The sequence below is a fragment of the Spodoptera frugiperda genome, chromosome 2 (assembly GCF_023101765.2).
Source record: "Spodoptera frugiperda isolate SF20-4 chromosome 2, AGI-APGP_CSIRO_Sfru_2.0, whole genome shotgun sequence".
Taxonomy (NCBI): Eukaryota; Metazoa; Arthropoda; class Insecta; order Lepidoptera; family Noctuidae; genus Spodoptera; species Spodoptera frugiperda.
Genome location: NC_064213.1, coordinates 9394344 through 10518558, shown reverse-complemented (window position 1 = coordinate 10518558; position 1124215 = coordinate 9394344). Strand labels below are relative to the sequence as shown.

Here is a 1124215-nt window from a genome sequence, read left to right as displayed (position 1 = left end):
GAGACGTTTCATTAAATCTTCCCGTTCCTTTTCCAGATCATTTAAATCTCGCTTATTTGTTTCTAATTCATTTGGAATAGGTTCTATTTCACTTTTTGTTGTTTCTGTAGACATCATTTGGTCGATGGGTACTCGCAAGTACGCGGGAGATCGTCTCGTGTATCCTCAGAGCGATTATAAATCAAAAATAAATTTATTTATTTTATGATTGTATCTATGTGAATTAGACACTGTGGGAACTACCAACTACCTAAATAACTTTATCTTAGTATTGAGTCTGCTAGACTAAACTACCCACACGTAAATAATAATACATATTTACTTTGAATCAACCTGTGTACCCATAAAATTAAAAGCTGAACTCAGTTGCAATCTTGCAGTAGCAATTACAATAAATAGATCAAAATAGTAGGTACAATTACATAATAATTATAGTGATTTGAAAATTACTGTCTTGTTAAAATTATCTCGAAACACGAAATGTCATTTATTTGTTGATTGTATCCGAACGTTTTTCTGGTTGACACTTTGACAGAAGCTTTTATATGATAGAGATGTGTTGGAGATGAGAGTGTATATATCGATAAAAATAACATTATCAAACAATAAAAGCGAATTTCGTCCAAATCAAGTTCAAGTCTTTAAAAAACTGCTGGATATTTATTATAACGAGTACTTATAATTGTCAAACCGTTTTAGTAGTTCAGCATTACATGATTAAATTTTTCTTCTTTTAATGAGAGCGGAGGTACCAAAATGTGATTCTCGTTTGTATGTTTTCTCCCAAGCAAAAAGTATTCTACATTATACATAATTAATTAGTATCAGCTTAGCAGTAAACTGAATAGTTGACTCACTCATTTAGTAGGTAGGCAAGCAAAAAGTTCTTTAAGATACATTTGTTGTAAGTATTTTATTATGAACATTTATTTATTTAAAATCGTTTAATATTTTGTTAAATACGAAATAACATAATATTTCAATATATAAAAATAGGAGCCGATCAGTTGCGGGAGTATGGTACATTATAATTTAACACTTACACACAGGATATTGACACAGTGACTCTATACCACAGACTATACTATCTTTTTTATCGATATCGATTAAATTTTAAATGTGGGGTAAATGCACATCACTTCAAATGTTAAACGGTTTTATTGGAAACTATTTTTGTACTGCGCTCTAGCGTAACGAGTTATTTAGCTAATGAAAAACAAACATTTGACCGTTAACGCTCGCGCGTGGTGTTATTCATTTACAATTAATAATTAACAAAACCTATATTTCTTTAGTATCGTTTACATATAACTAAAGACACAATGGATTTGGATAGATCGGGAATGAGTGCGGATGGTAAATCAGTTTATAATTATAACACCGCGTTGGTGCGAGTTTAAAGGTAATATCTGTGAGAAATATTTACTAATTATAGTTCGTTTTCCAGAGTATTACGTGACGGCGCTACAAATATTTCATTATTGTGGCGCTGAAAGCACGAGCACGCTTCGTGTTGACAGTTTGATGGACAAATTCGCACCTTTCGTAAAAACTAACAAGTAAGTTATATTGTTATTGTTTGCAGCGTGCACTGATTTTGTTTATGCGATGAAAGGTCAACTGTTTGCGTCCGAAAATAGCTGTGCCTGAGCTTGCCTCACTTCCTACAATACTCCATGTGTTGGATCATAAATGTTACAGTGTACTTTAGTGTTGTTAGTGATACAAATTTTCAATACTCTTAATATCTCTCCGAACCTTAATCCCTACTATTCTAACACAGCTCGCTACATACAACTACAAATAAATTTCAAGTCATATGAGAATCCTATAAACCCATTTCAACTGTAGGCTATGTACGTTTATTTTATTCAATCTAATATCTATATTGATGAATGTGTTTAAATGCTTGCTGCTCTTCAGCTATGATAAAAGATCCCTTGTATACAGCTTACAAAACTAAACCTTACTAGTCTTCCGGGTTTACCGGGCTCTGGCTCAAAGATCAGGATTAAGAATGGTGTGGCTGTTAGTCCGTAAGAGTCTGACACTCTCGCCCAAGAAAGAAGAAAGAAGTGAAAAAAGACATTCAATGATTTTCCCCCCTTAAATAAAACTGCTTAGATATGAATACTTAAAGTTTTATTCATTTGCAGGGCTGAATTTAGCTTTTTGAAATCTTTAATGGATCCTGATGATGAGAATCCAGAAATTGATGTATCAATGTTGGCCAAAACCCTACACAAGTACACAGAGAACCAGAAGTCTAAGGCTGACATGGATGAAAGGTAAGAAAGAACTAATTTTATTCATATCCTTGTCTCTACACCTACTTATAACCAGTTCAGTTCTGATTTCCATGTCTACTAATATTATGCACCAGCACCAGCACCAGTTGAGACACAGTAACTTAATTATGCTCACATAACTGTTTGACAAGGATCTCTACTAATTTCAAGCTGTGCTAGAGACTCTATCGATATCCCTACTCACAAGTTTTTATAGAACTTAATAATACTTAGTGCAGTCTGCACAACAAAGCTTCTGTTCTGGCTGGAAGCCATTCAACTAGCCCATCCACAATGCAATAAATAAATCCAATTTTATTGCATTACATATAATGTACATAGAAATGATAAATACCTATAATTGTACTAGCATACATACTTTACCTCCTTTTATTGATATCTTTTCCTACAATAGTGGTATAAAATAGAACAATATGTGGAGTGTTTGATAACAATATTACTGTAACAATATAATCGTAGCATGTGCGAAGTGTTGCAATGTTTGTTTTGCTAAAATTATCAAATAGGTCACATCTGTAAGTCTGCTACAGATATCAAAGATAAGATGCTTGATATTTCGGCTATGTAAACAGATTATGTTTGTATGATTCATTTGCACCAGTGGTCTTTTTTATGACATGAATAATAATATCATGCTATATTTTTGGAGGTTTATGCATTAGAGCAGGGTATCCCATCTTTGTTCTGGTCAAGGACCACTTTTATAATTCTTGTTAAGTTAAGGACCACTATTACTATTACTTTTTTCATGTAAACCCACACTCAGATATTCTAACTCATTCATGAAAATGTTGATGTTAGAACCATTTATTAGTTTTAGTTTTTAATAGTGATGTTTTATTACAGTTTCAACCTAAAGAGCGGCGCTCCACAAGATTCTGATTCAGGCATATCTACAGATGGTAAGCATACTAGTCTTAAATACTTTATATATTACAGCATTTTAGTCTTAAATACTTTACATTCCTGAGGTTAATTACAACATACTAATTACTTGTGCAACTACATACTAATGATAATGAACTGCTAGTAATCTACAAATCGGTGCTGGGGTCTTCCTTGCGGGTTACTGGGGCTCCTATCACTTTACATTGTTAAGAAAACATTATCACAGTATATTATAAAATCGAACCATCCTCAAGAAGTCAACAGCGTTTTGAATTGATGAAAATAATAAACCCTAGCTAATGTACTTTTTCAAACATTAAAAAAGATGACGCAACCGCGGCATGTCTGACAGAACGGTTCTTTCTTAATTCGTTGTTAATAAAACCCTATTTAAGGACATGGTGTCTGACAACGATGACTGATGATAGCGGAAGATTAACAGTATTTTTTTATCAGCAGTTAAAGGCTTAAATTAAACAAGTAGGGCAGAATTAATTCTAAAATAATTATTATGTTTTCCGGCTTACGTAAACGTTGTCGTCAACCCACGTTGACAAGGGACTCGACTTAGTTTCAAGCCATGCTAAAGGCTCATATTCATTGTCGTGTGTCGTGGAATGCTGCTAATGAATATGGCATCTAGCATGGCTTGAAACTTGTCGTGTTCCTCTTTAAATAATTGCGTGAGTAAGCCAAAAAACACAATTAATTAATTAATTAATTTTTTATTTAGTATGTCTCACGAAACTTATAACAATAACATAAACAAAAATCATTCTCTTATCGCGATTATCGCATTCAAACAGATCAAACGTATTAACTCAGGAACTTGTAACAAGATTGCTATATTAATTTTAGTGTTTAGAATACCAATTTATATTGTAAAAAATCGTCCTAATAAAATATTCCTGACAGGTCCCTTTAACACTTGTCTCTGTCTAGTCTTTGTAAAGGTGTTAAACACATATTATCACGTTCGCTCACGATTTGGTCGTTACTATTCGATTTGTAACTAGGAAATGTGTACTGACAATTACACGACTTTATTTCGTAGTGTTAAGATATATTTTTGTAGATCACAAGTTTATGATGGGGAAAGGCTTTCGAATTCTATTTGGCGTTTGTTTCGTTAGTTTGTTCTGTGTATTGTGGCAGTGTTAAGCCAAAGAGTTTATATATTGTCCAACTTGATAATTATTTTTAAAAACAATAATTTATTAAGGCGACGTATAACGTGTAATGTTTATTTATTTTTGCGTAGCTTTTTATATCATATGTCGTCTATATTTTCTATGTTATTTAAATTGCAGGTAAGATTCATCAGAATTGTTTACTTACTAGTGACGTCGAGAACAATACGATTAATTTAATTACTCATATTTATTCTACATACTTGGTTTATTATATTGTTAAGTTTCAAGGAAGTTTTATGAGTAAATGTTATGTTTATTTAGTTTTGTTATGATGGATTTGTAAGCGACATGATATCTTTTTACCGTTATAATTTTAGTGCTAGCTGATAGATAAGGGCAGTAATTTTATTGTAACTTTCGTGACATACAAAATTAATTATTGTTATCGGCTTACATAGACGTAATTATATGACGAGGAACTCGACTAGTTACAAGCTATGCTAGATGCTCATATTCGTGAGCAGCATTCTGCGTGAAACACGACGCGACGATTGTCGCGTGCTACAGCTGGACTTCACTAGAAACTAGTCGAGTTCCTCGTCAAATAATTACGTGAGTAAGCCGATAACATAATAATTAAGATAGTACAGTGTTTTATATCTATGTCTATCTTCTCCTGAGCTTATCCCCTATTCTCTTGTCCAGGATCTCAACTGCTGGAGGATCTGCAGTGTGAGCTCCGTGAGAAGGCACACCTGGCCCACCAGCTGCGGTCACAGCTGGACTTCACGGACAGACAGCACGAGGAGGCTCTCGCAGCACTCACTGCTGAACGGGATGCGCTGAGGACTCATCTTAATATGTAAGTTCAGTTTTACTACACACTTATAAAAATATAATATAAAGATGTTTATGATAGTTGGACCATTTTACATGTGCAAACTGTTACTCATAAGTCATTTTTATCAGATCTCAGTGATATTTATGCGAGTTGTATGTACGCTATTGTCACATTCCTTTGACGTGATAGTTTGCACACTTCACACATTTGTAATGACCCAACTAACTATTTTTTTCTTTTTAATATTTATTATTATTTAGCTTGAACAGTCATTTAACTTTTCCTGTCAGTCTGTCTGCAGATAGAAATTCCAACAGGAATATGCATTACCTTTAATTTTAAAAATGCTTTATCCTGTATGTGACTAAATAAATAATTAAGAATAGAAGTAAAACCCTGTATGTATTATCAACAGGTTGCGCGAAGAGAACGCGTCGCTGTCTCAGGCTCGCCGTGACTACGAGGAAGCGAGCGAGCGGCTATGTAGCAGCGAGCGGTCGCTGGACGAGACGCGTCGGGAACTGGACACCATCAAGCGACGCTCCAAGGTCATGCTCGAACAACTCAACACGCTCGAGAGTGAGGTTAGATATACCACTTAATACTTCTTATATTATAGTCTTTCAAACCATCAGAGTATGGATACAGATATGAGTATAGACCCTTTCATAGAAGAAAATAAGATGGGAAGACTTGAACTTGACTGGGCGTTTCTTCATCTTATTCACATTTATCTCACAAATAAAGTAACCATAGTCAATTAATTCATGTAAATGAAGGAAAACTACAATACCACAAATTCTCACAAGGAAGAGATAGCCTCGGGTCGAATGAGGTATCTCGATATCTTACCTTTCAGGGATATCCTTGAGCTCGTCTGACACCTATCCCATAGAAATATTAACAAAATGTCAGAACAGAGCCGCCCTTTGACGATCCATTATATTTTCTACCTTTCTAAATGCAAGATTTATACATATCTGGTCTGACACTTATTTTTATAATAAAATTTCCAGAAACTAACCCTACAAGAGTTACTAACGAAGTCGAAGGCGGAGTGCCACCGTATAAACGAGATGTACGCGGCGCGGCAGTCGGCGCTGCTGGAGCAGAACGAGACGCTGCGCTCGGAGCACGCCGACCTGGCCGCCCGCCTGCAGGACCAGGACGAGTTCGTGCAGCAGATGATTAAGGAGAAGGTCACTTTTGGAATATTATGATATAAGCAAACGGATCACCTGGGGCCTTAGTCTGCTATTACAATTGTGGCAGAATGGTCGATCATTGATCAGTGCAAGAGGGACGCAACTATGTAGGTTGTATAGCTCCGTTCCTCTTGCACTGCTCAATGATCGACCATTCTGACACAATTGTATTAGCAGACTAAGGCCCCTGATGTTAAGCACTCGCTGCTGTCCATGGACACTTGAAACATTAGAGGCGTTACAAGTACGTTGCCGGCCTTTTCAGGGATTGAGAAAAACAAGGGGGTAATTGGGCCTCCAGTAATCTCACTCACACAAGGAAATACAACGCAAGCGTAGTTTCTCGTCGGTTTTCTTCGTGTTGAAGCATGATTACTTTACAGTTTATCTTGAAGAACATAATTACTCTCCTTTACTAAACTTATTCTTTATCTGAAAATATACCTTATCTTTCCAGGTTCTACTAGAAATGGAGCTAAAAGATGTTCTGAACAAGTCGAATCAGACCCAACTACGTCTGGACCGCAGCATCGACATCAGTTACACCGAGGAGCAAATGTTAACCGCACTTGACAGTCTTAATGCTGACACCAGGTTCTCATCAGGTTAGTCACTTTTACTTCAAAATATATTATATGTATATCACCATTCAAAAGTAGGTAGGCTTTTGCCCTGCAGTGGGACGATCATAGATGAAACCTAAATCTAAATGTAATCAGCACCAATCCAGCTAAATACATGTTATGTTCTCTCTGACATTAGGTTTGACCAGAATTAATTATGTTTGTAGTATCATACATTCATAAAAGTACTTTATCCTATGTCTACTTTATTGTAGCTTCTCTTGTACAAACAATTTTGTTGCATAACCATTTTAAGATATTGCACAACCATTGTGCAAAGCAGAAAAACTGTACATGTATGCTTTTGCGTAACTTTATAGTCAAGGTATAAACATTTCCTTTATAGTCTGCTTCTTTGTCCATTGTCTCTGTCTAACATAATCATTATGCTTTCACTCTAACTCCTAGAAAACCGTATCCTTGACGAAGAATCATTCATTAACGCGTTAAAAGAAGACCAAGGACGATGCACGAACATATCGTTATTTGACGAAATACGTTACAGCTTCTGTAACATGTCCAAACTTAACAATACAGGCTGCAACAGCATTGCGTACGACAAAAACTTCGATTTTAACATAACTGTTGGAACCCAGACAGACGAAACTAAACCTTATGACTATGCAGACAAAGTTGAATTAACTGGAATGAGTACGCAGACTGAAGAACTAGTTTTGAATAATAATAATAATGTACAATTACAATGTCTTGAGTGTGAGAAAATGAGTCGTTATGCGGAGAAGTTAGAAATGGATATAAATAGGTCGCATCGCGCTATGTCAGAGATGCAAGGAGAAATAGAGAACTATGAAGGTAACTTGGATATGCTTGAGCAGTTTGTGAAGGAGGGCAATGAGCGGAATAATGTGTTGCAAGCTATTATAAAGAGCTTGGAGATGAAGATCAGTTTGTTGGAGGTGGCTTGTGCTAAGCAAGGAGATCGCTTGGCCAGTCTAACGCCTGATTGTTACGTCTGTACGCAAACCCAGTCGGGTACGCTTTGTCATTGCTATTTGTGTCACAGATTATATATTATACTGGATGGTTTTAAAAATACTGGTAATATTTTGGTGAAAGTTCTCATGATTATAGACTTTTCATACGAAATCAATTCATGAGTGCTTTCACTTTAGAAAAGTATTTTTAAAATTATCTTGTATTGACATTTTTTATGTATTGGTCGATCATTGCATTCGTTTCCATATTCATTATCATTATATTGTTCTGTAATCTGTGATAGCTAAATGTTTTGTGGCGTCCTCTGGTGGCGGTTTGTGTGTGTTTTGTGTGTAAGAGAAAAGAGGTTGTAGTTAGTTGTTATTAAAATAAATTATGGATAGTCTCATTTAAAACGTAGTGATATACCTAGGTCAAATGTAGTTATTTTTAAAGGTATATGTAGAACTATTTTAGTTGTTATTATAAAATATTTGTTTGTTACATTCCATTCTTGATTCAGTCTATACTAAATAAATGTTATCTGTAGAGAGTGAATAATAGGCATTACATGTAGTAGATAGATTAGTTTATATTTAATAGTTAATTAGTTAGAAATATAATACTTTAATTATACCAAATAATATTATAATTTAATAATATTTTCAGACACGGAGTCGGTGGCGACACAAGTAGAGGTGCCTTGTATCGAATGTGAGAAGCGCAAAGCCGTCGTCCCACACCGCAGCCTTAGGAAATTATTTTGGTGCGTAAAAGTTTCTATAAATTATACTAATTAGTATGTGTTATGTTGCGTCGTTATCAATTTTATTTCCAAAACAAAAATATTTTTCCCTCTAAATATTGACCAAAGTCCTCATTCTGATTTCCAACTTCAACTGAAAATCTCATCGTATTCTCTGTGGTCTTATAGTTAGTACTATAAATAAACTGGCAACAAAAAAAAAACTTTAATAATAATGTGACACATGTAGATCATCAAACATCGTGAAAAGTTTTGCAATCGTTTTTAAATAGCAATCTACATGAAAGCCAGAAAATTACCTTCAGCTTTCCTTATAACTAAAACCTGAATCCTTAGTACTTACTTAATACCCTCTCCCCAGTCCTCCACCTGACAAAATCCTCATATTCCACAGTGTATAATTGCAGGGATCCCCTCAAGTGCCTGTTCCAAGTGTTCGCCGTGGTGTGCTTCCTGTGCGCCATATCGGTGCTGTACGGGGTGTCTCGGCGGAGCCCCACGGCCTGTCCCCGCGAGCCGCTGCCCTGGAGGTGGATGGACGCGCAGGACATCATGGACCTACTCCTCAGGATAGAATACGTCGCCGATGTACCTATGTGAGCCTACTCAACTGATCTGATACCTGTATTTTTAATTATATTTAACTAGTTGTGTTTTTTAACACTCTGTATGATGTGTGGGGATTAATGGTACCTTTTTTTTTTATTAACGAGGACATCAATACACGTGTAGATGTGTTGGGATTAATGGTACGGTTCTTTTTTATTTAACGCGGACGTACGATTCACGTTGATACCAATATGCTTTTATAATATTATAGCCAAGTCACTTGATATAAGATTGATAACGCATGTTCCGAATGATGACACTCCAAAAACGGACACGTAGTAATGATTACGACAGTTGAATTGCTAAATATACTCCTTAAATGTTCCTCGTTTTGCTTACTAGCAAAGTGTAGCATCCTGTCAGTATAATTCTTCTCCGTGAGAGAAGAGCTCTTTGCTCAGTAATAGGCACTTTAATACTGCTGATAATGGTGGTGCAATATATTTCCTCTAGTTTTGTCACTGTAAATGAAACATAGTCGAAAGTCAAGCAAATAAAAAAAGAGAATTAGCGTTAATCCCCGTACATCTACTTAGTATAGGAATTTGGTAGCTATTTCAAATATTATTGGATAGAAAAGTTTTATATTTTATTACCTTTACGTAGGATAAATTGACAGAATAGAAAATTAATTAAATATTTTGAGAGTTATAATCAAATTGTATATCTAAAACGAACCTGCGTGTGTCGTATTCTAAAAAACAAAATATGTAAATTATATCCTACGACTTTAATATAAAATCAATTAAATTGTTTTAGAATAGTGAAAACATGTGTATACGCAAAAAGCATCGAAAATTAGAGTAATAATAATAACCATATAGTCAAATACTCAAACGTCACTTAATTTTAAGACCTTCTGAAATAGTCTAGTTCTGTCACTACAAATTGTTTATAAAAGACAGAGATAGAACGATATTTAAGTACAACTTAAAATTGAGTAGCGTTTCAGTATTCGGGCGATAGATAGTCAAAGAAATTAATAGAATCTTCTATTTTGTAAACAGCCAGTGAATTCAAACTTAATGAATAGTTTTTAAATACTTTTATGAATGTCTAATTATTATTAAAAACTCGATGGAAGGCTGATACGGAATTTAATGAAAATTAAAAACTCATTAGTTTAAAATATTGCATTTAAAATTTAAAAAGAAAATGTAGTGTAAGTATTTTTAGTACATTATTTTACTTAACTAACTTGTTTGCCAAATATTAACGTAATTGTAATCTGCATTTATTATTTAGATTATAAATAATTTAGTACTTTGTAACTCTTGTTGACATGTGACTGTAATTTGTGTCTTATTACAATACACTTAAGGTTTGAGAGCCTTAAGTTAGGTATCGAGTGATAATGACTACTTAATTAATTGTTTTTAGAACAGTATTTTGGCTAAAATACGAGTTTTCTAATTGATTTTCTTTTTAATATTCTGTTTACCTGAATATATACTTTACTACGAACTTGGTTCATACTTTACAGACATACATATACAGTAGAAATGTATAACGGTTTCCTGAGAAGTATACAGTCTGTATATGAATTTATGAAACAAATTTCATAATATACTGAGGGCTCAGTACGAGTTTGTTTCGCGTTTATCGAGATCGACGGTTCAATCTCTTTAAACATAAAACAAATCCGTAAGGCCCATTGACATTCACGTGCTTTGAAAATGTTCAAAAGAGTATTTCACGTTAGATCGCATTCACGCATTCGTGTTCTCAAGTCGCAAACTATACTAATCACACAAAAAAATATTTTGATTCATACGTTTTTAATTGCGTTAAGCCGGGTCCAGACGAGTGTAACGTGTAATGTAATCCACCGTGTAATGTAACACGAATTCTACGTGTGGACGGCAGTACGAGCATTACATGTAACGCTCGCGCGGCGCTCGGGGTTGATCCATCGGCTGTCGGTTTTTCGCGCGAACACAAAGACGCAACTGAGTGGAAACAGCTTTTGAAATATTTTCGCGTTCACAATTCGCTTTGAGTTCGTGTGCCGTCCACACTGTTGATGCTAAATTACACGTAATCTTACATTACACGTTACACTCGTCTGGACCCGGCTTTAAAAAAATCGCTCGTAATCGCAATTCGCGAGGCGAATAGCTTAACGAGCGTACTGTTTGTACGTATGCGTGTACGGTTGTTCGCCATACAATTCTCACGAATGTGCAAAATGTGGTATTAGGAAGACTTTCTAAAATACAATTGTAATTGTTAGCAAATTACTTAATTTTCTGTTAAGTCGTAGTTACATTGTATAATGTGTATTTAAAATACCTATCTTGTCCTATCGCCTATCGTTGACATGTTCACAATATGTTCTTTTAACTTTAGACTCAGCAGAGTTCTCGCCTATTCACCATTTAAATATATTTCTTTATAAATTCGTTTTTAATGCATGTTACAAAACAATTCTGTGATATCGCAGTGCCAGTTAGATGTAGATTTTTAGCATTTACACATAAAACCTAAGACTATTCGGTATAATCTAATTTTGGTATAAGTTTTAAAAGTAATGACATATTGAAATTAACAAAAATTATTTACCAAAAATTATTTTTTTAAATTTGCGTTTGCATTGTTTTTAAATGTACAACTGCAGTGTAATTTTAGTGTTAGATTTTAGTTTTGTGGGCCTTTTATTGATAAATGTGAAGATTGTACTATCATCTTAATAGTTAATTTAATAAATGATACATGTTCACAAAATATCTTACCGCTGTACTCAGAGTCAGAGATTTAATGGTTAGCAGTCCTTAGCAGTAGTTTTAAAATAAGGAACAAACTAAGGAAAAGTTTAAGTAAACATTAAATGTCTCTGAGTGTGGCAGTAAGTATTTCAAGTTAAGTATAGCAAAAAATTATTTAAAAAATAGGATTATTCAGAAAAGAATATCCAAGAGATCCAATTTATCGATAAAAGGTCTCATCCCTATTTAACCTTAGCTTACCAATTATAGTATTTTAATAGAATATTAAAGTATTCTCTAAATTTTGCATTATTTTTAACTAACTACGCATTTACGATGCATTTATTTTTAGTAGATCTGTTTTTACTATAGCATTCCAACTTTTCTTCATTTCGAGTGTGTATGTCAAGGGGAAAGGTTGGAAATTGTGCATTTATTGTTTAGTTAAGTTTGTGAAGTGCGTTAACGTACTAAAATATTATATGTATGTTTAGAATGTATGATTTTTTATTTATCGATAATTGGATACTTATTCATAAGTTGTGATCGTAGTTTTCCCATCACTTAATGTTTCTTATTACCTTGCGAGTGAAAGAGATTTGTCGATGTCGATAAAGTTAAGATTATCGACACATGCTCATCTCTAGTTTGATGGTGTATGACAACAACTTGTGTTTTCTATATTATTTTTGTTTTATTGTATCAATTTTAGTCATTTATCGTTCTGTATAGCAATAAACGAGATCTTCCTTTATGTCCTCTTTTATTTACATAACAATACCTACCTATACCTATAATGAAGCAAGTAAAGAGGCGAGTGATTGGCACACAAACAATAAAAATATCTATAGTGCACTGTGACACAATCAAAATAAAAAAGCACATTAAATATAGACAATTAGCAACATTTTTGTATTATGGGACCGTTAGATGGAAAATATATGGAGGAGCGTGTAAAATTACACGCATTATAATAAAGGGAGATCCAGTAATGACATCAGGCTACAGAAAAATTAAATAACGGTAAGAACTTTCAAGTAATATCACATGATATATACAAGATTTTCCTTTATTTTGGAAACTATCAGACATTACAAGACCTCTACGTCATTATTTCTTCTGAAATTGCGAGAGGACGAGAACCGAACTCGTACCGGCTAAAACCATCCGGCAAGTTTTGTGCGTGCGTAAACGTAAAGTTATAATAAATTCACATTTTATTTATTACTAATATTGTTTTAATGATTTATTATTAGTTATTAACACAAAACAACCAGTTATAATCAATACCTCGAACCAACAACACTAGTTCAACATAGTTACTGTGGGAATTAACCTACCTACTTCTGAACCCCTACCTTCATTCACCCTACAAGAACATAACGTAATCTAAATACCTACATTAAGTATGACTCCCACAATCTGGCCAGTATCCGTTTACAAAGGAACCGGTAATCTTGCCTTTTGTGCCGGCAACAAAAGGCCCGCTGTCAAGGTGCGACTACATAAAAGATGTATTGGCCCTTAACTGAGAAATGCGTTCGCGAAAACTTCCCACAAGATCGCATTTTTTGCAAAAGGGTCAGTCCAGTGGCGAGGTACGAGGTATAATGTTTGTCTGTCTTTCCCCAAGTTTTTGTGTTGGTCTCAAGATCTGTATCTGTATAATTAATTTTGTTACATCGGTGTGAACGACACTCGAGATTTTCGAAGATTTATGTTTGTTTTCTTTACGACCATTCTGCCTTGTGAGTTCCGATAGAAGTTTGCGAAGGCGTGATGCCGTTTTGTTTTTAAAGTGAAGCTTTTAATGATGATTAGATGGGGACTTGCGAAAAAGTTGTTGCGTAAGAAATATGAAAACTCTATTTAGTAATTTTCTGAAGATTCCATTCTACCCAAAGTTTCGTATCAAGAATGGAGTGGTTTATAATTTTTTTTATTTTTTAACCTTTGGTTTTTTGTCGCCACATTGACAGGAATTTATCACGAGATTTGCTCATATAGACATTAAGTTTTTTTAGTTTCGTAATTAGTATGGTTACCGAATATCAATAACCGTTAAATTTAAATGACCCCTATACGATAACAAATACCTTTATTTAACTCTTTAAACACGTAATAGTTAACTATATCGCACACAAGGGGCTGACAAAGATAGTGGTGGGACGCACAAAGCAAAATCGACACAATTGCTTAGGGTATAAAGTTTATAATAAAAAGGCAGGTGTTTTTAGCAGCTCCGTTGCCCACACCTGTCGTGGTCCGTGGGAATATGTTTATGAGGAAGGACTGTGTGATGGAATTGAAACTGCAATATATTTGTCACTAGTATTGTATGTAAAGTACTCCCTTCTTGATGTACTGGTTGTTTCCCTGCATGCAAATAATGAAGTTGGTACCTACTTGTATGTACTTGGTAGGAATAAAATGATTTTGCGCCATCCAAACCCTTTTTGCTTGTTATTGGCGAAATTGTGTAATACTATTTGAATTAACTTTGCAATTTTTATCGAACTAATTTTTAAGGAATCTCCTAAACAACATAAAGTTGCTAAGTATCGATGATGACTACTTTAGGAATAGATGGATAATAGTAAAAAACGTGAATAAGGCTTCGAGAAAGAACTAATATAGTGTAAAAAGAGCTAGTTCCAGTAATTCATTCTCTTTGTATTAGGTATGAACTGCAAGACCACAGAAAGCCTATACTACACGACCCCGTACCCCGACCTACTTTTTACCATAATCCATTCCAAAGATCTAAAGAATCCCACTAACTAAACCACAATATAATTCATCAAACAATTCTCTCACGGACGTAAGGTGAGCCAAACATTGACCCATCAATCTCCTCACAATAAACGTTTTTTGTCATACATCTCCCGCGACCCGGAAACAACCCCGGATACTGACGATTTTTTCTTCAAAAACACTCAATAAAAACAAGTTGATAGTCAAAAGAGTTTTTGTAAACACCTGTTGCCCTGGGAATATCTTCTTGTGGGACAGACGAACTTACACACAGATTTAGCCGGAAATATTGTGGCGATATTAATGGTAGTGTATTTGGTTTTTTTTTGTTTTGAGGTGAAAGTAAGAGATTCGGTTTTGTTCTTTCTTATTTATGTTTGTTTGCGTGGCGTATTAGAATACAACAGATAGCACAAATTGTACTAAACTCCTATAAAAAGATAGTAAGAAAAATAGTTGACTGCCTCGTTGGTCGAGTGGTCGCAAATGCGACTGCCGGACAAGGGGTCTCAGATTCGATTCTCGGGTTGGGCAAAGCACAACTGCGCAGTTTTCGGTTTTTCGAAAATTTCTCAATAGTAGCACGGAGTCTGGAATTGTGCCCAGTGTATGGCAATAATCTCATTATGTAATTTGGTTGCGTGTAACATCAAATTTCGAATAAGTACTAATTATCTAAAATATTTACCTTTAAAATTAAAAAAAAGGTGCGTTAAAAGTTCCTTTTCACACCGTAACAAAATCATCCCCCTATTTATCTTGCAAACAGATAAATTATCGATAAGTCAGCGAGGCAAGCTGACCGGTGAGTCGTGAGAAAAGAGTATTTCTTTAGTAAACTATCGAGGGTGCTCCGTGGAAGATTTGTGATGAATACAACACGCCCCTGTTTATGTCCGGCGGAAGGAAATCAGCCTTTTACCTTTTTGAGAGGCACAATCTTTGGATAAAAGGATATTAGTCACATGGATTTATTGCGAATTTGATGGTGGATTTGGTGCCGGAAAGTGGGAAGGAACAGATGGCATGTAAGGAGGCTTATAAGAACAGTGGAATGACACAGGCTGATACAATTATGGATAAGTACAATTTAAAGTACCTAATACCTATTATAAGTAGTTCGTTAGTTAAATAATATTTTATTAAATATTCATAAGAAACACGTATATAGACCCTCTGACCGTAGGCGTAGAGTAGAGGTAATGATTTTGTTGTGGGCTGTTTTCAGTTCTATGCCACCAGTTCTATGAGGTTTGAAACCTCAACAGAAAATACTGTTCCGTGACATAGAACTGAAAACAGCCCACAACAAAATCATTACCTCTACTCTACCTACATCATTTTTTTGACTATCACCCACACACTCTAGTCAACAAAATAACTACAAAACATAAATCCACAAAAAACGATTAAATCTGATCTTAAACCATCAGCTCGTCGCGTCACAAGAGTCGAATCGTGAGAAAATAAATCGACGTGAGGTAAAAAATATAGGGTGCTTGATCCCGAACAATAAAAGACGAATCTTTACAACATGTGAGAGGGTCGAACCCTCTTCAGAGACGGCGGAAGGAAGGAACCGACTCCGTTATATTGTAAACGGAATGTAAAAATTAATTGTGGATAATTATTGAGAAGGCGAGATTTTATTATGTGAACTTATGGGAATTTTAAAGAATATTTTGTTGCCAATTTTATTTTCGGCTCACAGAAAAGTGTTGCAGTGTTGGGAGTTTTGACACTTTATTCCTAATGATGACAATAAACCCATGGCCTCCACTAAAAATGGGCTCTTCTATAATTTTTGTCATTAGACTACCATTTAGATGCTTACTTGTTTTGATCATATTAGAAGTAAATGCAAACAATTACAAATATGTATGCTGCGACTCACGCGTCAAGGAAGCTATCAAAATAAAACCTTAGAAAAATTGGTCCACATTCTTAATTCGCATTCGCAAATATCGTTAGTAGATCATTTGCGATTGTTTAAAAACTGTCATACGTTACATGACTACTACCTACTAGTCTTCAACAAAATCCAAATACCAAATAGACAAAATATCGTGAGAAACTAACGACACACTTCGACAAAAAAACCTTAATAGACAGGTTCATATTTATATGATTAAAGCCAAGGTGTTATTTGTAAGGAACCCGCCTTCAAGGACCGGGAAGGAAGGAAGCGACCCGTTACGATTTACTTACAATAAACTCCTAATTTATTGGTTCACACACACAACTACCAAATTGTAATATTATGGAAAGGATATGACAGTTTTTGTTTAATACCATTTTGGGAGGATGTGCTACTTGAAGTTGGGGATAATGGGATGAGCAGTTCAGTCAACTTTGTCGATACATTTTTGTGTAATGGGTAAACTAAACTGTGGGATTTGTTGTCATAGGATTGTTGTGTACGAGCTCCAAATAAGCATCCCATCAAAATAGAATGCAATGAAAACATGGTGAGATGTGATGCAATATCTTGCGTGATGCAATCATTTAGGATAAGGGTAGTTGTAGGGGTATTTAACGTGTAAAAGTGCTCCTTTGTAGCCTATTTGCAAAATAAATTCATTTCATAGGGATTTTATTATTGTAGTTGAAGAATATTAGCCATAAAAATGGACTTTGCTTCATTCCAATTCATGTTATGGGCCAAGAAAAGCAGCAGCAGCTCTAACTTAAGTTAAGCAAATTGAAAGAAACGAGATTCTGTTCACTCGACTAGAATACTGGAGATGAAAGATATTTATGTAATTTCCATAACATTCCCAAAGAATTTTCACCTAAACGGTTTACCATCTGGACCATTGTGCCCCAATTCGTATCTAGTTCCCAGTTCATCACGTTAATAAAATTAATATAGGGCCGGCAGGATAAAGTTCGTTCTCACCGCCACCCCCAAGCCTCGGCCGTCAGCGACATATGACATTCTCATTATACACCATTCATTAGACTCATCACGCGATTGCGTGGAATAACGTCACACTTGGCCACTCACATCACCACCACCTTGTATTTACCCTTCGTTTTATTCACCTCACTGAAAATGCGCCTTTATAGCAAGGGCACTAAAGTCCTAGTGCACGCTTTACGAACCGCATCATTAACTTTGTTCAACAATCCTCACAAAGTTACCGGTGCGGGTTTACTAACCCTATTACCGAGTGCTAAGGTTCAGTTTTGAACAGTTTCTTCCAGGTCTAACTGTAGGAGTAAGTTTGCAAATATGAACGGCTACCGTGGGAGAAATGTCTGGTAGCCTAATTAAATATTTATCAGGTACCTACATTCTGGATGGTAAAGGTCGCATAGACACCTGGATGAACCAATGATTGTTTACGGAAACAAAACCACGAGTATACGTACCGGTATCACCAGATACTTAAATACTGTACCTATCAAATGGCGTCTTTTTCGAGAATTAATCTATCTGGCCTCTGATTGACAATTCGAAAAATTACTGCTAGATAGTTAAAACAAAACAAAACGGTACTATTGACTTCTGAGATGATGCACATTTTAGTACCTGCATAGGTATGCATAGGTATACCTTATTCCCACCACAGGGCAATAACCTCTTAGATGGGACTCCCTATTTTAGAATACAATTAAAAACATCTTGCTTTTAGTGAGCATTTCCGAAAAATCTAATAAATATTTTGTCCAAACCAGGAAACATGTAACTGTGTAGTTTACTAGATACATACTTAGGTTAGGTAGGTGCTTGTACATAACACATAGTACATACCTATTCTATGATACACGTGCGTCTCTCTCGCGTTATAAGTGAGTAGGTAACTACTTAGATAAAGCAGTATGTCGTCATAGTGTGTTGTAGAGACGGCTTGACTAAGAGGGTAGATTAGATATGGGTCAAGGATTCTCTAAGGGACTTCCTAGTACCTAGTAGAAGTTTCGGTACCTATTTACTATTGAAAAGGGCCCCACTGAGTTGTTGAGAAGTAGAATTTTACAAGGTTAACTAAAATTGTGTAGTGTATTGTATAATGTCTACGTGTGATACGTTTATGTATTAGTTGAATGTAAAAAAAAAACTGTACTTGTACTTTAATCTTGTACTTTATTTGATCCGGAGCTGCGGACTACCTAGCGGGTTTGCCGGAGCTCTGGGTCGAAAACAGGATTAGTAACGGGGAGGTTTTTAGCCAGTTAGAGTCTGAATCCCTTTCGCCTTGCCCAAAGCGGGAAAAGTTATCAGATGATTTTCCCCCTCAAAAAATTATCCTTAGTTTATTACAGGAAAGTGATTCGCAAAAATAATCCGTCTCTAGCAGAAAACGCGAAACAATAACAAAACAGGTAAACTCCCTCTAATTTCACCAAAAAATGCCGTAACTTGCAAAAAGTTGAAGTGTATTGTAAACAAATGAGTCGAACATTTCGTCACAACGAACCCTTTGCACCTATCACACATTCCCACACTCCGTGGGAAATACACTCACCCCCAACCATAAAGTACCACAATTACCTGCGAACACACGACGGTAAAAAAACTTGAAACTTCATACTCCACCTTCCCTTTACGCTACGTTACACCTATGAAGTAGCGAGTAAAATGAGCAGTTTATAGTGAAAATAATTATGTGACTTTATGGAAAGGTGTGCGTTCATAAAGTATGGGGTTCTGTTGCGAGGGTCGGGGACGGAATGATTGCGGTTCTTGATGTGCATGCGTACGGTCGCATTCCCATAGAATACAGGATAAGGGAGCGCAGGTGTAGCTTCACTCGATAAGGTTATTGTTTTTTAATATTTTATTGCAGACTTACTTGCGAAAGTAGTTGATTGTAGATTTTGTTGTTAGTTTAAAAAAATTAAATTAGATATTTTATGTTTTCTGAAAGCTGAATTAACTAAATGTAATATTCGTTTACTACACTCTGTGAGGAATTGCAGACATAAATTACTTATCTACAATTTTTATTCACTTAGAAAAAATTAAATACAATCATCTACTTTTTACATCAAAAACTAATAATCTTAATCACCACATACAAAAACTAAAACAATTAATACATATAACGCCACTACAAAAACAAAACCACCCGGAATCGAACACAAAACAACTGACACACTAACCACTGCACCCATACGCTCCATTCACAACGTTCCCCATAAGAAAGGGATAGCACGAAAACAAAACATTCCGACACAGTTCCCAGCGCTTTTACCCATAGGAGAGAAAGAGACAGGTATATTTTTTGCTTTCAACACCTAAATGGGATAGCAGGATACCGGGTAATTGAAAAATTTTGCTTTTACGGTTGCGTATGAGTTCCTTCATAAGGTGTTGATCCGTCGAGGAGTGCGGTCGTGTCGCGCTCCTGTGCTTGTGAAGTGTCGTGAATATTTGTGATAAAATGCCGTGCAGTGAAGATGATGACTCCCAAACCGGGTTCTCTGAACCCACCCAAGGAATGTCCAAAGCTGAATTGCGAAAGGTGATTACTATGAGTAGTTGTCTTAGTAAAATTTTTGGATTTCATTTGTGAAAAGCGGAAAATAGTGTGTTTGTTTTTAAAGTGTTTCATCATAATCACAAGTGTTCTAAATTCTAAAAAAGAAGTAATAAATAGTGATCTGTGCAAAACCAAAATTAAAATATTTTGTCCGTAAATAGAACAACAATTATATTAATTTAAGAACTAAAAAGGAATAAATTAAAAAGTTCATGTGACTAAAAGTTCCCTTTATAATTTCCAGACTAACAAACCGATTATGGAGAAGAAGCGGCGCGCGCGCATCAACAACTGCCTGAACGAGCTGAAAGATTTGCTCATAGACGGATCCGATAAAGATGTAAGTACTTAAAAATTAATTGTTCAAGTCCATTACTTAGAAATAGAAATATATTTTTACTTGCATTTTTACCCAGAGCATCTAGTTATTCCAATTTCAATGATAATAAAAGATTTTTTTAAAAGATCTTGTTACTGTTTTTGCTGTATCAAACCTTCCTATAAGGTACATTAGTTACATGCACAGACATGTTTAATATGATTGTTTCCACCTATGTAAATTAAAAAGCCATCATATACAAGGTACTTATACCTAAAAAGAATTCCAATTAGAATGAAACTTATAAATATTTCCCTTTACAGCCGTCGCGCCACTCGAAGCTAGAGAAGGCAGATATCCTGGAGCTAACTGTGAAGCATCTGCAGAAGCTGCAGCGCCAGCAGCTCGCGGCAGCCATCGCAGCAGACCCCGCCGTGCTGCACCGGTTCAAGTCAGGCTTCAGCGACTGTGCCGTGGAAGTGAGGAGATACCTCTCACGGCTAGCCAGCGTACCCACAGGCCTCAGACATCGGCTCGGAAACCATCTCACCTCCTGCATCGGAGGCATGGAAACCCTTCAGCCTCGAGACTACGCACCACTCGTGCCAGACCCTCTAAGATTGGACGACGAAAGACCCAGTGCATTCCACTTTGTCAGGTCTACCAGACCTACCAGCCCTCCTCTCAGTCCCCTATCGTGTGACTCCGCCTGCGACTCCTCCACTGAACTCGAAACACCGCCGCGACCTGTGCAAACATTCCCGTTCCCCACACCGCCCAGCCGCTCCGCCTCCGACCAGGACTCCAGCCCAGAAACACAGAAGCCAACAGTATCCTCCACCACGATATCTCCAGAAAGCAGGCATGATGCGTTACGTAACAAGAAATATATGGAGCCGTTATCAATTGTCATAGACGTAGAAAATTATAAAATTGGTATCGACGCATCTCCAAAGCGGGCTGTGGACTACTCCATCAGACACAAGTTAAAACGGCCTGTAGTGGACTTGACAGGACCTGCTCCAAAAATACTGAAAATAGATGACAAAGTCGTTCCAGATATCTATAGAACTCCAGAGAAATCTGCTTTTACGCGGGTCCCAGAGAGGGTGCCACCGTTTCCTCACAAAAAGCTGACGCTACCGGAGAGCATTCCGTGCGCCAGTGAGAGGCCGGTGGAGGTCCGGCCAGTACCTCCTCGAACTGTGATAAGCCACACTGCGGCGTCACTCGCGCAGTCCTCACACGTAGAACCAGTGCAACTGTGTGTTCCTAAGGAAGCCAAACCGGAGGCAGACACTAGTTCTAGGTCACCGAAACAAGGTGCGTCTACTAGCACAGAAATGTGGAGACCCTGGTGATCACAGCTTTATGGAACATTACAAAATTAAATATTTATAATAATGAGATCTTATTATCAGAGACGAATAAGGAAATTATCGATCGCAGCGCCAGCATCCGATGTTTACTTATACAAAATATGAAAATAGCATTTTATCAAAGAAACTGCTTTCAAAAATTGATCTTGAAAACTGTTGAGAGGATTTTTTAGAATTTTAAATGTATATTTTTGGATTTATTGTTAAAATTATTTAGATTTAGGTAAAGAGGGACCTAGGAGTACCTATGTCCCTCTCAGTGCCTCTATAGCTTTAAGTACGTACCTGTTGGTATTACATTTTACGTGATATTATTAAATATATTTTTAATATTTTGTTTGCAATTTTCAATAAGCATTTCAGTTGTTTCATTTTAACCTGTTTTCTGATATTAAACTGGGATTTAAATTAATGCTGGAAAAAGATGTATAAAATACAAGTTACATATATTAACCCGTTGTATGTAGGTGGGTGTCGGCTCGCGATTGTGTCTCATAGACGAGAGGTTAAAACAGATGATTTAATATTATTGAGAAACATGCATAACCTCACACCTGTCTCCCATGGAGGTAGGCAGAGACAAAGTATTTTTGAGTAAATATCCTTATTTTGAATTCTACGGTATTGGTTAGATTTGATCTTTAAAGGCTATACGTAACAATTAGAAACAAACATTGAAAATATTAGTACAATTTATTGGCAAGCACGTCGTGGGAATGTTATTACAATAAGTACAATAAATTAGATAACTCAATAAATTAAACACACACTGAGATGACACCCATTTCAAGTAGAATCACAATATTAACAATTAATTCTTTTACCATAAGTTTAAGATAAAAATAATAGGGTGGGTAATTTTATGAGTATTTTCAATCCAGAAGGCTTACTACGAGTTTGTTTGACATTTAAAGAGATTGAAACGAGAGCACGTTCGGCGGTCTGATTGGTTGGTTCATTCGAGCCGGCCAATCAGAGCACGGTACTCTCGTTCTCTGTGGTCCCGTTTCGATTTCGTTAAACGTAAAGCAAATTCGTACTAAGGATACAGTATTTAGGTAATAAATAGGCACATGTCTTTCTAGAATTAGTAAAAATAACATAATTTTGGACGGATACATTACAATATAAATTAAGCAATTTAAATACTAATATATTGGATTTAATATATAATCCGGGAAGCAGATACGTACACAATTTATAAAAGTAATTTTAAGTTCACAATTTTCGATTCGTAAAAGGCAAAAATGGTTATCATTATGCATTATTTCACTCGAATTAAAACTAAGGGAAGTGTAAAGATAAAATATGTACGTTGCAAAAGTGTAGAAAATGTTATATAAAAGTCCTTGCACCGACCTTATTGGTCCGTGTTTTAGAACGATACTCAAGCGATCTTTTTTTCAAGTACAATTGAAAATCCTCTCTCGTACTATTTATCATTGGCAGTTAATTTGTAGATATACAAACCTTAATTTTAAACCACATTACACACTGAAATGTACCATAAATATTAGTTCTTTAGAAAAAATCACAAACGCATACACCAGTCGAGTACACAATATCATCAAGGTACGTCTGACAGGCTAACCTAAGAATAAATACCTAAACGAAGACTTTGGTTCTGAGAAGACTATAAGTACGTCAATAGTAAAAATGTTACAATAAGGAAGCAAAACAAGGAACATTTAAGGAGTAATATCAATTTAACTGTGTTTTTATAATGACTATCGTGAGACAAACTACATTAACTTCAAAGTTTACTCACGTAAATTAATGGAGAAAAGCTCTACTAACTAGTAGAGCATTATCGATCGATCCATGCATGATCCATGAACGATCGACATTGGAGAAAAGCTCTACTAGTTAGTAGAGCTCACAGAGGGACTAGTTAGAGAGTCACAGAGGGACTCTTCATCATGAGCAGCGGGCGCAGACGTGGCGACGTCGGGCGTGATTTTTAGATAATTTAGTAAGTCTCAAGATAGTTATTATAAAAACAAAAAACTTGTATAATTTGGAAAAATTAACCTAATTGGAAGCTAGACACGAGTATAAGTTTATACAAATTTAAAAAAAACGCCACCGATTTCCATTCCAAACTATACATTCAGAACCTTTAAAATATATTAGGAAGGCACACAAGAAGCTATCATTTCTACTAAACACATTTTGTATCGTCACCTCACTTGGCTAAATAAAAAGATGGCGTCCATTCATTTCTTCTGCAAGAAGTCTTTCCTCTGTTGCTGCAGCTTCTGTTCTAGCAGCGTGATCTTCTCCTGGTATTTCCCAGCTTCACGCGTCAGAGCTTGTATTGCAGAGTCCTTGCGTGCTACTGCCACCTTCACCCTGTATAAAGGATTGAAGATATTTATTTATTTTACACTTTATGTACATTGGTTATACAATGGTGGACTTAATGCCAATTTGGCATTCTCTAACAGTCAACCTTAGGGTGATGCAGAGAGACACAACAGTAGGTGTAACTTGCAAGCTTGTGGAGAAATATTATAACACAAATCAATTTATAAATAATTACTGTGGTACTAATATTATGTACCGTGTAGGGTAGGCGACTGGCAGATATTTATTAGAGGTACACATTCACAATCGACATTGCAAAGCGCATCTAACACTTTTATGCATAGGTAGATATAGATGCTACAATTATAAATCTGAAGAGTTTGTTTGTTTGTTTGAATGCAATTATATTCAAAACTACTAGTTCGAAATCAAAATCATTTTTATGTTGGATAGTCGTGTTTATCGAGGAAGGCAAAGACTATAAGACATCACGGTACTATCAGTAGGAGCCGTGTAGTGGGTAAAACCGCGAGTAGTAGGATAAGCCTAAGGATCATAATCATTATCATTGTATCAGCAACAAGACATCCATTGCTGAACTTAGGACTGCTAATGACTTCCAATAATGATTAATCGAACCGAAACGTAGTCTCTCGGAGTCGGTACATCAGCATAATCATTAACAGCTCCTGGCAGATTACAGCTAGACTAAAGCTTTGTCTCTAGATAAAAAGTATTTGCCATAATCTCCACATTTAGCAGACGAGTTGACGATCGCAATTTCGGTAAGAAATCGAATCTAATCGAATAGTTACTGACTTGGCATAGAGCTGGTGCATTTGTTCCTCGTGCGTCTTCTTCATCTCCTCGATCTCCCGCTGCAGGGCTTCCAGCTTGCCCTGCCAGGACTCCGCGCATTGGGCGCGCACCTCATCCGCACGAGTCTCCAACTGGGTGTTCTTCTACAAAGGTAATACACAAATTAAGTAATATTAGGTAAACAGAAAGTATTTATGAATAGGGTATCTATTGTAAACCAGTATGATTGAAATTGTTATTTTTTTAAATAAAAATAAAATTTCATTTAGCACGTTAGCACCTAGCACGTTAGCACCTAGCACGTTAGCACTTAGCACGTTAGCACCGAGCACGTTAGCACCTAGCACGTTAGCACCTAGCACGGTAGCACCTAGCACGTTAGCACCGAGCACGTTAGCACCTAGCACGTTAGCACCTAGCACGTTAGCACCTAGCACGTTAGCACCTAGCACGTTAGCACCTAGCACGTTAGCACCTAGCACGTTAGCACCTAGCACGTTAGCACCTAGCACGTTAGCACCTAGCACGTTAGCACCTAGCACGTTAGCACCTAACACGTTAGCACCTAACACGTTAGCACCTAACACGTTAGCATCTAGCACGTTAGCACCTAACACGTTAGCACCTGCTAAATTGATCTAAACGAAATTAGGCATACTCGAGATAGAATTATGTTTATATGACATCAAATATACTGAGTAACAAACATACACCAATGCCATAGGTACTTACTTCAGTCAACACCCTGTTCCGAGTCTCCAGTTGCGAGATAGTCACTTCTAGTTCAGCACCTAGAATGAATAACAAAAAATATCAGTTAATGTCATTCATTATAACCACACCACTGAATACCATCAAAAGATGTGTTAATGTGAAGATACAGTAGATTTAAGCATGATATCAGACTTAAAGAACAGTAGGTAGAGCTCGTTCGGCGCTCTGATTGGTTGGTTTATTCGAGTCGGCCAATCACAGCGCACCACGTGCTCTCGTTTCGATTACTTTTAACGTAAGGCAAACTCGTACTAAGGGTACGCTTACTAAGGCCGGCTCACATAAACCAACCAATCAGAGAGCCGAACGAGCTCTCGTACTAATGGTACAGAGCCAGAGTAGAAAACGGAATTAAGTAGAGAATATTAAGGTTCCTGAATAATAGCTAACAAAGTGAGTAGTACTGACACTTGTCCTCAGTCTGCCGTATCCTGGCCTGCGCGTCCTGGTAGCGGCGCAGCGTGGCCTGCTCCGTCTCCGCCAGCTCCTTCAGCTCCGCCTCGTATTGCTCCTTGTTCCTCCTGAAACAGGCATCAATCAATATGTGTGCAATTATTTAATTATTAATTATTTCAAAATCAAAACTGTCAATTTGCTCCATATCATAATATAGCCACCCGATTAGCAAATAGCATTAGGGGTGAAGGCTGACCAATAGATACGTAGATAGATAACCAATCACATTCAGATTCAGATTCCCCAACAACCCTTAAATTCCTAACCCCGGCAACGCGCTTGTAATACCTCTGGTGTGTCGGGCGTCCATAGGCGACGGCGATTGCTTACCAACAGATGATCCATAAGATGATACCAATACAAAAAAAAAATTTGTTTAACTTTTAGTGCTGATCTGGCGACAAAAATTAAAGGCTAGGTAATCCTCAGCGTCGGTCATCGTTGTCCAACATGGCGTTCAATATGTTAAAGTGTATATTGGTCTACTTGAAACAAACGATTTGACTTACAAGGCCCTCCAATCTTCTATCCACTATCGTTCCTTACCTGAGTGCATCCTGTAGTTCCCTCCTGCCGGCCTGTGCCTCAGCCTCCATATTGTCGATGGCCCTCTCTATCTCCCTGTCCCTCTCGTGTTTGTGTTGCGCGGCTATCTCTGCCGTCTTCCGCTTTATCTGCAACTGCTGCTCCACTTCCAACTGCTTCTTGTGTTCCTCTAGTTGCTGCTTCATTTCTACTTCTTTCTGTTTTATTTGTTCCTGAATACAACATTATAAATAATTATTAAGACACACACTTATTGTTCATTAATCAAACACGATGAAGTTGGTTGCCTTTGTGGCCCAACAGCAAAAATAAGTACTCATATAGAAACATCGAGAGATAGACCTATGTATAAACATTGTATATCTAAATATGATACAAAGACATAAATACCAAACCGTGTAATCATAAAGACTCTTAAATAATATTATAGTGTTATCTATTTTAAGACTTACCTCCATTTTCTCTCTTTCTTTTATAATTTCTAGTTCCATTTGCATGCGTTTCTCTTTCATTTCTTTCTCTTGTTCCTCTCGCCATTTCTCTGAAATAATAAATACAGAGAGTCCATTTAACATGTAGGCTTAGATAAAATTTTAATTCAGCATACAATTAAGTTGGGATGACAGTAGTAAATATCGGATACAGAACGGGCCCAGTGTACTACCCTGTGGTACACCTGATTTAATCTTGATGAGATCTCATGCTTTGTCTTTATATTCTGCCTGATAGGTAGCTCTTTTAATAAAATTTATGTTTAGAAGATGACAAAAGGGGCATGGAACCTTATTTTTGTAATTTATAGATCAAATCAGCATGTTATACATCAAACGCATATATCAAACGCTTGACTGATGTCTTAACATAACAGCGAAGATGATTATTTTGTACCTAATTCCTCTCTTTGTGCCTTCTCCCTGGCTGCGAGTTCGGCGGCTACTCTTTCGTTCTCGGCCCTCATTTCCGACACCAAGCGAGTACGCTGCTCCTGGTAGGTTAGCTCAATTTCTAAAATCTGCTTCTCTAGTCTGAAAACAATTAAATACAAAGGGTGTTTTTACGTAAACATTGTTTTTATTATTGTTTCCTGGCAATTATTCCTATTATAGTAAAGTATTTCTATCCATAAAGACAATTTTGTTAGAATTACTTTTTTATGAAATTAGATTTGTCAGCTATACAAATGTTTCTGAACACTTTTTTCCTGAATACAAGATAATATGATACTGATATTGTCTAAACAGACTAGTAATACCCAAGACAACAGCTTAGAAATAGTAAATATTTTACCTGGAACTAGCCAAATGTCTCTCCTTAACCAAAGCTGCCTCTTTCTCCTCCTCGAGCTCTCTCCGGAGGTCCTCCAAGTCCTGTGCATGTTTGGCCTGCATCCGTCCAGTCTGCTCCGCATGAGACATCTTCAGGTCCGATACCTCCTTCTGCTGGCGTTCTGCCATCTCCCTCAGCTCGCCTTCCAGCCCTTTTACTGTCAACTCCTGGATTTGTCGAAAAAATAATAAAAAAGGTATAGTACAGCTATAGATAAGTTACATAATTTATCTTTGTCTGATTTTCACAGTGAAATGTTTATGAACACATTTATTTACATTATGGTTGATATCTGTGTTTTACTAGAGTTATTTAGGAAGCCAGCATTTGTCGTGAAATCTAATTATTAAGCCTTTTGAAACTACTATCATAGTTTTCATAAACATGTACGTGTTATTATTAATTTAGGTATCCTACCTTGATCTTTTCTGCTTTCTGCCTCACCCAGCGTTGTCTTGCCACCTGTATGATACAATTAGAATGAGTGCAAGCAGATGTTAGTATGAGTGCAATCATGAACCATTATGAAATATTAACGTATGTGTCTATTAAAGCAGTTATTTACAGAACTTTTTACAAAAACATGCTATGTTCAAGTAGCAACGCCAGAACATGCAATATAGGCCTGAAATAAAAGTACCATTAAATCCTATTCCATTTATGGTTCCATTTCCACTTGTATATTACATTTCTATTTCATAAAGACTGACTTTTAAAGAGCTGTGCTAACAAGTTGCTCTAACATGCTGCACTAACCAGTTACAGGCCGGTAAATGAGCCCTCGAATCACCTGATGGTAAGCAATCGTCGCCACTTATGGACACGCTGAACACCAGAGGCGCGTTACAAGCGCGTTGTCGGCCTTTTGGGGGTTAGGAATATAAGGATTAACACAAGCGTTGCTTCACGCCGGTTTCCTATGAGGCCACTCCGGTCGAGCCGTCCATTCGTGCCGAAGCGTGGCTCTCCCACACTTAATGCGCTAACCTAATACGCTAAACTAATTTAGTTGCGCTAACCTGTTGCGCAGCCTGCATCTTGTCGTGTTGGTTGCGCAGTTCCAGTTTGTAGCGCTCCTCTAGTGCTTGAGCAGACCTCTTCCAGCGCTCCTCCAGCGCCCGGCGCTCGTCCACCAGCTGTTCTATGCGATGGTTCAGCGTCTTCTTGTCATTGATCAACTTTTAACAGAAAATTGTGATTAGTGAAATTATTTTAATGTCTAAGAGAGTACGATGGGAATTTCATTTTCCTTGCACTAAAAGAACCATTGCTTCATTATTTATAATGTTAGACAAATTGAACAGAATTTTAGTCTCAAATTATCTGGGGCCAGCGTAAAGTCCTAACTAGATTTAGCCGATTGATGATGTGACTGCAACAGTTTTCTATTCACAATTTCCATCGATTTGTCGTACCTGATCAATAAAGTTCTGATGTCTCTTGATGGTGTTCTCACACTCTTGCTTCACCTTACTGATGTTACGGTTGGACTGCTTCTCCAAGTTGCTCACTTTGTTTATCATCTGGAAATCACGAAAATTTTACAATTTTGTTTCGGGTTTGCGTGTTTGTGTGGATGGGTTTGCGTGCATGTGTATGTGAAATTGTATGTTTGTAAACGCACCCACGACACAGGAGAAAATCCTAGTCTGGGGTATCGATTACTAAAAAGAAAGAAAGAAAACCATTTTGAAGGTTTATATTAACTCGAAAAAATATTACTAAAAACGATATAGTTTTTGTTGCTTATGGTTATACCTGTTCTTTATGGTTGGCGAGGCTCTCCTGCAGTAGTGCGATGCAGCACGAGCGTTCCTCCAGCTGCAGTGAGGCTGTCACCAATCTCTGCGCTAGTTCTGTCTGAGGTAGCTTCAGTAGAGTCTCCAGTCTGATCAACATTCAAGACAGGTTTAAATCAGATCAAATACTACCTTCTCATTTAAGTTTATTGAACATTAAACACTTACTTTGGTGTACTTTGAGGAGTCGTATTAGTAACTACGGATAAAGCATCATTGGCACTCTGCTCTACTTTCTCCAGGAACTCAAATATTTCCCTGAAAATATAATCATTGATTAGATACACAGTCTCATGTTTCTAGTTCTGATTAGTGAACCCCTACTCACATAAAGTTATCCTTCGGCGAGAAATCTTCTTCTTTCTTGCTTTCTGTTTCAGTTAGAATAGTATTCGTAACTTCTACCACGGGGTTCTCGCCGTAACTCTCAATTTCCTTCAGCATCGAGTAAATATCTAACACCGTGGACTGGTTGTTCAGTTCTTTCGACGATTTTGGAGGCTTATCATCAGGAGGAGGCGGAGGAGGTGCAGGTCTCTCTGTTTCAATATTTCCCTCAAGCTTTACAGGTTCTGGTTGCTTTGGGTCGGCTTCTATTGGAATTTCTTCAACTTCAATGATCCTCGGTGAAGGCGCGGAGAGAGACATCCACGAATCGATATCTTTGTCATGCTGCACGCTTTCGATCCTAGCGCTCATTGGAGTCCGAATAGTAAACATGTTCTTTTGAGTTTGGTTCCTTATGTTCACCGGGATTTGATTCTTGCCAACACCCTTAGGACTTTTGTTATTCCATTCTTGTTTGAATCCCATTGAACTTTCGCCTGACGCACCGTTGTTTATTTTCCTATCAGGTTTTTTCAAGTTCTTCGTTCCATTCCCATAATCACTTTCTTTGACTTTCAAATAGTTTTGTATCAGTTCCTTTGTTGAAATTTTGGACACGTCTCGTCTAGCATCAGTTGAATTTTTCATTTTTACCGGTGGCTGGGTTACCAAAGTGCTTTCTTGCGAATTTTCACTATTGTCCATCTTATCATCGAAGTTGGATGCATCTTCGAACATCTTGTCTATGTTAAGCGGAGTGGGAGATATGGCGTCAGTCTGTATGTCTTTGAGGGTGAGGTCGTGGAGGTTGTTTATAGCTTCCAGTTCTTTTTTATAGTCTTCTATGACCTTTGAAGTGTACGCTTTCGTAGTACTGTTAATAAGATAAGGTGGGTAATCTAAATTATTTTCAGTATTATCGGATTTGAGCTCGTCTGTTCCTTCACTACTACCAGGTATGTGTACCTCGGTCTTGTTCGGAGAGTTTTGTGGAGCCAGCGCGATGTGGCCCTCCTTCTTTAGGAAGAAGTCTTTGTACAGCAAGCGACTGTGGTTCAATGGCTCAGCCCATTGACTATTTCTATCAGGTAGATAACTTTTGTGGTACACTTTATCATTGCTATTCGTTGAGACACTATCCAAGCTCTTGGGCTGCTCTTCCACTTTATCATGCGAGTTAGACTTCTTGAGCATCGACGTATTTGGCAGAGAATAGTTCTGTGTGTAAAACCTATCATCATTTGGTCCACTGTCAGGATACCCAGAGTCTTTAGACGAAGAATCAGTATGAACTACGGTACTAGATAATTTAGTTTTATATTCGTCAGTAGGGTTCGCACGAAATTCATCGAAAAAGCTGGTATAAGTCCTCGATTCGCAAATGTAGCTCTGGGTGATTTTATGATAATCATCGCCTTTGAAATCGTAAGAGTTTTTATTAGTCAAGTTATCACCATGGTCTCCTTTAGCAATTTTGTCTTCAAGAGAAATTTCTGGAGACAAACTGGACATGTGCTGTGAAGGAACACTGTCTAGGTCTTGCGTGGACTCTTCTTCTACCAAGGACAGTTGTTGTTTGGAGATGGTGAGACGGCGATTGTACGTATCAATTGCCTTCTCAACCTCCGACTGTATACTGGTTTCGCCGTACGATCCATGTCCGAACTCAGAGCTTTTCTTCCCTTCTTCAAGTGGTATGAAATATGACTCGTAAGCTCGAGTCTTGAACGAGGGCGACAAAGGCCTGCCGTGATAAATATTCTTAAGTCTAGTTGGGGAATGGGTTCTCTCCACAATCTTCACTTCCAGTCCATATTCCTGAGGGTTCACATCTTCGTTTATTGAGTTCTCCATAGACTTCCTGTTCTTTTTAGCTATGTTCCTATACTTAACAAAGTTTTTAGAATTCACGTTTTTCTTCGTCCCTAGTTGAGCTTTAGCTTTGATTTTAGTTCCTAAACTAATGAAGGTGTCTTCAGAACCATAGTCTGAAGCATTACTACATATTTCTTTGTTCCTACTAGAATGAGGTTCAATGGATTTTGTGTCTCTTAGTAGATCAGTAGTAGGTGCTACTATTTTTATAGTAGTGGTTGGAGAATCTGAAAATCAATTGAATTTATGAATTTTGTTTACATTCTTATAACAATTTATTTGTTTCTAGAAATATATTTACTGTTATATGACTGCAGTAGCTCAGCACTGAATGCTTTTAAAAAGTTTCTGGTTGTTGGGGCCCGGTCTTTGGTATCAGCTGAGAATGGTCTCTTGTACCTTTCTGGATGATCCTGAAACAGAATAATTTAAACTACAATAATCTTGAAGAGCTTTTCTTTATTTTGTATTTACCATAAGTATCCAACCATAACTTGTCCCATTATGTATTAAGACATGTTGTTTGAGTGAATGTTCTTATTCATAAATGAATAATCTTACTGAGGTAAGCCTATGTTCAGCAGTGGATGTGTTGTGGCTAAACTGATGTAACAAAATGATGATGACACAGAGAAGTAAAGAATTTAATTTAAATTTACCAATAGTAACTAACCTCCACCTTGTCTGCAATAAAATTAATTCTAACTGAGCTTGAAATTTAAATAATAATTCCAATAAGCTAACTTATTGGATATCTTTTCCAGATGTTTTTTAATCATGCATGACATTGAACACGCAACATTTAAAAGGGGTGTCGTGAAGTAATCACCATGACTACAACGATTGTTTAATCATAAATATACGAATGTGCATTTAATGTAATTTAATTATGTATTACGTTATTTTATAAAGAAAGAAATATGATACCTAATGTAAGTAATAAATAGAAGATATCTAGTTTAATAAAACATTATAAGTAAATACCTACCGGCGTAATACAAACAGTGCTTTGTAAAGCGGATCGTGGTCGATTCCGAATATTTCTTTTGTCGTCTTTCTTCTTACTTCTATAAGACAAATTCACAGGCGAGCCCATTAACCGCAAATTATTATTTTCTTTCGACATTGCACACACATTCCAACAACAAATCTAACGTACGTTATTGACAATTTCACAAAACCGTTTTGTTTATTTGTTGTCAAGGCTTTCGTTGCTAGGCAACCAGCGCGTTCCAGGTACATTTTCTCAGAAAATGTTGGTTTTTTAGCATTACTCAAGTGAGCAACTATTAGTTTACAAATGAATAAATAAATTATATTTTTATAATAAATCTATTATAAAATTATTAAATCTATTTTAATTTTGAAATCCACAAATAATACTAGTAAAATCTATGATAAATATTTTAGTTTAATGCTACCGGATGTACAATTCAAAGTAAGAATGTTGCCAGTTCTGTAATAAAAACTACCGTGTAGTAAAATAGCAAATAAATGTGAGTAACTTATTAAATATTTATATGCTTTTTATTAAATAAAAACATTATTATGGTCTATTTTTATATATTACAGGAACTATAAAAAGACTAAACATAAAGTTTCATTAAACTATCGCAAGCCACTAAACGCGTAATGTATTGACGTCATCGATAAAAATACTGTCGGTTCATATAACACTCGCATGGAAAATGTATCTTTGAGTTCGGGCGGTCAAGTCGATTTTAGTTGAGTAGAACCTTGAAAGGCATTGCAATCGCACCGCACTTCGTGAACGCGTTCCGTGAAAAATACTTGTGCAAGTTTTTCAAAATAAATCGTGATACGCAGTTTTAGCTTCAGTGTTTTAAATTGTGAGAAATAAATTAAATCAGACAAAATGTTCAGTGGAATCGCAGGTATGTAAAAAACCTATATATGAACTTGTTAATAATTTAAATTTCCAACGAATTAACAGCCAATGAAATATTTATTTTTATTCGGACTGTAAAAAGCCTTTTTGGAATTTACTAAATTTTTTAATGTAAAAAATGCAACTGTAGATTAGTCGCTATTTTTAACCGACTTCATTTATTCAAAATTAGCACTTTATATTTTATTTTCCACTTGTAGATTTTAGATATGCATATGCATGTACCTGTTATATGTTATTTTATTTTAATTAAGTAACGAGTAACAAGTATTAAGTAACTGTTACAGGTATAGGTAAGTACCTAATATTATGAAAATATTTTTAACATCTTGCCGTAGTGTCCTTGAATTAAGTAGGTATCTAGACATAATTAAACATTTAAATTGTAAAACATACCCATCGTATGCTAGTTGAGCATGAACATTAAATTAAATTATACCTACATAACATACGTATTACAATCAATTACTTCATGTAAATAATTATGCACATGGTTTCAGAATTTAATCACAATAACTATTAATGTACTATTAGACAACACATTTATTGAATGAAGGAAAACATTTATATTTTAATACCATACCAACTTAAAATAAATAATGTGTATCTAACATAGTTATGTTTTTTATTTACATTTCATGACGTTTTAAATGATGATTTTCCCATTACAAACAGACTCCATATAAATAGGTAATGTTGTTATAGTCCACTGATCAACTCACCGTAAAGTTGGGGGCTTAGGGGTCCACATATTTAGTACTTTATGTCCATTACATAATTATTCTTGAAAGGTAAACAAAAGAAGAAAATGGAAAATGGGAAGGGGAAGGGTCAGGAAAAACATTTTGGAGAAATTGTGGGGCGTTGCATCCAAAAGAAAATCTTTTGTCGCATCTTTTAAACATAAAATTATCGGTAATTTCAAATTTTCTGCAAGGAAAGATATATATCTCTGCAGATATATATCCGCAACGAAAGACCGCAATCCGCAGTAGTTAGATTCCGGATAACATTAAGTTATGTTGCCACTTGAATAACTTGAGGAAAAATCAAGAGAATACGCCTCAGTTACGGATAGGTACAGATCGGATCGGTAGTGATAAAACTATCGATCTAGAATTCTATTCATAAACTAGTTTATCTTATATTTATTCCCGATATTATTCAGTGAATAAAATGTATTTTTTACACTGTTAAATTTTTCTTAAACGCTGGCAAACTTACCTATGACCAGCCATTTAGATAACAATTTCTACATAACACACAGGCTTTTCTGATGAATTGCGTTATAAGGTGATACTCCTTTGTTTTCTTCTATTCGACCTTAACGCTTCACTGGGTTCGAGTCCTTTCTTTGTTTCAAATATTAAGGCGTAATAATAGTGCGATACCTCACATTTGGGACAAGAGACATGAACAACTCTTTTGTGCCATCTTCTGGCACACAGCACATAGGAAGTGTTACACCTTTTTACTGACACTTTGGATATTCTTTCTTTTTCTGGGCCTCGTCTTCATCTTGATCAGGGTTGAGATTATTGATCACATCCAGGTTCTACTAATTATCAGTATTGGAACTTATCCTTTATCTTACTTATCCTTTATCAATGGAACTAAAACTTCCAAAATGGAATTACCATCCAATCTTGGCGTCCTGCCTGCCTCTTCATCATCTTGATCGTGTATACACAGATGATTTACTTTCTATATTCGTCTCAACGAGAACACAGCTTCATGAATCATACCATACCTACTTAAACGTGAAGAGTCAGGATTAATGCTTCCTTAATGGATTCCTATTGAGTCATTATGTGGCAATGGCGACTGGTAGACTGATGTCATTGTTAGCTTCAAGCAATTCTAATTGTAGCGCACTAATACATTATCTTGCACGTTATTCCCCGTAGACTGGGGTTACTAGTAGGTACCTCCTATTATCGATAATTTTATTATATTTCTAATTACGAGCGTAAAATAAGCTTGACAATAAAGTAAATCTAAAAACACTGCATCACTCGGTGGCCGCACAGTTAGAAAGCTTATTAATAAAAGAAACTGGGTGCGTTTAGTGCACTTATGGCGGCAATATGGCGCCATTAGAGATACAAGACTACAAGACTCCAAATGGAAAAGTTAGTAGGTCAATACAGTCCCCCGCATCGCAAGGTTACTGCACTGAAAATATGTCGCACGTCGCGCCCGACACCGTCTAGCGAATAGTGGAAAGATTTAACACGTTAGATAATTATTATATTAATTTTCTATATTTGTGTGTGTCCAGACATAACTAGTCATTTACAAATTACCGAAAAAAAAAACATAGGATTCATTTATAAAAGAACTCACACTGAACTATTTGTTAAAGAATTAGTCACAAAGCAAAATATGAAGGTGCCATCATCGGATGTACAATTTACGCATTTTAGATAGAGCTGTTTACAACCCAGCTCATACTAAAGAGGAAATCTGAATTTGCGGAGTTCCTCATCGAAATTAGTTTCGCACGAGGAAGAACTATATCTTAAAATACCTTCGATCAACAATACCAACTAGATAACGGGTCACGTACAAAATCAAAGCCAAATGGTGTCCGCGTGAATTTATACCTATATAGCTGCATTTGTTTTTAACGTACTAAGAGAAAAGTTTTAAAACAGTTTTAAGTCTAACCTAATTTCAACCATCGCACCTAGTAATAAAGTCACAAATTTTCAAAATATTATCTTACACTTACTATCTTTCGTAACAAAAGCAATAAACCTATTCAGTCACTTAGAAATGAAAAGACATAAGTCAAATAACATTAAGTGTAAAACCAACTTTAAGGAGCAACAAATAAAGTACGATTTCCGGTCACGGCCTTGTGAGCTACAGCGTTTTGTTTCGTGTCAGTTTGCTTTGTCGAATATTACTACAGGAGGTATGGAGTCGCGTTCAACACTAAAAGAATTTATAATATGAACGTAAAAGTTTAGTTAAAATTATGTATGTTGTTATGTTAGGCACTGCTGTTTTAACCAATCGACGGCGGTTAGTATTTCCGGATATATCCGATTTATCAAAGTGATCTGAACATATGACCGAATTCTTAGCTGGCTTATAAAAGTTATCTTCTCTTTCTCTGGCGACAATCGAGACCCATTCTGCACACGTAAACGGATTGCTAGGAAAACTAAAAAAAATAGAAATAAGTAACTATCTAATGAGAGTTCAAAAAACAGACACAAAAGTAGCATTAACCTATTTAAAGGTTCTAGTAACAAATTATTTTAAATTATTACCTACAACATAAATCTACTCCATGCGTCTACTGTTCTGTTACACAAACGTTTGGCCACATATTGGCCGATCTTGGCCAAACGTTTGTAGCGGTGATTTAAAATCGGTAATTTTGTTCATAATTAAATATTATTTGTTAGTTTAAAAATTATAATATAACTTAATTTATATGTTCTTACCGAAAGTAAGACACCCCGGCCGATGAATTGCTTTTGCGGGCATTATTTTTGCAACTCTTGAATACACATTGCGGCATTGTGAAACGTGTTTACATTGGCCGTGTTACAAGTGAACTAAACAAAATAAGAGCTCACGTCTCAAGTGAGCTGTTATTTATCGAGACGTATTTTTTGCGCCGACCCGATATCTAGTTGGTATTGTTGATCGAAGTAAAATACCAATAACGATCGTTCGTAGACCTTTAAAATATCTATTTTTAGACTGTAACAGAACTAACAGGCATTAGGTACCTACTGATACAGATAACACGGAAAGTGATTAACAGCTGTTGTCTGTCATAGCTGGGATGCGTGACACGGCCGTGTTCACGATAACACGTTACTAGTGCGAGGATCATGACCCGGGGACCCTCTGCATGGTCACGCTCCGGTTGCACGGGTGCCGGGATGAATCACTAGTTATTCTCGTAAATCAGTTATTGTTGACGTGAAAACGTTTTGTTCTCAGTGGCCTTGGTGAGGGCGCGATCCCAGTTGACTACTAACTGTCTGGCCCTTTGTGTTAAAAATTATAAAATCTAGGTTGCTTTTTGTTTTTAGTAACCTTGTCAGAGATGCCAGCTGCCGTAGGTGTATCAAGGTCCAACATGATGTAAAGTAAATTGTTGTGGTTAAAATAATAGGAAGATATACGTAATTTAAATGATGAATATTCAATCAGTTCAATAGATAATATTAGAGTAGCGTGTGTGTGAGACGCAAATCAAATACTTAATTAACTTGAAAATCAAACATTATGTTGGTTAGACGCAAAAGCCAAAGTTATGTGAAGTAATATGGTAACTGCTAACTACGCAGCGAGCACGCGTCGCCCGTTCCTTACACAAAGTTGTTAATGGCGATGGCGATGGCGATTTAATTTATCGCCACAAGTCACGTACTCATTTGGTATTCGCGCCAAAACTATAAATCCAGTAATGTTAAGCTAGTGCTGCACTCTTAATAACGAGAAAAATATTACCTAATATTACGTGACCTATCACACCTCTATTGTTAATGTGGTATCTCATTCATTCATTCATCCATTCGTTCCGATTTCCGCGTGCAATTATTGTGTTGTAAAGTATTTATTTACATGATTATCATGTCCTTGTTAAAAATTTTGTTGTTTTAAATTGTAAAATCAATGTAACACGCTGCCAAAACATGTTATCAGAGTGTTCATAATAAAATAACTAAATCGATGAGCTAACTTTAGCAAAGTGTTGGTCAAAAGCAAAATTGGATACCTGTAGTATTGATCCAGAAAAGTATGGTATTGCAGAGCATGCTAGCAGACACGGTGGCGACGTGCCAGTTTTTTAAAAACTGCATCTGCAATGCGGCTCTCTTTAATACTAAGAAATCTTTTCAAAATAAACAGTTTCTTCAACGAATGAGTGGGTGACTGCAGCACAATACCTTGCCGAAAATAATGGGCGAAGGAAGGCTGTGGCATGAATATTTTTTTAGGGAACATATTATTATTACGTATATTTTATGTATTTAGATTATTTTAGATGAACCGGGATTACTACGGGAATGGGAAAACGACTCTTTAATTCAACAAAGACCTAGATAAAAGTCACATTGAAAAAATCTATAATCAACTTTGCCCGTATCCCAGTTGTGTGAGACATACCTAATTCCCTATAGTACTATAGTTACAATGAAGCAATAATGAGAGAAGCCAGCTAATATGATTGGATTGAACAAAGTCTAGTTAACAAGAAGCGGATTGACCGAGGGCATGTGCACCGAGGGAATCCTACGTGAAACTGATAAAGTATCAATACACCGCTAATAATGTGAATATGAGTTCATCTAGACTTTGGATTCTGGTTTACGTATTAGCTTGACTATGTACTTTGTAGACTAGACCGAGTACTTAGTCTACCTAGCCCAAAGAAAATCTACAAAATGTGTCTCCCAAATGATGATACTACTTTTAGCGTATTTGAAGATAGCAGTCGTAACGTCACGCCTTTTACCCTCGAAGGGGTGGGCAGGGCATATAGCAGTCGCTTTTATTAAAATGAAAATATTCATGTTTAGATTAGATTCTGTGGTGAATCGAACACTATTCTGAAATAGCCACGAATAAAATACCTACCTCGGTCTACTTTTAAAAGAGTAGTACGAGTATTGTATTACGTACATATGCTCTCTACATTCGGTGTAAGAGTACACTCTGAAATATGTTTTCAGGGTCAGTTGGAATCGAAGCAGTTATTAAATAAATTATGATTCATTCGCGCGAACTGCGGAATGGGTCGGTAGGAATGTGCTTTGTTTACGTGCCAGATACTATGGCTGTTTGATATCGGAGTTAATTTCATTTGTTAGTAAATTGCTGTTTTTCGATTCGATGGAATTATATTCTGAATTTGGTCGATTCCTGTTCAGTAAACAGCTTATACTTTCCAAGAATTCGGTGATGTTAAAAGTCAAGGTTAATAGTCCTAGTTGATGCCAATAAAAATACTGTGGTTCTTAAAAGAAATTGGGAATTTAGAAATAAGGAATGTAATTGCGTCTGCTAATAATTATGTTCGGTTTTCCTTTACCTATTTATAGACGTGATTTGATTAGCAAGTGGGGCCAAACTATTTGGGAAACAAGGCAAATATGAGTATGATTTCATTCAAATAGTTCAATAAAACGGTAAACGTGAATTGCAAATTGGAAGCTGTAAATAGTGATTAGTAGTGTAGTGTACTATTGTGTGTTGACCATTCTATTCAGGTTCGCTTCGAACAGTTATACGGAAGAATTTCCTAGCTACTTATACCTTGTCCTATCCAACCTTAGATCTCGTGTAATATTCTAGAACCGCTCTGACCAACTAACCAGTCTGAACTAACGAGGGTTTAGACAAACATCGGATATTTTAACCGTAGAATAGTTTCCTATCAGAATATAATGGGACCATCTAAGAGAATTATCTTAAACTCCTTACAATGTGCCTAATTTGTTAATTGACAATACTATGAATGTGTGAATCTTAATTGTTGTAAGAATTTCAATGTCACGTGTCTACAATATGTCCGAGTTTCAAAGTACAAAGTGATGATATCAGAGCACAATTACGACGTAGGAAATATTACTCATTGATGAAGAAACTTCTACTAATTCTTGTACTACAGTCCGTTTATTGTTGATACATTAGTGAATCGTTAGAGAATTGGTATTATAGTGATTTGAGGGGGTATACTATACTATACTTCGGCATCCCAATCCCCGATTCCCTAACATTCCTAACCCCCAAAAGGCCGGCAACGCACTTGTAACGCCTCTGGTGTTTCAAGCGTCCATGGGCGACAGCTTACTATCAGGTGATTCGTCTGGTCGTTTACCGGCTTATTCCATAAAAAAGTCAAAGTTCAAAGAACGCAGCCAACGTAGGCAGCGGTATAAATTACGTCTATCTGAATGAATTATTTCTCCGTGAGTAGGTGTCGCACAACACAGTGCCACTCTCGCGCAGCTCAATTGTAGTAATCGGTCGCTTCTGACTCTTTCCCAGTGATGAGCTGGGTCGCCATTGGTCGACTCAATCTGAATCACAACTGGATAAAATTACGCTCGAACTCAGCAGCCTACGAGTAATTTGCCCAATTTAGAGGAGGCGGAATTAAAGTGACATAAGTTGCTAAATAAATTAGTTGCTGTTGTTACGTCTTGAGTGAGACGAATGATGTTTTGATTCAAGTTTTGGACACACCAAAATTAGTTAAGAACTGGTTTTAGACCTTGAGACTTGACTACTTGATTGTCATTGTTCGTGAAACCTCTGCCTTGAGTTTATTATCACTATATATTTTGAACCAAATTGAATAAATTAGTTCTAGCTTTTTGGAAATTTTAATGCCCTCAATGTACACGTGGTGATAATATTTAATTTTAGCTTTTTAAGCCCGAAGCTATTGACTGATTAGATATGTAAAGCTTATCAAATAGACCCGGTTATATAACCGATACGACATAAAATTTATTAGATGCGATTAACATGTCTGGTTGTCAAATCCGAGATTCGTGGTCAAGGAGAGACTACATTAACTAAAAATAACTCGCATTTTAGCTCAAGATAGGTATTTGTGACGGACGTTATCATTGGAAACGCCAAAATTTAAAACAATAGATTCATCTGATATGAATGCAACAGTTTTGTAGTCATTTGAAATTCCTAAATTGGATTTTGTTTAGATATCTGAATTTCTAATGCGTAAAACCTCACACAAAGCTTTTCTTCCAGAAGGAACGACGCAATTCGTATCTCCCCCATCTTATTTATTTAAGGCGAAGTGCGGGAGCTAGGTACATTTTCACGATATCCGTGACCTCGCATTCAGCTGTAAGGGAATAGCGTCCTTTTATCCTCCCCCCGAGGGTTCCTTCTTGTTTGATTTTCAATATTACCTTGAAGTAACAAAAGGTTTGCAAATCTCACAAATTACGCATTTTTGCGTGTGTTCTGTGTGGAGTGTTTGTGCAAGTATCACAATCCGAAGCTGTGTAAAATTAGAGCTGCGTTAAACAATTCTCACTGGTTTGTTTATTGGTCTAAATGAAAGAAACGTTTAGGAAGCTGTGTTAAAGATATCAACATTACATCATTTTTAAGCTGATATTCCTGTTTTAGTTGTACTCATGTTGTACTAAACGTACTGATAGACCCGCCCACGGCAACCGCGGACGGCGATACCGAACGTGTATTTAATCACCATCTAAGCAGTAGCTAAATTAATCAATTCGAAAATCCAAATAGAATAATCGAGAAACGTGTTCTTTGTTCGAGATATTTTGATTTTTTGCTTAATAAAGATCAAGGTGGTACATGCGGTAACAGACAGTGCCGTGGTGGGTCAAGACCGTTCAAAATCACGTAACTAATCATATTTAGTTGTGATAATAGGTTCCGTTTACGTATCACATTCCTGCATAAATATTGAGAGCCCGTTGGTATTCCGTCGCGTCTCGTCGCTGAACTAGATAACGATACACCGCCCTTATCAAGTAATAGGTCACAGTTCAAATATCGTTGAATATGCATCAGCTCCCCGGTAAACAATGTCAACAAATATTCATTCGTTGTTACGAGCAACGAAAACAAATCTCGCCGGTTGCACGATGACATCATCAAGGTCAGCCAGTACCGGGGCCCGCCATTATATTAATATCCGAGGCTCCTCGTGCCTCTCTTCCTAACATATAGCAACATAAACACGAGTGAAGAGGACAGATATATAACAAGATGGTTCTTACGCAAGCTGCGCAGGAATTCTTTCTTGGCGTTTGCAGTAATTAAGCCTTTGGGCATCAACAGGAATGGCCGGTACGAAATAACATGTACAAAAACTAAATTATAAAGGATATTAAAAAATAAAGTGAACACTACCCTTGGAAAATTAGATCAATTTTGCAAAATTTTACATGTAACATAATCAGATATGTAGTTTGACGTGCCGACATAACATAGGGCGTTAAACAAAAGTTTCCGTCATCAATGTGACCGTTCTAAAACAATGTGATGTCATAATTTCCATTACAAATCCTTCTAATAATACATTATATGCACCGACTTATCTGAATGTAAATAAAAACACGTTTTTCTACTTCGATTGCTCGTTAGAGCCACCTAGAATTGTCTATCCGTACCAGACAATGGCCATTAATCGCTAACTTCATGAATCATTAAAATGCTATTATATCTAAGTATTAATAGAAATAATATTTAATCTTATTCCTATTCCTATCCCGTCACGTAATAAAGCACATAAAAATAGTGATGTGACATATTGAATGAACTACATAAATGTATCATTCGTTCTTTTGGCCCAAATAAACGATCTGAATTCAAAATCTTTGGATTAGTATCGATTTTTAATATTTTCTCTATTCGATTTTGGATTAAAATCGGTTATTAGCGACGGTTATTCGATATCATAATCTGATACTATTAATCACATAGTTACTTCTCAGGTGTAAAATTATCCTTTGTTTCAAGTGACCTTGCGGTCGATCTGTGGCCGATACTACACAATACTTACAACAGAATGATCAAGTTATAATTATTTAGTACGAGTACAATGACCGGTCGTTTATTAATTAACACACATTTAGGTTATGTATTTAGGTACCTTTTTTAATCGGTTATCGCATTGTAGCGTTATGAAATAAATGTGATAATAGGATAATAGGTTTATTCTTACAAATCAGAATAAACCTATACAACCTGTGATCAAGTCGAACCTTCAGTTTGTCAATTTTGGTCCGTAGGTAGACTTTGACTGCCAACAAATATCTGTTGAAGGCAAATCCTCCGCTAGCGCCGGTCACTTTTGCCACCCAAGGCGCTTAATGTGCTAAAAATCAGCACCTGATGTTTTTATTTTCTGTATCCCGAATGACACAAGCGAACAGATGTCTAAACTAGATTAAGCTGGAATCTAGATTTCTTTTAAAGGAAGTTTATAGTACTGGGTGGACGTTTAAATATAATTTCAAGTTATAATTTCCGAGAATTCTCAATCTCATAATGACATCACAGGCTGTAGATGGATGTGATGTCACGTTGCTTGAGACCGGATATTTATCTCAATTGGTTACAAGCTTGTATCAGCTAAAGAATCTGTAATTCATGCCTACACAGTCTGCGATAATGACAGCTAAATTAGATAGGACTCGCTCCAGAGATTTATGGCTAATACAATCTAAGAGGCTTGTAATGGCGCATGGCGCCTTAATTGTTATAAAATTGCCATTTCCTACTACTACCTATAAAGTTTTATGTTTTGGAGTGATTCTATACTATTTATAAAACGCGTAGCAATTTTTAATTTCTAATGATAACATCTGAATATCGTCATAAAAGTATAAACCATGTGACATTCAGCATTTTATACGTGGAAACTGTTAACGTGGGCGCGCTGTGTCCTAGGTCACCAATGGTGCCGCAGTGCTCATAAAACCAGTCTGGCGCAGATCGATCGATACCTGGATCTAGAATTTCAGGGCTTGCGAGGCCGAGACCTAGACTAGCAGGCGGCTAATAATATTTATTGTTTTGTTCTAGGAAATTGAAACAGTTGCTAGTGAAGTTTTTCTGCGAAACTACACGTGTAGCATTATTTATTCCGTCCATATGACATATTCCCGAGCAATGGTCCGTAGAATCAATTACTGGTGTGGGCCATTCGATCGCAGCAATATGTTATCGATCGCAGCGTCATCCTCGCGCTGTTATTGCTCCATATCGAATAGAACTTTTATGTTACTCTCAGACACATATAACTTCCAGTTTGATTATGTTATGTAACTACGGAATAATATATGCGCATAAAATATTATGTGTCTATAAAATTGTTTTGTTTCTTCTTGGTTCTACATATGCTGAACGTCTATACATAAAGTACTCGATCAGTGATAGTAGCGTTAGTGTAACAGTAGGTATTTCAGTCAGTGTGTTAAGAATTTCACACGACCTCTTATCTCATAGGATATTTTTAATCTCTGTAAACGTAAGAAACGGCCGCGAACGACCGTTTCGCGTCATCGCGGTATAATAAATATCATTTTTTCGGCTTTTCTTTTCAGCGCCTAAGTGTTCGTACTCGTAATATTGAATACGGAAAAAATTAAGAGCACATTATTCAGTAGCACTTGCAAAAAATACAATGTTGAATCTTCAATTCTGTCCGGTACATTGCTATATTATTATCACTTGAGAGCTATTTGGCCCATCAATCAGTACGAGTTACGAAAGAGCCGGGAAGGCGAGCGTGCGATGATCCCGAGTTGACCGACTCGCCACGCACTTCTCTATTTTCGTTCGGTCAATCGGTCGAGACATCGACTCACAGTATCTATTGACTTCGATTTATCAGTAGGACGTGAGACAAGAAATGTCCTCATAATATATCACCAGATACCTATCTATATGCAGCTATACTAGTTAACAAATGCAAATTCCAATTCTAAAGGAATATGAAAAGTGAAAACCTTGAATTATTGAGTATTCTTTAGATACCTATTCATTAATTTCCACCTGTCTACACTTACCTTTACTCTAGTTACAGATATCAACTTCATACTTAATCTATTAATCTGTATTAGTTTTATCTTAGAAATTAGAATCCGTAAACATAATCATCATTCTTGTATTCACCTTGAGATTATTTTGTATCATACTGAACTTCGTACCGTAGAAATTTTAAGCATTCGTAGATAAAATTACGTTATTGTACAACCTAAGTATCGTAGATGCACGTATTCAAATAATGTTCAGTCACCACACTATCACTGTGTCCGTCAAATATCAAATAACAGGTATTTTTTAGTAACCCAATATATTATTATCACAGTTCACGTCACCATTAAAGCTAGACGTAGCAGTAAAAAGCATGGATTTAGTTAATTTTTATTATAAAATTAATCATTCGAATAATTTTGTAAAAATATGAATAATTTTTAAATGTATTTCCACGCTTTCCGATAGACAAGAACCTTGGTGAGTTCTTTTATTTTGTATTAATTACTTTTCACACTTATTGCGTACCTTTGAACATTGTAAAAAGATGTCAACTACATATTTGCAACAGTTATTACTATCTGTTATAATATACTCGTTACAATATTTGATAGGTTGTAAAAACCTGAAGAATGAACATGTTAATTTTGTTATGTCATAAGATTATGATAGATGTTCTAAAATCTTCCAATGTTTACAAAAGAAGCTAAATGCTGACAGGAAATAATGTTCACAGCGAACCCACGTACCCCATGAACATGTCGGTTGCCGTGGGTGTTGCCAGGGTAAATAATTTGTACCTTTGCGAAGTGAGAATTATTATTTCTGAATTGACTGGTTATGTTAACCGGTGTTCGCGAAACGTGTTCAGTTATACGTATGTGGCTGGTGACTCCATAGCAAAGGCTGGATAAGCTCACCTTGACCGGACTAGTTCTGCTATGAAAATCAATAAAAAGGCGTCACTCCGTATCGAGCAAACCATGTGAAATATTGTTCTTTTGTTAATGTGAAGTCGATAAAATTAGTCTAATATCACACATGAAAGTTTTGAATAGGTATTGTTTTATTCTTTAGGTACTAACTGCCTATATTAATAAGATTCTCTTAAGAAAGACCCAGATCTTGTATCGTCCAGATCACAATTGAACATAGGTAACTATTTGTGATAAACAAGGAAACATATTTTACGTAGGTAGTACCTAACTATTACTATACTGAAACAAGTAATGTACCTATCTAATGCAAATTATTCTCACTATGTTTATGTATGAGGGCGTCCCTTAACCTATCATTAAAGTTTATAGCCCATGAAAATCTATTACAATATACTATCACAAAGCTATGTTATGATAGTTGATAAACACAAAATTTACGAGTAACCTATAACTCATGTTTCTCGAAACAACTGTAGGAAGGAACAATTTATTATAAATCGTATAAACGAAATATTTAAACGTAAATAGTTAGCATTTGTATAAATAATAATAGATAAAAAAACTGTTTAAAATAATAAACAATTTATTTATTTTTTAAGAACCGCCATTAAAAATAGTGATGTGCCAATACTAATCGACTAAAATTCCAGGGGCGTTCCGAAGCATCGGCGAGAAGACTGCTTCCCTTTTCGACCGCAAGAAAAAAGATGCAGAGCAAGCTGCCGTGGAGAAGGCACAGGAGGTCGCTCATGTCGTAGAAGACCAGGTCAAGAAGGCCGGTGAGATCATCGGAGGGGCTCAGCAGACCGCCACCAATGCTGCAGGCACAGGTACCTATTTTAACATAAATTATTTTGGTATCGGAAAACGAAGTGTGATTCGGATACCTAGATCTTGGTCTTTATGCAATAGGAGTAGTTAATTCAGACGTTTTGACGTGTCATAATTCAAACGCTTTATAAAACTGGAAATATCAATCTCTGACAAATCATGACATCAATAAAGTTTGACTACTTAGTCAAACACTAGTAAACAGGTTGATTCATTAGAAGTCTGAGGTTTATTCTACTAAAATGCGAAAGTTTCTTCACCTGCTGTGTAGGTACTTATCCGCTCTGAATTTGATTGAAGAGCTGTTTCCTTTCATTACGTTTCAAAATTGCAACCAGTCATGAGACAGTGAAAATATACATTTTTAAAATGATTTTTGTTCTTTTTTAGTTCCATACTTAGATTGTAGAGTTTCTATTAATAAACTCGAGCTAGCCTCTAGCCTACTTGCATTATAATTCATAACATTTCCGTCCGTTGAACCTTTGTATCTTGTCCATATTAATGGCTCCTTTCCGTAAGCATATCCTGTAATCAATTATGTTCTATATATACCTATTATACTACTGACTTACGACAGTATTACGTGGTATTACTTCTATTGGATGCAATTTTATCGTGCTCAGGTATATTTTATTACTATGAACGTCAAGTTTTAGGAAAGATTAAAAAAAATAAAAAATAAATAAGAATGAGGGATTATTTTATTTGTTCTGCTCACTTACTTTCTATAAACTTTATTTATATCATTAATTAACGTAATACAAAGTGATTGGAGCATATTCCTAACCTTACAATACTAAGGAATGTACTTTACTAGTGAGTCTAGCTCATCTGGTCGAATGTTGAATAGAGAATCTATCGAATCAAATTTTATAACGATTCTAGTCGATTTTTCTGCATCTGGAAGTTCACTAAAATAGTACCTAGTTAATAGTAGTTCTTTGTCGGACAGAAAACAAAAGAATGAGTCAGTTTTTATAGTGTTCATGTTGCAAGTACCTTATGATGATTAAAGCTAGACGACACATATTATCATCGTTATAAAAATCTACTTAGCCGACACCACATACAACCCAGAGTCTTCTAAATATTTTATTACATTCAAATGTGTTACACTATTAGTCTGGTTAGATGAGATATTAAGTATTATAAAGTGGAAGGAATATAAATTAATCTATTGCATAAGGTTTTGTTTGAATAAACCCAATTAATAATTTTATATGCTTGATATTGCATCATTACTCAGTATTCTATTTTTATTAAACTATTTAGTCATTAGTCTAAATGAGGCAAAATAATATTTAAATATGCATAGCTTTTATCTCTCTGTCTATGGAAATAAATTAACATTTATTTAGTGTATAGCGATAGAGTTATTAGTGCAACAGTATCACAACTATTAGATAAAAGATTTTTTTAAAATAATGCTCTACTCAGGTATACAAAATAAGAGAGAAAAGCTCTAAGTCCTAGTTTCCTCATGAGCAGCGTCCTCGAACGCTTTTCTCAGTTACAAACGTTATTTTCAATTAATTTAGTTCGACTCACGATAGTTATTACACATAGATAAAAGGTAGCTATATCTATCGTTTATCAACGCATACGTTTCCAACTTAGCCGCCTACTGGTTAAATTACTTATCACTCAGGTCCCATCTCTGTTATTTATTTATATGCTTGTATTTATGTTGTGATAAGAGAAAACGTAGGTCTATTAATAAGATAAGATGACCTAAGCCACATAGGTAGAGAGAATGTGATAGCAGAAGCAAATACCGGACCAGTACCCTTAGCACGAGTTTGCTTTAAGTTGAAGTAAAACAAAACATGAGCGCATTCGGCGTTCTGATTGGTCGGCGCGAATGAATCAACCAATCAAAGCGCCTAACGCGCTCTCGTTTAGATCCCATGTAAAACAAACTCGTACTAAGCCCTCTGTTATTATTTATGGGATAGTATTCTATACATATACAGACTATTATGTATTGAGTTCATTCTTGGTTATACTGCTACTGTACCTGCTAAAACATTCAAGTTTTTAAATTCTAACAAAATCCTATTGATTTTCTCTAGCCAACGACGCTAAGCACTCCGCCATCGATGCCCTGGACAAGGAGTTGTCGAAGGTCTCCCTGGCCGCTGGTGAGGCCCAGGACGCCGCCAGCAAGGCTCTCGCTGATGGCAAGAAGGTCGTTGACACAACCAAAGGTAGGTGCATCAGGTTTACATTTAATTCGATTTTAATATTTAGTCGATTTCCTGTGTAGTTAGTCGATTTTTTTATTTTAATAGTATTTTAGAGAGCAGTACTTTTTGTTGCGTATTTTTTTTTTATTTAGACTTATCGTAAAGCTTGTACTTTTCGTTTTTAGTTTTAGTAACGCTAAATTCTTCTTTTTTTTTTGCTACTTTATTTCTATAGACACATTGGCTGCAACAGCAGAGAACACGAAAAAGGCCGCAGAATCAGCATACAACACAACTAAAGGTAAGTTAAGAATGTTTAATGAGGATGAATGGATTACTTCTCAACTTCACTCTGTCTGCATGCACTAACTTTGCACTGTAGAACGTATGAGATGAAGACTGTAAAATGCGGCTAGACAAGCCGTTGACATCGGCGAAAGGTAAACAAACCTTCTTTTCATCATGCCTTCTTCGGAAACGGTGGGCGGGAAATAATTTTGGCAACGTTTTATTTTATCTGTGAACTCTTTGTTCTTTTTTTTTGGCTGGTTATTCGGAATTATAATATTAATAATTTAGTAAATTTTATTTTGTAGTTTATTTTCTATTGTTTTGAGGGAGAAATGTTTTATAATTTTTTTTGTGTTATTATTTTATGTTTGTTGTTTTTTTACAATTATTTTTTTAGATACCGTTTCAAGCACTGTTCAGAATACGGTAGATATTACACAGAGAGTTGCCCAATCGGCTATTGATACCGGGAAAACATATGCCACAACCGCTAGAGGTGGGTTTAACATGCGAACGAAGATAACCTATATTTACTTACGTACAATATTTACATTTATTTTTGTATTTTTAGATTCAGTGAATAGCACTGTAGAGAACACAAAACACGCTGCACAAACAGCTGTAGATACGGCAAAGACTTATGTAGATAGCGCCAAAGGTATTTTTCTTTTTGTTTTATTTTGTGTGTGCGTATTTTTCGTTTGTGACTAAACCCGTGTATTTTTGCTAATAACGCTTTAGATACAGCCCAAAGTACGTTCCAAATGGCATACGATGCATCTGTTGGTGCATACAGTTCGGCTTATGGCATGGGCTTGTCTTATTTTGAGAGCGCCAAAGGTATTTATTTGCTAGTTTATTTTATTTAATTTATGTTTTTTTTTGTTTATTTGTTAAATAACAATGATTTTTTTGTTATACTGTTTTACACATTCGATTATTTTACTTATTTTATTATTATTTTTACGCCTTAGATACAGTAGCAAGCACAGTAGATAGCACAAAGAAAACTGCACAAAGTACAATTGAGACTGGGAAAACCTACGTCGATTCAGCTAAAGGTAAATAAATACTTACTCGTACGAAGTTTATATTTTACACTTTATTTTTAATATTTTAATACGTTCGGCACAAAAGTCGGAATACAAAGAATACAGTGTTATAATATTTGCGTTTAGAGCTACCTACCGGTTGAAAAATACTTCAAATAGTGTTATTGTGGTTGAAAGGTAACATTTAAAAATATAATTTATGCAAGTACAATAGTTCCATATTACAAATGTCCAGAAAGAGTAGTGCCACGTGTATTTTTATATGTACGTACATCCATATAATACTATAATTTTGTACAGGCCATGTATTTTATTTTAAAATCTCCGCTACATTAATTTATCCACGTGTTTACTCTATTCGCTTTTAGTGTTATATGACATGTCATAAATGCATTGTTAGACGGAAATACATTACCGTGGCGTACTATGGCGGACCACCAATCGGCTGCAAGCGCTTGGCAACCCACACAAAAAGACACGAAATACAAATGTGTCTCTTCTCCAGAGACGGATTAAACCTAGAGAGCGTCCTAAGCAAGCACTTCATAGGCAACCCAATATTTTTTCTCTACCTTCACTCTATGGGCACCTGCGGTACACACTGCCGCATCTCTTTACTCAAGGCGACTCAGGCACTTGTCTAGTTTTTCCTAGGGATAATACGGCTTTGTTCTTTTCTAACTATAGTAAATGTATGAAACCGATATGTTTCTGATGCACAACACGCCACGATAATGTGTCTCTGACTTTACGTTGTAGATAGTGTAGCGAACACAGTGCACACAACTGTAGATGCTACCAAGAATGCTGCTGCAGCTGCCGTTGAGAAGGGCACTACTATGATTGGCACGGCCAAAGGTAGTTTTTATTGCTGAGATTGTTTAATGATCTGCAAACTTTGGAACTATTATTACAACACAACGTCACGTTTTTTATCCCCGAAGGGTTAGGCAGAAGCGCCCGGCACGTAATGCCGCTATACAAAGCACACCCACTTTTCACAATATGTGTTATAAGTTCCATGTAATAGGGGGTGAACCTATTGCCATATACTGGGCTCAATTTCAGGCTCCGTGCTACTACTGAGTAATTTTCGAAAAATCGAAAAAGCCCTGTAAAGCTATGCCCGATCCGGGAATCGAAATACCTAGTTTTTATTCCAAAGTTTGCTGAATCCCACGTTCAAATGGTGAACAGCACTATAAAGCCGCATTTTATTTTATTTATTGTAGAAACTGTAGCCAGCACAATTAGTACCACTGTAGACACAACCAAAAATGTAGCCGCTGCTGCCGTAGACAAGGGTACCACGCTCATTGGCACAGCTAAAGGTAGAATCAGAATTGTATTATTTTTTAAAATCATTCCCATTAAGTTCCTCACCAAAATATTGATGCCTTAACATAATTCAACCAACTCTGGTTAGATTACTCAACTTGAAAACTTCTATTCATTTAAAATTCAAGAAGCATTTACGATTAATTCATTACGGAGCTTAGTACAAACAAAATGGCTAAATCCGTCACTGTTTCCAAACAACGTATTACCTGTTTCATAATAATATCCATCATATCAGTTTCCTAATGTATCAAATATAGCTGCGATATGGAATTTTTGTTAATTTTCCTTGTTTACGTTAGATACGGTCGCCAGCACTGTAGACACATCTAAAAGCGTTGCAGCTGCTGCAGTAGACAAGGGCACTTCATTATTTGGCACAGCTAAAGGTAGATAGCACAATTTTGAGATTTATTATTTTTTGTGTTGGGACTCCATTTTTATTTTATATTATTTTGCTATGTAGATACCGTAGCAAGCACAGCACAGAGCACAGTAGACTCTACCAAGAACGTTGCAGCATCAGCTGTAGACCAAAGCACAACATTCATTGGTGCAGCCAAAGGTAGTTCAGTTCTGTAGTTAAATATTTTAAATAATTTATATTTTACTTTGGCTAATTTTATTTATTTATATGTAGATACGGTAGCAAGCACGGTAAACGCGACAGTAGACACAACTAAAAATGTAGCCGCAGCTGCTGTGGAGAAAGGCACTGCTGCGTTTGGCACTGCTAAAGGTAGATACACAATATTTTGTCACACATCATTATTTCACTTTAGATTGTAGCTAATATTTATCCATTCTCGTAGACACGGTAGCCAGCACAGTACAAGCCACAGTTGATACAACCAAAAACGTGGCAGCTGCTGCTGTTGAGAAGGGCACTACTGCTATTGGCACTGCTAAAGGTAGTTCATAGTTTTATAAACATACCTACATATTTCATAGTTCACTTTGTATTGTTCCTAATATCTGTTTTTCCACTCATGTAGACACAGTAGCAAACACGGTTCATGCTACAGTAGACACCACTAAAAATGTTGCTGCGTCCGCTTTTGAGAAAGGAACTACCGCGATTGGCAGCGCTAAAGGTACTTAGCACTTGATTTTTGTTCATTTTATATTCGTTTTTTATTGTAGCTAATACATTTTTTGGTTTTGCATTCGTTTAGACACAGTAGCAAACACAGTTCATGCGACAGTAGACACGACTAAAAATGTTGCCGCTGCCGTGGTTGAGAAAGGCACAACCGCCATTGGCACCGCTAAAGGTAGTTACAATTTTAGAACGCATTTACATACATTTATTGTTTGCTTTATGATGTAGCTAATATGTGATGTTGTCCATTTATGTAGACACGGTAGCAAGCACAGTTCACGCGACAGTAGACACGACTAAAAACGTAGCTGCAGCCGTTGTTGAGAAAGGCACAACCGCTATTGGCACCGCTAAAGGTATACAATCAGTAGACATTTGTGTGCCATCATTTTCTTTATGTTCGCTTTGTTTTGTGGCTAATATGTACATTTGTTTGTTGTCCATCCGTGTAGACACAGTAGCAAACACAATTCATGCGACAGTAGACACGACTAAAAATGTTGCCGCAGCCGTTGTTGAGAAGGGCACAACCGCGATTGGCACCGCTAAAGGTAGTTTTATATTAGCCATTGATTCTTTAAATTCATTTTGTACTAATTTAAGCTTACTTACAACACTTTGATACATAGTTAATTCGTTACACAATTCTACATAAGTAGCTACAATAGAAAAATATTTGTTTTATTAATTTGCACCACATTTGTGCTAATTTTTAACATTTCGTTTATTTAGAAACTGTAGCAAATACTGTACATTCTACGATAGACACGACTAAAGATGTCGCCGCTGCAGCTGTTGAGAAAGGTTCTTCCATTATTGGTAGTGCAAAAGGTACAGTGAAATAAATTCAATGCAATTACTTAAAAAAAAATCGGCTTACTCACTAACGTAGCTTAACTGTTTGAAGAGGAACTCGACTAGTTTCAAGTCATTCTAGAGACATTTAGTACGTCTCACCTTATAGAGGTCAATGCTTTTTATTTTTTGTTTTGTTGAGTTCATATTTGTTTTATTTTATTTTTTGTTTGTATTATTTTTAGACACAGTAGCAAACACAGTAACTAGTACGGTAGACACGACAAAGAATGTAGCTGCGTCAGCAGTTGAGAAGGGTTCATCTTTAATAGGAAGTGCCAAAGGTATCAAAACTAAATAAAAGTATTTTCAAGAAACAATTATGCGTATATTCTTATTATTCATGGGAGAAAATATTTTTATAGATACTGTAGCACATACTATTGATACAACGAAACAGGCGGCAGCTTCTGCGGTAGACACAGGAGTTTCATACGCTGCTAGTGCTAAAGGTAGTTAGAAATTCAAAGAAATTTTATTATTTTTGTTCATTTTTCTTTCATTTTACATTATTTTTTGTTTTTTTTTTCCGTAGACACGCTAGCAAACACTGTTCATAGCACTGTAGATACAACGAAAAGTTTGGCTTCATCGGCTGTAGATAAGGGAGCGTCTTTTGTTGGGGGTGCTAAAGGTATTTGTAACTTACAAAGAAATAATTAAACAATTTTTATCTTCTTTTATATTAAAAAATATATTTGTTTTGTAGACACAGTAGCACATACGTTTGACTCTACAAAACAAGCGGCCGCTTCTGCGGTAGACACGGGTGTGTCGTACGCCGCTAGTGCTAAAGGTAGCCAGTCACGCAATACCTACAACCTTCTACATATCAATTATATTTTTTATTTCATTTCATTATTTTACACTTTTTTTTTCTTTTGTAGACACACTTGCTAATACGGTACATAGCACAGTAGATGCTACCAAAAATGTTGCGTCATCAGCAGTAGATAAAAGCGCGGCTTTTGTAGGCAGTGCTAAAGGTATACTCAATTAGTTTTTTTTTGTATTTTTTTCCTTTTATTTTCTTTCAATTTTTTTATTTGTTTTATTATTTTCACTTCGTAGATTCGTTGGCAAGCACAGTAGACTCGGCTAAGAATGTAGCAGCTGGTGCCGTAGACACAAGCGTATCGTTTTTAGGAAATGCTAAAGGTATTGGAAAATTTGGTATATTGTGTATTTTTTAAGCTGGCAAGACATGACTCAATTACTCGACGAATCGTATTTGTCACGTAGTCACGTATGGTCGCTTTTTAAATTGTTAGAATTTCATTGGCTAAGCTAAAATGTGAGCAATGGGGTTGTGTAGCGTGGATTTTGAATTATCTGGCTTTATTTTCTTATTATTATTTTACACAATGCTTATTATATTGCCTTGTAGATACAGTATCAAGCACTGTACTCGGCACTGTTGACACGACAAAGAATGCAGCAGCTTCAGTATTTGATAAAGGAGTTAATATGGTTGGAGGTGCCAAAGGTATACACGACATGATCATTTAAAAAATAAAAAGAAAAAAAAACACAATAAAGAAAATTCTCCCTCATTTTGTTTTTAATCATTTTATTCCATTTTTTTTTTGTTTGGTAGTTGCATGATTTAGTTTGTATGCTTTTTTCTTTACCTTTTTTAATTTATCTTTTACTTTTCTGCTAACTTTCTTTAGAGACTGTAGCGCACTCGCTCTTTAACGTAACTGAGACGGGGGCGGACAAAACTGAGAGTGGCTTAGAATCGGTCGAAGGTAACTAATCTTTTAATAACTTAATTTTCCTTTTACTTTTCGCTTATCTTTTACTAATGGTGTGTGGTAATCTGTAGTCAATTCTTTTTATGTGTGTTTTCTTTCAGATTATGTAATTCTGTTATGTGTGAATTATTAATTGTAACAATTTTTCTTTCTTGTCCTAAAAGTGTGTTTAATTTTTTCATGCGTCACAGAAATTAATAAAATGACATTCACATTTTGACTCATTATTCAAAGGACTAGATATACATAGCGTACTGACATACATTCATGATTTAATTTTGATCTCGTAAGGCCGCGTTTCCATTGACGCGGAGCGGGGCGGAGAGGAGCGGTGAAGAGCGGTGAAAAGTGGTCAGTGTTTCCACTGACGCGGAGCTGGGCGGAGAGGAGCGGTGAAAAATGGTCAGCGGAGTGGAGTGAGGCGGAGCGGAGCATACTTTTGGAATCATATTGAGAGATTGACCATGTCTTAATACAATAGACCCTTTATCGATCAAATATCGCAATCGATATTTTTATTTAGAGTTCATTGTTTTTTTTTTTATATGATACTAGCGGACCCGACAGACGTTGTCCTGTCTACACGTCTTTAATTTGAAAATTTAAAACTTTTTTTAATAAGCTAAAACTTTCTGGACCTTTTTGATGAAAATTGTTATTCAAATGTTATGACAATATCTAACTAACGTCATTAATATTTGACACTGCGATGGTAGCGCCGTCTGTCGGGATCCAATGTAAAACATTCCAAAATCAACAACTACTGATAAATTAAAAATTAATCAAAAAATCATTGTCCAGCTGACAAAATTGTGAATCTAAACCATTCTCAGATCCCCTTGAACACACACAAAAAATTTCATCCAAATCGGTCCACTCGTTTAAGAGAAGTTCAGTGACATACACACTTACAGAAGAATTATATATATAAAGATATTAAACGAAATAAGATTTATATAGTTAATTTTGTCGTTAATAAACGATATTCGACATGAAAATAAAACTAAAAAAAAGTATTTTCTCAATTGAAAGTTATGATTGACTATTTGAGTAACGACTGTTTAAGAAAATTTAAAACATCAATATAACATTGATAATAAATATATTTTTTTTGATTAGTAATTTGTTTCGTAGTAGTCGATTTTAAGAAAATCGATTAATTATACACCCTCACACACGCTACTTGGACATCCCTTTTTGACCGCGCTACTCCGCACCACCCCGCTGTCCACCGCACAGCACCGCCCCGCTGTCCTCCGCACCGCATCGTCTCGCTACATATTTGTATGAATATCAACTCAGCTCTGCTCTGCCCCGCTCGTGCTGTTTCCATTGAAGCGGTGCGGAGATTTCGAGCATAGTGATTGGTCAATTCGTGCACCGCTAAGCTCTTCTCCGCCCCGCTCCGCGTCAATGGAAACGCGGCCTAACACTCATGCAAGGAGAGTGAAATGCTGATTTGTGAATTTTGTAACATAGATTTGACAAGTTACTGGATTTTCCTAACAAATTGGAATTCCTAAAAAATCTTTTATGTATTTACTCAGGTAAATAAAATTGTTTGTAGGTTTAATCCAAAACAACTTCCAAGGACCTAAAGATGTTTCTGAAAAAGCGTTCGGAGTTTGTCAAAAACGCGTTGAAGATACAACCGGTACATAGTGTGTTGTGTGACTAGTAACAAAAAATAATAATTAATTTGGTAATAATTTGTGTGTTAGAGTGATTTATTAACTTGTTTTTAATATAAAATCCACATCGGTAAATGTTCGACGCATGAGACTGCAGCTGTTGGTATCATGATTCATTATCTACACTATTTTGAAATTGAACAGCTTCAGTTTATTATCATTATTAATTTCTTTACTAAGTAATTTTTAATGTGGGTAGTTGGTTGGAGTTGCCAGCCTAATTAAGAAAACCTACCTCATAGCCAGATCGGACCTATTTTAACCTAGTGCCGAAATGATGCAAAACCTTACTTACCTGATATAAATTCGTAATTTTATCGATGTGGAGAGTAACATAACAGTGCTTTAACATAAATGAAAATAATAGTTTAACGAATCTCATTAAAAAATACAATGACTAGTCACATACAGCATATTTAATTGCATATACTTACACCTACATAGTTATGTTTTTAAATGACATCATCTAAATAGGTATTATAATATTGCAAGGACTGTGAATGTCATGTACCTATTTATTTACAAATTACGATGCGATATTGAGGAAAGAACAATCGTCGTTCAAGTTCAAGTTCATTTTATTGCATAGGTTACCGAAACAAAAAGTCGTCTAAAAATTAGCATAAAATAAAATATCAAGCAATATTCCTTTATTAAATAAAAATATTTGTTTCTCAGATACGATCAACACCACCGTGGACGCGACCAAGAAGGCAGCTGAGGAGGCTAAGGCTCAGGCCGCGAAGGCCGCTGAGGACGCCAAGGAGAAGGCCAGGCTTGCTGCCAAGGCCGCCGAAGAAGAGGCCAAGAGAGTTGCTAGTAAGTCCCACTTTAGATATTATTAGGGTTAGACTTGTTAGGTAAAAACGGTTGAAAGGAAAGGGTATAATATACTATGTACTTATGTATAAAGTTTCTTGCTTAATATGATTTGATAGAAATTTTCCACTGTAACATATTTCTGTACATAATTTTGAAACAATATTTCTTGTTTTATTCATCGGAAGTTAAAACTGCTGATAAATATTTACATTACCAACGAATTGGATGTATACAAAATTATTAAATCAGTACTAAAAGTCGAGATTGATTTACTTATATTTTTTCCGTTCAAAAGTTTAGTTTTTTGACGTTCAAAAGTGCCTTCCTGGTCTATTTGAAATAAATGATTTTGATTTTGACTTTGACTTTCCTTTCTATTGTATCTGTGTTAACTTTTAATGCACGGTAGAGTACAGCCAAGTCACTGTTCAAATATCCATAATTTCAGACGCAGCCGTAGAGGAATCTAAGAAGGCTGCTGAGAAGGCGGCTGCAGATGCCAGCAACGCCATCAACAGCACAGTGGACAACACCCTCAAGAGGGTGGAGAACGCTGCTGACGAGGGCATCAAGAACGCCAGCACCGTCGTCGACTCCAAGATCAAGGACGCTGACAAATACCTCAACGAGAAGAGGGATAATGTATGTTGTATTTAGTAATCACACATTACGGAATGGAAAATATGTATCTACGTATCACATTGTATTGAACACTATGAAAAAAATAACTGTTACTATTAGGAACTTTAATAAAAACTAAACGTACAAATCTAAATATAAGACAACATTGGTACAATATTTTCTAAATTGTCTATAGTATAGCCCCTATACTTATTAAACTCTTTGGTACAACCCCCTTCAGGCATGACGACGATCTTGCAAACAGCTTGTTTAAAAGATATTCATAATTTAACAATTTTTAACTTTTCCAGCTCCTGACAAACCTGTCGTCCGCTGTCAACGAAGCATCAACAGGCGCCTCCGGTCTCCTGAGCAAGGGCCTGACCGCCTTCCCCAAGTAGATTTCCGTCACGCCTGTACCATCATCGCTACCTTCAAGTGGGGAGTGGAAATATAACAGGACTCAATTATTACATACGAGTAACTTTAAGGCCTAAACTTTATCTATAATAGATACTGGAAAAACAATGCAAATAATGTTCTGTAATTATGAAAATAATTATCTTTCAACTTATGTAATAGGCCTAATATGATAAAAGAACTACTTTTTTCTACGATACACGAAATTTTATAGTTCGATTTCAATTTTTAATATATCTTTTATCAATTCTTAAAGTATCTTCTGACTTCTGAGTCTTGTTATCTTTCCTATCTACACATTTCGAATAGTCCATCACATTTTGTTTATACACATGCACATTGTTCGTAAGTTTTGTTTTAATTAATAGTACAATATTGTATAGTTTTTTAGTTAGTAAGTCTTACTAACATACATAAATGTTACGTGACATTGTTAAGAACAAAATAAAATATTGTATTAATATTACCTAACGATACTTTTACGACTATGCATTACTTATATTCATTGCAAATTTCTTATTAAAATTATGTACGAATTTGCATTAAATATTTTATATTTAAGTCACAAAATTGCAATCTCATGTGTACTCGTCTATATTATTTCTTAAGTTAATTTTAAGTTATTGTAAGCTCATTTTATATTTTGCATTTGAAATGCATTTCGCATACATTTGTCTCGAATTTCTATGCTTGGCTTAATACCGTCCATAATAGCCTTTTACAAATTAAAATAAGAAGTAAATTCATTGTTCCTACAATAGTACCTACCTTACCTACATACAGGCACTCTTGCGTACATTTATAAATAGTGATAATGCTTACGAAGTCTAAATATATTGATATAATATCTGTTATTTACACTACTGCTTAGCAGTCTATTTTATGATACGAATATACGGATGTTAAAATATAGTAGATATTTATTATACAAAACAGTCATATTTTTGAAATGACGCTTGAAATTGTTGCTTATATGTGTTTATCTGTTAAAATCAATTTTAATCAAATTATTATTGTTCATAGAGATACATGTTCTTATTTTCTATACCTGTTAAAATCATACTATGTGTTGTTCAATAAATACATGCGATCCATAATTCGAGTTTATTATTTTAAATACGTTACCTTATAGTATTGAATATTTTTTAATATAGATGACGAATTAATTATCCATTATTTTAACGCAACAAATAACTTAATTAGTATTTCACATTTTACCACACTAAAAATAAAAAGTCCATGGTTGAAAAATGGATCAAAACATCAGTGTTATTCTATATTTTTAAATTTCGCGCTTATTTAGTCGGAAGTTAAGATAGGCGCAAAATGTTGCCATACCATCAACACTATTTTCTACCACTAATCAGACGCAAACTGCAGAAACAAAACGTAATTTGACATTTATGTAACGTCAACTTGACAGATAGTAAAATAAATAAACATGGCGGGGCTAGTACGAGCAGGATTTTCTTTTGCTAGAAATGCAATTTTCTCAACATCAGTACGTTCCATAGCAACGACAAATCCATTAAATTTGAAAGAGAGTAAGTACTAATACAGATTTTGGATAATTTATGTGCTTATTGTGACATAACCTCAACATAATATAATTTGGTTAATTCTTATTGTTTTTCAGTTCGTGAACGTACGGAAGGTTCTTCAATAGTCATAGAAGCTGTTAATGTACCGTCTCCTCGTACTGAGCTCTTAGTTCGGGCAGAGAACCTTCCAAATCATGAGCCAGCGGTGAGCCCATCAGAAAAGCCTCCTTGCTACATGTGTGCTTTAGGATTAGACGTTAAGCACACAGATGTTCTGATTCTGAGTCAGTTTGTGAGGTCTGATGGCTGCATGTTGCCTCGGAGAATCACTGGCTTGTGCCGAAGACAACAGAAGAAAATGGGCAAGTTAGTGACTATGGCACAGAAAGCCGGTATGTAAAACTTACTCATCAAACTGTATATGATTCTTATAAGCTTAAGACATTTTATTTTTATTAATTGAAACTTACAATATAGAATTTACTAAATAGTAATTTATTTTCTACTATACCATCCTCTTTGCATGTTTTCTGTAAGAATTTAATTTTGAAATATTGTAAATTCTTCTAAAATAAAGGTACAATATAACATCTATATAGCCAGTAGCAATTTTAACTCAAAACTATTGAATAAGTCTCTAATTAACTGTATTTCTTATTGTAATTTTAATATTTATTGTTACAGGTCTTATGATTAACTTGACTCCCGGGAATTGCAAAAAGGATCCAAAGAAGCGAAGGGAGCATAAAAAGTTCAACACCTACTTTGATGAGAGAACCATATTTATGAAAAAGATCCCCAAACCAGTGGACAGATTCAAGCGTTAATTATACATTTATTTGTAAATCATTGTAAAATACTAATTAAAATATGTAGATGTTATATTGTTTTTTATTTATCTATTCACCTGGAACATCTAACCCGTCCTAGATCGACCCAGCAGAATGTAAATAAAATTAAAATGTTTCTTCTTATTAGAACAAATACTTTGACTTAAAATCGAAAATATTTCAACAACTGGAGGGCCTAGCTAAGTAACAACGAAATTTACAACCTCTGCCTGTAAAGACATTTTTTCTAATTGAAGAGACGATGACAATGAGCTTGGGCAGGAATGGACTCATGCTATCCTTTGTCATTTGTAAAACTCAGACAGTATTTTGACGATACGGCGACGCCTTAGGTTTATCGCTCAAGCAGGTGAACATCCCCTATACATATACTCAATGAGGTGAACATACAATAAAAAAAAACTGGAGTAGGCCTATATTAGCTGAGGAGGTTTTACGGCTGCTATGATGATACCTGTTACAATTAATTTTTTGTAGGGAGTGTGTGTATAGGGGTGGGATCGCAGTTCGTTATTTGGCTAGGACTAGACCTCTGGATTTTGAGATATTGCAAGATTTTTCAATGGTCTAGGATAAGATTCTCGAAAATTGTTAGAATTTGGAAATTAGGACACACTGATAAATTACTTGTCTACTCCTATTGTATAATTGTTTTACAGAGGAATCCTTATATTTCATGACAGAGTTCTCTACATTTCTGATAGAACCGCTATGTATGGCTATTCTATGGCTAGGTATGTGAGGGGTTAAAGAAAAAAATAAATAGAGAGCATTTTCAGTAATAGTTTAATTTCAGTTTTCGTTGTTTATAGTGATGTTTAATGATATTTTACAGTTAAATAATTCAACAGTAAGCTGCTTCTTCAATAAATGCATTCATTAATAATGGTACGGCATTAAGTTACTGAAAAATTGTACTTCTAGTACAGTTACAAAAAATATTGTACAATATATACCAGGAAAATAATATACAGCTTAGTTAACATAATTGTTTAAAACATATATTAGTTTAAAGGGCATGAGATTCCTTGTGTAATATTCACACTCGAAATACTGCTTGTCCTACCTGCTTACAAGGATTATGCATCTCTAATTCATTAACTACACATCGTAACTGTCAAACTACAAAACAGATAAAAAATCTTACTTTAAATTGCAACACAAAAGCATTTTCTATGCAAAATAATTAGATAAAAATTTTATTAACCTAATTAAATTTCTTAACAATTTGTTTTTATTTTTCTATAAAATAAATATCGCCTAAAAGTTGTTTTTTATTAAAATCTCTTAATGTTTACATAATACAAACGCAGTCTAACACAGATATTCGTATCCCATACAACCGTGCCAGCGATTTTTGGTACAAACAAGTCAGTTCTAACATGATGATGATCACAGCCTCTCGTATAGGTACAGGTAGCCGAGATCTTTGGGCGGATTTTCTGATAGTGCCACCTGAAAATAAGAAAATAATTTAATGCTAATTATTCTTTTCGTTACTTTAATTTGAAATATTGAAGCTTTATAAAAATTAATAGAGATTAGCTTGTATCATGTGGTGAATTTCTGTAACTATAAACAATAAAAAGTAGTATGTACCTTGTTATCATTGAAGATGACCCATCGTCCCTCGTGCAGCACGTGGCACACGTAGTGGCCCACCATGGAGGAGGTGCCCATGTGAGATATGAACGCCACCAATCTGTACTCTGCAATAAAAACAATAAGTAAATTACTATCACAATGCTATATGCATATCGCTTCTGAATGAGTAGACCAAATCCGATAACATCGTGTGATACATACGAATGGGGTGAAGTTGAGGTAAATTGATAATTTATTAATTAAAAATGTCTTACTCTCGGGTCCGTCCCTGCAGCCGAGGGTGCGGTCTGAATCAGGATTTGCGGGCGCGTCCTGCTCTGCGGCGTCGAGTTCATCGACCCGGCTGAAGATCCAGTCGAGTGCTCGCGCGACGTCTCCCTGCGTGGCGCCGAGCGCGCGCGCTGCCTGGGCGCGAGTGAAGCCCATGCCCATTATCTGCTCCACGCTCGCCTCGTCCACACCTGCCGCACCACTGTCCGCTGCGCCTGCGATACAACAACAAATATTATTATACTTTTACGAATAAATAACTACACCTTTGATGCTCAGCTTAAGCTTAAATGTCTACACATAGAAGTATGTTTAGTACCTGCAGCGCCGGGCGGCACGAACTTGTTGGCGAAGTCCCAGTCGGTCATGTGTTCCATGAGCCAGTTGGAAGCTGCCTCCATGCCACAGTTGTTCGTGTAGTACAACGCCTTCTTGCACGCCTCAAGCGGGAAGCCCATGTCTAACTGGAATTACAGACAAAACGATAAGATATTAATTAACATCGCAATAGGTGTGAACTTTTAGTAGTGCCTTGTGTAATAAGCGTATTGAATATGACTAAATTTTTAATATTCTACAGTTCTACAAAACAAATATTGATTAGTGTTATTGGTAAAGTACTTACAAGTTGAGCAAGCAGTGCCTCATCGAAGACGGGCGCGGGAGTCTCGGGCGCGGCGTCAGGCAACAGGACTTCGTCAGGCTGCAGACCGCGACCGCGCAGGCAGCTTAGATCCACCTACATACATAACATATTACAAGGTGAAACAGTGATAAATGTATTGAATCAAGAAGCTACTTAGTTGCTTGTCTTACGGCGCATTCAATAAACTACGGATCGTTAAATTTGCTTACGAGCCGTAGAATTTTGACACATTTTGTATGGAGCTTATGTCAAAATTCTACGGCTCGTAAGCAAATTTAACGATCCGTAGTTTATTGGAATGCGCCGTTAAAGTATAGATTATTATGGAGAATGGAGAAGTGCGAACCTCCCAAGGCATGTCGACGGCGACGTCTAGTTTAGCGGGCGTCCAGTCCTCCTTGATGGTGAACTTCTTCAGCTGGATCAACAGGAAGTCTGGGAATGTCGCGAGACGGGTGATTCTGGAAACAATTTAAAAATATACTTTATACAAACAGTTGGTATTTGGATTGGTAATTTTTCGCGTATTTGACGTTACTAATTAGTTGTAGTGATGATAAAATCGAAGTCGTCCTACCTTTACCTTATGAAATCGAGTACAAACATGATTATAGGAACGCAAATAGAGATGAAAGAGATTTATCTGTTGACTTTCGAGTTACTTAGCCTTTCAGAAACACAAATACAAACCAGTACCGTGTGTTACACTACATCCGGCGAAGTGAATAGGAAAGAAAGGATAAGACATTTATAGTTACTATTTAAATACTAGGGTATGATACTAACTTGTGAGCAGTAACCTTCTTGTTAACAGCACTGCTGAAGAATTGTTCGACGGTCTCCTCCTTCATGAAGCTGTCCAGACACGCTTGGAATGGGATGTGTGGCCGCACTATCTCTGATGGGTCCCTGAAAAATTAATTATTTACATTACTAATTGGAAATAATTATACAGTATGGCCTCGGTCGCTCTAAGGCGAAACGCGGTGGTTTTTAACCGCGTAATTTTGTGAAACAATAAAACGACAACAAGCGTCCGCATTTGCGGTTTTGTTCGTAAAATGTAACGCGGTTAAAACCGTCTCACTTAAGGATGCGCTCTAAGATTCTGATATTGAAAAATGTATGAACTAGTTATCTTGTTACTTATTTCATAGTTTATACGTAGTGAGTACTAACAGTCGCTGTCCGGAGGCGTCGGCCCGTGCGCGGCGCGCCTCGTAGTCGTGCAGCTGCGGCGCGTTGGTGGCGGCCCGCAGCGGCACGGGCAGCGGCAGGTGGTGCTCGGCGCGCCGCGTGTAGCGCACGCCGCCCGACGCCGCGCACCGCACGCGCTCCTCCACCGCGAACCGCAGGCACTCCGCCGGGTTCGCCTTGTGCCGGCTGTGGCGCTGCGCAGACGGACATGTTTAACGTACCGCCAGACAGAAAACAGAATCTTACTAATAAAATTATGACCATAGCTAGGCTAAACAAGTCTAACGCCCGAATACTGAATTGCTACTCAATTTTAAGTTGTACTTAAATATCGTGCTATCTCTGTCATTTTATAAAGAATTGATAGGGACAGAACTACATAGTTTTGAGTAGCGTTTAAGTATTCGGACATAAGGCTAGAGATAAAAATACCGATCCTTAAATTGGACAATATATTGTTACTTATTTGGTTTTCTATTTACCTGTAAGAGCGACAGTAGATGCAGGTAGAACTCGTGCGCATCCTGTTGCCTCTTGCTCATGAACTCGGGATGGTCCTTGCCGACCAGGTTGCGGTACATGTGCGGGGACACGCCCGCCTGGAACCCGCCCTCCGTGCTCGGGAACGAGTAGCGACCCGATACTAGGCCTACGCCTAACTTGGCACTGTTAAATATTCAATAATGGTCAATAAGATTATCACATCAAACTGTTAAATCTATACTTAATATTATAAAGCTGAAGAGTTTGTTTGTTTGATTGTTTGTTTGTTTGAACGTGCTAATCTCCGGAACTACTGGTCCGAATTGAATAATTCTTTTTGTGTTGGATAGTGCATTTATCGAGGAAGGCTATAGGCTATAAAACATCACGCTATGATCAATAGGAGCCGAGCAGAGCGAGTGAAACCGCGCGGAAGTAGCTAGTATTTAATCATTGTAATAATATTATCACACCAAAACCTATAAGTGCCCACTACTGAGAAAACACATCTTCTAATACGAAAAAATATGAGCATTAGAATAGTCTAATTTATTAAATTATTTACAAGAACTAAAGTAATACTTACGTCTGAACATTGAAGTCATTGACCGGATCCTCTGGGAAGGTGGAGAAGATCTCGGGCGCTCCGTCCACGAACCGACGCACGAAGTCAGGCATTCGGAACAATACCTAGATAGATAGATCTTATTAGTGAACTTGTTAGTTTTTTAAAAGTACAGAGAGGGTTTTAGGTAACTATACTGGACTAATTATGTTGTTTTGATATAATCAAAAGATAGAAATACGTATTCAAGTCTGAGTTCAATTAGGTAACTAATTTTATTTAAGAAAACATGAATATTACATAGAGAAACACTAATATCAGTGTAAAGGCGGGACGGGTTGCTAGTAATAGGTAACTAATATACCTGTACAACACTGTTGATGTAGCAAGTGTTCCCGAGGTTGTTGAGGCCAGTGAGTGCGGGCCCACACAGGGGTCTGAGTTCGCTGCCGGACTCCTGCAGCGTGTTCCACTCTCCGCTGCGCTGGTTCAGCTCCAACTCCAGCTCGATCATTGATTTGTCCGTCTGGAAATTGATAAACCATTCTCAGTACACTTGTTTTAATTTACGATTAAATAATGTTGAGCCTACCTTTAATTTAAGAGCATACACTAACTGTTGTTTCCCATATTTTTAAGATTGTCTGTACGTATCTTAGTTGGTAAGCCTTAATAAATAAATAAATTATAAAATTACATATTAGGTTTCATTGACTTTCTCTTTGTTAGAATGGTCGGAAAATATAGTTAGAATCCAATTTACAGGTCCCAAACAAATTATATTAGATTTTCTGTTTTTTAAATTCTTTGTAGTCTCGAATTTTACTTTATTTTTTTTTTAAATAACATTGCCCCACATTAGGATTTCCTCCTGTGTCGTGGGTGCGTTTACAAACATACAATTTCACATGCACATGACACCCAGACCCGGAACAACAATTTGTGGATCACACAAAGAATAGCTCCGTGCGGGAATCGAACCCGCTACATGTTGCACTGCAGCCAGTTGCCCAGCCACCGCGCCAACCGTGCAGTCAGTATTTCGTGATAATTTCTTTTAAAATAGCAACTTATAAAAAAATGTATTTGTTGTATGTTAAATAATATTAAATAAGTTAGGTACCTTTTGCAGCTGCTGCACATTGATACCAAAATGTTTGAGATGGTCGGCTAGGAAGGGATCCTCGACCATGTCATCCTCGGCGTAGGAGAACACATCTCCCTTGCCGTCAGCGGTGATGGTGCCCAGCTTCACAGCCAGAGGGAAACCAGTCTGGCGATAGTGTTCCACCTGCAGATAAACACACGGTAGATTAATATTTATAATGCTGTAGCTGCTTCACTAGTTTAGAAGTTATTGTTGGATGTAAGTAATGTAGAGCCACTCTTTGGTACGAGTGGGCCGGTTCAATCAGAGTGATACCGCGACCTCACAAAGTTTGCGTCGTATTGTACCTTGTGAGTGAGGTTACCGAAAGCACAATCTCCCCTAACCCCAAATTCCTAACTCCCAAAAGGCACTCGTATAACGTCTTTGGTGAGGGTATCCGTAGCCGGCGCAAATTGCGTACCATCAGATGATCCGTCTACTCGTTTGACTACCTATGCTCATCATGATTAAAAGGTGCCCTTGTATGTTAGTTTTCTACCTTGGATAAACTTATGGTCTTTTAGAAGTAAGTCTTTTTTTAATAGACTAGGACTTACAGCATGATCATTTCCCCCGGAGCCGTCGAAGAACCGCCGGCCGCAGAGCACGGAGCCGTCCGTCAGGTTGAGCCAGAGGTTGGTGGTCAGGTCGCACTTGTCGCACTTCCAGCCTGACGGCGGGATCTTCACGCCGTTGTCTAACTGCTTCAAGTTCACCGCATGTCTGGAAGATGTATATTTATTAGACATTAGCTTTTGTCAGGGGCTTCGCTCGCATTCCAGGATAATAAGTAGGTTATGTTTTATTCTAGACCATAAACTACCCTTCTACCAAATTTCATTCCGACCCCTTCATTCATTTTAACGTAATTGAGTAACAAACATACACAAACTTTCGCATATAAAATATTAAGTAAGATATAACTTCCTAAGTTAGGAAGTTAACATTTTGATGGTACCACATGGTTATCAGTTATCATCGCGTGTTATCATAATCCTGTCCCCGTCGGAACCACTTTGATTTTCGCGATAAACTTGCTATATAGCCCAATATTATTGAAAACCTTCCGTTAGATAGATAAATAGATACAAACTTTATTGTACACCAAGTAAGTAGTTTAGATAGGTAATGTAACTGACAAAACTTACTTTTATATCGTGAAAAACTAGTATAACTCTAGATTCAAGTCACTATATAGGGTGACTGGTAATTAGTGAACGATATTTAAACACGTGATTGTACTCATGATTACAAACAACTGTCCCAAAAAACATTTTTTGTATACTCATTAGTTTTATTTTTATCGCAATAACAAAACATCGCGCGCGCTTTCTTTCGGATGATCAGCTAGAAAGACTAGTAAGTATTATGGAAACGTACGCGCGTGTTTTTTTGTTGTTTAAATATCCTTCACTAATTACCAGCCACCCTATATAGATAGATATAGTATATGATAATAAAATGTCAGCTCACACAGAGACTTCGCGTTTCTCTCCATCCCAGGTGCCTTGCAGGGCGGCCAGCTCTGCGATCTTGAACGGGGACTCAGCTTCTATCACTGTTTGGACGGCTTTGTTCACCTGCACAGTATCGAAAGCTTATAGGTATACTGATCGTACAAATTCGACAACTTCTGTCGGTTCCTTTATAGTTTTCACGAGAATTGTTCGAATAGGTTGAGTGTGCCAGTGGTAGTAGGTAGGTGAATAGTGCCAGTTTGTTTTGAAGTTGAAAAATTTGGGTGCCTATTGCGAGTTCGTTTGTGTTTCATGATTTGTTGGTTAATTTGAAGCCGCCTTAACAACCTTAACAATGGTTAGACTTAAATAAAATTGTGAAATATCAAATTATTGAGTCCTTTCATAACACAAAAAATTTGTAATTATCACTGTTATCAATTTCAATTTTCTTCCAGTGAACAGTTTGACAATGCCCAGCCAACCTTCAGGATTAAAGTGGCCCCACAAGAACAGAAGAAGAACCAACAATTTATCGAATAAATCGACATTTACATTTACTTAAATTACTTACAATTTCAGGCAGGGTAGGGTTAGGCCACGGGAAGGTGTGGAACCCAGGCAGCACCACAACGCTGTAGTGGTCAGTGTATGTGAACTTCGGTTTGCCACATGCGGGATCGAACCCGCCCTCCACGCCGATAGCTAACCGCGTGATCTTCTTCTCGGGACCATCGCCGGTCTGCTCTGGCTCTGGGACCTGAGAGTTGAAGGAGATAAATAGAATCTACATAATTATGTATATATCTATAAATCAATTGCTATTCGTCAGTCTCACTAAAACTGGAGAACAGTTGGACTGATCTGGAAAATGTTGGTCTTGAATTATTTGTGGAAGGCTAGAGAAGGTTTAAAAGGTGAGGAAAATTATGTTTGAGGCGGTACGAATTTTGCCGGGTCAGATAAAAAAATGGTTTTTACGAGTTGAATGAACTTGAATGCTACACAATTCTTATTGGACAAAGTACGTTTAGTGATAAAAAGTCTAAATGACGATGGCTAAAGTAAGGCAAAAAAACCTGTTAAAGAATATAGACTAAATAAAACTCACGGGTTGCTTTTCCCTCTTGATATGCAGGAAGACATTGTTGCCTGTCTTCTGGAAGTACTGTTCGACGTAATTGCGACCGAAGCCGAGGTAGCTCACTAGCGAGACATACAGGCCCGTATCGGATTCCTGAAACAAAACAATCAATAAATAACAGATTACAACAATACGTAAAGTATTTAAATCGTGTCAATCAACTTTGTGGCGACCAGTGACCTTAAACAAAACCGCAAACAATAACATCTACATATAATTGAGTTGGATAACATTTTAGTAACATTGAAAGTTCATCAGTTTTTTTTTAACATATTACAATTAGAAACTACAATGTCACATAACGTGAAATAAAAAACTTTCCTTTATGCAGACAACGCGACATTAAAAAAGCGCCCTCATAACAATTTACATGCGCCTGATAACAGCTATCTCTCCCCTGCAAAAATATGGGGGCTGATGGCTCATTGTGGTCACAACATTAGCACAGTAACCATCCAAATATGTTAAACTCCACTGACTTGTATTTAGGAAGTTTCCTAATCCTGTGTGGTTTTGTACTAAGTTTGTTCAACCTTAGAAGAATATTAAAAGAAAACAATGTTTCCTTCCCTGCTGTCCTCCTATCAGAAAACATACTCCTCACATGCATTGGCGTCGCATTCATCAGCCGAGCAGTATACAACCTGAACCCCCTAAATGTGGAAATGATAGACATGGAAGAACGGACAGCGGCCATGATGAAAAATGAAGAAATCAACTGCAGTTTCTCATCAATACTTATGAGTTACGGACCCCTGATTGTGTCTTTGGTAAACAGTTTTTTAAGTCTGGTTATAGATAATTATATGCACTACAAAATGATTGCTGATGTGAAGAGGTCTGAAGATGAGAGTGCTGTGAGAGAAATAGAGGATAATTTTAGAGTACAGACTAGATCTACTATAGAAAGCCTACTTGCATTCTGGAAGAAGTATTTCAGCTTTATTACAGTAGCTATACAGTGGTTATTACCATTTTTAATAACAATTTCTATGTATTCAATGGATGTTAAAGAGACAAATATTCCTATGAGTGACTTGCGAAGTTTGAGTGAATCCTGCATGACACTAGTAGGTGTCAATAAGAACAACTGTTCTGTGACTTCTCTTACTATTGACATAAATGATACCTTACAATTGCGGAAACACACACCAAATTATATAACGATGTATGAAAATGAAAACTATCCTAATAATACACAGGAAAAATTCAATTCTGTAATCAATAATGTGTACAAAGTCATTGCTAATTTTCAAAATGAAACTCGTTATGCAGACATCAATGTGACAAGTCCGTTTTACAGGACACCAAAATCAAGTAAACAAGAGGAATGTATGAAAATATGTTATTTAGAGAATAAGAATTTGATTTTGTTCATGTTTGCTGTTGTAATTATGTGTTATTTTGTACCAATTACTATTTCTACAGTGATATTGACTAAAATACATTTGATGGAGCTGAAAAGACAGAATGTGAAGACGTATGTGACTAGAGAGTTGTTATACAATGTGTTATTTTGGAGTCCTGTAATGTTGGATACATTTTTGTCTCTGACTTTGTGTTCATACACCATGAATGGTATGCGGACTTCCATTTTCAATGTAATTGCTAATGTGTATCAGGCCGTAAAGAATTTTATGAATACAAAATATTTTAAAGATAATACTGTAAGCCCAATTTGAAATGTTTTTTTTATGTGTATCATTCGTTATTTGAATTTATAAATAAAGACTTGTAAGAATCTCATTTAGTTATTATTTCTTCCTATTGGAATGCTATAGGATTCTAATAAGTACAAAAATAACAGTTTTTAAAACTAAATCATATAGTATACCATTACTATTGACTTTCTTGCTTTCTAAGGATATTCTTTTTCAATATTAGTCATAGTATTAGAAGAATAATGATCCACAACCCATAACAACAGTCCAAAAAATAATATCTATGTACTTATATGACTTAGATTTTTTTTAATAAGAAATATGTGCATGACCATAGAAGAATAAGGGATTAACAGAACTTGTGACCGGTATTTTTAGTGGTGTACTTGGAAATCAGACTGAATATATTTCTTTTTTTTTATTTGCCTGCCACCAATATTCATCAAAATCCAATTTGTGAAAGAAAAAACTTGATCCCATTGGGATCATAAAATATGAGACCGGATTGAAGTATATGTTACCAATAATGTAGAAAAGCAAATCAGGAGAGGGTTTATTCAGAAATAAATGTTATTTAAAGGTTATAACAAAAATTGCAACTCACCGGATTGTCAAAAGAATACACACACTCATCTTTGTAGATCAGTTGTTGCGACGTGGGTATTCTAATTTTGGATAGATGTGGTGTTAAAAGATCCAACGACGCCATGTCGTAGTATTATAATCGTGAAATAAATTTTATAAAATGTATTTTTCGATCAAAATCAGCGTCTCACCGAAAATACCCGAATACTCGATTTACAGGGATGTGACAAAACATACTAATACTAATCAGTAGCACAGATACAAAAACATGTTCGAAAATCGACTAAACAAGTATATGCATGCATGACTGGCACAGGACTCAACACACTGGCTACTGAGTACTGCATCATGTCCTTGTCACAGTGATCCACAAATTGGAATTACGGTAGAAGGTCTTTGGGATCGTTTAATTTAATAAAGATCTAAATAGGTACCTTAAGTAGGTACCTATTTAGATCTTTAAATGTATCTATTTTGTATTGCTTTTTTAAGTAGTCATAATTTAACAAAGCTTAATTATCTGGGCATGAGGAAATAATTTCATAGCTCACTACGCTACGTCTTCTACATGAGTACTATATACTCACTACATATCAGATATACATACTACTATATATACATGCTCACTACATAATATATTACAATATATACACATAAGAAATTAACATTACTTTTAAGTTTGTATTAAGTCCTAGGTTAAGGAAATGTAATCTAGGATAAGTTTGCCCTCAAATTTGCAACGCCTGAAAAAGGCAGTTAAGATGTACTTAACATTTAAACTAAGACCTGTAATACCTACCTTAACGTGCAAATAAATATTTTGAGTTTGAGTTTGAGTTTGACTATGACACGATCACGTTCATACGTCAACGTCACACGCACGCAACCATACGTTTCGTTATGTCAAGCAATTTGTATTGTAATAAAATATACCAATAAACATGTTTAACAAAAGAACGTAAAATCAAACGAATATTTAGTCGATTTTGTACACACTCGACTTTTGACAGAGTAGTGAGAACGGTACCGGTATCGATAAGATTGACATTTGAATTTGACAGATTGACATTAAAAAAATATTTAACTTGGAGTTATCTTGAATCTCGTAAACAATTAAACAATTTTAAACGTAAACTTGATAGACATAAAGTTCATAATTGGTATGATCAAATCACTATTTTATCAACAACAAAATAATTTTATAATAAAAAAATCTGCTAGTAAAACATCCGAGCACAGTCAGTAACTCAGTTCAAAGTTCACAAAAAGTTAACTTGTTAGAATAAATATAAAATGCCTTTAAAATTATACTGCGATCTTATGTCCCAGCCCTCGAGGGCTCTTTACATTCTATTAAAATCTATCAAATGTGATTTTGAGCCGAAATTCGTCAATTTACGACAAGGTGAGTTATCAAATGTTTCAGTGATAACAATAAAAATAACTTAGGCCTACTTATACTTGATTAAAAGCATAACTTTAAAGATATGTTTGGACGGATGGATTATCTACTCTACTAATTATAATATAATAATATAGACACATACAAAAACAGTGTGAAACTTTTAAATAAATATAATGTTTTATTAATTTCCAGCTGAACATTACTCCGAGGAGTACTCTGCAATAAACAGGTTCCAGAAGGTGCCAGTGATAGACCATAATGGATTTATTCTAACAGAGAGGTATGTTTATTTATAGTTCTCTCTGCCTAATTCTTTGGGCTTCTTTGACTGCCTCATTGGCCGAGTGGTTGCAAGTGTGACTGCCGGGCAAGAGGTCTCGGGTTCGATTCCCGGGTCAGGCGAAGTACTGCAGGGCATTTTTTGGTTTTTTGAAAAATCTTCAATTCTCGGTAGTAGCACAGAGTGTGGAAATGTGTGTGGTACATAACAATAGGCTCACCTATTACATGGGATTTAATCATAAATTGACAAAAATGGGTGTACATTGTACAGTAGTATTATGTGCCATAATGTGCACCTCTGCCTATCTCTTCAAGGATAAAGGCCATGACAATATCTAAAAAAATCTTTGGGAATGAATGGTGTGAAGTTATGGTGTTACCATCATTTCTGTTTTCAGTGTTGCCATCCTCAAGTACCTATCCAGAGAGAATGTGATACCAGAGAGTTTGTACCCTAAAGAGTCGAAGGCTCAGGCCAGGGTTGAGGAGTTCTTGGAGTGGCAGCATGCAGGGCTTCGGTTACATTGTGCTATGTACTTCAGGGTTAAAGTAAGTTACTCAATACCATCACCATTTTTAAACAATTTGAGTTAGCTTGACCTGGTTTAAATTAGTAATTGGAATTTAATCCCCTTCCTGACGTCTGATCGATCTCATATTAGATACACATTCTTGAAAAAAAATTTTTCGTTACTCGTTATGCCTCTCTACATGTATTTAATTAGGTGGTAAACTTATAATAATATTGTACTTGGACTCGGGTGAATATGAAAGGTATACCACCTTATATGCTTCTGTACTTTTGCTATTACTCATTAATTAAAGAGTATCTTCATTTCACTGGAGTGCAGCAGGCAAATAAAAACATATATAATTGCTATAGAAGCATTAGACACAATACATAATCTATTATAAGCACATTGTTTTGCAAAAACAACATTATTTCTTCCAAAACATTAGCTTAATTATTCACTCATGTGTAAACAATCTCTATCTCAATTCCAGTACTTGAATCCAGTTATGTTTGGCAAACCCGCTGATCCTGTATCTCTAGCTGGGTATGAGAGTCGCATGGAGGCAGCTCTGACGGAGTTCAATGAGAAGTGGCTGGGCAGGGGGACAGACTTCATTAATGGAAATTCTCCAACTGTGGTGGATTTGTTGGCAGCTTGTGAATTGGAACAACCTAGTAAGTATTTTAACCGACGTGAAACAACGCTTGCGTTGTGTTTCGTTGTGTGAGTGAGTCAATTCCCCCTTCCCAATCTTCCCCATCCCCATTCCCGAACAATAACCCTTAAATTCCTAACTCCCAAAAAGCCGGTAACGCACTTGTAAAGCCTCTGGTGTTTCAAGTGTCCATGGGCGGCGGCGATTGCTTACCATCAGGTAATACGTCTGATCGATTACCGGCATGTTTCATAAAAAAAAAAAAATAACAACATATGTTCTACATAACTGACATAATAAAATAAATACTTATTGAACAGTGGAGTAGTGTGCCTTGACGGGACACATATAATAATTTGTTTGCTACTGTTTTTTCTTTTTTTTTTGAGCAAGGAAAATCATCTATTGACTTTTCCCGCACTGTCTCTCAAGCCTCAAAGATGTTATAACAGCGAGCCCCTGTTTGGAGGCCCCTATGATGACATTAATTTTTCTAAAGTAGCTGTCAAGTTTTGAATGCATCCTTTACTCGGAAAAAATAAATTGATTATTTAGACTTTTGTAATTTCAGTAATGATATAAAAAATTGCATTTTATTTTCTCCTGCGCCTTTAGTGTGTGGGTGCGTTTACATACGCCATTTGACATTCACATACACACATTTAGATAGTAACACATTTTTTTAGGTGATAAAACTTTTTGGTATGAAACTAATATTTATTTTTTTCTTTTTCAGGGATGAGCGGCTATGATCCTAGTGAGAACTTCAAGAATATACAGGTGTGGTGGAAAAAAGTGCGGGAACATTTCAACCCGTACTATGACGAGGGGCATGTTATAGTCAATAAGATTATTAAGAAAAACGCACAGGTAGCTTCTAAGATTTAATATAAAAAGCTCAATTACATAATTATGTAAGAAATTAATTGATAATATTGATAATCGTATTTCTTTTTTCTATAAGACTTATTTATTTATTTACAATTCACATATACAACATTACAGCCTACGCCATTACGTTATACAGCCAAAAGAAGAAATAAAAAAATGAGAAATTATGTTGCAGGGCTAAAACGAATTGTATATAATGTTATAAAATGAATATAATGATATGAATATAATGTTATAAATAATTATGTATATTGAAAGTGTATGTGACATTTTAATATTTTTAATATAATAAACTGTTGTCTGTTGTAGTAAAAGGAACTTAAAAAGTACATAGAACAAAGTGCATTTTAAATATTTTTATACTAATGGTACTTGGTACATACTATGTTGGGTGGGTGTATGTAATATATTTTAAGAAGATGTTATATTTTTATTATATTTTATTATTTGTGCAATAAAATAAGGTTTTACAATATTTTGTATACATTATACAGTTGTTTTATTTATGTATTACTTAAAAGTTTACAATTACATTAAATATAATGTAGGGTAGGTCTGTCTGTACTATATACTTTACTTTTAGACATGAAGTCACGGGTTCAATGCCCGGTCATTTACCTCGACTATCGTCCATCGTTTGTGTAGCTGATAGTTTTTAATAAAAACTAAATGTCTGAAATATATATAGGCAATGGTGAACACTTGGTAGTAGGTATCAAATGTTCTATAGATTTATCAGGTATCTATAAATACATTACCTAATAAACAGTGTAGGTGGTAGGTACTTTATATTATCATAATAATTGTTATGTTATCACAAAAATATTGAAATACAAGTACTTAAGTTTCCATGTTGCTAAATACTCCATCTACCGTAGTTGGTTAAATACCTACACCTTTATGTACCTACTCAGTAGGTACTACAACTAGCCGATAGATGTCACTGTGCCGTGACGTCATTTTCTGAATCGCGGTGTTAAGATTCTCCGTGAATGAATGACCCTCCCCGGTTTAGCGTGCTACGGTATCGCTTCTCGGCCTTTTGGCTAAGATCAAAGTGTAGTATCTGTTCTTTTCAGCTTAATATCTGAAAGTTCCCTCACTGAGGGACCAGTATATTAAACTGATTTTTGTAAACTGACGGGATGTTCGGGGCTCGCTCCACTCCCGTCACGGGTCGGCCCGGCATTGCAGTGCCGCCGGGATTCGGCCCACAGAATTACTTAAAAATATCAATTAGAACTAAAGCGTGAATCGTTCTATTGTCTAGTTACATTTCTGACTTTCTGAGCATCGTATCCCGTATCATATACACTCACTCAACATAAAACACGTAATGTTATATTAAGTGACACTTAATATAACACACACACTTAATAAGTGTGCTCAATCTATTGATCCCGGTGATGTTAACAGGCGTAATTATTATGTAAGGACTAAACTAGGTATCTGTACTGTCTTCTAGTTTCAATCAACACATAATTATATAAGTGATCACTAGAAAGAGAAGTCTGGAATTCGAAGGTGTTAATATATTATGTCACCAAAAAATAACAAGATCCGTAAGTATAATAATATGTTATTCTTGGCGTCTTATATACAATATGAACTAATTATAGGTTTAGAATATCTTTATTTCTCATAAGAATCACATACATAATTCGCTTACTGAGAAACAGTGTTTTACATAAAAGCAATTTAGCGCACAGTAGTACGGATGTTACTGTGTCAATAGGCTTATAACACACATGGGACTTGTAACACAAATAGTGAAAAGTGGGCATTGTATAGCGGCATTACGTGCCGTAAAGTGCATCTCTGCCTACCCTTTCGGGGATAAAAGGCGTGACGTTGCATAGTACGGATGTAATCAACAATAACAAAAAAGTGCAAATATAAGGTAAATACGATTATACAAATATTATCACAAATTAACACAAAGAACATAATCGATTAACAAAATCGGGTAGACCAAACAAACCAAAACATAAAGTAAATGCAGGTAAATGAATAAATTAATCGATCACTTGACAGAATGCAGAGACAGGGCGTAGATGGCGTAGTTTGTAATGAGTGTTTTTTTTTTGTAAATTTATGTATTTACTCCTCAATTTAAACTATTTTAGGATTTCCTTTTACGTTGTTGGAAGTAAACACTACTTTTTAAATATAAGTACTTTTAAGTATTCATCATTTGTAGTTATTAATAGTGTAAACTTTAAGTAACTTTTTGAACTGCGCATAACTTATTTCTTTTTTCATCACTGATGGTAATGTATTATTTTGTATATTAATATCTTCGAATTCCAGACTTCTCTTTCCAAGGTTAGTTCTAGTTTAAGTTTAGTTAGTTTTAATTATACTGGCTTCTGCTAGCGGCTGCGGCTGCCCGCGGTCCCATGGAATAAAGTGTCCTATGTGTTATTCCATGCCATAATATACTCCTGTTCCAATATTCAGCCCGATCCCTTTAGCCATTTTTAACCGACTTCAAAAAAAGGAGGAGGTTCTCAATTCGACCGTATTTTTTTTTTTTTTTTTTATGTATGTTAATCGATATCTCCGTCAGTTATAGACCGATTTGAGAAATTCTTTTTGTGTTTGAAAGAGTACGATGTCCGTGTGGTGGATAAATGTGGAAGATAATCCAGGGAACTCCTCAAAAATGAACAGAATATGCTCTGCGTTTGAGTTTAAGTGATGTATATTAGCTTATCTTTCTGAGTAACCATACAATTCAGGACAGATAGTAGCATATCTGGTATAGAATGATGGGTAGCTTGATGTGCTGTCTGATTTACATGTGTATGTAGGTACCAAATCTGTTTGTGTTTGACAAATGCATATCTCTGGCAGTTATAGTCCGATTTGAGAAATTCTTTTTGTATTTGAAAGAGTACGATGGCAGTGTGGTTCCATATAATTGTTTTTAAAGTCTGACCATAAATGTGGAAGATAATCCAGGGAACTCCTTAAAAATGAGCAGAATGAGCTCCGCGTTTACGTTGAAGTGATGCATACTAGCTTATCTTTCTCAGTAGCCATAAAATTCAGGTCATATCTGGTATAGAATGATGGGTAGCTTGATGTGCTGTCTGAGTTACATGACTGTATACCTATGTGGGTATCTAATCTGTTTGTGTGTTTGACAACTTACTATGTATGTAGCTTATGAACAGGTTACTGTTAGCTGTCGGCTCGGCAGATCATAAATAAGGGTATCAGGTTAATATACATTTGAAAATAATGTAATTATGCGTCAATATGGATAGATATTAATATTATTCATTTACACGGCACTGTCTCATATGAGCAGCGCGTTTAATAGGTCGACCCATACTCAAATAAGTTATTCACTAAAAATCAAGAAATAAAAAACAATTTTAACAAAAAAAAACCGACTTCAAAAAATAAATATTCCAAAACAAATTAATATGCACTAAAAGTAAAAGAAATAATTGCGTATTTTTCAACAACTTAATAGATCAACTAACTTTACTAACTCATCACACACATTATAATGTAAGTAGGTACAATTATTGTTATTTTTGGAGTCGGTGTCAGCCTAGGAAACGCCAACAACTAGCACGGCACGGGCACGGCACTGGCGGAGTGGTGGTTGAGTACCTTCTTACAACTGGTGTAAAACTGAAATGTTTTGTTGTGATAATAGGTAAATAACAAACCTATCTTAGTTGGCTGACACCGACTCCAGAAATAACAATAATTGTACCTACTTACATTATAATGTGTGTGATGAGTTAGTAAAGTTAGTTGATCTATTAAGTTGTTGAAAAATACGCAATTATTTCTTTTACTTTTTAGTGCATATTAATTTGTTTTGGAATATTTATTGTTAAAATTGTTTTGATGTGTAAAGTAGAAACACACACAAACGCCCAAACATTCGTATTTATATAATGTATTACTAATAAGATTAGTAAGATGGTGATCACTCGTAAAATTATGTGTTAAATGAAACTACAAGATAGTTTAGATACCTAGTCACTTTTTTTTTACACTACGCGGTCAGTAGACTGAACACGCAATTTCATAAGTGTTAGTAGTGTTTGATGATCGGCTATCGATGATCAGTCTAACTCGAAACTTAAGTCAAACATTATAAGCAATAGCTAATAATGATGACAATTTAAATTTTCAAGTAACTCTGTGGGCCGAATCCCGGCGGCACTGCAATGCCGGGCCGACCCGTGACGGGAGTGGAGCGAGCCCCGAACATCCCGTCAGTTTACAAAAATCAGTTTAATATACTGGTCCCTCAGTGAGGGAACTTTCAGATATTAAGCTGAAAAGAACAGATACTACACTTTGATCTTAGCCAAAAGGCCGAGAAGCGATACCGTAGCATGCGAAACCGAGGAGGGTCGTTCATTCGCGGAGAATCTTAACACCGCGATTCAGAAAATGACGTCACGGCACAGTGACATCTATCGGATCGTTTTAGTACCTACCGAGTAGGTACATTAGGGTGTAGGTATTTAAGCAACTACAATAGATGGAGTATTTAACAAAATGGAAACTTAAGTACTCGTATTTCAATATTTTTGTGGTAACTTGATATTTCAACACTATGATTCTTTGTTTATTGGGGTTAGTAATGGTCGAAAGGCTATTGATTTAAAAAAAAATATCCCTTTCCTTTACAACTATGATACTGAAAATTACTTTAAGTAAAATCTTTGTGTACCTAGTGTTTATAGCTTACTGCTGATCTTATTCTCATAAAACCACCATAATCAACAACACTTTCGTTTAAAAAAATCGTAATGAAATTGGTTCATTCATTTAGGGGTTACGGTGCTACGGACAAAACGAGTGTTTTGCTGATTTTTACTTAACCTTGACTAGGATATAACACCTTACCGTACGGTTTGAATTCCGCCTTATGTACAAACCTACCTTTATTTATAATTTTGTGTACATTAAGGTGTAAATATATAAATAAATAGCTGATAAAAAGGTAAGTTTACATTACAAACAACATAATATTTCCACGATGTATAGTTCTTCCTTACGATTCTAGATGGCGCTACTGTCTAGTGTCCACAGTCCTCATTCCTGGGAAATACTAACCGCTGTGCACTCAGAGACATATAATGGTTACTTAACCCAGTCCTTAGCAATTGTTTTCGGAGCAAAATTGTTACTAAGAAATAGTTTAAGTAGGTAATTATTAAATGGTCTCTGATTACGCAGTAAAGTTTCTTTGGTAAGCGAATGATGTCCAAACGGCGCGGCGACTCATTAAATATATTTACAAAAAAACAAAAAATGTTGTAAATATCCATGACGACGTTGATTAATTTATCATTAGCGTGGTCGCTTAGCGTAGTAGCTGTCTACGGCGTAGCTGCTCTCTACGGCGTAGCTACAGCCTACAGCGCGGCGTAGACATTTCTTTTTTATGATATAAGTCGGTAAACGAGCAAACGGATCACCAGATGGTAAGCAATCGTCACCGCTGTATGTTGCCTGCCTTTTGGGGGTTTAGTTGTTGTGGAATCGGGGATTCATATTTATCAGAATTAAGTTTGAAACGTACGAGTAAAGTGAGTTTTTGATCGATTTATGAAGCATTAATAAATTAATTTCTTAACACCTTTTTTATAATTAAGTTTTACTAGCATTGTATATATGTAAGTGATGTAATGAATTTCATATTTTAGAATGTAGATCAACTTTTCTATGGCTTTATTTTGACAGTTTACTTGATGCGTAAGTCGCAGCAGACATTTATAATTATTGTTTGCATCAACTTCTAGTCAGGTCAAAGTAAACATCAAAACAGTAGTCAATAAATAAATACTGAGCTTAAAAGCTTGTCGCAAATTGGATACAGTGCCTAATTATAGTATATCTATTTTTCAACAACTTGACAGTTATGGTATTTTGAGATTGATATTTTGGAAATGATTATGAATTGACGGGTATCGAATTGCACTGAAGCATACCTCTCACATGAATGACTCAAAACGAAAGGGGTATAATTATTCATGACGATAAAATGCAAGACCAGGCTAAAAATCATGGTACTACGTCTGAATGGCCCAAATCGAATGGCCCATGGGCCATTCGAACGTAAACAGAAATCAGCTACGTTCGAATGGCCCACTAAAGGAAAAAAAGGAAAACAAAGGAACTACATAATGTACATTCGGGTGCAATGTATATTTGGGTACGGTCGGTGTATTTAAAAAGTTACATAAGTTTAGTTACTTGAAACGACGTCTGACGTGACGCATATATTAGTCATAGGATGACGTTTGTTTTGTTTTTTCAGAGTGTAAATGAAATCAGATTTAAAAAGTTACAAAATCGGTAAAATTATTGAAAAGGTTGAAAGAAAATAAAAGTTTTTTTCAACATCGACAGGCACTAAATTAAGTATAAAAAAATATACATAAATATAATCAATATACTTATTAAAAATATTAATAATATTTTTTTATGTTTTTTATTTAAATATAATGCTTGCGAATATACTTTTTAATTATTTTTCATTTATTTTAATTACTCCTTTGTTTTCCTTTTTTTTTTCCTTTAGTGGGCCATGGGCCATTCGATTTGGGCCATACAGACATAGTACCCAAAAATCAGTACAGTGTACTTACTTAGTGTGTCTATTCTCAAAACTAAATGACCATCAGTGAGTCGAAACAGTCCAGTTATCAATCTCCTTTATATGTATACGCAAGAGGATCTGCCAACTGTAATGATCATTCAAACAACAAACCACGCTAGATTTATTAACGCGGTTATTCTTTAGTAGTTAAATGCGGCATTCTGTTTGCATTTTAAAAGAAATTATCACATTTGTGTCTTTAAGAGTTTCTTGTAGATCATCATCATAAGGCCGTGAGACTCCATCTAATAACCTCCTCTACAAAAAGGCATTTGCCATTATGTATGCCATTTGCCATTAAGCCTCCTGTCTGCCTGTCTAAGCTTAAAAGAATCAAGTTAACCAAAGCATGCTGCTGTTTGGTATCTGTTAAAATAAATAGTCCCTTATGCCTTGTTCGCACTACGCTAGTATTTAAGTCAAATAGCGAGTATTTAGAAGCTCTCTCTCGCTTCGATTTTGGGACAGAAGCGATAGAGAGCTACTATGTACTTCGCTACTGGGGTATAATACTAGTAGTAGTCCGAAGAAGTGAATAGAGAGAAGAAGAAATACTAGTGTAGCATTAGGGTTATTATCCACGTTGCATCGTTAGACGAATGCATGCATCTTTCACAAACATATGCATAATACATAACATTAGGGTTTAACGTCCCCCTCGTCGCCTCTTCGTGGACAGAATTCATTGTTTTTAAGCAAGATGCAAGCATTTGTCATTTGTAGGCCGCCTATTGTTTGTGAAGGATGCGTGCGTTTGTAACTAATCTACTACATAAAACTAGCAAAAACAATCAAAATTCTGATGCAACACATAAAAAGGGGGCAATAGACAAAAAATCTGTAATTTTTATAAAAGTAATTCAAAAGCCAATAAGTTAAGAACGATTAATTCTGGGGTTCCATAGTCAAATCTGTCAGAAATTATGAAAACTATCATTCCTTAAAGGATTTAGGTCGACTTAACCTGTAACACTGTATAATATGTTTAAATATTTGTCTTGTAGGCAATTTACTGAATAATTATTACAATTTAATCTTCGTTTTCAGATCTCTCTTGTCTAATGTTGGGAAGGTATGTGTTTTTTTCGTGTTATAAAAAAGTAGTAAAAAACGAAAGAATAAAACCTTTTACAGAATTACATTGCAGTCGCTTGCCGTCGCATGTTTTCCGTCGGCTTTGTAATGTGCATGGAAGTATATTGTTTTACGAGAGAAAATCGTATATTTTATCTACATGTTATGGTTTTTGTATATTGTTATTAGTCACTGTGACATTTGTGTAGATTTATTTATATTTTTGTTAACATAAACATTAATTTTGTTTTTATTTTGATACAAAGTATTTTTTTGTGATGTGTTTTATTGTCTACAGTACAGTTTCTAATAAACAAATTCACAAGTAAGTAAGTGTCAATATTTTAATTAAAATATCATACCAACTCGATGATACCATTATATTGTATGGTCATCTAATCTTCATATAATCACCAAGTTTCATGATTATAAAACAATTAGAAGTGTGTATAATTGCAATTTTTAGATTTCATTACATGGTTCGTTACAATAGTAATAAAATTTGTGTTCAACTGCACTGATTTTGAGAATATCGTAAGGAAATTAAAACGGCCTACGAAGTACGGCTACGACGTAGACGATCCCTACGCCGTAGACCTTACGTAGCGCAATTACATTGAGTCATTCTTTAAAAGAAGTATAATTTTATAAGTAAATACATAATTATAAACATCTTTATGGTTTGCGCCTTCCAAAAAGAGTTTGTATACCTAATTATAAGTTTTCAATAAGCCACCTTGTGGTGCAAACGAAAATGGTACAACAATTATTTTTTTATGAACAACTTACATTATTACAATAACTAAATCTCTTTTTAAAGTTAATTATATGAGTCTTCATAATATTTGCAACATATAATAATGTGATTTACTAGCAAGGCTTTTGGGTCCAGTATTTGGCAGAGGCGGTACTAAACTGGACTGGAGAAGGCTGTATTCACGCCTTCGTAGAGTACTTGTTTCGAAGAAAGAACTTATAACTGTTTCAACATATTGGTAAACGAAATATGAGTTCAAAGGTAATGAGTTCTTACTTTGTACTGCCCACTCAAGGTTTGCATATAATTTCGCTTGCTATTAAACTAACATTGTCTTTTCTTCAGACCATATTAATGATACTTATTAGTTAGGTCGTGAAAAGAGATAATTAAATTGTATGACTATGTGCAAAAACTACGGCGATGTCATTAGAGCTTTAAATAAACAAGTTTTTCATTAGTACAATAGCGTTTTAATTTCGGTTAAAAATCCAAGTTACTATGTAAGTATTTCGTAGTTATATGTATTAGAGATATTTAACGATTACTTGAACTATTATTTAGTATCGTTTTTGTTCCGAAAACAAAGTGTAAGTGTGGGAGAGCCATGCTGGCACGAATGGGCCGGTTCGACTGGAGTGATACCATGGCCTCATAGAAAACCGACGTGAAACAATGCTTGCGTTGTGTTTTGTGGTGTAAATGAGACTACCGGAGGCCTAATCACCCCTCTTTCCAATCTTCCCAATCCCCGATTCCCCAACAATCCATAAATTCCTAACCCCCAAAAGGCCGACACAGCACTTGTAACGCTTCTGGTGTTTCGAGTGTCCGTGGGCGGCGGCGATTGCTTACCATCAGGTGATCCGTCTGCTCGTTTACCGGCTTATACCATAAAAAAACAAATGCTAAGGACTGATGACTCTGAGTACAGTGGTAAAACTATTATTTGGTATAGAAGCCATATTATTATTATGAGGAACAGAATTTCATTTATTACTGAAAAACAGTGTTGATTTTAACAAGCAAATATGCACAAATGGAATCTGATATTGAATTTAAGCTTTTATGAAAGCTCTCTGTAAAAGCTTTTCCGTGAATTTTAATATCCGGTCGCTATAACTACGCTGTTTGTTCGTGTAAAAGCATAGTTTACTTATGTACCTATGTATTCTATATGTATTTTGCAGTAAAATCTCATCTAGTATTTATATACTTGGTGTATAGATATACATGTATGCATTCTATACAAAATGGTCACAACTACATTTACATGGAATATAGTTTATGGAATTCGAAACTTTATGTGTATGTGCTTTAGGTATATAATGTAAAGAGTGTTGTGAAAAAAAGTGTAATGTAGACAAAGGGTTGGTGGATGTGCAGCGCGCGCACCGCTCGCGGATTGGCCGCTGGATTTCAGGGGCTGTACCTTCGGAGCGGTGACGTGGTCCTTTCCTGGCACAACACTGCCTCCTGCAGCCTCAGTCTGCATCGGACCGCGACTCGGGAACCTCGTCGACTACTAGCCCTCGGGAAGGCTCCGTCTTATCAAAACTTTCTATTTCCATAAAAAAATCTCTCTCTACATTATCAGTTACTTCTCAAAAAATTAACGCGTTCGCGTATTACTCAGTATTTTTTTGTAATCGGTGAATAAGTGAGTTAATAATGGAGTCTGAGCGGCGATTCGATCTCTACGAGCAACATGCGCTGGACCAGCTGAACAAGCGTATTCTGATTGACATAAAAAGTCACAACTGGCTGACAGCGAAGATATTGAATAATGATTATAAACCCAAGGAACAAGAACTTGGCCGCCTCGTCCCCATACATCAAGCTCCGTTGCCAGTAAATCACAGCACGAAAATCATGAAAATTGCTTTCCTGAGGATGTAAGTATATTTTATTTATTTATTTAAACAACGCCACGTTGTCTGGTTGCCGGTTCGACTCCGGTACCAGTATTTCTATCGGGTTTTAAGTTTTAAAGTTGACAAGGGTGATATATTATTTTTTTAATCATTTTCTGTTTTAGTTTATTTTTAATATTTTTTTATAACTTTTTTTTAAATAATAGTTTTTGTTATAAAAAATCACAGAGAATAAATGATAAATATAAGAAGTCTGTGAATTTATGTGAAAATTAGGCAACCACTCATATTTTTTTCTAAATTTTAAATTATTTTCAAATATTATATTAGTATAATATTCATTTTAAAATCCATGCCAAAATTTGGAAGAAGATTTTATTCTATTGTTATTCACATTTTTATAAAATGATTAAATTATAATATATTCCTTTATTACTAAACCCTTCAAATAAATTTATTTATTCAACGGGTATTCGAATGAAGAACTTCTCGCTTGTGATTGCGACAACAAGACCCACGGGCTTTATTACACTACCACGCCTTTTATTACTCCGAGGGGTAGGCACTCAAACGTTCACACCCACTTTTCACCAGTAATGTTACCAGTCCCATGTGTCCCACGTTATGTTAATGGGACACGCCTGTACCCTTAGTATAAGATCGCTTTACGTTTAAAGTAATCAAAATGATAGCGCGTTCGGTGCTCTGATTGGTTGGTTTATTCGAGCCGGCCAATCAAAGCGCCGAGCGAACTCTCGTTTCGATTACTTTAAACGTAAAATAAACACGGACTGAGGGTACTGTTTTCCCAATTTGTTCCTTGTTCGTCTATAACATCCTGGCCATAATAATTTTCATAATTTTTAATTCGAACTAAATGTTGGGTGTAAGCGGACTCCGTATTATTAATAAGAACATAATTTTTATTACATGAGACCTTCCTGTCCCTGTAACGAAAATATGGACAAAATAAATAACAAATCTTAGTATAAAATATCTTTGTTGCAGGGACACCAATTACTAGGAGAATAGATAGTTAATTACACATTTTCTTTTCGTTAGAAAACTTCGTATAAAAAAAAGGATCTTGGTACGAACGCCGGTTGCTATGCTGACTGTCTGGTACATGAAGAAAACCATCCAAATCCTGGAACCAACTGGATCTACTCCTACATGGAGCAGACCCTACCGTCTGAAGTAAGTATTGTATTTTTGAGTAGAAATTACGTTGTTGTTTCCCAAAGAACAATAGTAAACGTATTTTCGACTCCTCATAACCATTTACAAAAAAATAATATATCATCTTATGTGTTTTTGATAAGATTAAATGACACTTATATTCTTTTGCAGAAAACTACGTACTTTTAAACAAACATATTGCTACACAACCTGGGTACCAAGGGACACGTCAGCATCAACAACATCGCACACATACTGCCTAGCTACAACGACGCCAGAATGATCACATTCTGCAGGAGTTGCAGCTATTCCGGCGATCCTACCAATAATACTTTTTTATTCATAATTGTATAACATTAGGACGCATTATTCTAAACTTTAGGACAATAACGGTAGCTAAGGTAAGTTTTAAACATCATGTGTGCAACTGAAGTCAACACCTAAGGCTTACCGTCCACGTTGCGTCATATGACGATTGCATGCATTCGTCAAAACCAATAGGCGGAATCAACGTTGCCCCGTCGTGGACAGTTTTCATTGTTTCATAGCAAGGTGCAAGCATTTGTCTCTTGTTCGCCTATTGTTTATGAAGGATGCATGCATTCGTCAAATGACGCAGCGTGGACTACTGTCCACGCTGCCCGCACGCAGCCTGACAAGATTTTGGGCCTGTTTCTTAATCCCGCTATGTACCAGATCGAATAAAGAACATAATTGGTATAAACTATATCTCTCACATAATAAAAAAAGTGAAACAGGCACTTTAACTACAAATCTACCGCGAATTCAGATGCAGTGCACAAGAGCCCTTCAAGAAACAGGTCCAAACTACAGTCGTCCAGGTATACAGGTAAGAGAATTTAGATTCACTTTATTAATGAACAGAAGAAAATTACATCATAGTGCATCATTTAAAAAAAGAGCACTTATATAAGATATGACTTTATTATAAAGCCAACAAAAGTAGAACAACTGCTTTATCTTGAGTATACATATAAGGTGTATTAAAATTAACTACCACTTTAATGGGAGGTAGTTTTGTGTTTGAAGACTACAATAGTGAAGAAATTTCGTACCCCGGACCAGTTAATTCACGGACCAGTTAATGGTGCACGAATACTCCGTATGAGTTATGAAAGGGCATAACCCTTAAGATTGTATGAAAAAAAACCTACTCATTATCAGTAATTTATATTACACAACCTCCTATTAAATACGTGAGAGATACTTTTAAAGCTCCTTATATATTATCTTTACTTTTTTACCGGTATACTAAATGACTCGGTTGTATATAAAGCGTCCTGCGTGGTGTCGGCGAAGAATAGCACCACCCCTTCCTTCCCGAGGGTGTCGTAAGAGGCGACTAAGGGATCATCGTGCAGTAACCATCTACGCTGCGAATCACATACCAAAACCCATCCCCATTACTTTTCCAATCGACGGTTAAAAGGAAATAGGGTATAAGCGAAATGAAATGTTCAGGATAGCCGTTTAAACTCGTCGGTCGTCGAAAGAATACTAGGACAATGTTTTTTTTTTGGTAGGGTGTAAAGGCCAAAAATGTCATCGTAGAGCCATGAGAGTAAGCGGATTCGAAAGAGCTGAAAATTTTACGTGGATAGAATAAACTCATTTTTTTTACCAAAATGTCGCTTATACCCTATTTCCTTTTAACCGTCGAAGTGTTTAAATAAGTTGTAGCTTTTGTCCACTCTTTGTCCCTGTTTTGTCTCTTTTTACAACTGACTTACGTATTTCGCGATCATTCAGTAAACGATTCACCTCATTTTGGTATTAAGTCATTAAATGTTCGTATAATTTGATAAATTTCGCCTGAACATTTGTTTGCTATATTTTTATGAGGATAGTGGGTTCTGGAGTGTCTTGAGGGTTGTAGTAATATATACAATGTGATAGGGTTGAGACTTCTAACCCGTTAAGGCTGATTACTACATCTAATTTTATCGACAAAAAAAATAATATGGGGGGTTGAACCCCTAATTGAAAATATTGAAAAATAGTGATTTTTTCGGTAAAAATAATTCACAAATGATTTTTTTTCTCACCAAAACATTATCAAACATATGAAAAAAGTTATGAATTAGTTAGCCAAGGTTATTAGCTACCGTTTGACGTTTTTTTTTGTTTCTACGACGCATACAACCTTTGATATCAAAAAAAGTAAAAAAAATATTAAAATAGCCATAACTTTTAGGGGGAGGGGATTCGACCCCTTCGACTCCCGACTTTTGTCGATAAAATTAGATGTAGTACTCAGCCTTAACGGGTTAGAAGTCTCGCCCCTATCACATTGTATAGTATATATTCTCATTAAAAACAAACTAATAAAAATATATAGTATATAGTTAACAACGTTTATAAAAAAAAGAAAGAAAAAAAGAAAAAAAAGTATCTACACATTGGAATACGAAATTTTCTGATAAATATTCTTCGTTTGTAGACATAAAATTATATATATCACATGTCTACGCATATAAATAAGGTATATAACGCATATAAAATTTGCAACATTAAATTAAAGTTGGTTTATATAATACAGTCAAAATCACCGGTGAATATAACCCAAAATGCTACAACATTTAAGACACCACCCATTTTCCTTACCCCGGGCCAAAGCTTTAAAGTTTTAGTAGTGTTTTGATACGTGATTGTGTCTAGGTAAATTTGTAATATAGTTAGTTATTGTATTATATAGCATTTAGGCAATTTAATTATAAATGCACATATACCTATTACTTACCTAAAACGCCATAAACTTTGTAGTTGTAAATAAAAAAAGGGTGTTGGACGAAAATAGTAAATACAATAATAGCAAATAACAAACATACAATTTTCCAGAAAATGACCATTTTAAAACAATAGCACATATTTATTTCGAAATTTCAAAACGTTTTGGCTAAAATCAATTATTGTCCCAGGACTATAAACAGCTCATATTAGACTAAATATATAAAATTATACAAACATAAACAATTAAAATGTCCGCAAGGCAGCTAGTGGCGAGCTGTTGGGCAGTGGCGACCCCACGGACCTGACTCCCGGGAATAGTTTGTTCTTCATCTCCAGCTAGTCTTTAGGACTAGTCGGAGTGAATACTGACGAGGAACAGACTTCCCACCTCATTCTTGCCTTAAATGGCTGGTTTGAGTGGAGATTCGCAAGAGTGGCAGAGGGAGACTCGGGGGAGGAAGTGTTCTAGTAGCTGGTAGGGGGATTGCCCTGATAGCCTTGGAATATCTTTCTCCTCAAGCAGCTCGAAGTAGGTTTCCCATTCAACGACCTCTAGACCTATCATGTAGCGTATACATGCTAGCGGCTGTTGATTGGGAGCCTATTTCGTGTATGCCAGTCACCCCTTGCCTGCGTTAGGCAGGCAGGGGCCATAGTACTTCCATTAGTTCTGGTCATTACATTTTCTATAAAAACATAAATAACACAATAGTCTTGCATCGACCGAAGATTGTCCATAGGTGCACTTTTATAGTGTACTTGTGTGATGATTGGCGGTCGCTGCCCCATTTCATTATATTTCGATTGAAACGATACAGGAATTTAACGTCGAAAAATTATTAATTAAGTCCAATACCCCATAGATTAGGTAGATAGACATGTACAGATATCAGAATTGTAGCTCTTATCTTACCTTAGTTATTATTTAAATATTACGTTTAAGAGAGACTTGTTAAAAGCTGAAATGTGATGCTAACAGCAAAGTAGGCACAAAAGGAGTGTTAACAAGCGAAATTATTCAAAATTTTTGGTAAATTTTAACTAACATTAGACACGATAGAACAAATCAACAATAGATACATCAAAATTGCTAACTTTTAGTCAAGAAACTATGATATTATGAAGAAATTTAGCCTTGAAATATCTGTCTGTTACGTTCTTGAAAACTTTTGAACGTATTTTAATATTTTCTGTACTGAAGAGGATTCTTTAGATGGGTATTGGTAACAACTTAACTTTACAAGTAGACGCGGTAGTTTTACCATCGGTGGTTGGTCACTATAAGCCTATAACTAACACATAGAACGCGAAATCTTTGCGTCAAATTATAACATCGTCGATGATAGGACGTTGCTTCTGCTTTGGTTCATAAAAAAGGTTTCATTTCTTTCACAATGTCATAGGAGCTTTGAATAAGGGTTAATTTCTATTTATTTAAATACAACGGTATAAATGTTATTGGTATTGGAATTAGGAGCTTTCGGATATAACACGAATAAAATCTTTATAGTAGTACAAAGACCGGCCTAAAATACATTTTCTAGTCAATAGTAATTCTCAACTTTAATGTACCAAATATTAGGTTCTATTTTCGATTGAAATTCAAAAATTTTGGGGTACCTTACGTAGCTTCGAAAGTTTTGAATAATTTCGCAAAACTCCTTTACGTGCATAAGTGTTTGTGGAGTGATCGTTAATTATTCTAGGTTATTAGCTAGGAGTTCATTTATCACTTACATTAATACTAACTGAATATCCATATCATTAAAATCCGGCTTCTTAGTCCCACGGTGGGCGCCAATTGCGTCTGTTGACTTTAGGACAAAATTTAAGACCTTTATAAGACCTTAATAGTGAGAACCTAATCTACTGCTAAATAATGAAACTAGAGCCGCACGTCAAGCTATTTCTTATTACAAAAGATTTGGAATTTTATTACAAAAAAATACAGGTGAAATTTGATTAAAGGGATTAGATTAGCTTGATTTACCAAGGACATGGTATCTTAGTCCCAAAAAAGGCATAGGCAGTGATACAAAACCAACAGTAACGGTCAAAATATTACTTTGTTTACTAATTTATTAACAACTGTACCTACCATGAGCTTGAAGCAATAGTATTTGTCGATAGTCGCTAGCGATGACGTAAATTTTTTATATGTCAAATTTTACAACGCTTCTACCGGTCACCTGTAGAACTAAATGCTTTAAATTCATGGTAAGAGGTACTGACACTAAAACAATTGAATTCACTTTTAGAACTGTCCAATAACGTTATCCAATTATACCGAATTATTTGAAAAACATAAAAAAACTGACATTAGACTAGATACATATCATAATCATAATATTTAATTTCTTTAAAACTCAAGGGAAAACGTGTTCAAAATATCTCAATGATTAGTAGTTGTACATAAATTTTTAATCTTAAAGTAGGATAGGTATAGGATAGTATTACTTAAACACAAGGGAGGTATAAAATGGAAACTAGTATGTCTTTATGAGCCATAAGTTGTTTGTAATTTAGATAACATTTGTACATAATACCACTTATAATAGTATTCTTACGATTTTAAAAAAAAAAACAAAACAAAAATCCCAAAAAAAGTATAAAAAATGCAAGAAAATCATTGAACAAAAAGAAAAAAGCAGCAAAAACCTAAAAACCACATCTAAATAGGTTTGGCAACCTCAACTGCCCATGACAGTCCACTAAATCACATTATGGACCTCCTCTCAATAAGAATAACTTGCAACAAAACTAAAAAAAAAAAATTAAAAATCCAAAAATTCTAAAAAAAAAAATACAAAATGCAAAAAATCTTAAAAAAAAATACAAAAATAATAAAAAAAAAACAAAAAAAGATTAAATCACTAAGACAAACCTAAGTATGTGTCGGTGCAGGGTCACAGAAACGGATTGTAAAGGGTATAAGTCTGTGTCCGTATAATGCCTTGTTTGCACTATGCTAGTATATTAGTCAAGTAGCGAGTATTTAGTAGCATCTTTTTGAGGGGGGAAATCATCCATCAGCCTTCTCCCGCCTTCGGTGAGGCCAGAGAGTGTCAGACTCTCACTAACTAAAAATCATCCGTTCTAACTCCAGCTTTGAGCCAGAACCCCAATAACACGTATGATAGTCAGCAGCTCCGGGGTGAGAATCCATTCTGTTGCAAAATCGAATCGAAAAAAGCAAAATTTTTAAAATACTAGCATCTGCCAGTGGCTTCGCCCGCATTTTCGTAAAAAATAGTAAAGTCCTATCAGCCAAATCAGCTAATACCCCGTCAGTTTTCAAAATTTCATCAAAATCCGTTCAGTAGTTTCAGTGTGATTGACGAACAAACATCCAGAGGACCAGAAAAACAATTTTTTTACTACCATACCGTATATACTCGTCTAAAATACTGGCGTAATGCGAACGGGGCATATAGTGCGAGGGTTACTGTATATAGCGCTGTATATAATAGACGCTTATGTAGGTAGATCATTAACAAATTAAAGTAGGTTAGGCTTCACTATACAATTAACATAAACACTAGTCGAATAGAAGAGAATACCAAAGTCAGTATACGGAATTGACATGACGAGAAGAGTTGAATTTTGAGTGTGGGAGAGCCATGCTTCGGCACGGATGGGCCGGCTCGACCGGAGTGATACCACGGCCTCACAGAAAACCGACGTGAAACAACGCTTGCGTTGTGTTTCGTTGTGTGAGTGAGGTTACCGGAGGCCCAATTACCCCCTTCCAAATCCCCAATTCCTCTATCCGATCCCGATTTCGATTTGACTAACCTAACACCCAAAAGGCCGGCAACGCACTTGTAATGCCTTTGGTATTTCGAGTGTCCATGTGCGGCGGCGATTGCTTACCATCAGGTGATCCAGTTGCACGTTTACTGGTTTATACCATAATAGCGACATGTCAAAGTTTATTATCCTGTATATCGACTTTCCTTTTCTTTAATCGACTAGCGTTTGTCTGTAGTGGTAGTTAGTTAGATAGATAGATAGGCACCGATTAAATCGGTTAATCAATTATTCAAATTTGGATAAGCTCATTGAAAAATATTCTGTTTTTGGATTCAATCTGCAGTCAAAATTTAAATAGACTAATACAACAATAATTTTGGTTTTATTAAACTTTATCGATCTCGGCTAAATAACATGTAGATTAAAGTCAAAGTCAAAAAGCATTTTTTTTAACTGAATCATACGCAGGTAGATACTTTTGAAATGATGTTTTCTTTTAAACCCGCAGATTGAAACCATCGTCAGCTTTCGAATTAAAATTGAATATACCATCCACAATCATCAAATCATCACAAAGCAACAAGACCACAATAATGTCTTCAAGAATTAGCTTAAACCAAGTTTTTAACGACAATATAATATGTAAATCTTAAGTCAAACTTAAGTGTAAATAGTTTAGAATGAAGTATGACGTCACAGGTACCAAGAAGTAGCGTCTGATTGCCGCTCTTAAGAATAATGTATCATTAATGTTAGCGGATATGTGTGGAATTACAGGGGATACATATTCCTGATCAAATTGGTTTCAAAGGCAATCTGGTACTGAAAAGCTACATATATAAAGGTCCAAACAGCAGACCACAGACGTATGCGACTTTCTATGGTTTTGTCAACAACATACAAAACTGTAGAAAGTATAAACGCTAGCACATCAAGCTGTCCCAAAATGCCAAATTCTTTTAAATACATTTTCTACTTTACTACGTAAGTTGTAAAGTTGAAAATGTATTGGACAGAACTGATAGATTGGGATAGTTCGATGTGCTAGCGTTTGCACCTCTTTGTAGAAAGTATAAACGCTAGCACATCAAGCTGTCCCAAAATGCCAAATTCTTTCAAATATATTTTCTACTTTACTACGTAAGTTGTAAAGTTGAAAATGTATTGGACAGAACTGATAGATTGGGATAGTTCGATGTGCTAGCGTTTGCACCTCTTTGTAGAAAGTATAAACGCTAGCACATCAAGCTGTCCCAAAATGCCAAATTCTTTTAAATACATTTTCAACTCTACTACTTAAGTTGTAAAGTTGAAAATGTATTGGATAGAACTGATAGTTTGGGATAGTTCGATGTGCTAGCGTTTGCACCTCTTTGTAGAAAATATAAACGCTAGCACATCAAGCTGTCCCAAACTACCAAATTCTTTCAAATATATTTTCAACTCTACTACATAAGTTGTAAAGTTGAAAATGTGTCGGACAGAACTGATAGATTGGGGTAGTTCGATGTGCTAGCGTTTGCGCCTCTTTGCGTTAGTAGTTGCCATTTGCATTTGAAATCAAATCATGAATTGTATCGAAATGTGATTGCCATTGACTGATTGCCGCTCTTAAGAATAATGTATCATTAATGTTAGCGGATATGTGTGGAATTACAGGGGATACATATTCCTGATCAAATTGGTTTCAAAGGCAATCTGGTACTGAAAAGCTACATATATAAAGGTCCAAACAGCAGACCACAGACGTATGCGACTTTCTATGGTTTTGTCAACAACATACAAAACTGTTTCAGCACATCAAGCTGTCCCAAAATGCCAAATAAATACTTTTCTAACTACGTAAGTGTAAAGTTGAAAATGTGTTGGACAGAATTGATAGATTGGGATAGTTCGATGTGCTAGCGTTTGCACCTCTTTGTAGAAAGTATAAACGCTAGCACATCAAGCTGTCCCAAAATGCCAAATTCTTTCAAATGCATTTTCAACTCTACTACATAAGTTGTAAAGTTGAAAATGTGTTGGACAGAACTGATAGATTGGGATAGTTCGATGTGCTAGCGTTTGCACCTCTTTGTAGAAAGTATAAACGCTAGCACATCAAGCTGTCCCAAAATGTCAAATTCCCAAACTTTCTTTCAAATACATTTTCAACTCTACTACATAAGTTGTAAAGTTGAAAATGTGTCGGACAGAACTGATAGATTGGGGTAGTTCGATGTGCTAGCGTTTGCGCCTCTTTGCGTTAGTAGTTGCCATTTGCATTTGAAATCAAATCATGAATTGTATCGAAATGTGATTTTGTGCGGATCCCTTAATATTAATGAGTGATTATTTTTGAGTGTCTCCTTAGAACGCGGCAGGGGACTTGGTAGTTGTAGTCTTGTAGATAGGTTGTAGATAGTAATTGTAGGTAGATAAATTCACATGAACCAAATAATGTACTATTTTTATTCCGTTCGATTGTTTGGGAAAGTTATAATGTGGTGAACTATTCATAATTATAATCATTTATTTATTTGTTAACATAGGTATAGAATTACAGATTATAATATGTTTGGTAACAGAGCGCTTTGACATCCCAAAAAAATCAGAATCATACAAAAATATTCAAGTAGGTAACAATTATTATTGCATAAACAAAAAACATCATCAAAATAAATTAAACAATATTAAAAATACAAAAGGATGTAATCTGACTCATATACCACCCCGTGTGTATTCGTCCGGTATTCCATTAGTCTTCTATTAAACACAGCGACACCTAACACCTGGCGCTTGTGTATTACATACCTTTAACATCTATGGTTTAACCCGTGGTACCGGCGAACGTAGATCTACGTGAGACACAATTTGTTTTCGATTGGGTCTCCTATACCGGCAGACAAGAGGGTTGAATTAGCCCTACCTGAACATTTTTCTTTTCTAAAATCCTAGCCAAAATTATATGTACCTACTGAAAAGTATCGTCATCACATCCTATGAAATTAGGGTGTTACCACACCAATTGAGCGGTCGTCGATCGATTGCATCGATCGATGGTAGAATGGATTGGTCGACGTCGATCGATAGTTTCTACTACACTAATCGATCGATAGCTGATGTCATCTGTCGATGGTGGAATGGATTGGTCGATGTTGATCGATTGGTTAGTCGACCGGTATCCGTCGATCAATTAAAGCCACCACACCAATCGATTAATGTCGACCGTTGTCGATCGATGGCATCGATGGACTATCGATCGATTGGTATGGTAACACCCTTAGTCACCACATTCTGAACTATAATAAAAATTAGTACATTACAAAGTGTTCTGTCAAAAACCTGTTGTAGCATGCAGCTTATTGACGTAGTATAGGATGGATGTATAGTCCCACGGTCTAAACATTGGTAGGTAATAGTTTCGTAAATCAGGGAAGAGGAACTCCGTAGCTGTAAATATGTAGTGTGTTAAGTAGAGGGGGGAAGTGACACTGTAACTTACTGTGACTGAGCAATCAGTTTAATGTTTAAAAGGTGCTATCTTTGAAAGTAATTTTCTATTTATTTGTAATAGATAGGTAGTAGTTGTTTTTGGCATTTTCCATTAAAATTAAAAGCTTCTGTAATAAAGTATTATTAAAGTTATAATGATGACAGTGTCACCGCCACTCTATATAAGATTAAGAGGAAACTATTTCTTTAATTTTGTCTTTTATAATGGTTCCTAGTCATGAGCATTGATATTATAAAATGTAATGTGTGTGTTTGTTTTTGGGTGTGAGTTTGTGTGTGTGTGTGTGTGTGTTTGTATGTATGTGAGTGTGCGTGTTTGTGTGTGTGTGTGTGTGTGTGTGTGTGTGTGTGTATGTATGTATGATTCCTCTCGAGCATTGAATTTATATTATGTAATTTGTGTGTGTATTGGTGTGCTGAGTGTGTGTGTGTGTATGTGTAGTGTAGTACAGTGTAGTGTAGTGTGTGTTGTGAGTATGTGGGTGACTATGTGGTTGTGTGTTTGTGTGACTACTATGGCTGTGTGTTTCTCTCTCTCTGTGTGTGTGTATGTGTCTGTGTAGTGTGTGTTTGTGTGGTATGTGTGTGTTTGTGTGTTTAGTGTGTGTGTGTGTGCGTGTGAGTGTGTGTTTGTATGGACCGGTGCCCATGTGTATCTTTTATATAGTCCTCACGAGCATTGAATTTATAATATGTCATTTCTGTGTGTATTGGTGTGAGTGAGTGCGTGCGTGCATGTGTGTGTATGTGTGTGGTGCCTATGTTGTTTGTGTCTGCGTGGTGCGTGTGTTGGTGTGTATTGTGTTTATGTGTGTCTATGTAAATATGTGCGTCTGTGTATGTGTGTCAATATCTCTGTGTGTGTGTGTCTGTGTGGTTGCGTGTTTGTGTGCCTGTGTGTATATATGGAAGTATGTATGTATATGAGCGGTAAATTTAGCATTCGTACGTGCTTTTACGCGTGAGCGTGTGTTGTTCGTGTGTGCTCATGTCTCTGTATGTGTGTGTGTTTGTGTGAGTGTCTGTGTGTGTGTGTGTATATTTTTTTGTGCATGTGTATGTTTTGTGCGAATGTGTGAGTGCGTCTGAGTTGAGTTATTAGGTAAACAATTTTTCACTTTTATAAATCTAGATACTTTCCTTTCCGATGCTGTTGTGGGCTAGAACAATCCTTGACAAGATAAAGAAATGTTACATCTTAATTCTTTAGCTAGATATTTAGGGTCCAAGGCCAAACTTTAGAAAATACCTTGTACATAAGCGCGAGAGGTCGTGCCGCTATATTTCGATAGGTCAATTTGTGAAGCCGGGAGCAGATGTAATATAAGTCACCCCTTGTAAATAATACCAAGCATCGTTTCTACTGCAGTATTAAACTCTTTTTATGAGTCTATACAATTGTTTGTGGTCAAAAGTCAGTTTGATCTTAAGGCTTTCAACATAGGACTATTACAAAGTCGGCCCACTATCATCCCTACAGAGTGGACTTGCCTTGGGTGCGAACGAAACGGTTCAAATCCACGTCACTAATCTGTGCAGCCAGGGTATGAAACAATCTGCCGGCTTCTGTTTTTCTTGAGAAATACAACTCGGGTCTTTTCAAGGTCAGAGTGAATAGGTACTTTCTAAGTCTGTGTGCTCCATCTTCGGCCACATCTTCGCTTTGCCGCCCTGGCAGTAAGCGGGTAGGAGGCCAAACGCGGACTTAACAACGCTAAAAAAAGGACGCGTTTGCGTCAGCGACACAGTTACAAGTCGACGCACGAGCAACTCCGCACAAACATAATCGAATCCGAATTAAATACTTGCAGTAGAAACTGAGCTTTAGTTTTTCAATTGCTTGGCATAGGTTAGTAGCTCATCGCTCATCGCTCATAATCACATTTTCATTTAAATTACTTAGATAGAATTAGATAGGTTGGGGGAATGTTTTTTCGCTTACGATTAGCACTTTAAATCTTATTGTAATCCTACCAGTAGTTATTTTATAATAGGTTTAATTAACTTAATCGAGTTTTAGTGTTTCATCTATTAAGTTGGGGTTGACAATAAGTGAGTCAGGTTTAATAGTATTTTAATTAGTCTTAGGCCGATACGCTTTTAAGTGTCTAACACAATTGATTCAATTTTCCATCCGATTTTACTCCTCTGAAACTTTATTAGATTATTAGTTGACATACATTTATTACTATCAAATGTTATATCATCTCTTGGTTCGTGATTGTTGATGCTGTGATTAATATTAAATGTTGATCTCTAGATAGGTAGATAGGAAAACGAATTACCTGTATTATAACTAGATTTAGATTCATAAGCGCTGACGCTACATCGCTGTATATAGGTACCAACTTATATTAGTAATCATCCCGAAGTATCATCCTTTCGCTTACGTTATCATTCATCTAGTCACTTACAAGGCGTTCAGAGGGTCTAGAGCGAGTTTGTGTCAGATTAACGCGATCGACACGTTTATAAAGTTCGGCGCTCTGATTGGTTTGTTCCAATTAACCAACCAATCAGAGGGCTAAACGCAGTAACGTTTCGATCGCGCCAACGTAAAAAATAACTCGCGCTAGGCTCTCTGCGTGAGCGGTTTTGACATGAACGCGAAGTAGCGGGGCACAAAAATAAAAACAGTTGAAACCTATTGAAGACGCGAGCGTGACCAAACATGTGGTATGGCGCTAATATATAGCGAATTCGATCAGTTGGCTCGAGATTTTTGCATGGACGAGACGCAATGCCATTAGGTTTGTGTGTATGTAAGACAGCCGCCGTGTTGAACTGCATCGCACTGATTTCGTGCCGCGCTACTTTGCGTTCAAGTCTGGATCGCTCACGCAGGAGGTAGCGTTAGACGTTTCATAGTTAAGATAACTTCTTCCACTTCCATTATGCTCTATCGCGGTAGCTAGGTTATCTAATGTCCTCGTTGACACTAAACGCTTACTAGGTTTAAGTAAGAATACCCTGTACATACGCACGAGGGGTCGTGAAATGTTTTAAAAAAACGGAGCTAGATATTCAAGTAGATACTCTAATAAAAATACCCCATGTAAGACATTTGTACTATATAGAAAATGGGAGAAAGTCTTGTATTTAGATAGGTTTAAAGAATTAGGTTATTATTGTTTATAAGTTTTTAAACTGACATGGTCACTAACACTATTATTAGAACTTATGACGGGATATTTACCATGTTTATTCACTTTGATAAGTTACTCCGTGACCATGGCGCTTGCAACAGTGCCGAAATATCGGAAACTCATCAAAGTGAATAAACATGGTAAATATCCCGTCATAAGTTCTAATAATAGTATTATTGTATAGGTTAGGTACGTTATACGCTATGGCGCTGACAGCAGACAGCAGATAGCCTCTTAACATTAAATACGACCAAAATATCAGTGTTCTAATTAATTGCTGTCAGCTTTTGTCCTAAAGTCACAGACGTAATTACAAAGGTGATAGTTTATCTTCTACATAAATTTTAGGCCACATTCAAAAGTCAAAGTCAAATAATTTATTTTAATTAAACAATAAATAGGTACGGTACCTAGGTACTTTTGAAATGTCAATAAATAAAGAAATAAATAATAGTATGTCCGTCAATGAAACGTCAATATGTCCGCCATTAAAGATAGGTGCTCGTTCCAAAATTTGTCCCAAGTTGTTAATATTAATGTAGGTGATAAAGTAGTTTAGGTCTTGTTTTGTTTTGTTTTTAACAGCATTAAACATTTATGTATCTTGATCTAATATATAGATTCTATAAAAAAATTAAAAAACACAAAAAAAAATGTATTGTAATAGGTGCTTCTATTTGGTAGTGACGATGTATATAGTTGTAGCAATCTAGCGTAGAGATAAGTAGTATTATATATGTATGTGTAGCAAGTAAGATAAAAATACAAAAAAAGTAAAAAAAATACAAAAATTATATTTAAAAAAAATGCAAAAAATAGGTGTCGTCAAACTCTGCTTAGTAGTTGTAGGTTACAGTAATCTAATGTCTGTAAATAATAATTATGTATAAGTTATATGAGAAAATACAAAAAAAGTAAAAAGAAATGTAAAATGTAAAAAAAAAGGTTTTGTTAACTCGTCAACTTTTACCTGGTACTAATGTAGGCTAAAGTAAACTAAGGTCAGTATACTATCTGTAGATGTAATTATATAACTTTATGTTGAACATAAGATAAAATACATAAAAAAAAATAAAAAATAAGTGTCGCTAAATTCTACTTGGTAGTTGTAGGCTATGGGAATCTAATTTAAATTTAAACGATCTCTGTACATAATTATTATATAAAATTGATGATACACATAAGTTATATTAGAATATAAAAAAAAATACAAAAATACAAAAAGAGTAAAAAAAAAATAAGAAAATGTAAAAAATAGGTGTCGTCAAATTTTGCTTGGTAGTTCTAGGCTATAGCAATTTAATTCAAATGAAAACAACATCTGTATATAATAGTTATATTAATTTATGATAGTCATAAATTCTATTAATACACAAAAATACAAAAAAAGTAAAAAATCAAGAAAATGTAAAAAATTGGTGTTGTCAAAGTTTACTTGATAGTTGTAGGTAAACTAATTTAAATTAAAATAATATTTGTATATATTAATTACATATATACATTTAAGATAGATATAAGTTGTATTAGAATACAAAAAAAACATAAAATACAAAAAAAGTAAAAAAAAGAAAATGTAAAAAATTGTTGTCGTAAAAATTTACTTGGTAATTATAGGCTATAGAAATCTCATTTAAGTTTAAACAATAGCTCTAAATAGTAATTGTATAAAGTAGTGTTAGACAGAAGTTGTTTTATCTATGTATCTTAGTAAGTAAGCAAAAAATACAAAAAAAGCAAAAAATCTCGAAAAAATATAAAAAAAATGATAGTGATAGATAGTGGTAGTGATGTAGTAGTGATAGATATAGGACTCTAATTTTAATATAGATAATGTCTGTTCATATAAATATGTATATAAAATTATGTAAGACATAAGTTGTATTATATGCGTCTTAGCAAGTAAGGAAAAAAAATGAGAAAATGAAAAAAATATCGTTTCAAGTCTTAAGACATTAGAATTAAGTAATTACTTACTCAGAGCCATTTAATAGTTACTTAACCCAGTCCTAAGCGATTGTTTTCAGAACAAAATCGTTATTGAGGAATAGTTTAAGTAATCATTAAATGCCTCTGAGTGCGGCAGTTAGTGCTACTAGATTAGATAATAGCCTTAGGCAGTAAATTGTTAATATATCTGATATAATCACGTAACTCTAAGTTGATATATTTTTATCTTCTTGTGTGTTCTCCTCAACTGATGACAAAAAATCCAAAAAAATATTAAAATATCTTACGAAAATGTAAAAAAAGATGCGTCTCTAGCTACATATTGTCCTAATGTTAACATGTATTATAATGCAATTCCTAATGTTATACTTATTAGCTGTATAATTATATTATCAAATTGTCTGATATAAATTTTGATCATCTATGTGTCTTAGTTAGAAAGTAGTGAAAAAAATAATAATAAAAAACCCAAAAAAACTAAAAAATTCAAAAAAATCACAAAAAAATTTAGCTTTAGAAATAGTTGTTTCATTTTATTTGTTCCATTCCCATGCCTTTAATGATAGTGCGTAATAAGATTTCATACTCTTCCTATTCCTTGTGTTAAGACTATAACTCTGGTTCTAATGTCTCTATAGATCATGGACCTGACACAGAGGATCATAGTTATAGTTTTCTAGTTTTTAGCTAGACGGTTTAAAATAGACTTGGTTTGAAGTACTTGAATCTTCGGCATCTACAATTTCCTACTGAACAATGGAAAATGGGAGCAACTAGTTAGATCTGCTGAGTTTGCTATTTAGAGGACCTTAGCAGATGTCCTATCTTACTAGGTACTCGACTAGAGCAGCTGAAGCACCAGGTGGAGTACGATTACTCGTATAATGACAGCACATGACCTAGTGTAGACTGATATCTGAGCCCTGCGCAAAAGCTTTGCCATTGCGAACTCTTCAAACTCTTTACATAAAAAAGCGACTTGGTATTTTTTTTGCTCTTTTCACACGATACGAGCAGACAAATATTGGTATGCAACCAGCCGCTGTGAGATGCTCACAAGCAGCGTACTAGATGAATTGATTGAGAGATTCGGGAATCCGAAAGAGAACCATAGTTATCTACCTAACCCGAATGATAAACTAGCTTTTTAATGAAATAAGCTGACGGATCACCTGATGGTAAGTAATCACCGCCGCCTATGGACACATGAAACACCAGAGGCGTTACAAGTGCGTTGCCGACCTTTTAGGTTTAGGAATGTAAGGGTTTTGGGAAATCGAAGATTAGGATGATTGCGAAGGGGGGTATTTGGGCCTGCTGCAAGCTGCAGTGACAATGGAATGATTGTATTTGTCGCTGAAGCGATTATGATGATGATCTTTAGAGTAGAAGAGTGTCTGTTAGGCTGACGAGATGCCATAATTTAGGATGCCCTGCAGCTGGCTAGCGGTTGGATGCGAAGTTCTATTGGAGAGGTCTGTATCCAGTGTGAGGACAGAAACAAGGTGATGATAATTAATGTAGAAGTGTGGTTGTAGTAGTCAGGCTGCGGACGACCTTGCGGGACTCCAGCTCAAAGCATGAGTCGAAACGTGTTTAGTCAGTAAGAGATTGACACTCCGTTCTTCGCACCAACTTACTCTATTACATTGCACCCCACCCAATAGTTGCCTGTTGGTAAAGTTGAAGAGCATTAATTACCACGCTTGTTAGGTTGGCTAAATTAGCGGGTGTATACCAAAAATACTATCCAACTAGCCGGATAGTTTTTGTATGGTATAAGCCGGTAAACGATCAGACGGATCACCTGATGGTAAGCAATCGCCGCTGCCCTAAGCAATGGACTCTCGAAACACCAGTGCCTTTTGGGGATTTGGAATTGAAGAGTTATTGGGGGATCGGGGATTGGTAAGATTGAGAACAATCAGGGGAAATTGGGTCTCCGGTAACCTCATTTACGCAACGAAACACAACGCAAGCATTGTTTCATGTCGGTTTTCTGTGAGGCCGTGGTATCACTCCGGTTGAGCCGACCCATTCGGTTCGCAGCATGGCTCCTACACTTAAAGTATCATGAATTCTATGTCCAAAATGTAGAGAAGAGTGCTAAAAATTGGGCTATTTGTAGTCACTTGTAACTCCTCTGGTGCTACGGGTACCTATGGCGGCGTTGATTGCTTACCATCTAGTGATCCAACTACTTGTTTGCCGCCCTATGTCACAAAAACGTCATAAAAATTCTTTAGTTTAGAGTTTCAATGCAAAGCAGCAGCCAATATCAGTAGTGACCGACTGAAGAGGTTCTTAAATTCCCTAAAGGAGACCTAAGATTTAATGAAAATGACTGCTTGCTCGTTTTCTAGTGTTCTCAAAGCATTTTCTGAATCCCCGTGAAACTAAGCACAGGTGCTATATTAACTGATGTTTAATGAAATTCAGTCTTCGATAAGATCTGTTTACATTACATTCATTTATTTAAATTGCAAAATAAAAATAAACGAGGTCTCACCTATCGTGTTGTCTTTTAAAGTTAATTAAAACTTATTTTTTTTTAATTTTATTATTAGAAAACGAATTGTATACTTCTACATATTAAAATAACTGATCTTTATTAATAGAGTGTTTAGTGATCATTGATTTCCATAATAATATGTACATACGTGCTTTATCATTAACCTTAATTGAAACTAAGAGACTCTCCGCTCACGTCGTCGCTCACTTAACTTAAGCCGTACGTTTACGCCGTGAGCGACTACCCAAGTAATGTCTTTCAAACTTCATAAACACAAAACAGTATTTGAAAAAAATCTCAAAAAAATCCAAGTTATTACGTCACGAAGCCTTTTTTGCGCTAGACTTAAACACAAGCAAGCTTTAAGGATGAGAGTTCTTGACATTCCTGTGAACGACACGGCGACGCGGCGATGAGAATAAAGCCCTTCTATTAAAAGGATTTCGCTCCTGACTTATAACATTTACTCTCATCAGTCAGTAAACTAAATACCTTATAATAATTAAAACTACATTCAAAATGCAACAAACATCAAAATATTTGGTGTAAACGGACATAACTTTGTGACTAGTCTGCAAACTCGTAAAATGAATCGTAATCGATACGGTCCGTCGTCCGTCAGGTAAGTTGGAAATTAATTTAGTAAAATGAGAGCGCATTCGAGGTCCCGGGAATCTGGGATGCGTTGAGCGTTGAGCTGAGCTGTTGCCATGGTTACATGGGGGGTTGCAGCGCGGCCCGGCCGCTGTTCGTCGAACGTCGTGTTTTCCAACTAAATGCACCGTGCTCCAGCTTAGCTAGTACTTCACAAGGTTTTATTATTTGTGTAGAACGGTATTAGACGTACGACGTACGGTCCAGATATTCATTTTGATTATTGATTTCATTCTTAGCTGAGTTTGTTCTAGATTTGTTCCAGCGTGATTAGCGCTCTGAGTTGTTAATGTTGTTTTTGCTCGTTAGTGTTTGCAAATTGCACTTTCAATTCAATTTGCAGTTTATAAAATGTCTTACTTTTGTCATTATCTGCGTTTTAGACGGTATTATTAGGTACTGGTACGTAATGCTTCCACGTACATAAAAACCTCAATTAACGATGAAACGAACATTAAGTAGGTACATGGGGCTTGTATATTAACCTGAAAATGCCATTTGAAATTGAACCGTAGTATATAATTACTAAAAGCGAGTGATTTTCAATAAACCGGATCGAATTGCGGTCGCTGGCTTCTGCGGTCAGAGCGCCGAGCCAACTGCACTCTCTGACTCGATGATACACACACTAATGCGTATTTTGGTTACACACTAACTGACAAATTAACATGTTAGTTGATTACAAAAGTTAGGGTAGAGAGGAGGAATTTCTCTGCAAATGCCATAATACAGAATGTGGATGAACTCAATTTGGATATATATTTTATTAAAGGTGATTTAATATATAACTATGTCATAGTACTTATTTTGACAAGTTTAATAGATAGTTACAAAAAAACAATTGTCACTTCCTTTATCCCCGGAGATGTGCTATCACTGAGTAATTTTTGACAAAACGAAAACTGAAAATTACATTTACAGTTATACATATTACAATTATAGTTACAGTCAGAGAGTTATATTTAGTAAACAAATCAATTTATAAACAAGTACTGGATACAATTCCAGACTCCGTACTGAGAAATTTTCTAAAAACCGAAACCTACGACTCGAACCAGAGACCCCTTGCCCAGCAGTTGCGACCACTCGACCAACAAGGCAGATCAACTAAAATATAATAATAAACAAAACTCACAAATACATACAACATTACACATAAACACCGTGCGACCGGGCATCTGCTCAGTATACTATCTCAAAGAAAATATTAACTTAAAAAGTGAATAAAAATAAAATAATAAGTTTGTCTGTCTGTACACAAGCTTTAGCGCAACAGGCGTGGATCAGATTCTACGTAGTTAGCAGGAGGTATTCCCCCTCTAAGTCCCCCCATTCTCGGAGCTCACCTATTGTAAAAACTTTTAGTGCCAAGCTCAAATATTACGAATATTTCCTTCAACATTTTTCTCTGTTATTCGAAAATAATATTTGAACGAGATAGTGCATAGCATATTTTATTTTGCTTTAGTATTTTATTATTTGTTTTTAGAATTTTGTTGAGCGGTATTTCATAAAATCTAGCTTAGTTAGGAACTGTTATGAAATTGAATTTATAGTCAGTGTAGATACAATTTTTGAAAAAACTTGACACTGTTATATTTAGCAACAATCTCTAACAAGTATTACATGGAACTTATAAGGAGTTTTAAAAGTATCTACCACAGTTTGAATGGTTTTGTATGAAAATAAATACTCATATTGAATAATATGTATTTACTATTGTAATCTTCAAACACAACAATACCCCCTTCATTAAAGCCGTGGCAGATACTTTTAGTACACCTTATACAACAATTATAAAAATGGTAGAAAATATACCTAAGATATATATAAACATGTAGGTTTATCTGCCCGCAGGACAAAAGGCATGATGTGATGACATGATAAAAAACTAAACGGAAGGGAGAGAATTTGTAATCCAGTAGCTTCCGAATAATTAATTAGGACTATGTATGTATGTATGTATGTAGGTACGTATAGTATGGATAGGGTGGTACAGGGGTTAGTGGGCATCGAATTATTACCCGAGGCTATTTTTCATCTGCAGTTTTTCCAAATAATGTTGATGGATAAAAACAATATATGCTATAAAAATGAAGTAACATTATATATGGCCAGCAGTGGACGAGAATAGGCTGATGATGATGATGATGCTGATGACGATGAATATTATATCAATAAAATGTATGATGAATACTTACATCGTTCATGTGGGAGAACTAACATTTTGATTATTAAATAAATATAATAATGAATATATTTCGTATTCATAGTTGTTAGACAGTATAGGTACATTTACAATGCGGGTCCGTTATTAATCAGGCACAAAGCTCGACGTGATCTATGCACAAATAGTTCGTGCCGATACCAAAGAAAGATGGCTTCCCTCTCATAATAGACACTACATTTTCTTGTTTACAATAAATAAACAGCAAAAAGGTTGCAAAGTGCACTTGATGTACTTTACTTAGATAGAAAAATAACGAATTTACTTAACTTAAGTATACTCTTGGTTATTTTAAAAAGGAATCTGATTGTTATGTTATATTTTCGTAACAGGAACAAACATTACAAACTAAAAGCTCCCTTTGTTTTAACAGAGAAGTAATTAATTTAATCAGCATGCACTTTGTTTCATAAAGGACTAGCGTACAATGTACTTTTTTTATTTCATTTTCCGTACATATGCAGGTACGCTGGTACGTATTGTACGCACATTCGTGTTTTTTTTTCGATGTTGTGGTCTGTCGTATGGTATCGTTTTTTTGCCTTGATTCGGTACTGGGATGAAAAGATACAGCATGTTCGGAAAGCGTGAAACCCTATTAATATTGTGGTTCAATCAAGTATTAGTCAAGGTATAATAGTGAGTAGTTAAGTTTCGTGATTTTGTTAACCTTTTCGCTTTTAAATGTGATGTCTTGTATACTTAATAATTGACCAAAATAGTGTGAGAAGACCTCTAATTAACAAACACAAACAACGTGTCTCTTCAATTTAGTCTCTATAAAATCTGTTGATAACAACTGAAAATGTGAAACATAAATTCTTTACAGTCAGCGATCCAAATGTAATCTGCTGAACAATTGTTTTGGAGCACTCTTTACGTAACTTTTGTTTGTAACGTATAGGGTGTCCGACAGTTCGTCTGATTTTAACAAGGGGATTTTGTCGATGCGCCGTGCACCGTGTAAAATAATACATCATGGGGTTTTAAAACTACAGGAGTGTGGGGTTTTCATGCACGTGAGGTGGGCGTCACTCACATGCTCCGTCAGAAGCTGTGAGGTTATTAAATTGTTCACTCTTTGTTCCGGAGTTCATAAGCGGCAGCCATTATGCTCCTGTTAATTTTAACACAAGTTGTATAGACAGGCATCGGTGAGTTTTTGGAATATTTTTCTTTTGAGTGAAAAGTGGTTTTAGTGCTTATTTATATTGATGTTGCATATTGTTGCTTGTTTTAAGGTATGATTTAATAAGACAATTAATTCTTTCTTGGGCCTTGAAAGGTTGTGTTTATTGATCAAATGCAATGTTTTGCGTTTGACTTTCGGCTAAATGAAAGATTTTCAGATTTCTATCTATGTTGGATTTTTTTACTAAGGTTGTCTACAAAGATGTGAATTGACTTCACGAATGGTGGTGGGTGGGGAACTGGCTGCCGTGTAACGTGTAGCGGTTTCGGTTCCCGCGCGGAGAAACTATTTATGTAATCAACAAACTGTTGTTTCGGGTTTGGGCATCATGTGTATGTGAACTTGAATGTTTGTAAACGCACTCACGACACGGGAGAAAATTATAGCGTAGGGCAATGTTTAAAAAAAAAACATTTTGTTTAACCACACAAAACTTTCATACTTCAACGTTCTTTCGACTTTATTTTCCAACTGTACTATACAGTGGAAATATCACAGCCAGTCAGTCTCGCAGCATCAGTCTCGTTTCGATATCAAAGGTATTCAAAATGTATCCAACAGTTGCGGAGCTTGAATACCGGTAACGTAGTACCATGTAATATTGTACTCTGTGGCTGGGAGCTATGTCGACATGATACCTTATGAAATCCATTCTAATATTATAGACGGAGAAATGTGTGTGTGTGTCTGTGTATTTGACCGCCTTTGACGGCAAAATGGAGCTATGGATATACGTGATTTTTTTAGAAGAGATTGTTGAGGGGTTGGAGAGTGACAATAACTACTTTTTTACCTCGTACTACACCATACGGGAGGGGGGGGGGACAGGTTTGTAGTAGAAAGCTAAAAAATTGTATTAGCACTATTTTTGTGAGTAATGAAAAAATCATGCATCATGTTTTACTATATTTTTATAATAATCATCGTGAGAAATACTAAATAAATTAAAAATCACGTAAGTTCTACTAGTTTCGAGTCACAGGGAAACTCAGACGCAGACGCGGCAACGTCACGCAGTCTACGCGCCAGAGTTGATTTTAGTTAATCATATTTTACTATTGAATATCACGCTACGACTTATACAAGCCGATCAGTGGGTGAAACCGCGTGGCAGTAGCTAGCAACCGATATACACATGTACCTTACAGATGCAGAATATAAAATTGAAACTACACTTTTATGGATTTTTATTACATTTTTCATCGTATCGCACACTTTGCAGATTTCAATATCATGTCAAACGAACTACAAAGAACTTTCTAGAAAGTTTGTAATATCACCGAACGGTTTGTATCTTATTTTATTAGTATGAAGTACCAGCTAAACTACATTTCTGGGTATTTTGGTGAACTTTAAAGGTGCTTCAGAATCAATAACGATTACTTCTTGTTTTTTTGTTTTTTATGAAAGTAAATGAGAAAACAAATCACCTTATGGTAAGCAATCAACACCATCGATGGACATTAGCAACACCTGAGGAGTTAAACTCTATAGGATATAACTAATGAAAACTGACCGTTAGTTCAAAATAGCAACTAAAACTAACTTCGCTTTATGTGCATAAGGTAGGGTATGGAAATTGGAAAAGCTAGATTGATTGACTGACAGACAGATTTTTGTAATTGAAGTACTGCAGATACAAGTTTCCTCCGGTTTGTAATCTCAGTAGTCGTGTTTGTACCAACAAGGTAGTCGATTTCATAGTCGTTTTTTTCATTGGGAGTGATATTGAAGCTACGGCGTAGCACACGTAGCACACGTAGGCTTGCTACGGTGTAGTAAACTCGTAGCTTCGTAGCAAAGTACAATTCGTGAGATTGAAGCTTATTGTAAATTGTTATATTCTTAAGATGTAATAGTTTATTTAATTATAGATTGTCAAGTGAGATATAAAATGTATTATATTACCCTTAAAAATACGAAGGATCTCTACGTGATTCGATCCCTTTAATATAATGTTAGAAGATTATCTCTGTAGGTAAATATTTTTTGCCAATAAAGTCTTAGCAACATATGCTATATGATATCTTTCGCTAATTACTTGTTTATACGAACAATTACTGTTAAAATCACAAAAAAACTATTTTGTTGGTACTCACATGATATTCGAGCTTATGTCTACCGTATTAAGTTACGATATCATTCAAAAACGAATATGGTATACGTAGAAACACTAATTGTAGCCTAAGGATGTTTTTATTCTCGTCACAAATATCAATTACCAATATGGTACATTTTCTTGTTTCTGGGCAGACTTTATAGGTACTGCTACCCGTGACTTCGATCACATACTAAACGAGAATAAATATGTAGTCATCTATTATCATATTCTACAGCCTGTAGGTGGCTTCTGCGACCAAAAGTCACTTCTTACACGGAGAAGGTTTGAGCATTAATCACCTCGCTTGCTCAATGCAGGTTGGTGATTTCAATCTTATTATTAGAAATGATAAGTACTGGTTTTCTCACTATGTTTGCCTTCACCGTTTATAGGACGAGTCTAAACAATCTTACAAAGTACATTTAACTTGGAAAACGTCACATTAGTACTTTACCCTTAGTTACTGACCGAAATTACCCCAATGACTTACAGATAGGCCGATTTGAAGAGACCTGCATCCAGAAACTCTTAACAACTTTTATTATAGTTTAGCTCGTATTAAACTTAACCTTACACATTTTATTTTACATCACCCACACCTTTTAAAAACATCTTTTACATTAAAAAGATGTCCTAAGCATTAGATTTAAACTCACAACCATTAAAAATTTCAAAATAATACTAAAAAATTCCAAGAATCTTTGCAGATTTACGAAGTACTAGTTCTAGAGCGGGATTATATTTCTTTCAACTAAAATTAAATAAAATAAAAACATTTTCTCATTCTCAGATTCTAAAGAAGCCCTGCAGTAAAAGATCTCGTATCATAAAGAGATTTATGCAAACAAAATTCCTAGAACGAGGTATTTATTTGTTGGGAGCATCATATTTCTAAGTTTTCAGCATTTCAATATAGTTCTCCCACTTCTCAAGTACTACGTTTGCAGGGAAAACTTTTAATTTGGTTCTCAGTACTTGTACTGCTCCTTTAGTGAGGATATCAGATTATTTTAGTTTTCGCTGTTCGATCATCGTTTTGTATTCCTTTTTTAGACGGTGCAATGTGAGTCTGGAGTTTGTATTCGAATGCTAATGATGTGTTTGTGTTTTGTTGTAAATATGTGTACGGTGTATGCGTAATACATTGTACGGACCGGCTCGAAGGGGATAATACCACGGCCTTTGCCTCACGTCGTGTATCATGAGAGTATGTAAGGTTATCGAAGGCCCAATATTACACCTCCATATTCCCAATCGTGAAATCCTCAAAAAGCTGGAAACGCATTTGTAACGGTTCTAGTTGCGGGTGTTTTGAATGGCGCCGATTGCTTACCATCAGGTAATCCGTGTGCTCATTTACCGTCAAATGCCGTAAAAACATGCTTAAAGGTTACTTGATAGGTGTTTTTACTTTTACTTTTTTTGATAATGAGAATTTTTATTTAGTAATAGTACTAGTCAATTCTAGTACTAAAATAAATGTCAAGGACTTCCGTGTTGCCATAAAATATGAGTAAATACTAATTCCCAATCCCAGTTAATAATATTAAATTATATCAAACCACGAATTGCACGATAATTAATCGGATTACAAATTACGTAGCAATATCGTAGCACACTCGTAGCACTCGTAGCGAGCCCGTAGCATACCTGCGCTACTACGAGAATGTTCATTGATTAGTCATGTGATATAAATACCAAGTGTTTTATATCTCTATATCTATTTGGAATGTTCACAAACCGACTGGCAGCTGTTTTGCCTGCGGATGTGTAAACAAAAATCTGAATCGTATAGGTTATGATTTACACTTCATAGGAAATGAAACCACAACATTTATTTGTGTTCAATCAACCCGTATTTGCAACTATGCAATTAAAACAAGCGATATTTTTCGCGGAATATTTTTTTGATTGGATATTGATAGAATATGAACGACTCATACATTGAAACTGTACAAATGATTCGTTAACACACGTACACATGCAGGGAACGTCGGACGCATGCAAATACCCTTTGAGCGATACAAAGTGAAAATAAAGTTTTATTTCACGTTCCGAAGTGTAAATATGAACTGGTTTACACAGACCGTTTGCCGTTGCAACCCAGCGGTGCCTCAGTTTGCTTTAATATTACGAATATCAGGGAATCATACCACATCCTCCTTTGACGATAATGTCAACAAATGTCTGTGTTGACCATACTTTCCAGTTTCAAACCGTATGTGTTTATTTACTATGAAATTGAACGAAATAACTAACGAAGAGGTAATGAAACCAGCCAGCTACCGTACTATTTTAATAAATAAACAAAAGATTTCGGAAATGACCGTAATAATTAACCATTTCACTCAAACACCCTCGCTTCGCCGTTCTAGCAGAAAGAGGTGGCAAAACGGTGATTAGCCTAAACAACAATAAAGTTTTCAATTCCATTTTAGTTAATCACCTATTCGAGGAAACTCATCATTAGTGTTTTAGTAAAACACAGCGTCAATCGTTGCAAGTTACTCACTGTTAACTGACCCTCGACAAATATGCTGCCACATGGGGGCGGGGATTAATAATCCCTCGCCGGAGGCTATTTGTGTAATACACTCGAAAACTCTTCATATTGCAAAATGAATTCAAAGCTTGCAAGGTCGCGTGCAAAAAGTTTCAATGTTTTTATTTTTGGAAGTGTAAACCTGTCCTGTGTTTACATTCTTTTGAAGTTCGCAGTTGACAAGTACTGTACGAGTATTCTATATGACAATTTTTTTCCAACAATATGATCACAGTAATTAGTTTTTTCGAAGTGGAGCTTAAAGTTTAGCTAAAATGTAATTATGACTGTTCTAGAATGTTATTTCGGAATAGATATTTTAAGAAACGAAGGACGAATAAAATATTCCCTCTGATCGACGAGCCACTTGCACGGCTTCTGTCAAATTACCAAGAACGATCAAAGAGGAGATCGTAAGCCCACGCATATGAATATGAAAATGGAACCAATATAAATATTTTGGTTTCCTAATTGGCCGTGCAATTATCCTGTCTGCTACTGTCAGATTATTCCAATTAGAGATTCCTCGTAATATCGGCCGATCAAGGGCTAGACGTGTGCGCGCCGGCGGAAAAATTATTTGATACCTGGCGAATAAGTGAAATATCCGACACGCCGAGGAAACCCTTGCTCGACTGTTCACATACAATTTTAAGTCCTAACCCTGTTTTGTAAGGTTGATAATATTTTGTTAGGCGGTGCGTCGGCTGCTGCATTTTGTTTTTAGGAAAAACAATCACGGGCTTTGTAAACAGCGGAGGGACGGAACTCCACCAGAATTCAATTGACATTTCTACAATCCTAATTAAGCATTGATACTACGTTCCGAGTTGGTTTCATTGGTTGTCGGTGAAAGTATGCAGTATCGATTACGGGCGCGATAAAGGGTATTATTTTGTGTTCAATGTGTTTATGTTTCGCTTGTACTTGTTTTCTTTTTATTAAGAGTTGTTTCATTTTTCCAACGAATGGAAAACTGACTGTGGTGCTTGTGTAAGACATATTGTAAGGATGGAAAATCACCAGGTACAGGTTTTTTTAAACATAATTCACAAATCATGACCAGAACTAATCTTTTAATAATGATTTTATATTAAAATTTATTTACCCGCGAACGTGAACTTTGATCGACTGCAAATGCACGCATGACTACAAAACAAACAAGAAAGTGACACGCTTTAAACAAACATTGACAGTAAAACTATCAGTTGAATGCGTTCGGCGGCTGGGCGTAGTGTGGCGAAAACATAATTAGCCGCCAAAACAATCATTACACCCTCGTGTTTAATCAAATCCGATTGAGGGTCACGTGAAAGGATCCGAATGCCAATATGTCTGGTTTGTCAACAAAAGACATCAAAGAGCCGGTCGTCCGCGGACAGGCCGCCGTGTGTTTGAATGGCGGCCGCGGCTTGGTCGCCGTCGGACCCGGCCGCGGAGGTAGCTGCATCGATTGCATCGCACGCACACTACTACACATTCCACAGTCCCGGCCGCCACCGACATCGACATTACAATTAGGGCCACATTTCTATACGTTTCACTGCATGTGTGAGATTTGAGTGTAACGTTTCATTTAATTATTTCGTGGTCAGCCTTTCAACGGTGTACGAGCTTTAGTCATTTTATATTATTATGTTCTCTGTGGAGTTTAATGAAGGGGTGTTATATACTAGGTACTTTTGTGTTTCGATTTGCTTGCATGTAAATGATTATGTGCTGATTTATTGTTTTAGATTTGGAGGTGTTTGGTAAAATAAGAAGTGAAGTATTCACATATGGTAAGACGTTGTAAGGCGTGGGCAAAGAATTCAAATTGGCTTTGTGACACGTCAGTGATGCGTGTCGTAGGTACCCATAGCTAATATTTGTATGGGCCGTTGTTAATGTTTTCTAGGCATTTGATTGAACTATATTTTTTTTTATTTCGCCCACTAGATTATTGAAAACCGTAATACGATTTAAATTGAACAGAAAATAATTATTTTCACTTTAATATTAGTATGATGCAGTCTGAACACCATCCAGTAATCAATGTTGGCAGATTAATTTAAAACCCATGGAACATTTAAAATATTCAATGCAAAATATAAAACCGAAACAGAATAAATAAATCCGTACGAACGCAATATTGGAAACTTTCATAACTTAATTAATTCTCGGAACTGAACGTTACGGACAAAGAGAAATAGCATTTAATAAATAAACGAAATACGAGAAAGCTTTTAAATAGAGATAATACATCGAATATTAAATCCTATTGAAATACAAAGCTGCAGTTCGGAGAAATGGCGGCGCATCGGCCAATGGGAGGCTTGCAGGCCCCGTTCACCTAGATCCCGGGCGAGCTGGGAACAGGGCAGCTCACCTCAGTACATACACACACAAACAGTTGTCAGTAAATACGTATTGCAATTTGGCGATATTAGTGATGGGACAAAGGACTCGATGCTGCGCCATATTCATCGGTATCCCTTTGACGAGTGCGCTGCGACGTACAGACGGAATATGTTGTTAATTAAATATTGCGAACGTCCTTTGATGTGTTTTGGACAAATGTTGTGCTCGTTGCCATTGTACACGTATCTCTGGATCGCGTTTAGTCTGCGGTTTTCATAGATATTGGTAAGGGGAGCGGTGATAGGGATTAAATAGTGTGTTTAGGTACTATTTAGGTTTGGTCATTTTCATAATTGGTGTAAATAGTTCTGTTGTAATGGTATGATTTTGAATAGGATGATAAGTATTGTAATTTGATAGAATTCAACAAAATATATACTTATGTACATCATGGTTGTTTCGTAGTTTAAAATAATATTAACTTATTTTTTTATGTATATGAATGTTGAATTTATTATCAAGTAAATAAAATTACATTTTTTACTTTCAGGAAAACACAATCAGTAATGAGCTAACGGTGCGCTGACCGGTATAATAAACTTAACAAAATTCGTAGAAAGTTTTGTAACAAAATGTTAAAAGATCACAATTAACGCAGCGGAAACAAGTTGCAAGTTAAGTTTACAGCTTGGTCGCATTTCTATCAAAGATTCAGTTGGAGTAAAGTCATCGGTCGTCGTCTACAAATAAACTAGTCTAGCTGTCGGTGGAAATGTATTTGTAATGGCAACTAATCAATATTTGCCTATTCAAACACAACGAGATCTCGATGTTGTACATTCAATTACTGCAATGGACCAACCATCGAACTGTAATCCACATAATGAGTGTTGACACGTACCGCACCGGTCACTGGTCACACACACTCGCACCCTGCGTGCGTGTGATATGTCCGCTGGTATCAGTGGGATTTTAGATTTAGAGACTAACTTAATTAGCCTCCTGCTCACCTCTAGGTGCGGCTAAAGGCTTATTCCCATAACACGGAACCTGCATTTATAGCTGGACGCGGGTCCAGCGGACCCGATAATTGCGTTACGTCAAATTTAGCCCGAGGGTAAATGGTGACGGCATGCGAGGGAATATGCGTTTACGTGGAATTTTTAACGGAGTAAAATTTAGCGACCGACGCCGCGTCGCCACCTATTACCAGTAGAGCGACCGTTTTTAAGCGTATTTTCCCAGCTTCCACGGACTTTTTTAAAATGTAGTTTCGATGTTTTTAATTACGTATCGCCGGTGGCGGGATAGCGGGATCAGGAAACTGATACGAGCAATAAAAACGAAGAGATTTTTTTAGATAAAGTTTCTGCAGAGCGAGCGACTGCCGAGTTACTTAGACCGAAATGAAGTATCAGCGAGTATTTGAACTTCTCAAACAAAGCAGTTGCGCTGCACTTCGTAAATTAAGCAAGCTGGTAAAAGCTGGTTTGATGTTACCTGTCTATCTGTAAGTTAAAGTTTTAGATGCTGCGATAGCTTTGTGCTCTGTTAAGTTGTTGTGTAGAGATCACGTCAGTCTCACCGTACGTTGTATGTTTTAATATCAGAGGTCTTAATGGATGTTTTCATAATTGAAAATTCTTAGTTATTGCGTGGATACGGGAATAGCGGCTGGTGTTTGTAGGCCTCAGCTAAAAATGTACTTATTACCTAAATGGATGGAATTTAAGTATACTTGTAATATTTGCTGCGCAGGAAAATATAAGTAAGTACTTAAAATAACCCTCCTTTACAAATAAATACGTTTGTTTTGTTTTTTAAAGGGATAATATTGAGCAAACAAAAGGCAGACCTAAGGCATTTAGCTTTTTCAACGTTGAATGCTAAAATCGTTTATAATAAAAAGTAAAATACTTGAAGAGAGATCGAGAGGACAAATTCCCTCTGGCTGAGTTGTTCTGCTTTAATTAAAGAATAAAGAGGACTTAGACACAAAGAGAGTGACATTGTCAATTGTCTGCAATATAAACATGAAGTAAGTATTTTATTTAAAACTAGCTGTTGCCCGCTACTTCGTCCGCTTAGAATAATGACTTCTGAACGAATTTGTTTTTGTTCTAAACAAAAATATCTTTTTCTAATATAAAAGTAGCATACGTTACTCGTTAGTACATTATTGTACCTGCTAATAAAAGTCCCGTCAAAATTGGTCAAATCATTTTCGAGATTGCCCTGAACAAACAAACAGACAGACAAAAATTTAAAACAATGTTAATTTGGTATTGTCTTATGTCATATGAATACAGCAAAAAGCGGTTCTTTCAATGGTTAGACACACCAATTTTAGATAAGCTTGTCAAAGTGCAATAAGTATGTGACAGTTGCCACACTAGTACAACTAAAAGTACCGAAGCTACTTTGAGTCCAAAGTGCATTTGCTGATGGTAGGGGACGGAAATGAAAAATAAAATACTCGGTCGGCGACGTAAAATGTTTTAAATCTTGAAACGTTTTCCTAGAAACAGGTTCGCTCACTTCATCCTTTATCTAATAGATACCAGATTATATTTCCCGTCAGTCGTATCTCAGTACATGTTCCACTACCCTTAGTATGAGTTTTTTTACGTTGAACGAAAACGACACGAGAGCGCGTTCGGCGCTCTGATTGGCCGGCAAGAATGAAGTAACCAATCGGAACGCCGAACGTGGTCTTGTGTCGATCTCGTTAAATGTTAAACAAACTTGTGTTAAGCCCTCAAGCATCAGGTCGGAGGCTGTAGACAACACTTATTTCCGAAGTAATATCTTTTGAGGACATCAACTTAATCGCTTCGTACCACTCTGTTGATAGCAAAGTGAATTGAAAAGTGCTTTATAGGATACATCGTGATTTATTTTAGTTCACAGTTTTGTAAAATTGATGTTTTCTTGTCATATTCTTGTTATTTTGTTTATCTACGTTTTGAGTAGTAAATTATTATTGGATTAGCCTTTCAATTACTGAATTCAGTGCCAGCTTAGGCGAATTTATTTAAGATCGGTTGACAGTACCAAAACTATAAAAAGTTTCAATAAAAAATATAGCAATTTCATTATTGAATAAGTCATAATATTACATTCAAAGATTAAAAAATACACTTCATTGTCTCATTACATCACCTTATGTGTACATGGTTTTGTATATATTTTTAATCTGTTTAAAAAACTGGTAAACTGCTATTAGACACTTAAACAATGACGCTGAACGCTCCCGTGTAATGTGTAGCGGGTTGGATTCCCGAACGGAGCAACTCTTTGTGTGATCCACAAATTGTTGTTGTTTCCGGTTTGGGTGTCATGTGTATGTGAACTTGTATATTTGTAAATGCACCTACTGATAATGGAGGAAATGCTAGTGTGAGGCAACGTTTAAAAAAAAAAGAAAAAGATGTCAAAATGTTAGACAAATTAAATTTTAACGGCAATATTATCATGAAAATACGTGTACCTACTTACAATATTTCCATATGAAGTTTTCGTAAGCAATAGATGTTGCAATATATTCAAAACATATTAAAACTTACGAGTTTGTTCGCATCTCGCTACCTTTACAAAGTTCGTGACAACTAACTACTACAAGGAAACTACTGGTACATCACATACAGGGTGCACTTGCATCGTAGACTTTCGTTAAACCAATCAAGCTTACTAATACCATCATATACGGTGTTCTAAAATTATCTACCACGGCTTTAATAAGGGAGCCAGAAGTGTTGTTCTAGAAGATTTATAGTAAATATAAATTATACATTCGTTTTTTTAAAACAATTCAGTTTCTTTTTTTAAACATCTACGAATGTGCACATGTAGGTTGAGTCGTTTTGTTTGTTCGCGAGTATGTATTAATTTGTTATGAAAGAGCTGTTTCTTCCACTGTCTCTGTCGCTTCGTGAATGAAAACAATTGATAGCTATTGCTTTCATCGCATCGTGCGTATTTGTGAACCATTTTATGCAGAGTAGAGTCAACGTTTATTTAACTTCTTTATGTTCTCAAATTCCAATAACTGATCCGGGATACGAAAGTTCTTCACAATTCTAATCTTTAAACACAATACTACTTCTCATTAAAGCCGTGGCAGATACGCAGTGAAACTTGTCTATTAAAATTTTAACTTTATTCACATGTGATAAGATTAAATATCGATTGTAGGATCTGTGTAGCTTGACATGCTAGTGTATGTCACTAATTAAATTAATTAGTACTAAGATAAAGTTATGCGTATAGAACTCTGGTTGCTTTGAACAGATTTGTCTGAGAATTTATGTTTAGTTGCTAAATAGTTTGTTTCATATTCTGAATGTTGATATGGTTCGTGAGTTTAGAGAGCTTAGCTTTCAGTGAAGTTGTATAGATACTTTCTGTAAGCATAAAGTTACTCGGACGAGTATTCGTACTGTATTTATTTGCAACGTATTACTTTACATGGTTAGTAGAGTGTGATTAGCAAAGTTCTAGTGATATTACTTTAAGTATAAAGTTAGGAACTTTATACTACTGATAAACTTTAAACTAATTTCAAAATTGAATATGTAATGGTATTTTTGTTGCTTTTACCAATTTACAGATGTGCTAATTTTATTGTTTCCTTCTACGTTTAAACCAAATAATAGCATTTTACAATTGTAGGTACGACAGATCACAGCTAAGATGATTATCTAAGTGTGGGAGATCCATGCTTCGGCACGAATGGGCCGGCTCGACCGGAGTGATACCACGGCCTCACAGAAAACCGAAGTGAAACAACGCTTGCGTTGTGTTTCTTTATGTGAGTGAGGTTACCGGAGGCCCAATTATCCCTCTCCCCAATCTCCGATTCCACAACAAACCTTAAATCTCTAACCTCAAAGGCCGGTAATGCACTTGTAACGCCATTTGTGTTTCAGGTGTCCGTTGGCGACGGCGATTGCTTACTATCAGGTGATCCGTAGGCAAGTTTACCGGCTTATACCATACAAAAAAATTACAATCAATTGAATACTTTCTAATCAAGACTGACATGACAAATAGCTATTACATTAATACTATTGAAACCTAAATAGGACTATTCACAAACAGCTAAGTCTAAATTAATCTAAGCCACACAATAATCTGTTGTCGGCTTTTGGTTACAGCGGCCCCTCCTAATTTAGCGGGAGATAAGCAGTGCAGTACAGTCAGTATTAATTACTGCGATTCGTATTACCGGCTATGGTTGGTGCATGGCATTTATAGGCTTGTCTTTGTGTCACATGATTATTGGAACAGATATAGAATTTCGCAGCGCTTTGATCATGGATGAGTTATGGACGTATCTTTGTAGTGTAGGTATTCAAGTTGTCAATAGGGTAGATGACGATACAGGATTTTCATTTTAAATGTCAGTTAGGGAGATTATTTTAAAACACTAGACACGTGTTTTTATAATAACTATAGTGAGACATACTAAACTAACTAAAAATCACGGTTTACTCACGTAAATATATTGAGCTCTACTAGTTTCGAGTCACAGAGGGACTCTTCATCTTGAGCAGCATGCGCAGACGCGGCGACGCGACGTCGCAACCTACGTGCGCGACGTACAGAGACAAATATTTTCGACGGTATATTGATTTGAAATATCAACGTACCTCAGCGCACATACTATAAACGCGAGCATTTTCACCTTGATATCTCCAGTGTTTCATTTGTGTACGCTATGATGCCGATTTACTATAAGGTGAGGCATAAGCTTTATTTGAATGCATGGTTGGCGCAGTGGTTGGGTGACGGGCTGCAGGGCAACATGTTAAGGGTCGATTCACGCGCCGGCCAAAAAATGATAATGGCATTTTCTGACTTAAATCACCATTATTAACCCGGTCAAGTCAGGAAGTTCAGCGGTGTTTCTCCCCCGTGCCTCGGAAAGCACGTAAAGCCGTATGTCCTGCGCCTGACCTCTCTCCGGTCTTATCAGTCTGCCGTCCTATCGGGTTTAGAGAGTGAAGGAACAAAGAGTGCACCTGTGTGCACACACTAATGCACTATAATATCTCCTAAGTAGCGGGCTAGTCTTGTTAGTCTAGTTAGACTAGCCCACTACGCAGACAGACCGTCTAGTTAGCTAGACGGTCTGTCTAACGAACGGATTTTGATGCGGTTTCTTTTAAATAGATAGAGTGATTCAAGAGGAAGGTTTTTATGTATAATACATGCATAATATCGTTGAACCGATTCGAAGCTGGGGCGGGTCGCTAGTAAATTATAGATAACAATAATTGCTACAATAATAATTTCTATAATATAAAATCTATTTATTATTTATCCCATAAATTTAAGTTCACCGAGGTGGCCAAAGTTTCTGATGCGGTGCCTGAAGGTCTTGCTTTTCTTGAGCCTGCCCAAGTACTGCAGGGTTTTGATGAGTGGCACGAACTGGATGACGATGGCCCGCTCACCCATACAGAAAATGACCGCGGACGCCACGTATCCTGAAGGTAAATTTATTTTAACCTTAATATTTTCATCCAACTTTGCTCGCGTTTAAACGTATTTATTTATTTAACTAACAACAATCAGCAAGCAGCAACGTCACGCCTTTTATCCCTGATGAGGTGGACAGAGGTGCACATTACGACACGTGATGCCGCTATACAATGTTCACTTTTCACTATTTGTGTTATAAGTCCCATGTAATTACAGCCTATTGCCATATACAGGGCACAATTCCAGACTCCGTGCTACTATTGAGAAATTTTCGAAAAACCGAAAATACCATTACAGATTAAATTTAATGCGAACGTGTAGCAGTCGTACCCGAGGCCCTTTGTTCGGCAGTCGCACTTGCGACCACTCGACCAACGAGGCAGGCATTAATAGGTACAATGTAGAAATACAATAAAGTCTTCAGTAGTGGCTCAATAACAATATGACAGTTAAAAGACTGTTAATAATACTATGCTCAACTAACTAAATATGTATTTGTGTGCGTGTCTACTGCCGAATAAATGCTTTTTCTTTCTTTCTTCTTTCAGATAATTATTATTTGACTTTGTATCAGTAGGGATACTACACATTTACTTTCTTATTTAGGTTTCCATACATACGGAATACATATTTAAAATTATATTTACCATACATAAAATTAATGCAATAAAATTCAAAATACATTATATAATTAATATTAAAATAGTAGCTGCAAGTAGATATTTTATTGCTATCTAACTTCGCCCAGAATTCTTCTAATATTTTCGACACTATAATAGGTATTCTTTGCTATAATGGCCATTCAATAATCCATTTCAATATTTTTGTCCCCAGTCTAAAGGAGATCTTAATTGGTCCTCTATCGAAGGCTGAAGTCGACCATTACCTGCGCTTCGCTTTTTATTAAAAAATCAACATCAATTTTATATTAGGTACGCCTGTTAGGTCTCTGTACCGAGCGCACAACAAAGGGAGCCAACTAATTTGAGAAAAAATATTAGAAAAATAGGTAATGCATACAAAAGGTAAGGTTTTTTAAAGCAAATATGTCAATTATCTTTTCTGAAAGGTCTTTTATTAACTGTAAAGAGCAATAAAGCATAATAAATGTCATATTCTTTGATGTAATATGTATTCATTGGTGCTATTTTTGCAGTTATACGAGAGGGGTAAGTAGGGGAATAATAAAATTGATAAACCAATAAGTAGGGTATGAATAGGGATGACAGAAACGAGCAGACGGGTCACCTGATGGTAAGCGATCAGCGCCGGTACGTTGCCGACTTTTAAACGGATATATAAGAAGACGTATTATCTTAAAAACAAATAATTAAATGTACAGAATCCAAATTAATTATTTATTAACACAATAATCTGAGTCCAACTTAAAACACAAACAAGCACCATTCACCCAAGTAGCAATACTTTTACGTTTTTACCCTTTACATGGTCGGTTGTGTAATCAAATATGCACTAATATGCGCGCTTCCATTTGGCTGGCCAGTCAATCCTGTATAATCTAAAGCTAAAAGCCACCCCCAGCCTCTGTTAATCCGCTCCACGCCTGGTTGATGGGGCTACACCAAAATTGAATCTGACATGCTTTTTTGGTATTCTTTTTAACGCACTCTTATGTACGGTAGTGGTACTGATTTTATTGAGTGGTTTTTTTTCCATTTTCAAAATATTGTTACGACCATTTATTAACATATACTTATATACATACATAATCTACACCTGTCTGCCATGGGAGTAGGCAGAGACTATTTTTTTAAGGGAGGAAAATCATCCCATTTCTTCGCTCGCCAGGGCAAGGTGAGAGGGATTGTCAAACTCTTACTGACTAAAAACCACCCCGTTCCTACTCCGAGCTTGTCAGTTTATCGAGTCGGAGCCCTGGTAAACCCGCTATGTAGTCTAGATATACTTATCAGTTTTTAACCCTCAAATAACACAAACATTGGTTTAAAACTTCACAATATCAATTGCATTGCAAAATCCAAGCATATTTTCCAGGTATTTGGGTAATTAAAGCTGTTACAATTAAAACTTAATGGAAAAATGTAATTACACTGATTCCGAACGTATCGTGGCGAGGGGCGTCGGAACTGAGTGCGTACAAAGTGCAGAGATGATTTATAAATATATCCTCATTGACGTATCAACTTGAATTGAATTAATTCAGTCAGACCGGATCATTCTGATCTGATCTGTAAACTAAAATTATTGATGTTAAAGAAAATAATGTTGGGTTGGTCTAAAACATTAATATTTTTCTTTTAAAACCGCATTTTGCCCAGTTTTGTTGGTATTTAAGTACCATATGTGTATATGTCGCGGCGCGAATTAAGTTTTGATTATGAATTAGAATTAATGCACGGTTCCGTGCCGTCGGCCGTCGCATCATGTCCGTGACACATCATCTCAGCAACCGTGTCAACACAACGGGCTCAATTACGCCCCCTTCAGCGACCTAACCGAACTATTGACTCAAGGATATTATGTCATTGTCATATTACTTATAACTACAGCTCAGGAACAATAGCCATCCTCCACATTATATTTTATGTTATAATTATTTTTTGCATGAAAATTGATTGGAAAAATACAAGAACGAATTTCCACGTGTAGGTGCTTAATTTTTAAAACTCTTACTTCTTAAGCAGGTACTTGAAATCCTTATAATGTTTACGAAAACAATACAAAAACATAATCTATTAATATTTTTTAATTCCTCTCGATTGCTTTCGGGAAAAATGTTCAAGGAGCGTGCGATGTTATCTTTCACAACAATTTAATATTTTACGATGTTATTATTAAGGGTATTTATTTACTTGGAAACTCGCTGCTGCAACCTACGCAACTGGGATACGGTTAGACTAAGAATGGAGTACCTACCAATATTTGATTATTATTATGTCTTGCTTTCTCAAATTAATGTTGTACAAATTAATGTGTAGACTAGACCATATTGTTTAGACCATTAGAAGCTTTTTAACGGCATTGGGCGCTGTTGTTTAAAAGAGACAAAGTCATTCCATAAATTAACATACAAAGGTTATTTAGACACTAACTGACGTACTAAATTGATTTTTCATTTTCATACCTCGTCATCATCCCTATTAACACTAAACTAACGATGACTTTATTTTGTTCACAGTTTGAATCTTCTCTCTCTCTTTCCAAGGGTAGTATCCACGGTATTGGCACTCCATACCTTCTATAATCTTTGGTTGAAAATTAGAAAATACTCGAACAGACTCGAACCTATTATACGTGGAGTGAGTAGGTTCGCAGACATGATTCTGTGAAGCAGCAACTAATCCTTCTGAAGGGTATTTTGTGATGTTATGATATATGTAGGATTGTAGGTATATGAATATAAAATCTCTTCGATATATACCTTGGAGTATATGGCTGTAGAGCATTTAATGATTATGATTTTCAAGGAATTCTTAATTTTTTTTAACACGAGCTAGCATTTAGCACTTATCACCAATCATATAAGATAGATAAGCAATCGCCGCCGCCCATGGACACTTGAAACACCAGAGGCGTTACAAGTGCGTTGCTGGCCTTTTGGGGATTAGAAATTAAAGGGTTGTTGGGAAGTCGGGGATTGGGAAGATTGAGAATTGGCCCTCCGGTAACCTCACTCACACATCGAATGGCTCTTCCAAACATGTACATACATAACCTTACACCTATCTCCCTTAGACATAGGCAGAGACAATGGAACGCCAATTGTATACCTCTTTCGCTTCATCAACAGTCATCAGTCTTTTCATGCATGCTCGTCGGTTAAAGGTACTTTTAATTTGGCCCTTCCTTAATATATCGCCAATTTGGTCGCTTTATGCATGTCCGTCTATGGCGCCCTCTACCGACGGCCCCATTCATATCCGCCTTGTATATTTGTTTTGTAAATTTAAGGAAATCCTGTGGTTCAGTATTTCGTGCCAAATATTGGTAATATAATTTGATGTTTGTTCCCAGTGTTTATTCTATTTTTCTATTAGTGAAACTATCGTACTATTTCTAAATTCTTGGTAACTATTTAATAAATTCTGAGAAAACGTTACTATACTATACTCTTTTATGAATATCATATCACTGAACCAAATTGATGTAGAACTATTGTTGAAAATATAAAGCACTTTACAATATCTAGGAGCTTAAATCTAGCGCACTATTCTCAGAAATTACGTTCCATGTTTAAGCTTCTTATCTACTAAACAGTTTATTAAATTACTAGCTTCTGCTGGCGGCTCCGCTCGCCGTCCCGTGGAATTAAAATGTCTTGTATGTTATTCCAGACCACAATCTACCCCTGTTCCAAATTTCATCGCGATCCCTTCAGCCATTTTGACGTGATTGAGTAAAAAACATACACACAAACTCAAAAATACAAACTTTCGCATTTATTTATAAGATGATAAATCAGATTTTCCTTTCTGCACAAATTGGACTCTAACCCCGTGCGATAAGGAGGAGACGGACAAATGGCTGCAAGTCTACTAATCTTCGTCCACCATTATTTTACGTTTTTTCTTTACATAAATGGATTATATACTTGTATAGTACGGCTGAACTGACTCTGTTTGATTTCATAATTTTTTCCATAACAATATTTCTTAAGAAAAGGATTATCCAAATCCGACAGCTAGTTACGGAGATTAATTAGCTCCTTCAAAGGAAAATAATACCGTATTAATAGGATCAACTCAACAACGGGTACAAGAAAAATAAAATCTGTTGTTGAGGATTATAATAAAAGTTGGTAAACAAACTGTCGATAGGGTATAAGACCTTTTTAATTAACTGGGAACCCTAGTCTAATGGAGTCTGGCTTTCTGCGGAGACAGGGCTTTTTGCCTCCACTCATTGATCTCTGCCTTGTGGCTACCATCATCCCCTATAAGGGAGGAAATAAGCTTTAGTTTATTACTGTGATAGATTTTTTCACCACCTTATTACAAGGGACTTACAAAATAAATTGTGAAAAGTGTGTGTACACAATGGCATTACGTGCCATCAGGTGCACCTCTGTCTACCTCTTCGGGGATTAAAGGCGTGACAACATGTATGTATGTATTTAGGTTTTTTCAGTATCTATATTTATTCATACAGAGAAGTTTTGGTGACATTCTAGTTAAACTTTTAAAATCATTAAGTTAAACCTATACAAATGATACGAAGTATAGCAATTGATGTGATTTGATCGAACGGTTGGGCTGGGTAACTGACTGCCGTGTAACATGTCGCGGGTTCGATTACGGCACGGAACAACAATTTGTGTGATCCACCAATCGTTGTTCCGGGTCTGGGTGACATATTGTGTCTTGACTTGTATGTTTTTTCTTGTGAGCTTGTATGTTTTTTAACGCACCCACGATAAAGGAGAAAATCATAGTGTGCGGCAACGTTTAAAAAAAAAAGAGAAAAAGAAAGATGTTATTTTCCTTTAATATTTTGACACAAATCGATATCACAATCGGATTAAATTGAAACAAATACTTAATTCTTTTTCTGATCTACACGTGTAAGCAATTAAGTACCTACCTATCTTATTCTAAAAAATATTACAAAACAACATCGTATTATTCGAAAGAAAATCTGTTCTTAATGCTTAAAAAGGTCTTACGTTAAGTGGCTTAAGAGAATAAGAAAAATATCGCTAATTGGACATCGATGAGGTTAAAAATAATAAAAAAGTATCGCCCCTTTATAACGTTGCCAAGGTGAAAACGTAGCTTTGCCATAAAGGAGAAGTTTCAAATGAATTTCGTAGTCAATTTAAAACGTTGACTCAAAAAAAAGTATTGAAAATGTAAAAGTTAAACTGTCCATGTGTTTCCTCTACTCGCAGACAAATACAAATTACAAAACAATTCTATTTACAGCTACTGTAAAGTCTACACGACTGCACCGCTTTGTGTGAGGTAAATCCGTTGAAAAATGCTTCGAAGCCCCAGGCAACATGAGTATTCGACAGTTCCATCCAAAGTTGAAAACCTCTGTTCGTGATATGTTTTTTTCTTTTGTTCGTGCAAATGTCAAGCTACGCAATGAGTTAATTAACTAGATTCTGATTAAATACTCTAACGGGTTGACATAAAGTCGATTTTTTGTTGGTTGACAATAAAAGACTTAAAACCTTTTGTCAATAAAAATCAACAGACTATAATGGAATAGAATCCATCTTTATGTAGTCACAATTATGTTTTTTTAGCGTCTCGGTTTCGATACCTCGGTTACGCGACTCGTTTAGTATTTAATATTTAATTGACTTTGTTTATTTGTCTATGAAATTGAGGAAATTGCCTTCTCGTCTGGGTGTTGTCTAGCAGCAGCGAGTACGAAGGCCTAGTATAGGTTAGTTGTACGTTGAACGAGATTGAAATGTTACCGCATCAAGCCCTCTGATTGGTTTATTTATTGGAGTAGGCCTACCAGAGAGCTAGATGCGGTAAAGATCTCATTAAACATAAAACAAACTCTTATTAAGCCCTCAGGTAGTACAATAAAGAGTTGAAGCGAAGGTTTTTTTATTGATTTATTTACTTGATAATTCACTGTAGTAATAGTTTAATGTTATGAGAATAAAACTAGGCTTGTCAAAACATTGTTGTAACAAGAAAAAATGAAGTTTTGTTTAGGTGTTAAATTCTTGACTAACTCTGATGAGGATTATTTTTTGGCGCTATTAGTTTTATTTCGTTTTAATTTTTTATCATGTATTTTTAAGTTGTAACTATTTTAGTCGTAGTTATTATTATTATTTAGTTAATATGGTTTAATATAACATATTTACCTAAGTAGTTATAATAATAAAGACTACCGATATTAATTTTCAATCTTCATATTATAACGTTAGAGAAACAAAGCCTGAACATAGTTCCGTAATCCATCAACGTTCAGTGTTAATAGGTGACATATATCTGCATGCATCATATAGTAGCATTGTATGTCGGCATCAGTCAGAGTCAGTTACCATTCGCATCGTCAGGACATGAGGGCTGAATTACGACCGATATTAATAACTGATCTTCAGCCAAAACCCCTGGATGATGACGGTGTATGAAAATGATAAAATCTATTTACACCATTAGAACTCAAAACGGGATATTTACCATGTTTTTTTAGTTTTTTCGTGTTTCCGAAATTTCGGAACTGTTGCAAGCGCCATGATCACGGATGAATTTGAACATTAAAATTATGTAATTAATATAAATGTCTTCATTTTGTATTCGTTCATAATAATTATACGAAATATAGAAAATAAACATTGATTTTGCCGTTGCTTATATCTTGTCGTTGCTTACGACATCTTAATAAAAAAAAACTCTGTTTTGTGGGCTAAACTCTACAACATGACCGAATGATGTACTACAGTATTATACATTTTAAAAAGCTATGAGTCCTATTTATAGGCTGTGAGCCAGTAAGCTCATTGTATATAATCGTATATTCAAATATTCAAGTATTCAAGTATTTATTGCATCTATAATGTACACAGGTGTTAGAAAATACAGTATTAAGTCACAATTATGGACCCTGTCGAGCACAGCAAAATATAAAATTCGTAGGAGAGAGGAAGGGCTTTTAGTATTAATTTAATGTCATATTAAAATTAATTAAATAAGTATTTGGTAATTTAAGTATATAAGAATATATATAAAGTTATTTTTAATTATATTTTTATTAATTATAATTATATTTGTTCGCTTCCAGTCATATTTATTTATATATTTTATATATTACTAGTAAGTATATTGTAGTCCAGGCGGCGGCCAACTTAATGGCGAGAGCGGTTGCGACAGTTGTTGACAGGATCCGGCAATTGGGACTGCTTTGATGGCCGCGGAAACGCGCCACCTCCGGGTGGGTCCCAAATAACGGCGGGAGGAGTTTCCATCGGCGTCGAGACGACGATGAAGTATCTAGGACTCGTCCTCGACAGTCGATGGAACTTCGTGGAACACTTCCGACGTTTGGCTCCTAAGTTGGAGCGGACGGGGGCTGCGCTTAAGCGGCTCCTGCCAAACCTCGGGGGGCCAAATGCCTCCTGCCGGAGGTTGTACGCGGGGATCGTGCGGTCCATGGCCCTCTACGGCGCCCCTGTGTGGGCGCCGAACCTGATGCGGCGGCCAGCTCGGGCGCTGCTCACGTCTCAGAGGGTCATGGCCATCCGGGTGATTCGTGGATATCGCACGATCTCCGGGGAGGCGGCGAACCTCCTTGCCGGATTACCGCCGTGGGATTTGGAGGCGAAGGTGCTCGCACGCGTCTTCAGTTTGCGCGCCGACGCGTGTCGCCGGGGCGAAACTCCACTGCCGCGCCAGATCAGTGCGTGGCGGGACGAGCTCCGGCGCGATCTCATGGCGGAATGGCAGCAACGACTGTCGCAACCGAGGGCTGGGCTCGCTGTCATCGCAGCGGTAAGTCCCCTCTTTGAGGAGTGGCTAGAGAGGCGCCACGGCGTCCTCACCTACCGCCTAACGCAGGTGCTTACCGGACATGGGAGTTTCGGTAGGTTCCTGTTCCTTATTGGGCGGGAGGAAACGCCCGGGTGTCATCACTGCGAGGACCGCCCGGAGGACACAGTAGAACATACAGTGGCGGTGTGCCCTGCGTGGGCTGAGCACCGCCAAGTCCTCAGGGATGTGGTCGGCGACGGCGACCTCTCGCGCCCGGCACTGGTTCAGGCCATGGTGCGGAGCGAGAGGGACTGGGATGCCGTCTCCTCCTTCTGCCAAGCAGTCATGCTAGCTAAGGAGGAGGCGGGGCGCGTGAGAGAACAAACCTCCTCACGCCCCAGCCGTCGCGAAAGACACTCCGGGCGTAGGGGATCCGGAGACGATCTCCGGCCACCGTAAGTACGGGCCTGCGGACGGCGAGCAAGGGTAGCTCACCGCCCGACCAGAACCAGACCCGTGCGTGCGGCGCGTCGCGTTCCGCGCGTGCCTCAAAGAGCCATCAGACCACCACAGATGGGGCCCAATAGGGCTGATGCCTGACCCGGAGCTGCGGACTACCTAGCGGGTTTACCGGGGCTCCGGCTCGAAAAGCAGGAGAAGGAACGGGGTGGTTTTTAGTCAGTAAGAGTCTGACACTCCCTCTCGCCTCACCCAAGGCGAGAAAAGTCATTGGATGATTTTCCCCCCTCAAAAAAAAAAAAAAAGTATATTGTAGTATTGTATATTATCTAGTAAGATAAAATTAGGAAAGCATATATGTACCTGAACTGGCATTGCCCCGCTCCGGGTCTTCGTAGTACCACTTGCATTGAGCTGCGTCCATGAAGCAGTGGTTCTGGAACATGATGGCAGGCTCCCTGGCCTTCTGCGTGATTGATCCACACACCGGCATGTAAGTCTCCGGACATTTCTAAACACATAATTTTATTGCGTAATTGATCCACACACCGGCATGTAAGTCTCCGGACATTTCTAAACACATAATTTTATTGCGTAATTGATCCACACACCGGCATGTAAGTCTCCGGACATTTCTAAACACACAATTTTATTAGAACTTATGACGGGATATTTATTGTTATATTATTTATGACTTATGAATTATAATTTTAATCGTATTTAATTTGGTATTGTTAATTTCATTTTATGTTTTTATTTTTCTGTTATGTCTGTCTATATTTGTAATTGATCCAAATTGAATTTATCTGTAATTTTGATGTAATGAATTTATAATGTAGAAATGATTGTCATGTATGTTTTGTATATTTTCTTATATGTATGTTTTGTATATTTTCTTATATGGGTTACTTCACCTGAAATAAATGATTTTTTAATAATCATCAAGATCATTCATCAGTAACCTGTAATAAAATAGAGTAGATGACTAATTTCTATTTTAATGTCCGTCTTGTAGATTATTTTAAAACATTATACACGTATTTTTTATTTTCTTACGGAAACAAATACTTTCGAAGATATATTGATTTGAAATATCGCGTGATGTATCTGCTCTCACTATTAAACTTTGATTAGTTTTATCTAAGTATTGTTATCTTGTATGACAAAATAAAAAAAATACGTGGCTAATATATTTTTTACTTACCTAACTAACGGACTAAATAGATTTTTAATTTTCATTTTCCGTCATCATCCCTATTGTTTCACTGCTGAGAAAAGGCTACAACGACCAAAACCAAGGTATAATGAAATACAAATTGCTCAATATTATATAGACAACATCCGCCCCTAGTGATGGCAGTGTCGGGAAAATTAATTTCAATTCGATCATCAACATCATTGTCAGTCGGGCGGCGGCCGCGCCGTGGCCAGATATTAATTATAACGCAACTGGACTCATCGCGGTCCGCGGTTCCCGCTCACAAAGGAACGGTGATTAAACTCCACATAGCTCGCCGTATTGACAAGTTTCAAGTACAATACCTGTCTGTACAAATGGCAATCAGTAGCTTTGAGTGGATTTGTATTCGCTTTTTGATGTACGTTTATGTGGTTGTTATTTGTGCCCTGTTTTACTATTTATGGGAAGGGGAATTAAGTATTTGTTTACTGAGGTTTTGTAGTAATACTATATCGCTATTATCATATTATTCATAGAACCAATAAAACAAATTCAACGAAACATTTATAAAGTGCATTTAGAGCTTACACCCAAAATACCAGTGTCGGCTGGTAGCGCACTTGTAACGACAAGTGCGTTGCCGGCCTTTTGGAGGTTAGAAATTTAAGAGTTATCGGGGATGGGGAAGATTGGGGAGGGAGCAATTTTGCCTCCAGTAACGTCACTTACACAACGCAAGCTATGTTCTAAACGCCTTTTGAATATGGAACTCGAAATGACACACGCATACATTGACATCACGTCGTCAGTTACCAGATTGGATTAATACGGTACATTTTTAAAGCAAAAACAAATTAAGCTATCGACATGATCGTTGTTTTAAAATTGCTTTGTGAACCCTGCACTGATTAGAATGTTACAAAGTCTGTGGACGTCTTAGTATAGAACTAGAGTATTGTGTTAATGCATATTTTGTTTGTAATGAGTAGTCTTTTTAGGAGTAAGGTTTAGAAATATAAGGATTGTCGGAGAATCGGAGATGGGGAGATTAGGAAGGGGGTAATTGTTCCTCCGGTACTCTCATTCAAACAGTACGCAAACAGAACGCACGGTTTTCTGTGAGGCGGTTATATCTCCTATCTCTAGTAATTGGCATTATGGGGATCGCGGTTAGTTTTCCCAAAAATGTAAGACAAGGCTGCCCGTTGCCCGAAAGAATTTGGTCAAAGATGCGGTAGTGGCCCGGAGGCTTAAGTGATGGAAAACATCGTGAGGAAACCTGGACTTATAATTTCTAATTATAAGTTTGAAATCGCCAACCCGCATGGTGATTAAGCTCAAAACGTTCTCCATGTGAGAACAGGCTTTGTTCAGCAGTGGCCACTAAGTTATTTGATAATGATGCCTGTGTTTCGATTGCTGGTCACACCTTTAAATAAATCAGGGTCTATCACGTATACACCACTCAAGTCTACTTACCGTTGGACATCTATGATAACAGCTCCTCAATGTGGGCATGTACCACCACCCTTCTTCGACTTTGTCTGGTTTATAGTACTTAGACCTGAACACCACGGCTGCACCGGCGTTTTTTATCATCTTCTTCCTTGCACTCTCGTCGAATTTTAGATTCACCCTCCTTAGTGGTATACCAGATTTATGAGTAGACGCAAAGAAATCTGCAACACTTTTATTAATGTCCATACCTTGTGACATAGGTTTATGTACTACTATGATATTATCAAGAATATTGCTATTATTCTTTAGGTAATCATCAATATCTGTTATATTCGCAGAATCTTTATCTTCATTATTTGTTCCTTCATTTGCTACTGCGTTCGGATTGTTTGAACAAATAAAGTAATCAGTAATAGTAAAATTTCCTCCGACATCACAATTGTACTTTATGAGTTCACATTTGCTCTCGAATGTTCTGACTCTGAATCCTTTACCATCGGGTCGGATGCCACATACCGGCTCTCTGGGAAATACTGAACAATCAGGGCACTCCTTCACAGAATCGATTTGGTAAATACTGTTCTCATTTTCTGTCGAGTTACAGTATTTCATACTTATTAAGCCGAATGCTGAAATAATAATTAAAGTCTATAAAATAATTATGAAATGAAAATTATAATATATTAGTACGGGAGCGTTGTTGCCGACTCTAGGTACGATGAATTAAATTACATTTTCTGGTGGCTATCATAAGCATCATCATCATACAACCTTGATAACCGGTGCCGAATAAATTATTTTTCTTACTTTCTTTTTGATATTGTAGAAATATAAATAGGAATTCATGTACCGTTTCTATTGTCTCCAGCATATACTATATTGTGACGTGTAATACAGCAGGGATACGTGAAACATTACAATGAAACGCCAAACAACAACTGACCAAACCAGTCAGGGATTGTATAAATGTGTGATGTGAATCAGTTCAACACTTTCGGTGTTCAAAGGGTGCATACTAAAACGGACAATGTGCCGCTCCTGATGTTGAGTTCGGTGTAATCTGACAAAAATGGCGGAAATCCCTTGGTAACACTGGCACTGTTTATCACATCAACACGGTTACCCGGGGTTTTCACACCAACTGAGCCAATTTGGAGGGTATATAATGGGCAACAGGTTGTGTCCCGATTGTCTCCCGTTGCTATGGTAACGTAGTAGAGAAACTTTTGTGGAACCAAGTTTGTCCAAGTGTGCGAGTATGGCGCCGCGCAACGTTAGCATTGGACGAAACTTTGCACATACCGGCTGCTGTAGCCAGACGTTGATTTAATTATTTATTCATCAATAAGTTATTATGTATTTGTAATTGTTTTATCAATACAATTTATATTATGTTTTTTTATGGTATAAACCGGTAAACGAGCAATCGCCGAGGCGTTACAAATGAGTTGCGGGCCTTTTTGGGGTGTTAGGATTTTAAGGGTTGTTGGGGAATCGGGAATTGGGAAGATTGGGAAGGGAGGAAATGGGCTTGTATTCATTCTGCTAATTTAGACACCGGAGTGATACCACGGCCTCACAGAAAACCGATGTGAAACAACGCTTGCGTTGTGTTTTGTTGTGTTGTGTGAGTTAGGTTACCGGAGGCCCAATTCCCTCTTTCCCAATCTTCCCAATCCCCGATTCTCCAAACAAAAAGCCGCCTTAAATTCCTAACCCCCAAAAGGCCGGCAACGCACTTGTAACGCCTCTGGTTTTTAAGTGTCCATGGGTGGCGGCGATTGCTTACCATAAAAAAAAAAACAATTAGAGTGCGGGAACCTGCGAATATAAAACAGATAGATAGTAACATTGAGCCACTTATGGATTCACACGAATAGTGAATAAATAGGGACCAAACAGCCAAGACAAAAAATAATTTTCATATTAAGTGTACTTTTCCACCAAAGATGTGCTATGTAGCTATGCTATGATGATGTAATAGCTAAACTGTGAAACCATGTGACCGTTTCCACTGATGCTAAGCTATGTAGCTGTGCCGATGAAGATGCGCCGCCGCAAAGTAGCTATGCGAAGAAGATGCGCACCTCGAGTATCTGATGTATCGATAGTAGGGAAACCATTTGTAGCACACATCCACAGCACGCATCCGGAGCACGCATCTTTCCATATAAAAAAATAGCTTAGCTGAGTTCGTTAACACCAGGGCCATGCTATGTGTGCCAATGAATATGATTGGTGGAAGCCAAACGCATCCACAGCAACGTAGCACAGCACATATCTGGTGGAAAAGCACCCTCAACATAGGGACTAAAATTGTCTACAGCAACTGTGAACAAATTCAATAAAGTCACTAGTAGAAACAGTTTGAACATTTTTCTATTTCCTGTAGGCTGTCTTACGAGTAGATTTGCGTCGACGGAGACTTTCTTTCTACCTTGTATATTGAATCTAAAGGAGTGAAAATGCCTTTTCTGGGCATTTTATTTACCTACAACTAGGTTTCCAAAGTAATAATTTCGTTAGTATTTATTACATAAGTAGGTTTACGTTTGTGCGTGCGGCGCGTAGCGTTCCGCGTGCGCCTCAAAGAGCCAGACCACCACAGATGGGGCCCAGTAGGGCTGATGCCTGATTCGGAGCTGCGGACTACCTAGCGGGTTTACCGGAACCTTCGAGCCGGATGCTCGAAGGGCAGAAGTAGGAACGGGGTGGTTTTTAGTCAGTAAGAGTCTGACACTCCCTCCCGCCTCACCTAAAGCGGGAGAAGTTATTGATAATTTTACCCAGTCATAAAAAAGGGTGTACGTTTATTAGAACTACATGTTTTTAACTTGACGCTATCGCGTATGATCCATTGGATCTTGATCTGTCTTAAATCTAAAACCTTTTATACGCTGTATTAAAAGTGTGCCTATAGGTAGTATTGATTTTATTCCAATTCCAATAATAACAACGTCTAGCCTGCATGAACACTCCAAGTTCAATTTTAAAATCCCAACGAATTCGAAACCCGGACGGTTGCATCAAGTGGTGCTCGTGTACTCGATGAGACCCGTCATAAGGGCGCTGTTCAGTCATTTGGAAAACTACAAACAGACAACCCTGATTTGATTAGCGTGTCATGCTTTCCTACCAAAATTCATAGGTTATTTCGAGGGATAACTTTTAGTTAGAAAACAAAACATGTGTGTAACAAAGTAACAAAGTACTTTAAGGATTGTGGATACATATTATGTACTTGTAAGTAAAGCATTTTTGTTAGGAATTTAGCAGTAGGTACGATGGGATGCCACAAGCTTGCTTTTGTTTTTTTTCCTAATCCAATTTATATCCGAGGATATTCCATAATTATCATTTGGATTTAGATATCGTTTAAATTAGGAACTGATATTTTTTTTATTATTTTCAGGGAGTTTACCACTCCAGCATAGCGCTTCTTTGCAGACGAAACTTAACACAGTCCTTAACAATTGTTTTTCCATACAAAATCGTTACTAACAAATAGTTTAAGTAATCATTAAATGACTCTGAGTACGGCAGTAACATAGATATATTCTTTGTTACTCGATTAATTATTTAAAATCTTCATTATTTCGAAATTGCAGACAACCTTCTTCTTTGCTACTTCATTATCACTACATAATATAAAACAAAGTCGCTTCCTCTATCCTTATGTCTCTTTGTATGCTTAAATATTAAAAGCTACGCAACGGATTTTAATGCGGTTTTTTTAATAGATAGATTATATTTATTTGTACTATTCATGCATAACATATCACTATTGCACCCATGCGAAACTAGGACGGGTCGCTAATTTCGAAATAAAATAAAACAAAAACAAACACGCTTGTAAACATAACCAGTTAGCACCAGTTTCCGTCCAGATGACCGATTCCAATTAGTCTAACAAACTGCGCAGGAGATACAACAACGCACTGTTACCTACGTGCCCTAATGGAGGTGTCAGCCTGTCAGACGCAGCCGATCTCATCGTTACCTCACTATCAGAGAGCAAGCCATATGACATGCTATAACTGTAAAGTGGTCAACCGACTAGACGGGCCTTTTAAGACTCTGGTCTCTTGTACCTAAGTTTTTAAATTGAGAAGCTTAGAAAATTCTATGTTTTGTCTCCGACGCGTGTGTTAAATCTTCAAATGCTGTTATAAAAAAAAATCTATAATATCTCTAATTACTGCTACTTAGCTGTTATAGATTATAATCATACCATTCATCATAATAAATGCGTCCAAAAATAGTTTTAATCAACCGCACGATATCTACGCAAATATTGACACACAAAGTCTAAAACATCTTTACATTAGCCATTCGTACAAAATGTAGATGCAGGCCAATTTTACTGATGTGACAAGCTTCATTTTCCAATAAGGTAATGCGTTTTCCGTGTCATTTAAAATTCAGCCTTATAACGTCTCTGTAAAGTCAATCCTTCAACAAGATTAGAGTGCAATGTCGCTTTTAGTGGAAATCGCCTATTCGAGATAAAATTCAATAATGGCATCTACATAGAGTGAATTAGAGTGCCTTCCCTCTATTTCGTATTAGGTTCTACTACTACATACCTACGTACTACCTAACATCCTATTCCATTTGCTAAATAAGTATTTCTTTTGTAAACAGGAAAAGAGGTAGTCATATTATGCACGTTTCATTACGCGCAGAACTAGAATCTATTTTACATACACTTACAGTGCAACTAATGAAAATTGCGATACTTATAGAAATTCCATCATTATGCGCAATCAAACTTCTATTCAGTTGCCACGATCACTGAACTTACACAAGCACAAACAACCAATATTTATTGTATAAAAATGAAACAAATATTTATGGGACCTAAGATGAGCTAATCCGCGTCGAACAAAAAAGAATCACACAAATCGGTCTATAAACCTCGACGATGTCGATACATACATAGAAAAAAAAACATACTGGCTGAATTGAGAACCTCCTCATTTTTGGGAAGTTATTTAAAAAACAAAATAATCATTTTGAAAATACCAACGAATTGAACTGTCGCTGACAACAGATAAAATAATTTTATGTGACGAGAATAAACACAAGAAAATCCTTTTGGGGCTGCCATTGTATGAAGTAGTTTTGAAGTTATAATAAAGTAACATTAATTAAAAACCAGGAAATGGGAACCGGACTCTGATGATGCAAAAATACAATTCCTAAATAAACATATACAACACTCATATGTTTAAACGTAAAAATAATGAATATAAACTTTCTTAAAAAAATACAAAAAACAAGAGTGCGTCCAATAATATAAAATATTTTTAAGTATAAAAGTAACAGGTGAGAATATATAGTCAAAACGTCTTACAACAAACGTCCACAAGCCAAGCTTATTTTCTACTGTGAACAATGACAAAGCAAAGTACGACATAGACTTCAAAGATATTATATTCAGACGCGAGGAGTAAGCCGTAGATATAATAACATATGTGTACAAACATATTGTTATCGAGGAGATGTGTATAGTTACTTTGTTCTACAGATTAGTAGATAGGTAAAGTATATTATTTTAAGGGAAAATCCTACTAATATTATAAATACGAAAGTTTGTGAGGATGTATAAAAACACTACTGAATGGATTCGAAGGTACAGAAATAGATTATAGTCCGGAATAACACGAAATAATTTTTATTACAAGCCAAGTCGCTATACTATACTATATGTATAGCTGTATAGTATACTTATACATATAGACCACTGATCAACTGGAAAACACAACAACAAGTTACAACAAAATAATTTCACGCGACTTGAGAAAACCCTAAACGAACGAGACAGTCAATAAAGACCCTTCATGAACACAAAACGTCACCTCGGTCTATAAATAAATAGGTACAGGTAACTCATAAACGAAACGTTCCCCTACCTCGATTCATCGCAGACAAATATGTTTGGCGGCATACCAGTCAAGTTAGGGTTAATATTATCAAAGCGGATTAAGTACAAAACATTCAAAGGGACAGACTGTCTGCCTTCCGTCTTCACAAACATTCGAGACGTGTACCAAACTTTTAGATTCATACGGAATGGGAAAATAATTAGCTGCTTTACGTTAATTGATGTACCTGCATTGCTACCGGCTGACTTAGAGATTGTTTTTGTGGTTCACAATTATGAGTAGGTAGGTGCTTGCTTAGTTTTGGTTTTCCTGTACATTTATTGGTTACTGCTTTCGTTGCATACTGCTTACTACTTTCATTTGAACTCACATAATATATTACAAGAGATTTTATCAATAACTTTATAGTGATTCTGCAGTCTTGATTAAGAGTTACATACGCTTCACAAGAAAGCAAACGACATTGTTAAATAAAAGTAACATTGATCTCTTTTCACAAAACCATGAAACAAAGTCTCTGTATCAAAATAAAACTTTTTGTTCGGTCCACGTACAGACGTTGCATTCAATTTGTCCGAAAATTTTAAACAAACCGAGTAAACCCTTTTGTATACTCGTACGAGTGTGTTGTTCCCGGCGTATTTTGTATCGCATTGTTTTATAAGCCCAATTCGTCAATACTACACCTCGCAGGTATTAATTTTGTATGGGGCTTGCATCGAGGGGGCGCTGTAGATATGTAGTATTGTGTCTGGGTGCCTGGGCAACGGGGAGATGGGTGGGCTTACATCTCCCTCTGTCTGCCTGCTGGCTGCACTTCCATTAGGGTGTCATATGGAACAAAGATGGTTATACAATAATATTATTTAGTTAATTGGTACCAAGTTACGGATTGCATCGGACGTTTCATTAACGGATTATCGAATCATTGGACGGTTCGAAATGGCCAGTTAATGGATATTCTAATTTGATTTTCACTGTGAAACGTGGAAATGGTGGTTGATGGATAGGTTCAGCTTTGTTGTTTGTTTTGGTTTACGTCTGTAAGCGGCTGTTGAGTTGGAGGATTTTGATACTGAACCGAGGCTTGTGCGGTATTTGTGTTTTACTCTGAGAAACTGCTATTTAGTTAAGACTATCTCTTATTTTGGGACTTAGGAGTTGTGGCTGGGTGTGGTATTAGTGGTGAGTATAACAGGTACATACGCACATATGTAATGAAAACATTAAAGGTAATCAGTTAAAAGTTGATTCAAAATCTTTATGCGAAATAATTTGTAGTTTATTTTTACCTTTCTTGTGCATGCAATTGTTTGTTTGTTTTCTTAATCACGCCAAAACGGCTGAAGTGATAAGAATGACATTTGAAACAGAGATAGAATATGGTCTGGAATAACACATAGGGTAACCTACAGTAACGCAAGTGAAACCGCGAGCATAACCTATAGGTTATAAAAAACAGCACAAAATTTATGGAAATCTTTTCATGGAAAACGTTTCAACGTTGTCATGTAGTTGATCGAAGGTTGCAAGCACACGAGCAGGTAACTAGAGCTATCAGCCGTCAATTTTGCATATGACAGGAGACAGGCAACCGCTTTCGATACGGCCACCTGGTTGCTGCAGAGCCAACGTTTAATTTAGACCCTTTTTTACTTTCCAAATTGATGGACGTGTAGCGTATAAACACAGGTTTAATTTCCCCCCTTTGAAATAAAAAATAAATGAGTATATTGAACCTGTTCAATATATTCATTTATTTTTTACGCCTGTCTCTGGTCAGGCATTACTTTGCAGAAATCCATGTTTTTTTAAAAGGGGAAAATCATCCAATGACTTCTCCTGCCCTGGGCGAGGTGAGAGAGTGTCAGACTCTTACTGACTAAAAACCACCCCGTTCCTAATCCTGCTTGTCGAGCCGGAACCCCAGTAAACTCGCTAGGTAGCCTCTCCGGATCAGGCATCAGTCCTACTGGGCCCTGTTTGTGGGGAAATCTATGCTACTCTAACAATATTTACAGTGAATTTTTAGTTCTACAAGCGTAATGAAAACTAGAAATGTATTGTATTGTTCGTATAAAAAGTTAAACTTTTCTAGTGTTGCTGTTGTACACATGAACTTTTACTATCAAATAAGTGGTTGGTCTTCTCCTGAAGAGTTTGTTTGTTTGAACGCGCTATATCTTCGGAATTACTGGTCCGATTTGAATAATTATTTTTGTATAGTATAGTACATTTATTGAAGAAGGTTACAAGCTATAAATCATTAGTCTATGACCAATAGGACTACAGCAGAGGATTGATAATTATATAAATACGAAAGTATCTCACGGTTCTACTTTTAACTCTTCTTTACACTTAAACCACTGTACCGATTTGAATAATTATTTTTGTGTTAGATAGTGCATTTATCAAGGAAGGTTATAAACTATAAAACATCATGCTATGATAACAAGGAGTCGAGCAGAGCCGGTGAAACCGCGCGGAAGTAGTTTCATATAAAAATACAATAAATGATAATATCCCCTAAGGACCATGTTCAGGTCGTTACATCAGATAGATACTATATCACTAATGCGATTGAATCCTGATTGCAATGACATTGTTCCGGTGCAGTTGGGGCGGCGGGGCGACCGCATTGTGTGCCTGTAAGCCTATTGTGCCTGACTTCCAGGCCCCGATAGATCTTTGAATAATTGAGTGGCTCCACACACGAAGAGTGCTTGTTGATGAAAATTAAATTCTCTAGACAATGGTGTCTGTTAACGGAAACCTTTATGATAAAAAATTGGCAGATTTCTTCTAGTTGTTCAAACTTGTTTTTTTTTTTTGTTACATGGGCCGACATTTGGCCGCTATCTTGCCTAATGATAAGTGATGATGCGGCCTACGTGTTCTAAAATTAAAACGTTAGAGCCCTATTTAAATTAAATAAGTAGAACATCTACATACTTTTACAAAATTGAAAATAAAAAAAAGACTTTTAGAAGTACTGATTTTTTCCTACTTATTGTGACCAATATTCGTACCTACCTAGTAATCGAAACCACGATAAATTTGTTAATTATAATTCTTCTTTACCAACAAAAATAAGTAAAAGAAATAACACACTGATATTTATTACCTTTAAACTCATGGAAATCAGCTAAATTCTTAATATGAATGTAAGCTGGATCACAAATCGAGGTGATTTGATTTGGAAAATGCGATTTTCCTCTTCAGTGACTTACGGATTAACCTTCTCGCCTATGGAAACAGAATTAATATGTAGTAAGTTAACTACGACACCTTTTTAAAAAATAGAAATAGGAATCTAAACGTTGGTATAATGTTTTTTATGTTAACCGTCACGTCGGTCACTTGTTTCCGAGGCTTAACGGATTGTCTTCAACGGTTTTCTTTCGGCAAAGCATTAACTACGCTTTAATTACCTTTCTACGTAGTGTAATAGTTATTTGTCTTGATGGTAAGCGATCAGCGCCGCCCATGGACACCCGTAACACTAGAGGAGTCACAGGTGTGTTGCCGGCCTTTTAAAAAGCAATTCCCTCTTTTGTTGAACGTTTAATTTGAAAAGATATATTTATTGTGTCGTTTTTAGTTTTTAAATAAACCATCTTAGTTAACTTATTAACATTTAATTTTTTGTCACAATGCGATTAAAATCTGTTAATTTAATTATTTTTTGTACAAATACAGTAGCTTCTACTATAATATAACAGTACAAAACCTATTTATTTTCAAACGAATTTGTTTTCAAACAAAGAAATAGGTATGTTGATTTAAAACAATATTTTTTTCATAAAAACAAATCTTATTTTGTAATAAACTATTTAAAAAACGCACTAAAGTTATCTAAAAATCATAACAATTACACACAACATTACATTTTAAAATGTGGGGATTAAATATCAATCACAAAGTGCCCCGGGACGCGTTTAAAACAAGTTGTGCATCGGACGTCGTGTCGACGCGTAGGGCAAAACACAACGACGCCCGTCGGCAATTTGCGGCAACAGTTCTACGCTAACTTTATAGATAGACATCAGTTATAACTCGCCCATACATTTATTTATTTTAATTTTATTTATACTTCATAAAAAAAAAAAACAGTGAATGTTTGCCTTAAGGCATTCTCTAACAGTAATGGTAGTGCAAAAATGAAGCGGATTGATTTTAAGCCAAAACACAGGTACAAAAGAAAAATATAAGAAACAATATATACAATACATATACATATATAATACAATTATATACATAGGTACTTACATACACATAATACAATATATATCTACTGCTAAACGATTACATAAACTGCATAAATAATAAAATACACATAATAAAAATAAGTTTCCTCAATTGTTTTGCGAATGCAATATTAAATATATGCTCGCGGACTTTAAATTTATTACTTATTTTTTGCCACTCTGAAAAGGGGGTAGCGCATTCCACAGAAGAACAGCTTGAATGAAAAAGAAGAGTGAAGGAAGTCAGTGCGATGAGAGACACACTGGAGGTGTCGATTTTGAGACGAACGAAGAAATTTAGTGTGGTTAGCGCGAATATTAAAATAAGAAGCAAGTTAATTAGGCGAAGAAGGAGAGTCATGGTAAGAGAATAAACTGGTTAATGCCCTCTGCTGCCTGCGCAAGCGTATGGGCAGCCACTTTAGTTGCAGTCTATGTGCAAAACATGATCATATTTACGTAAGTTGAAAACGAATCGAATGCAGTTATTTAGAAGTCGGTCCAGTTTGTTTAGCAGATCTGCATTCAGGTCGTAGTAACAGACATCAGCGTTCAATAAAATCAAGCTCTGCACCAGCTGTGCAGGAGGATAAGGAAATTCCTCAAACGATACAGCGCCCTCAATCCCAGTAACTTTATTTATGTAATCGATACTAATATTATATGGAAATACACTCGTATTTTTGTATCATGTATGTGTAGGTAATTGTAATGGGACATAAAAAAACTAATGGATTGGTTTTAAAAATTCTTTTACTATTAGAAAAATGTATCTTTATTAAACAATATGGGCTATGTAACAATTAAAATAGTACTTTATTTACTATAACAATGTAAACGTATGTTTATGTACTTATGCATTAAAGTATAAAAATAAATAAATACTACCTAAGTCTAATCACGCAGACTGAATGCATGAACTGTATGTAGACTAAGTACTAGTTAACTAAATAAACATTTCTTTTACAACTTTTGTATTAAAAATGCAATATATCTACATGTTCCTATTTTTATCTATTACTTATTTTCAGGATTGAAAAGGGGATGTTACAATGGTTTTGACATGTAGAAAGGATGGATGAAAGCAGATTTACGAAAGAAGTATAAAGAGCGGATATGAATGGGATCGTCGGTAGAGGGCACCCTAGACGGACTTACATCAACTAGATTGGCGACATATTAAAGATAGGCCTAGTTAAAAGTACCCTTAACCGACGAGCATGCATGAAAATACTTATGACCGTTGCGTGTACTCGTAGCAATTGTTGCATTGAATGGGGGAAGGTGTGTAATTGTGTACCTATGTATTTTCCCAGAACATAAAACATGTGCTTTGAAAACCACGCAATTGGGATGATGATCGTTGAAAGTATTTGTTTCCGTAAGAAAATACTTGTCTAATATTTTAAAATAATCTACCAGACGGACATTAAAATAGAAATTAGTCATCTACCCTATTGATGTTGATATTATATTATTTAATAAACTTTGCCAGACACAGAGGTTAAACCCAACACCCCTAGCTCGCTTGTCTAAAACCACTCGAGCAAAGAGGCAGAAAATATCGCTACATTCTATTCAAAATACGGACCCTCCCGGCCCTCACAGGTGAAAGTTAGATCTAAATAACTGACTGTTCACCCTCACCGGGAGTTGAACTCGGGACTAAACTTCAACACCCCTTGCTTCCCGTGAGGAGTTTATCAAAAACTTCCTCTTGCACTCTTAGGGAACCTCTCAAGTACATTGACGGGCTTTTGCAGTATTTTCACGAAGATAACTCAACTATTTTCGCTGTTAAACAGTTTGAAGTCTGTTTGCTTATGAAGTTTCGTTGTCTAGATAATTACTGAGTTATAATTTAGCAGGAAATAATCTTTGTTGAGCAACTAATTATCTATACATGCTATAAGTAGGCAGCATTAAGTTGCATGAAGTCTTCAAATCAAAAATCCCGCAGTGTCTGAAGACCAGGATGTACAACCAGTGTGTGTTGCCAGTGATGACGTACGGTACCGAGACATGGTCTCTAACTGCTGGCCTTTTAGAAAAGCTCAGAGTCGCCCAGCGCGCGATGGAGAGAGCTATGCTCGGAGTATCTTTGCGCGACAAAATCCGAAATAAAATTCGCCAAAGAACAAGAGTTACAGACATAGCTACTCAAAATATGCAAAAAAAATGGCAATGGGCAGGCCACGTCGCTCGGAGGACTGATTAACCGCTGGGCCAGGAAGGTGACTGAGTTTGCTGTTTGTCGTTTGACTGGAAGACGCAGCGTGGGCAGACCTCCCACTAGGTTCGTCCGACGACATCGTCAGAGTGGCGGGGAGCCAGTGGATGCAGGTGGCGGCTTGTCGTTCTACGTGGAGGACCAAGGGGGAGGCTTATGTTCAGCAGTGGACGTCTTCGGCTGTGATGATGATGATGATGATGAATAAGTAGGTGTTTATAAACTCTACACTTATACCAAAAGATTCCGTAACTGTTGTGAGGTATAGTTCTTCCGATTCGTAGTAAAAAATAAAAGAAAAGAATTGTAAACAAATGTCTCTGAAAAGATGAATTTAAAATTCTAAATTTTGTTACAATACATACAAAGTTAAAATATAATGTGAAAACACTAATTCATGATTTATATCCTTCGTACAGTTTGCTTAACGTTAAACGAAAACGTAAACGAGAGCGCGTTCGACGCTCTAATTGGTCTGGTGTGAAAAACAAATCAATCAGAGCACCGAACGCACTATAGATTTCGACCGCGTTAAACGTAAAACAAACTCGTAGTAAGCCCTCCTGTTATTTGAATGAAATGTACCCATCTACCCACTAACCTACATTTATCCCTAACCTACCGCAAGATTACCTTGGTTACCCCTCGATCCAATTCGACGCGAAGGGTGAATCAAACAGTCCTGAATATTTGATTTATCTTCGTAATGTCTACACGAGGTGCGTGAGCGATCTTTGACAGGTTGAAAATAAATAGAAGTAAGTAAGTAGATTAGCTTTTATTATACAGACACTGATTTTTCTACACTTTGTCTATTTTGTTATTTTCTGAAAGGTTTACGCAGCACAGATTTTTGTGCAATTAATTAAGTAGGGTGAATACTTTTTAATCGAAACTATTAAATGATTTTAATGAAATGTTAGTTCTTAGATGTTTAAGACATATAAAAAGAAATGAAAATACTTCGACACTGGTTAATTGAAAATTGAAGAGACTCCGCGCTCGAAAATTATTGTGTGAGAAGGCCCAAAAACATAATAATTAATATCGTAATAACTTTCGAATTATAGAGAGGTATCGAAGGTTTGAATTAGAAAGGCGACTGTACAAGTATTTAAAGCAGTTTAAGCGAGCGATATAAGTATCAAATTAAAAATTACGGACTGAGTAAAGCTCTATTAGTTTCAAATTACTTAACTATGGAACGAACTAACAAAATCACGGTTTTCTCACGTATATTAATGGAGAAAAGCACTACTAGTTTCGAGTCACAGAGGGACTCTTTACCATGAGTAGGCTGCTTCCACATCTCATTTTTGCGACGTAGCCACGTCTGCGTACGCTGTTTATATACGTGAGTAAACAGTGATTTTGTAGTTAATTTAGTATGTCTTACAATAAATATAATAAAAATCACTACAGAACTCTAAATCATTCTTTAAACGAGCCACTGGCAAGTTGTATCTCTCTTTGTGTTTTAAATCTTATTTCAATGGAACGGAACTATTGCTAATGATATGCTGGTCGGGGGTATGGCCTCCTAGTGTGGCTAGAAACTAGTTGAGTCACAGAATAAAACAAGATAAAGTATACGTAAATACCTACGTCATAAAACATACGTTTCATGATGATCAATGCTCTCCTGCTATCCTCGTTCGCAGCGAGATGGAAGGATGCACGTCGTCAAAGTTTAAGATTTTGTGGGAAGATGAATGGCTGATGAATACGTTTTGAGTAATTAAAATTATTGTACTTTTTTATCAAATAGGTAATTAATAATGTGAAGTATTTCATATTACTTTAACTGTGTAGTGTATTGGCTTAAGCTCTAAAATTATGCATGTTTTTCTACTAATAAATAAATGAGCGTAACAATGTAAAAATTCTGGCTATATGTAACAAAGAAAATACATCGAGTTCATTTTAAGTTCAGACTGACATAAATGCGTTTATTTTTAGAAAGAGATCGATCTACAGGTTTTGGTTTGACAATAATTATTATTATTGGCATCAGTTATTAATTCCCTATGTTTCCATACACACCTACACGTTTGTATTTTTCCACGATTCCACATAATCGTTTCTTCTATGAATTTGGCGTGGAAAAGTTTCTTAAAATGGCTTTGTCTGGGGCATGGAGGAAAGTGACTTTTAGACGATGACACCTACTGCAAAAATCATTAGATTTGCATGACTAGATAAATAATAGGTAATATTATTGCACACCAATTAAATGAATATAAAAATATCACTACATAGTATAAAACAAAGTCACTTTCTCTGTCTCTATGTCCATTTGTATGGTTATCTTTAAAACTACGCAACGGATTTTGATGCGGTTTATTTAATACGTAGAGTGATTCAAGAGGAAGGTTTATATGTATAATAATACATACATAATATATCACTATTGCACACATGCGAAGCTGGAGCAGGTCGCTAGTAGGTAACTACTAAACCTATGAATGCAAAACAAAAATATGACAAAGTAGGCTTTGAGTTTGAATCCATAGATTATCGTGACTTAAATGAGAATTTGGATAAAGCGTAGGTTTTACCACGGAAACCAACAAAATACGATAGGTACCTACTTATAAGTTTTTAAACTGACATGGTCACTAACACTAACATCGGGTTAAATATCGGAAACTCATAGATATTAAAAAACATGGTTAATATCCCGTTTTAAGTTCTACTGTTAATGAAATACGGTTTTATAAAATTGTTATCATTACCTACACACACACACACGTACATATTCCTGTGAAGTGGTTGTAGTGAATGACTGTGAAGGAGTTGAGAGTGCGTGAGGGGAGTCGCGTTTTATAAAAGGTATACTGTACAGGATTCAAGGACAATTTAATGTCACTGTCAAGGACAAACTACTTATCTTTTTGTACCTTTTTAGTAGGTAAGTTTTCCTCCTGTTTGTGGTGTGGTTTTTTTTTGAGCGGGGAAATTTAACCAATGGCTTTTTCCGCTTTGGGTGAGGCGAGAGAGAGTGTCAGACTCTTACTGACTAAAACCATCCCGTTCCTACGCCTGATTTTCGAGCCGGAGCCCCGGTAACCCGCTAGGTAGTCCGAGTTGGGTTTTGAGAAGGATATAAAGAGCAAGTTTCATGTTCTTTCCAAGTAGGTACAAGATTGATAAAATTTATAATGAATCATATTTAATCTAATTATATATTGATTTTGTATAATTATGACCGTTTTCTGTCGTTTCGTTCGCAAATAAATCAGAGACGGCAGCGCCATCTATTATCGAGGAGGAAAACTATAAACCAGACCAGTAATAGCTTGGGTTTAATACCTATTTTTCCGAGGAAACAGGATAATATTCTGCACAAAAATGTGTTAATTTCATTTTCTAGTTCTTTGAGTATCTTTCTTGTCATAAATCACTTGCATCAGTTGCTCTGTTTTGATGTAAAAAGAAAAAAAAATCAACGCAGTAGGTAGGTACGTATTCACAGGTTCTATACTGTATACCTATCTTTTACATTATGTGCTAATTGTTATGTATAATTATGTATAATATGTATGTGGAATAAGAAAAGATAGAGACCAATGGCAATCATTTGACTAACCGTAACCTAACACTATATGACTGTCGATGTTCTAAAACTCTGATGTCTTCAGTCAGGAAACATAACAATTAACAATATATCCTTAGGTAGATTACCGAGATAAGACACAGGTCGCCTCGCTTCTAACGGGGCTATCTGAAAGTTATTGCGAAAGGCTTACGTGAAGGTGGCGTGGAAAAAACGACTAGTTTTTTCCCATATAAATTTCGATGTGGTTTTCGACCATTGTTTGGCATCGTACATCCAATTTTAAACATGATATCGTTTCGTCTCATCATTTTATTACGGTAAAATAATGAACCACTAACATTTATAAGCAATCAAAGTCTTCGTTTTCTAAGTTATTTAGCGCAACTTTCGGTGCAAATAAACAACAAAGCAATCGTAAAATATCCAAAACAATAACGGTCCCGACAAAATTCGATTAATAAACTTTATTTGTAGTTAATTCAAACAGTAGTTTTTTTTTATAAAGCTCAATCTTTAAAAGAGCTAATCGTATTTTTATGAAAGAGAAGAAAAACGGAGAAAAATATCTTTATACTACCTACTATTTAATGAGTATGTAATAAGTAGATCTCATTTCCACACTTGTTGTGTGCAATATCAGATGTAGTTGCAGTTCAAGAAGCCGACTAGACGGCTATTAAGCAGCCGACGGCCTGTGGCTACACATGTTTTAAAACACTGACGTACCTATAAAGGTTTATATACTATAGATTGCTTACTTAAGTAAAATTTACAAGTAGGTACTACTTACTTTTGCTGTTATCAACTTGGCACCCAAACTTAATCAGTTTACATTCATTATCAAACAATCTGAGTCTTATTGCATCTTCTTCATACCTAATGCCGCACACTTTAGCGTCCTCCGTCTCATCACATTCCAAATTCTTACACAATTCCTTCTTCTCATCATTGGGAAGTTTTCCATGGACTATGTATAAAGAAATTACTAAGCAATGTAGTGTTTTCATAGCTGTAAGTAACCCTTTAGGTGCATCCGAAGGTTTCTTTAAGTCTTTGACTGCCAATAGAAAACTGTTGAAGGCAAATCCTCCGCTAACGTCGGTCACCGGTGACCATCACGGCGTTGACTGTGTTAAAAAATCTAGGAACCACCGGTTTTAATTTTTGTGAACTCAACCAGCGACAACGGGCCATGACCAGACCACCAGAGATGTGTAACTTGCACGTAATGACACGAGTCTTTGAATGGTTGACTGACAGTTAGCCACTAGTCACCAGCTAGTCACCATCGGAGGTAAAATATTGTGCGTTTCGATGCGAGACGGCTCGTTTAGTTATTATTATACGTTTTTATTGTTTATTGCTGTTGGTTATTTGATTTACGTTTGTGTTTTATTTTATGACTGGCTTCGGTAACTTAAGATGTAGTACACAGTAGTAATAGCGCAGCTCCGGTTCGGCCAGATCTCTCTCCAGTAGGGCTGTTGCCCGATCGAGCCCGAGCTGTGAACATAGTAACAGGTTACCGGGGTTCCGGCTCAAAGCAGGAGAAGGAACGGGGTAGTTTTTAGTCAGTAAGAGTTTAGACAGTCCCTCCCGCCTCACCCAAGGGGAGGAGTCATTGGATGATTTTCAGCGGCTATACGGCATGTCGTGTTTTGCTTTAGAAAAGCTAACAGCTCGCAGTCCGCTCGCTGACAGCCCGTCGTTGGCCTTTTGTATTTAAAGTTATGAATATATTATTATACGACTATAGACTATACTATATTGAATGTTCTTTAAATGACAAGTTAACGTCCTGGGTCCTGGAGCGGTATCGTTACTGTGTACAGTGTCGGATAAAGCCGACGCGGGGCCCGTAACAAATGTGAACATGTGGCCCTTATGTCACATTACCTATTGAAATATTAACGTTTACAAAAAAGCTTTTCGAAAAGTTCTTGAACGATGTAATTTTCATGATACTTTGTAGATTTGTATTGTATCTACCTATATCGATTATTTGTATGATAATTTTTTTGTTCGGTAGGGAATATTTTCTAATTAGTAACGTGGTGAGCATCACATGATGAAATCCCAGGAAAATAAAAAATCGAGGGAAACTCTCAAATTCTAAACAATAAAAATAGTTATTTTTTCTTATTAAATTTACATGTATACCTCCTTTATGGCTTTTTAAGTCGGTTTTTCTTGGTTTGGGCACAGGCGCGGGGCCCGTTGCATTTACTGCCTCCTGCTACATGGCTAATCCGGAACTGACTGTGTGCCATAACCTTTATGCAAATTATTTATAATAGCCTATGTTGCTCAGTAAAGATGCAACTTGCATACCCAAAATATTAGGTAATTGAGTTCCGAAAATCCGATACCTAATTATGGCTATGTGGTTGGGTATGAAAAGCTATTTAACTGAGATATGATATCTTTTTAATTAATTAAAACATTATCTTATTTGTTAATTTGTGGTTTATTCATTAATTTACAACTTACCTTTTAAATCTTCCTTTCGGTCAGCCAGAGACATCTTGTGTTTATTGACGCAGTCCAAAAAAGTCAGATTATTAGTTATAACCAATAGATGTCACTACCATCGTACAAATCACATTATAATTTTATTGGAATTTCCAGCGTATGTAAATAAATTATAATAAAATTGAACCTGAAATTGTGAAATATTATATAAATAAAATATGTACTTTTGAATCTATGGTGGAAGTCATAGCTTCGTTAGTATTCTGTGGCTTCGTGCACAGAATGACAGGACAAGTCTTCTGTCATAATTGTCAAATGTCAAATTAGACAAGTGTCAAAAATATAATTACACTTTTTGTAAGCACAAAACAGCCGGATTTGGGTTTATTGCACAATATTATTTTATAAGTCATTCTACGTTGCGACCACGTTGGGGGTCGACATGTAAACAAGGAACAGTATTCAACTCGTAATATTAGTGACAAAAAATAACCTAGAATGGCGTCTAAATCAGAAAACGTTCGTGCTAGGATTGTAAAGGCTTACGAATTAGATGAAATTGAGAAGTTAATCAAGGATGCGAAAGTCGCTCATGTTATGCTTACTGAGGCACCTCCACTGGGTAAGTCATTTTATAACATAAATACTTTTTAATTGCATGCTAATAAGTGCATAACAAAACTATATTTATGTCAAGGTTCTACCAGTGATATGATTCTAATGGTTAGGTCATTTCATAACATATCATGTGGGGTTGCAACCTGTGACAATATGTTTCACAATTTACTGAAAATACCTAATATTTAATTATTTATTTAATTCTTCATGCACCAAAACATGTATTTAAAATAGACTCAATCCTGTGAAAATCCAAAAAATATGAAAATAATAATATCAAAACAATATTATATTAATTTAACTCTTTGTGGTCAAAACAAATTCATATTCTTGTAATAATTTCACAAGTACATGTCATGTTATTCAATTTTCTTGGTAAATTAATTGGGATTCCCATAAGATTATTGTGGTTGTTTTCCTGTAAAGCTGTGACCCATGGCTTTATAGTCAAAAGTAAACAATACAGCCTAGTTATATCACTCTCCACACTCATAAAATTATAAAATCACTCTGTTGCAACTTGAGAGAAAGAAAAAATTTTTTTTGCTCCATTCCAACCTTACAAGCATACTTACTACTTTATATACACATGACACTCAGACCCGAAACAACAATTTGTGGATCAAACAAAGCGTTGCTCTTTACAAAAATCTAATCTGCTTCATGTTGCACAGCAGCCAGTTGCCCAGCCACCAAACCAATTGTGCAGTCAAAATTCACTTTATAATAATAATCCTTCATGGCATTGTCGGCTACAGCATCATTTTCTTGACTACTGGGTTCAAATTCACTTTTGTTTATAAATATTTTGCCATAGAGTGGATCTGACACACTTTGTAATAGGTATAAAAAATAGAACTGATGATAGAGGTTTTGTTTTCACTGAAATTAGCTTTCATAACTGCGTAAGAAATTGCAATGTTCTTTCAATAGCAATATTTGATTTATTTCACTGCCATGTCATGCACTTCAAACAAACTGCTTTTATCTCCTTATTATCAGATTCATATTATACCTACAATATTATCAGATCAATGTGTAGTCATTTATTTTATGTTAATGAGTAGATTATCCACAGATAAATATTAATATATTATTTGCCATTCCAAAAATTGCATAGTGTTAAAAATCATATTTTGGCAAATAATTTTTTTATTAGGTAAAATAAAACAATTATATTTAAGTTCTGAAATAAATAATAATACATTATGTTATTATAAGTTTTGTGAGACATACTAAAGTTATTTTATGTTAATGTCGTCAGCCACGGAATGCTGCTCATAAATGTGAGCCTCTAGCATTTCTTGAAACTAGTTGAGTTCTTCGTCAAACAGTTATGTGAGAAAGCTGATAACATAAGAATTAATAATACATGACTTGTAATTATGTAATGTTATATTTCAGTGGATGAAGCAAGTGTATTGACTCGCCTCAGTGCTCTCACTCTCCGAAGTTCAGACGGTATTAGTTGTTCCTGTTGTGGTGTTGGTCCGTTCACCACAAGAGCGCAGCAGACTGCGCATTACAAACACCACTGGCATACGCACAATCTAAAGAGGAAGCTGTTTGGCCGGAAACCTATTAGTCTTGGAGAATATACTGCTCGTCAAGGCAAGTGGAAACTTAGTTTTTTGTATACTTAATATGATAGCGATTCGCCATCATCTTACCGTAAGCGATGATGTGGTTGACAATGGAGTAAGCCTGTCTATGAGCAACCTGTTTACTTGGTACTTCTCTACAGACTCTGGAAGATCCAGTTCCATTACTTCCATTGTGCACTTTAATAACCAATCTTAGTTCAAAATTACTTGTTTGATCCATTTTTTTCATAGAAACTTCATACTTACTAGTAAATGACAAGGGTTGGTATCAATACTTTTGGTATCAGATTGAGATTGGGACCGGATGGGGGATCCAAAAGAGTTAATCTAGACTGTTAGTGGATCCGTTAAAAGGTTACTTAATTCATTTTAAAACCTACAAGATTGTATATCTGTTGGGATTAAATTCAAACTGTTTTAGACTAAAAGTGAATAGAAATGTACCTATTTCAATTTTGATAAGAATTTAAAATGTTGCATTTAAATAGTTTTATGTAAAATTCTCTTTTAGTTATTTAATTCTCTTGTTACAAATGAATTTAAACAGCTGGTTAATACTTGTAGCTACTATCGAAATTCCATGAACTAGGTACTAACATAAAACAGTGAAGGTAAATAATTTATTAAATTGTGCCTTTGTTGAATTACAGATGAAAGCTCAAATGTATCAGCTAGTGACTCCGAAGCTGATGACAACCCTGATGCCGCAGCTACCGAGCTGTTTGCGTTAGCCACTCGGCACTGCAAGGCGTTCTACTCTAATCCCAAGGGACAGGTGTTTTGTATCTACCGCTGTTTGCTGCACCATAGGAAGGTAATATCCATGAAGTAAGACATTCAAATAAACTGCAGGTAGTTTGAGGGATATATAAAAATAAAATAAACATCGAACAGTTACAGCACACTATTATTTTGATAGGAATAGTTTAATACACTTATCTACGAAAATTTAAAAATAGGTACCCTTGCAGATAAGTTAGTAATTGAATGTTCACTTCAATACACGTCGATTGGGTGCAGCCCATACAGTACAGATCAAAAGCGTGTGTGCGTAACATTTAATTTTGTCTTATTTATTTTACAGGAAGAGATGTCCCACGACGGCGAGGGTCATTTCTGGGCTCGTCGTCTGAAAGAACTCCTGAGTCCAGGCTTCGGACGCTGGGCAGTACTGATGGTGTCTGGTGGCCACTTCGCCGGCTGCATCTTTACCGGAGGCAGTGACGCGATCCACAAGACTCTTCACTCGTACACCACGCGACGGGGTCAGGGCATGGCTCAGTCAACCAGGGATCAAACGGGGAACGCTCCAAAGTCTGCAGGTGCAAGTCTGAGGAGGTACAACCAAGAGCAATTCCTTGCGGTAAGTGAAATTGTATCATTTTAATGTTTATTTCGAAATAGCGTAAAGTTTTTTGCAAACTCTTTATTAGACATTTGACAACAATCGGCTGTTCCAAGTATGAATTAAAGTCATTCCGTTTATGGTAAGTCTATTAAACATTCAAGAGTTAATAATTAAATTGGAATGTAAATATTTTGTTCAGAATAACCACGGTAAAACTAAAGGAAGCTTTTATTGGGATGGGTTTTCCACAAGGTTGCATTTTAGGTCCAGTGTGGTTTGTGGCTTACAAATTACTGAAATTATTTCACTAACTTGAGTGTTTTTATAACATTGTTTGTGTATATTTTAACAGACTAATCAGATTCCACAGGATTTTATGTTATTGGTATAGATAGGGGGTGTTTTAATATGTATACAGTGTGGTAAGCAGTTTTTATTTAAGAGGCAAATATGTGTACCCATTTATAATACTTGGTATGCTAATATTTTACTCATTGTAAGAAAAAGTATAACTATGATATTTGGAGGCTAAAATGCGTAAGCTTATCGCTATTACCTACTATTTTATAACTTTACCACATATTTGGCATGGAGTGGAAATGTAATGACAAATAATGTGATTGGCTCTAACAGGTACAGTACCCTTAGTACAAGTTCGCTTTACGCTTAAAGTAATCGAAACGAGAGTGCGTTCGGCGTTCTGATTGGTTGGTTAATTTGAGCCAGCGCGCACTCGTTTCGATTACTTTAATCGTAAAGTAAACTCATACTAAGGGTACAGTTTACGTAACAATGTGGCTTGCTTGTGGGTATTGTTAACTAATCCGAAAATACAAATTTATATTGTTGGTTGGGTAACTGTTCAGTTATTGAGCTATAAATTATGTAGCTAGTGGTAAGTCGATAATCCGAAAAAGCTTCGTAACGGTACACAGAATAATATCATCATTCATTCGTATTTCCAACCGCTCATACATTCACTGGAGCAGGCCAACAGACTGCCTCGCACGGCTGGTCCGCTCCTGAGACGCTTCAAGTACAACAAAGAGGAGTTCTTGATGGTAAGTGTTACCATAGCAACGAGCGTAAACGAATGCAGTTAAAAGAAAATGGCGGATGCGTTACTTTATGCTCGCCGAATGCTACCGTCCTGTCCTCATGGATCTCGGAAGTGCACCGTGCATACACATCGTCTGACCAATTGGCTGATCGGGAAGAACATTGTGTTTCAAATAAACTTCGTGACAAAATTTATTATAAAGAAAATTTCCAGAGACCAAATGCACGGTGTATACAGTGTTGCCATAGTGAAATCTATTTTTCTTCTCTATATCATTGGCAAATTATATTTATCAAAATTTTAATGTTATTAGTGCTTTGAAATATATATGGTATAATATTTAGAATTATAAGAAGAGTTAGATTTAACTTCTTTATTTTCTATCACTTGGTCGTATACAACGTATACCTACCAGAACCAGAATGGTATTGCCATATTGTAAGAAATAAATCTACTGAAAAATGTATTACAACAAATTAACCTCCGGTAACCTCACTCACGCATACGCTAGCGTTGTTTCACGTCGGTTTTCTGTGAAACCGTAGTATTACTCCGGTCAAGCCGGCCCATTCGTGCCGAAGCATGACTCTCTCACACTGTTTTATTTTATTAAATACCGTATAGTACTTTAAAAATACTTTCAATATGGTAATATCATTTCTCTTAAAGTATACAGTAAGATATGAAAATTAATGCTTCATGAATGTGAGATAATATTTATCAATATTAGTCATTGTTATATGTATGTTGCCTTGTCGTACTATCGCAGGTCTTAATCTGTCGAAATTACCTACTTCTATGTTCTTCTATGTGATAATAGCAACCACAGCTTATACGAGTCTATTATTTTAGATTGGGCGCCTTCTGTTTTAGGCAAAATTATTGATACATAGTTTTAATTTATATGTGAATATTTAAAACTTAATATAGGAAATAAAAATTGGCATCGCTGCGTCAGTACCTACGATATTGGAAGAAAAACAATTGATTTTGGCTCCCAATCCAAAAATATTTATGTGTACAGCTTACTAATTGTTTAGATATACATCTAATATGTATTTATATATATGCTGCATGAAATAACTATATGTATAAAATTATGTATTTGCACGTTAACATATTGCACGTATGTGTGGTGCACGGTCGTTGCACGTGTGTATAATAATAATAAAAAATAACAAATTAAACGCTGTATCTTTAATGATGGTGTTTTATTTCAGTAGTTACAAATATTTGATGTTCGTATAAGATATTGTTAAATGTTGCATTTGAATGAAAGGACACAATTAATATGGTGTGTTGGTGAAGGATAATAGCAAAAATAAATAAAATAAAGGTTTACTTTTCTGGGCGGTCGTTCAAGTATTACCTAACGCATTATGTTGAAGATTTTTGTTCTCCCCCCTACCCCCTTGTAACGCAATATAAGGTTTTCTGTTCTCCCCCTCCCCACTAAATTTCGTTACGTAATATTTGAACGCGCCCTAGTTCTAAAAATTGTATGTTTTTGGAGAAAAGTAAATCATATCCTACAAATTATTTTGCCTCACGCCATCATTAAGTGTGTCCATACACACAAGAGCTGTTGTTATTATCTCAATTTTTCTTTTAGCACGTCCAAAACATTCTGGTTAGCTGGAATGATGACCTTAAAGGCTGTTCCCTGGTGTTCTACCGGGCTGTGGGGACGATTAACCAGGCTGCCCTCTTCGGAAAACCATCACCTTTGAGGAAAGAGGATCCAAGGGTCAGGCAACTGCCCTTCCCTACTCGGAGACCCTCTTTCAAAGAGGTCAAAAGGGTCTTCCAGACTTTGGCTAGTATTGAAGTTTATGGTGAGTCAGATTTCCAGATAAAGCCTATTACAAATACTCGAGTCGTGTTGAAATAAAATGAAATCAATGGGTTTGTTGTTTCTGTCCCAGAATTTAAATGTCTACATAACACAACACACAACCACTAACCACTTTTTAACATTTTGTCTGCCGGTTTATGAGACATTATAGAAAACACCGTGTCTCGCGTAGATCTGCGTTCAATGGGTTACAATTAGACTAATATTAATTTGCTAGCTTTGCAAATACGAAATTAATGACTATAATCAAATTAACCTTGTAATTCACAGAATCGCTGCAAGATTTCCAAAAAGGGCTGCTGGCTCTCACTGGCGGTAAAATTCCATCGAAAACCAACTCGGACACTAGCGTCAAAAAGGCACAAAAACAACAGGCCAAAACCTTTGACAGAGCTAAATCTAGGTAAAGTATAATTAATTGATTTCCAAAATCTTTTTTCAGTGGTTGGTAGGTACTATGCCCACAACTAGAAAAATACTCTTGACTGCCGGTATATTGTTATAAGACTCTATATTCTTAAGTAGCTTTTTGTAATTATGACTGTCGAATATTAGGTCTCTAGGTACAAATACCTGAGGCAGAAATGCAGAAGATGTTATTGAGAATAGAAAGAAGTAAAACAATATTAAAGAATGCTAGAATATGTCTATGCGTCTCAAAGAGTCCTCAAACCACCACAGGTGGGGCCCAGTAAGACTGATGCCCGAAACGGAGCTGCGGATTACTAGCTGGTTACTAGGGCACCAGCGTGAAGAGCGGGAGTAGCAACAGGGTGGTTTTTAGTTAGTAAGTCTGATACATCCTCTCGCCTTACCCTAGACGGGAGAAGAGATTGGAATCCCCCCACAAAAAAAGCATAGCGGAGTGCTTTAAAGGCCTAGCAGATTTAGCAGTTAACTGAAACAGACTGAAAACATTTGAAAAGTCAGAATGAACATCCATCCATCACCCTAACAACTTATTCTTTATTACAGAGAACGCGCTCCCCGCGAGCTGCCCACCCAAGTGACCTCAAGCGAGGACGAGGGTCCTTGCTACATTGACTCGGAGACTCCGGCCGGTTGGATCAAAACCCTATCAGAACAGAGCAGTAACGGCATCATCACCAATTCTCGGAAGGATCTCCTCAACGACCTCAACGACTGTGTGATCACCAGCTGTGTAGACTCGGAGAGTGAGAAAGAGGTCGTGGAGAAAAAAGAAGAGCCAAGAAGAAAGAAGAAAGGTAACAAGAAACCAGAAGAAAAGACTTTACCTGTGAAGAAGGGACCTCCCAAGATTCCTGCTAATGTTAAGAATGTAAGTTGTGGTTTTAACATAACGTAGTTGATTGATCAGACTCATTTTCTCATTTTAAGTGATTATTTTTACGGCTTTTTCTACTTCTTGTTTAGATATGAAACCTAACTTTATTCTGCAAATTCTATGCCATTGTTGTAAATGGTTACTCACAAATTCTGATTTCACAATTAATATACTTCAGAAATCAATTCTTTTTCACTTTTTTTTTCTTAAACCGTATTTAATTTTCCTATGCACAAAATTTTACAGATGTGGAGATCAATTTTGGACAAAGACAGCACCAGTCTCGATACAATTATTGAAGCGTTCGAGGGTGACATTCAAGCGGCTTGCAACACTCAGGATCCTATTGATGGCAACACTGCCTTGCACAAAGCGGCCATTGCTGCTAAACCAGAGATGGTCACGTAAGTACAGTTTTAGTTTAAATTGGGAGTTGTTAAGCGTAACAATTGATATGTGTGGCAGGATAGAATAAAATAATAATGAATATGTTAGAAATATTTTAGTCTGGAAGTGTGCCAGTCCAGACTGTAATGAGAAGGCATGAAAATCATGTGATATTTATGCAGCACTATCGTTAAATGTTAAATCCTTTTTTATATGCAACATCACGCCTTTTATCCCCGAAGGCAGAGGCAGAGGCAGAGGTGCATATTGCGGCACATAATGCCGCTATCCAATGTACAACCACTATTCACCATTTGTGTTATAAGTCTCATGTCATAGGGGGTGAACCTGTTGAGATATACTGGGCACTATTCCAGACGCCTTGCTACTACTGAGAAATTTTCGAATAACCGAAAAAAGCCCAGTAATAATTTGTAACCGACATTTTAATCTTAAAACAACTTGAAGTTGAGTTAACAAGTTACTCACATTATAATTCCGTGTTCCAGTCAGATCCTCACGGCGGGCGGGGACCCGTGCATCAAGAACCACGAGCTGCAGACTCCGTACGCGGCCACGCCACACGCAGACACCAGGATCGCGTTCCGAATGTTCCAAGCACAACATCCTGATAAATACAACTATTCGAAGGTAACTAATCCTTCATCATTAATATTTTTTTTAAAACCTGGTTCCTAGTATGGATTTCTTCTGTGTCGATTGTGTAATGCTCAAAACCTCTGCGTAAGAAGAGGCTTTTGCTCAGCAGTGTCACTTTATAGGCTGTTGATGTGATGAGAGGGGAAAATCCTCCAATGACTTCTACCGCCTTGGGCAAAGCGAGAGGGAGTGTCAGACTCTTACTGACTAAAAAACCACTCCGTTCCTACAACTGCTTTTGGAGCCGGAGCCCCGGTAAACCCGCTAGGTAGCTCCAGATCAGGCATCAGCCCTACTGGGCCCCATCTGTGGTGGTCCGATGGCTCTTGGTTTAATCAGTGTTTAATACCTGCACATAGTAAATCTCATAAATCACTAAAATAAAATTAAAACATTTATTTTCCAGTCCCAAATCCCTGGTCCAGTTACGCCAGAGCAGTTAGAACAAGAGAAAGAGAGGAAAGCACAACAGAAGAAGGCGAAACGTCAGCGTGAGAAAGAGAGGCAGGCTGACAAGATGAAGGGGAACGCGTTCCTATTGCTTAGTGATGACCAGAAGGTATGTCACGGGATTCATTCAAATTGATCGTCCATTGCCAGCTAAAATAAGTTAGGTCGTATATTTGATCTAGTTTTTTTACATCTTAACTTAGCTGGCATAGTTTGCGGTAGTCGCACATACATATGAATAAAAGATTCAACTATGAGATCTAAACTATACAAACTTATGAAAAGATTTAGCAAAGTTAAGTTATCTTCATCAGCCACAGGGAGTCCACTGGACCTGGGTTTCCCCCAATGAATTCAAGATTAGAATGTATGGCGTATGAATATATGGCGCGGAGGCGCAGCTTTGAGCAGAGTGATACCTAGGCTTCAGAAAATCAATTGGAAACAATAAGCATTGTGTTTCGCCGTATGAATTCTAAAATGCTACTTTCACCCTACTTGCCAAGAGTGGAGTTTGTAGCAAACCCCACTTGTGTAGAGGAGTCCCATAGACATAGCAGTGACCTTTCGCTGATGATAATAAAGTTGTTAAACGTTATCTTTTATCCTCAGAGAAAAGTACCAGTACAAGAACAAAGGTGCTTCCTATGCGGCAGTCAGCTGCCCAAGGTGCCGTTTGAGTACGACGGGTGCAAGTTCTGCCAGATTCCCTGCCTCCACAGCCATCGGAAGATCAGGCCCCTAAACAAGAGTGTTGAATAAATCATATCTTTATTTATACACGGTACAAGTATATTGACTAGACGACAAATAATTTCGGGTATATTTTTAGTTATTCTCGGTTAGTGAAACTGATATTGTTTACGGTTTACATGAAGTTGGATTAAGTGGCTCTGTCTTCTGGTGAGATAAAGCCAAAATCTTAAGTTAGTAAATTATTTATTTTCTAATGAGACCAACATTTGTATTTGTTAAAAATATTGACATTATTCTGTGTAAATTAATTTAAAGTGACGGGTTACTCACGTGAAATATCAGAGATAAGCTCTACTACTAGTTTCAAGTTATAACGGGACTCTTATTTATGAGTTGCGTGCGTAGACGCATTATTCTTCCTGGCCGTGATATAATTCTTCCATTTTCTTCAATCAATGCTAATACCATCCTGTAGCTTACTCCTATCAAAAAATCATGATTGCAGTGCCATAAAGCGCAGTGCTGCCATCTGCGAACAAAATAAATGTTTTCCATGTAGTTTTAGTATTATTCGCTCGCGTCGTCATGGTATTCTATCATCTAAGTCAGCTCCATACCCTGTCTGTATACCAATCATAAAAATCCGTTCAGTAGATTCAACGTGATTGACGGACAAACATCCAAACAAACTTTCACATTTATAATATTATGAGTGTGAAGTGCGTGATTAGCAGATTTGCCTTCAACACTTATCTACCGATGGTAGATTTAAAAAAGACCATGTCGTTCTGTTGTATTACGATTTGACAAGTTTAACTTGCTTTTAGGTACAAGTACCTAATAAATAAATATGTAATACATACCCTGTAATATTGTCGTCTAGTGATTATACAAATAGTCAATATTGTATTTCGGATTATATTTATTGTACATCTTTTTCTTATAAGTGGACAAAATATAATTTTGGTTTTACAATTAAATATTTTGGTTTCTTTTTATTTATTTTTTTAAGTAATTTTGTTTTAACCGAATTTGAGCTTTAAGGTTTTATCATAAAGTTTAATGTTAAAGTATTCAATTTTTGCGTCCATTACTATTCTTGTATTTTGCAATAGAACTCAAATTCGGTTCGAAAATTAAAATTGCTTTTAATTTCTATTCAAAATCTATCGATGATTATATAGATGTCGGTGTAGGCGAAAAATTAATATTATAAAGCCTTACGAATCGGTGTTTTAGAAATTTATATTCTTAAAAAAATTAAAATATACAAAATTAAAATTAGTGATCAAAAAACTCGTTGGTTTTACTGATATAAATGAAATACTAAATGTATTTCGAAGTACAGCGTTAGGTATTAAGAGGCTGTGTTATTAAAATAATTTGTATTATGTAATACCTGTGTATTAAGCGAAATTTGCTCTTATTGACTACTATGGGTATTTTGCAAGTATCTTGTGTTATTGTATGATGGTAACAGAATACGAATTTACGTTACTAAAATAATACCATGAATTATGTCATTGTAAAACAGGTTCTTAAATTCTTAGGTGCGTCATCTTTATCCATATCATTCATCTATCGACGTCTTACCCTATACACGTCGATGCACAGGTACATCATTCAATAAACGGACTGAAATGCCATATCTAGGGATCTAGTGATATTATACCAAAAGCATTTTAAATAATATGTTTAAATTAAATGAGCTGTATGCTATATTTATATTTAATTAGCAAACCCGGCGAACTCCGTTTCGCCACCAATGATTTTGCCTTGAATTTTCTTTACTATAAACCTCACGGAGTCCGAGACCTTTCCAACGGCTGCAAAACCGTGGAAATCGGTTCGTGAGTTCTGAAGTTATAGCTTCAGGAAGGAAAACCACGCACAATTAACGTTTACGCAGATAGTAGTAAGTCAGAAAGTAGAAATGTTTTTAAATATTTGGTTATGCTTCTTTTAGATGAAAACTGTAGTCATTTTCTAGATGTGCCTCGATGTTCGTAAAGTTATCGTCTATAGTGTTTACCTTTGGGTATCTATAGGTAGGTGGGTAATTTATTTTAAGGGATGTTGGAAAAAGTGATAATTGAGACATCATGGATGATGAAAAATAGTTGTAATTAAAAATACAAATTGAATGAGGACCTTAAAACACACTGACCTCCGTACTCAGAGTCATTTAATGATTACTTAACCCAGTCCTTAGTGTTTACTATACATAATCTTTACTAAGGAATAGTTTAAGTTATCATTAAATGTCTCTAAGTGCGGCAATTAGACAGACCTTTTTATTGAGGTAGGGGTGTGCTATTTTAACCGCCTTAGAATAAGATGGAGGTTCTCAGTTTTTGGATAGGAATAACATAGGAAGAGAATTTACTAGGAATGGAAAGGTGCGTTGATAGTGCTTAATTAAAGATGCGTGATGATTGTTACCTATATGGACTAAAACTTAAATTGTTATGTCTTGCTCAGTGAGTTTGGAACATAATTTGACTTTTTACAAAAGTTAATATAAAAATGTTAGGTATAAAGTTATTTTTTTTAAATCAAGTTCAATTTTTCTTTTAAATCTTCTGGTTTCTAAAACTAGGATACAGTTATGTACAATGGTGGACATATACGCCTGACCACTAAGTTAGTGTTTGCTTGCACTAGATCAGATCTGCTCTCTAGCCCCGCCCCGTGACATTGAATTGGCGAATGAAGCGGGATGCTGCTGCCGGCGCAGGTAGCTGAACAACACCAAACACACCACTGACTAAGGGATTACACGTGTTGTGTCACTAAGCTGCGACGTTATCGGTTTTCTATTTAATGAGAAATTTATGGGGTATGGCTTAATGTTTTGTTGGGTTCAAGCAATAGGATTTTAGAACGATCAGGCGGATCTGTCCTCCACTGTACCTTGTAATATTTACAGGTATGTGAAAACAACAAATATTTTCTTATGTTTTAACACGAGTGTTGTATATTTTTATGTATATTGGAGAAAATCATTACACATTTGTATTTATGAATATTTTTATTATCTTCATGGAAGTAAAATTATTAAAATGATGATGATTTCCGACTATTTATTATGTAGATATATGTTGGATAGATGTATACCTAATAGTACCTACCTAGTATATTAAAATGTGTGTGTCATTTTACTATATTTCAATAAATGATTTCGTAAGAATTTTCGTTGTTTATTTCGATAAAATAAACACCTTCAATCATTAATAAGAACTAAATAATTATAGCTAAACTCTTCTGTGGTAAACCTCATTAATTATTGTCATTAATACCAACTTAAATATACACGGAGATACAGTAAGTACCTGACACTAAATATGGCACATTGACTGCACGGTTGGCGCAGTAGTTGGGCAAACGGCTATCAAGTAACGTGTAGCGGGATCCACTGCCGCAGGAAGTAACTTTCTGTATGATCCACAAATTGTTGTTTCGGGTCTGGGTGTCATGTGTATGTGACCTTGTATGTTTATAAATACACCTACGATACAGGAGAAAATCCTAAAGGGGGGCAACGATTTTCTTTAAAAAAAATGTAATTGACTTTTGGAAAGAAACAATATTGAGTAATAATACGCTCTTTTATTTGTACTAAACTTTCTTTTTAATCTTTTTATATTCGAGAAGACTGCGCGTTTAGTTTTAGCGGTTATCATCATGACCACTACCTACTTACTTATATGGAGCGACTTGCCCGACTATCTCCTTTCAAAGGTACAATATTTATTGCCGGGTACTATACCATACGTTGTTGTTTGTAGATATCCAATTGGAAATGGAAGACTAACAACAGATTTGTTACGAGCAATTTGCATTTGGCTGATTGCTATAGCGATTACAAAGCGAATCAATGCATGCCTACTTACCTACATACAAAGGTGTAGCGATCCTAGTTTTCATAGGGCGGCAGAGCGAGATACCTATTACCTAGGTACGCTGTGTTTGTAAAGTCTTTGACTGATAATAGAAAACTGTTGAAGGCAAATCCTCCGCTAACGTCGGTCACCGGTGACCACCACAGCGTTCAATGTGTTAAACGGAGAGATCTGTGATTACTCCGTAATCGGTAATATTTAACAACTTATATTTTAACCTCCGAAGGAAGGGAGAGTGACATTTAAAAAAAGCGTGTTAAAAATCACCCATTTAATTACAAGTTCCAAGTAATACGAGGTGAGCCTATGCTGGACAAAATCTCATACTCCATGTTAAGATAATCTTATAATGATGATTATAAGTGTGGGAGGCCCAAGCTTCGGTACGAGTGGGCCGACTCGTCCGGAGTGATACCACGGTCTCACAGAAAATCAACGTGAAACAACGCTTGTATTGTGTGAATGTGGTTACCGGAGGCCTAATTACCTCTCTTCCCAATCTTCCCGATCCCCCGATTTCCCAACTTAAATTCCCTTCATTTCCCAATCCCCAAAAGGCCGGCAACGCACTTGTAACAGCGTTTCGGGTGTCCATGGGCAGCTGTGGCGATTGCTTACCATCAGGTGATCCGTCTACTCATTTACCGACTTAGGAGTAGGTACTATGAAAAATTCAAAGCCAAAAATACTTAGGTCCTAGTTCTTTGCCCAACTCGGCAATCGAAACTCCTTGCTCGTCAAAGTCGATTTATGATGTTATACCTACTTGCTAACAATCATGAGGCCAGTAAACGATTTACGGATACTTTCAGGCTCTGCACTTGGTTAGATAATCGTTAAACCCATCGACTCGGAACTAATCTTCCATTGACTGGGCCTTTGTGTCTGTAATAGTAATATCTATCTGATGTTCTGTCAATATTACGTTATATGCAACGTAGCTTTATTTTTAGGAAGTTCCTTTTATTCTTGAACTGTGAAAAAGTTTTATAATCTAGGTAGGTACCTACTTACGTAGGTACCCATTACCCTTACCCGCAGCTGCGGAAGACCTTGCGGATTACCAGGGTCTGGTTTGAAGTAGGAGTAGAAACGGGATGGTTTTTAGTCCATAAGTCTGACACTCCCAAGACATTAGACGACTTTCCAGTCTGAAAAAAAAACCTGTTGACTAAAATCCACTCCGTTCCTGCTGACTACTCTTGCTCTTCGAGCCGGAGTCCCGGTAACCCGTCAGATCTTCCGCGGCTCCGTAGAATTCGAAGGGTTTTTTTTTTTTTGAGGGGGGAAAATCACTCAACGGCTGCCGCCTTGGGCGAGCCGGGAGGGAGGGTCAGTTTCTTACTGACTAAAAACGACCCCGTTCCTACCTACTTCTGCTTTTCGAGCCGGATCATAAATGATACGTAAATGTTATCTAACTATTCACCTCACATTCTTGTATTTATTCACCGTTTGAATAAAATTTTGCCCGTTTTACGGTACCTATTTCCATTAAAAATAAAACCTTTTTACTCATTGAAAAATAACTGGCCCTATCGTATCAAAAAATCTAGGAATGCCATTTGTGTTTTCTTTTTTATTTTTATTTTTTTTATGGCTATAGGGTTTCTTTTTCGTCCAAATCAGCCAGGCTTTAATTCAATTTTATGTACACTATAAAAATAAGAAAATAAATAAATGAAAAAAAAAATTTAGTTTACAGAGAATTATGCATTATTTTCATTTAATAATCAATATAAATAATAGGTACTTACCTACTTACTTGAGAAAAAAACTGGCCATGTTTTGATAAAAAATATTATAATTGCCATTTGTGTTTTCTTTTTAATTCTTTTTTTATAATTATGAGTTTAATGGCATTAGATTGAATTTTGGACAAAATCAACCAGCTTGGACATTATTAATTGTCTATGGACGAAAGGTTATATGCAACCTTTTTGTGTACCTCTATTACGTTGGAAAATTTGACGATTTTATAGATTTTATGTGCTCTTTACGAATATCAATTTTGCCACCTCGTAGATATGTGCTCATAGAAATATTAAAATTGTATCTATGTAGCCGTCATACGGCTATGACGTCACTTTGGGTGGCCAAGACGAATTCGCATTGTTCATCAGAAATAGCAAAAGGTAGAACATTACTAATGTTAATTTGTATCACAATCATATGTGCATTTTTTAAAGTTTAAAGCACCAGCTGCTGCATTATTAATTACCTAATTAATAAAGCTTAATAGCAAAAATAAATAACAATAAACTCGCCTCAGCAATCAATTAAGTACGTTTAAAATAGTTCGTAGCCTTTTAGTACGTTTTCTGTTACTTTATTTAATTTTAATCCCGCTCAACTAATCCCGACGCGCAACCTCCAAGTCTCGAACCTTCTTTCTAGATTTTTCAAGAAAAAGTTTGTCACTTTACAACTCTTTAGTCCAAGTTTTTTTAGAATGACTTGACTAATGGCTTCCCGCCATTTTGTAGCAGAAAAAGAACTCGGATTGAAAAATGTTTAATCTATCTAATTTTATTCTATTTTCTTAATGTATCTTGAATTGCCTGATGAAATGCAGAAATCTTAAAGAGTCAAGCAAGAGAGGAAAGTAAGTACGTACTAAAATTATTTCAGTGTTCTGGGGGCCTACTCCGGTTCTCGAATCCGAAGTTTCGTTTAATCTTCGGCCGTAGGTTTTATTGATTTACTAAAAGAATTACTTAAAATAACGTTTTATTTTTAATTTCATATCAAAACCTATTTATTTATCTCATTTAATTCGTTAATTTTTGTACACGAAAGTTCGCAATAAATATGCAATTTGCAATTTGCGAAGTTTCGAATGAAATTTCGTTTTTCGTTGAATTAGAGTAGGCCCCCTGATTTAGTAATTGGAAAAAAAATATATAAAGTTTCGTCTAAATCTTAAGTAAACGTTCACAAACCCGCATCGCTCGAATCGAACGGATCGCACGCAACGGATTTTAGTTTGTCTTAAATAAAAACTCATACAACAACGTCCACTGATCCGCACCGTACGGACCGCTCATCGGCAATGTCTACATGCGATGTGTACCGATGACATCATACCTAAAATCCGAATGAAAGTGGTATCGGCAATCCGATTGCTGATGCTGATAATCCGATCGCTGTCGATACAGTGGATGCAGTCTGAAAAATAAATCCATTTGATGCAATCCATACGTTGCGTGCTATGCGTAAGATGCGGGTCTGTAAGCTTGACTGGCAATGATAATTCCATGCTATCGGAATTAATACGCAGGTTACTATTACCGCCATAACCAAAATATTATGTCTGTAATGACCGAATACCTACTTAAACGCTACCCAATTTTAAGACGCTCTCAAATGTATTACTGTCACTATTAATTCTTTATAAAATGACAGAGGTAGCACGATATTTAAGTACAACTTAAAATTTAGTAGCGTTTGAGTAATCGGGCGTAAGAGTAGGTAAGTAAGTATATAAGTAAGTATATATAAGTTTTCCTATACTAATGTTATCGCTTACATTCTTAGAATTTTCAAATAAATAGGTAGAGTTTTACATACGTTCACAAATTGGTACCTATTGCCTAAGTACTCAGGTAGTTTTTTAATAGGTACCTATGTATAGGTATGAGGTCCACATTTGGCCACTATGTCGCGTAATGTAACGCGTGTAATGAACTCCGTAAACCATAAGAGTAACTGCCGCACTGAGAGACATACAGTGATTACTTAAACTATTCCTGAGTAACGATTTTGTATCGAAAACAATTGCTAAGGACTAAGTTAAGTAACCATGCAATGACTCTGAGTACGGCGGTAAGTCTATAATTGAATGGATATCTACCTAGTTTGTGGTAAAAAGAGCTTCCTATACTAGTAATTTAGCCACATCAAAACATGGCACAGCGCACCGAGGTAAGTACTAAATCCCTTAAAATATTTTTTTTATCTCAAACAGTTCCATATTTGAAATTTGCTAGTTAGCTGCTGACAGCTCTATTTCTCCATAAATTAGTTCCAAATTGCGAAACAAAGAAACCAATTTATTTGCATGTGCTGTTAACTTTTTTACTCTATTGGGAAGAAACCTTTAAAGATGTCGATATAAAAAAAAATAAACAACAAACTGCGTATAATAGTTACACAGATGGCCGGACCAAACTAAACATGTGTTGTTACAAAAAGTTTGACTTACCGGAAGAAAGTGTCGTTGGCTGAGTTAAAATAGCCTAGCCGCTGGGCTCCGGTCAAGTTATATTCAAAAATAATTAAATAGGTAATGGTAAACAAGTCAACCGGCTGATTTGGACGCCTGTAGGCGAGTGGGGTCTGTTCAAACGGACGTCTGTATTAAAAAAACGTTTCTTCATGCCAGCTAGGCTTTTCTGTAATAGAGATGATGACGGGGTATGAAAATTCAAATTCTATTTAGTCCGTCAGTTAGGTAATGAAAAAATATTAGACACGTATTTTGCTATTTTGTAGCTATATTCAGGTAAAATGAATCGCAGTTTAGGAGTGGAAGCAAATACGTCGTTTCTACGTATAAAACGTACCTAGAAGTGACGTCACGCGATATTTGAAATCGATATATCTTCGGAAGTACTTGTTTCCGTAAGAAAATAAAAAATACGCGTTAAATAATCTAAAAGACGGGCATTCAAATAAAAATTAGTCATCTACCCTATTGTCAATTCCAAACAATTGAAGTGAGCTTTGTCGCAGTCCGCTATGTCATTGGTTGTTAAAATAATCTCGACCAATGACAGATGAGAATGCGATCGAGCCTAGCTAATCATCAAGTTCCCCAAAGGCAAAATGTCTAGTTATTAATCTATTTTTTTTTTAATTTTACTGTAAAACAATACTTACATAACTTTTAAACAATTAAATATTTTTCGAACTCTAGAAAGAGACAAATAGACAGGTACATTTCTTTATTTATTATCTGTCTCTATCTAGTGTCTTGGCTGTGGTCTTGGGTAAAATACGTAAATAAAATAATTCATCACGGTAGCTTTTAATCCGTGGTTTTAATACCAGAATACCGCGTTAAAGTGTGTCTAGATTAGACAAGGAGCTTAAGTACTAGAGATAATTAAATTATGTTCACGCTTTGTCCTCGTTTCTTTTCTTATTTAATTAATTATACATTCTGTTTGTTACCGTTTCATGGAAAGGGAAATAAATATGGAAGGTGGCAGCCTTGAATCAATTAAAAAGGACAATAATATTGTTGACATTACGTTAATTGCATCGGGGATTACAATGTCATGGCGGAATTCCAATCAACTCGTGTTACAACAAAGTCGAAGTCTAATCTAAAATTCTTTGTAAGGACTTTTGTACTCTACTCTATAATATTTTTAAATTGACTCGCTTACTATAATTTGTATAAACGAATTTCTCGTAGAAAAAATCTAGTATTCCTAGTCCTGGTACTGGAAAATAAATCATAATTACCATAACTGGCGACTTGCATCGCGTAACTCCTGAAACAAATATTCGTGTGGGGCTAGAGACAAATGGTAGCCACTCGGCGCACCTGAACCATACCAAACACGACGTAAGTACATAATACGTACTTACAAACTGATATTTGAACTGTGCCATGCACACAATATTGCACAAACTGCGGCGCATATCGTGCATGTGTCACCGTCGCCGTATCAACCGCGCCAACCGCAGGTGCCACAATAAATAAAAAATGAACGAATTTATTTTATTATAGCCACTAAAATAACGTCAACACAGCAATCATAACCTCAGTAAAAATGTAAACAATGACTAATAAAAACTGCATAACATATTATATTGTATCTTCATTCATTCGTAATAGTGTCCGTCGCATTCCATTTTACTGTGTAATTCTGCCTTTATCTGTTCATTTTTTTCGACGCTGCTTTGTTTTCCAATCGCCTTCCGTAAATACAATACCTTCAATAGGGTGACAGCGTTTCTATGCGCGTACGCTCTACAAAACTACAACCATTATCATTAGTAGGTTCTATGAAAAGAGACTTTAGAAAACGGTCTTTATGTTCAAGGAGATAAGAGCTACGAATCTGCAAAGGTTAAGTTGGTTCTAAGTTACGTTTCGGTGCGGTGCACATGGAGTCGGCAGTCGCGCGCCCACCGACTGTGGTTCCGGTGGGGTCGATCACCACCGCGTAGTGTATGCGTGCCTTTACACACTACATTCCGAACTTTACTCGCGTGCACAGTGAACGCTTCGCGCCAAATTTCGTATAAGTACGATATTTGAATTTTGACGTTTGTTTTTTTTTTGGACGGAACATTACTTAATAATTTTTTTAAGGACATATTAAGGACGATTTTTGAAAAGTTCTGTGTTTTTTTTGTGAAGTGACTAATTGTTTGAAAGACGTATTAATTATGTGAAAACATTTTGGCTGTTATCAAGTAAAGGAATTCGTAAACACTTGTGTTGTTAATAAGTTTTGTATTTGTGAAATGGTTTGTGAACAATAAAATATAAATATCAAGATGAAGATGCGGTGGAACATTTTAGTACATTTGTTTATTTTATTTGTTTTCGCAACTTGTGTCGGTAAGTGGGAAACTTTGTATTTTATGCATGTTTAATTAAATAAGTAGATTAAATGAGTTTGCTTGATTAGGTATTGTGTGGAGAGATTTTTGTTGCGAAATATTTAAATGAATAATTTAATTTTCGTTGTGATATTTAATTTTATCAGATTTAATTTATGTTATCAGTTTCAATTTAAATATGATAGACTTATTTGATTTGTCGATACCATTACTTGAGAAAATTACTTATTGTTGTCCAAGAACTTTATCTATTTACGACTTAAATTATATTTTGTTTAAGCTATTACCTACCTCTATCAGTTTTAAATGAATTAATTTCCTTAGAAAATTGATTATTCACGGTAGGCTAGTAGGTAATTAAATTTGACATCACGTGAAATGTTGATAAAAAAACATTCATGATTTAGTTTTGTGATTCTTATGCAAAGTGCAGTAACAACTATAACAATTTAAATATTTCCAGAGCATTAATGTACCAGAAACAATCATAGCTCACGGTGCCTGACCATGCAGGCCGAATATTTTACTATTCATTGTCTCTGGCTAATTTAAAACGATTAAAATCTACGGTACACACGGTATGGCGTGGCATGAAAGGGAAGCATGATAGAATTATGGTGATGTATGAATAATGGCTGCAATTTTGTGCATTGCAACACGTGGAGATGCTCGTCTTATTTTGTAATATTTGATTTAGATTGTATTTTAATTTGGTGAACGTTAGTTCTAGCTGTTGGTTGTAATGTGTTGCGTAGTTTGTGCCAATCATACCCCGTAGGTAATTGTATTGTAAGTTGATAGTATTTGCATTTTATACGGGATGCTATATTTACTGTAGCTCATGTTACTCTTAATTGATTGTTTTGCGGATTGATTAGTAGTGAGTAGTGTCCTTACCTGTTTGTAGTATCCTTAATTTGTATGCCTTAATTTTGCAAACAATTTTTTAAATTAAATGATATTATTTCATACGTAAAATTACGAACCTGATCATGTCTTCGTGATTCGTCATTTCTCTTACAAAATTAGGTTCATACCTCCGCAAAATGATATTTGCATATGTAAATGTATTGTACAGTCACTTTTGCGGAAAAGAGTAACAATTAACCCATCACAAGCAAACTTCCGCGTTAATTACAGTGCGCATACCATCTTCCATTTCATCAACGAACCATAAATATTAAATGCAATACATACATATACAAAGAGTCCCTACTATACATATCTAATACGTGTGAAATTGGCTACTTCCTTTAGTACGGTAATGTAACATATCTTTCTCGTAACGCGGCCCATATGTCCCTGAAATAAATTCGCTCGGAGCTCGAAAAAGAAGTGATACGACGGCCTTAGGAAAGGCTATAAGTTTCCATCAAGTATAGACATTAAACCTCTACTTAGTCTATGAACTTTCAATAAATCGCCACGGTTCCTTGTTCACATATATTTTTGAAATCGGCTCGTTATTCTTTCTTGTGTAGCGTGTGTAGGTGGGGCTCGGGTCGAGTGTGATCATTTTACCCAATGCCCGCAGATATTTAATACAAGTCTCTATGGAACGAATCAGCGATAATGCTGAATTGATTTTGCGGCGGCGTGATATTTCTATTGATAGTTTATTCTACGTTCTTGTTGTGTTTCTTGGTTCTTTTTCTGACCTTTGACGATCTACTACGAAGTATCTAACAGTAGAAGGAAATAAGCTGCATTTTACACGTTTTTGGGGACCATTTAAGTTAAGTCAATCCGATATTCCGATGACAATTTAGATAACAGCTTGACTTATCCTTTCTGAACTCGATTAGGGTATGCCATTTTACTTTGACAAGTGGGTGCTACTTTTATCTGCACTCCAAACCCAATATCACGTGGCTCGACCCAAAAATGACCTTCTGACCGAGTTTCGTGGACCCTTTGTATGACTTTCCGGCTTCCAGCCGCCACTGATGACTGTCATAAACGTTCCGGTACTGTTTCTAAGACAGTGGCTTGAACTGCGCATGCAACCGTGATCACCCATCCGTGTTTGGACCTTAGTAATAGTTACGAGTGACGCACTTGGCTTGAAGTGCAATACAGGCTATAAAAAGGGGACTCAGTTGGTTACTAGGTTGACAAATTTGCAGTTTTAAGTCTGCAACGCGATTAAACATCTCTGCAAACAATTAAGATTAAAAAAGAGTGCAACTGTAGCATTGACTTGCAGCTATAATTACCTAATTCTCATAAAATAAAAAGCCAAAGTTTTTTGTATCATAATTAGGTGTGCACCTCTTGACTCTCCCTTGCAACTTCGGAAAATGAATGACGTGATATTTATAAGGGCTTTTTTTGAGGAGGGAAAATCATACAATGACTTATCCCGCCTTCGGCGCGGCGTCACACTCTTACTGACTAAAAACCATCCCGTTCGTACTCCTCCCCGGTAACCCGCTAGGTTGTCCGCAGCTCCGGATTAGGCATTGGCCCTACTGGACCCCATCTGTATTTATCACCTATGACCTACTTTCGTAATTAGACATCTCGTCATCAAAAACACTGTAGAATTAGTTAATTTTTGCCCTAACTAAACGATTAACCATAAAGAACACAAACTCTTTAACCTTGAGAACAATTCCTTATGTTTGGTAATTACTAAGACTACATATAAACATGGGTATATCTCACACATTCAAGTTAATACATCCGCGGAGGTAAGGCGCTTGTAAACCAACAGATAGTGCCCTAATGGGCTGGTAGACACGGCATTGTGTAATTAACGTATCAACGTCCAACCTCCTTAGTTAAAGCGTTGCTATATTTTAACCGCGCCGCTAAATACGTCGCGATTTAAGTAATCACTTAGCCAAGTAAGTTTATAGTTCATCATGTTAAGCTTTAAGGTCTAAGTTATTTTTTTAAATTGTATATTTATTTTAGTAGTGTAGCACCTAGTAGGTAGTTATGTATCTGTAGTTAACTTATTTTAAATTTAATTTAGTGTTCAGCATCATAATTATTGATTTGTTGAAATGGTTAGTAATCCAATATTGGATGAGTTTTATACACATGACATGTATCACTGATTTTAGAAGATTATTAAATCATAATTAAATTATCTTGTACCGGTTAACCAAGCTAATATTTTCTCTGAGACATAGATACAACAATGTTTTTCTTGATGACTTAAACGGAAACTTAGCGATAAGTATATTCATGTAATACTTGCAAAATGACGTGTAAAAGTGTCAATGACTTAACTTAGGTACCGATTTGAAATGTAATATAATTTTTTCATCTGACTGCACCCTCAACGTCTTCAAATCAGCAAAAGCCTATTTATCTTTACATTAGGAAGTCTACCGAACTGGTCATTATGCATGCGACTGACCTGACCCGCCCCATTGGCCAATCCTTTTAGAGCTCCTCAGCCTTTTTGCCTACATCTATTATCCCTGTATTAGAGAACAATAAGACATGGGTTACAAACAGATGTCACTAGAAATTTATTAGAAAAAGAACATTTATTGCCTCACTGACCTTCAATGTGATTTCGTTATTGGTTTGATCCATCAATTTGATCGGTAACCAGGTAAAGGTAAACCTGGCTAGGCATTGAGATACTGTTTGACATAGGCACATGTCGTGGTTCATTTTATGAAAGCTTGTTCTTGTTCAAACTCCAGATTTGAATACATCGCTTCCGTAAACTTCTCAGAGAGAGTATTTGTCGTAACCTACTAAGACCATTACGCTTTCATACTTTTAAGTTAATTTGTTTGAATTGCTCTTTCTTTTCGAAGTTTTCAAGAAAATAATCGTGAACGAGATATAGATCTCATCCTGTTGAAAGTTTAACAGCGATAATTTTCAGTGTCCCGGTCCGCGGGTCGTTCCGACAAATAATATATTGCCGACAGTTAGAATGTAGTGGATGTTCAAACCATATCTATTACAATCTATCTATTCAAGGTAATAAAAATTGACTTGTTGAATAATTACGGTGTAAGCATTCTTATAGGAATGGAAGAAAATGTATAAATAGTAGCGTATTAGTCTCTAGAGGGCACTTATGGCTTTCCTAAGGAGGAAATGGAAGATAGGAGATTAATCTATAGCTTGATCCGGGCATAATGTGGTGCATCTTTTTGGTGGCTACTAGAACCAGTTTAGTATCAGAACGCAGACTCAATGAAATTTCTGGAATGATTGCTTTCTGCAGACTGCGCTCCACATCCCATTGGGGGTGATAAGATACTCTTGCTATGGTTGGCAGACTTTTCTTCTTAAAAAATAATTTACAAATGTCCTCTCTTTACCGAGTGATATTTTCATATGAAGTTACAAGCTCAGATGTCGTACAGTATCATATATCCACGTTGTATGGTATTAATGTAACAGAAATAACAAGATTCATAAAAAATAATGGACGAGTACTGAGAAGAGAATTAGTATACTGCTTCGTGCCTTTATATCTTCTGCCTATATTTTAGCGTTAGGTAGAGAAATATTTTTGCAAATTAGGAAATTCTCACGAGCAAAGCGAGCACCTTAACTGGTTCAAAGTTTGTAGTCATAACATGTAAGCATAATGTTAATCACAGAGTGTTTTCCCACGGAGAGGTAAGTCGACATGTGCGCTAGTTTACTGTAACCTAATTACTACAATATCTTTTTATTGTTGTTGTCAATAAGATATTTCTTATTGACATTTCTTGACTAATTAAATTTGGGTCGTGTACAAACTATTCTTTTCTTAATGTATATTTCCAGTAATGTCTGGTTTGGATTTAGTGTTAAGTTTACCTCAAAAAGTATACGAAACTGCTGCCTCATTCTTGTGTTGAAAACTTTTGTGTAAGATTAATCAATCAAACGTAGCCAGCACCCAGCTTGTATTTACTCCAAGCGTTAAAACCTAAGGTTCCCTAAATCCTTTGTAAATGTTGGAATAGTAAAAAAGTTTGAAGTACAAATGACATATTTCGCCAATCTCCATTGTCCCGGTGCCGAGAACAAGTTCTTGCTTCTAATAAAACTTTTTATTAGACTTTGCTGAAGTCCCTAACTTCCTTGCTTACTTTTCAGTAAGCTGTGGTACTTCACATTAAGAAAGGTATTTTACAAAGCGTCAGAAATATCTGTATTAGCGAAGTAATCTTCACGGGCGTTATTTATATTTGAATATTTAGTTCCTTTTCAGTTCCAGAAGTTACAGATTGTATGTGAGAAAAGAAGGTTGACAAAAATTTTAAGTTGACATTTTCACGACGGAAAAGTCTCATAATAGGGTGGTGTATTTAAGAGTTGGGTCAATAATAATGGTTTTTGTGATATTAGGAGCTGCGCTGATCTGAAGTAACGAAATGCATAACTGTCAAATCAAACGAGTTTTCAACTGCAAAACGAAACTACATAACTCGATTAATCCTTTAAAAAATTACGAGCACTCGAAAGGAATCAGAGCCTCAAAGTAGCACAACACTTTAATAGAGAGATACTACGCAAACCTTGCAGACAAACAAAAACGATTACGAAATAATTGCTTGAAATCAACAAAAGAAGCAAAACAAAGCGATTCAAAGCGAGGTGCACATCGATTAAGTGCCGAATACGGGCGATCAGATTCCAGATAGTTTCTGTATCTCGGTAATCGGATCAATATAGTCAGAAGCTATGCAGTATAAAAAAGAAAGTTTATTAGTTTGTTTGCCGGCCTCTTCGGCACCCATACGATAGTTTTAAATCGATTTCAAAGCTTATTACTCGATGCTACTCGGGTAGCTCAGTAGCCGTGGGTGCCATTAAATAGGGTTTCCATGTGTGACGTTTAATTAAAAAGTCTTTTAGTCGATTACATTTTAAATCGACTAAATTTTCAAATAACATTGGTAGGTCCACTGTAATTTTCATTAAGGAAAGATAATTATGAACCAAGTAGTAGTAGTGTAGTGTGACAGTTTTTTTTTATATTGGAAATTAATTATAGGAATAGCTTTATACTGATTGCTATAATTGTGCTTCGATACGTGTCTATTAACTCCTGTCTATTTGACCTAGTTTTTTTGTTATTTTGACCGTTGACACGTGTTTACTTAACTACGTACTTTGTGGTAATTGTCATAATAAGCGTTTTTAAAGTTAACCTTATCACCTAGAGTACCTTATAAAAAATAAAGAAGTCATCAAATATTTCATCTGTATTCATTGAATCAATTATTCCAAATTGACTACCAAACTTACAAATGTATGAACTGTTTTATATTTATTCGACAAACAGACTGGCAGACAGACGAATGACATTTCTGTATTCGTAAAATTTATGCATGAAATATGTTAAAATTTCAAATTATTTCTCTTTAAAAGTCCATCTTGGAAAACGTGAAAGTTTCTAGTCATGTTTTAAGGTTTTTATACGGAAACTTATCATGAAAACGCAATCTTATGATATAAGTCTCGACGGTTGCCAAGTCAGAACTGGCAATAATTAGTTCTGGGATTTGAGTTAACTGCAGTGTAACTAATTTCTCTAGACACGGCTTATATTGCACGAAATTCTTATTACCGTCCATAAAGTATTTAAATTAAAGAAATATGTTATAGTTGTGGAAATTTTCCTTCAAGTAAGTAATACTGAAGTTTGCTTATTATATTTTGAAGTTAGTTTTTCTTATTGTATAATATTATTTCTTATGGCTGTTTTCACCGACACGAGTCAGACCAACGTGAATCACTGCAGGGTGCCATCTGTAAACCAGTAGTACCTACAGTGTTAGGCGCGTGCGCTCAACATAATGCTGAGTTTGAGGTTCTTTTGACATGGGCAAGCGCAATTTCAAATTATATCTTCTATCTTGTTTTTGTTAATACTGAATTTGTGTTTATTTTTGTATTTTCACTGTTTTGTTATATTTCGCTCGCTGTTTCTTTCTTTTGTTTTTATTATGTTTTATTAAACGACATTTTGGTTTTCATCGACCTATAAGTGATACCTATGTCTTTATGCCTTTACTATTTAGTTAAATGTTTTAACTACTTTCAAGCCAATAAAAAAGTATTGTTGGATCTAATTGTCTCTAATTGGATATATGGGATTAAAATTATCGCCGTGACGTGAAATAGGAAACGTATCAATCAACAAACATACATACATTATATAGTTAAGCGTCTTACCGCCGTACTCAGAGTTATTTAATGGTTACTTAACTTGGTTCTTAGCAATTGTTTTCGGAACAAAATCATTATTAAGGAATAATTTACGAATTATTAATAAAGTTAGTTAGTTAGAGACATCTAACTGTGGCAGTAAGAATATAAAATTTATCGGCAATAAACAGCTGAAATAACTGATCTTAGAAAACTGTGGCATGTAATTTCCCTCCCACCCTGGTAAGGTATTAAGTATTCCCAAAATTTCAACGGGACCTGAAAAAAAAATCTTTGTATAAAAAAAGAGGAGCCGCCTTAAATTTTCTTTACCCTCTCTATTTTTTATTAAGTAATATCCCTAAAACCTTTTCCTAAGTCTGAAAATACTATGCTGAATACTGCATCAAATCCATTCAGGCAAACGCGAGATAGTCGCGCACTAACGTACATAAACACATACAGGACAAACAGAGAACCTCCTTTCTTTGAAGTCGGTTAATAATAAAACTTTTATACACGTAAGTACCTAGCTACGATGCGTCAGATAAAAGTAAGGTTGCTTCTTTATGTTATGAAATATATCATATGTTATACGATTTAATGTTCAAAATTAACTGACAAGTTAATTGCTGGGTTTGAGCGGTGCCGGTAAAGTGCGATATGTCCTCTATTATTTAACATTACATCACCGTTTTCTTCGGTAACAAAGAATTCGATATGCTGGTAACCTGTCATTTTTAATATTTTATAAGTTACAGGTGTTTATTTGTTTGTATCATAGATTTACATAAACTGTTCCTTCCAAGCGTGACATAGCGGAAGAAATATTCATAAAAGTGGAAAATAAAAGAAGAAAAACGAAATCCACGTTGTAATCGTAATTTGAAATGTGGCAATTTTTAAACTTTTTTCCTTAACACTAAATATTTCGTAAGATGGTCAGTTTTTTAATGCAATTTACCTGAGTTACTTTTTTCTGATAGATCTGTGGTGAGAGTAATTTACGTTGATTTTTTAGGTAGGTATTGTCGGTAAATTCGTTTAGTAGTTTATTTCCGAAACTGTTGGGCCTACCTACATAGTTGAAACTTTGTAGATTGATGTATTCTGGTAACTGCTATTCGAATTTTAAATAAAAATAAAAACTCCATACATGGAACTGATGAAAAAAATTTTTTTTCAGCTAACATATCCGTGATTGGTTTCTATGGATAGGTCTTTAAAAAAGACATTAAGGTTCCTAAAATCATTTTTCGTCAAAATCAACCGTTTGAAAGTTAGACGCTTCCAAAGTGGAAAAATGAGTGTCCCCCCCCTCTAACTTTTAAAATAAGAGAGTGAGAAAACCAAAAAAATATATATGCTGTAGATTTCAATAAAAACTAACAACGAAAATTGGTTTGAACGAGATATCATTATTAGTTTTTAAGAAATTAAACATTTTCAAAAGCCGCAAATATAACTTTGTCGTTCATACAAACACTATGTAAAACCAAGTTATTTTATAACTTTTATAATATGTCATCTACTTGCTGTTACGGAACCCTTCATGGGCGAGTCCGACTCGCACTTGGCCGGTTTTTTAGATAGGTATTGTCGGTAAATTCGTTTAGTTGCTCGCTAGAAATTGAGATGTATACTTCATCTGCTTTGCTATTGAGTCCGATTTTTTTTGGTGAAACGTGATATTTAACGCTACATAGGTACTTATAATGATAATTTAAGCCCCAAATGTAGTAAGGCCTACGTAAGTAAACATATCTCTATTTTTCTCCATGCGAGAAGAGGCTTTGGTCAGCAGTGGAAACTTATAGGCTGTTGATAATGATGACGAAGTAAGGGTAGTTCTTCGAAATTTGATTCTTCGACTGATTCATATGGCCAAAATTTAAGTCCACTTTAAGATCTGTAACACGTGTTCATATGAAAATAGTTATACCAAATAATGTATATTCGAATGAGGGACTCGTTTTAAAAAAATAGTTTTCGAGATATCGACGTTTGAATATTTTCTGCCCAGATGAATCAGAAATTGTTACAGATGAATCTGTTGAACAATTGAAAATTGTATGTAAATGAGCTCTGTATTTATTTTAATTGTTAGCATACCATTTTCGAGTACTTTCGCACAGAGAAGTCACGAGCATTCATCATCACGCTTGCTCAGGGCGGATTAGCAATTTCAGACTCATATTAATTACATTCTTAAAAAAAAAGTTTTTAAATTGTAGCTATAACATTTATAGCTAAGTTAATTTAAAAATAAGACTAGTAAAAAAATGGACAACGCAACAAGAGCATTATTTTATAATTCATATGCGGTTTTGACCATACGAATCAGGCACAGATGAATCAGGATTTTGCTTACAATCATGCATAACTCATCGTATATACAGACTTCATTCTTATCATTTTTCTACACGAATGTATAACCAAAACGCTTCACACGAAACATAGATTGAAGTTTTAAAACTGTAAAGTACATTTTATAAAATAGGCATTGTAATCAGGATGCCAGGTAAACCAAACACAGATGAATCAGATATTTACCTTAGTAACACCTGGATCTAAGCCAACCAGCCGCACGTCCGCCTCCTAGCTTGTCCGTTGCACGCCTGGTTTCCCTCCGCACAGGAAGCCAGACTCTCATTATTAATACCCTACCAAGTATGGTCATTCGTAGCTTACGCCATATTAATCAGTATTATACGCCGGACACCTCTTATTTATTTATTTATAATCATACTAACATAGTTATAACGACTGCATATTTTTTTTGAAGAGGACGCCTCATCTCCTTTCCTTGTAATTATAATTTATATTGAAGTATCAAAGGGAAAATGCGAAATCGACTACTTTGTTCCGGAAAATGGCAAACGGACACACCATATGAATCAGAAGAACAAGCTTTAAAAAAATATTTTGTACCTAGACTGCAATTATTTAAAAAATATTATTTGTCCTAGTAACTGATATAGCTAAACTATCGAACATTTTAATGGATGGATCGAGAATGATGTGCGTTGTTGTATAGTAAGTAACTTAGTGGGATCGGTAGAGGCGTACAAAGTGGAAGATGTTAAGATATGTGGTTGTAATATTGATGAAAGGTGCAATATGTGATTAACCGTAAGTACAATAAACCACAAAAATAAAATTAATGCTTTATTGGTGTCATTATAGGCTTTTAATCATATAACACAGCGGGACGTCTTATAGAAATTTATTTGACTATTAATAATTTAAGTTGGGAGTATTAAGAATATTAAGATAACTTCTCTCACCTAGACATTACCGGTTCATTAGAAGGCGGATGAGAAATGATTGGTGATCATTATCAACACAAATAAATAAAATTAATCGCATTAGAGGTTTGTTTAGAGATTTCTATCGAAGATTTTAATGGATGGATCGAGAATGATGTGCGCTGTTGTATAGTAAGTAACTTAGTGGGATCGGCAGAGGCGTATTGGAAGATTATGTCTTGTAATATTGATGAAAGGTGCAATATGTATTTGTAATTTATTGGTTAAAGTGTAATGTGTTTTTCTATAGATATTGTACCGTTACCGCTGGCAATACCGTATCCTTGAATATCCTTATAAGTCTGGTCGGTGTGCACGTATTTTTCTTATTTTTTCTACCGAAAACTTGAAATATAACCACCGCTGAACCTTAGACCTTAGTTTAGTAAAACTTTTAGTAAAGCGTCCCTCGAGACGAATGACCCCCAAGAATTTGGGACTTATGCTTTTTATAACATTGCGCGTTAGTCTAATTCCGCAAAACCCAGTAACTCAATTGGCCATTGTTAAACTGTTAACTACAACAAACGGTACTGTATCAATCAATTTAATGATCACACTATAGCTTTTGTGTCCATTGTCGGCAATAGATTTAGTTAATTAATGTTGTTTAATATTTATATTAATTAATTATGGACTGAATGTTGTTTGTCCACACAGAGGGTTTAAGCCTCTCGTTCAATGGAATAAAACAATAAACGTCAGCGACATATATCTCTGATTACCGCCATCGAGCCGTAATTATAAATTGATGTTTCGCTGAAATATATTACATGCATGTATTTCCAATTTTGTCGAGAAAAAACAAAAATTCACCTTGCGATTATGGAAATGAAACTTTAATTTTAACTATCTACAGCTGTATTAATTAATTTTGCGTTTAAAATTTTAATTAAAATTAAAATAAGTAGATGGACAAGTGAGACGGCTCTGTAATTTAACATTTTTAATTTAAACTTAATTTTGAGACTGGCGAAAAAGATTTCGATTTCAGTAATTGCATTTGCATTTGCGTTTGTTGGATTTTCCTTGAAACGCGCAGTTTTGTGTTAAAGGAGATATGATTACGTGTATTTTTTGTAAGTCGACCCGTTCCATACCTAGGTTAGGTATTATTTCGCGAACTCTTCGTAGTTTTTTCAACAAATTTTTCTTTTGTAAATATGAGCTGCTATGGTTTTGGTTTGCGATTTACAATTTTATGAATATTCAAGTTTTTATTATGATAGCTACGAAGTTTAGTTTGTGTAATCTGATATATCTACATAGTTTTTACTGGAATGCATCGCGGTTTTCAGTTTAAATTCGTTTGTTTATTATGAATACTTTTTAAAATGTATATATTTACGTGACCAGCTAGCTGCCAACTGAAAACTACTCCTCAATCTACGCATCCCAGGTAAATGATGGCAATCAGCATTTGGCAGCTTGGATGCTCACGATTTCTCACTAAGATTGATACTTCGCCAGGTGGATTTGGCAGAGGCAAAAATATATTACGAATGAGTTACATATAGACCATATAATATAAAAGATTTTAGTGTCTAATTTTTGTGTAGAGTTGACAGGTAAAAAAGGACGCCTAATACCCAATGGGGTCATTGTCCAAATTGTGAAAGTGCTATTCTCGTATTAAACTGACTTTAAAAAAGAAGGAGGTTCTTATTTCTCGTAAGGTAAGGAAAATCATTATGGTACATGCACATTGCAACCTGCTCTGTAGTTTGATAACAATAACAAGCGTATCTTGCTGCATTACACACTGCAACTATTTTCGCAGAAAGCAGTGCAGTTGTGTTTCTGACTAAAGACAATGGTGCACAAATCTGACAGTTTAATTAATACATAGAGAAGAGACTAAACTTAATAACTGAAACCAAGAAGCAAGCAAGCCTTTCTAAACATAATTGTCTAAGTAACGAATAAACATAAATAAATATTAGGTATGCCTGTTAATATCAAAATGTGGTCAATTGTGGTCTATTCAATTTCCATTAAATATCCCTTATTTATTGGTAAATGTGAGTATATGAGAAAGGGTCCAGTTCAGACTTCGCGCTAGTTTAATTAATTTCAAATGTACCATTTTTCTGGCCAATAAATAGGTCGTATCTTAGAAGATCCCTTAACAAAAACACTTCTTATTTTATAAAAAGAATCTCAACAAAACGTGTATTCATCAAGTAATTTCATTGAAAGCATTAAAGGTTTTCTAGAAATAAAACGTTAAACAAAAATACAAAGTTTTCTACAGGTAGTAGCTAAGTATTCGATCCGCGATCGTGATTGATGAGTACTGAGAAAGAGGTGTAACACTGAACCGATCTCCCCGAGTCCTTGACTTCGATTTTTTACACTTATCACTACAAAGGCTTGACCTTTTCATGTTCCTAAAGATTTCTATTCGATTCTGCAGATCGAAAAGAAATTGCTTTATATATTCTATCAATACGTAATAAGTACGCAAAACATTTTTCTTCAAGGAATCTGTTATTGAAACACCTTATAAAGGTGTTGCCAATATATATATATTGTATGTATATGGGTTGCCAGTCGCGAAAATAAGTTGATGTTTAATGTACCTACAAGGAAATATGGAATATGCTAATGATTGTTTATTACGTTTGCTTTCTGGCTCTTATGAATATTTCAAATATTCCGGAAACATTCCTTTCATTAATTGGTACTTGCTGAACATCAGAATCTGTATTAACGTACCGCCTTACAAATTTTCTTTGTACTTACTACGTACTGGATAAGTGAAACATAATATTACGATTGTTTAAAAACAATAATTATATGAAAACAATAATCGTAAACATAATACAACTGTTTCTCACACTTCTCGATGGAGTATTATGAGAAAGACAAGAGGCATTACAAAATTTTTGCTGAAGGAATATACAGAACCTATGGCCACAAAGATAGTATGATTCTGAAATTGGGGCTAATACTGTTATTGGGATTTTAGACGATAGGCAAATACATTAAGTTATATATTCGTGACACGAAATTACTTTCAAAAGCATGTTTCTTCTTCAGACAAGAACACATATCTTCTTTCAAAGTTCTATCATGTTTCTTTGCCCCTTCTTCCACAATAGATTATTTCCTGTTCATAATATTAATCCATGCCAGAAAGGGTAAACATGACCATTATTTTGTCTTAAAACACTGTGTTTGTCCTTGTTAATAAAATATGTATAAGGGGAAAGTGGGGTACAATGTGTCCAAAATCACCCCGTCATGTACAGAGCTTAAATCAGAAAATATTGTGGGCCGACGCAAGATTGGGGTTGAGTTTAGGAACCTTTATTGAATGATGAAGCTTAATATATTTGGAACAGTGTTTTTAGATGTATTAGAAGAATAATAATAATAGAAGGGAAATATTTTATTTGTCGGATATTTTCCTAGGCTCTCGTACTATCATGTTTTTCGATGGCACAACGGAATTTAAGTAATTGATCATTTTTTGTTATCGTATCGGGAGACGTTCGGGTACGCAAGGTTTTGTTATTTCACTGACTAAAATGTTTCATAAAACGTTTTTTTCGAGTCAATATAGTTCATGATAATAACTTGTTACTTATTTTTATAAAAGTATTGATTGAAAAACATAACCTTTGAAACCTTATTACGAGTTTGGTTAGTTTATTCGAGCCGGCAAATCAGAGTGTCGATCTCGCTTTCGTTTCGATTACTTTAAACGTAAAGCAAACTCGTACTAAGGGTAAAGGTCATGTGGTATAATATAAAACTAAGTTAAACATAATAATTACTTACATAATAAGAAATAATAACAATAGTATCTTACAAATCTAAGCAGATTTCTTTTTACCATATTTTTATTACATTGCAACATGAGTAAAGAATACGCAGTAGTTTATAAAATCGATACAACAATACATTCTCAAAAGTATCGAATAAACATAATTACACAGGGTTGCAAGGAATCCCACGGATACAATTAGCACATTCCTTGCACGGCTTACAGTGCAGGAGCGCGCGCGCAAGCAAATCATGCCACAATGATATTTGTACTCCTTGTTATTATTAACCCGATACCCATGTGATAATGACGTTCTACTGTTTTGTAACACAAGCAGTTCAACTGACGACGTAGAAAGTATGAGTAAACTGATTTTTTAGCTGCACGTCTTTTATTGCGCAGGAGTTTTCAATAGTTATATAGGTTTTATACTGATGAATTGAATTAGAGCACATTTTTAAGTGTATGTAAACATTTTTCCAGCACGTATTTGTGATTTTTATCCAAAAACCAATACTTATATAGTTTTTACATTAAATTTGGTAACTAAGAAAGCTCAATAAATAAAAAATATTGAACTAAAGCTACACAAGTTTTTGTACACTCAACTAAGTCTTAAAATTATTGTAGCCACTACAATAATTTCTAGCTAAAATAATGATCCATAATCATAGTATTTCTAGATCGACTAACAATAACCGTCACTTAGTAGCGAAATAAGGATTAAGTAAAACCTTTTTATTACCCCTTTTCACGATCATATTTGATCGTTTATTACCTAAGAATATGAGGAGGGATTACTTTGTGTTTAATATTTGCTATGAAGGATATATGCTTTTAGTACAGTACTAATTAATTACTTACTTATGTATGTGTGTGTGTGTGTGTAAACCACTAATCCTTTAGCTAGGCGTACTAGCTTTAGGAATATGATCCTTATGACTGATCAAAGCTGATCATGTAGGTTTATAATATATCTTAACTATGTATAGGCGTGGCTTTCATTCTTGCCAGGGATTTAAGATTTTAACACTCTAATCTTTTTTTGGCTACATATCTCAGTTTCAAGTATCCAAGTTGTAATAGTATATGGTATAGTAATGAATAAGGGAGTGACAAGAGGTCTTGGGTTCAGTTTCTGAGTCAAATGCAGGACCTATTATTATGGGTTTCAATTTTCGAAATTCTATTCTATACTATATCATGAACTTGAGAATACAAAAAACTAGCAATTCTTCAAGATACTACTTGGAAAAGGATGTGGTAGAAAAAACATGATAAAATCATGTTAAGTCAATAGAGAAAATAACATCTAAATAAAAAATAAATCAACTTGGCAATCTAATTTTGGTTGAGCTAAAAATATTCTCTTTACCATCCAAGAAAATATATCCTTTCAAATCTCTGAGGCGCTGTATTCTAGTCTATTGGTCCTATTTGGTCCTTTGACCCGCGAAAGGTAAACTACCAAGTCCCTATTCAGTATTTATGATAGAGTTCACTTCTGTAGGCACAGAGAGCAGGCAATTGAAAGTGTACACAAAGGTAAGTCCCATTTTGAGTTTCGGAATGCAAGGGGTTATGTTTGTGTTGGTCCTAAGTGTTTGTTACTGCTGTTTGTCATAGCACCCACACAAAAAGAGTGTGAACCGAGGTCGATGTGTGAACCGTTTACACGTTACCACCAGAATTTTAGATGGGTAACACCTTTTTTTTATTATTGTTCACACTTTTTTATGGATGTTTTGGTAGTGTTATTTTGTTTTGGTCTTTTTGAAATTGTAATTGAATTGATTGGAAATTAAAAACAGCGTTACAGTTAGGGGTTTAAAAAACGAAACTAAGTATTTTCAGTGTAATAGTTACGTCGTAAACTATTTAGTTTAACCGTAACTTTACGTGTATGAAACTGAATAGTTTTTACTGTTTAGTGTATAAGTCCCTAACAAAAATTCTACATAACAACTTGTTTATAAATAGAAACTTCTATAACAAACATTTTAATCCATGAGTTACAATTTTTACTAAGATTGAGATAAGTTTTGGTAAGTAAAAACTACTTAGGTAAGCGCTGACCGCATAAAGTAGGATGCACTTAGGTGCCATTAGCGGGTAGATAGACCTAGTACCTAAGTATAGGGAACTTTTAACTCAGCATCAAATATTTGAACGTAAATTGTGAAGCTTATTGGGAATACAAGAGCAAAATATTAAACGCCATGAATTAACACCGCGGGACACAAAGGACTCCTTTTTTTCAATATTTCATTTAAATTATGCATTCCACTTCCATTTTGTTGAAATGCTGATTAAGTTAATAGGCTGTATAAATCTTTTATGTTATTTGCAGATGAAATGGTGCGTAACCAGTAGATATGGATTTTATTTTTTCTTCTGTGCAGCCTTTAGAAATCATAGGTTTTAACGTTTTTTATTTTATGACTAGCTAGGTCCGCGTGCGATTTCACTCGCTCTCCTCGATTCCTATTGATTGAAGCGTGATGTTTTATTACCTAGTCCTCCACAAAAAATGCACTATCTGAGATAAAAAGAATTATTCAAATCAGACCCGCACTTCTAGAGATTAGCATGTTCAAACAAACAAACTCTTTAGCTTTAGATAAAAGTATAAATATAGGTAAATCAAGTCCAAGATTGTAATGTAAACTAAATGATGGAACTTCATAAACGCAAGGAAGAGAGAGTCATTGAACAGTAAAAATGCTCGATAATGAGGCAGTTTTCAACAGAACTGTACAACTAAAGTTAACGCCCTACTTACTTATAGGGTCAACTTGATAATAACTTTTCACTTTTAAAGATAATCTTACCAATATTATAAATGCGAAAGTTTGTGTTTATCTTTCTTGATCAAACACGTCAAAACGGCTGAAGGGATCAGGATAAAATATGGACCAGAATTGGTGGAGGTGGTAACTATGGTCTGAAATAACATAGGCTACATAGAATCGGAAATGTGGGTGAAGCCGCTGGCAGAAGCGAGTATAGTTATTATTAGTTTAATATAATACGGGTTCAATAATTTATAATACGAAGTTTGCAATAAAAATATGAATACTTGAATAAGATAGAATCGATTATATTATCAAAGTTAGTGCTACACTTAATACTTATTATGTAACATAGCCTTGTACACAACTTTGGTTGACTTTGTAGCAAACTAAATAGTTTTACGTCACTATCTAAATTCTAAAGGGTCTTCTATTATTAAGATATTCAATATCTCAACCCCGGCATGGTATCAGAAATTCTCTATCTTGGAGTAACAAAGATTCAATATATTTATGTGGTAGTGGCGAGCCATCAGTCGGCAACCGTGCGTGAAGATAGCCACCGAGTACATAAGGCCCTATTCATGAATAACTTGTCTAGATCTAGGAGATGAACCCTGAAAATAGATTCGACAAATATTTTGGTCTATCTTGTACAGTTTTGTGTGACCAATGTAACTTTTTCTGAGTTATATTTACTTTCTAAGATTGTTTAGACAACGCTGACAAACGGTGAAGGAAAACTTTGTGAGGAAACCTGGGCCTATAATTTTGATGTGATATGTTCAAACCTTCTCCATGTGAGATGGGGTCTTTGGTCAGCAGTGGACACTTATAGGCTGTTGATATGATGTGACGCGTGTTTAGTTTTGAAAAATGGCTAAACGAAAACATTGATTGGGAATAAAGTTTTTTGAAGTACATATTTTGAATGACAAACGCTTATTTGTCCTGTTCTACCCATCTAAAAGCCAAAGATAACAGGATATCGATATCTCCTTGCGTCTAATTAATTTCAATAAAAAGTATAATCTAATTTTAATACACATAACATTACACAACAACAACAACACACAAAAAAACGAAACACCAAGAACAATAAAAAAACCCTGATCAAAGTTAGACTTTGTTTCAAAATCGAGCGGGAAACGAGTAAATCTCGTAGGATAGATATATCACGCCGCTCGGAACACCGATCGGTGAATATCATAAAACAGAGTTCCGGGCCACATCCATCTGCAATGTTAGTTTGTATCACAATACCCCGAGTTGAATTTCACTGCAGTTTGGAAAACCTACTCGTAACTAGGAAATCACTTCGGTCACATGTTTTTATTTGGGATTTTGAACACCATTTGATGTGGAGTCGAGTGAAATAGTGTTTAATTAAAATGGTTTTTTTAGTGAGAATTTATAGTCTGTGTTGTAGATACTCGTAGAGATGTTTTATTTTTTGAGGAGGAAAAAATAATATTCGATTGACTTCACCCGTCGAATGTGAGACGAAAAGGCTTATTTAAGATTTATTTTATTAGTTGATATTGATCAACATTGAGTAATCATTAAATTCAGAAAAAACAATTATTATCTTAACATAACTATAATGTTAACCAAGAAAGTTAAAATGACTGGTTGGTGGACGCGGTTGGTGCGGTGGCTTGTCAACTGGCTGTCGTGCAACGTGTAGCGGGTTCGATTCCCGCACGGAGCAACTCTGTGTAATTAACAAATTTTTGTTTCGGTTATGGGTGTCATGTGCATGTGAACTTGTGTCATGTTACTTGTGCCATGTGCATGTGTGAAGCACCTACCACAAAACCTAATGTAAGTGTGACTAACGACCAACTTATTTCTCTTGTCCACAATATTGAGTCACCCACAACTGAGTTACACACCAACATCCCTAATCAATGCGATCGCAACCCAACTTGAAGCGAGCAATCAATACCAACCTTAGAGAATAAAAAATCGCAATATTTTTCTATTTTTACACATGACTAGGTGACCGTGCACGTTTCAATTCTCATGAGGTTTTAGAAAACTGTTGAGCACCGACGTATTTTGTAGTAGGAAGCATATTTCACTCTCTCTATCTCTCTCCTCAGGGACAGACGCCTCGATAGACGAACCTACTCACTTACCTACGTTCTACATATACTCAGGTAGCCCTTATCTATTATATAGTTCACACAAAACGTTTATCTATCAGGAAATGCGTTATTAATATCAAATATTGATGTTTGTGTCTGTTCATCTCATGTTTGGTGAACAAATATGGTTGACGAAATTGATAGTTAAAATTGATTTCCGTTTATTGGGAAAGTACTAGTAGTGATACTGTTTGGTTTTAGTAGGTGTTGTGATAAGTTGTGACGGTTTTATAATAGCAATTAGATCAAGTTCACCTTTTGGAGATTGTTTTGGAATCGTATTTAAACTTTAAATCAGATCTGGGACATTTTGGGGCCTCAGAGGTTTTGGCGAACAAACCTCGTCATGAAAATTAAATATGACAATGTCACGCCTGTCTGTTTTTCCTTGGAAAGGGTTGGAGCTCTTGGTAGAGTAATTGTCTACTAAACCAACTTGTAATGTATTATGTAACTAGTCACAATAATTCGGCGGTAAGATTTAACTATTCAAAATAAGCGAACTGTAAGTAAGTACATAAAAGTTAATAAAGTTGTTTAGAGATATTTTGAACCAAACACGAGTTTTTCCAACTATACTATATGTAGCACGTAGGTAAAATAAAAAAAAAGTTATTAACACACACATACAAATAAAAATGATATGTCATTTAAAATAAAAATTAGGTCACATAAATCAATATCAGTAAGTAGGTTGAAACAAAATAAATGATAATTACATTCTGAAGTTATAAAATTAGGCATTGTCTCTGACAATCAACAAATTGTTTGGTTACAAGAAAACTGAATTATTCATTCATTCACTCGAGTTTCCCAACTGTGCGAGCACTAACCGTCGGTTTACCAATTATGTAAGTTTGAATGTCCCTTTATTGCGTCCACATTGTTCAACAGATATTAAGATATTTGCGAACGGATTTATCTCCAAAGACATCCCAAAACGTACAATGAATGAACGAAAACATTCACGGAGAAATAAAGCGGAAAATGTAATCATAAATCTAATTTTAGATTCTAATTTTAGAATAATGAATATGGAAGAGATTCAAGAATTCAAAGTATTTGTCAGTCAAACGTCAAAAATGATAATTCAGCGCTAAATAGCTATCATAAACTTTGTCTCCTCCAAAATTTACAGCTACAAATTATAACTTATTGTTTTGTAATAAAGTCTGAAGTCCATTGAACAATTTATATAAATCAGGGTAACTAGATGTGCTAGTACAGACACTAGAGTAATTGACACAGCTATTGAACCAAATAAAACACGTTAATAATGTTTGAACATTTCTATTCGACCTACGTCAAAGGCCCAATGCGAAAAAGTATCTATTTTTTATCAATACCGGGTTCATCTAGCTACCTTTTGCACCATTTTATTTTATGCAGAGTGTGCCTACATTTTGGCGGGTCTCTGGCCGGCAAAATATCGGGAAGGACAGTTATCGCACCCTTTTTATGTATGGTTTGAATTTTGATTAAAAATTGACTCGCATACCCTGTTTGTCTTGTGATGATAAAAGCAAATTTTGTATTCGAGGGCCTTGTTTTGATCTTCCTGGGGGAAGGGAAAATGTCATTTTAATTTTGAAGTGAATTCTGATAAATTGTTGCTCAAGTGTAAGCTAAATTGTACTCTGAATATATTAGATTCAACTTTTTGTCAATTATTAGGTTTTCGGCTTACTCGCGTAATTATCCGACGAGGAACTCGACTAATTTCAAGCCATGTAGTAGCACGACAGTTCCTGCTTCGTGTGTCGCGGTATGCTGTTAATGATGAGCATCTAGCATCCTACGTGAGTAAGCCGAAAAACATAATAATTAATTAGTAGTAGTAATTATGTCTCACGAAAGTTATAATACTTTTTGTTAGTTCAGTTATCAGTGTCATTTAAAATCACTATATTTTAACAAGGCGTGGAGAAGTACATCAGCCCACAACCTATTGATTAAAAGTTTCCTAGTGATTAAATTCAGCCTTCATTTGGTACAAAACATGGCGTGATCAGAGTCTACTAGGTGTTGAGACGCGCTCGTTCAGTATCTACCGTCTACCGTATAATAGAGAAAAGGAAGCGGTTGCTTATTTACGATTTCCTTTCATCGAGATTAGTGTAGTTGTGTTTTTCAATATAAATCTACTGTAAATTATTGTTTCTCTTCATCGCGTTGATGGTTGAGTGATTGCTAATTCGACCGCGAGCTACGATTGCTACGAAGCGGGTGAAATGTTGCAAACAAGATTTTTGAAGTCGATACCTGTAGTAGTTTTAAAATTATGGCTTATGTGACAAAGAAAATAAAATACCAATTACAATGGGAATCATACGTGACAGGCTAGTAGTGTACCTTAACACCCTTTCTGTAACAAAGTACGTGATGTTATGTTACGTTCAAGTTACCTGTACCCTTAGTATGAGTTTGCTTTACGTTTATAGTAATCGAAACAAGAGCGCGTTCGGCGCTCTGATTGATTGGTTTATTCGAGTCTTGTAAGTTGATGTTTAAAATATAATATGTTACAAATGTCCTTTTACCGACCACCATTAACCCATCTCTTACCAAACTAAAAGTTAGTTAGCGTGACGTAGCACGTAAACTAACCACTTACTTGAACTGTTAGGTGACACTTATAAATTGGTGAAAACCAGAATGCCGACTTATCTTACCTTAGGGGTTTCATACAATTTAGGAGAATTTGGTGAGAATGGGAATAAGTGTAATTATTCTGTTTTGTTGTTAGCAATTTCCTACACGAAGCTTACTGAAATCCACGGCAATGATAATGGCTATGGTGCGCTAAGAAGCAGAGCTCCGCAAAGTCGTTCGATACGTTGCGGTCGCTTGCGGAAACCGACAACTTCATAAAACTTTAAGTTGTTAGCTGCGGCCGTGTTCTAGCACAAAAACTGGGAATAAGCTGAACTACGAGTTGTCGAGTATGTTTTCTACTTTATACTATTTACTGTGAAGCTGTAGAATTGTTTGACGGTAATCTCTGGAACTAGTGGTCGTATTCGGGTAATCTTTTTGTGTTTTATAGAATAACGAATGGCTACATACATATATCTACCTTATACGCATAGAAACAAAGTCTTATGTCCTTCGAATCGGAAAAAAGACGTATGTATGGAATTTACACTACTAATACCAGGATTACATGAGAAGCGAGCATAACAAATGCATTTAAACCTTCTTTAAGCATAACAACAACGATGTTATTTTGTTTTATGTAAACAAACCAGTAAATTTACCAATGATTTATGATTATAACGACAGTATTTAAGGGGGTATGTTCATGTCATTCACAAATTGGTGTCTGCGGGTAAAGTAGTGATGTTTGTGAGTTATCATGGCGCCTGTACCCTCATACCCTCACCCCAACCTCGTAAGAGGCTTGACAGGCCGGTACCAAGTGGTACCGATACCATTCCACGCTTTATTTGTATTTTCATTTTTCAATTTGTCTGACATTATCATGTATAGTATATCGGTTTATCTTTAGTTGGAATTCGACGTTCATTACTAAATTTTATGTGGATCTCTGTGATTTTAGTCCAAGTGTTTGCCCAACGATTGTTTAGCACGAGATTCTAGATTCCATTCACGAATTCAAGAGGAATTTATGAAGTTTATTTATTCTTGTTTGTTTTCTGGAATCTTGATTTTAACCTAGTGTATAAGAAAGTAGAATAATGTTAGTATTGGAAGTCGATTGTAGCAATAAAAAACGTTTTTTATTTTGCGCGTGCAAAGTTTTCCTTTCGTTTACACTACTTCTATATAACGTGTCGTATGGAAAGTCTTTCAAGTCTATCACAGTTTAGTGACGTTGGTATAAAAAAATAAATAGTTTATTTCCTCGTTAAGTTGAAAAACAATGTCAGGCGTAACGCTACGCTTGTGGTTATCCACACTCTACAGAGTCTACAGCTTAAAATATATTTTCTTTGTGGCAAAAAGAAAAGGAAGTAGCACTCGCCGTTTGCCGACTTTATTACTATATAGAAAGTATCTTATACCTTCGAAGATTTTGATGTATCGTGTCGCTCGGGAGTATACCATGAGGTAGGTATAAGTTGGGTGCTTATTTTTGTACGTGGGTTGATCTGTTGTACATTCAGCTTCGTAACTTGGCTTAGGGCCAACTTAAAACGGTCGGTTTTAACCAAAAGCCAAACGTTTAGGCATTTAGCTAAAAACAATCTATTCTGAACACCTGTGCCGCGCCGGGGTTAAGCCTTTGTATGAATACATACATACGCGTCACCTTCTAATATTTTGGGAGTGGACCAATTCAATATATTGTTTGCATATATGAGTAGGTACCTACAATAAAATGTTTTGCCAAGAACAGTTTTCGGGACGAAATATTCTTTGAACTTTTAGATTGGGGTTTGTATTGAATCTTAAATAGATTCGTGAAATACGTAATGTAGAATTTGTTTTTTGTAGAATAAATCTTAGTAGGTACACGTATGTATACCGAGGTTCACCGGGGTGATATTTTTTGCAATATGTAGCTCAGCGGTTGTCAATTACTTACTAATTCTCATTATTACCGAGTTTCTACTCACTCTTAACGTACAAATCGAAAATGGCAACCCTGCACACACTCCGCAGTGCAAGGGAGTTATTAATGTCCCCCAGACCACATACACACCACGACACAAGAAGTTTTAATTTTAAAAGCGGCCACTTCGTACGCTTGTAACTTAGCCACGACTGCTCAATCAGTTTCCTCTGAAATAACTATGTTTGTAAATATTGACTCAAGCGACCAAAATAGAAAATGAATTGTGTTAGTTGGTTCGCACAAAGTTATAAGTAGGGACTTAGACATGGCTCCTTAATGGCACTGTTTGGCGTGGGGCCAGCAATCTGTCATCATTCGGCGTTGCCTGCTACCATAAACGTATGTAATGCACTATAAATACCCCCAATACGTCTCAAAAGGCGTTGTAAGGCGTTCTTTAGCCAAAAATCTGTTCAGGTCAACGTTTTATTGAAATTACTACATTCGAGAGACATAAATGCCTATTGCCCTAGAAAATTATCTTACAGTGAGTAGATACTATAGAAGAAATAATGTGTTTTCATGACTAACTACTGGACAGATTCTTGGCCACTTTTTTGGACAAGTAGTACCTTTGGTTTCTTGATAAAGAATATCTACTCTAAAATGAAAGACAACGTAATTACGATTTTCATTATCTGTACACCAGATGGTGCCACAGTGACTTTAGATCACGTTATTCCAATTACTGCAAACCATGCTAGACTCTATGGACACGCGAAGATACCAGGACTATTTAAAGTTAGCCGTGTCATTTCTATTGCTCATAAGAAAATACACAATAATAGCCTCAAACGAAGGCATTGTTTAAGCTTATTTCATTGTAATAATCTGTTCCTTTGTGCTCTCAGTACATTACGATCCTATACCTACATCTACCTCAAAAGGCCTATCTATAGAGGCAGTAAAGAAATTGTACTACATATCCATATTTACCAAAGATATTGGAAATGCTAAACGAAAAAGCCGTCCCTTATCTCTCATATCCGAAGCAATTCTGTACTTATTACATACGGGCTTATATGTCGTGTAAAAAATCCTTAATCTTTGCTGGAACAAATAATAGCATATCGATATTAAAAACTAATATTGACTTCGATATTAAAGAACCTTTCCCTTTTTTCGTCCCAAACACTATTTTAAAGAGAAAATACGATAAAGACCTTTATCGTAAACTTTGATGGATTGGAAGGCAAATAGGTTTACTGTTCAGAGAACTTGAAAGCAGTTTTGATAAGGAGGGGTGCTTCGCCCTTCCCATTGAACCTTTGCGTCCGGCCGCTCGTCCGTCTCACGGCTTATGATTTCAATAGGGGTCTCAGTCCGCTGGCTTTGAACAAACCCCAGATAGATAGATAGGATGAATTAAATGTTCCAAACTCGGTGATTTCACTACTCCGTGCTGTTATTAATGTTTGTTGCCTTTGAAGTGTTTGCACCGCATTTTGATTTCGGAGATGGAATAGATAATATTGGCACGAGGGTATTTAACACTGTGTTTATTAAAAAGACATTTAGCCCTTTCAATTTAGATTGAGATATTTGATAACAATCCTTGTTCGAAATGCGCAATTTATCGTGAAATTGTAATTTATCTACCGGAATCTTAATACAAAGTTGAACCCTTTCGCGTTTACAATCGCTTTCTATGCAGAGGCTATCTGTCAACGCTTTGTTCTTATCTTGAAGGCTTAGCCGATTTATTTATTCAGTGTTAATAGAATCTAAAAATTCAATGAGATTTTTTCTGTGAATTCTTTAACATCGACCTTAGTCGGACAAAAAGTGCTAGTGACATTACAAGTCATTGCCATGAAAATAAATATAAAACGAATTAAGATGTAAAAAGTGGTATCCCACAGGCGTCACGGGGCTATAAAGCAAATATTTGTTTACAACGAGATTGAGTGTACGTGGAGCAGTCTCGGTTGGCTGCGCATGCGACGACACGGGGAGTGCGCGCAGGAAACCGAGCTAATTTATATAGACTTAGAGTTCATTTTAATTGTTACGTTTCCGGATTTATTTCCTTTGTAGACGCATAATATAATTCATAACTAATTTATGGTCGTAGTCTTTTAGTATCGACAACTGAACCCGACCCTTTCCACCCATTCACTGGTAACCGCTTTGTTTTACTGCCCCATTTGTATGCCAATAATTGAATTTGCTTCTATACAAGTGTACGTATCAGTTGTATAACTTGCATGCGACTGGAATTTGGCGAACATCAGTTAATTCGATTGCCTTCCACCAAATTGGAGTAGTGTTAAATTGAGCCGACCTGAGAAAGTAGTCGTTTAGCACGCCCGCCTCAGCGATATTATGAGTGCTTCTGTTAATTAGCACTACGGTTTCTACTGCTATGAAGTGTCTGCTATTCTGTTCTTTGTAGACATTAAAAATGTATCAGGCTCGCGTTAATATTCCTTTTATCTCTCATCTTAGATTTATTATTCTAATCACGGCCTTAAATATTCACAGTACAAACTCTTGAAATTAAACATAATGACTTCAAAACATTGCCAAAGTTATTTTACGTTTAATCAACTCAACAAATTATTTATCAACGTTAAACATCCATAATTCATTTCGTCGCGCTAAACTGCGTAAACTTATAAATCATCATAAATTCCAATTTCCAAGTTCGGGCCAACCGAGATGTATCATTAAGTTGGTCCGACACAAATCCATTTCAATAATTCATATCAATCCCTATCATTCCGTCCCCATCCCTATACTTTCTCGTGGGTCCCTATAATTACCTGTTTATATTCGCTTTGCTTGGTCCAGGGATGGTTCATTGCTTTAGGCAAACGGAGCAATTATCACATCGCCGCCGGACAGTTCCCACGGGATGGTAAAATTTGTAACTTACATACAAACGTGTCGAACCTCGCGGCTCTCGCTTTTTGTAACATTAGGCTCGCAGTAGGATATTGTACTGCGGTCACTCTTGTTACGAAGCCTTAGAGCACATCCTTGCCAGTCGGATCTCCGCTCTCCACTTACATTGCTGCCTTCCTACCACTTACACTAATGTTGTTGCTCGCCTGACGAGAGATGGGTTGAGTACTTAAGAAAGTGGGCGTTCGGGTCTCAGGTTACAATGACGCAGTACAGGTTTTGTTTGCTCGAGACGCGCGCGATCGCGTGAGAACCTTCGGAACTGCATGGGCGTGACATCGGACTCTTTTTGTTGTTCTTTTTTACTTATTTTCTTTTGTAAGGCTAATACTGAGCTGTGAGTATCGGTAATAGCTATGCAGTCAACTTTCCGACGTGACTGTGACAATGCAATTCGTAAGATTGTCTATACAGAACATTTTTTTTTTATTTTGTATTTCATAACACAGTTTGAAATTACGTTCTTCATATATCACAAGTATTGTTTTCCATGAATAATTGTCGTGTGGAATTTCTTAGGAGTTCGTGTACATGCGAATAGTTAGAGCTACGTTTGTATTTGTGTTTCGTCACACGTTGATTTCGCGCCAATTCGTTTCGCTTTTTTAATTCTCTTCTTTTTTTACTGGCCTATCGACAACATTTGAACGAAAAAGTTGCCAAGTGAAGCCTGTTTGGGGCAGGATTCTATAATTGATTGTCGGCATGGCTATTAAAAAGACATTAGACATGACCGTTTGTTTGCTTTAGTGTATATGTATAGAGTGGCGTACTCCGTACTGCAGTAGTACAATGTGAACGGTCTGTTTTCAATTTCCGATGTTATCGGCCGTTATAGTTAGGTGAGCACTTTCGCCGGTGTTTGCGGCAGCTACTGAATATGTATTGATTGTTTATTTGGAAACATGATCTGCGCTGTATAAACTTTGTGGCGCGATATAACATTAGCCGTCAGTGCTGAGTGCTGAGCTATGTTTGTAAACTAGCAGATAGCTGCAGCCTGCACAACTCTAAGCATTTAGCATGCCAGCACTTACGTATACTTATATAGAGCCGTTTGTGTGTTAGAATGTTTTAATAAGGCTTAGGACGAGAAGGCGAAATAAAGTTATTATGCATACCAAAAGGAACTCGCGTTATTAGCATGGTTCATTATATGTGAACATTCGATCCAATTATAAAAAGGTAAATTGTTTCGTGTGGAATGTTCAAACAAAATAACAGCTTTTTATATTTTAGTCGTTATGAATGTAAATAAAACAAGGACAATTAGTTTAGCTGAATCCGGATCGCTTTACTGAGTGGGATCGCCTAAACCCGTATAGAGTGGAACAAAATAATTTCATCTACGTATTGCTCCGTAATGAAATTTACATATTTCATTTTATATAACTATCCAATAAACTCTCCGGTCTGGTATATTGTTTCCGAGCGTGCTCTGTTGAATAAAACATAATATTTTTATTGCATGTTTGCGTCCAACGGTGCATATATTTTACATAGATCTCGAACTGGTATAGCCGAATTGGTTGCATCTACATTTTTATTGGTTTTTTCTAAACGAAAACAAAAAAAGCTGTAATAATAAAAAGATAAATATTGACAGCGAACCTATTACTTGAAGTTATTAGATAGTCAGGTGGAACTTCTGTTAGGAGAACGGTTCCTTATTTTTATGACAAAACTGCAGGTAATGCTAGATTGTTTGTTTAGTACTGTATTGTATGTTCAACCACGATAAAACGAAAATGTGCATGTTTAATATAAACTGTATAAATATTAATAAGTAGTTTTTACGCTTCATTAAAACTTGTGAAGTAAAATAGTCCAGCGGGCGGCGCCATTAAAGTAGGCTAATTAACTTCTTTAAAGTTCGCACGAATGCAGTCGCGAACAGCAGAGACTTAAGATAGCCGGTTAAATATATTCTCAGTGGAAAACATAATTATGTAATCAAAACCAAAGAAAAACTATTAACGGTCCGAAAAAAGTAATCATTCAATACAGTCGGTACACTTCCCACGGGGGCTATTATCAAGATACTCGATCACAAATTTATTGGTGCGCGCCTTTAAATGTGGGGCCGCGAGATTTGTTTGTCGAACTGTTCCGTTGCGTAGCCATAAGCGCCACTAATGACCGCAAACTTAACTTTGTAAGTGGTATAAAGCGATATAATAGAATAAGCACTCAGCCTCTGGGCAGTTGTCTATGGTTCGCCTTTTGTTAGGACAGGTGATTGATGGACCCCTCATTGTCTATGTCGCGTTTAGTTTGAAAAATGGCGAGGGTTTGCGTTTATGTGATTGCTCGTTCGAATTTCGTTTAGGTTTTTTTCCCGCGCTCATTAATTAGTGGTTTTGTTATTGATGGGATTTTAATATTGATGAAATTGGTAATGTTGAAAATGTACCTTCGACATCAAATATTTAGTCGTTCCAAATACGAAGTACTTTCATCGATAGCTTTAATCCTATTTAAAGTGCTATAGTTGTTTTGACGACCTAGAAACTATTTTCCAATAACATCAAATGTATAAAAATAATTACATTTCATCAAGTCCATTAGATCTGAAAAATATTATGATACCAGTCAAATAAGTTCTATTACTTGCCCACCCTCCAAAAACCTACTACACAATAAAATGATGGCGAGTAAATATAAACATCATTAATGGGCCATCTCCCCCACTAGCGCCATCTACATACACAATATAAGGAGAATTTGATTAAATAATAGGAAGCAACGAATCGTAAATAAAATTCATACTTTTATTCATGATTTATAAAGGACGTGTATTAGCAAAGGATTTTAAAACTTTCCATAGAATACAGAGATTGGTATGTCATACAAGCTTAAACATAATATATTAATCCAATGAACAGTCTGTTAAGTTATTTGTATGGTTGCATAATATATTAGTTGTATACCTACTGTATTTTTGCAAAACGCGTGTGTTGCTCATGCATTGTCGACTCTGATAATCCTTAGAATTTTTAACAGTATTATTAATTTATCCGTACTCAGAGACTGTTAATGATTACTTATACTATTCCGTAATAGTAAGTATAGTAACGATTTTGTATCGAAAACAAATGCTGAGGATTGGGTAAAGCCACCATTAAATGACTCTGAGTACTGTGGCTAATTATTATACAGGTTGAAGACTAAAGAAAACACTTAGATTTGCATCTAAATCTTTTTGAATCGGAGCTGTACCGCATTCGTTTTTGTTTGATACCAAGGGTTGGTTGATACCAGCGGTATTCTGCAATTTTATTCTCACCCCGTCCTTTAATAACTTTACTTTAGCGAATAAAAGCCTTAGGTAATGTCATGTGCTTACCTACATACTATTGTATGTCTGTAATGCATGCAAACAGACGGACCGGGCCATTAAGTAATCGCTTTTCGCTCAATTGAGCCCGTAGCGTAACTGGCGCAAAACGCCACGCTCTCTCTATTTGCGTTTATGGTTCAAAATAAGTAAATATGCGCTAATCTGTCCCGTCAATTTAATAGCGAGAAAGTGACGTGGTTAGTTAACGTGACAGTAAGATTACTTTCTTTTTATGTGCACGAATGTTCCTTTAGTGTGTTGTTAACGATATAGGAGTTTGGAACGTGATCCGTGAGCAAAAGTCAGATTTTTACTTTAATTTCTTAATATATAAAGCTTAATATAAAGAAAAATTGTTTAAATGCGCTAATCTCCAGTACTACTGTTTAGAATTGAATAATTGTTCTTGTGTTGGATGTAAAACATCACACTACGGTTAATAGAAGCCGAGCAGCGGGCGAGACCACGTGGGAGTAATATCATATTTTTTTACTTAAAACCCGAAGCAGAGTTCTGTATGCCTAATTGTCTAAATGAAGCAAGCTCAGCAGTTATTTTTCATTACTTACAGGGGCTGAATTAAGCCATTTTAAGGCACCCCCTCATAAAAATTCTCAAAACCTTTTTACCTCCTCCACATTATTGAAGCTTATCTCGAAAATGACATAATGGATTTTGGCACGATATCCAGCTTTTAGACCGATTTTCCAAGAAATATAGTTTTATATATATTGTACAAAACTAATTTTTTATCCATATAAAGAAATGTAAAACTAAAGGGTGTCTCTGTCTACACCTTTATGTTTTAACAAATTTGAAGTATAATAATGAGGAGGTAGGCAAAGGAGAGGGAATAGAGCCCAAAAAAGTAAAGTAGGTACCTATAGTTCATTTTCTTAACACCTTAAGCAGATAATACCTTATTTTACCTCTTACTAAAAACCTTCTAGCCTTCGAAAATACCTTTTCATTTTCCATCTCAATATTTTATAGTGTTCCCGAGATATCGATGTAAGAAATTGTTGCATATTCCGAGACGGAGTGGGGCGAGACGCGTTATGTTATGTTTAGAGTAAGTGGAAGGAAGTTCTTATCTTCTTTACTTAGAATACTTGAATAACTTATCTAAGTAAACTTAGAATAATATTCATAATTATTTTATCTATTTTGTTAGTTCTGGTTTTGTATAAACTTTGTTTGTGCTAACTCCCAAGTAAATAGCGTAAAAATAATAAAAAACTGTTTTAGCTGTGGAAGATTCGGTTTTCTTCATTGAAATTCAATTCATGTATTGTATGTTTTATAAAACGTTTTACAAAACGTTCTTAAGCTAATACTACTGATATTCATCGGTAACATTATTGGATACTTCCATTAGAAATGGGTTTAGGTTATGTTGAGTATTATGGACACAGTTTATTTTCAAACACCGGGGTATACCTAATACCAAATTATAATTTTATAACGCTGCCATTGGGAATGTTATATTATAAGCTAATAAATTATAACGACTGCCTAAAACCTACTTAGACGGTTTGGTATATCTTAGAATACGTTACTTAGGCTTCTAAGATCTGTATGTAAGTGTAATAAATTAAATAAGAAATAAAGTGGATGTACTAATACATCCTAGCCTCCTTTAGGAAACAGACGTGACGTTAACTTCAACATAACTAATATTTATGACGTTTTTTTTCTAACATAACACTAGAATATTCAACCTTATTTCTTGTGGCAGAAGATGTAATTTAAAGTTGCTCTCTTGAAGTGTAGTCGACTTAACCAGACTAGATGAAGATTCCTGGAAAAGATAACTGAAAGATACGGTAAGTACGTAATATATGCTCACCACGTAACGCGCATGAGATTTACACATCGAGGTAAATATACATATGTGACTAAAAATGTATATACTATTTGGAATCCTCTTATGACTTAATTTAGACCACATATTTGTTTCATCTTGGCTGACGATATTCGAAAAATGATCGAAATATGCCCAGTAGGTAAGGCAAAAAGTACATTATTCTCTATGAGCTAATTTGAACACTCTTTTACAAATACAGCATTATAACAGCAGCGCCGCATGTCCGTAACATTTCTAGACAACCTACAAAATTACACCCCTTCTGTGGTCAAAGTACATGGAGCTGTTCACACAGAATTTAATACTTGAATTATTTAATTATTTATTTTGTTTGAAGATTTTTTTAAATTTTCAGTTCTAGTTGATTTATTTATTTTTTCTGTAGACTTGTAGTTTCATTTAGGTCACGTGAGTGATCTCCATACTGTATATGACTAAAAAATTACCTATATTTTATCTAAATAATTATTTAGCACCAATCTCGATAACGTCTAGGTTCATTTTGAGACATGTGTCAAAATCTAGATGAAGTCTGAAGAAGGTACCAGATTAAGGACGATGATTGATTAGTTTAGGAATTGATTTGAATCCTAGACTCAATCCAGATTACTGCTGCGGACTGCCTAGCGGGTTGCCGGGCAGATTTGGACAGCAGTGGCCACTTGTAGGCTCTTGATGTGACGTGTACAGAAACAACTTAGGACCTGAGCATATATCTTTAATTAGGTTTCCGTTGACGGTTAATTTAATTTCCATATAAATGTGTTAACTATGTGGCATACATTTTTTTATATTGGATACTCTATAAACCTTTGCGTATTTCTAGGGATAACTAACTTTAATACGTTACGGTATGATATGATATATAAAATAAATAATACACTTTATAGCTTCATAACAATGTCATTCAAAAAGGTCAGGTGGAAACTAACCCATAATCAGTACGTGCAGGTACTATTGACTCAATATAGAACAAAAATACAGGAAAATGGTATCATAGGAGAAAGGGCAAACACGTGGCTTATTATAGTATTTCTAAATCCCCATGAAAGTTTCGATTTAAGCACATTTGTATTATGATAGGTTTTATACCGAACAGCCGAAAATTTTTGCGATTTTTCCTTATATTTGGCTTCTTTACTTACTTAGTTACTTAGGGTATGATTCTTCTATATTAAAGCACGTTTTGTTACAAAATTGTTTTAGTCTTAATTTTAATACTCGATAGAACCTCTGCTTACCCCTTCGGGATAAAATAATAAAAGGCGTGACAATACGTCGAATTAAATTGCAAGACAGTTTCTCAAACTAGGCATACATATGATTGTTTCTCCTAATTATTTCAGCAAAACATTTATGTAGAACTATGTATGATAATATATAATTCTTAAATGCTTGCTACATCTTAACAATTATGTGCTTTACCGCTGGACACATGTAATCACGCCATGAGTTGCACTATCTACCTATAAGCCCCTTAACAGGAGGGAGGCTAGTTACCAAGACATCTATGGTCCATAACCGACAAAACTAACCACATAAATGTATGGGATGGGTGTTCGTAAAGTAAGTAATAGGTTCCTTGTTCTATGTATGTTTGTGTTTAACCCAACCATACCTGTTGTATTAAGATAGGGTTGAATTTATGAATTGATTTGCATGTTTAGTTTACTGCGTAATGTTGTTGTTGTTTGTAAATAATAATATCATTGTTGTGTTAAGTTTTAAGGGCCAAAATCGCGTATCTAGTCTGCCTAATAGGAGGAGGAGTAGGAATGGGGAGGTTTTTACTTAGTAAGAGTCTGATACTCCTTCTTGCCTCGCTCAAGGGGAGAGAAGTCATTGAATTATTAAATTTGTCCCTCTTAAAAATGTGTGCCTACTTAGTTAGTAATTTTTATCTCATAAAGAATCTATTATTGAATTTAAAATTAAATTTGGAATTTTTCAATAAGTTTTAAATAAGAATAAGATTTTGTCCAGTATTTAATCTTGTTATAAAGTCTTGACTACGGTTTTTAGCTAGAACCAAAATTATTACAGCAATTTCAATTTCGAAAACTTCTGGCATTGTACCAAGTATCTGTCTATAAATAAAACGTAACTAGCAAAAGGTTTACAAGTTACTCTGCCTACCCCTTTGGGAAATAACATGTGTGATGTTATGCATAAATATCGCGTTTTTTCATGTGTCCGTTGGTCTGTTTATTAAAATTATCATTTTTATTGCGCGCTGTTGATCACGACTCGCCGGCGGTTACAGTTACTCAAGGCCGCGGGTCAAAATCCGAAACAACAGCTGGTAAACCATTTATATGGTTAAATAGAAATAATAAAATATAACTATTAATGTAATTTTCTTTGAAAATGGTTACAATAATTACTTATATGGCCAAGATCCAAGAAAAATAGTACCTACAATACTTTTTTGACTCTTTACGTCTGTCAATACATTACCCTCGTTCCATATTGAAATAATAACCATTATTCTTCTATGCCTAATAATTCTGATTGATTTTTCTTGTAGATACGTAATTACATACTTCCATCTTGTATAATACTTAGGTAGCCTGATTGGGATTACTCTATGTCTAGGCTCCAGCTGACAATGTTACTGTCATCCATGTCTTCCCTAATCTCCTCACCAGAACCTGCTTAACATCTCAGCAGTACAGGTTCTATAGGATCTAGGAGAAATTAGGTCAAGTCGAGCCACAATTATGTGTGTAGTGTAATTCTGGATGTTAGTATCTACGTGTGTTAGTTAGTAAAGGAAAACCTAACCGTAAATGTACATAATTTATTTCTAATAATTATATTTACTTACATTTTAACTTTCGTAGTATATACTGTAGCAGCGCGACAGTCGTCTAGTCGCGTCGCGTAGCGTGGCTTGAAACTAGTCGAGGTTCTCGTCAAATGATTACGCGAGTAAGCCGTAAAATATAATAATTAATAATTATATAAACGGAAAATTACATAGGTGTAGGTAAAATACATGAAATATATATATTTTTTTAATAATTGTAAGTATAATTGGCATGCATAACTATACTGGCAATTTAAAATATCAGACAGACAGACATGTAAAGAGTCAAGAAATAGGTTAACTAGAAGGATTTTATGTAGAAAATGCAGTCAAATCTCGACCACTGGGCGATCTCTTTAGTAAAATTAATTTTGCCTGCCTCTTTGTGGAGCGACAGGGGTGATGATATGATATCAAACCCGCATACTGCAATGCTGTTGAAATTAAATACTAGCTTTTACTTTGGATTCAGACTGAAATAATTTTAAGACCATTTAAAGTAGATTTGAGTTTGAAGATTCGCAATAACTGTTAACTCTTGATAGCTTTATGAATCGCTGGTTTTTAAATTTGGTAATGAAGTCATGCATTATTTTTACTACTTTAGATATTAGTTTAGTCGACTATTAAAATTATGATGACTATATTTTTAATTTTTATTAACGTGTATACTGCCTATGCCAGTGCACGAGAGAACAGCAACTTAGGAATGCAATCATGATAATTATTTAAAAGGTACGCAGAGCACCTAGCTTCACTGATGGACCGACCGACTAACTGACTGACTGACTAACGGACTATTATATTTTTTAACATTTACAAAAGTATCTACCTACCTACCTACCTTTTATGGTGCAGTTGAAACAAATGCATTGACTGTCTCATTTTCCACCATCATGTCATACTACCGACGCTTCCATGATACCGTTTAAACCCTGATTTCAATGAACCAATGAGTTATGTCGTGCATTTCCCGAGTCCGCCCAGTATCACCAGGCCATCGGTCATATTTATTTATGATCCAACGTTTTCCTTTGCAATCATACGTGTATTGTTCGTTTATTACGCCGCCATGCCTATAATTACCCTAAACATATACAGAGATGTATATTATAGTTTTTATTTGAAATTTAAAACATAATTAGGACCTACATTGGCTGTGGACAATCGCAAGGGTAGCGCTCCAACTTGAAGCACAAGTTGGAACAGGGTGGTATTTAGTCAGTATGAGTCTGATGACACTCTCTCTCAAGAGGTTGGAGACCTTTAATCATTTCTTCCCCTCTAAAAATTATATCTGTACATGTCATTAAAAGGCTGGATTTGTGCCCAGTATTTGGCAATAGACTCGAGGCTCACCTCACATACATGGGACTTATAACACAAATGGTGAAAAGTGGGTGTACATTATAATATATATAGCTATATATAGCGGCATTACGTACCGTAATGTGCACCTCTGCCTACCACTTTGGGGATAAAAGGTGTGACGTATTAAAAAAAGGAATTTATTAAAATCTTTTTGCCCATATCAGAAATTAAAGACAGTGTTCTGTATCCTCGTTTCATCCTAGTCTAAAGAATACAAAGTCGTATATAGAACAAGGTGTCCTATCTAATCAGTAGGGACCCATTCGCGGACCTCTATTTGAAAAGCCGATACGACAGACATTTCAGTTCCCAAAACATTGGCCCGATAACGTTTTATTTGCAAAATATTTGGTCCACTTCCTTTTGTGTCTGTTATTCTGTCCTAGTATCACCGCATGTGTCGTTTTAATATTCCACCCCGCCATAAAACACTGTTTTCCAGAAAATACTGAGTTATCAGACAAATATAGCAAGCTAAATATTATTTTTCATACGAAATTACACTATGTTATTGACCTCAATAGTGAGCTAGGAAAATAAACGCTTACAGATTTACTAACAACGTTCACATATGTACAAATAGGTTTTTGTGTGATGTAACATTATTTTCTAAGTTGTAATAAAGAATTCCGAACTACTATTATCTTATGTAATCTTGGTAATTGTAGGATAACAACAAGATAAATAAACAACCAACTTCACATATACATATACATAGACAAATCACCCACAAAAATAGACCTTCGCACTAAAAAAACAAAGACGCATTTTATAACAAATTCGAGTCATCCAAACACGAATGGTTCCCTAGTATCCAGTCTCCCGTTTTCCCCTGTAACGGACAGTGATAAGTTAGGTCGAATTTAATGTTAATGCTTAATGAAAATTACATTACAACCCACGACTTTTCCGTGAATTCCCTTTGTTTATTAATGTCTGCCATTACAGTGATACAACAACAGTTAAATAATTACACACGATGATATGAATCACAAACGTAATGAATGAGAAACCATAACATTTGTGGTAAACATTCATTCGAAGTGTATATAGCTGTTACGGCGTCTGTTTGTTACATTTTTTACTAACAAACGTGTAAACTTGAATGAGTGAAAGTGATTTTTCAAAACTTAGAAGAAGAAGCAAAAATAAATGAAGAAAGAAAACAAAAGCATAATGATATGACCTGTGGCTATTTTCTGTAACTACCATAGCTTGCTTATGGGCAGCCGTGCTCTATTGTAGGCCGCATTATCACTTACCATCAGGCAAACGTCGACCCATCAAACGTAAAAAAACCACCCCTGAGGGAGCATTTAAACTAACCCCTTACCTGCACTGTTAGGTATCACTTATAAGTTGGTGAACACGCCGGTTTCCAAATCTTGTACTTATGCATGTAATAAAAACAAGTAAATGTTTGAAATTACCTACTAATTTTATTATAAAACATCGTTACCTAACACTTGGATTTCCTACAACGTTGTGTGTGTGTGAGTGTAAGCGGTGCACTTCAGTTTAAGCACCTTTTTCTTAGAAGGCATTACATTGTATACACTGGGTAATCAATCTTGTTTCCAATCAAACTTTGCATATTTTTCACACTATGTAGCTTTTTTAATGTAATAAGCCGGTAAACGAACAGACCGATCACCTGATGGTAAGCAATCGCCACCGCTCATGGACACCCGAAACTCCAGAGGTGTTACAAGTGCGTTATCGGTTTTTGGAGAGTTAGGAAATTACGGATTGTTAGGTAATCGGGGTTTAGATTTAGATTGGGAAAGGGAAGTAATTGGGCCCCCAGTAACCTCACTCACACAACGCAAGCGTCGTGTCACGTCGGTTTTCTGTGTGGCCGTGGTTTTACTCCGGTCAAGCCGGCCCATTCGTGCCTAAGCATGGTTCTCTCTCACTTTTTACAGCTACAGAATTTTTTTTTTGCATAAATCCATCTAAGATTTCAATTAAACTTGTCATACGAACACATCATAGCTAATAGTACCTAACACATACATTAACAAAATATTAGTTTATATCCCAAAATAACACGAGTAAAGTCATATGCAAAATACAAGTCATACAAAAACATTCGAATACATTTAACAACGAAACTACGTGTAGATGATTACAGTTAACAAACTATTAGTCACGTGTAAAACAATTGACGTAATTTCAACATTTATGTCGAATGGTAATGAATGACAGAAAGTATTGAAGCACCATGTATCATTGTGCACAGATTAAAAATTGGTTCGTATTGATGTTTAAATTGGTTTATTGCGGTGAGGCGGTTGTTTGTGGTAGGTACCTAGTTCTTTTTTTGAAAATTAATTTGAGTTTTAGAAAAAAAAATATTATTGTTAAAGTGAATGTTTGTGCGGATGTTTATTAATTTTTCAGGCAAATAGTTAAAAAATCGGTCATCAAGTCCGAAACCTGGTTTTCATAGAAATTAAAACACGAGACTGCATTGATTAAAATTTCCACAGAAAACTCGGTATCTCTGGTGTTTAACTAATATTTGGTCTTACTCAAACCCAGAATTTGAAACCTCATTGCAGCCAATCACACGAATAGGTCATTCAACGATTGGTAATAAAAAATAACACACCTTACCTGTCTACTTACATATGTGGCTCCGGCTCGAAGCAGGAGTAGGAACGGGGTAGTTATAATTTAGAAAGAATGTCAAATGAGAAAGAATGTCAAAGAGGGAGAAGACATTTGACGATTTTACTCTTCAAAAAAAAAAAACATAGACTGACCTACTGATATAATCAAGAATCGACTGTAAGTTCATAAACTCATAATTTAATTAGCAACTTACTGTAAGCTGTCATTAATTATTAAAATCTGCGTACGACAAGACGGAGACTTCTATGAAGCCACCATCTTGGATTAATATGCCGGTGCCGGTGAGAGTACACACAGTGCCATATCATAATCCCAACTTGCAGCCAACTTGGCGCCCCTCTGATGTGGATAAGTCTGTAGACTGATGGCGATAGACTCGGCTGAATAATAAACACTTCATCGCTGAATATAGACAGTTTGTACTTCTTTAAGATAATTCTTACACTAAACTATTTCTTCTTAGATGGCCTCGTTGGTCGAGTGGTTGTATGTGCGACTGTTGGGTAAGGGGGTCTCGGGTTCGATTCCTGGGTCGGGCAAAGTATTATTAGGATTTTTTTTTGGTTTTTCGAAACTTTCTCAGTAGTAGCACCTAGTCTGAAAGTATATTATTATGGCAATAGGCTCACTCCCTATTACATAGGACTTATGCATAAATAGTGAAAAGCGACTGTACATTATACATTATGTACCGTAATATGTGCCTCTGCCTACCTTCGGGGATAAAGGTGTGATAATAAACATTCTTCTTAGAAGCGATCAATATTTACTTCGAAACTTCTGTAAGTAGTCCCTTAATTTGTTAGACGTATTAAGGCTACTGGCAAAGAGCGACGTACCACAAGTACACCAGTGTAATTCTATAACGAACTTAATGTTAATATTTACGAGTTTGACCTAAAAATTAAGTAAACAATGAAGTATAATTTGTGAGTATACTCACGTCAACTTAAAATACTTAACAATTAAGATTATCCTGGCTTAGCGGTCAGCAACCCACCGCCCGACCGTTCTAATAGATATCGGTTTTTATCACCTTCCATTGTCCAAAGTTAGACAAATATAGCACTTAAAGCGCAGGTCTTAAAGTGCAGATGCTTAGTAATGGCCGGCTTTCAGGAACTAAATGGCCGTTCACATCCAGTGCTATTGACGTAAGGTTTTAAAGGAGATTAGCAAACTATGCAGGAAATACTACGGTGGGTTTTGTACACAAAGAATTTGTGGGTTCTTACTTTTGTAGTGCGGTAGGTCACACCACTATAAGGTTATAGAAATTATGTATTAAATGATAATTACTACCACAGATGGGGCCCAGTAGGGCTGAAGCCTGATTCGGAGCTGCGGACTACCTAGCGGGTTTACCGGGGCTCCGGCTCGAAAAGCAGGAGTAGTAACGGGGTGGTTTTTACTCAATAAGAGTCTGACACTCCCTCTCGCGTCGCCCAAGGCGTTAAAAGTTATTGGATGATTTTTCCTATTTAAAAAAAGATAATTTTTATTCTTAAAGTTTCGCTTGTACTCTTCAGAAATATTTTCCGACCTAAAAGGTGCATTTTATAAGAACCACTCTAACAAGTAATAGTTTTTATAACAAGAAAAAAATAAATATTGAGCAAACTGTTCTTTGTGGTCTTATAATGAAGTTAATTTATATCGGGACACTATTAAACTAAAGTAGATAAAGAACTGTTTCAAAAGATTGTAGAGACGAATAATATCTTGGATTTGAAGTATTTCTTTGATCGTTCTCTGATGACTGAGAATCATGATCATCCTGGTATCACCCTGGATCAGATGAAATTTTGGCGCAGGTCTTTAGCAATTTGTATAGTGGCGTAGACTGTAGAACCGCGATGCTGACTTGTCCTTGAGCTAGTGAGTTGGGGGATCGCTCTCTTCCCCTTCTCCCCTGAACTCAATTTGAAGTATAACAATATAGTTATGTAGTTTCTCATTAGAATGGCAAGGGTTCCGAATGCGTTACTAACAAAATCATAGTGCATCGTGCTACCGGCTGCCAAGTATGGTAATTAGCCCATTGTTTCTCCGTAACGCTGCGCGGAACGTGCCCTGGTGATAAATAATTCTGTACACACATTCGTCACGCCTGCAACGCCACGGGATGGGCAGGGAGATACGTTTTGCGGTAATTTACTCTGAATTAAGTAAGCTTTTCATTCAATTTCATACGTGCCAATTCGTGAATATCTTTATGTGAGCATTTTTTGGGGGTATATCATCCAATGACTTCTCCCGCCTTGGGTGAGGCGAGAGGGAGTGTCAGATTCTTACTGACTAAAAACCACCTCGTTCGTACTCCTGCTTTTCAGACCGGAGCCTGGGTAATCTGTTAGGCAGTCCGCCGCTACGAATCTTTATGTGAGGTTGGGCATCAACTCGTAGTATACGACCTTAGAATGTGAATAGACAGTTTTCAAACGTTATCCATAAAAGAGATGGGTAGTGATTTCGTATCCAGTGAAATAGTTACCAAACCATTATGGTTCTTATTGATTTGCTTGCAATACACCTGCCTATCACAATCTTAACTTCTCATCGACAATGAAAATCCCAAAAAGCTATGGAATATTCAATCTAATTCACGCCTGCCCCTTGCAATAGAACCAATTATTCGTATTTATTTTGATTGAATGCGATTTTCCCAATGTTTGGCGTCGACACTAATAAAACTTTTTGGGGCAATCATGGGAAAAGTTGAATTTGATTGGTCCCATTCAGTGTTATATTGGGACCTTCTCGCACCGTTCAATGGTGTTATGGGAAAATAAAGTTAGTGAGTTATTTTATAAAGGTTCCTATGTTATTTTCACCAAATGTTTTTATATCTATTGGCCTTCTTTCCTTTTGTTCTTGATGTAATTCGTAAAATGTGAAAAGATGGATGGATTGTGAAGAATGATATGACAGATAGAAAATGTATTACGTTCAGAGTATTTTGAAGATCGATAGACAATATTCTTATTGACTAAGTTAAGTTAAGAAGCATCAAATAGAAAAACGATAATGCTGATAGTAAAATATTAAAGAAAATAAATCCTTCAAGAAAAGAGTGTATTCCTTCTTAAAAGGCCGGTGATGCTCCTGTGACTTCTCTGGTGTTGTTCGTGTCCATGGGCTGCGCTGATTGCTTACAATCAGGTGCACCGTCCATATTCTATAAAAAATCTAGTTACATAGGTACACAAATCTAGTCCACTAGCAGAAAGTGACCACAATCGAACGACCCAACTAAAATCACTCCATCCACTAATAGACTTTCGCACGTCAGAACACCGTTGGTACAAAAAAAGCGCTGCAACAACCCGCTGGAGTGCTGACACGGCTACACAATCAATATGAACAATCAATCCGGCTAGCCTTTAACAAGTGCGCTTGATTCAGCCCACAACCTCGCTAGATACAGCTGTATATTAGAATTTTAGTAGCTTCAGAACACAATCTCTTCTAATATTTAATTCAACACAAGTACAACTGTGGAGAATCGGAAATCCCACTATGTACACAGCTTTGCTTTCCAACTTTTCTAGTTCTCGAGTAACATAATAAATTGTATGGGTTATGTTTTAACGAGAGGTTTTCTTGGGGTTTATACTTATACTTCTTTGTCAAGCGAATATAGAACTAGATTTTAGATAGGTAAAGTGTTAAATGAAATAGGTAAATTATTACTTAGTCGACCCTATATTAGTGTTATTTATCTACTCTAGAACCAATGGATGTTTATATAGCACGGAGTCTAGAATTGAGCCCAGTTTATTGCGATAGGCTCTCCCCCTATTACATTGGACTTATAACACAAATGTGTATTTCTGCTTACCTTTTCTGCGATAACAGAAAAAAGCGTGATATTGTTTATAATTTATAAGTGTCCCATCCTTACTACGTATACCTATAACAATTTTGAATTCAATGTTAATTAATGTTGTTAGGTTTTAAGATTTGGCTCACACAGTCAACATACTACCTACATACCAATAGGTACACAGCAAAAATATTTGCACCGGAACATTTTTTCTTGTTTAATTTACCTTTATAAATACGCGTAATAAACTCAGAGAGTATTTAGGTAGGCAATTAGCCGGCGTATTTCCAATTATTTTGAGGATCGTCTTTGGTTGGACCAGATGGGACCGAATATAAATATTTTCCGGGCAATACTAACCGACATCGGAAACTAAATTACTGCCGACATCAAATACTGGGTGATAGCTTCGATGGTGCTAGGTCGGGACCAGGGGTAGCGTCGACAAGGATGAATAATTAATCTAATTTAGGTAGCTGTTTAGTTTGCAAATAATAAAGTATGCGAAAAGGGAAAGATTGTAACTACCGAGTTGGAGGTCTGAGGTTAGATTTCTAAATTGTGCTAGAAATGTTCTCCACTGCCTCTTTACATTTTTTTCCTGTGTCATGGGTGCGTTTACAAACATACAAGTTCACATACACGTGACACCCAGACCCAAAATAACAATTTGTGGATCACACAAAGAGTTGCTCCGTCTGGTAATCGAACTCGTTACACGTTGCACGGCAGCCACTTGCCCAGCTACCGCACCAACCGTGCAGTCGTAGTCAAATAGGAAAAGCTGTCCTGTAATAAAGCTACGATAAAAAAGACACACTGTTCATCTCAAATATATTACACCATTATCGTAAAAGCAGTCAAATAACGAACCATGAAAATATTCTCTATTTACAAGAAGAAACTACATAAGTAAATAACGTACGGGAAATACTCGAGCTCGGAGGCTCGGAGAATGCTCGAATGTGCTCGAGAATCACGTGTGTGAGTGTGTGAGTGTGTGACTGTTCTCGTTATCAGGCCATCTTCACGCCTTTCAGCTCACTCGTAATGAGCAACCGTTAAACTCATGCAATACTCGATTCGAAAGGAAATATTCTAGATTATTCTTACTTACGATATCGACTATGAATAACAATGTGCCTATAGCGGCCATAGCCACGATTTCGGTTACGTATAAAATTCTTTATTTTTATTAAATCGAGGTTCGAAATGTTTTAGTTTCATGGCAGGTGATTTTACTTTGATATCGGTTTCGCGTTTATTTTTCGACCCGGTATTATACTGGTATTGAACTATACGGCCCTTTGAAATCACCAGTCTGGGGTTTAGAAAAAGAAAATATAATATAAACGTTAATAGAAATATAATAGAATTGGTATTCAGATGACGATTAGAGAACAATTGGAACCTTATATGAATAGGAATAAATATGCAGGTTGAATTGAAAAACCAAATCACCAATTTCCATTGTGAAGACGGCCACGGAAAACAGAATTCTGCGGATAACATTTTGCAACGGAAGACGTTTAAAGCGCTTATCTCGAGGAGTCTTCGAAACGCTTGAAAACCATCGTTTTAAGCCGTTTCCAAACACGAAGTAACTTCTATACACCTTTTATACCAGTTTTTAAAAGTTTTACAACAAAATAAGCGTTCGGTACTAAAAATGAACACCAACAAAAAGTACTTAGTGAACTCCATTCAAGACACAATACGGTTTGATACGCCCGTCCCGCGGTTAGCGCTTTGTGTGAAATATTTGTAATCTTCATAAACTGCTGTAATGGTGCCGTGGGGTCCTGACGACTCCAGCCTACCCTTTTATGCGGCAAATACGCTTTCAACTTACGATATGGGACGTTCATTAGACACTTGGAAATAAAGGGCGGTTAAATTGAATAAGTACGTGTGTTTCGGGAGCGTTTTGTGACACAATTTTGTTTTATTACCTTTATGTGTAATGGTTGTATGTAGTAGATAAGGATAGTAGCTTGTATTCTTCCCAGTTTTGGATTAGATTTCTTACACCTTCACCTTTATCATCAGTTTTAACTATAACAGTTACAAATTCGTTTTCCTTTAAAGCCAGTATGTTTTGTAATAACTATCGTAAGACATACTAAATTAACTTAAAAATTACGGTTTACACACGTACATTATTGGAGAAAAACTACTTTGTAGTACAGTAGGCTGCGCGACAACGCCGCGTCTGTGCACGCTGGTCATGATGAAAAGCCCCTCTGTGGCTTAAAACTAGTAGAGCTTTTCTCAATTAATGTACGCGAGTAAACAGTGACTTTTATGTTAATTATTAAATATATTTAAAGTATTATAAGTAGTAGCCAAAGTAAATTCCAGAATCGTTATCGAAAACTCATTAGACATTAAGTATTAACGGTATAACATTCATTCGTTCTAAGCATTCATAAGTTAAAAAAAAATGTCACACCACGTTACCTATATTTCCTTTGATAAATAATCTGCCACCGGGCTAATTAATGCCACACTATGAATGTGTGTCGAAAGGACTTCAGTATTCTGAACCCTCTCGCTTCCTATATCGACTATTGGTCCTTATTCCTTACTTTTTCCAATGGAAATGTTCGTCAAAGGAGAGTGGAGAGCAAAGAGTCGAGAGTCTCTGTGTATCGTTAGGTTTAACGTGAATACAAACTTGATAGCGATGCTCGCTTTAATATAGGTTGGTAGATGGTAGCTGTTATGTCAGTCGATTTTATGGTCACTTCATTGCTTTTTTGCAAATGATTTTGTTTCACCCATAAAATATATTATGTCCAAACTACTTTAAACTTTCTTTTATACATGATAAAGATGAGATTTAATAGATATGCATGGTGCTTAAGTATATTCTTACTTGGTTACAATTAAAAGATCGAATCCAGTTGCTATGTAAATAAAAAATATTTATTTCATATTGATATCTGTACGCCTTTCAAGTACTTCTTATTATCTCTAATTACCTGATTCAGTTCCTTTATAATACAAAGTTAACTAATTTTAAATACCAGACTAAAATTAAAAACTGTTCCCACCAATCTTAGCCTAAATCACACAATCGAATCTAACTAAGACTCAATGCCGCCCTAACAAGGAAAACTCCAACAGAAAGAAAAATGGTACCTGTTTTATATCTTGTCAGTCAGATCGAATTATTTCGTTCTTCCTTCGATATACCGTATCAGGGACTAAGGTACTTCATGTTAGACTAGGTACCTATAGATATAAGTTTTTAAACTGACATGGTCATTAACACTATCATTAGAACTTGAGACGGGATATTTACCATGTTTGTTTATGTCTATGAGTTTCCGATATTTCGGCACTGTTGCAAGTGCCATGATCATGGCAGGTAGACATAGCAGACAGGCAGACGACAGGTAGATACCTACAGGTCTAGTTAGACATGTAGTACTTAAGTAGAACACTAAGTGAGATTCAGCACTAAGTAACGATTAGCACCTGATTCGACCTGTTCAGCACAATTGTAAGCACTAGATCACAATTGACGCATAATTAGTGACAGGTTGACATCATTAGTGATGCTTATCGTAGTCAGTGTTTACTGACCTCTATTGCTGACATACAGCATAACATGAGGCAGAGGGATGGGGTTTTATAGGAAGACAATGTATAAGTATATTAAATAGAGGTAATAAAATAATATTTGACACATATTTTTTATTTTCTCATATAAGATAGCAATACTTGGATAAAACGAATCAAAGTTTGAAGTTGGATTGCAAGTAAAGACGTCATTTCTACGTAGAAAACGTACCTAGAATTGACCTCACGAGATATATCTTCGAAAGTATTTGTTTCTGTAAGAAAATAAGAAATACGTATCTAATATTTTAAAATGATTTACAAGACAGACATTAAAATAAAAATTTGTCATCTACTCTATTGAGACGTAAGTATATGAGGCTGTTACGGTTCATGAATGAATATGAAGCTTATCCTCCTCTTTTCATCGTCTTTCACCTTTAACATATTTATAAAAAATATTATGAAAATAAAAATTCCAATAATACCTTTGAATATCCACATAATCACTACTAATGGCCACTCACCTCCGTACTATTAAAAATACCGTTCGAATTTAAAATGAGAACGCATAAAATAAAGGACGTTCGAAAAGTCTAATTCAATTTTCGAAAAATGGAACGAAAATTCAACGTTCCCGAATTGAAATTCAAAATCGGGAAACTAGGCTCAAAAACTAAAAATACCCACGGTTGAAAATCTCGGGTTTTAAGCCCGAAAATCGTTCTATTTTCGGTATGGAGCAGGAATATACTATTTTATAGGTTTTTTCAACGCACGGTGGATCATTTCCTTTTATGAATTCGTAATGTTCCGCGTTGGAAATGTAAAAATAGTAGTGCGTGGGTGGCAATGGTGGCAACAATGCTTCGTTCCAAGCTATCAGTCATTTACGTGTCAATTGAACTTTAGTTAATGTCAAACATTTAATCATGAAGGATCAGTTTGTTTTCACTTTGCCCTAGTTTATTGACAACGCTAAATATTCCTTAGAAATTATGTTACGGTCACAAATATGTGAATATTCAAGAATCTTAACTTTATTGTCTTAAGTCTTTCCTTTAACAATTTTTTTCATGTTTATAGCCTGTTTAAGGATGCTTTCCTACCAGAGATGTGCTATGCTACGTTGCTGTTGATGCGTTTGGCTTCTATCAATCATATTCTTTGATATATCATAGCACTGATGGAAATGGACTCAGCTAAGCTGTTTTTTATACAGAAAGATGCGTGTTATGGATGGCTTTCCTACTATCGATACATCGTATACTCAAGCTGCGCATCTTACTTGCAACATAGTTTCAAAGCTTAGCTATTACAATTTCGTTGCATAGCTACATAGCACATCTCTGGTGGAAAAGCGTTAAAGTACAGACACGTTAAAAGGTCTAAAAATACATCGAATTCGTTCATCTGCCAAAGGACGCTTTGTTCGTAGGGAGCAGAGGCAACATGTAATCTATTAATTAAATGGGAGTTCAAGGCGCATTTCATTCATGAGTCCAGTAATTCAGTAGCTATAGCAACATTATTTGAATTACTCGTACAAAGTCTAAATAATAACAAGGCTAATTAATTAACTAAACGACAACAAAGATCATGGAACGTTTATTTATATTGAAACTCTTTTGTTCCGGCATTTTTTATTTTTGTATTAATTAAAATGTCCAGGTAAAGGACACAGAGGGAAACGGTACATTTTTAATAAACATTTTTTTGAACTGTCCTCTTGGTGGTTGGTGCAAAGAAGTGACTTACGACCAAAATACGATTTGGGTTTTCTATTTGTTTTTAAAAAACGTTGCCTCACACTAGGATTTTCTTCTGTGTCGTGGGTGCGTTTACAAACATACAAGTTTACATGCACATGGTACCCAGACTCAAAACAATAATGTGTGGATCACACAAAGAGTTACTTTGTGCGTAAATCGAACGCGCTACACGTTGCACGGCAGCCAGTAGCCTCGCAACTGCGACAATAGTGCAGTCGTTTTCGGGATTCTAGGAATAAAAGAGCCTGGAATTGTATCGGGTTTATGGCAATAGACTTGATCCGTTTTACACGAGACTCATACCACACATAGCCAATAGTTTGTCACATGTAAAGTAGTTGTTAGCACCAAGTCTGATCATTTCTGTTTACTGCGATATTACGACAATATGTAATTATGACTTAATATGCAACTTTATTTACTTAACCAGAAAGTTTAAAATTAAGTTAAGTTGGCGTATATTTAAAAAAATGTTTCCAAAAAATCTTTCATTTAGTATTTAGTAGACGTGTGTTGGATGTCCATGTCCTTCATTCGGTGAGTGGACTGACGTTTGATTGAGCATCCCACAGGCTCGTTACATAGGCCCGATGTCGGTCGGAAATGTCCCGAATCTGCCCGAATGTAGGTCGGTTTCTGCAAACTGGTTGAAGCGTACCTCAGGGATTTTGTTATTGCATTTTCTTAGGACGTTGATTCCTAATTATTGAGCTCTTGTCACAATGCCATAATGTTAGTAGGTGGATGGTGTTTCGTTAATGACATAAAATGGTAACAGATAAAAAGTAGGCATTACATACAATATACATAGATACATAACCTCACGCCTGTCTCCCAATGGAACGCCAATCGCTACAAATCTTACATACTTTTCATCAAAAGTCATCAAGCTTTTCATGTATGCTTGTCGGTTAAGGGCACTTTTAATTACAAGTATGCTTTAGTTTCCTCTTCAAATACCTATATTATAATTACGAGCTACGCAAACGATTTTATCGAGAGTATTATTCTAAAGCCACAAAAATATGCTGGGAGACTAATCTCTGTAAACCCACTAGAAATTCTCACAGGCGGCTTAGACTACAGAGAGAGAAAAACTGACAAATAAACAAAAGGAAATACAAACACAAATCCAGATCGGAATGGATTTGAAGTGAACGATTTTTATTTCATAACACTAGAGTGGGACCTCTGTCAGTCAATCAGTCATTCTGACCGGACTTTTGTAGTTTGTTCTATTTATTAGTATTTCTAGTTGGTTCTAGTCAAGGGATTTCAGTTATAGGATCAATAATTCTCGATTGGGTAAAGTGAGAAAACTATAACGATAAAGCTACAATTTCTTTTTTGTTTTGTTTTCATAATTTTATTCGTTTTTGTTTTCGTGTTATTCATACAACATCAGTTTGAAGCATTAAATTACAACTACTATTACACAAAATAAAACTACCACTATTAGGTACATTACAACTACTATTACATTGTATAGCAGCATTACGTGCCGTAATGTGCACCTCTGCCTACCCCTTCGAGGATAAAAGGCGTGACGTTGTGTGTGTGTGTATTACACAAAATACACCTTTATATTCTTAATTTTTTAATATAAAATTCTTTTTTTACCGTCACCCGTTTACGGCGTTTGGAAGCGTTCCGTTTATACCCTGTATAGCATAACTGTTCCGTTTATACCCTGTATAGCATAACTGGCGAAGATGGTGTACTTACAACATTATATATCTAACTCTTTCTGTTCTATTACAGATGCGGTACAGAGGTTCATTGAGATGCCGACGTATACGGAGGTGAATCCTGGCGAAGATGCTCTCCTCAAATGCAGGATATCCGACAAGAAAGGCGTTTGTTCATGGCAAAAGGATAATAAGGTAAGTTAATAGGATAATAAGGTAACTTACTAAGTTGACGAAAATATCCCAAAGTACCTAGTTAGATTTTTGGCAAGTTCAAATGATGACATTATTGTAATAATTTGTACATTGAAGACAGATTTGGCTTCCAAGAAAAAAAAAATATACAACCTCCGTACAAAATCTGTCTGACTAAGGTTGTCTGAAAGACGTGTGCTACGTTCAGTCAGGTTTTGAAGTAACAAACTTGTAGGTTTCAACATTTACCTGTTTCCTACAAGTTTGTTATTTATCTAATACATTGTTGTGCATTATTACATCAACGGTAGCTAGCATAAAATGTAGCGACAAACTCCTTACAATATAGCGCTGCGCTGGAGGCAGAACATTCACTGAAACACACTCAACTATTTTCCGGGTCTTTCATACAAGCTCTTCGCGTTTTAAAATCAGTATGTTACAATAAAATATAAACTATATTATTTGGAGAATTAAATTCAAAATGGCGTGATGTAGTGGCTCGTTCACTCGCGACGTCAATGCACGAATAATTACCCACCGCTTACTTTTACAAAATTAATACTTAACTGAAATAATTACAAGCCGACGTTAATTACGTACATAGTCATGTTCGGGGAGTTTGTGTGTACTTATGTAAGCAAATATATGTTATTTCGGAGGCGATGTAATTCTGATAATGTTTGGAACAAGGTTAGTTAGTAAGTTCCTTCTTAGAATAGTAGGTTTAAGCACGATTGCTGTGTTCCTTACAGGTTAGATTAATTCAAAACAATAATAAATACACGTGTTATATGTATTATATTTCTGCAGAATCGTCTGTTTAAATAAACTAACAACACAAGTGCCATAAACATGGTGTTATTTAATATACAACACAATACATAATCCAATAAATAAGCCTCTATGCACAAACATACTAAACATGCCAGTTCTCTCAACATAAACCTCGGCGCTAAAATATTTATTTCGCCTGACAAGTAAAATGTGATCCATAATGTTTGCAACACCTGTTATGCCGTGGAATATTGAAATGGATGGATCCCTATTGGATACATTTAAGCTACAGATTACGCGACTATGCTATACAACCTCTTTTATAACTCGAGTCCACGGAATGTTGGCAACCCTTCATCCGAATGTTGGGCCAAGAGATGTGACCAACATAAATCAATCTCTGCCCATTGTTTAGCGACTAACTTATTTCCATAAAGAAAAAAGCGGGTGAATGTGAGTCTGAGTCACTAACTAACAAAGGGTTCCGAACCATCAGAAAATAATCAAAATGTCTACCATAGAAACTCCGTTTGGTATATTTTTGTGTAGTTCAAGCTTTGTGAATGTCAAGTGTTAGGTTCAAATGTTAGTGTCACCTGCTTCTGTCAGACGTATAGACGGTTAGACAGGACGGCTTGAGTGTCGAAGTCTTGTCAGCGCTTTTTGGATCCCTAAAAAAGTAAAAGAGCACATGTATGTATGGACTCTTTGTCAATTTGTAGCTGAAGGAAAGTTTGAGAGTCAAGCATGATCGATGTGTTATGGAGTTTGTGAGCAAATGTTCCCAAACTACCATTATTTATGTACAATCGTGTTTTTAGGCTGTTGGCACGCCTACCCATTTTGTTTGTGGTTGTCCCTTTTCCATGTAGAAAACATTGAAAAGCAAATTTTCGTTGGTTTGGAGATTTTACTGCTGTAAACGCGAAAGTTTATAGGATCAAGGGGTGTGTTTGTTTGTTTGTTTGCTGGTGTTTTACACAAAAACAGCTAAACGGATTTAGATGAAATTTGGCTAAATCAAATTGATTATGATGGGGTATCATATTATGTGATAGCACCATCACCGTAATGTGCATCTCTGCCTACCCCTTCGGGGATAAAAAGGCGTGGCGTTGTTGTGATGTATTATATTATGGGACTAAAATACTACAGATTAAATCTATAAAGTACCATGAATATCAAACACAAGCTTTAACACTGAATAACAACCTAAAAGAACACCAAAGAATAGAAAAGCTAAAAAGAAATCTCCGACCCACAAAATAGAATCCCAAATCGATAACCCTAAAATGGAATGTAACGAAGTTAGAGAATAAAACAGCGATTACAGGCTTCACACGTACGGAGTTATGTTTTAAACCGAGTACATAATGTGATCTAGTTAGCGCCGTCTTCCTTCCAGCACGTACGTTATCAGTGGAAGTTTTACCACGCCCGATCTCAGTAACTTCTACATATCGAAGGAGGTCAGTATCCGAGACTTAAATTGCTAAGTTTGCCTCTTGACTAAGCTTGGCACGTTGCTCCTTGAATCTAGCTTTCAAGTGTGATACGTCCTACGTCTTGTAAAATCTGAGCCCCTCTTTGGCTAATAAGGGCGTTTGTAAGTCGGATAGAAGAGTATTGTGGCCTTTTATTGCAGGGTTTTATTTGACTGGCAATGTATGTAATGTATTGTATGTGTGTGAGATGGAATCTTGCAACTTTTTGGAGCAGATATCTTGAACCTATTGAGCTAAAGTGTTGTATACAAGTTTAGTTTGCATGCTGACTATAAAAGTTAAGCTACAAACAGTTTGTAATTGCTAATTCTCATGTAGACTAATAAATAAAATTGGAGTGGCTGTTTGTAATATTGAAGTAACCACTTTCTACTACATGAATATTATGAATATACACACGATACATAGGTACACCAAAATATTTTTTTATGTATCTGTTTCTTCTAGCTAATCTCTGAAATGGCTGAACCGATTTTAACGGAAATTTCATAGACAGGTAGCTGATGAACTAAAAAGTAACTTAGGCTACTTTCATTAGTCACAAAATTCGTCATCCACGTGAGTGAAGCCGCAGGCATCGGCTAGTTTCGAGAATGCAATCAGAATTGTGGAATAGACTGGCACTGGTTGCATAGGATTTACAACCAAACTGTCAAAAAGTGGGTGCCATATTTTCATTAGTGTATCCATTTTTGTCTACCACTTTAGGGAGTAGAAGACGTTGTGTTCTATTCTGTTATGGTATATGTTAGTATCCTACTTTAGAATAAGGGTGCTTTTCCACTAGATACGTGTGGCTGTGCTACGAAGATGTAATAGTTAGTTATTAGCTTTGAAACTATATGACTGTTTCCACTGATACTAAGCTATGTAGCTGTGCGAGGAAGATGCGCAACTCCAGTATGGGATGTATCGATAGTAGGGAAGGCATCCATAGGACGCATCTTACCATGTAAAAACATAGTTAGGTTGAGTTCGTGCCAACCTATGTGTACCAATGAATATGATTGGTGGAAGTTAAACGCATCAACAGCAACGTAGCATAGCACATCTCTGGTTGGAAAAGCACCGCAATGCATTTGTAAAGTGAGATATAGTTCACTGTCTCCCAGACTAAAGATTCATAGTTCCTTGCATTTCGGTTTATGATGTGTTTATGGACCCGGGAGTTAATATTTTGCTAGTACTCTCCGGAGACGTAATGGAATTTACACCCGTGTTTAACTATTGTTGTACTCGTGTTTGCTAGTATGGGTGTTAAATTAACTGTTTGGTTATATGACAAGTGTTTTGTATGATAATGCTGTAATGTCACCTGTGTTTTTAATATTAAATTTTAGTTCGATTTTTATGGTTTTTATGTTTCATACCTCTTTCAAAATTCAGCAGGAGAAGAAACGGGATGGTTTTTATTCGGTAAGAGTCTAACACCTCGCCTCGTCCAAGGCGAGAGAAGTCATCAAATGATTTTTTTATAAAAACGACTTCAAAATTTTAAATATTCCTGATAGACTGGTTAAAAACACTTCAAACTTTGAGCTAGACTTTTCTACCATACGGCAATTCTTTACCACAAATATTCTTCAACTTAGTCATTCAACCATTTTATAAGAAGAATATAAAAAAAAAACACATTAATCAATTGTCATTCAGAATAGAGCTACGAGGTGAACATTGAACATTAACATACCTACTAAGTACCAACACATATGTACATAGCAAAGCGTTTTGCTAAAGCACTTTGTCACTTATTTTCCGAGAACCAACTATTCATAGCGTTTAAAATTTGTTGACATGGCTACACATCCAGTTATTAAAACCAATTTATCTTGGTCTCGCATCGTATGATATTTCCACACATTCGAAGATCAGTTTATACTGGTTTTGTATAACTTGATGTAGCGCGCTGACCTCATTAGTATTGTGGTATGAAAAGGCCTTTTGTCTGTCACTGTTGTGGTTTATACCATATTACCTGATTGACTCATCGCCAGTTCATAGATATGTGGCCCTTTCAATTACCTGCATTGGATTTTCGACTATGTCACCGATGTGATAAAGTTGTAAATCAATTTTCAGATTACTATAATTGAACAGGTAGATTTATGTATGTACTGGACAGTACAGAGGTTCTGTTGTATGATCAGTTAGTTAAAACAATAATATCTAAGTCAAGTTTAATGCGGTTTATTACTACGAGTATTGATAGAAGACAAGACTCGCTCATTATGAAACAAATTATGATTTATACTTACTTTGTTTGTTTGAACGCGAATCTCCTAAACTACTGCTTCGAATTTGATAATCCTTTATTTATCTGATAGTCCATTTATTAAGGAAGGCTATAGGCTATCAAAAATCACGCTATGATCACTAGGAGCTGAGCAGCGAAAGTGTAACATTAATAAAATGATCACAGTACATTTCAAATACAAATTGTAACGATAGTATTAGGTTAATAAGTGCTTTAACAGCCAAACATGGAGCTATACGCAACCAGTATATCATGGTCTCACTTTGTATGACCTTTTCACACATTCAAAGGCCAGTTTATATCAGTTTCGTAGAGCTTGATATGTACTAGGCACTATATGTTCTATTTTACAAAGTCCTCAGTGTATAAACTAAAGTATTCGCGGAAACTATTGAAGTCCGCTCTCTTGGCTCCGTATTCTATATCGTATGAATGTTAGACAGTTTATCGAACATCACTTGTTAGTTTATTAAGCTAATTTTAGTATTTCTAGTAGTATCGTTTTTAACTGGGTTTGACAGGGTATTACTTATTAGGTATTTTAAATGTTAAAATTGTCAACAATGACTACCTGGCTTTTGAACTAACCTCTAGGTTTCGTTTTTTTTTTTTTTGTGGGATAGGAGGCAAACGAGCAGACATATCATATACCTGATGGTAAGCGAGCATTGCCGCCCATGGACACTCGCAACACCAGAGGATAAATAGGTGCTCGGCCGATCTTTTAAAAGGAATACGCTCTTTTCTTGATTATTATTACAAATGGAAGCGAATTAGTTAAGCGACTGAAGAGTGACTTACCTATTGTTTCTATTGATTTTAAAAATAGTCAGTTGTAATTATTTAAGTAATGAAGATATTATTTACTTATTTCGTATAGACGTACAATTAAAGGTCATGAAACTTTATTTTACATTTTAACCAGTAAACTATTTGCATTATTTACCTTAAAAACATTTTGTCCTAAAACAAAAACGCACCTACTACCTAAGTATACAAAATAACAAAACTACTTCCAAAGAAAGACAAAAACGCTTCCGAAGTTGTAAAAACTACACGTAAAAAAATACAATTTTACTCGTTTACATTTTATGTGCTGTTTTTACGGCATAGTCTGCGCCTTAAACGAGAGGTAACGTATTCCTGTCTCGAAGCAAACTAGCTGTTCTGTGGACAGACAGCAGCAGTTCAAGGTACTCTTGAACTGTCAGGTTTAATGAATTCTGTACTTTAGAACTAAGTTTTAAAGTCATTTATTGAATGAATCGATGATTGGGTTTCTAAAATGTTAGGTAGGTATTCACAGATTAGACTCACTTCATTATTATGGTGAAATTTTCGTTAGGTACATTGGCATCAGCTCTATCAATCCTAAAATTTAAACCTCTGACGTTATGAAGGTATATAACCTTTTCCATCTCTGAATACATAGCTGTAATACGAACAGTACCATTGTAATACGAAATTGAAACGAGAGCGTTTTCGGCACTCTGATTGGCCACAGCGAATGAACCAACCAATCAGAACGCCGAATCTGTCGTTTTGATCTCGTTAAACGTAAAGGAAACTTGTACTAAGGGTACAGACTTAAGTATCAGATATTATTTAATAGATTTTCCACTTTGTTTACAAAGGAAGAAAGTTGAAAATGTTTTTCAAGGGTAGCTCGTATGTGTACTATGTAGTTTTAAGTTAGCCTAACAATAGAAGACGTTTTAACTGAAAGATGACGTGGCATACTGACGTCATTATAATTGTGTGTTAGTAGCTAAAGTAACTCGTATACAAACTGTTAATCATGCTAATTTGCCTTTTGTTGTTACATGAAGTTCATGTTGGTCAAAATGTTAATTGTTTTTCTCCACCCCTTTCATTATTTACTTTGTTACATTTAAAACAAAACGAATCTGTGATGCTTTTTAATTTAGAAGACATTATTGGTCATGTTCTTTTTTTAAAACTTTGTCCCGCACTAGGATTTTCTCCTGTATCGTGGGTGCGTCTACAAACATAGGATATAGTTGCATGAGAAACATGACACTCAGACTCAAAACAACAAATTCCGTGTGTGAATCGAACTCACTACACGTTGCATGTCGGCCAGTTGCCGCAGTTGGTGCAGTCCATTCATGTGGATCAAATGTCCACAAGGAAGTACACTTATCTTAAATGGATCCATAACGTTACAACGACTTAGCAAATTTCAACCAAAGAACGCGGATTCGTCTGATATGATCGCAAAGACCGCCCTACCCTTAGTATAAGTGCTTTACGTTTAAAATAATCAAAACGGGAGCGCATTTGGCGCTGTGATTAGTTGGTTCATTCAAGCCGGCCAATCAGAGCGACGAACGCGCTCTCGTTTCGATGCCATCAAACGTAAAACAAACTCGTACTAAGGGTACAGAACAGCGATGCCATATGATTGTGAACGCTACAAAGCTAGGTCCTCGTATTATCTTGAACCACTCGACCGCATGCGACCGTGGCGGGCGGTACCGTACATTGGGTTAATGGCCTAAGCAACGTCACTTTACTGCATACAAAATTATGCAGCCACCATATAGTTTTATCATACAAAACAATAGGAGTAAGTCACTGGATATTGTGAATACTAAGTCGGCACTTAAGGTATCTTGTTATTAGTAACTGCTAGATGTGAAACAGAGCGGATCGAGTGCCATTTTCTTACCTAGCATTAGTGTGTATGATATACATACAATAGTGTTATTACCGTGAATTTGTGTATCATTTCTAATCGGTGTCAAGAGTGATAGTAATGGAAATGCAACTAGCATATCGAGAAAATACTTAAGCCCTATTTATGCTTAATAAATTCAAGATAGGTACCTAAGTTATTACCTATCTTGAATTTATTGGGTCAGACTATCTATTATGCGAAAATCTTAGTACCTACTTTTTTTGAGGGGAAAATATCATCTAATGACTTCTCTCGCCTTGGGCAAGGTGAGAGAGGGTGTCAGAGTCTTACTGGTGGTTTTTAACCACCCCGTTCCTACTCCTGCTTTTCGAGCCAGAGCCCCAGGTACCTACTACGTAGTCCCCAGCGCCCTAGTAGGTCTTAGGGCTACTTAATAGCACGAGTAAATTAGTTAATACTTTTACCTGACGAACAATGTCTATGGATACAGTATTCAGGAACGTAGTCTTTACAAATAAGACCAATCTTACAGTAACACGCAAAGTAATTAGACTAAAACACCGCAATAGACTGCACTTACAAACCCAGTCCCAGAAATCGCAAGTTTACTTTAAACAGCCTTAATGCGGCGAGCAATCCTCGTTGAACTATAAACAAACCTCGCCAGGAATACAGATAAAACTAAACGTTAACATTAACCAGTGTTTATCAGGCGGGTTAACGTAAACTGCGCCGTTTGGTATGAGCAATCGTTCCCGTACGAGATCAGAATCTAAACGAACGTTAGTCACGATTGTTTTTAAACTTTAACTATGGTTAAACGGATTATGAGGCCTCATCCTGCCTTGGTATGGGGTTTTACATAACTTAACATAATGTGGTACTATGCATTTTTTATTTGAAAGGGTTTGTGGAGGTAACTTTAAAGTTTAGGATAAGTTATGGTTCTAAATTAATTTAACTTTTATTTAATTCTGCTAACATACTTATAATTAAATTAAAGTTTGTAAAAAGATTGAAAACACATTATTCTAGACTAGATAACTTTCAAAGTTTTTTTTTATTTTATTTTGCATTTATAATCATAGAAGTTTACATGCTCATGACACGTAGACCTGAAACAACAATTTGTGGATCACTCAGAATTGCTCCGTGCGGGAATCCGCTACACGTTGCACGACAGCCAGTTGCTCAGCCACCGCGCCAACCGTGCAGTTGTAAGTAGGGAAATTGAATTAATCAGACGTTGATATTAAACACAATTACTTGTGTTGGGCAGTTATCCTTCCAACCGCTGTACAATAGTTCACTGAGGCAGTTTAAGGGTAATTTATTTATGGGCTATTATTAGTCATTCATGATGTGTGATAATTATGTAAATATTGGGCGCCAGTCAGCCATGACACAATGCACAATGAACAGTTTTATGTGGTCATAGTGGACACTTAATGCAACTAAATTACTTTAAAATCATTTAAGTTAATGTTTACTCAGATAATGTAAAACATACATTTAAATATTGTAATTAATTTATTAGTGTTATTGCGGATTTTACTGATCTCATAATTAACCTTATTCTCTATACTAGCTGAAGCCCGCGGCTTCGCTCGAGTAGACTAAGGACTTTGTGACTAAGGAATAATTCCAAAATTAAATTATTGCAACGTCGTCAATCTATAATATGACATTACTTTTTTTTTGTCTCAATTTCCTATACGAAAGTACCCTGAAGTTAGTCCTTATAGCCGATGTAGGTAACATCGGCTACCTGCCAATGAAAGTCCCTTAAAAATCGGTCCAGCTATTTCAGAGATTAGCCATTAGGTTTTTCCATCGGATTACAATGTGGGTGTCTTCAAGTCTAGAGTGAATAGGCTCTTAGAAACTAGTGCGCCTCACCATCAACGATTACATCACTACTTACCATCAGGTGGGATTGTAGTCAAGCATTAGTTTTTGTCGAATAAAAAAAAAGAAAAAAAAGCCGGTACCAACAGACAGACACAATAATACAAAAATATTATTTTGTTTATAGATATACCTACAATTATATTATTATGCATGTATTAAAAGCGAACACTCCAATTTTGTTTATATCATGTCATAATGTTCCATTATTAACAATATTGGTTAATTTGGATTCATGTTCAGTTCACTTTGTGACTGCAATAAATTCGCTATGAAACACAAAGATTTACCATGTTAACAACAAACATGTGAATTCCATAACGCACTAATTGAATTAACAAGATCCCTAATTGCATTCTCTACTCACAGATTATTCTCCATTCTCCAAGTCCCATTTCCTAAAAAGAAGGCCAACTCGAAAATTGGGCATTGTGCTCAAACCTGAACTGTTTAAGGCAATGATCTCTCCATCAGTAATTATGGTTACGACCTCCTTATTTGATACTCGTTTGTTAAACCTCTTGTCTATGCCCAGGTTTTTAAAAACATGGCCGTTCCATGAATATCATTACCATTTAGATTTAAAAATGGAGTTTATCTTAATTGTTCGATGTTTATCTCTTAAGGCACTATTAGTATTATGTATTTTATGAACACATTTTGTTGTTACTAAAGAAAATTGAATTTGGTGGGAGTTATGGGTAATTGGGAAAACCTCTCAGTGTTTGAATTAAGTCTCAAGGTTATGAAAATTTGGTAAGTGGGCGGAAATATTATAAGTTATTTACAGAAAAAAAAAACATATTTACTTAAATGATAATTATAGCAGCTACGTGTACCTAAATATGGTAGGGAGGCCTATTTACCCGGCAGTGGGATGATCACGGCTAAAAATAAATAAATAAAGGAAAAAGCAGCTACGTCCGTTGTGAGCCTGTAAAATATCGAAGTACGTATTATATCCATGAAAATATTGTCCGAAAATTTCTCTGTAGAATAAGCACTTACATCTCATCTGGTGTGTCAAGTGAGTGTTCATGGGAAACAGGCGTGCTTTATACTCATTGAACAAAAAGAGAATATTTAAATTCCCAATGTTTATACAAAAATACGGTGTGGGTTTTATTGAATCGATTACTTACACCACAATTAATTCGTATAAAATTCAGTCATTCAATTGAATAAGTCTTCTAATTTTATTGGTCAACAAAAATATTGTGGTAGTCGACAGCTCAGCACAAGACTATGGGTCTCCTCTCTCGCGCCTGGGTGTAGTGTACTGACAATATAATTATTTTTTTTAAAGGGAACCGCCTTAGGCGTTTGCTTTTTTAAGGCGGATAATGCACCTAAAACCTTCTCCCAAGCCTGAAAAATAATATGCTGAAAACTTCATCAAAATCGGTGCAGCCAAACGCGAGATAATCGCGCACAAACATACATAAATACACACATACAGGTGAAACTAACAACCTCCTTCTTATTGAAGTCGGAAAAAAAACCACCCCTGCTTTGAGCCGGAGCCCCGGTAACCTCACACGGTTGTTCACAGCTCCTTAGTCGACAATCGATACCCACGAGAAGACTAGGGATGGTGACAAATCCCTGCTCTTCCATCAGCATAAGGTTTCACAGTCACTACTAATACAACTACACCATAAGATAAAAAGTTGAGGATATCCATAACTATTTAAAATAAAAATTACGATAAAACAATTTTCAGTAGGAAAATAGTGAATTTCGGTTTTACGTTCCACATATTTGTTCACTGGCTTTTGTGCAGTATACACAATGGGAGTGGAGTGTACGGCACGACGTACCATACTAGCATTTTCTTTGAACCCCACTTGCTTTGTACAACCAGTATTCTATATCGAAATTCTGTCTATTTGCACAACAACTTTATCAGAAATATATTATCGAGATATTATCTAAATTCTTTTTCAAGTTTTTTTTTTATTCATATAATTTGAGTTAACGGACAATTTTAAGTGAATAGGATGATGATTTAAAACTTATTTAAGCATCAAAATGCTTTTTCCTAGTTACTATATTGTAACAACTGACATAATAAGTAGGAGAAGATATAAGTAAGAGAAAAGCAGTAAGACTTAACGTTTATATCTTCGAACCTAGGTAGGTGAAGTTAAACGCATGCATGGTGTGAACGTTACACCTGCGTATGAGCATTGATATGCCGTAGGCTTTCCTTCTGTGTTTTTGAACTGCTCTTTGAAAAGCAAAGACTATTAATATATTGTTATAACTTTAAAAGTAAAAAAAATGTCGTCAATATAATACATAGAAATATTTTTAAAGGATTCTAGTGCTTATAACTATGGACCTTTGTCATATATTTCTATCAGTACAGAGACAAAGACTCGATGTATAGTCATTAGCAGGCCCCTCACGAGTCGGCACTCCGTGATTCATGCTCCCTGGGAACGCCAGCAAAGTTGGCAGAGAGCCTACTGGCCCCAGGCTAGGCAAACTTACTTTGGAGTATGTAATCAGTATAGAGCGCCTGTGTGATGGTAGTATCTGGTCTAAACCACACCTGGAATCACTTTAAAATATACATACATACATACATAACCTCACGCCTGTCTCCCATGGGGGTAGGCAGAGACAATGGAACGCCAATTGCCACGGTTCTTACACACTTCTTTCGCTTCATCAACAGTCATCAGTCTTTTCATGCATGCTCGTCGGTTAAAGGTACTTTTAATTTGGCCCTTTTTTAATATATCGCCAATCTGGTCGCTATATGTCCGTCTGGGGCGCCCTCTACCGACGGTCCCACTCATATTTGCCTTGTATACTTCTTTCGTAAATCTGTTTAAAACTTTAAAATATACTTATAGGCAATATATTGCAATTTTTTTTTTTTAATATAAAAAAAATGTGATTATTTCCCAAAAAATCTTGTACACTGATTCTTTAAGTAAGAGATGGACCTCAACCGTCTATAATTACAGAGTGTCCTACATTATTGATAGCAGAAATGTAGGTGTAAAATAACAAGGTGCCTTGGAAAGTTCAATTTCAGTATCGCTTGAACGTGTTTTACTCCCTCGAGTGCGTTCTTCGATGAAGTGAACTAGTTTCGAAGATATAACAATACGCCAAATAACACATCCTGTACGTATATCCAGGTAGTATACAATATACTTCCTACTAAGCAAAGAACTTCTCATTTTAGCCGGTTTTGAAACTGACTGCATAAAATTCTAGTATTTTTGAATTTGACAATGTTTACCAGTCCCTTCCACTTTTTTATGGGAATGAGCAGACGTGTCACCTGATGGTAAGCGATCAGCGCCGCTCATGGATACCCGCAACACCAGAGGAGTCACAGGTGCGTTGCCGGCCTTTTGAGAAGGAATACGCTCTTTTCTTGTAGGTTTGAAGGTCGTATCGGTTCAAAAATACCGCCTACGATAGCTCATTCCACAGTTTTGCTGTTCCTATCAATCAATAGGATTAGTTGATATAAAATCCATACATCGTTAAATTAATACTCAAAGTACAAAATCGAATGCAGGAATTATAGATACATGTCACAGTGTAATTCCAATTCAATGGGAAATTACCAAGATAAACGTACTTGCTACGGATTTGAACGTATCAATCGTGTTTTTCAAAGAAATCGTTTGATGGATTTTTAATCAGGTGCCCCTTTGAGGAATGTCAGTTGAACCGTTTTATTTTAAATTAAAGGCTCATCGAAGGGGCTTAACTCTATTTGTCGAGCTATTCTTAGCATTTCTAGATACAGGATTTAATGTGAGGTTGTTAACCTAAAGGATACTTTAATAGTTAGTTTTGTATGTTCGAAAGTCTTTCTATGTCTTATTTTTGGGATATTGAGCCTGTTTTGAGGTTCTAACCACATTAGAAATTCTTAATTAACTGAGCGGGTATTTATTAAATAATTAGGAAGGAAGGAAGTATTGTCTTACCGCATTAACTCAGAGATATTTAATGATTGCTTAAACTGTTCCTTAGTAACGATTGTCTTACCGCAGCATTAAGAGACATTTAATGATTACTTAACGATTAAAATACTCTGAGTAGGTACATCGGTTAGACATTACATTAACAGCCAATAATGTAACATTGTTGTAAACAACATTTCTCAAATCAAAATGTCTTTTTAAGATTAAATTATTATAAAACGTTCAAAGAATTTCTTTAGCAAAACACAGCAATTACCGGTGCGGGAAGGAAACGCGTTTTATTAATAGATCACGCACTTTTCCGTACATTCGCGACCCGCCTACAGTAAAATCTCATCATATTATTATATATTATACGAAACTTATAAAATTATAGGTCCTGTGAGCCTATTTAATGCTGTACCTTAATGTAGTTTCCATGTCGTGACTTTCTTTTGTCATAATATATACGAAATTATGGCAGATTATACATTTTTCGTGTGGCTTAGCTTCCGATTTGTAACTCTATATTTGCAACAATAAGGTTAATTTTAGGTTTGATGGGATTTTCGCACCTGCATAGGGTTATTGGCTTGCGGGAATGCTTTGTCGTCGTTCCAAAAATAGCGGGATTGGTTATGTGACGTCATTATGGCATATAGCACGGCGGACGCAGCGAGTACATGTACGTAGTAGTCACGCCTCGTGGTCACGCCGTACAGAGCATTGTTCCAAGCCTCTGTGGGCTGGTACAAGAGGTAAACCAACGCGGAATTCGTCTTTAATTATGTTTTTTTTTTGTTCTAAATGTCGATAATGATTTCATTCATATTACATCATCAAATGTTGTTCATGAAGTTTACCGTTTCATTTAGCAATTATGTGTCGTTAGTTTATTTAACCATCTGTACCCTTAGTATGAATTTGCTTTACGTTTAACGTTATCTGGTAGGGACTTAGTTATGGACAATCATTTAATTCATTATTAGTAGCATACAGCATAAGTATCAATATCATTATGTGTAAATAACTGGCGCCATAATAATGCACCACCGAAACACTAAATAGGTACAGAAAAATCTACAAAGCATCAATTGTAACAGTTACAGTTTAGTTCAGTAAACAAAGTGATGACAGTAAAAATGAATGTTTCATTTCTTCCCCGCTATAACACCGAATACGGCAAAAAACAAAGAAAGAAAAAAGCTATAATAACAAACAAAAATATATTGACAATTACAACGAAACCATGAAATGTTTTGCCGATAGTTTTTACGAGTACGGTACGATATTTGGGAACAAAAACGTTGACCCCCAGTCTCACAGCTACTGAGGTTAATGCATTAAGCGATTCTATATTTATTTTTGCAAAACTTTTCTTATTACTTAGTGCAACGTCACGACATCCAGTTGTTATGAGTTTGTTGCTAATTTTGAGTCTTAATGACTTGACTTTTGGCTTTTATTACTTTACTATGTTTGTTAAAAATATCTGCACGCTCTGTTTCGTAACTGCATTTGTTATGATTTAATTTCTTACATAGTTATTATTTATCATCAGTTGTCAATATTAACTATCTAATAATTCTTTTGATTGTCCAATTAAGAAAGTACATGTGTATTTTTTTCGTATTAAATGTGTGGTAAAACACAATATTAAATTGATTCAGTTATACGGCTTACGTAACTGCTCAAAGATGTTACTCGATTTGTTTCAACCCACGGTAGGGGCTCATTAGATGTTTCAATATAACTCATGGTTTTCTGCTAGCATTTTAAACTGTTTTTGTGTAACTAATACTCCTTAATTGCTGTTAATCTTTTTTTTACTTAATTATTTAACACTAAACCTTAATGCACCTAATTAGGGCACATAATGACCGCATCAGTTTGTGTATTAAGGCAAACCAAAAAGCGTTTCACCAGCATGCGGCTGACATTTCGGGCCTCACACGTCCGTGCCGCACTGACGCCGCTAAAACACCACTTTTTTAGTTTTTCCCCACTTTTTACCTTTTGACACGGCTCGCATTTTTATAGTGATTACATTCTGTATGACATTTTAGTTTTTTTTTGCATTTATTTCTGTTTATTTTTATAGCCGCGAGTGTTTTTTACTGCGTCAATGGTCGAGTATTAGCAACAACTACCGATCCGGAGTTTTGATTATGAATTGCAAACCCGGAGCTGCGGACTACCTAACAGGATTACCGGGGCTCCGGCACGAAAAGCAGGAGAAGGAACCGGGGTGGTTTTTAGTCAGTAAGAGTATGGCGAGAGAAGTCATTTGATGATTTTCACCCACAAAAAAGCACATAAAACATTAGACGACGAGTGGGACTTAAATTAAACACGTGCACCTCTGCCTATCCCTTTGGGGAGAAAGAGGTGATATTAATGTTAAAACAAAAGTTCCGTTTCATATTGTTTGTTTTGTCGTGTTAAACTTTTGTTTCTGGACGGATTAGAGCCCGTATTTCGGTGCTATAGTTATTATAACTTTATTAGTTTTTCGGTAGAAAGGTCTGCCGGTGGCGGATTATGGAATCTGTTATGAGTTCTCGACTTGTAAGCTGTAAATTGGTTTGGGATGGGAATGATAAATATGGCCGGCTTTATGTATCACTCCGCTTTAAAATAGATATAAATAATAGTTATCAATATTTAAATAGAGATTTTGCGATTGCCGATATGAATATTATATAACGTTGCATTATACATAAATCTGATGTACAAAGTCAAACCGGTGTAAAAATAATACCATGATGTAAAATTAATTATATTATTACTTCATATATTAATTCAACAAACAATATAGTAATGTTACGAAACAGTAGCGGCTCATTACTGCCCTACTGAACAAACAAAAAAAACTAAAGGCTGCTAACGCAGTACGCTCACTGCTACTGCGCCACGCTGTATAAAAAAGGGCAGTCATTCATTCATAGATTCATAACAGAAACATCATAAAGTCCATTACAATACAGTAAAACATAAAAACTAAGCTAATTATAAATAACACGACTTACAAATTACTCACAGAACAAACCAATAACAGCGCTTTACAAAGAATTCGTATTGTCCAGACGAACAAAAGGGTGGAATACAAAAGTCTTTATGGACAAACACATGGCGGTGTAGCCAGACACGGACTCTCCCATAGTTTTGCCAATATGTCGTGACAAAAGCCCTTTCCTTTATCTTAATCTTTTAGGGTCCCATCCGTCATACCAATTAGAGGGCCCATAGGGACAATGGCCCATTATTGCGCAGTCACCACGATCCTATATCATTGGGCCATTAGTCATCCAAATCTGATAAGACGTCCATTGCTGAGTTGACTCATCTGTCCTTTTGCATGTTCTTTATAGAGCAGTAGTGTATCGATAAATGATGTATCGATATGCAAGTCATCGATATAGATCGGTTTTGCTTGATTGAAGCTAAGAGGTGGGTTTGTCAATGCTAATTTAGACTCTGGATTTGATGCGGGGTCTTTTTTGTTTTTTTATGATTTGAGCCATGACTGGCCATTTATGATTAATGGTTACTGGTCAGTTTAGATAGAATGATATGAATTCTGAGTAGTATAGAGGGTGAGTTTTTTACTTATTCTTTATAAATAATTTTGACTATTATTCTACGTACAAATAAGTTGTTTTCTTTTCGTAGAAATTGACGTACGTGAGGTTCGATGGTCCTTATTTTTGCAGTGTAGTAGAAAAAAAAAACATATATGTTTGTTTACATGGTACAAAGTAAATTGGGCATACATAGCGAAATATTTTTCGTCAACAACTAGGGAACACGTTTTACGTGGAACGTTTCAAATATTTAACCATTACACAGTCGCAGGTGCGTGTGATACATACACGTCATTACACGAACGCACACGAAGGTAAGAACATCCTATATGTAACTGGCAACCCTGTACACTCCGCCATTTTTTTCATAGACTAGACACTTATTTTGGAGTTATTGAGGTCTTTTTTTCGATATGGTAGAACAGAATGCGGGTTTCAAATCACTGCTAATTTAAGACTTAGGTACAAAAAAACAGTTGGTTAGTAGCTTAAATTCGGATAAGGTAGGCCTTCCTTGTCCATAAAAATGGTTACTTATCTAAATACAATACGTACAAGAAGTACACACAAGAACCTAGCTCAGAGTACATAAGAAAACTAATTACTAAAAATCCACTAAGTATACTTATTTACAAGAGTAAGTACAAAAATAAAACAAAACAACATTAAACAAGCTCCTCCCCACTAAAACCTGTGCAAACGTTTACAAAATTTAATGCGCGAGCGAGAGTAGCTAGTTAGTAATATTAATTTGAGATAAGAAATATTAGATTTCTATTAAAGGCGATTACAGTGAATAAAACACATGATACACATACCTACCTATTTTTTACCTCCTGCAACAGAAAAAAAGAACACAGGGCAATATGAAACATAAAGAGGAAATTTATTGTGTACAGAGAAAAGATTATAGAAAATTAATCATGGGACCACTAATACCTTGATATCAGACTGATCAAATGAATGCGAAGGGTCCGAAGCATCCCTTTAAATATACAAGCGAATGAATGGACAAGTTCTTGTTAGAGGGTTATTCAATGAATACCTTTTCAAAGCCCTGCTAAATACAAAGAGGTACATGGCATGTTATTTTGAAGTGAAAACTCCCCATATCTTTATTTTCACAGCATAATCCATCATTTCATTAGTGATGTTAGTTTTGCGTATGTGTGCGTTTTTGTTTGGATTTAATCAAATCGGGCTTGACTGATTACTATTCATAAGTATTGAATGTGAAGTTCTGCGTTCATTTTCGTGTTATGTAAGTTGGGGGTTCGGAAATGTGCTTAAAGTACGGTACTTAATTCTAGTTCTAGTTTGAAATTAAATTACAAAATGACTATTTTACAGGTAAAGGAATATCTTTCGCCAGACCGATTATAATTAAGTACCGTATAACTTATGGTAATAGACTCGTTATTGCCAATCATCTGTCATAATCACAAAGCCAAATTATTTGTTTTCGTCGATATTAAGACAGATTCAAATACTCCGTGATTGTCTATAGCGCAACTTTCGACGTCAAAGTAAAAAAAAAATGTTTATTTGTGAAAACTTGCAAACATGCCTGTCTGTGTTTGGAGACTCCGCTCCTTTGTACTTACAACTGCCCGCAAACAAATCAGACGTCTTTAGTTAGAGTCACACATAAATTCATTAGTCAATAATAATCTCGACGGGGCGACTTATAACAGATTTCATATATAATATTTACTTACACAGTTCACTTGTCACGTAGCGCTAACAGCGGCGGTTAGTTGCCAAGTTTTCCCATTTAACTTGTTGTCGCAACTTATTGATATATTTACCAAGTTTCGAATTAGTTTAGCACTTTTAACACCAACGCCGAATACGCCTAGCTGCTCAACGTCTTAGGATTATTGCAGGCATTTTTATATTAGATTCGTGTGGTGGTTTTAAAATAAGTCGAGGTTAAAAACTTTTATTTGATAGAAGATTAAGGGATGATGATGGAGTACCGTTTTTTTATTTTTTATTTTGATGGGCGAAATCATTGCCTTGGGCGAGGTGAGAGGGAGTGTCAGACTCTTACTGACTAAAAACCACCCCGTTGCTACACCTGCTTTTCGAGCCGGAACTCCGTTAAACCCGCTGGGTAGTCCGCCGCTCCGGATATTACTTACTTAACATATTAGACACGTATTTTTATTTTCTTACATAAACAATATATTATTGTCAATGATTATTGATGGAAAAAGTAATGATGGAAAACTTGTCATCTGTTTAGATTTACGATATTTTTTATTTAATTTAATGTACTTATTGGTGGATAAGTAGGTAATTATGAAATATCCCACTATAAATAACATCTTCTAAGTATTGTTGTACTTCGATAGTTGTCAGTCATAGTTGTACAACTAACCTAAGTGGTTAGTTGTTTGAAAAAATCCATAGTATTTCAACTTACGAATCATTTTTTCAAGTTTCATATTACATAGTCTACAACTCACAAAACTTTAGCATGGAGTTCAGAACTTAATAAGACTTCAACTGGTTCTACGATTTCAAAATCCCAGTATCAACTGGAGCAGTACTGCATATTACATTACTATATTTTTTTCAAGATATTCTTGTATTGCTGCTAAAATATACACATAATAGAAGATAAAGCCCTAGACGGACATATAGCGACCAGATAGGCGATATATTAAAGAAGGACCAAATTAAAAGTACCCTTAATAGACGAGCATGCATGAAAATACTGATGACTGTTGATGAACCGAAAGAAGTATGTAGGATTTGTAACAATTGGCGTTCCAATGTCTTTACCTGCCTCCATGGGAGACAGGCGTTAGGCTATGTATGTATGTAGAAGATAAACTTTATTAATCATTCTATGCGTCAACTCTGCTAACCCAGATTACTTAGCTTCTATTCTAGCCAAGATATAGATCTTTCCAAAAAATCTAGAACGAATCTTCCCATTATTGGACTTTGGATAGAAAGTTGGAAGTTGCCAATGAGAATTTGGAACTTGGCTGTTTGTTATTCGAAAATCGTAAGTCAAAAGGAGGACAGGACATAGCGTTTATTAGTCACCTCGGAAACTTTGCGTGTTTACCCGACTGCGAAGGAAAGTAAAGTAATCTTTTTTATGGATATCGATAGAAAGAGAGAAATTGAGAAACTACAGGAAAACTTTCGTTTCAAATCAAATTCGGCGAGAAATTGTATGTGAAATGTTAGCTTGCTAGTAACAGGAACACACAATTTTTAAATTGTAATATGATATTTGATCTGATATAGTCAGTTGTGGGTTTGAATTCAAGATTACACAAAGTATTAATGAATTTTAATATTACAATTCTCCCTATCTATAGTTTTGTCCAAAAATATCATTACATCTGCTGACAAGTGCATACATAAAGATACAACTCTGCTTATACCTTTGTGGCAGAAAGATTTTATTAGTAGGTGCTTATTTCATTTTATGGTTCCCATCATTCTGCACTTTGTATTCAAACAAATTAACACTCGAAACTTGACAGACCAAGCTACATAAATACCAACTGATACTTAATTAAGTAAATGCAATCGCATTGGAAACCCCTATTGCAAGGATTTGAAGTTGCGCTTCATATAATTTCCTAGTAGCTTTAGCCAAAGCAGCTTAATATAGAGATACTCGAAGTAAAGATATATCTAATAGACTGAGTACGATCTTGTATTTGAAACGGATTCCCACGAACAGTTCTATGATTAAATTAAATTATTCTAGTGGGGAATATCAGAAAGAATATTCTGAAACTCTGGACTCTGGAAGGCTATGAAGCCAACGTAATTGGAATCATTTTGCGTAAAGGAATTTTTATATTATGTTTACTGTTTTTTTGCCTTATTGTAAATATCAAGGAGGTTGTTAGTATTTTTTTTTTGAAGGTGGAAAAACAATCCAATGGCTTCTCTCGCCTTAGGTGAGGTGAGAGGGAGTGTCAGACTCTTACTGACTATAAACCACTTCGATCCTACCCCTTCTTTTCAAGCCGGAGCCCCGGTAACTGCTAGGCAGTCTGTTCTGTGTATCAGTCTAGGTTTCCTATAGAAAAAGCCTACTAGTTTTAGTAGGCTTTTTCTCAATTAAATAAACATTATGCTTGTCAAAATTACCTAAAATGCTTAAAGTGTAGAGTTTTGTATGATTCGCAGTCGTTCCTATGGTTAGCCATAGTTAAAAACTCACATAACTTTTTATTCACATAAGTTTGACAAGACTTAACAACTTTCATATCACATAGCACACAAAGATTTAGCAAGGCTCAGCCTAGATATTACGTTTCAGTCAAAAAATATTGTGTGCACGGTACTCAGCGTTTCACTTTACCGAATCGGCTTAAAGCCCTGTCCATACCGTAGTAAAAGACTAGCGCAAAGATAAATAGAGTTCTGTATGTTCCTGGAGTTTTAACTGCAAACGGTATTAAACTAGTTTCTAGCGAACATATGGAGTTATACAAAACCAGTATATCATGGTCTCGCTTTGTAAGACCTTTCTACACATTCGACGGTCAGTTTAAATTGGTTTTTCATAGCTTGATGTGTACCAGAGAAAAGGCATCTCGATCAATGAACTGGTTGCGCTTAGAATTTCAGGGTTTCCTGAATAATGTTTGTTTGATAAAAGTTCTGACTAAACAATCGTTTTACCGGTAAAGTGGATTTAGTTTAGATTATGCGCTTTAGTAACGGAATTAAATTGTAATAGTTTGGATTACTGCGTATTGGAGTAGGTAGGTATATCTACTTATTACTTAGTAATCTGTTTGATTTAACATCACACTTCACACTTATTACACTATCACACTAATATTGTAACTAATGTTGAGAGTTTGTTTTTTGGATGTTTGTTCGTCAAACACACTGAAACTACTGAACGGATTTTGATGAAATTTGGCATACAGACAGAATATGAGCTGATTTGGGTGATGGGATACTTTTTATCTCACGGAAACGCGAGCGTAGCCGCAGGCAGAAGCTAGTGTTAAATAAAGCTTGAAATATCTTATAGGAAATCTTTATAACTTCAATAACAACAACTCAGACCCTAGACATTTTAGTCCCTTACAGACTCCCGCATCCATAATACAAAATACAAAAATACTTCAGTAGAAATAATTTCTGAATCCATTTCCACTTTTCCTACCCACCGAAGCAGCTACCATTAGACCCAGTCAGCATTTAATGGTGAATATCCTTCGAAAGGTCAGCCAGTCATATGGAAAACACGGTGCTCTACGACCTCAAAAGGGATTGAATCCATATCGTTGCATTTTTAAGTCTCTCTTTAAGTTAGTTTTGGATATTTTCTGTTCATAAATATTATTTTTAAACTATATTACATGCTTACAACGTAGGAAAGGTGTCTTATACTTATTGAGTACCTATTTATCAATATTGAAAATAATATTATAAGTATACTTATTTATCAGAGTTCGTGATTAACTAAGTAATGCTTAAACCTTTTTTTAATAATGACCAGTTATAGGCTGTTAATGATGGTCATGGTGAGAGTTTGTTGGAGCTCAATATATGCTAAGGCTGTATTAATAATACATTTCTATTCGTCGTTATTTTCTGTGAAACTAAAATTACACATCTGTATACCAGCCCTAGAAATATATAACGTGGCTTTGTTAAACCTGTCAAAAGTATTCACGTCTAGAGCCGAAACCCTGCAGCACATTTTTTCAACCATTTATCACTCTATTATAAACGTGGTGGGCAGAATTCCCCGAGGCATTGCACGGTTCAGAGAGCCGGTATTTTAGAAATGACAACAAAATTAACCTTTCCGTGTTATTAGATGCATGCAACTGCTTAGCCCCCTGTTATAATAGCGTGACGTATGCGCACATGTACGATACAAGTGTGAAAATAATTATAATAGACTTTCGGCGAAATATTACATTATTTTGTTCTAAGAACTACGATTTTATAACTTTAATATTACACTCTTAATTGCATATTAAGTGTAGGTTGGTGAAAAGTCATGAAAATGAGTTTTAGTACCGCGACATTTTATGAAAACTTAATACTAAGTTTGTAACCGAAAAATAATAAGTGACTGCATTTATTTTATAATGCAGTATGTCACAGCGAAGGATTGGGGTTGGAAGTAAAATCCGACGAAGTTTAATTAGCTTGCTAGTAAAAACTAGCTGCTAAATAGTGTTCCTAGGATCATAATCTTGACTCGGTTTTGCTTGTGGTGACAGTGTACGTACGTGGAATGAGTTTTGAGGATTTATAAATTAAATTCAGTGGGTTACGACGTACCTTCAATGCAAGGATACCTATCTTTTAAACTATAAAATCTTTTAAACTTTGAAAGAGATGTATCCCTGCATGTTTATAATTTAAACTATCCTTTCTATCTTTGTATTACTTTTAAAATTTTAAGTAATAGAATAAAAAGCCACCTTCCCGTTATAGAAACATTTTAGCACGCAGTCTTTTTTTTAACAGAACCTACGTTTAATAATACTAAAATAAGTCATTTAAAGTTATTCTGACGTCATTAAAACGATTAGACTTAGTTTATATTTATCAGTAATGACTAATGAGTTAGATAAAGCAAGTTTCCCGTTTCTCCGTTAAGAGATAAGCAACAGTGAATCATCCATTGCTGGAACTACCTGTGTAACTGCCGTACTCAGAGACATTAAATAATGACTTAAACTATTCCTTAGTACCGATTTTGTGTCGAAAACAATTGCTACCATTCAATGACTCTGAGTACGGCGGTAAATATTGTTATACACTAAAGTTTAGGTTATCAGAGAGCATTGCTGCCAAATCTGTACCAAATTTGTAGTTCTTTAGTCAGTTTTATGATACCCACGGAAAGCGTAGGGGTGGTGATAAAAGTGTTGTAATTATGACTATCTAATATATCCATACAGAAGTAGAATTACGTATTTACACAATAACGAAAACGGTGGAAAGTGTTATTTTCCTTGTGTTATTATTCCATGTTTATATTATTATATGCTTTTTAAAATCGTCCCGCCTTTTATCCCCAAAGGGGTTGGCAGAGGTGCATATTACGCCACGTAATGCCACTGTACAATGTACACTCACTTATCATCATTTCTTTTAAAGTCCCATGTCATAGGGGTGAGCGTATTGCCATATATACTGGACACACCGAAGTTTCGAAACACCGAAAAAAGCCCAATATTTTTTTTGCTCGACACGGGAATCGAACCCTAAACCACTCGACCAACGAGACAGTTTTAGGCTGGACTTAGATTGGGAAGGAGATCAACAACCCGTAATCAGCAATTGGGGTCAAACAAGGAAACAGAAAAAAGGCTCAATCAATCACCATTAGCCAACAAAGGGTTACCTTAGTTCAATATTCTTTTGCTAAGGACCTCTTTATCACAGTAATTTTTCGATTAGTTCCTTTTTCTAGAGGTCACTAGTACAACTATCGAGTAGGAGGTCTCAATTTTTCCAGGTTGGCAAATTATTACCGATATAACCGATATTTGACCGATATTTTAATTATAACTTTTTAGACGCACCTCTGCACTGCAGGTATCAAGTTTAGAAATCGAACGCTCTGTCTATTCATGTCGATGCAAGCATGCCCGAAATGAGCATGCTAATTTTGAGCAACATTCCGACACACATATAGTTATGTTAACTACTAAATAGCAAGTGCGTAATTGAAGCATGCTTGAAATTAACATGTGTAATAGTGCCTTAAAACATACAAACATATGTACGTATACCTCTGTTTACCACTTCGGATAGAAAAAACATGATGATTCTGTTTCATTTCATATAACTACTGGCAAAATTCAGGTAGCTACGTATACCTCATGTTATATGCACCTCTCTCTAGTATTCCTATTCCCATACAAAGTATGAAGATGTTATCTTTCGAGCTGACTTATCGAATACCAAAGCTACCTCACACAACACAGACTCAGTTAGTTAATCAACGCGTATGCTAGTAGGTACTCGTATGCTTTGTGGGGTAGTGCAATCATCTGTGTGCCTATTGCCTACAGACAACATAATTCATATTGCCAAACTCTCATTCCGTATTGGCATAGTCCATAGTACCCTAACGTTGCCGCATCGCCTCCGGGATTCCAATGTATCCTTGACCAACAAGGAATTAAGTACATTAAAGTACATACTTTAAAAATTAATGACAATTTTTTGCAACGTCATGCCTTTTATCCCCAAAGGGTTAGGCAAAAGTGCACATTACGGCTCGTTATGCCGTATACAATGTACACCCACATTTCACCATTTGTGTTACAAGTCCCATATAATGGGGGAGAGGCTATTGTCAAATACTGAGTACAATTCCAGACTCTGTGCTACCTCTGACAAATTATCGAAAAACTGAAAAAGCCTCGTAATACTTTACCCGTCTCGGAAATCGAACTGTGAGCACTTGTCTGGCAGTCGCATTTGTGACCACTCGACCAACGAGGCAGCAGAAAAATTAAATACACTATCATTATATTTGTACAAAAAGTCACCATACTTTTACGTGCGAAGTTCGTATGGATAAAGAGCGCTTTCGAAGCAGACTAGTTGGTAAGGACCCTAATTGAGAGTTATCTAAGCAAACTGCTTATACTATCACCAGCATTGATCGTGTAGTGTCAAAGGTGGGGATTAGTAGACGATATAGCATCGCTTGACATGGCTTTGAGGAATTATAGATTTGGATTGCATGCAACATATTGTTATGTGCACTAAAGCTTCTATCGGTTGTAAATGAACCGATTTGCATCATGAACTTAAAACTTTGTTTTGTCGAATGATAGAAAGCTTTAATAAGTGTTTAAATAATGTATAGTCAATTCTACATCTGTCATAGTCTATATGGCCAATACTTAATAAAGCATCCTCACTGAATAGAAACCTGTAGGTATAAATTGGCCATAACTATGTAGAACACAAAATCTAAGACACGTAAAAGAAAACACAAGAAAAGCATTCAAATATCCCGGAAATTTTACAGTTTTGAACATGAACTCAAATGTATCACTGAACTGACCACTACTATATATAGGTCAGTAGGTACAATAACAAACGTAAGATAACACTTTTGCCCTTCATACGGGTAACCTTTAATAAATCAAATCTCGCAGTTGGATTAACAAGATTATCTGGTCAGAAGTTGATCCATGATTCAGACTCAGTGCTGTATTTAATTAAGAAGTTATTTTGTTCACTTGGGATCCCTAAGTTCAGTAACTGAAACTCGAAATAATAAGAAAATAAAATGTTCTCTGTAATTCTATTAAAGGGCATTTGTTTGTGATACTTACTTGTCTAATGTTTTGTAGTAATTTCGACTTTGTGTCTTTATAATTAAGTTTCATTTACATAGATTTTTGTTTGTAGAGCCTCTCGCTTGTTGTATCTGATTTTGATATTTCAATTAACGTTTTGATGTGTACCTAAGACTTTAATACGTAAAAAGCAAGAATTATTATCTTATTTTGATCAGATTTTAGGCAAAATCTTCAGCTATCTCTATACCACACTTCATCAATATGGGCTTCGCGATTTAGGCGTAACAGTTTGTCAAACTTACTTTCATATAATCTGCAAATTGATTAATAACCTAGATATCTACTGTAATCAAATTGTGTGTTGAGATGAAAATTATACTCTAAAGCCTATATAATATTGACCCACAACTACTACACTACTACACGATTAAAGGATAATATAACATAATTCCTATACTAGATTTAGAATCGATATTGACATACTTTTGATTAAGCACCCACACTACACCCATTGTTTACGTTTTGGTATGTCACCATCAAAATGAATTAGTGTTTAATATTCAATACATAAACATATTGCTATGTATAATGTAACCTTGTCCTCAAACAGTAGTAAGTGTGAATAATAATAGTTATTTGAATTGTTTCAATACCATACGACATAACATTTGTTACAATACACTAGCTATAGTAACCAGTTTATCATGGTATCGCTTTGTATGACATTTCCACGCATTTAACGGTCAGTTTATACTGGTTATTTTATAGGTCGATGTGTTCAATAATATCCTAATTTATGGATGTTACAAATATGTAGATGGTTGATCGAGTTCGGTTGCAAGTGTGACTGCCTTTCGTCGTCCTCGTGTTTCAGGTTTGATTTCAGGGAAGGGCAAAATATTATTGCGCTTTTTTCAGTTTTCCAAAAGTTTCTTAGAAATGTTTTTGGTCTAAAACCTCCAATCATAGTCATTATTCTAATTTTTTTAGGATAGTACCAAAATGTCGTTAGCATAAATCAAAATCCTGGGTCTGTTGTTTACCACAGAATTCTTAGAATCGAACGACCTTATAATAATTTAATTAAACTTTCCCGTTCGCGTGTCAACACGGCCAGAAAAGATCAAGTAACGTATAATTAATAAGTAGAATTAGTCTGAAAACAAGGCATTCCTAGTATATACTTTTGATAATAATATTGAAATATTCACTAAACCACAATCATATAGGAAACTAGCTGTGTGTGACTTCGTCAATCAAAATACAAGTAGCTTAAGTTAGTCCTTAATACATCAGCCACCTGCTAATAAAAGTTCCAAGTTCCGTCAAAATCGGTCCAGCCATTTCAGATAGATACATTTACGATAGGCTCAATCCAACTGGTGATACTTTAACATAGCTTAGTATCAGTAGAAGCGGTCACATAGTTTCACAGCTTGGCTATTAGCTATTACACCTTCGTAGCATAGCTAAGTACAATGTACATAGCAGATCTCTGTTAGAAAAGCACCATAATAGACCTTAAAATTGTAAAATTAATTACTAAAAATTTCGAGTACACGCCCCACCACAAAATATAAAGTAAGTTGAGCATTCCATCGTCATTACGCGCACTTAAAGTTGAAAGCTTTCAATAAGGCTCTCGTGAACCCTTCATTGAAGGTGGCTTTTATAGTGACTTCTTATGATTCCAACATTAGTAGCCGTGAGAATACACGTTTCTTAATTTAGGGATTAAGAAGGTCTTTTTGTCCAATAGGATATAGTAGACTGCATGGCTGGGCAACTGGTTGCCGTGTAACGTGTAGCAGGTGCAATTCCCACACGGAGCAACTCTTTGTGTGATCCACAAATTGTTGATTCGTGTCTGGGTGTCATGTGCACGTGAAATTTTTGTAAGCACGCGTAATTGTATGCTTGTAAACGCACCCATGTTATAAAAGAAAATCCAAGTGTTCAGAAAGTCCTAGGTTTATAAAACTCTTTATTTTTTGCTGCTATCTCTGCTCTTTCCGCGAGTATCTTGTGAACCGTCTCAAGGAGTGAACAGGCATCAACAGATCACACAGACACATCTAATAAATCAGAAACTAATTTTTAATTACGATTTCCAACTCGTTGTCAATGGAGATGATGGTAGACTCTCCGCCGAGGACTCTCTATGCCGAGGAAGATAGTCCAGCAGTGTACTATCATAGGCTGTTGATCGTCCATCCATAAGTTCCAAACAGTAGTAATGGGAAATAGTTCCCTAATTTCAAAATTACGAAATTGGGTAAAATTGTTTGTAAAGATAATCTTATTTTGATAATCTCAAAGTGAGTTAGTGTTCACCATAAAACTTTATTTTAAACTTTATTCGTTTACTACACCTGTTTACTTGTTTTAATTGGTCCAAACAAACATGAAATCTAGTTAACTTTCGTGTTTAAAAATCATCTATAAGTTGTTTCATTATAAAGCAGGTACATTGTTATCATAAACTATATTAAATTAATAATTAATGTCAACGGATTAGGCCAATTAGGCTTTCGTGCCAAAGCCGTAATGGGTGCCATAAAACCCAGGATATTTTTGTGCAATTTGCAACCACAACGTCCAAGAATCAATCATAATATATGCAATACACCGCATAAACAAATAAAAAATCCACCGACTTATTCGCAAACAATAACGGTTTACAATCCGAATTCAAAATAATCCGTTACATTTAAAAATGGCGACGCCAAATTATAATTGAGTCATCAACCTTCGAACGCCCGAGCTATTTCAAGGATTGCAATACGGGTACAAAAGTGTCAGGTTGCCTGTAGGTAGAATAGAAGCGTTAGAGCGACGATAGTGACCCGATTCTCTGAACCGCGTCACATTCCGTGCAGCGAATTTTAAGTAGTCGGCTTTGGTTTCTTTTATACCCATGAGCTTATGATAGGGTTATAAAATGTTATTGTTTCGTCACGACCACGACAGCCCCGTGTCAAAGGTAGATCCTGTATTAAAGTTATACCGTAGTGTTTGTTTTTCCTACATTTATTTATACGTCGATTTTATTACTCTCTCCCAGATCAAGGATTTAGAATTTTAGTGTCTTTTGATCTACGTCTCTGTTTATGTGATTTTTTTTCGTACTTAGCTAGAGTTGTGCGTGTTGTTTGTTGAATGGTCGTGTTTGCTCAAACTCAAGGTTGGTTTCGATCCCTTACTCGAGCAAAAAAGGGTTTACCAACTCTCAGTAATTACACTGAGTCTAGAATTTTATTGTGTTTATTACAACAAGACTCAAAATATACTGCCTCGGAAAATACGTAGCGGGCGTATAAAGTTTGTCATGTGTATTTAAAAAAAGAGAGAGACTGAGTGTTGCGAATATAGGTAAAAAATAACGTTTGCACAGTTACATTGTGATTCTATAACTCCGCTACCTAACGAGTACTCGGAAGCCGAAGAGTTAGTAAATATTTTTACCAAAACCGAACCTTTCGATGCCAATTCATTTCTTCCTTTTTATCGAATATCTTTCGAACGTGTGAAATAAAGATCTTAGCAATACATAAGACTAAAGTTGTGGCTTCGTTATTAGAGCAAATTATATCGCTGTATTAACTCAACCAGTAATCAGCAATATCGACCAAATTAAACTGAACCAAATAATCTAAATCATAACAAAAAACCTAACAAAATCCCTGTACAGTATGAGTTTATTTTTTTATTAAAATTCATTAAGTCTATTACGTTGCGAAAATCACGTTGTTTCTCAGCGAATGAAATCTCTTCGGATCCACAAATTATAGGGCAGACCACACATGTTTCTACTTAATTGCAGAGCCAATGTCTCACATACGGCGTCACGATAATTCGGTGTTCGTGACTGTACATTTTAATATTCCCGACTCAGACGCGTTGCTATGCGTTGATACATCGATACTTGTGACAGAGCTCTAAGGGCCTTTCATACTACCGGATCAGTGTCGCTGCGATCTCGCAGGTAACGTTTTTTGTTTCATTTTTGACAGTAGTACTATAGGACTCTGATGACAAAAGCGCGATTTTATATGATTAAAAAAATATCAATAGATTGATAAAATGTGATTCTAAGACGGTATTGTAGAGCTTTTTTTCGGAAGCTGTTGACAGTTGTTATGAAAGAAATCTAAGGCGTATTGGCATTCTGAATGGCACGCACTTCACGTTTTTTCTCGGTACGACCGTTTATAAGCACATCGCTTACGGTCGGCTAGCACATTGTTAAACACTCCAAACATAACGATTACGCTAGATATAACATACAAAGTCGAATAACAAAGCCAACTTTTTGGTTAATCCTTTAATTGTTCGAACACAATAAATCCTTAAACGCCGAAATGGGTCGCACAAAAAACATACGTCGACAGTACATTATTCATGGCGAATCGTCGCACACACGCGTAATTGTGTGATCGACCTTTATTTCAAGCTCTTGCTTTCATTTCGCCCCCAACTGCTTATGAATAAAAGCATCTCTGTTCGTCGGTTCTCGAGTACATTAGCGATGTTAATATACGATAATCGTGTTCATAATTGATGCTTTAGTATTGAATGTCTCGTTGTGTGAGAGACCACTTCAAAGTTTGCTGTGAATCCAACAGGAGGCGAGTACCTACGCTACGTATCAAAGGATTCAGTGTAAGCCACGTGAAATAATCTCTTATGCGGGCGGTTTGCAAATTCAACCCCTATTTGATCTCGGGCTTTTTTGAGCCTCGAATTTTATTTGATTTTATATTTTAATCACTTGTTCTTTATGTGTGTGAATGGGTTTAACAGTTTGTAATGAAATGTTATATAAATAATTCTATATGATTTTAATTTTAATTTCAGGTTTCAGGTCATTTCAGGTTTTAATTTTATTAAAACCTGTATGTATTTTTCTGGTATAACTGTGGTTTAACCAACAATATCAATTGAAATAAACATCCAACCTCAATAAAAATGTTTCAGTTACGTCAATTGCAAATAGTATCGGACTTGCGATTGACGTAACGGCACTTTGTGACAAAATGAATTTATTTTACTCTGTGTTTGTTAATCAAGAGGCATATTGTTGGTATTCACAATTTTTCGTCTACTTCAATTCCCAGAACAGAATTATAATGTATATTTTTTATTTAATTTATTAATTGACACATCAATAACGTATTAAGTGGCCACAGCTGACAAAAGACCTCTTCTCATCCGGAGAAGGTTTGAGCATTAATCAACACCCTTGTTCAATGCGGATTAGCGATTTCAAACTTATAATTAGAAATGAAAAAACCCAGGTTTCCTCACGATGTTTTCCTTCATCGTTTTTCAGTGGTGTCTAAATAATCTAATCTAATCTAATTTATTGATTACAAAAGATTATAAGTATGAATTATTGTAAGTATGTTCTTTATACCAACGTCTTCTGCGGTAGAGAGCTAATCATTAAGCCACAAGCATAGCCTTCAATCCGCCGACGTGAAAAAGAAGGTCAATTGAAATATTAAAGCTAATAGAATTCCATAAACTAAGGACGTAGTTTTATTACTAAATTGAGGTAAAAATATTCCTTTTTATTTTCCCTTGGATAATAATAAATATCGTAAACAATAAGCATCAATAAACTTATGGTAATAGGTACTAGAATCGCCTGACTTGCTTTCTATAATAGCAAAAGTTTTAAGTAAAACATCTGGTTTAATAAAGAAAATCGTTTTAGTACTTAGATTGTTATTTATAGAAAATATTACTCGGGTCGTTTTTGCCCAACTGCGGCAGTCGGAGGGTTAAATATATTCGTGCATAATATCGTTGTTACACATATTAACACATATTATCACACATTATTACGGAAATGGTACAGTGTAGATGTCAAGTAAAGCATAAACAATTGATGTAAATTACTTCTAAGTGAGGATTTAAAATTATAATTTCGTTACTCCTTTTATGATGCAAGTGTCCATGGGCGGCACTGACCACTTGCTATTACGTGAACCTAATAAAAACTAAATCACAACATAATTTAATTTCTTCAGTACACTAACTATCCAGCATAAATGCATTCCGAAGTTGCTATTACTTAGCGGGTTACCAGTGATGTGGCTAGAAAAGCAGGAGTAGGAAGGAGGTGGTTTTAGTCAATTAGAGTTTGACACTCCCTCTCGCCTCGGATGATTAGAATGATGACATTGAATGATACACTCCTTTATAAACATAAACACATTACATCATTTGCAACACATATACATGAAAATAACTTGTAAAACCTAATTTCGGATAATAGCTGGAGCACCTAACCTTAACACAGTTATATCAAGCGAAACGTGATGGCACACGCACTGTCATCGGACCAATACCCATATATTTTACAGGCGAACCTCAACAAACATTACTATGGATTATGACAAACAAACCGACCAAACCTATGACCCAAATCTGCCAATAACTCAACACAAACTATCTTGAAGGTAGATAAAGGCTGTCCTTGGCTATCATGGCAGTTCAATGGGCCTTAGCGTATTGGCAGGATGAGGCCGATCCCATCATTGTTCGCAAGTACGTGGGTGAATATACCACAACGCTATGGAATGCTCGCGTTGAAAAATGAAGGCAAAACACGATACCAAGATTGATTGTGGTGATACCAAATCGGTACGTTTTAATGATTTTTCTTTTTTTGTGAAAATGTGGCTTGAGTTTTTTTTTTATTACGATCTGTATCGTACGCTGAATCTATTCGTAACTAGCTGGGCAATAGATTTTTTTATTGCTGATAGTATGAAAGCGAGTTTATGGCTTTATTCGCGCTGATAGACCGGTTTGTTGAATGTGATTGCTTAATAGATTATGGGTCTGATTCGAGCTCAATAAAATCACGGCTTTCAAATTTCCCGTATTTTTCTGTGGGTTAAAAAAATTATTTCATTTTACGGAACGCTTACAGACTAACAATCTAAAATGTATATTAAAATATAATAATAACAGATGTTTAATATAAAATTTACTAATTACAAGCCTCCACCTAAAGTTGTAAAAATAACTAAAGATTAAAACTACAAATCGATTTGAAACAATTAAGAAAAAAAATACTTAAGTGTCATTATCACCAAAGTATGATTGTAACCACTCCCTCTCGCCTCACCCAAGACGAGAGAAGAGAAATAAAAAAAAAAGAAGTTCATAAAAGAAGCAGAATGTAGCCGCATGATGTATTTTGTAAATCAAAAGTTCTATTTTGTAGCATATTCACAAAATAACCAATCAGTGAAGACCAACTAAGTAGTCACGGGAATAGAACATAAACCAAAATATCTCTTATATGTATAAATATCCCTTTATTTCACGCACATAATGTGAAAAACTGCAACCGCAAAAAATAACATGAAACATCAATCATAAATGAGCAAAACGTGTTGACCCGTCTAAAGTCAATGTATACGTACATGGATTAATGATATCGCACACAATTAATTACATAATATGACAAAGAATAATTAGTTGACAGTTATAAATTAACAATATTCATTAGGCACATACGCCTGAAAAATGTTCCTGTAAACACAGATCAGCGATTTCATGAACATTTCTCATCTTATTTACTTCGCTAGGAAAATTTTTAATTCGCATTTCCATGAACACCTTTTATACCTGCCTTATTTAACAGAAAATTATTTTAATGGCAAGTATTCAAAAATTATTATTGAATAGTTCTTTCTTCAAATAACCTCTTGAAAAACACATTTGATCCGTTGTGGTCCTCTCACTTAAGTAGGGAATATTGTGTATGGTATATATTCAGGCAGATGTTAGATAGATATGTAGATATCATACTATGTTTAGGACAAACGGATTTGATGTTACATATCAATATGAGTTTACAAATGCAGATTATAGCTGCTCATATCCTAAACCCTTATTCCAGCCGAATGAAAATCAAAGCGTCCAAAATACATCTAAGGCAGCAATCCCAATGTTTACCAACCTTATATAAGCCGATTTTGAGTATCTTCTGAATATCAGGGAACATTCCACTAGATCAAGAGCGTCCATTAGCCCGTCACTAGAGCTAACGTTACACCCAGCGCCCTATTTATGACTACAACGCCATCTATCCCGAAACTGGAAACGATTGTTTAATGGCGCACTACCCCTGGGATCCATTCCAGTGATCGGGGCAAAAATAACGTTCATCTACATGATTGCATTGGTTATTTGTTTAACGTGAAAAATTGTGTTTTCGTTTACGTAATGTGTAACACATACAAACATATGTGTCTTTACATAATGCATAATATGTATTCTATACCTTTTGAACCGCTTACCAGTTGTTTCTATGCGAAGTGCGGTTACTATAATTGCTTGAAGTAAGTTTTATTTTTATATGCAGATATCTCTGCAAGAATAGTTAAGAATTTCCTGAAAACCAGTACTAGAAGAAGACTTTCTTAAAATAACAACCCCGAGAACAATGCCGCTATTCCGAGTTATTTATTTTAATTATTAGCTTCGTTACTGTGTATCTACGAGAATAAGTTATAGTTCTGAGATGTATCGGTTCAAGATTTATTTCACGACTTTGCTGGTAAACGAGCAGACGGATCACCCGATGGTGAGCAATTGCCACCGCCCATCGACACCCGAAACACCAGACGCGTTACAAATACGTTGCATGACTCTTCCACACTTAATTAATTTATTTATTACACAAATCTGCTCAAAAAATGGTAAACAGTCCAAACGGTCTAAAATAAAAAAAAAACAAACATCAACAAAACAAAAAACATCCGCTGAATAATATTAGTCGTTCAGTTTTATTTGATCATTTCCTTGCTAGAGTGGTATACTACAATATAATTGCACTGTAATTAATAGGTAACTGTATTTGTATGGAAGTAAGGACTCATTCATCATTATAATTTTCTTTTACGGATTTCCTATGCCAAAAAAATATGTCAAAGCGTGATAAACTTGAATATTTTCGTTTCTACGTTTAAAACTCTTCGAAGCAATGGATAGATGAGTTACTATAATAAAACACATACATACTTTGCAATTGTGTTAGCTACATGACTGCACGATTGTCGTGGTGGTTTAGCAACAGCGTGCCGTATAACGTGTAACGCACGGAGCAACTCTTTGTGTGATCCACAAATTGTTGTTTCGGGTCTGGATGTCATGTCATGTGCATGTGAACTTGTAGGTTTGTAAACGCACCCATGACACAGGAGAAAATCAAAAATTGGGGCAACGATATTGACACCGTTTTTACATATGATTTACGTAACTAGAGACTACAATCTAAAACAAAATATGCAAATCGAAAAAAAAATGGACATATTTTGATCCTTTTCTCAACCGCCAAAATCAACACCCCATATTATTATCACCCTACAAAGAGGACAATACATGTATTATACAACATTATCACCAGTAAAGGGTCCCGTTGACCAGTAGAAGTGTTTATAGCCATATTTATGAATAAAGGGGTTGTTTTATAAAGACATTGAGTTCTAATAACGGCGTCGGAGTCGTATTACAGCTTATTACGTGTTATGGAGCCTCGCAAACAGATGCGCAATGTGTTACGAGTATATTTTAATTGCGATTATTATTATAATTATAGTGGTAAATGATGTTCTTTATTCGGGTTACCGGGGTTTGTTGTATTATTATAATTAGGTGCTTCGTTGGTCGAGTGGTTGTAACTGCGACTGCCGAATAAGGGGTCCTGGATCGGGCAAAGTATTACTAGCCTTTTTTCGGAATATTGAAAATTTCTCAGTACTAGCATGAAGTCTGGAATTGTGTCCAGTACATGGCAATAGGCTCAATCCTATTACATGGCACTTATTACACAAATGATGAAAAGTGAGTGTACATTGTACATTAATATTAGAGAAAAGTTGTAAAAATGTATAGGTCTCAAATACATGTAACATGGATATGGATAAACCTATATTTTTTTAAGGGGTAGGCAAATGTGTCATTACTTTATTCAGCTTTTGTCTTTATATTATTAAGGGTTGCCCAAGGTCTGGATAGCCGCTATGTCCCAAATAAATTAGAATTATGAACGAATTATATATAAGTTTATCGTGTACTTATATGAAGGTGGTGAAACAGGCGCTAACCCTAGTGGTTAACTATTAAAAACTGAGTAAACTGTTAAAAGTGGGTGTTAGACCTACGTGTTATGCCTTTGGGCGAACAATAAAATACAACGTTCGTTATCTTTAATTCAATACTGTACCCACAATATTCAATTACTCTCCCATAAAAGAGGCTTAATTAAACTCAGGTGTTTTATAAAATTATATCCAACTTAATCACTTTTATTGTTATTCTGCCCACACATCGGTATTCACAATTAGTCATCGCGATGAATCGTGAATCGACTAGAGGCATGCCGAGTATCGAATATTGAATCGAGTTGTTTAGTCGATTATGTGGTTCTATGTATCGCAATCGCCTAACGATATGATTGATGATTTATACACACAGCCATTATGTACCGTGTGTTTATTAATAATGCGATGAAAGCGGTAATTTTGGCTTCTATATTTTAGGGGCCCGTTTTAGAAAGTTTTATTTTTGTTGATATAGTTGCTGACAAGACATTTTTCATATGGAAATAGTTAGAGTGGTCTATAAAAAAACATATTATCTAATAATAATTAATCTATAGTCAGGTTTAGGATTATGGATGTTTGTAGTCTTCGATCAAAATAACATAGAAAGTATATTGTATTCAAGGTTCGTATTCTTTATAAAATTTCCAAAATTAAATTCCCTAAGCAATGTAGTCTATCCGCCGCACTCAGAGTCATTTAATGGTTATTAAACCCAGTCTTTAGCATTTGTTTTCGTAAAATCGTTACTAAAGAATAGTTTAAGTAATCATTCAACGACTCTGAGTGCGGTAGTATGACATCTATATGCCCAATTCATATGGAATTTTCATTTCAAGTATCACCTAGTACAGTATGTTTTTGGTGTTCCAAAAATAGAGTTGTCGTCACTTTAGTTACCCAAAATGTATGTCATTGTGTAATCCGTAAATCCCAAATGGACGAACCTGTCGGACAACTGTCATTGATAGATATGATTCGGTAGTTTCCTCAGTCAAAAATAAGTTATTTTGACTTTTCAATACAATAAATAATTCAAAAATAAGCACACTTTCATTCATAGATTGTATGATTCATTTACAATTCAAATTTTCTAGCAAATTTTCCAGAGATAAGTCTGCTATTTTACGTAAAAATCTGATGACGTTATAACGCACTATTACATACAAAATATCGTTTTTAACGTTTTGTATTTGACTAGTAGGAAACTAGCCTAATATGCTTCTATTGGGTTCATAAGTAGAAAATACACATAATTATGTATGTTGATATCTGTTAAAGTACTAGAAAAAACATTAAGTACTGGATTGGTATAAGTACTAGCCAGATTTATCCGAGTATCTCACTACGTGCGGACAAAATCAATAAGCATGCAATCTCATTAAACGGATTTCACAGCCTTCGTAATAAAATATTGCTAAATGAGAAAGAAATTGAAAAATGAAAATGAAACGTAATATTACGAAGTAATTTGTAACATTGCTTCACGCTTCTCATTGCTTCAATGGATAGATTGAGATGAAATGTAATAACTACTTTACGTTAGCTAGGTATTTTAAGAGACCTGTATGATGATTGATAAGGTACCATAGGTATAACGCCTAGGTAGAGCACCTAACTTCACTGACGGACAGACTGACAGACTATTATTTATTTGCTGACATTTCAAAAGTACTTATTTATGGTTTAATTGGAATAAATGGTTTGACTTTAACAGGTTCAGTTCAGCCCAGTCCAGTAGATGAACCAGAATCAATAAATCTCAGTAACGATTACTTTATATACTCACAGTACCTCAAAACTGATACGAATTTTACAGAGCATCTATTTTAGACTCTAATATGGCAACCAATAAAGGCTTTATTTGATCGTTCACAGTCGAAATAGTTTCAGGGTTTGCTTTATAAATAGTCTCTTGCATTTGTGGTTTTGCATGAATTTTATACCACTTGTATGCGTATGGGAGTATTTATAATTATTATAAAGTTTAAAAAAATCCAATTCGTTAGTTTTTTTTGTTGTTGTTATAGATGATAACATCTATTAATATTTTATCTAAAATCAGTTTCAGTGTTGTCAATATAAAATATGTATATAGCTGCTGTTTCTATCGTTACACAATTTAAAATAAAATTGCACAATAAGTCATCCTATTTCAGATAAAATTCCGATATCGGTAATTTCGATAGTATCATTCTTTATGCATATAAAGCATGATACTAACATGATATAAAAACATGATATAGCATAAAAGAATTTTACTATTTTACCTGCACATACAATTTGATATTTTGTGCATTGATAGCTGCAAGATCATATTTTGTTAAATCAAGTATTAGTCTTTTTTTTTTTTGAGGTGGAAAATCATCCAATAACTTATCGAGAGGGAGTGTCAGACTCTTACTGACTAAAAACCACCCCGTTCCTACTTCTGCTTTTCGAGCCGGAACGGAGCTCCGGTAACCCGCTATGTACTACACAAGTCCGGATTAAACTAAATCAGTTTATTTATCTGAACCAATCTCATAAATTACTGAAAGGATTTTCAAGAATATATGTAGATAAAGGAAATATTGCCGTAAAAAATGACCAAAGAACGAATACATAGGAATACCAGAGATTAGAAAGGAGCGATCTTTAAAAAAACAAACATGGAACTTTAAAATGCTATCCCTAAATCGCCTGCCAAGTGAGGTTATTATAGCAAAGCAAACCTCTCACATGTACGAGCAAGTACTGGAAGCCTGTAGTAGCAATGTGAGTAATAACTGTTGATTGGTTGATGGATGAAGTGAAACAACAATTACCTAAATAATTACATAAACAAAAAATGTTAACATATATGTCTATTACTGCAATAGCTACAGAACCTTTATATATTACATCTTTCACATACATTCGACCTTTGACTTAATAACACAGGCAGTGCAAAAGTTTTATATTCAACACATCAAGCTAATCATCCAGTATAAACTGACCTCTGAATATGCGGAAAGATTATAGAAAGTGAGATCATGGTAAACTGGTTTTGTGTACCTTGATGGGATGTAAAGCTATTGAGCAATGAGTGATGGGCCGTATGGAGTTGTAAATGTCTTGGTCGTCCATCTTCACCTGTCCATGTAATTGTTGTATGTTGTAACATTTTATATGTACGTGACTCTCGTGATTACATACAACATACAAGATATACAATATATGAACATACATAGGTTATGTGATTGAAGAATTAAATTGGTATGCTGTGTACCGTGTTTTATTGGATTTTTTGTAATTGTTTTAGCAATAGCTAAAAAAAAGGAATAGCTTTTGACAGATAGTATTTTTTTAAATGTCTCATGCCTGGTTTATTTTTCATACTCGTTTGTAAATGTGAACGTTTACGGCTTGGTAGCTCCTCTGGTGTTGCGGGTGTCCATGGGCGGCGGTGAACGCTTACCATCAGCTGACAACGGGACGGGTCACAATAAAAAGATACTTTTCTCTGTTACATATTTACACAATAACTAGTGGAAAGCGTTATTTTCCTTATGTTATTATTCCATGTTTATATATCAGGGTATAAGTACCTAAGTTAGTTACAAAACTGTGAAGTAGTCTTCACAATGATACACCTCTGCCTACCCCTTTTTCTCTTCACATGACAATGTGTACTCACTTAACACTTTTAATATCAGTTTTAATTTCACACGATAAGTGTAAAGGAAAATATGACTTACGAACTTCGAGTTAAATACCATTTTTATTTAACACTCTCGTTGATTACCGTGGGTAAACTCTCGTATGCAGAATGCAGATTAAAATAAAGATAAAAATAACAAATTGTAATTATTCTTGTTGACACGTGTAAACGTTTTAATTAATTACGTAACATTACTTTAATTTTATGGGACCCCTAAGTTAAGATAGGTTAAGATCATTAACCTACAGAAAAAGTGATACCTGAAGGTTTAGGTAAGGCGTTAATTTAGGAGCGTCTTTACACTTACAATTCGCATTTAAGGGATGGTTTAGGAGTGGTTGATGACCGGCCATTGGTCTCCGAAGGGGTGGAAAGGTTTTTTTGAGGGGGGGGGGGGAATCGTCCAATGATTTCTCCCACCTTAGGCTGACACTCCCACACACCACAAAACCACCCCGTTCCTATTTCTGCTTTTCAAACCGAATTGCCGGTAAACTCGCTAGATATTTCGTAGCTCTGGATCAGGTATCAGCCCTACTGGGCTCCATCTGTAGGTACAGTCCACAGCTGGACTATATCCATTCCATAGGAGTCCAACTCGAGATTCGTTTACCAAAGGTAGTCAGGATTACTATCAACACCACCATTCTTAATCAAAGATCATATCAAAAGCCTCGCTCGGCAGTAATACATAATTAAAAATATTCACATAGCCTTGTACATTATATATAGTGGTATATTAGAATGTATATTTTACATAGCTACAATAAATGTTGTGTTTATATGTTCCGTTCTCTTCGTATCTCCATTTATGTTCCCACGATAAGACAACAATGTAGTATTTTGTAGTACTACCAATTATAACAGATTAATCATTGAAAATTGTTAGATTTGGGTAACGTGATATTTATGGCTAGCTTTTGTTAATAGGTACTATTTATGGGGGATAGATAGAAGTGGACTTATTGAAAGTAAACTTTTTGTGAGCGTTTAGAAAACTGGGGTCTAAGTTTGTTTGTTTGGATGTTATTTTATTCTACGGGAATACGGGCGAACCCGCTGGCAGAAGCCAGTTGTACATATTTTCTAGAACTAGCAGCTCTATTAAGAAATGCCTAATAGTCCCTTTTGAAAAACAATCAAAAGACGTTCAGCTTGTCGGAGAAATACTTGATTGTGTAGGATTTTTACTTTAATAAAACCTCCCCGGTGATCAAAATTAGGCACATTTAAGGGGCACTCTGAGTAGACTAGCTCCGAAGCTACCGCTGTCAAAAGTGTGTTAGGACACATCCCTAGGGAATTCTATCTATGTCTGGGCAAGAGCCTCAACTAATCTTAGGATTATAAACACTAGAAATACTAGAATTTTAAGTGTGGGAGAGCCATGCTTCGGCACTGTTGGACCGCCTGGAGTGACACCACGGCCTACCAGCAAACCGACGTGAAACAACGCTTGCGTTGTGTGAGTGAGGTTACCGGAGACCTAACGTCCAAAAGGCCGGTAACGCATTTGTAACAACCCTGGTGTTTCGGGTGTTCATGGGCGGCATTAATTGCTTAACATCAGGAGATCTGACAGCTCATAAAAAAAAGCATACATTTTTTGATCAATTTTGCTTTCTCATTCCGATTCTAATGTCTTTTAACTCAATACTTACCAACGGTATTTCGTACCATTTATTCTCTGACATGGACGGAACTTTACGAAGGTTCAAGTGACTGGTAACATACCCGACTGGCAAACAACAATACAATGATCACCCGCTCTGTTTCCCTATCAACATTCACGCCTAGCTAATTACTTAATTGATAGTACAAAAACAATGGACGTAATGGGCGAAACAGCCCGTGAATCGGTGGATAGGTTGTGAGTTTGATGTTTACTTGTGGATTATATTTTGTTTTAATAAGTAATACTTATAGGAAGAAATTCTTTATTCTATAAGGAAAGGTATAGCAATTTTTTTTAAAAGATGAAATCTAAACAACAAATTATGTTTTGCAATTAATGTCAAAGAGGCACTTTGTATCTTTTTGACTGACTTCATGAAAATAGGAGGTTTTCAGTTTGACCTGTATGTATGTATGTATTTTTGTGGTTTGCAGCACAGTATTTTACAGACTTAGGTTAGGAAGGTTTAAGGGACAGATCTAAAAAATGGAGGCGGCAAGGAAAATTGAAGGCAATTCCCTTTTTTTAAAAAACGTTATTTAACATCTGTCTTCCCAATCTTAACCTCGTGTTAATAGATTCAACTATAAAAGTAGAAACACCAAAATCTTTAATATCGATCACTTAATTTACCATAATCTAGTAGCAAAACCTTAAGCTAGAAAAAAGAAAACGTACACCTATCCCTTTCTTTTCTTTCTAAACAAAAGAAGACACAATAACCTCCTTATACCTATCTCAAGTAGGGCAAATGAATAATTATTGACTTTCATTGTTGTTGAGAGCTAAGGTAAACAGGCTGCGAGATGAGTGAGAAATGGGAAGCTGCTTAGAATAGGGGACGTAAAGACAATAACCTAGCTAGGGGGATGATTACGAAGCTGTATAAGCGTGTGTAGAGGGATTAAAGGGAAATCCAGTTCTGACATCTTCTCTATGTATGTGCTTCATGGTAAGTCACTACATAGAATAAAACAAACATCACTACATAGTATAAAACAAAATAGCTTTTTCTGTCCCTATTTCCCTTTGTATTCTTAAATCTTTAAAACTACGCAACGGATTTAGATGCGTTTTTTTAAGAGATAGAGTGATTTAAGAGGAAGGTTAATGTGTATTATACATTCATTTTATGTCACCATTGCACCCATGCAAAGCTGACGCGGGTCGCTAGTGCCATATAAAAAACGATATTTGATATCCAAACATTGAATACTATTTTTCAACCCACCGTATATAAAAACAGCAATGAAACTCACTATATTGTTTTATCATTGAACAGTAGGTTAAACACATAACAACAATCATCCGAACTTTTATTTACATAGCAAACAATTACCTCTGCGATAATTGCTAAATAATTTAGCATTGTGTAAGCATTTTGGTACTGCAATCAAAACAAATTGTTATTTCTAGTTGTGTTTAATTCTACCGCCACGAACATTGTTTGTTTGCTTGGCCCGTCCCATAGGTGTAATCTAATGTTTGTACAAATACAGTAACTGCTCTAGGCCTGAGAATCTAACGCGCTGTTGTTTCTCTAGGAGTGGGGGTAAATATGTACCTAATATTTGCTTACACGTGTCGTTATTAATATTAAATGTTGCTGCCTAATATTGTAATATTACTTACTGCTTCATCGTCTGAAGAATACATCTTGCTCCACGGTTAGGTAAAAATATATCTAGGTGCGTAGTTCCTGAAGTTTTTACACGAAAGTTCAGTGTGATGGATGGGTACTAATAGGTGTTTGACATTGTTACGATAATTTCATTTCGGTGTTAATACACACTTAGTAAAGTAACTGCTCTTAATTTTATAAATATTATAATAGGTGAGAACTTATAAGAGAGTGAGAGAGAGAAATAGATGTCTTATAGGTTGTTCATAGAACAGTTATCAGCACTGAATGTCATTCAAGGGGAACCATCTAAGGCTCAATTACATGCTAAACGGTTAAAACCCTTTTAAGAACTATCTTAAATGAAATTTAAACACGAAGACCTACTACTGTATTTTGTGAAATACTACCTTACCAAGTGAATTATTTCAAATGCAGGTAACTAAATAGGTACATAAAACACACGGGTCGTTCCTAGTTCACAGGAAACGTTTAGAAAACAGCTAAAAGAATAGTTTAACAAGAATGCTTTGAACTAGTGAAATAGGAAATGGAGTTAAATAAGTTTGTGTATGTGAACGGTTTTTCTCCTACATTATTATTGTTATGTACTTGGACTGACTGCACTGGTGACGCAGTAACTGGATGATCGCGGTCAAAGCAACATGTGCCAGGTTCGAATTCCGCATCGAATAAAAAAAAAAGAATAAATCTATACTAATATAATAAAGCTAAAGAGTTTGTTTGTTTCAACGCGCTAATCATCGGAACTACTGGTCCCAATTGAATAATTCTTTGTGTAGGATAATGCATTTATCGAGGAAGGTTATAGGCTATAAAACATTACGCTATAACCAATAGGAGCCGAGCACAGCGGGTGAAACCGCGCGGAAGTAGCTAGTGATGAATATAATTGGAGGGCAAAAACACTTTTTGTAAGACCCTTTCTTTTTCCTTTTTTTTTTCAAATCATTGTCATCCATTCAAGGTAAGCGACCAGTCACTGTTTATATTTTCATTGCAATCCTTGACCTGAACGCGGTTTTGCTAATCGTGTTTATAAGGCGCTCGTCACGTTTTGTTATTTCTAACTTGTTTGACGAACAAGGATAATCTTTAGTTAAATAAAATAATGTCAATATAAATGAGTCTTTCTTTTTTATTCGGTAAAATTATAATACAATGACGTCATGTTGCTTGACGACTTTTAACAAACTGGGTTAGTTTTAGTTTTTTATACTTACATAAACATTTTAAACAGCACCAAAATTGCAATAAAGAAACTGATGTACTTATTTGAGAACTATTTTAGAATTTTTCTAGCCTCTCAAGCCCGTAATATTCACGTCGTTTCCTAAGATTTTCAAACGTTTCAACTAGAAGTATTTCCACGTTTCATGCTAGGAACGGAACGTTTCCTTGACGCCAGTGGTGGGTTGGACACGTACAAATTGCAGGTAGAGGTGTTCCTTATAAAAAGGGACTCCGTTAAAAAATTGGAAGCACTGACGATTGATCGTTGCGAATAGCATCCGATATTACTTACTGACGCATTCCGTTAAAGCGTTCTGAAAGACACCTGCTGCCTAGGTACCTATATTTGCGTCTTTATAAAGAAGATGGATTAGGTTCTATAAAGGTAAACGTTTCGTCTTTTTCGTCTCTATATTATATTTTTATATTTGGTTATCTATCGCGAATAGTCTACTTTAGTACTTTGTTCTTAAACTAATTGGAAAACTTACATTACAAGTAAAGTAAAAATATACCTATATATTTTTTTATGATATAAGCCGGTAAACGATCATCAGATGGTGAGCAATAGCCGCCGTCCATGAACACCCATCAGCAACGTTACTAATGTGTTGCCGGCCTTTTGGGGGTTAGGAATTTAAAGGTTGTTGGGGAATCGGGAATTCGGTAAACTGGAAGGGTCGGAATTGGACCTCTTCTGTCTTAACACAGTTCTATCGTGTTGCAGCAACGCACTTGAACTAAAATCGCTTTTAAACGTTTCAGAGTTCTAATATCTATAATTATTAGTAAGTCAATCAAGTTGAATCTCTACTATTACTTCTCAAGCTATCAAAAAGCCAGCATCCGAAAATGCATTTCAAAATTAAAAGCTCATTGCTTTACTCGGGAATCACGGCCATAATCCCACGCTCCTTCCACTTGAAAGTAGCCATTACGAGTAATCACCGAGTCTAAGAAACAGGGCATAATAATAATAATTTCACCAACAAAGTTGTCACTGTGTGCCTTAAATGACAGTCAGTAATTATCGTTTAACTTCGGGCCATAATTTGGATGTTAAAATACAAGCACACATCTTCTAGTTTGTTTAGCTGGATTCATATGTTGGTTTGACCTATAAAAGATAGCATAGTTATGGGCTACATATTTTATCATTTGGCTTATGTAGTAATACCTACTACTCTTGAGTTACAACCTAATCCCTAGACATCAACAAGCGTCTTAAACCCTTCAGTAACTTGGCTATACCTACAAATTATTATTTAATGTTGGAACAAAACGTTTATTTGATAATCCCACAGAGAAAAAGGCCATGCCACGCTGGTTCTGATACTAACACAAGCGCTATTTCTACAGTATTTCTAGTATTTCTATAGATTTCTATAGTCTTCTTTTTTCTGTGCATAATCCTATGGGACGTTTAACACAATATTTCCCATTTTATGGAATAACTGAAAATTTTTAATACAGTCGTGCTAAGACCTCAGACGCTTAGACTAACGACTTCTCATCAAGCATGATGGTAGACGTTCCAAGCATTCCCTACTCCTCTAAAGTAGGAATACCTATCACCTAATTACTTACGTCATTAGTTTCTGTGCAGCTGCATAATTACCTCGCAGATCTTGCCCTAAGGACTACTGTAACTCATTTCCGACACTTGATTTGCTACTAACGACCAGATAAGCCGTTGATGTACCCTGTCTCCGTTCTCTCCCCTAATTTAGAGGCCAGTTGCCAGTCTCTTGGGCAGTTGTAATTATAATCTGTAATTAAACTATCATCTCCGAGTTGTATTGTTTTCCGGGACTGACATACTTTACAGGATGCAGTGCCATTGTAACGTAATTTAGACTTAAGAAGTAAGTAATGTTACTCGCCGTACACAAACGATTTTATTGACCATTAGTTTGGATCTCTGGGAGCAGAATGGCATGGCAGCTTTAGGCCGTATGACTTTAGACCATTAACAACATACGTTCAATGTTAAAGGTAATTTTGTGACTCCGTGTTCAGAATCAAGATTTCTGTATGTGCAAATTCTGAAATAGTTTTCGCAGATGGTAATAATGTTTCCGTTCATGGGATATGATATGTCGGAAAGTAAAAGTACCAGATGTTCATAAGACGTCCACGGGTCATAAACCGCTGTAATCGCGAGGCGCGGTCCACACTGGCGGATATTGCGTCTCGTATTGTTCTCCGCGGTTATTAATCAGACAACTGTCGCTGTTTTGTTTGTGTTCCCTACAAACGTCACGCTTGGCTTCGGAGAAGGTGAAACTTGCGTTTAGTGTGTTCACACAAAAGAGGAACTTTTTACGAAGATTTATTTCGTTTGTTGTTACATTTTCTTTTATTTTATGGGAAAGAAAGAAGTGTCAAAGTGAAATGAATGGGAAACATGATGGAAATTGTAGAGTAAAAAAAATATTACTTGGAAACGCAATTGGGGAAGTAATTTCAAGTGATGATTTGGTTCGTACTTATTTTTTGCGTAAATATTTGAATATTTATTTCGTTGGTCAAGTGGTTTGTATTGCGATGAGCATGGAAACAGCTCAGATACTCGGCTATACTTTAAAGCCGACATAATAAATATTTTTAACAACTAGCGTAGTTATTTATTGACGCTACTAATAGTGTGTGTGAATTCAAATCAAATCTTCTTTAAAACCTTTTCCCATAGGAAAATATCAGCCTATTTAGCCTATTTATGCTAATGGGTGGTTAGTTAGTAGTTATATTTGGCGATGTTTTTAGCTATCAGCTATTATACTGACATCAATGTGAACCTGCCCACATTATGCAAATAAATGAATTGGATAGTAACTGAATAATTCAGCAACAGTCTCTCACCCAAATATATTTTTAACATTATAATAAAGCATTAATTGATTAAATTAAAAGTACCTTTAACCAACTAGTATGCATGAAGAGACTGATGATTCTTGATGAAGCGAAAGAGGTGTGTAAGAATCGTAGCAATTGGCGTTCCATTTGCTCTGCCCACTCCCATGGGAGACAGGCGTGATGTTATGTATGTATGTATATAAAATAAAGCATTTGTTAAATACATATGTCTGCTTTTTGACTACCTTCTCATATGTTTTCTCTGCATTTGCAAAGGATATAGTACAACTGTTTTTCCCAAGCATGTTTTTAATTAAGCTTTCACTTTGAGCTCATTAGTTCACCTCTCTGTTCTTCATTAGTGTTTATGAAAAACTGACAATGCTTTTTAAGAAACATTCGTTATTTATTAAAATGCTTTCTAATAAAAATGGCCGGTATGTATTAATTAGTCACGGAGACCGTTTGGAAAGCAATTAATGTATAATTTAAATGAAAAACACAATTCAAATAAGTAGCCAGTTGCTTGTTAATTGTATTCGGAGAATGAGGTTCCTACCTACGTTTTGCTCCAAATTAAAAATGTATACTGACAGTAGCTTGGTTGGTTGTTCGTGTTTTTTAATTGTCATGTCTTTTCTAGACAAGTGTCGTTAATGTTTTGAAGTGATAAACAGCAGTACTTAGAGAACCTTTTTTGATGAGGGAAAATCATAAAATGACTTCTCACGCCTTGGCTGAGGCAAGAGGGTGTGTGAGACTCTTATTGACTAAAAACCATCCCGTTCCTTCTGTTGCTTTGAGCCAGAGCCCCGGTAACCTTTTACGTTGTCCGTAGCTTCGGATCGGTATCTAGAAAGCCTAGTGTTCAGCTATTTCATTTAAAATAATATCTGATTCGAAATAAAATAGAGAAAAAAACATTTTTTATTATACCATAACAACACCCAATTAAGTTAAATTACAAATCTGACTAAGTGTAAGGTATACATGAAATACATAAATTATGTTAAAGTAAATATAAATACCTAAATTGAATCACCTAATTGGAGTGTTCATAAAGATTTCTTACCAAATTATTTATTTAGTAAGCTCCTATTTGGTATAACTATATATGTATATTGTAATTAAGAACATTTATTTATTCCATTTAATAACTCAATCATGTTTAGATATTCAATCAAGATTTTTCTATCACATAATAAAGATTAAAGATAATGCCTTTGACGTACATATAACGACCAGATTGGCAATATATTAAAGAAAGGGCAAATTCAAAGTATACTCTTAACCAACAAGCATGCATGGAAAAACTGATGACTGTTGATGAAGTGAAAGAGGTAAGATTCATATCAATTTTATTGGCGTTCCATTGTCTCTGCCTACCCCCATGGGAGACAGGCGTCAGGTTTTGTATGTAAGCAAAAAAGAAACAAACACCGCATCTCAAACTGATTGGTAGTACCTACAAATATTCCATCCAAACACGTTTTATCTTTCAAGAGAGAACTTAAGTAACAGTTAGGATGTACCTCCATCAGCAAAATATTTAGTTACTGCGTACTTCCTCTACTTAATTTGCTGTCTATTTCAAAGGGCACAGAAAAAAATCTACCTCATACTATGTATCGCAGACTACATTCAAAATAACCAACATATCTTGAACCCTTTGAAGTTAGGCGTTTCATTGACAGAGCGGGATAGACATGTGCAAGAAGTGCTATGTAAGAAGAAAGAACGATAGGCCCGCACCTCACTTCAGACGGGTCAAGATAAAACGTACATTGGTCGTATGAAAACGGGACTGCATGTCGTCCGCACTTTGTATTTCAAAAAGTCTAAATAGTTTAAATTACACTTTCTGTCGAGTTCTACTTGAAATGCTAAACCGCATGTTTCTTTTACTTAACTTTAATTACATTCTGTTAATGTAATTAAAGGTTTATTTAGATAAATATATTATAATGAACTAGCTTCTGGCGTGGTCCACGTTTTCTTGGGATAAAAAGTATCCAATCACCCAAGTCAGTTCATTCCCTGTCTGTATACAAAATTTCATCACAAGCTCTTCAGTAGTTTCAGCGTTATTGACGGACAAACATTGGATGTTAAAAAACAAACTTTCACATTTATAATATTATACTTTACTGTAATTACTGTAACAGTGTGTTATTTTCCTCTACCACTCCCCTCAGGAAACCAAGGTGTAATAATAAACAATTATATAGTTATTAATACCCCGAATTGGCGAGTAATTAAAATAAGCTCCCATATGCGTTCGTAATTATGAAATCATCGGTCAATTATGCATTTATTAATACACTATGAGGACTCCACTTATATGCGAATGAGTATAACACCAATAGGCAGGATTAGTATTCATTAATTAATTATTATCTACAAACAAAATAGGTTCCGTTCATTAATTTGTTAGAGTAACCACAGAGCACTAAATTATTCCAACTAAGCAGACTACTGGGTAAATATTCCAAATAACACGATATACACCAGTCCATTAATTAAAAAGATACCTGATTCACACAAACAGATAGGATTTAAATTTATTACAAACGAATCTGGTGGGCGATCCTAATAAATCTAAAGTTGGCTAAATTAAATCTAACTTTTGCAATTGAAATAGATATTTTAATTAAGTAAAAACGTTTCCTTCCTAATCCCGGGCGTTTCAGCGGCTTTTATATTCGGGCTTGCATTGTTTCAGTACGTTAAAAAACAAGATTTCTACACTTTGCATAAGCGGGTACGGTTCAGTGGTTGCTCCTTTTATCTTTGCCAACCGTTCGTGAAAAACATAAGGTCGGGCGATTTGCTAAATTGCGAGCGAGCGCAGACGGAGAGGAGAGAAGCCTGTACTATTGTGATCTGTACTGCAGCCACGCAATCCCACGTAACGAGCCGTGTTTACGTGTCTCGATACACGCCAGATGAATGATTACACACTCGGCAAACACTCTCTCTTATAATTCAATTGAATGGAGGATACCATTGAATTACAGTGTATATACATTTTAGCAACTACTTACGTTATGATTTGTTTCATATATGTATGTATAAGAAGCAGTGTTATGTAGAGTCCATTATTTTTGTCTATTATATTATGTGTTCGTAACTTTAGTCAGGACGTAGATAGCATCTATTACTTATTACGTACTTTACATGCGAAAGTATACTTACAATAGGGAAAGAAATACTTTTGAAGATACATATCTCAATTTGAAATATCGCTTGACGTCACTTCTAGGTACGTTTTATACGTAGCAATGACGCATTTGCTCCCACTTTTAAACATTGATTCGTTTTATCTAAGTATTGTTATCTTATACGACAAAATAAAAAATACGTGTCTAATATTTTTACACTACCTAACTCGTACCCCGTCTCGTACATCATCCCTATTTTGACAATCCTAAGAACTTAATGACCTAAACAGAAACTAGGTTTGTTAATAATCACTAATTCACAAACGAACCGCGACAACGCTGTGTGAAGAGCGGTTTGTCCGTAGTCAGTCCGGCTTTAACGTAGTCAGCCTTACAAACCTCACCTCGTAACTAAGCTTATCAAAAACCTTATTTATTCCCAACTGACAGTGAATTTCTGTCGAGCTCAGCTCAGAAATTATATGAAAAATATTTCATTCGTGCCAGTCTCGGCTGAGTATAAAATTCGAACATCCGAAATTATAACAATCATCGTACGGCTCCGGTCGACTCGTAATTGGAATTCTTTGGCCCAATATTTGCACATAATAACTCGACACTGATATCTCTGGAATCATTGGGGACGGAGAAACAAGTAATAAAGACATAAGGAAAAGAAAATTCTTAAGATAAAAGATAATCGGTATATAATGTACAATTTTCTTTAGCTTTGTGAGTTGCCAGTAATAGTGGGAGCTTCTATGGCTGCTTTGTACATTATTATTTGTAGAGGATTTCCTTTTTTTCTGCCCTACTCCCATTCCAAGTTGTTTGAGGTTGGTATTATAAGTTCAAGTCAAATTAGGAATGCAGTTTAACTACTTTTTTGTACACGACATACTCAAATACATAATAATATTCTTCTTCTTCTTAAGCTTCAGTCTATTGACTGAAGTTTAAATCTAATGTGCAAGTCAAAATGATATCGATTTATTAAAATAAATTCAATCAAGTCACTCGATTATATTATCGAACCAGACGATCTGCATTGCATCGCTTTAAGTGAAATTTACGGTTACTGTAAATTTACATGATTTGGCTAGGGGATAGGGAGTTGTTCAATTTTTTACTTAAAACTGTATAAGTAATTGTTTTAAGAGTTGAAACTAGAACAAAATGGCTTTAATTTCTTTGAAACCTACAAAACAGAAATGTAATTACGGTTCGACTCGGCCATTTAGTTCAGACGTGGAGTTCTCTAATAATTTTGAGTCCGCATAGATATATTTTCCAATAACGTTGGGGTTCGTTAAAAAGGGGTTCTCAGACGAAGGAAACGCCAGTTTTCAATGGACATTACTTGTGGTTGGAGTCAAATAAACGACCTCGGTATTTACGATTCCCGAACTATTCATTTTGGTCTTGACATAGGTATCTCTGAATGTAGATAGGCACTGAATTGTTAGCCCCTGTTCTTTGAGTTACTTGACCCGTGAAGGGTCGGTTTTGGATTGTCCACTCAGCTCGAAATTAATTCATACAATAGTTTATTCACGCTATAATTTACTTGGGAGCTACAGATTGTTTCGGTTTAGATATTAAGTTGTAAGTTAATTTATTTCGATGTGTGTGTTTTGGATTAATGGTGCTGTTTTGTTGTTAATTAGAAAACTTTGGCTTTGATTATTTCATTGAGCATATTTCTGAATGAAAGGATGAAAGATCTATATGCAACGTCACGCCTTTTATCCCCGAAGGGGTAGGCAAATGTTCACATCCAGACTCTATGCTACTGCTGAGAAATTTTCGAAAATCCGAAAATCGTCTAGTAGTACTTTGCTTGATCTGGGAATCGAACCCGAAACCCCTTGTCCGGCAGTCGCGCTTGCGACCACGCGACCAACGAGGCAGTTAGGATTAAAGAATCATATTTCAACAAAATATACAATGAATACAAAAAGTATTTCAAATCATAAGTGCATCTGAACTCCGCATATCTGCATTCCTATGAGTACCTACGCTTATAGAAAAATAACAAGTTTCCGTATTTAGAATAAAACAGCATCCATTTTATTCAAGTTCTTTTCGAAACAAGAGAACACGAGTAAAATGAACTACATTTCAATTTCGCTTAGTAACAACACGACAGCAGTAAAAGGTAACAAAATAATAATGAATTCACCTTTTCTATGGCAACGAAATGCGGAAAAACTGTCATAAATATATACTTATAGGGAAAAATTAAGGAATAAATAATTGATTATAGGCGTAATGTAGGAAAATGGCAATAGTCTATTATCATTAAATATCTATGAGTGTGAGTGCTAGTTTCATTTTCGTTTCTTGGACCGAGATATCGCATTTGAAGCTCCTATGCTAATTTGTGAGTTAGCACGAAGTCTAAAATTGTGTTCGACTGAGTTCCATGAACCCATAACTAACATAATGAAATCTGGTGAAAAGTAGGTGTTACGTTATATGTATGTAATTATATGTTCTGTCCTCTTAGGAATTAAAATGTGTAATGTTAAAAATAACATTGATAATATTTAATCGAATCATTATTAATTCATAATATTAATAATAACATTGATAATATTTAATCGAATCATTATTAATTCATAATATTAATAATATTTAATCGAATACTAGTTTCTGCCAGCGGCTTTGCCCGCGGTCACATGGGATAAAAAGTGTCCTACACCCAAGTCAGCTCATACCCTGTCTGTATACGAAATTTCATCAAAAAACCGATCACTAGTTTTAACATGATTAATGGACAAACATACAAACAAAGTTTCACGTTAGTGTAATACTGTGATTCTCTTTTCATAAATTTAACAAGTATGGTATGTACAATATTAATTGCAAAGTAAAACCTTAATTACGTACTCACACAACGACCAAAACTGAATCAATTATTGGTATTAATTAATACTTGATATTTTAATTTTAAATGATATTTCACTACATATCTGAATGATAACTGCCACAGACATTCCAATTACAAGTATGACTGACGGGAGAAAGATATCTTTAAAAGATACGTTTCATATTAATTTATTATCGACTGTACTTATTATTGAAACGGTATTTTTAATTACGAAGTTCTTTACATGTTATTATAATAGGGTATTATCATGTTAACTGCAATTTATACATATGAATACACTAGCTATTTCCACGCGGTGTCACCCGTTATGAAAGGTCCCTATTGGTTGTATAGTGAAGTTTAATAGCCTATATTAACCTATAATCATTTTTCAAATACGTTTAAAAATATTTGAAAAATGAGGTTACCGGAAGCCCGATTCCCCTTTTCCCAATCTTCCCAATCCCCGATTCCCCAACAACCCTTAAATTCCTAACCCCTAAAATGCCAGCAACGCACTTATAACCAGTGCTTCAAGTGTCCATGGGCAGCGGCGATTGCTTACCATCAGGCGATACGTCAGCCCGTTTACCGGCGTGTTCAATAAAAAAAAATGTGTTTGGGCAATCGATTAATACGAGCCTCCATACGCGTTATAAATCACAGGGGAAAGATAAAATAATAAATACATGCTTACTATAATAGATTTCATATTACTACGGCTTGGTACACATTGTTAATCAGTGCACCAAGGCTACACATCGAGTTATACAAGACCAGTTTATTATAGTCTCGCTTTATATGATCTTTCTTCATATATAGCGGTCAGTTTATACTGGTTTGTGTAGCTAGATGTGTGTAGTAGCAGTCGCCAATAAAACGCAATATAGGCCTATGTAATATTGTACAATTATTTGGAACTATGCCCAAATACTTTCTTTTTTCAATCGGAATTTTGGAACTGACGCCATTGGCGATGGTTTTAGTATTTTGAGTATCGTTATTACTGCTTTTATTGGCAAAGGAAGGTGTCTTTAAAAGATTATTGATAAATCTAATTAAAGTACAACACTTACTTATTCGTATTATATAAAATTGAACAGTTTGTTTGATTTTTTAATCTCCGCTAATCTTCGATACGACTGGTCCGATTTTAAAAAATCTTTTTGTGTTGGGTAATCCATTGATCGAGGAAGGACCCGAGTAGGGTGGGTGGAACCGCGCCGGAGTCGCTAGTATGCTATTTGTCTGATTCACACGATGATGATCTAATATGATGACTATGAAATAAGACCTCAGTAGATGGGTATTATCTTTCAACCACTTATTTATAGAAACTAGTGAAAGGTGTATGTATTTACATTGTATGTTTTTAAACGGCTTAATTTTGCTTGACCTGTTTGTTTGTTTGGGTCAAATTTTGTAATTGGCACTTAACCCCTTTTCTGACGTCCGATCGATCTGATATTTGGTACACACTCTTGATCTTGATGATCATATGATATAATATAAGCCCATAAAACCCTTTAACATAAAACATAATTTTATGTATTAAGTACTTGTTAATTGTAAGTATAATTTATTACATTTTGTTTGAAATACAAACAGTTTTGTAATACATAACACTATAATAAGTACCTACTTACTATTATAAACTGATGTTATTTTGATATAACACACGACTATAAAACTCATTACTACTTCATTCAAGCAAGAAGTATTTATTAATCCCATAATAATCCCTACACAAAGCGGTCCCTGTGCATTCGATTCCCCTTACTTCCTGGTTTTTATACTTTGAATTAGATATGTTCATTCATTGCCCGGCTCTCGACAGACCGTGTTTGTAAATCAATACTTAGAATATAATATCATGCCTTGTATTCTTCGGAGGTACATGGTTTAAGTAACACAGATTTTGGTAGTCATGCTATGTCTACGATATGTCAAGTATGTTATGTAAGAGCCATGCTTTGATACGAATGGTCCGGTACGACTGGAGCCTGGGGTGATACCACGGACATAGAAATTCGGCGTGAACCAACATCTTCGATTTGTTTCGCCGTATGAGTTTACGGGAGACCCAATCCTCGAAACACTCCCTCTCGTCTTGGCGAGGTGAGAGGGAGTGTCAGACTCTTACTGACTAAAATCCTCTCCGTTACTACTCTTGCTTTTCAAGCCAGAACCCCGGTAAACCCGCTAGGTAGGCCGCATGTCCGAATGACAGAGAAAGACAAAAGATTAATCTAAAAAAAAAAGCTAAAAACCAATACATATACATGTTGTTGTAATATTAGACATTATTATACCAAATTTAGATATTACTCGTATACTTATATATAATTGGATACATGAATATAATAACAGGTCTAAACATAAAAATAACATTATTATATACATATTCTAATTCACTACTATTTAAGACGATACTCATTAAACTTCAACTACAAAATTGGTATTGTTGTATTAAATTGATTGGCTCTTAAATTCTGATCAGCAATTTAGTTATTGGGAAGTTGTTCGGTTATTTTTTCTCACGATTAGCAATTGCAATGTCGAGCTGGGGAGATCTCGTCCATTTTTAGCAAGATTAATCTTGTTCAAAATATGGACGTGGTTTCGCAAGATTAATGAGATAGTTTTACTAGAAGATTGAAGATTATTGTTTTCCAAAGTTTATAAACCTAAATATTATAATTATTTACACACAAAACATACAATTGACATACAAAACTGCCAATCTCGTGAAATCTCGAATTTCAATTTTATAATCTCGTGAGATCTCGTTTGAGCCCCAATGTCACTAGATTTGCATTTCCTACTTCCTCCCCAATATCATGAATATTAGAATCGTACAAAGTATTTTGGCAAATTCTCTGATTATGAAGAGTAGGCCCATCCCAAACAGTGTGAATGTCACAGAGTGATGGTGACGTAATCAATTACACAGGTACGATGGGACTATGTAATAATTTGATATAAACCAATCAACATAATCTCTTTGAACAATTATGAAAGTTGGATCTAAAAATAATTGGATTTCGACATTTCTAACTTGTTTTTACTCGTACTTTCATCAATTATATAGTTTTCACGATGTTTTTGGTCGATGTGGATTTTATACCTTCGTTTTGTGGAAGTTTTTACGGTCGACTAGGGGATCAGAAAAGTTAAATTTAGCCTTAGGTATGTCGACTATCCAAGAATATTTCCCAAACATGGAATAAACGTCTCTTTAATTTGAGAACATTGTCACATTTTATACTAAGTTTCATTGTACAGTTTGTCAATGAATCGACTTAAAGTATTTTTAGTTTTACTATCTATCATTAGATCAGTAGATCCATTTACTAATGGGAGTAATAGTGTGTTTTACAAAGAAATTCGTTCTTATTTTACATTAAAACCTCCATCGGCATAGCGCACTTCGATTCAATCGAAATTTCGGTTTCAAACGAAAATATTCGTACGACAATTGGGACCTAACTGAACTAAAAAGGAACTTGGGAAAACAATCGCCGGCTCCCATCGGTGTGCTCTTCCAAACTGTTCCCAAATAGACTCACTGCTTTCTACTGTTATAAACGGTGAAGTTTGTGCGCCTTTCATCCTGCAAATCTTTAATAGTTTTTGGTTATTAATGTTTTACTTATAATGGATGTTAATTTTTGAAATTACATATTGATTCGTGCTTATTATAGCTTGGTGCATCTGCCTCGTAAGAGGTTTCGTTTCCTGGGATGGGCAGAGACATGATATAGTGATTAAGTATTTACTTATTTTCAAAATTCCTCGGTTCTTCGAATGCGGATTTGGTGTATGAGACTCGTATAAGTTACCTAACTTTATGATTAGAAGTGCAGTAGTTGTCAAAGGATAGGTTTCCAAAGCTTCGGGAAATAAATAGCCTACCTTTCTTACTTCTTCTTTATATCTAGATCTTCTGGTGATGCTTATAAAAGTGTTTATGTTGTTACAGCCAGTGGGAATATACCGAGGGAAGTACGAGTGGGCCAACGAGAACAGCCCGGTGGGGGGCGACTGCTCGCTGTGGGTGCGAGCCGCCACGCTGCAGCTCGATGATGGACAGTGGCAGTGCCAAGTCACGGCCAGCAACTATGATGTGCAGGTACGAATATGAAGAATGATTATTTATAATAATAATATAATACTGGACCATGCTCCCGCTCCTGGTCGGCTCCTATTGTTATATTTTGAAATGTAATTTTTTTTTTGGAAGCAATATTTAAAAATATAATTTTAGAGATTTTAAATAAATATAGGTACCTATGGAAAAAAATATAATCCCATGGATATTAAGAATCGTGATATCGTGTATTCTTCTTCCATGAAGATTATAGTTAGGTAACCTTGGAAAGTGATTACTATCACACTAATCATATCACATACTAATATTATAAATGTAAAAGTGTGTTTGTTTGGATATTTCAATCACGTTGAAACTACTCAATGGATTTTGATGAAGTTTGGTGTACAGACAGGGTATGAGCTGACTTGGGTGATAGGATACTTTTTACCTCACGGGAACGCCGTTGAAGCAGCTGGCAGACGCTAGTAATAATATATTAGAAACGTATACGTACCTAAAAATTCGTTATAATCTTTTAAAAGCAGCCCGTTTACTAGGTCTTGTAAATAATGTAAAAGTAGCACAGCCGTGTAGAATAGAACTTGAACTGTATAATTTCCGTGTACCTAGGTAATAATTGTAGGAAATAATTATGTAACTCGACCTTTCCTTTTAGGTACCTTAAAAACATTTTCCTACGCCAGTTTTCTGGAACAAACATGTTAGGTAGCTAGGATAGATAGCCTAGCTCAATTGAACTTTGAAAACTTTAAAGAAATTAGACCCGTCGTAGAAGTCGTACGAGGCAGTAATTCTTCTTTTACTTGAAATATCTTTTTAAATTGCAGAGGTTAGCATTCATGGTACCACCAATATATTTTTATTGCTCTCAAGAAAATCAGTAAATCTTGATGTCATTGAAAATTCCAATGAAATTAATACATTTAGTTATAATGAAAATACATTATATATGATACGTAGGTACCTAACTGGCTGTCTTTGTTAAATTTCTATTTCTACTATACAATACCATATTCATTTTCAATGCAGCGGCCGTAGGGAAATTATTTAATGTACCATGTACCTTGTCTTATTTGGCTAGCTACAATAAATGATCCTATACATCATTCCCAGGATGCCCTCTCAAGTCCACCAGCAGCTTTAGCAGTCCGTGTACCACCACAGTCTCCTCGGATCCTGTTCAACGGCTCCCACGTGATGCCAGGCCAGAACATCACGGTGCCAGCTGGAAACAGGGCCACCGTCGTCTGCGAAGCCAGATATGGCAACCCTCCTGCTTACATCGAGTGGTATTTGGGTGAGTTACACTATGTTGTACTTTATTACCTTGTCATAGAGCTCTTAATTAACTGAACATAAGATTTGAGATATTATTACATATTGATTACATGTTTTAACCATGAGATACGACTCAAAAACAAACATTGCTCATTGGCATTTCGCAAAAATACCGAATCAAATCTTTTTCCTAGAAGACCTCTTTGTAATCCTTCCCTACAAATACTTATGCCTTTTTAAGCAAACAAAAAGGTGAACGGACGAAACAACCAGCAATCTAATACTTAATTAAACCGATACGTTCATATAAAATTCTAAATGGCATGTCATGTGTTTGAACTAAAGCCACGACCTACAAAGCGCCATGCATTTTAGAAGAGGCTTCACTGTCAGTGATCGACGTCGGTACACTGCAATGGTCTTGGCTATCGTTGGCTGTAATTACATAATGGCGTATCAACGTACACTGTTACACATACCTACATGGCGTCACGAATTTTAATTCCCGAAGGAGTAGACAGAGATGCACAAATATAATGTAACACATACTTTTCAGTTTTAGTTATGTTATGAGTTACATCTATACTAATATTATAAAGCTGAAGAGTTTGTTTGAACGCGCTAATCTCCGGAACTATTGGTCTGATTTGAATAATTCTTTTTGTGTTGGGTAGTGCATTTATCAGGCTATAGACTATAAAACATCACGCTATGACCAATAGAAGCCACGCAAAGCGGGTGAAATCGCGCGGAAATAGCTAGTGTAATATATGTATTTGCTTAGTTAATATAGTTACTACTACGGAGAAATTTTAGAATGACCGCAAAATCCATCGTGCTCAATTCTAGACTCAATTTTGAATCTAAACTGAGAAATATTCGAAAAATTACAATAATACTTTGCCCTATCTGGGTTTTAACTCCGAGATTCCTTACTCGGCTGACCACTCGACCAACAAGGCAGTGGTTGTAAACCTGTAATTACATAATGACGCATCTATTTATCCGTAATGAGGTTCTATCATGTAATGGTCTAAGATTGAAGTTGTAAAATTGATTGACTCTATAAATGTAGGGTAGGGTAATAGAATAATATATTGGTTCAATGATTGTGGCTTTTTTAGATAGTTGATTGTTTGAATGCCTTGTTGGTATAGAGTAGAAAGTAACTGATCGGACACTTGATGTTTTGTGGTATTACAATATCACACTATTACATTTAATATTATAAATGTGAAAGTTTTGTTTGTTTGGATGTTTGTCCGTCAATTATGCTGAAACTACTGAACGGATTTTTATGAAATTTGGTATATAGATAGGGTATGATCTATCTTGGGATTTAGCATACTTTTTATCCTACGAGAACGTTGGCGAAGCTGCTGGTAGAAGCTTGTATGAAATAAGTACAATAATAGTTTTCAAATATTTTAACGGCGATGAGTTAATGACGTGCCAATAGCTATTGGTCATTGGATTTTTTATTACAAAATTCTGACTCTGCATAATATGTTTGCTAAGTTATCAAAAGTTCGACTAGAAGTCAAACAAACAATCAATCACGATTCTAAATCCGATTAGACAGCTGTCAATAACGTACATTTCTAAACATACGAAAATCAATCAATTAGACACTTTTGACATTTGAAAAAATTAATTACATTTTGACGTTCCAAAAAATATCAAAATGTTTGTCATTTCATTACATTTATTAATTACACTCTGACTTTTCTTGACTTACGTAATTCAGTATAATATAGGTTACCATACGTCTAATTTGCTGTCATAAAATAGAATAATGTAAAATCATTATTATTACATTAAAGGTTTCAATAGTACTGTTAATTGATAATTTGTACTTAGGATAGCGTGCGAAGCAATCATTCATCTTTTTGTCGACACTTTGTCAATACTACAAATATTGTTTTTTATTTGATGTAGGTACTGTAACGTAACGAATGATTTATGTTGAATATGAAAAGCTTTTTACTATTTATTACCAAAGTACAAATTGCAACGATAACTAGTATACACCAACACATCGACAGAACTATCGCTACACAATATCCCTGTGTGGGTATTCCGTAGTAATGTGCATAAAAACGTTTGTTCATTACGCACACATTGGTATATACTATAAATTATTGTGTCGGTATATGTAAGAATTTCGTAAAAGATTTTATGAATAAAAACAAGGGTAGAGATAAAAATAATACTTAACAAACATTTAATAAATCGAACAACGAACGATCGAGCTACACAAATTATACCCATACAAATATATCTAAAGGAATCTTCTCGTCGTATATAATTATGTTATTGAATCCATTACAATATTTCGAAACACATATTAGTTGCACGTTTGGCGTAATGGTTAACGCTTTGAGTCTTCAGGCAAAGTGTCGCAGGATCGAACCCAGCAATAACGAGTTCTTTTTGTAGTGTTTATCAAATATTTTTAAACCACATCTAATTCTAAATTTCTAATCATTCGATACTTGAGTATAAAATTTGTAATGTTTGTGGCGACCACGGAACTCTCGGGTCATTTTATTTAGCCCGTTTATAAAGTAACTACCGTCAATTCTTTAAATATTTTCCAAATCACCCAACTTACAAAATAAAATTATATTCTTAGTTGTCAATTTATGAGCATTTCATTTTCATAGTTTATTGCTACATAATTCGTGTGTAAAGCTCAACATGTCTCAACACTTCACAAATTTGAAAAAGGCAGAAGTAATTATTTTGCACGAACAAAAGATAGATCTTTTGTTTTAGATAGATCTTTTCTTTAGTGAAATAGAAAGGCGCTTAACGATATCGGTGAGTAAATAAGATAATTATTATGTTGATATTCTGGGTAATTGATTGAATTAATTATTTTCACTTATTTATTTAAAGTAAAATAATGTTATTATTTTATGTTTTATAAATATAATAAAATAATAACATAAAAAAATTAATGAATATTAATATTTGAATAATGAATACTTTTTTATTATTATTGATGAATTTATTATTAAGAATAAATAATTATTTAATTATTGTTTAATGAATTTAAAACTTAATCTATTTTAATTTATATTAATAGGATACTAATAATAATATTTTCTTAAATATCCTTATAATGGATAATTTTTTATTAATCCTGTTATAACTTAAAGGATTTTAGTAGCATTTTATTACTGTGTAAACCTAAATATATGTTGATTATAAAATATTGTATAATTATTGTGTTTACAAATAAAGCTACTTGTAGTTATATTTTATTCCTATTGATAAATAACTTTATAGAGTTTCGTGGTATTTTAAATAATATATTTTTGTTTAATAGTGTAAGTCCGTGCAGTTATGGGTGCGCAGATATGCGGAGACTGGTGATATTGAAAATTGCCAAGCTGGGCCGAAGCCGAAGGCAAATTCGTCAGCCCGGCACTACGACATCATAGCCAGGCATAAGGTTGATCCCTTTTTCAACGCGCACTACAGCAACGGCACTCGATGTCTTCACGCAAACAATAAGGAGGCACCTGCATTCCGGTTTAAGGTGCAGGAAGCCACCCAAAAAGATATTACCGCCCACAATGCACCAGGAACAGCGATAAAATTTTGCCAGAAGTTTTATAAATTTTGATAGGGCTAATAATGTGGTTATATTTACCGATGTAAAGAATTAATTTCATGCTAGCAGCATAAAGTTGAAATTTATTTGTATTGAATTTTTTTTTTGGGTTAACGCTGACTTATATCGATTTCTGAATCAGTTACTGAGCCATCAGCCAAAATATATATAGTCCAAATTAACTACAATGTTTATATTTTTAAAATAATATTATAATGCAGTCTAGAAAATACGGTGAAGTGATGTTATTGTTATGCGGTTAGAAATTGTCACAATTTCTTTCTATTCAACATGTTGATTCACTTCACTTCTCATTTTAATAACTTATGTAACTGCTGTTCAAGTAATTTGAAACATTATATTTACGCTCATCCTTAACCAACTTAGAATATGATTCGAAATGTTATAATGTTAAAAACTTATTTGTATTAATCGTCACATTTTTTGCTAACATATTGCCCACTCAATATTGAATCTTATTGCAACCGCCTTAAAACACAAAATGGAGAATTCTAATAAAAAAAATTGTTAATTTCAAGAAATAACAATATTTACTGTGAAGCGGAAATTTGGAAAAAAATGTTTTAATTAAATTTTTATAATAATTTTATTTTTTAATACTTTTTTAATTTTAAATTTTAATATTAAAAAATATATATATAATGTTTCTTATTGTTTAATAATAAGTAATATACAATATTAAAATTTAATTTATTATTATTTAATTAATAATAAAAATTATTATTTAATAATATTTTTTTGTAATAATCATTAATTAATAAAAAATTGTTTATGAAAACAATTAATAACATTTTTTATTTGATTTATATCCAATATTTATACTTTATTTCTATAAAAATAAATTATATGTAATAAAATAGATTTCGTTTTATTTACCGACTTAAATGCTTCTTTTATAGTCTGATTTTATTATACAGAAAACAAAAAAGAAACTTAACAAAGACAAACAACGAAATAAAATACATCTAAAAAATATGTTTTGCTGGTTTCGAACCCACATCGGCGTAGAAGCACTCGTCTAGAACCACTCGTCTACGAGCACTACGTCTAGTTCAGTGAAAATGTTGAACCATATCATCAATTGTAAATATTTTTAACCTTACCCATCTATTAAATTATAAAAATACATATACCGACACAAAATTTATAATATATACCAATGTGTGCGTAATGGTCAAACGTTTTTATGCACATTACTACGGAATACCCAGTAATAGTTGTGCCGATGTGTTGGTGTATACTAGTTATCGTTGCAATTTGTACATCAAAAGGAAATTATATTATTGTTTGATAAGGCCTACTTTGCGCTTAAGATTATTTTTTTCAATTGACGAATGAAAAGATATTTGATTTAAGTACTCATGCATAATTTATTCAATATTTATTTATAGTCATGGAAAATTTACACTTAACACCTCACCTATCACGAATAAAGTAAAAGAAAACTTCTTCAACAAGTCTTATTTTATTAATTGATTAGATCTACCTGCTTCTCCCCTAAATAACTGACCTGATTTCCTAAAAAAACGATATCATATTAATTACTAATATAATTATTCTCAAATTTCCAGAAAAAGAACGTCTCACAGCATGGTCTCAGACCAATGCGTCTGAGGTGGAAAGGCCGCGGGTGTGGGCAGCTCGGTCAGTGCTAGAGCTGGGAGCCACCAGGTCTGCCCACGGGCGCCAGCTGGCCTGCAGAGCTCATCATCCATCATACCCGTCTCCATACTACAGGGACTCTTATACTATGCTGGATGTTACTTGTGAGTATTTTGATTTAACTGAACCTTTTAAGCTGGGATCTCCAACCCGTCTGCCAAGTGTGGTGATTATGGGGAATCCTTATATGTAGAGGAGGGCCACAGTCCAACCAGTGGACTGTCACGGTGAAATGTTTTCTTAGAGATTCCAATAACCTACCGATCGTATATTTCAATTCCAGAGGTAGAATTTTTACACATATGGAGCCTATGTCAAAATTCTAGCTGGTAGGCAAATCTACCGATCGGTAGGTTATTGAAGCGCCGTTAGACGAAATATATGGTGTTATTTAGTCATATAATTCCCGAGTTAAACTAACGGTTTTGTATTATTCATATAAAAAAAAATATATTTATGACACAAAAACCCTGTTTGCTTTCCTCTCACTTTCTTTCCCACTATTCAACACTCTCTTCGGCCATAAACGCATTATTTTCGCCCATAATGGCTCGCTAATATTTTTCCGGCATCATATCTAAACAGCCACTTGTTCCATTTATGTTTAGAGGATCGGCACACAGAGAATAGAACTGAATCAATAAGCAATTAGTGGCCAGCATCGTTTTAGTCAGAAAACCATTTGCACTCATAAATAGATCCTTTATCGGAATGTTGGCACCTACTTGCTTTAATAGATGTTCCGTGCCTTTGTATCAGTACTGGGTCTTTGTACTTGTGTAATGAGGGTGGACTGTTTGAATATTTTAATGATGTAATCACGAAAACTGTTATAATAGAATTGAAATAGAATTTGGGTCACAACCGTGATCTAGGATAAGGTTTAAAAACGACTTATAATAGAATCTATTTTGAGCTCTTTTGGAACTTAAGTTATGTATTGCTTTTTGAGGGGTAAAAAATCATCCAATGACTTCTCTCGCCTTGGGTGTGGTGAGAAAAAATGTCAGACTATTCATGACTAAAATTCCTGTTCCTACTCCTAAGCCGGAGCTCCGGTAATCCAGTTGAGAGTTAAATACTACTTAAATATATTACTGAAGATAATGTTATGGACTCTGGTTTTTCAATCATTGGTGTACCCAGTTCGAAATTATACGATACCCTAAGAACACTGATAAAAAAGGAAATGTATCGTAATTCGTATCGGCTGCTCGATCACGTGCAAATAGTATTTCGGAGAACCAATCGCGAGAGGTATCGTGAGGTCTGACTTCGATGAAGTTTTGATCGGGTTAGCATAGATTACCCGTAATATACCATCTGAGTCCATCTGTATCGGTCCCAAGTTTTAACTTAGCTATGAATACAGATCTGTAGTGAAGTTTCACGTTTCTAGAGTATATTTCTGTAGAGGACAAGAGGAAATTATGTTACTTCTTTCGTTAATGTTTTAAGAGATATATGCAAAAGGTATTTTAAAATTTCATCGTAATCAATTCATAGAGTTTCCTGGACACTATCTAGCGGGTTACCGGAGTAGTAGGAACGGGGTGTTTTTTAGTCAGTAAGAATCTGACACTCCCTCCCGCCTCATCCTAAGCGAGGAAATTAGTTTTCTTCGCAAAAAAAAACAAAATCATAGCTTCTTGAAAAAGATCTCTTGTATTTTATAAAGCAAGTCTTACTAAATAATTACGAAACATATTTTTTATATTAGCACTGCTTAAACAAAAACTGCATCTAAAAATAAAAAGCAATCATGAATAAATCTAGTTAATGTGAAGAGACTTTTCTCATTAAGTATTTAAATCTAGTGCTATACTGGATTCCCTCTATCTTGCTAGTTTGGAAGTAAACTTAACTTACATCTCGTAAATATCAGTTGAGAGTGACTTGGTCCTAGCTACTGAAGACACGGCTTTATTTATGTCGGTGTTTGCATGTGGCTGGAAGACCGACGAGCAGATAAATTGCAATATGCATTAGCTGTGAGCTGCCTCGAAAAGAATATGGAAGCAGTCTGTTAGATTGACATGGTGAAATGGGATAAAGGAAGGTTTAGTTAAAATAGAGTATTGTTACAAAGTTGTATTGATCTTAATTTTTTTATTCTTGTAACATCACGCCTTTTATACCCAAAGGGGTAGCAGGTGACTGATTTAGCATGATTTCATTTTGTAAACCAAAATATCTCTTTTTCCAGTTGTGCCAGTAGTTTCCATAGTTGGAGGCGACGCTAGTACTCTAGCGAACCTGGAGGAAGGTTCCAGTGCCCTGACTCTGGAGTGTCGAGCTGATGGTAACCCAAGTCCTTACGTGTGGTGGACCAAGAACGGACAAGTCATTGCTACGAATGGAGCTAAATTGATACTGGCACCTGTGTCCAGAAATCATTCTGGTAAGTAATATGTACCACAATAAAATTATGTTAGTTAAAAATAATGGAGCAATCGCCTCGTTGGTCGAGTGGTCGCAAGTGCAACTGCCAGAGACAAGAGATCTCGGGTTCGATTCCCGGGTCAGGCAAAGTACTACAGGGTTTTTTTCGGTTTTTCGAAAATTTTTCAGTAGTAGCACTTAGTTTGGGATTGTACCCTGTACATGCCAATAGGCTCACCCCCTATTACATGGGACTTATAACCCAAATAGTGAAAGGTGGGTTGGCATTGTATAGCGGCATTTCGAACCCTAATGTGCTCCTTTGCCTACCCCTTCGGGGATAAAAGGTGTGACGTTGCATCATTGCTTGGTAAAAAAAGATTTAACATTGTGTTGTAGTATTCTATCTTCGAGTCAAATTTTTTCAACCCTTATTTCCAACCATGTTGAAAATAGGTATGTAAATTGAAATGTCCTTTTGCACTTTTCAGGCATTTACGGCTGTCAAGCAAGGAACTCGCTGGGAACTTCGGATTCAGTCAAGATTGAAATTGACATCAAATGTAAGTCCTTTACATAATACGTTTTCAAAATGTCCTTTCTTATCCGAAGACAAAATACTTCCACCAGTCAAAAACATTAATTACATACATAAATTCACGCCTGTTACCTATGGGAGTAAGCAGAGACAATGGAACGCCAATTGCTACGAATCTTACATACCTCTTTCGTTTGATCAACAGTCACCAGTCTTTTCATGCATGCTCGTCGGTTAGGATTACTTTAAAAACTTTATATATGTATAATTTTCCTAATATGTTTTTTACAGATCCTCCTCGAGTGTCGTGGGTAGGACCTGACACAGTAGTGGAAGCGAACCTGTTCTCTCAAGTTACGTTGGAGTGCAAAGCTGAGGGCAACCCTCCTCCATCCTACACCTGGTATCATAGGTAAGATACTTAGTTTATTTAATGTCCAAATATAAACCATGAAAGATTTCTGTTTACTGGAAACAATGACACCTTTTAATCACCTTTGGTCCACAAACCACTGGACTATAGCAGTAGCACGGAATCTGGAAATGTCCCTGGTATATGGTAATAGGCTCACCACCTATTATTACATGACACTTACAACATAAAATGTGAAAAGTGGGTGTACAGTGGCATTACATGCCATAATGTGCACCTCTGCCTACCCCTTCGGGGATAAACGGCGTGATGATACAAAAAAAATCAGCGGACTACGTCTATAAAAAAACAAAAACAGGAATGAATGAATCCTCACTTCCAATCATTACTCATTTCAGCCCAGCATCATCAGCTCGCATAAACTCCCTGCAAGATGGCGCCTACCCGATCTCCATAACACCACAACTGCAACTGCACAACGTGTCCTACGACCAGCACGGACGGTACACCTGCGTGGCCACCAACCAGATAGGACTTGAAGACAGGTAATATACGTCTGATCATCCTAATAACATCTGAAGTGGTTTTGAAGATAAGAGAAATACTTACAGAAACAAAATACTTGTTATGAACATTTAAAAGTCTTGAGGAACTCTCGTTATCATTAAATAGTTTCTAATAAATTTGGTAACAGTGTAGAAAACTGACAAATGGGGCCCTGTAGGGCTGATGCCTGATCTGGAGCTGCAGACTACCTAACGGGCTTACCGGGGCTCTGGCTGGAAATGCAGGAGTAGGAACGGGGTGGTTTGTAGTCAGTAAGAGTCTGACATTCGCCTGATAATTCGTGATGACGCCTCGCCCAAGGCGGGAAAAGTTATTGGATGATGTAGGAAACTGATAGAATAGATAAACAGTCTGCTGGTGTCCTGAGATAAGATAAAGCTGTTTTGAACTAAATTTCAGTACCTTCGAAACAAAAAGATTTTGAATAACCGTTCACACATTCATACGTTATTTCCAGGAGTCACCAATCCGAAGCGGTGACCTTGAACGTGCTGGGCCCGCCAGTGGGCGCAGACACGGGCGCCGCGCACGCGTGGAGCGGGCACGAGGCGCGCGTGGCCGCCACCGTGTGCGCCGACCCGCCGCCGCGCCGGGCCGCCTGGCTCTGGGGCAGTCTTCGGCTTGATGTACCATCACAGATCGGTATGTAGCTCTATAGATTTGTCTAATTGTCATAAATATAATTGCTGAATTTGTGTCCTTCTGCCTTTAAGATGGACACAAGCAATTATATTACTTGTATATGGTAGACCTTTATTTTAGTCAGTCCTCTCAGAAATAGTTAACATTACATCTAGACCAAAATGGTGATGTTTAAGAATGAACAGAATCTGATTAAGGTTGATGTTTCAAAAATATCTGCACTTAGACTGTACGATTGTCGCGGTGGCTGCGCAACCGGCAGCCATACAAAGTGTAGTGGGTTCGATTCCCGTACGGAGCAACTCTTATTTTTTTTCCGTTAAATGGGCCGCCGTTTGGCCGCTATCTCGCCTGATGGTTAGTGATGATGTGGCCTACGATGGAGCATGTGTGATCCACAAATCGTTGTTTCGGGTCTGGATGTCATGTGTATGTCAACTTGTATGTTTGTAAACGCACCCACGATACAGGAGAAAATCTTAGAGTCTTAAAAAATAATAAAAAAACTAAGTGTTACCAATAGCCTCTTAACCTAAATCTTCTGTACTGAGCAGGTCGCTACCGCACCATCGAGCCCGCGACAGACGGGGGCTGCTACCGGTACACGTTGCTGATCTCCAACACTGGGGTAGCGGACGCTCGAGTCTACGTCCTACACGTGGAGAATGAGAGAGGTTTCTCCTCTCATGCTGTCTCTCTCACTGTGCATGGTAAGTTTGGAAATTAAAGTTCTTTATAGTCAAGTTTCGGTTTCTATGTCATTGCAATAGTGATTGTCTGATAGAGATTTGTGATTTCGTGCGTGTTCAGTCTTGTCACTGTTTAGAAATTCAATTTGTGTATCTTTGCGGTTTCATACTTTTATATTTTTACCATTTCACGGACTTGAAATTTAGATATTTTTACTTTACGATACAAATAGATACTTGTGTGTTAGTTACATCAGAAATCATGATCATATTAATCTAAATATATTGTTTCATTACTTTTAAAGATATCATGTTACTCAATCAAACGCATGACAGCATGAGTATACTAGTGGCTGTTACTCCCATGATTCCCATTTAATCCTATAAGAGTTATCCGAATGTTTCTGTAACTGTTATCCAGAACCTTCCCTAGATTGCGGACTCTATAAGAAGATACGAGTCTGCTTAGTTACCATCAAAGTTAGAATACTTACAAATAACTTATCCTACATAACATTTGTTCACTGTCTTGCTTACCTGATACCAACTCATTCTCACTCATTCTTAGATAGAAAAGCCAAAATTTTCTCAGGAAACTTTTGACTTTTCCATTCCCTGTGTTTGCCTGTAAACTGCATGTTTATAACCCTCCAATAATTTTGTTCACGCAGATAATTTTTCGCTAACAGAGACTGCACACGTGGCCCCGCTGATCGCGGCCGCGCTTGTCATTGCAGCTCTGTTGGTCATTGTGCTGTGTCTCATCATCCGGTGCCGGAGACGGAGAGGTATGTGTACATGGACCTTTATTACTTGTATTGTTTTCATAGTGACTAATTTTTTTATTTTTTTTTTTTCGTTTGATTTTGTCGTAGTTGTTGACTGTATTGTAATAAGTTGTTTCATTCTTTTTTGCAGAAAGCGTCGAATATAAGACTGAAGATTTAGATAGGTGAGTACTTTCTTCGACATTTCATGTGAGGCTCTAAGAGATTAAAAATCTGATGATAGTAAAAGTTTGAAAGACTAAAATTCTCGTGTTATAAAAGTAAGTTACTCAAGAAATACATAACATTAAATTCACAGCGAAAAAGCAGCTCTACCAGCAGACGCGGTGTACACGCCGCGCGAGGCGCCGCGGCCGGCGATGGTGGGCGGCGCGGGCTCGGTGGCCGGCATCGCTGGTGGCGCGGCGGCGGGCGCGCGCTACTCGCCGGGCGCGCTGCAGGTGCGGCGCGCCGCCGTGGTGCTGCAGCCCCCCACCACCGTGTGACCCCCGCGCACAGGTGTGACGCACTGCTACTAACACTACTCCACGACCGTGTCCACTGGATGAAGACTACCATTGATTAAAGTCGTAGGTCTAGATTCGTGATTAGCTTATCTCCAGGAATTTAAAATGCAGAAGAATTTCTAATGATGAAAACGTAATTAATCTTGCCAAAATACTTAAAAATCTCTAGAGATTTTTTCTATGTGCTAAAATATTTTACTATTCATGAATAGGAAGATTTTTGTCAAAAGTCGAACCCAGTGGACACCTCGCTACAGTATTTATTTATTATATTTTTATAGGGAACACGTAAAATAAACAATACAGCAATTATTTATCCTTGATAAAAGTTTCTCCTTTTTTCAAGTCGATTAAGTAGAACTCATACTCAACAAATTATATTATTGGTTATGGACCGTGTGTGAGGTGAAGTGTATGAGTGAAGAAAAGTCCCTGTTCACATCAAGTAGTTACTTTATACCTTAAGGTATACGTTAATAAGGCTGTCTATTACTTGTACAAGAGCTACAGGTTAAATCTGAATCTTATTCTCTCTCTCTCTCTCTCATTCATTTTCCCTACGACTATGGGGCACTAGTCTATTAATGCCTATATCTTGTCTAAATTCACTTGATGTGATTCAATTACTCTAGAAAAAGCCTAGTAAAATAAGTTAACTCATCTAGTCTGGACACTGTAATATCCAGATCTATCCCATCATCAATCATCACCAACCATCCCGTGACAACATGATACTACTTGATGTGAATATACCTTAACACAGCACAATAAAGTTTGATATTGCTTGTCATGCACCGTTCAATCAAAGTAAAGTTAACCCTGTTATTTCATACATTATACTCCATAAACATTACAATACAGACAGAAGTACACAAAAACATTACTGAAAAGACTTACTCAGTAACATAATACTGATGAATAAACAATAACTATCTTATTCACAGAATGTTTAAACTAAAATAGGCCTTATATATTTGTATTTACTGTTCATAGCAGTAAAATACTATACCTATTATACCAAAAGTGCCAATCCACAAACTTTACAAATCTTACTACAGAACATAACTAATCAATCCACGCACAAGGTGTAGGTTTTTTAATAAGAAGTTTTGAAACTGTCCTCTTCACTGTAACACCAATAAACCCGTTGTCTGCATGGTTCATAGTAGAACGACATCCAATACAAACGGCATATCCTATTATCCACATCATAATATATGGGGCTCGTGCGTGTGGTGAATGTGGTGACAGTAATTATTACCTTATTATAGGTACCTATAGATGATTATCAGTTATATGCCTACCTATCTGATCTAGAACTTTTTGATAAGGAATCAAGTCAATATTTCCAAAACAAGATTTATTGTATATCATTTACTGCATTTTTACGTCATCTGCTCAATTTATTAACAATGTTTACTTAATTTTACAGGCAGCTTTATCGTCGCTGGAGAGAGAAGCCAAAGAGAATGTATATGCGGTATTAGACCCGCACATTCAGTACGAAATAACGATTAATAAGCACGGAGAGCCGCCTAAATATTTGTCCTTATCGAAGCCGCTAACCCACCAAAGAACTCACGCCTTCGACCCCCATAGCATCACCAATGAAATTAATAATAATGACTATGATAAATTCTCTACATTCAAACCAGGACCGCCAAAAGCAAGAAGATCCAACAAAAGTAACGATAGGAACACCAAAAACTATGTCTGCAAAACTAATAACGATATAGAATACTCCAAAGACCCTTACTTTGGTAAAGTTAGAAGTACAGATACAATAAATCAAAATACACAAAAATACAACGAACACAAAGATACCAAAAACTATTCTCGCATGTACGAGAGGAATAACTCTGGAAGGAAGGACAATGACAGAAAGAAACAGGATGGCTTCGAAAAAGATTTTCAGAATAATAGAAGATCTTCGAATCGCAGCTGGAAAGGCACAAAAGAGAAGGAGCGGTCTTTTGAAGATTATACAGAAGGGAATGGGAAACCAGATACTGAAGAAGAGTTTCGGCCTCGACCAGGGAAGGTCAGGGAAATAGCTTCGAGGTTCAACAAGTGCAGCACTGGGAACGTAACTTTGAATATGAAGAAGGAGAGACCCAGGCCATTGCAAAGTTACGGTCACCAGCCGTACCTGGACCACGTGTTCCCTGACGCCGTAGAGATATAGTGTGTTGAGTGGACATGACAAGTTAGATCTCCGTTTAGTTATTGTGTACTTAATAAGGACTAGATTTCTCACTATACTTATTTATTAAATGTAGTTTTGCCATATTCTTCTAGACGTTTCATGACTGTGTTGTCGAGGAGATTTTTGAATACTACTTCAGCATGTAGTTGTATATAGGTCGCTGTTAGATAGATGCACTTGATAGGTATATGCACGCGAGGTGCGCCAGCAAATAGGATGCGGATCGTAGATATGCCTGCATTCTTTATATCCATTAATCTATTCATTAAACTATTAAAATGAATTTAAAGATTATCCTAAAGATGTTGAGACAAAACTTTACAATTTGTATTAAATATTTTTTTGTATTCAAAATGACTTTTATAATTATTATACTTACGATGTTGCATTTACCTACTTGTAAATAGTCTGATATTGTAACTTTAAGTTCGTATTTCTTACTTTCTCCTTTGGAATTAAGATTATAGTTTGTTATAGATCAGTTTCTTGTGTGTATAGTCTTTATAACTTATGTTTCGTATTGTTGAATTTTAACAGTATTAAAAGTATAATTTACATATTTCGTTTTATTTGGTGTATCAGTAAAATATTTATGTATGCAAATTATTGATCTAAATCATCTTACTCCTAGTGTAAGCACACAAATGAAGAGATTGTCACATTATGTGCGTGATTAACAAAACTTGTCCCAGTACAGTACGAATATGTAAATGTTCTTTTTACTCTGCTTGTGACGCCACGATAAAATACGATAAAGATTAATATTGAATTTCATGCACCATTAGATTGCGATATAGATAAAAAATGCCATGTCAAACCCATATCCTGAATTAATTACAACTGATAAAATTACACGAAAAACTGTTAGCTGTTGATAATATTAATTCCCTGTTACGCAAGTTTCGGAAAATATTTTCCTTGATAAATATTATTTATGGGAGTAACTAAAGTGCAGCGGTATTTTTTCATATTTTTATGATACTTTATTGGGTATTGTAATCGAGAGCTTTCATTTATATTAAAAGTAGAAGTTTTGTCGGCCTAAGTATTTTTAGGGGAACTGACAAAAGCGATTGCTCTATCTAACAAACCTGAAGAAATCTTTAATGCTACGATCTCCAACCGGTCCAGGTGTAGAGGTATATACCTATGCCAAACCATAGACGATGATGTAGATAAGCCTATAGTCTAGCAGTATACAGATACTATCACAGGCTTTAGATGTTGAACCCCATGTTACTACAAAGAAGAGGTAATTTACACTTACAGTTAGCACTGCTATTTACTATGCAGGTAAGAAAATAAAGATTGGTTCAGTAGGTACAGAGACAGTAACCATTTGATAGCCTATTAAAACGACCAATGATATAGAAGATGTGAGTTGGGTATAAAATATAATTTAGTTTAATAAATACTTATTTTCTTAATTATTATGTTATCGGCTTACTCACGCAATTGTTTGACGAGGAACTCGACTAGTTTCAAGCCATGCTAGAGGCTCATATAAATTTTTCTTATTTTCTTAGCTGCATGACATCTTCACGCCTTTTACATCAGAAGGGATAGGGAAATGTGTACATTACGGCACGTAATGCCACTGTACAATGTACACCCACCTACATATGATAGTAAATTGCTGCGCCGACTGTACATTAATACTGAAGGTAATTAGGTTTTATGAATTGCACTAATTAAGTTGCAAACAAACCCAACTGCATGTGTTGTGATCAACACACAACTTTATCGTATTAATTACGAAATTATCGAGAATTTATTGCCATTTTTACACATGTCCATCGTTTCAGATAAAAGTTTGCTATCATTTCAAACTGGCATCAGTTTACATTACCAACGTCACGTTGTGAAAATAATGTGTTGTATTTATATTCCTAATTACCGATGTCGATATTCGGTGTCGATACAGTAGACTCTCATTTATTTAAGAACTTCAAATTGTAACTCCTTTAGTTTTACGGGTGTCCATGTGCGGCGCTGATTGCTTACCATCAGTTGACTCGTCTGCTCGTTTGCTCGTTTGCTGGCCTATTTCATTCCGAACAAAGGTCCTTTAGTCCTCAACGTTAAACGACAACTCCCCACCTGCATCCACTTGCTCCCCGTCACTCTAGCGATATCGTCGTTCCACCTAGTGGGAGCTGTACTCGCGCTACGCCTTTGCGGTCGTCTCTTGATTACCTGACTGGCCCAGCGGCCATCAGTCTTTAGAGCGACGTTATCTGCCCATTGCCATTTCAGCCTGCATACTTTGTGAGCTGTCTGTAATTCTAGTTTTTTGGCGAATTTCCATATTTCGTATGTTGACGCGGAAAAAAGCTCCGAGCATGGCTCTCTTTATCGTCTATCTCATGAAAAAGTTTCCAAAAAAGTGATATAATTGATGTTACTTTAAATAATATACGTATAATTACCGTAGGTAATCAATGAACTAGCTTTACCATTTGTTGGCTAAACCAAGCCAAGTCTATGTTTACTTTATTATTTTGTATGTTTATGCATGTGATACATGTTCCCTTCTGGTGGCGGCCGTTAATTACCAAGGACAGGTCTTAACAATACAGCTTCTTGGAATATTCGAGGTCAGACAGTAATTCTGTGTGTCATAATCCTAAATTAAACCACAGCTGTTTTGTTAGAATTTGATTTTTTATTAAATTAAACAAATAAGGTTCAACGAGGCCACTCGATTAATTTCAAGCGATTGTAGGGGCCCGTAATCGCAGGCAGTATATGCCATATGGCACAATGGACAGACGCACAGTTGAATGTTGATCTATTGTAATTTACATACTATCAGTTTTATCTGCCTTCCGTATTAATTGTTATTCTTTACCATGCAGTTTATGTTTACTTGAAACACAATTTTATATTGACTTACTTTGTTGACGGTGATTTATTCAATAGTAGGTACTAGTTAACTGTTATGTGTGACGAATAGGGATAATATTTTATCGTTCCCAGAGTTTTGATAATTTCTCTATTAATAGCACTTTTTCTTTAATGGGAAAATCATCCAATGACTTTTTCCGCCTTGGGCGAGGCGAGATGTAGTGTCAGAGTCTTACTGAGAAAAACCACCCCGTTCCTACTCCTGCTCTTCGAGCCGGAACCCCGGTAAACCCGCTGGGTAGTCCGCAGCTCCGGATCAGGCATCAGCCCTACTGGGCCCCATCTGTCATGTGGTGGTCTGATGGTTCTTTAGACGCTAGGCGCACTGCACGCACGGGTCCCTTAATGGCACTAAGATAGGATTTTCGCATTAACATATGTTTGTTCTCCTTGCACCCATTAAGAAACGAGCACTCATTTGAGATATGTATTGTTTATTAGTCACTCACTCACCAGTAACGAAAGAAGTTTAATAAACAGGTATCTGTATACATATACATAGATACATAGACATGGGATCTGCACAATTAATGACGGCAGCAGGCAGTTAACTGGAACAGTTAGGGGATATATCAATTATATCTATTAACCAAACTATTAGCTATCAAACCAAGGCCACTCCCTTCCTGTTACAAGCCAAATAAAACTACTAATAAACGTCCCGATAAACAACTATTATAATATTTTATGTGTGTGATTGTTTTGTGAATAGTTGGGCCATGTGGTATTAGGGTTTTTCGTTACGGATTGCTTCTTTTGCCGTGCCTTTAATTTATTGATAGTACTACTCAGTAGGTCTGATAAGAGTAGGTCATAATTGACCGGGTAAGAAGACTAAATTCTCAAAAGTAGAATAGCAAGAGTCTGATAATTATTCCCGCCTTTCCCAAAGCTTCAAGCGCGTACGCACATGCTACTTATGAATAAGAGTCCCGAGTGCGGATGTATTTATAGGTATGGTGCACCTCTGCGAATACATTTTAGAGAAACGGATTTATTTCATACCTAATAGTTAAAACTTATAACTGGAATCTAAGAAATACTAACGTAAGAAATACTAGTACAGTTAACGGCACTTAATGTAATGATGGAAAAGTTTGATTATGCAAAATTATTCTTGTCAGTAAGGTAAGCCTTCATTATAGTCACCATTTATGACGTTAAGGTTCAGACACATCAGGTGCAGTTCATAATTTTTTTCTCTTAAGAACTGAAGGGGCATCATTTTTCTTTGTTTCTTACTTTTGCAGGTCTTCTGTTTTTATCGGAAAAATAATTAGAGACGATATTTTTAAAAGATTTTGGATTTTTACCAGTTTTAAAACAGATTGTCTAAAGAACTAGTTGTAGAAAATGGTTGTAGACGAGCAAAATATGCTCAAAGATTTGTCTCTACTTGGTTACTATAGTTTAGAGGAAACTAATGCATCCGCACACAAGGTGTAAATAATTAACAAACAGTTTCTGTCTACCCGGTAACAGTATACCCAGCCGCCAATAAACCAGTCAATGTCTGCATGGATCACTGTAAACGACATTTAATTACTTTAAGTGCACTACACATCACTATAGGCATGAGGTTTTGTGTACGTGCTCACAACTCTAGCACAAATTTTACTATTTACAGTACAGGACCATCAATTTGTTTTAGTTAGATTTTCAACTTTAAATTATTTGTAATAGAGTTCGGAATGTGTTGAAGATAGTTGACTGTTTTGTGTAGCTTGATCTGCTGTCGTCTATGTTTGTACCAGGAATTTTGTCTGTTGAGTTATTTTTTGAAGAATGACTTAATTGTATGTCTCTGTTGGATGTAAAAATAAATTGTTGTGGTTAATATGACTGCTTTAGTATGCTTCTTACAGTTCTGATTCAGTAAGTACGTTATTGGTAAAACAATTTATTTAGGTATGAGAGACGTTGTCCAGCTTCGCAGTTCTTTAAAATTCAGATAGTACAAGACCGAAAACGTGCTGGTGCGACGTCCTGCGTGAGCGATTTAGACGCAAAGGCGATGCGGTAAATACAGCAAACTGTCAAAATGTATACAAATGTATATTTACGTGGCCCACGCGACTAACCGCACGTATGATGCGGTGAGACACGGTGCGACGCGGCGCGAACCGTTTCTAGATCGCTCAACAGCAATCGCGTAGGGGTTTAAAAATTTGGTTAAAGGTCCTCAGACTACTATTTTCAGAGAACTAAAACGTTGTTTTACAGATTTTATTTCACATCTTCCAATAAAAACACGTAACAACAAATCGATATATCAATATAAGCTTAAGATTAGTCGATCATATAAAGTTGGTGTTAAAATTCTTAGCACTAACACTATTCTGAGCGATCTCCATGCCACTCAACATTATAGTATTATTACATCACTAGTCGTTTTCTTTTTCTTATTTTTACAAGCAAACTTCGTCCTTGGGGAGACGAAATAACGGGGAAATTATACTGTAGGCATACATAATATTATTCCGTACAAATAACAAGTAATAAGTAATGTGGAGCCGCCTAAGTAGGTGTCTGTTTTTATTGAAGTTCGCCAAATAAGTAAGGAAAAATATCCAAAATTACTGTTCGTATCCTACTTATACCTAAATGCAAAAGTTTGTCTGTCTGTTTGTTTGTTACTTCTTAATGTCAAAACAGCTGCAGAGATCGAGATGAAATTTGGAACTGGGGTAGATTATAGTCTGGAATAACGGATAGGCCACTTTTTATCCCACAGCAAAGCGGACAAAGCCGCTAAGAGAAGCTAGTATAACAAATATGCAAAAAAATGTCTGTCTGTCTGTTTGTTACTCCTTCACGTCAAAACGGCTGAAGAGATCGAGATGAAATTTGGAATGGTGGAAAATTATGGTCTGGAATAATACATAGAACACAGTTATCGCACGGGAACGTGGACAAAGCCGCAGGCAGAAGCTAGTATTATTATAATTCTAACTTTCTTTGGAATTTAGAATTATAGGTCAGTTTCTTGTGTGTATAGTCTTTATTACTAAGTAATTGTTGAAGTTTAATATAAATTAAATTATAATGTAAGTACATTCTTTTATTTACTCTATCAGTAGGTAGGTACATTGTGTAGTTATCGTACCACTGTTTACGACTTGTCAAAGTTCATCTTTGATAGGAATTTTGTTTAATTACCTAAAAATACACCAATTGGAATGACGTAGGTATATCAGAGATAAATTTACTCAAAATGAATTAGGTATATTCATAAAATTATGGGTTGTTTTATGTTATTTATGTTTATGTATCCTAGGAAGTAATTAAGCGAAATTTCTCGAAATTTCCTATAAATAAACCCAAAGCTATCATCAGGATCGTGTTCCATTACATCGATGAGCTCACCAAAACATCGGTTATCATGGTAATTACCACATGACACAGTATCAATTTCCATACCAGATTAATACCCTGGTCTCACCTCCCAGCGTGTGTACGTTGTAGTTCGGCTCTGTAGTCAATACATTTGATAAAGCGACCAGTCCATACTCCGCAGTCGGGGGACACAAACCTACTTGCAAAAAAAAAACGTGTAAATACCAAACAGATGTTCGCGAGATTAGCAGTACTTCTCATTTACCAATCCTACGTTATGTGTGATCTCAATATAAGTCGGCGATATATAAAAATACCAATTAAAACGGATAATCAGTGTATTAGTACTTGCGTGACCAAATGTTGTCCTAAAGACACGGTGTTTGTAAAAGTGAGGGATGAAAAGGGTGTTTCGAAAAGTTGGTGTATGACCCACGAAGATGGGATATTTGAAAGAAAGCAGTTTATACATGATGGATCTGTGTTAAAAGATTTTGTTTATTTGCCGGATAAGTTTGATATATTGTTTGGGAAGCCGTGTGCGAAGATGTATACAGCGAATCATCCTTTTTATTTACAAGAGGTTAGTGGGTTCATTTAATTGTCGTTTTTAATGTGCTGTCATTAAGGTTCTTTCTTTGTTTTTTTCTGATTTCTTCTTGATCTAAGTTGCCAAGATTCTTCCTTCCTTCTTGTTTTGATTTAAGGTTTCTTTTATTTACTCAAACAGTCTTCAGTGACATAGATTTAAGATTGATTTTTGAGTACATTTATTTATTTCAAGTCGCTTTTGTTTAGTTTGTAAATAAGACAGTTATTAGGGCAATAGTAACTCGGTATTTTTGGGTTTTTAATCGTCTGTAGAACTTACGTATAATCTAGTAGAGAGATAAGAAGTATTATTGACCCAGTTTTAAGTTATCGAAATACTTTCTCTTTCTTTATCTTTTACTTTTGAATTTTAACGTAAAATCTGAATGAATGTGCATGAGGACAATGACATCAAAATTATCAAAGTTTAATTTTATTCCAAGTACTTAAATTGTATATTAGTTTTGATCCAAATTACCCTGAATATTTAATACTGTTTTGGCTATAGGTTGCCTGCTTGCCTACATTGTGATAAAGCTAGATAATATTTCAGATATTTCAGTACCGTTACATTATTTGTTTAATATTTTGATCTCACCTCTTAATGCACGGGAGATAAGCAGTGTTAGTTGCAGTTGATTATTTTACCTGTTTGAAACACTTCCTATATTCGTTTATATTTAAGTGAAATTTTGTGTTGAAATAAATTAAAAGATTTCAGTGAAATCGAATGAAAAATTTATTAGAAATATATAATTATTCAAGGCTTTAAATACCGTATCGGTTTGTCTCTCAACTCTCTTAATCGGGTAAACAGAGAGGTAGAAACAACGAATACGTATTGTCAGTTTAAAAAAACATCACATCATTAAAAATAGTCCATGGAATTTCACTTTAAGTTAAAAATGCTGCACCTAAGTACTCAGAACTTTTACTTCACAATTTAGCGTTTAAAAATTCACTAGAAGTAGTTACTACAATGGCTTTAGACGTACTACTGAAAATGTGTAAGGCCACTGAAATACATGGAAAGCGTAGGACTTGACTGAGTAATGTAATTAGGTTAAATATGTTAATGATTGCTCGTAAATTGCAACTGTCTGCTAAACTATCAGTGGATTACGTGTCACTATAAAACAGGACTTTAGGGGCCTGTTTCACTGTTTCAGTGCTGATTAGGTTTCTAGGAGCTTAACTGAGAGATATTTTAACTTTGACACTTCATATGGAAGATATTTACAAATTCACCTTTTCAACATTACATCTCACGCAATTACGTTATACAGCCAAACTTGTTTAATGAAAGAATATTAAAAAGTAAGCTAAACTACGTAATCAACTTAGAGGGCGCTTAGTCTTCAAGCTATATAAATGCAATTTCTTCCAATGAAATATCAATAATTATTCAATGTCAAAAATATACAACCCCAATCGTAGCTGTTAAAATAGTATTCAGAGTACGGAGTATAAAGTCAAACTCAATAGTATTTAATTTATTCAATATATACGCAATACGTATGCAATGGGCGCTAGTGTTGCAACTCAAGAGTACGAAATTTCTCAATATCAGTGTCGATCGATCGGAATTGGAGTCAAGAGTAAGCCACTTGATGGGTGATCTGTCTGTTCTTATGACGCCTAATCTCATGAAAAGAAAAACGCAATGAACTCGATCAATAAGGTCGTTATGAGCCATATTACTAATGCAATAAAATCTTTATTACTGTTTCGTTTGTTCCTACCCGAGGTTTATGATGATGATCAATAATAAGAAGGTATGGTACCACACCAAGAAGATTCACAAGTTATGAGAAAAGAATAAAATATCATCATAAGTATATATAGGTATAGGTAGGTACAGGATCTAAAGTTCTCCGGGGAAGTACGTAATACCCGTATTCATGATTTGACGTCTATCTAATGTTTATTCAGTCTATGTTAATAAACACCAAACATTTCGTAGTAGTGCAAATATTTTGAACATATGGGTAGTTTAAAATGCCATATAGTGAATATTTAATTACCCCAGATTTTCAGAGATGATAATTTGAACAACCTAGGAATTGGACACGAAGCTCCCAAGCACCGACGGTCGAACCCGAGACCCCTAGCGCGGCAGTCGCACTTGCAACCACTCGGCCAACGAGGCAGTAATCCTTCGGGGATAAAACACGTGACATATAAGTCTCTCTTTATATATCTCTGTAGCAACAAACCCGTAAGATTACCTACTTCAATCTCCCCTACTGCTAATGAGTTATCTCATTAGTTACCCAACCAACAAAAGTTAGTTTTATAGAAGGCCATAGAACGTTTTGTAAAAACTAAACGGTGGTCAAATAAAAGGCCAAAGAAGGTGCATCTACAAAGAAAGTGGCGCAATTATATCTCCATTCAGTGTTAAAGTAGAACTATAAGGGTATCAGGCATGACAATTTTGGCCCGTTGCAGTTGATGTTACAGTAACGCAATCTCTATTTGGTGATATATAAGCCACCGCAGCACTACTAAAGTGTTTTTGGGTACTGTAAAAGAGTTCATGATTCCATTACATCACTAAAATTCATCATTCATTCATTTTACATTCGTTCACGTCGCTGCAGTGTCTCAGTGTTTTAGAAGAGAAATAAAAAAATAAGAAAAGTGACGGGGTATCGTGGTGACTAAGATATTATTTTGTACTTAATCGAATTATTCGTCTCTTACGAGGAAAATGTTGTGCGACTGTAATTTTACTGATAAACTATGTATGGATTTACGACATATTTGAATGCCCCCTTCGAATTAATGAGCTTTTACTAAAATAATTTCTTATTTTAAGTTATAAACATAGTTCCAGCTTCCTTAACTCTACTATAGTACTCATTATGATAGATTACATCCACCATTACATGAAATTAGGGTTCCTTTTGAGCTTGTTTGTTATTTTTGTTTTATTTTTTGTCCTTATTCCATAAATATGATGAATACTTTTGTTAATGAATAAATGTTATGGTTTATAAATCTGTGTAGGTACTACGTATGACGTCAGAGAAGCAAGGCTCGGATACCGGTTAAATTTTCAAACCGTTATTATGTACTTGTACGCAAAACCTTTACATTGGGTTTCGTTCGCGAAACCGGTTTTTTTAAACCGGTATTTGGAACAGTATTTTCATAAAGGTTTTTTCGAATTAACCGGTTTAGAGCAATAAAAACCGGTTAATACGACGCACATCAAAGAAACGCCGCGCGCTGTTCAGCTTATTTCAATAATAATATTTTAACGCGTATACCGACATGCCCCTCGTCGAATAAACCGGTTAATTTAGGTTAAAATAAAGTTCTTTAATGTTCACGTTCTTAAGAAAAGTTCGGAGGAAAACCGATATAAACCGGTATTAACCGGTATTTTTTAAACCGGTTCCGAGCCTTGCAGAGAAGTATAACTACATACATACATATCGTCACACCTTTAATCCCCGAAGGGGTAGGTAGAGGTGCACATTATGGCACGTAATGCCACTGTGTACACCCACATTTCATAATTATTTATATTGTAAGTCCCATGTAATAGGTGGTGAGCCTATTGCCATATACCGGGCACATTTCCAGACTCCGTGCTACTACTAAGAAATTTTCGAAAAACCGAAAAAGGCTCGGGAATCGAACCAGAGACCCCTTGCCCCTTGCAACCACTCGACCAACGAGGGAGACTTTTTATTGCTTCGTGTGAAATATTATAATTAATAGCCCAATGCTTCAAACCATCTCGTAGTTGCTGGTTTTTTCTTCAGTTGAATCAATCAAACAATCTGAAAAACTGTCACACCTGGAATCGCTGTCCACAAATGAATTATTCTCCATTTCATCACTGACGTGAACCGTATTTTGTACGGAGCCATTTTCTATAAATGGGTCTTCAAAAAGAATTATTCAAATGTCAATATTGTTGTAGAAGAGCGATAGAAGTGCTTTTACAAAACGGAATTATCATTTAAAAGCATAGCTAGCCTAACTTTATACACAATAATAATGTTTTAAAACACATAAGATCTCCGTTATAGTACTGTTGTGTAATAGAGGAACTATAATAGTTATAAAAAAACAATCTGCTTCTAAAAAGTGTATTTGTGATATAAGTTTATCACTACAGCTATAATGGGCATTAACAACCTTTTATAAGACAATTAAGCTATATAAATATAATTTGAAACTCAGCTGTATCACCAAATCACTCCAATGTAGACTTTTTGTGCCCACTATATTACTGTGTACTGTAACGATGATCTTAAAACCCTCAATATCGTAATATCGTCCTATTCCTGAGTTGTCATCTCTACTTTAACAAACGACACATAGGAGTTCGTTTCGAACCTTTATTGCGCAAATTAGGCGCATTAGGGTGACAGTTAAAACTGTTATGAAGTTCAATCGTTGTATACTAGTCACAATGGAGGTTGCTATAACGCCTGACTATAACAGCTATATAAAGTCGTGAAGTAAACCTTTACATCAACTATTAATAGGTCGTTTTTGCTATATAAACTTATAGAGCCAAACTGTGTTGTCAAACGCTTTTACACAACAATCAGTCACCACCAAAACCTTTATACATCATTTACCCAGCTTTTTTGAGATATAAGGTTTGGTTATAGGGCTAAATTGTTAGTTGGGTACCTAATCAATCATATAGCTGTAATATTTAAATTAATTATTCCAGGCACGTAAAAGTTGTACTCAGTACTTATTTACCTAACGTACGTTAAGGTATGTAGTACAGTCACCGCTATCTGTACCTATATACTCTCTGTATACTTTACACATCCTATTTGAAAAGCATCGTAATTTTCCGCGTCATAAAAATACCTACTTATATTAAAATGGCTATCCATTCCACATAGCAGCATAAAATGAGAAATGGTATGAAACGATCTCTGTTCAGGCAAAGAGTTAATGTAGTCTCTCACGTATCGTCACGCCTTTTATCCCCGAAGAGGTAGGTAGAGGTGCACATTAAGGCACATAATGCCGCTGTACGCCCACTTTCACTATTTGTGTGGGTGGATGAGCTTATTGCTATTGGTATTGGTATACACAATACCAAACTCTGCTCTGTACATAATATCAAACGCCATATGCTACTACTGAGAAATTTTCGAAAAAATCGACAACTTTGCCCAGCCCGGGAATTGAACCAGGGACCTGTTGCCCGGCAGTCGCGTTTGCAACCACTCGACTAACGAGGCAATCTCAACTCGATCAACGAGTAAGTTTAGTATATTTTGCAATTCCCAGTACTTAATAGCGGATAGATATGTCTCATTAAAAATGCCATCAAAAACCCGGATGTTTAATCCCTCTGTTTTGTCTAAGACAATCCCTACAACCTCTGAAGTCTCTCAACGAATACCATTTTTTTGAGGTGTTAAAATCATCCAATGCTTTCTCCATGAGAGGCTAGAAGGAGCGTCAGATTCTTACTGACTAAAAACCACCCCGTTCCTACCCCTGCTTTTCGAGCCGGAGTCCCGGTAAACCTGCTAGGTAGTTCGCACCTCCAGGTTGTCCGCAGCTCCGGAGTAGTCCACAGCTCCGGAGTAGTTCACAACTCCGGGTAGACTGCAGCTCCGGAACCTATACCATACCATACCATAGCAAGGACAAACAAAACTACTAGTCCCCATAATCTCTCCGTATCTCGTTCTACATGAAAAGGCTTGTTGTCATGGCGCCCATAAATTACGAAGTGCTAACGTTATCACTCAAATTGAGGTACACCTTGTTTAAGTGGCAAACATACTCCGTTGTCGACCAAATTAGGACGACCTTCGAGACAATGCCAAGACCTGATGCCTTAACGACACACCCTAGGTTAGTGCTTTCCGATTTATTACTGGCGGATAATGAAATCGGTCCATGGGGGACCTAGTGAAAGGTAATCTTCCATTAATACTGAAAAAGAAACTAATTTGTGGTATTGGTTACTTACAAATTCTTGCAAATCTGTGCCCAATGATATTTATTTCTGTAAGTAGGTTGTCCAATAACACTTTTACACGTCAATCTGTCAAATAGCTAGATTAGGCCTGTATTTCCTATCGGACTACTCTGTAAATAAATGCCGTTATAAATACAGAGGTCATAGTCTCTTTAAGTCCAGGCAATGAAATAGAGGATAATGTGAGAGAAGTGTGTTGTTCCGTGCTGGAAATCGAACCTGTGAAGTTTTTACCCAGTGCAATAACCGTTTAGTCATATAAACAAAACTGGACAGTTAAGTCCTAATCAGCCCAGATAGACGACCCAAATTACATTTGTTCAGGATCCAGGATATCAATCTATCAAGGTTATTTGGATTCTCGACTTTATCACAATACAGTAAGAAGATATTACAATAAATCAGTTGATTAACTTGATGTGCTGAAATAAAAAGGGTCGAAACAGCGTTAACCTTGTGGTTACAATCTGTCACTCCATGTAAAATATTGACACTCAGTTGGGAATTGGCTAATTTATTACCAACCCTAACTTGATTGGTATAAGGGCCATTTTAACCAGGAAAAATTAAGAATAAACGATTTTTTTTATATATTATAGACGTATACTAGTAATGAGTTTAGTCTTCGACTATTATATTTATTGGGACATTCAAAGTACATTTTAGTATTTGGAGTTTTCAAAAAAGTATGCCTGTTTTTTAAACTTGCTTTCTGTCATAAGGCGTGGAACTAATAACCATTAAAAAAGAGAGAGATTAAATGAAAAAAAGTTAATGAATGAACTTTTCATAAACTTAGTCATGATTTATCGAACTTAAGTAAAAGTAGTTATACCTATTTTTTTTCTATTATTATACTTATTTCAAATAGCATTAATAGCATTTATCTAAGGGTTTAAACCATCATCTGAATGTTGAATCAGCTGTTACCATTATTTGCGCGATGTAACATGATCGTAGCGCCATCTCTTGTTATACTCGAGCAGCTACAAGTTCTGTTTTCAGACACTGTAGCGCTGCGGTAGACAATGAATGATTCTGCTATCAAATCTGTAAAATAAAACATACTCGTTAGTCGAGATATTGTTGAAGCCGTATTATATTATTGTTATTAGCCGATATTTATTTACCGTGTTATGCAAAAATAAACTAAAATTGAAGTGAAATTGAGTCGGGAATGTTACCTGTAGGTTTTAGATTTGTTACTTAACCTACATTGATACGAAAAGGTAGATGATATCCAAATAATTATTGTATTTTGACTTACTCATCTAGTTATTTGACAAGGAACTTGACTAGTTTCAGGCCATGCTAGAGTCTCATATTTATGAATAGCATTCCACGACACACGACGCGGCGATTGTCGCGTTGCTACTGAATAGTTAATAATTAATAAAAAAAAAAAAAAATAGTACATCTCACCAAAAGTCAAAATATCAACATAGATGTCACCTATCTGTAGTTGTAATAGTAAACCTTTGCTCACCTTTTTGGAGAATAAAAGGCGTAATGATATGTTTTTACAAACAAACGCACAAACTATGCTTTAGGGTACACAACGTACATAAAGTATCTATTACAGATAGTTATCTGATTACCTATGGGTAATTAATTAAAAAAACCTGAACCTACAGGCCTACTGATGAAGACAAATAGTTAGGTACTACATAATTTACTTACCAGAGTGACCACGCTTATCAGAGGAACATGTACATTAGCTTAATTTACCCTCCTTTGTTACAATGTTAGGTTTCTAATTTGCAAAATTTTGCCAAGGTTGGTGGCCTAGTTGTTGATCGACTTAATTTAAAGACAAGTAATCGATAATAGACTAACACGCGTATTATCTCGTAAAATCAACTCTCAGGTAATTCTTAGGTAGGTAGAGATAAAGGAATACAAGCATCGCTCTTTTGTATAATATAATTTAAATAATAATATTTTATGCGCGCTTCTCTGTTCAAAACAAATGTTTATTTATACTATAAAATATAATGTTTTTAAAGAGAGCTGATAACCGTACAGTAAGCTGCGAGACGCTGCCGCGTCTGCGCAAGCTGCTCATGATGAAGAGTCCCTCTGTGTCTCGAAACTAGTAGAGCTTTTCTCCATTAATATACGAAAGCAAAAACAGTTATTTTTAGTTGACCAAAAATGGGTTAAAGATCACCCGAAAAAGATGGTCCTCCTTAAGTGTTCAGTACGCTATCCACATATTTTGACATCATCAGTTTGCTTTTTTTGCAGTCATTATAATAAGAATCGAGGTATTTGCTAGGGTGTCCCAGCCAAGTAGGGCGAAAAAAAAATTTTCGATTTTAAGTACGCATACCCTCTATATTTTTTCTATTTGACCATAATAACTCATATAAAAAATATCATTGGTATCCGATAACGGGAACCCGTGCCGACTTGATGTCAAAGTTTCAAGAAAAATTTTGTATGGAGATTGTAAGGAAAATCACTTTAAGTTAGCTTTAATGTTATAAATTAATATTTTTTATTATTGTAAATATTTATTTATTATTAAAATAATATTATATATAAAATTTCCTCTGTAATGACATTCTTCTACAGTCAGGATATTTCAGTCTGTGTTCCTGTGCGCAATGTAGTAATAACTGTTTTTGTTCCTCTTCAAGTGTCATTTTTTTCGTGGAAATCTTGCAATAATTTCACTGCTCCCTCATTGGCTGTATCATTAACGGCTTCAGTATTAACATTTGTGCCTTTACTTGTAGAAAAATAGCATTCTTTGACCATGAATAGGACCTAGTGTAGGAAACTGTCATCAATTTTAAAATGATCGAACAAGGCCTTGCTTTGGAGGAGTTACATATGGAATAATCATCAATGTTGAGTCTAAGTGCCTCAATAGTGACCGTCTGAAGGACACGTTGGAACATATTGGTGTACAGGTGGCGATATGCCCTGTAATGGCTGCGCACCGCCGTGTCCTCAGGGATGTGCTCAGCGATGGCGACCTCACGCGTCCGACATTGGTTCAATCCATGGTGCGGAGCGAGGGAGACTGAGATGCGATCTCCTCCTTCTGCGAAACAGTCATGCTAGCTAAGGAAGAAGCGAGACGCGTAAGGAAACGAACTTTCTCAAGATCCAGCCATCACGAGAGGCACTCCGGGCGTCAGGGATCGCGCAACGATCTCTGGCCACCGTAAGTGCGGGCCTGCGGACGGCGAGCAAAAGCTTGCTCGTCGCCCGACCAGAACCAGACCCGTGCGGTACAAAGAGCCATTAAACCACCATAGATGGGCCCAGTAGGGCTGATACCTGATCCGGAGCTGCGACCTACCTAGCGAGTTTACCGAGGGTCCGGTTTTTGTCCACTCCAGCTAATTGACCAGGCCTGCCAGACTCTTTCTGTCACTGCAAGAAGATCCTATCTTCATCTATCTTTATTGAGCACCGAATCTGATATGCAATGTCGAATAAATTGTCAAAATTAGAAATAAACTTGACGACGCCGTTTAAATAAGTCTTGCGTTTTGTTCGCATTTTTTTTGTAGATCTCTCCAAACTTGGTATAAGGTTATTAGCTTCTTAACACAGTTCGGTAATGCTTTAGTTGATATACGGGCTTTTTCCCAATAAATAATGCACTCACGAATAGTTAGGATTGCACTTTCATTGATTATATTGTCTTCGCGAATGTTGTAAAACAAAACTGTCAATTCTTGGCCATTGGAGGGCAATAATTTCGAACCGGTAATTTGATGTTTTACATAAACTATGAAGAATATGTACTTTTTAGAACTGGGTAATACCTTTGACATCTTAACTAAACGTAAACAATATGATCACTAATAAATAAACAAGTAATAACTAGCACTGCGATACGATAACTCCGACGCGTCAAAATATGCAAGTACTGACATCTAGCAAGGCAAGTCGGCACGGGTTACTGTGCTTCTAGGTAAATGAAACTTTATTTACGTGTATGTTGACACTATTCGAAAATAATTAGAGGGTATGCGTTCAAAAATAACGACTTTTATTTTTTTGGGACACCCTAGTATTTGCATAGTAATGGCGTTCGATTCCAAGACGTTATGAATATCAAGTACCTGTCTGATGTACTCTGAGTCATTGCTCCTAGTGTTTGTTATTTAAGTTCTAGACAATGTATTGTACTCTGCAGATAAGAAATCTTGCCGTTTCATACATGTCCGGATATGAACACTTTGGATAATTGTTTTGTTAAATAATTAAGTACACAGGGGGAGTTAACGGCGTATCTGACGTATCAATTATATGGAGCCCTCGTGCGTAAGCAAAAAATATAACTTTACGATTTGTTTTCAGAAAGTCATTTCAAAAATTACAGGATTCCAAACAATATTTTTTTCTGCGTAAAGCATGACTTTAAGCAATGGCAGCATCTTAGGAAAATTAACGTCATCATAAAGTAAATTTAAGCCCTAAGCATGTTGCTCGCTGTTATAGCATCGGTAAGACAAGCTACGCCACTGTACTCGTAAGAACGTCATCAGCAACTCGTAACTATCTACTACTGGAAGAAATAAAACTAATTATTTGTCAAACAACAAAAGTGGAATTTATTATTTGACTTTAAGAGATGTGTTGCCTCTAGTCTCTAAGATGTTAGCTACTACTTAACATCTTGTATGTTGGTATATGAGACACAATAGAAAACTCATTGTGTCATCTGTGTTCCCAGCATACTACGGGTTGAGGCAATGTTTATATTATAAATAGTTGCAACAAAGGTAAGCTGATTTTTGTAATTCCAATACTATGATATCTGGGTTAATTATAATGTTCACGCTTAGTAGACGGGTTGGAGATGGAATCGTAAATGGGTCAAATATCTGAGAAATCGGCGTAAATAAGGTAAATATGCGTTTAGGTCATCTACGTGGTATATTTTTCCTTTTAACTAGAGTGCGTGTTACTTAAAAATATTGGTATGCATTTGAGAAATTGTCCCGTCCATTACTGTATTTAACGTGAGTCGAAATAAATGTAAATGTTGTTTTAAAGTGCCATTGAACAGAGAAAAGAAAAGAACTACAATTAAACTGTGAAAATTTTTATCAATAACTTTTCTAGCAAAAAAGTAAATAGAATTGCACACGAAAGTTAAATGAACTCACCAGAGTACGTATCCAGTACAATCTGTCAGTTCAAACATTAGGCTCTGGGTAAATAACAGGCTAACAAGCATCAATATTTCTTAAAATTCAAAATGATAGGTAAGGAAATTGTTCTGATTTCCACTTAGCAAGTTCTTTTGAAATGTCTGATTTATGTGTGCATAAAAAAATGCTTTAAAAATTATAAAAGAAATTAAACTGTGTCATCAAAGAGAGTGTCTCATTCACTCACTCACTCACTCACAGAAAGAACTCCTTGAACCGTGATGTAAAATACGACCACTGCCAGATTATACTACGTTAAATTTAAAATCAATGAATCGTAAAAGTTTTATTTATAATCCTCTTACAAATGAGGGTGGAATTCAAACAAAATAAAGTTCAAATTAGCTTGACATCTTTTTTACGATGCAAAGGAGAAAGAACACACACGCCATGTGATTTTACTAAGCACAAATAATTTTGTGGCAAATGGAGTGACAAAACCGGGCATAAGCGTACCGTTCTTTGACAAACCTGAATTTCGTGATCTCTTACGTGTTTGAAGCGTAGAAATTATGACAAAGTTACTGAAAGTGTGGGAGAGCCATGCTTCGGCACGAATGGGCCGGCTCGACCGCAGTGATACCACGGCCTCACAGAAGACTGACTTGAAACAACGCTTGCATTGTGTTTCGTTGTGTGAGTGAGGTTACCGGAGACCCAATTACCTCCCTTTCCAATCGCCTCAATCCGCGATTCCCTAACTACCCTTAAATTCCTAACTGGCAACGCACTTGTAATGTCTCTGGTGTTTCGGGTGTCTATGGGCGGTGGCGATTGCTTAGCATCAGGTAAACTGTCTGCTGATGATGTTATGATGATATAAATTAGATGTTTGTACTGATTGGAACTTCTGTCCATTATTCTACGCAGTGTTTCGCCATCAGTCACTGGGTTTGTCAGTGTATGCCTACAAATTAATTATGCAAAGCGCTCTTAGCGGACAAAAGCTGGACAAACAATTCTTCTAATGGTTCAACTCTAAATTAAAAGTGTTTAATCGCTCTATTCTGTATTTTTTTACTATTGTTTACTTTTGCGGAGTCCAAATATGTTTGTTTTATTTGAAAAGTTCAAACTACTATGTCGGCATGATGATGGAGTAACAGATGAGTAAGGGAACTGATGTCCACTCACGACGTTGCTCTGAAGAAATAATGAAGATTAGGTACAGAGAGTCTGCGGACTGCCTAACGGGTTACCGGGGCTCTGACTCGAAAAGCAGGAGTAGGAACGGGGTGATTTTTAGTCAGTAAGCATCTGACACCCTTAAAAAAGGTACAGGGAGTCGCTGGATGCAAGTTGCTTCCATCTGACTTAAGCTCGGTTTCCACCGCGAGCAGAACACCATTAATGACTTCGTTAAACTTGCAAGCGCAAACTGCATACTTGGATTTCCATCTACAAATAGTCGGACGGAATGAGCTCAGCGTGTAGGAAGAGCACAAATGAGCTCGCTCCAAATATTAAATTAGTGACGAATTACAATTCAATGAGCGTCCGAATCAATGAACGTCCGATTTATGTTTTAAGTTTTGTTTCTTCCTTTACTAATACAAATGTGTACACCTGTACAGGTGTATAGGACGTAATGACTTTGGCATTCGATAAGTTGACCTTTGGGTGATGCAGAGATGACGAGAGGTTGTACTGTTTGGAATTGGTAATTGTCCTCCAGTAATCTCAATCACACAACGAAACAATGCAAGCGTTGTTTCACGCCGGCTTCCTGAGAGGCCGTGGTATCACTCCGGTCAAGCCGGCCCATTCGTGCTTAAGCAATAAGCATGGGTTCTCGGTTCTACACTTAGTCTGTTTGTAATATCGAGTAGAAACAGACGTTTGTAATAACTGCTTTTTACATCTAAATACACACTGAAGTAAGTAGATACCTATAATATAATAAAGGACAATATAAAGTAAAACTGTTTGTTAGGAACAATAGGCAACTCAACAATATTAGTAGTTGTACAACACTACAATGCTTTAAAACAATTTCCGTATATTTCCTAATACTAGAGATTCAAACCTAAGTTCTACGTGCTTTGTTGTGGTAGGTTTTATTTCAAAATGAACTCATAAATCACAGTGACTGCGCTGTATCCGAGTAATTTGCTGAGATATTTAGATTAGTCATAGTCATAGACATGTATGTATAATTAAATATTTATAAACTAGGAATACAGTAATGCATCATTGATCTTTTATCTAGGAATCGTGTTGTAACTTTGCATATATACCTACTTTAACCTACGCATTATATAAAACGTATATTTTGTATTAGTTGTTAGGTGTTTAGTAAATCGTGCTTATATCTATGTATAACTAGCGGATCCTGCGAACTTTGTTTCATAACTTCTGCAAACAATTCGAACCCAATAAAAAATTCGCGAAATCGGTTCAGTTGTTCTCAAGACTCTCTTATAGGTACATATATATGTATAAAAATCAATTACTGTTCGCTACTCTCGCTAAAACTCAAGAACGGCTGCACCGATTCGGCCTTAAATTGTTGGTGGAAGTCCAGGAAAGATTTAAAGATGACAAAAATTATTTAAGGCGGTAATAATATCCTGCCTTGTTGATCAAGAGGTATTAAATGGGACTGCCAAGCTTGTGATGGCGGTTCCCGCGTTATGTAAAATACCACTAGTGTTTATTTCAGTTCTTCGAAAATTTATGATAATTTGTCCAGGGTATATGATGATAAAAGGCTTAATAAAGGTATTACATGGGACTCATTAAACAAATGATGATAAATGGGTGTTTTATATTATATATGTATATTTCCGTCAACCCCTTCAAAGATTAAAAGGAATAACGTTATGTTAATTTATGTAAGGTTGAGTTCCAAACATGAATCGATATAAACAAAAATAAACGGGTGAAACCACGCGAGAGGGTTAGTTAACATAATAATATTCCCTACTATATAATATATCCGAATACATATAATTATGTGAGTGGAAATTTATCAGCGGTCTCACAGGGGCTGTCACATTATAATTCGGTCAATTTACATTAGGTACATCGATGGGGCATAAATTAGTAAAGGTTGGGCCCAAGGATGTGTATATAATGGACATACAATGTTTTTTTTTTATGATATAAGCCAGTAAATGAACAGACGGATCACCTGCCGCTGCCCATGGACACCCGTCACACCAGAGGCATTGCAAGTGCATTGCCGGCCTTTTGGGTTAACATAATTTGTTGAAAGTCAATGTCAATATCGGACATTGACTTTTATATTCACTCATTAGACAAATGTTTAAATAAATATCATCTGTCTAATATAGAGGGGTGAGGGAAGAGATGCAAAAATGAGCAAGGGTACCTCACCGCCCGACTAGAACCAAATCACCACAGATGGGGCCCAGTAGGGCTGATGCCGACCCGGAGTAGCGGACGGCCTAGCGGGTTACCGAAGCTCCAGCTCGAAAATCAGGAGTAGGAATGGGGTGTTTTTTAGTCAGTAAGAGTCTCACACTCTCTCTCACTTCGCCTAAGTAGGAGAAGCCACTGGTTGATTACCCCCCACAAAACGAAAAAAGATGCAAAAAACGGACTTTTGACAGTTAACCCTGCAATTATAAAGGTCAAAATATAAATAAAACTAAAGTACACTATTTTGCATAAATACAGCATAAGTAGCTTATAAAATATTACATGTTTGTCCACAAAAATATCCTCAAATACTGTACTTAGTCTTTCAGAACAATAACAATATATTGTACTCACGTTTATTTTCGGGTTTTCCTTAAAAAACAATGTGTATATGTACCGACTATGTTATTTACCTAATACGTTGTTTTGAGCAGTGGCACTTAATTGCTTTGGTATACATTAATATTATTAGCACCTATGCTATTCAATTATGAGGCTTGTGAGCATGCTTTTATTACGTCGAATCAGAATTAAGCATGAATCTTTTTTATTTTAACCACGTGGCCGAAGTTGTGAGCTAATGCGTATATCCTATATCCACTACTTAATAAGAATAATGATACTTGTTACCAACTCATATCAACCAAACCAATTATATTGAAAAAATAAACGAAACGTTACCATTTCCGCGTTTAAACGAACGCGCAATATAAGTTCATGGACTTTTGTAGTACGTGCACATCAAGCTCCTCTATCTGTTAATATTTGCAAATATTTACAACCTTATCCTTGAGCTATAAAGTTGAAAATAAATAAGACATTTGACAGGCTTTTTTTTTTTTGAGGGGGGAAAATCATCCAATGACTTCTCCCGCCCTGGGCGAGGCGAGAGGGAGTGTCAGACTTTTACTGACTAAAAACCACCCCGTTCCTTCTCCTGCTTTTAAGCCGGAGCCCCGGTAAACCCGCTAGGTAGTCCGCAGCTCCGGATCAGGCATCAGCCCTACTGGGCCCCATCTGTGGTGGTCTGATGGCTCTTTGAGGCGCGCGCGGAACGCGACGCGCCGCATGGGTCTGGTTCTGTTCGGGCGGTGAGCTACCCTTGCTCGCCGTCCGCAGGCCCGCACTTACGGTGGCCGGAGATCGTCCCGCGATCCCCGACGCCCAGAGTGTCTCTCGCGACGGCTGGGGCGTGAGGAGGTTCGTTCCTTCACGCGCCCCGCCTCCTCCTTAGCTAGCATGACTGCTTCGCAGAAGGAGGAGACGGCATCCCAGTCCCTCTCGCTCCGCACCATGGCTTGAACCAGTGCCGGGCGCGAGAGGTCGCCGTCGCCGAACATTTGACAGACTGTGGTAGCTTTATAGGTAGATACTGGCTGGTATTTATACATTGATACTCAGCCATGGTTAGCCGTTAGCCGTTTAATATAATTATATAAATAGTTAGTTTTTTTTAATACAAGAGGTTATAAATAGTTATGGAGGAACATCTCGCCAATAGACTATGAGTTTGCTAGTCCGTCCATTCAGCCAGTTCATCGGAATGGGAAATAGTATACATACCTACCATGTGTAGGTACATGTGCCATTCACCATTCCACACAAAAACCTAACTTCAGGAAAATTTTAGTTTATCCTCAAATATCAAATAGTAAATAGGTACCTACGTGAATAATTAGAATAATTTTGTATTTCGCTTACATAATCTAGCTTTGACTACTTCTATACATATTTTTATTGAGAAATCCTGTTGTCGATTTATATGCAAATCGTACTACAATCGATTCTCGATAATTCAAACCTTCGATAATTCGAACCTCTCGGTAATTCGAAGTTATCGTAAGGATTGTAGAAAATGTCTTTCGAGTTCCTCTGTAACTCGAAAGGCGGGACTCGAAACTAGTAGAGCTTTTCTCATGAGCAGCGTGGGCCAGATGCAAGATGAAGAGTCCCTCTGTGATTCGAAACTAATAGAGCTTTTCTCCATTAATCAACGTGAGTGTAGTATGTCTCACGATAGTTATTATAAAAATATTGGGTAATTAATTCGTAATACTTTAGTAGTCCTTCAAATTAACAAAAGTCGTCTGTGTTTTTCTTTAAATTATGCTCTCATGTTATTGCAGTCATTAGTAAACATTCATTCCGTTTAAAGAACATTGACATAATGTTCGTTGCATGCATAAATAGAGGTAATAACTAGATTAATTAAATTGTACGGTTAAAACAAATGTAGTCTAAGCCCCGCTTCAATGGTTCATGTCCACAAATCATTAAAAAAGTGGCATTAAAAGTATTAATGAATTATACAGGGTAGGGCTAGCAACCCAGAACTACATTCATTTATTAAAACAATAATCTAAACTTTGACCCAGAACTTGAAATAAACAATATTCCAGTAGCATTGTGAACGCCACGCTACATTATGCCAATAAGCCAATTTGTATCAGGTGTAGAAAACAATTAATGTTCCCGCTAATGAAGTCGTGCCTTAACTTCATATAAATAAATAAAAGTTGCTTGTTGCCGGTCAGTGCAACTCGTACAACATTATGAGCCGGTCGTCGGTATCAAGCGCAGATTACAAATACTTTAGATCGCGAACGTAAACTTGGCATCGAAATCTATTTTTTCTTCAATAAAAATGTTCCTACTAATTCTGTTTTTCGTTGCCTCTTGTGCAAGTGAGCAGCCGTGTCCAGACAGCCTAAGTGTCGATATTAGTGACGCGGAAAGTTTGAAAGACGGTACAATAGTTAAAAATGGTGTTATTTTCCCGCCAAATGCTGTGTACACCAAAAATGTTGGTAATACAACGCGAATGTTCGGGTGTAGGTGTGTAACCAAAGATTGTTTTACAAAATGTTGTCCATTGGGACAAGTGATATACCAAAGAAACTGTACGGAGATGAGCGATAAAGACTTGTTAAAAAATAATGGTATCGATACGTTTTATATGACAGATTTTCGAAAGCATGTTGATGTGAAGGAGAAGTTCAATTTGGTTTATGGAAGACTTTGTAAAGGAATGTTTTTAGAAGACAGCCCGTGGTATGTGCAGGAGGTATGTAACATATATAAAATAAACAGGTATCTAATACGCAAACAGTTATAGTTTTAACAATACAGACTTCGCTATCGTATGTTTCATTATCCAATATGCTGGTATAATAACAATTCTTAACTAGAATAGATATTAAAACTTCGTCTATTTTCGGACTGCGAATTCCACTGGCCTCGTTAATCAAGATATTCGGAGCATTTTTTAAACACACGCACCACATAACTATTTATGTAATTTTGGTCAGGAAGAGATGAAACTCAAAGAAACTGTTAATCTATTGTTGCTGTATCCATTTATCGTTTTTTCGTAGTTTTATGACCATTAAGTATGTCATTACAAAGATTAACCCAATTGGAAATCAATCGTAGTTATGGCAACAAACAACTTTGGACTTAATTTTGTTGGTAAAAAGAACTGATTGCCAAAACCTCTTGACCTTTCTACAATACTAGGTATTTCAATGAGTTTTAACCACAATCAGAATATTGGGTATATTTAAGATGAAACGTCTCTCATTTGTCCTCTAGTTTCTAATAGAAATGATGCGGCTATTGGAAAGAACCGTTCGGTGTCAAACTTTTTAACTGACTAATGTAACTGTCTCACGTTTTGCTATAGGAAACAACCTTAGCTGTTCTTTTAGAACTATTAGACGTGGAGAAATGCATGATCATCTCCAGATTAATCGATTTGTATACATTGTATATTCTACACATAAGTCGTAAACTAAAAACATTGGAATTACAGCAGACACGTATCTTTCAACAAAAGATAATTATGACCAAAAAATTTAAAAAAAAATCGTGACTGATAAATTTGTCATCGTTCGAACATCTTACATAGGTACCTTGTAGACTTCATCAATATGACCAGTTCGGTAGTAAATACACTATTAAAATCAATACATTAAAGTTACCTACGTGTAATATATCTGTGATCTGGGTTGACCAGTTCACACTAAAACCTAACAGAGGTCATCGTTGTGAACCATCAGGCTTCATAACTTTAGGCTAGATGCTAATTTGCACAATGTGATTTAAGCTTCTGAAAACTGCTATTTTAATGATAATTTGCTCGATTTTCAGCTCTATTCAACCATTGTATTCAACCACTGGATTTTATATACATACATAACCTCACGCCTGTCTCCCATAGGGGTAGGTAGAGACAATGGAACGCCAATTGCTACGAATCTTACATAGGTACCTTTTTCGCTTCATCAAATGATGTTTGTAGTAAATCACTTTAAAATCCTAATTAATTTTCGTGTAACATATCTGTGACTGGGTTACCAGTTCACACCCTAAAACCTAACAAGGTCATCGTTATAAACCATCTAGGCTTCATAACTTTAAACTAACTAATTTGCAAATGTGATTTAATTATCATAACTACTATTTTAATGTAATTTGTCCATTTGTCAAGTCTGTAAAGTATAAATATTTAATTAGATTTTACTCGCGGCTATGTTCAAATGTAATTTTATGTACTAGCTTTTGTCAGCGGCCTCGACTACTTTCCCGTAGGATAAAAAGTATTCTATCACCTAAGTCAGCTCATACCCTGACTGTATACCAAATTTCATCAAAATCCGTTCAGTAGTTTTAGCGTGTTTGACGGACAAACATCCAAATAAATAAACATTGACAGTTTTGGTGCCACAATAAAAAATGCGTAAGGGGTCCAGTACTAACATATTATAACATATCATAGTATATATAGAATAAACTTTCGAATTTGGACCAAAATTGTACTAAGCATGCGTGATGTCCTTTGATGATGACGTCTGCAAATTTAAAAAACAAGCAATTAAGGAAGAGCGATGACACGATGGCTTTTGTAGCAATAGCAAAGGTTGAGGTCACACGATCCTATGGGTATCGTAAATCATGATCCTTGATCATATCATTTGTCAACTCGAACAACGTTTCCTCATTATTTTAATGAATTTGCATTGTATGAACTCCGTTTATTTTTAAGAGTGACTAAGGAAGATTTCGATACAATTTCCATAATTATAATAGAATTGATCTCTAGGTAGGAACCTTTGAATTCTCAACTACTTATACATATAACTTCACTCTATTTAATCCTTGAAAGCAACTGCTAAGTAAGAGGTCACAGGTTTTATTTCCGGGTCAGACAAAGTATTATTCAGTTTTTTCAAAACTCTCAATATAATAGGTACGCACAGGACCTAAAATGTAACCTTGAGTGTGGTGGTAATGGCTGATAGGGTTTACCTTGATACATGAAAATTGATACCCATTTGCCTTTACCTCTGCCTACCCATTAAGGGAATAAAAAAGCGTAACTTAAAGTTATGTATGGCCTTGCATGATTATTATATTTAAGCCAAGGATAATTGAAACAATTAAATTAGACATGACAATGTCAATAACAGGATGGTAACAGGATGTTGTGGGATGTCGTGGGATGACTATTTTGCAAGCGTACTATACGTACGTACCTACTAATTGTATGTTCATGAATTAATTTATAATATGGTATTATGGAACGTTGGTTTTTCCCCTTTTTTTGAGGTAATAGTAAAATAATCAAATGATTTCTCCCGCTTTGGGAGTGGCGAGAGGGACTGTCACACTCTTACTGTCTAAAAATCTCCCCGTTCCTACTCCCGCTTTGAGCTGGAGCCCCGGTAACCCGCTAGGTCGTCCACAGCTCCAGACTATTCCTCTGAAGTAGGTCTTCTTCATCATTAACAGCTGTATTATACCTCATCGTGAAGGTTTGTCGTTAGTTTACGCTTGACAGGCCAGTTCTGGAGCTGCGGAATACCTAGGGGGTTCCGGCTCAAAAAATAGGAGTAGGAACGTGATGGTTTTTAGTCAATAAGAGTCTGACACACCTTCCCGCCTCGCCTAAGGTGAGAGAAGTCATTGGATGATTTTACTCCCTTAAAAAAAGACAGACGAGTTGGATATGGTTATTTTAAATATTTAAAATGTCCAGGTTTCCATAAAAAGTGTCGCTTAACCGAATCTCATGAGTCACCCACATAAAGAGTAGAGGGGATAACAAATAAAGCCTTCCCCGCAGTCATCACACAAGTTAGATAAATTCTGCTTAATTAGAACACAATTTTGTAGAACAAGGTGTTATACAAAAACCAATGACTCACAATCAAACGTCACTCCAAATCTATACGCTGCAGTCCTCATTGTATATGAGTTTTTTTTTTGTATATCTATACTAATCTATACTAATATTATAAAGCTGAAGAGTTTGTTTGATTGTTTGTTTGTTTGTTTGTTTGTTTGTTTGAACGCGCTAATCTCCAGAACTTCTGGTCCGATTTGAAAAAAATCTTTTTGTGTTGAATAGTGCATTTATCGAGGAAGGCTATAGGCTATAAAACATCACGCTATGACCAATAGGAGCCAAGCAGAGCGGGTGAAACCGCGCAGAAGTCGCTAGTGAATTATATTAGAATGAACGACAAACTCGTCTGGTCATCAAACGAGTCCAAAAATAGTGCAAAACATATAAAGATTGTGTCTTCGCGATTTTATTCTGTCAATGATATGTAACCGAAGGTCAGAGCACTGATAATTTGTATACAGTATTTTATATGGTTTAAATTAAATATATTTTTATCTCTATACAATTATTATTCTAAGTTCGCTGAGCGTGAGCACCGCCGTGTCCTCAGGGATGTGGTCGGCGACGGCGCCCTCTCATGGTGCGGAGCGAGGGGGACTGGGATGCCGTCTCCTCCTTCTGCGAAGCAGTCATGCTAGCTAAGGAGGAGGCGGGGCGCGTGAGAGAACGAACCTCCTCACGCCCCAGCCGTCGCGAGACACTCCGGGCGTCGGGGATCGCGCGACGATCTCCGGCCACCGTAAGTGCGGGTCTGCGGACGGTGAGCAAGGGTAGCTCGCCGCCCGACCAGAACCAGACCCGTGCGTGCGGCGCGTCGCGTTCTGCGCGCGCCTCAAAGAGCCATCAGACCACCACAGATGGGGCCCAGTAGGGCTGATGCCTAATCCGGAGCTGCGGACTACCTAGCGGGTTTACCGGGGCTCCGGCTCGACGGGCAGGAGTAGGAACGGGGTGGTTTTTAGTCAGTAAGAGTCTGACACTCCCTCTCGCCTCGCCCAAGGCGGGAGAAGTCATTGGATGATTTTCCACCCTCACAAAAAAAAAAAAAAGAAAACGCTGTGCGTGTGTAAATAGAGATAGTGGGACGTCGAATTCGACCGTTTGCGAAATGTAGATATTTCATAAAAATAATTATTTACTTATTGCACTTATCTAGCATATAAATATTCCATTAGTTTTATGTAAAATAAACTGTCGGAAAATTCTTATCTAGATATGCTATTCTATTTGTCGACAATATTCATAGCTCCATATTATTGTTACATTAAAATAATAAAGCGTTTAATTTTCAGGAAGCATGAGTTATATGTATAACTTCATAAAAAACTGAAGATTATGTAATGTTTATATGTTTTATGGGTGTAACTTAAATATTTAGCCCAATACCCTGTTATATGACGTCACCAACAATTTTGACGTCATTTTTATTACGAGAATTCTAGCTTACTAAGTATTATGACTCAATTTCCCACGGGTTATATACTTCCTAATGACCTTGGAATATTTTGGTGACTTTATCTATCTACAAAAACTATGACCTGATTGGTGAATACGACAAAAAATAAACAGATTTTGTGCAATCACAAGCAGTTGAGTAGATACATAACTAGTTAAATTTTTTATTGTACACCATTTACACAGAGGATAATTAACTAAAAAATTACAGTTTACTCACGTTCATTAATAGAGAAAAGCTCTACTAGTTTCTACTGTACGACATCGCAGCGTTTGCGCACGCTGCTCATGATGAAGAGTCACTCTGTGACTCGAAACTAGTAGAGCATTTCTCCATTAATGTACGTGAGTAAACCATATTGTTTTAGTTAATTTGGCATGTCTGTCGATAGTTATTTTAAAAACGTAAGACAATATATAGGATAATACATTTTAACTTATACAATAGGACTTAAAAACCCATAATATTCTTAAGTAGGTCACGTTGAAGGGGATATTACTTGAAACAGAACTAAAAATAAAACAAATAGTCCTTTATTTTGAGTTAAGCTCGAGACGCATTCAGGACAATCTCCAAGGCGAACCAATTACCAGACGCGGCCAGACGAGCGTCATTCTTTTATTTTTCAAGGTGTTAAAAGTTCATCGCAGTTCATTGCTCCATTTCTTCTCGACTTTTAAACTATACATCGAAGTAAGCCAGAAATGTATAGCACTTCTTACGTAATACACACTACATCCTGGTGTGATTTTTTTTATTGTCTGGATGGTTTTTTTTTAATGTTGGAGTCCGTTCACTCAATGCAAACTGGTTTTTTAATAATAAAAGCGTAAACTGATAGTGTTTTATGTAATAATACAAATTTTGGTGACCCACTGCTGGTTTTAAGAGGTGTTTTTTGGTCAAGGAAGTTGCGTAATTAATAGAGGTTAATAACCAGATAGGATTCCGTTAAGTTATTTATTAAAGACTGTGGTTTTGTGTAAAAATTAATGTTTTTACGTAAGAATCTTAATTATTTTAAAGATTGAAATAACTTGCTCTTGGTTAGATAAATAGAATCATGAATATGTAAATGATAAATGATATTTATTTTTGCAAATAGGTTACAATGTAACTCTTTTACACGTCAATCTCTTAAATAACTAGATGAGGCCGGCATTTCCTATCGGACTACTCTGAGAAGAAATGCCGAAACAAACTCAGAGGCCATGCTCTCTTTTAAAATCCAGACAAAATCAATTAAAGATGTCGGAGATGTGCCCCAAGCGTGGCTTGAACCTACTCGACTTTCGACGTCAAACACTTATATGAGTAAATAGCACGTTAAAACAGAAAAATCTTCTTACAGTCTCTTCTAAAGTATTGTAAACATAGCGATACAAATTCATATTCAGTTTATTCAAAAGCCAACAAAATAAACAGAATGTTTTATCTTTAATTTGTTTTCGCAAGTTTGGCATCGCTATCTATCATAAAGTAAGCCCCTGTCATAGGATCAGACGGATGCAGAACATTTTTATTCAATAAAATCTGTGAATAGATGAGAAAACATTTTAAAATTATTTATAGGAAAATATGTCTAGACTCGCGGTATTAGTTCGATGATGATTCGATGTTTTATATCCTTAGTACAAGTTTGCTTTACATTTAAAGTAATCGAAACGAACGCGCTTCGCTTCAAGCTTCCTGGTGCGAACTGCTAGGGAGTGGAACTCCTTGCCGGAGTCTATGTTTCCTGATGGGTATAACCTGGGTGTCTTCAAAGCCCGAGCGAATAGGTTGCTTATGAGCAGACGTGCTCCATCGTAGGCCGCATCATCACTTACCATCAGGCGAGATAGCGGCCAAACGTCGGCCCATTTAACATAAAAAAAAAAACGAAAGCGCGTTCGTTGCTCTGATTGGCCGGCTCGAATAAACCAACCAATCAGAACGCCGAACACGCTCTCGTTTCTTTTACTTTAAATGTAAAACAAACTCATACTAAGGATACTGAGATTAAAATACCCAGTCAATCAAAGGTTATCATCAAAATGTTTGATCGCATCGCATCATTCATAAATGCATTCTCACTATTCAAGCAGCCGAGCTGTTGGATAAAAAATGATATTTTGCAGATGTTACACGCAACGATAATAAGATCGATTTTTGTTGCAAGTTTCATCTTTATTTTTGTAGCTGTTTTTGAGACTGAGATTAGGGACTTACATACACAATATTTATCCTACATTGGTAGTCCCCAAAGAGCGGTCACATACTTGTAACTGCTCTGGTGTTGTAGGTATCCAGGGATGGTGCTGATTGCTTACCATCAGGTGATCCGTCTGCACAACAACCCAACCTTTAAAATAGATAACTGCAAACCACATGCAACATTTTTTAAACGTTTCCCCACACTAGAATTTTGTCCCATTCACATGCACATCACACCCAGACCGAGAACAACAATTTTTAGATCACACAAAGAGTTGGGCCGTGTGGGAATCGAAATAGCGACACGTTACTCATCATCCGGTATCACTGATCATAGAGTCAATTAACCTTATTACAATTTTATTTAGCAGAATAATTGTTTTTATATAACACCCAAGAGATTTCGTAAGTATCGGCTGTATGTTAGTCTTTAGAGACAAATAAAATAACTAATTTACTGTGTATTTGCACGGGTATATAAAAAGGCATTTCATCAAGGTCTTAAGCAAAATAAAAATAATTTGGAACTAGTGATGTCACAAACTCATGAACGTGATCGGCATGTAACAGAGGCAAGGATATTGTGGTTGTATTTTGAAGTATCTGATGGACTATTATAGCGTGTCAGCATGAGTGTAAACTGATAGGTAGAATGAATTCGAATATGTGGTGGCGATCGTTCAAAAATTACATAAGAAGAGGTGTGTGGCAGGATCTGACTGGCCCGGAGCTGCAGACTACCTAGTGGGTTATCGGGGCTCCATCTCAAAGAGCAGGAGTAAGAATGGGGTAGTTTTTAGTCAGTAAGAGTTTGACACTCCTTCTCGGCTCATTCAAGGCAAGACAAGGCATTAATTAGGTAATTTTCCCCTCTTAAAAAAAGGATCTGACCCAGAAGAATGGAAAAAGACACTTAAAAAGGTACAGAGAAAAGATGTTGTTACCAAAATACCCTCATAAAATGCAGTTTTGATACAAGTATTTTCTTAAAAACATATTACACCAAAAATGTTCGTTTTATAGTTCTAACATACACTTTATTACACACACTAAAACTATTAAATGGATACTTTATGGACTATATACTTTTTATGATTTTTCTATTCTTATTATCTATTTTTAATTAAGTATTATATTGGCTTTATGCCATTGCAATAAAGTTTAATCTGGAACAAATTGTTTTTCTTTAAATATTTGTATAATTTGTGTTATTGAGTATACATTAAGGATAAATTATATTATTTGTGTAATTTAAGCTTGTACAGTATGGCAATTGTGATTATAAGTATATATAATCACAATTGCCTTTATAGTATTTATCATGGTAGTACGGGAAGTCTGTTTTTGGTATGATGAGGTCATTAAACCTCATCAAGGCTATTTATCTCAGCAGCTGGAGCAGCTAGAATGGCACTGAAGAGGTCCATACTGGTTGGACCTCTCATCTTTTCGTTTAATAAGGAATTAGCTTGTGTCACCCATTGGACTTCTATCCAGCAATACACCCAGTTTTGTCATTCTTTCGATGTGAGTCCCTTAATACCATTTATCAAAGATTTCAACTCGGGTCTATTCAAGGTCAGACTAAATAGGTACTTTCTAAGTCTGTGTGCTCCATCCTCGGCCACATCTTCGCTTCGTCGTCCTGGCAGTAAGCGGTTTGGTGGCCAAACGCAGACTTATCAACGTTAAAAAAGTCCCAGTGTCCGTACTACTACACTACTGAGAATTTTGGAAGCGAAAACCCAACATAGTGGTTGGGACAGAAACCACATTCATGATAATGCGAGTCTATGAACTAAAAATAGCAAATTAATAATACCTGTAACGGAAAATCATGTTATTCAATCACGTCAATAATAAATTGCATTTGCAATGCAAAACTGGTGATGTCATAGTAATTAATTCTTATATTCTTACAAAAGTTAGGAAGGCTCAATGTAATTTTGTATGCATGATGATAACACCTTTCCTTTGTTCTATTTTTGCATCGTCATCTTCGTAGTTGTTCCAGACTAGTCTACTTTCTTCGTCCATATCTCATATTAGCATTATCATTCTCTTCTGTTCTCCCCCTATCAGTTATAACGTTACCACAAATTTCGCCTTTTCGGTCGCTTATTTCATCATATTTCAATTCAGCAGTCATTCATTAACTAAACTTTCTAAGATATGTTCTGTTCCTAGATTACGTGTTGAGGCAATAAGACATTTTTACTTAGTCTTCTGCTACTATTTTGCACTTCAATCACATACCTAGAACTCAATATAATAGTCGAATACATCAAAAACAATTGGATTACTATAAAAATATAAATGCTGCTGCTAAATCCTACGTGGATCTGGTAAATCCAGTGACGATTTAAACGGTATACAATTCGCAGAATAATACTGACGTGTCATTTTGTCTTACTATAAATAATAGTGCCAAGGTTTCGGCCTACTGCTCTCTGACAAATCTGAATCTTTTTAACGGCGATCTCTTCCACCAGGGATTTTCTGTGAATCTATGCTACAAAGATGTAATAGATAAGCTACTGTGTTACAGTTTCCTCCGACACTAAGATACGTAGGTAGCTGTGCGAGTAAGAGTGCTATAAAGATGCGCCGGTACAAAGTAGTTGGGCGAGGAAGATACGCAGCTCAATTAAGCGATGTATCAATAGTAGGGAAACCATCCACAGCACAACTCCATAGCACGCATCCATGGCATGCATCAACAGCACGCACCTTCCATATAAAACATAGCTTAGCTGAGTCCAGTTCCACCAGTGCTAAGCTATTTGCACCAATGAATATGATTGGTGGTAGCTTATCGCATCCATAGCAATGTAACATAGCATATCTTGTGGAAAAGCACACTAACACTGGGACTGTTACACAATTTATAAAAACAAAATCTTTAAATGTGTGCATATTATGTATTAAAAAAGACAGACGTATTGATGCTGTTATTAATGAAAGTAAAAATATGAAACTGGTCGAATTGGCACAATTCTCAATAAACGATGCTTTCGGATCAAGGCCATGAGATTCCATTTAAAATTCCCTGACACTCATTCTTCGAGTGTGGTCGACAGAAATACATTTGTTCTTTTATTTATTTAAACCTTTATTATTAGGCTACTAGGGTTTGATATAGACTGGCTTAAATATTTTTATATACAGGTGATGTTAGTAAAGTAAAGTTAGTTAGACCTGTCAGTAACACCTCACTATTGCACTAAGACATTGTGTGGAAACGTGGAACTTGTCCGCGGAAGCGATAAAACTCCATGGCCGAACGTCCTCTTCTGAAACAAAGAGCAAAAACATTTTACGGGTAGATACAAAAATTTTAATCTCTCTATAAACTTGGTCTCCATGTTGCCACATTCCACAATATCCTCTACCATAATGGTGGATCTCTCTATTCGCACACGCTTCTCCTCCCCGAAGGAAGGAAACTATCTTATCTTCAAAATCTTATCGGTATCTTCAAAATTAATTCAAATTGTCAGTGAATAGGTTACTTATAGGAAACCGCCAGTAAATAGGTTGCTCATTGATAGGTGTACTACATACTACATTGCTAACCACCAGTAGAGATAATGACCAAACATTGACCTATAAAAAATATATACTATCATTATTTATTCGACACAGCAGGTAAAGTTCTATACCTACTATGATATACATTTCTAGGTATCGCTTCAGGAAATAGGTACAACAAAATAGTTCGTAAGGAAAATTCTTTTCCTACTCATTCACAAACATTCCCGGTTTGTGCAAGGTCATTGTACGATCAGCTCAACAATGATGTATCAAAATAAGACGTGAATCCAGTTCATAGCAGTAAAGTAAGCTATTATTACTGTGTAGAGCTGAGAATTTACTCAAATACTGAGTATTGGGCCTACCTATTATTGTTCTAGGGTTTTGTAAAGTCCGGGCTGGACAAGGCAAATTGCTAGGTTTTCATTAAGAAATTACATAACAGTAACTTAAAGTGGTTTAAGACGCCCGCTTCTTATGCATGAGAGTGCGGGTTTGAAATCTACCAACGGCAAGTAAATACTAATGTGACTTTTTCCGTGTTATATGTACTTTCTAAGATTATTTAGACACTACTGACAAACGGTGAAAGAAAATATTGTGAGGAAACCTGTTCTTATAATTTCGAATTATAAGTTTGAAATCGCCAATCCGCATTGAGCAAGCGTGGTAATTAATGCTCAAACCGTCTCCGTGTGAGAAGAGGCCTTTTGTTAGCAGTGGCCACAGTGATGATGATGAACAATCCAATAGAAAAGATCAAAAGGTTAAAATATGACTCAATGCTACTTTAAAGCATATAAAATATAGCGTTTTGCAATAAACAAAGTAATATGACTACAGACTAATATTTCAATATAAAAATTACTGAGATTGTTTTTAATGTTACTAAAAAAGATTTAATGGTCAGAGTAAATTGAATCTTTTTATTCGTTAAAAGAGGTGTGAACGTTTTTATTCGGTAAAAGAAGTGTGAACGTTTTGTAATATGGGTTACGATATTTTATTTGAAGTTACATTAGTGGTTACAACTTTAAGAGTAAAATATGATCTGAATGCGAAGAGAGAAATATTGCTATAGATTTTTTTAATTCACTAGCTTCTGTCAGTGGGTTCCTCCGAGTTCCCTCAAAAATATCCAAATATCCGAGATTAAAAATATCCTATAACTCATACCCTATCTGAATACCAAATTTCATAAAAATCCGTTCAATAGTTTCAGCGTGATCGATAGAGAAATATCCAAAGAAACAAATTTTGACATTTATGACATTATAGTGTGTGATTTTTAGCTACTCTAACTAAAGGTGGCTTAAATGATGACTCATAGGATTAACGTTTAAAGTTCAATTAGTAAAAGTTCAATGATCCTAATGGCATTAGATCTGACATATAGATTGCACAATTTAGTAATGTGATGCGCGAGTCATTAATAATAATGCTTAAAGATGTTTATGTTCAAATTATTTCAGCGTCCCCCATAAAAGTAGAAACAGCGCCATCTACCGAGTGGATTACGAACTTTAGAGCACGAAGGATGACCAGAGGGCTTTACTATAGAGGCCGTTTCACAATACTTATAAGCAAGTAAAACGTTCGTTTTATTTTCAGGAGGATAGGTGGCAGCACTGTCAGTTTTCGTTAGTAATGGGGCAAGATTTGAAAGCTTATTAATTGAAAAATTTCAAATCTTTCATTGCTTAAATTATTATATTCAACTAGATGTAAGATGGTAATAGAAATTTAATGTATGGGTTTAATAATTATTAAGTACATTATTTTATTCGACTAGTATTTGTTTACGTAGAAGATTATTAAAGGATCGTAGATGTATATTCAATTCAACCTCTATAGATTCAACTTTCCACTACAGGACATTAACAAATATTTTATTGGACAAACATACCTCACGTTGCATTAACACTATAGCTATTTAATTATAAAACGACCCTCTCATTAAATGAGATTATAACAATAATGTAATGATTAAGATCAAAGAAGTACGATTAAAAGACGTTACCCCAAGTACCAAAAAATACCACCGATGGGGCCTAGTAGGACTGATGCCTGATTCGGAACTGTGGACTACCTAGCGTATTTACCGGGGTTCCGGCATGAAAATCAGAAGTAGGAATGGGAAGGTTTTTAGTCAGTAAAAGTCTGACACACCCTCTCGCCTCGCCCAAGGCGGGAGATGTCATTGGATGATTTTACCCCTTTAAAAAGAAGTACCAAGAAATAAAAGCTTCCCAATCATATATATTTTTATTTTGACTGAAAAAACATAATTTTACACGATGACACAACTTTCACATTCTGTTAGGATACAGAGTGAGTCTAGGTAACCTATTTTTAACACGGTAGCTACAGCTAGGATCAGAAATCAATCATACAGAGTGCCGGGTTCGACAGGGCATGGAGCATGCGCAATTTACTGCAATATCGGTTTCCATATAGGACTTATTTAGTGTGTCTATCGAAACCTATTTTTCATACTATGTAGTCCTGTAGTACTAGTAGTATGAGGAAATTAACTCGTCCCACGGACCACGGACCCATTCTAGAAAGCCAGCCGTATGTGCCCTCACTAAGTCTTCATAATATTTAGAATGGGTCCCGACTGCTTAAATTTTTCTTGTATTCTTGTTTTAGGGTTTTTTCATTTTCATACTCCAATGTCCAAAACGTGCGTATTCGTGTGATCGCTCTAGCACTTTTCAGATATACTTGAATATTTAATGGTAGTTATGTATCTCGTTGAAAATAACAGAAACATCCATTTGAATACCATTATTTTCAAAAACATACATAATTACCATTAAATATCTATATCTGAAAAGCGCCAGAGTGATCACGCGAATACGTCAGCTTTAGAGATTGGCCCTATAAAGACTATTTGAAAAAAAAAAATTATTTAAATTTCAAGGTATGAGCTAAAACACGTAGAGTCAGTTCGTTGAAAGATTTTCATAAATTACTTCTAAAATAAAGTCAGTCTTAGCATTTTAATAAACACCTAGATAAGTAGTTATGTATGTGACACTGAAAACTGTAAAAGCAACGTCATATAAATTTCACTGAAATTCCTGAGTCATTCTGAAAGTTTCTAGTTTATAACTATCGTTTCTGTAGAACAGCTGTGTCCTACGCAAATTTTATTTCAGTTAGAACATAAATAACACTATAAACGTGCCTACGTTAGGGAGTTTGGGAAATAAGTATAAAAACATCACGCGTTATTCCCTGAAAGAGGTCAGTAGACGTATTTACCTACATGCGGTGTGTAAATGTGTCTTCTTCGCAATTAATTTCATTGGTCTCTGTAAAACTGTATCCCCACCCAAAACCATTCTGTTGACTGCCTCGTTGGTCAAGTGTTCGCAATTGCGACTGCCGGGCAAGGGGTCTCGAGTTCAATTCCCACGTCGGGTGAAGTATTACTGGGATATTTTCATGGGACTTATAACTCATTCTATTACATGGGACTTATAATACAAATGGTGAAAAGTGGGTGTACATTGTACAGTGCACTAACGTGTCGTAATGTGCATCTCTGCTTACCCTTCGAGGATAAAAGGCGTGACGTTTTGCCATTCTGTAAAAACCTACCCAAGCCGCAATAGAGCTGTTTGTTTACTCTAAGAACTAATGTAATCAAGACCAAGTCGTGGCAAGTCAAATGTTCCTTACTGCGATGTCTTCTTCTAACTTTGGAAGTAAAGGATCTAGAGATTTTAAAATTTGGATTTTAAGTATGTGAATAATTACATACTTCAATGATTTATCAATGAATAATCACATACATAAAATACAAAATTTCAAGTCTTGTTGAAATTTGAACGATCTGTTCTATCCCGATGTATAAAAATGCGGCGAAATAGGACTATTAAAGGATGGTACGGCATTGTTTGCTTCGCGCTCGGCTTGGCAGGGGATCTCCCGTGTCCCCAGATCTATGGTTCAATAGGCATCACATCTATTCTGCTGAAATTAGTACAAACTCATATTACTACACAATATTTGGTTTAATAAAAAAGGCTTCGCGATGAGGCTTTTCAAAAAGGCTATTCTCTTATCACTCACCGTGAACAATATCAATTCTCTGTATGGGTTCAATTAATCCGCGACACACTCACCAGTATTTCACTCAACCATGGCGTCAACCATACAGTTAATTATTTTCACCATGCTATACCCAATGGGGTAAGCAGAGAACAATAAAAGTAATACGCCTGTTTTAATGCGTCATGTCACCGGGGAATGCTAATTACAGTACATCAAACACAATTTAAAAGGTGGTATGAAAGTCAAACATATTATTACTCGGACTCGTGGACAAAGCTGTCGAGCTTTATTGGACTTTTTTATTTTTATATAAGTTTACGAAAATGTGGACGTAAAATATTAGGTACAATTTATCTCCCGTTTAGAATCCTACAAAAGTTTATAAACTTCCTAGTAAATTTATAAACTTACGGATCTAGTTATTTTCCGGTGACATATACCCATAATAACAAACAAAAATCACATGCGTATCACACACAGACTCTAAATAACAACTAGTAGATTATACAAACAATTTTGTTCCTTGCGCGAAATATGTTTACAACTGCTATTTAATATTTAAAGAAAAAGGCGGAGACAACAGAACGCCAATTGCTACGATTCTTACACACATAGCTTACACACCTCTTTCGCTTCATCAACAGTCATCGGTCTTCTCTTGCATGCAGATCGGTTAAAGGTACTTTTAATTTGGTTCAATGACGTCGCAAAATGTCCAAGGTATTTCCTAAGAAGTGCTGGCTAATAAACCCGTATCTAATCCAGCATACTTTAGTGTCAGCAGAAATGAAAAACATGCTTCACTTCCTACGAATAAAGTTAAAAATAGCTTGTTTCCTCTGGCGAATTATTTCATCTGAATCGACCTTAACCTAAATTAAATTATTATTATGTGCGTATGGTAAACACGCATCTTTTCCTTGTGATTACTATGTCTCGGCCGTTCACAATATTAATAGAAACAATATTAGGGACGAGTTTTGCAAATACCCACTTTACAATAACCTAGACTACTCACGATTATTTTTATAAGTACCTTAAATTACAGCTATTGCTTTACTGTTCTTTCTGTTTACCCGACTGCGCCAGAAGGAGGGTTATGTTTTTCGAGATTACGTAAAAAACGTTGCCCCACACAAGGATTTACTCCTGTGTCGTGGGTGCGTTTACAAACATACACGTTCAGATACATATGACACGCAGACCCGAAATCACAATTTTTTGAATCACACAAAGAGTTGCTCCGTGCGGTATTCGGACACGCTACACGTTATGCGGCAACCGGTTAATTTGCTAAATATCTGAAAGTAAACTAGTATCAAATGAGCGTTTTTACACAACATTCTTAGAATTTACAATACCTATACTCTTGGAAAACAGAATTTCTTGACTAATTTGTTAAAGTACCTATCTAATGTTTTTATTCATGAGTACGGTTAGGGTCAATGAACCTTGACTGTAGTTCAATACAACTACGCCAGAATTGTTAGTCAATTATACATAAGTACACCTACAACTCTAAAGGCACCACAAGTGCATTGATGTATCGTATAGGAAAACGTAAAATTGCGCCAAACAGCGTTTGTTTTTTTTTTGCGGGAGGAATAACATCCATTGTCTTTTCGCAACTAGGGTGAGGTGAAAGAGAGTGTCAGACTCTTACTGACTAAAAACCACCCCGTTCCTACTCCTGCTTCGATTCGGAGCCCCAGTCATCCGCTAGGTAGTCCACAGCTCCGGGTCGGGCCATTTGTGAAACAGTGTGCCTACATTGGTGCTTTTCTACGTCACATTCTTAAAATAGCTATAACTAATACACGCTAAAGTTTAATTTTTACTAGTCATGTTACTTTTTAATTTAAATTTAAGCCGAATGTTCGTGAGTCTATCGCCTGACTGAGGACACAATTCTTTATGTCACCATCATGTGTCAGTCCTTACAAAGCTTTGAAAGTAATGAACAATTTTATTACGTGTCTCTAGCAATTATCCCACATTTTACGATGTTTTAAATAACTTCTAATTTCAATTAATTAATTTAATTTAATGTGCTTTAGAGTAGGGTAACCGCCAATTTTAAGCGTTTTGTAAAACATTTTTTGCTACTGAAATTATTTATATTATTGCTCACAATATTATTGTAGAACATACATAATGTAATTTATGTTGATAAATATAATATATGTACCTTTTTCGTATCTTTTTATGGGAGTGGGAGTAATCATATTTATTTTCGGCCAACGAACTCTACGTAATAGAACACTATAGAGAAATTAGTAGCGCCTACAGAATTTTCATTGCAACGAGTTACATTTGAGTGACTTGCTACAACTTTTGAATAAGTATTTTTATTTAAACTTTTTTTAAGAAAAGTGACGTCTCCTCCGATAAATATAACGTACCTAATGTGTTGCTTCAATATTTTCTGTCAAATTATTAAATAATAGTTAGAAAGTTATCAATAAATTGTTAGTTCTTGAGCGATACCGGTTAAAATGAGCTATTACTTTACCAAATATTAAGACAATAGGGTAGATGACTTATTATTATTTGAATGTCCGTCTTGTCTTGTAGATTATTTTAAAATATTAGACACGTATTTTTTATTTTCTTACGGAAACAAATACTTTCGAGGTTATATAGAATTGAAATATTGCGTGACGTCACTTTAGGTACAATTTTACGTAGAAATGACGTATTCGCTCCCACTCCTAAACTTTGATTCGTTTTATAAGTGCATTATTATCTTATAGGACAAAATAAATAATAAAAATAATCTTATAAAAAAATACACGTCTAATATTTTTTCATTGCCTAACTGATGTACTAAATAGACTTATAATTTTCATACCCCGTCATCTATTTCTGCCCTATTCCAAAAAAACTCAATAGAATACTCTCAGGTGTTACAAGGAAAACATCTTAATTTTTTCCCGCTATACTTAATTCTCTCAATGACCATTCAACGTACAAAAAATGAGGAAGTGTATTGTACACACAGCTACACATGACAAGAAGCTATGCATAACCAGTATAAACTGACCTTTGATTGTGTGAAAAGATCGTACAAAGCAAGACCAAGATAAACTGGTTGTGTATAGCTGTATGTGAAGTCGTGTACATTGTACTGTGAATGTGTGAACCAGTCGATACGTCGGCCAACGAGGCAGACATTAATAATTATATGAACTTTATACCTATGAGTGGAGGATTTTTATAGAACAATTAATAATTGCCTGTGTACGGTTTTCCCGGACAATCAAAGTTGAAATCATTGTTGTATGAATGGTGAATAATTGCGGCCGTTGTCATGGTAACCGCAAAGGGTATTTTTATTGGCCTTCAGTTTTTCTATTGTTTCTGTAGATGACACTGTTTCGTCTAATAATCACAAACAAAACTATGAAGGAGCTTCTAATTTTGATTACCGTATTCGTAAGAGTTAATTTCATTTACTGCACAGAATTTTACGCAATATTTTCAAAGTCCAATCATTTATTCCAATTAACTTATACATGAAATTTCAACAAATAAAGAAGTAAATAATAGTCCGTCAGTGTGTCCGTCAGTGAAGCTAGGTGCTCGTTCTAAAGTGTAGCTTCGAAAGAAGAAGAACAAACAGGAATCTCAATTCTCTCTCCGTTTACAATTTTTCTGATACATTTTTCCAATCAATAATCAATAATTTTACATATATGTACATATGTGAGAACAATGCAGGGACGCAACACAAATGAACTAATTAAGTTAATATACTGAGGGAATAATATACACTTTGATCTAAAAACGAAATCCTATATAGATACAACGAAAAAAGTAAACTATTGCGTACGTTTTAAAATAGATTGTTTTTAATAACCAGTATTTTTATGACAGGCTCCTATTGCTAGATATTTCTAAGTATGTAATACTACCTCCAGGTACTGGAGTGTGGTTGGACGACCTAGCCTGGTTTTTTACCGCAAACAGGTTGAATGGAACTCCGCGGCTTAATATAAACAGGATGTCCCTGATTACAAAGTCATATTGGCTATTGGCGATATACATATAAATAGGGGCTTTAGCTAGCTTGAGTTTGTTTTCTGGAATAACTTGTATAGGTAATCTGTTTAAATAGGGAGTAGTAGAAAGATTAGGAAAAATAAAAATCCAATCATATAGATTATTAAACATATTAAAAACGTATCTTTTTTATTACGTCATATAAGATAACAAAAGGTAATTTGGTGCTAGGATAAAACGAATCAAAATTATTTAGACAAACTTAGACAAAGCGGAGTGAGAGGTCGTTGCGTCACGAAACGTCACGTTATAAAATGTAGTAAATCGATACATCACATGACATTTCAAATCAATGTATCGTCGAAAGTATATAATTTTGTTAGAAAAAAATTAAAGTAATCCACCAGACGGACATAAATAAAATTAGCATATTACCATATTGCTTATGTACATTACAAAACAATGTTCAAGCGAATTATTGGCGTCATTTGCCCTCCTCGACATTTTTAAGGAATATCTTAGAATTACAGCAACCAGACTCAACCGGTTCTTAAGACGTTAAGATAAACAATCAATTCATAATAAATGCAAATCTGAAGAAAAATATATGTTCGCTTGTGCACGTCTCTTATTACATATTAATATAGAAAAACAAGTGTTAACAATTGATAGATATATGATTTCCTATAGCTTACATACGTACAAGTTTTATAAGTCCTGATACTTTTAGCAACGTCTATTATTTAGACCCTTATAATATTTATTTATTAAAGAATTTTACAAACATGGACTTAACACTGTATCCCGGTATATTACAAACTAGCTACTTCCTCGCAGTTTCACCAGCTATGCTGGACTCCTTTGGTCATAGCGTGATATTTTATAGCCTTCCTCGATAAATGCACTATTCAACACAAAAATAATTATTCAAATCGGATCAGTAGTTCCGGAGATTGGCGCGTTCAAACAAACAAACAAACTCTTCAGCTTTATAATACACACATACATAATACATATTAGTATAGATTAAGTATAGATAATTTAATTTGATTCCCAAAAGTTATCATGACCTGGATTTGAGACTAGTTAGGCACATCACAAATCTTTTAATATTTTTAATCTTAAACACTTAAGTTATCGTGACCTACATTCTTAATATTTACTAACTACGAAATGAGTCATGGGAAATTTTAGTTTTTTAATATTTTTTTAAGTGAATTTATGTAAACACAGGTCACAGGACTTCTGACATGCCAATGATAACTGCGCTGTCAGCCGGCACGTAAGCCAATGTAGATTGTTATTACATTACCTAAGATAACGAATTCAATCTTTGGAGAAACAGTAAACAAAAACTAAATGTCAATATTTATATTATGTAGAGATTTTTATGCACCTATTTCTTGTACGGTAATTAGGCGTTATCTTTCCTATATCTTGGGACTGTCCTGGCAATTAAGTACTGTTCATCTAAAGATGGCCAGGAAAAGGTCGCGGTATGATTTATGATGACTCGTTGCATTTTCCGTTATTTTTTTAAACGTAATCCACACTTCTTCTCCTGTGTCGTGGGTTACAAACATACAAATTCAAATACACATGGCCCCTGCGCAAGGATGACACGCAAAATCGTGAAGCGTTTTTTCGTTTTTTTTAACCAGTTCTGGTTTAATGGTGCAAAATATGTTAAACTTTGTATATTTATGTAACAGATTAATAAATAAATAATAAATAACATAAAAAGTTGTCCTGTGCGAGAATCGAATCCTCTAATCGTTGCACAAGCACAGATGAAATATTTATTGTATGTATGCAAGAAACTATAGATTTGTATTTGCATATCTTACGAAATTGTTTCGGAATGCAATCAAACCTGCAACTTATAAACAGACGTCAGTTACCCAATAAATGCGTCAACTAATACTGGGTAGGTACAGTCATATAACAAAATAAATAACGCTCAACTTACGTTAAAAAGAAGGCACCTGGCCTTAAAATTAAATTGAATCATAATATTCAAATTGTTTAGTCATAGAAATTTTATGAAATGGCTAAGAGACATTGGTGTTTACTCAGTTTACTATAAAATTATGATGCATCAGTATATTCGGTACTGTTGTACAAAACAGGAAAATCGTGTCAATTATATTGTGGTAATAGACTGCCTCGTTCGTCGAGTCGCAAGTGCGACTGCCGGACAAGGGGTCTCGGGTTCGATTCCCGGGTCCGGCAAAATATTACTGGGCTTTTTTCGGTTTTCGAAAATATCTCAGTAGTAGCACGGAGTCTGGAATTCTGTCCAGTATATGGCAATAGGCTCACCCCCTATTACATGGGACTTATAATACAAATGGTGAAAAGTGGGTGTACATTGTATAGCGGCATTACGTATCGTAATAAGCACCTCGGACTACCCCTTCGGGGATAAAAGGCGTGGCGTTGCTTTTTTATATTGAGTTAATCTATCCACATACGTATTAGGGACGAGACGATAACGTTACTAGTTAGACCCACATCTCCTATGAGCCTCGCTGTGCAAATTGTACGGCAGGACGTGGTCACTATGCTACAGCATTCCCTGAGACCGCTGGATGGGTACCGAAAGTCCTGCAGTAGATACAAGCGGGATTTCGGGACAATGCAGTCTCACAAAGGACCGAAACTAATTACATGCTCTTAGGACATAGCCGCCTTACACCGCATCGCATTGAATTCGCGTGTCACCGCACCGCTCACGTTCACTTCTAGTTCGCTCACGCAGGACGTCGCGTAATCCGGAGCCACAGACTACCTAGCGGGTTTACCGGGGCTCCGGTTTATTTATTTATTTATTTATTTATTAATAAAGGTTTACCAACAGCTTCTGTATAAAAATATTAAGTACAGTAAATACATATTTGTTGTGGACTTATACAGTCGCCAATTATAGGTTAACCAGCATTTAATATTAAGTGATAACTTAAAAGTAAGAGAAATATGAATGACTTTTTGAAATATACTACTTTAAATTACAGTAACAAAATTAAGAAACAATTAAACTTAATACAATGAACAATAAAGAAAAATGAGATATAACTACATGAGATCAATTATCCAACATTAACATTACAAATACACAAACACAAGTTTAAGTAAAATTACAAATACAGTAAAATTTATTGTGAACTAAGTTGTGAGCTGCGACCTCCGGGATTCAAGGACTTGGGCTTTAAAAACCTTCATGGAGTCATAATATACGTCTACATCTGGGGCGGATTTTGTCAAGGAGTTAATCTCACTAACGAGCCTATTGAGAGGTGAATTTACACCTAAGTTCGTATTAGATACTCGACTATGGAACAGATGTGTTATGGAATATCTGGGCAACTTATGGGGCACCCTTAGACCTATTTGTTCAATTAATTTGCCACAGTCCAATTTGTTACTCCGGTTCGAAAATCAGGAGTAGGAACGGGGTGGTTTTTAGACAGTAAGAGTCTGACACTCTCTCTTGCCTCGCCCAAGGCGAGAGAAGTCAGTGGATGATTTTCCCCCTCCAAAAAAAGGACGTCATGTAACGACCGCACCTAGGATTACTTACCTACGTCATAGTAAATAATATGAAATACCTAATGTTTTAACCTTTTGTCGAATATTAAAAATAAAAAGCTTTAAAACAAATTAATGACGCAAATGTCGCTATAAGTTCGAGTCTCATTTGCGTCATTTGTATTTGCTTTTAATATTATATATTGTAATATAGGTATCATCTAAATTCGTGGGTCCGTGGGTCGTATTATCCTTAGGTATATATTATTATTATTAAAAGTTTTATGTTCTATACTACAATACATACATGGTTAGTTACTTTTAACATACTTATACTATACCTACTTGCATTACGCTGTGCAAACATTGCTTCAAGAAATATTGTAAGTTAAGTATAGTAAGTTATTTCACATCATATCACATCTACAGCGAATAAGTGGACACAGCTGACCAAAGACATCTTCTTACATGGAGACGGTTTGAGCAATAATCACGCAGAAATATTAATAACCCTCCTTCTGGCGCAGTCGGGTAAAAACAGAAAGAAAGGAACACTTTTTTATTATATTTATCTATGATTATCACGTTTGCTCAATGCGGGTTTGCAATTTCAAACTTATAATTTTATTATAAGTTTGAAATTACAAGTTTTAATTTTGATATTTATTTAAAATTCTCTAAATTTACATTTTTAAATACTACACATACAAAATAAAATAATATTTAAAAATATAAAAATAGGAGCCGACCAATAGCGGGAGCATGGTCCAAGCTACCGGTGGTTAGGGCTCCAGAAATAGAAACCTCACAATACGTGCCGTTTCGAGGAGTACTGTCTTCTGTAAGTTATTTATTTCTAGTGAAAATCGAGCCTTTAATACTAAAAATCTCTCAGAAATTACTGGAATATGTAAGACTATCATATAGTGTATCATGTAAGACTTCATATCATAGATAAGTAAGTTAGTTCCATACAATAACCTTGGTTGGAAATTTAAATTCAAAACGCGTTATTAATGAGTTGCAGGACAGCATGTATTACCAGTTACGCGGTAATTGAGCGTGTTTCCCATATGATGGCACATAAATATACCTTATCTATACTCTATACGTAGTGATTAGCCACTTGGATTCTTATCCAAGTTTAAATATGAACCAAATTTCTTAGGAAAGGTGAACTGTTTTTACATTTCATCAACATCAGCATCTTGCAGCTAATTTTGACTGTAAAATTGTGCTAAAACGTTCTGCTTCTTTTCATCGTTAAGAAAAACTAAGCAGGCATTAGTATATGTAGTTGCAATAATTTTCTTTACTAAGTAGCTACACATTGGGCAAGTCGCCAATTAGAACAAGTTCGAATGGTATAAGCCGCAACACTAGAAGCGTTACAAGCGCTTTACCAGCTTTTAGGGATTATGAATTTGAGGGTTGTAGGATAATTGGGGATTGAAGATTATTACTTGCAATTCGCTACCAATGAAGAAAAAAGAGAAACAGGTTTACTTTAAATCCAACTACAGGTAGGTGTAAAATAGCCAAACAAAAATGGCGATGAGGAAATTTTGTGAAGTTTATTAACCTTTAACAAACGTAAGGTGAATCTGGTACGAATCTGTTATATACCTGACGACCACAGAAAGATACTAGTCGTATGTAAACTTGCGCACGCGAATCTCGTACAACAATGGGATGTGTAAAGATGCAGACGATAATAGTGCTTATTGTGTTCACAATAATAACTCAAACTGTATCACAATGTGACGAAGAATATAGTGTAGAACTAAAAGACCGCATGTATAAAGGTGTTAAATATGAACCAAATGAAATAATAGTGGATAATGTGACTAATGAGGAAAGGGGATGTGTGTGTTTGAAAGAAGTTTGTGCAAAAAAGTGTTGTCCTTTGGGCCAAGCGTATCACAGAGAGCAGAAGATATGTGTTGATATCGCTCAACCGTTCAATCCTCCAGTCTATAGAGAGTATCGGCTGTTACCAGGATATAATGCTACTAAGGAGTTACACTTTTTCTATGGGAAAATGAACTGTTCGGATGAACTGGAAGAATTTAGGGTGCCAGTAAATTATCCGAATTATTTTTATTTCAGAACGGTGAGAATTGACTTTTATATGATTTATTAGCTGCCCCTTTGCAGGACTCGTCCAGATACCAATGTCATATGTAATATGTATATGTGCATATATTTTTTTATTTTTGCAAAACTGAATAGTAATTTTTTATTGCACCCCCTGCTATTATTTTTTTCAATATTTTCAATGTACAGAATTGACCCTTCTACAGATTTATGATATGTATAGATTTGGTAAAATTGTATTACACTAGAGGTGGTCCCAAGATACACCCCTGTGGAACACCAGATTCTTCTTCTTAGCCCTATCACTCTTGACAGAGTGATCGGTGATATTGATGATACATTATTTTCCAATGAAACTAAGTAACCAAGAATTGTATTGTAAACCTGATTGAAAAAGAGTAACCTATCGAGTTTCTTGCTCGTTCTTCTCCATAACAAGCTATGGAACTTTGGAATGAGAAAATAACTTCACAACACTAGAATTGGAACTGTTTATTCAACCAAACCAGTTTATCCGTGATCATGGCGCTCGCAACAGTGCCGAAATATCGGAAACTCATTAAAATTGAAAAACATGATAAATATCCCGTTTTAAGATCCAAATCTAGTGTTAGTGACCAAGTCAGTTTAAAAACTTATATAGCTTCACAACATTTTTTCGTTTAACGTTCAAAAATGCATTTCTGGTCTAATTAAATAAATTATTTTAACTTGGTTGGCAATAGGCTCACCACCACCCACATGGGACTTACAACATAAATTGTGAAAAGTGGGTGTACACAGTGGCATTACGTGTCATAATGTGCACCTCTTCTGCCTACCCCTTCGGGGATTAAAGGCGTGACGATATGTATGTATGTATGTGATTTTGACTTTATAAGGGCTTACAAGTATGTCATGTAAAAATTATCTGTTACTAATAACTCTGGGAAAATACATCTAATAAAAACCGGCTAATAACGGTCTCTCATATATGTACCAACCGTTTTCGACTGCAATCTCCAATTAATATAAACTGCCAATTTTGGAGATTCTCGCAAATCTCTCTTAAATTATAGAGAAATCTTAAAGTTCGAGCAGAAAGTTCAAATCTGAAAGTGGACTGTCGTAGACTCTTGATGCAAAACTAATCTGCCAACAAATGTAGATAGATACTGTGTGAGTAATGTTTTTTAATACACACTAGGTTTTTCTTATGTATCGTAGGTGCGTTTCCAAACATACAAATTAACATACATGACACCCAGACCCGAAATAACAATTTGTGGATCACACAAAGAGTTGCTCCGTGCGGGTATCGAAACACGATGCACGGCAACCGGTTCTCCAGCTATCATCGCCAAACGTGCGATCAAAATAAATTATTTTTACATATACAAAAGGTCACTTATATTATTATTTGTAGCACATATTATTTACTACGAATTCGGTCATTGATAGTAAGACATTGATAATACATAGATACATATAGACGTCGCCACGTCACGAAGTAACGATGACAAATTGCCGTAAACAACGAACCTACATAACATGATGTCGATGGAGCCGGTAAAGATTATACGTCATATATGTGTATTTCATATTAGTTTTTGCCAGCGGTTCTTCCCGGGTCTATAATATAAAATTTTAATCCATGTATTATTCCAGATTATAATAATTTATCTTTGTACCAAACATCCAGTAGTATTTTTGGGAAATAATAACCAACTAACATACTTACATAAATATGCACACTTTCGCATTTAGGTCTACCTATTAGTATCGATTACCTATTAGATAAAATTCTAAAAAAAAAAACAGTTTCACATACTACTTATAAATAATATATGAATATAGGATCCCGATAGGTAGCTGGAGCATGGTCCAAGCGAGCGGTAGTTAGGGCTTCAGAAACAGAAACCTCCTCACAATACGTGCCGTTTCGATTACTTATTTTCAAATATTTTAATTAGTCACAATGACTCCAGTGGACTGTGTCATCTGTGGCTATAATTTGTGATCCGTGACAATCAAGGCTGTTGCCAAATAAAACAAAAAAAGTAACGGAAGCTAATCAAATTAATCTTCTTAAGAAGCTATAGATATTTCTCGACAATAATAAGGAAAACTTTAACAAAATATGCTTTTAAATAACTTTTATATTGACTGCGGTTTCGTCTGTAATCAATTTCAATTTTAATTATGTTAGGTATTGAAAACAATATTTTTAACAACAGAAAATTGTGTGTGTGTATGTGTAATCCTAAAATTAACGGCTTACTCATGTGAAATTACTGAGGAAAGCTCTACTAGTTTCGAGTCACAGAGGCACTCTTCCTCATGATCAGCGTGCGCAGACGAGGCGACATCGCGCATTCTACGGCCTACCTACTAGCCAATAGATAATTTATATGCAAAAGTAAATTATGAAGATGTCCTGACATTTTTGGGTCTGGGTAGGTATTATTAGGTTTTCGAATATACGATTTCCAGTAGCAGGGAGTCTGGCTTTTATCTGGTGGATTGCAAGAGATTTATAGTACCACTGGGGAAACGTGCGTATTGTCTGGTTTTGATATTGTTGTTACCTCCCACAAAGTTGTTTTTTTTTTTTTATGGAAATAAGGCGGCGTCATGGTGATCCGTCCATGGTAAGCAACCGACGACGCCCATGACCATGGGACTTTACGTTATGAGTGCATTGCCGCCCTTCTGGAGGTTAGGATTTTAAAGATTCTTGGGGATTGGGGAGATTGGGGAGGAGTAATTGGGCCTCCGGTGACGAAATACAACTCGAACGTTGTTTCACGTCGGTTTTGTGTAAGGCCGGCCGTGGTATCACTCCGGTCGTGCTGGCCTGGCTCTCCCAGTCTAACATAAATTAGTATCTCTCCTTTTAAAAAGCAAACAGCGATATATTGTTCAAATGTTGTCTATCCAATGGTGAAACCTTTTTAATGGTGAATTGATCTTGTAGTTTACAAAGCTATTTTTAGTATTATCTGTAATGTTAAATGTAGTAATAGTAGTAGGTAGTTAAGATATTTTTTATCTAAAAATGAATGACGCTATCTGTGTGCGACGAAGTCAATTAACTAAAAAAAGATCAAAGATCATCAACGAAATATAATAATATGATTCGAGAAAAATATTAATTGAAAAATAAATAAACTTTACGAAAAACCCGTTGATTGGTAATCGTATGAGTATATTTTTCAAAGAGATATGGATTTCATTCATATTGTTATTTAGATTTACGACTATATCCAATGGGGGATGGGTAGAAATCATCGATTCTAACATTACAACTATTTAGTTTCTTGTTAGTATCTACGTGTTATGTTACCTACATGGTTTCAATTAACCATCACAATGTCTGTGCAATCTTCCTTGGAAAGTAGAAACTATCGTTTGCTTTTTCTTCTCCTCTAATAATATCGTCTGATTTATTTCGTTGCGGGATCCAAGACAGTCATTCATTTCCCTGTGACACGGTGTTTTCAGTGTTCCAGTGTTTTCATGGTTGTATCTACTGTAGGTCCTGGCTTACAGGAGTTGCAGCGGCTTGGGAGGTTGTGACGGGCTTGTCCGAAAAAACATCACAATCTCAAATCCCTAAAAAGCTGGTAATACACCTGTAACTCTTTTAGTCTTGCGAGTGTCCGTGGGCGGCGCAAATTGTTTACCATTAGATAATCCGTCGGCACGTTTGCCGCTTACAATAACTAGCATATGGAAATATATCGAAAAACAAACCAGATTTACAAAAAAAGAAATGATAACGTAATCATCTAATACGCATTAGACTAGAATATACATGATTGTGAAGAAAGCTAGATAGATGTACCTAATAAGCATCTTACCCACGGCACTGTGTAGTGCGAGTAGTATCCACGTAAGATGTGCGAGATTTTATACCTGTGTGCGTATGTGACTATGTAAATTGTGTCTAATATGTTCTGATTACTTTACCGGCTAGAGAAAAACAAGTTCCCCTTCACCCCTTCCACTAAAGAAAGGATGGAATATTAATGGTTGACAATGTACGTACATTCTGGTGAAGTCATGGTCTCCCCAGTCCTTGCCTGTCAGGTGTCACATAAATTCTATTCCCTTGCCACTAAAGCTACCTAATTAGTGTTCAATTTGGGCTTCAGTTAGTGTTTGGAGGTACCATAAGACAGACGTGTCTTATCTTTACATTTAAAAAACCAGTTTTTGTTTAAAAAAGTAAATTGATAAAGTTTTCTTTTTGCGTCGTAATCGATAAACTCGTCTTAGATTTGTCTGGTGTTTCTCGTTATCGTGTGTTTGTGAGCGTCATCTGTGTGTGTTTTTCTTTTTATATTTTTGTGATATTTTCTTCTATCTAACATCTTTGCTGGAGGATAAACCTCTACTTACGCCAGTTACCGGTGTCGTCACGGCGCTTAATATATACAGAGTATAAATGACTGCATAATCTTCCAATAGAAATTGCAGCATCAGGAACAAGGAAAAATAAGATACGATTTTCCGTTGTATCTTTGTATTATTTACTTTAATTCTTGTGAGAAATAAAGCAATATACTTACTTCAGTGTTTACCAGGCCTCAATTTCGAAGAGAAAACAATAAATATTGACTGGCCAAAATATCAATCAATATAATGACTGAACATTGAGACGCTATTGAAATATTGATGCGTCTGAAGAAGGACTTATGGCGATATGTTCATTATTACTAAACCCACAAAGGCTGGAAATCAAAGGTATTGGCTTTTGTAGGCTGTACCTGTTTTGGAAATGAGATCGTAATAAACTTAGACTTATAGAAACAAGTTTGTTTTAATAAATTCAAAAAAGTCTGATTTCTAAACTCTATTAATATAAGAATATTTTCAACAGTCATTATCGCTTCACAACAAATAACAGTAGGTTTTTTTAGTACCAAATATTTATTTGTTTTCCTCTTAATTTACATCTAAATAAACTCTTTTATAATATAGTAATTATATAATTCTCTCAGTATTTCTCTGTTCTATGTGTGTTCTACATATTTTAATCAGCATCTGGTTTTCGTCGAACCATCTAACAAACTTCTAGAGAATATTTTTGAAGAAATAGTGACAAAAAGAAATAAAATAAAAACGACCCAAGAATGTGGGCGCTATTGACATTGTTCGCCGTTATCGGAAGAATTGTGACACAGTCGGCGCCATGTGATTTGGTTAGTAGTGTAGAATTAAAGAATAGAACATATAATGGCGTGCGTTACAAAGAAGGAGAGTTTTTCTATGACAATGTGACGAACACAGAAAGGGGTTGTATTTGCATGAAAGAGATCTGTGTACGCAAATGCTGTGACCGTGGCTTCGTTTACAACGACACCGAAAATGTTTACGAATGTCAACCAGAGTCACAACCCAATGAGTTTAATCGCCATCTAGAAGTATACCAAGGGTCTAGTTACCTCGCATCACGAGGAGCATTCGAACCTACGAAACACTTTCGTTTTATATACGGCAAAATGGATTGTGACCGTATACCAAATAGTGTGATAGTCGGTCTAAAGGCAAGGAACCTCCCCCGATTGTTTACGGTAAGTTTTCCTATTTTGTATACATCTGTACATTTTGTAAATATATAGATAGTGTGAACATTTTGATCTGTATAAACTAGCTTTTGACTGACCATTTTGCTGAAGATGTCGCGAATTAACATTAAAATCTTTCCGAGTCACCTTGTCTAATAGCGCCAAATTGCATATCAATTAGTAATCGGTCGTTTCTGAGTTTGTAGCGAACAAACTAATGTGACAGAGGACTTTTTTTTTGATATCTAAAGATGTAAGAATTTTTATAAGTTATCTATATCTATACATATAATAAAATCGTAGAAAAGTGCTGTCTGTACATTGAAAATAAAAATAAAAAAAATAGCAGGGGTTATTGTAATGTCGATGTCGAACCCAAAAATGTAATTAACTTTTTTTTTGTCTGTTTGTCTGTTTGTCTGTTTGTCTGTTTGTCTGTTCGTCTGTGCGCGCTAATCTCAGAAACGGCTGATCCGAGTTGGATGCGGTTTTCACGAATATATTGTGGGATGCTTAAATTTACATTTAGTGTTTGTTTCATGTCAATCGGTTTATAAATAAAAAAGTTATGTCAAATTAAAGAATCACGTCGAACATTCTATGCTTATACCATTAATCTCCGCAACTATTTGACGGATTTGGTTGAAATTTGGTACAGATATAGTTTAGAACCTTAGAAAGGACATAGATATATTTTTATTTCAAAAATAAAAAAATAAAAATAAGAAATAAATTATTTATAAATAATTCTATGTCGATCGTTACACGACTTCGGTTCATGTTATTGTTTTAATTCATCGAAAAAAGTAAATAAATAGTAAAAAGGTATGAAAAAAATAATATCAATATAATAAAACATTTAGTACAAAGAAAATGCTCTAACGGAGTATAGATAATTCTATGTCGATCGTTACACGATTTCGGTTCATGTTATTGTTTTAATTCATCGAAAAAAGTAAATAAATAGTAAAAAGGTATGAAAAAAATAATATCAATATAATTAAACTTTTAGTACAAAGAAAATGCCCGAACGGAGTATAAATAAATAATCCAAGTCGTCTTTATCCTCGATAGATGGCGTTGGGATCGAAATAGATCGCGCTATGGTTTCGTTACATTCATTTGGTTAGGTATCGGCCGAGCGCTTCGGTACTATCGTAGAAAAAGTGTATTATCAGTCGTATGATTATTTGTCTGTAGTGGTCCTGCTGTTTCGTATATTCTAAATTGGTTTCGTTGTATTTGTCAATTAATAAGTTTATTTGTTGGGTTTTCCTGGTTTTTTGGTTAAACTATTTAACGTAGGTTTAGTTTGATATCGATTATTAGTAGTTACTGTAGTTAGTTTTTTTAATAAAATTGTAAGTCTAATTTATAAATTAATTAGATTAGATTTAAGTCGTTTCTTTTAAATTATTTAGTTTAAGCTTGGTTATTATAGCATAGAGGATAGGTTGTAATATAGTTTCTTTTTTAATTGTTATAAATTCGTAATTCGTAGCTTTCTTTAGTTTTAAGTTAGTTTAAGTCCGTTTTTAAACTATTTTTTCAATGCCCTAAGTGAGTATACATCTATTAAATTCAAACGCAGAGCTCATTATGTTGATTTTTGAAGAGTTCCCTGGAATATCTTCCACATCTCATTTTTGAAGAGATCCCGCGAGATCGGGAACTATGTGGTTAAAACCAAAAATTTGCCGGAAGTCACTATTCCACGCGAACGAAGTCGCGAGCAAAAGCTAGTGTGTAATAAATTTATTCACTTTACCTCTATTGTACTTACATTTCAACTCTTCTGTTATTTATTTTTGACAAAACCAGACACAAACACCTCGTTCAAGGTACGCGTCTACAGACCCGCATCGCACGCACTACACGCAACGGATTTTAGTTTGTCTTGTATAGAAACTCATACAAATGTGTCCACTGATCCGCATCGTACGGAACGCATCATCAGCAATGTCTACATGCGATGCGTACTGCTGCGTATAATGTGGACGTGTACCTTTATACGTATAATTAAATTATACGAAACTAAACTACCAATATAAAATATGCCACATGGGATATTAACGCCTCAAAAATTAAGTACTTCGGTAATAAAGTTTTTACCATTACATAGATACGTAAAATACTAGATGTGACAATAAAATGCAAATAATTTCTTCTTTATTTGATGGACTCCTGCGATACTCCTGCGGCTGCCGGGAGAGAAGAGAGATAGAGAAATTCCTAGATCAAGCTATTGGTTATCTTTTTAAATGGTTTTTACGGGTACTGACGAAGAACTTTTGAATGTATGTTGTTTATAAGTTTCGTAGTGTCCAAAAGATAAAAACTTAAATAAGTGAATGGTTCATTACTTTAGCAGAAATACATCTTCATTTTTCTTTTAGCTTTTTCGAAAATTTAAAGTAATTTTCACGGATTGGATGTGGCTGTTATTGTATACACATAGTTTCACCCCCTATTATGTACTTATAACATAACTGGTGAAAAGTATGTATAACATAAAATATACGCATTTTATCATTTTGGGAATTAATAAAAGGCAATAATGGTTATTGTTTTATGAATTGTTTACCAAGTCCACATACCTATTTGTGATACTCATACGAACGAAATTGGACAGTTCTGAAATGTTTACACTCTTTGGCGAAATTAATGGCTCGCTATTAACTTAATTTAATACTTTTAACGTTGCTTTCGGCTAGTCAGTCGCGTTTCGTTCACTAATACTGTTGTATCCAGTATGTTGTAACTTCTATGTCGTTGTGTTATTTTTAAATGTTCTATTCTAATTTTAAACTCAAACGTGCGCTAATATAATCCGAGACGGTATTTTTATTTGATTTGATACTTTATTTAAATGAGACAACATTGATTTTTTAAGGAACTGTATTTTAGTGTGAACTGTATTTAAAAAATCTAACACCACTTGATATACCTAAATTATATACAACATTGACATCAAGTGTACCGAGTCAGTATGCATTACTGACTCGTTGTATATCATTTAGATATTTCACACGGTTACTCGATTGCTTTGTTTGTTTACATTTACTACACTTTTAAACACCTCAAGGATATTTTATTTTAAACTTTTTGTGTAGTAGTAGATAACGCTAATCATTAAAAAAAACAACTGACGATAATCAGTAGGTATGGTACTATTATAAAACAGTATTTTTTGACAGTGACTTCCTTAAACAGTTTGTTAATAAAATGCCGATCCTAAAGCAACATAAATATCAGCTACGATTATTTTCTATATTTATGTGTATCTAGTTAATTCATCATTACTATCATCTGCCTTGTCCACTGCTGAAGAAAGACCTCTTTTAATAATGGGGATTCGTCACCATCCCGTCGTTACTAAAAATACCTACCTACCTACTAATACCTACTAGTTTAGTAAGTACCTTAACCCACCTTTAATTCTGATTATTCAGGGAATTACCCACGCGGTGGTATTTAGAACTAGACGGGTATTGGTTCTGTATAAGTTCAAAGTACAGTGAGTCATTATTTAGCTATGTATATGGGAATATAACACAATGTGTCAAGGATAAAGGATAAAATTACATGGTTGTTTTATTAGGAAATAAAACATTAAACATTTCCAGACTAATTCATCTCTGTGTATAATAGGAATGATGACGGGGTATGGAAATAAAAAATAATTTTAGTCCATCAGTTAAGTAATGGAAAAATATATAACACCTATTTTTTTATTATGATAAAACGAATTAAAGTTTAGAAGTGGGATCAAATACGTATTTTTTTCGTATAAAATTAACCGACGTTAATGTGACGTCATGCGTTATTTTAAAACGATATATCGTAGACAGTATATTTTGTTTCCGTAAGAAAATAAAAAAATACGTACCGTATCTAATAGTTTAAAACAATATACAAGACGGACATCAAAGTAAAAATTAGTCATCTAGGGTAGATTTCATCTAAGTGCGTTCAGCAATTTTGGCGTATGTTCATTGTTTTAAAATAAATACTGATATATTGATTTCCACTTTGACATTTATTAATTAAATTGACATAAATTACATTAATTTATTTATAGAGAAAGTGTTACAATCCTTTATATGCATTATTTATTAAATAATCCTATTCATTTACTTTATAATTTTCATTTTATTCCAAAACAGTTATACATTAGTATGTCGATATTCGTCCGATCGAACGTCGATGCATCAGGTCTGCACTATTATATTATGTCTGTCTGAATGTATGTACAGTACAGACCTGTTTACTTCCACTAAACCGGTTTACATACGGGAAAGGTCAATGTCCAATGATGAAACAAACTTATTAAAAGTCATATTAAAAATTGTACACAGAATGCCAAAAAATTACACAATGGTCACAGTACATATTTAGTGCTGATTCGATAATTATTTGAGCAAGTGTGGTGATTAATGCATACCTTCTCCGTATGAGAAGAGGCCTTTGCTAAGTAGTGGACGATAATGATTAAGAAAATAAACCGTAATGGGATAGACAACCAATACTAACAAAATTAGCAAACTGTGGATGGGTCACATTTATCGGAGAACCGATGATCATTTGAATAAACTTGTTCTATACGGACTACATTCATAAAGTGGTTAGAGGCAAAAAGCTGAAGATCGAGTACAGTGATGTGCTATTCGATAGGCCTATGTCCAGCAGTAGATGGAAACGGGCCAATGATGATAGGTTACTTCCTATAGCCATAATTGGCAAAGTATGAAAACATTACGACGTTAGAAATTAATTCAATCCTTATCATAAATCCTTATTCATAAAATGCCATACCTACCTATATGGTGAAGTAGGTACACATTAAACACATACAAACAATTTTTAAAACGTAAAAGATGAGAAGAGAATAAACTTTTATGACGTCTCAGGCCTACTTCTTATTTTAGGATACTCAATATGAGTCACTTCTAATGTAAACAACGAAAACAACATCGAAACCGGTTCAGCCGTTTCGACATAAATTATAAATAACAAACAGATGTAACACAGATACCTCTTTGCTCACAAGCAGGTATAAAGTAATCACTACTGACAAGTAAATAAACAGTAATAAATATATTATTACAACATATTTGAAAAGTTGATCAAAATAGTATATACGAACCTATAGGTAGTATTTTGTGGTATAGGTACATTCATACACAATTATACATTTGCAATTTAAACCTAAGTGGTACTATCTAAGCGGCTAAGCGACAATAAATATTTTTTGATTAGGAAAATATAAATTTTAAGTTAATATCTGTTCTAAATAAGTTTTCTATTTAGGCATATTGAATGTTAATCGAAAGAGATACGGCTCAAAATAAAAAAAGTTAAAGTTACGGTTAAAATAACTAACACAATCAATTTACAATAGGTACATACAATAGTAAAAAATATTCTTAGCATTTATTTGCGAAATATGTAATTAGCTATACACCGTACATAGTTAAATTATTTTGGTAGATTACTCATCTTGCAACTAGGAAAAACAATAGAAAAATATTGTTTCTCATAAATTAATACGTACACGCTAACAGTGTGTACAGCCAGTAGGCAATCTAACGTAATTGTTATTTACCGCGCGACGACGGGAAACCCTCGCCAAGTAAACTTGAAATCCGAATTGACAGTCACTACTAGACCTGCGCACGCGACGATCGTACCGAAGTAAGCGCAGGCGCCGAGCCGTAGCAACATGCAAACGATAATAGTGTTTATTGTGTTCACAATAATAACTCAAACTGTATCACAATGTGACGAAGAATATAGTGTAGAACTAAAAGACCGAATGTATAAAGGTGTTAAATATGAACCAAATGAAATAATAGTGGATAACGTTACTAATGTGGAAAGGGGATGTGTGTGTTTGAAAGAAGTTTGTGCAAAAAAGTGCTGTCCTTTGGGCCAAGCGTATCACAGGGATCAGAAGATATGTGTTGATATCGCTGAACCGTTCAATCCTCCAGTCTATAGAGAGTATCGGCTGTTACCAGGATACAATGCTACGAAGGAGTTACACTTTTTCTATGGGAAAATGAATTGTTCGGATGAACTGGAAGAAGTTAGGGTCCCAGTAGCGCCCGCTTCTTATAACTTTCATTTAAGAACGGTGAGAATAATACCTTTGTTATTTAACTCTAACTTATAACGCTCTGGTACTTTTTATTTGATTTTGCCAGTGAAACGGCAATGTATGTGACGGACTTTCGTACCAATAAGACATATTGCTAACTTTGGAAATAACATTCGTGAAAGTTTTTAATAGATTTTTTGCCATAGACGTGTGGCGTTAACTTTCTTTCCTAATTAATATAGCTGTCTGTATACATATAGACTCGTCTTGGCGTGGGCGCTGCCGTGCCCCCGGATACATAATAGTACATATAAATAAATATCAAGGAATGCTTTCAAAACTATGATAAGTAGTTGTTGAAAGGCTAAATGTTTGTTAAAAATAAGTTTTTATCGACATATAAAATGTTGAAAATTATTAACATAATAAGTATTTAGTATTCATTTTAACGAATTAAATGTGTATAGGCATAGGCATTTATAACAGGTTTCACAATACGTAGATAAATCTGTCCTTGTTAATCCTAACTGTAAGTAAATGATCTTATCCAGAGGTTTTCAAATAGGGGCCTGAAAATGCTAAATGGTTCCAATAAAGAATGGTACAGCAGTGTTTTGACTCGACTTGGCGTCGGCACTCCCGTGCCCCCAGAAATAGGGACCAACTTGAGTACATTTTCTGATATTTATTCATCAGTTAAACATAATATGTTTACTTATACCTATAGTAAATGTAGTCTTGAAAGGCTAATATTAAGGTACAATGAAAAAACCTGGTCGTAATGATTACTGATGACCTGTTTTTTAACTTGGCCCTTAATTTTGCAAAGTTTTTAAATAAACGAGTGGCTTGACCTTCGAGGACCTCGCAATTTTTTAAGAACTTCTTGTTGGACAAGTTTGTTGGCAGAAAAACGAAGTTATTTATTAACTTCATATTAAGTATAAACATTAATTTTAGGATAATAAAATGCGGCATTTAATTCTTATATTTGCCAAATAATATAGGGAATTACTTAGTCAGTATCAGTACAAACATTCATTTTGATAAATCGGCATACTCCTTTTTAAAACGTCAGCAACATATGTAGGTACCTACTTGCAACTCCTCTGGTGTTCATGGGCAAATAATAAGTGGAGCTGAATGCTTCCAAATCATTAAGTGACTCATCAACTCGTTTACTCCGAATCCCATAAAAAGATCAGGTTCTACTCTATCCAATTATCCAGAAATCCTTTCTTAGTGAGACTTCAAGATATGTTGTTTGTTTTATTTTTTTTTAACAAACCTTCTGCTGTTACTTTTGTCTAAATGCTTAAGTGACAGATAAAGCTCCACCTAGCTTAATACTACTCAGACTATTTTAATTTATTAGCTCCTTAAGTTCAGGAGAGCACTACCTAAGATTAACATGCACTTGTGATTCCTCGGTAAACGAGATTTAACATACACATGACACCCAGACCCGAAACAACAATATTTTGTGGATCACGCAAAGAGTTGCTTCATGCGGGAATCAACCTCGCTACCCGCTGCACGGCAGCCGGTTGTCCAGCCACCACGTCAACCGTGCAGTCTTTTGCACTACAGTTTGTCCCTTATCTTTAAAAATTCAACAAAAACCGAATTTAATTCCATTCTAACATAATTGTATCGACCCACATGAGGTCTAAATACATTTAACGATCATAACGATACTCTAATGACAGTTGATAATAATTTAATTAGTTTAATACTTAAGATATTGAGGCTACAATAAAATGTCGACGAATTTCCTTGAGTATACTACGTAGGATTATGTTTTGTATATAAAAAATCTATATTTTGTATATAAATATTCAAATGATGGACCGGTTAAAACATACGTATATATCTACGTCAACCAATTTTAAAACCTGCGCTTACGGTGTTTGGGGATACTAAATTTTAATAAATTATTATTAGTAACAAAAGATCGGCCAATCGGTGTGGCTGTGCGAAATCTCATTTGTCAAAATGAAGACGATTTGGCCCACGGTGGCGATAATATTTGCAATCTATATATTAATACGTGATGCAAAAACTTTGGACCGATTTTTACGAAAATTGCGCGAACGTAGGAGCATAAAATTTGGTACACTTATAGTTTATGTGAAGGAGAAGTGCATTACGCTAATATTTTTCAAAAATAATGCTTATAAAGTACATTAAATCAATAAATAAAACATTACACACACATGCATAGTATCTGATCGTATTTGACAAAACGTCAAAATCGATAGACATTGCGATGATATTCTCACGTCTCATATGAATAGAGTTTTATAAAAGAGTTTGTTTGAGTTTGAGTTAAATAAAAATAATACTTGAACGTATGTAAATTAAATCGTATATGGTTGAATTTCGACCACAAGGCGACCACTAGTTATTATTAAAGTACATTGTACAAAGCAGCCTTGTAATTATTTTACTAGTGCCAAGTTAATTAATGGTTCGTATTTTGGACACACATTCGATGAAAGCGAGAAGTTTATAACTGAAAATGGTGAAGAGAGAGGCTGTGTGTGTATCAACGGTCGTCGTTGTGTTAGAAAATGCTGTCCTTTAGGCATGGTCCACAAAATATCAATAAATCAGTGTGTTAAAGCACCTAGTCGAAACAATACGGACTTATTGCCGTTATTTGAAGATGATATTAGACCAAATGATTTCTTATTATTTGGAAAAATGGACTGTTATAAGAAAAATAATGAAACAAGATTGCTCGTTCATCCAGCTATTCAACGTTTCAATTTGCATGAGGTGAGATCTAACTCGGTTGAAAAATAGAACATTTAATTTTGTTTATAATAAATAGAGATTTTTCTAAAAATATCGAATGGTTTTAAAAATATATGTTACTTAACTTTCTTATTTTAATCACAATCACGTCAAAATCAAAATTTTACGAAAAATGTATTAAGATCACTTAATCTGAAATCTCTTAATCTTAATCTCTTAATCTGAAATAGATTTTGGTAACTTATTAATCTCAAACCATAGGACATTAATTTTTGGTAGCTTTAGTAACTTAATTGGACAAAAAGGATAAAAAATGATAGCCTCATTGTGAGCTACATATCTTTTGTTTAATGTTAAAGCTAGTTATACATACACGTTCACATACACATGTCACACAGACCCGACTCAACAATTTGTGGATCACACAAAGAGTTGCTCCTTGCGGAAATCAGCAGCCGTATTGCAAAATTCTATCATAAAAAGTGAAGCCAACATTCTAAACTTGTTATTTGATTAAGAATTTAAGTGTTAAGGTCACTATGCCGGTTTGAAAAGTCAACCAGTTTTGAACATACAATGTTCTGTACGAACAGTTCAATCGTGAGTCCGTCAAAAAGAGGTTTTGCTTCCGTCATACATTCATATACTATCCTGATTTATGTACATTCTAATATACGATAGAAAACACAATAAGTCGTGCTTTATAATGTCATAACTACTTGAACCATTTGAAATAATTTTAAGCATTGTGTATAGAGTTACCCCCTATTTATAATGGGGCTCATAATATAACTTATGTACAGTGAAAAGTGGGGTGTTGCATTGTACATATATGTAAACGAGGTATAACTTTAACCGCCATACTCAGAGATATTAAATGATTACTTAAACCATTCCTTAGTTACGAATTTGTTATGAAAATAATTGCTAAGGACTAGGTTGAGTAACCATAAAATGATTCTGAGTGCGGCCTTAATAGATTTATTTTAAGCACCATAAGTGTTAATGTTATTATGTTCAGACAATAAATCAGTTTACAAGATCATTTAACAGATTTTGAAACTTGTGGTGTTGTAACAAGGTTTAAAATTAATTATAAAAAGGATATCGTCTATTTTGATCCAAAAATGGAACTTATGGGTTATTCTTGAACCTAGAAGTTGTTCGTGTAATTAATTTTTATATATGATCACAAATATATCGACGGTTGAAAGGCTAATTGATCTAAGCGATTTTTTGTGATATTGCGTTATATACGTATAGCATGCGACATATAACTCAATATAAATAATATCACGTACCTACTCCAAATGGCGTTTCAACGGTCGATACGAAAATCAGATGATGTCTTTAAATGATTCTTGCCTCTTATAGTACGTAATATGTATAAAAAGATATAATAACAGTATGGATATATAAGATTGTACCAAGTAAATCAACAACAATAGTCACACGACCGGAAACCTAACGATTTTCTAAATTTTAAGAATATTTAGACGATAAAATTTAAACCTTATTACAAAACGATAGAGTTGAATCAAATCAAATATTTTATGCAACATCACAAACATCGTCTGTCTAGCATCGAATGGACAAAAAACCCCATTGTTTGTTGAAGTCTGCCAATCAAGTCTGGAATGAGCTTTATAATAGTCACACAGTCTTGTGTGTACCACGTCATTTTAGCAGGTTCTTAAAAACCCGTCTCAATACCTAATTTAAAAAGATATTAAAAAGTTATAGACGATCGTCGTTGTTGTTTTAATTTCCATCGACAAATATAAGAACTAGATAACAAGTCACGTACATAATCGAAACTATGTATTGTGTGTTATGTATAAACACATTTCGCATAATAATCAAGTTGGTTTGCCGACAAACGGGGGAAACCAGTTTTGAATAATTTTTCATACCAATCTAATTACAACCATCGCACCTCGTACTAATGTTGCAAATTAAATGTCAAATGCTTATTATCATTCTTATTGTGAACGTATTTAAAAGAAAATAAAAAACTAATAATTGATCTAAGTACCTATATTTTTAACTAACACAGTTATATTAACAGGACTATGACTATACGGTTCAACAACGCCATCTGTGATCATTATAAAAACTGCACTAGCGATGTAACTGTAAACTAACGCGCATCGGTTACCATTAATTAATTAATTTGAAATTGACGTATTTACAAAAACAAGAAACTCAATCAAGAATACGTTGGAAAATCCAGCAGGTAATCAAACTTGAGATTGTCACTCGATACTCGATAGTCTTGCTTGCAAGTTGACCAGACTACACGACATAATTATTTAAATTGATTTTACGACTACGACCTACGACTACATAACAGTAAAATCCTTAGATAATTATGTTATAGTGTCAACAATGACGTTGATTAAAGTTGTCGTGAAAAGACCAAACTAAAAGTGGTATCTCTGCCCAATGCTATGAATTCTTGGCTTTTGTCCAACTGGGTTAGAGAGTGGATATTTTACATTAATATTTTAGAGGTCTACTGGTTGGCAGAGGTATAATAATAATCGTAAACAACCTGTGATAGTACATGTGATAGTACCGACAATGCTGGGCAGATGGGCCTTTCTAGATGGCCTCTCTAGTTTCCCATTATTTCTAAGCTTGGCAGGCGAGTAAGGTACATGTATCAAAACTTCATATCTATATACTACTAGTCAACCTGGCAAACTTCGTACGACCTCAAACATTTTAATCTCACCTTTTAAACCTTCCCTGGACTTTCACAAATAATTCAAGACCAAAATTTGCCAAATAGATCCAGCCGTTCTCGAGTTTTAGCGAGACTTACGAACAGCAATTAATATATATATATATATTTATATATATATTAATTGCTTATATATATATTTATATAATATATATATATATATAATATATATATATATATATATATATATAATATGTATATATATATAATTGCTGTTCGTTAGTCTCGCTAAAACTCGAGAACGACTGGGCTTATTTGGCAAGTTTATTTTTGGCAAGGTCTTGAATTATTTGCCTTTTACAAGGGAAAGTTTAAAAGGTGAGAAAATAATGTTTGAGGCGGTACGAAGTTACAATACTGACACTTATTTTATTTTACAAGGTTTTTTTATTCCTTACAATTTCAATTTTTTTTTAATGCCTCATATTGAGGGTCTATATTTGGAACTTTATCTATTTATCTTATCAAAATTATTCGATGAACGAAATGATCTGTTTGAAATTGTACAACCTTTAATACGTTTAGGCTGACCCGGATTTCAAGCCGGATTTAAAAACACATTGACCGACTGGCTAATTAATGGGTTTTTAGTCTAACCAAACAACTGTCTACATAGGTACTCATTACTCATCTGCCTTGTCGTAGTGACCCGGAGGTTTAAGACGCCCGCTTCTCATTTAGGGTTCGATAGAAATTAGTGCTTTTAATATTATATAAATACAGAAAATAGTGTATTTATTACCCACTGAAAATTGTAAGCAATCTAATCTCGTAAGTACTTTACGCTGTTTATATTGATTTTACTGAGTTAACCGCTGGCGATCGCTTAATCAGTACCGAATACATTGACGCTGGCAAAAGTTTAATCGAACCCATACATCGACTATTAAAATCTTCTATTGATATTCGATATAACATTTATAATAAAATGTATTTACCGGCTATACAGCGATCAAGCGACAGAGGCTGTCACAATCAGTCTATTCGTTCGTTCGAAAAGTGCGTCCAATCTATTCATTTTAGTTTTTATGAGCTCGAAGGAAACTGAAGATCACCAGCAAAAAACCCGTAATTTGTGAACCATGGAGGTTTCCAAACTAGTCATCAATTTTACTGAATCATAATTAATGCTTACCTCGCCGCCTAGATGGTAGGATTGACTCTTGTATTGTTCTATTTTTATTTATTGGGTTAGCATTAACTAGTGATACGAAATAAACAGTCCACAGGTAGACAAAGGAACGTGTTAATATACCTAACAGATGTAAATGCTAGGACCGTTGATAACATTCTTACTTACCTCCTCCGTTGACTTAACATGTGCAATCAATATGGCTGTTACAATTTTAATTGTAAGTTTACTTTAATAATATTGAGTGACAACATTATCGCAGTATAAGTTGATTTTAAATAAATAAACAACACAAAAATAAATATGTCGTCAATATGAAATAACGATATTTGGCCTTGGTTTTAAATGTACTGGCATTGTCCATGTTACCATATCATTATGTACCGACTCATAATGGAAGAGACTCCATGATATTGCTGATTTTCGCGAACCTAACCATGTGGATCCGGCTAGTAAAATAGTTGTATAAAAATGTGTTGAGTCATCGCGTTTACCTCTACAATCGGTACCAGTGGATAGGTACATATCGTATCCTTGAAATCATTAAACCGTAGTTACGCAAAAAAGCTGCGTCTCGCTCCCACGACCGCGTGTAATCGCTTTGTATTTATCCGCTATATAATGATAACAACAAACCGCTTTTTTCTTGAAAATCTTAATCAGATTCTGTACACCTCGTAAAGCGTAAAGATTCTTTAGTAACAAATAAGATGTTATTTAATACTAGCTGATTGCTCGCGTGGATTACGGACTTTGTAACTAATAAAAGTGGCGTAAGTTACTTCTTAATACATCATTTACCTACAGACTGAATGTAAAATTGTAAAATAATGTTATTTTGGTGTATGTATCGTATGTATATTCATATGCATGTAGTTAAGCGGTTATTTCAATATTACTTAGAACCTTAAAGCGTGAAATTATGTAGATACATAATTATGTAATGTAAATATGTAGTAATGTAAGTTTGCTTCTGTGTCATGAATGCGTTAACCAACATATATTATAAACAAATTCAAGCCACATCGATGTCCGACCGACCTCATTTAGATTTTTTTATAATAATTTTGACGTGTAAAGGTAAGCATCAACAGGTCCGCATCGTACGCATCACACGCAACGAATTTAAGTTTGTCTTGTATGAAAACTCGTATAACTGCGTCCACTAATCCGCATCGTACGGACCGCATCATTAGCAATGCCTACATGCGATGCGTACTAGTGAAATCATACGTACGATGCGGGCCTGTGGACGCTTTCCTTAAAACTGCTCTTTTGTATCCTATTCACAAAATAAATTCATTGTTACATTCAGACCCAGAACATGCATGATATTACAATAAGTTTAATATACTATACTAACCTGTATTTATGCTATTTCCAGGATGGTAAGCTGTATGTGAAAATCGAGACTTCTGTCAAGGTGTTGATTTATGAAGCAGACAAGTACTGCATCGACACGTTCGTCTCGGACACCGAGGGACCACACCTCAATGCGCTCATCTGCTTCGTAGCGACGCCCGAACGCAACAATTATACTATGAGCAGTAGTTGTAAGTACTAATAGCATTTCATTATCTCGTCTGACTTTTCAACATATATACCTTTATTCTATACACTATATTATTCTTTAAATTAAGTACCTGAAATGTATATTTTACTAAGAAAAAATTTTCTTTGCGATTCAAGAAATTTTATAGTTTGATTTCAATTTAAATAACTATACTACGCAAAACGCTAACTTTACAGCAAAACTAAGAAATTTACATTACATAGCAAAGTCTGTAATAAAAGCATATCTTGATCATAGTGTGATCCACAAATTATTATTTCGGGTCTGAGTGTCATTTGTGTGTGAACTTGTATGTTTGTAAACAAACACCAAGATACAAGAGGAAATCCTAGTGTGGGGCAAACCTTTAAAAAAACACAGTGAAATATGGTACAACGTAAGAGACAAGAGAAGTCATTGGATGATTTTACCCCATTAAAAAAAAAGCATTGTAACCGACTTTAAAAATAATAGTCCGTTTTTTAAACGTGGTTTATGGAATTTTTTTTTTTATTTCGTCTCCGCAGGTATGCTGATATCCTGTTTCTTCATTCTCCTGACGGTAGCAGTATACGCATGGCTGCCAGAACTGAGGAACCTTCATGGCATGGTGCTGATGGCATACTTACTCTGTTTCTTCGTCGGTTTCCTGTTCCTAGCCACCATGCAGATCCTCATCCTAAAGCTACAGATAACTGAAGAAATCTGTATTGTATTAAGTAAGTACTTATTGAATTCTCTTTTCACTTCTTTTTACTCTGCCCTAGGTATAATAGTCTTTTTCTAGATAAATAATTATTGAGTCGCGTTAATACATATTTGTAAAGGCGTAAGCTTAATGTTTATTTGAGAACTATAAAGAAACATAAACTTCAGTTTAATGTGTTAGCGTTACGGCTTAAACTTCACAAATATTGTGCTTTGTATTATTTAATTAGGTAAACTATTTATTGAAGCTTCTGCTCAAACAGGAAATCTCTTTGAATTAATTAATTAAATATCCATAAAAAGTTATAATCCTGTTTGTTGGTTAGAAAAGTTCACAGAAACTACATGTGAGCCTATGTTTTCATAAGTACATTTTATTTAGGCCGTTTACATTCCAAAGCGTATTTAGTGCGCAGCTTTAGGCTGAATAAAATGCATGTAGTTACTTGTAACTTATAAAAACGCGCGTTTAACGCTTGCCATGTGAACATAGCCTAGTAATTAAGAAGTGTTTTCATACGTGACAAATTTTTCAATGAATAGAGTATGACAAAAGTAAGTTTAACCACAATTGTTATGACAAATTAATTTGTCATCAAGTCAGTACAATAACTTTCCTTTCGGCCGACTCAACAGTTTCCAAGAAGTATAATAAAATGATTCTCTAAGGAGTTTTTCAGTACTGTCGAATAATTTATTGTAATGCTACTTCCACACTGCTATTATAAATGCTTACAAATACATTTCAAAGACCATTCTTCAAATTAAATGATTGTGGACACTGTTTATAAATATTTTTACCAATAGTGTGGGCACAACATTGTCTATATTAACTGGCATATTTTGATACATTTCAAATGGAAGATGTACACAAAACATCCAAACCACAAATTGAAATTTAACCATAAATTGTAAAACAGCTCTTAATTATGTGAACCGTTTTTACCACGTGACAATATTGTCATGTGAGGGACATAAGGAAAATAAAAAGGAATATCACGTCGTCTCTAATTTGGGCCAAGGTTCAAATTATCAAACATTCAAACAATACCAACGTCAGCTAATTTTAACGAGTCGTAATACTAACATCTCATAACATTTTTTAATTCAGTTCTGACATTGAGTTTGGCGATCAAGTCATAGGCAGAATTCTCTCTTTTTCATTCCCGAAGATGAACGTGGAACTTCACATGTATTGTTATAAATAAAATTTAAATACATCAGTGATTGCCATTTTACGCCCAATTCCAAACTCTAGGTGTTAAGAAATTTGGAAAAACCTAATAAACATATTTATCTGACAAAAATGACGTATTTACTTAAGAATTTTGCCACGGAGGATAAATAGCATTGTGGTATTAATTATTCTATGTTACGATTTAATCACTATTGAATAAAAAATGTGGTATACCCAAGCCAGTGAGTAAATTACTTCTTAAAACAACAAAATTAATCAAACATACATACGAGTATATTAAGATTTTCCTCGTAATGTCAAATAAGGAAAATATTGATTGAGTTTACACCTACGCGGGCCTACGACAAGCTAATTTATTTACATAGAATCTACGTATATGAATGCGTTGCCGCAGTTATTGTTGAAGTAATATTATACAGATGTTATACAATACAAGAGATTTACGCCTAACGTGCAAAATAGAAATAAAACTGTTTTTGTTCTCACACTTTAAGGACCTACAACTATCTACAAAAATATGTATTTGAAAAAATCTTTACTTATGTAAGGCATAATTTTAAGAAAATGTCTAACTCTCCTCATTCTACAAAGACCCATGTACACAACAATAAAAATATTCTTAGTCAAAAATGATGTAGGTAACAATGAATTATTTGTTCTAGCTTTCATCGTGTACTTCTCCCTTCTGGCAGCGTTCTTCTGGTTAAACGTGATGTGCTACGACATCTGGTGGACGTTCAGGTAAATTATTTCATAATTACTCATTTTTGTTTTACTTAATCGAAACTCTCATTAACGGGGTTAAATCCTGGGCCCCGATCTATAACTGTAGACAAAGCAGATAATGTGTTTCATTAAATTATTGTACAATTAAAGATGTGTTGTTACGTAACGTTAAAATACTTCTACTAGATCTTACAATATTCGATTTTAGTGAAGTTAATTAAGCGACAAGATTTCAGTATTAATACATTTTATTTATTTCTCTTCAGTGGCAAACGAGCTCATGGCCGTAGTGGTACACAAAACAAGAGGTTTTTGTGTTATGCCATCTACGCGTTTGGAGTGCCCACGATCCTGACCATCAATTTGGCAGCTCTCGAATTCTCCAACATTCCTTTGCATCCTCTATTGCCTAAACTTAGGTTACAAGGCTGTTTCTTATACGGTAAGTGTATAACTAGGGACTTCGTAGTTTTAAACTTAATATAAATATGGCAAAATAAACATGTTAATAAAGATGAAATTATATCAAATAAAAGAAAAGCATTGTGTGAGAGATATGAGGGTGAAAGGTAAAGCGAAAGACCATGTGATGCATTGTCAGAACAATGCAGAATATAAGAATAATAGAAGTAGAGTAGATAAAGAGAGAATTTCTGATCCAAGTGTCTAAAATTATAATTACTAGAACGTCAAACAGATGTTTTATTTGCCAAAAAGAATAGGTTTGCATTATTTGTAGTTTAAAATAAACAATTATTTGAAAAGATTATTGCACGAGTGATTTAGATAAAATAACAACAACACACTAAGGCAATCTTACTAAATTTCAGGAAACAGCAAATTACTGTATTTGTATGGACCAATTGTGATCCTCTGTGTGGCAAACCTGATATTCTTCACGCTGACTGCCTTCAAAATAGCAAAAATTAAAAGAGAAACCAAAATGCTACGAGACAAGGAGAGCTCCACACATGACCAAGACAGAAAGGACACCCAAAGGTGAGTTCTACTATAAAAACCAATGTTCTTACCGTTATTAACCTACTAATGTCTTTTGTTAAACTAAACGAGTCGATGTATCCCAGCATTTTCAACAAGCAAATTATTCTCGCCACACAGCTACATAGCCATCTCTAGCGGAAAAGCACTAAAGTAATTGAAATTGCTTTCATTTAACTTCTAATGACAGAATATCAATGAATAGCAAAATTTTATTACAGTAAAAATCTCAAATATCTGACGCCAGAGGCTATTATTAATACACTGTTATTTTAATAGTCCAAAAATAAACTACAGTATAGCTAGTTCAGTATTTTTAAAATGATGAACAGAAACTCTGGGTTAATCTAAAATAGCTTTTACGAGCGAAAGAATAATAAATCTCATGGAAGATCAAACCATTCTTCCATACATTAATTGCATAAACAATCTGTAATGGCTATCTATCATTAATTGACTCATTTCTGTTTAAAACTAACTTATTTTTACCATTTTCTTTTAATTTTATGTTTGTAAATAATATTATATTAAGTTTACTAAAAACAATTTTATTGGGGCCAAAAGTTTGAAATTAAAATGTTCCAGGTTCACTCTCTACGTCAAGTTGTTCACTGTCATGGGCATCAACTGGATCTTGGAGGTGGTCAGCTCCTTCTACCCCGAGGCTGACTGGTACTGGCAGTTCTCTGACGCTTACAACGTGCTCGTCGGTCTAATCATCTTCATTATCTTCGTCTGTAAGAAGAAGACTTGGCGAATGATCAAGAAGAGGTTCGTCTCGCTTTATAATTGTCTCAGAAGAGGCATTAAGGGTGGTGGATTGAATTGACTTCAATAGCTTCTAACTTAGTTTCATTTTCATTTTTATTCTTGTTCTTCCATCTTTCGTGTTATACACAACAATACAAGTAATAAACTGTGCGTATACCAACAGCGCCCGTAAAGTACGACTTGGTTCAACAATGATTTAAGACAATTGTGGAGTGCCGACGATGTGGTATTCATTTGATAGATGACCAATGTTTGTATTTTATTTAGTAACACGGCTTCAAATTCTTAAAAATGTACTTTAAAGTTATTTAAATACTATGAAAAGTATTTATTAATGAAATCCAGAAAACTGGACAATATGATATTGATGCATTTAGTAATTTAATTTAATTAGTGTAACCAAAGACTTCATGATTGCATTTAAACAAGTACTGAAATATATATATTTTTTCAAACTATATTCCAAACTGTTCAAAATTTCTAAAAATTTGACTCATTCTGTATCCAGGATCAAAAATTATCAACGTTCCAAAACTACCAACGTTCCAAATAACACACAGAGAGACAGTAGAGAGATAAATGCCAACAACAGACAACTAGCCCAATGGAGATCTCAACCAGAGAGAACATCTAGTTTGGAAACCGTTAGAACAACGGATGGAGAAAGAAGTTTAAGAAGCAACAAATCTGTTAATGTAAATCCTCAATAGTCAAGTCAACGAAGTAGAAACTCCTGCACTGACAGCACCAAACAATTATACAAAAGATAATAAGCAAAAGCAGAAGTTATGATAAATTAAATTGACAATACTATAATTAATAGAAACAGCAACAGAGGCTGGAGTCCAAGGCTCAACGCTACACAGGAACAAGACTGGAAACAATATTAACAAAGACGTTAAACAAATTAATCTTAAGGCAGAAATGGAATGTTTGGAATATAGTACGAGTGAAAAGGTACAAAAAAAGTATTCTACAAACTATAGATTAGAATCTAGTGAATGGTAGATTTTTTATACTAACTTTTGCAGTGTGTTGGCAACTAATTGTGATGGCTTGTGTTAGTAGTGTGTGGGCTGGAATTAGACTAAGATTTTTGTAAAACATAAGCTGTGTGTGTATTAATTTAGTTAATGAAATATAAGGGTGAATTTCAACAAATGCCATTTTTTTATCATATCGGTGCTTTTTTTGTTTATGTACATATTTTGCTTATTTTTTAGGTTTTATGTAATCTTTAGGATAGTATATATTCCCAAATTTAACATCATCAACATATCATGTAAAACTTAGAAGAAAAATCAGTTTGAATTCTGGTTTCCACCGATATGATAAACCGTCACCGATTTTTTTTATGTACACCGATATGAAAAGGTTATCCACCGATATGATAAATTTATCCACCGAAATGATAAACTTATCCACCGAAATGATAACATATCCAGCGATATGATAATCTATCTATCTTTGAAATATAGTTAGTACTAGCTGGTGCCCGCGAACTCCGTTTCGCCAAGAGATGTTAATGCGCCAACAGAAGATAAAAAACTATTATAATAGAGTCATTTCCGTATGTTTTTAAAGTGAAGGTGTTGCATGCCAGTTAAATAACCACTTCTCATATATGTTGATCAGGACACTTTGTACTTCCACCATACCGAACGTCGAAATACATCGCAATAAGCCTAAAGAATTTCTTTATACACCACATTTGATGTTCTACCTGTAGGAGCCAATACAAACAAATTATCGGAGCTAGTGACACGCGAGAAAGCCACATAAAGCTGTCCGTGTGAAAAACAGCTCGTCCTAAGATCGACACCAGCGGCTCGAAGTGTCTGACCTTGTGACTTGTTAATGGTCATCGCAAAACATGGAGTAACGGGAAACTGCACGCGCTTAAATTGAAATGGGAAATGATTTGGGATTAGCGGTATGCGTGGTATAAATACTACTTCACCAGATCCACAACCCGTGAGAATTTCGGCTTCTATGATATTACTTCGAAGTGCAATTACTTTTAGCCGAGTTCCATTGCACAGCTTAGGGGGTGTTAAATTACGAAGCAACATTATGGGAATGCCTACTTTTAAAGTAATATTATGTGCGGGGAGTCCAGGTGCAGCGAGAGAGTTTAAAAATTCAACCGGGTAATTTGTAACATCCATTTGATCTACCACTGTATTTATAGACCGTTATACAACTTGGTCTCCTTCAATTCGCTCTAGAATAATTTGGTTGATGGCAGCGGCTTGGTCATTTTTGGGCGTAAGTATTGCTCGCTCACAAAGCCATGAATTGTCTTGACCTATTAATTGGGAAACATCACCATAAACCAAATCAATGAGTTCCTCCACCGAAGCAACAATTTTACATAGGTTGTCGGGTAGAGTTACTGAATTACTTGATTCGGGAAATGAGCCTTCGCCGATTTTTAATAAAACTCCAGAAAATTCCTGCGCACTGGGGTTTCCACCTAAGTGAGCCCTCATGTTCTGCGTCAAGCTCAATTTTTCTATCCGAAGCCAAAGCACGGAGCGTTTTAGACATGCCCCGACCTCATCAGCTCTAGTTCCTCTGGTAATCACGGGTAGAGTCTGACGAAAATCGCCACAAAATAAAACTGTAACCCCTCCCATAACGTGATCATTTCGCCGGATATCTTGTAGAGTGCGATTAACGGCTTCCACGGCCTTTTTGTTCGCCATCGTACACTCGTCCCAAACGATTAGGCTGCACTCTGCAAGAATCTTTGCCTTTTCGCTATTTCGGGATATGGCACAAACTGGTGTTTCATTTATATCTAGGTCCAAAGGTATCTTAAACATGGAATGGGCGGTCTTACCTCCTGGAAGTAAAGTGGCTGCAATACCCGAAGAGGCGACTGCTAGTGCTATTTTTTCTTGTCTTCGCACTTCAGCAAGTAGCAGTCTAGTTAAAAACGTTTTTCCTGTACCACCAGGGGCGTCAAGAAAAAATATTCCACCATCCTGTTGACTGACACTTCTCAAAATTCGTTCATACACAGACTTTTGTTCATTTGTGAGGGTGCCAATATTATTGTTCACGATTTCGGCCATCGCGGCACGCTCGCGATATACTCCTGGAAACCCTTCCACCGGCTGTCCCCGTCGGCGTCTATTAATGTTAAATGGGAGTTTTAGCCAGTATTGAACTGTTACCGCCTTCACCGCGTGGAGGTACTCCCAGCTTATGTTATTATTGTTATTTACATAATCACGGGACCACAGGGTCCCGGACCTTTGGAAGGCGTACGAGGGGCCGAAGCCAACTCGCAGAGGCCCGTTGAACAATTTTAATCTAAATGTAATGGGACATCAGCCGGCGATTATCCCTGTATGCACTATGGAAGTACACCAAAGGACAATCCCCGGTTGATGCAGGACTATTGTGAGATATGGTAAAAGGAAATGTTAGGGATATGGGTGTGGGTGGCTGTGGAATAGTTAACCGGTTAACTATGGGGACTATGGCCCCTGCCCCTGACCAATATTGAAAAATACGGATAAACAGGCAGGGGGTGACTCGCAAACTCAATAGTGGGCCCCTGAAACGGCCGCTAGCATGTAGCGACAAGGGAAGCAACATCCGTTGAGCTGCTTGAGGAAGGGAGGGCATCCCACGGCTATCAGAGCAATCCCGGAAGTACGGTCAAGACCCCTACCAGCATCTTACTGGGATACGTCCTTCCCCCAAGTGGAGCTGAAGGCAACTCCACTCTTGCGAATCTCCACTCAAACCAGCCGATTAAGGCAAGAGTGAGGTAGGAGAGGCCACTCCGGATAGTCACGAGTACTAACCGGAGTTAAAAAGTAGGGCCTCTCCCGGGAGTCAGGTCCGTGGGGTCGCCACTGCCCAACAGCTCGCCACTATTATTATGATTCTTTAAACAGGTAAATGTCACAAAACGAAGGGCAATTCACGTAAAAAGCGTTAATTTTCATCGATTTAGCTTCAAAATTAACGGAGTTTCATGGAAACTTACCCCCCCTTTTTCAGCCCCTATTAGGCATATTTTCCAAAAATCCTCATTGCATCATTCTTAATTTGTAACCAAATAGCCGAATATTAATTTTAATCGAATTAGCTTCAAAACTGACGGAGTTTCATACAAACTTACTCCTCCCCTTTTTACCCCTTAAAGGGCGAATTTCCAAAAAAAGGATAGTCTATATGTTAGCGAGGACTAATAGCTATATAACAAAAAAAGTTTCATCAAAATCCGTCCAGTAGTTTTTGCGTGAAAAGCGAACAACAAACAGACAGACAGACAGACAGACAAAAATTTTTTAAATCATGTTTTTCGCTTCTATTGGTTGAATAAAGATCCCCCATCTTATTTTTTCTTAAATATCTGTAATGTACAGACATGGAGTTGTTATAATTTTATTATATGTATAGATTAACGTTTTGTAAAAAGTCATAAAACAAAAGTTGTTGTTTATGGTGTCACTAATATAGTCCTGAGAGGTTGTTAGTGTTTTACCAATAACCCAATACTAATAAATCATTATTAGTATTATATAGTAAGTTTTTATAATAACCGCAGCCACATCAACATCGCTCCGGCGCTGGCGCCGCGACCGCACCGCACGAAATTACACAGGATCTACCGATATGATAAAAAGACACCGAGATGATAAAACAATCCACCGTTATGATAAAGCAATCCACCGACATGATAAAACAATCCACCGATATGATAAAGCATACACCGATGTGAAAGAAACTGTACGTCCATAACACCGATATGATAACCTAGGACACCGATTGAATTTTCTTATCATTTCGGTGTAAATTATCATATCGGTGGTAAAAAATGCCACCGATTACACCGATATGAGAACACCGACGTGAGAAAAAACACACGTTTTAGAAGATTAAAGAAAATGTATTATATTTAGGATAAATTGAGTAACAGCCAATGTAGTTAATTCACTTGCTGATGCTGTTAGAACCAAACAATAATAATAAAACTACTCATTACACAGAAAAAATGGAACCACCGATAACATAAAATAATTGTCCGGGAGCAACTGAAATGGCATACTTACGTTATTGGCGGGAAAATGCAGCGACTTGACACGCGTCCGTCTTCACTGCGCGCTAGCGCACACTAACGAGGGAAATAATATTGGGGTGGGGACGCTGTCGGACCCGCCGATGTAAAGTTAGGTTTAAATTACTTTTGGCCACCGATATGAGAGCATTTTTCGAGACAAGTATGTTTGTGCCTCTCAGTAATTATAAACGTCGGTTATGTATTAAAATATGCTCTATGTTAATAATAAAACTAATAGTCTATTAAATAAAATTAGTTACATACTTAACTTACTTATTTTTACAAGTGTATAAGCATTTTTGTCAGTAAAAAAAGTAGAGGGACAGCCACCGATATGAGAAAAATTGAGGTTTATGTATTTTTTTCTACCCTTATATATAGTCCTAGGCAAATTATATTTTTGCCACAACCCAATAACTGCCTATTGAATACAAAAAAAAATAATCCAGAACAATATTTCTTTTTTCAAATACGAATTTCACTAAAGACAAAAAAAAAGTCATTTGGGAAATTCACCCATAATTTGTATGAGAAAACAAATATAATCTTTCTATTTTATGCACCGAAGGATGTCCTATCTGCACATTTCGTTAACAATTTTGGTTTGGTTTGCACGGTTGAAATGAGAGTCTAATCGTTACGGGTTTAGGTAGATTTTACATTAGAGGTGATCGAGAAACCGAGGCGGGTGGAGGAAGATGACTAGAAACTATGAAACTATACAAAGTACGTAGTTTGTTGTTGACAATAAAATAAAAAAACATAGACATGTTTCGCTTTGTTTTGAGGATTTTCTGTGATGCAGGCTTTATTGCTTCTTTTTATTTTATTATATTTTTGCATTTTATTTGTGGTCTTGAGTACATAAATTATGATTTAAAAATTATTACGATCACTTACTTTTCTTCTGAACATTTTTTGTTTGGTATGATTTTTACATTATGTGATTTTCCATGATAACACATATTATGTTTTGACTGATTATTGTTCATCACATTATTATTATCATTATTTTATGACTTCATTATGTTATAATTTTTAAATACATATAAACGAGTGCGACCAACTGCTAGTTAAACTCAAATATTTATTTAAGAAATGACATGATTTCTTTTCTCGTCAACCAGACAATATTATTATTAACTTACGAACTGGCAAAACGAGTCAATGAATGAGCAGTTGTTAAATAAGTATATTTTGTATCATTGCTAGTAGGTACTCCAGACCATTACTAAATACATGCATTATAACAAAAATTATGACTTTTTTGCGTTATTTTGCCTTTAATGTTGGCGCTTTTTTGTTGTGTATAACAATTCTTCAATATAATTACGTGTGCGATTATTATTTTTACTTATGACGTAATAAAACTAGCAAACTAGTTTTCGATTACAAAATACCATATTTGGAGAAGTGTATGTCCAACAGGGGGCGTAAACTGGCTAATAATGATGGTGATGATGTTAATATTATTATTATTGTTATATAATCGCCATATTCAACTCATTTATGTGAACATCCATTTTTAATACACAAAAAATGGAGCCATACTTCCATACAACTATATGTTATTTTTAAATATGTCATTACTTATTCTTACAAAACAGATTAAAGTCCTAGATTTTAGTGTATACTTACTAAATAAAAAAGCTACATACCTGCCTAAAAGCGATTATAACGCGAATGGCCTTAAATAACAACTTTGCATTTTATAAACAATTTAAATGTTTCTAACCACTGTTGCTATTAAAGCCTTGGATACACTAACTGCCGTACTTAGAGACATTCAATGATTAGTACTAATCCTTAGTAACGATTTTGTTCCGAAAACAATTGCTAAGGACTGGGTTAAGTAATCATTAAATGACTCTGAGGACGGTGGTATGGGATAAATGTCCGGCGACATGTTGGCATGACAACGTGCTATATTCATGTCGATACGCGATATACACAGCTTAAGGCATTGTTCACAACGCATCATTTGATGACTATGTGCAACCTACAAATGACAAATATTTGAATTGTGCTTAAAACAATGAAAACTGTCCACGAAGCGGTAACGTTACGTCAGTCACTCCCTGATTGTCGTCATTTGTAGTTTACATGCATTCGTCAAATGACGCGTCCTCGACAATAGGCCTAAGTGGCACGATGTCGCGTCGCACATATACAGGAATCATTCTACATCTCATGACATGTCATGATATCACTGATATATGTCTTAAAACATTTTCCCTCTAGTGTATTCCTGACTTTAGCATGATCTGCAGTTTTACCCAAGTTGACTATCTAACATCGTTATTGTTAGAGAAACGAAACCAATGTGAATTTTGATCAGCACCCTTAGTAGTTTGTTTTGTGTTTAAAGTAATGGAAATCATATTCGACACTCTGATAAGTTGGTTTTTTCAAGCCGACCAATCAGAGCGCCGAACGCGCTCTCGTGTCGATTACTTTAAACGTAAAGCAAGCTCGTACGAAAAGTACAGTTTTCCTATAGTAGTAACGATAACAGATAGTTAATTTGGGTAGATAGGCTTTAGTTAAAGTATATTGTGACTAACTTGATCTTTTGTACACAGATACAGACAATTGCGGGGCGATACTTCAAAGTCTGGGACGCAGACCACGGTATCCTCTACTCGGACACATTCCACATCACGCGATGATATGCAGATGCACTCTATTAAGAAGTAAATAAGTTTCAAAATCCAAGAGTCATTTGAAAGTTAAAAGCGCATGTGAAACAGAAACGCTATCGTCATAATGAAAAAAGACGTAATTGTACTTCAGAATTCACTATCGTATAATAAATAAGGTCTACCCCATATTTGAAGGTCGCTTAGAGGTTTATCTTCCAAAATATATTCAACAAACTTTACCGGTTGATAAAAATTACAAAATGTCATATAACATTATGGGACCACCGATAAAAATATTTTCAAACAAAAAAAAACGCTTTAAAAAAAATCGAAGTTTTAAAATATTAGTTGCGTCTTTATTCTTTATGGCGGCAGTACCTATGTGCAATTGTGCATAGTGACAAGAAATTTTATATGTACAATTGTCCACTATGCTTCTGATATTGCAATTTTTGTCAATATGTAAACACTACCTATAAACATAATCATAGTTAAGTTAAATGAGAGCTGTAATCAAACCTACTATAATTTTAGTCAACTCATTCTAATATATGGGAGATAGGAGATATCTCACTTACAATGTGTCGGTGAAAGTGAGATTCTCCTACTGAGACTATTACTTACTTACCTCTGGGATATGGGCAATAATATGACGGTAGCAAAACAATAGATTGTTCGTATGATGATTGTACGAATAAAATTACTGTATATTTCGTAAATTGCACTGTTACTTTAATTAAGCTACTACACTGAGAAGAAATGCCGAAACGAACTTAGAGGTCTCAGTCGCTTTCAAAGTGCAAACATGGTTAACGAAGTACTTCTAAGATAATTCACTATTACTATGTCAAACTCAATATCAATTTTGCAACACAAACGCCCGAATACTGAAAGGCTACTCTATTTTAAGTTGTACTTAAATATCGTGCTAACTTTGTCATATTATAAAGAATTGATAGGGACAGAACTAGTTTTGAGAGCGACTTAAAATTGAGTAACGTTTGAGTATTCGGAGATGATTCTAATAATTGCAATCACTGAAGGCTAATCAACTAACAACATTCCCAGTAAGGAGTGGCTCGGTCGGAGTCCAAGTTCAGAGTATCTCCCAGTGGAGCAACATTGAATCGACAACCGCAATCTCCTCCCTTCGACGAACGTGACGTCACACGGAACCGTCAAAGCGCGACACCTTCCCGTTCTCTAATCACTTGAGTCACAATGACCCTTCTTACATTATTATAGGTACACAAATAAAATAATATCTAGGATTAAATGAAAAATCCAGATCCTAAGTATGATCATTAAAACTTAATACGGGATATTTACAATGTTTTCTATATCGGAAACTCATAATAACTAATAAACATGGTAAATATCCCGTTTTAAGTTCTAATGATATTACTAGTGACCATGTCAGTTTAAAAAAACCCTAAGTATTGTTAAAAAAACACAAAAGGAAACTGTTTGTCCTCGCACCCTGTATGTGAAATGCTTGGCTCTCTGTTTCACGAACGCCTAAAGATCGGTTAAAACAATGAGTGTAATCTTGTCTATAAAATACTTTTTATGTAAAAGTACCGTAGCTCTCTCAAGAGTTAAGAAAATTAACAAAATGTGCCTAAAACTTGCCTTGACATAATGTTTTTTCTTGTTTTTGCGTTTGTTCAATTAAATTTTGTCACGAAAATTTTGTTTTTGTTAAAAAAGTAAAGTAAACCTTGGCAAGATAAAGAGAACTGAACGTTCTGTTCAAACATAGTTTTTGACGTTAATTATTTTTATCATAAATTAATATAACATTGTTATTGAAATTGCTAAATCGGAACTTTTTCAACGTTTTCAATTATACTGATATTTGACATTCAAATGCTATGTTTAATTAATGTATAAATATCAAGCACATTATGTACTGCATGTGTTTTACACCTCAATGTATTTAAATGAAGAGCTTAATAAAAAAAACTTATATGATAGCTTTATTATAACTTTCGTGAGACATATTAAATTAATGAATATAATCGGTTTACTCACGTAACTGTTTGACGAGGAACCCGACTAGTTTCAAACCATTCCGTAACAATCGCAGCACGACAATCGCCGCGTCGTATCCTCATCAAACAGCTACGTGAGTAAACCGATAAAATAATAATTAATTCATATGATAGCATTTATTAGTTATAAAATTTCGTAATAATAATGCCATAATTGTTATTATTATTTTTAGTCAAATAAATTTAATGTAAGTTTATGAAAAATATTTATGCTGTGGTCGTTGCAGACTCCCACCTTTTTGAACTAGTACTTATCTAAAAATCTGTTTACGGTAATAATACAGACAACATTTAGTTTCTTTTTTGCAATAAATTTGTTGCTGCAACGCAGTGGGCGGCAACATTTTTGTTACACTTATTTTAGTGCCTGTTTATATTTAGATATGTACCCCTCTAAACTTACGCGACAGATAGTTTATGCAAATTACGTTTTTAATTCAAATTTATCTTATACACAACAGCATGCCACACATAGTGTAACGGGCCCTTAGTGTGTTTAGAAGCACCTATATTATCAGTAACTATTTTTTTTCCATTCAATGATTTTCGAAAATATTTTCCTATATGTAAATCACTGTACTATACATATTTACTATACTATATATAAGTATACTTGTTTTAATATTTTTTCTTGTAATTTGAGAAATCTATGAAATGTTTTGACATAACAAACTCTTGTTTTGTTATATGTGTAGTATACAATAGGAATTTTATAATATACATAAACATTTCTACTGTCATGATGTTTTCATTTAAAAAAAGTGTAACAAATAATGTGTTACAATAAAAATAATTTAACCACTCGTTGGTTATGTATATGATCTCAAACAGATGGCTGCTAAGCTGCTAAATAAAGCACCTACGTTGTAATTTGAAACTTATGAACAATACAAGCTTAAAACGATTTTCAATTCTATTATCTTATTATTAGAATGATATTTTGAATGAAACAGCATTTGATATAAGTTTCAAATTAATCACCGTACAGGTGCAATTTGAAGAACAGAGACACTATTTAATGATTTTATTACAAAGTATTAAAACATAATGTAATCAAAGACATTTTTTTAAACAGATATATTTCGAGTACTGTTATTTCTATTTTAGAGGTAGCTATAAAGCTAATAGGATTATATTATCTAAGAAAAGTCAAAACATATTTAAACACAATTTTTGTCTTGTTTCGTATTAAGATGCAATATAATTATTAGTGCGTACATACATAATGTAGGTAGGTTTATCACAAAAGCAAATATAGAAGAACAAATATTACTGACTAATAAATGTATTTTGTGAAAACATTTTTTATTTTCCATCCCGTCCCAATAGAATAGCGCCAATTATATTTAGCCATCATGGAAACTTTATAAAACACATATTGCTATAATAACTTTACTATCGTGAGATAAAATCACGGTTTACTCACGTATATTAATGGAGAAAAGTAGGCTGCGCGACGTCGCCGTGTCTGCGCACGCTGCTAATGATGAAGAGTCCCTCTATGACTCGAAACTAGTAGAGCTTTTCTCCGTTAACATACGTGAGTAAATCGTGATTTTTAGTTAATTTAGAATATTCATTAATAACAAAGCCTAGTTCATTTTGGTCTCTCCAGCCTTGTTACAAAATAAATTTGTAACAATATGAATGGCGCAAAGTCGTGATTTAACAGGTGCATCTCTACCCGCCACTAAGTTTATGTTTCAGACAAGATTTCAGTATTAGATTTAGATTTCAGCCATGATCGTCCCACTGCAGGGCAAAGGCCTCCCTACCTTCCTTCCACTCCTCTCTGTTTAAAGCTTTTATTTCAGTATTAATATATTTTATTTGTACCTCTTAATTTTTAGTTAAAACCTCTTCATTGTTAAACCACAGTGTGAGCCGTTTTACCATTTCATTTGAAAAATTCGTCAGTTCGCGGGTAAGAAACTCGCGCGAGCTCTCCAGTTGGTCCCTGTGGTATTTTACCTAATTTTGTTGTTGTATACTCTCTCGATCATGAAACTGACTTACTAGTGCACGTTTAGCAACAAAAACACTTACATACAATGTAATATGTGTACTTTTAAGTACCGTCGTGAGGCCCGTGCGTGTCCATGCGTTGTGGTGAGCCGGAGGTTCAAAACACACACACACACACACACACACACAAGCTTCTCATGCACATGCAAGAGGGTGTGCGTTCTACTACCAACGGCAAGTACCAATGTAATTTTTTCCAAGTTATATGTAGGTACTTTCTAAGATTATTAGACTCCACTGACAAACGGTGAAGGAAAACACCGTGAGGAACCTGGGTTCATAATTTATAAGTTTTAAATCGCCTACCCGCATAGAGCAAGCATGGTGATTAATGTTCAAACCTTCTCCGTGCGAGAAGAGGCCTTTGGTCAGCAGTGGCCACTTCTAGGCTGTGGATGTGTGATGTACTTTTTTAAACGGTGTCGTTCAGTTTAAATGTGAAATTGAAATAAAACCTTGCAATTTTTAAATAGATTTAAAATCCTACGTACCTGTGTTTAAAAAAGGAGAAAAGAGGAATCTACCTATACTCTCGAGTGTATTTAAAGTCGAAAGTTTTACTGTTTTTTACTATTCACTGTAGTTTCCGCTAATTATTATACTTTTTCTAATATTAAACATTCAATATCTTACCCACGGGAACGCGAACGAAGCCGCTGACAGAAGCTAGTGAAATAAAACGTACAGCTTATACTTATAGACCCTTCCATATATATTCGAAAACGATGTTATACCAAAAGTGTTTTTTGCACAAATGTAATAATATAAAGTAGTCAGACCACATCAAGCTGAGTCTATTTATACATTCAATGAAATCTTGAGATGAATTTTGTCTAAGCTGCTTTAAGAGTAGTAATCAAAAGAATATCACTCGCGACTGTTGTGTAAAACATGTAAATACGAAAATACGCAATGTGGATTCGTGTAGTGATTGTGGCTATAATTATTATTCGTGTGCATGCAGCGAGTAATTCTGAGGGGTTTGTTCGCCCGCATCAAAGAAAATGTAATTTTAGTGACGAGTGTACAGATGAAAAATACCACAAATATAATATATTAAACACGTCGAAAAACAACGCTGGATCAAAGAACAATAAAGCTGACATACAAGTATATCATTCTGGACTAATAAACAATGAAGTTGACCCACCAATAAATAATTCTGAACCAATTAACAATGAAGCTTACTCACCAATAAATACTTCTGCATCAAAGAACCATAAAACTAATTCTCCAGTAAATAACTCTGGACCAATGAACAATGAAGCCCACTCACCAGTAAATAATTCTGGTTCAAAGAACAATGAAGCTCACTCACCAGTAAATAATTTTGGATCAAAGAACAATGAAGCTCACTCACCAATAAATAAATCTGGATCAAAGAAAAATAGAACTCACAAACCAGTAAATAATTCTGGATCAAAGAACAATGAAGCTCACTCACCAATAAATAATTCTGGATCAAAGAAAAATAGAACTCACAAACCAGTAAATAATTCTGGATCAAAGAACAATGATGCTCACTCACCAATAAATAATTCTGGATCAAAGAAAAATAGAACTCACAAACCAGTAAATAATTCTGTATCAAAGAACAATGAAGCTCACTCACCAGTAAATAATTCTGAACCAATTAACAATGAAGCTCACTCACCAATAAATACTTCTGCATCAAAGAACCATAAAACTAATTCACCAGTAAATAATTCTGGACCAATGAACAATGAAGCCCACTCACCAGTACATAATTCTGGATCAAAGAACAATGAAGCTCACTCACCAGTAAATAATTTTGGATCAAAGAACAATGAAGCTCACTCACCAGTAAATAATTCTGGATCAAAGAACAATGAAGCTCACTCACCAGTAAATAATTTTGGATCAAAGAACAATGAAGCTCACTCACCAGTAAATAATTCTGGTTTAATGAACAATGAAGCTCACTCACCAGTAAATAATTCTGGATCAAAGAACAACGAAGCTCACTCACCAGTAAATAATTTGGGATCAAAGAACAATGAAGCTCACTCACCAGTAAATAATTCTGGATCAAAGAACTATAAAGCTGATTCACCAGTAAATAATTCTGGACCAATGAACAATGAAGCTCACTCACCAGTAAATAATTTTGGATCAAAGAACAATGAAGCTCACTCACCAGTAAATAATTCTGGATCAAAGAACTATAAAGCTGATTCACCAGTAAATAATTCTGGACCAATGAACAATGAAGCTCACTCACCAGTAAATAATTCTGGACCAATGAACAATGAAGCTCACTCACCAGTAAATAATTCTGGATCAATGGACTATAAAGCTGATTCACCAATAAAAAAACAAGATGATCCACCAAAAAAAAGAAAAACAAATTCGACGGAGAAGGGAATTAAAAAAAAAAGTCGAAGAAAAAACGATCCAATATATTTCAGTAAGTTCAAATTGTTTTAAAGAGCAAGGGCTATTTGTGTTGCGTATGACATGCTTATACCTCATCATTTCCTAAGTTTCATTATTGTGCGTAATAACTTATTGTTGGTGACACTACTTATATAAATATCGAATATTTTATTATTAAATAAATGTTTTCTACTAGATAAAACCATACGCTTGTGTCCCAGTGGCACCGTATGTCCAAGAAAATGCTGTAATTTCGGAGAAAATTTTGACCTTGCGAAACAAAAATGTAGTCGAGCAGAACACAGTCAATTTAATAGCCTTGTTCCACATATATGGAAGATGAAGACTAACCTGGAATACGACAAACCAAATCCAAATGTTCAATACTTAATCGGACACAAGTTAACATGTTTAAGAGAATTAAAAGAGGAACGGACACTTGTGACTAACATTACCACAGAATATCGGCTCACATCTGTAAGTACTGTTGCTCTTTTGGAAGTTTTTAAATGTAGGTTGATTTATAGTTACGTGCGGAGGCGCATCGCCGGGGCGAAACCCCACTGCCGCGTCAGATTAGTGCGTGGCGGGATGAGCTCCGGCGCGATCTCATGGCGGAATGGAAGCAGCGACTGTCGCAACCGAGGGCTGGGCTCGCTGATATTGCAGCGGTAAGTCCCCTCTTTGAGGAGTGGCTAGAGAGGCGTCACGGCGTCCTCACCTACCGCCTGACGCAGGTGCTTACCGGACACGGAAGTTTCGGTAGGTACCTGTTTCGGATTCGGCGGGAGGAAACGCCCGGGTGTCGTCATTGCGAGGACCACCCAGAGGACACGGTGGAGCATACAGTAGCGGTGTGCCCTGCATGGGCTGAGCACCGCCGTGACCTTAGGGATGTGATCGGCGACGGTGACCTCTCGCGTCCGGCCCTGGTTCAGGCCATGGTGCGGAGCGAGGGGGAATGGGACGCCGTCTCCTCCTTCTGCGAAGCAGTCATGCTAGCTAAGGAGGAGGCGGAGCGCTCGAGGGAACGATCCTCCTGACGCTCCAGCCGCCGCAGAAGACACTCCGGGCGTCGGGGATCGCGTGACGATCTCCGGCCACCGTAAGTGCGGGTCTGCGGACGACGAGCAACGGTAGCTCGCCGCCCGATCAGAACCAGACCCGTGCGTACGGCGCGTCGCGTTCCGCGCGCGCCTCAAAGAGCCAGACCACCACAGATGGGGCCCAGTAGGGCTGATGCCCGATCCGGAGCTGCGGACAACGTAAAAGGTTACCGGGGCTCCGGCTCAAAGCAGGAGAAGGAACGGGGTGGTTTTTAGTCAGTAAGAGTCTGACACTCCCTCTCGCCTCACCCAAGGCGGGAGAAGTCATTGGATGATTTTCCCCCTAAAAAAAAAAAAGGTTGATTTATAGTTACCTATTAAACAATATTGTACATTAACATTAAACAATATTAAATAAAGAAACCGGATTTATTCGATGAATGCCACGGTGTCGTGACATTTGCCTGTTATGCTAGTCAGTCAGTCATCTGTATACGTATAACAACAAACTTTTTTATTAATAAATAACGTATTTGAATTTTGCACAAATAAATAATCTAAACCGAAGGTTCTCATAAGTTCTAATAAGTCGTGGTCCAAAAAAATGATCCACTTAAGTAAGTTACATTTTCAGGATGGTAAATTGGAAGTAGAAACCCCTTTGATAATTGGCCCACAGCTGATATATGATACAGACAAATACTGCATTGACACATTTACTTATAATCAAAATAATATCAGCATCAACGCTTTCATTTGTCATGTCAATGAGGAAATAGAAACATACGACTTAATACTGACCGGTTCTTGTAAGTTGGAATACATTGTACTATTATTTTATTTGATCTACTGAAACTTGTAAAATGTTGATATAAATTACTTCCAGGTTACTTGATTACTAGTTTCTTCGTTATCCTGAGAGTATCCGTAATCGCGTGGCTACCAGAACTTCGAACACTTCACGGTTTGACCATTGTAGCCTACCTCGGAAATTTCGTTGTGAGTTATACATTACTGGGAATTGAGAAATTATTAATGTTGGTACGATATATCAAACGAGATGTATGCGTTGTTTTTAGTAAGTAATGAATATTATAGTATTACTTAACTAGTTCATTTATAACTTTAACCACACTTAATTAGCAAAACTGGCAACTTTTGTATAGGTAGTTATATGCATAAATTATATTATTTCAGATTTCATTATCTACTTTGGCATTATGTCTGCATTCTTTTGGCGTAACGTTTTGTGCTTCGACATGTGGAAGGCGTTCAGGTATTTATTTATTTTAAAAAATATACATAACATCTGTTTGAAATTACCTGTGATTAATGTCATAATATACGATTTCAGTGGCAAGCGCATTATTCCAAGAAATAATCCAGACTTGCTTCCACGTTTACGCGCGTACTTTGCGTACGCGTACGGTGTCCCGGCAGGGCTTACTATTATACTTATTGCAATGGAGTACTCCGATATTTCTGATCCCTATTCCCTGAAACCGAACCTTCGATTAAAAGGATGCGCCAGCCTCAGTGGTATGTATTTAATTCACCATCCAACTCTTTTTTAGCCCTTTTTTCATCCAATGACTTCTCTCGTGTTGGATGAAGCTAGAATGTTAGACTCATACTGACTCCAACCACTCCATTCTCTGGAGCCCCGGTAAACACGTTAAAGTAACCCGCAACTCCGGGTCGGGCATCAGCCCTACTGGGCCCCATGCCACTGTGCTAGTTTAATAGCTCTTTCAAGCGCTGTTTAAAATTTAGGTGGGTTAAGGGAAAACGGGTATTATTATTATTATTTTTGTATTTTACGGGCTCTTCTACTATACATTATATTAGACTCATAACACCATGCGCATCTCGATGATATATATTTACCATTGTTTACAGGCAATGGTGCGCTGCTCTACCATTTTATACCATTAATAACATTATTCATCGCCAACATAGTGATGTTTACTTCAACTGCACTGAAGATTGCGGCGACGACAAAACAGACCAAAATTTTATACGAGTCGCAGAATAATGCTATCAATACTATAAACACAGAAAGACGAAGGTAAACGGTCGGACTCGATCAAAGGAGATCTATTTTATTATATAAAAACGGCCAAGTGCGAGTCGGACTCGCCCATGAAGGGTTCCGTAGCAGCAAGTAGATGACATAATATAAAAGTTGTAAAATAACTTGGTTTTACATAGTATTTGTGTCGTTCACAAAGTTATATTTGCGGTTTTTGAAAATGTTTTATTTCTTAAAAACTAATAATGATATCTCGTTCAAACCAATTTTCGTTGTTAGTTTCTATTGAAATCTACAGCATATATTTTTTTCAGTTTTCTCACTCTCTTATTTTAAAAGTTAGAGGGGGACACTCATTTTTCCACTTTGGAAGCGTCTAACTTTCAAACGATTGATTTTGACAAAAAGTGGTTTTAGGAACCTTAATGCCTTTTTTAAAGACCTATCCATAGACACCCATCACGTATATGTTAGACGAAAGAATTTTTTCCGCAAAGTGTTCTACTATAGTGCTCAGGTTGTGTAGTAGTGCAGCAGCCTATTGTAACTGAGCCAACCAACACGTATGAATATTCACTATAAACATGTATTTTTTGGTTTTAGGTTTTTACTTTACGTGAAGCTTTGGGCAGCCATGTTGATCTTAGAAGTCAACTGGATAGTAAGGGCAGTGGTACGTTTTTTCCCAGGACTTGAAATAATCATCCTCATCGTTGACGTGTATAACACATTCGTCCTTCTAGGAATAATAATCCATTACTTCTGTCAAAAAAGAAATTGGGAAAAATTTAAAAAGAGGTAAGTCTGAACCAATCAACCGGCGCAAACTCACACAAATATTATCATCTAATAAAACAGTTTGAAATATTCGCCTCTTCTAAATCACTTCTATGTACAAAATTTCGAACGCGCGTGCTTTTACATGATCAGCTGTTAGCAGTGAGGCGCCCGCGCCCGCGTTATCGGCAGACTAGTAGGTATTTTGAAACATTACGCGCGCGTACGAATGAAATTTTGTTTTTTTTTTTTTTTTTTTTTTTTACATTTAATGGGTCGACGTTTGACCGCTATCTCACCTGATGGTAAGTGATGATGCGGCCTACGGTGGAGCACGTCAGAGTCGTGTTATTTTATTATTGTGATAAGAATAAAACTAATGAGTATACAAAAAAGTTTATTTGGCAAAGTTGTTTGTAATCATGAGTACAGCAGTCACGTGTTTAAATATCGGTCACTAATTACCAGTCACCTTATATAGAATTCTACATTTTCAGATACCAATTAATGAGAGGTATTTCAGTATCAGAACAGAATTCTACAGGGCAGTTATCAAATCGCACGACGTCAACCTCTAGCGTATCCGGAATGAGTTCGCAAATATCTGTCTGGACAACAGTTACATCTGCCTCAACGACAGCTGCATCAGACTATGAACTGAACCCATTAAGCCTCGTCCGCACTAGGAATATTGGTCAAGACATCGGGCGATGTCCCACGACGTTGGGCGACATCGGACGACATTGCCACAGCATTGTTGAAACTGTTCTTTGTCGCGCAGTCAACAATGTCGCGGCGATGTCGTCCGACGTCGCCCAACGTTGTCCGACATCGCCCGATGTCTCTGGGGACACATGTTGCTCGACAAATGTTCATAGTGGAAACGAAATAACGAATAGCAACCGCTACTTAGATAACATAACAAAATAGCTACCTACTACTTACGTTTTATAAGAATATTAACTGTAGGAACGAATAAAATAAATAACGATTTAATAATTTTGTTATATTTAATAAATAATATTGTTACTAGAATTAATTTGTTCTTTATTTTCAACCGAAATGTAGCATTTCAGAGATATTTCTATGAAAGGCACTGTGACTGTTTCTAGACGATCCTAGGCTAAAATTTTTGCCCTTTCAAGGGAAATAGGCAAGGAACTGAGCCCCACCATTCGCTCGTCCGTTTACTGGTAATTCTATAACCGTTTCCGACATTTCACGGCATAATAAATTAATTTCCATAAAACATAACTTATTTTATTAACTTGTTTACCATGTTATTTATATATTTTATAAAAAATAAACAAACAGGATATAATGGGATTTCATGAAGGGTGGATGTATTAAATAAAGTAATAGTGCAATGTACAGAAACAAACAATACAATCTGGTCCTTCTTAATTTTTCCTTAAAATGTTAATGTCAAGGTCAAAACGACATACAAACATAATATTTTATACTAGCTTCCGCCCGCGACTCCGTCCGCGCGGATGTCGGTCTTAGCATGGACGTTTTATTTTTCAATTTTGAGTAACTCTGACAATTATATCTTATAAATATCTATTGGACCCAAATACGGCTAGGCCCGTAATAATTAAGGAGATCTCTCTATTGAGCTACTGCTGTTGAGCTCGCGTTCTGTAGTATAAAACTGAAAATTATGTTTTTTTTCTACGTATTTTTCCAAGATAAAAAGTATTCTATTTTATGCCCAGGATAATATGGTATAATTATACCAAGTTTCATCGAAATCGAACCGTTAGTTTTCATGTGATGCCTGAACAAACAGACAAAAAATAATTTAATCACATATTTGTGTTTGGTATCGATTCAGTAACACCCCCTGCTATTTATTTTATCAATATTTTCAATGTACAGAATTGAACCTTCTGCAAATTTATTATATGTATAGAAGATATCGATACAATAACAACATATAGTTTACATAAAAGTTTAATATTTTTTTAGCAAATCAGCTACAAAATAATTTAATTTGTGATAAAAAAAAAAACGTCGTTGTTATTTCTTAGTTCGTTTAGTCTGTGTGTTTTTGTAGTTTATATCCAAATGTAAACTGGTTTTATAATTTAAGAATAAGGATGCATATTTCCTTTTATTATCGAAATAGATATGAACTCATACAATATAACACCCACTTTACCAGTTATGCTATGAATCTTATGTAAAAACGGCAAGTTAGAAGAATAACCCAGGAATCGCACCTGAGAATTTCTAATCGGCCGTCGTGCTTGCGACAACTAGACATCCGAGGCGGTCAATTGCAATCAGAATGTAACCGTATTAACATAAAATAATAGTGCTTTATGTTTTACATAACCTTAAAAAGTAATTTTTATTTGTGTGTTATTATCTCCATGTTTCCATGATTAATATTTAAATTAATGTGTTCATCGTAAACTATTGTGTACTTCCCGCACGGAGTAACTGTTTATGTGATTCACAAATTGTTGTTGCTTGGTGTCTTGTGAAATGTATGAACTTTTTATGTTTATAAACACAACACGGGAAAAATCCATTAGGCTAAAGTTTATAAAAAAGTCAATGATTTTATTTTATAGAGTTATAGACTGCAGTAGTAACATACACTATATTTTAAAATTGACTGCTTTTTGCTCGTTCCAAAGTGTAGATTCCTCTGGAGAAGACCTCCATGGTATTTTTCGATTAAACTCACAATCCAATAATTCTTGGTTACATTGTTAATATGGTTCAATTAATTCGTACTCTACAATAATAAAGCACAGTCCAGCTTGGCTCTGCCACGATGTGGTTTCGAATTGTGGTGTGCTGTGCTTACGGCGCGCCGACTGGGGGCTGCAAACGCGCAATGCCACGACGTTTCACTTGTGCCTGGCGGGCTTGCTGTCAGACGCGCAAAAGATGTATATCATCTATTATATAAAAATGAGTCGGATTTTCCTTCCTGATGCTATAAGTCCAGAACGCACGAACCGGTTTCCACGGTTTTGCATTCGTTGGGAAGGTCTCGGGCTCCGTGAGGTTCTTGCAAAGTTGGAGGAATAACTACTTTATGTCCCCGCATTAATATACCGCTTTCGTAAGATATAGTCCGGTCAAGTTAGCATCAAAAATAGGGGTAAGGTTACATTAATTCATTATACATTAAAAATAGGGGTAAGGTTACATAATGGCAGAATATCGTCATAATGGCAGAAACGCTGCAGGACCTACAAGGGATGCTGAACGACCTGGCTGACTCCTCTGCACGCATCGGCCTACGGATGAACTTGGACAAAACCAAGGTCATGTTCAATGAACATGTTCTACCGGAACCGATTGCGATTCACGGAGCCGTCCTCGAAGTTGTTCAGAAATATGTCTACCTCGGGCAAACGTTGCAGTTAGGTAGAAACAACTTTGAGGATGAGGTGAATAGGAGAATTCAGTTGGGTTGGCTCATCGTCAATCCCACAGTGCCTAAAGACTAAAGTCTTTAACCAGTGCGTCCTACCCGTAATGGCATACGGTGCCGAAACGTGGACACTTACGGCTAGACTGGTCCACAAACTCAAAGTCGCTCAGCGGGCTATGGAAAGGGCTATGCTTGGTGTCTCTCTCCGGAATCGCATTCGAAACGAAGTGATTCGGCAGAGAACCAAGGTGATCGACATAGCCCACCGGATCAACAAGCTGAAGTGGCAGTGGGCCGGCCATATTAGCCGCAGGACCGACAACCGTTGGGGTAAGCGAGTCCTGGAGTGGAGACCGCGTCTCGGTAAACGTAGTGTAGGACGCCCCCAGGCGAGGTGGAGTGACGATCTGCGCAGGATGGCTGGCAGGAGCTGGATGCGGGTCGCTAGTGATAGAGCAAAGTGGCGAACAATTGGGGAGGCCTATGTCCAGCAGTGGACTGCTATAGGCTGATGACGCTTACATTAATTCGCACCTTCCTAAAAATTGGCATGGTTGTTGGGAAACCTATTATACACAATTTGTCAATTATCCACATCAATCCGGAGTGTGGAAAAAAAATTATTCAAGGTCAAATGTTGCAAAAATCGTTTTTTTGAGTTTTTCAACTAAACGGTAAGTTTTATAATAAAAATAGGTGAGACAAAAATGATTCATCATGCAATTATCTATAAAACTTGTTCCTACACATTTTTTCTTAAGAATCACCATTTCGAAGACACAGCGATGCAGTCTATTTCTTTTATCCATGCAGCGATGCGTCTAAGCTTCTATGTGTCTAAATAACCTTGATTCATTTTACCTAAGAAGCTATTGTTATCTTATATGTCGAAATAAAAAAATATGTGTCCAATATTTATTGTTAATAACTACATAGTTAGATGACTAACTGACGGAATAATTGGATTTTTATTTTTTATAATCTGTCTCTGTCTTTACCCCCTTCAGATTATACTTACCTACAGGTTTCCTATTTCATCTGCTGCCATCAACTTATTTAAGGTGTTGACGCATCTTGCACAAGCAGAAGTCAGTTACCCAATAAATGCGACACGAATTCAGGATCATGAACTTCAGCAGGTTAGGCAGGCTTACAAAAAAAAAAAAATAGTCAACGTACCATTAATAAACTAATCAATACGTTAACACATAAGTGTTTACTATTTAAAAGTCGCTAAGTAGTTCATTCGCTACTAATGAAGGAAAAAGAGAAACAGGTTTACTTTGACTCCAACTACAGGTACGTGTAAAATGACCAAACAAAAATGGCGATGAGGAAATTTTGTGAAGTTTATTAACCTTCAACAAACGTAAGGTGAATCTGGTACGAATCTGTTATATACCTGACGACCACAGAAAGATACTAGTCGTATGTAAACTTGCGCACGCGAACCTCGTACACAAATAGGATGTGTAAAGATGCTGACGATAATAGTGCTTATTGTGTTCACAATAAGAACTCAAACTGTATCACGTTGTGACGAAGAATATAGTGTAGAACTAAAAGACCGCATGTATAAAGGTGTTAAATATGAACCAAATGAAATAATAGTGGATAATGTGACTAATGTGGAAAGGGGATGTGTGTGTTTGAAGGAGGCATGTGCAAAAAAGTGCTGTCCTCTGGGCCAAGCGTATCACAGGGAGCAGAAGATATGTATCGACTTCTCTGAACCGTTTAATCCTCCTGTTTATAGAGATTTTCGGCTGTTACCAGGATACAATGCTACGAAGGAGTTATACTTTTTCTATGGGAAAATGAATTGTTCGGAGGAACTGGCAGAATTTAGGGTGCCAGTAAATTATCCAAATTATTTTCATTTGAGAACGGTGAGAATTGACTTTTATATGATTTATTAGCTGCCCCTTTGCAGGACTCGTCCAGCTACCTATGTCATATGTAATATGTATATTATGTGCATGTCGTTCTTTGTTTAAACGAAACTGAATAGTAATTTGTTAACTGTTACCACTTACTTACACCCACACAAAATGTCCAAGTGAAGTGATTTTACTACCTGATCCTACTTTATTTATTACTAGCTGTGCCCGCGACTTCGTCCGCGTGGAATAGTTATTTTAGGCATTATATTTATTTTTGCAAACAACTTTCTCAGCTTCATAAATTATATCTGTTACCCACGGTTAATTTGTGCATTGAAAATTCGTGATAGCACTGGATTATGATTATAAGGAACAATCCACACTCATTTCTATACTATATGTGTTTCCACTGTTTTCCGGAAACCTGCGCCTATAGGTTGGGTAACCGCCACCCCGGTTTGTGTTTCAGAAATAAAATTCCTAGGGTACTTTTTAGATGGGCTCGCTGCATACGCGTTATAGCAGTGGTAAGTCCCCTCTTTGAAGAGTGGCTTGAGAGGCGTCACGGCGTCCTCACCTACCGCCTGACGCAGGTACTTACCGAACACGGAAGTTTTTCGGTTGGTACCTGTTTCGAATTCGGCGGGAGGAAACACCCGGGCGTTTCGTCTGGGTGTCGTCATTGCGAGGACCGCCCGGAAGATATGGTGGAGCATACAGTGGCGGTGTGCATTGCATGTGCTGAGCATCGCCATGTCCTTAGGGATGTGAATGGCGACCTCTCACGTCCGGCTCTAGTTCAGGCCAAGGAGCGAGGGGGAAAGGGACGCCGTCTCCCCTTCTGCGAAGCAGTCATCCTAGCTAAGGAGGAGGCGGAGCGCGTGAGGGAACGATCCTCTTCACGCCCCAGCCGCGGCAGAAGACATTCCGGGCGTCGAGGATCGCGTGACGATCCCCGGCCACCGTAAGCGCGGGTCTGCGGACGGCGAGTAAGAGTAGCTCGTCGCCCGATCAAAACCAGACCCGTGCGTACCGTGCGTCGCGTTCTGTGGTCAATAATTAAAAAATGATTTACTTCGTTAGTAAGACTATAATTTTTTTGAGTATAGTTACACCAGGCTCCGCGTCGTTCGCAAACAATGCCTCTCCTCCTGGCAGCGTCGTGTTTCGCACATCATGCGGCGCGGGTGAATTTTATATCGGAGTTATTTTAAAATTGTAATATCTTCTAAGATGTTTATTGAAGTTTAGTGATGTCAAAGACAATTTTGTTCACAATTAAATACTCTTAATGAACAACACATTTATTTCGATAAAGATTAATATTTTTTCGTTAATACAACTCTTAACAAATAATGCATTAATTTCGACCCAGTTTGATTACCATAAAAACGATTCTAGTAAGTTAATCCTAAAAGATAGATATATACTGTCGCGGACTTTTTTTTAGATCATTTTAAGAGGAATAATTCTTTCATACATATAATTTTCGTATCTTGAACCATTTTCGCAGCGCACGCAACGGAAGCCCTCAAGAATTAATAATTTCCCCCGTTTTGTCCACATTTTCCTTTATTTCTTCGCTCCTTATAGTTATAGCGTGATGTTTTATAGCCTATAACCTTCCTCGATAAATGGACTATCCAACACAAAAAGAATTATTCAAATCGGACCAGTAGTTCCGGAGATTAGCGCGTTCAAACAAACAAACAAACAATCAAACAAACTCTTCAGCTTTATAATATTAGTATAGATTTAGTAAAATTGTGTTCAGATGAATAATATTACTTAACTAGAGATATTGGATCTACTAAGTATATTAATTATTTGGTAAAATTGTATTACACTAGAGGTGGTCCCAAGATACACCCCTGTGGAACACCAGATTCTTCTTCTCAGCCCTATCACTCTTGACAGTGTGATCGGCGATATTGATGATACATTCTTATCACACAATTAAACCAACGAAACTAAGTAACCAAGAATTGTATTGTAAACCTGATTGAAAAAGAGTAACCTATCGAGTTTCTTGCTCGTTCTTCTCCATAGCAAGCTATGGAACTTTGGAATGAGAAAATAGCTTTACAAATTTTTTTCGTTTAACGTTAAAAAATGCCTTGCTGAAGTTATTGAAATAAATGATTTTGACTTTATGACAAGTATGTCGGCTAATAACGCTCTCTCATATACCAACCGTTTTCAACTGCAATCTCCAATTAATATAAACTGCCAATTTTGGAGATTCTCGCAAATCTCTCTTGAATTATAGAGAAATCTTAAAGTTCAAGCAGAAAGTTCAAATCTGAAAGTATTGTCGTAGACTCTTGATGCAAAACTAATCTGCCAACAAATGTAGATAGATACTGTGTGAGTAATTTATTTGAAACCACCCTAGGATTTTTTCTGTGTTATAGGTGCGTTTCCAAACATACAAATTGACATACATGACACCCAGACCCGAAATAACAATTTGGGGATCACACAAAGAGTTGCTCCGTGCGGGTATCGAAACACGTTGCACAGCAACCGGTTCTCCAGCTACCTCGCCAAACGTGCAATCAAAATAAATTATTTTTACATATACAGAAGGTCACTTATATTAATATTACTAGCACATATTATTTACTACGAATTCGGTCATTGATAGTAAGACATTGAAAATACATAGATACATATATAGACATCGTCACGTCACGAAGTAACGATGACAAATTGCCGTAAACGGGCGTTTCCTCCCGCCCAATCAGAAACAGGAACCTACCGAAACTTCCATGTCCGGTAAGCACCTGCGTCAGGTGGTAGGTGAGGACGCCGTGGCGTCTCTCAAGCCACTCCTCAAAGAGGGGACTTACCGCTGCAATGACAGCGAGCCCAGCCCTCGGCTGCCATTCCGCCATGAGTTCGCGCCGGAGCTCGTCCCGCCAAGCACTAAACAACTACTAATAAATTAAAAATTAATTAAAAAACATTGTCCAGCGGACAAAATTGTGAATCTAAACCATTCTCAGATCCCTTTGAACACACACAAAAATTTCATCAAAATCGGTCCAGTCGTTAAAGAGAAGTTCAGTGACATATACACTTACAGAAGAATTATATACCTATATAAAGATTTTAATCAGTCACAATGACTCCAGTGGACTGCGTCTTGGTTATTAAATGTACTGGCATTGTCCATGTTACCATATCATTATGTACCGACTCATAATGGAAGAGACTCCATGATATTGCTGATTTTCGCGAACCTAACCAGGTGGATCCGGCTAGTAAAATAGTTGTATAAAAATGTGTTGAGTCATCGCGTTTACCTCTACATCTACCTCTACATCATCTGCTTCTGCTGCTTCTGCTTCTGTGTCATGAATGCGTTAACCAACATATATTATAAACAAATACAAGTCACATCGATGTCCGACCAACCTCATTTAGATTTTTTATAATAATTTTGACGTGTAAAGTTAAGCATCCATAGGTCCGCATCGTATGCATCGCACGCAACAAATTTAAGTTTGTTTTGTATGGAAACTCATATAACTGCGTCTATTGATCCGCGTCGTACGGACCGCATCATCAGCAATGCCTACATGCGGGCCTATGGACGCTTTCCTTAAAACTGCTCTTTTGTACCCTAATTACTAAAATAAATTCATTGTTTCATCCAGACCCAGAACATGCATGATATGACGATATTTTTATATACTTATATAACCTGTATTTATGCTATTTCCAGGATGGTAAGCTGTATGTGAAAACCGAGCCTTCTGCCAAGGTGTTGATTTATGAAGCAGACAAGTACTGCATCGACACGTTCGTCTCGGACACCGAGGGACCACACCTCAATGCGCTCATCTGCTTCGTAGTGAAGCCCGAACCCTACAGTTATACCATGAGCAGTAGTTGTAAGTATCTATTACCTCTCAGTCTCGTCTTACTCTTCTAAATATATACCTTTACACTACATTATTCTTTGAATTACCCAAAATCTATATTTCTGCACTTAGAAAATCATTTATTTAAAAAATACTAGTGGTCGCCTAGTGGTCGAAATTCGACCATATACGATTTAATTTACAATACCACTTAACATATGTTCAAGGATAATTTTTATTTAACTCAAACTCAAACAAACTCTTTTATAAAACTCTATTCATATGAGACGTCAGAATATCATCGCAATGTCTATTGATTTTGACGTTTTGTCAAATACGATTGATCAGATACTATGCATGTGTGTGTAATGTTTTATTTATTGATTTAATGTACTTTATAAGCATTATTTTTGAAAAATATTAGCGTTCTCCACTTCTCCTACACATAAACTATAAGTGTACCAAATTTTATGCTCCTACGTCCGCGCAATTTTCGTAAAAAGCGGTCCAAAGTTTTTGCATCACGTATTAATATATAGATAATTTGCTTTAATTTAAATACTACCTTTTTACAGTAAAACTAAGAGATTTACATTACATAGCAAAGTCTACAGTCACCGGCGACCGCTCGCGCATCTTTTTGATAGTGAGATCCACAAATTATTATTTCGGGTCTTTTTTTTCAGGGGGGAAAATCATCCATTGAGTTCTCTCACCAGGGCAAAGCGAGAGGGAGTGTCAGACTCTTACTGACTAAAAACCACCCCGTTCCTTCTCCTGCTTGTCAAGCCGGAGCCCCGGTAAACCCGCTAGGTAGTCCGCAGCTCCGGATTAAGCATCAGCCCTATTGGGCCCCATCTGTGGTGGTCTGATGGCTCTTTGAGGCGCGCGCGGAACGCAACGCGCCGCACGCACGAGTCTGGTTCTGGTCGGGTGGCGAGCTACCCTTGCTCGCCGTCCGCAGACCCGCACCTACGGTAGCCGGAGATCGTCACGCGATCCTCGACGCCCGGAGTGTCCTTCGCGTCGGCTGGGGCGTGAGGAGGTTCGTTCCCTCACGCGTCCCGCCTCCTCTTTAGCTAGCATGACTGCTTCGCAAAAGGAGGCGACGGCATCCCAATGCCCCTCGCTCCGCACCATGGCCTGAACCAAAACCGGACGCGAGAGGTCGCCGTCGCCGATCATTTCCCTGAGGGCACGGCGGTGTTCGGCCCACGCAGGGCAGACCGCAACCGTGTGTTCCACCGTGTCCTCTGGGCGGTCTTCGCAGTGATGACACCCGGGCGTTGCCTCCCGCCCAATCAAAAACAGGAACCTACCGAAACTACCGTGTCCGGTAAGCACCTGCGTCAGGCGGTAGGTGAGGACGCCATGGCGCCTCTCTAGCCACTCCTCAAAGAGGGGACTTACCGCTGCAATGACAGCGAGCCCAGCCCTCAGTTGCGACAGTCGTTGCTGCCATTCCGCCATGAGATCGCGCCGGAGCTCGTCCCGCCACGCACTAATCTGGCGCGGCAGCGGAGTTTCGGCCCGGCGTCGCGCGTCGGCGCGCAAACTAAAGACGCGCGCGAGCACTTTCGCCTCCAAATCCCACGGCGGTAATCCGGCAAGGAGGTTCGCCGCCTCCCCGGAGATCGTGCGATATCCACGGATCACCCGGATGGCCATGACCCTCTGGGACGTGAGCAGCGTCCGAGTTGGCCGCCGCATCAAGTTCGGCGCACACACAGGGGCGCCGTAGAGGGCCATGGACCGCACGACGATAAAACCTCCGGCAGGAGGCATTTGGCCCTCCGAGGTTGGGCAGGAGCCGCTTAAGCGCAGCCCCCGTCCGTTCCAACTTAGGAGCCAAACGTCGGAAGTGTTCCACGAAGTTCCATCGACTGTTGAGGACGAGTCCCAGGTACTTCATCGTCGTCTCGACGCCGATGGTAACCCCTCCTGATTATTTCGGGTCTAGGTCTCATTTGTATCCTAATCCGGAGCTGCGGACAACCTAGCGGGTTTACCGGGGCTCCGGCTCGACGGGCAGGAGTAGGAACGGGGTGGTTTTTAGTCAGTAAGAGTCTGACACTCCCTCTCGCCTCGCCCAAGGCGGGAGAAGTAATTGGATGATTTTCCACCCTAAAAAAAAAAAAAAAAAAAAGGTCTCATTTGTATGTGAACTTGTATGTTTGTAAACAAACACCAAGATACAAGAGGAAATCCTAGTGTGGGGCAACGCTTTAAAAAAAGCACAGTAAAATATGGTACAACGTAAAAGACGTAAGAAGTCATTGGATGATTTTACCCCATTAAAAAAAGCATTTTAACCGTCTGTAAAAATAAAAGTCCATTTTTTAAACGTCGTTTATGGAAATAATATATTTTTACTTCGTCTCCGCAGTTATGCTGATATCCTGTTTCTTCATTCTCCTGACGGTAGCAGTTTACGCATGGCTGCCAGAACTGAGGAACCTTCATGGCATGGTGCTGATGGCATACTTACTCTGTTTCTTCGTCGGTTTCCTGTTCCTAGCCACCATGCAGATCCTCATCCTAAAGCGACAGATAACTGAAGAAATCTGCATTGTATTAAGTAAGTACTTATTGAATTATCTTTTCACTTCTTTTTACTCTGCCCTAGGTATAATAGTCATTTTCTAGATAAATAATTATTGAGTCGCGTTAATACATATTTGTAAAGGCGTAAGCTTAATGTTTATTTGAGAACTATAATGAAACATAAACTTCAGTTCTTATATTCCCTAATGGGCAGGTGTGCATATCTAATAAAATTTACAATATAGCATATTATTTTTTTCACCAGTTTTTGAGAAAAAGTTAAAAACCATAGTATACTTGCCCATCCGGGAGACAACTCGACTAACGAGGCAGTCTTGCGAGATAAATATTGTTGAAAACCAAATAAAATAATGTGTAAGCGTTACGGCAATTTTTTTTATGTTAAATGGGCCGACGTTTGGCCGCTATCTCGCCTTATGGTAAGTGATGATGCGGCCTACGATGGAGCACGTCTGCCCATAAGCAACCTATTCACTCGGGCTTTGAAGACACCCAGGTTATACTCATCAGGAAACACAGACTCCGGCAAGGAGTTCCACTCCCTAGCAGCTCGCATAAGGAAGCTTGAAGCGAAGCGCTTCGTGCGAGTGGGTGGGATATCCACCATGAAACGGTGACGCCTCGCCGATTGTCTTGTGGTTCGATGATCGATGATGGAAAGGACTAGGAGGAATCAAGTTGTGCAGTTCCTCCGCACACTCTCCGAAATGTATCCGATAAAAAAAGGAAAGGCTTGCGACCTTGCGCAAGTGTTCAAGGCTTTGAAGCCGGGCCTCCACAAGCGCATCATCATTGATGAGCTTCTTGACACGCCTTTCAATGTGTTCGAGCGCATCCAGCTGGCATTTAGCCGAGCCGTCCCAAAGGTGAGAGCAGTACTCCATACATGACCGAACCTGCGCTTGGTACAGGCTCAGCAGTTGTTTCGGTGTGAAGTACCGTCTCACCTTCGAGAGGATACCCAACTTCCTACCAGCCAGATGCGCCTTCAACTCTATATAAGAGCCGAAGTTTAGCGTTGGCGATTGAGTTACGCCCAGAAGCTCTAGATGATCCGATATTGGAACGGATACATTTCGGAAAGTAGGAGCCAGCCGAAATTGACTCCGTTTGGCAGAGAATAGACACGCCTGGGTTTTGGTAGCGTTGAACTTGACCAAGTTGGCGTCACCCCAATCGGAGACCGCCTTCAAGGACGAGTTCAACCTATCGACCATGGATTCTCTTAGAGACTGGATCTGTGTTCCGCTAGTCCGCGCATCGGACACATACCTTTCAACAACTGTGCTGTCATCTGCATACCCAAAGATACGGGGCTTAAGCAGGTCGTTGATGTGTAGCAAAAAGAGCGTTGCTGAAAGTACTGACCCCTGAGGGACTCCGGCGTTGATACCAAATTGGTCAGACGAGCAGCCATCGATGACTACTCGAATTGACCGATCCCTCAGGAAGTCTGCAATCCATCTGCACAGATCAGCGGGAAGTCCATATGCAGGAAGCTTGCCGATAAGGCTGTCGTGCCAAACCCTGTCAAAGGCCTTAGATATATCGAGCGAGACCGCTAATGCCTCCCCTTGCTTCTCGATGGCCTCGCTCCAAATGTGAGTGGCATACGCAAGAAGGTCCCCAGTAGATCGGTTGCGGCGAAACCCATACTGCCGATCGCTGAGGAGGTCGTTACGTTCAAGGTATGCCAGGAGCCTGTTGTTGCTCACGTTCCATACTCTTGTATGGAATATGTTGTTGCATACTCTTGCAGAGTATGGACGTGACCGAGATAGGTCGGTAATTATTAGGGTCGGCACGACTACCTTTTTTGGTTAGAGGCTGTACGTTGGCCAGCTTCCATGCAACTGGCACTTGACCAGTCTCCAAGGAAAGGCGAAACAGACGTGTCAGGATTGGATACAACTCAGGCGCACAGGTTTTTAAAACCACGGCTGGGATTCTGTCGGGTCCACTGGCCTTGTTCACGTCAATATTACGCAACGTCTTATATACCTCTTTCTTTCGGATGCGAATTTTCGACATTTTCGTTTTTTTTTTTTACATTTAATGGGTCGACGTTTGGCCGCTATCTCACCTGATGGTAAGTGATGATGCGGCGTACGGTGGAGCACGTCTGCCCATAAGCAACCTATTCACTCGGGCCTTGAAGACACCCAAGTTATACTCATCAGGAAACACAGACTCCGGCAAGGAGTTCCACTCCCTAGCAGTTCGCACAAGGAAGCTTGAAGCGAAGCGCTTCGTGCGAGTGGGTGGGATATCTACCATGAAGCGGTGACGGCTCGCCGATTGTCTTGTGGTTCGATGATGAAAAGGACCAGGGAGAATCAAGTTGTGCAATTCCCCCGCACACTCTCCGAAATGTATCCGGTAAAAAACGGAAAGGCTTGCGACCTTGCGCCTGTGTTCAAGGCTTTGAAGCCGGGCCTCCACAAGCGCATTATCATTGATGAGCTTCTTGGCACGCCTTTCAATGTGTTCGTCTCGCAAACGTTATGTAGAGAAGGAGGCATAGCGCTACCAGTATCAAGACGTGAAGACTCCGCAAATAGAGAAGCAAACAAGTTCGCTTTCTCTACTGCGGTGTGAGCCAGCGTCCCGTCAGACCCCAGGAGAGGCGGCAGTGAGGGGCGGCAGAAGTTCGATTCAACCGCCTTGGCCAGGGACCTAAACGCTTTACTGCCCGCTGGGTAGGAAGCCAGTTTGTTCCCAATTCGGCCAATGTGGTTGAACCGAGCCATCCGCAATGCCTTTTTGCATGACTTGGCAGCCAGGTTGAAGGCTCGCTTCTTCTGAGGAGTGTCGCCAGCCCTACGGCGCCTGGCATCCGCCTATGTCAAGTATGCCGCATGCTTTCGCGCTTCAGCACGTCCGCAGTCGGCATCAAACCATGGACGAGTGCCACCAAAATATGCTGCGTCCGAGAATGGGATTTAGTATTCCATGCCCTGACGCAGCACCCCCGCTATGGCATCCGCACAAGCTGACGGGTCACTGGATGAGAAGCAAACAGGCCGCCAAGGATAGGATGCAAAGAAAGATCGCATCCCATCCTAATCTGCTGACTTGTACCGCCACATCCGCTGAGATCCTCTGGGACTAGGATCCTGCGGGGAGTGTGTGGATACAGATTTCACCAGACAGTGGTCAGAGCTACCCAGGGGTGATGAAACTGTCACTGAGTAGCTGTCTGGATCAGTTGTCAGCAGAAGGTCTAAGCAGTTGACAGTTAGAGTATCGACATCAGGCACCCTTGTGGCCTCGTGGACCAGCTGGGTCAGGTCAAGCGTCAGCGCAAGCTTACGCATCTCCTTCCCAGCATGGTCAGTACACTGGTATGGGAACAGCCACTCCTGGTGATGGGCGTTAAAGTCCCCCAGTAACACCAACTGGGCCGAAGGGTACCTCTGCCGAGCTGCATCCGCCGCCTCCACTAGGTATTGCACTAATCTGGTCGTCTCCAAATCTCCGCTGTGCGACCGATAGACACAGGCATAGAGAATTTTCGCCATGCCTGTGTCCACCAGTATCCACAATGTAGAGAAATACTTCAAAGTTTCGGAGACGCCGGTAACAGACGCCGTCCTGGACGTACAGGCATACGCCTGCACGGACAACAAAATTGTGCTCCAGGGTAAAACCTGGGTAGTTTAGGTAAGAAACGTCGGACGGACATCTGATCTGGGCCTCCGAAAGAAACAAGAGCGTGGGGTTCTCGGTCTCTAGATGGAGATGGACCGCATTGAGATTTGAGTGCAAGCCTCGGATGTTAGAGAGGTGCACTTTGAGGGAGAGGGAGTGCAGCCGCTGTTTAACCCTTTTCTTTGCTCTTGTTTTCATGGTAGGAGTGTGAGGTTGTTGAGAGGATGGCAGTGAAATGTTCCTCCACACAGGCGACCCCAGACGCGCACTGCAGTTAGCTACATCATTGGGGGCCTCCCAATGAAGCCCGGAGACTGCGGGGACGCCCGAGCCCCTCCCATGAATATCCATCGGGCCCTCTCGGCCGGTCGCCGACCGGCACGATGGCGTATCCCATTTTTTCGCTAGATGGCGGGGCAGCCTTACACGTGTGGCTTGCACGCTAATTGGGCCTCCAACTATCTGCGGTCGGCCAGCGGTGCACCGTGCCTCGGATCCCGTTACCCTCCGCGACTTACCACCCGATGAAGCCACACCAGCGCGCGCCAGATTGGTCTACCCATAGTGGAACAAACATTTCGACCCCTCCTCTCATACGGCGTCACCGACCATCGTGGCGAAACACAGCTAGGCCGCTTGGCGACACGGTTTTGCTCGGTGGGTGGTCATAATGCCGTCGGCCGAAGCCTACCACCTGAGTGTCACCTGGTTAGCATCACCCAGAGGCCACGTGTAGGGGTTCATTTTTATGGGTGCTCTCCTACGGACGAGGGTGACTCAGCCTCCATAACAAATATTATGAAGTGTATTAATTAATTAGGTATTAAACTACTAAGAGCAGTTTGAAAAATTGCTCACACAAGTTTAGACTACCTCAAGAAATTACCCATGTACACAATAATAAAAATATTCTTAGTCAAAAATGATGTAGCTAACAATGAATTATTTGTTCTAGCTTTCATCGTGTACTTCTCCCTTCTGGCAGCATTCTTCTGGTTAAACGTGATGTGCTACGACATCTGGTGGACGTTCAGGTAAATTATTTCATAATTACTCGTTATTTTATTTACTTACAAAAGCAAAGCAGTATGTAGCAAGTAATAATATTACAACAATACAACTTTAATCTTTAAGTTGTGTTTAAAGTTGTGTTGTTACGAGTATGTTACGTTAAAACAAATTATCTTTCTCTTGCGAATTGGTCTCTTCAAGCTTGTTACAAAATAAATTTGATAACAATATTAATGGCGAAAAGTGGTTAAATTTTGTAATTTTAAACGACCAGACGGATCATCTGATGGTAAGCAATCGTCGACACCCATGGACACCCAAAACATTAAAGGCGTTTTTTTTTTTGAGGGGGGAAAATCATCCAATGACTTCTCCCGCCTTGAGTGAGGCGGGAGGGAGTGTCAGACTCATACTGACTAAAAACCACCCCGTTCCTTCTCCTGCTTTGAGCCGGAGCCCCGGTAACCTTTTACGTTGTCCGTAACTCCGAATCGGGCATCAGCCCTGCTGGGCCCCATCTGTGGTGGTCGGGCTCTTTGAGGCGCGCGCGGAACGCGACGCGCCGTACGCATGGGTCTGGTTCTGGTCGGGCGGCAAGCTACCCTTGCTCGCCGTCCGCAGACCCGCATTTACGGTGGCCGGAGTGTCTTCTGCGGCGGCTGGGGCGTGAGGAGGATCGTTCCCTCACGCGCTCCGCCTCCTCCTTAGCTAGCATGACTGCTTCGCAAAAGGAGGAGACGGCGTCCCATCCCCCCTCTGCACTTTGCACCTTGGCCTGAACCAGAGTCGGACGCGAGAGGTCACCGTCGCCGATCACATCCCTAAGGACACGGCGGTGCTCAGCCCATGCAGGGCACACTGCTACTGTATGCTCTACCGTGTCCTCCGGGTGGTCCTCGCAATGCCGATACCCGGGCGTTTTCTCCCGCCGAATCCGAAACAGGTACCTACCGAAACTTCCATGTCCGGTAAGCACCTGCGTCAGGCGGTAGGTGAGGGCGCCGTGACGCCTCTCTAGCCACTCCTCAAAGAGGGGACTTACCGCTGCTATAACAGCGAGCCCAGCCCTCGGTTGCGACAGTCGTTGCTTCCATTCCGCCATGAGATCCCGCCGGAGCTCATCCCGCCACGCACTAATCTGATGCGGCAGTGGAGTTTCGCCCCGGCGATGCGCCTCCACACGTAAGCTTTATACTTGCGCCAGCACTTTCGCCTCCAGATCCCACGGCGGTAATCCCGCAAGGATAGACACCTCCCCGGAGATCGTGCGGTACCCACGGATCATCCGAATGGCCATGACCCTCTGGGATGAAACCAGCGCGCAAGCTGGTCGTCGCCTTAGATTTGGCGCCCACACCGGGGCCCCATAGAGGGCCATGGACCGCACGACCCCCGCGTACAACCTCCGGCAGGAGGCGTTTGGTCCCCCGAGGTTGGGTAGGAGCCGCTTAAGAGCAACCCCTGTTCGTTCCAACTTGGGGGCCAAACGTCGGAAATGTTCCTCAAATTTCCACCGACTGTCGAGGACGAGTCCCAGGTACTTCATCGTCACCTCGACGCCGATGGAAACCCCTCCTGCCATTATCTGGAGCCCACCCGGAGGTGGCGCATTCCCGCGGCCATAAAAACACATGGCCTCGGACTTATGGAGCGCCACCTCGAGTCCCAGCTGCCGGATCCTTTCAACGACTATCGCAACCGCTCTCATCACCAGGTCGGCTGCCGTCTGGTGCCACATCCCGTGTGCTAGCACCAGCGTATCGTCAGCGTAGCAAACCACGCTGACTCCGTTCGGGAGGTCAGTGCGCAGCACCCATTAAAGGCGTTACAAGTGTGTTGCCGGCCTTTTGGGGATTAGGAATTTAAAGGTTATTGGGGAATCAGGGATTGGGAAGGGGGATGATTGGCCCCTGGTAACCTCACTCATACAACGAAACACAACGCAAGCGTTGTTTCACATCGGTTTTCTGTGAGGCCGTGGTATCACTCCTATAGAACCGGGCATCTCTACCTACCACCTAGGTTAATTAAGCGACAAGATTTCAGTATTAATATATTTTATTTGTTCCTCTTCAGTGGCAAACGAGCTCAAGGCCGTAGTGGTACACAAAACAAAAGGATTTTGTGTTATGCCATCTACGCGTTTGGAGTGCCCACGATCCTGACCATCAATTTGGCAGCTCTCGAATTCTCCAACATTCCTTTGCATCCTCTATTGCCTAAACTTAGGATACAAGGCTGCTTCTTATACGGTATAGTGTATAACTAGAAACTACACATTTTTAAACTAACATAAATATGGCAAAATAAACATGGTAATAAAGAGAAAATTATATCAAATAAAAGAAAAGCATTGTGGGAGAGATATGAGGGTAAAAGGTAAAGCGAAAGACCATGTGATATCTTCTCACAATGTAGAATATAAGAGTAATAGAAGAAGAGCAAATAAAGAGAGAATTTCTGATCCAAGTGTCTAAAATTATAATTACTAGAACACAAAACAGATGTTTTATTTGCCAAAAAGAATAGGTTTGCATTATTTGTAGTTTATAATGAACCATTATTTGAGTTATTAAACAACAATAACACACTAAGCCAACCTTAATAAATTTCAGGAAACAGCAAATTCCTGTATTTGTATGGACCAATTGTGATCCTCTGTGAGGCAAACCTGATATTCTTCACACTGACTGCCCTCAAAATAGCAAAAATTAAAAGAGAAACCAAAATGCTACGAGACAAGGAGAGCTCCACACATGACCAAGACAGGAAGGACACCCAAAGGTGAGTTCTACTATAAAAATCAATGTTCTTACAGTATGTAGTAAAACAAAATGCCATAGTGCCCATTTATTAACCTACTAATATTATACACAACAATACAAGTAATAACAGAATGTCAATTAAAAGCAATCTCAAATTTATTAATACACTGCTATTTTAATAGTCCAAAAATAAACTTCAGTATAGCCAGTTAAGTATTTTTAAAATTATGAACAGAAACTCTGGGTTAATCTAAAATAGCTTTTACGAGCGAAATAATAATAAATCTCATGGAAGATCAAACCATTCTTCCATACATTAATTGCATAAACAATCTGTAATGGCTATCTATCATTAATTGGCTCATTTCTGTTTAAAACTAACTTATTTTTACCATTTTCTTTTAATTTTATGTTTGTAAATAATATTATATTAAGTTTACTAAAAACAATTTTATTGGGGCCAAAAGTTTGAAATTAAAATGTTCCAGGTTCACTCTCTACGTCAAGTTGTTTACTGTCATGGGCATCAACTGGATCTTGGAAGTGGGCAGCTCCTTCTATCCCGAAGCTGACTGGTGCTGGCAGTTCTCTGACGTTTACAACGTGCTCGTCGGTCTAATCATCTTCATTATCTTCGTCTGTAAGAAGAAGACTTGGCAAATGATCAAGAAGAGGTTCGTCTCGCTTTATAATTGTCTCAGAAGAGGCATTAAGGGTGGTGGATTGAATTGACTTCAATAGCTTCTAACTTAGTATCATTTTCATTTTTATTCTTGTTCTTCCATCTTTCGTGTTATACACAACAATACAAGTAATAAACTGTGCGTATACCAACAGCGCCCGTAAAGTACGACTTGGTTCAACAATGATTTAAGACAATTGTGGAGTGCCGACGATGTGGTATTTATTTGATAGATGACCAATGTTTGCATTTTATTTAGTAACACGGCTTCAAATTCTTAAAAATGTACTTTAAAGTTATTTAAATATTATGTTACACCAAAACTATGAAAAGTATTCATTAATGAGCTCCAGCAAACTGGACAATAATATGATATTGATGCATTTAGTAATTTATTGTAATTAGTGTAACCAAAGGGTAGTTCTTCAGAGACAAAATTTTCGATGTCTATGGGAATATTTTTGAAACCAACTAACAAAACGGCATGTAATATTTTTTTAGTATAGTTTAGCTATATCAGTTACTAGGACAAATAATATTTTTTAAATAATTGCAGTCTAGGTACAAAATATATTTTTTTAAAGCTTGTTCTTCTGATTCATATGGCGTGTCCGTTTGCCATTTTCCGGAACAAAGTAGTCGATTTCGCATTTTCCCTTTGATACTTTAATATAAATTATAATTACATCGAAAGGAGATGAGTTGTCCTCTTCAAAAAAAAATATGCATTCGTTATAACTATGTTAGTATGATTATAAATAAATAAATAAGAAGTGTCCGGCGTATAATACTGATTAATATGGTGTAAGCTGCGAATGACCATACTTGGTCGGGTATTAATAATGAGAGTCTGGCTCTCTGTGCGGAGGGAAACCAGGCGTGCAACGGACAAGCTAGGAGGCGGACTTTCGGCTGGTTGGCTTAGATCCAGGTGTTACTAAGGTAAATATCTGATTCATCTGTGTTTGGTTTACATGGCATCCTGATTACAATGCCTATTTTATAAAATTTACTTTACAGTTTTAAAACTTCAATCTATGTTTCGTGTGAAGCTTTTTGGTTATACATTCGTGTAGAAAAATGACAAGAATGAAGTCTGTATATACGATGAGTTATGCACGATTGTAAGCAAAATCCTGATTCATCTGTGCCTGATTCGTATGGTCAAAACCGCATATAAATCATAAAATAAATGATTGATTCTTCTGTACATTTTTTTACTAGTCTTATTTTTAAATTAACTTAGCTATAAAGGTTATAGCTATAATTCAAAAACTTTTTTTTTGAGGAATATCTATACATATAATAAAATCGTAGAAAAGTGCTGTCTGTACATCTATACATATAATAAAATCGTAGAAAAGTGCTGTCTGTACATTGAAAATAAAAATAAAAAAAATAGCAGGGGTTATTGTTATGTCGATGTCGAACCCAAAAATGTAATTAACTTTTTTTTTGTCTGTTTGTCTGTTTGTCTGTTTGTCTGTTCGTCTGTGCGCGCTAATCTCAGAAACGGCTGATCCGAGTTGGATGCGGTTTTCACGAATATATTGTGGGATGCTTAAATTTACATTTAGTGTTTGTTTCATGTCAATCGGTTCATAAATAAAAAAGTTATGTCAAATTAAAGAATCACGTCGAACATTCTATGCTTATACCATTAATCTCCGCAACTATTTGACGGATTTGGTTGAAATTTGGTACAGATATAGTTTAGAACCTTAGAAAGGACATAGATATATTTTTATTTCAAAAATCAAAAAATAAGAAATAAATTATTTATAAATAATTCTATGTCGATCGTTACACGACTTCGGTTCATGTTATTGTTTTAATTTATCGAAAAAAAGTAAATAAATAGTAAAAAGGTATGAAAAAAATAATATCAATATAATAAAACATTTAGTACAAAGAAAATGCTCTAACGGAGTATAGATAATTCTATGTCGATCGTTACACGACTTCGGTTCATGTTATTGTTTTAATTCATCGAAAAAAAGTAAATAAATAGTAAAAAGGTATGAAATAAATAATAAATAATATCAATATAATTAAACTTTTAGTACAAAGAAAATGCCCGAACGGAGTATAAATAAATAATCCAAGTTGTCTTTATCCTCGATAGATCGAAATAGATCGCGCTATGGTTTCGTTACATTCATTTGGTTGGGTATCGGCCGAGCGCTTCGGTACTATCGTAGAAAAAGTGTATTATCAGTCGTATGATTATTTGTCTGTAGTGGTCCTGCTGTTTCGTATATTCTAAATTGGTTTCGTTGTATTTGTCAATTAATAAGTTTATTTGTTGGGTTTTCCTGGTTTTTTGGTTAAACTATTTAACGTAGGTTTAGTTTGATATCGATTATTAGTAGTTACTGTAGTTAGTTTTTTTAATAAAATTGTAAGTCTAATTTTTATTTAATTATATTAGATTTAAGTCGTTTCTTTTAAATTATTTAGTTTAAGCTTGGTTATTATAGCATAGAGGATAGATTGTAATAAAGTTTCTTTTTTAATTGTTATAAATTCGTAATTCGTAGCTTTCTTTAGTTTTAAGTTAGTTTAAGTCCGTTTTTAAACTATTTTTTCAATGCCCTAAGTGAGTATACATCTATTAAATTCAAACGCAGAGCTCATTATGTTGATTTTTGAAGAGTTCCCTGGAATATCTTCCACATCTAATTTTTGAAGAGATCCCGCGAGATCGGGAACTATGTGGTTAAAACCAAAAATTTGCCGGAAGTCACTATTCCACGCGAACGAAGTCGCGGGCAAAAGCTAGTAATTAATATGAGTCTGAAATTGTTAATTCGCCCTGAGCAAGCGTGATGATAATTGACGAGCATTTCTCTGTGCGAAAGTACTCGAAAATGGTATGCTAAAAAGAAATTAAAAGAACGTGAAATTGAAAAAGAAAGTGTATGTCCAACAGGGGGCGTAAACTGGCTAATAATGATGGTGATGATCTTTATATTATTATTGTTATATAATAGCCATATACAACTTATTTATGTGAGCATCCATTTTTAATACACAAAAAATGGAGCCATACTTCCATACAACTATATGTTAATTTTAAATATGATGTTACTTATTCTTACAAAACAGATCGAAGTCCTAGATTTTAGTGTATACTTACTAAATAAAAAAACTACATACCCGCCTAAAAGCGATTATAACGCGAATGGCCTTAAATAACAACTTTGCATTTTATAAACAATTTAAATGTTTCTAACCACTGTTGCTATTAAAGCCTTGGATACACTAACTGCCGTACTTAGAGACATTCAATGATTAGTACTAATCCTTAGTAACGATTTTGTTCCGAAAACAATTGCTAAGGACTGGGTTAAGTAATCACTAAATGACTCTGAGGACGGTGGTATGGGATAAGGCCGCGTTTCCATTGACGCGGAGCGGGGCGGAGAGGAGCTTAGCGGTGCACGAATTGACCAATCACTATGCTCGAAATCTCCGCACCGCTTCAATGGAAACAGCATGAGCGGGGCGGAGCAGAGCTGAGTGGATATTCATACAAATATACAGCGAGACGATGCGGTGCGGAGGACAGCGGGGCGGTGCTGTGCGGAGGACAGCGGGGCGGTGCGGAGTAGCGCGGTGCGGAGCGGACTGTGCTTAAGGCCGCGTTTCGATTGAAGCGGAGCGGGGCGGAGAAGAGCTTAGCGGTGCACGAATTGACCAATCACTATGCTCGAAATCTCCGCTCCGCTTCAATGGAATCAGCATGAGCGGGGCACAGCAGAGCTGAGCGGATATTCATAAAAATATATAGCGAGACGATGCGGTGCGGAGGACAGCGGGGCGGTGCTTAGCGGAGGACTGCGGGGCGGTGCGGAGCAGCGCGGTGCGGTACTGTACTGTATTTAAGACAAGGATAGTGACACTAACACGACGCCAATGCTAACGTGTGACAGAGACATATAATCGAGTACCGAGTATTGTCGAATAAGCACGAAGATTCACGAAGTAACCAAAAAGGGATGTCCAAGTAGCGTGTGTGAGGGTGTTGTTCATCGATTTTCTTAAAATCGATTACTACGAAACAAATTACTTATCAAACAAAAATATATTTATTTTCAATGTTATATTGATGTTTTAAATTTTCTTAAACAGTCGTTACTCAAATAGTCGTTAATGATAATTGATATTCAAGTAAATCATAACTTTCAATTGAGAAAATACTTTCTTTTAGTTTTATTTTCATGTCGAAATATCATTTATAAAATTAACTATATTTGTAAATCTTATTTAGTTTAATATATCATATAAAAAAAACAATAAACTCTAAATGAAAATATCGATTGCGACATTTGATCGATAAAGGGTCTATTGTATTTAGACATGGTCAATCTCTCAATATGATTCCAAAAGTATGCTCCGCTCCGCCTCACTCCACTCCGCTGACCATTTTTCACCGCTCTTCTCCGCCCCTCTCCGCCCAGCTCCGCGTCAGTGGAAACACTGACAACTTTTCACCGCTCTTCTCCGCTCTTCTCCGCCCCGCTCCGCGTCAATGGAAACGCGGCCTAAATGTCCGGCGACATGTTGGCATGACAACGTGCTATATTCTTGTCGATACGCGATATACACAGCTTAAGGCATTGTTCACAACGCATCATTTGATGACTATGTGCAACCTACAAATGACAAATATTTGAATTGTGCTTAAAACAATGAAAACTGTCCACGAAGCGGTAACGTTACGTCAGTCACTCCCTGATTGTCGTTATTTGTAGTTTACATGCATTCGTCAAATGACGCGTCCTCGACAATAGGCCTAAGTGGCACGATGTCGCGTCGCACATATACAGAAATCATTCTACATCTCATGACATGTCATGATATCACTGATATATGTCTTAAAACATTTTCCCTCTAGTGTATTCCTGACTTTAGCATGATCCGCAGTTTTACCCAAGTTGACTATCTAACATCGTTATAGTTAGAGAAATGAAACCAATGTGAATTTTGATCAGTACCCTTAGTACGAGTTTGCTTTATGTTTAAAGTAATGGAAACGAAATCATTTTCGGAACTCTGATTAGTTGTTTTTTCGAACCGACCAATCAGAGCGCCGAACGCGCCTCGTGTCGATTACTTTAAACCTAAAGCATACTCATACTAAGGGTACAGTTCCGTAAATGATTAACTATACTTTTCCTATAGTAGTAACGATAACAGATAGTTAATTTGGGTAGATAGGCTTTAGTTAAAGTATATTGTGACTAACTTGATCTTTTGTACACAGATACAGACAATTGCGGGGCGATACTTCAAAGTCTGGGACGCAGACCACGGTATCCTCTACTCGGACACATTCCACATCACGCGATGATATCGACACCAGCAATTTATACTACGCTAACTCGAAATTTGGAAAAAACTTTTTTTATGCCAAGTTGCTTAAAATGTGGGTTTACATACGTCATAAAAAAATTGACAAGAAATATGCAAAAATAAGAAAGTTACAAATCTTATAAAACGCTAAGTAAAGGTACTTTTTGAAATCACTCGATTTATATTACGCCAACTATTATTAGCGGAGTGTGCGCGGGGATCACTTTGGTCAAAATCTGTGCAACACTGCGCTAACTCATAGTTAGCGTAGTTTAGTGCGTTCGTGTGTATACTTGTTCGTTTGTACAATGAACGACTTAGCGACTTTTACATAGTAAATACTTATGTGTTAACGTATTAATTAGTTTATTAATGGTACGTTGACTATTATTTTTGTAAGTAAGTACATGTTCTTTATAAAAATATTGAAATATGCATCAGATGATTGGTCATGCACCACGACCTCCCGTACTACACTAAGCTAACATAAGTTAGACGTGTATAAGATGTAACATTTTTTTGATGAATTACGTTTATATACGGCTAACTTGCGCTAAATCAAAAAATAGAAATAAGTAAGGAAATAAAAATATGAGATATTACAATGAATAAATTAAATATTAAGCATACCAAATTTCAAAAAAATATCTTAATTAATGTAAAAGTTATCACGTTTTTCCCTTTAAACGCCTCTACTGTAAAGTACGCTTTTTGAGTTAGCGTAGTATAAATTGCTGGTGTCGATATGCAGATGCACTCTATTAAGAAGTAAATAAGTTTCAAAATCCAAGAGTAATTTCAAAGTTAAAAGCGCATGTGAAACAGAAACGCTATCGTCATAATGAAAAAAGACGTAATTGTACTTTAGAATTCACTATCGTATAATAAATAAGGTCTACCCCATATTTGAAGGTCGCTTAGAGGTTTATCTTCCAAAATATATTCAACAAACTTTACCGGATGATAAAAATTACAAAATGTCATATAACATTATGGGACAACCGATAAAAATATTTTCAAACAAAAAAAAAATAAAACGCTTTAAAAAAAATCGAAGTTTTAAAATATTAGTTGCGTCTTTATTCTTTATGGCGGCAGTACCTATGTGCAATTGTGCATAGTGACAAGAAATTTTAAAATTTTATATGTTCAATTGTCCACTATGCTTCTGATATTGCAATTTTTGTCAATATGTAAACACTACCTATAAACATAATCATAGTTAAGTTAAATGAGAGCTGTAATCAAACCTACTATAATTTTAGTCAACTCATTCTAATATATGGGAGATAGGAGATATCTCACTTACAATGTGTCGGTGAAAGTGAGATTCTCCTACTGAGACTATTACTTACTTACCTCTGGGATATGGGCAATAATATGACGGTAGCAAAACAATAGATTGTTCGTATGATGATTGTACGAATAAAATTACTGTATATTTCGTAAATTGCACTGTTACTTTAATTAAGCTACTACACTGAGAAGAAATGCCGAAACGAACTTAGAGGTCTCAGTCGCTTTCAAAGTGCAAACATGGTTAACGAAGTACTTCTAAGATAATTCACTATTACTATGTCAAACTCAATATCAATTTTGCAACACAAACGCCCGAATACTGAAAGGCTACTCTATTTTAAGTTGTACTTAAATATCGTGCTAACTTTGTCATATTATAAAGAATTGATAGGGACAGAACTAGTTTTGAGAGCGACTTAAAATTGAGTAACGTTTGAGTATTCGGAGATGATTCTAATAATTGCAATCACTGAAGGCTAATCAACTAACAACATTCCCAGTAAGGAGTGGCTCGGTCGGAGTCCAAGTTCAGAGTATCTCCCAGTGGAGCAACATTGAATCGACAACCGCAATCTCCTCCCTTCGACGAACGTGACGTCACACGGAACCGTCAAAGCGCGACACCTTCCCGTTCTCTAATCACTTGAGTCACAATGACCCTTCTTACATTATTATAGGTACACAAATAAAATAATATCTAGGATTAAATGAAAAATCCAGATCCTAAGTATGATCATTAAAACTTAATACGGGATATTTACAATGTTTTCTATATCGGAAACTCATAATAACTAATAAACATGGTAAATATCCCGTTTTAAGTTCTAATGATATTACTAGTGACCATGTCAGTTTAAAAAAACCCTAAGTATTGTTAAAAAAACACAAAAGGAAACTGTTTGTCCTCGCACCCTGTATGTGAAATGCTTGGCTCTCTGTTTCACGAACGCCTAAAGATCGGTTAAAACAATGAGTGTAATCTTGTCTATAAAATACTTTTTATGTAAAAGTACCGTAGCTCTCTCAAGAGTTAAGAAAATTAACAAAATGTGCCTAAAACTTGCCTTGACATAATGTTTTTTCTTGTTTTTGCGTTTGTTCAATTAAATTTTGTCACGAAAATTTTGTTTTTGTTAAAAAAGTAAAGTAAACCTTGGCAAGATAAAGAGAACTGAACGTTCTGTTCAAACATAGTTTTTGACGTTAATTATTTTTATCATAAATTAATATAACATTGTTATTGAAATTGCTAAATCGGAACTTTTTCAACGTTTTCAATTATACTGATATTTGACATTCAAATGCTATGTTTAATTAATGTATAAATATCAAGCACATTATGTACTGCATGTGTTTTACACCTCAATGTATTTAAATGAAGAGCTTAATAAAAAAAATTATATGATAGCTTTATTATAACTTTCGTGAGACATACTAAATTAATTAATAATATAATCAGCTTACTCACGTAACTGTTTGACGAGGAACCCGACTAGTTTCAAACCATTCCGTAACAATCGCAGCACGACAATCGCCGCGTCGTATCCTCATCAAACAGCTACGTGAGTAAACCGATAAAATAATAATTAATTCATATGATAGCATTTATTAGTTATAAAATTTCGTAATAATAATGCCATAATTGTTATTATTATTTTTAGTCAAATAAATTTAATGTAAGTTTATGAAAAATATTTATGCTGTGGTCGTTGCAGACTCCCACCTTTTTGAACTAGTACTTATCTAAAAATCTGTTTACGGTAATAATACAGACAACATTTAGTTTCTTTTTGCAATAAATTTTTGTTAAACTTATTTTAGTGCCTGTTTATATAGATATGTACCCCTCTAAACTTACGCGACAGATAGTTTATGCAAATTACGTTTTAATTCAAATTTATCTTATACACAGCAGCATGCCACACATCGTGTAACGGGCCTTTAGTGGGTTTAGAAACACCTATATCAGTAAACATTTCTTTTTTTCCATTCAATAATTTTCGAAAATATTTTCCTATATATAAATCACTGTTCTATACATACTATATATAAGTATACTTGTTTTAATATTTTTTCTTGTAATTTGAGAAATCTATGAAATGTTTTGACATAACAAACTCTTGTTTTGTTATATGTGTAGTATACAATAGGAATTTTATAATATACATAAACATTTCTACTGTCATGATGTTTTCATTTAAAAAAAGTGTAACAAATAATGTGTTACAATAAAAATAATTTAACCACTCGTTGGTTATGTATATGATCTCAAACAGATGGCTGCTAAGCTGCTAAATAAAGCACCTACGTTGTAATTTGAAACTTATGAACAATACAAGCTTAAAACGATTTTCAATTCTATTATCTTATTATTAGAATGATATTTTGAATGAAACAGCATTTGATATAAGTTTCAAATTAATCACCGTACAGGTGCAATTTGAAGAACAGAGACACTATTTAATGATTTTATTACAAAGTATTAAAACATAATGTAATCAAAGACATTTTTTTAAACAGATATATTTCGAGTACTGTTATTTCTATTTTAGAGGTAGCTATAAAGCTAATAGGATTATATTATCTAAGAAAAGTCAAAACATATTTAAACACAATTTTTGTCTTGTTTCGTATTAAGATGCAATATAATTATTTAGTGCGTACATACATAATGTAGGTAGGTTTATCACAAAAGCAAATATAGAAGAACAAATATTACTGACTAATAAATGTATTTTGTGAAAACATTTTTTATTTTCCATCCCGTCCCAATAGAATAGCGCCAATTATATTTAGCCATCATGGAAACTTTATAAAACACATATTGCTATAATAACTTTACTATCGTGAGCTAAAATCACGGTTTACTCACGTATATTAATGGAGAAAAGTAGGCTGCGCGACGTCGCCGTGTCTGCGCACGCTGCTAATGATGAAGAGTCCCTCTATGACTCGAAACTAGTAGAGCTTTTCTCCGTTAACATACGTGAGTAAATCGTGATTTTTAGTTAATTTAGAATATTCATTAATAACAAAGCCTAGTTCATTTCGGTCTCTCCAGCCTTGTTACAAAATAAATTTGTAACAATATGAATGGCGCAAAGTCGTGATTTAACAGGTGCATCTCTACCCGCCACTAAGTTTATGTTTCAGACAAGATTTCAGTATTAGATTTAGATTTCAGCCATGATCGTCCCACTGCAGGGCAAAGGCCTCCCTACCTTCCTTCCACTCCTCTCTGTTTAAAGCTTTTATTTCAGTATTAATATATTTTATTTGTACCTCTTAATTTTTAGTTACAACCTCTTCATTGTTAAACCACAGTGTGAGCCGTTTTACCATTTTATCTATATATTAATACGTGATGCAAAAACTTTTTATTCCTTTTTACGAAAATTGCGCGGACGTAGGAGCATAAAATTTGGTACACTTATAGTTTATGTGTAGGAGAAGTACAGAACGCTAATATTTTTCAATAATAATGCTTATAAAGTACATTAAATCAATAAATAAAACATTACACACACATGCATAGTATCTGATCGTATTTGACAAAATCAAAATTGACAGACATTGCGATGATATTCTCACGTCTCTATGAAAAGAGGTTTTTCTTTGAAGGAGGTTTGGTTATTCATGATGCGTTATAAAAGAGTTTGTTTGAGTTTGAGTTAAATAAAAATTATCCTTGAACGTATGTTAAGTGGTATTGTAAATTAAATCGTATATGGTCGAATTTCGGCCACTAGGCGACCACTAGTTTGAATAATTCGTCAGTTCGTGGGTAAGAAATTCGCGCGAGCTCTCGAGTTGGTCCCTGTGCTCAGTGCACATTTAGCAACAAAAACACTCGCATACAATGTAATAGGTATGTTTACCTTTTAAGTACCGTCGTGAGGCCCGTGCGTTGTGGTGAGCCGGAGGTTCAAAACACACACACACACACACACAAGCTTCTCATGCACATGCAAGAGGGTGTGCGTTCTACTACCAACGGCAAGTACCAATGTAATTTTTTCCAAGTTATATGTAGGTACTTTCTAAGATTATTAGACTCCACTGACAAACGGTGAAGGAAAACACCGTGAGGAAACCTGGGTTCATAATTTATAAGTTTTAAATCGCCTACCCGCATAGAGCAAGCATGGTGATTAATGTTCAAACCTTCTCCGTGCGAGAAGAGGCCTTTGGTCAGCAGTGGCCACTTCTAGGCTGTGGATGTGTGATGTACTTTTTTAAACGGTGTCGTTCAGTTTAAATGTGAAATTGAAATAAAACCTTGCAATTTTTAAATAGATTTAAAATCCTACGTACCTGTGTTTAAAAAAGGAGAAAAGAGGAATCTACCTATACTCTCGAGTGTATTTAAAGTCGAAAGTTTTACTGTTTTTTACTATTCACTGTAGTTTCCGCTAATTATTATACTTTTTCTAATATTAAACATTCAATATCTTACCCACGGGAACGCGAACGAAGCCGCTGACAGAAGCTAGTGAAATAAAACGTACAGCTTATACTTATAGACCCTTCCATATATATTCGAAAACGATGTTATACCAAAAGTGTTTTTTGCACAAATGTAATAATATAAAGTAGTCAGACCACATCAAGCTGAGTCTATTTATACATTCAATGAAATCTTGAGATGAATTTTGTCTAAGCTGCTTTAAGAGTAGTAATCAAAAGAATATCACTCGCGACTGTTGTGTAAAACATGTAAATACGAAAATACGCAATGTGGATTCGTGTAGTGATTGTGGCTATAATTATTATTCGTGTGCATGCAGCGAGTAATTCTGAGGGGTTTGTTCGCCCGCATCAAAGAAAATGTAATTTTAGTGACGAGTGTACAGATGAAAAATACCACAAATATAATATATTAAACACGTCGAAAAACAACGCTGGATCAAAGAACAATAAAGCTGACATACAAGTATATCATTCTGGACTAATAAACAATGAAGTTGACCCACCAATAAATAATTCTGAATCAATTAACAATGAAGCACCAATAAATACTTCTGCATCAAAGAACCATAAAACTAATTCACCAGTAAATAACTCTGGACCAATGAACAATGAAACCCACTCACCAGTAAATAATTCTGGTTCAAAGAACAATGAAGCTCACTCACCAGTAAATAATTTTGGATCAAAGAACAATGAAGCTCACTCACCAGTAAATAATTTTGGATCAAAGAACAATGAAGCTCAGTCACCAGTAAATAATTTTGGATCAAAGAACAATGAAGCTCACTCACCAGTAAATAATTTTGGATCAAAGAACAATGAAGCTCAGTCACCAGTAAATAATTCTGGATCAAAGAACAATGAAACTCACTCACCAGTAAATAATTCTGGATCAATGAACAATGAAGCTTACTCACCAGTAAACAATTTTGGATCAAAGAACAATGAATCTCACTCACCAATAAATAAATCTGGATCAAAGAAAAATAGAACTCACAAACCAGTAAATAATTCTGGATCAAAGAACAATGAAGCTCATTCACCAATAAATAATTCTGGATCAAAGAAAAATAGAACTCACAAACCAGTAAATAATTCTGGATCAAAGAACAATGAAGCTCACTCACCAGTAAATAATTCTGAACCAATTAACAATGAAGCTCACTCACCAATAAATACTTCTGCATCAAAGAACCATAAAACTAATTCACCAGTAAATAACTCTGGACCAATGAACAATGAAGCTCACTCACCAGTAAATAATTTTGGATCAAAGAACAATGAAGCTCACTCACCAATAAATAAATCTGGATCAAAGAACAATGAAGCTCACTCACCAATAAATAACGCTGGATCAAAGAACAATAAAGCTGACATACAAGTATATTATTCTGAACTAATGAACAATGAAGTTGAATTACAAGTAAATAATTCTGAACCAATTAACAATGAAGGTAACTCACCAATAAATACTTCTGCATCAAAGAACCATAAAACTAATTCACCAGTAAATAACGCTGGATCAAAGAACAATAAAGCTGACATACAAGTATATTATTCTGAACTAATGAACAATGAAGTTGAATTACAAGTAAATAATTCTGAACCAATTAACAATGAAGCTAACTCACCAATAAATACTTCTGCATCAAAGAACCATAAAACTAATTCACCAGTAAATAACTCTGGACCAATGAACAATGAAGCCCACTCACCAGTAAATAATTTGGGATCAAAGAACAACGAAGCTCACTCACCAGTAAATAATTTGGGATCAATGAACAATGAAGCTCACTCACCAGTAAATAATTCTGGATCAATGGACTATAAAGCTGATTCACCAATAAAAAGACAAGATGATCCATCAAATGGATTAAAAAGAAAAACAAATTCGACGGAGATGGGAATTAAAAAAAAAAGTCGAAGAAAAAAGGATCCAATATATTTCAGTAAGTTCAAATTGTTTTAAAGAGCAAGGGCTATTTGTGTTGCGTATGACATGCTTATACCTCATCATTTCCTAAGTTTCATTATTGTGCGTAATAACTTATTGTTGGTGACACTACTTATATAAATATCGAATATTTTATTATTAAATAAATGTTTTCTACTAGATAAAACCATACGCTTGTGTCCCAGTGGCACCGTATGTCCAAGAAAATGCTGTAATTTCGGAGAAAATTTTGACCTTGCGAAACAAACATGTAGTCGAGCAGAACACAGTCAATTTAATAGCCTTGTTCCACATATATGGAAGATGAAGACTAACCTGGAATACGACAAACCAAATCCAAATGTTCAATACTTAATCGGACACAAGTTAACATGTTTAAGAGAATTAAAAGAGGAACGGACACTTGTGACTAACATTACCACAGAATATCGGCTCACATCTGTAAGTACTGTTGCTCTTTTGGAAGTTTTTAAATGTAGGTTGATTTATAGTTACGTGCGGAGGCGCATCGCCGGGGCGAAACCCCACTGCCGCGTCAGATTAGTGCGTGGCGGGATGAGCTCCGGCGCGATCTCATGGCGGAATGGAAGCAGCGACTGTCGCAACCGAGGGCTGGGCTCACTGTTATTGCAGCGGTAAGTCCCCTCTTTTAGGGGTGGCTAGAGAGGCGTCACGGCGTCCTCATCTACCGCCTGACGCAGGTGCTTACCGGACACGGAAGTTTCGGTAGGTACCTGTTTCGTATTCGGCGGGAGGAAACGCCCGGGTGTCGTCATTGCAAGGACCACCCAGAGGACACGGTGGAGCATACAGTAGCGGTGTGCCCTGCATGGGCTGAGCACCGCCGTGACCTTAGGGATGTGATCGGCGACGGTGACCTCTCGCGTCCGGCCCTGGTTCAGGCCATGGTGCGGAGCGAGGGGGAATGGGACGCCGTCTCCTCCTTCTGCGAAGCAGTCATGCTAGCTAAGGAGGAGGCGGAGCGCTCGAGGGAACGATCCTCCTGACGCTCCAGCCGCCGCAGAAGACACTCCGGGCGTCGGGGATCGCGTGACGATCTCCGGCCACCGTAAGTGCGGGTCTGCGGACGACGAGCAAGGTTAGCTCGCCGCCCGATCAAAACCAGACCCGTGCGTACGGCGCGTCGCGTTCCGCGCGCGCCTCAAAGAGCCAGACCACCACAGATGGGGCCCAGTAGGGCTGATGCCCGATCCGGAGCTGCGGACAACGTAAAAGGTTACCGGGGCTCCGGCTCAAAGCAGGAGAAGGAACGGGGTGGTTTTTAGTCAGTAAGAGTCTGACACTCCCTCTCGCCTCACCCAAGGCGGGAGAAGTCATTGGATGATTTCCCCCTAAAAAAAAAAAAAAGGTTGATTTATAGTTACCTATTAAACAATATTGAATAAAGAAACCGGATTTATTCGATGAATGCCACGGTGTCGTGACATTTGCCTGTTATGCTAGTCAGTCAGTCATCTGTATACGTATAACAACAAACTTTTTTATTAATAAATAACGTATTTGAATTTTGCACAAATAAATAATCTAAACCGAAGGTTCTCATAAGTTCTAATAAGTCGTGGTCCAAAAAAATGATCCACTTAAGTAAGTTACATTTTCAGGATGGTAAATTGGAAGTAGAAACCCCTTTGATAATTGGCCCACAGCTGATATATGATACAGACAAATACTGCATTGACACATTTACTTACAATCAAAATAATATCAGCATCAACGCTTTCATTTGTCATGTCAATGAGGAAATAGAAACATACGACTTAATACTGACCGGTTCTTGTAAGTTGGAATACATTGTACCATTATTTTATTTGATCTACTGAAACTTGTAAAATGTTGATATAAATTACTTCCAGGTTACTTGATTACTAGTTTCTTCGTTATCCTGAGAGTATCCGTAATCGCGTGGCTACCAGAACTTCGAACACTTCACGGTTTGACCATTGTAGCCTACCTCGGAAATTTCGTTGTGAGTTATACATTACTGGGAATTGAGAAATTATTAATGTTGGTACGATATATCAAACGAGACACATGCGTCGTTTTTAGTAAGTAATGAATATTATAGTATTACTTAACTAGTTCATTTATAACTTTAACCACACTTAATTAGCAAAACTGGCAACTTTTGTATAGGTAGTTATATGCATAATTTATATTATTTCAGATTTCATTATCTACTTTGGCATTATGTCTGCATTCTTTTGGCGTAACGTTTTGTGCTTCGACATGTGGAAGGCGTTCAGGTATTTATTTATTTTAAAAAATATACATAACATCTGTTTGAAATTACCTGTGATTAATGTCATAATATACGATTTCAGTGGCAAGCGCATTATTCCAAGAAATAATCCAATCTTGCTTCCACGTTTACGCGCGTACTTTGCGTACGCGTACGGTGTCCCGGCAGGGCTTACTATTATACTTATTGCAATGGAGTACTCCGATATTTCTGATCCCTATTCCCTGAAACCGAACCTTCGATTAAAAGGATGCGCCAGCCTCAGTGGTATGTATTTAATTCACCATCCAACTCTTTTTTAGCCCTTTTTTCATCCAATGACTTCTCTCGTGTTGGATGAAGCTAGAATGTTAGACTCATACTGACTCCAACCACCCCATTCTCTGGAGCCCCGGTAAACACGTTAAAGTAACCCGCAACTCCGGGTCGGGCATCAGCCCTACTGGGCCCCATCTGTCCTAGTTTAATAGCTCTTTCAAGCGCTGTTTAAAATTTAGGTGGGTTAAGGGAAAACGGGTATTATTATTATGTATGTTCTTTACATAATCACGGGACCACAGGGTCCCGGACCTTTGGAAGGCGTACGAGGGGCCGAAGCCAACTCGCAGAGGCCCGTTGAACAATTTTAATCTAAATGTAATGGGACATCAGCCGCCGATTATCCCTGTATGCACTATGGAAGTACACCAAAGGACAATCCCCGGTTGATGCAGGACTATTGTGAGATATGGTAAAAGGAAATGATAGGGATATGGGTGTGGGTGGCTGTGGAATAGTTAACCGGTTAACTATGGGGACTATGGCCCCTGCCCCTGACCAATATTGAAAAATACGGATAAACAGGCAGGGGGTGACTCGCAAACTCAATAGTGGGCCCCGGAAACGGCCGCTAGCATGTAGCGACAAGGGAAGCAACATCCGTTGAGCTGCTTGAGGAAGGGGGGGCATCCCACGGCTATCAGAGCAATCCCGGAAGTACGGTCAAGACCCCTACCAGCATCTTACTGGGATACGTCCTTCCCCCAAGTGGAGCTGAAGGCAACTCCACTCTTGCGAATCTCCACTCAAACCAGCCGATTAAGGCAAGAGTGAGGTAAGAGAGGCCACTCCGGATAGTCACGAGTACCAACCGGAGTTAAAAAGTAGGGCCTCTCCCGGGAGTCAGGTCCGTGGGGTCGCCACTGCCCAACAGCTCGCCACAAGCTGCCTTGCGGACTTATTATTATTATTTTTGTATTTTACGGGCTCTTCTACTATACATTATATTAGAGTCATAACACCATGCGCATCTCGATGATATATATTTACCATTGTTTACAGGCAATGGTGCGCTGCTCTACCATTTTATACCATTAATAACATTATTCATCGCCAACATAGTGATGTTTACTTTAACTGCACTGAAGATTGCGGCGACGACAAAACAGACCAAAATTTTATACGAGTCGCAGAATAATGCTATCAATACTATAAACACAGAAAGACGAAGGTAAACGGTCGGACTCGATCAAAGGAGATCTATTTTATTATATAAAACCGGCCAAGTGCGAGTCGGACTCGCCCATGAAGGGTTCCGTAGCAGCAAGTAGATGACATAATATAAAAGTTGTAAAATAACTTGGTTTTACATAGTATTTGTGTCGTTCACAAAGTTATATTTGCGGTTTTTGAAAATGTTTTATTTCTTAAAAACTAATAATGATATCTCGTTCAAACCAATTTTCGTTGTTAGTTTCTATTGAAATCTACAGCATATATTTTTTTCAGTTTTCTCACTCTCTTATTTTAAAAGTTAGAGGGGGGGACACTCATTTTTCCACTTTGGAAGCGTCTAACTTTCAAAGATTGATTTTGACAAAAAGTGGTTTTAGGAACCTTAATGCCTTTTTTAAAGACCTATCCATAGACACCCATCACGTATATGTTAGACGAAAAAATTTTTTCCGCAAAGTGTTCTACTATAGTGCTCAGGTTGTGTAGTAGTGCAGCAGCCCACTGTAACTGAGCCAACCAACACTTATGAATATTCACTATAAACATGTATTTTTTGGTTTTAGGTTTTTACTTTACGTGAAGCTTTGGGCAGCCATGTTGATCTTAGAAGTCAACTGGATAGTAAGGGCAGTGGTACGTTTTTTCCCAGGACTTGAAATAATCATCCTCATCGTTGACGTGTATAACACATTCGTCCTTCTAGGAATAATAATCCATTACTTCTGTCAAAAAAGAAATTGGGAAAAATTTAAAAAGAGGTAAGTCTGAACCAATCAACCGGCGCAAACTCACACAAATATTATCATCTAATAAAACAGTTTGAAATATTCGCCTCTTCTAAATCACTTCTATGTACAAAATTTCGAACGCGCGTGCTTTTACATGATCAACTGTTAGCAGTGAGGCGCCCGCGCCCGCGGCAGACTAGTAGGTATTTTGAAACATTACGCGCGCGTACGAATGAAATTTTGTTATTTTATTATTGTGATAAGAATAAAACTAATGAGTATACAAAAAAGTTTATTTGGCAAAGTTGTTTGTAATCATGAGTACAGCAGTCACGTGTTTAAATATCGGTCACTAATTACCAGTCACCTTATATAGAATTCTACATTTTCAGATACCAACAAATGAGAGGTATTTCAGTATCAGAACAGAATTCTACAGGGCAGTTATCAAATCGCACGACGTCAACCTCTAGCGTATCCGGAATGAGTTCGCAAATATCTGTCTGGACAACAGTTACATCTGCCTCCACGACAGCTGCATCAGACTATGAACTGAACCCATTAAGCCTCGTCCGTACTAGGAATATTGGTCAAGACATCGGGCGATGTCCCACGACGTTAGGCGACATCGGACGACATTGCCACAGCATTGTTGAAACTGTTCTTTGTCGCGCAGTCAACAATGTCGCGGCGATGTCGTCCGACGTCGCCCAACGTCGTCCGACGTCGCCCAACGTCGTCCGACATCTCCCGATTTCTCTGGGGACACATGTTGCTCGACAAATGTTCATAGTGGAAACGAAATAACGAATAGCAACCGCTACTTCGAAAACATAACAAAATAGCTACCTACTACTTAAGTTTTATAAGAATATTAACTGTAGGAACGAATAAAATAAAGAACGATTTAATAATTTTGTTATATTTAATAAATAATATTGTTACTAGAATTAATTTGTTCTTTATTTTCAACCGAAATGTAGCATTTCAGAGATATTTCTATGAAAGGCACTGTGACTGTTTCTAGACGATCCTAGGCTAAAATTTTTGCCCTTTCAAGGGAAATAGGCAAGGAACTGAACCCCACCATTCGCTCAGTACTGTAGAGCTCGTCCGTTTACTGGTAATTCTATAACCGTTTCCGACATTTCACGGCATAATAAATTAATTTCCATTAAACATAACTTATTTTATTAACTTGTTTACCATGTTATTTATATATTTTATAAAAAGTAAACAAACAGGATATAATGGGATTTCGTGACGGGTGGATGTATTAAATAAAGTAATAGTGCAATGTACAGAAACAAACAATACAATCTGGTCCTTCTTAATTTTTCCTTAAAATGTTAATGTCAAGGTCAAAACGACATACAAACATAATATTTTATACTAGCTTCCGCCCGCGACTCTGTCCGCGCGGATGTCGGTCTTAGAATGGATGTTTTATTTTTCAATTTTGAGTAACTCTGACAATTACATTTTATAAATATCTATTGGACCCAAATACGGCTAGGCCCGTAATAATTAAGGAGATCCCTCTATTGAGCTACTGCTGTTGAGCTTGCGTTCTGTAGTATAAAACTAAAAATTAAGTTTTTTTTCTACGTATTTTTCCAAGATAAAAAGTATCCTATTTTATGAATTGTATTGTAAATCTGATTGAAAAATGCCAATCCTATTTTATGAATTGTATTGTAAATTTGATTTTATTATACAGAAAATAAAAACAAAACATAACAAAACAAAGAAATACAACATAGTAAATAAGGAAAATAAATACTGTACTCTTGGCTAGATTCGAACCCACATTGTCGTAAACGATGTTAGAAACCGGTTCATTAACCACTCGTTCACGAGCACTACGTCTGTTCAAGTGAAAATGTTGATTGATATCATCGATTGTCAATATTATTAACCTAAGGGTGCGTTCACATATAACGTCTGTTTTAACAGGATCCGTTTTAACGAATCCGTCGCTACTGGATATAGTATTCACACAGCATTTATAGGATCCTTTTTAACGGATCCGTTGCTACTGGAGGTGATTCAGGGCGAGTTCACATAGAACGTCTATTTTTACAGGATCCATTACACCCCGTGCCAAGCCTGGCGCAGTTCGATCCGATAAACCGATCAGTATACTGGATCCGCTATACTGTATTATGTGTGTACTGGCTCATACAACTACATACGCTAATAACACATACGTTTTAACGGACCCGTAAAACGGATTGCTGTTATTTTGTTGAATCGGTATTTTTATTGGATACGGAATACTGTATTATATGTGTACTGGCTCATACAACTACATACGCTAATAACACATACGTTTTGACGGACCCGTAAAACGGATTGCTGTTATTTTGTCGAATCGGTATTTTTATTGGATACGGAATACTGTATTATATGTGTACTGGCTCATACAACTACATACGCTAATAACACATACGTTTTAACGGACCCGTAAAACGGATTGCTGTTATTTTGTCGAATCGGTATTTTTTACTGGATACGGAATACTGTATTATGTGTGTACTGGCTCATACAACTACATACGCTAATAACACACACGTTTAAACGGACCTGTAAAACGGACGTTATATGTGAACGCGCCCTTACCCATGTATTAAATTATAAAAATACGTATACCGACACAAAAATTATAGTATTTACCAATGTGTGCGTAATAGGCGTTTGGCTATTACGTTTGTTTTTATGCACATTAATATAAAATTACCCACACATGTAAAGGTATTGCATAGCTATAGTTATGTTGGCTGTATACCGATTAATGTGGCTTTGTGTACTTTCTAAGATTACTAGACACCACTGACAAACGGTGAAGGAAAACACCGTAAGGAAACCTGGGTTTATAATTTATAGGTTTTAAATCGCCTACCCGCATAGAGCAAGCATGGTGATTAATGTTCAAACCTTCTCCGTGCGAGAAGAGGCCTTTGGTCAGCAGTGGCCACTTCTAGGCTGTTGATGTGTGATGTACTTTTTTAAATGTGAAATTGAAATAAAACCTTGTAATTTTTAAATAGATTTAAATACTACGTACCTGTGTTTTAAAAAGGAGAATAGCGGAATCTACCTATACTCTCGAGTGTATTTAAAGTGGAAAGTTTTACTGCTTTTTACTATTCACTGTAGTTACCGGTAATTATTATACTTTTTAGGGTCCCGTAGCCAAATGGCATAAAACGGAACCCTTATAGATTCGTCATGTCTGTCTGTCTGTCCATCCGTCCGTATGTCACAGCCATTTATTTCCGAAACTGTTGGGCCTATATAGTTAAAACTTTGTAGGTTGATGTATTCCGGTAACCGCTATTCGAATTTTGAATAAAAAATATTAAATTTAAAAATGAAAGGAGGGCACTCCATACATGGAACTGATTAGATTTTTTTTTCAGCTGCTGGGTATTGAGGTTCCTATAACCACTTTTCGTCAAAATCAATCGTTTGAAAGTTAGACGCCTCCAAAGTGGAAAAATGAGTATCCCCCCCCCCTCTAACTTTTAAAATAAGAGAGTGGGAAATCTAAAAAAAATATATTTATAAACTTCAATAAACGGTAAACTTCAATGGAAACTACCAACGAAAATTTGTTTGAATGAGGTATCATTATTAGTTTTTAAGAAATAAAACATTTTCAAAAACCGCAAATATAACTTTGTCGTTCATACAAACACTATGCAAGACCAAGTTATTTTAATAACTTTGATATTATGTCATCTATTTGCTGCTACGGAACCCTTCATGGGCGAGTCCGACTCGCACTTGGCCGGTTTTTCTAATATTAGACATTCAATATATTACCCACGGGAACGCGAACGAAGCCGCTGACAGAAGCTAGTGAAATAAAACGTACAGCTTATACTTATAGACCCTTCCATATATATACGAAAACGATGTTATACCAAAAGTATTTTTTGCACAAATATAATAATATAAAGTAGTCAGACCACATCAAGCTGAGTCTATTTATACATTCAATGAAATCTTGAGATGAATTTTGTCTAAGCTGCTTTAAGAGTAGTAATCAAAAGAATATCACTCGCGACTGTTGTGTAAAACATGTAAATACGAAAATAGGCAATGTGGATTCGTGTAGTGATTGTGGCTATAATTATTATTCGTGTGCATGCAGCGAGTAATTCTGAGGGGTTTGTTCGCCCGCATCAAAGAAAATGTAATTTTAGTGACGAGTGTACAGATGAAAAATACCACAAATATATATTAAACACGTCGAAAAACAACGCTGGATCAAAGAACAATAAAGCTGACATACAAGTATATCATTCTGGACTAATAAACAATGAAGTTGACTCACCAATAAATAAAACTGAACTAATGAACAATGAAGTTGACTCACCAGTAAATAATTCTGAACCAATTAACAATGAAGCTCACTCACCAATAAATACTTCTGCATCAAAGAACCATAAAACTAATTCACCAGTAAATAACTCTGGACCAATGAACAATGAAGGCCACTCACCAGTAAATAATTCTGGATCAAAGAACAATGAAGCTCACTCACCAGTAAATAATTTTGGATCAAAGAACAATGAAGCTCACTCACCAGTAAATAATTTTGGATCAAAGAACAATGAAGCTCACTCACCAGTAAATAATTTTGGATCAAAGAACAATGAAGCTCAGTCACCAGTAAATAATTCTGGATCAAAGAACAATGAAACTCACTCACCAGTAAATAATTCTGGATCAATGAACAATGAAGCTCACTTACCAGTAAAAAGACGAGTAAAAAAAGGTCTACTACCTTATTATATAATTCTTCATTCGTTGTCATATGATCCATCTAAAACTGACTCACGATCAAAAGAAAATTCAATTTCGACGGAGATGGGAATTCGAAGAAAAAAAGGTCCATTATATTACAGTAAGTTCAAATTGTTTTAAAGAGCAAGAGCCATTTGTGTTGCTTATGACATGCTTATACCACATCATTTCCTAAGTTTCATTATTGTGCGTAATAACTTATTGTTGGTGACACTACTTATATAAATATCGAATATTTTATTATTAAATAAATGTTTTCTACTAGATGAAACCACACGCTTGTGTCCCAATGGCACCGTATGTCCAAGAAAATGCTGTAATATCGGAAAAAATTTTGACCTGTCGAACCAAAAATGTAGTCGAGCAGAACATAGTCAATTTGACAGCCTTATTATACCTATATGGAAGGTGAAGGAATACGACAAACTAAAAAAAAATGTTCAATACTCAATCGGACACAGGTTAACATGTTTAAGAGAATTAAAAGAGGAACGGACACTTGTGACTGACATTACCACAGAATTTTGGCTCACATCTGTAAGTACTATTGCTCTATTGGAAGTTTTTAAATGTAGGTTGATTTATAGTTACCCATTAAACAATATTGTACATTTAAATATGGAAACCGGATTTATTCGATGAATACCACGGTGTCGTGACATTTGCCTGTTATGCTAGTCAATCAGTCATCTGTGTACGTATAACAACAAACTTTTTTATTAATAAATAACGTATTTGAATTTTGCACAAATAAATAATCTAAACCAAAGGTTCTCATAAGTTCTAATAAGTCGTGGTCCAGAAAATATGATCCACTTAAGTAACTTACATTTTCAGGATGGTAAATTGGAAGTAGAAACCCCTTTGGTAATTGGCCCACAGCTGACCTATAATACAGACAAATACTGCATTGACATATTTACTTATAATCAAAATATTACCAGAATCAACGCTTTCATTTGTCATGTCAATGAGGAAATAGAAACATACGACTTAATACTGACCGGTTCTTGTAAGTTGGAATACATTGTACTATTATTTTATTTGATCTACTGAAACTTGTAAAATGTTGATATAAATTACTTCCAGGTTACTTGATTACTAGTTTCTTCGTTATCCTGAGAGTATCCGTAATCGCGTGGCTACCAGAACTTCGAACACTTCACGGTTTGACCATTGTAGCCTACCTCGGAAATTTCGTTGTGAGTTATACATTACTGGGAATTGAGAAATTATTAATGTTGGTACAACACATCAAACGAGACACATGCGTCGTTTTTAGTAAGTAATGAATATTATAGTATTACTTAACTAGTTCATTTATAACTTTAACCACACTTAATTAGCAAAACTGGCAACTTTTGTATAGGTAGTTATATGCATAAATTATATTATTTCAGATTTCATTATCTACTTTGGCATTATGTCTGCATTCTTTTGGCGTAACGTTTTGTGCTTCGACATGTGGAAGGCGTTCAGGTATTTATTTATTTTAAAAAATATACATAACATCTGTTTGAAATTACCTGTGATTAATGTCATAATATACGATTTCAGTGGCAAGCGCATTATTCCAAGAAATAATCCAATCTTGCTTCCACGTTTACGCGCGTACTTTGCGTACGCGTACGGTGTCCCGGCAGGGCTTACTATTATACTTATTGCAATGGAGTACTCCGATATTTCTGATCCCTATTCCCTGAAACCGAACCTTCGATTAAAAGGATGCGCCAGCCTCAGTGGTATGTATTTAATTCGCCATCCAACTCTTTTTTAGCCCTTTTTTCATCCAATGACTTCTCTCGTGTTGGATGAAGCTAGAATGTTAGACTCATACTGACTCCAACCACTCCATTCTCTGGAGCCCCGGTAAACACGTTAAAGTAACCCGCAACTCCGGGTCGGGCATCAGCTCTACTGGGCCCCATGCTGTGCTAGTTTAATAGCTCTTTCAAGCGCTGTTTAAAATTTAGGTGGGTTAAGGGAAAACGGGTATTATTATTAATATTTTTGTATTTTACGGGCTCTTCTACTATACATTATATTAGACTCATAACACCATGCGCATCTCGATGATATATATTTACCATTGTTTACAGGCAATGGTGCGCTGCTCTACCATTTTATACCATTAATAACATTATTCATCGCCAACATAGTGATGTTTACTTCAACTGCACTGAAGATTGCGGCGACGACAAAACAGACCAAAATTTTATACGAGTCGCAGAATAATGCTATCAATACTATAAACACAGAAAGACGAAGGTAAACGGTCGGACTCGATCAAAGGAGATCTATTTTATTATATAAAAAACGGCCAAGTGCGAGTCGGACTCGCCCATGAAGGGTTCCGTAGCAGCAAGTAGATGACATAATATAAAAGTTGTAAAATAACTTGGTTTTACATAGTATTTGTGTCGTTCACAAAGTTATATTTGCGGTTTTTGAAAATGTTTTATTTCTTAAAAACTAATAATGATATCTCGTTCAAACCAATTTTCGTTGTTAGTTTCTATTGAAATCTACAGCATATATTTTTTTCAGTTTTCTCACTCTCTTATTTTAAAAGTTAGAGGGGGGGACACTCATTTTTCCACTTTGGAAGCGTCTAACTTTCAAACGATTGATTTTGACAAAAAGTGGTTTTAGGAACCTTAATGCCTTTTTTAAAGACCTATCCATAGACACCCATCACGTATATGTTAGACGAAAAAAATTTTTCCGCAAAGTGTTCTACTATAGTGCTCAAGCAGCCTACTGTAACTGAGCCAACCAACACTTATGAATATTCACTATAAACATGTATTTTTTGGTTTTAGGTTTTTACTTTACGTGAAGCTTTGGGCAGCCATGTTGATCTTAGAAGTCAACTGGATAGTAAGGGCAGTGGTACGTTTTTTCCCAGGACTTGAAATAATCATCCTCATCGTTGACGTGTATAACACATTCGTCCTTCTAGGAATAATAATCCATTACTTCTGTCAAAAAAGAAATTGGGAAAAATTTAAAAAGAGGTAAGTCTGAACCAATCAACCGGCGCAAACTCACACAAATATTATCATCTAATAAAACAGTTTGAAATATTCGCCTCTTCTAAATCACTTCTATGTACAAAATTTCGAACGCGCGTGCTTTTACATGATCAACTGTTAGCAGTGAGGCGCCCGCGCCCGCGGCAGACTAGTAGGTATTTTGAAACATTACGCGCGCGTACGAATGAAATTTTGTTATTTTATTATTGTGATAAGAATAAAACTAATGAGTATACAAAAAAGTTTATTTGGCAAAGTTGTTTGTAATCATGAGTACAGCAGTCACGTGTTTAAATATCGGTCACTAATTACCAGTCACCTTATACAGAATTCTACATTTTCAGATACCAATTAATGAGAGGTATTTCAGTATCAGAACAGAATTCTACAGGGCAGTTATCAAATCGCACGACGTCAACCTCTAGCGTATCCGGAATGGGTTCGCAAATATCTGTCTGGACAACAGTTACATCTGCCTCCACGACAGCTGCATCAGACTATGAACTGAACCCATTAAGCCTCGTCCGCACTAGGAATATTGGTCAAGACATCGGGCGATGTCGCACGACGTTGGGCGACATCGGACGACATTGCCACAGCATTGTTGAAACTGTTCTTTGTCGCGCAGTCAACAATGTCGCGGCGATGTCGTCCGACGTCGCCCAACGTCGTCCGACATCGCCCGATGTCTCTGGGGACACATGTTGCTCGACAAATGTTCATAGTGGAAACGAAATAACGAATAGCAACCGCTACTTAGATAACATAACAAAATAGCTACCTACTACTTAAGTTTTATAAGAATATTAACTGTAGGAACGAATAAAATAAATAACGATTTAATAATTTTGTTATATTTAATAAATAATATTGTTACTAGAATTAATTTGTTCTTTATTTTCAACCGAAATGTAGCATTTCAGAGATATTTCTATGAAAGGCACTGTGACTGTTTCTAGACGATCCTAGGCTAAAATTTTTGCCCTTTCAAGGGAAATAGGCAAGGAACTGAGCCCCACCATTCGCTCAGTACTGTAGAGCTCGTCCGTTTACTGGTAATTCTATAACCGTTTCCGACATTTCACGGCATAATAAATTAATTTCCATAAAACATAACTTATTTTATTAACTTGTTTACCATGTTATTTATATATTTTATAAAAAGTAAACAAACAGGATATAATGGGATTTCGTGAAGGGTGGATGTATTAAATAAAGTAATAGTGCAATGTACAGAAACAAACAATACAATCTGGTCCTTCTTAATTTTTCCTTAAAATGTTAATGTCAAGGTCAAAACGACATACAAACATAATCTTTTATACTAGCTTCCGCCCGCGACTCTGTCCGCGCGGATGTCGGTCTTAGAATGGATGTTTTATTTTTCAATTTTGAGTAACTCTGACAATTACATTTTATAAATATCTAATGGACCCAAATACGGCTAGGCCCGTAATAATTAAGGAGATCCCTCTATTGAGCTACTGCTGTTGAGCTCGCGTTCTGTAGTATAAAACTAAAAATTAAGTTTTTTTTCTACGTATTTTTCCAGGATAAAAAGTATCCTATTATATGCCCAGGATAATAAGGTATAATTATACCAAGTTTCATCCAAATCGAACTGTTAGTTTTCATGTGATGCCTGAACAAACAGACAAACAGACAAAAAAAAATAATCACATATTTGGGTTTGGTATCGATCCAGTAACACCCCCTGCTATTTATTTTTTCAATATTTTCAATGTACAGAATTGACCCTTCTGCAAATTTATTATATGTATAGAAGATAACGATACAATAACAACATATAGTTTACATAAAAGTTTAATATTTTTTTATCAAATCAGCTACAAAATGATTTAATTTGTGATAAAAAAACGTCGTTGTTATTTCTTAGTTCGTTTAGTCTGTGTGTTTTTGTAGTTTATATCCAAATGTAAACTGGTTTTATAATTTAAGAATAAGGATGCATATTTCTTTTTATTATCGAAATAGATATGAACTCATACAATATAACACCCACTTTACCAGTTATGCTATGAATCTTATGTAAAAACGGCAAGTTAGAAGAATAACCCAGGAATCGCACCTGAGAATTTCTAATCGGCCGTCGTGCTTGCGACAACTAGACATCCGAGGCGGTCAATTGCAATCAGAATGTAACCGTATTAACATAAAATAATAGTGCTTTATGTTTTACATAACTAAAGTAAAAACTAACTAAAAGACATTTTTTTTGTGTGTGTAATAACACACATGACGATTTAGTTGGTGGGTTAAAGTTCTCGGTTCTCGTTAAGTGTGTGACGTCCTTAATTTTTTTTGAAACGAAACATAGATGGCACTGTCATCTTTATATATATAATTCTTCTGTAAGTGTGTATGTCACTGAACTTCTCTTAAACGAGTGGACCGATTTTGATGAAATTTGTTGTGTGTGTTCTAGGGGATCTGAGAATGGTTTAGATTCACAATTTTGTCAGCTGGACAATGATTTTTTGATTAATTTTTAATTTATCAGTAGTTGTTGATTTTGGAATGTTTACATTGGATCCGACAGACGGCGCTACCATCGCAGTGTCAAATATTAATGACGTTAGATATTGTCATAACATTTGAATAACAATTTTCATCAAGAAGGTCCAGAAAGTTTTAGCTTATTAAGAAAAGTTTAATATTTTCAAATTAAAGACGTGTAGACAGGACAACGTCTGTCGGGTCCGCTAGTAATATTATATTACTTACTACTCTTTCCTTGTGTACTTATGAATGAAACATAAAAGTTTTCTTTTACAGGATAATAACATATTAATAAGCAGGAAAGTGTTACATATTTCCTTTATTGGATTCCATTGTGGTGACGTAGGTAAATTCGTTTCTAATGCTCAGTATAAGCAAAACAAGCAAGCAAGCCACAAAACTGAATACTGAACTGAATAATTCGTTCACAACGGTGGAAAAATCTTTTGTAAGAGTCTGTTCAATTTATAATTCAAACGATTTTACTGTCTAAATACTATATCAAATTGACATTCTATAATTGTCCATCTAGGTAGTTCCAGGATTTTTCGGGGCTACGGATAACCTAATAGGTTATACATTTGATAGAGATCAGCTCTCTCTGATAATCTCGAACTTTATAAACTGCCATCCACATACCAAGTGACATTATTCCGGAGCTGCGGACAACGTAACAGGTTATAGGGGGTCCGCCTCAAAGCAGGAGAAGGAACGGGGTGTTTTTTAGTCAGTAAGAGTCTGACACTCCCTCTCGCCTCACCTAAGACGGGAGAAGTAATTAGATGATTTTCCCACCTCAAAAGAAATAGTAACGACAATATCATAATTTACATCACAGCATTTATCTAACAAAAAATCAAGTCTACCAGTAGTGGGGAACGGGGGCATCGGGACATAAATAAAAAAAAACTGGGGTAATAAACGTGTTCCCTATACTTTCACCGTGATTATATGTATAAATAAGTAGTACATGGTGCAGACCGTACCTCCGGGATTGCTCTGATAGCCGTGGGATGCCTCTCCTTACTCAAACAGCTCAACTTATGTTGCCCCATTGTCGCTACATGCTAGAGCGGCACCTATACACCTATAAACTCATGGCAAATTCATAGAACCCCGAGTTTGCTAGTCAACCCCTGCCTGTTTATCCGTATTTTTGAAGGCCGGTGATTATCCCTGTATGCACTATGGAAGTGCATCAAAGGACAATCCCCGGCTGATGTCCCATTACATTTAGATTAAAATTGTTCAACGGGCCTCTGCGAGTTGGCTTCAGCTGCTTGTACGCCTTTCAAAGGTCCGAGACCTGTGAATGGAAAGGACATACAAAATAATAATATTGAACTTTATACTTTCATTTAACACGTGACTGCCTATTCATAAAATATACAAATAAATACCTTTCCATAAAGTGTAAACGGTATATTAGTCACGTAAAAGCTGACGAATATATTGCCACTAATGAGACTTCCCAAATGTGGTAATACCATAACTCGCTTCTACAGTTCAGTAGTGGACGCCTCATTAGATATTGTGCACAATTTTACAACAACGTTATATAAGTGCTCGCAATGTGTATAAGGAAGATAGACTTGTGTTTAATTATACGCCTATTGTCATAGGTAATAAGATGTTGTTTTATCCTAGATCATGTTTAGTTAGATCACTTGTTGGTTACTATGTGTATTCAATGTGCAACCGTAATTTTCACTAATTATCCTTGTCGTCACGTGTTAAAAAATGGAGTGTAAAAATATAAGTTCCAAAATAATAATATTGTCAATAATTGTGACCGTTTTGTGTGTTGTCCAACCGACAATCGGTTTTGATATACCAGTAAAAAATCGTTTAAAAGTAAAAGTGAATAAGTGTTGTCTGTCAAAAGAACATGTGGGAAAAGGGAAGACATGTAGTTCCAGCGGCAAAATGCCCAGTTTGTTGGACATACCCGTATATAATAACGAGAAACTTAAGAAATCAGGGAAGTCGGTTAAAGATGTGTTCGAACTAGTACCTAATAGAGTATTCCTAATAGATAGAAAGAAGGATTTTCAAGGGAACGCTCTCAGACTTACACTGTATGGTTACAAGGGATATCTACGTGTGGTAAGTTCCTTTTAAATAACAAGCTTTGGTTTTCCTGTTATACTATTTGCACGTACAGAACTAATCAGGAAACTTTTGAAACATGTCATTAAATGAAGTTTCAATAAAATAGTTGATTTTTTTATGATATGAGCCGGTAAACGAGCTGTCGGACCTGATGTTAAGCAATCGCTGCCGCCCATGGCCACCCGAAACACCAGAGGCCACACCAAACAACGCAAGCGTGGTTTCACGTCAGTTTTCTATAAGGCCGTGGTGTCACTCTCGCCGAGCCGACCCATTCGTGCCGAAGCATGGCTCTCCCACACTTAAATATTATAAATGTATATATATATATATATACTAACGTATATACCTACACACATGACAATAGTAAAGAGGTATTCTCCATTATTTTATAATAATCCTGCGAACCCCAAGCCACCTCCCAATTTTCTGGATAAACTCGCTCTTAAGAAGGAAACATTTATTCAAAGGATTCAAAAAGATAATTTACCCAAGAAGGAGTAGACAGAGAAGCACATTGTAACTATCTTTCACTAAAGTTTCGCCAGTTGTGTTATAACTTCCTGAAAAAACCTGTATTTCTTTAACCGAACTTGAAAGAAAACGTTGCATTGCTTGGCACATGCGTATGCGCGCTTTCGACCTGCAAGGCAAAATAATATTTTGTAATCTTACCGCAATACTCAGAGTCATTTAATTGTTACTCAACCCAGTCCTTAGCAATTGTTTTTGAAAAAAAATCTTTACTAAGTATTCGTTTTAAATAATCACAAAATATCTCTGAGTACGACAGTTTATTTATATTTTTTCTTATTTATAATTTCAGGACGGAACTCTTCTAGTGGACGCTCCTAACAGATACAACCGTTGGATAGAAATACCCCCAAGCAACTACTGTGTAGACTTCTTACAAGGAACAAATTCAAACAAGTTCACGTTGGATTTTTGGGTGCTCTTCCCTCCGAAAACGAATTCACAAATCAACATTCTATTTACTATAGGTACAATGTATAGTTTTGTCTAATTTGTAAATATTTTTTAGTTTTTAACTGTGATCCTGAGACTTTCGCAACTTAATTGGAGAAAGACCAAATAATATTCAAGGAAAAACCTAAGCAAATATATGAACGTCTTAAAGTATATCCTAAAGGTACAATAAACAGATCTAGAAAAATATAAAAAGCGATTTTACAAGCATCCGGCGATTAAAATTACCGTATGTGTTATTCCAGAGTTTAATTGTTCTCTACATCAAATTTTAACCAAATCCGAACAGTGATTTTTCTTTTCATTTGCCCATCGACACCCGATTCGATTTGGGCCGTTCAGACTAAGTACACCCCGCAACACCAGAGGAGTCACACTTTTATGTTTCTTCATGAAGAAGAAACAAACGTACACTTATTCTCTCTATATACATATATTAAGTTTTAAGAAGCTCTATCTCTCACACTTTAATTCTTTTTCCACAGCAACCCTGATATCCTGCTTCTTTATGCTTCTGTTCCTGATAGTCTACCTCTTCCTACCAGAACTCCGGGATGAGAAGGGTTACATCCAAATGGCGTATGTTGCCAGTCAGCTAATGGCGTTCCTGCTTCTATCTATTGTTCAACTATCAGAATTATCTGCACAAGAATGTGTTGGCTTAAGTAAGCATTTTTTTTATTAATTCAAGCAAGGTCTTATTTGTTTATAGATATTCTTCTTCCAAAATTTTTAGTTGCTATAATTGATTTTTACTAACCAACCAAAGTCAATCGAAGAGTAAGGGTAGGTTCATATTGGATGGAACATGCATCGCGTATTGTCGATGCGTAACGCCAGAACATTTAAATGTATAGAAAAAACAGAAAAACAGTTGACCGTTCATACTCAACAGATTGATGATACGTTAGTGCGATCGATGATACGCTCGACGTATTTTACGTCAGTTATGAAACGAACTTAAGGTTACTAAACATTTGCAACTCCTCTGACATCATCATAGGAGTATTTATAGGTTTACCAACATTGGCATTTGCCTCAAAAAATAAACACATAAATATCATGATGATGTATTTCTTTTTTTAATTTCATGTGTCGACGTTTTGTTTACTTTTGCTGAAACCTTCATTCTTTTAATTCCAGCTCTGGGCACCTACTTTTTCTTCTTGTCAACTTTCTGTTGGTTAAATGTCCTGTCTTTCGATATCTGGTGGCATTTCAGGTATGTCATGTTTATGTATTACAATCCCATATAATTATGTACCAAAACGTACCAACATTTTAACTCAAGTTATACCTTCTTTGACTCATACTGCATACTATTGACTAAGTAATTAAAGTACCTATAGTAATGATTGTTTTTTTTTTTGCTGTAGCACAGCTAAAATAAATTTACTAAACTAAGTTTTTTTACTGCAGAAATCTCGCAAAGAACCGCCAATCTCGTCGGAAGAAATCGTTTAAGTTTACATTTTACTGCTTGTATGCTCTGGGGCTACCACTTGTGATGACGTTTGCACTGGGTATGCTTAACTGGTACAGCGAAAATATGAAACGGTATCCGTGGATCGTGATACCCCATATACCTGCAGATGGTTGTTTTCTCCAAGGTATGTTTGTGTTTTGTATGTGGTTACTGACTATTACCATATAACGTTAAACGTAGGTACCTATAAACTTACGACTAACCTATGATAAACTAGTGATGTTACTTCAGTAGTTGGGTTATCATTATTTATTGTAGAAAAAGAAAACGACACGGGTTCAATGCTTTCGATTAATAGATGGACATAAAAAATTAGTCCACTAACCTCACTAACCTATATCTACGCATATTTCTAATAAAACACAGAAATAAGGAAAAATAAACAGACAGGAAAATATAATTAAATAAAACGAAGTATAATTTAGGTCAAATTGTGCTTAGTTCACATTATTCGCTACAGATGGCGCTATGCTTTAGTTAATGTCTTATTTAACTACCATCTCGCCTCGGCCTGGCGAGTGAAGTCATTGGATGATTATATCCCTCAAAAAAAATTTAGGTTCCAAGCTTGGAAATTCAAGTAAACAGAGGTTGGAGCTTGACGTGTCTGTTGTATTGTATGTTTGTAAACATCTCTGTCTCTAATACCCTGTCTGTATACCAAACTTCATCAATAGTTCAGTAGTTTTAGCTTGATAGACGGAAAAACATCCAAATAAATAAACATTTATAACATTAGTGTGATGAAATTGATAGTATAACTACTATTTCGTTGCATTTTTGTCATAATATTTAGTATAATTTAGGTACTCTTTTAACCTTTTTTTAACGTTGTTTCCACGAATATTTTTGGATTAAAATTACCATCAAACAGTAATTGGGTAGATCACTAATTAGTATTTTAATGAAGTCTTACAAATTATTTTAAAATACTAGTCACATATTTTTTTATTATTTTACGGAAACAAATACTTATAATTATATAATTTTCATCCCTATTCAATTATATAAAAATGCTTTATAATATATGCTTCTTCTTGTACTTTTCAGATTCTGTAAAAATGCTGTACCTATACACACCGATGATGATAATAATCGTCATCAATTGGACATTCTACATGTTAACTGTGTTCAACATTTGGCGTTGGAAGAGGGGAACTCAAGTATTAGACGGAGTCAATGACCTAAGTCATCGCACTGATTTTAGAAGGTATAAAATTAAATAATAAACATAACAATACACAAACGTATAATAGATTATTTTGTTATATCGTTTATCCTGTTCTATTCACTAACGGACATTTTTTTATGTTATAAGCCGGTAAACTAGCTATCGGATCCCCTGATGGTAAGCAATCGCCGCCACCCATGGACACTTGAAACACCAGAGGTGTTACAAGTACGTTACTGGCCTTTTGGGGGTTAGGAATTTAAGAGTTGTTGAGGAATCGGTGATTGGGAAGATTGGAAAGGGGGGTAATTTTATTGGGCCTCAGGTAACCTCACTTACTCACTAAATGAAACACAACGCAAAAGTAGTTTCACGTCGGTTTTCTTTGAGACCGTGGTATCACTCAGGTCGAGCCGGTCTATCAGTGACAAAGCATGGCTCTACCACACTTAATTCTCTATCTATCCATACATGATGATTTTGATATAGGGATAGAAACTCAATACAAACTATGTAAAAACTACTTAATGTTATTGCTGAGTTTAAGCAATAAAATTTTATTTAATATGAATAATATATTTTATGTATAACTTGTTTAATAAAACTCAGAAGCTAAACGTTAATAATTCGTATGAAGTGTTTATTAAAAGTGCTTATGTTATTTATGTTTTCAGTTTCACAATCTACGTAAAGTTATCAGTTGTGATGGGACTAAATTGGCTTTTGGAGATAATAAGTTTCTACTATCCTAACAACAAATGGTACAACATAACTGATGTATACAATATACTAACGGGATTGACGATATTTATCATATTTATATGCAAAAAGCATGTTTGGATTAAACTACAGAAAAGGTAGATGATGTTATTTTTCTTTTCTTTTAAATAACGTTGCCCCACTTTACGATTTTCTCCTGTGTTGTGGGTGCGTTTACAAACATACAAATTGACATGCACATGAAACCCAGGCCCGAAACAACAATTTGTGGATCACACAAAGAATTGTTCCGTGCGGAAATCGAACCCGCTGCACGTTGCACGGCAGCTAGTTGCCCAGCTACCGCGTCAACCGTGCAGTCAAAAGTTATGAATTTTGTTTCTATTTATATTAGTTTTCCACGCACTCTTTGTCATACATTTGATTACGTAATATTATAATAGTATCAGGTTATCCCATGGCGTGTCTAAATAAACTTAGAATCTCAAAAAATCATATTGGTACTTACCGTCGATAGGTTTCGAACCCGCATCCTCATGCATAGGAAGCGAGTGGTCTTGAAACTCCTGACCACCACGACTTAGACTGGTCATATGTAAGCTACAAATGATATGATACTATAGACCTATATGTGCTTATATATATGAGCTTCTGCCGGCGCCTTTGCCCACGTTCCAATGAGAGAAAAAGTAGCCTGTGTGTTATACTAGACCATTTATTTATTTATTTAATATGGTACTTACATCTACAGTATGCATTAATAAATTTTTTCAATTATTTGACTGATACAATTCTTATATTATGTATATATTTTACAGATGTACACAACACTCCTTGCATGATATTTTAAACATAAAAAATTTGGATAGAATAAAAAGAGGTATTAATTTGTTAGGAAAATCACAATGGAGATAAAAATGGACGGAATTAAATGGACACAAATAATAATAAAAACAATAACAATTAACATAATTATCAAGATAAAGATGAAAAACATGAAATTTTAAAATCAAATTAAATTAAAACTAATAATAAAAATCCTAAATTAAATCTTAATACACTAGTTACCATAATCTACTCCTGTCCCAAATATCATACCGATACCTTCAGCCATTTTGACGTCATTGTGTAACAAATATACACACAAATACACAACAACAAACATACAACCTTTCCCATATATTATAACTAGCTTCTGTCAGTGGCTCAGCCTGATCCCATGGGATAAAAGAGACCATAATCTATCCCAGTTTCAAATTTCATCTCGATCCTTTCAGTAAGTTTTACGTGATTGATTAACAAACATACACACAAACTTTCAATAATTAGATTAGATGTGACAACCCTGCTGCATGAATAAATGATAATGAAAAACGATATATAAAAAAGATGTAATGAACTGACATTAAGTTTTAGTGCGGGCAGTTTTAAAAAATGTATGAAAGCGATTTGAAAGAAATTAATAAGACATTATAATTAAACATGTTAATTATTTTTACAGATGCAACGAATTGAGAACGCGAAACAAAAGAGGAGGATTCTCGAAGGCCCAAGAAGTTAGACTTGCCCAAGAAGTTAGCTTGTGAAGGCTCCTGATTGTACATGTGAAACTATCAATACAAAACCATCAAAGTCAAAGTCAAAGTCAAAGTCAAAATCATTTATTTCAAATAGACCAGGAAGGCACTTTTGAACGTCAAAGCAAATATAATAATATTAATAACGTCTGTCTGTCGGTCAGTCCTCTAGTGAAGCTATTTGCTCGTTCCAAAGTGTAGATTCCTATGGAGAAGAACGAGCAAGAAACTCCATAGGTTACTCTTTTCAATCAGATTTACAATACAATTCTTGGTTACATTGTTTCGATTACTTCAACTATGTGAGAACAATGTAAAACTAATATACAGTCGAAGCGACAGAAAAAGAAAATAACCTAGAGGACAATAAATCACACATCGCTTTAATATATTTTCGAAAACTTAATAACTATTGACCAATTTCTGTACACGCCTCGGTATCCAAAATTTACCAGAAAATTGTATTATAATACATCATTGGTAAATTACCTAGAACAAAATTAGTTCTCACATTGTTTTAAGGCACGTTTAGATAATTCATTGGTACGCATAGCTCCCGAACCCGTTTCCACCAGAGCTGTGGTGGAAACGGGTTCAACTAAGATATGTTTTTATATGGAAAGATGCGTGCTAAGGATCCGTGCTATGCATGTGTGCGATAAATGGTCGCGAGTTATGTAGCTATGTGCAGAACATAGAACCTACAGCAGCCACTTTGCAGCGGTGTATCTTCGTAGCACATCTTACGCGATGTCCTGCGTAAGCGATCTAGAACCTAACGCGAAGCGGTGAGGTAACACGCGAATTCAACGCGATGCAATATGACACGGCAGCTGTCCATGACCATGTGAATTGTTTGGTTTTGTTTATGTTTCCGAATTTCTGCCGCCACCACATCATACATGCGGTTGGTCACATAGGCCACGTCAATAGATTTTGACAGTTTGTTGTTTTCACTTTCGCATTTAGATCACTCACGCAGGACGTCGCGTTACTCACCCAGCTTTAAATGGCTTAATATCAGTGGAAATGGTCACATAGTTTCACAGTTTATCTATTATATCCTAGCAGCATAGCTACATAGCACATTTCTGACGGAAAAGCGCCCTTAGGCTGTATGGACGATGGTACAGACATTTAGATATGTCAAGCATTTAATGTCGGTAAATGTGGCTTGATAATTGTTAGAGGTAAATATAGCCAAAGAAAATGGGTGGTAGAAAGTAAGTGGGGAAGAAAAACCAAATGTCTACAAATATACTCAAGTGGGATCTCAAATAAAAACACACTAAAGGAGAATATGAATGACGTGTTTTTAGCTTTGTTAAATAAGAAAAATGTTGGTGGTAATTTTAGCTAAGTATAAATAAATAGTTTTTTTTTTATTGTTTTGGTTTTATTTAAATTTACGCCCTAAATAGGTTTGTTGGTTACCGAGCGCAAGAATCACTTGATGGTGAATAACGTACGCCTGCCGTGTACACTCGCAACACCAAAGGAGTTACAAGTGCGTTTGAGGATTGTAGGATTAGGAATTGGTATTTTCGAATTAGGGATTCCGGATTAGATTTGGGGGTTGGGGATTGGGAATGAGAAGAGTGTAGTATTGGGCCAACCTCACTCACATGACATGAGTAAACTACTTGTTTATTGAAGGCATACGTTTATTAAGTCTTTGACTGCCAATAGAAAACTGTTGAAGGCAAATCCTCTGTTGACGTCGGTCACCGGTGACCACCACGGCGTTCAATATGTTAAAGACTTATCCAATTCCTTCGTTGGTAAAATGGTCACCAGGACGACATCCGAATTCAATCCTTGGGCCAAAATTTCACAGTAATTGTAGTAATAGCGTTTTGATGACTTACCATTGAACTAGTTAAAAGTAGATGTGATTTCAATATTGTAATATTATTTACACCTGTCTTTGTCTCTTCGTGGTTTGGGCGCCTTTAATAAATATTATAAACAAAACTTTATGTAGGTACCTATATTTATTGGAAATAAATACCTTTTGTTTTTGGGTTAAACCAAATAGGTATAAGGAAAACCTCAGACTTAGTTACAAAAACAACATTCCGCAGAAACACCTACAACAGGGTGCAACTGATTACGTCATAAACGCGATTTCTGGAAAACTTTTACAATTGGTATACGTGTGGCGACTGGCGACACCCTGACTAGTGACAGATGATAGAAGTCGCATATAGCTTATCGATGAGCAAATCAACGGATGACGTCATAAATATCCTGTATCGCACATATGAAGTTTACATACACACAATTAACACGGATAGAAAATCCCAACGAACAACAGTTGGGCAGAAAGCCCGCCAGATACGATCACCTCGCCTGGTCGCAGGATTCTCCTTTTCTTAGGAAACTTAACTCTGTGTTCCCTAAATACGTTTAAAAATCGATCGATCCTTTATTTCTTTTATAAGAGTTCTCTCACATATTTATTTGATTTGTCTGGACTTTAGAATAGATTATGACCTCTGAGTTTGTTTTGACATTTCTTCTCAGAACAGTCCGATAGGAACTGCCGGCTTCATCGAGTTATTAAAGAGATTGACGTGTAAAAGAGTTACATTGTAACGTATTTGCAAAATAAATATAATTTATTACAATTGTATTTAAAATCTATACTCGAAACCCTGAAACAGTAAAACTATGTGGCTGAGCTTTAAAACAAAAATATTATATCAATAAATCAAAATTATAATGATAACAAAACCGCAATAGAAGAAGGATTTGATAAAAAACGTACTACCCTGTGTCCACGTTGCGACGTTTCCTACTTGCAAGATACAAGCATTTGCCTTAAGTTGGCCGCCTATTGTTTGTGAAGGATGCATGCATTCGTCAAATGTCGCAACGTGGAGTGGACGGTTACCTTTAAATATGCAACATCACGCATTTTATCCCAGACGGGCTAGGCAATGGTGCACATTACATAACATAATGCCGCTATACAATGTACACCCATTTTTCACCATTTGTGTTATAAGTCCCATGTAATAGGGTTTTTTTTTTTTTTGTGGGGGGAAAATCATCCAATGACTTCTTCCGCCCTGGGTGAGGCGAGAGGGAATGTCAGACTCTTACTGACTAAAAACCACCCCGTTCCTACACCTGCTTGTCGAGCCGAAGCCCCGGTAAACCCGCTAGGTAGTCCGCAGCTCCGGAATGTAATAGGCGGTGAGCCATATACTGGACACAATTCCAGACTCCGTGCTACTACCGAGAAATTTTCAAAAAACCAAAAAAAACCCTATAGTTCTTTGTCCGATCCGGTAATCGAAGCCGAGACCCACACATGCGACTACTCGACCAACGAGGCAGTCAATTTCCTTTAGAGTACACTAAAAATCTGGCCAATATGGACTCTACCTATATTAGTTTCGAATACTATATGGTTTCACATTTATTTATAAACATAATATACTCTACTGATTATTATTAAAATTTATTATGTGTTGTCATTATAGGTACTTAAATTGGTTTTGCACCTATATAATATTGTAATTAAAGTTACATTGTATTCCATAATTCTTAAAATGAATTTTGTGATAATTCCTTTTATAACCTGACAATTGCGAGTTTAAATTTATATACCTGGTAGATACCACAATTTATTAGGTATAATTTTAATGTAAAAGAGATTTATTCATTATACTATTAAAATTAAAATTTATTTTATAGAATAGAATCAGGCGTTACTTTGCGGAAATCCATGCTACACTAACAATACAGTAAGATTGTTCATTTTAATTCCGCTTATACATTTATTTTTTAACATGCGACGTGCAACACCGCCCTCCCGCCCGCAATAAATGCTCATGCAGCAGAGGTGCAACATAAAACACACACATAACATGCAATATACCACACGACATATATTTCGCTCCTCCACGGAGCATCATGTATCATGTAGTAGGTCATGCGGTGGGAGAGCGGTGCTGCACGCCGCATGTTAAAATACTGTTGCTACTACTGAGAAATTTTCGAAAAACCGAAAAAAGCCCGACCCGGGATTCGAACCCGAGACCCCTTACCCGGCAGTCGCACTTGCAACTACTCGGCCAACGAGGTAGTAAATATAAAGACTTAGTGAGGGCACATACGGCTTGCTTTCTAGAATGGGTCCCAACTGCTTCAATTTTGCGATGACTTTCTTGTTTTAGGGGTTTTTCATTTTTATATTATGAAGAAAAGCAGTCGGGTTTTTTAGTTTTTTAAATTACCTTATTTTTTTTTTCTTTTAGTTTTATTATTTTAATACTTTGATGATTATAGGTATCTAGTGTCACTCTCACAGTAAATACGAATCTAACGACCCTTATTAAGCTGAAATCCATCAAGTCGTTCAGGCTAGAGAGTGAGCAATATTCGAATTTGGCGCCAAAAATCCGCCATTTTTTTTTTTTTTAATATTTTGATATATCCAGTGTCACTCTAACAGGAAAAACGAATCTAATGACACCTCTCAAGCCAAAATCCATCAAGCCGTTTAGGCTGCAGAGCGTGCTAAACAATTATAAGTACATACATACATACATACTCTCGAAAAACATAACCCTCCTTCTGGCGCAGTCGGGTAAAAATAATGAAATTCTACTTACAAGTTCACTTTTAATAATGAAATCTCAACATTTCTACCCCTTATCATTTCCATTTAAAGCCTATCCGTTTCCATATTCGGATACCTACGGCATAATTTATGTAGGTAGGTATGTTCTAATAACAAGTTTCCCTGTATGTATTTGAAAATAACATTTAGGCATACATATTTTACTGCTTTTCCTCGTCGCCTAAAATTATACTTAATAATAATAAGGTACTTAGATAAGCTTTTAGCCATTGGCGAGTCAATATGTAACGCGTTTTCTGACAATTTTCCTGGATAAATCAGTCAATTTATTTTAGTAACTTCTATATGGATGGTACCCATTTGACATGTGTCAACCCTCAAACAATAAGTAAACTTTACGGTGGCTAATATAAGGACACTTTTATCAAGGCCTGGACCCAAAAAATCTGTGCCTAGCTGTCAGGAGCCTCATATTTGAAAATGTGCATATTACGCCTGTTCACAAAAACGACCTAATGGAATGGAAATGGTCGTATATAGGGTGACTCGTAAATAGTGAACGATATTTAAACACGTGATTTGTTTTGTTAATGTGATGAAAATAAAACTAATAAGTATACAAAATTAAATTTCTTAGGGAAAGTTTGTAATCATAAGCACTATCACGTGTTTAAATGTCGTTCACTAATTACCAGTCGCCCTATATAGCCAAGTTTATTCTGCAATTACCAATCCGTAAATTGCAACTAACAGGGATTTGTAAAAAAACTATCTAACCCAGTCTATGGATGCCGGCTATCAGGTCGACGTAGTCTATACTGACTACAGTAAATGCTTTGACAGAATAGACCATACATTATACTCCTTCGTAAGCTGATAATATCAGTATAAGGAATGATTTACTTAGATCATTTTCTTCGTATGTTAGTAAGAGATCTCAGGCTGTCATTATTAATAACTATATGTCTGGAGGGATAATCCCTAACGGTGTTCCTCAAGGTTCTCGGATTGGACCGTTGTTATTTTTGATATTTGTGAATGATATTAGATTGTTTCCACCATAGTAAAGTCAAATCAATGTTTTAAAAGTAAAACAAGGTTAATTTTTTTTTTCATAAACAATTATGATTAGGCTTAAACTACTTAAAATTAAAACCTAGTGTGTCCCCTTTCGATCGATGATATTTCGGAGACGTTCTCGCATTAAGTTTATAATATGGCCCAAATACTTCATTCTCGAAAATCTTTCCCCGATGTCTATAGCGTCATTTGGTAGATTTTTCCTTGTTCGAGGTGTGCTTTCATCCCAAGCCTGAACCATAAGCCCCCATAAGTTTTCAATGGGATTAGGATCCGGGAATAGAATTTCCACCATGTAATATCGTAACGTTATCGCGGAACCAAACTCTGCACACTCGGTCAGAAACAGTTGTCACTGTTTAATCCACATGGTCCGAGTGTAAATTTCGTACATGATAATGTTTACAATGATACATCGCCATGTATGAAATGTGACGGGGCCATATCAGGTAACATTATTTGTGCTGTTACTATGGGCAGTAAAACATCTTGCAAGATGTCTTTGTAGCCTTCGGCATTTAGCCGACCACCAATTTCTATCAGTTCCCCTGGTCCGCATCCATCATCATTTGAAGGATTAGCCTTCAAACGAACACCAAACATATAAATCCTTTCACTAAATCTATTTTCTACTAGCAAACCCGGCGAACTCCATTTCGCTACCATGATTTTTTTCCTGAATTTTCTTTATATAAACGTCATAGAGCCCAAGACCTTTCGAATGAAATTAATGCAAAACCGTGAAAATCGGTTCGTGGGTTGGATGAGCAGCGTTCGGGAAACTTCGCAACGTCTTTTCGTTCATAATACCTCAGTGTCTCAAGATGAAAGTCGAAAGTGATACCAGCGATGACCTATGGAACTGAGAAAATCGCAACAAACAACAGGCACAGGCCTGGCGGGCTACTTGCCCAACTGTAATTCTGTAACTACTAGGAGGGCTGATCCCAAGTAAACTGGGAAAATAGCCAGAAGGAAGAAGAAGAAGAATATATTATTAATTATAAATACATATTTCTAAAAATAATAATTAACTTTTATCCCAACTTTTAATTCTATTGGTTTTATTGTCCCGTTAGTTTTGACGTATTGTAGTTACATTGTTCCTACATATATTTACAATAGATAAATAGTGTATCAGAGAAATTTTAAAAAACTTCTTTTTTAAAAGAGTAACGATGGAGTTTCTTGCTCGTTCTTCTCCATTCGAAGCTACACTTTGGAACGAGCGCCTAGCTTCACTGACAGACAGACTGACGGACAATTCAATTTGACGTTTCAAAAGTGCCTTATTTAGGATTAATTGAAATAAATGCTTTGACTTTGACTTTGACTTTTATCCCCTATCTGTTTATCTGTGTGTTTCTGCGCGGTAAACTCAGAATCCGGTCATTAGATTTAGATTTGGTTTTCCTTGATTTACTGGCAAACTCAGAGTCAATTAATGGTAACTTAACCCAGTTCTAACTAATTGTTTTCAGAATGAAATCGTTACTAATGAATTATTTATGTAATCATCAAATGTCTGACTAAAGTAGTAGGTAAGTGGGGTAAGCGTCATTTAACATTAATTAGTGTTTATTTCATTTGAATTGAATCCATATTTCAAATTGAATTCACTAATAAAAACGTAATGTTAATTTAAAGAAGTAGTGATTGTTTTAGTGTCCACAACAAAAAATATAATTAAAATATAAATTTACAACAAAATGTTTACTATTTACTAACTTCGCTGTAATAATTGCTATCTTGATATTTTTAATAACCGACTTCCCAAAAGGAGAAGGTTCTGTGGAGCTGAAAGTTATAAACAAAATAACGTAATCTTCCCACTACCACACCAGCAAAGCATTACCTAATACATAACTTCCCAATCCCAATAAGGTATAAAATAGGTATTAAATAAGTAAATAACTTCCCACTAATTACTGAAAGTAGTCATTACTTATTTGAACACCATCGCGGATAGTCGTCATTATGTATTACCTGTCGTTAGTGATGTTTTTACTAATCGTGTTTATTACGAGTGCCGGTACAGCCAAGACACCATACAGTTATATCAACAAATGCTGCCCAATAGATTACGCGGTCGGCAAGCACAAAGTTTGCATCAAACACTCAGTTACGTTTACTGAAAAAGTATATAATAAGGATATCGCCTACATTGGAAGGTTTAATGATATATTTCACATTAAACCAAACAAATTTGCAGACCGGAATTTCTTCCAAAATGCACAGACTCTCCCACCTCTACCAGACAACAATTTTTACGTAACTGATGTAAGTATTTGTTTTATTTACTTTCTTTACATTTACAGAGTGCAATTAAAATTGCGAGACTTTTTTATAATTAGGAAAGAAAAACCATTTATTCAGCACTGTTTTTATTCAGCATTATACTTATTACATTAAATTACAATAACATATTACAAAATACTTAAAAACTGATGTTGCCGCCCATGGACATCCCCATGGGTGGCGCTGATCGCTTACCACCAGGTAAAACGTCTACTCGTTTGCCTCCTATGCCATAAAAAAAATCTTATTACAAAATGTTAGTGGTCCTCGGATAAGAAACAATGCAAGGCAAAGCAACATACAATTAATAAACACCTAATTTCCAAAATTCCTGAAACACTGTATTTATTTATTTCACGTCATCCACTAAAATACCAAACTTTGTTTAGGTATTTCAGTTTCAAAATGATGGACTTTCATACAAAGCATCGTCCCCTATTTTGACCCCTTAGAGTTGCAATGGTTTAGAATCCCTCCTTAGTAGGTGCCCACATAACAAATTGAATGCAATCCGAATTTAATGTTTAGCATTAGGTAATAATTTACTCTCAGCGATGATGAATCACTCGGTCAGTGACTAAGGACGTATTATTGTTATTTATTTATTTATTTATTACCATTAAGGCACGTCAACAGAATCAATACCATCTATATACTATAATATTGCTGAAGCTGAAAGCTGAAAAGTTTGTTTGTTTGTTTGTTTGAACGCGCTAATCTCCGGAACTACTGGTCCGATTTGAATAATTCTTTTTGTGTTGGATAGCGCATTTATCGAGGAAGGTTATAGGCTATAAAACATCACGCTACGATTAACAGAAACTGAGTAGAGCGGGTGAAACCGCGCGGAAGTAGCTAGCCTTATATATAAAAAAATGAATCGCTAAAAGTGTTGGTAAGCGCATAACTCAAGAACGCCGGGACCAATTTGGCCAATTCTTTTTTTATAATATTCGTTAAAGTTCAAGGATGGTTTTTACGGCGAGAAAATATCAAACAATTGACGGAAAAACCCTAAAAACTGCCCTTTTCTTTATCCCATACAAACGTTTTCTAACTAATACGTAGAGTCAATTTGAGCTTTATTGCTATTGGATAAAGTTCATATTGGATAAATGCTATTGGATACTAAAAAACAAATGCTATTGGATAAGTGTGCGTTGGAGCACAGAATCCCTACTAATATTATAAATGCGAAAGTTACTCTGTCTGTCTGTGTGTAGTCTGTCAGTACCAAATTTCATCAAAATTAATACATTCAGTTCATCGTAATTACGCTTTTACGCTTAGGCGTAAAAGCGTAATTACCAGTGAACCGATTTTGATGAAATTTGGTACGGTACTGAGATAGAATAGACCTTACATGATACTTTTTATTGCAAAAAAATAGCGGAGAATGGGTAAAAATAGGGGATAAATGGTCATATGGAAATTCGTCATTTTAAAAGCTGTAACAGTAAATCTTTGTATTTAGATACTTAATGAGGAAGGAAAAAACGGGCTATTTATCTTTCCCATATTACAGTTTTAGAAACACTTATTCTAACTATTAATTGATAAAAAGGTGGGAAACGTGACGCCGTTGCGTGACATAAAATCCGAATGAAATTAGTGTTGCAGACGCAGTGTTGCCAATATGCATGGCTGCGTTCAGAAATTGAAGCTTTTAATCTTTAAAATTATGTGTGACGCCACGGACTAAAGCCAAGACTACAACTATTTTTCTAATCATAGAGGACAATGCAACCAACAAGTATAATTAAATAGTATAACGAACTTACCCGTAAGTGAAGTTCGACTGTAATTATTCTTGTTTTATTGTAACTTTCGTGAGACATACTAAATTAATTATTATGTTATCGGCTTACTCACGTATCGTTTTGACGAGGAACTCGACTAGTTTCAAGCCATGCTAGAGGCTCATATTCATGAGCAGCATTACGCAACACACGACGCGGCGATTGTCGCACTGCTACTGGCGATTCGAGCTACGCGCCCATCGCGCCCTCTGCCTGGAATCGCGCGTACTATCCGGCGCGCGCGACGATGTTGGCTCGTTAGACTCGCTCGCCGGCGGCTGCGCAGGTGTTGGGTTCGATTCTCGGGTCGACGCAAAAACGGTGTTACATACCGCGCTTACTGTGTCACACTCCAGACCCGCAACATTGTAGGCTGACGCAGATTGCAGACTTGGCTTCCAGGCAGGAGGTAATGCCCAGCCACCGTCTCTGTTGAAGTTGGGACGACGACTTATTTCGATGGCCTCACGTACTTTCCGTGGTACGAAGTATTTCTCCCTCGCTAGTACGGAGACCTTGTCGAAACGGAGGAAGTGAGTCGTGCCCGCGCTACAAGCATGCTCGGCTACTGCCGATGTATGAGTGTCCATGTTCTTCACACTGCGTATGTGTTCCTTGAGTCTGGTTGTGATGTTGCGGCGAGTTTCCCCGATGTAACTCGAGCCACAGTCGCACGGTATCATGTATACCCCGGGAACTGCCAGTGGATCCTTATCCTTAGGCGAGCGTAATAAGTTCCGTAATTGACCGGGTGGGCGGAAGATCGTCCTGATGCTGTATCTTCGGCGTAACAGGTGTCCGATGGTGTCGGTTACTCCTTTCACATATGGTAAGAATGCTGGAGTCCGCTCCGCAACTGCCGGTCGTCTTTTACATGATGAACTCGCCAGTCGAGTACATTGGCGCCAGTTGTACCCATTTGTTTCCAGTACCTGTTTAAGGTGATCAAGTTCCGCGTCAATGTACTGGGGATCACACAGGTTCAGTGCCCGGTTGATTAAAGTACGGGGAACAGAGGCAAGGTGGGAGGGATGATGGTGTGAGTCGGCTCGTAGGTACCGGTCTGTGTGTGTCGGTTTACGGTAAACCGTGTGTGACAGGCGGCCGTCTGTTTCACGTCTCACGAGCACGTCTAAGAACGGCAACATTCCTTCCTTTTCCTCCTCAGTGGTGAACTGAATGCTACCGTGCACCGAGTTTAGGTGTCCCACGAATTCAGCCACATGTTCCCGGTTGATGACGGCGAATACGTCATCAACATATCTCCACCAGTATCGCGGGCGCACCGGGGCGGATGTTAAGGCTTGACCCTCAAACCACTCCATATACATATTAGCAACCACTGGCGCTAGCGGCGAACCCATAGCAACTCCGTTCACTTGCTGGTAATAATCCCCTCTCCACAAGAAATAACCTGTTGTCAGGCAATGGCTTACACAGTCAATGTATCCAGTAGGTAAATCTGTCCCGCTCAAAGTTGTGGTGATAATATTTATTGCCTCATCTACTGGAACATTTGTAAAAAGTGATGTGATGTCGAAACTCATGATTATCTCTTTTTCTTGGAGTTGGATATCAGCCAATAGTGTGATGAAGTGACGGGAATCCTTCACATATGAGTTCGTTTTCCCAGTAAAAGGTTGTAATATAGTTGCCAGATGCCGCGACAGTTTGTAGGTTGGTGCATCAATCTGACTAACTATAGGTCTCAGGGGCCAGTTTGGTTTATGTATTTTGGGCAAACCGTAGATCTTGGGCGGTGTAGGGTTATGAGGGCGTAATTGTGCTACCAAGTCTTTGTCACCTAGGCCTTGCAATAACTTTACAGTTTTTGTAGTCACCCGGGCTGTCGGATCGTATGACAGTTTCTTGTAGACTGAGGTGTCACTCACCATTTGCGTGATTCTCTCTTCATACGCCTTGGTATCAACAACCACAGTCGCGTTGCCCTTATCAGCTGGTAGCACAAGAATGTCCGGATCGTTACGCAGATCGCGAAGTGCAAACATTTCTTCCCGCGGTATGTTACTCTTGGGGGTGTAGATCTACGTAACAACGATGATACATCTTGCCGTAGGCACTCGGCATCACTGCGAGGTATCCTATTCCGTATAATAGTATTTTCGATACTGCTGATGATATCCTCGACAGGTATTTTCCGAGGGGTTGGAGCATAATTTAGGCCTCGGGCTAACACATTGACGGCATCGCAAGATAGTTGTTTTGATGATAAATTGATAACCGTTTCCGATCCTTTGTGTGTGTCACAATTTATTTGTTTGTGCTGAGGGTAGTTTTCTGTTCGTGTCAGGTTCATCAATTTATCATTTTGCCTACGTGAAGTGCTTTCCCCGATGCCCTCTGTACGGTTGTACGTCATCGCATCCAAAACATTCCACAGCCCAACATCCAACGTCCGCGATAACTGTAGGTGTAACTTGTACACACGATCGTTAACAAACACTAGTTTGCGCCGGTAGTCCGAGATTGCGTGACGTAAAAGTTTCTCGCTCGCGACGCGGAAGAATTTTTCGTAACCCCGAATGCACTTTACAGGCCTGATTTGCGCGAACTTTGGCACTACACCACTATCACGGCACTGTATCATAAACCGCAAACCACACTCGAGTTTTTTACGTTTCACTCTCACACGCGTAAACTCCTTCACTTTTTCTAGCCATACCGCGCCGTAACGGTCAACTATGATTTTATTGTAACTTTCGTGAGACATACTAAATTAATTATTATGTTATCGGCTTACTCACGTATCGTTTTGACGAGGAACTCGACTAGTTTCAAGCCATGCTAGAGGCTCATATTCATGAGCAGCATTACGCAACACACGACGCGGCGATTGTCGCACTGCTACTGGCGATTCGAGCTACGCGCCCATCGCGCCCTCTGCCTGGAATCGCGCGTACTATCCGGCGCGCGCGACGATGTTGGCTCGTTAGACTCGCTCGCCGGCGGCTGCGCAGGTGTTGGGTTCGATTCTCGGGTCGACGCAAAAACGGTGTTACATACCGCGCTTACTGTGTCACACTCCAGACCCGCAACATTGTAGGCTGACGCAGATTGCAGACTTGGCTTCCAGGCAGGAGGTAATGCCCAGCCACCGTCTCTGTTGAAGTTGGGACGACGACTTATTTCGATGGCCTCACGTACTTTCCGTGGTACGAAGTATTTCTCCCTCGCTAGTACGGAGACCTTGTCGAAACGGAGGAAGTGAGTCGTGCCCGCGCTACAAGCATGCTCGGCTACTGCCGATGTATGAGTGTCCATGTTCTTCACACTGCGTATGTGTTCCTTGAGTCTGGTTGTGATGTTGCGGCGAGTTTCCCCGATGTAACTCGAGCCACAGTCGCACGGTATCATGTATACCCCGGGAACTGCCAGTGGATCCTTATCCTTAGGCGAGCGTAATAAGTTCCGTAATTGACCGGGTGGGCGGAAGATCGTCCTGATGCTGTATCTTCGGCGTAACAGGTGTCCGATGGTGTCGGTTACTCCTTTCACATATGGTAAGAATGCTGGAGTCCGCTCCGCAACTGCCGGTCGTCTTTTACATGATGAACTCGCCAGTCGAGTACATTGGCGCCAGTTGTACCCATTTGTTTCCAGTACCTGTTTAAGGTGATCAAGTTCCGCGTCAATGTACTGGGGATCACACAGGTTCAGTGCCCGGTTGATTAAAGTACGGGGAACAGAGGCAAGGTGGGAGGGATGATGGTGTGAGTCGGCTCGTAGGTACCGGTCTGTGTGTGTCGGTTTACGGTAAACCGTGTGTGACAGGCGGCCGTCTGTTTCACGTCTCACGAGCACGTCTAAGAACGGCAACATTCCTTCCTTTTCCTCCTCAGTGGTGAACTGAATGCTACCGTGCACCGTAGACCGGTACCTACGAGCCGACTCACACCATCATCCCTCCCACCTTGCCTCTGTTCCCCGTACTTTAATCAACCGGGCACTGAACCTGTGTGATCCCCAGTACATTGACGCGGAACTTGATCACCTTAAACAGGTACTGGAAACAAATGGGTACAACTGGCGCCAATGTACTCGACTGGCGAGTTCATCATGTAAAAGACGACCGGCAGTTGCGGAGCGGACTCCAGCATTCTTACCATATGTGAAAGGAGTAACCGACACCATCGGACACCTGTTACGCCGAAGATACAGCATCAGGACGATCTTCCGCCCACCCGGTCAATTACGGAACTTATTACGCTCGCCTAAGGATAAGGATCCACTGGCAGTTCCCGGGGTATACATGATACCGTGCGACTGTGGCTCGAGTTACATCGGGGAAACTCGCCGCAACATCACAACCAGACTCAAGGAACACATACGCAGTGTGAAGAACATGGACACTCATACATCGGCAGTAGCCGAGCATGCTTGTAGCGCGGGCACGACTCACTTCCTCCGTTTCGACAAGGTCTCCGTACTAGCGAGGGAGAAATACTTCGTACCACGGAAAGTACGTGAGGCCATCGAAATAAGTCGTCGTCCCAACTTCAACAGAGACGGTGGCTGGGCATTACCTCCTGCCTGGAAGCCAAGTCTGCAATCTGCGTCAGCCTACAATGTTGCGGGTCTGGAGTGTGACACAGTAAGCGCGGTATGTAACACCGTTTTTGCGTCGACCCGAGAATCGAACCCAACACCTGCGCAGCCGCCGGCGAGCGAGTCTAACGAGCCAACATCGTCGCGCGCGCCGGATAGTACGCGCGATTCCAGGCAGAGGGCGCGATGGGCGCGTAGCTCGAATCGCCAGTAGCAGTGCGACAATCGCCGCGTCGTGTGTTGCGTAATGCTGCTCATGAATATGAGCCTCTAGCATGGCTTGAAACTAGTCGAGTTCCTCGTCAAAACGATACGTGAGTAAGCCGATAACATAATAATTAATTATTCTTGTTGTTGCATTGTCCGAAGATGATTAGTCCCACCCTACCCAGACTCTTCATGCTATTTATATGAGCATGAACCCTATGTTTTAAAACCAATAAATAGCTATGAACTTAATGAAATTAGTGTTGCAGACGCAGTGTTGCCAATATGCATGGCTGCGTTCAGAAATTTAAGTTTTTAATCTTTAAAATTATGTGTGACGCCACGGACTAAAGCCGAGACTACAACTATTTTCAACTTTTGTATTTATAATGTCTTTAATACATTGAACCGACGTTAGTGGAGGCTTTGCCTTTAACAGTATTTGATTGGCAGTCAAAGACTTAAACAATTGTTTTCAGTGACGAAACGACGCATCGAGCGTATTTGTGAACTAGGTACACGCGTATGTTATGTTTATTAAACCTCACTACGCCGTACTCAGAGTCATTTAATGATTATAATGAATTGATAGCTTAAGTACTTAAGCATTAAAATTGTCACTGAGTGTGGCAGTTTGTTCTTAAATTGAATTAACGGCCCGGGATACTTCATTATTATAATCTTCAAACACAACACTCCCTCCTTTTAAAGTCCAAGCAGATAATTTTAGAACACCTTATACATATATGAGGAAAAATGAATCTACAAAATATATAAATATTAGCTATTGCTCGCCTTGACTTCTACTGAATTTGGGCTTCTGTTATTTTCTATGCACGTTTCTTATAAAAATTATGCAAATGGGAATACTAGATTTATTTATTTATTTAAATAGAACGGCTGAAGTCGATTACACTATTTATTTAACTTATAACTGATTTTAACTCAGTCATGCATCCTTCTCACAAAAATTCGAACATTCTGACATTATCATCTTCCATTCATCCACAAACACATCAAGATCTGTGTTTGAGTTCAGGAGAGCATTAATGGCGGCCACTGTGCGTGGAATAGGCGACTTGGAATGTGCTATAGTGCGGGAACTTGGACCAGCCAGCAAGCGATGTCTTCTGCCACGACAATAATTGTCTGGGATGAAGAGGTTGCATATTTCATTATGCAGATCCGGAGCATCAGTTATCCCCCTGAGAATTTTTAGGACAACTGCCATCTGATCGCGTGACCGTCTTACTTCTAGGAAGTTAAAATTTCCTAACAGGAATTTTGTAGGATACAAATATGGATAAAATCCGTACAAGTGCTTGTAAAGGTACCTGAGGAATGCTTTTTGCACTTTCTCCAAAGCTAAAACATACTGTTTCTCATACGGATTCCATACGCACGCACTAGACTCAAGCTTACTACGAACCAATGCCCCAAATACAAGCTTGATAACGTGGGGGTTGTGGAAGTCTCGACAGTTCCTTAAAACAAAGCCAAGACGCCTGAAGGACTCCTTAGCAGTACATGTGATATGGTCGTGAAAAGTGAGTTTGCGGTCGAACATTACTCCGAGGTCTTTCGTGGACTCAGTTCTTGTGATAACATCTTCATTTAGTTTGTACAGAAAGTTGACAGGGTGGCGCATCCGACCAAAAGACATCACGTAGCATTTTGATTTATTGAACTCCATTTTATTTTCTAAACTCCATTCAAATACAGCTGCAGTCGGATGCTGATACATCCGATTGCAGAGCCTGGCAATCGACCTCAGATTTAATTTCATAAAATAATTTTAGGTCATCAGCATATAAAAGTGATCTGACATTTGCAACCACACCAGGGAGGTCGTTTATCATCAGTATGAAGAGGAGAGGGCCGACTACTGAACCTTGACTTACACCCGAGCGAGTGTGGTATGGGAGTGATTCGTACAAACCCAACCTTACAAATTGTTGTCGGTCCCGCAGATAATCTGCAAGAAACCGTAGAAGTCCCGGAGCCACACCTATCGCACTGAGCTTTGATAGCAAGACGTCATTGTTTACTCGGTCGAACGCCTTTAGGAAATCAAAGTAAACAACGTCTACCTGATGCCTGCGATCAAGACTGGTGGAGATGTAATTTACCAGTGTAAGCAAGTTAGTATTGACGGATCTTTTTTCGCGAAAGCCGTGCTGCTCATTGCACAGATACTGTTTCACTTGCCTGTAAATTGCTTGATGAAGGACGTTTTCAAACACTTTTGCGGGAGAACATAGTATCGCTATTGGACGATACTCATCGACTGAGGTTTTATTTGAAGATTTCGGAATGGGAGTCACGCGTGAAATCTTCCAAGGCGATGGATAGACTCCAGATTTTAATGATGAATTAAAAATATGTAATAGGGGCCGCAAGAGAAATTCCTCGCCCTCTTTCAAGAACCAAGGAGGAATCTTGTCAGGACCAATCGAACTGTTGGGTTTGAGCTGCTTTATTCCAGTACATACATCACTTTCAGCGAGGCTCAGAATGTTTATGTAATTACTGATATTACTGTTGCTTGGATTGGCTATGTTACCGAGGTCTAATTTAGGTTTTTCAGCTTGGAAGACGCTCGCGAAGTATTCTGCGAACGCCTCAGCAGCTGCTACACCACTGTGCATTTTACCTTTGTGGGTAACGCTAGGCTCAAACCCACCTTTGATCTAAGGTTAGATATATGCTGCCAGAACTCTTGAGGGTTTTTTCTAATATTCCCTTCAATGCGCCTAATGTAGGTATTATAGGCAGTGGCTATACGAGATTTTAGACTAGACCTACAGTCAGAGAATTGCTTATATATTAATTTACATTTACTCTTTTTCCATGCAGAATGTAATTTGATTTTTATCCGGATATCCTGAATAATATCTGACGTAAACCAAATAGGGTATCTTCTAGTTACCTTTTTATTTCTTCGCTTTTTAGGGATACAAACGTCAAATAAGCTGTATACAATATCATAGAAAGCCCGAGTGCTAGTGCGAACGTCGTACGATGACAGAACTGCATCCCAGGACACCTCTGAAAGCAGTTCGTAAAGCATATTACGATTACATTTTTTGAAATTCCAGTCCCTACTGCCGTCCACATTACCAGGTTCAAGCCTTTCGTTTTCACCAGATGACTGTAAATTTACCTGGATGCCTAACGGCGGATGGTACGCATCAGGGGGTACTAAACTCTCAATCTCTGTTAAAGAAACATCATGTAGGCTTGCTCTTTCCTGAACTAAAACAACATCTAACATTCCCCCATGCATGTTCTCAACAATATTTCTTTCACACATGTTAGAAAACGTTAGAAAATAACAATAATAATTACAAATATTTAAGGAAGCACTGTTTAAGTTTAAATCACCTAAAATGATGACTGTTCCTTTTAAGTCGTTTATAAAACTCTCCACTTTTGTAAACCAAGACATGTAATCACTGTCAGTGGCACTTGGTTTGATATAAACAACGCACACTTAAACCGGGGAGACTTCACCACTGCTGGTCTCAAGTTCACGTCGACGACGAAGGACTATGGGGTTGCGTGCCATAAGTAGCACACCTCCAAAAGGCGTACCCCTGTCACGCCTAAGCACGTTCCATTCACCGTTGGTGAGTTCTGTATCCTCAACCGAGTTATCTAAAAACGTTTCTGTGGCGGCTATTAAATTTTGTTCGGCCAGGTGCAGATTATTTCGCCATATTCGGAGCTTAGATTTAATTCCACGAACATTTTGGTACATGCAATTTATTTCTGTTGTTCTGGGGTTTGTTTTGAAAATTGCTGTAGGGTCGGCCAAATTACTAACACTATGTTGCCTTGTCCTCCTCCGCAAGCTGTTCACGAAAGGGCTGCGATGCAACTACGCGTCTGCTGTCAGCCTGGATGGAAGACGGTTTTCTATAATTGATCCAGGGTTTAATTCTGGCATTCACCGGCCACACATCAGCGGAATAGCAGCGCTCATAGTATGCAGTGGGAAGGCCAATTTTGAATGACTTGTAGTTTCCTTTCGGAGTAAGTTCATCAACGGTACAAGTATCAACCCCACATAATGTATGAAGGTAGCTTCTTATTTCATCGGCTGTCGACTCCATGTTCCATAGGTGCCATCAAGAATAAATATAAATTAAAAAAATACATAAGTATGTTGTATCATGTGTATTTAAATCAACCAAGTAGGTCCCAAAGAAAAGTAAATCAAACCATGACATAAATCTTATCGAAAACTGAGAAAAACTTTTAACTTAAACTTTGTCATCTACTAACATAATTTGAAACTACCAATAGTTCAATTCCTTATTCTGCTGAAAAAAACTGTTACAAATCTTCAAATTTCTTTTTTCGTATGATCCCGATGTGTTATGTCATTGTAGACTCGTTCTTGGGATGTCGTACTTCGCTGCTACGCGTTTGACAGTTTTCCGTGACTCAGTCACATCTTGCTGAGACGAGAAAGAGCATGGCTCCACGTAAGCCCCGGGTCCGCGTTGCCCTGCCCTCTTTATCTTTTTCAACACGTTTTAAATTATAGTTACAACATTATAATCTCAAAACTTTAAGACAGTTTAAAGTGAATATGACCAAACGACAATCAGATATCCGCTTCAAATCGCTATCGCTATCAAAAGTGGTTTATCATTATGAATCATTATGAATCACTTTTGATAATATCATAGAAAATACGAAAATAAAGAAAACATAAGCGACATACTTTTTTTTAAGGGGAAAAATCATCCAATGACTTCTCCCGCCTTGGGTGAGACGAGATCTTACTGACTAAAAACCACCCCGTTCCTACTCCTGCGTTTCTAGTCGGAGCTCCGGTACACCCGCTAGATAGTCCGCAGCTAAACAGCAAACCACACTACCAAATTTCTCGTTTAAAAAATGAAAAATCGAAACACACCTAGCTTCACTGACAGACAGACTGACGGACAATTCAATTTGACGTTTGAAAAGTGCCTAATTTAGGATTAATTGAAGTAAATGCTTTGACTTTGACACTCAGAGGTTTTTACCCGAACCATAAAACAATTTCTTCATCCTTAATCTTGCGTTATTCAAAGAAACAGAAGTACCTGTTATCTCATATAAGTATTTATCAATGAAATATTTCATTTTATCAATGCACATACAAATGCATGTACATGATGTTTGTCTTATCTATCTGTCGCATCGGTCTATTGAAAGCAAACGTATACAGTCGGCTACCGTATTAAATAACTATTAGTATGCAGGTAAAAAATATTAAATGCCCAAAATCAAAACATTTCTTTCCTTTTAAAGACACAGAATTTTTTTAGTAAATCAAAATAGAATCATCCGTCAACGAGAGTAATCTTACTCCTTCCAAAATCCGTCGTTATTTAAAATACAAGCCAGAAACATCAAACACCCTTCCTTCACTCCAACTTGAAAAAATTTGGTGTCATTTCATAATGCACCCTTTAAATAAACATCGTACCGTATTATGTGTCTTTTACGTATGTATTGAAAAAACACCAGCCTGTATATTATGTTTTTAGAAATACAACAATCGCAGTACAAGTTAAGGAAGTCAATAACATATACAATTCATTTATACGCCGTTGTGAGTAGACGTGACTATGTACCGCGAGTGGATCTTATTCCCCTTACTCATTGTGTTCACTACAGCCAGCACCCCATACAGTTATATCAACAAATGCTGCCGAGAAAATTACTTCGTAAGCGTCAAGAAGTCATGCATCCCGGCGAACCGCACTACCACATTCCCCCCAGATTTGAGAGTGTATAACAAGAAAATTGAATATGTTGGCACCTTTAATGACGTATTTCATCTTAGACCGCAAATGTTCGCAGATCTGAATTTTGGTAGTGCAGCAGTAGATATTCAGCCGATGCCGAACATCGGCCTGTATATTATTGAGGTAAGATTTTGAACTGAATTAACTGCATCCTCTGTAACACATGCAAATTGGAACTGCAATTTTGATTCAAGATGTTCAACTTTATAATGTTGTTAAGCACAACTTTATTTCCTCCAATTTATACATTCTAAAATCAGTATTACATGAACGGTTTATTATGGACAATACTATATTATCGCGTTCATTATTTAGTTCCTTATCCTTATTTTGATAATTAACTTTGTTTAGTAAAGTGATTAGTGGAATAAAATTAATTGCATACGTCCAGAGATTGGGTGGACGTTCATCAAAATCCGTCTTATTATTGGTCATGTGTGACATAAAATGAAATAAATTAATATACTTTTAAAGTAAGATGCAGAGTTAAAATCATTATTTTTTTAACAATTTACAAGAAAAGCAATGGAGTCAAAACGATGCTGAAGAATTGTCAGTTATAATTAATAATAATCAAAAAGGAACATTAGGAATAATAGTTTAATCCTTCAGCCTTTTGGGCATTTAGAAATAGAAATGATGGGTATCTGAGAATTAGCACATCTGTTGTCAAATTAGTCATCAATTAATGAAAAAATATTAGACACGTATTTGTTTATCGTATAAGAAATCTATAGTACTTAAAAGAAGTGGTAGTTAGCTACGTTATTTCCCAAGTATAAAACGTACCATATGTATAAATACTTAGACATGACGTCACACGATAATACAAATCAATATACTTATCGTCGAAAGTATTTGTATCCTTAAGAAAATAAAAAATAGGTACTTTATTGTCGTGTTATATCTTATCTACCAGAGATAATGGATGAAGTTCTCTCTGATGATGAGCCTCCGGTAACCTGACTCACACGGCAACAACTATTAACGTTGTTTCACGCCGGTTTTATGAGACAACGTGGTGTCACTCTCTAGCACCTATCCCAAACCGATCGTCTATATTACAATACTGTCAAAGTTGAAATTGTATTGAAGAAAGTCAGTTTTAGGAATACATTTATTTGGAGGTGGCCGATGGCCGCATTCGTACCCAAGCTCTACCACATAAAAATTGCCTTTTCCAAGCCCATACAAATAAAGCCATTTTGTTTTTAAATATGGATTTATAAATTATTGTATTTCAGATTTTTTTATTCACACACTATTCTTGGTACCTAATCTAAGTTAGCGGTCAAAATGATAACCCATACTGATAAAATTCAATAACATACATTGTTATAAAAATGGTTTATTGTACGTAATCATTATTTTTGTTTAGTTTCTTTTCATTTGTTATATAATATCTGTAAATATGAGTATCTATGTACCGTATCGTAACTAAAATATCACTTAAAAAGTTCAAGTAAATCGCCTCAAAGAGTTATGATGAGAGACCACCACAGATGGGGCCCAGTAGGGCTGATGCCTGATCCGGAGCTGTGGATTACCTAGTGGGTTTACCGGGAATCCGGCTCGAAGGGCAGAAGTAGGAACGGGGTGGTTTTTAGTCAGTAAGAGTCTCTGACACTCCCTCCCGCCTCACCCAAGGCGAAAGAAGTCATTGAATGATTTTCCCCCCTCAAAAAAAAAGTATTTTTAGTTGATATCAATTATAATAGTGCGACGACTTAGATCGATCTATCACCAAAATATCAGATTTATTAGCAACAATGTCCTGTCTACAATAATAGTTCGATCCCAATACAGTGTGACTTCTCCATTTTCAAGAACTGGGTCGGGCTCGACCGACTCGGCAGATACTTATAATACGGCACTTCAGACTCAACAAGTTTGTATTTCAAAGCAAGTTGTTGATGAATAATTCTGGTTACAAGATTGTAGTACATACTATTATTTGTCTTAAAATATAGAATAACAAAATCACTATATAAGAAATATTTATGTCAGTTTAATTGTTGAAAAGGATGTGACGTCAACGTGAGCAACACTTTTATGGAGAAGTGTTATTGCGGAGTCTTTAAACCGTCAACATAATTGAGGCCAATACATATCAATTCAAACTTCAATTTAATTTAAATTGAGGTCAATACTTGAATATAACTAAGTAGGTGCGTAGCGACCCTGTAGATATATTTGAAAAAAAAACCTATAATATTCCACAAAACTCAGTCATGTCTTAAAACTAATTCAATGTAAACAAACGCTTTATATTAAAATCAATTCGCTCAAAATATGTATTCATCATCAAAATAACACAACACAAGTTCAATAGTTCTAAAAACAAATTGCTCGTCTCATTCTGAGTATCTACCTCTTTAAAATAGGAATACTTATTATGCCTAAATAATATCTAAGTAATACTTATCTATACTAATATACTAATATTATAAAGCTGAAGAGTTTGTTTGTTTGTTTGAACGCGCTAATCTCCGGAACTACTGGTCCGAGTTGAGTAATTCTTTTTGTGTTGGATAGTCCATTTATCGAGGAAGGTCATAGGCTATAAAACAACACGCTATGACCAATAGGAGCCAAGTAGAGCGAGTGAAACCGCGCGGAAGTAGCTAGTTTACAATATGTACGTGTGTCTGTTCCGTCTCTAACCGAACTCAAAACCGCTAGAGCGAAATTGATAAGGTTTGTGGTGTAGGTACATAGATACGGGTTGCGGATAGGTTGAAATGCTGGCGTGTGAATATGAAAATCAAATTATTAATAAAGCGAAGTATCACCAAGCGAATGATGAATGAAGATGATGAGAAAGTGTATTGTAACTTTCGTGAGACATACTAAATTAATTATTATGTTATCGGCTTACTCACGTACTGTTTTGACGAGGAACTCGACTAGTTTCAAGCCATGCTAGAGGCTCATATTCATGAGCAGCATTCCGCGACACACGACGCGGCGATTGTCGCGCTGCTACATGCTAAGTGATACTAAGTGTTATGGCACAACGTGTGATTTGGCAATCCATTGTCTTCACCTATGACATAGGTCATTAGGATAGCCTAATGGAAGACGTCTATCGACCTATTTTATATATACCCGGGACCACAACACCAAATACAGCTAATGATTTATTATTAAACCGCACATATCAATTGTTCTAAACCATAACTTCCTTTTACAATATATTGTATTCAAGGATATCGTAGCTCGTTATTATTTATTATTTAAATGCAAATGTTATATGCTTAGAATTAAATAAATGTATTTATTTTCCTACTAGATATTAATGTAAAATGAATATATTATTTTTCATACGAATAACCACAAAATATACGTCGTTGGAGTAAACAGGATAAATTTGTTATTAAATTAATTATTCCATCAGAATCTTGGTATGATTTAGATAGTATTGTTATTTATATAAATAAATGTAGGCCGTTAGGTCCAAGTGTAATCTCGCTGTAGAAACCTAGAGTACAAATAGAATACAATTATATAAGTGAAGAGTTTCTCTCAGAAGGTACATCGGTAATAAGCCTTTACGGAAAATAACAACTGTAAGGTGGTATTCACCGGGGAATACATTGTTCCAGTATATAATGCAATATTTTCCTGTACCTGTGAATTGTGTTTTTTTATGATTTTTTCTTGTCCCAGTTATCGAAAAATAATGTAATGTGTCATAAGTTTTTAAACTGACATGGTCACTAACACTAATATTAGAACTTAAGACGGGATATTTACCATGTTTATTTATGTCTCTGAGTTTCGAGTTTATCCTTGATCATGACGCTTGCAACAGTGCCGAAATATCGGAAAGTCATAGACATAAATAAACATGGTAAATATTCCGTCTTAAGTTCTAATATTAATGTAATGTGTCGGTTAAAATTATACCTTGGTGAAGAGGTGTAGTTGGTGTGGCCTCCCTAAAGGATGTCGCACGTTGACCTTCTTGCATTTGAGGACGAGACACAGATTTAATACCTACTGTACCTCAAAGAGCCATCAGACCACCACAGATGGGGCCCAGTAGGGCTGATGCCTGATCCGGAGCTGCGGACTACCTAGCGGGTTCACCGGGGCTCCGGCTCCAAAAGCAGGAGTAGGAACGGGGTGGTTTTTAGTCAGTCAGAGTCTAACACTCCCTCTCGCCTCGCCCAAGGCGGGAGAAGTCATAGGATGATTTTCCCCCCTCAAAAAAAAAACCTACTGTTGTGTTAAATACATTCTCGGAATCAGCTAATGTTACTCCATCAAATGTTGTGTATAACTCAATATCGCAAAAATTGCCGCTCATCCTCTTTTGGCAGGAAGATATCATGGTCTTGTACCACTAATGTCTCAGAATATATCTGTTTAAAACTGTTCTGCCTATGTTTGTAATGTTTGTAACTTCAAATTTGTTGCACGATATAAAATGTAACCCACTTTTCTCAAATTATTACTCCTATATATATAAACTACGGGACGATTTATTGCCATACATTAACTTCGTACTATGTCTGAGAATTTTCGAAAAGAAAAACGTTTAAAAATCCTTTGTTCAACACCGAAACCGAGAACTCTTGCTCAAAAGTCGTATTTGCCAGAACTACTTGTGTAGTCACAAACCATATGCAATAAATATATAATGGTGTATTTTTTGTGATTGTAGAATGGGGGACTTGAATGGGAGCTTCCAAATTCATACAAACGATGGAATGAGATACCTCCCTCGAACTTTTGCATCGACTATAGATTTAACCCGAGGACGAATAAAACAAGACTTGGTTACTGGATCACACTACCCCCCAGCCCAGACACACCAAAGAGCAGCATATACTTAACCAGTGGTGAGTACCTACTATCTATACTAATATTATAAAGCTGAAGAGTTTGTTTGTTTGTTTGTTTGTTTGTTTGAACGCGCTAATCTCCAGAACTACTGGTCCGATTTGAATAATTCTTTTTGCGTTGAATAGCGCATTTATCGAGGAAGGCTATGCTATAAAACATCACGCTAAGACCAATAGGAGCGGGTGAAACCGCGCGGAAGTAGCTAGTTTAGATATAATTCATATTATTTTAAATAACGCGTTTTCTTAACAAATGTATGAAAAGGACAATGATAGCAAGTATGTAATTCCTATCAGTACGTGGACATAACTTAGCATCTACAGCCTGTGGCAGTCCGCTGCTGGACTATATATAGCCTTCTCTACAGAAGGGTTGTTTATGACATTATGGATTAGTAAATGGATTGGAAACCAGCGACCCGGTCTCGGTCTGCTTAGCTCCTTAGTCAGCTTTTAAATATTATGAGTGGTTATCAAGTAACAAGTATATATTGTACAAGGCATATTTATTAAATAAAAAAAGATTTAAGCTTTTGTAACATACTAAAATAACTTATAAGATATTTAAATTGAAACTCTGGCGTGATTGTCGTAAGCCTTATTAAATCATATTTATTTTCATAAAGGTTTTTAATGAGTAATTGGTAATAATTTATATAAGTAAACAGTCCGATGCGGTCACGCATACTAGCAGTTGTGTTTAAACCTTTTTGCTTGGTAGTCATGATCGAAGACACGTAGGCAAAGCTCACAAATGTTTAGGTACGTTTGTGAGTATTGCCCACTCATTGCGATGGAACCTCTTAACTCAAATCAAATTTATATAACAAACAATCGATTCACACAACTCTTTCTATTTTTCCCCTCAACCTGTGGGCCGTGGTCGCAACAAAAGAGAAGTCGCAGAACCGTCTATTCCCACTAAGAACACCAGGATAGTTTATAACCACAATTATTAACAGACTTTAAAAAAAATGGAGTTTCTCCATTTGACCAGTGTGTATGTATGTTTGTGCGCGATTATCTCGCATTTGACTGAGCCAATTTTGATACGGATTTCAGCATCGTATTTTTCGGACTTAGGAGAAGGGTTGAGGTATATAATCCGACTTAAAAAATGGAGGCACTTTAACTATTGAAGGCGGTTCCCTTTTTTAAGTTTTATCAGCCATAAGACTGACAGTTTCTTTAGTCTTCCTTGGACAAAATAACTCCATTAGAATCTTCCACGTTGTTCATATTATGAACAGCTATTTCCTAAGCGGAATATTAGTTACCAAGAAAATTAATAGCGTAAAAACAATTGAATCATTAAATTAATAGAGCCCATGACCACAGAGAAAAATGAATCACACTCTGATATGGTTATTTCTGTATTAGTAAATTGTTAATTTGCAAATAAAATAAATGAAGATGCGTCAGTTACAATATAATAATTTAACGTCGTACAATTTATTCTTCGAAATAATTAACAGTACAGGATGTAGTAATTAATGAACGCACACACATTTTACTAATACACAGTAACTGAGTCTATTCCAGGTAAAGTCGGGTGTTCTACGTTTCTTGTTAATACCCCGTTACATGGATTTGTCGCGTGAACGAACTTATCACAACAAAGCAGAGGAAAACACTTTTGTCCCTATTACTATTTATAGGTGTATTAAGTGACTCCCCAGTCATGCTTCGCCACGAATAAGCCGGCTCGGCCAGCGATACCACGGCCTCACACAAAAATTACGTGAAACAACGCTTGCGTTGTGTTTCATTTTGCGAGTCAGGTTACCTGAGTGGGCCTCAGGTAACCTGATTACCGAATTACGCTCCCCAATCTTCACAATCCCCGATTCTCCAAACCCCCAAAAGGTCGGCAGCGCATTTGTAACGCCTCTGGTGTTTCGGGTCTTTTTCGCGAATCACGTACATAACTGCCTGAGTAAATATGATCATGTTTCTGCTACAATTAAATTACTTTCCAGTTCGCCAGACTAGGAAACAGAGAGGCTTTAACTATTTCTATTCTCGTAATTACCTAGCTATTCATCCTTTTACTTCCATTACAGTTACGAAATCCACAGACAAATATTTCGCAATAATTTCCTTTATTGTTTTTTCTTTGTTCAGTATAATTTTATGATAATGTCCAGTCATATGACATAACGTCACGTTAAAATTGAATAACTAAGAGTGTCGTAAGTAATCGTAACGTAATTGTTTGACGAGGAACTCGACTAGTTTCAAGTCATGCTAGAAGCTCATATTCATGAGCAGCATTCTGCGATACACGACGTGGCGATTGTCGCGCTGCTACCTCGACAAACAGTTACGTAGATAAGCCGATATAATAATAATAATTAATTTAATATGTATCACGAAAGTTATAATAAAATTATAATATTTAAACAATTTAATTTGTCAACAGCTACACTGGTATCCTGTTTCTTCATGCTGTTGGTGCTGATAGTATACTTCTTGTTGCCTGAACTCCAGAACTTATGTGGTCTAATCTTAATGGCCTACGTCGCCAGTCTCTTCATGGCTTTCCTACTTTTGGCCATCATTCAGATCAAAATTCATCCCGCGAATACTTGTATTGGATTGAGTAAGTAATCATATTATATGATTAACTTTGAAGAATTAGAAATGGAATTTCTAAATGTCAAAGTAGTCACTGTCAATGTCAAAGTAGAGTTAAAATTGATAACAATTTAACAGTCGGCGACGGTCAGTGCCCCAATCATGAATGAAAACAATATCATAAACCCGATCGTGAATGATAACAACATGTAATTCATTATCGGGGCGCCGACCTCCATGAAAATGATGAATATAGATTTATTATTCTTTACTGTATATATACATGTAAACAATTTTAGCATCACTGTATACAAGTCACAAGTCAATATTACAACTAGATGATGTAAACATGCTTAATTTTTTTCAGCATTTTCCATCTACTTCTTCTTTCTGGCAAGTTTCTGTTGGATGAGCGTGATGTCCTATGATATTTGGTGGACCTTCAGGTAAGGGTATTCGTTCACTTCGTGTAATATAATCGTATCAAAATCAATACAACCAATCGCGAGATAATAGTAGCCAAACTTTAATAAGTATAGTATATTATATTATCGGCTTACTCACGTAACTGTTTGACGAGGAGCTCGACTAGTTTCAAGCCATGCTAGAGGCTCATATTCATGAGCAGCAATCCGCAACATTCGACGCGTCAATTGTCACGCTGCTACGCTTACTGTAAAACTGTAGTATGTCTCACGAAAGTTCTAATAAAATTATAGTAGACAAACTTACATACATATATACATACATAGCAGGTTAAACTGAGAACCTCCTTAATTTTAAAGTCATTTAATAAGAATATTGTAATTTTGCAGAGGTTACGCTAAAGCCCGCCCCATCCATCGTCGCGGAGAACGTTTCAAGTTCATGATGTATTGTCTGTACGCGTGGGGCCTGCCGTTGGCCATGACTATAGCTCTAGCCGTCCTCAACTCGGTCGACATGAAGCATGTGCCTTGGTTTGTGACTCCCCATGTACCGAGCCATGGCTGTTTCCTTGAAGGTAAGCATAAGTATAACATTATAAAAAATAAACGCCCTTTCTTTCTTCTATGGGTAGACAGAGGTGCACACACGTACTATAAGTGCATATACTTCTACTTATAGTGATCAGCAGATACTTTATGACTCCCAAATTACAGGGGTTGAATTTAACCTCTTTATTATTACCATCAACAGCCTGTAAGCGTTCACAGCGCGACTAAGGGTTTGCCATATTCTCCACGTTTGGTATACGTGATCGTAAGAAATATTCGAAAAACTGAGTAATTTAGCCAATGTTAGACCTTATCCCACTTGGAAATCAAACCTCAATACTCTTAGCTTGACCAGCAGTCGCTCTTGTGGCCATTCGGCTACTGAGGCAGTCGTAGAATAATAATGCAAAGTGTATGTATAAGCCGTTATTGCTAAATTCTTTCAGGTGGTGAGAAACTGCTGTACTTGTACATGCCGATGCTGATTCTTATTCTTTGTAATTGGATGTTCTACCTCATGACTGCGTTCAACATTTGGAGATTAAGTCGCGGCACTGCTATGCTTGATACAGCCGCTGCTGGTACACCACAAGCACACCGCACTCACAGACAACGGTCAGTGTAATCAAAGTGATCTTTGAAACTCTAGGGTTACTACGTCGATATTGCATCTGCCATTCATCATTTTACAATAAAATATATTCTATCATTTTCATCATTACATTACATTTCCTTATCAAAATTATTTAAAATTGATAAATAAACAACATTAGCGCTTTTACAACTGTCCATACTATGAAGTACTACGAACGCTACGCCGTAGTATGCTACGCCATGCCGTAGTGTGCTACGGCGTAGCTGTATTATACATCCATATTATGTGCCGTAACTTTAAAATAACATCTGTTCCATGTTCTTTTCTGATTTGCAGTAGCTAATTTTATATTATTTTCTTCCCAGATTCATGGTATACCTCAAACTGTCGATAGTGATGGGATTGAATTGGTTATTGGAAATCATCAGCTTCTTGTATCCTGGCTTCAAGATGTGGTACATAACTGATGCGTATAACATTCTCATAGGACTGGCCATATTCTTGATATTTGTATGCAAGAAGAAAATACTTAAGAAATTGATAAAACGGTAAGTGTGAAGTGTAATTAAACAAAGTATTATTTTTAATACTAATAGTTGTAAAATAGAAATATTAAAAAGGATGACCCTGAAGCCTTATTATTCAATTTGACTGCACGGTGTCATGACGCGGATTCGATTCCTGCGCGAAACTTTGTATGATCCACTAATTATTGTTGCGTGTGGGTGTGATATGTATGTCAATTTATATGTTGGTTGACGCAGCCATGACATAGAAGAAAATCCAAATGTGGGGCAACAATGTATCTAAAAGAAAAGAAAAAGATGATTTACAATAACTTCGTCTATTTCAATTAAATTTACGGAATGTTTAATATTAGCAATGTCTAATTATACATCGAATAAGTATAACATGATTTCTGATTAGTGAAAGTGTAAGCTGCTTCAGATAAACAAGTATGTATGCTATATCATGATATTCATTTTGCTTTATTTTTCTTTTACCCAGTTACCTGCACTTCGAAAAGATGCACTGGAATCCATCTTCAAAGAGCTACACCAGCAGCATATCGGATTCCAACCAAGAATCAGTTACTTTGCAGAGTAAAGTCTCTTCCCAACCAAATGGCATTGTGTTACACAACAGGAGTAGAATGGATTAAACCAAAGATTAAAACTTACAATCCTCAAAAGTAAAATGGTTCTCAAATAATTTGCTCTATAGATCTTGTGATAACAGCTGACTAAGGCTGCTTTTCCACCAGAGATGTGCTATGGAAGCTGTGGATGCGTATGCGATATTTATTGGTACACATAACTTAGCACTGGTGGAAATGAACTCAGCTAAGCTATATTTTTTATATGAATAAATGCGTGCTATAGATGTGTGCTATAGATAGAAAGAAAGAAAAGCTGTTTATTTTCTGTTACAAAAATAATTAAGTAATTGGTCAATAGAAATAAAAAATTACATAGAGCTACACATATTCCTCGCACAGCTACATTGCTTAATATCAGTGAAAACGGTCACATAGTTTCACAGCTTAACTATTGCACCTTCGTAACACAGTTACTAGATGCATAATGAAATACGTGAAATACTTATAGCATAATATTGCATGGCATCGCATAATATGACCATTTGATCAGTCAGCTATTTCCACTGAACCTTTCTACCTTTATTAAATATCTTTATATTAGTTTTAAAAAAACATTAATACTCATTTGTTAAGCCATATCGACCGCACGTTTACCGAGGTGGCTGGACAACCAGCTGCCACGCAACGTGTAGTGGGTTCGATTCCCGCACTGAGCAATTCTTTATGTGAATCACAAATAATTGTTCTGGGTCTGGGTGTCATGTGTATGTGAAATTGTATGTTTGTAAACACATCCATGACACAGGAGAGAATCCTAGTGTGGAGCAACGTTATTTAAAAAGAGCTTCTTTTTGTATTGAAAAAAATTATGAACAGGGTACACAGAGGTACACAGATGGACGTTTGAAAAATTTGGGTCATGATGGAAAACCCACCTATAAAGTATTGTATTACGTATTATGATAATTAACCGTAGAACCACCAATACAATTAGTGTATTATAGGATTTAATTTACACTCTAGATTATCTTTGAAGTAATATATTGGAATGTATTATTTACATTCCAAACAACGTGAGGTCTCTCCTTCTCGGGTTTGACCCGGCGAAAATGAGCATTCATATACATTCCATAGAATTTATTAGGCTCAAAAATCTTATTACATACATACGTAGTTACATAGTATACTTAGAGGTACATTACATAGCAATGCAATGTAGATGTAGCATAAATAATATAGTAAGATATTAGAAAATAAGTGATTATTGTGATTTGAATTAAAAAAATATATATGTCGGAGAACAGTTCGTGAACACACTTAAGACGACCGCTGCCAGCCCCTTTTCCATGAATCACTTCAAAATCAATTGGTTTAGTTTTAAGTTCTCACCAAATTGTAAAGATAGTGTGATCGACACATGTTAAGTACGTAAGACAAAAAACAGTTAAGGGCTGCGACCCTGCAAAGAGTGTGGTTTTTTTAGGGACGCTATAGGACCCAGCCGATACGAGGAAGGGTCAGACACACATTCCTTCATGGGACACGGTTGCGCGATCACGCTCATCTCTTAAGACAATCCTAATTGTAAACTAGTGTAGTATTAACAACTTTTGTAAAAGCTTACTTTACGTTATTGACTGTTATCATTGCGAATACAATATTGTAATAAACATGGACAAACATTGTAGTTCTCATTACTACCGATTATTACCGCGACGACACCCCGACTCCGTCATCAGAAGTGGGATTACCTCGTTCGAGTGGACGCTGTGATCATGGACGCGAGAAAGTGCGAATGTTGTTGGAGATGCAAAATTCCCCGACGCTAGTACGCGCTTTCAATAGACTTTGGTGAGCTTTCGTGTAACCAAGAAATCGTTGAGCGGTACGAAGATATTTGGTGTGGACCACGAGGGGACGCTGCCGATCGTGACGCCTGTGCTTCGCGCGCATCATGCGCAGCGTTAGCAGCGCCGGTAGCGGCGGGTCCTGCGAGCTGTGGAGCCCGTGTTGCGGGTGTGCGCGGCGTGGGACGCTGTAAGAGCCGATGCGGGCCTCGGATGTCAGCAAGCCTGACTTGCTGGTGAACGACTTGTGGACGTCGGTGCCGCCACAGTCCTTGCCGGAGTTCTACAGCATATTGGTCAGTTCCTTTCATTCTGTTATAACTGTGGAACCGAGTTTATCCTCAAGAGTTCATTGCACAAGCGTAAATAATAGAGTTAAATTAGTGACATGGCTTTTGTAATTCTTTCACGAGCCCGTCTGGCGCCGGACTCTACAACTGGATGCCCAAGGCGCTCGAGCGGAGGAGCCCGAGCGTGTGGTACGCGCTGTATGACCGCAAGTTGTACGGTTGCGCGCCGGTATTGGTGGCGCGTCGCCGAACGGCTGTGTGCGAGCCCCGGCTGTGTGCGAGCTGCTGCGGCTCTGGCTGTGTGCGAGCTGCTGCGGCCCCGGCTGTGTGAGCTGCTGCGGTCCCGCTTGTATGCGAGCTGCTGCGGCTCCGGCTGTGTGCGAGCTGCTGCGGCCCCGGCTGTGTGCGAGCTGCTGCGGCCCCGGCTGTGTGCGAGCTGCTGCGGCCCCGGCTGTGTGCGAGCTGCTGCGGCCCCGGCTGTGTGCGAGCTGCTGCGGCCCCGGCTGTGTGCGAGCTGCTGCGGCCCCGGCTGTGTGCGAGCTGCTGCGGCCCCGGCTGTGTGCGAGCTGCTGCGGTCCCGCTTGTATGCGAGCTGCTGCGGCTGTGTGTGCGAGCTGCTGCGGCCCCGGCTGTGTGCGAGCTACTGCGGCCCCGGCTGTGTGCGAGCTGCTGCGGTCCCGCTTGTATGCGAGCTGCTGCGGCTCCGGCTGTGTGCGAGCTGCTGCGGCCCCGGCTGTGTGCGAGCTACTGCGGCCCCGGCTGTGTGCGAGCTGCTGCGGCCCCGGCTGTGTGCGAGCTGCTGCGGCCCCGGCTGTGTGTGAGCTGCTGCGGTCCCGCTTGTATGCGAGCTGCTGCGGGCTGTGTGAGCTGCTGCGGTCCCGCTTGTATGCGAGCTGCTGCGGCCCCGGCTGTGTGTGAGCTGATGCGAACTACTGCGGCCCCGGCTGTGTGAGCTGCTGCGGTCCCGCTTGTATGCGAGCTGCTGCGGCCCCGGCTGTGTGCGAATGCGAGCTGCTGCGGCCCCGGTGGGCGACTGCTAGCAAAGGTGGTGAACGAGAACGTGTGGACGTCAGTACCGTCGCAGTTCTCGCTGGAGGTCTACAACACTTTGGTGCGTTCTTTTCATTTTGTTACGACTCTGGAGCCGAGTTTTCCCTTATGAAGGAGTCAATATCGTCAAAGATTCATGCCCCAAGAGTAAATAATATAGTCAAAATGCAAGGCATTGGTGACAAAAGTTTATAGTACCTACTGTACAAATATCAGCTTTGGTTGAAATTGACGATATTGCTCTTAAAATTCTATTTCATGTTCTTCCTGACAAATACTTACGACGTGGTATTCTGATGGGTTACGACATTATATCTCATGCTCAGGGTATCAACATCTTAATTTCGTTTGACAAGCTGTCTTTTAACAAATCATTGTCAGTAAACGTTGCATCGTCTCTACCCTTGTTGCAATAGATTTTAACGAACAGGCCGAAGCAGGAAATATCAACCGGTCGTACAAATACGCGAACGATCTGTTACATCTCTCATTTACTATATCGCTGAGTTGCAATACGAGATTGCCTTGTAGATGAAAACTGCATTCATTTACCTCAATCACCTAATTCTATATCTGCAATAATTGACTATAAATGCTCATACTATTCTTAAATCAAGTGCAGTTTGTCAGAGTTTAGGCTCAGGGTGCTGATATAATTGTGATCTTCGGATCCGTCCCAACTTGTTGGTTTTCAGCTAAAATCCTTGCGCCTAACCGAGTCACTAGGGTTCACTAGGGTAACCGCGAAGTTGTGAGTGTAGTCCAGTTGAGGTACTTATTGTAAAATCTTAAAAGTTAAAGTGTAGTTTGTATAGTTAATAAAAATAAACTACTGTGTAACTCGAAGTGTGGTTTTTTATAACTGCCGAGTCGCTCAGTCTAACAGATCGCTTAAAAAAAAAAAAAAAATACGAATGAACATTTGGATGATTCGTCTAAGGAACATGAAATTGAATAACAAGTTTTCCAAAATATTGTGATTGAATAAAATCTGAACATGAATAGCAAGATGTTGAAAGCAAATGCAATTACTGAAATGTGTAAGGAACTGACGATTAAGATTTTATGACGATTTACTTACTAGATCAATCTAGTTTATTTATTTACTTTTATCGAGACTGGTTTTATAACTTCAAAATGCATGTGTTAGTGTGTAGTCGTAGCTCCGGTTTAGCCGAAGAGTGTGCGATGCGCATCTAACAATGCAGGTACTGGATGGTTGAGTGGATAATCGGTGTAATGCATGTGTTGGTTTGTAGTCGTAGCTCCGGTGTAGCCGAAGAGTGCGCGATGCGCATCCAACAATGTAGTTACTCGATGGTTAAGTGAAAAATCGGTAATGCATGTGTTGGTTTGTAGTCGTAGCTCCGGTGTAGCCGAAGAGTGCGCGATGCGCATCCAACAATGTAGTTACTCGATGGTTAAGTGAAAAATCGGTATTGCATGTGTTGGTTTGTAGTCGTAGCTCCGGTTTAGCCGAAGAGTGCGCGATGCGCATCCAACAATGTAGTTACTCGATGGTCAAGTGAAAAATCGGTATTGCATGTGTTGGTTTGTAGTCGTAGCTCCGGTTTAGCCGAAGAGTGCGCGATGCGCATCCAACAATGTAGTTACTCGATGGTTAAGTGAAAAATCGGTATTGCATGTGTTGGTTTGTAGTCGTAGCTCCGGTTTAGCCGAAGAGTGCGCGATGCGCATCCAACAATGTAGTTACTCGATGGTTAAGTGAAAAATCGGTAAAAAGCCGAAGAGTGCGCGATGCGCATCCAACAATGTAGTTACTCGATGTCAAGTTGGTATTGTGTTGGTTTGTAGTCGTAGCTCCGGTGTAGCCGAAGAGTGCGCGATGCGCATCCAACAATGTAGTTACTCGATGGTCAAGTGAAAAATCGGTATTGCATGTGTTGGTTTGTAGTCGTAGCTCCGGTGTAGCCGAAGAGTGCGCGATGCGCATCCAACAATGTAGTTACTCGATGGATAAGTTGTGACTGGCTGTAATGCATGTGTCAGTATGTAGTCGTAGCTCCGGTTTAGCCGAAGAGTGCGCGATGCGCATTTGACAATGTAGTTACAGCTGGTTAAGTGATATCAACATACGGTCGGCCCACTGGTCATGTGGTGCGACACAATTGAGGTTCTCAAACCAGGTCTCATTATCTTTTGTTATTTCTTACAGTAAAATTGTTGAGAATAAAATAAAATCCAAATTAGAGCAGTTTCTGCTTAACAAAATAATAATGTTAAGTTTGAATTCAAAATCTTGCTGTTTCAGTCAGGTATGACCGAGACAAAAGTCTACTGTGGTGAATGTTTCCACTTGCAGATTGAACACCACGCGAGGACGCGTGATAACGTCAGGATGGCCGTGTCGGAGAACAGTTCGTGAACACACTTAAGACGACCGCTGCCAGCCCCTTTTCCATGAATCACTTCAAAATCAATTGGTTTAGTTTTAAGTTCTCACCAAATTGTAAAGATAGTGTGATCGACACATGTTAAGTACGTAAGACAAAAAACAGTTAAGGGCTGCGACCCTGCAAAGAGTGTGGTTTTTTTAGGGACGCTATAGGACCCAGCCGATACGAGGAAGGGTCAGACACACATTCCTTCATGGGACACGGTTGCGCGATCACGCTCATCTCTTAAGACAATCCTAATTTGTAAACTAGTGTAGTATTAACTACTTTTGTAAAAGCTTACTTTACGTTATTGACTGTTATCATTGCGAATACAATATTGTAATAAACATGGACAAACATTGTAGTTCTCATTACTACCGATTATTACCGCGACGACACCCCGACTCCGTCATATAGTTATTAAGTTAGTTTGTAAAAAAATGCCGGGATTATTGTAACGTATGAACGAATTTAGAGAACGTATGTGTAAAGAGCTGCTGAACATAGCTTCACCACGGCTTCATAGAAAACCGAAGTGAAACAACACCGGGTAGGGGCCCAATTACCCCCCTTCCCAATCTTCCCAGTCCCCGATTCCCCAACAACCCTTTAATTCCTAACCCCAAAAGGCCGGCAACGCCTCTAATGTTTCGGGTGCCCCTGGGCGGCGATGCTTACCATCAGGTAAACGAGCAGACGGATCTGCTCGTTCAGCGGCTTATACCACAAAAAATAGCTAATGTTTATTGGCACCACACACACAAAAAAAAACATTAATAAATAATAGATCTTCCCAATGACTTCCAGAGAAGCCTATGTTCAGCAGTGGACGTCTTGTGGCTGATATGAGGTTGATGATGTGTAAGACATGACTGTGGAGTAATTCCTTAATAATGCTCACTTAAAATAGTTGTTTCTTTATATACTTAGTTTTTGAGTTCGTAGTACATTTTTGTAACGAGAACATTATAGTGTATTTTAATAATAACTATCGTGAGACATTCTAAATATAATAAAAACAACGGTTTACTCACGTAACTGTTTACTAGTTTCGAGTCACAGTGGGACTTCCTCGTGAGCAGCGTGCGGCGTGCGCATACATGGCGATGTTGCACAGCCTACTAGTGGTACGTTTTCCAGTATATTTACGTTCGTAAACCGTTGTTTTTAGTTAACAATATAAGTATGTGTTCATAAAACATGAAAAACAAGTTTTTTTATGTTTCTCTCTTATAGTTGTAGTGGTTTAGGGATTAAAGCCCGCTTCTCGTGCATGAGGGTGCATATATTCAGTAACATACGGTAACATATTGTAATACACGGTAACATACAGTAACACACACCGAAATGCAAGGCGTTGTTTCACGCCAGTTTTCTGTAAGGCTGTGGTATAACTCCACTAGCATAGAAAAGTAGCATCAGTAGCATCCAACTACTGTGCTAATAATTAATTAATTTTTAGTGCCATACTACTAATTAAAATACGTTTTAATTATATAAAAAATAAATAATTTTAGTTATAAAGTGTACTTGTACTTATAATTATTATTACCCTACATCACTTACATTTGTGTTGGAGCACCGTACGTGATTGGCCAAAAATGGAGAGGCTATATGTATAAGATTAAGATAAATAATACTTAATAGAATAGAATAAACATTGACAACGAATGTTATTAAGTTTTAGTTTTCTTATGGTTAATGAATTAAGTATTAGGCTACTCATGAGTGCTAAACAGAAATGACAATCAATACTCAATGTGTATTTCTTGTTTAAACATTATTTTTATAAATAAAGAAGATTTAAGCAAAACAGACATTTATACTCTGGGCTATTTATTATTCAATAAGTAAACATAATATACTTTCTGAGACTGAACAGAAAAAAGTACCTTATATTTTTACTGTCTCGATTCTTGTTCCAAGTTTGACTCCCAAGTAGAGGGCCTCCCGTGCCGTTCGGCGCGCACCACAAAGAGCCATCAGACCACAGATGGGGCCCAGTAGTCTTTAAAATTAAAGACTAATTTGTTTTGGCATAAATTTGATTCGCATAACGTTAATAGGCCTAATGACTTATGTAGGAAATGGTGGTGGTGAACTTGTAGTGCCCTATACACACATAATTCTGATCAAACTAATTTGCTATAGTTTCTGTAAAAATTAAGTAATAATGTTGGTTAAAAATTGTATATGCTGTGTAACCAAAGTTAGTGACAGAACCGAATTGCTACAAAACCGACTCCACGTAGTCTTGTTTGTCCTACCCCTAGAGTGTAATTTAAAATCGCGTAGCCGCGTAGAAGCGAGGCGGCCCGCGGGCTGAGGAGCAGGAGACTGCTAGCGAGCGATCTGCTGGTGAGCGAAAGCTGTCTGCGACGATTAGCACGCGTGGGGCCGCCGGAGGCCCGCAGCGCCAGAGCCATGACAGAAAACCTGCTACATGCTGCAATTTTGTTCGCATGCTGCTCGTTTTATTACATTATCCAAGTCGTCGAAGATATTATATAAAATTGCTAATTAAAGTGATTAATTTTGTGTAATTTATCACTTTATCTAAATTGAGTGGACATTATAAATAATTGCTAGACAGTATATATAATATCAAGATTTATTACTTTGGCTCTAACATATAGTCAGACCTAAATTCTTGAAGAGTTGATAGTTTCTTCATTAATTGAATAGCAAAATGTTTTATAGTTTGTAACCTTCCTCGATAAATGAACTATCTAACACAAAGCTAATTTTTCAGTTCAAACCAGTAGTTCCGGAAATTAACGTGTTTAAACAAACAAGTTCTTTAGCTTTAATATGAATAACAAAGTATAGATTAATAATAAATATGCTTATTATAATATAGTTATAAGTTATATAGACGTAATATGTATATCACGTTTGTAATGACTCATCTAAGTATATACAGCTAGAATCACATAAAGTATAAAACCGTCGTCAGTCACATCGAAGTAATCAAAATGAGACTACTTGTGTCATTTATTACGACAATCGTAATATTAATAACAATTTGTGATGTAGAATCATTCGATCATATGCAACGCCTGTACCAACTGATGCATGAAAAAAACATAACTGCGCCAAAAATTCGTGATTATGGAAATATTACCAAACATTGTAAAAATACAACGAAAAAGTGTTTATGGAAATGTTGCAACTTTGGAGAATCAGTCAGAAGAAGTAAATGTATTCCAAGCAAACTGGACAATATACTAAATGATGTTGTGATATATGATTCGGACCTACAGCAGACAGACAAAGATCTCCTAGACACATTCCACTTAGTTCCGAATCATTTTTCTCATAAACAGTTCAGGATATATAAATTTCGTTTAAATATTTTATTTGAAACTTATTTATCAGAGGTAAGTGTTTCTTTATTATATTTAAAATCAAAATTATTCATTTTTAAAAGCACTTTTAAACGTCATAGATAAAAATGTCTGTATGTCAGTCAGTGCTCTTGTGAAGCTATTTGCTCGTCCCAAAGTGTACATTCCTACGGAGAAGAACGAGTAAGAAACCCCATAGGTTACTCTTTTTCAATCAGGTTCACAATACAATTCTTGGTTAAATTGTTTCGTTAGTTCAATTGTGTGAGAACAATGTAACACTAATATTCCGTCAAATGGATCGAAAAGTCAGAATTATTTCAAAAAGGGGTATACATATCAATTGCACGGTTTCTAGACAACATAATAAACGATATGGGAAGGGCTTTTTAAACTCATGTTTTCATGGAACCAAGTTATGAATTTTTCAAATTGCGCCGCTGCGCGAATCAAAATTAGGTAGCCAGGTACTAGGCGATCAGATTGATAGAAGAAAAGTTTCGTAATATTAGCGAGTGATCCCTGTAGTGTTGTGACACGTTTGTATGATTTGAAATCAAGAACCATGCGATACAATTTTTTTTAAACGTATTTTAAGCTGAAACTTTGTGTAGAGGTTCTATTCAACCTGTATTCATCAGCGCTTGATATTGAAATGTACCTAAATCAATTGGACTATTTTCAGAATGGCATCGTAATCATCGAAATGTACAACGAGTTTTACCGATTTTATAAAATTGACGTGAACAGTTTCTGTATAGATGTAAATGTAATGACACAAAAAGTCGTAATCTATGGAGTTATTTATAATGAAAATGACGACATTCCGGAACTAAATACAGCTTCACACTATTACAGAATAATAGGTAATATATTTATATCTAGACTAATAAATAAAATTGAATTGCCGCTTGGAATACTGAAATAACCACTTTACTAAATACATACGATACATGCACCAAAATAATATTTTCTACAATTAGAGTCTGTCTGTCTGTTTGTTCTCATTAATTTAATAATAAAATACAACAATAAAATCTCCGACTTATGTAATGAAATAAAGATAAAATCTGTTTTTGTAAGAAGTAAAGTTAGGTTATGTATGTGTTTCAGCGCTGATACTGTGCACAATATTGCTGATATTTGTCATAGCAATATACTGCATCCATCCACATCTTCGGGACCTCCACGGCATGTTAGTGACGACTCTCCTCTGCTGCTACCTCGGCAAAACTACTATAGAAATCATACATCACATTAATATCATTCAACGCGAGTTTTATTCAATTCTGGGTAAGAAAGTCTACGTATTTCTTTTTATTTTATGTCTCCGTTGACACTGAATATATTACGAACATAATAAAATAACGTACGTAAGTTTTTTGTTATCGTTACGCCTTTTATCCCCGAAGAGGTAGACAGAGGTGTACATGTAATTCACTATGCACTGTACAATGTATACCCACTTTTCACAATTTATGTTATAAGTCCCATGTAATAGCAGGTAAGCCTGTGTTACGGGAAGAGTGTACGGAGTGTATAGTCTAGATACACACGTCATGTGCACGCTCTGACTCTCATATTAAAAATAAACTTGAAATGTCTAATCGTTCTAATTTCTGATCATTTGCAATTTCTTTTTTTCAGAATCATTGCATATTTTCTTTAATTTGACCATATTTTCATTCACCAATGTGATGTTTCATAATGTATGGGAATCAATAAGGTAAGTCCACATTTTATTGCACTCGGCTGTACCCGAACACACTTTGAGTCTATGACCAAGAGAATAAATATGATTGGACGGATTTTCTTGAATGTGTCGAGAGACGTCACATAATTATTTAAATCGAGATTAGCGCATATTAACAAACCAATAGGGATGATGACGGGGTAATAAATCTTAATATTACATATACTGAAGTGATAAATTACACAACATTAATCACTTTAACTAGCAATTTTATATAATATCTTCGACGACTTGGATAATGTAATAAAACGAGCAGCATGAAAACAAAATGCAGCATGCAGCAGACAGGGTTTCTGTGATGGCTCCGGCGCTGCGGGACTCCGGCGCCCCCACGCGTGCTAATCGCTCACCACCGCAGCTTCGACTTGTTGGCCGGATTCGCCGGCCAGCCTCAGCCACAGTGGCTCGCTAGCAGCCTTCTGCTCCTCAGCTCGCTGGCCGCCTCGCTCCTACGCATCTAGAGTGTAATTTTAAATTAATAAGGATAGTAATTTTAAATTACACTCTAGAGGTAGGTCAAACAAGACTACGTGGAGTCGGTTTTGTGGCAATTCGGTTCTGTCACTAACTTTTGTTACACAGCATATACAATTTTTAACCAACATTATTATTTAATTAAACAAAAAATACCTGTTAAATACTTTAAGACAGACAATAAATAAAAATTAGTCGACTACCCTATTCTTCAATTTGTTAATACTAAGTATACCTAGATATAAACAATAATTAATAAAAAAAATCCATAGATGAAAAATACATACAAATCTAAAATATACCTACAATAAATTTCCTCAAAGATGTATAAAACATTCATAAGTTTAAAGGTAAAAGTACTGATTAAAATACTGAATCACAAACTGATAAAAAAACAAAGAGTGCGTCTAATAATGTGGCAAGGGATTGTATATAGAGCACGGAAACATCTAACTGATCAATATTTATTTTTATTTTCAGATCAGAAAGAAACGCAGTGAATATGCGTCAAAATAAATTAAAACAATACTTCAAATACATCGCATATGGTTTTGGTCTTCCTCTGATTCTAACAATAACCATTTCAATTATTAATTTTATTGACATGACATCTATTCCATGGTTTATTACACCTAAATTTTATAGAAGACAGACTTGTATAGGTAAATATAAAAAGAAAAATGTGTTATTTCTTGATTTTCAACATTTCTATTTGACTCATGACGTTTATTAACAGCATACCTCGTTTCGAAATGCCGTAGGCGACGCCTACTTTATATAAATAATACCAAACAAAATCTTTCGTTATTGTAAATGCAAAGAGTCTTAGAAACAGTTAAAAAGATATTTCAAGTCTAGCCAACTATTGAAGACACATTCATAAATTTAAGAACAGATCCTCTTTTATTTCTTTTTATGGTATAAGCCGATAAACGAGCAGACGGATCACCTGATGGTAAGCAATCGCGGCCGCTCATGGACACTTGACACACCAGAAGCGTTACAAGTGCGTTGCCGGCATGGCTCTCTCACACTTCATTCATTCTTATCTCATTCCAGGAAAGGAGATGATCTTGTACATTTATATCCCCAGGCTGGTCATGTTCTTGTACAATATATGTCTATGTTGTTTAATTATACCAAAGGCGTACGAGGGATTTTTCGGAAGCCTTTCGATGACTTATACTACCAACGAAGCGATCAAATATGATAAAATAAGGTATAAATACTTCTTCTATTATATATTTCTTTCAAGTCGTTTCACTCTCGACAGAGTGGTCGTGGTCAATCAAGAATAGTTGGAGTGACAGGTTCTATTACACGACGCAATTTTTGTACACTTATGGACAACAGTTTGTTACCGCCTTTATTCGGTTAGTCCCTCTCATCGGGAATCTACTGCGCGCTCTGGTACCCTCAAACTTTCCCTGCACTGCCAGACGCTCTACGTACTCATTAAAGCGCCGTGATAGGCACATGGGCGATGGAAATAAAGGGGGCGTGAGTATCGTCGTTTGACGCCGAGTTCGTTAAATGTTGACAATTCTGTGCACGACATTCCAAGCATCCAGCACCACATCTCTTAACCGTCTATCTTTTTCTTATCGCTCTCACGTAAAGTCCATGTTTATGACGCGTACAGGTTTATAGAAAATATTAAGGAGCGAACCAGTCTGGTCGATTTCATTCACTATCTATTTTCCATTTCTTCAAGACATTACAAGCATGTTGTTATTTCGCAGATTCTCGCAATACATGAAACTTATGACGTTTATGACAATTTCGGAGGCTGCGAATGCTTATAATGTATGGTTCATGAAGCTGTACGGAATAGTATCAACTAATAAGTGGCTTTTAGGAGTCGTCATTGTTCTCATATTTCTACGTGGAAAAATAAAAGGGTGCTAAAAGAAAAAGTCCTTCAACTTCTGTACGCTAAAATATGATCAGCATGACAGAGATGCAATGAAAACAATAACAAAATACATATATCACGATAAGTGATATAATTTTCTATGGTAAGTGTTATAAAGTAACAACTTTCCACGATTTTCATTCATTCTGCAGAAGACAGAAGGTTACAAATTGCACAAACTAATTTAAGATCCTGAGGGGGAGGCCTTTGTCAGCAGTGGACGTCGTCTGGCTATTGTTGATGATGATGATTATGAATTTAAGATCTGTACAACAGAAACTAGTGTCAGTAATTATTTTTAAGTTTTTATGTTTTAACTGTAATAAATATGGACCATGAAATAAATTGTATTATTTTTTACCCCCGTCGAGAGATAGGCAGTAGCGTTCTTTATAATTTTAACTAGAGTATTTATAAGGGGAACTGGACACATTCATTTATTGGGGGCCGAGGAACTATGAGTAACGGTTTAAGGCAACAATCTTTATTTTTATGACTAAACCCACTACAATTTAATATCGGGTTACAAATATGTCCTCTATGCTGCGTATGCGCGCATTGTTCTATAAATCCAAATTCCAACATTTGGCTTTATAAAATTATAGTGCACGCTTAGGCTAATGGGGAAGGATAACTAGCAACCTTGAGGGATTTTTTTAGTGGGACAAGCCCGCCAAAACTTCCCAAAACTGCAACTTCTGTAAGCCAGGATATATATCCGATACAACCATAACAAACACCGAAACACTGTCAACACATAAATAACTAACTGTCTTGGATCCGACAACGAAATAAATCCGAAGATATTATTAGAGGAGAAGAAAAAAGCCTTGAAGTGGACCAAGATTCTCAAAGACGAGGAACAGACCTGTAAGAGTTTAAGTTCAATAAATAAAATAAAATAGACATTCTGTGTTCCGGACGGCCGGGATGCTCCGAGCTGAGCTCAGGTGTTGCCACGGTAACGGCAGGGCGAGGCTAAAGGGGCGCGGGGGCGCGGGCAGCGCAATGCACTGCGAAGTGCCACAGATCAATATTTTGCATACCTACCTAATTATAGACATCGGGTGCTAGTACTAAAGCAGCTGAATTAATGCGAGTAGGAAAATAGATTTACAAACTCAACTAATAAACTGAAAAGGAACAAACTTCAGAAGTATAGATAGTTACATTATACATAGGTACATACGTATATTATATTCTAGACTTAATGAAATATTCTCATCTCCCGACTCGGGGTTGTTCAAAATAAAGAGATCGTTATAATCGCGCCATTCCGTTTTTGAGTTACTTTCTATTCTGAATCTTCTGAAGTATTAGGGCCCAAACCTTTTTTGTACTTTTTAGTTTGATATCACAGTCGGGTCATTAGTTAATAAGAATTAATTTCACTTTATTATTACTGTGAAAGGGTGAGACAAGAAGTATGTAGCAATTTAAGCGTCTGTCTCATGTAGTTTGTTTGCAGAGTTTGTCATTCATCGAGCACAATACCATACTCGGTGAGAATTTCTGGAAATCGCAACTACGACTGGAGAATCGGTCGCGAAACTTATATATAATAAGCAAAGGCAGATGTGATCATTCAAACGAGGGGCTTATAAAAATATAGAAATAAAACAAAACATAATTAATTACGGTTTATTCACGTCGCGCAGCTTACTGACACTGTCACAAGATGTCGCCGCGTCTACGCACGCTGCTCATGATGAAGAGTCCCTCTGTGACTCGAAACTAGTGGAGCTTTTCTCCATTAATAGACGTGAATAAACCGTAATTTTTTTTCTAATTTAGTACGTCTCGCGATAGTTATTATAAAAAATATTAATTACGGCATTAAGTAGTATGAAAGCAGAATTAATGCGGTGGAAATGAGAGCCTGGAAAGAGAGTAAAATTGTATGATCGAGTGAAAAATAGTGTTATTAGAGAAAGCCGTGGCTTGAAAGATGATGTAGTGACAAGGATTGGGAAAGGAATGTTACGATGGTTTAGACATGTAGAAAGGATGGATTAAAGCAGATTTACGAAAGAAATAATAGAAGTCGGATATGAATGGGGCAGTCGGTAGATGGCGCCACGCGGACATATAGCGTCCAGATTGGTGATATCTTAAACAATAGCCAAATAAATTAAAAGTATATTTAACCGACGACCATGAAAAGACCGGTGACAGTTGATGAAGCGAAAGAAGGGCGTAAGAATAGGAATTGCCGTTTCATTGTCTCTGCCTATTGGAGACAGGCGTGGGTTATTTATGTACTTATGCATGTAATTAATTACAATTTATAACATAACTGTTGCTTATTATGTACATACAGTCAACAAACTACTTATGTTAATCCAATTAAATTAAATGTAAAATAAAATTGTCTTGACGGTAAACAAATTAACAATAATATAGTTTTCCTCGTATATCCCATATGCCATAAAGTGTCAGGAAAATAACATTAATTCGTTAGTTAAGTACCTACTTACATTTACTACATAATTACCGGGATACCGACCCGCTCCTACTTTGTCGTCCTTCGAATTATACCGAACATGAGTTATATACGTTTACACAGACTATTTCATATAAATAGGTAATTGTTTTACTTCAAATTCATGATTTGAAGAAAATATGGAATTATTACCTACTATCATCATCAGCTAGAAGACGTCCACTACGCAACAAAGACCTCCTCCCAAGTCCTCCACACTATACGACAACTCTCCACTTGCATCCAATGGGTCAAATCGACTCTTCCTATATATCATGGTCTAAATAAATGTAGATAAATGTAAGTTTTGTCTCTCTATAAAAATTGTAGTATATGTTTACAATAAAGTATTATGTCTAGGAACTCAGTAAATTATTCCATAGCCACCCATACCCATATAAGACCCACCAGTTTATATCATACTAACTTCTGCCGGTGGCTTCGCACGCGTTCCTGTAGTGCTTAGCTAATGTATATTATTCCAAGTTATATTCTACTGCTGTTCCAAATTTTATCCCAAACCCTTCAGACATTTTGACGTGACTGAGTGACAAACATACCTACATACAAACTCAAACTTTAACATGTATGAGTATTGAGTGGTAAGATTTCGTAATAGTTCTCCATCAACCAGAAATTGAGGATAAATGCCGGTTGTTTTTTCCATTTTAACTACACTTATTAAAATAAGTATACATCAGGCCTCTGTGAGTCATCGGTCTGCATCCCACGTATGTACGCCTTCGGACGATCCTGTTTTTCTCTTTCTGTTCCAGCCATGTAGTCCTGTGAACAGAAAGAGAAAAAACATAATAAACGTACCCAGAACAAGAGACAAATAAACTTAAATGTAGTTTTAGTACTTGATCCTAAATTGGAGTAAAAACAAAATAATCTAATCAAATTACTTATTTTGTTCTAAACCGCGAAACAAACACGACGTTCGTCAATAAGTTAGGCAACAGGCAAATAATGTTTATTGTTATTTACAGGAAAACCATGTAACAACCACTATCGGAACAGTGTAAGTACGTACATATACGTCACGTACGTATTTTTTAACAGGAAACCAGACTGATGTCGTTGATGTGGTTGCCCATACAAGTTGACAGTATGTCTAGCGACTTACAACTTATCAGCTCTTGAAACTGTGTTGTGAGTTAAAATGCGTTTACTCAAAATCCTTCCGTTTTTATCAATATTGTGTATATCAAAGTGTACGGATGACTTTAACGAACAGTGTAAAGATAGGTTCAGAGATCCAACCAACTTGACTTCTATAGATGTGAATAAATATTGCTCCAACAAATGGTGTATACAAAAATGTTGCCCTCTTGATTATTGCATTAATGCTAAAGGTAAATGTGTAAAGATTGCATTTCTACGCGGAAAGCTCAATGCCAGATATAGTGAACTATTCGAGTTAATCGATAACAACATTACCTTTTATACAAATACGGAGCCCAAAAAGAAAATTGAAAAGCAATTTAATTACATTTACAACAACAAAAATATTACAAAGTGTGGGGAGTTTACATCATTGAAAAACAAATTCTATTTTACGGAAGTAAGTGAGCAAATTTATTTATTACATAACTGTTAAAACTAATATCTATGATTGTTATATAATTTTAACTATCTAATAATAATGGATCGGTTCAGGTACATCATTATTAGATAGCCAATAACGTACGACCAATAATAAAATACTAAAAGTTTTTTTTTTTCTTTCAGAACGCATCAGTTAAGATATATGATGCAAAATATTCCAAACAATGGTATACTCTTACTTCCTCAGAATATTGTACAGACTACAAACTCATACTAGGCAATAATATCACAATTTCGTTGGTCATCCAAGAATATTTCCAATTATCGGAAGACGATGGACTAAATGATACTCTACTTTTTATAGGTAAATACAAAAACCAATTTTATTATATATATTTTAATATATTATGGTTTGTTTTCCACGGACTCGATTCCGTGCCCTTGTCATACAATTGCTTACAGTTTTATACTCAAAAATACCTATTATAAAGATACTTACAACATGCTATACTAACCACTAATATTACTATACAAAGCACCTAATACCTACCACCTGCCCGGAGGACACGGTGGAGCATACAGTGACGGTGTGCCCTTTTTTTTTTTGAGGGGGAAAAATCATCCAATGACTTCTCTCGCCTTAGGTGAGGCGAGAGGGAGTGTCAGACTCTTACTGACTAAAAACCACCCCGTTCCTACTGCTGCTTTTCGAACCGAAGCTCCGGTAAACCCGCTAGGTAGTCCGCAACTCCGGAACAGGCATCACGCCTACTGGGCCTCATCTGTGGTGGTCTGATGGCTCTTTGAGGCGCGCACGGAAGGCAACGCGCCGCACGCACGGGTCTGGTTCTGGTCGGGCGGCGAGCTACCCTTGCTCGCGCAGGCGAGATTCCCGACGTTCGACGGTGTGCCCTACACCGTCGTGTCATCAGGGATGTGGCCGTCTCATCCTTCTGCGCCTCAACCGTCGCGAGGGACACTCCGGTCGTCGGGGATCGCGTTACGATCTCCGGCCATCATAAGTGCGGGTCTGAGGACGGAAGGCAAGCGTGCCACCACAAATGGGGCCCAGTAGGACTAATGCCTGTTCCGGAGCTGCGGACTACCAAGCGGGTTTACCGGGGCTCCGGCTCGAAAAGCAAGAGTAGGCACGGGGTGATTTGTAGACAGTAAGAGTCTGACACTCCCTCTCGCCTCGCCCAAAAGAGAAGCGGAGCTTTTCTGCAGTCCTCTTGGTTAATATTTCTCCGTTTTTCCGCTACCTCGTACTACTCATATTATAAAATAGTTTTGCTTTTTTCTGATTATTAAACATATTACAATATTTATTTACAAATGTTTTGTTAAATTCCAGGTTTGCTGACATCATCGGTGTTTCTGCTGCTCGTATTTGCAGTTCATTGTATGTTAAAAACTCTGCATTCATCTTTCACGGGACTTCTAATGATGGCTTACACCATAACAATCCTAGTAGCTTTCATAGTCAAAGTCATCATTCAAGCAACCATTTCATATATGACTAATTACAGCTGTAAAATAATAAGTAAGTATGAATATATAAGTTGTTCTTTCAAAATATCCTAGCCCTAGATCAATAACTATGCGATTACTTCTTTGCTTACGCTAATCTCTTTCTTTCTCTTGTCTTTCCAGCTCCTGTCCTATATTTTCTATTGATGTCAAGTTTCTTCTGGTTAAATGCTTTCTCGTTCTGTATATGGCGGGGTTTAAGGTGAATATGTCAATTTTCTCTTTATTTTTATTATTCTTCTACATATAATCAAATTCTGGATAGACAAGAAGTTTAAGGATCGAAAGGTTGGCCCAGGGTACACGTTCTTAGATCAATGAAGCTAAATGATTCTACTTTCAGCGTTATTACTGATTCGTACGAACTATTGTACATATTTATTGAGTTACCTACATTTGTAACGTCGGAGAGCCATGGAAGTGTTTACTACCAGGGCCTTACTAAAAGTTTTGTTTCCCAAAATCGCCGGTATCTAAATCGCCAAGAGATTGCCAACGCACTTGTGGCCCCTCTAATGTTGCGGATGGCGGCTCCCATTCTTTATCCTCAGGAGATCCGTCTGCTCATTTGCCAACCTATTCCAAAAAAAGAAACATTATTACATTATTATTACAACACAAAATAGCACCCTGCAGCCTGCAGAGCCATGACAATAAATTTGAATGTGCCTTTGTTACACAAATGAATAATATGGGTTTTAATTTTAAATGTGAATCATACTCAGTACATATTTTATAAGCGGGTTTACTTATGTTATCAAAGCTCGATGTTTAATAAGGAAAATATCCAATACATATAAAATTTTAAATATCCAGTATATTACATATAGAACGAAAATATGTAATGTACCTAATAAGTACTTATTACAAAGCTACACACATAGCTACCATACAAAAGTATTGCATGTATAATAAGTTCGCTGTCTATTATATTATGTATTACCTGCTAGTTCTAGGCAAGTGGTAAATATCAATTTGGTTTCCTCATTAACTCGAACAAATAATTGGTAATAACAACAAAATCATTATGAGTCAATCGCAACTCAATCGTATGTATTCGTCGGATTGTTCTAGTGCGATTTAATTAATAATATGTAGGTACTATATTTAGGTTCTACAATATTAAAAGATATCAAGAAGTATCTAGCAATATATCGTATGGCTAAATCGGTTAGGTGGTTTAGAAGAAACAAGGTAATTTATTACCTCTAATTACCTTAATATTATTTATAATATTACACTCATACACATATACATACATAAGTACCAACAAGATACGCGCGAAAAACAATACTTATCCTTCCTACAGTCGTTCCAAATCGGTATAGATGTTTCTAGCTCGTTTTTCTCCATATGAATCTACATAATATTTGAAACGAGCTTCGATCACAGACCATTATCGTTTGGCATTCCTAAAGTGCCTATACTTACCTATGTGCTTTAATAGAGTTGGTGACGGTGTATGAAAATATCTATTTAGTAATAAAATTTAGGTAATGAAAAAATATTAAACACGTAGGTAGTTTTGTCATATGGAAAACAATACTTAGATAAAACGAATCAAAGTTTAGGAGTAAATACATCATTTCTACATATAAAATGTACTCAGAAGTGACATCACGCGGTATTTCAAATTAATATATCTTCAAAAGTATTAGTTTCCAAAAGAAAATAAAAAATACGTGACTACTTAAAATGTTTTAAAATAATCTACAAAATCCACATTAAAATAAAAAAATGGAATCATCATCATCATCATCAGCCGAGAGACGTCTACTGCTGAACAAAGGCCTCCCCCTTAGTCCTGTAAAAATTGGAATAATTGCTTCGAATTTATCTCGTACCTTCTCTATTCAGCGCCTCAAAGAGCCATCAGACCACCACAGATGGGGCCCAGTAGGGCTGATGCCTGATCCGGAGCTGCGGACTACCTAGCTGGTTTACCGGGGCTCCGGCTCGAAAAGCAGGAGAAGGAACGGGGTGGTTTTTAGTCAGTAAGAGTCTGACACTCCCTCTCGCCTCGCCCAAGGCGGGAGAAGCCACTGGATGATTTTCCCCCCTCAAAAAAAAAACCTTCCCTATTCTGTATTAATTTCATAACTTTTACATTAACAGACATTTTGGAGTATTCCGATCAACACGGCGAGAGAAGCTGCTGAGTTTCTGCCGATACAGCTTGTATGCGTGGGGCGTGCCGCTGGTGATCACCGGAGTAGTCACCTGCTTGGACAACATCGACATCACGGACGTGCCTTATATTGTCAAACCGCCATTCGATGACTGTTTCAAAAATAGTAAGTAGTTATAAATAAATACGTATAATTAACTAGCTACTTCCGCGCGGTTTCACCCGCTCTGCTTGGCTCCTATTGGTCATAACGTGATGTTTTATAGCCTATAGCCTTCCTCGATAAATGATCTATTCAACACAAAAAGAATTATTCAAATCGGTCCAGTAGTTCTGGAGATTAGCGCGTTCAAACAAACAATCAAACAAACTCGTCAGCTTTATAATATTAGTATAGATTAGTATAGATAGCATAGATTAGGTGTACCATGAGTTAGTCCATAAACATGCGATTGGCCTGACGACTGAGTGTGAACGACTCTTGCTGGCTAAAAGTCGGGTGGCTTTTATGCCTTGTTCGCAATACGCTAGCCTTTTAGTCCAGTAGCGAGTACTTAGTAGCTCTCTTTCTCGCTTCTGTCCCAAAATCTAAGCGAGAGAGAACTACTAAATACTCGTTACTCAACTAAAATGCTAGCGTAGTACGAACAAGGCAATAATTAGTCAGTAAGAATCTGACACCAAAGACACCGCCTCACCCAATGTGAGCGAAGTCATTCGATGATTTTCTCCCCTTACAAGTAGGTAAGTACATAGACGTCGTTATTATTGTTTTTAAACCCAAAAACACGGCTACAGATACTCGTATAGCTAACCTACCTATAATTATGTGATATTGTGTTGTTCTACATATTCCTATTTTTATTTTCAGAATTTGGAATTCAAGAGTACTATTATAAACCACTGGGTGTAATAATGTTAATTAACATAGTGTTGTTCATAATGACGATTTACCATATAATGACGACTACAAACTCAACAACGAAAAATGCAGAGTTCAGACGAAGTGGCAGGGAAAACAGGTGCGTGTTTACCAAATACTAATAAAATAATTTCATACTTTATTAATGCCCTGGTTAAGGTACCTACGCTTGAAATACAACACAATCTTTCATCTATTACATATTGTTACGAGTCCCATCATCATATAGACGGTACCGACATAGAGGTGGATGATAAAATAAAACTGTTTAGGATACGGAAAAATATAATTATATTGAGTAAGACCTTATACACAACAACAGTCTTACCGCCAAAACGGAACAGAGAGTAAAACAAAGTTAACTTTTACAATTAGAATAAACTGAATAAAATAATAAAGGTTGCGTTCTCAAATACATACACTGATTATGCTGTCAAGCCAAACGAACAACATTTCCTCATCCGATTTATAACTGAAAACTTATTTAAAAATATACAACACTGCTTTTAAGTTAAACACCACCTTTGCCCGACAGTAACAAATGGTATCACTCTACATACAATTTAACCGTTGAATTAGTTAGATGTTTCCTTACTAAGTTACAACAACTAAGTATTTGGATCACGCAAAGAATTAACGACTTAATTGCTCAGTTTTGAAGGTTCATTTATGATTTTTATTACCATTTTCAGTTACAAGACTTACATGAAACTGTCACTTACAATGGGCATCAGTTGGATCCTGGAACTGATCCCTAACTCTGACAACACGTTCCTCTTCATCCTGAGCAACACATACAACAGTCTGATCGGAGTCATCATATTCTTCGTGTACATTTGCGATAAAAACGTTTTGAATGAGCTTTGCAAAAAGTAAGTGTATCTAGCAACACTACCTACCTACTTATTCTTAATTTTCTTTGTGCCTCAAATGTAATACATTATGACTTATTGGCACTCCTGTGCTGGGATAATTTGAAAAAAAAATCTTCAACCCAAAATAATGGCAGATTTACACAGGCTCAGTAATTGACTCCGAAATCGATAGTAGCGCCATAGATTACAAAACAACAATCAAGTGCGATATTATGCTATTCTTTGTAACTGATTTATTAAACATAAACTAATTTTCAGGTTCAACATACAAAATGGTTTCGTGACTAAACTGGCGCACCGCAAATCCTTGTTCCGGCTAGCGAGGTCAATGAAGGTGCAACGTGAAGAATTAACTAGTATGCAAACTGCTACCACCGGCCTTAGTTCGGAAGCTGAAAACAGTACTTCTTTACTTTAATTTTAAGCACACGTTAGGATTTATTTCTTAGTTTACCTAATGCCTATTAAATGAATGCATTTAAAATATTTTTTGCATGGCGTTGCTTGGTGGTAGTTACCTATTCAAACTTTGTATTATATAGTAAATTATGTAGGTATATTAGTTTTAGAAATATCATGTACGGCGTTAGTAATCGTAATTACCTACAGCAATTACTTGATCCGCCTATCTAAACTAGCCAGTACGCTCACATTCTTCAGCACAGTAAGAGCGTCCATTCCGTAATATTCGTTACCGTAGAAACGATATGAATAGAATTCAAATGGTGTATAGATGCTGGAAAGAGGTGATAGATGTTCGAATTTTCAAGATACAGAATTGGAGTGAACATAGATGTGAAATCATTTTCCGAACATTTATTCACCCCTTTTATGTATTTATCCACCCGTCTTCTGTATTTATCCACCCCTGAATTGTATTCACCCCGTTTTACCGTTACTTGAAAAATAAGTAAGGCCTTACGGCTCTGGGATCCCATTCCATAAACAATGCGCTCACTATTCTCCTCGCGCCTAGCCACGCCATTAGAGATAGGCGATTATAGGACCTAGGCGATTTTTTAGAGAATTTTTTTAGATAAGGTTTTTAGAGTATTTATCCGAAAAACCGCCCAGTTGTGTAAGTAAATGGAAATATGAGATTTTAATTATTAGGTACATTATTTATTATAAAAATTTTAAGGAAAGTCTTGCCTGCACTATTGGTACGGTGGCTGAGCAACCGGCTGCCGCGCAACGTGTAGCAGATTCGATACCCGCACTGAGCAACTCTTTGTGTGGTCCACAAATTGTTATTTCGGGTCTGGGTGTCATGTATATTATGTGAACTTGTAAGTTTGTAAACGCACCCACAACACAAGAGAAAATACTAGTTAGTAGTAGTAGGCAACGTTATTTAAAATATATTAAAAAAAAAACATGTTTTTTTTCTTATACCTACCTAAATATTCCTTTCTTCCGACAACGCACTTATAAAATTTCAGTTTAACCAGTCAGTACTTACCCATACAAAGGTAATATAATACAATACTGCATTAACATCAAGAAGACTTAATTCGTTTTAAGATTTAAGAATAGAATCCATGTTACATTAGATCCGGAGCTGCGGACAACGTAACAGGTTACCAAAGCAGGTCCTTCTCCTTCTCCGGGGTCGTTTTTAGTCAGTGGGAGAAGTCATTGGATGACTCACTGGGGGGTGACCTCCCGAAAATTCTATTTAATTTACACATCTATTAATTTTATTTTTATAACTAATGAAAGTAAAAAGGTAATTTAACTTTAATATCATTGATTATTATAACCATAATATAATACAAAATAGCGCTCCTTGCTATGTTGTTACGATGTCAAAGTTTATTGCAAAAAACTGACTAAAAACTGTAAACAATAAAAACCAAAAAATATTATTATACATTATACTGAGTACCTTCCCACAACACCCTCTAAAAGTAAATAAGAGGTATAAATAAATAAATAAATAAACAGTATAGACTTATTTTCTTCACATCAATTTGAATAACATTTTAGCTCTATCACAAATTGAGAAAGCAAGAATGCTGTTCATACTTCGAAAATTTTATTATAGAATCAATTGTAACCAACATGAAATAAAGATAAAAATATAATTTATTCTGTTGTTCTATGACTTCATCAGTAAAAATGTTTACGAGTAGAAACTAAAAAAATCGTTTTAATTCGTAATCGATTAAACTGTCAAAATTTAGTCGACTATTTAATATGAATCGGCCAACACTATGAGATACATAATCTGTGGCACTTGTGATTGATTTTCATCGCGAATTTACTGAAATCCCAGCTGTTTCGTTGCAATAGCTGCACTGCGCCTGCCTGAACTGAATGCACCCCAGATTCCCGGGCCTTCTAGCTCATAAAACATATCAGTATCAGTCGATATGTCGTCCATCATGGATGAAAGGTGTGTAATTGTTTAGTGGTTCCAGTACAGTGTTTTAAAAGGCAAAGTGATAGATTTTGAATTCTCTTTTTAGGGTGACTGACGAGATCGAGGCTCTAGAAGCAATATTAATGGACGATGTGGTAATTAAACGAGTGGGGGACGTTCCTCAAGTCATCGAGACCGTCCTCCACCCGTCTACGGGGGACGATGTGGAGCAACAGTACGTTTGTGTGACGCTTGTAGTAAAGTTGACGCCAGGCTACCCTGATAGCATACCTGAGGTAACGCTTAGGAATCCGCGAGGCTTGGACGATGACATCCTGGCAAACATCCATGTACAAATCAGGGAGAAAATAGCCGACTGTCTTGGTTCACCGGTCATTTTTGAACTGATTGAGGTAAGTCTTTATGTACAATTATATGTGTTTTTCTGGTCAAGGAGATTTTCTGTAATATACCAGTGTCGCTGTTCTATTACAGCTATGCAGTAACACAGATACTCTTTTTTTACATACTCAGTCTATTTCTTGTTTGTGGAAGATATATCTTGTTTTAATATATGCTTCGGGAAACTAAATTGATAAGCATAATTTTATTTATTCCTAGGAACATTGAATTACCCCATTTAAAATAATACATATAGGTAAATAATAAAACTATTGGGTCAGTGGGTCATTGTAGGGGCGGATTTATTGGGAATATGTTAGATCATCAAGGTTACTTCATTTTATCTGATTTGTATATTTGATGATAATACTATCTGCCATTATTTACACCAATCTGACCACACATATTAAGAGCTATACAAATTAATGTGCCTTAATGGATATTATTTGTTTCCATAATCATAAACGTACATAGTTATTTACTATCAACACAGTATTATATTTACCCAATCAGTTTTATTATTAGTATCCTTTTAATCATATCAATTTAAATTATGTTTTAAAATCATTGTTTTATTTAACATTCAAAATATAATGTGTCCTGAATTGTTACATAATTATTAATTAATCAACAAGCCATTTAAAAAGTAATTGTGTAGAATTTAGTTTAAAACATGGATATAATATTCAATATACTAAGCACTAAAATATAATATGAAAACAATAGGATTAAATGTCCAGGCCCCCAGAATGAAATCAGAACTAACTCCTTGTTCAATAAATAATAAGGTGGGGTAAGAATAAGCCAAAGCTTCATTATTAAATCAATTATAGTAACCCAAAAAATATAGTAATTAATTTAGTATGTCTCACGAAAGTTACAATATAAACAGGTACTGTACAAAATAAAAAAGTACTTACTTAACAGACAGATACATAAATCCAGGTCATAAAGCAATTATAACATATTTTTAATGTTAATAAAAACCCACTGCAACTCAAATCTCTATCACCCTATGCAAAGTATACGAGTATCTCAGGCAAGAGGAATGGGCATTGGTCACCACATTCAATCAAGAAAATAAGACTATCATATCGCCTTAGATAAATTATTATAAATATTTTTATTTTACTTTAGTATAAAATGATGCTTTAATAGTTTCAGTGTACAGTGTGTTTTGAAAACCTTGTGTTTAATTTCTACAGAAAAGAAGAAGCGATTAGATAATTGATGATTTCAATAATTTTCCAGCTTATTAGGGATTGTCTGACGGAGTGCAACTTGCCAAGCGGTCAGTGCATGATCTGCCTGTTCGGGTTCTGTAAGGGAGATCATTTCGTGAGGACTCAATGCTACCATTACTTCCATAGCCATTGCTTGGCTCTCCACTTGATTTCTGGTAGGCGTTATCATGAGGAGGAGAAATCGGTGCTGCCAGCTTGGCAACAGGCAACCAAAGATCCTTTCAAGGCAAGTTTTGTTAGCAAATATTTCTTTTTATTTGTCACTTTACACATTCGTTTTAGTGTCCCTATATTTACTATTTCAGAGAATTTCTCAGTCTGTAACCACTTGGTGTAAGATAATTGACTTGCAACATTTATGCTGTAGGAAATGTTGAAAAATAGGGTTTGCATTAAATAATATGCCTAGAGTTAAACTCATAATATTTTATATACATTGTGTATTGTAAAAATCATTCCTATTGAGATCCCCTAGCCTGCCAAGCAAGGGCTTTATGCCAAAGGCTTGTTATGCTCGCCGGATGATAATGTGTATGTGTATATGTGCAGGAGATGTGCCCTGTGTGCCGGGTCACCCTGACCAACATCGACGTGGACACAATGGCTAAGGCCCCGCCACCAATGGCTTCGTTCACTGCACCAGCATTCCACCTGACCGAGGAGTTACGGGTAAGCACAAAGTTTAGCTTACTCTTTTCTATAATAAATGATACTCATAGCATAATTGGTGAGATCATGAGATTTTATTTTACTGCATTTAATTTTATGTGTTCTTTATTTGGAAAAAAGATTTGTACTTCATTCATTCATTCATTCATATCTTCACACCTTTAATCCCCGAAGGGGTAGGCAGAGATGCTCATTATGGCATGTAATGCCACTACAATGTACACCCACTTTTCACAATTTATGTTGTAAGTCCCATGTAATAGGTGGTGAGCCTATTGCCATATACCAAGCACATTTTCAGACTTCTTACTTCTTATATTTTTATTATTTAATTTACAGACTAAATGTGTCTTTCCATTTCATGCCCTGTACACACCTACTAACTTTACTTATATTAATAAAATTAAATGATTATTTGGTTTGAAGACGCTGCAACGTGAGATGGCTAAGATGATGGCCTACCAGATGGCCAAGGGTGGCATCATTGGGTGCAATGACCCCGGCCCACCACCACTCACCATCACGACTCCCGAGGACAATGAGAATAATGTAAGTACCTCATTTGTTATTTTATAATCCGTTGGAATATTTGACAGAAACTGGCAGCAGTCTATGATAAAATCGAACCTTTTAAACTACAATCTCTAAGTTATTTTTCAGGAGTTAAAAGCAAACCTACTCTTACGTACAGAAGGTCTACAGTCCAGCAGTGGACTGTCACAATCTATTGATGATGATAACAAATAAATGCAACTAGCGATTCGATCTGACTGTTCTCAAGTAGTCACTTTAAAATCTTTTCAACAACTGAATTTGATCTTCAGTACAATAGGAGGATTTTAAGAGGATTATAAGAGATGGAGATTATAAGACGTGATGTTATTTGCAGTTAGTTTTCATAGTTTTATCTCTGCCTGCAGGTGAATAACAGCTCTCCGACTCCTGCCCCGGAGGTGGTGAAGGCTCCCAACAACAACGCCATCAACTGCGCCGCGCGCCAGACCGGCGGCAACTCCTCCAACGATAACTCCGCCCCCGGCTCCCCCGCCCGCCCTGCCTACCGCGGCCCCTACAGGTAACTATAGTGTACAGAACACAGCACCGTTGCCTAAGTAACGTCGCCTTTCTCAAAAAAAGGATAAACTACTAAAACGAATAAGTTTGACTCGGTATACAATATAATATCTTTATATATATATAATTATTCTGTAAGTGTGTATGTCACTGAACTTCTCTTAAACGACTGGACCGATTTTGATGAAATTTTTTGTGTGTTCAAGGGGATCTGAGAATGGTTTAGATTCACAATTTTGTCCACTGGACAATGTTTTTTTTAATTTATTAGTAGTTGTTGATTTTGGAATGTTTTACATTGGATCCGATAAATTTTCTAATTAGAGACGTGTAGACAGGACAACGTCTGTCGGGTCCGCTAGTACAGATATATTTTAGTATTTATTTACAACTATAGCATTCTCGCGTACCTACAATATAGTGTGTCGATTGCAGGGGCTTCAACCGTCGCGGCAAGCCGGGACGCCGCGGGCGCGGCGCTGCGCGGTGACCCCGCCCCGAGCGCCCGCACTCGCCCCCCGCATAGCTGCATCCCCGCCCCACTCGACCCCCGCGCTCCACTCGCACTCTGGACTCTGTAGCCTACATACTGGACCTCGGCCATACATCCCTGGACGTTCACACTACATCTGCCCGAGGATATAACTCTAACACACCTTTGCGCGTCGCCCGTACTAACACATCGCGCAAACTATCGGTCATACTAATGACTCGTATCACCATTGATACTCTGCTGTCACTATCCCATGTGACGAGGGTTATCGAGACTGCACTGGGGTCTGACACACTTTGTCTGAATACAGGGACTAATTTGCTAAAACGGACTGAACCGAACCTTTCGAGACTGACGATTTACCCTAGTTACTCCATTCTATTTATATTTTTGAAAGCGTTACAAGCGCTTCCTCCTGTGATTCTTAACCATATCGATTGGACCACACAACTCTATGATATATCCCTGCCAATATATTACGTATTATTTTGCAAACTAATTGTTTTCACATGTATTGTGTGATTATGGCCCCTTTCAGGCTGTCTATTCGCGAAGACGTCGTGAGCAGTCCGACATGTTAAACGTTTACGAGAATTAATAACTTATGCGGCAGTAATTCCTGTCAACTGCTCGAGTATGTCGGACGTAACACGACGTAATGATCCCTCCAACAAATTAAACGAATATAATCACTGCCATTGTGCCTAACACAATATAAATGTTCCTCTTTCTATCACTCGTTAAATCTTCGCGATATAGCACATCTGAAAGGAAGTCCCTTAATTGAATACCTACGTTATACTTTCTCACTAAGTACCTTCCAAACTTTCCCAAATATTATTAAGTCCGTTTAGTTGTTTTATTAAATTTTGTGTGTAAGGTAATCGTCAGTAGATGCTCGTTTTTTCACACTGTTCTTTCAAATCGACTCCAATCATTCTCAATGAATTCATTGAAAACCATTAAAATAGAATGTGGAAAATGTTTTACCCTGTTTACGTAAATAAAGTTCAGTCGCCAACCAGTAACAACGAAGTAAGTGCTGTTTCTGATAACAGTGAACATTTTGCTCATCAGAATCAAGGTGTGATCAGACTAAGCAATCTCCACACGTGAATCTCCATGGATGTATTAACCGGTCAGTATGCAAGATTAACAGATTCCAGAGCGCACATTATGACCTGACACGGCCATCATTGTTACACTAAGATACAAGATATAGAGCTATATTCACCATACAGCGTTGTATCAAGTCGTAGTGAAACAATTATGGTCGCAGTACCACATAATGTTGACTCCGAACACTTCGCGATTATGGCATTTGATGACGACACTGGTCATTCCCAACTACAGACTAGCGTTTAGAACATAGCAAATTCAAACTAAAGAAGAACGAAGATATAAAAGTATATTTATACTTTAACTTTGACAAATGTAATAAACAAATGTTTTACAGTATGAAAATCTTACTGTTTGGTAATAGAAATTTCAATAGAAATCTTGCCCTTTATGTTGTGTTCTCAACGCTAGTCGAATCGCAATCGAAGCTTTCGTTTTTGAGCTCGTCAATGGCGCCACTGGCGTATAAAGTCTGCTGTCGCTGGCCAAACAGAATTATTATTACCGCCGCACTCAAAGTCATATAATAGTCACTTAACCCAATCCTCAGCAATTATTCTTGTTACTAAGGAATAGTTTAAGTAATCCTAATATGTCTCTGATTACGGCAGTTAGACAATAAGTCTAAGGACTTCAAGCGATGATTTCAAACACGAAAGCCGTGATTAATTCAACAGCTAGTTGCCAAAGTGGGATGGCACAAAATAATAATAATAAATGTAATAGTCGTTCAATGTACTCTTAGCTTAAGGCACGTTACTGTGACGAGTCTAGTCATCATAAACTAGTATTCCACATATTAAATTAAATTCATAAATGTAACTACGTGTCAAATGTTTGCAATGTTCCGGTCGATTTAATGCAATGTACATAGGTGGTTTCTTCAACTTGAGAAATAGTTACATTTACTTTGAAATTACATGTAACTTACGCGTTAGATTATTATCTATTCTGAAATAAAAAATGCTTACCACATTTTTCGACTGGCTTAAATAATCCGAATATGAAGTACAACATAATTCACTAAAATAAATATTGTATAAATACTGACATTTGCAACAGATAATTGTAGCTATGTCTTCTACAAAATTAACTTAGTCTCGCAGATGACGGCTGAATTATTAAAGAAACACTATACACTTCAATACATATACCGTCTTCGATAAAAATTGACAGAACGTGGCCTGTACCTTTAATACGAGTTTACGTTGAACGAAAACAAAACGAGAGCGCGTTCGACGCTGTGATTAGCTGGCGCGAATGAACCATCCATACAGAGCGCCAAACGCGCTCACGTTTCGATTTTGTTAAACGTAAAGCAAACTCGTACTAAGGGTACAGTAAACCTTTATTGAAACAATGGAAGGGTGGATGAGGTACAACATACCAGAGTGTTACAGAAGACTCACGGAAAAGAGAACGAAATAGACCATTTTTGATGATTTGAATCTCCACCATATTTAACATACTTGAGTATGTCAATCTACCACAGTCTATACGGTGATAGTGCCGATGTTACATAATGTAGTATTGCATTAAATTGAACGAACAGTAAGTCATTATAATAAGAATTACATATAGCTAACCTGTCTTAGATTGAATAAGAATTTTCATGTCATTACATAAATTTCTTAATTTTCGTAAAGGGGCGAGAACCCGATTGTTTTGATATTTTTATTATTAATAATTTGTTAAATTAATTATATGTACAAAATAAGTTTTTAGATATGATTACGATATTTTTGTATGTGACAAATGAATTGTTATTTTAATTTGAATTATATTTATTTGGACAAGTTTATTGTGTAAGCGGATGGAAGAAAAGGGAACGCGTGTTTCGTGTGTTAAGTTAGATAAATAATTACACATAATTTTATTACATTTCCTTAAAAAGGTTGTGTTGTAATCTCTTAACGTTTTCTCTTTAGATCTCTATCATTATTAAGTCTCGCAATATTCTTAAAGAAACATATTTCCAATATACTGTTCCTTGTACTTTTACTCTAATGAAAATGGTTGAAAATCTCGTAAATTATAGCAAAAGTTTGGCAGCTACTTAGCTTCGTAAATACAATATTTTGAGTGTAATTTCACAATTAAATAATGGATTGACATCAAGTAATTGCAGGCAGGCGTGTAATACAACTTCAATATTGGAACAATATTCAATATGTCAATGATCTAAATCGTTATTTGCATAGAACATCTCTATATTCTCTCTAACATTACACTGTCAAACAAGCCATTATTAAAAGTAAACTTTATAGTAATCATAATAAAACTAAAATTCCCTTGCCATTTTCGCCCTAAGTTTATTTTAAGAACTTAACCTCACGTGGTTTATTTTTTTAAATTTTTTTTTATATAAAACATTCCAATAATGTTTCTGTATATAAATTGAGATTATTTAGTATAATTCTTCTAAACGTGTTTGGGAACGTGACAAGTTTGGGAATTGGAAAAGTACTTATCTGCACAAGTTCGTGTTTTGTTGTGAATTTCGAGAAAATTTTACAATATCGGTTATTTATTGTATTCGCGTATATATTGGAATAGTGTTAGTGCATGCATAGCATAATTTTGGCTTTTTATGGCGCTTATTAGCCATTAGACGTAAGGATTTGATAGGGTTGTCAGAAGCGTTGGATTTGCAAAAGCAATATTGCTTTCGAAGTGAAAATGAAAGCTAATTGTCTGAGTATAATTATCTACCTACTCAGAATAGCCCTAAAAGGGTACCTGCTGAAGAAATTGGAACGTAAAATAGCTTTTTCGAGCTTTTCGTGATATTTTACAACTTTATCTGGATAGCTTTTTATCAAGACTGACAGCCCTGCAAAATGGCGGTTGGCGGGTAATAGTTTGAATTTACCACACCAGTGTAATTTGGAGGTTGATAAGATCCGGTATATTGCAGTTTTATAATCGTAATTTTTATCTATATGTAATTTATGTGTAATAGTAATTAATTAATAAACTTACCAAAGATATTCGTGTTTCATTTCTACCATGATAATATACCCTCATCCGTATTTGTCTAGTAATAATTCAATCAATGTTCTGCGCATTTGATAATATGATATCACATATCTGCTCTTAAACTTAAGAAGGATCAGAATCCATACAAAATTACCCCTCGTCTTATAACAACGTGACATAATTACCTATCTCAAAAAAAAGATAAAAAATTATAAAATAAATGTGTCATAGGTACTTCCTAACTTACATTTTTACACCTTCATATGAAAAAACTTCAATGAAAATAGTTCAGGCGGTGTTAGAAAAAAAGTCGTCCGTATGAGTATTTATGGACCGATTTCAAAAATTCTAAGGGCACGCCTACCGTAGTCCCACAGCCCATAAAGTCCGGTCTCCGGACTCCAGGAACCTCAAAGTATCTTAGTAATATAATCTTTTAAAATTATACTTTTAAAAGATATTTTTTATAGGACGTGGCGCAATGTTGATCCATCTCCTTTACAAAACCCAGGCGATTAGTAGGTAGGTTACATTTTCTAGATTTCTACATGACTAAAGTTGAAATTAAATCTCTAAAGAACTCGTATAGGTACACATTTAATTTATTTTAGAATCAAGATCATATTTGACAGCGTGAAATGTCCGCTCCCAGATAAGGGCAAAGCCTTGAGTTGCTTCCGATAGAAGTAGGTATCTACTATCTACATATAGTTATTTGCATGTCTGACCTACACACTTATGGACACGACTGAGATGATTCCTGACTCGTTTGGTAGCTAACGACCTCGACAAACTTCGTATTTGCGTTTATAGGACTAATATAATTAATTAAGCGTCTTAACCAAATAACGAGCAAAAAAATAGATATACATATCTGAGTAAAAGCAAAGGTTAATAATTTTAACTCAACCGGAATGATACCACGGCCTCACAGAAAACCGACGTGACACAACGCTTGCGTTTTGTGAGTGAGGTTACTGGAGGCCTAATTACCCTCCTTCCCAATCCCCGGTTGCCCAACAACCCTTAAATTCCTAACCCCCAAAAGGCCGGCAACGCATTTGTAACACCTCTGGTGTTTCAAGTGTCCATGGGCGAAGTTGATTGCTTATCTACCATCAGGTGATCCGTCTACTCGTTTACCGGCTTACCTATATCATAAAATATAAAATAAAAAACAAAAATAGTCATCGAAGTAAAAGCAAAACCAATAAACGACTAGGATATAAAAAAAGCTTAAAATAACAATATTTATGGACTTACTTAAACGTTTTAATGAATCTGGATGATTCCCATTCAGAGCAATGTTGGCGAAGTAAGTAATATTTAAATGAGTCGTACGTCGTACCTACGTCCTTATGAGTCAGTGCCGGCGCGTGCGCACAGTTATGGTGAAAACATGCAAAGGCGAGTTTCTCAAGTGATGAGTAATGTAATTATCTGAGGGAGGCTGTGTTCACGAGATGTTCATGTTGATATGCAAAGAATCACGTTGTTTTTTTAAAATAAACGTCAACTGAAAGATGCGAATGGAAGGTATTTCTATGTTGGTACTATAGGAACTTTTTTTTTCAAGGGGGCAAAATCATCCGATAAATTCCGCATTCCTACTCCTGCTTTTCGAGCCGAAGCCCCGGTGAACCTGCTAGGTAGTCCGCAGCTCACTATAAGAACTTATACATCGGCCGAAACACCAGAAACGATACAAATGCCTTTTAAATATCAAGGATGGGGTAGAATTTCAAATTGGAAACTCCTTGTTTCATGCCAGTTTTCTTTGAGCTACGAGTATCACTCCGGTCGAGCGGGCCCATTCGTACCGAAAGGAAAAGTCTTTTTTTATATTGAGACACAAAAAATATATAATACATACAGGTAATATACGCCTAGAATAGATTAATTTCGCATTTTTACACCCGAGTAAAGGTCACCCTTATAAAGTTATAAAAATAAGCCTTTATTACGAAAAGGTCATCTTTTGTTGTGTGGGTAGAGGTGGGAGCTCCTGCCTATTAATGGTATAGGAAAAAATTGATTGCCGATTGTCTTGATTTGTGTTAACTTTGACTACTGCTACGTGCTGTAGGTATAATACTTAAAAAAAAATGAACAAAACGAAAATGAAAAGTAGCCTTGGTTTCGCGCGCGCCTCAAAGAGCCATCAGATTACTACAGATGGGGCCCAGTAACGCTGATGCTTGTTCCGGAGCTGCGGACTGCCTAGCGGGTTACCGGAGCTCAGGCTCGAAAAGAAGGAGTAGGAACAGGGTACATTCTAGTCAGTAAGAGCGGACTCTTACTGCTACTCTTGGGCGAGGCGAGAGGGAGTGTTCTGACAATCCCTGAAAAAGGCATTGGATTATTTTCCCCACTTAATATTAAGGTTTTGGTACTTAGGAGTAGGGACAGTGGAACGCCGTGAATATTTGTTTATTCAAATTACAAACGAATTCTCGCGCTTTCACTTCGTCCAATAGGTACTTAACTTAGTAAGTAAAATTGGTGTATGAAGTACCTATATTACACTACACCAATGCACACAATATACTTAGTTATTTTAATGAACACGCTTTTAAACAACAGATTTACGTGGCAAGCAAATTAATAGTCAATTAAGGTCGCTCACGTCTCACGTTTGTAGGGAAACCTAACATTTATAGGCATGTGGTACCTATAGGTATATGGTATACCTAGAGCTAGAAAATTCCCTGTTAGCTAAATAAACATACTAAGTAAGTACATGACACGCGTAGTGTAAGTACTACTGAGGCTTTTTTTAAGGTGGGAAAATCATCCCATGACTTCTCTCGTCTTAGGCGAGGCGAGAGGGAGTGTCAGACTCTTACTGACTAAAAACCACCCCGTTCCTACTCCTGCTTTTCGAGCCGGAGCCCCGGTAAACCCGCTAGGTAGTCCGCAGCTTCGGACTACTGGGGCTTTAGCATAGAATATTAGCCTTAGTACGAGTTTGCTTTACGTATAACGAGATCGAAACGAGAATGTCTTTGGCGTTGGATTCACAGAGTCGAAAGCGATCTCATTAAACGTAAAGCAAATTCGTACGAAGGCCTCGGACTCTAAACCTCTTTATTAAAAACTTTTTATTATTTAACTGACATAAAATTCAATCTGGTTGATTTCGACGACAAAATATTTCGTAGCCATTAAATGTATAGAAGAAAATAATAAAAAAAAAACACAAATGGCATTTCAAAATTTTTTGGTACATTTTGACCAGGTCCTTTATTTTTGTACATTAAAAAAGAGGTTTTATTGACCTAGCTGATTATTATTAAACAATAAAAATAATATTATTTTAATAAACATTAGTATTTTATTATCTTGTTTTAAACAATAAACAACCAAAATAATATTAATCTTTCTGTTATTGTATTTAATGAAATCCTGGCTGAGTTAGATAAAAAAAATATAATGGGAACGTTCCCCAATGACAGCGATGCGGACGAGTACTTCGACGCCTAACCACACCTAACCACGCCTATTGCCTTTATTTTAGTTTTAAGTTAGTTTTTATTCCTTATTTTTTTGGTATTTTTAAGTTGTAAATAATGTGTTAGTTTAGATTAATAATTGTTATGAATTAATTAAAAAAATATAATTATAGTAAATTAAAAAGAATAAAACACAAATGGCTTTTCAAAATTTTTTGACACAATAAGACCAGTTTTTTGTTACTTACCACGTAAAAAGGTTCTATTTTATGGTAAATGATTTGGATCGACCTTGGAATTTACCTAAATAATATCTTGTTTTACAAATCTAAGTATGAAAAGGCCTGTAAAACGTTCAACGTTAAAGGTCTTCGCGTCGGTCGTCGCACTTAATGCGCCCGATTATGGACCCCTATGGAGCTTGATACTCATCGAGCACCCTCCGTAACTGTCCTTGATCAGTTACTAAGTAACCTCTTAATTATTATAGGAATCTCATTATAGTCTCACCTATTTAAAAATGTAAAGATTATTCAACATACAGTACTTACTAAATTAAAATATTGAACCTACATAGTACTATTTCATTTATTTTCAGGATGAGTCTTAGTAGAATCAATCAAACATCGTTTATTGACAAAATATACAATTTACTGTTCGGTATTGATAAATGGTGATGGTGCAGTTATCGTGTTCCGTTCTCCCTCGGCCTCAGTTTCATTGCATTCATCAATGATTACCATACCTACATAATGTACGAAACAAGTAAACTTTGTCAGACGTGCTAGTTCCGTTCCGCGTGAGCCATTTCCTTTGACTTATCGCACTACGTTCGCCCAGTCTGGGTTTTAAGCGGGCCGAGGCAGAACGTGTGTCCTTCCTTTGCTTTTATCGCGCAGTGTAGCAAAAAGTATTCATTCTTAATATTTCGCGCGCTTTGCTTCATTTCAAAAATAGAACAGTGTATTTTGTGTTTCAAATCTTTACTTTTCAAATTAGATTTTTATTTAAAGGTAAAAATGTGTTTGTGTTATTAAATTGTTAGTTGTAAACTATTTTGTGGTGATTTTAAAATAATAGTGTTAAAAGAAAATGTCTACATTATTGAAGAACGTGACCAATTGCATCTGGCATGCCTTTGACTCGTTGCAAAGCAAAGACGTTGTTCACAAGTCAAAATTAAAGGTATGTTAATTATTATTTATCTAACATTTTCATTAGTTGTGGGTCCCGACTGATATAGACCAGGATTACTAAAAAGTTTCTAAAAAGAGAAATAAATAAAATAGTTAAATATTTAATTACATTTTAAAGACATTTTATATTGTTTGTAACTACGTATGTTTTTTTTAAAAAAAAGTATTGTAGAATGTTTGTCCTAGGTATACGTAGACATGTTTAATAAGTACTTGTTGGAGTCCTTAACTTTGTGGTGATAGCATTGTTGATCAAAAATGTGTGACGCCTGAACAACTGAAATACAAAATTCGAGTTAAGTCTAGGTTTTACATTTTGTTTTAAGTTTTATTAGGGACCTACGGGATTGTCAGTGTCTAGTACCCATTTCAACATAGGATTTGTAATGATAATATATGTATAAGTAAAATATATTATTATGTTACCAACGAAAAATAAATGTGTTCATTTATTAGAGTCATTACAGGATATTAGATGCTCTGAAAATATAGGAACAAACAAAGTTCATTAAAGCTTTTCCTGGCGTCGTGATTCATTATTTTAACTCTAATTGGATAGATATTATTAGGTATATTGACACGTCACACATTCCGTCAAGAGTAGCGTAACGTAATGTAGTATTCCCATGGAATTATTGAACTATTGTAATATTGAGCCGTTATGCATTATGATTGAATATAGTTAATACACGCGTTTTGTTATCCTAATTGAACCCGCGGCACAATGTGCAGCAGGCTGACATCTAAATAATGTTGAACAGATTTTATAAACAATAAAAATAACGATAAACCTTAAAGTTCAATAGCTAAATCATAAAAGAATTAAACATTAAATGCTGTAGGCAGAAGTGCTAAATTAAGCTTCCGAAAATACACACCTTCGTTTTAGAGTTTATCACCTTCATACAGACAGAAGCGAAGAGGGACTTTTTTCATAATATGTATTTATCTAAAGATCCTATCGCCATAAATTTTATTATTTGTAATTGATTTTACTATACCTAATTAATTATATCTACATATTATAGGTACCAACAACTACTATAAACTGCCTAGACAATTTTTACCCAAATTCGTAGTTATTGAATTTCAACATTAATCTAAGACCATTTGACAACTGAAGGTTATTTATTATACTTTTATCTGGATAACTATAAGTAATAATATTTGTTTATGATAGATAAACTCTATGATGTAGTTTATCTTTGAACATTGTATTGTAATGTTGATAAGAATTTTAAATACATATTGATTGACATGTGAACAACACAGCTTGACTAAACCTAATTCATTGATCTCACGAAGCGAGGCACAGTAGTAATAAATGGTTATTTGCTGGTGAGAAATTCCACAATTACAAAACATTTCATTCCATATTCGCTGTTGACACAGAAAATAGCTCTTCGAAGCGTCATAAACATAATATTGTTTCCCTCAATGACCGTACTAGGATGGTAATATAAAGTAAATAAAGTTTATTTGCATTTTTATTGCAAAGAGTGACTATCTAGCGATAACTAACTCGTATTGTAAGTGCCTGTGTGACCTGGTCAAGGGTAGGCAGGCACCCCGTCGTCATCATAAATATAAAGCGAAGGTCTGGTCTTCAAAGTCAAAGCGTTTATTTCAATTAGACCATTTACAGAGCTTTTGAATAGCCGAGAATGAATCTGTCACTTGTATAAAGATAGTATGTTAAAGAAGGATAAGAACGAGCAGGCAGCAGTTGAAACGTAAGGTAGGTCACCTAAGAACAGTTTTTATAGTTTTATAAACGTAATTTTCATATTTTTTTAGATATTAAACAAACTCAGGTGTAGACCTACAATATATAAATAGTGTACATTTAAAACTCGTAGGTATGCAAATGTTGTGCATCTCGTTAGGCACTTAAAAATAGCACCATTTTTTTATTATATGTCACGTTCTTACGTAAAGGTTCGCCATCTCTAGAATATAATATCAACCTATATCCGACTCTGCTAAGTTCGATCCGACGTTTAAACCCTAGATCAATGCAATACTAAATCCAACAAGATGACGACATTGCTGCCAATCTCCAGGAAGTTTGTCCAAGCTCTTTAGCATAATTGCTGCATAACAACGATCGGTAACTACTCATAGTCAATAAGCCATTGACTTTTTACAACCTACTTTTCGCCTACTTAGTTTGTAATTCACTTCGTAGACGACAAAAACAAGAAATGAATACAAATTAGGCAAGACTATGAATCATTTCCTTTTAAGATACTGAATTATTATCTAAGTTTGAGACAGTAACTAATTTATATTATGAAATGTAAGCCAAATATTGCTACATAATCCAAAACATGATATTGATTTTGACTTGTAGGTAGGTATTGTAGCTAAGTTATAATTTGAAACTATCTTAATAAGGTACTGACCTGCGCCTACACGCTTTGGTATTTGTTCATATCGTGTTACAGCAACTTTTGTTTTGATAAAAATTAGAGCAATGTCCATAACACAATAATACAGACAGAGCACTTTCAGACAGAGCTCCATAAACTTAGGTAAATTTTTAAATTTACCTTAATCATAAAATAACTTTTTGCTTATATCCGTAATGTTACCGAAAATTGCAAAACTCCAAGTCGGGAATAAGTACTTTGATCTTAATTTTAAATAATTTCTGAATTCCGTAAGAAATAAAAATATTTAACGGAGATAACTTGTTGAAGTTGTTGATAATGATTGTAATTAAAGTAATTTAACGGCAATTACAAGTTTTGTATGGACTTCGACATGGCATGTGCCGTGACAAGATTAAGTAGGTATGCGATATATTTTAACTGAAGGCTACTTAAGTGCATAGGTGTTGAGATAATGATCAAGTTTTAATAAGTGGTGAATTATTTTCGATTATTCTGCAATGTTGGTAAGTTCAGATTTCTTTACATTGAAATTTATTTATTTTCCACAATTAACTATATATATATTTTTTAATTCTGTCTTACCTTTACTGAACTACCAGTAGGTTATACCTATGCCGTTGGCATTTTCTACCTGTCTGACCCTTGGGTGGTGCAGAGAAAATAACCAGCGGAAAATCATAATGTTTTTGATTAAGTTTACGTATATTTCTTGAAAAGTAGGGCGATTTGGACACGCGCCTCGCTTACTGCGAATTATTTGTCTCATGAGAATAGACAAATGGAGCAATGCCTACCACCTACATAATATATTACACATAGCAAGTTATCCGTGTAAGGAAAAATGACAAAGAGGTGATTCAAAAGGTCAATAGCATGAAAGCGAATCATAACTCTTCTATACAAGGTACTTCCAGTTGAAACAAACTACACGACACTACACAAAGATTCCCGGGAATAAAATGCTTTTCAGAACTGAACAGAGGCAACGTTACCTTCCTTATTCCAACACGACGACGTTGTCCAGAGTATCTTTAGTACGAGTAAACCAAACTCATACTAAGGGTACAGACATCATTTCTAGCCGATCAAATATAGAAACGTTTTTTGTGAATAGGTATCTAATCCACCAACCTTAAATAGGTACTGTACCACAGAAATTTTATTCAATGTACTCTACCTTTAGATGATCTCATGAAATAAAATTGCAAAGTCTCCATCACAACAGAGTGTTGCAACACAACTATCGCAAGTCGCACATTTGCGTTCACGCTTCGTTAAAGGTAAGGACGACATTCCCCTTCGGCAGTGACAAGACAATTTCACTAACAGGGCTGTCGAATTGAAATGAAATACTCTGAACGATCAATTTATTTGGAGGACAAAGTGAATTGCTTTCTTGTCGCCTGAACTTATTTTTATTAGGTGACATTTAGACCTACTTTAGGATCAGTGTAAAAGTTCAGTATGTTCTTAAATATAAAGTTTGATAATTGTATTATTGAAATGCTACTTTTGAGCAGGTTCTAAGTTTAAGCGTGGGTTTAAGTTTTAGTTCTTAATTACTTCATTGAAATATTAATTCCATATTATGCAGCTTTAATAAGTCATAACTTATTTAATAATTACAACTGCACTTACGAAGGTATTATAGCGTTTAATTTCAATGCATTTAATTAAAAAAAGCTACTTTAAAGTATTTTAATTCCAATATTAAATGAAAGTTATATCTACGAATGTTAATGGTAGCAATTATATCGATTATAAAAAGTATCGAGATCAAGTTATAGGTAACCGTAATCGAATGCAATCGAGAATTTAATTATGAATTAAAAGTTAAGTTAAAAGTATGTGTAATTATGAGGTAACAACCCTGACATAACTCCTGAAAATGTCAACCGTACACGCCCACTTTCATGCGAAAAATGACATTTAAAAATCCCTTACGTGTATAATTATAGATTGGTATTTACAAGAGTGTTATAAAACATTATAATGCCACTTGTGGGTCTAGCGGTAATGTATTATGTCGAAAAGATTCAATTCATATTGGGTTATTTCAAAAGATCAAGAGACAAGCTGGTTTTATGTCGTCCATCTCTGTAGTTTATTAACCCAATAACTTAAAGCGTAACTGAAAGAAGACTTTCATAAAAATAAGTATTTAGGAAAAGTCTAGGGCACGTCATCATTGCCAAATTTCCGTCAGACAGCATAATATGAGCTGAACATAGTTCATTATCTATCTCTGACTTTATTTAATATCCACAAGTAGGAATGTCTTCCAATATGAATAATACTATTTGCATAGTAATTTCTGCAATAACTATTTATAAAAGTATGTCACAGTAGTTACTTTACTTGTAGCGGCGATAATAGCGGATATGTTGCCGACATTGCATTAAATTAAACAGTTTTCTTTATCTAGTTTAGTCTACCTTGAGTCTTGTAGGCTATAAATCTATGAATTTAAAAAGTCATGATTATAATCAAATTGTAGGTAATGATAATGGTGGCTGCTTACAAGTTATTTAATACGAAACTTTTAACACAGTGCAGTTGCAGGCTTTCGCATATATTTTGAAAAACAGATGTGATCAGAGCGCTATTATACCTAAAGCAAATTAGGCAAATGCCTAGGGCGCCAGTTTATAGCCGGGAGACGCGACACGTGCCCGTAGTGAGTGATTTCCGAGGGCGTTCTCTGGGTTTATTCCGCCTCTGGCTGTGATGATTAACCTGACATGACAAGAATGACATGAAATCCACTATCTTATAATTAATGTACAAATTCATACAATCTATTTAACACATTAACACTGAATAACAACGCTAATAAGAACATACCATAAAATAATTTAAATATATTTTACATGTTATAAAAGTAAAGGTTACATCCGGGTGACCATATTAGACCCTAAAGAGAACAGCTGTCCATATTAGTCAGTGTGACCCTGGCGTGACCCTACACTCCTATGACCAATGGCCACTTGAAAGCGACTGACTGGTGGGTACCTACTGTTTCGGATTATCTACATATATGCACATTTTATTTATAGCTGGATTTGAACACAAAAACTCGATGATTTATAATTTTTTGCAATTGATTCATAATCGTTTGTTAGAAATCCAATTTTAAGGAGACGTTATTCTAAAAAATGTTCTGTTAGCTATAAGGAACTACGATTGAAATAGTCATTCTCATTTCTTTTTTCAAATAATTCTTACTTTTCTGAGATATTCTTTAATAATGATATATCTAAGATGAAATTATGAATGTCCACCAATTCAAATTCAGTTAATAAAATAATACTTATCCCGCGAATTAGTGTTCACAGTTCACAACAATAACTTCCTCAATAAATTATACTTCATACAAGAGCACCATAAATTATTTATTTACAATAATATAGTCCATTACTAATCTGGCTTGAATACATCGTGCACCGTCTAGACTTTATGACACATTAACGCATTTATTGCTTGTTAGACGCTTCACATAACCCACATAATATATTTAAAAAAGACATTCTAATGTCTTTTTGTTACGAGTGCACACTTATTTTATGAGCCATAATTGAATTTATTGACTGCAATAGAGACCGTAAAATGTAATATTTTCCTCACTACCGAACCCGAGATCCCTTGCTTGACAACTCATGAACCACAGTGATCTTTCGACCAACTACTGGTTTTTCGGTGTTTCGAAAACTCTCAGTAGGTAATCAATAGCACGGAGTGTTGATTTATACAATTATTTACCCCCTATTATACATGTACGCCTCTACCTACTATTTCTAAGATCAAGAGGCATGACCTAATTATGTTATTATCTTTTACTTATGTACGGTATTTATAAAGGGTTGCCGTTGCGTCAATTAAATTGTATTAGATTGAATACAAACTACAATAGCACAAGTTCTTAGAGTATTGTGTTCTCCTTATACGGATATCGTCATTCCACTTGCATACGTCTGGAAATAATAAATCGTTTTTGTTATTAAAGTATTTATCCGACATGTGGTTCTGTTATTGTCAATATTATGCTCAATGCAAAACAATTCAGTCTTTATTCCAGTTCAGTTAGTCATATTTAAAATTGGTTGTGATTTGTATCGGTTCAAGTGTTGCTTTCAAGGTTAGGATATCTATCATATTTACATATATAGTACATATATACTTACTGGATTAATATTAGAAACTTTAAAATAGCCAATACACTGATGAATAGAATAAGCCACTTCTCCGTGAATAACTGGTGTCATTTTCATTTTTTTATTAATTTTACGTAAACACAGCTATTAATTTGCTATTAGCAGTTATAGATTTCTACAGTCTAAACGGAATACCTAAGTACTCAATCAAATTATAATAATTCGATCGTAATAGTTGCGCTTAGGAATTAACTTCAAGCCATGGTGTGGGTGTAAGGTCATTCGATTTCCCATAACCATGAGTATTTATGTGTAGTAATAGCTATGATTCATCCGATTGTGAGACGAACCATGATTACACCTACGAGATTTAAGCGTACACGATGCAGTAGACACGAATAATTATATTATCTAGTCAATCAAGTGATTTGGATTGCTACGTGCTACGCACTACGGGCTACGCACTACGTACTACGTGCTACGTATTTAATCGTATCCTAATTTTTTCGATACTTATTTCTTCACCAGAATCCGTGGCCCGATCATAAATTTCGGTATTCATCAGTATTCCTTTAGGATTATTAGAACTTACGCTTAAACAATTTGGAAGTAGCTACCTCCTCGTGTCTAATTTACTGAGTAAAAGTAAAGGTGTTCTATAGTTACAGGTGCGATTATATTCCATTATTGTTAAGTAAAGGAATGTATGAGCAACATGGAGTCTATGAGTCATTTCCACAAATAGAAAAATGAAATATGTTCTTAACAATTTTATACGGAGACAAAAATCAAAGACACAATGCCCATATTTATTATTGAAATGTTGAATTATCCTTCACCGACAAAGTCGATGTGAACAACAAAACATTGCATGAATCACTAAGTTATCGTCGGATATTGAACCCGATCAGGGTTACCATGATTTTACAGAAATGGCAACTAAACGACCTTATTAACCAACTATAAAGTCACCACAAAAATTATTTGTGAGCATATTTTTTCCTGTTTGTAATGCACTTTTCCTTTAGTTGCATTTTTTGCATTGGATAATAACTTCTTCCAAGAAATAGCAACTGATACCTAATGCTATTAACTGCCCAATTTTAAATCAATACAAATCCAAATAATAAATTGTATCGTCTTGTTGTTCTACTCGACAAACTACCGTGATGCTCAAATCAGAGAAAATTAGAGAATTTCTTTCTCTTATCTAAATATAGCATTTAATAGTGACACGTGTAGTGTAACTAATTATAGCATTTAATTGCCTCCTAAACAAAGAAATAACTTCGATAATGACAATGAATAATAGCGAAAACTTGTCTTTACTTAATATAGAGCTCATACGCATTCTCTACTTACTGGTAACCCTATACATGTGGGACAGACACCAAACAGGCATGTACAGTGTGTTTGAGTAATAAGCTTTTAAATAATAACGGATGCCGGCTCGATACGCTGGTTTGTAGCTGAGACAGAGATCTTCATTTACATCCTTTATTTTGTCGGTTTTTGTCCTTATTTGACGTCATCATCTGTTATTCCCAGATAGAGAACACCAGCCGATTAATCATCGTCTACTGCAGAAGCATATTGAACTTTTTTACTTATATTTTCGTAGTGTTCGAGTTTTCTTGTTAATATATTGCCCATTGTTCTATAACAATGGTTTTTCTTTCCGATATTTCTTTTCTTACTGTAAGCTAAAAGATTTTAATCCTCGTTATTGGCAGAAGTGTACTAATACAATGTAACACGCACTTTTTCCAGTTATAAGAGGAGGTCTTTTGTCCTACGTACTTTGATATCAAACCCGAGACCTTCACCTTGGTACTTAATTGGACGGAGTTTGTATTTTATCGTCCTAATGTTGGTACATTGAAAGTAAAAGTGAGTCCCTTAATCACCTAAGAATAGATTCAGAACTACGGTATCAACGAGGCATACAACTTTTTATTTTAACCAGCATTACTCAACACTTCGTCATTCTATTATCTCATGCAATGAATTATGAAATGTTGACTAAATCCCGTCGTCATGTATCATTGTAGAATCACGTTGCTAACTAATTTAAAAAATGTATACCAACAATAAACTATGATGACTATGACACATACTTATGTACCTAGTTATACATGGGCTAGACTGAGACTCACAAGAACACTCGCAAAAAGCGAATGTTACATTGAAAATATGCAAGTAAATATATGCTAGTTTACCTACCTCCTTAAATAATCTAACTTATATAGAGTGTATGTATCGTCGCGGCTTTTATCCCCGAAGGTAGGTAAGTCCCATGTAATAGGGAGTGAGCCTATTGCCATATATTGATCACGATTCCAGACTCCATGCTACAACTGAAAAAAACCCAGTGATTCTTTGCCCGACCCGGGAATCGAACTCGAACAACGAGGCAGTTTAACTAATATGTCTACTTTATTAAGCTTCGTCATCATGTTACTCTTTATATCATGACATGAATAACACGCAAACACTCCTCGCGAGCTTAGCAGACATATCCAGTTACTGAAGTGTCAATCATTCTAATGAGTTTGACAATCGGACAAATGAGGAATCGTCGATACGCCCAAAGTGACATAATACTACATTGTCTTTCTAAATCAATAGTCTAGTTCAAGGCCTCGCATTTTTCCATTGATTGTCCATGTCGAGTCTAGAACCTTCTGTATAGAGAGCAGAATGCAATGTTTCCTTCTTTATTGTTACTTTATGCTATAAACTTATAGGTTTCAAAATGTACACTGGTCAATAATTACTGAATATAGCTTATTAAGAAAATAACAGATGTAGGTATATCCGATAGTCAAACATGTAAAAAGTGTAGTGTGTGTATTATTTTTGTGTTGTGGAAGATTGTACTTCTCCCACCATGTTGTCCCAACAAATCATAATATTGTCGACATTGTTCTGTATAATAAATAACGTCATCAAACCACATAATGTCCTCTTTGTTTTTACCCGACTGCCAAGGAAGGGTTATGTTTTTATAAAACTAATTTGGCTACTATTAAGGCAGCTGATGACCACTCATTAGATAAGTCAACGTAACCCAAAACGAATTGGTTTACGTTGCGTTTCCAATTACTTGATGTGTGTGTGCTCATTAGACAAACTTGGGTGTCATAAAAAATGTGAAGAAGGTTTAGTACCAAGTACTTAGTAATTAGTATTATGAGTAGTATCCATCATTTAGATAGATATAGTGAGCAGGATGTAGGAAATTAATGAGATACGAACATTTAGATACCTACATTTTAGTTAAGATTTACCTCATCCTCCTTGGGAGAAGGTCAGGAAAAAGAACAAAAATAAATATTATTTTACTTTTGCCTTAAAAGGTCAAGTGATTAGGAATACCTAATCACTTGACCTTTTAAGGCAAAAGTGTATTAGACAATAGTCTAATACAAAATTCCAGTTTTTGAACAATCGATGCTATCGAATATTTTACAAGTATGTAGTTTCAAAAACCAATTATGAAGTGAACTTTCTGTACTATGTTTGTATTGATTGATGTTGAAACCCGAAACGTGTCAGTTTGCGTTTGAGTTAGCTGATAGCGAACAGAAACAATGAGTCAGCTTGTAACTTAGCTAGTGGTGATTTCATCTGTTTATACAGTGTTAGTGCTACTCCATACTAACTGTAATATTCTAGTATGTTTGAGTGCAGTAGTTTGTTTAACTTCTGAGGTAGTAAATACACAAAGACGTATGACTAAAGAAAAGCACGTACATAAATGAAAATAATATTTTAAATGCAAAGACTTATGTAAAGGTTAAACTATTGCTTGATAGGATGAAGAAACATCGTAATTAGATTAGTATGTGTGATGTTGCATCGAATGATTCATCTTAAAAGATTGTTGCTAATAAAAACTTCATAGATATAAATTGCAGGTCGAGTTTACGACAAAAATTACAATCATTAACGATATCACTGTTTATATTTTCTTATCTCTAATTATGATAAATCTGTCCAAATACACACATACCTCAAACATATTTATTTTTGTCATTCCAGGTTCTAACCGCAAACATTGGGACCTTACTGGACCTCTATGGTGTAGAAAAAGGGCTGGACCACTTCAAATCATCACAGGAGCTCACCTTCGATGAATTTCGGTACTACTTACAACATGAGGTCTTCAGCTCGCTGCCGAAGTCCGCCACCTTACCAATAGTCAGGGACTATGAGAAAAAGATCAGTGAGGTAGGTTTTACATCTTTTAATTTTACACATAGCGTGTTTTTAGACTTATATAACATTTATCATTCTCTGGTGCTGTTCAAAAAAAGTTAATTCAATTCCTTACTAACCTAATCTTCAAGGAATAAGGAAGAGTAGACGGAGCACACATTCCGTAATAAATATTGACTGTGGGCAGACGTTCCCTTAATACAAATATATTGGATTCGATTACGACGTACTACGAAGTCGGTGGAAAGGAAATAATTAGGTACTTATACATAGACATCTTATATATATTATGTGGATCAGTGTACCAAAATTTACGTAAATAGATATGAAAAAGAACAACAAAAATATTGACATTAAGATAATAAACCAGATTATTTAGACACACCAGATAAGTTATTGTTACGTCAGTATTTTCAAGAATATCAAATCTCTATATTTCACTTTTAAAACGTAATTAAATAAGTTACCTACTGAACCTTATCTATTTAAATTACTTACCTGTAATTAACGATCTCCCTGTGGACCTGATTCTTTTAGTATTCACATTAATCTAGAATGAGGTGACCTTCCTCCGTATACAAAACCTTGACAAGTCGAGGTCAGGTTATACTGGGAATGAGTAGTTCATTCTGCCCTATTGTAGACTTCGGATTGCGTGACCATATCCCCCGGATCAATTAGTGGGATGGACGCCATCAGTACTAAATACTGTCAGTTTAAACCACAAGGCTACTAATTTGACCTTTGTTTTACTTTCGAATTGCCCTCCTTTCTTTAAATCGTAAAATTCACAAAATTTATGATTCCATTATTGAACTGTGATAAGTAAAATAATACCTATGGAGTAATCAAAGGAAAATTAACTTTATTTATTTAACTAATTTAGACGCATACGCTACTTAACACTACGATTGGACGCAGACAACAATACTGGTAGTCAAATAAATTAAGTAGTTAGAAACTTACACGGATCTAGAAATAGCAATTTCTTAGACTTTCTGTTTATCGAACAAAAGTCAACGTCCTCTAACAGACAGATTATGACGAAAAGATAGCAAACAAGGAGTTATGAAGCCACTTACAAAATAATCTATTAGCTAATAACTTGGCTTACAATGTGATATCTCGATACACCAACTATAGATATTGTCCTCAATTTTGTCTCTTTTGTAGTATTCCAAATCGGATTTCCATGTTAATAAGAAACAATAAACAATTGATGGATTGATATGGTAGATTTTCCAGTTATTGTATTTACTATGCTACTACGCTAATGCTATACCCGGCGTAGAGCCCGTTTTTATTCAATACAAAAATAAATAACTAGGTACTTATGTAAGATATTTCCGAAATAATTTCCGACCTATGAAAAGGTGCTGTATTTTAGTCATCATTGAATCAGTTCTGGATCATTAAAACAATTTTAGAGTTCTCCATGATTTGATTACTTAACCTGTTATTTATTTCGATCGTGAAGTGGAAATTGCTAACTATTCTGAATCTTCATTTACTTCAAATTGGTATGATCTCTGTTCTTAAGTCAAAAAGCACAATCTAGAACCGTTTAAGCTAGCTAAGTCCACCCAGTCCACCCACAATGCAATCGTAGGTATACCTCAAGTGTCTGGATTCTTGGAACCGCGTCCACAGTATTGATTTCCACTAAACTCGTCTGGAGCGTGATATACTTTACTATAGTCGTCTGTTTACACAGAAAACACTTGCCCTTCCCAGTCCTCCCTAATGTAATCGCTCCCCTAGGCCGCAAAATTAATAAATCTTCTTAGCTGTGACCAAATATGGGCACATGTAATATGGGCAGATTATACCTACACACATCTTTTTAGAATGGACGTATACTTTTAAAAATCCGTCTGCGGTTTCTAGTGTTTACATCTCGCTTAAAGTAAATAATATTTTTATTTCAACCAAATCACTCATTCTTCAGACAGACTTGCATAAGTACCTATCTATTGCATTAGCAAGTCCTAGTTTATGTGTCTAATATTAATGATTTTAAAGTAGGAAACTTTATAATAACTTTAATAAAAACGACAAAAATCTCCAAAACATATATTGCGAAACGTTATTTAACATTGTCCAGACGGTTTGCTTTAGTATTCAGCCAAGTTTTTTCAGGTCACAAGCCATGGCTCTAACAATACATATTTTTATAGGCATCCTGCCAAACACTGCCATTGTGATAACATAACTTATTGAATCTACTTGGCTCCATGCTCCTTTACACAGCTGTGCAAGTAGGTCGAGACGAGTCAGTGCCTATCAAGTAAGTTTATAATTACATGCAACCTACTGCGTGCTTTATCTGTTTTGAGTATTGTTTAAAAACTATTGTGTTGAGAAATCGGGTGGCATTAATTAGTAACACTACGTATGTAGCCATGTGTTGTCTTAATGTATTTTTGATGACTTAGATAATTTAGAGGCTTTAGACTCCGTAATCCACTTGCATTATGACCTACTCTGCTTGAGTATGCATGTAGATTATGAACAGATATTTATGACTACTACGGAACAGCCAAAACTACTAGGCTATAAGATGACGAAAAGATAAAAAATTCTGGAGGTTTGGACCTCCGAACTGGGGTAATTGCCGCCCTTCCCAATCTTCCCAATCCCCGATCCCCCATTCAAATTCAGAAATTCAAAAGGTCAGCAACGCACTTGTAACGCCTTTGGTGTTTGAGGTGACCAATGTCCATGTGGTCCATCAGGTGATCTGTGTACTCATTCACTGGGTTATACCAAAAACTTTTTATCTCATTGGAAATGGAAAATATCGAAATGATGCTTGACTTAGATCAAGATGATATAAACAAATCCGTTATAAAAATATTAGAAGCGCTTGTTAGTCATAACATTATTACTTGTATTTTATTTCTTCGGAAAATATAGAGAAATAGGTACATATAAACCAATTTCCTTGCTTACTTGCACGTCAATCATGTCATAATTCTTGACTCGACACCGCAACGTGGAGAGGTCACCGCACGTCACTAGCCAGTCACCACAAATCCGTTTTTTATGTCACGGAACAGCACTAGAGGTAAATAAAGTGATTCATATGCAGATTTTATTGAAATAAATCTGTATTACAAAGTTTCTTTAGATAATCCTTTAAACTTTTAATTAAACAAGTATCTATTTTGGCAAAATGACTCATTTTTAAATTAGTAATGTTTGCCAATTCATTTGTCATGAGCACAGGTTAAGTTGGAATAGGTACTTGAGTGAATCTATCTTGGTACAAGGCTGACTGTGGTTTTAGATCCTCGGACCAGCGGATAACGTAACAGGTTACCGGTGCTCCGGTTCAAAGCAGGAGTAGGATCGGGGTGGTTTTTAGTCAGTTAGACGTGTAGTCACACTCAAGGCGAGAGAAGTCATAGGATGATTTACCTCTCTCAAACAATTAATCGTACCAAACAACTAGGACATCTTACTATCGAAATATCCGAGCCCGCCAGAAGACCTGTTTATATTTATTAAATCCGTTCGTAATTTTTTTCCCAGGTATGTTGGCTGATCTGCCGTAAAAGTCTACTGGGTCGGGATAAAAGTGTGTTCAGCGATGACTCCGTGTTCAAACTGTTCAGGATCTTCTGCCTGCTCGGAGATCTGGTGCAAGATGCTGATGACTCCAAGCATTATATGGTGAGTACAGAGTAAAAATACTTAATTACAAATGAGAAGCTAATGGTTTTTATGAAAGAGAATTAAGGGTTAATAAAGGTTTTGCTTTGATTTTTTTCTGTGTTTTCCCTGATGATCTTTCCAATTAAATATTTCACATAAGTCACCCTCAGGTCAGACTGACTGGTAGGTAATGCCTACGACATTGAGTCTACCTAATGTGCAACTATGTGCAAGAAGCTTCAATAAATAAATAAATAAATAACTATGACCCTTAAAGGCTACCGGCATTAGATTAATCCAATAACATAGAGTCGTCGAATGTGACACATCCATCCTTAAAAGTCTCTACGACATGATAATTCTGCATAAACGGTGATTTCCTTAAGATAAAATCAAATCTACGATCAGTAGGAGACGGCAAAGGGTTTATTTTATACCTATGTATGGGCAAATCGAATCTGAAGGTCCTTTTATCATTCACTTTAACCCAGAATACAGCAATAAAATGATCGTAAAAACCTACATCAGCTTTATTTAAAGGTACTTCGAATATTACTGGCGATTATTGGCGCTATAAAAATTTAATAAGTGTAATAAATGATCATTTTATGGCATATAGAAAGGAAAAGTCAAGTAATGCCGTGAGAATGAAGTTAAATGCTGATTTTAAAATAAATATTAATGTTATTCCTACTAGTAATTGTCTCGTTAAGCACTAAACTTTTTAATTTTAAGAATTTAAATATTAATTTCATCCTTGCTCTTAGGATTATTGTTGCATATCTGATTACTACATCATTATCTATTCTATATTTCAAAGACAATGTCCTCTCTCTCAAAGGCGTACAATCTGCCAGAATTTAATTTCACCCATCATTGAGTTCATATGCTGACCACATGTTTGTTATCGTGCGTTATCTTGGATTGGGTCGCTCTTTCATTAAAGAAGCGAGCGAGTTTCTGATTATCGATTTGTCTTCATCTTGCCCTCTCTACTCTCTGAGTTTAGTTTATTACTAACTTGACTTAATAGAAATATGTTTTCAGTAATCATAAAAGTTACTACTGCCATACTCAGACTCATTTAATGGATACTTAACCTCATCTTTATTGTTTTTGGAACTAAAATTGTTTCTAAAGAATAGTTTAAACAATCTTAAAAAGTCTCTGAGTACGGTAGTTCATCTTCTCTTAATCAAGTCTGTATTGCTGTCGTAAAAACAACTTAAATTCAATCGCTGCCGCTTATCGAGTATGACCGCGACCTTATAAGCACTTCTTCCTTCTCGCTGTTCAACAAATAGGTCATTGACACTTTGATTGTGTGTATTTATTAATTACTCTCAAACACGCCATGAGATCACTAAACTTCTAATGTCTGTGTGTAAACAGATTGAGGATTGTCATTATTAGATTGAAATAAAAATGATAAATACGAAGTACATATGTGATCACGATCACGTAGGTACATTTGTTAGACATTAATTTACAAATCAAATTACTTACTGCCATACTAGTTAGTCAACTGAGCATAAGGATTTGCACATTTGCACTATGGAGAATTATTAAGGTTACAGAATAAGATGTTTTCATTTAGATTTATTTCTAAGTTTTAGTCCTATTTAGATGTATTGTATGATTCAAGTAACTTTCACTTGTAGTAAGTTGTAGAGGTTAAATTAGTATTACGAGTAGGTCGCGTCCTACACGCAAAATTATGTAAATATGACAATATCTTGGCAATTAGTAAGCACTTAGACGCTAATTAGCAAACTCAACCTCCTGAAGCAGGCTCACTTTGTGTTGTATCACGAATATTATTTATGATCTCTATAAATGTGGTAATTATGGAGTTGTACAACACTGATCATAGGTATAAGACACAGACCATACTTGCCTAAAATCGTTTCAAAAGTCTATATTGAAAATGTCGAACTCTCTGTGTCCTTAAACAACAATAAAACTGCAGTTCCAAGACAACACATAAGTATGTTAGTTCCACGAGCTAATAATTAAGTCACGCCTTGCTTATCTTTTGATCAGTTATTAAAGCCGACTCACTACGCCTACGTACCTATGCTTGAGTTTTAAAGTTCATGTGAGTTTAATTAGTTCCTACACTGTATTTGTAATGGCCTATTACTCACAAAGTTCTAAGAATTGGTAAAATGAGTAAAAAAAAGTAATTTGACTAGATGCCCAGTAGGTCTGATGCCTAATATAGAGCCGCAGAAGACTTAACGAGGTGTCGGGGCTCCATCTCGAAGCAGGTACAACGGGGTGTTTAGTCAGTAAGGGTCTGAGAATCCCACTCACCTCACCTAGCAGGAGAAGTCATTGTATGACTTTCATCGTTTAAAAAGGCTTTATAAATTACTAAGGTGCTTATTTCGGAATTCTTAACTTACTAAATTAACTAAAATAATTGTTATCTTTCTATAAGTTTATAATAAAGAAAAATCTGACATGAGTCGTGCAGTATGAAAAATAATTTATTTTCGGTATTTTTAAGTCCAGACATGTTTGCGTATAGAATTCAATTTCGCAATAGTTACCTAAGTTATACAACACTTGTCATTTACGTTCGGTTTCATAATATTGTAACTTTCTCTTTTTTTTCAGATAAAACATAAGTATGTTTGTCAAGTGTATTTGTATTTTGTAATCGTCGAACCACACCTTGTTTGGTTAAGTGCAATTTGTAGCTGAAGAATTTTTATTATCTTATTTTACTAATACATAATACAAGTTACTGATAACGTGGATACGTGATTGATTAATAAATAATTGAATTACGTTTAACATCTTATACGGCGATGTCTATTTTGAATACATTTCTTTCTACTTCGCTTTTTAATTTTCGTTCTTTATTCCCGACCTTATTTTTTGTTATTTTCTATTAACAATAGATTTAGGCTCCCTTATTTCATAAACATAAAATTTTCTTCATTCAGGTGGTACTCCAACCATCAGAAGCGGGTATAGTAGCTGAACAGCTAGTACATTGCCTTGGACTCCGATGGGACACAGCTGACTGGGAAGCCCTCGGTTCATCCATAGGACACTTCAAATGGGCAGCTTTCCTCGCCGTGTTGGAAGCTAAATATTGTGGAGACCAACAAGTGCACCCAGAGGCACTAGTCGAAGCCGTGGATGAGATATACGACGTCTTTATTGAAGATATTATAAAGAAGGTAAATATGAATAAACCAACAAAATGTTAGAATTGCGTTCAAAATTGATCCACTATAAATACTCACTCTAATCAACGATCAAATCATTTATTAATTTTATCTTCTAGTGATCTTTCTTCAAGGCCTTTAATTTCCTTTTAGTAATATCTTTTCATTCACCATTCCAGGGTTATCTATTCAAACGCGGTTATCTCCTACCCACAATGCGGGAGTATTGGTGTGTCCTCCAGCCTTGTGCTCTCACTTACTACAAGAGCTCTTCGCAGAAGGAGCAGTGTGGTCGAGTTCCTATCGACGAGTACTGCTCAGTAGAGGCAGCTGCAGGAGAAGGCAAGATACAACGGTTCCAACTCATCACACCTGATAGGACATTTGAATTTGGGACTCAAGATCATAAGTGAGTTGTGCTTTAGTTTCTGCTACCAGATAAATGATTTTTGATCATATGTCTCTGGGAATAGTTCACGTTGCGTCATTTGACAAATGTATGCAATTATGCATCCTTCAATAACATTAGGCGATTTAACTTTGCAACGAAATCGAAATCTAGAAGCAAACTATATTTGGATTAAGATCGATTTTTGACAGGCGATTTTTTTAGTTGTAAGGGATCAAAACCTTAGATCAATCCAAAGATTTTGGAATTTCAACCGAAAGACGATTATGGAGATTTTTTCAGAGTAATCTTCGGTACTAAAAATCCATGTATTGATAGTTGTTAAATTGTAAAAATGTTGACTTACTTAATATTTTTTTTCGTAATACCATAGGAGTCGTCTACAATGGATATCAGCTTTGCGGCAAGCGGCGGCAGTATCAGGTGGAGTAGAAGGCTACCAACGTCGAGCGCGGGCTATAAGACGGGGTGCTGGAGCGAGGAGAGAGCGAGAGGTCAGGGAGACACGGGCTCGGCTGCAGCACGAGGTGAAGGCCAGACTCGCTGCTGAGGCACAGGCACAGGTAGGAAAACATTTCGTGAATTACGTATATTTATTTTTGTACCGATACAAAAGCCTTTGAAAATTCTGAGTAAAAATGTTAATAATGTGCCTTTACACTTCAGGAACTGGTAGAACTAGCACAACAAGACAATAAGAAATTAGAAGAACTGAAAAATGCACAAGTGGAACTTGAAAAGCTTTTACAGGAAGAGACTCAAGCTAAACGAGACGAAGAAATTGTAAGAGCATTACAAGCTAGGTACGTTACGAAATAATCACTAGTTGTAGTAGATGTAGAAACTAAATAGTGGATAGACACTCATAATAAAATTACCTTTACTTTTAGAGTATTAGCAGAAGAATGGGAGAGACGTGAAGAATTGGAAAGACTTCAAGAAGAACAGAACAAAATGCTAGAAGAAGAAAGATTGAAACGACAGCAGTTTGAAAAATTACAAGCTGAGAAAGAAACACAATTTAGAGGTTAGCTATTTTAATTTATTATCCTACAGTATCCACTGACAACAACCATGCAAATTGCTTTAATAAAGAAGTAGAATATCATTAAATTCTTGTTTTGAAATGTTTTTGTAGAAGCAGAAAAGCGTCTAAAGGAGCTCGAAGAAGAGAAACAGCGGCTAGACGCTGAACTGAAAGCAGCTCAAGATAAAATATCTAAGACTGAGTACACGGCACAGGCGTTGCAGGTACAACTGAGAGTAAGTATAACACTTTAATTACCATTGTCGGGCCATTAGGCTACATTTGAATAACATAAGTAACGTAGGATAGATATTTGCAAAGTTCTTCATGAAACAATAGACTATTTAATGTAGAAAGTATTTAATGATTCTGGAACCAAATCTAATACATATAAACATACATTACCTCACGCCTGTCTCCCATAGGGGTAGGTAGAGGCAATGCGCTTTCTTCATCAACAGTATTTTTATGCATGTGCGTGAGTTTATTACAGAAGGGCCAAATTAAAAGTACCCTTAACCAAATCTAATCTTAAAGATAATTAAACTGCTGTTTGATCACGCTAAAAGGAGATCACTCGTTTAGGTTTATCATGTCTACTTATCATAATTAAAATTTAATTCCGTTTCCCCAGGACATCAACCCAGTATTCCGTAACGGAGAGAGAGCCCGCCGTGCATTGTCTTTCGTCCCGACCACGAAGAGTTCTTCCGACACACTCATCGACGTCCGAGCCATACGACATCTCAAGATCCTCGACGATGAGGAGAAATTATGATCTGATTCATAAAGAACATTAAAATTTATTAAATAAATAATGCAGCATTGCCCATGTTATATTCCATCTAGTTTAGCTTTTTAGGGAAACTTTTAATAAAGATTTTGTACACTACGATACGATACGATATTAGATCTGCTAAAGGAGTAGTTAGGAGTAAAGTTTCTTGTATGTGTTATTGTCTTATATATATTTTGAAACTATTCTTGATCAGTCAGAATCATAGTGCTATATAATATTGTTTATTAAAAAAAACGTGAATTATTGTATAGTCGATAAATTACCAAGTCCAGTTTTGTACTTCATTAAAATTTTAATACCCGACGTACCTATTTCTAAATTAAAGCAAGTGCTTTTAGTGAAATAAATAAAATATACTTCTTGCTTACTAAGACTTTTTATTCGCACAAAAGATGAACAATAATAGTTATCGTCACACCTTTTATCCCCGAAGACGTAGGCAGAGGTGCACATCATGCTACTGTACAATGTATACCGACTTTTTCACCAGTAACATACTTGTGTCTCCTCTGGTGTAGCGATCAGCGTTCCTGATAGCTAACCATCAGGTGATCCGTCTGCTCATTTCCTCTTATCCCATAAAATAAAAAGAAAAAAATTACCCATGTAATAATTCCAGACTCCGTGCGACTGAGAAATTTTTCGAAATACCGAAAATCCCAGCAGTACTTTCACAATAATAGTATAACAATTAAATATAAAAAATAAGTAACATAATTTAATTTAAGCAACCATGATTTGTATAAATCTAACCACTATTTCGGTTTTGGTTTTCCCTTGATTAAGTTCGTTGGGACTTGAGCTTCTTGCAACTTCCTTATTATCTTCCTTAGCTGAAAGAAGAAGGAAATCAGGAGTTCAGGACAGGAATTGGAAGGATTGCAGGTAAAGTATCGCTAGGGTGAGGAAAAACCAGTGTCAGTAAGACAGATATAAAGACAAGTTCTAAAATTACATTACAAAATCAAATTGTGAGAGTATTTAGGAAAGGACTAAGGATTAAATAGAAGGAAGTTCCCTTTATTACGCTTTCTTCTTTCCCTTTTTGGCTTTTCCTTTTAGCTGCATAAAATAAGACATTGAAATAGTTATTAATACAAACAACATAATTTTCAAACAATTTGCACCATTATGTATATAGCAAAATACATTTCTTCTACGAATTGACTCCTTAATGCAGAAGAATCTTAAACTACAAGAACTTTAAACGTACCTTCCTCTTCTCTGCTCGGTTGGCGAGTACTTCTCTCCAGGCGTGCTGTATGACCCTCGCGGCGTGGTCTATGAGGAACTTGTTCATCTTCTCCGTCATCTCCTGGTTGTATTCCGCCTCTCTTTCTGCCATCAGCGGGATGTACTCGATGTCTTGTTCCGCCAATTTTTTCTGTTGGTCACAGAATTATGATTTCTACATCCTAATCAATATTAAGAAAGAAATTGTTCTTAATATGAATACAAAAGGGTTTCTATAATTATCTTCATTAATAACTTAATGATATATATTCAATATCAACTGCGCAATTTTAATCTATAAAAATATTTAATTATATTCGTTTTTATTCCATTGTTTCTAAGAATTTTTATTTTAATGAATTAGACTTGTATCAATCACCTGACCAAATTATGAATGGTTTATTATTCACCAAAGGAAAAACCTGTGAGCTCTCTATTACCTCTAATTCCGCACACTTCTCAAGTTCCTCTTCATGTTTCTGCGTGAACTCGTCAAGTTCCACCTGCTTGTCACTCATCTCGAGGTCGTACTTCTGTAGCCAGGATAATAACTGCGTCTCCACTTTGAACCTTTGGAACATCAATAGTTTGATAAAAATAACTTTGGATTATTACTCCTTTATTAAAACGCAATAAAACAAAAAAATATATTACGTATTTCAAATTATGTAATTAATGAATAAACTGCCACATCTACATACATATACTATATTAATTTAAAATCTCAATTTGAAGGTGAGAAAAAAAAAATTAAAAAATTAAATCTCAATTTGAAGGTGAGAAAAAAAAAATTAAAAAATTAAATCTCAATTTGAAGGTAAAATCGTAAACGAAAGTGAAGTTCATTGTGACTATGACTAGTAACTATGTATTAAGTAGGTACCGTCGAGCCCTTTGATTCTTCTCTTCAATAAGATGCGACCTCAACAACTGCTCGTACCCTTCTCGAGTTTCTATCTCTTCTTCCTTTAACATTTCATTTTTAACCGTATGACTTCTAGTAGCTAGCACCATTTGGCGTTCTGAATCCAATCTATGCTTGGATAAATAAGAGTTATTAATGTAATATCAGATCTGCCAACACGTATAAAATAGGTACTTAAAGCTTACTCATAAATCACTCTACCCTTTATATTATCGTAAAAGGAATCGAAAATCTGTGCAATAACTAACTAATACCTATGCAAATAAATAAATGTGTATAAGAGTTGATTGCGTTATGTTTATAGCCCTGGCACATTGTTTATCAAAAGAATATTCATTACAATCTTAATCTTACATTTTCTTTTTAAGCTTAACCGTAGCATCGTGGCTGAGTAGAACCAGTTCATTTTCTAGCTTGGATATCATCTCCTCCTTCAAACTCATTGTTTGTTCAAAACGCTCGCTCTCTTCCTTCAGAGTCTTCGTATATTCTAAAATGAAAAGTACGTAGATCTACAATGACAAAGTCAAGGCAATGGATACAGTTTTCATCAATTATATTATTAGTCCCAAGTAGGTGAATTTCGATATCAAGAAACCTAAAACAAGTTTTCCGATCGAGTGTCAAAAAAATTATCACAATATAATACTTATCAGCTTCTTTTTTAAATCTAATTAAAATATGCTAGTTTATCTGTTAAACACCTACAAAATTTAGGGAAGACTGCTAAAATGCTGATGTACTGCACGGATAAAGAATTTATTATGATGAGGTTTTAGTGTAATTATACCTTTTATATGAGCAATGAGACTTTCATTAGATGCTTCCAGCTTCTTAGTACTGATTTTAGCAGATAGTTCCTCTGCCGCTGTCGTTTCCATCTGCCTTACCATAATATCTCGGAAATGTTCAAGTTCCATCAAAAACTCAAAAGCAGGCGTCAACAGCGTTTTCTAGAATATAACAAACATTTTGTAATAAAATTCTTTTAAATTAAATATTATAATTATGATTAACTTACGTCATTAGCTTGAATTTCTCTTTGCTGAAATGAAGAAAGTAATTAATTAGTTACAAACTAAAACATTATAAAGAGCAAACAGAACTAAAGAACTGAATGAAATTACGTTGGCCGAGTGGTCGCAATTGCGACTGCTGGACAAGGGGTCTCGGGTTCGATTCCCGGGTCGCACAAAGTATTACTGGGCTTTTTTCGGTATTTCGAATATTTCTCGGAATTAGCACGGCGTCTGAAATTATGTCCAGTATATGGCAATAGACTCACCACCCATTACATAGGACTTATAACACAAATGGTGAAAAGTGGATGTACATTGTGTAGCGGCATTACGAGTCATGTACAAAAATAAATAAAGTTAGGTACGAAAGATATAAAGACCCCAATATGGGAATGATATAAATATACCTTGGCGATAATCTCTTCAACTTTAGGCCGGAGATCAGGATAGCTGTTCATGATGTAAAGTAAGTGTCCTAACTCTGGATTCAAACGATTCTTTAGTGATAAATCACCCTGGAAATTAAACGAGAATAAAAATTATGCTCCAAATATTCCAAAGTTTAAGTCTAATATTTTGATACTTATTGAAAATAAGATTTATAGGCAGTGAATACTAATCTGCAGTTCCTACCAGTTATGTAATTAATTGTATTCTATAAGAACCTATTAAGAAGGTCGTTCGCCGAGAATTTCAAAATCAAACATATTTTATTAAACCAAAACTCGAGTGCTTTTGCACACCAATAAACCTAATACAAAATTCAAATAAGGTAGATTCTCGAAACTATGTAAGACCATATAATAACTTACAGCCTTCAAATCTTCCATAACAGCCATATTTAGGAGACTAGCAGAGAACAATGGATTGTCATATTGCTCGAAGATAAAAGTCAGGTCGTCCATATGAGGAGGTGACAACAGACTGTAAAGAGTCCGGTACTCCTGAACCAGCTCTGGTAGGCACAGGCATAACTTGCATTTATAGATGGCATCGTCCAGGATCTTGGTGATACGCTCGCATTGGATGTGGCATTCCAAGTCAATTGGTGATGCAGCTGGAATTTAAATGTTAAAGGTTTTATGAAATCTGTGAACTTTTTTGCGAAATCAGCTCTGTGGAGTCAGTAACGCCTATTGCGTTTTTATAAATACAAATTGCCTACTGGGTCAATTTATTTTAGCTTACTCCAGATAGTCCTATGTAACATAAAAAAATATAGAATTATACCTTTTGTTCTTCGAATCGAAAGGGCTGCACATACAATTCCAATCTTTTTTTTATTTATTAAAGACTAGACTTCGTCTCTCATAGTTAAAATCAGAATACCTTATAAAAAACAAAACTAAATAGCTACTAACGGTATAAGCAATTTTTATAATATTTTTGCCTTATCACAAATTGGGAAAGCAAGAATTCACAATTCCAATAGTGTAGAGTAGATTGTAACAAAACCACTCACTGTAACACTTTCATTCCGGACTCATACCATGAGGACATGAACAACATCATCTATCACGCCACATATATCACAATTTGGTGATGGAACCTCCAATCTTACTCACCGTTATCTTTTGTGAGATCCATTTCTCTTTCTTTCTCAGTACTTTGAGCAGATTTACTACTCGTCTTCGAGCTCTCTGAGTAAGTAGATGTGGACTGCAAGGTCCCCGTCATCGATGGAGGATCCATTTTTATTATTTCTTATAAATTCTTTTACTTACAAAAATGTTTATTTACGTTTATTCCACTCTGTTCCCTGACATGAAATGATAACAACTTTTGTCTGTTCGATGTTTGGTAACCATGGCAACGGTTGCTATAGTTATTCTTCTTTATTTATGGCCTTGTCGGTTTGTTTTTATTGTGTACATACCTGTTGCATAGCTAAATATTTTATTGAGTTAAGTCGTATTACTAATAAAAATAAAGTACCTAATAAAAAATATTCTGCACGCTACTTCGTTCATTATTTCAAAACAAAAAATAAATTTTAGTTAAGAAAAAACCATACCGAGACATTTTTATTTTACTACTGGCTGTAGATGTAATGTAATTCGTCTAAAATCCATAAAAACTTAAATATTTGGCATTTCTGTCTATTTGAATTTAGATTTATTGTAATATTATTAATATTTGATATATGAGTCTGTTGTTTTCTACAAAATTAACGTTAACCATTGTTTCTATATAGGTATCATATTAAGTAACACAACTTAAACTTTATTTCATGTCCTAACTAATTTCATTTTGAGGAATAAGTTAGTCGATAAGAAAGAAAAACATGGAGAACTGTGGGAGCATTGATTGGTGACTCCATAAGTACAGCAAGGTTACGCTTAACACCGTTGTTAGGAATATTTAATTAATCAATAGCACTAATGTCATGTTGCCGCGTTACCTGCATCTAGTTAGTTCAATAGCTGTATACGTAACAGTGTCTAGGAGTACAACTATCACCTTTTTGTCTCAAAATACGTTTTAACAAAGGTAAGTATTTGAATTTTAATTATAACGCATATTTTTTCTAAAAGATATCTATACATACAATAACAACAATTCGTCACGGCTTTTATTGCCCGAAGGGGTGAGCACACATCGTCGATGCGACTTAACATCTCTTATGTGATGAGAAAATCGATAAAAAGTCATCTACTAAAAACATTAAGATGCAACATGTTAATATTCAACATAAAGCTACCTAACAAAGGCTTGCATTGAGCCAATCGCCATAAACCAGACAAAATTCAGACTCGCTACTCCACCTCCAGACTTCATGCTGATACTGAACATTTTCACTTCGCCTGCCTCAAGAAACACAACCACCATAATTTAATTTAATGATTTTTTAAAGCAAGAGAATCTAAACAAGAAAAATGGGGAAGAAAGGCAAAGTGAACAAATTGGCGAAGATGTCAGATGAGGAGCGAGCGAGGTATCTGCAACACCGCGCCGACTTGGAGGAGGAGGCTCGCCGGAGGAAACAAGAACTTATCCACAGGTTTATAAAGGTCATATTCAATTTTATTGTGTTTACTTTACTTTACTTTTACAGTTCGCACTACGCTAGGTACCATATTTTAGTCTAGTAGCTCGCTCTCGCTTAGATTTTGGGACAAAAGCGAGAAAGAGATACTACATAGTCGCTACTCGACAAAAATACTAGCGATAACACGATATTTCCACCCCAAAAAAATAAGCCTCTAAATGAAACGCTTATGATATTGATGGTCTCTACTAAGGATCAGATTAAATTATCTACACAACACTTCATCATATCATCATATTAGGCATAAGACGGACGTCTTGCTGCTAACTACTGCTAATATAAACATGGCTTACCCCTATGACTTCCAGATAGGCCAGTTGGAAGCGACCTGCATCCAGCGGCTGACACAACACTTACCTAATGAAAATCAACATTATCATGTCATATTTGTAAAATTCATATATTTTTGTGTGTCTACAGAATAAATTAGACAAAGAAGAGGCCTACAGTCGTTTGAACACAGCGAAAATAAATCAGCAATGGAGGTTTATCCTGCGGAAAATAAAATGCAAACAAATGGCCATGGATATTCAGGTGAACAACATTATTTTTTTGCTTTTATATTTATTGTCTTTGTTGGAATTTTGTGGATTATCGCAACTGTATTATTTGAAATGGTAGTTATAAGAATAATGGTATTCGGACATGAAAATTGGGAATTAGGTACCTATATAATTTAAATGTTTAAAAAGTTGTCAAACGAATCAGGTGTATATTAATGATTTAAGGGTTGGGTTTTCAAAATATTGAACGTAAATTACCAACATAAATTACTGTTTTGAATAGGTATATCATGTAAACCTACATTAACTTAACAATCCGCAAAGCGATTATTCAAAATGTTAAGTTGATACATATTGCTGAGACAAATCCAACTTAATTTCCATAAGCTGTAGGTTCATTATTGCTTCTAGAACATGCTGGCCAGCTTCAACTTCCTAGTGGAGCGCAAGGATCGCCTGATAAAGACGCTGGTGAGGGCCACAGACGACTCTGATGAACAGCATCGAAGGGCTTTCCAGGCACACACTGAAAACGTCAGCTATTTCCTTAGTAAGAAATCATTCTCTAACGTTCGTCTTGTAGAAATACTTATATGTTAAAAAAAAGAAGTTTAACTTCGGAAGATTTAGTAGAGGCAGAGCACTTACCCTTATCGTTAGTTACGCTATTATTCTCAAACCTATTTTAAACCACAAGCTTGTGGTACAGAGTCTAGAATTGATTATTTTACACTACACTTCAAATCCAGTATCTCGGAATCATCTTTTTTTTTTTGATGACGGGGGAAACCTTTAAAAGGCGCCTAACTTTTTGGGGATAAAAGATTAGGGAGTGTGGGATTTTTACTTCACTGAAACCCCGGTGGCCACCCTCAACACCCGTAAGGGGCACCGGTTCCTCTTAATAGACCTGCTCCGGAGCCCCACGGTATCTCGGAATCATCTAGCACTAGGCCTTTTAAGTAAACTACACTACACACTACTAACTTTCTACGCACTACATACAACTTTTAACTTGATTGCAGATATAGGCACGCAACGCTTAGACAAGCTGCAAGCAGAATACGAACACCAGAAGAACGATCTCCTAGAGAACTGGGATAAAGAGGAAATGGAAATAATAGACTACCAGGACCGAGCGGAGTTCAAGCTAAAGCTGATCATGTATATACAGGACAGGGACTTCCAGATGTTGAGGAAGAGCATAGAGACGCAACGCGCTACGGAGAAGAATGATGCTAGACTTGAGGTGAGAAAAAGAAAGAAAGAAAGATTATTTGATTTCATCCTTGCCCGTGGCTTCGTTTGTTGTTGCTACTGCTGGACTATAAACCTCCTCTTCATGAGAGAGGTTTGCCATAATCTCAATACTTCATCAACGAATATCACAAGTTACACACTTTGTAATACTCTGTACCTAGAAATTACCTTTAATCAATGATCCAAGTTAATGGTCTTTTAAGAATAATGAAAGAAAAACAAGTGCTGATATAGCGTTTATTAACAATGTAAAATATAAAGTTGAATATCGCAAAATACATTTATAAGGCATAGGTATCTAAGTAGATAGATACATTACAAAATATAAATTAGAAACTTATTACTAGAACGTCAAGTCATCCTTCCAATCGTCACAGTTAGCTCTTCCCTTCTCTGACAGACAAATCAACAAGTTTTTCGAAAATTCGCATTTATCTTCGGTATTTTCTGGAACAAAAAAGTCCGTGTCATCAAGGCCTTTTACATTTCCCTAGCTTTTTTCTGTCTCTTTTTACGTAAAACCTCATATAAAGCCCATTATTTAGTGCTTAGTAGAAATACATACCGTTATCGAGAATCTGGAAGCACTCTTCAATGGACTCCTGGAGGAAATCCCTCAGGTCCTCATTCTTCACATCTTTCGTGATGGCATGAGTCACCAGATATCTGTCTGGCATGCCGTCCTCCCCTGTCTTAGGAATTAAGAAATTAATCTCAACAGCTGCGTAGCTCGTTGAACTAATCAAAATCAATTAGCATGAGAGAATTTTAACTAACAATTTCGTCGGTTCGTTTATTTCTTTAGATGAGTCTGATTACTAGAACTTTTTACATTAATAATTCAAGATGCGTTACTAGATCAGGAAATGCAGTGCATACTTTCATTCTGTCTCTTTTCTGTTCATCACCAAGCTATTCGTCAATGATGATCATGATTAACCAGTACATATTATCTACTTACAGTAATCTTGACCATCATTTAGGAAGGCTCACTAAAAGAAGGTAAATTTTATGAAAATGGACTAGACAAACTCTTCATCTCTATGCATATTTTAATTTTTTTATGAGTTACTCTTTTACCGTACTAACACAATACTTAGCTAATACTTACCATCTCCAAATTTTCCAAGAAACAATGTAACGCACACGACTTGTTGTCTGTCTCTTTGCTGGAATTATTTTCAGTAGTGTTTCTCTCATCTGATCGGAAATTATCTTCATATCCTGAGATTTTGTGGCTGTTCGGGTTGTACTGACTCCTTTGCCCCGAGTTACTAGGACGCCGCTCCCTTTTATATCTCCTGGAGGACTGTGTTGTGGAGTAGTAATTGTTGTTATATTGACCCATGTCCTGATAAACATAAATTAAGTGAAAAATGTGTTAAAAATACATCGCTAATTTATATTATTTTCTACAACTGGTAAACATGCATGGAAAAGATTACTTACACCTCCATATTCATCACTTTGTGGGAAATCTTCTCTTCCGTTGAAATAGTCATCTCTTCCAAATCTGTCGTCACGTCCTCCATTCATGTCATTCCTATTATTCTTATTCCCCATTCTACCCCTACCTCCTGACCTATCATTGTCATTACCCATTCGATCGTCAGTTCTATGTTTCCTATTATCATTTCTATCATCACCTCTACTCATCATATCTTCTCTGCGGCCCATCATGTCATTTCTGCTATCCCTCATACCACTATCTCCTTTTTTGTCTTTACCACCCGTTCTGCTATCATCCCTACCGTTCTTGTTTTCTTTACTCCCTACACGACCTCGGTCCCAGTCGTTTCTTTGTATTTGAACGCGTGGCTCCTTCCAGTCTTGAGCTGAGTTCCCTTTGCTTGAATTCTTGCCTTCTTGCATCTTCAGACATTTTTTATAAATATTCTTCAGCTCTGCCTCTTTAGGCCCTCCGCTTGATCGACAGTTTAAAGCCTGAATAAAATATTGCAATTAAAGTTCACTTGAAAGAACAATATGTTAATCTATGGAAAGGTTTAAAATATTCTGATTTCATATTAAAAATTGAGAAGCTTACTGGTAGCAGTTTGAAAACTGCATTTTTGACAGAAATTAATTAGTTTCTTCTTCATAAAAAGCAAAATCGACTTACATAACTCCCCACAAGTATCACACAGAGTACCAGCACATGGTACTTGAGGCACATGTTCACAGCGGCCCGAGCTCTAACAGTGTCACCGGTGGTCATGCTACACCATATTTATGATAACGGCTTCCACGCATCACTTCCCCCAGACACAAAAGGTGACAAGCCCCATCCAAATATGACTAATTGTTTCGTGACATTTGCTGTCCTTAATGCGTGTCCTTTTGAATTGGGCCACATTTTTGGGACTGTTAAGGTTCGATGTGGAAAAATTGCCATAGGTATTTTTCTGGCAAGATATTACTCGCTGTCACGCTGCGTGGAAGTAGGTATCACGATAATTAGATACTATCCGGAATACCTACTGTATTTAGCAATCTTATTTATACGGGAACAAGTCAATCCAAAATCTAATTTGCAGTTATCATTGAAAAGGACACTAATAACAGTTATGAGTTTTTGGATAATTTCTGTTTTAACCAACTCTCATTGTTTAAGAGAATTGTAATTGGATTAGGACGACCTGTGACCATCCAAATATCCAACTGCTAAAAACAGAGTGAGTACTTGCATACAACTGCCATACCTCCAAGAAATAGCAATCGAGATGATGTTACGTTACGATCATACCGTTTATTCTTGAAATCTCCATATTACATTGTGCAAGTTAATCTCTCATCATATCAAACAATGCTCATCATTCATCAGTCACAGCTGTCAGTCTGTCAGTCTACACGGTCGGATGTTGGGATCAGGGACCGTAATTACAGGAAACCATGTGGCCAATTGGAAATTGCGTGGTCAGTACTTAGCGTAACAAGTGTATCAGACATAAACGCTTGTTTTGATGCCCACGACTATAAATCATGACTATTTAGTCGTCTTGTTTAAGATTGTATCTTAAAGCCATGTAAATTAGGTAAAATCTCGTTTAACTTCCTGTAAATCATAGATAGAGACCTTGCTAGGACCTTGCAGCAGGTACCTGAAATATAATTGGCAAAGAATTTCGCATGGGTACCTTAGAACATACTTGTCAGTACCTACATTAATCTCGTGTTGGTGTTTTTCTTATGAGTAGATATAGTACCAGTATTAGTTGATGTTGACGTAATCGAGGTCCCTAATTCAATAGATTTCACGGTCCAAATATGTATGTCCATGGATGATTCCAATTTCCTGTGCTTTGACACCTCAGCCGCGATTAATTGATACATCATTTTACCGAAGGTCGGAATCTTGTTTTGATGAACGTAGCAAAACATGATTTTGTACGCTTTATTTTTATTACCCGTAGAAAATCATGAAAACTTCAAATCACTGATTTGAAGTCAACGACAACCTTATTTTTAATGGCTATTTAGTATATTCCTACGGAATTGACAAAAAGATAAAACTATGTAGGTTATTATTTTTCTGGTAAGAAACCACTGATAGCAGATTAAAGCTATAGAAGAAATTGTACCAATCCTCTTGTTATAAAGACTACTCATCTTCATTTTCACGGATCATGGGATGATTCAACAGATTAGGAGCCTCAAAACGCCCCTAGAAATATTTCATGAATTAACTAATTAGGTTCGTACTTTATAATTACTACAGCACGAAGAAGAACTGCGAAGTTTCTGCGCCCCAAAGCAGTTGGCGATAGAGATGTACTGGGGCAAGCTCCGTGAGGTGTACAACTCGTACCAGGAGGAACACAACCCCATCATGAGCCACTATCACAGCCTACGAGAGAAGGACGACTTCTATCAAAGGGAAATCGCCAGGAACGACTTCCAAATACAACTTGCGAGCGTAAGTATCACAGTATAATTTTGTTAATTGGAATTAAAATAGGGAACTGCAACATAATACGAGTATCTATATCCTTACCATCTTACCTAGTTAGTACCTACTAATGACTCTCAAAGATACAAGAGTCAGCAAATTGTTCACTAAGCCCAATACATTACATAGATGCAATATGCAGTAATCTCCGAACTAATTTATTTCTGGTTGTAGGATTGACATCTTACGTCTAATTAGCATTTAAAAAATACTTTACATTTTAATTCTGATGCATAACCCATGCCAACTTTAGTTCGGTCATTTGAGGGCAAATAGGTAGCATATACACCTTGTATAACAACCTTGTGCCTACAACTCTATACCTCATTTTCAGGAGACCCTAACGAACCTACAGCATGAATGGCAAAAGACGACCAGCACGATGACGGAGAAGTTGACGCGCATGGCCAATCGCAAAGAAGAACTGGCGCGCAAATACTTGCAGATGAAGAGGGACTCCAAGCTTGAGAGCAGCAAGGGAAACCAGCAGTTAGATGTCATGGTCAATGCCAGCCAGGATGCAATCAAGGTTTGTCTTCAATGTCGAATAGTTCTTCTGCTGTGCACAGGTATTACCTATTGATCACCACGATTGCACTACATGGATTGGCAAAACAGAATCGCATTGCAGAAATAAATCGAAGTTATATCAGTAGATATGTTTTCCTTCACCGTTTGTCAGTGATTTCTAAATTAATTCTAAAATACGAACTCAATACACAATTTTATCCATTTCTCACATTGAACATTTCAGTAAACAGCAACGAGTCATGTCCCATTATATGGACACCAAGTACCGGGGCTCCGGTTGTAAGATTCTGACACACTCTCTCTAGCCTCACCCAAGGCGGGAGAAGTCATTGAATGATTTTCCCCCATCAAAAAAAAGCGTTAGTTGTACTGCTAGGCATGGTTCATCATAGTCAAGGCCATTGTGCGGGTCTATGTAAGTACCTGCTTTATTTTGGTATTTTTTCAGCATCTAGAAGATTTGTACGAGAAACTAAACAAGGTGATACAACTATCGGAAATCTGCAGTAAATATGAACACGAAGGCGACGAGCTGACCAAAGATGTGGAATACGACATGGACTCCGTAGACTTTGAACATCTGGATAAGGATATGATTGTAAGTATGAACTTAGACTACCTCATTACCGGATCCCCAGCTGCGGACTATCTAACGGGTTTACTGGGGTTCCGGCTTGCAAAGCAATAGTTGAAACGCGGTGGTTTTCAGTCAGTAAGAGTCTGACACTGCCTCTCGCCGCGTCCAAGACGGGAGAAATCATTAGATTATCCCCGCTTAAATAATAAAAAAAACTAAGCATTAATGCCGTGGTCGCACTAGACAACTAGTGGGGGCGTAACAACGATTTGTTATAAACATGATTTAACTAAATTATACCAATCACCTACTAATTTCCAAAATTCTCTCCGAAAGGACGAATGCAAAGAATATCGCAAAATGGACAAATTCCTGCTGAAAGTGAACAGAGCCAAGGTGCAAACAATATGTCTGCGGACAGAGAAGGCCAAGCTGATGAGGGAAAATGTTCAGTTGAAGAATTACATCAAGCGGTACCTCACGGACTTGGCACTGAAGGGCAAAGACAGGCCCTTGAGCATGAAGATAAGGACGGACGCACCAAAGATTGACATCAAGGCGTAAGCGTTTATTACCTTTCTTGCTTTTTTTATGGGTCAGGGCAGCAAACTTATGGAGGATCACAGGAGGACTGATGATGAGTAATCAGCCCCACCCATGAACGCCCGCAACACCAGAGGAGTTACAAATGCGTTGCCAAGCTTTTTTGATTAGATTTTAGATAGATTAGATGTGGGTGGAGGGACGATGAGGTAAGTCCAGTTTCACGCCCGTTTTTTACGACGCCGTGGTATCACTCCGGAAGCATGGCTTGCCCACACTCACTTATGCTATTTAGTTACCTAAAGGGCATTATATCAGTAGACTTTCTAGGTATGGACTGAAAACAATACGTTATTTCTTTATAGGAATCGTCCAGTGACTTGCATAGAGGGTGCACTATCGAATGCCGTACAACATGAGGTGCGCATGCGCAACGTGGCTCGTCGCAACAAGGACAACGATATCAGGGCCTACCCTCGCGTGCAGTGCTGGATGCAGTCTGCTTAGTAACGAGACAATTTTGCCATCATGTTTAAGGAAATGAATTTAAACCTAAAAATAAGACAAATTTTGCTAAGGCTTTATTTTACACTAAGGGAAATAGACCATAAATGAATAAAGATAATAAAAAATAGAAATATTTAATGAATTGCTACGCAATGTGATGATCGCTGCTGATACCTAATGTATTTCTTATTTATTTACTTATATTTTAAATTTTAATAATATATGTTGTGTACCTCTTTAGATTTTTAATTATTAACTTAAGATGATTTATATTGCTTTTGTTGCACAGTAATTACCTTGGGCATTTTAGACAGTGAATTATTAGGTGATGGATAACAATAATATATAATTGTAGTTTAAATAAGTGGAATATCAAATTATTAAAATAAGTAAAATATTAGTATTGTAAGCCAAATATTGTGTCAATTAAACTAAGTATTTCTATGCGAGAATAAAAATGTTTAGTTTCATTTATAATAATGTACAGTAGAACTCCAATTATCCGAACTCCGACTATCCGAATCGCCGATTATCCGAATCACAAAAATTGACCAAAAAAGTCTAAGTGCGCTATTATTCTCGCCAGAAGCCAGTGTTTGCGCTTCAAGTCTTGACTTGACTTGTCTTAACTTGCCGTTGTGCCTACAACTTAAATTCAATTCAATAAAAAATAGTGCAATATCAAAAAGCTTTTATTCTCTTCAATGGCAATTTTTTAAAAAAAATCCGATTATCCGAATATTTGATTATCCGAATGGGTCCCGGTCCCCATTAATTCGGATAATTGAAGTTCTACTGTATTAAGTCCAGTGATAATTGTGAAATAATAAGACATGATTATGAAAAAATACCTTATATTAGAAAATGTACTATATACAATATACCAATTCAATTGGCAAAAACTTATATTAAACCAGTGGATACAAACAATCACATAACAATTTGAATGATTTTACAATCTTTACTGAATTAAAATTTATAGTATTTGGATGACAGCGATGTAGATTTTCATATACTAAGAAAGTAAGTTAAAAGTAACTTTAATTAAATACCATGGGTTCCTTCCTTATTCAAATGTATAATCAACAGTACACAAATATCTACATACTGATTGAATTCACAATGATTAAACATATTTATTTCAGTTATAATTTATTTAGATCAGACGGAGAATTCAGCTGGATCCATTTAATTTACTTTCACAATCTGACTATGTATTAGAATAAGAACTGTGGAATGTGTATAATACAACACTGTTACAAATACAAATCAAATGTTTCCTTATAAATTATCACTCAATAGAGGACACTTGAAATAAAACTCTTATCAACAGCCGGTAGTTTCATTCCATTGGTACAACTCCTGACATGGAACTTTTTACGGAAGTTTCTTCATCTCCCAACTTCCAAGGTTCGTCTATGGCCACTAACAACCTCGCCAGCGCTTTGTGGCCCTCGAGGTCGATGTTCTTCGTCATTTCTTCGTGGAATGGAATATATTCATCACACATCACCGCCTTCCCATGAACTACGCCATATATCTCGTACCAGCCTTCTAGCGGCTCATTCAAAGGATGCTTTAATTTGATAAGGACCTCCTGATCATCTACGGTTTTCACATAGAATCCTTCACTAGCAGTTACTTTCGTCACTTTGCCCCACAGCGTGACTTTCGCGCCATTTTTTCCCAGGTTACCGGCCGTCACATATGGCACAAACTCGTCGTTGTCTGGATATTGGCTATCTTCAAAATCGTCGTGGTCTGCCATTGTGTTATAATGTTATAGTTTAATTAAATTGGAATAATAAGTTCAAAAGTAAAGCACACAGAACGAAATTCAACAGGAACAAACTTGTTTCAAACAGTTTTGACATTGACAATTGTAAGTATTGTAACAGAACTTTTAAATGACAGTGACAATGAAGTTTCAGTTCAGAAATTGCCAAAATATTTATGGAAAACATCTTTAAGATGACTTCAAGGAATAAAAAGAAACAAATAAAACAACGGCATATAATTCGCATGATACTCCTAATTTGAAAAAAACTCGAGTGAATATCAGTTTTTATACAAACATCTACTTTGTTGGCCCATTGAGAGCAACGGGTCCCGGTACTTTCGATTCTTGAAAGATTTTTTAAGAATCGGTAATACAGAGTCGGTTATGGTCGCACTGGTCGTAGAGTTATTGCCAAACAAGGGAAGGGTAGCTACCTTTTTCGATACCCCTCGGTATAGTAATGGTATCCACGAGATCTGAAACCGTGACCAATCTTTTCATTCATAAATAAAGCACATAATATATAAGACTGGCGATATAATTATGTGCCTCTATCTACCTCTTTATAGGAACAACAGGATAAGGAGCGTGATGTTGTTACATAAACTCGTAACAAACGCGCAGTACCCTTTTATACTCGTTACCCTGTCCCTGTAGTCATTAGGTTATTATTTATTAAAATAGTTGGCGCGGTGGCTATTACCGCGTGACGTAGCGGGTTCGTCCGCGTAGACGTCCCACGGAGCAACTACATATTTGTGGAATCGACAAATTGTTGTTTGAGTCTGGGTGTCATGTATGTGTATAAATAAAATGCAGCATATCAAATTATTAAAAATTTATTTTTTCTTATTTACACTAATAAATCCCTTATTACTAATCATGTTAAAAGTCTATGCGAAGTGGTCTTCTCGGTCGGCGGCGAGTGTGGGTGCGGCGGCGTCTTCCATCGCAGCGAAGTTCATGAAATGCGCCGGACGATGCACCTCGTGGTAGAACTCGCGCGGGTTGCCGAGCTGGACGCCATACTTCATATTTGGATCGTGTCTCACACCTATGGACAAAGATTACTTGCTTTAGACTTGAGTAATGCGACAATAACGTAAAATCGCACGAATTTATCGCTATTTAGGGCATACGATTTCGCTTTTACTGAGAATTTCGAAGTTAAAATAAGTGGAAAAACTAGGTTCTCAAAACAAGAAGTGGAAAAGCAACATAATTTTGTATATAGAATAGTCAGTCTTTAATTTAATTTTGTGAGAAAGTTACATTTAAAATAATCATTAAATTAACATAAAAGTATAATTCCATCTTCAATACATACCCATAAAGTTGTAATTCCAGCTTCCTTGCGAAGGCACCATGAAGTATCCTAAGAATCTATCGGAGAGCAACATCTGGACTCGTTCGTAGTGGCTGGGCAAGTATCCCTTGGGGTTGTTCCCGCGGTCAGTGTTGCGTGCTCCCCACTCATACCCACTGGGCGTCAGTTTGTACGCCGTGAGCGAACAGGAGCCAGGTGTGAACGAACACGTGATTATGATCGTCTTCTCGCCATCCCAGGATGGGTTTTCTGCCATTATCTTTGCATGGGTTGTAATGTCCTGTGAATTATAAGTTGCTGATATAAATATCGGAATAGGTTATGTTGTAGTGTACAAAAAACAATAATATTTGAAAGACAGTTCACCAATAATGTAGATATAATGGTTACTTGCAATAGAAATTTGACTAATTTTTATAGAGCTTTAACCAAAATTTTGTCTCTATCTACCGCTAAATAGTAGGAATAAATATAGAAGTGTGTGTCCAGGTACCTGCGGCGAGAGTTGCGGCAGTTCGTTGGGCTGCGTGTGCATCCATCCGAGGGGCTGCAGATGCTGCAGCGCGGGGTGGCGCGGCAGGTGGCGCGGCAGGTGCACGGCCTGGTGCGTGCCCCACTGCGGCGGGACCACGCAGCACTGCACCTCGCGGACCATGGGGTTGTCCGCCGGGGACGTGCCGTACAGGTAGCACGCGATCTGGAAATCATTGTTCAAAGATTACATGATCAACCTTGATTGCAATAAAGTCTTAATTATTGGGTTCCCTTGGTCTCACAAAGTTTCGCCAAGCTCGCGATCGCCCTCGTTTAAATGAATGAAAAAAATGTTCGGAAATTCACATAATTTCAGATAATTTAGCAAGATCTATTGCAGTATATAAATAGAAATAAAAATATAATATCTTGTGTATAAATCATACCTGTGCTCTCAAATCAGAGATGGTGACGAATTTCTTGAGCAAGTTCTTGGGCAGAATGTAAGTGTAGCCACTTTCCTTGATGTCGTCCGAGCTCACGTAGATATGGTTCGTACGGAGATGCAAGTTTGTAGCTGATATAGCACGCACACGCCATTCCGTCTTTGAGCTGAAATAATTTTATTATTTAATTATAAAATACCAATATTCTACAACAGGCTTGGTTACCAAAATAAAATCTTAAGTTTGTATATGTGCAAGACTTGTGTAAGAACTGTTGACTACAGCTAGAACCTCACCTGAATGTCTGTGACTCATAATTGCTGGTAGTAGAAGTAATGATCTCGTCTCCATGTTTGTTGACGGTGCGAGTGGTGGTGGCAGTCAGTTGGCTCTGTTCCTTGCTCTGCTTCTCAATCTCGGCGATCTGTTGCCGCTGTGCTGAGGGCGCCGATATCTCCATACCCAGGATAATGTCTCGGATCTCAGATTGGGTGAGGGAAGCCACGTTGACGCTAGAAATAAAAGAATCATTTAATTTACAAGAAAATATAAATGTAAGATTCTCACTTCATTTCATCAGTATATGCATGAAAATATTTCAAACAATAAATAATATGCTTTATGTAACTCACTTGTTCTTCTTGCCGTAATCAGCAAGGATGAGGTCCTTGAGCTGTACTTCAACCTTGATCCAGTCATCATCGGAAAGAGTGGGCCAGATATGATGTGGCTCGGTCAGTGTGGTCTTATCTGGCTTCAGGAGTACCTTGGTACGTTCCGTGTTCACGTGGAGAGCACGTAGGATGAGGATCAGACGACTGAATGCCTACGAAAATATAAATGGCTATAAGTTATAAAATTTCATGGTTCTATTATTTTCTTTTATTCTTGTGCAATATGATCAGTTAGCGTTATATCAGCGCCGCCAGTAGTGACGTCAGTGCGATCAGCAAGCGTCACTCCCTGGCGACGCCCCAGAGCACAGGGACTCTCTGGTTTCAGGACCCCTACGCGATTCATCATTTCATATTGTCATAAAATTATAGATGGTACAATAAGACCACCATGATAACGAGTATTATCTTTATTATTAGCAAAGTGATGCTCTAGACAAGCAGGCAACATCTAACATTTAACATTGTGCAAAATTTGTGAAGTTATTTCAGGATAATGTTCTTTTACTTACAGTGTATGATGAGATTGTCTTGAGCCAGTCATCATATAAGTTGAATAACACCATCTGTGGCTCCGTGGCCTTTAGGATGAGGTCTCCGAACTTCTCCACCTTGAGACACGCTTGGAACGGAAGCTGGAGCTCCGAGCCTTTGATTACGATGTTAGGGAAGTCCAACAAGTGCACCTGTGTTAGAAATAGTAAGTTTTAGTTGAAGATTTATGCTCTAAATGATAAAAGTGATATTTCATTACCATCATATTGAAAATTGCTCTATATCGCGTGATGTTAGCTTCTACTCACCTCAAGAGGATCCAACATTCCCTTTCTGGTAACGATAATTTGTTTCGGCTGCTCCTCAACTGGTAGGGAACGAATCAAAGCTGCTACTTCCTCAGCAGTCTTCCATTTGGCGAGCTAAACAACACAAGGTAAGAAGTTAGTGTTGACTTTACCAACATAATTCTACATTTTTTCTACAGCTTAATCTTTCATTTTAACCCCTTGTCTGTTGGTATATAAGACACAATAGAAAACACATTGTGTCTCGCGTAGATCTGCGTTCCGACAGACAACGGGTTAAGTTTTAAATTCCTAATAAAATGTGTTACGCGTTACCTGTCCAAGACGTTTCTGTCCAGCCCATACACTAGTGTGAATGATCTTGAGGAAGAGTTGTCCAGTGCGCGGGTTGAAGATGAAGATGGCGCCGTTGATGGGCTTCGTTGTCAAGTTACCTTCGAACGTCTTGTGGATCGTCACACGGTATACGTTGGTGTCGTCGACGAACCTGGAGAGACAAGTTACAGATTTAATTTCAATTATATTTTTTTACATTTATATTATGGAACAAGAGAGTGATACATTACGCTCTTATACCAAAAAAGCTACAGATGTCAGACTTAATTACTTTGAAGTTAAATACTAATTTAATATTAACCAACTCATCTGTTGGGTTATTCACTTCTTTCTCTAAAATCTCGGTTTAAAGTAATGAGTATTTTCCACAGTAAAAGTGTAATGAGTACTTACCAAATGATCTGGTTAGAGAACAGCTCTCCGTAGTTCTGACTGGAGAGGTATGGCTCAGTAGGCTCTGAAGAGTACAGTTGCAGCGCCTTACGGATTCGCTCGCGAAGTACGTATAGAGCGGGGTTCGCCTTCATTATCTTAGCCATCGCCTGCTGGATTAGAGGCTTGCAACCCGGGAACCAGTTGCCGTATGCACTGCAAGTAATATGATTATTAGTATGACAGAAAAAACTAAAGTCTATATTTTACATGTCAATATTATTTTATGCATTAATTTCTATGTACAGTTATTTCACTGCTAGATTAAAATACTTTTAGGTGGAAATATAACAGACTGATTAGCTTTAGCATTAGTTTTTTAAATGCACTCACACTAAATTTTATTGCCAAAAAATGTATATTCTTACTATTTCTTACGTAGGTTTTAAATCTCAAAATGTTAGATTATATACCATATAACATCTTATAATAACTTCACTTAAATGTTGTCCTTTACCCTAATTATCATCTAAATTACAGAAACAAACCTGTGCAAGTTATAAGCCAAGTCGATGGCGATGAGCAGTCCAGTGGGCGACGGGTATATGGACATGTTGTCGGTGGTGTAGTCGAGGAACTTGGCGCGCGCGTATCTCTCCACGTCGTGGGAGTCGTAGTCTCCCCACCGGAGTTGTATGTCCAGCCAGTACTTCTGGGTTGTCGTGTTATCCATTGTGTCTCTGCAAGTGGAAGATATGGTGAGTTGTTTGTAATTTTGTTATTAATCTAATTATCTTTTTAAATCTCTGTAGAGAAAGGAGATGTTTTAAGAATATTTTTTGGCTATACCGTTATACGTTCTGCTCGAAAAATAAATTATAAGTAATGATATTTTTTGCAAGTAAACAATCTTGTGTACACAGTTAGAGCTTTTGTCCACGTTGCGACATTTGACGAATGCATGCATCCTTCAAATGATGCAGGCAAATTTTGTTATTAGATACGACGTGCTTATGCCACGCCGTGTGGTAACGTGGATAGTAAGTAGCCCTTACTGTGCAATGACATTAGAAATTCTATTTAGAAATGAAGCACTTCTAACAACGATAATTAATCGAAATTATGATGTATAGGTATAATGTAATTTGTCTTACTTTGTATCAGCCAGCAGCGATGGTCTGGACACGTTCCACTTGTACGCAGAGAACAGCAATATGTCGGCGCAGGAAGAGTTCATCTTGTACGACTTACGAGGGTGGATGGTCTCCTTCTGTACCGTCTCGATCTCTAGCGCGTCTAGCTCTTGGTCGAACACCTATGAACAAGATGGTTAGTTGGAAAATTAGATAAATAACATGGTCAGTAAGTAGTAGGAGTCAGAAAAGGACAAATAAAATTTAACAACCTTTTTGTATTTATAAACCCTAATTAAAAAGGGAGAAACCCAAATTCCATGCTATCGATGTAATCCGAAATACATACTTAATAGTATGTACTTTAGTTTTTCTTTTTTCAGATTCTAAAGAAAAGCTTCACAACGCAGACTACTCTGGCGCGACGAGGTTGACTAGCAGCCCATAGAAAAAAGAAATGTAGACTAAAATGTATTTACCTGACACAAGTCCATGACGATGGATTCGTGGACTTTCTGCCACAAGTGAGCTCTGAAGATCTGGATCAGCGAGATCTTCAGTGTGGGGATCTTACCGTGCATGAATATACCCGTCAAGTCCAGTTGTACCTGTCAATAAATTATTGTGTGTTAAAACCATATACATTTTATTCCAATGTGTGAAGAAAAAAAACTTTTTTACAAGTATGTAGTTTTTATTCTTACCTGGAAACCGACATACACGTTAGCTCTGTTGATGGTAGGCGACCACCAGAGCGTGAACCGACGGTTGGGGATCTGGTTCAAACCGGATCTTTGCGCATTGGTCAGCTTCTTGTACTTCATGGATTCTTCGAAACCTGATGCTTTCTCCCTACACAAGTCATAGCAGATTTCTAATTAGTTACAATCAAATGAGGACGAAATCGAAATTGGCGGAATCAGACTTGATATGGATCAGAATATTCGATACGTTTTTTATGCACATGCTATGCAAAGGGTTGGAGCACCCTATTGGTGTGACTTTTTCTATTGGAACCAAGTTCCTATGCACCGAATAAATTACACAAAAATGTTTAAAATGAGGGTCACTCACCAGAAGAGACCCTCCCACGTAGGGAAGTAAGTTCCCTTGAAGAGTGTGTGCTCGAGGATGCCCTCGACGCCTCCGAGTGCCTGTATCATGTCCGTGCGGTAGTTGTTCAGGTTCCACAGCTTGCCGTCGTGGCGCTGGTGTGTCCACCAGAACGGATTCTGTTTTAGGACCTGTGAGAAAAATATACTACTTTTAGTGTGATCTTGTATGAAAAAATATCTTCAGTGCGTAGTTATAGTATCAAAGACATGTGAAAAATCATTACAGAATAGGCTAGTTTCCTACTAGTCAAATTCAATACTTTTTTCGAAACGTCAAAAACGATATTTTCTATGAACTTTGTATGAAATAGTGCGTTATGACGTCATAAATTTTTGACGTCAAATAGCAGACTTATTTCTAGAAATTTAGCTAGAAAAAATCGAAAATTAAATAGTTCATCAAATTTATGAATGAGAGTGTGATTATTTTTTAATATTTTATTGTATTGAAAAGTTGTAATAATTTATTTTTGACTGAGGATTACCCAATTATAATATCATGAAGTAGACTTTTAACTAGATTTAAAATATATCAGAACAGCCACTAACCTGATACTGTTTGAACTCAGTACGAATACGCCATCCTTTGTCATACGCCAGCGTATGCCTATCTTTCTGGAACAGCGTATTGATACGCGGGATACCTCTGTCCCAGGAATCTTCCAGATCTTCTAACGTTAGACGCCTGAAACGAACATATTGCATTACTTACTATCTTTACTTGTAATATTAATAGGATTTTATTATTTGTGTGCAATATGATCAGTTAGCGTTATATCAGCGCCACCAGTAGTGACGTCAGTGCGATCAGCAAGCGTCACTCACTAGTGGCGCCCCAGAGCACAGGGACTCTCTGGTTTCAGGACCCCTACGCGGTTCATCATATCATATTGTACATAAGCACAGAATTGAGATGTCTTCTCGATCAAAAGTAAATAAATTCCACCTCTATATGAGCATTTAAAAACGATATCAGTACCTCATTTAAAACTTTTGTTACATATTCAGCTAGCTCATTCATGAACGCAACTTGACTCTAAAGTCATGACTTCCCGACATGCAATTTCATACAAATACCATAGAAAATTACCATGTATTACTTTCCGAAAAGAAATATTCAACTTGATTAGAAGAAAACATCCCAAAATACTAAATATCTTGACATCAAACCTGTTCTGAGCGTTGGCCTCCTGTCTCTTCAGCGCGTACTCGGCCCACACTCGCTGTGAGTCCACAAACTCGGCCTCCCACGGCTGTATGTAGCGGTACAAGTTGGGTATAAGCTGGTCCTCGTCGTGTGACATACCCGAGCGGAAGTGAGTGATGCCTACGTCTGTTTGTTTCGACCAACGGAGGTCAGACTGTTGGCGAGGTAAACAGTAATTTAGTATTTTGAAGATATACCACATTTTATACACTATTCGTACTAAGTTCATAGTCGCGTAGATATTTCAGGACTTGAGGTGATACTCAAGTCGGACATGTTTTATTTATAATAATTAAAAGTAAGATAAGATTTTTTTCGCGGCGCTCGTTAACTGATCAAGAGCTAAAGTTGTCAGCATCAGTCTGCTTATTTGTTTTTTATAAATACACAAGAAGAAAAAGAACATGTTCTTCACACAAATCTTACATTTTCTAACAATACAAAATTATACCAATAATAAAATCTTACCTGTGGAATGAGAACGTGTCCCATAGACAGCATACCAAGCCCGCCCAACTCTTTAGGCGTGTAGAACACGACGGGCGGGAAACGGGAAGGCATTTTGGAGTTGAGACCGATCTTAATACGAGTTTGAATCTTGTTCTCACATTTTACGAGTAAATCTAGGAGCTCCTGTGTGTTGACTACTGCCTCACGGAAGTATGTCATTAGACCTGTGAAGAGAAGATACATAGTTAAAAAAAATAATCTAACTAGAATCTATACTCATTTATGGTTTTATAAATAAATTTAATAAAGTCTGAATCTGTACGATTCTGTTCTCAACAGAGAATTAAGGTAGTTTTTTGTGGAAAATTGCAATTTACTCATGAAGAATTTAGTACCACAGACGAAACTACGTGTAGGAAAGGCAGTTAAATATTAATATTATTAATATCTCACCAATAAGCGCCGTGTTCCATTTATTGACGATCTTAGTGAAGGTAGTGGACCCTGACGCCATGAGTATCTGGCGCACCCTGTTGTGGAACCTTGCGAGCGACTCGTCGTCGACGCGCAGGTAGCACTGCGCCGTGCGCTCCTTCGTCACCTCGTTCTGCAGGTTCCACACTCCGTCGCGGTGGCACAGCTCCTCGTGTTGGCTGCGGCACTGGTGATGTGAAGATGAAGATAAGTATGATGTTCGTAGGGTGGTAAGTAGTCACTAGTACAACTTTGTACTGCATTTGTTCATTTTAAACATAGGCTTAGGTACTATTGATGTTTTATAAAGCGAAACATGAACGTCCCTAAACATTATTCTTGTATTTAAACTGTGAAGGATGGGATGGAATCAAATTATACAGGGTAATTCTTTGTACTTACTATTATTTCAATAATAATATTTAAGGCATAATATAACAGTTGCGTGTTTACAAAAAAAATCTAAAAGTCTCTTACCTTGGGCAAAATTCTGCACTCAAATCCAGCCATATTGAATAACAAGTTGGGATTATCCTTAGAGTATACAGAAACGAAGCTGTTTTCCCATTGGATGGTTGTAACTGAGCGAGGAAGTCGGTTCTTGATGTCCCAGAACACGGCGCGACCACTGGATAAAAATTAAATGATTTTTAACACTTCATAACACTCTCTATACTTCATAGTAATAATTATTTTATCGAATTAAAAAGTAACTGACTGTAATTTGGTTAGTCTAATGCACACTATAGACTTTACGATTTTTAGTGCAGTTTAAACTGTACAGTTTTTTTTCTATTCTTAATTTGATTCTGTTAAAACTGTATAGTTCAACTGTTTGCTCTACACACCTTACAATGTAACTGTACAGTCAGACTTTACAATACAAACGACTTAGTTAAACCATAAAGTTATGATGTGACCTATGGAAGTAGCTATAGAAAGTTTTACAGTTAATTACTCACAGATTAACATCATGCTTCATGAGTCGCATGCGCGCGTCCCTGGGCCAGCACTTCTTGTTGTTGTAGCCGACGATATTCTCGTTGTTGGGGTCCGGGTGCTCCGTCAGGTACCGCTGGATTAGGTCGCGAGCTTCCTCTGCTGTGAACCTACGGGACATACCATATATTTAGAGACTTTATTTTGATTTGTACTATAACTAGAACAATCTTATATTTAGTAACTAAAAAGACAGATAGAAGAAGAAAATGTTTAAAATATTAAGGGAAGAAAGGACTAAAAAGGAATTTTCAATAATTTAACCACAATAATACATTTATTATGATTATTTATCACATCATATTAATCAGAATCTTAGCATTAATTTTATTCTTTACATAGCATAACAAATGTAACATTACAAACCTGAAGAATATATGAATTCTATCCACATATCGGCAATACAATCTAATAGGGTGTGCAGTTTCCGTGGACCTGTCCTGGTAAGACAGGAAGTCATTGGGCAACTGTGGTGGGCCGGCCATCTCGCTGGCTCGCTGCAGACCAAGGACTAGCAGGTCCAGCACTAAACCGTAGTATTGCACTATGAAGGAAGCGAACTGGAGACCTCTGATGATACCGTAGGAGTTTGTGTGGTTCATGTCCTGGAAGAAAATGTGAGATTGTAAATGTGTGTGATAGATTTTAAAGATATTTTGTACTATACTTTGCAGCACTACTACTAGTTTTGTTACACTACCTCATGTTGATGTTACATATGTACCTAGTATTGATGTTAAATATGTTAGAATGTCACACTTGTGCTTGTAGCTTCAAAGGACAAAAGGCACGTTATTATATACGTAAGTAGTTTACACACCATTAATTGAAGTGTAACAAAATTATCCTGGAAAGTTTGTTATTTCTTTTAACTTAAAATCGAAACAGTTTATATACTAATTTAATTGCAATACAATACCTTATAATTGATGATAACGTTGTTCTTAGCGGTCATGTAGTCAGCGATATTGTGGTCGACGATCAGACGCAGCAGTCTGTTCAGTAGGGTCAGATCTATCTTCTCGTACAATTTCTCGAAACGAGACTCGAGCAGGACATTGCATTCACCCTCACCGACTTCCCATACGTCTTGTAGGTTGTTTATACCTAAAAGAAGTGTATAATGTAAGTATAAGTTCATTGAATAAATATGATTCAGATGTTAAGTGAAATAATGCAATAGCTTATGTTATACAATAGATTTTCAGATAATATGATTAAAAAATAGGAATTAACAGCTTCTACGTAACCCTTAAAGGATATCTTCTGTAAAAGTAGCTTACAAATACAAAATGAACACAATTATTGCAACCAAAGGTCTTCTTTTCTCTTCTGGAGCTGACGATAACGCGACCAACCAAGGTGAGGTTTGTAACAAGGGGATGATCGACTGAGCAGATCTCCTTTGCCACAACGCACACCTTGGGCAGTCACCAAGTTGAAAGTGGCGGTGTTTCTTCAAGTCGTATTTTATCAGATGATATATTCATATTTTAAATTACAATTAAGGAAAGGTATTTTAGGCAGACTTCTTAACAGTTACCTCAGTATCGAACAAAACATTATACAATCACAAAACACAATTCAAACACCAAATCTTAAACTAACTACTAGAGAATCTACTGGCAAATATTACATATTCCAGACTTAAAACTACAATAATAAATACCAATAATATCAAATTTGACTACATACCTTGACACCACTTGTACACCAGTAGTGGAGAAGGCTCAGTGTCCGCTGGTTTGACCCATGGAGGCAACAGTCTTCGTTTGTCAGCCTCGTACCATAAGTACTGGTCTAAGTATGCATCCGTGATCTTCTCCAGAGGCTCCACGTCGTAAACTGGGACTAGATGCGAGTAGAGGTCCATGAATTCTATGCCGACCTGGTAAAAGGAAGAAGTTTTAGTTTGTATGTTTATTTGTTACTACTTCACGTCAAAACAGCAAATGGATTGATATAAAATTTGGAACAGGTGTACGCGGAACGCGTGCGAAGCCCCTGATAGAAGTTAGTATTGCATATTTTTATCTTGGTAAAAGCAATTAAGCTTCTATTTACCACAAAGTTACATGACATAGTAGAAAATCATGTGGGAATCACCAAAAAAATCACACTTTCAAGTCATATTACATACCTCTCTAAAAGTCCTTTGGGTAAGCAAATGACGCTTGATTCTCGACAAGGCTTCGTGAGGATTATCATACGCCTGTTCAATGAGCCCCAATTCCTCTCTCTGACTTTGGTTCAACCTGGATTTGACACTGTAAGCCTCCTTTAGTCGCTCCAGTGCTAAAATAAGGAGTTTGGTGTCGTGTTTATAGGACAGAGGAGGGAATGGAATGGGAGCGAAGCGTCTGGACTCTAGCCAATGGACTGTCGTAGTGTAGATGGCTACAGCTTCTTCGGGTGAAATGTAGGGACCATCCTATGAAAGAATAAAGGATTAGTTTATATACAAATTTAATTAATAGACAGTTTACAGGCGAGAAATAAATCCCATTTTTACTCTCAGAAATTACATTATTACGAATACTTTAACAACTTTCATCACACTAGCAACTCTTTAGATGCAACATTACCACTCCACAAAATCCAGCTTACCTTCAAGTAATTATGCTGCCTCTCCTGCTCAGCCTTGAGGTACAGCCTAGTGAGTCGTCCGAGGTTCTTCTTGCAGACAGTCTTGTCAACGGTGGCACCACGTCGGATACGCTCCCTGTTGTAGTGTGCTGTGTTTGTCCACCAATCCGCCTTCATTTTCACGTAACGAAGGATCATGTTCTCAATTGGTGTTGGGAGTCCGGGTACCTGGGGAAAGATTATTGTGTTAATATTTTCTCTTCTTTACCGATTTGTTTAGGAGCTAGAGCTGAGTATTAACTGGTAGTGTTCTTTGTAAAGATAATTTTGAATCTAAAAGTTGCACTAGACTCCATTCTAATAATCTGATGATTGATGAAGATAATGATAATGATTTTTGAAATTAATATTACAAGTTTTGCAAAGAAATACCCAATGTCAAGTAGTGTACAATTTACCTATATATATTTTTTTATAAATTACAATCAAAAGGCTCAACTTGAAGTAACAAAGCACTACAAGTACCAAATTAAATATCTCTTCTTACCTTCCAAGGAATATTGGCCTTCCAGCACCTCCAGGCTTCGGACAGATGTTGCAGGATAGTCCTGGCCTTGTTCTGCTTGATACCTTCCGGCATCATGTCCACGATGTCGTGCATCACGGACGCGCGCAACTCCAAGTCGAAGTGAGACTCCACGCGCTGCTTCGTTACAGTCTTAGCAACACCTGTGTAGAAATAAAAGAAATTATTATTTGATTAACAAATGTTATGATCTTGATTTATTTGGTAAAGCTACTTGACTTATTAAATGCATTTTAGGTAAACCTGAATATGTAAACCAATATTGTACGCCGTGATGGTCAATGGTGACAGACGTCAGCGGAGGATTTGCCTAACAGTTTTCTATTGGCAGTCAAAGACTTAAAGTGACTCTCTAATAAGACACAGTAAGAGACAATTGATAACTTACCTTTGGAATGTCTGCCTTCGAATTGCCTGGACAGCAAGTTTCCGAGCCAGCGCTCTAACAGTGGCGTGATACCGCGCATGAAGAACAACCACACTCGCCAGCCTGGCGCCCAGAAACCGCAACCAGGACCCTTGGACACTGGGCCCTATGATGGAACAAATACAGTTTAAATTGAGTCATACTGCAAGTAATGCATAAGTAGGATGGGATTGAAATATTTCAAACATCCCAAGACCATTCAATTTCACCAGTAAGTTATACATTTTATGTATGTGATACTGCATCACTCATAATATTATAACGAACTTTATTTCAACATACACTTTTGGACGAACAAAAACAAAGCACAAACAGTAACCTTAGTATGAGTTTGCTTTACATTTAATTAAGGGTACAGTAATAAAATAATACTCACAGTATTAAACCTGTAGTAGATCAAATGTTTAAGATCCTTGCACATTCTGATCTGTCTCATCAACTTGTACTTGTAACGGTACATGCCTGTCAGCTGACCCACGTGGGCGAAGATGTATTGCAAGCCATCAGCCAGTTGGAACGAGTCCACATTGTTCAGTCTGTACTGGACGTGTGAGTCCACTATCAGCTTCGTCAGACGAAGGATCTCGCGACATAAGTGGAATGCTGAAAGAGAGGTTGGTTAGTAAACTGTAACTTAGGATTTCTAATAGGTTTTCTAATCTATCTATTTGTAAAATAAGTATTAATAATAACTTTGAATAAATGGAATTTAAGCCATAAGTAACTGTTTAAATAATCAGTCAAATGACTGCTGAGCTGATATCCAATGGCTCAAGAATGCAAGCCGCAATGTGTTATAGGTTATGTTAGAAGAGACCTCCAATAATACATTCATTATTTGTATAATTTTTAATCTCAATGAACTTTAAAATATTACACTATAGTATAAGACTGTACTCACCATTACCAAACCGGGACTTCTTTCTTTCCTTAGTGGTCAAGGTCTTGACAGGTTTCAAGTTAAAGTTGTAGTCCAAATGCAAGTAGTTCAAGTTCTTACGATGTATGAGCAGGTTCAACATATTGTAACCTTGGCGACACACCTGCAAGCCGGCTTCCACCCAGTCTAGGGTTGTGGTTTGGAAGAACTTCGTAGATTTGAAGGAGCGGAATAAATATCTAAAGAGGAAAATGTTTTAAATGAGTATACACACAAGCTTCATAAAAACAAACAAAATTAATCCAATCAAGTATAGTTATTACATGTTTTTAAGAACTTAAACAAATATTTACCTTTGTTATAATATATAAGTTTGGCAATAATAAAATGAAATGGCAACTTACCTCTTCTTCTGTGGCTTTGGTGGTCTATGTTTGAGAGCATTCAACACATAGTACTTGAGGAGTTTCTGGTAGGAAACCCTCACTTTGACAGGCTGTCCAGGTGGGCAGTGTTCTTTGTACCATGTCTTCACCAGAGGCACATCGATGGCGCGCCGAGTACGTCCTACAAAGGAATAGAGGTTTAAAAATACTAATTTATGTTTGAACAAAGTTACATAGTCAATTTGAGATTTAATATATGTACATTAATTAGACAATTATACATATATTAAAAGATCCAAGATAATAGTTGTACATCGTTAAATTATGTTACCTGATCTCATGTTGAAAGGTCTAGGTGCCCACAACAGAGCAATTCCGTTGGCCGTGTTATCTGTGTACAAAGCAGTTTCTTGCAGGAATGGAGACACGTCTTCAGGCAACAGGAACTCTTCCTCTTCAGGCAAAGGATCCAAGGACTTCACGGAATGGCGGTGAGAGATTGGGTTGATGAGGGGATCGAAATAGAAGGCGGGAAGGTCAGGATCTTCCGTCTTGATGTACACTACGTTCGGTGTGTGGTACCTATTAAGAAATTGTTCATTAGTACCTGATCTTAAATGACGATCTTTATAAAACTTAATAGTGTTTCATCAATACTTACCAAGAAAGTTGTACGAAATGCGGCAAGTTGTTGTACAGATACGGGAACGCGATTCTGTACTCAGTTCTGATTGGCTGACGGATAATGATCTTGTTGATGTCGTTAAACTCATTCCAGTCTTCATCGCCCGCAGAGTTATCTTTCACCAGCGGCTCAAACTTCGGCCCTCCAGGGATGGCCATGTTGAGCGCCTTCGCAGTGAAGAAACTCTTCGAATCGAAGAGATAGAAGTAGTTATCGTCTACCAAGTCAGTCAGTAACTGGTTACCGAGACGGTACAGTGTCGCCATTTGCGGCAAAGTCAGGTTCCACTTCCTGTATGTTGAGCCATTCACGTGTTTTGTACCTAACAACGGTTTGTGGTCATAGAACCATGACGCGACGGCTCCATCTTCCTCAGGATCCAGCTCAATTTGGATAGGCTCCAAAGGTTCTACATCCAAGATGTTGTCAGCGTAATCTAGAGGAGGTTCCTCATCATCGAACGGAGGGAACCTCATCCGCTTGAAGTGTCTACGATCACGCTTCTCACGACGCATCATGATCCACATGGTGCCCCATTGGGCGATGTAGACTGGCTCTATCACCCAGGGGATCTCATTGACGAAGGTGATGGCTCCAGTGATGTGGTAGAGGACTTTGACGTCGCGAATTTGTTCCCAGGGCATAGGCATGTTTTCCAGCAGCTTCATAACTGCATGAGGCATGTACTTCAAAGCTCCGAGGTAGACTCTCTTGTCGTGCCTATATTTGCGACTAGTCATGTCACCATGGTCCCTGATGATCTTACGTATATGCTCTGGAGGCATGTCCTCCTTCTGCGCATCTACGAAGCCGAACTTTCGTTTCTCCGCAAAACGCTTTGATTGGAGTTGCATCCATTTTTGGGCTAGACAGAAAAGAAATAAACAAAAAGTTCAATCAAAAATCAACTGCTTAACAACACATCCTACAGGTTAGCAGTGTCAAAAGAAAGAGTTCATTACCTTACAAGTCACACACACTACTAGTTAAAATACCTTGTTATCAAGAACCTTAAGAATTTTGAATTGCAAATAATTTATCTTTACCTTTTATCATAATTGAAAATAATGTGTTGTGAAATATTATGAAACATTGAAAAAGAAATGTTTGCAATAACAGCATTCTCCGCTAGTAATAGGATGGAGAAGAATATCAATTGCAGTTTTCAATTTTCCCCACAGGAAATTATTTTACTTTTATCTTAATAAGCAAAACTAGGTGTGTAATGGGGGTAACAACACTTTTTTTATGATGTTAGAGACATGCAGCTACAACATGCAATAAGAAAATACCTCAGCCTGACCATCAAATTAATACCAAAATCAGTTTCTAACAAAACAAACAAGCTTAAGTGAAACTAAAGCTGTTTTATATGTAACACATTTGTGTGTTCCACAAACTTAAAGAATAATATAAAAGAGAAAGGAGTTTCTGATAAGAAGATGTCACCATAGGAGGTGAGTAGCTTTGGATACTTGATACTAAGTTAATAATCCTTATTGCTTGACTATAGCAAAACTATCATTATCATGGGCATATTATGAACCTCAGATGAATATAGAATTCTTCAATCCTTCAACAGCTTCTTAATATGTGGGATGGATGGAAAACAAATGTTACTAGACTATGTTAGTAAATGTTAACAATGCTAAAGTTTGTATTTAGTATCAGAAATAGAGAAGTAATCAGCTCAGTTCACTTTATTGTTTCATATTAGTTATTACAGAACCATAGCTACTATTGGGGTGTTTATTAAATACACCTAATATAATACAGTAACCTTTGTCTATATTTTGGTCATTGTTTGGCTTAGTTAGGATAACAACCACAGATAGTTTAGAATTTCTTCAATCTAGATTCTACAACAAACGACAAACACAAAAATTGTAAAGAGAAAATCATCACAGTATCGGCATAATAAAAATAACCTATAAAAATGAAGATGTTTGTATTAACAGTACATACCTTTCTCCTTTATCTTCTCCTCCGGTATATGATGTGGTTTGGGTGGCTGGGCCGGGGGCACCGGTGGCGCAGCTGCAGCGGCGGCGGCGTGGGCCTGCAGAGCGGCCTGCTGAGCTGCCGCCAACTGCTGCTGCGCCATCATTGTGGCCCAGGGGTTGGGCCCCAGCAGATACGGCGGCAGCGACATGGCTGACCGCCTCCTAAATCAAACACATCGATTCACCGATTACCGTTACACAACTCACAAAAATTATTCACAAAATACATTTGATACAAGCTATGAGACAGCGTGGTAAACAGACGCCGGTTAACTAAAAATAAACATGTTTTTAGTTAATTTATACACTTACTTTGTTTATTTCAGCGCCAAATTTTGTATTACACTCACTTTACACTAGAAATACAATATTATAACGTTAAATTCACTAACGAAAAACTAAAATCACAGCGACTTTCGAAGCCATTTGCAATTTACGTTTTTTACTTTTTTTTAACCATAGAGTCAAGACATGTCATCGAATCTGTTTAGTCGATTATTTGCATAATAAATCGACTAAAAAAATTATATTTACAATACTGGCAGGTTCAATATTTTAATATAGCCATTAGGAATACCATCAAAATTAAAAATAAATAAATCTTTTTTTACAGATTTAATGGCATCCAAAATATTTTTTTACTAAGATTGTGCCAGTAATTATAATAAAAAAGAAATTGAAAAAAGAGTATAAAAATATAAAACCTTTTCTCCTTTAAAATTATATTATTTTTTACAGATGAAGTAAACTCATTTACGAAATAAACATTATGATAACATTTAAAATTGTCGCATGGGAGAACCATAACAAATGTCTGTATTGTGTGCGGTTTGCATAGTTCTACGAGTTGATAATAGATGGCGTTATATTTCGATTTCAGCCATGATCATCCCACTGCTGGGCAAAAGCCTCCCTACCCTCCTTCCACTCCTGTCTGTTTAAAGCTTTTTGCGGATGGCGTTACTAATATTTAATAAAAATAGATCATCTATGTTATTATTAAGTCCATACCAATGCCCAAGAGCTTGTAATAATGACGTTCCGCTTCCACTTTATATTTTACGAAGAATTATATTATAAATAAAGGGGCACAAATTAAAAGTAACTTAACGCATTTTTAGATGTCTTGATACTTTTAAATGTCCATATATACTGTAGTTGATTAAGAAGTAGTAATTCCAAGCTTATTGGTAAGAATGTAAAAAAAGTATACTTTGAGTGGAATCGAACCTCAGCCAACCTCAGCCTTGCGTCCCAGTGTGCCAGAAAACCATAGTAGTACGAGTTATTTTAGTTTATACCTATCCAAATATTTTCTTTTTTAAGAAATAGTCGTTTTCGTGTGAAACATTCGTGTGAACTAACTGAAGTTACAATCGTGCAATCCTCATATCGAAAACTAATAATTTGCCCAACACGGGAGTCGAATACAGAACCATGCATTCAAAGTCCAAGAGATGAAGCAATTTTCTTGATTTCAATATTAGATACCAAAATTACACGTTTATAAAAAACAAATACAAACAATAATTTATACATGCTTTATTGCCCATTTTACATATCACGAAAACTCAACGGCGGCGTAAGAATAATATTTTCTACGCTACTAGCTTCATTTGAAAGTTCTTCATTAATTTCATGAATGGTTTCATTTATTAAATCTTCATCGATAGACATGTCACTGCTTTTTTGAGAATGAGTTACATTTTTAGAAGAATATTCTTCAACTATTTGAGTCAGAGCTTCAGCAATGTCGGAATCTAAAGAACTGGTTTCTGTGGCATTCGTATCTTCCTCGTTCATATCAATATTGTTGCCTGGAGGTGTAGGATGATCATGCATTTCATTGTTAAAAGACTGTTGAAACTGATCATTGCTTTCTTCAACATAGTCATTAGCTTTGGCTACTTCATCATTATCGTATCGAACCATTTCTATATCTGATGTATTTCCATCATCTGCTTCAGCAGAGTCATCATTATGTATGACACTATTCAGTAATTGTTCTGAAGATTGTACTGAGGCGTAGTTCCTGTGTTGCACCTCATCAACCAGTTCCAAATGTTCGACTGGAAACTTAGGAATGGGCGTACGAATGTTTTTCGTTACTTTATTGGTATCGCTGTCTTCGTGAGATATTAAAGATTTTTCTTCAGCATATGGCACATAAGAACATTCCGCGCTCATATCAGTTTTATTATCACTTCTACTACATTGTAATTGAACTCTATTAATGATCTGTGGATTGTCTTCTTTGAATTTGTGTAATATTCTCTTCACAGTCTCAGTTGAATTGTTGTATTTCCTGCATTCTTGTTGAATGGTTGCATTGAGATTGTAAAGACTTTGAGCATCATTATTCTGTGGGGTTCTAATTTCTTGCACCTGAAACATACATACGAATAATGTTTATTAAATATATTAATTAATTAACGGCACGTGCCTAACATCAGAGTTTGATAAAAACATCGTTATTTGATCATTAAACTAAGATTCAAATCAATCATAATTAAGGCACAAATATGAATTTAATATGAAGGTATATCCATTTGGGGAATTCTATTTTTACATACATGTTACTGGCGAGATATAACTGTCAATTCTTTCTAACTTAGATCTACTTACAACGGTATTGCTTGAGATTAGTTCAGCTAACTCCATAGCCAATTTGACTGTATCTTCTGCGAGGTTCGTTTTAGCAGCCAGTGCCAGTCCGTAATGCTCTATTTTAGTGACACCTGGTTCAATTTTATGTTGATAAACCAATCGTTTTTGTGGATTTTCTGGAGTACCTACTTCTTCCTCTGTCACTGCGGTATGTCGACTGGAAAAGAAGGAAGTCTCTTTAATTTTTTTCTTTACAGCTGATGATGCACGACACATTACATAACTACTATTGATTATTTGTTATCTTACTTAACAACGTTAAAATAATGTTCTTGCAATCTCGTGAGGTACATAAAATGTGTTGTGAAGAATGTGAAGGCATTACTCATAATCAGTTCTTCACAGATAGCCCAGGCTACACTCGTCCCTTCTTCCACACAAGTGCCTCTGAAAGTAAGAGTAATCTTTTGACAAAATTACACAAGTATGACAATTATATAAAGGAAGTTTCAGTTGGAAATTACCTGCATAACTCATCAATTATTACTAAACTCGTTGGTGTCAATCCTTTCAGGATATGTTGAGTCTCTTTTATCTGGAATAATTCATGTTTTACAACTACATATTATGTCTTCCTTATAGGATTTTCATTGCCACTAAGATTTCTATTTGTAAGTTTACCTCAAACACATAAGTCGAAGCATTCAATTCAACGCTATCATTGAAGCCTATTCTTGAGAAAATTCTGTCACAAAGTCTTAAGATGGCATTTGTAGCGGGAAGGAAACAACCAATCTGTGGAAATGGTCTGTTTAATGCTATCAGCTAATAATTTACATTATTTCGTTAGTCATTGATAGAAGCGACAGACCTGTGCCATAACTTGCATAATGGCAACTTGTTTTATGTATATGCTCTTGCCTCCCATGTTTGGTCCGGTAATGATTGTGAAATTATGCTCAGGAGTTGCTAACTGTAACAAATTACATTCATTCAATACCAGAGCAAACACATGGGTGATTTAAATTTAGTAAGTTCACTTACAATATCGTTTGGTACAGGCAAGACTTGACTGTTGTAATCCAAAAGAGGGTGCACGCTATTCCTTACATCCATATAACTGTTGAATTCTGAACGAATGTAAGAGCCCACAGAACTGGCCTGGTGACACAAAGATAGACAAATCATCAATACAAGTAAAAAACATTTTGATGATGAAACAATTTTGGGAAAACAAATTATACCTACTTGAGCCAAAGCCAGTAGAACATCCAATTCTGCGACATTTTCACAAAGCGTGTACAAGCTCGGCATGAACGGACGAAGCTCTTTCAGTAAACTAGAAATTACTCTGGAAGGAAAACATTAATAAAAAATGCGTTTAGTCGATTTTTCGTTGAAATCAATAGTATTAAAAACTAGAGATGATCCTTTTTAGCAAGGGTCTTTCCCTAAATTGGTACACTGTTATTTTTTCAAAATAATTGGTAGGAAAAAATACGAACATGTTGCTCATTTTCTGTATTTCATTCAAAGACTCTTTGGCTTGTTGGTTCAGTACCACTAGTTCTTCTGTAGTCATTGTTACACTTGCACCACTGTGATGAACCTAGGTAATTACGAATCGACATGTTAGTAGGTATTTGTGTCTTGTAAGAAACTAATCAGAAAAGCCCACTAATGATCATTCATACGATTAGTCACTAAATGCAATCAATGAATGACGGTTATAGTTAGGGATTCCGGATCTCTCGTTACAACATGAATGAGTACGTAAGAATGGTATAAGTATTTCAGTAAGACTGAATAGTTTCAAATAGTGGCTAGCAAGCACCTACAATATAACCCTACCCTTTTGGGTAACAAGGTGACGTAAGTATCTAAATAAAGACGTAGGTGTAACTGTGGTATAACTATTGCACCTATAAGATTAAAAACAAGTATCAATTAACCTGTATGAATATAGGCGGCAGATCCTCTATGTTGAAGCACCTCCTACTCTTCGGGGCCAACGGCAGCACGATGTGAAACCCTTTCATCATATTCTGGTTCAACCGCAGAGTTAGGTCGTACGTCTCACTGAGCTGTTCCACGATCTTCTGTATATCTTCTATCAGCTCCGAATACGTTCTCCTGGCTACATCTAGAAGGCCGTTGATGTCTGGTTTGACTGCGAAACATCGTTGAAGACTACCCATAGCCCCCTTTTCTAAGTGAGCGTCATCCTGGATTATTCTTTTTATACGTTCCGCTATTTCATTGTAGTGTGGGTTCTCGAAGTCCTGGGTTGGAAGAGATTATTTAAGATCCGTATTCTTATGCCTGAGCAACGTGACAATTTAATTTACATAATTCAAGGAAAGTGACTAAATTAAAAAAGAGATAGTTTCCTTTTCCTTCATTCGCTCTACGTCTTTACGTCACTTACCATTTTAATTTTCCTCAGCCTCCCACTAGCAGCGCCATTCAGCGCCTCCACCAACTTGGGCACCAAGTCCATGGTAACTTTAAGCAACAGCGTCTGGTTCAGCTGAGCCTCTCCTACTTTGTCCATGTTCTGGTTAGCTGACTCCATGCAAAGCAGGAGGATCTTATCTACGTCTGATAGTTTCTTTATTACATCCTAAACAAATAATAGGTACTATTTTGTGAACGAAAATGAAAAATTATAAGAGATACGACTAGACGGAGTACATAAAAATACTTATACGAATCAATATACATAATATGTATGTATTTATATGTAGTTCAAGAATTACCTGTAAATCAACAATAAGTCCGGTGTCATTGTCAATCAGGTCTTGTACTGCATCGAGCCTAGATTCGATGTAGTCTTTGTTGCAGGAAGGTTGGAGTATCGACGCTCTCAGTGCCCGAATGCCTCCTATAGTGTAGGTGGGGCCGAGCACGCCGAGCAGACAACACGTGGGCCCGGCTGACGGGACTAACGGCTGTACCAGTTCCAGTTGAGTTGCTGTGCCCACATCTAAACATTAAGGAATGGTGGGGTTTTTAAGATGTCAAATCACGTGCAACCAGTAAATGCGTAATGGAAATTATTCTTATTGTAATTGCGTCAAGCCTATGACGATAACTACTATGTTTAGATAACTGATTACACAAAAAAAATTAACATAGAGTTTTCAGATTCAGAGATTTTTATGTGTTGAACCATTGACCACCACCTCTGCTTACTACACCGTGCAACAAAATGACATCATCGTGACGTTTCCGCAATGTATTTCCTACGAGTGACCCGGATGACCCGTTAAGCCGCTGATAGCGAGATAAACCTCGTGTGTAAGTAGAATGTGTGTGGAAATGTAGTGGACGACCCCCTGCATTTAATTACGTGTTATTTTCCTATTTTCAAACCACGCGACACAAGTCGCAGCTTAGCTACATATTTACCAAGTACCAACTGCATGTAGTGATATGAAACTCTAACAATAATATTCTATAATAATATTCTAGTATTTAATTAATAGCACTAATAACCGATCTAGGACACGAGTACTTATAATTTATTATAAGGAAAAAATAAGTTTATTGGTAGACATGAATTATGATAGTTTACTATGTTTAATAATTTTTTTATTGACGCACTCAACTCGGATGGCTTTTTTTTTTTTAGGGGGAAAATCATCCAATGACTTCTCCCGCCTTGGGCGAGGCGAGAGGGAGTGTCAGACTCTTACTGACTAAAAACCACCCCGTTCCTTCTCCTGCTTTTCGAGCCGGAGCCCCGGTAAACCCGCTAGGTAGTCCGCAGCTCCGGATCAGGCATCAGCCTTACTGGGCCCCATCTGTGGTGGTCTGATGGCTCTTTGAGGCACGCGCGGAACGCGACGCGCCGCACGCACGGGTCTGGTTCTGTTCGGGCGATGAGCTACCCTTGCTCGCCGTCCACAGGCCCGCACTTACGGTGGCCGGAGATCGTCCCGCGATCCCCGACGCCCAGAGTGTCTCTCGCGACGGCTGGGGCGTGAGGAGGTTTGTTCCCTCACGCGCCCCGCCTCCTCCTTAGCTAGCATGACTGCTTCGCAAAAGGAGGAGACGGCATCCCAATCCCTCTCGCTCCGCACCATGGCCTGAACCAGTGCCGGGCGCAACTCGGATGGCTACGCAATAAAAGTTTCTATAATACTTACCAATGATCATAGTATTTTCCGACGAATGATATTCAATTTTCAACGATTCTCTGGCAAACACGATACACTGGATGTATTCAACATACTTCAACACAGCCGCTGCAGCCGTTACGGCGTAAAATCTGCAAGATGAGATTTTAGAGTCTTGATTTACACTTAGATAACTTGAGCGTAGTCTAACGCGTAGGTACTAGGTTGGTATATGTGATAGTCTCACTTCAAACAAAGAAACTTATAGACAAAGAAATAGAGGGACATACTTGTGCACTACTTGCAGATAAACCCCACTGTACTGTGGAGCGCACAGAGTTTGTATATTCTGTCTGCCTGCGGCATCGTTGAAGTGTCTCCGTTGGACTGTCACCAAGTTGACTAGCGGGTACCGGTCCCTGATCAATTGGTATAATTGATTCGGTTGTACGCCTTCACAGAATGTGTGGGGCACTATGATCTGTGAAGAGAATTGGCGTCTGAAGCAATTTTCCAAAATCGTCAACGATGAAATAAGTTATATAGCTCCTAACATTATGTTCGTTCAGGTTCCAAGTCTGTTGCGTATGGTTAAATATTTAGCTTTAAAATATTCACGAACCCATCGGCGTTAGGTATCTAAATAATTAAATTTAACAGAAAAAAGAACAAGCTCAACTATTATTTTACTTTTGATTATTAAAAAGGCTTATTATAGGTAAATAGGTTTCACTCTGACAAAACCCGATGTACATTATTAGCGTTACGACTATATCTTTACAAAGACGTGTGCAAACGTTTATCTGCAACTTATTCATGCGCTGTCATCGGGAAATTTCAGTTGTTACATAACATAATTGAATGTATTTCTTTTAAGATCAGCAAACAGTCTATGTATCCACAAAGATAGGTAAATGTAATCCAGTAGGTCTAACTTACTCACCTCAATAGGGTTGAAGAAATTGATTTTGGTTAGGGTATGTGTGTAGAGCAGAGTATCACTGAATTGACAGAGCACTAGATGAGGATGTCTTAAATCTATTGCAGCTATTCCGATCTCTCCACGAGCCATGCCCCTCCCTTCAGATATAGCTGAAACGGCATGTTGTAAGTTAAAAATATTTTTGTGAGCCTTTTGCCCACTTACTTTTAACTTTTCCATGATGCAGTCAGCGTTTTAAATAGAGCGACTGGTACTACCATCTGCTATCGCGGCTCGGTAAGGGTAATACCCTGGTACTGGTTGGTTAGTTATTAGGATTTTAAGGGTTCTAATTAGCAGTAAACGACTAAGCTCGGCAGGAGTGATCAAATCGGTTAAAACGTTTCCAGACTTAGGCTACACCACAATCCGCTATAATTGATATTATCAAAAAAATGGGATGTTCATATGTTAACTTTCCTAGACATACAGATATTTATTTATCATATTAAGATTAATTTACGTAACACAGTCAGCTGCCGGACAGATATTACTAAGTTTTAGCGTGTGCAAAATTATCTGCGTACTTACCTAAGATGACACTGGCGTCGGCGGCTGACACGCTCGTGGATCTTGCTGAACGAGTTCCACTGTATCCAGCTGAAAATGTGAAAGAATGTGTACATATGTTTAAATTGTGATCTGCATCATGTGTTCTTTTGTCTGCAAGCTACTCTTTTATAAAACGGGTTGTAGAGGAAAATATATCACAGCCATAACTGCCTTTACATTTACATTCACTTATTGTTTATTCCCCACGACGGATAGGCACCTACAGTTTAAGTAGGGCTAGGGACAGTAAGTTTGAACTACTTGTCAACTCAGAATAACTTAGTATGTATTTACTTAAAGTGAAAACATTAACACATCAGACCAAACCATATTCAATACCCTGTAGACTAAACGATTGTTTATTTTTAACCGACTCCTAAGAACAGGGGTTTCACTATAATATGATTCAATATTGTTATATGTTCTTATTGTTACATACATTGGTATGATACTTTCTTATTTCCGGTAACGATGGTGGACCTAGCAGAGTCCGTTTAAAACTTCATAGGTAAGTCGATGAAGAATTCAGTTGAATGATTTTGAAACATAATTATATTGTGCTGCAGTCCGTGGCTTTAGAAGACTCAATTAGTTTTTCTTTACGAAAAATAATATTTTGCAGGTTGCCCAAAATTTGTTTAACCGGACCTTACCGGGCTAATTAGAGCGACGAAGTATTACTGACGTTATTGACGGGTGGTGTGTAAAACACTTGAAAATAATACAGCTGCGCATAAAGTTGTAGTGTGCAAAAGTTACATAAGTCGACCAACAGTAGGCAAGTGTTTAAAAACTGCCACGTAATTCCGATAACCCCATCTGTAACTAGCTTCCAATTGGTGTACAAACTGTTGTTGTTATCTCTTCTTAACTTTCAGCCAATCGGATTGTACTTTTTAAGAATAGGCAACTCTTTCTTTGAATTATCTACTGGTGTCAACCGTATCAAAAATATGACTTTGTATAGGACCACTAAATGTTTTTGATAAGAGAGTACCTAATAAGAGGTGCAGTTTTGAAATAGGTAACTGTAGAGATAACCTACGTTACAGGACTCTAATTCCCTTGGATTAGAGTCTTCTGCTGCTGCTCCTTAGCAGAAGAGTATATTAGTTTAATTCTAAAGGTATTTTCATTCTATGCGCGTAGCAAATTAGACTCTACGTTAATGTAATATAGATACTTTCCCGACCGAGGAATCGTTTCCTAGTTCTTCGCCAGTCAAGCATAATGTCTACTTCATTTTTATTATGCCTCGATAACGTACAATACATTATTACGAAACTTTTATATATTACCTCTTAGAAGTTCATTAATATTCTCGGGACTATCCCGGTCCCCACCGAGGGTGCCATGTTTATCTTCAACACATTATATATTTATCTACTGCCTATCCGAGGTTTTGGTATTTTCCCTTTTACGTTAGTATCGGTTACTTACATAAATTCACACCAAATGTCTACCTATTAAAGAACACCTAATTACCTACTTTAATATTTGTGTGATAACAAGAAGTCCCGGTAATAATATGTCGTCTGTATCTGATAAAAAAGTTCCTGAGACCCAGAGATTTTTAATTAGAAGTTTTATCTTTCTATTTTCACTTTTTGTAAGCCACTTTATGATTCTAGAACCGTCGCCATTTAGTAAGTGAGCTTCATTTGCCATGCCTACCTTTTATTCGTGTTATCTTAATTAATCGAAGTTCCTTGGAGTTAGAAAAATATTCATTTATTTGTGTCTTTCTTTCATATGTATCGCTCGTCACACAATTCAACCCTTCGTTAATATATGTATATAAAATAATTTCATTTACGGATGACATGGATGAGTTTATGACATGCCCGTTAGTTAAATGGTGCAACCGCTGAATAAAATGTCATATTTGTTAAGGCTACTTAAGAAACATTATCTAAAGTAAATAAAAAACATTTCGTTCTTTTTAGGATGTCGATAAAATTTTCTAGGCCAGATGTACTGCAGTGGGCACCTATCAGCACATGGCCCACATTATTGGAGCAACCGATAACTCTACACAGTATTAACTGCTTACAACTAGTTTGGAGCAAGGGTTGTGCAGGTCAGATGTTGTTACCTACTCCGCTTAGAACCAGAAACAAGCCACAATACGATACTATATCAAACAGCGTTCCAATTAGTTTCCTAGTCAGAATTTTTGTAAATAGATATTAGTCCCTTTAGGTACGTTCATTATTAGATATTTTTTTCTTATAACTAGGTAAGTACTTACAAACATAGAAGAGATAAGTGGTTTTCATAGCCTACCTAAGATTTTCCTCAAGGAAAACTGTCCTTTATCTGATGGAATTTGAAGTATTTAACCACATGTGTTTCTCCTACCTAGATACTATTGTGTTACGTTACGGTTCCTGTTTAGCATATCAGTCCTACTGGATCGAAATATCTAAAGAAAAATCCGCCCCTAAAATGACCCACTAACCAAAAAATTTATAAATAGTAAGAGTCAGAAGAGTCTAAACCTGTGACCTTAGCCAAAAGCATCCTTCACTAGTACCTACGGAAAATATTTCCTGCCTTAGTGACACGTTATTCCTTAGTCAGTGGTGCATTTATGTTATTCAACGCTCTACGCCGGCGGCGGCACCGCCACCACCCTGCTTCATTCGTCAGGTCATGGGGCGGGGCTAGAGAGCGGATATCATCAGGTGCAAGCAAACATTAACTTAGTGGTGGTCAGGCGGATGTGACCACCATTGTACAATATATGAGGCAAAATGATACTTGTTGCTCACCTCTGCTGCTACTGCTAATGTACCGGAGAGCAGTGGGTCTATTCTTCGGCGTGCACATATCGTGCGACGTGTCTGCTGCCGCTGAGTCGTTGGCCAGCACCCTCGGATGAGGCCTACCGCTGGATGACGACTCTAGGTGTGATGAGGCCGAGTGTATAATCCTAGAGATTTCGTAAGTAAGTAAGAAAGGTGCGTAATTACCTAGTTGCATCAGGGGTTAAAACAGAAAAATAATATTAAGTATATCCTGCCGCTACCGCGCCGCCGCCGCCGCCGCCCCGCTGCCCGCAAAATTCGAGGCAGAGGCCTAAGTTATTCTAAACAAGTCTAGTTAGTAGGTAGTCGAGTAGGTTATTATATAGATTAATAATCTCAACATTAGCACGTGGGATCACTTGTAACATGTTGCGGAGTTTAATGGCATAACACAAATAGTTATTTCAATGCATAAAGATAGGAATTCTTTACTCACTTGCGTTTGAAACTTTTGGGTGGCCCCGATGGTGGACCCATAGCAGGCCTTCTAGTTGATCCAGAGGGTGCATCATCTTTATCAAACTGATATTTTGGTGCTTTGTTTGATGTTGAAGTAACTTTGGGAGCACTAAACGGGTGTAATGGTACCAACGAAGTGGCTCCTCGTATGCCTGGGAAATTGGAAAAGATTAGGTACTTACCTATCTACATTGATCAGGTTACACCTCAGGTAATGATTATTTTAGACCTTTAGTTTACATTATATTAAAAGAATGACCAACCTAGAGATGTATCTTTTCTTATGAAATCGTTGTTAAATTTTGATTTCATTGTAGGTTTCACACGTTTTACTCGTGGCACGACATTCATTTTGTTATAACTTATTCTTATTTACACTTATATGAAAGTAAGTAACTTTAAAAAATATTTCGATTTATTTTTAATCCTAAACTTCATCCATCGAATTTCAACAAAATTTTCGCGGTTAGCTGATTTTTCCCGCCTATTGTTATCCATGGCACATTCAAAAATTCTTTCTAGCAAACGAACCATTTGTCTAAATCATATTTTTTAAATATTTCGTATAGTTTAATTATTTTTCGAAATCCTCAATATTTCGCACAAAAATATATAGTAAAATTTATGAAAAAACCTTTATCTATTAATATTTAGAAATTAAAATTATGCGATTGTTGAAATAAAATAATTTTATTGAAGCACTTTTTGATCGTCGACAGCAAGTAACATTTTGACAAATGTCAATGTCATGTGTGGCTGTCAGCGCTCAAACGTCAAAACAGTATTTTTTCGTTTGGTGCGTAATTTAAAATTATCTTTTGAATATAAAATTAAAACTATGTATATTTCATTATTGTGGCGCTTTCAAACGACCAAGCATTTTACTAAATTAATCCATAATATTGTTGCCAGATACCTGTGATCATAAATATAAACATGCTTTTGATAACCTTGAACTAGGAATTTTCTAACTAAATCACCGGTTTTTCACAAACAAAAACAATTTATGACTCATAACTAACTAAAATACGGCTGTACTTCGAAGAGGGCACCTTCGAGAACAGTCTAGAAGCTTACCGGTGTGAGTATGACTTGCCATTTAGAATTTATTGACCTTCAGTAGTAAGGTCATTCCATAGCATGTTGTTATCGTTGTAACCATAATCGGTCGATGTTTCTTTGCGTGACAATTTATCTATATTATAAATGCCAGGTAATTTATCATAGATTTGCAATAGAGAAGGTGTGTGGGGCAGGCTGGTTCTTATAAGTGTTTAGATTGCAGTTTCTTATTAGTGTAACTTAGAGGACCTAATAGTAAGTAAACAGTGTTTTATTATTTTGTATTTAAATATGAAATACAGTGATGTGAACTAGTCTGAAATTTGGGACAATTTATTTAATTTTTAGAATGGTATTGGAAAAATGGATAAAATAAAACTATAATATTATACTGATCAATTGCTGTTGTAATTGCAATTCTTTGTTAACTATATTAAGATAATTTGGCCTTATTGCATTAATTACTGTATAACATTTCTATGTGGCTTTAACTGAGAAAGCTAACAAACAAAATCACTGCCTTTGTGTGCATAGTTTATCAGCACATAAAGTGTTATATTTGGAAATTATTATATTAGTTACAATCAAATATTTAATTTTAATTAACTTCTTTGTAGATAGCACATATTGCAGTTTTAAAAGACCAGTACAATCCGGTTTCATCAATCTTGGTTATAAGCTGATAATGCATTTGCAAGTCCTCAACATCAATCAAATTTAGATAAAATCATATGACATTATTTATTTGATTGTACTAAATCCATGAATGATAATATTTTATGACACAAAGCTAAAATGGAAATGTTGATGACCCACTATCAAAAAGTAAATTTCCAAGTCTATTTTGTTTACAAATTCATAGACATTTTTTGTTATGATACAAAAACAATAATATTTTTATTTACTTTGTTACGAGATGAGGGATATTTAACTATTAAAATATTGTAATATGTTGATTACATAATCACAATAGTTAAAACTATATTCTATGCATCTATAGCAGATAACTCCTAAGTAATAAATAGGATCTATTTCAAGACATGTACTGTGCGTAAGAAGATTCAAAATTACATGTTGTCTTATTTATCTTAAGTTCAATAATTTATGTTATCAATGAGCAATGTAAATAGTCATGCGCTGAAGGCGTGTGAGACACAAGATAATTATTGCGATAACCTTGTGAGTAAATGTTGGACTTAAAGAAATAATAACAATAATCAGGTAAAATAAAAATAAAATATTTATGCTAATTAAATATATGTCATGTGCTAACAGGTGGTTGTACCCTAGATACCTCTGATTCAGATATTTAAGGCTTATAAAAATTTTTGGTTTAAATGGAACAGTAAATAAGTTTTAGATAGCACTACAAGAACATTCAACATTATTTCTAATTATTACTTCAACAATAATTCTATAAAATAAGACTCATTAACTTACTCTTTAATAAGCACTATAATCACCCCTACACTCTAAATAAAAGTTAAAATAATCCTGAAAAATTTGGCACTTTGGGAAAGTATAAGATATAGTTGCTAGGTCAGGTACCAAAATGTGTCTGGGAATGTCTATCTTAATGTCAATAAGTCTGCGTAACAAGTGGCACTTGTATGTGATAACACTAGACACACCCACGTCGCGTCACTAAAAGTACCACGCCGCGTCATAACAAAGTACCACTTTATAAGACTGATTCAAGAAGTACCACACAAGTGCAGGTCAGGTTTTCGTTACGATATTTATGTGAATTTATTTTTATGATATTAAAAATGATATTATTTATTTTAATGAAATAGATCCTAGGACCTAGGCTATTTTTAAATGCTTAGTAATTCGAATAGAATTTAGTACACTTCTAAAGAAAATTGTTTGAAAAATTTTATGATAGCCAAAATACATTTTTAGTGTAAATAAAAAATTAGACATATACATAATATGCCTAATTCTTAGTCATACTTAACTACAGTTGTGATATAAAAAAATAGTGCAAATATGGTTGGTTTTCTATATTTTATGTCTTATTATTATGTCTCATACTTTCAAACGTAAATATTTATTCGGTATTATCGTTTACGCAGTCGCATTTCCTTTGTATTTTTAGTTTGGTGTAAATAACAAAATATATTTTTTTTATCATTAAAGTTTATCGCTTTTGCACTCGACGCAATTTGCAAAACAAGTGGTTCCACAAAATATTCCATACTCTTCTATTGCGCGGGAGCGAGATAGCTATCGTTCCACTGTTGCTTTTCGAAGCGAATATCTCGTCTGGCCGTATGTCTTTGAACGAAGACAGTGTTGTGACGTCGTTCATAGTACGTAGCTCTCAGATGGTAGTGCTGTAGCTCGCCTTACAGTTTATCTCGGCGAGTCTTGTGGATATAAGTCGATAAACGCGTCAATGTGCCGTATTCGGTGATATCACACTCGACGGAGGCGTGTTCTCGGTGTATCCCGCCAAGTGGGTCTTATTGCTCTATTAACCTTTAACGGAAGATAAGTAAATAAAGATCGATAGAAATCGATACTAGTGCATCAGCTCACTGTAATTTTGTTAAAAAAGTAAAAGAAGACAACGAAGATGGCCCTCTACAGGTATATTTTTTAAAACGGGTTTTGTGCATGCGCATGATTGAAATTACTGCTAGTAATTTCATGTTGCCAACCATTTTTAATTATTTTTTTAAGTCAAGCCTAAAATTAATATTAATTATGTATTGTTTTTCCGAGACCCTTAATTAAACAATACAATATATTCATTAATTATATGTCCCACGAAAGTTATAAAATATATATTTTCATTACTAAATTACCCAATTAACGTACCCATGTAATAAATTCCTAAGAATTTCTTGCTTGTCGCTTTCTGCCTATTTAAACAATACAACACGAGTTCTTATAATAAACAACTGTAGTTCGTAGAACTATTCAATATATTTCTTTATATGTATTTATGTATGCTAACACAGCACTCCCTATGTTAAACATTATAGTAGGGCTGGGTAAACGAATGAGATAGTTTTCATGCATTTTTATCGATTTATTTTGCGAGAAAAGAAATAAAATTGCCATTTCTATAAAATAAATTGCTCCGATATTTTTCTTTGTTACAATAAATCAGTGCATGTTTAAATATTTTTTTTATTTCCCAAATAATTTACTTCTGCTTCCTTCTACTATTAAATAATTACATGATTTTTATGAGTTTCTTTATTTGAAAGCACATTAAAACGCTAGTAGGTCAGCCAACCGCAGTTTGTACTCGATCGTACCATTACTCGCATGATAGTCGTATCAGATGGTGTCCTGTTTTTGTGGTTTCCAGTGTATAAAAGCGAGTTAATTAGGAAATAATGAATTACTTCAATACATGTTGCGTAAACTGTTTCATATTGTTAACATTGTGTTGTTTTGTTTATGGGACAAGGTACAGTACCAACCAGCGTTTTTGGTTTCGGTGTAGTTAAAAAACCGTCAAAACTATGCCCAAAACTAATTATTAAAAAATGTTGATAAAAGGATATAGTAAAATGTCACACCATAAGTTGTTCTTAAAATTTTTGATGAATCCTTACCAACTTTTTAGTAGGTGTAACTAACACACGGCACTTTAAAACGATAACATTACACCTTCCAACCGTTTTGCACACCAACTATTACAGACTTCATCTTCGCACGGCCGCCGACCGAGCCGCCGTGCGCAACGTTGTTATTGAACTTCACCTTTTTGATAAAATTAGAATTGTCAATTATCTTATGACAACATCATGTGATGACAGACACTAAACAATATTTGTAAACAAAAGATCCTTTGCTCTCAACCTTGTGTACACAAATATTTCGTGCGCAAAGTTTTTATATAAGGAGCTGAATGTTAGGAAGGTGTTCCATACTGTTTTGTGCGCCCACCATGGTGGGACTTATCCGATGGTGATTGATCTAATTTTCTAACGGTGTAGTAAAAAATCCATCAGCAGTTTTGAGACCGCGTACATAAAAAACAAAGTAAATATGTATTTCAATAACTACTGCTCAGTATAGCACTTTCGTGTCATAACAATTCCATTTTTCCAAAGACCTAACAAACATTTTTGTCAACAGTTTGAAGACCAACATCCAGTACGCGACCCTGAAGACCCTGTCGCTGGTTTCCATCAGCGTAATGTCGCCCCAGCAGTCCATTAAAGACCTGTTCCGTACTGCGGACTGTGTGTGCTTCGATGTCGACTCCACCGTCATCAAAGACGAGGGCATTGACGAGCTGGCCAAGTTCTGCGGAAAGGGAGATGAAGTCAAGAGATTGTAAGTACCTAGGTGTTAAATATATTTTGCGGAATATAAAATCAAGTTCGCAAAACGTTTTATTTGTTTTCCTCTTTTGAAATCTTCCATAACAATCGATAATACGAAGGTTGTAGGTATTATTCTACTTCCTCATAATTGGAAGGTGCAGTTTTGAAGATAATAGAAAAAAAAATCGCACAAACAAGTACTGTATCAGTACCTTGTGTACCTTGGAATTTAATTCGTTCACATTTGGCATTAGTAATCAAAGAATTAACCTTGCGTATATCTTTTGCGTTGTTTTCGATTAACGAACCTATACCTACTTGACGCACCTTTGTTATTTTCAGTAGCTAAATATGTACATTATTAATAGTGTGATAACAACAACTATCACTTTATATTTATTTAACAGTAGACAATGACGCTAATTGAAAGATAAGACTCCCTTTAAGTTAAGGGATTTTCGGGAAACCCAATGACTAGGTGATTCAGAAAAACTAAATAGTAATGGACAATAAAAAAAAAAAACAATAAACAATTACCTAAATGTTTAATGTTAGTATAGTTTTAGTAATGCAACAAGTCCTAACAATCATTTAATTGGTTTACTTACAATAAGTAAATTCAGCCTTAGCATTCTTATAAAACTAGGACACTGACAATCTACGCATTTCTTTGAAATGACGCATTGGCTTCGTTTAGGAAATATTTGGGCTACGGAAAACGTGGTATCGCATGTGCATTAACAATTTGACAAGCCCAATCAGCTGGGCCGCTGCTGTAAACTGGTGATAGTAACGATGTTTACCTTGTAACGTCTCTGTTATCGTGCGACAATCTTTCGATAATACTTTTCGAGAATTTATCTCTATTTAATTCGCCAAATTAGTTCCGCACTGTCGATAGTCAGGTAATCGAATTGGCGCTTGGTCATAAACATGATAAATTATAAATAGTGGCCTATGGAGTAATGGAAATGTTTTGCAAAAAATATGACTGGCAAATCAAGCCTTATAGTAATGCTTGGATAAGATGGTCCATAGAACGGATTACTTGTAAGATATAACTTGCAATAGTGACATTGCACAACTTACGTTGCCCAAGACCATCATCTGCAGCCTTGTTTTTCACGATTGCAGACTTTAATAGCTCTTGAATTGTAATGCCCTCATATGCATTTAAAACATTTATCATTTCTCCCAATAAGGACTTTTTATAAATAGTTTCTGCGTCTATGCTACGTAAGTTGTCTGTAGGTCAGGTCGTTGTTCTAGTCGCTGCAGTAATGTTAAAAGGTTGATGGTCGACGTCACGAACTTGACTTTGTTTTCCCACAATCTATTTATAATTTTGGTAATATTTGTGTTGTTTCTTTACTTTTGTTTATTTTACAGTTCTTTTTTGGTCTGATAAAGTAATTTTGTTTACACTCTTTATGAGATTATTTGGTTTCATAAGAAGCACGTATTTTCCCAATAAATATCTAGAGCATAGTAAATAAATAACATATTTGCTAAAATACTTATGTTTTTTCTTAGGACGGCGGAAGCCATGGGCGGTGGTATGACCTTCCAAGAGGCTCTGAAAAAGAGGTTGGACATCATCAGGCCCAGTGTCTCACAGATCAGAGAGTTCATTGAGACTTTCCCCATTCATCTCACTCCGGGAGTAGCGTAAGTTGACATCTTTAACTTGAATATTATAATTAAAAATCTCTACCATGTTCCAACTTATGTATATTAATCAATTAATTTCATAAAAAATACATGCATATAGTCAGCCAAGTTATTTGACATGCAACCTGTTCAGTACAGAGACAGTGAATCTTTATTTGCTTACCTACTTGGCAAATAACTTTGCTGATTGGACATTACATTCTTCGTGGCAACAAATTGCTGTACCCACCTGAAAGTATTTTGTCATTGATTCAAGATAGTACACCCTTTGAAGTGTGATAGCAACAGATATCGACTTTTCAAGTACTTAGCAACTGATAGTGTCCACTGAAGTATAGCCATTAAAACTATTATTTCATACTAATACTGATTACAAGAATGTGTGTAATACTTTCATCATAAAATTATTATTTAAAACTCGTGACCTGATAATCTGTCTGTCCCCTTGTTTGAAGTTTATTTTTAGCCCTAAGTAATAATACTATGACGCAAAGAGTAATCTTTTAAGACCTTGTTTTGGTTATATGGATAGTATATGCTGTTTTGGTTGCTAATTGCGTATGTTGTTATCATGCATGTAGGTGGTTATTGGTAAAAGATATAAAAGTGACCAACGGTTTTCCCCACATTTAGGTATACCTAGAACTAAAATTATCTATTAAAAATAACCCTTCAAGTAACCCTCAAACCTACGTATGTCACGTAGGTTTTGTTAATTTTATGCCAATAATTATAAACGGTCGTTCGATATTTGAACACATAAAAAAGAATGAAAACAAAAATCAATAAAATATGTATAAAACAAAGATTGCGCCCGGCCAGTGTTTTCCACGTGATCCGTAAAATAAATAAGATCGGTGAACTGGTTCCCTCCGCTTCTCAAGCTAACGTTATCACAGATTTCCTGACCTCAATACTCTGGTTACTCCCAACTCAGCTGATATTTCGTGATGGTTTCGCGTGCGTAATTGACCCCTGTATTATTTGTTTATTTTTCGATTATTTTGTATCTTAGTTTTTTTGTTCTGGAAACACTTATTTCGATTTTAATCTAGCTTGAAAAAAGCGTAACGTTTTTTTTATTACATTTTGTGTTTCTAGAAAGGAGGTCTTGTGACCGGAAGCTTTATTGTCAATTACTAAAAATAATAGAAGCTTTGTGTTTAAGATAGATACTTATTTAATCGGATAAATATGCGGTCGTTATGCAATATTCATGTAGACTGTTTAACAATTATGTAACAACAAACTTTGTGCTCTTTGTGTGATTATCTTCTTTTTATCAACTGATGAAAGACAATGGGAAGATTCTCACTTTAAAATATTTTCCCCAATCTAATTAAACCAAGGATCGTAGCGTCAGCGAAAGCGAAATTATTTCACTGTCAAATGACTCATAAATACAGAATTCGGTTTAATAGATCTTTGGTTTTTGTACATTAGATCAAGGTTCGTCAACAGCTACTATTTTGTACAGGACCTTTATAGTATATCGTCTAACTTCACCTAATATTTCCAGGGAGCTAGTGAAAGAGCTGCACGAGCGAGGAGTACAGGTGTACCTGGTCTCCGGCGGGTTCCGGAGTCTCATCGAGCCGGTCGCTGAGCTGCTGGGCATTCCTCTTACCAACATCTTCGCTAATAGACTTAAATTCTATTTTAATGGTGAGTACCTTCAAAATCTTGTAGTATTCTACAATCATCATCATCATTATTATTCAGCTCATTTCTGTCCACTGGTAGACATACACTTTAATGAGATCAGATATTTATAAGTCACTGAAATATAGATTTTGTTATCACATTACATGAAGATGTTCCGAAATTCTGTCTTCTTCTGGCGGCTTTGAAATTCTTCGAGGATATCCCTCTGTATAAAGTATAACTCTATGTTATAACTATTTAGCCATTTCACCGTGACCTATGTATGATAGACTAACCACTTATGACTATTTCTCCATATCGGAGATACCGCACACGTGTGACGGAAGATATAACTGCGGTAGTTCTATCGAGTCATTGTCTAGTTGATAAGGCCATTCGCCACTATCTCTGCTAAAAGTCACTCTCTCGTCATTTAACGAAATCAATATGATGTAATTATAACACATACACACGGAGATATCTATAGGAGTTAAGAAAGAAGTAATTGAATGAAACCCGTGTAGCTTAGTACATGAGGTTACATGAATCCAGAAAGTTCTGGAATGATAAGGTCATGTAGCTGTGTCGTGGTCTGTTCAAAGTACTATGTGTGGCAGTATCAGTAAGTCTCAAACGGCTGCCGACCCGTCGGTAGTTAGGTTAATTGGAGTAAAAATTATTACACTGTACACTGTTTAATGATTATCAAGACACAATCGAGAGATAATATAGTAATGTTAAGGACCAAGGTGTCATTTTGTTTATAACTTAGAAATGCGAAGAAGTAGAGTCGTGTTTACCGTTGTAGAAGAAACATCGGAAAATAACCTTTCTGCGATCAGAATACGGATGTAAATCCTTTCATTGATATTAAATAATTGTGTTCCTTTTGTGAGATGACGTTATCACGTGGTAAGTGAAGTGGACGCGCCCCTGAATCGAAGTGGGTCAGTCCGCAATCGTATCGGCTTGCCACTTTATAAAACAATTGTTTCAAGAACATTTACAAGTTAACATTGGCTACTTTTACTTAATACCAGTTGAGGATAATGCCATTGACGAGCTTTATTCTTGAAGATTTGCGTACCTTTTAAGAGAAGGTCTTCTGAATGTATTACTCGTAAAATTGATTGCTGTTGTTTACTAGGCTATAATATAGAAGAGTCTAACTCTAGGTCATTCGATGCGCTAACTCTTTCTAGCACTCTCGAGAAACTTGTTTTGTTACTCGTTAGAACATTGCAGGCATTGTCTTGTTTCATACTGTGTCGATGATTCAATATCGATCGTAGAAACTGAGGTTTGATTATAAGGATCCGGTTATCCAGAACTTTTTATCTTAGAAGATGCATTTTGCAGCCATACAGTCATCATTTATCTTGTTAAGCCCTCCCCTAATTATCTTATTTATATAGTCAGTTATTGATTCATTCCGTGGGCGGGTCTGATAAGTTATTTATACTTACAGATACAGCGGATAAAGCGATAAAGGCTGAAATGATTTAAGTAATACGTTTCTGATTGATGGCATTTGTTACTAACCACGATTTCTATAAGATAAAGACACAAGAGACAATTTGAATATTGCTCATTATTTTTGCCCATAAACAAACGAAGTGGTTTTCAGAAGCTCTCAATCCTCTTAAAAGGGTCTAGAATATTCGTACAATCGAAAATATTCGTCGTTGAAATTGGCCAATCATCTATAACAAGTGGCGAATTGAGTCAATCAGTCAATTGACCATCTGCGCTATAACAGAGATTCGCAACGTAACGAAGGATCGAGTACATATTGTATGATTTATTACTCTGTTTATGGGTTCAATATGTTCGCAAATCTCGTTGGAACTCAATAACAGACCTTATTTTACTAGTGATAGAATCTAATTTATCTAATTCGATTCGTAATAGAGTCATCGACAGCAGTACTGCTTCAAAAATTCCAATTTTAAATAATAATTATATTTTTGATATGAATCAAGAAGTACTTCGTGATCAGATTACTAGTCTTCTAGCAAACAAAGCTATAGAAAATAGGCAGGTGTGGTATTAACACATTCGTCCTTATCAACATAGCATAGCTGTACTGTAAGTATAGCCGTGTATTGTCTTATATCTTTAAAACGCACAGACCAAGAAACTCGTGGAACACATTACACAGTAAATAAGGTAATCTTGTCACGTGCAAACCGGTAGTGCAACCTACTGCAGAAAGAATCGATTTCTCGCAGGTAAAGGAAGCGTGCTCACATGTACTTGAATGTCTCTCAGAAAAGAAATTAAGTGTTGACATAACATTGTGACTGTTTTACTCGAATTCTAGCTTGCTTTATACTAAGCTTTCTAGCATCTTTTCCAAAATGCTCAATGTGTTACAAACATTAAATTAAACAATAGATAAATAAGGAATTAACGCGTCATGTTTGTGCTATTGCTAAATCTATTTACTTAGTATAATAGATAATTTTCATCAAAACATCTATGATTATGATATCGTTTTATCTGACATGTGTGCTAGATTGATAAATAAAATGAGAGTCCTCATATTATTTGTACGAGAATTCAATTTGCCAAGTACTTAATTCGTACAATAGAATATTAATTATCGTGTAGATTGAGTCATAGCAACAATGGTCAAATATTTGTATTCATGAATTGGCTAGCGACATGTTATCGTAATCACGCTATCATAAAGACAGTGAGAAAAACATTGATAAAATCGCGAAAATTTTCCTATTTGTGAGAAATAGGAAAAAACAAAAGATAATCAGCTGATATGATTAATTAACCTTCCGAAGGCAGGGGGTACTTATCTTTATTGCTTACTGTTACTAAGCTCAGTACTCTTGCGCAACATTTGTAGCTATCGCGCACGTATTTCGTCTTAGGTCGTAGTTGTAGATACTGGTAAGTATTCTGGAAAAGGAACTCGAACATCATCATTGCAACTGCAGGAAAATGCAATATAATAATTGTCAATTTTTCCTTTATTTTTCCTAGAAGGAATATTTTATAAAGAATAAACAGCAGGAAAATCTTATGCGTAATTTAGCAGGTGTTGTTTTTTTCTTGTGTAGGAAATGATAATAATTATAAGTAATAGATACGTTTGATATGTCCTGTTGTTATTGTCGTCAGACCCCTAGTAGAGCGCGTGATACAATTATTATTAACAACATTGTTGTAATAAACAATATAACGCCTTCTGACGTAATTGTTCCCGGCCTCGCTCCAGCAAGGAGTCATTAGTGTCATCGGCAGCACCACTCCAATAGATAATAACTTCACTTTTTAATACTAACAGTCTAATAAAATGTACTCTATATGTTGAGCAGTAAAGTTTGTTTTTATTAAGTTGTGAGAACTGCATCGCAGCATCGTTGACGCAAACCAGATTTTCTCTTGTGCAAGATTTTACAACGTTATTTATTCTAAAAGTTATTCTATAATCAATTTCTATTGTTTCGGTTTCATTGACAACAAATGTTGATCTAGATCATGGTTTATCTCTATTTCAAATTTTATCTTGATTTCGTGAATTCATACTTCTTAAGTTATTACACAAGCTTAATAAACATATTTTTCCTTATTTTATATTTCTGTGGTGATACGAGTATTAAAATAAAAAAGATTAGGCATATATTTTGGTATCTTAATACGGTCGCTATTTGCGGATCAATAAAATATCAATAAAACTGATAGCACATAAGTTTCCATTACTCAGTGTTTTATCATTATGATAGCTAAAAAATTTAAACTGATTTGACGAAGACGCAATTTCGGAACATACCTACATCTTTGTAATTGTTAATTTAAAGTTGAGTCATAAACGCTTTTATGCAGTTAGCTGCATTAAAATATGCTACAGATATTTTCAGTAAGCGTTACTTTACGTAACTTGGGAATCGTGCTTAGTGATCACGCTTGCAAATACACCCAAGGTAAAGTCGCCAATTAATTAAAATAATAGAAGTTCAATTTAGTAATGTCAACGGAATACTCGATAACAAGGTTAATGTTAGTTCTAGATAGTTTCCCCAAGACTTCTGATCTTGCTTGGTCTCTGACACGGCGCACGCGCTCACCGCGTGCGTTCTGACGGGCGCGCGCGCAGTTGTTGCGTTCCGTGTTGTTTGTAGCAACTAGGGCACTGATGACATTATGTTTTTGTAAAGATTGTCCCGTTTGCGTATCTCTGCCGATTGATACGAAAATAAATCGCGTGTTATTGTAGCTACATATACATATTTATCGTTCTTATTACGTTGGTTACGATTTTATTGTTATGAATGGCGCATAAGTCAGTTTTGGGGTTTGTACCACCGAGTTGGAAATTATTAATATTTTTATGTTGCCTATTTTCAATGAAATAATCCTGCCATATCTTTGATTGCTTTGTTTATCCAATGTATGTGACTAAGACTTAAGTAGCAAACACTTATACGTTGACCGATTGTAATCTAGTATTTATTACCTTCTATCTAGTACATATTAATAATCTTTAATTACCGATCAGTATGTATAATGGCAATATTATTGTATTTTTCCAAATCCATTTACCTTGATAAACTTGCACAATATTATTTCACATCAACATTCTGACAATAGAATGATAACAAATTAACTATTAATTAGGTACACTTAAAATCTTTCCTATGACATTCTACTTAAAGTTTAATTTGACTTGCTGGGTGTATAATAAAGTCAAAGGCGTCAGTTCACCATTCCCTTTTATCATTGCATAAATTAACCAATGATTTTTCTTGTTTCAGGTGAATATGCGGGTTTCGATGAAAACGAACCAACTTCTCGGTCTGGCGGCAAGGGGCTGGTGGTCAGACGGCTGAAGGAACAGTATGGCTACCAGAGGCTCTTCATGATTGGTGATGGAGCCACCGACGCTGAGGCTAGTCCACCCGCTGACGGTTTTATTGGTAAGTTCAGAATTAACATTTAACTTGTCTTCTGAAGATAGTTTCTCCACGACATATATTTTTTTTGTAAATTAAGAATACTTATACCTAAATTAACATGAAATTATTATGTTACAGGTTTCGGAGGCAACGTAGTTCGTGAAGAGGTCAAGAAGCGAGCTCTGTGGTACGTCACCGACTTCCAAGAGCTCATCACCACCCTCACTCTGCAGACCAAGTGAACCAGCAAGTCTTAGAACAAATTGATTGTGCGCTGAAAAACGTACTTTGTTACGTTGACGTAGAGCCCAGATTGCATTCTTATATTAACAAACGTAAGACTAGGATGTAAGTGATAGTGTAATTAGTCAAAAATGACGTATTAAGGAATTCAAGTGTTAACTAGTCGAATGGTATATTGAGAGAATTTATACAAAATGTCAGGCGATATTTTGTGCGAGTTGTAACTTCGTGCTCGAAAAAGTCTCGTCAACATTCGGCATCGTTCGGCGATGTTCGTATTATTGAAGATTGTAAATTGAATCTTTGTATTGTTGTGATATATGATTGCCAATTTGTGCCTTATTGTTCGTCGCACAGATTAGAATTTAAGGCGTATTTCGATTGTGCATTTAATTTTACAATATGATTGTATGGTGTTGTGATTGTACTCTGAGTACACGATGAATGGTTACGCTTGAGTATTTACGGGACCTAGTCCCGTTGTTTTAATTGTTGATTTGACGTGAAATGTAGTTTAAAGTTTTGAATAATTTAACTGTATTGTAAGTAGTAAGTACTCATTTGATCTGACTTGTACTTTATGTTTCGTCGTTTCGTCCTTTAGTAGTACATGTAATGTTTAGTGACGTGAACGGCTCGAAGTGGCAAGTTGTGTCAACGGAGTCAGTTTAAACATAAATTATAAGTAGTTCGTGTATAACATATGCTGGAGGGTACCAGGACCATTGTATTAACATTACTGAACTGATTGCTCATTGACAAAAGTTTTATCAGACTTGCACGAAATAAGAATTATTAGATCATTTGTCATTTAAAATCCCGTGAATGGTACCTCTCTAGCTTTATTTTAATGTAAAGTTTAATTTTAATCATTATAAATATTGTTGATAGTTATTTATTTAATTGATTATTGCCATAATGTAAGTGATTATAATTATTAGTGTAAAAATATGAAAAGTTCATTTTTTAAAAACGGCTGTGTACTTCTTATGAATAGATAATAAAATTATTATTTGTAAGTTATATTTCCTTTTATTTATTCTTCTCCTTTTATAGTCAACAATTCTGACAGAATTATATCTGTCTTAGCAGACGAAATAACCAGCACCAGCACCACTCTAGCAGTTAAATACCTAAATATCAGATTACTATAAATACTTAAATAAAAAAAATATTTGAATTATAGGTGGCTTACAAATGACAAATGCTTGCAAATTGCTTAGAAACAATGAAGACTTTCGATGAAGCGGCAACAACAAATCTGTTTGGACAGTAGGCCTTAGTAAAACATTCGAATTTCGACAATGTTACTATCTAAATAGCGACTACCGAGGGTAGTTCACAAATATTTCGTTAGTCATTGTTATTCATGTTTACCCTCCAACTACCCAGTACTGCGATATTTGTTATTGACGTAGTTAATTTTGTTCTGTGAAGAAAAATAGTGTTACTTAGTTAAAATGGGGTGCGATCCAATGGAAAGGTAAGTGGATGGTTTTATAAATAACTGTTTAATTACCTTTGACCAGCAGAGCCACTTATAAACTAAAATGTATGCACCGCGATCTTGATTGGGGTGACATGATTTGACACATAATGTCGCAAAACTATTGATAAATAAACAGCATTGTTTTGTTTTTTTCAATCGTTAATAAGGGTAATTTTAAGCCACCGATTTACACTAAATATATCCCTGTACAGTATCTCGTGACATGACGACGTGATATTAAATAATTTTGCGAAATCTGAGACTGTTGTTTCACAATAAATATAACTTCTATTGGGATTAGACACAGTTAAGTAAATAAAAATTAATATAATACGTACGAGTACCCAGCGTTTCAGGGTAGTTACAAATCTGTCACTTCGTTAAGTGACTTTTTGATGTGAATATATTAGCAGGCGCTTAAGATTATGAGAATGTGAGTTGCAAATGCCTAATGAAGGTATTGCCTTATTTTATGTCCAGGCGCTTGTTATTTGTATACAAAGCGTACTTATGTTGTATCAAATATTTCTTTTAATTCTTTCTGATTTACTTTAATTTTTTCTAAGACGTCGTGTAATAACTATATAATGAGGTAGGTCAGTAACACTGATGTTTGATCAGGGAGAGCCACGCTTCGGCACGAATGGCTTGTCACCACATCTCCAAACTCTAAAAGGCCGGTAACGCATTCACACTGTCACTAATGGATGATGCAATTGATCACAAAGGGTCCACACACGTATTTTACCTAGATACCTTAAAATCTTTCTTTGGACATCTAGACACTAGTGTGAGTGCACTTTAATTCTCTAGTGGTCTTTTGATAAGAGAAGAACAGCATTTTAACTGAACTTTTCACGCATGTATGTAACATGCTCTCAATCAAATTCTCAGTGTCCTGAAGAATAAGTATATGTACCATTTGGTCTTTGGGTTTTGAACTACAAATCCGTGTACATTTTCTCAGTAGCTATGGTAACCCAGTTTCCATTTATCAAGACAACGATTCGTTCTTCGTATGTGATGTGACATCACTTTTATCCTATACGTTGCGTACCAACGCGCGCGAATATTCAGAGAGTTTTATGAAAGTGACCCAATTCGTTTGGTTTTGATCAAGTAATATTGCTTTTAAATACAGTGGCGCCCCGGATGATGTCGCCAAAATAGCCCACCGTTGACCTGTCGCCGTTACATGCGCACACGCTTCCAATGCCGGCTAATTCCCTTTACAATGACGTAAACATTTTTGGCGGAATTTTTGTAATTTTTTGATCGAGTTTTTGAAAAATTTATTTTATGAAATGTTTTTTTATCTATTTGAGATTTTTTGTACTCTACATTCCCTAATTTACCTAATTAATCACAGTAAAGACAGCGCGAAGTTTACTGTTTTGTTTATTAAGTCTAACTTTTAGACGTCTACTCTCATTTAGACTAATTAAAATTTATTATCCTAAAACATAAGATCACACCGTCCTGAAAAACTGTCTCTACTAGATTAAATTTTTTCTCTACTTTTTTACTAACGTCAGGTAGATAAGAGCATCAAATATTTTTTTCTTAATAATTTTAAATAAGTCTATTTTTTAAGGAATGCAGAGAGATGATTATCGTGTGAGTTTAATCTATTTCCAATAAGTAACGCGATCATGTACGGAAGCTCACGCGGTCGGTCATCGCGTCTTCAAACAGTCGTATTTTGAACTTTAAACTCTAAAAATAAATCGTTGGTGACCCCGCGCGACTCAGGCGCAGTCTCGCTGACTTCTGAAAGGTCAAGCCACGCTCAACGTGTCGCGCCCTATTGTCTAAACAATAGTAAAATGGATAATTAATTGAAATACATCACATACACCAGTTGCAGTTGTGTGAAAAATTAAAGGAATTGCGGTGCAGTGTCTGATAGTTTTTCAGTTTTCAGTGATAATACGCTTTGTGGAAACAAAATTTTGAAATGTTACGTGTGTTTATTAGTTGTGTGGTTTGTTACTGAAAAATGTTTGTGAAGTGCGTGCTGTATTACTTATATTTCACGACGTATTAGATGTGAGTACTTATATAGTTACATGTACGGTAATCTTTTCAGTTATAATTTAACTCTTGGAGTTATTTTGTGTTACTAATGTATGTGAATTGAGCTCTTTGTTATTGCTGTATGTTATATTGGATATTTTTATTGAAATTATTCAATGCTCATTGAAAAACACAATGAACCTTTACCAATAATTTATTTATTTATTTGCTAATGTAACTGCAAATGTTAGTTTGAATGTTTACAAAAATGTGCGAGGTATAATAATAGATGTACTGTATTAGTACTGTTATTGATAGTGAATTGAAAATTATCTTATTAAACATTTTACTAGTACCTATAGCTAATAGTTTTGCAAAACATTCCTATCGACATTGACCTGCCGCCTATATTGGTTTTTCCTATGACCATCCCTCATTTGCTCCATCAATCTGATCGCCAGTTTCTCCGGTATGGGCACGATTCCATACTTAGGCAGTCTATCCCTGAACTTGGGCGGTCGTATGTCGTTGTTTCCCATATTTCTCCTCCTTTTGTCCGCTACGATTCGAAAGCGTTTTGGCTGATTTCTAACGAAGAAGACAGCTGTGGATTTTGTCTCAGCCGTGGTGGTAGTTGTTAAAGTCGTTGTGCTAATTGTAAGGGGCGTCGTGGATGTGTGTGTCGTAGCTTGCTCGGTAGTCGTAGCACGGGTTGCAGACTGATTCAGCGGACTGACTACAAAAGGTACTGGATACGGTACCACAAATATGTTGTTTTGCATAGAACACTGCTGCAGGCAGAAGTCCTTGCAGCACGGCTTTGGTTTAGGTTTCCTGCACTTGACACAGCTGCACCTACATGCCATTTTGTAGTGGTGCTCTGAGTCAGAGTAATCAGAGTTGTCTTTGAACCGATGGTACCTGTTCCTGTGTGAACGCACCACCAAGCTCTCACTGTCGTAGTCTTCATAATGTGGGTAGTGGTTGTACATGCCCAGACCATAGATGTGCGGGTGTGGGAAATGAAAGTTCCTCATGCAAATACTCACTTGTAACAATAAAGATATTAATAGGACACTGAATACCTGAAATGCATTAAGATAATTAACTATTAATGTTACGAATTTCTGGTTGCAGATATTGTTGGTAGTAATTACTTACCAAAGCCATAATTAAACTGGTTTATCTTTTTCTGTAATTCATAAGTCAAAACCCAGTCCCGTTGCCATTAATATTGACCATTACCGAATCAATTATGTATTTCAAATTGTTAAATTGATTTATCTCAAAAAGTTAATTCTCAAAATAATTTCGCTATCAGCATGTATGCATTTTCTTTATCGTGGAAATGTTATAAAAACTTGAATGCAGGCACAACGAGTAAGTAATTCAACGAATAGTAAAACTATTTCCTTTCAATATTTCATACTTTTATGTTCTGAACAATTTGTTTACACGTATAAAAATGAGTACAGCTATTTTACGTAACTTCCTTCACTGTCAATAAATATTTTCACGTAACATGAATGAGAGACTTGAAGTAACAAAGTAACGCAGTAAGAAGTAACAGCTACCGTGTGATGTTAGGGCTGCACTTTCATTACTGGGTCATGTATGGGCCTTTGCTGTGTGCGGGCGGGGTACCGAGCTCTAAGTTGTGACATTATTTTCACGGCCATATCATCGGAGATGGGGACTATCCCGAACTTGGGCATCCATGTAGGCTTTGTCCGGCGCAGAGACGTCAGCATGTACCTGTTGTTGCCACTCCTTGACTTCTCCGGCGTCTTAACGATTATGTTTGTGTAATCGTCTACTACGCTCTTGAGCACCGAATCCAATACATTATCGTTGTTCTGGGATTTGAGATATAGTGCATTTGATGGTTCCATGTCGAAACTGTTGCTGGTGGTGGTTGAGCTCGTAGAAGTAATAGTGGTAGTGGTTTCGGTGGTAGTGGTGATGGTGGCAGGAGTGGTGGTTGATAACGCAGTGGATTGTGTGTTGGGTGCACGTGCGACGTGGTGTGCGAGCATTGTCGGGTGCTGGTTCATGCTCTTCATCATTGGACTGGCCACCATTAAAGGGTATGGGTAGGGCACGAACACTACGCTGGCTTGGCTCTGCCCGCTCAGTGCGCTCGCCTGTTGCTGGTACATGTTGCTGGCGCAGCTGTTACACACGTTCTTGCAGCACTCAGAGGGCGCGGCACACTTACTGCACGAGCAGTCGCAGTCGTCGTAATCGTCATCGTTATCATCATGTGAATGCCCCTTCCTGTGGTGATGCCCAGCTCTCAGGTGGTGGTGATGATGAGAATGCTTCAGCTCTTTCTGCTCTGACCCAGAATCGTCCAGCTCGAGGGTGTCGTCCATGTCCTGTATGGAGTCCTCGAAGCTCGAGTGCACATCGTTGAGGTGGCAGATCAGTTGGAACAGTACAATCTGTAAGAGGGAAAAGTTTGCATGGAGTTATGTATTTGATGTCATGCCACTTCAGGAGATCGTTATTACAAATTTTCAGTGAGGAGTAAAATTAAACAACTGTTAGCAGACAGCACAGACAACAGAGCACAAAACTTTTAACATAAATAAAACATGCCTGAAAGTATCTTAACAATTAAACAATTAAAACATTTATAAGAAAATTCTCAATTAATTTGTTACTTGAGTTTGCTTGAGTTAGTTTTTTGAATACCAGGTACTTTCAGAAGTAAAAAAGTTTACAGGTCACCTAACTGAATAGACAACTCTATCACTAATTAATCACTCACAATTAGAAACTATTACCATACCAATGAGATTTCGTCTAAGATTTTCATAATTTAGGTGAACGTGTGACGGGATTTCACTCAGCACTGCGCTAATTACTGGCCGGCGCCATTACACAAACACTGCTCAGGTGGCTGCTGGTTTTTTTCTTAAAGACATTGTTCGTAGTTACGTTAAGTAGTGACTTTTTGGTTTTATTTCCTGCATTTGATTATGACATTGGTATTGTGTGTGAATGATGCTTAGGTATAGGTAGGTGGTTTGTTTGTAGGTACTGTTATGGGCAGCAATAGAGGTATTTTTACACCTAAGTTCACTGACAGACAGACTGACAGACAATGCAATTTGACGTTTCAAAAGTGCCTAATTTAGGATTAATTGAAATAAATGCTTTGACTTTGACTTTGGTGCAATGTCATTGTATCTGGTTATGTTATTTAGACAGGAAGTAACGTCCCTTGTACAAGCATTGTTTAATTTTTTTTCCTAATACATAATTGAGTTTGCAATTGAAAAACATATTTATATAAGGAAAGGTTACTCAACACTTTTTAACGTAAGGCTGAATTTGTTCTCCATGTGCATGTATAGGTATATGCCCATTGCACAGTTTTCTTCTTTCTTATTGTGTTTTCTTGCATATTTCATAATAAATTTTCACATTTTGCGACTAATTTAGCCAAATGAATGATTGACGTAAATAAATTAGTAACCTGAGAAATTCGTAGAAAAAGTTCAAGTTGACATTTTGAAAAAAGTGTTGAATATGAATGGTTGTTGACATTTCTATTTTGGTACATTTTAGCATTAGTTAGGTGGAGTAGCGTCACGCTAGGGCAACGGGAATGAAGGTGGACAGGTCACATCCTTACCGCGTCTATTTCTGGTGTAGGCACATATCGCCAACTACTGTGGAACAGTGCCAGCGTTTGGTTATGAGACGCGATAACAAACAATAACTAATAATATAAAATTTTTATTTTATTTCATTTTTATATTTATATTTTGATCTGAAATTATTAAACAACATTAATTGTAATCCTTCATGGAGATCTGGTGTTTATGTTTCCTATAGTTCTAGTAAACCATCGAATCAAAATGAAAGTATTTAAATATTCGCACTAGAGTAGTATCGAATAAATAAAATCATTTATCGATAAACCTTATGTTTTGTAAGTAGGAATATCGGCAATTACTCAAATGTTTTATTGATTTCCAGTATCTAGTGAAAAGTTCAGAATAGAATTCAGTAGTTATAGAAACATTTCCTGAATTTCTTACCTTTTAAAATTAAATAAAAGAAGTACGAGTATTTTCTGATAGTTCTGATCAAATTCATATGACTTGTTTTTTTTTATTATTATTGTTTTATAATGCAATCTGTCGCCATTGGGTCATTAAGCAGTAGTTTTGTTTATTTAATAAAGGTGTGCACATCTTGAGGAGTCTTTCGTTTCAGCCGTCTCTTTGATTCTTTGTTGTCCATCAACTGTGGTGCCAGCATAATTGGATGATTAGTGATCCCATCTTTGTAGGACTTGGTGTGTCTGACTTATAAGTGTACATAGATGTATCAGTAGGTACCTATGAACCTCGAGCTTACATGAAAGACATATAGGTATACAGCATATACTGTATGTGTATACATTGAAAACTGCTACAGATAACCACACCTGCTACTGTGAACGTTAATACATGACGTGGATGTATCGTGCCAAATCTGATACTTAGATACCATACTATGACTAATAGGAGACTCTTTGGTTCGATGCTAACTAAACTGCTGAATGGGGAAGTGATAACTATATTCAGTTTTCATGATTACTTTTATTTATTTTTCGAATGAAAAGGCATGCTAATTATTATACTTTTGGATTAATAACATAAAGAGTAAAGTGGGTGTAGTAGTTTTCCACTTTATAACTTTTTAGTTCACAGAAGAAGAAGAAGCCGGGCACAGTTTTACAGGTTAGGTAGCTATATGTAAAAAGTTTGGGTTAAAAAGTTGTAGGGCCTATTTTTTTTGTATAATATTTAGTTATTTGTAAACTACATAGTAAACATTATTGTAATAAAAAAAATATGTAGACTATCCTCGCGCAAGCACTTCAGATTTTCAGGAGTATTTTTTATAATTGTTTATTATAATTATAGTTAAAATACGCATTACTGCCATAAACCGCACCAAAAAGACAACAAAACAACTGAACCCATTGTAAATAGTTCAATAAGACACGGCACAAAATCGTAGTCTTACGTATTTTCGGGTGGCAGTGCACGGTGCGCACGTGTGTGTGTGTGTGCGTGTGCGCAGGGCGTCGGGTCACGACCTCGTCTCGCCGGAATTAGCTCGTGACGTCACAGCCAGGTGCCTGCCAACTGCCAGTACACACACGACGTAGATGACAAGTCCAAATATACTCGATGTACAGCTTCCACAGAATGCTGATTAAACCACATCTGGTATAGTTCGGAGACCACTTCATACTCGCTAAGAGGTTTATTAATGTGGCATAAATATTTATCCGCTTTATTATATAAAGTGTAGAGCAATATAGGGATTATGTGTGGATAGCGATAATGGACATAATTGGGTATAAGTTACTGAAAGAAGTGGGTAAAATTTAAGATGTTTTGATTGTCCACCATATTGTTGATATAAAATATATTTTTCAGGAACTTTCAATTAAATATTTGTCAAGAAGTTTGAGGAGTTTAAAATCAAAACTCTGAAGATATTTACGAGAGAAGAACATGAATATGGGGAAAGAAGAAGTAAATCTTCTCACTCTGAAACATTTTACTTTCTCTTGTCTTTATTTCCTATTATGTAGTTTTGGGTAGGCGCTGAATGTTAACCAGATTTGACAAAGGGAGACAAGACACCTCAATTCAGATTGGGCTCGTTGTTAGATTTAGAAGCTGCTGACTAGCTGTCGACTGTCATTAATATTTGTAAAACAATTGGGGTCAAAGAAATGTAAATTACAGGAGAAGTTGACAGGTTGGTTCACACTGAAACATTTCAAGATTATATTACATGTCCATATGTTTCTCTTTCTGTTTCTATCACTAATATGCACAAGGTACGTCTGTACGTCAATACTCGAAGGGTGCACTCAAGTGCTACAAATAACGTTATCAACTGATTTTCCTCAGAACTGATATGAGTTTCCTTTGTCCGTAGATGTGTGTGTCATATCGGGGCTTATCTATTGTCTACATGACCGGTCGTGACTTGCCGACGTTTATTGCTGCACATTATTTGCGGTGCTAACCGTACAAATACAAACTAACATAGTATACGATATATGTTTGCTAAGATTAATGTACGGTACTAGACTAGGTATGGAAACTGTTATGTGTTTAATATGAAGGTTTATTATTGTTTTTGTGGCACGGATGGAGCAATTGTAGATAAATGGATGAATTGTGCTTAGGTATGGAGAAGAATCTTTCAATATACATATGCACTATCCTAAGGATGACTGGTTGAAATGCTGTTAGCATTAAGTCCTTATGCAATCCATTATTACTTTAATCAGGCCAGTTCTCATTCAGAATGTGTTTCCTGATTGTGCACATTGTCCACAGACCACAAATAGTTTTGTTTCTTATTACTTGAATTTCCTTTTTCACGACAAGACTACAAGCTATCTACGAAACGGTACTATGTATGTGTATACCTCTTGAATAGGATAAATACGGTTTAGGAAAATACATGCTTTCTACAATAATATTCGACACCAAAAACAAGGTAAAATTAGTGTTAAGTACCTATTTATGTTATACCTACGTAAAAATGTGGCAAGTTGAACATTTATTTAATTAAAACATTTATCTATCATAATGTAGGTATGTACATGAACTTTGTCAGAGTTCAGGTGAGAATTAATTACATTCGTATGTGAATTACCGCTCGAGTAGATAGCTGATAAGAAACGTCTTCGTCACCTTTTCGATAATTGTGCAAAACAAGGCGTGAAATTAACGCAGACATGTATAATTGGTTAGACGTTTTAGAAATATATGAAGCATTGAAGTGCATTGAGGGAATCCCCTTATTTGTATTTCAGGGTATAGGAATGATTTTGTACGTTTATTTCAAGTTTAACATTCTAATATCTTTCTTAGGTCTATGTGGTTCTTATGACTAAACTGAGTGTATAAAAGAGTCTGATATCTAACGGGACAAAATATTAGACACCATAGTTACTGAGTACTAATAAAGGTCCTAATACTTGATTAAAGCCCTTATGCTCGGCAGCCGAGCACCAACAGCGGATTTATAAGTTTCATGACCTCTGCAAAATTGTAGGGGAGACAGACGTCTTGATGTAAATATACTACACTATACTAACTATACCTATATTCATAATTATGTTTGTGTGTCTTGTATAGTTACACAGAGCAGGGGCAAATGTCACATTTTATAATAAAACAATACTTTTGTAAAATCGCACACACTTGTACCAATATTATGTGAGTTAATGAACTATGATATATTATATGCAAAAAAAAAACAATCGAAATGCAGTAATGACAATTAATTTATAACGTAACATAGCACAAGTAGTAATGTTTTATTGAATCTTGATTTAAAAAGTATTTAATATAAGAATGCACTTATTTTCTTTAGGGAGTAGACCGATAGACTTATTGTTTGATTACTTCTCGTTACATACGTGACACCGATAAGAGAATCCAGAGCTTAGGATGTGTCGCTGTATTTCCATATAAAGGAGCTGTTTGGCTATCTGTAAAGCAATCTCTGAACTTCAGCTAAGTGGAAACATATGATTACGGCATTAGATCAACGATGCAATGATCCGTGTACAATAAAGATGTGTAACACAATACACATATGTATTATCAGTCACATAAGTGTTTGTACCATGGCACATTGATGACACCGTTTCAACTAGAGTACAGTCAGAAGGTTAAGAGCCCGTTATCAAATGTTATCAGGCGTACCTTGGTGACGCCCCATTTGTTCGTTTGACCTGACACAAGTTATCAGTTTCACGGCGATAACCGCACCACCGTCACGGTCTACCTGTTGTTATATTCCAACTCTTGTTTTTAAATTGTTTTTCTTTTTACATATAATTTTCCGATAATCCTTTCAATATACTTTAAACTTTTTTACAGTTGGAACATAGTTATTGTTTCTGTAGTTGGTTGTAGAAGTGGTTCAAGTGTTTCCTTATGGTTAATTCTATAGTGTTATAGTATGGTTAGGTTGTGTAAAGGTTATGTGAACTATTGAACGTTTGACTTGCGTGAACCGGAGTCGGTGTGGGATTTCAGTTGTAGGTAAACGATAAACTGTTCTTGTATGTGTTTCGTTTCGTTGTTTACACAAGTAGATATTGTATGTGTAGTTTTGATTGCATATAGCAGTTATTTATTTGAGTCTGTCTGTTCTAAAAAGACATTTTCACGCGTTATTTGCGTGCCGTCTACAAAACAATGACGAGAAAAAGTATAGGTATTTTATTGCTTATAGAAAAGTGGTTTTCTAAAGCAAGTTGAATTGCTTCAGTGAATAAACCTTTCTAAGCACTCCCGTTTTCAGCACAACGGTCGCTGGCAGTGTAAAAGATTTCAGAGGGTTCGTTTGTCTGGAAAAGCTATTTACATTCCTATATTAGGTACTCATCGCGTGAAAAGATAAGGCATGTTTTCGCTCAACAGTCTGTAAACGGTATACCTAATCTGTCTAGCAATTTCTGCTCATTCATTTATAGGAATCTATATATTAATACGTGAAGCAAAAACTTTGTAACAGTTTTTACGAAAATTGCGCGGACGTTGGAGCATAAAATTTGGTACACTTATAGTTTATGTGTAGGAGAATTGCGGAACGTTAATATTTTTCAAAAATAATGCTTATAAAGTACATTAAATCAATAAATAAAATATTACACACACATGCATAGTATCTGATCGTATTTGACAAAACGTCAAAATCAATAGACATTGCGATGGTATTCTCACGTCTCATATGAAAAGAGGTTTCTAATTGAAGGAGGTTCGGTTATTCATGATGCGCCGGAATATATTAATTTGAATTTTACAAAACTAATAGCAAGCAATTCGTTAAATACAAATTATCCTTGAACGTATGTTAAGAGGTATTGTAAATTAAATCGTATATGGTCGAATTTCGACCACTAGGCGACCACTAGTATGACGTTTAATGACAATAATAGAAAGTTTGTTTTGTTTTGTTATGATAAAGTAATTCGATGAATCTTTACATTTTGCATAGGTACACTTCCCTGTCACGATCAGAACTAAAAACAGCGTGATATGAATTTGACGATAACAATGAAACATGATGCAACTAGGAACCTCTTTTGTTTTCTTTTCCACTATGAGACCCTCCGTAGTACTCTTTATTCAGTAAAGTATATGTCTTCAATTAGTTCTCCTGCATTTAAATTATATAGAAGATTCAAGAACTCATTTCGTAGCGACTATTTTTTACAATATTTTGTAGGCAACCCTATGGATACTTACATATCCTTATTTTAGGGTTACCTACCTGTAATATCCTTTAACAGAATTTGACAAGCAAAGATTGCTTAGTGCACGCAAACATGAACTTGTTTAAACACGCTTAAATATGAAGTATTGTTTATGTATATGATTATAATGATTAAACACAAGTAGGACAATTGTTTTTAAATATCAATAAATTATTGATATCTCAGTAGACTTTGTAACTGATGTGTGTTTTCAGCAATTCATGTTCAAAGCAACTAGTTTTACAGGTAGAGGTCACGGCAAGAATTTAATATAATCTTGTTTCGTCAAGGCTATTTACGACTTTAATGTCAAGAAAATATTATCTAAAATATTTCGTTATCAAATTGAACTGTTGTAATGACGAATTCTTTGGAATTTGTTGTTTATTTCAGTGAACAATATTGGTAGAACACTCCAGATGTATTTCGTATAGCAACGTTGCATTCAACTTGAACTTATTAGTATTTGAAACTACAAGGCACAGTGCAACTCGTAAGTGGTCACACGTAACTTAGGTTTACTCGCTTAGTTACAGATTACCTACTACTTTAAATATTATGAAGCATACATAAATACGCTATTCATTACTTAAAATTATTTGTATAATTAATCAACGATTTTATAACAAAGAACATACCTTACATAAATACCTAAAACCCATGCAAAATGAGCATTAATTAAAAATATATATATATTTATAAAAACACATGTATGTCCAAAGATTTTATAAATCCTAGTTAATATCACTATGTAAATATACCAAAACACGCTATTTAACACACAATAATCTATTCCTACAGTCCATTTCTGCTTGTAGCGCTATGACAAACGCAAAAATATATGTATTGAAGTAAAAATGTGATTGATCGTACTCGTCAGACGGTGTGATAGTGTTATCACGGTGTGTACAGAGTAAGTGTTGCACTATCGCGCCCATTGACGTGCACACGTTACTCCCGGGACGAACCTAATCGGTATATCGTGGAACCACAATGTGCATAGTTACAAGTATGATTGTCTTATACTCTCACACAATTCGGCAATAAACTAGGTATCATTAGTTTGTCGGATAATAATATAACATGAAATAGAAATATAACATAGAAATCTGGTGTGAAAAAGCGTGTGTTTCCTACCATATTTATGTGCTATACACACAGAATACTTTAGTGACCCATTCCAGCCATGCAATGATTCCTCCTCCAAACGGTTGGCAACGTATTGCCAACTTCTTTGGTGTTACAGGTATAAGATATAGCAAGATTTAGGAACGTATCGATATTTTCTTGATTAGAAATCAAAATCTTGTCGTCTGTAGGAATTGTAACACAATAAATTACAAAATGTAGCTAATCATAAATAACAAAACTTATTTGTTTGTTTCAGTGACGGCGAAACGTGTATTCAACTACAGTGCGATTTATATTTATGTAAAATGGAGGCGATTCAGTCAAGTGTTCAGTCTCAGGAAGTGAAGTGCAGTGAGGAGGTGGGTGAAGTGAAAAGTGACGTGTTGGTGAAAGTGGAGGATGACGGCGACGAGGCGATGAGTAAGGGCAGCCAGCGGGAGAACAGGCTGACCAGCATCATTGACCAACTGCGGTGCCAGAGCAAGCTGAAAGGTAATCACGCTAACTTAATAATACGTACCTATGTCTTCTTTAAGATAGATTCTAAATAATATGATACGCTTAGGCATGAAAGCTTTATACAGAAAATCGGGCATTACAAACCTCTCGTTTAAAGTTTTGGAATTCAATTAATAAGATTATCAAAATTAACTTAATTTTCACCACAACTTTAAAAGTTCCAGAATACCGTGTGTAGACACAGTAACCATCAGGTAAAATCAGGTTGCACGCTAAAGTCTAAAGCACATAAACAACTCTAGGTCTTCAACCGTGACGAGAACAAACCTAACCTTTACGATGTTATCGTGTTGATGTAAATCGCTTAGTAGATTTATAAAAGTAATTACATAAGACAAAGGGCACGCGTACGGTTCGCTACAATTAGTGGCATCGGCGGTGTACGGCTTAAATCTTAAACAATAGCGCTGATTACTGATAACGTATCGCCGCATCTGTGTTTCGAACTGCTCTGAATTAGTTTGGTTAAGGCCCGGCTGCCGGCAGGCTCTGATTATGATGTGGGCCGCCGGGAAATATATTTAATCATACTTATTTTACTGTTATATTATGTGGTAATTGGCACCTTTTATTAGTTGCAAAAATTCACCCTAATTTTGAGGATGTAACGTAAAGATATGACAGGTGTTTCATGCGAAGCAAAATGACCAAATATATGAGAATTTTGAAACCGAGTACCAACCACAAATTCTGTGTTTCCAGGTATACAATAGATATTTTGTTATATTACCAGAAAGCTGTAGAGATTTGTGTGGGATGTGAAAAATTAATTTGTTTTTAATTGCAATTTGAAGCTAATATTTTTCCTTGCAATGAAGTATTGCAATGCAGCGTCACCATGCCGTGTCTTGTGTCTTTCATTTCAATTTAAAGCCGGAGAATTGATGTGAAATAATTAGGTGAACAGTTAAATTGTAAGACGATTAGTGTGTTTTCTTCTGGTGGTAAAGTAGGAGGCGTCGGTCGTCTCTTTAACTAGCACCAGAAGTGTAACACGCCGCGCGTGTCAGATGCAGGGTTGCCTCTAAACAATAGCTTATTTTTGTTTGGATTTTTTTCACTCATCGTGTCAGCTTACAATATATCCAGAGAAAATATGATTGTGTGGCTTATGATTAACAATTTAATAAAAAATGTCGATACATAGGTACAATGCAAGTATTTACATTTCTTTACATATACAGGCATTTATTACAGTAATAAATAGATATTTATGAGTTGTCATTTCCTCAAAAAATGTATAATCTAAATCACAAATTAACCTAAACAGGTTATTTGTCAACCCTATTCTTTGCACTACAAACTGAGCGACGGTGCTGCCACCGGCGCGCGCGCAATGCCGCTGAACTAATCAGCGCAATCATCTCACTGGCTCTATTAATGATCATTTGTCTTATTTTTTGTCATTACACAAGTTGAATATATGTAATTTAGCGAATAATTGAATGTTACAATACTCTGGGGCTGATGAGTGCCTTTCGTATGCAGCAGTATAAATTAAAACATAAAGAGAATCATTACCCTATTGCGGATGAAGCAAAATTGTGTTATCTGAAATTACAGATATTGATATCCGACACCTCAATTTTATGTCACTCAAATCCTTATTCGAACTAGTGTACTAGTGTAGGTTAGATTTTCAAAACAATTTATCATATCGTGATGTTGGTCAATGTAAAGCTACGATAAAACTATCAACAATTTCTAATAACATTCGCCTCACGATAAGATATTCTCCTTAAAATGTCCGCAAACTTTCACATAAAACGGTTTAAAACAGAAGCGGTATTGCAAGTCGGCCTAATTAATCCATCGGTTAGGGGTCGTTTAGTTAATGAATGAATAAATCGCCGTCACCCTTCCCCCCGCGGCCCGCCTCCTCCCACAACCAGATAACGTTAATCGGCGCTCTCGATTTATGTACCTTCCGCGCTGAAATACGGCAAATGGTACTCAACTGCGACCACATCTTGAAAAAAATATCCTCACCTGCTTTCCACTGAAATATAAACTGTAAGATTATTTAGTAAGGTTGGTTCTTCCATGTGTGCTTGTCTGGCGATAATTTCTATCGGTCGTGAGCAAATATAGAGAGCAAGCGCAGTGATGTATAGACGGCGCGCGCGCAGCTATCGCCGCAGCGTAAACCTGACATAGATGAGATAGGACGCAGACTGTTACACGGACATGTGTTATTTAAGTAAATGGACTTACGTGATTTAATTAATCTACAAATTTAATTACTAGAGTATTTTCTGAAGGCTAGTTTAAGATTATCTCGTTGGTCTAATGATCACAAGCCTGACTATTACGTATGAGGCTCCAGATATGGCTTTAGATTGGGCTAACGTTTTCGTAGGAAAAATCACACAGTAAATAAGATTTAATCTAGAGTTGTGTTAGATATTAGGTACTACAACACCTATTCAAAATAGGTAGAAACTTTTAAGGCAATGGTACAAAAATGTTCCTGCGTAAAACTGTCTGGTCCTTCATCGCTATATCTTTAGCTGTCATAACACTCAGAGTGTAGATTAGTGCAGTTTCATTATCTGATACACTAAGTAAACAGTTCTGTAAAAGCACTTAATGATATACTTAACTCTATACATGTCTAAAACCTGTGACTAGTCATCGCATAAAACCTCAAGTATGGAGGAAGGGGATGATTGTGCCATGGTGATTGTTATCAATTCGATATATTGTGTGGGGAATAATATGAAAGGAAAGAGTTAGTGAGATGTGAGATTTGGAGAAGAAGATATATTATTATATTGTGTGACTTAGCTAAAGAGCGAAGATATCTTTTTCACCAGAATAATATTCATACACCAGAGTCCTTCGAAATTTTCAGTAACATGAAAATGAAAATCCCTTAATGGAAAACCATTGTACCTAACTATCTTGGCTGATGATGATAGTGCCACCACCAGCCCCAGTCTCCTCTACACTTAAGGTTGAGCAAATCACATTAATGTACGATATGAGTGCAATTGATAACGTTAAATGCTCAGTCCGTGACAGTTCGTTTATCAAAACTGACGTATACGCGACAACGCCCGATTGTGAGAATTCGGCGTATTTTTTAATCATTTTCCATTGCTACATCCTATTAAGTTTGGCCTTTCATTGATGAGTTCCGTCAGCTAGTGTCGGGAAAAATTCACAAACTCGTAATACTGTAACTCCTTATACAACTGCCAAAAATTTAAAATTCTTAGCCGACACATCGTCCATATCTGTTATTCAATCATGTGATCAGTGATATATAAAAAAAAAATCAAATAATTTATTATAAATAATAAATATAACAAGTCTAGTATTTCTGCGTAGAATGGTATAGTCTTTGCAGCAGGTCGCGTGCGCGAGCGCCGTTACCGCGCGCCTGCAAATTTATAATGATCGATATTCGCCGGACCAATGGACCTTGCTCTGGTTACGAGGGTCGCGGGTTCCTGGCTTCGGTCAATATTCTTTTGTTGAGGAAACTAGCATTATTGATACCTGATTACTAGCTTTTTAGGATTTCTTCTGTGATTTAATCCTCATTTTAGGAGGTACGTTTCGCTACGAATCTGTAGCACATCTATTACTGGTCGCTGTTATAAAAGTCTGAAATAACTGTGATACTACTGGGATAATGGATTTACCATTTTTATAATTATACGATAAACTTGTAATTAAGTATAGTGTTAATAATGTAATATTGCTAAACATCCGGTCAATTGCAGACTCCATTAAAATTTTACAGGAGTAAAGAGGGGAGAAGGAGAAAAATATAATAATGATGATGAATAAACATCTGTATTACTACAAGTTATGTTATGTAGCTGTTAGATAACCATGTGAACGAATTTCGCCAGAAATTTTCTCCCTGCACGATTTTCACGAATATTACGAATGTATTTTACGAAAGTTTCAGTGTTGCGTAAAGGTGCGAAACGTCATTTTTGAAGTTTATTGCATCGCCGCGGCCGGCGCTGGATCGAGGCTGCAAGACGTTAGACTACTGCTGCTAATCAGTGCGCGGCAATCCTTATGAGATGGTCTAATTATTCGTTAGTAGGGTTGTCCCGTTTCACCATAAGGCACCAGGATTTAAAACGTTCAGAATTACCTCAACAGTTTTCTGTAAAGTAAGATGCCAAGTCGACTATCGAAAGGGCTTCAATGTTTTTTGTATTCATGTAGTAATGATGACAAAATTTTTGACTGCCTTACACTTTTCTTTTTGGGTCATCTTCTGTCACCAAATAGGGTCTCTTTTGGTAATAATATTATTTGGTTCCTTTTGTGTAAGAATGCAACCAGAGCCAGAGCCAGATAGATCCAATGAACGACATTTTACACATCACGGTAGATAACCTCAATATTTTGTGCAGCTTCTACTAATTACAAGGTGTTATTTTATTTTGTATGGTCAGAAAACTACAAATTGCTACAGATAATTACCCTCCGTGTTACGCAAAATTATTCCATATACTGCTATCTAGTGGACCTTTAGGATCTCATCGTTTAATTTACATTTTAATCAATAGATCATCATGTCTAGTTCTAGTCTCAGAATATAGGCAAAGTCGGCAGCCCTGTATAGTCTGTGGTATCTCCTCGATCTTTACTTAAGTAAATTAATTTGCCTCACCTCATACGATGAGAGATCTCCAGATAGTAATTACATTATTATGTACTGGCCAGTTTAATATAGCTAAAATATATTTTGTGCAATTACACTAGTTCATCGTCAGTATAGTAGGTACTTTAATTGTGTAGAATTAGTGTCGTGCAATTTTGAACTTTGTGTTTATTAATTAATCGTTTGTATTTCGTATCGCAGTGTATTCAATTATTGTTGTTTGTTACGGATTCATGTTTTATTGTTGTGGAGATTTTTGATATTGAGATTTGTGCTTAAATTATGTATGTTCTATTGTGAATCAAAATCTGTAGTTCAATTGATACTAAACAGGACTATTTCAACAACACCTAATCATGTCTGCAGTATCCATACATTTTCAAAATTCAAACAGTACGACAATACGAACCTTAATATTGTTGGAACTATAGATATGCATCTGAAAGTCCACAATCACGCATTGAAACTTGGTACAGCATTGCTCTGATTACTGAGAGCTTAAATCAACACTTTGTCAGTGTTGAGGTGGTTGGGTCAAGGATTTGATCCTTACAAGTATCCTTGGCAGTATGTCATTATCTAGATTCTAGGAATTAGTGATATATTCGCACACTACTTGAGATGCTTTCAGGAAGTTGGTAGACCACCTATTAAGACCCATTGCTATCTAGAAGACTTAATTTTACTCTACTGGAAAATAAAAAAAAACAAAATAACTTGCGTGATGCATACTAAAACTTAATTATCAGTTTTCGGCACCCTCATGTAACTATTTGACGAGGAACTGGACTAGTTTCAAGCCATACTAGAAGGCTCATATTCATGAGCATATTCATGTCACACGATGCGGCGACTGTCACACTGCTGTTGTCGTTTTTTAGCGTTGATAAGTCTGCGTTTGACCACCAAACCGCTTAAGTTGTGAGGTTGAAACTATAATAATTAAAAAAACAACCATTTTCCCGCTGTTGAAAATTCTCCACGTCATGTTACGTATTACCTGACTTAGATGTATTTTTCATCATGACGTGTAGATGACTTAGATTAGTTTTCGATGTAGAACCAATTGAAATTGTTCACGTACGGTACATCGGGTTAGCGTGGACGGAGCCGCGGTGGAATGCAATACGTCAGTGCGCGCGACGAGGCTGGCCGCCATCCGAGTCATGTAGTGACACACGTAGCAGAAAGCGTGACCGCTTGTTACAATTAGCCATATCTCCTCGCCGAGGTGTCCACGTGCCATCTTGATAGCTTAGGTGAAATGCTATCGTTTGTATTGCACACAATAGACTTAGGGTGCGCTCATTGTTTGCGTTTTGAAGATGGGCTTCAGGATTTTGTTGTTATGTGGTCGACTGTTGCCAAATTCGCGATGTGGGATGTTTATGTTTTTGTAATGGAAAACTTAACTTATTAGGGTAGGACCTATGTACAGCATTAGACGTTTTGTGGCTGATGATGGGCTCATGATGATACTGATTGGAAATCTTGTAGAATTTTGTAAGTTTTTGGAAGTAGTGACTTAATAAATAGGTATCTTGGACTTAAACAAAAATGGAATCACAATGACAATAAATAAAACCTCTACTCTGCGGATAGTTTTGGGATTGTGAGCATTCTAAATCTATAAACTGAACAATCGTGATGAAGAATGAAGGTCGAACCCCATTACTAAAGGAGTTAAATAAAAAGTAGATGCTCTCATATGAACAGTGTCTAACTGCAGTTGCAGTTAAAGTTTACCTTATCTGTGCACTTTGTTTACTGCGGTGCGCCGTTACGGAGCGGAGAGCGCCAAAACGACGAGCACTATCGCCACTCCTATGTCACTTACTTTATCGATCTTTATAACCGCAGCTGCTCTCTTACTAAAGGATGGTTCTATAAGGTTTCGATAAAACATGGGTATAATAGGGTCTGCTGTTTTGATTCTATCTTCATAATATTTTTTAACCATGAAACCACTTTAATCTCCAACACTCTGGTCGAGCGTGGAAATCATCGTAAATCTTTTTATTTAGAGGAGACTGCTACGGACTGTCGATGTATGATCTTATTAAATTATTCAGAAGCAGATAATTCAGTTCAGAGAGCATATCGTGATATCCTGTTATTACCTCCTGGTGCAGTTCCGGTCGGTTGGTACAAGTTGCTCGATGGAGTGCATCATCAGTTTTTGCAACAACGTTAATTATTGCATGGTACGCTACATCTCTGCTGGTACTGTTATGGGCGGGTCGCTCGCGTCGTGAATGAGAGCGTGCGCGCCGCTTTTTATTGATCTGCTTATTCATCTTAGAATTTAGATACTGATTTGTTTTGCGTGTGTGTCTGTTGAAATATTGTGGGTGTGGCGATGATGTCAGGTTGAGTTGAAGTAGTATGAACTCGGCAGTCCGGTCTGACATCTTTGGCCACTACCTAGCTGGAAAGAAATTATAGATTATTTTACTTAGAATAACAAATATTGAATCTAGAATAGCAAAAAATAACGTGCCTTATATCATTTGTTCAAAATGCAACCCTTACAAAATAAAACCTTGTGGAATTTGGAGTCTGTAAATAAAACAATCGTCATAAAACGTTCAAAGTCAAAATTATGTATGTGATTTTAGTGATTGAAAGAATCATGTGCAAAACAAATATTACATTTAACCCACAAAAGCGCGAAACCTCCATAAGGGATAAAAGACATCATTCTCTTAGCCTTTCTCTGAGCAAGCACGGATAATACAGATACTTTGCAGCCTAACGATCTCAAGAATGCTAAGCAGCTACATTGTTACAGCGGGGAATGTGAACTGATTAGAAATTAGTTCGATCTGCAACCAACCACAACACATGGGGTTTTCCGGCAGGAAATTCTTGAAGGCCATGTATGGAATATCTGTCTCTTTATCTGTATTGTGGTGTAAAGCTTATCAGCACTGTCTTGTCTTGTATTGATATGAGGACGGACACGAATCCTATTGATACCTCTATCTGAACTGTTTTACTAGCCATATTTGGCAGCTGCGGCCTGCATAGCGGGTTACCAGCGGCTAAAAGCAGGAGTAGGAACGGGGTGGTTTTTAGTCAGTAAGATTGTGACACTCGCTCTCGCCTAGCTCAAGGCAGAAGAAGTCATTAGATCCCCCCTTCTTAAAAAAGTTATATTTGGTTATTCAAATTGATCAACTGCTTGATTATGACGAAATGTTTACGAGACTATAAGCTGCCGTAAACTTTTTTGCATGACTGCTGGTATTTCAGTGCATCTATTAGTAGATACTTTTTATTCTACGTAACTTTTCTGACTATCATTTCAAAGTTTGAACCTGTTGACCACTGTGGAATATTTTAGTTTGTTTGTTTAGTTTTCAATTGGAATACAAAAGCCGAATACTCATAATAATAACGAACACTGAACAGAATTTACGACGCGCTAACCGTCTTGATAGTTGTTGAGTAAAAGCTCACATTCCTAGTGTTGTGCTGCGACAATGCGACTGTCATCGGTCGATATATTACACCCGCTACCGCTCGGCACGCGGCTAATATTTTATATGGGCGGTCTTCATTGCAATCGGGACCTGTTGATGTAGGGACGGTGTGCACGTTATCGATAGATTTGTATTTTTACTAGGATTTGGTCATACCATTTCCATTTTATTTTCATACTAGCGGACCCGACAGACGTTGTCCTGTCTACACGTTAATTTGAAAATTTTAAACTTTTTTAATAAGCTAAAACATTCTGGACCTTTTTGATGAAAATAAATGTTATGACAATATCTAACGTCATTAATATTTGACACTGCGATGGTAGGCCGTCCGTCGGATCCGATGTAAAACATTCCAAAATCAACAACTACTAATAAATTAAAAATTAATTAAAAAAACTTTGTCCAGCGGACAAAATTGTGAATATAAACCATTCTCAGATCCTCTTGAACACACACAAAAAGTTTCATCAAAATCCGTCTAGTCGTTTAAGAGGAGTTCAGTGACATACACACGTACAGAAGAATTATATATATAAAGATGACGAACCAATTCACCATAATGCTTTCAATAGATAAAAGTTTGAATAGATTGGAAAAAGGAGACTCCATCTTTTTTAGACATGTTGGGAAAATTGTAGTTTTAAGATTTGTTGCTTGCCTTATCAGTACTATTTTCACAGTTGATTTGGAATTATTAGGTGTAGGTTTGACCAACGGGCCTAATCTAGCATGTGATATATTACTGTCTTAGCGTGTTGTGGAGCTTCTGCACTGCTGACTACTAGTCAGAACACTGCCAGTTTTATATAACATTCTAATATGCAGCATTCCTGAAGAAAAACTAACATTTAACGACTCAATGACTGCATCGAGCTGTCAAGCAATTAACCAGAAACTTTATACCTGGAAGAATATTGAAACTGAGGAAATGTTCTAACTTATAACAAATAGTATCGATGCGTTTGCATCCCAGCCCTAGTGGTCGAGTGAAAGAGGCGTGCACTGGTTGCTCTCATTAATCTTTCATTTCTACGTTATATTATTAGAGGAACGGGTTTGCACGGATGCTGCGGGGTCGCGGGGTGCGGTGCGCGGGCGCGCGGGGGGCAGGGCGTGAACCCGAGTGAACCCTCAGTAGCACCTGCCGCGTCCGGTCGGCCCGGCTGCTCCACGCAACTCTAAGGTTGCCAGGGAAACATTCTCATCTTGTAAATTGACAGGATTCCTTCGTTATGATCTAGCATGTCAAGCCGCTCTTAGCCTCACACTTCCTGGAAGTGAGAAATTGTTGGAAGAATGTTGCGTTATTATGATTTCATTCAACCATTGTACAGTGGCGTTGTAGCGGGTCGTTTTCAGTTGTATGGAGCCTTTTCTTCTATTGATATGCGAATTTTATTATACAGGTTGTGAAATGCTTTTTTATTGCGACTTTTCCTTTTTAAAGTATTTCTAAATAGTGTAACAGCGAAAACATGCCATTAAACCTTAAGAAAATTGTACCGAAACTGTATTAATTTAATTAGATCCGTAACCACAAAGACAGTCAATGACAGACAGAATAATGAACTCGGTCTTTATATATAATTGCATGTTTGATTTATCTGTTTGTCATTAGATCTGGAGCAGAGCATTGCGCAATGTATATTTGATACACATTACGGGGAAGTTGAAGATCAATTTAATGAGATGTTTGTGGACACGGGAGCGTCTTGTTTCCCCTAATGAGAAATCAGGGCATACCCATGCAAGTCTATTCGTTGAGTTGTTCAGGATAACTAGTTTTGCTACTTAATGTTTAGTAGTTTATTATTGCGAACTGAAAAATCTGACTTAATCGTCATTTCTTGTTCCTTTCAACCTTTTTATTTTCCTGATCAATAAAATCGTGGTTTTCATAATTGATTTTAGTTAATATCATTCTTTGTAATAATACCCCATCCCGACAATATTCTCTCGCCAACCCTAAACTGTCTTTGAAGGTTGTAAAAGTTGGTTTTTAATCGCTGTCACAATATGTAATCGTATTGAGAGATAACGTGTGAGGTGCATGCCCCCTTATTTCGGCTGTCGGGCCGAACAGCATTAACCTTCCTATACTCGCGCATTGGTCTGTGAGACCGACGAAACATTTTTTCATATTTTTTTTTGTTTTTGGTAACCCCACCGACTCCATTTTTTTAGTAGCTGCCGGATTCGTTGCCAACTTCATTTTAGTGCACACAGTGCGTTTGTGCGAAACGCACATGTTGGTGTGTTTGGCGCCAATCGGTCCGTCAGACCGACGCGAGTATAGGCGTAACTTTTATCGTTAGTATAAAAGTAGTACATGATTGTTACTGTGAAACTGATAACCAAGTGAATCTGTGATTTACATATCTTATAGCTATTGTTTTTTAAAATAATAAAGTTTATTTGAGTTTTTTTTTTGAAGAAATATGTTTTAGTTCTGTTTACTTAGTACATAAGAAAAATATGTCAATTTTGAAGGCTGTTTTGTATGAGACTGATAGTCAAGTTAAATATATAATTAACAAGTTATAACATGATATGATTGTTTCATTATATCCTCTATTTTGAAAACAAAATATAATCTTTATAGGTTTTCATAGAAAAAAAAAAAATAACAGCAGTTCAAACTATCGGTCTGTGAGACCGCGCGCGAGTATAGCTGTAACAAAAAATCACGCGAGTATAGGAAGGTTAAGCACTGGATTATACCCACCGTCCTGACGTGACAGCTCGAGTGAGATACATTTTTATTATTTAAATACAGTTACATTTGACTCATGTTTGTGATCAGAATTTATAAATAAATAGTTGGTTTTTTAAGTTGTACTTAGAATTTTTCCCTTCATACAAACATACATAATCATTCAAATCTTAGCTTTGTTTACAAAAGTGTTAAGTAAATTCAGAGAGTTTGTGTTTTGAGCCGAGAATTGTCCCAGTGTTTCAGGCATGTTTGCAACCAATAAAATAATAACAAAATTTACATCCTATAAATCAGTTTTAATAATTGACAGTTAACCTTTTTAGGCCATTGAGTAACTACAATACGACAAAATTAATTATACTTATGCCGTTAAAACCCGGATATTCAAATAGAACAAGTAGTAATGGTAGTGTGTTGATTTCCTATGATTAGGAGCCGCTCGGTAAATTCTCAAGGTAATGCCTAAGGCTATACACCTTGTTGGGAGTGTAAGCGTGAAAATGCTGCGTTATTTTGACCTCTATTGTATTTAGTGTTCTGAAGATGAATAAATCCTTCATTAGATTAAACCTTACTCTCTAGGTGTCTGCCTTGCCTTGTGGCGAATTGCGTATGGTTTCAGCTAAAGCTTTTTTTATGGAATACAGAGCAAACGATCAGATGGTAAGCGATCAGCACCGTCGATGAACACCCGTAACACCAGTGGAGTCATAGCTGCGTTACCGGCCTTTAAATCTGCTGCAGTATATAAGCTGCATCTGGAAACACGAAACGCTTTTGATCTTGCCCAAAACTTACGCTAAGTTTACCGTGCGGTTTCGCACGCAATATTTCATCAAAATATTTGGCAACAAAGTGTTATGTGGTGTTATAGTTAAACAATGTTACGTTACATAAGCGTATGTCGTTATAGGGTTACATAACTCCTTTGTGTGAGTTTTATTAACAGATTTGCTTGTCTTCTTTATCAACGTCTGTATTTTGTTGTTGTTGATATATATGTTGCGTCTAATGACAATAGAGTCCATTTTTCTTTGTCAGATATTCAATAGATATTGCCTTGTTGATCTAGTTTTGAGCTATTGTTAGGCTTTTATTTTGTTATTAGAATATCCACTTCTGTTTAAGTATAAGTGCTTTGGAAATGAATGTTAACTTAACAGTCTAAAAATACGAATGTCCTAAAATATATAGAGAGTTCTAATTCTCCATTCAGTTATTAAGTTGGGAGCCCCAATAAGGATCGCGAAATGGTTCAAAGTCGTTCATTTAATAAACATAAGCTCCATGAATAGCAACATTGTTGATTTACTTCGTGTGTGCCGATTTCTGAACGTTGGCTAGTGCGAAATCGTTAACCAATGGTCACTATAATTCAAGCACTATCCGGTAAGGGTAGCCACGATTTGATACAGTTCCACTTTTCATTAAATGTGTTCAAAGCAAAAAGGACATGCTTAAGTTTACGGTTACGCGATTATAATAAGTGGAATGTAGAAAGAATTAGATCAGTGTGGCTTAGCATTTTTTTTAAATGGTGTTAATTTAGAATTTGCAGTTTCCTTCGTGTGACGTAGAGATGGTGCTGTACGCAACTGAATAGCTATTGGCAGCTTGATAACACAGACGTTATTTCTATCGATAATAATTGGTTTGGATACCTATACAAAACTTTTCAAGTTTTTACTAAACCAATGTAAGTTGCCATTACTTTGAAATAAAAGTGTAGCCCGGAACCCAGTAATGCATGCTCGCCCTAACAGTATCGTAAGTGTTGAAGCACTCTCCAATTACCAAGTGTGATGATAATTGAATATATGCTTTATAGAACCGGCACGCTGCTGTGGCCTAGCCGCACTATGAATACGCCTACCCATTTGCACTCTTTATAGAGTATGCAAAATCGATAGACGGAATCAATTTAATTAATATTTTGTAGCTATTCTTGAAATTGTTAGGCTTACCAACATAATTGTGTAATTAAATGTAACTTTTTCAGTTAAGTTGACAGCATGATTGCACAGTTAGTTAAGAAAAACTGCAAAAAAAATCTGTATACCTACCTATAATTAATTAGTCGAATCGAATAGAATTAAAAAACTAAAAAATATGTTCGTTTATTAGTATTTAGGTATTAATCAGCATGTGATGCTAGTCTATTGCTAAAGATTGCTATCCTTCAGTAAAGTAAAATTACCCGAGTCTTCGCAATAAAATGTTGCTCTTGCGGTCATAAGGAAGACAATAATACTTTATTTATTTTACTGTAATTTACAGCTACATTTAAGCATTAAAAGCAAAGATATTTAACTGTTCCCAATAAAAAACAATTCATAACAATCCAGTTAGAAACAATAAAGAGATCTAATAAAATATATCGTTCATCGTGAAAGCGACGGAGCGGAGCGGCGCGTGCGCAGCCAACAATTGCAAGCACTAACAACCTTTGCACTGAGAAGAAAGCCTTTATTGGATGCAATAATTAGTTTTATTGTTTGTTTCTGTGTTTATTTCGTGTACTAGTTTCTTTTAGAGTATATAATTGTAGGTGAGACGACTTTTGTGACTTTACTCAAGTTTACGTGTGATTTTGCTGCTTTGAAAACACTTCTGAAGTGTTTCTCCGTCATAATTAAACAACCCTGTAAAATCAGAGTAATAGTTTGTCTTGCCTTGTTTTTAAAAAGATCGTTGCTCCACATTAGGATTTTTTCGTGTGTCGTGGGTGAGTTTACAAACATAGAAGTTCACATACAACAACAATACACAAAGATTTGCTCCGTGCGAGAATCTAACCCGCAACACGTTGCGTAGCAGGTTATCAAGCCACCGCACCAACCGTGCAGTCGAAAGTTTAAAGAAACGAGTTGTGTAATGAAGTTTAGATTACAACAAAACGTTAAATTGTAGGATTTTTCAAGTAAATCAATTTAATTTACTGTTACGACTCGGACCTTCCCCCTTCCCTGTTAATAAACAGAGCGCGGTGATATGATCCGCTGCTCGTTGCATGTAAAGAAATGATAACATCTTGTTACAACAAGCCTGTAATCACTGCCTTTTTGACAGAAACTCATTTCGTCAATGATTGATCGAGTCAAACGGGTTCTGTTGTGATGATGTCTGCTGATGAACAGCGAATGCCTATAAAACTGTATCGCATTATCTTCAATGTTCTATAAAAATAATTAAAATAGTAGGGACTTGTAAGTGGAAGATCCATGCTTCGACCTGAATGGGCCGGCTAGACAGTAGTAGTAGCACGGCCTCACAGAAAACTGACGTGAAGCAACGCTTGCGTTGTCTTTCGTTGTGTGACTGAGGTTACCTAAAATCCTAAAATTCCTATCCACGGCAAGGCACTTGTAACGCGACTGGTGTTTTGGGGTGTCCATGAGCGGTGGCGATTGCTTATCATCAGGTCATCCGTTTGCTCGTTTACCGGCTTAAACCATAAAAAAAACACACTTGTTAAATGAAGTCAAGTTAACAGACAGTTAAGTTTATATCTAATTATACTATGTACCTATATTTTTAAATAACTATGTTATAGACAATTAAAAACGTGACTAGCGCCGTCTTTGTTTTTAGCGGTAAAGATTGTATTGTATTGTATTTATTTAAAAATATTTAAAGATGTATATAATTTTAAGGTAAATGCGACGAGTATTCCTGAACATCTTGTCTAATATAAAGTTGTTAAACTATGACCTTGTTTCTGAAAGTTGCACATAAACTGTTTAACTTTGTGAAGAATGCCTGACAGGTATCGTTACGCTCTTTTAACAGGAATGTAAACTGCGTTGATAACTGAATAACTCATGTTAGTTTATTACCTAGAACAATTACTCAAACCCTGTATCGAATTATATAATCTTAAATCGAGGAAAGAGGTTTAGAGTGCGAAATAGAAAAAGTTGGAGAGAAATCTCAAGGGCAGCACTAAGGACATTCTATGGTCACAACCACACACTCAAGAGCGAACGATTAAAAAGAAATATCGCATGGTCTCTGTAAATTTAAAGTCTCAAAGCGTTAAAGAAAATTAACCTTTCTATTTTCATAATTTCCGTATTACTTAACAGCTCCTATAAAATTCAATAAAACCTCTACAAACACGTAATTTATGTCTTCCGCTACCATAAACCACATTCCAGCAAATCGATGATGGTAAAAACTCCCTTGTTCCTAAGTGAACTTTTGCCTGCATACAATTCTTCCGGGATAGATGTAGAAGAGGTAAAAACCGTGGGTAGGTAAAAAGTGGTGGAATAAAAAGTGGGATCGCGATAGGTGAGGCGCGGCGGCGCGAGCGCAGCGCGTGGCGGGCGCGTGCCTACCGACCAATTACACATCTTCGCCTTTATTACAAGAACGCTCATTAGACTTGAGTGTGGAGTTACGAAGTATTGAATACGGTGGTTTAGCTAAAGAATTTTTGTTACGTATGTTGATTACTGTGTGATTTTCTGGTTGTTTTTTTTATATGATTGGATGATAACTATACATAATCTATTACCCACAAAATCTATTAAAACGTACCTACTGATTAGCCCGATAACTTCTGAAAAAAGCTCCACTAGTTTCAAGCTACACTGGAACTCACGAAATGACATGAATGTTTTAGATCAGATTTTGTTAAATTCAGGCATATTAAGGTGCATTATGAATTTTGTGAATAGTAAGTAAAATAAAAGAAAATAAAATAAAAAAGGTAATTTAAAAAATTAAAAAACCCGACTGCGTTTCTTTATAACATGAAAATGAAAAAACCCTAAAACAAGAATACAAGAAAAATTTAAGTAGTCGGGACCCATTCTAGAAAGCCATAATTCATAATATTTAGATATATCTAGTGTCACTATAGGGGTCGTTTTATTACTTATTTATTATTTATTATATTTTGATATATCTAGTGTCACTCTCACAGTAATTACGAATCAAACGACCCCTATCAAGCTGAAATCCATTGAGTCGTTCAGGCTAGAGAGTGGGCAATATTCGAATTTGGCGCCAAAAATCCGCCATTTTGATTTTTTTATTATTTTTATATATCCAGTGTCACTCTCACAGTAAATACGAATCTAACGACACCTCTCAAGCCAAAATCCATCGAGTCGTTTAGGCTAGAGAGTGAGCAATATTCGAATTTGGCGCCAAAAATCCGCCATTTTGTTTTTTTAAACATTTTGATATATCCAGTGTCACTCTCACAGTAAATACGAATCTAACGACACCTCTCATGTCAAAATCCATTAAGCCGTTTAGGCTGCAGAGCGTGCCAAACAATTATACATACATACATACATACTCTCGAAAAAAAAACATAACCCTCCTTCTGGCGCAGTCGGGTAAATAGCACTTAATATTAATTGTGTTTACGTCACGTAATAAGGTGCTTGAGAAAGGGAGACACACTTTACTTTTTAATGCAAATATGTTAATTATGAATTAGCCACATTTTCTTACAAATCACAGTCAACAACCCCAAGAAAACTTCTGAAATAAAATCTCAATTGGAAACAACCGCATCCACTTTGTTTCTTCGATGTGAGGTCACGATTGAGTATGCGCAGCCGAGTGTATCGCCTGCCAGGTCAACATGGTTAGTTTTTACTCGCGAACTAGGCGCGCCTAGCGGCTCAGCTTGCATTTTTTAACCTAACTGATGGTTACAGATCGGTCGGCTGACCGCAACCACTGCTTCTTGAAATAGCCCCATATGTCTTCAGCTGTCAGTTTTTGTATCATAATGTATCTAACGCAGTTTCAACGCTTTTTATGTTTTCGTTTTGTTGCGTCTGAAAAAATAAATGCTCGTACAATGTTAGTTAGGTAGTTAAAACTTAATTAAGTTTTTGATCGAAAAAGTTTACAAGCTTCGGAAATGAATTTTAGGCTATGTTGATTCTATTCTATTGCTCTTATGCACTCTTGTTTAAATTGGGGTAAGGTACAACATTATTACACAGTGGTTGGACATAGGTATAATCGATACACAGTTCCAAATTCATCCTCAGTTTAGTTCTTTTGGTTTCTGCGCAAATACCAGTGATACGAACGACGTTGAACAGTTCGACAAACATTCCAATGTATAGTGATGTCAAGACACATAGGGTCGTATGGTTGCTATGATTGGCGGTTGACAAAAAATTACCAGTTAGGTGACTAGCGACCCGAAGGCGGTGGTGAGGCCGCATCCGGTGTAACCGACTTACAGCGGGGTGATTTATTATAATTGATGCTATTTTAATAGGAGCGAGCCAAGTGGAAAGCATCTAGTTGGAAAGTAAATCCTGGTTATTAATAAAAGATTCAGAATAATTGAAAATTATTTAATTTTTATGTTAAGAATGTGATATTTTGATCAGATTATCCGTGCAGTCGCTTTCAGTATGAGGTTTAGCCAATCACTCAATTTTAGTTTCTACAACACGCAGGCAAGATCGGGGAAATCTCCACTTTTAGTACCAACTCATTATCGGCAATGTTATAACGCATCTAATAAACACGTCCAACAAACAGCTCCTAAATTGAATTTCTGAGATCAAAGACCGGTTGTTATATTACCATATGAAAGATATGTGTAGGTAATATAATAAATTAACCTCACATAGTTACTGGTAACGAACAGTTAGGCGTTAAAACGATTAGTTAGTGAATGCACACGAGCGGTTCAACCGTTGTGTAGTACAAACCATAGTTATTAACTTATTATTCTGTGTACCAATTAGAAGAGGGCTTTCTAATGGCGCCGCGTTCTTTTTAACTAGATTGTGTTTACATGCTTGTTTATATTTTGCGGGAGATTTTTGTCGAAGAGATTTCTTCCCTATTAAGCTGCATAGCACTTAGCATCAGATTCGGTTAAATGTCAATATTTACATCTGTTCACATACACACTGTAAGATACGATAACATTGGTTGACAAACATTTTGATCACATTTCTTATGACTGCTTACTGTTAAGATAGTTTTCCTCATTCCCTATTTTTTTTATTATTTGAAGGGGGAATATCGTTCCAAGACTTCGGTGAGGTGAGGTCCTTGGGTGAGGCGAAATGGGGGAGTCAGACTCTAAAAGCCACACAATTCCTACTCCTGCTCTTCGAGCCGGAGCCCTGGTAACCCACTAGGTAGTTCGCAGCTCCGGTTCCGTATTCCCTAAGATCAACATTACAAATGAATGGCAAAAACTACGTGACAGCTTAAATATGAACATTTGACAATCACGCTACAAAATTCAAATAGACTCTTAAACCTAGATTAATGGTCCCATACGACACTACACCTACAATCCATTCTTAAAACAATAATAATAAATCTAGATAGAATCTGAGTGAATAGTAATAGAGTGACTATTAAGAACAACAGTGGACTCAACGACTCTATTAAATAGGAACAGCGGACGGTTGGCGACCATATTATTTTGACACATCATGATGTATCGCGTTGTATACCTAGTGTCGCATTGTTTCGGAATGACACATGGTCTAAAATGTTATGAATGAATACAAATTCAGATCAATTTGGTGTGATTAATATGAGTGGAAGAGTCGATAGTATTATTGCAGCTCACATATAGTTACAATCCAGGTGCTTGGCGACTGGGCCCATACAGTCAGCAATCTATTTTGAGTCTTTAGGCTTAATTCATTCTGTCTCCTGCATTAAATTCACCAAGGAAAGTGGAAACTATCATTTTCTTCTCCTCTAATAATATCGTCCGATTTATTTCGTTGCGGGACAACGAAAAAGTCAGTTATTCATGTCTCTCGGATGCGCCAGACTTCAGTATTTCGGGGTATTCATAATTGTATCTACTATAGATCCCGGCTTGGAGGAGTTGGAGCGGTTTCGTATTACCTTTAGCTATAGACTTCTTTGAAAACTTACATACACAATATGTGATGTTATTATATGATTTCGAATTAATGAATATGCTAAAGTATGGGCATAAAAACATGATATATTTTCATTAATGATACTATGTTCACGAACAACAAAATCATCAAATAGTGCAAAGTCTATAAAAATCCTCAATTAGCCGACCATCACATTGCGGCGTCACTTAAACCGTAGTCAGAGCAATCGTCGCAATCTATACAACGGTGATTGTCTACGGTAGCTAGCTGTCAGCAATTTGGGCAATCACATAGTTACCTCATGAGTGATGTTCCGTGCTTAAGTGGAAGCTTGGAGCTATAGCCACTTTATTAGAGAACCAGTGGCCGTAACAATAACAGTACCGAACCGAGAATTGAATCGTTATATTAGTGTCAAAAGAAACTACGGTTCAAGTAAGTAATCTCGTTTTGACTTGATAATGCTCTTGTTTGTGACTTGCCGTTATACTTGGAGGTTAGATGGTGTTTATGTCAATTGAGCGTCAGTTCTTTCATGCTTCAGACACTACAGACATCTATATCTATGACTTTAAATTATTTCACCATTAGTAAGATTGCTAGCGTAGCATTTATGCATTTCCCTGGTTTAACGTGTCGCCCAAAAGGGGTGCATTAATGTCAAATGTCAAAATTTTCCTTTAAGTTTTTTTTTTATTCTTAGAAGACATGTTTTGAGACAAGTAGTAAGAGTAACTGTTTATTTAGAGTAGGAGTAGATAGTAGTAGTAGAGTACTTAGATAGTAGGTAGGTTGATAATATAGCACAACGCAGTAAGAATTTAGTAGGAACCAACTTAGAAATTTTTCACACAAGTAAAGGAACCATTCCGATGCAAACGGTGTATAATTTGTTTAAGTACAGGGCGATGTGAAATGAAAACGCATATCGTTCCCCGGGAAGAGGCTCATTTTTACAAATACAGTCCTCACGAGCAATTACACAGTAAATGCATATATCACGGGGACACTAAAGTGAGTGCTTTCCATAATGTCCGACTATCACATTACATGAGTAGAAAGAACACTTGTAACGAATGCTGAAGACGTTTGGTAAAGATACAGGTGTCTATAGTTTATAATCTGCTCAAAATATCTTAATAATATTCATAAACCGATGCAATTTATAACTCCAAATGGGTACAATTTGGTTAAAAGTACTTAATTAAGTCCTATAGGTACTTTTGTTACTTAGACTCTGTAACTTATTATTCTAATCCTTTATCTATATAGAGCTGTGTAGGCGTGTTAAATATTTTCTACAGTATCTCTTAGATAATAAAGTATAATAGCTGCTTTATCAAGCCACTAACACCAATGCACTAGACTCGTTAATACGAGATTATGTTAATTCAAACCATTTATATTCGTAATCTAATTATTACACCACGTGTCGTAAATTAACATAGATACTTATTATTCGAGATAAATACATAAATAATAGAGATTATGTTATGCGTTTTAAAACACCGATTAACATTTGCATAAAACTGCCTCGTTACACACAATAAACATTGATTAATATGAAGTTGCATCTTACAAAATTGTCAGATAGAACTACTATATATTTTGTGAATCTTCAAGGATAACATTATGTTTTATTTATATTATTTTCTTTCATCATACTTATTTAATTCAAAATCCTAAAAAGTTTACTAAAATATAGATATGTAGAAATCTGTATGTAGATTTTGGCTTTAGTGCAAAGGTTAGGTGAAAGAAGTGCGTAAAATTTCCTTCCCTGTGTCGATTGCTGTGGAAAACGCGTCCCCTCGTGAGAACGCTTCACCGTCCGGTTTTCTCAAGCGCGCCACAAGAACGCACTGATTGCCATTTGTTTGCAAATATAACGTCTGTTGTAATTTTTGCAAACAAAGTTGATTTGTGAATGGAGCTGAGATATGTGCTTATTTTTCATCTACTTGAATCAGTTTCGTGATGTCAAATAACCAGATATCAGCGTGTGAATGCAAAGAGCATCATAACATGTCGTACTGTTCTTTTTGTTGAGTAATTGATAAAACTGGGAAAACTAAATACTCATCCACTAGTATACAAGAGTATAATAATAGGGGAATATATTGGATAGAAATGTGGAGTACTTAAATCGTACAAAACAAACATAAAGGAAAAATATGAAATACTACACATTTCCTTGCCAACTGTAACATCTATTTAAAGTGGCCATTACAATAGTAACGTTTTCCCGCCCAAATGTCCAAGATGGCGTCATGGGAGAGCGCGCATGCGCCGGGGCACGGGAGCATAAACCACAACTAACAATAACGCACAGGGACAGTAAATATTAACGATGGGAGTTGGTACTTTAAATAATTAATATGTCCACATTCCTGTGTTGTCAGTACTTTAATAAAATCAAGATAATTATGTAACTAGCGGGAGTATTTAGACGCAATTAATAGGTGTCATAAGGAACCTCTGAACGGAATGATTTCGCCACATGCGTGATTTTAAAAATAATCGTAACAGCATTTTGGGTATACTGCATACCTACCTAGTTTTTTTAGGAAACTTTGTGATTTATTTAAAACTTAAAGATCAAATTTGCAAAGGGGATTGACCAATTTGTATGGGACTTTGGCTATTTTTGAACAAGCACTTCAGCTAATAATATATGTTTGATTTAATAGTTCATATCAGTAAGAATGAAGATACAAACTTAGTTTTGTATCAAGATTTATATTTAGATATTTTTTTACATTTTATTGAAACTGGTTATGCATGAAATAAAACATTTTTTTCTATTAAAATGCATTATTAATCCGATTCATATGTAATTAAAATATGGTCAAGGAACTCGGCAGGTGGATTCATAATTTTCTGGTACCTTGCCCAGCTTAAAAACCAAATAATAGTTATTATATGTGCACATCAACCTACTGTTCTATGACCCACCATGCAGTTGCAGCAATAATGTTTTATGGCTGTCCTGCCTTTAGTGTTATTTTCATATAATATATATACAAAATATGTTTTCCTACTAATGTGTCTACTTTGTATTTTCCCACGCAATAAATTGGAGTTTCAACACTCACAATGCAAAAGAACAAAGCGAATAATATCTGTCATTTTGACGAAAAACACAACAGATTGACAGCAGATTGGCAGCACTAAAGTCAAATTCAAAGCCAACTACTACAAATACTTGGTCTTATCATAACAAATACCAATAAAAATCGATTTTTTTAAAGTACAAATTGATACAAATTTATTAGCGTCAGACATTTACTAAAATATAAATAAAATTATTGGTAAATTACATTTTTGTTGAGCAGCCTGTTCAAAAATAGCCAGATTTGGACAATCTCCTTTCTCTTTTGGATCTAAGTGCAATATGAATTTACAATTAGTTGTTATAAATTAAGTCAAAAGTTACCTGTCCCTTCAGGCATTATGGTATTACATAGAGTTGTCTTCATAAAAACAATTAAATAAATTAATAGTCTTTCAGCCTTTCACTCATCAATTAATAACAATACACAGTTTGTCATTGGACGGAAATTGGCTGCGGGCAGTTTATTGTTGCGCGGGTTATAGGCTAACAGCCTGTCGCCATATTTGTATAGTCGTGATGTATGGCGGGACTTGCCAATGCTATTAGTGAAACCGCTTGCAGACCAGTTGCCAATCTAGTGACAAAATTGTATTGAACAGGAGAATAAACGATTAGATTCTTCTCTAAAGACACCTAATACTACATGTTTTGATTTGAAGAGATTATCACAGGCACTTTCATTTGCCAATTATTGTTTTGTGAGTTTCCCCTTAAATGCTGTGAATTTTTATTTCTTCCTTGAAGTTTGAACCACTCCAACAACGAATATGGGCCTTCAATTTTGTTCCGAATATGAATGTTGTAAAGAGTTCAATCCGGTACCTTTTTAAATGTCTTTTCAATATAATATTGATCGCCCTGATACTGGAAACAAATATTTAGTAGTGTCGTGTCGGAGACATTCAAAACGACTAACAATCGAATTTTGAATGGCTATCCTTTCTGGGTAATTACTAGTCAGTATTCGGGTAATTAAAGTATAATGTTGTCAGGAAAAATGCTGCTCTCACGTGAAAAATAGTACAAAAACTGCTCGAGTTTATTAGCAAGTTTAGATCACACACGCAGAGTGTAGCCACCCAATGAAATCGATACACGGACAGACGAATCGATTAAAATAAATTATACTGTCTGGTATTTAGGTGATCTTTGATTAATCGATCAGATTGTTACATTTCTATTCGTGAGTCATTCCTCTCATTCTTCGCTTCGTATTATTAAGAAATTATAAAACAACTATGATAAGTGGTCTATTAATGATGGAGGTAATGGCTAGTTTAGTTTCGAGCGTAACTACTGGGATTAATGTAAAGAATTGATTTCTAAATCAACTAGAATAATGTCGTTTTCAGAAATTGGGAAAGGAGTAAGACGCTGTTAATCTACGATCAATATGTATACGTATGTCTATAGATTTTATTTTCAGTTGCAGTTCAGTAATAGATTAGTATTTTGGTCTTGATAGTTGATATAATATTATTACAATTGTCTTCCATGACAACCATGGTAAATATACGTTAGCATCTTATTTCCTAAATTCCTAATATTCCTAATACAAAATGAAACTGGTAGGAAAAAAATACATAATTCGGAAATTAAGTTAATGTCTGAAAATGGACAAATTTCCTCAAATTATGATGTAGCACAGGAATTTGAAAATTTTTTTACTAATATTCCTATTAAAATAACTAGAGATTTAAATTCTTCAGCCGCACTCTCAACTAGTTTGCTTAAAAAAAATGTAAAAACATGTCAAGATGATTTCAGTTTTCAATATACGAATCCTCTAGAGATCGTTAAAGTTTTTAAAGAAATTAAGATAAAATCAACTGAGGATCTTTGGGGACTATCGGTGAAAGTCTGTAAAACAATTATTCATACTATAGCGCCCTATCTGGCTATGATTTTTAATAAAAGTATAGATGACGGGGTTTTCCCTGACCTTATGAAATATAGCAAAGTTATCCCACTATTTAAAAGCGGTGAAACCACAGAACCTAATAATTATAGGCCTGTATCTATTCTGCCAGTCCTCAGCAAGGTGTTTGAAAAGTTGATATTGTCTCAGATGCTTCATCATTTTAATAAAAACTCTATCTTCCACCATCAGCAATATGGTTTCACTAAAGGTCGTTGTACAACTGACGCCGGTGTTACTTTAATGAAAGAAATATTTGGTGCCTGGGAGGAAGCACAAGATGCCATAGGTGTTTTTTGCGACCTCTCAAAAGCATTTGATTGCGTTGATCATGAGACACTTTTGCTGAAATTAAATCATTACGGGATTAGAATACACTGCGCTCCGTTTATTGAAATCATATTTAGAGGATAGGCAGCTGAAAGTTCATATAAACGGGGTTAATTCACAAGGGTCTGAGATAAAAATGGGCGTTCCTCAGGGTTCAATATTGGGTCCTTTTCTTTTTTTAGTATACATTAACGATTTGCCACTCATATTCGAAAATGAACCAAAAATGGTGCTGTTTGCAGATGATACATCATTGATTTTTAAGATAGGTCGACGTATGAATAATTTTGACGACGTAAACAGCTCCATTCTTCAAGTCTATAATTGGTTTACTATTAATAACTTGGCGCTTAATGAGAAAAAAACCAAATGTATTAAATTTTGCTTGCCAAACGTACAAAATAACGAATGTTATGTTGCTTTGAACGGACAAAAGTTGGAATTTGTTAAGGAGACTATATTTTTGGGGATCACACTAGATGACAGATTACAATGGGGGCCCCACATAAAAGCACTTTCGGGGAGACTAAGCTCCGCTGCTTATGCAGTCAGACAAATTAGGCAGCTAACGGATGTAAATACAGCAAGGCTTGTTTATTTTAGATTTCCACAGCATAATGTCTTACGGCATTTTGCTGTGGGGTCGGGCCGCGGATGTAGAATCAATTTTTATTTTGCAAAAGCGAGCTATGAGCCATATATAACTTGCCCCGTCAATCTTTGAAGAACTTTTTAAAACTATAAATATTCTTACAGTGCCTTCTCAATTCATTTACGAAAATATTATGTACGTAAGAAAAAATCAACAATTGTTTGAAAAAAGAAGCGACAGACACAATTTTAATACGAAGGTAAAAATAAGTTGGCTATACCGCAATTCCGATTGTAAAGTGCAGAAATCCTTCATGGGTTTTTGTGTTAAATGTTATAATAAACTGCCAACTAGTGAATCTGAACGAGAAAAAATTTAAATCTTGTATAAAGCGTGAACTGTGTAAACAGGCATATTATAAACTGTCAGATTATATTGAGGATAAAAATGCGTGGCAGCATGTTGGTACGGCTCCACTGGACACTCGCTCACACTAGACAATGCTCAAATACGATCACTAGTTACACGTTAACTTAAAGTATTAATTTATTCCAATGCAGTCTAGGGATCCTGTGGCATCAAGCAGATATTTTTTTTTATGTGAAAGATTAAATTATATATTATTATTATTTGTATAGAAGCATTATTTCAAAATTGTAAGTGTACATATGTGGGCACTATGTTTGAAATAACCCGCTATTTTATTTTCTTTACAAATTGGTTTTATTGTCCCGTTAGTTTTGACGTATTGTAGTTACATTGTTCCTACATATACATATATACAATAGATAAATAGTGTATCAGAGAAATTGTAAAAAACTTCTTTTTTAAAAGAGTAACGATGGAGTTTCTTGCTCGTTCTTCTCCATTCGAAGCTACACTTTGGAACGAGCGCCTAGCTTCACTGACAGACAGACTGACGGACAATTCAATTTGACGTTTCAAAAGTGCCTTATTTAGGATTAATTGAAATAAATGCTTTGACTTTGACTTTGACTTTGACTTTGACTAACAAAGGAATTTTATACCCATTTCAAGAAAACATACTCACAACACAATTAAGTTTCAAACATGGACACAACAGACCCATACCCTACCCGGTACTTAAACCTATGGCCATATGTCACATGAACCCTAAGAATTCAATTGTCGTGAGCAGTGACCATGTCAAATGATACGGTTGTAGTGTACCGACCTGCTAGTGACCCGCCCCCTGTATCTCTGCTTCCTTCGGTCTGTTTACGCACACTGAACTACGTAACTGCTACTTAGAATGTGATGTATTGTTTGTGAGGATAGGTTGTGGTTGAAGTGATTGAATTGCTGTTGTTTCTTTATTATTATTTTATTGATAGTTTTGACTGGTGTCAGGTAATCAGAAAAAGCATGAAGTCTGTTGCTCGGTGCTATTGCTGATTGTCTAATTTTAGTAAAGAAGTTCAATAAAATCTAGTTTTGTTTTATTGGGGATTACGATATCATATCGATGCCTTCCTGCCAAATGAGAGTAGACATTTTTTGCAACATTGAGCTAATTTGCTGATTCCGAATAGGTATATAACTCAAACTCAAAATAAAAAAAAAATGTCGCTGACCCGCTTTTGGCCGGAAGGTATCGATATGATCGGCTTTGGTATACCAGTATGAAGTGGCAGTGCACATGCATCTACTCTACCAAAGGAATAATTAAATGAATAGTAATAGGAATTACAAAAAGGAAATTAAAGGAATGTAACATACATTATTATGTTAATGTATATAATAATTCAGATTATTGAATTACTGCGTTAATCGACTACATTACTCAGGCTGCCCGTTCAACAGTTACGAGTGAACACGTAATGTACTTCCATTTTTACGTAATGCAGAAAAAGTATACGTTTTGATGACAGATATGTGGAGTGGTACATTACCGTCACGCATTTCATGACAGCCGATCATTTGTCTCACATACCTACCTATATACCTGTAACCATAACGATAGCTCAATAGAATAACAATAATGAATAAAATGTTAATTTCGATTCATTTAAAAGTCTCCTTGGAAATACGTATTGGATACTTGTTTTCATGTAGATTTATTGTTTGATTTGATTTGAAAGTTCGGGATATATATTTATAAAGATATAGATACATAGATTATCTGACAAGATGGGGCCAAACTTTAATGTTTTTCACATAACAGAGAGTCGGACTCATTCACCACATATTTTTTTTCTCTTCTATTACTGATGTCGGCAGTTACTGTTTGCGAAACCCGGAATACAATAAGAGGCGTGCGTTTCGCAGTCGTAGTAACCGTAGGGGGGACAAGCAAAGAGAGTAATACGTCGGTAGTGGTGAGGATGCGCCTGCGCAAGGCCTGTGCAACTCAGCCCATGACGATGACGCCCCGCTGTCGTCGTGTCACTTAACGTACGAATGATGTGTTTGTACACAAGTTTTTTATTTCATTTAGTTGTAGACATGTTAGTACGTTTTTGTAGGATAAGCGTTGACTGTTGTTTATTAAGATGTTTGCAACAATAATAGGCTTAAAAGTAATATGTAGGATTGCATTAGCAGGTTATGGAGAGATTAAATGTCGTATAGAAGTTATTTTGCATTGCTTTTCTAAAGAATAGACAGTGGTTTCTGTCTTAATTTTGATGATTACTATAATATTTTTTTCTGCAGCGCATGAGTGATGTTTCCGGATAAACTGAGCACTTCAAAATATGAGATACTCGTATAATTTTTTTTTACATATAAATAAACAAGTAAGTGCTGATAAAATTGGAATTAATTCTTGAATGTACCACGTAGTAAAGCAAAAACAAGATCCGAAAGTTTGGAAATAAAGTTCAAAACGGAGCACCGGTACAAAAAACAGTATGGCTCACTCCATCATCTACTTAATCGCTGTCACCATCGTTTCCACACAACTTCAAGTAAAAACAAGAGGAAACGTCCATCAGTGCCTCCAAACAGCAATTATTACACCTCGCCGGATAACCGACAAAAACTGGATGCCACCTAACCTGTTAATGGGCCGGTATGAAAGCAGGCCTTCTCAAGCTGGTCGGGTGTCACTCCAGACGTTTAAGTAAAACTTTTATTATAGGCACTCTATTGTCGAACTAATTTCCGTTCTAAGATTTGTATTAGAAAGTGTCGGATAAGTGGAAACTCTTGTTAATGTTTGTCGGATGTCCTCGTGAAAATTATTGACGGTTAAAGATAAACGAGAAATTATGTCTTTGGACAGAAATGATTAACGGTTCCACGTAAAGATGTGTATTTAAGATGAAATAGTTATTTACAAATTGACATCTTTGGTACTGGTTAATTTGATATTCTAACATATGCTGACGTCAAAATCTTTGATTTATCCGATAAAAATAAACATCGCAAGCAAACGACTCTGAACTTTAAGCGATTTTCTATAGAAATACAAGAAAAAGATCTTATTAGAGAGTTTACAAATTCATTTTAAAATGGCGATACTTTACGAACATGTAGCTACATAGTACGTTAAGAAATGTGGTCAGTTGATACAGCTGTTAACTTTTAATATGGGCATGGACTAACTAAGCTGACTCGGTGCTATTAGACCAAAAGGGACACGCAAGGGATACTCTGGTTCCAACACGATGGACTGGACTCGCAATGGAATATTAGTTGTTGAGTATATTACCTAGTATACATAGTAACCATGTACCTATAGTTTAATGATGATGATAACCTAAGATGAATTATAGTTTTTTTTTTAACTACTGCCGCATGGCAAGGCGTCTCGAGTTTGTATCCCGAGTCGGGCAGAGTATTACTGGGGATTTTCGGTGTTTGGAAAATTTCACGGTTATAGTACGGAGTCTGGAATTGTGTCATCTGGCTCATCACCTATTGAAACTTGGGATTTATAGCTATAAAAATGGTAAAAGACCACTTTTTACCATGAAGTGGAATTACGTGCCGTAATGTGCACCTCTACCTACCCCTTCGGGGATAAAGAGCGTGATGTTGCGTCAAACTTAACATAATGTCTCTCGAATCTCCGATTCTGAATTCACCAATCGTCCTTTATACTTCCTGAGCAAATCACGAAGTTATCTCAATGAAGCGAATAAATTAACCGAGCTTGAATGACCAATACTATTAAATAACGTTATCAAATGCGATAGTATTGCAGTCGGGGCTTATCTCAAAAACCTTGCAAGCGGAACTAGCACTAATCTGGTCTATGACCTGATTGAACAGGGCGTGGTCCAACCTTACAGCTTAAAAGTCAAAAGGTATACACGTATATAAATTGCACGTATTAGTCAAAAGATGACCTGATAAGCGATAGGTCGAGAATTACATGTCGATATATTGCGTATGAAGCAAAGCAGTATGAACCCTGAGGTTTAGTAACTTAATAGGTATTTATTTGATGTTCTAAAAGTAAAGTTTAAATCCAGCCACCGGGCGAAAGGCAACATCATTCTTGAACACCAGGGGGACAATATGTGTTCCAAGCGGAAGAAATGTTCTCAAAAGTTTTCTATCGGCAATCAAAACCTTAAATTGTTGTGTATGGAGATTCTTTGTTCACAACAGGTCCATGTCTAAACTGGCATGTATTAGACTCCAGGCAATGAAATTTAAGGCGATTAATTATTAGAAATGTTATTGAAAGGTTTTACAAGTAAGATGCAAATATAATGGGTCTTGCGATTTGTTCGTTGGACTGTGAAAAAGTTATGCGTGTGCGCAGCGCGTAATGACCTGCGTTCTGATTTCAAATTCAAATTGCGAGCAGGGACGTTAGTTCTGACTCGGTGTTCCACCTGACTCCTCCTGGGTTGATGGAGCGTTTAATTTTTTAGATCACCAAGTCGTGCAACATAGTTTATTTCATTTTAAATTATAAGTAAACATATATTTATTAATCGTTTTAGTAACAAAAAGGTAAAAAACTTAAAATTAGACAGTTAATTCGAACCACTAAGTTTCTACGATATATATTTTAGTGCTTTTGGTATTTAACCACCAATTTCATATAGCTGAAATCATCAATATGGCAATGTTATGATCAGCAAATTAATAAGACTTGCTGTATTTTAACAGCTTCAACTATAAAAGCATTTGATTTTAATTTCCCAAGAAATTGAATATCCAATTTCACTTAACAACATTTAATTTGACAAGATGGAGTTATGAGTTAGCAAATTGATAAGACTTGCTGTATTTTAACAACTAATCAACTATAAAAGCATTTCTTTTAATTTCCCAAGAAACAGCAAACTAGTGTTGCCCAAATTCAGTCTTGGTCTTGCAGTCTTGGTCTTGTTCTTGCGTTTTTGCAAGACCAAGACCAAGAACAAGACCGCTGCTATTTGTTAGTAAGACCAAGACCAAGACTGACCGTGCAAGACTTGAGCAAGAACAAGACTTAGCCTGCAAGACTCTTGCGTCTTGCAGCTAGGACTTCGCGCTATTTCACTGAGTAGTTAGGTGTAACAGTTCGGTGTATAGGTAGGTACGCTTAGGAATTCTATGAGACGCAAAAAACTGTATCAAAGCGAATATGAAAAACTGGACCTATGCGCATTACGACTAATACTATAAACATAGCGAATAAAAAAATATCTATTAAAATCAAACTGAGTGCATGCATAGTTATGTTTTAACCATCGGCACTTTGATAATGCGGCATCAAAGGTTTTGTACTTACTTCTCAAAGAAATTTGCCGCTTTTCGGAAGTACATGGTTATGATACACGCGCCGGCTTCTTTTGAAATCTAAAACAATCGTTGCCGCCACGCCGAAATCATAACATTTGACACTATTTGATTGCCGCTATAGGGCGTAGGTATACTCATGCAAAATAATTTCGAATTTTAAGAGTACCTACAGCTGTTCCAAGAATAAATAAGTTTCAGAGTGCTTAGAATGAAAATGAATACATTATACTGAACACGCAAGTAGTATTATGATTAGGATAAAATGGTAAGGATGGGTAGTAGATGTCATATTAATTCATTCGAGTAAGTATATATTATAATATTGATTACTTATATGGTTTTTTTACATGTTTTAGCAAATGTAAGCTTATAAATCTTAAATGTTTATTAAGAAACAGTTACTTCCATGGAAAACGACATATAGGTCAGTTGATTTTTCGAATTTCTTATCAAATCTTCAGTTATTTATTAATCTGCTTGATCTTTACTATGGCTATGTTAATTCAAGCTCACAGTGTTCCAATTCTAATACGTTATTCTAAGATTTAAAGTAAACTTTAATAAATAGTAATAGACTAATAGGTAATTGCAAGACTTGCAAGACTCTTGCTGCAAGACCAAGACCAAGACCAAGACTGGGAGCGCAAGACCAAGACCAAGACCAAGACCAGGTGTATTGGCGCAAGACCAAGACCAAGACTGGCTAAGTCTCGTCTTGTTCTTGCATTTGGGCAACACTACAGCAAACGGACATACAAATCAACTGATCGATTTGAATACTACTGTGTAAAATATCTTTACATAATATGTTAGTCCAATTAAGCAAACGGACTATTAGATGTTGCTATTAATATTCGCAGCAGTTGATATCAATGTTAATTGTGTAAAGAGTTGAAATCCTATATTTTATGGAATGACAAGAGAAAGCCGAGTAAAGGTGAATAGGACATGTTCTATTAAGATTTTGTTCATTTAGATTACTACTTAGTTTATGAAGGTTTTTAATGAATAAATTAAGAAAATATTCTAAGAGATATATTGTACAAATGTATGTATTACAATACACACTTACTCTTGTATCAATTGATAATCGTGTGGCAATTGTGGTAAGCCCTTATTCGTAGAAGAGGCAAATTTCTGACTGTGGACTCTTACAGACTCGTGATAATAATGTATCAATAAGTAACAAGAGCCAGATCCATTAAATTGAGAAAGCTCCACTACATGTTAAGCTTCTATAAAAACATAGGAAATAAGTTTTAATTTAAGTTAATGCTATGTTAATTGATTATAAAGCTCTTTAATTACACAGTAATCTCATTCAAATTGTATATTATCGTGATGTATGAAGTAGAATTCAAATGTGTGAATTATTCAATACGATGATTGCTACGTGAATTATATAGGCTTGGCACGCAACGGAATACTGAAGATCAAGTATGCTCATTATGGAGTAAATATGTTTTATATATTAACGTCTTACAACAAATACTATCGTATCGTCGGCGTACAATTACAATGTCGTCGAAATATGAAAATAAATGGACTATTCTTTGAAAATGGTGTCTAGAGGCTAAAGCAACAGAAATAACTAGTTTGTATAATTTCAAGTCAAGGTTGTGTATGTTTTGTTGCATATAGGTATTAATATTTTAACAATATCATGACCTAAAAGAAGTTCAGATGAGATTTAATATAACCCCCGTTCTTAAGCCACCGGCAACGAATAAAGATACAGGACATTTTATCTGAGATGTGAACTGGATCCATGTTGAGCCTATACAGAGAAACAACAATGAAAGAAACTACAACCTTATAACATTACATATTAGTATAATAGGTTATCTCTGATGTTAGTATAGTTCAAGATAATTTAATATAAAGTAAGTAAGACAGCAGCAATCAGTCTGAAAGTGTATCGCTTGTGTTTGCTAATGGCCGCGGCGGCCGATAAATATTCATCGCGGCAAAAAAGCAGCGCACGCGCGATGCCCGGCGCGCTTTCTTCTCTACGATCTAGGAAATAGATTAGAGGTGGCTTATTAATACTCTAGTATTATTTCTATTAAAGTTTACCAAGAAATCTTAAAAATATATCTTAGTAATCCAAAACTATTCTTTAAGATTTTAATTTTCGGTTCGATTCAGTTTGGTACGGACAACTCTTTGTGTTTTTATTGTAACTTTCTGAGACATACTAAATTAATTATTATGTTATCGGCTTACACACGTACTGTCCATTGACGAGGAACTGACTAGTTTCAAGCCATGCTAGGGCTCATATTCATGAGCAGTATTCCACTGCACTACTACTCGCGACACAGACGCGGCGACAATCGCCGCGTCTGGTCGAGTTCCTCGTCAAAACAGTACGTGAGTAAGCCGATAACATACTGATAATTAACTCCTTGTGCGATTCACAAATTGTTGTTTCGTTTGGGAGTCACACAGGAGAAAATCCTAATGTGGGGCTGTTGAAAAAAAAATAGAAAAAAATTAAGAAAATCTACAAATGGTGCCCACAGATTTTCATTCTAAAAAATAAACTTTAGTAATGATTAGTAACCAATAAAAATATTTAGTTTGGTACAGCAATGAAACAACTTGTAATGTACTTGTAACTCCTCTGATGTTATTTTTGTCCATGGAAGGATAGCATTGATCGCATCCCATCAAATATCCGTTTACTCGATGGCCCCCTAAAAATGTGGAATAAAAGTACTTAATTTCTGCCATATCCACTCTACACCTATTCTCAGTTCCTACCGTACGGTTGTTGGTAGGAATGCTCGAGCTCGTCTCAGGTCAGCTGCTAGAAAAACGTTGAACCAACCGGGCAGCCGGCGGTGCTGGTGTGAGCGAGTGAAAACTATCAGACCTACTCCGCTCCCGACACTTCGAGATAACGGCTATCACTAATTCTAGGTCCGAGTATATGACTACCTGACTGATAAATGATAAATGCGATGAACGCGAGGTCTTCAGGTTAAGATTTGTGTCGAATATAATTTTGGGTGAGTTTACGGGAACTATAAGTAATTTTACTCCTTCTAGAAAAAGAAATACATTTTTATAAAATTACATATTAAGTAAAAAAGGCTCGTGTAAATGTTGATTAATGACTGAAGTTTATAAGTATTTTATCGAATAAATATATGACGTCATCATTTTCTTATGTTAAAATATTTACATGCAATATTGTGAACGATTTTTTTTATGGAGTAGGTGGTAAACGAGCAGACGAGTCACCTGATGGTAAGCGATCAGCGCCCCCATGGACACCCGCAACACCAGAGGAAATGCGACCTTTTGTCAGCTTTATATGCTCTCTAAGCTCTCTTGAGGTGTATGGTAGTTAAAAATAATCTTAGAGACATTGCCCATTTTCAGATTGCGGGCTAGCATTCATTAGCAATACTAGTCAAATGCCTAGACACATTTTGCACATAAGTCAGTTACCTAATCAATGCGTCAACCGCATATATCAATCGTTTTCTGCTAGACTGACTGAAAAAAGTGCTGAAAAACTTCTGAAAGTTTATGTTTCTGACATTTCCGTGTTAATTAGAAGGTAAATAATGGATTCTCTTGTGCATGGTGGCAGAATTAGATTAATATTATAATTCATTTTTAATAAATAAACATAATTAAAAGTTTATTTTGGCCTTACAAGTCCATTGTCCCAACACATCCGTGTTTGAAATGGAAAATCTAGTAGGATACTTTTTCTATCCAGCACCCGACCACAGGTACCCCTTGTCTAGCAGTCATACTAGTAACCATTAAACCAAAGAATTTGTAGCAGTCGATTGTCATTCATACTGTACATAGTTAACAAAAATGTGATTTAAACGAATGTTAAAGGAAACAATCATACATTTCTTGCATATAAAATGCCAACGAACCGATTATCAATGAATATTGAACCCGCATTCGTACGAAAACACCTAATCTATTCAAGTGGCTAGTCGTATAAGGGTCGTGACACCGCAGACAAGGACACACATACACATATAACAGACGATAAAAAAGGACAGAGAACCACCGATGCTCGGGTCATATGTCGACCGATATGTCGTAACCTGTTTGAATGAAACGGCAATATTAAAAAGTTGATGTGTGTGAAAAGGATAGTGATGACAATGACGTGAAGGGTTAAAAGTCAAGCAAAGTGTCGCGGCCTGTGTGAGAGGGATAGAGGTAGAATATTGTAGTATGTCAGTGAAGGACGGATATATGAGGGTCAAAAGACGAGCGTCGGCAACCCTGACCTCTCCAGACGACTCGTGGGCCGTACTTGGGACTTACAAAAAATTGTTATATTGACTTGAATTTGTACAGTTTTGTTTAATTTATTATTTTTTATATATTTTAAAGAAAAATGTAATTTGACTTGTAATTATCTGCCCTATCTGTTTGTTGCTTGTTTTATGCATTCTTTGACAATGTTGATGCCATAAAATATCAGATGCGTTATCTTTTCAACGATGCGATATGAATTTGCGTTGAGATTTTTTAAATGTTTTAATTAATATTTTTGAAGTAAATGCTTTGACTTATTTAAATAATAATTAGATAAGTGCAAGTGCAAGAATTAAACTTAAAAAAGATTTTGTCTGTGCACATATTTATACCTTAACAAACATTGAATTCAAATCTGTCAATTGATTGAAATAATTATTTTACAAAGCTTTAGTATAATGTCACCCTCCATAATGCTGTAAACGCTTAGTACAAAATTGAAGAAAGATAAAAAATCGTACAGAAGCCGTCCCTGAAGCCATAGTGCACTAATGAATCGGGACAGTCGGCATAATTAAACAGTTGGCGACAATCAGTCGTTCCATGTTACACTAATATTTCGTTTGACATAACACAAGTGACGTCACCCACGTAACTCTGATTTCAAAATTCAAATCGTAAAACACGCGGCAATTTTTCGCAAAATTCGAACATAAAAATTTTGTGTTTGACATTAGTGACAAGCCTGAAAGGTTCCAAATTTAAAAATTGTTTCATTTAGTCAAAGTGCCAGTGTCTTTTTATTTATTTTTTTATTTTTGTTAGATTTTATGTGTAAAGAAATGTTTCGACCGGAGTTTCATTTTTCAAGCAAACTACTCGAGTTGCTGACTAGAGGTAATTTTATTCAGCTGTGTCGCAGTTATTGTCGATAACACCTAATTGTTTATGAACATGCTTTCAAAGTTTACAATAATGATTAGTAATTATTGATAAGAGTTGATTAACGTAAGTCGTAGTACTAGCGTAATTCATGTAAGTAGGTACCTATTTGTAAGTTTACGAGGATACATACTATATTGAATCAAACACATCTAGTTTGTGTTGTTTCTTGCCAATTGGTCAACTTTGCCAATCTTGCCAATTTAATTTGGCCTAATCAGTTCTTAATTGGCTGAATTGTCCCTAAGGTTCTTTCTTGTTTTTTCTTTGGTTCCAATATCAATGTTTTGGGTATTTTTTTCTCAAATGACTTATTAAAAAATGTATTCCAGAGTTATATCATATAAGTAGTGAATTTGTCTACATTTTGGTACGAGTACCTAAATACTTTCTTTAAGGAACTCTCAGACTTTGAAAAATGGTGTATAGGCTTAACAGAAATTAGTTGATTGAACTTTTTTTGTCTTTAAGTAAAAGGTTTAAAATGTAATTTTCCATTTTTCAGGAAACGTACAACGGGATGCATTTGCCTTTACTTCAAATAACGGTAAGTTATAGTGAGGTACTCAATTATTAATATTTTTTCTCCACGAACATAAAATACAATAAAAAGTAAAACCAACAGAACATCAATTATCAAAATACCCTTCCGAATTAAACAAACATGATGTTGGCACTCGTGCGCAGGCCTGTTCGTCGGTCCGCGCCGGCGCATGACACCACAATGAAACCTTTCACCCGCCGCTACCTGCTCGCCAAGCTGTAATCTACATCTTTCATACATTTCCTCGTTCTGTGTAGATATGGAGCTGTTCTAGATTAGTATTAGGCTGGAAATCTAATTTGGTAGTCTGTCTTGGTATCTCTAAGTATGTTGTAATTGGCTACCGGATAATTTGGGTTGTAAACATTGTCCTGGTTAAGATAATTTTGGTTAGATACTTATGTACTCTGTTTTGGCTTGTGAAAATTGTTGTCTGTAGTACCTACTCTAATCGACTTCTCTGCCGTAATTTATTTTTAGTTGCAACTTTATTGTATAGGTGGGTTTAATACCGTAGGCATTCTTGCTAGCCAACTTTAAGAATGATCAGGTATGATTTAGTCTATCTAACTTTGGTTAACTGCCTAAGCTTCGATCTATTACTGTTTAGTTTTTTAAGTTCTATTCGAATTAGATTCATTGTCAGTCAACTTTATTTTTAAAAACTTCCATCTTCTGAACTATACTTATACGAAAAAGTGGAACATATACAGCAGCACAAAGAGTAGAGACAGTAGCCTAAATGTAGGTATTTTTTTAATTTATTTAATTCGTTGTTTAAAAGTACGTGTTAACAAGAAGCCGTTTGGTATAATTACCGGTAATCGGCCGGTCTCATCTCGTGCGGGACATTGTTCCGCCCGGCTACCTTTCAACCGGTCCAAGCGGCTATTTATTGGAAAACCTTTTTTATATAATGCTATATGTATGATGGGTTTAGTTGCCTTATTTATTACTTAACGTGTAGTGTAGTGAAGGTATGTATGAAATCTGGTAAGTAGTGAGATTTGTGTGCAGTATGCAATGTGCATTAACCTAAGCTACATTATCAAGCACGTGAAAAGTCAGGAGTAATTAATAATGATTTGAGCATTTAATTATACCTTTGTGGTTCTTCATGGAATTCTTCACGTTTTTCATATTCTCATTCACGAAATAAACAGCGTAATGGTAAGATATTTGATTATAATGTAAGATGACTTGACATTTAATAATATTAACTTTTATTATAATATTCTTAATCTGTGTGACACTTTAATCACCCCACCACCAGTGACTCGGACATACCCTCAACCTTTGACTTCACTTTTTAACTAACAACTTGCTGATAATAAGAGATTCATTATGCAGAGAATATTATTCAAGTTTTATAAATTCAGTTTGAAATGCTGACAAATATAGATGACCCACATTGTACAACTTTTTCTCAAAATTAATATCACACAAGACTTTACTTTTATTGGATGAAATAACCCTTTACCCCATTAAAAATAAACTTGATTAACATTTTTATAAGTATGCTGCTCCATTTACACCAGCACTGAAAAAAGTGCGGACGTCATTACACAAAACCGCCCATTAAAAATACAGCTTCATAATTTTTTAATCTGTGAAAGATTATCTATTCAAAATTTCGAATGGCGATAACATCGTTCCGAGATACTGGCAGCTAAGACAGTTTCGCACAGACCATCATGCAGCCTCTTACATTGCATTTCCCAGAAACTCAACTCTTTGGATCTGAACTCGGGAGCTCTTCTCGTGTTTTTTATGGGCTTAGAGGTCGCATACAGACTCAATGTCGCGAATTAATCCGAGTGTCCTATCTTCATTGGGAATCTTAATGTGAAAAGTTAAAAGACCCGTTTTTAACAAGAAAGCATTGTTGTAATGTTGAAGTTTTCTCAGATTTTTAACTAGCTTATCTGTTTATGTTTCAGATTGTTGCTAGATAAGATTTTTTCTTGATGGTGCTAGGTAATTTTTTATGTGTACTTGAAAATACTAGGTCTAGGAGTAATGCAATTTACATACTAGAAGTCTACGTTCCCAGATTTTTGTATTTATCATCGTACTTAGAATGATTTTTATATTTTTCCATTATTTGATTCCATTGACTATTGGGTTAAGATTGACGTAAATAAATGGCCGTCATATTATGAAACATAAACCGTAAGTAAGTTAAGTATTTTGGGTTGTTATGTCTACCTTTATTTAAAATAATGCCAAAGTTTATTTTAAATTTACCATTCTATAACTAATCTTACTACACAAATCCGATGCTATAAAATATTTCCTCATAAAAATACTAAAACAAATATCTACATTCTCAAAATTCGTTCAGCAGTTCTCGAGTTATAAACGCATAAAACGCGTTCGTATTTTATATGGTAATGCAAGATGGACTAGATATGACTATCAACCGTATTATGAAGCTATTTAGAAGCAGGAGGGCCGGCAGATGCAGTGCTATTATGTCACTTTATGTGCTTTTTATTGCTGCGTAAATTTATTCTTGTTTGGAGGCCAAGTGATATGCAGTGGACAGTGGCTACGGTGTTCAGATTTTTTTAATACCTTTTTTTGTGGGGAAGTTCCTCTAGATTCTAGAGTCAATTTCTTAAAATTGCGATTGTAATGTTCTAGCATTCTAGGAATGTAGGCAGACGTTTAGTGTTTGTATTTCAGCTTAAGTTCAATGTTGAGGCTTTTGTATTTGCAAAATAAGTACTCAAACTCGAAGGCAAAGATCACAGATGAACTTATTAAAAAAAATAGAGTGCCATAATTAGGGTAACGATGCTATTTAATTATTTTTTATAAGAAATCTTGAAAGACCATTTAAGCGGGGATACTATGGGCTTCAGACTTAGTGCATCTGAAATTGTGTAATGAAGAGAATTGAGGCTACCTATAAAAGGTACCTTGCTGAAGAAGAGTTATAAGTGGTTTAAGAGTAATCAGCCATCCATTGGCCAAGAGTGGTTGGACTTTTAGTAGTAAATATAGATGTGGGTTAATAACTGTTCATGTAGGACCTATAAGACTTCTATTGAATAGGGTCACATGAGAACATGGCGTGCTAAACAGTCATTGGTCAGCTCCTTATATGTCCATTTATTATTTTTCAGCGAGCAACTAAATCCAATTTCCTACATTCACACCGATACAATTCGAATAGTATCAGCAGGCTCCATCTCCAGCCCCGGACTATTTACGCGTTTCTCACACCATTGACGCGATGAATCGCTCCCATTAGCGGCCGAGAACATGCTACAAGAAAACTATAAGGTTAACTATGCCCAAAAGTAGTAGTAGATATGCCATACAATTTGTATGGAACGACCTGCGGGCCGCAGTTACTAGCTCCCAGATCGAGATAACGCGACCGCTGCCGCAGCTCGACTGGCGCGATTTTATCTCATCCACCAGTATATACTGTGCGTTGGACTCTACAGCGCATGCGCCTGCGATTGATGGACCAATAAGAACAATGCGAATTAGGGAATTATACGATAGTGCGCATGACTGTTTAGAGGTCTTATTTCACGATGACAGATCAGATAATATTCTGGTTTCAAATTGATATTCGTGCTAGGTGGGAATGATCTGCGAAATGTTCTGTCACCCTTTTATGGAACTAGATTTTACGACGTCCGGGCTTTTGCAGTGTACGCACTTGAAGCAATTCAGATATCGTACGGATTCTGTACTTTATATAAACCATCAGAGAGAGCTTTTAGCGCCTAATTTTTGGATTTCGGAAGACATTACTTATTCACATTTTATTAAACAGGAAATGTAAATACCGTTAATTGGATCGAACTTTAATGCCTTAAAAAGTTAGCAGTGTGTTACGTCACGTGATATTTTGACATAGCCCACTTGTCACGATTAAGACATTTCCCAAGCGAGCCGTCAAATTATCGATATAATCGATCCGTACTCCGGTCGTGATCTCATTTCCCTGCATTCGACGGTTGCTGCGACCTGTACTCGGAGTTTAATTTTAGCTATAAATCATGGTCGGCCTTTCCCCGAAGTTGCGCGGAGGCGGCCGATCGCCCCCGACCGGTTCAACTCCCGCGCAGCCTCATTTAAACTGTAGCACATTCCTTCGCTTGTCGCGTATCTGTAGTCAGGCGCGATAAATTGTTATAATTAATTGTTTATAGGTTATGAGAGTGTAGTAAGGTTGGAGCCGCTGACCGGTCGCGACGGGAGGAAATGAAAGGTGAATGGCTAGGCTGTACGTAAAATGCAAGTGCAGTAATTATATTTCATTAAAGTGGAAAACAGAACTTCGGATGCGGGAAGTCGATGCTTGCTCAGTTGCACAAAAGAAGGAAGCTATTCACTTTTAGAGTTTGATTAAAGTAATTATTAGAACTGTGATTAAGATATTAAATATCTCATGAAACTGACAATATTATATCTTAATGGCTAGCTGAATGTTGATTTACGCGACTACTAAAATGCTGTTATGTATTTTGCTATAAACATGATAAATAAATACCAGATTTGTTAAGTTTCAACTAGGCAATTATCTATCCAAACATATCTGGTTGTCTGTATTATTTTACACCCTTAGGTTAATACGATTATTTGAAAAGATCACAATTAAGTTTTTAAAGCGCCTTGTAGACATATTTTTCTATTGCTATTGGTCAAGTTTTTCGAAGCAGGCTGTCTTGAAACCATAACATAACATAAATATTTTGGAATTTTTACTATTCCCTTAGGTCTAATGGAAAAGCGGAAACAAAAAAAGCACAGTACATAAAATTTTAAGTTTCATATGCATAATCTGTGTATGTGTTGTAGCAAAGTAAGGTCGAGACTACACATATGAGTCGCGTAAGTGCAGATCCTCTTTTATCTCGGCCGGCCGCGCCGCCGCGCTCTCTGTCATATTTTATATGTTTTTATCAATAAATATCGTTGCAAGTAATTACATTTTTGTGCAATAACAATAATTATGCATGTACCGTTAACATTTGGACTATAGCCTTTTAAGATTTGAGAGCAGATCATGTCTCTTTGCCAAGTAATGGATGGTCAGATGCAGATAAGTTTATAATTTCGAGATATCCTTTATGGCGTTTATTATTTTTGTTTCGTGATAGAAAGTCGGGCACTTTGTTTAACTGTGATAGATTTAATGTTTGATTTAATACATGCTTCTGGGTTAGATGGTGATCAATTAGAAAAGGTTTGTTGTATAAATAAATTTGTCGTAGTTACGTATAGAAATGGCCTCAATGGTGTAAGGATTTCATAGTAGTCTGTAATTTACCTATACGAACAAGTGACACTAACAATTCTAAGAAAAGGATATGTTTAACATCAATGATGACTTTAATGTTAACAAAAGTCTATCTTTTCTAACAAAAACGAGAATTAAGACTTTTCAGGAAATTCCCATATAGTACCGTACAGTATGTATTAGAAGATAAATACGATTTGAAATCTAAACAGTACAAAGTACAGATTTAGTCAGTCCAAGGTGACTTCCTTATGAACGACCTTTGGATGGACTTCAAAGATAGCAGAAAGATAGCTACGAGTGTTGACGTCAGAATATGGAATATAATACATATATCTGAAATAATATCAAATAAGAAATCTAACAAATAATACACGATTGACGTCTTACCTTTTAACCCCCGATTGTGCAGGTAACACACATATGCAGTGCAGCACTTTTTCAGTTACTTATGATATAATTATGTTCCATGTATTAGGGGTGACCATTACGATTTTCCCGACAGTTCAAAGTCGATGTTTCTGAGAGTTTCCTAAATCGAAAAAATATAAATCTTTTTGCCTGATCTGGGAATCAAATGTAGATCTCTTGCTGGGCAATCCCACATGCGGCCTGTGATTATTGATGGAATAATACCCCTTGTATTATAGTTACCAATACGATATATAAAATGGGTATATAAATAAAACTCCGTCTTGTATGACATAATCACACTGTCTGCCCTTCCGGAGTAATTCGAAATACCTATAAAAGGTATTATATGCCATAAACACTTAAATATAAAGTACATAACTGTTTGAACATTATTAATTTATCGGCAACGTATCGTGAACTTATCAATTTCATTCGATGCGGTTAATTAAGGCCGGAATCCTGCTCTGGATATGTCGACGTAACTTAAAGAATAACTGTCTTTTTGTATGTATGTTTGTTTATATGTATGTATGTATGTATCTTTGGAATAATTAAGAACGTTTAAAATAAAGCTGCTGGTATTACGTTGATATTTTGTGAGAGTTTATTGTAACCTTTTTAAAAAGTTACAATATTGTTGTTCAGATTAATAACTTTGATTTTATTAACCTTCTTTTATGAACCTTAAGGACATAGTGAAGGTTAATTAGATATTATGTAAGGACAAAAATAAGGTATTATATTATTTGAAATCGATAGATGGCGCCGATGGAATTTTCACACTTAATTAAGTAACTATAAATAAATATAAATGAAAAAGTGTAAAGGTAAAGTAGGTAAGTATTAGTATTTATAAACAAAAGCACTATTTTCAGGGTTTAAAAGCCTCTCGATTCATTGTAATCTTAGATTTAGAAGTGGGTGTTATATCGCTAACGCCTTCCAACCGAGTTGACAATCGATTGTATCGTAATCGATTGAACCGATAAACATTGTGTTGATTACTATCTAACTACAGGTTTCTTACTTATCTTTATATAATATAAAATGTTAAAGTTTCTATGACTGCAAAAAATAATAGCCCATTTTTTTATTGTTAAATTTCGATTCTGGGATACTACTCGTAAAATTGGTAAATACAAGCTATTGGTGTGATTTTTCATTACACGTATATTTAACATGTGAGTAGTAATATGTAGTAATTCTAGGTACATATAGAAAGGTGTAATACATTTGAATATACATATTATAATTATTAAAAACCTGCTTACTGCTAGGTCAATAAGTTAACTATAGACAAGTATATACACAAAGAAATCATTGCAAAAGACATTCGTTTAATCTCAACAAACATAAATACGGAGGTGTGAAGGTGTGTACTCGTACAATGCGAGACTGTATCGGAGTATTATATATTTCTCTTACATATTAAATAATATCTAACGGGCTGAAACAATGGGATTTATACGCGGCCGCGCGGGGTCAGCCTACCTGTCGGCTGCCTGTGTCCTGTACACACGGTGTATCGGACAGCGATGCTTAATGTTTACACAAAATATCTTCTAAATGTTTTATTTTATAACTTTTGTATGTATGTAATTTATAATTCTGTTTATCGTATTATTATCAGATTTTTTAAAGTCTCATTACTGCTACTACTAACAATTTACGCCTTTTTATTCTCTTATCAATTAATTCTATAAAACAGTTCGTTTTCCAATTTTGCATTTCAGATTTTAGACGAAAAAGAGTACACTGAGCTTTCAGCAAACTACGATGACAGCATGAACAAGGGTTTACGAAACAAGCTCTTATAGCAACTTTCTTTCACAAAATCTTTGATAAGACTATACTTTGAGAATCACTGACTGAAAATGTACGATATTCGGTTCCCTTACAATAGTTCCTAAGATTTCGACCTCTGGAGGCACGATTTCAGGAAGCTTGTGATATGGGAATGAGATGAATCAATTTATATTGTTTGCAGGGCTGTGTGTTCATGGAATACACTTGTAGAGGATACAGAGAAATAAATGTAGTTGTAGGTATTTAATAGAAGTAAGGACATTTGATCTTATTTATATTAACTTTAGGTATATTTTATGGTGTAGTTTAATAGCTCGTATCAAAATATTTGACTAAGATTTTGTTTTCGTGTTTGGTAGATGTTTTTTTTTGTATATATTATACTAATAGTGTAAAGTTAATCAGTTTAGGCTCAAATATATGTATTACAACCCTACTTACAGTCAACCATAATTGCATTTGAGGCGTTGCAGTTCTTCGGTACAACAAATAGGCGCCTATTAGTTAAAATACGAGCTAAGAAACAAGATTCAATTGCAGCTAATTTCTAGTTTAGTACAGAAACAGAAACACGTATTATTATTTATAGTTTACGACATAATTATGTAGGTAATATGTTTTATGTCCCTTAGTAAGTATTTAAAATGCTAACGAGGTTGTTTTATAACTCCTGGTTTTGCATCTTCTTACGATCCATGCAAGTGGTTATTTATTTTAGTGCAAGATAAATAATTGTACGTACTTAATCATATTAATGTATAATTAAAACGAATGACATTATAAATAGTATGTTTGTACTAATAAAACTTTCTGTCATCTGTACATCGCTCGAAGATCGTTTGATCAAACATTATTTTTCTTGCTAAGGTTATTATTTATGATATTCATGAAAATTTTCGGAAAACGCAAGGAAGCAAGGTTGTAATCGATAGTATTAGTATATGTCTACTTTATTCTTCTTATTCCCAGTCCTATTATACGAATGACGATAAGTTTTTTACAAAAGATTAAAGAAAATTCATCAGATGTGTCGGAAAATATTGTCAGAGCGAAGTCAGAATGAATCGCTAGTCTGCTTTAAAAATCTGAATATTATCGCTATAATTTCAAAGTGAACTACATAAGTTCTATATAATAAAGGGCTTTAAGATAACGGTAACAGGCAGTGGGACAAGCAATAACTCGGAGGTCTGCCCACGCGCACCACCCCGGCGCATGCGCACGCTATACGTAATATCTGCATGTCGGTTCGCCTGTCACTTGCTCGGATACACTCCCTGATAACACGGGTTCAGATATTACGATCAGCTTTAGGTTCATAACTTCATGTTTTTTAAAGATTTGTACAGTCTGTGTTTTGATTGTCTTGAGTTTTAGAGACAGGGAATTAAAATTGAAGACCACGCTCTACAATAATGATGTATTAAAGTAATTTGATTTGGGATATTGAACGTTTGTGATGGTTAAACTCTAATCAAAGTGTAATTGGCATTATGTATTTATTTCCTAAAATTTTTATTTCGACAATTGGCTTAAATAAATTAGGGTATCGTGTTTTTTGGTACGAAGTTGGCGCTATCAAATATTGGAATTTTTAACTATTGCTGAAAGGGGATTGACCAACTTGTATGGGACTTTGGCTATTTTTGAACAAGCACTTCAGCTAATAATATATGTTTGATTTATTAGTTCATATCAGTAAGAATGAAGATACAAACTTAGTTTTGTATCAAGATTTATATTTAGATATTTTTTTACATTTTATTGAAACTGATTATGCATGAAATAAAACATTTTTTTCTATTAAATTGCATTATTAATCCGATTCATATGTAATTAAAATATGGTCAAGGAACTCGGCAGGTGGATTAATAATTTTCTGGTACCTTGCCCAGCTTAAAAACCAAATAATAGTTATTATATGTGCACATCAACCTACTGTTCTATGACCCACCATGCAGTTGCAGCAATAATGTTTTATGGCTGTCCTGCCTTAAGTGTTGTTTTCATATAATATATATACAAAATATGTTTTCCTACTAATGTGTCTACTTTGTATTTTCCCACGCAATAAATTGGAGTTTCAACACTCACAATGCAAAAGAACAAAGCGAATAATATCTGTCATTTTGACGAAAAACACAACAGATTGACAGCAGATTGGCAGCACTAAAGTCAAATTCAAAGCCAACTACTACAAATACTTGGTCTTATCATAACAAATACCAATAAAAATCGATTTTTTTAAAGTACAAATTGATACAAAGTTATTAGCGTCAGACATTTACTAAAATATAAATAAAATTATTGGTAAATTACATTTTTGCTGAGCAGCCTGTTCAAAAATAGCCAGATTTGGACAATCTCCTTTACCTATTTATATCGATTATACAACTCTGCATTATCCATGAAAATTATACATGAATTTTCATTTAATGGCTACAACAAACAAAAACCGTTTAGAGGTGCTGATATCACAACAGTACAGGAGTAGTTATCTTATAGAGAGTGGAAAGCCAACTACACTGTTTGGTTTTCAAGTCGCCCATTTTAATAGTTTCAATCAGGGTAAGTGTCGGACAGGGCAGCCGCGATTGGGCGGGGCTTAGGTGCGACCGAGAATAGTACAGGCGCACGAAAGTATCGTTGTTTTAGGTTAACTTTTGAAAAAATTGTAACGTTAGATTTTTTTGTAAAGTAGTGAATAATTTTATCGATGAAAACAGTCATTTTGTAGCTCTGGCTGGACTCGTGTAACCTTTTGGGGCTATGTTTGGTATCGAATGTAATCGGTCTCGATTACATGTAAGCATGACAATGTGTAATGTATCCAGTTGGTCTCTAAATTTTGTATTTCATTTTGATATATTTTAACAATAAACAATGGTTTTAATAGGTACTTTCGTTGATTAAGTAGATTAGGATCAATTTTAAAATTGGAGCACGCATACAACAATCTCCTGTACTTTCTTCCAGCTGAACCTGACGACCCACACAGAAGCGGCGTGAGATTAGATTTTCTAATGGTCAGCCAAGTTCAGCGCTCTCGGGTCGAAACAGCCGGCCTATTTCAGATGTCGCCTTGACCGCTTGTACAGTGACTTGACACCTAGCTCCCTCAATTAGCCGGGTTATACACACTTGCCTTGCTTCCTTTACGCGTAATAGCCGATCGAATTAAAGTGGTTTGCTTTCTTTATATTATCATTGGTGGTGTCAGGGGAAATGCTTAGAAAGGTTTGTTTATTTTCTCGATGAATTTCTGTTTAAAATGGAATAGCGATGTTTACTTTATAGTCGTCTTAAATGGATTTTATAGGCCATATAAATGTCTGAGAAAATTAACACTAAGATTGATGGTAGGACATAAGCTAGATAAAAAACGTATCGATTAGATTCAGATGTAGTGTAAGTTTTATAGTGTCTATAAAAGGTGTCGTTGATTAGACACAGTTAATCAAAACGGTTCGTAACTATTTTAATGTGACGTGTGATGTGTATTTGATGTTAGCGATGTCTGCATATCTTTTTTCATCCTTTGATTGTAATCAAAGGATGTCAACTAAGTGCTACCTTACTTACGGTAGTAAAGAATTTATTTTTAAAGATCTTAACATTTTGCTCTTAATTATATTAGACCACAAAACAAAATGCATTTTTGACAACACGAGTTCAGATGCCTTTGTATACTCTATCTCATGTGAAATAAGTGGCTGATTCGAATTATATCATTTGAAGAATAAGAAATAATAGTAATATCAGTAAATATATTTAACAAACCAACCCTTACACTAAATATGACAGACGACCAGGAAGCCTTGCCAACCAAACCAGCCTGCCTTGTACAATGTACATATCTTGTACAGTTTTATTTAATAAGTTGGTTGCACAAAAAACCGTAAAGGCAGGTAAACCGCGACCATTACGATATGGTGGACGAGGATATTCTAATGGCTACCGTGTCACAGCCTGGCTAATGTATCATGTACAGCAGGGATGTTACAGGTGTCACATTTCGGATCTGGATACGGATTCAGAGAAGATACTTAACTATAGTTTTTATGTCTCTTAAAAGAGTGACTTTTCAGCTGGGAAGTGTCCACTGTTGAATAAAGTATTCCCCTTTAAGAGTTTTGTTTTGTTAGGTTTCTTTAGATACCATAATTATAATCCCCATCTTTCCTTAGTAAATCTTTTGAGGAATCATGTTTTGTTTTGTTACAGGCGATTTCGTTGGCAGATCAAATTATTTCTTGATCAGAAATCAATCGTAGCCACTTTTATTTAAGTGCCAGCCATCTCCTAAATGATCTGAATCGTTAATATCGCTTACGGTTTATTTATCGGATACTCGATAGGTACATTTCGGTTACGGATACCGAAGTTTATAACATCCCTAAAGCGCAGGGTAACGGGAGCCGGTATCTCAACGTAAAAGTAATGGGGTTGCTCCGAGATTACCTCTATTTATGTACTCTGCACACTGATATGGAATTACTAGACTGGTTTACGTAGTTACGCTTTAGATGTTAGGGTCTTTTTGCTACTGCAGAAAAAACGGTAACGTATCTTTAGGAAGATATTAATTTATAGGACTACTTCCTACATGAATGAAAAGAAAATGTTTGTTTTTAATTGAAAAATGTACTGTTAATTTTAGAATAAAGTGGGACACAATATTTTGGAGTTATTCATATTGCTTGATACCTTAAATTTTGTTACGAATAAAAACAAGTAATACTAACTTTGCCTGAAATAGAGGTATAAGAATCAGAAGTTCTTCATGCTTACAACCAGTTGACTAGCAATACCTGCAACTGTTCCTGGCTTATGAAACAATAACAACAACTACAACTGCAATATCCACCAACAAAAACACATTACACTTAATACTTTGACATTTAAATCTCGACTTGTTCTCACAACTTTTCGAAACCATTTCCTTGAAGTGACGTATACTCGGAAGGATGTGGAGTGAAATAAGGCGTTGCCACACTGACCGGACGGCGGGACGATAGGCTGGTGTGGATCCGGCCTTATTAATCATGTATTCGATTAAGCGTGTAAGCTTGCAAGTTATGATGTTTAAACAACGGATTTAGGCAATCATTTTTTGTCGGTGCAAGATTAGATTTATTGAAAGTTTTAGTCAGTTATATTTAGGCTTAAATACAGGTATAAAGGATATATTAGTTACAAGATTATTTCTTATCCGTCTCATTACATATAGCGGTTGTACACACACATGGTATGATTTCATCTCGGGCATTTCGCGCGGGCAATAGTAAGCGCGCTGTTCATGAGATGTGTGTGTTCACGCCAGATATTTGAAAAAAATTATAGTAAGAGGAAATTTTAAATTGTTGTCCAAATCTCTCCAGTATAATTACCATACCTATCTATATTCCTGCTTTCATATTTTGATTTATTAATGAAGTAAACAGTATAAATATTAATATCGTCTGCTGTAACGCTGCGCCTACGCAATCTTGCATTACAGCACTACCTAAAGGAAATGACACAGATTTATCTATGTGACAAGTAACACTCGTTGTATTTACAGTTACTTTAATATTTCCTTCAAGAAAAGTGTGAACTCCTTTTTAAAGGCCGGCAATGCATTTGTAACTATTCTGAAGATGCGGATGTCCAGTACTCCAGTTCATAGGTGGGAGTAGTTGTTTACCACCAGTCACCACGTCTGCTCGCTTGATGCCATCTAAACCACATATTCACAGGGTTTAATATTCGTATTTATTGTGTTAACACCACAACTCACGTTAAAACCAACAAATAATTACATTAGAATCCTTGTATCAACAGTTGTAAAAAACACAATAAAACAAATTTTACCATTTATTGTTTAATATTCCAGTACAACAATTATGTAAAACATAATCTGTGCATCTTAATGACAGCTTTCATTTTTACTGTACCGGTAATGACAGTTGAACAATAAAACTATTTCATACAACATTAAATGGCTTTCGTCACTTAGAAAAAGCCGCGTGTGCGCACAATTTCCTGCGGTAGCGCGCAATGAGAGTAAAACAATGATGTAGGGATGTGATGAATTAGTGTTGTCGTGATACACGTATTAAAGGTAGTCAGTGGGTATTTTAATTGCGGTTTTTATAACGTCTAGGGGAGATTATGAAGCATGAACTTGGAAGTGGTGTTTGATACGAAAAATTAGTTATATATATTGTACATGCTACTTATGTAATAGGCATTTATACTATACTTAACGAACATTGTGAAATATCTTGATACAAAAAACATAACAAAAATAAGATCAATAAGCATTCCAAATCTGAAAAATCGATTCAACTAGATCGAACACATGCATTCTATCGAGCAACTTATCGTTAAAGCATCACCCGTCATCGTCACTTCGAACCTCGATATCGACATCCACAATTAGTGTTGCGCTATCGATAATTACGATCGGCGAGTGAACCTATCGAGCAATCGATACAAGTTTACGAGGGCGAGAAGCTTGGCTCTTGTCTTAGTATTAATTGGAAGTGTAGATTGGTATTTACCGTGAAGATATGGTGGGCAGGCATTATCTCACTGTTACAGTGCACCTATTGGTGGGTAATCATTGTGTTGGCTGCTGTAAGTATAGGGTGCTGCAGTTTGAAGTTGTCGCTGGAAACAGCTGCTGTGTAAAGCTGTTGTTGTTGTTTATTTGGTGTTTTGTTATATTCGGTTGTATTCTAGTTTAGGCATGGGATGTTAGAGCGTTATTTAAATTTTATTTTTAATGTATCAACTGTGGGTAAACTTAGTCATGGTTAACTAAATGAATTAATTTATTTCATTTTTAACTGGAATATTGTTACAGTCTCGCCTTTATAGCACTTCTTAGCTTTACAGGTAGATAATGGGATTATTGACTGTGATTTTCCTGAAAGAAAAAAATGTAAAGCCATGTCCAAAAATATTACCATCAACACCCGCAAAGCAATTTTCGAGATAGATGCAACCAAACACTAGTTTCTTTGACATACCACAGCACATTACAATACCGATGCTGCAATATTCAAATGGCTGATTACCATGTAATTAGCATTTTACTAGGAATGCGCTTGGACCAGCCTCTGAAGGTAGCTCTGAAGGTCTCGGAGTCGATGCCTTGAATGATTGTTGTTGATCGCCGATAACTTCGTATCTGGGTTATTGTTACATTGCAAAATGTTTCACTTGAATTAATTAATTAGTTTAGTTATCTCGGTTCGAGAACGGGTTCACCGGCCCACCTGATTGAAGTTTACATTGTATGGCGTTATACCTATTACAGTAAGTTAATACATAGTCATATTTGTTCTGTTGGTTCAACAATCGGATGGTAAGCATATGTCCAGTGATCTGGAGCTGAGGTCTACCTAACGATTACCAGGGCTTCGACTTGAAAAGCAGGAGTAGGAACGGGATGGTTTTTAGTCAGTAAGAGTGTGACACTCCCACTCATTTCGCCCAAGGCGTGAGAAGTTGATTGGATGATTTTTCCGCCTTAAAAAAGCATTCGTCCAGTCACTTGATTTAGACTTCTGAGTTTCCTAATCCTTTCCCGTTTTGATCTACAGAAATTCAGTATTCACTCTTCTTCTAGTTACTATTTCAAAAGTATAATATTAAATAGAGAAACTAACTCAGCCGTTTATTAGTAATATAACTTAGCGCTCTGTTAAAATGACAGTCGTACAACGCGACAGCGAAATCGTGCTTCGTTTAACAACTGCTTGAACTTATATCACTACCGTTTTCATTCAGAGACACCTACTTATAGGTTCTTCTTGTAGATTACATAGAATACGAGATAAATTTAATCGTGATTGTGAATTTGCGTGATTAATTTTAGTGTAAGATTTTTTCCATAAAATATTTATAATCACCTGTTGGTGCAAAAAAATGTACATAATACAAAAATTAATACACTCCATAACCTAATTATTTTCCGGAGCTGCGGACTACCTACCGGGGCTCCGGCTTGAAAAGAAGAAGAAGGAACGGGGTGATTTTTAGTAAGTAAGAGTCTAACGCCTCGCCCAAGTTGAGAGAAGTCATTGGATGATTTTACCCCTTAAAAATAAGCTAATTATGTAGGTACATAATATGTACAATAAGCCATTAAATAATCTCCGTACACATTCAGTAGCTATAGGACGTTATTTGCAAGCGATTCAGCGATCTATTTCCACGGAAAATCCTAAGGATTGCTCCTGCTATTCAACGTGTACTGGGTGTAATGTGCATTACATTTCCTCGTATTCACATAAACCAGCACAGCATTAGTACATTAGTTACAATCATTGCTTTCTCTGTTTGTAGAGGTGCAGTTAATCGGCCAGAATGAGTGTAACTAATACGGAAGAGTGGTGAAATCAGACGTCAATTTTATAAAATTACTTCGAGCGACATAACTTTATAATATTATTGTCGTAATGTATACTTAGCTTATGCTGCAGGATGTGTGTTGGCGGCCATGTCTTTGGGTTATGCTTATTTCCTCGTGTATTTAGTTAAGTTTGGTTTTCCTTCTGGTGGACGCTTTTTTTTGCTATGCACGTAAATAGAGCTGAAACAAAATATAATAAGTGTACCCATAAAAATTGCTCTGAGATGTTCGTTGTATTAGGTAAATAAATATAATAGCTTTTAAAATTATTAACGGATTCAAAAAGTGCAAGTTATCAATGAAGTATTTCACTTTATTTATCTTCGTTTCTTCTATGGCTTCAACCCCTCTAAGGCTGTCTTCAAGCACTCCAAGTTGAGTGTTGTGACAGCACGTAATCTCAGTATGTTGGCATTAACTCATTGTAACACGTAACTGGGTATGTCGAGCGGCGATGTGTTTATAATTCGGCAGCACGTAACGTCATTGTTTTATAACTGTATGACCACTATTACGCAATAACCCAACTGATCATTTGTTTATTATGATCTAGTTTAGCTGTCAATGAGACCACTTCAAGGTACACAGCTGGATTGTCTGGTTTTGAACATTTTTAGGCTACTTGCAACTATTTAGAAGAGTTTATAGCTGTGTCCAGCAATCGATCACTGGCTCATGATGATGATACCTTGCAGACCAATTAAATTTCTTTCAATGCAGACATACGGGCGTTTTTCACTGGCATTGTTCTGATTCAAGTTCTATCTAAGAAGAGGTTAGGTCTATACATCAGATCAGTCCTTCCAGGACTAGGATTTTTTACAAAATTAAATGAATAGAGACATGAACAGTTTTCATAGTAACTTAAAAAGCCTCCATTATCTCAAACACTGCATCATTTATATTTACTTTCGAAACCACACAAGACAATATCCTCTTACAACCAGCCTTAGTTTATATTTAGTCAGAAATATTAATCATGCACCTTTATAAAAGAAATGTTAGCTGAACTCTGAATAGATCTCACTACCAGGTCAGACAAACTGTTATTAGCCTAGAAAACTATGAATAGCCAATAATTTAAGTAATAAATTAAATTAAAACAATAATAAACTACAATCTGAACGTGGTCGTGATATTTTTTAATCAATGGTAATTCTATTAGGGCACAGTTCAAATATACAGTACGTATGGAAGATAAAACAAAAGGTCAATTGAAACAGACGAACAAATATACCGTATTTGGTTTGAATTTAACTGTTTAATAAAGATTATTATCATATATAATAACGTTATTTCAAAAATAATTCATAGATTTTTCAGTACCAAAGTTTTTTCTAATCACACGTATTATACAAATATTGTATGTTATTGGCTGACAAGCTTTAATATTTCGCTAGATTATAAAGCTTCATTCAAAGAATGCCTAAAAGATCTCACTTTGTGCGATAAGACCACCCATTGTACACTTAATTTTTGTAAGTCTTACAAAACTAAAGTACCTATATACCAACTATTATTTTTTTTGTTTTATTAAGCACAAGAAACAGAATTATATTAAACATAAAATATGAATTAAATAGTAAAATAATAGATTTAACAAATACACTACTCACAACGTTGTCGCAGATTACCATAGACATACTTAGCAGTAACAATAACAATTTTGTACTTCTCTTTTCACTGGATCACAACAAACTATGATTAATAGTCTCGCTAAACAAATAAACTTCCTACTCTTCATAATACAGTTACCCACAGAATTACGAGCCGATATTATACCAACTTACTATTATATTTAGAAATCATCGGTTCACAGGCGAAATTACATATATTTGATGCGTATGAGCGTGTCGAAATTAAGATTCGAGTACTTTTGTTAAGTTAATAGATGTTGTGTATAATAAAGTTTTAAAATTAGGTATCTGTATTGTTGTTATTGGCAGATGGATTACCGTTGTCAGTTTGTTTGTGTGATTAGACATTGATACTATGAGGATAAAGACAGGTATTGTCTGTGTTGTCGGAAGTCTGTTCATTAATCTGTCTTAAAAAAGTATTTTCTTTTTAAATGTATTTTACTTTTTTCTGTGAATGTACACTGATTTCGTCGAGTTTTATGGATCGGATCCCGTAATTATTTGTTGGTTCGACGAGAATTAGCTGAAATTTGGTCCAATAGAATTTAAAAACGCTTGTATATGATTTCTGGCAATAGGCTCGTACTAATATGGAAGAATTGGAGTAGAGTAGAGATAATATGTATGTATGCCGGTATGATTGTTTTAATAAAACATATATGTACACCGAATATATTGGAATTACGGATTTTTTTTTAATTATCACAAGTTCGACGCGGATTAGCATTTTCGAAGTTTAAGACAGCATACAAATATAAAAACAATTGTATATGATTTTTCCTTCACACCTTTTGGCAATAGACTCGTAGGTACTATTATATCGAAAAATTGGAGTAGAGGTGTGAGAGGGGAGGTAATAGTCATTTCTTTTTCTCTAATGCAGAGGAGACACTATTGTAACTATTTATCTGTATTTTTTTTAAGTTCTCAATATTCTTTCAGTTATGAAGAAGCACATAGAAGAGATTGTTTTAAACGTTATCACAAGGACTTTTTTCGTTTTAACTAACATTTATATTATTTCTCCACTAGCATGTAAAGAGTTGCTCCGTGCGGGAATGACCTTTAAGACAGCGGGTCAACACATACACCTGTATGCAGTCAGGTCAAATTATTAGATACACAGTAATGCATAATTTTTCCTTCACACCTAATCTTGCAAACAGTCTCCTATTGTAGAAAAAAACGTTAGTAATTAAAATATCTATCTAATTACTGTAGGAAATTCTGTACATGAAATTTTCCGGGTAATGAAAACTATCACTTTTTTTTCTAAGGAAATAATGAAAATTATTTTATTACTAGATATAGGAAGATGTCTTGGTTAAATCAAGGTTAGTGATCGATACTGACGCCAAAAATTGTTTATTTTTGTCTGTCTGTCTGTCTGTCTATCTGTCTAGTCTGTATTTCTTTATAGAAATAAAAACCACTCGACCGATTTCAACGAAGTTCTTCATACAATATTCTTTTCATCAGTTATGAAGAAGCACCTAGAAGAGGAGAACTTACTTTTTTTAAACGTTGCCCCACACTCATGTATTTTCTCTTAAAATTGTGGGTACGTTTATCAAACATACACGTTCACTCCCGATACACATGAGCTTTCTGATTACTACAGACCCAATTAATTAACAATTTGTGGATCATGTAAAGAGTTGCTCCGTGCGGGAATCGAACCCACTACGTTGCACGGCAGCGGGTTGCCCAGGCATCGCACCTGCTGTGCAGTCAAGTTGATTAAATTATTTATTGTAGTACACAGTAAATGCATAGTCGCTATACCTTCACAATAATTAGTTGCAAACAGTGCAAGCAGATACCTATTGTAGAAAAAAACGTTTAGAAGCACCTTTACAGAGTCGCGGGCGGAAGCTAGTTTATTGAATAAAATGAAGTGCAAGTTTTACGCAAGATTGGACGAAATTCATAATGGTATCTAGCCCGCTCGTGCCGTAGTATCGTTACATTAAAAGCACATTTATAATGGCGACTTAGAGCTAAATCAGGGCCACTAAGATGACGCTAGTAGTTCTTAAATAGGGGAACGAGATACCTAACTGAAATATTAGAAATGCATATTTGTTGTTATGCATTTTAATGTGTCATTTTTATGTTTTTACTCTATTTACGCTTGTGCCATATTTATTGGGTAAATATTTCGTCTATAAGCCGAAAGGTAGTACTTGATAGTCAGATACCGAAACTATAAATAGTTGAAATTCTAGCGACTTTTGTGTTATAAATAGCATGTGTATTAACTGTTAACTATTATTTAATTACTTTATTTTGACTTCGGTATTTATCTAAATACCTAACAATAATTAGCAAAAACTGGACACTCGAGCCTTACTACGGTTGAAAACCTTGTACTTAATCTTAGTTAAGAATTGCACAAAGTATTTATTAAAGAATGCCAAACAATCTACGAACTGAATAGATATTTTAGTAACCAATTTTACGGCGTAACAAATAAATTAGTGTGGGCAACATTTTATCGCTCCAGCTAAGTTACTGCGGCCACTGCGCACGCGCCGCTCCCGCCATCTTGTTTAATCTAGTGCCGTTGATCGCGGAAAAGCGCGCCAACCTTCAACGACCTTCGCTCTCCGACCGTTCTAACGAAGTACACACGCTATAATCAGCTCTATAGCTTTCATAATTCGAATATTTTGCATTGTTTTACTTTGAATATCAATGTGGTCGTTGTGTCGTTTTGTTTGTAATGTAAACGACCCTGCCCCATGTTTTGTGGTCTACAAACACAGGATTTAAATTCTAGCCTGGGCCTATAAATTTATTGCAGGTAGATTTATTCTGAAGTGATATTTTGTCACATTTATTGGAATAATTCTCTGGTGACATTGTTTTATGATCGCGATTATGCTAATTTAGAAGCGTATTGTTTTGTTTGCCTTGTTTTTGTTATAATTGCGTTTGTGTATTGTTAATTGGTTTTAAATACTTTTTGTTCTGTCTACAATTAATTAAACTGTTGAACGCGACTAAAGAAGTTCAGATTGTGTTTTGCTGATTTTTTCCTTTAAATATAAATTGTGTTTAATTTCCTCTAACTTATCAGTACTTACATGCATGTGCTTGTTTAATATACGTTGGGTATTAATAGTTTTTAAAATTAAAAGCGTTTAGTGTACCTACTAAATTAATGGAGCAGGCAAACGAATTGTCGGTACTTGTATACCTAACCGTAGCAATTCTTCCTGTAAATGCTATGAAAATCTCACTTAGTATTTAGCTAAGTACACCCTACGACCGGTTATCGGCCGGCAAGTAATAAATCGTCGGGCGCGATCCACACGTATCATCACGCTTACCTTCGGAGGAGCTGCCAGAGCATTTTTCATCGTCCACCCGCTTCCTGTACTTTGATTTACTAGCAGTAAGATAAAGCAATCTTTTGCTAAGCTGTAGCTACTCGTACTACCTAGTTTGTGCCGTACTACTTAAGATTCTATGATGTCGACTCACATTTTCTATGGTTTTGATATATTTCTTGATTATGGTATAATTGAGTTTTGAATACACTACTTATTTTGTATCTGACCTTTCGGATGCCGTATATAAGACAACACATGGGGTACCGCGTGGATCCGCGTAAAATAAATTTGAGTTATTTTACGCGGATCCACACCACAATATTTCAGAAGCTCAAGTCAGTTTCATATACTTTGATTGATATGAAACGACTACAAATACAAAACACACTGGTAAATCTCCAGGTCATTGAGGAGTTCCATCCATCTGTATTAGAGATAGCATTATGCTGCAGATCCTGATTTCCCGAGGGCTTGGGAAGGTCAGGTTGTGCGTAGAAACATGCTGTGTCATACTAGAACTGGTCTCAGAGATAGTGAGGTCGAGGGTACCGTACAGTAAATTGTGTTTGGACTGTTTGTTTGATGATGAGGTGTTATATTGATGGCTGACTCTTTGACAGTGCAGTTGTCTGCCGGCTGCAAACTTGGTCGGTTTACGATTAGTTTTGGGAAAGTTTTTTTTCCTTTTCAGTTTAGAAGTTGAGCTGAATCTACGGAATGAAAATTTGGCAATAAGATTAATTGTTCAGCTTATATTGATAAATGAAGCGTAACATTAACTAATGAAATTATAAGAAGCAACAGTATCTACCGCTCCATTTACTTCGTTAAAGACAAACAGCGAATAAAACCACAATAAATAAACAATAAACCTCGAATCGGTTCACTGAAAACATTGTAAACCAGTTTTACTCCAGTGTATCGCTAAGCCGAGGCTACACTTACGCATCTACCAATGTACACACGTTTTAATCTCCCCCAAAACAGGCTGTGTATCGAGAACGCAGGCGACCCGATGCCGATAGCCCGGTTTGCACACAATTGTCGCATCTGACCAGCTATTGTACTATGGGAACACAGCCTTAATTGCCACTCCGAATAAATTAAAACAAGAATGCTATCGCACACAGCTTGTACCGCTTAGGGCTACTAATGTTTGTATGTATTTGTACACGTAGTTTGGCTCCAGATAATGTAGTCTGCTTTCGTCGTATGCGCGTATACACAAGCTGCTCATTTAGTTCCTGGTTAAATTTTGTGTGGGAATCTAAAGTGTGTGGGATCTTTATACAAAGTCTTAGGATATAGGAATATAATGTAATTATTGATACTAGTGGTCGCCTAGTGGTCGAAATTCAACCATATACGATTTAATTTACAATACCACTTAACATACGTTCAAGGATAATTTTTATTTAACTCAAACACAAATAAACTCTTTTATAAAACTCTATTCATATAAGAACGTGAGAATATCATCGCAATGTCTGTCGGTTTTGACGTTTTGTCAAGTATGATACTATGCATGTGTGTAATGTTTTATTTATTGATTTAATGTACTTTATAAGCATTATTTTTGAAAAATATTAGCGTATTGCACTCATCCTACACATAAACTATAAGTGTACCAAATTTTATGCTCCTACGTCCGCGCAATTTTCGTAAAAAGCGGTCCAAAGTTTTTGCATCACGTATTAATATATAGATGAATACATTGATACAGATTATGGGTCATTTTTAACTAGCAAAAGTTCTTTAAATGATTTCTTGCGAGCTTAAGTGATGATTTCAGAAAAGTACTTTCCAATAACTGTACATTTCGTAATGAGACACCCGCAAATTGGTTTAAAACATGGTTATAACAGAAACAATGGTTGTCCCTGGCAATCTGTAGAAGAACAAGAAAGACAAGTTTGAATGTAGTTCAAAAATTAAGAAAAAAGTGGATGTATATAGAGGTACTGCGTGAAAGGACGGTAACCATAGCAACCTCCTTTCTAAATAAGTTACAGGAGTCATAATTTGTGTTTAGTCTCGTAACACTTTACTATGAAACTTATTGACTTCCCACTTTATATTCCTACACGATCGTAGCTCTGCCACTGATCCTGTACACACGCAGTTCTATGTGCTGCAGAAAAATAACAGAAGACTCAGGGTTAAGAGGTCTAAATATTAAAGTAAGAATGTATATCAAAAAAGTAAAGAGAAGACAATACAGAAAAAATTAGAAAACCGCATGAAAATAGGATTACTTAGTAAAAAATACGCATTCATTGTCCCATTGATACTACTATAGTTAGTATGTTTCTTCTACGAGTAATTTAAGTACAAACCAAACCTTCTGTACTTAACATTTTCAGTGGTTTGTTGTTGTTTAAAGTTGCTAGTTAATTGAAATGCGTGTAAATATTCGCTGCGTTTGCTTATGAAACAGCCTTATTAAGAGCAGTGTAGCTTGTCTGCGAGAATTCTGCGTTTGTTTTATAATACGCGTAATAGTTAATGTTTAGTTAAACTTGTTGGTTAACTTGTGGTTTAGTTAAGTGAGTTAGTAGTCACATGGAACTGGGAACGAAATTACTGTATTTTCGTCTCCGTGTTTTGTACTTACACGTAGAAGTTTAGAGAGAGTGTACACTAGTATTCTCTATGCTAATATAGAAAAAGGTATTGAAGATTAAGAAATGTTCTACTTATATTAGTGAAGCTTACGTTACAAACAAATAAATAGGTAAATTTCAATAAAAATAATTAAAGTAATAAAATAAAATTTAACTTAAATAAAACAGAAAATGTAATAGATGGATAATTATAATACTTTTGTAATAAGTATTTATTTCAATTAAATTTGATAGTGAACAGACCACACTGCCAGTATTTGAGACAGAACTTACTCAGTGAACTGAATATGGTCTGATATCTGATTATTTTCGCGATTACTAGTCCAATTACAAACGTAAACTTAAGGCATGTGCTGTGATTAAATTAAAATCAAACTGATATAATACAAGATATTATTTATTTTCTATGAAAGTGAAGTATTAGATTAGGTATAAACACGATGTCGTCAGAATCTATTTCGGGAGAAATATAAGAATAATCTTTATTTCTCAGTCAGTCTTCAAAACAGGCTTTTTGGTAGATTAATTATCTGTCTAATTGTTCGCGTTCGTTAAGCAAGGTTTCTTGATATCTCCATATATTAACGTCACGCCTTTTATCCCCAAAGAGGTAGGCAGAAGTGCACCTGCACATTATGGCACTTAATGCCACTGTACAATGTACACTCACTTTTCACTATTTGTGTTATAAGTCCCATGTAATAGGGGGTGAGTCTATTGCCACATAGTGGGCAGACTTCCAGACTTCGTGCTAAGTGTGGGAGAGCCATGCTTCGGCACGAATGGGTCGGTACAACTGGAGTGATACCACGGCCTTACCGAAAATTGACATGAAACAACGTATCTTGTATTTTGTTGTGTGACTGACCTCACTTAACCTAACCTCATGACAGGCCTAATTACCACTCTCCCCAATTTTTCCAATCCCCGATTCCCCAACAACTCTTAAATTCCTAATCCCCAAAAGACGCCTCTGGTGTTTCTGGTGTCCATGAGCGACGGCTGGTACAACGTAACTAATAGCTAGCAAAATAAACGTCTGTCGACACTAAAGGTTAAAAAAGCCGTTACGATGTTATGCATTTTGAATAACATCCTAAATTGCAATCACAAGTAGATAAACAAAATCCACCGAAATTTTCCTCATGTTTGTTCGATTGACCTAACTGACCACTCATGATCAAGAAACCTAACCAAACGGATCCCAGGGTAAAACCCACCTAAAACGAATGTCAACTACTCACGCGTAACCTTTAATTCAAATCAATACATAAAAAGCAACCGGACGGACAAAAAATGTCACAAGTAGGCGTAATAAAATGAATCGCTGCTCAAACAATAGTAATGAACCTGTCTACAATACTCGAATTGTCACACAAAATAACAAAAGAACAACAATCCACTCTAAGTATCCAGCACTACGATAATCAATCTAGTTTTACATCTGATTAGGTGCAAATTACAATACAAATAGACCAGTCACGATCTAAATGTTTCACGGAAAAAATGACTTAACTTTTTCATGTTTAGTTGGGAAAAATATGCTTAGATTCTTCATCAATACGAGCTAGAGTTGTTTGAAATAGGAATGTAATTCAAACGTTTTGCCCTAAATAGACGTTTTTACTTAAAACGTTTTATAAGTCATGTAATGCTTACATAATTAAGATAACTAAATCTTAAGCAGTAGGGTTCAAAAAGGCTTAATTGTTACTGAGTGTTACGTTCCTTTGGCTCGCGTAACAACAGTGTCTTTGCGCTTACGTCAAGGTGACATGAGATGTTAATACCTATTGTATTGGTGCTAAACATCCGTGACCTTACGATGTACAAAGTTCACTAAGTGCAGGAGGCACGATTCACCCACACAGGTTCACATTATAACGCTAACGAATTAAATCGTCGGAAAATTGTTGGAAAATTCGCCACGCGCTTGATCATCAGCACTGTACTGTGTAAACATGTAATGACTGTTACATCTGTGTGAGTACGAAATAACATAATTAACCTGTAAAGGTCAGATTTGGTTAATAATAAAACGAATGACTGTACCTCCGCTCTGTCAAAACAATGGCGAAGATGGACGTTTTTAAAGGCAATACATTTTGTGAACATCCCTAAAAGAGCAAAAGCAATAAGTTGCGGGGGCACAACAGGTAGGAGCATACATACGCACATGACATGTGACCAAGTGTGATTACTGATAAACACAAAAGAGTATCACCTGTAGAGCGGTGCACACAGGCGCACTCGCGGTAATAAATCTGAACAACACGAACAAAATGGTGCACGCACACATGTGGCGCGGTTCACCTGACTAACCTCCACATAGGGTCGCGTGCGAGATCATTTGTAGCACACTGTTGCGTTTTCACCTGTTGAGCGGCGCGCGTGTGTGGGTGAGTGCGCGTAGTGTTTCAGTTGGCCGGTCTGTTTGGCGCGCTTTGGTCGCATCGACTCGCTGCGGACAATCCGCGGCCCGGACCCACGTGTGCGCACTGAATGCTAATTGACTGTGCTGATAAGTGCGCGCTGACATTTGACTGGCGATAACATTGTGCCTATGTCCTGGTGAAACCATTGTTTAGCCAATTTTTGTTCTTTTTGCTCTTATTGAATGACAGAATTTTCGTTAAGTGGACAGTGATAGAAAGTGTTTACAGTGACTTTGGACGTTTCGTTATCCAAACTGAGGAATATTTCGACCGAAGAATACATTTGGAAATACATAAAAGGTATGTTTTTGACATATGGGTTGTTTGTTAGTGAATTCGGTCCAAGTTACATATTTACGTTTGTGTACTACGGAGGTATGTAAGATACATAGTTGCGGTAACTCATCTTAATTCACACTCGAGTGAATATGATTAACATGTAATCCTGTACAATTTATACCACGATATGGCAAGTAATTACGTCCATATTTCATTCAAATAAATCTAATGTCATATTTATGTGACATTAATAGTTTTAATTAATAAGCAGTAAGTACGTTGGGTCACAACACTGTGACAAGGATAGGGTTTTAATGGACTTTCAGTGGTTTTTATGGAGCAATAAACGTGTTAATTTATCAATTAACCTTCAGAAACGAGTGATTTTTTTATTTGATCTATTTATTTGCCATTTATCCTTGGTGCATCCTTATATGGCAGTTGTTTTGCTAAAGAATTCATCGGTTTATTTATCTTTGCTTATAACAAATGTTATGTAATATAATAAAATCTCGTATATTACGAAATACGATAGTTAAAAAAACGTGTGATTAATTATTTGTTTAGACAGTAGTGTACGTTATCTTTGAAAATAATCGAATTATTATTATATTTATTTTGTTTGAATAATAATGTTTTAAAAGTTCACGTCCTTATACATACACTATTTATTTATTCAGACTTATTTACTTTTCTCTAATATTTCTTAAGTATTGTAAATAACCACAAGGTGAAGCGTAGTCTACGTAGCTTAGACTACGCGGCGTAGTCGTCGTAGCAGAGTTGGCGTAGCGAATTTTTCGTAGCATCTTAAGTTTTTTTTATTTTTGCAAATTTAGCGTATCTTGTGAAACATTTATAGGTTTCTGATACAAGAAAGAAATGAATAAATTACAAATTCTAATTTCTATACAATGTTGCATGATTATGACTCAAACTTGTATTGCTACGGCAGCGCGATTATTACTAGGATAATGTATTATTTAACGTTGTTTTTGCGGCTAAACGGGAGCATGTTTACCATGACTTAGTGTTTATGAAAATTGTTAATGATATTTATGATTTACCGTTAAAACATATAAAAGTACGTTATAACATGTTTAATCTTACGTAATATTATTAACAGGAGTGAAGTTAGTACTTTTAAACATCTTTTTTGTGAAGCAATTTACTAAGATAGGAGCCAGTTATGCTATATTATTATAGCAGTTACTATAAACAAATAACAAACAACTACACATATTAAATACAACTTTCATAGAATTAAACAAAGGCTTTTTCATAACAAATAGGTTCCAAGTACACCATCTTTATCCTTCTAAAGAGAACAGTATGAAAACGCTTTAGAACTACGTAACACCGCAGCAATTACGTGGAATTAATATATCTTATATGTATTATAATATGACTACTTATATATTTTCCTCGGTATATTATGTAGGTATTTCTTTTACGTCATCTATCGATTACAATTGTAATTGGCTGTAATTGGTGGGCTACTGCAGTGGCTCGGCGTGAGAACTGTTATAATTATATTATTAACAGGTGATGCGATAGAGCTGATCGGTTGTTTACAGGATAGCTTGTCATCCTGTAATGTTATACTATTTTAATTTAATTAATTAGAAATAATCCTGTTAGTTTAGTATACTGGTCGAGTCCTCTCACAGTAATGAGAGTTTTTGCAATAGATTACTTAATCAGAATTGTGTCTGATTACTTAAAGTTGATGAAAAGGGATGTTGAGATCAGAATTATTATCCTTTGGGCGACTTCCTTCAATAACTCTACCTTCCGTTGTGGATATGTTAGAGAAAATATAGGCAAAGCTAAAATAATAAACACATCCGAAACTTTCTTGCAGATTATTTACATTCTGTACATAAAACCCAGCCACTATGGCAACCATGAAATCAGACATCTTAAGTAGGCTTTTTCGGAAGCTATTTTGACTTGAACATCTAATACAGTTATTATTATTGGTAATCGACTCATAATAACGTATGGGAACCGAATTGAGCTCCCTATCATTAAAACCCCAATCGATGTTTAATTCAAAAGATTTTTTTTTGAATGGAACCGAATTACGACCAGTGTGGAGCATTGTGTGGAGGTATCATTACCTGTTAATTAGTAAGACTCGAGTGTCAAAATGTAAGTTAAAATGTCGAGTATTTTTTGTATACAAGATAAATGTATGATGAATTACTTTCAGAACGTCAAAAGTTTTGTTTACTACGTACGAAGCTGAGTGAGAGTCTTGTAGGTACAAGGCTTCCATGTTTTTTTTTTAAGAATACTGACATTATAGTGTCTAAAGAATAAATATTAAAGAACATTTTAATTTTGTCCAAAACAAACCCGATCCGTTACTTTACATATATTTTTCAATTGCATTTATTTAGCTACCAATTACAGTCAGTATGTATATAATAATTTTCCTTCCCATTCTCTATAGGAAACGATGCTGATTATAATATACATATTTAATTAACTAAAATATAGAATTAAATGTTAGGATACCTACTTATTAAAATTTCCTACGTTTATGTAATCGGAATTTCCATTAAAAATGTATTAATGTAATAATACCAACCCACAGTTTGTACGTACATATTTATCACCTTTCTGCCTTTAGCTCGCGATATTTGGGGTCAATGTTATATGTTTTCCATTTTCGCTTTCTTACAATATTCATATCATTAATTCATATCACTCAATCACTTCAATTCCCTTCTCTTTCATATCACATTTTCCTACGTTTGTAAGTGCACCATATTTTAAGACGAAGGCCCAGCTCGACCGTAGAGATACTACAGCTTCACAGGAAACCAACATGCAACAACGGTTGCGTAGTAGTGTTTTGCAGTGTTAGTGAGGTTACCAGGAGTCCAATCCTCCCTTATAATCGTAAATCCCCCAAAAGGCTATCAAAGCACTTATTTATAACTCTTCTAATGTTGCGGGTGTCATCATCAGGTGATCCGTCTACTCGTTTGTCGATCTAATCCATAAAATATCACTCTTCAGACAAAATACTGACTATTCAATATTTCTTCGTAATTAAAATTATCATTACTATTCCTTTTAAGGGAAAATAATATCGAAATGATTCACTGCAAACGTTTGACGTTGCATGGTAACGTTTTATACGTATACGTCACTGGGCTTTCAAGGAAAGTCGTGGTTAGCGGTAATTGATAGAAAAAACTTCCCCGACACTCAAAGGTACTACATAAAGAATATTATGCACTGTCACTGGAATAAAAAAATATTGCGATCCCGGCCTTGGTCTATCCGCGTGTTGAGTTCCATTTAAATACATTCAGCGGTTTTCGAGTTACGACTTAACAAAGACGTAGCTACCTATGTATCCATGTCTGGCATTGTCTTTTTATCACCAGTTGAGAGGTAAGAGGTAACCGCTCAACTGCAGATAAAATTCCTCCTTTAAGCGTATTAACTAAAACTGCCACACATCCCATGTGGTTTGGGGATCATAAAAATATTGAGTATATTGTTGCTCATTCTTCGTATAACATAAATCGTTTATTTTAAATAAGATTTTAAACATGAAACATAATTTAATTCCAATATGTAAAGCATTAATTCCTATTTATTTAAAACATCCCCACTTATTAAAAGTACAGTCGTTTCCATAAATACTTACAAGACATTAATAGGCCGTACGTCGATGATCGTTGCTTATTACCATCAGGGCCGGTCACGCATCGTCCCGGAAGTGACAACACTAGCTGCTCATTGACACGCTGAGCGCGGGAGTGACACGCGTGTCACCTCACTAGCATGTATTAAATATTCAATGTTAAGGGCTCGTCTTATTGGCCGTTGAAATTAAATAAAAATGTTTTTTGGTTTCATGATAATTGTAATCGGTTCTTATTTTGGTTTGTATAGTTTTTGTTTTCGTTAAGAAATTGTATTTATGAATTATCTTAAAACATTTCCTTAAACATATCTTTTAAATAGAGATTAAAATTATTGTTCAGACTGATCATCCCTCTTTTTTTATTCACAAAAAAAACATACTTTTACAACAAAAATCACTAAACTGTTGAACAGTTTGTTGGCTGTAGAGGCTACCTCGATGAAAGTGTTTAGCTGTTGATCCTACATGTTCTTTTACTTCTTTGATTTTTACAATCACAAATCAAATTGAATTTTGTTATCACTCATTTTCCAGTTCTTTAAACGCTACCCACCAACTTTTCCATGACCATTTGACATTTAAACTCATCACTGCAAAATAGATGAACGAGAAATACCAAAGTAGTTCTAGCAGCTAATTCATACTTGCCGTAGGTACAGTAAAACCTATTGTTTAGTTACTAATGTACATATTAACTGGACACCTGATTTAAATTAACGTCTAAACCGAATAGTTTTTGCGTGACTGTAATGTAAATAAACTAACAACGTCGGGAAAGACGTTGGCAAAACTAAGTACATTTTATCTTTAAATACAGACATACAATTTGTCACTTATTTATAAGTATAGTAATGTAAGTAGTAACTTCTGTGGTTATCCAGTAAATTCTAGGTCTTTTTTTGGTGTTTCTGGAAGGGCTATATATATTTTTTACAATAATATGTAGGTGCAATAAAGTGGCCAGCAACATTGTGTTAAAATTAGTTCAGTTACATAATATTGTACACAGATATTGCAACTTATTGCTGATATTGACATACAGATTATTTACTTTAGTTTTCTTAAGTATTTATTTTGTTAGGGCACAATAAACAATATTGGGTTTCGTTCAATGTTTATTTAAACTGGTGATTGTTACTGTGACTGGCTTGCGTGCAATTCATTTTAGTACGACCAATGTGATTAAGATCTCGTATTATCTTTCAAGGGATAGTCAAAAGTGAGCATAATATAGTTATACTAATACTTATGATAAGTCCTAGATACGACACTAAGCTATAAAATAATTTAAAATTTATAAAAAAGTGGGTGAAAATCTGCCTAATCATTTTATTACTATTTATGTTAAAGATATATAAAACGAATGAATACTAAAAATATTTTTATAAGAGTTAATAACTACATAATAATTCCTTTGCATAGAAACGTCCCCTTAAGTCGTGCTCAAACAATGATGTCTCAGTTCGGATGTGGGCCGCGTCCGCATAATGTTCCATCCTCTTGTATTATTTCTAAACGTTTAGTCTTATGGTAAACAGAAGGCTTGTTTTACTATCTAATGTATTACTCTCAATATCAACAACCTGTACTTAACACATTGAACGCCGTGGCGGTCACCGGTGACCGACGTTAGCGGAGGATTTGCTTTCAACAGTTTTCTATTGGCAGTCAAAGACTTAAAGGCCTCTGGCTATCATCTCCAATGTTATTGGGGATCGCACCTAAAAAGGTTCAGGTTTATCAGAGAGCGCTGCTGCCCGGTCTTTGTCCAATGCATAGTCCTGTTTTAAATCACCTGCGGGAAAGTTATTTAAAAAAATAGTGAACGTGTTTTTGCTGATGATGATTCGATTTGCTTTGTTTTGTCTTTTGAATTTCATTTACTTAAACTGTCCTGAAAATCGGCACGTACGGACCAGCTCGACCGGAGTGATTACACGGCCTTACAAAAAACCGACGTAAAACAAACGCTTGTGTTTCGTTTCGTTGTGTGAGTGAGGTTACCAAAGGCCCAATTGCAGCCCTCCCCAATTTTCCCAATTTCCGATTCCATTATTCCATAAAACAACTTTATCACACACACACAACGTCACGCCTTTTATCCCCGAAGGGGTAGGCAGAGGTGCACATTACGGCACGTAATGCCGCTATTCAATGTACACCCACTTTTCACCATTTGTGTTATAAGTCGCATGTAATATGGCCTATTGCCACATACTTACTGGGCTCAATTCCAGACTCTGAGCAACCACTGAGAATTTTTCAAAAAACCAAAAAAGCCCAGTAATACATTGCCCGACCCGGGAATCGAACCCGAGACCTCTTGTCCGGCAGTCGACCACTCGACAAACGAGGCAGTCCAAAAAAACTTTATTTAACTTAAAATTTCATAGAACGCAGGTATATAGTATTTTGTAAAGTCCAAAAGTTATGAGAATATGTATGAAACTTACAGTTCCTTCTGCAACTGTTTTCTGAAGAAAGGAACATTGTGTCCATTGATATATTTGACATTCAGTCTCCGGTTCCCTATTCGCTAACAATATATGTACCTACAGGTGAAGATTTATGGTTCGAACTATTTTCATCATGTGACGACAGATGTCGCTACAACACCATTTAAACATTTAAACTGATAATGTTTATTATATGACAGTTTAAATAATTGCTTATACTTTACAGTGTTCAATAAAATTCAAGATATATGGGATAAGCATACATATTATATACGTGTATGACAGTTGCATGTGTTAGGTTCAAACCAACAAGTGTCAGATTATACCTCCGTGCGTGTAAGATGTAAGCAGTAGTACTTCGTCTGTGTTCTTTAAAGTAGAAACTTAAATATACAGCTTTGCAAAGTATCCTAGTGGTATTGGTTATATTTTTATTATAGGTACTTATCATAGATTTCTACACTATTTTATGATAGTATGTCTTTATTTTCTTTTTCAAAGCACAATGAGCAAATCTAGTAATAACAGAAAGAAGGAAGGACATTTGTCATGTTTGCACGGAAATGCACTAAAAGGTATGCATAAAATAATGTTTAAATCTATTTCAACACTAGGAAGCTCGAATCAGAACATCATCACAGTATCTAATGATATTGCAGAACATTAAAAATATCATCTTCACCACATTCCTATGTACACAACACATATACCATACCACTATCTACATATAATTATTACACGCATATAACAGCGGTCGTATGTCCCGGGTTCAAACCGCGAGGTGTCGAGTTGCACCGCAACTTAAAGCCTCAAGTAAAGACATAACTTTAATAATATCGCGTTTTCGCTACTGCACCGCGAAACGCACTTGTTGTGGTGACATTTGATATTTTATTTATTACAAAAAATAAAAATAAAGTTGTCCAGTGAAGTGGGAGTTTTTTGAGAGAATGGTAACATTGTTGCAAGAATTAACAATCATAATTGTTGGGGTTAAGTTTCATGTCTTATGGACTGATAAGGGCTAAAGGTGTCTCTATTCCGTTTATTCAGAAAAGAGTACTATAATCACAAAGATGATGTACCTACACCGTAAGTAAGAGGATTTGGTGAAAAATGGCCTTAAGAGTATCTACTTCGTGAAAGAATAAATAGAGTTATGTGTTACACAATGTTTTCAAAAAACATTTACAAAAACATTGTAAAAATCAGACGATTTGACAAAAAAGAAAAACAGCTCCTTCCACATTGATTCGTGGCCGATAAGTAATGTAAAGTAAAACATTCCTGGACGCGACCTCGGGCGTCGTTTGCGCAGTCTGCGCACGCGCCGCCACGGCATCCGCATAACCTTAGACGACTGCACTGTGACTAGTGTGACTGAATGACCTTACTGGAATGTCCAACGAAATATATTGTCACAGGAACCTGGCTCTTTAATGAAAACTAAACTAAACTACATTGAAATATGCACGGATACATTAGTATTGATCTTTGCAGTAAACAATGTATGTTACAAATTGATATTGTAAATAACGTATTCCATGAACTAAGCTCACAGCACGTGGTTTTAATACCAAAGAGTTTTCCTTTACTTCTTAAGAACGATTGTTAAAGTGTTATCTATAAAAGGCAGCAATAAATATTTTTTGTAAAGATGAGTGAAATTAACGCGTTACGTGACGTTCGGTTCCCAAAAAATCCCGTTCATCGATTTAGGAAATTAGGTATTATGTTTTTCTCAACGCAAAAACCGATTATTATGTAACTTTTTTCTCTAATGCTTAGGAAGTATTTCGTCAATTTCCAGCCTCCCTGTTTTTCTGACCACAACTACTCACTAAACAACATCAAACAAGATTTTAAGAATTCTAACGCAATTTTTTGTTGAACCGTAGCGTTCGATTGAGAAAAAGAAAAAAAAAGTTAAGTTGGACTTGATGAACTATCTCGAAATAAGAGCAAAATGTCTGTTGAGTGGTAACATGATAGGTTTTTTACGAGTCGTTCCGGCCGGCCGGTCGCCAGGTCAGGACGGTGGTCCGGCCCAACGACCGCACGGCGACCACACGACGTGACCGAGCGCTGGGAACTCTTGCTACGGTGCACCTGATGATCGCTTCCTGGTTGCGCAACCAATCCAGGACCAACATTTGAGGTTTTAGGCTTTTTGTTACAAACAAATATTACGATTGAGATTAGCTGTTTATTTGAGGTGGATATAGGTAATAGAAATCATTCAAGGTTCAAAGAACTTCAGACTCGCGGTTTCAAGAATGAAAGAAGGAAGTTTGTTTCTGTACGTAAACATCTATGAACTCAAATTAAATGTTCTTAGGCAGTGACTACGTGAGCATTGTAATGACTAAAAACTCTCCCATTTTAAATGACATTAACCTCAAAAAAAAGCACAAGGTCGACACTTGTTGATGTTTTACTATATTTTGACGAAGAAAATCAAAAACGTGACACAGTAACAATTGGGGAGTTTTTGTCCTTTGGCCAGTTTTTGTCGTTCGCGTCATATTTTGGTGTCCCATGGCAGGTGCGGGTCACGTTCTCCCGTCACGAAGAGCTGCGTCATCATTGACAAGTGCCATCGGATCGCGTTTTTGTGCAGTGAAAAGACATTTTTATGCGATTAGTCGCGGCTACAGGTGGAGGTCGCGACAAGTGCACGAAGTCACGAGCAACAAATCGTTGATGTGCGCTTTGACGCGCTAGGGTTATTCGGGGTGTAATCGATTCACAATTCCAGTAACGAGTATTCGATTTTAAATCGTTTCTTGTTTTTTATGTGTATACGTGAGTTATTTAAATGTTGTGTCGTTTAGAATTCGGAAAATGTTTGTTTCTTTTTTGTTTTTGCTCGTACTGTGCTGATTTGTGTTTGTAGACAATTCGATACATTTGAAAGTTTTTCCTTCTCTATTCGGAGTGAATGCTTTTTGTTATTACGTTAATGTTCTTTCACCTAATTTAACTTAATTAAACAATCTCCTATGAGCATAAACCCAACCAACTCCACAACTCAGAAAGTATCACCGTCACGTAAAAAAAACTCCACATTTCTTTGAAATCCCCGATTAATTCACTTCGTTTTTTGTAAGTACTGAACCAAACAAAAGCGGACTTCGTTAAATATAAATACTTTTTACGATCTCAAGTTTCGTGTGCTCTTTGAACTGGTTTGATGGAAACTCGGTAAAAAATAAACCGAGACATACCTACGACTGCGGACCGATCGCATGACACGAATCAATGGGCCGTGCTCTATTTCATTTATTACACCTCTAGTTTTGAGGTATTTATTGAAACACTGCTTGCCTTTACTGGGTATTTTAAGCGTGTCAATCATGTGATAAGGTGTTTTTGTTTGTCGATTTTAGATAAAAGGGAATATACCATAGTAGAGCATAACACCACTCCTATGATGTTTTCAGAAGCAAATCTATGGAGTTTATATTTATGTTATAAATTCAATAAATTCAGAAGCATTTTTCAGACGCGAAAATATAAATGAGTTTTTATTTCCGTACATTTTAATTTTTAGATTGACCAATACTCAATGTCGACGTAAATAAGATACATAATGTTATGTACTGATAATAGCAGATTTACTGATAAAATAATATCTAGTCTAGACACAGTAAGTATTAGATCAATATCTAAATTACGAAATACCTAAGAACAATACAACGTCATCAACAAATGACAGTTGACAAGATCAATCTCATAAAAAAGGAACTTAAAGCAACAGACTGACTTGGAACACATAATGAAAGGTTACATAAAGTATTAAAATATCAACGAAAACTGGAAACCGACTTGATACAGTTTGTTTTTGAAAGTTACCGGCGGTCAAAACAAGAGTATTATGACTGCAAGACGTATGTATAGAGGTCGAGAAAAATTACAAGCGAAAGTAGCATGGACTTGTGATTGGCGGAACACGGTCTGTCGAAGGTCTCGAAGAAATCAGTCCAAAAATGGATGAGATATGGACGAATGAACATTACTGTACATTGCTCAAATGTTACGTCATACCACTTACAAATTAATAATAATATGCATTAATGATTACTGCTTTCAATGATTGTTTAATGACACGGTGTATAAACTGACATCTGTTAATTTTATTGCATAAAGTGCTGAATAGATTTAGATGCAATTTGCCGTTCAAATAGATGACTATCTATTTTTTTTTTATTAATTACTCGTATTTATTTAATACAAATAGTATCTACGGTATGTATGATCGAACGTAGTTAGTTGCTACAAGACAGTTAATGATATAATTGCTACGTCGTTCACAACCGTTGTAACTGAGCACGAGGGTCAAAGTTCAATTTCCGGGTTACACATTGTATCACAGGGTTTTATGACTTTTAATTCATTATTGGATCATTCATTAACTCATGCTCATTAGTATTTTGGCTTATTCCCCAAACTAGGTAAGACAAATTAACATTACGAAGCATAAATACATTGCAGTCGTTCATTCTACAGATACCTATTGACCTCTATTTCCCATTCGTTAAACAAAATCACGATACAAGAAAATAATAACGTTATTTTAAAAGCGTGCTCCAATTATCTCAAGCTATTTGTCGTTCATTTTAATTTGTTCAGCATAAGACACGTTTAGATTGACCGATAAGCCTTCTATGTTCTGATCGCCTAAATATAGAGCGGTTGTCTAAGTCAGCTGACTCTAAAATTGCTCGGTTTGCTCGATAAAATTTATTATAGCTTCAAGTGATATTGAGATTTTAATTAAAGGTCACCGTTTTCCTTAAAAGTTTAGCAGTTGTTGCGGATAATTGTTTTGACGTAAAACGTCGATTATAGTTTATAATATACAGTATATTTAGAACAGAATTATTGTGATGAATAAAATGAATGATATCTGTTTAAGATAAGTAGTTATTGTTGATAATTTAATATATTTATTTGTTAAAAAATATGTGATTTCTAGGTATTATTTACTTCTTTTTTCCTTATATTTCCTTATTGCAATTATACAATTTTAGACATTAAATACCAATATTACCTTTTATTACTTAACCGGGAAAAATACACATTTTATACCCTCATCAGCTTCAAAAGCAGTCACGAAAACAGAAGCCAATCTAAAACATAACCAGCCCTCAATGAACTCGACAAACGGTCGTGAGCCTAGTAGAAAGTATTTAAAAAAATGCAATTTCATGGAGACTTGGCTGGAAACCGCCCAATTCTATTGTCAGCCAGTAATAGCTCGTAATTACACACACATGGCTCATGTCGCCGTCTCCAGACCGCGACTGTAATGGTACGGCCACGAGAACTGGCTGCAGCGACAGCGATTCATAGTACTGAGTAATAATAAGTCCTACCATCTACCAAACATCGACTGAATTACAATATGACCTAGCATCAGCTTATTTAAGGAATAGGGGCAAACGCGCAGGCGGATCACCTGATGGTAAGCAATCAGTGCCACCCTTAGACACTTAGAAAACCAGTGAAGTCACAAATGTGTTGCTGGCCTTAGAAATATCTCTTATTTTGACGATTCCGTATGATTTATCATTGTAATGGGTCATGATTGAAATTGGTCGATAGTACATTTCTATTTACTTGTTTCTGCCGCTTATCGCTAGCACCGTGGGTTTCCATGGCCAGGCTGTTATGTTATGTCGGCAGGACTGGCAGCAATGGATGCATCGTTTTATAAAGGTAATCGTTTGAAACGTTGCGATTTTGTAAAACTAGAAACCGTGCTGTATTGTCATTGTTGGGATTTGTATTCTTGTTTACTGGGAAATACTAAGGCTAATATTAAGGCACTTACTTGCTTCTTTTACCCCGAAGGAGTGGATATGGACACAGAATACATGATTTCAGTAGGTAAATAGATGAACTGATTGAAGTTTTTAAAGTATGCAGCATTTTCTTTTCTCTTTTCAATTTGATATTTTTTTAGTAGTTGGTCTTGATTGCCAATAGGTATCCGGTTTGATGTTAATTAAGTTTGCTGTGTCAACAGAACACCGTTTATTTCTATTGTGACATTTAAGTAGATAAAATATAATACACAAACCGTTTGATTTTACGATTCAAATAATAAAGTGATCAAGTTAAATCTTTACGTTTTATGTCCCCGTCATAAAGTTGATCTCATCAAAACATTTGAAGAGAAAATCCGATTACCACCAACGTTTATGACTTCATGGCGTCAATCCATCATGTGACGTCACACTTAGAAAACAAAGTGGACGTGTTAAAACTGACATAACTTCTCTTTCCTAATTACTAAGGGTCACTTAGTATTAGCCATTTTACTACCTCGTTTGCCATAGCCGTCTGTAGGAGGCTTGATTCCCGCACGGAAAAACTCTTTGTGTAATCTACAAATTGTTGTTTCGGGTCTGGGATGTCATGTGTATGTAAAATTGTATGTTTGTAAACGCACCCACGGCACAGAAGAAAATCTTAGTGTGAGGTAACGTTTACAATATCCTAAATCCTAAGTGATCATCAGTTCTTTTCTGTCTAATAATAGAAATAATCTTCTCCCATAGTAGATATGTGATCGACTCAATTTTCAGTTGTTCGCATCCAACTACAGTCAGCCACTATGATGTAGTTGCAAGACCGAAATGTTGAGAGTTTGTAAACAAATGACAACAGAAACACAACATCTTATCGTACCTTCAACTGATTGATTCATTTGGTGAAAAATGTAACTGTACACTGTTGAATATAGGGCAATCATGTTTCATGTATGCCAATATTATTAGGCTAAATAGTTTGTTTGTTTAAGTGTGCTAGTCTCCGAAACTACTGCTTCGATTTAATCCTTCGTGTGCCGGAACGCGAGACACAATTTGTTTTAGATTAATATTTAATTTTGTGTAAGATAGTCCATTTATCGAGAAAGGCTATAAGTTAATACGCTACGCTCAATAGTAGGTAAGCAGCAGGAGACACCGCGCGGGAGTTACTTCAAAATCTCTGAGGAAGAGCTAATTATCAAATTTCTGACACAATTCTACACTTTGTGCTATAACTGAAAATAATACACAATATCATAATATTCAACATCTAAATCTATTTGTAGAACACCAGCGTCTGTACAGTCATTACTCAATTTGGCTGATCATCAAGAAAATTGAAAACTGAGACAAATATCTAAACGAGCGACGTTAAGAATGTCCTTATTGCGATAATGCTCTATATAGTCGGTCGTTTACCTAGCACAGGTCAGATCGAGGTCGCCATGTCACCGACGCAAGCGCAACTGACCAGAATACCTAAGCAACTTTTGCTCGCATTGCACAAAACTGCGTACGGTCGTTGAACTGACGTAGTTTCTCTTACGCTCTGTCTTCATTTCGTATAGTATTTTAAGTAGTTTTTTTATTGGCTTTTATTTGAATCGATATTATGAATCATACGCATGTTTCTAAACCTACTTGCGTTATGAAGCTGAAGAGCTTGTATAAACAATGTTTTGAAGTTGAGCTAGCAGATTTAATTTATGTGCTTGTATTTTTTACCTCATTGTAAAAGACGATTTTATACTTATATGCTTACTATATATATTAATATATAATACTTTTATACTTGGAAATTACGTGGTTAGCTCCCACTTCTAAACTTTGATTAGTTTTATCTAAGTATTGTTTTCTTATACAACAAAATAAAAAAACACGTGTCTAATATTTTTTCATTACCTAACTGACGGACTAAATAGATTTTTAATTTTCATACTCCGTCATCATCCCTATTGTGCACGCTTTTCAACGAAGGAGTAGGCTTTTGCCAGTTACATTATTGGTCGCATGTCTTAGAAAGGCGAGATCAACATGTTTATTTTTATTTTTTATTACATTATGTCTACACTCCGTGTCATAACATAAGGTGTTTACAGCAATATTTATTAAGTTTATGACATAAATGGCTCTGAACCAAATATTTCTTTCGCTATAAAAGTTTTATAGCGAATTTATAGGTTTTAGGCTAAATTCAACAACAGAAATAACCTTTAAACTTTTACATTTAGAAGTTTGATCAGTGCAATAATTTAGTTTCTTCTTTTTGCTTATTTTATAGCCAATAAGGTTTACGATGTTCTTATTTTGCCTAACGATTATCTTATCTTATATTTTGAATGTTTAGTTTTTATTGGGAATTTATAATGGGTTTATGTGTACCGTTGGAATATGTAGGCTGATGTTCATAGATATTTTTGATACGATGGATTCGTGTACATTTAAAAAAAAAAGAAAATATTGTTAAGTATTGTATTTTATTTCTCAGCGGTAGGCGTAACTTATTTTTCTGTTATTACAAGATAGTAAATATGTCAATTGTTTATAGATTACCTTTCAAACTGGAACAACAATGATGAACTAGTAAAACAATTTACCTAATTATTCAACAACATTAAACGTAACGATAACAAGACCGTGGAACCAAGCGCAGCACAAAATCTATTCCGCCATTTCAGACAATCCATCAACCGGGCCACTCCTATAAAGGTTGTCGCATTCCGTCCTAAAACAATGCGCTTAATTTAGTCACAGTTCAATTTATTTTTCGAGTACCAAGTAAATGAGACAGCAGTTCGTCGCTAAAGGACGCCGAGTGTCACTGGTGTCGGATACGAAGTCGTTAACGCGAGCAAACTCAACTAGATTGAACCAGATTGAACCGGATTGCAGCGGATTGACTGTTAGGTTATTTATGAGGGGATCGTGCGACAATGGGTCTAATTGACGTTTAATCGCGATTGCTCGGTAACGAAGCGACTAGTCGTGTCACCTGGATGCGGACGTGGGGCATGGAGTGCGTTGCACCAGTTCTTGTTCTTGATTACACTGTGATAGCAACTGATGATTGCAAGCAGGCAATTCAATGAGGATCGAATATTCTTTCATGAGCTTCACACTTTACATCTGCTGTAAAAGGCATGGCATGTAAAAGGCGAGGCAAATTGACACCATATCTATTAAGTAATTCTTTTCAGGTAATGTAACAAGATGAAAATTGTCTTACAACTCAAGTGGAATTAATTTCAATTCAGACATTACAGTAGTGAAATCATTAAACAAATATGATCTCTAATCCGAAATTAAGATAATAAGATAAGAATCATACACATCTCTAATCGATGTTCAGTGATTTCTTATGATCGATTATCTTAAATCGATTAAAATCATCGTTACTAATAGTGTTTGGTAATGTTCTGCTCTTGTATCTTTAATGAATTTGTCTAATACGTAATTTGCTTAGCGGAAACCATTAGGTACAGGACACATAAAATATATTTTATTGCATTTTTGACATCTATACATTTATGTGTAGAAAACTTGTTTGATCGCATGTATTCTCATGGTTGTATGTAAAATGTTTGTGTACGCGTTTGTAAGTTGTTCTTCGAAACTGATACACCGATTTCGATGTTACTTCTGTGTATTTTATAGTGATATATACGGAGACTGCTGTGGAGTTTGACCGAGTTAATGTAAATGTGAAAAAATAAAATAAAACAACAGTAATAATTATAAGCAATACAAAAATATTTTACCTCCACAGACACAACCATGACTCCTTCAAGCATATTATTTTAGTAGTTCCTCAATAATTATTTTATTCTACACAAACAGATAATATCTAGGCAAAGTAGGTAAGTAAACTCATAATAAGTGTCAAGGTGTTTGAGACCTTTAACCCATGTTCAATAGATTTTATAATTATTACCTGTTAGCATGTTTTACTGCATAATTATAATATACTCTAGCGAAACATAAACTCGGTACTTACTGGTTAATATTCACACTTAAACTGATACCATCATAACATTGGAATGGGGAAAAGATGTCACGGAGTATAGAATTGATAAAGAAATCAGCATATAGGATCCATTCGATGGAATAAAGGATGATTCTCTTTCAGATTCTGTTTATGCGAAATGACATGAATGACATCGGTAGCCGCACCTTCAGATGAGCGAGACGGACGATAAAAATATATGTTAGATTATCAAAGATATATTTTGTAAGAATACTTGTCTTCAAACCTGTCACTTAATTCATCGAGCCTTCTAAACAAGTCACAAAATCTTCGATACAAGAGAAATTCTTTAACACACAATGACGCAGTTTTTACTGCAATTTCTGCGTCAATCCGCAAAATTCTGTATTCGACATCAGCACCATTTATCTTTGCGCGTTATGCTCGACGCTTACGAGAGAAAACGTAACATTCCAAGCTGTGCGCGTGCGCTGTTTAACAAACGGAACGCAGATCGTGTGGTGACCTTAACGGATATTTAGGCTCGGGTTACGTGTGACCGGTGAAAGGGCACTGTTCATACAGTTGACAGTTGCTTTGACACTGCCTGAGCTGAATCGGTAATTAAGACATGAGTTTAGCAGCTCGGCTGTACAAACTGTAATGTGACCTTACATTTACGGCGAGGCTTTCTTGAAAAAATGCCGCTGTTTAGCATTATAACCACGCATGTATTTCACGCCTTGTAGAAAACATAAGTGTATTTTTGGCTTTATTTTTAGATAGATAGATAGATAGATAGATAAAACATTTATTCAGTACAAACAATAACAGACACAAAAAATTTGACAGACACCAAAAAAAATTGAATAAAAAATAAGTGGGTACACTATACAATTTACAGTACGGTAGAAGCAATACAAAGAAAAAGGAGAAAATAAAAAAATAAAAATAAAAATTACGGCGCGGTTCAGTGTGTCATAGTTTGCACTGAATGGGAGTCCAGCTCAGCATGTGTCAGGTACAATACCTGACGCTGGTATTCTGCTGGATCCCTGCGATGACGTACCTACCTTGATTTTGGCAACATTTTTTTCACATACGAAATCTACATCATACCATTTTTCACATTGGGCTAACAAATCTGAAATCTTAGAATTAAAAATATACTGCAATTTAAATCAACAAAATGTTAATTTATAAATAGTTTTGTATTCTACAGCGACTTCTGGTTAGCATACAAGTAAGTACTACGGCCCTACGAGACAAGTAGCAGTAGTAGGGCTGTCACGCGTACACTATAATCACGGAGTTGCCTACAAAGTGCTGATAGTAGACTACCGCCAGGATCTATCGCATTAGCAAAATACTGCTTATATCGGAGAAAGTGAAGCGCTGATGGTGTAGGTACAAATGGTAGCTCTAGGGTTGACTCTAGTCAACTCTGAGATTACATTAATTTTAACAATTTCCTCAACAAAAGTTTGTATGACCTTAAAAAGAAAAATGATCAGTTGGTGTTTTGATTGTTTTTAGCATACAAGTAAGTACTACGAGACAAGTAGCAGTAGTAGGGCTGTCACGCGCACACTATAATCACGGAGCTGCCTACAAAGTGCTGATAGTAGACTACCGCCAGGATCTCTCGCATTAGTAAAATACTGCTTATATCGGTGAAAGTGAAGCGCTGATGGTGTACAAATGGTAGCTATAGGGTTGACTCTAGTGAATTCAAGACTATACATATACATTTTAACAATTAAAGAAAAGTTTGTATGACCTTAAAAAGAAAAATGATCAGTTGGTGTTTGGATTTTTTTCTGTAATACGAATGAGAAGAAATATTTTTTAAGCTGAATCATACCTCTAGATTTTAGACATAGACATTATTGATTAGCGTAAATATCAATTTGAATAGCTAGCTTGCAGACTATAAAAATTAGCACTGTCAGTTTTTATAACATACCTAAAAACAAAACGAACACCAAAAGAAAATAAATTAAAAAAAACCCAATTCTAATTAACCCAACCAGCAAAAAGAAAACAAACACAAAACGTATTTAGCAAACAACTTTAATTTATATAAGTACCATTATTCTAGTGAGCACTAAAACTCGGAGTGTAAAGTGGGGCATAAAACGTAAAGTAGCCTCTAAACCGAACCATTACTTATTAGACTTATTACCAACTTATACTGCGAAACTTAATTAGGTAAAAGTGTACTTTAACTTTAAGTACAAGTGATAACTTAGCGAGTGATCTGTTAAAGGAAGATTGATCGCTAGTTATACAGATGGAATTGATCCATTCGTAGTATCACCTACGGGTGCTAAGGATTATTCACACTCTATGTAACTAAAAGGAATAAGTTTTAAAGCCGAAGGTGTTAAAGTTACTGGGTAGGTTTGTGAATTTTATAGAGGGCTAATTTAAGTTCTTAAACAAAAATATAGAATTCGTAAATTTTATTTTTATTTATAGTGTCTTTCTTCAGTACCTACAAAGTAGTAACTGGTGTTTAGCATTTGCCGAAAAAAAGAGCAAAAGCAAGCTTTGATTGTCAACTTTATTAAACTGTTAAAATTCAGATTAAATTCCATTTCCTAGATAGTTTTTAGGTTCTAGTCAGTCGTTATTAGATGATTTATACGCCTATCAAAGTTGTTCGGTTGTCTGTTCACGCTCTTTTCCTTCGCGGTATTCTGAACTGTGATTCATGATATTTTTACGTGAAGCGATAACGTTTAGAACGCAGTAAATTTTACTCTTGAAGATAATTATTAGGAGTTGTAATTACACCCCCTGTAATTTAAGGAGCATTATGCATCTCTTAAAAGTTGGCTAGCAAGAATGCTCATGGCATTAAGCCCACCTTTGTACAATAAAGTTGCAAAAATTTAAATAAATAAAAAAATGCATGTGGTAATATTTTTATGTTTAATTCGTATTATGCATGCGCAATACAAACATGTTTCCACATCCGAAATTACCTATCATCGGAAGTTACAACCAATGTAGATTTTGTAAATTTCTCAAAATAATTTCTCGAAACTTCTATAAAATAATAGAAGACATATTTTTATTCACATACAAAAGTTAAGCGCACAAAAGCAAGTTTGCTTATATTTTTGTTAATAGTTCGCGTGGGTTGGAGCAGGATTATTTATTTCTAGAAGTCGGTTAAAAAGGTCAGCGTATAATATAGAGATAAGATAATTGATTAATAAATATAGATTGGAATAACTCAGCAAATGAACTTGGCGAAAATTATAGCTGTCATAATTATATTATAACATCGATTAATTCAGATACGTAAGTGAAACTTTGATTGCTTTTATTACGACTTTGTTGTCGGTCTTTTTACTAGTTATAATCAATGTTCATTATAAGTTCTTGGGCATAATTTCTAATTAAAACAACTTATAACAGCAATTTTCCAAGCTTAAATCCGTTATAATTATAGAACACAGTCCAGTATCGGATATGTGGTTAATCATTTTCTACGACAAAAATAATTACTTCAATAATCAATATTAACTTTTTAAATCCATAGAGAAAGCCAGTAGTGCACCAGCCTCTTTAATGTCACCTCATTTAATTATGGCCATTAATTCGCCATCTTGCCACGCTGACAGGTAATTATCTGTGCGCAGTTTGACAAATGACAGTCAACACCTTTGTGTAGTGACCTTGTCAACGGTAACCCTGCTCTCTCACTTCGGGTCAAATGTACAAACTAATAAAAAATGTACCACTTATTATTGTACGTACCTATTGGTAATGGGTTCACGTTTACAACCATAAGATACGAACCTACTTAAATTTATTTGAAAGCGAAACTCGAGCACGATTTCCCGATTTACCTTTAAATATTCGACCATGTTAATCATTCGATTTGCATTCTAGTAACTTTATTTGTTTATGCAAATATTAAAAACTGAAAAGTAAAAGCAGTGCAATTTGATTTCAAATTACACTTAATACGCACGATATTTGACGTATCATGATATTGAATATCGTGATTCGTGATAAAGCAATATTATTAACATTTTTAGAAACTAAACGATGAATGATTACAAAGATAAACAAATAAAATTACTTGTAATTAGCATAAAAGTCTTAGTTGATCCGTGATTCCGCGGTAAAAATATATACCTGTGATATAAAATATACAATTATGATATTACCGCCATAAATAATGATAGACCACGTGTGAAGCGAGTAGGAGCTAAATTGATACTGGCATTAATGCCTGGCAATTGATTGTAAATGAAAATTATTATTGATTTATTTGTGATATAAATCGAATGCAAGTTTTTGTAGTGAGCCTGCTTGCTGGTCGCTGATATATCTATCTCATATCTGTCATTTAGTTGGTGTTTATTTCATATTTTATTGTTGCTTTTTAATTATTATTTATACTTTTAATTGTTGTATCTATATACGTTTATATGAAAACTTCTCAAATATTTGACTACAAAGTTTTCAACTTGCTGCAATGTCAATGTTTTAGATTAAACTAGATTATACGATTAACGGCTTACTCACATAACTGTACGACGAGTTTGCTCGTCTGATTTCAAGCCCAATGGGGACTCATGTGTGACAACGGACATGGCTAATTAGCTTTCCCACTCGTCATAGTGTAACTACATCGAATGTAGTTTAACATTCTACGAGTACAATATAAAATCAAATAATTTATGCCACTCGTCCGTCATGGCGTAGCAGAACGCGTCACGTTTTTTCTTTACACACTCATTCGACCTCAGTGACTCCTATAACCTTAGCCACTGAACTAATAACTCGCCGTGTCCTTTTGACAGTACGTTTCGCTAATTTATGATTCTTTAAAAAGGTATTACGTTGAATAATGCCGGCCAGAGCTATATTATTGTCTCGTATCATTGTAGCCAATTGATCTTGTAGTGTTTGTGATTTTGGAACTTGCAATTGTGTGTTGAAATAGTTGACAGCTGTTGTTGAGACTGAAGTTTCAAGTTTATCATTGAATCGAGTAAAATAGGATTTGGTTTGCTATTACTGTTATTTACACTAAGAACGGGCAATTTTGATATTATCCTGCCATCGTGTGGGTAGACAGACTTGTCTTTTTATCATACGTCTAATTTTAAGATAACATACTCTTTACACACGTGATTATTATTTTTACACTCTTGTCGGAACGTTTCTTATGCCACAATATCATCATCATGCATGGATTCTGATACAAAGTGAACGATATAATCAAGTAATGGATTTATTTTACTACGTCATTAATATAGGTACAAATAACTTAAAGTCAAACAGGTCACGCTTATATTGTTAGTAGGGCTATCACAGGCAATATTTATACAATAGTTACCAAACTAATTTTTATTTGTGATTTTTTTGTTCATCTCGGATAGATAAGGTTTTTGTCAATCATATTATACTAATGTTCATAGAAACAGAAGTTTTACTTTTTTGTTATTACTTAGAACATTCTTTTTATTTATTTCATGTTTACAATCGTCCATAGGATAGGTAGCTGTACCAAGATATTATAATATTCCTATCTAAACAAATAACTACTTTAACGCTTTAAACCGATTATAAAAATAAAATTTAAAGGCAAATACTAAACTTGGAACGTTAAGCAACATAAACATCTAAACCTACGACACTTTACTTACATGTCACGAGGTGTAAGGTGACTCGTGCGCCGCCAATTTGAGCCGACCTGTCAATCTGGTTGACACTGACATTTAGTACCCCTGTCAAACGAATGTCATACTAATTTTCAAAGATTAAATTCTCAAATCTGTCGTAACATCCGCTGACCGCACATTATCGACGAATATATGTTTAATTAATATATTAATTAGTTGTTATAAATGTCAGAATTGGTTCAAGTTGATCTATTAGCTCAATCTGTTGTATAGTAAAGCTTAATATAGATAGTTAAAGATTTTGTTTGTTTGTTTGAACGCGCTAATTCCTGAACTACTAGTCCGAATTGAATGATTATATGTGTTGGATAGTTAATTTATCGAGGAAGACAATAGGGTATAAAACATTAGGCTAATAGGCTATAAAGGTAGAATACGCTGCAGTCAACAGGGACCAAGCAGAGCGGGTGCAACCACGCGGGAGTAACTAGTATGTTTATAAAATGGTTGGTATATACTATATGTGGTCAAGTCTAGTTCATTTCCATATCCGTGCTGTTGTGACCTCTAGTCATCTCCTGGGAATATTAAACTACGTTGATGTCGTTTTATTATAACATGAAGTCGATAATATATTGTTTAATTGCGACCTGATTGGTTGACCTTATTGTTAACAATGTTGCTTTATTTATTATTTTTCTTGTGTATTTCAAACCAATATGATGCTTTTCTGTTATTCGTAACACTTAAGTTGCTCATTTTCCGCCAAAACTAGGTCGCAAGTTAGGACAGTATTTTTGTATTATATAAAATTAATTATTTTTTCATCTAATAAAACAATGACAACATGATACATACTCTGGAGCTGCGGACTACCTAGTGAGTTTACCGGGGTTCTGGCTCGAAAAGCAGGAGTAGAAACGGGGTGGTTTTCAGTCAGTAAGAGTCTGACACTGTCCCTCTTGCTTCGCCCAAGGCGGAAGAAGTTACTGGTTATTGATTTTCTCCACTTAAAAAACATGATACACAATGCACACATAAAAGTTGAGTAGTTAGCAAAATAATAATATTGAATAATTAAATCAATACAGTGTGTCACATCCTGTACAGATTTTGCTCACGACCCGGTAGTGTGAATTTGCCCTAAATAAGGTGAGCACACGAAGGCTGATCTCGTTTCATAATTTAATATATTTATTGTTGATATGTATCAAAATAACCGGAAACTTGAATAAAGCCTTGATACTGTCATTCTGATTATGTTATTGTTATTTATGATTTATTTACGGTTCATGAAAATTTAAGGAATACGATTGAGCCTAATTAGCATTTTTTTGTTGATCTCGTTATGAATAATAGCAACTACTTAGCAGTTACACGCTAAAACATTTATTTGGGACTAGTGTATATCTTACCTTTATATTATACAATCGTATGTTAAAAGACTCTTACTTAATCTTTCTTAAACTAAACAACCACCGTCGAAAACACATTTAACAAATAATTACATGTCTATTACCGACTAATCAACATGAGCTACGTCAATCTAACTTAATTATTATGGCAAGCCATCACTTTACACTTCCAACCCAACAAACAGCACAATAAAGTACACCAAAACAAAATTTCGACTTTATCACAAAACAATAAAGTTCACAATTAATTAAAGACACTTGACAAGTAAGGATAGCTTGACAGGCGGTTGTAGAATAGGTTGTGACATTGTGACGTCACGCTCTGACCTTGCTCTCACGCCGAAGGCTGCGAACCTCATCTGAGTTAATATTTGTCTTAATTCGTGCTAAACAGGTGATGTAGTGCCGCATCTATTTTTATAATGATTTGCCTTACAACTGTCATTTTTAGTTTACTTGTAGTTGTAGTGTTGATGCTGGAAAAATATAGAACATTTTTATGGTTGCTTTGTATTGTTTATACTTCCTCTCGCCTCGCCCAAGGCGAATTGGATGATTTCTCCCCCTTAAAAAAATGGGAGTGTCAAACTCTTACAGACTAAAAACTAACCCGTTCCTACTCTGCCTCAAGGATTATTTGGTTGTTGAAATTCAAATGAGAAAGAAATAGCCAATACCATTGACGCAGGTTTTTATCAGGTGTGTGTACTAACACATATAGAACGAATTTACACACATTAATAATTACAAGCGGTTTGTGAAAAATCTTAGCATCATCAAGAAAAACATTTCAGTAAACAATTTAATTATAAAAAAAGTAAAACAACACAACATACAATTCATTTCAGAAAAAATAGTATGTTGTCTGTAAATACTATATCGACAATGTTTGTAGTGTATAAACTATTTATATTTACACACATTACAATATCTTCACAAATACTTTAACATGCGTACCCTACTTATATAAAGCTGTATACAGGCTGTATTCTTTTGTCGCACACCGGCCCATTGTCTAAAATTGACATTGGTGGAGGCCGATGGCAGTCCAAACGACGTCCCTGTAACTAATTGATCAAGTATTTTATTATTAAAAATATAATACTTGTGTGCTATGTATATTTTGTTTTGATTTTCCTTTTATATAGCACTTCTAGTGACGACACATCGCTGTCTCTGATACAAAGGTTTCTGGTTGGCGTGGTAACTTAATTTATATTTTAAGGATATACTCTCCGATATTCGTTTCTCAATTAGGTATGTACCATCCTTATTCGGTAGTGCTAAGCGATAATTAATATAAGTAATAATATTGAATGTGAACAAATCCTTTAATTTTATGGTTTAGTAAGTCGGTCATCTATAAATATACAACAGTATAACTATTATTAAATAAAATTGCTTCAATGCAGGTCATGACACGTGGATCAATAATTTCAAAAGTCATCTCTGCCTAAATCCATCCAAATTATCATTTTCATTTACTTAATACTAGCTACAGCGGCTTTACTCGCGGTCCCATGTGATTAAAGTCCTATGTGTTATTCCAGTGTTGGAAGTTATGAACGCAACTGAAAAAATGTCAACACTTGTCTATGTCAATTATTGTTTTTAAATTTTTATCTCTGGTTGATTTACCCTTCAAAATGTCTGTCACGTATTTTTATTTTTCCTTACTTAGAATAAATGTTTAATTAATTTAAATCTATCTTTGGGCTTTCATTTCAGACCACAACCTACCCCTGTTCCAAACACCTCGATCTCTTCAGCCATTTTGACGTGCTTGAGTAACAAACACATAAACACACAAACTTACAAACATTCAGATTTATAATATTAGTAAGATTTATACGTTATACAGTAATAAACATCCATCTGTCCGCACAAACTACGTTCACAAATACAAAGGATTAAATAGATCAGAAAACAAATTTCTCCCAACCTACTTAGCTCTGAAACAACGCTATAAAATACGCTACAAAATGTGTTAATATTATGATTTCACCGTTGGTAAGTTGACGTGTAACGTGCAAATAATATTTTAGTGTCAAACCGTGTTGATGGATGGGATGGCGTGTCACAGATACAATCGTGGGAAACTATCAACACGCTGTAGTTGATAGATCTATAGATACATAGATAACGTTACAATCTTGTCACCTACTTTAATTTTATTTTTATGCATTTTTAATTCACAAATTGGTTTACATCTGTTATGAAAAACACGAGTCGATACGGCCTTCAAAAAAAGAGCGTAAGTCTTCCTTTTAAAAGGGTATATTAATCATCATTAATGGGTGAGTATGAAATATGAATAAAGGAATACCAATACCTACTTTTCGAATAAATGAATAAGTACTACTATATTTTTCTTGTTTATGTAATTTGAGAATTTAGGTCAACAAAAACAATAATAAAATGTTATCCTTTATAGGAGTTTACCAAATATGTATAATATATATGTATGTACATTTTGCTAATTATTTCATATATTTTGTTCTTTTCCACAAATTCTGGCCTACCTATGGCAAACTATACCTTTGAATTTGGCTCTTATCATATGACCTCTTTACCGACCTTTGCGAATTGAAATGACATGTGTACCAAAGAATTTCATGGAAATATCAACTTTAACTGTTGAATTCTGAAGTTGAAAGGACATGGCTAAACCAAAGTATGGACGTCGTAACCCGTACAAATAAATATTGTATAAATATGGTACCTAGCAATAAATAAAGCCGCATAATTAAAGATTGATATTTTGTAGTTAAGAAGGTCCAGAAACTTGGCATATCTGCGCAATCCTGAAAATAAAGTATCGCTCCTACGTCAAACAACGTTACAAAAACTTCAAAATATAACATTGCTCTGAACTTTTACCAAGGCGTTTTGAGGTACCTGAGCCGAAAGTTATTTATATATGAGGTAGATAGGTAAACAATTCTGCTTATACTAAATAATGAACACAAAGTAACCAAGGACAGACACAAAATATATAGTAAGATTGTGCAATCTTATACAAAATATATATTTTGTGTCGATCAAAACATTAACAATTATTTGGTTTCAGAAAAAAGTCATTATATTACCGTTATTAAAAATTGATGTTCGTTTAATTATTTCGATTTGATTTTCGGGGAAAACTAATGTCCTAATAATAGCTTGCAGTACCTACTTCCGTGTTGTCATGTCAAACCACAACAGAAAAAAATCAATTATGAAACTTATTTTTTGTTAATTTTTGTTCACCAAGTTATAAGAATTAGTTAAACACAAAATAATTCATAAGTGAATATTTAAATGATACGGGTTAGCGTGAAATTCGTATTCTTGTTATTATGCCTGGGTCAGTCATTTAGCCATCTCCTTTCATTGAGATATCTTCTTCTTCCCCCTTAAAAAGGGAGGGCTTAGTACGAGATTGTTTTACGTTTAACGAGATTGAAATTAGAGCGCGTTCAGCTGATTGGTTGGTTTATTCGAGCCGGCCAATCACGGTAGTGTTCGGGGAAGAACAGATGTGTTAAAGATTACGTTATTTTCCATGTTTTCTTCACCTACCTTTTATGGAAACATTAACTATGATAATTGATCACAGATGAATCACTATTGTAGCAAGAGGTGAGAAATTGCATACGAAGTTTACTCACGTTACTTATAGGTATGTATGTAAAACGTATATCATGTACTATGTTTGTTTATCTAACTAATAAATTATGATTCATATATTATTTGTATAGGTAACTATATAACTCTTATGGTACTGCATGTTATTTTATTTTTGTTTTCCTCTATGAAACGACTACATTTCGATAATTTAAAGATTATAAAAATCTGAATAAAGGATTATGTTAATTTGTTTTAGAAGGCAATAGGTATACACAGTCTTAAATATATTTATGTCTAGTTTTAAAGTTAAATAAGCAGTACCAGTCACTTGACTTGACTTCAACATAAAATATTGACATATTTACAAACAAGAAAGCATAATCTAACAATAAATTCACACATTCCCTTCACCTTACACCTTAATCCCTCGATTCAGAACGTTAAATTCAATTGAAATCGATCCAGCCGTTCTGGAGATACAATTGGGCTAGACAGACACGCATACACTACTTATTTTAAAGCTTGGCTCACACGTAGGTCGACAATACGCGTCTCAATATCAATATTAAGTATTACTTATACGAAACTTTATAAATAAGAACCTTCATAGAGTTTGGATGAATTTAGATTACTATATTAGTATTGTTTATGGTATTTGTGTTGGGAACTCTTTGGTGGTCCAAGATAAGATTGTCTATGCAATTTGACACTTGGGTGATTTTTGTAAGCGTGGGTGATGACGACTCAATAGAGTGAAAAGTGTAGGCTTCGCCATTGTTTGAGCTCTTATGGATGGTAAAATGGTGTAGCAGATAAGATTCCTATTGTTATTTTACGCTTTTTATTGAAGTGTCCGGTAAAAAGTTTGTTAACAACTTTATTTAGTTTCTTTGTGTCTGATTTCTGAATTACTTAAACATAATAATGGTCAATTTTGTGTGGAACTTTATTCTTGTTGCATAACTGTAGAAAATTATTTGATTTTTATGGATACAAATCTATGATAATTAATCACAGATAATAACCGAGGCTGAATATAATTGAAATGTCAGATTTACATTATTTAAGCTACTACTAAAACAAAGAAAAATCTCACAATTGTATGATAAAGATTCGATTTGACATTAGGTTCCATTTTTAGAATATAAGTTGTTAATTCAATCTGGAAAACCATTAAATCTAGAAAAGCTCTAGAAACTATCTAACATCATTTAAGGAAAAAGGTGCAATCGAACTGACGGATCACCTGATGGAAATCAGCGCCTCAACACTATAGGAGTCACAAGTATATTGCTGGTCTTTTAAGAAGAAATACGTTCTTTTTTTAAGTTTTGAAGGCCGTATCCCTCTTTTGACTTACACCACAGGTCGGCACGAGCCACGCGTGGGGTAAATCGTAGGCGTCCGAATAAACATATCTTTGTAACGAGTTACTCGTAAACATCGCCAAGCTATCGCCTAACCCACCTATGTGAGGCATTTGTCGCGACAGTCGCTAGACTTGTGGCACGACTTGTCGTTCGTGTGTCGCCCGTTGACGTGTACATGTATAAAGCTTGCAGATTCACATTTAAAAAGGTTGACAATAAACAGATGTCGCAGAAAAATATGTTTACTGTCTTGTATGAAACTTTGAATGCATTCACCTATGTCATTCATTACATGAATTTAGATTGTATTTTTATTTTTTTTTTTAGTTGGGGGTGTAATACAGTTGACTTCTCCCGTCTTGGGCGAAGCGTGAGGGGTCTCAGACTCTTACTGACTAAAAGCCAACCGGTGTACTCCTGCCTTTCAAGCCAGAGCTCCGATAAACCCGCTGGCAGTAGCTCCGTATGTCTATAGTACAAGGAGCTTTGGTAGTTGAATTCTTAGTAATGGCTGTCTATGTCCAATTGATGGTGGTTTGAAGTATTTACTGTAACTATGTAACGATCAATTCTATCTGCATCCTAGATTTAAGTATGCTAACTTTGATCTAACATCGAATAGGTCGAGGAGTGCCAGCTATTTCCTTTAACAGTTCTTAACATTTTCTTTTGTGTGGGCATGACATTCGTTAGTTGTAAACACATGCACATGATGCTACACCACACAGTCGAATTTCTCCAATTGAAATTAAACTTTATTGCAATATATTTTAAGGTTGAAAATGAATTAGTTTTTTGCGGTTAGGTCTAGCTTAATGTGCTTGACGTCTGTATAAACAGTAAATAGGTATTAGTTAACCTCTAGGTCAAGAGCTACATGAATAGTCTTCATCCTGTACTTAGATTTTATTGCAAAATGCGTTGAGTTAAATAAATCTGATAAAAAATATGATTACAATGTAACCAATTAAGTAAGTATTTTTTAAAGGCCAGTAATATATTTGTAACTACTCTGGTGTTGCGGGTGTCCATGGATGGCACTGATGTGATCCGTGTGCCTATATACCAATGTACAAGGATATAACTGAAACATTTTCTACATAAAGTTTCATAACCAAAATTTTTTTGAATTTCGAATTACTCTGTAAGTCGCAAATATGAAATCTTTCACTAAATTATATAATAGATAGCATTTAAAATTAGCGAGACACTATCATTGCTAAAATGTTTACCTACTACTTTGTTGGAACTGGCATGATGGTAGATCGAATAATTGTAAATTTACTTAAGAAGTCCCATACAGGAATTAGCTACAATAGTTTGCATCACATGTAAATCTTACAACTACACGAACTAAAAGAGACACAGTGATGCAAAATACCCAATAAAAAAAGGTAATTTAAAAAACTAAAAAACCCGACTGCTTTCTTTATAACATGAAAATGAAAAAACCCTAAAACAAGAATACAAGAAAAATTTAAGCAGTCGGGACCCATTCATATTATGAAGACTTAGTGAGGGCATATAGGTACGGCTGGCTTTCTAAAATGGGTCCCGACTGCTTAAATTTTTCTTGTATTCTTGTTTTAGGGTTTTTTCATTTTCATGTTATATTGAAACGCAGTCGGGTTTTTTAAATCTTTTAAATTACCTTTTTTTATTTTATTTTTTTTAGTTTTATTATTTAATATTTTGATATATCTAGTGTCACTCTCACAGTAAATACTCAAACGACCCCTACCAAGCTGAAATCTCTAGTCGTTCAAGCTAGAGTGGGCAATCGAATTTTAAATTTGGCGCCAAAAATCCGATATATTGTTTTGATATATTCAGTGTCACTCTCAAGAAATACGAATTTCATACAGGAGTTACCTACATTGGTTTGCCTCACATATAAATCTTACAACTACACGAACTAAAAGAAACACAGTGATGCAAAATACCCAATAAAAACTCAGTAACTTAGTGCAGTGCTAATCTCAAATACTGAAGCACTAACAGTAAATATTTTCCTCAAGGCAGAGGTGACCACGGCTGACCTTGTATGACTGATAAATAAGCCATTATCCATTAAAACGATTGATAAGGACACTCCCATACATTTTTTATGAGAAAATGAGGTCATACCTGCAATAACCTCTGGTAATGATAAATTATTTTTAGATAGATGTCCTAGGAACTGAGGAGAATGATTCTATCTCTAGGCAACTGCTGTTAAGCACTGTGTTAATTGAGTTGTCTACACGCATTAAGAGGGTTTGATCTGTAAATTGATGGACAGGAAAAGAAAAGAAACACGCTTATAGACCACGTGCAGGAAAAATCTATAGAAGATAAATAAGTACTACCAAATCGGCGACTGGTAACAAAATACGAGCTAAAATAATAACTCCAAACATTTTTAAACCCACAGATGTCAAATACATCTAACTAATGAAGCCGTAATCAACGCTAAGTAAAATAAAAACAAATCTCTCAGCCATTAATTAAAAATTATCGGATACTTACCAGTGTGAAATATGCATAAACTACTGCTCAAACCGAGTACCCTCGATATTGACAAGTAACAGATAAAATCTCTAGTATGTACAACATTTAATATAAGCGTAAAATGAAACGGGTCTAGTAAGTAATGTTTAATGCTTAATGGTTAGTGCACACGACCCGGTCGGGTTAAGGACGAGTACACACGATGCGACTGCAAACACCATTGACATATTTTACTGCGTTACATAATCGCGGTGCATCGTAAGCGCATCCGCAGTTTTGTGAGTTATAAGCGATTGGATTGTAGCTACTGGAAGATTATAACTAGTTTATAAACAATAACTATTTATATTAAAACGAAAGTGGCCATTTTGAAAAAGTAAATCAGAGTTGGCATGAGTAATGATGTTTACGTACTAAATGGGAGTATGAGTCAAAATATTGTTAATCTGAGAATACCGACGAATGAGCCATAAGTTCGTACAAACTATGAAATGAATTGACAAAATAGTGGAAGAATATTAGTCTGGAAATTAACAAGCACAAAAAGTCAATATAAAATATCTTTTATTAATGTATGTGAAACATATTATTGCATTTGGACCACTCTACAACCTCTAACCACAACCTCTAACACTAATAAGGGTAAATACTTTTAAATAAATATCCACAACAATATTAAAGTCTAGCCAGACCAAAAATAAATAAACTACCAGCCATTACGATTATGTCTGGCACATTACCAAGCTAATACATATTTACAGTAGGTGTGGTTCAACAGTTCAACTACGCAAGCTACGAACCCGTGACCTTTCGATCCAATCAACACTAGCCTAGTTTCGGTGGAACACGAACTATTATGTACATATATTAATGGATTGATTTAGTTTATATTCTAATTTTGTGACGGTTGCTTGCATTAATATGGATAGAAAGAGTCAAGGTATTTGTTCCTACATTTTTCTATGAATGTTCTCGATTCCTACCTGTTCTTATTCTGTAGGAAAACAACAAATGCTATAATTACTCATTTATTTCATTACTAGTTTCTGCCAGCGGTTTCACCCTCGTTCCCGTGGGTTAAAATAAAAAGTATGCTATCCTCCAAGTCATGTCATACCCTGTCTGTTTACCAAATTTCATCAAAATCAATTCAGTAATTTCAGCGTGATTGACGGAGAAACATCAAAACAAACAAACAAACTTTTACATTTATAATATTAATATAGTGTGATAATGTGATTACTTTTAGGGATGTGTATAAGAGATGTGTTTTGTTTTAACCAAGCTAATAACCAAATTGTGCGTAAATATAAACTAGATTTTAATATGCAGTAGTATTTATGCGGTTTGTGTGAAATGTGTTACATTCTACGTTAGCTGACGCAAATGAGGTTAAATTGACCTTCCTTAATAAAATGCAAAACATCATCTATTGGTTGTCAGGCGAAGTAATAGGTACCTATTATAAATATGTTATGGAAATTGGGGCTGATGAAATTACACATCCAGCTGTACGCGTATAAAACTGCTATATAGGTAAAATTGTTTTTATTAGTTGTCCTCCTTCGTCTCTAGATTAAACATTTTCCATAAACATATCATAGTTGTGCCATTACAAACGTGCGAACTCTCACGTCAAAAGAATGTGACTATCCTGCACAACTTGCATATGTGTAAACGAGAGATCTGATTAGAATGACTTATGAGAGTTCGCACGTTTAGATAGGCCAATCTATAAGCTCACAGTTTCAACTTCATCCCGCTACCAGCTCCTGCCTTGCACCGCTCACCACCCGACCTTCGCCCACACTTCGGGTCGTCAGGTCGCACATTTTCCTCTACCACTTATCAATACCACCTATACCAGTTACACTACTACGGTTCACGGACAATCGTGAAACCGTACTTAGGAGGCCCTATGTAACACGACCAACTGACTAGTGACGTCATGAGGTTTTTATCAATGTGCGTAGTTTTGTTTGTGATCTAGTTGTTTTGGTATTGAGCTGGGTTGGCTCTAAAATGGTGTTTAGAGATATATTTCGTTGATTTATTTTTCTTGTTTATTTTTATGAGTATGAGCAATCACGAGTGCGTGGCCTATCATATCAAATACGGTACTATTTAGCCGGGAGATCTCGTGAAAAGGGCACCTTGACATTGGTGACACAATTACCCTTGATGCACAAATTGAACAGTTACCCCTATTAAACATTATTAAACTGACATACATATTAAATTGTATAAACCTGAAAATATTCCTGCTCTAAGATTGAATTAAAATGCAGCAATTATTTATACCTATATATTAATTGCTCAGTCACTATGTATTGATTGTTCCCCGTAAAGCCCATTTCTCAGGAGGCCACAGGAAAATATAGGGCGTTGCCTTTTGTTACTGCTCCTATAAATACGTTACTGCTTATCATTTGTAAGTAAATAGCTCATCATGGACGTTTGTTAGTATTTTTCATAATAAATCAGACATAATGCAGGTGAAACAGTAAATAAACTATGAAAAAATGTTTTGGCTGTTGGATATGGTCGATTGATTTTTGTTTCCTAACTAAACTATTTTTTATTGAAAAATAGTCTTTATATACAGCGCACTGCTGCAACTAATTTAGTAGTATTTTATTCGATTTTTAAGTCTCAATTTATCATTCATTCCTCTTTCATAAAAACAATATAAGAAAGTAGCATTTTCTTAACATTTCACCATTTTCCTTTCACAATTATATTTCATAGAGCAGTAACGCAATAAAACGTTATTAAGTTATTATTTACGACTACAATAAATATTGCACATCTGAGTCACCCTGTAGTTTGCTGAGGAGAGCAAGGTTGCAACACTCATGCCTGCCACGTAATGTTGCATGGTACGGAACTTTATTTAATTCTAATAGTAACTGCATATTAAAACGTACTAAGTTAAGTAATTCTGTTTTTTATACTTATATTAAGCATGCAATCATATTACATGCACGTAGAAATCATGGCTTTTTTTTATAACTCATATAGCATCACATCTTTTAATGACTTCGTGACGATTGGGACACAAAAGTTTCGACACTGTGTCCCAAACGACAACTTACAATTTTAATATTTTTTTAGTGACGTTTGGGACACCATCAAAATATTTCATTTATTTGGTATAATCTGGTGAAAAGTTTTAAATTATAAAACGTATCTAGCAAAAAGCGTTTCTGGCTTATTCGTGATCGGTAAAGGCGAGGCACGATGTACAAATCCATACAAACATGTAATAATACGGTCAAAAATATTTAATTTAGTAATATAATATTATTCAGCCTGTCGATGTCGCTCTCTTATTCTTTAAATGCATCCGAACTAATGTTTTTGTCTAGTTCTAATTGATAGAATAAAGAATTATAGATTTTTTTTCAATATTTTATATGTTATAGTAGGTACTTTAGAACTAAATCTTGTTTTTGTAATACACTAACAGACTGATCTGGCTTTGCACGGGTGAATCTATTGAAATAATATTATATTACTAAATTAAATATTTTTGACCGTATTATTACATGTTTGTATGGATTTGTACATCGTGCCTCGCCTTTACCGATCACGAATAAGCCAGAAACGCTTTTTGCTAGATACGTTTTATAATTTAAAACTTTTTCACCAGATTATACCAAATAAATGAAATATTTTGATGGTGTCCCAAACGTCACTAAAAAAATATTAAAATTGTAAGTTGTCGTTTGGGACACAGTGTCCGAAACTTTCTCACTGTCCCAATCGTCACGAAGTCCTTATAATCCCTAAGGGGGCAGGCAGAGCCTGAAGTGCACACTGCACATATACCACTAACACTAATTTTACACCAGTCATGTTATGAGTCCCATGTACATAATAAGATTAAACTTATTAAGTACCAAAACTGTTTACCGTGCACCTATACCAAAATTCTGGGCTTAATACTGGGAAACTTTCAAAACACCGAATATCCACAATATTCTTTGCGCGACCCAGAACCAAAATCGTTCCTTTGTTGAGTGAAATGAGAGACAAAAAACCTTAAGAAATGTAGATGGAACTTCTGCAACCCTACCTGTACACTGGCTTGTTGCCGGTCGCCGCCCGTTCACAAGGTCGCACTTCGTGTTTGACACGTAATGCATCTAGTTTCTGTGCATTGTTTGTACATAAGTATGTTATTATTTTTAAATGCCTTTGTATATGTGTGTGGTAGAACTAAAACATCATGTTTTTCCACTTGTTTTGTAAGCTGTTGGTTCAGCTGACAGCCGGAGGCTTTGATTTCTGTTACGATTTTTGTTTTTGTTTGTCATCACGTCATTATAGACCATCGTACGTATTTTTTTCTATGCATATTGGAGTGTTGACAAATAAAGTTTTATACGGATTACACTAATTTTATATCAACATTCTATACATATTTTTAGAGGTTATATCAGACTTTATCGGGATTTTATCAGGTAATATTTAGATGATGTTGCAACTATAAAAACATTCTTCGATATCCCAAATCCTATCCTGGATAGCAACAAAACCGCTCCCAAATATCACATAACCAGCAAACGCAATACAACAATGATAATAAACAATCTACTTTCATGGAGCTGGTAGACCCCTGGACCTCTGGGCCCAGCACAACACAATACGTTACTCTGATGGAGTGTTTCCGTCGCCATGCCCTCGACGCACTCCGCCTGACCTGAGGGGCTTCGATAAATGATATGATGCAATAAACTTGTATTAATTTAATATGGACACGCTCGTAAAATTGAAGCAGATGGCAGCACTGTCGAAAATTGCTTATTAGGTGTTTTTGTAGATCATTGTTTTAGACTTTTGGGTGTAAGTTATAACTTGGCACGAAATTAGAAAATCTTATTTTTGTAATAAATGCCAGGGCATCCACAATTCATGTAAATTACATATTTGCCATGATTTGGGTTGGTATCTCCTATATCTACCTAAAACCAGGAGAACCTGATCATTATTGGGGATATTGAATATCCACAATTGTGGACATTTTGTTGAATTCGACAGAAAATGCGAAGTAAATCCTACAATACATTAATCCGATGAAGAGTTTCCGTTGCTTTGCCCTCTTTGGCACCTGACTCCCGACCTCAGAGGTCTGCAGGTGATATGGCGCAATAAACATGTACGCGTTAATTTCTGGCTGCTATTTCAATGTAGATGTTGTTAGTAGGTAACGTGATACCAGACGTATCGTTAGCTAAAGGTGGTGTAATGTTTCACCGTTTTTGGATCTTAGATATATAGGTAGTTGTTGGTACCTTGATCTGCGAATGAACTCTGTGTATGTATGTGTGCAAAATATAGTTAATCTATGAGAATACTTATTAATGTAATCTATTATAGCTTGGTAAATTTTCTTTAAAGTAATTACTGAAGCAATCTGTTTGCACTGCAACTAATACCATGAGAGTAACTATGTGAAGTAGGGGTGGTTTTCAGTGCTGCAGCTATGAAGATCATTCTATACTTTGCAGAAGGGTTGCACCAAATTACATCAATGTCTACAATTAGAGTATTTTATAACTATAAAATAAATAATAAAATAAAAAATATCTTCTGGCAGTTCATATTCTTCATTTTGTAACAATGTCAATAGGCTACTAACGTAGCGGCAAGTCACGATCTCGTCTGGAATTACAGACACATCATACACATGTTCTGCACAGACAAAAGACAAAATAATATCATGCGATTGTAACACTATTAAATGACTAGATGGCCATAATAGTCTTGAAATTTTAGATTTTTCTAAAATTCTACTAGATTTTGTACCTCTGATTCGATTTTTCTAGATTTAATGACCATTTTTCATCCATTTCATCTTTTAGAAACGCAATGGTCGGTTTTTCCGTGAGGTTGTCGTAACCATAACATTGTTTCGACCGAGAAATCTGAACTGAGCCAAAAGTGTCGCGTTTGCATGATAAAGGCAGCCGATTCACAATGGCGCCGCTAAAATGATGCACGGAGAATATCAAGCGTGATTATCATTATTAAGTGGATTTTTTGTGGTAAAAATGCTGGAAGTAATGTTGTTGAATACTAATGACTCACTCGTACAAAGAAAGAAATGTAAATATTATACATTTTGACAAGATTGCGTGATTTTTTTTTACAGCTTTTTAATAATTATTATGTTTAACGACTTACTCACGTAACAGTTTGGCGAGGACTTTTTTATTTTTGTTGCAATAACATCTTTAAGGTTTATTTTGATTCCTGGTTGAAATAGGCACAGCTTTATCTATTAACATAGTCCATTTTTTAACAAACTTATTCAAGGAACTTATTATTAGATACTTGCTCAAATTTAAACAAATATCCAGCTTGTAGCAACCATTTTTTCTGCAATTTGTCAATGAAGAATATCAAGATACTTTAGCTTGTAAAATAAATTGCATCCCCACATACCATTCTACATTGTAGACTGAAACTTATCTACTTTGTTGGTTCACGTGGTAGAGTCTGACATCAGGGAGAAGTAATTCGATGATATTCTTCCTTAACAAAAAAATATTACGTTATTATTAAGCAAAGTTACATATAACTGGCAGCATTTTACCGCTCACAGACTGCCGTGCGTCAAGTGTTCTTATTCATTGCGGAGGCTTTGTCTCTATGCTAATAGTGGATGGCCGGTCACCGTCGCGACCTGTCAGGATCGAAGGTCGAATGTAGGACGGAACGCGCCGACGATTCGCAAACGATTGTCGCTCGAACGTGACGTTATGTGCAAGGGAATTTCAGCCTTATTGACGGTGGTTTAGTTGGGTGGTTAGGTCGTATGCAACCGTTGTTTCAGCTATGTGCTGTGTTTAGATAATATATTTTTAGAGTCATATCCAATTATCCATATCTGGTTCATAATTCAAGGGGAGCATTGTTCCTTGGGTTTAGTGAAAACATCTTTGTCAGTAGTTTCGTTAGATACTTGCTAAAAATCCATCATCAACAATCCATCCATCCAATCTCCAACTGCATGAAATAAATCAGCCCTTTCATTTTAACATATAGCTCTGATTATTCACTTATTTAAATTAGACCACCTCACATTAGCCATATCTACTACACACAAGCAAAATCCTTCAACCAGTCCGCCGTTAGCAATAAACTAAGAATTCATAAACAGCTCACAGCCACTGCCATTTGCCATGAAACATGAAAACAATAAACTGAAGCGTTTTCATGTCTAACCTACATAGCTGTGAGGAACAAAAGGCATCGGCCGGCGTCGAACCTTGGCCCGACCTCCGCGCATCCTCGCTCTACATCACTATTGTTCGTTCCGGTTATGTGTGGGTGGTTAATTATTAATAATTCATAAATATATATATCATCTTCTTTTGTTCTTACGTTTGAACTAAAGATGTGTTTTTCTTTAATATGTTTGCGTTGTTTTTAGTACTAGGTAATTGGGTAATTTCTGAAGTATTTCTGAGGAAAGGAAGATGAGTAGAGTCTGAAGACTCAGTAGCAATATTGTGAATAATGATAATTGCAAGAGGGACTCAGAAATCTGTTCTCAAGAAGAAGAGATTGAAAACGATTATTTCAACCAAGAACAAATATGAAGTTATAACATACTAAGTATCTAAATACCGGTGCTCCGGCTCAAAGTCAAAGCATTTTTAAATTAATTCTAAATTAGGCACTTTTGAAACGTCAATAAAAAGCAGGAGTAGGAACGGGGTGGTTTTTAGTCAGTACGAGTCTGACACTCCCCTCGCCTCACCTAGGGCGGGAGAAGCCTTTGGATGATATAAAAAATAACTTTACGTTTTATTACAAGTTTTAATACTCCATAATGAATATCTAAGCGAAATCTCGAGGTTATTGTGTAATATTACTATGAGCATGACATACACACCTGTAGCACGATAATTGTACGACCGTGTCTCAGATCTCCACCCGCAAGACTAACATGAATGACACAGTAAATGAAGTGCGCACGATTTTCTCTAGACAATGGAAAGCTGAGGTGTTTAAAGTAGTTTAAACTGTAATTGGTTCCTAACTTTAAGACCCATTCTTAAATATTTATAGTTCTCATTGCATATGACAGAAAAGTATTTGATTTAATTCAACTTTAACAAATTGTAAAAAGTAGCATTTTTGGGTATAATTCGACAAAGAATTTTGACTTAAACAATTTTTTGGGACATCCAATTATTTCACACTTATACGTATAGAAATAAATCAACAATTGCACACGAGCCGCGATAAACGGCATGTCTGCAGCTTCCGTTGTTAGCTGTCACGGCGACAAAAGCAGTGTTTGTGATGTCTAGCGCACACGTTCGTTGCATTAGCATTCCATTTGTTCTCTCCTCCGTGTCTGCTAATTTGAATAAACTCGGAATATATTATATTATGACTGTAAACAAACTATTAGCGGGATGTGCCTGTCTGTGTGTACACTCGTATTTGACCTAGCACCTTGTAACTATTGACATAAGAAAACGGCAGGTGTACCCGTTGTACCGTGTTATACACTTTAGAAGTGCTGCCAAAAGTTTGTACCAGATATAAATGAATGTTTGATCAGATGGTTATAATTAGGGTTTTTAAATACAAAGATGAAAGTGTAACGAAAGGTTCGACTGTTACTATAAAAGACAAATGATGAATAGTAACAAGAAATGGTTTGAATTTTATCGATTTTTAGTTTCATCATGTGAAAAGTAATGTCGTCTTCGTCTGGTTTTAATTACGTAACTAAGAGTTTTAGCCTCAATTTACTATCTGAATTATTTCTCAAACAAACCTACAGTTTACTAACAAATACAACCAACGAACAAGGTACCAAACCAAAGATTACTTTCTTAACATTAATGATAGATTACAAATATTATTAATTGGGTTAAGAAACGTGATTAAAGTCGGCACAGTCATAGTTGATCAACATCAATCATGGACAAACAGCTTTGGAACTGCGGCGACTCATCGAGCTACACAACCAGTTTATCAAGACCTCGCTTGGTATGACCTTTTCGCATATACAAGGGTCAGTTTGTACTGGTTGTATATGTTGATATGTAGCTCTATATACAATGCGCGTAACTAAAAATACTTAATTAGGTGTAATGGGGTATAATGAAACGGTTACTTTGATTCATGATGCCTTTAAGCTAACTTGATGTCTGATTGATGTAATTTTTTCTTGTTTTGAAATTATATTGTTGGAATGGTATGAGTGATATGATACTAGCTTGGGTCATGGTTTCTCTTGCTGTGTTTTAAGCGTAGTTTAGTATGTAGTACGTAACCCGTAAGTATATTTCCATAAGTGGTGATTTCTATTGCTGCCAGAGAAATGCGTACATATCTGTGTCTTCAATCATTGTCGTTGATAAATATAGCGCATTTTTTAAGTGTTATCACACTTAAAAAATGAACTAAATATCCATATCGATTACGAGTAGTGTGTTTTCAAACCTTACCTTATTCTACACACCTTTATTCTGCCCTTCTACTTCATGCCGTCTTTGCATGAGTGGTATTCTTTACATAGAATGCAGTGGACAAGCAGTTCACGGTGTACTAAGCTGGTTATATTTCTATTAGCTGCAATATCCCCTCAACACCCGCTACGAGGTGGTCCAGACCAATCGCAAACCAGGAACCATTCCAGTTTGTATACCTAGTACAAGAACAGGGGTACTAAACATAAAACGGTTATGCAAACAACATATTTTTCAGAATGTTTCTATTTTGAATGAATATTCTTAGGTTAATTTATGTTTTTCGGCTTACTCACGTAACTGTTTGATGAGGAACTCGACTAGTTTCAAACCATTCTAGAGGTTCATATCCATGAGCAGCATTCCGCGATACACGACGCAGTGACTGTCACGCTGTTACTGATAGGGTTCTGTGGCTAATTTAATTTGATGTTTTCTCTTTTTTTCTCCATTAATCATAGTGCCTTTTACATTGCGACTCATGCCAACTAGAAAAGATGCTAGCTAGTGAAGATGGTAACATTTCTTTTCTAATTCAAAATTAAAAAAGAAAAAAAATTGTAGATTTCTAGTAGTGCTAAAAATGGTGGGTAAAAAAATATTAAGTGTAGTAATGATATCTATAAAATCTTCTTATACAGGGCTTAATAGAACTTATCACAGAACAATGAACCTAAAACAAACAGTTGACGATCCCTACTTCATCTCGCTGCTCCATCACACGTGCGGAGTGGACGGCGACCACCTGCCGTCTGACCTGCTTTGATTCCTGCCGGCATTACCTTCGACCCGACCATTAATCTCAGTACAACCTTAATGAATTGCTCGCGCTCGTACTCCGATCCCATGTTACATGTACGATTAGTGAGCTCAGACCACACTGAATGAGATTACATCGTGTCATTAAAAATGTTATTTAGATATAAATTGATAGATTGCAATGCAAGTCTGATTATTTCTGTGACTACCGATCTTGATATACCTGCATTTCCCGAAAGCTTTAAGCATCACCAACAGAAGAGTTTCTCTGTCATTCCACTTAGAAAAATAAATATGCATTACTTAGATTATTTGTAAAATTTTTAGTAACGTTTCGTACTTACTAAGCTTCTCATTTGAAAATGAAAATCATATAAAACAGAACAGATATATGAAGAAAAAAATTACGTTTTATGATTCTTTACATTAAGTGGCAGTGTTTACAAGTGCTAAAAGCTTAATAACAAGTCCTGTAACTCTACAACATTACTTTGTAGTGTATGTACCTTCCTCTCTCCTGTTAGATAGGTAATGTAATGTAGATTAAGATCCTAACAACCCGCGATAGTTTTAGTAGCAACCACTTGTGAGGGCTCATAGAGATGCGACACACATGTTAATCTTCGAATAAATTAATCGATGTCACAGATTAGCAAATCATATAAAATATTTAAAAAAATGTAAATGATTTCATACAAACGGTTTGTTTCTCATTCAAAGTTAAAATATTAAGAATAGTGCTAAGCTGAATTTAATGTTTATGTTTTTGCAAATGAATAAATCACGGTATTTTGAATAATATTTATTCTCTAAAATGAAATAAGAAAAATGCACAGTAAAAATGACAATAGTTAGATGTCTAAATTAAAATAAGAAATGATTTATGACGCCAATAAAATATTTTTGAAGACGTTTGGACGTTAAAACATCTTTATTAGCAATCTTAACTGTTTAATACCTACTAGTAAACGTAGACCACCCGGTTTCGCAGCTGCAAAACGAATATCGATATTTATTCCACGAAATCGCAGCACTATTTACTTAATGTTAGTCGAACGTACCACGATGGAGGTCTCATTCATAAATCTCGTTGGCTAGGAACAACACCGTTACATCCCTAGCAGATATCGACTGTCGACCGACTGATTTAGTCGTGAGCTCTACTTACATTTTATACCTGTTACATTATTTAAAACATTACTGATGTATATTTGCGTACTGTCAATCTGTAATATTATTTGTATGTAGGTAGAGAAGTCATACAGAAAAAACAAATATGAGAAAAAGAAAAAGACCTTGTGAGGTTGCAATATTAGCGGAAACCAACACGAAATAAAATCAACTAAAATCTAAATCATTTTGAAAATGTTTCCTGCCAAACTTGGGACTCTTAACTCAGCTAGAAAACAATTAATACACATTACATTGTAAACCTCTATCCAAGGAAATAACAGCCCGGACCTGCGGATTACCTAGCGTGCTTAGCGGGGCTCCGGTTCCGGCAGTAGGAACGGGCTGGTTTTTAGTCAGTAAGAGTCTGACACTTCCCTCGCCGAGGAAAGTCATAGAATTATTTTTCCATGTTAAAAAAGGAATAACTACAGTATTTGTTACACTTATTACACAACTTCAGTCGAACAACACCCAACCCAAGAATTTTTCAGACATAACAATTTTCACTTAAGTGTGAATCCTTGCATAACGTATTAAGCAAACTATGAACATACCTACCTACCTACATACATACCGTACATAGATGAATCTGTAAATAAGACAGATGTGAATATAGAGATACACGACGATATAGACAGGATGCTACAGTTGGCGGCGGTGGTGTGTCAGCACAGCAGTGCCACGTAATTGGCACCACTTTCTACTTATACACTTACACGCGGACTGTGTACAGCGTGCTGTTTTTATTTTCTGTGTTAGAAAAGTCCCTACTCATGTTGTACCTAAAGGAAAAAATCTATGCTCTCAAACTTTTGCATTTTTATATGCATGTCTAAATATACTCTTTTATGTAAAAAATATCAAATGAATCTGATGACGCTGCTTGCAACATTTAAAAAATGTTATAAATGTATTGAAGAACTCTGATTTGTCGAATGCTAAGAGTGTATGCTTACGACGTGATATCTCTTTAACAAATGATCTCGTTCAGTTAAAAAAATATTAGAGACAAAACGTAAAAACCCCGAAACCCAACAATCTTTTTTAACCCAACCAACAAAAATACCCATTATTCAATCCTCTTTCAATCTAATATTGCTAAAAAATCAGAACAAACAAATAAAAACACGCTGTACATGTAGTGTCACCTAGCTCGCGTGTCCACTGTAATGGCGGCTCGGAAAAAAGCCTCAATTGAACGCAATTGACGGCACCGAGTTACTAGCGATCTGCGCACGACGCAAACACCTGGCGCACGCCCAGGGTTCACATGTATTAGGAAAATTCTTTTCTTTTTATTGTACAGTTATATTTTTATCTTGGTAGTTTCAGGATTAAAATGTGTAAGGAGAGGTTTTCTGATGTTGCTGTTGTCTTTTGATCAGCGTAGGTAATTGAAAGACTTAATTTTTAGTCCCTAATTATGTTCGTGAAAAAATAGAGACAAGCAACGTTGCTAGGAGACTTAATTCTGAATAATGCAGTACTAACACAAACCAAGAAAAGAGAAACAATAAAATAAAATAAAACAATAAAGTACAAATCGTAAAATCGGAATAATCTCATGAAATCAGTATTTACAGCTAGCAAAACTCATAAAATGAAGTACATAATAACAAACAACCGTGACCTACTCCTGTATCTATCAGTAAAGTAGGAAAGTACCAAGAAAATCGCAACTGGCAGCCCTACAAACAGCTCGCGGGCACAGCGCGCATGCGCGGAGCGGGCGCGGCGCGTGCGTCGAACACGCCCCGCAGAAACTAGACCGACGCCATTTAAATTTGACCATTGTCACGGAAACAGAGGCCACGAACCAAACGAAAGTCGTTTTTGTATTCATTCTGATATGAACTACTAAGATTTTGTAGGTTATACGTACAGACAGATGGACCCATTTGGTAATATTTGAGGAGTTAGGAAAGTCCACGTCTATTAAGGCATTTTATGACTGAGTTTGTCATGTGCCTACTTATTTACTTACATAATTACGCGTGGGCAGGTTAAAAAGTGGAGGAATCTGAAGATGTATTTGGAAGACCAAATATTTAAAAAAGAATAAGTCTATTTATTTATTTTAATTTGTGTTTAATAATAATATTGTAAACTAATCATATGCACGGTTAAGCATGAAGTTTTAGGTTGGCGTCTAAGGTCATAATACTATTAATGTTTATCTATCCAATATTAAAATTTGCAAAAGGTAGTTTTTCATGGTCATGGAGCACGAGTTAAAAACAACAATATACGTATAATAGTTATGTATAACTATTAAAACTAAAATCACTGAAACAAACTGTTCAAAACATCGGTTGTTAAGAATGCAGAAGTCTAATTCGTTTCACTCCAATTTAGATGAGAGGTCAGTCACCCAAGTTCATCTTACCAACACCCCTTAATAAGCAAAAACCGTAAAGTTACTGCAGCAAAAAACACTTGAACTTAAACATTGAAGCTGCCAAACTAGTCTAGGAGTCACCTTTTTGCAGTAGACCAGTCATAATCGAAAATAATGGAGTGTCTCTACCTCGATGAAGTATCGCCGCCAAAGAATTTATCGGAACCCATTAATGATCGATTTTTTACGCATTCCTATCGAGCCACTGTTGTCTGTGATGCCGTTTTTCTATCGGAGAAAACCTGAAAAACTTATGTTATGTATTCTATTTTAGTATATAGCTAGTTTTTTTATGTAAATGTGAAAAAAATATATTTTTTAATTAAAATTTTAAAATAGGCGTAAAAATTATTTAGTTTAATACGCATTCAAAGATTTTCATAGAATTGTAAAAACAGTTAGCAACTGGTCATTAAACACGAATCTTTGAATATCATGTTGAAAAAACTGACTTTTGTTTTAACCCATTAGGAACACTAGAAATAGATTTAGGTAAATAAATCAAAGTGTCGAGTAAATGAATAATAAACATTAATTGTATTCATACAAAATTGTTTAGTCTAAATAACTGCACTTATTTTTATTCCGCTGACCGTTTTTGTGGCTGCGATCTATCGTACGGTAGCTCAGTAGCTTGCGCTTGCGCACGTCGGAATCTTAATGAACTTGGACCGAATTCGTTGTACATAAGTAGTTTTTAATGTGTAACTAGCGTGTGTAAGTAGTGGTGTCGATTACATGTGTTTTTGTTATAGGACATTAACTAGACACTAATTTATGTTTGTATATTCAATAAGTCATATCATCCTGTGTTTTTACGTGTTTTTTAAACTTTAAAACCAATGAGCCTTGTCATCGTCTACTTGAAAACAGTTAATGACTTAATACTTTGTGTTTTCTTGCAGCCTATTCTGACTATTAAACTAATTTGACTAGACTAGATATTTCTTTGTGACAATAACAACACTTATAATTCAAAGGGCCTTCTAGTTTAAAACAACACCATGTATCTGACCAAACCACAGATGTATAAACACTTCTCTCTTCTAATTTCAAACGTTCAAATAACGTCTTCTAAACAAGGGACCAATCACAGTACGTTAAGATGACGTGATGCACATGTGCTAATATGACGTAGGTACCGTGCTAACGAGCGAATATTTGGTGAATATATAGTAGGTGGGGTTGTATAGTCAAGACGAGTGTATGATATCAATTTGTAGGGTGTTGCGATGTCGGGGCGCGCTGGCGGCTGATATGCAGCACTGATGATCGCCTCGCTCTCAGCCCGCCGCGACGTGGACGCAGAAACGCCGGTCGTCTGGCCCTCATGGTGTTACTCAGGTATTACACGGTGAATAACCAGATAGGGATACCTAATAACATTCTATGTTGACAAAGATTGAAATGTAAACGTGTCATTATTTCTTTTGAGCAGTGCTAAGTCCATGAGTAGACGAAAGATTCCAAAAAAGTATTCGTTATTCAATAAAATTTAGTATTTTCACTGTTACATAATTATAGAACAATTTTATAGAAAAATTGCAACACCATTTTGCACTAAATAAAACACATCTTACTACAAAATCTATTACCGTCCCTCAAATACCAAACTTAAGCCAGGAGGCGTATTTAAAAAACAATTTCATAAACCCATTTCACTTAGTTTCCCTCAGTTTACACCCAGTTTCAAGTCAGTAATATGGATAACGTACAACCTATGCCTCATTACAACGCTCAGGAAACAACTAGAGCCATCAAAGCACCATAACTCATCTAAATGTTTCTTGAAACGGTAGCGGATGTTAGGAAAAAATGGTAGGCAATCTGCTGTAAGAGGTAGTTAGTAACTAGGAGGCTGGGCGTAAGACAGGAGAGAGGGAGAAGGTCCAATGTGTTAGGAACTTTTTTGTATTGATCTGAAAGCCTTATTAGACAAGCCATAATTATTTAGCTGATGGAAAGAAGTCGAAATAGCACTGATTATTATTTTTAAATCTATTAATGCTATGTTCCACACATGACTTAAAGATTACATATAATAAATTCATGTGTGTAATACATGTTCATGATTTAGGAATCATGGTAACTTCTTAAGATAACTTTAGTAAGAAGTTTATCTATTCTTTCTTGTTTGTAACCAGAAGATCTTCTGGATCTATACTGTTGAAAGACTACACCACGAAACGAATGTTTCAATTATTGACAGTTATTTTTTAATTACTTTTAACATATTTTTTCTTTAGATATTATCAACCAAGAAAACTTTTGTAAGTCAGACTTCTGTATCTGCACGTTGAGTGCTGTAAAGTGAGGCTGGTTTATGCGCGCAGTGGGTGGCGGAGTGGCAGGTGCGCGCGCATTTCCATACGTCTTCCGTACTCGTGCGCACGCCCAAACGACGCGTAAAGCGGTGCTTGAGGTTTTTTCAGAACTTTTAGAAAATCTTGTTTGTTGAAAGAGTTTATTTGGTTTCCTTGGTTTTTTGGTGTCCCTAGTGTGTGGAGTGAGGTTATTAAAGAAACATAGAGATTCGTTCATTAAAAACTATTAAGTATCTACATATTTATTGGAGTGGAAGGAGGGTAGGGAGGCCTTTGTCATGCAGTGGGACGATCAAGGCTAAAAATAAATGAATTAATCTATTTATTGATATATTGCTCTTTATGTATTAAGCTGACGGTGTCTAGTAAAATAAAATGACGTGCAAAATTATATCTCACGTTCCCATACATTTCACCAATAAATACAATGTTCTTGAAGCAAAGTATCTAATCGTGAGACTTTCCATCAAATTATCAAATTCCTACCAACTAGCTTGTTGTTCCTACTTACAAGCCATTGTCGATAGATTACGAGCAATCACCAATTATGGTACTAAGTGGGCACCAAAAGTACCACCTTCTAGTCACTTTAGGTAGCTAATTGAACACTTTAAACTTGTAACTTCTCACACATTTTTTGGAAAGTCATCGTGACTTTTGTTTTATATAAGTCACGTATACTATGAGTCCAAAATACTCAGGATTTGTTGTGTACAAATATATGTTTGTAGGAAAAAAATGGCAGACGTAAGTTAACAAAAAATACTCCAGCTCCTAATTGCCTGTCAGTTAGATTAGAATAATAGCAATTATTGCGAGTTATGCTTCGTGGTTTTCGCCTCATAATAAAATTGTTATTGCTCTCGTTTGTAATTTAACAGTCTCTGGCTACTTATTTGTGAATGAAAAATAGTAGAGTTTATTTCTTAAGTATCTAACCTCAGTGACTTTTTTATGTGGGGAGTGTCAGGCTTTTACTGACTAAAAACAGCCTGCTCCTACTACTGCTTTTTGAGCCGGAGCCCCGGTAACCTGCTAGACCGTGCCCAGTGCCTACAATGTATTAAAACAATACAACTGTATTTTTTGATATTCTTTGGCCTTAATCTGGACTTGTCGAAAATATTATGAATTTTAAGATACTACAAAAAAGGTTGACAATTGCTTGTGACGACTAGATAATAAACTCACGAGGCTGTCTCAATATTTATTATTATTACGTTATATTTATTACATTTCCAATTTTACATTATTCGTGTACCAACAGAATTAGTGCAGTCAAATTTACTGGCAACTTTATTTATTTGTTACCAGTGTTGCCACACCTGTATTGTTATTTATTACTTTTTCAACACGTTCCACATTTAAAATATTAACCGTTAGAATAATAAATTCGAATTCTCACTTGATTTTATTTGAATTTAGAATCGAATTTATTACAATTGTAATGTCGGCCATTTGCAAAAATAATTGGAAAAGAAAATACAAAACTCTCATAATTATGAATCTCGTGTAGTTAAATTAATATAAAATATTTAAAATTAGTATATTTATCAATAAAATAGTCAAGTATAAACCAGCAATTTTCTAAAGGCCAGAACAGCTAATTCATTATTTATGAGATCTTCATCTTGTTCTACTTTAGCGTGGCTGCAATGTCGGGTTATATTCAACTATTCATAGATTTATGAACGACTCGCCTCACACGATTTTAATCTTTATGATTAGCAAAGATTATAAAGATGTTTAGTTGTAATAGTAGCTTGTGATTGATGATTGGAAGTTTATATGGAGACATCTATAAATTGATTCGAATTTGTTGATAGAATAGAAAAATACGTAGCCATTTGTTTTTATTTCTTTACCTTTTTAAAAGTGTTCTTGTGTCTAACTTCTTTCAACAGCATCGATAATGTATGAATGAATGAGATGTCATTCAATTCGGTTTTTATTCGAGTTCGAAAATACAATTAATAGAAAAAATTTTGTTTGAATTTAAAATAGAATAAAATTAATTGTCGAATAAATACAACGTCACGCCTTTTATCTCCGAAGCGGTAGACAGAGGTGCACCTGCACGGCACGTAATGCTACTGTATAACGTACACCTACTTTTCTATAAGTCCCATGTAATATAGGATAAGCCTATTGCCATATACTGAGCACAATTAAAGACTCCATGCCACTACTGAGAAATATTAATAAAACCAAAAAACGGGAATACCGACCCGGGAATCGTACCATTCGACCAACGAGGCAGTTGAATTCTTGAATTATGTCCAAAATTACGACTGAACTAATAAAACAACTTAAAAAGTGACACCCACTCACTTCCCTCCGCGCGCGCGCACGGTGCAGTGGTGCTTTTATTGCTGCTAATTATTATTTTTTTGTTCTCTGTTATCTACGTGATCTATTCCGGTTTGTGTTGTTTTTGTTGTGCGCCCTGTGTCTGAGTGTGGTATAAGTAAGTAGTTAGGTGAATTAATCCACGTAATTACGTTATATTCAGCACACTTTCGGTAAGTCCATTTATTTCTTTTATTGCGGGTGACAGGATATAAATTTGTGTGTGATTTTTTACAGTTTATTTCTTTATAGTCGTACTAAGCTGTGTTGTTTTCATTTATTGTTACCGGGAATTCAATCGTAGTATAATAAACAATGTCGTCGCACAATGACCCGCCCGATCGCGATGGCTTTCGAAAAAGTCGACTAACTCCGCGATCGCCGCCGTGTAGCTCGAAGCGACTATTCAGTGAGATTGAATCTCCAACGTACGCGACTCCCGAGGATAGGTCGTCCAAGCGTGTACAAACGTGCGTTTCGCCGAATTTGACATCCCCGGCGAGTGAGAGTAATAAGGGCTACACGGACCTTATGACTGAGGCAACACAATTATTGTCGAAAATAAATGAAATCGTGCTCGATTCGCGTCTAGCCACAGGCAGCAAAACCACGATAGTTGAGCTAACCCAGCGAGTCACGGGTATTGTCGCGATTTTGGCGGTGAAATCGTCCTGCGTCGAGACCAAATTGTCTAATGCGGAACGTGAGTTAGACAGGTGTAAGTCGTCGTCTTGCATGACAGCGGAAAAAAAACGGTCGATAATAAAATGTCATATGCCGAATCTTTGAAACTGCGTTTGCCCAGCAAGATCGCGCCCGCGATGGAATCCCGCGCCCCGCTTCCGTGTGTTGTCGCCTACCCGACAACCGAGCGCTCAGCTGATTTTGCGTCGTCATCGGCGACTAAACAGGCGCTCATGAAGGCGATCAAACCCTGCGACGACGGTTTCCAAATTGTAGGAGTGAAAAAAACCGCGAAGTCGGGTGTCGTATTGCGTGTTGCTAACGAGCGGCAAATAAAGAAACTCGAGTCCGTAGCAGCTATTCGTACCGCCGGTTTGCGTTTAGAAAAGCCAAAAGGTCGTAGGCCGCGTATCCTTGTCAAGGACGTCCCTGGTTCTATGGAGGACGCCGCGTTTTTGACCTCACTGTATCGTCAAAATATAAGTGGGGAAATCGAAGTAAAGGAGCAAGATTTTATAAAATCTTGTAAAATTACCCGCCGGCGTACTTTGCAAAACGGTCGCAAGTGGGTTGGCATTGAAATAGACGCGAATATTCGGAAACATCTGGTTACAACCAAAGACAAACTTTTTATAGACTGGGCTACTTGCCGTTTCATCGATGATGTTGAGATTGTAAAGTGTCATTTGTGTCAGCATTTCGGTCACGTTAGAAAGCATTGTACTGTAAAAACACCCACCTGCGCTAATTGTGCCGAGTCGCATGAGACCGACACCTGCCCTCATACAAATAATAAAAATTTTGTACCGACATGCGTGGCGTGTAAACGCTTTAAAAAACCTCACGACCACCGTTGTGGTTCGCCCGAGTGTGGTACCTACAAAGCGAAACTTGAACAACTTATCTTAACTACAACTTATTAAATAACAACATGGATAGGTTGACTATAGGACAGTTAAATCTCCACAATGATAGGGTTGCGACGTCCGAGTTAGACAAACTAATAGTCGACTATCAACTTGACATAGTACTTGTTCAAGAACAATATCAAAATGCCCACTTAAGGCACAGGGTAGTGCAGCTGAACAGTAGGTCACGAGCTGGAATTTACGTCACGAGATCACCTAATTTTACAGTAACATCAATAACTAATTTAATGACGTCACACTGTGCCGTGGCGGAGATTGCTTCGGGAAACTATAAACTTTACGCTGTGAGCTGTTACTTTCAATATTCTGACTCAGTTACTCCTCACATTCATCACCTCCGTAACGTCTTGCAGTCACTTTCTGGCTCCAAAGTTATCATTGGCGCCGACGTCAATGCGTCTTCATCTTTATGGTATGGCAAGGTTAGGGCTACTGACATGGAACGGCGTTGTGCCGTTGAGGAATTCATTGCCGAAATGAATCTCTCCATACATAACACCCCTGATGCACCACCTACTTTTTGCAGCCAAATGGGCGAATCTTGTATTGACGTCACACTCTCTAGTTCGGACGTTAGCTTGGATAGGTGGCGTGTCCTACCGGATGCGTCATGTAGTGACCATCGCCTGATCGTGTACGAATTTGTTTCGGGATTACCCCAGGGTCCAACACTTTGCAGTAGTGGCTTTAGATATAAAACTAAGGGCGCGGACTGGAACTTCTTTAGCTTATTATTTGCATCTCAGGCCACAGACTTCACTCGCGGAGACCTTTCGGCCGAAGAAGGTGCTGAAATCATGTCGGATACTTTTACTTACTGTGCCGACATTGCGTTTGGTCGGGGATCCTTGACCAGTACGCGCAGATGTGACTGGTGGAATAATTATCTGGTTGAACAGCGTAAATGCTTCCGTAGAGCGCGTAAACAGTTAAATAAATTAAAGAAACGTAAAGTCACAGGTTTTGCATTTGATGAAGCATTGATTGCGTTTAGAGTTGCCAGGTCACGCTATAGGGCTTCAGTGGAGAAAGCCAAGGGTAACCTGTTGCGGAGAGTAGTGCAGAGGCTGGATAGCGAGGGTCCGTGGTCGCCTCTGTACCATGAGTTCAAAGCCAACAGATCCGTCGATCTGGCGTTCGTACAGAACATAAAAGTCAACAATGTTCACACCACTGGTATTGAGGAGACAACGGAAGTTCTACTCGATGAACTCATCCCTGACGATATATCCGAGACAGACAATGATTATCATCAGCAGATTAGGTCGTGGGCAGCTATACCGCCCGATTCACCGGTGTCTGATCTACCTTCCGTCAGCGAGCTCGTAACTGTTGTTAAAACCTTGCCTTTGAATAAATCGTCTGGTGAGGATAAGGTTTCAAATAAAATGATAATAGAAGCGTGTAAATCTGCGGCTGATGCGATCCTGACCGTGTTTAATCGTTGTATAGCGGAGGGCGTCTTTCCTCGTATATGGCGACGTGGATTCATTCGCATAATACCTAAGAATGGAAATAAACCACCCGATGACCCTAAGTCATACCGGCCTATTACGCTTTTACCATCATTAGGAAAACTCCTTGAGCGGCTTATCGTTCCTCGTTTAATGCCCGGTGGACCGAAATTTCACAATAATCAATTTGGCTTCACTGTAGGTAAATCTACTGTAGACGCGGCTCTCTCTGTCCGAACCACGGTGAATTCATCTGAGCACAAATATGTAGTAGGCATTTTTCTAGACATTTCCGGTGCCTTTGATAACGCGTGGTGGCCAATGTTACTCCTAAAACTTAAAGGGCGTGGCTGTTTTAGTAACATATACAAAGTAATATACACGTATTTTCTTCACGGTTCTGTAAAACTGAAACTTGGTCATTGTTCGCGGTCGAAGTCTTTGTCAATGGGATGTCCTCAGGGCTCGGTTATTGGCCCGTATTTATGGAATCTAGGGTTTGATGATTTGCTCGCGATCCCCCTTCCTTCTGGTTGTACATTAACTGGATATGCGGATGATGGCCTTTTGTTAATACAGTCAAATACCCGCGCCGGACTGGAGAATCTAGCTAAGGACTGCCTCGGTGGGATCTCGCGTTGGGGCGAACGTAATCGATTAACTTTTGCACCACATAAAACCTACCAGCTATTGCTTAAAGGAAACTTGAAATCTTGGCCGTCCATTAAATTCCAAAACGTTCCCGTAAAACGAAAGGAGTCGGTTTGCTATCTCGGTCTAGTCTTAGAAAAAAACTTTTCTTTTATTGAACATATTAAGACTATTAGTGAGAAAGCTAAAAATAATTTCTATGCACTCACGCGAATTTCGAAGGCGACCTGGGGTCTCTCTTTTCTTACGCTCAAAACCATATATGGAGCAACCTACCTGGGATGCGTGTGCTACGGGGCACCAGTATGGGCTGATAGGGCCACAATAGGCGCGGTACGGCGGAAGCTTCTTCAAGGTCAGCGTCTAGCCTTGATCTTTCTGTGTAAGGCTTATAGGACGGTTAGCACAGAGGCCCTACCTGTGCTCGCGGGACTACTTCCAGTCGATCTTGAGGTGCAGCGACGTGCTGCTATGTATTACAATGCGAGACCTAACTTTTCCGCAAACTTTCTAGCACAACGTGATCGAAACAAAATTGCTAGACTGCTTAAGCCATTAACGGACGTCTGGGATGAGCTTCTAATTGAATGGCAGTGCAGATGGGAATCTTCTACCAAGGGCCGTCACCTTTACCAGTTCTTTCCATCCGTGCATGAGCGACTGGAGAGGACATGGCTGGAGGTGGATCACTGTGTTGCCCAGTTTCTTACTGGCCATGGCAACTTTAAAAGCAAATTGTTCTCATTTAAACTCGTTGATTCACCATGGTGCCAATGTTCGACAGCGGAGTTGCAACATGAGCAATCCGCCCATCACATACTCTGGGAGTGTGGTCTCTGGCAATCTGAGCGTAACACTATGTTGGATAATTTAACTGTTTCATCAGGTGTAGTCTATTATACGGACCTTGTGGAGTCTAGAACGAATTTCCGTGCGTTTAGGCGTTTTTGCCATACCTATTATTGGAAGCAAGTATAACAGCTCACACATAGGACCCACTTAGTTTTAAGTCAAATTTCCGTGGTGCTTGGCGACTGGGCTTCTCCCAGTTGTGGAGTCTCTTTGTGCCTTAAGGCTTAAGTCATTCTGTCTCCTGCATTAAATTCACCGAGGGAAGTGGAAACTATCGTTTTCTTTTCTTCTCCTCTAATAATATCTTCTGATTTATTTCGTTGCGGGATCCAAGACAGTCATTCATTTCCCTGGGACGCGCCGGACTTCAGTGTTCCGGTGTTTTCATGGTTGTATCTACTGTAGATCCTGGCTTACAGGAGTTGCAGCGGTATGGGAGGTTGTGGCGGGCTTGTCCCATAAAAAAAAAAAAAAAAAGACACCCACTCCCCTCTATAAAGAATCTGGTAGTAGGTAACAAAATACAAGATTTTTACGAATTCCACCATTTATTATTTTACTTTTATAGTAAAACTTCTTTTAAACTTTGATTTATTGTTTCCAGTAGTAACACCTACTTTAAAATAGGTCACTTGTTTTACTAAAGTTGCGTAATTTTTCACGTCAGATTATCTGTCTGTCTGACAGACTTCCTGTGTTAAGTTAAATGTCAAAATTTACCAGAAGGAATTAAAAATACTGGTTTTGGTATTAGATATAGGTCAGTAGTCCTTGTCTTATGAGAAAAGCTTAAAAGAAAAAAAAATGCTTATGATCTGTAAATACTTACAATATCTTTATTATGACAAAACTGCTCGAGTCACCTCGAACAATGAGTTCTGGATAACTCCTTTACAACACTCAATTTTCGCCACTAACGCTATGGTAACTGGTGAAAATTGGGTCCAGGAATCAACCCTTAAACGGCATTAACTAAAAATCACAGTTTAATCACGTAATTAATGGAGAAAACTTTTACTAGTTTCGAGTCACAGAGGGGACTCTTCATCATAAGCCGCGTGATCAGACGCGAGGACGTCGCGCAGTCTACGACAGCCTTATACGGCAGTTTAGCTTTCGATCATTGACTGACGAACCAACCCCAATAGAAGCCGACCAATATTAATCAATTAACTATGATACCAATTATCACAAACCATTTGTTCTCCATATCAAAACATTTATGTTTGTGCAAACTAATGCAAAACGTGAATTATATTAAGTTATTGTCATATTTAGCCAATTTATAGCGCGTTTAATTTACTAAAATATCCGTAGCAATCTAAACTGTACGAGTTTTAGAACGAAGTTGGGGCCGCAAGCGTTTTGTCCAGTAAACAGTAATTAAGTTATTATTTAATGAGGTTCCTGTTCTGTTATTTCTGTATAAAGTTATATTTAATAGTCATAGAAAATTACGCGAATTAAAAATAACTGTAGGGAGAATTTTACGTGACTACTTTTCACTATAGATGCTAAAACACTGAATTTTCTGATAAAGAGATTCATTACCTGTTCTTATTTTTTATACGAAAATGAAAACCTTGTTAAGAACAGATGTGGAATTTATTTATTAAGGTTACCTGAAGCCCAGCCTATGTAACTACTAAACAAATCAACTAAAAAGAAACATCGTTTACTGACCTTTCCTGAAAAAAAAACATACACTCCTTTACAAAGAAACGAGGAAATCACAAACCACTTGAAATACCGTACACCCATCAAGTTTAGAAAACATTAAGTGTTAATACAGTAGTAGAATAGTGAAAATAAATCTATAATACATGAACGTTTCCACTCGTTTACTGACTTAAATGCGACAAGCTTCACATAGGGGTTTCACTCATTGTTTTCAATGGGATCTCATGTTGTCCATCTTACTTTAAAATGGCCGACGTAAATATTGATGTAGCGAGGAATTAAATGGATGATTCTGTAAGTGGTTTTGTAATTAGAAGTTTTTAGTGAGAGCTGTAGACTTTTTAGAAATGTGTCTTGAATACGGAAATAGGATCTATGATTTTTATAATAGCTATCATGAGACATAATAAATTAACTAAAAATCACGGTTTACTTTACGCAGGTCATAATAAAGAGACCGAAACTGATAAGCAAAATATGAAAGGATGACTCGAAACTAATAGAGCTTTTCTTCATCAATTACGTGAGTAAATCGTGATTTTTAGTTAATGAAATCTATGGTAGTACCAATTGAACAAGTATGAGATTCGATTCGTTTATACATATTTTTTTATTGTTACGAATATCTGCATACCAAAAGATACAAAGATAAAATCAGTTGATCCATTCTGTCTCCGAAATGTGCAGGTGCATTAAGTATGACAATTTTAAATAACCAAGAAAGCTAAAAATTATAAAAAAGTATTCAAACACTACAAAACTGATTGCTCATGCTTACATCAGGTAGCTAGGAAGTTAATCAAGCTTTCTATTTCTATATTATGATAATGAAGGTGAGGATTAGCCACCAATGGAAGTAATAACACTGCAATAAGTGGAGGTCCTGGCAGGCGTGTTAATTACACCCATATTTCAGCAGGATCGATCATTGCTGCCTTCGGGCTTGTGTTCTCTCATGATTTACGAGCTCCCGTAATGAAAACTTAGATTACGGAGCTTGTGGCTAAGAAGCTGATGGTGACCAGAGAATTTGTTTAGTTGGAAATTGGTTAGGTTCTTCGTTCACGATGAATTATCATAAAGTAAGCAAAATTTTCACTGTAACAGAGTACTTAAAAAAAAAATTTTCGTTACTCCTGTATCCTTTCAAAGGGTTGTGAGAATGAGAGAAAAATAATTCAAGACATCTTAAAGACTATAGTTGCTCTACTTTTTTTTTTTTTTTTTTTAATGTAATATAGTTCAATCTCCACGGACTCGAGTCCGTGCCCTTGTTATTCAATTTTCTATAATTATACTAATACTAAAACTTATGACAATAATGTTACATGCTACAACAACACTATTCATTATACAATACATAAGATCTTATAACATTACTTGCATTACACTGGACCTGCAGGATCAACCCACCAGCACGGTGAGCGAGCCGACCTGCTCCAGCAGAAGGCACCCGTTCACGAGCATGACTTGTGGGCCAGCAATCGGTCCGATCGACCATTTTGTAGGGAACGGAGCGACCCAACCCACATCGCCACCAACTGTAGAGCATTTAGGAATGCATGACGTCTCCGCTCACGCGGCAGTAAGCCGATTCCAGCAGTGCCAGTGCAATTTGTCAGTCTTATAAGTAGAGTTACATCTACAATAATTATTGTTAGAGATTTTACTCAATATCAATATAAATATAATTAATAATTTTATAATAATTACGTTGATTTGCAACACAGTTGCAAATCAACGTAATTAAGTTGCAGTTAAGTTGCTCTACTTTGAACTAATTATAGTTTACTGTATAATTGTAACAATAGACTGACAACACTGTTCAAAAACTACGTTCCAGGTAGACTACTACCTTAACACCAATATGAACGTATATGTACTCAAAATGGATTCCTCCCATCCACCATATTTATTTACCATCAAAAATTCCAGCCAAGCCATCTAAAGCAAAAAACGAACTTATAAAAACTCGTCGTAATTTTTTCCTGCCGCTTTATGAATTGCTATGATATTTACATTGGTAATGTGTGCGTGGGCAGCGCACGCGCCACACCTTACCTCTATTATTTATTGAGTGACAGTGTCAATGGAAAAGCCAAATAGTTCCTTATATCGTGTTCAGGTTTTTGGAGTTCCTCGATAAGAGATAGAATTTTGAAAATGTTTAGTCTTTTGTAGAAAATTATACATCACTAGCCCGTCCCGGCTCGGCAAACTTCGTACCGCCTCAAACATATTTTTCTCACCATTTTAAATCTTTCCCGGATTTAAAAACAATTAATACAATACTAAAATTTGCCTAATCGGTCCAGCCGTTCTTGAGTTTTAGCGAGCCCAATGATTTGAACAACTGATTCTTATATTAGAAATTATCAGGATGTATTCTTTAATTTATCGTTTTTTTTTTGCAGAAGTGATAAAACCCTTCTTCACAAATATTATGAATCCATTTTATTCCCCAAACTTAAAAATGAAAAACTGCTTCAGTATTTTATTCATCCCGCTTAATAGGGACCAGGCTTTAATACTGCTGCGCTTACGACCACTTAATCAAGAGGCAGTTAACGATAAATAAACGAATCATTTATTTAAATTGAATATAAATTAATATTTATACGGAACCCGACATAAACGGCAACCGACAATATATCACGCTGTCATTGACACTCGAAATATGAATGAGTGGACTGTTATGAAATAACAGATGCGCGCACGCATCGGGTCACTTGGCTAGAACATGTCGAGTCATATTGAACCTTCTTGTTAAACAACTACTTCAGCCAAGGGTCAAGTCCATGGCTTTTAGGTTAATTGAAGTCGCACTTTTTCTATGTTTGCGTATAGTTGTAAAGTACAGACAATTTGGTGTTTTATTTTAGTTGTAATAGAGGACATTTTAGATTTGAGATTTATGCTGTGGTTAAAATATTGTTATCCTAAATCGCTTTTAATAATCCAGCATTATGGTGTGTATGTGTGTGTTAAAAATAAATCTGCATTTAAGGAAGACAATTGTGATTTTAATAAATTGGAATCATAACATAACAAGAGCTTGCATGAAAAGACTGATAATTGCTGATGAAGCGAAAGAGGTATGTAAGATTCGTAGCAATTGGCGGTCAATTGTCTCAGCTTACCCCCACGGGAGACAGACGTGAAGCTATGTGTATGTATGTAGAGTCATACGCGACTTTTCGCAACTGTTGACATCTTATTCTTAACTTATAACAATATAATAAAAATGATATGACAATATCTTACCTACCTACCTACATATCCAGGTGTCAATCTTGTATATCTTGAATACATGACATTCCATATACGGCACATATTTTAAGTACACAAGTCACATTCTCCTTTAAAAAGTACAAACAAAATCAATAACAAAGAACAAATAATAAAATCGAAGGCTCTCACTAACCCGATAAGGTTAATCGAGGTCATTTCGATTACGATAACAAATAACTTACTCGCAATTCTCGAGAAAAATTGATAACTCATACATTCCCCTTCCCTCCCGGACTCTGCGGGGTGCAGACGTGTTTGTCGCACCACCGTATTTAAAATTTTAAAGTAAAAATTAAATAAAATACGAAAATAAATTCAGTGCAAATATTCGGCGCCCAGTAACAGCAAGGAGGTCATCCAAATAGCGTACTTACCGCAAATTACGTGAGTGCAACACACAAACACTAACGCACTACGGTTCAACTTATAGTGGACGGACAACAGATTAGTACAGGATTCTCGATCGTCGACCAGTCTAGCTGACCCATGCGTTTCGACTACTTCTCCTAATAATAAGCTACGGTTCAACTTATAGTGGACGGACAACAAATTAGTACGAAATACTCGATCGACGACCAGTCTGGCTGACCCCCGAACTTCTACCGAACTTCTACTGTTTCTATCTCACCCTATGATTTATGATATCCTGGTACCTGCGTATACAAAATGCCGTTGCGTCACACGCCCCCGCCCCCCGCCGCCGCCCCTTCAACTCGCTCGAAATCTTCACTTCAAGGACAAAAATGCACACAAAGTGCTTCGAATACTGACTCAAGTGAAACTTCCATTGATGTTGTTACTCCGATATATGATGATGGACAAAAGCTCTTCATGTCGGAAATGAAACAAATATTCCAATCTCACACATCCAAATGCGAAGAACGCAGCAACAAAACTCACTCCGCCCTTGATACACTACAAAATATGATGAACGAGTTGTTGAAACAGAACTCTGAAATCAAAGAATCCATTGCATTTGTATCAAAACAGTATGATGACATGAAAAATAAAGTGGATATCTTGGAATCTGAAAAGAAAGCAGATCGCCTATATATTCAACAACTTGAAGATAGAGTTGACAGCTTAGAACGCACGCTCAACACCAAGAAAATTGAAATTCGTAACATACCATTATCACCCACTGTGAAGGAGGAAGATCTTTGTAAGATTGTGCAAAATGCGACAAATGTCATTGGTGCTCATATTGAAAAATCGGAGATCAGAGAGGTATACTGTACAAACAAAAAGGATAAAGCTTCACGCATAATTGTCGAGTTAACTAGTGCTTCTACAAAGGACAATATTATCAAGAAAGCCCGGTACTTCAACTCTACAAACAAACAAAACAAGCTAAATTCTACACACCTCAACATGGACGGCCCTGCAACTCCGATCTACCTCAGTGAGTACTTGCCCCCACAAACCCAGCATTTATATTATCTTGCTAGAAAATTTGCCAAAGAGCAAAACTATATGTACTGCTGGACATCTTTTGGTAAAATTTTCTTAAAGAAAAATGATAAGGTTAAGGCTAGTATTATTAAGAGAGAAACAGACTTAGAGAATATTATTAAGAGAGAAATAGACTTAGAGAATGTAGTGTCTATGTCAAACATATGACTATATTACTGTTCCAAAAACCTATGTTACATTGTTTTTTATCTTTATTTTATTTTGTATTACTTGTACCAATTAAACAACACACGCACACTAAACTACACTGTTGTCCTTTATACACACATACACACTTACACAAAACTTACACTTTCAACCTTCAACTTACACTCAACACTCTCTCCACTTATTAAGCGCTATAATAGATATCTCACGCAATTCACACTTTATTATATCACATACAATTATATACTTTACAATATAAACCTGTTACATTTTTACATTGTACTACCAATTTATAAACATACTTGCAACACAAAAATACCTTTGAATGTCAAATCAAAACGACACCGGTTTATAATAATCAAAATTCGCTGACTTAAACAATATAGACAGTATCGACAGTTTCCACTTAACGGAACTGCATACTTGCGACCCTGAGCTATGTAAAAATGTATTATCTAATCCAAACCTATATCTAAAAATCCTACAACAAAACATTAGAAGTCTTAACAAAAACTTTCTCAGCTTAAATGTATTACTAAACAGATTACAGTTCAACTGTGATGTAATAATTTTATCTGAATGCTGGCTCTCATCCGTCAACAGTCTTCCCGTATTACCCGGGTACTCCAGCTTTTCAACGTCACGCAATTATAATCAAAATGATGGTGTAGTTATTTACATAAATAGTGATATTAATTGCAAAATAGAAGAACCAGATGTACTGGAAGCAAACTGTCTCCTCTTAAAGATAAATAATGAAACCGCCATTATTGCAATCTATAGGCCACCTAGTTTTCTTTCATTGGACAATTTCCTAAGCTCTTTACAGCAATTACTCACAAGTCTTTCAAATTTTAAAAATATTATTCTCGTGGGAGACCTTAATATAAATATAAAAGAAATTAATCTAAATACTTCTAATTATCTCGACATTCTTGCTTTCTTCGGTATGATACCTGCCCATTATGAACAAACTAGAGGAAACAGTTGCCTCGACCATGTTATTATTAAAACAAAAATATACTCACACACTTTTATCCTACAGACCGCTATCACTGATCATGAGCCTGTTCTTTTTTGTATGTACTCCGGTAACCAACATAAACTTAACAAGTGCAAAATAATAAATAAAATAAATTATGAACAATTGTTGAATGACTGTGAGGAAATAGATTTTAACCATGTATACAACAAGAATATCACTGCAGATGGATCGATGAACTATTTAGTAGAAAGCATACAACATATTATAACTAAAAATACAACAAGCCGGAAAGTCCCCAGAAATAAAGTAACTTTGAAACCCTGGATAACGCCTGGTCTCTTAAGATGCATTAGAACTAGAGATAAAATGCACTACAAACTAAAGCAAAATCCCGACAATAACATACTAAAAATATCATATACTAGATACAGAAATTTTTGTAATGATATATTAAAAAAATGTAAAAGACAATATGATAGTAATCTACTTAAATCAGCAGGAAATAACAATAAAAAGATTTGGACTGCCATAAAAACTATAACCAACTTACAAAAACCTAATAATCAGCCGTTAGAACTCTTAAATATTAAAACCTCACCAGTAGACTCCTTAAATGAAGTAAACAATTATTTTTCGAACATAGGTTCTGAACTAGCCAAAAAAATTCCTTCCGGTCTTAGTCCACTTCCAAACAATGTCTCAAATACCGACTCTATCTCTAACTCTCTTGTTCTCCTCGAGACAACTGAAGAAGAAGTTGAGAAGATTATTATTAATTTACGTCCTGACTGTGGTTCGGGCTGGGACAACATTTCTCCAGTTGTGTTAAAGTATTTAAAAAATATCATAGTTCCTCCTCTTACTTTTATCATAAATAGATGCCTGGCAGAAGGTGTCTTTCCAAAATGTCTAAAGAAGTCTGTAATCGTGCCTATATTTAAAAGTGGGAATAAAGAAGATGCCTCTAATTACCGACCTATAGCTATGCTTCCAATCTTGTCAAAAATATTTGAAAGGATAATAAATAATAATCTCATAAAATTTTTAGAAGACAAAAATATCCTTTCCAAAAACCAATATGGCTTTAGGAAAGGTATCTCAACCACTGATTGTTTACATAGTTTCAGCGAATTCATTGTTGACAAATTGGATAATAAGAAAAAATGTTTGACTATATTTTTAGATCTGCAAAAGGCTTTTGATACAGTCTGTCCACGACTCTTGGTAGATAAATTAGAAAAACTGGGTATTAGGAATAATCAACTAGCTCTTTTTCAAAATTATTTAGAAGATCGCACCCAAATAGTTCGAATAGGAAACACGTTAAGTACAGAAAATGACATTAACATGGGTGTGCCTCAAGGCAGTATTTTAGGCCCAACTCTATTTCTTTGTTATATTAATGACTTATGTAATCTAAATATTAACAACTGTCAAATACTATCATATGCAGATGACACCACACTAACCTTTTTCGGAGACACTTGGGACGAGACATTTAGCTCTGCTCAAAATGGCTTTAATATAGTTACTCACTGGCTCGCTATCAATAAGTTAACATTAAATGCAGCCAAAACTAAGTACATCACTTACTCAATACACAATTTCTCAACCATCCCTAATAACTTTAATATTTACGCTCATTCTTGTCATTCCGCTGTTTTTAATTGTTCCACTTGTCCAAATATATCCAAAACTGAGACAATAAAATACTTAGGCATAACAATCGATCAAAATTTAACTTTCAAAAAACACATTTTTAACTTAACGCAAAAGACTAGAAAACTTATTCATATTTTTAAAAATCTTAGACATGTTACATGCTGGAAAATAATAAAAACTGTGTATAAATCACTCTGTCAATCTATTCTCTGTTATGGCATTTCTATTTGGGGTGGCTCCCATAAATCTCACTTCCTTACAGTCGAAAGAGGCCAACGATTAATTCTAAAAGTAGCACTATCCAAACCCAGACTCTACCCAACTACTTCATTGTATAAAGACAGCAACGTCCTTACAGTTAGACAACTCTATATACTTGACATCATCCTCAAAAAGCACGCATCTATTGATCTCCCTTCAATCCAAAACAAACAAAACAAAAGAAGATACTTTGATGTTTGTAATCCAGTTCCAGTCCACACATCCTTCGCCCAGAAATTCCTCAACTATAGAAGCAATAATTTATACAATAAAGTAAACAAAAAACTTGAAATCGTTAAACTGTCCAAATTAGAATGTAAAAAAAAAGTTACTCAATGGCTTTTAGAACTAGATTACGAACAAACAGAACAACTACTCACTACTTTATGCTAGCGCATGTCAATCACACATTCTCACAACATGGTATACATGCATGCGTACATCACTTCACACACAAATATGTATTACTTCTCACCACACACACACACACACACACACACACACACACACACACACACACACACACACACACACACACACACACACACACACACACACACACACATACACATACAGATTGGTACTTTTTAAATTTTATTACAAATATTTTTTTTTTTTATCTCTTTGTTTAGAAGAAGTTTTAGTTTTGTTTATTGAAGTTCTTTTCATATAAATTTATATAATTTGTAAATTAATAGCTCATATCCGTCCGTCCGAGGGAAAGGCCAGGAGCCCATAGTACAGGTTTTCCTAGTTTGGGTTCCTGAATCCCACCACTTGTCATTTAAATTGTTTTAAACCTGGTCGTGTAACTTGCTACAGAATTTATTATATTATTAATTATTATTATATAAGCTTAGTTTTAAGACCAATGTCTGTATTAATATGGTGGAAAATAAATAAATTTTATTATTATTATTATTATTTATTATTCATAAATACGTAACCTATATTAAATTAAAACCGGACGATTTTACCGAATATCATTAAATTCTTCGAAGAGTAGTTAAAAAATTCGGAATCGTTAATAAAAATTACGGCACAATTAAGATTTTTTCTTAATTTTGTAGGTTATACGGGATACTAAACTAGCTACAAGGTTAGGTATGCATATAATATGTTTTGAATTCTGAATCATAAACCAACTAACAGTTCGTTTGACTATTTACAACACCTAAATCAAATCATATTTTTGGCAATGTCTTTGTACAAAATCATTCCCGATCGAGTTCAAGATACACTTGCTTATTACTTTTTTATTATATCTTTCATTTCAATATTTTTGATACACTTATTTGATGTTCTGAACGTCTCCATTCCAATTGATAGCCCGGTTTACGATGGAATTTACTTGAACATTGAAGCATTTTGATTGTGAGATACGCGGTTACGAGAAAACATTATATTTGTGCCGTTTTTACGAACCGATATTTTTAATTTTAGTACAAGTTTTTGTTTTCGATGCCATAAGGAGTATTTTTGTAAATGGTTGTGATTGGAAAGGTCTCACGGTTGTGTACATATATAATTTTAATCTCAATTAGGTGCAAAATCATAATTAGACGTAATAAAACTAGAAAACCTGATATGACACATACTTAACTGTATGTATATAGCTGAACTTTTTGAAGCCTGAAGAAGTTTTATTTTATAACTTTAATCTGTAAATATCTATTACAAATTGACCTCACATTACATTACCTTTCTTAGCACTTACAGGTCAATTTATACTAGAAAGTTTAGCATGATATGCTGCTGTGTAAAGTGACGGAAACCCGAATATAACCTTAATGACCTCGACAGAACCCGTTTGCCAATATGGACGGTCGGGGGCATTCCTTTTACTTGACAAAAAACCCACTGTTTCACACAGACACGCAGTAGCTGTTGTTTTTGCAACGATAAACGCCGATAAGTGCTGTCCCTTTGTTTTATAGTAATTATGTGTTGAAATTGTTACTTTTTAATAAAAATGTTCATCGATAAAAGTTCATAATACTTCATAGCGCCTGGCAGTATATTGTTTGTTATGGCTCTGCAATTTTTATTATAGGCAAAATTATTATAAAAGATACTACTATAAATACTCTGTCTTCTCTTAAAGAATTATAATTAATATTTTCTGAGATTCAGCAAATTTTCCACGATAACTTAAAAGTTATACTGGACATGCCACTACACTGTACTCTTCAAACGACAAACATCAAATCCATCCGTTTTTAAATTAAATAAAACAAACTTAATAAAGAAAACAAATTGCAAGTTGTTTAAATTTTGTCTTTAGGGCCTAAGAGAAAACATAGACAGTGGTTAACGGCTTCCAATAATTATAATCAGTACACAACACCAGTCAATTTATCTCCTTTTGACTACAACTGCAACTGCAACTACTCGATTCTGCAACTTTGTATGCAACATACTGCCTTCTGCCTCCGGACATCCCTAAGAGAGTGTAATCATCATTTATTGTATGATATCAACTTTGTAGCGTCGTAAAAAGTTTTAGCGACACATCAATTAATATTCAGCATCTGATAATATAATAATTTTGTTGAGGTTTCTTCTTTAAAGCTGTCATTGTAACATATACATTATGTAAATATTTATATTTGGTAGTACTCTAGCCTTAATTGTATAGAATCGGACGAAATTTAAAAAAATTGTGAACATAATAGTAATATTATTTTTTTAATTGAATATTTAAAAATGTAAATATCAAGTAAAGTAAATAAATAAATGAAAAAAAAATATTTTTAGTAATCAACTATTATTCCCTTGGGATGATTATTGATGTATTATTGTAATCAGACGTAAAATAATTTGCGTTGTGGTTATAATGTAATGCAATGGAAAACTAGAGCAAAGCTCGTAAGTTATACAACAAAACTAAAGTTTAATGATTGAAACTTTCACCTAATTTTATTTATATCGAGTATCGTAACAAATAAAATCGATTTAATGAGAAAATTACTGTACATTCGATTAAATTACTTGTTCTAATTAGGAAATATGGGAACAGTTGAGTAATAAACCACGATAGTAAAACTGTTACAATGGAAATTAGTGAATGTTAACAGTACCTATTTCATAAATATTATGTAGGTGGATAATTAGGTAATTTGTAAATATCGTTAATTTACTAACTTTTTTTATTGAACCTCTTAAAATATTCAACTTAATTACTTTCAATTCGGTGAACTGTACTCTTTAAGATATTCTTATTCCAAAGTTTAAAAGTGACATTCAGTATCAACGAGCATTTTGAGTTAATTACCGAATTCGCTCGACAAGGCTGGTGCCATAATAAAAACAAACTGGTTCAAACTCGGAGACACCCGATATAACTCGATACTTATTTTATGAAAATGAAGAAATTATCGATGCAGTAACGAGCCGCGGATTGCAGGTATCGATAAAAACGCGTTTATATCGACTTTTATGTCAAGCCCTAACGGTTGTCGTAAATTCGACGTGTTATTGCTGGCCGTCGGCTGAGTACAGCTTTATTAACGCATAGAGAAGTGCTTTGTTTACTCACTTACGATTATTCCTAGTGTCGTATTATGTAACCCGTGTAATCGTAACACCACGCGATGTGTCGTCGACGTAAATCTAAGTTGACTATACAGATTGTTCCGTATTCTCCTGACACGCGAACCGTTAACTTTTATACGACACTGCGTGTTTGTTTTAATGGCTACACTGTTACCGTAAAGTTTTATAGAATGTTAACACAAATGAAGTTTACAATTGCGGACATATTAAATTAGAGATAGGACACTAACGTGGCGAAGTTAACAAGCAATTAACTGTGCTATATGCAAAGTGATGCAGTAATTGTCGATAGTGATTTTATCGATAAAGTTGTTGCTTTTCATAAGTACCAGCTATTTGTTGTTGTGTTGAATTGTTTGTAAAAGTTTTTATACTGCTAGTATGATAGCAAGGGCTCCAGTAGGGATGTCTCTTTAATCGTTTACGATGCAAATAAACTGTGAAAGCTGGCCTGGGCGTCCTGCCCGCAACCTTCCCATGTCGCATCGATACTTTTATTGCTGTTTTAAAGTGTTCGTCGACGATAAGTGTGGACATCAAAACACCTCTATATATGCGTTTTCTTTACTCCATTCATGTAGCTAGACTATACTTGCTCATAAAATGTCTTCATAAATTAACTCTTCACTCTATAAATTAATTTAAGATCTTCCAATTTGTAAACACCTGTTTAATTTCTGTTCACATGTAAAGAACCTTTACAAAGTGTAAACTGTTTATGTTTGGTAGGATTTTATTATTTGTAACGGTAGTTTGTTTCAATCAGAATGCCGTATTATTTATTTATTGAAAAGCATACATATAAGAGTTAAAATTTGTAATATTTTACACGTGGGAACTGACCACATTGTATAATGAAAATTATTTCATAAGTAATTAATACAGGAAACCGGGGGTAACTAAAAGCTTAGTGGGTTTAATGTATTGCACTTTATTGAGTAACGGTGTGAGTGCAATATATTAAGAAAAATAAGAACTTGTTAACAGTAAAACTCGATGGAGAAACGTAATAAACATCATTTTTTTAATTGAAACGTAAAGATGAGTTTTATGAACTGCATTTTATTGTTTACATGGCGATTCTCATACAGTTAAGTCAACTTACTTTAGATTATTTTTTTAATACCTTTGAGAACGTATTATTACAAAGTTTAGTTGGAACTGGACATAATATTTAATAAAGTACCGTACCTACCTATTCAATTACTTTACTTGTACCTAAAACTTAATTATCCATTTAAGATCAAACTGTCATAAAAAATACTTCTGAACGCTTCAGTTTTAAATGATTTTTAATTAATATAGCTTGAATATCTTGGGGATAAAAGATAAGATATCTTCATTCTTGCTCCCCTGGTAACCACATCGTTAGTGTACATTAATATCTCTGCATTTTAGTGTATATTTCTAACAAAATAGAAACAAAGACGCGTGCCATAGAAATCTAGACTTCCGCATTAAAAATGATTGACGATACAATACAAAATAACTTCATAGTCCATAAAAGCCATTTTTGTTTTACGCGAACAAGATGCATCGGGCACGCATGATTATGACGCACGCGCGGTTAACGTCGCTCAATGGTTCGTTCTTGCGATTTATTCGAAATTGCTCTTTCACCGTGGTCCGTAGCATAACAAATATATTGGTATTAGAATTAATGGAACATGCATTATTTACCCTTTATTAGAATTTGTTCCTTCATGTACTGAAGATTTATATTGTTAAACAAATAAAAAAGTTTACAATAATGCCAACAAAATACCATCTGTGTTATAATAAAAGCTAATTTTTGTTTTGCGCTGTCACAGCTATTTAGTTCCGCGTGATTAGGATCGGCGCACGCGTGACAACAGTCCGTGTCCGCTAAAGCCCTTATAACCGATTTGTTTGAGGAGCCGTGGCTGATGGATTTGTAGCCACACAATGTTTATCAAATTGCACCTCATTATAATGTAACTAAGGTAATATTCTTAACGTGCGTTAGCACATATACTTATTTTCCATAATCGAGAAGGTTAATAATGAGATTGACCTCAGTTATAAATGAGCGTTCTTACTCTATCTTTATAAATTATGCTAACATATTTGCAGATATCAACTTATTATAATTATAATAATAAAATTAAACGTAGACGAATTAAACATTGACAAAATTAGACATAAAACAAGAACATGTCTATTAATTAATGACAAACAGCTACCGCACGATGTATTTATTACTAGAAAATGGGTAAATTATGCATATTATAAAATCAATAAACAGAAACAAGTCTATCGTGTAATTTTAGGAGGTATGAGAAACTTATTTGAAGCATTAAAATCAAAGTTGGAGTAACATTCTGTTGTCACAATAAATGTGATTCACGCGCGCTCAAATGTCGCGATGAGGCGCGACTAATCCGCGATAACGAGCCGTACCGCCAACGCGCCAGTGTGTCCGCGCCTTTATTGCATTACTTCGTAAATTGTAGTGCTTCGGTTATTATATGTACAGCAATATGAAATCGCTGATCGTTATTTTTATGGCTTATTTTGTTAATTTCCTGGAAAAGTATTGACTTTAATTGTTACAGTTTTTCTTGAATTACAATTTCAATTCAATCTTACACAGTGCTGCACCGAATCAAGCCAAAATTAGAAACATCTATACCTAGTCTACCGAAATGTATAAAGCGCTCAATTACACAAACGTATAAACTTCTTAAAACAATTTCGACCACTAATTTCTTTTCCACAACCAAACCTACATAGCCTACATATCTATGCCGACATTTTAATGTCAAAATACAGATTGCAATCGACCTGAATTGAGTACCAGGTGTTATTTTATTTAACCCTGTTCCAGTAGTCCTCTCACTAAAATCACTATCATTAGTGATAATCATTCCTACTGACCGTACGTGTGCCTCTTATATTATTATCTAGTGTTTTTGCCGACCTAAAGCTGAGAGCACAACGTTTTCCTACTAGGCGAAGTAGCCTTAGGCGACAATTTGTTTTTGTTGCCTACTTCACTTAAATTATATGCACTAAATTCTAAATTTTATTATTGTTTTCTCTGTGTATATTGTAGATTATTATTTTATTCCTTATTTTTATGTAAGTGTTATTCTTAATCGTAATTCAAATCTTAGTAAATATTACATAATCAGTTGTAGACGAAAGTAAGCGTAAATTCAATTAATATTCAAGTTAATATAATTAATACGTTAATCGAGATTCGCATTGAGATCTGAGATAGATAGTGATAAATCTTAATGTTCCGTGTACTTTTAAGGAGCTTTCAATGGTCGGCCAATAATTTTAATTAAGTAATTCCAAATGCCATTCCATATATTTAGTAGAATAAGGAAATAATTTTATGTGGTTTCTCCTGACGGATATTTTAATATACGCGCACGTAATTTAGTTATCACTAAGGTAAATGATGAATTAAATTACCGTTTAATTTTATTATTATTCTTAGTATGTACCTATATTTTATAAGATAAATGCTATGAATATTACAATACTTTTAAGTTTCGTTACTGGATATTTTAGTAAGAATATTATTTCTGTTTCAATATACCATACTTATACGTTTTCTTTGAGTGTTATAGACTCATATTAGATAGCTTATAATATTGACAATAGGACAGTCATATGCAGATAGTACTGGTACTCGTATGTAGTTCCAGAAACATGCATGAAACATTTCATTTTTATTGTTTTATATTCAGTAATAGAAAACTCTCCCGATAAGGGTACTCGAAACCAGATATAGACAGTATCATAAAGCTTATTTACAAGACACAAAATGTCTATTGTGGTGCGGACGAGCACCTACTACAAAATTCTTACGGAACCAAAAAGAAATATATACATAGTTTGTATGCATACAAATAGCTAAAAAACAAGATATTTATATAAAACAACAACAATAGTAACTTTATTTTTTTATATCAGTTTTAAAATCGAATACAAACCTTCAATGTGTCCCCAGCTTTACAATAATAAGTACAGTAATCACCTAATTGCCGCCACTCGCTGCCGTGTCGCGACTTTCGACACAATGAATTGTTTTTAACAATGAGCGACACCGGCTCCGTCCGCAAGTGTAGCCTTAGGCTAAAAATGTAGACTTGACATGATGTATATAAAAATACAGCTCTTTTATTTGTTTGTTTGTTGCATACAGGTAATTACTAGCTGTTGTTTCAATTGTGTGTCCTTAATTGTTTAGTTCTTTTTAATGATACGATCTTTGAGTTCGGGGATTAATTTTAGTCATTTTTTAAAATGAGATTTTGTAAACTTTAACAATTTATATGTTTATTCTGAAGTTATCATGTTTTAACAATTTTTAATGTTATTTAACCCAGTGTTGTTTTCCATTCGTTACTAAAGAATAGTTTAAGTAAGCATATGACTTTTAGTATTTTTTCAGAAGATTTCTCATACTCTTTGATTGTTTAGACACTTTAGGAGGGCAAGACACCAACGTTAGGAACCGATTCACAAAACCCATGAAAATATTTCGACTGACCCGAGAATCAAAAGCGAAACCTCTATCTTAGCAATGAGTCGATCATTGTTACTGCAGTCGTACCTACTACACATTGCGTGACGGAATAAAAATTATAAATGTCCAAGAAAGTGCACTCAAAAACGTTTCGAAAGTGCACGATCCAGATTAAAAGCATCACATTCGGACACTTAATGTTTGATTTCAAAAGTCGTGAGAAATTTTTGTACCGATCCGCTTTTTCAGACAAGAATTTTGGAAATTATAAAACCTAAATATAAAGTATATTTATTTACTCAACCTAAGATTTGATGCAGAGATCTCTTGTTATAGTCATTCTTGTTTATATTATACTATTATAGTATATTATACTTAGCTTCACTGATGGACAATTCAATATTGTTGATTCAAAATTGCCTAATTTAAGGATTTATTGAAATAAGTTTTTAGATTGGCCTCACCATTAACGAGATAGGAAATATACTTACATAACCCTGAGGGTAAGCATGGATTGCTACGAATCTTACATACCTTTTCCGTTTCACCAACAATTTTTTCTTTCATGCATGCTCGTCGTTTAAGGGTACTTTTAATTTGGCCCCCCGTTAATATATCACCAATTTGGTCGCTATATGTCCGTCTAGTATAGTCAACATCTATCTGACTTTAAAGAAAAAAGTAGCCTACATCACTCTCTTGTCATGTTTGCCTTCACATAAAATAGTATCATAAAAATGTCCCGTTGTAACATGAGAGAATGACAAACAAACATACTTTGATTGCAATACACAGTTCTACATAAGCTTTCAGATATAAAAGTTTTAATTGTAACTCTCTCTTGTTAAATGCAATATTAATCGGTTTATTACTGTTATAATCTGCAATGGGAAGTATTGAGTTGTTGCAGATTAATGTGCAGTGATATTAAAGTATGTACTGTACATAGTATGAGTCAGATCTGTATTTCATAACGTATGGGATATATTAGATGCTTATTGAGTTATAAGCTGCTATTTCGTCTTTATAAGGGTCATTAGTCATAACAGCACGGAGACGGCACGGCTACGGAACGGCATTTGTTTTTACTTTGGAAACAATATGAAGAAGCTGTTAGTGTGCAGTCAGCGCGTGGACCGCGCGCTTGCAGTATTTTTGTATTGACCTTATGAAATATATCAAACGACATAACATGTTTAAATTTAAATGCTGGGTTGAAACGGTGCCGTTAAAGTGCGATATGTATATACGATAGCTTTATTGCTTGCTCGAAAAGCAGGAGTAGGAACAGAGTGAATTTTATTTTAGTCAGTAAGAGTCTGACACTCATATACACTAGTAGATTTATGTATTGTAATACTACATATGTGTTGTGACTAATTATTTTAATATTTTTGTTTACAGGTAAGCATTTACAATCAACATGGCATCTTTCGTAAGTAAAAAAAAAAAACAAAACCAACAATTTTCTACCATCAAACAAAATATTAAACCCCAATTTCTTTAAAAAAACAACATAAATATAATTATGCGAAAGCCATAACTAACTTTGTTTCTAATCTAAATCTAAAACGTATATTAAAGAATAATAAAACGACATCAAATATATACATAGGACATTTTAATACTCTATGATAACATATTTATGTAGATTAGAGAACAAAGTACCGCATCCATTTACATATTATCTCTAGTCCAATTAATTTTACAATATATTGGTATTAATTGTAGAAGATTTATGCAAACCCACCTTTGAATTTTAAGTAAGTATTCTGCCTAGTTCGTGTTTAGTTAAGAGTGGGTCTGAGAATATGTAGATTGACTGCCTCGTTGGTCAAGTGACCACAAGGGCGGCTACTGAAATAGAAGTCTCAGAATTCTGCGTCATTTCTGTTTAAAATTGACTCTTTGACTGTCTATGTTGGGTGTAAAGAAGGATCAAACCCTTACCGATTAAAAACTGCCCCATTCCTACTTCTGATCCAAGCCAGGACCATGATATTATGCAGACTTTGCCCGCAAGTAGTAATAGCCTAGGAATACACGCAAATCCCTAGGCCTGCCTAGGTCCTGTGAGTTTCCACCGTCTGATTTATGATTTGTGAGAGAACACAGAGTCCATCTCTATTTGCATATACACTGCCACCATGACGTGCACTACATATCGTCTGTGTAGTACATAAGTCTAGTAGACAAACTGGCCATCATGATAAAATTAGCAAATCGTTACTACTTCTAAAGTGATTAAAAATAAATTTTATTAGCAATTACAAGCGAAACAATAGCTAGACTATCCTAAGTATGGATAAAAGCCTTATTTCCTACAAATTATTGTCTCTCAACTAAATCAAAATAACATAGGAGTCGCCTAAAGTAAACACGAAACTCATTACCATAACTTTACTGACGAAATTATGGTGAAGTAGGTAATATAGTACCTATACAAATCGAGCTATACATAACCAATTTACCATGGCCTCGCTTCGTATGATCTTTATGCACATTTAAAGGTCAGTTTATACTGGTATAGCATAGCTTGATGTGTGACCTACCTTAGCACTTAAGAAAAAATTACGTTCATACCAGTATTATAAGTTTGCTGGTAGAATTAAAGTCTAATTTGGCATGGCTGTTAGTTTACCGGCCATATTAGTCCAATGACTGTGTTTAAAGTACTGTAAAGTTGTTAGAAGTTCACACATAGACGTTATTATGTGTATAATTAAATGATGCTGTTTATTGACTTTGCGATCCATGTGGTCCCATGCATAGTACCTTTACTATTTTATTATTATTTTTACAATGATACTTCATGCATTACACTTCAATAGGTAGGTATTTGATATGAATGCTGATAGCCATAAATATGTCTAATTGGATCACATCACAATTGCAAATGCATTACAATGACAACCTACATGTTCTTGACTCTTTAACTATCTTAGGTATAAACTAAAATTCAATGGTTGATCGCACCATACAATGTGAATAAAAACTAAACCTCTGAACAATTAACCTCTCTTAGAGAGGCCTTTGTAAACTCTCTCCATAGACAAAATTCTCTATCAAACGTTCACAAGGAGAACACTTATCTCCCGCCCCTCTTGCAATTAAACCTAGCCTCACAAAATCCTTCCCAATGCACACAGCATTTAAAACTAAACCTTAAAACAACAGCATAAAGTTTAATAACAGACGAGCACAGTATTTAAACTATCCACATAATTCAGGTCTAACAAAACGGACAGCACAGGAATACTTGGGTTCTCAATAAAATTGCAACAGTTTCTTTGTCGCTAAATACATTAGTGTTTGTTGTAAGTAATTGGACTTTCACCTAGCAATGAATGGAACTATTAATGTGTAAGGTACAGTATACTGTACAATCTGGATAACTTGCGGGCACAAGTATGCGTATCTTTGAATACCTGGAAATAATGATAAGCAAAAATGTTTTGAATGGTGCGAAATAGAATGGTTTGGAGAGGAAATAAAAGCTTCGATTGCCACAGTGGCAGGGTGGGCAACGTGTCGTGAATTCCCTTCGGAACAACTTTTTGTGGAATCTACAAATTATTGTTCGAGGTGTAGGCATGATGTGTTTGTGTGTTTGTAAACGCAACTACGACACAGAAGTAAAACACAAGGAAACGCCAGTGACTGAGGACACATTTTAAAATCCATATGAAGTAAAAAAATCTATAATAAACACGTGAAAATATTTTTTTTCTGATGATTTAAAAATGTAATAACAAATAAGATAAATAAATAAATAAAATAAAACACGTGAAATAAATTAAATAATCTAAATCATTGCTTAAGGCTAAATCAACTTTGTACCGTTATTTACATACTTTAAACATAAAATTACAAAATAAATAAACGAATAATTATAACTGACCTGCAATTTGTTACGCAACACATTAATTTATCAATTATTGCATTAAGACGGAAATATTGCGCAACAAACAACCTTATAACTGCACTTAAGCCGAAGAAAGCGTAGATTTATAATGATTGCAAAATATTTGCATTATTTATCTTAATTCCAGATATAATTAGAGCTTTGATTAATATTCCGTGACGCCGTGTTGAATAAATTATATTATTATGCAGATTTTCGTAATTTGTTTGATAGTAGAAACTGGTAAGTGATATTGGATTGATATTGCTTGGAATGCAAGTGGTGATTTTACCCTACATTAATATATTACTAATGTACAGCGCCTCTAGCCAAATATCACTTTAGCGCTTGTTTACAGAATAGAAAACTCAATGAGATGTAATAGTATAACTCTGACAAGTATCAAAATTTACGTCAATCCTATACAATTTACTTTTCTACTCTACAAGTGGACAAGCCCTGGCATTTGGCTAGAGGCTCAGATTGTATGAAGAATAAACATGCAAGAGAAAGGAGTTTGAGATGGGATGACGTCTGATAATGAAGGATATAAAAAGATATGTATTTGACAAAAATTAAGAATAAAACAAGAAGGGAATTAAATGACTATGTTGGAAACAGTTGGCGGATGTGAGATGCGGGTGTAAGAAGTTAATATATACTATGTCGGTATATTATATGGGTAGGTATATAAGTGTTAAAGGAAACTATCGTTTCCGCTGGGCCAATTTATATTATGCTTATCCTATAAGCCCTTTGGTATTAGGGCTGCACGTGCTACATAAAAACAAAAATGTTTATTTGAGACTTTCACCTGCTTTTTTTGCAGTTTTTGGACTTTTTGTTTACAAACATCGTAGAGCCGTGTTTCTTGTAAAAAACATATGTGATTTTACAATTCCTAAATCAAATCAAAGAATACGTATCTTCTCCACAATTATGTAAATCACACGAGTTAAAAACTCCAAAAACACATTTCACACATTGTATAGCGGCATTACGTGCCGTAATGTGCACCTCTGCCTACCCCTTCGGGGATAAAAGGCGTGAAGTTGTGAGTGAGTGAGACATTTCACACACAAAAATAAACAAAACTCCCAAAGAGATTTCCAAAAAATATTTACTTCAAAATACATATAATACAATTCCATCTACTTCACGCAAGTGGTAACCCTACAGCGGCAATCATTGAAAGTAGTTAGATGTCTATGATCGCCATAAAATTAGGCATTTCCTTAGCACCTGCTACCGAGAGCCGCCACAATTATATATCGGCTCGCACCTATTACAGATACTTATCGATCCTCTATTTATTTATATTATGTACTTACGAGTATTCCATTCAGGGCCTAGATAGGAAGATTGCTTTTATGTGAGTGTAAACTTTCAATTCATTGTGTGTAGAATTTCAAATGTACGGCTTGTAATCAAATGATTTTCCGTCGGTCAGTTATGCAGTCTCTTTTGTGCCTTTAGGCTTAAGTTCTATAAATTCTGTCTCCTGCATTAAATTCACCGAGAAAAGTGGAAACTTTATTTTCCTTCTCCTCTAATAATATCTTCTGATTTATTTCGTTGTGGGATCCGAAACAGTCATCGTCAGTCAATCACGAATTGATCATATTATATGCGTACGCATTCATCAGGTGCATCCACATCTAGTGTATCCACACTACACAAAGTTTTAAATACAACTGGAACCTTCTTTCACTCCTGATGTGACAAAGAGATACGCCAGTCCTCTTGACAATCCGCAAGTCTGAACTGGCCTTTACCAGCTTCATATACATAACTGACATCTCCCTAAAAATCAAAGAAAACCAAATGATTATTCAGACGTGTTACCAGCGTGTAACCGTAGGCTTCAGATCATCGCGTCACCGTATGCCGTAGACGGCAAGTTCTAAGCCAAGCTAATAAGACACTCACGCGCAGACCGGAAAGCGTCCGTCCCCGTCTGATGAATATCTGCCATCCTGCGCACTTGAGACGTGCCTCCGGTAGCGACATCTTGTGCCACCGCGTTGAACTAATTTACTGCACATTTTCAGACTACTTGATAATTATAATTATGATTAGTGAAATGAAACATATTCATGACCTTTTTTTCGCCGTATTTGGGTGAAAAATGGCGATAGAAAGAGCATTTCCCTTAATTTTCCTGAGATAGTTATCAAAGTTATATTGAATTTTGTTAAATGTCTATAAATATTGTGACTAATCAGATCTTAGATAACGTTTGAATATTAATATTGAATTTCAACACCGTGATCGTAAAAATCAAGGCCCATACATTAGCTTAGAAAGAGAATAAAATTGATTTATTTTATGCCAATATTAATATTAAATAATCATTTAACAAATCTAATTAAGTTTCACAGCAAAAGTAACAAAACATTTCTCTTTAATCTTGCTATCAATCAAAATCTAATTGTTGAACAGCCTCCAAATGGCCAATCACCTAGACAATCGTGCAGCTTCGCCAAAACATAATTAATTACAAACAAAAAGTGCTTTGCGCAGGCGCAGGGGGCGTCACTGGGCTGCGCGGGGGCAGGGCAACGCACCTGCGGTAGCTCCCTACCAAACGCGCACTAAAAATACGTTATTAACACAACTACTTTTATTTTTATATGCGATAGCCGCGAGCTAAAGGTTAACACAGAGACGGATTCCAAATTAATTCCATCTCAGAATATTTTGATTTTTTGGTCAGTTTTGTCTTCAATAATAAAGGTTTTACACTGACTGAGATTAGATGAATGACATTTGTCATTGTTGATACTTATTCTCCAATCTCATGAAACCTCAAAAATGATTTGCTTCTACATAGATAAAAAAAAATACCTTGAATTGCCGAATGTAAAGAAAACACACGAGTAACTTACCTCTAGCTAGTCCATAATAAGTCAGGTTTCTTTCAGTAGCTAATAGATATTCTTAAAATTTTACCAAACCTGTTACTAAATCAGTATTTTAATGTTTAATGTTAATGAACTGTATAATCCGACGACCGACCTGACCTTATGCACCTTGTTGTTTATCGACAGATTCACACTCAACTGACAACTTCGTACAATAAATAATTAAAAACGAAATAAAAGATCGAAACATGACTTTAAATTGGATCATTTCTTATGTTCTGAAGTATTTATCTTAGATAAAATGTAAAATATACAGAATTAACATTAATATTGCCTACATCACTTAAAGCCGCATCTAATTAATACTTTTATTAGTATTGTTGATATTTTATTGTTTCAAGAATTGCCTTTCAAGTATTATGTTTTCTTTTTGTCAATAGAGATAAAATGGCTTTTAGAAGTTATTTTATATCAGATATAGTGTTATTGATACTAATTTAAATAGATAAATAAGATAGCGTGGTTTAGTCAATCTATGTAGTTTTAGGGCTACAAACCTTTAAATTTGTACCGGATAGGATGTCTACGACACGAGATTTGTACAACAAAGTTGCATTTAAAAATTGATAATTACCAACACGATTTACCAGCACTGTCAGGAATTTCTTATAATACAACACAATTTTATTATTAACTAGCTTCTGCCCGCGACTCCGTCCGCGCGGATGTCGGTCTTCGCGTGGAAGTTTTATTTCTCAATTTTGAGTAACTCTGACAATGACATCTTATAAATATCTATTGGACCCAAATACGGCGAGGCCCATAATAATTAAGGAGATCCCTCTATTGAGCTACTGCTGTTGAGCAGAATAAAACAGAAAAAAAAAAAATTAATGATAAAAAGTAACCTATTTTATGTCCAGGATAATAAGACATAATTATACCAAGTTTCATCGAAATCAAACCGTTAGTTTTCACGTGATGCCTGAACATATATAGACAGACAGACAAAAAAATTATAATCACATATTTGGGTTTGGTATCGATCCAGTAACACCCTGCTACTTATTTTTTCTATATTTTTAATGAGCAGAATTGACCCTTCTACAGATTTATTATAGCCCGCGACTTCGTTCGCGTGGAATAGTGACTTCCGGCAAATTTTTGGTTTTAACAACATAGTTCCCGATCTCGCGGAATCTCTTCAAAAATGAGATGTAGAAGATATTCCAGGGAACTCTTCAAAAATCAACATAATGAGCTCTGCGTTTGAATTTAATAGACGTATACTCACTTAGGGCATTGAAAAAAATAGTTTAAAAACGGACTTAAACTAAAGAAATATTATAATCTTTCCGAACTTAAGATGAAAACTAACTTAAAATTAAGAAAGCTACGAATTACGAATTTATAACAATAGGGTAGATGACTAATTTTTAATTTAATGTCCGTCTTGTAGATTATTTTAAAATATTAGACACGTATTTTTTATTTTCTTACAGAAACAAATACTTTCGAAGATACTTATATCGATTTGAAATATCGCGTGACGTCACTTTAGAGTACGTTTTATACTGAAAAGTGACGTAGTTAGCTCCCACTCCTAAACTTTGATTCGTTTTATCTAAGTATTGTAATGTTATATGACAAAATAAAAAAATACGTATCTAATATTTTTTCATTACCTAACTGACGGACTAATTAGATTTTTAATTTTCATACTCCGTCATCATCCCTATTAAAACCGGCCAAGTGCGAGTCGGACTCGCCCATGAAGGGTTCCGTAGCAGCAAGTAGATGACATAATATAAAAGTTGTAAAATAACTTGGTTTTACATAGTGTTTGTATGAACGACAAAGTTATATTTGCGGTTTTTGAAAATGTTTTATTTCTTAAAAACTAATAATGATATCTTGTTCAAACAAATTTTCGTTGTTAGTTTCTATTGAAATCTACAGCATATATATTTTTTTAGTTTTCTCACTCTCTTATTTTAAAAGTTAGAGGGGGGGGGATACTCATTTTTCCACTTTGGAAGCGAAGAGCCAACGATTGATTTTTACGAAAAGTGGTTTTTGGAACCTTAATGTCTTTTTTAAAGACCTATCCATAGACACCCATCACGGATATGTTAGCTGAAAAAAAATTTTTTTTTAATCAGTTCCATGTATGGAGTGCCCCCCTTTAATTTTTAAATTTATTCATTTTTATTCAAAATTCGAATAGCGGTTAACGATTATACATCATCATACAAAGTTGCAACTATGTAGGCCCAACAGTTTCGGAAATAAATGGCTGTGACATACGGACGGACGGACAGACAGACAGACAGACAGACATGACGAATCTATAAGGGTTCCGTTTTTTGCCATTTGGCTACGGAACCCTAAAAAAAGAAATTATATAAATTATATCTAATTAATTAATAAATTAGACTTACAATTTTATTAAAAAAACTAACTACAGTAACTACTAATAATCGATATCAAACTAAACCTACGTTAAATAATTTAACCAGAAAACCAGGAAAACCCAACAAATAAACTTATTAATTGACAAATACAACGAAACCAATTTATTTAGAATAGGTATACGAAACAGCAGGACCACTACAGACAAATAATCATACGACTGATAATACACTTCTTTTACGATAGTACCGAAGCGCTCGGCCGATACCCAATCTAATGAATGTAACTATCCTATGTCCTTTCTAAGGTTCTAAACTATATCTGTACCAAATTTCAACCAAATCCGTCAAATAGTTGCGGAGATTAATGGTATAAGCATAGAATGTTCGACGTGATTCTTTAATTTGACATAACTTTTTTATTTATGAACCGATTGACATGAAACAAACACTAAATGTAAATTTAAGCATCCCACAATATATTCGTGAAAACCGCATCCAACTCGGATCAGCCGTTTCTGAGATTAGCGCGCACAGACGAACAGACAAACAGACAAACAGACAAACAGACAAACAGACAAAAAAAAAGTTAATTACATTTTTGGGTTCGACATCGACATAACAATAACCCCTGCTAAGAATTTCTTATAATACAACACAATTTTATTATTAATCAAAAAGAAGATCAACTACCGAGTCCGTGTCTGGCTGACATCTTTCGGCATCTGGCCGGTCGGAGGCTGCGATCTCGAGATAGCTCGGGTCACTGTCCCCGGCACTCACACCACTACACCGTCACACGCACACAGCTTGTGACACAGGCTCGGGAAACTGGAGCGGTTGTGTTTTGTAACATTCGTAATTACACTTCATTGAGCAGATACATAAGTACCAGTGGAAATGGATACCTCATTCGTGAGGTGTGGCATGCATGCCCATGTGAGGTCGCCTTTAAAACAGATAAATTACCGAATGGCCGGAATTTTATGATGAATTCGAAATTTTGAAGCAACCTTTTTGGCGGTTAAGTTTCAAATTTGGAACGTTTTATTGAGTGTCAGTAAAGTGATACTGGTTGGTTTTTTTGTTTGTTGTTTATTTGATTTTAATTGGTCGTTCCAAATTCAATTTGTTAATAGATTGAATGATTGGGTAATGTTCACTTGAAATATTGGTTTGATGTTGTCACTTCACTTATTAAACTAAAATAATACGCTATTTACCTACATTTTAGGTATTTCAGCTCAAAAAATTGTCCTTGCATTGTATAGACAGTTGCAGCCTAAATAATCAAAATTATTCGCTTGTATATTTTATTCATACAAGCACATATTGATTCACTTCATAATATTGCAAACACACGTGTTATTGTGTCCTTAACAAACATGTATGACGCGTGTCTTACGTACAGTTGGTCCTAGATCCATAAACATGAACAGACTGTATACACATAAATAACATCATCATGTTTAAGGGTAAGCACCTTCGGTGACGTCACCAAGATAAACATAGTAAATAAAATAGACTATATTTTTTATACAGACTACTCCTCTATGGTAGTTTTAAAATTATCGTTTTTAAATCTAGAACAATAAATTCAACAATCAATTTCACGGCACCTAATGTCGCTATACAATACAATGCACACCCTCTTTTCACCATTTGTGTTATAAGTCCCATGTAATAGGGGGTGAGCCTATTGCCATGTACTGAGCACAATTCCAGACTCCGTGCTACTACTGAGAAATTTTCGAAAACCCGAAAAAGGCCCAGTAAAATTTTCACCAAAACAATCAATTTCCACCTTGAGATTGAATTTTGGTCATTCAGAGCAGGAGCCAATCGCTGAACCACTGTAGGAACCAGTCATCAACAAATTATGTTAATTTCCATAGCCAGAGGTGTTTTGACAAAGTTCCCACACTCCCACGTAATGAAGAAGTACATTTTTATAATGCGTTATATTTAATCAAAGTGACAGAATGTCTTAATTAAAGCTCGCCATGTTTCACACTTCACTTTATCGATAAATATTATCGACTAGTAGTTTAATAGGTATAAACTAGTCTTTACCTGCGTCTTTCAATCATTTCAAATTTACAAGGCTTCTCTTGGGAATACATTTTGGCCTAGTATTCTTACTTAAAACACTCCACTCTAATATATTTTTTTCTGTGCCGTGTGTGTGTTTACAACTTCACATACACATTCATCATCAATCAGTGTTCGCAATAATCTCCACGCTTGGCAAATTTTGAGGATGCTATTGTCCACTCATCAGTAGCTGGCCGGAGTATATTACAAACTAGGTATCTGGTTTTTTAAATAAGTTCAGCTCAAAATATAAACAAACCAATCTCTTCTTATAGGAATATTAGTAGATATGAATAAACATAAGCTCTCTTGATAAAGATATTAGCATGCGTAATTATTATCTGCCTGTCCGTATGTATTGAGATATTAAAGGTATGTACCTAATTGGTATATAAGGGCAATCAATATATTTCAATATAGTGCTATTCGGTGTAGTGAATATTAAGTGTATCTTTATAGCGTGTATCATAGTTGTAACTTTTTTTTTTTTTTTTTTTAAAAAAACGTTGCCCCACACTAGGATTTTCTCCTGTGTCGTGGGTGCGTTTACAAACATACAAGTTCACATACACATGACACCCAGACTCGAAACAACAATTTGTGGATCACACAAAGAGTTGCTCCGTGCGGGAATCGAACCCGCTACCCGTTGCGCGGCAGCCAGTTGCCTAGCCACCGCACCAACCGTGCAGTCAAGCAAACCGTATTTAAATATCTTGTTTTTATTTAAAATTCATTGACTATTTTGTTGGTAAATTGGAAAGTGTGAATTCCGAGTAAGTGGACTCAAAATCTTAACTGAATCAAGTCAATATTAATAAAAGGCAATAATCAATAATAATGAAATTATACTAACCTCCATCCCTTCTTTTTGAGGGGGAAAATTATACAATGCCTTCTCCCGCTATGGGTGAGGCCAGATAGAGTATCTAACTCTTACTGGCGAAAGAGTGTCATACTCTTACTGACAAAAAACCACCCCGTTTCTACTCCTGTTTCGAGCCGGTGCTCCGGTAACTTGTTAGGTTGTTCGCAGCTCCGGGTTCGTCTACCCCTTCCAAGATTATCAGGAGCGACGTTAAGTCCAAAATAACTCAATCAGATCAAAAAATATAAACAGCTGCTCTAGTTTTTTGTCGCCATTGAATCATCAGACTATTTAGTAAGTCCTCCCAACATCAAAGGTATGCGAGCTAATTTATTTTGAATATTATTCTTTATTCTTATCTCAGAATATGTCTAGAATACAATGTAACCGATAGTGTGGGTAAAAAAATCCAATTGACCATTGGCTATTGCTTGTAGGCATAACTTGTAAAAACTATATGAGTAATGCTGTAATGTGACCACATATTTTTATATTATACGAGCTTGACCGGTAAAATATGTCGTTGGTATATCAATCGTAGATCAATGAGCACTATGATGTATTTAGTTTGATACTCGTTCGATTGGGTAAACGTTTTTAATTTTGATATTATCATAAAATTTCTCCTCCCAATTCTTATAATCTTCCAGTAGTTATTATCACATATAACTAAAAAAAAATAATACGTGTTTTGAACAAACAAACATCATATTATATTAGCATAATTAGCAGAACTTCAATAAATAAATCTCCACGCCGTTCAAAACATGTGTCACCTACATATTATTAAAATTAATCTGTAGTTTTTGCGACATCCTCGCGACACGGGCGAGGTTCGGCTCGCATAACTTAATATACTTAATAACAGGTGATAAAAACTAATATCGCTACATTTCTGTACCTGTCATCATATTTGATCCAATTTTAATGAAGAACGATCATTTACAGACGTATTTACAACCTACATGACCGGATCTCATTATTATGAGATCATTTTCTGCTTAGGATGTTCTTTTGATGCCTAACCTATACCTATGTGTATTATAAATACTAGGTACCTATGTGTTATCGAGCTCGTTGATATCAAGTGTTAAATGTTTTTACGAAATGCAGCATAGATATACTAAAGCTCCTCTTTCATCTAAAATGGCAGTAAAACCATCATATAATATCTCATGGTATTAAAACAACAAGTAAAACTATAACGACAAAACATGGCCGTACGAAATTCAGCTGCATTGACTTTGCTTATTAATAGGCCATAAAACGGTTAATATATTGACCTCAGACAGCTAAACCCAGAGGCTGTGCATGTCAATTCTTGCTGACCAGTGCTAAGTCTTACCACCTGCAGATTTCGCCCATAAGACATAATACATTACAGTCCATTTTAGCATAACGAGGCCTACTGACCATTAAATGGGATTGCTTTGGGCACCATGACATAAACTTCTCTTGATAGCAAAATTTTAGCTGCCATTCATAAACTAACTTTAACTCGTACTAACATGGTTGACATTTAGAATGTTTCATCACCCGTGCTCAAATAATGTTTCATTTATTTATTGAAGAAAAATCAACTTGATATTTTGGCTATGACATAAGTATAAAGTTCTGTTTATCTACGAGTACCGCAATCACCAAACCGCAAAATACATTGTCCCATAGGTTTGTGATAGTGATGTAATTCGGCAAAAAATATTGGTAAAGTCAAGCATCTACCTTTTGATGATATTTTATACTTATGAATAAAGAATGCCATTTTCTCTATTCAAATTAGAGGTATATTGGAAAATCATTCCCCAAATTCAGATTTACTTTATCTATATAATACTTATACAATAATGTTCCTTCCTAATCCCCATAAAAGATAATAGTCCCTCATAAACTATTACCAAAAAGTGCCCATTCATCATCACCAGCCTACATGTATCCACTGCTGAGCAAAAGCCTCCTTACCTCATGTTCACCACTATCAACTACTCAATACACTTACACAATCAAACAACAAATAGTTGAAAACAACAAACGAACCACCACCTACATAATATTTGAACTTTAAAGTAGCAAAATAGACCAGTAGCCGCACGACTTAAGATTTATAACCTGTTGAACACTAGTCTTAAAACGAAGGTCTAATAAATATTAACGGCCAAAAGAGACACATAGGTATATAATATATATGATATTATACATAGTGGTTTACAAAGGAAGAGATTTAATTAGATCAATATATACGCATGACATTCACTGAGCAATGCATTAATCACTGAAACAGGTTTTCTAGCGACGAATATATCCATCATAGAAACTGTATCGGAATTGAAGTCGGCAATTGAATGGCGGTTCCGTAGTAAAATAGACTTGATTTTTATTATGAATGTTATCCTACAACGATTTAAATTGTCAAGGTAAATAACTATTTTTGTAGCGTTTTGTGAGACTCAAAATTAGTTTTACTATAAGACGGTTTATTTATGGATTTATTTCTAAATCAATTCTACAACATAGGTAATATTTACAACTAAATTAAAAACTTAAAAATTACTTGTCATGTATTTATTTTCATCATCATCATCATCAGCCGAAAGACGTCCACCGTTTGAAAAGGCCTCATAAGTCCTCCACGTAGAATGACGAGCAGCCACCTGCATCCACTAGCTCTATTTACTACCTATTCACAAATCATCAAAAAAATCGTCCACATCGACGTCAAAAAATTGATTACACAAATATTGAACAAATCAACCAATGTTTTATGAAAGTTATTGTAGCCTTACAGCCTTTATTTTTATGTTTTTGCTTACTTTATGTTCTCGCTGTTCCAAACCCACAACTAACACCACTAGAATTCCACCCCAAGGTTATAACTACTAAATAACCTAAACCCTATCGGCTACACATACCCAAGTCTCCGCAGTTGGTCCATAACCTGTGTCTTGCTGGCCACGGGGCGGCCAACTGAACAATTAATAGAACTAGGTCGCTGAAGTGTTTGCGGGCTTAAACTAATAACCTGTCGCCGTCTGTTTTATTATTGTCCTTAAACTCGATTTACTATTCCTTCGGGGGTACAACGTTTGGTATAATATTAGATTTCTCTGCCATCTGGGTTTATAATATTATATGAGGTGGACTGCACTAAGTTACGATTGTATATTTCTTTTGCAATATAGGTGTATAATTTTGTCCCTAAAGACCAATGGGGAGTAAATACCTAAATGATGCCTGATTGAGAAGGATATAACAAAAGACATACAATGTGCCTATGAATGATGCCGATAGCAAAATTAGTTATAGTTGAATGGACTGACATAAAACAACTACCCATATGCCGTATGCCCAGTTTACCACAATTGTGACTGGCACCTATTGTAACACGTGGACAACAATATTTAACTATTACATCCGTCTTGTGTAAACAAAAAATATACTTGTACAGTTGTACCAAATACTTGTGGGACCCCAATAACCTACTTAGGAAGGCCCACACCCACAAATAATAATTAGACGTGTGCCGGTCGGTAATGTCAAATGTCGAGTAAATGCCAACACATAAAAAGTCATCGGTCATGCGCATGCGCACACAAGGACCTACTTCCGTAACTAAACTATGACAGTTGTCTCTGGCATCGTGGCTACTCTATGACGATTTACCACTTTAATGTAATGTATGAGTGTACAACTTTTTTATGAGTATTAAAACCAGTATAAATTACATTAAATTGTAGGATATGATGTTTAATGCAATAAATTTTATGTATATGTGACAAGACTTGTACTAACAGCAGTTAATCATAAATGCAATTCAGTACATACATAAGTAACAGACGCATCGCGAAATTATTGTTTAGTATTTAAATGTAACCAATTTGTAAGGTTAATGATTAGGCATTGTTTAACGTACTCGATGAGATGCTATTAGTCATCCATAAACGCGTATAACACGACCCATCAGTATCGTGACTGCAATAACTAAATATGCAAATTGCAATAAAATAATTAAGGCATAAGAAGCACTTAACGATTTTGTTACAGCACAACATTGTAGCCGGCAATCCGCCACGGATTACACAACCGGGTGCATTCACTGGAGAACTCGTAAGAAGCACGAAAATATAAATAACGAACATCAAACAACAATCAGATAAACGATTACGATCGGCATTACGGGCAGGTTGATATAGTTTTATGGCATCAAATAAAGGACTATTACATGAGCGTTACGGCACGAGCGTGCGTTCGCGACGGCGTCCGAGCAGGAAGTGACACTGAGCGGTCCGTGCGTCGATTTCTCCTGTGAGCGCGCTGGCGATAAATAACCGCGGGTAGTTCTAATTCTGCGCCATATTTACGCGGCGAGCTGCGACAGGCGTGGGTGGCAACACCGCAGAGTAAGCAAAACAGTTGCACTAAGATATCGTTTGCATACGACCTTCTTGGTTGATTCAATAAATCTGCTACCTGTTTGTAAATTGAAAATCAATTGATTTCATTACAATATTTGATTGAATGGAATATTAAAATGTATGATCTTTAATCGCTTCAAAGCAACAATTACCTGTACCTAAGTGGACATTTAAAATTATTGCTTTTCTGTTACAACGTGTTTTGTCATTTGCAATTATACTATAATGACCTTTCGCTAAACAACATAACAAAGAGTAAAACCAACAATAAATTATGAACAAGTACAAAGAAAAAAAAACTCATACAAAAAATCTCCTCTAAATAACCTAGTCGCACAATGCAAGCCATTAAATTCTAATTGCAACGTCCATTGTACGCTAAAATGCATAGATAAGTTACAGACCAGAAATCATTGGCGCGACAACCGTGGAATCAATGAAATAAGTCCGCAGTGCGCTCTCTGTGCGTACATTAATCTGTGCACCGTTCCTAAGACCTTTATCTAAGAGACAGGGCTTGCTATTGTAGAATCAAGTGCTAAATTATGATAGGACCAACTTAGATTTCACGGGAGAGATCATTTTCTGTTACTTTCCCTCCGCACGGATAACGATCAAACTGATTATAAATACTTCGATTTGAAATTCAAAATGTCTGCGGTTTTAGCCGGGTGCAAATTATTGTGCTTCTCGTTACAAACTGGAGGGACCTGCTACAATGCAGCCAGTTATGTAAGCGAGGGAAATGTTCGCAGAAATTGTAATCATCATATTATTATCGGTTTATTATGGGGTGAAAAATGTGCAAACAGTGTACTTGCTATATACTTTTTAGATACAACTTATAATAGTGATAATATAGATACGAATTACCCACCTCCTCTATCCCTCCAATGCCTGAACCCTCTAACATATCTCAAATTCCTAACCCCTTAACGGGCAATTGTAATGCCTCTAGTGTTTTGTTTTGATAGGCGGCGTCGATTGCTTACCATCAGGTGATCCGTCTGCTAGTTTACCAGCTTTTCCCACAAAATTTAATTATTATGGAACGTTCCATCTATGACTTGTTATTATTAAGCTCAACCTTAACACCCTGACTAGGGAGGGTACGCCAACAGGGGTTCTATGATCCCTCTGTAAGTTACTTGAATTATGTCATGACGATACAACGTATCCTTGACATATAAAAATTAACATCATACAATTACATGGGACTTACTTACAACAGACAAACAATGAATGTTCTATTCAACATTACATGATATTTGAATGCTATCTATATTCAGATGGACTATTAGATACGATTCCGATCAATATAAGGAGGGCATCGTCTCTTTCGAGAGCAAAACAATCTATCTCCCTAAACTCCAGCCAATAGATCAGCCGTAGAGCTGCACCCATAAATCGATGGTGTTATCGATGTGTTCCCACTATCGGTTCTTGTTATCACGTCGATATTTAGCGATACAAATCACTACTGCTACTGTTCAACACTGCTGTTGTACAATACTTTGGATTGTACAATGTACAATGTACACCCAGTTGCGGATAGACGGAGATTTATAACCAACAGGTGATACTATGGTTGAAGGCGATTTGTTCTTTACTTTGTTTTATTCAAATTGGTATTTAGTAGCTGGTTAGTGTTGTATAGTTTAGTGTGATTAAAGGTATGTAGTCGGAATTGCGTGTACTGATAACAATTGTAAGTTAGTCGATACATATCGACACATTTTATTGGATGTTGAATAAAAAAAATATAGTTTAGTTCTTCTAGAAGTCTACTATGTTGTAAGGTACACTATGCTATGTATTGTATATCGTTCAACAAAGTTCAATAATTATCTTTTAATTCTCATCAATGCCCATACTATCAACCACACGCAAATAAACAGCCAAACTAACAGTCTCAATTACTCCAAACGCTTATGAAATGTAGTAAAAAGGCACCTTCCGCGTCCCAGGCTGTTTTCGAACAATTTTATTGTTAAACATATTACCCTGGGGTCGGATGTGCAGAGTTCTGGGTCAGGATCGGAGATCACATGTTACATGAGTAATGCGCTGACCGGAGGCTGCACACCTTGTGCGCAGTGCGCGTGGGCGGGGCGTACGATCCTGTGCAGTGTCGAACTGCACGGAACTTGCGGTGCAGTAAATTATGCTAAGCCGATGATCGGGAAAATTAATTTTCTTTAATTTGCGTGGGTGTGACTGCTAGACAGGGTAACGCTTGTGCGAATTGTAAAATGTTGTGTTTGGATTATTTATGATATTTCGATTTTAGTAAGTGTGTGTATAAGTCGGGACTGACTGGTTGAATGTTAAGTCATTTTGGATTTGTCAAATGAGTTTTTTTATGGATACAGGATCCAATACATTGTATTTTGTTTTAATAAAAAGTAGATGCCTGTTTGTATCTTAATGTTGTTATTATTTATGTAGTCTTATTATATGACTTATTCAAACATGTTATAAAATTGATACTTTAGTAGTTAGAAGCTTGTCATAAAATATGTAAAATTGTATTATAAAGCAACAAACTTTTACTCTCTTTTGGCGAGAATATTAATAAACGGGGAAATCTCCTTCGGTAACCTTTCACTTTAAACTATTTTATTATAAGTTCAAACGTTGTTAGTGGCGAGGCGATATAAAGTGCTAACTTACTGGCCGCTTGTTACTAACCCTAGTCTACACCACCGATATCTAAACTAAACTAGATAGTGTAACTAAAAGCTATACTAATATTAAAAGCTGAAGAGTTTGTTTGTTTGAACGTGCTAATCTCCGGAACTACTGGTCCGATTTGAATTATTCCTTTTGTGTTGGGTAGTGAATTTATCGAGGAAGACTATAGGCTATAAAACATCACGCTATGACTAATAGGAGCCAAGCAAAGCGGGTAAAACGGCGCGGAAGTAACTAGTGTAACATGTTTGGATAATGTAATACTCGTATAGTAGTTAAAGTTTTACTTTATCTCATTGTTGTAAGATTCATTTTAACAAATTTTTACAATCTACCTGAATAGTGGCATCATTATCGTTTTTTGTATAATCATGTATCTGTTTGTTTAAATGGTAAATAAATTAAAAAATAAATATTAACATTTGTATGGTAATGTGTTAGCGTACTTGACTCTTGACCCTTTATTGTACTTTTGAGGTCAATCATTATTACAAAGTTGCTTAACGTAAAAACTATGATTTTTTTTGTACATATGCGGATCCAAATATCACACCAATTCTTGTATAGAGATGGAACCTCCAATCCAATTTGTTTTGTGTTGCCATACTAGGATTTTCTTCTGTATTGTGCAGTGCATTTACAAACAAACAATTTCACATACACAGACCCGTAACAACAATTTGTGGATCACACAAAGAGTTGCTCCGTGCGGGGATCAAACTCCCGTCACGTTGCGGGGTAGCCGATTGCCAACGCAACCACCGTGCAGTGAAATTGATTATTAAAAAAATTACAGATATTAATATCATTCTTAATGTGAGCGCACTAATAAAAGAGTCACATCTAGCCATTTTAACATCAAAGTTAAACACCTTCTTATATTTATTTGCAAATTATACTTGTTAAGGATAAATGGGAAATAGCAATGTTGTTGTTATACACTATATGTAGTGTGAAACTGGAGGTAATTGAATGTGTTTTATACGATCTCGCAGTTTTACACCGTCCGCCTAGTATGGTACGGAAAAAGGTTTACAAACAAACTTGACTTACACATGTTTCTACGATATAATTGAGACTGTCGTGCGTTTATTGGACGTAGTAATAAGATGTGGGGAAGATAACAAGGTTATGTTTATGTATAAAAAAAACGATTTAAGTATAATTCATTGGTTGTGATTGGTTACTGAGAGTGAAGTTGGATGCTAGAGAGGTGGGAAATGGGCTCAATATTAATCGCCAAGAATGATACAAATCGGTAAATCGTGAGTTTGGTAGTAAAAGTAGTAATATGATGCAAGATCTAAAATCCTGGAAATATCATAACTCAAACTACCACTTAACGTCTTTAAACTGAACAAAACATTATCATAATTCGAAGTATTGATGCTTAAACAATTCAAAATATCAGTTTCGACTATCTATGCAATATAATTGAATTATTGACTTTGATATTCATCGATTCGGAACAATGGACACAATCGAATAACTTTATCGATTCGAGAACTCACCAGACTTGACTTAATAATCGAATCGAGTCTTATAAAGGACGTGACAACTGACAGTTTAGACCACTTTTGTATGGCTGTCGAAAAAACTATAACAATGAGTATATACCTACCTATTTCATTGATAACTCTGAATGGTTATATTGTGAGAAAATTGCTATTGTTAATAATAGGAACTTGTATTTTATTTTGCGCATATTTTAGGTTGCTGTGCGGTCTGCGGTATAAAAAATACGTGTCTCATAAACGGCGTAGCGGAAATATTTACTGCTAATATTTGCTGTTTTATTTTGAAAAACGTATCATGAGACGCTTTACTACTATGTTTATTTATTTTGCTCCGTTTGTCTTAATATTATATTCATGTCCTTAATTACTTCTGTTGCATTGTAAGAAAAGGAATTTATACTGGTATAGACAACCAAATATAGCAAACAATTCATGCACTAACGACCATCTAGTCTTCTTACTTAGTTTAAACACCCTCTATAAATCACACGACAATTTCGCAACACCCTTTCGTCACTGAGCTACTTTTACGACACCATCCAATCGCTCATGAACCGACATTTTGACGACAATACCGATCTGTATCTTCAATCCATCGCGACCAAGGCTAGGCAGAGTGGCCTGTAAAGGTCTAACGATTACTTTCTTGTCTCGGATTACGCTCCAAAATGTCAGTAGCAGTGACATTTTTATATCTGTACGACATTTTGAAGGCAGATACGATCGTGCCAATTAAATATTAATTTGTTTGGGCGACCATCGTGGGATTAGACGCAACCATGTGTGTGTGTGTGTCGGTGTTGGTGTTGGTTCGACATATTTTTAATAGGATATGTTGTACTGGTTGATGGATGTAGCTCGCATGCTCTTCTGGTTTCTCTTCAGATGTTTGACATATCATATTTAATTTATAAATAGATATAATTCGAAAATAATGAACCTTGGATTTTGTTCCTGAAGTCTAAACTCCTTATCGGCATTGTTATTTCTCATGTAGGTCCTGAATATTAATTTCCAACTCGGGCAAAACAATTTTGAATCCTAATCTATTAACAATTAGAACTTCTGTGAAAGCTCACGATCTATTACGATACGAAGAACTAAAAAAAGCGAAACCACCCTGAACACTCCAAACGACGTAACTATACCGTCACACAACACAACACAACACCATTTTAAAAAACCGTACAAAACCAATTATCAACTCTTTTCACCTCTTCATCAACAACTCCCCCACATATAAATCCACTTAGACCTTTATAACTCGAACATTTATCAGCACCCCGAGCTGAGACCACAAACTATTGGTACACACTACACATCAAGCCATACAAAACCAGTTTATCATGGTCTAACTATATAAGATCTTTCCATACATTCTACGGCCAGCTTATACTGGTTGTATAGGTTGATGTGCAGCCGTATATCCAGTTCGCCTACAATCCCATTGTTTTGTCTAAGCGCTCGTACATTCCATTTGTCCTCAGATAGGAAACGAGTCTGGGACTTAACACCATCAGTTTATGGGATACAGAGTTACATATGTTGATTGTAATAGACCTGTAGTTGTGGATTGGTATGTGTTTTGTATGTTGGATGGTTGTGTGTAGCGTGTGTTCTATGGTTTTGTGATAGAATAGAATGGGTAAGTTCTGCGGAAGCTGAAAGTCTTGGGGAAACCCAACTATATTTTGCAGTATGTGTTTCTATAATTTTGTCCAATAGTTTTTTTCCTCAGAGTCGCGGAAAGTAAACGATAACAAAAAGGTTTATTTTCATGTGTAGGTAAAGTCCTGAATGCCATTACAATACTCATTTTTAACAATTGTAGTTTAGGACATCCCATTTATTTATGTTTAGGAATCTCTTCACTAAATATGTATGCAACAAATATCTATAACATTATCAAAAAATAATCCTAACAACTAAAATAACACTTGCACAACAATACACTTACAAATCCGCCAACTCAGAAATCAGCATCAACACTACAGCACCTACTCTAATTTAGTATCAGCCATCAAAGTTCAAAGTCCCTCTCGGTTCGAAGGCGACCTTTGGCTAACAAACCGTGAACGTATTTTAAGATGAACGGGCATTGGTCTCTTTCATCTCAATTTCACAGTAAATCTACAGGGCGATTAAAATGGGTAACGGATTCAGTAAGCTAAGCCGAAAATAGCTACGTACATTGAGACAGATTGAGGATTTCGTTCGTTTTGGTAATGTTAAACTAGGTGGTAATAGTTTTTTTTTTTTTTATAATGTAAAATTTATTTTTTCTGACCTTTAAGTTCGTTCTGGTGTTGCCCTCAGACTAGCCAGTTAGGAAATGCAGCCTCATTGTGTTGATATTAAAAATTTGGGCGTACCTAAAAGTACCATTGACTAAGCTTAGTTGACTAACCTTGTGCAATTCATAAAATTATCATTATTACAAATTACATTTCAATCATTTACTTACAGCTACTGCTCAAACGTATCAAAAAAAAAATAAAATGATGATAGATACATACAATATTCTCTAAAGTCACAAATTAAAAGCGAAAGTTTGAATATCAAAATCTATAATTAAAAACAATGTAGCGTTATTACAGGTAGCTAAAACCTTTTTTAGCAAAACATAAGAAACCACATGAGTTACGGCAATATGTGCCACATATACATAAGTATACGATGGTTATTAAAAAAACAGCTGGCCGAAACCGCAGCGTCCACTTACTGGCCAGCTACATCAGTACAAGAGTTGATATAATGAAGTACTGTCGGATAAAACGATGTTTTAAGCAGCAATTATTTTTCTATTAGGCTATCACAACCAAGATTCTATAATACTAAGAACTAATCTACGTAACTAAAGTGTCTAAAATTTAATATCAAGTTATAAACATAAAACTTCTAATACATTTTTAATCAAACTCTTCAAGAATGTTAGCGGATCGATTTATTTTGAATTTTTCAAATAAGAACACATTTTTGAGGGTGAGCCAATCCGTTTTGCTGAAATATATTAAAAATCACATATTAACAGAAGTTAGTTGCATATCGCTTAAATCTTATTCTTTTTAAAAACTTACAAAATAAAATTCCAATATAACCTGTGCACCAATCTCTCAGTTCGACTGTACCAAGACAAAGACGGTCGAAAGTACCAAGATACCATCGCCACCTTTCACCGGCCGATCGGTTTTGCTCCAAATAAGTGAAACCTTGCCATTATGTCGCATTAAAACTGATAACCGCTCTATATGACGTAAATACTTCTGCACTTTATGTAAGCCTGGTAAAAATCAATGGTGCCCACCGTATTGCGTGTTTTATAAATGATATTACGACAATATATATCACTGATATTAACTTCGACATTTACCTAAATGTCTATAGATTTAGTCATGATAAATTCTCGCTTGTCAACTTTCGCATTTCCTAGTAATTTTCTAGAAAACACAAACTTGGTTATTCATTTCTTCCGTCAGCTTCATGCCTATGTTTTAGTTTCAAGAACAATTTCTAAAGGAAAATCGTCGCCTATTATCGTTGCTTCCTTGTAAAAAGATTGTCTATTCATTATAAGTTTTCCCGTAATTTCTAAGTTTTAAGATCATAATAAATCTTTCAAATAAATGTATAATGAACTTTATTAAGACTTGACTTTCTAACAACGACCAAAAGTATCTATACCCCGATTATTCCATGCCAACCAAACCGATTTAGCATCAAAAGGTATGTGACGGTAATCCAACACCATCCAAACATGAATACAAGACAAAAATCGGAGACCACCAAACACTACCAAACTTATATCCAATACAAGAAATGTCGGAGAACAACGTATGTACGGGCTCGCGACAAATGTCTTCATTATTCTACCCACGCGCTAAGCAGCGCTTATTACCAAAGAACAGACTTTATTAGCGCAGATACGACACATGAATTTATTACCGCAACGACTCACTCCGTAGGTATTGGGCGTCCATGTTGATTTGATAGTGTTTACTTTTTGTTTATGAGCCGGATTTGTGATAAATTAACCACTTAAGGAAGTTTAGTACTATGTGGCGATAGAACGAAAATGTGCGGAATGTTTTATGTGATTTGATTTTATGGCTCTAGTAAGTAATGCCTTATGTATTAGTAACACCTAATATACACAATTGTAGAATTGGTATTATTAGGGTTAATGGAGTCCTCTATCTATAATAGGTATAAAAATCAATTGCTAATTGTTTTACTAAGCGCTAATCTCGTGAACAGTTCAGTTCTTACGTAAGAAAAACTGACTAAATATACGCAAAAAAATTGCCAAAGCGAAACAAAGTTATCTGAATCCATTAGTTTACTTTATATAATTTATTCTTGGAAATAAACCAAAAGCTGAAAAGGTTAAGGAAAACTAAGCACATTGGGCAGAATCTCTATTTATCTACTAAAGATAAAAAATCTGAATTTTACAAAACTTGGTATTTTATTCACTAGATTTTGTTATTCTGCAATCTTATTAGTGCTTACTGCCTGGAAGTAATATAAACCGACCCCCGATGACACAGAGCAACTAACACAACACACCACAAGTGGGTGTACACTGTATACAGAACAGACACGTCTACAAATCCTGCGGCGCACAAACTTGTTGATGTTATTACTAACCTTTAGACGACAGTACAAAGCTCCCTAATTTCCATAGGCAGAAACAAGTTCCCGCACCCACTTGATCTATGTCCAGGTCACGCCCAGGGCGGGAGTCGGCCCACGCACCGTCCCAAAGGTTACACCTATAATGTATTTGCTGAACAATGGAGGTGCAATGATCGAAGGCTTGTCACTCGGAGCTAAGGTCGTTCTCCTTTAATTCATTACTTATGTAAGATGCAGTGCTTGCGTTGTGTGATACTACAGCGATAGATTTGATGAAGCGGTTCTGGTGTTGGACATGACGTTGCTACACGTAAATGTTTTGATACGATGTTACAGCTGATAGGTAAGGTGTACGGATTGTAAACCGAGTTTTTACTAGTTTTGTTATTAATTAGTCTCATAACAATAAATTATAAAAAGTCACAAAAGTAGGCTCTTAAACAAATTGAACCTATCCGACCAATCATCAGATAACACAGTAACCAGCAGATGCTTCTCTTTGTCATATTGTCATGATTCGACATGATAGAAAATCTTTTGCTAAATATCCTCAAATTTTCCAGACATCGTACTCAAAAATTCAGAAAAATAAAGTATCTAATACTTTATCCAAGTGTAAAATCTCACCAAAATCAAAGTAACACTTCCACACTACCAAATTGACCTCAGCATGTTACATCAATTACGATGACGTAGCGTATTTACAAACAGCTTTTGGCCACAACGTGTGATCATTGTTATGTACTGCATCTCTATTACCTCACTTTGTTTGTTATCTTATTCGGTAACATGTTTTGGCATCTCAGCTCTTCGGATCCGACACGGTAGGAATTATGTCAATAATTTTAGTCAGAGCCAAACATGTGCGAAATTTGTTTACACACAAACTGTATCTTGAATCATGTCTACATAGCTCCAGTAGTATTTTGTATTTACGTTAAAGCTAGGATTCTTTTTTGGACACTGGAATGATACATTTACAGCTGAAATTAACAACCGATCTTAATTTTAAATATTTAGACTTTTGCCACCGCCCTCAGAGTAATTTAATGATTACTTAACCCAGTCCTTAGCAATTGTTTTACAAATTCGTTACTAAGTAATAGTTTTGGTTATCATTAAATGTCTCTAATATTAAAACATCACTATCAAAGCAAACCAATCATATACTACACTATGTTACATTTCTTATATTCAAAGATACTTTAAAAGGTCATAAAAAGATGCCTTCAATACACACACAGCTTCTAGCGTTTATAAAACAAACGAGAACTAACCTGGTACTGCTACCAAAGCGCCATACTTGATAACTCAATACATAGGGTGACCACACAATGTGTGCATTGAAACAATCGCACTAACACTGCTGTACAGAACTGGTGGCTGTATGGGTAGGGTGGATATGAAGCTAGGTTTTAGAAGAAATTGCTAGTTTAACCTCGTTGCTTATTTCATTGTATTGATTCGTCTTAGAAACTAAACGCACTAGTGCAGCTTAAGCTTTTTACCATTACAATATTTGCTAATGTCAAGTTATTGGTCAGTAAACTTATGACGGCTAAGCTGATTGGACTAATAGAATCTTAACCAAGTACGAGTGCTATATACTTATAAGTGACAAATTCACAGTAAATTGGTGTAAAAATATAATGTGTCCAATCTAGTCAATAAGTTGTTGTTGTATCTTTAAATAAATAAATATGTTAACCCAAACTAGCGATTTTCCGTGAACAGAGCATGAATACTTATTAGAAAAATTATGAATTTAAACTTAAAAAGCAAAATTCAATGAAAATTATCCTATAAACCATTTTATCATGGAGTTAGTAAAAGCACGGCAGCCATATATCGCGACTGCTCAACACCACGTAACCCCAGTCTGCTGAACTAATTTACAATAGCTCATTGAATACCCAGGGAGTTAACCAACAGCTGATAACTATCTCTGTATTTATTTTATTGTAGGTATTCAGTGGAGGACTAAGGGGAGGCCTTTTTTCAGCAGTGGACGTCTTATGGCTGATGATGATGATGATTCGGTGATTTGAATATCAACAGTTTAACTATGAAACCTCTACATTAGAGAGCTTACCGTAATGTCTACACTTGACAGGCGAATTGAAAATCGTATTTTAAAAGGTTAATCAGAAACCTACATTTTTTATAACATGTATAGTCTCTTAGTAATCTTATGATATTAGCGGGAAGAGAAGGATTGGTGAGAAATGTATTCTTCTCTGCTGCTACTGTGGTTCCTCGCTTTATTTAAGCCCTAGCGCCTAGCTTCACTGACAGACAGACTGACGGACAATTCAATTTGACGTTTCAAAAGTGCCTTATTTAGGATTAATAGAAATAAATGCTTTGACTTTGCCCATTATTCGTCATAAAATTAAAGAAAATTAAAGTGCAATAAATGTATGAAAATTATAAATCTTTGAAGTCGTGTATATTCATTATTCCTACAACTTTAGTACTATATTAACTATAGCTCAAAATGGCTAGTTCTACCGATACGTAGCATTTTTTTTTTTTCGTTGGCCGTCAACTTTAAGGAAAGGTCCTAAAATGTATGAAGGCGTAATGATCTCATTTCAGTACGGTAACTATTTAGAACTTAGATTATAACAAATAAATCATTCTACCTGCTTAGTTATTAATAACATAAGCATTAATAAAGTGTTCTTAAGAATTATAAAAACGAGTTCACCTTTTGAATGAACTTCAAACAACTACCTAACTAAATATTAAATTTAAATGCAGTTAAAAAATCTAGATACGGCAAATATTAAATGTGCCGAAATTAGCATACATTACAATTTGTCAGCAAGTATCTTAAAAGTTTGACCTTTTCAAAGTGCATAGCGATTGAGAGATAGTGCACGTAAACTGTACACGTTTTAGATTTTAAGTTCTGGCATCTGACTAGAATTTTTAATTTTTATTTACAAACTAGATTTCATACACGTGCAACGTTTTATGTTGTCCAATTTCACAATTAAAATGATCAATTTTCTCCCATCCCTTTTCAATAATCCTGCATGAAACCTGTTTCTTTTTTTTTTATAAAACTCGTTGCCCCACACTAGGATTTTCTCCTGTGTCGTTTCATTTCATTTTACATGCACGTGACACCCAGACCCGACAACAATTTCAAAATCGTTACTAAGGAATAATTTAAGTAATCATTAAATGTCTCTGAGCCCAGCAGTATATCAATAACTAATAGACTTCAAAAACTCACCAAAATAATTATATCATGCCGTTTACGTAATTAAATAGCATTTAGCATGCGTTTGCAATAACATCTTAAATTACTTTTAATTGGTTCGAAATTCTCGACTTGCCTCGACCAGCCTGCAGGCTATTATTCTGATACAGTTATGCCGTATTTGGATGAGGAAAATTATTTATAGGTATCAAAGATTAAGGAAATGTAAGAGCCAAAATATTAAACTGACTCAGATATATGTCATCATTCATAATGCTCAATTTTATGTTAATCTCACGAATTTATAGTCATATCAAATAGCAAAGAGGAAAGACGTTACGTTTATGTAGCTCCAGGTATAAAAAAATATAACATGACAACGGTTTTCAGACCAAAAGCCTAATTGCCTTTAAGCATCAAAAGAAAGATAAGTAAATAACATGTTTACAGATGTCCAATAAAGTTTTATTACCGACAATTGACGTATTTATCCCACAGACATCTCGCCGCCCGCCATCAACATAATCTTCAGTCTTAAAATGTCAAATGTCAGAAAGCTTCACACTCGGTCTTAACTCCGACCAGAGACGTATCGAAAGTAAAAAAAATCAAAATAAATACTCAATAATCTGTGGTGAACTATCACGCATGGGGTCATTGGCCGGTTGACATTTGACATGCGAATGTCAAGGTGCGCTCGCACAGTTCCGAGAACGGTAGGGCGCATGCGTCAGGAGATTGAGATTGTAATGTGTGTTATGCGTCGTGACATTTTTCATCAGAAATGTCAATGTGTTTGTTAGCGTTGGTTATGATCGATTTAAGTGTCTCATATTTTTTATTTGCCCTTACACAGTGTGAGCATAATTTATATTAAATAATGAAAGAAAACATTTCCTCGTATTAAGAGCCTTGGTATCAATCTTCGCCATCATCTCATAACTTAAACTCGAGAAGAGGTAACCAATATTTAACAAGAACTGTATCCACATACCATCAGCAAAGAATGCAGACTATTACCTTATGTACCTACACCTCAGCTAGTACATTTAATTGCACAGACTTATTTGGTAATGTCAGTGTATTAATGACTACACGCTGTAGGCAAATAATTACTCATAACGGCAAACAAGTCAGGAGCTGCAGTGAAGTGATCACGATTTTATTCAGAATACATTTTTGATTACTCAGAACAGCGAGTCTAATTTTAGCCGAAAAGAGTTCGGTAATTCGAGAAAGCGTAAAAAATGGTATTTTTTTTTTATCTAGAAAGTGTAAGTGATACACATGCCTGTCTAGATTTGTGAATCGAGATCTTAATTTTGTAGTTTGTTCGCTGCAATTTCTCCGTCATGCTACCTTTTAAGATATTCATACATGGATCTAGTTGTATTGCTATTCACTTTGTATCGTATAGAAAAAATGTACGAAGCGTTCAAAATTCTTTGTTATGACTCTTTTAACTAGGCAGGACCAACGTCTTTGTGTCGTTCGGGATGAAAAGAAATCTCGTTCTTCATTATTTCGTCCACATAGTGACAACTGAGATAAGACTGACCATTCATATTATAGGTAAGATGCCACAATGTACTAAAATGCTAAAGACCTTCTTTTTTAAATCCGTCAAACCTACCTAAAATCAAGTTCATTGCACTCAAATCGAAATAACCTTTAAAGGATATCTATCTAACAATAATATCACGTCATCTGACATCATGTTAACTGTGAAAATGACTCAAAAATAAAAAGCTTAAGGAAATCAATAGAAACAACACGTGAGTCACAAAACAAGAAACATCTCAATTTCCATCCTTGCGTCCCACACAAATATCTTTTATGGACTTTTGGGTATTTTTTAAGGGTTGACACTAAGTGATTAGTTATCAAACCCATATCTACAACTTCTACAACATTTATTTGGTACCTCTACAAAATTAATCATTTTTTTAAATAAAACAATTATTTTCATTTCTTCTATTACATTTTTCGTCTTTCTTTTATTACTATGCTGCAGCATGTAATTGAAATCATTTAATTTATTAATTATTAATGCCTGACTACTTAATAAAAAACTAAATTAAATCTCATTTAACCTACAACTACAACAAACAAACCCACGTACAACCCACCTGCTATTATAATAAAAAAAGAAAAAATAAACACGAGCATGACAACCCTGGGTGCGCCGGCGCACGTCAGGGCGCGCACGTGGGCCGCGGGCGTGACATTTGCCCCGTGGAGTGCAGCGTGACGTCATCGCGTGCACTGTTTACTTACGAACATAGTGCAGTACATGCCTTCTTATATATTGGACTTGTAGGCGATATTGTAAGGAGTTTATTCGAAATCCCTATAAAGGCAAAACGTGGCTGATGTCAGCTAATGTCGCGACGATTAAGTAAGCTTTGTGTATACAGCAGAGGATCAACTAATATCCTCGTATCAGATGAACTTTACGCGTGAAATGTTTATTTGTCTGTTTGAATTTAGTGTCGGCGTAAATATCGAACTACCACGTTAGACTCTGATCCATAAATGTTTTGCCAAAAACCTATAAATTGGAGATGCAACCAGTCACACCTAGTGTTAATATATTTTATTTTATTGCTATTGCGTGTATAGTTCCTAAATGTCATGGGTTTATGGACTACAAATATTTTTGAAAATCAACAGCTAAGTTTTAGTGTTTCAAGATTTCGAAAAAACTCGACTTTACGATAATGGTGCAGATATCATATGTATCTGCGACAATAAATCTGCAATACGTATCCTATAACACGACATTTTTATCGTCAATAATTATCATATTCTTAGACAAACACATAAAAATTTATAGCATTTGACACATATCACAAATCTTGTTAATGCTTAGTTTAAGCTGGCGTCGACGGAAAGGTTGAAAGGCTACACAGTTTAGGCGACATTAAGATCTGAATAGGTTGGCTGTCCGCAATGCGTCCGCCTACGGCCCGCGACGGGCGACTGCGACTAGTAAATTATAATTGTCGACGATTTGTCGCAAAACCGCGCCTGCCCTCGACAATATGTTGTTATTCGCTTAAATTGTATGCGGACTGTAAATTTCAAGATTAATTTGTAAATTACTTGAGACATGTATCAGGATCTTGTGTGGAATGTATTTAATCCTTGTTTTATCTTTAAGATAGGTGGTTAAGCAAGTTAAGGTTTATTTCATTTTGATTTTGATGTTCGGTGTTGCTCTATTTAATTCTTGTCTCACGTAGTACACACTGGTAAATCAAATTATGCAGAGAGACATGTCAACATTATTAAACTAAGATAACAAAAAAATTATGTTGACATACATGCATAATCTCATGCCTGTCGCCCATAGGGGTAGGCAGAGACAATAGAACGTCATTTGCTACGAATCTTACACACCTCTTTCGCTTCATTAACAATTATGTTGAGTCCTATCAATTCAACAGCTAGACTATGGGCCTTTTCTACATAACCTCAACACTTGGGAAGCGGGGTTATCCATTCATAATTTAAATGTTCAGATTTATCAGAGAGCGTAAAATGTAGAGTCCCTTTGTCAGCTCTTACGATGACCACTGCTACATATCTACTAAAATATTTCATATACTAATTTTTCCGTATTTTAGAACCCCTAAAACCTGTTACTAAAAACTGTCATCGTGCAATCAGCCTAACCCGAGCCATGCAACCCGACCGTGTCTAAACACGTCCGCGGCTGCGTGGGCGCAGGTCACCGCGTTAGCGGCTTATTATGTCTGTCGCGAATAAACTATGCAGAATTATGCGCCACGATATTATATGCCTTTTTGATTGTTACCACAATGTTAGATTTTAAGGTTAACGGTTTAGTGGAATATTATTTATGTATTTATTTCTGTAATAATTTTAGCATTGGGGTTAATCTTATCTCCGGTCAACATAAACAAAATAATGCGGGATGCAATGAACCATTCCTTGCTTAAATTATGAAGGAAAGGAATCGTATTTCAATATGTAACATGTATTAATATTATGCCACAGAGCTACTATTATTTTTTTAATAATCGTAAAACTTTCCTTATTCCAAAGAACAGGCTGTATCGTATACTATTTTACCTTAATTTTGAAACCCTAAACACCACTCTATAGTTCCTATGTACATGATTGTTTACCCTACCTGCTGAAACCGGGTAAACTCTGCCATGACCTTGCCTATTCTGCCTACTAACTAACTACAACCTACACATGTAAATAAATTCATAAAAAGTGTAATTATAACAATTGTTAATTAATAAATAGATACTTATTATTGGATCATAGATGGTTAACAAAATACGTAACACTGTTACTAAAAAACCACTTAAACTTTTCAATATTAGCTTTAATAACAAAATTGAAGTAATTCAGTACATTTAGGGTCATCATGAGAAAGAGGCCCAGGAGTGGGTGATGGTGACGTAACCCGGTGTCAAACCTGAGACCGTAGGATCCCACGCGTCCGCGACTTTTGACCGCTGCGCCTACGTGCAAATCGCTTTAAGTTTTGTAAATATAATTTACGATATTGCAACGTCTCTCCTCTGTGTGTATTTTAGAATATATATTTAAATTAGTCACGAACTTTGATATTTTAAATGGAGACTAATCATTAAATAGTGCTAAGTAAAAAAACTATGAAGAGGACAGATTCCCCTTTGTTCTCACTATAGATCCCCAAAAATGATAAGATGCGCCATTATTCTCAAAGAGCTAAATGAAATACGTAATTACTCATAAATGTGTTCTGCGATATATCAGAGCTTGAATTACATAATCTGATGTCTGTATAAGCAACTTGTAATGTTAGTTACGAAGATTAAAATTGATATCTTTATACTCATTCCCTATTAAGTCCAAAAATCTATAAATCTCATTAAATCACAACTAAATTACAGATGTATGGCACATGAATTACACACTTACCATATCAAATATAAATAAAGCGATAAATTAATTTAACTTACAAACCTCTAATGATTTATAGGCAATAATTTAACAATCATCGTGTCCAAGTAAGCCATTTCAATCACTTTTATTCATTTCAATTTACATTTAAATGTACTTTGGCATCTCTCTTCATTTAAGTTGGCTGACTAAAGGGCAATCTATCGTTACATTTCATACCAGGCTCTAGCATTAACGATACATTACCATACACCACAATACAGATTTACAACGTGTTATTGATATGGAAATCACAAATTATTATGTTTACCGTTCACATAAAAACCTTTTTGTACCTTAGATAACCAAAGGAAATTGAATTTTAAATCGTAATAGCTTGAAAGCTCATTTTACACTGATTACCTCCGTTTGCAGAAGACCATAATACTTTGATTGAATAGAATATAGTTGGTAGCAAAGATGTTAGGTTTTCTTTAATATGATCCCTTTTCTACATGAAGTAGTTAGTCAAAATCGGTGTAATTACTGCTATTAACGTTTTATAAACGGAAACATGTGTAATATAAATAATAACCCTGTTAACGTTTATTGAGATCCATCACCATTTCAGTTTGTTTACGTACAAGTCTTTTAAGAAAGCTGAGATTGCATAGAAATGTGTATTTACTAAGAAATAGAAGTGCTCCGATTATAAATCCACATTAAATAGAATACTGCTACTTTATCATTACGTTTTACGTTGATATAATTATATGTACTAATATTAAATATCCTAAAGGAGATTAATAAATCCTCATTCTTCTATCTCTTTAACAAAACCGTCTCTATGCAAAATGTTTGCTTTCTCTCAAAACTTTAGATCGATCCAGATGTTTCAACTACTATCGATTTCCAGGATTCGGGTGTGTAACAAAGTTCATATACGTTAGCGACAGTAAGGACCAAACAGTCCCACGGTATGCAATGGACCGTTCAGCTACCGTACCACCGAGCCAGGAAAGATGACCATGGCTTATTAACCACCAAAGCAACCGCTCTGACCGCGGCCATTAATCTACACCAATTCGCTACACTCCATCCTATTGTTAACTAACGGTTAAAATAAAGTTCAAATCCTGCTAAGACCAGGATTTTAGATAATTAATACTCCCGTGAAAGTAATCTTGCGCTTAATTTAATATCAGAAGGTTCTAGAATTCTGTAATAGAATATTATGTTCAATAAACGTAGTGTAACGGTAGATAATTGATTGGAGAAGTGTTTTGAATCGGTCGAATGCTTTTATGGGCAATAATCCATATTGTGAATTTATTGAAATATATTGTGTGGGACTGTGGGTGGGATGTCCTGACTTGTGACTCGGATTATTTTATTCACAGGTCGTGGGTTCGATGAAAGGTGGGTTTTAATTTACAAATCCTTATGCTTTCCGTCTCATGAGTCATCATTACCATTAAAAATTGGTGTTAACGCTTATTTGTGGGGTATTGTTTATCACGTTTTACAAAAACATACACATTGTTCTCAAACCGTCTTCTCAAATTCCTATTACGAAAAATATTCTAATTTATTTTGAAAGCCCTGAAACAGACAAATAATAATTAACTGATCAGGATAAATAATTCGAACTCAAAATAATAATTTAATATTTCCATTTGCTGTCGTAACTCCTACCAGATTAAATATTAAGTAATAGAACCCGCTATAATGTCATGTACCCACAAACGAAAAAAAAAACATCAAACCTTAATCCCTCCTTTTAGAGTAACAATAGAAAACCAATTGGCAGTCAGACGTCGACTCACATTTTTCTAAGAAGTGAACCGACGCGCACTGCATCTCATTAACCTTTGGAACTGGACAGTGGACAGATTTGCATGTGTCCAACTGTCCAGTACTTGCAATAAACGAGGTTGAAATTTAACGAATAGAAATCGAAAACGAAGGCACTGCTGTGTAATAAATTTTGTTCGTTATCTGTGGCAAGTTGTTTTGACCTGTTCATTTGAATACCTATTCATCAGTTTGTGAATTAAGCTTTATTCTGGATTTTTGCGTTGCCTAGGTGGCGCGACTTTCGACAAATGCTAGAACGCTTAATTTGAACTAGCTTGTTCTGTTTTATCATATTTTTCATAAAACTGCAATTACAAACAAAGAACAAACCTTTATAGATTATTAAAATACGAGTTAGAACTTAAATATAAGAGCTTAAAAAGATAAAACGTACCTAAATAATGCAAAAAGCAGAACTACAGTAATCCAAACCTAAACACCGCCAAGCGACCAGGAAAATAAACTTCGACACAATAAAACCGAACCAATCCATTGCCGGCCACCGTTTCAAATGTGACCTTTACTTATCAAACGGCTAATGGACGGCCATCAGCAGATTATCAACGTTCACATTAACATAATCCTTACAGCCTCACAGCCGACCTGTCTAATATACTTTCACTTCGATATTTGTCAAGTAGTGTAGTACAAAAAATAGACGAAACGTTGACCTCTTCGTTGCGAAAGTAAATAGGTATGAAGCGGCCTCTCAATGTTTGATTTATTTCCATTTTATAACATAGTCAATTAAAACAAATAAAAAGAGAACATATTACTATCGTAAAAAAGGTAATTTTATTCTGTTCTTTAGCTATGCAGACTGTATTGTTTGTTTTCAATAAGGGCGTCGACACACGAACTGGCAGTTCTGTTAGGTTGCGACTGGCAGGTACAAAAGTCTTCGATTTCTTACTAAACAATGTCGGCGTAGGAACCACAAAAGGTCCAGATGTTCCCCAATATTATGACTCTTCTGCACGTGAGGTGTTTCCATGGTGGTTTAACAATGATGGTTTGAAAAAAACATAGCTAGTTACTTTTACTTGATTACTTTTTTTGGGTTTTAAAATGTTATTGTAACAAATTACTAATTACTGTAATTGTATTGTTTCAGGTAATTTTCTGCTGCAATCAACAACATTACAAGAGATGAAAGGACACCGTTAAACAAGCAAAATAGTTCAGGTCTAGATAAAAGCGTAGTGCCCAATGCCCATACACGTAGAACATACAGGCATTCCTGTGCTAAGTGTAGGCGTATTTATATTTATTTGTGGGCGTAGAACTTCATAAGCACTACACCGAAGTGATTACTTTCTCATAACTAAACAAATGACAATCGGCGCGGGGTGTAAACAGGATAACGGGCTAAATCACATATAACCAGTCAGCCGAAATGCCACGAAGCGCGCTCGGCATTCCTCGGCGCGCCTAGCCTACGCACCCTGCGACCTTCTCAATGCTAATCGGCGCCCGCGCAGCTTTACAATACGACATGCACGGGTACCACTGCACCCGGAAATTATGGTGACCTTATTCTTTATAGTTTCGAGTTTAAAAGCTGTTGGGTGGTGATACATTTTATTTATTGCGAGATAAGTATTGGCCGGTGTAATTATTATTATCTGTAGTAGGTTTTTATGACATTTATAGTTCACTTATTCATTTATATCCTGATAGAAACGCAAATTCCAGTTTAGTCAGTCTAATCGCCTGGTTGAAATAATTAAATTTGAATAGTGCGTTCATTTTGGTTCTGATCAAACGTATAACGTCATCAAATACTATTCTATTCATTATAGTGTTCTTCCGCCAAATTTACTCCCCCTATAATAGTCACATACACCAGAACACAAGCACAAATTGCTTCAGTTTTGATTCTCTCTTCCACACCCATAAACAAATCCAAAAACCAAACAAAATCCATACAAAGCTCCACACAAATGAAGTCCATACAAAATCCTTTTCAGCAACAATCCTTTATTATCCCGCCATTAATATATAACTTATATCACCCAGTTCTTCCATATTGGTTGTAAACTAAACTAGAATTGAGTAAAGGAACAATTCTATTGGGTTTGGGATATAGAAATGTAGGCGCAAGTCGATGAACAATGAGTGTGCTGCCATTTGGTGCAGGCCATATCGATAGAGACCTTCTAGTGGCTGCTGTATTTGGTGCCGCGTAATGTATACTGACGTATGAATCGATAAATGGTGATTGCTTTTCATAATACAACATCACACTGTTCTGTGAAAGGCTATGTGCACATTTCACTGGCTGGTTTTGTTGTGTGTTGTGATTAAACTAATTTCTAGTGATATGTTACAATTACTAAATCATCATGATTTGAAATGCGCTGTTTATGTCGCTTGCTTCGTGTTCTCATCGCTTCAGGTCATAGAAGGCATGTCTGTAAACGGTAAAAGCACAAAAACAGCAGAAGTATCATTTAGACTTACAACCTAATCAATCACAAAATGAGAAGACACTAAAATTCCACCGAACAGATGTATAAATAACCTTACTCTATCATACTTCATGAAACGGATGAAATGCAACAATAAATAAAATCTCCTGATGATACCGATAAAAAAACATAATTTTCATACCGAATAAATCATACGACACACGACGTAGATTTACACAAGCTAAATATTCACAATGCTCAATAATATTTCTGTCTAAATCTGCGATAACTGTTGCAAAGCATTGACTTAACGCACATAATACATTCTCACTTGTTTGTCAACTGTAAGGCGTTAGGTAACTAAGATTGTGTGGAGAATTACATTCCTAGCAAAAATTACGTTAGGTATTTCCGAAATTTTGTCTTATGCTTTAGATTTAGTAATAGGAATAGGAAGGAGTGAAGAGAAATAAAATTGAGAGTTGAAAGAAAACATCAATCTGAATAGTTTCAGTTAGTCAAATTAAACTCAAACAAAGCTCTTAGTTGGTACCCATAAAATAGTCAACCGATAATCTTTTGAACAAAATACCTATTTTACGCTTTATAATATTTGTCTTTAAATTGATAACAACAAAGTTATAGGCATTAGAAGGAATAAATAGATTGCTTGACAGTCCTGGCGTAAAGTAAATAAATGATTGCTTTGACGATGATAATCTTGAAGTATTTTACACTTTAGACAATTGTGGCTATAGCCTGTGTATTAGTTGCTGTGTAAAGTTTATGGAGAAATGATTTGCGGGCTAAGATTAATGTAATCAGCGACGTTTTATGCAAAGTCCACGCCTGGGTGTTGTGTTGATTCAAGATCAAAACTGTGCATGCTTATGAGTACTTGTGAATGATTTCCTGCGAACTATTATCAAGATTGAACATAAATATTTTCTTGGACGTCGACTTTTGTCGACGTCCAAGAAAAGTCTTCTAAATCTTCACTACACTTTCTTGAAGCATCTTCGATTGATACCGTTTGTCATTGATCAACCGATTAGCAAGAAAAAGCTTAGAATGCGTGACAAGTTTTAAATAAAATTTTCGAAATCTTAAAATCTTCTGTAAAAAGAAATACTTATATAACTGGCTCACTGAGATTTGCATTTTTATCTATTTGAAATGAAATCCTTAAACAATTTTAAATGTCTGATTATTTTTAGTATTTTAGATTTATGACCATATTTATTCTAAAGCAATGCAGTTAATCTTATTTTTGAATATTTTAAATTTGCAATAATATTTCAATCTTATTTTCGCTGAGTTAATCTGATGATATCGGAGATAAAAGCTGATTTGAAATATACTTAAAATTGAAATAACTTATTAGATTTTTTCAACATACATTTATTTTTACTTGATGTCTTAACTTGAATTTACAATAATTTTGTAAACATTAGTTTTCTTTTTTGAGGGGGGAAAATCAATCTTTCGCCTCACCCTTGCATTTTATTGACTAAAAACCACCCCGTTCCTACTCCTTTTTTTTCGAGCCGGAGCCACGGTTACTTGCTAGGCATTCCGCAGCTACGGGTCGAAATTCTAGGCTATGATGGATTTTATATAAACTTTCTAGTTGTTATTGTAAATGCTTTAAATTCCACATAATATAGGCGGATACGTAAACCTACTATAGAGAATGTTGAAAGTGAAGAATTTCCTACATCGAACTTTAACTGCAAATACTAAGCATTACCGTCTTTACTATATCTATGGGTTTGTCTTGGAACAACTAAAATAAGAAAGAAATATTTAACTCATTTAAAATGCGTTTACGTTTTTCTCGCAAAGTACGCATTTCTAAAGTAATTTCCTTTTTTATTTCCAAAATGCTAAACAAACATTATTCAATTTCTTGTTCTTGCTTGTTTATTCCGTATATAAAACTTAGTATAAACTAGAACTCTAACGTTGGAGAAAATTCACATAATACTATTAAAATTTTCTCACTACATCGTAAACATTGATAGTGTTGGTCATCATCTATGTAAAACACTTTCTACATTGCGACGCGACGCCTCCGCCAAATTTGACATAAATGACCTAATACCGACCACTTGCGTCTATGTGGCTCGTTAACGTGTGGGCCATAAAACCAGTGACTTTGTGAAGAGAATCCACACCTGTTATAAAACTGAAGTGTTTGTTTGTTTGTTTATGCTTATAGAAAGTTTTAAGTCTCTAATATTTATAATGTTGTAAAAATTATAATATATAGGAATATCTTATATATCACCTCTCAATATAATTATTACATTACAATAGAACATTTTTTTAATCATACACTTATTATAATGCTTGCGGAACTATGTGTTTATATATATGTGTTTGATTGTTTGGTTATTCATTTGGAAATTTTTTTGGATCATTATTATTATTGTATAATTTTATGTGATTTAATTTAATTTAATTTAATGCAATTTAATTTAATTTGATTTGATTTCAGACATTGTTATTTGTTTAAGTTAATAATTATTTTTCTGATATTATTTTGACTGTGATTGCATTTGTCCGATTATGTTTTTTTTTTGATGTGCCATATTTCACATTATTTTGTTCTATGAAAGTACTTTTCTGTGTTGTATTTTTTTAGTTTTCGATATTGTGTATGTTTTTATATATATTTTTTTGCATGATGTGGCCTCCTATAATTGAGGAAGCACATAGTTTTAATATTGATTGTATTGTTATTCGTGTTTTCAATGTGTATTCCTTGTTGGAGACCCTTATAATAAATAAAATAAAAATAAACTACGAGTAGTTGACAGCACGCGTTAAACTTTTAAAAGTTCACTTGTCTTTTGTTTCAATAATTGAACAATTATTGTTCACGATATCTCGGGGTTGGTCATCAATCAGCACTGTGTAAACTCATACGCGTTGCAAGCAGTAGGCAAACCCCCTCCTCACCCCTGTTAGCCACCTAAGGAGCGGTCCACTAGTACCGCGCGCATTATAGACAGATATTACACCTAAATTCAAATGCTTTTAAAACAAAACGACACTACACCTATAATATTTACCTACTACATTGAACACCTACTGCATTGAATTCTAAAAGCGGATCGTAATCCCTGATTTAGGGGCCGCTCCGCATTTTTGACAGGTCATAAATAACCTGACGATCTCTCAGAAGGTGGACGAGTCAATTAGGTTGGAATTCACGCAATTATGCGGTTTATTTATTTGAAAAACCAAAGAATTTAGAGTAACTTTAATAGTACCATAATTTTGTTTGGTAACACTTAAAATGTTTTAAAAGAATAACAATATAAGACGTAGGCGTATTGATATCAATGGGTCGATGACTGCATCGATTACAATATTCAAAAAACTAAGTAATATTATTTTGATTGTGATGTTTTCATAAAAGAACTAGGTTTTCAGTTAAATTAGATACTACAAGAGATTATTAATAGCCTGAAAAGATACTATGTGTATAAAAGAAAATAGATTCGTAGATAGCAGCGCCATCTACATTATAAAGAAACATTACAGAAGTAATTACAATTATCATAAAATATGCAATTATAATATAAACAAGCCTATCCCCGAAGTATGTAGTTTCGCCATACTAGTTCTAGGGCTGCAGTTTTGAACCCGCGACCCCTCGGTCGCCAGCCAAGCACGTCGTTAGCCTATTGTCGTGTTAAGTGTTGGAAAATGTGGTCTTACCATCTCTGGTCGAATATATTATCTAGACACACGGCAGTGTGTCCGCCAAGTTCGAGCAAAAAAACCGACACACCGGCCGTGGGTTATATTACACGAACCATTTCGGGCCAAGTTCGACCCACCTATAACTCAAAATCTATTTTATCTACGCATATGAAATTTCTAGTATCTGTCGAGATCTACTTACTTATCTAAAATACAAAATTTCATTAATGTACCTATTGTAGGTCTTGAGATATTGACGTCAGAAAATCGCTATTTTTACTATACACTCACTGACTGACTGACTCACTCACTCATCAAAAACCTAGACCACTTCCAATGGTCGTATTGACTTGAAATTTGGCATGGAGGTAGGTCTTTAGGTCAAGGTAAAGGAAAAAATCTGAAAATGGCCAAGTGTGAGTCGGTTTTAAAAATAATGAAGGTGTAAATTCATACCCCTAAGGAACTAAAACAAAAAAAATATCTATATCTTCCAATGGTCGTACCGACCTAAAATTCGTTACGAAGGTTTGTATTTAGTCAAAGTAAAGTAAAATAAAAAAAAAGAAAATAAACCTTACAAAAATAAATGAAATCCCACCCAAAACATAAATGTGAAAGGCTGCCAAGTTCGATAATATTGGAATGCTTCGCCTATAAAAGAAGTGAGATCTAAATAAGTACCAAGTTCCATACACAGACCTCAGTTAAAAATGATATAACTTGGCAAGTTTTAATAGAAAATTATATACTTGACTCATTGCGTTTAGTAGGTTTATAACAAAGTGTGTGAAAACTTGCCAAGTTTGTTTTACTTTCTATGTACAAGTATAATTTTCTATTAAAACTTGCCAAGTTATATCATTTTTAACTGAGGTCTGTGTATGGAACTTGGTACTTATTTAGATCTCACTTCTTTTATAGGCGAAGCATTCCAATATTATCGAACTTGGCAGCCTTTCACATTTATGTTTTGGGTGGGATAATTGATTTTCATATAAATGGTCAAGCTAAAGTTTTACGTTAGTTATAGAAGATGTATGTAGGATGTATGATTATTTATTACAAGTACATATATACCTATATAATATCATCATCATCATCATCATCAGCCGAGAGACGTCCACTGCTGAACAAAAGCCTCCCCCTTAGTCCTCCGCGTAGAACAACAAGCCGCCACCTGTATCCACTAGCTCCCCGCCACTCTGACGATGTCGTCGGTCCACCTAGTGGAAGGTCTGCCCACGCTGCGTCTTCCGGTCCGCGGTCGCCACTCAGTCACCTTCCTGGCCCAGCGGCCATCAGTCCTCCGAGCGACGTGGCCTGCCCATTGCCACTTCAGCCTGCATATTTTGAGAGCTATGTCTGTAACTCTTGTTCTTTGGCGAATTTCCATATTTCGGATTTTGTCGCGCAAAGATACTCCGAGCATAGCTCTCTCCATCGCGCGCTGGGCGACTCTGAGCCTTTCTAAAAGGCCAGCAGTTAGGGACCATGTCTCGGCACCGTACGTCATCACTGGCAACACACACTGGTTGTACATCCTGGTCTTCAGACACTGCGGGATTTTTGACGAGAAGACTTCATGCAACTTCCCAAATGCTGCCCATCCGAGTTGGATTCTTCGGGCGACCTCTTTCTCGAAGTTGGACCTACCTAGCTGGATGATCTGACCCAGGTATGTGTAGTGGTCTACAACTTCGAGTGTATCGTTCCCAACGACAACCGGTATAGGTGCAACATGGACATTTGACATGATTTTCGTCTTGTCCATGTTCATTTTAAGGCCCACCTGTTGGGAAACGGTATTGAGGTCGCTGAGCATGGTGCTCAGCTCTTCCAGCGACTCTGCCATTACGACTATGTCATCGGCGAAACGGAGATGAGTGATGTATTCGCCATTAATGTTGATGCCGCGTCCGCTCCAGTCCAAGAGCTTAAAAACTTCCTACATTGCGTTCGTGAACAGTTTCGGAGATATAACGTCTCCCTGTCTCACGCCCTTCCGCAACTGGATTGGCCTCGTAGTCTCTTCCTGGAGTCGGATGCGCATGGTGGCGTTGTTATACAAACACTTCAAAACCTCGATGTATCTATAGTCGATGTGGCACCGCTGGAGAGACTGCAGCACCGCCCAGGTTTCGATTGAATCGAAGGCTTTCTCATAGTCCACAAACGCCAAGCATAGTGGCAAGTTATACTCCTCGGTCTTCTGTATAACCTGCCGCAGCGTATGAATGTGGTCTATGGTACTGAAACCTTTTCGGAATCCGGCTTGTTCGGGAGGCTGGAAGTCATCAAGCCTGCGTTCGAGACGGTTCGTAATGACCCTCGAAAACAGCTTATACACATGGCTCAGAAGTGAGATAGGTCTGTAGTTCTTTAGCAGACAGTTGTCGCCTTTTTTAAAGAACAGAACCACCACACTCCGTTGCCATGCTGCCGGCGTGGTTCCCTCGAGTATGACGGAATTGAATAGCTTCTGGAGGACTAAAAGTATCGGTTTTCCACCCGCTCGCAGAAGTTCCGACGTGATTCCGTCATCGCCCGGCGCCTTGTTGTTTTTAAGCTGTTTGAGAGCCATCCTAATCTCGTACAGGCTGATGTCTGGGATATCCTCAGTGTAGTGCCGCGTCAGTTTAGCTCTTGGGTCCCGAGCTGTACCGACGATGGGTTGCCGTGTTGAGGTGTATAACTGTCCGTAAAACCTCTCGAGCTCTCCGAGGATCTCGGACTTCGACGAGATGACGCTGCCATCCTCGGTCTTCAGCCTCGTCATTTGGCTTTGCCCAACAGACGAATTCTTTGCGAAGACTTTTGAGCCCTTGTTTCGCTCAATTAAGTCTCTGACTCTTGCGGCGTTATAGGCCCGCAGGTCACGTCGCATGTATTTCGAGATTCGTCTATTGAGCTTGCCGTATTCAGACATATCGTCTGAAGACTGCAGCCTCATCTCGCTACGATCCTTAAGAAGTTTTAAGGTTCCGTCGGAGAGCTTTTGGGGCCTGTTTCGGCGGGGGGTCTTGAAGAAGTCTGACCCCACTGCTCGGACAGTTTCCACCAACCCATTATTTATCTCGTCCACGTTTCCACAATCGGCTAGACACTGGAAGCGATTTTGCAGTTGGAGTTGGAACTGCTCGGGGTTTTGGATCTGGGCACGTCCAGGGCGGAGCGTGGACTTCACCAGGCGTGACCGCTCTAGTTTTACATTGATGTTCAGTGTGCCCCTGACAATACGGTGATCGCTACCGGTTTTCACCTTCGCTATCACAGAGACATCACTGAATATACGTCTTTCGGTCGCCATGATGAAGTCGATCTCATTTTTGGTAGAACCATCAGGGCTTATCCATGTCCACTTCTTGGCCGGTCGCTTCTGGAAGAAGGAGTTCATCAAATAGAGTCTCTCCCTCTCCATAAAGTCGACCAGCCGCTGGCCCCGATGGTTTCGCTGCCCATATCCAAATGGCCCTATTCTCAACTCATCGCTATTCCGTGTGCCCACCTTTGCGTTGAAATCCCCCATCACAACGGTGAAGTGTGTTTCGGAGGAGTGTATGGCTTTTGAAATTTCCTCATACAGAGCCTCTACTTCGTCGTCACAATGTGTCGAGGTCGGCGCATATACCTGTATGACCTTCAGCGAATACCGGTTAGATATTCTGAGTATAAGGTACGCTACCCTGTTCGACACACTGTCGACCTCACACACGTTGTTGACGAGAGACTTGCGGACGAGAAATCCGACACCACCCTGGGATTTACGGTCTCCTTCCCGGAAGAAGAGCAAGTTGCCGGAATCTAGGATTATCGTATCCTGACCCTCTCTTCGGATTTCAGATAGTCCCAAGATGTCCCACCGCATTTTGCTCAATTCTTCCTCCAGCTCGACAATCTTCTCATCAGTCCGCAGTGTGCGGATGTTGTGCGTTGCCAGGGCCAAAGTTCGTCGGGGGTGGTAGCGCTTTCTCTGCCGGGGATTCTTAGCACCCCTGCTCCGCCGTTACCTGATCCGCTACCTAGATCAGGAATAGCGGAGCTGCCGGGGACTGGGGGCCGTGTAATTTTGTTGTCGCTCATAGTGAAAGGGGGGGGGTGCCATAATCCCCACGCTTGGCAGGCGGCTTGGGGATCGCAGTTAGGTCACCGATACATTTTGAGAATGCTGCTGCCCATTCCTCGGTGGCTGGTCGCAGTTTTAGGACGTACCCGGGTCACAGGACGTACCCGGGTCAGATATAATATAAAAATGTTATATTACCAACTTTGGTAGTTTTTTTGGGGAATGGTAATGATTTAAGGTGATCATTGATTTTTTGCGTAAGAAAAATCTTAAATACACTTGTACATTACTCAGACTTAAACAGAATTTTATTTACATATATGTATAATTTATATGTCTATGAAATATAAGAATTCATCAGTTTTTGACCAAACCAAATATAAGAACAAATTAAAATCACCAGCTAGCTTCGACCTTTAAAACTAACCAATCTGAACTTTACACAAAAGCAATTATTCATGGTAAATTCCAACTAAAAGATATGATTTATCATTAGTCACATTTTGTTATTGCATTTTAATAATATCAAAAGTTAGCATATTCGCCACTATTGGTCCGAATTTGGTAAAAATCGATTTGAATTTGTTTCCTTGAGAAGTGGTAGAATGTGTCACGGCGCCCACGCGACAACCTATTGTGATTATTCCATAAGGTGGAGATATAGAGCCTTCGACATACTTAGGATACGTTGGAGGAAATACGAGAAGGATATCAAAGTAATATATTTAGGTGTTTTTTGAGTAAAATTAAATCATTGTTTTATTTTGGTTTACATTATTGTTTGGTGTTCGATAAAGGTTAAAGTCTGTTTTCATAAATAACTTAATAGGAATTAAGAGAATTATGCTATTGCACATAATTTTGTACAAAATAATCTCATAATTTAAAAAAGCATTAGGCATTTTGAAAATTGAACGTGTTGAACGTAAGAATCTATATAGTTGTACATATGTATATGCATATGTATTGTCTTGAATGCTATTTGTTATTGCAGATGTTTGATAAGACTTGTACCTTTTAGAAAGTTCACTTTCAGATTTGTATACATATTCTAATATAGTTAATAAGTCACGAAGCCACAGCATACATATGTAAATTTCCATTTTTTGTCCCATGAATCGATATCGAAACGACTGATCGATAGAAACTCGTTAATTTATTCGATTCCAGATCGATACCATTGGCGTAAGCTCAGTATGTTATCTCTTATAAATCTATAATAGCGGTAACACGGTAGCTCGAACTACGAATCAATGCATAATTTATAAACGAATAACTTAATAGAATATCGACCTTATTATGTTATATATTATTACAATGAAATAAATAATAATAAACGATCGCTTAGTGTTGCCCGGACAATAATGGGTTTATAATAATATAAATTTATAATAATAGGATTATTAATTTAATCTCGATTAAAATTGACAATCATATTACTAGATTCAGTGTGAATATAGTGTGATATATGTATATGGGAGATACCCCGTGGAGATGATTTTCATTTTTATAACCTTGCCTTATTATCAGCACGTGTTATGCTTTACCGGCAAAATTCTTAAACTTTTCATTTCATCTCAGTTAAAATAGTGTAATTTTACTTGTACAATAATACATTAGGTATATTCTACATCAATAACGCTACATAATATCATATATACTAACTAGACTATCTTATCCATTATTTCCTCAGCTAAACATCTAACTTTAAAGTTAGATTGTCTAGGAATAGATAAATATCAGAAAAACCCCGCTGAACATTTTTGTCATGTAATATTTTCCTCATACAGAACTGTAGATAAAAAGATCAGTTTAAATGTCATATTTAATGATTTACTGAAAACATTGTCCAGTCAACAAGTTTTATACTTAATTCAATTTTGTTTAAGTTTTCAACAAAAACATGACAAAATTTGATGGTAGGTACAACATTTGTTAATTATGTAATAGAATTTATTTTATAGGTAACATTTAATAATTTATCAAACATTCCTAATGTTCCAAAGAAGTGTAATGTGTGTATAAAATATGTATTCATAAACCCATAAAACAAGAGTTAATGTAGTTTAAGGTTATTTAAACAAACTACGTAGATTTTCTGCTATTTTATTTATTAAAAATAGTTTTACAAAGACATTCATTCAATCAAAACATGAATAAAAAATAAAAGTAATATCATTTGATTCAATAACCGTCAAAACTAACGCAAAAAATCAGCAAAACAAACAATAATTCTCTTTACACAACTCGATGCACTACAAAAATGGACTCGCCCATCAATTAAAAGCGTCGCCAACTTCGCAAACAAAACACCACGTGAACTTGGGTGCAAACGTTGGCTGTATACAGCAAAGGCTACCCAATATTGTGTATAATCTATGGTAAAGGCTCTGTTGCTTGCAAGCCCCGGCCACTACCTACCTGTGTGCTTTTTTTGTCAAAGGTCCGATTCGTCGGGTGATGCGGGTCGTCAGTGTTAGCGCGCACCTCGGTCGGCTCGGTTGCGCGTACCGGTTCAATTTAAAATACACGGCGCTAGTTCCCGACCACCCTAAACATATAGGGTGGTGATATTATTTGTGACTCTTTTTTATACATGTGTGTATAGTGTGGAGACAATTTTGTGATAAACATTTATTTTTTTAAGTTAAGGACGTAAGGTTGTGACCTGTGATGTCATTGGTCAGTGATTATTATTTTGACATTCCTTTTTTAAATACTTTGTTTATGTGTGTGCGCAGTTTTTAAATTATAATTTTAACTTTTTTGGACAACTTTAGTGTTGATAAGTGATATCGGTTTGTACCTGCTTTTGATTTGAAAAACAAAGTGGTTTATACCTGTGACTATAACAATAACAGCGGATGTTATATATCGTACTATATATATGTGTGTACTGTGATTAGTTATGTACCTGAAAATGTATATAAAATCGGAAAGATTTTACCAACAACCTGATAATCAGAATCTGAAAGAAGACAAATGCTTTTCTGATTATGAGGAGGAATTGGATGACCGTAAGTATTTTCATTTAAAAGATTCTTCTAGTAACTAATTCTCAATTAGCTGAGAATAATTACAATTTTATTAATTCAATTAATATGTGGTACAATAATTTATGACAGCATTAATTTTCCTGTAGATAATAAAATTATATTCCTTCCGTACTTAGTCACTAATAGCAATTACAAAAGTATTATACCTATCTATAAAAGAGATTTAGTGTATTAACTATAAAGTAAATAAATAATATTAATTTTAATGGAAATTATTAATTTCTGGCAATAAAATGTTGTTGCTAAATCGGTGCACTAACATGTACGCGCGTTGATGTCTTTTGTAAACACGAAACGAAATTGCCGACGGAACAAGATACTTTTAGAATTGAAACATTTTGTTTTATCTTTTAATTATTATAGCGTGATAATAAGTAGCGCTGCTCAAACATACATGATTAATAATAATAGTAACATTATTTAAAAAAACATTTCAAGGATTTTTCGATCCTGTAAAAATTTGATCTTCTCGCTTTATAAAATCGGAACCATATAAAACAGCACAAAAGTTATTAATCAAAAGTATTACAATACACCATAAACCACTAAATGATTATATCCTAGAAAAAAGGAACATGGACCTAGGAACATAATAAAATAATAGTTCCTCTTTATCCTCACAAAAAATGCACAAAGCAATAATCCCTTACTTTCTTCAAACAGGTAAATGTGAAACTAAATCCCTTATGGTCAACCCTTGTGCTGCGAAAGGTACAAAGGGTCCCTTCGACCAGACCAATTAGGGACAAAGAAAGGTACAGGTACAAAGGACCGGGAGATTAGTTCAAGGGTTTTGCTAAACAATAGGGTCAATTGTTTGCAAGATTTCGGTTTCCTGTCCGAACTTTTGGACCCACCGCGCTGTAACTGATTTTAGGATTCGTTGCAAAAAATCTTTCTTTAACTGATATGCATTTTTGATTATTGAACTGCGTAAAAGCATTTAAATTACCTGAAAGATGTTAAAAAAATATTAGATATTAGCTTTTCGCTTGATATCTGTTCAGCGGAGTCTGTACAGCGGTTCCACGGAAGAAACTGTTTTCAAGCACAAAAATCATTCGATAAAATGACTCAGTTATGACGTAAAAGAAAGACAAACCCAAACTAAATAGGAAAATAAGAATGAAGTTCGGCTACAACTTCAACATAAATAACTTTTCTACCTCAAACCAAAGTAGAGAAACATTAAATCGTCTTGTTTTTATTTAAACGGTTTTATTTGGCTTAACCTGTTTGTTTGTTGGGGTTAAATTTAGTAATTGGAGTTTCTCCCCATTGTAATGACAATCTAATTTTTGGTACACACTTTTATTCTTAATGGCCATACATATTAAAACCGTTTAACATAAAAAAATAAGAATTACTTGTTTAAGAATTTTTATTCCTTCCTTTTGACTGTCTCTTCGGTAGCGTTGTTTCAAGTGCGACTGCCAAGCAAGGGTCTCGGATTCTATTCTCGGGTTTTCAAACATTCTTAGTAGTAGCATGGATTCATGGTCATTTGTGTACTTTGCCCGGTTTATGATACTGTGGCAGGAACCTTAACAAAAATTGATCAAAAGTTAATATTATATTGTACATGTGTACCTCTGCTTATTCATTCAAGGATTAAAAAACATGATAGCGATGTTATATTCTTTCTTCATCAAAAACTACTTAAGATGTCACTAAGAAGGTTTCTTCGGTTAACTATAGCCTTATCGACATCCAATCTATAGACAACTGTACACATTTTTTTCAAAATCCCGTTCGCTCACCTAGCCGCGCATACGCATAATTTACTTAACATTCCCACATTGCACCCTCTAAACGTCCCATAAATATCCAAAAACATACCAAAACTGGACCTTACGCCACTGACATAAGCACAAAATAAATGACGGTGAAATTACCCTATTTTTTTTTTTGCAAAATTCTAAGAAACAAGTACCTGCTAGCAAAAAAATTGTACCTGACCTTACCTGAATATTGTTCTTTTTTGAAAACGGGCAGGAAATCGCGACAATACGGGCGAAACGGTCAGAGTTTGGGATAAGTGCGCACGAGTGTAACAATAGGACTGGGGTCTATTGTAAAGTGCGATTGAATCGTAAAACGCCTTTTTGGAAAATGAGTCACGCGTTGTAGGAGTGCGCGTATATTGTGCGCGTTACAGAATGGTATTTAGAAACTTCTGTTCTTTGTGGGATTCTATATGCTTGCAAGTACAGTACAGGTTAAAACTTGTTTGGGGTATAACATTTAATGTTGTCTCCGTACCTCATTGGCAGCAAGATTGACTGCAAAGTGAAGGTGCTTGCTTTCGATTCTCAGGTTGGTCACTTGTGACTTCTTGACCAATGAGGTACACTAAACTATGTTATTGCCTGTCTATCAAAATAAAAATACAGTAGAGCCTCGATAATCCGAACTACCAAAAAATTACCCCTGTTCGGACTCACGGAGCGTTCGGATTATAATATGTACTATAGAAATAAATAATACAGTATAGAAAAAAATTTAGTTATATTTTGATATAAATATCTCTGATATTGAGGTTTAGTAAAATACACATTTAAACCACATTTTACACAAGTTACTTATTAATAAAGTCGTCAATTTTAGTTTGGCGAGTTCTATTTACTGACCAAACAAAGGCTTTGTCCCTCAAATTACGCAGCATCATCTTTTCGGGTAAGGACAAGTCATTTTCATCAGCCCAATCTAAACATGTATTCAGTGCTGATATAGCTTGTGAATGAGAAAGTTTCTTGACATTCAAAGCAGAGATATTGTCAACAAAAGACTCATCATTCCCAGTCTCGTCAATCTCTTGCGTAAGTTGGGCTATGATCTCGTCATCAGTTATGGGTTCTGTGCAATTCTCTTCTTCTCCGAGACAGCGGCAGTTCGGATTACAGCGGCGTTCGGATTAGCTTGAGTACGGATTATCGAGGCTCTACTGTATAATTAAATTTTATAGCATATTTTATTGATTGAATAGAAGAATGTCTTAATTAAATTATTAAACTTAAACATCAATAACTTAAATGCACTCTTCAGCTTGAGATGAGTTCATAAACCTTATGACCTTTACAAATATTGTTTCACACTTAAAACTTTATTAAATTAATAATACTTAAAATAATATGACTGCCACGTGAGTCTAGTGGACGTACGTGACTAACTTGCAAATGTCTCGGGTTCGATTCCCAGTAAGGATATTGTAATGTGAGGTTTTAAAAAAAATCCTCAGTAAAAGCACGCAATAAGTAAACCAATAGGCATCTCTTTTACAACCCCTTCTACAATACAAGGGACTCATAATATAACTAGTTGAAAATTCGTTTTTAACATCTAACGTGCCTACCCCTTTAGTGATTACAAGGCGTGATGTTATCACTCCGTGACTTAGTTTAAAGTATGAAGCAGAATGATAACATCACGCTTTAAACGATAACATCATTTTACGTCAACAATACTTTAAGTCGAAATAATAATACTAAACAGAATAACATTCAATAAAATAAAATTAAAAAGACATTAAAAATAAAACACGAATTATCTATAGAATCAATTTATTGGTAACAAGATGTTTTGTCGCGTATAACTGTTCAGGTGTTGCAAGCCTCCCGCAATAAAAGATGAATACATGAAAGACAAGTTTTTACGAGAAATGAATTAACAAGCGATAAAATTATACATAAACCTTATTATAAAGTAATTGGTCACATTACCGCTATTTTTGAAGTTTTATTGATACAAATTATATTAATGTATGTCTGTCTGTATGTGTTGAGAAACTTAGTAGGTTTATTGACGTCATATAAATCGGAGTGAAGTAAAAACAGTTTTGATTTATTACTCGTAAAGTTGATATTCAATTGCAAAGGATCTTGTTAGCATTTTTTCCCATATCGTAGAGTCGTGCTTTGGCATAAAACGGCTCGAATGATAACCATGGCCTTATACTAAATTGATGTAAAACATTGCTTGTAGTGGTTGGTTTCCACCACATTCAGTTGAAATGCTAGGCAACTAGCTGCCATGGAACGTGCCGCGGGTTTGATTCCCGCACGGAACTCCATGTGTGATCCACAAATAGTTGTTCCGGGTCTAGGTGTCATGTGTATGTGAAATTGTATGTTTGTAAACGCTCACACGATACAGGAGAAAATCCTAGTGTGAAGCAACGAAAAAAAAACGTGCAGACGGATCACTTGATGGTAAGCAATCGCCGCCGCTCCTAGACACCAGAAGCACAAGAGGCGTTACAAGTGCGTTGCCGGCCTCTGTATACGTGTTACAACTAACATAATTAACCATTGCTGCCTAACACTCCAGCAACAATAAAAACTGAGATATTATGCCTGCATGGTTATATCAAACACAATAATACAAAACACACAAATGTATTAAATCTACGACATCCATTACGTGGGTGTCATAAAGAATGATGACTATTATCAACAAAATGATGGTAATTCGAATAAAATACAATCTGCACCATCTTTGACATCATTCAGTCAAGGTTGAGGTCGGTGTAGGACAAAAGGTCGTTGGAAGAACTGCAGATGATACTATGACGCATCCTTCTTATTAAATGACGTTATGCGAATCATTTGATATTATTACCGTGTATTTTTCGTTAATCATTTGATATTGACTGCGTAATCGGTCGAATGTAAATGCCGTATAGCAGTTCTAGAGTAAGGAAAATGATTATCGAGTCTTCGTCAACGTCAAGCCTTTTATCCCTGAAGGTGCAGGAAGAGTTGCACATTACGGCACGAAATGCCGCAAATACTTAAAAAGAATAACTTAAAATGTTTCGTCATTTTAATAAAAATAATTAAATTGGACAATAGCAAATGCAAATACAGTTGGCAACGAAAGTAGTAAAATAAGTCATATTTATAATATTTTTACTCTCTTACAAATTCAAAAATCTTCTGATGAAACTATTTCAAATAGTTTGAAGAATGATGTACAATTAAAAAAATATTCCTATTGTATAATAATTCGATCGCAACTGGTGATGATGAACAGCACACGAAAAAACGTAAAAAACTAAAATGTTCACAAAACTACGTCAAAACATTGTCACAAACTTACTACTGACGTCTTCCACTGTACTTACGTATGTAAATTGTTGAAAACGTAAAAATATTGTTCGGAGGTCAAGGTGAAATGTCAGGGGCAGGGGTCGTGAGATGAGCGCTGAATCACTCCGGCCAAAGGTTGGGCACCTCTGACATTTCCACGTAATCGCTTAACGGAACATCCACAGACAATGTTGAACATAAATGTTACTTGTCAATACTGTATTGGTTACAAATATTTACAATACAATGTTAGGTTTAAGTTTTGAGGAGTTACTACGAGTATAGCAATTAGCATGACTTCTGTTGTCTGTTTTGCTAATGTAAACCGTGTATGTCGATTGTTTTAGCTGGCATTCTTCTAAAATAGATTTTTTGGTTTTGATGATTTGAATACTCAATAAAATTGTGCAGATGAAAATCAATGTATAAATAAATTGTAATCACTAGACACCAACAAATAAAATATGACTAGCTACTCAGTTTAATAATTCACCAATAACAAAATACACATAACTACAATTTTTACCTACTCAAACTCTTAATAAAACTTTATATTTACACAAAATCTTCAACATTTCAAGGTCACGTCCAAGGTCAGGTTCAAGGTCACAGGGGTCGTGAGACGAGGGTTCGACGCCTGTTGATTCACTGCCGGTCGAAGGTTGCCAACCTCTGACATTTTCACGCAAAACGTCAAGCTGTTCTGCAAACGAGTTGAATGCAGTAAACATGTATACGTACATCAATAAAATTAATGAAAGAAGTCAAAGTTTATACGAAGATGACTGTTTGTCTTGATTTAGGTTTAAATGGTAAAAATTGGATAATGTAAAGTGTATATCATCACATCTGTATTTCATTCGAGTAGATCGGGACGTCCTAGCTTCACTGATGGACAAACCGATAGATTATTATATATTTACTTATTTATTTGTTAACATTTCAAAAGTGCCTATTTATGGTTTAATAGGAATCAATGAATTGACTTTTTTGAGGTTACGCTTAGCTAGCTCTACCTTCTTCTAAAATGTGATTTTCACTAAAATAACGAAATGGTGCTCTTGCTTCCTAAAATACGGATAAAAATATACGCTACCTCCCATAACAATTATGAGAAAACTTTCCCAAATTCACTAGCAAGCAGGAATTCAATTTAGTTCCCGCAACGAAAGTCATAGGTAAAGCGTAAGTTGCAGTTTAAAATACAAGCTAAACAGATAAACCCCGTGACATATCAACATTTTAAATGTAAATCAATATGATTATTTAGTTAATGCCCATCACGGTAAGCGTTCAAATGTAAATATTTACATTTATTTGTTTAAACACAGTTTAATTTACGTAGAGATGGTTTTTTCAATGGTCATTTAAGTAAATGAGAGGTAGACACAGGTAACGTGTAACCATTTTGTTATTTATAATTTATTTTTATACATTTGACCTTCTGATGTTTCTCACGATGTGGCTGTTTTATTCAAACAGGTCGTTCGAAGTTCAAAAGTTTATTTGATGTAAAAAAAAACTTAAGATTTATAATTATGGTCGTTATCATCAGCCAGTCTCATGACTTGTTTGTTTACCTATAACACTTTTTTGTTGATTATTTTATTGACGTTTTAAGAGAATTTTGCTCATTTGCTTGCTCACATGCGACCAAGATAATAATTAATTATACTGGTCATTAGAAATTAAAATGCTTGGGTAATATTAAATAATTAATCATCTTCTTAATTACTCATCTACTTAAAAGTTAATAATTAATTTTATAACAGTAATTTCTTCGCGATTATCTTTTACAAAACAAACCGAGAATTAATTTTATATGTAGGAAACGATAAATTCATTAAGAAGCCATAATACATTTTTTACACACCCTAGGTGGCATCAACCGGTATTGTCGCTGCACTGGTAAATAAGCCTTTTTTCTCCAACGCACTGAATAAAACCTTATTCGGATTCAATGCGCATCCAAAACATTCTTTATTTAAAAAAAATACCAACAGATCTCGAAATAATTCGAATTTCAAACATGTTGTGGCCGCACACCGCTATTGGCGGTAAGAAGGTTTTATATATTTAAAAATAACATATAATCTCTGTAAAATAAGAATTTTGTACATGAAATAAGTAGTTTTTTCAGGTTCAGGTTCTTGGGTACATTAGATCTATTTATTAGACCTACATTTTGCTCCTTGTACTTTAAGTAGTCTAAAGTTAGAAGCTTAAATATCTAGGAACACTGTCGCTAAACCCTAAAGCCCTTTACTAAACATCGATTACTAGAACCTCATTCAATTTGTTTCGTATCTAATCAGGGAACGGTATGCCCAGCAGTAGTGAGAATCACCGGCTTAGCTGGGGTCGTCAGTTCGAATGCAAATACAGGTTAATTGCAGATTCACAACGACCCCCGCCTTTAGAAGTGCGCCTGAGTGGAATTTTAAGTTATTGAAAATGTTTTTTTTTTTTCGAGTTCGGTTTAATGGTGATGCAGCCATATATTGTCCTGTTCAATAAGTTAATTGCTAAGGTATTTTTTTTTCTAACGGTTAGGCTCGATGCAATATTGAGTAAAAGTTTTTAATTTTAATAGATTGCGTTTAATGTTTTCTGAGGTCTGCAATTGTAGTTGGAACTTTATTAGTTCATTTTGCACTTACCATAACATATGAATTTCACTTTACCGTCAAAAATTACTTCGCTATCATTATACATAACTCCTACCCCTGATTATGAGTTAATGATCTACATTACTTCATATTCGTATCGCTAGCTACCCTTCAACGTTCAGAAATCGTCAACCATTCAACTCCAAACAATTTCTTTCACAACATGTTCTTTCAAAACAATATTCCCGTCCAAAACCCAACATGTTACCTACTTAAGTACACGTAAACGTCTCGTAACCCTTACACAAGCTACCACACAGGTGCTCTCTCGTCCGGTCGAGAGGTTGGTCCTCAAACTTGGAGCAAATGTTTTGCTTTGGCCACAAACGTTTGACCACACGTCAAGGGCACTCCTTGTTAAAGGGCCTAGTGATGGGACGTGACTGGAATAATTGTCGGCGTTTTTTGGGTGTCTTTATAATGATTATAATGTGTTACCGTATGAATTTTATTGGTTGTTTGTTAATGTAAGGTTTTAGTTAGTGTTGTGTAAGCGATTTCGGTTCTGATATTGACATGAAAATATTAATGTGTTTTAGTAAAACGGCTTATTTAAATCTGGTCTTATTTAAAAATGTGAAAATCTACCCAACTCTCCTTGTTCAAAAACCTTTCGTGTTTACTAGAAGATACTGTAACGTCAACAATAAAAAATCGTTAATATTAAATCAATCATTACAATCAACGCAGCTTCCTCACTTATGAAAGTCTTCACTTTCTAAACCAACCTTCCTAACAGTAATCAGACCCACCGCGCAAACCAACAAAAAGTCAAAAAGAAACATAACCTAACCTCAAAATTTTCAGTAGCCCACTCGATAGTTATAGAGATAATCGAGTGAGCACATCACTAAACGCGAGGGCCGTTCCTCGGAATCTTAACGATGCTAACAGTTTAGCGTTAAGCAGGTGACGTAGTGAGTCAATGTTTGTATAAGTGTTACATTAGTTTGTGTAGCCCAGCGGTGGGATGCCATCGTGGGCTGTAAGTACATACGTACCTACTTACTTTGTTTTTGGAGCGGTCTCGAGAGGACACAGTTTGTTTAAGGTGTTTTAAAACAATGGTTCTTATGGGTTAAGATAAAATGGGATTGGATGTTTTTCTGTCTATAATTCGGTTTTAATTATATTGATTACTTATGACATAAAAACAGAAGTTAAAATTCTAATCTTTTATACAATTTCATAATTAGCTTTGACAAACAAGTAAAGCTTTCATATCGTAAAGTAACATGATTTAAGATACTGTTATCTTATCGTTTTAAAAATGAAACTATCTCAAAACTAAAAAATCAAACGCAACTGAAACTATTTACAAATATAAACCAATTTTTACAAATAAAAATCAATTCAACAAACTTCACAACAATAAAATTTAATCTATTACAAAATACGATTACTGCAAACGCTATCTCATTTAATTCTAATCTTAATCTAAATATTTCGTATCTTAAACTAAGTTAAGGTTGTCACAAACAAAAGCATGCAACGTTTGGTTGCTTGCCTTACAAGGCCGCCTGACTAGTAACTAGTAACTACTGGGTAGTGACTACTGCCGGCAATGCAGGTGGCTGATTGGCCAGTCATGAGCTCTTAGAATGTACTTAAATACGTAGAAACCTAAATATTTCATTATTGATCTTACATTGTTGGCAATCTAGATTAATTTATTTGTAGCTCCAATCTGTGGACTGTAGACAATTAGTTGTATACAATGTGTTTTATAACATTATCACATCAACAGCCTATTTATAAATGGCCATTACTGACCAGAGACCTTTTCTCGCATTGAGAAGGTTTGAGCATTAATCACCAGGCTTGCTCAATGCGGGTTGGCAATTTCAGACTTATAATTAAAAATAATAAGCTTCCAGGTTTCCTCACGATGTTTTCCTTCGCCGTTTGTCAATTGTGTCTACAACAATCTTATAAAATTACAGTTGTCATATTTTTTATCATGTCATCATACGAATTATTACATTACACAGAAATGTACCATTCTCATCCAATTAAACTATATAGGGTGATAATATAATATAATACCAAACATGCCAGACAGCTAGAAACCCAATTCCAGACTCAATAAAAAATAAATACTGAAATTATACCTTCTATACAATGATCAATACATTCACAACACTAAAAGCAACGCTCTGTTTAAAATCACTTCCTAAAATTAACCACCCAATCGCCACCATGGTCGCTTCGACCTACAAGGTCACACGGACCCGGCACTACCGGCAACGTGCAGGTGGTTGATTGGCAAACACAAACAATATTGTTTGAACATCGGCCCGCCCTCGGCTCGGCAAACAACAGGTGAGACGTGCTCACAGATAGAGAGTGCTCGTAGAAAATATAATTTATTCCCAGGTGGTAATTTATTTGGTCATTTCTTTGGACAGAATTGTTGATGATTGTGTTCTTTTACATGACACGGATTTATAAATATTTCCCTCATAATACGTATGTATATGTTATTTATTAGTTATTTATTTATTTTATTAAATTAAAGATTATTTTTTATTTGTATAGAAGCATTATTTCAAAATTGTAAGTGTACATATGTGGGCACTATGTTTGAAACAACCCTCTTTTTTAATTTTAATTCTTTACAAATTGGTTTTATTGTCCCATAGTTTTGACGTCGTATTGTCGTTACATTGTTCCTACATATATATACAATAGGTAAATGATCAAATAATGTATCAGAGATATTGTAAAAAACATTTTTTGAAAAGAGTAACGATGGAGTTTCTTGCTCGTTCTTCTCCATTCGAAGCAACACTTTGGAACGAGCGCCTAGCTTCACTGACAGACAGACTGACGGACAATTCAATTTGACGTTTCAAAAGTGCCTAATTTAGGATTAATTGAAATAAATGCTTTGACTTTGACTTTGACTTTATGACAGCAGTTGAATTAAACTATATAAAAAATGCATTTTTTTAAGTACAATCCTGAATAAACTGGCTTTTTATCAGCATATGTATTTTAAAATAAAATGATGTTCCATATCAATCATCTTTATTGCTTAATTTGTAAAATAAAATATCCGTCCATTTTATATTATTTATCATATTTGTCGTATTAATTGAGACATTTCGTAAATCCTCTAAAATTAATATTTTACATGTGTTTTAAGGACAGTTACATAATTATAATGCACTATCAAATATCTGCGGGATCTTGAACCCAATGTCAACTTGATTATACATCATTTTATTACTTAATATTTGTTTAATATTTAATAATTTTGATTTGAGTCTGGCTAAGTTTCAGTGCCAGATTCTTACTGCAACCGTGGCCAGACACACGACTCAAACAATTTTCAAAGCCATATCAAATCTATTATATCAACAAATTGACGCATTGAATCGTCAATCGATATTAAATTTATAACTAATATTTCAAATCATCGAATGAATCGATTTTTATGAGGTAAACTGCACGACTAAACAAGTCACATCATATTATGGGTTTTGAAACGTGACGTCCCTATCTCACGGGAGGTCAGACCGCTACCCCACCCACGCTGCGGCAGACACAGGGTTGACCCGTGACAGACACATCTTCGCAATGGTGAAACAAACATTCTATTAGACTAGACTTTAGTATGGGCTTACGATCGATGTGTAGTTATTCAATCGCCATTTGTTGCTTAAAACTATTAACTACTGGTATCTGCTACTTGTCAGATTTCTGCCTATATTTTCAAGGAGAGGTTTCAAACCTGACCGTAGAACCTCTGCTCTCCCTCCTCACCGATCGCACTTGCAACGACTTACGCCCGAATACTCAAACGCTACTCAATTTTAAGTTGTATTTAAATATCGTGCTATCTCTGTCATTTTATAAAAAAACTAGCAAACCTGGCGAACTCCGTTTCGCCACCATGTCTTTTTTCCTAAATTTTTTTTTGCTATAAACCTCACGGAACCCGAGACCTATCCAACGAATGCAAAACCGTGGAAATCGGTTCGTGCGTTCTGGAGTTATAGCGTCAGGAAGGAAAACCCGACTTATGTTTATATGATAGACTAGCAAACTCGGCGAACTCCGTGTCGCCACCAATGATTTTCCCTTTCTCTTAATTTATTTTCTGTTTTTTTTTTTGCTATAAACCTCGCGGCTCCTGGGCCCTTTCCAACGAATGCAAAACCGTGGAAATCGATTCGCGCGTTCTGGAGTTATAGCGTCAGGAAGGAAAACCCGACTTATTTTTATATAATAGATGATAGTGACAGAACTACATTTAAGAGCGTCTTAAAATGGAGTTTATTTTTTAGTCAAATTATTTATTGGGTAGCCTTTTATTTAATGTTATTTTAATACCAGTCCAATAAGGATAAATTATAATCATATAAATGACGTGATAAGATAATTAGAGTATAATCAATAAATAAACAATCATTAAAAGCGTAATATTTACCTTACAAACAAAATCAATTAAATATGAGTCACGATATTAATTGAGGAACTTGATGTTATTTATACATTTTCAAGTACAAATATCATGTCGATCGACGATCAACGGATTAATTTAGTTGACAGGCCAGAAGAGGATTTTACATTCGACCCTTCAAAATTATAAGACATTTCTTCAAATAAAAAATAAAGGATGACAAGAGATGCAGCGTTTGATAATATGTTCTCTTGATTATTTATACGCAAACCTTTAAGTTCATAAGTTATTGGTATAATAAAATACTTAATAATTTACTCCAATTACGAAAGTGGCTTTATGATTCATTCATCAATTTATAATTTTTCGACATTATAAAAAACATTAAGTGTCTGGAATCGGTCATATACAGACTGACTTCACTAGTAAATTCTTCAAAAGGTCAGCTATTGGATGGCATCGATAGTAATGTACGTATTAATTGTATGTACTTATGTATATCCTTCAAAACATAGCAGCCATAATACAATAAGCATATAATTACCGTTAATATCATCACAGTCCTCCCAAGCAGGTCCTCAATTACCAGTCGAGTCAATATTACTCCGAGGTCCGAAAGCCCAAAGTTTGTCGTCTTAAACCTCTTCATTTCCACGAAGTACCACGGTTCAGTGCGCAGGCGCACAGCCTCTCGACCAATGCTCAGTCAACAAATCGTTTGATGGCTCTTTCTGTTTGATCAACATAAAACATCTTGAACGCATGCAGGAGTGGATGAGGTATTACAATATAGATATGACGATAGTATTTTTTTTTATTTTGGAGAATAAATGGTAAGCTATTATGATAAATTAAAAATATTTTTGAGCTGTTTAAAAATGACATGATTACGATAGAAACTAAATTCATGAGGAATTTCCTTTCCTTTTTATAAAAAAACGTTGCTCTACATTAGGATTTTCTCCTGTGTGGGTGCGTTTACAAACATACAAGTTCATACGCATGACACTCAGATCCAAAACAGCAATTAGTGGATCACACAAAAGTTTGCTCCGTGCGGGAATCGGTTGCCCAGCCACCGCGTCAACCGTAAAATAGATAATAACATTTTACGTCCCCACGAGCCTTACTTCTCACTATACTTAAAGACCAGCCTCATCAGCTGAATACCGCATCCAGGCAGTAAAAAAGTACCGCACGGTAACGACGCGGTGCCGAGCACATATTTGTGAACGGTACCGATCACTTAGGCAGTCTGTTTGGTGGACGGACCGTCATTCGTGTCAGGTGCGCTGCCAACGGTACATTGTTTGACGACGGTGCTGACCCTACGTGTGATGGTGTAATATATCAGCGGGGACGGTGATGATACACGTGGTAAATTTAATTAAATAAATCAGAAGGAATATTTTTTCTGAGAAAATTCTCTTTTCCAGACACACTTTTCATGGAATTTCAAGTTGCTTTGTGAGCATCGCATGCACTTATCTACATAGCGGTCTGTTTCTGTCATTCGTAATTTTAAAATAAGATTTTAATTAAAATCCATTATACTGGACATAAAAACTTATTTTAAAGTAGTAAATAAATATTTGATTTTCCTTGATCATTTAATTGTTTAGTTCAACTGATGAGGCTAGTCATTACGTGTCATAATGTGCACCACTGATACCCCTTCGGCGATAAAAATGCGTGAAGATATAATAATAAATATTTGATTTTCCAATTATCATCACCTACACATCGCCGTCGGCTGTCACTTGGACCACACACGGCTACTAAGGTGTCAAGTCAAACGCTGCGGCCGGTAACAATGTAGTGTTACACGGTGCATTACCATCAGTTATTCCGAACCAAAGGTTAATTGAACCCTGTTCCACTGTTATTGGTTAACTAGCTAGTTACACTATTGTTCCGTTTCTACTTCTACTTTGTCCATACGATTGTTTAGTTCATTGACGGTTTTTACAGATTTAAACTTAAACTCTATGTAGTCATAATAAGGGTGTTGATATTTCTTAATCTAACATTCTTTGCTTAATATCTCTGTTAACACGCCATGAGTAGGTTCATATATAAAATGCACAAAAACAAAAATACAGAGATATGTTCTCAATTTTATAAATTTCTGCCAAAAATCAAAGCGGCTATTTACCTATTTATTTTGAACCATGTTTCTTAAAGCTAGTGTTTGGATAATGGGTTGACATGACCACATGCCACTGTCCACAGCTGGGCAGGCCACACAAGGCTGCTACTCTAACGGCACATTTCCTCTCATTATAGACCTCACCTCGCCGGAAACAAGCGCTCAATGCGCGCCATCGTAAATACCGATCACTTCCTGCAAATTTTCAACATTTAATATTTTTTGATAAATATCTCTTGAGATTTTATGTGTGTTTTATGATTGTGGGAATTTGATTTTGCTGTCGTTTACTTTGAGATAGAGGATAACTACTCCACTAACTGTACTCCAACGCAATTGCAAATATGCATATTTTGAATTGCAAAATGTTAACATTACACAATATAAATTAATAAATACTACATATTTAGGTATTGTATCGAAAAAATACTCTTAAGAGAAATAATAATAGACAACGAAAAATGGCTAGACTTTTAAAAACTAAAAAACAATCTTCATTGTCATGGTCTAAACTATTGAAGAATTTAAATGGAAATCCCCACATTATTGCTAAGAGGTGAGACCTCATAAAAACGTTTTTAAATCCTTCGCCAAATTCGGAATCGATTGTTAATTCAGATATTCCCCAACGTTTACACCCACACTATGTTTAAAATATGCATAAATCTGCCAAAAAACCAGAGCAATAACAAACCTTATTATATCATATAAAAGTACATTTCTCGTTGACACATTCACAAAGATCTTTATTATCTTTAATTTTCCTCTTAAACCTGATAAATTGATACTAGTTTCTATTGTACTGACCGACGCGACGTGTAATATAGATCAATGTTTCGAACCCATATATCTAGCCCACGGAACTCCCACTTTGACACACAACTCCGAAATATAGAAAATATAACCCGGATCTCTCCATATATTGTAAACTTCGTTATTCTTCGTATGTGGTCCATAATCTGTTTATAAATATTATGTTATCATTACACTTGTGTATATCATTCTTTAACAAAAATGTCTGCCGCCCACGCTCGGCGCTTCTTTTCATAAAAAACACCAATTTATTATAATTTTCTTATAACATAATACGCTATGGTAGCTGCGTGTTCAATAGGAGTTAATATTATTATTTAGTCGACAAAAGAACATTTAAATTGTGTATTACTATTACTTAATAAGAAGTCAGTTACATTTGTAATGTGATAGAGGAATATAATTTAAGATTACATTAGATATTTTATGTTTCCGTCCAAACCACTACGCTTACCTGGCCAGTGACCATATTTTGAGTTATAATTTATTCTGTTCTGGATTGTCCGAACCAAATCGCACAACAAGCAAGCCGTTCACTATCTCAGCTTCTGACATCTCTATTCAGAACTGACATATTTTATGAACTCCTAAACTAACAGGTATAAATAACAGTTACAAGTCGACGGAACGATATATAAACTAAACCTTCTCTCACATAAACTCTTGTCACTTTCTTCTTGACCTTCCAAAAGTTTCACATGCAAATCTTGATATAAATCAAAATTAATAATGTCATTATAATTATCATAATTGCTATCAACGAATAACCTGTTAAAAATACGCGTTACTAAATATAACGCGTATACGCGTAACAAGAGTGAAAACTGTGTTAAGAAGTTGTTATTAATAACACTTATTTCACTGTGACAAGTCGCAGGTCATTCTCACAATGAATCATTTGTGATTTATAGCCAACATCTGGAACTGACTACCTCGCATAATTACTGCGACATTCTAAATTATGTTTGTTGCTGTAATTAAGAAAAGATCTGTTTGTTTGTTATAATAAAGTGATTTTAATTATTTCTTCCTTTCACTGGTAGATTTGAAGTCGAGAGAAAATTAAATAAATCATTCATTATAACTTAACACGTAGGTATACACACCTTCTTTTAGTCAAATGATAATCAGGTGAAACTCAAATAAAAACAAATCCAGCACAGAAAGTAGACAGAACCAAGTCTTTAGACGATAAAATAATCAAAATAATAAAATTAATATTACACACAAACCAAAGCCCAACAGCGAAAATCGTGCAAAAATGCAACGTTATTTATCAAAATCAGAGAAGAATTTGGAAAAGGTGTGCGGAGTACTCGCTACCCGGTACAGGCGACACTTCACACCTCGATCCTCATTAATTCCGTAGATCGCAGAGATCAGAGACGAAAGTCTTTGAGTTTCGCGCACTCCAGTTTACGTTCAAACGAGCCGACAGATTCTATCGGGGAGCCAAGATGGCCGGCCACTAAGCTTTTGACACCTCCCGGAGATGCGTGCCGGTGTCCGAATAAATATGAGAGATAAACTTTAAGGTCCGCCCTTGAAATGCCGCGAGAGAGGATGTCAAGTTAAAGTACTACGTGAAAATGGGTGGATAAACCTACAATTTGAGGAACGTGTTTCGATATATCAGTAAGATATTTTGCTTCTGAACAAATCACTCCTCTTTTATTTGGCCCAGAATCGTCTTCGTAGTTACGGTCAACTGTAATTATATTTTGACTTTACTAAATTTCCGTATTGTTTAGCTAAGATTTTGCTCTCTCTACTACTAAAACTTGCGTAGCAACTGTAGCAAGATAGTAACGAGCGATTTTATTATTGTACCGTACCTCTTTCCTTACCAGAAATTTGAATTCTCACGACAGATTTTTGGAAAATTGCCAATGTTAAGTTACAATAACAAAGAGAGTTGTGGCATCGTTTGTGAATACTAATATTTTGTTTAAGTTAGCAGAAAACAATATGCACAATATCTTTCTGTACAGGAAAAATCTTAAACTGTCACATACTTACTGTAATTTTTCACAAACCTTTAACACAATTATACCAAGAGATCTCAACTAGAATCTGTTTAAAATAAAAATCAATCCTTGTTAATTGATTTCTTCGTATTATGTATTTGATTTCTTACAAATGCCTCATTGTATTCTCTATTCCAAATAAATTAAAATGTATTTTGTTTTTGTTTGACAGGTGAAGGCGGCGGCGGCGGCGGGGGAGCGCGGCGGTGCGCGCGCGACGCGGCGTCGCCCGCGCACGCACCGCCGCCGACGCCAACCCCTGCGCCGCACGCGCCGGTCAAGAGCGAGCGGCTCAGCCCGCACGACTCCAACGCTTCCAGGTAATTACCATATATTTCGAAGATCTAGTCACGACTACATGATAAAACTTTTGCCTTCTTGTCCCTTTCAATGAATGGTTGAGCATACATTTTTATTTTAGATCCCTTGATCGGGAAGCCTTAACATAGTGTATTCTAAACTAGACATTTTTAGATCCAAGTACAAATTCTACAGAAGCCCAGCCATTACTCAACTTGTGCTACTTGTCCTTGCGAATCCGCAAACAAATTCTTTCCAAAATAAAAGCGAAAACGCAACCGTCTTCACATGTTGGCAGTCCATCTCTTACACGCGGCAGTAAAAGATAAGCATCGTATATTCGTATCCATCACATGTGATGTTATCCACAGCAAGCGAGGTAGTTGTTACAACACTGGTAGGTAGTGCTGAACGTGTGGTGTTTTGTCATAGATACGTAACACTTGATAACACCACGCAGAAGTAAAGGGTAGCTTCCACGAGTATTCACATCATATCTTCTCTGTTGTTCCTAATAGGAAACAAGTTTATGTTGACTACAGTGATATTCTTGATGTGAGTAAGAATTTAAAACAGAAGAAATGTATTGGAACTTTTATCAGACCTTTGGCACTGGAAGAAGATATTCAGCTTAATAGACTCAATTAGCCTTAGTAGTAGTATTAGTTCATCCCTGTCAAGTTTCAAGTTATATTCTGTTAAAGTTAAACAAGTGTAATCTCTAACACCAATTAATAAACTCTTCTATTCCCCAACCAGGTCTCGTAGCGTGACCCCGTCGACGTCATCGTACCCCGGCACGCCGCCGGAGCGCGGCAGCCCGCACGCGCCTGCGCCGCCTGCGTCCGCGCACCCGCCGCGCAACTACTCCGACATCATGCGCTCCCTCGCCGCGCGGTACAACACACATAACAACAATGAGTGAGTAGCCTTACTAATATGACAAATGTACCGCCGAAATTATTAATAACTCTCAATCCAAAATCTATGGATTAAGATCGATTTCTGATATTAGTTGCATTGAAATTCCAGCAATATGGTACATTCAATAGAGTTGTGTTGCACACAGAATGTCATGTCACAGAAATTAAAAAAGAACCAAATAGAGGATTCTAGAAATACATTACCAAGAACTTCTAGGATTCCCCTGTTAAAATTCTAAAAGAAAATGCCTATTTAAAAGGCCTACAGTAAACAGCAACTGTTTAGAAATATTTTAATCATGTTTAAGTCAGGTAGTCCACCGCAAAACTTACCTTAATCAATTAGCTATACTAATTCTCAACACTAACAATGATTCATCTGAATACAACATTTGAATTGTTCACAAGTTCATCAAATACAGAGGACTCAGTATAAACATTTGAATAATAAAAACCCCTAATTATACAACGCAACTGACATAAGAAGCTAAATACAATTAAAACGCCCTAATTATATACGCTGAAGTTAATTGCAGACGAATACAAATAAAACCATAAACCACTACCTACCTACCTACCTACCTACTAATGCATTTCGGTTACTGTCGGATAAACTCAAAACATATTAAACCAAATTACACTCCTCGTTTGTAGTTCAAAATTACAATATTAACCTTGCTTCCATTTCAGATTATCTTAGCTTTAAATATACCTAAAGACATGTTTAAAATTCCTAAACGAATACGCTGTCGTTATCGAATAATCCATTTCCGATTAATTATCAATACTCAATTCGATACTCGCATTCATCAATCATTTTTCACACGGTCGGTGTCACAATAGTATGCGACCCGCGGTTCACCGACCGACGCTAGTGATGCCCAACATCGATTAGCATATTAATCGATTTGAAAACTTACGTTTAGTCGACAAAATTTACATGATTCGTGAGAACCGATGCTGTCCGTGTGAACTTATGTTATATTAATGAATTGGTCATCTGGGGTCGCCGAACTTTGTCTATTTTAATTACCAAATACGACAACGTGAGCGCCGACTGTGGCATCTATTTGCATTCGTTGAACGGAATCTCTAACCGACGACATGTTTGCATCGTATCTTGTAGAGATAAAATTTCAAAAAACTGTGAGATGTTTTATTTCTCTCGCCTGCAATAACTTAAAATGAGATGTTTATGTCTTTCTTTTATTTATAGTTTTTTCAAATTAATAAAAATGTCGCGATCATTTGTCAATTTAGCTCTGTGGTATAAGCGCAGTTGTGAGTATTAACGTTATTTAAACAAAGTGTAAGATTGGGTAATAAATTCTTATATTTTATTATAACAAACTGACATTAGTTTCTAAACAGAAACTCGTTAATTTTCATCAAATAACATCGGAATTGTTTTGATATCGAGATACTTAATTATCACTGACCTCTTTAATTTATTCCTCTTGATTTGTATTGCTATAAATGTTTTGATTGTCGTTTATCATTCTTGTAAAAATATATTTGGCGAACAATTTAGTGTATTTTTATAAAAAGAGGTTCATTTAAAATGCAAATCGAAGTCAATTAAAATCATTTTAATTTTCTTTTAAGCTTATTTTTCCTTATCCTTACAATAGAATCTTACATAGATATGATAGAGATTACACCAGTGTTCGTCTATGTCTACAGACTACAATTACTCACCAATACAAATGAATTCTATTTATACAATATACACTAGAATATAAACCCAAACAAATACTAATAATTTTCCACATTTCAGCTATTTCCACCGCATGAACGGTTTCGGCGAGGTACGCACATCGGCGCCCGCGCAGGACGCGACAGACGCGCCCCTCGGCGGACTGTTCACGAGACTGGCATGCAAACAGGGTGGACCTCCACGACTACCTGCCTTCCCTGTCATGCTGGATATGAGTTCCACTAAGGTAAGCTAAATATTTTGACTTTTGATTAAATGGATAGGCAGAGACACCTACTTTTAATCACCTTTTGGAGACTATGTCACCAGTTATTAAGATAGTCCCATGCCATGAGGAAATTGAGCTGGAGAAGGAAAGTAAATAATGATATTAGCCTACCATTGAAAGAGACACAGTTTCAGACTCCCTAAGAGAGTAAAAATGACTCGATCTATCGAATTCCAGGCTCAATATAAAATAATAGAAAAAGTACAATGTCGATATTTCTTGATCCCACGAAAGTAATGCGAACAGGAAACCAATCTAATTTTCCAATTTCTAAATTAAATGAATAAAAATAAATTGTGCTACCGACATCGACAATGGTTTATTAGAAATTATATCTAATTTGAAATAGTATTGTGGTTTCCATTGCTATGGTCAGTATCTAATGTACCTGTATAAAACGTAACTTTCTTTAATTTAGGATAATAGGAAGCAATTTGTCGTTTTTTTTTCAAAATGTCTTTGATTTCAAGCACCCGAACACAAACAGGAAATACCAAATCAAAAACAATTTTAAAGATATGAGTTACACATATCCCTATAATTATTTCCAAACAATTTCTTAAGGTAATTATATTTTGAGAGAAAAAATACAGTTTCGTATTTATTACTTCATAATGTACATTACTTAAGACAAGGCCACTGCCCCTATGAAATAATTTACGCTCAGATGAGTTTTCATTTCAAAAGCGCACATTTGTAATTCATATTAATTATATACACAAGTGCCCACTGACCTTCCTGTTTTAATTACACATCATACACCGTTTCATAGTTCACGGCTGTGATTAAAATGTCTCGTAAAATTCATAAAGCGTTATCGAGCGAAGCATCTCCATCGAGCGAGGCTCGTTTATGTTAATTTGAACCTCTTTAAAATCATAATGCGCGGTGAGCACCTCGCTTCCTTTCCACTAATAATGGACGCAATTAAATCTGATAAGGCCCACGACCTTTACACTTCCTCCGGTGTTGCATAGACATAGTAGAGAGAGTGTTAATTGCCGGTCGTCTGCAGAGCGTGCGGTGCGCTCACAATCGGCAGGGTAATAGTGTTGCCCCGCCCCCTGCTCGCCAGCGAACCGTCTCGACTCGACTCTCCACTGTAAAAGGAACTGGAGCTGCACTAATTGGCCGCGGCACGCGCCGCGCATGCGCACCGGCTCGCCCCGCGACACGCTAGTGATGGGATGTGAAATCGAAACACAACTCGACTTTAAAATTAGTTGACTTTTTGCACACGAGTGCAATAAGAGACACGATAAAATTGCAGCGTGGAATCATAACAGTTATTCGATTTCGACTTTCTAGCTAAATTGCAAGCGACATAAAGCGATCATCACGTGTTTTTTCGTAATTTCATATGATACGCAGCCGAGACCAAATTGCTGCCGGGGCATGATTTGTTACATTTCTCTTTACGGTTAAAGCGATCTATAAATAGTAGTTTAAATTTATTTTCACCTATAAAGAGAAACAGGGGCGAAGCGGAAATAAATCGGTAAGATTTATGTCGGATGCTCGGCTTCAGCACGTAGCCGGCAGGCGCGCGGCGCGGCGCGGCGTGCACGCGCGCCCACTATAACAGCCGTGTTCATTTCACGCGCGCGCGCCTCTGTCTGAATTTTATTCAGAATTACCCTGCATTCGCCTTTTTTAGTACGCGTGGCAATTAAAAAAGATAGATTGCAATTTGACCCGCGGGCGCGGAGCGTGACGTTCGGAACGTTATTATGATGAATGCTCGCCACTTACGATACGAGAGCGCTCTCGATCAGATAATAGCCTACTGGCTCGCCTTTCGTGTTTGCTTAGCATTGAACTGTATGCGCCGCTTGATGGACTTCTGAGTAATTGAGTTTTTTATTACAAAACCGGCTTATTGATCAAGTTCATTATTGATTGCTTGAACTTTGAAACATGAAAAAAAATGCTATCTACTTCTAAATTGCCTACTTTCGATCAGCAATTTCGTTGTCTGCCATCAATTTTGTCGAAATTCGGTGGATAGCCAAACGTTTACGATTATCTGCAGACATTGCTGGCGATATCGCGGGTGGGTCGAAGTGGGAGGTCGCGGCGCAAGCGCAACGGCGCGGGCGCACCCGAGCACTCACCGCTCGACCTGTCCGCGGCGGGCGAGAGCGCCGCCAAGCGCGCGCGGCTCTCTGCCAGCCCCAGCACCAGGAGCGACAGCGACGACAGAGACCGAGTCTCCAATGATGGTAAGTGACAATATTCAGGACACAATTACCTATGAATACTTATCAACAAAACATATAGAGAAAAACATAGGTTTGACTTTAGAGTCTCAATGTACCAAATTCAATGTAAAGTTATATACAATTGACATACGAATGATTTTCTATTCAGTATTTTATCTTTATTGTCATTAACAATTCATTGTAGAAAGATACACATGAAACTTTTACGATCGCCCACGAGTATAAACCTCGTCGAATATTCGATCACTTAACTTGATAGTCTTAATTTGTGTTTAAATCGTTTCCAATGTGATTTAAAGTGGTGATAAATTAAATTTATATGACGTTAATTTTTCCCTTAGAACGTAGTGATGCGCGTGGCGAGTGCCTGTGCGCAGAAGCCCGTGCCCGCCTCTCCGCTTGGTCAGTCGATGAAGTTTGTGACTTCATAAACTCAATCGATATCTGTGCCGAATACGCAACGGTAAGTGCACATCACTATTATTTTTAAATTCCGAATATGGTTGATTGGTTGACAGATATTATGTAGAACAGAAAATTAAATTGATGTGTAGTAAAACGTAAAATATCGATACAATCTAGTAGATTATTTTATAAGCAGGAAATTGCATCTATAAATTTTATAACACGATGATCTATAACTGGTTGATGCCTCGTAAATATTGAGAGAGTCGAGCTGAGGGCGTCAATCAGGTGCTTCAATTAATTGCAGAGAAATGAAGCTCTATTACGACAATAATAAGACTCTGCCTGATTTAAGTACTTTCGTCGGATCGAATCAGTATTAAAGTGCTACGAGTTGATACAAATTCGTTCACGGAGCCCGATAGGGTCGATTTACACGCCAACGGATCTTTGAAGAAGCGTGCTGAGATAAAATCAAACGTGCACTCTGAGTTATATTGAACTATAATATAAATTGACGGAATAAAAACCTTTGTAACAGTGTTACGCTACTTGCTGTATCATCAGCTCCTTCTATAACACCTAAGTATTGTCCTTACAACTCTGTATAGATCAAAATCGACAAAACCCAAATAGGTACTTATCAAACTTTTAAACTAATAAAATATTCTCACTACAAGATTCCATTATACATTTTTATACATTTTCAATTGTAACACTTTACAGTAAGGTCGAAAATCAATTAAAAACAAACCGGGTAGCTTTACATGCAATAGTAACTATATGTGCAGCATGCAGTAGTACTAACAATAGTACACGTCATTCCATCACCTCTACAACTATGATTACCAATAATAGTAATAATAATTGACCGGTCCGCGTCAAACAACCATTTTAAAATGTACTATTCCATCAATAGGTCCCATACTATATTCATTGATCTATGAAAATAACTCCTATCGATGCGTAATAAAGTTGAATTTCATATGTCTTATTTTTTTCTGAATATTTTAATTGCGTATAGTGAAAGGGACAAAATAAAACAAGAAGTATTGAAAATGAATCATAATAGCGTTCGGTTTAATTATTCGGAGGCTCATATTATGTAAGTACATCTTTGTTAACATAGCTTTCTACATAGACAAACGGCTACCGGGTTTCATCATTAAAAAAAAAAGAATTTGATTCTCATTTGTTTTATAGTTTTTTTTATTGCGCCTGTGTTTTTGTACAAGAAAGTTGTGTTTTATATGCGGTAGGAATTTTGTTTTAAAATTAGATTTGGTATGCAAGTGATGGTATAAGTAGTCTGAAACTTTGATTGTGTAGGGAATTAGGTATATACACTTCCCAAAACTTAATTAATTCACTTGGTGGACCCGAAGATTCAGTTATATTATTTTATTTGGGAAATAGACAGAATTATATACAAAAAATACACACAAATTAAATAATACATAGTCCAAAGCAATTTCCACATGAAAGATACACATTAATGCCAAATCGAATACAATCAACATGAGTGAAAATGATAATGATATATTATGATCAGTATTTCACTATTCAATATTTGCACAAAACTTTTAATAAGTTAATAGTTAATGTTCCTATCTTCTTTACCAATAAACAACTTCCACTAACAACATAAAATTAAAGACACCGCCATCACTTGCAGTATTTATTGTTACTTCATTGTAACATTAAATCCATGTCAAATTCATTATGAACGTTCCCTGAATGGCAATAAAGTTTAAACTCTATTGGCAATTACTTAGGTTTACAGCCTTAAGTAGGCTTATTGTCACGTTGCTACGTCAACTCTACTACGGTATTAGGGAAGGTTTGTTAATCTTAACCTATGTACTAAGTATTTTAATATCTAATATATCTATATTAAATGGATATATCTATGTCAATATGTAATGGATACATCTTCAATTAAGTGTGTATATTTTTATACCACTTAAGAATTAAAGCTTACGGTCCGACTGAAAAGCAGTCATAAACTGCAACACTAAAACTGTAAAATCCATCATCTCATAAAATAATGAGTGCACATCATAAAACTTTGTAATTCTACTTACCGCCCTACTCAGAGTCATGTAATGGTAACTTAACCCAGTCCTTAGAATTTTTTTTTTGGAACTAAATTGTTTCTCAGGAATAGTTTAAGTAATCTTTAAATATCTCTGTGTATGTACTTTCATTCATAATAGTTAAATAAAAAATTGTAAACAACAAACAAAATCACAAACTGCGCCAATAAACAAAAGTCCGCCATTAAAACAGTGTGTAAGTTAACAAGCATATTGTTATAAACATTTCTATTAACTGATTGAGTAATAAAATAAACAACGCGCTCTGTGCGCAGGCGCACAATGAGTGCCGTGACGCGAATCATACCATAATGCCGCCCTATTTAGGGCTGAGCTACATAACACAAGATTAAGCTTACTTTTAAGATTAACCGACTTCGTAAGTGTTTTTGATGATAAAAAAACTGTTTTTAATATCATGTGTGTTTTATATAAATATCAATCAGACTAACCAATTAATATCAAACCAAATAATTGTAGAGTTATGCGTTTAAGTATCGTCTTAAATGTCTTGCATATAACAGTTGTAGGTGAGTATATTAGTAGTTAACAATATTCCCTACACAATAACAACTAACAAAATCATTGAATACAATCTTTCAATTTTTCCGCTGAAGTATATTTCAGCAAAAAAATAAGAAAGAATCGTAACCAAATTTCTTAGAATCATAAATTCTATTCTTGTCTCCGTCAGAATAAGTTTCCTTGGACACGACAGCCCTGTGCATGCATCACATTACACAACAAGGTATAATGCACAAAGCGTCGAGCATGGCATCGCATGCATTATGTCAATGTGAGGCAACGCAGACGTGGGAAACGGCGGAAGATTTTAAATTTCCATAATATTTGTATCGCGAAATTGCACAATGTCGGTGAACGGGCGAAGACATTTGATTTTGTTACATACGGGCGCGGAGAAATGACAATACTTACTGCAACCTTGTAAAAACGTCATGTAGAGATATGTATCTTACTCTATTGACTGTATGTTAAATAGTAAAGACATAATACCATTTTTCGGATACTCGAAAATTATTATCTGGAACATAGCACAACTAAAATTTACATAGACAACCCAAACATAAATTTATCTGTCCCAAAATATCTTAAATTTACAATGATGTTTAACCAAAAAAAAACTGCGGTTTTCCTACAATTTCGTGATCAGTTTACACAAGTTTAACATGTCTTTGAACTCTAAAAATACCATTTATAATATAGGCATTTTTAAGTATTTAAGCTAAAGTATGTAAATAATAAAATAGCTAGTACAAACACTTGGAATTATGTTAATAAATGGCAGGGTCAATAAATTCACATACATGATAACATGCGCTAAGGAGGTACCACACAATGTAATTGTAATTTTAAAACAAGACTCCCCACGCGGCCGGTCGTGGCATAAAATTGTAGAAATGACACTTTGTCCACCCATGGAAATTTATAACCTGTGGCCTGTGATGCCTTTCAAATAGGGAAGTGAATGACAGAACACATTATAACTTCTCCATGTCGATGTTTTTGTTGTAATCTTTTTACGTTATACCAAAATAAATTCTTTATTTCTTTCGTGTTATAGAAACTCAATTTCATTTCCATTAAAAGGTTAAAAAAATATTGCGTTTAAAATTCCACAATTGTGATTAGGTTTGCCAAAATTACGTATGAATTCGTAGACCATATACATTAATAATTCTTCAATGTCTATATGTTTTTCTAACACATCAAATGTGCAATATCCCTGAGCCAATCGCTCGCTATATCGCGAAGCAATACGGTAGCAATATCGAATTACCGAGTGATTTATACACAGAAGTGTCGTGCCGAATTGAGGCAAGTAAATTAATTGTTCTCCCGATAATAATATCGTTTAACGTTTAACTACAAAATGATTTATGTTTTAGTTATAACGTTACTCGGATCCTGGTTCAGTGATGTATTTATGAATTGCTATAACTGTCTTTGGATAGTACTCTGTTTTAATTTTAGAACAATATTGGTTTAATGAGATTTAGTTGTTCGTTGATGGTGGATCTATTTATTTGTGAAAGGTAAAACAAATGCGCATTGTATTTCGAATTTAGTTTTTTAGAAGTTTAGAAGTTAGTGTGGAAATTATTCATATTTTTATATTTATATTATACTTTGCTACTTTCCCAAAAACTCAAAAGAAAGTTCTAAAACTAGTTATGTTTAGTAAAATTTAAAAGTGTTTAACAAGAACAATAATAAAATTATTCAATATTTACATAGGCCCGGTGTTTTGATGATTCTGATCAATTTCCACTAATTTGAATAATAGTTATGGGACATAAATAAATATTTTTACGACTTTAACAACTAATAAAATAAAAATTAAGAATCTCCCGCAGTTTGGCACTAAAATTTTTAATTTTTGTCCCCCAAGGCGTGAAACACGAGTAAATACAAAATAAATTATAATTACGTGAAATAAAATTATACATCGAATCATAATTATTGAATAAAGCCGCATGATATCTCAATTATAATAATTGTAGTAACTCTGGCACTGGTTTTACGACTATCGATAATTCTTCGTGGAGTACCACAGATTCAGATAACTTAGCAATATAAACAGCAGGATACTCCTGCCGCCCACACTAACCTACTCCCTAAAATTTTAATACTAATAATAAAGTCAATTGAAATTGAAGCTTTTCATTTAGTGAATGGTCGTGAGTAATAAACAAACAGACACGCAAACTAACCTGCCCCACGAATTTGTAGATGGCATCGCTTTGCGCCCGCGCACTGAACGTCAAACCGTGCGTTTGCGCAAGACGTCGTGCGGGACGAGCCGCTCACACCATCAGTAACTGGAGTTGACACCGCACCTATCTCGTGGATCTTAATAAAACCGAAATAATTGAATCCTGCGAGTCCTTGTAACGATTTTATTGATCAACTATTAATAGCATCCACAATCTCTTAATATTATCGAAACTGAAGTATGGCGTAAACACAAACATAAATATAATCTAATACTACTTAACTATTATAGGTACCGTACTAATCCTTTACCGAATAATCAAATCATCTACGAATCTACACTGTACCATCGTACATTCCTAATCCTTGCTCAAACGATTAGTCCACTCACCTCACGCACCCGCAAGTAATCTCGATCACAAATCACGCCGTCCTCTAATATGACATGAACTACTTTGATCCAGATATTCTAGATGAGCGTAATCCTAATTGCGCATTGTCACCTGCAAGCGCAGCGACGGATGCTCGTGCGATCGTGACGTTGTGTCGCAAAGAACCGTGATTTATACAAATTACTAGTATATATGCGAAATATACAGTATATATAAGGTTTAAATTATAGCGATATTCGATCGGGATCGCTTGCGCAGGTCGCTGTGTAATAAAGCTGTAGGTAATATTGTTTTCATAATGGTGGTAAATGATGCTCTTTGTTGCACCTTCTAGTGTTGTGTTGGTAAGTCGTGCTACCTCATGCCTGTTCTAATGTGGTGTTTGGTACATCGATGTTGTAGTGCGGTTACAGAACATTATAACTCCTAATAATGTACTTTTGATTGTAAGTTCTGGAATTGACTGACTAACTTAAAGGATATTTTTTATGTCATCGAAATATATAAAAGAAAGTCCAGTAAATATTTTATCAACTTCAATATTTTTAACGCAAATCAATATCCAAGACTCATTAAGAAATAAAAAATGTTTTTAAAATAATTATTATTTTCTGCAAAAATATACAGAGCAGGAAATAATAATCATAATATTTTTAATTTGTTGCGGACGGAAATATCTCGTTATGGTCGGCAACCGGACGACATTCAGATTTCAGAACACTAACGGAAGATATCTTTGGCACTGGATTTAGTTCGATGCCTTACCATTTAATGTTATCAATCTTTAAGAGTTTTAATGAGATTAGTAAAACGGAAAGGGCGGCCTGTGACTCTTTAAAAACTTAATTAAAATAAAGAGAAGATTCGCAAGTCAAACAAGACTAGTTTCCCTCGAAATCATCAAGTTCTCAAACTTCCTGAGATAACATTCGATGCTAGAATCCAGCTTACGTATGGCATGTCAGATAGCTAAAATACTTGTAAATTACACACTTTACTTCTCAGCAATACATATCGGTGACTTGGAATTCCGTATGAAAATAAATGAGACCCGAAGCATGCGCGCGCGCAATTAGCGGCGAAGCTTAAGTGTTTGTGCACGAACCCACCGCGCGACAGAGGGCGCTGATAAATGACGCATTTGTAACACTATGATAAATATTGTAAGCTTGATTGAGATGAAAGGAGCCCATTAATATGGTGTCGATGGAAGTGCCTTTGATAATTCTGGTTTCGTAACATCGAAGGGAACAGTCTAGGATGTGGTTCAGTACTCGACTTAAATCATTGCACTGTCAGTACTCTCTCCTCGGGAAAATGTTACATCGAGTCGAACTAATTTAATCCTCTAGCAGTTGTACATACAATGTCGTTTCGAAACCTCGGACAAGGAAATGTATGGCACCGACAATTACTTAAGAAACATTTCAATGTATGTACGGTTTCAGAATGTTACCAACAAAGAGAAAGGACCTCCACTAACATATTTCACTTGGAGCCCTTCTAAGTCGCGGATCACGTCCACAAAATGCCACACACACAGACAATCCATCAGTGCTATTCATAATCACGTTATTACATCCGTTACTAGCATTAATATCACCCAAAACAAACAATGTTCATCACCCGAAGCCATACACGACTCATACGGCAAAAGCTTCAACTATTGTTAAACAGAGTACAAACTTACAAATTCGTCCGATGAAACTGGACGTTGAAGAAAGTTGGTCCACACTTCGCTGTAAAGACACGTGATCTCGACTGCACAGAAAACTTGGTACTGGTTGAGATGTAATTACTATAATGGGCTTTGTATCGTGATCAGTCGACGTATATTGTTATGATTTTAGACATGAAATCGAAAATGGTCACGGGTCATCTCCATGTGAGTATTCGTTGCGCAAAATGATCGGGGCTAACACGATTTCACTTAGAGGTGGGCGCTCAAATGATTCATTTCGATTATACATAGTCGATTAATCGATCGCCGAAATTAGACTGGCGGATTGAATGGTGCTTGATCGTTTTTGTGAATGAGTTTTTATAATGAATGGAGTTGTAACATGAATAATGTGCTATGCTCTGAAGGAATTGTCATTTATCAAGATATATCTGTCGCTTATTCACAAATCACCTCTCAATCAAAAATTTTTGTGTCAGTTGTGAACCGATTAATCGGATCAGAATCAGAATTACTCGAATGACATAATGATTCGGTTGTCACCTGTCGCAACATTTTTGAACTCGTAAAGATTTTATCAATCGATGTTTGTCAGGAAACTTGGCAAAACATAACTCGACATCCTTACCGACATATACTTACTTTCATTAGCAACAGATTTAAAAATATATCGATATGTTTATGGACAGTTTATTTTCGTTTACACTCTATTTCCTGATTAATAATGTCAAAGTGTCAATGAAGTGAATATTTTATGTATTTTACTTATTTACCTTTGGCTCCAAGGTTTGTCCTGATTTATATTAAGAAAACTAGTTCTTATTATCTGATGCAATTTCTTAAACATATTCACATATCACATTCCCATTTAAAAACGAAGTTATTCTAGAGGATTAAACAAATTAATCAATTTCATCAACTTTCTAGCTTGAATCCCAATTTTAACTACATCTGCGATATTTTTTCTTGTACTATCTAATGTTATCATCAAGTTATCGATGATAAATCTGTTCTACAGACTACAGACTAAAGTAACACTTTCTATCTTGAAGATGAAATTATTAATTACTTGGCTGTAAACATTTCATTAGATTCCGTTTACATAACACAAAACTACTGCTACTTATCGCACCCGCACTCGTGAGGTGTAAATGGGTCCAATTTATAACGCGTCGTGTCAAAAGAAGCGACGATTGCGATGCTCTTGCGCATACGACGGCACTATTAAAACTATTAAGTGAATTTCTACGATTGTTGTAAAAGTAAATTAAGTTTGTTACTACTGCAATGTCTAAAAAAAGCAATTATAGCTACAAGTGAGTTTAAATTAGGTTTAAATTTGTGTGAAGAGGAAATTAGGAGAAAAATTTGGTCGACTTTCGATTATTTTTCCTAAATTTAATAAAAAGCTTTAATGGTAAAATAAATTAAATGATGATGTTTATTTTTTTACATTACTCACATTGAACGTTACGTTTTCGTAAAATTACTCTGTACAGTGTAAAGTAAAATTTCTCCGCGACACTAATAAATTTACCGCAACTTCGCTCATCTTGTTTTTTTCTGTCTCACTCTAATGATGTTTTCGATTTATTGCAATCTATTAAATTAGGTGCGGGAGGTGAGGTCGCCGTCTTTAATGTTTAGGTTCCGTAGCTGGTTACCAAAAATATTTTTTAAGATTAATATTTCCTTGAAACAGAAATAATATTATTAAATATGTTCTGTAGCTTGAAACTAGTAGTACTTTTCTTGAACAGATAAAGCGATAAGTCGCAAAATTTAAGTAATTAAGATTTAATATTACGAATAGTTACAAAGATTTTTAAATTACCAACCACATTATTAATTAGCTTAAGTATCTTAAATAATCAGCAAAATCTTTTTACCTTTGCTAATTACTATTTCTGCTGAACCCAAACACCGACTTCCTAAGACCTACAAATTGATTAGTCCCAATCGGTCAAATGTGATTAAATACAAACTAAACAGAATTAAATCATGACAGCTTTCTCCCACCAATGACAGCTGACGAGATGATGACATTAACGTTGGCCGCACACCCGCGATCATCGCAGCACTTGACATTGTGCAACAGATCTGTACCATTAATATAAGTTTGCTTTACGTTTAAAGTAATCGAAACGAGAACGCATCCGACACTCTGATTGGCCGGCTCGAAAAAATCAACCAATTAGAACGCCGAACGCGCTCTCGTTTCTAATACTTTAAACGTAAAACAAACTCGTACTAAGGGTACTGTATTAAAAAGATGTTTGTTGCTCACTTTCCATATTTGCATATCGCGTTTTCGTTAAGTAGATTCATGTTTGGCCACTTAAGTGTTACAGTTATTAGAACGTTAGATAAGATCGAATTAGTTTCCGTAATGTGTTATTAATTGTATTATAGACGTCGTTAATGATATGTCTGTGTCAGTAACTGATGGTAGATTTTAAGATCGTAACCAGTTTTTTTAAAGTCAATCTTGATTGTAACAACATATTGTTTATATATTCTATTAAGAGTTCATTTAGCAATACGGCATCGCAGAATACAAATAATCTTTCACTTCATCTTTTAATTAGCATCCCAAACAAAAATTATAAAAAAATAATTTCCAATCAAAATACAACCAGAAACATTGTCTACATTGTCTCGGATGTAAATTCTGAAGCCATTGCTCTTTGGCTTTACAAATGTAAATGTATTAACAGCTCATACAATCAAGTGACACTTGAGTCAGTTGACGTAGTGACGACAACTTGCCCTTTAAACAACGACAAAGGGCAGAAGGCAAAGATCAAGTGAAGCAAAACATTAGCAAATTGAAATCAGTCACTTTAAAACTGAAGTATATGAAACACTTCATTTAACGATCGTCTAAGACCATAAAACGTTTATCCGAAATTCTACCACAAAATAATGAAACCTCATCTACTTTTTAATGACACAAAAACCCCAACCGTTTGAGTTTTTAGCCCGACACAGACATCGTACAACAAAACTAATGAAGCAACTGAACCGAATCATTAACCTTAAAACGAAAGTAAATAAGACATAAAGCTAGCTATCGTACCTTATTTGCCTCCAATTTCTCCATAGATAACTTCTTCACAAGTCTCTAGTACTGATCAAAAGCCTGACGTATAAGTAAACAGAATTAAATTACCAATCATTTGCTTCCACAGAACCGCATAGTTCAGTAGACCAAACACGGGCAAGTCGTAAACAGTTCAGGAATCAATCAGTGTTTATTGTATGCATTATACGTAACAAGAGCACTATATCCATTAGTACTGTTTCTCTAGTCACTGTCCTGCCGTTAACCAGTTTAGACAGTTGGATTACTGTAGAGATATTGACTGTGCGAGCCAGACAGAAGTTCAGAGTATTAGGGCTCGATGTGTTTATTGAGTTTACAGAGGATCTAGAGTTTATTCAAACTGTCATAAAATTAACTAAAACAGGCATAAACAACTAAAATTATAAACGTAGACGTTTCATTAATGATGAATTTAAAATATACTTTTATTTAAGAATACCCTTTTATATAGTAACTTTAGGTACATAATGTATTTTCTATATTACAACTGCTACAAGGAAAATCACCGATGACTCAGTAATATTTCAACAAAAACATAAAAATTCACTAGAAGCAGGTCGTTCTGCACGACACTAAACTACCGTTGACAATCTTCTTGATAGTCCAGACGTCTATATCACCCCGAGCGTATCGTCCGACCCCTGACCTCAATTAAATGCCCCAGTCCGACCCGAACCGACGTAACTCAGCAACGATTTTACAGAAACTATTTATTCGCTCATTTAATCGACTTGCCAACATCGAGTAACTCCTGAGCTATTACCGATATTCACCGTCAATTAAAATAATCGATTAATTAACTATTTTACTTACAATCGATTTTATCGTCCGATCCATATTTATTGAACGTGTAATTTGTTAAATTGGGTCCAATTAATTGTATGTATTTTAAACTGAGTATATTGATATTGGTTAATTTTATCTGCTAGTGTAATTACTGTATTATTAGGCGTTATTCGACAAATTATATATAATTAAATTATGCAGTGTCTGTCAAATTGAATGGGTTCGCAATATTTGCTTGTAGATTGCTTTAATTAAAGCGCCATCCATCAAGGTCTGCCACAGGGTGGTATATTGGGGCCATCCTTGTATAATGACCTGATATTACAGGAGATTACGGGCCAATAACCAACAAGAGTAGACACAATACAAGACCTTGTTGGTCGCTGACATGTGACAAGTCTGTGAAGAATGCAATAACTCAAGCGTGATTAATGACAGCTCTCCATAGTCCCTTCTAACACCTGTCCCTGCGTATGAATGAAAGTAGATTGACGGACACTACCGGCTGGTTTAATAAGGACAATATGTCAATCATTGTTATTGATTGGCTTTATAGGAATTTTGTAGTAGGTAGTAGTTTGTTTGCGTTTTAGTTTTTTATATAGGAAACGCACGTTGAGTAAATTGAACTCTTAGTTAAAGAAAAGTTTTAAAAATTTCAAATATTTTGTCACGGCAGTTAAGGTGCTTAACCGTTTTTATTCTAATTTCGCTCATTTACTAAGTTAAGATTTTAATTTTGATCAGATCCATAAGATAAATGATATTTCAACAATGTATAACATCCATGCAGACCTAAATAGCACATATACCACTACCATAAAAAACCGATCCCGAAACCCCTCGAGTCCTAACATCGTAATAAAAGTTGCAAAAGTGAACGTCTCCTGAACGTGTGTGTCCGTCTGATGTCGGATAAGAGCCAGCTAATAGGAGACCACCAATAAAGTTGACTCGACGACCACTACGACACGATATCGCAACTCGGATGTGTATTAGAATCGCAATTTATAAATGCTACTTCTATTTTATAAATGGTACTTCTATTTTATGGTCGACAGGATCGCGTTTTGTGTTTAATACTGTTACCTTGTCCTTCCGGTTGGAATTTAATTTAGATACGGTCAATTTTCTCTGTTAGGTTATAAGTCTCCGGTCTTCTATTGGTGGTTATTTGATTTCATGATCTTGAGTTGTCTAGTAGAAGCTGGTTTTCTATTAACTAAGCTATGTAGCCAAGAGAAATTGAGGTTGGGGTTGCACCCCATAAAATACATTGTATGAACAAATTAAACATGTCACATTATAGTATCTACCGACTCTTAATTATCGTCTAACCATAGAAGTCTAAAATTAAAAAAGAAACTGCATGACTCAGCATTCTAGACACTATCTACATAATCATATTTTAAGACTAGATTCTTAAAATATGATGATGATAATATATGATTATGTAGATTCGGATTACTCACAGAACTATAAATACTAATGAAATAATAAATAAAAATTAATTTATAAAAACCTTTTCAAATTGTATTGTAATTTACATATTGACAACATTAGCTAGTCGATATTTATTTCATACGTGCATACTTAAAACTAAATAGGTATTATGCCCCATACAAAGTAATGAGATAGAACTTTAATAGCAAGCTATCTGAACAAGAATATATTAATTTAAACCCAGAAGTTATAGTAGACTAACTTATAGATTATTTTAATTGAACGTGAGTTGTAATTAACATGCAAGCCGTGAACTAAGTTGAACTAAGTTCAGCTTAACGGCGACATGATATCGCCTTTAATATCTTTATAATTATTGCCGTGTTCAATGATCATTGGATATTTACTATTTTATTAATTACAATTATCAAATACAGACGTATAATCTGCAAAACAAGTTGTAGAAGGATTGCATGGATAATTAAATTACTTTGACCATTTCCTTACGTAATCAATTTTTATTATTCTCACAAATAGAATGTAAGGTCATGAATCAAATATTGAAGTGTAGTAAAATTAAATTCCTTCTCCGTTAAATCTAAGCTCGGAGCACAATGCACATTTCATTAAGTTAAATAATTAATTACAAGCAGTAACGCCATTACATAAATCTGTTATTCGATCGTTAATTTCGCTATAATTCAGTACTTTATACCTCCACAGGCTGAATCGTTGCTGTAATAGTTATTCGCCTACCACTTTCACGCTGATGTTGCGAATATATTGGATCGTAAATCCCTTATAGAATTGCTTCTCTCGCAGCAAGCCCATGAAAGGGAGTGTAATTAAAGTACCCCGGTGTTACAGTGCTACACTTGACCGGTATAATCGCCTATAATAATAATCTTTGAGAAGCCACAGTGCTGCCCCCCTCTGTGTCTCAACGATATACGATCTCGACCCCGGCTATTATCAAGTAGCGATGAAATCTAACAGCGTATTAAAAACCAGTACAATTCGTCGTCAATGTTCTATAAGACGAAGATAATTAAAAATATTGATATTACCAGCAAGTAACTGCTATTTAATGACATAATCTAGGTACTAATTACATTCCTTGAGTCGTATTATGTAGATGATCTCATTATTGCGCGAATGAGCACCGTTTTAGAAAATCAAATGCTCTTTTCGATATAAAAATAAAGTGTATAAATGCCACCACCCAGCTACAAACCACATAAGCGTAATTTAGCCATAAATTGATCGGGCCATCTAATGACTTCCCAAGCTTATAGCGTTTCGAATAAGCTTGTATATACGTAAGAACATTTAATTTAGCTCAATCGAGTCTCGGAAGGCGTGTATTTAAATTGAGACGTCTAGATGCCGAGATAGGAGCTGGGAGCGGGCTAGAGAGATGCTATCTCTGGAGTTGGAGCCCTCGTTTGTAAGTTTCTCTGAGACGAGAGCCAACCATCGGTTTAGATGTCTACTCGCCTACTATATGTTTCATGACTTTGATGATTCTTCTTGTAAAGTTTAACAGGAGTATTTTGTACGGTAATTTTTAATTAGCAGAGCGCTTGGACCTCAACAAAAGAATCTGTACGTGCAAGTTAATAACAGGTGGAATGCACTAGAGCGGTGTATTTGTTACGGCACTTAACATAAAAGGTAACTGGGGAAATAAAGTTAGTACGGTATTTATAACGTTACACCCGCCCCGGTCTTGAAGATGTGTTCTTTTCTTTTCATCATAAATATTATAACTTCACTAAACTTTTTTTATTTTTGTCTACACTTAAATTAACATTTTGTATTTAATTTTGTACCAAGTTTTATCTTGATAGCCGTAATATTTGCTACATTATACATCAAATTCCCATAAGATTGCTAAGTTATAAAATAATTTTCTAAATCGTTCAGTGGTCGGACATCACGTAGGGCGGCTATCCTTCATCTTGGAGCAATTCCTTTGGTATCGAAGCGACACAGATGGACATGTGGCAGGCTGAGCACTAGTAATTGTATCACGTACTAAATGTAGAATAATCTTCCACGGAATGTCCCTGATGGATGCATTTTCGATTTGTAACATGGACTGGATGATTCACCCCGGAAGGGTCATTTCGTATTTCACTAAAAATCATCATCGATATTACTTCTGCTCTTGTAGCAGCTCATAATAAAGAACAAGTACCAAACTATCCTACCATAAATATCACTGAATGATTCTATAATCTGAACATAAATAATACTTCAAATATAACTTACAATCAATTTGGAAATATGTACAAAGATTGGCAAAAGATCGATCAGACCATGACAGCAACACATGTAGCGTAGTGTTACGCAGATTACGCACCACCCACGTAGAAATGTGGCAGAAAGTACAGCGAGCATTGTCTTTGAACACACTTCATAAATCACCGTATGTTGATAGTATGGCCAATGTTATCGATTGAAGTATTAATTGGAGATAAATATTTCGTTTTCTGCTGGCTCTTTTCAAAATGTATAGTTTTAGAGGAATTATTATTTAACAGTTACATACATCTGAATAATCTTCTATATAATTTTTCATTTCAAATAAAAATTGACCAATATGTTTGACTCTTGAAGAGGACAAACCAACCTCAAGTTGAAAAAAGAAATAAAAACACAAAACTAATTAACGTCTTCAATCACACACCTACTACGCGATCGTTTCACGCCGCCCAATCAGTGTGCCTGACTTTCGAACGGAAACGAAGAGGACGCGTGCGGGCATAATATGCCCCGTAATCTGGCGGTAATGCCCTGGTAATCCCTGATGGTCGCAGATGGCAGAATGGTGGGCAATCTACGCGACCACTGCCGGCGTCCGCCTGTAATGGCTGCGGTAATACCTAGACCAGTTTGCGACCTTTCAATCTAGGAATGTCAACTTAAAGCAGGGGTGCCGCGTATGTGTTATTTATGACCGTCAGTGGCTATAAATTATTGTGTGATGCTCATGTTTTATCATGTTAATTTAATTGTAAATGGTTCGTGATTATTCTTTGGTTTAGTGATAGAGTTTAGATTCCTTTAGGTGTATCTAATGAGTTTCTATAAGTTTTCCTGCTTCAGTATAAGCGGCGACTGCCTTCAGTCAAAATTGTGCAATTTGATTTTATAAAGACTGCCTTACGGAACAACTAGCTTCAGGCATCTGCTTCACCTGCATTCCCGTGTTATAAAAAGTTCCCTATGTGTTATTTCAGACCATTTTGACGTAATTTTGTAACATACACTGACACACACAAACTACATAACCATTACTATATATACAAGCATAATCATTTCAACGCTTGAATATATGTTCATACACACGCAAATTGCGTTTGCTTCATAAATTTTCTATTTTCCAACACCCAACAACCCTGGCAACGTCGCCCGTGGTCTTTCGAAAGTACTGCTATACTTTCTGTGCGGTCAACATGCACCTTATGACACTCTAATAAAGTCTCTATTACCTTAATCTAACTTTTGTTGGCATGTCAAGTCATAATGCAGTAACGACCGCGATTGTCCGGTGCTATTTCATGATACAGTTTTATCTCATTGTGGGGTTCGATTACTGGGTAAACCGTGTTACTTTTAACCGCTTAGTTGACTTTAACGGGAGAAACTTCATAGACATCTATCTAGAAGATTGAAGTACTCCACACAATGTTCATTCTGCATACATTTTATTTCTTTTAATACCTGATACCTTACCAAAAAAATCTATACTAATATTATAAAGCGGAAGAGTTTGTTTGTTTGTTTGTTTGAACATGCTAATCTCCGGAACTACTGGTCCGAATTGAATAATAATTTTTGTGTTGGATAGTCCATTTATTGAGGAACGCTTTAGGCTATAAAACATCACGCTGTGATCAATAGAAGCCGAGCAGAGCGGGTGAAACCGCGCTGCAGTAGCTAGTTGTACATATACTGACACGTAAACCGGTACGCCTTCAACAGTTTTCTTTCGGAAGTTAAAGCTCTAACATTTGTTCACCTCTTTAAAATTTCAAATTAGTCTTTTAAATATATTATTTTTTAAGTATTCACGATCATATCGGTCTCTATCTATTTGGTCACATTTAATTACCATAGTTTTATCACTAGAAATGTCAAATTACTTGTAACTACTGCTTCCTGCTCAGTCCAGTATTCATTAATACTCGAACCCTTTCTTTCCTAGTCTAAATATAGTCTAGGCTAGTCTAGGCTAGACTTATGAATAAAATTGGAATGTCTGTTTGTAACATTGAAATAACCGCTTTTTACTACATGCATATGAATATGCATACGATACATACACCAGAATAATATGTTTCACAATTTTTGTAAGTCTGTGTGTCTTTCTGTCTGTTTTGGCTTATCTCTGAAATGGCTGGATCGATTTTGACGGGACTTTTATTAGCAAGTAGCTGATGTACTAAGGAGTAACTTAGGCTACTTTTATTGGTCACAAAGTCCATAATCCATGCAAGCAAAGCCGCGGACATCAGCTAATTTATAACAAAATCATACTATGTCATAGCTCCATTTGACATGAAGTTTCTTACATAAACCTTGTTTATTTAAATTGTATGCAAGTTACCTCAGAACCGAGTCACTCGCATTTCCAGTTTTATCTTTTATGAATCAGAAATATTATAATTATAACAAGCCTTAACGAATGTTCCGAATTAAACAAGATTTTCACTAATTTAAATATAATTAGTTGTGTCGTAAAATGAGATTAATTAAAAACTGCTTACGTGTATATATTAGGTGTTACATACATACATATGTAGGCTTATGTACTTTCTTTCGTTATTTACGCTGATTATATCTTTTGTTATGTGTGATACATATGTACTGGTTTTTATTGTAATCAGCTTTCTTTTACAGTGTTAGGATACAACTCAAATTTTACTGACGTACTCAGAGGCATTTAATGATTACTTAGCAATAGCTAAGTAATCATTAAATGCCTCTACTATGGAATACCATAGTAGACAATTTAGAGAACCCGATGCAAACTGATTAGTTTGATATTACTTTTAAGCTAACTGAGAGTGAGGTGAGATGGTGAGTTTAAAAGAAAGGTGATAATTCCACACTTCATAGTATTTCTCCCTATAGATAAAAAATATTTGATCAAAAACGGAGTACTAAAAATCAAAAATAATCAAACAAAACCTCGAACCAAAACTAGTATCAATCATATGTAATAACAAAAACAAGCCAGTAGCCACAACGTTATGTAAAACAGTACGACTTAAGGCGCTATCATTTGTCGAAGTCGCGCAGTGACATCTGTCGGCAACAAAACGAGTTTATCTGTAGACCACACTCATTATTCAAATCTCCACTACTGGGATTCGAACCTGCGTCAATGATAACGATGGCAGATAAATATATTGTCCGCCTTTCACTAAATTTATGTAGGTATGTTTGGTTGTTCGTTTGTCGTTGGTCAATTGCCTTCCGTATCCTCATGGACATCAGTGGTTTAATGCTGACATGTAGCTCTAACTATGGAGGTCCTACAGATTACAGATAGAGTTGTGTAAGAAAGATCCTCTTTTGAAACAAATTAAAGAACAGAATTTGAGGACAATACATACATTTTAAAATGGACTCTATACTTCACACCTTATTATTCTAATTAATTAATACGAAACACCATACCTAATATACTTATAACACAGAATACCAGACTTTCAACAATACACATTCACAAAACATCACACGAAATCAAATTAAAACTATAAAACACGAGATATCATCAGCTAATAAAACCAGCATATTTTAAATATCATAAAATTTTACGCGAAAGTATCGCGAACTACTTATGGAGATACGAGATCAGATCTCGCCATATTTCTTTTAAATTAATTCTTTTAATTATACATTTTATGGCCCCCTATAAATATTATAAAGGAACGTGTGACACATTAGTCTCAATCGATGTCTGATCATCCTCTGAATTATATCGCTTGCAAACAGCTCTGCTACGCCATTCACGCCATGTCGTTTTCATGTGTTTTGCTACAATTTCTAATAACATACTTGTATTTTTATTCACAAAGGTATTTAGAAACCCTATTTATTTGTGGTTTAGTGCTATGCTAGCTATCAGTCCATTTAATGCTAGACTAAATATTTTCACGTGATTAAACACATGGTATTGTAGACATACATATTTCATAGTTTACGGTAACATTTTCATAAGATGAGCCGTAAAGCTGTAACAAATATTGTCCTCCCATTTGTCCTCCCAATAAAAAAAAATATCAATAAAACTTATATAGGTTAACTCTGAGTCGTACATCGAATCCTAGATCTAAAGTTTCACAGTAGCATTTAAAACCTCTGAACTAACAAGACGGACTCAATTACTATAATAGTCAAATTAGTCAGTTACCTTTTACGTACGAAACTAATGCAACTCCTAACTCGCTTCCCAGATCCAGTGATCATTGATCACGGTACATTTGCATTTTCGTACATGCACAGTTTAGTCTAGACTAAGACCTAGATTGAGAGATAGTTACTCAGGGAAATGCCGCATTCCTACACAAAATATACTGACGATCGCAGATATTTTAAAGAACCCGTGAGATACTCTGAAAACCCTAAAAAACAATTCGTATACTTAACTCTAGACCAACTATGAAACCTAATGAAATTCAAATATCAATGATTAAAGAAGTGACGTGCTCCATAACGATAAGCACGTATCCTAAGCACCTAGATATCTAGAACTTACCAAACACCAATTAAACTAAGCTCATAAAAGCCAGGGTCAATAAAAGCTAATAAAAAATTAAATGACTACAAAGCATGTCCACTAATTAGCCCACACGACATTGTAACTTCAGGCATCAATTTAATACAATAATCTGTACAATTTACATAGTTTTACATAAATTTGTATTTGCCTGATTACTGAGATCCTAGCTTCTAGCTACTGGCCATAAGAGCTGGAAAATCATAAATTATAGCCGACTTCGTGGCTACCGTACGTATGGTACATTTACTAGAAAATAGCCGGGAACATTCGTTGCCATTGAGAGCGCATATCAATTGCTTTGAAAATAGTAGGGTGTTTGTAATTATAAATAAAGGAGTGTTTTCTTTTGGTTTAATGATATTCTGCTATTACTCAATTAAACGATGAAGTTTATATTTTTAAGAATAATTTTCTGGACAAACATTCATACTCCCATTAGGTGTACAATCATGAAAATTTAGATTTCAGCTACGTGAAAATTACTTGTGAATGTTATGTATAACTTAAAACTAAGTCCTTGTTTTATATACTCAACTGATACCTAACGTTACGTTTAACCTTATCTACAAAACAAAGCTGCAATCTTTACATAACTTTATGTACTCCTGCGCCACCCACAAAGTGAAATGACAGGAAAATGATAGACAGTAAGTGGAATGACATGGTCGCTCCATGCGGCACTATTCCGATGGCTACGGAACCCACAGATGATGGTCATTTGCCGCGTTTCACAGTTTCATAGATCTTGCGCTTGCGCACCGCCTGATACAGATTATAGCTTTTATTTTCGTCGCAAAGTGAAAGGTTTTGGTACTAGATCGAAAATAATAGGTCAGATATTTCTTTTGTGATTTTGTTTTTGCGGATTTTTGACGTCCAAGTGCGCATGGTAAATGTGTAGGAAATACTCGTAGTTTGCTACTAAGAAAACATAAAACATACTTAAAAATTAAAACATACATAGGAATTAATTCGTAAGTATGTTTTAAACTGTACATTCATGCACACTTACTTTTTGTAACAAGCAGATGACTTCGAAAATATATACTACCTAGTTACATTAAAAAGATACAATACAAAAATGATTAAAAATTAAAAAGAATAATTTATTCATTACAACCAAAACACGAACCCATTTTTAAGTTTAAACATTACTATATATAGTAGTCTAGATCTATTTAATAAAACCTTTATCTATAAGACAATGTGCCGGCTAACCGAAGTGTATCAGAGAAACCAAAGGTCCGGCCGGTCACCGGTCCGCGTAGAAAGTAAATAAATTGGCTTTAATACTTAACTATACACCTACTGTGCAATCCACTATTTCTGCCACGATTTCACCTGCGTACCCAGTACCTATGTGTTAAAGCGTGATGTTAGATAACCTGTGGCTTCTGAGCAAATGTTATGATGATCTGAAAATGTACTTACAAAAGATTAATTCGATTATTCTTAATTGTTTCTCCATTAATTATTATGTTATCCGCTTACTCACGTACTGTTTTGACGAGGAACTCGACTAGTTTCAAGCCAAGTGTTTCTCCATTCTACAAGCAAGTTAGTTTTCTGTTTTGCAAAATAATTATGTTACGTGAGTGAACTAAGTTGCTAATGAGTATTTCTGACTGAAAAACTTAATAAATCAAGGATAGATGCTGTGTGTATCAATTTCGTAACATTTTTTCATCACTACAATAAATTGAAACTGAGCCCTCATTATAGCTTTCTCCTTATCAAATCAAAATCGACAATACTCTAGTAACACAATTCTAACTGAAACCTATCAAACAAACAAACAAACACACGGATATATCTAAGTTATTCCTATTATACCATATTTGTTGACCGCGGCGCACGCGCCGCACGCCCGCGGCCCGCGCCTGCGCACATTGGACACGCCGCCATTACTTACTATAACGGTGCCCACCTATCAGTTGCTCGTGTTTTTATTAAATTAACGTTTTTCTATTTAATTCATAATATTTGGTCATGTTGTCAAAATTTGATTGATTGTCGATTTTGTAGAGATGATTCAAAAATTACACACCTACATGTACATCTTAGTACGGTATTATACATATTTATTTAATGAAACGTTGACTTTTGGTTTTGAGCAAAGCTTAAGTCTTTGACTGCCAATAGAAAACTGTTGAAGGCAAATCCTCCGCTAACGTCGGTCACCACTGTTCAATGTGTTAAGTATGATTTAGTAGCAATCCCTCCTACTAAAAATCATGCTTCTTGGCATATCTACAAACATCTCTTTCCTTTTTATCACATCCTTCCAAGATCCATCCACGAATAGAACTAATCAACAAAGCATTTATTTAAAAAGAAAAAGCTTAAAACGTGGAACAGCGTAAATGACAGGACGGTAATAGATTCGCTTTCCTTCCGGCGACACATGCATGATATATGGCGGATGCTGCTTCCTATCCCGGGATCCGGAGATCACTCATACGCTCATGTGCAATTTTCTATACCTATTTCTTCATTAATGTGCTAATTTTATGATTTTGATCGATGGTCGTCGTGTTTAAAGGTTGTTGTGTTCATCCTGTATAAGGCTTCGTAGTAGAGAGCCAAGTCTTCCTTGCAAAAAGATTATTTTTAATTAGTGAAGAGTGTATTGTTGGGAGTCCTTATATTTCCAATATACATATTTCACTTAGACTAAACTAGTAGAAAAATTTTCATCCTTTAAAGGTTGCGTGCATTTTATTTATTCAACACCAATAGTCGATATTTTTAATTTATTTGCAATTAATAACGGTGGTATTGAAACAAGAACGGATGAGAATGATTTACTAAAATATTTAGTTTAATTAATTACTTATATTTAGAATTTATGAGAAGTTATTTACAAAATTAAGGAAACTCACATGTTTTTGGCTCTATTCGAAATATTTATAATAAAATTAAAATAAAAATTCATTAGTATTTGGCCAAAATAAAGTCATTGATCTCTAATGACCTTTTATGTTTTTAGGAATTTAGTCGAAATCTACTATTTAGGTATATTGACGGATTGGTACTAGAGGTTCATTATAATGATGCTTACGAGTGGTGCTTCTTAACCCTATAAAATACTTCTTTTGTGATTTTGTACGTATTATTTTGAAGTGTGTGTGTGTGTGTGTGTGTGTTTATATATACATACCATAACATCAATATCCTTTACATTTAAAGTACATTCACATCTTCACTCTCAGCGACATTAGAAGTTCATTAGCGCCCAAACTGACAGGCACAAACAGTTTATCGTATCTCGGGCCAATAAACAAGGATTTCTCCCAACAAAAAGTGGTGCGGGGTAACAATTGAAGATCTAGTTCTAGAGGCGTGGGCGCAGTGTGGGACGCTCGCCACATTGTCGTACTTGCGAAAAGATATGTTTTAAACCGATATCAAACTTGTTATTTATTAATACTAACGCCTATCAGGTTACTGGACTGGGGCCTCTGGTTATGGACAATTTATGGTTTTTGTTGAGTTTTCTTTTTTTATGTATGAGCTCTTGTGGCATGTAGGATCTATATTGTCACCGGTGTTTGATAATAGACCTGTTTCTAGTAAAGAAACCTAGATCGAAGGAGTTATCCAGCAAGTTGTTAAAAACTTTTTAATGTTTCGTTTAATCCACATAGTAATCTACAATCATAAATTAAACTAAAAATGTCGTAAAACTGACTACATTTTCTACCTTCCGCATAGTGTCGGTGATATGTATTTAAGATATTAACAAAAAAGGACATTCATTTGCATTTAATTAACTGTTCACGTTGATTGATTGACGATATAATTCGTAACTCGCTTTTCCAGTTTTCTTCGCTGGTATTTTTATAAAAACACTTGTACTTAGTAGGTTTTACGGTGATACTGTCCATCGTTCTCTTTCATTTCAAAGCTAACCTTCATTTTTATAAACAAGCAATATAGATAGTAACATTCCGAACCATTCTTTACGAAAAAGCACCCAACATGGGCGGCGCTAATTGCTTACCATAAGGTGACACGTCAGCTCGTTTACCACCAATTTCATAAAAAAAATCTCCCAAAAAGCTTGTCTTCACGACTGTACCGCTAATCAAATAAAAGCACACAAATAGTTCAACATAAGGTACCACCTACTTTGAATAATCAGTTTAGCCGTAGGTGTACCCGATGTTGTCCGAAAATACCCGAAAGGTCGCTCGGGCTAAATGTCAAATGAAACACGCGAGGTCGCATTGTCTAGGCCTTGCGGCTATTAATTGTAAATCAATACAAGTATAGATATGAATTATTTTGGCTCGTGGCAATATGATGTATTTGAATAATGGATCATAGTTTAAGCACTTCAAGTAACATGGCGACCTCATCTTTTGTTTCGCCACGCCTTACATTACGACGCTGATCTTAATGGTCTGATTGAGGACTTTGTACCTCTTATAGCTGTAATGAAGAGCTGTGTAAGGCATTGCAAAATTAATTGTAGTCAGCGGCAATGGCTGAAGATATATTTGCCAACGTATTCGGCGCATAGTTAAAAATTCATCCCCTATTACATACAAATGTAGTGGAATAACAACATATTATAAGTAGCAGAGAGAAAGCATTCCATTTCACTATTAATCTCTTCAAAAAAATACTATGATGCTACCATCTTCCACATAGATTAACAAATTCGAAGCAACCAAATCATAATGACATATTTAAAAGGAAATGCGTTTTAAACAACACCATCTTTTAAACCGACGTTACAAAGTAAGTTCCACTTTCCATTCCACTAAAACTAAATCATCCAAACGACCACAGTCTGAAATTACTCAGTTTTTTTTTACATTAGCGTCGCGTGCGTGCTGTCACTCGTAATTGTACGGCAGGTGCGTATACGCAGCGATTTTGTAACTGCTATGCAAACCATGGAATGTGCGGTCATACGCTTTTTATAACCACAACGCTTTTTATAACCGCTTTTTATAACTAAAGTATGCGATGTCGTTAGAACAACTGCCCATGTTATATATTTATGACAAAAATAATATTTTTTTGGTGGTCAAAATTGGGGTAATGACTACGTGAATGTGCTATGTTACGCATGTTATGATGTAAAGTCATCACTCAAAGGAAGTATGATTTCCCTAATGGTGTGACGTTTGAATAATTTCTTCAATTCTACGTAGTTTGGGTAAAATCGAATCGAATCTCATGACCAATGTTGGCTACCAACTTTGAATTGGGCCAACTTTTGGCAACCAACATCCGCTGTTACGCAAAACAGAAGAGCTTGAATGGTAGGTATATATTTTAAAGTCATCAAACGGGTCCACTTCCTTCTCCCATTAGTATTTGCGATCAATATTAATGAGAGGTAATATATTTAACTTTTTTTCTTTTGTATTGTCAACCACAAGAAATACATGTTTTGTTGTAATATAATACGTCCTATGTTTGACATTTGTGTAATCGCGGAGAACATCTGTTGGTAGCAGAATGTTGTTGAAAAATATCTTATTATTAGCATTTCAAATGTGCTTCTAATTTATAGTCGGACTGACTGTACTGTACATGTTTATGGTGTGTGTGTATTATAGTATTCATTCATGGATTTTCCTTAATAATACTAGCTTCTACATCTTTATGAGCATATTATTTTATTCTTTTTATTTGACACACTCATTGGTCGAGAAGTTGCGTATTTCTTATTTTTATTAGAACGTATAACTTCGCAAATCTATGAACAAAATCAACCGCAATTTGAAAACATCGACGTGTACAGTAACACAAGCTTCCAAAATTGGAGCACAGACAATCAAGCAACGATTCACGACTAAAAAATATCGATCACTGACCAGAGCACCGTGCCAACACCACAATGAGAATTCTCAAAAATAATTCAAACATTCAATGGTCCAAATTACAAAAAGCAATCAGAGAGGTTTGTGATTTAGTCAGTAACGATAATGACTCGCGGGTAGAAAAAGAATTCGATATAAGAGATATGAAGGGGGCTATTCACAAGCGGCAGCCGGCCTCATCTAAAGATAATCTATTTGGTATAACCCCACGACCTCCCGGTCGGTCGATGTAACAATATAATTAAAGAGAGATCGCTGCGATCCGATCGGTTGCAGGGTTGGGCTTCTGGACTATCAGATTTATGATTTGATGAAGAAGCAACGGTAATGTATTGTCTTCGAGGGATCTTGGAAAATATTGAGGATAATATTGGCTTAGGACGTTAACTACCTACTTGTGGCTCAGTGAACTAATGGTACACCACTGTGATTTTATGTCATGCTACTTTATTCCTTAAGCTTAATCACATTAGGATCAACTTTTTGTTTTAATTATCACTTGAAAACTTTTTCTTATGGCAACTCTAGTCTAGTAGTGGTACTTACGTGGCAACCCTGACCGGTCCGTTTACCGGCCGGATGTCGATGGCTCTGTAAAAGGAAACCTACATGATTGTTGCTCCCAACGCGTTATAGATGTCATTATTTACTTGCGCCCGCGCAGCGTTGCTTTTTACATGTAATACAAATTACTGGGTGCGGGCGATGCTATGGTTGTTTTAGTTTTGTATAGGAAACGTGCTAGGTCATCGAATAAGGGAATAAAGGATTATTATTAAGATTACATTCACGAATATTATAATTTTTATTATTCTAGGATAACTACACACGATTACACAACATTATCGAATTTGAAATGTTTGGAAGTCCATACCTTTTTTTGTCATTTCTTAAGACAACCATCAAATACTCTTCTCCCAATTGTATTCCAACAAGGATACCTTGACATGCTGCCAGTACCAGCCTATATATATTTAGTAATGAGTGGAAAGATATGCCATTACCTACTCTGTTACCAGACACTTGATTATGTTTACGAGCTACAGTTCGTTAACTCACTGTAATTTCAACAGCCGGTAATACTGCCGTTTATGAAGCTCTACTCTCGTTGTTAACTACGAACCTGCCCTGAAAAGTGAGCCCATTTGACAACTGCTATTATGGTCTGGTTATTTAATTACTGATGGTTACTGGTCGACAGTTTTTTAATTGGTCTTGTTGCTTTATGTTACTTGAGTGGAGTGGTTGCTTCAAGGAGAAATTCAATTAAGTTGAGTCCTAAAATCTCGTGTTCATAAGTGACTTTTATCCACTAAGCCTATGACTTGAATATATTATATAAAAAAAAACTATATTTATAATACACTAACAACAAAAAAAAACAATGTCGTACCCAAAAAAACTACCAATCAAATTCCTCAATCGAAAACTGGCCACACAGACTACAATTTAAATAAAGAATGAATCATAAACAAGCATGAAGTTACTACTAAACCAGAATTCAGAACGCACTTTTGAAAATGTTATAATTATCGTTCTTAAATCTAAGTGGCCAAAGGCAAGTTCGTTTTGCCTGAGACACCACAAAGCCACTAGAGGTGCGATAGTATCGGTCTGTGGGTGTATTGAGCAGATTTATCGACTGTTTAACCCGTAAAAGGTGATTTGTAATATCCCCCACTCTAGTCTCAGGTGAAAAGCTACGGCTTTTAGAGTTGGGAGGTTTATTTGGGTCTATTTTTATTACAATTATTTTTGAGCGATTATGCTCTAGTTTGGCGTTAGACACCACGTTCGTTTTGCCTGAGACACCACAAAGCCACTAGAGGTGCGATAGTATCGGTCTGTGGGTGTATTGAGCAGATTTATCGACTGTTTAACCCGTAAAAGGTGATTTGTAATATCCCCCACTCTAGTCTCAGGTGAAAACCTACGGCTTTTAGAGTTGGGAGGTTTATTTGGATCTATTTTTAACACATTTATTTTTTGAACTTTTATGCTCTAGTAAAAAAATGTTTTTGTTACTTGAAATTGGAGACTACTTAGCATAGCTGAATGTATTTTGAAATTGTTAATACCAATAAGAAGCTGCATTATAATGTATAATTACAAAGCTCTTTACACACATTTTTACATTCTATAGCAATTCAACTAAGCCCCAAACAGTAACCTTAACAAAAGTGATCCACAAATTATTCCATCATCCCAGCGAACATCGCTCCCATCTCACATTTTCGCCGCTGAAACAGTTCGCTTACAATATACAATGCGCGAACAGACACTAATGCGCAGTAGGACAGCGTAGCTTCGCAAATAAAGCAAGCCTCATGTATATTCAATTGTACAAACAAACATACACATGAGCTATCTTGTCGTTGTCGCACGCCGCCCAGAGATATGGACTTGTAATTTGTAGGGAGACCATTTTGTGTGGATGGAATTTAGTGCAAGGACGTTACGAGAGAACTACGAAATTATAACAAAATAATTGCCTTGAGTGTTCTCATAATCCATATAGACTTTGGTTTATGAAGTATCATATTATATTTTAACTAGACGCATAAAACATTTTTGGGCATGTATTACATAGTCACAACTATTGGTTAGCACCCTGAACAAAATAAATATTGCATTGTAAAGAACACTAAAAATCACCAATTTTTACAACCCAAAATCTATATTTTTGGTTACAAATAGAAAAACTAAACAGTTCCACCTAAAAGTCTTCGTTATAATTCGTAAATCTCTTCCAACACGTAACACCCATGGTCACCGCAGGCCTGTATATCCGCGTGCTCCGTATAAGGCCCATGAATTCTGCCACCGGTCTAGTTGTGGATGAAAGCCGGCCGGCTAATAACTATACCAGTTATAATACGATATCTACTTACACCCATCAGCTATGTGGTTACGCGAACTGAGACCTGCATTAAAATACTGCAGTTCTCGTAGATTAAATGGTCTTGAATGAAGATTTGAATCTTAAAATTGGTGGAAAGGGAAATTATTGGCATTATTTCTTTGGTAAGAATCATGCCCTCATAATAATCTTGAATAGGTACACATTATTATATTCCTTTGGAACTTAATACTGTTGCCATATATGGCTCTCCTTCATTCCAAAAGAAAAGCTGATCAGAAGATTCTAAAATATTACTTGATACTAAACAGAAACGATACAAAAATTAAATTGTACATCAAAATTATCTCCGACAATCAAAAGCCGCTACCATCTTCAATGCTAACGGTGCCTAAAACATGACCCTATATATAATTAGGTACAAAACACAGCCGCTAATGCAACTATCGGGTACCGGAGCAGCAACAAGGATTCGCTTAGGAACCGGAGCGTGTTAACTAATCCTACATTAAACCCACTTACTTGAACACGGTGAAATAAGGCAGCGTTAAGAACTGGCTCACTGTGAACCCTATTTAGGAGCCCGGATTATCTGAATTAATAGCCTTTTTGTTTACTAAGAGAATTATTTTAAGGATTTTAGTTCGTATCTACAAATATTAAACAAGCGATACTTAAATAATATCAATCAGTTGTGTAGCTATAAAATTCATCGCATTGAAGAATGTCGAAAGACAACGTTCCGCGTTGCTGTCTTTTGTTCCGCAAATCTTTTTTATGTACATATAGGAACTCCAATAAAAATAACATGTAATCGTATTTCTTTTAAAAAGTAACGTCCAATAAATATTTATCATCAAAGATAGACATCTCACTAACTTTCGACTGATTTTCTTGGAAGTGCCGCCTCATTTAATTCATACGTTTTTCTTCTAATTCTATTGGACTTAATTCAGTAGTTTTTCCACTACTTAATGACTACTTAAAGGCTAAGAAGCTCGATTAAAGTAAAACGCATAGATTGCAATCCGCAGTACGTCCCGAGCTGGAGTGTCGGCGCACTTTCTTCAATCGGCCGCGAGAGGGCGCGCCGGCACGCGACCGCTACTCGTGCCACCTCAGAGACGTGCTCAGATCTATCGATAAACTCTTAGAAATTTTATTTTTATTTATTTTGTATATTTTGTTATTATTATATTACCTGATAGAGTAGAAGATTATGTTTAGGCATGAAAGAACACTGTTATTTTGAAAAAGAGCATTCACGTAGACACAAAACATACGTGTTAAAAAAATTTAAATCATATAGTAGATAGCTTTGAGTCTACTTACATTTTTACAAAATTATGATTTTTATATACATAGCATCCCTACAAAACAAAACTTACTTATATAACAACAACATAACCTACAACAACCATATCACACCAACATCTGACCCGCCACCCTCCAGCACTTCCATTCAGCGAATCTATCGATACATCGACACACGAACTAAAACATCGACTAAACAAGCAGTAATAAATCATTGACATCACTATCTTACAAGTGGCACGAGCCGATAGAATCTAGCAACCGATGATACAAGTAGATTGTTTCACCGGAACACCGCTCCACAGATACCGAGAACTATTTACTCGATTGTTAATAATACGATTTAATCGTGAGTATCGATTCACGTTTCGAAAGTGCTGCTTTTGATTTAAATAGAGGAATAAAATGCGGTTAGAGGTTAGGTACTGGCTAATTATAATATACTGTTATGTATTTGGATTGTGTTTTTAGTTCTCTTGTTAGTCTTGACCACGACCACAAAATGAGGTTTGAATGAGTAGATTGACCTTAAATTTCTACCTAACGTCGTGGTCAATGTCAATTATTTATATTGGAACTATTGACATGATTACCTTTTTTTTAAGTGGGGAAAATCATCCAATGGCTTCTCTCGTCTGGGGCGGCGAGGCGAGAGGGAGTATCAGACTCTTACTGACTAAAAACCACCCCGTTTCTACTCCTGCTTTTCGAGCCGAAGTCCCGGTAAATCCGATTGGTAGTCCACAGCTCCGGATCGGGACATGATTACCTATAGTTACTTTTCCTGAAAGAGTATGCAGAAATTAAATCCACCTTTTACAGTTTTGTTTGAGATGAAGGAAGATTTTAAATAAGGCAATATACCTATTACTTTTCTGGACTCTGAAATTTAAGACTTCATGTTAATTAAAATTTAATTTATACACTTAGGTAATTTTTACCGCTTTTAAGCTTTAATCATACGAAAACTACGCAGAAATTTTACTACGTGTTCCCAAAACAACATCTTTCATCAAAATATTAAACCTTAAGATTTCACATCCTATCTACTTTCACCAACTAATCGTATCACTAATAGCAACATGGAATCACTTAGTTATGCATAATAGAACAGGTGTAACAATGCAATAACTTATAATAACTCGGTGTGGTTGAATAACGGGCTGCGCTCGCGCATGTCTGTTTACTTAACGGGAGTCGCACCGCCTCCAAGAAGGGGGCTACTACCTACATGGTTTGATAAAATATTATTTATATTAAACTTAAGATTCAAATACAAGTTAAATCAGCAAAGAAAATAAATATTGACTGTCAAAGTCAATATGTTCAGACGTCTTGACTTACCGTATCAGTAATCTTTATAATCATAGTTTATCTTATAATCATTCGATCTTGTGACCTGTTTGATCGTTGACATCGAGTATTGACTTTATATGATCGGCAAATAAATTGTGTCGTCAGGCTGAGTGCCAACTGTTTGACACTACACAGCTCGGACTGGCAAAACTGTAAAAAAAAAATGCCGAATTCCATATGCCTAAATGTTTGTTCTAATACCATATTATTATGTTTGCTTTTCTATGTATATTTGATAGGCATATCAGCCGTAAAAACACTGCATTAATAATGAGACTTTAACAATCTGAAACTGCCTTACAACTAAACCACATGTTCGCGAAAGTAGGCAGTTACCAACCTACAACTACAACTACTCGAGCACTAAATATCTAGTTAAGTAGTTAAACTAAATAGGTTTCTTTTAGAAACGCGAACTCGCTGTAATCAGTAGTTCAGGTAATGAATTGTGAACTAAACCCATTACGCCAAGCTCTAAACCTCACTTTTAATTACAAATATCACCTCCCATATATTTTACTACTCCATAAAGTTCATAGTAAGCCTCACACAATCAATAATTACGTTTAACTAATAAATAACCTATCTTAACCTCTCGCTTGTTTAATTTACGCAGCACCGGTTAAATCAATTTTGTTTTACCAACGCCATCGCCATTGCCGGGAATAGCTTATTTCATTAGCTGAGCACATTGCCTAGTTAGTGTCGGAGGGTTAGATTAAAACCGTTTTATTACACCTTTTAAACCTGCAGCTGCTTTTTATTAGAATACTAATGAAGTATTATATTGACAATCAACTTGTCAAGATATGTATAGTCAATTTGTCGATATCTTTCAAAGTAACAACGTCACTAAAACATAAACAACAATACAATTTATCAAACAACCAATCTAGTTGTTTAGAAGCCAAGATAACTAAACAAATTAACAATGGAACTCCTATTACACACGAGTAATTTATTTAATAAGGGATATCACAACACATACTTGTTGCAAACAATCTATTATCCAGACTTGTATTAGCTCGATAATGCCTATAGGTATAATGGCATTACATTGCTCAAACATAGTTCGCATTGTTCAAAACACCAATATATCAAGAGCTCTCAACACATTACACCAAAACAAAATAACAGCTCAAGTTGCACAGACGGTAGTACGCTAACATTAGCGACTGGGCGTTCTCTATTCGGATGTGATCGGGAATGGTCGGCAACGTTCGGGTGTGTTAACCCCGCCTACCTGCGCGCGCGCCTGTCCCTATCTCTGTCCCTCTTGCGGCCCTGCGTCAGTCTATCTCGCGCCGCTGGCTTGGCCGGCCGCCACACCCACAGATCAGCGCTAGGCTATTTTCCAATTATTATGTAGGAGCTTTTTGCGCGCGCGCCGATGCCAACAATGATAAGCTTTCTAGTAACAGAATGAGTAAGGTAATGTTTTTGTTGTAACACAACAATTTAGACTAGTTATTTATAAACTTGATTTATTTTGTGGGATTATAGTTCCGTATAAAAACGATATCCTATTCCTATTTATAGGATTTCATTAACTTTGATTGATTGAGTAGAGGTAAAATATTTTCCAAAAAACACGTAAGTAATGAAAAGAACAGGTAATTAAACTTCTACGCCTTACGATATCTCATACGAGACTAGTTTCATTCACAACTCTTGGATGAATAAATAACAAGTTTGTTACGCCCATAGATATAACTTAATGTTAATATATTCTACTTTGTGGTAGATACATACATACGTCTGTAATGAATCCGCATACCTATATCTACATAGCACGGAAACAATTCTTAAAAAAATAGCATGTACAGTTATACAACTATATTTCTTAAAATAAACGTAATACTAATTAGAAGTGAAGAAATTAAATAATGAACAAGTAACAGGTACGTGTAACAGATACGCACCAGTTCGAGTAGCGCCACAAAAACCACAAATTGATACCATTATGTCCACAATAAATAAAAAACGCACTAAAAATAGCAACTAACGTACGAGTGCGGAGGCAATTACTATCAAAGTGATAGTTCACGAGGTGGCATACCTTCACGCAATTAAACGACTTTTTACTAAAGACGTAAAAAATTAATAACATAAGTGGCCAAGTACTAATGGAGTCCATTACTAAAGTAAAAGTTAGAAAGTCGGAATAGTTAGTGTAAAACGACAATTGATAAAAAAAATGCGTCCGCGAAACGCCCTGACCTCTTACCTCTTACTTTGGACAACGTTACGCATTTCACGCATTGCTTTTTTTAGCATAATTATTGGCAGACCCGAATCTGTTTCAAGTTATAATCTGTTACTGAAAAACTGAATGGTTTCTTGTTGAACTGAATAGTAATGAAAAACCATTCAGTTTTTCAGTAATAGATGAGACTTCCATTTCAACCTTCCTTTTTGGGCATTTTTCTAATCTAGATCCATAGTCTACGCTACCAAAAAGATTCTTGTTTACCCAAGTACTTTCACCTTACACCTAAATTGACCGCATTCAGATGAACGAAGATGAACCTTGAAGACTTAGGAAGGAATACTACAAATAGTTGAAAAATCTTTGAGATGACGGTGCTTCATTCAAGTGAATGATAATAATAAATGTCCAATAGGTATATAGTTTCTTTTGTTAAAATCAGGCAAGGCTTAATTTTCTATTTCATTATCACCCATTTGTCGAATGAAAATTTCAGCCCTAATGGCTGAGTCCCTAATACAGAAGAATTGAGGTACGTCACCTTTTTGATAAACTTTCAGTTCCAAAACCAAAAATATTCAAACAGCTATTGAGTCACACAGTAACCTCGGGTATTTAATGGAACTGTAAAAATAAAAGAGTTTAAGAAATGGCGATGCGATGGTCTCAGATTATAATTACGGTAGAGTCGGTTGAGTCGGTAGAACTCACCCGTGCACCGTCACTCTCCACTAAATATAATACTGATAGGGTTATCAACTATTCTATTTGATTACTAGCACTAGTTTCCTTCTTAAGTATGCTTTTCCACGTGATGGAACTGAATGACAAGTCTTAGATCATCACATACAGTTCTCTTATGAATATGTGTTACTTCTATACAAGCCCATCCGTCTAAACCAAAACAGACTTCGGATTACAAGATCACAACATTTTATCTTAATACAAAGAAGACGTGTAGGTTTCTGAGATTAACTACTATTACCTCAACTCCCAAAAACATTTCTCCATATTATCCCGGCTTCCATTGTTTTCCTAACTTAGTTTACTACGTGCTATATTTACTCTCTAAATAGGTGTGCCAGCCCTAACTGAAGCCCTGTGCGTTCCATGCTTTAAACTTAATAGCAATCTTTATAGCCCAGCCTCCGAATAGTGATGTTATCGTTCGATACTCGATGTCGATAATGTGTTATTACATTGTACAATTGCGGGTTACGTATTGTTCTTTGTAATGTTGTATGTATAATTGTTGCAATCTGTATTTGAACTTAATTATCATGTTGATTAAATTACCGTTAGAGTGCTACCTGTGATTTGCGATTTAATTCATGGCACAGACATTAATTGCGAGACTGTTATGTTAGGTACTTCTGTTTCGAAATATGTTTATGATTTCTAAGTGCATAATTTCATTTCAGAGTTTTATGAGAGCCTCTGTTTTTGCTATAAATTACGGCGTTGCAAACTAGACGTCAGCAATTTAAAATTCAAACTACTGATTGCTATTTACCATAAAATATTCACTTGTAAAATTAACTGAGCAACAAACAGCACTTCAATAACTCGCGCTCGGATCGCTCGGTCGATAAACGTCGGTATAATTCTGGCGAGAACGTGCTTGTCACAATTTATCGTGGCGGCGCATCACTAGCCGGGAGCAAAGGTTTGGCAGAGGGCGCAGGCATCAATTTGCGCGCGGTAGCGGCCGCGGGCGCCGCGCCGCCCCTGTCATTAGCCCCCCTCGGCCCGCGCCCCGCGCCCCGCTCGACCTCAGGGGAACATACTTTAACCTTTTTTGCTCCCCTGCAACCTGTTCGGGACGCGGCTGCTGCGCGCGCGCTGCGGTTCATGGCCGCGGGCGATACGCAGTATCTGCAAAATAGGGCTGCTAAGTATACGCGTTTGTTTTTGTCCGTAACTGGTTGTAATTATATGGAGATGGAAGGGAATGTTGCTATAAAGTGCACTTTAAATAAACTTTTTTGTACCTTTTTGTAGAGCTTCGGTGTATGTATGTTTATTTATCTTTTAGATTTATTACTATCGATTATGAACATTATTTACTTTCTCATAACTTTTACATCTAGATGCATTTCAGATAAGAAGGTTCTTCAGATGAAATCTATAAAAATAATATACCTGAAATTGTCTTTACCTGCCATCAAAAGTAATTTTATTAGCAAAATGTCATTTTCCATCATTGGATCAAGTTACCCAGCAACCCTGCGCAACCTGTTAAGTGCACAGGGCGCGTAATAATGTAGGCTCGACGTTAGTTACCCACAGGCTCCCAGAGTGCGCGGCAAAACAAGCGCAGGCGCAGCCTTACGTGATAATAACCAATTTATATCGAAGCAGCTGTCCTCGTCAAAATGTGATATTAACTTATGACTTATCTAAAGGCTTATTAATGGGCGTTGGCTTCGATGTTTAGTTTTGGTTTATGTTTTATTATTTATCTTTTAACATTTCTAGATAGTGCGTTCATCACATGCATAATGTCAAATTACAACATTATAATATGACGGTGCCTATGTTTTTACCATTAGATGCCATAAATTCTGTAAAATAAGTCCAATAACAATGTAGAGCACTAAACTGTTTATTGAGAGTACTACAAACATTTATTTGAAACAACTTGCACCATGGTTTTTGTAAATTTCAGTTAAAGTATGTGTATAGAAACACAGCCTTCTCTCGAGGCATATAAATCTCTCATTTAAAACCTACGTCTCCTATGGTAAACATGTGAACAAAAAATCACCATAGACTCTCCCTTTGACTTTGAACCGTCCAGATAAAAAGGTCACCGCCGAAACAGGTCTGGCTTGCTTCCCCGAACCAGTAATTTGAGCCATAATTAAACAATTTTCTTGAATATCATTCCGCTTCATTTGAACGGTTTGGGTCACTTGTGACCCCGGGGCACACATTAGGGTCCTGGTCCGATTCCGTGGCTCCATAAACTCCATTAAACATAAACATGCCCCCAAACCACTTGTCCGCTCCAACAGGCCGCTCTTTCGTTCCACTTTATTTAATTTCAATATATTAGAACGAGAAGTTTTCTAATCTCGCTCAGCGGCGAATGGCTCCACATTTGCATAAAAGTAAATTTGCTCCCAAGCCCTGGATAACGCTAATGGCAATCTCAAAAGGAACAAAACGAGCGCCGCAAATTGACCTGTCCCTCAGCCGAGCCGCGCCGACCTGTCGCCGCTACGTTCCCATCATCTAGCCAGTAGCTATCTCACTTTAATTATTCATAGACTTTTTATACGCTATCGCTTTTTACCGCTCGACGGCCGGTCGAAGCCTTATAAAATTAAAAAATAAAATAATCGAACGTCGGCGCAATTTAAAAAAGAAATAAGTCGGATGACACGGATCGAACTCCGGGCAAATGTCGCGCTGTAAAAAGTGGTCGAGCGGTGCGACGAGAGGAGAGCGGGCCGCGGCGTGGAGGGGGAGGGGGGACACAGGACGTCACGTAGGCGGCGCGGTTTTTGTCAACGTTCCCGCGGAGATGACAGGTCGCTGGACGCGCCGCCCGCGACCTGCCCGCAAATCGTCTTGATGCTTTTCATTTAACACAATAGACCCATCTCAAAACTATCATAAAGTAATTTAAATAGTGAATGCCTTCCAACTGGTAGCTATATTCGATATTAATTGCATATATCCGGCTGTGTAACAGAGTTAAAAGCCTATGAAGAGATATGAATATGCACGTCGGTACTATAATTAGATTAATAGGGTTACACACTATAATGCAGGTTTTTGTATGACTTGACACAGTTCTGGCGTGTAATTAAAGTGAACAGGCAGTAACTTTTACAAAGATATTTTGTTTTGCAATACTCACTATTGGAATAAAATATAAAAAATATCAAGTATCAAGAGCTTTCGTAGTTGCGCCTCGTCGATGCTGAGATTGTGGGAGACAGGTGCACCTTTACCGCAGCGCGTTGATGTCTAATATACTGTAAAACCTTGTAATCTCCAAAATAACTTGGATTAAAACTTCATAATGAGTTAATATTTTGGACGCTGCTTACTTATTACGTTTTATTAGTTTAGAATTAAAAATACAGAATAAATTAATGAAGAAATAGATTTTGTCAATATTATGTAGTAAATTCGATTTTATTAGTTCTATGAAACATCTGTCAACCAAGTAAATACCTAGTACAATTACATATTACTAAAGCTCAAGTAAATAACACAATCGTTTTTATTCTTTTCCAGAATTTCCGTGAACAAAGAATCGACGGAGCTGGCCTCCCCCTTCTCACAGAAGACCACCTAACAGGGATGCTGCAGATGAAGTTAGGGCCGGCTCTCAAACTGCGGGCTGTGCTGGCGAGGCGGCTGGAGCCGTGCGCGCAGTGCCAGGCCGCCACCAACACCCTCGCTATGGCGCCCAGGATAAACGGCGCCGCGCTCAAGTCGGAGCCCCGGAGCAACACAACCAGCCCCAGTTAGGGTCACTTCGAAAGTACCTAGTATTTTTAACGCGTATCGTTCCTGCACAACCGCTTTTTGTTCACATAGAAAATACAAGACTATGCTCTTATTTAATTCCACCCAATACAGTATGTTTCATATACTCGTATATTATTTTGATAATTTTCTGTGGAAATAAAGGGCTGTATTCATGATACATCAACTCAGACATTGACGTCTGAAACCATTTTTAAGGCCTCGACTTAAATATTTTCATTTGTCAGATTCTGAATCATTTTTAACAATCATAATAATACTAGTTTAATTATAGTCATCTGCCTGCATTCGTACAGTCTTCTTGTTCATAGATTTTGCATTTAGTTACTATAAGACGCTTTAGTTTATACTTTTAGTTATATAAGTTTTTGTTTTGTATATAATAAACGAGTTGCCGTCCAAATGTTTTAAATGTAATACTTGCGTAAGAAATATTTTTGTATGTTAATTCATTATCGAAATATATAAAATATGGGGTCAGTTTAAGAATTTTGTCATCGCCCCAAATTAATACTTGCATACAAAAATGTTTTGCTAATAACGAAATTACTTCGGTGCTAAGACCCTGTGTAACTTAAATATTTTGTGTATATAATGGCCGTTTTGTAAAGAAATATTGCTTAAAGAATCGAGGCTACACGTCTACAGGGTCACAAAGATATAAACGGTTTGTATATAAATACAGTAGTTGTATAGATGTATAGTTATATATGCGTGGATTTACGATAGCATTTATTGTCACCACACCTGAAGAAAGCTCAGTAATACCGATCTACAATTAAATACATTGTAGTTAAATTGTTTAGTTAGTTGTATAGAGGACTTAACTTCACAGTGAGCATAATATTTCCTTGTAATTATTGTTTTCTGTAATATGGAGAGTTATGTAAATAATGTAACGACTGCTCGTAGGTGTTGTGGCGTAACTGGTTCTAGAGATGATCTTTTTTTAATACATCGATAGAATACTGGTATTTTATATATATTCAATGGATCAAATTATACCAAAATTGTATTGAGGTCAATCTCAATGTTTAATTTCTTTTTGTTTTTACGATTTGACCAGTTACGATCACAGACGTCGTTTAAAATAGATCTAGGTTGTAATTCCTACAGATATTGTATAAAAACGTGGTTTTCCTGTGGTAATCTCCTTAATTGCCAAAATAGAATGGTTAAATAAACGATATACTTATTTAGTAGGTAAAACGGGTTACTGGGGATGTGTACACATCTTGTATAGTTAGAATGTGGATCCAATAATACTACTTACCCTGTTACAGGAAAAAATATATTGAAAATACTTTTGTAATGATATTTTGACTTGGAACATTGAGATAATTAATTAACACAGAGATGGTTACAATGTTTCGTGTAAAACTATGTTTTTTGGTAACAACTGATTACTCGAATCCATAAACAACTACACATATTTGTCGTCATAATAGTTAGCTGAAGAAAACTAACAAAAATATCAAATAAGCTTTACAAAAACACGATTGAGAACGGTAAAGAACATTTTCATTGTGTTTTCAAGTCAAAATATTCCAAGTTCCAAATAAGAAAACTCACCAGTGACCTTAATAATCATATAACGACCAACATATCATCAAAATCGTAAGGTGCTATTTCGGTACGTAGAATAAACTGTGCCTTAAACAGTCTTCCTTAATTAGAATAATAAAAAATATAATTACAATATTATTATTTTAATAATCATAACACTTTCAGAAAAGTATTACGGTTGTACGCTTTAAATTGGACGATAATAATACATAATAATAAATAGTTTTCTATACATAGATTACTTGACGAATTATTGTTAATAAGTGATTATTTTAATAGAACTTTATATATTTGATCACAGCTTTTATCAAGTAACTAATGTAAACAGTGACTTACTGGATATTATGCATAGGGTGTGTCAATTTGTACCTACACAGTTCTCATAAGTACTTTACAAATGGCGCTATTTTATTCATGGATAACTGTTTAATATGTACAAAATGTAAACAGGTAATGTTTAATACACCAAAATAGTACATTTTGTATTATTACTTGGTAAGTTAGTAGTTCGGTACTCTGTAGTACTGAAAATTTACTTTATATCAAAAGACTTAACTCACTATTAAACAGTTTTACATTAATAAAATACCATCTTATAGAAAGTTGGAGATACATCAGGTATTTTTGTATTTTCTGCACTATGTTTGTCACAAGAACAAATTTTTACTATTACATCAACCACCTACATTTTGTATTTTTGATCCTGAAAAAGTTTGTTGTTGTATCCTCCTGATCTACATAGACATAAAATAGTGCATTTGTTACGAAAACTAATTTTTACTACTTCATCAAATACCTATTTTTTTTTTTGTAATTTTTTGATCCAAGAAGTTTCTTGATCTTAAAAAAAGTTGATTGTTGTATGAACGAACCTACATAGACATGTAAAAAAGACTTAGCATTTGATTTGAGAACCTATTAAATTGTCATTTTCTTTTGATGAATACACTGTTTATGGACGAAACAGAAGGAATACTAAATAAATACACATGCTAAGTAAAGTTTACCTATGTATCTCCATCTAAGAAGTCCGGTATACAAGTTTGATTGCATAAAAATCGTGATTTTTTAATGTTTTTGCGTCTTGTCTTCGATATAACTTCGGTTATTGTTATTTTTAATGTATAATTATTGTGTATAACAAGGGTTTAGTCACTTTGTTAGTTTCCCTGCGAACATTGTACTTAGTTATTGTTTAGCTTGTCTAGCCGGTCGAGTACGATCCAACCCTTTAAGTATTTATGTGAAGAGAAATAAAAGCGACAATTTAATGAAACTACTTTTTTATTGTTTTATTTTATTTTTACACAACTTTCCAATTTAGAACTATGATTTTTAAAATTTAGTCATATTATTTTTACTTCTACCACTCTCCAACAAGATTTTAACCTAATTAAATCAGAAATATTTCTTAGGTAAATGTAATCAACTCATTTACCTACTTACTACTATTTAAAACTATCTTACATGCCTTTTAATTAATTGTTAAACATAATAAACTTATTAATGTACACACTATGAGGATGAAATTTTAACAATAGTTAAATATAAAACTACTGAATATATTAAGATTAAATTTTCTACCAGAAATAGACAGATACAATAATCTGAAATGACATGCAACAACTGGAGACCACATTTTTGATCCCAGTCATATTTATTTGAAACTCTAATTAATGAACACTATAAAATACAGTACACAAACAAACAAACATGTAAAAACTCACAATATCATGTATTCTTCATACTTACTTCTTAATTCTACCTTCAGTAGTCTCCTTCGGCTTCAGAAGGTTGTCTTAGTGATTCTTGTTCAGGTTTCTTTTCCACAAGTTCAAAGTTCCTTTCGAGATGATGAGCTTTCTTCACTTTGTATTCCATCAGCTCTATGATGCTGTAGCCTAGGAAGCCGACCAGTAGAAAGCCTAATAGGCAGTATAATCTGAAATGGAAAAAGGGTGGGAACTTGTTAAAATATTTTTATTTCATGTATGATAGGGTATATGTCATACAGGATATCAGTAATACCAATGGTATATTTTGTAAAAACGACTAACTCACACACTTGATTGGACCTAACTGATAATGAACCTAACTCACTATCACACAACACTGAAGTCACTAGTCAGGGACATGAATGACTGCCTATAAGTGGCCACTTTTGACCAAAGGCTTATACACATCGGATAGTTTAAGAAAACGATATACAGTGGTAATTAAGTGTAGTAGAACAATATATTATTTTATCACCTTGTCCTAACACACAAGTACGGCGCAGTGGCGTACGACAGCACGCTGCCGGTCGCCTCCCACAGACGGAAGTTGGAGTAAGCGGCTTCTTCGTTGCCGGGGAATAGGATGCCTGAAAATGCTGCAATAAACACCAATGTTTATTATTTACAATATATCAAAGAAATAAATACTTTTAGTTAGACTCTTAAATCTTCAATTTAGAGTTTTGGCAATAAATATCCTTCTAAAAAAATGTGTTTTACAGATTTTATTTAGCCATAGTCGTCCCACTCCAAGGCAAAGGCCTCCCTACCCTCCTTCCACTCGTCTCTTCATAGAGCTTTCTGTGTATTTTAGAGATGGTAAAAAGAGAACGTACCATTAACTTGCACCAGCCACACAGCATCAGCAGTGCCCCAGATGGCGGCGAGCGCGTAGAACACCAACCATTGCTCGGGCTCCGGACGCCAGTACAGCAGAGATGTGAGGAGACATAGGTTTAACAACTGAAAATACATAAAACATGTAATTAGACAACTTACTTTTAAAACGTAAAACACAGTTAGATCTAAACTCTATATCGTTATCATAACATAACCGAGAAGACGACATGGCTTAAATTTTACTTCATAATAACTCCACACGCTGTCATAAAAACTAGAATTTAGTTATTTTTTGTTGATCTATGATCATTTATGAACGGTATGTGTCAGATTCACGCACGTGTCCTGTAACAGTATAGGTAAGTAAATATTGAATAATACAAAAAGATTAACAGTAAATATTATATTATATGATGAGAGCATAACTAATACAATATATTACGGTATATAGGTAGGTTCTCCTCTTAATATTTTATATAATTTTTGAGTATCCCTTACCAGTGCAGTGACCATAACAGGGAACCTGCCGGTGACCTTGACGAGAGCTCCGGCGACGGGGGCAGCCAACGCGTTGAACACTCCGAAGCAAATCATCACGTACCCAATGTTACTGATGCCGTACGCGCACCCGATGAACGCCTGGGCAAATTGTTATAGCTATACGTAATTCGACAACTAATAGTTTTTTGTTGAAGGCGTTGTTAAAATATTTTAATAATATGTAGGTAAGTAAATTGTTGGTGAAATAAGTAGGAATTCTTTCAACAGTAATATTAATAATTGGCTTAATAATCACAAACGGTCGTGTTTTATACAGTTGCATCCATTAGTCATTTGATTAATTAAACGGTCAATAAAATAAAAGTAATCATAAATACACAATTATCACATAACATTAAAATATATTGATGCCCTGCTAAAATACTATTTAACTTAATAATAAACACCAGTACTCCTTATGAATTTAGATATGCAACGGGCAAAACGTAATCTTGCTCTACCTACATCAACAGGCATTATAAATAAGTACAACGAACAAACTTCGAAATTACGATTAATTACAAACATACAACTAATTCACGAAATTAAACATTTATAATAATTCTCAAAAACACTAACCTGTGTAAAATCAGCTGCCATGAAAGCTTGTTCAGCTCCAATATACCCTATGACAGGTAGTAGAAGCAGTTGGTACTTGTGTCGCAGCTGTCGAAGAGTTACTGCCAACAAACGGACTCCAGACTTACCCTGACATGCTGTGTTACGACCTCCGGTGTATCTGTGAATGGGAAAAGAGAATAACTAAACGGAGACCGCTATTAAATAGAAGAAGCTAAAAAAAACTGCTAAGAAGCTGCCTCGTTGGTGGAGTGGTGGCAAGTGCGACTGGCGGACAAGGGGTCTCGAGTTTGATTCCCGTGTCAAGCAGAGAATTACTGGGTTTTTTTTCTGATTTTCGATAATTTCTAGTAGTAGCACGGAGATTGGAATTGTGCTCAGTATATGGCAATAGGCTCACCCCCTATTACATGGGACTTATAAATGGTGAAAAGCGGATGTACATAGTATAGCGACATCACGTGCCGTAATGTACACGTTAAGCTAAAAAAAACATCACTTTTAAATTAATGATGGTTTCAAGCCATAGTTATATATAGATCATTAACTCATGACTATGAATGAATTGAAACTAGTCGAGCTACATTGTCGACCAAGTCATTCCTCAATTACACACATTCAGAAAACGGTTTACCTGGTAAGTGAGTCGACTCCAAAGGCCACCAATAAGACTGCAGCAGCCATACACGCAAGGAATACTCCCGCTATCACCTGGATCTTCAGTTCTGAAGGAGGTTGCAGATTTGTATTGCCCTGGTAACAAATGGTGACATGATTAATGTCTAATTTTGTAGGAGGATGGCTGGTGATCACAAAGTTTTTGATTTGGAATAGATTCTATGGAATAGCCACCTCTGATCAAACTAGGTATAAGTCTTGTGGGGCAACACTAACTTCATATTCTTAGTCTATCTAATTGTCACACATATTATGTTATACTTCATACCAGACAAAATATGTTTTTGAGCTATTAATTAAGTGGAAATAGTTGCGCCAATCCGAAAACTTTTAACTCCATGATCAGCAGCAGTTTTATGATAGTGTAACTGTAAGTACTGCGAGAAGAATAACAACTGCTACAATATTGGAATAACGAACATTTTATGATGTAACATTTAAAGACCTACATGAGATGCACTGGCACTGCAGAAGTTGACGCCGCAAGTAGACCCGAAGTCAACAGTAGGCAAACTAGTTTCATTTGTGAATAAATCTGCTAAGCTTGACGTCGCGTTCCATAGTCCTGGCTCATCGCCTAAGTTAGATGATAGAACTGAAATGTAAAACAAACATTAGGTTTAATAACTACCATGAATATAAATCTAACGTGTCGTCTTAACGTTAGAGACCCTACTGATTATAATGTGAGATCTTAATACATTGTAAGAGACTATACTGAATTAAAAAAAGTACTCATTTGAATACTCTCCCACCAGAGATATGCCATGTAACTACGCTACGAAGACGCAATAGCTGAGTTGTGAAACTATGTGACCGTTTCCACTGATACTAAGCTATGTAGCTGTGCGAGTAAGATGTGCTATGAAGATGCACTGTCGCAAAGTAGTTGTACGAGGAAGATGCGCAACTCGAGTATGCGATGTATCGATAGTAGGAAAGCCATCCATCTCTCACACGCATCTTTCCATATAAAAAACATAGCTTAGTTGAGTTCGGTTCCACCAGTGCTAAGCTAGGTGTAACAATGAATATGATTGCTGGAAAGCAAAAGTAGCAAACATCTAAAAGCTTAATCACACTTAGCTAACTTAGAGAAAACCGACGTGAAACAACGCTTGTTGTGTTTCGTTGTGTGAGTGAGGTTACCGGAGGCCCAATTCCCCCATTCCCAATCTTCCCCATCCCCATTCCCGAACAACAACCCTTAAATTCCTAACTCCGAAAAAGCCGGTAACGCACTTGTAAAGCCTCTGGTGTTTCTAGTGTCCATGGGCGGCGGCGATTGCTTACCATCAGGTAATACATCTGCTGGATTACCGGCAAGTTTCATAAAAAAAAGAACAAATACGAAATCAAGATCAGCAAACAGGTGATAACTCGACCAATCAGGTAGTCATCAGTCGTATAATTCATACTTCCTAATATCCTACTTCCTACTGATATCACAGGAATTGTATAGTTGTCTAGCACTAAACCCCCAAGGTCATTGACATCGTGCAATTTGGCTAAACTTTCACTAAACTCTTGTCTATGCAAGGAAGTATGTTCCGAATTAATATGACCTTGTATTGTAGTATTTATTTGTTTATTTAGTTATTCAATGTTTATTTAGTTGTGTGTCGTTTTTGTGTTGCTAATCATGCGTAAATAAGTTTTTGTCTATGATCATCGACCTTGTAGTTACTGAAAAAAGATTTTAATCGCCAATTATCTAAATATTTGTTAAAAATAAGTTTGTTTTATTTTGGCATCAGGTGTAAAAAGTGCTACTACAGCATAGTAGCGATAGTGATTAATCTCATATTCGATTCGCTAGTCAGACGAAGTGTGAGTTTTTAGTCTTTCTTACATTAATTCTCAAGTTGCCAAGATCGGCTCATAATCATTAAGTATTCATAAATATTAATACGTACATGACTAGACATTAGACATAATGACGGATGATGATTTTAATTAAACTTTAAACTGCATCCTTCTATTAGCTCGCAGGAAATACGTCCCACTTGGTATATCATTTTATTGATGAGTGATTGCAAATTGAATTTACTTTGTATATTGTACGCCTATGCGTATGATTACATACACGATTGAAGAATTATGTAATCAAAATGAAGAAAGAAGAGTTGCTCCACAATCACTTCGTTTCGAAAGAAAAGACACTATTAAAATAGGTATAATATATATCTGTTAAATGGTATTGCCAATAAAGGCCAGACCTAGTACCTATACTAAAATAACTGTCTTGGATAACAAAATGCATAAGGTTATATGATGCTTACATTAAATCCATAGAAGTGCATGTATCACGGGAGAAGCGACTTATTGTTCCTGCCTAAATTAAAGTTGGTATTATGATATACTTACTTGCAGAAGATATCAGGTTCCCCCAGATCTGTGCCATCTGGTAGAACATGAAGAAGAGTCCAAAGAACCGTACTACTAGCACTTCAGCTGACACACCTGACAGCTTGGCGTAAGGTTCCGCTACCTGGAAAAGTTATTCGATACAATATAAGTACCTTTGCCCTTAACATTTCAACCGTTCCACAGGAACGGGTTAGCAAAATGGAAAATAATATAATTTATTCGTGTTTTTATGATAAGGAGCATGAATGTGATGGAAGCCAATGTGAAGTACGTGAGGATCGTAATAGGTAGGTGGCGCTCTGTGATTTTGGCCTATCCCTAGACAAACTATCCCTATGCGACAAAGGCGAAGGATTGAAAAGGATGCGAATAGGTATGTATGTATTTAATTATATATTTGCACCTAAAATAGAAAAGGTGAATGGCCGGGTCTAGTAATTTACATTGTTTTGTAATCGGTATATTAGATTCAAAGCCAATACTGTTAGAAAAGTCATTAACAATTTCAGTCGGTGCCATCCTAGGCTTGACCCTTATAATTTTTGAATACAATATATCATAACCTCGGCTTAGGATACACGAAACTAGAATTAACATAATTTTAAGGCTCGGCTACTGCTATTAACGCCGGTTAATTTCATGCGTAGCTCCACTGTGTCCCAATATGCGATAATTTATATGCCAAACTTTATCAATAGACAATTGAAGGGTCCAAAACTAAATGAAGCTATACGTATTCTTTAAACGTAGCAATTCATACAAAAATATATGAGCTACTTCCTTAGGTGTATATTAATATGTAAATACCTACATAAGCCAATGAATGATAATCGTGGAATCGTATACGGGTCTTATACAAACCAAAAAAATATGACATACGGTATTTTTGTAATGAAAAATGTACGTGTGCATACATTTTAAGCACCTTCATAGTAGAGGTACCTAGTTAGTTTATTATAATCCTAGTTTGAACATAGCCTGCTATATTATAGTGAGCTCTTAGGCTTATAAATGTCGTTTAGGTCGTATAAAACTAGTTCGTTAGTTCCTTAGTGAGCTTAGAATACTTGTACAATTAGAACGACACAATTTATTAACATTTGCCTTTGTAGAGGTCGTTGTTCACAAAAAGTTTACTTCCGTAAGTTACATATTCTGGAAGTAGGAAACAAACCTGTTACATACATACCAAATTTAAAAATGAAGTGCTAAAAGTTAAAAGCAATGAATATATGCATTTAATTTACATAATCTAAAAAGAAACTAAACAAAAATGCTAACTGTTAAAAGATGTTAACTGAAAATCACGGTTTCCTCACATACATTAATAGAGAAACTTTCTTTCTCAGGCTCTACTTTGTGGAACTAAAAGCTATTTATTATGTACTAGAGAGGAGGCAACTCAATCTTCTTACCACTGACAAATAGGTGCATTTAGCACACCAAAGCGGTCCCCCGCCGAACCCCACCATCATACCCGCTGGCACCAGGGTATAGAGTCGTGGGTAGAACTGTGCCGCTATAAACGGCATGTAAGCTATGAAAGATATAGCCACAGCCCACTTGCAGCCCAGCCATCTGTAGAAGTGAGTGGTTGAAACGATTAGAATAGGTAAAATGCATTTGATAAATTCAAAAAATAGTACTACTTAGAAACTAAATATTTAGGAACGACTTAAGCTTTAGAAATGCCACCTCTCAACTGTGTCTATAGACAGTATTATATTAATGTATGTGGGCGCTACTATACAACGTGAATTTCTAAAAGCATAGCGTTACGCTTCGGTATAACACACGTTAAAAAACCAGCACTTACTTGATTACAACAGCCGGTAGGAGTATATTAGACAGAATTAGTGAGAAGTATATAGCTGCCAGGGTAAATGTTCCGGCGCCTGCGTCGCTGTTCACTGAGCTCTGCAGGTTGGCAGTGCCGTGGAAAGCAGTGAAATGCACCATGAACGCGAACCCCAACACCAGAATGTTGCGGTTTATTCGCCATTTTTCGTTCGTACCGAAGACCACTGATGATTCCGGCATTGTGGGTACTATTTTACTGAAAAGTGAAGAGACACAATAAGGAAGTTAAAATTTTTCTATTGTCATAACTGTAAGAAGTTATGTCTTGTATGTTGTATGTATGTTGACATAACGTTAAGAAGTCTATTGGTGCGCAACGTTTAAGGGTACCTCTAGTTAGGAGACCTACGTACCTAATATCCAAAAAGCTTTTTGGGCTTTTTGAGCTTCTTGAGCTGCTACTAAAAATTCTGCAGTAAGCAGGCTCCTTTTCAACCTAATTAAACATTCAAACACGCAAACAATTACATATGTAAAACGACATTGTTATCCTATTAAAAAGTTAATAGATATCACAATTCACAATACGTGCTTCGCTTCCCTTCTCTTAGTTTGCATTCAAGGATATCGGAATTAACTGATTGTGTCGATATAACCAGGGCAAACCGGTTACGTGCAAACAAATAACTGAAACAAAATATGGCCTATCTATAAACGTAAGATGAATAAAATATTGTCTAGGAAATCGGTTTTGTATAAACACTGCAAAATTGCCTAAATAAAAGAATAGCAAATGAAGAATACATGTTTATAGATTTTATGAATGATATTTATTTTTGCAAGTTGGTTATAAGATAACACGTCAATCTTTAAAATAACTAGATGAGGCCGGCATTTTCTATCAGACTACTTTGAAGTAGAAATGCCGACACAAACTCAGGACAGGGGTCATAGTCTGTTTTAAAGTCCAGACAATCAAATAAAGAATAATGTATAGAGGCACAGGCTTATCTTCAACACCCAAGAACTTCTATAGACAAGAGTCAGGAGACAAGGTTTTATTATAAACCCAATTAGTGAAAAAAAAGACGTTGTACTAGGTATTTGCCAACGAATACCAACGAAGCAACAGATAACAATTCACCTTTATAATTTAATTATTCTAGGCACACTTTCATAGCTAATAAATTGTAAAAAATGTTAGTTAATAAGCTAAATAAATAATAAAGCTAAGCTTCATTATAAAATACTATTCGCTCGAGACAATACTAGCTTAGTAACCTTGGCCTGCCGTTCATTTAAGGTCGATTGTTTGCACGAACTTAATAAATCAAAGCTTAAATTAATTTTACACTATATAAATAGACCTATGTGTATGAGTCATTCTTACAAGCTCTATAATTACTTAATTAATTGTTTAATCAACCGTTTCTGTACCTTAGATCAAGTTAGTCTTTCCTCTAGTGTGGCTGTTTCAAGACCTCTGGGTCCCTATATGATGTGCCTATCTCACTAACTTACCTCGAAGAGAAATAGATTTCATGATATTCTAATTATTGGAGCTCTTAATTTTATCTATCTAGACGTATCTATTTTTCTCCAAAGATCCTAGTTTCAGGTTACCGAGTCAATTTACATTGATTTTATGTCATCAATACCAACACGTAGACATGATAAAAATCATTGTACATTCGATGCGAGTAGCATTACGACAACACAATCAGTTCATTGCATTGGCATGCTAAACACACAGGACAATATTGCACATCTGTTCATTCATGTTTAAGATGATAAGATAATGATCGCATTTAGTCACCTCTATATTACTGCCATGCAGTCTATGTTTTCTAGAGTCAAAGTCAAAACAAGCGTTATTTTATACTAATTTACTCAATAGTCTCATGTAAGTACAAGATATTGGATACAATTCTCTGGTCCTTATACGTAACTGGCAAAAAATTCCTTTACATAGGTACACATCACCAGCCTATAAGTGGCTACTGCTACCCAAAGGCCTCTTCCCACGCGGAGAAGGTTTGAGCATTAATAACCACGCTTAGCGTCTAAATAATCTTAGAAAGTAAATTTAACTCGGAAAAAGTCACATTAGTACTTTGGCGTTGCTAGGTTTCGAACAAGTACCGGTAGAAGCGGGTCTTGAACCTTCGGGCCACCACGACATTCCGTACATCCCATAATTATTATGTCACTATACAACACTGTCTGACTTATTGCTATAAGTAGTTTTTATAGACCTTGCAATTGCAATCATATGTTTATTTCAATATACTTAGGACAGAATACTATCAATTACGAACACTGCATTGATTAGTTAAGATTGATTCGATTTCAATTGGTAATTCTGTTGCGGTACTGTTAGATATGTAGGTACTGTAAATAATATACCGTACACTTTGTATTAAGTACTACTTAGTGACTCGATAAGTTCTATGGATTCCGTACTGGGCGGATATTACGTAGTAATTTTAACACGATTGTGTTTCTTGTCAAGCGAGCTTATGCATTATATCACATAGTTGTAAAAAATATTTCTTGCCAATTAGAATTTCTTTTTAAATACCATTGTCGTATTTCATGTAAGAGTTACCTTAAGTAATAGAGTTTCATTTTCAATTTCTTCTAAAAACCTCTTAATTAACACAACAAGCTTTTCCCAAGCAGCCGTTGTTAGGTACGTATTCGCTAATTATTAAAGCGCACTCATTGTGTGTGGCCCCGACCTGTCAATTAGCAAAACTCTCTTAACCCATGAAATAAAAAGATATTTACACGTTCTAAGGCATACTACGCAAGAGGAAAATTTTCGTTTAATACTACTTTTTTTATAAAATTCAAACATAAATTTACACTTTATTGCTCTAATTTTGAATTTGAACACAATTAAATGATACACATATTTGTATACAAGTAATAAATAAAAAAAATAATGTGTTTTATATTGTATTGTCATCAAGATTAACTGACTGTGTACCAAATATCAGATTGATCAGACATCAAGAAGGTTTAAATGCTAATTACTAAAATTGATCTAAACAATCAAACAGGTCAAGCTAAATTAAACCGTTTAAAAAGTAAGAAGTTTGCTATAATTAAAATACAAATATCAGCACACAGTGACTCAGCTGCCCCAATTAAAACCATGATGACAAAAAATGTTTTTTGTCCTATGGGTTTTTGCAAACTATGTAAAAAAAAATGAACGCTTGTTACACCAGCGAATGTGTCACCTTCAAACGAAACCAAATTAATTAATTACCCAGTCAGTACATGATTTTTTATTTTACATTTTATTATACCAACCTTGAAAGTGATATACATATTATATAACAATTTCTCACATTCATTTACATAAAACTATGACAAGTAATTGTTATTTACCATAATTTTACTGTGAAATTTGTTTACTGAATCTTATATAAAATCAATCGAATCCAAACGTCACACCTATTAACCCCGAAGGGACATTAGTAATGCACATTACGTATGTATGTATACAATGTACACCCATTTTTCACCATTTGTGGTGTAATTTGCATATAAATTGCATAAAATATATAAAGAAGTCATATTCAAACATACAAACTGTACGATTTACATGTTACACACATTTCTAAAAACCTTGCTCTAATTTTGACATAATTACAGGACAATGGCATACTTAATGCAATAAATTATACGCCAGGTAGGTGTCAAAATATAGAGCGCCCATCCTTGACTGTCAGAATCATTATAGCCCTAGTACCAATATCACGATCTCAATTACACCGACACTAAAATTGTTAAATTACTATATCATTCATTGTGTGACAAAAAAATCTATTTATCCTGTAATTACATGTGCGTATGTAAGTACCTACCGTGGCCTCTATCAAAACATAGACTTGAATTACATGAGACTGTTAACATAGTCTAGTTTTTATGCCTTGGACTGATTTTAATTATGTAATATTGTATGAATTGATTAAAGAAAATGTATTATAGTGTAGGTACACCTAAATACTTGAAGTTTTATTTATGTTCCAAGCATTGATGAAATCTAGATCCTATCAATTAACTACTAGTTATATAATTGTAATCCCTACAACTTGTTGTAAATAACTAAGGCTTGATATTATTACAACGTCAAATTCAAAGAGACATGTAAAATAATAGAACTATAATGGCCTAATAGGAGTTTGTTTTAAACGTTGCTATGTTTAGTTCTCTGATTGGTTGGTTCATTGGAGCAGACCAATCAGTGCACCTCACACGGTAACGTTTCGATCTCGTTAAACATAAAACAAACTCGTACTAAGCCCTCGATTAACTTACATACATCAATGCTAACTGAAATAAACATGAACGATAATGACTGTATTAAGTATCTAGTGACTTTTAATGTAAACACAAATCACAATAAACCCAACAGGTTTATAGTTTTACAATTAGTTCCGGTTTATGCATGACTATGCAGCAATATTTTTTAAAACTATATATGTCCTGGACTAGATATATCTAACTGTTAAGAAATAAACTAATGGTGTTTTTATCCAGAAAAGTCGTAAAAAGTAAACATTACAGGGAAATTCGTCAATGGAGATAGAATTCAAGAGCATTAAAACAAATTAATTATATTGTTGTCGGCTTACTCAAGTAACTGTTTGACGAGGAACTCGACTAGTTTCAAGCCATGCTAGAAGCTCAAACAGTTACACGTGTGTAAGCCGATAACATAGTATAATTAATTTAGTATGTCTCAAGAAAGTTATACGGTAATAAAATTATAGCAATAAAACAATTAGGTAATCGTTTAACAATTGTGCTTAGGCCGCTAAATAAAAGAAAGGTCAAAATCTAGTCAATGCCCTCCACGTTAAATTCAAATTGTAATGTATTCCACGACTCAAAACAAAACAAAATATACAGACAATCATTTGACAATTGAATGATATAATCTGTGTGACATTTCGATTAATCTCACCCTGAACAGTTTGCAATCCGCAAGACTGCCGAGGTAACTTTTTACTAGTTATGTTATGAATCTTACGTAGCAGTTGTAGGAAGATGAGCATCAAAGATTTCATACATACATACACAACCTCTCGTCCATTTCCCATGGGGGTAGGCAGAGACAATGAAACGCCAATTGCTGCAAATCTTACATACTTCTTACGTTTCATCAACAGTCGTTAAAGAAATCCCCGAAAATCGATCCTGAGACCCCAAAGCTAATATGTAGGTAAATCATTCACTGACGGATAAACTGACGGACAATTACGTTTTTAAATAAATATTATAACTAACATGAACATATTTTAACTTTGATATCATAAAATACCTACTTACATAAAGTACTAGGTAGGAGGCATCAGTAATTAAAGTACGTTATCAATGTTACGACTAATTAACAAAACTGATTGTTATATTAGTTTTGATTGTCGATTAATCTTATTGTAGTAGTTTTAACAATGTTAATTCTATATATTAAACGGATAAATATTTTGTCAACGACGCCAGGTTTTACCTCTATTTTTTCAGTAATTAGTTAATTACAGCAATTATGCCTATCAAAAAAATTGGCGCACGTGTATCTAAAATTAATATATATAAAAAATAGTCCAATTACCTTAATAGAACCACATTTTGACAAATCTACAAATATTTTTTTATCAATCAAATATTTTTTCTCTAAACTCCATTCACAATAAAGTGAAATATTTTCGTAAAAATTATAAAGTTTAAATAAAATTGACAAACATAAACTCACCTTCACAGAAATGAAAATTCGTCGTATGTAACTGCGATAGGATTCACTTTGGAACAATTAATTATACCTAAAAATTAATAACTTTTTAAAACTATTAATTTCATAATTATTAAATGCGCGCAAAAATACTACATCACTTTTTAATTTTCACTCCAAAAACAATTCCCGCCTAAAGTGAAGACCATAGATAAAAAAAAACTTCATTCAGCCTGTATTATAATTTTATTTGCGGCCAGCTATTGTTTCGAGTTGTGAACGCGTGGGTGACCGTACAATGTGTCCGAACCACTAGATAATGGGTGCCTAACTAAGTAAATGGAACTAGAGAGCCTGTGGCCTGTGCAATAGCTGTACGAAGGATTCGACGCCTTGTTTCCATTGTTGAATAAGGCTTAATTTTGTATGTTATAAAATATGATGATGATTGACGTACTTACATTTTTTTATTTTTGATTAATAATTGCCTCATTGGTTGAGTGGTCACAAACGCCGCCGCTGTTGCCGACTGTCAAGCAAGGAGTCTCAGGTTCGATTCCCGTGTCAGGTTAAGCATTCCTAGGTTTAGAAAAAATCGTAGGTAATATTCTTTAAAACCCCAACATATTTATTAGGATTTATTAAACAACCCAACAGTGGAATAATGACAAGTCAATGATTATCAATATCTACTTTTACAAATTAGGTATACTTTATTTATTTATTTAATTAATATTCTGGAGAAAAACAGCTAATACAAATTTGATATAACAACAAGCATAGCTACAGAAGCCAAACTATAAGTAATTATTAAAATCAAATGTTTTTCATATTTCCTAACAGACTTCTCTAATGACTCGACTCTATGGTATCGTATCGTTACGTATTAAAACCTCGTTAGACAATGGAAACACGCTTTTTTATTTTAATACTTAATGAGTTTAGTGCGCCTACATAAAATCGGAGATACTATGTACCCACTTTATATAAATATTATGTAGTAGTATATGCATACTAAAACTACCTATTTAATCATTCTATAGTAGTTTACTGTGGTGAAAAATCTGTAGTTTTATGACTGGCCACAGCCTCATAGTTCACTCCTGATTGATAACTTAAAGCATTTTTAATGGCAGATATTTATCATTTCAAGTACGTACTCTTTAGAAGTTTATATTGTTCTGAATAAACTGTAGACTAATTTTATTTAACATGATGTTAAACCTGGAATTTAAAAATCGATGTCATTTGTATAAAAAAATTAGGTAAATAATGTTATGTACGAAAAAACCATAAAGTTATTCGTCGGTGAGTATAAAAAAATAATACTCCGACATTGTGAAAGAATCTTTTACTGAAAACGGGTTGACGAAGATGATAGGTTATATTATACTTAGGTAGGAAGTAAATAATCAATAACAAACATTACTAAAAATCAATTTATTTTATTTACAATCACATATATGTATCTTATTTAATACTCTTATTTAATGTCACTTATGTATATCACTACTTCAATCAAAAAATTTAATTAATAAAGTTATCACATTCAATATTCGGGTTTACTTAATTCACATACAACATTATAAATTATTTACAATAAAATGTCTTACGATTTGCTTACATCTCTATTTCAATCATTATGTTAAAAAACCATGTACTGAATGGTTTCTGGTGGAGGTATTTTATTTTAATGAGAATGATAAAACCATATTTTTGTAATAACTATCGTGAGACATACTAAATTAACTAAAAATCACGGTTTACTCGCGTATAGCGAAAAGCTCTACTAGTTTCGAGTCACAGAGGAACTCTACATTATGAGCAAACGTGCGCAGCCTTCTGTCTGCTGCAACAGACTGATACTCGAAACTGATAAAGCTTTTCTCCATTACTCACTACGTGAGTAAACCATATTTTCAGTTAATGTTAAAACTAGCTACTCCCATACATTTTCACACACTGCTTGGCACCTATTGATCGTAGCGTTTTGTTTGATTTCCTATAACCTTCCTTGATAAATGGACTATCAAACACAAAAATAATTAGAAGTAATTTCGGCTGTGTAGGAGGTCCAACATAAAACCTTAATTCTTAATTCAAACAATTCATAATTTTCATACTCGATTTCATTTGGCAAGGAAACTGTAGCTTGACCAGATGAAATGGAGTATCGTTACGACATAATGTCGTGCGATTATGAACGATCCTACGAGCTAATGGTAAAATAAGTTCATTCTTTACATCCCACACGTACAGAGACGTTTTTTACAAAAAAAAAAAAATTAATTCATCAAAACATAACATCACGTCTTTTCTTCAGCGAAAAGATTCAGCTGAGGTGCACAGCACATATTAACCATTTATTAAATGTAACAACAACCCACATCTAGCAGATTTCATGCAAACATGTTCATTTCATGAAAATGCTCTATTTAGAACCTTTTTAGAACCATTATTAAATTAAATGCCACTAAAATGCTGGAACAATTGATTAACAACAATTCATTGTAACCAGGTGGTAACAAATATGTATCCTATAAACAATTACAGCCACGATGTTTCATAAACGTATACATTACTATTAGACAATTACGTTCCTGAGGTAAAACTATATGTAAAAACAAACCTTACTCAATAGTATGAAAAGCGATATTATCACAACCTTTAGCATTAGTAATGTAACACAGATCCTTCTTCTTATTCTCTAATTGTCTCTTCTTTATATGTTGTTGGTATTCCACGACGAAGTAGCAAGCTACGCCGATGATCATCATGCCGAAGATCAGGTAGGTCTTGGCACTAGTCCTTAGGTATGGCGATATGACGTAGGCAATGATGTAACCTACGGACTCCCATAGCCTGAAGTTAGAGAAGGCTGCCTCTTCTCTCCCTGGGAATAGGATGCCGTAGTATGCTGGAAATAAAAAAAGAATTGTAATTTTCAGTACATACATACTACTATAAAATTACTCTCATATTTTGGCAGTTATTCGAATTGTTTGTAACGACCGAAAGTAAAATCAACCAAAATATTAAAATGTTATTTATTGACAATTTTTAAACTGGGCATTTGTCTTAGACATGCATCTTGACTTTTACGACACGATGTAAACCAACTAAGTCCTTAACCCAACCATGTTTCATAATGAATATCACTGTCAAGTTTGACTTAAAAAATTGACAATAAATAAACAATGATGTGATACGTATATTTTATACTTAAATGTGAAAGTTTATTTGTCTTTCTAACACGTGGCAACGGGGCGTCTTTAAAGTATGATCTGTGTGTGACGACATAGTTTAATACGTTTATAGTAAACCCACCATTAATCTGCACAATCCATATAGAGTCACAGACCCCCCAGAGCACAGCAATGACGTAGAGCACGTACTCCTGGCCAGGGTGAGGTCGCCACGTCAGCACCGCCGTGAACAACGCGGCGTGGGCTATCGTCGCGCCGCATATCAAAGGCAGACGACCAGTTAGCTGTAGAGAATGGTAAATTTATTGATTGGAAATAATGGAATGTAGTGAGATGCGAGCCAATATAATATTATACAAGCTCTGGTCTTATCTTTAAGCTTCCCCAATCTGTAAAATATCTTTATAATAGATTTTACATTCCATTACAAAAAAAAATTTTTTTTTCGCAAATTAATACAAAATTGATAAAGTTTTACAGTTAAGGAGAGTTTATACAGAGTCGTCTACACTTATTTAGTTAAATTATGTAAGTTAAAATTAGTTTAGAGCTTTCAGTTTAGAAAATCGCAAAAGAATCTTGATTTCGGTCTAGCTTGGTGCAACGGTGTTTTTGATATCGTTATTGTTAAAACTAGAATAGACTTTATTGCATACAAAGTCAAAGTCTTCTACCTTAGCAACATATCCAGTTAGTACGCATCCAATAGCGTCTGCTAACCCGTAGGTCATCATAACGAAGCCAACTGAGCCAGTACCGACAGCACACGACACGAACGCCTGCAAACAAATACATAGCAAATTGTATGAATGAAATATGCCTAGGTAATGCCACGCCAGTACTTTACGTTTCTGATCCAGAGCTGCGAACTACCTAGCGGGTTTACCGGGGCTCTGGTTCGAAAAGCAGGAGTAGGAACGGGGTGGTTTTTAGTCAGTAAGAGTCTGACACTCCCTCTCGCCTCGCCCAAGACGAGAGAAGACATTGGATAAATTCCCGCTCAAAAAAAAAAAAAAAGTACTTTAAGTTTAAGGAAATCGAAACAAGACCGCGTTCAGCGCTCTGATGTCAATTAACATCATAGAAAACACGAATAAAAGAGATAAAAAACGTGGAGAATGGATGAAAGGAAAAGGACGCAAAAAAGTTTGCACTTCACAGTCACAGTGGATGATCTCGGCAGAAGAAGACTATTGTGTATGTCAGGTTCGTTTAATTCGTTTCAAGTTCCCTTATAATTATTATACGCTTTGGTTTTAAGGCATCTTTATTTATAATGAGTATCGCCTTGTGTAAGAAAGATTTTATAATGCTTTAACAGATTCTCGATACGCCCTTCATTCTTAACGCTTCTTTTTTCTTAATTTCGAAACGCAGATCTAAGCGAGACCCAATATGTTTTTTATTGTGTCTCATATACCGACAAAGATTTGTTAAATAGAACTACAAAAGGCTCACAAAAATATCCACTACGCCTTCCGCACTGCCTTTTCTTTCATTTTTTTTAACTTAATAGGAAGGCGCTTGGCCATCTTGCCTGGTAGTAAGCTATGATGTGGCCGACGATGGAGCACGCCTACCTAAGAGCAACCTGTTCACTCGGGGCTTGAAGACACCCAAGTAGTATTTTGTAGGAAGCACAGACTCCGGTAAGGAATGCCATATTCTTTAAAAAATATGAGATTACAAATAAACTTACAGCAGTAAAATCGGCTCCAAAGAAAGCCTGCTGCAGTCCAATGAAGATGTTGATGATGACGAGCAGTAGCTGCGTGGGCTCCGCCATCAGCTTCAAGGTCACAGCCAGGAGAGCCATGCCTGATAGTCCACCACCAGAGCCTGAACGACCGGAGTCGTACCTGTAGCAAGAGTAACGTAAAATTGAGTACATTTTCAGGAAACAAGTATGATTTAAAAACTGCCTCGTTGACCCAGCACTAGCGTTTTTCAAGTAGTTCAAGTTTCGGGTTTCGTATTCAAATCTTGAAGTATTTATTGCATCCATAATGTACATGTACATTATGGATGATATGATATGATGATAATGGTGGTATGTCATATTTACGGACCCTATTGGGTACAGCAAATTTTAAAATTAGTTAGAGAGGGGAAGGGCGTTATTTTCAAGGGCAAAAGGAAGGTTCAATTCCTGTACTTTAGAAAATAAACTAGAAAAATGACTTTACGCTCACCTTTTCATAGTGTCGACGCCTACAGCTACAATTAGCGCCGCCCCGGCCATACATGCGAGATATATTCCTGAAAACACGTAGTAAAATATTATAATAATAACGTATTTGTATCTTGGTATTCTATATACAAAATCAATTACTGTTCGTTAGTGTCGCTAAAACTCGAGAAAAGCTGGACTGATTTAGCAAATTTTGGTATTGAATTATCTGTAGTTGGTATTGAAGTCCAGGGAAGGTCAGAAAATAATGTTTGAGACAGTACGAAGTTTGCTGAGTCAGCTAGTAAGAAATAAATAAAGAAAACTCAGAGTTGTATAAGACAGAATGTGTTTAAAGAAACCATGAAGCCATTGTTTTCACAATCTTTACTATTGAGCATGACTAATGTATGAATATTCATATTTCCTCAATATGCTACAACTACATACACTACACCAATCGCTACTTCAATGTTCACATTTTCCATGACAAAGAAAAGTACTAGCCGTGTTTTGAAACAATGTACAAGTATTAGAGAAACAAATTGAGTTCTATTTTTAGCCTGTTAAGACTGATTTTCATAAGGTTACTTTACGTTAAGATCTCTTAATACTTCCGTTATTTTGCTGATGAGCAACCATATTACTTTTAAAATGTTGGAACTAAAGAGGTTCTTTGACTTATGCAAAACAATAATGCGGTATGACTGTGTAAAATTGTTTTATTATTTTATCCTGAAAAGTAAATCATGACTTACGTACATGACCACATATTATAAAGACGTTTTAAATGGCCAACCATATATAAAAATCTGCAAGTACTTAATTCTACTTGTATTTTACCTGAGATCATCTGAATCTTCTCTGGTGGCTGCGTTGGCAGAGCCTCTCCAGCATCAGCGCTGGGCAAGAAGTTGGCTCCACAGAGTACAGGTATCATCGACTCATTCACTGCTGTTACTGCTGCTGCATTGTCTCCAGAAGATAGCACTGGAAAAATAATAGCAGTACTTCTTACTACAAGCTCGGAACTAAAAACGTACCTAAGCTCTTCTGGTTAAAAGCGAGATACCGAGCCTGATTGGACCAACCCTATCCTGTTTGAGAAAAAACCAGACAAATCTCATGAGGGGTAAGGATATTGAAAATTTAAAATAGAATTGAATTTGTTTACTCCTTGCTTGAATTCTAATGAAATTAATGAAAATAATCTAAGAATCCCCAGTAAGAAGCAATCATTTCATAATGCATGTGTATATTATACACGTATGTACCTACGAATACTAACAAATGAATACAAATACTAAACTACGTATTACCGACTATGATACAGACTAGTCTGTAATTTAATCCAAGCACCAAGCCTTTTCTAGCGTGACGGCTTAAGTAGCAGTACCAACATCAATATTAAACTAATTAATGAAACCTTACTAACCAAGTGAAGAGATGAGATTGCCCCAAACTTGGTTCATTTGGAAGATCATGAAGAACAAGCCAAGGAACCGGACCAGCAGGGCCTCGGCTGATATGTTGGATAACTTGCTGTGGGCTTCAGATACCTGGAAAATAAATATATGGAGTGATTGTTTTGTGAAAATAATAGAAAAAAAGACAGTCTCTTTTTACTCTTTTCAGATAGAAAGCAAATCCAAAAATAAATTGTTCAAGATTTTTGACCCCTGCATGGAGACCAAATAACCTTGACCTTTGGAGACAAATTAAGAATTTGGTTCAATGTGGGTGCGTTTTATGCATACAGTTTTATACGCAATATTGAAAATATTTATGAATCAAACAAATAGTATTTCCGTGCGGGAATCAACACCGCTACACGTTACGCAGAAGTCGATCGTGAAGGGCCCTATCCTGAACAAGTATAAAGGTATCCTAAGAAAAATAACTCACCACCGACAAGTATGTACACTTGGCGCACCAGAGCGGCCCGCCTCCCAGACCCACGATCAGGCCCGCAGGGATCATGGTGTAGAAGGTAGGGTACAGCTGGGCAGCTATGTACGGCATGTATGTGATGAACGACAGGGAAATCGCCCATTTTGTGCCCAGCCATCTGGAATGAAAAGAGGTTAAATGAGTATTACATCTTCCCTACATTGTTGAAGGGTCATCCATCCACTGTACATCCATCTTCCATCCATTCATTCATATGACTTGATAAATGAATAGATTTATACTCTAATCATTCATTCATTCATCCATATACAACCATCACTCATACATCATCCAACGAACGAATAGAAGATTCATTCGTCATCCAAAACCCATCATCTACATTTCATCCATTCATTACCTTATGAGCATGAAAAGGGAAACCCCTCTCACGAAAACTGTGTCAAATGACTATATCATTTGTTTAGGAAAAACTTACTTTATGACTACAACAGGAAGGAAGATATTTGAGAAAATGAGGCCAGCGTAGACCGCAGCTAGTGACGCGGTGCCCAGTCCCGCCTCCGCGTTTATAGAGCTTTGAAGGTTAGCTGCACCCTGTAAAAGTCAGTTATGTTTCTTATTTTATTTTGTTTTCCTTTCTTATTAAATGACACGTCCTGGTTTCCCCGAAATTGCAACATTGTAATGAGACAGTGATATCGTTTTGGATTTGTCATCGTTTGTCTTGGGATTATCTAACCGGACCGAGTTTTGGAAATTTAGTGTTTTCCGTGCTTCGAAAACTTCAAATATGACTTCAACATCTGGCATCTTTAGAAAGTCAAAGTATCTTGTTAACATACTGTTATTTTGTTAAACAAAAGAAGGTGGTGAACAAAATAACACAAACAATATCGAAGGAATATTAAAAATAACACCATAACAAAAAAATACAGTTGACACCTAAATAATTATACCATAGCGTCATGGTAAAGGTCTCCACAGACCAGAGCAGATCAGATAATATAAAAACTACGACTAAAGAGTTGCCAAGGATTGAAAAAATCTATTCACCGACTAAATAGGTACCAGTCGATCTTGACGCTTCCGGAAACTCTTCTAAATGTAGCATCACTCTAATCAAAGGTTTTGTCACGATTTATATTTATATAGGAGGTTTTTTATACAAAATTTAATACTCGTCTATACATTATGTAAATTATATACTTGAATCTACACGTGTTTTACCTACTTATAATAATACGCATTGGTAGTCGTTGACCAATTTATATATAGCCCAAATTGCCATGTTGTGTAAATCAATACATACATAACCTCACGCCTGTTACCCATGGAGCAATCAGAGACTATGGAATGCCAATTGCTACTATTGTCTAGAATCTAGACAACCTAGACTCTAAATGAATACTTAACAAAAATCATACTTTTGTTTAGTCTCTCTCCGTCTATGGTTTTCATGCACTGTTTTTTTTAATAAGTTGTAGTAATTGTGTGAGGTGATGTATAAGTTTACCCTTGAAAACCTTTATAAATCACTGATGCACCTTTATAAATCACTGTGACTTCTATTGAAATAAGAGATTGATATCATAGTATGACAAGATTCTTACTAATTTTAAGCAAATCTTAGGAAATTACTTCAAACAGCTTGCTCATTTACAGTAATATAAAATCAAATAACCTTTTGATAACTGCACTACGGCATGTACCTAGAGGAAAATCCGTATGTATTTACCTCAATTTAGTAATAACTTGGAAATGACTAAGAAAGTAGGTTTGAATACCGAAACTTGTTGGTATTGGTACCTACTTACGTCACTGTAAATACCCTGGAACCTAAGTCATACCTATGAACATAGGTATTACTTAGGTGGCCGAGTGACCCCGAGAGCGACTACCGCGCAAGGGTATTGAGAATTTCGGTTTTCCGAAATTTTAAGTCAATCGTCAACGTCACGCCTTTTATCCCCGTGGGAGTAGGCAGAGGTGCACATTGCACCTTGTAATGCCGCTGTACAATCTACACCCACTTTTCATCATTTGTGTTATAAATCCCATGTAATAGGGGGTGACCCTATTCCCATTTACTAGGCACAATTCCAGGCTCCACGCTAGTAAATCCAATAATACTTTGCCCGACCCGGGAATCGAACCCGAGACCTCTTGTCGGGCAATCGCACAAGCGACCAAGAAGTTAGATTTCTTATGTAGGTTAGAAAATACTAGATAAAATAAAAGATGTATCGAAAAAGATTAAAAAAAAAACAATCGACATTTTTATATTTTTAGATAAACCACTCGATTTGTTATCTTAACCTGTTTTAGATATTCTGACCTTCAATACAATCAAGACCAGTCTTGACAAGTTATTCAAAATCTAAATAGGCTCAAAATAAATAGATATATTTTTACTAAATGCCTATAGTTGACAGATTCGTCGCGATCAACAACAATACTGAATACAGAGGCTTCAGCCTTGAATTTCAGATTAAAATATGTACTTACTATGATACGAAATCCGAAATAAACAATTTTTTTACCAAAATATTAAATGTGATGATTTTTTTATTAAGGTTTTTTTTTAAATCCTAACAAAAATCACATCTTTCAGGGGCCTTAGTCTGCTATTACAATTGTGTCAGAATGGTCGATCATTGAGCAGTGCAAGAGGGACGGAGCTATACAACCTACATAGTTCATTCTGACACAATTGTAATAGCAGACTAAGGCCCCAGATCGCCGATTTTCCAAACTCTGAAAAACTGGAAAACTTCCCAGTTCCTTTTCAACACTAACTTTTATTATTTTTTTATGACTAAACTATTAAGTGTGCGTACCATAACATGGGCGAAGCCGCGAGTGGAAACTTAGTTAATAACAAAACAAATAAACTCACGCTGTATGCTGTAAAATGCACCATGAAAGCCAGACTGATGACGACCACATTCTTCATGATCCTCCATGTTTCACCAGGTTTCAGATTATCCGCCGGCACCGGAGATTTTTCTTCAGACATTTTCACACAACACTTTTATAAACCTAATCAAATGAACTAGTTTTTGATATTAAACTAATCTTGTGTTTTTGGTTGTTAAATTTTATCCTTGATGTCAAGACATTGTTTTGTTCCTCTTTTTCTTTTAACACAACACTTTCTTCTGTTAATTTCGTATCTGAAACAATAAAAAAATAGTTCTAAAGTTAAACAATATTTATGGCTTACACGTTTAATTACAATCTTTATTTACATTTACCTACATTAAAAAAAATATGCGACAATCAAATTCATCTAACGTCCAAATTCCATCAAAATTGTTTAACTTAAAAAGCAATTCACTTATTTTAATTATATTTATTTTATTTAATAATTATTTTTACGTAAATTAAACTTGTTCTTATACATGTCCTGCGTCCGTCCAAGAGATTCACTGACTGTAAACTGAATCAACGCATGCGCATCATCATAACTATATCTACAAACGGCCTTGTGTACAAAGAAGCCCCAATTTTTTATTTGATTTTTAATCTCAAAATCCGGCTAATATTTGCAATTGTATCCAAATCCCATCATAGTACGGAATTACCCGCTGATTATAAGATTTAATCAAAAGTTATTGTTTAATTTAACTGTGGGTCAGGCCACGAAGGCAGCGATTTTTATCAGATATAATGACTACACAGTTAACGCGGTGGCTGGGCAACTGGCTGCCGTGCAACATGTAGCGATTCCCGCACGGAACAACTCTTTATGTGATCTACAAATTGTTGCTTCAGGCATGGGTGTCATGTATATGTGAACTTGTATATTTGTAAACGCACCCACGACACAGGGGAAAATCCTAATGGTGGGGCAACGATTTTAAAATAAAAATAAAACTAACAAACAGACATTTCTAATTTGCAACATCTAAACAGAACTAGGTTTCATAACATTTTCATCTCAAGGTCTAGACAGTAGCCTTAGCAAGAATACTTTGCGTGTCATAAATGAAGAGAAAATTAAAAAGAAATCGCAATCTCCTTTTTTTATTAAAAATCCATTCTAAGTGATAACAAAGTGATCTGTCGTTGGATGCAATAACGTGCGTAATTAATATCACTCTAGATTTAATTGCAGCAATTATTATCGTTACTCGTGGCAATAATTTATAACACCTATTAAAAAACTCTACACCTACTCGTACCTACTACCTACTTTTATACCAACAACTTTTAACCGTTTGTTAGGAAAAATACTTTTTGTTTAAAGAACCTTAATGTCTAATTAAATGATGGGCATAAACCTACTTAATTTAATACAATGGGACTTTTATTACCAAGAGAAAAAAAATAGTACATAACAATTATATAGTTTCTCATCACTCTTCAAGTATGCTCGCCTTTCGGAGCTGCGGCCTACCTAGCGGGTTTACCGGGGTTCCGGCTCGAAAAGCAGGAGTAGGAACGGGGTGGTTTTTAGTCAGTAAGAGTCTGACACTCCCTCTCACCGCACCCAAGGCGGGAGAAATCAATGGATGATTATCCAACCACAAAAAAATCTTGCTCGCCTTTTCTATGGCCCCACAAATATAATAAGTTTCCAGTTTATCGTTTCATAACATCAAACATGTACCAGCAACGGTTGTAATACCAAGTCAATCAAATCAAAACATTGTTTTTCATTCACCGTCTTAACCATCCGAGTTATGTTATAACATTTTTTTCTTATGAACACAAATATCTGCGGGTTTTCAAACGAATCTTATATAAAATGCCTAGTCATTAACTGTTCCATCAGTACAATAGGATTTTGAAACAGAAGGTCTCAGGTTGGTAAAGGTAAAACATTGAAGATTTTTTATTCAAACATAGCCAGTTGATTAGTAGGTATTCTAGCGCGTCTGCGGACGGCGAGCAAGGGTAGCTCGCCTCCCGACCAGAACCAGACCCCGTGGTACGGCGCGGGATCGCGCGTACAAAGATCCATCGGACCACCACAGATGGGGCCCAAGAGCGGATGCCTCTTTTTTTTTTTTTGGGTCACGACTTTACGACGAGCAAGGGCTCGCCTCCCGACCAGAACCAGACCCCGTGGTACGGCGCGTTGCCTTCGGCGCGCGCCTCAAAGAGCCAACAGACCACCACAGATGGGGCCCAGTAGGGCTGATGCCTAATCCAGAGGTGCGGACTCCTTTATCTCAAATTATTTTGATTTTGTTTTTAGTAAAACTTTCAACCAAAGTTGTCAAGGAATTCATTTCCACACGTAAGTACATCATACCTACTTTAAACTGTGTAATAACATACAGGAAAAACAATGCCTAAACACAATTAGGTATATAATTACCCATCTCCTGTTGTAGTATCTAATCGTGGGCACGTGAGTATTTTTTTTATTTATCTAAAAAAGAATTCTGCACGCAGAATGTTTGTTTCTGAAGTAGTCAAGCTATATCAAATTATCAGATTAATTCATTTTCAACTTTAAGTTTTTCTAATTAATCGAAAACTTATTAAAATTTTATGATTTCGTGTTTGTGCTACCTACACCAATAAAATGCTAACCACAAGGTCGGTATAAGGTATTGTCTAACAAACAAATAAAGGGCAAAAAGTAAGTTTTTGCGTGTTACTTGAAGGCACGTTTAGACGCGTCATTATAAAATTGCCAAGATCATAATCTTATGCAGAAAATGAAATTGTATGATTTCTGTTGTTTTCTAGATGCAGTGCCGATTATCACATCAAACCTATATTTATTTTTATATGTATTAACATTATGATTACAGGTGAAACCTAATGCGACACTATTAACAATAGCTCCCCAGCTATTGTTAATAGTTGCAACCTTGCACAACCTTGAAATAAATAGCCGATCTTATTCCAAATATCTGGATCGATCCAAGTTTTTAATAGAAACTCCATACAACTAATTTCAAAAAATGAATCTATCTTAATGTAGAGATCTTAAACAGAGATCGGTCAATGAGTTATTAAGCGAATTAGGAGTTTCTTGCTCGTTCTTCTCCATAGGAATCTTTGGAACGAGCAAATAACTTCACACGAGGACTGACCGACAGACAGACGTTATTAATATTATTATATTTGCTTTGACGTTCAAAAGTGCTTTCCTGGTCTATTTGAAATAAATAATTTTGACTCTGACTTTTGAATAGGTGCTAATCTACAAAATTGCACCTCAATATTTTCAAAAGCCATTTATCTTTTATACTCATTTAAATGCACTCAGTACCTAACTTGAATGTCGGCAAATTCATGGTCTTTGCCTAATTTATACAAAAGTCAACCTTAAGGCGAAGATATTACAGGAAATGTCTTTAAAAGTGAGCTCGTTAATCAGATGCCACCATATTTCCTTTGTAACCTTACAATACAGATACAGAATAGTTTTTCCTTAATAGGAAAGCGATATGGCATTGTCAATGCTGTTTCTTAAGGTTTCTCTGTTACCTATTTTTTTATGAAGCCATAAATGTGGAAAATTTTAATGATGAAGAAATTATTTTTTTTACTGCTTCCTAATGACTGTTATCACATAACTCATGTGGGTTGTCAGAAACTAATGAATAAGGAACCTCGATTTTTGAATTAGCCATCGTAACCGATAACATGGATCTCGCATGTTTTTTACTATAGAAGAATCCACACAATAATATTAATCTTAGTTTTTTTTTTGAGACTAGGTGTTTTGGCAAGTAGCGATTGGTATTTTTAAGAATAGCTTTTTTTAACAAGAAGGGTTTTTTTTTCTTGCCAGTTTTTTTGACAAGTGCCGATTGTTTTTATGGGATTGGCATTTTCTTCATGAGAATCCTACATTTGAAGGTCAGAGTTACAACAATTAATTTATGAGCACGCCCATCAAAGCCCATAGATTGCGGTTAGATAAGAATTGGGTTAATCCTATTTTAACAAATGATGACGTCACTATTAATTAAGAAGGTCGTGGTGAATCTCGTCTTCCGCATTCACGCCAAAATGTCAGTTCATTAAATGAACTTGATAACACTAATGTGCTTTTTTTAGCCAGCAATTAACTAACTGTGCAAAACCTAACGATTTTTTGATGAACACACTCTTATTATCCGTATTATTACGTACTTATATTTAATTGATACAAAAAATTACGGCAGTCCTTCCATTAGACCTTATATCTAGTAGTTAAAGTTCGGTTTTCTGTCTTGCTATACCAATGGTCTATGCAAATTTTAACCTCACATTGAAATGTACAAGCAACAACTTTCTTTTCTACAATTTCTAGATATAACAGTACCCCTAGTATAAGTGTGCTTTACGAAAACATGACGAGAGGTCGTTCGGGACTATGATTGACGGACACGAATGAACCAACCAATAAAGGCGCACGCTCTCGTTTCGATCTCGTTGAACGTAAAACAAACTCGTACTAAGCCTACAGTATAACTTATAACCTTTCTGTTGCGCAGAATTTGGAAATGCTTTCTTGTGTAGGTCTCAATTCAACCATCAGGTGGAACAAAGTTGATGATAATTACGATAAAGATTACCTCAGCCAATTCAATAACGAGTAGCAAGACGGTAACGGCAACCAAGATATAAAGGGTGTTATTGTAATCACGTTTCAAACACAAGGTAGGCAGGGGCACACCAAACACTGCCAAGTCACCATGGCCTAACACAGCACACTAATAAACGACACGAGTAATTAATAGCAATAAACAGTTATCTACTGCTTAGATAATCTTCTTTAAACACTATAATAGTCGTTAATGTAATTTGTACGACAAACAACTAAAACAAACTCTAAAAGGTTAAAGTATTAAGATTATCTGCACCTACTGTGACTATCACTATGTGTTTTCTTGTGGACTTAGGTAATAAAGGATCCATTTATTTATCTTGATAGTAGTCCATTTATATTAAGTACTTATCGTGTTATTATGTTTTAACCTACACACATTATTTCGTAGTATTTTTCTTCCAAATAAATAATACCCCAATGATTATCCTAGAGATGTATTAGTTTGGGCGTGGTCTGGGCTAACTTGCCACGCTGGTTCTGATACTAACACGAGCAGTATGCTCTTCTATGGTATTTCTCTGTTCTGTGGTAGTAGGGTAGATACCCTAACATTTATTTAGGTATTATCCCGAATAACTGCACAAATTGTGTATGTGCTTATATGTTTGTAACCGCAACCACGACACAGGAGAAAATCCGAGTGTGGGCTAAAAGTTTTTTTAAGAAATTAGATAAATTCTCTTGTTGTGTTCGTTATTCTCGCGATTAGACAAAGATTTTGCAAAATAAAACATTAATAGTCACCGGGAAAATCAAGCAATAGAACTCAAGCAAAGTCGGAAGGTTGACAACCTAGTTTAATCAGAAGCATTAAGATGTCCTTGGGTAGAAATATTTAGGTAATAAGAATATGCCACGATACCAACACTTCGTAGACTCTTTGGTGATAACCAGTTTTCGTCATTTACCCAAAAAACGTCGACAGCATAAACAAAAACTATGTGAATACCCCACTGATCTGCATAACCAGTCAGAAGATCAAATTCTTAATTATACTCCCACAACTAGCCATAATTTATATTGTTATGAATCACATTATAATCACAGTTTAAGTAATTTCAAACATTACGTTAATTTTTCAACGTGGTTTTCTGAGATTAGGAATGTGAATTAAAAGATCTTCATAAAGCCGGTACACGGATGCTAATAAAAAATTAACTGACTAAAGACTACTGAAGAGTAAAGAGTGCGGATACCCCAATTTCTGAAACTCTAGATAAATTCTCATATGTATGTATGGTACACAGGTTGGATATATTAATATTTTTACTTCCCCAACACAAGTGTAGTATTAACCACTTACTGGGGCTGTTTTGATCACTTGTGTTGTATAAATTTAGAAGAATAAATAAAGGTTTTGTTACAAATTATAATGTTATTTTAAATAGCGGCATGTAGACCCAGCTACTTTTTCACATTTAATAATGTAAATTGTATGTATATTTTGCTATCTATATAAACACGTGTCCTTCCAAAGGGCGCCGAAAAACAACAAAATAAAAAATCTATAAAATAACACATTGGAAAAACTGAGAAGTTATTCTTTTTGTTTATAAAGGTTACGCTTTACTAGCATAGGTCTTTCTATGCAAAATAGCCATGATAAATTAATATAGGTGTTCCTATTATTCATAAGCCGCAGTAAAGTATCCAGTGACATTCTGACATTTAAACCTGATCATCACATATTACAAAAATCAACACCAGTACCAGTTTTTTGCTAAATTTTAGATTAGTTTATTTTGGGTCTTTCGTCTTTGTGAAGCTACATTTAATAATTTTATTATGAATTATACATACATACAACAATGATTTTTTGTTCGTTTGGCTGGAGCAATTTCACTAATTTTGGTCTTGAAATTATTTAATTGTTTGCGGTTGTCCGGTGAAGGTTTAAAAGGTCAGAAAAAGATTATTGAGGTGGTACGAAGTTTGCCGGGTCAGCTAAAATGAATAAATTATTCCATTAAGTAATGTGCTTTTTAATAAAAATACCTTTGTTGAATGAAAACCTTACCTACCTTATACGTAGTAGCACTCGTCCTCATACAAAAAAAACCTATGCATTTAACTACCTATAATAAATATGAATGACATGGTAGTAGGGGACTGCCTCGTTGGCCGAGTGGTTGCAAGTTCGACTGCCGGGCAAGGGGTCTCGGGTTCGATTCCCGGGTCGGGCGAAGTATTACTGGGCTTTTTTCGGTTTTTCGAAAACTTCTCAGTGGTAGCACGGAGTCTGGAAATGTGCCCGGTATATGGCAATAGGCTCACCACCTATTACATGGGACTTACAACATAAATTGTGAAAAGTGGGTGTACGCAGTGGCATTACGTGCCATAATGTGCACCTCTGCCTACCCCTTCGGGGTTTAAAGGCGTGACGATATGAATGAATGAATGGTAATAGGTTAATTTTTTGCTGTAATTAGAAGGAAACCATGCGAATAAAGTAAATAAGCCGGCAATTATTTACGCATTTCGACTATCAAATTGTTTCTATTAATAATCTTGCCTAGAAAACCGGTCATACATTAAGATTATAAGATGTTGAATTGAAGTTGAATCGTAGGAAACAAATGTATGAGGGATACATAAAACCAAGAGGTAAATCCCTATGGCAGAAATAGGAGGAGGCGTATACTGGAAAGATGCGTGCTATGGATGGCTTTCCTACTATCAATACGAGTACATCATTCCTCGCACAGCTAGGTACATCGCTTAGTATACTGATACTAAGCGATGTACCTAGCTGTAAACTATGTGACCGTTTGCACTGGCAAACGGTCACATAGTTTCATAGTTTCACAGCTTAGCTAATTTTCGTAGCATAGCTACATAGCACATCTCTGGTGGAAACGCACCTTAAAAGTTACAGAATAGTCTAGCTGAAACGATGAATGATGATAATAATAGGTAACAAGGTTTTTTTGGCAATTTGAGCCGATGTCGACTATTCTGCCAATGTCTTAAATAAATTGGAATAGCAAGAGTGAGCAGAATTTTATAGTGATACAAGCAACAAAATTTAATAATTGAAAGTGTGAGGTAACAAGGTTAGAAGAACGAAAGAAATATCCAATTAAAGATGACACTGACATTACAATAATGTAAAGTTAAGTACCATAATCTTTTTATTATCAAACACATTCTTAAAAATAACCCTCAACTTACAGACGATTGTATCAAAGAGTTACATTGTCAACTATTTGCAAAATAAATAATACATATATCATTATTTATCATTTATCATTAAACATCGGTCCACTTAAAGGCTCTTGATGTGTGATGATGTATATCAAATATTGCAGTTATTTGACTAATTTGTCAGTAACGGTTTATAGTCAGACAACTTGTAACTACTTAAGATTTCATATTTTCTAGATTGGGCTGTATCAGCTATTAAATACACCAACAAAAACAATTTTTGATGTAGCTACGAGTAATAATATTCCTGCAAAAACTATGAACACGTTTTGTATGGAATCTATCTACCAAAGTCACGTGTCACCGATTACGTACATTACCCTCGAATTATGGCCGATCTTGGCACACATTAACTTGTCTAACTAATCATTTTGTGCATTGGTAATTTGGTACCTTTCAAACAGCTTATCATACGTTTTATATGCCTAGTTACATGACTCTTTATGTTTAATTGTGAAAACACGATACCGCGCAGCCAACGTTTGCCGCGTCAGTTGGCACGCATGCTGCTGACGATTATGAGCTCCCGGTGTGGCTTGAAATTAGTCGACTAACCTCATTCAACAGTTTAGTATATCGCATGATAGTTATACATATTAGTTACAGGGTGTATTTTACTACCTAACACTAACCTACAGAGATATGTGCATCAATAGGGCATTATATACTGTTACCACCTTCAATTGCCCTGTCCTGACGAACTTTGTAACACAGGAATGAATGAGGAGAATAAACTTAATTTATTTAGGGTGACTGTTAATTAAGTGTTCGTTCATTCGACTGTTAATAATTACGTGTTCAGCTGTTAGCAGCGAGGCGCCCGAGCCCGCATTATCTGAAGACTAGTACTAGTTACTAGGTAGGTATTTTGGAACTTACTTACTTTACTTTGTTATTGTGATAAAAATAAAACTAATTTTTATTTATTTATTTTATTTATTAAAAAAAAAAAGTTATGCATAATTTTACAGCTTAAGCCAAAACATTATACAGTTAAAGATAAAACAATATAATGAGTATACAAATAAATTTTATTTGGGAAAGTTGTTTGTAATAATGAATACAATCACGTGTTCAAATATCCTTCACTAATTACCAGTCACCCTATATTTTTCTTTGTCTTAGTTACGCTATTATATTTATCTCAACCTAGTATGTATTATAAATATCCTAAGGACGTCGTCCATCGACTTCATTTAAAATTCACTTTAGTGACAAATCCGGTGATGCGCAACTTATCCAAGGTAACTTTGATTTGCTTTATAATAGATACCATACTATACTTTGTATTTGTTTTATAGATACCATACTAAACTTTGTATTTGTTTTATAGATACCATACTATACTTTGTATTTGTTTTATAGATACTATACTACACTTTGTATTTGTTTTATAGATACCTCACTGTACTTTGTATTTGTTTTATAGATACCATACTTTCCTCTGTATTTGTTTTATAGATACCATACTACACTTTGTATTTGTTTTATAGATACCATACTATACTTTGTATTTGCTTTTATAGATACCATACTACACTTTGTATTTGTTTTATAGATACCATACTATACTTTGTATTTGTTTTATAGATACCATACTATACTTTGTATTTGTTTTATAGATACCATACTATACTTTGTATTTGTTTTATAGATACCATACTAAACTTTGTATTTGTTTTATAGATACCATACTATACTTTGTATTTGTTTTATAGATACTATACTACACTTTGTATTTGTTTTTGTAGATACCATACTATACTTTGTATTTGTTTTGTAGATACCACACTACACTTTGTATTTGTTTTATAGCTACCATTCTATACTTTGTATTTGTTTTATAGATACCATACTATACTTTGTATTAGTTTTATAGATACCATAAAATTAGTCTAAAGATCAGCGTTGTTTATTGAAAGATTGCTTTTGTTTTTTTTTACGAATTATGTGGATGGAGTATGGAGTAAGTATATGGATTTTGATATACATATCTATTGCTTAGTTAAATAGACTTTAAGTAGGTGCAATTTGCATTCCAAATTGGTATTAAGAACATTCGGTCTATTCAAATTTATTGCATATAAAAATTTTCACACTTGACTTTGCTTCACACTACAAATTTTCTTCTGTGTCGTAAGTGCGTTTACGAACATACAATGACACAATAAGTTATACATCACACCTAGACCCGGAGCAACCATATTAGTGGATCACACAAATATCTACATAGTTGCGCCTTGCGAGAATCGAACCCGCTACCCATTGAGCGGCCGCTGCGCCCGCGATTGTCGAAAAACCGTGCCAACCGTGCAGTCAATATATAAACACGATTTATTATAAATATAAAACACTTTTTAAATTAAACTTATTTATGAACTAGCTTCCGCCCGCGACTCCGTCCGCGCGGATGTCGGTCTTCGCGTGGAAGTTTTATTCCTCCATTTTGAGTAAATCTGACAATGACATCTTATAAATATCTATTAGAGCCAAAAACGGCGAGGCCCATAATAATTAAGAAGATCCCTCTATTGAGCTACTGCTGTTGAGTTCTGTAGAATAAAACTTAAAAATAAAGATTTTTTTTCTACGTATTTTTCCATGATAAAAAGTTTAGTATTTTATGCCCAGGATAATAAGGTATAACTATACCAAGTTTCATAGAAATCAAACTGTTAGTTTCACGTGATGCCTGAACGTACAGACAGACAGACAGACAAAAAAATTAATCACATAAATAGGTATTTGGGTTTGGTATCGATCCAGTAACAGCTGCTATTAATTCTTTCAATATTTTCAATGTACAGAATTGACCCTTCTACAGATTTCTTATAATATGAATGAATGAATGAATGAGAGTGTTTTACTCTTACGTTTATAATTATAAAATAATTATAAAAGTAAGAGTAGACAAATATAATCAGAATGCTCCAAAGTGCTAAGCTATCGGGAGTTATACGTGTTATTGTGAGTCAACCATAAGAGATAGACATTTGCTGTCGCGGAATATTTTTTAAACAATTTTAAGGAGAACATTTTCAGCATACATGTTTTCTGTGTAGCTTTAACCATTAAGGCTGCACACGCGACGGAAGCTTAAAAAATGGAGTAAGTTCTCCTGTTTTCCCAACATTTCCCTTCACTGCTCTGCTCCTATTGATTATAGCGTAATGCAAAGTATACTATAACCTGCCCAGAAGTATGAAGAACAATTGTACCAAGTTTCGTTGAAATCTGTCGAGTGGTTTTTATTTCTATAAAGAACATACAGACAGACAGATCTGTGAATGATCTTGACGATTCTTGACTGTTGGCGGCTCACGTGTTCATCACTTACAGAAGATTACCTCTCAACTCAACACATCCTGCGATTTCAGACCAGTTTTACATTCCTACTGGCTTGTATGCATAACACGATATTATGCTATTATTTCTCTGTTAAAATCGTTCTTACAGATTTATTATTCATAAGCAACCACTTTCGGCTGTTGCGCAACGTGTTACAGGTTTGATACCCGTTTAAAACAATGTTTTGTGTGAAACTACTGAACGGATTTTGATGAAATTTTGTGTACAGACAGTTATGACTGATGATGATGATGTTATATGGGTATGAGCTAAGTTTGTGATAGGACACTTTTTATTCTCAGACTTTAGTGTGCCAGTGTTTTCGTGCTTGTATGTACTGTAGATCTTAGCTTACAGGAGTTGCAGCGGTTTTAGGAAGTTGTGGCGAGCTTGTCCCGAAAAAAAGGATACATTTTATTTTGGCAGATGCTAGTTGGTGTATAAAAATCCAAGAGTCAAGACACGTTGAAGTAAATAAATGCCCACCATAGCAAAGGTATTTCTAAAAAAATCTTTTATGTTTTTTAGAAGTCGTTCAAGACATTATGCTTGCCCTTGCGACAGAATACCAGGGGGTACGATATACTTAAATGTGAATTAAAATACAAAAGATGATAGACATTATAAGACTGTATTTATTTCGACTTCTTGCGTAGAATTCTTTACTTTATTTTATCCATTGAGGAAAAATAGAATTTACCTTGACAATACAAGACGATGACCCACTTCCATGGTGGATTTGCTTCATAGATTTAGATTCAAGTTTTTTTTCTTTCTCATCATTTAATCTTATCAAAAGGCCAGTTATCTGTTGTTATTTTTATAGTACACATCTCGTAGGAGGATTAAATAAAAAGGCGTCAGTTATAATTGTCATAATTTGTATTATTTTCCAAGAGTAGTGTTGTGAATAAACCATGAAGGAATCCATTGCTCACTAACCACATTTCAATCGATAGTACTGACAATAATTAAATAATTTGCTTTCGAACAAGCGACAAATTATAATTAGGTAACAAAAGTTCGCACAGTTAGGGCCTTTTCCACTTAGACGGACTATCTGTATAAATATACACGAGCCGGCTTAGCCAGCTGTGACATTCAGTTTTCACACGATGGACAATGAATTATTAATGAAAAGAAAACATTTGTTTGTTTCATAAGAAAGAATTACAGCTAATAGATTTAATAAATCAATGAGTAAATAAATAAAACTCTGTGACAAACAAACGGTGCGTCTAAGCAGGCGGCCCCTGTGTGATGTAAATGATGTTACAATATTTTACAAAATAAAGTTCTAGTTCATTCATCGCATAGTTACTAGATATGCATTTTCATTACATTATGAAAGCAGTCTTAACAGTAAAAATATCTTCATTGTCATGAATAATACCAACACCTTGGTATACTCTACAATACCTCTGCTGGGTACGTGTTGCTTTACTGATTTATTCGTAAATAATGTTGGCATAATTTTCAAATAGCTGACCCTATACGCGTACATTACAAAATATAATTAATTTACAATGTTTGTCAAGACGCCATAGAGCCATAGCGTATTACTACGACGAAGGTCGGCACGATAACAGGTGTACACAGTCAAACCTCTCAATATACATCATAAACGGATTCTAGCTATCTACCAGCTCGGCCCGGGAGGCAGCGAGCCTCCACCGGACCGAACCATTTACTACCACCTACCTAGTGAACGAGGCCTAGTTCGGAACAAAACATACGAGGGAGTTTATACAGGTGTGGAAACGTAACGAGGGAAACAACGTCAGCAATATACTGTATACATCCTCGAGCCAGCGGTCGCTCGGGCAGTCGTCGCGGGCGGCGCTAGTTCTCGTCGTAGAGCGGCGTGGCGTCGCCCAGCGACATGGAGCGCGGCGACGTGTTGGTGTGCGGCGTGGAGCGCAGCGACATGGCCCGCGACGAGCGCCCCGACATGCCGGCGCCGCCCGGCGTGCGCGGCGTGCGCGGCGTGCCCAGCGACCGCGCGTCGCGCACGTCGCGCACGTCCCGCACGTCACGCGGCGTGCGCGACGCGCGAGGCGTGGCGGAGGCGCGCGGAGTGGATGATGCCTCTCGGTTGTTGCGTCGCATCCAGTCCTCGGCAGCCTTCTGCCAGTCCGCGGGGTCCGTGTAGGCCGAGGGCGGCGGTCTGACGCGAGCCGGCGGCGGGAGGAAGTCGGGTTGACGAGGAGTGGTCGCGAACGGTGTCATATAAGGCGTCTGCGCGGACGGCGTATACGGCGTATTGATGTAGGCGGGGCCCGGCGTATGCGCTGGGGTATGGAAGGCCGGCGTGTGGTTGGCGGGCGTGTGATACGCGGAGCCGGCGTGGGGGGTGCGCGTGGTGGCGGGCGTGCGGGGGGCGGGCGTGGCGGCGGGGGGCGGGTCCCGGAAGTGCTCCTTGAACCAGCGCAGCAGGCCGGGCAGCGAGTCGAAGGTCCGCTGGCGGTACTTGTACCCGTCGGGCGTCACGGACACGTACTCGTGCGTGCAGCGCGCGCGGGGCAGGTACGACAGCAGGAACCGGCCGGGGTAGTTCTTGGCCGCTGAGATCACGTAGTGGATTTTGTTCGGGTTGCGCGCCTTCTCTTCTTTAAGGATTTCCTCGGCCTTGTCTCTCATGCCGCCGAGGGGCTTGTAGTATTTGTATCCGATGAGATCGCGCGCGTGGCCCGCCATCGGGGTCACGTGTCGCGCTATAATTTCATCCAAATCTTCAAATTCGGAACCTTGAATCCATAAACTTCGACCTGCAGGACAAGAAGTAGTAATTAATAAAACATTCCGAGGAACTTATTTATCACAAAGCTCTCCAACAGCCACTTGGCGATACATACCTAATGAGAACGCATTTTCCTTTCCTTCTTCTCGCACATCAATGTGTTGGTAAATGCCGTCTGCCACTTTCCATGTGACAGTGAGGTGATCAGAACCCTGGAACAATAGATATAACATTAGCATATACAACAAAATAGTGTAGATTAGATACTACAGTAGTAAGACTAACATGGCTTATTACGTCACTAGCGCCATCTACTAAGTGCAAAAACTGTAGAAGACTATGGAGTAGTACATACCTTACTGCTGGGCCTAACGATGACCTCGCCCTGTCCCATCTTCTCCATAAGTTTCTCGGCCTCGGCGAACGATATATTGTGGAAGGCGGGGTGCACTATGACTCGCTTCACATACTGCATGCGTTCTTTTGTCTGTTTCGCCTCTTTCTCCTTACGAAGGTCCTTGTCTTCGCTTTCTTGATCGTAGTACGGATCTTTTGGAGGTCTACAAACAAAAAAGGTGGATTGGTAACTTTGAACAAAAGACTAATATAACAAGCCTTTGTGAATATATAAATAAAAAACTACATAGTTTAAGTTAGTATTCAAACTACTAGCAATAAAAAAATCACTAAAAAATAAAACGCAATGAGATAAAGCATTAACTTTGTACACAAAAGGTTTGCAAACTCACCTCCATTCATTATTTTTATCCAATAAGTCCGATGATTTCGATGAACAGTCTACTGAGAATCTCTCTACATCTATTTTCAATATCCTACAATGTACAGTCTGTCCGATTCGGACACGTTCCGTCGGATCGGACACGTGCCGGTCGGATAGATTCTTGATGTGAATGTAGCCTGATAGACCGTTGTCTAGCCGGATCCGAACACCCGTCGCCTGCCCTGGACATGCGCCAGCGTCGAAGTGGTTCCATACCTGGGAAAATAAATTATTAGTTGTAAAATAAAGGAAAGATATTAGCAAAAATTAATATAATTACTGCTTATAAAGTTTTCTCAAATTAACTAGTCAATTGTTTGTTCGAAAAAGAATATAGAAATAATTTCACTCACCTCTGATAATTCGGGGAAATCATTTTTGTGGCAGAAGGGACACTCCCACAGTCCTGTCTCGTCATTCCTCACGGGGTTAGCTTGGTCCAACATCTCCCTCTGTGGCTTCCTGTGCGTGATGCCAACCACTGACGCCAACACCATCTTTCCAACATAGAAAGTTTCCGGCGTTTCCTTCGTTAGGACATCGAACAACTCTTCAGGTGTGAGCGAACGATAAGCGACCCTAAGGTCCTTATACCTAGAGTTCAATTCTTCTCTGATATCGTACAATGTTATACTCTTATTGCCGAAGCCTTGCCGTTCCAATTCTTCGGCGAAGGCGTCCAAATCTAAGTCTTTCAGTCTTTCGGGAGCTTCTAGAATTTCTTCTAGCGCGCCAGCTGGGTTGGCGTCCTCGTCTTCGTACTCGAGCGCATCGACCGCCATCTTGCGAGCCCATTCATACGTCTCTGGATGTACTCGAGAACCGTCGAGGACTTCGATGTAGGCTTCTGTACTATCGCCGAGACTGCTCGTGTCGATTTTAATGAACCCTGAGCAGTTGATAAAGACTTTCGGACCCATGTGGCAAACTGTGACGAGTTGTGTTCTGTTTTCTAGTTTCTGGTTGGTTTGTTTGAAGAGTTTTATTAGTGCTTGAGCTTTCCTAGGTCCGAGGCCGCATACAAACTGTAGGAGCTCGGTCCCCCGGCCTGTAAGCACTGCTTCGTTCACATCGACACCGACTTCGTTGACTCTGTTCACGAATTCTAGTTCGATGCCTTCGAGTAAGTCTTCCTTGGCAATTTGGTCCTGCAGTGAGTGGTACCGGAGACATAATATTTCCTCGTCTGGTCCGCACAGTTGTGATATCTCCATTAACGGGTCCTGTAGTAGGCGTGCTTGGCATATAGCTTGGCGGAGGATGTCGGGGTACTCTCTGAAGTCGTTCTGTTGGTAAAACAAAGAAGGTTAGTGAAAACAATTGTATATTTAATTCTTAATCTACTTTCTCACCACAAACTGCCTTCATTCTTCATTCATTCCTCACACAGTCTACCCATTATTTTGTTAATAAATGTAGTGAACTTACCCGTCCCCTGATACTGTTGCTGTAGATCTTGCTGATGTGGTTGTCAGCAATCTCTATGGGTATCCTGGGGAACTGCTCGTCCTCAACAAGTTGTTGTACACACTCCGACACGTCTGCCTTCACGTTCAGAGCTTCCCGTGATTCACCGCCGATTACAATCACGTGCGGTTTCTTACGTAGGATAAACCTGTAGAACATTTAAATTGTGATATTAATAAATTAACCATGTACTTGGGAATTGATTTTGTAATAAAGTTTTCTAAAGATAAAACTTAATTGATTTATTTAACATGATGTAATAGATATTCAGTTTTATAGTTATGTGATAAAGTCACAAATGTAAAAAGGAATCTACAATAAAAGGTAGAGGATTGTGATAAAATATGTTTTTATTCCAAAAATGGACAGTTTTGAATTGAGTTGTATTTTGGTGCACACATGTGTGAATTCTAAGTAATTAGTACATACCGTCGCAGTGCGTTCATGTCGGCCTCCTTGTTCTGCCTCTCGCGCGCGTCCCAGGCGTTCCGTCGACAGAGTAGATGCGGCAGGCGCAGGTGGTCGGCCAGCTCCCCGCCCGCGCCCACCACGCACGCGAACGCGCTGTGCTGACGGTCCGGCACGTACGCTATGGATAGCACGCGGAGACCTAAGGAGAAAAGTGAGTATGTTAGATTACATATTATATTCAGTGAGTTGTAAGTGATAACTAGTAATAAAACTTGATGTAACGCCAACTTACAGTCAGTCTCAGTAACTTACCGATGTATTGATTTGCTGAGACAAAATTTTAATATGTACATACTATTTGGAGCTCATGTCAATGTTTAATCTCCTTAAATCTACATACAATTATATAAATAATTGAAACTGATTGTAAGCTGATTAGGATAAATGCAACTTTAAATACGAGATAAGCTTGATACTATATTACGAAAACTATTCTGTTACACATCCTATAAAGCAAACTAGATACTTATAAATCCTACAAGTACTGAAGTAATTAGTTTAAAATTATGTAACGTTTGCATTAAAAATGCAGCTATAAATACCAAGTAAATAATAAACTAACGCAATACCTATCAAAACAAACAACACTTACCATTAGAATCGGACCACTCCTCATCATCGTCATCGGAGACTCGCGACTCGTACGGCGCCACCTTCAGCCAGTCGTACAGCCGACGGCGACAACATCTGTAGACAAACACACATAGAACATTAGTAAAAGCCTATTCTAATCTTCCCGTGAGTGTCATTAAAGCCGACTTAGCGACTACACATTTAACGTTAACATTTTATTGTATGACTCTAATTGAATGCTTTCTAAATTTCCTTTCATCATCTATAAAGTTCTTATTCTTGAATAATGCAGGTTTTGTCAAGCGAATAGTAACCTTATAACAAACTTACTTAAGTACATATTCCTTGGACTCCTGCAGCAGAACGGCCTGTAGTTCCCTGCGTAGCTCCGGCATCACGATCTTGGTGAGCGCGATGGTCACCGCTTCAGCACGCAACTCGTTCCATGCCTCTACTGTCGCTGCGAATTCGTCCTAGCGAAGGGAAACATATTTTGTAATTAGAAAAATATTATCCTACTAATATTCGAAAGTTCTAAAGTTTAAGGGAAAAAATAGTGAATTGACCTGAATTGATTTGGGATATAGAGGTAGATGTCATTTGGAATAACACATAGGCAATAGTACCATTTTTATGCTAATAAGATAAGAGAAATGGCTGGTAGAAGCTAATAAAATGTATCTACAAAGGTATCTTTAAAAGACCTCTAATATGAATGAAATTAGAGTAACTACAAAATGTCTTCATTATTTAAATACATACTAAGCTGAAAATTGTCAGTAAGCATTACTTTGATTCAACTTACCTTCTGGTACAATTGTTTGAGTTCCTCGAGGTAGCTGGCAGAAGTGTTTCCTTCAATCTGCTCGCTGATATTCAGCTCAAGCAGTTTGTCTTCCGCAGCCATGGTCAGCTTCAAGAACTGGTCGCCTGTGAGGTCGCGCACTGGCTTCTTCTTTAGGTATTTCAAGCTGGATACATAGAAGACAAATATTTTATTACAATGTATTGTGAAAAAAGTAAAATTAATAGGTAAATACGTAGAAACTACTGGTACGAGAGCTAGCAACGTCGAAAAAACAAGCATTTCAAGAAGGCCAGTTTTTAGATATATTATGCCTCTCAGTCTCCCAGACATCATACGGGCTATCTGGCACCTGGTAGTCGTTGCGTTCATCAGTGCGCATCGCATTTGTACAGGTAAAATTTCAATTTTTCAAACCATTTCAAGAAGTTATTTTTTATTATTATTATTTTTATTGAACTTATAGTAACATGAATTTCTTATTGCCAGGCATTTTTCATGTTGTTTAAGGTCTGCCAGGCGCCAATTTTGAATTCAAAAAAAAATATTTTTCAAATCATTTTAGTATGGCTGAAATTTTAGTATGATGTTATTTAAGTAAGAAAAGACCCAAAATTAATTTGCCAAGCAGTTATTCGGTTGCTAACCTTCAGCCAGACCGATCTAAAACTGAAAAATGATGTAGTATCATTTCGCTTGGTCTAGAAATATTTGTCGAACGAATTACAGAGAAAGGGATTAAACAACCGGCCAAGTGCGAGTCGGACTCGCCCATGAAGGGTTCCGTAGCAGCAAGTAGACGACTAAAGAAAAAGTTATAAAATAACTTGGTTTTACATAGTGTTTTTATGAACGACAAAGTTATATTTGTGGTTTTGGAAAATGTTTTATTTCTTAAAAACTAATAATGGTATCTCGTTCAAACCAATTTTAGTTGAAACATTTTATTGAAATGTATAGCATATATTTTTTTAATTTCCTCACTCTCTTATTTTAAAAGTTAGAGGGGGGGTACACTCATTTTTCCACTTTGGAAGCGTCTAACTTTCAAACGATTGATTTTGACGAAAAATGGCTTTAGGAACCTTAATGTATTTTTTAAAGACCTATCCATAGACACCCATCACGGATATGTTAGCTGAAAATATTTTTTTAAATCGGTTCCATGTATGGAGTGGCCCCCTTAAATTTTTAAATTTATTAATTTTTATTCAAAATTCGAATAGCGGTTACCGAAACACATCAACCTACAAAGTTTCAACTTTGTAGGCCCAACAGTTTGGGAAATAAATGGCTGTGACATACGGACGGACGGACAGACAGACATGACGAATCTATAAGGGTTCCGTTTTTTGCCATTTGGCTACGAAACCCTAAAAACTATCAAATTAATTCGTAAATTAATACGGTATCAAAATACTGATTTATTTTTGTACAAAATTAAGATATCTCAAGTATAAAAATAAACATAAAATTGAATGGTTACATGAAAATTAAGGTTAATTATTATGTTATCGGCTTACTCACGTAACTGTTTGACGAGGAACTCGACTAAAGTTGAAGATGAGCTTCTAGCATGGCTTGAAACTAGTCGAGTAGAAAGTATTAATCAATTTTTCTTTCTTTGCCAAAAAAATATAATGTTTACCAGTTGCAGATAACAATTTATTAGAAAATGATAATAATGCAAAAGACGATGATGACAATGAAAGCGACAGCAGTGATGAAGATGATTATCAAGATTTCTCCGTTTTGTAATTTAAGTTAAAGTAAATGTAAGTTAAATATAATTTTATTGTAGAGTCTTTCGTGAGCATTATACTAAATTAATTATTATTTTATCGGCTTACTCACGTAACTGTTTGACGAGGAACTCGACTAGTTTACGTGAGTAAGCCGATAACATAATAATTAACCTTAATTTTCATGTAACCATTCAATTTTATGTTTATTTTTATACTTGAGATATCTTAATTTTGTACAAAAATAAATTAGTATTTTGATACCGTATTAATTTACGAATTAATTTGATAGTTTTTAGGGTTTCGTAGCCAAATGGCAAAAAACGGAACCCTTATAGATTCGTCATGTCTGTCTGTCCGTCTGTCTGTCTGTCCGTCTGTCTGTCCGTCCGTCCGTATGTCACAGCCATTTATTTCCCAAACTGTTGGGCCTACAAAGTTGAAACTTTGTAGGTTGATGTGTTTCGGTAACCGCTATTCGAATTTTGAATAAAAATTAATAAATTTAAAAATTTAAGGGGGCCACTCCATACATGGAACCGATTTAAAAAAAAATATTTTCAGCTAACATATCCGTGATGGGTGTCTATGGATAGGTCTTTAAAAAATACATTAAGGTTCCTAAAGCCATTTTTCGTCAAAATCAATCGTTTGAAAGTTAGACGCTTCCAAAGTGGAAAAATGAGTGTACCCCCCTCTAACTTTTAAAATAAGAGAGTGAGGAAATTAAAAAAAATATATGCTATACATTTCAATAAAATGTTTCAACTAAAATTGGTTTGAACGAGATACCATTATTAGTTTTTAAGAAATAAAACATTTTCCAAAACCACAAATATAACTTTGTCGTTCATAAAAACACTATGTAAAACCAAGTTATTTTATAACTTTTTCTTTAGTCGTCTACTTGCTGCTACGGAACCCTTCATGGGCGAGTCCGACTCGCACTTGGCCGGTTGTTTAATCCCTTTCTCTGTAATTCGTTCGACAAATATTTCTAGACCAAGCGAAATGATACTACATCATTTTTCAGTTTTAGATCGGTCTGGCTGAAGGTTAGCAACCGAATAACTGCTTGGCAAATTAATTTTGGGTCTTTTCTTACTTAAATAACATCATACTAAAATTTCAGCCATACTAAAATGATTTGAAAAATATTTTTTTTTGAATTCAAAATTGGCGCCTGGCAGACCTTAAACAACATGAAAAATGCCTGGCAATAAGAAATTCATGTTACTATAAGTTCAATAAAAATAATAATAATAAAAAATAACTTCTTGAAATGGTTTGAAAAATTGAAATTTTACCTGTACAAATGCGATGCGCACTGATGAACGCAACGACTACCAGGTGCCAGATAGCCCGTATGATGTCTGGGAGACTGAGAGTAATATATCTAAAAACCTTCTTGAAATGCTCTCTCAAAAACGTTGCCAGCGCTTATACTATCGGTTTAAAATCGTAAAATGGAATTTGACGACAGCACTATTTCAGCTGATGTATAGCAAAAGGCCTTTCTTAATTACATAATGTACATGGACTGGTAACGTAACTGGCGAAAAATGGGTTTTATATATTTCTTCCCAGGTTTACGTAAAACCTACTTTTTAGGCGAATATAAATCATGATTTTATATTTCTGATAAGACATTTCATAAAAAAAAATTACCAATGACATATTTAGCGTGTTTAAAAACAAAACTTATAAGATAAATTGATACAAATAATATGGAGTTTGATTGCAGCCATTAGTTATTAGACAGAATATATAACAAACCCGAAGCAGGCGTGGTTCTCGTCGATCTCCTTGAGTCCCCTGGGCGTGGGCCTGACGGTGAGCGTGGCGCGGTCCCGCAGCGCGTCCCGCAGCGTGGCGCGCAGCAACGGCTCGCGGGCCAACTGCACCCCGCACATGTACACCGCGCGACGGACCACCTCCGCCGCCGAACCTATCGACCCCGTCTGCAAACACATCCACCATTACCATACAACTTTATAACTTTCAATTTATAATACAATACATTTATATTGATCCAAACATGATCTTGATGACGAAAATTTCAAATACAAAATGTTACTTGGTTACATGGATCTTCCAAGGGTTAAAAAGGCTAGTCAAAAGTTTTAGGTTAGCTAAACATCAATTAAACACTTACATATTCGGCAGCGGCCTCTAGCGGCGGCACGGGTTGTTGTTCGACCTCGTGTCTCTGGTAGTTGTCGCGCACGTTCTCTGCAAACTGCTCCGGCGATAGACCAAACTTCTTCACCAGGGGCTCTGCGAATGTACAACAGATTAGTATGCTGTTAAATACGTTAAAAAAATAAAAATACCTAACTCTACCATTCTAGCACCAACTCTGTTCTAATGACAATTCTTTTTCCCTTAAATGAATGGCCCGAATTAGACAGTGAATCAAATATCTAGGCATTAGCCAGTCATTCAGGCTACTAGTTGATTTGTCAATTTTATAGTATATAGTAATTGAGTTTACCAGTCTAGTAGAACCCAATCACCTATCCTTAGTAAAGTCATAATAAAGTAAGTATAAGATAACTCACCGATGCCTGCTTTCCTACACAGTTCATAAGGTCCGGAGCGCACTGCATACTTGACCTCAGTGACCTCTTCCTCGTTAGGCTCAGCAGCTTCCACTGCAGCGGCTGCTTCTTCAGGATCCTCGCCGTTCCTGTCGGCTTCCTCGCGAGCAAGACGCCTAGGGAACAAGTTTATATTAATAAAAATTCTTACATATTTAATTTTAAACAAAGTTAATGTGCAACTGTCAGTCTCTGCGATCTCTGAGATAATTCGAAAACTGCTGAATGGACATTATCGGAAAACTAGTAAAAATAATAGAAAATTATTATCGATTCTAAACATAAACTCATAACTCTCAAGTAACTCCCAATATTATATTTGAAATACCCATATTTCTGTCCAATCCTGTGTCAATAATCTAAATAATCAATGAGAGTTACAATAGACGAACTTATCTGTAATCTACACCATTATAGAAATGAAAACAGTATAAAAAAAAATACAAAAAGAGTTAAGGAAAGTAACAAACTCACTTCTTCTCCTCCAAATTCCTCTTCTTCTCTTTAGTGCGCTGCACCTTCTGCATGTCGGGCAGGTCGGTGGAGTAGTACAGCAGGAAGTGCGTGTGCACGTCGCGCAACTCCTCCGGCGTCTGCACGTTCTTCAGTCTACAAGGAAACACGAACATATTGTACTTAGTATTGTATATTTTACTGACATGTGTGAATAGAATAAGTTCGGAAACTTACTAAAACCTATGCTAATACAAAGCAATTAATAAGAGTATAATAAAAACAGTATATTTGGTCTGAACCACCATTTCTATCTTCTAAATTGCAGGTACGCCTGCCACCTCTTTTAATTGACTAATAACTGGCCTAATATGGCCTGGCTATATTTATAATTCTTAAACTAAGAATTTGTCTTATTGTTTGTAATCTTGGTGCTTTAGACAAATTTTACTTAGTATTTCAAATTGAATCATGTTACAAGTTGTATTGGATATTTACCTCTCAATATCCTCATCCTTGATGAGTCGCATGTTGTCTGGGATGGGTGCGTCAGGGTTCTCCATCACCTTGTCCAGCTGGTACTCTCGCATGTTCTCGAACAACTTCAGGAGATTCTCCTTACGCTGCTTCAGCTGACACCACTGATAAAATAAAAGAGAAAAAGTTAGAAGTATGATATTATGATGTTGTGTGATAGAATATGTTACAGAACGAAATATTTCAGTTAAAAACTATCGTGAGAAATAACTATGTAAATAAATAAGAGTCCCAATGTGACTTGTAACTATTTGAGCTTTTATCAATTAGTTCGCATGATACCACATCAATCTATTTGTTGTTAGTAGAGAATTAGGGAAATTATGATCAAAACCTACCTCTAATTAGCAAAATATTACTATAAAACAAACACATACCTTGGCATCATACTTGTACACCTTCCACAGGTCATTGATACTGAGTTCTGGCTGAACATACTCCTTGCGGTAGAACGCTATGAACGGCACCTCCAATGTCTGGTTCCTCATGAAGTCCAGCGCTTGGCGGATCTTGGTTATTGTGCTGTTGCCCCTGCGAGTCCTCTCTCTAGCCTCCTGTGCATCAGGTTTGGAGACAGGCGGCTTCAGGAACGCTTGCTTGTATATCCACTCTGCCTCATCTTCCAGCTCCGTGCTGCCTTCCTCGACGGGTGTGATCGGCACCTCGCGAGTTTGCATTCGCTCAGGCACGTCCGTTTTACGAATCTATTGGAATATGAAAAGTATTAATAAGTAATTCCTGTGGTAATTCATTCTGAATAATCATGGGTTTTAAAATATTTTAATAAAATAAACTTTTAAGTTTTACTATACACGCTGAAGTTAGTAATTAATAATTAGTCCCATAAAAAAAAAATTGATAAGGCTATTCGGAGAAAAAAGTTAATATCACATAATAACTACAACCTTCTATCAGTATGGAGACTGGGACATTTCTCCCAACAAACAAACTGTAGAAGGAAACAATAATTGCTGTACATACCTCGTTGTCCAAATCTGTGAAGTGGCTCCTCTTCAACTCGCTCGGCTCGTAGATCTCGAATATGGACTTCTTGCTTGGCCGCTTAGGTTTGCCCTTCTTTGTTCTGCGCTTCTCGCCTACATTACAAATTAAGTGTTTATTACATGTTAAACCCAATAATTATTTTATTTTTAGATTCTATATCTATTAAACTTGTAACACAACAGGGATTTTACCCTAGAGATAAACAAGCATTTATAACATAAACAAAAATTACACTAATTTAAGATTAAGGTAAAAATAAGTTACTTTATCAATTCTGTGCTCCAGAAAAGTTCAAATTACAACAAAATGCTAGTGTTCCACTTACCTTCTTCCTCCTCATCCTCCAGGTATTCATCCAGGTCCTCATCCTCTTCATCTTCGTAATCTTCTTCCCCGTACTTCTCAAACTCATCGTAGTCAAAGTCCACACCAAATATGTCCTGACCTTCTTGTAATGACCTGTCACATAAATATAAAGAAATTATAATTATTGATTTGGTTTAGCTAATATTGTTAGAATAGTATGTAGTTGATGTTGATATAAAGATTTATTAGAACTAAAATAAATGAACAGGTATTTTCTGACAAGAATATAATTATAATTCTTTTTAAAAACACAATTCTCAAAAAATTCTGTGTATTGGTGTTATCCTTGGAATTCTCAGCCTTTTATGGCGTAAATCTGACATGGATTACCGATTTGTTATTTATTTAGCTTCTATGTAACATGTCTTATACTTACGCATCAGTGAAGATAGGTTTCCTCTTCTTCTTGCGTTCAGCTATGGGTCTACCGTCATCATCGACAATAAAGTCATCCGCGTCCGACTCCAGGTCCTCATTCTCATCGTCATAGTCTGCTTCACCACGCGGTGCGGCTGATTCTGAACGATTTTCATCCTCCTACAAATAAAACATTTGTAAAACAAAACATCTATGACAAAGTCTTAATAGGTAAAAACAAAACAAATGCAACTATCATAAAAAAATCGAATATGTTATTACTAATTGACTCATTAACAAAATTATTAATTCTACATAAACTACAATAATATTCTAATACACTGCAATTAGACTAATAAGTAATGCTGTAATAATACCATGAAAATACCATCAAAAATAAATACCACAAAAAATCTGTCATTTAACTAATTGTTCCATTCTAATGAAGTACAATCAGACTAGCTTATTATTATTCTAATAAACTACTATGAGAAAAATAAAAAAAATATTACATGAAAAAATACCACATGCCTTTCACCACATAAGCACATATGTAACAAAAATACCGCACATGGTGCTTGTATGGTATTTTTGTAATAATACCATGAAAGAAAAATTGCCACAAAAAATGACATGAATTAAAAATAGCACTCACCTCATCTGATCCTCCAACAAAGAGTTTCTCAGCGATGACTTCCCTTTCAAGTTCTGGATCATCATTCCCTTCGTTGTCACTGTCATCATCCTCGTCCAAGCGACGCAATCGCTTGAATTTATTCTGTTGGACAAATATTTGTTAATAATAATGGAACAAGAAACAAATTGGCCACTGATGAAAAAATCTGGTCTGATGTGTAAAGTGCTTGTTTATGTGACATTGTTAAAATAAATGCTTTGAATTTAATGTTGTTATTATAGAATTTTATCATGTTATTACATTACACTGCCTGCCTGATGATATTTAAAATTTATTTGTCTGGATTCCCATCAAGGATATGCTTATTAGCATCAGTAACATAAGTCATCAACAGACCATAAACATGTTGCTAATAACATAAACATAATTTCTTGTGTATTTGATATGACATGTAGTAGTAACTTGTATTGCTACAAATGCTACAATCTTGATTAATAAATGTAAGAAACCATGAAATAGGTAAACAGTTATAATTCATGATCATAATTTAATGTTTTGACTTTATAAATATAAAATCATTTAAGGTTTTGTTTGTATGTTGTGGTCTTATAAAAGGAAATAAAATCTCTGTAATTAATAATACACATTTTATCTAAAGATGGAAGTGTAAATAAATAAACAATTTGCAATATATACTATAGAGTAAAGAAAGTGCTGTACTTACCCTTGCAACTTTAACTCCAAGATTCTCCTCAATGAGGTCATAATCCTCATCCTCCAATCTATCGTCCAGTTCATCATCACTTTTCTTTCTTTTCTTTGGTCCTGCACTAGCGTCTGAATCCTCTCCATCACTCCCTGACTCCTCTATAGGAGCATCATCTATCAAATCTTTAAGTTCTTCCCGGAGACGCTCCTCATCATCTAAAAACAAGTTTTAATGTTCATTACCACTTTTATTTTATCACTTTTCAAAAATCATATAAGAACAGATTATATGTTTTCTTATCTGATTTTTAAGCTGAGTGAGTTAAAGCTGTACATTGTGGTGATAAATTAGCATTTCATGAAGATCTTGAGATCAAAAAAACACCATGCAGTGATTAGCTTATAAGTAATTTCTATAAATTAATACTATTTTGATAAATGTAAACAAAGAATTATACATACAAACATACACCTGATAAAATTGTTTATACACAAAGTTCTAGAAGATTCAAATAACTGTAATATACAATTCAGTAATGGAGCTATAAGAAGTGTGCCAGATCTGAGTCTGCAAATTTAGGCCACCATCCTCTGTGCATCATCAATTAGAATTATCTACAGTCGAATGCTATAAACTGTTTTTATCAACATAACAGTGCGGAGTTACGCAGTAATGTTTACTAAATGATAAAATTACTCCGAGATACGATACAAGAGAAAGTACATGATGTCAACAATACCTTCTTCATCCTCATCCTCGTCATCACTTTGCACGGCAGCCTTGCGCTTTGGCTTCTTCGCTGGCTGCTCGTCTTCAGAATCAATCTACAACAAACCACCAAACATTGTCAGAAACTACGCCTTCGTAATCTTAATTCCAAAATACCACAAGCTCAAGTTTTTACTAACCTCGCTCTCCTCAGCTTCAGATTCCAGAAAATCAGCCATTATAACTTAGAGTTAACTAACACCAATAATACTTTACACTTAAATAATTGATTAACTTAATAAACGGTAATACAAATGTATTTTCTACAATCTAGTAAAACTAAAAATTTTCGCTTGAAAATATGACACGAATGAAAAGACAGAGAACTGAGAATGAACTACTGTCTGACACTGTCTGTCTACTAGTGGAGCGACAACCGATCACGACCGACGCAGAAAACAAACTAAACAAAATATTATGCACCCGACGACATACTAAGTCTTACTAATGGCCGCATCGATGTAGTGAACCGGTACCATTATTTCGTTTGGTAATGTTGGCAGCACTGTGAATTTTTAGTGTTGCCAAGTAATTCGTTAATTCTTGAAACGTACATTGTATTATTTATTTATTTATCTTTATATATATAATTCTTCTGTACGTGTGTATGTCACTGAACTTCTCCTAAACGACTGGACCGATTATGATGAAATTTTTTGTGTGTGTTCAAGGGGATCTAAGAATGGTTTAGAATCACAATTTTGTCCGCTGGACATGTTTATTTAATTAATTTTTAATTTATTAGTAGTTGTTGATTTTGTTTTTGACAAATTTTCAATTTAAGGACGTGTAGACAGGACAACGTCTGTCGGGTCCGCTAGTTTTATTAGAAATATGATTGTAATCTGTTCCTATTGTTTGAATTATTAGTATTATTTTCTCTCTAATAACATTATTATTGTAAAACTAGCTTTTGCCCGCGACTTCGTTCGCGTGGAATAGTGACTTCCGGCAAATTTTTGGTTTTAACCACATAGTTCCCATAGCTATAGGCTGATGATGATGATGATGATGATGATGATGATGAGTTCCCGATCTCGCGGGATCTTTTCAAAAATGAGATGTGGAAGATATTCCAGGGAACTCTTCAAAAATCAACATAATGAGCTCTGCGTTTGATTTTAATAGATGTATACTCACTTAGGGCATTGAAAAAATAGTTTAAAAACGGACTTTAACTAAAGAAATATTATAATCTTTCCGAACTTAAGATGAAAACTAACTTAAAACTAAAGAAAGCTACGAATTACGAATTTATAACAATTAAAAAAGAAATTATATTAGAACCTATCCTTTATGCTATAATAACCAAGCTTAAACTAAATAATTTAAAAGAAACGACTTAAATCTAATCTAATTAATTTATAAATTAGACTTACAATTTTATTAAAAAAACTAACTACAGTAACTACAAATAAACTTATTAAATACAACGAAACCAATTTAGAATATACGAAACAGCAGGACCACTACAGACAAATAATCATACGACTGATAATACACATTTTCTACAATAGTACCGAAGCGCTCGGCCGATACCCAACCAAATAATTGTAACAAAACCATAGCGCAATCTATTTCGATCCCAACGCCATCTATCGAGGATAAAGACAACTTGGATTATTTATTTATACTCCGTTCGGGCATTTTCTTTGTACTAAAAGTTTAATTATATTGATATAATTTTTTTCATACCTTTTTACTATTTGTTAACTTTTTTCGATGAATTAAAACAATAACATGAACCGAAGTCGTGTAACGATCGACATAGAATTATCTATACTCCGTTAGAGCGTTTTCTTTGTACTAAAAGTTGTATTATGTTATATTTTTCATTGCTTTTTACTATTTTGTAAAAACAAATTTCCAATGAATTAAAACAATAACATGAACTGAACAATTGTAATTACACCATTGCGCGATCAACGCCATCTATCTACGGAGTATAGGAACAGCCCGACATTGTTCAATTCCGTACTATAAGTACGAAATTGAACAATAGATGGCGCTGTATGTCCGGAATAAATTTATTTTTTATTTTATTTTTATTTTATTTTTATTTTATTTTTATTTTATTTTTATTTTATTTTTATTTTATTTTTATTTTATTTTTATTTTATTTTTATTTTATTTTTATTTTATTTTTATTTTATTTTTATTTTATTTTTATTTTATTTTTATTTTATTTTTATTTTATTTTTATTTTATTTTTATTTTATTTTTATTTTATTTTTATTTTATTTTTATTTTATTTTTATTTTATTTTTATTTTATTTTTATTTTATTTTTATTTTATTTTTATTTTATTTTTATTTTATTTTTATTTTATTTTTATTTTATTTTTATTTTATTTTTATTTTATTTTTATTTTTTTTTATTTTATTTTTATTTTATTTTTATTTTATTTTTATTTTATTTTATTTATTTTTTTTTATTTTTTATTTTTTTTTATTTTATTTTTATTTTTTTTTTATTTTATTTTTATTTTATTTTTATTTTATTTTTATTTTTATTTTTATTTTTATTTTTATTTTATTTTATTTTATTTTATTTTATTTTATTTTATTTTATTTTATTTTATTTTATTTTATTTTATTTTATTTTATTTTATTTTATTTTATTTTATTTTATTTTATTTTATTTTATTTTATTTTATTTTATTTTATTTTATTTTATTTTATTTTTATTTTATTTTATTTTTCCTTCTCTGGTTTGACCCGGTGAAAATGAGCATCGCGTCCCGCGACCCGCAGACAAAACGGTGCTCATTGCCCCCTACTAATTATTTATAACTCTCTTCCGTCTTTTTCTGCTGACTTCTTGAATATAAATACTGTTTGTGTGTTGTTCTGAATTTTGTGTGGATGTAGATTGAATGCCAGTTGTGGAATGTGAGTTTTGTGTGATGGTTGATTGAGTGGTGTGTGGTGTCTGTGTTTGGGATGGCTGTAGTTGATCGGATTCTGGAATGTTTGTGACGAAGACTGTGTCTCCTAGTACTTTGCTAAGAATGATTGTTGTGAGTATGGCGGCTTGTTTTTGTAGTATTGTAGTGTCTATTGATGATTCTAGTTTGTCTGTGTATCTGCTGAGACTTTTGGCTACTACTCCTGTGGCTCCAATAACTATGGGAATAACGTGCGTTTCCGTATTCCAAAGGCGTCTAATCTCTGTCTTTAAAAGGTGGTATTTACTCAATTTCTCTATTTCTTTTGCTCCTATGTTGTAGTCGGTTGGTACTGTTATGTCAATGAGGTATGTGGTGTTGGTTATTTTATTTGTGTATACTATGTCCGGTCTATTGTGTGTTATTTTATTTTATTTTATTTTATTTTATTTTATTTTATTTTTTGATTTTTGAAATAAAAATATATCTATGTCCTTTCTAAGGTTCTAAACTATATCTGTACCAAATTTCAACCAAATCCGTCAAATAGTTGCGGAGATTAATGGTATAAGCATAGAATGTTCGACGTGATTCTTTAATTTGACATAACTTTTTTATTTATGAACCGATTGACATGAAACAAACACTAAATGTAAATTTAAGCATCCCACAATATATTCGTGAAAACCGCATCCAACTCGGATCAGCCGTTTCTGAGATTAGCGCGCACAGACGAACAGACAAACAGACAAACAGACAAACAGACAAACAGACAAACAGACAAAAAAAAGTTAATTACATTTTTGGGTTCGACATCGACATAACAATAACCCCTGCTATTTTTTTTATTTTTATTTTCAATGTACAGACAGCACTTTTCTACGATTTTATTATATGTATAGATATCAAATAGCAATGCTTATTTATTGTTGATATACCAAACCTTTTTCCATTTTATATCATTTGTCAATCTTAAACGACGAAAAGTCGATACAATTAATAAGTGTAAAAATAAATCAAGTCAATAATTTAATGAGGTTGAAAACCGGCGAAAGCTAAAACCTGATGGTGCAGGCACGGATGGAATCCATTATTCTTAATTTTTATATTTATGACATAAAAACATTAGAACGAATCATCGCACTTTTACCCGTAAATATCTATAGATAACTTAGCATTGTGTATTCCAACTGCAGGATCGTAGAATTGAAAGACGGAATGCAAAAAGAGTAATGTTTCATTACATGGAAAACTTGATGAAAAGTAATATGTTTTTGTTAATATATTGCCTATTCTACCTGTTTAGTTTTTATATTCGTTAGATCCAAATTAGGTAATGCAAATCTCGCAAGATTGGACCACAAGCGATCGCTGATTTCGAGATCTCGCAGGATTGGCAGTTTTTATGTATTTTTGCAAATAATCAATAATATCATATATATTGCCACGCCTTTTATCCCCGAAGGGGTAGGCAGAGATGCACATTATGGCACGTAATACCACTGTACAATGTACACCCACTTTTCTATTTTGTTTTTTTATGGAATTTATGTTGCAAGTCCCATGTAATAAGTAAAAGTATAAAAAAAGTAAGTAATAAAAAGACGTGCATTGTATTGGCGTTATCAGTAAACTAATGAGATTCTATTGTACGTAACTACAATGTGTCTACACTGTGTCTTGTGAAATTTAATTGTTCTTAGAAAAATACCACACACCGTGACGATGACAGAGGTTTTCGTGTGAATATTTATAAATTGTTCTGTATATAATACATTACTGATAAAAAAAATGATAAGGAATAATTCCTGTATTTTCAGTATTTGTAACTTTTTTCCAGACTTCAAAAACAGGAGGTCAAAGTCGGTTATTTTAAACATGGTTTACTGAAATTCACAAGCTCATATACCTAATTTTGACCGAATTAAGGCGAGTTACAAAAATTGTACCTAAAATTGAATTGTACTAACACAAATCAGAACCGGGGCAACATTAAATACGCTGTCAAAGATTGACAATGTCATTTTGTCACAAACAAAAATTCTAATTCGAAAATCACGTATGGTTGTGGTGTGAAAATAAATAAATATTTCTATATTTTAATTTAATCTTATTAGTGCCATATAAAATGACTCAACCAGCTCCTATAGTCAAAAGCCTTATATACGCTGGGCAGAAATATATTCCTATTGCTAACGGCAGTAAGGTAATGTACCATTCTTTTAATCCTCACTTCTTAAGGTAAACAATGATTTTTATTGACTGATTAATCGCCACAGGTACATTTTCACTTCCAAACATGGAAACTGGGGAAGGAAAGAGTGTTGCTGGATGATAGCAAGAAGATTGGAAAGAAGGAACCCATGGTTTTAGTGATAGGACACAAGTTTAAGCTAGAAGTCTGGGAAACTATCGTCAAAATGATGGCTGTCGGAGAAGTTTCCAGCTTTAAAGTGCAGAAAGAGGTAATTATGCATTTAACAATAAAATTCTTCTATATATAGTATAGTTTAGAAGTTAATAATGTAGTTAGCAAATTCTTGTAGTAAGTGTCTTTAATGCCATAATTTTAATTGATTTGGTATCAATTAAAATTATGATAATATGTATTTTATTGGAACCTAGTCAGTCAGAGATGAAACTGATCACCTAACTTTTAGACTTTATTTCTTTTACTTTTGTTCCCACAAAAGTTTGTTCTATTTATACCTATGTGAAATAAATGGATATAAGTAATTAGATATCATCAATACATTTATTAGTGTCCCATATAACATTAAAAGCAAAGTAAAGTATGTGGTATCCACATTCTAAAGAGAACTGCAATGTAAAAAAATACCATACATTAAAGTACAAACACAATTTCTAACTAGAGTTATTTATTCACAGCTAGTCTTCAGTTACCCCTTCATATCAAAGACTCTACGGGAGTTAGGGCAGGAACAACACAAGAAAAAGCATTCATGTACCATGACCCTCCACACCGAAGGTCTAGGGCATCCAGACTTAGATGACCTGATGAAGAACCCATGTGACCTGGAATTTATCATAGGTGAGTTATTTTCCTGTAAACAAGTCAAGTAAGATAACATTTCCTAATATAAATTCCATTTTATACAGTTTCTGTAGGAATTATGTTTCTTGTTTTTAACTAGATAACAAAAATTGAGGTTTTATTTCCTTTTAATATTCTATGTAATTGCAATATATTTGTATATGATGTCATGGTGACCCAGATGTTTAAGACTCATGTTTCTCATACTCATGTATGAGAAACATGAGTGCAAAACCTACCAATAGGAAGTACCAATGTGACTTTTTTCAGAGTTGTATGTACTTTCTAAGTATTTGTAGACACCAATGAAAAGCAGTAAAGGAAAATGTTATGAGGATGCAATTTTATATACCATTCATATAAATTGAGCATGGTTAAACCACATGTTTACCACAAGTTATTAATTAAAAGAGCCCAAAATGAAATACTCATTAATACAACAGAACCACTCAATGGTTATCTTATCTTATTTATATCAATATTGTATGATATTGATTTGTTGTCAGCTTCTGAGGTTTATTGTTATTCAAAATAATCTCATTTCAGTAAGTAAGCTAGGTACTACTGTTTTTATGTTAAAAGTTCATCTATTTGCTCATTTAACAGATTCTTATTTTTATATAAACTCTACTGAGAAAGATTTCCATCCATGCAATAGCAATAACGAAAATTAAAGTGACAGCATTATTAGCTAGTGGTTGTTATCACAACTTATGGATCTCAGGTTTGATTCCCGAGTCAGCAAAGGATTATTGTAATAACTGGAGAAAAGTTAAAACAAAAGTCAATTGTCTTACAATGCCTTGAGGCATTAAGTTCATCTGTACATATGTTTGTATCAAAACTTAAAATAATCAAAAACCTTAACCAGGTGTTCTGGTCTCTACAGATTTATATACGTAATAATACTACATTTACGCGACGTCTTGCGTTAGCGACTTAGAAACGAACGCGAAGCGGTGCGCCGCGGCGCGAAAATAACACGCTGTTAAAATCTATTGTCGTGGCCTACGTGACCACCCGCACATAGGATACAACGAGCGATCAATAGGGATGATGACGGGGTATGAAAATTAAAAAAACTAGGTATTTAATTAGTTAGGTAATAAAAAAATATTAGACACGTATTTTTTTTTTATTTTGCCATATAAGATAACAATACTTAGATAAAACGAATCAAAGTTTAGGAGTGGGAGCTAACTACGTCACTTTTAAGTATAAAACGTACACAAAATTGACGTCACGCGATATTTCAAATCGATATATCTTCGAAAGTATTTGTTTCTGTAAGAAAATAAAAAATACGTGTAATATTTTAAAATAATCTACAAGACGGTTTCTCGGTATTATTTGTTTGTTACACCGACTTCCGAAATTAAAGTTATTTTTAACTTTTTTAGTGAAGTCGGTTTATTTTTTTGTAAAAAGTATTTTATTTCCCACTTTTTAGTTGCGATACTCAGTATCACAACTAAAAAAGTCGGTTAAAATTCTCTATCTCAATAACTACTTTATTTATTTGTATTGTCACAGTCACTTAATTAACTTTATTGTGATTTCTATGTGAGTATGAAGTTCCATTGGCCATTTCTGGTCTTCTTCATCTGTTCCACCTCTTCAAAGGTTACTTTTTGACTGTAAATGCTTTAATTCTAGATGAATATACCAAAATCACTATATAGTTCCCTATAATATTTGAGGAGTTCCCTCGATTTCTCTAAGATCCTAACTTGGTGACAATGGGACCACCTCAGAACTATCTTCTTTCGAACAAAAAAAGAATTTTGAAAATCCGTCGACAATTGACGGAGTATTCGATGAACAAACATACAAAAAAAAAAAACATACAAACAGCCGAACATAGTACCTCCTCCTTTTTGTGAAGTCGGTAAAAATAGTCATCTATCCTATTGGCTTGGTCACACCGCATCGCTTTGAATTCGCGTGTCACCGCACCGCTTCGCGTTCGCTCACGCAAGACATCGCGTTACATACTAATCTATCAGAAAAATAAAGACGATGTTATGAATAACTTAAAAATATGATCTATTTCTACATCATTCTAGAAATACTAAAAGTGGAGAGATCAGATGAGTATGAGAAAGAGTTGTGGCAGTTGAATGCTAAGGAGAGGACAGACCTCATACCCTCACTGAGAGAGAAAGGCAACAAACTATATGTCGAGAAGAAGTACAAAGAGGCTGAGGATGCATACAGTGAAGCTCTGTATATCTGTGAACAACTTATGGTCAGGTAATAAATAGATAAAAGGCTTTGTTACAGCTAAAGTAATAAATCCAGTCATTATTTATACTATACAGCCAATAATGGCCAACTGAGTCTTTAGATAAATGATACATAATTAATTAATCACATTGACTAACTATTATAAAAATATTTTGTAAGATTTGATTAAAGTAATAAAACAAGCAGGTGTAAAGATAATAAATTGATCAATTTATCACATTAACTAAGCAATTTGGTAATTATGTGTAATTCCTAGTCATTATGAACACTAGCTAATTAATCACTCTGACTGTAACAGACTTTATTACATCTTCAATTTAATAAAAATGGTTTATTTTACAAGTAACTTGCTGAGACATTTTAGAACAAATGTTTTTCCCAGAATTGATCATTTTTCCCCATGATAAGACCACGCCCGTCCTCACCGTGACGTAGAATTATGACACCATCATGCCCCATTATCTTCTCTGTCGTTTCACTCATGACAGAGCGGCCGTGGTCAAATTGAGGTGACCGTATTTGTATTGGGAGCGGATGCTGCTTTTCTCACGATCTCCCGCCATCTCTCCCTGTTTATGGATTGTCTGGCATAGTCCGACAGGGATTCCTGTACCCGATTTGACTTAATCAGTCCAGCGCATATGTGATCTGCCTCGTGATCTGGTTCCTTCTACATTATACTGGACTTATAACATAATTGACGTAAAATAAATTGATCGCTTTACTATCAGAAACAACTTAAACTCAAACATAAAACTGAAGCTGTATTACTGTTTTTCTATAGAGAAAGGAAAGGCGATGAAGAATGGGTAGAGCTGAACAAAGTAAAACTGCCCATCCTACTGAACTACGCACAGTGTAAGCTGATCAATGGAGAGTATTACGCGGTCATAGAACACTGCAATACTGTTCTAGAGTATGATAAAGGTAGGGTTTCCTTTTTAAAATATACTCATAGCAGTTCTTTATTTTTATTGGAAGACCTCCTGCTTAATCAATTCAGTACCCCTGACGCGTCTGTGCGTTCTGTTACGCACACTATATGCCGGCGACTCATATGTGCGTTTCATACATTTTACCCTTTCCTTTAGCGTGTGCCATCGATGTCCCATGTGATACAATCAATTGGTATAATAGGTAGGTACTATAATATGATACATAATATAACACAGCCTATTATAATATACATTATTTTATTGTATGTCAGCAAAACGGTAATATTTCACGGAAAAAAGTTACAAAGACTGAAAATACAGGAATTATTCCTTAGCATTTTTTATGAGACATTTAGACTTGTCATTGTCACTAGGTGTGGTATTTTTTTTTTCAATGTTATCTCGATCATGATAATATTTAATTGCTTTTTCTAAGAACCCTAAAATTTCACAAGACTCACAGTTACGAACAATAGAATCTCGTTAGTTTACTGATAACGGCAATACAATGTATGTGTCTTTGAAGATTACTTACTATATAATAATACTAATTTATTTAAATACTAATGATTATTTGCAATAAAAAACATTTTTAACAAAAAAAAAACCGACTTCAAAAAATAAATATTCCAAAACAAATTAATATGCACTAAAAAGTAAAAGAAATAATTGCGTATTTTTCAACAACTTAATAAATCAACTAACTTTACTAACTCATCACACACATTATAATGTAAGTAGGTACATTTATTGTTATTTCTGGAGTCGGTGTCAGCCAACTAAGATAGGTTTGTTATTTACCTATTTTCACAACAAAACATTACAGTTTTACACCAGTTGTAAGTAGGTACTTAACCACCACTCCGCCCGTACCGTGCTAGTTGTTGGCGTTTCCTAGGCTGACACCGACTCCAAAAATAACAATAATTGTACCTACTTACATGATAATGTGTGTGATGAGTTAGTAAAGTAAGTTGATTTATTAAGTTGTTGAAAAATACGCAATTATTTCTTTTACTTTTTAGTGCATATTAATTTGTTTTGGAATATTTATTTTTTGAAGTCGGTTTTTTTTTTGTTAAAAATGTTTTTTATTTCTTGATTTTTAGTGAATAACTTATTTGAGTATGGGTCGACCTATTAAACGCGCTGCTCATATGAGACAGCGCCGTTTAAATGAATAATATTAATATCTATCCATATTGACGCATAATTACATTATTTTCAAATGTATATTAACCTGATACCCTTACTTATGATCTGCTGAGCCGACAGCTGACAGTAACCTGTTCATAAGCTACATACATAGTCAGTTTTCAAACACACAAACAGATTAGATACCCACATAGGTATACAGTCATGTAACTCAGACAGAACATCAAGCTTTTTTTTTTGAGGGTGGAAAATCATCCAATGACTTCTCTCGTCTTGGGCGAGGCGAGAGGGAGTGTCAGACTCTTACTGACTAAAAACCACCCCGTTCCTACTCCTGCTTTTCGAACCAGAGCCCCGGTAAACCCGCTAGGTAGTCCGCAGCTCTGGATCAGGCATCAGCCCTACTGGGCCCCATCTGTGGTGGTCTGATGGCTCTTTGAGGCGCGCGCAGAACGCGACGCGCCGCACGCACGGGTCTGGATCTGGTCGGGCGGCGAGCAATCCCTACTCGCCGGATCCTTGCAACGACTCCTTGCGCATCAAGCTACCCATCATTCTATACCAGATATGCTACTATCTGTCCTGAATTTTATGGCTACTGAGAAAGATAAGCTAGTATGCATCACTTCAACGTAAACGCAGAGCTCATTCTGCTCATTTTTAAGGAGTTCACTGGATTATCTTCCACATTTATGGTCAGACTTTAAAAACAATTATATGGAACCACACTGCCATCGTACTCTTTCAAACACAAAAAGAATTTCACAAATTGGACTATTACTGCCAGAGATATGCATTTGTCAAACACAAACAGATTAGGTACCTACATATACATGTAAATCAGACAGCACATCAAGCTACCCATCATTCTATACCAGATATGCTACCATCTGTCCTGAATTTTATGGTTACTCAGAAAGATAAGCTAATATACATTACTTAAACTCAAACGCAGAGCACATTCTGTTTATTTTTGAGGAGTTCCCTGGATTATCTTCTACATTTATGGTCAGACTTTAAAAAAATTATATGGGACCACACTGACATCGTACTCTTTCAAACACAAAAAGAATTTCTCAAATCGGTCTATAACTGCCGGAGATATCGATTAACATACATAAAAAAAAAGTTTTTGTTAATTATCTCAAAAAGTGCTGAACCAATTTCGATAAAATTTTAATGGAACAACGTCTGATGTAAGACCTACGAAATACAACAATTATCATCCAAATCAGTTCATAAACGACACAGTTATTCGCGAACAGAAATAGTAAATGTTTGTATTGATATTTGTTTTTGTTAATTATCTCAAAAAGTGCTGAACCAATTTTGATAAAATTTTAATGGGACCACCTCTGGTATAAGACCTACCAAATACAAAAAGAATCATCAAAATCGGTTCATAAACGACAAAGTTATCCGCGAACAAACATAAAAAAAAAGCATATATACGGTCGAATTGAGAACCTCCTCCTTTTTTTGAAGTCGGTTAAAAATACATAAAAACTGCTAATCCTGCGAGATCTCAAAATCGGCGATCGCTTCAGCCCCAATCTCGCAAGATTTGCATTCCGTAAATCGGATAAATTTTTCAATCTCTTCACATAAATTATGTTTTATGATTATAAATTCCACTTCATCGTATCAGGACCATAAGTTTGAAATACAAATACATAATATTTGATTATATTTTTGTAAGCATATTATCAACGCACATATGCGTCGGGACCTTTCGAGTGTCGAACAAACGCACATGTGAGTTTCGGGCACATGAGAAGGGTAAACCATGAACGCACTCTAGTAATGTCTTTTAATTCGGACACTGTTAAAAACCGCAGGGCAGTGAATGTGAAGAGAACCTTCCTCTTAAAGAAGGGGTTTGCCATGATCCTCATGCTTGAGCACGCAACATGTAGCCGACAGTTAGGTCGTAAAAATGTAGAGGATCTGTTAACTGTTCTTCAGTGGCTGGTTGCAGTGGTTACAGTTCGACTGTAATTGATTGTTTAACAAGACTATCAACCTACAAAGTACTTACTCAGACCAAGCAAAACTTACATAAACTTATATACTTTTTTCCAGATAATGAAAAAGCCTTATACCGAAGAGGTAAGGCTCACATTGGCGCGTGGAACCCCGACGAGGCTGAAGAGGACTTCAAAAGGCTAAAGTCCTTGAATCCGTCCATGTCGGCAACAGTCGACAAAGAACTCGAACATATAAAGAAATTAAGAAAACAAAAAGAGGTACAGGACAAAGATGCGCTTAAAAACATGTTTGTGAAAAACGCAAATGGGACCACATAGCACATGGAATAAGGTTTAATTTATAATTGGGCCGTGTAGTGTTATAAGGTTCTATATGCATGGCATTATTCTGCTATCATCTACGCTCGAAGTTGATAATTGACAAAAATATTCTTATATCCTTAGCCTTAGGTTGAATTTTCTTCAATCATCCCTTGTTTTGATTGCATATTGCATTGTATGGCCCTAATCAAATAAATAAGTACATAGTAGAGTAGTACAGTATTTAATTATGATTATGTAAATGGAGCTAATATTTTGTGTTAGTATGTTATTTACTTATTATATTCTCTGTAGGAATAAAATGTATCCTTTGAAATTATCGGTGTGACATGTGAATGACCAAATAACTATTTTATGACTTATCTTGTATGCTGTGAGTTAACAGATGAACGCAATAATGTCGACGCACATGTACGTATTTATTTTACGTTATTATTTAAGTAAGGTATATAAGTGGAGAAATAGAGATGGCTATATTAATATCTACTAGCTACTCTCGAGCAGTTTCACCCGTTCTGCTCAGCTCCTATTATTTTTTTTATTTATTTTATTTATTAATTTATATCAGGCAACGAAGGCCCATATCAATACAATAATACTATACTAAAACATAAAATACTATAAATACATAATTCTTATATTAATTATTGAGGTCACACGATGTGACGATGCGTGGCGTCGTATTACGCTGCTCGGTGTCACGTAGCCTGCCTCGAAAACGCCGGTATATGACACCCTTCGGCCAAAATTCTGCCTTGAGGAACTTCTCTAGATGTTGAGTTGGAACTCGCACCACAAACGACTTGAAGTTGGTATTTTGACGCGGTTCCAACCTTACGACCCTCAAGGTCCAGTTGGTCTTCACCTTCACATACTCCACGATGTCCTCAACCTTCGTGGTGTGGTGTAATCGGGACACATACAGCAGCGTCGTAGGCACAGCTGGACGCAGCAGCATGTTAGGTCCGGTCAGTCCAGTACCGCACTGATTGCGAGAAGTAAGCTTCTTCTTTTGAACTTTGATGAAGCCATCCTTATCACACTCAGGCTTTCCTGGACAGCGCTGTACCGGAATCCTTGATACGGATTCACAGCGCCGGTTCTGCTTACCCCTTTTTGGCTGCTTAGGTAGCGTAGCAGCTGTTTTGTTTGCGGCAGCAATTGCGGCGTAAGCTACTTTGGGGGTCGACGTAGCTTCGCGTGACGTGTTCTCTGCACGTGGAGAGACACGAGGAGCGGCGGGGCACGGTGCATCGACCTCATTATTTGCACTAGGCGATGAGTTCAGTTTCGCCGATGCAAAACTGCTGACTGAAACGTTTTGCGCCCCGCGACGTGTGTTCACGTTGGCTTCGTCTTGAGACCTACTTTCCGAAACAGCATTGCGTAACAACACTATCTCGGCACGCAGTTCCTGGATGGTGGCATCAGACGTCTCCAACTTGCACTGCATCTGGGCCAGGCTAGACTTCAATGATGTGATATCCTTCAGCAGCCTGGTGACATCTACGTGGTCGAAAGTGACGGGCGGCAACTTATGTAGCTCCTTCGCCACAAAAGTCGGCACGTCGTCAGGGTCGGTCGCCTTCATAAAGGTGATGATGTCTTGGACGCTCTTATCCGTGCCATCTCTCCTCCTCGATGGCATTTGGTCCAGCTTCCCGGTCGTTTGGTAGAGTAGTATCTTGCCTTTGCTGATCTCGTCTTCTTTGAAGTTCGACTTGCAAATTTGCATGATGCTGATCTCGTCCATGGTGTCGATGGCATTTTGTATAAACGCCAACAGCTCGTTTGCGATAAGTTGTTGCGAACTCATTGCGAAATATCGGGCAGCGACTTACGCCGCGACCTTTGCGTACAACTGCAACACGTCCGTACTCGAGCGCGCATCGCACTGCACTATTAGCCAGAGCGTGATGCCTTCTTCGATAGATGCTCTATCTAACACAAAAATAATAATTTAAATGAGACGAGTAGTTCCGGCAATTAGCGCGTTCAAACGTTATATTAGTGTAGATTTAATTATCCAACCAAAGCAATATGATGCAAATAAATGTATTAGATATTAATTTTGATAGATTAATATTTATAAAAATGCAGACTTTCGAGGAAGGCAATAGGCTATAAAATATTCTACGATCAATAGGAGCAGAACAGCGGGTGAAACCGCGCAGAAGTAGCTAGTTCATATAATTATACACTTTATGAAACCGGCAATAAGAATAATTTTCTTTTACACATAAGTACATAAAAATAGCTTTATTTACTTACAAATTAGTAGTATATTGTATCGTAAAGCTTTATTGTGAGCAAATTAAATGTATGCAATGTAAATGTACTTAAATGTATAAAACTAGACTAAATACCTCATAATGTGCTACTCTATCGTGATAGTATATCTTACTTCCGTGTATTTAGATAACCTTTTGTACGAAGACTTTTCTAAATCTATTCCGAATGTGACTAATTTATTTCAAACTTTTATTTATTGTTTATATCTTAAAGAAATATATTTTACGTTTAACAAATTGATTTTTATTATTTTGTACTCTACAATGTTTAGCTAAATGTTTTCACATTGATTATAATATGTTGCAAGTGAAATAATCTGAAAGTCACAAAAAAATTAATTAAGACAAATTAACAGTAAAAAAAATCTTGATTTATTTGCTCCAAGTCACAAAGCGACGCGAAATACGTTGTTAAAAAAACTTTAAAATCTAACATAATTTCTAAACGCAAATTAAACTGTCGCTGTCAATCTCTAGTGTCAGTTGTGTAGTGTTGTGTTCCAGATTCTAGAAGTTTACCCGTGTTGTTTAATGGCATAATAGTAGTTTCTATCTTATTCACACTTATACGGTATTTGTCGTGTCAGAAAAGGACAACTATAAAAACACGCCGGTTCAGTAACATAACCTCAAAACAAAACTCAAATCAAAACTTTTACGAAAGTAAATAGTGTGTTTATTTATTTTGTTTGTTTTAAAGTTTTAAGAATGGCAGAAGAAAATGGAACTGCTGATACTGTTGAGGAAGTTCCTAAAGTCGAAGATGAGAAAGTTGAAGAAGAATATGCGTATTTAGATCGAGGAGGTTTCTCTTCTGAAAAGTTTAAAATTGAACTGCGTGGCCTGCCGAAATTTTACGGAATAGCGGTAGGATAACAGTTGGACTTTTTATACATTTAGTTACTAATAACAGACTGATCAAATTAGGTTTATATCTCTAAAGTTTATATACTCTAGACCAAGTTGTACAAATGTAAACAAAAGTTATTGCCACATATTGTCTTTTAAGTTTTTGGTTAACTGGATAACCATTGTAATATTTTCTTTTAGGAATTAAAAAAGTTGATGAACCAGAAACTAGGGTTGAAAACTAGTAAAATCAAAAGGCCTAGGAATGGCAGCCAGTGGTTGTATGCATGTTTCCAAAATGATGAGGATCGGAAGAGTGCAGTCGAAGCACTCAATGGTTATTCATGGAAAGGTAAATGTAACAGTGTTTTTATTTTATTATAAATCTATGAAACGTAGAGCTTGTGTCCTGATCTTTTAATATTTATAGTTTTTGTGAATAAAAGACCATTTCTTTGCAAAAATTAGTTTATTTATTTATTAGTAAAAAAATATGTATAATTTTACAGCTTAAGCCAATACATTATACAGTTAAAATGATATAAAATACTTTACATCATGTACCTACTTTATAAATCCCAAAAATAATTTTTAGTTATTGATTATGAAGGGACCTGCATGCATTGGCTCCCTGCAATCTCAATTAAATTTATTGGCCTTGCTTGAGTAGATTTCTCACTATAATAATATGTAATAATACATTTAAATCTTCAGGAAAGACCCTAATAGCTGAAGAAGCGAAACCCGCCCCAGATCCATTAGTTAGAAAGAGAAAGCAAGATGAAGAAGTTGGTCAGAATAAAAAAAAGAAAGAAGAGGACAACAGGAGTCAAGAGGAGAAGTTGAAGGATGCTACCACTCCTTTTTGGAACATTGATTATGAAGAACAGGTAAGTACACACAGGTTTTGAACATGTTCATGTTAAAGTAATTTGAGTATAATGTTTATACCTACTAAATAATGGATACAATACATTCACACACAACATCACGCCTTTTATCCCCGAAGGGTAGTACCTCCATAGATAGAGGTGCACATTACTACTACTGAAAAATTCCGAAAATCCGAAAAATGCCCAGTAATACTTTACCCGACCCGGGAATTGAACCTGAGACCCCTTGTCCGGCAGTCGCACTTGCGACCACTCAAGTACATAATGGATATTTCTAAACTATTTTCAATAATGGACAAAGGAAGTAAGGTAAATAGTCAAAAGACCTTTTTTAATAAAACTTTATTTGTTTTACAGTTAAAACTAAAAGAAAAGGAAATAAAGCAAATACTAATGAAGTTTGACAATGAAAGGTGGAAGATAGATAAGAATAGACGCAATGATATTGAAGCCAATAGAAAGATTCATGATGGCCTCAGTTTTGAGCTGAGGCCGATCCAAAAATCCCCAGTAACAGTGGGATATAGGAACAAATGTGAGTTCACAGTGGGGTATGACGAGGAGTCCAAGTTACCCACTGTAGGGTTCAGGTTGGGCAGCTACGTAACTGGCACTGTGGCCGTCGGACCCATACAAGAAATGATCCACATCTCTGAGAAGACTAAGAAGGCTGTTTTGGTAAGAGTGTTATTTTAAATGTTTATTTAATTTTCTAAACTAGATGAAGTATTCTCTGTGTTATACAATTTTTGATGGTGTAATTTACGTCATGCTCTTTTCATTCTCCTAAAAATTAAAAATACGATTGCAAAATACAAGCAAAAACTACTGAACAGATCTGAATAAAAGGCATAGAGATATTATAATTATTTATTTATTTTATACTTTATTGCACTCATACATAAAACACATTTACATTGTAATATGTAGTAATTTAAGTACAATGGACAGTCTTATCGCCTACGGTGATTTCTTCCAGATAACCTTATAATAATTGTTATATGCCCGAATACTCAAACGCTACTCAATTTTATGACGCGTGACGCTCTCTAATGTAGTTCTGTCACTATCAATTCTTTATAAAATGACAGAGATAGCACGATATTTTAGTACAAATATTCGGGCGGTAGTCTGATAACACCAGGTGCATTTGATGAAGTTGCTGACAAATCAATCATTTCAGATATTTCAAGATTTTATCCGCAAATCAAAGTTGGCGCCATTCTCTCCAGCTGATTACACAGGGTACTGGAGGTTCCTCACCGTGCGGGACTCCACCTCCACTGGTGACGTCATGCTTATCGTTGTTATGCATCCCCAAGTAAGTTTGTAAACGAAATTAGTATTTGTGTCTTAAGATATAAAGTTCAGAATGGATAGCATCTAAAATGTTGTATACACGTCTAGTTTGCATAACCATGTTTATGGTCAGTGTAAGCTGCATAAAATATTGTTTAAAATGATTTTACGTAATTTATTTTTCTTCCTTTCAGAACCTTACAGAAGAAGAGATAGATCAGGTGAAAAGAGATTTAATCGATCATTTTAATTCAGAGGAAGCTGTCGCTTGCGGGATTAAATCTCTATATTTTCAACTTGTTATCAAAAAGTATGTACCTACTTTTACACAGTATTTGTTTTCAATTGTTACATAGATACTATATTTTTTATTTATTGCACATGTATTTGTATCGTCGACTTTCGGTTTGATATGATAAGTAAACCGACCGTTAAAATATTAAAAATCATAGTTCCAATTAAAAACTTTTATTCCAAAAAATTGTCTTTACCACTCATACAATAGAATATAGAATTAAATAATATATGTATATAAGAGTTAAAATATAGATTTTTACTTCCAGGCGAGTAGGCGAGGACGGATCTAAACCAGTCCATCTATCAGGGTCCACACATATCATCGACACTATACTCGGCAAACAGTTCAGGATATCGCCTGAAGCATTTTTCCAGGTATGTAATTTAAAAAATATTTCTTTTTAATGTTGCCTCTCTATGGTATTTTCTCATGGTGCGTTTACAAACATACAATTTCATATGCACATGATACCCAGACCCGAAACAACAATTTCTACGTCATACAAAGCATTGTTCCGTCCCGGAATCACAGCCGCGTAGTCCCCAGCCATTGAGGTTTTTTTAATGAAACAAACGTATCACATGATGGTAAGCAAAAGCCGCCGCCCCTGGACACTCGAAACACCAGAGGTGTTACAAGTGCGTTGCCGGCCTTTTGGGGTTAGGAATTTAAGGATTGTTGTTCGGAAAACAGGGATTGGTAAGATTCAGCCCCGGATCTACATTTTTTTTCACCCGGGGCAAAATTTGAGAAATGCCGCCCCCACCTACTTTTTTTTTTTTTTTTTTTTTTTTTTTTCATTAGGATTTTGTCCTGTGTCGTGGGTGCGTTTACAAACATACAAGTTCACATGCACATGACACACAGACCCGAAACAACAATTTGTGGATCACACAGCCCCGGATCTACATATTTTTTTTGCCGGGGCAAAATTTGAAAAATGCCCACCTACTTATGTTTATTTTCACCTTTATCACCCATATAATTGTAAGTCTATGACTTCTATGACTTCTACGAATGAACTCCATACTTCAGATTCATTCTGGGTCATTAGAACAATCTATCCGATTTTAAATTTCGAATTTGAGGGCCTACAAAACTTCTTCTTTAAGTTGAGCTTAAGAAAGTGCAGGAAATTTGTCGCATATGTATTAGCAGTCACCTTGTTTATTTTAAGCTTTGACAAAACTGCTACATCAATCCTAACTTTATGTGAAGGGGAGGTGAAAGAACTGACTTTGGGTTGGTGCACATTTTTTTGTCCCAGTACAAGTCTTTCTCTGAAAGGCCATTCTTTCTTAATGTAATGTAAATTTCGTGCTCGACTGTCCCACTCGCACAAAAATCATGGATACTTTGTAAATCCAGACTGCTGACCCAAAAGCATAGATATTATTTTGAGGTCTCCACAGAGTTGCCAACAATATTCGCTATACTTTGAATTCGACGTATTCCTCTCGGGAGGTGATAATACAACTAATTTTTGAATTCGACGTATTCCTCTCGGGAGGTGATAATACAACTAATTTCCTACAAAAATAGCCCTGAGGTCCTTGGGCGAAAAGTGGCTAGTTTCTGAGATATTCAACATTTTTGGTTTTGGTAAAAATATCCCGAATTGATTACAAAAACATCAATAAATAAAAAAATACTGGTTGGATTTTAGTTATTTTAGTTTTAATCAGTTGCCAATACATCAGTTATCATTTATAAATACTAATTATGGCACAAATATCATTCGTTTTAAAATAGCAAGTAATTTCCTATCAAATTTTGTTTTGTGTCACTAATTTGGTCGATAGAAATCAGGATTTATTTAAAAAAAATATATGACACTAAGCGTACAAACTATTAGAAAAACTTCCTTGGTTTAGTATCTACCCAGAAACATAAAATTATTTACAACATTCTCAAAGATAAATTAATTAATTGATGATAAGTAGAGTGTAAAGAGAAAAGGGCAATTTCAAAAACATCTTTATTTGCAAAAAAATTTTCAAAGTAACCTTCCCTACGACGAATACATGCCCAAACACGCTTCTTTATCTCTATGACGGTCACTCTTGGACTGAATATGCGTCTAATTTCGTCATTATCTTCAAATATGTTTTGGAGAAGAATTTCGATACACGGCCTATTCCATCCGTATAAACAAGAGACTTTATGTAAAAATCAACCGGCGTTAGGTTCTGGTCATTGTGCATGCCATGTAGTCATGTAGTGGGACCGCCCTGTCAATATATACGTGGGAACCGAAATATCCTACCATTGCCGCACAGTAGATCGATAGTGCTCTGATCAAACTATCACAATATCCATTATTAGCCCCAAAATATATAAATATATTTATTGATGTTTTTGTAATCAATGCGGGATTTGTTTACCAAAACCAAAAATGTTGAATATCTCAGAAACTAGCCACTTTCCGCCCAAGGACCTCAGGGCTAATTTTGTAGGAAATTAGTTGTATTATCACCTCCCGAGAGGAATACGTCGAATTCAAAGTCACCCTGTATACTTAATTTAATTTAGCAAGACTCTCGTTCGTTTCTTTGAGACAGGCACCGAACCATAGGTATTACCATTGTACAACAAGACACCCTTCAGACTTCTCTTAGAAGAATCAATAAATAACCTCCATGATGTGGAATCTTAATTATCAGCTCCCAGTTTCATGACTACTTCAGGAATATTATTACCAGTGAGCCCTCTTGAGAGATATATTTCGCGAACTCTTTTTCACGATGCCTGTACCACGAAAATGTGGTTCTTGGAGCCAATAGATTTTTGTCTTTCAGTCGTGATCCTAGGATTTGTGCAGCATCCTTTGATAGACCCAAATCTCTCACTAAGTCATTTAAATCATCCTGGATAAACTGTTGAGGTGAATCTATATCAGGATTGAATTCATCTTCAACGGTTCTTCCGTTTGAACTTTCATCTGATGATTGCTGTTGGATGGTGGAAAGAAAAGGTGGAGGAATCGAAATTCCTGGTCCATGAGGTACAGGTCGTTTAGCAGACGGTAAATTAGGATACTGAATTGTATGTTTGTTTTTCGAATGGACACCCTTTACATCACAAGAGCAAAAGTAACAATCGACAAGTGCTAAATAGTAAACATACAAACTACTCACGTTTTTAAAACAAAACACTGTCGTGGAGACAAATCGACGAGGAAGTTTTCGAACATAGCTTCATCTCACGGTAATCAAACGCGTGCTGCCCCGATCTGCGATTCCTGCAGGCGAGCAAGAGCCGGGCGCGTATTTCTAATCGACTTTATGTACTTTTTTTTTCTTTTTTGATGTCGGGGGAAACCTTCAAAAGGCGCCTAGCTTTTTGGGGAGAAAGACTAGGGAGTGCGGGATTACCTCACTAAAACCACCCCGGTGGCCACCTTCAGCACCGATAAGGGGCACCGAGACCTCTAACTAGACCTGCTCCGGAGCCCCTATGGTGCAACGCCTGTTACGGCACATCCCTAGGGAGACATGTACTTCCCATTAGCCTCGTTGTGCAAGTTGCACGTGACCACTGTGCCACCGTCTTCCCTAAGGTCGCTAGATGGGCATCTAGAGTCCCCACTCTAGGTACCCGCGACCCCAAAGGTCTACCTGCAGTTGACGCAGGCGGGATTAGGCGTCAAGACTGTTGCCACCTCGACGCCTTCTATGAGCAGGATCGGCCCTCTCACGATCCCGCTCAGCAGCCTCCTTTTGGGACATTACAGTCTCACAAAAGGAGGCCACCTCCCTCCAGTTTTCTGTATCTGCCAGCATAGCCTCTACTACTGCTGGCAGAGACAGGTCTCGCCCGATCTTGGTAACCACAACCAGGACCCGCCGCTCCGAGACCCACGCCGGACACTCTTCGAGCATGTGCTGTGCGGAATCCAGATTACCTCCGCAGTGGTGGCAATTTGCCGTGGTCTCTCGCCCAATCTTGTTCAGGTACTCGCCGAAGCAGCCATGTCCGGTCAGTACCTGAGTGAGCCTGAAGGAGATGCGCTCCTCTCTTTTCAGCCAGGCTTCGAAATGCGGCAAAATGGCTTCGACAACGCGCTTGCGTGAGATCTCTGGCTGTTGTAGCCGCTCACGCCACCGCTCGAGCGCGTGTCGCCTTTCTTGCCGCCTCAGCCTAACGAACGCCGCTCCTGGCACTCTACCACTGCCGTTTTGACGGACGGAACGGATTTGGTCGTAGACCTTCGCGTCCATATCCGCCAGGATATCCAACGGCGGAAAGCGAGCCAGGAGCGTTGCCGCCTCAAAGGACACCGTTCGGTATCCTCGTGGGTTACGGATGGCCATTTTCCGCTGCAGACGATAGATTTTCGTTCTGCAACGTCAGACGCCTGACAGTCGAGCTGACCAAACAGGCGCCCCGTAAAGGACCATCCATCGCACGACACCCGCGTAGAGGCGGCGAACTTCTTCTCTTATGTACTATGCCTACGCACTTAGCGAATAATAAAATGTTCGGGCAGCACGTCTCACTCCGCGCTCAGGGTATCGGTCAAGTTGATATGGCCATGAAATTCCTGTACTTGTAGGTACTATATTTATTCCGTGGTCAAAATTAAATAAATGATTTTGTTGTCCACTGGTCCGTGAAGTGTGAATTTTGCCGCCCCCTAAATTTGCCGCCCGGGGCATGGGCCCCGGCTTGCCCCCTAGATCCGGGGCTGGTAAGATTGGGAAGGGAACCTCACTCACACAACGAAACACAACGCAAACGTTGTTTCACGCTTCCGTGAGGCCGTGGTATCATTTAAATGAATCTTATGTCACTAAAAAAAGAGCAGGATCACAACTGGTTTTGTTATTTATTTTTGCTTATAGGTAAATACTGCGGGTGCCGAAGTGTTATACCAAAGTGCGATCGAGCTGAGCCAAGTGCAGAAAGAATCTACGGTTCTCGATATATGCTGCGGTACCGGCACTATTGGATTGTGTTTTGCCCCGGTAAGGACTATAGCTACTTAGCTAAAACTACTAAATAACATACAACAGCCTGTGACACTCCACTGCTGGACTGTTGGAAAGACCCATGTCTCTCCTAAATCGTTGCCTTTATTAAGAGTTTTTCGCAAGTGCGACAACAAACATGAAATTGAAAACTCACATACCGATATCGATCATTATCTCATGAAAGTTAAACGTGATTTGCTTCAGAGATAAAAATATCAATGAAACATAAGTCAACAAATAAAATAACTGGGACTCGTCCTTCTTAAGTTAGCTTGTACAGCTTGACTAATTCAATACAATTAATAGAATAACAAAAATAATATTTTTGTCTTTACACCCATTTATTTCCAGCACTGCGGCAGAGTACTAGGCTTGGAAATGATAACAGAGGCGGTGAAGGATGCGCGAGCGAACGCCGAGCTGAATGGTATACAGAACTGTGACTTCTTCGCCGGCAAGGCCGAGGATATCCTGACGTCAGTGCTCGCCAGGGCTGACGGGGACGATATTATTGCTATCGTGGACCCACCTAGAGCTGGATTACGTAAGTACAATGTATACTTAATATTATAAAGCTGTAGAGTGTGATTGTTTGTTTGAACGCGCTAATCTCCGCAACTACTGGTCCGATTTGAATAATTATTTTTGTGTTGAATAGTGCATTTATCGAGCAAGGCTATGGGTTATAAAACATCACCCTGTGATCAATAGGAGCCAAGAAGAGCGGGTGAAACCGCGCGGAAGTAGCTAGTGTCGTAATATGAGGATGTTAATTAGGATCCCACTAGAATTGCAAAATAAAATGAAATTCCTGTAATGGTTATTTATTATAATTTTATGCTAACAGACAATACATTCATAGTGATCGGTTTATTTGTGGTATGTACTTCAAATAATGTTTAATACTTACTTTAAACAAACTAACTACAACCACTACACAAAAATAACATAAAAGTAAAAAAAACATGTTTGCTACATCATAACAAAAAAAAACACAGGGGCACCTGTCCTGTCTTGAAACTAGTCGAGTTGTCTAGTCGAACAGTTTCGTAGATAAACCTGATGAATATTAGCGTCACGAAAGTTAAAAGACAAATAAAATCTACAGACATGAGAGCAGTAACGCAGCTGAGGAACACCCGGAAAGTGACTCGCCTGGTCTACATATCGTGTAGTCCGTCATCAGCTGTGAAGAACTTCGTGGACCTCTCGCGGCCGTCCTCGAAGACATTGAGGGGGGCTCCCTTCGTGCCAGTACGCGCTGTACCTGTCGACATGTTCCCGCAGACTAAGCACGTCGAATTGGCTATATTGTTTGAAAGAGAGGTACGATATTCTTATTATTACAACTATTGAGTGTTAAGAGATTGAATGTTAAGATCAATTATGCTTTTGTATGCCGGTATAAAATACATTGTGTCTCGCGTGGATCTGCGCTCCCGGCATGCCACGGGTAATTAGTACATTATATTATTACTTACAAATATTGTACTTAAATGTACCTATCTTTATATATATAATTCTTCTGTAAGTGTGTTTGTCACTGAACTATTCTTAAACGACTGGACCGATTTTGTGTGTATTTAAGGGAATCTGAGAATGGTTTTGATTCACAATTTTATCCGCTGGACAATGTTTTTTTAATTAATTTTGTATTAGTAGTTGTTGATTTTGCAATGTTTTACATTGGATCCGACAAATTTTCAAATTAAAGACGCGTAGACAGGACAACGTCTGTCGGGTCCGCTAGTAATCTTATATAATATTTTTAATAACAGGAAACTCCGGCTTCAGTAGAAGAATCAAAATCAGTAGACGCCGTACAAGAGGACACATCAAGTCAAGAAACAAGCGAAACTACAGATGTAGACAGACAAGGAAGTGATGATAATAATGTAGCGTAGAGCTATATATACAGGGTGTCCGGTGGCAGAATTAGGATTTAAATTTCAAACTATTTTCGAACCGTTAGCGGAGGGGCGGACGGGGTGGTCTCGTTCGATTCGTCATTCATGCGGATTCCTTAGCCACGATGTCGCAGTGGACGGGTGAAGAACGTGCGTTCGCAATCGAAGCTTGTTTTAAAGCAAACGATTCCTGTGCTATTGCTCGTCGAAGATTTTGTTCGCGGTACAATATCCGACGGTTACGTGATGCGTTAAGCGAAGATTTGATTCGATTGTGGGTGCGGAGGTTCAGAGCAACCAGTTCAGCAGCAAATAATCCGCGGCCGGCACCTAGTCGAAGGTCGAGGACTGATGACAACAGCACTTGTCGCAAACAGTTTTCGTGATAACCCGCGACAGTCCGTGCGTAAGAGAGCGGCTGCTCTAGGGCTCCCAAAAACGATTGTGCACGAAATATTGAAAAAGGACCTTAAACATCACCCCTTTAAAATTCAAATTGTGCTGGCGCTTAAGCCTAGTGATCACAATTTGCGCAAAAGTTTCTGCGAAACAATGTTGCAGCGATTTCGTACGGTGAACACAATCTTTTGAAGTAATGAAGCCCATTTTCATTTAAATGGAAGTGTAAATAAACGGAACTGTCATTTTTGGTCACCTATAGGACAGAACCCACGATTGAAACATCAACAGTCACTTCACAGTCCCAAAGTGACGGTTTGGTGTGCATTGTCAAGCAGAGGAATAATCGGTCCCTATTTTTTTGAAAATCGTCAAGGACAAGTCATTACTGTGACCGCCGTTTCTTATCGGCGAATGCTTACCAATTTTTTTCTGTCAAAATTAAGAGAACATCCTGCCTACAGTTCACAGACATGGTTCCATCAAGATGGCGCCACGCCTCACACTGCTAGAGAGACCATAGCGCTTCTTCGTGATTTGTTCCCTAACAAATTAATAAGTCGTTTTGCTGACATCCCCTGGCCACCCAGGTCGCCGGATCTTACCCCCATGGACTTTTTTCCGTAGGGGTACCCCAAAAGTAAAGTTTACGAAACCGCCCCACCGACCATCTCAGCATTAAAAGAAAATATCGTTCGCGAGGTTAATGACATCCCGACGGCCCTTCTCCAGCGAGTGGCGCGGAATACTGAAGCCAGATTCCAAGAGTGTGTCCGACGTGATGGTCAACATTTAGACAAAAAAAAAATTAACAAATAAAATCCGCAATTCCCTTCTTTGTTATAGTCATTGAAATAAAAAAAATATTCTGCCGTTTTTTTATTATTTAATTTTAAAATCCTAATTCTGCCACCGGACACCCTGTAGTATTCGTTATACTTAATACATTGTTCTTTACAATTTTAACAATTTTGTGTATTACTTTACCCCATTATTCACAAAAAAAACCGACGTGAAACAACGTCCCCAACCTGCTAATCAAATCAAAATGAAAAATAATCTTAATAATTGAACCCTAACTTGTGTTTATTAATCAGAAGTACGATGTTATTGGAAATTCCCTTTTGAATTATTTACTGACATGAATAACTTTAACATCATAATTAACTGGTGAAAAATATTAGCACGCGTTTAAATTACACCATCAGCACTATAAACCTTAAGCTGAGGAGACATGTTCATGATCTCGTGTTTGACTTGGTCCGACTTTGATACGATATTTCAAAATATACTTAGGTGCAGGAGCACTATTTGTTTATCCGTAAACATCACAAAACAAATCTTCACTCTAAATAATTTCCAAGCCGACGGTTTACCACAAACCTATCTATCCTATCCATAATGAAATAAAATGTTAATCTGCCGGGGCCTCATCTCGGGCGCGCGTCAATTCGCCAGGAATTTAATAAGGCGCCCGCCACCGCCTTGCATTCCACCGCCCAAGTGCCGAGAATTTCGATGAATATACGTATTTATTAATGTGGAACTTTCTGGATATCTTCACGAATTCAGTTTTACAACTAGTGTGAATATCCCGAATTTGGCTATGTGTTAATTTTATTTTAAAAATTAAAAGTAAAAATATTTGTTCTAATTTACGGTGATAGAATTTAGAAAATATTTATGTGTATTATTAATAGCGACAAGAAGATTGTTTTTCTTTTTTATTGTAACCGATTTTTAAGCATATCATTGAGAAATGTTTATTTATAGTGTTGATAATTACCTAGGTACAAATACATCTAACAATTAATACGATAGGCACCTAGGTACGCTTCATGTCAGTGGACTGCTTTAGTCGTGTTACAACACTAGAGTAAAGTCGGAAAGCATGTTACGCAGTAGTTATGTTATTAAAATAAAAGATTAAAACCTCTGCTACAACAAAAAATAATCCAAAGGTTTGGCTGGTAGTAATACCTACGGCATTAAGCTCACCTTGTGTACATATTTAGGTGCATTATGAACTAAATAAAATATAATAAAAACACACTTTAAAAATAAACATTCTCTTCTCATCTGTACAAAATCCCTAACACTTTTTGACTCGATTGTACAGCATCCCTACATACCGTCACCTCTCTCAATAAGACCGCGTCGCTATATATCTTTGCATAGTTGTGGTGCTGAGGGATCTTCTCATTGTCTCTCCGCCTGTCGGACCAGGCGGTCAGGTCTAGGATCCAAGCAATGTGCTAAAATCCACCGAATCACAATGGTGTTAAAGTGCATTGTAACAATTTTATCCCTGTATGTGTGTCTTCATTTCTCGTTTACAATCAATAGCAATGCTGGTAAGTAATCGATCCTACTTTATCTGGTTTTGTTAAAAATTCAAGAAGGATTTCAAGTTTTTAACATATTTTAAGAATCCTCTAACTTATTGCTATAATATTTCGTCTTTTTAAAGAAAGTTCTTTGAGTTTCTCTACTTTAAAAAGTTTCTAAAAATTGATTCCTTAACTGCCGTACTCAGAGTCATTTAGTGATTACTTAAACTGTTCTTTAGTAACAATTTTGTATCGAAAACAGTTACTAAGTATTGGATTAAGTAACCATTAAATAACTCTGAATACAACGGTAAGAGGTTCTTTATACGTTACTTTCTATTTGTAGCAGACTATATAGCAGAAAGTGAATCAGTGTTGGATCCGAATGGAGATTTCTTACTAAAATGGCAGATCAACTATGCAATCAGGAAGATTCAGTTCCAACTAGTGGTGTCGGATAAGGCTCCTACGTTCTACTGGTTTGCTTTGGGCTTCTCAGACAGAGGAAACCTGAATAATTCTGATGTCTGCGTGTTTTGGACCGATTATAAGGGGAAACATCACTATGAGGTAAGTTTGTGTACGTTTAGAAAATAAATTACAAGACATAAACCGTTTGTTGACTAGACAAAGTTCTTGCTTGCATGGAAATAACGTACCATTTCCGAAACATGTTTTTAAATGCGATTTCTCATAATTTTTTTACCGACTTCACAAAAAGGAGGAGGTACTATGTTCGGCTGTTTGTATGTTTTTTTTTTTTTTGTATGTTTGTTCATCGAATACTCCGTCAATTGTCGACGGATTTTCAAAATTCTTTTTTTGTTCGAAAGTAGATAGTTCTGAGGTGGTCCCATTGTCACCAAGTTAGGATCTGATGATGGGATCTTAGAGAAATCGAGGGAACTCCTCAAATATTATAGGTAGAACTATATAGTGATTTTGGTATATTCATCTAGAATTGAAGCATTTACAGTCAAAAAGTAACCTTTGAAGAGGTGGAACTGATGAAGAAGACCAGAAATGGCCAATGGAACTTCATACTCACATAGAAATTACAATAAAGTTAATTAAGTGACTGTGACAATACAAATAAATAAAGTAGTTATTGAGATAGAGAATTTTAACCGACTTTTTTCGGTCGTAGTCGGTGTAACAAACAAATAATACCGAGAAACACCGACATCCGAAATTAAAGTTATTTTTAACTTTTTTAGTGAAGTCGGTTTATTTTTTTTCAAAGATTTGATTTGCAAAGGAAGTCTGTTAATTGTCCTCCTCAATAAAATCAATGTTAGACATAAGTAGTTATGCTTAACAAGCTAATTTTTGTGTTTCCATAGGACATGCATGCGGATGGCGAAGGGAAACTATTACGGGATTCACAACAAGACTGCGACAACTTCCACCCCGACCCTGACACTTGGAGCTTCTTATTCGAGCGGTTTTTCGACACCTGTGATGATGACGACTATGTTATTGAGGTGATAATTAAGTCATAATAGACTATTTTATTTTCCCAATTTAGGATTCGAAGTTCAGACTAGAACCCTCGTATACCTAATCGGATCTAGGTACTCACTGGCCCAATAGGTAATTGCAAAAATTATTTAAAGTTAAACTTAATAACAGGCACAAATAGTCTAAAAATAATAAATAAATAAGTGGGCCCTTCCAATAGGGTGCAATCGCACCTACTAGAATTAAGTACCGTAACATCGGGTTTCTTTGACCCTAGAGGGTAACTTTAACCCACATTCTACAACCAATAGGAAATCAAAACAAAACGTATATTAGTTTTTCATGGGTCTAAAATTTTGGGTCAAAGTTACCCTGTAGGGTCAAAGAAATCCGATCTTACGGTACTTCTACTTGAAGCTTGAAATTACTTTATTTTCTTATTTAATTTTCCCAGGACGGTACAGTCCACATAGTTTGGGCTCACGGGACCGACAAACTATTCTCATCTAAAGGTCTCTGCCTCACGTGCACACCATCACATGACCACGGCTTCATCAGAGTGCGTCTCTTCACCCCAGTAGGGCTGAAGCAAGTGACTGATGCGTACCAGCTACGAGTCACTAACAAGGATCTGAAAGTTCCTGGGGATGACACCACCTACTGGTGTCATGTTGTCAAGCTTCCGGAGTTTGTTACGAAGAAGATTCATCATATTATTCAGGTGAGGCATTATGGGAAATAAATGTTTTGTACAGTACTTAGAATTAAAGGTTTGAAGGGAAGAGCTGTTATTAAGCAAGAGGTTAGAAGTTAATAAGCAGCGTATTAAAAAAGGGCCACTCTTATTTTAAGGTAAGTAGTTATTAGTGAAAAACGCAAACCAGAATTGTATTATTTGGCGTTCCATTGTGACAATATGCGTAAAATCATCGTAATCTCATGAAGTAGGTACAAAGAGGAGATGCTATAATGTGATTGTGCACTGTGACAAAACAAATGGGCCCTGCCCAATCTACACTAATATTATAAAGAGGAAAACTTTTTAAAGCTCTAACAGTGAAACTTTGTATTTAGACACTTAATGGGAAACGAAAGAACATAGGCTACTTTTTATTGCAAAATATAGGGGAGAGGGGTAAAAATAGGGGATGAATGATCAAATGGAAATTCGTCATTTTTAAAGCTATAACAGTGAAACTTTGTATTTAGAAACTTGATGGGGACCAAAGGACATAGGCTACTTTTTATTGCACAAATATAGGGGAGAGGGGGTAAAAATAGGGGATGAATGGTCATATTGAAAATTGTCATTTTTAAAGCTGTAACAGTGAAACTTTGTATTTAGACACTTAATGGGGAACGAAAGAACATAGGCTACTTTTTATTGCACAAATATAGGGGAGAGGGGGTAAAAATAGGGGATGAATGGTCATATTGAAATTCCTCATTTTTAAAGCTGTAACAGTGAAACTTTGTATTTAGACACTTAATGGGGAACGAAAGAACATAGGGCTACTTTTTATTGCACAAATATAGTGGAGAGGGGGTAAAAATAGGGGATGAATGGTCATATAAAAATTAGCCATTTTTAAAGCTGTAACATAGGGGAGAGTGGGTAAAAATAGGGGATGAATGATCATATGGAAATTCGCCATTTTTAAAGCTGTAACATAGGGGAGAGTGGGTAAAAATAGGGGATGAATGATCATATAGAAATTCGTCATTTTTAAAGTTGTAACAGTGAAACTTTGTATTGTACTTTTTATAGCGAATAAAAAGGGTAGAAGTTGTTTTAATTTTGACCACCAACCACTAACACAACCACGCGGACGAAGTCGCGGGCAAAAGCTAGTGCTATTATAAGTAAAGAGGTGTAGATAGATTATAAGGGCTTAGAAAGTAGCACATCAAAATGTGGACAATTGACGTGTAAGTTGTAGTATAAAACTACATGGTGCGAAATAGAGAGGGGCGTGGTTTGTAAAGTCTCGCATTCCACGTAAAGTGCCACACAATATGTTAAAGGACTATTCAATTATGACATCTCTTTGCATTTGCTTTTGTTCGATACTCATCGAACACATCATCATCAGCAGTCTTGACTCAAGTAGGTCGCGCGGCCGCACCAGCGGAAAAGCGTGAGCTACACGAGTCAGTGCGCGATCGATCGGCATACTTGTAGCACTCATTATCATTATTAGCATTAATTAGCGTAAAGTGTCGGAATAAACGAACTCTGAATCTTAGCTCAGCCTTATCATTTAGCACCCGAAATATCTAGCAGCACGAACTTTACCGTTCATATTGGTCCTTCGAGCCGGTCAAGGACTCCGCGACCGCGATAAATCATAACGCGTAGTGCTTGTACCGTACCAGCAATCTGTGGGTTGCCGCGAACGAGATCAGGCGTGAGTTCACAGGGATCTACAACAACCGTGGGGAGCTACCCGCGCATCAACAACAGCGAGCCAGCAGCACAGCAGCAATAGCCGTAGGACTAGCGGCTTTCAAGTAAGAGCGTTCCGTATCTTCTGTCTCACTTAAGTTTAACAGCAGCACAATGGAGACTTTATACTTCCAACAAACGGAATTAGCAGAGAGCATTGCCAAGGTCCTTATTAATTTCAATAAGGATAGCAAACAGCGTAAGAACATCGACTACTGTAAGAAGAGATTAGATCTTTTAGAGTTGTATTGGAGAGAGTATCAGCTAAACCACGAAAAACTAGTGCCGTTTGAAAATAGAGGTCATAAGTACTTCGTAAATTCGGAGTTCGAGCGAACAATGGAGTCCTATAAAGCAGCGAAAGACGCCATATCCGAATATTATGATGCGTTATGTCACCAACCAAAGCCGCCAGGACTCTCTGATCTAGAAGACAACCCTTGTAATCAGCAAGTAGCAGCATCAGCAGGTCCTTCGGGGGGCAAATCCTTAAAGCACCAGGGCAACGAGCCATCCTCAGCATCCGCCAGCCCGGCGCGCGAGTCTAAAGGTATTTATAGCAAACTAGATGATATGATGCGCAAGCAACATATCAATTTCAAAGCATTCGCAAGAACCGTAGAAAGCATAGATGTCGAATCCTTGTCCGATAAATGGGAGTTTGAAGACGCCTTGCGATTATTACAAACTCGATGGACAGCCGTAGACAACAGCCATTGGGAACTAATGATGGGGTTGGAAGACGACGAAGCGTACGAATTAAGCTACATCAAACATGAACGTACGTATAACGGCTTGAGAAAGTCTATCAGCTCTAAGATGTGGGCAACATCGTACCGTGACAAGTCCACACTGAAGATGGAAATTCCTGTGTTCTCAGGTAATTATCAGCAGTGGGTATCCTTCAAAGATCTTTTCGATGAAGCAATCCACAACAATCCTTCTCTATCAAAGGCACAAAAGATGCAGTTCCTGAAGAGTAAGGTAAAAGGAGAAGCCGAGCGCTTAATCCAGCATCTCCCGATTAGCGCGGACAACTATAACACCTGTTGGGAAATTTTAACACATAGATTTAACAACAAAAAGCAGATATTTATGACCCACGTAAATTCCTTTTACAATCTTGCCAATATACCACAGCAGTCCTACACAGCCATCAAACGACTTCATGATGTCACCTTAGAAAGTCTTCACGCCATAAAAAATCTAGGCGTAGATATTACGACATGGGATCCTCTTCTTGTATATATACTAGCACAAAAATTGGATAGTGAGTCTTATTCCGAGTATATAGAGTCGTTGAAGAATTCACGAGAGCTTCCGGTACTTCGGGACTTTTTGGACTACTTAGAGAACAAGTTCACGGCCCTAGAGTCATCTCGGCGACGTCAAGATGGGACACCAAAAGCAGTTTCATCTCAAGCATCCAATGGTTTATCCAACTTTAATCGCAAAAATAACTTTAAACTGAGCAATGAATCTAAAACCAGCAAGAAAACAGAAATGGCGAAATCAATGCATGTGTCTGAGTCAGTAAATAAATGCCCTCATTGTTCGGCAAAACATAATTTAATAAGCTGCAAAAAATTTACAGAATTACCAAATGAGCAGAAAATTAAATTAATTAGCCAATTAAATTATTGCATAAATTGTATTTACGATCATAATGGCGCAAAATGCTACTCGACAAAAAGATGTCATAAGTGCAATGACGAACATCATACGACTTTGCATGACTATTTCGCAACACAATCAAAGTCCAACAGCCTGGCCGAGATTGCGAAACAAAAATGCGAAAACAACAAAAGCATCTACGCTTCTCAGAAAGAAACATCGGAGATTTTGCTAGCCACCGCGCTGGTGAAAGTCACAGCAACTGACAGGACCCAGCATGTCATGCGAGCACTGATCGATCAGGGCTCACAAGTTTCCGTGATCAGCGAGAAAGCAGCACAGCAGCTAGGATTAAAGCGAAAATCTTGTAAAGGGGTTATTTTTGGAGTAGGCGAACGTGAAAACAACTGCAAAGGAAAACTAACGATCGCTTGTCAATCGACTTACACCGATTTTAAGTTTTCTACCGATGTTGTCATAGTGAATAACTTAATAAGAAATCTGCCAAACGAAACGTTCGCTAAGCCATCTTGGCAACACACAGCACATCTTTGTTTAGCAGATCCAGATTATAACATCAGCCGTCCAGTGGATCTTTTCCTAGGAGCAGAAATCTACGCCAACATCCTTTTAGAAGGATTAATTCGCGGACAAACATCCTCGGAACCGCTAGCACAGCAAACTCATTTAGGATGGTTGCTGTGCGGTGGCAATACAAGCACCTCATTTCAATGCAACGTCACCTTGCATAACGTTGAAGACATTCAACAATTCTGGACAATTGAAGACATTCAAGTACAGAATTCTATGTCCGTAGAAGATCAGGAATGCCTAGATTTTTATGAAACTACGACGAAACGTCTAGAAAACGGTCGTTATGTAGTTAGGTTGCCCATGAAACCAGAATTAGAAGAGAAGCTAGGATCTTCGAAAGAGATAGCGATAGCACAATTCAAAAACATAGAACGTAAGTTTAGCAAGAATGAAGACCTAGCGAAGCAATACAAGCAATTTATCCAAGAATATGAGCAGCTGCAACATATGAAGTTAGCGACTCCTAACAGCAAACAGAAGACGGAAATAGAATGTTTCCTTCCTCACCATGCGGTACAAAGAGCAGAATCTAGCACAACAAAGTTGCGCGTAGTATTCAACGCATCGTCTAAAACTACTTCAGGCCACACCCTTAACGATCTCATGTACAGGGGTCCAAACCTCCAGTTAGACCTGTTGGAGCTTATCCTGAAGTGGAGGCAATATCGTTTCGCATTCACAGCTGATATTGAAAAATGCTTCCGTATGATTTTAGTCGACGAGCAGGACCAAAGCCTGCAACAAATCGTATGGCGACAAAGTCCGGATCAGCCTATAAGAAATTATAAATTAACAACCATAACGTATGGAACTAAAGCAGCACCATTCCTGACAATGATGACTCTGCGAAAACTAGCGTTAGATGAGCAGCAAAACTATCCCAGAGCAGCTAAATGCATCCAGGAAGAGCTCTATATGGATGATTGGGTATCGGGAGCGCATAGCATCAAAGAAGGAAAGCGGAGGATTACGGAAGTAACCGCATGCCTAAAAAGCGGCGGATTTTCACTAAGAAAGTGGTCCTCAAACGATAAAAGATTGCTTGAAACAGTTGAGCAAACTGCCGACAAACAGCCAGCAGTCTTTACATTCAAAACTGAAAGCTCATCAAAAACTTTGGGGCTACAATGGAACTCAACCGAGGACGAATTCATCTTCAAATATGACTCAAACAGCACAGAAACAGCAAACCTGACCAAAAGAATGCTTTTATCCGAAATCTCTAAGATTTTCGACCCTTTGGGATGGTTAGCGCCCCTAACCACAAAGATGAAGATTTTATTCCAGCAAGTATGGCAAGTTTCTGAGGTCCAGTGGAGCGACGAAGTTTCTAATAAAATCAAAGAACAATGGATTAATTTGAAGAGAGATTTAAAGCTATTAAATCAGTTTCACATTCCTCGATGGTTACAAAGCAAAGAGCATGACGTCATAGAATTACATGGGTTTTGTGACGCATCAATTCAAGCCTTCGCCTGTGTAGTATACGCACGAATCGTATCAAATAACTCTACATCAGTAGTGCTAGTAGCAGCAAAAACGCGGTTAGTGCCCTCTAGCAAGGCTGTATCGCTACCTAGGTTAGAATTATGTGCGGCCGAACTACTTACAAAACTCATGTCTAAAATCGTCAAAAGCATCAACAGCTTGGCCGTGGATATATACGGCTGGAGCGATTCTAAGGTTTCCCTTAGCTGGATTCAAGGATCCCCGGAGCGCTGGAAGCCTTTCGTAGCGAACAGGGTGAAGAAAATTGCTAGCATTATGCCACCAAACACTTGGCATTATATTAACACCAAAGAAAACCCAGCGGATGCAGCTAGTAGAGGCCTGACGACCTCACAATTGCTAGAACACGAATTGTGGTGGCAAGGACCTACCTTCTTATCTTCATCGCACTTCAAACCTACGGGTCAAACGAAGTATACTACTGACGAAGAGATAAAAAAGCATGTAAACATAGTTCAGAATCCTATTACAGATAGCAGCATAGTCGACGATCTATTACATCGCTACAGCTCGTTTACAAAAACAACACGCATTTTAGCCTGGGTACGGCGGGCATTGACACCTGTCGTTAGTAAACAAAAAACAAAGCATCTCACTTTACACGAGCTTAGATCAGCAAAACTTATAATAATAAAAAACGTACAGCGCGCTGAATTTAAAACAGATATTGAACGCTTATTACAAAACCAGGAAGTTAAATCTGATAGCAAGCTACTCAACCTTAATCCATACTTAGATCAAGACGGGATCCTTAGAGCAAAGGGAAGACTCAGGCAGGCCAACATAAGCATAGAAATGAAGCATCCAATCATCATTCCATACAACAGTCGACTGACTGAGCTTCTCATCGCGCAAGCCCATGAGCTCACATTTCACGGCGGAGCTCGGCTTACTATGTCTTTTCTTAGACAAAAGTATTGGATAATCAAAGGAAACCGAGCCGTCAAAACGCAACTTCATAGATGTGTTACTTGTAGGAAACAAGAACCTAGGAAGCTACAGCAGATTATGGGAGATCTACCTAGTTTCCGCACCAACCCAGCTCCAGCGTTTTATCACACAGGTGTAGACTACACGGGCTTCATATCTGTGAAGGCAAATAAAGGGCGTGGAATAAAAACAACGAAAGGATACGTGGCTTTGTTCATCTGCATGGTCACGAAGGCCGTGCACATAGAATTGGTGTCGGACTTGACCAGCACTTCCTTTATCGCAGCATTGAGGAGAATGTCAGCACGACGAGGAGCCCCGAAACATGTGTACTCGGACAACGGCACTAACTTTGTGGGAGCTAACAAAGTAATGCAGGAGGAGTACGAGCAGCTGAAACAAGTTTTCAGTGACTCATTTTATAAGGAGATTGCGGAAATGGATATAGAATGGCACTGGAATTGCCCTTCCTGGCCTAGTGCGGGAGGATTATGGGAACGATCAATACGAAGTCTTAAGCAACACCTCAAACGAGTTGTAGCGGACCAAGCATTGACGTTTGAAGAATATAGCACCATTTTAGCGCAAATAGAAGCGGGTCTCAACTCTAGACCACTATGTCCGATATCCGAAGACATAGACGATTTAGATTTCTTAACACCCGCGCACTTCCTAACCGGTAGAGCAGGTCTAACCGTTATTGAAACAGCCAGTGACGCTAGGACTAGATGGCACCTAATGAACAAGATTTTCCAAGACCTTTGGAGGAGGTGGAAAACTGAATATCTTAGCCAATTATCTGTTCGCAGCAAGTGGCTAAAGCCAAAAAGCAACATCAAGATCGGTAATATGGTGACCATCCACGATGATAATTTTCCTTCTGGAAAATGGCCAGTGGGGAGAGTCGTCGAGTTACACCAAGGGAAGGACGGGTTTGTAAGGGTTGTGACATTAAAGACGAAAAACGGTTTAATAAAGCGACCTATTATCAAATTGTCAGTCTTACCAATCGAGCAAGAGGACGAAGAAAAGGAAGCTGAAGCGCAGACTAAAAAGGCCAAACCCACGATCACAAAGGACGAAACACAAGCAAGTACGAGAAAGCATCATAATTTCGTCAACATCGTTTTGTCACTATTATTTTTATCAACATTTTGAGCAGCAGCGAAGCATCGATCCACATTACCCAATTTAGCGGTAATCAATCCTTATACTACGACCCAGTAGGTAAATTAAATCTAATACGGGATCAATGGAAAATTGTATCCTACTACAACATGCAACCTTATTGGCAAGGTGATAAAGCCGCGGACACCTTCATTAAATACCTAAAGCAGACATGTGAACAAATCCAAGAGCCTAGCCATTGTAACATGATTTTATTACAAGTGCAGCACGATTATAACGAGCTCCAATATCACAATCAGCTGCTGCTAAATCAGCATTTCGGCACTCGGGCAAGAACACGCCGCGGCCTTGTCAACGCGGTCGGCTCCATAGCCAATACATTATTTGGAGTACTCGACCAAAGTTTCGCTGATAAATACCACCGTGATATTGAGATTATAAATAGCAACGAAAAGCACCTATTACAGCTTTGGAAAAACCAAACGTCAGTAGTAGAAGCTGAGTATAATGTTCTGAAACGAACTGAGAAGACTATTGACACTCAGTATAAGCTCATAAATAGACATCTAAACCAATTAGATCAAGCCACTAAGCAAATACAATTGCAAGGTGAAAGTACATCAATGATACAAGAATTCACTCTCGCAGCCATGGCTACGACAAACATGATACACAACTTAAAGCGTGTCCAAGATACTTTAATCGACACCTTAGCGGATATTTATCATAGTAAAATTAACATACATCTACTTACTCCAGAGCAGCTCAGCAACGAACTTCAAATCATTTCCGGTCAAATATCAAAAGAACTTACTTTACCCATCAACAACATCCAGTCCGATTTATACAAAATCTACAAGCACCTAAACATCAAGGCGAGAATAAGTAAGGAGTACTTCATATTTGAGATCTCCGTACCACTCATTAGCAGAGACAGTTTCCAACTGTACCGCTTAATACCTGTTCCTCTCCAGGTGGGAAAGGACATGATCAGCATTATTCCCCTCACAGATTACATAGCAACTAATCTGATGAGGGACTCCTTTATCGAAGTAAAGAACGACGATCTTCAAACCTGCACCTATCAGGATGAAGATTATATCTGTCAGTTACGAGGTCCAATCAAGCGACTGGGTCCAGAAGAAAACTTCTGTCAAACCGAACAAATAGGTATCTGCCAGCCTAAGAAAGAAACCTGCAAGAATATGTGGTTACAATTACACGACCTATCGTCTTATTTGTATTTCGCATGCGATACCTACTCATTTACAATCATATGTGACAATGAAACCCGAACACGCCGCGTCAGCAAGGCCGGGCTCATTCAACTCGATAAAGAATGCATAGCTAAGGGCCGTGACATAACACTTTATTCATATCAGCAGGAAAACAAGCTGACCTTAAAACCTGACCTATTATTAGCGAATATAGCTCCAATACAACACCATCATTTGGTCAATATTACGCTACCGCTTCTCGAAATAACAACAGAGGATGCACAGATCAACGACACACTAACTCGTCTCGGCGATCAGATAGCCGCTATGAAGAAAGCAGCTTTAGAAGAAGGAACATTAACTACGCATGATATACATCACTATGCCATATCATACGTATTGCTAGCAGCAGTCGTCGCAGTCGTAGCGTTCCTGGTATTCCTGTGGTGGCGAGGCAAGCAAGCCTCACCCGCACCCGCGCGTGACCCCCAGGCTCCAAGCGAGCCGGCCGCGCCGCGGGCGGCGCCTACCAGCAGTGTGAGTGTTAGTGATAGTGCGCGTAAATCACCCGTGCCCGAGCAAGGGCCCAGTGTTTGTGTGACCAAACGGTGGTCTAGTTTACGGTACGCAAGAGACAAATCAACATCACCTATCAGTAAAAGACAATCGGTCTTTACAGTAGATCTAGATAGGGATTAGCTATCACTTAGGATAAGAACATTCAGCATTGTATTAACCTTCATTTAGCATAAACAAATACTGGTTCACCCATGTACTACTAACCCCCTTAATTGTGTAATCATCTCATCTCATCTCTCCCATATCTTCCCCTCGGGAGCATGTTCGATACTCATCGAACACATCATCATCAGCAGTCTTGACTCAAGTAGGTCGCGCGGCCGCACCAGCGGAAAAGCGTGAGCTACACGAGTCAGTGCGCGATCGATCGGCATACTTGTAGCACTCATTATCATTATTAGCATTAATTAGCGTAAAGTGTCGGAATAAACGAACTCTGAATCTTAGCTCAGCCTTATCATTTAGCACCCGAAATATCTAGCAGCACGAACTTTACCGTTCAGCTTTGTAGTATTAAATATATAAAAGCATATATTTTAGGAAACCTTTTAAAAAATCACACATCTAATCTATTATATAAAAATAAGTCGGGTTTTCCTTCCTGACGCTATAACTCCAGAACGCACGGACCGATTTCCACGGTTTTGCATTCGATGGAAAGGTAACGGGTTCCGTGATGTTTATAGCAAAGCAAATTAAAAAAAAAACGAGAAAAGAGCAGGTGGCGAAACGGAGTTCGCAGGGTTTGCTAGTAGAATATAAAATCAGATACAAGGTAATCTTTTTGTTCCGAACCACTGAAATAGAATGGCGTTTCCATACCATCCGTACGTACAGAAATTACATTACAAATTGAATAGAAACGCCTATTTATGTCCTATGATGTCTGTGACTTACGATGAACAAAATAATGATAAAAAAAGATCGTGAATGATTGAATTTGTATCCTGGCATGCGTGTTCTAATGTTTCTGTGACCTTTAGAATTTAGATGGTTGTCAGCGACAAACCTAATGCATGGAAGTTATAAAAAGATACGGGTATTGCTATGTTTCTTGTACCAGTTTGAGATACTTTTGACTGTGAATGTTCTTTCAAATTTTAATTTTAAATAATCAAAGGACCATGATTCACGTAGTAGGTATCTAATGCTTTTCGTGATTATAAGCTCCTGTCATGACTTGAAATTAGTTGAGTTCAACATCAAACAGTTAGGTACATGAGTAAACCAATAAACACAATAATTAATTCAGTATGTCTCACGAAAAGTATACCACAAAACGAAATTCAACTCTGTTTACTTAGGTTGTGATTTAAGTTTCGCAATATTTGTTCTTTATTGTAGTTCGAATCCACTATCACAAAAGGCAACGAAGGTCTGGTCCACCATATGGAAGTGTTCTATTGCGACGCAGACCCTGACAAGGAGATACCGCTGTATGAAGGCAACTGCTTCGCCTCGAACCGACCAGAAATCACCAAGACTTGTTCCAAGGTAAGAAGACCACTTACACAACTAATTTGGCTGTTTAAAAAACATCTTTGATAGATTTTAGTGAAAGAAGGGGCAAGAGTTGCTGTACATTCTGGTCCATATTACCAGGGGCCTTAGTCTGCTATTACAATTGTGTCACTGAGCAGTGCGAGAGGGACGGAGCTATACAACCTTCATAGCTCCGTCCCTCTCGCACTGCGCATTCTGACACAATTGTAATAGCAGACTAAGCCCCAGATATCAAGCTATTATGGAATATTTAAAAATGGATAGAATAAGGGTAAATGTATACTCGGCTCTATATCAAATCCAAATCTCTTGGCCCATAGTTACGTTTACGGTCACTTAAGCAATTATTATTAGTAAAACCTACTTCTATTTTTTTAGGTAAAAGCTGCCTGGGCAATGGGAGCTCCACCCTTCGTGTATCCGAAGGAGGCCGGCCTGCCTCTCGGAGGACCTAAAGCAAACAAATACATCATGCTTGAAGTACACTACAATAATCCGGAACTGAGGAAAGGTACGTTTTATATTCAAACGTTATTTTATTGTAAAACTAGCTTTTGCCCGCGACTTCGTTCGCGTGGAATAGTGACTTCCGGCAAAGGAGATTGTCCAAAACTGGCTATTTTTGAACAGGCTGCTCAACAAAAATGTAATTTACCAATAATTTTATTTATATTTTAGTAAATGTCCTATTAACTTTGTATCAATTAGCAGTATAAAAAATCACATTTATTTTAGTATTTGTTATGATAACCAAGTCAGTTGACTTTGAATTTGACTTCAGTGCTGTCAATCTGTTGTGTTTTTCGTCAAAATGACAGATATTATTCGCTTTGTTCTTTTGCATTGTGAGTGTTGTTTTTCTAAGTCTTCAATGGATTCTGATTCTTCACTACTACTACCTACTATGGCTAACACATAAGAGGCGATGGTTCCTATACGATTGAATTATGCAGAAATACTGCCACCAGCCTACTGGAAGGTTTCCCGCTCCATTCAGTCAACTGCAGTTTATTGCGTGGGAAAATACATAGTAGACACATTAGTAGAAAAACATATTTTGTATATACATATATTATATGAGAATAACACTGAAGGGAGGGCAGCCATAAAACAATATTGCTGCAACTGCATGGTGGGCCGAAGAACAGTAGATTGCTGTGCACATATAATGACTATTATTTGGTTTTTGAGCTGGGCAAGGTACCAGGAAAATATTAATCCACCTGCCCAGTTGCTAGACCATATTTTAATTACATTTGAATCAGATTAATAAAGAATTAAAAAAAAATGTTTTATTTCATGCATAAACAGCTTCAATAAAATGTAAAAAAAAAACTAAATATAAATCTGGATACAAAACTAAGTTTGTATCTTCATTCTTACTGATATGAACTATTAAATCAAACATAATTATATTATTAGCCGAACTGCTTTTTCAAAAATAGCCAAAGTCCCATACAAATTGGTCAATCTCCTTTTGGTTTTAACCACATAGTTCCCGATCTCGCGGAATCTCTTCAAAAATGAGATGTAGAAGATATTCCAGGGAACTCTTCAAAAATCAACATAATGAGCTCTGCGTTTGAATTTAATAGATGTATACTCACTTAGGGCATTGAAAAAATAGTTTAAAAACGGACTTAAACTAAAGATTTTTGAAATAAAAACTATCCTATGTCCTTTCTAAGGTTCTAAACTATAACTGTACCAAATTTCAACCAAATCCGTCAAATAGTTGCGGAGATTAATGGTATAAGCATAGAATAGTGTTCGACGTGATTCTTTAATTTGACATAACTTTTTTATTTATGAACCGATTGACATGAAACAAACACTAAATGTTAATTGAAGCCTACCACAATATATTCGTGAAAACCGCATCCAATTCGGATCAGCCGTTTTTGAGATTAGCGTGCATAGACGCACAGACAAACAGACAAACAGACATACAGACAAACGGACAAAAAAAAGTTAATTACATTTTTGGGTTCGACGTCGACATAACAATAACCCCTGCTATTTTTTTTATTTTTATTTTCAATGCAGACAGCACTTTTCTACGATTTTATTATATGTATAGATAACCATTATAAGTGTAGGTACGTAGAGACTTACATAATATGTAAAACGGGCAACCTATATCGGGTGAAGTTTAATCGAAAAAGTCCCAGCAATGTCTCAAAAATGGTACCCTGGATTCCTTGCTTAGTAGTCGCACTATATTAGACTAAAAACACAAGCCACAAGTCTAACTCGTGAACCCGTTCGGCGCTCTGATTTGCCGGCTCAAATAAACCAACCAATCAGAGCGCTGAACGCGCTCTCGCTTCATTACTTTAAACGTAAAGCAAACTCGTACTCAGTGCCGGCGTTAGGGAGGGCGTGATGGGCCGATGGCCCAGGGCGACAAATTCTGGGGGGCGCCCATGCCGCCGCCGATGGGATCCGCAAAAAACTAACACTTGATATTGCTTGCCTCAAGTGGGCGCCACAATATTTTCGCCCGGGGTATCAGTGGCCCTTACGCCGGCACTGCTCGTACTAAGGGTATCGAAGTAGCAAGGGTGACAATTAATTACGACCAAATAAAGTACCAACAAAAACTCTCCTCACCAGCAGCATCTCTCTTCTATTTCCAGACTGGGTGGACAGTTCAGGAATAATTCTCCACATATCCGGCCAGAGACGTAAGTACGATGCGGCTATCATGGAACTCGGGTTGGAGTATACGGACAAAATGGCTATTCCTGGAAGGCAGAAAGCGTTCCCTTTGACTGGATATTGTATTCCACAGTGCACGGGCGTGGTAAGTAACCCAATGTATTTCTTGGATTCTTAGTAACTTCTCACCCGCAGCGTGGTATGAAACAAAATGCTAATAGATGATAAAATGGCTCTACTATATAAATATACCTACTCTTTCCCAAGGTATTTTCTGTCTTTGTGCTAAATACAAGCTTTGACTAATATTTATAAGGATACGTAAAAAAAGCAAAGAGCACTGCACTCATAATATGAGAAATAGGAATTCCAAGAACTTAAAAATAATATTTTAGGGTTCTAGATACTAGAATTTACTTAGCTTATTTGAACCTTTAACTATATTTTCCATTCTAGGGTCTACCACCAGACGGTATAGTGGTCTTCGGCAGTCAGTTACACACGCACTTGACAGGAGTGGCGGTCTGGACCAGGCACTCCCGGCAAGGGGTAGAACTGCCCTACCTCAACAGGGACATACACTACTCCACACACTTCCAGGAGATCAGAATTCTACATAGACCTGTTAATGTTCTCCCGGTAAGAATAATTAACTTATGGCGAAACTTAACTTACATATACATACATATCGTCACGCCTTTTTAATCCCCGAAGGGGTAGGCAGAAGTGCACATTATGGCACGTAATGCAGTGGCATTGCAATGCAGTGGTGTACACAGTGGTGTACACCCACTTTTCACAATTTATATTGTGAGTCCCATGTAATAGGTGGTGAGCCTATTGCCATATACCGGGCACATTTCCAGACTCCGTGCTACCACTGAGAAATTTTCGAAAAACCGAAAAAAGCCCAGTAATACTTCGCCCGACCCGGGAATCGAACCCGAGACCCCTTGCTCGGCAGAAGAAACTTAACTTAACTTCAATAAATATTCAAATTATAAAAAATCTAAATATTCCGTTAATGTAAGTCCCGTGATGATATTCAATCAATTAAGTATATTTTACGACTTTATTCACAAACTTTTTGGTGGTAACTTGACTAGTTTCAAGTCACACCAGGGTTCATAGTCGTGAGCAGCATTGCGCGAGAGACGAGTTCTCAAGATATGGCGAGTAAGCCGTCAAACATAATTGAAATCTAAATAATTTAAGCGAAAAAGTACTTTTCATATTTTTATTATTTATATTTAGCCATGGTCCTATTACAGGGCCATGGCATCCCTACCCTTCTTCCATTCTCTCTATGCAGAGCTTTCTGCGGCTAATCCTTTCATGTTTTAATACACATTATTATTTACCCAGGGAGACTATCTAGAAACAACTTGTATTTACAATACGGAGGAGAAGGATAACGCTACAATCGGCGGGCACGCCATCACGGACGAGATGTGTGTCAACTACTTACACTACTACCCCGCCACACAGCTCGAGGTCTGCAAGAGTGCTGTCTCTAACGCTGCCCTTGAAAGTTACTTCAAGTTTGAGAAACGGTAAGATAAGTTATATAAAATAATAAGTGATCATGTTTCTTCATTTACAAAAAAACAGCGTGGATGTGTTTGACGATGCGCCAGCGGCATCTTTAGCTCTGCATCCATAAGCTTACAGTAACTGCTTTTCATCTAGCGTAAACACCTTAATAGAAAAAGAACTGGTCTATTTTTTCCTTAGGAGGACAAAACTGACTCTTGAGTCTCTCAATCATTCTACTAATGGGTCTTTTGACAAAAAATTCTTAAGTTCTGCATGTTTTGTTCCAGATGGGACAACATGTCGATCTCGTACACAGCGTCCCCCCGCAACAACTACCTGGCCATCAAACCCTGGACACAGCTGCGCGCCAGCTCTCTGCACGCCCTCTACACCGACTCTCCGATATCCATGCAGTGCAACAAATCTGATGGCAGTCGATTCCAGGTAGGAGAGCATTTTTTATGGGATAGGTCGGCAAACCATTCATCTGATGTTAAGCAACCGTTTTCGGGCTTTTGGGAATTGTGCTCTTACCATGTACCACTCGATACTACATTTAGGGTGTCTTAATAAAACTTCCACCAGTTTTCTGTGGTTTTATCCACATATATATTTTTAATCATTAATCAGCTACTGTGTAGTGTTATAGGTGTGTGATCTCGCACAGAAAAAAATGTTGATGCGGTGTGAACCAAACCTGGAACAACCTGTCATTATGCGATAAAGTTATAATAGAATATGTGCATTATTGATATTGAAACATGGTCTATTTTCCAGGGCGACTGGGAAGGAATAAGGGTGCCAAGGATCAAGTTGCCCCTGCCGGCTGAACAAAGGATGTGCCCTGATATGATGATTGAAAAATAAATGTTATGCCATTCTTAATAATAGTTTTTAAAAACGTTAAATTTAAGGGTTGCATACAATAAAATATCGGTTTTTAGATGTTAAAAGTAGCACAAAATCTACTGTAAAATCTGGTTATTTGGGGTCAACTTAAAAAGTAAAGATGTAATCCTGCTCCAGGGCTGTAAGTCTTGGCAATGAATGTAGTAGAATTTGGTCACTAATTTAGAAGTGCTATCGATGAATTTTCAATTTTATGATTAAAAAATCTATTGAGAAAGGACATCAACCAGGGGCCTTAGTCTGCTATTACAATTGTGTCAGAACGGTCGATCATTGAGCAGTGCGAGAGGGACGGAGTTATACAACCTACATAGCTCCGTCTCTCTTGCACTGCTCAGTGATCGACCATTCTGACACAATTGTAATATATATAGGCCCCTGTTCTGCATTTAGAACTTGCATCAAGTAGTGTAAATGTTTCACTTACATGCATATAATATATTACTATGTACTTAGTATTTGATCTATGTGAAAATAAAATACTCGTAAGTATCATTATTTATGTGATTGTTGTTTTAACAATAATGTGATAATTTTATGAGTGAACTTTGTGATAAAAATTTAATGTTATATGTAGTAAACTATTAATGTGGAAACACACGTAGAATATTATTATTATATAGGTTACATTATTGTAATAATGTTATATTACTTGACTAAATATGAACGTCTGCTTACAATTTTTCGATTAAAAATGTATATTACAATTAGAAATAAAAATGTGACGTTACACAATAATAAATACATGAATGTACAGTAGAAGTTTTAAAATAAAAACTGAATACCTAGCTTTTTTCGTATTTTAATTTTACCTAATTTATTTATATAAAATCAAAATAATCCTACAATACTTTACTCAACCTGGGAATCTTATAATCTACCCTAAGACCTCTTGTTCGATACTCACACTTGCTACCAATAAGGTAGTGGAGTACTTTCTTGGTAAAAAATAAGAATAATTTCAAGACTGCTACTAAACTGAAAGAAGAGGGTTCTCAACACAACGTCACGCCTTTTATATCCGAAGGGGTTTTAAGGAAGACAGAAGTGCAAATTACGGCACGAAATGCCGTTGTACAATGTACACCCTCTTTTCACCATTTGTGTTATAAGTCCCATGTAATAGCTTTTAAAGATGGTTTTCAATAGCTACATTAATTCAAATAAACAAAAAATTCTCATGTTTTACGGCCATCTGGCATAAAAACATTTACGCTAGATTGATCTTTTCCATGACCAATATTATATTCTACTTACATTGTTTTTCTTAGTTGTAAGTGAGCCCACTTCAGGCGATGTCACTCCAACCGTGCTCATCACTTTATTCATTAAATACCTTTTCAGGGGGTGTACGTCTGGGGCAGTTCAAAATTTTGTTTATTTTTAGGTACGACCTCTAGATAAAACGCAGAAATTGATAACACTTTTTTGGTATCTTTTGTGCAAGTGAATTCGGTTGCCTGCTGCTGCCTAGCGCCCATGCTAGACAACACCCGACAATTTTTTTATTTTTTTATGAATCCTTGAATAAATCTATATCATTTCTGAACATTAACTTAAACTGTCAGTTTTTCTTTGAGCACTATCTGACAGTCTTGACATTTCCCTAAACGACTGACATTTTGTTTTGCTTCCTTCTTGCGAAGTTCCTCTTGTTTATCATTTTCAAATTTATTTCTGGGAAACAGTATTGTGATCTGTAATCATGTCTAATGATTACGGGTTTAACAGTGATGATTCGCCTAATAAATCAAACACACATCTACAACTGCCGAGTCCCATAATTACAAGGCGGAACCGAACAGCGTCGACGTAAGTTTCTGTGTCACTACGTATTTCCCTAAATTGTGAATTAATGTAGAAAGAAAAAGTCTCAATAATTTCTGTGTTACTATAGGTCAGAAAGGGCCCTAGGAAATCCTATAGAGAGTGGGAAAATCAAGTCGTTTTGCCGAGCAAAAGGACACGGATTTGTTACCCCAGAAAGAGGTGGCGAAGATATTTTTGTCCACATCTCTGAGTAAGTATCCTTTTTATTGAAATGAGAACTAATTTCAGCAATTAATTTCTAAGTAGATTCAGTTCAAATATTTTGATCTTCAATTTATTTCATCCTCTAATTTATTAGTCATCCAATTAGAATCTGTTACGATTAATATAACCCAGATTATAAATCTTTTCTAAAAAAGTACTCAGTAACCATAATATATTTATCTTTTTCATCCTACAAGATATAAACAATTTAATGGTTTTTCAAAACCAGACATTGTTTATGAACATGATGAATGATGACAATAGAAAAAAAAAATTGGCTCTTGAAACACAAACAACATACATCAGGCTGAAGTTTTGAACATAATTTTATTAATATTACTCACACATGCTTGTTGCTACCAACCAGTATTGTAGCTGATAACAGATAAATTATTGTTTTATACATTTAGGCAGTTTGTTTTAGCACATTTAGAGGTCAAATGTAGGTGTTCTTTGTTTGTCTTTGTTGTTGATATGAGTAACATTAGAAAAAAAGAACTTGTTTTTTTTACCAAGATTTAGTCAAACTGGTTTAACAATGATTGTTTTTATTTGTCCTACATTTTTATATGGTTCATCATTTCAAGATTCAAATAACATTTTTATTGGTAACATTATGTGATATATTGTTTTCATAAACAATAGCCCAGTGAGAAGATCTGACTGACTGGTACTGAGAAGTTACTATGTTATACAATTTTTTTTGTTTTGCAGTATTGAAGGTGAATTTGTTCCATTACCAGGCGACGAAGTAATATACCGACTCTGTCCAATTCCCCCCAAGTTTGAGAAGAACCAAGCTGTCCATGTTCGTATCGTCCACCTCACACCAGAGAAGCATGTCAAGTGGGATGAGCCTCCCCCACTGTAAAATTATCCCTCCGTCACTCGTACCTCAAACTCTTGAATATCATTTGCAAGGTCCTCTTGCCCCCTAAATCTCTCTGTAGTGTCATATCTTACCTGTCGTCTCTCGCCATTAATGTGTGTTATGCATGTTGTATTTTTTACTTTCTAGTATTGTATTACTATTACTCTATGTACACTATATTTATATATATGTATAAGTATTGTGTCCTGTTAAGTGAATATCAGTAGAATCGAATGCAACTTTGTCAATTCTACACGTCTATATCACAATCAGTCTATTGAACTAAACCAAAATCAACTAATTCTACTCAAAAAGTGCTCATTTAATTTTAAACATTGCCATGAAATGACCAAGGTTGTAGTATTCGCATTTGTATAGTAATTGCAAAACGAATTCAGTATTTAAATATAGTGAGAAGCCAACATGTGGTGCTAAATTTTCGAAGGTTTTACCATCGTCTTAAGATTTTGATAACAGATGTATTTCACACAGTGAATGGATAATGGCTTCTTGCACCAAAATGTAGTTTAACCGTTGTATGATAGAGGTTATAATTGGAACATCGACATAATTGGCCTAATTTTAATATCTCACGTATTGTTCTGTACTTAAGCATCATTGTATTGAGTATGTATAGCTAATGATAGCATGTAATATTGCACAAATACAAAGTGCCACTGGTTAGTGATGTGTGCGACCTATGTGTAGGATTGTTTTGTTTACCACATTGTTGGATTATGCATAATCTCATTTTGACTCTTTCTTTTTATTACTTACTTTATTTGTATGTTATTGTATTTAAGTGCAAAAAATGTTGCAAGTTATGAACTACCATTCCATGAAACTAAAGTATTCTCCTTGTGTTGGGTAAATCTGTTTGTTTATTATTTTGTTGTATAATTAAATATTTCTATTTTGTATCTGTGTTGTCCCAAGCCTGTTGCAGGAAGTATTTTATTAAACTGTGTAATCAACGTGTTTGCCATGCTTTTTGTGTTTAGTTTCTAGCAGTATTAGATAATATACAGCGAATATATGGAATTATGTGGAAGCAGTTACTTTGTTTTATTGTACTCATATCATTTTTACCAGGGAAAGTGATACCTATCGATAAGCACCTAATCTGATAACACTTATGTTTCGATTTTGTTCTAACTTTAGTAGTAATAAAAATGTAAGTACCTACTACTAATCATATTTTATGACGAGCAAAAATTGCCGACTTTCTTCGTATAACTCATAAATATCGATTCTTCCATGTTTGTTAGTTTCCAACGGAGCAATGGAATTTATCCAAGATAAACGTGGACATTAAATAAACTTCGATCTTAATTCATTTAACCTTGTCCTCGTTGGTGGCAGTGTCAGGTGACTTAAGGCTGGTCCACACGTTCTACAAGAAAATATTCGAAAATTCTCATTTTGTCATTCAAATGTATCACTAGTCAGAAGATACACGTATTATCTAAGTTTAATCTTTTTTTTACTAATGCATACATATCTGAGTTTGCTAAAATCGTTTACTACGTATCCTACAAGCAGTAAGTACTTATAGATATTGCATATTCTAATGCAATATATCAAGTTACAATACCTTATAATTTTACTACCCATGCGCCCTTTACTCGTGAGTACGTACACGCCCTTATCCTCAGTCCTCAGCAGGGAATTATTTATTTATGCCTTTCATTGAGTTGGCTGAATATAGACTTTGACCTTACTTGAACATAACTTGAAACAGGTTTAGAAATAAAACGAATCAGGTATTTGTGTCACATGTGTATAATTTATTAGTAAATGTAAAACGTAAGGAATAAATAATACAAACGAGCCGTGCAGGCGAATCTGAACGTAGGTATCAATTCAATAGTACATTTATATGAAATTACACTTACAATAACAGCTAATATTAGTGTGATATTCTAGGGGCTTCATATTATTGTGATCACACGCTTACGTAGGTACTTAATCTATAGAAATAGTATCGGCTATCGGAGTGGATGACACGCTTGGCTACTCGTAAACAATGGGCGTCTCATAACACACGATTGTGTAAATTAACAATTAAATTAGTAATAATAAAACATCTATACATAAAGGTACATAGACAATTCACATTTTTGCCATCTATAGATAAGTTCCAGTTAATGCACTTGTATCAAACAAATGTGAACCTTATTACTGGTAGATAGAGCTTATCCAGTGGGTGATCCTTAGTCTTGTTGCTTAAAGCTTAAAGTCTCGGGATTATGCAGACTCAACCATCGTGGGGATCAGTACAGTTTAAAGGCTTGTCGAGCCTAACGCGCGCCTCAGTCCTTTTCTAAACACACTAAGGTATTACAATACTACAACCTATCAATTCTATGAACATTAGTATCGATTCAGTTAATTGTTATCAATCATGTATATCCTCTTGGCGATGGAGCGTTCAGAGGTTAATCGACCGTAAAACAATGGCGTTAAGATTGATTTTTTGAGCAATAAAATGCGTTCGAAGTATTTTTTTCTTTTAACTTACTCTTATTACGAACAATTCAATTTATTTGACTTTGTGACTCGGTTAAGAGCGAATGTGCACAATTGGGATACAGAGGACAAGGAAATCTTTTATTACTTTGGCCAAAAGACGAAAATTATATCATGCTGCTAAAAATAATTTTGTAATTTTTTTTGGTATATTTTCATTGATTTACTTCCGAAAAGGAAATTCCTTGTATGTATTCTAATTAATTATAACAAAAATACGTATGTATATAGACATTATCGTGGGTATTACATTAGTTATTATGTAGTCGGCTAATAAGCGCCTAGTAGTGAATTATTTGATTAAAATGCTATTAGTTACAGTGTAAATTGTATAATTATCATTATTACTGATTGTCGTCCGCCGGGAAGACGTTCGCTCGTCACTAAACTGACTACACTGAGCAATCGGCAAGCAAGATGTAAAAAATTCGTTGTATAATATAATGTATATAAAAATGCAAGTACAAAATGTCTTCAAAAAGAATTAACGGGACCGTGGTAATGATAGTTTAATAAAACTTGTAGTTAACCATCGAACTGTTGTTGGTCGTTTTCATTCGTAACCTTTAGGAAACAATCAATCCTTGCCGTTTTCCACGTTTCCGTTCTGTAAAAGAAATATATTGTTTATAAAGGCTAAAGGAAACTGATACACATATATAATCAGGCACCTACTTGTGTAGAGCTGAAAATATTAAAATTATAACTTCCTGTAGGGGCTATCAGTGAATAGGTCAGTTTGTGCAGTCATTAAATTATATTTGATGTTATTTAAATTATGTTTGTAAACGCACCCACGTTACAAGAGGAGACGACAGGGAATCCTAGTGTTGGGGCAACGTTTAAACAAAAAGCAAAGTAATAATAATTACACACAAACAACTTGAACATAGGTTTGAAACGTAGTATTGCAATCTGAAGTTGCAAGAAACAAGATAAAATCATCGCTATCTTTGTACTATCTACAAGGAAAATATATTAATTTAAATGATTAATGATCTCTTTGTTGCAGTAGGTGCCTTATTCGTACTTGTTTAGATTAAAATCTTTATCTACGTGACTTATTTCGAGTTATGTACAAATCTGAAACTTGTCATAGCATGCCACTTAAGAATGTCCCGTAGGTACCTATCCTTTTCTCAGAATGTTTTATATTATTATTCTATGGCGGCCTCCATTAATTTAAGGTTCTAATACGTTACGTAATAAATTCTCAATATCTATGTCCGAACTATCCATTGATATTAATTAACAAACAAACAACACAATAAAGGTCTTAAATCAACCTTAACAACACTAAGAAATAAACTTTACACAAAGTAAGGAAATACGGTTTTTTTTTTAAATAAACATTCCCCCACACTAGGATTTTCTCATGTATCGAAAGAAATTCACATACACATGACACCCAGATCCGAAACAACAATTTGTAGATCACACAAAGAGTTGCTCCGTGCGGGAATCGAAGCCGCTGCACGTTACGCGCCGTCCACCGTGCAGTCAAATCCAAGTCCAGGGGCCTTAGTCTGCAAGAGTGCAAGAGGGACGGAGCTATACTACCTACATAGCTCCGTCCCTCTCGCACTGTTCAGTGATCGACCATTCTGACACAATTGTAATAGCAGACTAAGGCCCCAGGAATAAGGTTCAAAATACTGTAGTTACTTGACATACGAACCTCTTCTAGTTGCGCGAGCTGGTAGTGCCTCTTCCGCAGCGCGGCCAGTCGCGCGCGCTCGGCGTCCAGCGCCGTCTCCAGCTTCAGCGACCGGACCTTACTCTCCATCTCCAGGCGACGGGTCGCCGTCAGGGACAGGGCAGACGTGTCTAGAGCCTCTGTTTAATAAATTAATATTATTTAGTTGAGGTCAATGCAACGTCAATCCTTAGTTTACGTCGCTATACAATGTACACACATTTTTCACAATTTATATTGAAAGTTCACGTAATAGGTGGTGAGCCTATTCAGGTCAACACCTATCCTTTTTATTATAAACGGTCAAAGCTTGTGGTATTATGTTAAACGGTTTGTGAAAGGCAGAAGACAATTGCTCTAGTTTATATAAAATATAAAATGCAACCATTTCTCAAATAGGATTGGAGTTCAAATATTATGGAAATATAAAAGAACAGGAGATTAAAAGAAAGATAGCATAATAACAATTTTAGTAGAAGTGGTATTGAGAAAAGGGCCACATTCAACACAAATGAAAACCAAAACCATAGAACTGTACGAAAACTTATCACACTTTTGTTTTGTGTATTTAAAATTTAATACTAATTAGATTACCTTGTTCGAGCACAAGAGCTGAGCCAGCCTTGACGGCGGCGACGAGGGCTCCGGTGGCGGAGGCGACGGCCCGGCTGGCCTGCGTGAGTCTGGCCAGCGCGGGCGACTCGGGCGGGGCGCGGGCCCTGGACGCCGCCACTAGTTGCGCCGTGCTGCCCGCCACCTCGTGCGCCGCCGCAGACACGCCCTCCACCTGCCCCGATGCACCCACTGCCTCGTCTGCTGACGTCCTGTTTTAATATAATTAACATCTTATTGTTTTTATTGTTTTTTTTTTTATTTTCAAACTGTTACACGTCATATAATATCCATTCTCAAACTGTTTTAACTGCTTACTATAAATAGGAACTTGATACATCTTGTGTGAATCTGATGTAAATTTTCTATCCGTTAAGAGATACAGATAGATATTATTTGGACCATAAGTCTTATATTAATAAATTGACAAGAGAGATATATTTAGAAAGTTAGAGTTACATAATAAACACTAAACAACGGAATTCAATTTTACATATTGTATTACCGAGTCAAATTACAAGAATTAAGTTTCCACCACAAAACAACTCACCTTTTACCAATGTAACTTGATTCCGAACATGACAGGTAAGTCAAATACAAATCTACTAACTCGTAAAAATCTTGCAATAGCGTGAGAATATTATGTCAATAGGTGGTTGCGTAAGGGGCTAACAAGCTTTGATTATTGCATTATCTGTTTATTTCTTGCATAATCGTGGTATATTAGCCAATAGATAGTCAAAAATGCCTAATAGAAACTAAAAAGTAGAAGAAACTACCAAACCAGTAAGAAGAGTAAGAAACTAATATTAAAGAATTAAATTCATTAACACAATAGTGGTTTCAAGCAATTGCTACAGAAACAGATACGAGTGTATCATACATAATATACCAGGATACACGTAACGCAACTGATCTTACCAGATTTCCTTAATTTTAATAAAATTGAAAACTAATATTGTAAGAAAACGACGAACACATTATAACTTTAACAACATCTGAAACATCCGTCACTTAGGATTATAGACCAACAATATAATAAAATAAGTAGCACACAAGTGAAGATACATACACTAGCAGTTTAGCAGCGAATACAACAGCTTTAGCCGCTGAGATCAACCCTTCAGACCACTGCGGGTTCTTTCGGTACATTTTCTGCCTAGTCTTGGGGTCGCCCAGTTCATTCTGCAGTTTGCGAGCGTCCTGCACGAGGATCTTCACGGCTCCCATCAAAGTGGTGCACGCGTCCAGGATCTTGCCGTTGACTTCGAGTTTGACTCCCGAACTGCCGGCGCGAGTCGCTGCTAGCATGTTCTGTGGATTGGAAGATGTTGTTAGTGATGTTGATTATTCATGCTGATATTCTTCATGATGATGCGAAATTACAAAGACGGCCTTCGTGGTTTTGGGTGATGGGGAGAAAGTGTATTAGGTGGAATAGAGGAAAGTTGATTTAGATATTATAGAGAGGCTAAAGAAGTAAAGGTTTTTATAGTGATGGTTACAACTTCTATACGAAATAAAGGGTAACTTAAGTATTTTTAAGAATATTTCACTCACTGTACTTGTTGGTGGTTAAGGTTTGGATAACCTCACTATAATCATTCTCGAGAAAGATACATTTAATGGAAATCGGACAGAACTAATCTAGAGTATTACTTCAATTACTGTTGATTGGAAGCACATATAAAGAAAGATAAATGATATTCAAAATTTCCGACCTAAACACCGTAGATATAGACACATAAAATCGTAAAATTAGCTTAAACGACAGTGGACCAACCTCAATCTGCGAGGCCGCCTCTTCAATAGCTTTGTCCATATCGGCGAGTTCGTCGTCGACGCTCCTGGCGCCGCTGTTGAGGCGGTCGGCGGCGGCGGCTGACGTCATCAGGCTGCGCACGCGACTCCGCGCGTCGGAGCAATGCGAGCCCACTATACTACCACCCTTTATAGATTCTAAGCATTCCTTCGTCGCCATCAACATTGATCGGCATTCGGTGTTTAGTTCTGGAAGAAAATTTCATATTATATCTCTTTTTAAAATACATTTACTTTAGATATGAAGAGCGTTTACCGAAATAGTTGTAATGAGTACCAAGTTTCATTAAAATCGGTTTAGTACGTAATTTCCATGAATTTTGTCTTTGTAAACACTCTTAAATGTCTACTCGTATTTCTGTTGGTGTGATACAGTCTTATTTTCGATGATTAATACTGTTTAATAGGATAACATTTAGGTTTCCAACTAGCGACTTATAACGCATTATACTTACTTTCAGCTAGAGCTATATCAGTGGACACGTTGCTCACATCGGCGACGTACGCAGACAGTTGCGCCGTGTTGTGCGCTGCGAACATCGCAGACTTCAACACCGACTCCTCGTTACCGGAGACCTGGTGAACAAACACAAGTAACATATACAAACCTGTGGTAACATGCTATACGAGTATCACCTTTATTTTACTAATATTACATAATTCTAAAAATAATAATAGTACATCATCATCATCAGTCCATTATAGTCTAATGCTGGACTTTGGGCCTCCTCAACACAAGGAGGTTTGCCATTTCGCCACACTAGTATAACACTTTCAAGTATTTAAGTTACGAGTTTTTATTTGAACACTAGACACTAAGGAATTAACTACCAAACAATAAAAACAATCTTATGGAATTTAGATTCCATTAGATAATAAGAAAATACATAATCGTACTTACTTCAATGTGCCTGGCCAGCTCGTCCAAGGCTTTAGCAGCGAGGTCAGCGGCCGCGGTGACGGTGTCGCCCGCCTGCCCATTCTCGAAGGACTCCAGCGCTCCATTGGCAACCTCGAGCGCTACCTCACCCGCGCACGTTACTAGCCGCGTTGTCTCTGTCACCCAACAACATTATCATTATTAAAATCCAATAGCACGTTAGTGAACAAGGGATACAAATAGCAATATACTAAGTCTCGGTCTCATGAAGACTTTATTATCTAAACAGCAAAAATACTGACAGACAAATCTGTAAAATGGAAATAAGTATAAGCGAGAAGAAGCATACCTATAAAGGTTAAAAAAAGGAGAACTGAATACTAACGGTTTTGCAACGCCTTCTGCGCCTCTTCCAGTTGTCTTTTCAAAGCCGCTAAGTCGGCTTCGAGCACAGTATTGTGTTGCAACAAATCCTGTAATTCACACTCGGCATTCAATCTCTTACTCTCCGCGTGGCCTAGCCTAGTCTCCAACAACTATACCACCATAGAAGAAGTAAGTTCCAAGGTTCCAAGCGAGTCCAAGAGCGCAGTCCGAAAGGAACCCATGCACAGCGCGGCAGGTTGCGTAGATATAGAGGAAAGAAAACATGCACTTTAGATATCGTTACATGCTTATAGTACAGCCAAAGAAAAACAGTGAACACTACAATACAAAATACGTGTTTCAAGAAAACTAAATTACTAATAGAATAACAAAATCTATTTCTAAATTAAAGTTTCAAAATTGCTGAGTAGAATATCAGAAATGACCTCAACCACAAGGTGTTTCCCCAGAGTTTATTCGATACATTGTCTATAGATATTGTCGTACAACAAACACACACGCAATGACCCGCCACCACATAAACTAGGTGTCCAAACTCAGTGATGTCGACACACATTTCACTCAACGGCACTGTGTTCCTAACCTGTCTCTCGCGTTCTCTCTCAGACATTATGTTATCCATATCTTCCTTCTCTTTCAATTTTTGCTGCTGTAATTCTTCCAAGTCATCCTTCAGCTTTTGTATATTTGACTCGGCCTCAGCTATAGTTGCGTCCTTCAAAGCAACTTGTTCATTGAAACTAGCTTCTTGGCTTTGTATTTTATCGTTCAATGAATGGATCTCGTTCTCTTTTTCATCCTTGAACTGCTCAAACTCTGACTTCAGATTGCTTATTTCATTGTTCAGTTCAGTCACTTGAGCTTCTTTCTCGGATTTCTCCTCCTCGTGAGTTTTGATCAAGTTATCATGAGTAACCGTCAGTTCCAATATTTTGCTTTCTAATACCTAATTAAAGACATAATTGATTAAAGCATAAATTAAGTTGTGGGACGCCACATGAAACCACACATAAATGCGTAACACAAACCTCTTTCTCCAAGTTCATCTCATTTGATATTTTTACTTTTTCTTGTTCTACTTCGGTTTTCTGCGCTGTAAGTTCATTTATTTTGTCGTGCAAGTCTCTCAATTCTTGATTTTTGATGATTAAATTGTTTTCATTCATGTTCACGATATTTTCGTGTTCTTCTCTCAACGTCAAAAACTCATTTCTTCCGATTTCTAACTCTGCCTGTGTTTCGTTTAATTCATCCTTGAGTCTAGTATTCTCGTCGGCTAACTGAGTGACTTCAACGTTTAGTGCTATAACCTGGCCATCTTTCTCAGCTACCATGATCTTCATGTTAGCAATGATTTCGTCTTTACTCTCAGTTACTGTTTGTAGCTTTTCTTTTAGAATTGTTATTTCACAGTTGCAATCCTTTAGTTGGTTTTCGTATGACGCCTTTTGTTCCTGTAATTGAATGTTAGTGTATTTTATAGTTGCTTCGAGTTCAAGAATATTTTTAGATAAACTTTCGGTTTCAGATAGTTGTCTTTGGCCGAACTCTGATTTCTCTTCAAGCTCGGCTTGTAGACGTTCTAATTCTGTATTCTTTTCATCAATAGTCTTCTGTATTTCGTCTTTGAGTTCCATTACTTCTTGATTCTTAGTTTCCTCTAAATCTTTTAGCTTAGTTTCAAGACTAGAAATTTCTGTCAGCTTTTCTTGAAGACTAGATTGTATTTCTTCTTTTTCTTGTAATAGTTCTTTTACTTTTATACTTAGTTCATTTCCATCTTTAGCCAGTTCTGCTTTCAGAGTTTCGGCTGAGACTTGGTACTGAACCAGCTCATCAATTCTTTCTTGAAGCTTAGACATCTCAGTAGCATTATCATTTATTTTACTTTCATAATCAGTTTTAGTACTTTCCAACTCGACACGCAACTTTTCTAGTTCATCTAAACTTTCCTTAATTTTGGATTCTTTTTCACTAATATTATTATCGAACTCAAGACTTTTAGTCGCCATTTCAAGTCTCAATTTCTCGCATTCAGTATTTAATTCTCTTATTTCCTATTAAAATCAAACTAACATGAATTGGTTGTTATAGCTAAAATCTTATTAATTAGTTCTCTTAAGATTTGATTATGGAGATACGCGGTTTGAAATAGTAAAGTTTAAGGACTACCTTACAGGTTTTATTGGGTTAGTAGGATCATCAACGTAACATGTTAAGACATGAATAGTTCATGCAGACATATATAGATACCTCACTAGCAAGCAACTATCTACTATCTACATTCCTACACAGATACTACATGCGTATGTACAATATATACAATACTGACCTCCTTTTCTTGTAAATGCTGTTGCTGCAACTCCGCTACCTGTTTCAACGCCGCCTCCTTTTCTTCTACTACCTTTTTATACTCCTCTCCACTGCTCTCCCGTAATCCTACCAACTCTTCTTTAACTCTACTCAACTCTACTTCTCTCTCTTCCTTCTCTTGTTTGATTTTCTCTAAAGTTTCTGTAGTTTCCTTCAATTCATTGGTGACAGTTGTTAGTTTTTCTTCTTGTTCTTTTGTTGCTGTGTTGTGTTCTATTTCTAGAGCCTCCATGGAAGCTTTTAACGTTTCTAACTCCAGTTCTTTCTGTCTGGACTGTTCGAGTTCAGTTCTGAGACTTAAAATCTCTGATTTGTAAGCTTCAATTTCTTCGCTTGATGACGCACTTTGTTGGAGTAGTTCAACATCTCTGTGAGGAAATAAATATATACCCAATGATCAGTATAGCAAAGTTGTAAGCCTACTATTTAAGATATGCCCTTAAAAATAGTTTCCTTACTTGTTCCTATCATTAAGTTGTTGCTGCAGCGCTAGCTTGGCACTCTCATGTTGCGCGGCGGCCGCCCGTAGACTGGCTGACAATTTGTCCACCTCCGCTTTCTGCAAACGAAAAACAACTCTATTGCATTATTCTGTGTACTAACAAAGGCTTTTTTCCTCTTAAATGGAGGGTTCTAAAAATATTATTTCTGTCGTTTTCATATAACTGCGGTTTGAAGCTGGAAGTAGATTTTGTTTATAGATACTAACCTGTCTTATTAAAGTAATGTGTTCTTCCCTAAGCTGTGTGTACGCTCCTTTTAACTTCTGGAACTTCTCATCTGTCACTTTGGCTTTCTCTTCGGTTTCCGTCAGTTTTTCTATAATCAGACACACATAATATTATTCTATGAAGACATATAGAGACATTAAAGCATCTAAAGTGTACTGTAAAATCTGTTTATTTTGAAATCTATGCTTGTGTCTAGCGAGGTTATACGTATTTTTACTTCTTTATAATATCCAATCCAGTGTCTACTTACGTTTAATTTCTGGTGTTTGTACAGCCAATATTTCCGCTTTATGTTTTTCTTCTTCTAATTCTACCTGTAAATAACATTTAGTCATTGTACATTTTTACAATGACACATTTTCTAAGCACAGATATCACCATACTAAGCTACCCTAATGAGTCAAAGAATATGAGCCCCGGTGTAGCTTGATCCTAATCGAGCATTCTCGAACAGTTTACGTCAACAGGCAATTCCGTTGATTTACTTTGCTATAAAGTTAAAATTCTATTACACTTTTGTTCCTGTTAAGGATATTTTAATTCGCTAGTGTGTAGAAAACAAAGTTATTTAGTTACCTTGGCATTATGCAGTTGGCTTTCAATACGTGAACAGTGCTCCCTCATAGATCCTATCATTGTGTTTCTTTCTTGAACCAACTGTGACACTTCCGACCTGTAATACAATCGTAAATGGCATACATAAGTTGCGGATAACATTAAAACAAACTGCAAAACTATTAGTTGAAATAGAAACATTATTTTTGTTTTTTGTTAAGGGGCGAAAATCATCCAATTACTTCTCCCGTCTTGGGCAAGGCGTGAAGGAGTGTCAGACTCTTATTGATTAAAAACCACCCCGTTCCTCCTCCTGCTTTTTAAGCCGTAGCCCCGGTAGCTCCGAGGTTCTTTTTGTATTCCGAAGAAGGCTATATATAGACTATAAAACATAACAAATTATGATCAATAGGAGTGAAGCAGTAATTAATTAACTTTCCTCATGCACGTACGTACCTCATCCTCTTGAGTTCGTTTTGCAAGTGGTCGATGAGTCGGTCGCGTTCTACGATTGGGTCGGGCTGTGGAGACGGCGAGGGACGGTCGAAGTCTTCTAGATTGTCCATAGTTGCCTGTTTATACACAAAAATAAGTATTAAAAGAGATAAAATTAACACATTAGACGCCATGTCGGACAACGTTGTCCGACACTAGTGGAGAAATAGCCTTTAACAGTTTTTTGTTGGCAATGAAAGGCTTAAAGGGATGTATGAAAAGATGTATAAGGTAACTTCCAACTGGTTTCAAAGTAACAAAAAGATTACAAATTTGACAGAGACCAGATGCAGAGGTTTCAGTTGTATGATTTACCTGACTCATAGTATCTGAGGTGTCGATGAGGGAACCAACGGAGTCGATCTCGTCTGGCGGCGGCTCTGGGATGGTAACTACTGGAGTCACGTATGTACCGAAGTCAGACTGCAAATAAAAACATTAAAATAGAATTAAACTAGATATTTTGGGTCAACAAATAGACTAATGCCAATTAAAATTGCCAAAATTAATTATTATCCGAAATTCTCCAAAACGCTTCGGTACGTTTCCTTGTTTATAAGGTTAATTATTATTATTTTAGAACGCGGCAAAGAAATTGGTATTGTTTGTACCTGTTGCAAGAAGTTAGGTGGGTTGGAAGGGAGGACGGGCAGCGTGAGGAGGTTCCTGTAGTATTGGAGACTGCTGGCGTGCTTGTAGAACGAGCTCAACTTCTTAAACTGTTGTCGGAATCTGAAAACAATTTTCATACTTAACATTATATTTCCCTTTTTTCAGCCGATAAGTTTATGTCAGTAAATAGTGTCTTAGAATAAAAGTATATACCAATTTAATCTAAGATATTCTTAAAAAGTACAGAGTACTCTTTAACGTCGTGGTTGTATCACATACATTGTGATAAGTTAAAGAAGTATGTAATGATAGGAATAGCGCTCTATAATTTCGGTCTACTTCTGTAAAACAAAACAAGTGAGTGAGCATGTTTTCAGAAGTGCGTATGCAAAAAACCCTGTTATACAAATCCAAAACTGTTTTCAGAAACCTAACAATACCGCACTTAAAGTTATTTTCCAGTGGCGCTAGTGTCGTTTTAGAGCACCCCGCGAATATTATACCTCTCCCGATGTCCGGCGAGGGTGTCGGAGGGCAGCGAGGCGTGCAGTCGGAACAGCAGCCTGACGTTGCAGTCGTAGAGCTGCGACGCGTCCTGGGCGCACGGGATCAGCGCCGCCAGCCGACACTGCCCGCTCGCAGTCATCGAGTTAGCGCGCGCGTTGCCCAAGCTGTCGAATACTGGAACATACATAACATTTTCTTTATAACTTCTTTCATGAAAGCTTTTACGGATCACCTGATGGCCTGAGGGCCGCCTATGGACCCGCAATGCCAGAAAGTGTCGGATGGAACCTTTATGCATGCATGGATATGAAGTATAGACTAAATATAGTTCTACCAATCTACCAACCTGCTGCTTGCAAATTCAAAATTTCATCCATGTAGTCGAACAATTCCACGCAGAGCTGGAAACTGTAACAAAATATTTTTATGTTAAAAACGGGACATGATTGTTTAATTTCAAACGATATGAAACTCTAGGTTCATTTACATTTGTACCATTTTTTCAAATTGTACACAGGTTGTTTCATTTTCTATATCTTCAAAAACATCGTAAGCTGAAGAACTGATCAGTGCAAGACATAATGTGTTTTCTATTGTGTCTTATATATCCACAGACGAAAGATTAAGTTCGTATCGTAACAACCCTGTAGACTTATTAAAAACTAGCAAACTTACTAGTTATTGACATCGTTCTCCGCGATGGCGTCCAACTCCTCAGCAGTGAGCTGCATGTTGCCGGGGAAGCGAGGGTTGCGCGCGTGGAACTTCAGCTTGCACACCAACAAGTTGCAGTATAGGTGAACTAGCTTGCCGTAGCCTTCGCGTAAATGTACCTGAACAATTGCACATAGAAACGTTGTTAATATGGACCCTTAAGAATAGTTTTCGTTCGGAAAAGAGGACTAAGGGAATGAGTTTCTCTTGTTGGCTGATAATGACATATTTATATTGATCCTAATTAGAAATAGTTCAGAGTAGGGAGGTCACCTGACAATGTGGGCCATTGTCAGGTGACCATGAGGCCCTAGCCGATGAAGATATTGCCTCTCTTTAATAGAGAGCAACTAGCATTTGTATGTACTCTCTTATTGTCTTGCAATTGCCGTAGGAAATTGCTGTCGTTATGAATCGAATTAAAAGGTCTCCCTTTAAAGTAATCGAAACGATAGCGCATTCGGCGCCCTGATTGGTTGGTTTATTCGAGTCAGAGCGCCGAATTCGCTCTGTTTCGGTGTAAGTACCGTACGTATATCAAACATGTTTATAAAACGTAGCACACGTAGTAAACAATAATCTTACTGAAACAAACAAAACTACATTTCCTGTGAATCTGATATCGGAAACGGTGTCACAATCATAATGGAGTGAATGGATTACCAAACACTCTTCCATAAACAATGTTTGTACTTAATAACAAATCGTTTTCCACGAAATGCTTTGTCATTCACTTTGAGGTGTCGTAACAAGGAAGGACTGTACCAGATTATTGGTTACCTAAAATTATTATTAAAAGTATACTTCTTTTCACAACATGAGAAGGATACTTCTATGACCTTAATTCCACAAGTCAAAACTGACAGGAAATAATAAAACCATCTCTTTTCTGATTCCTATTCTTAAAATAGAAGGATCATAAACAATGCTTGTTTATCTATTTATAATAATAAGGCTCTCATCCTAAACTTCTCTCTTCTTTCATTTGTAATATGGTTGTCTATTTGGTTATAAACATTCTATGAGCTCAGTGTGCCACTTGGCAAAGGTCTAACAATTCCCATTATACCCTATCTCTAGCAACCCTTCTCCATATTTTCACAGGTAAATCAAATTAGGAACATACCCACAGCTTCCCCAAGTTCTCGATCATGCCAATATGTCGCTGCGAGTCATCGAGGCAGGCGGGGTGACCCTCGCGCAGCAGTTTGTGTGTCACGTGACAAAACTTCCATGCCACGATGCGGTTCTCTTGTAGCGGGAGACGTATGGCGACCATCTGTGTACAAAATAACGTAGTATATTTTATTATAATGTTACTATAACTAATAGAGGAATATGTATATGACTTGAATATGTAGGTATATATGCCGTGATACTTATTACTATCGTAAAAAGTAGAGGGGTGTCTAACTGAAATCACGTTTCATATTTCACAAATTATACAAAGGGTATATTTTGCCTACCTCGTTTTGACTTGTCATCTAGGTATATCATCACTTTGTGTAATGCAACACACTAGCATAACATAAGGCGTCAAAACGGGAATAACGCCTATAACATCGGAAAATGTCCACCCCTTAAACCTAGGTAATCGTAAAAAGGTCTAATTTCCCAATGTCTTCAGAAGTCACAAGATGCAAACCTATCACATACATTATACACAAATCAACTCTTCCTAACGGGTGTCCCAATAAGAACGCAAGATTTAAATTTGGCGGCATTCGAAGTATCATTGTTTGACATTTGAACAAGTGTTATTTTTTGTTAGTATAAGGTACGAGGTTAGTAAAAATGGAGCGCTACACGATTAAAAATGAGCCAGGTCAAGCGCAAACAGTCAATCATGGTGTTCGGTATCGTAAAATGATAACAAGTCTTTTCGTGCCTCGAATTGAAGAAATGGATTTGGAAGGCATGTGGTTTCAACAAGATGGCGCCACATGTCATACAACCAGAGAAACAATTGAATTGCTGCATCAGTCATGTCCCGGTCGTGTTATTTCACGTTTTGGAGACCAGAATTGGCTGCCTAGATCATGTGATTTATCACCATTAGACTTTTTCTTTGGGGTTTCTTAAAGTCGATGGTTTATGCGAATAAGCCGACGACGACTCAAGCCTTAAAAATTGGACGCTGTATTAATGAAATACCGCAGCATTAATGCAAAACGGTCATTGAAAATTTCATTGAAAGATCGCGTATGTTTCAGCAAACCAGCGGCAGCCATCTGCCCGATGTATTGTTCCATAGATAACCTCATACTCTCTACTTTACGATATTATAAAGCTTTCACGATTTTTTTTTAAATATCTGCGTTTTATTTAAAATTTAAATCTTGCGTTCTTGTTGGGACACCCTTTATAAGAATTTAAAAGGCGTGTTTCATTACTGTGACTATATGTATATCATTGGTAATGTCATTATGAACAGCAGATCACACGACTACAGGTCACGACTCCGATGTTATTCCCGCTTTGAGGGGGGGAACACAGTGATCATTCAGGAAACAGTTAATGTGGCCAGATTATGTCAAGTAGTGAACTGTCACATTCAGAGTAATTTATTGACGTAACATGGGCAGAGGGCACGTTGGAGTTTCTTTATCATTTGTATTCATTTATAGGCACGTACTTTGATATATAGTGACGAAGATAGTAAAATTTATCAGGTTAATAAGGCTTTCTCTGTTTGGATAAAAAGTTTGCTCTTTTTAGAGCACAAAATAAATTAATTTAGTAATAAATTAAACAAACTTGTTTGCTAACTTTGGCTTCGTAACTCAGGACTTGCAATTTTGTCCACCTGGACAGACAGGTGCACACTTTGATTTTTAAACAGCTTTACATTTTAGTTTTAAATTTAGTAACTGGAATTTAACCCCCCATTCCGATTTATCTGATATTTGGTACACACTCAAATCTTGATGACCATACAATATATGAAACTAAAAACGTTGAACTTATAAACACAATTTAATCTTCAGTGTACAAAAATAGAAATAGTTTACGTAAATAAATAACATATGTTTGTCTAATCCGTTAAGTGTCAAGATGTCTTTTAATACAGATCTATTTCCATGGTCGGCAACGTATATTGGTGCTGAAGGACTTGTAGGTGTACCTGCTAACTGCTTACCATGAGGTAGACCCATGAGTGTGCTGGCTACTAACAGTAGGTAGTATATTTTACATATAATTATTTTTTTTTACATTTGATGGGTCAACATTTGGCCGCTATCTCACCTGATGGTAAGTGATGATGCGGCCTATATATATATTTTCATAGTTGTACAAGTTCCTTACCCAGTAGGTGACGGCGCTTTGTTCCTTGAAGGTCCCAATAAGAGTGCTCCGAACATGTTTCTCTTTGACCGGAGTCTCGTTGGCGTTGATAGCCTTCTGTATAGCTAATGTCTGGAAAAGCAATAAACCATTAATTTAACCATTTAATAAATATTTTCTAAAATATAGTGAACTAAGATGTGGTAAGGCGACGATGAACATTTGGAGGATAATTTCACTGCAACCACAATTTTATCATCTATCTGGCTTAGTAATCCGTTTAAATCATCAATTGATTGAAGAACGTTTTCCAGGTATTATTTAGAATACCTATGTGTGTTATTTAAGATAGGTTAATATTCTTTATGATGTGAGAAAGCAAGCCGGTTATAAACATTAGTCTAAGATTTTACATTTGACGAAATGATGTTATGCTGTAATCTTCTCTTAATATAGATTACATTATTTACAGATGAAAGGTATGTGAAGGTAAATGTTAATTAACGCAGTTGATGAAACACAGGCGTGGATATACCTAGTTTAAAATGTTAAATCCCTAAAGTAAAGTGTACCGTTTAACAGTAAACAATAAAAATTCCTTACATGCTCGTATTTAAAAGTTAATGGAGAAATGCAGTGCATTGTTCTAGAGGTCCATTGACCTGGTTTCGTTACGTGTTTAGAGTTAACCTAAATCAGGCATATTGGCCTTTGAACAAGTTTACAATAGGTACATGAAAGGTAAATGTTCCATAAATATATTCAAGAGTGTATAATGATTCATAATTCAGTCGAAAAATGAATGAAACATTGCAGACTTAGGTGGAATGTAAACAGACAAAACTAGTTAGACTGGCACGCTAAATATCTTCTAAATTTCCGAAACCTAGGAATGTACCGACAATATTATTGATAAAATATTTGCAATGAATGGCAGTAAACAATCGTATTTGTATGCAACGCCGTTTAGGGCTTACGTCACCGGCTCCACTAATGTCGTACTCGTACGACACTTCGCAGAATTCTCACAACATTCTCACAATGTTCAATGGATTTGAAATTGTAATTAAAGCAATGCGGAGCGCGTGTCATAACAAAAACTATACTGCAATAGACGCGTCACTGATTACATCGAAGTATAATTTGCTGCTATAATGTTGAATTAATCGATTTCCGTAATCAGTAGATGTTTTGAAGTCATTGCAGGTATGTACTATATACAAACTCGTTTATTGTACAGACTCTTACAGGTCAATCCACTTTACAACCATTTTCAATTTAATAGTTTTCATAAAACCTAAATACTTAAATAGTCTACGTTTATAATAAAGATAACGGTAAGTTTGGTGCTCTATTTATTCTAGAAACATCTAAGGAAACAAATGCCATTAAAGAAGAACAAAGATTCGACAAAAACCTCTTGTGAACTTGCAACATCATTCCTCAACCAAATTAGATTTGAACACAAAAAACTATAGCCTTAAGACTTATTTTATTTGTTTTTTTATATTAGACTTATTAAATTGTATTTCGGCACCATTAAAACATCGTAAATTCGCAACTGTTAGCTTAGAATACTCCAGAAAGTTCCAGTCAGTTTGTAAATGGAATGCAGTGATAGAAACTAACAGTGCAAAGTTGAGTCTACTCGGACCAAAGAAATGGAATATCTCAGAAGATCTAAAGTTATAAGTACCACTATTTTAAACAATATAATTGGCGTATTTTGAATCGATTGCCTATGAATCTAAATTTCTATGCAGTTTAGTCTTTGTCATACCTTTAGAATAAATAAACACTTTGCACTTGTAATAACAATAACTAAACTCAATGCGGTTACTATTAAACACATCGATGACTGTCAGTTCTTTAGTCATTTTAATATAGCACCTAATCAAAACACTTGAAAAATGAATCTTATCTATAACAGGACAAAGTTTAACTTACATTTGCTTTGCAGAGATTAAGTTTATCCTGTTCTTGTGTTTACCGTAGGCGTTAACAAGGTTGAGTCATTGTATCTTACTACAAAACTATAGATAATCTTTTTGGTGTATTTGGTGTAAATTGTGAATCATAAGCATACTTTATCACCAAATAATCGATATTTTTGATAAGAATTTGTGTGACTACCTATATTGTATACAGACGAGCAAATATAAGGTCGCATATACCTACTAGGTATCTTAAGCAGTCACTGAGTGACACATTTACTTATAAATTCTGATTTCCTTACGTATAAAGTACTCGTGTAGGACATATCCTTATATCGTATACATATGTACCTACTTATTTATAACTCCTTGGTATTACTGCTGCATATTAATGATGTTTATATCCTCAAAGGACAAAGAATGCCGTGTTATTGTACGCCGTTTTTGTTTTTGTGCCATGATTGTGAATGTGAAAGAGCTTACTTAAAAATGCAATATCCAAATAATCCAATTCAATCCAAATATCCACGTAATTCTTGATTATGGATCGTTTGGAAACTATCATACTCATTTTAAAGTTGATTTGTTTAGAATTCACAATTTTTTAAAGAAAAGTATCCGACTACTTCGACATGCAAAGATCATGTTTTAGTGTAGTACACCATGCTAAGTCAGACATTTATAGAAAGGAACACAAACAATCGTTGGAAAAAGTGGTCCATATTTACTACTTCACTAGTTGGTACTTGGACGAACCCAATGTTTGTGAGTAAACAAGAAGCGGGTGCGCTACACGCCACTGAACACATGTTGCCATTCCGTTAACTCCGGTATTTTTAGCCAGAGTCGCGCATAAACGTACACACTTATATTGGAGAGAGAAAATAAGTATTTACACTATAATAAATAGTGGGAAGACATCATAAAATAATGGTCGTTAATGCTCGTACAATACAAATATTCCCAAAAATATTTGCGAAATATCCGTTACTAATACAAACTAACCGCATTGTTGCTGTGTACTGTATCTATTTATGTGTATTTATCTCCCATAAGAAAAGGAATACTCCTAAACAGAACAGCTGTCTTCTCATTCCTCAACGCCTAAGCACGTAATCTTAAAACCCCATTGAATAAATTAAGATCTGATCCAACTGTTCCATATTGCAATGCCCAGAGGCTAAGCGAAGATTTAGGGAAGGATTAGACCGCATTCATTGGTATCGTTAGCTCGCTAGATGAGAAAATGAATGAAATTAGAGCACAGTTAGTTAGACCGGTCAGGTAAATAGCTTTTCTATCAGGTTGAGCGTAAGAGAAACCGTCAAAATGGGAAATCTTCCATCTATTAAACAGGCACTTCCTTACATTAGTAAAGATGAAACTTCTAGGATTTCCCAGAACTCTGAATCAAATTTTGCCAAAAACAAAGTTCAAGGTAATATGAACTTTAAATATTTCATAACAACATACAAAATTGAGAAAATTTGTTCGAGGATAAACCCATAATTATCCTAAATGACAGAGGAAACAGAAGTCTGAATAGAGTGTTATATTAAGGGCCGATTCGAGGTAAGTATTTTTGTAAATATATTTAAACAATTTCCAGATAGATTCTGAAACTATGTATGAACCTATAACAAAAAAATTAATCACTACGGGAGGCAAAATCATCCATTTATGGATCTCGCATAAGTGACAGTGATTGTCGTAACTATTCTCAATGATAATGGGTTAATGAAATCATCAGTACATGTGTTGTATGAATCGAAACACTTGTCCATTACTGGCGGAATTCGCGGACGCTCGTTATTATCAACGAAATAAACAATGAACTTTAAGAGTTATCTCATTTCGACGCGCAAATCGATGGAAATACCAACCAATCTGATTTGGAAAATACGCTACGACGATTTTTGGGCTGTTTCTGTATTTGGTGAAGGCGAACATAATGTTCTCGTCTCTTTCAAAAAACACAATCAGTTAGTGCTAATAGTGGAATTAGTAGAAACCTGTTGTACAACAAGTACACTGAGCGTAAAAAGATTGTGAGCTTCAGTAAAATAAGGAAAATAGGTACAACTTCTCTACGTAAGATAAGAACCGGAATAGTTACAAATCAATTCTCAAAACTGATAAACTTTACCTACATTTCAAATGAGGATAATGTCATAAAATATTTCGAGCCAAAAATTTAAATATAGAAATCAAGAGAATATTTAAAAAGAAATTCACACAAACCGAATTTACACTTAATACAAATGAACTTTACTACTGTTATAGCCTAACTGATTAAAAACTCTTTAATATTAATACAAAGGCAGTAAAATCGAAGGATCACAATCGAAGAGCCAAAGCAAAGCCTTCGTTTTTCTCCTTTTGCAAGGCCAGACGTGACTCGAGACTTGGTTCTGAATACTTTAAGGAACCTTTTGTATAGGTTTTAATTAAATGTTTCTTATCGCACGAACCATTTTGTGGAACCGAGTGGAACAATGATAGAAATAATCGATGATGCGTGATAACAGGTGCATTGTTATGTGCCAACTATACAGAAACGTGGGACTTCACCTTGTGTACAAACACCGACAATTATCGTACTTAGATAATGCGTATTTCATTCATATGCCGCCAATCATTAAATACAATATGTCTTACGTGTTACTACAGATTTTTACCGATTTTTGCACAAAGCAATGTGCTGTAGAGCGGCGCTGTAGCCGCCCAAAAAAACCTTACCATTCCTGTTTTATTTGTGTCAATAAAGTCATTTTAGTATGCAAGAATTTCAATGTGCTCCGTTAACCTTATAACAAGAGTTGTGTAATATCGTGGATGTACACTCACCAGCTGATAGAAGCGCTTGTCGTTGGGGTTCGCCATAGCGTGTTAGTGGAGAGCGGTGTCTGAATCAGCTGCATGCATTAGTTAAGTGCCGAGCTGTGGCGCTGAAATGAACGCGCCACGCTCGATTAGTACTGTTAGTGAAGGTGACAATTAATTCATGAAAGATCCCTTTCCCATTCCGCATTTTTTGGCCTACTATACCATGGATAATATTTTGACATTCATTCAAAAAGAAGAGTATAAAAAATGTTATGCGTACTAAAATTATGCCATGTTAAATTAACCCAAAAATGTTCTGCGGTTGGAAAGGGGTCCACACGGGTCCACATCAGGTGCAGTAGAATACAGTACAAGGCACATTGCCCTGCATGTACCTGAACAAATACAGCACGTCATGTGACCTAGTGGATAGATGATAGAAGAGCATTCATAACACTTCCATGCTACGATAAATGCACACTTATGTTAGGAAGCAATGGCAAAAATCTCATTTCTGTACATTAAAAATTAAATTCACATATTTACAGCTCTGTTGTTAAAAAAAGACATAAAAAATTCAAGGCTGTACATTAGAAATTCAAAAATTGGTTATTAACCGGCTGGTCTGAACCGATGTTCTTGCACCAAGCGTCATGCAGGTGTGAACTGAGAGTGTATTGCAAAAAAATCAGCAAACCAGTGGATCGGAACACCTTACCTGTAACAAAACAAAAAACTATAAGAATTGGTGCGTTACGAGAATAAATTACATGAAGAATAATACAAACGTAAGAAACTCTTAGACGGTTTTACTATCGCCATTTAATGCGAAGAATTGCAGACAATTGTAGCACGATATTAAATCATCAGGCATCATTAAGATGCATAATATAACTCTTCCGATTCTGGTGATTGAATGCATTACCTAATGGTGGATTGTAAAATTCTGTTCGATATATTTGAGGTTCCTCGGGAAACCTAGAATTACAATTTAAATGCGCGAAAAGAATGGTGGTCAAGTTTGCTATAACGATATACCGTATGTGATTCCTAAGCACATTAAGCTAATTGTGTGTATAATTAAGTTAATCTGTTAATTAATATCGCGTATCTTAATGCGATTTTAAGTCGAGTGTGCGTAATTTAACTGCTTGTGTGAGATTGCCCGTTGTGAGTCATAAGTAATTTATCTCTTAGTAAAACAGACATGTTGGATTAGACCATATTTGACATATCTTCTGACGCATATTAAAGGTCTCAGCACACATATGGGATCGGAAAGGGATCGTAACCGTAACGCCTTTTGCCTCGCTGTCAACCAGGCGTCAACCTACCGTATGCACGTAACGAACGCGTATCAGCAGCGCCTGTACGTCAACTCGGCTACGGCTAGGCGACACCGCGCTTACGCCTCGCCGTCCCGTCGCGGGAGGGGAAAGGGGAAAGGGTGGACGAAGAGATGTGAGCTCGGGTACGGAGAGACGTAAGCGCGGGTACGGAGAGACGTAAGCGCGGGGACGGAGAAACGTAAGCGCGGGGACGATGAGCCGTAAGCGCGGGAATTCAAGTTCGGAGCCTGTTCCGAGGCGAGGCGATTACGTTATTATTCCGATTAGTGTGCGTTGCAGTAGGGAGTTTAACACTAGAAGGGTCGGGGACATTGCATACCTTCAAAGACCGCGACCGTCAAATTGACGGTATATGATAATTACGGAGAAAATATGATTGAAATATGTACCTATGTGTGTCATAAAAACAAAATTACGAATTTTAATTAATGCCTTTAATTAAATACTTTGATTAGTTACATAAAACATTTATTACAAATAATTTTTTTAAATACTTTTTTTACACATTGACCACAAACAGCTTTCTGGCAAATAGTACATAAGTCACAAGTGCGGTTCTTTTTACATTTTGAATTAATTTGACATTGTCGTCTTTTTTGTGATGTAGAAGGCTGTTCTTCTTCAATAGTTATGTTATCCAAACGTTGAAAAGCTGATGCACTTTGTTTTTTATTCACGTACTCTGCGCGAAGTTCACTTACAAGTTGTAGAATATAATTATGACGAGAAATGTTTTCACCTGTAACTTGGCGAAAAATAATCCATGAATTTATGGCGGCCAAATCTAGAATATTATAGAAGACGTGGACTGGTCATCTTCGTGTTTCAGCTCTTACAGTATATTTTCGTGCCATTTGGTCAATTATATCCACGCCTACCTTAGTTTCGTTATAAAATTGTATAGTCCCCGGTAGTTTTTTTTTTGACTCAGCATCAGTATGAATATTTTCGTGTAATGTACTCAATACAATGACATTTTTCCCAGGTTTACCTTGTAAATTACTGTCCTGCGTTTCACTGTCGAAATGACTTTCAGTTGGAATGTCGGCTTCTGAATCCTCAGATGTAGAACTTTCTTGGTCTAGCTGAAAGTCTTCATCTTCATTATCACAATGCGTTACTGATAATTCTTTGCCACTTTCATCACCTGAGTCATCTTCTTCAATATTACTGTCCTGCGTTTCACTGTCGAAATGACTTTCAGTTGGAATGTCGGCTTCTGAATCCTCAGATGTAGAACTTTCTTGGTCTAGCTGAAAGTCTTCATCTTCATTATCACAATGCGTTACTGATAATTCTTTGCCACTTTCATCACCTGAGTCATCTTCTTCAATATTACTGTCCTGCGTTTCACTGTCGAAATGACTTTCAGTTGGAATGTCGGCTTCTGAATCCTCAGATGTAGAACTTTCTTGGTCTAGCTGAAAGTCTTCATCTTCATTATCACAATGCGTTACTGATAATTCTTTGCCACTTTCATCACCTGAGTCATCTTCTTCAATATTACAAAGTTGCGATAACTCTCGTTCTATTTCTAAACTCGAGAGCTGTTTGGAACGCCGATTGGAATTCATTATAAAATAAACACACGACAATTCTCTTCAAATAATCAGTTGAAACTGTAAGTCATGTCAATAAACACAACATATAAATATATAGGTAAGATAAGAAGGTAGAAACAAAACTTTTGTTTATAACACTTCAAAGTATTCAAGTGCCGTCAAATTGACGGCGTCCGGTCTTATTAGGTATGAGTAAGCATACCCCGCATATCAATCATTATTTATTTATTTTTATTAAATTAAAACTTATACAATCATAAGTTATGAAAAGTCATTAAATATGAATACAAACTGAAATACAGACAAAAAGTTATTAGCCATCAAAATTATTTTGCCGTCAAATTGACGGCCATGGCCCTTCTAGTGTTAATACAAACCATTCTGAACGGCTCGAGGCGATACGGTGACGATCCCTTTCCGATCCCATATGTGTGCTGAGACCTTTAAACTTAAGACCCGAATCGAAATTATTATCGTTTGTTTTTAGTAAAACTATGATCTTGTTTTTAAGTATAATCCTGTGTAACTATGACGATGATAATAATATCTGTTGATTGATTTGGTTTTTTTTTTGAGGAGCGAAAATCATCCCGTGTCTTCTTCCGCCTTGGGCGAGGTGAGAGGGAGTGTCAGACTCTTACTGACTAAAAACCCTGTTCCTACTCCTGCTTTTCGAGCTGGAATCCCGATTAACGCACTAGGTAGTCCGTAGCTCTGATTGATTGACTTGTTTAGTGGTATAGATGAATACAAGTTACCAATTCTATAGACAAAAGTGAAATAGATACGTTTAAAAAAGCTGTTAGCGAAAACAATATCATACCACGCCTCTTTTCCTTCGAACTATACACAAACGACTTTTTCCAATGATTAGTTCCGCGTAATCGATTTTGCAACCCCTGTCTTATTATGTAGGTAGATACCATTATAGGACGAAGTATAAGTAATTAGTTTAAGGTAACAAGTAAATATACTAATACTGTTAAGTGACAAACAAAAATAGCAGCACAAAATCAATAAATGGGTGTCACTTGGGGAGATAAGCTGTGTAAGCCAGGTACGGCTTCTGTTGGCACACTTTCATATTCTCTTTTGGTAGATTGGGCGCTTGCCGGCAAAACGCGTTGAATTAGTTAGTGGGCCAGTAGAGGACTACTGGGAGTGAAAACTGAGTATTTAAAATAGAATTACCTATGCCAAAAACTGACTATATGACACAAAACTTCCAGTTACCAGTTACATATTCATTTTTAAATGACATTATGTCATTGTCCATTAATTTCCACACAATAAAAACGATGGTAAGAACTTGAGCCACAACATAACCCATGAGATTATTATGTATATGTGATTTACTAAGAAGTCAGCTTGTACGCATAATGCATATTATTAATAGCTAGGAAAACAAACACAGTCGCTATTAAAAAAAAACCATTAACGTTTCAATTAAAAGCAATAATACCTAATAGCGTGCACACGTTTCCACGCGTTTAAATGACCTTACACCTACATTCTTGCCCACGTAGAGAAAAAGTTACGTCAAATAATATCGCATATCGTAAACCGTAGTGTTTAGAATAACTTGAACATAATATTGAACGAGTCTACTCGCTTTCAGTACTTGTAACGTGAAATGACTTCTATACTATAACTTAAAACAAATTACACCTACTTCTGATTTTCACTTTACGTCACAAACTTCCCTATCTACCTCAGCAGGAATTTATGTTCTCATAAAATATTTTTTTAAATACAAAAGTAGAGATATTGTTTGCAAAAACACATTCCATGAAAATGCAATTTTCCTTTATGTACAATTGTACAGTCATAAATAATTGAACGTGACAACCGACAAGTAATTATAAATTCCCTTTTTGCACACAACGTCATTTTCGTGGAATATTCATCCACTGAACATTACTATATACATATAAGCACATATAAAACCGTATCTGTATTTTCATGAATCCATAGAATTGGAAATGATCGTACATATAAAATATGTACAGTTACAATAATAAGTCGGCATGTCCCACGCTGCGGACGTCGACAGAGCGTGCGTTGGCGCATGTCTAAATCAGGAAACTGCACTTTACGAGATACAATCTCCGTTCAAAGTTTCGAACACACCGACCCGATTGACGGATGCAGCCGAGAGCCAACACCATCTGGTTTTTAACGCCATTCCGCCCAATAAATTGCTATCCCGTAGACAGACATTAATCTGTCTAACAGCTTAAGGAGATGTTGGATTTATTTAGAATTGATGTTACACCTGACCAGAGAACTGGATTAGAACAGTTTAATGTTAGCTTCTAAATTAGGAAATTGAACAGATGTTTACTGATTCCCAGTAAAGTTGTAGCTGAGGCTCGTTTAATCTCACTACATTCTGAGCCCACGTAAGCCGGTCATCATGTTCTATGATATTCGACCCGGTATCACCTACGCTAGGCGCCCGCGCCGGTTGCTAAGACAATCGCGTCGTACGTACACAATGACAATAGTGACGATTTCACAACCTAGCTATTGTATGTACGTACAACACAAAGATAGTCGAATGAATTTCAATTCTCATCGTTAAACACAATACACAGTTTCAGATGTGATTAACATTGGAAATGTGTGATAAGGCTATCGAAGAATATTACTTCTGGTAGTGCGCTTTGTATTCTGAAAGGTCAACGTATAAGCAAAATTATAGGAACTCAGTCCGCAAGTGCCATTTTCCAATTTTTAAAACCCCTATTTCACTTGCAGACAAATGTCTCTTTTAATAGAAAAGAGGAATTTCGGGCACCAATCAATTTGAACAAAATTTACGCAATTAGACTATTCCAAATTAATTACTGGAACAAACAATCAGACTGTTTGTTGGTTCGTTCTTGAATCATCGTAAAAATGGACGCACTAGTAATCTAATTAAACGAATTAACAGCATTACATTAACATCGGCGACAATGACAAATACAATTAGTGTTATTTACAGCCACGTGGTAGCTTTAGAAGTACCTAGTAAATAGCTATTGACCGACTGAGACTGACACTGAGTAACTCCAGTTTTTAAATTTTATAGTAGGAACTAAGCCACCAGAGAAGGGCCCATACGAGGGGGCTTACTCTTGTCAATTTCATACTCCTGAGTTATCACACTAACGCCCTTTGCATCCCTACTGCGTGGATATTATGGATTAAACTAAAATATGATATAGAAAACCCATAACTGGCATATTGCAAATCATAATAATTTGAAATAGCTACAGATAGGTAACCTATAGGATTAGAATAATAAACCAAAACGTATGAATTCGGGTACACCTCACGACATTTAGTGTTATCTACATATCTTGGCAAAATATCCACGATGAACGATAAATGTACGAGCTAAAATAATTATAGATCAAGTAATTTACTTTCTAATATGTATAACGGATAGAAAGTTTCATAAAACGGTTTTAAATGACTTAATTTCCTAACCGTTTAAGCTATTGCTTATATTTTCTTTAATGTCAAAAAGTCACGCAACTGAAAAAATTAACGGGATTTCTGCCATTTGCATTGTTTTGTAACACATGCCAAATAATGGGAATTTTGCAAAGAATAACAAAACATTAGCTCAGTGCATTAAATTTTATTGTCTCAAGAAGAGTTAGTGATGTTGACTGACTTACTACATTAGTCTGTTCTATCAATCCTATATTTGTTATGTATGACCACGACAAGACAAGCAACAAAATTATACCTTGAGCAATTAAACTCCAAATTCCAATAACACATTAGCATTGCTAAGATTCTGAAATCAAAACAGGATAACTGCTAACTGGGTGTTTGTGTATCTGTACTGCTGACGACACAGCCAGTCAACAGGAAAGCAGTAATCAGTTCCCAGTGTGATGCACACATCACATACATCAGTGTTCCGGCCCGATTGTCGCAGCACTCACTACACTATTACAAGTCACAAGTAAACAACACGTAACACTGCTATACTGTTACATTTCACATCAAACGATCTCCCATAGTCGCCGATGCGAGAAAAGTATCGAGTTATTCTACGGACTCGAAACGATAACGGAAAACGTATCGAATCGGCAGACGAAACGAATCTACCATATTACTATCCTAAAACATATTTTTATATGAAACATTTTCGAAATATACATTGCAAATTAGGAAACATACACAGTTAAAATAAATCTGTTTTAACTTTATAATACTATCATTAATAAAACAATACTGTGTGTATATTTTGTTAAATGGTGACTATTTATGGTGTGAAAGCTGGTTTAACTATGGAATACCGCTATTTATGAACAATGAACATACAGGTACATAGGGCGCGTAATTTGAAATGGTCTGATTGCTACCAACAAGTCTGTTTAATTGAAATAAATGTTAGGAGTACAGACAATATACTGATACATAACTAGATGATCGCTCTAAAATACTACTAACGCACCAAATACCGAAATTGATTAACAATTTAATTTCAGTAGTTAATTCCAACATCGTATTGCAATACACGCGAGTATTAATTCTACATTTCATTTAGAAATACCACATGATATAGCAACACAATACAAAATAAAACAAGTAAAAAACAAACACGATCGTTATAAAACAGCATCAACTGATAGCATATCGTACAACGAACTTATCGTGAAAGCACTTAATAGCCTTCACGAAGATTGCAACGATTTCAACTTGCGAGGCTCTCCGGAAGAGGACGCTGCGGTGATTGAATCAGCGTATGGAGTTACTTCCCATCTGGAGTTTTAGTTTTAATAGCTTACATTTAGGAAGTGCCATAATGGAAATGGGACACGAAAACAATAAAAAAGGCTGTCATTTTCTGTCCATAGATATAGAGGCAATGAGGGAGATAATATGGACAATGGACATCTTGCATGGGACAGATTGTTGTGGTTCAAAACAATATCATTGCTTATAGGTATGTACTTAAGATTGATAATGCTTTAAAATTGATACTTAATACCTTTATTTGTTACAACTTTTGCTAAGTACGGGATTATAGTTCCAAGTTTCCGAATCAATATTGAACTATGCTAATTGGATTTCGCTGTAAACAGTTCAATAGATTTGGTTAGCATCCGAACTGTTTACATGGTAGATGGGAAATGTCTTTTATCACGCCACGCCATAGTTATGTGCATTGGCTTCAGAGAAAATGTTTTAGAGATAGGGTAGGATTAATGAAATTAAGAAAATATTCAGTTACACAAAAATTCAAAATTCGATTTTGAGAGCACATCGTTGATCACAAATGGCATAGACATATTCCTACTCCTTACTAAACTAAATTAATTAATGGCACTGGATGATCTCCAGACGCACACTTATAGTAGAATATACTACACATCACAGACAGATTAGTTAGGAAAACAAACACAGGAGTAATTAACTCCAAAGCTCGTGTGCCCTCGATCGTCAATCATCATTTTTATCCGTTTGTATATGCATCAGACGTCAGTGAGAACCTGATTACAATCTAAATAGAGACCATGCTGCACATAACATCGTAAACTTAGTAAAAAGTGCAGTGTATATGTGAAACGGTTAGAAAACCGAGAAAGCTGTTTAAATGTCGGTCCAAGTACATTACTAGAAATAGTACATCGAAACGTGGATTCAAAGAAAGCTGCGAACGTCTGTAATGAAGGAATAGAAAATGTTAGAAGTTAAGACAACTTACAACTAGTGCGGCCTATTAACATTAAATTGCCCTATACATTAGTTCATTGCCGTATGCAACTAAATCGATTTCTTAGTTTTGCAAATAAGATGGGAGTCCTCAAGTGCTAATCTCTTAACGCGACTGCTAAAAGACCACGAATAAACCTTGACCTCTACAACACAGTTCATATAATAGCACTCTACATAAGATAAAATTTCAATAAAAGATATTTTATTTATTTATTTTTATTTTTTATTTTTATTTATTTAGGACAACAAACAATTGCGTTATACAGCTTAAATATAAAACACTTTACATATTATTTAGGTAATAACACAACCAGCACCGTTATCCACAAAATAATGCAGTACAAAATATAATAAAAAAAGGTACAGGCAGACTAAGTCTGAAGCTTGGCTGCCCGAAAAGTCAACGTCCGCCAAGCTATGACCAGCAGCAATATCTTTTTAGTAAAATTTCGCTCAAACCACAACCCGTCGAACGTCAACCCCCCGAACACCAGAGTACAAATTGGTTATTATTATTACTTCATATTACAATTCTGTTTTAATTTTAGTGAACATTCATTATTTTTAGGTTAAAAGTTAAGTATTTAGATAAATTTTACTTAGATAGAATAGCGAAAAATGTTGGTTACAAATCTACATTAAAATCAAAATGTGGGCTTATTATGGTGAATATTTAGGTATTATTTAAAATTACTGTACTTAGTGGTAAGTTAAATTAAACATAGGTAAGCCAAAGTTTAATGACACATTGACATTATTCACATTGTTGAGAGGAACTTTGAATGTTTTTTTCTTGGATACATCTCTTAAATTTTGCAAGTGACAAGACAAATAAGTCGATATCAGAGAAATTGTTGTTATAGCTTTTCATAATACGCCGTAAAGGAGCTCGCTTGCCCGCATTAGTCCTGCATGGCTTGAGAGCAAATAGGCTGTGAGCATAAGTATTACGAATACGTTGGGAACGACTCGGTATACGAATATAAATTTGATTTATAAGGTTAGTGCAATCTATTTGATTTCGACATATTTTATATAAGAATGATTGGTCAAGATACAATCTCCTTAATTTAAGAGTTGACAATGAGAACTTTTCCAGAAGGGTATGATACGAAGACCGTTTTCTAAAGATTATATAGTTAACATAACGAAGACATTTACGTTGTACTGATTCTAGTTGGTCACTGTATTTATCATAGAGTGGATTCCAGACACATGTGGCATATTCAAGTTGAGATCTAATTAGTGACTTGTATAGTAGCAAAAATGTCGAGGGCTTTTTGAACAAGTTGCAGGTCCGCTTTATAAAACCGTAAAGTTGATAACCTTTAGTTGTGATGTGATCAACATGAGCATCAAAGTGCAATTTTGAGTCAAAGAGTACGCCCAAGTCTTTAATTAAGGAAACCCTTTCTAAAGGAGTCTGACAAAGTGAATATGTAAAATGAACGACATTAATTTTTTTGTGAAAGAGATAGATTTACATTTGGGGAGACTTAGTTGCAATTTATTTGCTACACAGTATGCCGAGAATCGATCCAGGTCCTCCTGCAATTTTACACAGTCATCAGTAGAACTTATTTTACGAAAAACTTTAAGGTCGTCGGCATACAACAGAAAATTGCAATTTTTAAAGCATGTATTTATGTCATTTACGAATAATACGAAAAGCAGTGGTCCCAAAATAGAGCCCTGCGGCACACCAGATGTCACGCTGACCACGTCCGAGGAAAACCCTTGTACCACAACCCTCTGACTTCTATTTCTAACGTACGATGCAAACCAGCGAAGCAGACTCCCACGAATACCGTTAAATTCGATTTTTTGCAAAAGCATAGTGTGGTCCACCTTGTCAAAAGCCTTGCAGAAGTCTGTATAAATTGAATCAACCTGCAATTGATTGTCCATATTTTCGAATAAAATATTTGAGTACAAGACTAAGTTGCTTACAGTGGACCGTCCAAGAACAAAACCATGCTGTTCTGGTATGATAATATTATGTAAGATAGGATAGATTGCGTTATGGACTAGCCGCTCCAAAACTTTTGACAAGGTGGGCAGCAACGATATTGGACGATAGTTAGTAACGTCGTTTTTGGTGCCACTTTTAAATACCGGCGTTATATGAGCAACTTTCCATGCCTGAGGAACAATGCCCTCTTTAAGGCTTCGGTTAAATAAATTAAGTAACGGCACACCTATTGACTCAGCAGAGTATTTCAAAAAGAAAGGAGGAATACCGTCGGGCCCGCAGCTTTTGGTTACATCTAGCGATTTGAGAGATTTAACTATCGTATCCCTAGAGAATGTCAGATCCGTTATAAGTACTTGGCTGTCTGACGGTGTAATTGAATCACTACTATTATTGGATGTAGGTTCATAAACAGAGCTAAAAAACTTTGAAAATAATTTGCAAACGTCCACCGGCCCGCTGCACTCCTCATTGTTATAAGACATAGTGTTTGGTATACCTGTGTTCCTTTTATGGCTTTTAATAAATGACCAAAATTGTTTTACATCTTTCTGTATATTGCTTTCAACAGCGTGCAGATACCTATTAAAACAATCAGCAGAAAGCAGCTTAAATCTCCTGCGATATAAAGAAAATTGCTCGTAATCCATACAATTTTTATATTTTTTCCACTTACACCAGGCCTTTTCTTTGTTTTTAAAAATGTGTATCAAGGGACGAGAGAACCAAATCGGATATTCGTTACATTTAACCGGCCGCATTGGTACATGAGATTTAATAATTTTGTAAATAGTTTCATAAAAACATTGAGTAGCAGAGTCTAAAGATGAATTATCTAAAACTGACAGCCAGTCAATTTCGTTTATCTCATTATTAATAGCAGTGTAGTTAGCCTCAATAAAACGATACCTCGGCGCCAAGCATCGAGCCATGGGTGCCTGATTTAATTCAAAGGAGATAATTGTCATAAAAGGCGGATGAAATACGTCCACAGGTATTATGGGAGTTGGTGCGGGCTCACATGCACAAACATCATTAGAAATTAATAAATCTAACGTGCGGTTTAACTGATTTTTTGTATTATTATATTGTTTACAATTTAATGTCGATAAAAAATTAAGAAGTAGGATTTCCAATGGGCTATTGTTATTGTGTATACAGGGCATAAGAGCAGGTGAGTTATACGCAACCCATTCGATGTGTGGTAGGTTAAAATCTCCAAAAATATAAATATTACTTATAGTAATGCTAGACATTTCCTTTTCAAGCAAATAAAATAACGATTGGTAGGTACTTAGCGTTTGGTTTGGTGGAATGTATATGCCGCATACAGTATGGTACATATTCACAGTCTTAGAATAAAATTTTAAAAGAACGTAGTCTATGTTATGAGGCATCGTGTGATAACAATCGTCCTGACAAAGCGTCGTCATTAGTTCGCAACGCGTTGCGTTTAGACCGCGGCGAACGGCTATCAAAACGCCCCCACCGTCAGACTTACCGCTCAACACACGGTTTCTATCACAACGATAAACAATATATCTTGAGTCAATGAATTCGGCATCGTCAATATCGGGTACTAACCAGGTCTCCGATAAAATAATGATATCGTGGGAGTCCGCCAGAATATTATTGTACAAAGTATTTAGTTTGGTTCTTAACCCTCGGCAGTTTTGATAATATATCGAGATTTTACTGGTCATTATTCTGAATAAAAATGTAAATAAATGTTACTGGTAGAAGAGAAAACAAGTGACTCACCGTCTGACATAATAATTTACCTAATCCGCAGCGACCACAATTGAGGTACATACCGATTTCTGATACTATACTATAATCAAAAGCACTACACAACATGTAATTCGTGTTGCCAATCACCTTAACATCACATTTATATGAATGTACAACGATTAATTTCAACTTTAAAGCGAATAAATAGTCATTAAAATATCTTATAACAAAAGTACACATGACGGTGGAAGTAAAAACGAAAATATAAGTATTCGCAAGCTCCGTCAACCCACAGAGTAATGCATGATCCAGAGGTCGCACGCTTATCATTTTACAAATAACACCAATTATAGCAAGTTTTACACTACATATGATATTTGTGGCAAAGTAAGAAATAATAAACAGTACCAAGTATTTAATTTCCCGGTACTTGACGAGTAAGTTTCGAAATATCCTTTTCCGAGCGAATGGCGATGGCAGCGGCGTTGACATCGGCCCTGGCAAGTATAACTCCGTGTTTGATCCAGACAAACTTGTAACCAATTTCCTTGGCGATGTCTCTGACTTGACGAAATAACTTTTTATTCAGCAGTGTTAAGTGTTCATTCAAATATATTTTCTGTGAGGGACCTTGTATTTTTATTTGCTCAGATGTAATTCCTTTGTTGAGGCGTGCAGCTGAGATGAAGTTATCCCGAATAATTTGACTGGAAAGTTTTACTATAACGTTCTTCGGCCGTGAGTTATTTGGGTTGGACTGGGGTACACGGTGGATGGTGATCACATCACGGGGAGATATAGGTTGTTTTAGAACGGTAGCGATGTTTTCAATGATAGTCATTAAATTTTCTCCGCGTTTTTCAGGTAAGTTACTTATTTCAAGATTGCAGTTACGAGCTCTTTGTTCCATGGATTCCAGTTTCGCTTCCAGGTCGGCAATCCGTGGTTCATTTGATTGGATGTTTTGTTCTATAATCTGAACACGTTTGTTGATTGCCTTTGTACTTTCTTCGAGGGCATCATATTTATCGCTAATGTATTGAATAGATTTCTTCACACACTCGAATTCCCCAAGCAATGCCGAAAACTTGTCATCTTGTTTCCTAAACCAGGTCTCCAGGGTGGATAGTATACACTCTTGAAATAACTTAAACTCTTGACGGAATTCAGTCTCACAACCTTGTGACATTCCTTTCCGGAACGTGATGTAGGGTGGCGGCGATTCCTTGTCGATGAGCGATCCGTCCACGCTCATTTCTCCAGGTCTAGGAACTTCTTCAGAGTCATGATTGAAAGTGCTATTTATTGTAGTCATCTTTATAATTGCAACCTCTGACTCGCAGGCTACTCTGTGCAGATATTTTGTGTTATGTGGGTAGACGCACAATAGTCGCTCGGTGTTGTAGGAGCGCGAACGCAGAGTCACTGTGTGAGCGAGTCGAAATATAGCGTCTGTACTTGTCCCGCACTCGCACTAGTTAGTAAGGTCACAAGTCACATACAAATGTTCACACAAAAATAGTTCTTATTTTCACTGAGAGAGATATAATAATTACGGAGCACTAATTACAAGAATTCTGTGTTAATCGAGTACACGTCTGCTCTGTACGACGGTCAGGAGACCAAAAAAAGAAAAGATATATTTATGGTACATAAGATAACATGAACGAAATTATTCAACTGCACGTGATTTCATTAATTATCATCTCAATCGCAGAAACTAAATCATGCTGTAATAATTACTCATGAAGTCATAATACTATTTACTAGGACTGTTTTGCCGTTGCAAAATATGAAACATCGCAACACTAGGTCAGTGTGGTAATATTTCTTCCGTCACAAAACCGGTTTGGAGCTCGCGGCATTGGTCCGAGCTCCGAGCCCAGCGCAGCACATTCATACAAGCTTAGTCACTTAAAAGTTGCAATTACTAACACATTGGAAGTAGGTACTGGAAAACTCCTCGTTCCATTTAGTCATTCATAGCTGATAGTAATATTTGGAATAATAACATGCCTAGTTCAAAGAAGGGCAACGTTTAAAGATAATGTAAATAACGAATTTAGTTCATGAGTAATCAACTCAACACGAATATTTTATTTTGAAGAAAATTTTAACGTTTATTTGTAAAAGGGAAAAACCAGGGATTTTATGTGATAAACATCGGTATTTTATAAAGAGAGGCGTGACATTTATGCCAAAAATCAACTGCGGCTGCCGGAGCAAAACTTCCATTTTTCTTATAAGGCAAGCTGCAAGGCTGACTTCGCTGTATCGAAATCTTGACCTTATAACTGTTTCACACATACGAAGCCTACAGAAACAGATGTTTCACTTTATTTACATAGGTGTTACGATAAGAATATCAAGTGAGTGTTTATGTGTAGTGTGCGTATTTACCAACCTGTATAGTGATTGAAGAAATATCTGATGACTTGGTTAAAGGCAGAATGGCATTAAACTGTTGTCCTTGCATATTTATTTGCAGGTAGATGATTGACGACTAATGGATATAAAGGATGAATACATAAGAAAATGTTTGTTCTCTCGTCTGGCTTAATTTAAAGCTAAATAAAGCTCTAACTATGTAAACTCGATGGGGTTTTAAATTATAATGTTTGTAGAATAGTAAAAATTCAAGTCGGTGAAATTGAGTCTTTATCACTACCATTCTTTGTTTTGATTGGCTAAATTTAAATTTAGTTTAGATAAATAAACGTTATCTGGTATTTATTATTGTGCGAGTAAACATGACTCACCTATAGGTATGATGCTAGATTCTCGGTAAATTAATTGGCGGATTTACGTCATCTTAGACCAGAACGCGACAGTAGTTACTTCAAAGAATTCTGTAAAAAGTGTTTAATTGCACCTGTGCGGTGAATACTTAGTAAATTATTATGGTTTGATAAAAAATAGATGCTAATAAATAGGTACTTAACTATTATATTATAACGTTTACTTTTAAAAACAAAAGGTCCGAAATTGTATGAAATTTTGTGAAGTATAATAGAAACGTGGGTGTACCCTTATCAAGTTTATAAATGTATCCCTCTGGGCAATAACAAGATATATACATAATCGCAATTGGTAGGATACATAATATAAACGTATGTACAAGTGACAAATTCAATGGATATCGTACAAACGAATTTGTGGAGCATACTACGGGCGGAAGCGGACAATCAGACTCGTTATACCGGACAACCGTAATGATGAAGAAGTATTTACAGTCTACACTACACTATCAGGATTGTGAGCCACATTGACAGCAGAAACGGCGATGTAATAAAAAGGAAAAACATCAAAAACTCCCTCAATGAAACATGAGAAAAGATTGATGAACCTAGATAAAATGAAACACGTCGGCGATCTCCTGCCTCTGCAAGCACAGGTCGCCAGAAGCTGAGTAAGGGTAGCCATCAGACCACCACAGATGCGGCCCAGTAAGGCTGATACGGTGACTTAACAGGTTACTGGGGCTCCGGTGTCGGCTGATTTTTAGTCCAAATTGGTCTGGCGTTTACTGATCGAGATCACGAGGTAGGTTAGATTATCATATTGAGCAAACTGTTATAGAATATTCAAACTAGTTTTTCTTATAATGCTTAGCATGACCTTAGTACAATCCATACCACCAGTGAGACTGGCCTGACCTCCCATTTTTTGTTGTAAAAAAAAATATAAAAGGCTAAATAGCAATATACTAAAACCTGTCAAGTCCTTGAGAAAAACGAGCGTGATGGTATGTCGGGTAACCACATCAAATACACAAAGGAATGCAAGTAGTTAGGCAGCACCTACTTAGGGACTTACGTCCTTGACACTTCAATATTTACTGACCTGACTTGCATTGCGTGTAATACAACAACTAAAATTATTCTAATACCTTGAAACTACAATACGTAGTAACTGGTAAGCCAGTAAGAGTTGATATTATGTTGTATAGAAAAAAAGTGAGTCAACCAATGCAGTCAATATAACTATTAATTACAAAATAACACTCAGTCCTTCAGCAGAGCTCGCAACACGAAACAAAGAACTATATTTATCTCCAAAATACAGTTCGTTCAACCGAGTCTCGTAGCGTCGGGATTAGATCGTGTTTATTGAAATGCAGGCAAAACTCTTACCGAAATAACTAATGGCGTGAGGACACAAGATAACAGACTCCAACTAAAACAAATTTCAGCTAGAAACTTCTTTGTAACACGGGTATAATCCACGGAATCTATTTGTAACTAAATGAGTGTTGTCAGCAGACTAAGTATGGTTGATAAGCTATCGGACGCGGGTCCTCATAGCGTTCATTATCTGTTTGATAACATAAAACTTTGCAATAGCGAGCTGTGGATACTTGGTTATCACTATCACAAGCTCGGCTTCGAATGAATTGCGAGATTGTTGCCGATATAACAACAAGTACAACAACCGATCATAACATTACGCCTTTGTTTATTTGACGTTGGCAGAAATGGTTAATATTAATGGTTTTCGGTCAGTTGTAGATCTTCGAGATTTGGTATTTTTATACAAAAAGGCAGTGACCACATAACTAGCAACATCTGATCATCTAGTCATGAATAGGCGGAATTTAGAATGAGCAATAGGAATTTGCTTTATCCAGTGCATTGTCCATTGCAGTTATTTTTAAGCATCGAATTAAATATCGCATTCAATTACCACAAATAAAATAACTGACGATTGTCGACGAAAACAAACACGAATAATTTCCACTTGAAGTTTATTTACATTTGTTATTGCAACTGTATGTAGTTATGTACCGCTGAATGTGCGTAAAAGATACATGTTATACATCAATCCCCTGTTTATGCTGTTTCAGATGCGGCTACTGAACAATGAATGGCAGTACATCAATAGTTTACTATGGTTTACGCAACAAAGAGAAGGCAGAAGACAATTCATGTTAAATCCGGAAACTTCGATGCATACAAAGAATGCCGGTGATTAGCTATGTTACAATGTGGAATAGACAAAGAGATAGATGCCGTGATATGATAGTCTAATTGTTAGCGTTATATTCGTATGCTAAGCTATGCCAGTGTTTGTATACAGGAGGTGACGTAACCGGCAGTTTGCGACAGCCATGTCGCGTATCCCCGACAGTGGCGCAACAAAACGCCACTGACAATTTCCCTCCAATTTTGTATATCCGCGGTTCAAGTAATAAAATGGTGGTTGGATATAAATACGCTCTGCCCGTTACCTCGTTGGTCGAGTGGTCGCAAGTGCGTCTACCAGGGTCTCGGGTTCGATTCCCAGGTCGAGCCGATACACAAATGGTGAAAAGTGGGTGTAATGTACAGGGGCATTACGTGCCGTAATGCGCACCTCTACCTACCCCTTCGGGGATGAAAGGCGTCAAGATACGATATAAAAATGATCTCACTATAACTCAGGAGAACTCCCATATTTTTTTTTTCCTTCAAATAGGTTTGAAGTTTGGTAGAGAATTAGTGACCTAGTAAAATAATAAGGGTCCAAATATTTTAAATAAATATACCAATTACCTACTTAATATAAAATGAAATTGATAATATAACTAATACTTCTTTAAGTATGGTTACTGGACTTATTTGGATGAAATTTAGTACAAAGTTGGATTATAAATGTAGGCTGCAAGAACATGTGGGGTAATTTACATCTCAGTAATATGAGTGAAGTCGCTGGCAGAAGCTAGTCACAAATATAAATGAATAATGCATAAAATAATATTGAATTTTAAAACTAATTTAGAAGATTACATTGAAACAAATGTAATTAATAAAAGGTGCACTTTTTTACTCCCAGTCCCATATAATAATGCATAAGTAAATAAATATAATATATAAGCAGTATTTTTTTTTTTAATGCTGAAAGGAGTTTGTGTCCTTGATATAAGAACATTTTGTGTTTAACATTTAAAGTCTAACAAGCCAGTTTGCTTTTACTGTAACTAACTAGTTAAATATTATTAATAGTAAACTGCCTTTTCTCAGTTTCAGTTTAGTTTGATTCTGGTTCATCCACAAGCAACTCTCTTATTTAACTATTTAATTCTAATAAGTTTAACTAATAAGAAAAATATACTCAAATAATTTCTTACTACTGGTTACTGGTAAGTATAATGTAGATTTCCTAGTAACAAAATCAAGGACAGGTTTAAATGTTTTACTTATTCTATTGAGTGGGTACTTATATTAGGTAGGTATTTTTTTTATTTGTATTTTTTTATATATAAGTAAAGTTTTAATAGTTAGTTGGGGAGAATGTTGGGAATAAGTTAGATGGATTATCAATATCATAGAATAGACTAGTTTGATAAAGTTTAGTATAGTTTTGTCTATCAAGGTTCTAAAATGATTCATGAACTTGATAAACCAATTAAAAAAATAGAGTAAAGACCCAATGACTTGAGACTGCTTTTTTATTACAAATGCATCAGTTACTACAGAAAGGTCAAAATTACAAGTTTTGAAGTAAGTTACCAAACATACCTGAAACTTCTCAAACTGCTCGCGTTCAGCATCCAAGCTGTTCTTCTTCAACTGAAGGACTCGAGGCAAGGATAATGACGCCATAGAGTACACACATGCAAAACACACCTACGAAAAATAGCAACTGGCGGTGGTACTTAGACCAAACACGACACGATTTAATTTTTTAAATGAGGGCGAACTAGGTTTCCCTCAATCACTGCTTCTACACAATTCAGCACTTTAGCTTAAATATTAACTGATTTTTACAAATAAATTTAACCTTTCAAATTGTTATTTATCCTTAAAAATAACGTAAATAAAATAGTTACGAATTTATCAACATACAACACGTCTGCCGTCCGCCCACAAAAAATGAATGAATTTATGAAATATGAATGAAATTCACAACGTACGAATGAACAAGCTGTCAAGTTGACGTAATAGTTGAGTTTACAGAGATAGAAACAGACCAAAAAAGTATTACTGTTGCCATTCTTACATGGATCAAAAGGGGTAATATATTAGGGTATTAATACAGGCTCTATTACTGAGTGATTAATTAATGGTGAAATCAGATGCATATTTTTATTTTTAAACCATTTCGTCAATAATGCGTATATTGACAGATCGAGGTTAAATGTTGACAAATTATGATGTCAAATAAACTAATTGGATATATTTGAATAAATGTTAAAAATACTAACAATCGTATTAATCATTGTATTATTAAATTGAAATATAATTTTCCGTCTTCATACTAAAACATTTGTGGGTAAAAATTGTAATTACTTAGCCACCCCAAAATTGACTGACTGATTCGGTTGTCACAAATGTCAATTTTGTTGTTACTTTGATAGTCCGTGCCGCTGGTTTTTTTTCATACACTATTTAGCGCGTGGATAACGTTGACCACATTTTAAAGTTAAAATAATATTTTTACATATTAAAGTAACCTAGTGAACAAAGAAAATGGAGTTTCTCGAATACAACGATGTCCAGGCGGAGATCAAGGGCGCAATGGTAAGATTTGTAAAACAATTTATGTTTTCTTGTACTCTGCTATTGTTAATTGTAATTATATGATATTTGAAGGTTCCTGGAAGACTAAAAATGACAGACCAGAATATAGTGTTCAAGAATAGTAAGACCGGCAAGGTAGAACAGATCCCAGCTAATGAGATAGAACTAGTGAACTTCCAAAAGTTCATTGGATCGTGGGGCTTGAGAGTGTTCCTGAAGAACGGCACTCTACACAGATATGGTGGATTCAAAGAAGGGGTGAGTACCCTGTATAAACTTAACAACAAGGAAATCTATAATTCCTACTGAAATTATACATAATTTGTTTAGTCTTGTTCCTAAACCACATCACTCTAATTCCAATAGGAGAACACAAATTGCGCATTAATTAACAGCACACATTAGTTCCAAAGTTACCTATCTAAGATTATGTGTAGATAGTTTTGTAGAACTACCTATAACTATTACTCAATCCTCATTTTTGCTAGAGTTTTAATGATATCCTATTCATTACCCACCATTTTCATTACAGGAACAAGAGAAGGTGGCAAAGTTCTTCAAGGCTAACTACAATAAAGATATGTTGGAGAAGGAGCTCTCCCTAAAAGGCTGGAACTGGGGAACTGCTAAATTCAACGGAGCTGTACTAAGCTTCAATGTAGGATCAAACACGGCATTCGAGATCCCGCTACATTATGTCTCTCAATGTAACACTGGCAAGAATGAAGTCACACTTGAATTCCACCAGGTAAATGTTTGTCATGGATTCACATATAAATCAGTCATGACAATCTGACATGTTTTAACAAGTCTGAATAACCAGATGAAAATATACTATACACTATACTATACTATACTTTGTCATTTTAGACCGTAATCAGTATTATTTAGATTTTTTGTATAAAATAGCTGAGAAGCAGAAATAGCTTAGATGATTTCTCATCAAAACCTTTATTTTCTAACCTTTATTCAAGTTTTATTCAGATTGTTACTAGTTGAAACGGTGTCACATTTTCAAAAAATTATTACATAATATTGTGCAATGTTGTTGTGCAAACTAATGTTGTCGGACATAGACAAGAAGCCTACCATAGACATTGTTTTGTTTTTGCTACATAATTAGGTGCCTAACCCTATTACATATTATTTTATCAATACTGGATTAGGGTGGCTACAGCAATAAATTATACAATCACTGTCTCTCTGTTACTCACTTTCAGAATGTTGTAGTTTCAATTAGAAAAATAAAAAAAATAAACCCTTTGTTGCATTCCTGTACACATAGATGTTACATAGTAGACAAGTTTCAACATGAAATCCAGTGAGACCATGGTAACACATTATATGAAAATGACACATTTTTGAAGCTTCTAATACCATCTCAAAAGTTAGGACAATATCTATGTTGAGAAACAGAACAGCTAGTTATGCAACATTCTATTACTAAATATATGCTATGCATGTACAAAATATGCAATCAATTCAAAATAAAAAGGTTGCCAGCTCATATAAATACAACTAATTTATTTAATCCCTATCATAATGTTTTATCAACAGAATGACGACACTCCAGTGTCTCTAATGGAGATGCGCTTCCACATCCCGACCAGCGAGCTGGCAGGAGATATGGATGCTGTGGAGGCGTTCCACCAGCAGGTGATGAACAAAGCCAGTGTCATCTCCGTCTCCGGTGATGCCATCGCCATCTTCAGGGAACTACAGTGTCTTACACCTCGGTACGCGATCTTATATATGTTATTATCTATATTTCTTCAAATCGGACTCAAACTGACCATATAAAGTAACCGTCACGAGAAGCTATAAATTATGTAAACAAACATCTTTTACTAAGTAAACATTTTATACTGCGAGATAATAATAACTTGAACATATTCAATCGACATGAAATATAGACGGGTTATATGAAAGTAACAACCTATTTAATTTAGTCAAATTATATTTTAACGACGCAAAGCGCTATCGTTTGTGTTTCTTGGTACCGGAACGCGTCCGTCACAGGGATTGTAAACTATCGGGACGTCATTTTGAAATAAACAGTCATTCGAGTTTCGAATGCTTACGAGTTTGTTTCATTGCTTTGCATATATCGCGGATCTGGTTGTTATTGTTAATTTTGTTATTGTTTCGTTATCACTTTTTACTTTTACGTTGTGAACTCCTGAACACTTGTTTACAAAATTTATAGCTTCTCGTGACGGGGACTTTAGTCATTGTGAGCCTTTAGGCCTATGTCAAGTTTTACGGAAATTCTTTCGCAATTTTAATACAAATGAGCAAAAGCAAGCTATAGTCTTTACACAGACTATCACTGACAGAAAATCGATCAATTTCTGATTCTTAAAAATTATTTGCCACAAAATAATGACAGATTTATTTCTTTCTTTCGATCTTTAACTTTCACTAACAATACTGTATCCATTATCAAAGTATTCTTATGAAAACGTAAACTATTATTTCTATTCTAACACCTATATCTTTGTTACAGTGGTCGTTACGACATCAAGGTGTTCCAGACATTCTTCCAGCTCCACGGTAAGACCTTCGACTACAAGATCCCGATGTCGACGGTGTTGCGTCTATTCCTACTGCCGCACAAGGATACGCGACAGATGTTCTTTGTGGTGTCCCTCGACCCGCCCATCAAACAAGGTCAAACTAGGTACCATTACTTGGTACTGCTTTTTGGTATTGAAGAGGAAACTAGCTTAGAGCTGCCGTTTACTGAGTAAGTAGTGCTTCATTTTACTGTATTTAATACTGTTATGTTACTTAAGACTATTCATATTCATTTATTTGCTTTCACAATTTATGTACATGGATGTTCTTAAAGGTAAAAGTAACAATTCATACATTTTTCATCAATTATGTTACCATATAAGATTTAACCACCTTCGACTATATGATTACTATATAGACTATATAGCTATCATATGAAGATTTCTAGCTATTTCTGAATATCTCATTAACTTATCCTCGTTTGTGTTTCAGGGAGGAGTTGAACGAAAAATATGAAGGAAAGATAAGCAAAGAACTATCGGGTCCAACTTACGAAGTGCTCGCGAAAATAATGAAAGTCATCATCAACAGACGAGTGACTGGTCCTGGAGACTTTTTGGGGTAATTAAATACAATGTTGACTACTGCTATCGTAACTCTGAACACTTTACGTCATTGAATTATAGACTATTTACTGAACTTCAAACTAAACATTACCTACTAAATTGGCGATTCGGTCATATGTATTCTTTGTGAATCACAGATTAAACCTCAAATTATTAAAGATAGTATAATAATAATTGAATAAATATGTTTGGTTCCAGTCACCACAAGACGCCGGCGATTGCGTGCTCATACAAGGCGGCGGCCGGCTACCTATACCCGTTGGAGAAAGGATTCATCTACGTACACAAACCTCCTGTACACATTCGCTTCGAGGAAATTGCTTCTGTCAACTTCGCGAGAGGAGGTGCTTCCTCTACCAAGTAAGTAGTTACTGTATGGTAACAACCCTGTAGTTGAATCATCATCATTATCGGGCTGTAACTATGCTACTACAGAAAAAATAACCTCTTCTCACAAACAGAAGAAATATCAAATAAATGGTCCCAAATATAGAATTGAACATAAGATATCAAATGCTTCGTTCGAATCTTTAAGTTTTTCTTATTTATTGATATTTTGCTTGTCACGACATAGTACCACTAGTAGTCTATTCGAAAATCCAAGAACTTATGGTGGTGCATATACTTAAATGATTTAATGGTGGTGCATGGACACCACCAATATAGGTGCATAATTATAAAACATCGAAATCCGTCACTCAGTTAAGTTTTGGTCCCAAAAATGTAAATTCATATGGAGAAGAATGAGCAAGACACTTCATTGTTACTCATTAAAAAATGTATCTTATTAATTGTGTTCAGATCGTTCGATTTCGAAATCGAGTTGAAACAAGGCAGCATACACACGTTCAGCAGCATCGAGAAGGGAGAGTATGACAAACTCTTTGATTACATCACCTCCAAGAAACTACATGTCAAGAATACTGGCAAGAATGTAAGTATTTACGACTATTTATTATTATATTTCTTGATTGTCCTTCTGTACTAATGATATAAGTTTTTAAACTGACATGGTCACTAACACTAGAATTAGAAATTCAAAAATCATTCAGGAATCATTAAAATTGAAAAACATGGTAAATATCACGTTTTAAGTTCCAATTCTTGTACTAATGATATTGATGTTTAATCAAAATTATTATCTATTTTGGTAAGTTATTTCTATGTAATATCGTAAACCTTCTAATTATTTTATTAAGAACAAATAGGTTACGGCTTGCGGTCTATTACATCAAGTACTTATTTACAAGATCCGTTCTAAACAAAACATTTTTGAATAAGCAAAACATCTAGAATAATAAATAAAATTGAGCTGTCTGATTGTAATATTTAAATAACCGCGGGCATCAACTAGTTATTAAATAAAATTGTACAGTTTTTATAAATTATACTTGAATGATTTTCCCTAGTAGTAATAAAATAGCCCATAGTTACAAAATAACTTAATTACCGAAATCCTTTATCTCAACTATAACAAAGACGCCTAGACGCAAACTTTAAAGACGTAATTTATTCATACATATTCTAACACCAATAAATTCATAAATACTTAAAACAAAACCCTATTTATTACAGGATAAAGCTCTATACGACGATGACTTTGGCGACTCGGACACGGAGAAAGAACCTGACGCGTACCTGGAGCGCGTTAAGGCAGAGGCTAAAGAACGGGACTCTGGGGACTCGGACTCTGATGAAAGCACTGATGAAGACTTTAACCCTGATAAGGCCAAGGAGAGCGATGTCGCTGAGGAGTTAGTACTTTTCTTTATTTCTTTTTTTACATGGGCGTTACTAATGTTAGCAGAGGATTTGCTTTTAACAGTTTTCTATTGGCAGTTAAAGACTTAAAATACATTAAGTTTTTCTCCTGTGTGCTGCGTCTGTGCGACTCTTTACACAGCAGTTGCTACGACAACCTATTTCTTATTATGATTTTTATTTTTTCTAGAAGAGTATTTTGGTGTCTTCAAGTCCTGGGTTAATAGGTATACTTATAGACAAATATGGTTCATAATTTGCTGCACGAAGGCAAGGATTAGCAAAAATCGATTTAAATATGATTTGAAGATAATTCTCCTTGCTCATGTCGTGTTGTTTTATTCCAATCGCATCATGTTATGCACAAACACTCATACATTCGGTTGATATCGCTAGTAATAAATGATCATGCTAGCAATACCTATTAAATGAAATATGACTCAAATATGTATGTAAGTCGCGCCATTTTTTTGCATTATCCTTTCACCTAAAATAATAAATCTATTAATTAATATTCAGATACGACACCAATCCATCATCGTCCGAGGATTCAGATGCATCAGGTGGCGGTTCGGATGATGAGGGCAAGAAGGAAAAGAAAAAAGAGAAGAAGCCCAAGAAAGCTATTACTATTGTAAGTAGATTGTGCTATTCCTACTTATCCTACTATTCATATAATTAATGCGACAGTTTTTGAAGATGTATATACAGATCGACGTATGTTTTGTAATTCTTACTCTTTCGCATTTGCGATTTCGATAAAATTTGTTACTAAATTCTGTCTGTCTGAAATAACAATTGTAGTTTAATACTGGGAATGCAGGTGAAGCCGCTGGCAGAAGCTAATTTTACGTAATATTGTCATATTTGTCTCGCCAATTGACACGATTTGTTTGATACCATACCTCTTTCATTTCATCTATTTTCATCTCTTTCATATCTATACTAATATTATAAAGCTGAAGAGTTTGATTGTTTGTTTGTTTGTTTGTTTGAGTGAACGCGCTAATCTCCGGAGCTACTGGTCCGAATTGAATAATTATTATGTGCATCACGCTATGGCCAAAGGAGCAGAGCAGAGCGGGTGAAACCGTGCTGGAAGTAGCTAGTTAATAATAAGTGCCTTATCAAAAGCTTTATTGTTATTATATTTTAATCCTTATTGAAGGATGTTTAAGGCTTTTTATCAAGCAAGACAATGCCAGTCTCATTGGACGCCAAACAGACACAGCAAACGATAATTTTAACTTTATTAATTGTAAATTACAGTCAGAAGCGCCGCGCAAACGTAAAGAAAAGTCAAAGAAACGCGAGAAGGACGTGAACGCACCGAAGCGGCCGGCCACTGCGTTCATGTTGTGGCTGAATGAGAACCGCAAGAGCATCGTGGAACAGAACCCTGGCATCAAGGTCACGGAGATCGCCAAGAAGGGAGGAGAGCTCTGGAGAGATCTCAAGGACAAATCTGTATGTTATTTCATTATATTTATCACATTTTAGATATGTTCTTTCCAATTTTTATGTTTTTTTTTGTCTTTTTCGCCAAAGAAGTCAAATTATAGTCATGACTTTAGTGTTGGATGATGCAAATTATCTTTTTAAAACAACCAAAGAACCATTTGTACATGTTGATTAAAACCTAAAATAACTCAATATAAAATCTTATTTCTTTGCACAGGAATGGGAAGAGAAAGCAAGCAAAGCGAAAGAAGAATACAATATAGCTATGAAGAAATACAAGGACAGTGGCGCTGCTGACGAGTTTAAGCAGAAGAAGAAACAAGCGGAGAAGGAACGTAAGGCAGCAGAGAAGAAATCCAAAGCCCCGGCAAGTAAGAAAGCAAAGACCACAAGTAATGCAGGAGCTGGCTCCGGAGGAAAGTTCACCAGCAAGGAGTATATTGAAGATGATGATAGCTCTTCTGACTCAGATAAGGAAAAGGACAAGAAGAAGAAGGATACAAAGGATGTAAGTTAAATTTTCATACTTATCGCCGTACTCTGAGTCATTTAATGACTACTCACTCCACCTTTGGCGGGGCCCCGCACTTGTTTTGGGAACAAAATTGTTACTAAACGAATAATTGTGCAGGAATAATTTGTGATTCGTGTGCTATCTACAGTTTCTGTACCTAAACTTTGAGTAGGTCCCAGTATTTGTAGGATTATTATTTGCTAGCAAAAATTAGCCTATGTTGTCACCTCCCATGAAATGTTACACTTCTAATTTTATTGTGATATCTTGATATAAAACCCCCTTATAAATTGGTATATTACATTGTAATTAAATTAACACCAGATTCTTGTAGTCTAATGTTGATATTCGTATCTACAATGTCAAATGATTATTTTAGCAAGTAGAAACACGAAAATAAGCTAAAAGTGACAATTCATGGCGGATGATTCCCCAGGGGAATCATCAAACTTTCTGGCGCTTGGTGCCTCAGAGGCATCACAGAATTTTTGTTTGACGCCAGGCACTAAAGATTGCTAAAAAGACTTCCGCACGGAATCGGTTAATACTAACCTTAGGTTTACTATTGATAGAATCTATTTTGCTTTAATTCAAACTTTGTCCGATTGTAACGCATATTATGCATTATCTTTAAGTTATTGCGTGACCAAGGGCAAACTGATTCATCATCACTACATAGTATAAAACAAAGTCTCTTATCGGTGTCTGCCCCTATGTGCGTTTAAATCATTAAAACTACTCAACAGATTTTGACGCGGTTTTTTTTATAAATAGTGTTAGTCCAGAGAATGTTTTCAGTATATAATTTGTTATGATTTTGACGACGCGGGAAAAGCCGGCATTGACGGAAAGCCAATTCGAATCAAATAGGAACATCATCATATTTATGTTCATTGCATATTTAAAACAACAAATAAATACAAAATTCTTGAAAAATATAACGGTCAGTAACAAAATACAAGTAGCACGTTGTGTAATAAAACGTGTATTCATTCACACAGCACGTGGTGCCGTGGTCACGCGCAAGTGATTCTAATAGTACGAGTATGAGTAGATTTTATCAAGTGCATACATAACTGACTCGTTATGTCTTACATTCAAACTCAGTCTGAGCTTTATTTACCCAGTACATTTAATGTTTATGCTCATTTATTTTACTCGTTAGTAATTTGTAGCTAGATAATAAACGTTTCAATGTAATGACTATTTAAGCACATTTGGTGGCAGATTTTCTTAGTTGATTTTTAACAATTATGACGAATTTCAGATTTAAAAGAATAGCCCAATTCACCTTTACTAGAAATGTTGAAGAGTACTATGAATGTATTAAAACGTCATCATTTTCATTGAATAAAACTAATACATAATAATTCTAATAATTATATATAATATTAATAATTCAGATAATTTTAAGAGTTTCTTTATGATTTATGAGAGATTTATAATATACCGAAACGTTTTTAAATAGAAATGTCGTTTTATATTAGCAAACTTGGGTGCCAGGTAGTTCTATGATACAAAAGATCTTTAAATGCTTTTTTTTATTTCTACAATGCAATGCAATGCTTATAATTTTTCGAAGGTGTGCAAAATGCTAAACGAAATATAAATATGTATTAAAATATGGACTTGTATTATAATTTAACCACTAAAGACATAACCTCGACATAGCATCCTATTGTATACCGGCTTCTGTTCAACGAATGCACCCACGTGCTATTTCAAAATGTTCTTCATATGGGATAATTTTGAAAGAAAAAAGTAAGAATAAGAACGTAATATCAGAAAGAAAAGTAGGAAGCCTTATGTGTTATTACAAACTACAATCTATTCAGCTTTTCGGTCATTATAGATTATTGATAGTCAACCGCACATCGTTGTCTTAATATCTATTTAATTATGTAAGATGATTAAATGTTCGTTACAAACGATCTAACGTTTTAATTTCTTCTAGACTAAGGAATCCAAGAAGGAGAAAGCAAAGAGTTCATCATCAGAAGCAGAAGCATCTTCAGGAGGGTCTGGAGACGAAAGCGGAAGCGGCAGTGACTGAACCCATAGTGTACTTAAACAATAAAACTAACCTTTAAAATAAAACCTCGGTTTTTGTAGTAAATCTCATCCTTGGTACAAAAGCATGAACACGCACTGAAATTGCATGTCTTCAGAAATCGGGGATACTTAAGAACTGATTAATAAACATTTTAGTTATTTCGAATCATTGTATGTGATGTGAACGTTATTCTTATACAATGAATAATCATGTTGTATGTGTTTCTTAACGCCATACTCAGAGTCATTTAGTGGTTGTTTAACCTAGTCTTTATTAATTGTTTTCGGAACTAAAATGTTACTAAAGAATAGTTTAAGTCATCATTAAAAGTCTCTGAGTATGATAGTTATTAATCTGGCCAAATCTAATATTGTAACTGTTACTACTAAAGCTGTATGCACAGCTCAGATTCCGAAGAAATTCCCGCCATTTCATTAAATCACTTCTATCTTAGAAAACTTAGTATTTTATGTATGTGATATTGTTGTATTATTACCATTCAGTTAATGTGTGTTGATGATTCATAATAGTTGTCTTAATTGTATTAAAACTTAGTTATAAATAAACATTACTGAGTAAATGTTAGGTTATGTTTCTATCTCTATTTTACACTTGTGAAACACAATTGTGTGACAGTAATAGCGATAGGGCTAAGCCAGAGCCTTTTTATCTGACTCCCATGTAAATATATTAAGTAAGATCAGTTGTGATTGTCCTAAAATTCGTATTGCATGGTATGTGAACGATTAGCCCCAGATTAGATGTAATGTTAGTGTGTTAATTGTTATTATAAGACTATATTTTCCTTTGTTGTTTTCTTTTTGTTGTATAAGTAAGAACAATTTACTTAAAACTTGACTGATGACTTGACTAAAACCATGATTAACCATTTTATTTTGAGATAAGTAGTAAGGATTATTATTGGTTTGAAGATCAAACAAAAATAATACTCAAGCCATGGCATTTAATAATAAATATTGTAAGTAAAAAAATGCGTTACACAAAAGATATGGTAAAACAATAATAATTGCACCCAGAGCAGTACAAAAGTGTAACCGTTACTTTAACTACAAAGGTGCATCGGGTCTCGGTGGCGTCGCTTCCCCTAGGCGCGCCGTAGAAAAAGTAATAAAACGCGCTTACACTGAACTAAAAGTATGGGGTTTGTGCCGCAACGAGAAACCGTCCCGATGTCGCCCCTTTTTTACAGGGAAGGGTCCTAGAGCTATTGTGTTGTCCGGTTGATTCCCAAGAAGAGCAATAAGCGGGCTTTGCGGTAGGTTTGGCAAAAAAGAAAGTAAAAACTGATGAGCCTGTCCCTTCGGCAAATAGCAGACGTTCTTCTGATTTATAATATTTTAGTAACAAAAAAAGACTGGCGGATTTGGCGCGCAAAATGTAATATAAGGTTACATATATGTACCAAAGTATAAGTAGCCTATTTACTTCTTGGTATGAATTTAATGTTACTGTAACTAAGTACATATACTTCTACGTAAGTACATAAACCAGTTAAGGAAAATGCTAACAAACTACATATAAATAAGTGAAGCTATAAATGAGTAGGTAACCAATTATATTATTCATTTATGATGCAAAATGTAATATCTATATATAGGCAAGCCATCAACTTTGTCAGAAACGTGGCTAAATACTTTTAAATCAAAATTCTCTTACATTGGTGTTGTAACTAGCATTACAAACAGCTTATCACGTTGAAATAAGAAACTTATCATGTAATATAACAGGTCAACCTTACTTCAGTTGGCGCTCGTTTAATCGGTCAGCACAATGATAACTTGATATCAACACGTGTCTGCGCTTTTTATGCATTCTTGCACTACAGTGCTACATCCTATTCAAATATTCATGGATAACATTCGTATAACCTAAATAGCCAAGCAATAAAACTGAAATCAATTGGTTCAATGATCCAATAACAGGAATTTTAATCTCATACCTATGACTAAGCATCGCTTATGTTTGCCTTTAAACCTTGGCAAAATACCTTAATCTACCTTAGTTGCTAGATTTTTGTTAAGTAAGCACGAAGCTAATTTGTGCTAAGTAAATTAATCAATCAGTACTTTATCTACTAAAATGATAACTAACGATATTCTGATGTAAAAGTGACTATCATTCATTTGATTGTATTGATCAAATCAATACAAATTGTAAGAAACGCAAACATCAAAATGAAAGGACCTTGTAACGGTCGTCTCTATGTGAGAACGCAAGGCAAGGACCTAAAAAAATGTTCTCATGTCGTGACAATGTCTATTAATAGGGTTGGTTAAGTATTGAGCTCTTCGTCGCACGGTATATTAAAGTTTTATACCCCCAACCCCTCCTGAATGTAAGACTTTATAACAAATGGCTAAGTATAATACTTAGGTATTCGCTAAAGGAAAAAATGCATTGATATTATAATGGACAGCGCACGGCGCGTAAACAACATGAGCGTCGCGTGTCGTCACAAAACCAGTAAAACCTGATCCGTATCGAATATTAAACGGCGAGTAAAAGAGAGGCCACGCTTTATTTCCGCTCTTCCATTATACTTATTTTGCGAATTCGAAACGATTTCGAAAGAGTCAAGCATGGTTGCTTTACTGTTCATTATAGTTAGGTATTATTTATGTTTAGCTAGGTAGATATTTCAGTATTTACGAGTAAATAGGTTGGTAATTTATCTTTTAGAGTAATTTATCAGATTAGGTACCGCAGTAGTTATCAGCGCCGGTAAGAATTGGTTTTTTAGTACCTACTGTTATATGAGCCTATGTAAGTAGAAAGTTACTTCGCACTTCAGAATGCCCGCTATGTAAATACCTACTGTCCCGCGCCGAAGAGGCGATGGCCAGCAGTAGCGTCGGCGGCGACCGAAAGGACTGGCTCTCCGACAACTATGCGGTCAGTCAACTCGGACAGTACAAGGTGGTAAATTGAACTGTCACTTGCATCCTTTTTTGGAGAGATCTCTAAAGGTGTACTTAACTGATGTTATTTAAACGTAATTAAACAATGCATTTGTAATCGTTTACAGCATTCCTTCCAACATAAATAGATAATAATGCCATAATCTACCTAATGGTTGACCTATATCAGGTGACTCGGCCGGTGCCCGGCGTGGCAGCAGTTATTTCTCGTTCTTATAATAATGTAGCTAGAAATAAAACCTATTTAAAGTCACTAAAGTCTAAAGCTACCTATTAAGTAATGCCGAGACCGGGATGATAATATAAACTTGTCACAAAGTATTCACAAGTTACGGATTCTTCGAATCTGTTGACACTGATACTTACATACCGCTCCAGCTAAAACCCAACTACCTGATACCGGAAGACCTAACATTTTAGATATTCTTGTGAAATTATACAAGTTCTAATGATCCTTATACCTTTGACTTATATACTTCCTTTCAAACTTATCAATCACTCTCTCTAGCAATATTTACTTTATTATGCAAGCCGGTTTTTCAGTGATCAAACCTGCTCCAGTAAGAAGGGTAACTTACAAAGGACAACTACTGAAGAAAATGAAGCTTAAAAAGGCAACTAAGCAGGTGAATTCAAGAACAAGATACCAACAGGCAGTCTTAGTATAGCTGCATGTACTTAGTATATTATCCGAGCTGAGTCTACTGCTATATAATATGTTGATTACTATTACTTCAACAATATGTGTCTTAAGACTCTGAGGATTAAACATCATCATCAATAGCTTTTGACAGTTCATGAATTCCCTGCTGGACTTGAGATAGGTAACAATACCTAATATTAAATTACTGAGCAAATATCATGACGGGGAGTTACTGTTATGTTATCGGTTCCTGGGTAAGTAATGGGAAGAAGAGACTATTAGGCAAGTCATATTAAATTTATGACAGCAATAAAACGGTATATTATTGTGGCAATAGCCAGAAGTATGAGATACTAGAAATGCTGCTTGAGATCTAAATTCAAATACCTAACTTAATTTGTAGATCATTAGTTACAAAGATGTTACAAGCTATAGGTTGACTGCCTACGTCTTGTCATCAACCAAGGAGTCTACAATTAAGGAATCCTAGATGTATTACTTACTAGTTACCTAGTTAGTTAGATAGCCTAGGTGGCCTATGGACAGTACATATAGGAAGAAAGGTATTTCAAAGGACCTAGAAATCTGTAGTATAAATTATAGCCCCCAATAGGCCGGCTACGAAGACAAACTAGAAAATACAATGACGTCAGGATTCAGGATATCACGCACACTGCTGCTATTTATTTTTGGCATCCCGTTTAGATAACTTTCGTATTAAGATTGTTCAGCAAATTAATCTAAAATGCAAGTAACCTCTTATATACTGTGGCGGTACTTGATGGGTAGTCCGTAAACACGTCTAACTAATTAACTTTAGGCAGTAAATGTTGTTGTTTCATATTTCCAAATTTACACTCTTGTTAACTTAGCTACAATAATTATGTAGATACCAAAATAGCCAAGTAGCTATCTACAGTGGTTCTGTGGTGGAATATACGAGTGTGCAATACATTCATTAGGTAACTGTTTATACATATAAATACTGTCTACCCTTACTAGTAATTATAAAAGTAAATTACCCTATTTAAGTACCTACCTAGTTCACCAAATCAACATATTATTGTTGTTAGTTACTAACGTAAACAAAAACAAACAAATACATTTCCTTCCTTCTACCTTCCTAAATTAAATTCAGTTAAAATCATCCTCCTAGTCTCATCCATCTAAAACGTAGACTTTATGTATTGTAATTTCTGGGTTTAAGGCCTAGGTTTATGCAAGTAACGAGTGACGAGTGAGTATGTACTAAAACCTACAAAATATAACGCTATTATCAGAAAGTAAAAGGATATTTCTACGTCCAATACCTACACATCTCCATGCAAAAGATATAGCTGAATTCAGCTGTCGATTCGACTTCATTTATTAATTTGTGGCATTCCATCTAAAAGCAAAGCACAACTTGCAAATAAAGTATTTACGTAGTGTTAATGAATATTTATAAAAATTACAGCTAGGATAACTTTATTGACAGTTTGTCTTTCAACAATGTGTATTTTCTAAGTACATCTAGTCGTATTCAACAATGTATTTTAGGTGTATGACCTTAAGAACTAAGGACACCACACCCTTATATCTTTGAAAATAAAAACTATTTCTCAAGTTCCCACGAAATACCAAATCGTAAACAAACGTGCTGCCATTCAAGCGCTATGTTTTATTGGCGTCCCTTTCCCGCTAACGTTTACCGCGCTTTTTACGTTTTCGAAATCAACGTTGGCGGCATTTAAAATAGGGCGCGAGTTCATTTCGATAGGAGTCTTGTGTTGAGTGGACTGGGTCATTTTTTGATATACTTATTTTGTAAGTATGTTAAATATAATTATTATAAATATTTAGTATAAGTTTTCTGACGTTATGATGTCAAAATCTAATCATTTCTATGCGTATTTTCATCGAAATACGGCGAAATAAATTTCTAAAGCAAATGTTCTAGCTCAATATGTCTCATAGAAAGTAATCTTTATTTCGTAGACATAAGGTATAAATTTAAATGAACAAAGCAATCGATACGTCACGGATATACGTAGTACACGATGCTAAGCCATTTCCGTGCGGTTGGTACAATCGTAATGGCGGACCAATCACAGTCGAGATAGATGTCGCTTTTGAGCCGACGCGAGTCGACCCCAAGCTAGCTTGCTCTGGGAACATTTGCTTCGAGCTCCATACATTTTCTTCTGGTTCTCTACGTCTATAGTTTGGTTGTGCACCAGTTCAAAAATAATTTCAAAATTTTTGCCCTCAGGTAAGTAAAGTTATTTTTCCAATCAAAGTAAAGTGTTTTAATAAGTGTATTAGTGTTTCTTACGGGCGGATTCATTGAAATAATTTTCATTCCACGTTGGAATTCGCATTCAAACATGGCTATAGGCATCGCCGTACTTTCCTTAGTACGCGTGGGTATGGGAAGGACGCCTTATTTCAATAATTAATTTCTCGGATCTTTACTATTAAGGGACAGGAACAGTTCTTCAATAAGTTATAGCTAAATAGTCGTCGGATTATTTGGTAATTAGGTCATCTTTAGTTATTGCGTATTTTCAACACAATCCGTGAAAACAAAATGGTTCTTTCGACCCAAGCCTAGGACAGTGAACTCGTTGTATGGGGAGATAACTATTTTTGTTAATAACTACATCATTTTATGTGTTTTTATAGTGATTCTTGTTGTATTAAGCTAGATTTTTATCGATTTAATACTGGAATTACTATATTTTCACCTAAAAGACGCGTAAGCGTGTTTCCCGCCAAAACGCCGCCCTACTGTGCCATATAAGCAGCGTGAAGGCTAGTTAGCTATCGGATTCTTCAAGGCATTGCCTGCGTTACCTGTTGCCATTTATTTTCTCATTATTTAATTATAATTTCCTTTGTTTGTTTGCAGGAAAAAAGTTAAAATGACGGACAAGCCTAAGCGTCCCATGTCAGCGTACATGCTGTGGCTGAACAGCGCCAGGGAACAGATCAAGTCTGAGAATCCCGGCATGAAAGTCACCGAAATCGCCAAAAAGGGTGGCGAGATCTGGAAATCGATGAAGGACAAATCTGTAAGTAGTATTTCGTCATTATAACATTCGTTGTCTTTGTTCGTGTAAATTGTATCTAATATCTATATTTTTGTTAAGGAATGGGAGGAAAAGGCCGCCAAAGCCAAGGAGCAATACGCGAAAGACCTTGAGTCATACAACGCCAACGGAGGTGGCGGCGAGGGTGGCGGCAAGAAGGCACAGAAGCGAGGAAAGAAGGCAGGCAAGAAGGCGGCACCTGCTGTAAGTATCAATGGCATTATACATGTTTGTCTAGGTTTATACAGCCCTTTGTGGTAAGGTCATACTAACTTCTTAATTTTATTTTAGAAATCCAAGAAAAAGAAGGAGGAGTCTGAAGATGAGGATGGTGAGGAAGAGGAAGAGGAAAGCGAATGATCTCCCAACTTAATACGACATTACTGTTCATATTGAATAATTTACTTGGACTTAATTTATTACAAAGTAAAATGGGACTGACTTTCCAAAGTCTGTATGACATTTCACACTTTTTTTATAATTTTTACTGAGTTGAATTTATAAATTTTTGGCTCGATGTTTCTGATGCATTATAACAGTAATTTTGGTCTACACATGAAATTGTTGATGTTTCAGTGTGTTGTTTATCTACTACTTATGTTTGTAGTATTAATAATAATGATAGATGTATGTAAAGAGCATTGCAGAGTTTGGAAAGTTCTGCCGCTGGCTAGGGTCTAGGTTTCTAAGCCTCAAAAAAAAAAAATAATGTTTAAGTGTTAGCATGTATACACCGGGGAATTGTACAGTTAGCCCTCCCTCGTTAAGTTCGCTGTGACTACTGGATGCTCACTTTAAGATGTGTACCTCAACTGGTTTCATCAAAACTAGTATGTCTGCAATATTACCTGATTTGCTGTATAACATATTTATGTTAAAGCTGTGCTTTGATTTAAATATACCATAATTTTTAATTTACTGTGTATTGATAAGTTGTGTGCATTAATTTTGGACATAGAAGTTTTGGTCAGACTATACCAATATGTAAAATTAGAGACTATTTCATAACCATATGTGGCGGCTTATTGTTAATTATAAACCTACCTCTTCTCATTGTAAATTTCAATGCTGATAATGGTACCAAACTCTAAGCTAAGATCCCACTTAGGAAATTGATGTGTATGTTGTATTTTTAGTTAGTTAATAGGTAGGTTTTCGATGTGATTTGTCTCTCAAATTTTACATTTGTGTTATTTTGTAAATGAGAATTAGCATTCCTCATGTCAATACGGATTTTACATGTTCAATAAAGTAATTTCATATAAAATATTCTATTTTTCAATTTGTCTTTTCATTCTTTTTCATAAACTGCTATGTTGCTTCTTCATCTGTCTTTTCTCTATACTTTCTTTTATTCTATTGCTATAACCTACAATTCAATTGATTAGCCTTGATTCTCTACCAATGTCGCAGTGTCCCTGTCAAAATGACCGACGGCAAAGTGATGCACGTGACGAAAGTATCTAGACGGTACCGCGTGGCAAGGGATAGACGTACATAAGTGCGCCACGTAGGCGTGACAAATGAGTAGACATAGAAGTATTTTTGACCTCTATTCACAAATACGTCGATATAAATATTGTTTTGTTTGCAAAACAACGCTATGCATCAGTAATTGTAGGCACCTACGACGAACATTTACGTTATCGCAGTGCGACCATTTTATAATAGGTACACTGATGTCCGATCGATAAAAAAAGATGCTTGTTCATTTTGGCATGCCAGATAATGTACCTAGGTAGTTGATTGCATAATAGGAAATTAAAACTTAAATTAGCCATCAAACACCCAATAACTGCCTAGTTAAATAATCAATATTTAGGTTCCTAGCTTATTAGCGATTACCAGACTGATGCGAAAATAAAAGTCTAACGAGCCAATCATAGCCATGCATGCCCTACTTAATTGATGTCAAGCAACGTCATACTTCTTTAGCGTCACGGCGTCCGTGGGGAGGGGTCGATACAATATTGATATAAGGCTGAATATACACTACATGCATCGTTAAAGTTACTGATAAACGTTAGTCTGCCTTATTGGTAGGTCGATAACTATGCAAATACGAAAATTAGTTATAGGTAAATATGATAAATAATTGATCTCATCCTAATTTTCTACCACTGACAATGAATGTCGAAAATTAATGAATTATTGTAGCTTTGTAGACCACCAAGTTTGTAAATCAATAATAATTATGATAAATAAATATGAGTTCTTGCAATATTCTAGACTACTCTAACGGAATGTTCTATTTTATGTTTTGTTTTGTATTGGTTATTAAATTGGTAGATACGACTCCAATTAATTAGACATTAGTAGTCTGAAGGTTACTAATACACTCAACTTATGAGATTGACTAAATGTTATCCCAAATAAAATCTAATGAACAATAATCTGGATTGTGGGTGGCCGTGGAGGTCTAAGGTCTTGGTTTAGCAGTGGACGTATCTCGGCTGATGATGATGATGGGCGGCGCTGATCGTTCTACCATCAGGTGAGCCGTGTTCTCGTTTGCCCAATATTCCATTTAAAAAAATATAACAGCTAACGCCTTTGCAACTTGGAGTCAATACGTACTCGGTAGTATCCGTTGGATTCCCATCCCGGGTCCTCCAGCAGTTGTCTTGTTTTTTGTCTAGCATCCTACATTTATGGCATGAAATTCTCGACACTATCACGATGGTTGGAAAATAACTTCGACATGTCACCCAGATGTCAATGTCAAGTGACTTATTTGTCAACTGTCAATGTCAATAAATGCAAGTTTCAAACGACCTCAGAAATAAAAAAATAAATAAACAAGTTTTTTTAAATAAAACATTACAAAACAATAAACTTATTAAATGGTTATACTTTGATAAGAGTAAAGTTTAAAACATACGAACTAAACCATATATGCCTCAAAATCTATAATTCTTGTGATCTAACCAAAAGGTATTTGAGGTTATGCGTTGGGAGTAAAATATTTTGTTATCATGAATGTTGTTTTATATTAATACAACGTGTGTAGTAAGTGCAGGTATGTCGGGGGACGGTAGTGGCGGTGGTGGGTCGGCGGTGGCCCTAGTGACCGGAGGCTATGATCATACAATCAAGTTATGGCAAGCACACAGTGGCGTCTGTTTACGAACCATGCAACACCCTGATTCCGTAAGTCTTTATTAGTAGGCATAAACAATAATTATCATATTCTATTTAAAAGATCATTAAAATCTAGATCAGTGGGTATCCTTAATGCTTAGTAAAGTATACAACTGAAAATCTTAATTTGCCTGCAGCAAGTGAATGGGCTTGAGATATCTCCCACTGGACAGATGGTAGCAGCGTGTGGCTACCAGCACATTCGCATGTATGACTTAGCCAGTGCCAACCCAGATCCTGTTGTTAATTTTGAAGGAATCACGAAGAATGTTGCCAGAGTTGGATTTCAAGTGAGTTCAAGTACAAATAGTTTTAATATACAAATAGAATTCGTTAAAGAATTTTAAATTTTCAGCCATTTGTAAGATAAAGTAATGTATATCTTATCAAGACAACTATTTCAAATAGGTACCACAAGTACCAGTACCCTATAGCAATGAAATTGAGTGTAACACTTTAGCTAACTAACAGACAAATATGGAAACCAAAATATCCCAAAAAATATGTAATATTTTCAAGCAATTTTAAAAATAATTTTATTTTTAGAAAAATGACCTTTGGATGTACACCGGTGGTGAAGATTGGACGGCTAGAATATGGGACCCAAGGTAACAAAGTAATCTTTAATATATTTTAGGAAAACATAATATATACCCATTGATTTATTAAATAAATAAATAAAATGTTGACTGATGAATTTTCTGTCAGTTATGTATAAACTTCGGTCACATAACAAAAAAACTTTGATGTTTAAATGACAACTCTACCTCAAGTAATTACAGATTGAAACAATAATTATTCCTATCAATTTAAGTAGGAACTTGAACCTTAAATATTTTCCAGGGCTGCACCACAATTCCGCTGCACAAAAATATTCCAAGTGCAAGCTCCTGTCAATACTGTTACATTGCATCCCGATCAGACACAGATTATGGTGGGAGACCAGAGTGGCATAATACACATGTGGGACCTTCGGACAGACCAGAATGAACAATTGGTAAGAGAAAAATGTCAAGAAACTACATAGTTTCTTTTTTCTATTCTGTAGTTGTTGAACAAAGTAGTTAACTCTGTTTTACTGAAAACTATCTGATTAATAAACAAAGACAACAGTGAATCAGCTAATCACCAATCATCATCAATCATCTGATAGTGGGAATTTCAGAAAGGGATCGGGACTTATCTGATTCCCTTAAAGTCACAGACAAACTGACAATTGTATTGTTTCTCTAGATACCAGATGCTGAAGCCTCAATCCAGGATATAGCAATTGACCCAGAAGGCAAGATGATGGCTGCGGTGAACAACAAGGGCAACTGCTATGTGTGGTCACTGGGAGGCGCAGCCCCACATCCCGTACCACTCAAACACATTGTTGCACATTCTAAATATGCTCTCAGATGCAAGTTCAGCCTGGATTCTACGTAAGTAGATTTGAAATGGTCTTATTGTGAATTTGGTCAAAATATTTAATTTTAATCAGATGGGCGATACAATAGAGTGGATATAAATAAACAAGATTTTCTGAGAAGAAATGGAAAAAGACACTTCTATAGAGTATAGATTAGATATATTATGTCATCAATTAAAGTCCTACTTCTTATTTTAATTCACACTTTTAGATGAGATATCTAATGATGCTCACTAACAAATTAAAATACTTAATTAAAATAAAATCAACGAAATAAATATGTAGGTACTTACAGCTTACGTAAAATTCATTTAGATCTTAATGGCGGTCTCCTGCATGAATAAATGAATATCTCCTAGATAAATATTATGTCACGATCTTTGGATCCGTTCCTCGGTTTTTGCAGCCCGCAAAATTACTCACATAACATTTTTAAAGGCTAGAAAAGTTTTCAAAACAAACTTATCAAAGTTTAAAAACTAGTTTCGACATGAAAAAATCAAATTTGAAAGTTTGACAACTGTCTGTTAGTATTGCCAATTTATAAAAATTGTTGTGGCGGTAAAATGTTATGGGGAATGAGGATAATTTTAAAATATTTTGCATTATTCACCAGGATGCTTGTGACGACGTCTGGCGATTGTTCAGCGAAAGTGTGGCGGACCAGCGACTGGACGCTGCTACGTGAACTGCGCAACGACACGCAACGGTGGGTGTGGGACGCAGCCTTCAGTATCGACTCACGATACCTTTTTACGGGTAAGTTTATTACAAGTTTCACTTCCAGAAATAATTCTTGCTCGGTGTAGAATTGTTAGTAAAGTTGGATAGTTAATTTCCAGGAAGGCTATGGGTTATAAAACATGACACTACGACCGATAGGAGCCCAACAAAGTGGGTGATAATGCGCGGGAGTTGCTAGTAATATTATAAAGCTGAAGAGTTTTGTTTGAACTTTTGAACAGGCTCCAGTACTAGTTGGATTTTAATAATTAATTTTGTGTTGGATAGTCGTCAATGCATCAACATCAAGCTGCAATCAGTAGGAAGCGTGCAGTTAGTTCCTAGTGAAGCCGTGCGGGAATAGCCAGTACTTACATGCACCGTTGTATCGTCATCCAGTGTCCTACTACAATTCCTCCATTATGATAAGTGTTGAATACTATCTTTTCTTTTATCTTCCAGGTTCCTCAGACAGTTACGCCCGACTCTGGGACGTAGAAAAGGGCACCCTAGAGAGAGAATACTGCGGACATCAGAAAGCTATCACCGCCCTTGCCTTCAGAGACCAGGCAGTTTAATAATTGTAACTTTAATTAAGGAAAATTGTACATGAATTATTTTATAACGAACGCGAATGTTTCTTCTCAAAATTATTTGATTATGACTCAAATTGTTTGTTAGATAAGTTGCATTTATTAGTGCCATTAGTTTCCACAAAGCTTACATGGAAAATGGTCTGTAATTAGTTCCTTTTAATCAGGTTGTCAATAAGGGTTATTACTTGTTTTTGTTATTTTTTTATATGCCTTGTTACATGTCAAATTACCAGTTTTGCAATGTCTAATCAAGAATGTGTTTAACAGGAACTTAATCAGACATAGTGTGGCTGTATTTCTATTATTTATCTAAGTTGTTGGTGGATGTGTGTGTCCATCTACCTACAGAATTTGAAACTGGTCCTACAATAGGTTAAGAATATGATTTCCGACAATAGCTTACTAGGTACCGTTTAGCGCTTGTATATTTGTAAATACTGTCTTACTAGATTATGTAGCGATATGTTGTTATAGGCTAATCATTTTGTACTCTCTTCCTGGAAAATACTAACTTACTTATATACAAAACAAAGCCAAATACATAATTGAATCATACAGATAAAGATGTATTAAATCTGCATTTACTTATTCAGATGTAAAAATCAAGCTAAGAGACAAAATAGTACGTGGGTCGTCATGCGACGGTTTTTAAGTAAATTTCAGGCATATTTTGTACTTTTTTATCCTGTAATACTTGTGTTCGATGCATTTACTATGTAAATATAACAGACTCTCATTTGACTATAATATAAAATAAAATACTATATTATAAATGCAGTTTTCATTTAATAAATAAGATATTAGTGCCGATCACAAAATATACAAAATATTGAAGCTTAGTTTATTTGTCACTAAGCTATTGGATCGAGAAAATATAAAATACACATATTTGAAAATGAAATAAAACATTTATTGTATGGTTATATTGCACTTTACGGTTTAAGATGGTGCTTCAACACAAACATTATTCTAATTCTTGTACATACAATTGCAACATAAAATACACAGTAAGTACGCCTCCAACCTTTATTACAAATATACTAATATAATACTGTGCTAATTACAGATATCTGTAAACACTGCAGTGTTTACGAATTTCCTAACGATTTCACTTTATAATCACAACTTGTAAAAAATGAGACCTAAATATAATAAGTACATAATATATTTGAATACAATAAGTAAATATTGGAATGTTAAATAAATGCTTTTTCCGATAATTATAATTTATAATTCAGTAATAAAAATCTCGACTAGAAACAATTATACATTCAATTACACGATATTTAAAATATACATATCACTCAGTCAAAATAAACAGTATGTTTGTCTGTACTCAGTAGTAGCTACTGGCGATGGTGTTGAGAACATTAATGTATCGCCGTTACAAAGCTTAGATTACGGTACATTACATAATTAAGCATTCAGCGATGATAAGTATGGATTGATGTTGATTTTGAACACACTATACTTGGTCTAACGGCAGATCTTTGACGTCGCCGATCTCTGAGCAGGTGTCGTCATCACATGTGTAGGAGATGACGAACCGAAGGTCGACTGGTGGCTTGGACGCAGGCCTGCCTATCAACATGACCTGCGTGATGGCTGGCGGCGGCAGAAACGGGTTGTACTGGGGCAGAGTCGTACCCGACGGCGTTAGCAGACGAACTTTACAACACTGTAAAATATTAAAATATCAGCAACCATTTTTGAATAGGCCCAGTCTATTAAGTTAATTGAAGAGTAAGAGTCATATTGGAACAATAAATGGTTGGTGTTATAAGTTCGTAACACAGTTTTAACTAGGATAGCATTATGTAGTAGACAATGGAAAAAGATTTTGTAGAATCTGACAAGAAATGTAACATACCTTAGGAACCACACCTTGAAACCTAAAATCTATAATAGGCTTCTTATTTTTGTTCGTCGTAGATATCACAACAACATTGACATCAGGCCTCGGTTTATCTTGGCAGAAGTGTAACACGACCGTCAGACCATTTTCTTCCTCAAATATCGTCATTGGAGGAACATTGCTCGGGGTTACGTTAGACAAGGACACATCTATATCCGTCAACGGTTTCACTTCAGTTTTAGTCTTTTCTCTCTTTTCTTCGGTAGATTCGATACTTTCAGTAGGGGAAGCGTTCTTCGGCTTGTTTTCTTCTAGAGATATACTTAAGTCCAATATGTTGTCAATGGGAGATTCAGTAAGGTTCGTAGGCAGTACAGCCGAGGTGCTCGGTCCGTCGGTAATGTCTACTATGACGTCATCAGGCGGCGATGATGGCTTGCTCAGCACTTTAGCTGGCTCTACAGGTTTGGATTGCTCTTCTGGTTTTTTGGTAAAGAAGTCTAAATCGAACAGAGCGCCGTTTGTTGTTGTTGGTGGTGGCGCGACCTCGTGTTTAGGCGAAGGTAACGCGTTCATTGGTATTTTCTTTGATGTTTTACTGTAATAAAACGAAATTTACAATTAATTTTATTTCGGGATCGGTAATTGGTAAAACTATAGTCAACTGAATCATTTTGCATAAATACAAAGTAAATCGTTTACCCATTAAATCCTTCCAGCCGTTTGATATGGTCAGGTAGGGACTGTTTGATGAGTTGTTCCCCAAGGGAGTCTAGTTCATTCCATCCCTCGGCTTTACTTGGTTTGTCTCCTAAAAGATCTACATCCTCTGCAAAAGTTAAAATGTAATGAATTTTGCATCAACAAAACTAAGAAATGTCTGTACATGGATTGGTTAGAGAACTTGCTTTATTTAGTGATCAGTTTCGAAATCTTTAGGTAGGATTTAGGATAGAGACTGGAATTTTGTCTACATACCCTATTAAATAACTATCTATATGTTAACAAACAAAACACAAAAAAGGTGTACTTCATTAAATGGTATATCAAAGTACAAATATGTATTTTCACAATTGAAGGAAAAATTACCACTAGGCATCAAGTTGACAGGTTTCAGCGGTTCCACAATGCTTGTATCGCTTCCCGTCGAGAAGATATCACCGAGCTCGTCAATAGCAGTACTCCTGGAGCTGCCAGGCTGCACCGTGACGTCATCTCCCTTCCCCAAGTTACCGGCGAAGTCCAATAAGCTATCGCTATTCGAACTTTGTGCTTGATCAGTACTTGAAGCTTTGGCATTTGGAATTTTCTTCTTTTCCTTTGTAAACTTAGAATATGCGTCGTACTTCTCGAAAACATCGTCTAAAACTTCGCTGGCGTGTAATATGTCATCTAGAATTAAATGAATAAATAAAAGAAAATTGAGTATTTAGTACATGGATTTTTTTAAATATCTACAACAACATCATAGAAGCTGGTTAAATATGTGTGGAGAGAATAGTGCGGATATTTCGCTGCCTATTTCAGACGTGTTGTGGTTTATAGATACTTAGATACAACGCGATCATCTGTCCTAAAATACATTAGGAACAGTGACATCTAAAAACTAAGTTAGATGGATCAATATTCAAAACAAATTCACGGACAATTTACAGGAATGATGTGACTATATAATTAATACAAACTACGAATACCACGACCATTTTATGAGATCACTAAGTTGCTCTATCTATACCTACTCTCATGGGAAAGATTATCAGACGTGACGTTATGTAACACACACAGTAGGTTTGTAAAGAGAGCTTTAAGATAAGAACCACTGAGCTACTGAGCTTATCAATCTGATACAAGTACATGTATTATCTGTATACTTTCGGATTACTCTATGTTAGTACGATTACCTAGTGTCGCCGATTAAAATGAATAATGAATACGCCCATTGATTATGACGCAGAATTTCGACTTCTAATTTTTAATAACCTGCCATCATCCACATGATATTAAAGCCGGAAGACCTAAGCTAATGTAGTTCGCAGAGCTGACACGTTTTTCCATATTTACATACTTGTGTGCACACAGCTAACTATGCGAACTAAAAGCTATGTGACTATGGAAAACAAAATTAGCTTAGTTCTTGGTCTGTAACCGGACGAAAATGAGGACGAATATAGTTAAGATATTTTTTTCAGACTAGATCTAAGTATCATTACAGCCCATGCACTTCACTATTGAACAATGTGCCTCCTGTATATAGGTACGAGGAAGTCTGTCATAATTTTTACGCTTGGTAGGCGACATTGATCGTAATTTAAAAGGTTCAGGTCTATCGGTGATGCTCAGTCTCTGTCAAGTACATTTTTTATCTTATGACACCTGTAAGATGGATAGAGGTGGTGACTAATGTTTTCTGTTCTGCTGTCACCCCATGAAAAATGTATGGATCATCTTTTTAATAAGCAATTGCAAATTGTTAAAGACAAACTACTTCAACATACTCATACATGTACAAAGGAAGCTTGTAACAAACGCAAATAAAATGTAATGAAATAAATGACTACCAACAGACAGACAGACAAACTACCACAACACACATTACAATGATAATGATTGAAGTAACAAACCGGTCCACTCACTGAGACAGTCAGGCTGGGACTCCGAGGCAGCCAGACGTTGGAGTGCCAAGCGGAGAGTCCCACAAGACATGTGCAGCTCATGTATCAACTGCTCTTCCTCTGGAGACGCATCTTCAGCGTTCGCAAGCAGTTCCTTAAGAAGTTCTGCGCTATCTAAAGCATTCCCAACTTCTTGGGCGCGACGACTGCTTTCTTCGTTACGACGCTCTTCCTAGTAGTTATAAAACATCAGTTAATATACATATTAATATCAATAATCAAGTTTAAACTACATAATGTAAGACTAAATTATTAATCATTGTAAATATTTACCAATACATTGAAAAATGAGATTAAAGATCAAGAATAATAATGGAGAAACAGTTAGCTTCAATTCTAAAAGAGTTAATAACTTATTGTTGTGTAATATAAATTCACATGACACATTTATTTTAATTGATATCTCTCACACTTGGGAAGTTCAAATTTTAAGTAAGCATGGTAGTAAACAGTCTACAATATGATGATAAATGGTGATACTTGAAAACTGAATAAATTTTATTAAATATTGCAAATAGTTTTAAATGTATAAATGGTAAAAGGAGAAAATATTAAAGCAGGACAACATTAAAAAAATATATATCAATCCATACTTACTTCTCTAACCATAGTTTTGATGAGTCTGTTAGCGTGTTGGAGATCTTCAGGCTTTTTGCTCTGTAGCAACTTTTGTAACAACTTGGACTTCTCCTCATCTTCAAAGATTGCATTCTTGGCCCTATTACGAGGAGGTACCACATCTTCAGGGGGTAAGGGAGGCGGTGTCTCCTTCACCACACCTTGGTTCTTCAGCATATCATATGCAACTTTAAACTTAGACTCCTTTGGATACTCAATTGACCATGCGTGAAGTAATTGTAAAACCTACAAAAATTTTAATAAAATAATTATAGACACCAAATTTTTTTTGATTATGAGGCCTATTAAAGTAAGTCCCAATTATAATTTTGAAATAGTTACATTTTATCAATTTACAATTCTCTGTGAATACATTGTTTTATTCACAAAATTATTATTACCACAACAGTTATATTACTTTATAAAAATGCTGGTCGTAATTGATAAAGTTAATTGCAAAGGTAGAGCAACACATTACCATGGGTCAATCACACATTTTTAATCAAATTTTATAAGGAAAATCATCTGAACCGGTAGTAGTACTATATTCCTTATAACTATAACTACAAGGACAAAGATATTAATTTGAAATACCAACTGTATAAAGTAAAACATGTGTTGTAATTCTGTGAAGGTGAAACATTGAAACAAATAGACTACATAATTACTTCTACTACTACATACATAGAAATTTATAAACAATGTTTAGACTATTTTAAAAACAAATGTGATCTTACCCTTGTCCGTACTTCAGGTGAAGTTCGATCAGCAAAATATTTAGGCGAAACTAACTTAATCATTTCATTGAGAAAGCGGAATTTGCCGACTTCAGCGTGGAAGCCGGCATCACAACGTCGCATACAACGGTCTAGCATAGAGAGAGCGAGCAGAGCCTCCCGAGCATTAGGAGTGTGTATGCGGGCCGCCAGAGCTTGTGCCGCCAGCTGCGCCCCCTCCGCAGCGTCCTTCATCACCGCACAAAAAGCCTCCAACGCCGCAGCGTCCGGACATGGTAGAGATTCGTGAGTAGCTTTTACTAAAACGAATAACAAATACATTCTCATTACGAAGTCAAAACTTTCTCATAAAATAAAATATACCACTAAAAGAATACTTACAAATTAACGCTTCTAAACTGATTAAAGTCACGTTCATCTTTTATAACAGGAAAACACAGTTTTCGTGAAATATAAATAAATTAGAATAAAATTTTTGTTTCATTTCGTTTCAGATCAAGTTGACATTTTGCTTTGTATAAGTGTTGCAAGTTACAATTCTCTGTATAACTTTGAGTGACTATAATTTTTAAAAATTAAATATTTTGTATTACATTATATTATAGTTGTTGGTTTACAATTTAATTACAGATTGCATTTTTATATCAAAATTACTGTACAATCAGATACTTTTTGTTGCATTGTAATTCATTTATTGGTGTAATGGTAATGGTGTTTTTTTCATTTTGTCAATAGCAACTTTAGTTAGTTGTCAGTTGTCATTTACTTCAATGTCAGTGTCACAGAACAGACATCATCTGACTGTCTAAGACTGCAAAAGAAATTATTGCTAAAAATAATCTAATACAAAAATCACTTATTTTATTTCAACAAAATGGCTATCCTTCGGTTGTCTCGGTTGGTGGCTCAATCGAAAAATCTGACGAAGTTCGAGAACGTCGTACAACGGAGGACTGCCACAACCACACCGACTGGTGCTATTTTGCCTGAGCCAGAGAAGACCCCTGGTGGTCTTCTAGGTATAGTATTGGCCGTAGTGCCAGGCTTGCTCATCGGAGCAGCCATTAGTAAAAACATAGCCAATTTCCTGGAAGAGAACGAACTGTTCGTTCCGTCCGATGACGACGACGACGATGATTAAGATAATCAGGTACACTATTGCTGTGTATGACTTAACGTTTACATATAAGTTTAGTTTTATAACTAAGTGCTTGTAGTTTAAATTATTATCTCTCTAATTAATGTAACAACAATTTTGTTTCAGATAGTGTAATATTTATGCGGGTTTTTAATAAATAAGAATCACATTTATTGTTATATTTTATTATAAGGATTGTTACAAAAACATTAAAATTTTGTGCTCAACATCAAAATAGCATTGTACACAATACTTAGGAATTTTGTTTAATTTATGGATTTTATTATATTAAAAATCTCTTATTTACATGATTTACATAAATACATTAAATTGTGATCATATAAAATAGCATTCTATATACAGCTAAATTAAATATGCATCAATCAAATCATGTCACATTAATAAATGCATTACAAAAGAAATGCATGTTTCATTTGTCAAAGGAGTAACACACACAAGGCAATCTCAGCTAATCTAGTCAGAGGTTACTCTCGCAAATGTACCAATAAACACTTGTGCTTAATACTTCATAGATGAATGTTCAAATAAATGAGATAATGGCATGATTCAGTCTTTCATTTTTGACAAACCACATAATTCTCTACTGCAATGATGAGGCGATGAAGGAGAGAGAAGAAAGAAGATAACAAGAAAGAATAAATCACTTGTTAGCAACTGCTATACATGTACATGAACAGAGCAGTGGTACAATTTACATATTATAATTATATCAAAATTATACTCCCTTGTCTGTCTGGAAGCATAGTAAACATTCACAATAATAATAACTTGTAATACTTGTTATTGTACATTTCTGTTATTGACACTTTCTGTAAACATGTTTATAAAAACTTCAAAGCTTCAACAATACTTTTTAAAACATAATCAACTACTGAATACTGTTTCTATATTACACAATAATGTTAAATGATAATGTTAATATTATTTAATATCAAAATAAGTCCAATACAATTGAGTGACATAAGGAACATTATGTCTTGTCTTTTTATTAAAATGTGTGCCTTGATTTCACTTAGTAACTAAAAGTACTAAAACTCACTCAGAAAACTAGGTATAGGCATGTTTAGAGGCAGAAATAAATTATCATGGAGTGCAGTGTCATGGTGCAATGGGCACTAGACCACCAGAAGCATGTCCGTAATCTTTAAAATTTAAAATCAAGTTTCCCCACACTGTGAATTTCTTCTGTGTCATGGTCGTGGTTGCGTTCAATTTATAAAACCGATAAACTTCTGGTGCGCCTCGACACGCAGCGCCACGCTAATGTATTTCTGCCATAATGGTTACTAGTCATTGGCAAATGCAGATCTATGGATCTATTTATTCAGGTGGTCGCTTGTGTTCTCCCCATCCATGGAAGCACTTGGTGAACCGCCGCGACTCCTTGTTCTTGAGAGTCAGGAACAGCTTGCGTGGCTTGTCCGGTTGCATGGATTTCATGTGTTGAATGTAGACCTAGTTTTGTACAATAGAAAAGATAGTTTTAATTGAAATCAGGAATTTTTGCAAGACATAATTACATAAATAAATGGAATTCTGGAATTTCTTAACATTTCATGTAATAATTACCTGTGCAGATTTGTAAGCCAATTTTATCTCCACTTCCGAGCACTTGGCACCAAGCCATAGAAACACTTGGTCGCCGTTATCCAATATCATTATATCGTCGTCAGCCAGATCATCCTAGACACACAAATTATTATTGTTATTGTATTTATTTGAAACATGACAACTATTTCAAATTGAAATATTTCTATAATAACTCGTATCAGTAGTCTTCCTTATTGGTTTTGTCTAATATAAATAAATAATTTGGCTTTAAAAGCTCAATAGATAATAATTAATAATATTATCAGCTAATTAAAGTACATTAGGAGTACCAACATGAAGGTAGTGAGGGAGAGGATTGATATACAGATAGCAAAGGATTTCTAGTCAATTGCACTTATGAAGAGAAAACCATGATTACCTGACAGAAATCGGTACATTTCTCGGAGACAGTGAAGTATCCCTTTTCGTTGGAGCATCGGAACAGCCTGGTGTAGTTGAGATAGTCTGCGTCCGTGTCGTACGGCTTGCGGCCGCCTATACCCACCCAGAAGAAGTTATCAGGCTCGCTGCCCTCCGTTATCACCTGTTTTTATAATAATTATTATTTATTTATTATATATTAAGGTAAAATAAAAACAATAGTGTTTAATTACATTAAAGATATGCACAACATTGTATAAGTAAAAAAAGAATATTGAGTTATGTATTACATAGAATGGGTGTTTTTCCTGTAGTTATATGCACAACATTACAGTATAATGTAACTGGCAGAATATTAGCAGTTATTATTAATAGAATGGGTGTTTTTCCTGTAGTTAATGTTATTAAAGTTGCCTTTAAATAGGTAGAAATAATTAAACAATAAAGGGAATGTTTCCTCATTTAAAAATAATCGCGTCACAATTATCATAATCGACCTAATATTCTGGTAATTTATGAGAAAACAAAATTTATTTAGTTGGCTGTAGCATTCAAAAGTAAATAAATAATTTTGTTAATAATAATTACGTTACAGATTGCTGTTTCCTACAAATCCGACATGGTCACTAGTAACATCATTAGAACTCAAGTTTATGGGGTATTTTACCATGTTTATACTTTATTATATTTTTTACGAAATATCGGAAACGTAATAATCAATAAACATGGTAAATATCCCGTTTTCAGTTCTAATGATGTTCCATAGAAAATTGTTATTACCTGCAAGCTGACCCAGGGGTTATTGAATTTCTCCTCAGCGATCTGCTCGATGAGTCGCGCGGAGTCCGCGTCGCTCTTGCTGCCTATCCACGCGTACACGATGGCCGAGGACGTGTCGTTGGCGCCCTCTAGCGGCACGTTCAGGATGTAGCTGGAAAGTTGAGGAGCGTTTGAAATCAAGAAAGACATTTTGTGATTTTGTGTGTATGTTTGTTATTCAATCACGTCAAAACGGCTGAAGGGATCAGGATGAAATTTGGAACAGGAGTAGATTATGGTCTGGAATAATACATAGGCACATACGTTTTATCCTACAGGGTGAAGCTAAAGCTAGTAGGCCATAAATCTTACGCTAAGCCAAATAGATGCCGAGCAGCGGGTCAAACTTGGGTAATAGGTAATATATCGTGTGGACTTCATAATCAGCAACTTACCAGAAGGCACTATTGAGCTGTGCCGCGTCTGCCTTTACTTGCACGAGTCGGGTACACAGCGCAGATCCATTGCTTCGTAGCTCGTACAGTTCTACCGGCTGGCGACCACTCTCCTGTTTGGAAATAAATTTGTATTATTATAATGTCATGGTAAAATGCTTTGAATGGAATAAAATTTGAAAAAACTTCAAATGAAGGTAATCAGAGGTGTCTGAGATATGATCAAAAAATAACAGCTTTACAAATATAGGTCACATAAGCACATAGGTCAAATAGTAATGTGTAACAGTAATTTTCAACAATTAAAACAGCAATATTATAACATACATCATATATCACTAAAAAAAACATACCGGCTTCTGATTCCTCTTGCCATCTTTGATGATGAACCGCCTGTGGAAGTGGGCCATGAACTTGAGGCTCTCCTGTTGTTGGTGGGTCCTGACGACGTCGAGCCTCTTGCAGAGTTGCTTGAACTTGCGCTCGAGGCCGAAGGTGAAGGTGAGCCAGCCCATGTTGGGCGCGCGCCGGCCCTGCCAGAAGTACACCACCCACGTCGCCGCCTCCGACTCCGAGTCGTCTTCTAATGGATTCGTTGCGTCCGTCTCGTCCTCCGGCTGTTACAATGATAAAACAATCGTAGATTTTATGTAAAAATTACGGAGGAAAAGGGTATAAGTAATTTTCGATATTTTTTTTTATTCGATATAAACTAATGCTTGACTACAATCCCACCTGATGGTAAGTAGTGATGTAATCGTTGATAGTGAGGCGCACTATTTTATTAAGAGCCTATTCACTCTAGACTTGAAGATAATCGAATGGAAAAATCGCAGCAGGCAGATTGTTCCAGTCTCTCGATGTACGCGGAATAAACGACGAAGCGAAACGCTTAGTCCGAACCGTAGTAGTTTCGACAACGTAAGGATGGATACTCGCCGTGCGATATGATACAAGGATGAAGAAAATTTCACACCAGAAACTCAATTCAAGGAATAATAGAACAAAAATGTAACCAAAATAAAATCTATCGTACCTCAGCAGGCAACACGTATCTGCAGAGGAAGACGTAGCAGTCACAGCTATGGAAGACTCCGAGCTCGTGGTCAGGCAGGCGCACAAAGTGTCTCCCCTCCAGCACGAACGCTTCCATGGCCTCCAGGTCCTCGTTCCACTCGTCTGCGAGAGTCTTGGCCTCTGCAGCTCCCATCGCTGGTTGCCGAGGAGTGAATAACGCTGAGAGGTCCGCTCTGTAGAAAGATTAAATTGAGTGAGTTAAACTCACACTCACGTCGTACAAATCTAAAAACTGTTAGCTATATGGTTCAAAGTTATCACAAATTATCCCTAAAACGCATAAAATCCCGAAATTGGTGTTTAATACAAATTATAAGCATAGATACATACTTGGTCTCTTGCTGTTTGGCCCAGCTGGCGAGGTCGGCGCCAGTCCTCGCGACTGACTCCGCGGTACGAGTGAAGTCCACCGCTATAACCTCTTCCCAGCCCAGGAAGTAAGTCTTGAACACCTTCGAATTAAACACAGAATATAAATTATTTGTCTCTTCATATTTTAAAATGCAGGTGTCGTAGGATACGATTAAGGGACTGCATGCTTAGGAACCGTTGGAATAGGCTAGTTTCCTACTAGTCAAATTCAATACTTTTTTCGAAACGTCAAAAACGATATTTTCTATGAACTTTGTATGAAATAGTGCGTTATGACGTCATAAGTTTTTGACGTCAAATAGCAGACTTATTTCTAGAAATTTAACTAGAAAAAATCGAAAATTAAATAGTTCATCAAATTTATGAATGAGAGTGTGATTATTTTTTAATATTTTATTGTATTGAAAAGTTGTAATCATTTATTTTTGACCGAGGATACTACCCAATTGTGTTGAAATGTGCATGTGAACTTGTATGTTTGTAAAACGCACCCACGACTCAGGAGAAAATCCTAATGTGGGGCAACGTTTTTTAAAAAATAAAATAAAAATAATAAAAAATTGCGAACCTGACTGCTAAGCGTGGACATATGTTTTATTAGCAAGTGGCCATAGTTATCGTCACTACGCGTAGTGACGATATAATAGTGTTTACGGTTATATTGTCTCTAATGTCACATAACCACGAGTATGATTATGGTTACAATATCAAATAACAAACGTCACCCTACCCTTCCTAGATGTAAACATTGCGTACCTGTGTCTCAGTTCCCTCCTGCAGTCGTGTGACGAGTGCGTGCGGAGGTCGGGTCACCATGTTAAACAACTCTTGTGCTAACTTCACCGCGGCCGCGCGAACTAGACGAGATGACTTCTTGCCGAACCTGAAACAAAACGATCATAGTTAAAACAAAAAATACGGAACAAATGTTTATGTTAGAAGAATAAAAGCAATAGAAGATGTTGGTGAAAAGTTTTAATTTTGTGTAAGCTAAATACTCAGTCAATTGGACTTTTTTAATCCTATATAATGTCTTTAGTGTAATTCAGTTTCTGTAGTAAAAAGAGATAAAAAAAACAATCCAAATTCTTAAATCTTCAACCCCAAAAAAACCGGTAACGCACTTCTAATTCCTCTGATATTGCGAATGTCTACGGCCAGCGCCGACTGCTTACCATCGAGTGATTCGTCTGTTCGTTTACCTATCGCATTAAAACAAAGGGATTTGTGTGACTGTAGCGGCGGGGTTACTTTATTTTAGATTTCAGCCATGATCGTCCCACTGCAGGGCAAAGGCCTCCCTACCTTCCTTCCACTCCTCTCTGTTTAATGCTTTTTGCGGGGTTACTAGTACTAATAATACCTGTATAATGTCTGTACGTACCAGACGAAGACATCGACGTGTGCGTCGAGTATGTATACGTTCCGCGTGAGCAGCGCGGCGCGGGCGAGGGGCTCGGCCTCGGGCTGCGGCAGCTCCAGGTAGCCCATGCCCAGCTCCACGCGGTACAGCCGCGCGCCCGGACATACGAAATCCGCTGGGACATGCTCCTGCACAATGGATGTTCACTATTTTAGTAAAAGGAACATTGGGTAGTTTCCTCAGTCAGAAATAATCACACTTTCATAGATTTGATGATCTTCTTAATTTTCAAATTTTACAAAATTAGGTATACCAAAAAAATACTTCACGAAAAATATGTATCTAGTATTTATTCCACAAGAAATAAAAATTAATAAGATGACACACACAAAAAAACAAATAAATAGATGATTTTGCAGTATGCAACACTACTTTCCCACCAGCAAATACCTACACATTGAAAATGAATACAATGTATTTTTAGAATAAGTATGAATTTTCGCAAGGTATGTTATCGCTATGTCTTTTTGTGATGCAGGTATGTTCAACATCTAAAGATTTGACTGGTAGAAAATGTCTATGGAATTAAGTGCTCTTTAATGTGTTCCTGTGGATAAGCATTTTAATTAAAAAAATATTTCTCACCTGTGGTACATAAGGCAGGTCCCCTTCATACCCTAGTGTCTCCCAGAAGCTGGCCGGCTCCTTACCGGGCGGTTCCGCGATCAATTCTGCCTTATTCTTCCTCTCTTCTTTATTTATCTTCTCCGCAAACAAACGGGCTTTGGACTTCAACGTGTTCTTTGCTTTTTTCCCGTACCTGCATACATTTTAAGTATAATTAGAATGGGTATGACACAGTCAAAAATCAATGAAATATTATCAGCTTGTTTAATTTAATTATATTAAGTTTTCCAATCCTACTATGAAAACTCATAGCTATGCCAGTACCCTTAGTATAAGTTTGTTTATACGATTAACGAGATAGGAACGAGAGTGCGTTCGTCGCTCTGATTGGTTGATACATTCACGCCGGCCAAATCAGAATGCCGAACGCACTCTCGTTTCGTTTTCGTTCAACGTAAAGCAAACTCGAACTAAGGGTAATGTTAGTTGACACTAAAGTTAAGCGATGCCGATCATTCAGCGTAAAGGACTAATGAGGAGTCTTTTGTCTTCCACCTGTTCATGATGATGATGACTGCCATCTGTCTTGCATATGGTCAAATACTGAAACGTCATTCAATTTTAGGTCGCTCTCAAAAATAATTCTGTCCTTACAAATTCTTTATAAAAGACAGAAATAGCGTGATATTTAAGTACAACTTAAAATTGAGTAGCGTTTCAGTATTCAGGCGATAGGTCAAAAATAAATGCAATGTGACTCACCACAAGTATATGACGAGTCCGGTGTCGAGCACGAAGACGTACCGCGGGTCGAGCGAGGCGGCCTGCACGGCGACGGGCTCCAGGTGGATACTGTTGCCCGCGCCGTGCACGCGGTACAGACGGGTCACGTAGTGCTGCATTACGATATACAGTTATATTGTTACTTGGGTTGATAAATCATAATATATTGTTCATGTAAGCTAACCGAGCAATTTTGTCAAACAAAAAATACTCGTAATGGTGGTTGGGTGGTTGGTGTATAATAACTATGCTACACCAGTTTTCTATTACATACCAAAATACGTTTTATTTTGTTAATTTACCTGAAAATTCGTATAAAATTTTGATGATATCTACTCGTATGTAGCTGAAACGTGTGTCGGCAACAATACTATTTTGATTCATATTGCGTTATGTTTATGACAAGAATGTACCAATTGTATTTGGTCATTCTGCAGGTTGCTATAATTATGAGAAGACATCTGTTTGATTAAGGTAATACTATTTTAGTGCATAATAAAATCAAATTACTCCTCCCACCTGGGGTAAGGGAGCGTCAAAATTTTACTGACTAAAAGCTGGAAATCAAAGACACGGGCTGGGTCGGTAGAAAGAAAGTAATTAAATAGTGCTCACCGGGTCATCGACGGTGAAGAACCCGGAGGGCGTGTGGCTGCCCTGTATGTAGACGGGCGGCGTGGGGAAGAGCGCGAGGAAGTCGGGCGTCTCGTCGGCCTGCTCGTGGCGCTGCGTGCGCCGCGCGCCCAGCAGGTTGCGCAGGTTCACCGCGTGCATCGCCGCGCACGCCGCCTTGTCCAGCTGGGGGGGGGGGCATACACAACTATATTACATGTGGATCGAGGTCAATTTGACAAATGTTTCTTTCACAAAATCCTTATTCTGACATTCTACATGTTAACAGTGCCGGCGTTAAGGGGGGGGGGGGGGTGCGTGATGGGCCGATGGCCCAGGGCGACAAATACTGGGGGGCGCCGATGCCGCCGCCGATAGGATCCGCAAAAAACTAACACTTAATATTGCTTCCCTCAAGCAAGGCTCGGATACCGGTTAAATTTTCAAACCGTTATTATGTACTTGTACGCAAAACCTTTACATTGGGTTTCGTTCGCGAAACCGGTTTTTTTAAACTGGTATTTGGAACAGTATTTTCATAAAGGTTTTTTCGGATTAACCGGTTTAGAGCAATAAAAACCGGTTAATACGACGCACATCAAAGAAACGCCGCGCGCTGTTCAGCTTATTTCAATAATAATATTTCAACGCGTGTACCGACATGCCCCTCGTCGAATAAACCGGTTAATTTAGGTTAAAATAAAGTTCTTTAATGTTCACGTTCTTAAGAAAAGTTCGGAGGAAAACCGATATAAACCGGTATTAACCGGTATTTTTTAAACCGGTTCCGAGCCTTGCCCTCAAGTGGGCGCCACAATATTTTCCGCCCGGGGTGTCAGTGGCCCTTACACCGGCTGCATGTTAATACATAAATACATAAAAAAGTGTTAGTTAACATTGCTATTTCTTCCTCAGATTAGGAGCTAATACTTTTTCTAGATTTAATGATGTGTAATTTATTACAGTAGTAGTTTATACTCACAGTCGCTTTAGACCCGATCCAGAAGTGTATATCCCAGGAGAGCTGGCCCTGCTCCTCAATGGCAGTCTTCAACACTATGTAGCAATCACCTTCGAAAAATTTGCCGTGCGCCACCTGAATACAAAACATAATATGTATTTAGTGGTATATATCATATACACACATTATATTTTCAGCTTTATTGCTTTTCGTACAAAGTAGAAAATCCAATGAAAAAAATTACATGTTTATTTTTTATTTTTTTTAAACGTTGCCCCACACTAGGATTTTCTCCTGTGTCGTGGGTGCGTTTACAAACATACAAGTTCACATACACATGATACCCAGACCCGAAACAACAATTTGTGGATCACACAAAGAGTAGTTCCGTGAAGGACTCGAACCCGCTACACGTTGCACGGCAGCCAGTTGCCCAGCCACCGCGCCAACCGTGCAGTCGTGCATGTTGGAGTAGGTTAAAGTACTGAAAGCATGATAAATACTTGATGTTATTACTAGATATATGTGTCAGTACCTCATCAACAGGTGCGGGTATAAAGTTCTCGATCTCCCAGACGGTGAGGCCGGGCGTCTGGCCCGTGTCCTCGTCGAAGAACTCCGAGTAGTCTAGCGGCGGCTTCTCCAAGCTCTCGTCCCATCGCTTCGGTCTACAACATCAATATACTTGCATGTAGTTTTGTAACAGTGCAAATAGCTGGAAATTACTCACGTGAGTAAGACGATAACATAACAATAATTAATTGTTATGTTACGTATATTTCAAGAAAGTTATAATAAGACTGGGAATAAGGTATTTTGGGTAAGTCATCTCGCTTGTGTGTAGAGCAGAATGTCTATCTTTTCTCACGATATGATAAAATAGTGCTTGAGAAACGTTCAAGTAGCCATTTACAGTTAGTAAATATTTGAGTACCGAAGAGCTAGTTTCATAGTTCCCGAAATACAAGTCTGACTCAGTTTGGGGAACGGAGAGCAGCTACCGATGTAACACCAGTGTACAAAAATTTTGCATTATCTTCATAATGCATATTTACCTGTATGTATATTTACTGTACTTTTTGAGAAAAAAATATTTCTTATTTACATAAATATAAACTTACTTAAGTTCGGAGTTCTTCTGTTCAAGTTTGTGGTCGTTGTGCTGTGTGTTGGCCTGTTCCTGCATGCCGCGGAGTATGAGCGCGGAGTCGCGTTGCTCCGGCTCAGCTCTGCCGCGGCGTAAGCGCATCTTTCGTGCGATCGGGTCAGATTTTACACCTGTGTCAAGTATGGAGATGTTATTTAGTAAATAAAGGTCTTCTAGAAAAAAAAAAAACTGTACTTTAGATATAACATTGGAGTAATTTTAATGATATTGATTATTGATATTATGAGAGTCAAATGCTCGGCAGTCGATACTAAGCTGACGACACAAAATATTCGTGCTTTTTAAAGATTTTTGTCTATAACATGTCAATTTTGTGTAAACTTTATCAAATTATTAGATAAAACTAATACGTACTGCTAGGCGTGGTAGGTTCATTAGTAGCAGCGCCGGCCAGCTGTAATTGAGCTTGTAGAGAGAAGTCAATGTTATAGTATTGAAGACCAGCCCCTCTTGGTCGCTCCACGGGCTTCGGTGGCATCACCAGGTCAGGGTTTCCATGTAGTTGTAGACTTTCCAAGTCACTCAGAAGGTGGATGGCGTCGGGTAGCGTGATAAGCTTATTGCAACTTAGGTTCAGTTTTTTGAGCGATCCACACCTATGAAAACAAAAAATATAAGGGTTAACACACGCCTGTTTTTTTTTTAATGTATGCCCGGTCCATGACTGTCTACTGGTGAACTATGGGCCTTTTCTACATACGAGGGTTTGCCACAATCTCCACGCTTGGCAGGCGAATCGGAGATAGGTACGATACAAGAGTAGGAGTGGTAACAAACTAATATATTCCGTAGTCTGTACATGGGTATTACGAAGGCAGAGATATCGTAAGTTCATTATTTGTTAGTTTCTTAGACCATTCAAAGTGAGTCAACTCAGTCAATTAAATACTCTAGTCAAATATTCAGACGCAATCATTTACATTCGCCATAACATAATAATAAATAAACACGACATTTAAAATATCAATCAACAAAGTCACGAGCATATGAGTAATTTTATATTTATAAAAATAAACACATAAACTTCTAGTCACATTTATTATTTCACATTTTATTTTTTTACCTCCCATCCATCTAAGCGTAGACAAATTTATCATACGCTAAATTTTTTCAAGAATCACATGACATCGCAAAATAAATATTCTGAGAGAAAAATGTATTTTGTATGTAGGAACTGATATTTTAGTAAACAAGAGTTGCGTGTTTTAAGCTTTCTGTTCTATCTGATTTATTTACTAGTGTCCCACGGAAGCTTCGCACGGGTACTTCTCGACTTACCCGATAATTATGTCTTCTACATACAAATTTTCTTCAAACAACAACAAACACGAATTATATAATAGTAATTTTTGTGCAGTCATTTAAAAGTTTTATGCGTACATACATTTTGATTCATGCGGGTTAAAAAACTAGTTGTTAATGTATTACAGTAATAGATCACCCGCTAACATATTTACTCACTACGAAATGATATACAGACTTACATACATACAAACTGGGCAATTATCTCGCGTGTGGAAAATTATTTTCTGCCATTTTACATCGATGTAGTTATAGTAAATATGACTTATATTAAAAATAAACGTGCAATATTGAAATAACAAATAACTTTCCTTGTATTGTGTAATATTAATTTATTAGTATATCTATGTTTTATTTTAAAAAACAAACACGATGACAGGCGGTGAATAATGTTACATGGTTGTTGACTTTTATTTATATTTTTAGGTCAATGTTCCAAATAACTGTTACCCTAGTTTTGAACATTGCTACACATATTTATTGTATTAATTCTTGTGGTAATTATTTAATGACGTTTTATTCACAACAATGCGAAGTGCTATAGTGATTTTATTTCAACATCATCATCATCATTAGCTGAAAGACGTCCACTGTTGAACAAAGACCTCCCCCTTAGTCAGTGGATGCAGGTGGCGGCTTGTCGTTCTACGTGGAGGACTAAGGTGGATATTATTTAGCGTGTTCGTTAATTTTTTCATTAATCAAAAACGCGATTCTGATTTCAATATAGTTTTAAACTGTATGTCGATATACGAGACATAATAAACCAGAGTTAACAAGAGAGTGTCCTTTTCTCAAGTGTGACTATTTGAGTGCCATAAAAATATATTTACCTGCAGAGCCCTTCAGGTATCATCTCCAACAAGTTGTTAGCAGCTGAGAACACTTCGAGGCTGCCCAGCTTCCCAATGCCCGAAGGTATACCTTCAAAGTCCAGCTTATTGTCATCCACATGCAACCTCCTTAAATTCTGCAGCTTACACAGAGAAGCCGGCAGCACAGTCAGGTTGTTTCGAGATAAGTTCAAGCTTTCCAGTTTCTGCCAGTTGTCCATAGCTAGAACAATTAAAACATATTTCATAAGTACTCATATTACACCATTTTGAAGTTCCAATAACGTTCAGTAATTTATCTAGGTAGTTCTTATACACAAAACGATTACGATAAATAATTTTAAGTGTAAATGAATACCTACGCAATTCTAATGACTTAAAACTGTTTTAAGTTCACATAAAACAATGGCTAAACAGGCAATTATCACATGTAAATTAATATTCAGTCTCAGTGATAGAAACTTCATGGTACGAAACTCCATAGAGAATGGCGCTGTCGTCAGTATAGGTCGTGGCTGCCAGTGACAATGGCGTTGCAGGTCACTAGATTGTTCTAAAGGCTCGTTTGTACCTGTAAGGTCGTCCTGGGTCATGGATGGCCGGCCGTGGCCACAACCGTAACATCTATGGTCACTTGGTCACATATACACCGTATCAAGTGTCTACACTTATGTTTTACTTCTTTGTTTGATAAAAGTTTCACAAAAGAGTTTTTGTTCTCGTGTTTCAGTTAACGTGGTTTGCCTTTCTTTTGTTTTGTATTTCATGGGTTACTATGTAAATAGGTAACGGAATTACTGAGAGTTTTGAAAGTTCTGTTGTAAATATTACGCACATTCCAGTATTTTGAGGCATTTACTTTCCCTTATTTTTCAGTTACCATCTCAACTCAATTTTAATATAAGATGTGATGATGATTTTACTCAAGCAGAAGACCGTTACAACTAGAACCTAGACTAGAGGCATTCAAGCACTTTTTAATTTTATCAGAGTCAACCTTATTGCAAAAGTATACAATTGAAAATCAATTACAGCAATTTGCAAAACAGGATAGCTTGACGTGCTTGTATTTGCATAACAGGAATTTTATCTTAAGTAATGTTAAAATATTTGTATCAATTAATGTAGGTGCGGTACTTTGTAGCAAGGAAGTGCATTGTGAATGACTCAAACTGATTACAGTGGCAGATAATGTAAGTAGCAATACAAGTAGCCATTACTACTAAAATGGTATTGCAAGGGTTTCTATGGTTGATATGCAGATATTATTCAAGATGCAGTGTGTAATAATACATTGTCGTCAAAATGGTACCTATATTCAATACTTTATGTAAAAAAGATGTATTCTTTACTTTATTAGTTTATTCCCTTATTGCCTAAATTAAGAAACTATTTCAATCCAATATCTGTGGATTAAGATCGATTTGTGGCATTTTTTGTATGGCGTTTCGGTCAAAAATCAATACATATCTATATCCTTAGTTATGAGTTTGCTTTACTTTTAATCGGAGCGCCGAACGCGCTCTCGTTTGGATTACTTTAAACGCAAAGCAAACTCGCACTAAGGGTATAGCACCTTTTGGATTGAGATCGGTTATTAATTTCAGCCGATTGTTGGCTATTACGACATGCGGGGGATGGTCACAGACTAGAGATAGTGACTAGGTGACAAATATATTCTCATCGCTACATCTGCTGTCACCATACGACCTTGGCCATTCATTATTATCTCTTACAACAGTCACCATCTTTCACTAATTCATTAGGTATCCCTACCAAAACTATTCAATTAGATAAAACAAAAAAGTTAATGGGCCAATTTTTTGTTTAGCATCCGAAGCAACAATAGAAACTCGTCATAACAGATGTATAATTTATAAACTATGCATAGTAAAATAGAAAGCATGACTTCACACTAATTGATGACAAACATGCAAACGCACGAGTGAAATTACTATGAGTTTTTATGTGCATTCGTATCAACGAGCATCGTAAAATTATGTGCAGTGATGGAAATCTGATTCGATCATGCACTTTTTATAGTCAGCTTGATTTCATAATATCCATATGCATCATATAAGAACGTACAGCTGTTTGATTGCCTATTTTCAATTTATTCGGCCCTGTTCCCGAGAGCAGAAGAAGAATACATAGTTAATGCTATGACCTATTAACACGTTAATTAAATTAAACTTAAAAACATCGTAAAGCTACAAAGTTCGCTGAAGAATTTCTTAAATCGATACATTGTAACCATTGGGGTAGGCAGAAACAAAGAACGCCAGAATCGTATGTCTAGCATACCTTTGTCGCTTTATCTACATTTATCAATCTCTCGAAGATTGATTCAAAACTGATGCAAAGTAATGTTTGATTTAAAAACGGTAACGAAAATATTACGGGCTGCGCATCAAAGTAAGCAACTTACTCATAAAATACATATTCCATATTGCATTTGATAAGCTTATCCTTTCCGGCAGTGCCAGTTATACAAATATTAGTAAAAAAATTTTTTTTACCAAATGGATTTCCTGGGAATTAACATGTTTAACCAGACAAACAAACTGTTATGCTTTATCAAATTTGTAAAATTCAGGAAGAGTCATTGAATGCCGACATTTATCTAGAAGGGACAACTTAATCCACATAATGTATTTTGTCCTAAAAACCAGATAAAATTGCTTACTTCATGTAAACAATAGATTATTATCTCACAAGCAATAAACAATGGCAGTGTTGTTTTAACAAAAGAAGGTTCATTGGAGGAATGAGATAAGACAGAAATTTGGCTCCACTTAGATAACTATATCTATAAAAGCAGATATCTAAAAATACAAATTCCCTGATTGAAAACACAAATTTTCACTAAATGTAAAATAAATAATGCATGTATTTCAAATGTCTGAAATTCTGAATACAAATTGAGCCTAACTAATTAATTTGCAGATTGCTATTAAATTCTACATTTATTGGCAATGCAATAACAATCTACTTTAACAGTCAGATAATATAAAAAAAAAAAAGAAAAAAAGCTACAGAGTACATTAGATAGTTTTCTTACCTGAAGACACTTCAGTGATTTCATTGTCACTAAGGTTCAGTCTCTTGAGGCTGAGCAATGAGTATAGGGCATCAGGTACTTTGGTCAGGGCATTCTTAGATAAGTCCACATCCGACAGGTTCGAGAGGGTGTCCAAAGAGGATGGTAGGTTTGCGAGCGTCCTCTGTGTGTTACGCATGTGAAGCACTTCTAAACTTTGGAGAGAGGGCAGTTGTCTGAAAACAGAATATTGTTACATTGTACTGTTATTATCAGGTATACCATAACATAAAATAAGTTGTGTAGAGTGTGGCTTTTCTTATGATTTATTAAGTCTGATTCTGTTCATGATTAATACAAAATTTAGCTAGGAAAATATGAAAGATAATTTACATGTATTCCTGAGCTGAATCCTTATATCCCATCATTATTTTAGTGTCACTTATTATGATAAATTAATAACAGTTAAAATACTGAAATATTGTAACTATATTTCATTAGTCTGTGTCTTACCTAAGCTGAAAAACTCCAAGTGGATTGTCATTAAGTATAAGTGTTTGCAAGTTCGCTAGCCTCCTGGTCTGAGGGGGCAAAGTCTCCAGTAGATTGTGGGACAGGTCCAGAAACAATAAGTCTGTCAGTTGCACAAATAATGTTGGTGGGATGCTCTCAATTCTGAAATAACAGTAAACATGTAATAAATTGGTAACGGTTTCTGAATGACAATTAAATTAACATAAAAAGCAGGTTTGGTGACACAAATACTTAATTATTCCATAGGTTTTGAATTTACTTGATTATCTATTTGTAAGCCTTGTATGGGGGGAAGCTAGGGTAAGGTTTGGTGGGAATCGCTGTTAGTGAGATCAGCATTGCCTATAAAATGCCAAGATGCCTTCTGCTGTACTCGTGGCGGAGTACCGTAACAAGCAGAGCCCTAGCCAGTCCGCGTCATCCACGTCCTCGCCGTCCTCCCTGGGACCTGCTGCAACCGCGCCGCCGCGCGACCGCCACCTCGAGTTGCAGCTGAGCTAACGGATGCAGGGCGCAAGGCGAGTATTCTGCGCCTTAAAACAGAATCGACTCACTAGGGAGGAACCCCGACACAAAATCGAGCATATCCGCAGGCTCTGAAGCGGCAGCCCCGCTAGCGGATTAAGGCACAGTGGGCTAATCACCTGCTTGCCCGACAATTACAGATTAATGAAACTGAAGCAGAGATAAACCGGACCGATCCCTTACCAACGACTTTTGGCATGAAAAAACGGACACGAATTGCTATTTGGAATGTGCGAACGCTTGTCGATGACAGCAGACTAGCCCAGGCAGAAGCAGTGATGCTTAGTTACAATCTGCAGATACTCGGACTGAGTGAAGTTAGAAGAAATGGTTTCGGGGACCTGAGAACATCCGGGGTTTGACCTTGCTGTATTCAGGTAAAGAGAGTGAGGAAGAGGTGCGTGAACATGGAGTAGGGTTCCTACTTTCAAATGCAGCAAGGAAAAGCCTTTTGGATTGGAAACCGATCTCGGACCGGATCATATACGCTCGATTTAATTCAGACGTCCGCAAAATTTCAATCATCCAGTGCTATGCCCCAACTAATGCAGCAACAGAGGATACCAAAGATGACTTCTACAATGCTCTGAATGCTACCATCAAGAAAATAAAGAAGCAAGACATTGTCGTCGTCATGGGGGACCTAAACGCAAAGGTTGGCAGCGACAACACTAACCGCACGCGGCATATGGGTACACACGGACTTGGGGAGTGTAATGAGAATGGTGAGCGATTTGTCGAGTTTTGCCAGAACCATGATCTGACCATCGGAGGGACATTATTTATTCATGGCGACCACCACAAATATACGTGGAATTCACCCGATGGCACCACGAAGAACCAAATCGACCACCTAGCCATCAGCTCCAAATGGCGCTCCTCATTGCTAGATGTGCGCAACCGTAGGGGAGCCGATATTGATAGCGATCACCACCTGGTTGTTGCTGAAGTCCGGCTTAAGGTCGCGGTGGCCCGCGTAGCTGGAGGACCTGGCAAAGTTGGGAGAAGGTTTGAGGTGGGCAAATTAAACGATCCAGATACGCGCAAATCATTCCAACTTGAATTGCGCAATCGTTTTGCCACACTCGACACGGCTACTGACTCATTGGACGAGGAGTGGAATCGGATTAAAGTGGCCTATACAGAGACCAGCTCCATCGTTTTAGGGCGTAAGAGCACTCACTCAAAGGAGGACTGGATGTCGCAACGTACATGGGACCTGATAGAAGACAGACGGAGACTTCACCTGAGACGCCTCGAAGCTCATGATGACGCTGTTCGAGCCGAACTTAACGTGCAATACCGTCAAAAACGCAAAGAGATCTATCGCAGTACCCGCAAGGATAGAAGGCAGTGGGCTGACGGTATTGCAGATCGTGCTCAACACGCTGCGAACACAGGTAACTTAAAGGAGCTATATAATGCTACAAAGTCCTTGGCAGGTGGCAGTAAGTCCAGGAGAAAAAAGCCGCTGAAAGATAAAGATGGGCAACTCATTGTGACACCAGAAGGGCAGCTGGCACGCTGGCATCAACACTTTGTAGAGGTCTTCCGGTTGCCTACGACATCAACACCTGGCGAACTTCATTTTAATTCCCCACCACCACAGCTGCTCGATATTAATGTAGACCCACCTTCAGCCTTGGAAGTGGCAAAAGCAATCCATTCTCTGAAGACAGGCAAAGCGCCAGGACTCGACCTTATCACTGCGGAGATGCTACAAGCAGACTTACCTTCCGCTGTCGATGTTCTGACGCCTCTAATTGAGAAAATTTGGATTTCAGAGGAGCTACCGGATGACTGGAACAAAGGCCTTGTTATTACAGTACCTAAGAAAGGAGACCTTAGTATGTGTGACAACTGGAGAGGCATCACATTGCTCTCGATTCCTGCTAAGGTTTTCTGCAAGATCATTCTGGACAGGCTGGTAAAGGCAGTAGACCCTCTCCTCCGCAGGGAACAGGCTGGCTTCCGATCGAGCCGCTCTTGTACGGACCAGATCAACACTCTTCGTATCATATTGGAACAGGCATCAGAATGGCAGAGAGAGGTTTACCTCACATTTGTTGACTTCGAAAAAGCCTTTGATACGTTGAAGTGGCCAAGCATCTGGTCTCGTCTACTGGAAATTGGAGTGCCACCGAAGATTGTCCGCCTGTTGGAAAGTATCTACAGAAAGTACTCCTGTAGAGTAACTCACAACGGTCTCATCTCGGAAGACATAACGGTGCACTCAGGTGTCCGCCAAGGCTGCCTTCTGTCACCGCTGCTTTTCCTGGTCGTCCTGGACGGAATTATGCTTCGCATCACAGGTGAACGGCGCCGCGGGATAGAATGGGGACTGTCCAACACACTGGAAGACTTGGACTATGCCGATGATCTTTGCCTGCTGAGTCACACCCATGCCGACATGCAAGCTAAGTTAGACGATTTGCGACAGGAGGCAGCAAAAACAGGGCTTAAAATTAACACCCGGAAGACCAAAGAGATAAGATCTGGCGTGAAGAATAAGTCACCGTTGCTGATTGGCACAGAGGCAGTGGAGCGCGTCCACAAATTTACATACCTCGGGAGCGTCGTGTCGGAAACTGGAGGAAGTGAGGAGGACATCGCCTCACGGATCGCCAAAGCTCGAGCTACTTTCGCGCAGTTGAGACCGGTCTGGCAGTCCCGAAAACTGACCCGAAGGATCAAGCTCAAGATCTTTGGGTCCAACGTCAAATCGGTGCTGCTATACGGGTGCGAGACGTGGAAGGTAACAAAGGACATCTCCCGCCAAATCCAGGTCTTCGTTAACCGATGTTTGCGTCGCATTCTCGGTATTTACTGGCCCGAGACCATCTCCAACATTGACCTGTTGGAGAAATGCCACGAAAGCCCCATCGATCGCCAAATAAAACGCCGCAAGTGGGGATGGATTGGCCATACTCTCCGAAGAGGCCCCGACCACATTCCAAAGCAAGCCTTAGAGTGGAATCCCCAGGGGAAAAGGAAGCGTGGCCGTCCTCGGCAAACCTGGCGACGTACTGTAGTGGCGGAAGCGGCGGGCATCGGCTTGACGTGGAGCGAGGTGAAGCGGGAAGCTCAAGACCGATCGAGATGGAGGACCTCTGTGGACGCCCTCTGCCCCATCTAGGGGTCATAGGACCTTAAGTCAAGTAAGTCAAGCCTTGTATAATACATACATGTAAAGGTGGAAACTTCATTTTTTTGGCTTCATTAATAATTTTTACTCAAATCTGATTTATGCTAAGAGAACTAAGCTAGAAAAGTATAGAACTCATTTGAACTTACTTATTATGACTGAGATTTAAGACTAGCAAAGATTTGGCTTTCTCTAATCCCTCAGGAACTTCCTTCAGCCTGTTATGTGATAGATCCAAGGTGGTGAGCTCTTCCAATCTGAACAGCTCAGCCGGGATCCCAGAGCTCTTCACATTGTTGTGCCTTACATTCAGGGACCTCAGACATTTCAGCTCAGTTAACTCACCAAATAATTTCTCTAAACTGTTCTTTTTCAATGATAAATTTTCCTGTAGTACAAAAATGTATGCCTTAATACAGTAGCAAGTATGCTCCCAATTTTTTTGAAATGTATGTTTTAAATTAGCACATGACACATATTTTACATAAACATGTCTTAAAATAAGTACCCTTTATTTTAACTAGAAATCTTGAGCATACAATATTGTATTAGAAAATGGTAAAAGAATGCTTTTACCATTTTCCTCATATTCTTGCCAGTACTGTAGAGATTAAAAACAAATGCTTTGTTCATGAAATCATCAAGTAAAGAAGTTTTAAATAAAAGGCCTACTTACCAATTTCATTAACTTTCCTAACTCTTCAGGGATATCTGTCAGGTTAGTCTTATCAAGCCGTAGCCACTGCAGGCCAGTCATGTACCGAATAGCATCCGGGAATTTATCATCCTACAAGAAAGAAACATTATAAGATTCAAATAGGAAAGCAAAGGTTAGGGATATGATATCATCCGTAATAGGCAAAGCGACATATCGACAAAGTTACACTACACTTACACTGAAATCATTACAGGTAAAGTCCACGCCGCGAACAAACGGCAATAAGCCTGTATTTGCCATGTTTACAACGATTTATTTATAAAAATACATTGGATCTCAGTAAAAAAGTTGTCAGGTGAAATGACATTTGATTTGAACTATTTTGCACAGATAATGTATTTATAGACGGTGATGTGACGTAAACTTGTTCACAGATTAAATAGAAGTAGCAGTTTAAGGGTGCGTTTCATTGATAAATACAAGTTGGTTGAAAAAATAAAAACTGAATTAAGAAAAAGGTGCACCAAGTTACCGTTATAATAAATGTTTTAAAGAAAAATAAGGAAATGTATAACACTTATCAAGGAAATTTGTTTTATAGGTATCGAATTTTGTCACTTTCATTCTTCTTACATAATATTCATCTTGCAAAGAATACAGGCCTTTCATCTCAGGTTCATCCATGCTTACTATTGATTACAAGCAAGTTTTCCCTTTTTCTTGAATGCATTCCGCATCTAACACTGTTTTTGATATTATCAACATAAGGCATATTTAGACAGCCAAGCCTGAATTTGCGTTAATGAACACTATTAATAATCTTATATATGCCTTATAGGTGCATGAGGTGTAACTCTAATAGAACTGTGCTGTTAATCAGTTATATAAGTTGTTGAAGGGTCAAGGACCAATGATATTGATTTTGGAGGCGACCCTGACGATGCAACTGGTTGTGGTTACACAGCGCAGACGTATTAAGTAGGTAGTTGTTATAACTATAGCAAACTTAATTTCTGCTTGTAGTAGGTAAACATAGAAATATTAGATTGGGTCAGTTTAATAAACATGGAGGTCGTAAACTTGACGGTTAATATCCCAGGTCGTACAAAATATAGATTTCGTTTTCCTTACCTGGAATATGACGGCGCATTTACATTAGTCGGTTAGACCGTATTCGGTCACTGTAACCGGTAATTCGGTTTCTGTTAAACCGAATGCGCCATTAGGCATGAAAACATAGCATAGCAAGTACCTTGCAACTAAAAAAGCCATCTGTTAACACAACACGTATATTTATATGCAGTGTGCACCTATGTAGTACATATCCATAGATGAAGTATCAAGCATAATCAATAATTATTATGGATGCATAAACGCGACTTGAGCGCCGCGTGCACGCCGCGGGCTTGCTGCACATACGTCACACGGCGGCAAAACGCGACGCTCACGCAGCTCGCTCGCTACTCACAGGGCCAAGGATCGCACACGCCTTATGTGGGGTCAGTCTCATATAAAGACGTATGGGAAAATCTTTATTGGGCGTCGACGATTTTTCTCCATACTATAGTAAAACGATAAGAACTTTATTTTCAGTTTATTATATACTGTATTACTTTTGCCACATTTTCTATAGTTTACACAGATGATTGAAAAATGCATTTTCAAGAGTACATTTATTCTAATAACAAAGCATCATCTATAAAATCTTTTTCACATATGAAACGTCATCTCACTAACCAATTAATAAATCAACAAATTAGAACCAGTAACATAATAATATGACTGCAACCGTCAGGAACAGAAGACCATAAATAGAAAGAGAAAATGCAACTTATTTTTAATACAATTATAATAGTCTAATAAACAACAATTTGATTATTTTGTAAACATTTCGATTAAATGCAATTGGGTAAATAAATTATGTAACTAATGTACATTCAACTAATCTCTAGTTGTTATGCCCAATACAAAATACTTCAAATCATGTTTGAGGAAGGTACCTATTTTTTTAACTAATACACTAACATTAAAGCATTCAGGATGATATTTGAATATTTCCTTTATATATTATAGTGAAGATTTCAAACAGTTTACATTGAATATATTGTTTGACTCTAATAACTGATTTATCGGGGCATTGGTGGCATGTTCGGCATGGGGCCTGACATAGCTGTGTTGGTTCCTAGCAAGACCTGAAACAAAAAAAAAAATTTAAAAATTATCTCAAAGATGATAACTCCACAGTTTAAATAAGCTTAGAATAAAACATACCTGTTTCTGTTGTGACTTCTCCATTTCAGCCATTTGAGCTCGCTCAACTTCAAATATGACTGGAGCAAACAAGATTACAGACGAGCTGGCTATTACCCACATTACTGAGCGAGACAATCCATACAGAGATTTAACTCCTGACCTGAAAAATCAAACAATTCCATTTATGAAAAGAATAAAAAGATAGTTATAAGCCTCTATCTATAATTAACTTTCCTATGCAATAAACTGGTTGTTCACAGTCAACTTGTTCCATTAATTAGTAGATATACTAGTAACACTACCATGTAACTAAGTAACTATACCAAGAATTTACACAATTAGAAATCATTGGTCCAGCAATAACATAACAGAACATGGAAAATTATATACTTGTAACCACTAGCGACTGGTCTATACAAAAATATTATGATATGAGTGGCTCGTCCATGGGCTAGGGTTTTAATTTTGATCAAACCAGTAGTCCCAGAGCAAACAAACAAACAAATACTTCAGCTTAATTATTGTTAAGTAAATATAGATTAAGGCTTATGATATGTTAAATTTACATCATTTGTAGTAAATAAATAGTAAATTAATGGTTCTTACACTGTGTTTGTAGTGACCGTGTAGGTGCAGCTTCGAACACACTCCGGGAACATTTCAGTCAGGCCCCATAACCTCTCTGATAAGGTTTCGTCAGGTTCCTTGAATAACAAATAATATTGTTAATATTTTATAAAATGATGAAAAAATCACATTTTGACAGTACTTTAATAGCACATTAATTAATAGTTTCATTCTAAAACAATTAAACTCACATCGTCATATTCTTTCAGTGGTCCAGCTAAATGTCCTCCGGCAGGTCCACCGATCGGTGTGCCAGCGCTGGGTGACGATCCTAGCTGTAAACAAATTCACATTTAAAATAGATCACACGTTTCCTACTTTTCGTTATCAGTTATTGGTACATACTGAGGGGGTTATGAAAAATTCATCGGGCCTGCGCTCTGGACTATCATCTTTGCTCGCACTCAAAGACTCCATTCCGCTGTCACTTTGTTCCTGATCATCGGTTAATTCCATAAGCATTCTATCCGCACAATTCTTACGTATTTAAACTTTTTATGCCGATTCCCTAAAGGATTCAAGTTTCAATTTGGACTAAGGCCCTAAAAACTCCGTAACATACACTGTCCGTGCTCAAAAGCAAAAGACAAAGTTGTAACATGCAAGTGTTGCCAGGAGGAATTTACATCAGAGAAAATATTGTATTTTATATTCAGTTAAAATTTTACATGTTTGGTAACCGTATTTCATTATTATGAATGTTACTCCGATAATTTGTATCCCACACCTCACATCGTAGTTATTTATAAATAATATAAATGACTAAATTCCAGCCATCTACAGTGCAAATGCGAATTAACGATTTGGCCTATATTAATGTTAGGCTACTGGCTAAGCGGCATGCAATGATGCAAAGTTCCGACAAATCCTTACTAATATTATAAATAGTTGCTATAAATGAATGCTACGCTAACATTGCTTATTCTACTTTATTTAACAGTATATTTATTATAAATATATTATATACTCATTGTATTGTATAAAACGAATAAAAACCACGAGTAGTAAATAAGATTGCTCTTAAATTATCTACTGATAGGTAATATATTTACGTGATGGCCCGCGTGTCCTGGGTGGCCTGGGTGGCCCGGATGGCCTGCGTGGCCCGGGTGGCCCGGTTGGCCCGGGTGACCGTAGTGCCCGTGGTATTCAGGCAAGCAGTCATTTGGATTACTGCAAGTACAAGGAGATTCTGCAGGCATTTCTTAAAGTCAGTCAAAGTAATACAAAGAATTGCAACAGATTCACACTGATATTAATAAATTATTACAGGTATTTTTTTAATTTTACTTCTGTCATTGCTACGAAAAAAATATTCGAAATTTAAAAAATTAATTGACAAAAAGGCATGTTTTGGTATTTGTGACAGTTATAAAATAGTTTGGATTTAATTTTCTAATGAAAATATACTGTGAATCAGCTGATGCGGCGCGCGACCGGTTTACGGAATTTGTGACTAATAAAAGTAGCCTAAGTTACTCCTTAGTACATCAGTTAGCTACCTGCCAATAAAAGTCCCGTCAACATTGGACCAGCCATTTCAGAGATTAGCGAGAATAATTATTTAAGCCTAGCCCAGCCTAGTTTGAGTCACTTACGATCTGTATCTACGTATCTGTAAAATGTACTTGTACATTTACTTGTACTGTACTTGTACTGTATCTGTAAAATGTACTTGTACATTTTTTGTTGACTACAATAGTTTTATAAATCGACTAATGTTTTACGTTAATAATTTCGTGTTGTCTGTGGCTAGCGAAATCAATAATTGTATGAACCAAAGTTGACAATCAATTGAACTGACATTGACAGCAGTCTTTTTCTGGAACCTGCCATATTTCGTGCAAATAATTAAAATTTAATTTTAATAGTTTATTCTTCATCCTGTAATTTATGCTTTTAGGTTCCTGGTATGCTTTATTTGCGTTATTTTAATAATTAAATATTATTAAAAGTGGATCCAATATATTGGACCCCGTCTATGTTACCTCCATTAAAATTTTACATGCAAAAGTCCTAATTTATGTTAATCAGTGAGTGTGCTGTAGCTGCCAAAATTGGTGAAGTCTGCATATGCACCGTTGAGATCCCTTCAAAGCGTGCTTCGAAGGTATGTATGTATTTCATAATTGTTTATTATTAAAATATTTACAATAAGACAATTTTTGTTAAAAAATCTTGCAATAAGATTGTTTTGATGCAAAGTATTTTTATACTGAGTCTGAGAATCTGAATTACACATAATATTGAATATTATTGAAAAATAAAAGCACTACTTTAAGTCAGTGAGTCGTCTAAGGGGCGAATTTAGTTAGGAAACCTCATGTCAAGACTCATTTCTTGACTGAAAACTCACCACATAAACAAAACTGTTTACAATGTTTATAATTTAGAAATACATAAAAACTATATCTTAAAACATAATTGCATTTTATTTATTTACGATGAACACAATGTTATGGAATTTAGTTATTATTTATTTAGTCTATCTGATTAGCATCGGAGCTTAAATCAGATTGATAGCGTCCATTGATTGACATCTAGGATTATAATATTATTGATTGGCAATAGATTGCAATGATGGAGTAGTGGGAATTTTGTCCTTATTTTAGAAAACATCTGATATTTATATGGTTATTCATCATTGAGATAAAATGTGCAAGCTGATGTTATTGTTATACAATATCATTGTTGATATTCACACTATCATTCATCATTCATCTTAATGCTACATTTTTCCATTCATAAGACAATTCTTTAATGTCTATAAAGCATGTTTCACAACATCTGGTTATGTTACTATTAGCTTAACTAACGCCTAGAGCTACGGACTATCTAGCGGGTTTACCGGGGTTCGGTTCGAAAAGCGGGAGTAGAAACACGGTGGGTTTTAGTCTATAGGAGTCTGACACTCTCTCGCCTCGCCTTGGCGAGGGAAGTCATTGGTTGTTTATCCCATTTAAAAAGACAGTAAACCTTAACATATAGGTTGACCAAATATACTGTTTCATAAGGAATGCTTCAAGTTATCCATCAATTTGACAGAAATATAAAACCTAAAGAACTGAGAAAAGCAAAAAAAATCCTATTGGACTCTTTTTAGAGCTTTGTTTAACCCATAGCGTGTTTGGTCTTGACAAATGTACTGTCTAATGTGCCGACCGTGGTGCATAACACACATGATGGTCAGCTTTATTTATTATAGTAGAGATGTTAAATGCCAGTTACAGCACTAAACTAATATTATCATGAACATATTGTGTTATTTATTCAGGCTAACCACTTACCAGGGTTGCCTACTAAATCAACAACCTGGACAAGTACTTTTAAAACACTGAATTATGGAGTCCATATCTTAGACATAGGGGTTTTCATGAAAATGGCTTACACTCTAAATCCTCCCTCTGCCCCTTCCAATTCCTTATCAACTAGTTAGTAAAAAAACCCTACACTACAAACACATATTGCACACACATCTATGTGACAATGTGATGTGATGTGAAAATATAAAATAACAAACTTCATTCACTATCTCATGTACTTATGTACCTACTTGTGTATATGGATAAATGAATGCTTTGTTTATGGAGTCTTAAACATCTTAGTCTAATTATTACTCTGTTAATTGTACAATTGCATTCAGTTTAGAAACAGTTGAAGTAATCATGTAATCAGTTTGAAGGTTACCTATCCTCTCACATACAACTGTTGGTACTCTATGTTATTTTACACTCAGTGTAGGGTTAAAAAAATCTTATATTAAAATATTACTAGCCGGTAAAATATTTCAAATATTATTCTTGTAATAAAAAATACTATAAAGCAACTAGCTTTAGTTCAAATGACTCACTGGCGGACATAAAATATCTGGCAGACAGATTAATTTATCAAAGGAAAAAATGTAAGCAAAATATGATCTTATCTTTTTAAAAATGCATGTTCAATTTTCAATTATGTTTATCAATACATGTTTTGAAAGGAAATACCTTGTCTCAATTTAGTTTTAAACGTAAAATAATATTTAGGCATTAACTGACAGTTCTCAAAAGTTCTGGATCAAATTTCATTTTCAACATGTCATCACCAGACAAAGGCATGACAGGCAATGTTCACGGGATCTCTGACACCCTTTGTCTTATTTGCACATGTTTCTCATACCTTGTGGTAAACTCATCCCAGAAATATAAATCTGTATCTAAAATTACTCAGTCAGCTGTCACGGTTGAGATTTAATTATAATATGCATTGCCAACCAACAGACGGAAATATTGAGTTTTTAATTTATTCACATTTTTCAAGAAATGTTTGTTCCCTTGCCAAGGAGACATTAAACTGTTTGTTAAATAAATAATCTTTAGAGATAACTAATAGGCGAATATATTCTGTACCTATCTTTCATATATAACAACTCATATCCACTTGCAATCAGTATGCTGTTGGCTGCTGGTTGCTGTTATTTTTATTTAACTCTTTTCACTTTGTCTCTGGATTCCTCCAGCTCATAACTCTTGTGTCATAAACTTCACTTTTATGTAATGTTTTGGCATTCGCGCAAATTACGATTTAAATATAATATAAACATTCATATTCCAAATACCTACCTAACTACCATTATTAAAGTCTTCACCTACTTATATAGCAATAATATTGGTATTTATTTTCGTATTTTATTAGCTGGGTACCCTAGTTTCCAATTAAAATAGCCAATTTATGATTCATCAAATGAAATATAGATGGTTGTTTTGAATGTCTATTTTTGTCCCCGTTTTACGTTCACGCAATCTATTTTGATTTCTTTACACTTTGAACTCGAATAACAAGTTTCAATATGCAGATTTTTATTCATCCATTGTTGAGGGAGTTGATAAACAACTTATAAATAAAAACAACAATAACAATCCTCCCCCTAATCTGTCAATTTCATTCAAGTGATCAAGTGTGACATCTGACGTCACGACTGGTGTCGTCAGAACGCCGTTGCACTGGTATAACTGCACTTGTGTGACTTCCCATGTATTTAAGTCTGATATGATTAGTGCAACACTTCCTTATTTAGCACGCAAATAGCTTTTGTTTACATTTAATGTAGTTAGAAAACGGAGTTAGTAGTAACTCCGTTTTCTTACTCAGTCTCTGACTTAGAAATGTCCATGTCCAAGTAGACGTACGGTGTCGAGTTTAGATCGTGTTTAGAATTTAATTCGAGGGCTCCGAAGTCGATTTTAATCGTGCAATACATATTGATTAATGTTTATCTGTAGGAAGTTTACTTCAAGGAATGACCTTAGTTTTAGTGCGATGTTAATAAGCGATTACCAATTAGTTGAGTAGATTGGCTCGAAATAGCGCTGCAAATCTTTACCAATTTAGGTACGTGGCCTGAAACGAATTGTAAGAGCACTTAGAAAAGTATACATTCCGTAAATAAATCTGAGTAAACGAATGAATAATACATAATGGAGGGGAAGCTCTTCAAATAAATCTAATAAGTACGTACTCCAACTTCTACGTAGTTGAAATAAAATTACAGAATTCAGAGCACTTACCACGATCTGTCATTTTAGTTGGACAAAAATACCATAGGATCGATGATCTCTTATCTCAGATATGCTGAACACAAAGTAAAGTCTGTTTTTTAATTACATACTTATCCGTACCATAATTTATCATTGTGACCAGCTATGGTTAATATTGCGTGAAATTACGTTCTGATAACAGGCAAGGTGACGTAACAGCACATGATTCAACTATTACAACTACTACCCAGTACTTGGTTAGTCTATCATTCTGTTATCGCATGATGGAACTTTCTCTAGTACGAGTAGTAATAGAGGTTGTCAAAGGTCCGTTAAACAGATGTTTACTGAACGCGTGATATCGATCTTGGGTCATTCTAGTGTGCTCAGGCTTATCTAACTCGTGTGTCTGGTTTTTAGCAGTTAATTCTTGACCATTTTCGGTATTGAATTAAAGTGGATGATTTGCTAAAGACTTGAGTTCGGATTGGTTGAGAGGGGTCAAGTGAATAGTTGAATCTGAATCATGTTGTTGTAAGGCCAATTCGGCTAATATCGCTTGATGATGAATCGCATGAAGGCAGATTCTGTTTAGTATTTCTAGTCACGTGATACTGTAACATTTCAATAGTATCGCAATGTGTTTATATGCAACGGCTGACAAGTAAACAACTAATCATATCCGCCCAGGCCTTATGGGAAGACAATGTGCAAGTGGATTGATATTTCCCTCGGTCTCACACTCGTGGCTCGACGCCAAAGAGTTGCATTCCTGGGACAGTTTACTCTGTATGGCCGGTTCGGATGATTGTGATGATTCATTCACTGGACACAATTTAGTACGGGATCAATCGGCAGCGGTTTCAGAAATATTGTTGATTGACTTCCATTCATCGATTTCTGGAACAGTTCATTGAAGGTAACTTCAGCTCAAATAGCGCTTGTCTTCACTAAGAAAGACTTAAATATTAGTATTTTTTTTCAGAATTTGATCTTGTACATATCTCTAATTTGTAAAACAAAACAAAGGTTCTCTTAGTATACCATTACAGTCGCAACTGTTGTTAATGCGTTCATAAAAATGCCCATTTGCCTGGTTGTCTATCTGATATAAAATCACATAATATTATTCTACTACAAAATTTTGTTTTCATATAATATAAACATAAACTTTAAACAAATAAACGTCATCAGGCATTCATTAACGATGAGCTGAAAAGATATCGAATTCGGAACAGATTTAAAAGATTTCACGTGATCAACAGACATGATACGGGCTTAAAATATGCAGCAAATTATCAGTATTATCTAATTAGTATGGATAGAATTTCGTTGCCGAAAACCTGTGTGTACATTTTTTATCAGGTGGTCTTAAGTCTCACGAAGTTACCATATAAAATAAAAATATATTTTAACGCAATCTTCAGCTTTGTAGGTAGAGGAGCTTATAAAAAAAAGAGGTTTGTAATTGCAAAGCCTGATTATGTTCGATTGTAATTAACACATGGATTGCCTGACATTGAGTGAGATGTAACTATGGAGGAAAATATGTTTGCACTTGACTCTTGCATCATCCATTTATCTTCATTGGGTCGGTACAAACAATCACTTTGAGTAAATGAGTACCGACCACTTTTCTGGGAATCAACTATATTGTTAATTATTATTTTATTGCAACCTCCGTAGAGGACAGTGAAAAAACTAACCTTTTAAGTCGTATGAAGACAACATTAATTTCGATGTTCACAATAATTGTGAACATCGAAATTAATGTTGCATTGAAGGTCACTGGAAGGAACAGTGTGTTTTAGGTGAATGGTGCAGTTCTTCATTTTATTGGAAATTGATAACAAACGTTTTGCGCAGAATACACAATAGTATAACTTGTTGGTAGAGAAACAAAGAGCGATTATTTTAAACCAACACAAGTGAAGGGTTTTCCCCTACCATTGATAGTTTGACTGGAAATGGTTAAAAGTTTTATGATTCATATTTATCATACTATCAGAGTGCCAATTCAATTCAATCACTACCTACTATAGACTGTTATGATGATAACCTCTTGGCTTACGTAATCTACACGATTGTTTCATAATTAAATTTGGTATACGTTGATATAATTATAAGTAAAAATAAAAGAAGTAGTTATTTATTTTATTACAAAACTGAAGAATTTGCATTTTATGCGAGAACGATAATCCCTTGGATCGTGAGATAGGCACGTTCGAATGTTTAAAGATTCGCAACGAACTAATAGTGGAATTTGTAATATTCGTAATTTATGATACTATTCTTGAAGAAAATTGTGCACTTTATCTAGGTGTAATGACTTAATAACATCATACTAACAAACGTGGCTTGATAAAAACAAAACAGAACAACTTAGTTGCAAATAAATTGGAAATCAATAATAAATAATCAAATACATACGTCACTCACACACAAGGCAAGATATGAGAACAAACAAGTCCATGTTGTCTAACAAGTGTATTGTATTGTACTGTTCCACTTAATGATTGTTAGCGAAACTTATCGAATATGTTGATTCAAGATAACTTGCACTATTTAGAGATGTTTAGGTGATTCGGTCAATGACATCGTTATTATTGGCCGTAATTTATTATACATGCTGTTGTTTTCAGCGCCGATGAATTCTTGAACGAATTACAAACGTTCTTTTAGACAGCGTACACGAGTGAATTTACTCTATTTTGACGTTATCAGGCCAAACGAAAAATACGTTTTAGTGTCACACGAATGTCTTGATTTATACTCGAATGTGTGTTAACATAATTAAACATTATTCTGTTCGTATAACAAATTCATAGAATACGAAATAATTACGTAGTAATGAAAATGAAACCCTATTAGTAATGTTTGGGGGTTACCTAACTCGGCTCTTTGTAAAAACTTGCTGCATATCACAAAGGAGTTGCTAACTAAGAAAGAAGTTTCGTAATTTACAAAGCTTCGTTTTCATAAACAAAAATTGTAAGGTTTTACTTGAGTTTTTTTATTGTATCGTAGTAAGTTGTTTGTATAGAAAAGTTAATAAGAAATTACTCTTTAGTGTATTTTTTTCCGTGTTGTGTTTGTTCGTTCGAATTTAAACATTATATTGATTTAAGACGTGTCCTTGCCAGTGCCCCGGTACTGCAGAATATTTATTATTTTTATGCATTATGTAAAAAAGACGGACGTGGCGTAAATACTAATCTCTTGGAATTTCCCGCTATATCTTATATCGCCATATTTATATGTTTATTTCGAATTAATACACATACACACGTATGGGTGAATTTTAATGCCTTAGGCATTGTTCAACAATTGACCTTTTATTTAGGTGATACAGAGATGAGAGTGGCATCAGGCATGTGACAAGAAGTAAATTTACTAATAGCGTTACTTTAAAAGCATTATTTTATTATTTTTGGGGTACTTGTTATTTGAGTATAAGTTATATTTGATTATGTTATCGAAATGTGATAACTTTTTTCAGCGATAAGTGAAAAGAGAGACATCGTTGTTTTTTTGAGGAATTATGGACTTAAGTACGATATTTTTTTCAACTGCTATAACCAATAATGATGACGCGACAAAAACACTGTTAATTAATGGAACTAGGGCCAGTTGTCTGACCTAAGCAACCTTTCAATTTCTACTTTCTGCTTATGTGACATAATCTTGTCTGTACTGGTTTGATAGGTAATTCAATCCTGTGTAATTTACTCTGTTCATCTTGGCCATAATATTATGAAAACTTACTGTTAAAACCTCCCTGTCTTTTACTTGAAACTAATATTCTCATATTAAGTACTTATTCAAAAGGTGATAGACATAAATTACCAGACACATCACCAGATTTTAAGAAGATAATTAATTAAATATAGAAATAGTTACAAAACCTCATGTTGATACGAGTATATTGACGCGTTAATACGCCCACTAATACCCAATAAGATAGGAAAAAAAGATAAAATTAAAAATTATGTAAAAAAAGTGTATAATAACAATATTTGACGTATTGGATGACGCAAAACCAAAACCTTTGCTCTTACGAGTACTATTGTTTTGTGATCCGAACAAAGAGTTATTTATCGACGAGCAATTCATTTTTCTTTATTATTTTATTACAATTCCGTACCATGTTTTATTAGCTTCAGATAAAGTTTGTACGAGGTGTACAATGAGTAAATATTTTCTGGTATTATTGCCTTTAAAAGCAGGTCGTGTACACAAATGGTGTAGGTACCATTTGTGTTGTACGCATGTTTTCACTTAGTTTGCGCAGTACGCGAGCCACTGTAGTATTGTGTGGTAATAATGCCCAGTGGGCAATGATTCATTATTTATCGCGTTCGTATGCCTATGTAAACAAACACTGCGCACTTATTGTTTCTACGTTATTCGGCATACTTAGTTTATGTTTGCAGTGGCTACATTGTTACGCAGATTAATTAGTCTCTCTTACAAACATTTATTTTGTCTGGTTTTTGCTAGTAATTGTAATATTAATAGAACTCCACATGTTTTGGTTTTAAAGCTTAAAACGTTTTTTTTCCAGTGGCTCAGAAGCACTATGGTTGACTATGATACTGAACTGCTAGCAGCTTGTCCATGGCGCCATACATTAACACAACTTTACGTTTTGCATTGTTACTCCAAAGAAATACAGTCCACAAAAATATTTGACTATTGTAGTACCTAGTAGCGTGTATTATTACATGTCTACAATCAAAGACTCAATCAAAAACTTTCATTACTTACCATTATATATTTTTTCATTAAAAGTTTCAGTTCATAGAGAAATAACTTTTATAGGCATACATGGGTTATCGTGGTCTGGTGAGTGGTGGACTATAATAAAGGGATGCTATGTCATAATAGCGTAATATAAAGCATTTTGGCTGTCCATTAAATAAATAGGGAGTGTTAGTTGATGAGGTTTCGCTTCAAGGTTCCTGTCAGAATGGCGTAGCATTACGTTGCGAGCTGCCCAAGGCCCTGAATTTGAAAGGGACTTATATTCAATACAACCATTCAATTGTCCGCATATTCAATGAAACGGAAAAGTAATAAATTAATTACATATGAAATTGGTAAAATATCAATGCTGCTTTTTTTACAAAGGGTTTACCAATGCCTTTGTAAAATGTAGAATTTATTTGCTGTAGAGGGTTGACAAAAATACCATTGTCCTAAACAATTTTAAAATAAAACTTGTACGTGCTGAATAACTCGTCAACTTTCACAGATTCAGACCTGGTTATGAGCAGTCACGTTCGACTCTACTTTGATTGATGGCACTAAATATAAAGCAGGAAAATGTATGAAAAAGAGAATAGTGTTTATGAAAAATACTCAAAGTTCTGTACCTAGGCTTTGCCAAAATTCTATCTTATTTCCGTTGAATCTATTTATTAGTAGTGCAAATACATGTTTTTGTGTAAGAGTAAATAGAAGCATAAATAAATATTGTAGTTTTCCTCATCCGTGTGATGAAGGCGGAATACAGGAAGGTTAATAATGAAATATAGTATTTGAACTAGACTACTTCCCCATGGAGATCTAAGGAGCATCGGATAATAAATTATAACTAAATATTTATTATCTAGTTAAAAAGGTTTGTTCTGTTAAACAAATACTAAATACCCATTAATGTTCAACACGATTAGTAAATTGTATCTCGTTTCATAATTTTTCAGAGCTTTTCCGTAGTTTCATCTAGTGCGCAATTTATAGAGAGATCGATCGTATAGGTTAAGTACCTTCAACAAAGACGACCGAGCACGACAAATTTCATCATCGTAGTGCAGAGCAGACAACAAAACAAGTATCTTGTTTTGAAACTGCAATCATCTCGGCTATCGGCCGCACAATTATTTAAAACACGTATTTTGCGTGTCGCAGTTCTGCTCCAGTTCCCTCAGTCGACAGCTGTTTTACCACAGAAACGGGAGTGTAACGTTTCCCCTTCATATTATGTTTTATTTAACACTGTCAGTTTGTCACCAGACTGAGCGACGCGGGTACTTCGCTCTACTCAATGCCGTGACGGACCGCTCCATTGTTTGAATCTTGTTAGAACCATTCAACCGTACCGCAGACACAGTACTGTACGTTTATTCAATGTTCAGACAAATCTAGATACGGTCAGGTGTTTTGAGTATTTCCTAGACCAATGGATAACTGGATAATACAGGATGAAATTAAATTTAGGTCCATTGACAGCTAATTGTACCCAATTTAGTGGTTCAATAATCTCCCAGGTCATTGTCTATGGAATGTGTTTGTCCACTAAATCATTCGTCAGTAATATTGGATGGCTCCCTAATTTCATCACATGACTGTTTGCTCCCAGTGACATCATGTGACTTGCATGCCTCATGGCTTGACTCCCCCAAAGTGGGTGGTACGTGTAGTAATTTCTAAGAAGGATGGAAAATAATATCGAAATGTGCACCGTTTCCGCGTTATTGCTCATTTCAAAGATGAATAGGAATATACAAATCATTATAAGTGGAGATAGAGAAATGAGTCAATTAGAATGAGTCATAACCACTTTAAAGGATTTTCTACACTTCAATAGTTTTCCTTGTGTACTTAATTTTCTCGTAATTGAACATGAGGCTTATGATTTCAAGTGATTTGACATCGTTGATTATCTCTAACATTCGATTACCCATACATTACAAAACACGTGTTTTATGCTTAGTCGGTTGTTTGCAGTCTCCAAGTAATTTTCCATAATTATACGCACGCTGTCTAGGTAATTGGTTACGTAGAGCTTGTGTGATTTAGGTGCTGGTTGTGTGCGAAGGCGAATCACATTACATATTAGCATCCGTTATCCGTTCTCCCTTGCGACCGCTGCACACTGTTGCTAAGCGCTTACTAATTGTCGATAAACTTTTTTATCGATTGAATACTACAGGTTGTGTAAGCATACCGCTTCTGATTGCACTTGGCAACAAATCTTTATCACGATATAAATCTTCCATTGCTACGACTACCCTTCAAACTTATCGATTTAATGTCGATGTTAGCAGCTTAATAACTGTCTCGGCTTGTGAAGATAGTATCGATAGATGTAAGACGTCGATGCCTGTGAGAGTCGCCCCAGTTGGCGGGGCTCCATCTTGTCTTATACTGTTAATAATAATCTACTGGAGACGCGTCTGTCTTAATTAACTCTATCGATTTTAGCATCAAGCTAATATGCTGCTATGCAGAATAAAATAACTATGAACAATTAAGGATTCTCGTCCAAGTTATTTCTTCTGTACGTTACCTTGTTTGTTTGGTAACATATATGAAGATAACAAGTTCGCAAGGATTCGCCGATTAGTGTCAAACTAGCTTTTATTTACAAATACAGCAGACACGTGTCCATATTGTCGATTCACCTCACGGCATTGTTATGTTATCTATATTCAACACATAATCCGCAATACTTGACCGATATCATGTAGGTACCTACACAAATATCAGAATATCTAAATTTGTATATCTTTAAATTATTCGCTTTCACTGATAATAATATTGGTGGAGCGGCGTGACTGATATTCCTAGGAATGTTGACTAGAGCTAGAGTTACGTTTGATTCCAATTAAAACAGCACAGCGAATTTGCTGTAGCTACTTATGGTACTAATACAAAGTGCATTGTAAAGTTTAATTACTACATGATTAGTGTTACATGTGCCTGGCTTGTTCCTATTGTTTTATTTGACGACGCCAATTATAATTGTGACAGCTACGAAGACTTTAATGACTATTGCCTACTGTTAACTCGTGTCACTTAGATTGGGACAAGGATATGTTCAAATTCAAATTCATTTTCAAACATGGGTTCATGATTGTATAGGTGTTAAAAAAGTTTACAGTATCTCCACATTTTGCCTTGACTTCAAAAACATAATTAACGATTTTATTACTAACCACTAAGAAGTACTTAATTTGTCTTGTATATGAACGCTTGACTTTTAGCTTAGCAGGAATATCTTATAACTTTGTTACTTTAAAATACTTGGGTCGTGTCGAAATAACCTAGCAAATCTAAATTGTAGTTCAATATTTACACTACAATTCGGGGTCATAATTACTTAAGATGACATACTTTTAGACCTATCATCGTGACCGTGGTGTTCTGGATAAGCAAGCGATAATTATATTAAATACGTGCGCCTAAGGGCCGATTTTTTGATCCGTAGTCAAGTTATACCAACCTTTTGGTTAGATTAACTATTGTTTACTCTCTTACCAGTTGTTAAAGCGCTTTTACGTTTTTCAACAACATTTTTGACCATAGTCAATTTTAACCATTTGTTATTTTATTGCCAGTAATAGGACATCTTGTTTCCTGAAAATTACTTTAATGTCTTCGTGGGTAATTTTTTCAATGTGGCAGCACTGACAAAAGTTAATAACCAAAACACCTATTTTGACAGTTCATGTCAATTGTCAATGTCAAAGCTTCAAGCCAAACTTTAGCGTGTTATTTATTTTGTGTTGACTGTTTCGTTTAAAGAGTTGCTGTTAAACTGAAATACGGGATTTATTATTATATTGTGAAAATCTTCGGCAAACAAAATGTCGCAAAATAACAATGAAGTGAACCAACCATCGAACAAGTAAGTTATAGTATCAACGAGCTTTTAGACTGAATTTGACATCATTTAATTTTATTTACCTAAAATATAACTATAATTTATTATAACTTTATTATTCAGGGACCGCAGTGCCAATTTTTCTAAAGAGGAATGTCATAAATTAATGAGTTTGCTCAAAGATTACGCGATTATTACTTGCAAAAAAACCGATAATGCGAGCAACCAACAAAAAGAAGCCGCTTGGAAATTGCTTGCAGACAAATTTAATTCAGATGCAACCAAATTTCGTTCGGTTAAACAATTGCAGCAGAAATACAATAACCTGAAAAAAAATGCAAGAAAGGTAATATTTTGCATGTGGTATTTAATTCCATTCCATTACGTTCACTTTTTTTAAAGTCTAGCATCATACAGTGCTGATACTTATTTATTCTTTACATATAGGAAATGGCAGCAGAAAAATATGGCAGACGCCAAACTGGTGGTGGACCACCTCCTCCGAAGCCATCATTGGCTTAACTCTATTATGGGGGAGTCAATAAGTGGACTTCCAGCGATGTATGATAGTGATGCTCTTATAAGTAAGTATATCTATATTCTGATTGCTAAAAGTATAAATTTAATATTTTCCTTTCATTGTTCATTATTTTTTATAGATGATGCAGTAAATATGGAAATTGAAACAATTGATTTAGGAACCACTGCCAATATAAATTTGGATTTATCTCAGAAGGAAATTGTGAAAGATTGTATGTATAATTAAACTATTTAATGGCATTTTATTTCCTTTGCATAAGTTCTAAAGTATTCTCCGTTGTGTTACAGATGGAACTACCAAAAACTTTTTAGATGTAGAACGAGTACTTCCTGAACCCGAGCAGCCAATGAAGGAAAACATTCCCAACAATTTGGGTACGAAAGTTAAATTTCTTAATTTATACACGTAAAATAAACAATTCGTTTTTAATGTATAATTTAACTTCATATATGTTTTAGAACTATCAAGCTCAAACCAGTTTGATACATCCACCCCCAAAGCAATGCTGAGACAGCCTGTATCAAAAGAGTTGTGTAAGTTAACTGTTGTAATTCAAAACTTGTTATTATAGTCTAAATTTCTGTAATTTACTAACTTCAAATTTATGTTTCAGCATTTAACCAGAAGAAGAGGAAATCGGTATTTACTCCTTTGGAGACAAGGAAAAAAATTGTAATGCATGCTGAGAAAAAAATCGACTTGCTTAATAAAAAGCAAGGTAGAGAAATAGATTTGGCCCAATATGCCAAAGAAGAGCACGAGCTAAACATGAAGCATAAAAGTGAACTTCATGAACTAGAAATGAAATTCAAAAATAAAATGTATGACTTAATTTTAGAAAAATGTCAGTATGAGGCAGTAAAAGCAAAAATAGAATTAGAACAAATGCAAAAATAATTCTAATTGTAAGTGTAGTGTAAGTTAGCTATATTTTATTACATATTTTTCTTTTTTTTTCAAATAAAACACTATGTATCTATATAAATGCGTTTATTGTGTTAACAACTACCTATTTTACATAGTCCTCTTTTCATTTTTCAAATTACTACTACACATTCCACATTTCTGTTCTAAATTGTTATAACAATATCCCTTATATTATATATATTATAATCCTAGTTTGTACCATTGGGAAATAATACATACAAAGAATTATATTTCTAAGGATTAGATTAAAACTACTTACTAACAAGTGTTTTCAAAAAAACTGTATAATATATATAATATTATGGGTTTTAAATAGTGAAGTTTACAATTTTATTTTATTATATAGATACTATTCTATGATAATTGGATTTTCGTGCGAGTTTAGAAGAGAGCTAAAATAAGTTGTGATCAGTTCACCTCTGTATTGCTGATCAATTTCAGAAAATGGAAGTATTATATTACTTTCACTTTCAATACTATCTGGAACACTTTCACAAGTAGGTAAATCTTCCCTATTCATAATACATATATTATGTAATATGGCCGTGCTCACAATTATAGGTTGCACATTTTCTAGTTTTACCCTAAGCTGAGAGCCTATGCATGGAAATCTCCTCTTCCAAACACCAAAAGTTCGTTCCACGACATTCCTTGTCCTTATCTGACTCTCATTATACAATTTTTCGGCAGCTGTTCGAGGATCAGCCAGAGGTGTTAGTAAATATTGTTTAAGGCCATAGCCTCGATCGCCCAAAAGACAACACCTGCCCAGCTGTCCAGAGTTCATCAAATGTTTAACCCGGCTATTATTAAAAATAGTGCTGTCGTGTACTGAGCCTGGCCATCTTGCAACGATATTCCTAATTTTTAGATCGGCATCAGCAACCACTTGGACATTGATAGAAAAGACATCTTTTCTATTTCTATACAATTCCGCATTTTCACCACCTGTAATAAATATACATTAAGTAATAATTAAATAAAACATACATTAAGTACCTTATTTTGAAGTATTATTATAGCATAATTACTATCATCTGAATATTATTAACCTGGACTTATAATACGTATATGTGTACAATCAATTGCTCCCACAACACTCGGAAATTTTGCAATGGAATAGAACTTGGCTACAACTTCCTTAATTTCGGCTGGAGTATGTGGCATCGTAATTAAATAGTTTAATTTAGTGCTTATCACTCTTGACACCAAGTGTATTATCTTACATGCTGCTGATTTTGAGATTCCAAAGAAATCACCAGAGCACTGTTGCATAGTACCGGTAGCATAAAATCTTAAAGTAAGGAGAATTTGTTCTAGTGGGCTGATGGCATGATTCCTAAAACAAAAAGAATTTAGGTAAATAACTAGTAATTAATTGGAAGGAACCAGTCAGTAGAAAAAAAATACTATAAAATAGTTAATTACTCACCTTGTGGTGGGAGTTTTTAAGTAACATCCTATTAAATTTAATAACCACATCACTATTGCTTTTGAGAGACGATAACGTTGACAAAAACCAAGATCATCCCAGGTATCCAAAGGAGGGTTTCTTTGTCTAAATATTTTTGGCCTTCTCATCAATACATATTCAGTAAAAAAATCATCGTCTGATGAACTTTCCGACTCACTATCAAAGTATCTAATAATGTTCAAATCCATGATAAGTCCGTAATAATAAAACTGAAATAACTATGTATTTAAATGTTGTCACAATAAAGGTAATACGTTTTGAAGTTTCGGCGTGTTGAAATCAGCTGTAATGGCGTCGTTTAACTATCCGCCAACTTGCTAACCGCTCAACTTTGGGTGGTTATTGTTTTTAACTAATAGTTATTTATTTGACTATTGGTCAAGCTAACTATTGATCGAAAAACGCTTTGCTGAGATATTTGACTAATAGTTACTATTTTTAACCATTAGTCCAGTTAACTATGGATCAAAAAACCGGCCCTAATTCAATTATACATAATTTTCCGCTTTACAACAGATTTATTTGTATGGTTAGCATTAGGAAAACGTGATCTCGACTGATATTATATCCAAATACGCTTTCATGTCTCTCGTAAACAAGGACAATTAAATTGATTTCTGTTTTTATTATGACTGCAATCATTAATTTGTTGGATAAGTACTGGGTACGTTAGACGCGTGTCCGCTAGAGCTGATTAGATTAAAAGTGTATCAACATTGCCCATTTCCATTAAAAATATTGCAGAGTTCTTTTAGAATAAATACATTAAATACTTATTAGCTTTTTGCCGCGTACACAATCGAGTAGAACTGTAGAATATTTATTTTAAAGTAGTCGGTTTACTTTCCACGAATGACTATGAAGGGAAATAGCACTTGGATACTATTCTCACCAGTTTTATGTAGCGTTACTGACACTATTAAACTTGTTGGCACCTCGATGGACACAGCTCTAACGTGTTGGTCGCCACATAAATATTGTCACTGCCCTCTTTTACACTTATCCTGGCGGTATTCCATACAGCAGCTGAGCACCACATATACTAGCTATTTGCATTCATTGACCACAATACTGTCACTCCTCCAAGCTATTTTCGTGCAGACTAAGGCTAGGATACACCTTTAACTATGTCAATTGACGTTCAAATTTCAAGGTGAACTATTTTGTCTACGGGTGCGTCACATTTGCGGAATCCCGGTCATCAAGTTATAATATAATGTGGCAATATTTTTGTTTTTGATGACAGCCGTGTTTTACGTTATGTTACACTATTTTCATCTCGATACATTACCATTATAATAGCGACCTGGCGCCGGCCAACGATCGCTATTTATTACTTTTCTTTGGAATAACGCCAAGTGTCGGTCGACATCAGCAAAGTATCGACACATGCCAAAAGAAAGTCAAAGTTCGACGGCATGCGTTTAGAATATAGTCCCACCTCTTCAGTCATGTAAAAGAGATCGAATCTATACCCAAACACACAAGTGACGACAGCTAAGTACTACATTTCTGGCACCTTCCGGGCTCTTCTATACAGTAGGTAGTAGGTGGTTATACCTGCCTGTAGTACCTATATCTAAAGATGATCTTATAATAGTCATCTCAATATTACATATGCACCTAAATCTCATAATATTATGACACGATTGATAATTTCTGATCTGATTATAAAATCGGATATTGTTTTGGAATTTTTCGCTCAAGAAGAAATCACAAGAGAAAAAGAAATGTTACAAAAATATTTAATGTAGGCCGAACCTGATATTAAAAGGAATTTCAATGTTGTATAATTATAGTAACAGAGAAAGCGCACGAGAAAATGGCTTGGATTATTTTAAGATGATCTTAAAATTATAAATATGAACAGTTTATTTATAGTCGGCTAATTACGAAAAATATTACAGGTGCAGTGATGAATGATATATGTATTTAAATTATAAACAGAGCCGCACGAAATAGCTAATTCTAAATCTATATTGACATTAGTAGGCTGCAGGTTCTGATTCAAATTATCATTGCGATAAATAATTAAAATGATAACATTTTACACGATAAATAATATCATTCGATTTTCGATAAATATTGTTTTGTATTCTACAATATAAATGTGGGTACCTTATGTATAAATATTTGTTGTTTCAATTTAACAGAGGAACTTAGGGTGTCCTATGTAGCAGAATCTGCAGTATGAATCGAACGATCTGTAAATCGTCATTACACATACTTATCAAGAGAAACAAAATTATTGTATGGTATTAGCAATCAGGGAGGCTGGTGATAATTACTAGGGGATATCTATTTATAACCTTTTGGAAATTGAGCTTAGTCCTGAACTCTAGTTCGTTTTTTACAGATTGGTCCATTGTAGAGTCCGAACGTATATAAATCTTTTAACAGAGCTCAGGTAATTTTTGCCTCGTGACTATTATGTCAGAAAATGAGTGAGTTGTTTTTCACGATATTTTACGTATTTATCCAGACGAGCGAGCACATGCGATTTATTGTTATTAATACAGAAATAGGAGCGTGCAAAATACGGTCGAGATACAAACCAAATGTTTACGTTCAAATGCGTAGCGGCTGCCGTTGTGGTGAAAATGGAGATAGACGCAAAATTTAGTATTACGCCACGCCACTCTTCGCCGTTACCAAAATAGCGGAATGTTGCCACATGCGCCGCAAAAACGCACCAGTTTAGTAGTAAGTAGTTCCATTGAGAAAAACAGAAACATTGCGCTATTTTGGTCTATATTAACAAGTCACCTTTTATCAAGTTCAATGTTTTGATAGTTATCAAAAGAAACTTGTTATCTTTATTATTATGACCGCTCGCACCTTCTAGAATATTTTAATGAAGGTACAGACTACAATGTTTTTGTTCTATTTGTGAATAAAGAAATGTCTTTGTGAATCAGTGACATGAAAGAGATCAGCGAGCGTATCTTAAGGGTGGCTTTATGATTATCGGGCTTCGCGTCGCTTCGTCTGTGGAACGAGGGCGCATGAGTGAGGGGGGCACCGAGCGTGACGTCACCGCCTGCGTGACGCCAACCCTCTACGCACCCTGAGGCCAAGGCTTAACAGTACTTCGACCCTCCAACACACTTGACATTGGGTGGACAAGCCCTTCCAATCACGTTTAAGGTGAAGGTAGAAACTAGAAACTAATAAATCTGGTATTTTTCAAACTAGGTATTTTAATTGCGTTCCCGGGCGAAACTCGATACTAATTAGTTGGATTACTACTGTGAATAGCTGTACATTCATAATTCGTACCTCTATACATATGTATTGTATACACACCGCAATTGTAAACATTTTTCCTGGTAATGTTAACGATAACATCTATTTTATAAACTTTGTTAGCAGCTTAGTTATGGTAAAAATGTTTTCTGCGTATTTTCCCTGGAAACATATTGAATTTAATTTATGTAGGTAGTCGATAAACTCAGTGTACGTTTCCCAATTTAGCTAGTAAAGTCCGCATCGATTTCATTGAAAGTTAAGAAAATGAACACTCATAGGAGATTACGAATGAAGAATTCTTATTTCTCAACGAAGAATAATAATTTTCCTTAACAATTAGTGCTGTTATAAAGATGTAAATATCTATAAAAACGATGACAATGGTGTCGTAGCAGAGTTGGGTGTAAAAATAAACTACATTGTTTTGTTTGGCTCAGACAGTTTCCTACTATTACGTATAATGTTATGCGTAAAGCACTGTGTATGTGGATACACGTATACACCACACCTCTGAAGATTTATATGCAGTATAAAGAAGATAAACCAAATGATAATGTAATCTTTATGATTATCTAATACCCTAAAATAACTGATATATCGAACTTTGTCATCACGTTCAATCTAACACCACTTGAACTAGGTATGCACGAAATTTCCCAAAATTATTGACTGTTTTTGGAAATTTGAAGTTAGTGCTATCGAGCAATATGTTGTAGATACTAAACTTAATGTCTGTTCGACGAAAGTGTCTCTAGATTTATTTATTGGTCTTAACTTTGTCAAAATTAATAAAAGCAAAATGAGCGTATGTGTTTTATGAAGAGACGGCATAAAACGTGACATCCAAAAAAAGTATTGTACACGTGTGTCGAAACGTGTTCAAAAATAAATATTCTATGACTAGTAGAGATGTGACTGCGAAAGTTGATAAAAACACCCTTGTAACCTTGAAATTATTATTCTATGGCTTTATTTAATTATAAATGTAAATGGATATCGCGCGGAATTAAAATTTGTTGCAGGAAAAAAAGGTTATTGTTATGGAAATTTAGACAAGAACCAACTAAGACGAATAAAAACAATTATATCAAATATTCCAAATTACTAAAAAAAATTATATCTCTAACAAAGTGTTCCCAAAATAATTACAAAATTAAAACATCGGATAACAAATCAAAAACAACATGGCAAATTATAAATAAAGCACGGCCAAATTTACCGAGAGAACCCATAGAAAAAATTAAAATGCAAAATAAAAATATTACAAATCCTACCGAAATAGCTGGCACATTCAATAATTATTTCGTAGATAAAGTTAAACCAATCCCGGGTGCCGGTAATAAAGTAACATCACTAATTAATCCTAGACCTAATTCAATGTATTTAGCTCCTTGTACACCTATTCACGTATTTAAAATAATAAATGGCTTAAAAAACACAAAAAGTGTTGGTCATGATGGGATCTCAACAAAAATTGTTAAGGATGTAAATGGTTATATATGTCATCACTTAAGCTACATTATTAATCTGTCTATAACAAACGGCATATTTCCAAAAGACCTTAAAATTGCAATTATTAATCCGTTATTCAAAAAAGATGACAAAGAATTAGTTGAAAACTACCGACCGGTTGCCTTTCTATCTGTTTTTTCAAAAATCTTTGAAACCTATTACAATATAGAATTAAACAATTATTTAGAAAATAACAATATCTTATGCAACGAACAAAAGGGCTTTCGAAAACATAAAAATATAAATATGGCTATCTTTGAGTTTCTGAAAAATATAATGTCTGCGATTGATAAAACCACCCCTGCGTGCTCGATCTTTTGCGACATGACACAAGCCTTCGATTATGTTGATCATACAATATTAGCTAGTAAACTAGAGGCATATGGCATAAGAGGAAATGTCTTAGAACTATTTAAATCTTATCTATCTGATCGGCAACAAATTACACAAATTACAAAATTTAACGTTAATACTAAAAAAGAAGAACAATACCAATCCCAAGTAAGATATGTTAGATATGGTGTTCCCCAAGGTAGCGTACTGGGACCCACGCTCTTTATTACTTATATTAATGATCTCCCTCGTGCAACTGCGCAACCTATGATATTATTTGCAGACGATAGCACAATTAATATTATATGTAATGATAAAAAGTTATTTGAAACCGATATAAATGAATCCCTAAATTCAGTAATAGCATGGTTAGACAATAATAATTTAAAAATAAATATGAATAAAACAATTGCAATGAATTACAGTCAAAGACCTCAAAATTCAATTCAATTTAAAGTAATATATAACAATAATGTAATTAAAGAAGTAGAAACAGCCAAATTTCTTGGATTAAAAATTGACAATAGAATAAATTGGAAATGTCATACTGAAGACCTTTGTACAAAAATAAGCAGTTTATCATATGCGATGTACAAACTGTCGTCAACAGTGAGCAAAGACGCGTTGTTGACGGCATATCATGGACTGATAGAATCGGTGCTTAGATACGGTCTAATATTCTGGGGAAACTCGACTAACACCGACATGGTATTTAAAATGCAAAAACGCTGTATCCGGGCTATGTTCAAGATTAAAACTACTGATAGCTGTCAACCACTGTTTAAAGAGTACCATATACTGACACTTCCGTCATTATACATATTAGAAGTAGCTTTATTTGTTAGAAATAACCCTCATTGGTTTCCGCTTTTGGCAGATAATTTAGTTAGAAATAGACGTAAGAAATATAAGAATTATTTACAGCCTCACTCTGCAAAAACAGCACTTCTCCATAAAAGTGTGTTTTGTATGGCACCTATAATATATAATAAAATTCCAGAAAAGTTGAAAAATATAAATAACAATAATTTATTCAAAAAAGAACTGAAAAATTTACTTACTAAGCATTGTTATTACCATGTTAAAGATTTTTTAAATGAAGATTTATAAGTTAGTTGTCTAAAATATTTTAAGTTTAGTTGTTCTTTTTAATAGTTTTATAAATTTTATTATTATTTTGTACGCCAACTATGGCAAAACATGTTGAGACTTACAATTTTAACTGTACTATCTGCATTTACATTTATATGTATAATGTTACCTACACATGTTTATACAAATAAATTTATCTTTATCTTTATCTTTATCTTTAACGCATTAGTTCCGGTTAACGTATGATTCATTATAAAATAATTATCTACTTGAAATATGTTATAATTACTATTATTTTTGTGTATGAATCATACATTGTTTAGTACCTTGATATGAAAGCGTTATAGATAATTTGACTTTGACTGAATTTACGTATGGTATGTAGAAAATGCGGAACAACCATTGTTTCAAATAACCATGAATTTTCCTAATAAACCATCAAATTGTATGGCATTCATGTGTTACAGTGGCAAAGGTTTTTAAACTGTTGAATTGCGAAATGTATTACTATCCATTCAGTCATCCAATATCTATCTATCCCACATCCATAAAATTTGATGATATTTAAGGTCTATTATTTTGAGCTAGACGTAAAAGCACACAATAAGCGAAATCTTTCGTAGTATAGAGGCCTTATACCTTTTCCTCTTCCTTCAAAACATTTTTCGAGAGACGAACTAATTGACAAAAACATATTAAATTATATGTTAAAATAACATAATTAATAATGTTCCCGCCTCATGAATATTCGTTTCAGAGAATTCGATTACAAAGGGGTTGTTATGTGAGCAACAAAATTGTTGAGACTCGTCTCGTCTAATAATAATCTCATTTCCAAGATACCTTCGCTTCTCATAAGGGAGTGAAGCGTCCTCGGGATGTCTAGCGCCCTGACCTTGATGTTGATTTATCGGGAGACGGGAATCGCACTGCGGTAGTCCCGGAGCAGCCTTGAAACTGTTTCATACTTTTCTCAGACCTTCCTTAAGCTTTAGTAAAGTGTTATTTGAATTTTAATAAAATTTGGAACAAGCTGTGTTTGGTATTATACCTTTTAATACTAAAGAACATTGTGTAGGAGGTTTGGTAAGGGATGTTTTTGCGTGGGCACCACTGCAAAAGCGTAGGCGTTAGGTGGGCGTTACTCTGTGCCTGCCCCGCTATAAAGCTCTTATAATTTACATCGGTGCGACGGTGCCTGTTACGTAATGATGTTTTTGTGTACACATTACAGATTCAGCGAACCTTTCGAGGTCAATAATTTCAAAAGCAATTGGAATTTACCCGAATATCTGATATTTATACTTTGAACTCGTCAGAGAAATCGTCCAGGTATAAATAAATATCGTGATATGACTTGAACTTTGTAATGTAATTTTAAATATCATTTTCAGCAAGTTATCGTATTGGTCTAAGTTTAAAATGTATACAAGTGACTGAACTTTACCTGTCTCCAAAAGTAGCCGTAGCTTGCACCTGCGTCATTGTCTCCTATAAAATATTCAGACTATTGGACGGCTCGCTTGCCCTGCCTTCTACACGCGATGTAGGTCTAAACATAGCCTGTAATAACGGTACATCACATTTACATTTTAAACATATTCACTTCATCATCATTTCAAAATTCTCAGTCGTAGTGTCGTACCCCAGAGTAAATGTGCTTCGTATATGACAATTATTTTGCCTCATTTTGTTACATAGGTGTAAAGTTTAAGGCCATAACAAGCTACCGGCTACAGCAAATTCCCGAATCCTTAATTGAAGGCATTAAATTGTATGTGTAATATTATGTGGATTCGTTAACTTAGGCTGTGTACCTAGTTTCAGACCCGTCAGCATTATTGAGTCCTATATGAACGATGTTCGTGAGAAGTGCGGATGTGCGCATGCCTAACCTATATAAATTGCATTAACCCGAAATTCCTCATTGTTGCGGAAGTTGGTAAACTTGAGGATAAAATAATCGTTGGTTTAACCTTAACCTCAGTCGGCGGCCTCAAATGTCCGTGTTGATGTTTCAAATTAATTTCGAACAGTACAATTTGAATGGGCCGTTTTTGCTTCCAAACCTTATTGGATTAATTGTGAACAGCTGTATTTGATAAAGGGCCGTGTTAACAGGAACTAAATACATATTTTAAGCTACGACAGTAGTTAAATATAGCCTTATAACAAGCTTAAGGAAGAAATACCTTATGGGCTTAGGGACAGTATCACATTTCAAGTGACCCTGTTCAATACTTAACCTTAGTTATTTAACCTTCGGTTCAACACGTGGCCGACATGTTCGAATATTACATTGTACATAGGTACCTTCCTTCTATTACATATAATACATTTTAGATATTCCATTAAATGTAAACGAACAAAGAGAGTATATTTTAATTCTTATAAAAAAGGATTTTCCAGCTGATACCAACTGATCCAATTAGATAAAACAACGGCGAAATGGAATTCGTTATTCATAACAATAAGCCTGAAGAAACAAAATATTGTTATTTTGCTATCGTTGATAACGTTAGACAACTTTTATTTGCGTAGATATTTATTAATAGAAATGATTGCGGCGATATCTCTAGTATTAGTGTTTAACTTTATGGTACGCAAGCACTAAGTAGGTAAGTAGCCACTGTTTGCTAGACCGTAATACTACGGTTTAATAAACGATAGATTTGCTATTTAAAATTTTAATGCTGTTACTAGTCTTGGTTTCTAACTATAACAATACCTGGTGTGACGCGCGTACTGCCAAGAAAGTAGATATTAAACTATAATACCTAAATAGATGCAATAATACAATTAATAGAATTGGTGGCATGCAGATGGTGAAGCAGGAAGGATACTCGACGGTGGAAAACCTGCCTTGGTTATCCAAACTACCCACTGCAACTTCTGTAATCCAAGATCTATAGTAGATAGGTACAAAGTATCAACCATGAAAGTCCGATATGCTGCAATCAGTCATCTTTCATTCAGTATGACGCAGATATTAAATATCTTGCCAGATATTAGGAATTACCAATTTATTTCAATAATCTTCCTATTTGTCTAAAATGATAGACAAATCGTTTCATCGATATTCGCGAAGCTTCCTGATTCATCTGTTTATTCTAAATTCCCAATTAATTATTCAGTCTTAGGTAAGTTTATTTCCGCACGGATTCGACAACCTTCAGTTATTTTCGCTGAATCTAAGTCTTTGATCATTTTATAAATGTTCTATTTTGAGACTTAAACCTATAAATGTAGCTTAAAACAAACATTTGTTATAAACAGAAGGATGAAAATTGTATTTCTGATGACGAATTGTTGTACACATTCGTGAGGAGTGTTGCCATGTAAACACTGTTTAGAAATCAATGCATGCGCGGTAGGTCTCTAGTTTTGTATTGTATTTAACAACCAGACGATGCTATCAGTTCAGATATTACATAAACTATTGTATTGCTACGTCCCCCATACTTAATTGTAATCTATAAACTCTTTGTTCAATGCTTACCAAAATATTCAATTGTGATTTACAAAATATGCAAATTGTCCATGTTTCTAAACAAAATAAACAGTGCCTCTTGCTAAGTTCCACTAAGCAAAGAGAGTAGAAAACTAAATTATAGGGGGTTAACGGAAATTTTGACACTTGTTAAAGTTATCCGCATACATTGAGTTTTCTTCTTTCTTGGTAGACAGGCGCTAAAGTGGCATTTAGTTATGGGCTCAGATCGTCTAAATCTTCGAAATGAAGTCAAGATACAATAAAAATGTTCCTAGCATTCTTACCAGGTCCTCTATTTTATTAGAAACAATTGTTTTCCATGGAAATGGTTGCGTGTTCGTTTTAGGGCAGTGAATATACACTTGAGACTAAACGTGACACATACTTCTTGGAAAATTATAGTTTTCGCAACAAATACTGCGAACGCGCAACAATGAAGAAATATTGTGGCGATAATAAAATAATTTATGAAATTCTGAACATACATTGTAGGTCCCTACATTCTTTTTGTCATGAATTTACGCGTACATTTCTGGGAAAGTTTAATTTTGTCTAACTAGTGTTTGAGCTAAGAATGAGTCGTTTGTAGCGTGTGGACACACTTTAATTAGCACTGCGGGGTGTACCTTGGCAACATGCCATTGCGTTTGGGGGAATTCACCCGCGGTTGAATTTTTGACTACAGTCTTTTGTAAGAATTGCAATTTCTCGCGACTGCTGATTCAGAAGCGGCCTTTGTTTTATTTAACACTAAATAAATCTTTATTCAAGCTGTTTAACGTCCTTAGGGCGTTCAAATATTTAAACCAGACTAATACGACAGTTTTTAACGGATTACAGAATGCAGTAATAGAAAATGTGTGAAAATATTTAGTAATCTGGCTTAGGTGTGGTTGACCGTGAACAGTGGATGTTATCGTCCATTCTTCTAATGCCCGATACCTTCTACATATTATTATATCGCTTTACTAACTCAATTAAAACATTGTTTGTTTTTTTATTGTTGGATTTAGGTGCGATTGAGATTTTCGTTGGTTGGTCATTCATGATGTCATTTTGATAAGGGCGTTGTTACGTATAGTTTGCACGCGATCTATATTTGGTTTTCCGCCGATAAGGTGAAGGTTAATGAGACATTTGCTAGTGTTTATGATAAATTAAATAATCATTGTTTTTGAATTAACAAACCGTTGCTTGTAGCAACACAACAAAGGCTTTTTCATTATCTTTAGCCAGGCAGATTCATTATAAGTCTTAAAGGTTAAGTACTAAATAATACAAACTATTATTATATACAGTAAAAATACAGAAGTATAAGTATACCTAATGTTATGCTATGTTATCACAGTCCATGATTTGTAGTGGAAATTTTAACCACTTAATCCTTGTTGAATCGGCCGTTATCATTGTTATGGTGGAGATAATACTTACAATCTTAGCTAAGCTAATAGCTTGTATTGTGAAATTTAAGATTCTATAGTATGTGATAATACCTGGTGAAGGATTTACTGCTTCTTCAATATTTGCATTGTTGCACATAAAATTTTAACTGCGTACCGCCCCGAAAAATATTTGTTGTTGGTAAATTATGTTCTAATCCTATCTAAAAGATGTTTTAACGCATTTGCATAATCGTTATTGTAGGTACATAATACAATTTCATCAACGGAGTATAATTTTATTTCAATTACTATCGGGTTGGATCGACTCTATAGTAAAACTTTTAATAGGATTCACAACTTCTAGTCTAGTCTTGGTAGTATGTTTTCGTAAGTAGAATTATTTAGGAACATATTCTTGTTACCAAAACAAGATAAAAGTAACCGCGCCTATGCATTTTTGTATTGTTTGTTAATAAGATTACATTGTAGATAAATCTCTAATCGTTTTATCTTTGTGACGTCATAAATCCATATGCAAAAGCAATCGATCAATCAAGGAGCGCAATAATACAATGAGACGGACAAAGTTTTGCAAGTTACACTTTGCAATATGTCACAGAATGGTATATACAGTTGTTATCTTATCTGTTAAGTAATGTGGTGGGTAATCTGTGCTCTAGAGAGGTATTGTGAACCATACGATGTTGGTGTCAGGTGCGCGACGGACGTCGTACCCCGGCGCGGGAGCACATAGCTCCGATCTAAGCTTCTCGAGTGCGAACTCGTCCCAATTCGAGGAGGTAAGATTAGTTTCCAAAGTTACTATAAAAATCCTGGTCTGAGTCAGGAGATTTTGGGGTTTTATGGTATCGGCAATAAGTGAATATTTTTGAATTTTATTTTTATTAAAAACTAGCGACCCGCCCCAGCTTCGCATGGGTGCAATGGTGCTATATTATGCATGTATTATACACCTGCCTCTTGAATCACTTTACCTATTAATAAAACCGCATCAAAATCCGTTGCGTAATTTTAAAGATTTAAGCATACAGACAAACAGACAAAAATAGTGACTTTGTTTTATACTATGTAGTGATTTCGTAATATTTTATATTATGTCGTATAGCTCTGTAATAGATGTGCATTCGTTTTAATTTATTTGATATCTGGATGATTGTGAATTTCCCGTAAATAGGAACAATAAAACATTTTTGTTTTGTTTTAACAAAGCACCTGCAATTGGATAACAAGGGATTTATAATTCCATTGTTATCAAGTCAGACGAAATGACATTTCGAAGCGGGCTTACACAAAGGCATCATAAAGGCAGGGGTTGGCTCAGTGACAGATAGCGTCAGGCTAATTATTGTGACTTGACCTTTATCATTAGAGAAAGCGTTCTATCATTTAAATGGCTTATTCAGGGCGCCAACTAGTTTGTAGGGTCCAAAGTCAAACGCTTTGTTGTCGCATTTAACTCTTCATATACTAGTGCCATACATGACATACCCACATGCATACATTTATGCATTGGCTATGAAAACTGATACACAAATGAATTTGATTCCTTCGTAATCTATGAAATGCAAGTTGATTGAGGTGATAGTACCTATAATCAAATTACGTGTGCCTATTTATCAGTATGTAAAGTGGATTGATCAGAAGCCGTCTTCAACAGTAGGTATACTGCATAAATTAGTGTAGGAAACTTATTTTTACTATCTTTTAAATTATTGACAAACAAGTCATTTTTAAATTAACCTGACCATACCAGTTTATCGCAGTTATACAAACAATAACATGTTTAACATAAAACTTGAAAATTATTTTGATTTGCAAAACAGAATTCTTGAATGCTTAATTAAAATCAAGACGAGTTTCGATGTCGTCTGGAGCTCTGTAAATAATCTCTATTTAAACTTTATTAATGAAAACAGTTTCTACGTTATTGTTTCTGGCGTCATAATAATTGAAGGGGACTATAAATTCGTTGCGTTTCGAGTTCTTTCATTAACTGATACGTTAAGTGGTCCTTATGCGCTTCGAATTGCGACGGACCGGACTGATGTGAGACAACGTACATACATGATGGTTCAATTGTTCATCGAAATAATACTATCTACTACACTACTGTTGCTGCTGTTTAATCTGTAGCCCAAGAGGTAATACGGAGATGCAGTAGACTTGATATGTTGCCGGGGCTCCGACTCGAAGAGCAGGATTAGAAAATGGTTTTTGTCAGTGAGAGTCATATACTCCCTCTCGCCTCACCCAAAGTGGGAGAAGACATTGGATGATTTTCCCTCCTCAAAAAAAGTCCAAGAGTTTCTACCTTTTTCCATCAGGAATAAAAATAATCTCAATAAGCCGTAGAATAAATTCCTACAAGTCTGACTTATACCAACCCTTTCTAGTGTCATAAGTTAGTCATAGTAGATTGTTGGACCATCTGTGATCTGATATAAGAATGTGGGAGCAGTTTTATATGTAATATCTGTACAATGTGTATGTACAGATACTTATGGTCGATGAGATTGAGAGCAGTATAGACCAGACTAAACTCTGGAAAATATCATGCCAAGGAAATATTATTTCTATCTGGCTCTGGTATTGGTTTTTCATATAAGTAATGTATGAATTAGCAAATGAAAGCTTCCTGGTTTGCGTTCCGTAGAGATAAAAATACCGTGTTAAAAGTAGTTCTGGAATCGATGCCATGCGTATGCCAGTTCTAATGCGTAGTTGCGTTTAAATCAAACATCTGTTTATTATATTATTAGTAGTCTTAATGTGACGGATCCAGTCATAATATTCAGTATACAATAGGTTGCAAACATAATTTAGGATTTGAAATTCTTGAGGCTTAAATAAATTTCACGAAGTCTGGTTTTGTTATGTTTATTCCGTTTTAACACATGCTAACCTCTGAGACGGAGTTATTATTATTTTATTGCGTCAGTAACTGGCGCCAGATTGTATACTTTTGCGAATTTTAGCCTCATATATGTAGGTAAGTGGCCAATGGCAGGTTCTGGTGCATCTCTATTTAGACTTCTGTGGACTACCTACCTGAGCTCCGGCTCAAAAAGCAAGAGTAGAAACGGGGTGGTGTTTGGTCAGTAAAAATCTGACACTCTCTCTGCTTCACCCAAAGCGGTAGAAGACAGGATGATTTTTAATACTCAAAAAAATAAATAAAAAATGTTGCGAGTGAGCTTTCTTTAGATGTTTATTTACTGATCGTGGATACTCTTACATCACAAGACTCTAACATAAACTGTAAATATCGAGTGGACTAGTTACATCTATTATAAATATCAATGGAAAATTGCGAATCTCCTCTACTTGTGTTCAACGCCAATAATGGAGATCTGTAATTTTATCCGTTAATCCACACCATAAATATAAGTCCGAGGTATACAATATACATAGGTACTTTTTAATGATGATGACTTTATTTCTAGGAAATTAACTTAGGTATATGTAGTTTGTGAGCAATTTATATTCACACAGTAGTTTTGCTGCGTTCTCACGAGTTCATTCCCATATTATCTAGATTGTCGGATTTTTTTGTTAGCTTCGTTGAGCAGTTGAAACTGTCTGCCATTTTACTGTTCTTGTAACTAAGAGCCGCTTGTTTGGCAATATTTCTGACACATGGAAAATTACTTGTTTTATTTGATGAATCGTCAACTAGTTATCTATTTAAAATACATGAATAACAATAGCTTATTGTAGATCATTCATTATACGTTGTTTGATGAATAATAAACACCCAAGTGCTTGCATTGAAGGTAGGTTAGGTACTTCGATATATTAAACGTGTCTGTTGTTGAGTAAAATATAGTAAATGTGTCTGTCTGCGTTGCATTACATCGGCCACCGGAACAAACAGTAGCTTTTCCGTTCTAATCAGTATATTGTAATGTTCCAGGGGTCAAATGGGGTTCGTTTACATGGCACGGTAGTGGTCGGACAGGTACCTCCAGACGGGCTCCCGTGGCGAGACAATGCCGTCCCCCGCGGTTCCGGCTAGGTCGGGTATCCCTCGCGTCGATGTGTGCGACCTCTGTTTACAGATACGGCACACAGCGGCTTGCTGCGCAACATTGATTCGTGGTTCGCGCTTGGCCCGCTATCGTCTCAGTCACTAGTGCGCAACGCCAAGAGAAACAAGTGTTCGTGCTTCGCAGCGCTACTTTTATTTTTGCGTTAATTTTTTTTTGTGCAAGTCTGCGCTTCAACAAAGAAAACCTGTTTTAAATTGCCCGTGTATTCTTTGGTGAACACGAAAGAGCAGAATTGAGAATATAATTTCTAATCTGTGTTATATCGCTTGGCTCTCTACCTAGTTCGGTTCCTGTGTGTTGAGTAATATTCTGTGTCAGTTGTAGTGGTTGTGCTTGTGATACAGTCGGACAATTTCATCGCTAACGTGTTCCAAATTGGGATTTCACCACGAGCGGGCTCAAGGAAGTTTATAGTCAAGTGAGTTAATGACGACATACACGCTATTAAAACTGTCATTTAGTTTGTTGGTTGTATTTTGACTTTCTTTTTCTTATTGGGTTTCTGTTTGCTTACAGTTAAATAATGTTAAAGAAACCGAAATTTGTTTAGATGTCTCTATTACAGGCGTCAATTCGTAGTGTAATCAAAGATTAATTCACTAGAGTACTGATATTGTTAGTTGTTAAAGTAGAAGAACAAGATGGTCTGTGGTGATCGCGTGATAGCACCGCTCGCTCTGCGTCGCGCCACCACCACGTCCACCAACGTCATTGTCCCACTACACGCTCTAGAGCGCCACTTATCTCGAACGGTGACGGTGTACTCGTAAACGAATCAATTGGTTTCATGGTTAAATTTTGGTTTTAAAAAGTAATACGATTGTTCATACATTCGTTAGTTTGCTTACAATAAAACCATTCCTAGGGGAATTGTCAAAATAAACATCAGTTATGACTATGCAATTCAATGTGTAGGTACATCTATACATTTGATGAGTAAATTGATGCTTCATGTCAGTGTGTATCGATTCAAATGTGCTCTTGATATACTTGTTTCAGCTTCGATACAATCTATTTGTTGATTTCGTTGGTATTATTGCTGTGAAATGTTTGTACCAATGTAAAGTGAAGCTAATCCATATGTCTATAATGTTATTCATTCAATTCTGTCTAACCAAATATTTGCTGTTGTTCTTCTCTCACACTCGTATTAGTATAACGTGTTCCGATAAACGAGTTCTTACGAATTTTCACATAGTTTCTTTATCAAATACAAATATTGTTTTAGAGTTGTTAGTTTAAACAAAGTTGTTTTGCAGTTTTCTTAAAATAGGTATGGAGATTTTTATGGCACACCTGCTCGATACTCTGATTTCGTAATGATGTCGGGTCTCGATTTTCTGGAACGAACAAACTGATACATTTAACATTTAACCCAATAATACGATGACGTACACAACTTGACTAGATCAATTAAGAAGTCAGTGTTGTTTTGTTTTAGGACCAATAAAGTGATGAATTTCTATCTAAGGATATTGTATCATCGTTTGTTTATTTTGAATATGCTTCTTACGTATAAAACAGAAGTTGCTTGGCTACTTTTGTATGCGTCATATACTTTTTATCATTCATATTAAAATTTTCCTGTCCATATACTACTAACCATATATACTATATTACCTATATCTCTGCATGAACCACTGTTTCCATGCAAAAATTGCCTCATGCCTACCCAGTGAAGATTATCTGCTAAGTAGTATTGTACCTCAATAAAATGTCCTTTTGTATGCTTAGGATATGTTGCGTTTACTATTCTTAAGCCTTCATTGATTGTACAGCTATGTGTAAGTAGTTGGTCTGCTAAAAATAATGCAAATGATTTCACCATATTTTCAATAGGATATTCAGTTATCTGATATGGTGTCATTCATTTATTTCTATCTTCCATTGATTTGACTGTTGCCATTCATGTTTACACCCCTAACGACAAACTTGAAAGTATCAAACTTATATTACTCTCAAACATCATTCATCAAATGGAATATGAAATCTATGAATGTGTAGTATTGATGTAAATATTGATATAATTCGTCATTTATGTCACTGATCTCGTTAATGAGTGTTTTGACTGACATGTTGATGTTGACCATTTGGTTGACATTTTTCCTTACTTCAGAATCACTTTATTTTTCGGATGAATTATCGTCCAGAAATGACATTGAACTCTGGTAATGAGCCAGGATCTGTTTGGAAGAAAAAGTTGATTATGTAATTTCGTAATCAACATCAAACGTTCTCCGAGTCATAATTGCCATGAGGTTGCACAAGGCCAACGTTTATGTAAAATTGTTTGCGCATCTCTGTCTGAACTGTCATTGTTCGAGCTTAGTTACATGTTGCGATGATTTGTAACCATGTTTACGCGTTCCTGTTTTGATCAATGCAAATGTTTTTATAATGATTGGTTTTAATTGCTTACCATCAGCTGATACGTACACTCATTTGCCAAAACATCCCATAAAAAAATTTTGGTGCTACCTGTCTCGGTCTCGGGTTCAATATCCTTGTCTGGACAATGCATTATTTATTGTATGTAATGGCACAGGGTCTGGGATTATGCTCGGTGTATGACAGGCTAACTCCCTATTACATAATACTCATACCACACACACCTAGTAAAAAGAGGGTTTTATTGTAATATACACCTTTGCTTACCTCTTCGAGGTTTAAAAAACGTGCCGGTATGTGTATTTATGTCTTTATATCATATCTCTTGACAGAATCAATAATTTCCAGAATAAAAAAAGAAGTTTATTAGATTTCCTACGAGCAGCTATATTTTCTTCTTTCTCTTTTAAAAAACTGTCGCACTCCGTTCAGATCTCACGATCTAGTCTGTCTGCTGTCTGCTGTGTCGTGGGTGCGTTTATCTACATGCAAATTCACTACACACATGACACTTAGACCCGGAACTACAATAAGAGTGTGATGATGAGAGTAATGTCAGCAAATTAGCATCGATTAATGTTGAGGATTCATTAATCCATTTTATACTGACATTGATTACGAGTATATAATACGAGGTTAATTCGCTGGTTAGAAACAAACACGCCAAACTCGTAGAACCAGTTGAACATTATTTATTATGAATATTAATTTTTTCTCACAGTTTGTCATTGTAATGGTTAAGCAAATGGCTAATCGAAATGAGTAGAACACGCGCTCTGACTTCCGTCGAAGTCTCGCACGTGAATTGAGATGTCATTTTAATTTTTATTAATCAAAGATACATTAAAATTTATATGTAGGCAGTGCTAGGTTTGTTGCATTGATGGTATACAGTGAAAGTACGAGCTCAACCTGCGCCGGCGCAGCACTCGAGTCCGCCGTGTGTCGTAAGGCTGCGTGCTCAGAGGGGCTCTAGAAAGCTCTTTGGAATTTTCCACGGACACAACAGGGTCTCTTGCTTTGTTCCGCTTCGATTTCGTAACCAAGTCTACTGCAATGACACCGACAATTGCATTATAGTTTCCTGCATACATTTAGTATGGTAATTTTTTATAGTACTATGCGCTTCCTAGTGCAATTTGATCAGCAAGTTTATAAACATGTAGCGTTCAATGAAACTGTGTCATGTTTAGAATAACAACATTTATCTACTCGCCCCGCTTTCATGCAAGTCGTCGTTATGTACGAGATACTACTATCTCGAAGTGTCTGTTACGCCAATCAATCACAGTGTAGAAGGATACTTATCGTTCAAGTAATTAAGCTGGCAGCTGGGTGCACTTGGCGTGCCACACTGCACCAGGCGCGTGGTGGTCCACGTGAGGGCTCTGTAATCGCACTGCGTGAATTCACTTGCAGACAACTCTACATCTTGCATGTTATACTAATTGTCACAATTAAATGTGCGTGGGAGTGGACCTATTCAACAACAACAACCAAGATCAAGTACAGAGGTATTACAGACGTTAACCACCTGCGATACATTATGTAATCGTTTCTTAGTGGTACATACAGTTTTTTGTCGTTGTAGCCAGGTCAAGCTCAAGGCACATGATAATACAAATGTTCTCGCCTACACGTGTGTTGAATGATCTTATTGTTTGAAAAGAAAAGCTTCTAATTCTTTCGCACTTTTTATGTAACATGTTAATTTATTGCCCAACTGAACGAAATTATCGATCTGTGCCGAGGTCGAGTTTGCCATTTATATGGTTCTCATTCATACAGAAGCTAGTTCCTACTCACTACTTACTATTGCGACAAATTAAAAACAAATTTCCTGAATGAAAATGATGAGTCAGTCTGTTGGCTCGATTGGCGTGTTTTCATTCAAACCGACATCGTCCCGATCCTCGCCAAGTATGACGATGATGGACAAGCCTTCTTTACTGTTGTTTTACAGCTCTGCCCTAGAATCAAATACGAGTTGATGGTACAATAGTAATGTGCGAAGAAAAACTGCTGAAACGTGCTGAAAGACAAATCAAAGAATTGTATAAGTGAACCAGATTTCTTGTAAGGATGGAAACAACCACTTTTCTCTAGTTTTGTTATGAATTAGAGCTGAGTTTCATAAATAATACTTAATTTAATAAGTTTTTTTTTTAAAGACGCGATTAAAGTAACTTTTGTTCTGTATAAAATCAATGTGGGTGATTGTGGAGAGTACTAGAGGCTAACCGTCCTGGCCGGCACGGTCTGAATCAATAATACTTCATTCCGGTAATGCTATTTATACACCACACAACGAATATAAATATCGGTCGCGTATTGATGGTCATGGATGGATGCGTCGATCATCGAGTACCGAGATTGTGACCCGTATGTCTGCATGCACACGAAGTACTTTCTTAGGTTACATGTGTAACGCCATCTTTGCCTCGGTGAGTTTAATGTTCTCTTTATTGATTATTGGCAGCGGGTGGCAACAGGTACAATCTAGAATTACTGTTGGCAAACTCTTCAGTGCAGCACTTTGCCGCATTCCTTTATCTCGTGATCACATTATGTAAAACTGTAGTTTCTTTAATCTTATGATATTCTTGATTTTTAGGTAATTACAAAGTATCATGTATTATTTAATGTTTACTTTCATCTTAAAATATTTGTTATTCAAATAACATTCACACTCTGTTTTACTGTTTTACGTAAAATAACTGGAATTACACGGGAAAGTTTCTATTTTTATAAACTAACTTTCCCTCTGGTTGCACTCGCGGTCACATAGATTCAGGTCATGGTCCACCTCTGTGCCAAAAATCCAACGAGAGATTTGGAACGGATAAGGTACCTAACTATTTCACATAGGTATATCCACAGCGAATCAAATGCTACGACGAGCCTGTGGAAACAACACTGCAGTTTTATACTTGTATCTATGTGGTGTGATACTACATAGTTATGTACCTAGGATTACAGGAATTGAAAAACTAGATGTAGTCGCATACTGACGCAACCTAGTGACCTAAATTTACAAGTGCGAGTATACGCGACCTCGTCATTTTCCAGGTTATACTCCTTTATGTCATTATAGTTGCGAAATAAAACAGGTCATGTTACAAACAGACATTTGTCATGGGTTTGTAAATATGACGGACCGTGACGTATTTGGAGACGTTAACCTTATCATTAGTACTTACTTTGATAAAGAAAACGTACACACAAAAGTTGTGTGTGTTTGTTTTGTGAACTCAATGAGTGCATTTTGAGGGTTTTGTTGTTTCCATATACAGTAAATAATCCATACAATTTGAGTTTAACTGAAGAAGTTGAGTTCATTATACAGAGGCTAATTTAAATACTGAAATATTAATGCTATTTTAACGTTGTTATTGAAAAACAAAGCCATTACATTGTAATTACTGCCGTCATAACAAAGTTCAGTTATTTAAGTACCTATGTATGAACACTGAGTGAAATAAAGGCGAATATATTGTCGCTTCTGTATTTAATTTTGTCAATCTGCAAGGAGATTCAAATATGTTCTCAGAAATATACGACGGAATGCCCAGAATTCCTGCAGCGTTTGTTCACGCCAGGGTCATTGAATTATTTGTGTTTATCCAGAATACTTTACATTCTGATAAACAAAAGGAAAATTGTACAATACACAACCTTGGAAACACTGTTATCAATGATGATTACATCGTACGACATCATCGTATTTGTTTATTGTTTGAATACCTACCTCGTAAGCTTTTGTATCGTTTACTAATCACCTGATTTTAATGTTGGTTGCTTTGTACCGGTTCTGTTAATTTGCTGCTTGACTTAATTCAATTAAGTACAAACACAACAACATAAAGTTCTAAAGTTTAATCTCCCTTGCATCTAAAAACTTTAAATCGGTATTTGGCTTCCTTAACTGAGTTCTTACAAATGGTAATTTGTAGCATTGTTGCTATCGCTTTTTCCGACCGGCAGTAATATTTATCTAGCCTGCGAGTTAACAGGGCGTGTGATTAGGTCGGGCATCAGTCGTCTCATTAGCGTTACGTAACAAACCGTTATAGTTATGCTCCGGCTGTCATGTCAGTCTATTACAACCCGTGTAAATTTAACTATGTCGACACAACAACTCCTCGTCTTCTCGAAACCGGTCGTATCCGGTTCTCAGCACACATGACCTTATTATCATGAGTTTACAAACATTCGTTTTCGTCACAGTTCAATTTATAGTGAGCGCCAAACACGAGCATAATGTTGACTCGCAAAAGGATACGATAGTACATAATACACGCAAGTATTATTGCTCTTATCAAGAGTTTGAAGGTTTCGTCGATAATGTGCGTGAACAAATAATTCAAGCCTCGTCTTTATAAGCTGTTCTATTCTTAACTGCGGCAGCTGCCTATTATTATGTTTCTGAGACTCCATGCTAGATTATTTTGGTTCAGAGTTTGGCAAACTGTCGTTGTTGTTTGGAACCATATGATTTTATGACGTATATTTTTTTGGTACTCTATTTCAGTATGGCTGGTAATGACGTGTTGTCGTCGTAGTGGTAGGTGGTTCGCTGACGAACCTCGGACTATATGAGAGGCGGGGCTTGCGCGTCATGCAAATATACTCCGAACAGACGCATCGCGGGTTCGCTTCTAATTTGGTGACGCCGCGCGCTGCGGGCGACCGCTCGCGCTGGCTGGCAAGCTCTTGTCACGCTACGCAATCTTAACGACGTGACATAGAGATACAGAAAAATCGCACTATCCATGCGTCATAATACACACGGTTCGATTAAATTAAACAAAGAATTATGGTAAACACGTGAATGTTTACATTGAACATAAAGCTAAACGCACACGCGTGCTCAACACCAGATGTTATGTGCCTGGAATGTATTTTGTACGAAAATGAAAGAGCCACCAGACGTAACAAACGCATTTATAACTGAGGTATTTGGAGGCCGGGTATAAGCGGACTTGTAGAAATGTCTGGATCGGATTATCGTGTCGTGCCCTTTTCCAAGAAACTGACAGTCGTGACTCGTGAGTGAGAGGATGAAATAAAAATAAAATATAATATAATAAACAGAGAGCCTGCGTAGTTTCTAGACTCAATTCATGCGAAGGCCCCCGGTCTTTATACCTGACATTTACCGATTAAAGCTAGCTGTGGCCACTTGCATCTCGCACTGCTTTAAATTACTTCTCGTTTCTTTGTCTCTCGGACAATGAATGCGACAATCGTTTTGAACTCAATGTGAACTCTTCTATCAATACGCTTGATTTATAAATAACTCGGTGTTGATCCCCAAAGTTGTTTGAGTGTGCAACACTCGTCGATAAGGGTTTCGTGGTAACTAACTTTGTGAGGCTCGATTCAATTAATTTTGTTTGCTCGATGTCAACAGATTCTGCGCATAGAATACAATTTGTAACTATGTATTCCAAATCAATGTATTAATCGATTTATGTATTTCGAATGTAATACACAGAAGGAACAGCAACATAATTATTTAATTAGTTTACCATATTAGGCAAATAAAATGAACGTAACAAAGTTGCTGTGTCACAACTTTTTTGTTTGATTTTATATAAATGTAACATGTGTTATGTAACATATGAAGACATATTTTGTTGCATCAACATTATAAAGTTCAATCGATTAAACTAGACTTAGTGTCTGTAACTGCCTACGTTTTTTTTCCATATAGAGAAACATGTTTGAATTTACATAAACCTGTATATTACTGTATAATGTAATATGTGTGTATTTAAACCGTTGTTACTTTTAAATGATTGGTTAACACGGTATTTCCCCTTTACTTGTAATTACGCAATATTCCATGATTTGCGACGTAATAATTATTAATATACCTAATTGAACATTATATTCATTGAGTATCTACCTAATTGATTTAATTAAATTTAAGCTAGCGATAAACTCCGCCATAGTCAAAATAATACATAAAATCAAAGATAAACAGGTACACAATATTTGATTAATTACGTAAGACAGTCAAACAGGTCATAGAGTCACTTCATTTAGTATAACCTACCTATATGATTTTCGTTTTGCGGTCTGGGTTTTTTGGCAAGTGGGGAATGCCTAATGTCGTCGGACGCACTAAACTTCAAAGCTAGTAATTACGTATTGTTATTGGTGTAACATTTGGAATAATGTCCAGTTGTCCGTACCTACAGCACCGTCATTTCCTCGCTCGTTTCCGTCCGTTGACGTAGCCGGTCACGTACCCTTGGGAAAAGTCAGGCAATAAGTTTATCATCACTATTTAGTATTCAATGCAATTTCCAGTTCATTTTACTGCAATAAATAACTGGACTCGCTTATTTTGCGATTTTCTTATTCATAGACTGTCTTGTAGAATAACAGAGTGTCCCTTAAAGTAGTAAACATAGTAAGTATGTACTAAGCGTAGTGTGGCCTAGGGGTGGCAGTTGCGGTCGCTAATATGACTGTGACACACGAATCAGCACTTTTTGAATAGATAGATGTAGTATGTAGTGATTGATGGCTGTTTTTCTTTGTTGATTAGGTGGACAGCGGCGGCGGTGGCTCGGCCGAAGTAATGGTGTACTCTCTCGGCTGGGGCATGGGGGAGCCGGAGCGGCGCGGCGCGGACCGCAAGCGCGGCCAGCCGACGCCGGTCACCGTGGTACACACGCCGCTCTCGCCTGACGAAGGACATGAAGTGGACGTTCTGCCCTTACACAATCAGGTATGATATACGAGTAGCTACAACTCAAAACATAACCGAAAAACTATCAGTGGGTCTGTTGTGACTGTGGAACTGAACTAGCCTAAAGGTATCTTGTCCATAATAAATTGTTGAACATAAAAAATGTGAGTGCTGCTATGATTGGTCACACAGGGGCTTAGCTTCATTAGCGCCATCCAAGGCACAGTTGTTTCTTATTGAGAGCATTTGAATGTATTCTGACTATTACATTGTGTCCAAACAAGCTTCGAGTTTCAAAATATACAACGTGGAAAACTAGAGAGAAAAATATACATTATCAGTATAACTTTTCTTAAGTAGTTGATTTCCTTAATAACTTAGTATGGCTACGGGATTTCGTAGCACCGTAGCACCTTCGTAGCATTTAGTTACGACCATTATTCATATTTTTGCCTGCCCACATAATAAATATGATTTATCTTTGCACTCATGTATTCTCATTTTAGTTTTACAAACTATACAAAAATTTTAATGTTACAAACAGATTTTAATCTTCTAATTTCACAACAGATTAAAAAATAACTTCATTATTTTATTTATCTTAATTATGATTCAACGGATTAATTTACATTTGTTTCGATTTTTTATATTAATAATTGATTGTGTATGATAGATTACACAGCATTTAACTGTATCCGTTATGATTGATTAATTTATGAAATAGGTACCCAGTAATGTAAAAGTATTAAGTTAAGAATATTGAAACCCAAAATTAAAGAAAAATATTCACCATATACATAAATAAATCTATGAAATAATCCAGAAATATTCATTGAAACATATGCGATTCTATGTATACCTGAATAATACATTATTATCAAATCAAACTTTGTTTAAAAGTTTCTGGTGTCTTTTGGAAAATCATCCAAACTTCGGCCAAAACCGAACAACACAAATTCGAGCTCGACTTGTGAGCTCAGTTCAAGTGCGGTTGTTATTTAGCCTTACATGTCTATAAATAGAAGTGAAGCACTTTCGAATGTGATATTGAGTTGAGGTATCGGAACCATTACAAGCAATAATAATGTAAACGTACTTAATTATCCGCTGTTGTTCGCGAAGAATTAAATTCGTAATATTATTACCAAGTCTGAAATCTTAATGGAGAGATAGTATGTAAAGTTCAACAATTAATTAATAGGTCCTTAATCTTCAAAAGGCTATCCACAATCAAGACACGATAACTGTGTTATCTCTTAACTTTTTAATTTAAAAATATCATTTAATTGGTCAGTGGATAGTTGTACTTTGTACTTATCAGCTTGATGCTGGGACAGTTTCCCAGCACGTCGATGCCGTGATATACACGCGTACATTGCGGTGTGAGGTGCAATGCGCAAACTCCGGAACGTGGCGGAACGGTATTACCAAGCAGAGTATTCATTACTCATGTACCTAGCCTATAGTGACTGTCTGTCGAACACCCATTTCTACTTACAAATTTTACTACTTAATTCAATTAAAATAATGCTTTAAATATTTTGTCCGATTCAAGAATTCTGGGCACCAGATTTAAAATAGGTTACCTGCATGTTATTAATTAATACGAATATAGTATTATCAACATAAAGGTATAATTTACACGGCCGTACTCTTCTTACCTTGTTCCATTATGCAAATAAGTATATTCGTAATGCAACGACCTCATGACCGCTAATTTGTATCAGTGTAGCTTATCATTGTCTAGACAGGTATCATATTGTATATTTGAATTTGGTAACGTTTGTATATTAGGATGTTAATGCTAGTGGAGGCCCGGGGTGGCCCGGCGGCAGGGTTGTCGAGCCGCGCCCAGGTGTCGTGTGCCGGAGCCACGGTACGGCGTGGCGGCAGGTCAATGGCACCATCCGCCATAGTTTTTTACTCTATTTCACACTCGCAAGTAATTCGATCGGTTGAATGCATATTGTACAGACTGCAACTTGCTTTGCGTGTCATAAACGAATAAAACCTACGTTTGACGACGCTGTGTAATTTAAGCTTATGTGAATTTGTATTATATGACACGAAATAATACCTGACGAATAGATTATTTACAAGATATACCTAATCACAATCTTGATTATTTTAATAAATTAGGAAAATGATTCATAGTGTTTGTAAAATTGTTGCAGTACTTAAACTAATCTATCTAGACTAATAAATGAAATTGGAGTGTCTGTTTGTAATATTGAAATTACTGCTTTTTACTACATGCATATGAATACAGGACAGTACAGCTGTACCCACAATGGCGGTAAAGCAATAAAGTATTCGTATAAGAAAAAAAAAACTTATACATTACGGACTATCTATCTACAAAGCTATACAATGTGTGAATGTGGTGTAGTATCCACTAATTGTGATATTTCATGCGCAGGTGGGGGGCCACACCAGACTGTTGGTGCTAAACGACAGTACCGTAATCAAGCCGCTCAATATTCGCGAGTTGCATTTCTACCAGAACATTCCCGAAGACATCCAGAACTTCGTACCCAGATACAAAGGTGAGCATCACACTCCTTTGTCGCCTTGACCACGATTCAATATGGCCGACCAGTATGCTTTTACGATTCGCTGAATGCATCATGTTCATTCATTGCATCTTACATTATTCTTTAATTATAATGATAATTATCCGTTTTTGTTTACATATCAATTGTGTTGTTTTAATGTCTTTGCATTTGAAGCACTAAGGAAGTTATTAATTTTATTATATGTATAATGATTTGTCACAAATTGATTAAATATTGCCGTTATCTGTTTTCCACAGCCTTGTGAATATCGTGTTTACGAAACATGGGTAGTATCGAATTAGCAGTCGGCATATCGATCGTTTCGAAACATTATACATGTTTCAGATGCTTTTGATCGATTGCTACCTATTATATATTTGTAATTATTTTTTGTTATCTCTTGCGTCATTCGGTACTCAAGATTATCTAATGTAATCGTAATTCGATCATGAAGCTGTGAAATATGATTAACGTAGAATAGAAAACTTTCCTTACTGCTTGATTATCGTAACCATCATTTTCAAATTGGGTATGAGAGAGAATGTGTGTATGTCGAACGAAGCAAACCCGCCGACCGCTAAATTATTCTATGCTCCGGGCTATTTATAATATCAAACGTGTCTGAAATCATGTTGAAACTGTTTTTGTTTATGACATATGGCTAATTATTGATATTTAATTGCTAATGTGTCTAACATAACCATACTTATGCAAACAACAAAACAGGCCCTTAGGTAAGTATTATAATAATAATACTACATTATTTTATAAACGGTGATAATAATAATATGATAATTGATAATAGTACATTATAGTCGATAATGTCGTTAAAAATTGGTTTAGCGTGCTTCTATTTACAGAACTTGTGCTACCGTACTTAATTATTTTGTGGATAATAATAGAATGACTACAATCATACAAAAACCTGGTACATTTAAGCTAAACCAGAACATTATTTTGTGGCCACGAATAAAGATATAAGTAATAATTTAACAACAGTTCACAATGTTGTTACTTGTCTTTTCACGTTACCGTTGGTGCACGATGTGGCAATATAAATAATTAAGTATTAATGTAGTTCTAACAGATTTACTGGAAACGACACTAACTTTGCCCAGTTAAGTATACAAACATTGCTCACACTGTGCATCATAATACAATTGAACTTTTACTGTGTTACCGCGTCCGCGTCCTCGATTCCTATCTGCAAGAATGGCATGCGTGTACCTACACCTACTTACTTAATGTGAACGGACAACGTTGTCACGTAATCGGTATTACTTAGTTTCCATTTTATTTTAGTTTGCTAAATATAATAGTTTGGTCTAATGGTAAGTGATATTAGTTCAAGCTGGTGGTAGCGGACGCCAGTTTTTGCTCCATGGGTTGTTGTTTGGTTTGGTATTGTATGTTTAGTTAGTTGCATCCGTGGATAGAAGTGCACAGTGCGTGTGTAACAAGTAAAAGTTCAGTGTATGTAAGCAAACGGCATCAGGTTAGGTTAGGGCGTGCGTGGCACCGCGAGGCCAGAAGGGCGGCGGGTTTGAGTGGGAGCGCGCGAGCGGGTGCGGGAGCGGGAGCGGGCCTGGGGTCAGGAACACAATATTAGTTTCCTTGTTGTCGCAAGGGCTGCGGCGCTGCGGCGGGCGGAGCGACGCCGGCGGCGCACCACACAACCGCCCCTAATAGCGCCCTAGCGGTAATTTTACATTTTGGGTTTGTAAACCTTTACTTAAAAACTACACCCACATCATACTTATACATACACGCATACACACCTACATGCATTGTCTACTTACAACAATATAAATTGTTTGATCACATACACCGTACACGCTTACCGATGCAGTTACACGTTACACGAGACTCGATACAAAAGATATACAAACCCTGTTTAAAAACAAAGTAACTTAATCACTTCCTCATCAAATAACGCTGCCAACTTGCACCATAGTAAGTTAATGTTGAATATACGAACGTAGATAGTGGATCGAATAACTCATTCAATGTCCCAATAACGAACCAGTGGCACACTGGCCAGTTCCGGGTCGGGACCCGACTGGGCATGTTCTGAGTTTGCAATCTTCTATCTTGCACAAACTTCATTCATCTATTATACTGCTACAGTACGATCTCTTCTATTTAAGATGACGTCCCTTACTTTGAAGTTAAAGCAGTCAGTATCGATGTTTATACATAGCTGTGGTGTGTGCGTGTGTGCCGGCGGACACTAGTATTGATGGCGAGGCTGTTTGTTTCAGGCGTGATGCAGGCGTCTAACACTGGAGGGCCCAAATTGGACAAGCGGTACTCGCCTTGTTTCCGTGACGAGAACGGGCGCAAGCAGTCGCTGGGCGGCAAGCGCAAGCGTGACGACGTGTTCAAGTGCGTATCCGCGCGACATGCGGCGACCGACATCCTCGGCACTTGTCATGTGTCCTTTATCATATTTCAGAAGCTTTGACGTACGCCGGCCCGCCGCCGACGTCGCCATTAATTCATTCGATCGCAATACTTACATGACTATCCCACTAACGCGTGAGCGATGCACGACCCATTCACTCTGCGAGCCTCCGATGACTTGCGTCGTGGAGTCGTGGTAATGACATCTATAATTTGATTGAAATGTTGCAATATAACAGATAACAATGAATCTACCTGTGTTTCATTAGCTCCTCTGCTATCTGTCGATCGTAGCTTGCTTGTCACCTCTGCCAAATAAATACAATTCTACTTTTCTCCTTGCAGATTCAAGGTACATCGAAATGGAAATGCAAGCGAAGTACTTAAAAGTATTGCACACATGGACAATTCAAATAAGCAGTGTAAGTAGCTATGTACATTATATACCAATAACAAAAAAAAAAAAATCATGATGAGTAATTCTATTGAGTTGACTGACGTTGTTGTTTTGTTTGTGACAGATTTTTTAATGATGGAAAATATAACATCTTCGTACCGGCGGCCGTGCGTGCTGGACCTGAAGATGGGCACGCGGCAGCACGGCGACGACGCCACCGCGGAGAAGCGCAGCAAACAGATCGCCAAGTGCGCCGCCAGCACCTCCGCCACGCTCGGCGTGCGACTCTGTGGCATGCAGGTACGTACGCACCGGCGTAGTAGTCGGGTCATACATACCCGTCCGTGTTAACCGAGCGCAGTGATGTAACGTGTGCCTGGTGCAGGTGTACGTGCCGGAGACGGGCGCGTGCGTGCGGCGCGACAAGTACTGGGGCCGCGCGCTCACTGAGAGCGGGCTGCGCGAGGCGCTGCGGGACTTCTTCGCGGCCGGAGCAGGCCTGCGCGCGCGCGTCGTCAGACAAGTGCTGCGCGACCTCGATGCACTGCGCAGAGCCATCGCCAAGCAAACTAGCTATAGGTTCTACTCGTGGTCAGTACTCTTCATTCTTTCATTAATGAGACCCCATAAACAATCAGTTTAACAGCATTACATTAACACACGATATCGATTGTTGCAGCTCATTACTGATAGTATACGAAGGTGACGTGGAGACAGCACTCGCTGTAGAGGCAAGCGGCGTGACTACCGAGTACGACGCGGATGCGTCGAGTAGCTCGGCGGAGTTGGCACCGTCGCCGGGACACTTCGACATGTCCACGTTGCACGACGAGATCTCAACGGAGCCAGGCGTGCGCGAGCCCTTCCGGCCGCACTCCGAGGAGACCATGGGAGGCTACGAGGACGGGGAGGTGGCGGGCCACTCGCCGCGCCGCCACCCGCCCAGCCCCGACTCGGCCGACAGCTGGATGGCGTACTCGTCCACCAGCAGCGAGTCGTGGCGCGGCGAGGCCGAGGCCGAGCCCGAGCCCGCCAGCGGCAAGCGCGCGCGCACGTGGGCGCCGCGGCCGGCGCGCCCGCCGCCCGACGAGCGCGTCGACATCCGCATGATCGACTTCGCGCACACGGCGTACGCGGGCGCCGCGGCCGAGTCGCCGCTGGCCACCAGCACGCCGCACCACGGGCCCGACTGCGGCTTCCTCACCGGCATCGACAGCCTCAAGCGACTGCTCACGGAGATTCTGCCGCCGCAGCCCTACAGTTAATGAGGCGCCGCTCGGCCCGAGGGGCCTCTTCCTAGAAAAAAAACGTTAAAAATTACCCTCCTTTCGGACGAAATTCTGAGAGAGCTGTGATCGCGTCGGACGCTGTGCTGTGGGGCGGCGCCCTCGCGCTCGCCCCGCAGTGGAAATCTTTCGGAAGTACGTTTTAGTTCGCCGATGGTGAGTTTCGATGTTGTTGAAATGTATATTATATTTGAATGTAAAAACTATTTTCCTCAAAAATTTACCGTTCGACTGATGTAATTTTAAAAGTAGACAAATTACTAACAGGTCGCTGTGTATTTACATAAAAAGGACATACGCAGGGTATTTTCCATTTGTACGTTTCGTGGCTGAGTGAGCGCGCGAATTTAAGTAACGATTCTTTTTATGTAATTGCATAGTGATTATTATCGCACTTAGTGAATGTTGGCGGTACAAAATATGTTAATTTAATGTTTAAAACTATTATAATTTGATGTGGGACCCAGTAGGTATTCTTAAAATGTGTATTTGTAAGTATTACTGTTAAGTTATTCCAGATTGACGTGCTTTGAGTTGTTCTCCTAGCTTATAATTGATTTCTGTATGAGTGCTGATCAATGTGATTACCTGTAAATTGACATTAGACATTCCCTGTCTGTAGCGGTGGGCGTGTTGTAACGTAGTAACAGTAACACACGGCACTCGAGCCACGTGCCACTCAACCATCAACACATTTGAAGCTCGCTTTAGATTTGATGTTTTCATGTAACTGTGTATTACTGGTTTAGGTACAGGTGTGAATTAATCAACCCAGTCAGTCAGTAATGCCAAAATAATATCGTAATATTTATTAAGGCCAGAACATGGTTTCCATAGTAGAAAATGTAAATTGATTATATTGGTGTTTAGATTTTAAATAGTTGGTTAAGTGTCGATTCAAAGTTTGTGAGTTATTGAAATCATTTGACAATTGTTGTGTGAATTGCGTTTAATATGTACATTATATTGTTTAGTTGAACATCTTGTACGTGTCTTTGCGAATGTCACGAGCATGTGGCGCACATCTCGGACAGAATGAAGTAATATATTTCCGCCAACAGTATTATAATGTTGTAGCTGCCAGTTAGTAAGCGTGACCATTGTGGCCATTGTGACCAACGACCATATCGATCGGTTGCGGTGTGGGAGACGTTTGTGGATGTGTTCTGCATGTGGACGTATTGCGTATTACGTTGCCAGTTCGTAATTACGATGCCGGAGGTTATAAATGAATCTAGAATGAGTATTCAAAGTGGGTCAGTGTATCGGCTAGTTAGCGCACTGCCGACGGATGTGTGCACTAGCGACACTAGTTAGCCAACATTCCTTCGTGCTGCATTCGTCATTGTTTGTCCTTTTACTTTATTATTTTTATTAGTGGGATAAATTTTTGAAAAGTACCTGGTTTAATTAGGATGCTAGGTTGTATTGCAAATTATCATTTATGTCTGTTATTTTAAATAACTGTATGACACTATTTTGTTAAATAAATTTTAGGTATTAAATTTTTTGTTTCATTTTTGACCTTAATAGTAAATATAACCTATTTGTATCTATTCTGGTAAAGAAGAATGCCCAGAACTTGATAGACTCAACATGAAATAACAAAAATGGTGTCTTGCATGTGTACGTGCGGCTTGTGGTTTACTCGGCACAAAATGATGCCAGCAACAACGACTCTAATTTTTATATCTCCCATAAATATTTGCGTACATGTACTAGACCACTTGAAATAAAGTAAAAAAAAGTAAGCATCACTTTGGATTTGTTTTTAAAATATTTTTTTATTGGACACTGCATTGATTTTTTTATTACTTAATGAAAAAAAAAAAAAATTTTTCCCATGAAAACAACAGTTAAAATTTTATATCAATAACATTATTTCTATACTTATAGCAGTTGAATATGGCAAATTTACCTTTCCTCTTCCTCCAAATATTTTAACTACATAAATCGATTTGTTTTAAAGTAACTGTTGAAAACTGAAACAAACCTCCTTTATTTAAGTCATGTATAATAAATAATACATTTTACATTTAAGCGTAGATAAGTGTAAATACAATAAATAATATACCTAATTATTATTTTAGTTTTTCCCCACAAGAAAGTTAGTCACTACTAATTGACGGGAAAGTGCATTGCAGTGACCCGACTCTCCGTTTAGACATCAATATATTATAATCAAAGATTTTGTAGTGTCTATATTGTCTATGTACGGTATTTTTGTTATTAAGTATTTTGTGGCAGTATGAATTGTTACAATGCCTTTAAAAAAAAGAAAAAAATAATATTTCCCGCCATTTGCCTTTGGCGTGGTGGATGATCCAGGTTCCAGGTGCATTGTGACTTTTTTAATTATTGAATTTACTTAAAACTTAAAACATGGAAGAAATAAACGATGTGCAGGCGTTAGAAAAAATATCCAGCGAAGTTGACGAATCTCAAATAAAAGTTATTCTTTCGAGTCAATGCATTAAAGGTAAGATTAAAATAGGTACTTACATAAAGAGTCAAAATCGTGAAACGAAAGCAGTAATTAATAGGTAGGTACTACTAACAGTAGGTATACTAGGTATATAACTAATACCTACTTGTGACTAGTCAAAAACTAGCTTTTGTTTGTTTACAATATTAGTTGCAGATACACAGATGTTAACTTAAATAAATAATTTTAAAAATATAAGTTTCAATAGCCTGCTTTGTCATAGTTAGTACCTATTTATTGATAAAATAGCTGTTTGACTTGAGCAGCTTTTTTGTGTACATGCCATCCAATTGAATAATCATTTTAGCTCAAGCGTTTTTACTCGATAAGTTGAAGAAGCAAGCTGAACGTCACAAGGAGACCTGCGGCTTTATCAGCAGCGCCAATCTGAAACTGGAAGCCGAAATCAAACAGGCAGAATTGGAAATAAACAGGTTCGTCTCACATTATAAATATTAATAGGTATCATACCTAAATGCCTATAAATACATATTATTATATTATTCGTAACTACGCCCTAAGGAGTGACCTAATACAAAAACCAAACGGTGCCGTGGCCAGCGCGGTCCTTTTAATCCTAGTCGTAGTTATAGCGCCCGCATGCGTTTCCAGCATGCGGAATATACCTAAAAATGCGCGCTAAGGTACTAATATTATAAATGAAAATAGTTCTGACTTGTGAGTATTGTTTGTTATTCGATCATATCAAAAGACCTAAAGGGATCAGGATGAAATTTGGAATAGAGGTAGATTACGGTCTGGAGTCTGTATAGGATACAATTTTTATTCAACGGTAGGTACTGCTGGCGTATCCTTAGTGGCAGTAGGTACTTAATAAAATCATAATAGACAGATTTGAAACCATATTTCAGTATGCAAATAGCCCAAGAGACTATAAAATGTGGTAATGTTGAATTGAAGAAAGAATTGCTTTTGACTAAAGTACGCAAAACAGATATTATTGAACGCGTAGAAGAGGGTAAAAAGAAGTACGAAGCTATATGGCAGGAATGTAAAGCTAGGTACGAGAGCATTCCATTCGTACAAAAGCTACTTAATGCCCAGGGTAAGGTTCAAACGCTAAATAACGACATTGAAGCTCTTGATAAGGAAATAATAACGCTTTTTGAGACAATGAAAACTCAACGCCAAAGTTGTTTAACTTTGGACAAAAAACGTTGCATAGAATTAGCTAACTTTGTGGTCAATGAAATGCCAAACATCAGAACCAACATCAATGACCAAACTAAGAATATCAATGAAGTAACAAAACAAATTGAAGAGCATATTATTAAGCAAAAGTCTACAGTAACAACATCAGTCGTGGAACCAGAAATTGTAGATAATATTGAAATTCAAACTAAAGATTTAGTCAAAAATGATAAATTGGATATAAGTGAAGACGATCCTTTGGTACGTCGATTTCTCTAGTATTGGTATAATTAAGTAATAATTACTTTTATTTAATGTGCTTGCATTTTCTTTTTGTTCTTTCAGATACCGAGATTAGAACTGACTAATTTAGATCTCGATATTATAGATGTTGATGTGGAACGGGTAAGGACCATTGATGGAATTACTTATCGGAAATGGGTACCAATATATTGTATTAAAATTGTTAAACATTATTATTTACATTAAACATATTAACAGGCTAAAATGTTGAATGAAGAAATATCCAAAACCATACCATCGACAGCGGATGCTACGGATATTTTGGGCATTAATGCCATCAAACCATACAATGACGACAACAAAGCTTTCGAATATGTAATTTCGCCGTATTTTAATTTGTATAAAGACAAGGAAGCACACAACTTCTCTAAAAGGAAGTTGATTAACATCCTTGAAGATGTTCAGATAAATAATGAAGAAGTGTACAATATTGTGAAGAAGGTGAATCTGGAAAATCTTAGGACGATTAATGAAATTCCTTTAGGTGGAAATAAAAACGTTCCAGAGGAAAAAACTGTTTCAAAGGACAGGGTAAATCAACCTTGGTTTTGTTTAGTTTTATTCAAATTCTACATCAATTTAGACACTTATTTTTTATGCAAAAATAGGCCACGCCGATTGAGAGTGATAATATCGAAGAAGTAGATATTACTGGTTCGAATGCAGACATTTTAATACCACCAACACAATTTTTGGATATCACATTGACGGTAGGTAACTTACACTTGAATAATTGTTAGTCTCAACTATTAAAAAAATAAGAAATAGGTAAATAACAACTCGATGGAATGAATTCCTGTAACTTTTTACGGTAAGCGTTAAAATAATTTATAACTTATTCATTACTATTTATTAAGACTTCACAGGATGGTTTACAGAAGAAGAGAGTTTCGTTTGACATTCCTTCATCAGTTAAAATAAATGAAATAATAGAAGAGGAAGGTAAAATAATTAATAATGATGAAAATGACGCAATAAATCAAACTATTAATAGTCAGTTGGATGTGAGTGTGGCCAGTGAGGATAGTTTTATGAAGATACAAGATATGATAATAAAGAAACATAATTTAGATCTTTCGCCACAATTCGTCTATGCAAAAAATTCTGTACTGCAAAAGGTAAGTACAAATTCATTAGAAGATGAAATTGTTTATCTTCTCTATTTAATCATGAAAACAAATGAGGGCGCCACATCGTTCACCTAGCAACCCGTAAAGTGCGACTAGAGTAATATTGATAGTAGCGCATTATTTTAAACATGATTTACCGATATTTTTAATAGTGAATTTAATTATCGATAAACGTTGATGACTACCTATTTTTTTTTCAGAAAGATGATGTAATTGTTAAGTCCAAGTTTTTCCAAAATGAGAATCTTGGGTCGAATGTAGTTTCGGAAGTTACAATGGATGTAGGTGAAGAACCATATACCATGAAAAATGATTTACAATCTGACGAAAACCTTAAAATTTCTAAAAATACGGCAGAGCTGAATGTTGGACAAAACAATAATGTGGCAATGGATGTTGATGATATAGTAGTTTCCAGTCCCAAGGAGAGTAAGGTAGATTAATTGTACCTAATTCCAATTCAATAGTTTAGATATAATCCAGTACCTAAAGATTTTCCTGCGGAAAAACCCAAGTGGTAAGTGGGCTGGATTTTTGTATATCAATCACATTACCAGCTTATAAGTGGCCACTGCTGACCAACGCTCTTCTCACACGAAGAAAATTTGAGCATTTAATCAACAGAAATTACAAGCCTAGGTTTCCTCACGATGTTTTCCTCTACCGTTTAATCTTAGAAAAAACATAGGTATAATTTTGAAAAAGTTACATTGGTACTTGTCGTAGTTAGGATTCGAACCCGTGCGTGCATCAGAAGCGGGTGTCTTAAACCCGCTGGCCACCACGATTTATGTACACCTTTATTATTATAAACTTGTGCAATGATGTGAAAAATCGATCGACATTAGTCGGTTCTGGAGATAGTCCATTCAGTGGCGTAGCGTAGTGGGGGCGGCAGGGGCGGCCCGCCCCGGGCGGCACTTTTTAGGGGGCGGCAAAGTTAAACAATAAATAATTGAAATAATTTGTAAATATTTCAACCATTTTTTTTTTCGCAACTAGAGATCGGAGAAAGTAGTGATAGTGGGAATGGAACCTTTAACGAGTGGTCCTGCCCCGAGAGGGAACCTTTAGATAGAGTCGACTGTACAAATTTGGACCGAATAAAATGAGCTTACTCTTTAGGCGTAGTCCCGAAATCATGGAAGACGGTCCATCCGATCCCTAAACAAAAACCAGCCAAGTGCGAGTCGGACTCGCCCATGAAGGATTCCGTAACAGCAAGTAGATGACATAATATAAAAGTTGTAAAATAACTTGGTTTTACATAGTGTTTGTAAGAACGACAAAGTTATATTTGCGGTTTTTGAAAATGTTTTATTTCTTAAAAATTAATAATGATATCTGGTTCAAACCAATTTTCGTTGTTAGTAAATATATGCTCTAGATTTCAATAGAAATTGAAATCTAGAGCATATATTTATTTTTGTTTTCTCCTTCTCTTATTTTAAAAGTTAGAGGGGGAAGCGTCTAACTTTCAAACAGTTAATTTTGACGAAAAATGGTTTTAAGAACCTTAATGTCTTTTTTAAAGACCTATCCATAAACACCCATTATGGATATGTTAGTTGAAAAAAATTTTTTTTAATCAGTTCCATGTATCGAGTGCCCCCTTTTAAATTTATTAATTTTTATTCCAAATTCGAATAGCGGTTACCGAAATACATCAACCTTCAAAGTTTCAACTATATAGGCCTAACAGTTTCGGAAATAAATGGCTGTGACATACGGACGGACGGACGGACGGACAGACAGACAGACATGACGAATCTATAAGGGTTCCGTTTTTTGCCATTTGGCTACGGAACCCTAAAAAGCCGATAGAAGAAATCCGTCCAACTATAGACCGATAGCCATAACTTCCCTCTTCTCGAAAATAATGGAATCCATTATTAGCCCGCTCTTGCGGTACCTAGAGGATCACCAGCTACTCAGTGACCAGCAATACGGTTTTCGTAAAGGTCGATGGGCTGGGGATCTTCTGGTTTACCTGACACACCGTTGGGCACAGGCGATCGAATCTAAGGGGAAGCGTTGGTAGTTAGCTTGGACGTGGCGAAAGCCTTCGACCGGGTTTGGCATAAAGCGCTTCTTTCGAAGCTTTCTTCCTATGGTCTTCCCGAGAAATTGTGCGAATGGGTCTACTGCTTCCTTGCAGACAGAAGCATTAAGGTCGTTGTCGACGGGGAATGCTCCGACTCTCTGTCTGTAAACAGGTGTCCCTCAAGGCTGCGTGCTATCACCTACCTTGTTCCTCCTCCATATCAATGATATGTTGCAAATCAGCAGCATTCATTGTTATGCGGATGACAGTACAGGTGATGCCTATTATACCGGCCGCGCTAACATTTCTCGGGAAAACGTCATCGAGAACCGAAACAGACTTGTGTCTGAAATCGAGACTTCTTTGCGGAGAATCTCAGATTGGGGTGAACTTAATTTGTTCCAGTTTAACCCTACTAAGACACAGGTCGGCGTGTTTAGCCCGGTATTAGAATTGGGATACTTGGCATCAACATTTCGAGCGACGTCCATATCCGTGGCCATCTAGAGGATAAGGCTAAATTATCCTCGAAAAAGCTTGGTGTGCTCAACAGATCAAGGCAGTATTTCACTCCAGCCCATCGCCTGCTTCTATATAAGGCGCAAGTTCGGCCCCATATGGAATACTAGTCTCATCTGTGGGCGGGGGCACCCCAGTACCAGGTTCATCCTCTGGACCGCGTTCAGCGGCGTGCGAATCGGATTGTTGAGTGGCAGGAAATTTAAAACCGACTTGACACTTTGGCAATGTGTAGAGATGAAGCTTCGTTGTACATTATATCGCCTATACCACGGGGAGTGCTCTGATTCATGACTGTTCTCGCCGAAAAGTTCTCTTTTATGAATATATGTAATGTGTAGTATACATTAAATTAAAATACCTAAATAAGGGGGCGGCAAAATTGTCTTCCGCCCCGGGCGGCCGACACTCACGAGATAGTCCATTTAATTTTGTTTGCCCATTTCTAATACAATAGCAAAAGATAATTTTAAAATAATTATTCACAATATGTTATGCATCATCAGCCTTTTTCTGTCCACTGCCTGCTGAACACAACAGCACTACAATAGCCCGACACTGAGCTCAATCTCCTGCTCTTAGCATTCAGCTATTGTCAACTATAAGCCACACAATCATTATCATCATTCACACCTACTTGGTGGCTGAACTTTGGGTCTCTGTGAGATCACTTTGTTTCTCTATGTTACAAAGATGCAAAATCATGATTTGTAAATTTTTAGAAACATGAAAATCCACCTGCATCAGATAAAGCAGTGGCTGGATTGTTATTTACTCATGGAACACAAGCAATACCAGATTCACTGAATGCATCCATGAGCACAACTGGATTCGAAGATTCAGACTTCCCACATTGCATTGGTAGGCTGAAAATGATTAAAAACCAAGTGTTTCTAAAAGAATATTCATTGTTTTCATAAAGTACTCATTTTCAGATTCAAGTCTTCTTCTATCACCTAAAGCCGATATACCTTTAAGTGGTGATAATGATGCACAATCACAGGAAGTTCCTAATTTTCTTTCAGGTAGTTTGGTATAGATTTAATAAAAGTTTTTATAAGGCAATTTAATTTTACATGTCGAAAATATTTATTTTTAAGGATTTCGCAAGGCAGGCTTGTCATTCTTTGGAGGAGGAAACGCAAATTCTACAGAACCTAAGCCAGATTCAAGTGCACCAAACGATGGAAATAATTTTAGTTTCAATTTTGGTGGAGAAAAGAAAAATAGAGGAGGCTTGTTTAGTTTATTCAATTAATTATTTTGGTTTTGGTTTCAATAAATTTCTTGTACTATAGAGTCATGTTTTTTATTTGTAAACAACAAAACACAGTGTTATTGATGTAACTGACAGGCTCTTACAGCTATTAATTGCAGAAGTATAAATAGAGGTGCAAAAACCTCACTATATTCTATAGCAGAATCACCTTGTAGTTTTCTGCATAGTAGAAATTTAAATACAAATGTCAAGCCTAAAAATATAGCACTCCATGAAGCTCTATACAATGAGGCTTTATATGAACTTTCTAAATTCATCCTTATACATACTATACAGCAAAAATATGCATTCATAGCATCACTTACAAACAGTGGTGCAAACACTGTCCACCAAGCGCTATACACCACTCCATCTATTTTCAAAGCTAACAACACAGAGAATATTGTTATAGTTATTAGATTAATCCATATTTCAAACACTGTTAGTCCAATCCACTGCACTATTTCATTCAGAGTGAAGAACATCTTTACTGGTTGGCACCAAGCATTGCTGTTCTGAATATCCTTATATGGATTGACGATGAACACCTCACTTGTGAATCAAAGTCTAGCTCATCAGTCAATGGCTCCAGGTCATCTGTGGAAATATATTTATTCAAATTATATAACATGTTGCCTCTGTGTAAAGAAAAATACATTGCACAGTATTTATAAGTACAATTTTGTGGTAAATTTTTTTACATAGCTGTTCCATACCAAAATAATTTTTAATAAACATTGTACTCACCAACACAGTCTATAGTTCCAGTGTTTACTTCAATCTGACATGTGCCAGAGAACAATATTTCAAGTTGGAGTGCCAGGTTGCAGCACCTTTGTATGGCAGCTCCTAAACCATGAAGTATTATGTCTTTTTCTCCTCTAGTCAAGAGATCGCAGCACTTATCGAGCTGTGCCTATAACAAAAATTATAATTGTAACTGGTAAAAGCTATTCATGTAAAAAAACATGTAGTTTGGTGTTTACTCTGCATGCATGGTATTAAGTGTCCGTCCATTACCTTGAAATTAGTCTTCTTTGTGATGAATATTACATTATCACCGTCTACAGGTTTCAATGGTACTCGCTTTTTTAAAGCATAGTTTTTGTTTGGATGTCGTTTAGGTCTTTTCTTTGAATCTTCCTTCTTCTGTGATGTGTTTTCATCTGCCATAATTATTCACAATCGCAAGTGACACAAGTGGCACAAATTTCAAAATAAAATGTCAGACAGAGTTCATTTGACGTTTAACGTTTCATTTACTTTGACAGATAACTTCAGTATGTTCGGATACATAAACTTACACTGTTTGCTGGGATCACATAGACAATAAGGATTTACACACAAAGCTTAGCCGTCGCCGTTGATGTCGCTAGCAGCGCAGCGGGGCGGCTGCTGTATGGGTTTTTTCCCACAACTACCAAACAAAAGGGCGTGATTGGCAAAATACACCTCATTAAATAACGTCAACGGACAAATTATCTATTTATTTTCTGGGGGCCCTCTGTATCCTCGGGTACCTGGGCTTAAGCCCAAGAAGTCCTTAGGTACATCTGCTCTTGGGGGTTATGATATGTCTTAGTTAGATACCAGTAGGGATCTTTCTTGACAACTTGTTGTGTTCTGGAAACAAAGCAGTGAAGCGAGGGTACGTGCACCGTCACTCGCGGCGCGTAACAACCTGACAGTTGGTAACGACTACACACAACCCGAGAGCGTCCCAGTCTTCAGTGATACACCTTTACTCCAGCTCTTATCAAATAATTAATTAATAACCCTTTCTCTAGTCACCTTTATATCCCAATAAGAGAGTAAGAGTAAATTTCGTATAATAAAATTAGTTTAACATCAAACAATTTATTAAATGCAACGTTATAAAATAAATGTGTATATTATACAATTTATTAATACAACATTATAAAATAAAATATTCTTTAATAATGTTTTAATACAGCATTATAAAATAAAAGTGTACATTATACAATTTATTAATACTACCGGGTCAAACCCGAGAAGGAGAGACCTCCTCAACGTTATATTAATATTACATTATAAAATAAATATTCTTTAACAAATTATTTAGCATTATAAAATAAAATTTTACATTTACAATTTTATTTATAGAACATTACAAAATAAAACATTCTCTAACAATTTATTAATACAGTATTATAAAATAAAAGTGTACAATTTACAATTTATGAGCACCGTTTTTCCTGCGGGTCGCGAGACGAGGTGCCCATTTTTACCGGGTAAAACCCAAAAAGGAGAGGTCTCTCCTTCTCGGGTTTGACCCGGGTTAATATTAATAGAACATTATAAAATAAAATATTCTTTAACAATCGATTAATACAGTATTATAAAATAAAAGTGTACAATTTACAATTTATGAGCACCGTTTTTCCTGCGGGTTGCGAGACGAGGTGCCCATTTTTACCGGGTAAAACCCAAAAAGGAGAGGTCTCTCCTTCTCGGGTTTGACCCGGGTTAATATTAATAGAACATTATAAAATTAAAATATTCTTTAACAATTTATTAATACAGCATTATAAAATAAAAGTGTACATTATACAATTTACTAATATGTACAACATTATAAAATAAAAATATATTACTATAGAAAATAACTACACAAAAAATAAAAAACAATATTAGTAGGTGTGTAATAGAAGGCTACTGTTCAGTTTATGTACCTTAACTTTAGGAATGGGTACTTATTACTTATGTAGTTATGTGGATAACTGCCTAAGATTATGTACCTATACTATGCAGGCATTTTCGTAGGTACTCGTATCTTAGTTAAGTATCCTCATATCCCAATGCAAATTACTTTACAATGGAAGGTTCGGGTATTTCATATAAATGCCATTCTTTTGTCACGTGGTAAGGTGCTGTCTGAATACTCCTTAGGAAAAGGTGATGACTGACTCGTTATATTATTGTTGGAGCGACGGAAACGACCAATGAGTTTGCGCGCCAATTCACGTTCATGAGATCCTGGCTCATGATCTTTCCTAGACCTGAGGAGCAGAAATTGATCTCATTGGTTATATACAATGTGATAGGGGTGGGACTTCTAACCCGTTAAGGCTGAGTACTACATCAAATTTTATCGACAAAAAAAATTATATGGGGGGTTGAACCCCCTCCCCCTAAAAATTATGGCTATTTTAATATTTTTTTTACTTTATGTGATATCAAAGGTTGTTTGCGTCGTAGAAACAAAAAAAAAACGACAAACGGTAGCTAATAACCTTGGCTAACTAATTCATTACTTTTTTCATGTTTGGTAATGGTTTGGTGAGAAAAAAAAACATTTCTGAATTATTTTTACCGAAAAAATCGCTATATCGCTAATATTTTCAATTGGGGGTTCAACCCCCATATAATTTATTTTATCGATAAAATTAGATGTAGTACTCAGCCTTAATGGGTTAGAAGTCTCACCCCTATCACATTGTATACAGGGTGTCTCTGAAGTCGACGTCCAAACTACACTTGGAGATTGCCCAAGTTACAATAATAATAAAAAAATATAGTAAATTAGTCTGAGTCATGTAACTTTAAAATTATATAATGATTTACGTGTTTCCACTAAAAAGTATGCCCTGTGACAGTCTTTTGACACTTGTTGCTACCAATCTTTACTGCCAGGGGCGTAGCGTGCCTTGGCAAAATTTGTTTCAGAGAAAAATGGGTGTTTTTATTTCATTTTTTTAAGGGGGGAAATCATCCTATGCCTTATCCCTCCCCTTGGGGGAGGCTAGAGAGAGTATAGGTTAGAAGTAGGTTGATTCTAATAACTTTATATGAAAAATGGCTAGTTTAGAAAGTAAGACTGTTTAGAAAACAGTCTTACTTTGCTGATACCCTAGTGTCGTTTGGAAATTGGACGTCGACTTCAGGGACACTGTAGATATGTACCTAATTCAGTAATTGAATTATTTTTAAATACGTTGCCCCAAACTAGAATTTTCACTTGAGTCATGGGTGTGTTTACAAACATTCAAGTTCTCGAAGCAACAATTTGTAGAGTTGCTCCGTGCAGGAATCGAACCTACTAAAAGATGCGCGGCGGCTGTTTACCTAACTACCGCGCCAACTGTACAGTCAATAATATGTAGTAACGGACATGAAATGTCAATATCAATGTCAGTAGTAGTTTTTAATTTTATTGGCGAGACTTTGTCGCCCTGGGCCATACTGGTATAAGAAAGAATAAACCGTTTTGTTACTAAAACGTTTTAAACCTTTCAGTTGCTAGAAGGACGATTGGCGTTTCTGGTGGTCGCCTGTAAGCCTGCTGTTCAGGCTTTTCGGTCTGGTAAGCTGCTGCAAAATATAAGAACATTCATTCACAAGTATGCACAAAAGGTCACCACACCACCATGCTAGAACCACGTAACTTACTTACCAAGTACTGGACGTGAGTCGATTGACTGACCACTGTCTTCAACAGGTAGGCTCATGGGTCCGGCTCCTTCTTCGTTTTGATTCTGTCCGGATCGCAGGCTGTATTGCTCCCACGGTTCGGCTCTTGCGTAGTCTGTAAGACAATGATTATTATTAAACAATATTCCAAGTTGAAAGCAAATAGTAATACATGATCTAAATACCTAGAAATAGGTATTACAAAACGTTGTAGTACCTATTTCAAGTTATTTTCTAGGTATTTCTAACGAGAAAGAAGAAATCCATTTATATACCATAGATCTACTGCTTGAAAAGTGTTATGCCGATAACTACGAATTAAAGTCACGATGTCGAAGACTAGGTTCGTGTAATCCCACCGATAGCCGAACAATATCATGGTGCGGAGCTAGAGACAGCAACTTGAAATCAAATAAGTATTACTTGAAATCAAAGCTGTAATTACTTACATGCAAAATCTGTTAGTTCTTTCTGTGCGTAGTGATAGCCTACTGAGATGCCGTACACCATCAGCATGAGAATTCCGAATATCAGCACTATTAGCACAAAAGCGCAGCAAATCCATGTCAATATTCTGGTAAAAGATCATGATACAATTAGATATACCTACAGACCTACACTTATTTTTGAGATTTTACCTTTATTTCTCCTGTATCTTGGAGGTCTGAGACCTGACAATATAAAAATAAGGTTTTTACTTCTGTCTAATGCTATTATGAATCGACTATAAACATTTTTAAACGACTTCCCAAAAAGTGAATAAAGCCTCGTGATATGCCATCATTACGTTGCTAAACATTGTGGAGCTCTTGTTAAATGACATCGTCTGGCTATTTATGTTTCGCTCACAGTTTTCGTCGGCAATATTGTCGCTAGAGGAACAAGTGTTGTACGTCACGTCACACTAATGAACATTTGTTCATTGACACGTTGCATGGCGATGTGTAATAAAATCAAGTGGAGTGGACGCGCGGTCTCACGTTGGCATGGCGGCGCTAAAATAAAGACTGCTTTACACATAAATCAGTGTACTTAATTTAAAAAGGACTAACGTTTTCCTAACGTAGGTACTTATATTGTCCTGATAACTATTGGAACCTTAAGGACGGCACGGCACGGCATGGCACAGTACGGCATCCCGTGGCGTGCCGTGGCATCCACGGCATCCCGCGGCGTGCCGTGGCATGGCGCGGCATCGTGGTATCAAAATAAAGTAACATAAATTCTAAATTCATTGAAATAAGGTTCAAAATAACTTAATTTGTATTAAAATCCTTGGCCGTGCCATGCCATGCCGTTACCGATCACCTGGTGCTGTTTGGATGTTGATTTCAGGGAAACCCTGTGAGTAGTATGTGTAAGTATAAAACAAAGAAATTCACCCACTTACCTTTCGAAACAAAATGTCATAGCACAAAATACGGATTGTACGATCCCCATTTTTCTTGTATAGATGATAAGACCTGTCTGTTAAAAGGGTTCATAATTATGTATTATTGTAGGTACCATGTTATGAGATTATTTTTTTGGTGAAATGTCGTTAATTCCAATATAGGTATAAATCCTCTACGTTAGTACTTCTATTATCACAAAAACTAAATAATCTCGTATTCAAAGGTAGGCTACTTAAGCGCTTTTTGTTAGATGGGAAAATCATCTAATGACTTCTCTCGCCTTGGCCGAGGCGAGAGGTCCGTGTCAGACTCTTATACGGACTACACCTGCTTTTTGAGCCGGAGCCCCGGTAAAGGCTTCTCAAGCGCTATCAACACATTTCACGATTATTCGTGATTTCGTGCTCCGAGTTGATCTTTACATAGTCAGTGTTCTCGTCAGGGCAGAGATCTGTCTACAGCCTTCGGGGCTTCGAACCCTTAAACCTCATACTCAGACACTTCTCAGAACTTTCTTATACAGCAGAAGGCGTTCTGCGACAGGTCTTTTCACTATTATCAAAGGACTCGCGAAGTTGAGATTAATTAGGACAGTAAAATTCCTATGTAGCGCACAAAAACCCTAGATGATTATATGAACAGGCTTAGATACCTAACCTACCTACGCGATCTTTTGCTTCCCCTGACAGTAGACCGTAAGGTCGGGTGTACCCGGAAATGTGTGGAAAGCGCGTTACTCTACAAATATTGTAGGAAATATTAATTAACTCGTCACACACCCCAAAAAAATATACTTAAGTACTTTACGATATTTATACCTGCCCACCTAAAGAAAACATTGTTTTTTAATTATAATTACCCGAAATTTTATAGTTTAATTTCAATTTATAACTACAAAGTACATAGTTGTAAGTAGGTACTCACCACATACACGCGTCAAAATAACGCCAAGAATATGAAATGTATTGTAACAAATTCTTTGAATATACAAGTAGATATTAATCCATAATTATTGCTTGCTGAGACTTGATAACGTTTGGTTATTAATCGCAATTATATTATAAAAAATAGCACTATTTTATCAGGTACTAAATCATACAAAACCGTCGAGTGCCTATCACACTATCACATTACTGAAACTTCAGTGTCAAAGTCATAGATTATAGGTGACTTATGTAAATTGACGTATTCCTCTCGGGAGGTGATAACACAGGCTATTCTTATTTGAGAATCCTAGATAGATAACATTCTCGTGTGTCTACTAGTCTACTGAAGCCCTATGTGTAAATGTGTATGTTCTGTGTGTAAGTGTAAGGTCTCAATTGACACTGGCAGTATAGCCGACAACACTGTTTTGGAGACTCAGCTCAGCTGCCATACAAGATAAAAAAAAAGTGAGAAGTCGCTGAGGCGTCTCAGTCGTTATTTTAAGAGACTACGCCAGCCTTTCTTCGACATCCTTTAACTTATTAGTATTATTTGGCCTTGCCTTTACAGACATGGAGCCAAACTATTCGCGTTAATAAAACCACCGCTGTAATTTTTGTCTGCAAGGAACCTGGACACAAATTCACACAATTTCTGCAACTTTCCCCAAATTCACCTTTCGTACAATGCGAATTTAAGGCGGAATTAAAAGGAAGGCGATGAGATAATATAAGCTCAAATGAGAAAGAAGATTCTTCTATCTACGCTAGTACCTAAATGCCTTCCATGGATTAGGTACGATTATAGATATTTGTATCAGATTTGGGGATCACCAACCGGGAGTGGGCAGCGTGTAGTAGAAATGGGGATGTCCTGCTATTATTATTTTTTGAGTTTGTAAAATTGTTGTTTGAGTTAGAGTGAGGTTACCGGAGGCCCAATTCCCACCTCACCAACCATCCCAATCCCCAATTCCCGAACAACAACCCCTAAATTCCTAATCCCCAAAAAACGGCAACGCACCTGTAACGCCTCTGATGTTTCAAGTGTCCATGGGCGACGGCGATTGCTTACCATCAGGTGATACGTCTTCGTTAAAAAAATGCTAGTCCTGCATTTCATAGAAGGAAGTTAATAAAATTAGTTTTACAGTGAACAATTTATTTATTGAACTTACAACATAAAAATTATAAAAATATATTACTTTATAAAATAACTAGGTAAGTCATAGATAGAAGTATACGTAGAATCTAAAAAATAATATTAGCAATAATAGGCATACATACGAGTCTAAAAAATAATATTAGCAATAACAGGTATACATACGAGTCTAAAAATTATATACTCGATTGGGCGGGGGCACTGCCGTGCCTCCAGATTAGCAGTAATACGTATACATAGAATCTAAAAAATAATATTAGCAATAACAGGTATACATACGAGTCTAAAAATGATATGCTCGACTTGGCGGGGGCACTCCCGTGCCCCCAGATTAGCAGTAATAGGTATACATAGAATCTAAAAAATAATATTAGCAATAGGTATACGTAGAATCTAAAAAATAATATTAGCAATAGGTATACGTAGAATCTAAAAAATAATATTAGCAATAATAATAGGTATACATATGAGTCTAAAAATTATTTTAGCAGTAATAAGTATACATAGAATCTAAAAAATTATATTAGTAGATAATAATAGGTACCTATACATAGAATCTAAAAATATACATTAGTTATCGGAGAACTATACAGGTATAATGTGTACCTTAAGATATGAATGGATACTTATGTAGGTATGTGGATACCTACCTAAGATTATGTACCTATACTATGCAGGCATTTTCGTAGGTACTAGTATTTTAGTTAAGTATCCTCATATCCCAATGTAAATTACTTTACAATGCAAGGTTCGGGTATTTCATATAAATGCCATTCTTTTGTCACGTGGTAAGGTCATATTCTGTGGTAAGGTGCTGTTTGAATACTTCAAAGCGTTAGTAAAATTTCGTGACTGACTCGTTTTATTATAGTGGGAGCGACGGAAACGACCAATGACTTTACGCGCCAACTCACGTCTATGAGCTGCCACCTCATGATCTTTCCGAGACCTGAGGAGCAGATATTAATTATTGATCTCATTTCAAAATATGAAATGTCACAAGAAATAATGCAACGTTAATTTCAAACCTTTCAGTTGCTATAAGGACGACTGGCGTTTCTAGTGGTGGCCTGTAATCCCGCTGTTCAGGAGCTAGGGACTGGTAAGCTGCTGCAAAATATAAGAACATTCATTCACAAGTATGCACAAACGGTCACCACACCACCATGCTAGAACCACGTAACTTACTTACCAAGTACTGGACGTGAAAAACCGGTAGCTTCTTCTTCGCTAGGTAGGTTGGTGGCTCCGAGTGCTTCTTCGTTTTGGTTCTGCCCGGATCGCAGTCCGTATTGCTCCCACGGTTCGGCTCTCGCGTAGTCTGTAAGACAATGGTTATAATTAAACAATAGTCCAAGTTGAAAGCAATTAGTAAGGATTTAATTGGACATAGGTAATAGGTATAACATCAAACGTTTCCTTTCTAGAAGGCGCACGTCTGCAGAGCAGCATTTATATACACTAGACCTTTTCACCAAGTGAAAAGAGTTCAAATAAAGTCACGATCTCGAAATCTGGGTTTGTGACAATGGCACAGATTCTACAGATAGCCGAACTATATACCTAGGTAATAGTGTGGAGCTAGAGAGACTAGCTCTCCTCCGTTGCAAGCAAACATTTGCTTACTGGTGATAAGGCAGATTAGTCCCGCATTGAATCATAAGTACTTACAAGCAAAATCTGTTAGTTCTTTCTGTGCGTAGTGATAGCCTACTGAGATGCCATACACCATCAGCATGAGAAGTGCGAATATAATCGCTATTAGCACAAAAGCGCAGCAAATCCATGTCAAGATTCTGGTGATAGATACAGCATTTATTAGTAAAAGATAATTATTGTGACTAAGTTAAATGTAGTTATAACGACTTTACTGCATCTCTACCAATACCAAATATCAATAGTATAAAAAGGTAAGCATATGTGACTTTGAGGATGATAATCAACGAAACTACCGAACCGACAAACTTTCGTTCACTGATCCCTGATACCTGTAGGATTTACCCACCAAAAACATAAATGTAAAAAAGGAAAGCCAAGTTCAATACAAAACCTATGCTTGGTTGTGGGTTTCGCCGCAAAAAGAATGGACATCTAAATGAGTGCCAAGTTCTGTACAAAATCCAAATATGTATTTATAGGAATAAAATAACATTATGAACAAGTATAAAACTCTATGAGATATAGGTAGGTAAGTAAGATTTAAAATAAAGTTAAAATAAAACACAAATAACCCACTTACCTTTCGGTACAAAATGTCATAGCGACGAATACAGATGATACAATCCCCATTTTGCTCGTATAGATGATCAATCTGTAAATAGTAGGTACTTTAACTATAATTAAGGTAACTTTAAGTATGTATAATATGTAGCCCAGGTGTATTAGTTAATTATGACATTATTAATTTTAAAGTAGGTGAAGGTGTCGTAAATTCCATTAAAACAATTCTTTATTTCAACAAGAAGTGTAGATACGTTTAAGTCCAGCAGCGAGTATTTAGTTAGTCCTGATCCGGAGCTGCGAACTACCTAGCGGGTTTACCGGGGCTCCGGCTCAAAACGCAGGAAAAGGAACGGGGTGGTTTTTAGTCCGTAAGAGTCTAACACTACCTCTCGCTCCGCCCAAGGTGGGAAAAGTCACTGGATGTGATTTTCCCCCCTCAAAAAAAAGCGAGTATTTAGTAGCTCTCTCTCGCTTCGATTTTCCTAGGCTTTTCTATAATCAATTCGAACGCATTGAAGTCGAATCGAAGCTCGATCACATTCTCGCTCCTTGCATCGTGTAGATCTATCGTAGATGTTTTATGAGATCGATAATGAAAAATGAGGTCATAGAGCTCAAAGTAAGCTTTTTACGTACCTACCTTCGATCAACAATACCAACTAGATAACGGGTTACGTACAAAATCAAAGCCAAATGGTGTCCGCGTGAATTTATACCTATATAGCTGCATTTGTTTTTAACGTACTAAGAGAAAAGTTTTAAAACAGTTTTAAGTCTAACCTAATTTCAACCATCGCACCTAGTAATAAAGTCACAAATTTTCAAAATATTATCTTACACTTACTATCTTTCGTAACAAAAGCAATAAACCTATTCTGTCACTTAGAAATGAAAAGACATAAGTCAAATAACATTAAGTGTAAAACCAACTTTAAGGAGCAACAAATAAAGTACGATTTCCTGTCACGGCCTTGTGAGCTACAGCGTTTTGTTTCGTGTCAGTTTGCTTTGTCGAATATTACTACAGGAGGTATGGAGTCGCGTTCAACACTAAAAGAATTTATAATATGAACGTAAAAGTTTAGTTAAAATTATGTATGTTGTTATGTTAGGCACTGCTGTTTTAACCAATCGACGGCGGTTAGTATTTCCGGATATATCCGATTTATCAAAGTGATCTGAACATATGACCGAATTCTTAGCTGGCTTATAAAAGTTATCTTCTCTTTCTCTGGCGACAATCGAGACCCATTCTGCACACGTAAACGGATTGCTAGGAAAACTAAAAAAAAAAGAAATAAGTAACTATCTAATGAGAGTTCAAAAAACAGACACAAAAGTAGCATTAACCTATTTAAAGGTTCTAGTAACAAATTATTTTAAATTATTACCTACAACATAAATCTACTCCATGCGTCTACTGTTCTGTTACACAAACGTTTGGCCACGTATTGGCCGATCTTGGCCAAACGTTTGTAGCGGTGATTTAAAATCGGTAATTTTGTTCATAATTAAATATTATTTGTTAGTTTAAAAATTATAATATAACTTAATTTATATGTTCTTACCGAAAGTAAGACACCCCGGCCGATGAATTGCTTTTGCGGGCATTATTTTTGCAACTCTTGAATACACATTGCGGCATTGTGAAACGTGTTTACATTGGCCGTGTTACAAGTGAACTAAACAAAATAAGAGCTCACGTCTCAAGTGAGCTGTTATTTATCGAGACGTATTTTTGCACCGACCCGATATCTAGTTGGTATTGTTGATCGAAGGTACCTACTAACTATATAATATTTGTAATTAGACAAATTGTATATAGTAGGTACCTACTACGGAGCCCTGTAAATTATGTATTACTATAGCACGATTAACGACCCCGTGAATGCCCCACGGTGGCGTGGATGCACACTTTGCAACGTAGACGTTACATACTTACCATATACTCAATATATCTTCAAGAAAGTTAAATGTTTTTTAACAAATTCTTTAAATATGTACACCTATATCAAACCTCAATAGGTGTTACTTGTTCAAAGTTCTGAAAATTAGGCATTCGTTATTATATTAGGGAAAATAGCACCAAGAGCTACAAAATCATACAAAACTGTTGAGGACATTAATTATTTAAACTTCAGTGTCAAACGTAAACAAGCAGTAAAAAGGTTTATTAAGTTAAAGATCAACATTGTGTTAGGTATTTATTGCCAGACAGGGTGTGGTTCAGATTTTCATGGTTCATTCATTGGGTCAATTTGGGGATTAGGGATTGGGTATGGAAGACAGGAGAGGAGGATTAGGCGTCCGGTAACCTCACACACACGATGAAACTCAACGCAAGCGTTGTTTCACTCGCTGTGAGGCCCTGGTGGTATCTCCAGTCAAGTTGGCCCATTCATGCTGAAGGCTCTCCCACGTATTTTTTACCCCAATGTGGGAAATTCTCTTGGAGCCTTCTCGCCTGGGGAGGACTAAACGGATTGTCAGACTGGTACCCACGTGTACGAGGGTTCGGGAAATGAAATTCTTCCGCAGCACCAACACTTGGTGGTGCGTATAGCGTATAGTGCGCATCTTTTGGTATACACACGCAACTCGTACCGTGCGGTGACGTGCTTCTATTTCAGCTCTTCCACGCGCTAGTAGCGGCCACAGTGCATACTTAGTTTGTGGGTTAGTGGTTTGTGCACTAATTGCAAAAAGGGTAATAAATAATAAATTATACGATACAAAAACTCCTACCCATAAACTTATTAAACTCTATGACGAAATGATGAATCTCATGATCCTTCAACTGCCGTTTTTTAGATACATCTGTCATGTCAGTATACAAAAGTAGGGATTTTAAATCAAAATAGTTTAAGAGTCTTATCCTTTCTAAATGGGTGTTCAGGTTGATGAATAAATTGTTATGTAGGTAACAGCGTTTTGTAATTACATGCTTTGGCCGACAAATTCCTCGTGATTCAATGTCGTGTTTACAAAATGGGCTGTGTGTGTTGTTCTCTAAGTTCATTCATCTCAGTTGTGTTAGATGCTCTCGAAAGGTACAGTACTTCCTTAGGTACTTAATGTTCAGTGCAGGAGTACCTGCTTGCACACATATACAACTAATATCTATTATGGTTTCAGAATATCACTATGCACTGTATGTGCTATGTTGACATGTTGTCTGTTGTTCACCATACTAACCGTTTTGGTATTGGGGATTGGTATCGGCTACCATTACTGTTTTGTACAAACCTCGGTGCAATCTATGTGTAAGTAATGCATTTATACATTAATTTAAGTACTTTGTGTACCTACTTAGGTAGGTAGGAAAATTTATTGTAAGATACAACTATTATTTATTATATGTTATTGGGGTATAACGAAGGTCTGTTGTTTGTGTATTTCTAGCGAAAGCTGGGAAGGTGAGCTCAGCGGAAGGGTTGACTGATCCAGTTCGTCGTCAGGGCAACTTGTTGCGCTCTGTGAACAAGGCAGTGCAGCGAGGCTTCGCGCACCGTCACTCGCGGCGCGACGCGGATGCTCCTCTAGGGAGTAACAACCTGACGGTCGGCGACAACTACACACAAACCGACGGCGTCCACGTCCTCAGCGATACACCTCTACTCCACCTCCTATCAACTAATACAACTAATTACACTGTCTTTAGTTAACTTTGTACCCCAATAATGTCTGTAAGCGTAATTTTCGTAAAATAAAATTGCATTTATAGAAAATACTTTATTAATTTACAAAAACTAAGGTAAACGATTACATAAAAGTATAAAAATAAAAATACAGTATAAAACAGTAAACAATATGTAGAAAAATATATCAATAATGTAAAAAACAAATATGAAAAAAAGTACTAAATAAAGTTATTAAACATGTATAATAATATAAAAGGAATATAATAAAATAAGATGTAAACATCTTCTAAATTAATATCTTTTGATTGTAGGTTAGGTATAAGTACATGGTATCTCAATAGGAGGTAGCATGTACGAAGTGGATGTTTCATGTTGCCAGTGGTGTTGTATCGACGAATGTGATGTTAAAAGGCTTCAAAGGTTTGAGGAAAGGCGTTGTGTTGTTGCGGGAACGACGGAAACGACCAATGAGTCTGCGCGCCAGTTCCCGCTCGTTAGGCGATAACTCCGGCTCTTTGGGAGGCCTGTGAAATTATTTTATTTTATTTATTTATTTGCACAAAAAATGTATAAGAAGACATTCTCTTTCAATTGTCCTTTTCGGTGATACAAAGAGAACAGTAGCACAGAATAATAAGTAAAACAGTAGCTAGGTGCGAGAAGTAGGTAAGCAAAACCCTATCTACAAGTAAGTACCTACCACATGTATCTAATTATGTGATATCAATTAAATTAAAATACATATGTACACATTATTGGAAATAAACTTATATTATTATAAAGCTGAAGAGTTCATTAGGTGCAAATCTCTGGGACTACTGGATCGATTTGAAGAAATCCTGTTGGCTATAAAACATCACGCTATGAGCAATAGGAGCCGAGCAGAGCGGGTGAAACCGCGCGGGAGTAGCTAGTATTCATATTCCATTGTCATGAGGACTCAATCATTTTTGTGCTGAACAAAGTATATTATACTTACTCATTTAGTATGGTAGAGTTTAATATAGGTGTACCTAACTATATTTCAAACGTCGCAAATACAAACCTTTCAGTTTCTAGAAGCACGATTGGTGTTTCTGACTTCTCGATGAAAAGCTCTTGGTCCCCAGGCTTCTTGGTTCGGTAAACTTCTGCAATGGACGAATATTTATGAAGTAATTTCGATCACCTACAAGATTATGCTAGATGATAAGTCACCCTGTATTTTTTTTAAGGGGGAAAATCATCCAATGACTTCTCCTGTCTTGGGCGAGGCGAGTGGGAGTGTCAGACTCTTACTGACTAAAACCACCCCGTTCCTACTCCTGCTTTTTGAACCGGAGCCCCGGTAACCACGCTAGGTAGTCTGCAGCTTTGGATACCCTGTATAATATTTAGTTATACTTACCAAGTACTGGTTGTGGTGGGTTTTCCTCCTCGGATCTGTTGACAGCGAGTAGACGCACCACCGGCCTGTTCTCTGGGCCGGCGCGCAACAAGGCGGGCTCCGTCGTCTGTCGCGACGACACTGTGTGACAAATTGATCATGGAATAAAGATAATTCTTTAATGGACTGCACTGATTGATGGCCACCCGCAGTGCCGGCGTGAGGGCCACTGACACCCCGGGCGAAAATATTGTGGCGCCCACTTGAGGGAAGCATTATCAAGTGTTAGTAGTAGTTTTTACTTTTTTGGCGCCCCCAGAATTTGTCGCCCTGGGCCATCGCCCCCACGCCCCCCTAACGCCGGCACTGGCCACCCGACCCAAGTGCTGAACCAATGTTTAACCTATTGTCAAACTTAACCAACCGCCATGGTCAGCCGATACACAAACTATGGCTTGAACTGTCACTGTCGACCACAGTTAATAAGAAAATATTATTTTTAAGTACATTTCGTTTGTCGGTTATAGCCGACCGTGGCGATCAAAAGGTTAAATGCTATACCACAAGTACCTATTGTTTGATTAAAGTAGGTAGCTTCATCGTCAATCCCAACCCGCTGAACACGCTATAGCCGATTCTTGGTTAAATTCAGAAGATTTATGAATAAGCTTTTATTTATTTACATACGATTAAATAATTAATTAATGCTTTTTGATAAAAGCCCAAAAACAGGATGGGTATTATCACTTGTCACGAGTTTATGTGTTTCTATCTCAAGATTGCCCGAACCGATCTTGATGCTGTTTTCAGAAAAGTGTTTCTTACATTTGGGACCAAGTTTTATACTGACTGACTTCAAAAAAACGTTGAATTCAGTATTTTTAAACGAAAATAAATAATCAGAAGGCTTATGGTTGGGTTACAGTAAATATTTTAATATATAAAAAAAAAATAAGTAAATTCTTGTTTCGATGATAAAAAGACAGAACTTACTAGCGAACGAAGCGAGTTCTTTCTGTGCGTAGTGATAGCCCACTGAGATGCCGTACACCATCAGCATGACTATACAGAACATCAGCAGCATCAGCAGGAAAGCGCAGCAGGTCCATGTCAGAACTCTAGTATTTGGAACAGATATTAGAACAACATTGCAACTACCAATCGACAATGAAATACTTATTATGTTACTAGCTATTTCCGCGCGGTTTCACTCGCTCTGCTTGGCTTCTATTGATCATAGCGTGATGTTTTATAGCCTATAGCCTTCCTCGATAAATACACTATTCAACACAAAAAGAATTATTTAAATCGGACCAGTAGTTCAGGAGATTAGCGCGTTCAAACAAACAAACAATCAACCAAACAAACTCTTCAGCTTTATAATATTAGTATAGATCTTACCTTTCCATACAAAATGTGAATGAACAGATAACGGATTGTATTATCCCCATTGTGCTTGATCATATAATATCTATTAGAAGTTAATCCATAGATCGCATCAGTTATAGTTTCACTTAAAGATTTATTTCGCTATTTAAGACTATTTATATTATCTTGATGCTGTTAATGATACCATTATTCGTCATAAAAAAATACTAAGTATAAAAATAAACTACTCAAAAATTCTTGCAAAACTGCACTGACTTAAACTGTCATTGTCAAAAGAAAGAATAAAAATAATACGCTTTCATATTCTTTATGGCCAGATTAATTTGAACTTAATCATATTTATATTGTTTTAATTAATTATGTTTTACGACTTACTTGAGGTAATTCGATTAGTTTCAAACCACGCCAGGGGCTCATGATCATGAGCAGCATTGTGCGACGAACTACATTGATCACTACGTTGTTTCTCAATATCATCTCACAATAACGTACTTCTGTTTATTATGGATTGAATTGGTTAATGTTGTATAATAAAAACATACAAAAATTATGAAACATTTTATTTAACAACTTGTATAGTAAAAATACAAATTATAACAGTCTCAGTAGATACAAGGCACTCACAACACAACCAATATATTTTCAAATAATAATACATATTCTTTTTAATAATTTATTACAATAATTATTGCTTTTTAATAATATCTTCATGCTTACTATCATTATCAATTAATACAAAATAATAATATTATGTATGTACTTCTGTAACCAGTACTTTTAATTTATTATGTTATGTCAAATAGGTAAATCATATTTTTCATGTAATTCATATTTACAGAATAGTTGCATAGTCATATTATTTTAAATACGTATTCAATGACAGAAAACATTTATTTTATACATTGTGTACAATTAATATATTACTTTAATAATCTGCTATACATAGAAATAGAATAAATGATAGAAAAAAAGAATCATTTCAAAAACAGATACTTATGTACTAAAATATATTATATTTATGTAATTAAAAAATCGGAAGCCCATAGTGATGTAAATAGGAGTGAAAAATATATAACAAAATATCTTTTTATGTACAATGATGTCAATTTACAACAACAATACCGATCGATTTGAGTCGAGCTAAAAAGAAACGATACTAAGAAATAGTGTAATAAAAACGTAATATGTTTTATAGTGAAAGTTGGCAGTGAAACGTTACGTTGTGAAAAATAGTAATCGAAAAAGAAAAGTAAATGAGACGAGAGCGCGTTCGCCGCTCTGATTGGTTGGTTTATTTGAGCCGGCCAATCAGTGCGCCGCACGTGCTCTCTTGCTTTAAACGTATCACTTAGGTCTACCTCCTAAGTGAATCACGGAGGTCAGATATTGATATAATCTTCAACCGAATCTAGTAAGGACTCGGTTGTAGTACGAAAAGAAAGGTAAAGAAAGAAATATCGAGTACATAGTCGTGATAGTCGTGTAGAAAAGGACAAATAGCATAGAATGGTTTTCGAAAATGCACAAAAAGCACACCAACTTAAATTCCTAAAGCATTCTGTTAATTAAAATTTCATCTGACGACACTCGTTCAAGCAAAACAATAAATATACGCAATTGCCAACGAATTACCTCAACAACATAACAAATACCATACGACTGCATGTATTTGGCATTGCATAACTTCTAAATAAATATACCTGCATCACTTCACGCAGTCTTACGTTGCAGTAACATTATCGTGTTACTGTAGGACGTTATATCAGCCTCAAAGAGCCACCACAGATGGGGCCCAGTAGGGCTGATGCCTGATCCGGAGCTGCGGACTACCTAGCGGGCTTACCGCGGCTGCGGTTCGAAAAGCAGGAGAAGGAACGGGGTGGTTTTTAGTCAGCACGTTATATCAGTGTTTGGCATGTAGCAGATCCCATAAAGGTAGTTCTTGTAGCGCGGTGTGTAGCTCGTGTTGTATCTGCGCGGATACTGCGGGCGCGGCCAGCGACGTCGCGGCGCCGCGCAGCCACGCACACACCAGGCTCGACGCCCCGCTCAACGGACCCAGACCCGTTACGTGCAAGTCTGCGCAACTGGGGAGAGCGGAACATTTGTAACAAAACACCTTTATCATACAAACAACAAGGACAAAAAAGAAAGTAGAACATTATGTTGGCGAAATCACGTACAATCAAAATTAACCTTGTAACAACGATATGTTAGTAGGGATTCCACAAGGCAGTGTGCTTGGTCCAATAGAAAAATCGGACTCGAGATTAGCAAGAGATCAATACGATAGCAGATTATGAACAACGCAACGCAACGTTTCGCCTTTTATACCCGAAGGGGTAGGCTCATGCTCATTACGACACGTAATGCCGCTATACAATGTACACCCACTTTTCACCATTTGTGTTATAAGTCCTATGTAATAGGGGTGAGCCTATTGCCATATACTGGGCACAATTCCAGACTCCGTGCTACTACTGAGAAATTATCGAAAAACCGAAAAAAAACCCAGTAATACTTTGTCCGACCCGGGAATCGAACCCGAGACCCCTTGTCCGGCACTCGCACTTGCGACCACTCAACCAACGAGGCAGATTATGATTTACGTAGTAGGAGTAGTATGGCTACTTACTCCAAGTTGTGTACGCGCAGATGGTCGAGCTGTGCGTAGGGCTCCCAGTGCGCGAGGCCGAGCGTGAGCGCGAGGTGCAGCGAGTGTCGCTGCAGCGCCGCCGCCGCGCGACCCGCGCACGACACGCCCATCGCACGGATGCGGTATTCGTCGTAACCAATCTGTTCATACAAAAACCTCTTTATATGACATGTAACTAGCTTTGGAAGTCGGTGTTGCACGAGTCTATCTATACCAATATGTAAAGCTGAAGAGATTATTTAATATCTGTTTGTTTGAACACATTCATCTCTGGAACTACTGGTTTTGGATGATGCACATACCGAGAAAGATTATAGACTTAAAAACATCACGCTACAATCAATAGGAACCGAGTAATAGGTGAAACCGCGCGGGATTCGGTACATGTCTAAACCTTTTTATTGAATAACGGTTTTGATATAAAATTAAAAATAAAACGTTATTTCCAGTAATGCTACCGTAAATCAATGAAACCAACGGCCGAAGATTAAACGAAACTTCGGATTCGAGAACGGTTAGGGCCCCTGATTTAAATAATTATTTTTGTATTGGATTATGTACTTATTGAGGAATACTAGGCTAAAAAACATCACGCTATGATCAATAGGAACCGGTAGCAAGTGAAACTGTGCGGGAGTAGCTACACTTCTAAACCTTCTTCTTGAATAACAGATTTCTAAATTGCTAAAAAGTTGATGATGATTAAAAAAAGTCTTTCTTTTAACAACATTCTTCTACTAGTATCATGTAGAAGACTAACTTGCAAATCTTTTATCCTCAACGTGACGTAGAAGCTGGTCTTCATGGGGTCCGGTCGCGTGACGCTGACGTCACTGATACGGTTGATAGTCGCCAGGTTCTTCACCCAGCCCGTGTCCGTCTCAAACTTGCCGATAAACGATAATGATCCTATCTGGAACACAATAGAGTTGCTTATAGTTATGTCAATACATAATTGGTAGTTAAGCACCGCTGTATTTAGAGAATAGAGGTGGCTATATTTTATTTGATAGTACTGCACCGTTGTTAAGGCTGGATAAATATATTCCATTTTATTTATATCATGAGGCTTGTATTCATTCAGAGTGTGTTCTATTTACTTGGAGTGACGATATCCGCTATGTAGGTAGTGGTTGGATGTTGTGCTTAAGACATTTAAGACTGTAATAGGCTAATGATAACGATGAGTTTCGTATGGATGGTGGATCTCACTTTGTGCATGAAGGTAGCGTGGAGCGGCGGCAGCTGCAGTACTTCCCGGCAGCTCTGCAGCAGCGTGCGGCGGATGTTGATGAGGATCATGTCCACCACCTTGTTGCCGTTCTGCGCCAGCCCGTCGATCATACCGCTGGAAAACACGATTTAGTTTACTGTTATTTCTTATACAAGCTGTTAAAATTACAGACGTTTGATCAGACCTTAGTGGTATATTTTCTGTACAACACGCTTTTTTTAGGGTTCTATAGCCAAATGGCAAAAAACGGAACCCTTATAGATTCGTCATGTCCGTCTGTCCGTCCGTCCGTCCGTATGTCAAAGCCATTTATTTCGATGAAACTGTTGGGCGGGACCTAGTTGAAACTTTGTAGGATGATGTATTTCGATAACCGCTATTCGAATTTTAAATAAAAATCATAAATTTAAAAATTAAAGGGGGCAATCCATACATGGAATTGATTCAAAAAAATTTTTTCTCAGCTGACATATCCATGATGGGTGTCTATGGAAAGGTCTTTAAAAAAGACATTAAGGTTCCTAATACCACTTTTCGTTAAAATCAATCGTTTGAAAGTTAGACGTTTCCAAAGTGGAAAAATGAGATCCCCCCTCCTCTAACTTTTAAAATAAGAGTGTTAGAAAATTGAAAAAAATATATGCTGTAGATTTCAATGGAAACTAACAACGAAAATTGGTTTGAACGAGATATCATTATTAGTTTTTAAGAAATAAAACATTTTCAAAAACCGCAAATATAACTTTGTCGTTCATACAAACACTATGTAAAACCAAGTTATTTTACAACTTTCATATTATGTCATCTACTTGCTGTTACGGAACCCTTCATGGGCGAGTCCGACTCGCACTTGGCCGGTTTTTTTATGTATTTTACCAATTACGCAATAATATTCTTATTATACAGCATGTATCGCAAAGCTCACGAAAAGTTAACATAAATAATAAAAATAAAATAGTTTATTTCAAAAACGAATGTCGATGGAGTTGGCGGGACGAACTCGACATCTATGACAAGTATTGGCCGCAAAAAGCTTTAAACAGAAAGGAGTGGACGGAAGGTAGGGAGGCCTTTGCCCTGCAGTAGGACGATCATGGCTGAAATATAAATCTAAGAACCAATAAATCTACTACAATGTATCTTACGTAGGGGTTTCCATTTAAGTATATGAGATACCTGTGCTAGTAAAAAATAAGGTTTATCTTTTAAAGTCAAGAAATACCTGTAGGCTTCCATCAGCGATGGGTTGCAGCACATGACCTCTGAGACGCTGGTCGCCTGCCGCAGCACCAGCGCCAGGTGCAGCTGCAGCTTCTCCCGCAGTAGCGCGTACAGGGGCAGGGACACTGCCGCCGTCAGAGGCAGGTCATCTACACGATAGAGGGTTTTAAAGATATCATCATAACTATATTATGGTCCACGCCTTTGTTGGGCATTTCTTTTTTGGGACAAGCCCGTAACATCCTCCTATACCGCAACGGATCTACAATAGATACAACCATGAAAACACCGGAACATTGTGGAGTCCGGCGCAGTCTCAGTAGGTATCATGAAGACTGTCTTGGATTAGAGGAGAAGAAAAAGAAAACGATATTTTCTTGCCTTTGTTAGGCAGAGCAAACTCAAATCAGCAACCCATCTCCTTCTCTCAAAACTCTTCATGCGAAAATGTGCGAGTCGCTTATTGTAGTTGGGGAGCTTACGTCTGAGGCCGCATTTTGCACTTAAAACTCTAACAAATCTTCTCTGTATAGATTCTATACGATCTATAGTATATGACTGTATGAAAGCGCAACCTCCACATAGGAGAAAATCCTAGTAATGTTATGAGTTTCACATAATACTTAAAGGCTTTTGTACTGTGTCAAGCATACTTTGTGCTAAAGATGGAAATTATTTCGAAATCTAAAAGCTGAATCTTAACTCTAGAATCAAAATTCTAAGCGCGCTTCTAATCGTTCGAACCACAAAGCAGATCAAATTTCAAAAGCAAATACCTATAGCTCGTTTTATAAAAAATAACCGGATAATATTACCTAAAAAAAAATGAAGAAACTAGTTTATCCAAATTAACCGGTTTCCATCATTACGCAATGAATTGTGTCAAGTCATTGCAAAATTTAATATTTTCACTCTATAATACGAAATTATCAAACGATTTCTTGCGAAAACCATTTAATTTTGATTCTATGCTGATCTTTATATCATAACTGGCGAAAAGTGGATGTTAGGTATACCTCTGCCTACCTCATCGGTAATAAAAGGCGTGATATTCTTCTAACATTTGATGTATAATTTCCTAAGCAGCCAAGGTGACTATAGAAAGTACATAGTCGTGTATCACACAACTCTATTTCTCCATTCCTGCATTATCAGCGACAAGCTAAATTAACAAACTTAATTGTTATGTCGTACGGCTATCAGCGTGTAAGCCGATAACAATCAATTTACATACGAACGGCGGTGAACCGGCTCAAATAGGCATGTAAAACTAAAATAACATAGTCTTTATATAGTATCTAGAACATTTTGGAAGTTATTTTAAAACTAGCTTCTGCTTTTGCTCACGTTCCCGTGGCGTAAAAAGTATCTGTCTGTATACCAAACATCAAGATCCGTTCAGTAGTTTCAGCATGACTGATGGACAAACATTCAAATAAAGAAACTTTCACATTTATACTATTAGTGTGATGCTATTCAACATGGAAATTAGTAATACTGTCAGCCTGTTGGTGTGTTTCCCTGTTGACAAATGTGATACTTTATGAATACCTAGTTTATTTTAATGTTATTCTAAGTAATGACATGTAATATTGGTGACCGATTTTCAATTTAACTGCTTTGCAATAAATTCGAAGTTAAATTCAAGAAATTAAATAGATTGGAAAGGCATTATATTTGTTATTTTAGTATTAAATGAGACAAGGAACATTTTTATTACTTAAAATAGAGTAAAACGTTCATAAAAATATCTTACCTATGTGTTTAGCTAGCTGCTCGGTGGTAGCGAATTCGTAACCACCACTCCTTTGCGGGGATGGCCACGACAACTGAAACCAATTAAAATAAATATTTATTACTACAGAGGAAGGAAATAACAAGTACTAATTACCTATTCCAAAATATAAACACCTGGTATATTAATTTTAATACATCACATTATGCATTTTAAATTTTAATTGAAAATTAATATTAGGCAATTAATCAACTCATATACATCCAAATAAATGCAACAGTATATATTACCATGTAACTAATCTCCTTGAAATTTCACATAGATGTATAGAAAAGAACTTTATTGTACAAAGCAGGAAAAAGGAGTATGAGAATTAATAAATCTACACTGACATACAAAACTGAAGAGAATGTTTCTTTGTTTGAACATGCTAATTTCTGGAACTACTAATTAGAATTAAAAAATATTTTTGTGTGGGATAGTATATTTTATAGGGTATAAGATTTTATGCTACTATCAATAGGAGGTAAACCGTAGCGGGTGAAACAAGGCGGAACTAGCTAGTTTAATATTCTTTTAAAAACAAGTTTTATGGTTTACTTACTACTTACGGTTTTACGGCAAGATTCCACTTCACAAATACATTGTAACTTAAATAACAACATGTAATAATTACCTTTACCAGTACTTCATCATGTGTGAACTCAATGCCGGGATTGATGAATGAGAACGCATCATCTTCGAGCACTAGGCCAACCCTTACATCTGCGATCATGTTCGACAATGATATTCTAGAATAACACAGTTTTATTTGTTAATTACAATAAACATTACAATATCTAGCATTCATAATTATTAATAACCTACCCATTCCAATACCATGGACAGACCTGAACAATAAAATATTAAAGACATGTATGTTGGTTATGCATAAACAAATAAAATATGAGTATGGAATGTAATATGTTTGTATAGAAATACATTTGCACAACATAGCTAGATGCAGAAAGCATGGTTGACAGAAATGTCTATTGTCAGAAAACTTTGTTGGTAGAAAATATTGTTCATAAATATGTCTATCCATTGAGAGCACTGTTGATAGATATCTTTTTTGATATTTGATAGGTCTTTGTTTGTCTCTGTTCACGAATAGCATGTTATACCATAAATTTCTTTCGAAGAAACTGCTTTTTCCTGAGAATTTTCAGTTGAATTGAATTGCAGTTTCAATTGAAACTAAACTCATGTAGTACAAATATAATATTTCTATATTACGTTCCATACTCATAAAATGCATTGTGAAATAAACTTTTCCATCAAAATAATTAACAATTGTTACAACATTTAACATTTTATCACCAAGTGAAACAACTGCAATGGTTGTATAATGTGAAGCTGATTAATTTATTGTTTATGAAGAACTTAGTGTATTATGTATCTAGAAATAAAAGAATATTTATTATTATAGACAAGAAACAAAACAGTAAGAGATTATCATTCAAGAAATATATGAACTAGTATGTTTGTATACACACCCACAACAGAGAAGAATATCCTATTGTGAGGCAACACAAATAAAATAGGTGCTTAATAAATAATAGTACCTAAATGAAATAGTTATTTGCAATTATTTATAGCCTATGAACACACACAAACACACACATATATATTAATGATTTGTATTCATAATAAACAATATTTTTATATTACTGAGACCACTGATAAAATATTAACCACCTCATTTTATCAATACTAATAAATAAAATTGCGAGTCTCTATTTGTAAGATTCAAATAGGTAATCACTTTTTACTACATGCATATGATACATACACAAAAATTATATTTTTTACATTTTTGTCTGTCTGTTTTTTTTGCAAGCAACAGCTAGTTATTAATAAAATGTGAATACATTTCATGATCAAGTTATCATATACATTATATTCTCATAAAACATAACAAATCCTTATAAACAGCACTTGCTTCTGATTAGAATGTATGATAGAAAATGTGGTTTACTTACACAACATGTCCTTCAGCCATTACAGGTATGAGATTATACAAGTTTTCATTAAATGCACTGTACAGGCCTTTCACATTGACTTCTCCAAGGGAACACCGCAGCGTAAGGCTCATGGACTTCAAATCTAATGACAGAGCCTGCATGTGGAATGTAGGTACCTTAACGAGTTCTAATCGGAAGAGGTTCCTGAAATGATACAGAGAATATTTTAATTTAATAAATTTCCATTACAAGATATGTTTGGTAGAAATAAAAACAATGTTTCTCTATCATGTTACATAAATAGGCCATGCATTCAGGTTTATTTGAGTGGTTAAGCGATTTTATGACAAGTCTAACTTACTTTGTGGTAAAAATATAAAAAATAAAAATATTTACACTTGAGTATTTTTTGCGAAATAGGAGGTGTCACCCAGTGTGTCTGGTTTGATTTGTTCACCATTCTTCGTCTGCTGAAGAGCCACATTTGTAAAACTCTATAAGGAAAGGATTAACAGTGTAATGTTAATATTATAGTGGATATAAAGTACTGTACAGCACAATAATATCGTTTATTTACCCTTTTGATAACATCTTGTAGGTTGGGTTGGACTTTAGTTAAGAGATCACTTAATTCCTGTTCTATATCCACGACTTCTTCTTCAGACATTTTGCTAAACACATCACCTACACTGTAAAATACTCGTAGAATTTGTAACTATAAATAAAATAAATAATATATAACTGAATTACCGAAAACGAAACATATTGCAGCTGACGTGCAATTGACAGCTGACAGGAAATTGTTGTGTTGTTACACATGTCAAAAAGCTAGTGTTTTCATAAGAAATAATCGACTAAAAATATTATTACAATTAGTATATAATTTAATTATCATAATATGTCTAAATTCATACATATTATAAATATAAGATACGTGCCAAAAACAATAGCCTTCCATCAGTAAGAACCCAGAATCAGTTAAAATAATTTATGTATGGCAAGGTTCCATACATAAATTATTTTATGGGATAATTAATTATCCCAAGTAATAAATAAAAATATATTTCTGGAGTGTGCGGGCTAAAATTTTTGCAATCAAACTTTTACCCTGGGTTAACTCCCTCTGTACTCTACTTCCTTATCAAACCATTTATGGGTGTTCATTTTTGGGGGTTATAAGTAAAAGTACCTATGCAAGTCAATTTTATTAATGATTTGATTTTCAATAAAAGTATAGATGACGG

General features: G+C 36.0%; 55 protein-coding genes, 2 long non-coding RNA genes and 2 other non-coding genes across 147 annotated transcripts; 33 read left to right on the top strand and 26 right to left on the bottom strand.

Moving 5' to 3' along the window:
* The first annotated feature begins 1136 nt into the window (after positions 1-1136).
* On the top strand, positions 1137-12769 carry LOC118269287 (myosin-11). The gene is made up of 11 exons (XM_035584314.2): positions 1137-1356; positions 1448-1559; positions 2157-2288; positions 3156-3211; positions 5036-5192; positions 5587-5755; positions 6188-6370; positions 6834-6981; positions 7408-7992; positions 8605-8701; positions 9109-12769. Exons 1-11 carry the CDS (start codon positions 1323-1325, stop codon positions 9299-9301), a joined length of 1866 nt encoding a protein of 621 aa, XP_035440207.2. The 5' UTR covers positions 1137-1322; the 3' UTR covers positions 9302-12769.
* A 7322-nt stretch (positions 12770-20091) lies between these two features.
* On the top strand, positions 20092-22256 carry LOC118269225 (transcription factor HES-4-B). The gene is made up of 3 exons (XM_035584230.2): positions 20092-20240; positions 20503-20598; positions 20901-22256. Exons 1-3 carry the CDS (start codon positions 20160-20162, stop codon positions 21936-21938), a joined length of 1215 nt encoding a protein of 404 aa, XP_035440123.2. The 5' UTR covers positions 20092-20159; the 3' UTR covers positions 21939-22256.
* Positions 22257-22630: 374 nt separating this feature from the next.
* LOC118269436 (centrosomal protein of 131 kDa-like) lies at positions 22631-33360 on the bottom strand. Of its 2 annotated transcripts, XM_035584548.2 has the most exons (16): positions 33174-33360; positions 32487-32598; positions 30312-32412; positions 30152-30241; positions 29943-30072; positions 29600-29707; positions 29204-29362; positions 28602-28646; positions 28146-28351; positions 27747-27883; positions 27311-27399; positions 26859-27070; positions 26265-26377; positions 25815-25873; positions 25083-25225; positions 22631-24308 (listed from the first exon to the last, which is right to left on the bottom strand). In XM_035584548.2, the coding sequence occupies exons 1-16, from the start codon at positions 33309-33311 to the stop codon at positions 24173-24175; spliced, it is 3978 nt and encodes a 1325-aa protein (XP_035440441.2). In that variant the 5' UTR covers positions 33312-33360; the 3' UTR covers positions 22631-24172. The 2 variants fall into 2 exon arrangements, with proteins under 2 accessions (XP_035440441.2, XP_050558177.1); XM_050702220.1 differs by lacking the exon at positions 28602-28646 and having other exon boundaries at positions 23868-24308.
* Positions 33361-33778: 418 nt separating this feature from the next.
* On the top strand, positions 33779-60624 carry LOC118268825 (perilipin-4). 40 transcript variants are annotated; one of them, XM_050702288.1, is made up of 29 exons: positions 33854-34080; positions 47209-47388; positions 49465-49599; positions 49814-49879; positions 50267-50365; positions 50441-50527; positions 50844-50930; positions 51681-51779; positions 52154-52252; positions 52562-52648; positions 52726-52824; positions 52900-52998; positions 53072-53170; positions 53255-53353; positions 53435-53533; positions 53619-53717; positions 53814-53912; positions 54402-54500; positions 54582-54668; positions 54752-54850; positions 54926-55012; positions 55104-55202; positions 55288-55374; positions 55604-55702; positions 55890-55967; positions 57541-57627; positions 58343-58483; positions 58935-59128; positions 59419-60624. In XM_050702288.1, the coding sequence occupies exons 1-29, from the start codon at positions 34062-34064 to the stop codon at positions 59506-59508; spliced, it is 2898 nt and encodes a 965-aa protein (XP_050558245.1). In that variant the 5' UTR covers positions 33854-34061; the 3' UTR covers positions 59509-60624. The 40 variants fall into 40 exon arrangements, with proteins under 40 accessions (XP_050558258.1, XP_050558245.1, XP_050558238.1 ...); XM_050702281.1 differs by lacking the exon at positions 55890-55967 and adding an exon at positions 54094-54192; XM_050702292.1 differs by lacking the exon at positions 53814-53912 and adding an exon at positions 50611-50709.
* A 288-nt stretch (positions 60625-60912) lies between these two features.
* Positions 60913-61950, top strand: LOC118268824 (28S ribosomal protein S18a, mitochondrial). Its single transcript, XM_035583510.2, has 3 exons — positions 60913-61071; positions 61164-61460; positions 61753-61950. Exons 1-3 carry the CDS (start codon positions 60969-60971, stop codon positions 61893-61895), a joined length of 543 nt encoding a protein of 180 aa, XP_035439403.2. The 5' UTR covers positions 60913-60968; the 3' UTR covers positions 61896-61950.
* A 732-nt stretch (positions 61951-62682) lies between these two features.
* On the bottom strand, positions 62683-72919 carry LOC118269247 (ubiquitin carboxyl-terminal hydrolase 5). Its single transcript, XM_035584258.2, has 17 exons — positions 72702-72919; positions 70404-70529; positions 69867-70052; positions 69309-69415; positions 68393-68558; positions 67809-67976; positions 67050-67211; positions 66707-66810; positions 66120-66303; positions 65620-65831; positions 65227-65349; positions 64787-64901; positions 64420-64533; positions 64114-64258; positions 63779-64009; positions 63519-63628; positions 62683-63374 (listed from the first exon to the last, which is right to left on the bottom strand). The coding sequence occupies exons 1-17, from the start codon at positions 72804-72806 to the stop codon at positions 63312-63314; spliced, it is 2421 nt and encodes an 806-aa protein (XP_035440151.2). The 5' UTR covers positions 72807-72919; the 3' UTR covers positions 62683-63311.
* Positions 72920-73744: 825 nt separating this feature from the next.
* Positions 73745-76919, top strand: LOC118269418 (glutathione S-transferase theta-1). Its single transcript, XM_035584525.2, has 5 exons — positions 73745-74087; positions 74280-74367; positions 74768-74918; positions 75375-75558; positions 76276-76919. The coding sequence occupies exons 1-5, from the start codon at positions 73976-73978 to the stop codon at positions 76425-76427; spliced, it is 687 nt and encodes a 228-aa protein (XP_035440418.1). The 5' UTR covers positions 73745-73975; the 3' UTR covers positions 76428-76919.
* A 537-nt stretch (positions 76920-77456) lies between these two features.
* On the top strand, positions 77457-77650 carry LOC118269496 (U2 spliceosomal RNA). The gene has a single exon (XR_004783123.2). It is a non-coding gene; the product is annotated as a U2 spliceosomal RNA (small nuclear RNA).
* A 2945-nt stretch (positions 77651-80595) lies between these two features.
* LOC118269505 (U2 spliceosomal RNA) lies at positions 80596-80789 on the bottom strand. Its single transcript, XR_004783131.2, has one exon. It is a non-coding gene; the product is annotated as a U2 spliceosomal RNA (small nuclear RNA).
* A 5621-nt stretch (positions 80790-86410) lies between these two features.
* LOC118269314 (uncharacterized) lies at positions 86411-88870 on the top strand. The gene is made up of 3 exons (XR_004783100.2): positions 86411-86799; positions 87787-87975; positions 88129-88870. It is a non-coding gene; the product is annotated as an uncharacterized LOC118269314 (long non-coding RNA).
* Positions 88871-122916: 34046 nt separating this feature from the next.
* LOC118269098 (uncharacterized) lies at positions 122917-151871 on the bottom strand. Its single transcript, XM_050702596.1, has 4 exons — positions 151335-151871; positions 134642-135249; positions 132346-132493; positions 122917-123108 (listed from the first exon to the last, which is right to left on the bottom strand). Exons 1-4 carry the CDS (start codon positions 151549-151551, stop codon positions 122939-122941), a joined length of 1143 nt encoding a protein of 380 aa, XP_050558553.1. The 5' UTR covers positions 151552-151871; the 3' UTR covers positions 122917-122938.
* A 1468-nt stretch (positions 151872-153339) lies between these two features.
* LOC118269295 (ankyrin repeat and zinc finger domain-containing protein 1) lies at positions 153340-163980 on the top strand. Its single transcript, XM_035584334.2, has 11 exons — positions 153340-153638; positions 155039-155245; positions 155889-156052; positions 156323-156601; positions 159259-159481; positions 159772-159904; positions 160477-160801; positions 161054-161211; positions 161704-161845; positions 162261-162413; positions 162917-163980. The coding sequence occupies exons 1-11, from the start codon at positions 153515-153517 to the stop codon at positions 163064-163066; spliced, it is 2058 nt and encodes a 685-aa protein (XP_035440227.2). The 5' UTR covers positions 153340-153514; the 3' UTR covers positions 163067-163980.
* A 9043-nt stretch (positions 163981-173023) lies between these two features.
* LOC118269264 (hemicentin-1) lies at positions 173024-296297 on the top strand. 2 transcript variants are annotated; one of them, XM_050702512.1, is made up of 15 exons: positions 173024-173482; positions 223068-223189; positions 280335-280484; positions 281580-281763; positions 286959-287153; positions 289256-289450; positions 289923-289994; positions 290261-290381; positions 290741-290887; positions 291367-291551; positions 292106-292261; positions 292930-293028; positions 293159-293192; positions 293327-293526; positions 294967-296297. In XM_050702512.1, the coding sequence occupies exons 1-14, from the start codon at positions 173419-173421 to the stop codon at positions 293511-293513; spliced, it is 1911 nt and encodes a 636-aa protein (XP_050558469.1). In that variant the 5' UTR covers positions 173024-173418; the 3' UTR covers positions 293514-293526; positions 294967-296297. The 2 variants fall into 2 exon arrangements, with proteins under 2 accessions (XP_050558469.1, XP_035440175.2); XM_035584282.2 differs by having other exon boundaries at positions 292912-293028.
* A 23347-nt stretch (positions 296298-319644) lies between these two features.
* Positions 319645-415708, top strand: LOC118268838 (G-protein coupled receptor Mth). Of its 10 annotated transcripts, none has more exons than XR_004783062.2 (10): positions 349169-349741; positions 363858-364026; positions 364553-364744; positions 366594-366672; positions 366924-367099; positions 367488-367656; positions 368242-368427; positions 368936-369384; positions 376093-376358; positions 412588-415708. XR_004783062.2 is itself a non-coding variant. In XM_035583581.2 (9 exons), the coding sequence occupies exons 1-9, from the start codon at positions 349301-349303 to the stop codon at positions 377276-377278; spliced, it is 1581 nt and encodes a 526-aa protein (XP_035439474.2). In that variant the 5' UTR covers positions 349169-349300; the 3' UTR covers positions 377279-379505. The 10 variants fall into 10 exon arrangements, 6 of the variants coding, with proteins under 6 accessions (XP_050558507.1, XP_050558517.1, XP_035439474.2 ...); XR_004783060.2 differs by having other exon boundaries at positions 368221-368427; XR_007706731.1 differs by lacking the exon at positions 349169-349741 and adding an exon at positions 355333-355871 and having other exon boundaries at positions 368221-368427.
* Positions 343383-415708, top strand: LOC126912101 (G-protein coupled receptor Mth-like). The gene is made up of 10 exons (XM_050702570.1): positions 343383-343891; positions 391462-391769; positions 395494-395662; positions 398019-398210; positions 402804-402882; positions 404936-405111; positions 405475-405643; positions 406113-406298; positions 411576-412432; positions 413464-415708. Exons 1-9 carry the CDS (start codon positions 343774-343776, stop codon positions 411805-411807), a joined length of 1629 nt encoding a protein of 542 aa, XP_050558527.1. The 5' UTR covers positions 343383-343773; the 3' UTR covers positions 411808-412432; positions 413464-415708.
* Positions 372330-375124, bottom strand: LOC126912113 (uncharacterized). Its single transcript, XR_007706751.1, has 2 exons — positions 373503-375124; positions 372330-373057 (listed from the first exon to the last, which is right to left on the bottom strand). It is a non-coding gene; the product is annotated as an uncharacterized LOC126912113 (long non-coding RNA).
* LOC126912062 (uncharacterized) lies at positions 380937-387522 on the top strand. Its single transcript, XM_050702264.1, has 9 exons — positions 380937-382659; positions 382825-383105; positions 384309-384483; positions 384561-384752; positions 384872-384950; positions 385029-385213; positions 385574-385742; positions 386310-386504; positions 386981-387522. Exons 1-9 carry the CDS (start codon positions 381144-381146, stop codon positions 387411-387413), a joined length of 3225 nt encoding a protein of 1074 aa, XP_050558221.1. The 5' UTR covers positions 380937-381143; the 3' UTR covers positions 387414-387522.
* A 1786-nt stretch (positions 415709-417494) lies between the features above and the next one.
* LOC118269258 (uncharacterized) lies at positions 417495-432605 on the top strand. 6 transcript variants are annotated; one of them, XM_050702242.1, is made up of 11 exons: positions 417495-418887; positions 419056-419382; positions 419548-419828; positions 421010-421184; positions 421262-421453; positions 421573-421651; positions 421730-421914; positions 422968-423136; positions 423705-423803; positions 431603-431701; positions 432064-432605. In XM_050702242.1, exons 1-11 carry the CDS (start codon positions 417699-417701, stop codon positions 432494-432496), a joined length of 3228 nt encoding a protein of 1075 aa, XP_050558199.1. In that variant the 5' UTR covers positions 417495-417698; the 3' UTR covers positions 432497-432605. The 6 variants fall into 6 exon arrangements, with proteins under 6 accessions (XP_050558199.1, XP_050558203.1, XP_050558185.1 ...); XM_050702228.1 differs by lacking the exons at positions 419056-419382; positions 419548-419828; positions 421010-421184; ... (3 more) ...; positions 422968-423136; positions 423705-423803 and adding exons at positions 428287-428370; positions 428413-428784; positions 428950-429221; ... (3 more) ...; positions 430242-430426; positions 430784-430952 and having other exon boundaries at positions 417517-418887; positions 431507-431701; XM_050702246.1 differs by lacking the exons at positions 421010-421184; positions 421262-421453; positions 421573-421651; ... (1 more) ...; positions 422968-423136; positions 423705-423803 and adding exons at positions 429522-429696; positions 429774-429965; positions 430085-430163; positions 430242-430426; positions 430784-430952 and having other exon boundaries at positions 417507-418887; positions 431507-431701.
* A 2906-nt stretch (positions 432606-435511) lies between these two features.
* On the top strand, positions 435512-442651 carry LOC118269416 (G-protein coupled receptor Mth2). Its single transcript, XM_050702592.1, has 8 exons — positions 435512-436345; positions 437178-437352; positions 437824-438003; positions 438482-438560; positions 438758-438948; positions 439875-440034; positions 440670-440852; positions 442217-442651. The coding sequence occupies exons 1-8, from the start codon at positions 435980-435982 to the stop codon at positions 442299-442301; spliced, it is 1419 nt and encodes a 472-aa protein (XP_050558549.1). The 5' UTR covers positions 435512-435979; the 3' UTR covers positions 442302-442651.
* Positions 442652-462422: 19771 nt separating this feature from the next.
* On the top strand, positions 462423-486188 carry LOC118268962 (G-protein coupled receptor Mth2). Of its 2 annotated transcripts, XM_035583799.2 has the most exons (9): positions 462423-462766; positions 467313-467490; positions 469916-470095; positions 470438-470516; positions 470886-471073; positions 471494-471662; positions 472008-472190; positions 472651-474033; positions 478745-480152. In XM_035583799.2, exons 1-8 carry the CDS (start codon positions 462464-462466, stop codon positions 472802-472804), a joined length of 1434 nt encoding a protein of 477 aa, XP_035439692.2. In that variant the 5' UTR covers positions 462423-462463; the 3' UTR covers positions 472805-474033; positions 478745-480152. The 2 variants fall into 2 exon arrangements, with proteins under 2 accessions (XP_035439692.2, XP_050558544.1); XM_050702587.1 differs by lacking the exons at positions 462423-462766; positions 467313-467490; positions 469916-470095; ... (2 more) ...; positions 471494-471662; positions 472008-472190 and adding exons at positions 482360-482540; positions 482788-482967; positions 483322-483400; ... (1 more) ...; positions 484961-485120; positions 485644-486188 and having other exon boundaries at positions 472803-474033; positions 478745-481707.
* A 3097-nt stretch (positions 486189-489285) lies between these two features.
* LOC118269347 (probable G-protein coupled receptor Mth-like 2) lies at positions 489286-495788 on the top strand. The gene is made up of 8 exons (XM_035584415.2): positions 489286-489865; positions 490033-490213; positions 491204-491392; positions 491503-491581; positions 493495-493673; positions 494379-494529; positions 495122-495301; positions 495563-495788. The coding sequence occupies exons 1-8, from the start codon at positions 489464-489466 to the stop codon at positions 495720-495722; spliced, it is 1521 nt and encodes a 506-aa protein (XP_035440308.2). The 5' UTR covers positions 489286-489463; the 3' UTR covers positions 495723-495788.
* A 1745-nt stretch (positions 495789-497533) lies between these two features.
* Positions 497534-505658, top strand: LOC118269150 (E3 ubiquitin-protein ligase RNF25). Its single transcript, XM_035584098.2, has 7 exons — positions 497534-497702; positions 497776-498082; positions 499323-499541; positions 499865-499984; positions 500411-500533; positions 500905-501059; positions 501494-505658. Exons 1-7 carry the CDS (start codon positions 497680-497682, stop codon positions 501546-501548), a joined length of 1002 nt encoding a protein of 333 aa, XP_035439991.2. The 5' UTR covers positions 497534-497679; the 3' UTR covers positions 501549-505658.
* Positions 505659-509883: 4225 nt separating this feature from the next.
* On the top strand, positions 509884-530506 carry LOC118269251 (differentially expressed in FDCP 6). Its single transcript, XM_035584263.2, has 10 exons — positions 509884-510286; positions 520889-521077; positions 524600-524740; positions 527677-527916; positions 528084-528313; positions 528687-528876; positions 528980-529116; positions 529204-529340; positions 529452-529576; positions 529975-530506. The coding sequence occupies exons 1-10, from the start codon at positions 510194-510196 to the stop codon at positions 530116-530118; spliced, it is 1626 nt and encodes a 541-aa protein (XP_035440156.1). The 5' UTR covers positions 509884-510193; the 3' UTR covers positions 530119-530506.
* LOC118269250 (dynein regulatory complex protein 10) lies at positions 530231-535115 on the bottom strand. Of its 2 annotated transcripts, none has more exons than XM_035584261.2 (10): positions 534882-535115; positions 534129-534373; positions 533724-533831; positions 533319-533342; positions 533088-533250; positions 532652-532787; positions 532256-532405; positions 531813-531942; positions 531353-531523; positions 530231-530972 (listed from the first exon to the last, which is right to left on the bottom strand). In XM_035584261.2, the coding sequence occupies exons 1-10, from the start codon at positions 535006-535008 to the stop codon at positions 530895-530897; spliced, it is 1332 nt and encodes a 443-aa protein (XP_035440154.2). In that variant the 5' UTR covers positions 535009-535115; the 3' UTR covers positions 530231-530894. The 2 variants fall into 2 exon arrangements, with proteins under 2 accessions (XP_035440154.2, XP_050558081.1); XM_050702124.1 differs by lacking the exon at positions 530231-530972 and adding an exon at positions 531004-531201.
* A 561-nt stretch (positions 535116-535676) lies between these two features.
* Positions 535677-544842, top strand: LOC118269134 (dynein regulatory complex subunit 2). The gene is made up of 10 exons (XM_050702103.1): positions 535677-535806; positions 536171-536327; positions 536786-536899; positions 537280-537418; positions 537894-538117; positions 541847-542044; positions 542412-542606; positions 543057-543206; positions 543522-543745; positions 544094-544842. The coding sequence occupies exons 2-10, from the start codon at positions 536193-536195 to the stop codon at positions 544233-544235; spliced, it is 1521 nt and encodes a 506-aa protein (XP_050558060.1). The 5' UTR covers positions 535677-535806; positions 536171-536192; the 3' UTR covers positions 544236-544842.
* LOC118269097 (uncharacterized protein DDB_G0290685) lies at positions 538434-540318 on the bottom strand. Its single transcript, XM_050702140.1, has 5 exons — positions 540251-540318; positions 539578-540072; positions 539240-539479; positions 538694-538820; positions 538434-538575 (listed from the first exon to the last, which is right to left on the bottom strand). Exons 1-5 carry the CDS (start codon positions 540302-540304, stop codon positions 538472-538474), a joined length of 1020 nt encoding a protein of 339 aa, XP_050558097.1. The 5' UTR covers positions 540305-540318; the 3' UTR covers positions 538434-538471.
* Positions 544843-545072: 230 nt separating the features above from the next.
* Positions 545073-546107, bottom strand: LOC126912033 (uncharacterized). Its single transcript, XM_050702195.1, has one exon. It carries the CDS (start codon positions 546001-546003, stop codon positions 545578-545580), a length of 426 nt encoding a protein of 141 aa, XP_050558152.1. The 5' UTR covers positions 546004-546107; the 3' UTR covers positions 545073-545577.
* Positions 546108-546838: 731 nt separating this feature from the next.
* Positions 546839-563822, bottom strand: LOC118269132 (pre-mRNA-processing-splicing factor 8). Its single transcript, XM_050702073.1, has 35 exons — positions 563691-563822; positions 563341-563540; positions 561352-562240; positions 561022-561272; positions 560709-560871; positions 560326-560543; positions 559801-560027; positions 559386-559530; positions 558959-559140; positions 558433-558639; positions 557966-558256; positions 557521-557713; positions 556745-556932; positions 556192-556430; positions 555789-555935; positions 555304-555454; positions 554806-555013; positions 554371-554576; positions 553866-554056; positions 553245-553380; positions 552655-552824; positions 552285-552432; positions 552060-552188; positions 551602-551762; positions 550996-551187; positions 550469-550663; positions 550055-550226; positions 549740-549853; positions 549449-549622; positions 548895-549088; positions 548559-548774; positions 548263-548428; positions 547836-548039; positions 547343-547622; positions 546839-547069 (listed from the first exon to the last, which is right to left on the bottom strand). The coding sequence occupies exons 2-35, from the start codon at positions 563525-563527 to the stop codon at positions 546909-546911; spliced, it is 7095 nt and encodes a 2364-aa protein (XP_050558030.1). The 5' UTR covers positions 563528-563540; positions 563691-563822; the 3' UTR covers positions 546839-546908.
* A 1083-nt stretch (positions 563823-564905) lies between these two features.
* Positions 564906-578119, bottom strand: LOC118268973 (mutS protein homolog 4-like). Of its 4 annotated transcripts, none has more exons than XM_050702088.1 (19): positions 577412-578119; positions 574887-575061; positions 574415-574575; positions 571620-571688; positions 571050-571198; positions 570397-570587; positions 570137-570258; positions 568745-568971; positions 568414-568608; positions 567938-568267; positions 567491-567594; positions 567234-567336; positions 567030-567146; positions 566857-566958; positions 566667-566780; positions 566510-566580; positions 566295-566432; positions 566004-566202; positions 564906-565763 (listed from the first exon to the last, which is right to left on the bottom strand). In XM_050702088.1, exons 2-19 carry the CDS (start codon positions 574925-574927, stop codon positions 564933-564935), a joined length of 3264 nt encoding a protein of 1087 aa, XP_050558045.1. In that variant the 5' UTR covers positions 574928-575061; positions 577412-578119; the 3' UTR covers positions 564906-564932. The 4 variants fall into 4 exon arrangements, with proteins under 4 accessions (XP_050558045.1, XP_050558036.1, XP_050558043.1 ...); XM_050702079.1 differs by lacking the exon at positions 577412-578119 and adding an exon at positions 575173-575494; XM_050702086.1 differs by lacking the exons at positions 566667-566780; positions 577412-578119 and adding an exon at positions 575173-575494.
* Positions 575632-589757, top strand: LOC118268972 (phosphoserine phosphatase). 5 transcript variants are annotated; one of them, XM_035583819.2, is made up of 6 exons: positions 575632-575705; positions 580073-580273; positions 581797-581931; positions 583454-583599; positions 588351-588512; positions 588630-589757. In XM_035583819.2, the coding sequence occupies exons 1-6, from the start codon at positions 575647-575649 to the stop codon at positions 588731-588733; spliced, it is 807 nt and encodes a 268-aa protein (XP_035439712.2). In that variant the 5' UTR covers positions 575632-575646; the 3' UTR covers positions 588734-589757. The 5 variants fall into 5 exon arrangements, with proteins under 5 accessions (XP_035439712.2, XP_035439715.1, XP_035439714.1 ...); XM_035583822.2 differs by lacking the exon at positions 575632-575705 and adding an exon at positions 575837-575990; XM_035583821.2 differs by lacking the exon at positions 575632-575705 and adding an exon at positions 576075-576226.
* Positions 589758-590094: 337 nt separating this feature from the next.
* LOC118269123 (uncharacterized) lies at positions 590095-848135 on the top strand. 6 transcript variants are annotated; one of them, XM_050701998.1, is made up of 9 exons: positions 590095-590217; positions 602931-603166; positions 639249-639290; positions 802510-802657; positions 803397-803558; positions 805338-805503; positions 807578-807767; positions 808109-808230; positions 845036-848135. In XM_050701998.1, the coding sequence occupies exons 1-9, from the start codon at positions 590195-590197 to the stop codon at positions 845270-845272; spliced, it is 1326 nt and encodes a 441-aa protein (XP_050557955.1). In that variant the 5' UTR covers positions 590095-590194; the 3' UTR covers positions 845273-848135. The 6 variants fall into 6 exon arrangements, with proteins under 6 accessions (XP_050557955.1, XP_050557981.1, XP_050557976.1 ...); XM_050702024.1 differs by lacking the exon at positions 590095-590217 and adding an exon at positions 591999-592272; XM_050702019.1 differs by lacking the exon at positions 590095-590217 and adding an exon at positions 600034-600322.
* Positions 592587-593622, bottom strand: LOC118269406 (uncharacterized). The gene is made up of 2 exons (XM_035584514.2): positions 593401-593622; positions 592587-593324 (listed from the first exon to the last, which is right to left on the bottom strand). Exons 1-2 carry the CDS (start codon positions 593407-593409, stop codon positions 592602-592604), a joined length of 732 nt encoding a protein of 243 aa, XP_035440407.2. The 5' UTR covers positions 593410-593622; the 3' UTR covers positions 592587-592601.
* On the bottom strand, positions 593711-595176 carry LOC118269405 (uncharacterized). Its single transcript, XM_035584513.2, has 2 exons — positions 595034-595176; positions 593711-594683 (listed from the first exon to the last, which is right to left on the bottom strand). The coding sequence occupies exons 1-2, from the start codon at positions 595058-595060 to the stop codon at positions 593823-593825; spliced, it is 888 nt and encodes a 295-aa protein (XP_035440406.2). The 5' UTR covers positions 595061-595176; the 3' UTR covers positions 593711-593822.
* LOC118269122 (UNC93-like protein) lies at positions 847953-855690 on the bottom strand. Its single transcript, XM_050701988.1, has 10 exons — positions 855455-855690; positions 855054-855216; positions 853636-853759; positions 851718-851863; positions 851225-851343; positions 850591-850750; positions 849970-850110; positions 849468-849594; positions 849107-849227; positions 847953-848798 (listed from the first exon to the last, which is right to left on the bottom strand). Exons 1-10 carry the CDS (start codon positions 855676-855678, stop codon positions 848624-848626), a joined length of 1500 nt encoding a protein of 499 aa, XP_050557945.1. The 5' UTR covers positions 855679-855690; the 3' UTR covers positions 847953-848623.
* A 7974-nt stretch (positions 855691-863664) lies between these two features.
* On the bottom strand, positions 863665-871614 carry LOC118269417 (UNC93-like protein). The gene is made up of 10 exons (XM_035584524.2): positions 871365-871614; positions 868944-869062; positions 868463-868625; positions 867993-868116; positions 867401-867547; positions 866580-866646; positions 866087-866246; positions 865062-865166; positions 864509-864671; positions 863665-864098 (listed from the first exon to the last, which is right to left on the bottom strand). Exons 1-10 carry the CDS (start codon positions 871482-871484, stop codon positions 863812-863814), a joined length of 1455 nt encoding a protein of 484 aa, XP_035440417.2. The 5' UTR covers positions 871485-871614; the 3' UTR covers positions 863665-863811.
* Positions 871615-883448: 11834 nt separating this feature from the next.
* Positions 883449-898998, bottom strand: LOC126911992 (transcription elongation factor SPT6). Its single transcript, XM_050701987.1, has 23 exons — positions 898736-898998; positions 898567-898651; positions 897843-898042; positions 897137-897259; positions 896501-896661; positions 896084-896217; positions 895735-895850; positions 895131-895457; positions 894715-894857; positions 894238-894372; positions 893725-893879; positions 893319-893440; positions 892940-893124; positions 889422-889587; positions 888947-889089; positions 888636-888730; positions 888002-888182; positions 887534-887720; positions 886459-887391; positions 886074-886321; positions 885680-885884; positions 885440-885536; positions 883449-885352 (listed from the first exon to the last, which is right to left on the bottom strand). Exons 1-23 carry the CDS (start codon positions 898772-898774, stop codon positions 884427-884429), a joined length of 5106 nt encoding a protein of 1701 aa, XP_050557944.1. The 5' UTR covers positions 898775-898998; the 3' UTR covers positions 883449-884426.
* A 4499-nt stretch (positions 898999-903497) lies between these two features.
* On the top strand, positions 903498-911684 carry LOC118281801 (AH receptor-interacting protein). The gene is made up of 6 exons (XM_050702053.1): positions 903498-903688; positions 903762-903947; positions 904372-904534; positions 906604-906790; positions 907569-907711; positions 910957-911684. The coding sequence occupies exons 1-6, from the start codon at positions 903611-903613 to the stop codon at positions 911178-911180; spliced, it is 981 nt and encodes a 326-aa protein (XP_050558010.1). The 5' UTR covers positions 903498-903610; the 3' UTR covers positions 911181-911684.
* A 115-nt stretch (positions 911685-911799) lies between these two features.
* On the bottom strand, positions 911800-913527 carry LOC118269463 (uncharacterized). Its single transcript, XM_035584588.2, has one exon. It carries the CDS (start codon positions 912997-912999, stop codon positions 911824-911826), a length of 1176 nt encoding a protein of 391 aa, XP_035440481.2. The 5' UTR covers positions 913000-913527; the 3' UTR covers positions 911800-911823.
* Positions 913528-914088: 561 nt separating this feature from the next.
* LOC118281786 (uncharacterized) lies at positions 914089-945302 on the top strand. Its single transcript, XM_050699543.1, has 21 exons — positions 914089-914341; positions 914525-914675; positions 915038-915213; positions 915574-915894; positions 916400-916537; positions 916710-916825; positions 917079-917187; positions 921658-921780; positions 922138-922330; positions 922895-923112; positions 926143-926446; positions 926769-926992; positions 927766-927906; positions 928338-928604; positions 939245-939394; positions 939782-939914; positions 942043-942209; positions 942521-942703; positions 943430-943617; positions 943888-944044; positions 944378-945302. Exons 1-21 carry the CDS (start codon positions 914183-914185, stop codon positions 944465-944467), a joined length of 3708 nt encoding a protein of 1235 aa, XP_050555500.1. The 5' UTR covers positions 914089-914182; the 3' UTR covers positions 944468-945302.
* LOC118269448 (uncharacterized) lies at positions 936323-938396 on the top strand. The gene has a single exon (XM_050701981.1). The coding sequence runs from the start codon at positions 936350-936352 to the stop codon at positions 938018-938020; it is 1671 nt and encodes a 556-aa protein (XP_050557938.1). The 5' UTR covers positions 936323-936349; the 3' UTR covers positions 938021-938396.
* A 798-nt stretch (positions 945303-946100) lies between the features above and the next one.
* LOC118281797 (cold shock domain-containing protein CG9705) lies at positions 946101-948468 on the top strand. Its single transcript, XM_035602524.2, has 3 exons — positions 946101-946321; positions 946407-946529; positions 947258-948468. The coding sequence occupies exons 1-3, from the start codon at positions 946215-946217 to the stop codon at positions 947412-947414; spliced, it is 387 nt and encodes a 128-aa protein (XP_035458417.1). The 5' UTR covers positions 946101-946214; the 3' UTR covers positions 947415-948468.
* Positions 948469-949178: 710 nt separating this feature from the next.
* Positions 949179-988582, bottom strand: LOC118281794 (huntingtin-interacting protein 1). 9 transcript variants are annotated; one of them, XM_050701876.1, is made up of 25 exons: positions 988207-988582; positions 969393-969493; positions 964633-964743; positions 962453-962605; positions 961288-961445; positions 960959-961020; positions 960609-960786; positions 960105-960225; positions 959809-959916; positions 959455-959570; positions 959020-959116; positions 958694-958757; positions 958422-958531; positions 958171-958271; positions 957672-958080; positions 956368-957396; positions 955923-956285; positions 955338-955488; positions 954974-955128; positions 954528-954648; positions 954035-954261; positions 953324-953565; positions 952234-952463; positions 951622-951779; positions 949179-950550 (listed from the first exon to the last, which is right to left on the bottom strand). In XM_050701876.1, the coding sequence occupies exons 2-25, from the start codon at positions 969426-969428 to the stop codon at positions 950521-950523; spliced, it is 4530 nt and encodes a 1509-aa protein (XP_050557833.1). In that variant the 5' UTR covers positions 969429-969493; positions 988207-988582; the 3' UTR covers positions 949179-950520. The 9 variants fall into 9 exon arrangements, with proteins under 9 accessions (XP_050557833.1, XP_050557844.1, XP_050557848.1 ...); XM_050701887.1 differs by lacking the exon at positions 988207-988582 and adding an exon at positions 985843-985998; XM_050701891.1 differs by lacking the exon at positions 988207-988582 and adding an exon at positions 969961-969982.
* Positions 988583-989020: 438 nt separating this feature from the next.
* On the top strand, positions 989021-998945 carry LOC118281790 (FACT complex subunit Ssrp1). The gene is made up of 13 exons (XM_050701932.1): positions 989021-989208; positions 989281-989466; positions 989741-989956; positions 990766-990944; positions 991715-991954; positions 992218-992346; positions 992550-992711; positions 993153-993285; positions 993927-994105; positions 994632-994746; positions 995382-995579; positions 995791-996081; positions 998042-998945. The coding sequence occupies exons 1-13, from the start codon at positions 989158-989160 to the stop codon at positions 998138-998140; spliced, it is 2178 nt and encodes a 725-aa protein (XP_050557889.1). The 5' UTR covers positions 989021-989157; the 3' UTR covers positions 998141-998945.
* A 4860-nt stretch (positions 998946-1003805) lies between these two features.
* Positions 1003806-1006075, top strand: LOC118281793 (high mobility group protein D). Of its 2 annotated transcripts, none has more exons than XM_035602518.2 (4): positions 1003806-1003973; positions 1004613-1004775; positions 1004854-1004997; positions 1005085-1006075. In XM_035602518.2, the coding sequence occupies exons 2-4, from the start codon at positions 1004626-1004628 to the stop codon at positions 1005151-1005153; spliced, it is 363 nt and encodes a 120-aa protein (XP_035458411.1). In that variant the 5' UTR covers positions 1003806-1003973; positions 1004613-1004625; the 3' UTR covers positions 1005154-1006075. The 2 variants fall into 2 exon arrangements, with proteins under 2 accessions (XP_035458411.1, XP_050557933.1); XM_050701976.1 differs by lacking the exon at positions 1003806-1003973 and adding an exon at positions 1004218-1004236.
* Positions 1006076-1007537: 1462 nt separating this feature from the next.
* LOC118281792 (target of rapamycin complex subunit lst8) lies at positions 1007538-1011437 on the top strand. Of its 2 annotated transcripts, none has more exons than XM_035602516.2 (8): positions 1007538-1007727; positions 1007804-1007943; positions 1008072-1008224; positions 1008481-1008542; positions 1008778-1008931; positions 1009168-1009358; positions 1009962-1010104; positions 1010531-1011437. In XM_035602516.2, the coding sequence occupies exons 2-8, from the start codon at positions 1007815-1007817 to the stop codon at positions 1010644-1010646; spliced, it is 948 nt and encodes a 315-aa protein (XP_035458409.1). In that variant the 5' UTR covers positions 1007538-1007727; positions 1007804-1007814; the 3' UTR covers positions 1010647-1011437. The 2 variants fall into 2 exon arrangements, with proteins under 2 accessions (XP_035458409.1, XP_035458410.1); XM_035602517.2 differs by having other exon boundaries at positions 1007616-1007639.
* On the bottom strand, positions 1011431-1017093 carry LOC118281791 (ADP-ribosylation factor-binding protein GGA2). Of its 2 annotated transcripts, none has more exons than XM_035602513.2 (8): positions 1016928-1017093; positions 1016547-1016845; positions 1015789-1016055; positions 1015141-1015363; positions 1013609-1013911; positions 1013222-1013348; positions 1012535-1013117; positions 1011431-1012342 (listed from the first exon to the last, which is right to left on the bottom strand). In XM_035602513.2, the coding sequence occupies exons 1-8, from the start codon at positions 1016962-1016964 to the stop codon at positions 1012130-1012132; spliced, it is 2052 nt and encodes a 683-aa protein (XP_035458406.2). In that variant the 5' UTR covers positions 1016965-1017093; the 3' UTR covers positions 1011431-1012129. The 2 variants fall into 2 exon arrangements, with proteins under 2 accessions (XP_035458406.2, XP_050557899.1); XM_050701942.1 differs by having other exon boundaries at positions 1015153-1015363.
* A 218-nt stretch (positions 1017094-1017311) lies between these two features.
* Positions 1017312-1018250, top strand: LOC118281788 (essential MCU regulator, mitochondrial). The gene is made up of 2 exons (XM_035602510.2): positions 1017312-1017696; positions 1017811-1018250. The coding sequence occupies exon 1, from the start codon at positions 1017421-1017423 to the stop codon at positions 1017685-1017687; it is 267 nt and encodes an 88-aa protein (XP_035458403.2). The 5' UTR covers positions 1017312-1017420; the 3' UTR covers positions 1017688-1017696; positions 1017811-1018250.
* Positions 1017854-1038295, bottom strand: LOC118268987 (protein flightless-1). The gene is made up of 23 exons (XM_050701838.1): positions 1038128-1038295; positions 1037909-1038019; positions 1037382-1037620; positions 1033542-1033703; positions 1033050-1033264; positions 1029989-1030211; positions 1028208-1028449; positions 1027807-1027963; positions 1027221-1027353; positions 1026707-1026820; positions 1025728-1025910; positions 1025092-1025225; positions 1024348-1024522; positions 1023724-1023890; positions 1023096-1023222; positions 1022298-1022419; positions 1021927-1022140; positions 1021244-1021507; positions 1020891-1021003; positions 1020457-1020607; positions 1019675-1019839; positions 1019275-1019388; positions 1017854-1019160 (listed from the first exon to the last, which is right to left on the bottom strand). The coding sequence occupies exons 1-23, from the start codon at positions 1038188-1038190 to the stop codon at positions 1019026-1019028; spliced, it is 3723 nt and encodes a 1240-aa protein (XP_050557795.1). The 5' UTR covers positions 1038191-1038295; the 3' UTR covers positions 1017854-1019025.
* A 1176-nt stretch (positions 1038296-1039471) lies between these two features.
* LOC118269313 (mitochondrial import receptor subunit TOM22 homolog) lies at positions 1039472-1042075 on the bottom strand. Of its 2 annotated transcripts, none has more exons than XM_050701812.1 (5): positions 1041823-1042075; positions 1040962-1041045; positions 1040750-1040847; positions 1040162-1040303; positions 1039472-1040082 (listed from the first exon to the last, which is right to left on the bottom strand). In XM_050701812.1, exons 1-5 carry the CDS (start codon positions 1041970-1041972, stop codon positions 1040017-1040019), a joined length of 540 nt encoding a protein of 179 aa, XP_050557769.1. In that variant the 5' UTR covers positions 1041973-1042075; the 3' UTR covers positions 1039472-1040016. The 2 variants fall into 2 exon arrangements, with proteins under 2 accessions (XP_050557769.1, XP_050557780.1); XM_050701823.1 differs by lacking the exon at positions 1041823-1042075 and adding an exon at positions 1041116-1041368.
* A 494-nt stretch (positions 1042076-1042569) lies between these two features.
* Positions 1042570-1090204, top strand: LOC118281785 (inositol hexakisphosphate kinase 2). 4 transcript variants are annotated; one of them, XM_035602504.2, is made up of 9 exons: positions 1042589-1042680; positions 1042805-1042880; positions 1081915-1082097; positions 1084478-1084604; positions 1086875-1086998; positions 1087362-1087438; positions 1087538-1087713; positions 1087799-1088004; positions 1088093-1090204. In XM_035602504.2, the coding sequence occupies exons 1-9, from the start codon at positions 1042664-1042666 to the stop codon at positions 1088676-1088678; spliced, it is 1572 nt and encodes a 523-aa protein (XP_035458397.2). In that variant the 5' UTR covers positions 1042589-1042663; the 3' UTR covers positions 1088679-1090204. The 4 variants fall into 4 exon arrangements, with proteins under 4 accessions (XP_035458399.2, XP_035458397.2, XP_035458396.2 ...); XM_035602506.2 differs by having other exon boundaries at positions 1042570-1042884; XM_035602503.2 differs by lacking the exons at positions 1042589-1042680; positions 1042805-1042880 and adding an exon at positions 1069539-1069697.
* LOC118264409 (uncharacterized) lies at positions 1055415-1056332 on the top strand. The gene is made up of 5 exons (XM_050701796.1): positions 1055415-1055478; positions 1055554-1055646; positions 1055723-1055809; positions 1055894-1055968; positions 1056049-1056332. Exons 1-5 carry the CDS (start codon positions 1055424-1055426, stop codon positions 1056330-1056332), a joined length of 594 nt encoding a protein of 197 aa, XP_050557753.1. The 5' UTR covers positions 1055415-1055423.
* On the bottom strand, positions 1056554-1058313 carry LOC126911986 (putative nuclease HARBI1). Of its 2 annotated transcripts, none has more exons than XM_050701781.1 (3): positions 1057795-1058313; positions 1057589-1057701; positions 1056554-1057310 (listed from the first exon to the last, which is right to left on the bottom strand). In XM_050701781.1, the coding sequence occupies exons 1-3, from the start codon at positions 1058022-1058024 to the stop codon at positions 1056712-1056714; spliced, it is 942 nt and encodes a 313-aa protein (XP_050557738.1). In that variant the 5' UTR covers positions 1058025-1058313; the 3' UTR covers positions 1056554-1056711. The 2 variants fall into 2 exon arrangements, with proteins under 2 accessions (XP_050557738.1, XP_050557727.1); XM_050701770.1 differs by having other exon boundaries at positions 1056556-1057310; positions 1057415-1057701.
* Positions 1090205-1090805: 601 nt separating the features above from the next.
* LOC118269383 (uncharacterized) lies at positions 1090806-1097631 on the top strand. Of its 3 annotated transcripts, none has more exons than XM_050701709.1 (11): positions 1090813-1091178; positions 1091492-1091618; positions 1092057-1092597; positions 1092682-1092741; positions 1092838-1093170; positions 1093248-1093349; positions 1093506-1093757; positions 1093970-1094203; positions 1097055-1097193; positions 1097268-1097357; positions 1097433-1097631. In XM_050701709.1, the coding sequence occupies exons 1-11, from the start codon at positions 1091082-1091084 to the stop codon at positions 1097588-1097590; spliced, it is 2133 nt and encodes a 710-aa protein (XP_050557666.1). In that variant the 5' UTR covers positions 1090813-1091081; the 3' UTR covers positions 1097591-1097631. The 3 variants fall into 3 exon arrangements, with proteins under 3 accessions (XP_035440344.2, XP_050557666.1, XP_035440343.2); XM_035584450.2 differs by having other exon boundaries at positions 1090816-1091178; positions 1093497-1093757; XM_035584451.2 differs by lacking the exons at positions 1097055-1097193; positions 1097268-1097357 and having other exon boundaries at positions 1090806-1091178; positions 1093497-1093757.
* On the bottom strand, positions 1097626-1098809 carry LOC118269384 (transmembrane protein 203). 2 transcript variants are annotated; one of them, XM_035584453.2, is made up of 3 exons: positions 1098611-1098809; positions 1098338-1098506; positions 1097626-1098187 (listed from the first exon to the last, which is right to left on the bottom strand). In XM_035584453.2, the coding sequence occupies exons 1-3, from the start codon at positions 1098761-1098763 to the stop codon at positions 1098078-1098080; spliced, it is 432 nt and encodes a 143-aa protein (XP_035440346.1). In that variant the 5' UTR covers positions 1098764-1098809; the 3' UTR covers positions 1097626-1098077. The 2 variants fall into 2 exon arrangements, with proteins under 2 accessions (XP_035440346.1, XP_050557676.1); XM_050701719.1 differs by lacking the exon at positions 1098611-1098809 and having other exon boundaries at positions 1098338-1098486.
* Positions 1098810-1099560: 751 nt separating this feature from the next.
* On the bottom strand, positions 1099561-1104549 carry LOC118269271 (uncharacterized). Its single transcript, XM_050701646.1, has 6 exons — positions 1104340-1104549; positions 1103412-1103488; positions 1102471-1102595; positions 1102005-1102136; positions 1101841-1101922; positions 1099561-1100610 (listed from the first exon to the last, which is right to left on the bottom strand). Exons 2-6 carry the CDS (start codon positions 1103459-1103461, stop codon positions 1100445-1100447), a joined length of 555 nt encoding a protein of 184 aa, XP_050557603.1. The 5' UTR covers positions 1103462-1103488; positions 1104340-1104549; the 3' UTR covers positions 1099561-1100444.
* Positions 1104550-1106055: 1506 nt separating this feature from the next.
* Positions 1106056-1109858, bottom strand: LOC118269272 (uncharacterized). The gene is made up of 6 exons (XM_050701630.1): positions 1109669-1109858; positions 1107743-1107814; positions 1107175-1107299; positions 1106696-1106824; positions 1106532-1106613; positions 1106056-1106452 (listed from the first exon to the last, which is right to left on the bottom strand). Exons 2-6 carry the CDS (start codon positions 1107790-1107792, stop codon positions 1106263-1106265), a joined length of 576 nt encoding a protein of 191 aa, XP_050557587.1. The 5' UTR covers positions 1107793-1107814; positions 1109669-1109858; the 3' UTR covers positions 1106056-1106262.
* Positions 1109859-1110513: 655 nt separating this feature from the next.
* On the top strand, positions 1110514-1111454 carry LOC118269307 (uncharacterized). The gene is made up of 3 exons (XM_035584351.2): positions 1110514-1110776; positions 1110862-1110989; positions 1111129-1111454. Exons 1-3 carry the CDS (start codon positions 1110715-1110717, stop codon positions 1111389-1111391), a joined length of 453 nt encoding a protein of 150 aa, XP_035440244.2. The 5' UTR covers positions 1110514-1110714; the 3' UTR covers positions 1111392-1111454.
* Positions 1111455-1111662: 208 nt separating this feature from the next.
* On the bottom strand, positions 1111663-1114381 carry LOC118269241 (uncharacterized). The gene is made up of 5 exons (XM_035584248.2): positions 1114135-1114381; positions 1113727-1113851; positions 1112755-1112874; positions 1112413-1112497; positions 1111663-1111891 (listed from the first exon to the last, which is right to left on the bottom strand). The coding sequence occupies exons 1-5, from the start codon at positions 1114182-1114184 to the stop codon at positions 1111735-1111737; spliced, it is 537 nt and encodes a 178-aa protein (XP_035440141.1). The 5' UTR covers positions 1114185-1114381; the 3' UTR covers positions 1111663-1111734.
* Positions 1114382-1114665: 284 nt separating this feature from the next.
* On the bottom strand, positions 1114666-1123775 carry LOC118269322 (uncharacterized). The gene is made up of 10 exons (XM_035584377.2): positions 1123549-1123775; positions 1123368-1123465; positions 1122990-1123175; positions 1121645-1121759; positions 1120990-1121062; positions 1119235-1119382; positions 1117991-1118126; positions 1117539-1117691; positions 1116758-1116918; positions 1114666-1116209 (listed from the first exon to the last, which is right to left on the bottom strand). The coding sequence occupies exons 1-10, from the start codon at positions 1123636-1123638 to the stop codon at positions 1116026-1116028; spliced, it is 1344 nt and encodes a 447-aa protein (XP_035440270.1). The 5' UTR covers positions 1123639-1123775; the 3' UTR covers positions 1114666-1116025.
* Positions 1123776-1124215: the final 440 nt, after the last annotated feature.

Bases quoted from the DNA above. Each gene is read 5' to 3' on its own strand.
- LOC118269417 (XM_035584524.2), bottom strand. From the start codon at position 871,484: ATGTCTGAAGAAAAATCTCCGGTGCCGGCGGATAATCTGAAACCTGGT. The intron at 867,548-867,992 runs GTTAGTAAGGTT...TTATTTTTCCAG, and splicing joins CAATCTCATCTCTTCACTTG to TGCTATCTTCTGGAGACAAT. The intron at 866,647-867,400 runs GTAAAATACAAG...ACGTGTTTTCAG, and splicing joins GAAGATTCAGATGATCTCAG to GAATATATCTCGCATGTATG.
- LOC118269436 (XM_035584548.2), bottom strand. From the start codon at position 33,311: ATGTCGAAAGAAAATAATAATTTGCGGTTAATGGGCTCGCCTGTGAAT. The intron at 32,413-32,486 runs GTAAATATATTT...ATTGATTTTCAG, and splicing joins GCTACTGCAGTCATATAACA to ATTCTCCAACCACTACTATA. The intron at 29,363-29,599 runs GTACGACAAATC...TTCTGTTAAAAG, and splicing joins ATCAGAACTTTATTGATCAG to TTGATCAATGACAAGAAGAC.
- LOC118269098 (XM_050702596.1), bottom strand. From the start codon at position 151,551: ATGAAAACACTACATTGCTTAGTAATTTCTTTATACATAGTCCATGGA. The intron at 132,494-134,641 runs GTAAGTAGACTT...TTATGTGTTTAG, and splicing joins GTTATCATAGATGTCCAACG to AAATGTCCGGAGACTTACAT. The intron at 123,109-132,345 runs GTACATATATGC...ATTTACCTTCAG, and splicing joins GCGGGGCAATGCCAGTTCAG to GATACGTGGCGTCCGCGGTC.
- LOC126912062 (XM_050702264.1), top strand. From the start codon at position 381,144: ATGTGGATTCGTGTAGTGATTGTGGCTATAATTATTATTCGTGTGCAT. The intron at 383,106-384,308 runs GTAAGTACTGTT...TTACATTTTCAG, and splicing joins CAGAATATCGGCTCACATCT to GATGGTAAATTGGAAGTAGA. The intron at 384,484-384,560 runs GTAAGTTGGAAT...AATTACTTCCAG, and splicing joins CTTAATACTGACCGGTTCTT to GTTACTTGATTACTAGTTTC.
- LOC118269132 (XM_050702073.1), bottom strand. From the start codon at position 563,527: ATGTCGCTGCCGCCGTATCTGCTGGGGCCCAACCCCTGGGCCACAATG. The intron at 552,825-553,244 runs GTTAGTGGCTGT...TTTTTCTCACAG, and splicing joins CTGAGTTCAAACAGTATCAG to GTCCTAAAACAGAATCCGTT. The intron at 549,854-550,054 runs GTAACGCGTAAC...TGTGTTGTTTAG, and splicing joins GACAGAAACGTCTTGGACAG to CTCGCCAAATGGAAGACTGC.
- LOC118269150 (XM_035584098.2), top strand. From the start codon at position 497,680: ATGTCGTCCATCATGGATGAAAG. The intron at 497,703-497,775 runs GTGTGTAATTGT...TTCTCTTTTTAG, and splicing joins TCGTCCATCATGGATGAAAG to GGTGACTGACGAGATCGAGG. The intron at 498,083-499,322 runs GTAAGTCTTTAT...ATAATTTTCCAG, and splicing joins TCATTTTTGAACTGATTGAG to CTTATTAGGGATTGTCTGAC.
- LOC118269295 (XM_035584334.2), top strand. From the start codon at position 153,515: ATGGCGTCTAAATCAGAAAACGTTCGTGCTAGGATTGTAAAGGCTTAC. The intron at 156,602-159,258 runs GTAAGTGAAATT...TTTTTCTTTTAG, and splicing joins ACCAAGAGCAATTCCTTGCG to CACGTCCAAAACATTCTGGT. The intron at 160,802-161,053 runs GTAAGTTGTGGT...AAAATTTTACAG, and splicing joins TTCCTGCTAATGTTAAGAAT to ATGTGGAGATCAATTTTGGA.
- LOC118269134 (XM_050702103.1), top strand. From the start codon at position 536,193: ATGGGGAAGAAAGGCAAAGTGAACAAATTGGCGAAGATGTCAGATGAG. The intron at 537,419-537,893 runs GTAAGAAATCAT...ACTTGATTGCAG, and splicing joins AAACGTCAGCTATTTCCTTA to ATATAGGCACGCAACGCTTA. The intron at 542,607-543,056 runs GTTTGTCTTCAA...GTATTTTTTCAG, and splicing joins CCAGCCAGGATGCAATCAAG to CATCTAGAAGATTTGTACGA.
- LOC118268973 (XM_050702079.1), bottom strand. From the start codon at position 575,260: ATGAATGTCGTGCCACGAGTAAAACGTGTGAAACCTACAATGAAATCA. The intron at 574,576-574,886 runs GTGAGTAAAGAA...CGAAATCTCTAG, and splicing joins CCCAAAAGTTTCAAACGCAA to GATTATACACTCGGCCTCAT. The intron at 565,764-566,003 runs GTAAGTAGATCT...TGTATGTTTCAG, and splicing joins TAATCTCAAGCAATACCGTT to GTGCAAGAAATTAGAACCCC.
- LOC118281788 (XM_035602510.2), top strand. From the start codon at position 1,017,421: ATGGCTATCCTTCGGTTGTCTCGGTTGGTGGCTCAATCGAAAAATCTG.
- LOC118281792 (XM_035602516.2), top strand. From the start codon at position 1,007,815: ATGTCGGGGGACGGTAGTGGCGGTGGTGGGTCGGCGGTGGCCCTAGTG. The intron at 1,009,359-1,009,961 runs GTAAGTAGATTT...ATTATTCACCAG, and splicing joins AAGTTCAGCCTGGATTCTAC to GATGCTTGTGACGACGTCTG. The intron at 1,010,105-1,010,530 runs GTAAGTTTATTA...TTTATCTTCCAG, and splicing joins CTCACGATACCTTTTTACGG to GTTCCTCAGACAGTTACGCC.
- LOC118269287 (XM_035584314.2), top strand. From the start codon at position 1,323: ATGGATTTGGATAGATCGGGAATGAGTGCGGATG. The intron at 6,371-6,833 runs GTCACTTTTGGA...TTATCTTTCCAG, and splicing joins AGCAGATGATTAAGGAGAAG to GTTCTACTAGAAATGGAGCT. The intron at 8,702-9,108 runs GTGCGTAAAAGT...GTATAATTGCAG, and splicing joins AGCCTTAGGAAATTATTTTG to GGATCCCCTCAAGTGCCTGT.
- LOC118269347 (XM_035584415.2), top strand. From the start codon at position 489,464: ATGCGTTTACTCAAAATCCTTCCGTTTTTATCAATATTGTGTATATCA. The intron at 490,214-491,203 runs GTAAATACAAAA...GTTAAATTCCAG, and splicing joins TGATACTCTACTTTTTATAG to GTTTGCTGACATCATCGGTG. The intron at 491,393-491,502 runs GTAAGTATGAAT...TTGTCTTTCCAG, and splicing joins TTACAGCTGTAAAATAATAA to CTCCTGTCCTATATTTTCTA.
- LOC118269448 (XM_050701981.1), top strand. From the start codon at position 936,350: ATGATTTTATTACAAGTGCAGCACGATTATAACGAGCTCCAATATCAC.
- LOC118269122 (XM_050701988.1), bottom strand. From the start codon at position 855,678: ATGCCGGAATCATCAGTGGTCTTCGGTACGAACGAAAAATGGCGAATA. The intron at 853,760-855,053 runs GTAAGAAGATTG...TAACTTTTCCAG, and splicing joins AATGCACCTATTTGTCAGTG to GTAGCGGAACCTTACGCCAA. The intron at 851,864-853,635 runs GTAAGTATATCA...TTTACATTTCAG, and splicing joins GAACCTGATATCTTCTGCAA to TTCTATCATCTAACTTAGGC.
- LOC118268987 (XM_050701838.1), bottom strand. From the start codon at position 1,038,190: ATGGCAAATACAGGCTTATTGCCGTTTGTTCGCGGCGTGGACTTTACC. The intron at 1,033,704-1,037,381 runs GTAAGTTCAAAT...CTGTTATTTCAG, and splicing joins TTAAATCTCAGTCATAATAA to AATTGAGAGCATCCCACCAA. The intron at 1,023,223-1,023,723 runs GTACGTACAGAC...GTTTTGTTTCAG, and splicing joins CACGTCGATGTCTTCGTCTG to GTTCGGCAAGAAGTCATCTC.
- LOC126912033 (XM_050702195.1), bottom strand. From the start codon at position 546,003: ATGGCAGACCACGACGATTTTGAAGATAGCCAATATCCAGACAACGAC.
- LOC118281801 (XM_050702053.1), top strand. From the start codon at position 903,611: ATGACTCAACCAGCTCCTATAGTCAAAAGCCTTATATACGCTGGGCAG. The intron at 903,689-903,761 runs GTAATGTACCAT...TAATCGCCACAG, and splicing joins CTATTGCTAACGGCAGTAAG to GTACATTTTCACTTCCAAAC. The intron at 906,791-907,568 runs GTAATAAATAGA...GTTTTTCTATAG, and splicing joins TGTGAACAACTTATGGTCAG to AGAAAGGAAAGGCGATGAAG.
- LOC118281794 (XM_050701870.1), bottom strand. From the start codon at position 988,290: ATGGCGTCATTATCCTTGCCTCGAGTCCTTCAGTTGAAGAAGAACAGC. The intron at 955,489-955,922 runs GTTAGGAACACA...ATGGTGGTATAG, and splicing joins AGAGAGAACGCGAGAGACAG to TTGTTGGAGACTAGGCTAGG. The intron at 953,566-954,034 runs GTTGGTCCACTG...TCCAATCCACAG, and splicing joins AGGCGGCCTCGCAGATTGAG to AACATGCTAGCAGCGACTCG.
- LOC118268825 (XM_050702278.1), top strand. The intron at 52,825-52,899 runs GTAGTTCAGTTC...ATTTATATGTAG, and splicing joins ATTCATTGGTGCAGCCAAAG to ATACGGTAGCAAGCACGGTA. The intron at 53,913-54,093 runs GTAGTTTTATAT...TCGTTTATTTAG, and splicing joins CGCGATTGGCACCGCTAAAG to AAACTGTAGCAAATACTGTA.
- LOC126911992 (XM_050701987.1), bottom strand. From the start codon at position 898,774: ATGGCTGATTTTCTGGAATCTGAAGCTGAGGAGAGCGAG. The intron at 893,880-894,237 runs GTGAGTTTGTTA...CTTGTTCCCTAG, and splicing joins AGGAATTTGGAGGAGAAGAA to GCGTCTTGCTCGCGAGGAAG. The intron at 888,731-888,946 runs GTAAGTTTGTTA...GTTTGTCTACAG, and splicing joins TCCAAGGAATATGTACTTAA to ATGTTGTCGCCGTCGGCTGT.
- LOC118281797 (XM_035602524.2), top strand. From the start codon at position 946,215: ATGTCTAATGATTACGGGTTTAACAGTGATGATTCGCCTAATAAATCA. The intron at 946,322-946,406 runs GTAAGTTTCTGT...GTGTTACTATAG, and splicing joins CGGAACCGAACAGCGTCGAC to GTCAGAAAGGGCCCTAGGAA. The intron at 946,530-947,257 runs GTAAGTATCCTT...TTTGTTTTGCAG, and splicing joins ATTTTTGTCCACATCTCTGA to TATTGAAGGTGAATTTGTTC.
- LOC118269307 (XM_035584351.2), top strand. From the start codon at position 1,110,715: ATGGGCTGTGTGTGTTGTTCTCTAAGTTCATTCATCTCAGTTGTGTTA. The intron at 1,110,777-1,110,861 runs GTACAGTACTTC...TTATGGTTTCAG, and splicing joins GTGTTAGATGCTCTCGAAAG to AATATCACTATGCACTGTAT. The intron at 1,110,990-1,111,128 runs GTAAGTAATGCA...GTGTATTTCTAG, and splicing joins AACCTCGGTGCAATCTATGT to CGAAAGCTGGGAAGGTGAGC.
- LOC118269097 (XM_050702140.1), bottom strand. From the start codon at position 540,304: ATGTGCCTCAAGTACCATGTGCTGGTACTCTGTGTGATACTTGTGGGG. The intron at 540,073-540,250 runs GTAAGTCGATTT...TATTTTATTCAG, and splicing joins TGATACTTGTGGGGAGTTAT to GCTTTAAACTGTCGATCAAG. The intron at 538,576-538,693 runs GTATGTATTTCT...TTTTTGTTCCAG, and splicing joins CTTCCAGATTCTCGATAACG to AAAATACCGAAGATAAATGC.
- LOC118269383 (XM_035584450.2), top strand. From the start codon at position 1,091,082: ATGGAAGAAATAAACGATGTGCAGGCGTTAGAAAAAATATCCAGCGAA. The intron at 1,097,194-1,097,267 runs GTAGGCTGAAAA...ACTCATTTTCAG, and splicing joins AGACTTCCCACATTGCATTG to ATTCAAGTCTTCTTCTATCA. The intron at 1,097,358-1,097,432 runs GTAGTTTGGTAT...TTTATTTTTAAG, and splicing joins AGTTCCTAATTTTCTTTCAG to GATTTCGCAAGGCAGGCTTG.
- LOC118281791 (XM_035602513.2), bottom strand. From the start codon at position 1,016,964: ATGAACGTGACTTTAATCAGTTTAGAAGCGTTAATTT. The intron at 1,016,846-1,016,927 runs GTAAGTATTCTT...TATTCGTTTTAG, and splicing joins CAGTTTAGAAGCGTTAATTT to TAAAAGCTACTCACGAATCT. The intron at 1,012,343-1,012,534 runs GTATGTTACATT...AATATTTTACAG, and splicing joins TTCAAGGTGTGGTTCCTAAG to TGTTGTAAAGTTCGTCTGCT.
- LOC118269123 (XM_050701998.1), top strand. From the start codon at position 590,195: ATGGGGTGCGATCCAATGGAAAG. The intron at 603,167-639,248 runs GTAATCACGCTA...TCCATTTTTCAG, and splicing joins GTGCCAGAGCAAGCTGAAAG to GAAACGTACAACGGGATGCA. The intron at 639,291-802,509 runs GTAAGTTATAGT...TTTGTTTGACAG, and splicing joins TGCCTTTACTTCAAATAACG to GTGAAGGCGGCGGCGGCGGC.
- LOC118281790 (XM_050701932.1), top strand. From the start codon at position 989,158: ATGGAGTTTCTCGAATACAACGATGTCCAGGCGGAGATCAAGGGCGCA. The intron at 989,467-989,740 runs GTGAGTACCCTG...TTTTCATTACAG, and splicing joins ATGGTGGATTCAAAGAAGGG to GAACAAGAGAAGGTGGCAAA. The intron at 995,580-995,790 runs GTATGTTATTTC...TTCTTTGCACAG, and splicing joins GAGATCTCAAGGACAAATCT to GAATGGGAAGAGAAAGCAAG.
- LOC118269322 (XM_035584377.2), bottom strand. From the start codon at position 1,123,638: ATGTCTGAAGAAGAAGTCGTGGATATAGAACAGGAATTAAGTGATCTC. The intron at 1,123,176-1,123,367 runs GTAAATATTTTT...GTATCATTTCAG, and splicing joins TTCGCAAAAAATACTCAAGT to GAACCTCTTCCGATTAGAAC. The intron at 1,117,692-1,117,990 runs GTGAGATCCACC...ATTGTGTTCCAG, and splicing joins ACGCTACCTTCATGCACAAA to ATAGGATCATTATCGTTTAT.
- LOC118269271 (XM_050701646.1), bottom strand. From the start codon at position 1,103,461: ATGGGGATCGTACAATCCGTATTTTGTGCTATGACATTTTGTTTCGAA. The intron at 1,102,137-1,102,470 runs GTAAGTAATTAC...ATTGTCTTACAG, and splicing joins AGAACTAACAGATTTTGCAT to ACTACGCAAGAGCCGAACCG. The intron at 1,101,923-1,102,004 runs GTAAGTAAGTTA...TATATTTTGCAG, and splicing joins CGACTCACGTCCAGTACTTG to CAGCTTACCAGACCGAAAAG.
- LOC118269250 (XM_035584261.2), bottom strand. From the start codon at position 535,008: ATGGATCCTCCATCGATGACGGGGACCTTGCAGTCCACATCTACTTAC. The intron at 533,832-534,128 runs GTAAGTTATTAT...TTTAATTTCCAG, and splicing joins TTATGGAAGATTTGAAGGCT to GGTGATTTATCACTAAAGAA. The intron at 533,343-533,723 runs GTATATTTATAT...TCTTCATTTCAG, and splicing joins TTGAAGAGATTATCGCCAAG to CAAAGAGAAATTCAAGCTAA.
- LOC118281786 (XM_050699543.1), top strand. From the start codon at position 914,183: ATGGCAGAAGAAAATGGAACTGCTGATACTGTTGAGGAAGTTCCTAAA. The intron at 916,538-916,709 runs GTAAGTTTGTAA...TCTTCCTTTCAG, and splicing joins TCGTTGTTATGCATCCCCAA to AACCTTACAGAAGAAGAGAT. The intron at 921,781-922,137 runs GTAAGGACTATA...ATTTATTTCCAG, and splicing joins TTGGATTGTGTTTTGCCCCG to CACTGCGGCAGAGTACTAGG.
- LOC118269418 (XM_035584525.2), top strand. From the start codon at position 73,976: ATGCCTTTAAAATTATACTGCGATCTTATGTCCCAGCCCTCGAGGGCT. The intron at 74,368-74,767 runs GTATGTTTATTT...TTCTGTTTTCAG, and splicing joins GGATTTATTCTAACAGAGAG to TGTTGCCATCCTCAAGTACC. The intron at 75,559-76,275 runs GTAAGTATTTTA...TTTCTTTTTCAG, and splicing joins TTGTGAATTGGAACAACCTA to GGATGAGCGGCTATGATCCT.
- LOC118268962 (XM_035583799.2), top strand. From the start codon at position 462,464: ATGTACCGCGAGTGGATCTTATTCCCCTTACTCATTGTGTTCACTACA. The intron at 470,096-470,437 runs GTAAGTAATCAT...AATTTTTTTCAG, and splicing joins GAATACTTGTATTGGATTGA to CATTTTCCATCTACTTCTTC. The intron at 471,663-472,007 runs GTCAGTGTAATC...TTTTCTTCCCAG, and splicing joins CACCGCACTCACAGACAACG to ATTCATGGTATACCTCAAAC.
- LOC118281793 (XM_035602518.2), top strand. From the start codon at position 1,004,626: ATGACGGACAAGCCTAAGCGTCCCATGTCAGCGTACATGCTGTGGCTG. The intron at 1,004,776-1,004,853 runs GTAAGTAGTATT...ATTTTTGTTAAG, and splicing joins AATCGATGAAGGACAAATCT to GAATGGGAGGAAAAGGCCGC. The intron at 1,004,998-1,005,084 runs GTAAGTATCAAT...ATTTTATTTTAG, and splicing joins GCAAGAAGGCGGCACCTGCT to AAATCCAAGAAAAAGAAGGA.
- LOC118269241 (XM_035584248.2), bottom strand. From the start codon at position 1,114,184: ATGGGGATAATACAATCCGTTATCTGTTCATTCACATTTTGTATGGAA. The intron at 1,112,498-1,112,754 runs GTAAGTATAACT...CGTCCATTGCAG, and splicing joins CCCACCACAACCAGTACTTG to AAGTTTACCGAACCAAGAAG. The intron at 1,111,892-1,112,412 runs GTTTGTATTTGC...ATAATTTCACAG, and splicing joins GTGCTTCTAGAAACTGAAAG to GCCTCCCAAAGAGCCGGAGT.
- LOC118264409 (XM_050701796.1), top strand. From the start codon at position 1,055,424: ATGGGGGAGTCAATAAGTGGACTTCCAGCGATGTATGATAGTGATGCT. The intron at 1,055,810-1,055,893 runs GTACGAAAGTTA...TATATGTTTTAG, and splicing joins AAACATTCCCAACAATTTGG to AACTATCAAGCTCAAACCAG. The intron at 1,055,969-1,056,048 runs GTAAGTTAACTG...TTTATGTTTCAG, and splicing joins GCCTGTATCAAAAGAGTTGT to CATTTAACCAGAAGAAGAGG.
- LOC118269225 (XM_035584230.2), top strand. From the start codon at position 20,160: ATGCCGTGCAGTGAAGATGATGACTCCCAAACCGGGTTCTCTGAACCC. The intron at 20,241-20,502 runs GTGATTACTATG...TATAATTTCCAG, and splicing joins CCAAAGCTGAATTGCGAAAG to ACTAACAAACCGATTATGGA. The intron at 20,599-20,900 runs GTAAGTACTTAA...TTCCCTTTACAG, and splicing joins TAGACGGATCCGATAAAGAT to CCGTCGCGCCACTCGAAGCT.
- LOC118269405 (XM_035584513.2), bottom strand. From the start codon at position 595,060: ATGAAAATCTTAGACGAAATCTCATTG. The intron at 594,684-595,033 runs GTATGGTAATAG...TCCCTCTTACAG, and splicing joins TCTTAGACGAAATCTCATTG to ATTGTACTGTTCCAACTGAT.
- LOC118269272 (XM_050701630.1), bottom strand. From the start codon at position 1,107,792: ATGGGGATTGTATCATCTGTATTCGTCGCTATGACATTTTGTACCGAA. The intron at 1,106,825-1,107,174 runs GTAAGTACTTAT...ATTGTCTTACAG, and splicing joins AGAACTAACAGATTTTGCTT to ACTACGCGAGAGCCGAACCG. The intron at 1,106,614-1,106,695 runs GTAAGTAAGTTA...TATATTTTGCAG, and splicing joins TTTTTCACGTCCAGTACTTG to CAGCTTACCAGTCCCTAGCT.
- LOC118268824 (XM_035583510.2), top strand. From the start codon at position 60,969: ATGGCGGGGCTAGTACGAGCAGGATTTTCTTTTGCTAGAAATGCAATT. The intron at 61,072-61,163 runs GTAAGTACTAAT...ATTGTTTTTCAG, and splicing joins TCCATTAAATTTGAAAGAGA to TTCGTGAACGTACGGAAGGT. The intron at 61,461-61,752 runs GTATGTAAAACT...TTATTGTTACAG, and splicing joins GACTATGGCACAGAAAGCCG to GTCTTATGATTAACTTGACT.
- LOC118268972 (XM_050702156.1), top strand. From the start codon at position 579,325: ATGAATTACTTCAATACATGTTGCGTAAACTGTTTCATATTGTTAACA. The intron at 579,399-580,072 runs GTACAGTACCAA...TTTTGTCAACAG, and splicing joins TGTTTTGTTTATGGGACAAG to TTTGAAGACCAACATCCAGT. The intron at 588,513-588,629 runs GTAAGTTCAGAA...ATTATGTTACAG, and splicing joins ACCCGCTGACGGTTTTATTG to GTTTCGGAGGCAACGTAGTT.
- LOC118269384 (XM_035584453.2), bottom strand. From the start codon at position 1,098,763: ATGGCAGATGAAAACACATCACAGAAGAAGGAAGATTCAAAGAAAAGA. The intron at 1,098,507-1,098,610 runs GTAATGGACGGA...TTTTTGTTATAG, and splicing joins CAAAGAAGACTAATTTCAAG to GCACAGCTCGATAAGTGCTG. The intron at 1,098,188-1,098,337 runs GTGAGTACAATG...ATATTTCCACAG, and splicing joins TGGAACTATAGACTGTGTTG to ATGACCTGGAGCCATTGACT.
- LOC118269247 (XM_035584258.2), bottom strand. From the start codon at position 72,806: ATGGCGTCGTTGGATCTTTTAACACCACATCTATCCAAAATTAGAATA. The intron at 70,053-70,403 runs GTGAGTTTTATT...TTCAACTCTCAG, and splicing joins TCAAGAGGGAAAAGCAACCC to GTCCCAGAGCCAGAGCAGAC. The intron at 64,902-65,226 runs GTTAGTATCATA...AATTGTTTCCAG, and splicing joins AAGAAGGTTACTGCTCACAA to AATCACCCGTCTCGCGACAT.
- LOC118269258 (XM_050702224.1), top strand. From the start codon at position 417,699: ATGTGGATTCGTGTAGTGATTGTGGCTATAATTATTATTCGTGTGCAT. The intron at 428,785-428,949 runs GTAAGTTCAAAT...GTTTTCTACTAG, and splicing joins AAAAGGTCCATTATATTACA to ATGAAACCACACGCTTGTGT. The intron at 429,222-429,521 runs GTAAGTACTATT...TTACATTTTCAG, and splicing joins CAGAATTTTGGCTCACATCT to GATGGTAAATTGGAAGTAGA.
- LOC118269463 (XM_035584588.2), bottom strand. From the start codon at position 912,999: ATGAGTTCGCAACAACTTATCGCAAACGAGCTGTTGGCGTTTATACAA.
- LOC118269251 (XM_035584263.2), top strand. From the start codon at position 510,194: ATGTCTACATTATTGAAGAACGTGACCAATTGCATCTGGCATGCCTTT. The intron at 510,287-520,888 runs GTATGTTAATTA...TTGTCATTCCAG, and splicing joins TTCACAAGTCAAAATTAAAG to GTTCTAACCGCAAACATTGG. The intron at 527,917-528,083 runs GTAAATATGAAT...TCACCATTCCAG, and splicing joins TTGAAGATATTATAAAGAAG to GGTTATCTATTCAAACGCGG.
- LOC126911986 (XM_050701770.1), bottom strand. From the start codon at position 1,058,024: ATGGATTTGAACATTATTAGATACTTTGATAGTGAGTCGGAAAGTTCA. The intron at 1,057,702-1,057,794 runs GTGAGTAATTAA...TTTTTGTTTTAG, and splicing joins TTAAAAACTCCCACCACAAG to GAATCATGCCATCAGCCCAC. The intron at 1,057,311-1,057,414 runs GTTAATAATATT...TATTTATTACAG, and splicing joins TATACGTATTATAAGTCCAG to GTGGTGAAAATGCGGAATTG.
- LOC118269313 (XM_050701812.1), bottom strand. From the start codon at position 1,041,972: ATGCCTGCAGAATCTCCTTGTACTTGCAGTAATCCAAATGACTGCTTG. The intron at 1,041,046-1,041,822 runs GTAAATATATTA...ATTTGTTTACAG, and splicing joins CAGGACACGCGGGCCATCAC to CTAGGATCGTCACCCAGCGC. The intron at 1,040,304-1,040,749 runs GTAAGAACCATT...TTGATTTTTCAG, and splicing joins ACGGTCACTACAAACACAGT to GTCAGGAGTTAAATCTCTGT.
- LOC118269416 (XM_050702592.1), top strand. From the start codon at position 435,980: ATGGAGTGTAAAAATATAAGTTCCAAAATAATAATATTGTCAATAATT. The intron at 436,346-437,177 runs GTAAGTTCCTTT...TTATAATTTCAG, and splicing joins ACAAGGGATATCTACGTGTG to GACGGAACTCTTCTAGTGGA. The intron at 438,004-438,481 runs GTAAGCATTTTT...TTTTAATTCCAG, and splicing joins ACAAGAATGTGTTGGCTTAA to CTCTGGGCACCTACTTTTTC.
- LOC118269264 (XM_035584282.2), top strand. From the start codon at position 173,419: ATGAAGATGCGGTGGAACATTTTAGTACATTTGTTTATTTTATTTGTT. The intron at 280,485-281,579 runs GTACGAATATGA...CATCATTCCCAG, and splicing joins CCAGCAACTATGATGTGCAG to GATGCCCTCTCAAGTCCACC. The intron at 289,451-289,922 runs GTAAGTAATATG...TGCACTTTTCAG, and splicing joins TGTGTCCAGAAATCATTCTG to GCATTTACGGCTGTCAAGCA.
- LOC118281785 (XM_035602503.2), top strand. From the start codon at position 1,069,599: ATGTTGGTGTCAGGTGCGCGACGGACGTCGTACCCCGGCGCGGGAGCA. The intron at 1,082,098-1,084,477 runs GTATGATATACG...TTTCATGCGCAG, and splicing joins TTCTGCCCTTACACAATCAG to GTGGGGGGCCACACCAGACT. The intron at 1,088,005-1,088,092 runs GTCAGTACTCTT...CGATTGTTGCAG, and splicing joins AGCTATAGGTTCTACTCGTG to CTCATTACTGATAGTATACG.
- LOC126912101 (XM_050702570.1), top strand. From the start codon at position 343,774: ATGGGATGTGTAAAGATGCAGACGATAATAGTGCTTATTGTGTTCACA. The intron at 391,770-395,493 runs GTGAGAATTGAC...TGCTATTTCCAG, and splicing joins ATTATTTTCATTTGAGAACG to GATGGTAAGCTGTATGTGAA. The intron at 405,644-406,112 runs GTGAGTTCTACT...AAAATGTTCCAG, and splicing joins GACAGGAAGGACACCCAAAG to GTTCACTCTCTACGTCAAGT.
- LOC118268838 (XM_035583579.2), top strand. From the start codon at position 349,301: ATGTGGGCGCTATTGACATTGTTCGCCGTTATCGGAAGAATTGTGACA. The intron at 367,100-367,487 runs GTAAGTGTATAA...ACTAAATTTCAG, and splicing joins ACAAGGCTGTTTCTTATACG to GAAACAGCAAATTACTGTAT. The intron at 376,204-377,220 runs GTAAATAAGTTT...CAACATTCCCAG, and splicing joins CAGATGCACTCTATTAAGAA to TAAGGAGTGGCTCGGTCGGA.